This window comes from Saccopteryx leptura, chromosome 1 (assembly GCF_036850995.1).
Source record: "Saccopteryx leptura isolate mSacLep1 chromosome 1, mSacLep1_pri_phased_curated, whole genome shotgun sequence".
Classification (NCBI taxonomy): domain Eukaryota; kingdom Metazoa; phylum Chordata; class Mammalia; order Chiroptera; family Emballonuridae; genus Saccopteryx; species Saccopteryx leptura.
The window spans coordinates 124,207,757-125,317,771 of NC_089503.1; the positions used below are offsets into that span (position 1 = coordinate 124,207,757).

Genomic DNA, 1,110,015 nt, shown 5'->3' on the forward strand with positions numbered 1-1,110,015 from the left:
TATGATACTGATAACAAATGAATGGTTTTTAAAATATTTTTTAACTTCTTTAGCAATGTGAAAACTTGTAGTTTTAAACAGGAAAAGAAGAAGGTCTACACCAAGGATTTCAAAAGAGCCTCAATCAACACAGGGAGCTCATAAAAAAGGAAAAATCACTCTCATATGAATATTTACTAATTAGATATGAATAATAAGCTGGAGTTAGACACACTTCTACTCAATAAACCTAGCATAATGATATTTGAAAATTACTGTATTGTTACCAGTAAATTAGCTTTAAATATGGACTTATAACATAATTATCATGTTAATATTGAAATTTTATTTATTAAAATAAGCTTAAGGCTTGATAGTTTCCAGTGGCATTATAAAACTGTAAATTTTTTCCATTTACTGTTCCCTAGTACTAAAGATTGCAAAAATCTCTTATGAAAGATACTGTGTCACTTAGTACTCATTTTCAATTATCATGACTACTTTTACCAATTTATATTGGAACCATGAAATTGAATAAAAGCTGGAAAAAATTTCTTGTGAAAAAAAATCAATTTAATAACTGTCATAGCTTTATAAATCTCAGTTTAGTATTCATGTTAATAACAAAAGTATGTGTCAAGATTTTCCTTTGCTTTCAGTAATCACATTTGCTATAGAACTGAGAGCAAAAGTACAACACTAACTCATTTATAATTTGTTCCAACTGTTCCTTTTGATTTTGCTCCTTTTTGTGGTAATTTATACTAATAAAAACAATATTGAAACTCAACGGCTTTTTTTTTTACAGGTTGAGTTTTTTCTTTTCTTTTTTCTTCTTTTCCAAGTTAGAGTAGGGGAGATAGAGAGAAAGACTCCCACATGCGCCCCACCCAGGATCCACATGACAACTCTCGTCTGGGCTGATGCTCTGTCCATCTGAGGCCATGTATGCTCACAACTGAGTAATTTTTAGTGCCTGAGGCGGAGGCTCCATGGAGTCATCCTCAGTGCCCAAGGCCAAGGTGCTACAGCAAACAAGTCATGGCTGAAAGAGGGGAAGAGGGGGGAGAGAAGGGGAGGGGGTGGCGGGGAGAAGCAGATGGTCGCTTCTCCTGTGTGCGCTGACCAGGAATCAAACCTGGGACTTCCACACACCAGACTGATGCTCTATCGCTGAGCCAACCAGCCAGGGCCCAGCTTGAGTTTTTTAATCTAACCCAAAAGCATATTTTAGTCTATTTTAAAAGTATTTCCTCACTTATTAATTTTTTTAAAAATTACTAAAGGTGATCTAACTTCATTTTCATTTTATATCCTGATCAAGTTCAAATATATGAATTTGAAATATGATCTTTCAGATTCCCATAAGGTTCTGAACACTTTGAAATTTTAATTCCCAAGACAATTTATATAGAAAAGCAATAGAAGCCAATAAACACTTTAGGATCTGGTAAATAATTCCACTGTAATGATGGTAATAATATTATTAAAAACTTTAAAAACCATTTAAAAGGTACTTAATCTAAAGCACTATCCACAGTATTGCACTATCACTGAATCATCACGGGACGATGGGTCAGGTCAACACTGTTGTCTTCCTGAGTGGCAAAAGGAGGAAACAGGTCCAGGAAGATTTTTGAGAAACAACAAGTTGATGCTTTTCTCTCTTCCCACCCCTCCTTCTGCTCTCTCTTTCTCAAATCCATGGGAAAACCATTTTCTTAAGTTGTGGTACATATATACAATGGAATTTCTCAGCCATAAAAAATAATGGAACCTCACCATTTGCAACAGCATGAATGGACCTAGAGGGTGTTATGCTAAATTAACTAAGTCAGTCAGAGAAAGACCGGTACCTTATGATTTTACTTGTATTATTTGTTCTAAAGAACAAAATAAACCAACAGACAAAATTGAAACCGACACATGGACATGGAGAACAGACTGACGGCTGCCAGAGGGGAGGGGCCTGGGGGCCTGGGTGGGAAAGGTGAAGGGATTAAGAAGTACAAATTGATAGTCATGGGGATAGAAAGTACAGCATAGGGAATATATTGTATTTTCTCATTATAAGATGGTCCCATGTATAAAATGCACCCTAATTTGGGGGCCCAAAATATGAAAAAAAATGTATTACATAAAGTTGTTGAACTCAAGTTTTATTCATCATAAAATTCACACAACTCCTCATCCCTGTGGAAACTTCCATCCATTAGCTTGTCCTCATCTGTGTCTGATGACAAATCACTGTCTTCAAGCGTGAGCACAAAAACAAGCAAGAAAAAGAGGGAAATGCAAGTAAAAAAATCTGCAACCACTGTATAAGATGCACCCGTTTTTATACCCCAAATTTTTCAGAAAAAGATGAGTTTTATACATGGGGAAATTCTATTGTAATTTAACTATGTATGTAATTTAATATTTCTGGGTACTGGAAATACTGGAGAGAACACTTTGTAAAGTATATGACTGACCACTATGCTGTACATCTGAAAGTAATACAAAGTAATATTAAATGTAAACAATAATTAAAAATAAATTTTAAAAAAAACAAAAAAGTACAAATAAAAAATGAGTATCTTTAACATCTTTATTGAGGTATAATTGAAAAACCATAAAATGTAATCATTTAAAGTATATGGTTTAATGGCTTTTATTATATTCAGAGAATTTCCTCATCTCAGAAAGAAACCCTTTACCATCCCTCCCAACCCTTCCCTGCACCCGGCTCCCAGCCTTAGCAATCACTAATCAAATTTCTGTCTTGATGGATTTGCCTGTTTTTCCCATTTATAATGAATGGAATGGTACAACACATGGTCTTTTTGTGTCTGGCTTATTTCACTTAGTAGGTTTTCATAATCCATCCTTGGAGTAACATGTATCAGTACCTACTTTTCTCTTTATTGCTGAATAATATTCTGTATTATATATATCCAACATTTTGTTTGTCAGCTGATGGGCTTTAGGTTGTGTCCACTTTATAGCTATTATGAGTAATGCCACAATAAATATTTGTATACAGGATTTTATGTGGACAGAATCTTGTTTTGGTGCTCAAGTGCTGGTCCTCTCATCTAGAGTCCTGGTCTTATAGGTTGAATTTAACTGATCATAGAGTAGGTCTGTTACCACATATTGCACATAAGAAATGTGTGAGTTTGTGTGAGGTATGTGAGTGTGAGGATGTGTGTGTGTGTGTGTATGTGTGTGTTTGTGGTCTGTGTGTGTGGGAGTGGTACCTGTGTATGTGATGGGTTGTTTGTTTTATAAGATAAAAGGAAATAAATGTAAGTATAGTCTCATACTTTACTCACAAAATAGACATACAAGCATGGCATTTATAGTTTGTGATATTTTTAAAATATTGGTTAAATTGTAATTCCTAACTTTACTCTTTCATCTAAAGAATATTCCAACTTTAAATTCCACTTATTATTTAATAAAAATAAAAACTCTATGACACTTAGGTCTTCTCATTTTCTTATATTATATGAGCTTTTGATACTAAACAACAATTATGCCATTGTTTTCTTCAGCCAGCTGGCAATCCATCACTGCTCAGCTGTCTCATTGGATGAGAAAAACCAACCTGCCAAGTGATTGCAGAATGAGCTGGAGAAACATCAGCTTCCATTAGCTCCAGAGCTGGCACACGGAGCAGAGCCTGAGGGGGGGGGGAGCACACCTTTGCATCAGTTTATCCATCATTGCCTGCCAAGCTGAGGAGGAGGTGTGCCTCGAGAAAGGAAAGTGGCTATATGACCTTTGAGCAGTTAGTAAGGTGGGTTAATATATTAACAAATTCACTATTTCAGATATCAGATCAATAAACAAATTATATAACAATGCAATTCGATGTGAATGTCCAGCAACAATAAGCAGGCCTTCAAAAGATAAGCTTCTCTTTAAAATCCTTTCACTTACCTGGTAGCTGAAAATGTATATTCAAGTCACTGATGCTTTTCATTTTGCTTCCTCTCTTCTATGATGTGCTGTAAAACCAGCTTCTGCTCACCATTTACTTTAGCTCTGTTTTTCTGTTTCAATTTCCAATTCATATTTTTATAGTTATTGTTACATTATATGTGAATGGAATACATGAATTCTAAGCACGAGGCAATTATACTTGGAAGGAAAGTGAATATTTCTTCCATAAATGAAAAATTGTTGGTCCAATTTCCCAGTTATTCTGAATAGCCTGAAAGGACACATGCCTCAGTCTCCGGGGGATGCCATAGAAATACCATAGACTGGACAGCTTGAACAACAAACATTTATTTCTTCCACAGTTCTTAAGATTAGAAGTCTCCAATCATGGTCCAGAGGAGTCTGTTTCTCATGACAACTCTCTTCTTGACTTACAACATGTGCTGGTACGAATACACACACCAGGGAATGAGGGAGAGGAGGAGAGAGTCAGGTTTCTGGTTTCTCCTCCTCATAAGGTCACCAATCCCATCAGATCAGGACCTTACTCTTAGGACTTCATTTAACTTTAATAACTTCCTTAAAGTCCCATCTCCAAATAACATCACATGGAGATAGAGACTTCAACATATGATTTAGGAGGGAGCACAATTCATTTCTAACAAAACGCAAGTTGAATGTGATTACACATGTTAAATTTTCAACTTTATTAATTGCACAATACCGGGCTTATACACAGTAGTCTCTGTACATTTTAACTAGGTGCTGGTTATCCAATTAATGAGACTTTCATGCATGCTGACATACTAGTATTCATTAACCAGATTCAGCATTCCAGGATAATTTATTTATATTTTTAAAACTAGAATTTTGTTCATCATTTAATCAAAATAAAATAAACTGATTTTTATCAGATTATAAGATAGAATTGAAAAAAAAAATTGTGTATTTTGAGTTCCACATCAGATATGCTTCATCAGGCTTAAGAGGGAAAATATTGGGACTGCATCAAACTAAAAACCTTCTAAATCACAAAGGAAACCATCAACAAAATGAAAAAGCAGCTTACAGAATGAGAGAAATTATTCATAATCCATATATCTGATAAGAGTTTAGTATCCAACATATAAGAAGAATCCCTACAACTCAATAGCAAAATAAATAACCAAACTGAAAGATGAGCAAAGGAACTGTATAGACATTTTTCAAAGAAAACATGTCCATGGCCATCAGGTATACAAAAAACTATTCAATTTCACTAGTTATTAAGAAATGAAAACCAAAATCATTAGGAGTATTGACTCACACATGTTAAGATTGCTATTTTCCAAAAGACAAGTGGTAACAAGTCTAGGCAGGGTAGGGATAATCTGTTACCAGGTAAGTGAATATGTTACATAATGAGAATAGGTAAGAACATAAAAAATATTAGGACATCCTTTATATAAATAAACAATAATTTTATTAATACATTGTTAATATTGATATTTTCTCAGATATATTTAACTGTATTTTTTTTTCTCTTGACATATAATTTACGTTCAGTAAAATTATTTTGGGGCATACAAGCACATGAGTTTTGACAAAATCATCAGAAATATATGTTAACTCAAAGGAAAATTTAACTTCCAGGATTATATGAAAGCTTTGTCTTGAAATCATCCTTGCAACCCATGTGGTGCTTACTCTAGCTACACATAGTGTTTCAAAACAAGAGGCTCATATTTCATATTGGTAAAGCCTGCAAAAGTGATTCTCCAAATTACAGAGAATTGGTGTTAGAAATGGTATCCACACATGGGGTCAGGCTTCCAGATCATACGTCTATAAGCATTACTCGTTTATCCTCTTACTTCAGCACAACTATGAGTTTCAGTGCCATAAATACACTCCACTTTGCTCACAAATAGAAGCTTTGTCAACAAGTTGCCTGACCCCAATATGTTCAAAATAATATGAACATCCTTCGGCACTGGTCATATTAGCAATGTACTCACAGTCATCCATGTAACCTTGAAACCAACCCCTTCCAGTGCAAAGCATAGGAACCAATATACCTACAAATTAACTTTATAAATCGTCAAAGGTACTTTATAGAAGGATTATTGATTATTTATAGTATTATAATTATTCTATGACTAAGGTTTGAAGAGTAATGTTTCTTTAAAAGAATTTTGTAGAAAAGAAAGTGTAAGAAGAGTCAGTGGTTACTAGAGAATGCATGGGGGGGTTATTTTGTTATTTTTTGTTTTGTTTTTCAATTCTGAAAAACCCAGTTTAATTTTTCAAGTCCAAAAGAGAAATGAAAACAACAGCTTATGTTTCAAATTTCCTCTCACCATGCAGTTGAACGGCGCATACACTGGTGTGTCTGATTATCCTGAGCATTGAACCCCTAACTTCCAGCATACAGTACTGTACATAGTTTTTCATTTCCTTCACTAAACAAGTAAAAGAACACAAACATAAATACATGGGGGGAAATGCTAAAAAACTGACATATATAATATATATAATACATATATTTAGTTGAAAGTTTTTGTTAAGATGCAGGATTTTCCTGAATATACTAAGAAACACATTGCCAAAGGGAAATAAATGTATATATTATACATATACATATATTTGTATATATGTGTGTGTGTGTGTGTGTGTGTGTGTGTATATATATATATATTGTGTGTGTGTGTGTGTGTATAAATTTGGCCTAGATCTAAAAGAACCATAAATGTTGGCCCAGGCAGACAAATTGGGTGGAAGAGAAACTGAGTTAAGAAAGTTAATTCTACATAAAGAGAATAGGTGGAAAAAAGACACAAAAATTGGGACCCCCCTAATGCAAAAATCTGGTAGGAAAATCTTATGCAGAACATCAAAGTTCATGGTAAAATTTTGGAATTAGTGAAGGTATATATACATAACACAGAGATATAGATAACAGGACAGCAAATCCTAGAGGAAAAGGGGAAGGAAGTTAGGGGGAGGGCGGCAAAGGGGGTGTAAATAGGGACACGGGGTGGGGGATGAGGGAGTTATATTCAGTGGGACACTTGAATCCATGTAAACACAGAAAATTAAAAATTAATAAAAATTAAAAAAAATTTTGAAGTATTCAAATTTAGAGCAATGAGATTTTTTTAAAAAGTGCATACGATTTCAAAAAAGAAGACACCAACATTAATTATTCATTGACAGTACAAATGTCTACTTAGAAAATCAGAAGGAAAAAATCCACAAGCTATTAGAAGTACTGAGATAATATAGCCAGGCTACTGTCTCATGCTGTTACTGTGTGAGCTGTGTTCTGGGTAACATTCCCTCTCGAAATTCTAATCCTTCTCCTCTTCACTATTTCCTTTCATCACTACACTATTTGGTGAGTAAAGCTTAATTTTCGCACATAGATTTTTATTTGGACATCAACATTACTCTAACTTTCTGTATGTCAGGTAAGCATTTGTAGGAGTTATGACTCTATTTTTCTCTTACAGAAGTGTAATTATCATGCCTTACCTTATAAAGATATGTGTGTCATTTACTTGACTTTCCTAACAGTCTTTACCTTGTCTCTTGTGTCAGATACATTTAATAGGGTTCCCCCTAGGGACCACAGCTCTGCAAATTCAGCATTTCACTGCGGCTGGGGAAGAAAATACCCTCGTTAAAATTCAACTTGATGGAACTGAAGCAAGCATCCACTCCTGAGGGGGCAGCACTATCCCATTCCCAACAAGATATATTCTAATCTTATGGGTTTATCAGACTGTTCCAACCAGATGAATGATAAGCTGGGGCTTTTCTTATTTAAAAATATCTTACATAAGATATTTATTATAATATTTATAATAATCTTACATAAAAATAATACTCAGTCTGCATCATCCAGTGGTGTCCTGTCTTGTTTCAGAAATCCCAAATTGCTCCTCATGCATGTAGTTCCGAATCCTTGCCCCTCTTTAGGTTTAGTGACCAACAACAGAAATCACATATACATGTGATTTCATGTCATATACACTGTCTTTATTTACTAGAGCTGCGGTAACAAAGTACCACAGGATCAGGGGCTTAAACAACAGAATCACACTGTCTCACAATTCTGGAGGCTGGAAGTCTGAAACCAAGATGTTGGCAGGACTATATTCTTCTAAATCCTCTCTTCTTGGCTTGAAAGAACCACCTTCTCCCTGTGTTCTCCCATGGTCTTTTCCTGTGTGTGTCTGTGTTTTCATCTCCTCTTCTTATAAGGACACTCGTCATATTGAATTGGGGCTGACCCTACTGACCTCGTTTCATTTTAATTGCCTCTTTAAAGATCCTAAGTCCAACTACACTTACTGGGGGTTTGGACTTGAACATATGAATGAGGGGAGCACAATTCATTCCATAACACACCAAGTAAGCATCCCCCAAAATGCGTTATTGTATATGAACTTGATTGTCTTCATGTTGACTGAATCCTACACATTCTGAAGACCTTAAATTCTGGTCTGCTGGATGTTTCCCAATATATTTTGCTCATGGTCTCTGGAAAAGAACCAACAGTGATTATAGATCTTACTCTGCTCAAGGCACAATTAATATATTATGCGTATTTTGCATTGAGGATGGTCCTCAGTGACCTTTTAGCACTCTCATCCAATTTGCTAAATTGAATTTGGCCTCAAGTTTTAAAGTTTGATGCTTTGGGGACATTTTAATTCAGATGAATCACTATATGAATTTATTATATTTTTATATCTCTATTTCTTTATTCTGACAAGAAATCTAAGGTCTGGGTGATAAAACAGAGCATACTTAGGGCTGGTTCCCCATACCTCACTTCCCCTCCAGGGCAATGCAATATTTGCTGACAGCACTTGCACATGCAGGACAGCAACTCAGAGTTATGAAACTCAGAATATAGGGTGGCTATCTTATCACATCTCTTCTCCAGAGATAGATAGGTAGGTAGATGATAGATAGATAGATAGATAGATAGATAGATAGATAGATAGATAGAATAAATAGATAGCTGTAAACAAATTGCTTCTAGAGAGAGGAGTAGAAGATCTCTAATCTGGTGTTACAAAGTTCCTCCCTCCCCAGGAATGCTTTCTATTCAATCGTCCTTTAACCCAGGGCCAGTAACTTTTGTTCAGAAAGCCCTGATTACGCTGAAACATGTAAGGTTTCATGAAGAATTCTTGCCCAGCAGAAAGGCCTCCCTTATCACCGCCAGCCACTGACCGTGATTGGAAACATTGTATTGAAGTGTCATCACCTTACTGAACTCAAGAATGATTCCAACATCTTTGCCACTACTTCTGCTTTTGCCCATAAATTCGGTAAATTTTGCCCATAAATTTTGGTTATGTTTTGTCTTGACAGAAATAATTTTGGGCTCTAATAGTGCTTTTAGTGCTATAATACAAGGAGCAGAACTAACATAACCCCTGTCTTAGTCAGTTTGGGCTACATCACAAATTACCATAGTCTGGGTGCCTTAAAAAACAAACAGTTCTTTCTCATAGTTCCGAAGCCTGGACATCTAAAATCAGGAGGCCAGCATGGTTCTGTTCTTGGTGAGTACCCTCTCCCTGGTTTATAGATGACAGTCTCCCACTGTGTCCTCCCAATGCCTAAAGAGAGCAACCTCTCTGGCCACTTCTTATAAGATTTTAATTCCATTCAGGGGACTTCACCCTCATGACTTCATGACCTCTTAAAAGTCCCATTTTCTAACACCATCTTATTGAGATTTGGGTTTCAACATGAATGCTTTTCAACTTTATTGAGCTATTTAATAGCCTCCCTTATTTGCAGGGGAATATGTTCCAAGACCTCCAGTGGATGCCTAAAACCACAGTTGTACTAAATCCAATAGATATGGGTACATACTACACATATACTTTACAGCTTTTCTTCTATGTATCTAAATTGCCAGTATCACTACTCTTTGCTTTAGGTCCATTATGTAAAATAAGAGTTGCTTGAACATAAGCACGGTGATATGAGGACAGTTGATCTGAAAACCAAGATGCTACTAAGTTACAAATGGGAAGGGAGCATCTGTAATATGGACACACTGGACAAAAAGATGCTTCATGTCCCAGTCCAGATAGCTTGATATTTCATCACACTCCCCAGAATAGCAACACAGTTCAAAATTGATGAATTGTTTATCTTTAGAGTTTTCCATTTAATGTTTTTTACCTCAGTTGACTATGGGTAACTGAACCCACAGAAACTAAAACTGCAGATAAGCGCAGACTTCTGTGCTTTACACATAACATCATGTAAGTTTAATATTCGACATATAAATTTGAGGGAGACACAAATATTTAGGCCATTGCAGCCGTTTGGCTTCCATGAATTCCTAGCACACTTCTGAAGCCTCTAGCAAGCACAGTTGGCTTTACTGGGGATTCTTGAATCTGACACTTTTCACAACCTCTACCTTTACCTGTTGCACTCTTGTCAATCCTGCCACTGTGGCTGGCTTGGTCTGATACAAGAGTGTCCTGTTGCCATTCTTGCCTCCCCAAAATCATCTCTCCACAAAGCAATCAGAATTCTCCATTTAACTTATAAATCAGATATGTCCTCCCCCTGGTCCAAACTCTCCAGTAGTTTCCCAGCATACTTAAACTGCAAAGGCCTTCCATAACATATACATATATGCTCTTCATGACCTTGGCACTGGCTGCCTGCCACAGTGGCTTTCCCTCAGAACCCTCCTGCTCACTGCTTTCACTGTTGCTGTGCCCTCGCCCCTAGGCAGATACACACCTCCAGGTACCCATAAAACTTTTTCTCTCACTGTATTCAAATCTGCATTCCACTCTCACCTCCTGAGACAAGTGTCACCTGAACACTCTTTCAAAAGTAGCACTCTACAACTCTAGCTCCATTTTCTTTTTCATTCTTCCTCAGTAATGTTACCACTTACAAACTGATGGCGTAATATGGAAAAATGAGATTTGGTGTTCACCTTCTTCCTTTCTCTCAAATGATCAGTTCTACAAGACATACTACTGCTGTCTCCTCAATACCTAGAACATGACCTGCCACTGAATTGGCTTTTAGTATATATCCGATCAGTATATGAGTCAATGAATGAATGAATAAATTAGCAGGCCCAGAAGTGAAATTAAAGGGTGACTGGCTAAAAGAACTAAACCCAAAATTAACGTGACAAGTAAGTAGCTAATTTGAATAAGCCAAGATTCAGTAGTTAAATATCTTATTTAGAAATATAGAGAAAAATACAGCACAAAAATATGAAGAAACTAGTGTTTGGTTTATTAAGCAAATTCACTCCGAATTTAAAATTTAGCCTGAAAGGCATTATAATAAATTAGGAAATTTTTTGACAATATTTTATCTGGAATTACAAGTAACATGTATCTAAGTAGAAGGCATTTCAATGATCTATTGTTAACTTTTGCTGGGAACTAGAAGAGATTTGAGCTTTAAATAAAGCTGATTGATTTAAGCACAATTTGGTTGACTATTTCTGATTTATAGCAATAGCTACTTAAAATTTATTTACTGAAATTGAAGTTAATTTTTTGTAAGACTTTTTAGTGTATTGATAGTTAAACAGTGTAGACAAATGAGATTAACTTATGCCTAATGAAGAACAACAATAAATCATATAGAAAGAATGAGAACTATGCAGCTTTAATTTAAGGATGCATGTCAACCAGGAAATAGAACTTTAAAAAATATATATTACAATTTCAGGAATTTTAACATTACAATAAAAATAATTAAAAATAATCTAAGAGATTTTTAACTGTGCAAAGTCAAAAATTCCATGGAAGAACACAGAATTGTGAGAAAGTGACATTTAATGAGAGGCAAAAAGACCAAAGGGCTTGAATTTTAGGTGGCAGCTGAGGGTGGTGGTGCTGAGAGTGACAACTGGGGTGACTCTAAGTGGGGATCCAGGTGGTTTCAGAGTGTGATAGGCATTGAAAACTGTAATTGGTGCTTAATTTTCATGTGCAATGATACTAGGATAAAGATAGCTATTCAGACAGGTGGGGAATTAGATTAGTTGGTGTCACCAATGTTCTCTTCAGAGTAGAATTAGCAGCAACTTGCAATTGTTAGGAAACCCAATCTTCCCTTGAAGGCATTAAAAGGAAATTTCTCTAAACAGATTCAATGAAGTGGAAAGCAGTTGGTTCTATGAACACTAAACTTCCCAGCGATGGGGAGCAGCCAGTTGAGTGGGTCACCATTCAAAACTTCTGGCTCCCAAGCCGGACTTGTTCATGCCATCGTGTTAACCTAAGGAAAGGATTTCATGTTTCTCTCCACTAAATTTGATTTTGTTACTGTTAGATCATTGAGCTCATCTCCTGAAATATGTTTTAAATATGTATTGTTTTTCAATTCTTTGAAGTCCTTCTTTTGTATGTCTAACCTGATGTTAGGCTTTCTGTGCCTTTGGTATGTTACCAGCTGACAGTATGACACCAGGCAAGGCCAGTTACAAACTACTTTTCAGGTTGATGTTTATCCCTTAAATAACCTGAAAAAATCTATTTCATAGAATTAACTTGCTCAGTATTTTTTATTATTTTTTATTTTTTGGTCTAGATGTTTTTTCTGCAAAATATTTTATTTTATGTCCCTGAAAATAAAAATAGGTGAGCCCTAAAGATGAAAGATGCCTCTTAAACTCTACCAGTGCAGGGATTATGTTACAAAAGGAGAAAGGAATCTTGATTGTGTGCATGTGTATGTGTGTGTAGTTTAAAAGCAGAAGCACTCAAGCAACCCATACAGATAAGATAAACTCTTGCTTGGTAATGGCTAAATGTTCAGAGACTGGGGTCATTTAGCATGGGACAAGAGCCCTATGATGACACCTGAGACTATCATAGTACCAAAATGCATTAACATTTATATTATTGCTCTGAGTTATCAAAGAAATGTTTAACTGTATTTCCCATGCTCTGCTTAATAAACAGAAAATGAGTCTTTCACAAACATTGTACATAAAGTAGAAGAAGATTCTAATGCTTTTCAGAATCTTGACATATATTGCAAACTACCCACTAACACTGTTATAATGGTGTGTATTTCATTAGTGTATTCCATTCCAACCAACTAAATATTGTAAGTGAAAAAGACTCAGTGAATTTAATAGGGGAATGTTGACATTGCAAAGCTGTTCAAATTGTTATATGTATTATTACTAAACTCATTTCTACAATTACATTTTTCATATTTTTATGTGTTATTGCATATCTATATTTAAGTATTATAAATATTCCATAATCACATACACAATCAGTAATTTTAATATTAAATGAAGAGATAGCTTATTTAAAAGGTGGAAAGAATAAAATAGCAAACTGAATTTATCCACCAATCAGTTTAGGAATGGGGACCTGGAAAAGGCCATGGAAGCTCTCCTGGTAAACCAGTAGTCCCGACCTGGGACACTAACTCCCGCTGGTACATATCTATTTTTCTATGGCACAATTCAGTCGAAGAAAGTCTCTTAGTGAAAGGGAAGTATTATATTTTCCCTGTGTGTTGCTCATCGGCTGGTGCGAGACTTGAATAAAGGAATGACACCATTTTTTGACTCCACTGTTTCTTTATCGTCTGCCCGAATTCAATGAGAACCTGCACATGCATGGCTACAATGACCACGACTGCTGGCAATACACACAGATACTCTCGTGGGTTTTTTTTTGCTTGTTTTTGCATGGTAGATATTTTCCTATTCTTTACTTTCAATATACTTGTGTCTTTCTGTTTAGCCTGTAGCAGGCATCATGCAGTAAAATCTTCCTTGTTATTACCACTGTCATTATCTGCCTTTTAAATGTTTAAACTATTAACATTTAACATATTATCATGGCTGGATTTAGACCTACCCATTTACTCAGTTTTTCTGTTTTTTTTTTTCTTTCTTTTAGTTCATCTGTTTTGCCTTGCTTGTCTTATATTGGATTACTTGAATGTGTTTAATATTCTAATTTAATTGGTCAACTCTTTTTTTTAGCAATATATCTTTGTATTACTTTTATTATATGTTGCTATAGGAAATAATGCACTTCAATAAAGTTATAGAAGACTTGCCACTATGTAAGTCCCTTTACCTTACCACCAACTGACATATATGTTATAACTGCTAAATATGTTGTAACTGTGTATGAGAAACCATACCTGAAAATGTTAATATGATGTTAGCAATCATGACTGTATCTAACCAAACTTAAGAGACTAAAATAGTTTATATTTACCTAGATATTTACTATTTCTGTTCCTCTTCCTTACTTCTACAGTTCCAAGTTTTCCTCTAGTATCATTTCTAATCACCTGAAAAACTTCCTTTAGCTTCTCTATTAGAAAAGGATGACTAGCAATGAATTTTATTTTATTTTTTTGGTTGAGAATGTCTTTATCATGCCTGAAGGATATTGTTAAATGGATTTCAAAGTCTCAATTGATACTTATTTCTTTCTGCATTTTAAAGATCTTGTTCCATTGTTTCATTTGTTCATATACTTTTTTGAGAAATCTATGATTTCCCTTGGTTGTTCTTTTTCTCTGCTTTTAAGATTTTTTAAATCTACTTTTCAATAAATTTATTATGAATCATTTTCCTTCTTATTTATGTTTATTTTTCATTTTTTCCTTATTTCATGAGTTTTTAATGTATTCTAAAATTTTTAAAGAATATCTTGAAGAGGCATTGGATTCTGTTATTTTTCCTCTAAGATATTGAGTTTTATGGTAGCAGACAGTCAAGTGTCAATGGAATACATTGGTTTTTCAGGCCCTGGTTTTAGGTTTCTACAAAGAAGCATAGTGCAGTCCCCTCCCTCCTATTTTGCATTGTAACTTACAGTATAGCTGACCTTACTTTTGAACTAGTTTTATAGGTCTACCATAACAAAATCACTCAGACCAGATGGTTTAAACAACAGAACTTTATTTTCTCATAGTTCTGAGGCTGAAGTCCAGGATCAAGGTATCCACAGGGCTAATTTCTCTGAGGTTGTTGTCCTTGGTTGGCAGACTGCTGCCTTCTCACTGTGTCCTCAAATGGACTTTTCTCTGCATGTGCACATTCCTGGCATCTCTTCTTTTTCTTCTAAGGACAACTCTTCTAGTGCATTAGGGCGCCATTCCTATGACCTCATTTAACCTTAATTATCTTTTAAAGGTCCTGTCTTTAAAAACAATCACACTAGGGTTTGAGGTTTCATATATTAATTAATTTACTCCACACACTCCCTTAACAGATAGCTTTTCTGATATGTCAACTCAATCTTTGACTTGTTTATAAAGGTTCTCCTCTCTGAATGGGTCTGATCACCAGTCTCCACCGCGCTGAATAAGTTCCAGAATCTCTGCTGAGATCATGGCTTCCCAGCAGTTGCTCTCTACCTCACTCCTTGAAGTCCTATTTCACTCTTATGAATCTAGGATTTGGTCACTTTCATGAACTCAGGAGCCCCACAGGATGGGGATCTCTGTAGAAATTTCTGGGTTTTCTTCTCCATTTCCAGTTCTCTTTCTCCTAAGTCACAGCAGCCTTAGAATCCCCACATTCTAATCTCTGCCTTCTCCACTCAGTAAAATCACTTCTTTTGTTTGAACTCCACATAAATGCACCAGTGACTGAAGTTTTTTTCTTAGGAAGAAAGCCTTTATAAAAAGTAGGGCATTCTTAACTTCTATTATGAATCTACCTCTGCCACCCAGCTTAGTGTATCTCAAGGTTCTCTTTACCAAGCCACAGTCGCAGAGCTCCAAGGAAAAGCAACCTGGTCTCATCTCTCCAGGCAGAGAAGAACAGAAGCTCCATCTCCACACATGCTGCAGATGGCTTTTCCAGTCTACCTGAATCATTACCAGCTAGAAGCAGCGGTCATTGGGACTTGGACGTGAGCTGCAAAGTATAGAATTGTTACAACAATTCCAGTGCCATGCGGACCTTTCTTGAATGTGGACTTTTCCTGGACTTCTGTTCCTTGTGACAGCTCCTAACAGACTGAACTGGGGTTGGGTTGCATTTTTCAGGGATTTGGCATGGTGTTGGGGCCAAATTAGACTTGGTGAACATGTTAAGGACACTACTCTTTTATGGATTCTTGCTGTATTGGCCAAGAGTTTGCTTAAAGGCTTTAATCACTGTAAAAAAAAAAATAGAAGGCTGGATAAAGAAGATGTGGCACATATACACCATGGTATACTATTCAGCCATAAGAAATGATGACATCGGATCACTTACAACAACATGGTGGGATCTTGGTAACATTATATGGAGTGAAATAAGTAAATAAAAAAAAAATCAAGAGCTGCAGGATTCCATACATCGGTGGGACATAAAAACGAGACTAAGAGACATGGACAAGAGTGTGATGGTTACGGGGGGGTGGGGGGAGGGAAAAAGGGAGAGAGGGAGGGGGTGGAGGAAGGGCACAAAGAAAACTAGATGGAAGGTGACCGAGGACAATCTGACTTTGGGTAATGGGTATGCAACAGAATTGAATGACAAGATAACCTGGACATGTTTTCTTTGAATATATGTACCCTGATTTATTGATGTCACCCCATTAAAATAAAAATTTATTTATAAAATAAAAGTAGGGCATTCTTTGCATACTTCCTCTCTCTCAAGGTTAGCAGCTTCCCATTGGCGCTGTCCAATGCTGCTACTTGTTAGTTATATATTTTGTACTTTACTCCACTTTTTTTCTTTTTCCACAAGTTTATTTTTTTTCAATTTTATTTTAGCTTTTATTTATTCATTTTTAGAGAGAAAGAAAAGAGAGAGAGAGCATGCGAGAGAGAGAGAGAGAGAGAGGAGGAGGAGGAGCAGGAAGCATCAACTTCCATATGTGCCTTGAGCAGGCAAGCCCAGAGATTCAAATCGGCGACCTCAGCATTTCAGCATTCCAGGTCGATGCTTTATCCACTGAGCCACTACAGGTCAGGCCTTTATTTTGTACTTTATATAACAGATTTCATAGATACCATTTCAATTGTGTCTCAAAGGTTTTGATACACATATGTTGTTTATCTTTTAGGTGAAAATAAATAAACTTTCTTAAGTAGATTTATATTAAAGTAGTATAGTTCAAATTCATAATAGGAAAATTTTTCATTTATTTTTTATATCTTGTTAGTTACCAATTTCTTTTTTTTTTTTTTTTGTATTTTTCTGAAGCTGGAAATGGGGACAGTCAGACAGACTCCTACATGTGCCCCACAGGGATCCACCCAGCACGCCCACCAGGGGCGAAGCTCTGCCCACCAGGGGGCGATGCTCTGCCCATCCGGGGGGTCTCTCTGTTGTGACCAGAGCCACTCTAGCGCCTGGGGCAGAGGCCAAGGAGCCATCCCCAGCGCCCAGGCCATCTTTGCTCCAATGGAGCCTCGGCTGCGGGAGGGGAAGAGAGAGACAGAGAGGAAGGAGAGGGGGAGGGGTGGAGAAGCAGATGGGCACTTCTCCTGTGTGCCCTGGCCGGGAATCGAACCCAGACTTCTACACGCCAGGCAGATGCTCTACCACTGAGCCAACCTGCCAGGGCCTTAGTTACCAAATTCTTATTTACTTTTACTGTTGTCTGAGAATAAACTCTGAATGATTCTATTCATTTTAAACTTTGACTTGTTCTATAATCCAGCATATGGTTGAGTTTGTCAACTGTTTTGTGTACTTGATAATAATTTGTATATAATGAGTTAAAAAAAATTTGTTATTAAAATTTATTTCAGTTATTTTATCTTTAAGTTCTAAAATTCCAAGTGGATTCTTTCTCATATATTCCAATTTTATATTAAATTTCTTCATCCTTTCATGTTTTTTTTTTTCTCTCTTATTTCCTATATTCTTAATTTCTTTGGAAAAATTGGTCATTGTTATCTTAAATATCTTGTCTGCTAATTCTAGTATCTGGATTACTTATGGCTTTAATTCTATTATATATCCATTGATTGATTATTGGCCAATTGCTCCTTTTGTAGCATAATAAATATTACTGAATGCTGAAGACTCTATATTGAATAATTGTGGAAGTGTGTCTGAAAGGTTTTACTTTTTACTCTGATAGGCAGATGGATGGCCTTACTCACCTCTAATCCAATCAGGGACTTAGCTGAATTGAGCTGGGTCTGGAGTACTGATAAATGTTCACCTACCTGTTTCCCCAGCTCTCAGAGAGCAAGCTCTTAGGGATTACTACTGAGAATCAGATGTGTTTCCCAAAGCCACTATCTCAGGGGAGTCCTGAGTGCAAAGGCTTTTCTCTTCTGCACGGTATTCAAAGGCTTTTTGCTGAACTTTTGAGTCCTGTGCAGCCTCAGAAATTAGCAAATTTTTGAAGGGAAAACCAGACATTTTTTAGCCTCAGTCTGTTTCTCTGTTCTTACTGGGATCTTGATCAGGTTTTAATTTGAAACCCCTATGAGACCAACAAAACCTCCACCTGCATCTAACCTGAACAGTGGCCCCCTTCCCAGGAAAGTTTTGAAACTCATACTCATTTGTTGCATCTACGATTGGCAACGGTTTGCAGGGAAAACGTAGATAGACGACTCTTTTCTCCACATCCTTCTCTGGGTGGAATATTGGCTCGTCTAATTCTTCAGCGCTTCATCAGCTTCGGATACTTTAGAGATATATCTTCTTTTTTCATTCAAGAATTCTAATTAATTTTAGTAGAAATACTGGGCTGCCATAAGTGATTCCAGCTTACTCAGAAATGAAAGCTAGGTTTTTTTATCCATTGGGTTGTTTATACTGTTTCCAACAATTTGAGATCATAATCTTAAATGAACCATTATTATGGTAGAAATCATGTATTTACATTCAAAATATATAAATAGAAAATTGGCTATGTATAGGATAATCTAACTTTGGAAAAGTATAGTCATAAAAAAATGGAATGAGAAAATTACAGAAATGGAATTTTAACTGAATGAGAGGATGCACATCTGTGGATACAGTTAAAACAAACTATTTCAGTTCCAGGCCATGGATTATAATTTATCCTCATAATTTCATAAATTCTCAAATTTATTTATAATAAGAATTTCTTACTTTTATGAGCAAAACACCTAGTAAACTTAACACTCCATTATTTGGAAATTTCTTTAAAAAATTCTTTTTTTCTGATAATTCTGCAAGGGTAAAACTTTTATATAAAATAAAATAAATTTGACTGCAAATATATAAAATCTAACTAGACATGTACATATTCCATGTACACAGACAAAATCTTAGAAAGTATGGAAACTATTTGGTAACATCATTATCAACAGATAAACTAAAGTGATAAATTTTATGAAATAGCCAATTAAAGCATATAAATATATATATCATAAAATGTAACAAATAGGGAAACCAGCTGACTCTGGTCTGGATGTTACACATTTTTAAATTCCTAAAATTCCAGAGAAAGCAATAACCACAACCAGTTTACAAAATGAAGATCAATGTTAAACTCTCTTCATTAATCTGCAAGATATAATTATCTGCATGTGGAATTCAGTTCATGCTTATTAGAAAATAAGGACTATGAAGAGTATTTATTGACAAGCTGGCATCACCTCTGTGTCTTGAAGACTGAATAAGATATATACAGATAGTAAGTCTGCTTTGGCATCGTAGCTAACCCAGCAGAATTAGAAGGGCATTTTCATGTCATCACTAATATTAGCTATAATTTATTAGTTGCTCACTAAGCGCCAGACATAGTGCCATTTGCTTCCCATATCTGTATGATTCATTCACTTAGTTGCACAATTTAAGATGTAAGATTTTGTTTATTTTATAGGTAATACAGCGGAAGCTTAATGAGTAAGTTGATTTTAGAAAATGCACTGTTTACTGGAAAACATTAAGGAAGATCATTGAAAATGAGTTATTCATTTTGGGAGATGGTGTATAAATCATGAGGGTTCTAGGGTATACTCATCATGTGAAACTTTGAACATGATTTCATTTACTCGTCAGTGACAAAATCTCTTACCATTCACTACATAATATTTTAATATATATGATTTCAGACCATATTCATGTATTCATTTAATTGAAAAAGTCTTTTAAAGATTTTCATAGAAAATATATCACAAAAGACAGTGGTACAGTTTATTAAGCAGACGAGTGAGATTACAGAACGTATACATCAACGATTACATTTGGCTGTACATAACAGAAACCAACTACCATGACTTAACCATCTAAAGGTTATTTTTCTTCCCATAATAAAAAGCTCTGGAAGCGGAAGCCCCAAGCTGGTACAGTGGCTCCAGGAAAATTTCAGAATCTTAGGCTTTTCCCATCCTAGGCTCAGACAGTTTGGTCTGCGGCTTGCATTTTCCTGGACTATTCACAGTTGCAGTGTGGCAGGGCCAAGTTCAGCCTGCAGTCTGCATTTCAGACTATATGGACAAAGAAGGAACGAGAAGCAGGAGTTCCCCTCCACACAAACTGCTCTCCGATCAGTTATCAGACACTCCCGTTACTGTCACTGACTGATTACACGTAGCAATAAGACAGGCAGGGAAGTGTTGTCTTCTAGTTTGTCACAGGCTTCTCTGGACAAAATTTGGGTCCTGTACTAAGGAAGATGGAGAGGCTAGATACTGGAAAGGCAACCAGCAGTGCCTTGGGATTAATCACAATCTTTTGGCTTCATCAGAAAAGTAAATTTGAAAAGAAGCAGCAAAATGAATTTAAAAGCCCAAATCAGAATTCTAAAGCAAAAGAGCACAATAAGATGGTGGTATGGACAAATGTTTAGGATTAAGGCAAAAAGCCAAATCGAAGGCTGTAAGGCTGAGAAAAATCTTAATGTTAATTTGTAGATGTTTCCTATGTATGCAGGCTAATTTTGAGGCCTGCATAGGTGATTAATCAATTATTATTTTTTAAAGAGTACATGATCAGTGGTGAGATCAAGACTTGTTAATGAATCCAGCTTTTGTTTCTGGAGCTATACTATGTATAATCATAATAGACAATATTATTGATATTAATATAGTATTATTAATATTAATATAGCAGATAAATATTTCATTTTTAAACCTATTGAAACCCAATGCCTCATTTTTTGAGCAAATGTTGTGTAATGCTTCCTTTGCTACCCTCAAAAAAGAATTCACAGATATTAACTGATTTTTAAAAACTTACACAACACCCCAACACAAATATAAAGAAGAAACAAAAGGAGAGACACCTAAAATATTAGTTTTATTTGTGTAAGTGCTTGCTCACAACTAGACTAGCAGAGCTAATGAAATACTCATATACTTTCCCCCATCTGTACTATCACCCCAACGGTGATAACTATACACACGGACTGATGCAGGACTGCTCAATGGGTGAGTTGTGTACTACTGGCGATGCTCTTCATATCATGAACAAACCTGGGTCAGTTTCAGAAGAAATCGATGTTAGATCTTTCTATAATTTATAACTTAGTGGCTTTCCTTCAAACTTTATATATATTAAAACTGTGCAAAAATGTTTCTTGCTTATTGGTAAAATGAAGTAATGTAACCACCTTACACACTTGTGAACAAGTTCTTAACAACCATGGATGATGGGTGGGAGCCTTCAAAAGTCATGAAGGACACAGGCAACTTTTCCTCCTGTGGGACTGTCCTGTGTACTGCAGAATGTTTAGAATGTGTGGCTTGTGACCATGAAATCTTAGTGACAATGACAGAAAACCCCTCTCACACATTTCTTAAATGCCTCCTGGAGAGGCAGTCACTTTTCCATTAAGAATCATTGATCTAGATATTTGGTGTAAAAACTAAAATTTTTTTGAATACATTTATACCAAATCAACTCTGCTTTAAAATTTAACTAGAAAGTCTAGATCATGAGTTGGAAACCTTTTTGGCTGAGAGAGCCATGAACGCCCCATATTTTAAAATGTAATTCCGTGAGAGCCATACAACGACCCATGTACATTACACATTATCCAATAAAAATTTGATGTTGTCCCAGAGGACAGCTGTGATTGGCTCCAGCCACCCGAACCATGAACATGAGCAGTACGAAATGAATGGATTGTAATACATGAGAGTGTTTTATATTTTTAACGTTATTTTTTTTATTAAAGATTTTTCTGTGAGCCAGATGCAGCCATCAAAAGAGCCACATCTGGCTAGCGAGCCATAGGTTCCTGACTCCTGGTCTAGATGAACCTTAATATAAATACCTGTTCCACTCTTTGGATCTCATTTTATCCAGTTTCTTCTTATTCTTGTCTGTAGACATCAAAGCAGTCAATTGGGGGAGTTAATTCCTTCATCCTTTAGAAACTCACTAAATCTATAAGCATTGCTGATAAATCATAGCAGAGAGTTTATTTCTCTTTCTGCCAATTCTTGTTTTTAAGATTCCGTGTCAATCTTCACACCCCATTATTTGATACCTTCTTTATATGTATATATAATTCATCAATGCTTATCAACCCAGACTTCTGACCCACTGTCCAAATCTAATCAGTCCGCTAAACCTTCTCTATGCCTGACCAGCCTACATTGAATTTAGATATTTCAGTACCAGGTTGTGACTTCTGATTCACAGATAGGGCCTTCACATAGATAGCCATTGCTCTCTGATTCCTTCATTGAGTCCACTCCTGGTCCCACTGCATCTCCAAGAACCCAGCCACTATCGAACACACTTTCCACACCCCTCCCATTATTTTGCATCAGCACTCTAGTCCTGTTTCCTAACCATGCTGCCTCTGTCCTGGCATAAAAAACAAAAGCTCTTGAAGAGGAAAAAAAACATTGAGAACACATGGAAGAAAAGGAATTAAATACAAGAATTGTCTGGCCCCGGCCGGTTGGCTCAGTGGTAGAGCGTCAGCCCGGCATGTGGAAGTCCCAGGTTCAATTTCCAGTCAGGGCACACAGGAGAAGTGCCCATATGTTTCTCCACCTTTCCCCCTCTCTTTCCTCTCTGTCTCTCTCTTCCCCTCCCGCAGCCAAGGCTCCATTGGAGCAAAGTTGGCCCAGGTGCTGAGGACGACTCTGTGGCTTCTGCCTCAGGCACTACAGTGGCTCTGGTTGCAGTGAACCAATGCCACAGATGGGCAAAGTATCTCCCCCTGGTGGGCATGCCGGGTGGACCCTGGTAGGACGCATGCAGGAGTCTGTCTGACTGCCTCCCCACTTCTAACTTCGGAAAAAGAAAGAAAGAAAAAAAAGAATTGTCAAAGCCTTGGCCAGTTGGCTCAATGATAGAGCGTTGGCCTGGTGTGTGGAAGTCCCGGGTTTGATTCCCAGCCAGGGCACACAGAAAAAGTGCCTATCTGCTTTCTTCCCCCTTCCCCCTTCTCTCTCTTCCCCTCCTGCAGCCAAGGCTCCATTGGAGCAAAGTTGCCCCGGGTGCTGAGGATGGCTCCATGGCCTCCGCCTCAGGCACTAGAATGGCTCTGGTTGCAACAGAGTAACACCCCAGATGGGCAGAGCATCACCCCCTAGTGGGCTTGCCAGGTGGATCCCAGTCAGGCACATGCGGGAGTTTGTCTGCCTCACTGCTTCTCACTTTGGAAAAAAAAAAAAAGAATGTCAACACCCTTAAGCACATAGACAATTAGAAGGAAATGAAAATATCTGAATGTGGTTACCACCTCAGTGGCCTTCTTCTTTTTCCATCACACAAGAGCCCCAGTTTATAACTAAACACCACAAGTATAGAAATTTTCTCTTGTCTATTGTTCCCTATTGATTCTTCAAAGTTGTGCTGGTGTCTGAACTACAGTTAGAAGCTCAATAAACATTTGCTGATGAGTGAATGAGTGAATAAATGGATGATGATACCATCATTTGAGCAGTAAATATCCTAAAAATTTGTCTGCATGAAAGTATGAAGTTTTTAATCAAATAGTGAAATGACCCACACATTGATCTTAACTAACATAGTTAATTCAAATTAGTTCACTACCTGTAGGGTCTTAAAAACTGAGTAACATTTTCTAGTAACAAATGCATATCTTTTACAACTAATAACTGTATATTAGCCCCCCCGATATATAATATGTATATGCATATTATTATTACACTACCAGGTTACAATTCTTGAGACTTTGAGTTAAAATTTAAATTGTATATTCTAAGGGAGTGTCATTACTCTTCTTATTTAAATGCAGACCAGCAACAATGATCACACACACGGTTTAATTTTTCAATACAAGAAACTTCCATTCATTTATCAATGTGTAATTCAGATTAAACATTATAGGAGTAGTACCATCTATTTAAACCTCAACAGTAAGATGCAGTACTGTATTTAAACAGCTTTGCTTCAAATAATGGTCCACTCTCTTAAAATTGGCATATTTTAAGTTATAAAATATAATGCATAAATTTATAAAAATATTTTAAATATTGGTTTTTATTCCTAAGATTAAGTAAACATTTATATAAAAATATTTGCTTCAAAATTAAGAAAGTGATTTGAAAAATCAAGAGAAACAGAAATTAGTATTTAGATGTTGTCTCTGTATCACATAACTGTATTGATACATAAAGAGAAGAAACAAAGATTTCTCAATTAGCATTGAGTTATATAATTTGAAGATAATAAGCTAATAATTTTCTGGTGTCCTACTGAATTGGGAAGTGCAGAATATTCATTTTTACAGAAACTAACAAAAGCAGGAGGCAAAAGATGGCAGCAGTGAGTCGTTCCAAGATCTAACACTACACATGATCTTTTTACTTTAATTTTTCAATATTTTCTAATTTGCATTTAATAATATCTTAAGTTACAAATTATTTTAGAGGAATAAAAATTACAAATGTCTTAATGAGATCAGGCATAGAGCAAATTAAATCAAAGTAGTCCAGGGCATCACCAGTTTTCTTAAATACCTACCTCACCCTCCCTCTAAAGAAATCTGTATGATCTGCCTTTCTATAGGTCATTTCCAAGGATTACAATGAGAAAACAGGGTGTGATATTGCTTATTTCAAAAACAACACTAAAAAACTTTAGAAAATAATTTCCTTAATTTAGATCTATATAAGCATAAAAGTCATATATTTTCTGAGGATAATGTCTATGCACCTATTTCAAATTTAATCTGAAGTAACTGGTGTGCTCCCTTTACCCCGGCAAATGACTTCTTAAGTTAAAAGATATAAAGAGGAGTAAAGATAATAAAAAAAATCTGACCAAAGCCAAGGTGGGAACAGAGAGCGTCTCTTTAAAATGTGATGTGGTCAATCTAGTGGATACAGTGTTGCTAATTCATCTTGTACCAAATACTCCACAGTAATTAAACTGCCTTTCTGACAACTAAAATAACAAACATAGTTCAACATGTGCTGAAAAATGACGGCCCAGTGTCTTCCTTCACAGATATCAGGGCTATTTCAATATGGAGCCTGCTTTCAAACTTGGAGAAAGTCTGAAGAACTCCTTTAGGAAGTGAGACCAAGGCTGTATATACACGTTCAGCGCCAAGGTAGGAGAATTAAAGATAAACATTTACACTTGCGTAATCTGCTGCTCCTTGCTTTTATTTTTACCTATTTAACCTGCCTAAAATTTTCCTTCTTTGCTCTTTCTTCAAATTATATTTTAACTTATTCCAAACTGTAATAATGAATTGTCCTGAATAAATATGCAAGTCGTTTGACTTTGTTGGATATGTCTTCTGACACAAAAAAGAAGCACTTTGTTGCTGAGACTCATCAGCCCCCAAACCCCTCTGATTAGTTTCCTGTATTCTGTCATGCTTATCTCAGAAACCAGCTCTGGAGAGGGATGGAGTGGAGAGATCACAACCCCATACATTTTGGCATCTACAGGATCAGGGATTGAAAGCTGTGGCCTAATTAGGAGGGCCATCTGTTTTGGCCCCTGGGCAGGCTGTGCACTGCTTGGGTGCGGGGACAAGGTGAAGACCCACAGGACTTCCTTGGCACAATGGCAGGGGTCTTGTTTTCTAACAAGACTCACCGTTCACTATGATGATTCTACTTGCTGTATTTCACAGCAACAGAAGCACAGAGAAGTCCCGATGGAGTCAGTGAGCTGCAAAACCATGAGGTAACAGAGAAAGCCAATCTGAAAATGAAGAAAACAGTGCAGGGTGTATAGAAAGCTTATGGGAAAGGAATAGGTGAGGATTTCCCGCCGGAAGACGGGAAAGGGGAGGAGGAAGAGAAGGTGGCAGAAGTGCCGAAGTAGGAAGAAGCAAGGCCAGGCGCAGGAGGAGGACAGCATCTCATTGCAATCTATTTCAGTTCCAGATTAGACATGGGCCTTTCTTGCAGAAAGTTTAGATCCATTCCAGATTCACAACCAGAAGGATTTTATTTAGGAAGAAAGTGTTTCCAGCTGCGAAAAGCATGTTCAATCTAAGCACCGGTGGTGACTGTAAGATTGGACTGGTGCTGGGGGGAAGACTGCGCATGGATGTCCTGCCTTCTTTAGTCTAGAACCATAGGATTTGAGAGTACCCATCTCCACCCAGCAGCACGCACATTCAGCCTGCCCTTGCCACCAGTGTACTCACAAGCTATTCTAGAACCCCCACTGCCCTTGACCCTTTGTTTGCAGGCTGCTACCCCACCACAATCAACTGTCAGCATCTGGCATGTGAATGAAGGATCCAGCCCTTTGAGAACCGGTTCCCACTGACTGGGGTTCCAGGCCTTCCGAGGGGCCCTTCCAGCTCTCGCCTGGTTCCTGAGCATCCTCCCATCTCAGGGCCCGGGTGTGCGTTCCCAAGGATGCTCGGCCCTCTCCCAACCCGCGTCCTCCTCCCCTCTCTCCTGCTGCTGCTGCTGCTGCCGCGAAAACCAGAAGTGGAATGCGCACGGCGAAGCGCGGCGCTCTGGCGGCGGCACTGGGCATGCTCGGCGCCCAGGGCAGGTTTGGGCGGCGGGGCGGACGTTTCCTCACTCGCTGGGCGCCCGAGCGGGCCGCCGAGGCATAGGCGCAGGTTGAAGCTGCCGCGGGAGGAGCCTCGCCCCCGGCGGCGGCGGCGGCACAGGTGGCGCGGACTGCGCGCTGGGCGCAGCACGGGAGCGCTTGGCGCCGGGCGCCGCGGCGGCCCCAGGCTCGCGCTCGCGGCGGCAGCCGGCCGAGCGGAGCGGCTGGCGCGGCGGCGGCTTTCCCAGCCTGGCCGGGGGCGGCAGTGCCTGGAGCCCAGAGGAACCCGGAGGAGCCTCGAGCTCGCGGAGCCCGCGGAGCGCGCGGAGCCGGACAGGGGGCGCTGCGCTCGCCGCGCTCAGAGGGGCCGCCGGGCCGGGCGCCGCGCACTCGCGTCGGGAGCCGCCTCTCCCCCGCGGCGCTCGCCCCTGCTCCCCGCCAGCATCACTTGTCCCGCGGCAGCGCTCAGACAACAAAAGCGGAAGATGCTGCAGTTGGGCAAGGTCAGGACCTTGCCCTGAAGCCGGGCGGCGGCGCGCACGCTTTTCCCCGGACTGAGGAGCTGTCGCTGGTGGCGGGTGCATGTTCGCGAGGAAGCAATCGGGCGCCGCGCCGTTCGGTGAGTTGCCTGCACTGGGCTGCTGGGGCCAGGCGCATCCTTCTCCTACGCGTCGTCCTCCTCCTCGCCCTCCTCCTCCTCGCCGCCAGTGGGGGGTTGGTCCTCGGCTCCCGCCCGGCTGGCGGCGGCAGCTGCTCCGTGGTCCTGCCAGCCCCGGGAGGACCGCGATCGCGCGGGGTCCCCTCTCGTAAGACGGTTCAGCCTGGAATGGGGGCCAGGGTTAGTGCCTTTCTTGGAGCGTTTACCAAGTGGCTTCTCTGCGTTCTCCCCCTCCCTGCTACCCATCTCCCCCGGAGGAGGCGTATATAGGGCAACACCAACAATACTGCTCCCTGTCACCCTCAAGAACATACCCGTTGCATATATGACGTCCCTAATATTGAAGAGAAGACGGGATGGGGGTGGGGAGGACTTCCCTCCAGTCTTTTGCCCTTATGTTCAATGTCATTACGATGTTTGGCTAGAACAAAATGGAAATACTTAGTCATATGCGTCCATGGCCGTTTCTTCGGTCTCCCGCTGCTTGCCAGACCCACAGCCCCTTGGTCTATATTTAGCGGTTTCAGAGCAAGCATTTTCAGCTCGATTCACAGGTTTCGGGGGCTTCTGCGTCCTGACAATAGATAGCGAGGCTCTGGAAAGCGCCGCCTGAAACCCACGTTTGGAACGCTGTGAATGTGTACTGGAGATTGCGATGCGATATTAGCGTGACCGGTAATTAATGGCTGAAAAGAAAGCTGCTTTTCTTTTTTGCCAGCCTTCCTCTTTTTCTGGTGTGTAATGTGTTTCCATCGATTGCTTTTCAGCTGCTTGGAGCCACTATTTCAGAATTAAGTCATTAGCTGTTGTGCAGCCTTCCTGGTCTGTATGGTTAGGAACAGTCTCAGGGATTGTTAGTGTGTGTGTGTGTGTGTGTGTGTGTGTGTGTGTGTGTGTGTGTGTGTGTGTGTGTGTGTTTCCCACAAAGAACAGTTCCAAAATGCCTAAAGTTGTGTTTTGCTGTAGGTGCTGTGGTGCAGCCTTCCTGGTCTGTATGGTAGGAAAACAGTCTCAGGGATTGTTAGAGAGAGAGAGAGAGAGAGAGAGAGAGAGAGAGTGTGTGTGTGTGTTTCCCACAAAGAGCAGTTACTTCCAAAATGCCTCAAGTTGTGTTTGGCTGCGGGAAAAGAGAAAAAGGGAGCAGGCTGTGGTTCCAAGGTGCTTTGGCCCTGAAAGGTGTTATTAACATGCATGCCTAATGTTATCAAGTATATATGGTGGTTTAAGAAAAAGGACATGTTATCATATAGTACTGACATCCATAGATTTTTCACTTTTAAGAACTATGTGAGCGATACTCAAAACGCTGGGAATTTTCAGCAACGACTTTCATGGAAATAGGGAGGTGCTGAAACTACCTAAGAGTTACCTCATTGAGCCTCTCTGCATTAGGATCTTAGGCTACTGCTGGTAGTTGAGTTCATCTCTTTGCCGTCAGTAATTCACATACAGGATTAAAAGGCTTTGGAGCTGCACCACTTCTAAAATCCCATGAAATGTCTGATACGGCCGGTATTGAATTACAGGAATGAAGCTGAGCGTGATTCTGGGGGCTTGCTCCAGGAGAAAGAAGTATGACAGATAGGGGCGGGCATCCTCGAATATGGACTGGCTGCTTTAAACTGCTGTAAAATCTCTTTGCCACATGCTGAATCCATTTTCACTGTTTTGGGGAGAATGTAACGTGGGATCCTTACTGCTCTGTGGGTTACAAGATCTCAGGACTTGAATGAAGATGATTCCATTTGGAGTCAGATTTGAAATTTGGGAGGTCTGTAATTATACAGATACCAAGTATCAGCATTGCAGAAAGACTAGAAAGGTCTATACAGCTTGAGTTAAGTGAACGGTGTGATTAGCTTTACTAATAATGCTTTAGTTTCACCTTCACATTCAGAACTTTGCAAGAACACTTTGAACATGCTATTTTTCTCATTGCATTGTTTTAATATAAATTTTCTTTCAGAAACAAGCAATATGTGAAGTAGATGTTCATTTTTCTTTTTTCTCCTTTTGAGTCTACTGTTACAGTTTTAAACATGACTCTTAAAGGACTGTTAGATATTGTTCTGTGCCTATGTGTGCAGACAGAGCAGCTGAGAGGCATGGGAAAAACTACTTGTACAGGAAGTTGTTGCACTAATAAAATTGTCATGGTCTCATGGAAAGGAGTTATTTAATTTGGTGTATGTTTGTGTAGTTGTATAACCTAATCATTATAGATGTCACTAATGTTTTTATTATTTGTAATAAAAGTCATGCACTGTCAAATTACAGTATTTCCATCAACTTTACATATTTCACAGTAGAATACAGTGCAATTCCTCCTTCTAGCAAAATGGTTCATCAGAGAGAAAAATGAAATTTAAATGATATTAGTTGGAAAATGCAATTTATAGTTTTGTTATATAATTTTTAAGGATAATATCACTTTCATAATGACCTTTCAAATAAAAAGTGATGTTATAATATTCTCAAATATGACATTACTTTTGAGATATACTTGAATATGCAGTGCTTTCCTGAAAATGTTATAGAGCTCACTAGTTACAGTTGTGCTTTATCAAAGTTCTCTTTTATGTAGTATACGCTGATGTGGAGGAGTTCTACTGAGTCATTTCATCAGTTTGTGCTTATGTAAGAAACGTTAAAATTACATTTAAAATAACTTCTTGTAATTTGTTCGTAGATAGAGTTAGTACTTTGTATGAACCAATATATATGGCTGTAACAAGCCAATTGAAATAAAATAGGAACTATTGCAGAGTGTTCTTTTATTTTCTTTTTCTGATGATCAACCAGAAGGATATAAAAACATCCGTTTATATTTGTTTCTCTGTGAATATTATTTTCACTTCTTTCGTGAGGAATTGGTAATGCCAGTATCATTCTTTTTAAAAGTTTCAATTTTTTAAAATAAATATTTTTATTTTTAAAAGATGCTACATGGTTGAGAGTCCTTAAACTCAGATACCGTACTGCAGAGGATGAACAAACACCAAGAGAAAATGGGTAGAGATCTTTAAATCCAGTACTGCATGGAAGATTTAGTACAATGGATGTTTGTTGGCTGGTTTACAGGTCAGAAGTATACATTTGAGCCAAATTCTTCAGTTGGTTTCCATGATGGTTTTCATCATCCATGTGCAGGTGTCCTCAGGGCCACAGTTCTTTGATGACGTTGTGATCAGTGTTATGTGGATGTGGACAGAAAGTTAATTTGAGCGGGAATAGTTCATGACACTTGTTGTCTTTGGGTTTATCTAATTATATGTCAAAGCAACAGCTTTTTGTATTAATGTAAAATATTAAACATGTCATAGATAAATAGTTACTATCATATTGTCTGCCAATCTAGTTTACTGATTAAATGAACTGCCTGGTTGGGTTTAATGAATCCAATTATATTCACAAACAGTACCTTCAACACAGAAAATTCACAGAAGTATTTCATCATACTGTGCTTTTAGCCCATTAAAAATGTTACAGCTCAGAACAAAAATGTGCAGTTATGACACCTCCAGTTGTTTGTCTTTTGATCACAGAGCAGTTAAGTGTAATTTCAAGCTCTGTATCATGGTTAATTGATTTGTAGGAAATGTCATAGCTGTATCAGGATATTGAAGTTATACACTGTATCAATTAGTTTTTGACAAATTGGAAACATTTCTAAATAAGTGAAGCAGCGCTTTTTAGAAGTTTCCTATATTAGACAAATATTCACCTGTATCCCTTGGCAAGACTTTTGAAAAGTTATCTGTAAGAGAAATTACATATATTGAAACTTATTATTATTCCATTAATTGTCATTTCAAATTACAAATATATTTCTAGAGAAAAGTTGAGCTCTACCTTACAAAGAATAGATATAATATTGTAAATATATATATATTTATATTTCCTGGGAATATACATTAGTGTAATATTGTATATATATATATTGTGTGTGTATATATATATATGTGTGTGTATATATATATTCCCTGGAAATATATATTAGTGTAATATTGTATATATATATGTGTGTGTGTATACATATGTATGTATGTGTGTGTATGTGTATATATATATATATATATATTCCCTGGGAAAATATGTTAGTGTAATGCTGTTTTGGGTTCTGCTTTGGCAGGTAGAAAGAGTACTGCTTTGGATGGAGCCTAGCTCTGTCTCTGCTTAGCTCAGTCCTTGGCCAGTTCTGTGATCCTCAGATTTTAGCTCAGTGTTTTTAGCTATAAAATGGGTACAGTAAGACAGAATATCTCAAAAGGTAGGTTTTGGAATAAAGTAAGTGAGTATATAAGGGGCATGTAAATTGTAAACATTTGTAGAAACATGAGAGATATGTATCTAACATGCTAAGACGGAGCCTATGCTTCATTTATGTATTATAAGGCAATTAAATGAATATGTTCTCACCGTGCTTATATTGTAATATTTCTTTATTCTATAGATTTGCATATAAAATATATAGAATTTTCCAACCTGCAACATAACTTTCCTTTATGTATAGAACAGTTAAGCTAAAAGGGAAGTAAATTATATCTCTTAGAACATAGTTAAAAAAAAGATTCTACCCTAATAGTCAGACATGGTCAAACTTTGATGCTCTTAATAGTGTTGTATTATTACTTAAGATTAAATTTTCTACAAAAATTAATATTGTACAAAGACTATTATAGACAATTTAATAAGCATCACTCTTGGTAAGGTCAAATGTTAAACATTTGCTCTGTTTCGAACAACAGAGCGTGAAGTCCATCATAATATTGTGACCAAGGGAAAAAACCTTAAATAGCTAACTTGATTACATAAAGAGGAGGCCAAAGCATCCCACCCCGCTCCACCCCACCTCCTATTAAATTCAAGTTCTTGAAAAAAATAAAAATGTGTGCATTTTCTGAAAATAAGTGTTCTTCTTCATATGTCATTTTACTCTCAGTAGCTTCAGTAAAGTACCCAACTCCTCTAGGTTTGATTATGCACTGCGCCTGCACCATGATTTTATGATAATAATGCTTGGGTGTATCTTGGAATTTGTTGTAGAATGTGACCTGTGTAACAGGAGACTAATTTATCTTCAGTCAGAAAAACATTTTGACAATGAATATGGTTATTATATTCAAATTTATGTGTTGTTGTGGGAACTGCCAATTATAAGTTACCAGAGTAAAATACATGCTGTAATAAAAGACCTTTCTGGGTTTTTTGGATGAAATAGGCAGGTGAGCCAATTATGTTTGATTATATAAATATGTGTCAAGATTTCCACAAGTTTTGAATGACATGAAACAGATTAGTAAATGGTTGTTTGGCTATAGTGTTAGAATATAGACATAGTTAATTCCATCATTAAAATTAGTAAATGCATTTGTCCTTCATAGGTTAGGGTTGGAGTTCTCTCATTAATAACAGCTTGCTTAATGTGGTTATCACAATTGTCCTTAGAAATTTGATCCAATGGATATATATTTAGAAAAATGCATTTGGTATAGGTTTTATATAATTTATTCTTTTTGTTTAGGATCCTCTTTGTAATCCTATCGTACGTATTGTAATCTTTTCTCATTTAAATATGCAATAACAGCCTGACCAGGCAGTGGTGCAGTGGATAGAGCGTCGGACTGGGATGTGGAGGACCCAGGTTTGAGACCCTGAGGTCACCAGTTTGAGTGCAGGCTCATGTGGTTTGAGCAAAAGCTCACCAGTACCCAAGGTCACTGGCTTGAGCAAGGGGTTACTCGGTCTGCTGAAGGCCCACGGTCAAGGCACATATGAGAAAGCAATCAATGAACAACTAATGTGTCGCAACAAAAAACTAATGATTGATACTTCTCATCTCTCTCCGTTCCTGTCTGTCCCTATCTATCCCTCTCTCTGACTCTCTCTCTGTCTCTGTAAAAAAAAAAAATGCAATAACATAAACCACAGAAAAGTATATGTTTACCTTAAATATAAAATGTGCAGAAATGTGGATTATTTGGTATGTTTTAGAATCTCAATAAATAAGACCTCCACCAACCCTTCCAGGTTTTGAAAAATTCCGAATATTGAAAGAAAAAATATATTAAGTGGCCACCAGTGGTGATATCTTAGTTTTTGATTAGATATAGTTTTGAATAATGCTAAACGATCTAGGACCCTGGCCTCTCTCTCTCCCCAAAGGGGCAGAGCTGCCTCTGAGCCCAAGAGCCCAAACCTTGCTCTGTCTGGGGACAGATATCTCTAGAGGAAAAAGGAAGAGCAAGCCAACCTGCTTCCTTTATTCTTCAGAGGCATGGGAAGTGAAGGGCTGAAGAAAGGGAAGAAGTATCCCCTTAATTTAAGCTCCCTTCACCTGGAAGGAAACATCATGAGTAGGGAAGAAGTGTTCCTCAATAATATGGTATATAAAGAATTCTAGGTGTAGAATTCAGAATATAATAGCTTCCACAGTATTTTGCTTAGTACTTGAGCCCTTTAAATATTTCATGGTATTTTGACACTATATCAGGAATTATCAAGGGAGTGTCTAATGCCGTGGCTGATTTATGGAGAGTATGGTCCATGAAACTTAGCTGATTTATATATTGCCAAATTTAATATAACTCACTCAGTATTTTTTTCTTATTCCCCACGTGAGAATTTGACTGCCAGTAATTGGATGGCTTTGAAAGTCCTGAGAATTAGGCATAAAAAGGATAGAATCAAAATCTGACTTCGCAAAACCATATATAAATGATGGTCCATGCTTGCTTTTATCCATAGCACTTTCTGCCTCCGTGTTAATAATTAGAGTGTGGCTGTCATTTAGTGTTTTAACTTTTAATAGGAGCAATCATGGCCACTGTCAATCAAGAAGAAAAAAATGAATTTCCAAGTAGACACAGTGTTTTATTTGACTCCAAGCATGAGTACTCAACCTAAAAAGAAAAGCTCACTTCTTAAAATAAATTTTATTCTTCTCTCTCAAATATTTTATTTGGGCTTTCAAACATTAGAGTAACATAGCAGTTATTACCTTCAGTAACACAGAATAATTTAATTTCCAGGAAGAGCAACTTCTTTGGCAGCAAACCAAGTCTCCCAAATAAAAAAGAGCCAAAATTCAGTCTCTCGTTCTCTAACACACTCCTCACTGGTGCTGAGCATGGCTTTTCTGGAGTACCTGAAGTAGGAGGTGAAGGAGTTCTCCAGAAAGGCACACAGGTGTAATAGGCAGTCTCAGAGCCAGTAGAAATGGTGTCATATTTACCTAGGACTAGAAAGGTGGTGCAGGAAGCCGGGGGCAGGTGGTATGTGGATGAGATTATCTGGCTTAAGTTGGGTTGGAAAGAATAATGTGAAATCTATAGTAGATGCATAGATGTATCATGGCACTTCTATCTGAAGAAGTCTTATGCAGCTATGAATGATCTTTTCAAAGACTAGTGAATTATATGAGAAGTATTCCTGGTACTGAAGGTTAAGAAGTAAGTCAAGGCAAAAAACTATATTGAACATGATACCCAGAATACCTACCCATACAAATGCAAAAGCATAGATGGCATTTATGGTGGGGTTTCAAGTGTCTTGTTCTTTTTATATTATCTTTTCATCAAATATATCATAGTTCAATATGTATTACACAGAAAAAGCATGCCTTTGAAAATTTGAAAATATTACATATTTGCTTTGGGATGAATTCATTAATAGCTAGATGGCTGATTGAAAGTTAACAAGGTTCATTCTTTATGGAGCACATCTTCTACATACTCTGATCAGTGCCATACTTAGATCTTATTTTTAAATTTGAGATGTATTGGGTAGGTTCAGCCAACTGGTGTCTTCTTGAGAACTCTATAGGCACATTAGTGAAATGTTCCTTTTCAAAAAAAATTTTTTTCCTGTAATGTGTGCCCATTAAAAAAATTTAAAATATATAAATGATCAAAAAAAGTTAAAGTTCGTGCATGAACTCAAGCCTCAGAATTGACTATATTTTTATCAGAAATGTTATACCTTACATATTTTTTTTAGTTTAAAAGATTTTTCTTATTCTGTTTTGTTTTTAACATGTAAGGAGCCTTTTAACTGGTTTTCATTTTTAGTATCTGGTTTTCATATCTTTTATAATATCATTTACTTAAATAATTTGCTATTTTTGAATATTGATGGCATTTTCAAATTACTGTGGCCATATATATGCCACTGTGACTAAAGCTAAATAGTTTTTATCAGGTATTTCTCTAAATTAATTCCAAGAACTTGATGTTTCAAGGCTGTTGATATATGTATGTTGTCAAATTATCCTTCAGAAGGGTTATATAATTTATATTTCTTTCAGTATGGGAGAAAGTATGCCAATTTTTTCATGATTTCAACAACACTGCATATCATGATTAAAAAAAAAAAAACTTTCAAAAATAAATTCTAATTAGATGGGGGAGGGGAGATTGTGTTGTCCTGTTATTTAATTTGGTTCTCTTAGAATATGACTGAGGTTAAATATTACATAAGTTTACAGCACACGCCCAATTCTTTTGTGCATTGTCTGCACATTTCTCAACTGGTTTATCTGCCCTAATGTTGATTTGTATTATTTATGTATTATAATTACATTAGCCTATGGCATGTTATATCAGTTTATTCCTCATTTTATTCTTATTTTAAATAATAATTCTAAAGCTGGTAGTATATTCCTTTCCTAGGGGGGTTCTTCTTTATGGGAATATTCTATAGCTCCCTGATTTTGTATTTCTCAGTAGTAAATACAGCCATGGAGCCAATGGTGGTGGGAATAGCTGAATAGTTGTATCACTGCTTGATTGAGTTCATATCTCAACTTCTCCATATTTTTTTAGGTAGTGGTTAAATTACTACTGAGTGTCATTGTTGATAGAGGGGAAGTAATAATTCCTGTGTTTTCAGGTTGTTGTGAGTCCAAATTAAGAGACTATGGACCTAAAACACATAGCAGAGAGCCTAGAGTATTAGTGAACCTAGTGCTGTGAAATAAACAAGATGACATACCTTTTTCTCTAATTCTGGCTTTTGCTTTCCCCCCATGAAGCATTATTACTTACCTGCACAGGCTCAGGGACCTCTATGTGAAAGGAAGGGGTTGCAACGGTCTGGGGCTCACAGGGGAAAACTCTTCATGTGCATTATAATCACTTTGCTGTTTGACCTCTGGTAGTGCCTTACCTTCTCGTATTTCAAATTGGGAGGAGTAAGTCAGGATGCTGTTCTTAATCAAATGTATGACTTTCTATATCATATCCATAGGTACATATATACATATATATCATACATCCAATGTACATAGTCACATAGGACCACACTTTTCCCCATCCCCACCTCATATTGGTAATGTCTCTCATTTTCATTGATCCTAAATTCCTGAGACAGTAATTACATGTGATAAACACTCAGCTAATCATTGTGAGCTATATGTGTACTTTTGTTTCATTGTCAAAAATGGTTCATGGATTATATTTGCTTGTTTACTTTTAGCTTGTTTGCAGTTCTTGTCTTTGTGGCACTGTGGAGGGAGCATGGGATTGGGATTCTTCTGAGTTCTGGGATCCAAATCGTGCTTGGTACTACTCGCTTTCTCTTGTGGTCTTGCATCTGTGCATTTGTTCATTGGGATCAAAATTCACAATTTTTTTATGAATATGATATAATTTATATGAAAATGCTTTGGGAAGCATACTCATGATGAGCACTAAAATATAATCTTTGGAATTTATGATATGCTCCAAAAAATAGACTATTTTCTTTCTTTCTCTTTTTCTTTTTTCTTTTTCCTCTTTCTTTCTTTCTTTCTTTCTTTCTTTCTTTCTTTCTTTCTTTCTTTCTTTTGTGTGTGTGTATGAGTTGGAGTCAAAAGTTTTCTTGTCTGTGAAACTAAATCTCTGACTCCCATTACTAAATGGTCATAATATATCCCATGGTTATAAAGCTATACCATTAGGTATTACCTGTAGGAAGTATTCTTCCTTTATCCATCAGTGGAAGCAATTCCTGTTATGTCTTTATACCACTTCAAAAATTATGTCAGACCCAATAGGCTCAAAAAAGTACCCTCTGGATTTTTTTTTTGCACAGATATTTGCTGCTTAAAAGAGGAGTAGCATGAAGCACTATTGTTTCTCAGAGATTGAAGTCTGTACAAATGTCCCCAGAATATTATTTTCTCTCCTGGTGGGCTGCTGAGTCTGGCACCTGGAAAGTTTTATCAGAACAGTTTTAGAAGTGTGAACCTAGCTGACTTTCATTTTTTTAGTAGATTTCTTTAAATGCTTTGAACAGAATTTCAGAGAATTCTGATTACTCCTAACTATAGCCTGCCAATAGGAAGAAACCATGTGTTAGTCATAAAAAAAGAAAACACACACACACACACACACACACACACAGACAAAACTTTAATTTGGTTCCTACTCCCAAAACTCTTGAAGGAAGTACAGAAGGGAAGTTAATATCCCTCATTGCATTTGTTTCTAAATGAGTAGCAAAGTTTTAGGCACTCAAGAGGAGATGCTAATCATGGTTTTACTCTCTGCTTATAGCAGTTTCAGATATGGTTCTTTTTCTTATAAACCTAAAATGATCTTTCTGTAGCCAAGGACAGTTTGCATGATGAATTGTGTAGTGAGTTCATATTTCCCTTTTCAGCAGTTGAGAAGATTCATGGGGCGCCCTTAGCTTGTACATGTGAACCCTAGAAAGAAACAGTGAGAAAAGAGGCGTAGAGGACAGCTGGGGAAACTGATCGTTGCTTTGGTGATGGGTGGCATCCCTTCTTCTTCTGCAAACACAGACAGTGGTCACAGAAGACTGTGTCCTGCTAAATCTGATAGAGGGGGTGGGAATTTGGTTAACACCTAGTGAAAAATGTGGAATTTTTAAGTGAGAAGAAGCAGGTAGCTTGAATTTTTTAATGGGCTGGTCGATTGTTCATTGATTACTCCAGTCACTCAATAAACTGGGCTGAAAGTAAGTTTTGAAGAAGCACTTAGTTATAAACAGCAGCAAACAACATCTTCCTCCAGAGCTAGAAGATCCATCCCCATCCCAGCGGTTTAGCCATTTCCCCTAGTTCAAGGGTAGCTGGTTACTTCTGTTCTTTTCAAACTAGAATTTCAAACTCAGGTGGCCATTTCCCATCACAGGTTAGAAATGCATTCCTTTCTCCTATGCATTAGTTCTATGAAAATGAACTAAATGCGACTAGGACTCAAGCTCTTTTTAGTACTAAACACAAATACTTTACAATTATTTACATAGTGTAATAATAGGAATGTGTGTGGCTTCCTCCTGGTGGCCTGACAGATTCTGCGTTTTACAGTGGTGCAGTTAGTTGTACCTACAGGATGGCAGGTGACATGCAGCCACAAGTGGGAGAATGGGGTGACAGCTGATGAGGTGCTGCCTGGAGTTGAACAGCGTGTGGGAAGAAATATAAGCAAAGTTATTCCTTTGATTATATAGCATGTTAGTCATTGCAAGTGCTTCCTTTCTCATATTTTATCTTTTGAAAGTGAAGATCAGAATTTTGAAAGCAACATAACAGACTTTTGAACCCATAGTAGCATTTGTCATGTTCGATTATTCTGAGAAGTTCCTTAGGTGATACTCATTTGAGTTTAAATATACATGCTGTTTCTCGCAGTTTCTCATCATTCTAGCTAATTGAGATGTGGCAGGTCCAGGATATGGTGGTGAGTTGAGTTTTTAGATTTTGACCCCAAGAAGATGCTCTTGAACATAACTATTTTTAGTTCCTGTCAATGTCCTTTATGCTTACACAGTGATGTTTGGTGCCCATTGACTTTTCTTCTTCTTTTTATTTTTTAGAGTGAACTGCTTTGATATCTGTAAGGGGAAATTCTATTTCTTATTTATATATTACTGGTTTTCAATTAGTATGCTGATGCTTTATGTTACAAAGCTGCCCATAAGAATAATTTCATTTTTTTTCTGCTGTATAGCTGTTATATAAGTAGAACATTGTTACTTGTAAGTTCTCTGCTAATGAATCTTCAAAGATGATAGATATTGCTTGGTCATTTGCAAAAAGTAGGGCTGCTTCTACATTCATTATAAGGCATTAAAAAGGGCATTCAAGGCAGGAGGGTTAGCCCTGTGGATGTGCGTGGTACAGTTCTCTTGGCAGGTGGAAAAGTTTGCCATCATCATATTAAGATGCTGCCTGCACATATACTAAGCTAACAATATATATGCAGTGTGAGATTTCAGGTGTTGCAAATGTGCAGATGTATCATGTTGTATGAAATATAATTTACCAGAAGAATTTATGACTCTGTTTGTGGATCACCAGGAGAAGATAGAACATTTGACAGCAGGTCTATAGACTGCTCTATAGCACCAAAGGGATAATTGAGTGCTAAGTTGAGTGGCATAAATACTACCTAAATTCACGTGTAAGAATGTGCCCTCTTCCCCTCAGTCACAGAAGTTAGGGAAAACATGTCCAATGGCTTGTCTGTTGTGATTGTGCAGCCTGACTTTGGAAGGATATCAGTGAATGAAAACACTGGAAGAGACGGTCTTAGCTCAGGGTGCCATAACTAAATACCACAGACTGGGTGGTATAGACAACAGATATTTATTTCTCACAGTTTTGGAGGCTGGGAAGTCCAAGATCAAGGTGCTTGCTGGTCTGGTTCCTGGTGAGAGCCCTGTTCCTGGCTTGTGGAGAGCTGCCCTCTTTCATGCTTCCTCAAGTATTGCAGGTTGTTTTTCAAAGGCAAATTGTCTCATAATAAATGAAATACAAATATACCGGGGATTTCGATGTAGGAGGATATTAAACTTACTTTTAGAATAAAAAATAGATTGGACAAAGTTTATGTTTTAATGGAATAGTTATCATCTGAAAGAAAAGTAGTGGACTATAAAACACAGGGAAATGTTGATTTAAATGAGAACTTTCTATACTTTTCTTTTTATGAAGACTTTATCTTAAGAGAAAGTATTGGTAAGTATAGGGAAAATGGTGAAAAATATGTATAATTATTAGAAATAGATTTATTGTCTCAAGGTGAATTTACATGACATCTCCTATTATATTTAAATGGAAGATGCCATATGATTTGGAATATTTTATAAACTTTCATATCTCATGTTTGGACACCTCTATCACAAAAATTCTCTTTTGATTCAAATTAGCTATGCCTCCAGTCAAATTATGTTTTTGTAATATAAAGCCTCCACACAGAAAAATTGTAGAGTTATTCAACTAGTGTCACTAGATAGAGGAGGTTCCTCTTAACTAACAAGAGTGTTTTAAACTGGTTTCTTTGATGTTTTATTTGTTGCTTCTTGCTGGAGCAGCAATTTGGATTAAATTGTTTCTTTCTTGAACACTGCTTTGACTACATATTTCTGCATCTCTAACTTTGAATCTGTCTGTAAGTCATGTCTTAACTCACTGACATAGTTTAGTCTTGGAGAGCATTTCTGAACTTTGTAACTGAAAATGTGTCATCTGTGTCCATGCTCATGCTGGTCACCTCATGGGCATCCTGGTCCTTTCTCATAATACTCAACTGCACTGCTGACATTTAGCATGGTGTCTAGTAACTTTAGCTTTTGGCTCTGAGTCTTATACAATACAAAGAAGGAAATGGGACCCACACCTGATTGTTTTCCAAGGGTAGTACATGCCTTGAAAAGTCTTTTATGAGTCATTCTGGGGAATTGAAAAATACAGAGCAGGTCTACATAACTATGTTGTTGAGTGTTGGTTAGAATCATGTGAAATTGCTAACATGCATTCAGACTGCCTTTGACCTACAAAAATGGCAATTTAAATCTAATTATTGAGCTAAAATTAATCATTGCAAAATTACCTTTATACTTTTTCCCTGAAACTCACCATTTAATGTGTTAATAACAAATAAGAGATTTAAATTCTCTTGTGTTTCAACTGCTATGGGAGATGTGCCAACTCTTGGGTCATGGGGGAAATCATCGATTGGATTAAGGTTGGCAAGGCTAGAAAGAATTAACTTAAGTCCCTGAGAAACTTGAAGAACTGTCAGCTGGTATGTTGTCCCTAGACAGTGGGATGCAGGCTGTTAAGTGTGCCATACATAGATAGTTACTCTTCTTATCCACATCAGTGATTCTGTCTTTTTTATTTTCATAGCGTAGCAATAGGGTTTTAACTTTGGTTTTTAAGCTACATGGAATTCATTTAAAGAACAAGTAAGTGCAATGTTTTAATATTTTCATGAGACTTGTTCCACTTTAAAATGGCATGTGATCATTCTAAATGCTATCAAAACCCATATTTGAGTGCCATTCATTTATAAGATTGAAGCTCCCAGTTCTTGTCCCGATATTTACTTTAGACTGGGTGTGCTGGTAATACTAAATTGGGGTCATTAAAATATAATTTAGTTTCCAAAAATTTAAGTAAGTTATTCGTAAACATCAATTTTAAAAAAATCTTGTTTATACCCTTGATATGTTGTGTTGAAAATGTCAGTTGATTTTTGTGACTTCCTTCAAAAACCTTTAGTCCAGGTGATCATGAGATAAAGATCACTCAAATCCTAAGTAAGGGACATTCTACAAAATATCTGATCACACTCTTCCAAACTTTCAAGGCCATGAAAAATAAAAAAAGTCTGCGAAACTGTCAGTACTAACAGATGCCTCAGGAAACATTAGGACTATGCAGTGAGGTATCATAGACGGGATCCTGGACCAGGAGAAGGACCTCAGGGAAGAATTCAGTAAATAATGTATTGCTATTCGTTCATTAATTGTAACAAATGTATTATACTAATATATAGAAGATGTTTGTAATAAGGGAAATTGGGTGTGGGGTATATGTGAATTCTTTGTACCATTTTCCAATTTTTCTGTAAATTTAAAACTGTCTTAAACAATATGAAGGTTATTTTTTTCAAACTTAATTTTTAACACTAGAAATTTTTTTAATGTTTGCTCAAAGTTTTCAAAGAACTCAATAAAGGAGAGGACATTTAGGTTTGATTTTAAGAGGCTCAAACTGTTATTAAATTGATTTGTTGATTAATAAATAATAACTCACCTAGCCACCAGCTAGTTACACAACTCATGCTATCCCCAGGATTTACTGATGGTTGCTAGATTTGGCAAGTAAATAATAGGACATCTAGTTAAATTCAAATTGTAGATAAACAATAGTTGTTTGTTTGTTTGTTTTCAATTTTATGTATATCCCAAATATTACATGGGACACACTTATACTGAAAAATCATTAGTTTTTCTAATTCAGTTTCTATTGGACCTACCTAGCAGAGTCTTTTGGACAGTATAGGTACTGTAGTTTTCTCACTTTAATGTCATAACAGTGATCATAGTTGTTGAGCCTTTTCTGTAGCTCATAAACTGTCACACTTTACTTATAGTCGAAGTTCTGCTTCTTGATTATTTCTTCAACATCACTACTTTAAATACTATTTTCTTGCTCTAAGTCTTTTCATTTTAATCTCCGCCCAAAGTGAACTCTTATAGAAGTTTGATTTTCTATTCATTATGGAGTATTTCATATATTGCCTTTTATATTAATCATTTGCTAATTTGTCAGACTGTGACCTTAAAGTGAGAATCAGTTATAAATTCTTCAGGTACCTCATACAAATGAGTGCAGTGTCTTACAGTATTTTATGATTGAACAAGGAGCTGTGTATCCATTAGGATAAAACTAGGTTATGCTGCTTTAACAAGCAATCCCCAAATATTAGTAGTTATTGCATTCCTGTTACTAGGATCTTGCCTCTTCTACCTTACGCCCTTCCTTTATTTCACTGTTTATAGCTTTAATATGCATACTCTCAAAACTAAAGAAGGTAGAATTTGGTGTATCTTCAGCATGGGTTGGAGGAAAGTAGGAATGGAGGCTTGTGTGACCCTACTCGCTCTGGAATCCTAGCTAATATTTTCTACAACTCACTGTAGTCTTCTGTGATCATTGTAAGAAAGGGAACTTGGAAAGTTGGGTCATCTGGTACTCAATCCTTTTCCATCAGGCAGAGAGAATTATGTGTCCATGTTCAACTTCAAAGGGAGAGGGAAGTCCAGCACTACCTATGCCCAGAGGATGGGGTGAACAGGATCCTGGTGACACATTGTAGAAAAAAATAATGGTGGAACTTATGAACGAGAGTTTGACCACTTACATATATACTTTAACCTTAGTGATTAGTCTTTCTGAGCCTGCAGTTGTTTTTAGTAAAACAAAATTTGCTCCAGAGTTTTTGTACATAAAAAAAAATTGAGGATTTTATATAAATGTAGAAAGAAATGAATTAACGGCATAGAATAAAGAGTGAATCATGACTGGAAATAAATATGTATTATCATAATAGGCTCAAATAAGATGGTTGCATACTCCAAAGCTGTCTTGCTGTTCTTTGATATTTCCATGAAAATTAATTTAACTAGGAATGCTGTTCCCAGATGTTAAAAGAAGATGAAATTTTTCTGTATACATTCATACATATGCATATGCATACACATATATCATTTTCAAAATATACTTGAAGACCCGAGTGCATTTCATTTTGGTAGAGGCAGTGTATTATATCCAGAGATACTTGCTAATTTTAAATGTCTCTCTATTGCATCTCAGTCATTCGCTCATTCTTCCTGACCTGTTTCCCAATGTGTCTGTCCCAAGGACTTCAGGAGCTGGGGTGTTGCGCTCAGGTTGGGCTGCTCTACTTGGCATCTGCTTCTCCTCCCCCTCCATGTGGGCAGTGTCTCCATGGAAACCGCAGGCTGCTCTGCAGGCAGCTCTGCTGCGCCAGGCGACTGGAGCTGGCAGAGGCAATCAAAGAGCGAGCAGGCCTTGAAGAGCCCTGGAAAAAGCTTCCAGTGTAATTGCCGAGACAGAAATGAAAAATGTTATTAATTTGAGACATTCAGGCTAGCGGTGAAACTCCCTTGAGGCCGCAACTCTCCTCCCACCTTGAGGATGTGGTCCTCCCAAGTCCACGTGCTGCCTGCTCCCTTGGGCCCCTTTTCTTTCCTGGGGTCTGAGGAAGTTAGGGGAGGGCAGTGCAGAGGATGGTCAGGAGACAGTCTCAGTGCTGGGCAGTTACCTTCATGCAAGAACCTGCCATCGCTCATAGGAAATAATATCTGAAAAAGCATAGACACCAAATTTTGTGGTTCGTGAATCTTAAGCTACAAACCTCAGCTCAAGGTTCTGGAAATAACTTCCAGTCACTTTCGCAGATGCACAGCTTTAGAGGAGTGTCTGATGTGATTGTACGCAGTAGAGATTCGGGTGATAGAACACTATCAAGCATTTGCTTCCCTAAGCATTGCCCTACCCTGAAGATGAGAATGAACAGGAGTACAAATGCTGCTTTCTTGGGCTCCTCTGAACCCTGCCTAAGTTGAACCCGACCTTCTCTCTGGGAAGCTCATCTCAGACACAAGTGAGTAAACTTTTACAAGAAAAAACACATATTGGTGAGGAGAGAAAGCAAAGAAGACAGAGAAGAAATTCTTTTTAGATAACAGAACTGAAGAATATGTGCAATATTTTAATAGAGTGTTTTATAACTCTGTTATACCATATTTGTTGATACACATGAATGTAGTTTTTCAAGTATAAAATGAAAAACAATTTAGAAAAGATACAATCACCACTCTGAGGATGTTTCCAATTGCTTCCAAAATTTGTTTCTTTCGTGTTTCTCTCTCCCTGTGTATAAAATTAAGCTATTGTACAAAGAACTTTTAAGAGAAGAAAGCTTGAATAGAAAACTTCTGCATTTCTTTTCTTCTATATGAAACGTATTTATTGGATTCTGCCGTACAGAAAGTCTCAACATTTTCCATGCTGCTCTTTGGTGATTACATATATTTAATTGTTAGGTGGATTTATATATAGCTTTATAGAATTTGATGTTTATAAGTGTATTTTTTTCTTTGTATTATAGCACATCTTCCCAAATGAAATAAACACTAGTCCTTCACATTCTGATTTTTTTATGTCTTTAATTTAAAGATCAATGATACTTTTCAACAGAATATAATGATAATATATCTGATAATTATTTTTATTGAAAGTGAGGAATTTTTTTTTCAAACTTATTTTCCAGCCATGGATTGGGCAGTAATGTGAAATACAAAATTCTCTATAATAGATACCTTAAACATTGAAGAGTGTTCCCAAGCATACTCCATTATTAGTAATACTGAGAGTTAAAATTTCCTTAACTTTTGAAAAGTGCTTCTTTTGCAAATTAAATATGGATAATTTCTTATATGCTTTAATTATAAGAATAATTAAATTATTTAAAAATTAATTTTAAGACAATAAATTTTAGAAAATGTTTATAAATGAATATCATTAAAAAACAAATAGAAAAACTCAAAGACTGTAGCTAGTGTAGTACATAGAGACTAATATTCAGCATTTAATGCATATATTGAAAAAAGATTAATTGATAATTAATGAGCTACATGTTCATCTCAAGAAATTAGGAAAGAAAGAGCAACAGAGTAAAATGAAAGCAAGCAGATAGAAGCCAGCTATTACAAATATGCATCCGAAGTCCTTTTTAAGGATCCGGGTATGATTTAGTAATAGAAATTTGTTTTCTTTGTCACAGATGACCTCAGCATTTACAGAAGAGGGAGTTTAATGTAGGATTGGTTACATAGTTGAGATGAAAGCTGAGAACTGAACCAAGAGAGCAGAGAAGTAACTCAGGAACAACAGAGAATTGTGTGGCCCCAAAATGTCAATAGTGCTGAGACTGAGAAATGATGACCTCAAGAGACAAGAGACATAGTATCACCAGAACCCTGGCTCTGGATTTTCCAGAGGGAGAGAGCCATGGGAGAATGCAGCAGCTGTCGGAGAGGCTGTGGGAGTTGAGAGGAAGCGAGAGTAATCCCATGCAGTCTTCTCCTATCCAGCCTACTGCCTACTGCCTACTGCCAGCTAAACTCAGCTGGAAGCCTGCTGCTACTGATGCACAGAAAACCTCCTGCAAGGCAGTCCCATGATACAGGACAGAGCAGGGACGGTAAAGGGAGGATCTCAAGACACAAGGAGGGGACCAGTCAACAATTACAATAATTTCCCCATAGTAACAAATGAAGGAAAGAAACCAATGGTCATTTCAATCAACATTTTAAAAACTTCAGTAAGTTTGATATTAGCTCCTAATTAATAATTTTTAGTAAACTGAGAATTCAAGAGACTATTCTTAACCTAAGTAATACTGAGTATCTAGGTTTATAGTGCCATTTTAATCATGAAAACAAAAGAATATGTGTTCTCACCGCCTCTTTTTCCTTAGCCATCATGATAAGACAAGAAAAGACAGAAGACGCAAAGAATTGACAAAAGGAAAAATGTTTTAAAAATATTTGCAGATAACATGAATGTTTACATGTAAATCCTAAAGGAATTTTAGGATTAGTTATCAAAACTATAAAGAGAATTCAGCATATTTTTTGGATCCAATATCATCATGTTAAATATGGCTTATTTCTTTCATTCTTGATTTATAGTGACAATTCAAATTACATTACAAGTTAACTGAGAAACATCATAATAAACTTTTGAAAATGTTTATGATTTGCCTTGGCCAATTAACTCAGTGGCAGAACATTGGCTCGGCATATGGAAGTCCCAGGTTCGATTCCTGGTTAGGGCACACAGTAGAAATGACCATCTGCTTCTTCACCCCTCCCTCTCTCCCTCCCCTCCCCCTCCCCTCCCCCTCCCCCTCCTCTCTTCCCCCCCCCTCTCTCGTCACCCCTCTTTCCCCTTCCTGCAGCCATGTCTTGAGTGGTTCTAGCAAGTTGGCCCCTGGCACTGAGGATGACTCCTTGGCCTCACCTCAAGCACTAAAATAGCTCAGTTGCTGAGCAACAGAGTAGCAGCCCCAGGTGGGCAGAGCATTGCCCTGTAGGGGGCTTGCTGAGTAGGTCCTGTTCAGGGCGCACATGGTATTCTGTCTCTCTGCCTCCCTGCCTCTCACTTAATACAAATTAAAAGAAAAAAATGTTTATAATTCAATGCCAACTATATAATAAAAGTGCAAAGCAAAACAATGCTAACTTTGAATACTTGTCTCAATCCATAGCATTAACAAATGCTTATGAATATGTGATATACTTTTAAGATAATCTTTGATCAAAATCATACTCTTGGACAGTTTCTCTCAGCTTCACTTTCTATGTAAGGTTATCTTATTATTTTGTTTAAATATTTATATTTAAAAAAATGGCCCTGACTGTTGGCTCAGTGGTAGAACATTGGCCCAGCATGTGGATATCCCAGGTTCAATTCCCGGTCAGGGCACACAGGAGAAGTGACCATCTTCTTCTCCACCCCTCCCCCTCTTCTCTCTCTCTCTCTCTCTCTCTCTCTCTCTTCCCCTTCTGCAGCCATGGCTCTAGTGGAGCAAGTTGGTCCTGGGCATTGAAGATGGCTCCTTGGCCTCCACCTCAGGCACTAAGAAGAGCTCAGTTGCTGAGCAAGAGAGCAGTGCCCCAGATGGGCAGAGCATCTCTCCCTAGTAGGCTTGCCAGGTGGATCCTAATAAGGGCGCATGGAGGAGTCTGTCTCTGCCTCCCATCCTCTCACTGAGTAATATATATATTAATATGCTTTCAAATTATATGTATGTGTGTGTTGAGAGTAATTTTGTTGAAGGAATATGATCATATTAATTTTAGTTCTGTGATTGTGTTTTATTTGTAGACATTTAGAAATAGAATTCTTTTCTGTGAAATACACTTGTAACAAAAGTCACCTTGTTGAAAGATTATATATACAATTTCTAATATATATGTGTTATATAAATATACTATCATAAATATGACATTATTTTCTCATTTTTTTCAAGGGAATACAGTTGATCATTCAGCTCTGCTAGCAATTAAGGAGATGCTATGTTTCCGTTCTATCCAATGTTGATTGTTTCAAAATAGAGAGGTGACTTATATACACTATGTTTATTTTGATTTTAACTTTATGATTAGCTAGTGAATTCATAGAGTCAACAAAATCTCCTTATGACCTAATTCACCTTAAGAGATAAAAATGGAGCAGTTAGTGAGAAGAAAACTCAGCTGTCCCAGTATAAGTCTCTGTCTATGCTCTGGCCGCGGGAGCAGATGCACCATCCTTCACTGCATGTGCTGGCTGTCTTGTTTGGTTTGGAAAAAATGGTCATGGTTTAGAGTAACTGTTTCCATTTTAAAGGGTCATTTGAGGTAATTTTAGGTAGCATCATGATTTTAGTTAACCTCTAAATACTTGTGCATGAGTGTACTCTGCCTTACACATTATAGACATCTTGGACCTTTCTTTTGCTTTTTTTGTTATTGCATAAGAGTTTTGCACAAATAGGCAAGAGACCAATGAATAACTATTGAGAAACGAATAGGTTTTCTGCAGGAAATATCTAGAAATTATCAAATCATACTACTTCTTTACCCACCCCCTCTAAAAAATGTTTAATTAGTTCTCCTTCCCAATTATAGAATGAGAAAATTCCTAGTGAAAACTCTTACTACCACAGTTGACATTTATTTTTGTCTTATCTCAAGTGTCATAAGTTGTGAAGATGTTACATTTTAAATTACTAAGACATTAACAACATCACAAGAAAGAACCAAATATCCCACGGAGGTCATTCAGAGACACAAGTTGAGCCTCTAGAGCAGGAGTCCCCGAACTTTTTACACAGGGGGCCAGTTCACTGTCCCTCAGACCGTTGGAGGGCCAGACTATAAAAAAAAACTGAACAAATCCCTATGCACACTGCACATATCTTATTTTAAAGTAAAAAAACAAAACAGGAACAAATACAATATTTAAAATAAAGAACAAGTAAATTTAATCCAACAAACTGACCAGTATTTCAATGGGAACTATGCTTCTCTCACTGACCACCAATGAAAGAGGTGCCCCTTCTGGAAGTGCAGCGGGGGGCCGGATACTTGGCCTCAGGGGGCTGCATGCAGCCTGTGGGCTGTACTTTGGGGACCCCTGCTCTAGAGGGTGCCAGAAAATCTGTCTCTGTTACAATTTGAATAAACTGAATAGTTTCTATAGATTTCACCATTTTTAAAAAAGATACAGATTGTTACATATCAGATAGTTCTGAAAGAAGTTAAAAGGTAAGCAGAAAGGAGAGAATCCTTCATTAAATGCATTCTGTAGATTTGCTTCCAAGTAATACATAGAATGAGCTATTTTAGAATTTTGAATGTAGATCACCAGTCATGAAATCAACACCATAATCAAATGACTAACTTAGTCTAGTGCTATTACTGTATAAAGTCACATTCACTCTACAGGTGGTTTTGAGTAAAGACTATTATTTAGGCATAAACTTTAAAAAGGTTACTTTGACATCGATATCCTTAGTGATAATTTCAAATTATAGTGGGCTTAAAACTGTTTATATATTATATACAATATTGATATTTTTGATAGACAGTGAATAACATTTTTAATGTTAAAATATTTTCTCCCCCTAGACAATATATATATATATATTTTTTTTTTTTTTTTCTTTTGGGGAAGAACACTTTGAATGTGATATTGAGTGTTCAGATTCTAGGTACTTAACATTTCCATTTTAATAATGGCCTTAGATAGACTATAGGAAATTGAGCATCACATTTAACTTTTCTGGTCCTTAGATATTTCTTCTCAAATGTTGGAGTCGACAGCCTCTAAGATTAAGTACTATTTACAGTCTGATGAGAGCTGATTTTCTAGTTCATAGATGGCCACCTTTCGCTATGTCCCCACATGGAGGGAGCACTCTGGGGTCTCTTTTATAAGCCCATTTTACTAGCACTCCACCCTCATCACAAATCACCCCCCCAAAGGCTCAACTTCTAAATCTATCACATTGGGGGTTAGGATTTCAACATACGCATTTTGGAAAGACGCAGACTTTCAGTCCATTATTGGTGGCTTAGATGGAAACCTCATTCCTGAATCACCACCAAAGATTAATTTTCTCTAAGTCTATATGAAAAACTTAGGTCTTGATCATTTAGTAGTAATTCGACCTCTGTATCCAACTCTCCTGGCATTGACCTTCATTATCCTTCTAATTCTTGCCCTAGCAGGTGCTGGGCCAGTTCCCCGTGACTGGGTGCTGCAGAGGAATAGATGGCAACAGGCAGAAAAGAACGTGCTTTGTTCCTCAGGGAGATGTGGAGATGACAGTGTTCCGTGCTCTACCTTGTCAAAACCAGGCTCACACTCATGCATTTTTAACACATTCTTTTTATAGGAAATTGAGCTAAGGGAACTTTTAGTTTATCATCACACCTGTTTAATTCAGGGGACTTTGCAAAAACATGGTCATGATTAGCAGATCTGTGTCTCCAATAGTTCTGCCTGCACAACTAGGTCATGAGTGACACCATTTTCTTATTTCAGTGGCCTGACCACCAAGTGGGGCCAGCTTTCACATGGAGCAGGGTTTCTCTACCTTGGCCCCGTGGGCAGTATGGGCCAGCTAACTCTTGCTTGTGGTGAGCTGACCTTCTGGTCCTCTCCCTGAGGCCATTTTGGTGGATGCAGCAAACTCCAGCATGACCACTTTTCCATGCACAGTTACCCTGTGAGTATGTTTATGATTTGCCCTGGCCGATTAACTCAGTGGCAGAACACCGGCCCGGCATGTGGAAGTCCCAGGTTCGATTCCTGGTTAAGGCACACAGTAGAAATGACCATCTGCTTCTTCACCCTTCCCCCTCCCCTCCTCTCTCTCTCTCTTTCTCTCTCTCTCTCTCTCTCTCTCTCTCTCTCGTCACCCCTCTTTCCCTTTCCTGCAGCCATGTCTTGAGTGGTTCTAGCAAGTTGGCCCCTGGTGCTGAGGATGGCTCCTTGGCCTCACCTCAAGCACTAAAATAGCTCAGTTGCTGAGCAACAGAGCAGCAGCCCCAGGTGGGCAGAATACCATTTGCCCAATGGTATTCGTGTGCCACCAAGGTCTCCCCAGTGTTCAGAATGCAAGGCATCTTGAGATTTTTCTCCTGACATCGATGCACTGCTATGTGATTATACATATCAGAGCCAGTCTCCATCGTGGGACTCTGAGCATACTGCTCCAGTTCTGCACAGTTGGTTTTTCTCAGTTGATTAATGATGGCACTGAGACCCTGCATATGGTACCAACTCTCTGATGATGGGAGGAAAGACCAATGTGAGTTAAATCAGGAAATGAGAAAATTAGATGTACAGCACTGCTTGGATTCTACTTCTGTTTTCAATCTATTCTTATAATTTGTAAGTGGATTTTTTTCTTAAGTCACATATAAGTTGGCATTGCTCTGATCTGTGAAAGCTCTTGGCTTAGGATCACAGGTTTGCAACTGAGCATAAGTATTGTTGTTGAGAGAATGAGTAATAGAAAAGTCTCCATGTCTGTCACTAAGAGAAAAAGTGATTGGTCTTCCAAATTACTCTCAGTTCTAATACAGAATGATCCTAAAAGTGAGGATTGTTTATCTCAGAAATGGTAATAACCTCCAAGCTTTCTGCCCATGCAGCCGAGCATCCTGTTAACGGAGCAGAACTGCCATCATCATGGGGGAGGGAGAATCTGAAACAACTCATTAATGTTCTGATTGGCTGATTATAATAATCTGAGATGTTCTTCATCTGTAATGGTTTTTGGTGATTTTGTATTTTCTTCTCATAAATAAAAACAAAAACAGCAATTATTTCTTGCCTCAACTAATTATTGGATTTTTTTTTTTTTTCTGAAAGCAGTCCAAAGTTTGAGCAGAGGGCAATTTTCCTGGCTAGAATTAACATAGTATAAAATTAGCACTGCAGCTTGTAGCAAGTTTGTGCTTCTCTGGAAACTCGTTGAAGCTGTCCCCGGTTTCACCATATATATTGCCTTAGCCAGCCAGGTGGATGTCCCGGGCAAGGTCATTATGTTGAATTGCGAGTCTGAGTTAGTATTGTGGTATTACATGCAGACTTGGGATATTCAAAGGAGGCAGGGTAGAGAAAACTTAATGCTGTATCATGCCTTTGTCACAATGATAGATGTGCTTGCAGATAGCCAGAAAAATTGTTACAGCTTATCTGCTGCTCCTGACAAGGTGTCAGGGAGGCAGTGACTTGGAGTGAGTTCATGATGACTGGAATCATGTATTGATTGGGCCCACACAGAATGGCATGCAGTTATTGATCATTCTCAGGATTCGAAGACAGACCTAATGGCACGTGATTTCTCTCTCTCCCTGTGCATTTTGGCATTTTGCATGAGCAGTAGTGTAGTTTGTTATTAGGCCAACACAGGAAAGATTATTTCATTATGGCAAGAGCTCTTCTATTTGTTCACAGGGAAGATGCAGTATAATGTCCATGATAAACATTTATTTAACACTTAGGATGTGCCAGGCTCTGTGCTCCATGCTTTATATACAAATCTCCTTAACCTCTCTCAATGGGTCTTGAATTTCTTGTATCATAGATGTCAGCTAGGGCCTCCTAATTTCCATAAATGATTAACTTTGGTCCACACTACCATTTATATGGCCATTGAGCTATAGCCATCTTCCCCTGTATGGTTCCTGATAGTTTACTTGCTCAGGCTTCACTGTAGCCAGGCCCTGTGCCCTCACATACTGTATTAGTTATAATTGATTGTATTAGTTTTCTATTGCTTGTGAGCAACAAATTACCATATGTTTAGTGGCTTAAACAACAAAAATCTATTGTCTTACAGCTCTTTAGTTTAGAAGTCTAGTATGGGTCTTACTTAGCTGAAATCAAAGTGTGAGCAAGGTCGTGTTCTTTCTGGAGGTTCTAGAGGAGGGTCCAGTTTTTGCCTTTTCCAGCTTTGATGCCACCTACATTCTTTGGCTAGTGGCCCCTTCCACAGTCTTCAGAACTCATGACATCTGGTCGACCTCTCATATCACGTACCTTTGACCTCTTCATCTGCCTTTTTTGTCCACTTTTCAGGTCTCTTGTGAGTTCTTTGGGATAATCCAGATGACCTCCATATTTTAACATCAGCTGATAAGCAAACTTAATTCTGGCTGCAACCTTAATTCCCATTTTGCATGTAACTTGAAATATTCACATGTTCTCAGAATTAGGATGAAGACATCCCTGAGGGGTATCTTCTGCCTTTCATAGTGGTTTGACCTTCGCTGGTCTCTATTATTATGCTATTAACTTCTTGCTGGTCTCTATTAATAAGTTATTTACTTTAAATATGTCAGGAAGAGTATTGGGTTTATGAAGGCTAAAGAAGTTGATGATTATACCACTTTTCTGGACCTTTCTCTGACTTCCATCTTTGTCTGAAGTTATTGGTAAATTTTCTTCTTTTCTCTTCTCATCTCAGGTCCTTTGACATCTCTCTGTCAGTAACAGGTGGACTACAAAAGCACCAAACCAAAAGGAACTTCAGAACACTAGAGTATTCATCCTGAAAGGAACCTTAGTGAATATGCCTTTCTTCATCTCATGATAGCCCCATTTACAGATTACCAACAACACAATAACTGGGACTACACAAATTAGTGACTCACCATAAACCAGTGGTTTCCATCTGGGGATGATTTTGCATCCAGGTGACACTTGCCACACTGACGGGAGACATTTGCTGCCACACCTAGTGGAGGATGGGTAGTGGTGCTACTGCCATCTAGTCTTTAGAGTAAGGGATGCTTCTAACAACCTTCAGTGCACAGGAGAGCCTCACAACAAATAGTTACCTGCCCACAAATGTTAACAGCCCTGTGGTTGAGAAGCTCTGCTGAATACTATGTAGAACCAGGAAAGTCTGCCTAAGTGCTATTCCCAGGTCTGCAGATAGCCAGGCAGTGGCTAAGTCCAGTAAGGTGTGCAACCAGTCCAGAGAAGCAAGATGACACCTTTGGATAAACTTTTCATTTTTCTTGGTTATAAGATGATCATACTTGCTTTACATGAATCATATTTAGAGAATTTGTAAATATCCAAATGCAATCTCTTCCCTGTGTTTGGCTTCCATGTTTCTTGGTGGTATAATAATAATTTCTACTAAGTACATGCATAAACATTTCTAGGAAGAGAAGCGTCATTTGTCTTCATTAAAATTAAATGACGATTTGCCTCTGTGCACTAAGCCGGTTTTCCCCTTGGCTTGGATGCCAGCGAAGACCCTTGCAGATGGCATCTCTGAGTCAGCTCTTAGAGCCTCACCTCTCTCATTTTGGAGGTGTGTCTTTCTTTATTTGATGGAGACAAATCAGATCAAGGAATAATTAGGAAGAGGAGATGCTGACCTGAGCAATGAAATTAAAAATTGTGAGTGTTTATGATCCAGTTGTGGTAAACCAATAAAGAAAATTCGAACCATTGGAGAACTGAGTTCTGTTTAGATGAACAACATAGTTGACCTTAAATAAGAAGGTGGTAGCCCTGGGAATATATCTGCTGATCTTAAATACCTGCCATACCTATTTCATAAAGAATGGTGGAGGGCATTTTAGAATTTGAAGTTATAAAACCATCCCTTTGTCTCAGACAACTGTAAATCAGACCAAGACAACTGTAAATCAGACCATTCTTTACTGTGTATTAAATTATATAAAATATGTTAACCTTGAGAATGTGATTATACTGTCCTCAAATATAGTTTAGACAGAAGCGGTGTTTTGGTAGAAAAAGCAGAGTATAGATACCGATTATAATTTTATGTTGCTTATGTACTTGCAGCACATTGATGTTTACTTAGCAATTGTTAAGTTGAGCTTCCAGTGCTCAGATTTTATTATTTTCATAAAAATCAGCACTTAAAAGAAAGAAGTTCCCTCCTATTCCTGCTTCACCCTTGTGACGCATATGCAAGCACCTATTGTACTAATAATTGAATTTACTGCTGGAAGTTATTAATAATTGTATTGTCCTGGTAGCATCCTTCCATGTAATGCTTTTGCCAATCAAAAATAATTGGTTTGGAAGCCAGGGAAGCTATTGTGTGTGGGATCCCGTTGTGATATATCTGACCCTATAATTTGATTTATCCCGTTGGATAAAATCTTTTGAGATCCACAGCCCTTGAGTTCTGAAAGATAATAGTTTTCAGGATAAATTATTTATGCCAAGAAAGAACAATTGTTTGGCAATGAACAATTTTATTATTGAATAGCTATAAGCGTAAAAATATGTTGGATACCATGGAGAATGTGTCTGAACATTAACATATGATTTATTCTCTGTAAGAGAAAGCTTTCAGCTTTATTTGGAAGACACGGTTTAAACATATGAATGTTTTTAAATAAGTTTAAGGGTTACATAAAATCTGAGAAAGTAGATGTGATCAGGTTGTGTTGGTAAAATGAAGTGTTACTCAGTACAGAGCTTCTAGACCATAACTAAGCTGCATAACTGAGTCTTTAAGTCTAACTAGTCTATATATATATATATATATATATATATATATATATATATATATATATTTTTTTTTTTTTTTTTTTTGTATTTTTCTGAAGCTTGAAACGGGGAGAGACAGACAGACTCCCGCATGCGCCCGACCGGGATCCACCTGGCACGCCCACCAGGGGGGGATCCACCCGGCACGCCCCTGCGCGACGCTCTGCCCACCAGAGGGCGATGCTCTGCGCCTCCGGGGTGTCGCTCTGCCGCGACCAGAGCCACTCTAGCGCCTGGGGCAGAGGCCAAGGAGCCATCCCCAGCACCCGGGCCATCCCTGCTCCAATGGGGCCTCGGCTGCAGGAGGGGAAGAGAGAGACAGAGAGGAAGGAGGGGGGGTGGAGAAGAAAATGGGCGCCTCTCCTATGTGCCCTGGCCAGGAATCGAACCCAGGTCCCCCGCATGCCAGGCTGACGCTCTACCGCTGAGCCAACCGGCCAGGGCCTATATTTTATTTTAGCTCTAATTTTTCTCTTGTATGAAATAACAAAAACTATTTTTTTGTTGCGTATTTAGATGTTATTCACTCTATTTCATATTAAATGTTGATATTTAATTTAATTTTACCCTTGTTTGTATCACCTTCTTTGTATTCAAAAATGGATTGACAATAAATATGAAGGAATATCTGAACTATCAGGAGGCTAAAAATGGGAAAGTTGGGCATGTGCCAAAGAAAATATATTGAAGTGTAACCAAGAAACAGTGCTCTAATAATTGTGATAAAATGAAGACTCTTTTTTGAGGGAAAGGTGGGGAGTGATAAAAAGTGACACTAGTATGATTATTATTTTTAGTAACTCTTCAAACTGTCTGTTTAGGATTATAAGGTAAACACTAAAACTGCTGTTTTAGAACTGATGCTAAGAAGTACATGACTCTTTTTCTTTTTTTCTTTTTGGTTTCCTAATGCCATACATACAAATGCACTTTGGGAGTAGACTCTTTGACTAGATGGGATGTGGTTTATTTAAAAACCATAGTGCTTTTAAAGTATTAAAAGGTTATATTAGTGAATACTTAGGCAGACTCCATGTTTTGTAAGGAAACTTCCTAAAATTTGATCGACTGTCCTTAAAATACTATAGAAAATATGAATACTATAGAAAATATGAATTCTTGTAGGGAATACCATCAGACTTACTAGTTTCTATTGGTTAAAACAGAAGAGTCATTGAGGAAAGTGTCATAAAAATTGGTCCATGTTATATGATATAAATGTAGATATTTGGTAAACTCAGTAATTGGAAGAAGTCTTGATTTTTATTTTCCATTTAATTCTATTTCACTCATTTAGAGTAGAGGTGATAAAAAACTAGGGGAAAAGTAAAGCAAGATTAGAAGGTCAGTATGCAATGACAGGGTAAACTATTTGAAATTCAAAATCGGATGGTCAGGGCAGACTACATTGAGAAGGTGTCAGTTGAGCTAAAGTTTCAAGAAGATGGATGGTTAGCCTTGGATATGTGGGAGAGGAGCAAGGAAATAGGCAATGAGGCCCCGAGGTAGAAGAATGCCTAATATTCTCAAGTTATAACAAGGAGACCAATTGTGGCTGGAGTGTAAAGGGCATAAATCATAGCAAATGTTGTCATGACATCAGAGTGGTAATAGGAGACAGATCCTGTTCTTTGTAGACCACTGTGAGGGCACTTTGGCTTTCCCTATTCAGTTTTGAGAAGAGATGTGACATGATCCAATTCACAGTTTAAAAAAATTCTCTTTGTCCTGCCAAATTGTGTGTGGCAAGGGTGGAAGCTAGAGCTCAGATAGAGTCTCTTGTAGGGATCCAAACAAGAGGTGTTGGATTGGACAGTGGTGTAGAGATGATCATATTTTGGATATGTTCTGAAAGACAAAGGATTTGCTGACAAATTGGACAGTAGTGTTGGAAATGGAAGGACAAAACATGACTCCAAGTTGTTGATATAGCAACTGGGAGGATAGAACTGCTATCCATGGAGGACAGAAAAAGTGAAGTTTGGGGGAATCAGTAGATCACTTTTGTCTTGTTATTATGTTGCGATTATGTTGTGTTATGGTGTGTTATGTGTCAGCAGTTTATTAGACAATGAAGTGGAGGTGTCTGGTAGGTTGTACAGTGTAGTAGTCTGGCACTGAGCAGTGAGGGCTGAATGGGACTCTGTGGAAACATATAGTTGGTAATCATATTATACATACATAAAAGTGGACTAAATATGTGATGAAAATTGTGTGTTCTAGTTTGTTTTTTATTGAAGTAGTTTCCTATGGTTTACAATGTGGGGAGCAATAACTGGAGGAACATTCCAGTGCCTTTTAGGAAACTGCATCAACAATGCTGTTTAGATAGTGATTTGAAATAAAGAAATTTCTGAAGACATGATTTTTACCCTTTAACAACAAAAAGAAACCTTATGTTTCATGGGGAGTAAGTTTTTACTGTAGTAGTGAGATGTAGATGATAATTTAGGCAGACTGCACCATGCTCTATACTTACAATACTTACCAAAATATTGTGTTTTTCATGAGATCTTGGAGTAACTGGGATTTGCCAATCTTCTTAAAAAAAAACAATGATACTTAAATGTTACAGCATGGTAGCTGAGGTCACTGATTGAACTAAAGCCAATGAAAACTTCTAATTTGTATCTAAACCACCTGGTTCAGCTTCTTATAATGTGCTGTAAGGTAAATTATAGCACTTGATAAAAAAAATGAACAACCAACCCACAGGATGTAATTGTTTCGGTAAAATTCTGTGCATGTTTTTAATTTTTCCTATTTTTTAACTGGAATACAGTTTATGCGTATTATAGAATTTTAGATAGAATTACCAGAAACCCAATTAAGATGCCAAAAAGGTAAAATTCACAGATGAGCTTAGAAGTACTTAACTCTAATATAGAATTGGCTATAAACCCCTGTGTTAAACATTACTGATCATGTATCTTTCGAATTATTTCAAATATGAAATTATTAAAACAGTAGAATTCACAACTATGCTTTAAGATTTACTAAGAAGAGAGCTATCCAGCAAAAGTGATTACAGAATTGACCAGCAGTTGAAACATTAGTTAAGTCTGCAGAAAGTCATTACATGGAGGGAAAGGTGAGTGCTATTTTGACTGGAATATGCAATGCTTCAAAGCAGAGAAATTGAACACGAGATTGAAATATTTTTATAGCCAGTAAGCCTTGATTACAACTATTTTTTAAAAATACTTTAAAAAACAATACAAAATACACTAATTATTCATTCATATCCTGTTATACATTATTGAGATTTACTCTATAATATGTAATGAAATCATTTACTAGTTAATTCCAGTGTGAGTGAGCAAGCATAATAGAATAAGAACACTGCTTTAAAAAAATAAGCTTTAGAGTCAGAATTGGTTGCAAGAAGTAGCAATTTTTTTTTCATTTTCACTACTTCTGCAACTTCTATTTTCATGGGAAATTGAAGTGGAAGTACTGAAATACTGATAAAATCACATTCCTCTGGTATTTCCTGGCAGATTAGAAACCCAGGACATATAAGATAGAGTCCAGTCTCTGAATGAATTTGTACTTCAAATTTACTATCCAATAAAGTTACTGAGTTTTTACATTTTGCACTATAACATGATCTGATTGAACTATCAGCATTTTAGAAATTCACCCTCGTTGATTGAGATTCATATGATGAACCAACATGTGATTGACATTTGTATAAAAAGAGAGCAACAATTCAAAATAGGGTGTGTTTTTTTTTCCTCATTGTGACAGTTCTTTGTCTATATGACAAATTAAAGACTGAGGAAAACTACATGTTTCTGGTAGTATCTACACTACACTTTGCCGTGGTAGGAGCAGATATTAAGGACAGAGTGCTTAATACAAAGTAGATAAGCTACCTGCCGTCATGGTGCTTGGTCGTATGGGGGGGCAGGTGCTGGCGAGAAAAAGGCTAAGTGGGAAGAAGTCAGGATGCTGGGAGAGAGAGTACTGGAACAGAGACTAATGTGCAAGATGGACAAGAGTAACAGACATGTAAGTGGGTTTTAAGATGAACACAGATGATCAAGGGATAGAGAGTTCTGGAGAGGGTGTGTCTAAAGACTCAGGGACAGGAAAATGTTTGGACACTTCCCTGAATTGAAAGAAGGCCAATAAGAAGCAGGATGTTGATCAGTAGAAGCCCACACGGTCCATGTCAAAATTCAAAGGCCAGATTTTGCAAGACCTTAGAGTCCCCTTTTTTTCTTAGAACTGGGAATTTCGTGATCATTGGGTCTGAGGATTGATGGAAAGGTGTTTTAATTTTTGCTGTTGTTATTCAGTATATTGTTTTGACTTGTTTTGTTTTTCCAGACTTGTTGCCCTATGAAGGTGTGCATGTGGAACTTAACTTGGGTAGAGGTAGAGCAAGTTGCAGTCCCTGGTATTATGTGTTAAGCATAATAATTTTAATAAAGAAATGAACTGCTTCAATCATTCATAGGAAAGAGATATCAGTGTTAAAGGAAAGCAAAGATTCCATACAAATGGAGCTTGGGTTGCATCTTAGCAGACAGTCCTGTAGGACAGTGGTAGTCAACCTGGTCCCTACCGCCCACTAGTGGGCATTCCAGCTTTCATGGTGGGCGGTAGCGGAGCAACCAAAGTATAAATAAAAAGATAGATTTAACTATAGTAAGTTGTTTTATAAAGATTTATTCTGCCAAACTTAGCGAAAATCCGACATAAAGTACTTGGTAATTATTATTATATGCTTTAACTTGCTGTAACTCTGCTTTATAAATTTTATAAAGTAAAGTGACTTCCCTACTTTATAAATCATCATTACTATGGAACCAGTGGGCAGTTAGAAAATTTTACTACTAACAGAGATACAAAAGTGGGCGGTAGGTATAAAAAGGTTGACTACCGCTGCTGTAGGAGATGCTATTGTAGCAGTTCAGAGTGTGGTCTAGGGTCAGGCTGCATTCCAACATATTAGCTTTGCAAACTTGGAGACTCTACATCTTAACTGTGAAACAGGGACCATAACTGAGCTCACTTCATTTGGTTTTTCAAATAAATGAGACAATACTTGTAAAGGATTTAACCTGGGGGTGGCACATCTAAACTGGCTGAAATATTAGGTTTTATTGTTGCTGCTCTTACAACATTTTTACTTATTTGATTAAATTAGTAACAAGTAGGGTGGACAGGCACAGGGTAATTAGTGCTTTGGAACCAAGAATATGTACCTATGATAAACCAATAATTGGATACAGGATTTAAGTAGAGTAGTACTAGAAGGTAAAATGAGAAAAATAGATAAGTATTGGTGTTTTATTTCTTATGTTATAAACTAATACTTTCAAACAGCAAGTGGAAGCAATTGTGGGTTTATTCACTCAACAAACACCTCCAGTTCTCGATGTAACCCAGGGCTCCCCCCCTCCCCTACTGCTGTCACCCCTCCCCCATTGCTGTCACCTGCGTATTTGACTACCTGTAAAATATCCAGGGGTACTCAGTAAAACTAACCATAACACCTCTTTGTTATTAGACAGAATCCAGCGTTGTTCTAGAAAATGTTTAAGAAGGCTTATGGGGATGCATTAGGAACAAGAAAGATTGAATTAAATTGGGGGGGGGGCATGGAAAATAACCATGAGCAAATCTGGTATAAATTTACTTTAAAAAGAGTACAGTGCTAGGTTTGAACCCCATTATCTGTCACTTCATTCTATCACAATCGCTTTGCAGGAGTAAGGCCACCACCAAGAGCAAGCCGTAGGGAACCCAGACTTGTGTGAGTACACACAGTGTACCTGCCCTGTATCAGGAAAGTTCTCTCCCCTCCAGCCTGTGCTGACCATGAGCAGCCCTGTCAGATTTCTGTGGATCCTGGCTGGAAAATTTGTGTTGAAATCACCGTATATTACATTTGTCTTCTTCCTTTTAGAATATGCTATGTGCTATATTTCAAAACACGTAAGAGAGCAGCCATGCAAAGCTCTCGTATATGGAGATGATATTTTTTCTTCAATAGCATAGGGAGTCAGTGATTAAATATATCCATTTGTAGCTTACTTCAAATTTATTAAATACGACATTAAGTAGGTTAACCCATACTTAATGTACATTAGCTCTTCTGTTAATTGACCTCAAAGATCAAAGATACCCTTATGAGTCAAGAGCTTTTTACATTATTCTGGACCCAGACTATAAGATTTGCATTGCTGATTAGAACATAAGTGTGAATTTATTAGCAAAGGGTGGTTGGATCACATTATTCTCTTGCTTGCCATGCACTAGGAAGAACATCTTTACCATGATCTATATGTCCCTGCCTCGGTGCCTTTGCATCTGCCACATTTTCCTTCATAAATGTCTTTGTCAGAACTTCATCCCTTGATACAACTGTCTCATCCTTATAAGCTTGTGCCTTACTCAAAGGCTTTCTCCACAGGGAGTCCATGTACGTATTGTTTTCTTACATAAGATTTAAATTACTCATGTGAGTAAATAACATTGAAATATGGAAATAGATGTTTTATTATTATTATTATTATTTAAAATGAACTTTACAATTTAGGAGTTGAGTCCTGATGTAATACTACAGGAAAGGAATGGTTTTCAAGTTCGGATATCTACTGAAGGATGTGGAATTTTTAAAATGCATGTTCTCAAGTCAACTAACTGGATATTGCTATGCCTTTATCACTGACTGATTTGAATTATTTAGTGGGTTGTTTGGGAATTTGATAAATTCACTAATAAGCAGCCTTCTGTAATATTAAAGGGATTGCCATAATCATGTTTCCATTTTGGTTTAACACTTGTGCTGCGATTGTGGTTTTGTTTCCTGTGAGAGTAACTCGTTATATAGAGCTCAGATTTATTCCAGATTTATTTATACATTTTAATCATATTATACATAGCTTGATTTCAGCCACATTATCAGTATTCATCATACATCACCACATGCACATTGAAGAAGATGTGTGTGTGTGTGTGTGTGTGTGTGTGTGTGTGTGGTTTTATTTTTCTTAGTGTTAAACCTGAGACCATCCATGACTCACCCACTGATTCATCCTGTAGATCTAGGCACCGATGCCTTTGTCTATTCTTTTTTTCTTTTCTTTTTGAAGATTTTATTTATTCATTTTAGATAGAGGAGAGAGAGATAAATGTGGCGGGGGAGGGGGAAGGTATGCAAGCATCATCTCAGAGTTGCTTCCTGGATGTGCTTTGACTGGGCAAGCCCAGGGCTTCGAACAGGTGACCTCAGTATTCCAGGTTGATGCTTTATCCACTGCACCACCAAAGGTCAGGCGACCCTTGTCTGTTCTGCCCTAACTATGCTTACTTCCATTTCATCCTCATTATTTCTCTTTTCTGTGTAATTGTCTGTTCTTCCAATCTCTATGTATCCTCTTTCGTCTCTGAGACTAAGATTGTTGCTCAACTATCATCCTGAGCCAAGTTTGGTGGATATAGAGAAACACAGGCTTTCTCTAAAACCTTTGACAACTTTGCACCAAAAAAGTAATAAAGACTCCTCACCGTGACACTCATGTCCCAATTACATGGCCAACCTCTTCTTTCATAATATTGCTTGTTACCTCCTTCCCGTTGGCCATGTCTGACCAACTGCTGTTGAGATTATTTCTTATATAGTTGATCTTCCAGAACTTTCCTTAGCTTCTTCTCAGTGGTGACAGCAGGAGCTACATTTGGCTTTATATTTTTGGTAGTCTTTCCAGGTCTGAATACCTCCTAATTTTATAAACTCCCAGGGAACAAGCCTTGTGTTTTCTTCTTATTGTCTTTCCCAGTTTATAGCAGATAGCAGACACATAGTTATTGCTGGGTGGATATTTGTGAGTTGTGTCCTGCTAAACACAACACAATTTACCAATGAATACTGTATTTAGTCAGTGTTTTCTGAAAACATTTTCCTTGCAACCAAACAGTATAAACTGGTCACTTAGATAAATCAATCAACAGTCAAGTTTGATTCTTCACCAGTATCTTTTCTGTTGGGAGTTGATGGCTGAGGGCAGTGGTTCTCAGACTTTTGGTTCATGTCCTCACCGGTTGGAGGCTTGTTGTTACTCACATGGCTGAGTCCCAGACCAACGGTTTCTGGTTCGTTAGTCTGGCTGAGCTCCAAGAAGATGCATGTCTCACAGGTTTCCTGGTGATGAGGATGTTGCTGGACCAGAGCCTGCTGAGGGAACCTCAGGCTCAGGGTGAGCAGGAAGTGCTTGGTGTTCCGTCCTAAAGTTACTCAGTCAGAGAGCGCTCACTCTGTGGATAATCTTCACATCCAAGATGAACGTAGCACCAGGTCATTTATATAAATATTTTATATACCCCTTTGGTTTTCGATTTTCTTTGTGTCTTTACCTAATGAGGAGCTACTTCCCCACCTCTGCTCCTCTGACCTTTACCTAATTGGCAGGAAAAATGCTTTAACCTACTGGATGCATATATTGAATGTTGCTTTTGTTTATTTCCCCTTGCTTGGTTACCTAAAAAAATTTCTGCTGAGCACAGATCTTCTAAGTGCTTTCCAGGCAGTAGCTCATTTAATCCTCGTGCTAATCCTAGAGGTTGACTCCGTTTTTCAAATGAGGGAAGGTTAGACCATTGGTCTGAGTCCATATAACATCAAGGTAAGTGAATCAGGGGTTAAACCTGGGAACCTCATCACCTCTTTTGGTCTCTCTCTAGGTAAAAAGAGCTGCGGTTGTCCTTATTTCAACCTGTGGCTTGATGCTTTCTCCACAAATCCTTTTGGCATCTTCTGTTAAATCCCCAGTTTATGGCTGGCCTCTGGGCATTGCAGGATTTTTATGCTTGAGTGAGAAAACCGAAGTAACCATCACTCTTTAAGGAACTGTGTCTTAATCAGATTTATTTTGGTCTGGGAGTACAGCTGCACATTACAATTACAGTATATTTTTACCACTTGCTTTATAAAAAATGACAGCACATGACAAATGGCCCAGTTCAGATGGGAAGGGTGGCTCCTCCAATCATATGGTTTTGCACTTTTGAATGTATAGTTTTACATGCATCATCATATTTGGTCTTAAACATAAAAGCAACAACAAAAAAAACTGTGAGACATTGTCCTGATTTTGCAGAGCAGGAGCGGAGTCTCGGGCGGGTGAGGAAATTATTCAGGGCCGAATGGTGGAAGCCGAGTCAGGCTCAGCTCCAGGTCTCATTCTCAGTTCAGTGTGGATCCCCTACACATTAGCCATTTGCATTAAATTGAAGTATAGAGCATTTATAAAATTTAGGGGGAAATTTTGCAAATATTGAGTATAATTTTTAAGTGAGATTTTTGAGCATTTATTCAACAAATATTTATTGAGTTTCTTCTTTGCACCAGATACTCTTCCTGGTGCTGGAACAAAATAGTGAACTAAACACAGGCAGATTATTACTGTGGGGTTTATACTGTGACGATGAGAGACTGACAATAAGTGGTAAACCTATACGAGTAAACTACATTATGTACCACAAGCCAACAAGTTTTGTAGAACACGCAAGAGAAGCGGAACAAGGCAAGTGAGAGAAGAGCACAGGCAAGGGGATGTCACTGAAGTTTTACTTTGGGTAGTTAGGTAGAAGTGACCCTTCAGCAAGAAGTAAAGGAGGAAAAGCATGTGTGGGGAGAGACTGGTCCAGGCACAGAGAGCATCAGGGATAAGAGACCACACATGGGAGTGGGATTTAAGGATAGCAAGAAGGACGATGTAGCTATGGGAAGAATAATAGGGGACTACATTAGAGAACTGAGACTCAGACAGGTTTTCTAGGGTCTTGCCTACCATCGAAAGTGTGGAGCTAAGGAGTGAGACGATCTATTGTAGACTTAGGTCTGCATGATGGCAGTTAAAGGTAGACTTTAGGGAGGCATTGGTGGAAGCAGGGAGAGCAGTTAGGAAACTGTGTCTTAAGCCACATGAGTGAAGATGGGGTTCAGAATAGGGAGAGAGAACAGTGAAGGCAGTGGAGGTAGGGAGCAGTGACTAAATTTTGGATATGTCTGCATGATAGAGACAACTGAAAGACTGGATGGATGTGTGTGGGGAGCACGAGAACAAGCTGAGTCAAGAATGATTCCCAAGATTTGGCCTGAGCAGCTGTGATGGGTAGAGTTGGCATCAAATGAGAGGAATGTAGGTAGAGCAGATTGGACAGGTGGATCAGCTTTCCAGATCAGTTTTGCATTTAGAAGAACTCTTGGGCATCCAGATGTCAGTGCTGAGTTGGCAGGGAGACAGAGGAGTCTGAATTCAGGCTGGGTATAGTGCCTCCATATTCATCAGCATATGTGTGGCATTTAAAGCCACCAGACTGGATGAGATCCTCAAGAAAATGACTGTAAATAGACAAGAGGGCATATCTTCCTCAGTTCTCTACTGATTCTTGCTATCATTCTTTACTGCCATTAGACCATGGCTTGGTTTCAAGATAGAAAAATAACAGCTCAGAATAATACTGATCATGTTTTATCTATTATTATTGAAGAAAATGTTTTGTCTATTATTATTGAACAAAGATCCCATTATTATCTTTTTTCTAATTTAAAGAATGTACTTTTTGTGAAAGAGACAGAGAGAAGGACAGATAAGGACAGACAGACAGGAAGGGAGAAACATGATATGCATCAAGTCTTTGTTGCGGCAACTTAGTTGTTCATTGATTGCTTTCTCATGTGTGCCTTCACTGAGGGGCTACAGCAGAGTGAGTGACCCCTTACTCAAGCCAGCAACCTTGGGCTCAAGCCAGTGACCATAGGCTTCAAGCCAGCGACCTTTGGGCTCAAGTCCCTTGCTCAAGCTGATGAGTTCGTGCTCAAGCTGGATGAGCCCATGCTCAAGCCAAAAACCTCAGGAATTTGAATCTGGGTCCTCTGCATCCCAGTCTAACACTCGATCCACAGTGCCACCGCCTTGTCAGGTAAGAATGTACTTTTCTTGGTAACCTCTTCTAGAGTTAAAAAAAAACCCCAACCCACCTTTGATTGTAATGGATAGCTTAAAACACTGTGAGTGTTTTAAGGTTATTTGCTTGGTGACATTCTTGGGCTGAGCATAGGGCCACTGACCACAATGAGAAACAAAAAGTTCATTATTGAAAGGTAATGAATCAAAAAGGAGAAAGAGGGAGCAAACAGTGAATGACACTGGGTAGGGTTAAGGCCAGAGCAAGGTTAAGATATACAAGCTAATTCTTAATAAAGAATAGACGGAGATAGAGAGGTAAAGACTTGAGCTAGAAGCAGAAAATAAAGCACAACTATTTTGACCAGAAATCATACTTACTTGAAACATGTTACTTGTCCTTTCTAGAAAGTGTGGAACACATTCAACTACCCTCTGTCCTAACCAGTTTGTCTCTTGCTGATTAAAATGTAAATAGCTTATTCTGGCTAAGTCTTTGGATCTCAAGACTTAGATTTTTGAGGTTACTTTTACCATCAGCACGTTATGAAACATATGTGTTTACCAAAATCACAAATGGAATTGTCCAATGCCAAAGTGGAGACTTGGCAGCGACACGTAGCCAAGCAAACTCCCACAATTATAAACACTATTTCTCATTGACTCAGTCCCACAAGCAAAGCACAGCACTTCTATGAGAACATCCTGGACACACTCTGTTGAATGACTTGATTATAGTATCACCAAATAGGCCTGTGTTGATTAACAAGGCAGCAGAAAGCCAGCTGCTCCTGTTGACCGTGAGTAAGTGAAACCAGTTACCATTGGGCCCCAGAGTGGAGTCGGGGAATATTTTTAAGAAGTAAGTAGGAATAAGAAAACAGCACCATTTCTTCCAGTTATGCAGAGTAAAGACTATTCTCCTGAGAAGTAGATTTTAAGCCTGGATCTTTTCGGTGGCATTTAAATATCATTCAAATAAATGAAATCCACTCCATGATAAACCATCTGTACAGATACAGAAATTCTGCTAGAGTTTAAAGCTGTACATTGTCATTGCTAAATGTATTGGGGTTCTTCTGAGTAACAGATCCAGAGAAAGGGAGAGAGAGAGAGAGAGAGAGAGAGAGAGAGAGAGAGAGAGAGAGAGAGAAGAATGTATTTTGGGGAATTGGCTTATGAGATGATTATAGGGACTAACAAATCAAGTTGGCAGACTGGAAATTTAGGTCAGTGTTGATGTTTCTGTTTTAGTTGTTTGGGCTGCAGTAAGAAAATACCATAGTCTGCATAACTTATAAACAACATAAATTTATCTCTTACAGTTCTGTAGGCTGGAGGTCAAAGATAAAGGCATCAGCGTGGTCTCACCAGTTGCCTACTTGCAGACTTTTGTGGTGTCCTCACATAGTGCACGGGGCAAGGGAGCTGTCTCAGACCCCTTTTGTAAGGGTATTGCTCTCATTTATGAGGGCCTTGCCTTCACGACTTGATTATTTCCATAGACTCATTGTATTTCAACATGTGTAATTGGGGGGGGGGGGGTTGTTTAGAACATAGCTGTACAGACCTAAGTCCAAAATTTGCATGGCAAGTTAGTAGGCCAGGTTTTCAGGATGGCTTTTATGTTATGTCCTGAGGCAGAATTCTTTTTTCTTTGGGGTGCCTCAGTCTTTTCATTTACAACCTTCAACTGATTGGATGAGGCCCACCCGTATTGTGGAGATAATCTGTTTTCCTTACAATCATCTGATTGTAAATTACAGTCACATCCAAAACACCTTCACAGTGACATCTATACTAATTCTTGACCCAAGAACTGGACACCGTAGCCCTGGCCGGTTGGCTCAGCGGTAGAGCGTCGGCCTAGCGTGCGGAGGACCCGGGTTCGATTCCCGGCCAGGCCACACAGGAGAAGCACCCATTTGCTTCTCCACCCCTCTGCCGCGCCTTCCTCTCTGTCTCTCTTTTCCCCTCCTACAGCCAGGGCTCCATTGGAGCAAAGATGGCCTGGGCACTGGGGATGGCTCCTCGGCCTCTGCCTCAGGCACTAGAGTGGCTCTGGTCGCACATGGCGACGCCCAGGATGGGCAGAGCATTGCCCCCTGGTGGGCAGAGCGTCGCCCCATGGTGGGCATGCCGGGTGGATCCCGGTCGGGCGCATGCGGGAGTCTGTCTGACTGTCTCTCCCTGTTTCCAGCTTCAGAAAAATGCAAAAAAAAAAAAAGAACTGGAAACCGTAGCCTACCCTAGTTGACACTTACAATTAACCCCAGTAAATGGGAAGCATAAGGTATTTACCGTATTTTTTGCTCCATAAGATGCACCTGACAATAAGAGGCACCTAGGGTTTTACAGAGGAAATAAAGGAAAAAAATATTCTGAACCAAATGGTGTGTTAAAATATTTAATAAAATATACCATCTAAGGGAGGGTTCAGTCTCTTCCAGCCCTGCTCCAGCCACCTAAGACCTAACCTTGCCCAGAAAGCTGGGGTTTGCCACTGAAGGCTGAAGGTGCCCAGGGCCGTCGGCCCCATCTATGACACTGTGGACGAGCCTAGGGTATTTCTTCCAAGAAACAGGTAAACTGATCTCATTTGCACAAGGGCCACTTAACTATGTTTTGCCTGAATAGTCAGGTTTTTTATTCTTCCCTCAAAGATCTCTGTTGTGGGTGTTGATAGTCCTATTTTCTGCTGCTTTGCTTAGTATATAGTGTTTCCTTTATCCCTCCTACCTCAATGCCCCACTCATATTTCAGGCTGGGACCTACTCCTAATGTAGAGCTCTCCTTCCCCCTTTTGCCAACTTGTGTTATGAATTTACCTTTGCCACCCAGCTTAGTGTATCCCAAGGTTCTCTTTACCATGCCACAGTCGCAGAGCTCCAGGGAAAAGCAACCTGGTCTCAACTCTCCAGGCAGAGGAGAACAGAAGCTCCATATCCATGCATGCTACAAATGGCTTTTCCAGTCTACCTGAATCATTACCAGCTAGAAGCAGCTGTCATTGGGACTTGGACATGAGCTGCAAAGTATAGAATTGTGACAACAATTCCAGTGCCATGCGGACTTTTCCTGTGTGGACTTTTCCTGGACTCCTGCTCCCTGTGACAGCTCCTAACAGACTGAACTGTGGTTGGGTTGCATTTTTCAGGGATTTGGCATGGTGATGGGGCCAACTTGGACTTGGTGAACATGTTAAGGACACTACTCTTTTATGGATTCTTGCTGTATTGGCCAAGAGTTTGCTTAAAGGCTTTTAATCAGTGTAAAAAAAAATAGAAGACTGGATAAAGAAGATGGGGCACATATACACCATGGTATACTATTCAGCTAGAAGAAATGATGACATCGAATCACAGCAGAATGGTGGAATCTTGATAACATTATGCGGAGTGAAATAAGCAAATCAGAAAAAAACAAGAACTGCAGGATTCCATACATTGGTGGGACATAAAAGCGAGACTAAGAGACATGGACAGGAGTGTGGTGGTTACGGGGGGTGGGGGGAGGGAAGAAGGGAGAGGGGGAAGGGGAGGGGGAGGGGTACAAAAAAAAACTGGATAGAGGGTGACGGAGGACGATCTCTCTTTTGGTGATGGGTATGCAGCAGAACTGAATGACAAGAAAACCTGGAAATATTTTCTTTGAATATATGTACCCTGATTTATTGATGTCACCCCATTAAAATAAAAATTTATTTATTAAAAAAAATAAAAATAAATTGAGGAAAATAATATAAAAGATATATATATATACCACAATAACATTTCAACAATGTAAATGCAACAGCAGTATTAACAACCATTAGCACTGTTATTAACAAATGAGAAGAGACTTTAATGTCCAAATACCCATTCTACATATGTTTACCGCTGCAGCACCCTACAGCAACTAAAGATAATGAACATTCGCTCCATAAGACGCACGGGCATTTCCCCTCCACTTTTGGAGGAAAAAACATGCGTCTTATGGAGCGAAAAATATGGGATTTTTTTTTTTTTTTTTTATAAAAAAATAATATGTTTAAACTATGTTTAAGGAAGTTTATCTCAGATGGTATGAAGAATGATTGCATCTATGTCAAATAGGAACTTTTATTCTTCATTGATAAGATGCAAATGTGCATGAGTGAAATAATGAGTTCTTGGATTTGCACTTCAGGTGCAATCTTTATCAACTCAGTGGTAGAATGGGTTTGAACATAAATGAACAATATAATTGCCACTATTTTTAGAATAGAATGTTTTTATATTAATAATATGAGCCTTCCTTCTCATTTCCCAATCTTGTTTATTCTGTCAATTGAGTCTTGTATTAACAATGTACAGTAGGGATAACACTAATATTTATAAAGTACATAAAGCTGTATATTTGGTATAAATAACGTGAGTCCATGCTTTCTGCATAAATGAGTTGATTGCTAGTATCTATTTTATTGCCAATCTATTACTTTAAAATTTCATATCTAGGGAATGTATTTGTCTTCACAAAGCAATGTGTGTTCAGAATTTTAATTCAACACAAAATTTAAGCCTACTTTTTCCACTTATGTTTCCCATTTCCTTAGCATTTTCAGCAAAGTAGAATGAGACATCTTTTATGTCAATATCCTCTTGTCTTTGGATGTGGAGTTTGAATGAGATTTCTGTGTTAGCGCCTTAGCTCATCTTTGTCCTCGTCTCCCTTTCCCCCCAGCTGCTCTGTGTATTTTAAAGCATTTATCTTGTAGCCAGACTTCTGGAGAAAACGAGATGTGACACTGGCCCAGACTTGCCATTTCCAACCATGCAAGGCTTGTCTGCTTTTTTGACTTGGTCATCAGGGGTTGCTGGCCATGGATAGAACATGGCCCTGGGGTGATGATTTTATTTTCTTCTCTCTCTGTTTCCTACTGTATTGGTTTGGACATTAGATTTCTTGGGAGGACTGAGAAGTATCTGGCCCACACCATCACATCGTCTGAACTTCCAGCCCCAGGTCTGAGCTGCCTTGCTAATATAGGCAGGAGGTTGATGGCTCTCTTTCTAGGAGAGAGTGAATACCTTTCTTCCCAGTCAAGGATACAACATCTTAAATATGTAAGCCCTCCACCCAGATCTGCATTTCTGGACATGGCAATGACTTGCTGGGGTTGAATTTCTGATTAGTTTCAAATCACAGAATACTAACTTATTGTGGCTTAATCAGAAACTAATGGGGTTTATTGACTCTCAAGTGAAAGTTCTAAAGGTTTTTCTAGATCCATGCACTCTACTCATGACACATCTCTCTTATTCCATCTCTCAATGCTGCTTTCTTCTTTATTATCTGCAGCAGGCCCTTTCACATAGTGCAAATTGCCAAGGGCATTCCAACTTTATATTCTGGGAGTTGATTAACGCTAAGAAACAGTGTGCTTTTTTCCTAGTGGTTTCAGATGACCAAAGGTTGACTTTGCTTGGTCCAGTGTAAGTTTCCTGAGAATCATCCTAGCCAAGAGTATGAAACACTTGGGCTGATCAGACTTGGGTCAGGATTTTACTCACATGACATGCTCGCCACCACTCATTACCAGTGGAGACAGATACGGAAGCAGTTGATAACAGAAGCGATGGGTCTGGAAGGCATGGCCTGAGCACAGAATGTAAAGCATGGCATCATGTAGGCTGAGACAGTTCTGTACTGCAAGGTCAGCTAGGGAAAAATGGCCTGGCATAGAAAAGTGTAGGACCAGAGAGTAAGGATGAGGAAAACCAGCAGGACGGATCATACTGTTGAAGCCAAGGAGGAGAAAGTATTTCCAGGGGAGCGTTTTGGGGACATCTATAGTTGCCAGGGGGAGGTGTAGAAAGGAATAAAATGTGTGTTAGGTTTTGTGGCATTATGCTGAGCCATGTCATCAGCAGAAGTTATCTGGTGAAGTGGTGTCAGGGGAAGCCAGCCAGGAATGGGCTGCACAGGATTCACCCTGTGTTTATATCAGTATTTATAAACACCGATGCAGTTACATTTGTTGTTGGCAAGAAGAGGGATGGGCTTCTGTACGTTCATAGGGATTTATGCAGAGTGAAGTTTCTCTATCTTTAGGAAGTAGAGTTTAGCATTGTGTGAATAAAGTAACAGGAGAATTGAGTAATCCTATGACACAACAAATCCAAAAAAATTTACACCCTGCTGGTCAGTCCTAAATTCATGGTGTCGCTGATACCTGCTTTTCCTAAACAGCATCATAACACACACTATATTGATGCTGTTAATTTGAATTATATTTATTTTACAATAGCTTATTTTATGACTTTTAAATGTATATAAGTGTGTAATTGTAAACCTAAGGATTTTTAACTTGAATGTCTGCCTGTGTTAAGGTAACTTTACCATAAACATAATTTAAAACTGGATGTCCTTTTTGATTTCTTGAAAGATATACTTTTTAAAACCAGGTTTTGTTTATTTTTCTCCCCAAAAACCTAGCAGTGTTTGAACACAAGAAACCAATTTCATAAATAGTGTGCTATTTATTTTTGACCAAAATAAATTAAAAGTAGAAAGACAGAGGACAAAAATTAACCTCACACAAGATGTCATCTGTGAAAATTATGTGCAGGGGTATGGAAATATCCTCATTACTATAAAATTTTTATGGGTGTCTTAACATATATTGAAAGATAAGCATAAATAACTTTTTTTTACATAATTCTAAACAATGGCAAGGTTTTATCATGAATACTGTGTATTCAAATATTTTAATGTACCATTTAATAATATAAGCCACAAGTAATTTTTTAAGGAGGGTATCTGTGTACATGTTGGCATAATTATGCTTTTCATTTCAAAGTTTCATTATTCCCACATTGTTTATTTCCAGTCACCCTTTAAAAAAACAGCAACTTTGCCATCTGTATAACATGAGGCAAAACTTTGATAAATACCTCTTTGAAATGTAGAAATGCCATTGTACTGGTATTTTTTTCAAGCTGATCACATATGGCATATTTCTAATTTCTCTACTAGGATTTCCAGTTTAGTGGCTAAATGATTTTATTTTTTATTTATTTATTGATTTGGGAGAGAGAGGGAGAAAGAGAGAGAAAGAGAGAGAAAGAAACAAAAACATCAGTCTGTTGTTCTGCTTATTTATGATTTCATTAGTTGATTCTTGTATGTGCCATGACAGGGGATTGAACCCGCAACCCTGGAATAGTGAGTGGGATGATGCTCTAACCAACTGAGTTACCTGGCCAGGACTATTTGACTCTTTTTTTCATTTAGTGAGAGGTAGGAGGCAGAGAGACAGACTCTTGCATGCGCCCTGATGGGAATCCACCCAGCAATCCTCCTACCGGGTGATGCTCTGCCCATCTGGGACTGTTTCTCCATTGCTCAGCAATCGAGCTATTTTAGCACCTGAGGCAAGGTCTCAGCACCCTGGGCCCACTTGCTTGAACCATTGAGGTATGGCTGTGGGAGGAGAAGAGAGAGAGAGAATGGGGAGGTGTGGAAAAGCAGATGGGTGTTTCTCCTGTGTGTCCTGACCGGGAATCAAACCCAGGACCTTCAAATGCAGGGCCAATGCTCTATCACTGAGCCAACCAGCCTGGGCCAAGGGCTATTTGATTGTTAATATCTGCAAAATTCTTGTAGTATAAATTGGTAAAACACACACACACACAAACCCACATATTTCAAACAATAAATTTATGGGTTGACATTGGTCAATAAAATTATACAATTCTGTAAGACATCATCATTACATTGCACTGTGTATTCACCTTTCCAAGTCAAGTCTCCTTCCTTCACCATTTATTCTTCCCTCTCCCTCCTCTTGTTCCCTACTCCCTTTCTGTCTTGTAAACACCATACTGTTTTCAGTGACTATGAGTTTTTCTTTCTTTGCTTAAAGTCAAAGAAAGACAAGTACCATATGATTTCACTTATATGTGGAATCTAACGAACAGAATAAACCAAGAAACAAAATAGAAACAGATTGAAAGCTACGGAGAACAGACTGACAGCTGTCAGAGGGGAAGGGTGTTGGGCACTGAGTGAAAACGCTGAAGGGAACAGTTGCTTTTTTTTAAAACAATGACTCTTTATATAAACCTATTTCTCATTTGAATTTTTAGTTTTTAACATTTTATTAAGCATTTGCTCAATTTTCTCCTGTATTTTGAATTATGCAAGATGGGGCAAAAGTAGGTTTATAGTCGTTTGTATGGAAAATAATTCAATAATTAATAAATAATCATACAAGAATAAATCCTGTGTGTTTTGCCTACTCACAGCCACAAACCTATTTTGCCCAGCCTGTACTTCTCTGTGTTACCCATTCTTTCCTTCATTGAAAAATTGTGATGGTTTATGGCCCTAATGAGTTAGACTATATTTTAGGTACTTGAGATATATCAATGGAAAAATAAGTTTTCCCCCCCAAATGGCTTATGTTTTACATGTTCTGACCTAATTTAGTTAATCTGTTCATGCTTTTTAAAATGCAAACAAGGTATAATTTTTAGGAATCTAAACATTGAATATAGTCATAAACACCCCTTGAAAAAGCTTTTTTTAGTTTTGATAACTTTATTGATTTTTTTTTTTGTATTTTTGTCTGAAGTTGGAAACGGGGAGGCAGTCAGACAGACTCCTACATGCACCCGACCCGGATCCACCCGGCATGCCCACCAAGGGGCGATGTTCTGCCCATCTGGGGCGTTGCTCTGTTGCAACCAGGGCCATTCTAGCGCCTGAGGCAGAGGCCATGGAGCCATCCTCAGCACCCGGGCCAACTTTGCTCCAATGGAGCCTTGGCTGCGGGAGGGAAAGAGAGAGAGAGATAGAGGAAGGAGAGGGGGAGGGGTGGAGAAGCAGATGGGCGCTTCTCCTGTGTGCCCTGGCTGGGAATCGAACCCGGGACTCCTGCTCGCCAGGCCAACACTCTACCACTGAGCCAACCGGCCAGGGCCAATAACTTTATTGATTTTATTTGGATTTAAACTTTTCAGTTTTGTTTATAAATGTCTAATCATAGGTGTCTGGATTACTGTTTTAGTTTGCTAGTGTTGTAACACACTACCACAGGCAGAGTGTCTTAAATAACAGAAATTTCTTATCTTATACTTCAGGAGGCTGAGGTCAAAGGTCAGGGTGTCCTACTGAAGGCTGTGAGGGCAAATCTATCTGTAGGTCCCAGCGTCCATGTTGCTGGCGCTCTCGGGCGGGCCTTGGTGTCTATTGTGTCATCCCAGGCTCTGTCTTCACTAGGCCGCCTTCCTGAGTGCATGTCGTCTCTTCAAGTGGTATTCCTTTGTGAGGGTTCTAGTCACCTTGGAGTAGAGGATCACTGTACTTTAACAGAACATCATCTTAACTAATTACATCTGTAAAGACCATCTTTTCAAATAAAGTCACATTCTGAGGTTCTGAGGTTTAGGACTTCAACACACGAATTCCGGGGGAAGATGCAATTTCACCTATTATAGCCACCATGACATGGATGAAAATTACTTATTCATTTAACAAATATTTATTATATACCTACTAAATGGTAGTACTGTAGTAGAGGTAAGTGATAAAGTTATTGGGATAAGTGATATAGAAGTTATTTTTTAAAAAGAAATGTCAAGGCCCCAGTTTTATAAATCTGACTGGCAGGACAAGCTCATAATAGTGGTAAGACCAGTGTTGACATCTCTAGGGATGTCAGAAAGCTGCTTTCCCACTTAGGAACTGCTCTACTAACACGTCTATGGCTCCCTTGTCAGTCCCCAGCCATAGAGCATTGGAGAGGCAGACTCTTTGTCATATCACAGTAGGTGGCCCAGTACAGGGCATAGTCCAGCTCCTGCTTACTAAGGCCCTAGCTCTCTGGGAGCACAGTCAAACCCTCTGATCCCCACCTTACTACTGCTCCTTACAGAAGTCTTGTGAGATACAAATTTGACTCTCACACTTCCCATGTACCTTGACTAAAGACACTAACAAGAGAACATGCAGAAAATTTGCTTTTATAATAGTCGCTTCCCTTTGAATATAGTGATTAACAAGGAAAAGGACCTAGCTTTTGAGATTTAAAAAAATAAGTCCATCAATGCATCAAAAACCTGACAACAGGATAAACATGGCGTCTCTAAAAGAGCTATGATTCAGGTAAACAACAGGTGCTCCATGAATCCGTCAGTTCTACAACTAAACACAAAGCGATGCAGACATTCTGGGCTATGCTACTTTATACCATAACAGATTTCCCAATTTGCAGAATGAGTGAAATAATTATAGCTGGGAGATTGCATTCATTTTAATGGCAATCTGAAAATGCAAATCCTAATTTGCTTCAGAAGTTGTATTATTAGACTTCAAAATCTGGCAAGGATTGGTGTGTGTGTGTGTGTGTGTGTGTGTGTGTGTGTGTGTTTGTGTATGTGTGTGTACATGCATTCTCATGTATTTCAGCCTAATCATTCCTTACTTCCTTACTTAGAAGTACTTATAATGTATTTAACATAGTATTCAAGGTAGATGACTTTATAAATTTTTAAATGTCTTTGGAGAGCTATTACATATTCTTCTTAGAAATTTATATTAAAATATATCTGTAAGGGTATTCATTCTTGAATATTTCCCAGGTTTTATTTAAAAAAATATGGATTTTCTTTGGATAAATAGGAAATTTCCCCTATTCTTCCCATTTATATAGCACTATGGAATGTGGAAAGTTAGAGCTGGAAAGCATGGTAGAACAACAGCCAAAGCCCTCATTAAGTGCTGAGAAAACTAAAATCTCAGTAATTTGACCATGATGAGAACAGTACTCAGACTAACTTCTTTTGAATCTAAATCAGACAACAGTGTTTGAACCACTCTGGGCCACTGATGTTTCATAATTTGAAGATAGACCAAACTCCTCTTAAGCCTCTGTGCCAGATCAAATAACATAATCTTTTATTTTCCCTTTAAAAGCCTGGTTCTATGAAAACCAAACAAACAACTCTTGAGAACATTTACTTTTTAAGATTTCATTGATCCAATAGAGTCAAAGTCAATCTCTTAGGACCACAAATAATCATTTAGCATTTTTAATGGGCATTGAGAAGATGAACTCTTTAGAGCTAAAGAAATATGAGCCAACATTTTGTATCTTGATTTTGGAATCAAGATATGATAGTTTTCTTTGATATTATCTTTGATATCATAACAGTGAGGTAGATATTGCTTGCTAAATTGTTGTCAGTCTTTTTTTTTTTGTTTTTTTGTACTTTTCTGAAGCTGGAAGCGGGGAGAGACAGTCAGACAGACTCCCGCATGCGCCCGACCGGGATCCACCCAGCACGCCCCCCCAGGGGGCAATGCTCTGCCTATCTGGGGCGTCGCTCTGTCGGGACCAGAACCACTCTAGCGCCTGGGGCTGAGGCCAAGGAGCCATCCCCAGCGCCCAGGCCATCTTTTGCTCCAATGGAGCTTCGGCTGTGGGAGGGGAAGAGCTAGACAGAGAGGAAGGAGAGGGGGAGGGGTGGAGAAGCAGATGGGTGCCTCTCCTGTGTGCCCTGGCCGGGAATCGAACCCAGGACTTCCGCACACCAGGCCAATGCTCTACCACGGAGCCAACCGGCCAGGGCTGTCAGTCTTGATTATATTTTGTTTTGATCAGGTTAATGGAAACAGGGAGGCTCTATTTACTTGTTTACTTATTTTTTCCTCCTGCAATACTGAAGCAGGCTGGCTGGGAAGCTTGACAGTCTTGGCAATAATTGTTCTAATAGATGATGTGTAATTTATTCATGAGGACATTTAACAAGGGTAAGTGGCACCTTCAAGAAAATATTCACCTGCAAGCATACATACCAGTTCCGCTGATCATCTTATTGTCTACGTGGCCTCCCCACCCTTCATTCTTTAAAGAAAAAATGAAATCTTGTAATTCCTTTCCAGAGGAAAAGAGAGAGTTATAGGTTTTCATAGGTAGTTAGGTTTTCTTGTTTCTTTTTCATTGCCTTATTTTCAGATTATTTTGTAAAAAAAGACATGCAATCTTTTCGTGACTCTCAGGTTCAGTGATGAATCTGTGGGAGTGAGGACATTCCCTGCTGGGCGTTTTTAGAAAACTAGCAAAAATTCTTGACCTGCCCTCAGTCATGTAACATTAATGCCTGGCTCCAACCCTCGGTTCCAGACTGAGCCAGGTTAATGTTTCTTTCATACAGTGGCACCCTGTATATTTGAGAAGAACTAATATGCCTACCTGTGGTTGTCTCTAAAGCAGCACTGTCCAGTAGAAATAAAATGAGGCTCATGCAGTTTATTAAGTTTTTTTCAGGATCAAAATTTGGATCCTGTGAAATTCATTTTAGTAATATATTTGAGTTAAACCAACACATCCAACATATTATTTCAACATAGTCAATCTAAAAATTATTGAAGTGATATTTCACATTCATTTTTTCTACGTCTTTGCAGGAGGGTGGATTTTACAAAACAGCTTAATTTGGAGTAGCTGCATCTAAAGTGCTAAATGTTCTCATGTCTCTGGCTACTGGCTACCTTGAAATGGATAGCACAATCTAAACTAAACATTCCCAGTGCTTTTGGATAATCTTGATAGTCTTAGATGTTTGAATTTGTCCCCTGTCACGGTCTAACTGATCTTATCCCACTAAAGTGTGGTTACAGGTCCTCCTGTGTTGCAGGTAAGGTCTCTCTAGGCAAGACATGAGCTTCACTTGGTCTGACCTGGTTAAGAGCCTGGGGTGGTGCTATCCATATTTTGATGTGCAGGAAATATCACCTGGGAATCTTTTTAATTCTCAGTGTGTGATTGTGTGCCTGTGGAATGGATATTAAGATACTACATTTCTAACCAGCTCCCAGGTAATATTGACATATAGCTAATCCAGAGACCACTCTGTAGATAGCAAAAGTCGAGGGTGACTGTTTGGGAGAACCTCTTATTATCAGTTATTCCAAATTATATCACTGCCAAAATGCCTAATGAGATTTGCTTTATATGAGTTGCTGCCAAGGCTCTCATTGCTATTCTTGTTCACTTGGTTTTGTAATCCCCAGCATAAAATTTGGTATTTGTTTCTGGTACATCTTAAAAGATTCAGCCCATCAAACTGGATGTAAACTGTGGAACCTGTTTCTTCAATGTTGTATTCAGTGTCACCTTCTCTCTTTATGTAATCCCTACTCCTGATATCATTTACTCAGTGTCATTTTTTATGTCATTAAAAAAAAGTTCAGGGTTTCTGCATTGAAATTGATTTCATTTGTTGGTATTTTTTTAGACTGTGAGAATAGGCTCAGTAAATAATTCACTGAATTAGTTATTTCTCTTTGGTGAACAAAATAAGGCAATGTGGAATACTGAAAAGTCTTTGCTGATATTCAGAAATATTATGTCTCTTGTCTCTTCAATATGGTGTTAGGATAACTGGATAGCCAAATGCAAAAGAATGAAACTGGACTACTCACCGTTTTACACCACGCACAAGAATGAACTCAACATGAATAAAGGCTAGAATCTAAGACTGAAATCATAAAACTCATAGAAGAAAACAGAGGCAGTAAGCACTTTGACATTAGTTTTGGTAATGAGTTTTTGAATCTCTGAAAACAAAAGCAAGAAGAACAGAATTAAACAAGTGAGACTACCTCAAACTAAAGAGCTTTTGCTTAGCAAAGAAAATGATGAACAAAATGAAAAAGCAGCCTACAGTATGAGAGGAAATAGTTTACAAATCATATATCTGATGAGGGATTAATATCCAAAATATATAAAGAACTCATTCAGCGCAATGGCAAAAAAAAAAAAAAAACCCAAAAAACAAAAACCAAAAACACCACCACAAATTTGATTAAAATGAGTAGAAGAGTCACCAACTAGGGGTAAAAAGGTGAAGGGATTAAAAAGTACACATTGGTAGTTACATAATAGTCATAATCATGGGGATGTGAAGTATAGCACAGGGAATATATAATACTTAATAACATTGTAATAACTATGGTGCCAGGTGGGTACTGGAAATACAAGGGGGCACTTTGTGAAGTGTATTATAGTATAACCACTGTGCTGCACACCTGAAACTAGTACAAAATAATATTGAATATAAACTGTAATAAAAATAAAAAATGGATAGAAGGTCTGAATATTTTTCTAAAGACATGCAAATGTCTAACAGGTATACTAAAAGATGCTCCATATCACTTATCATCAGGGAAATGTAAATAAAACCACAGTGGGTATCACCTTATATACTATTTAGAATGGCTATTATCAAAAAGACAAGAAATACCAAGTATTGAGAATGTGGAGAAAAGGCAACCTTTGTGCACTGTTGGTAGGAAAGTAAATTGGTGTAGCAACTAAGGAAAACAGTATGTAGTTTTATCAAAAACTAAAAATATAACTACCATATGATCCAGCAAAACCACTACTAAGGATTTATCTGAAGGATTTGAAAATGTGAATTCCAAAAGATATATACATCCCCTTGTCCATTGCAGTATTGTTTACAATAGACAAGAATTGGAAGCATTCTAAACATTAGTCAATATATAAATGGATAAAGAAAATGTGGTACATATATACAATGTAATATTATTCAGCCATGTAAAACAATAAAATCTTGCTATGTGTGACAACAGGATGGTCCTTGTGCATATGATGTTATGTGAAATAAGTCAATAAGAGAAAGCCATTGAATTGCCCTATATGTGGAATCTAAAAACAAACAAACAGAAAAAAAAATCATCACCACCAACAAAACAAAAACTCATAGATACAGAGAACACATTGGGTTGCCAAGGTGGTGGTTAGGCAGTTGGCAAAATGAATAAATGGTGTCAAAAGGTACAAACTTCTGTAATAAGTAGGTCATAGTGATGTAAAAAAAAAAAAGAAAAAGAAATATTGAATCTCTTGCACAGCAATTTTGCTAAACAGTCTTCTTACATTCAGAAGAAGCCAGCATACCTTGCCTCAAGGGGGGAAAGGCTCATAGGGAATGCGGCACAGTGACAGATAGTACTCTCGGGTCCCGGAGCAGACTCTTCACTGTAAGGCTTTGCTTTGAATGAAAGGTCTCAGAGTCCTAGGATTTCAGAGCATGAAGTTCTATTAAATGCTGTTCCAGTCCAATTCTTATTTTTACAGAGCGGGAGACTCAGACATAAAGACGTTATATGGTTTTTCTAGGGCAAGCAGTCCAGTCTCTAGACAAGCTGTAATGTACAAGGTCGCCCCTGCTGAAATGTCACCACCCCAGAGAGCCATTCCCTGCCAGGGTCGCTCTCTGCACACCTTGGCCTGCCTCATTTTTCTCTCTTACTACCACTGCTTTGCTATTTGTTTCTTGTCTAACTCAACCTCGAGAAATGGAGGCTCCAAGAGAACACTCATTTCTTGTTTTAACTGTTCTATTCCAGGTGCCTGGCACTGAGTGTGTGGTCCATTTAAGGGCTAGATTCAGTGATCTGTAGTTCCTGTTTAAGTCTGTAACAAATGTGTGTGCGGTGTTGTTATTTGGTCTGGGACTGGCTAACTGCTGGCCTGGGAGGTAGGTGCCCTGCGAGACTGGCGGGGATGCTCTGGGAACTGGTGGAGCAATGAGGCTTTCTGAAACAGGCTGGAGAGAAATGAGAGGGAGAAAATGGCATGTTTGCAGGTTATTTTTTCTTTCATTGTTGTTTGTTGTGAGAAAATGATTCCTTGAGCATTTTTAGAAAATTGGGTGATTTGTACAGTAGGTTTCTTAGATCTAAAATTGAATGAATATCATCAAGCTTACAAGTTATAGTGAGAATTCAATGAAATAATATATTTAATACACTCACAATGGTGTTTGTTGTATTAATGCCATTAACATGAAAATATCATAATTTAAATACATATTTTGTATAATAACTCCTCCATTGCATTGGAAACGTATTTTTCAAGCTTGTCAATGGCTGCCTGTTAGGATAGGTATGTGGCCATTTAAAAAAAGGAATTTCTAAATCACTTTAATCTATAACACATGGACAGACAGATTTGGAGTGTTTCTTTATTTAAAGCTGAGTACACTTTTTACCAACATTCCTGCCCATTAAACCTATTAATTTTTCTTTGTACTCTTTCCCCGTTGAAACTTAACCTCTGAATGCTAATTCTGAACAGTAGTTACCCTGAACAGCATGGAATCCTGTGCACAAGGCACTTGTGAAGTAACACAGAATTATTTTGATGGGTTCAGTTTGCAGCATTCAGTTCAGATGTGCAAGTCTTTTAAGTTGAATATCACAGAGAATAGACATCTGTCCACTTGTGTTTACTTCATTGAAAAAAATGCAGCTGATAGCGCATGTGTAGTGTTTTGACCATTCAGGTCACTAGGCTTCACATTTCTCTGGATGATCTTAAGAGGTAAGAAATAAAATCACCCGCTAACCTGAGATAATTAATTTTGAGGGACACAAATCCTTTCAAAATACATCTTAAAAATGATCTTCAACACATGGTAGTAAATAATGAATATTTCATAAGGACATATTTTTGCGGTATTTTAAGCATCTTTGTTGAGAGATTTTATATTGATCCAGTTTGTGTTTAGAAGAGATATGCATTGTATATTTGTGGGGTTTTTTTGTTTTGTTTTGTTTTGTTTTGTTTCAGTTGTTTAGAGTTCTGTTTGCCTCAGAAGAGTACTTATATGTAGTTAGGATTTTTTTCCTACTAATCAAAAATATTGCAGTAATTTTAATAAAATTTTTAATTAAAAATCAGATTTTTAGTGATTAACTGTCCCAGTAGAGATTATTAAAATGGAACATATGACTTTAGTGTTCAAAAAATGATCACTTATATTTAAAATGCCTCTTTGTGGCATTTTTAAAACATATCCATGAGTTTAATTATCTTTCCCTTGAAGATAGACTGTCTTTAGTGACTCAGTTCTAACAAATACAATGCAGCAGACTGGTGACTATCTAGGCTAGGTAATAAAGAGCCGAGCTGTTTCCACAGGCTCTCTCTGTCTCTGTTTCTTTCTCTTTTTTCCTTTGGAGACACTCACTGTTAGAACCCTGAGCCTGCCTGTAAGAAATCTGACTACATGAAGACAGACAGCGTCTTGGAGAGGCTGGATGGACAGGCCATGCGGAGATTGACAGGATCCCACATGTTCCAGCCCCCAGTGGTTCGATTCTTCTTATCTCAGGCAGTAGATACAGGAGATGCCCCATTAGCTTAGATGCCAATGTAAAAGAAAAGATGTTGACAAATATATTTAACATGCCGATTTAAAGACATAATGCAATATCAAAGAAGTTAAAATGTGAAGCAGCCATTCACTCATGATCTGATTACAACCATGTGTCAGACCCCCCCAGCAGACCTCACTTAGCTGATCCAGGTAACCCTCGGAGCCATGACAGAAAGCAGTAATTTAGAAAAAAAATATTGTCTTGTTTTATACCATGAACTGGGGGTTAGTTTGTTACACATAAATAGAGAACTCTGAGCACTCTCTTTTTAAAAAAGTTCTCATGATGAACCTCAGTTTGCTGACCACAAGTCAAGAAGTCCCAAACTGGAAAGGGCCCCTGCCTCACACTCATGGCTCCTAAAGGGGAGGACTTCAGTTCTCTAGACCTTTAGGTGCTAGTTTACCATAGTAGCAGTTTCTGTTCTGTGATTTCATCTGTTAACATTCTAGACTGAATTAAATTAATTATTTTAATATTGTCATTCCACTACTTTATTTCCATACTAATTGAAATGTTTGATCGTAGCTTCTGTTTTCACTTCAAGTTAGATCAGGATTTCTTATCTTTAGATTTTAATTGTAAGATACCCCATTATATCAGATATCAATGTGAAAGAAAAGATGCTGACAAATATATTTTTAAGGCATAATTCCACATCAAAGATGTTAAAATGTGGAAAAGTGTACCTCATAAATGGATGCAATGTAAGATTTAATATTGATACTCTCATATTCTAGCACAGAATATTAACAATAAAGAAATTTAAGCCTGACAAAGTGGTGGTGCAGTGGGTAGAGCATCGGTCCTGGGACACTGAGGACCCATGTTCGAAACTTCAAAGTCGTCAGCTTGAGCATGGAATCATAGATATGACCCCATGGTCACTGACTTGAGCCCAAAGGTTGGTTGCTTGAAACCCAAGATTACTGGCTTGAGCCCAAGTTTGCTGGCTTGACCAAGGGGGTCACTGGCTCAGCTGGACCCCATCGGTCAAGGCACATGTGAGAAAGTAATCAATGAACAACTAAGGTGCCACAACTATGAGTTGATGTTTCTCATCTCTCTCTCTCTCTTCTTGTCTGTTTTCTCTGTCTGTCCCTCTCTCTGTTGTGTCTCACTAAAAAGGAAAAATAATACAGGCTTTATGGAATGGTGTATAAGTTGAGTGAATCTGTTCTAGGGTCTGACATCCATTCTCATATGTGGACAGTTGAATCATAGTAACACATTTTCATAGCAGTACCTTTCAAGTGTCTGTGTAAGTCAGAATCTAACACTGTGGATCTGGAAGGGAAGGAATTCTAAGAAGCATAAGTAAATCTCAGGAATTGTGATGTTTAGTGGAAGCAAAAGAGCTGTGTTGTGGAGAATTAGAAAATTCTCTCTGAGCAGAGGAAAATAACTGAGCTGTAAGATGGAGATCTGGGATGTTGGGAGGGGCAGGTTCTCTCAGAAGAGAACATGGGGATACAAAGGAGAGAAAGCACCAAGAACATGAGGGTGTTTTCAGAACAGAAGCCGTGTGTGCAATTGTCCCAGCACGGAGAGACTGAGTCTGGAAAACCAGTGGTAAGTGCCTGGTGATACTTCATGCTCAGGGTAATGAGAGTTTGTCTGAGGGGAGTGTCTGTTCTAATGGAGAACAGGAAAGGGCCTGGAAATAGTAATAAGAGCATAACTATTCCTATATGACTTTTCAGAATTAATTTCTTCTCAAAATATGACATAAAGATCCAATACTTTGTGGATATTGGTGGCCAGAAACTATATACATTATATCCTTGCTCTAGATTATATGCATGAATCTTTGAGGTGAAAAAACAGATCAGAGATCAAAATGTCTTTAAGCTGGAAATAAAGAACAATGCAAACTTTAAAACTCTCATAGTAAAAGATATTCATAGTAAAAAAGCTGAGAAACATATAAAGAAAGTTACTGAAACCCAACAGCTAGGGTGGTGACATAGCTGTCCAGCTAGCTCTGAATCAAGATTCCAGATCGCTAGCTCCTGATGCGACCAGGCTTCCCTGTCCTTGACTAGTGTTCCCTGCCTTATCATTTGCTGGTTAAAACAGAAGGCAAAGAATTGCTAAAAAATTTCATGAAACAAAAAGCTTCATAAAAATACAGAGTCATTAAGAGACATGGACAAGAGTGTGGTGGTTACCAGGGGTGGGGGGAGGGAGGACAGGGGGAGAGTTAGGGGGAGGGGGAGGGGCACAGAGAAGTAGATAGAGGATGGCGAAGGACAATCTGACTTTGGGCGAGGGGTATGCAACATAATCTAATGACAAAATAACCTAGACATGTTTTCTTTGAATATATGTACCCTGATTTATTAATGTCATCCCATTACCATTAATAAAAATTCATTTAAAAAAAAAATACAGAGTCATGAGGCCTTATCAATTCCGTTCCTCAGATTTGATCGCTGGCAGTAATGCACATTTGTATACATGTATTGTGTATTTACACTTCAGGAAGCTTTTCAGGCAGAAGCCAATCTCAGAAGGTTACATAGAGTATGGTTTCATGTATGTGGTATTTATGAAAGGATAAAACTGTAAGTGACAGAGAGCAGATTGGTGGTTGGCAGGGCTTCAGGGGAGGGGAGGGAGGAGGACTGGGGGACTGGGGAGAATTCTGGGTGCCAGATATGTGCTGTGTCTTTATTGTGGTGGTGGCTACACAGATTTATACCTGTGTTAAAATTCACAGAACTATACATAAAAAGTTAGTTTTATTGTTCGTTACTTTGGAAATAAAATTTTTAAAATGTGAAACCTGAAAGTAAGGGGGAAGATGAACTTATGGTAAAAGCTAAACAAAAATTTATTTTTTTTCTTTCTTCTTCCTTTCCAAGAAATAGGAGGAGAGAGACAGAGAGAGACAGACAGACAGACTCCAGCATGTGCCCTGACTGGGATCCACCATGCAACGCCCATTTGGGACCATTTTCACAATTGAGCTAAAAAATGTATTCTATAGAGAGGATATGGGTGTTTGGGAGGGGGTAACCCACAACAATGAATTTCCAAAATTCTTCTCTGGACTTATGAATATGGAATAACATAGATAGATAGATAGATAGATAGACAGATGATAGATAGATACTGTGAATCTTTGTATGGCTCTATATACATGTATGTATATGCACACATACCTATATATGTGTACATATGTGTATATATATATTTATAGTTTAATTGCAGTTGATGAAAATAGTATGTCACTTCTAAAATAGAAACATAACACTTCTGCGATGATCACATGGTTTATATGTTGTTCCCTAGGAATGGATCTGTGGCACAAACTGCCCTGGTATTCCCTGAGAAATAATCAGATAAAAACTCAACATGAACCAGGAGTGGCAAAACAAAGAGGAAATGCTGCCGCAGTTCTAGCCACTGGTTTTGATTTTTCTTCTACCTAAGTACACAAGCTTTCTGCACTGATTTCTATCTTAAATATTAGATTATGTTAATTTAATTTAAATGGGCCCCCATTAGCTATCCTGTCAAAACAATTGGTTGGAAATGAATTGCTTTGAACAGGTAAATTAATTTATCTTCTAGTGATAGTGTTATCTTTTTATAGTTATCAATTACTGTTATTAAACAGCCATTTGTTATGTTCAGTGCATAGTACTGAGTAGATTCTGTGAGCATCAGAGCTTTATTTGAGAGCGAGGAGACTCCAGGAAGGCCCTGCGGATGGGCAGACATTGGTGCACGGGGCGGGGTAGGTTGATAGCCTAGCAAAGAGAAAGCACTCCGTGCGTCTTGTTCTTGTCCTCTCCACATTCATTTACTTTCAAATGTTCTTTAGTCCTATGTTTCCTATAAGAAATCTACCTTGAGAGGGGGTAACTTGAAAGACCTATGAAATTAGGAGGTTGGGAAGATTTTCTATTTATAGTTCTGGTTCCCCCAATGTGGGAGGCAGGATTTATTACTCTGTGATGTAATAAAAGATCATTCATAATGTTATCCATAGCAAGTCCCTGTAGGATACAAGTGTTCATGTGTTCCATGAACTGAGTGCTTACAGATCACCTTTGATCTCAAATTCCAAAATCTGCAGAGTACAATTACTTATTTTGACTTCTTATGTTATCTAGGGAATAAATATTGTTATGATGCAGAGGAAAAAATCTGTATACACTAGTAGTTGTAGGTGTTGTGAATGAAGCATGGGTGGAGTGGAAGAGAGAGAAGCTGAGGGAAAGATCAGGATGTCATTCTTTTCAAGTGAATAGGTTTCCTAAAGAGGCTATCTTATTATATATTTTCGCAAGCATTTGATAGTGCAAGTAATAAGAGTATTAGCTCTATGTCATTGGTGTGTGCTTTTATTTTATTCTTTTAATTTCTCTTTTTCTTAGATGCCTGACTTCTCCAAGACACGCTACTTCCACCCCTCCTCCTAAGCTCACCCACCTCTCCCACAAATGTTTAATTGGTCATGACATTAGTCCTTTGATTCTGTCATACAATTAACATTATTTACAATTCAAATTTGTTTCAGGATGCTGTGAGGATTTGGTGCATAATGTGCATACAGTTTAACAGATACGTGTTTTAGAAATACCTTCTTCCCATCCGTGGCTTGTCTTCATTTTCGTGACAGTATATTTCAAAGAGCAGAACTTTTAGAGTTTAGAGACATTCTGTTTTTTAGATTTTTTCTTTAATGACTCATACCTTTTGTTAGCATGAAGTCTTTGCATAACTCGAGGTTACAAAGAGTTTCTTGTGTTTTCTTCTAAAATTTTTACACATTGTTTTACATCAGGTTTAAGATGCCTTTAGATGATTTATTTTTGCAGATGGTGTGAGATTCTTTTTATGCCAGTTCGTGCATCCATTGTAGAGAAGACTTTCCTATGTCCAGTGAATTGTGTCCATGCATTTGTCAGATAGCAGTTGAGTCTCCCATATGAATGAGTATATTTATTTCTGAATTCTTTTATTTCCTCTTTCCATACTCTTATGTCAAAAGGCACTACCTTGTTACTCTAGCTTCATATTAAGTCTGAAATGAGGTGCTATAAGTCCTTCAACTTTTTTGTCTTTTCAAAAAAAATTTTTTTATTGTTTTTGGTCCTCTCTTTACCATGCATAATTTAGTCAACCTGTCAATTTCTGCAGAAATGACTGCTATAATTTTGATAAGGATTACATTGAATTTAAAAACTAATGTGGGTACATCTTAATAATATTAACTCTTCTAATCCATAAACAAAATATATACCTTTTCTTTATTGTCTCACATCATGACCTTATATAATTTTCACTGCTTGAATCTTGAAGTTATTTTTGACATCCCTACATATATCATATGTGCTGATACTATAAATGGAATTGTTTTATATCACTTTCCAATTGTTCATTGCAAACACATTTAGATATATATTATATAGATATGGTTATAGCTACAGATATAGATATGGATTGATATAGCTATAGTGGGAAGTGCTGAAGATAGCAAAAGCTTTCTTTATTCTACTTAAATTGTTTAAGTTTATGCTCATGTGTATATTCATAATAAAGAGATTGTGATAAGGAGGCTGGTGACAGAGTATAGCAGCATAGTCTTTGGAGTTTAGTAATTAAAAGTACCCCACATTGTATATTATACTTTTCATGTAAGCATTTCCTTGGATATCATTGATAATTTCTACCAGGATTGAATTTTTGACTACCACAGTGCAATATGTCACTCTGCAGTGTGTAATGGCCAGCAGGCCATTTACATATTAGTATGAATAATACCTTCTTCAAAATTCATCACTAATATGAGACTATTGTTCTTATTTATGAAATTTTGATCATGTAGAGATATGTAACATCAATTTGATTAATGAAAATGAGCTATATAACAGCTAAAAATTCTGTGGTTTTGTAATGACTAATATTTAGACTTCAGATATGAAACTATCCTCAGTGATTAATAATTTGGGTACGCTACTACTGTATTTCTATGGCTATAATGCTTTTCAAACCAAACTAAAAATGTAAATATTTTCCTTGATAATATTTGAGAACAAAATAAATCAGTAAAATTGCTGATTGTAATAATTCTTGTACTGTAACCCAGTCCAAACTTGAAAACAAGTAATCAGGAAAAATTGCATGCATCATTAGTGGTTTCTCTTGACATGATATTTTTATCTTTTTGGGGGGGACACTGTCAGTGTTTGAAATCCTCACCATGTACAGCTCTTTAATCCTTCTCATCTTAATGTTTTACTTCTGAACATAAATCTTATTAATTTAGTTCAATATATATTTGAATTTTTGACAGAAATATTAAAACTATGCTCAGATATGGATTCAAGAAAATTAAAATTAAATACAAGTTATCAATAGTTAGAATGATTAAATCATTAACAGCAATATTGAATGTACTATTACTGTTTTGTAAAAAAACAAAAACAAAAAAAACCCCTAAAATTTAGGAGGTTAAATTTTTTTGAGGAATTTTATTTTATTATTTGTTTTTACATTTTATTTTTCAATTTTTATAAACATGCACTATGATATCAGTTTCAGGTGTACCATATAGTGACTAGACATTTATGTAAGTCATGAGGTGATCCCCCCATAAGTCTAGTACCCACCTGACACTGCACATAATTATTACAGTACTATTGACTATATTCCCTATGCAGTACTTTACATTCCCATGACTATTTTTATAACTGACAGTATTTACTTTGTAATCCCTTTCATCTTTTTTACCCAGTCCTCCACTCCTCTACCACTATTTTGTTCCCTGCATCTCTGAGATTATTTATGTTTAAAGCAATATTCATTTATCATCTATGGTTTTTGTGGGCAAACGGGACCCTGTATTTTACAGTTTCTCCTATAGTCTGAGTCAAGTTCTGTAGACTCATCTGAAGATGTGCTTGGGGAAGGATCCCCTTTCACACTCAGTTGCTGTTAGTAGAATTGAGTTCCTTTCAGGTCATCAGACTGAGGTCCTCATGTCCTCTTTGGCTTTTGGCCAGGGGCTTTCCTTAGCCTCCTGCCCTGTGAGCCTCTCCAGTGTGGCAGCCTACTTCATCATGGCATGCAAGGAAAGAAGCAATAGAAAGTCTACTAGCAATACAGACTCACAGATTTTAATTGAATTATGGAAATGGCATCCCAGCAGTGTCACCTGTTATTGAGTAGAGGAAAGTAATTTTTGAGGAAGAAATTACACAAGGCCCTGGATACCAGGGTATGAAGGATTTGGAGGTCTATCATAGTGACTGCCTACTGCATTGAAATAATTTGTTATACAATCCAGTTATTATTATTTGAATCTGTTTTTAGACTCACTGATATTCTTTATCCTAATATTGTTTCTTTGAAGAATTTGAAACTCATACTCTGCTTTTTTGTTTTTTTACCATGTCACCAAAATTTACTTTCAAGCAAGTATCTTCTGAATTCAAGTTGTACTATAATTGATGGCAATCCTCTAAAACATAGTGTTAGAAAAAACAGACTAACACAGTTATTAGGAACTTAAAGGAAGATACTATAACATAGAGGTCAGGATATGACCTCTTTTTCCTCCACTTACTTAATATCTCTAAGACTCATTTCTTCTGCAAAAGGAGATAACAGTGCTATCCTGTTTGATAGTTTTTACAATTTATGTGAGAACAATAAAGCACTTATCATACTGGTGCACATGAATTGTTACATAAATGGGTTATCAGTATCATGCATATTATTACTTAAAGACTGAGCAATCCTGTTCCATTGATAAAAACTGTGAACTCATCTTTAGTGAACTGAAGTCATTTGCTTATTTTGGGACACTTTTACTGGTAAGATGGTTTACTTTAAGTTGTATATGAGTGAAATAGCATTGAAATAATCAATATTAAACAGTTATTGAATTATGGACTGTATACAAAGGAGCTAAGCTTTACTGAGAAGCTTCATAGATTATTCACTGGAGTCATATATCCAAACTTAATTTTGTTAAAATGTCCATAATGTCCAAAGTGATCTACAGATTCAATGTAATCCTTATTAAAATTCTAATTGAATCTTTCACAAACACACACAAAAAAACCTGAAGTTCACAGGAAACCTCAAAAGACCCCAAATAGTCAAAACAATCTTTAGAAAGAACATAAATGTAGACATCATAGTACCTGATTTCAAACTATATTACAAAACTGTGGTGATAAAGAGTATTATATAGGCATAAAATCAGACAAATGGAATAGAATAGAGCCAGAAATAAACTAATGTATATAAAGTCAACTAATATTCAACAAAGGCACCAAGAATAAACAATGGAGGAAACAATTTCTTTAATAAAAAGAGTCAGGACCCTGGCTGCTTGGCTCAGTGGATAGAGCGTTGGCCTGCAGTACAGACATCCCAGATTCAATTCCCAGTCAGGGCACACAAGAGAAGTGACCGTCTGCCTCTCTCTTCTTCCCTCTCCCCCTTTTCTCCCTCTTCCTTTCCCTCAGCCGGTGGCTCAATTGATTTGGGCATTGTTCCTAGGCACTGAGGATATCTCAGTTGGTCTGAGTATGTCGGCCTCAGGCACTAAATATAGGTCGATTGATTCAAACATCAACTCCCTACAGGGTTGGCAGGTGGATCCCAGTCAGGGCACATGTGGGAGGGAGTCTGTATTACTATCTCCCCTCTCACTTAAAAAAAATGTTGAGATAACTGGATCTCCACATGGAAAGTAATGGACCCTTATGCCAACAACAAAAGTCAACAAAAACATGTTAAAAGACTTGAATATAAGACCTGCAGCCATAAAACTCCAGAAGAAATCATAGGGAGAAAGCTTCTTGACATTGTTCTAGGTAATAACTTTTGTAAATGACATAAAAAACACTGATAGTGAAAGCAAAATTAACAAAATGAACTACATCAAACTAAAAAGTTTATGCAGAGCAAAAGAAAATCAACAAAATGAAAAGGTAACCTAATGATTGGGAGAAAATATTTGCAAACCATGTATCTGATAGTGTCTAGTAGCCAAAACATATAAGGAACTCATATGACTCAATAGCAGAATAACAAATAACCTGATTAAAAATGGACAAAAGACTTGAATAGATATTTTTGCAAAGAAGACATGCAAATGGCCCACAGGTATATGAAAACATGCTCAATATCACTAGTCATAAATGCATATCAAAACCACAATGAGATATCCCTTACCATCTGTTTAGTTGACTATTATCAAAATAATAAAAAAAAAAGTGTTAATTGAGGATGTGAAGAAAAGGGAATGCTGTTACACTCTTGGTGGGATTATAATTTGGTACAGCTACTATGGCCAATAGTGTGGAGATTCCTCAAAAATCTAAAAATAGAATAACCATATGATCCAGCAATGCCACTCTGGGTATATAGGATATGAAAATGGATATGAGCCTGACCTGTGGTGGCGCAGTGGATCAAGCATCGACCTGAAATGCTGAGGTCGCTGGTTCAAAACCCTGGGCTTGCCTGGTCAAGGCACATATGGAAGTTGATGCTTCCTGCTCCTCCCCCTCTTCTTTCTCTCTCTCTCTCTCTCATCTCTAAAATGAATAAATAAATAAAAATAATTATAAAAAAAAAAGAAAATGGATATGAAATCAGTATCTGGGAGATACAGCTTTGATTTTATGTTCATTGCAAACATTATTCATAATAGCCAAGATAAGAAAGCAACCTAAGTGTTCATTAACATTAAGAAAATAAGAAATTTATTTATTTTTGTTGTTGTTGTTCATTAGATTCTACATATAGGTATGGTACTTGTCTTTCTCTCACTGGCTTATTTCATTTAGCATAGTAATTTACAGACAAAATAGAAACAGACTCATGGATATGGAGAACAGACTGACAGCTGTCAGAGGGCTTGGGGGTTGGGGATTGGGTGAAAAAGGTGAAGGGATTAAGCAAAAAAAAAAAAACCTTACAGACATATACAACAGTGTGAGGATTGCAGGAGGGAAAGGAGAGTGGGGAGGGTAGGAGGGAGACTTGTCTTGGGGTGATGAACACACAGTGTAATATACAGATGATGTATTGTAGAATTGTGCACCTGAAACCTGTATAATTTTATTAACCAATGTCACCCAATAAATTCAATAAAAATATAGAAATAAGAGAAGTTTTTCTTCCTTTTAGGTTTTATAAACCTTCTTTTCTGTCATATTCACCAGGCTGGTTTAGCTGTATTAATTATATTACTATACAGACATTCCTTGAAGTAGGGCCTCAGAGAGATTTGCCCATAAAGAACCAACAGTCCAAAAGGAAAGAACAAGAATTAAGCCTATTTATAGCTTCTCAACACATTCTAGACAGAAAAGCATTGTACCTCCTTCCCGCTATCTCCAACACAGCCACAGTTTCATGCTGAAGAGAGAGACTCCTATAACTAGTATCTGGCATTTGTAAGTTGACCCTATGTTACACTTGTAAATTAATTTTAGTTGACATATGAACTTTCCCTTTTAAATGTGCTTTCTCTCAATACTCCAACACACACACATACATATAGGGATGAGCAAAAACACACTCATGCACACACACTCTTCGGTACTCTTATTTTGTTAAACTATTATTTTCTAATACGTTCTTGCCACATCACTGCAGCAGGTATCAGAGGGCAAGAATGCAGGTGATATAGCCGTTTGGCTTGGTTCAGATGAGATCCTCATACTTTATAGCTGTGTGAACTAAGCACTGTGACACAGACTCCTAGCACAGTTAAATAAATGAATGTATTCAATTAGTGAATTCATGGGAATTACTATAGTAATGTTAAAACCCTTATAACAATGCCTAGACACATTGTAATCAATACATTTCCTCTTTTCTGCCTGCCCATCCTTCACTCCCTCCTGCTTATTTCTTTTTATTATTTTTGATTGGCTTCTATGTTGTTTAAATAGTAAGTATATGTTTAACAACCATTTTCACCTACCGAATTAATGACTCTTCCGTGCTCTGAAAAGAAACATAATGTAGACTTTTGATATGGGATAGGGGAGAAGTGGAAAAAATCCCCATAATATATATATATCTTCCCTTAATCAAATTTTGAAAACCATGAGAGACTTTTCAAATGAGTTATAATTTAGTCTGTATTCTCAGTTTCCTGTATTTAGATTATACACTTCTCCCCAAGCATTCATTTTCTTATTTTATAAGTATTTTAAATGTAAAGAATGTATTTCTGCTGCTGTTCTACATAAAGCCCTGGCCCTGCTTGAAGCACATCCAACCTGGTGAATGGGCACAAAGCCCTGAGGAGCAGGGCCTGTCCTGGGAGCCTCGTCTCCCAGCAGGCTCTGCGGGATCCCCCTCTCCTCTCCAACGGAAACATACACCACAGACATGCCTGGCCATTCTGGTCCATTTCAAGTGAAGTGGTGTGATTTCAATAACCACATACAGTTGTCATGTTTGAACTCCAGTTTGATTCAGAATTTCTACCACAGCTCTAAGTGAGAGCCCCTTCCTTCAGCCTGACCTATGGAGCTGTGTGGATGAGTCACCAGCCCTGAAACTGTCGCCTGTCCTTGTCTCTGCTGCTCTTGGCTCTCTAGTACTGAGCCTGGAGGAGACGGCCTTAGAGGAAAAGCAGTTGTAATAATACTGGAGCCCTCCATGATGACAGGCACTCTAAATACAGGTTCTGTAGTTGTCATAGTGACATATTTATATACTCCTGGGGTTTCCTCCCCAAAATGCTTCTGTGCAAAAAAGACAACCATCACTATCTTACATCTGTGATTCCCCTTGTCCCAGCAGGTAGCTCTTTGGGGCAAGATCCCACCAAAAGACGCAGGCTCAGTTAACTTTTGTGTGTGCAGGTAGCCTATGGGAACTTGACACTTTCTTACCTCACTGCAGATAGGATAAGCAGGCTTGATCTATCACACCCCCTTTTCTCAACTTGCCTGCAGTGGCAGTTCTGTGCTGCATTTGTTTTCAGATTTCTCCAAACATGGGAGACAAGTGCCAGCCCCTGGTACATGTATGGCCCCCGGGCCCAAGGACACCAGCCAGATCTTCCTAATAGTACTCTGATTGTTTTCGGTGCTGGATACCTGGGTGAGCTCCACAGCTCAACTGGCAAGCAGGGAGGCTGTGAGAAGCTGTCTCCCTCCTCACAGGTGCCCCGTAATTCTTAGTGGGTATCTTGACAATGGCGTCAGTGATTTGGAGAATGGAAGCAGGTCCTCCTCTCTGCTCTTCACAGTAAGGCCCAGAACCTCCACCTGTTAGCAAGTCTGCAAGGAAGACTCTTAACATGAACCTCAGAAGGATTTTATAAGATAAAATTCATTTGTAGCTGTCAATTGCTCAAAACAATTTGTCAAACGACATCTGTCATTCAAAATTTTGCTATTATTAGCATAATTATGTAAGTAAGTATATGATGACAGTATTTCCTCCAAATTTAATATACAAAATAGGTAAAATAATATAGGTGGAAGTTCCACATTAATGTTGATTTTAAGTAACATTGAATGTTAATGTATTGATACAGAAACTTCATATTTCTCTGTAGTTTGAATTAATTTAAATATATTTATTATCGTTTTCATTTTATTCTTGGCACCCTCATGTCAATCCGCTTCTGGTTGTATGTCACTACTTAGTGAAATCTGTTCTCTCTTAATGAAGCTGCATTTTGTAGGGATTTTGGTTTTTAGATATAATTTGCAGATATAACTCCTGTAGCAAGTAGGATTCTTGCATCCACAAAATTCTCATTAATAAGAATCCTACAAAATCAGAGGAGAGCTTAAAAATAAGTCTTTCAAATATTATTTACTTTTTATAATATAAATGTATTAAATCAGCCCTGATCAATTATAATTTAGCTCCAGTTTATCACAATAATGAAAATACCAACTCAACTCACTAATCTTGTTTAGAAATCTTAAGTCTATATTGTAACCTCACAACTAAAATTGCATTATTTCTGAGTTACTTTTATATTTCATTTTATTTTGATCAAGTGGAGAAACCTTTCTATGTGGGTGACATTGCAGAGTCCTTCGCAGAGTGAGACATGGGCATTTCCAGCAAGGTCCTTGACATTTTTCCGTTACAGCTGCAGCTTGGATATGGTTCAAAGCAGTTTTGTCTTAAGCATCAGTGGCTCATCCTTTGCTGGGGAGCTCTCTCTTTTCAACTGGCCGGATGCCCTTCACTTGGCTTTTCTGATGAACCGTGTAGCTCTCCATATCATCAGCTTATTTGCAGTCACTGTTGCTTGTATACTTTAGTTTAAGATACACATTGGACAGGCCTGCCTTCCTGTTGTAGAACTATTTAAATTAGAAGTCTGTTACAGTGTTAATACATCCATCAGTGAATTCTGACACACACAGACATGAACTGCAATCCTCTACCATGTCTTTTCATTAAATGTGTGTCCACTGGGAACTCAGTATTCCAAAGTGTCAGGATGTCTTTACTGCTTAGATTTGAGATTCCTGATTGAACTATGTAGATATATAACAGTGTATTCTGTTTCAAGGTGTACACACATTTAATACTCATTTTAAAATCTGCATTGGCATAACTTTGAATGTTTTAGGTATCACCTAAATGAACTTTAAAATATTTGACTTTCTTCACTGTTATAAAGACATATGATGGAAAACAATAGATATATTAGATATAATATGTAGATGATGAAAATACATGTCAAGTGTAAATAAGTAAGCAAACATAAATTTACAAAATCCAAAAATTAACATAATAGTTAATTCTATTAGAAAATTTATGGTAGCTGTGATTGATTATACTTCTCAAATACTTATGAAGATTCATACACAATTTACTTGGAGCTGTAAGGGTGCCCATCAATGACTTGTGGTAAAGCATGAAAATGATAACTTAATGTTATAGCCTTGTTAACATTTGAATTAAGATACTTATGAAAAATGTTTATTCTAGAACAAGTGTGGACAACTTTATAGAGTAGATGATGGCTTAAAAGGAAATATATATATCACGAAAAATATTTGTTGTAGGGGCAATATTTGGGTATGTATGTAAGTTTATTCAAAACCGCTTAAGAGCAGAACTAATTGAATACACCTTTGTAACACATAGTGGGAGATGAGAGTTATTCAAGCTATTAATATAATAAAGTAATAGAGAACACTTCAGATTGTAAGGACATTGTGGGATTTGGGCATCTGAGGCCGAGCTATGCTCACTCACTGTATTCTGGAAGAATGTAGTACAAATAGGATTCTAAAACAGCCCAATTATATGGCTTCATGAAGGTGTATATCTGCATATGTTATACATGTGTATGTACATGTATAGGTGGTAGTTCATATTGCTTTGGTCCCCCCAAAGCAGGAGAAAAACAACTAATCATGGGAATCTTTTTGACATATCTGAAAAACCTACTGGTATAATGGGCTTCAAGCATGTTTTATCAGGGCTCCATAGCATATTTAAGTGATGACCTTCAATTTGTCCTCACCTAAGAGGAACCTTGATCCTAGGCTGTCTTCCATTATCATAAAACAAAGACTGTGATAGTTGTGGGTCTCACATTTCCAAATACATTATCCATAGAAAGAAATCTTCTTTTTCACCTCCTCCAAAAAAAAAAAGAGCTCAACTTTGCTCTTATTTTCTTTCCTGTTGTAGGTTTTGCCCACATCTTGGGTCCATAGAATGACCTGCTTGGCTAGGTTAGATTTGGGTTACCAACCCACCCCTATTCCAAGTTTTGTTTCAATGTGGTGATCAAGTCAGTTCAATGAAAAACCCAGGGCTACTGAAAAATGGGTTAGAAAAGGAATACATGCCATGGCAAACTGCACAAAGTCTGCTCTGGGGAGCACACAAAACAGGAGCTGACAGGGTGAATAGGGGCCATATCATGTCACCCTCAGGATGGTCCTCACAAGTTCTCATTCTTATGACCTCATTTAACCTTTATTACTTGATTCCTCCTAATACAGCCACTCTGAGGGCTAGGGCTTCAACATAAGACAATGATGCAGGGAATGGAGGTTGACAAAAATATTTAGTCCATATAGACAACTTACCTGTAGGTTCAGTGTCTAGAAGGAGGTTGGGCTACTAAGTTTTAAATTATAGAATGACAGTGGAACTCAATATGATGTGATTTTACTGAACACATACTCCCACTATTGAAATAGGGGAATTCATGAATACTTGTTCCCTTTATCTATAAATGCCAAAAGAAAAATAAATCAGATGCTTAAATCACCTTTTAGCTCTTAAGCAATGCATAGTATAAAATGGGGGGCATCCACTGGACCCTGTCTCATACAAATTGAAATTAGATGCATCTGATTTTTAAAGGCACAAAATGGAAACTGTCCGCCTACATCTTGACTTGGGTAAAAAGAACTTCTCAGGGTCTGTTGGATATATTTGAGTTGGAACGTCATCTTATTTCATGACAGTCTTTTAAAAAATTGTATCTAGGGATCAGTCATTTGTGTAACATACACATTCAGCCAGGGAAATTAGATGGCTATGCCGTAGCCACACCCTAACAGTGATGGTATTAGCCCATTAAACTGAGCACTGGAGTTGGTTTTTCAAGTCCCCAAGGCAGTATTTAACCACTTTCTCAGTATTTAATACTGCTTAACCAGCTCTCGATTAAGCAGCAGAGTGAAGTGGTGGAGAGAGCATGGCATTTGGGGTTGGAAGGCCAAAGTCATATTTTAGCTCCGTTGCAGATTGTGTGAGAAGCTTTGTACAAGTGATGATCAGGTAAGTTCCATAAGTCTCAATTTCCTCAGTATCTCTTCCACAATCCAAGAGCGCCTGCTTCCTAGGAAATCCAATGAATATTTGTTGGCTAAAAAAAATCATCATATATTTCTAGTAACGTTTCTTCTATGCAAACTTTTTATTTTTAAGTTGAGTTCTTACAGCTTAAAGGATAATAAGCCTATCTAACTCATAACACAAACTACAGTAAAGTTCAGATGATTTGTCTAAAATACTATGTTATGGATATATATTTAGGAACCATTTTTACCATTGCATATTGCAAAATATATCTTCTATCTTTAAAAATAGGTCCATAAGTACTGACTACAGTTATTGACTAATTTACCCTAGCATTTGAAGATCACACTTAAGGTAGTATGACAATACTTAATTAGCTGATTTAAGAGGTTCATTGCTTTTCATTTTAATCAATAGCACACCTGTATACACACACCCCACACCCACATACACACAACAGTAATTTGGTTGCTCTCCAAATTATCATGCCTTATACTGAGCATTAGAAACAAAGTTGTTTTTCATGATAATGGATTTTCTGACACAGCACAATTGATGTAATTCAAATTATGTTTTATAGTAAGTGGAAAATATGCTCATTTTTAATTTAGAAATCAACATTTTTTAAAAGTATTAATCTACATTTAAAAATTTAATGCAATGCACATTTACTTTTCAAAACATTGCTTGAGGCAGTTTGTTTGACATTTCTTATAATTTATCAGATTGCTTTTTAAGAGTAAGCTGAAAAATTAATTTGTTATACTAATTCTTTGAAAAAATTATGCATATCTTCCCAAACACCACAGTCATTCTTAATGAGGGCCTTTCTTTGTTTTCATTGACAGTGTCACAGTTATTCTTAATTGCTTTTTAAGCTTATGACATAATCATAGCAATTTAACTCCAATTAACATGATAGCTCTGATGGCATCTTTAGCAAATGCTTAGGAAATGTATGTCACACCATTTAAAACTACTGTGCTTGATACCAGATACAGGTTTTCTTTATAGAACATACCATATTCTATGTAAATACTTCATATATTCAAGAGTATAAAGTTCAACTTGGGTGCATCTGGTCTTACATTAAGTTCTTTTATTTAGGATGCCAAGTTTCTCTGAGCAAGTGGTTTTCTCAATATTTAAAAAGTAAAGTGTTATCAGGTTTCATGCTTTCACTTAAGCAACTGACACTTTCTTTGATGCACTCACTGGACCACTAAAGCCAGCATGAGTCTCTGAAGTTGTACTCTTCCATTGGAACTGGTGCAAGCCCTCCCTCCTGATGCAGTGACTTTTTACAATAGGGCTCCAGTGACCTCGCTCACACCTTGCACCCTTCTGACTGTTATTGCTTGGACTATACATTTGACAAAGCTACTATAAATTATTGTTTACAGTCTTGTTTTTGTTGTTCTATCCAAAATGCGAAGAAGTCCTGTGTCTTGGTGTAGAATGGAGACCATTCTACATTCATTGTCACTGTACCTGGATGAGAACTCAGTACTTGGTGATGATGAGGAGGCGTCTCTTAATGTTGGAGACCCGTGAATTCATCCTGCCTCAGTCAGTCCTTTCCTTGTCATGACATGTAAACTTCTACTATGGCTCACTCTTTCTTTATTCTATGTTAGATTCATGCTTTAAGGCAGTGGTTCTCCAAGTGTGCACCCTAGAAGATTTCCAGGTGTTCCCTATGATATTCCAGAGAAACATGTGCCTGTTGGGGACCAAAAAACCAACAGGGTTTTTGGAGTTCAGATTTTGGGGGAACAGGGGTGTGGGGAATTGACTGTAAACTGACAATCTGCCCAACCTCCCACCTCATTTGCCTGATTAGGTTGTAAAAGGCTGTTAAGCTATGGTGCTGGATTGTTTACACTACCCCCCATGTTCCCTGGAAAGACTGGAGGCAAGTTTCTTCTATCCTTTGTTTGGTGTAAAGTTACAATGATATGTATGGTGGGGGCTTTTCTGCACTCAACACAATAAAGAGCAAAGAGAGAGAAATTCTTCAGTGTTTTGAAGAGGAAATGAGAGTTTGCCTTTCAAATATATGCCTAAACATTGAAGAAATCACTAGGAGACATCAAGCTCATGTTTCTTATAAACACAAGAATGAAAGAACTTAAAACATTTGTGCCGGGACCTGCTGAATTTCCTAAATCTTACTAAGAATATCTATCTATATATATGAAAAGATAACTTTTTTGTCATTTTTTAATTTTTTAACCTCTCTTTTTTTATGAATTCTAAAAAGCATAACTCAAAAAATGTAACATAAAAGTGTTTTTTAATAGAATAAATTTAATTTTGTCGTATTTATTTCATTTAATTACCATAAAAGCATGCTTGGACTTTATATTTTTTCTTTAATATTTGACTTAATTATTATCACATATTTCTCAGAAATTTGTATATAGTGCACCTACAATTATTTGTAGGATTTTAAATGTGTCCTGACTTCAAAAAGTTTGAGAACACTACTTTAAAGGGATTTGATAAGGTTTGTAAATTCAGAGTTACAAGTAATGATATTATGAGTATGTTTCTTGACTTATGCTATAACGTCAGTATATAGTCTAAGAAAAAAAGGACTAAGTTAGAATCCTACTGATTTATTGTGACACACCCATATTATTTTTAGAGTTCAAAAACTTAGCGAGAGTCCTCCAGAATCTATCTTTTATGTTCTATTGTGTTCTGTATGGCTTTACATCACTTTATAAATGATACAATTATATGCAATACTAGAATACATAGCACATTTTTGAATTCAGTTGTCTCAAGAGGCTTAAAATAAGGACGCTGTAGTTAAAAACCTGGTGGTGAAAAACATCTAGATTTGCCACCCCTATTACAGAAAAGTTTGTTCTTTCACACTTTACATAAACATTTAGAATTCAGTTCAAAGCTAAACCTTCACCCTTCCCAGGGAGTTACATTCTGGGAATCCTCTTCCCTAATAACCACAGATTGAAGTCTCCCTAAACAGTCTCAGTGGTGACAAGTGGTGACAAGCTTTCCCTGCATGTTGGACTTGAGCCATTCATGGATCAAGTTTATTTCCTCAGTATCTTCTTCAATGGCTTATCAGCAGTTGTCAAAACTCTCATTTCCCTTTTCAACATCTTTTGTAATAATATATATAATGCAATTTAGTTATACCACTTGTCTTCTGGTCAAATGAATATGGTGATAAAAATGTGCTGTGTATTTCAGTACAAATTAGTTCTGCTGATAGGTTTTCAAACCATATTCTGATGGATTGGAATGAATAACTAAAAAGGATAAAATTATACAGTATTAAAGAAGTGCCCTGGTTGGATAGCTCTGATGATTAGAGCATTGTCCTGAAGCAGAGAGGTTGCAGGTTCAATCCCCAGTCAAGGCACATACAAGTACATCAGTGTTTCTGTCTCTCTCTCTCGCTCCCTCCCTTCCTCTCTCACTAAAATCAACAAATATAAAATTTTTAAAATTATATTAAAGAAATAATCTCAGTATCAGAGTTAACATGTTTAGATGATTGTTCAGAGGCCAAATAATGTGACATGTACAAGTCCTCAGTGCCTAACCTGTAATTTGAATATGCAAAAAAGGCTCTGAAAAACAAAAACATTTTTATGTGTTCATGGAAAAGTCACATGTGGCAAAATCTGTCTTTGACTGATACACAGCGCATGCATTCATGCTTACCCCACTTAATGGGAATATTTATATTTTTGTCTCAGAAATATCAACATGTTTGGTTACAAACACCACCCCATATTCTGCCGGTAGATGACTTTCTAAATTTAAAAGAATTTTAAAATAGAAATACACACACACACACACACACACACACACACACACACACACACACACTGGAATACTATTCAGCCAGAAGAAATGATGACATAGAATCATTTATGACAATATGGATGCACCTTGATAACATTATATTGCATGAAATAAGTAAATCAGAGAAAGCTAAAAACTGTATGATCCCATACATAGGTGGGACAAAAAGTTGAGACTCATGGAGATAGACAGGGATGCAGTGGTTACCAGGGGGAGGGGAGGGGTAGAATGGAAGGGGGATGGGGGAAGGGGAGGAGCTTAAAGAAAAACAAAATATAGGGTGACAGAAGATGATTTGACTTTGGATAATGGGTATACAACATAATCGACTGTCCAAACGATGTGGAGATGTTTTCTCTAAGTCTGTGTACTCTGATTGGCCAGTGTCACCTTTTTAAATTTAATTGTCTAAATAAAAATAAATAAATAAATAAATAAAATAGAAATACATGCAATTGCAGGGATTCAGATAATCAGCAGGAGAGCTTTAAAAAAATAAAAATTTCCCTGACCAGATAGCTCAGTTAGTCTCTAGACTAGGGCATTGTCCTGAAACGCAGAGGTTGCCGGTTCAATTCCCGGTCAGGGCATGTATGGGAACAGATAGATGCTCCTGTCCCCCTCTCTATCTCTCTCTCCATTCTTCTCTAAAATCAGTAAAATGAACATTTTAAAAAAAGGGAAATTTTAATTGTTTTTACTAATAAAATGGTGAGTCATGATCAGGCATACAGAAATGTTTCTCCAGTTTTGAAAATGTTGGTTCATGTTGCTCACCTGCAGTGAATGGCTGTGATCTCTGTTTTTGTTGGTGTTGGTGCACGTAACGGAGAGATGAAGGAAACCAGTGCAGGTGAGACCAGGTGGTAGACAGACCAACTAGAAGGGGGAGCCTAGGAAAATAGGAGCTATCTGTTTATAACAACGATGAACTTTGACAGCCATGAAAAGCGCCACAGAACAGTTGGTGTGAAACTGCTTGAACACCCAGAGCGACAGAAAAGCCCTGGGAGGAGCTGTTTCTCAATTAAAGAATTCCCAATGAAAGTTAGGGTTGGTTTAAGTGGTGATGAATCTGAGTACTCACTGAGCAGCACTGTTATTGCCTGTTAAAGTCTCTGTGCCCCTTCTGGACCGAGGATCTGTGAGGGTAGCGGTTTCCATCTGTACTGCTGAGGGAGGGGTTCTCAGCTCCAGGCACATGCCCTGCCAGGTGCTGAGTGTTCATTAAATATTTGGTAATAAGTGAATGAACTGTGTGTAGTTATGCTTCAGTGACTGTATATCTGCACATTGTTGCAAATCTATGATGTTTACTATATGGTAGAGTAGGGGGGAGGAAGAAAGGGGCCACATGCTTGCAGAATCCCTTTGGATGGGACTTGTTTTCGCCTACAAGCTCGTGCCATCCCATCTAAATTCTAGTATGTCATGGTACCCTCCATCTGATGAGGATTTTCCTATATATTTTTCTTTGTGCCAAAGTGAAAAATAAGGGTGACAATGCCTTAGCAAATAGCACACAACTTATTCAAACACAATAATGAATAATACAAGTTAATTTATAGGCTTAGCAATTCTAATAATAATGGCTGTTTTAATACCTATTTCATAGAAAACCATGCATGCATTTCCTCTGGGTTAAGTAAGCCTATGGGGACGTGGATAAGTGGTCTTGCTGCATGCAAATTGCAAACAAAGTCCCGAGAAGAAACGTCTAGTGTTTTCAGTTGGCTTTGCCACAATTTTAATTATCACAAACTTAACAATTCTCGAATTATATACTACTAGAAATTAAGCCTGCCTTTTCCAAGCTTACCAATAAACTGTATACCATGTAGCTAGTAACCATGTACTGTGGATTACATAACCCCATTCCTTTGGACTTGGTGACTGTGGTACCATATTTGCTGAAGCAATACTGGAGAACATTAATGGCAAAAGAAATAGAGAGGCTTATGGATAGCATTTAAATTTAAAAACCTAAACAAATGCTGGGAGTTACAGGTATGATATCAGTACCAAATACTGGGAAGCAGATGATAGTTTAAATGAGTTAGATTTTCATTTATAAAATTAAGAAGTCAAAGACAATGTCTAATTTGATGCAGCAAGCATTCCTGATACATTATTCAACGATGTGAAATTAACCACCAGGAGAAGCACAAACAGACAAATGTTAAAGTCACCAGCACTGAATAAGGAAATGAACGTGGAAGGAGATGAAGAAGGAGAGTTGCTTTTCGATATAAATTCTACTGAACATTTAACATTTAATGTGCATGTATTATCTCAACAATATAAAATTTAAAAAGAGGTGATAGAAGCATTGGCTTAATATATAAAATTTATTCAGGATTTAAAATTTTTTATTACATGTTAGTACATATTTCTCAGTAATCTGAGAAATACAGAAAAGCATGAAGAAAAATAAAATCATTTATGATCCATCCATTCAAAGGTAATTACTGCTAGCAATGTAGTGTGTATCCTAACAGATACCGCATCCCACACACACAAGCCCACACACTTTCTTAATACAAATGAAATTAGGAGAGTAATTACTGATCATCTTTTTAAAGGGTAATTTCTTTATGATAAATGTAATCATGATGGTAACCAATGTTTATATTTGTTATGATAGGTATCCTTATGCGGTTTATATATGTTAATTCCTGTTATTTTCCAGTGCCCCATGAGATAAGTCCTTTTATGCTCTCCATATTAGAGACAGTGTAACAAACTCAGAGTGTTAAGAACTTAACTGAGACATATTGCTAGTAAATGGCAGACTCAGGAAATGTACCCTGGGTGTGAATAAGCAGGAGTAACAAAAGCTTGTCTAGAAAATTTTGATTGAATATGTTCTGCCTTGTGAAATATAATTAGATATTAAGATACTTTTGATCCTTTAAAATTCCTTGAGGAATTCGTTCTGTATTCAGAGTATAATGTCGACTCTGGTTATCAGTTCCTATTGCTTTTCTTTGTTTTAAATTGTTCAGGTATAATATGCTTTAAAAAATACATTATAAGATTTTTAGAATAATTTATAACTACAGAAAAATTGAGATAGTACACTTTTCATATTCCCCACACCCAGTTTTCCCTATTATTCACATCTTGTATTAATATGGCATATTTAATACAATTAAAGAGTCAGTACTGATTCCTTATTATTAAGTGAAATCTGTTTCTTTATTCATATTTCCTTAGGTTTTCCCTAATTTCTGTTTCTATTCCAGCATCCCATCCAAGATACCATGATGCTTTAGGCTCTTCTGGGTTGTGGAAGTTTCTTTTTTTTTTTTTTTTTTAATTTTATTTATTTATTTATTTATTCATTTTAGAGAGGAGAGGGAGAGACAGAGAGAGAGAAGGGGGGGGAGCTGGAAGCATCAACTCCCATATGTGCCTTGACCAGGCAAGCCCAGGGTTTCGAACCGGCAACCTCAGCATTTCCAGGTCGACGCTTTATCCACTGCGCCACCAAAGGTCAGGCTATGGGTTGTGGAAGTTTCTTAGACTTCCTTTTGTTTTTGTGGGTTGTGACCGTTTTGCGGCGTCCTGGTCAGGTGCACTGTAGGATGACCTTCTATTGGAATTTCTCTGACGTTTTTCTAATGTGTAGGCTAGCTTCAGTGTGCACGGCAGTGTGACTTCTCATTGGTGATGTTGACCCGATCACCTGACCAGAGTGGGCTCTGTCAGTTTCTCCACTGGACAGTGACTCTTTCCCCCTCTATCCTCTGCCCATCACTATGTTCAGCCCACATTTGAGAAGGGGGAGTTCCACTTGACTGTTTTTGAGGCTGGTGTATCTATAAGAATTATCAGGAATTTTTCTGAATAGGAGATTTGCCTTTTATCCTGTTTACTTATTCATTCGATCCTTTATTTACATGATGATGAACACCTGGATATTTTATACTTTAGGTTATAATTCAATACTACTTTGTCTATTTTGCTGTTCCCAATTGTTCCAGCGTTGGTCAAAGGGGCTCCCGCATCCCTTTGGTATACCCCTATCTTTTTTTTTTTTTTTTTTGACTACTTTCTTTCTAGCACTACAAGATACTCCAGGCTCATTTGTATTTTGCCTGCCACAGTCCTAATAATAGCCATTTCTCTCCAGAGCTCTGATTTCTTTTATTGGGGAATGGTGTTAGAAACCAAACATACAAATGTGCTCATTGCTACAAGGCTCTCCTTGTGTTAGAGTCTCACAGCTGACCAAGCAAGAAAATATGTGTGTGTATACTAGCCTGAGTAATACAATTCTGTATCAATGTTTCTATAAGTAACCATGCTTGTTAGCCTTTGTATATCTATTTATCTAAATGTTTCTATATGTAACCACATGTATATGAAGCTATTTATGATTTCCTTTGATGTCTACAACTCTAGTCCCTTACCACCTGGGCCATTCTAGCTTCTTCCTCTTGCTTGTGTAATTTCCCACTCAAATATAAGAAATATGGTTCAAAACATCTGCACCAATTTACTTAATTGTTCAATTACAGTTTGCATCTATAGCAGGAGAAGAATTCTTAACCTATACCCTGTGGAAAAGAACAACTACATTATAGTGCTTAAGAATGGTTTATTTTGCTTTTAGTCTTACGGACTACACTCATTACCAGAGTTACTTAGGTCACCATTTCTTCCCCCCACCTGCTTCACTGAGATTATTTCATGCATTTGTAGCACAGTTAGATTGCTTTATCATAGCTTGCATTCCATCCCCTGATTCCTTATCTCCTAAATTACTTTTTAAATTTGCATGTATTAAGCTTCACTATTTGTGCCGTGAAGTTCTATGGATTCTGAAAAGTATATAATGTAATATCCATCATTACAGTTTTATGTGAAGTAGTTTTCCAATCCTAAAATATCCCCCATGCTTTAATATGCATCCATTTCTTTTCTTACTCCAAAACTCTGGCAAACCACTGATCTTTTTACATTCCTTATAGTTTTTGCATTTTCCAGAATATTATATATTTGAAATCAGACAGTATGTAGTCTTTTCAAACTGGCTTTTTTCATTTAATAATTTACTTTTAAGAATCATCCATTTTTTTTCATGGCAGAATTCTTTAAAAAAATTTTTTTTCCTGTGGAAATCTTGGTTTCTTTCATTTTGGTAATAATGTATAAGGCTACCATAAACATCAGTGCACATTTTCCCCTCAGCTGTATTGAGATAAAATTGACATACAACATTGTATAGATTTAATGTATATAATGTGATGATTTAGACATATTGGCTGTACCAATCTACCATGAATGAAGTTTACTGTTGTTCTGCCTTTGAAACAAAAAGAGAGACAGGCTATAGAGTAAGGAATCAACTCATCTCACACTAGACAATGAAAGCCTGCAAATCCCTAGAAAATGAGCTATGTAAGATATTTGGCAAGAAAAGTGTTAATTTCCTTAATATTTCACTAGCCTTATATTCGGTGGCTCTTGTCTTTTTCTCCATTTGTTGAATCTTTAAGAAGTCCTATTAAGTTCACCTCTGAAATATCACTCAGCACCTTAATTTATGTCACCTAGTCATTCTAGGTAATGGTAACAGCCTGCTCTATTCAGTCTTATATACTTAAGATCAATTTTCCCCACTAGAACAAAAATAATTAGTTAAAAACAAAGTTATATATCTCAATGGCTCCTCTTCCTCTGAATGTTGAGTTAATTTTGTTAAAAGCCTTGCATAAGCTCATTCCTTCTTAATAACCTGTTATACATCAAGATTACCTCTTTCTTCTGATTGTACTCTAGGGTTATCTTGAAAAGTATCAAGATCTGTGATGTTTAGTGTTTCATAGCAAATCTAGGACACTAGACTTTAAGTTTTAGAGAGCACATATTGCATTTATTATCTAATTGTTCAAACATAGGGTTCAAATATTATTAGTTGAATGAATACATATTTGATGAAATGATGTTTATTATCATGCAATTAATAATTAAAATAAAATTATCCAAGTAGGTAATAGTAGGGAACAGTTAAACAAATTAGGAGAGAGCCATGTAGTGGACTATTCTGTACTTTGAAAATCATTGTTTGGGTTGTATTCTACTTGTTTATACTGTAACAACAGTACATCATGCTGCATTTATAGTATGATTCCAATATCAGATACATATGGACATAGAGATGAGTTTGGAAAAAAGTGTATCAAAACATTAACATTTCATGAGTGTCAGGATTATTTTTTGTGCTTCTTCTATATTTTTCCAAAGATCCTATAATTAATCATGAAATTGCTTAATTTTTAAAAAAACTCATTAGAAAATCTATTTTTGTTATTTAGATCACTATGTTCAACTCAAAGCAACTGATTATTGTTTAGTGATTTGCTAATGTAGTATTACTTTTAACTTTGATGGTAGAAAAGTGCTGTTTTTTACTTATGCACTTAGAATAAAATTTCCAATTCTAAATAATTTAGGATAGCTAAAGTTTATTTAAGCAGATGCACAAACCAATACATAAAACAAAAACAATGGCTGCCTATGGAGATATACCTGGAATGTACCAGCCATTCTCATTTCAAATGCTGTGAGACACAGTGTGCCCCCAGGAACATGGCAGAAATGGAAACTATTGATATAATTATTGAATTATCATATACTATAAGAAAAAATAGCACTGACTTTAAGCATCTCTGTGCCTACTCAAATTAGTTTATTTATAACTGAACAAAAGCCCATGTTTTATTATTAAACACAGAGCCAAAAACAGATATGAGAGTTAGAAGAGATCCCAAAGAAACTATATATCATCAATTCAGTAATTTGCTCGTAGAAAATGCAGCTATCGCTGTTACCCAGCCTGGTTGGTAAGAGTTTGCTCCTTCTTACATTGGTTGTGTATTGACTCAGAAAATAAAACCACTGTGCAAACTTACACAGAAGTGTCATGCCTACCTGGTACCTATCTGCTACCAAGACATTCTGCCAGTGTAGTATTTATTTAACTCAGGGAACAACAGCAACAGGAGAATGTATTCATTTTGGAATATAAAATTGTAAAATATGATTATTGAAGAACACCCTGGAAAGTGTCTGAACCATGTTTATTCCTGTAGGAAATTAGCTTCTTAAATACATTTTTTAAAGCACTGAGATATATAAAGAACACCCTCATGAGAAAGAGTCAAGAAACGCTCTGCGCCTCCTCATTCAGTACTTAATATGTTACAACAGCAGCATTTTCTGAAAGTCAGGAAAATATGAGGAGGAAATTCCAGAATGTATTTTTATGACTTATATATAAATACTATAAAGTATCCACTACTTTACCTTTGGGTTTTAAATATAATACTTAGTTTTCTCACTAGCTGATGATAGTATGACAATATGCTATTATTCTGCTAAAAGGAACTATTTTCTGCCTGATTATCTCAATTGATTTGCTTTTATCAATCATTATTTCATATATTGCAGAGGAGTTATTGTTATAAAAGCTTTTTTAGGTAGGCTGAACGTTATTCTATTTTCTCCATTGTCACCTAGGTACCCAACAGAGTGTTTGATGCACAGTGGGACCACAACAAATGTCTGATTTATGGATGACTAAATTAAGGAATTTGTGCTGGCTATTTTCCCTTTATTCATTCAGCTATTTTGATTAACAGCTCAATAATTTTTTTTCTTCCTTTTGAACTTAGAGAAGGGGAGATAGAGAGACAGACTCCTGCATGCACCCTAACCAGGATCCACCCAATGACCCCTGTCTGAGACTGATAATCTGCCCATCTACAGTCATGCTAGCAACCAAGCTATTTTTAGCACCTGAGGTGGAGGCTGCACTGAGCCATCCTCAGCTCCTGGGACCAATGTGCTTGAACTCATCAGGCTATAGCTGCAGGAGGGGAAGAGAGAGAGAGAGAGAGAGAGAGAGAGAGAGAGAGAGAGAGGGAGGGAGAGAGAGGGAGGGAGAGAGAGAGAGAGGGAGAGAAGGAGGACAGGTAGGGGTGAAGAAGCAAATAATTACTTCACCTGTGTTCCCTGACCAGGATTGAACCTGGGGCATCCACATGCTGGGCCAACGCTCTTATCGCTGAGCCAACCTCCCTGGGCCTCAGTAGCATTCTTAATATCTATTGGGTGAATCCATGAAGACAATACTGAGAGTATCACATCTACATTGAATTTTGGATTCTGTGTCTCCTGATGTTTTATATCTTTAAGTATTTTTGAACAACACAGAGAGTATCCAGTGTCAGGAGCCCAGATACCTTTTGTGAGACTACATTGAGTCATCTTTGCCCTGAGCGCCTCTCACAAGTTCTGTGTCTGCAAATAGGTGGCTACATAGGGAAAGCCAGAACTGGTCCTCTGTGACACAGTCATTATTTGAACATTTAAATTCCCTCAACACCTATCAGGCTTTTTCACATGCTTTATTTCATTTTGTTGTCAGAATGTGGAACTAGTATGGACTGAAAGTTTCTTTTCAGTGGTTTAACAATGTGTTGCCTTTCAAAATCTTATTTGAAAATAAGATTATTTTTTCTGTGACAATGGATTTCTAAAATATAAGTCAGTTTGCAAATATGTTGTCCAGTTTGTCAGGAAATACTATCATATATTTAAGACTATTTCTGATAGATTTTATGGAAGCAAAGTCTTTTCAAAAATTTGTTAAACAAAACACTAGAGCACCTGGATATGATAGACATCTACAGGACATTTCATCCCAAAGTGACTGAGTATACATTTTTCTCCAGTGTACATGGATCATTCTCAAGAATTGACCATATGTTGGGCCACAAAAACAACATCAGCAAATTCAGAAAAATTGAAGTTGTACCAAGCATATTTTCTGATCATAAAGCCTTGAAACTAGAATTCAACTGCAAAAAAGAGGAAAAAAATCCCACAAAAATGTGGAAACTAAACAACATACTTTTAAAAAATGAATGGGCCAAAGAAGAAATAAGTGCAGAGATCAAAAGATATATACAGACTAATGAAAATGACAATACGACATATCAGAATCTATGGGATGCAGCAAAAGCAGTGATAAGAGGGAAGTTCATATCACTTCAGGCATATATGAACAAACAAGAGAGAGCCCAAGTGAACCACTTAACTTCCCACCTTAAGGAACTAGAAAAAGAAGAACAAAGACAACCCAAAACCAGCCGAAGAAAGGAGATAATAAAAATCAGAGCAGAAATAAATGAATTAGAGAACAGAAAAACTATAGAAAAAATTAATAGAACAAGGAGCTGGTTCTTTGAAAAGATCAACAAAATTGACAAACCCTTGGCAAGACTTACCAAGGAAAAAAGAGAAAGAACTCATATAAACAAAATCCAAAATGAAAGAGGAGAAATCACCACAGACACCGTAGATATACAAAGAATTATTGTAGAATACTATGAAAAACTTTATGCCACTAAATTCAACAACCTAGAAGAAATGGATAAATTCCTAGAAAAATACAACCTTCCTAGACTGAGTCAAGAAGAAGCAGAAAGCCTAAACAGACCTATCAGTAGAGAAGAAATAGAAAAAACCATTAAAAACCTCCCCAAAAATAAAAGTCCAGGCCCTGACGGCTATACCAGCGAATTTTATCAAACATTCAAAGAAGACTTGGTTCCTATTCTACTCAAAGTCTTCCAAAAAATTGAAGAAGAAGCAATACTTCCAAACACATTTTACGAAGCCAACATAACCCTCATACCAAAACCAGGCAAGGATGGCACAAAAAAAGAAAACTACAGACCAATATCTCTAATGAATACAGATGCTAAAATACTAAACAAAATACTAGCAAATCGAATACAACAACATATTAAAAAAATAATACATCATGATCAAGTGGGATTCATCCCAGAATCTCAAGGATGGTTCAACATACGTAAAACGGTTAATGTAATACACCATATCAACAAAACAAAGAACAAAAACCACATGATCTTATCAATAGACGCAGAAAAGGCTTTCGATAAAATACAACACAATTTTATGTTTAAGACTCTCAACAAAATGGGTATAGAAGGAAAATATCTCAACATGATAAAGGCCATATATGATAAACCATCAGCTAACATCATATTAAATGGCACTAAACTGAAGGCTTTCCCCCTTAAATCAGGAACAAGACAGGGTTGTCCACTCTCTCCACTCTTATTTAATGTGGTACTAGAGGTTCTAGCCAGAGCAATCAGACAAGACAAAGAAATAAAAGGCATCCATATCGGAAAAGAAGAAGTAAAGGTATCACTTTTTGCAGACGATATGATACTATACATCGAAAACCCCAAAGAATCCACAAAAAGACTACTAGAAACAATAAGCCAATACAGTAAGGTCGCAGGATACAAAATTAACATACAGAAGTCAATAGCCTTTCTATATGCCAACAATGAAACAACTGAGAAGGAACTCAAAAGAACAATCCCCTTCACGATTGCAACAAAAAAAATAAAATACTTAGGAATAAACATAACAAAGAATGTAAAGGACTTATATAATGAAAACTATAAACCATTGTTAAGGGAAATCGAAAAAGATATAATGAGATGGAAGAATATACCTTGTTCTTGGCTAGGAAGAATAAATATAATCAAGATGGCTATATTACCCAAAGCAATATACAAATTTAATGCAATTCCCATCAAACTTCCAATGACATTTTTTAAAGAAATAGAGCAAAAAATCATCAGATTTATATGGAACTATAAAAAACCCCGAATAGCCAAAGAAATCCTAAAGAAAAAGAATGAAGCTGGGGGCATTTCAATACCTGACTTCAGACTCTATTATAGGGCCACGACAATCAAAACAGCATGGTATTGGCAGAAAAATAGACACTCAGACCAATGGAACAGAATAGAAAGTCCAGAAATAAAACCACATATATATAGTCAAATAATTTTTGATAAAGGGGCCAACAACACACAATGGGGAAAAGAAAGCCTCTTCAATAAATGGTGCTGGGAAAACTGGAAAGCCACATGCAAAAGAATGAAACTGGACTACAGTCTCTCCCCCTGTACAAAAATTAACTCAAAATGGATCAAAGATCTAAACATAAGACCTGAAACAATTAAGTACATAGAAGAAGACATAGGTACTCAACTCAGGGACCTGGGTTTTAAAGAGCATTTTATGAATTTGACTCCAATGGCAAGAGAAGTGAAGGCAAAAATTAATGAATGGGACTACATCAGACTAAGAAGTTTTTACTCAGCAAGAGAAACTGATAACAAAATAAACAGAAAGCCAACTAAATGGGAAATGATTTTTTCAAACGACAGCTCAGATAAGGGCCTAATATCCAAAATATACAAAGAACTCATAAAACTCAACAACAAACAAACAAACAATCCAATAAAAAAATGGGAAGAGGATATGAATAGACACTTCTCCCAGGAAGAAATACAAATGGCCAACAGATATATGAAAAGATGCTCATCTTCTTTAGCTATTAGAGAAATGCAAATCAAAACGACAATGAGATACCACCTCACACCTGTTCGATTAGCTGTTATTAGCAAGTCAGGTAACAGCAAATGTTGGAGAGGCTGTGGAGAAAAAGGAACCCTCATACACTGTTGGTGGGAATGTAAAGTAGTACAACCATTATGGAAGAAAGTATGGTGGTTCCTCAAAAAACTGAAAATAGAACTACCTTATGACCCAGCAATCCCTCTACTGGGTATATATCCCAAAAACTCAGAAACATTGATACGTAAAGACACATGCAGCCCCATGTTTATTGCAGCATTGTTCACAGTGGCCAGGACATGGAAACAACCAAAAAGCCCGTCAATAGATGACTGGATAAAGAAGATGTGGCACATATACACTATGGAATACTACTCAGCCATAAGAAATGATGACATCGGAACATTTACAGCAAAATGGTGGGATCTTGATAACATGATACGAAGCGAAATAAGTAAATCAGAAAAAACAGGAACTGTATTATTCCATACGTAGGTGGGACATAATAGTGAAACTAAGAGACATTTATAAGAGTTTGGTGGTTACGGGGGGGGGGGAGGGGGGAATGGGAGAGGGATAGGGGGTGGGGAGGGGCACAAAGAAAACAAGATAGAAGGTGACAGAAGACAATCTGACTTTGGGTGGTGTGTATGCAACATAATTAAACGACAAGATAACCTGGACTTGTTATCTTTGAATATATGTATCCTGATTTATTGATGTCACCCCATTAAAAAATAAAATTATATAAAAAAAATAAAATAAAATAAAAAAAAAAAAAAAAAAAAAAAAAAATTTGGATTTTTCCCTCTGGAATGTTCTTTAAAATTTTATACTCTAAAATAAATTGCTTATCCAGACTCTTCTAGGTAAAAATAATTTATATTTATTTGCCATTGGATCTGTGTACAAATTTCTGTTGTCTATATTTGTTAGTGATATTCTAATTAGTGTACATATATAAGATGTATTATTTCATGAAGATATTGATGTGCAAACATAGTTTTCTATTTAATTGAATGAATTGGTTAATATTTATATATTTAATAATTCATATTACTTAGAAATTCTCTCGAAATTGTTTTACATTATTATACAGATTTTAAAATAAATGCTAGTACTACATTAAAGATTTTACAAAAGAGTAAATTAAGGTTTATAGAGGTTAACCTACTCAAAGAACAGTCAGCATGGAAAATATTGAAAAAGCAAGGTTTTTGTCTCAGGTGTTTCAGATTTCTGAGGAAGCATGCTTATATATTAATGAAATTACCTGTTACCTTTCTTAAGTCTTCAAATGAAAATAATGGTCATTTATACCATGAGAGGTACACACATTTTCTAACCAAGATTTATACTATATCTTATATGCCAAATAGAATGTATCAACTATGTCTTAATGCAAAACCTTCTTAAGCAAAACGTTCTGTTGAATATTTGTTCTAATATATTTTCATAAAACATCATTAAACCATATATCATTACTTTACACACATAACACACACATGCATGCGTGCACATCAGAACATGAAGATTCTAATATATAAGGATACAGTTCCCAGTGGAAAAACTAGTATTTAAAATGCTTAAAGAAATAAGTTAAAATCCTGGTTTAAAGAAACATAAGCTCTTAAAATACTTTCTCTTATTTTTGTTCTTTGTACATTTAAACCACATCCAAAGTCTTTAATAAAAGCTATTTTGATAAAAAAAATATAGGAAAAATATTCCATTATGGCTTGGTTACTGAGTGAGAAAGGCAACTCATGACACTGTCTTTTTTTTAAATTCATTTTAGAGAAGAGAGAGAGAGGGAGAGAGAGAGAGAGAGAGAGAGAGAGAGAGAGGAGAGAGAGACAGGGAGGAGGAGCTAGAAGCATCAACTCCCATATGTGCCTTGACCAGGCAAGCCCAGGGTTTCGAACCGGCGACCTCAGCATTTCCAGGTCGACGCTTTATCCACTGCACCACCACAGGTCAGGCCGACACTGTCTTTTTTATAAAGAAAGTCTAGCAACTACACTATAAATTGAAACTATTACAATATATAGATATAGGAAAATTAAGTTTAAGTTCAAAAATCACATAATCTTACATTTCTATGGTAATTGCAAGTGTTTATTACCAAGCACATTTTGAACAGCCTATCATTTTCATTATTGTTTTTCAATAAAAATTTCACTTACAGAAATATGATTATATGAATTTATATTTAAATTATTCAGGTAAATAAAGTGGGTATATGAATTTAGAGGTGAGTTACTTGAGAATAATGTACTTCATACTGAACATTCAATTTATGGTACAATGTTTACTAGTGATTAAGTAGAAATATTTTTTGCATTTTTATTTTGGGTCATAAATTATTTTTTTATGATAACCATGCCATGGAAACCCAAATCTTGATAGACATTCAACCTGAAGTAAAAATTAGTCCCTCTTCTTCTGCCCATTTTGGTCCTCCTAGCTTGGGGCCAGGACCACTCTCAGCCTGTGCTAAGACGTAACCGTGTTCAGGGCTTTGAGGATGACAGAAATGCAGTGTCCCTCATGCCCTGTGTCTGTGGTAGTCAGTCTATTTGCACTGAATGAGCAATGTCATTTTTTTTTCAGTTGTGGTGAATTGAGGAACCTTTTAAATCTCTTTTCCCAGTTGTTTTATCAAGAAAACTCATTTCAGAAAAATATTTGCCTTTTTCACCCATTTCAGTCCCTTCCTCTCAAACAGCTGTCAGTCTGTTCTCCGTATCATTAACTCTATTTTGTTTGTTAGTTTATCTTGTTCATCAGATTTTATATAGAAGCCAAATTATATGGTATTTTACCTTCTCTGACTGGCTTATTTTACTTAGCAGAATATACTCCAGGTCCATCCGGGCTGTCACAAAAAGTGAGATATCCTTCTCTTATACAGTCTGGTAGTTGTATTCTATTGTGTGAGTGCACAGCTTTTTTATCCACTCATCTACTGATGGGCACTTGGGCTGCTTCCAAATCTTGGCTATTTGTAAATAGCACTGAACATTATGGTTTTTCAAATTAGTGTTTTTGGTTTCTTTGGATATATTCCCAGAAGTGGAATTGCTGGCTCATAGGCAATTCCAGTTTGAATATTTTGAGGGAACTCCATACTGTTTTCCACATCAGTTGCACCAGTCTGCATTCCCACCATCAGTGCACAGGGTTTCCTTGTCTCCTCCTCCTCACCAGTGCTTGTTGCTTCTTCATGTATGGATGATAACCATTCTGACAATGAGGTGGTATCTCATTGCGGTTTACTATAGACAACAATGCGGTGATTACCACAGGGAACAGGGTGGGAGGGTAGCAGAGGGTAAAGGGAGGGTAAATGGTGATGGAAGGAGACTAGACTTTGGGTAGTGAACACACAATACAATACACTGATGAAACATTGTAGAATTGTACACCTGAAACCTATATAATTTACCAGTATCACACCAATAAATTCAATAAAAATTAATAACACAAAAGAAAATATAACCATATAGTCCTCTTGGGAAAAAAAGAAATATATTTGTAAAATGAATTTAAATTTTAAACACCTTTTTTTTCAGTTTATTTAGCCATTTTTAGAATATTTAATGGCTCTTGTTCTGGATTACTTGCTTTTTGAAGACTATTAGCAATGAGATAAACACCAACACAGTCCAGTGTGTGGGGACATTGGTTCTGTAATAAAAGTTCTCAGTCCTTTACTAAGGTAAAGACAAAAAACAGTATTTACATACTATTCTTTCTGATGGTTCACTTTTTAAGTTTCACCAACCAAAGTAGCACTAAATCCTTTTTTTTAGCTAGGTGCTTTCAACAATTTTTGTAGCTATTACATTTTAGCAGCAATTTGTTTTTCTACTAGACTATTTTGTTATAAAAATATAAGCAATTGTATAAATTAATGTTTTTTTTCACATGCAGAATTTGATATTTGGAAAATTAAAACATTTTACAAGCAGCTATGATACATATGATTTTAAATACCTCATTTCATTTTTAAAGAAATGTTGGGCCCATTACCTTGCAATCTAGTAAATGGTTGTGCTTTAAAATGTTTCTTGAATGTGCCCATAAACAAAGGCTGTAAGAAGTAAATTAAGCAGTTCACAGGGGGAGACCAGGCTTTAGCCATGTGGTGGATACAGAAGGACAGACGAGCTGTTATTTGGAAATTATTTTTGGTAGGGATTTTGCTGAAATGTTTCTGCAAATGAAAGCCTCAGTGAAGCTGAAGGGAAGGAGCACAGCCATGCTATACTCTATTCCTAACAGGACTGTGTAAAAATTATATCTAATGGAAGAATTGGACTGGATACGAACTAGGGTATGCAGGCAGACATGTCACATATGTGTGGGTGACAGATGAATGGCACCCAAAGATGTTTATGTCCTATTTCTATAACTGGATGTCTGATGCTGCATGGCCAAAGAAGGGGATGGGACTAGGGTTGCAGATGGAGTTAATGCTGCTAGACAGCTGACTTTAAGACAAAGAGCGGACCTTCAGTGCGGACTCGGATCACCCTGGTGGCCCCCATTTAATCACATGACATGTGTGCCCAAAACCTGAGAACCTTTCCTTCCCGTGGCTGCAGAGAGAGGTGACCATGGAAAAAATGCCAGAGGAGTTCTCTGCCTGCCATTTCTGGTTTAAGATAAAGGAAGGGGCCATGGACCAAGGAATGTAGGTAGCTTCTAGGAGGTTGAAAAGGCAGGGAATCGCATTTCCCCCTAGAAGTTCCCGAAGAGAATGCAGTCTTGGTGAGACCTGGGCAGGACTTCTGGCCGAGAGAGCTGTAGTTTGATCATTTGTGTTATTGTACGCCACTGAATCTGTGGTCTAGTTTTCTCATCAGCAATAGAAAACTACCAGGGCAAGATAGAAATAGCAGACCTACCATGTGAGATGGTGACTTCTCCTAAAGGAAAAACATTTTGGATTTTAAGAAATCATATTCTCCTTCCTGAGACATCTTTACCTTTTTCCTCAGCCATTATGTGCCATCAGCCACTGTTGTGTTGCCACTCCATGTTCTCAGTCTCTCATTCTTCAATCCTCCCCACCCCTCTGCCATACGTCAGTGCCTGTCATTCCACTTCTAACCTGGATCATTGAAGCCACCTTCTACTTGGTCTCCATTGTCCATTTTCATCCCTACTTTCTCTCACCTATTCCACGTGCAGTCACAGAGCCCTAAGTCAGACTTGACTATGTTAAGTATTCTTCAGTGAAAACTCTCCAGCGATCTCTCGGTACTTGTGTGAGAAAAATTGCGCTTCTTTGAAGCATGGTGAATCTTGCTTCCAGAATTGTATTCTTTTTTCTGTGCTTTGTTTTCTCACTCGTTAGTTTGGGGAATCCTCTTTTTTCTTCACTGCTTAGCTGAAATGTCACTTCCTTCAGAGATCATCCTTGACCTTCTAAATAAAGATGAAGTTGGCATTTGTTACATCTAGTTCCCCACAGTGGTAGGCATTAAGGTTGACATGGGCATCACTGGGTTTGCTGTCTCTAATACATTGTCCAGCACTGTGGGATTACTTCATAAACCATGTTTTAAAATTAAATGAGGTAATGAAAATTTATTATCCTGAAGAGTATTGTGATTTCTTGTTTTTCCACCAAAATGCATGAGGTTATAAAAAGAGAGAGGTCAAAAATATATGAGAAAATGTAAGACTGGTCAGTGGAAATATAGTGGAGTGTAGGAAGAGAATAATAGAAATTTGTTTTTATATGGGGCTAATATGAGTTTTCCTGTGAAGTGCTTATAACAAATACAAAAGCTTAAACCATTCCAATACAAAAGAGCATCCAAATAAAGATTCTTTATGCAGGAGGACTTGGAGCTATGCAAGTGGGGAAAACCCATCTGCTTGGGTCATAGGCATTTATTTTATTTTCTGTCAATCACTCCTACGCTGGAGGAAACATAGTATAAAATCAAATTGTGCAAATGACTGGTGTTTATAATCTTACTCTCCCTGCTGGTTTGCAAGTTATCATTATCATTCAGTCCCATTGAAAACCTTTATTTCTTGTGGACAGAGATGTTTCAGTATGCTATCATATTATAAATTAATTATAAATGCAGTACCTTCAAAATATTCTAAACGGAGATGAGCCTGCAGATGATAAAGCAAACCAGAGAGAGAAACACATAACCCACACAGTCGAACTCTGTTCCTCTGGAGGGTGCTCACTCGTCTAAGGCTCCTCTGATCTCTTCCAGCATGTTACAGCCATGTGTACAATTTAACATCTAATTACGCATTGCTTCGTATAAGTAGCTGTGGCGTTTCAAGTTCCCAAACTATTTTTCTCTTTTTAAAATTAAATATATTGAGCCTGACCAGGCAGTGGCACAGTGGATAGAGCGTCAGACTGGGACGCAGAGGAACCAGGTTTGAAACCCGAGGTCACCAGCCTGAGGGCGGGCTGGTTTGAGCAAGGCTCACCAGCTTGAGCCCAAGGTCGCTGGCTTGAAAAAGGGGTCACTCACTCTGCTGCAGCCCCCTGGTCAAGGCACATATGAGAAAGCAATCATTGAGAAACTAAGGTGCTATAATGAAAAATTGATGCTTCTCATCTCTCTGCCTTCTGGTCTGTCTATCCCTATCTTTCCCTCTCTCTCTGTCTCTCTCACACACATACACACAAAAAATTAAATGTATTGAATTTATTGGGTTGACATTGATTGATAAAATTATATAGGTTTCAGGTGTACAAATCTAGAATTGATCATCTGTGTATTGTATTGTGTGTTCACCACCCCAAGTCAAGTCTCCTCCTATTGACATTTACCCCCCCATCTTCTCCTACCTACCTCCCCACCTCCATTTCCTGCAGTGTCCACCGTACTGTTGTTTGTATCCATGAGTGGTTTCTTTTGTTTTTGCTTAACTCCTTCACCTTTTTCACCAAGCCCACCAACCCCCCTCTCCTCTGACAGCGGTCAGTTCTTTGTATCTATGTATCTGTTTCTATTTTGTTTGTTAGGTTTACTTTGTTCATTAGGTTCTACATACACATGAAATTGTATGGCACTTGTCTTTCTCTGACTGGCTTATTTTACTTAGCATAATACTCTCCAGATTTATTAGTGCTGTTACAAAAGGTAAGATTCCTTCTTTTATGTGGGTAAGTAGCATTCTATTATGTAAAGGTACCACAGTGTTTTTATCTGCTCATCTATTTTTTTATAAATTTTTATTAATTTTAATGGGGTGACATCAATAAATCAGGGTACATATGATCAAAGAAAACATCTCCATGTTATCTTGTCATTCAATTATGTTGCTTACCCATCACCCAAAGCCAGATTGTCCTCCGTCACCTTCTATCTGGTTTCCTTTGTGCCCCTCCCCCTCCCCTCCCCCTCTCTCTCCTTCTCCTTCCCCCCTAACCACCACACTCTTGTTCATGTCTCTTAGTCTCGTTTTTATGTCCCACTTATGTATGGAATCATGTAGTTCTTAGTTTTTTCTGATTTACTTATTTCACTCCATATAATGTTATCAAGATCTAACCATTTTGTTATAAATGTTCTGATGTCATCATTTCTTATGGCTGAGTAGTATTCTATTGATGGGCACTTGAGGCACATATGATACGATGCTCAATGTCACTAATCATCAATAAATACAAATTAAAACCACAGTAAACTTGGGGTGGTAAACGCAATGCAATATACAGATGAGGTATTATAGATTTGTACACCTGAAACCTATATAATTTTATTAAGCAATGCCATACTAATAAATTTAATTTAAAACAAAAAAATGATTAAATGGGTGATAAAACATAGTGGAATATCACTTCACATCTCTCAGAATGGCTGTCATCAATAATTCAACAAGTGTTGGCGAGGGTGGGGTGAAAAGGAAACCCTTATGAACTGTTGATGGAAATGCAGATTGGTGCAGCCACTGTGGAAATAAATATGGAGTTTCCCCAAAAATTAAAAATGTAACCGCCTTATGACCCAGTGAATCCACTTCTGAGAATATATCCAAAGAAACGCGAAACACTAATTGGAAAGAATATGTGCACACCTGTGCTCATTGCAATGTTATTTACGATAGCCAAACTATTTTTATTAGTTACTATATTTTCAACAGACTGATATAAAAAATACAAACCCAACATATGTATTAAAATATATTGAGAGGTGATAGAAATGATAATGTTTAGTAGCTTCATTGGGCTTGTTTGCTCATCTCTCTTTCAAAAGGAAAACTCATTGGGAGACTGAATTAATATTGAGAACTTAACTTATAATATTTCTTATCAGTCAATTCAAAATAACTATATGAGTTTTGAAGTCAAGGTGAAACAAATACTATTTCTAAAGAAATAGTATTTCTTAGAAATAGAAATCTCTCCCTAAGAGTCCCTCATAGGGAATAAAATCTAGGAATAATTCTAATGTTTGAAGAAAAATGCTTACAAGTAATTTTATGGGGACATAGGAGTGCCAATATGATTGGCTGATGGATTGAATTTAGATTGCTAGGTCCACTGTTACAAAATACCACAAGGGGTGGGGGTGGCTTCAAACAAGGAATTTTATTTTTTCACATTTCTGGAGGCCAAGTTCAAAACCCAGGTGTCAGCAGTGCTGTGCCCCCCCCCCCCCAAGCACCGGGGAGGGTCTGCTCCAGGCCTCTCCTGCAGCCTCGGATGGTTCCCTGGCTGGGGACAGCATAGCTGCGATCCCCAGGGTGTTCTCCCTGTGTGTGTGCCTGTGCCCGATTTCCCTTTTCATAAAGACCCAGTTGTGTTGGATTAGGGGCTCACCCTACTCTAATATGACCTCAAGTAATTATACCTACAGTGACGCTATTTCCAAATAAGACCACATTCTAAGAAGACATCAGTTAGGACCTCAAAACATGAATTGGGGGGATACCATTTAACTCTTAACCAGTGCTATGTGGGAAAATAATAAAAGAGTTGAGAATGAGTCCAGATTATTTATTTTTTTGACTGGACATTTAGAAAAATGGAGCTGTCATTCACTGAGAAAAAGAATGCTGTAAGAGGGGCCGGTGGGTAGAGAAAGATGGATTTTGATGGGCCCATATGTGAAGTGTAGGTTTAGTGTTAGGATTAGGGTCCCATAAAGCAGTGACAAATAAGAAAATATTCATCTGGTTTTCTATCAATGGAAAGTTATATTGTGAAGGGATTAGCCTAAAAACATAACACACGACAGAGTCAAGGATGTGCTGATGGCTGAGGGGTGGGAGTGGGGGCTAGGTGGAGGCGGGCAGAGGTGGGGAAAATGACAGAGAGAGACGTTGCTGGGGGCAGAGGGTGCATGATGCAGCAGCAGGTGGTGGTTTGTTGAGTTGTGCACTTGAAACCCGTGTGGCTTTGTGAACTAATGCCATCCCAATAAAATCATTGAAAATTATATTTAGTGCATAATATAATTTTTAATTCTTTAAAACATGTATAATTTAAAAATGTATCATAGCTAATTATGGTATGTAATAAAGAGTTCTGTAAACTGTGAACTGTTTTTCTTTTCCCGTAAACAAATGTAGTTTATGCATTTTATCCCTGCGTTAGTTTATCATTTCAAGTCTTTGTTGGCAAGAGTCTTTTGGCCGTGAATGGGATCTGGCAACGAAGCCTTCCTCAGGGGACGAGGAAATGGAAGTAGAATAGAAGCATTGTGCACTGCTAGAATCTTTTTCTTTCAAGAGGACATTGCTGTTTTATTGGTGGAAGTAACCATGGAATTTTATAATTAAAAGAAAGAATAAGCAAAAATCTAGGCAACAAGAAGTGAGAATTTTATAAAAAGCCATGTCAAGCATGAATAATATCTTGAACACTCTATTCATTGGCCTTGATGTGCTTCCTCTTGGGCCCCTGCTGTCATCATACTTAAGTTTCTGAAAGCTTTCACGCTTGCACACAATGATACAGGGAAGACGTCTCTTGGGGTGTTTTTTTTTCACTCTTATAGTAACATATCATGTGATAATAAAATATTCATTTCTTCATTGAGTTAAACAATATCTTTAAATTATTTAAAGATGAAAATCAAAATAAAAGGTCAGAACTAATTTGATAGTAACAGGCTTGTGCTAAGAATCATTAATGACAAATGTTTCAAATATACACATAGCTGGAAAAATATATGTCCATATATGTTTTAAAGAAAATTGAACCATGGCCTCTAAATCTGTCAGCATTGCCTGATAATTTCTGAGGGTAGAACATTGCAATGATTATTATCAGTTGTTCCTTACTATGTAATTAGGGCTTTGAGTTTGGCAGGAAATCTCTCATTTAAACTGATTATCATCAGAGAATAGAAATTTTGAGACTGCCTGGTCTGGAGAAGAGAAAAGAGAATTGATGGTGAGAAATTCTGGTTTCATTCCCAGATTTAGAATAGCTCCATCATATGACTTGGAGAGCAAGTCAACTAATTCTATTTGTAGAATGTTAAATGCAGTCACCCCCTGTTGGCATGAAATGCACATCTTTGGTCTTGTTTGACCAGACTGAAACCAGAATGACTGCAATTTGCTTGCCTAGAGTGTCTGATCAGATAATAGTCATGATCAACTTAGTTTTAGTCATCAATCAGAAAATAGGGAGTGGCTAGGAAGATAAAATTCTAAAGATTGAGACTGGCAGTATCTAAGAATGGTTATAGATTTGAAAGTTTGGGAGTAATGAAATCAGAGCATATGTGTGAGTTACAAGACAGAGAGTCCCACTGCCCAAGATGCTGATAAAATTACAATGGAGAATGTAACCTGTCTAGTGTTACTCGGCCCCGAGAAATTGTGTTTCTATGGCAATGTTTCCTAAACATATCACCAAATATATTCTAGCAGTTAATATTGCACCCATCACCCACTGAAGAGCATCCTATACAATGTTAGTAACTACCACAATTAGTCATCATGGTATAAATGGCTGTTTTCTCTTCTCCTTTCAGCCATTTCCCCTATTTGTTCTGATTGTTGCACAGTTCAGAACATGCTCCTACTTTTGCCCTAGCTCAGATAAGATTTGACTTAAAATCAACATTCTCTTGTTGCTGGTGTTGCACCATCTTCCTCTTGGTGTATACTTTATGTACAACCTGAGTCTGCAAGCCGTTCTGTGGATCTGATCCGTGATACCCTCCTAGGGCTGCCATAACCAAGTAACTCCAATGGGGTGGCTTAACACAACTGAAATATATTAACCTAGAGTCCTGGAGGTGAGAGGTCTGGAATCAAGGTGTTAGCCGGGCCATGCTCCCTTGGAAGCTCTGAGGGAGGATCCTTCCTTGCATCTTCCAGCTCTGGAAGCCCCATGTGTTTCTTCCATTGTATATGTATCACCATCACTCCAATCTCTGCCTCTCTCATCACCTGCAATCTCCCTGTGTGCCAGCATCTTCACATTGTCTTCCCTCTTTTAATAAGGACACCAGTCAGATTGTAGTAAAGAGCCCACCTTACTCCAGTATGACCTTAACTAATTTTATCTGCAGTTATCCTATTTCCAAGTAATGTCACATTCACAAGAACTGTACTTGGGGTGGGAGAAAGGAAGCCCTCAACATATTATCTGAAGGGATACAATTCAACCTCGAACAATTGCCTACTTGGGCTGCTATTCCTACCACATAGTTTTCATTCCCTCTACTGTCAGATTGCCCCAGTATTTGGCACCAGTTTATTCTCACAAGACTACCAGTGAGCTTTTCTTTTACAGGTGATATTTATGCATTTCCTGAGTAAATCCTATGCATCACTTGACATGGAGAGACCAAGGGCCACATGTTCAGAGAAATAGATGTTTATATTCATGTTCATCAAGAAAAATCATCACCATCATTACTTAGAGAAAACCTTGTATACCAGGCACTCTACGAGCATTAACTTATTCAATCCTTAAAGCAGCTTGCAGTGTGGGTATCATATTCATTTTAGAGAGGAGGAGGACATAGGTCTCAATTTACACAATAATGGGTCAAAATGGGCCACCAGCTGACTCCAAAGCTGGTGTTCATTCTGTAGCCTTATGGCTTTGCCACTGAAACCAAAGGGTTCCAGGACTACATATTAAAATGTTCTTAGAACAAGCAGCGACAGCATATGGTCGGCTCTGAATGGATGAAACATAATCGGGGTCAGAGAGATTGCAAAGACTGACAGTCCGGTGACACCTTGTAATTAGAGTTGGTTAACCCAGGAAGGTTATTTTAGAGAGATTGACTTTTATATAAACATTGTAGGATCCCAGTATCCAAACTAGAGATGGACAGCAGGGTATGAAATTATAGGTTAACCATACATTTAAGCAGTCAAGCAAAAATCCTAAATAAAATTCATCCATATATGTAAAATAATCATGGCAAAAACAGTTTTATTTCTGATATGTAAGGATGGCTCAGCATTATAAAACTAATGAAGTTTAGTGCTTTAACATTAATCAGATAAAAACCCACAGTCATTTCCAGAGATGTCAAAAATATATTTGATAAAATATCATACCTTTAATCATAATTTAAAAGTATCATACATTTTTAATCATAATTAAGAAATAATTCTTTTAGCAGAATAACATAAAAAGGATGTTTTTTAAATTGGTAAAGAGTGAGGGGGTGAACACAATATGGTGTACAAAGATGTGTTGTAGAAAAAAATAAAACAGAAAAGAAAGAGACCAATCAGAAATATATTTACCATAGGAATGCCCTATTAAATGGGTCTCCATTAAAGCCTGGAATATTATTCCTTGTGTCACCTGTAATATTCAACTTTATACTTAAGAATATAGGCAGTCCTAAACATCAGAGATAAAAGTGTGGGAGAGTAGGAAACATGCCATTATGTGTAGACTTTATGATCGTATATCCAGAAAACACAAGGGAGTAACTGACAGATTATTATGCCTAATAAAGTGAGTCCATTAAGATACCTAGATACAATCTCAAAACACAAAAATCAATAGTGTTTCTCTACACCAGCCATAAATAACTGGAAAATGTAAAATGAAATGCAATCTCATTCATAAGAACAATAAAATAATAAGATACATAGGTAAAATCATAATAAAAATATGCAAAATGTTTTGGGAGAAACTATAAAGTTTTATAGAAGCCCATAAGGAGGACCAGAGAAAAATGAGACAGGCACCAGTTAATGAATTGGAGGGCTCACCATAGAAGCCATGCATGTAAAGGAGAGAAATCTTTCTGATATTCAAATTTAATGCCTTTTTCTTCAAAAACTCCAACCAGGCTTTTAAGAAGTAATAAATAATTATTTAAAAGAAGATTTTAAGAAGTAACCAAAGATTATTTTAAGAAGTTATATATACTGTAAATAGACTTGAACAAAAATAATCTAAGACAATTAACAAAATAAATATAATAAGACAAAGATTGTAAAGGCACTATGCTTATTTTTTTTAAATCATGGATTACCATATTAAGTCCTTAAAATAACTATATAATACTAGAAATAGACTCCTATAGTTTGTGATTTTTATACATGGGAGGGAGAGAAAAAAGATTATTTCAATCAGTATTATTGTCTCAATGTTATATGATTGGCCCTTTGTATGTAAAAATGAAGTAAAATTACATTTCTATCTGCATATTTTAATAAAACAAGTTCTGGGTTGATTAAAAGCTAAAATGTCTTAAGAGTATACTTTATTTTGTAAAGGTATGATGATGTTTATTAACTTTACATAATGTCTTTATGGACATTAAACATGAAATTGATGACAAAATAAAGTAATCATAAATTTGACTATATCAGTCCCTAAATTATTTGGAGAGAAAAAGCATATCTACATAACTAAGCTCCAAAGCAGGGGTCCCCAAACTTTTTACACAGGGGGCCAGTTCACTGTGTCTCAGACCGTTGGAGGGCCGGATTATAAAAAAAAAAAACTATGAACAAATCCCTATGCACACTGCACATATCTTATTTTAAAGTAAAAAAACAAAACGGGAACAAATACAATATTTAAAATAAAGAACAAGTAAATTTAAATCAACAAACTGACCAGTATTTCAATGGGAACTATGCTCCTCTCAATGACCACCAATGAAAGCGGTGCCCCTTCCGGAAGTGCGGCGGGGGCCGGATAAATGGCCTCAGGGGGCCGCATGCGGCCCACGGGCCATAGTTTGGGGACCCCTGCTCCAAAGTCACGGGACAGGCAAATTGAAGCAGCAGTGGGATGCCACTACACATCTTTTAGGCCAAATTTCTAACACTAATAACACTGGTGAATGCGTGGAGCCAGAGCAGACCTCTTTTGTTGCTGATGGGAATGCAAAGTGGTAGAGCCACTTTGGAAGACAATTTGGCAGTTTCTACAAAGCTAAACTTACCATATGATCGGCAACTGTGCTCTTTGGTGTTTGCCAAAAGGAGCTGAAAACTTCTGCCCACACCAAAACCCTGCATGCAGACATTTATAGCAGCTTCATTCTTAACTGCCATAGCTTGGCATTCAAGCAAGCCGTCTTCAGCAGGTAAATGGATGAACAGTGGTACATGCAGGCAATGGAATATTATTCAACCCTCAAAAGAGATTAAGTTATAAAAAGGCATGAAGGAAACTTAAGTACATATTGCTAAGTGAAAGAAGCCAATCTGAAAAGGCAACCTGTTGTGTGATTCCAACGTTATAACATGTGGAAAAGACAAAACTATGGAGGCAGTAGAGGGATCAGAGGTTTCCAGGGGGTTCGGGGTAAGGTGTTAAATAGATAAAGCTCAGAGGATACTAAGGGCAGTGAAACTACTCTGAATGATACAATAATAATGAATACTTGTCATTATGCAACGTTGTACACGTTGTGCCCATAGCATGTACAACAGCAAGAGTAAACCACAACACAATCTATGGACTTTGATTAGGATGTGTCAATGGAGATTATGGTAACCAGTGTATTACTCTGGTGGGGATGCTTATAATGGTGGACTATGCATATGGAGGGCAAAGGATATAAGGGAAATCTCTGTACTTCCTTGTTACTTTTGATATGGACCTTACACTACTCTAAAAAAATTTAACTATGGACTGAAACAGGGGTGTTTTCTTGTTCTGTACATCAGATAGTCTTATGATATGTATTTTTAGTACAGAGATAAGCAGAGGGAAGATTTGGATTTCTACGATGTCACAATAAACAGCTGTAGTGACTGTTTATTGCCTTCAGTTTATTTAGTTTAAATTATTTTATGGAACATGTCCTTTTAATATCACAGAATTTGACGATACTCTGTAATGATTATTGAGATTTAAAAGTTGTATTAGACAGATATTTACAGGTTAAACTATTGCTGACATTAAAAGTTGCAAACTTCAGATTTGCTGAAGAAAGCTTTCCTTCATTTCCCTCAATTTTTCTGTGATGACAGGTGGCTGTCAACAATATGCTACATATTTGAAAATATATTTGAAAAGTAAAAACATTTTAAAAGTGGCTATTTCCATATGGCCTTTAAGAGGGAAGAGTAAGTTAACTGTTTTTATGAATGTATTATGCTCTTGAAAGAGCATTTTGAATTTTTCAATGAGTTTAGAATTGTTTAAAGGATTGTTATGTGATCTTGCAGCTAAAGTCATGTCAGCCATGATGTATTTGTTTTTCATATTTTCTCACTTAACAAAATCAAAGAAAATAAATGTTCTAAACATTTTTGATTATTTAATTTTATTGGTATTTGGACCCATTTGTTCCAAAATAGAAACATAAAGCAACTGGATACTTGGATGACAGGAGTGGAAATAAAATAATTACTACGTCAAGGTCAACAAAATATACCCTAATGATAATTAGCTCTAGTCAATTATGAATGTAACTCATCAACCATCTGCAAAAGGGAGCAACCCCACCTCTCAATGCTGTGGGAGTTCAGCTCTCACTCTGCTACCTTCAAGGTAATTCCTCAACAGTCTGTCCTGTCTTTCACACACTTCCTTTTCCTTTGATTGCCTCTTGTATTCATGCTTCTCTCAGTTTGGCTGACTTTCTCCAAGTTGTTGGGAGGGCACTGCTGTCCTGTGCCTAAGTGCAGTTCAAGAAGCTGTTTGGCAGCAGCCGTGGTCACCTGTCAGGGCTTCAGAATGAAGCGTACCATGCGCACATGCAATAGGATGCAGTAATAATTTTTCCATGGTTTGTTTCACTCATTCATACTTTCCAACATAAATACCTATTGTTGACTGGAAAAACCAAGATTAGCAAAAATATAGTTTCTTTCCTTGAAGAACCAGCAGCCTAGGGAAGAAATAGTTAACTAGAGCACTTATGGGAAGAGACTGTGGACCATATGGCTCATCTGACCAGCCAGGAGGAGAAAGAAATCAAGAAAAGCTTCCAGGAGAAAGAGGATTAGCTAGGAGGAAACAGAGAACATTCTAGGGACCAGAAAAGGCAAAGAAATAAAGGCGCAGTGTATCCATGATGATAAAGCGTCATCCTGGAAATGCTGAGGTTGCCGGTTCAAAACCCTGGGCTTGCCTGGTTAGGGCACATATGGGAGTTGATGCTTCCTGTTCCTCCCCGCCCCCTATAATGAATAAATAAAATCTTAAAAAAAAACTGTTTAGTTTTGAGGGGAAATTACTGACTGCAGTTTGCTTTATTCTGGTAGAAAGCTGGTCAGCAGCTGGTGAAAACTCTTGGTTTCAGGAAGTTTTTATCACCAAATTATAAACTCTTGGTTCTTATCCCTGAGTGTGCATCAAAATTTTCTGGGACCCTAAGACTACTGAATCACAGACTTCAGTTGGAGGCCCCAGGCTCTGGGTGGTTTACAAGATGAGTTAATTCTGGAAGCTGAGAAGTTTGTCTGTGGGGTGTGTATATTTAATGCTCTTTTGATACCACAAGGCCTTGACACTCATCTGTCTCAGCAGATATTCATTTCATCTTTAGCTGCTTCTAAGCCTTGGTCTTTACTTGAGATGAAGGCAGTTCTCTTATAGGTTGGAATGGAGTACTAAGGGTATTTAGCACTGTCTTCAGTATAAAGTGAGTAGGCTGATTTAATGTGCAAAAATTATTCTGTAAAAGTCCTGAATACTGAGCTATGTTGTTTAAAATTTAAATTGGTTAATAAGGTGGATCATCAAACTGAGCAAAACAAATTAGAGTTAAAAATTAGATGTGGCCATACATGTAATGAGTTTAGTTTTGAAATCTGGAAATTTTGAAAAACAGGATTAGAACAAGAAAAACATCATTGGATTTTTTTAAAACATGTCTTTTCTTGTGTTTGTTGGGAAATCAGTCATTAATATATAGAGCTCTGTCACTATGTATTAATTTCAATACTCCTCCATGTAAGGGTACATTAAAAATTGAAGGCACTCTCAGTAGGAAGTAGAAATGTCCCCCCAACTAAATGCAACTCTATTTTGAAATTGTTTTTGCCTTTATTATTTAAACTAAAAAAATAGCTGTATAAAATGATCTTCCTAGAAATACTCCTTTCTAGCTCATCTTAAACTTGAAATCTGTATTGTTCAAGAACACACACATACACACACACACACACACACACACACACACACCAAGGGCTCTTTAAAAAGTAGTGGGAATTTGTTCAAAATCCAATTATTTTTAATATAAAGCACAGAAATTTCAGATGGAGTTTTACTAATCCTTTGTGTTAATTAAAAACCTTAAAACGATCCAAATCTAGCCTACTAAGAAACAGTAAGTAAACTTTACAAATGTTCAACCTAATTAGATAGATGGCAGATCAGATTAGTTTCGTCCTGACTGGAGAACCTATTTAATGGTACAGCCATGGTGGCTGCACTGTGGCATACAAACAAGTCCCTGGAAACGGGGCTGGAATATAGGATTTAATCAATCAACAATTACAGTTATTAGCATTGTTGCATGTATTTTAACTATGATTTATGTTCACTCTCAAATCCTTTTCCTAGTTGGTAATGCATTTGGGAACCTATAGTGTATCTTAATTATGAACAGACATTTCAATCTAGGTGTACATGTGCATAACAATTTTGCTGAGGTCTGTTTAACCAGAACATTGTAGAAAGATAACTACTGTTGGAAGTTAAGAAACTTTATTCATATTAATGAGGACTTGCAGTAAAAGAAATTTCAGGGTCTTTCATAACTTGCCCCCTATTGCATCGTCCCGACGTCCCACATCAGCGTTGTGAGATTATTCCAACCAGAGCGTATCACAGGCATGGACTCATGTTCTCTCTGGGGTCATCTGAGTTGTTGCTAGGGTGTGACTTCATTGCTGAAGCCATATTGCACCTTTGTAGAGGCTGCACATGAGGAAGGTAAAGAGTCCTTTCCTCAAACATTTTCATGACCTGAATTCTGGCCCCCAATTCAATTCCAGTACTTAGAAAACGTGAAACTCCTGTGCAATAATAGAATAAAATGTGCGTGAACCCTACAATATCATGCAGCATCACAAGCTCAGTGTATGTATTAGCATATTGCAAGAACTTTGGCATCTGAAGATAAATGCTTATTTATGAAAGTTTATTAAGAAAAAATCTCCAAACTTAGTGAGAGAGATCTTGAGGAAAACTTCATCTTTTATTTTAATTTAGTTTTTTAGTCCAAAATAGACTAATTTACATCAGAAGTCCTAGCAAAGTTTCACATTGTTTTTGTCATTTCACATTTTTTTCTGTCGTCTTAAAATATCTCATCTGTCCTCTTGCTTCAGCCTTTACTAACTATAGGAAAGAAGTGAATTTTCAAATCACTTATTTCATAACATTTCTCTGTAAAATCAGTAGCATTTACTTTTGTGGGCTAGGTACCGAGGGACTTAAGGTGTAATGCCTTATTTACAACCACCTCAATGATTTATCAGACAGAGATCCCCCTGGGAAGCTGCATCATTTTTATCATTATTTATTAATAAATTAATAGAGTAACAGAAAAAAATCTTCGGGAAATAATGCAAATTGAAGAATTCCCTTTTGAGAGACTGTCTTACGCTCTATTTTTTAAAAATACAATTATGACAGCTATAGAAGTGGTTTGTGATTCTTGAGAAAGAAAAAGCAGCCACTGGGGTCTGGGAACTGGCCTTGTGCCCAGGGCTCCACCTTGGTGCTTATGTTTGCTCATCAACACTTATAGAATGGATGCTCTGCTTCATTAGGGAAAGGTGGGCACCCTGGAGATGCTCCAGTTGCTAAGGGTGACAACTGCAGGACATCCATTCATTTATTTTTCTCTTCTTTTCCAAGTGAGAGGAGGGCAGATAGAGAGACAGATGGAATCTACCCAGCAACCCCCATTTGGGGCCGATGCTCTGCCCATCTGGGGCTTGCTTGCAACCAAGCTATTTTTAGTGCCAGAAGTGGAGGTTGCAGGGAGCCATCCTCAGCACCCGGGGCTGATATGCTCGAACCAATTGAGCCATGGCTACGGGAGGAGAAGATGGGAGGAAGGAGGAGAAGCAAATGGTTGCTTCTTATCTGTGCCCTGACCGGGAATCAAACCCGGAAGAGCTACATGCCAGGCTGATACCAGTTGGCCACTGAGCCAACTGGCCAGGGCTCAGAGACATTTATTCATGACTCTCTAGCCTGAGAGGATGTTTATGCTGCAGGGCAGCTTCCCACCATGTTGGTAGCTGAGAACCAGGGAGAGGCTCAAGTTCAAACACTCTGACCCTTCTTACCAGCATGTCCTCCTTTTTCTATGGCAGACAGCAGTGGGGGACAGAGTTCTTCTCCCATCTTGAGAAAGTTGGTAGAGATGCTAATAGACCATCCCCAAAATTCAACCAAGGCAATTCCTTCTGACAGTAAATTCTATACTGGGTGTTAGCGGATTTTTTCACTATATAACCCACACATTTGGGATACCATTATACCTTCTGTTTTGCAGTTTCCTTTTAATTCCGTTAATAATATTTTATTAGCATAGTTTTATTTTATTCTCTCTTTTGACTGTTAGATAATTTTGATTATTTTGGTTGGACACATATTAAGCAACAAATTAATATTTATTTACTTTAAAGTGGAATTGAACCTAAAAAATAGCTTTTAGTATTTGATGTTCAAGTGACTGAAAAGTATTTTAAAATGGTTATTTTGATAAAAAACATATTGATTCAAAAAAATCTCTACTTGTCCTACTTCCAAAGAATTGGCTTATAAGATAGTATTTTTTTTTTTGATTCGCCACATTTTATTTTATTTTATTTTATTTTATTTTATTTTTAATATAATTTTATTTTTTTAATGGGGTGACATCAATAAATCAGGATACATATATTCAAAGATAACAAGTCCAGGTTATCTTGTCGTTCAATTATGTTGCATACCCACCACCCAAAGTCAGATTGTCCTCTGTCACCTTCTATCTTGTTTTCTTTGTGCCCCTCCCCACCCCCTATCCCTCTCCCATTCCCCCCTCCCCCCCGTAACCACCACACTCTTATAAATGTCTCTTAGTTTCACTATTATGTCCCACCTACGTATGGAATAATACAGTTCCTGTTTTTTTCTGATTTACTTATTTCGCTTCGTATCATGTTATCAAGATCCCACCATTTTGCTGTAAATGTTCCGATGTCATCATTTCTTATGGCTGAGTAGTATTCCATAGTGTATATGTGCCACATCTTCTTTATCCAGTCATCTATTGATGGGCTTTTTGGTTGTTTCCATGTCCTGGCCACTGTGAACAATGCTGCAATAAACATGGGGCTGCATGTGTCTTTACGTATCAATGTTTCTGAGTTTTTGGGATATATACCCAGTAGAGGAATTGCTGGGTCATAAGGTAGTTCTATTTTCAGTTTTTTGAGGAACCACCATACTTTCTTCCATAATGGTTGTACTACTTTACATTATGTAAAGTATGTAAACAGTGTATGAGGGTTCCTTTTTCTCCACAGCCTCTCCAACATTTGCTGTTACCTGACTTGCTAATAACAGCTAATCGAACAGGTGTGAGGTGGTATCTCATTGTCGTTTTGATTTGCATTTCTCTAATAGCTAAAGAAGATGAGCATCTTTTCATATATCTGTTGGCCATTTGTATTTCTTCCTGGGAGAAGTGTCTATTCATATCCTCTTCCCATTTTTTTATTGGATTGTTTGTTTGTTTGTTGTTGAGTTTTATGAGTTCTTTGTATATTTTGGATATTAGGCCCTTATCTGAGCTGTCGTTTGAAAAAATCATTTCCCATTTAGTTGGCTTTCTGTTTATTTTGTTATCAGTTTCTCTTGCTGAGCAAAAACTTCTTAGTCTGATGTAGTCCCATTCATTAATTTTTGCCTTCACTTCTCTTGCCATTGGAGTCAAATTCATAAAATGCTCTTTAAAACCCAGGTCCCTGAGTTGAGTACCTATGTCTTCTTCTATGTACTTAATTGTTTCAGGTCTTATGTTTAGATCTTTGATCCATTTTGAGTTAATTTTTGTACAGGGGGAGAGACTGTAGTCCAGTTTCATTCTTTTGCATGTGGCTTTCCAGTTTTCCCAGCACCATTTATTGAAGAGGCTTTCTTTTCTCCATTGTGTGTTGTTGGCCCCTTTATCAAAAATTATTTGACTATATATATGTGGTTTTATTTCTGGACTTTCTATTCTGTTCCATTGGTCTGAGTGTCTATTTTTCTGCCAATACCATGCTGTTTTGATTGTCGTGGCCCTATAATAGAGTTTGAAGTCAGGTATTGAAATGCCCCCAGCTTCATTCTTTTTCTTTAGGATTGCTTTGGCTATTCGGGGTTTTTTATAGTTCCATATAAATCTGATGATTTTTTGCTCTATTTCTTTAAAAAATGTCATTGGAAGTTTGATGGGAATTGCATTAAATTTGTATATTGCTTTGGGTAATATAGCCATCTTGATTATATTTATTCTTCCTAGCCAAGAACAAGGTATATTCTTCCATCTCATTATATCTTTTTCGATTTCCCTTAACAATGGTTTATAGTTTTCATTATATAAGTCCTTTACATTCTTTGTTATGTTTATTCCTAAGTATTTTATTTTTTTTGTTGCAATCGTGAAGGGGATTATTCTTTTGAGTTCCTTCTCAGTTGTTTCATTGTTGGCATATAGAAAGGCTATTGACTTCTGTATGTTAATTTTGTATCCTGCGACCTTACTGTATTGGCTTATTGTTTCTAGTAGTCTTTTTGTGGATTCTTTGGGGTTTTCGATGTATAGTATCATATCATCTGCAAAAAGTGATACCTTTACTTCTTCTTTTCCGATATGGATGCCTTTTATTTCTTTGTCTTGTCTGATTGCTCTGGCTAGAACCTCTAGTACCACATTAAATAAGAGTGGAGAGAGTGAACAACCCTGTCTTGTTCCTGATTTAAGGGGGAAAGCCTTCAGTTTTGTTCCATTTAATATGATGTTAGCTGATGGTTTATCATATATGGCCTTTATCATGTTGAGATATTTTCCTTCTATACCCATTTTGTTGAGAGTCTTAAACATAAAATTGTGTTGTATTTTATCGAAAGCCTTTTCTGCGTCTATTGATAAGATCATGTGGTTTTTGTTCTTTGTTTTGTTGATATGGTGTATTACATTAACCGTTTTACGTATGTTGAACCATCCTTGAGATTCTGGGATGAATCCCACTTGATCATGATGTATTATTTTTTTAATATGTTGTTGTATTCGATTTGCTAGTATTTTGTTTAGTATTTTAGCATCTGTATTCATTAGAGATATTGGTCTGTAGTTTTCTTTTTTTGTGCCATCCTTGCCTGGTTTTGGTATGAGGGTTATGTTGGCTTCGTAAAATGTGTTTGGAAGTATTGCTTCTTCTTCAATTTTTTGGAAGACTTTGAGTAGAATAGGAACCAAGTCTTCTTTGAATGTTTGATAAAATTCGCTGGTATAGCCGTCAGGGCCTGGACTTTTATTTTTGGGGAGGTTTTTAATGGTTTTTTCTATTTCTTCTCTACTGATAGGTCTGTTTAGGCTTTCTGCTTCTTCTTGACTCAGTCTAGGAAGGTTGTATTTTTCTAGGAATTTATCCATTTTTTCTAGGTTGTTGAATTTAGTAGCATAAAGTTTTTCATAGTATTCTACAATAATTCTTTGTATATCTACGGTGTCCGTGGTGATTTCTCCTCTTTCATTTTGGATTTTGTTTATATGAGTTCTTTCTCTTTTTTCCTTGGTAAGTCTTGCCAAGGGTTTGTCAATTTTGTTGATCTTTTCAAAGAACCAGCTCCTTGTTCTATTAATTTTTTCTATAGTTTTTCTGTTCTCTAATTCATTTATTTCTGCTCTGATTTTTATTATCTCCTTTCTTCGGCTGGTTTTGGGTTGTCTTTGTTCTTCTTTTTCTAGTTCCTTAAGGTGGGAAGTTAAGTGGTTCACTTGGGCTCTCTTGTTTGTTCATATATGCCTGAAGTGATATGAACTTCCCTCTTATCACTGCTTTTGCTGCATCCCATAGATTCTGATATGTCGTATTGTCATTTTCATTAGTGTGTATATATCTTTTGATCTCTGCACTTATTTCTTCTTTGACCCATTCATTTTTTAAAAGTATGTTGTTTAGTTTCCACATTTTTTTGGGATTTTTTTCCTCTTTTTTGCAGTTGAATTCTAGTTTCAAGGCTTTATGATCAGAAAATATGCTTGGTACAACTTCAATTTTTCTGAATTTGCTGATGTTGTTTTTGTGGCCCAACATATGGTCAATTCTTGAGAATGATCCATGTACACTGGAGAAAAATGTATACTCAGTCACTTTGGGATGAAATGTCCTGTAGATGTCTATCATATCCAGGTGCTCTAGTGTTTTGTTTAAGGCCACTATGTCTTTGTTGAGTCTCTGTTTGGATGACCAATCTAGAGCCGTCAGCGGTGTATTGAGGTCTCCAAGTATGATTGTATTTTTGTCAGTTTTTGTTTTAAGATCAATAAGTAGCTGTCTTATATATTTTGGTGCTCCTTGGTTTGGTGCATATATATTAAGAATTGTTATGTCTTCTTGATTCAGTGTCCCCTTAGCCATTATGAAATGGCCATTTTTGTCTCTGAGTACTTTTCCTGTCTTGTAGTCAGCATTATCCGATATGAGTATTGCTACACCTGCTTTTTTTTGGATGTTATTTGCTTGGAGTATTGTTTTCCAGCCTTTCACTTTGAATTTGTTTTTATCCTTGTTACTTAGATGAGTTTCCTGTAGGCAGCATACAGTTGGATTTTCTTTTTTAATCCATTCTGCTACTCTGTGCCTTTTTATTGGTGAGTTTAATCCGTTTACATTTAGTGTAATTATTGATACTTGTGAGTTCCCTATTGCCATTTTATATCTTGCTTTCTGTTAGTTTTGTGTCTTGTTTGATCCTTCTCTTTTGTTTTTCTATCTTTTGTTTTTATTTGGTTGTATTCCATACATCTTTCCTCTGTTGCTATCTTTTTTATCTCATGTGCTTCTGTGGTGGTTTTTTCAATGGTGGTTACCTTTGAGTAATGAAAAGGGTCCCTACCCTGTTCATTGTAGCGAACTATTTTGTGAGTACTTTTGCACTCCATCGTCCTTTGCTACTGTTAATCTCCATCTTCTCCCCCTCTTTCTTTTTGTTGTTGTCACAGTTTAAATTTGGTTTTATTGTGTTCTTCTTGGAGCTTTTACTTGTGGCTCTGTTTTTTTTTGTTCTTTGTATCTGATTGGAGAACCCCCTTTAGTAATTCCTGGAGTGGGGGTTTTCTGATGATAAATTCCCTCTTTTTTTCTGTAATAAGATAGTATTTTTAACCAAAACTTTTCTCTTCTAGGTATATGTGAATACTATTAATATTGAGACACATTAATTATAGTTCAACATACTGTAATTCTCAATATATGTACATTGTAACTCTTATGTTTTGTTGTAGGAAAAAACTATGCATAAAATATTGTGGCTAGAGAAACAACTGTAATCAAGAAGAATTTTTTTTTAATTCATTTTAGAGAGGAGGGGGGAGAGAGAGAGAGAGAGAGAGAGAGAGAGAGAGGAGAGAGGAGAGAGGAGAGATAGAGAGAGAGAAGGGGGGAGGAGCTGGAAGCATCAACTCCCATATGTGCCTTGACCAGGCAAGCCCAGGGTTTCGAACTGGCAACCTCAACATTTCCAGGTCGACGCTTTATCCACTGCACCACCACAGGTCAGGCAAGAAGAATAATTTTTCATTTTTACTGTGTGTGACATATGAGCAAGTCAGATATCTATGTAGTCCCTTAATTTGCATTAACATTAGAAGAAAAATGAGATACAAATTATCTTGTATTAGTTTTATAAATAAAGCTGTGTAACAAATACCACAAAGTTTGTGGGTTAAAACAACTCTCATATATTATCTCACAACTTCTGTAAGCCAGTGGTTCAGGCACGGCTTAACTGGTCCTTCACTCAGCATGTCATCAGGCTCAAGTGAAGGCACTAACCAGGTTGCAGTCTCATCTGCAAGTTCAAGTATAATATGATCCATTTTCAAGATCTTGTTGACAGAACTCCTGTCCATTTGGCTGCATTTGCCTCTTTTAAGCCAGTAGCCAGAGAAAGAGAGTCTGCTGTTTAAAGTCTCTCACCTCTAGACCTACTTTCTTTTTTTTAAAAAAAATATTGCCTCAAAATTGCTCACAATATCCTTATGTTATTTATTTTAGCTATCTGTAATAAACTTGCTTTTAAAGAGCTCACCTGATTAAGTCATGCCCATCAGGGTAATATCCTTTCTGATGAACTGTAAGTCAGTTGAAGAGACCTTATTTCCGCCTGGAAAAAAAAAATCCCTTTGCCTTTGCCATAATGTGACCTTGTCATGAGTGTCATCCATTATATTTATAAATCTTGCCCATACTGAAGACGGGCGCATAACACAAAGGCATGGATAATTGGAGGTCATTTTAGAGTTCTTCCTAGCATAACCCCATCACCCAGAAAAACTTCCCCATATCTGTTATCACTGGCATTCTTTGAGTCACTAGAATAAATAGAACCTATACTATTTTCATTTAGCAAGTGCTTAAAACCAAGTTATTTTTTCACAAAATTTTAAATGTTACATACTTTTTATTTCTCTTTTTTCCCTTTTGTCCACTTGATGTCCATGAGCATTTGTTCGATTTCCCGTATACTTTCGAGTGTGTCAGCTATTATCATTTTGCCATGACGTATGTCATTTTCAACAAGGCAACAATAATCTTTGCAGTATCAGGTGTGTGTTTGTTCACAGGTTCCCTGTAGAAGTTCTGTTTACTTTCTAGTGATTTCTGTAAGCTCTCATCTTTCTAGTTCTGCTTTAATTGCAGCAGCAATTTGGTATTCCATCTACTGGACATGGCTGTGACTTCCTGCTGTGTTAATAGCTTTCCAAGTCTCTTCCTGGCTTTTCTGGCTTCTCTGCTGACTGCTCGAGGTGCTATGCAGAGCCAGAACCCAGGACATTCTGGGAAGGGATGGCAGCTCTGGTGACCAGGGCCTGAACTCCCACTGGTAACCAGGAAGGAAAGTAGGGATTCCCGGAACAGTAGGGCAGGATACTGATTTTTAGAAATAGAACAGATGAATCAAGTTTCTTTGGAGAAATTCCCAGAAGTGGAAATGCTGGGTCATAAGGCAGTTCCATTTTTAATTCTTTGAGGGAACTCCATACTGCTTTCCACAGTGGCAACACCAACCTGCATTCTCACCAGCAATGCAGGAGGGTTCCCTTTTTTCCACCTCTTAGCCAATACTCGTTTGTGGATTTATTGATGTTAGCCATTCTGACAGGTGTAAGGTGATATCTCATTTTGGTTTTAATTTGCACTTTTCTGATGATTAGTGATGTTAAGGAATACTGATATGCAAGAACATATGTACCCCTATGTTCATTGCAGCATTATTTACAATAGCCAAGATTTGGAAGCAGCCCATATGTCCATCAGTGGATGAATGGATAAAAAAAGCTGTGGTACACAATGGAATACTACTCCACCATAAAAAAAGAAGGCAATCTTATCCTTTGTGACAACATGGATGGACCTGGAGAGTATTATGCTAAGTGAAATAAACCAGAAATTGTCAAAGAAAGACAAATACCATATGATCTCACTTAAACGTTGAATCTAATGAACAAAATAAACTAACAAACAAAATAGAAACAGACTCATAGATCCAGAAAACAGACTGACAGCTGTCAGAGGGGAGGGAATTTAGGAGGCTGAGTGAAAACAGTGAAGAGATTAAGCAAAGAAAAAAAATCTCTTAGAGATAACAGTTTCGTGATAACCAAGTGGAAGTAGGTGGGGGGAGGTAGAGGGCCGGTAAATGGTGATGGAAGGAGACTTGACTTGGGGGGTGAACACACAATGCAATATGCCGAGGATGTATTTTATAGAACTGTAAACCTGAAACCTATATAATTTTATTAACCAATGTCACCCCAATAAATTCAATAAAAATTAAAAAAAAAAAGAAATAGCACAGATGACATAATTGCAGGTGGCAAATGGGAAGAGCTGCCAAGATGAACTAACAGTGCATTTGGCAGCTCCTGGTAGAGATCATGAGCCGGTCCGCAGTATACTTAATATGTGTGTGTGGGGGTAGTGGGGGAGACCTTTTTGCCTGGCTCTGTCTTGCCAGGTGGAGGTCCACCAACTAGGGAAATCGTCCTGACTTCTCTAAGCCCCCTCACTCACCTCCGTTCAGCTGAGCGGGGAGCCTGGGCGTGAGGGATCCCGGCCTCTCTGCCTCCTCTTTGGGATCTGCCTCTGCATTTCTCTGTTTCATAATTCATTAAGTCTGCAGAAGGCAGCCTCCACCAGTTGACCTAGTTCTGCATGTGCTTCAGTGCTAGGATTCCCTCTGCTAATAGCCACTTTCTCCGCAGTCACTAGACCAGCATTAAAAGTGATTTTTTTTTTCATGTCCACTTACCCGATCTTGTTTCAGTCTCTTCCTTGATTCTAAACTGGGGCATTAAACTTGAGTTTAGAGCAATTCTTTAGGGGAATGAGCAATGTACTAAGTCCTCTAAAATATTAACTTCCTAGATGTTGGGGAATTGGGTGTAGTCAAGAGATAGTTCAACATGTAGCCAAAAAATAAAATCCTTAATCATAATGGATATAATAATAAAATGTGTTAGTATTGCCGCTGCGAACAGATGATTCACAGGTAATTAGTCTTGAATCTCATTTCTTAAAGAGGAAATTCTAACTATAGTAAGTTTATGAAAGACAACTTTTTTATATTTAGTATTTAGTAGGACAATAATTTACAAACATTGCTGCATATGAAAATTACCTCTGGAAATCTAGTCCACACTCCAACCATTTTCTATCAGAATCTCTTTTAGAGAGGGATCAGGTATTAAGATATATATGATTAAACCCAAATGATCCTGAAGTAGAGACAAACTTCAGTACAGGCAGTCCCTGAGTTATGAAGAAGATAGGTCCTGTAAGTTTGAAAATGTTTAAGTGTTTATATGCACGGAAAGGTAAAAATAAATACTATGTTAAGACAAACCTCTAAGTGGCAATTAATAAGTAAATGTACCTGTTCAAACTTACATACAAATTCAACTTAAGGACAAACCTACAGAACTTGTCTCATTCATAACCCAGAGACTGCCTGTGTAGATACAATTGCACCAGTAATTTAAAAGTAATACATTGCAAACAGTGTTTCAAAACTAGAGATGGCAGATACCAAATGCTTGGTGATAGGATCACATATAATAATTGTGATGCTTTGCGAATGTCATTCAGTGTGAAGAAATTCAAAGGAAAAAAGACTGCAAATACATTTCTAAAGCAGAAATTATCAATCATTTGTAAACATGTATAAATTTTCTATTGTGTAAATTATCTGTTAAGCCCAGGAGAAGCTGTGTTAACAGCTGACCCCCTTCTAAGTGACATGCACGGTTGACCAGCTTATACCCGATGTGATAACTGATGTTGTGTCCCATGTTCAGTTGGGACTGACACCAGCAGCTTGTTGGGCACTCTCCCTGTGAGGCAGTCTACAAGTCTCCCCTCATCAGGGGAGTTGGAGTCAAGAGGCCTTGTTTCCCCAGCTGTTTGTGTCTGTTGTGTTATCACAAATAGGTGATTTAGCTAAGTAACATCCAAATCAATGGAATGGGAGAGTAAAGTATAGTCTGTTATTGTTTCAACAGAAGCTATGGTAAATGTTGGAAGGGGAGAATAAAAAGAGAACTATTATATTCAGGTGTGTTTTCATAAAGCAGTAAGAAGTATGGTAAAAAAATTGCAAATATACAAAATTGTTCTGCTCTCCTATTTAAGTTTTGTTTTTTTAATTCCCTTTCTTCTTTCAATTAACTGAGACATGAAGTCAAAAAGGATGTGCCGTGTGTCACATGTTATGGGTGAGGGTGATGTAGCCTTTGGGTCCGGGGCCCAGATCCAAAGGGGCCTGTCCTGCCACGAAAGATGGGAGATTGAATGAGTATTATGTTCTGTATTTGAAAAAAAAAGCAAAGGGCCTTTTTTTTTTTTTTTTTTTGGAAATATTTTTAGCAAACTTTTTAAATTTAGAGTATTTAGATTTATAAGATTATCTATAGGATTATTATAAGATTATTTTAAAAATAGTACAGAGAGCTTCCATATGCCTCACACTTAATTTTCTCTATTATTAACATCTTACATTCCTATATTATATTTCTCACAATTTATGAACCTGTATGGATATATTATTACTAGCTAAAGTCTATAGTTTATTCACATTCCTTCCGCATTTTTCTGATGTTGCTTTTTGGTTCCGGGATCCCATCCAGAACACCACATTGCATTTAGTAATCTTGTCTCCGTAGGCTCCTCTGGGCTGTGCAGGTTTTCTGAGTGCCCTTATTTTTGATGAACTTGTCAGTTTTGAAGAGCACTGGTCAGATATTTTTTAGAATATCCTTCTACTGGGGTTTATCTGATGTTTTCCTCATGATTAGACAAGGATTTATGGGTTTTGGAAGGAAGACCACAGAGGCAACCAGCCATTCCCATCACATCATTTTAAGATTGTGTACTGTCAACATGACTTATCTCTGTTGATGTTGACCTTGATCCTCTAACTGAGGTGGATGCTCAGAATCACATGAGGAACTGACCATTCACTTCTTTGGGTCTGGGGATTTTTTATTCTAAAATTAAAAGATATCCTCACCAAACTGCAGTTCAGGGAGGTGGTGGTGGGGTGGGGATTAAGTGTTTGTACAGAACAACGCACCGTTCCAAGATCGGTGCATCTCACTTTGTGCCTGGTCTCATCTCACTTTGTGCCTGGTCTCAGCTTCCTTGTAGGCCACGGACTTTCCTCCTTCTTCAGTTTTGTTTTGACAAGTGGATGCTTTTTGTACAAGAAACTATGCAGTCATGTGAAATCCTTTTAGGCAGAATGATGGGAAGAATCCAGTCATACATTAAACAAATATTCTTAAATGACGGTTTTTGAGGATATAAAAATGTACATTTATTTACTAAAAATTTATTTTTCATTAAAATAAGATACAGACGGCAGGTGCGGGCACAGCTTGCACATGGGCTGGCATGCCGTAAACTCCAGTAAGAGCTTTGGGCTCTGAAATTATTTTATTCTGGACCCATCTTTGAACCAAATACCGGGTGCTGAAACTTACAAGTTCATGTTATGAACCAGTGGTTCCCAAACACATAGGTATAACAGAGTCACCAAGGAGAGCGAATGAAGAACATGCAGGGGACTCAGGTCATTGAAGAGCCAGGGCCTGGGCATTTGTGTTTCCCAAGGTTTTCAGGTGACTTCTGATATGACTGATGTTTGAGTACTAAAAATAAAAATGCTGGATGCAGGATAATTTCTCTGTGAATGATGCCACTTATTTTTTTCCTACCAAGCATCCAGTTCCCCACTTCAGGCACTGTCCCTAACTCATTAGAAAAGCCTGCCCTTCCCAGTTTTTTTTTAATTATTTTTATTTATTTATTCATTTTTAGAGGAGAGAGAGAGATTGAGAGAGAGAGAGAGAGAGAGAGAGAGAGAGAGAAAGGGGGGGATGAGCAGGAAGCTTCAACTCCCATATGTGCCTTGAACGTGCAAGTCCAGGGTTTTGAACCGGCAACCTCAGCATTCCAGGTCAACGCTTTATCCACTGTGCCACCACAGGTCAGGCCCGTCCCAGTTTTATGGAGGCCTCTGTCCAAGATTCAGGAACAAGCTTTGACCCACGCCTGGCGAATCAACCAACTCCATTTTCCTCTTCTCAGAACCTGATCCAGGACTGGAAGCATGAATGCCGTCGACCTCATTAGCTGGAGTGAAATATATGAATGGGAAATAGGAATACATATAAACATTGCATCTAGCAAACTCAGTGTATTGTATGTTGATATATGAAATGCCACAGAAACTTGAGCCAAGAAGTGTTTTGTAATCAATAATCGATGAACTGATTATCTAGTCATGGGCAATATGCCATCTTTGGATGAATGATAGATGGATATTGTTAAAGTAGTTGTGTACAAGGCCCTGTTTATTGAAGAGAAGGTGATTCATTTGTAGCTGAAAGGCAAATCCACATGTCAGGAGATGTTTCTTGACATTTTGCTCACTGGTGGGTCAATTATGGTAATTTATTTAACCCTTTGAGTAGTACGAACGTTCATGTACATCCTTGTGCCTCCTGATCATACAGAGTACAATTGTACAAAATTTTTTACTTTAAAAATGTGTAAGGCAACATTAAAAAATATTCTTCTTGGCCCTGGCCGGTTGCCTCAGCGGTAGAGCGTCGACCTGGCGTGTGGGGGACCCGGGTTTGATTCCCGGCCAGGGCACATAGGAGAAGCGCCCATTTGCTTCTCCACCCCCACCCCCTCCTTCCTCTCTGTCTCTCTCTTCCCCTCCCGCAGCCAAGGCTCCATTGGAGCAAGGATGGCCCGGTCACTGGGGATGGCTCCTTGGCCTCTGCCCCAGGCACTAGAGTGGCTCTGGTTGCGGCAGAGTGATGCCCCGGAGGGGCAGAGCATCGCCCCTGGTGGGCGTGCCGGGTGGATCCTGGTCGGGCGCATGCGGGAGTCTGTCTGACTGTCTCTCCCTGTTTCCAGCTTCAGAAAAAAAAAATAAATAAAATAAAAAATATTCTTCTTGTTTCTAAAAATTGGTTATCAAACATGATTTTAATTAAGTTAATAAAACTGGAACTGGAACTAATTTGATTTTTTGAAAAAAATTTTACTCCTGGGGGTCAGCGAGCATGAAAGAAACTCACTACTCATAGGGTTAAACGATTCATTGAGTATATTAAAACAAAGTAATTGAAAGTGAGAATGTGCGTATACAATTAATTTTTTGAAATGACAAAATTATATCACACCAATATGTCATGAGTATTACATGTTTGTTGAGACTTTTTTAATGAAGATAAATACTATTTAACAGATAATCATCCCCTACCCGTGGTCGGCAAACTCATTAGTCAACAGAGCCAAACATGAACAGTACAACGATTGCCATTTCTTTTGAGAGCCAACTTTTTTAAACTTAAACTATATAGGCAGGTACATTCCTTATCGAGGCAGCACGCGCACATGGTATTTTGTGGAAGAGCCGCACTCAAGGGGCCAAAGAGCCGCATGTGGCTCGTGAGGTGCAGTTTGCCGACCACTGCAAAACTATCCTTTTTGAAAAGCTAGGTTTTCTATACTGCTTTTATTGAAAGAACATACCTAATTATTTATTATAGGATATTTCCTAGGTCTCATTTATTTTAATCACTATTATTAACGACTTGTAACTACAGACTGTTTAAAAATATTTCTATCCTCTGATGTACAAGATTATGCCTATTTTTTTTAAAGGAACATGCTGTTTTTGTTTGCTACATGATTTATTTGGGAATAACTCCCTGGGACAAAGCACCATGTAATATCTATAATCAGATATAGTTTATGTGGAAATCCCTGATCAGTCACTCATCAATTCTTTCTGATGTTCAATATGTTAGTTAATCTTTTTAAGGCTCAGTTTTCCTATGTATAAAATAATTGCCATTTTTGATCTTACATTTCTGATTCTCTGGATAAAAATAATATATGCAATAAGCCTAGCATGCAGTGCATATTCAGATAGTGGTACCTATTTTCGACTCACAGAATTGCATCTGGTACCTTTTCCCATCTCCATCCCTACAGAAACACTAGCACTCTCAGCAAAGGCATGTGATTAGGAATGTAACAGAAAATATTCTTTAAAATATATTACTGATATCAAACAAAAGTTCACAATTTCAAGTTCCATTGTATTCAACATTCTTTGCCTTTCTTACTAGTCAATGAAATGGAATTCTTTGTCTTCTGCTCCTCATGACCACAGCAAGATCAAGACTCAAGTGCCCTCAGGTATACAGTGTGTCCGTAAAGTCATGGTGCACTTTTGACCGGTCACAGGAAAGCAACAAAAGATGATAGAAATGTGAAATCTGCACCAAATAAAAGGAAAAACTCTCCCAGTTCCATACCTATTCGGTGCAGTTCGATGTGGGCTCACGCACAGATTTTTTAGGGCTCCTTAGGTAGCTATCCTGTATAGCAGGGGTCCCCAAACTACAGCCCGTGGGCAGCATGCGGCCCCCTGAGGCCATTTATCTGGCCCCTGCAGCACTTTTAGAAGGGGCACCTCTTTCATTGGTGGTCAGTGAGAAGATGCATCCTGTGCTCCTGGAGTACTGTATGTGGCGGCGCCGCAAAGCGTGGCGTCGCTTACGTACAGTACTACTTCCGGTGATGCCTCACGGCTCTGGAAGCGCATCATATCACTTGTTACAGCTAGCAGTGGCAAATATGGAACTGGACATTGACCATCTCATTAGCCAAAAGCAGGCCCATAGTTCCCATTGAAATACTGGTCAGTTTGATTTAAATTTACTTGTTCTTTATTTTAAATATTGTATTTGTTCCCATTTTGTTTTTTTACTTTAAGATATGTACAGTGTGCATAGGGATTTGTTCATAGTTTGTTTTTTATAGTCTGGTCCTCCAATGGTCTGAGGGACAGTGAACTGGCCCCCTGTGTAAAAAGTTTGGGGACCCCTGCCGTATAGCCTCTACAGACTCGTCACTGACTGATGGCCTACCAGAACGGGGTTTCTCCACCAAACTGCCGGTTTCCTTCAACTGCTTATCCCACCGAGTAATGTTATTCCTATGTGGTGGCGCTTCATTATAAACGTGCCGATATTCACATTGCACTTTGGTCACGGATTCGAATTTAGCAAGCCACAGAACACACTGAACTTTCCACTGTACCGTCCACATCTCGACTGGCATGGCCGTGGGCTGCTCTGCTGTATAAACGGTGTTACGTCATCATCTGCGCATGCACACATGCTGCCACATCATCCTACAGAAACAGGAAGGGTTTTTCTTTTATTTGGTGCAGATTTCACATTTCTATCGTCTTTTGTTGCTTTCCTGTGACCAGTCAAAAGTGCACCATGACTTTACGGACACACTGTATTTGATTCCTAAGGCTGCCATAACAAATTACCACAAAGTGAGAGGCTGAAAACAATGGAAGTTTGTTCTTCTAAATCAGCATGTCAGAAAGGCCAGCCATGCTTCCTTCATAAACTCCAAGAGTCCTTCCTTGCCTTTTCTAGCCCTTAGTCAGTTTCTGGCAATCCTTGGCATTCCTTGGCTTGCAGGTAGCATATACCGCTCTCTCCTCTATCTTTGCATGGCCAACTTCCTTGCATGTGTGTCTGTCAATTTTCCTCTTGTTATAAGAAACCAGCCATAGGATTAGCTCCAACATAGTTCAATATGCTCCCTTCTTAATTTTCTTACATGTGCAATGACCATATTTACAAATAAGGTCTCATTCACAGTTTCTGGGTAAACATACACTTTAGAGGACACAATTCAAGCCAGTACACCCAGACTACAGACCCAGGCTTTAATTCTTGCTCCTTCTGGAAACCAGGGCTTCCCACTTGCTTTGCCCCTTTGATCCCTCTGAGATCAGCAGCACCCATCGGAACAACCCATTGCCCCGCATTGGAAGTCGGTAGGAAGGGAAGGGGCCAAGCCCTCCTTGCAATATTATCCATATCGACTCATTAGGTAAAATGTCACAGCTGTACATCCTCCACTTGGAGAAAGTGGTAAGTCAAATAGCAAGACAGTTAGGGACAATTCAGTGGAGGGACAGGCGACAGTTATTGAATGGTCACTGTTGTGGTGATCTTAACCTTTCTGTGCTTATCTCAGGATACAGAGTGAGGCAGAAGTAGGTTTACAGTAGTTTGTATGGAAAATAATGCAGTAATTAATAAATAATAGTAATACAAGGTTAAACTAAGTATTTTGCATACTCACAACTATAAACATACTTTTGCCCGACCCTGCAGTGCTGTTATATCAACTTGATGGATGAGGAAATGGGTATTTAAGTCACATGGCTTTTCTGAGATTCTACCACTAACACGTGGCAGAGGAGATTTTTACATCCAGTTTTCTCCAACTCAGACATAAAAGTTCCTTTCTGTTCTCCAAGAACACAGGGTATTTCTTTTTCTCTTTTAACTGCCCACTGAGTTTTTATCACCCTTTCTTGCATAAAGTCAGATGGTGGAATGTCCTGAGAAGACATTGTGATAGAAACTGTGCTCCTCCCTACCCTTTGAAAGAGGTCTGTAGCACCCACACATTGGCTTGTGGCTGAAGACACATGTCCTCTTCATCCTCTTCATTTCCCTGTCTCTGAGGAAAACTTTTTCTATTTCTTAAAAGTCAGACAAGATGCACATTTTGAGGAACAGAAGGAAAATTAGGGTGGATTTAAGAAGTGAGAAGCTAATGACTACTTGTCCAACTGAACTGGGCGGTAGCTAGAAAGTCACTGGCATTTGAAGTTAAGTCGTTGAGGACTGTCTTTTCATGCAGAAGGGGCCAGGCAACCAGACTGCACATTTGTTTGGGTGTTTGGGTTAAGTACCACAACTATTTTTATTTGAGTCTTTTAAAAAAAATTGTAACAAGTAGTATCAATAGGTAACACAAAATTGAGTAGGATTCTATAGTTGAACAACTACATTCATTTGATTAAGTTTTCTATTTTGCAGATGAAAACTTAAGTGATTCTAATCATCAGCAGGGTAAACATAAGAACCCAGTGTTTCAGACAAAAGCCTCTATTGTATTTTTTTCTTTGTCAACAAATAAGCAAATTGATTTAGTCTTGAAACATATTCTAGTGAAGTATTCTGTGTATTTGTTGAGTAATAAATAACACAGTAATTTAAAGTTTACTCAGTTTTCTTTAACTACTACTTGAATTTCCTTCAGCTCAACATTATTTGATAACCATTTTCCATCCTACAGATTAATGTACTATCTCTTCTTGTTTGACAACATGTTCAGTATTTTATCTCCTCTAACAAATTGTTTGGAACAGAAAGTGCAAAATTTAAAAGATAATGTCTATGTATCAACCCTATTGTTCATTCTCTTAATATTAAAAAAATAATTTAAAGTCTTCTACATGATGATTTCCTTTTAAAATTGACTGAGTATAAATTTGCATGTTTTTTTGTGTGCTTTTTTTTATTAGGTCCTGATATATGACAAATAGTTGTAAATCAAACACAAAATTATCAGTGTTCTGTTCTTAATCAGCTTCTGGGGCTAAAACTAAGCTTGGAGTAATAAAATCCACATCACAATAATTTCCAAATAAATTGGCTATATAATTCATTAAATAAAAATTCACTGGCCTGACCAGGCGGTGGCACAGTGAATAGAGCGTCGGACTGGGATGCGGAGGACCCAGGTTCGAGACCCTGAGGTCGCCAGCTTGAGCGCGGGCTCATCTGGTTTGAGCAAAGCTCACCAGCTTGGACCCAATGTCGCTGGCTTGAGCAAGGGGTTACTTGGTCTGCTGAAGGCCCACGGTCAAGCAAGACACATATGAGAAAGCAATCAATGAACCACTAAGGTGTCGCAACAAAAAACTAATAATTGATGCATCTCATCTCTCTCCGTTCCTGTCTGTCTGTTCCTATCTATCCTTCTCTCTGACTCTCTCTCTGTCTCTGTAAAAACAAACAAAAACAACAACAACAACAAAAAATTCACTGTTTAGAGCAATATGATTAGTATTGCACAAAATATGAAAGCTAAAAATAATTTTACTGCTTGAAGTAAATTATTGCATTTGATGTAAGCTTATAGACATTTTAAATTTACATGTGGATGCATTCTTTCCTGTACTTTTTAAAATGCATGAGTGAACCCTAACCATATTACTAAGCATATTACTGAGTGGAAGTTAGGCTGTTTAGTGACCTCCACTGGTGTGTGGGATTCATTTTATGGTGGGAAGTCACCATTCAGCACAAAAAGCTCCCTCTGTGATACTGTCAGTCCAACTTTGCACCATGCCAGACAGTCTGATTCAGAATGATGACTTGGGTCATTTTTTATATTCAGCTCTTCGAGGCAAGAATGCATCTTCCTTAACTGGTCCACTACATAATCTTTTTCAGATTCCATAATCATCACAAATCTGAGTTTGATGAGTCATTTTGAGGACACCTATTTGAAAAGGTAGAAGATGAGTTCATATAATGCAAGTTTTATCTCTTGAACCATATTCTTTTTTTCTTCTTTCAATTTTATTTGGAAAATTAACTTTAACACAGTGACATTGATCAATAAGAAAACATAGGTTTCAGGTAAACGTTTCTGTAGCATTTGAACTGTTGATTATGTTGTGTGCCCATCACCCAAAGTCAAATCATTTTCCTTAGCCTTATACCCTCTTTACTCCCTTCCTCCCTCCTCCTCCCCTGACCCCCTCACTCACATCCCCTTCCCCCCATTGAACCATATTCTGATACAGTATTTTCAAATTCTGCTCCAGATTTGCAGGCTCCCTGACTCCTGCTTTAACAGAAGAACTTTGCTTTTATCTGTTGGGCTTTGTGTGAAATTTTATTGGAACAAAGGATTCGGTGGCCAGAAGATCAGATGACTATCTCTGCTCTTCTGAAATTAAAAGGAATTCACTACCTTTTAAAATAAAAGGACCATTGTGTATTTAATCTATATTTTACTCTTTAGAGCAAAGTCCTTTACCACTTAAGGCTCATAAAGATCTTTGTGAATTTTGTATAAATGTTGAAACTTCTTAGTAATATTCACAAATGCATAGGCATGCAACTATTCAGAGGCAATTTAAGATATTTCAAGTCCACTGTAAGCCCTTGGGCCCCAGTTTAAGAACTCTTAGCTTATCTAAATTTTATATTATTATTATCATTATTAATAATAATACCAGAAAACCTGATACAAAAAACCCTACCACTTGATTTATGGTCTTTATCAAAATGAATCAGTAGAGGTATAATTTTAAGTCTAAAAATAAAACTTTATAATTACAAGAAAATATAAGGATTTACAAAAATTTTATCAAACCAAAGGCAGGAATAATAAAGAAAGAGTCAAAGATTGCATCAAGATTAAAACTTCAAATTTCTAAACAGCAAAGACATTGTGAAATGTACTATATATGACAAGTAAGAAAAATAATTTGATATATTAATATGCCAGTTAGAGTGTTAGTCTCTCACCTATAAAAAGAACAATCTATTAAGAAAAATCTGTCTCACAGTAGAAAAATGGCCAAAGACCATGAATGTGTAATTTATGAAATTTTAAAGTTAGAAATAAAACAGGAGGAAAATATTTATTTTCCCTTCTAATCAAAACTCTAAGACAACTTTCTGCCCTTCAGGTCAACAAAGTTGGGCAAAAAATCCTGGTCTCCAGCATGGCATCCTGATGTGCCTACTGAACCCATTAATTGAACGTGTGGAGTGAAATTCTTCAATATGTTTCCAGAGCCCTACAGTGGTACAGGGCTTGAGGCAAAAATCCCACCCCAAAGTATTTATTTAAGAAAATGGACAAGCAAGCACAGGTATCAGTTGCAACCTCTTTTAGTAGTGGAAAATTGGAGACAAGTTAAATATTCAAAACAGCAGATGGAGTGGATAAATTACAATGCATCAGCTAATTAGATATGAAGTCATTAAAATGACCCGGCATGAATTATTGCTGATATAGAAGCAGGTCAAGAGAACATATTAATTGAAGACTGTGTCACAGAGAAACACAGAATTTTATTTGTAAGTATGTGTCTGCTAAAAGTATTTTATACTTATATATTTTATATTGTTTTTCTCTAAATGGTGGTGTTTTAAGTATTTTTTCTATATTCTTTTTAAAATATACTGCTTATCAGTATTTTCTGTTTTATGTAATAATCCTGCATTCATGGGATAAATTTAAAATTTAAGAAAGTAGTTATCAAATTATAAAAATAATGCTGAAAATGTGAATCTATGAAAACTGTATATATTTCCAGGATGTTAAAATATCCAGATCCTTTTCCTTTTTATATTGTAATAGCTTCTAATTTCGCACATAGATGTGTGTATGTGATTTCATACCTGTATTCATATATAGTGATTTTATGAGTACATTAATAGGAATATGTAATTATGACAGGATCCTAATCTCATACATATTTCAGAAAAGAAGTTGTTTGTATTTTGTTTGTAAGGATACAGTTGTGTTTCCCACAAGCCAAGAGGAACATGACTGAGTCTCAGGTCTCAGGAAGTAAGTGAAGCTGGCCATCTCTATGGTCCTTTTGGGCATTTGCTGCAGTCTCTTCTCTCTCTCTCTCTCTCTCTTTCTCTCTCTCTCTCTCTCTCTCTCTCTCTCACTCGCTCCTTCCATTCATCCACTGCCTTTTTCTCTGCTTTTTACAGTTCATATGGAGGGAAACATAGGAACTCACTACTCTCAAACTTGACATCTTATAACTGTGGCCATTATAAAAAGATGGCATAAACCCCTGGGCCCCAAATTCAACCAGCCCAGGTCAGGCTGTCTCTATCAGCCACTCATGGCCAGAGAGGGGTTTTGGGGGTGGCATTAGCATTGTGTAAGACATGTCAGCTCCCTCTTGCTCCCCATGTGTCACAGGGCATACATGAGTGGTTCTATGAATGTATTAGGAAAAATTCAACCAAATTAAAAATGCATCCACCATATTGAAGTCTTTTCTTTCTTTCTTTCTTTCTTTCTTTCTTTCTTTCTTTCTTTCTTTCTTTCTTTCTTTCTTTCTTTCTTTCTTTCTTTCTTTCTTTTTTGCATAACACTTGACAAACTAAATATGAATCTTTAGTAGAATTTCAAAGTTTTTATATATTCATGGAATATTAGTTCAGTACTGAGGATTCCAATTAAGAATGACAAGTTGCTGTGAAATTCCATGAGTATCATTTCTGTTTTGAAAACTATGGAGACCTGGTGTCAGTACTTCTACTGCGTCTCTCTAAGTCTGTGATGCTGGTGAGGTCTCCTACGCACCAGGGTCTCTATTTTATCCTCTCATAAGTGACTGGAGCTTCTCCCTTCTGAAGACCCTCCCAAGTTAAAAGCATAGGCTATTCTTAAAAATTGACCCGTTGTGAGAGTTGACTTGAATAGTTCTCACAGGCTGATTACAGTCCTTTAAATTTATTAGCTGTTTTGAATTTCAAAATCACCCCCACCCCTAGAATTCTAGCAGAAAATAATCCTAAATAACAGAAAGTTATTAAACCTGGAATTAGACTGCCAACTTATTTTCAAATCGAATATTTAATTTTATAATTGGAAAATGATACATCTGCCTAGAGAAAATCAGTGGGGTTGGAAAACAAATTATGTGTCAGCAGTGTTGGTACAGAAAAATGGTGCATATTTATGAATAGCCAAGTTATCTTATTCCTGGAATTTGAAAATATAATTATTTGTAAGGTAATAATTTTCATTGAATTTCTTATCCTGGGGCATGTATTTTATGTGTGTATGAATTTATACATATATGCTGTCTACTGTACCATCTCCATTGATGTTTAAACTTTTAATATAATTCAGATGCTTGGCAATCAAATATCTACTTAAGAGCTGTAAGTGAATGGATACTATATAAGTGATTAGTAAAAACAAATCACCGCCCTGGCTGGTTGGCTCAGCGGTAGAGCGTCAGCCTGGCGTGCGGGGGACCCGGGTTCGATTCCCGGCCAGGGCATATAGGAGAAGCGCCCATTTGCTTCTCCACCCCACCCCCTCCTTCCTCTCTGTCTCTCTCTTCCCCTCCCACAGCCAAGGCTCCATTGGAGCAAAGATGGCCCGGGCACTGGGGATGGCTCCTTGGCCTCTGCCCCAGGCGCTAGAGTGGCTCTGGTCGCAGCAGCGCGACGCCCCAGAGGGGCAGAGCATCGCCCCCTGGTGGGCAGAGCGTTGCCCCTGGTGGGTGTGCCGGGTGGATCCCGGTCGGGCGCATGCGGGAGTCTGTCTGACTGTCTCTCCCCGTTTCCAGCTTCAGAAAAATACAAAAAAAAAAACAAAAAACAACAACAACAAAAAACCAAACCACCACTTGTAAGCTCTAGAATACTGCTACGTTTTATGGAATTTTAATATTTTTGTATAATATACACTTTAAGGATCTTGTGTGAATTATTCAAAGTCCATAATAAACTAAGTTTCTTTAAGGATTTAGTTGTACAGCCATGAATGTGAAAGGACTGTCTGCTATTAATATGTTCTTATTGCAGTTCCTTATAAATATAAGTGTGTTGTCCACATCAATTTTTCTTCATACCATTGGAACCAGGTGGCATCAGTCTTCAGAGAGACACTCCTGAGTCACTGCCACTGCACCCTACAAAGCTGCTGTGGAAGCAGCTTCCCTGCAGTTTCTATGTCTGGTCTTTCAAAGAGTAGTCCAGGGAAGATAGTTCCTGAAGTGACCCAGCACTGGATCTTTCAAGAAAATCCAGAACTTGTAGATTAGATTTTCTGGTGTGTCACCTAGAATTCCACATTTTTGCGAAGGTCCCCGGGAGAAACTGCTGCATATTGAAGTTTGAGACCCCCTGATTTGATTCAGAAGGGAAAGGCATCCATTGTATACTATACAGGTATTAAAGAATAAGAATATACTCTTCTTTTCCTGTTAAGAGAAATTGACTTTATTACATTAGCTGGGTGAGTGCTTTCCTGCAGAAACAAATTCAGGCAGAAGAGCTCCCTGCAACCTTCTATCATAGAGTTCTCCAAGTGTCTGAAAGGCAGAGGAAGGACCCAGGATCCCGAAGACATGGGACTCAGTGTTCCTAGGGACGGTGTTTCTCTTGAGAGCATCTCAGTGATTTATGACTGGCACTGGTTTGTCCTCAGAGGTGACTGCAGCTCGCCTCATCAGGCAGCTGAGCTCCTGTGTCTGTGAGAGGTGGGATCGAGCTGCTCAGCACACTCAGTGCTCAGCCCGGCGGCCAGGGCTCTGGATTCCCTCCATCACCCACTGGGGATGCGGACTTCCAGAAGTGCTTGGGGGCCCAGATGGTTTGGCTCATTACTAACATCCTGGTTGAGGAGGAGGCTCTGTGGGTTCAGGGTGGCCCTCTCTGCCCCTGATCTAGTCTATGTCAGTGCCATAGTACCGTGGTTGTCAGAAAGGCTGTAGACTAACCAGAGAACATAGGAAACATGGGTCATTCAGTTTTGTGAAGCTTCATGCAAGAGTTTTTTCATGTTTAGTACTGTAAATAGAAAAAAAATGGTATGATCAGACATGTCAACCCCCATTTTAGATTATTAATAGAAATCAAGGAGTCTGTCATTTTAACCTAGAATTTTTATATTTTAGTTAAGAATTTAGTGGAACATTATTGAGTCTCTTAAATTGACTGATGAAGCTGTGAGCTATTATTCATAATATTTCTATGTCACATATATTTCTTTTTACTTAATTTGACAAATGTTATCCAAAGAATACACAGTGAAGTAGCCAGGGGTACAAGAAGAGACTCTGTCAAGAGACCTCACTGTGGTTTATCAGGTAACAAGCTTGCTCCACACTGCCTCCCCTCCATGGAAAGTGGTCATCCATACTTGGTCAGGGCAGACTAACACAGACTCAGGAAGAATTGTGCCTTATGGCAGTCTGCCTTGAGATGCGTCCTCTAGGGGGCCGTTTTCAATATACTAACAGAGAGACAAAAAATATTATGCTGGATGTTTATCAGAAACAGAAAGATAAAAACAGGCATTCATCAGACTGGTGCTGCAGAGGGGATGTAATTCTTGTTTGTGGCTCACTTTTAAAACATCTCTTGAGTGTAGCACATACTTGGTGGTCCTCCATCTTAAAGACAGCGGTGCTCAGGTCTGCGCTTGGATTTCTGGGAGCAGAACTGGAGAAATTCAGTGGATGTACATGAACAGACAGAGATGCAGGCAGAGCACTCTCTCACATGTGCGGTCATATGGCCCCCTAGTAATTAACAGACATTGTGAAGGCAGTGGTTTTCCTCCATCAAAGAAGCACTGAAGCAGTGTTGGTATTGAGGCTGCCACACAAGGCTGCACAGGTTGTACACTGCCAGACTCCAGGGGACTGTCATTCATCTACATTCATGCTCCTCAGTCGTGCTTACCATCTTGTTACAATACTCATTCCTTTCAGCTTCTGAATGAGATAGCCAGTGCCACTTGTGTACTGACCACACTGAGTAAGGAGTACCCAGATATCAGTATGGATGCTGCCCCATAGGGTTGTGTAGTAGAGCAGTTCTGGGTTTGAGTTAGGCTGCACTCCTTGGCCACAGCTGTGCGTGAAATTGGCCAGCTGCTTCCTCCCCTCTAGTACATATAACTGTGTCACAAACATTGCCCTAAAATACAGGGTATGTTTGAGATTTTTGTTACCGCACTTTAAGAGAGAGGAGAACACACATCAGTCCATGTGTAACAGGACTAAGCAGCTTTTCTTCATGACTCATATGAAGCTCACAACAATACCCTGGTCTGAACCTGGGTCAGTTAAGTGTCCTGCAGGCTACCCATTCTGAACATCAGACTTGAAGCCGCCAACACTAATATTGTAACTTGCATTATCCCTACACAGTGCTTATTATTTATTCTCCCTGTGGGATGTGCATTCACTCAGCAGCCAATGAATGTTGAATACACAAGTATGTGTAAATAATTTATTACTTACTTTATTAATTTAATTGTTCAATTTAAATTTAACAGAAAAATAATAATCATGTATAACTTGAGTTTTCATTACCGAAGTGAAATAGTTAAAATGCCTGGTATATATGCTATGGTACTTAACAATGTTAAATTTTATAGTGTTGGCTTTCTGGTACAACTTTTAGAAAATCCAAACCTTTGTTCTCTGTCTCTGTGGCAATGATAGTAAGAAATCATGCAGGCCCTGGGCAGTTGGCTCACCAGTAGAACATTGGCCCGGCGTGTGGAAGTCCCAGATTCGATTCCCTGACAGGGCACACAGGAGAAATGCCCATCTGCTTCTCCACTCTTCCCTTTCTCCTTCCTTTCTATCTCTCTCTTCCCCTCCTGCAGCCAAGGCTCCATTGGAGCAAAGTTGGCCCAGGTGTTGAGGATGGCTCCATGGCCTCCACCTCAGGTGCTAGAATGGCTCCAATTGCAATGGAGCAATGCCCCAGATGCGCAGAGCATCACCCCTGGTGGGCATGCTAGTAGGATCCCGGTCAGGTGCATGTGGGAGTCTGTCTGTCTCCCTCCCTGCTTCTCACTTTGCAAAAATACAAAAAAAAAAAATCATGCAAAATCCATAATGTATAATGATTCTCTTCTAATGCAATGAGTAGATAACACTTTACTATTTCAATTTCAATAATAATTTCAATTGAAATAGTATAATAAATATTATAATAAATCATTATTAATAAATTATTTGTTTATTTATTTATTTATTTTCTGAAGCTGGAAACGGGGAGAGACAGTCAGACAGACTCCCGCATGCGCCCGACCGGGATCCACCCGGCACGCCCACCAGGGGCGACGCTCTGCCCACCAGGGGGCGATGCTCTGCCCCTCCGGGGCATCACTTTGCCGCGACCAGAGCCACTCTAGCGCCTGGGGCAGAGGCCAAGGAGCCATCCCCAGCGCCTGGGCCATCCTTGCTCCAATGGAGCCTTGGCTGTGGGATGGGAAGAGAGAGACAGAGAGGAAGGAGGGGGTGGGGGTGGAGAAGCAAATGGGTGCTTCTCCTATGTGCCCTGGCCGGGAATCGAACCCGGGTCCCCCGCACACCAGGCCGACGCTCTACTGCTGAGCCAACCGGCCAGGGCATTATTAATAAATTATTTAAAACATGATTGATCCTAAGTAGATTTGAGTCACTGTGGCTATCAATCCTATGATCATCAAATAGCTCCTTGATGCTGATTTCTGATTTTTCTTGTCTGTGTCCTACTGTCTATGTCTTTATTTGAGTCATTTGCACACAGATGACCAGAGGAGCCTTCTAACTGGGCTCTGTAGCAAGTCCTAAATCTTTTTTTTATTTTTATTTATTCATTTTAGAGGAGAGAAAGAAAGAGAGGGGGAGGGAGAGAGAGAGAGAAAGAGAAGGAAGGGAGGAGCAGGAAGCATCAACTCCCATATGTTCCTTGTCCGGGCAAGCCCAGGGTTTTGAACCGCTGACCTCAGCGTTCAGGTCAGTGCTTGATCCACTGCACCACCACAGGTCAGGCCTCAAGTCCTACATCTTTTAAAAAATAATTTTTAGGCTGCATTTAGAATAAAATATTCAGAATGTTAACATCTGATCTTGATTTACCACATGTATGAAGTCTTTTCAGTCACCACTAGGTTCTTTAGGATATCTAAAGAGTACAAATTCAAAGTGTGGACACAAGACTTATCTTCTCGGGCCTGGACCTTTCCTTCTTTCCAGTCACATCATCAGGCATTCACTCCACTTTTCTGAGCCATTTGGCAGCCTTTCTGTTTGTATTTCTGCCTCAGAACATCACCCATTCTCCCCATGACCGGAACTCCACTCCCCTCCACACTCCTGCTATGACTCCTGCCTGTCTTGCAGGACTCGGCTCAACATCATGTTCCCCAGGCATTCCCTGACCTCACTGTTTCTTCCTGGCTCTGTCAGAACACTGATCTCAGTGCAGCCACTGTCCGCTCATCTACACCCTCTGCCCTCCTCATTCCACCAACCACTCCCCTCCTGTGACTTTGCTTCTGTGCCTGCTATTGTGCCTGATATTCCCTGTGTTCAGTGCATAAAAGAGGGGATTCGTGAGCACCTGCTGTGTGAGCAAATTAAAGAAAGAAGAGAGGGAGGGCCCTACGTGAGAAGAGATTTAGTGACTCATTTCTTGAGAAAAGATCATATACTATTCACAGAGACCCGTGACCAACAGAATCTTGACAAATTTGCAGTCTGAGCATGTGCCAGTGAGATCATGTTTCTTGCTTTATATCTAGACATATTTTTTTAGTATAACTTTTATTCCCATGAATAAGGTCTGCAGTATTGGTTACTAGATATTAAGCACTTTGTTGTAGATACTGCTTTTTTGTTCATTTCTTGACTCTTAGTTCCTAGCACAGTGTCTGATCCTTGGAAAACAAATATTTTAATAGCACAGTGAGCCAAAGGAATCACTACAACTAGTTTAAGTAGCTGATTGAACGAACAGTTTCAGTAAAGGTCATTGATTACAGGTCTAAGAACCACTGATTTGCTTAAGGAGAAAAGGATATTTGTTGGAACAATGTGAAATGTTTATGAAAAAAGAAAGAAAAGAAGGTGACCAAAAGTCAGGGTTTAAGAAGGGCAGGCCCCAGGGATGTAAGTCACAAGGACTAGTTATCAGGAGCTACGGGGTGTCCCCTTTGGCAGAATCATATTCAACTGTTTTCTATCTCAAGTTGCTTTCTTTAAAGTTCGGATCCCAGGAGGAGTGCATGCAATGAGAGACATGCTCACAATTGGCCAGGAAATCATGGTATGTTAGTTTCCTAGTGCTACTTTAACAAATTACCACACATTTAGTGGCTGGAAACAACATAAATTTATTGTTTTGTCATTCTAGAGGTCAGAAGTCTGAAATGGATCTCACTGAAGTAGAATCAAGACAGCTGCATTGCTTCTGTAGGCTCTAAAGATGAATCCATTTCCCTGATTTTCCAACTTCTAGAAGTCTCCCATAGTCCTTGGCCCATGACCTCCATCTTCAAAACCAGAAATTTTGTCACCGTCTTCTTCTGTTGTCAAATTTACTTCTCTCTCTCTCTCTCTCTCTGACCCTCTTGCCTCCCTCTTGCACTAATAAGGATCCTTGTAATTATGTTGGGCCCACCCAGATAACCCAGGATAACCTTAACCCAGTTAAGGGCAGCTAATTAGTGACCTTACTCCATCTACACTAATTCCCCATAACATACTCATAAGTTCCAGGAATTCAAGCATGGTCGGATCTGGGGGCTGTTAGTCTCCCTGCCACAGGTAGAAACCCAAGATTGTGAGCCCAGGAAACTTCATGCACCCTAAGATGTATAACTCCCTCCAGGAAATTCAAGGTTCAGCAAACAAAAGCTGGGAGAAGCACTACTGATCGAACAAAAAAATAGATTGCTACTGCACATGTTGAAGTTCATACTACCCATTTTTATCTCTAAAAATTGCAGTTTAAAGATGTTTCATCTTGCAATGAAGATGTCTGAAGTTAGATAAGTGAATTTGCCAATATGAAATGTGTAACATATTATTCAGGTAAGCCATTCTCCCCTTCTTTCTTGCTTACTTAGTAAGATCTTGTGATGCTAATTGGCCAAGTTTGTCAGTCAATTAAAGACAAGCCTGTGTTTCTTCTACAAAAAAGTTGCCCAAATCAGTTGAATTGTGGACAGGTGAGACACTAGTAAGTCAAAAAACTACCACAAAACAGGACACCATGCTACTATGAAATGGTCTAAAGGATTTTTAGTCCATTACTATACTTTTGTAGGATTGGATTAGCTTGGGTAACTGGGCAGAATGTAACAGCTCTAAATAAAAGTGTGTTTTTAGCATTTTTATTGCCTTTCACAAGCCTTTACTAACAGCAATGGAAAGGGGTTCTGTACCTATATTAAGAACAATTGTCCAGGCAAGATTCAATTGATGAATTCTGTCTTTTGCAAAGTCAAATGTGTGTGATTTCACATTCAAACCCACAGCGACACAGCAGAAAGGAAGACACAGGTCAGTGTTTGGGGTTAACTGGCCCCTTCAGATGTACTTCCTTTATGGTGTCACTCCTGGCCATTCCAAGAGAGCTAATTCATGATGTCCTAGATTAAGCTCACAAGGTCATTGAAAAGTACATGAGGAAAAGCAAGCAAAGAAATATGTTTGAACAGTATCATTTATCTTAAAGCAAGCTCTCATTTGGAAATTGTAATGCACCATTATTTCATTTTTCATTTACTTTTTGAAATAATTCTTTTTTGGATCATTTCGTGTCTTGGATAAGGAAGTGTTTCATATTACACAGAAGAGGGTTGTCCAGCCAGGTTCTTTCTTTTGGATCATTGTACAAGATTGGACGCTTGATCTAGACATTATAGTATGTATCTAATAGCTAAAACTTATGGTTTTATTCTCTGCTCTATTAAAGATGCAGGGGATGACCTTGAAAATGTTACTTAATTCCTTTATGCCTCATTACTTCCCCATTTATAAAACGTGTCTGCAAAGAGTCCCTGCTCTCCTCCAGGGCTGTTCCTGTACTTCCGTAGTTTTGCTCTGTGCCAAGAAGAAACAGAGAATGCTTGTGATTCCCGAGGACTAGAGGCTTGATCGAGTGAAATTGAGATTTTTACCTAGTTATACCAAAAAAATATATGTTTCTTATTTAAAGGTTCAATTTATCCTCCACATATCTAAAAACTAAGAATAGTAGAAATCACATATACATGTGGATAAGTTACTCTTGTTACTACTTCAACCAATACTACTTACTGTACATGATGCAGTCCTTCAGTATTTTAGTTCCCACAATTTTTGTAATCATGAGTGTCCAGTTTTCCAAAATTTCCTATTGTGGTGGATTTAAATTTTAAATTGTCTTGGTGACCAATATGTAAGCTACAGTTTTTTCTGTAGGAGCAGGCAGGGTATAACATCGTGTACATAGGAGACTTTGGGTTTAGGTTCTGGGTGTGCCTAAATGGCAATTGAATGATGTCTTATGCAGCTGAAACAGAGTAACTCTAATAACTTGAATTTAATGATGTATTTGTGCATATAAATTAAAATATATAAAATGAAAATCCCTTTATTATTCAATATTTTCTAGGTCCCCATACAATGAGTAAATTATGACTAGATATATATGATCTTGTAAGAAAACTACATATTAAGATTAATGTTCTTCACCCTATTGTTTAATTTGTTCAACATATTAGTGGAATTTTAATCCTGTGGTCAAAGTTCAGAGAGATTTTAAAAAATAATTAACTGAGAGGCATTTTTTTTTTCAGTTGTGCGAATTATATGTGTGGCACACAGAAGTTAGATAATGATTTTCCAATAAGATGATGTGTAGATTTGTTATTTTAAATTGAAATTCAGCCACTTGAACAATTTAAATTCAGCATTGTTCTCGGAATAATAATTGTTTTATAAAAGCCATCTATCAGGCAGCATTGCCACATGCGGCTGCAGTGCACAGACACGAAGTCACAGGGGAACAGAAGCAGAATCCACGTGAAATAAAAGGTTCTTTTAAAACCTGCCATTGCTTTCTTTGGTGGAATTGTTGACGTCAACAAGTACTAAGTAGCCACTTGTTTCTTAATTAAATTAATGAATGTCAAATTGATCTGGTAAGTAAATGATTCCAGGCCAAACAAATGCTCATACAATGAAAAGACCAACTAAGTAATCACATAACAGACAGAATAGGTTAAAGATTACAATTTACTTAAAATTCATTTATTTATTCAGTATGTGAGTATTGAGAAAATGACTAAACAAAACAAAACAAATAGTTCTTTAAACCAAGAGATTAGGACCAATCAGTCGAGAAGAGTCTTTCAAAATTAGGTAGCCATTAAAAAAAAACATAAAAAATATATTCATTTGCTTTTAACTTAATTTTAGCTGTGCTCACTACTTTTATAGGACGTAGGTCATTTGTTTAAATATGGGTCTGCCCGTAAGTGTGCCAGATCAACATTCTTGCAGTCCCCTCCCTCAGCTGTGTCTCCCCTCCTTGCATCCTTTATGATTTCCATTTTCCATTTCTTTAGAGTAAGGAATGTAAGACAGTTGTGAAGGATTTTGAAGGAAGAATCCTTCTAGATGTGTGTAATTTTCCCTACCCTTTTACAGTTATCTATAATTAATTTCACAACATTTTAAAATAGGTTATCTTAAAGGAGCTTCCCCAAAGCATTCATAAACAAAAACTCTTATTGATGCAATTATGTCTCATTAATTTATGTATGTTTAACTAAATAATATAGGTTAAAGTAGGATTAATGGAGCCCAGACTGGGTAGCTCAGTTGGATTAGAATTTTGTCCCCATACACCAAGGTTACAGGTTCAATACCTGGTCAGGGCACATATAAGAAACAACCAATGAATGCATGGATGAGTGGAACAACAAATTTATGTTTCTCTCCCCCACCCAAATCAATTAAAAAAATAAAACTGCTGTGAATGGATTTGGATACAACACAACCAGTTCCTAGAAAGCTGCTCGGTAGCTGAGAGCGGGGGAGCCCAGGCAGTTGTGGAGTGGACAGTGGAGCACAGGTGCATTTGGGCAGACACTGCAAAATGGACAGTTCCAAGAGCCCCTAGAACAGGGGTCGGGAACCTATGGCTCGCGAGTCAGATATGACTCTTTTGATGGCTGCATCTGGCTTGCAGACAAATCTTTAATAAAAAAAATAATAATGTTAAAAACATAAAACATTCTCATGTATTACAATCCATTCATTTCCTACCGCTCATGTTCATGGTTGCGGGTGGCTGGAGCCAATCACAGCTGTCCTCTGGGATAACACCAAATTTTTATTTGCTAATGCGTAACATACATGGGTTGTGGTATGGCTCTCACGGAATTACATTTTAAAATATGTGGCTTTCATGGCTCTCTCAGCCAAACAGGTTCCCGACCCCTGCCCTAGAATATATGCTGGTCATGGTGCTGAGCACTGGGACCACAAAATAAAAATTCTACTAAAGACATTTAGTGAATTATTTTTAAATTAATTCTTTTCAAAATTTGTGTAAGCTTTGAGGAATTTTATAGATCAACACAGTGTAGTAATTGAGAACCACAGGCAGTAGCTCTTTCTTTGGTACCTTAGGGAGGTTAACTTCTTCGCACCCCAGTGCTGTTATGTTTTTTTTAAGATTTTATTTATTGATTTTAGAAAGAGGGGAGAGAAAGAGAGAGAGAGAAAGGAATTGAGGAGGAGCAGGAAACATCAACTTATAGTAGTCCTTCTCATAGGTGCCTTGACTGGGCAAACCCAGGGTTTTGAACTGGCGGCCTCAGCATTCCAGGTCAACACTTTATCCACTGGGCCACCATAACTCGGGCTCCAGACCTCAGTTTTATAATCTGAAAGATGGGGATAATAGTAGAAGTGCAGCATAGAGTTTTTTGTGTTAATTGAGTCAATACTAGTGAAGAGTTAGAAAGAATGCCTATTGTAGCCTTGGCCGGATGGCTCAATTGGTTGGAGCATCCTACTGAAGTGCAAAGGTTGCTGGTTTGATCCTTGGTCATGGCACATAAAGGAACAGTTTGATGTTTCTACCTGTTTGTCTCTCTCTCTTCCTTGCTTTCTGTAATCAATAAAATAAACATTAAAACAAAAAGTTACAACACTCAGAAATATTTTTAAAGAAACAAGAAAGAATGTCTATTGTAAATTAAGTACACATTAATATTTTTATTATATTGCTTGTAAAGATGCTTGGTCAATTGTAATTAAAATTTTAAATAGGTTCCTAGATATTTCCTTATTTGCACAGGAACATTTATAGCTAATATTCTTTTATAAACCTTCTAAGACTGATAGGACAATGATATGCATTTTTATTTTCTAATATAGAAATTAATTGATAGGGAATCTGATTGTAGAAAAGACAAAGATAACAAACAAATTTTGTAGTTTAATGCTTTTTTCTAACTAAAATCTATATACCTATAATGTTTACATAATTGAGATTTTAAATAAATATCACATTGATTTATCTTTGAGTAGTATTTTTGTAAGACCCTTGGACATTTGTATTAAAACAATTTAATCTCAAATGCTTATGTTTTTAATAATGCCTGCATATTAATAAAGTTTTTTATAATAGCTAGGACTTAAAAGCCTTTCCCCCCTTTTTGAAAACAATAATGTTATTCTTGTTTGAAATTTTATCTATAAATCATCTTTTGGAGGTAGTAAAAGATTGTTAATAAAAGAGAGACATAAAAAGATAGATTATGGTCCTGATCTATTGGCTCAGTGATAGAGCGTCAGCCCAGTGTGTGGAAGTCCAAGGTTTGAATCCCAGTCAGAGCACACAGGAAAAGCAACCACCTACTTCTCCACCTTTCTCTCTCTTTCTCTCTCTCTTTCTTCCCCTCCCTCAGCCATGGCTCAATTGGTTCAAGCAGAGTTGGCTCCTGGCACTGAGGATGGATACATGCCCTCACCTCAGGCACTAAAATAACTTGATTGCTGAGCAACAGAGCAATGGCCCCAGATGGGCAGAGCATTGCTCCCTAGGGAGCTTGCTGGGTGGAACCTGCTCAGGGCACATGCAGGAATATGTCTCTATGCCTCCCTGCCTTGAAAAAGAAAGACTATAATCAAGTTTGCTCTTGGACCACTCCCTTCAGGAAGTGCAATAGTAACACCAATTATTGCCACATAAAAAGTACAAGCTTTCTGTCTAATTGATATAAACTTTATTATTCTTTTGGACATAAAGTTGCAATTTCTTTTCATACATTAAGCTCTTTCTCTCTTTTCTTTCTTTCTTTCTTTCTTTCTTTCTTTCTTTCTTTCTTTCTTTCTTTCTTTCTTTCTTTCTTTCTTTCTTTCTTTCTTTCTTTTTCTTTTTAGCTAGAGAATCACGGCACCTTAGTCATTCATTGATTGTTTTCTCATATGTACCTTGACCAGGGTGCTGCAGCAGCGTCAGTGACACCTTGCTCAAGCCAGTGACCATGGGCTCAAGCCAGCGACCTTGAGGCTCAAGCCAGTGACCATGTGGTGTGTCTATGATCCCACGCTCAAGCCAGCTATCCCATACTCAAGCTGGTGAGCCTGTACTCAAGCTGAATGAGCCTGTACTCCAGCCATTAAGGGTTTAGAATCTGGATCTTCTGTGTCCTATACAGACTATATCCACTGCACCACCGCCTGGTCAGGCTAGGCTTATTTTTTTTTAATTTGCTTATATACTTGAAATCTTATAATTGACGAATTTTATGACTAAATATTAAGATATTTGACATTTTATTCAGTAATAACACTAGGGAACAAAATTTTTGTTGCATCCACAAAAACACTTGGTCTTCTCTAACTCAAGGGTGCTGATCTCAAATCTGACATTCGTTTTTCTCTGTAAGCTACAATTTTTTTGCAATTCAAGATTTTAGGTTTTCATCTTATTGTAAATTTTTCAACATTTAGTTTAACATAATGAAGTAGAATGTCTTCTTGGGCATCATCTTTGTGAAAATATAATAATTTATATAATGCAGTAAATATACTAATACACTAAAAGATATGGTTGCATCAGAATTTGTCTACAATTTTAAAATAGAACATATTAAAAAAACACTTATTTTAATCATAAAACTTATTTGCGCAAAACTTATTTAAATTCTATTCAGGCAAAAATTTGCGTTTGTAGCTCTTGCGTTTGTTTACTTGTTCAGGAAAATCTCATTTGATGCTCCAGCAGTAGTCTGCTCATCACTAACAGCTCCAAGATTTTCTGGAAACTTATCAAGGTGACTGTTCAGAAAGTGAATCTTAACACTCATATTACATCCAATGTCTCAGAAAGCCAACAGCATTCTTTGAACCAGAAGTTCATAGTTTTCTGCTTTTTTGTTGCCAAGGAAGTTCTTTGTAACTGCCACAGAAGACTGCCATGCTGCTTTCTCCTCCTTATTCATCTTCCTGGAAAATTCTTCGTCACGTATGAGGGTTCAAATTTGAGGTCCATCAAGTACACCTGCTTTTATCTTCTTGAAAGACAAGGCAGGAAAAGCAGAAATAATATGTTGAAAGTATTCACTTTCTCTATTCAAAGCCTGAACAAACTGCTTCATTAAGCCAAGCTTGATGTGAAGTGGGGGAAAAATGATCCTGTCTCGATTAACTACAGGTTCATTCACAATATTTTGCATTCCAACTTCCAGAGCTTCATGTTTCAGCCACTCCTTCTGTGTCCAGTGTTTCTACCGAGCTTGGCTGTCCCACAAACACAGAAAGCAAGGATACTTTGTGAAATCTCTCTGTTGTCCTAGCAGGAAATTTGCCATTTTAAGATCCACACAAATAATCCAGTTATGCTCCTCATACTTCAGAAAGTCGAGGACAATTTTTATGTCATTATAATCTTCTCGCAGAAGTTGAATAACCAATTGGAACCACTGCATAAACGTTACCGTTGTGTAGGAGAACACATTTCAGACTCTATTTAGAGCTGTCAAGAAATAGCTGCCATTCTGTTGGACTGTAAGTGGTAACACAGCTGGCTGAGAGACTTTTCGGAAAAAAAGTCCACAAAAATTTGTTCATGCTTCCTGAAATGGGATACTTTAGCTCAGGGGTCCCCAAACTTTTTACATAGGGAGCCAGTTCACTGTCCCTCAGACCGTTGGAGGGCCGGACTATAAAAAAAACTATGAACAAATCCCTATGCACACTGCACATATCTTATTTTAAAGTAAAAAAAAAAAAACGGGAACAAATACAATATTTAAAATAAAGAACAAGTAAATTTAAATCAACAAACTGACCAATATTTCAATGGGAACTATGCTCCTCTCACTGACCACCAATGAAAGAGGTACCCTTCCAGAAGTGCGGCGGGGGCCGGATAAATGGCCTCAGGGGGCCACATGTGGCCCGCGGGCCGTAGTTTGGGGACCCCTGCTTTAGCTGACCGGTGAAGTACATTCTTTTCTTGAAGCCTAAAGGCTAATAATTCAGCTGCTTTCTTTGATAGGCCCAAATCTCTTACTAAGTCATTCAATTTGGGTTGGCTAATCTGCTGAGGGGTTAATGACTGCTTGGCATCAGAAGAAGACCCTTCAGATTTTACAACCATTTCCTCATGCATCTTATCAAAATACACTTGATCACCATGTTTACTTTCTTCGTCCTTAGAAGAAATAAAACCATTGAAAAATGGAACCGGTAGTGTCTCAGAGTGTGGGATAGGTCGTATTGCTGAAGGAATATTAGGATATGCGATCATATGCCGTTTTTTCTTGTCGATGCCCTTTGTATGAATCAGACAGAAATAACAGTCACTGCTGTGGTCCTTAGATTCATGCCAAAGCATGGGAATACCAAAAGGCATTCCTTTGCATTTTCCTTTTGTCCAATCATGAAGTATTTCCTCACAATTATGACACACAATATGAGGAGCCCAATTCTTGTCTTGATCGCCAAGGGGAACTTGAAAATAGGCGATCTATGCATGTGTCACAAATGATGAAATATTGCGCCTTTGACATTGAATTGTGTAACTGCCACATATTTAACAGAAGGTGTTAGGACTATTCTTACATTTACGCCTACTCAAAGAAGCCATGATTCAATCTTAAAACAAAATAAGAGGGTGTTTTTATCAGATAATAATTTTTTACAATTAAAAACAACTACAATTATGTAAAAGTGATGTTTGTAAAGCATTAATTTCCTTGTGGTTATGTTCAATCCAAGAGTCGTTGCCCTTTAACTCCAATTTAAAAACCAATGCATGCCATTAACTGTAACAAAAAGAAATTAAAATTGCCTAAATACTAGAGCATGTACCAAAAACAGATTTCAGATTTGGGATCAGTGATGCAGATATATATAGAAACAGTTCTAAAACTTATGCAACAGAAAATGAAAAAAAATTTGTTCCCCAGTGTAATTGGTGTTTGAAATTGGCAATAGCTAATGATTAAAAATACAAATATTTAGAAAAAGGAAAAAGAAGTAAGGAAAAAGTAGAAAACCTTATGTTGGAAAGAGACTTTTCCCCATACATAAAATAGTTTACTTATGTAATAAATTATTTTTTAAAATACAGTAGAAAATGGTAAAAGTAAATTTTAAAATGTTAACTATTATAATTTTTAGACCAGGAATATCATGTATTATATTCCTGACTAGACATATTTATTTGGATCTGAGATTTAACATGTATAATTGCAATCAATAACTGGAAGCACATAGAGAAATTTTTTTCAAACTATTTTGCTGAAATTTGCCTTTGGGGATTTGAACAAGCTTGGTTTCATAGAAGGTAAAGGGATTTGTAACACATTAAAAAATGTTGACATCACATTGACTTAAGAAGATGACAGTCCAACTTCAAGATTTAATGTCATCTAAAATTATTTAAAAAAAAAACTGTTCCCCAAACTGATATTGTTTTATAATTAGATTTGTAAGATAAAAACTAAATAAAACGAAACATTATTACATTTAAACCCTGAGAATCTTGAACTTGAATCAAAATGATTGTTGGTATCAGATACTTTGGTTAAAATCCTTGACCACTGTTCACTTCTGACTTCTGAGACTGTCCTTGCCATCACTTTTCTAAATTTTCATTTTTCTTCTTTTATTAAATGAAGTTTCTGGTAACTACTTTATACATTTGATTTGAGGGACAAAAGATTTTTATCTGTAATTTCAGCAAAATGGATAAAGTGCTCTAAGAGAAACAATACTCACTTGAAAAGTCAGAGTGAAAGCTAATTTATATTTCTGTGTTTTTGAAATTAGTTGTTGTTTTTGTTTTTTTCTGATATGTTCTACAGTTTAACATGTCATTTTATGGGCAGAGGCACTAATAGACATTTTTTACAAAGAAGACATATAAGTAACCAAGTACATGAAAAGGTGCTAAGCATGCTAATCATTTGGTAAATACAAATCAGAACTTGCAGTGACATATTACCTCATACCTATTTGAGTAGCTTTCATCAGAAAGACCAGAGGGAAGTATTGCTGAGAATGTTGAGAAAAGGGAACACTTGTGCACTGTTCTGGGGAATGGAATGTGGTGTAGCCACTGTGGAAAACAGCAATTTGACTTCTGGGTATATATCTGAAGAAAATGAAACAGCATATCGAATAGGTAGTTGCACCCACATGTTCATTGCAGCATTGTTCTCAGTAGTGACGGTATGGAAATAACCTAACTGTCCATCAATGGATGATTGGTTAAAGAAGATGTGAGATATATATGTGTATATGCACTGGAATGTCATTCAGCCATGAGAAAGAAGGAAATCCTGTCACTGTGACAGCATGGAAGGACCCTGAAGGCATTATGCCAAGTGGAATAAGTCAGATAGAGAAAGACAAGTACTGTATGAATTCACGTATATGTGGGATCTAAAAAAAGTTGAATTCATAGAAAAAAAAACTAGGAGACCCAAAAACATTACTAAAAATTGTGTCAGTGATTGATCATCTCTTTTCATAACCAGTCATTTATCCAGTTAAAATTATGTATTTGTCAAATATCATGATATTTGAACTTGCAATGTGTAATATTTAATAAGTATATATACAAAAATATAAGAGGTACTTTGCGGCATAGCCTTTACAAGTACAACAAAGCCTCTTGTACAGATATCATTTAAGTTGAACTTGCTAAGCAAAGAAATTGTGGGTTGTAACAAGCTAATTATATCACTTAAAATTTCAGAATTTCTTGTTTCTGGGTAAAAATCATCAGCATATCTTGGCAACTGTCAAAATTTATTCTGGCTCTATTCAGTTTTGTTTTTATTTTTGTCCTTTAAAGGCCACTAGAGATTTATTTAAAAATATTTCAAGTCAGAGATAGCAACTGAAGTTTTTGAAGAATAATTAAAATTTTGTGTTCTCTAATTCATTTTTGTATTTACTGAATTTATTGGAGTGACATAGGTTCACCAGACCACACAAGTTTCAAGTGTACACCTCAATGACACACCATCTGCACCCTGCATTACCTGAAGTGTCCCTGTTGTGAGGGGTTTACCGTTAGCACATTGGGTAAGGAGTGCACATATTTATTTACAGTCTGAGATTCTATTCTCGACTGCCCGTTGATAGTAATTCTGGGGCAAATAAAAGTGTGGTTGAGCTCAAGTTATCTCGAGAAACTGTCAAGTGGAAGACAAATATTTACAATCAATATGAAGGATAAATTGCCATAATGTGAGTGGACATTTTGAAGTAATGTGAAGTGAGAAAATTATGCAGGCTAGTGTGTGGCTGGCATTGGGGACTTTTTGTCTAATATATTGTGACAATGAGAGTTGGTTCTTCACAATACTTAAACTGTGGACTGGCTTTGGAGCTTTTGTTGTTGTTGTTGTTGTTGTTTTTTCACCAGACTTTATCACATCAGTCTATAATTATATAGAGGACTCTAAAATGGAAAACTCTGTATTTATCTAAACTATTATTAGGAAGAATATTTGAGAAGACAGGTTGCTTTTCATTTATATGCTCAAAGCTGTTGTTCAGTGTCTTACACAGACACCTATATAGGAGATAGATGGCACATCTGTAGAAGCTGTGGGAAGGGAGATTCCAGCACCTGGGACGTTAGGCAGTGACACTGTGCTCTGGGCAGCCACTATGTGTGAGCACTGTATTAAAGTTTGTACTCAGCATGCTCCTTTGAAGTTCCAGCCAAAAGAATAGTCAATCTACCACTGAACCTCTCTTTTATAGAATGTATTAGAACTTTCCTGCTAATTCAGGGAGAGTAAAAAATATATGGTATTCTGCCTATGTCAACTTCTGTTTGACTTACCATCATTAGGACAGATCTCTAGTTGCAGCATCTTAGACTTTATTTATCTGGCATAGGGGAAAATGCTCTTAAAGCTTGCTAAACTCATGAAATCAGCTTTTGAAACCTATTTGTGGGATCTGGGGGAGACCAGAAGTGGGTCAGTGTCTTTTTTACTTTTAGTAAAGATGGTCTCTGAAACTGTACATTGCTATATATTTTTTTGTATTAAACGTTTATTAAAGCCTAACCAGGCAGTGGCACAGTGGATAGAGCATTGGACTGGGACAAAAAGGACCCAGGTTCAAAACCCTGAGGTTGCCAGATTGAGCATGGGCTCATCTGGCTTGAGCACAGGCTCACCAGCTTGAGTGAGGGGTCGCCAGCTTGAGCATGGGATCATAGCCATGACCCCATGGTCGCTGGCTTGAGCCCAAGGTCACTAGCTTGAGCAAGGGGTCACTCACTCTGATGTAGCCTCCCAGTCAAGGCACATATGAGAAAGCAATCAGTGAACAACTAAGGTGCCGCAACAAAGAATTGATGCTTCTCACCTCTCTCTCTTCCTGCATGTCTGTCCCTCTCTCTGACTCTCTCTCTGCCTGACTCTCTATCTCTGTCAAAAATAAAAAAAGTTTATTAAAAATGCCCAGGTGTGAGTGGCTGAGGCAGTCTAAGCCATATCAGCCTGTATATTGCTATTATCAGAATCATTCATTTCATCCAGATATATCCCCTATATCCCCACTATAAATGTAGACACAAATGTGATTAATAAAATCTTATGTGTTTTGAGTACTTTAATATTATATATTTCCCAAACTTATTCATTTGAATATTTCTATTTTATAAATGGGAAGATATATAGGACATTTTTGTACCAATCACTGTTGCAAGTGTAAAATTATTTGATAATTTTAAGTAGGGCTGATGATGAATTATAAATGTTCCTTCATTATAACTTATTAAATAAGCATTCAATGATGCCAGCTCTTTACCAGACACTATTCTAGGCACTGCAGTTATAGAAACGAATGAGTATTTCTGTGCTTAAAGGATTTAAGAAACATATGGTGTAAAATAATAGTGTTTCCATAAAGCTAAGATAGCAGGTGGTATACCATTGGTTAAAGATTACTTTTAGTTGCAAGTGACAGAAAATCCATCTCAAATGGCTTAATGGAAAAGGGTACAACAGTCACAATAAGAAGTTTCCTAATTTCAGAAACAGTAGAAGATTTTTTAAAATGCCCAAAGAGATCAAATAATTATAGCTTGCAATACTTCAGAGAGTTTCAAGTTACAAAAGTAACAGTGAGGGGGAAGTGATTTATATTGTGGAATTGTTCAAAAAGGCTGCAGAGCAGAAGAAATGCATGTATGACCATGAAAAAGGAAGAGTTTGACAGCCAAATAAGTCATAAGTTGATAAAAGCATACTGGAAGTGAAATGTGATTCAATAAGATACGTTTGGAACTACATGAAGGTTGGTGAGTCTGCAGTGTAAAGTGCAAGTAGTGGGACTTGACAGTGTAGTTTATGTCACTAAGAATAGCTATTCAGGTGGCCTTAAGTCTGATGGTGATACTTAGTCTAGTCCCTTTTTCTTCAATAATTAATAGCTCATGCAGTGACAGAAAATGACTTTCCTAACCTTCCACGTTAACAGGTTCAACCTTCTAATGTTCCCACTTCTCTGAGCGTAGAACAATTGTCCCCTCATGTTTGACATGCGAACTCCACATTCCGATCCCAGAGCTCTCCACCCTGCCATCAGATCTCCCACCACAGCAACCAGGGACTTGTGTCTCTGACTCCATGAATATTATCTCATGCCTCATCCTCAACTTCTCAGATAGCACAGGGCATTTCTTTACCTTTCGGTTTTGCCTTCTGGCACCTTGTAGTTGTATATGTTGCACATGTGGCTCAGTGCTTCTCCCCAGCCATTCATGGTGCTCTTCATAAATTTTCCCAGATTCTGCTTGCGAGTTACAAGTTATAAATACCAAGTCCAAGAAACCCCAGAACCTGCTTGATGGATGGCTCTCCCTTAGAAGCCAACAACCCAGGGTGTACATACTCAGACAGAGGACCGAGGCACAAGCCTTACACTAGTCCTACAGTTCCAGAAAGCAGCCTTCCTGAGTCTAAATAAAAAGGTGTCATTTCAAATACCATTTAGAGAAATGCTCCTGATGCAAAGCCCATTTTACTTACGTTACATGCTCTACTAAGCAACCATTATTGATTTTCCACTAATAGTTCATACATTAACTCAACAAATGTTTATTAACTGGCTGTATATATTAGTGAGCTAGGTGTGGGAAATTGAACATAGACCTAGACAGATTGAGTTTCTGCCCTAACTGTATTTAGTTTTGACAACCATTAATTATTGTATCATCTATATTATTAGGGCAAGCTGTAATCTTTAATTTTTCTTTGAAAGAAAGAAGCAAGGATGGATATATTTTTATGTGTACAGAGAATGATGCTGTAGAATTTCTCTTGGAAATTACATACTAGTTTCAGTACAGAATTGCAGCTTTGGTGACCAGAGTGATTACACAAATGAGGTAGTCAGTGTTGTTTGTGTCACTAATTTATGCTCATTTATACATTTTCTGCATCCTAATATTAATAAGGTGTTGATGCTTATTCATTTTATATAATCATGTTCTTTTTTTGTTTTATTTTTAATTTATTGTGTTGACATAGTTTCAAGTGTTCCTCTCAATATCATACCCTCTATACACCACATTGTGCCCCCCCCATGCCCTATGCAATGCTAAATGTCATCTGTGGAGCGGTGGGTTATAAAATTCCAATATGTTAAATTGTACTCTGTTTTAATAAATTAAATTAAATATACAGGCTTCCTCCAGGTTACAAATGAGAGAACTTCTTAAGTTGAATTTGTATGTAAGTTGGAACAGGTACATATACCTATTAAATGCAATTTAGATGTTTGTCTTAACACAGTATTTATTTTTACCTTTCTGTGCATTGAAACACTTAAACATTTTTAAATATACCTTGAACAATCTTGGATGATACAGAAGATAATAGACTTGTTGGAGAGAGATTGGAACTGGTGTTAGAGAGTCAGGGTTTAATTCCGTTGCTGGAGTCAGTCTCTTGAAGTCGGCATCAAGGGAAGTTTGTACAGAGCTTTCCTTTTTCTCATGATAAATGGCCCTGCAGTGTCTCAGGCTTTGGTAACTGGGTAAACTTTGGCGAACCTCTCTGCATCAGGACTTTACTCCTCTACCTTTGCCATTTCTGTTTCAATGAAAGGAAAAGCATCAGCTAACTCTTTTGTAGAAAACATTTTTAGTTCTGGAGTTTTTAGGTCCCAGTTTTCTTCCCTACATGCTGTCATCTGCTGCTCTATTTCCATAAGGTCTTCATTGGTTAGATCTTTGCCATGGAAGTCAAGTAACTTTATGATATAATTTTCACTAATGTCCAACTGCAGTCAATTACAATTGTCCTTACGGTGCTCCGTTCCTAAGTATAAGTTGTATGTGACTCAGATGTTTGTAACTTGGCAACTTACTGTATATATAGATCTATAAATTACAATATTTGAAGTATTCTAATGACCATTCATAATTCATTGATCTCTTGGGCACGAGGTGCTGATGAATTATGAAAGTGATGTCTAACAATGGGAGTAAAACTGAAAGTCAGCCTGTTGTGCTAATATATTTGTGTTTTAGAAAATAGGCTCAAGAACTGGAGGGGGAGTGTCTTGAAGAGGAGGGGACACATGAGAGAAGGAGGGAAGGCTAGGTGTGGCAGCACATGGGGTTTGCTTGTTGGTTCGGTGTGATGAACAGGAAACCAAGGAATTTAACACCGGAATCTTCAATTGAAGCCATCAGCTAGAGGTGAGGGAAGAAGAGAAGAGTTCTAGATGTTTCTAGCAACTGTAAAGTAAAAGATAAAAAGGGACCTGCCTGAAGAAAAGAGAAAGCATAACATTTGACAAGCAGTATTTAGAAATCCTCAATTTTTACATTTCCCCGTTCATGTCAAAATCTATAATAGTTTCTGTCTATACCAGCTATCAGTTGCCTAGATGTTAGCAGCATAGATGAGTCATATGTAGATATATGTTGGGTTGTAGGTTTAAGGACAGGTAACCTTCCCCTGACCCAAATCTATTCCACCCACAGTGTTGACATCTTGGCTGATGGCCAGCCACTCAGATCAAACCCTGGAATCATATCAACCCTTTCTTTGTCTCAGATACCGCATGCAATCCTGACAGTTCTCCTTTTAAATTATATTTGTAATCTGACCACTTCTCACCATCTCTCTTGCCCTAGATTAAAGTTACAAGCCATTTTTATTCAGGGACTCGGGTTGCCTTGGTTCACAGTCGCTCCGTGTAGGGGAATAAGCCTTGTGAATTTCACTTCTCTTTCTATTATTGCTATAAGGAGAAGGGGTAGATAAACAGAATAAATTATTTTTTTCTATTCTGTAGGTCATAGATATCAATTGCCTGAGGATATACATTAATTCATTGCCTATTAAATTGCATATTTTATTATGATAGGTTACTGTCAAACTTTTAAGAGTTACATTTTAAATAAATTATTGTGTAGACTAGCATTTAGAAGGCAGTACAGGTTATGAGAAATAGGTTGACAGGTCAAAGAACACTAAAATATGAATTTAAAGGGAGAAAACTGGGTTCTATGCCCACTTATATTACTTAATAACTCTGAAACCTTACACAATTTGTTTCTCAAAAAATATGTTGGTAATAATACTGACCTAGAGCCTGAATTTATATTGGCCCAGTAAAATTTAGAAAACACAAAAGTTAGAATAATAATTTAAAATATATATGACTCCTCCTTTCTCAGCTTTAGGGTGTCCTTTGATAGAGTCCCATGTCAGAGACACTGACATGGTTATAAATGCAGATGCAAGGTCAAGGGTTGATTGCCCACTGACAATCAGTGACTTTTCTCATGAGAATTGCCATTCTCCTTTCTTCTCACCTTCTTCCCCTGCCAACTTCCCTCATCTCCCAAACCTTTCCTAAACAAAATGGCATGGCTTTCATATGATTTTACCTACACACAGTATTTGTTCATCTGTTTATCTACATCCTTATGAGGCTTGACCCAATTAAAAAACCACCTATGAAAGCAAATTGAATACACAAGTGTACTTTATTATTGTCTTCCTGATTCTACCATCATAATTACTTAAAGTTGTTTCTTTTTTCCTTTTGTCATCCATCACTTACTTTTGACATTTTGGCCATGGTTGCATTTTACCAAATAATATGTAATTTGATCCTATCTCTTTGCTCAAATTCTGCTTACTAATATTATTTCCCAAAACTCTCCTATATATTCTGTTTGTAACACTTATTTTTCCAATGCTTTTCTAATCCCTATTGGTAATACTATAAGGAACTTACTTCAAGAATAGAAATAATTTAAAACTAAGTGGAAATTTCCAATGAGCAAATTAGATAACCATGGTTTTTTTTTCTTTTATCATATATTTGTTGACATAAGAAAAAGCGAAACTTGGCCCTGGCCAGTGGCTCAGTGGCTCAGTGGATAGAGCATCAGCCCAGCATATGGAAGTCCCAGGTTCAATTCCCAGTGAGGGCACACAGGAGAAGCGAACATCTGCTTCTCTCTTCTCTCCCTCTCCCTCTCCCCCTTCTCTCCCTTTTCCTCTCCCACAGCTGAGGATAGCTCAGTTGATCCGAGGGCCTTGGCCTCAGGTGCTAAAAATACCTCAGTACTTGAACATTGGCTACAGACAAGGTTGTGAGGTAGATCCTGGTTGGGAGGGGGGCATGCAGGAGTCTGACTTACTATCTCCTCTCCTCTCACCAAAAAAAAAAAAAAAAGCGGAACTTACAGAAAAATTTTATATGAGTTTATTTGAGCCAATCTGACCACATGTGCTGGGATGTGCAAGATCTCAAATGAGAAGGATAGATTTTGAGCTTCTTTTATGCATTTGTATTTAAGGAGGGGACTAAAGAGGTTGAAGAAAGCAAAGAGAGGATTGGATTACAGAGGAGTTAAGATTGTGTGCTCTCCTGAGGGTTAATACTCCCTTCAAGGAGTATTACTTGTGGCATTTCAGAGGCATGTTAATATAGATGCACAAGAACAATGGACAGGGCTGGCTTAAAACCTTTTACTAAAGTTACAGGCTTGGGCTTGACTACCTACCATAACCTGCCCAGTTAGGAATGTATGATCACATCACCCTGTGAGTTTACTTTCCATAAAACTCCTTTTTTTCTGTATGCATTTTAAGAAAAATTTGTAATGGAATCCTTTGAGTTTGCATATCCCTAAATTATTAACTAAATGTAGCTAATAATATAATGAGTGTTAGGGCTGCTATGAAAATTATGTCACTTAGGGTAAAACCCAGGATGCACAGATACAATATAATAGGAAGTATTTTTTGGAAGTCTGTGGCCCGGGCTCTGCAATAGGAATTATTTTTTAACATTCACAGAGCACTGGTTCCTGGAGGAACATGTGATATGACAGCTTTAGGTAAGAAAAGAACCTTTATTTTCTCCCAGTCTTTTACATGAATAGGGGTTTTATAATGCCCTGTTGAAAAAATGTTGTTGGTTAATTATTGTTTCCTCTGCTAATGAGCATTGCTAGGTAATACTTGTTACTAATACTTTGATCATATTTTTTGTTCAAGTAAGACATATACAATGGAACAAAATAATGTTTGGGAATCCTGTTTGGAGCCTGTCGATGTGTGTCTGTTTGTGAACTGGGCTGATGTTATGGGTTTCGTAAATGAACTCGGGCAAAACAAACTGGCAAATGAGCTTGGTCAGATTGAAGGAGCTTTTGTTTGCTGTCAGTCACAAAGTAAGAACTCGTAAATATTTGTGGAATGGGCAAGTTATTTACTGTATTTTACAAAACCAACTGAGCTTCTTATGTTAATGGTGGTATTTCTTAATTACTTAAAAATTATTGACCATTTATTTTCTGTGGTTTCTATATAAAGGAACATCTAATAAGTTTTTTAAGGTAGAAATATACCAATGCACTAGTACCTAACACAGATAGGCAAAGATAGTTCGGCTAGCTTTTTTTTTTAACTCAATACTTATTTATATCTTTATTCTTTCTTGTGATCTTACTTTCCTTTTCCTTCATCCACTTATCTCAAAGATGCAACAGAAAATTGTGCATGTATTGTGGAGTTTGGCTAGCTATAGGAGAAACTATTCTACTTACTTGTTTTCCTTTTTACCATTATGTCATGGGCTTTCTCTGTAGTTTATAGTTTTCATTTTGCCAAAGTGTATGGCTTAGAGGCCCTGAGAGTTGTGTCTGTTGACAGCGACAACATCGTATTGCATTGAGCGTGTCTCTTGCATTGCAGGAGCTATGCCTGTGCCAGACCAGCCTTCGTCAGCCTCAGAGAAGACCAGCTCCCTGAGCCCAGGCCTGACCACCTCCAATGGGGATGGCTCGGAAACGGAGACCACCTCCGCCATCCTTGCCTCGGTTAAAGAACAGGTAGAAACATTCCACTTTTGTGACATACTTATGTGGGCATTAAAAAACAAAAAAAACAAAAACCACAACTGTTCTTTCCTGATAAAGTGATGGTTGGAAAAAATTCATGATTTACTAGTGGATTGTTGGCATTTATTATCAAAATAATATTAAGATATGATTATAATTGCTTTTGACTCCATGTTTTTATTTACAGGTTAGTCAGATATTCTTGAAATAATATTCTATAGGGAAAAAAAAAACTTTACAGTCAAAATTACACAAAGATGAAGTTTTGGCAGATTTGATGAGGGATCCAACTTTTAAAACTATTAAATGCATAAAGTCAAATATTTGGTGTTTGGAAAATATAAAGCCTAATAACTGTCAAAATGTATCCACCAGGCTGAAAGTCAGTGTGTGTGACAGAAGGTGAATGTGGTGTCAGGTCAGGGCAAACGGGCCTCCCCAGAGTGTCTGAGGTGACGGACCTGAAAAGCATTGCAGAATGTCTCCTTAAAACTCATCTGTGTTACACATGTTTCCTCCTCTGGCATTACTTTGCCATAAAAATGGATAAGTAAATAAAATCTGATGTCTTAGATCTAAATAAATCGTTTCTTAAAAGTCCTGTTTCTTATAAATAAAAAGGTAGTAAATAATTAAAGCTGGAAAGTCAATATGTTTTATTCCCATCTTTCTTTAGCATGTGGTAGAATATAAAACCAGTATTTTTATTGAAAAAGCATCCTGTGTTTGGGTTTATGATTCGGGGTTGTTGAATTAACAGCAATAGTGGGTGAGAGTGACATAACTTATCTAATTCCAGAAACATTTCAACTGAGCAGTAGTCTAATGGGGCAGTGAAGGACAGTTACTCTACTAAAAAAAATGACTTTAGGTTTTTGTTTGTTTATTTTAAATAAATAGGGACTAATTTAGGTAAAAGTAGGAAACCACCTTGATGGTTAAGCTATCAGTAAGTAGAGTAGCTGAAGGAAGATCCATTGACCAAAAGGGTCAATAATGCTGTTAGTCAAAAGTGTACAATCAGGTCAGGAAGTGTACAGCTAAGTAGGTACACAAAAGACAGCTGCAGCTTGATTGGATAGTCTAGTTTGTAAAAATGGTCAGTAAACCGGAGACTGGGTGAAGCATAGGCTGCATTGCTTATTAGTTTGCTTCCAAGTGCCAACCCAGGAGAGTTTTCCAATTATTTTTAAGGAGCCATGGAAAAGGAGAGTGAAGGCTCATGCCACTCATATCCATATACAGGCTACTGCTCCGTTATACTGGGGCTATGTCATTTTTTCTTATTTTGCTATGATTTGGAAGCCCTCCTAGGCCTCTAAATTTAGAGTAGTGGCAAAATATAAAATACAAGGCATAAATTTAACAAGAAAACTCAGAGACCTGTCTGATGAAAACCATAACATTTTGTCAAAGGACATAAAGGGATTCAGAGTAAATGAAAAGACATGCCACGGTCTGCTGTAGAAAAGCTTGATATCATAACACTATTACTCTCTTCCAGATTAATAGATAACATTTAGGCAGTTGTAATTAGGAAGCTGTGGCTGGTGGTCTGTTTCTTTGGTAAACTGGGTCAAACTATTTCAAAGATCACCTGAAAGCATAAATATATGAGTCCAAGGAAAATTTTTGATAGATTCTTTTACTTCAGCAAACATGCTAATTACAGTAATGTCCAATTGCCCCAATATAGAAAGACTGGTCTCTTTGTAGGATTTGACTGAGGGTTCAGAACAGAGGCAGATTATATATATAAATACGGGTTATATGTATTTAAAGTACTTTCTTTTAGTACAAAGCAGTGGTTTAGAAGGCGTTCACATAATTGGCTAACCATCTGGAAGAAAATGAAAGCTCTTAACTCACAATATATGCAGAAATAAATCATAAAAGTAAAGCAATATAACTGTATAAATTAAACTATGAACAAATTAGAAGAAACACTGGAAACATATTTATATAAATTACAGGTGGGGAAGGCTTCTCAGAAACCATACATGAATGGTTGATGCAAGTTGGCAAAGTGAATACCAAGAATAACAACAAGGAAAAGTTCAGCATAAAAGAGGAATGGGCCGAGAGAAAAGGTGTGCCACAAATATGACACGGTGTTGGTATCATTCATATAGTAGGATTTCCTAATGTTAATGAGAGAAAGGGAATTGCAGGAATAAAAAACTAGGCAAAAAATATGAATAGCTTTTTTTCAAAAAAAAAATGCAAATAACCAATGAATACTTTTCACCCTAATGTGCTGATAAGGGACATCAAATTCAAAAGGAATGTATGATTTTCTTTAATCTACCAAATAATAAACATTAAAATATAGGATATATTGTAAGTGAGTTAAGGGTTAAAGTTTGAAGAAATTCACATTCTTTTTCATTCCAAATGGGAATGTGCATTGCTTTTTTTGTAAAATGAAATTTTACTATGAATTGGCATTTGAAGTGTTCAACAGCCTCTGATTAGTCATGTTTAGACATATATTTTATAAAAACAAGTGGCCTAGAACATAAGATTTTTATGCATATCAGTATTTATTGTAAAATTATTTGGAATAAAAAAACATGAAATAATATCAATTGATAAAGAGTTGAAAAAATGATATATATATATTTATATCTTTTATGTAAAATCCTTCAGATAAAAGACATATTTTCTATGTAGTTATTAATAAAAATGAGTTGGAGCCATATATCTAAACTTTGGAAATATTCATAAGGATCTTAGAAAATGACATAGTCTTGTATTGTCCTGTTTAAAAATAATAATATATATGTTTTGTTTGTACATGTTTATGAACTTCTACAAAAATATAGAAGGAAATCAATCAAACCATTAACATTGGTTACAATATATGTTTTTAATTAGAAGGAGATGGGAGAGGGCTGAGGACATAGAGGATTAGGGAGAGAAACAAAAATGGGTAAAAGAATTGGGAGGCTGGAAGAAATATTAGTTGAATAACAAGAACTATTCCTTTAGCCAAAATAGTGATGTTTGCAGTTAAGAGAGTGAATAAGCTCCATAAATTAAAGATGGAAAGAAAATGTCCTCTCCAAATTTTTTTTTTTTTTGTATTTTTCTGAAGTTGGAAACAGGGAGGCAGACAGACTCCTGCATGCGTCCTACCGGGATCCACCTGGCACGCCCACCAGGGGGCGATGCTCTGCCCATCTGGGGCATCACTCTGTTGCAACCAGAGCCATTCTAGCGCCTGAGGCAGAGGCCACAGAGCCATCCTCAGTGCCCGGGCCAACTTAGCTCCAATGGAGCCTCAGCTGCGGGAGGGGAAAAGAGAGACAGAGAGGAAGAAGAGGGGGAGGAGTGGAGAAGCAGATGGGTGCTTCTCCTGTGTGCCCTGGCCGGGAATCAAACCTGGGACTCCTGCACACCAGGCCGATGCTCTACCACTGAGCAAACCGGCCAGGGCCCGGGTTTTTGGTTTTTTCCCTAAATTATTCTTAAAGCTTCCTCTCTTTTTTTCAGATATAGACTATCATCTTTAGAGTTGAGACTAAGTTAAATATATTTTTAAATGAGATTAGTCAATATTAAGGAAAAATGATTTACAAATTAATACATTCTATGATTCTTAATGATTATCTGCATAATATATTTATAAATATGTTCACTTAAAGAATATTGTTTGCCTGGTCCTCTTTATGTACTAATGGGAATTAGCTTACTGAAATAAAAATCCTATTCATTGGTTTAAGGAGTTTCATTAAAAAAAATTTGGGGCATCACATGTTTGTACTACTGTAGTCTTGTCTCATTGGAGGTCAGTTCTACAGGACAAAGTCATCTTTTGTCATAGCAAACATATATTCTGAACTGACTGCCATGTAATGGGTTACATAATTGATCTGCTCATTCATTAAATATTCAGAGCACCTTATGTAGGTACAATAAAGGGTAATAAAGGAAATGTGTATATAAAGAAAACTGATAGAGTTCATTGGAATAAGTTGTCAATGAGACTGAGAACACAAGTTCTTTGGCAGATAGTTAACATTGCATAGGAATAAATTATAGTTTATAGCCATACAGTGAAACTTAAGTCATGCAAACCCTAAGTCATGAAATGAATCCCATATGGCATTGGATGGCATGATCAAGAAATTTGTAAATTGAGCCTTAATATCCTTGAACGCAGCAGCCATGGATTGATTGCTCAATGAAAACTTATTCATTGATTTTTTTTTCTTTATTTTAATTTCCCATTTTGATTGCTTTTTAGCTGGTGAATTTTACACTTTTATATCAACCTAAATAGAACTATGAATTCTGTTTTACTCTGTGGGTAATTTCCTGTATTTCAGACCATCTCATTTCTTACCATTTTTAAGTCTCTCTCCCTATCGGGCTTTTAGAGAGAGACACCCCGTCCTCATTTCCTGTCCTGTAAGTGAATGGCCTTTACCAGAAAAGGAGAGGAGGGCAGAGTTTGGGCATTTGATATCCTGGTCATATTATTTAGATAAATAACTGAGAAAGGTGATTGGTAACCATTTATCAATGATGTGGGGCTAAAAGGGTTAGAAAGGTAGAGGGATTTATTTATAGGGATGGGAGATATTCCTATGATGATGGCAATGACTGAGAAGAGGTGAAATTAATGATGCTTGGGAAAGGGGGGATAGTTTCAGGGGGAAAGTCACTAAGTAGTTGAATAGTGGAGGGAATGATTTTTGGAACAAAGATGACTCATACCTGTGCGAAGGAGGGAGGCAACGTCTATGATTGAAGGTAGGCTGACGACATGGTACTTGACATGTGTGATATTTCTCCTCTGTGGTCATCAGAGAGGCACAGGAGCCTGCTTGGCATCTGTGGAGAGTTGGACTGAGCCAAGGTGAAGAGGGGGAGACAGTGAAGGATGCAAGAGAGTGACTTACATTGATGGATCTTGGAATCGGCAATGCAGGAGGGGTAAAGACAGAAAAATTGATAGGGACAGTGGATTCACAGAATGAATACATACAAATGGTAATAGCTTGAGAACCTCGAGCTTGAAATTAAGAACATGAAAGTAATTATAGTTAATGTCAAGACTCTGGGAAATGAGATCAAAACAAAAAGTGAGAGAGAAAGCTTTTTGTGGGCTCTGTGAAAGTCAGTGTGAGAATGACGGCAGAGCTTTAGTGAGAGCGTGGGCAGCGGCTCAAATCAACCGTAAGTGGAGAGACCACGGTGGCCTCATGACAGTGAGAAGTACAAATACGTTTGCTCGTGATTTGCTTGAGAATAGTCATCCTGATCTTCATTCATGTGTTTACACGCTAAAGAAATTGTTAGAATATTGGTTTATACTATTGCACAAGAATGTACATTCATTCATGCTATGTAACATTGGCCTTTGTATTTTATATTAAATAAATGTGTACTACTTTACCCTTAAAAAAACCTGACTTTTCCTAAAAATATAATTGTTTCAAAGTTATATTTCTTTCCCTTTAGTTGATCAGTGTTTCATTCGATCATCAATGCTTCCAAAGTTAGCCTCTAATGGGTCTTCTTATATGAGCTGGAAAAATTACTGTGGCATTTTTAAAATCTAGAGCTCATCTAATTTATTGATCTTATGATTAAGGTAAAGTTTTCTTTATAATAATTCTACCAGCCAAGCATATTCAATAAGGAACAGATTAAATAACAAACTTCTAGGTCTATAAAAGTATATGCAAACATGTCTTTTTAATGCATTTATTCAGTTGTATTGTTGTGTTTTTCAAGTGTCTACTGTTCATCCAGAACTGGGCTTCCTCTGGGTGATACGCTGATTTAGAGTTTAACTAGAAGTAGTTAGCAATAGAGTTAAAAATAAACGTAACAAACATATAAAAAGAGCCATACACTATTTTAAAACTGTACATAAAAATTTAAGAAAACTGTTTTGTCCTAAATGGTCAAATAACTTATATCAACAGATGGGTAGAAAATCGCCTGGTAGGGGGCTTTTTGGGTGGACCCAGGTCAGAGCACATGCGGGAGTCTGTCTCTGCCTCCCTGCCTCTCACTTAATTAAAAAAAATTATATTGATAAAAAACATTTCTTAAAATTGACAGCATTTATAACCACAAACACTCTATTGCTACAGTAATTTCTCTTGTTCTTTAAATTCTACAAAGATTGTAAATCATATTCTTGCTTTTAGAACTTTTCAGTACCATTATTTAGGATAGTGACCATTTATAGGTAGAAAAACAGATGTTCTTTTGTCTCTAATCACTTTTATTGAAATACTTACTGTAGGAAAGCAAGAATAAAGGCATTTCCTAGCTTTCACTATTGACAAACTGTTGCACAAAGTAGTTTACATATCATGTTGTGTTGTATCAAGGCACTAAGCATTTAAAAAGGTGCATCTTATATAAAATCTAACAAAATCGTGATCTTTTACATTGACTCATGTCAGGTTAGCATGCCTTTATTTTTATTTAGCATCTGCGTTTATAATTTAATAAATACATTAGCTCTATATAGCAAGAATATTATTGGAAAGGAACATGCTATGAAATGCTTCCCTAATTAGTATTCTTCAAGTGCCACATATCACTGCAAAATCTTTCAGCATTATTAGTGTTATCATAATGTGCAGCAGTAGTTTCTGATAACAAAATGTGGAAAATGACCTATAACTATTAATCAATTTTCAGACTATATTTTAGAAAGCATTTTACGAAAGCCGTGACAAAATTATCATCCATGAATAAAAGGAAATTAAAACACCTTTAAGAAAGGTCAAGAAGATAGAGAAGGATTAGCTGCAAAGACTTGTGAACTTTATATTCATTTAATCAGAGAAGAAAAGAATTATACATATCATAATGCCACAAGTTGAACTTTTTCCATTTATCAAAATTATGAGAATTATTTTATTGATGATTTTGAATTTATTGTTTCAAGCCAGATGTACATTGAAAATATTTTAAGAAAAACTTATTTCCCCTCATTTTTATTAATAGAGCACAGACTATATTAAGAGTAATAATTATTTGTTTCAGGATGGATTGAGAGATGAAGGCATAAGGTAGAACTACAGCTAAAAGCTGTCACATTTAGTCTTGGTAAATGGTATAGCTTATAACAAGGAAGAAGCAAAGCTCAGAGTCAGCAAAGATCAGAAAGCCTTGTGAATTATCACGCACATACCCTGTTTTCTCTGAAAATAAGACAGTGTCTGATAATTTTTGCTCCTAAAGACACGCTAGGTCTTATTTTCAGGGGAGGCCTTATATTTCTAAACTAGAAAAAAATTGCACTAGGTCTTATTTTTAGGGGATGTCTTATTTTGGGGGAAACAGAATAGGATGGAGGGCAGGTGTAGATAAATGGACCAAATTGAGTGTTTAGACTTCCAGCAGAGCAAAGCAATTCAGGTAGTTTATGTCGAGTTCTGGAGTTCCAAATAGGAAAGAAAGACTGATGAGAGTTCCTGGGTGTGAAGTGCGTCTGTTTCTTTGTTTGTATTTTGCATCACAAAAATGATGGTAAAACCAGAGATCAAGAAAACACAAGGGTCATAACCTACTTGTATAAGGTCTTGGGAATTAGTTTAGGAGTTTAGTGGTGAGTTAATGTTCTGGAAGTGTGGCCCATCATCTTCTTTATCCCTGAGGTGTATTCTATTCTTGCTGAAAAGGTATTTTGACTTTTCTCCTAAAACTTAATTTTTCCTTTAAAATTTTAGTTGGTAAATCTTCTCAAGTCACATATGTACTTATCTATCATTTTAATCAGCCCAACCTCTCTTCTAAAAATTAATTTATTTCCTGCCTGTTTTTTCCCTTTTGAAGTTATTTCTTGTTGGGATTTTAGGGGACTATAGGCTATGATGGGAGAAATAAAAATGGGCTAAGCTTTTATGTGGTCAATTAGAAGATAAGCTTTTAATGTAGGGTTTTATAACATGACATTATAGTGCAATTCTAATGCCCTTTTCATATTTATCCTTGGAATTCATTGTTAAATATTTATACGTGAAATCATATTGCATACTTTAAATGTGAGTTTAATAATTTTTATGAATTTTACACTATAAAATAGTTAATGCACATTGTGGAAAAGTTTCAAAACTCAAAAAGGAATAAAGGTAAAAATTTTATTCAGAATAATACTGCAACTAGAGTTTTTGCAAAAATTTAGCAAGATTTACTTCTAAGATTTTTTTATAACTATATATATATTTTATATAACTTTGTAATTATTTTTGCAGTATTTTATTTTTCTTTATATATTTGATATATTTAACATTAAGAATATATTTTCATATCATTATATATTATTTCTAAACATTTTTCTAATGGCTGTGAATTATGATCCAATGTGGGTAACTTATTTAACTTTTTCATGTCTGTTGATTTCTTAGGCTGATTAGATTTTATCAAAATGAAAATAAATTTTTTGATATGTCATATTTCCCAGTGCATAAATCATTGAAACTATTTTGACAGAAGCTGCCTGGAGCAGAGTTTTGGAAAAAAGTTTAAAGATCCTTACAAACTCACTGGGAAAATATGTCCCATTTAATTAAGGATGAAAGCCATAGGCAGGACATACAAAGGAGGAGTACCTGGATATAAAAGTCAGCGCCCTACAGAGTTTGCATAGAGTAGAAAATTAACTAACAGCATACTCTAGAGTGAGTAAATGGGAAAAATATGTTCAGTAGTCAGAGAAACTAAATAAATCTGGTAGAAATTATCATAGAACAAAAAATAATGTGAAATAGTATATCAAAATAACAAAAAAATAAACTTTTTAAAAGGACAGATACTGCCCTGCTCAATTGGTTAGAGCATTCCCTGAAATGACAAGGTTGTGGGTTCTATCCCTGGTCAGGGCACATATGGAAAGCCACCAATGAGTACACAGCTAATTGGAACAGCAAATGAATGCTTTTCTCCCTCTCTCTCTCTCTCTCTCTCTCTCTCTCCTTCTTTCTTTTTCTCCCTCTCTTCCTCTCTCTCTACCTCCCTCATTCTTCCTCTCCTTCTCTTTTTGTCTCTCTCTCCCTCTCTCCATCCCTCTGTCTCTCTAAAATCAATCAATGAATAATAATGAATAAATAAATGGGCAGATATTCTTTACAACTTATATATTTTTATAAAACATATAGTATGTATTTTTATAAAATTTATATGTAAAACACTTCATCACATATTGAATTAACAACCTTTTTATTTAATAATTTTGTTTAATTTTTGTATTTATCATCAAAGAAACTGATGATTTAAAAGGTATCTATTTACCTGCTTAAAGCCATATAGGAAATTGCTGTGTAACTGACATGAAAAGTTAGATGGTTTTACTCTGAATCTGGTGCTCTATTCATTAGACTGCATTGTCTCATAATTTAGGTATAAAATAAGTTGACGATATATTTTTTATATTATCTTTTTCTAAAGAGAAAATTTTCTCTGTGACCAAGGTTTTGTTTATTTAAAATTAAACGGTGTTCTTGACTATCTAGCTCTTATTTAACTAAGAAAAGAGAGGTGTGTAACTTTACATCAATTTGATTTGCCACATATTTTTGGAGTATATTTTTGTAATTGTCAATAAGAGTCAAAGTAAAAAAAAAAAATCAAAGAACTTATATCCCTCATAGTTAATGTCTGCAGAGAAGATGTGTTAGGAAGGGAGTACTGTAGGTTAAATACCACAACATTGCTTTTGTTCAACATTCCTGTTTCTGAGAGTCAGTGGCTTAGATGGAAGTTATCTCTAGCTGGCATCAGAGACACAGGTAAACATGCCTGAGGCAGCCCATAGATCATGTTCAAGTTGCTGTCATTCAGCCATAGTCATTAAAGAAACATGCAGATTCATTCCCTGAGCTTAAAGGAGTCAGCTATATGGCCTGCTTTTCCAGAGAGGTGAAGATCAGCACCCTCCTTTTTGACTAATAACAAGTTCTGACTTTCACATTCTACTCATGGCCCCTAGAAGCAGCTGGACAACTTGCCTAGTTACTAGGAGAACCGACTCTATGAATAAGACCAAAACAAACAAATATCACTTTGACAGGTATACTTCAGCATTTAAAGTAGTCAATACTAAATAGGTCCATTCACCATTCCATATATTTTGTTACCTGTGGATGCCTTTTGCAGCTTACTCATCCTGGGAGGTCTGGCAGATGAAGTTAAGTACACAGTTAAAACTTAGAATTACATAAAAGTCCACCCAAGATGATTCCGTAGTTGTAGGCAAATAAAGCATATCCAGGAACATTTTGAGACTGACATCTCTTCTGCTCTGGGAAGGAGAGCTCTGAGATATCAACCCAGGGCATTTAAATCTGGGTTGATTTGTAGTTTCTGAAATACATATGTAGCCCTGTTGGAATGTACCCACACCCACTGACTGCACAGAGGAGAAGGCCCCCCATCCCTACACAAACAAAAGATAAGCTTTGTATGCAATTCACCTATTAGCTAAAGCAGACACTTATAATAAATAGTACCATGCACTCCACTACTTGTCAGTGACCTAAAATTGCCTGATGTCAAAAGCCAGAGGTAACTTATCCTCAAAATTAGTAACCTAGAGTGTAAATTCTATTTGTGTGATTCTGTTAATATCAGGAACAGCATTTCAACCCTCCACTGGAACACTCTCCAACAACTCAGCTTTAATACTGATGTAGTTATAGAATGACTCCACCTTCATGGGTACTCAAGAAATGGTCATACCGGGAAATATTTTAGTCCTATGTATATGACACTGCTATTACTATTAATACTAATTAGCAAGTATAATATAATTTTCTGAAAATATACATAACTGAAGTATTTATGGACTAGGGTGTGGTCAGGTCTCGCCTCCTAACATTTGGTTGCCAGCACCCGGAGCAGCGCCAGGCACAAACAACATGCTCCGTATATTTGTGTTGAGAGTATGAGTTCATGAATTAACTTACATTGTGTTTTCCTATTCTCTTTTAGGCCAAAGAATAAATGCTTTGCTTAATTGTGATAAAAATTCTTAGTTTAGTTGGGTGGAACGAGAGTCTCATCCCCATTGTTAGATTGATTGATTATGTTCTTTTACTCTTGTTTTAATGGTTGTATTGGATTTCTGTCTAACCCTGTGAGCTACCTTCACATGGTTTTAGAATTAGCCCATTTACATTTATGAATCCCAGGCTCCGGAAATGCAATTTCCTCTACACACAACCTGAATTTAAACTCATTTAATTGGTTGAAATGAGATATTTTCAGGTTACAATGAGGTATATTAACTTCATCTTTCATTAATAAATATATGGATGAGTGTCTTTGTTCTCAAACTAGACTGTGTGCCTTATTTTAGCAAAATGAAAAAAATAAACAACTACCATATTAGCACATGAATCATTAGTTTCACATAAAAACACACAAATACCCAGTCCTTTTTGTTTATATGCAATTATGCCAAATATTTGTTGACTATCTTTTTCAATAAATTTTAACTACCCTTTGAAAACATAGTTTCAAACCCCAGAGGGGTTGAGCAATCCAACTATTTCCTTACTATTCGCTTATTTTATATTACTTTTGTATTTGATAGATTTTTTTTACCTATTTATACTTTATTTATATTTGTGAGTGCACAGCACCATCTGAATTCCTAGCTGATGCCAGCACCAACTTGTCCACATTTCCATTGAGCCATCTTGAGTCCAGTCCTTGGTCAAGTGGCCCCAGCTAATGTCATAGAGAGGAAACAAAATCTGTCCTCGCTGCTATTTGCAGATTGACGACCAAAATAAACAATTATTGTAGTCTCAAGCTAGTACATTTTGAGGTAAGTTGCTACATAAACATTGATAGCTGACTTCCTCATTTCTCCATGTTTATAAAAGCCAGCTGTATTAGATGACATTTTCTCTACTTCTAAGTCTTGTGATTCTATACATCCTAAAGTAACTTTTTAAAAACCAGCTTATTGAAATATAACTCAGGTACCATACAGTTCACCCATCTCAATGGTTTTCAATATATTTAGAGTTGTACAACCATCACCATTATCTAATTTTGAAAACTCTTGTCCCTCCAAAATGAAACTGTGTTGATTAACAGTCACTCCCCGTTCTCTCCAAATCCTTCACCCCAGGAAAAACCTAATAGACCTCTGTCTCTATAGATTTTCTTAGGGTAGCCATTTCATATACATGGAACTGTAAATATATGGTTTTTGTGAATGGTTTGTTTCACTGGTAATGTTTCAAGGTTCATTCATGTGGTGGTATGCATTATTAGTTCATTCCTTTTTATTTCCAAACAATATTGCTATATCTCATTTCATTTATCCATTCTTCTGTTGAATTGGCTTTGGGGTTGTTTCTACTTCTGAATTCTCGGGATGAATGTTATTACAAATAGTTGTGTACAAGCTTTTGTGTGGAGATACGTTTTATTTCCCTTGGGTAAATAACTAGAATAGAAATGCTGGGTCACGTGATCATTCTGGGCTTCCCATTTTGAGGTACTGCCAAACTGTTTTGAAAAGATGGCACACCTCTGAACGTTCCAGTTTCTTCACATCTTTGCCATGCTTGTTATGATCTATCTTTTTTTATTATAGCCATCATAGTGGGCTGAGGTAACTTTTCGAAATGGACTGCTAAATCAAAGCTAGAGGAGACATACCAAAAAATCCTATGGCAAATTGATAACATTTCTTTTTTTTCCTTTTTTTTTTAGTGAGAGAGACAGAGAAAGGGTCAGATAGGGATAGACAGACAGGAAGGGAGAGAAATGAGAAGCATCAATCCTTCATTGCAGTGCCTTAGTTGTTCATGGATTGCTTTCCGATATGTGCCTTGACTGGTGGGGGGGGGGGACTGCAGCAGAGCTTGTGACCCCTTGCTCAAGCCAGTGACCTTGGGTTAAAGCCAGTGACTATGGGGTCATGTCTATGATCCCACACTCAAGCCAGCATCCCCATGCTCAAGCTGGCATGCCCGTGCTCAAGCTGGCAACCTCGAGGTTTCAAACCTGGGTCTTCCACATCCTTGTCTGATGCTCTATCTACTGCGCCACCACCTATTCAGGCATGGAAACATTTTTTAAAAAAATATTTAAATATTACATTCAAAAATACTTATTAGTATATGTACATTATAGACAAAATAAGCTCCCTAATGTTAATTGTTATAAGTCCCAGTATTCCTGGTTCAGCCTACCCATGCCTGTGAAGAGTCTAGAAGCCAAATTATACAGGATAGGGCAGAAGCAGGTTTATGGTTGTTTGAATAAAAAATAATATAATAATTAATAAATAGATATATAAGAATAAACCCTGTGTTTTGTGTATTCACTACTATAAACCTACTTTTGTCCATCGCTGTATAAGTTGCAGATGGAATAACTAATGGTGTTTGCAAAATATGATGGTAAGGTAGGATGGGTGGGTAGGCTGGGAAAGAGCTATAAGAACTGTCTTCAAATATTTGCTATGGAAAAGGAATAAATTTCTGTTGGTCAACCGTTGTACAACTGAGAAGAGAATTAGGATAAGGAATCAAACTTTGCAGGAGGCAGCTTTCAGATATGAGAAATGATTCTTAGTTGCAAAATAGGCAGCTATCAGCAAAAATGGAATTACTCAAAGACTTAGATAATTGACAGATATTTAGAAGATCAGAATAGTCTGGCTTGGGGTTCATACTGCTGGGGACAATGGCCAGTTTTATTGGAAGTACACTTTGGGAATGATTTCAAAAAGAAATTTTCAAAAGTGGGAGAAACGTTCTGAAGATGCTGACAAATAACAAATTTAGAAAAAGTACCAAAAAGTATAGCTGGTTCCTGCTGACTTTCAGGAAATTTACTAACAAGCAATGATCAATAGCAGACCTTTTGACCAGTGGGTGGTAGCAAAAGAAATGTATACAACCTACACATGTGATGATTTGTGCTCCTGCAACCCAGGGTGGTGTTGGATGGGGCCACTGCTGCCAGCTTCATGGATTGCCTTTCCACATCATGCTTACAAATATTATTTGTTCTACCTAGGATGTGAAAATAGGAGATGAAAAAAGGACAGATATATGCTTAGTACTACCTAAGTTCTCCCCTCACACCGCCAAAATATCTGAGCCACCCATAAAGTTAAAGAAATTGTGAATGTATAGTTATTAGAATTAAGCAAGGAAGATCTGAATGAGTATCTTTAGGGACTCACATTGGATAGAAGGTTTAACTAAATGAACTCAGGTCTCCTCCAAATGTTAAATATTTTTGAAGCCTAGCATTCAACTTTTTAGTAAGTAAAATCTGTTTATTAGTAGTCCATCACTAAATATGAATATTACACATTGTTTTTAGATATTTGCAGTTTAAATACAGGATGGGGCAGAAAATAGGCTTATAGTTATGAATATGCTAGACAGAATTTATTCTTGTATTATCATTTATTAATTATTGTATTATTTTCCACATGAACAACTGTAAACCTAGTTTGCCAATTCCTGTGTGTGCAGTTTTTATACCTTCTTAGAGTCTTTTCTTAGTAGTCTGAAATATTCCGAATTTCTAAGTGTTCAGTATTTGTTAACAGACCAGTATTACTATGTAGCATTAGAAACTGTTGCCTCCATAATTAATCCAGTTAAAGACTTGAGCAAAGACATTTGATGAACCTTTGATAATAAGAAGAGTAAGCTGGAAACAGTTCTTCCAGTTTCAAGGACAAGTTAAAGTTTCAGAGCTTCTGCCATGACATAAAGTAAGCCGGTAGTGGCTCTTGAAGGAAAAGAGTGTCATCGTATTTTAAGGGTTTATTCTTAACTAGATATGGGCTTGGAGCCAATATTCAGTATGGGGGTTTCATATATTTGGGGTCAGTATATTTTATTTAAGTTACTCCAGCATTTCATTAGTGATGGTCTTGGTTAGGTAACATCTCTCAGAGATTGAGTTTGATTATCTAATAAAATAAAGACAATCAAATCTCAGTGTTATGATAAAATATATGCAAATTATAATAGAGATAGTAAAATGTATTAGTTAATTGCCTTATTACAATGCTATGGAAATCTGTGCTCCTTAATTAGTTTGTATCAGCTTGGTGAATTTTTCTTCACTAGTCTTTCTTAGAAAATTAAACATATATGCAACCTTAAACTCAGGATGAATTCATGAAACCCAAAGGTAAATATAAATCTAGGCATTTTTTAAATTACCTAGGAAATTGGGAGACAGGAAGAAGATAGTTGGCTGGGATAAAACAATAATATATTAGCTTTTAGAATTTTATTTATTGTCAGATTCTTACATGAGATGGTCTCTAAATGTAATGTTAAAGAGAGAGTGTGGGAGGTGTCTCGAAGCTCCTTGATTACATTTAACTATGTTAAATTTCAGCTTTCTGGGAGAATATGTAGATCAGTTTTTTCTCACTTTTCTTTATTGAACTCTGCTTAAAGATTCTAGAAAATCAGGGCATTTGTGTTGTGATTTAAAATCTCTGAAATCACAGGTGTGTAGGTAGGCAAGTCCAGAACATGCCAATGTCTGTCAGATGTTTTCAGGGAAACCGAAGAAAGCGAGATGAATTATTGTCTTGGTCTGTACATGGGACAGTTGTGATTGAGAGAATGGGGAGACAGTTGTCTCAAAAGAATGAGCTTAGAGCCAGAGCTGACTAAAAGAACATGAAGGCTTAGGATATGCAGAAATCTTAGGCTGGGAATTCTCACAAAATGTGAGACAGGTGACTCTAGAAATCCTAATTGAATTTTAAGGACATCACTGCCCTTTGAGTTATGTTATGGAAAGTGTTCTTGTGTTTATTTGATGAATCTCTCTTATTTTGTATATTATACAGACGGTCTTTCATAGTGCTTGGAATATGAGAGCTCCTCTTTGCATATGGTTACAATTAAGAAAACTGACATTAGTTTGTTAATTAATAATATGAATAACAATAGTAATAAATATCATTCTTCACCACCAAGGTTGAATTGGTTGTGTAAAATTCATTTCAGGAATTCTAAAATATTACAGTTTTATATAAATAAAACAAATTCACCCATTCTTTTTCAAGTTGTTAGAATACTTAAGAAAATTGAATGGTGAGCATGGTGGAACTCTTTTTATACCTTTTCCAAAAATCTCTATTTGAGAACCAAATTCCTAGTATCAAGATTTCAGTACTTTCTACTTTTCTAACTGATGGTTATTCAATTTTAGGTTGAATGAATGAATAGTTATATAAATAACTGTTAGGAATTGTATATAATGGAAATATAAGTAAATGAAATTTAATATATTTAGAGTCAAGAGCTGTGAAATATATGAATATTTCAAAAGCAATAATACCTCACATTTAATTTTAAAATAATGTAACCCATGTAAATCATATCCCTTATTTATAGTAATGTGATGTCCCTGGATATTTGCTTGATTTCTCCCTTTTTGATACAGCTCATAAAGGAATGAATGACAAACTACATTTTTAACTTCTCTCATTTATGATTTCATGATTTCAACTATTTAAGTAACTGTGTGCATAGCTAAATTGCTACTTATTTATTGATTGATTGATTGATTGGCTAGGGTTTACATTTTTTTAAGCCTTACGACTTTCTAATGATGCAGAGTCAAATCAGGCCTGGTATAAAGGAATCCAGAAGTGTACTACGAGAGATGAGACCCCTTAGGGATGGCCGCCAGGCTCACTCTAAGCCCCTACTCAGTGTACAATCTCAGATTCTCAGATACCCAGTGTTCTTGAGGCCACAAAGAATGGATGGCCTCAGAGTGGTGAGCACATCAGCACATTTCTCTGAATTTTTTAGTCTCAGCAGCGTTTATTGAGTGAAATCTGATAAGTCTCACTTATGAAGTTTGGATTATTGAAGGCCTTGTTTTCTGCTCGATGAAGCAATCTAGAGTAATTTGTTCAAATTTTTAAGAGATTCAGTGAGATATCCCAGTATCCTCCCAATAAAGTATTTTGTTGTTGTTTGCAAAACTAGTTCAATTTGAGTATCTGTCACAACCGAATGTACTCTAGTTAAAATCATATTTTTGGAAACTGATGGGTAAGCTTTTTAATGGCATACCCATAACTTTTTCTTTTCTATCTTAAGATAGATACAAGATATGTTTTTAAAGTATTAATGACTTGAAGCATTTCAGGATATTGACTCCTGGCAAAACCAAGAACTGAATTTCTAAAGAACAGTTAGAGAAATCTACTTTCCACACATTGTAATATGGACAACATTCTGTTGGTTATAGGATTGTTTCTCTAGGTGAAAAGACTTATTAAATTAAATAGGGAGTTCTGGAATTTAGTAATTAAGTCAATTAGTTGTGAATAGTTACTAAAAAGTCATCACAAGGAGCAGTAAATGTTCTTACACCTTAACCTGTTTTTTTTTTTTTAAGAGTACCATACAGATGAAAGCAGTTCAGTGAGTGACAATCTAAAGATTAGTTATTTCAATAAAGTCTTTGACAGTCTCTGGTGATGCTATTCTTGTGAAAAATTAGAAAATAAAGCGTTTATGACTGATAGTACATTTCACATGTGCAGTGGCCAAGGGAAAATAAACTTTTGCCCAGAGAGTATTGAATATGAATTTGGGACAAGATTTTTGTTTGTTTGTTTGTTTGTTTGTTTGTTTCTCTTTTAAATCAGTCTGCCTGGATATAGGCAGTGGAGGGAAATTCAATCCAAAACAGAAATTATGCCTCCCTAAAACTTAAGATAGTTTATTTTTACTTCGCTTCTACCATTGCCCTTAATAATGAAAATCATAATAATAATAGCTAATGATTATAAAGCACAATACAAATAAACTTTCATGGTTTATTTTTCTGAATTATTACATCTTACATAAAAGGAAAGTTATATTATCCCCATGTTAAAGTGAAGATAAGACCAAGAGAGATTTTTCAACTCATTTAGGGTCTATCAAATTCTAGAGAGGGATACCCACCTAGATTTTCTTGCTCTTAAAGTGAGTTTGCTTCCACACTATTCTATAAATGTACATAAATGAAGTACACGATCAAGGTAACAAAGGCTATGCTCTGTAACTACTTGAATAACATATTGTAGGGAACAAAGAGAAATTCAGACAATGAATGATCTTGAGAAAAATTGAGTTTTTTTTCTAGAAATAAGTCATTATCCCTAGGAAGATAAAAGCACTTAAAGATTTGTTGAGGCGTTTGTTTCTGTCTCTGGAAGATCAACTCCAGTCAATTTTTGCTGGGGTTTCCCTTTTTTATTTTCAACCAATTTGAGCTCCATGGGAGCACTCCACCATCGGTTCATTCACTTTGTTTTCAGATACAGTCATGAGAAAAATCTTTCAAGTTCCCTTTAAAAATAAATCAAGCCATCACTCACAGTAAACACACAGTCCTGGTGCAAACACAATTGAATATAGGGGGTAATTTACAATTAAGCTAACATTTGACTTGCTGTTAGAGCTACAGTCTTGTTATAGACCCAGGAGCGATGGGTCCAGCACGGAATCGTGGCATGCCCAGACTGCCTCTGCCATACCTCTAAGAGAACAGTAGGTCAAGATGGCAAGTTTAGGTTTTATGGAGTTTTTTTTCAAACCACTAATTTTAGGCTTCAAATGCATCACAAATTTTCTTGTATTTTTATACCCTGATAAAGATTTAGAATTGTAGCTCTGCTAAATTTTTTTTTCCTATTAAAATGGAACTGCTTTTTTTTTTTTAAATGGAGCTGATTTTTACATATCCCAATGATATTGAGGTTGCTGGTGTAGAGTCTTATCTTCCTGATAAAAGTACTAGAAAATTAACTGTTCTGTGTTGGTACGGATTTGCATTTCTCATGGTGCTTGGTATAGAATATCTCTAAAGAGAATAAATAAGTTTATAAGTCTTTATTATAACAAGAGTAATTAAAACAACACTAACAAATGATGCTGGTGAAATAGTTTGTTTATGTTTATTTTTCTCATCCTACAGTAAGAAAATAAAATGCTTACTATATTTACTATTTCTGTCTGGTTATAGTATTACATTTTATAGGAAGAAGTAAATACCAAAGTTGTCATTTCTTCCTTCTTTTACTCAATTTTCAAATTATGTTCATACCATTTTTGCAGTAAATGGGATTATAACCTTTTAATTATTTATCTTGGATCTGGCTGGTGGCTCAGTGGTAGAGCGTCATCCTGGCGTATGGATGTCCCGGATTTGATTCCCGATCAGGGCACACATGAGAAGTGACCATCTGCTTCTCCCCATCCCTCACTCCCTCTTCCTCTCCCACAGCCCATTGGTTCAAATGTAGCCCTGGGCACTGAGGATAGCCCTGGTGGATCTCATCAGACTCAGATGCTAAAAATCAGCTTGGTACATAAGTATTGGCCCCAGACAGGGTTGCTGGGTGGGTCCTGGTTGGTATGTGGGAGTCTGCCTCACAATCTCCCCTCCTTTCATCTAAAAAAATTAAAATAAAATAATAATTTATCTTAGCATGACTACTAGACTCATAGAAGAATTTATTATCAATAAATTATCCTTCTGTTATATGCTGCTGTATAGTACCATTTCTCCATTTTCACTATGGCTTATAATTAATTTAACAATTTAACATTATACAAACTTTCCTTCTCAAACTGGTATATATTTTCTTTTAATTATTATAAGTCATTGAATATAGTGATTATGGGATGGTCCTAAACTTTACGTTCAAGTATTAATGACTCTAATTTTATTTTACTCCTTGTTTTCTGTATGGAAAATAAAATAAAATTATATCCTAAATTTAAAAAATATATTATTTAAATTATACCTATTTACTCAGGATAATTGGAAAATTACCTTCAAATAGATAATTTACCTTTAATTAGTTTGACTTTTATTAGCACTATGATATTCTTATTTAAATTATCTTTATAAAATTATTTTTATCTTAACATTGTTTTTGGTGTTTTAGTGAATTAAAAACAAACACTGAAAACATTTCAACATTTTCTTGATGTCCTGGTGTTGGTTGTGTGAATACTGAATTTTCTAAATTGCATTTATAATTATAGAAGCAAGTTCTATGAAACTTCAGATAGATGAGCCCATATCCCCGAGAGTCCCTGAGCATTCCTTTGTTTAATATATTCTGAAAAGATTTTTGTTCCTTAAGTCATCTACCACTTTGTTATAAAAAAATAAATGTAGTGAAAACATTTAGCTGTGTGAGCTCAGGGACCCTGAAACTTTCTCAAATAGTAATGATAACATAAAAGGTCAAAGTAGTTTTCTCCCCACAATTTTTAAATAGTGATGGCTTATATTGTATAGTTCTTTACAGTGTAATGACAACTTCTATAAATATTTCTTGATCTAATCTTGTACTATGTAAGGTGGTTTGCTAAGTTCACTCCACAGGTAAAAACTGGGGGAACATAGGACTTAAGTGTCTTCTCCAATATTACACAAATTGTAAGTTCCAGATCCAAGATTAGAAGTTAAGTTTGAATTTCTAGTAATAATAGTAATGAAAATAATAATAACTAAAAATAATTGAGGACTTCCTCAAAGCCAGGTACCTGTACCACATACTTTATCTTATTCATTCTTCTCACATAGACGCATATACCCTTGCATGTCCATCTGATACATGAGGAAACAGGTTTAATGAGATAAGTTACCTAATGCCATCTGGATAGTAAGTGGTAAAGAATGAATGCTTAAGATGTGAAAGTTATTCATAACTGAAAGTGTTATAAAATATACTTTTATTACATTATTTAACTTCTCTGTACTTCAGTTTCCTTATTTGTGAACATACAGTTAATCATATTATCACTCTCCTAGGTTTGTGAAATTTCAAAGTTAATATATGCAATGAGCTTAAGACAGTGCATGGTAAATATTAGCTATTATTTTTATGTGATGTTAGCCTAAGAATAGCTGCTTAGTTTTTTATGTAAAAAGCAATGGTGAAACCTGAATGTTTATTTAAGATAGCATGGTATTAAGCCAATTGAAATTGATAAATACATTTTCACATGCAAGTGGCAAGTAACAAGAGTGTTTTACAAGTTAAAAATAGGATTAAACCAATTAAATAAAAACAATGCCATTAAAATAGGATGCATCCTTGGTGAGAAGAATATGAATCTCAGTGAGACCCCTTTGAGAACTAGGTCAGTAAGAAAGACATTTGTATGGATAATGTGGAGTAATGAGGATTAAAACTTATTTTCCTTTATACATTTGTTTAAAGTTAGTCAGTAGGGAATCAAATGGCATTGGATTCTGTTTGGCCATGACAAAAAAAGAGCAAGAAAAGAGTTACAAAAACTTGAATGTTAAAGGCAACTCAAACCTAACCTTCTGCGCACTGACAGTGTCACTGTGGTGGGCCATGCTCTTGAGCTGAAGCCATACCGGTTGGAGGAGGGAGCAGGCTCAGGTGGTTCACGAGACTGGATACACAGACTGGAAGCTTCTGATTGGTCTTCGTCAAGTCCTTCTTCCTAGTTCTATCGTGGACAGTTTGCATTAATAAACCAATGAAGAAGAAAGTTTAGACATCCTTTATGTTGTTTTGCTATATCTGAGATCAGTTTGCAGGAAAAACTATTCTAGGCTCCTTTCACCACTGTTTAGCCACCAACAACATTTCTTTTTAACTATCAAGAAGTATACTGCTCAGAAAATTTAGGGGATATTTCAAAATGAATATGAAGCTATAAAATATCCCCTCATTTTTGTAAGCAGTATTTTTAGTTTATCATCTATACACAACTTTGTATTTATGTGTCAAAGCTGGAGAATAAATTCCTTAGAACAATTGAAGACTCCACCCAGTTGAAATTAAACATAACCCCAATGGCTCTTCAGATTTTTTGGGATAGGTTTTTGAGAGCATCTATTGTGGGATTTTGAGAGCATCTCTTGTGGGGCATTACAGGAGATGCTAAATGAGATCATTTATATCATATAGGGAAAGGGACAGCAAATTAGTTATACAATTCAGTCTTGAGAAAATTTATTTATTTGTTCATTCAACTATATATAGATTTATCCAATTATCAAATATTTATTGAGCTATTGTATTCCATAACTGGAACGATTAATAAAACATTGTGCTCTTTCAAGAAGTTTAAATTGTGGAGAAAGAGAGAATGTAATGATTGAAAATTATAGAATAAACATCATAATAAATGTGCTGTGTGACAACATAGAAAGGGAAGTGGTTCATCCGAGCTGGATTGTTGAGGAGAAGAGAGTGCCATTATGGAATCTGGGTACTGATGACTTTAATAGAAGCAAAATGTAAGGGAAGACAGGGGCAAAGTAGCCCACGTGGCTTCCTAATTTGTTTCCTCTCTAGTCACTCTTCCAGAGCATATAGATTGAGTTCTCTTCTGTATGGGTTTGCTGAGATCAAAGAAATAAGCCTAGCAATGCTACTGGAGAGAAAGTTCATTACTTTTACATATAAGTGGACCTGTTACAACAGTAAATTCATACATGTCACTGATGGATAATGTCCCCCTTAAAGCTGGTTGACTAGGAAAGTTTCCCCCAATAACCCTCTCTTTTTGTCACTCATTAAGGCCACAGTGTCCTGCTTCTGGAATAGAGCCACTGAGGTGATCTCACAGACTGGTGACCCGAGGATGAAGCATGTAGTCTCCAGATAGCAAGCATGTCCTCTGAATTTGTCAGCAGACATGAGGGTGGGTGTGAGGGTGGGGATGTGCTGTTCTCATCAGGGGAACTCTGGTACCAGGTGATGCCCCTACAGTGTTGTATGGAGTCACAGCAGGCAGGTGACCAGGGATGATATTACCCAGGTATAGAGGGCTTGAGGCCACTATTCATTTTGTATCTAAGTTTCCTGGGTCATCCTCTCTATCACTCCAACCTGAACACTGGACCATTTCTCTAGTGATAATGAAAGACGATGTATTCAGATGGCAGGAGTTTGGATTTTGTTCTGTAGAGAGTGGAAAATGACATTAGGAAGTGGTGGTGGTTGTGTTTTAAAGCAGAGTGATGCTAATTTCAGGTAATTCTTTGGGAAAATAAATGACCCCAGAAGTCTTGTTTAGAATCAACTTGGGAAGTTAGGAACTTGTGCAGAACTCCAGGAGAGAGAACATGGTAGTTTAACTCCAGGAGGAAGCCTGGAGAATTGATCTGGATATGACAGACCTAATGTGATGAGGATTTGGTCACTAGCTGGATGCTGACAGTCACGGGCAGGGGTTAGTACATCCTTCTAGATCAAACCTTCATTTGAGTTAGGAAATGGAGACAAAGCAAAGTAGGTGGATATAAAAATTAATTGTCCTTGGCTACACCCTACCTAAAGCCTCCCAGGAATAGTCACTTCGCCTTTACCTGTGCCTCTCTTGGGACCCTTAGTACTTTCTAATTGGTGTTAAAATCTTCAATGCATGTCTCCTCTCCCTAACTAAATTGAGCAATCTTTATGGGTTTAGGTTAATCTCTAAAATAAAAATGTTTTTATACCCCATGTACCTAACAAAGAATACCTTGCATTCATGAATTTTAAGTGAAGCAATATAGTCGTTTTTCTAAATAACTACCTCTTGATAATAATCTACCAATATGACTTTTATAGTATCTCCATTTAATTTTTTTTAATGGTATATTTTTTATTTTAAAAATATACTTTGATGACAATTTCATTATAGGATGTTTTAGCTATTAAAATATGAGTTTAATATTAAAATACAGTTCCTTATAAAATATCTCTACATGAAAAAAAGCCCAATCTTGTACTTACTGCCATTATTTGCAATCCTTTTATATAATCTGAATACTTAGTCTACCATGTCACAAGTGATAGAAGCAGTTCTCTCTCTGCTATGTTTTTGCTCTCTGCAAAACTTTGAATATTGTTTCTGCAAACCACTATATGTTCTTAGTAAGCAGGAAAAAAACTCAGAAAGTGCATGGCATTATTGTATACTATTTTGGAATACAGTATTAGTTCATTAACTTAATTTATCTGACATTTTGACAAGTATCTTAATAGATCAGAGAAAAGAAAATCTTTTATGTGATTGAGTTTTACTGAGAAACACACACACATGTCTCAGTGCAGTTGAGCATTTTCCCAGAATTGGTAGTCACTGAATGAGAGATAATTCACATCTCTCTATAACTGGGCCTGGGAGTTAACTCAAGCTGCTAATATCCTTAAAGAATAATGGCTACAAAAGTACTTTGAACTTTCTCTCTGCCAGACACTGCAGATTAGCCAAGTTCAACCACCTTCTCCCTTTTTGACCTTGCTCTAAAAATGGAAGAGAGGATTTTGTTTTTCAGTCTTCTCTGTAGACAGGTATGCCTGGAGTCACAGATCTGACAAATAAAAGTAGAAACCAACTGAGTATTTGAGACAGTTTTTCCTTTTCTAAAAATGGTCAGTGCACTGCACTACCCCATGATCCCTTCCTCAAAAGTGGACTAATGCCTGGAACTCCAGTACCAGCTCATGGCCCTGTGCTGTCCAGCAAACACCCCAGAGGGGCACCATCAAGAAAGTTAGAGCCTGGGTCTTAGGATCCTTAAATCACACCACAAAAGTCCTGGGCTCAACACCTTCGGACTCATTATGCAAGAAAAATAAATTTCAGGTTTCTAAGTGTTCTTTTTTTGTGTGTGTATTTTTTTGAAGTGAGAAGCGGGAAGGCAGAGAAACAGACTCCCACATGCACCTGACCGGGATCCACCTGGCATGTCCACCAGGGGGCAATGCTCTGCCCATCTGGGGCATTGCTCTATTGCAACCAGAGCTATTCTAGTGCCTGAGGTGGAAGCCATGGAACCTTCCTCAGCTCCCAGGCCAACCTTGCTTCAATGAAGCCTAGGTTGCCAGAGAGGAAGAGAGAGAGGTAGAGAGGAAGCAGAGGGGGAAGGGTGGAGAAGCAGATGGGTGCTTCTTCTGTGTGCCCTGGCCCTGGCCGGGAATTAAACCTGGGATTTTCACACGCCAGGCTGACTGCTGAGCCAACCGACCAGGGCTTAGGTGTTCTTATTCAGATTGTACAAATGCACATCCTAGCAGATACAATAGTATGTAAAGAAAAGTCATTGTTAATGTTATTATGATTAGAAATACTTGAAGCTCTCTAATGTGTAGAGAGAACCACAGTAAACCATTTATAGAAAGGTATGTAAATCCTTTCTTACTTAAAGCCTTTCACTGTAGGCATATTTCAGCCTCTTTTAGTAATGGTTAATGGCTCTTTTAGTAATGGTTAATGGCTCTCTTTAGTAAGCTGAGGCACATTTCATATTATTCTAGAAACAAAATACAGCTGATTACGCCCCACTGGACATTTTCATATTTTACAACTGATGAATCTACTAAACTACTCGTTAGGCTAATAAAATCACCTTTTAAAACATATTTTAATCATGTTAATATATTTCCTCTGAACATAGATGAGCTACCATTTAAAAATAACAGGCACTTCTGAGGATTTCTCTGAGGAAGAACCTATAATTCTAGACATGCAGTGAAAGCTCTCCTGAAAGTATTGGGAAGAAGTAAATCACCAGGAATAGACAGGATGCCAATAGAATTATTTTAAGCCACAAGACTGAATCTGTCAAAATCCTGACAAGAATATGTCAACAAAGGTGGGAAACAAAGCAATGGGCTACAGATTGGAAACGTTTAATATATATCCCAGGCTTTGAGAGAGGAGACGCCAAGGAGTGCAGTAACTACAGGACCACTGCGCTAATTTCCCACACCAGCAAAGTGATGCAGCGGAGGTGTCGACCGTCGACCTTATACGGAGCAAGGAATACTGGCTTTTAAAGCTAGCTGTATTCAGAAAACAGGCACTGGAGATCTAACTGTGAGCATTTGCTGAACTGTGGAGTGCTCCCAAGAAATTTCAGGAGGTTACTCTATGTTTTATGGACTATATAGTAAAGCCTTGTGTCAATCCTGAAAAGCTCTGAGTTGCTCTGAAAGAAATGGGCCTGCCTCAGCACTCGATTACCCCTATATCTGGCCTGTGTCAAGACAGAAAATGGAGAGAGAGAGATGGTTTTCTATCAGCAAAGGTGTCAGAAAAGGGTGCATTTTTTCTCCCTATTTTATCTGTATGCAGAACATGTCATGAGAAAAACTGGGCTAGACTCATAGGAAGGAGGAGTGAAACTTAGTAGAAGAAATACCAATAACTTAAGATATGCAGAAGATACCATCTTACTGGCAGAAAGTAGCAGTGATTTGAAAAGACTTCTACGGCAAGTGAAGGAAGAAAGCGCCAAGCGGGGCTGCATCTGAACATCCGGAAGACAGAACTCATGATCACAGAAGAAATGCACAGATTTAATGTTGACAGTGGAGACACTGAAACTGTCAAAGATTTCACCTACCTTGGGTTAGTTATCAGTTCAAATGTAGACTCAGCCAAGAAATCAAGAAATGGCTAAGACTCAGAAGGGCAGCAATGGAAGAAAATAGGAAAGATCCCCAAGAGCACAGATGTGTCATTAGAGACCAAGGTGGGTATGATATCATCCAGACCCCGCTATTCCCCGTTGCTGTGGACAGATGTGAAAGCTGCACAGTGAAGAAGGCAGATATGGAACATGGTTGAAGGAGAGCTCTATAAGCACCTTAGACTACCAGAAAGACTCACAAGTGGTCCTAGAGCCTGAAACATCAGTGGAGAGCAAAATAGCAAAGCTATAGCTGTCCTACTTGACTCAAGTCATAAGAGGGCAGTGGGAAGTGTTCTTTGGAAAATAGGATAATGCTGGGAAAAATAAAAGGCTGTGGGGAAAGAGGGAGACCACAGATGAGACGGACTGACAATATAAAAGAGGCCGCAGGCACGAGTCTACAGGAGCTGAGCAGGGCTGTTGAGGACAGGACATTGAGGACATCTCTCATTTATAGGGTCGCCAGGAGTCAGAGCCGACTCCTTGTCATGTACCACACGGGTTAACAAGCCTACCTTTTTAAAACATATTTTTAAACATATTAATGTATTTTCTCTGAAAATGTGTGAGTTATCATTTAATGTCATAATTGTCTTAAAATTAGCAAAATATTTTTTAAAAAATTTAGAGTTAAAAATTTCTTAGAAACATTTAACTTTCATTTAAGATGTAGAAATGCAGGTTAAGGAAAGTGAAACCATGAGCATTATCTCCAGTGGGGACGTTTGAAGGCCTTCAAGGCTTTTTTGAAGCTTTTCTTCTTTGCAGGGAGCAGGGGAAATTTTAAGTTATGGATTTTATAATCATAAGTTGTTGCTATTCTAAAATATTGCTTATAAAATGTTATCTCCATAACAGAGAGAGTAGGAAGAAAATATTAAAATTTATATTTAGATTTTTATCTAAAAAAATAATGGAACTTTTTAACATATGTACTGCGGCAGTCACATGTCCTTTGTTCCTGGTTTGGGGTATGGTGGGGTGTCACTCATCATCAGTTATAGCCTTTTTTTGAAATATCTCCCTTGACTACAAAGGCTGGAAAGGTAAGAAAAACATGTTCCAGACTCCTTTTCATTTTGACTTTTGGATTTTTTTTGAGGTTTTTACCGGCTGGATCACTTTCATGAGAATAAGTAGGCAGAAATGAGAGGAGGTCATCGTTCTTTCTGCCTCTGAATGGAAATGTGGGGATTTTCTGCAGGAACACTCTTAAGTTTGTGCATGTCAAGAGGAGGGTGGTTTTAGCAGGCCGCTGTTTCGGAAGTCACAAATTGTCAAAATTCAATGATGCAATGCTTGGTTTTCACCTTTTTTACTGTAACAGCTACCCTGGTGAGCAAGTTCAGAAATAAAAAGGAACTATTTCCTAATACATGCACTGCCTGGATGGATCTCAAAAGCATTGTGTTAAGTGAAAGAAAAGAGATCTAAGAGGATACACACCATATGATTCAATATACAAGGCATTCACAAAAAGGCTAAGTTGCAGACAAGCTATCACATCAGTGGATGCTGGGGTCAAGGGAGGGTCCTGATGACAAAGGGGTGGAAGGATACTCTTTGGGGTGATAAAGGTATTGTGTGTGTGTGTGTGTGTGTGTGTGTGTGTTATTTTTTTTTTTTTGTCATGGTGCTTATGTGCCTGTAGGCATTTGTTCAAATTTGTTAAACTTTATACCTAAGAAAGGTGAATTTTACTGAATGTAATTTTTACCTCTGTAAATTTTAAAAATGTTTGGAGAACACTGGGGTTGATAAGCAGGGATAAGTCCTCCTCTTGCCTACCCATGGTTTACTGCCATGGGTCAGATCACACCGAGGGAAATTGTTTTGTTTGGGCCTAAAACCACACACATTTATTTTTCACGGTTTTTGTGGGTCTGAAATCCAGGCACTGTTTATCTGGGTTCTCTGCTCAGAATCCACTTAGCTGCAACCCAGACGTGTGCTGGGCTAGGTTTGTGTCTGAAAGCTATCTGGGGAGGAAGATTCTGTTTCCACATTCACTCAGGCTATTTGTAGAATTTATTTCCTTGCACCTGTAGGTGTGCGGGCCCAGGCTATGTGTGGGTTAGAGGCTGGAAGTTGCCCCCAGCTCTTAGAGACAGCCTGTGGTTCCCCGAGGTAGCCTGCAGTTCCTAGCCATGTGGGCTTTCCCACTGTGGCTGCCCACCCCATCAGGCCCGCCAGGAGAGCCTCTCAGGTGTGTCTGTTAGCAAGACAGAGTGTTGTATGGTGTAGTGTAATCACAGATATGACATCCCTTCACTTTGCCATATTCTGTTCATTAGAAGCAAGTCATAGCTCCTGCCCACGCTCAAGAGGAGAGGATTACACAAAGTTGTGAATGCCAGGAGACAGGCAGATGTGTGTGTGTGTGTGTTGAGGGAGGGGAAGGCACCCTAATGTCTGCACCACAGTTAGGAGGAAGATACAGCGGAGCTTGCTGTTGACATAGGGAGCAGTTCAGGGCATGGTGGAATTGGGTGGGAGATGAGGAAGGTGGGAGGAGTGGGGGCAGGTCTGGGAGCAGGGAACTGCTGAGTGTGTGAGGATGAGGATTTTGCGGAGGGGTCCGGGGGGTTGGAGACAGATTCAGATTTGACATGACATTGAAATACTTCCCTGGAGAGATGGTCATCCTCTCCAGAGACCAGATCAATTCAGGTCTTTTTTAAAAAAATATTTCAAGAGAATCAAAATGTACCCATATGAATCATGTAGAGAGTAGAAGTTTCACATCCTTCCTCCAGCTCACACCTCAGCTAGCTACTGGTTACATTTTCAGATGTTGCATCCCGAATATTACTTTATTTGTATGCCTATTGTATACATGTATTTTTGCATAAAAGGGATCTCGCTCTGTATATGGCTTTGCAGCTTATTGAGTTCTTTACCTCGTCTGCCTTTGGTCTTTTCCATTTTATATAACTTTATCTTTTCTTTTCCTAGAAATCATGGTTATTATTCTTGTTGGAATAGAGGTCTGGCTCAGGAGGGGCTCGAGCATGGAAGTGGGCAGGGGCGGCTGTTGAGGCTGGTGCACCGCTCAGACGTGGCGTGTCCCCACGCGTGCAGTCTGAAGCACGCTTGGACTGGAGGCCAGGGAGCTGATCATCCTGGCAGAGGGTCAGCGTGCTGTGCGCCCCTCAGAGGTGTCTGACTATTTGGAGAGGATTTATTCCTGTACTACTGGCAAATGCCAGTTCTTCAAATGCATGTAGCTGTTTTCTTTCTTTACTCTCTGGCTTCATCCTCAGACAGTTTCTCTAATTTAATTGTCATAAAAAGATCATTGGTTGAGACACTGAGGATTCTCTCACTGGATTCCAGAGAAGCCTGCCTTCTGCTCAAGCTCTGGAGGAAACACATTGGCTTTGTTTATCCTCAGCTGAGTTTCACTGGGATGAATCTGAGTTGTAAATATTTTCCATTTTTCTTATTGTGATTACATTAATTATTTTCTTTAATTCCAGCAAATTTCAGGGAAGAGACCCAAGTAAATATACTTTTCTTAGGCAGTACTTTTCTTTTAACAATCAACCACAAGACACAACTAACCTGCAACAGCTATATTATAATTAGGCCTGACAGGGAGTCTCGAAAGGAACAAGCTGAATGTATATTCATTTAGACTATAAGCTCGTGTAGTTGTCTTATTGCAGGTTAAACGTTGGAATGCATTCGTTAGAGCTGATATTAATGGACTCTCCAGGACCAGTCCATTCAGTCCTAAATCTCAGTGACCTCCACTATTGTTTGCAATTATTGGGGACCCAGAACTTAAGCTGCAACCCTGATGCTCAAAGCTTGAGTCCAGGATCCCTCTGTGAGACGGAGGTGCCTTCAACACTTAACCATGTGGTCACTGAGAGGCAGTCACTCATATTTTCATCAGGCCCATGTTAAATTTAACCATCTGCTCCTCTCTGTCATCTGCTTCGTGACCTCAGTGAAAAACGTATGTGTCACCTCAGTTCTCATTAGGTAGTCATCTATATTCTGAGAGGGCTTCTTAATTAATCTTCATGTAGTGAATGTCAGCCAGGGCCAGGTGTGGAGTTGTTCTGAAGTGTGAGCTGTCTTCACATCTTTGTAGGTGGTCCTCTGAGGTCAAGTCTGAACAAGATTGATAGGACGAGCACCATTGAGGGTTCTTAGATAATTAATTTCAAAGGAGTTTGAGTACATCTAGTCCCATAGCCATTGTAATTAAAACACCATATTCAAATATTTGGTTCAAGAGTCATTTCTTTTCTTCTTTTATATCCTCCTCATGAAAGATGCAAAAATTGTAGGATTGTGGACTAATGATGCTTTGAGATGAAGATTACAGTACATGTGCTAAGATACCATATAAAGATTCCATGACAACCTCTCATACAAAAGATGATTCTTTTAATTTCTTCCTCCAGGATAATATTTCCATACTCCTTTTTTATATTTTGGTTACTAATTGATTCTGATCAAACACATTTGGTTCTGATCAAAATATATTTTATATTCTTCATTTCAAATTATAATTATTTGGCAAATATACAAGGTATCTAGATAAATAGTTTAAGCACAGTCTTTTAAAAACTCTATTTCAGACACAAAAGACTAAAAGTCGTATGTATATTTATTTACTGAATACCCCTGTGTAGTCATCTATCTGCTCCTTGAGGGTTGAGACAATGTTGTTTTCCACTCTAAATCCTTGAGACAGCTAAAGCAATGCCCTGAACAAAGCATTTACTCAATAAACATTAACATGAGAGCTAAGATGTTATTTCAAGATATATGTAAGGTTGGCAGCAGATGCAACTGCATAGCAACAACGCTGACTGGCCTGGGTCATCTGTGAGTGTTTCTGTGTTACATTCTGACTCTAAAAAATCCTGTTAAAAGCAAGATGAGAGCAGGTAGGTAGCTTTCAATACCTGGTTTGGTCCAAGTGCCACTCAGGTTTTCTGATCGTAAGAACACTTTCTGCTGGGAAAACAGGCTAAATAGATCAAACCTTTATGGTTAGATGCCATCTTTTGAGTCAGAGGTAGCAAAAATGTAGCATAGATAAATATCTTGTTTGATTCATGTTAAAAATTTTTAAAAAGTAGTTGTAACTATGTATTTTTTATTTTTTTTGAAAATGTGGAAGATTAAACTACATTCTTCTTGGTAAGGACTGATGGGAGCAGAGTAGCTCTTACCCCTTTGAATGTAGTTTGCAAATTGTCTGCCTCTCCAGCCCCAGCCAGCCTACTACATCATCGTTACTACCTGCCTGATTCTGGAAGAATTTGCTCTCATGGCCCCTGAATGCTTCACCCTAGAAATTCCCTGTGTCAGGTTTCTATATCATCATGTTTAGGGGTGACATTGAAGTATCTGGGCATCAGGGAAGCTGCTCACTAAACTTGTCATGATCAGACACGCAGCATCTCCTACAGCTTGAATCAGGGGCCTTGGTTCTCTGGAGCAGGGTGGGGTCCAGGAGTCAGGACTGGTTTGCATCTGCAGAGATTGGAACAATATCACCCAGAGAAGATGGGTGACATTCGTAGGTAGGTAGATAGAAGAATTAAATGATACGGAAAAAGAAGACTAGAGCTGGGTCAAGGGCAGTGACTGGTCTGGACATGAGGCATCTGTTGACAGGATATACAGTGAAACAGGTACTCTCGCGGAGCACTTCCTTCATGTATTCGCTGTAACTCTGGGACTGTGGTGTGGGAAACCGACATGTAGATGTGAGTCTGAAACTGATTTTAAACAGTGTCCCTCAACACAGGGAAATAAACTAGGTGCTGCAATCACATACTGAAGGATTAATAACTGTATTATTTATCCCTTACTGCAATAATGCTGTATAACAAGTAACTACAAAACCTCAGTGGCATACAACAGGAAGCATTTCTCACTCATAGCTCAGGTCTGCTGATTTGGTCTATGCTCCCTTGTGTGTCTGGGGTTGGCTGGATGACTGTGGGGACAACAGGATACCCAGGCTCTGCTCAGTATGTTCCATCCTTCCCTAGTCTTGTCCTTGTATATTCTCAGCAATGGTTGAGGCATCAGAGAGAGGACACCCAACTGCACAAGTGCTTTCTTTGTCTTTGCTTGTGTCATTTTTGTCATTACCGGTTACATGGCCAACCCCAGAGACTGAGTGGGAGGGCACTCCAAAATTAATTCTTATTAAACTCTTGTTGAGTTAAACCACTAAGATTTTTTAAAGTCTTTTTACTGCAGCATAATTTAGCCTACCTTGACTGATAAAAATCATGAAATCTTTTCTCAGCATTGTTTTTGTGATGTTTCAGGACAGATTCTATAAATGATAAATATTTATGGCCATGTGTTTTCCAAGGTTTTAAAATAGGAATGCTATACTTACACTTTAGGGGGCTTATATACTTTATAAGGGGTCATCATACTTCTTTCCTTCTTAGACTTTCTTATATGCATGTGTAAGTACATATTTTTGTGAATTGTAATATACAGATTGTTATAGTAAATGAAGTGGGCAAAATAATATCCTCATACACTGTCATTGTATATACAATTTCATATGAATCTCATCAGTAATAATTCTGTATCAGTTAATATCATTTCAGCAGGTTAGCTTAAAGAACAGTAAACCTAAATATTGAATATATGAAACTTCTTTGAGGTGTATGTATAATCACTTTGTTGAAGATGTCTATTGACTGAATTTGACATTATCATTAGGCTGGGGTCAATTAAGTTTCCTGTGGATTCATTTATACTTCATACACTTTTATCTTGGGCATTCAGCTCCCAGTTTCCCTATCTATCCAGCATTTGGGTTGAAATGCAACCATTGCCTTTGATATCCAAATGATATCAGACCCCAAGGAAGGGGTCTTAGGTCTTATCAAAGCAGCCATGGACATTCTGAAAGCCTGATGTAGCTTCTAATATAGAGGAGAAATCTCTAACTGTGGCCATTCATGATCTTAAAAAACCCCTTTCAGAGTTTTGACAATTAAGTTAGACACCACGGATTATTTTATGTAGCATGAACTTAAGTGATCACAGAAAATTTAACCAAAATGTACATTCTTTTAATAAAGCAACTGCCTTTTGATTACATGTGATATCACATGAAATAAAGGTAATCTTTTAAATAAGGATAATCTTTGGAGAGTAATACTGAATTCACACAGGTTCTATTTTCTTTTTAAGTATTCTCTCAGCAGAATATGTTTACATTATCACTAATCCTCTAAGTAGATTCATTGTTTTAAAATTGCTGTTTTCTCTCTTTAGCTCACTGTGCATTCGGGCTCTCATTTTGGGACTTCTTTCTTTCAATTCGATTGTATATTTCAGACATTCCTGAAGACTGACAATAATCGTCTACTAAACTGGTATTTCTGTTGACCTTTGCCCTCAGTGAGTGGACAGGAAACAAAAATGGATGACAACCTAAGAGGTTGACAAACAGTTTTTTTTAGTGTAGGTTCTTTGCCAATCACACTGGGTAACACAGAATAGGGGTTTGACATTTTTAAGTCATTTATCCCATAGTCAACATTAAGTTCCTTAAGGTCAAGGGCCAATGCCTTCAATAATTTAGCCTTTGAGTCAAAAATTAACTCTCAGTAGATGTTTATATGATATCACATGCACACATTTTAAAGCACAACACATAAATGGTCTGAACAAAACCTCCAAGATCAGCGAAATAGTTTCTTTAAAGCATCCCATTTCCTCTGCTATAAAAGAATGAGGCTGGAACAAACAGGGAAATCATTCTTTAGGAATTTGAATAAATTTATAATCTGATGTATTGTATTCATTTCATGCTCATTCTTAGAATTTCTAACTTCACAAAGAAATAATTAAAATTGTGCTGAAACTAATATTTTTTGTTTTGGAATGAAGCTTGTGGATTATATACATAGGTCCTTGTAGCTAGAATTCGAAGGGATAACAATAAGAGAGAGGAGAAGTGGGTAGAATTATTTTTTAGTGGTTCCTCCTTCTCTTCGTGGTGGTTTTTTTTTTTTTTTTTTTTTTTTTCCGAACCTAGAAACGGGGAGGCAGTCAGACAGACTCCTGCATGCGCCTGACCGGGATCCACCCGGCACGCCCACCAGGGGGCAACGCCCTGTCCATCTTGGTGCTTTGCTCTGCCGCAATCAGAGCCATTCTAGCGTCTGAGGCAGAGGCCACAGAGCCATCCTCAGTGCCCGGGCAAACTTTGCTCCAGTGGAGCCTTGGCTGCGGGAGGGGAAGAGAGAGACAGAGAGGAAGGAGAGGGGGAGGGGTGGAGAAGCAGATGGGCACTTCTCCTGTGTGCCTGGCCGGGAATTGAACCCAGGACTCCTGCATGCCAGGCCGACACTCTACCACTGAGCCAACCGGCCAGGGCCTCTTTGTGCTTTTTAAATACTCTTTACCTCTTGGCCCTTTTCTATTTCTGTCACTGAACCTCTGAGGAAATTTATCCTTCCCTTTGTTTATACATGCATTGCTGAAAACTTGTGTAAGTTTTACCCAATACTCTCTTCCTTATTGTTTTTTAGACATTTTCAATCAACTGCTTGTGATTGTAATTTAATCAAATTACAATGTAAATTTAGCATACCCATAATTAATCTTTTTTTTTTTTTTTGTCTCTACGCTTCTCTTGTCATCCTTACTCTGAGTCCTTAGATAACTCAGTCATCCTGCCACATCCCAGGAAAAAGCCTGGGCTATGCCACACTACTTTCAATGCACACAGCCAATTAATTGCCAAGCCCTAATTCTCCTCATTATTATCTGCCCCCTTCCATCCCTACGTCCACTTAGTTTATGCTTTATGACTCCTACTCTCCACTTTGCTCCCAGTAAACTCGGGGCCTTTACTCTGATTTGTTCCAGCCTATTCACATAATGTCAAAGCAATGTTTTTGAAATTTAAAACTTATATACAATGTATGAAAATTTGTGAAATACAGCAAAAACAGAGACTAGAGGGAAGTTGATGGCATTGAATGCATTTATTAAAAAAGAAGAATGATTCAAAATAAATAATCTAAGTTTTCATTTTAGGAAACTATAAAAAGAAGAAATTAAGCAGAGGAAAAGAAATAATAACAATTAGAGCAGAAATCAATAATATTAAAAACAAGAAGTCAATACTGAAAATCAGTGAATCTGAAAATAGATTTTTTTATAAAATATCAATAAAATTGATAAGCTTTAGCTAGGATAACTAAGAAAATAAGGAAAACGACACAAATTACTAATACACTGGGGAACAAATTGTTTATCATTTCTGTTGCATGAGGTTTTCGAACTGTTTCTACATATTTCTGCATCGGTGATTCCAAATATGAAATCCGTTTTTTGGTGAATGCTCTAGTTTTTATGCAATTTTAATTTCTTTTTGTTACAGTTAATGGCATGCATTGGTTTTTAAATTGGAGTTAAAGGGCAATGACTCTTGGATTGAACATAATCACAAGGCAATTAATGTTTTACAAACATCACTTTTACATAATTGTAATTGTTTTTAAATGTAAAATATTATTATCTGATAAAAACAACTTCTTATTTTGTTTTAAGATTGAATCATGGCTTCTTTGAGTAGGCGTAAATGTAAGAATAGTCCTGACACCTTCTGTTATACTATAAGTGGCTGTTACACATTTCAACGACAAAGGTGCAATATTTCATCATTTCTGACACGTGCATAGATTGCCTAATTTCAAGTTCCCCTTGGCAATCAAGACAAGAATTGGGCTCCTCATATTGTGTGTCATAATTGTGAGGAAATGCTTCGTGATTGGACAAAAGGAAAACGCAAAGGAATGCCTTTTGGTATTCCCATGCTTTGGCATAAATCTAAGGACCACAGGAGTGACTGTTATTTCTGTCTGATCCATACAAAGGGCATTGACAAGAAAAAATGGTATATGATCGCATATCCTAATATTCCTTCAGCAATATGACCTATCCCACACTCTGAGACACCCCCGGTTCTATTTTTCAATGGTTTTATTTCTTCTAAGGACGAAGAGAGTGAACACAGTGATCAAGTGTATTTTGATAAGATGCATGAGGAAATGGTTGTAGAATCTGAAGGGTCTTCTTCTGATGCCAAGCCGTCATTAACCCCTCAGCAGATTAGCCAACCCGAATTGAATGACTTATTAAGAGATTTGGGCCTATCAAAGAAAGCAGCTGAGTTATTAACCTTCAGGCTTCAAGAAAAGAATGTACTTCAATGGTCAGCTAAAGTATCCCATTTCAGGAAGCATGAACAAATTTCTGTGGACTTTTTTCCGAAGACAAACACTTTGTTTACTGTCATGATATCAGTAGTCTTCTCAGCCAGCTATGTGTTACCACTTATAGTCCAACAGAATGGCGGCTATTTCTTGACAGCTCTAAATGGAGTCTGAAATGTGTTTTCCTACACAACAGTAATATTTATGCAGTGGTTCCAATTGGTTATTCAACTCATCTGCGAGAATATTATAATGACATAAAAATTGTCCTCGACTTCCTGAAGTATGAGGAGCATAACTGGATCATTTGTATGGATCTTAAATGATAAGTTTCCTGCTAGGACAACAGAGAGGTTTCACGAAGTATCCTTGCTTTCTGTGTTTGTGGGACAGCCAAGCTCGGGAGAAACCCTGGTCACAGAAGGAGTGGCGAAACATGAAGCTCTGGAAGTAGGGATGCAAAATATTGTGAATGAACCTGTAGTTAATCGAGACAGGATCATTTTTCTCCCACTCCACATCAAGTTTGGCTTTAATGAAACAGTTTGTTCAGGCTTTGAATAGAGAAAGTGAATGCTTTCAACATATTATTTCTGCTTTTCCTACCTTGTTTTTCGAAAAGATAAAAGCAGGTGTATCAATGGACGTCAAATTTGAGCCCTCATACTTGATGAAGAATTTTCCAGGAAGATGAATAAGGAGGAGAAAGCAGCATGGCAGTCTTTTGTAGCAATTACAAAGAACTTCCTTGGCAACAAAAGAGCAGAAAACTATGAACTTCTGGTTCAAAAAATGCTGTTGGCTTTCCACGACATTGGATGTAATATGAGCTTTAAGATTCACTTCCTGAACAGTCACCTTGAAAAGTTTCCTGAAGATCTTGGAGCTGTTAGTGATGAGCAGACTACTGCTGGAGCATCAAACAAGATTGTCCTCAACAAGTAAACAAATGCAAGAGTTACAAACGCAAATTTTTGCCTGAATAGAATTTAAATAAGCTTGGTGCAAATTTTATGATTAAAATAAGTGTTTTAATATGTTCTATTTCAAAATTGTAGAAAAATTCTGATGCAATTATATCTTTTTGTGTATTAGTGTATTTACTGCTTTATATTTTGCAGTAAATATTTTTATATTTTCGTTTCACAAAGATGATGCCCAAGAAGACATTCTACTTCATTATGTTAAACTAAATGTTCAAAATTTTACAATAAGATGAAAACCTAAAATCTTGAATTGCAAAAAAACTGTAGCTTACAGAGAAAAACTAAGGTTAGATTTGAGATCAGCACACTCGAATTAGGTAAGAACAAGTGTTTTTGTGGATGCAACAAAAATTTTGTTCCCCAGTATATCAGAAATGAAAGAGGAACATCTCTATAGATCTCATGGAAATTAAAAAGATAATAAAGGAATATTATGAATAACTCCATGCCAACAAATTTGACAATCTAGATGAAAGGTACCAATTTCTTGAAAGACACAAGCTGCCAAAACTCTTATCAAGAAAATATGGTCTGAATAAGCAAATATCTGTGAAAGAATGAAATTGATAATTGATAACATTCAAAACAAAAAGCCCCTGGCCCATGTTGGTTCATTGGTGAATTCCACCAAACATTTAGGGAAGAAATTTTACCAGTTCTCTAGAATCTCTCAGAGGAATGAATTAGGGGAATACTTCCTAATTCATTCTGTGAGCCTAGCATTACTCAAATATCATCAAAAGACAAATATATTGCAAGAAAACAAAACCAATACCTCTCATGAATATAGATGCAAAAATTCTCAACAAAATATTAGCCAATTAAATTTTAAAAGGTATGTAAAGAATTAAACACCATGACCAAGTGTGATTCATCCCAGGCATGAGAGGCTAGTTCAACATTTAATAATCAATTAATGATTAATGTGCTGACCTATGGTGGCATGATAGACAGAGCATTGACCTAGAATGCTGAGGTCACTGGTTCAAAACCCTGGGCTTACTTGGTCAAGGCACATACAACGAGCAAGCAAAGAATAACTAAAGTGCAGCAACTATACTTACTTCTTGCTCCCCAATTCCTCTCTCTGTAAAATCAATATATAAAATCTTTAAAAAAAAGAAAGAAAAAAATCAATTAATACAGTCCCTCACATCAACAAACTACAAAAGAATCACATGATCATATTCAGTAAATGCACAAAAAGCATTTGACAAAATCCAACACCCATTCATGATAAGAATTAAGTGTAAACTAGAAATAGGAGGGAACTTTCTCAAAGTGGTAAACAATGCCTACAAAAATCTACAACTCACATTTTTAGCAGTGAAAAACTTGAAGCTTTCCCACTAATATCAGGAACAAGACAAAGATGGCTCTTTTCACCACTCCTTTTTTAACATTTCCCTGGAAGTCCTGCATGTTGGACACGCTTTGTTTGGAATGCTGGCCTTTTTTCCTGGATGATTCCTTCCCATCCTCAGGCTTCAGTTTAAATTATTCCTGCTGAAACAGGCCTGCCCTGGCAGCTCACTTAAGTAACCCCTGCCCAGAGTTGCTCCACCACACCTGGAAGTGAAATTGGAAGACAGAACAGAGTTCGTGCTGCCTTTGTTACCAAATCAGAGACAGAGATTGAATCTTTATGGGCACTTTATTCAGATGACAGGCAACCTGGAGAGATGAGGGTTATATTCCCAAATTATCTCAACCCCCTTTCCCTAGCTAACCTTTTTATAAGGGGAAGAAAAGGGAAAGTAAGGGTTTTGGGATTTCAAGGGAGAGATACTCAGATCATAGTCAAAGTTAATTGGATCATCTTCAAGGAGAGTTCCAGTCTTGGAGCACAAAAGCTTTGCTTGCAGCCTCCTGGGGCACAAAGGTGAATTATTCTCAGATGTCAAGTCATGGAGGCCTGTTCAGAAGCTTTAACTTGCACTAACCATTAATCCCACTGACTATAACTAAAGCCACCATTACTCAAACTAAAATTTAAAGTCTTGAGTTCCCCTTATCAGAAGTGCAGTGGTTAAGAGCACAGACTGATTTCAGATTGCCCAGGTTAAAATCCAGAACCACCGCTTTAAGGTTATATGGCATCAAGAGAGTCTATATCCCTCTGTTTCTAAGTTTCCTCATCTGAAAGGTAGAGATAATTTTACCAGGGATATTTTGCCTGATAAGGTTGCGGTTTTGGGTTTTGAATGGGTGGATATGTGTCATACACTGAGGACAGTGCCTGGTACACAGAAATCCCTATGCTAGTGATTATGATAGTATATTAGTATCTTATAACATAGAAAAGAATGTTTGTCCCTATCTGTCTGTTTCTCTCTCTCTCTCATTAAAATAAATAAACACCTAATAAATAAAAATAAGTAAATAAAATAGAAAGGAATATGTAATGCATCTTAATTGCTTATTTTTTATTCCCTCTTTTTTATAACAGAGCAGGAACCATATCTGCCTTTTTTGGGGGAAGGTAGCTTTTTTTTAATTAACTTCTAATAATACAAATGTTTTGATCTACTCCTCTGTGTTGTAACCAGATATATGATAGAGCATTATCTAAATTAGGAACAGGTTGAGTGCACATTTTGAAGAAGAAATCTATATAAACTAAACTTCCATAAATCTTGGTCAGTGCTGCGAAGTTACCAACCAACACACATCAAGCTGTCATGATCAATCTCTTCTGATGTCTGTCCATTGTTTTGCAGTGTACAAAACACCATGGCTACATCAACAACTTTGAATTTTGCAAAACCCAATCAGGAAGACAGGACAGGCATCATTATTTTATTTTATTATATTAACCTATATCAATTTATTAACATATCTGCCTTTTTTCATCACTATGTCCCCAACTATTTCTGGCACAAAGGAGACCCTCAGCAAATATTTTTTCAAAGAACTGGAATTCAGATTAGACTTTTGCAAATTGAATTAAATCATATTGCTGACAAAGAAATGGTTTCTTTTTGAGGGGAGGGGAGAAAATGGAATAATAGCTGTGAAAGTGAGAGCAGTTCTCAAAACAAATCCTTCTGTCCTGCTGTGATGACAGGCGGTTTTAAGGCCAACATCGATCCTCAAGCAGGCATGATGGAGTTTATCGAATTGTCTGTGAGATCAGAAGGAATCCTTTTTGACATCGCTGATCTTCAGCTGTCATGCACTGGCACAGCTAGATAGGTGATTAAATACTAGTCCTTTATGCCGATTGTATATAATTCCTGTCTGGGCTCCCAGAGTGCACCTGACCTCCCTTAGGATCTGCAGGAGGTCAACCTTACTGCCCAGAAAACAGTTAAAAGCTGGCACTTGAAGGCCATTAATTTCAATAATGACAGCTCATTTCTAACATCTGTTATGCTAATGAGCCGCTAATTTCACACACACACACACACAACCCCCAAAAAACCATAATGCAAATAATTAAAATATCTCCCATTGATCAGATATAAAGATAGCTGAAACTGGCAGTAGCCTCCCTTTGGAGAAAGGGGCTTCTGATTGGAAAGGGGGTTGGCCGGTCCTGGAGCAGGACATTCTCACAAACCTTCAGCCTGGCTTAGACGAGGACTGCAAAGCACAACCTGAAGGATGGGACCAGCCTGCTGCCTGTCTATCTGGTGTCTATGAGCTAAGAATTATTTTTACATTTTTAAATAATTAGAAATTATTCAAAAGAAAAATAATATTCTGACATGAAAATTATGTAAAGCTCAAATTTTAGCACTTATAAAGTTGTATCGGCACACAGCACGCTCATTGTTTTAAGCACTATGTTTCACAGCGGTGGCATTGCCCTGAGGGAGAGGAGTAGTTGGGGCAGTGACCTCATGACCCACAAATCTGAAAATATTTACTGTTTTTTCTTTATAGAAAGAGTTTGTTTCTGGGGACAGTTTGCTCAGTGGTAGAGCATCAGCCTGGCATGTGGAAGTCCTGGGTTTGATTCTTGGTCAGGACACACAGGAGAAGCGCCCATCTGCTTCTCCACCCCTCCCCGCCCCCTCTCTCCCTTCCCTTCCTGCAGCCATGGCTCAGTTGGAAAAAGTTGGCCTTGGGTGCTGAGGATGGCTCTATGGCCTTGCCTCAGGCGCTAAAGTGGCTCAGTTGCTGAGCAGTGGAGAAGCAGTCCCGTCCCAGATAGGCAGAGCATCGCCCAGTAAGGGGCTTTGGCCCCTGGCGGTGGATCCTGGTTGAGGCACTGTGGGAGTCTGTCTGCCTCCCTATCTCTCACTTAAAAAAAAGAGAGAGAGAGTTTGTTAATCCTGACTTAAACCAAAATGTGGACAATGTCACATTATCCATGCTCAGCATTTTAAAATAAATTATAGGTATCCATCAGAAGTATAAAAATATTTGTAATAAAAACATGGTACATGCTGAAATAATTCAACCATTACAGGTGATGTGAACTGTCTCACATTTAGTGACACAGGACAATACTTATCAGGTATTAAATATTTCAAACAATGCAAGACTAAATATAAAATATGATCACAGTGTTGATATTTAATATATGTATATGTAATATTACATAAATTTATAATGATAAAGAGATGGAATAGATTAAGAGATTACGGATCATACATAATATTTACTGTACTTTTCTATATTGCCTAAATAAACCTATATTCTTTCTAAAAGATAAAGCTTACATCAGTTTTAAAATAATAATATGTAATAATATAGAACATCATACTTATGCCTAATCCAAGTAAAAGGAATTTTGTATACTCTTCTTCATTAGTGCCATCGTTAAAGAATAAAAATATTCCATTATTCTCAAGAGCTAAGAGAGCATTGTTATAATACATAAAGGAAAACTTCAGTTAATTGCTTGTTCTTTATTTATTTCATTATAAAAGAAAAAAAAAGAAATGTTGGGTGCTTTGTCCCTCCTTCTTAATGACTCTAGAGGATAATTTTACTCCTGAACTTCAATGGAACGAGAAGTTCTAATCCAATACAAAGGACACAGAGCTGTCAAGACAAAAAATGTTTCTTGCTCACAGCTTGCCACTGAACAACAGCTTGGATAGACTATGGTGGGCTATTAATTTCCTGTGAGGCCAGTTGCTAGACACTTTTCTTGAAGACTTGCAGTGTGATGAGATATGACAAAATCGGCATTTTAAATAACATACTCTATAAACCAACTTCCTCCTTTGTGTGATCCCTCTTCCTCAGGCTGCCTCTTCCTGATCTGACCTTTTAATCATTATAACCTGACGCAGTCCTGCAGTTCCACAACCCAGTAATGTTCATGTGAGGAAACACCTCTTTTTTTTTTTTTTTGGATTTTTCTGAAGTTAGAAGAGGGGAGGCAGTCAGACTTCCACATGCGCCCAACCAGGATCCACCTGGCATGCCCACCAGGGGGTGATGCTCTGCCCATCTGGGGCATTGCTCCGTTGTGGCTGGAGTAATTCTAGCGCCTGAGGCGACGGCCATTGAGCTGCCCTCAGCTCCTGCTAGGGCCAACTTTGCTGCAATGGAGCCCTGGCTGTGGGAGGGGAAGAGAGAGACGGAGAGGAAGGAGAGGGGGAAGGGTGGAGAAGCAGATGAGTGCTTCTCCTGTGTGCCCTGGCCGGGAATCGAACCCGAATCTTCCACATGCCAGGCCAACGCTCTACCACTGAGCCAACCAGCCAGAGCAGGACACACCTCTTTAGCTAACACCTTTCAAAATGACCTGCTGTATACAATAATTTTGGAACCTACTTTACAATGCACATTTCAGGTGGCAAGCAAAGTTGTGAGTTTTTAAGTCCTATTGCATATTTAGTTTCCATTATACTGAGCATCTCCAAAAACACTCATTGACTTTCCTATTCAGCCATCCCTGATTGGGTTTTCAAGCAGTATTCATGCTATTGCTGAACAGAGGGAGAGGGTGCAGGCAGAGAGACACAGAATTAGAAAGTGTAATCCTTGTAGGAGAGTTTTATATTCCATGAGAAAAACAGTCCGTCCTCATAATTTGAAGATTCCATATTTGTGAAATTGCCTCCTCGCTATGTTTTATTGGGAACCCCAAAATCAATATTCATGTTTCATCGGCAGTCAATCACAGGACTTGGTGATAAATTTTAGTCCCCTGACAGGCATATTCCCAGCTGAAGTCACAGAAAGTGCCATTTTCTCTTCTGGGTCCAGTTCTGACGGGATAAAAAAAATGCTCTTTTTACAGTCTACTTTGGGACCTTTTTCCACTTTTGTGTCTAATTTTGCTGATTTTACTGTTTAAAATGCTCCCCCGGCCATAGTGCTGCCATGCTGTCGAGTGTGCCCAAGCGAAGCAAGGCTGTGACAGGCCTTAAAAACAATGCACATGTGTTGGGTACGGTTCTTTCAGGCTTGAGTTAAAATGCTGTTGGCTCTGAGTTTAATGTTAATGAATCAAAGTCACATATTAAATAAGTGTCTTTAGAGAGAAACCCACATATAATAAGGTTATGCATTGATAGGCTGATGAGGATATTGTGACCAGAGCCTCACAGAAACCTAAGTGTGGTAGTCAGTTAGGCATGAGCAGAGCAAGGACCGCGGGACCAAGTACAGGTCACAAGGGTGGAAAGCCCCGGGTGCCTCGCAATGGGCAAGACTGGGAAAATAAGGACCTCATCTTGAGGTCCTTACTTCCTCCCCTAGTACACCCCAGGTCATGTGGTTTAGACCGCCTGACCTTTTATATTACTATATTACCGCTCCTGTGGTTCATACCCTCCCTGGGACTCTCCTCTCCCGGCATGTCGCTAGTCGTGTGATAGACACCCTGGAGGAGGAACAGGGCCCTGAAGTGTGGTCTCATGTGAGTCCCATGTGTGCACTTGCAGGGCCGCCTTTACTCCTGGGGTAACACCTAAGCCTCAGTTGTGTTTCAGCCCCAGGTCCAGAAAAGCAGCAAAACCAGACAAGCGACTCCATGGCTGACCTCAGGACCCCTTGCCCTGGCACCGACCTATAAGTAGATTCCACGATCTTGAAAAGACATATCTGGAAAGCTGACGGATATTCTGTTGAGACCCTCTCCTAAGTCCTCCAGATGAACACCCTCAAATTAACACAGGGCCGCCCTCCAGATGAACACCCTCAAATTAACACAGGGCCGCCATCTTTATGGAGCATGCCCTCTCCTTTTCCCGCCTTTTCCCCCATATGTGTTCCTTGCCTTTCTCTTCGCCCTAAGCTCCAAGAGCCCTTCTTTTGCCTCTGTAGCGTGTTTCCTGAACCCATTTCTTCTATGGCTCTTTTCTTCTATCTCTGTAACTTTCTAAATAAACTTTCTCATATAGTTTGAGATTGGCTCTGAATTCTTTCTTAGCCAGAACTCAAGGACTGAGGTTACTGAACAAAGATCTGGTCTGACTCCACTGGTCTAGCACCTGTTGCCATTTTACTGCCAACACTATCCCTTTCATTTCCCTAGGAACAGACTCATTTTTGACTAATTCAAGGCTCACAATGATTTTGTAGAACATGACTATTGTGAATAATGAGAATCTATTATGTTTAGGCTGGTACTTTAAGGAAATTTCTTAGAATAATTATTGATAATAATAGCTACTCATTAATTCAACAAATATGTATTGAGCATTTGTGTGTGCTGGGTGTTCAGAAGTGATCAAAAGACACAAACAGTTCTGCCCTCATTGAACTTTCATTATAGTTAAGACTAATGGATGTCTAGGGCCCTGTGCCAAGCACTTCATGTGCATTGTATAATCCTTCCCCACTGCTACAGAGCAGGTATTTTTAGCCCCACCTACATCATCTTCTTTCTCCCACATGCCTCCGTCCTCCTCTTGAGCTATTTCATCCTCAGGGCCCTCCTCCCTTCTTTTGTCTCTTGCCATCCAATGTTTGATCTGTTGCCTACCCTATGAGACAAAGTCTGGAATGAGATTTCAGCAAAGCCAGATATGTGTGGCTTCTGACTGCCCTCATTTTAGCACACTACCCCTTTACCAATTATATTCCAGTTTAAGTTTTATATTTTTAAGATAACTTAAGAATAATATTTCATTAAGTTAAAAAATAATTAATTTTTTGGTGCAAATTTTAGGAAAAAAGGTGAAAGTAGAAAACTAAAATTGCTAGTAATTACTTGCTCAGCATTAGCCAAAATTTAAATTTAAAACACATTGCAGCTATATTTTGAAGTAATTAAATATTCATTTGCTTAAGCAGGTGCTTTGATTGCATTGTCATTTAGAAAAATATATTTTTAATGTTTTTGAGATATTAGAGTAAATTTATTTAAACCAAATCTTCAAGCATGTGCTTTTATATTATTAACTGCATAAATGTTAGATAGTAGAGAACCATTCAAAATGAAAACATTAACAGAGTATGGAAATTGGCAGTGCACACCTGGTAAGATTATAGCTGCATAATTGGAAACCAAAATATTTCTTACTTTAATTTATTATATATTTAAAGTTTCCTTTAAGAACAAGAAGATTTATATTTGAATTGTGTATCTTTAAGATGAAATAAGATGGAAATCACTTTTTAAAACATTGTCACCTGGCTCTGGCTGGGTAATTCAGTTGGTTACGGCATCATCCTGATACACCAGGGTGTGGTTCAATCCCCGGTCAGGGCACATACAAGAATCAACCAATGAATGTTTGGATAAGTGGAACAAAGAATTGATGTTTCTTTCTCTTCCTTCTTGTCTTTCTAAAATCAATAAATACAAATTTTAAAAAATAAAATAAAATGTTCCTTCTGTTGAGTAACTGGTTTTTTGGGGAAACTATAATTTTCAAAATTCACGCTGAATACTACATTCTGTAATCTATTAGCACAACCTATTTCTTTTAAGATATTTTCTTTATTTACATTTATTTTTCCTTATCTTTTGTAGACTTACTGTCTGATGGATTTTTTTTAATCAAAACAATTCAGCTGTTGTCTTGGTCAAAATCATATTTTGTTAACAGAAGTTTTACTTTTCAACACACTTTTAGGTTAGTATGCTATGATTCATTTACATGGAGTTATTAATTTTATATGAGCCCAAGGTGCATACAGCAGTGTTTTCTATCAAGCTTATTGTTTTGTAAAAGGGCTGCGTTACTGAAAACACAGATTTCTTAAGTGAGAGCCCTTAGTTGCTTGAGTGAGAAGAGCTAGGACGTCAGCTGTTCCTTTTAACTTTGTTTCACTTTTCTGAGTTGCTGTAAAAATGAAAAAGCATTTGAGGACGATGCAGTTTTCACTAAATATGCTTTTTTATTTGTTTGTGACATTGTTTGATGGATTTTTTGTGATTTTCCTGTTTGGTTGTATATTTGAGCTTCTGCATTGCTGCATAAATATTTGTCAACAGTTACAGGTTCTGAAGCCCAATGGCTGAATCATTGGGTGCCAATCCCTTCCTGCACACCTCTGGCATGGATTTTATTTCCCTTCAAAATGCAGTTCTCTTTGATTTTGTCACTTTCACTTAAGTCACTTTACAATTGTGACGATTTGAAAATTGCCAAACTTGGAACGATAACCTTTTAAAACTTATACTCGGGTTATTGTTTAAAAGAACAAGACAGATTTTTGATGTTTGGCTGGTGCTAAATCTTCACAATTTTATGTAAGAAGGAAAAATAAAGATAATTCACTCACATTGACCATTTGCTATCCCAGACTCAAGGCCAGGGATTATAATGCGGCTCTGACAAAGGAACTCTCACTGCATCACAATTACTCAATTGCAAAGAGATGATAGCATGAGTCAGCCTCATATTAAGTTGGAGAAAATAAATTTTATTACTTTAGCTTTCCAGGTAATTTGATGTAAATGATCATTTATTTCTTTATGATCCCAGACTCTTAACAGCTTCTTTTGTCAAATGTCACAATATCGTCATAATATAATATAGAAGTGCTATTACTGAATAAAATACGTTTTAGGCTTTTTCTTCAATCCAGAATTTTTAGATGCATGAAATGGTAGCATAGTATATGTGGGGAAAATTTTAAGTCTCAATCTTCTCTACAGTGGCATTTGCAAACAGATTTGTTTGCTCAAAAGTCACATTGAGATATAAATGGGTATGGAGTGTGGTTCTGTTTTTTAGGTGCTGATACTTATGTGATAGAAAACTTATTTAATATATATTTTGTAATTATAATAAAATTATATGTAGAGAGAGGTTTTTATATTCTGTGACCTTCACAGAACACTTCACCATTTTTAATATTCTACCATCTTATTTGTAACAGATCTTTAAAATAGGTATTGTCATCCCATTTAAAAAACTGAGTCCCAGAATTAAAATAACTAAGCATGTTTGAGATCCTGTACGTAGTAAACACAGAGTTTCTCCTGGGTCCAAGTAGAGCGTTCATTAGTCTTTGTTGTTCTCCTTTATATATTACAGATGTCAACACTATATTACATTAGAATTTGGTGAAATTACAATATAATAAAACAGTGATATGGAGCACAGACACTTAGGTAGTGATTTTGGTATAAGTATTGTTCATTTCAGTTGCCTTGGCATCGCCTCTTGTTTTGTGGTCCTCGCTGTCTCATTCATCAAATGGGTCACTCCATCTGTGATTAGAGAGTGAAGAAGGAATTTTTCCCTGCTGTGTTCTCCCTGTCACTCTCAAGTCTCACTTCATTGTCTCGGTCTGTTGCTAAGTTGTTCTGCCCCCCTCCGTGCACTCTCCTGTGGCCAGTTAGATGCGGATGCCCTCCCCCCCCCCCAGTGTGCTCTGTGTTGAGAGAAGCGACGCTGTCCATACAAGCAGCAGGGCCCTTGTCACAGGACTGGCTTCAGAGTTCTAAGGCTGAGTCTGTCACTAGCTGCTTGTTATTTTGGGCCTCAGTGTCCTTACTTAGAAAATGGAGATACTTAAATCTGAAAAGCAAACTGCTATTTTGGAGACCGATTAGATAACACATGCACGAACTTTGAAAATAAAACAGAATTATTTTAGCAAAGTAGTCTACATCTCTGAACCTTATGCTCAAACTACTGAAAATTCAATCGTGATGTCAATGGAAGGCATATGCTTTTTTTTTTTAAGGTTTTATTTATTCATATTTTTAGAGGAAAGAGAGAGACAGAGAAAGAGGAGGGAGAGAGAGGAGGAAGCATCAACTCCCATATGTGCCGTGACCAGGCAAATCCAGGGTATTGAACTGGCAACCTCAGCGTTCCAGGTCGATGCTTTATCCACTGCACCACAATGGATCAGGCCATATGCTTGCTTTCCATCCGTATTCTCGGAATCTGATATAGTGTCCTCAGCTCACGATGGCATAGACACTTTTTTGGTCTTCTGAAAGTGCTTTATTTTTCATGTCTTCACCGTTTATGTATTCATTTTTATTGAACTATTTCTGCCTGCGGAGCACCCTGCAAGCATTGGGGATACTGAGACAAGTACCTGAGCCTGTTCAGCTGGGGAGTTGGTAGGGCAGCGGTAACAAGAGCCATGACGTAATACGTGCTGACAAGGTGCCCTGTGGGAGCAGAGACCAAGCACTCTGACCCAGCTTGGAAGAGTTAGGAAAAGTTTCACAGAAAGATTAATAAGTGATAATAGCCAGTGGTAGAGGAAAATCCAACAGCTTTAAAATGGACCCCAGTCCACAACACTAAGTATGTCAACACTAATTTGCTGTCTGATTTCATTCTGACACTCCCCTAGGCCTCGCAGGTCCCCAGCCAGGCCCCAAACCCGCCAGGCACACTCCCACTTCAGTGCCCTTTTCTCTGCATGAACTTCTTCGTCAGATGCCCTTGGGACTCTCTCCTCATCTCCTTTGCTTCTTTGGTGAAATGTCACTTTCTCAGTAAGATCGCCCCCTACCTTCCCTATTTAACATGACATCCTGACCAGCCCTACTTTAGTGTTCTTCATAGGGGATTTCACTTCCAACCTACTGTATAATATATTTTCAATTTTTAAAATTGTCTGTCTCCACCCTGGCTGGTTGGCTCAGTGGAAGGTGTTGGCCCAGCATGTGGATATCCCAGGTTCAATTCCCAATCAGGGCACAAAGGAGAGGTGACCATCTGCTTCTCCATCCCTCCCCTCTCCCTTCTCTTTCTTTCTCCCCCTCCTACATCCATGGCTTCATTGAAGCAGGTTGGCCCCGGGTGCTGAGGATGGCTCCATGACCTCACCTCAGGTACTAAAATAGCTTGCTTGCCAAGCAACAGAGCAGTGTCCCCAGATGGGGAAAGCATTGTGCCATAGTGGACTTGCTGGGTGAATCCCAGTTGGGGCACATGCAGTAGTCTATATCTCTGCCCCCCAAGTCTCACTTACTAAAAATTTAGAAAAAAATATCTATCTCTACCAGAATATGTGCTCTGTGAGGGCCAGGCTTCCCCCCTTGTTTGTTAAGCATTATTAACTCTTAGCATTGGACCCAGAAAGTATTACCTGCACATGAACCAGCAATGCATGGGAAGTTTCATGTGCATTTTCTCAGTTTATACTTACAGCTAAGTTCTGAGTCGGGTTCAGTTGCCTCCTGCACGTTACAACAGGAACCATAATCTGAAAATGTGTGTTAGCTGCCCAAGCCTCAGCTGCTGAGTGATAGAAATAGGTTTTGAATCTAGACTGATGTTGTTTTGCTTAATCATTAGCCTTGAGTTTAGACAGGAAAGAAAGCATGTGGATAGTCTCCTGTGGTAAGAAGTGCCAGAATCAAGTTTGTATAGTGGGCATGAGGCCAATGATAAAGGCCCAGAGTTGGCTTTGTGATGTCGTCTGGTTTTGATATGTGACAGTTATGAAGAAAGGCAAACAAGGGATGCCATGATAAGACTTCTGTTTTAGGATGATCATTCTGGCTGTAGTATGAGGAATACACTGGGAGGAATCAGTACTGTATTTGGGAAGCTAGGAGGTTATCAGAGCAGCCTAGGCAAAACATTGACAAAACTTAACCATGTGAATGGCAGTGGAAATGGAGACAAAGGGTGAATTTAGAAGACTTTTTAAAGGCAACATGAACTGAATTGTAGTAAAAGTAGACAGAAGGCATGTGAAAGTCTTAGGTGGTACATTTCTCGAAGGGGCAGGAGGTGAAAAGTTCTATTTGCCTGCCTGCTTGACCAAGTTTTCTACTTTGCTCTATATTTTAAAAAGTACTGTATTTTACATAGTGTATATTATTGTATAATATTATTATGTGTTACTTCTGACAATAAACTGTGTTGTTAAATATTTTAATATTCTAACATCTGGGTGTGTTTCACCCTCACTCTATTCATGAGCAAGGGCTGTTCGTTGCTCGGGAGCCAAAGATCCCGGCTGCTGAGACACCTGTCTGGAGCTCATACATGCTCCCAGAAGAGCCCTTTGAATATGGCAAAAATAAATAAACAAAAAAAGCAAATAAATATATAGTTGTTTCAATATTAATAGTAATATTATTATATAATTTAAAAACATACCCTCCCTCACCCCCCACCCCCATCAACTAACAACTCACCCCTCTGAAAGATTGCTTTCCTAACTCTGCCTCGAAAAGAAAGGATGGAATCTGAAGGCAGGCTGCTGCTGATAGCAAATGCAGTGGGCTGCCTGCTGTTGCCAGGATTTCTCTCTATGTCTCTTATTACGTACTTTACTTTTGTAATACAGGAGAATTCTCTAAGTGCAGTGCTTTCTGTAAGGGTTTTTTTTTTCTTTTCTTCATTAAACTTGTTGACAAAATAGATGTGAATGTTAAAGGACTTCCTATTAAGCACTATGAGATTTAAGGATAATCATTTCTAATCTTCACTGACCCAAATTTAAACTATAGAAAATAACTCCCATGTAGGTTTGATGTGTGGGAATAACACGAGATGATGTTTGTAGAGTTTTGGAAAACAGAGATCAGTAAAATTGCAATTAGTTTTAGTAGAATTGGTATTATCATTAAAATGATTACTGTATTATTTATTGATGTAATTTAACCTAGAAATACCTTTAGTGTCTACATGCCAAAGCGTGCTGTCTTTAGAGTTTATTACATTAAGAATGAAAAGATTGAGCTTAAGTATATAATCGTTGGCCTGACCAGGTGGTTTCTCAGTGAATAGAGCATCGGCCTGAATGTAGAGGATCCAGGTTTGAAACCACAAGGACTCTGGCTTGAACGTGAAATCATAGACATGACCCCATGGTCACTGGCTTGAGTCCAAAGTTCACTGGCTTGAAACCCAAGGTCGCTGGCTTGAGCAAGGGATCACTGGCTGGGCTGTAGCCCCCTGGTCAAGGCACACATGAGAAAGCAATCAATGAACAACTAAGGTGCTGCGATGAAGAGTTGATGCTTCTCATCCTTCTCCCTTCCTGCCTGTTGGCCCCATCTGTCCCTCTCTCTGTCTCTCTTGCTAAATATATATATATATATATATATATATGTAATCTTTGGACAGTAAACCATAATTAGAAGAAATTTCTTTATTTGAATTAATTTTTACATCAAAATCCCAAAATTTATGTTGTAGCATCTAATATTTTATTATGAACCTAGTCTGATTGTTTATATGCAATCAAATATTTCCTGACACTTTAATAACCAGAAAGTTCAGTAACTATAAATCTGTTGTAAGAAAGTCTCATGAAATGAGATTGTAAACTGCCAGGGGGCTTATTCTGATGACTTGTCTTATTTTTTTTTTTTTTAAAGACTTGAACCAGTTTTGGCTGAACATGAGTCCTTTAGGTCTTTTTAGTCCCCATGACTCCCTTAGTGCTTATGCTCATCAGTTTCACACATATTCTTCATTTGCTTCCCCTTATTTGAATGTGTGACTCCAAGAATATATGAATAAAAATGTCTTAGGGGGTCACTATAGTATTGTTATTCCTATATACTATCCTCCAGTTTCTATAATAATCCCTTTTAAAAATAGTGATGTGCTTATGCTGTACTGTGTGGAATTGCTGGCATTAGACTGTTTAAGACCCACAAAATGCCACTTTTATTAGGTTCCATCACTGCTAAGATGAAAGTAATAAGTTACTAAATATTAGTCAATTGACAGTTTCATGGGAATAATGAGGTCATCATTTATCAGGGAAGAGGGAAGAGTTAGTGGATCCTTGTTTGTTCCTACTTGTTTGACTATAGATGTAGGAGGTATTCTAAAGACGGAAGTTCAGAGTTTCAGAAATGAGGAAAACCTTTCTACCCTTCAAGCAGTTGAATAAGGAGATAATGCACATAAAACTTTTGAGAAGTGTGGGTGAGCTGCCTTACCAAAGTGATGGTCCACGTACACAGTGATTGTGGAAATAATCAGAGGAGTGCTTAAGAGTACTACAGTAAAAAAGCACTATGGTTCTTCATACTCTTGTAATGTCAAGCCTTTTTCAGCCCCCTTTGATTGTGTCTTAACTCATTATTTACAATAAGCCTAGTCTGTTCCTTCTTTTTGTCTATATGTAGTTTATGGTTTTTTACTAGGATTTTCTAATCTTCTTTCTGTCCTATTCAGGTGACCTACTTAATAGGATCAAAACTGTGAACATACCAAAGAGTTTTAGTTACATCTCCCATATTCTTGGTCAGTATAGCAAACATAATTGTGGTTTCGAAAGCCATTTTGATGTTCATAATTAGAAAGGACCTTTCTGGGGGGATACTTCTATCTGTGTGAGGATTAAAGTTCTGTTGACACCAAGCATGGCTCTCAGATCACAAACTGAAAGCACAATTGCTGTTAAAAGCCTACCATTTGGGGGGACCTAAGAACGTGGGTCAATATGAAACAAGAAACGAAACCAAGCAAGGCAATATTCCTTTGCCATTTCTTTTCCCCAGAGGTGGTGCAGCTGCAGAAACCTTTTTACAATGCTGGTCTCTTCCCTGAAATCATGCATTTCTAGCACGTTTACTGTGGTAATATTTTAGAACTGTTGAGAGTTCAGAATGTCTTTCCTCATGTTAACATGAATGTCAAACCCTTCATGTAACTCATGAGGACATGGAGACAAAGGCAGAATATAGTGACTTGGAGCTTTGACCTAGAGTCTGTCGCTCAGTCATCAAGGTGGAAATACACCACCATGCTGCCTGGAGCTCTGTATGTTGTTTTTCCATGAGGTTTCAACAGAGATTTCTAATTCGCTGTCTGTGATTTCAAGTGGCTTTTTGAAGGAGAGAGATTGGAAACTCGTTGCTGCTGATTAAGGTCATCTGTCCCCTGGGCCATTTTAATCATGACATTTCCACTTTCTGGTGTATATCTCTACCTTCAATTAAAAGTTTAGGAGGACATGCATTCATTCTTTCTCTGAGTAATTTATAAGGAGCAGTCTTATAGAAAAGAAATGGAGAATACTTATTATTGGCAAAGTAACATGTAAGTCCAAAGGCAGTCTTCAGTAATTACGGGGCCATTTGCTTAGTTTCTCCTATGAACAATTAAAAGAAGATGTTGGGCAAATAAGTTTGTAAAATTTGAGTTACTTGGTTTTGGTCACTTTTATTGTTAAAAATGGCCACTGACCACATAATTGCATTGCCCAGGTGATACTGTTAATTACCTTCATGCTAGGGAAGGGGGTTGGTTATGCTAATGTGTGCCGGAGGAGAGAATTGTCACACTGAAAAATTTTAAGAAGAAGGAAGAAGGGAGGAGTTAGGAGGCCATTTTGCCAGAGACCACATTGTTGCAGAGGAGGCAGGCAGCCAAGATGGAGGCGTGCAGATGGGGAAAAGGAAGTGACTGAGGCTAGTGGGGCCTTTGGTTCTAGGAAAAACCAGAAGATTCTCCTGGTTGTGGAACCAGAGAACATGTGAGTGGGTTTTGGTGCCCTATGTGTTTGGTTTTACTCACCAGCTGGTTGCAAGCTAGAATAAAAGGTAATGGCCCGCCAGTTTTGGGCTCCACTGTTTCTATACGATCTGACCGAATCTGATGAGAACCTGCTCGAGCCAGGTGGCTGTGATGGCTGCGACTGCAGAAGATAAATATGGGTTTTGGGGAGAAATCTTCTTTACTGGAGTATAAGTAAGTATCCTATTGATGATTTTACCATGGATTATAAATCAAAGTTCATATATGTGATTTAGGAGAAAGTAAATATTAAGTGCAAATGAAACCTGTTTATTTTCTACTGTGGTTTAATAAAATGTTTGTGTGATGCTAAAAATACTTAAAGTTGTTTTAGTGAATTTTTTAACACCTCACTGGTGTTTGCATTCTGACACAGACACTTAAATCCTGGTTAATGCACTGCATTTAAAAGAATATTTAAATGTCTTGCAGTTTCACTATGTGTCTGTGTGGATTTCTAAGTGGTATACAGTAATTAGAGAGATAACCCATAAGCATGTGACAAGTTAGCAGTACAAACTGGCCCATAAAAGCACAGATGACATTATAAATCAATGTATGAATGACTGACATTAAAAACGATGTTCTAAGAAATGTAATAATGATCCTTATTTAATTATGTTTTCCACATTTTTAGTTTGTAAAATCTAATTCCCTCTTCCTTCTTTTCCTCCTCATTCATAAGTGTTTATTTCTGTGATATTTCAAGTGGCAGGGTTGTTTATGTTGTTAATTTTTAATCTCATTCTGAACAGCAGACGGCATGCCAACATATTTAGCATCTTGGCCTCATTATTCATTGCCTTTCTAAGAACAAAGACCCTTGTTTTTACCTACACTTAACACTGTTCTTGATGCATTTTAGTTCAATAATTTCAGTGGTGCAATTGAGTACAATAACTGACTCCTACTGCTCACCTCTGTTCCTTGTGAATGTGTTACGATTTAAATAGCACCAAGTCTACTCACCTTTATGAATATAGTAAAAGGATTATTAAGAAAGAAATTAAGGGACAAACCTTATTTTTTTTCATCTAATTAACACTCAGAAATGTCTTCCCAGTATAGTTTATTACATCTTTTTATTTGGAACACATTCACCATTCGGATAGACATGCTCACATTTTTATGAATGTATCTAGCTGTCGTTGGCATACTGTGCAAATAGTTCTGAGCAAACAGTGTTTGGGTCCCCTGTGGAATATTGCATGATAGGGTACATGTATAAGAGCAGTCCCCTGTGCCTGGGTCTGTCTCTGTCATCTTACTTCCATCTGTTGGTGTCTGATCAATATTGTCCACAGCCCAGTAGAAGTGCCCAGGACTAAGGTACAGAGAATAATTTCAATATAAAGGTCTGTGTGTCTAGGAAGAGAATATGAAACTGCCATATGTTAAACCAAAGTTCAGCTTCACCTGTCTTCTTTATAGAAACCAGAGAGAATTCAGATACAGCATAAATTTGTGCTGTGACTCATCGGCAGGGAGTAACAAACTGGCCGTGAGCTATTCCCTGGGGGCGAACAAGCAGTGCACTTACCTGCGCAGAAGGACAGCAAGCTGTTCCAGTCATTTCATATGTGGACAGCTTGTATGTTTCTTACAATATTGTGATAATTGGTGCAAAAGGTTGCCAAGGGAATGCCGCTGAGAAAAATTAACTCTTTCCTGGTAGGTCAGTGAGGTTTCTAACAGGTAATTAGTAAACTTGCAGGTAGCTGGCAAGATCAGCCTTTATGCTGGATGTAAGCCGATTTGTTTTCAGAAATTAAGCATAAAATTGTAACATGCATCTACATGGAATGGTCAGTGTGATTACCTTGTGATAAATGTCTTTATAATTAAGATAACTGTGTCGGTATAAAAAGTGTTGACTTTTATATATAAATAAATGTCTTTCTATTTTCTGTTGTATTTATTCTCCTATCATTAACTTTTCCTGCTGGAAATGGAAAGAGAATGTTTTATTACCTCAAGAGCCAGGATTGCTTAGAGAGTCCTTTAGCAGGTACACGGTAGAAACCTTGTAGAATAGGTAGCAGGGTCTCATTTGTTTAAAAAGCTAAACCAGTACTGTATGGGGCCATTTACATGTGGGATCTAAAAAAGCTGAACTCATAGAAACAGAGAGTAGAATGATGGTTACCAGAGGCTGAGTGGTGACAGACAATGGGCGTTGTTGGTCAAGGAGCACAAACATCCAACTATAAGATGAATAAGTTTTGGGGATCTCATGGATAGCATAGTGTTTATACTTAATTATACTGTAGTATATACTTGAAAGATGCTAAGACAGTCGCTGTTAAATGTTCTCACCACAAAAAAGAAATGGAAATTATGTGATGTGATGCAGATGTTAGCTAACACTGCGATGGTAATCATTTTGCAATATTTAACTCTATCAAATCAACAGATAGTACACCTTAAACTTACTCAAGACTATAAGTCAATTTCAATGTTATAAGTGGAAAAAAAGAAGCAAAACAATGAAAAAAGAAGGTAAAATAAATAGATGGGACTTCTGGACAGAAGCTTTTGACTTTAAAAAAGTAAATATTTTATTAAGTTTCTAAGACTTTAACTGCAATCCCATAGATGCATTCATTTGAGTTTCAGCTATGGTTTGGTTCTCATTTTACTTTATCTCCAGACTCTACTCATGGAATAACAGTTGAACAATCCATCCTCGTTGAAGTACTTTCCTTGTTCTGTACAAATACTATTCTTCTCTTACTGTTTCTTCTGTTTTCTTTACCAGCTTATTCTTCCCTATACAGCTTTAAATAGGATTAGCTGGAGTCTTTCTTTGAATCTCATCCTGGCCTTCCTAGATGAGCTCACCTTGTCTGTCACTGATATCTTCAAATGACATCAACAGTCTAGCCATCCCTACTCCCTCTACATCTCTACTTTCCTGCCTCATAGACACTAGACTCAATATGCTCATAACTGAATGTGTGGTTTTCTCTCGAAGGCCTGGTCCTCCTTGAGCATTCGCCTTGTTGATGAATGTTATCTTTACCTACTCAACTGCAAAGCTAAAGCCATGGAAGTCATTCTTAGAACCTTCTCTTTCCTTGCTCCTGATGGCCAATTTTGAACAACCCTGTTGGTCCAATGATATTTCTTGAATGTGCCCATGCTACACAATCCTACAGCTACCCCACTTATCTGTGACATCATTTCTGTCTGGTCCTCCTAGACTGGTTCCCCATTTGACATCTCTACATCAGCTATTACTCTCCTATTCATTTTCTTAGTAGGAGCTTCAGTATTTTGGCTGACTGAAGTATATATTGTGCATTTTTCTTTTTGTATTTTTTCCGAAATGAGAAGCTGGGGGGCAGCAGACAGACTCCTGCATGTGCCCGCCCAACCGGAATCTACCTGGCAAGCCCACCAGGGGGCGATGCTCAGCCCATCTGGGGCATTGCTCCACTGCAACTGAGGCCATCTAGCGCCTGAGGGGAAGGCCACAGAGCCATCCTCAGCACCCGGACCAACTTAGTTCCCATGGAGCCTTGACTGCAGGAGGGAAAGAGAGAGAGGAAAAGGGAAAGGGTGGAGAAGCAGATGGACATTTCTCCTGTGTGTCCTGGCTGGAAATCAAACCCAGGACTTCCACACGCCAGGCTGACATTCTACTGCTAAGCCAACAGACCAGGGCTGTGCCTATTTTAACATGGTACTTCTCTCATTAAAACATTTTTAGGTCTTCCCATTGTTTTAAGATAGATGTTTTATTTCTTCTTTTTCCAAGTGAGAGGAGGGGAGATAGAGAAACAGACTCCCACATGCTCCACAACCGGGATCCACCTGGCAAGCTGCCTGGGGCCAATGCTCTGCCCATCTGGGGCCATGCTCCCAACTGAGCTATTTTTAGCACTTGAGGTGGAAGCTTCATTGTGCTATCTTCAGCACCCGGGAACTGATGCGCTCGAATCAATCAAGCTATGACTGTGGGAGAAGGGGGGGGGGGAAGAAGGGGGGGGGAGAAGCAGATGGTTGCTTCTCCTGTGTGCCCTGACCAGAAATCAAACCCAAGACATTCACACTCTAGGCTGATGGTCCACCACTGAGCCATTAGGCCAAAGTAAGGCAGGATTTTTTAACATCAACATTATTGACGTTCAGGCCACACAGCTCTGTGTTGTGGCAATGACTTGTGCAGTGTAAGATATTAGCATCATCCCTGGCCTCTAACCACTAGATATAAGGAACATCTCCTTCCTTACAGTCCTGACAACCAAAAATGTCCTCATTCCATACCAAATGCCCTGGGGCCAGGGAGGGATTGGAGGGGTTGTGACAAATTGCTCTTGTTAAGAACCCCTGCTGTGGGGAGAAAGAGCAAACTTCTTAGCATACCTCTAGGTTCTTGCATTATTTTGTCCTTGCCTTGGCTCATTAATGTATTTTTGCCACACTCATGCTTTTACCCCTCTGGCCTCTTCACTGCCTCTCAGCATACCAGTCATTACATTAAAGAAGGTTTTCTTAAACTGTTTCCTTTGTCTGGACCACTCCCCAACCCCATTCCCTTGGCCCTGCTTAATTTATGCACTTCTTTCACATTGCACTTCTGACATCACTTTTTCAAAAACAAAACAAACAAAAAACCCCACAAAACTTTTTATAAACTCCCAGAATAAGTCATGTACTCAAATCACATTCTTAACCTGGAAATTGTATTTAAGAACATTCTTCATAATTTAATTAAATAATTAATATGAAGCTGTATCACTTCTATCTTTCTCACATAAAATGCAAGATGAAGTATTACCAGACTAAAGAGGTCCATTTGCTTGGGTACATCAAAGCCCAACAAGACACGAACAGGAATTTGCAGCAAAGAAAGTAAGGTTTTTTTTTAAAGAAATCCATGCCCCAAGACAGGTTAGTTAATGCTCATAGACTTGACTCCCTGGTGACTTTTAAGAGATGGGTTATATAGGAAAAAAATTCATTAATCGTGATGAGTCAGTGAGTCAGGGCAGTGGTCAGGGTTGTGGTCTCTACTGATTGCTTGGTACTAAGGTAAAGAGCAGTTGGTCAGTGCATCTATCTGTTCCTAATGCCAGCCAGGTGTTCATTGGTCTGATTTTGCTGCTTTTCTGGGTCTGGAACTAAAACACAAGTGAAGCATAGATGTTATTTCTAGTTTGACTACAACTCTGCCTCTGTGGTCAGCAGAGTCCAGACTTTGGTTCTAAGATTATTTGATGCTGATCAGAACCTCATTGTCCTGATGGCTCAATAATTAAGGGGGTAGATGAGCAAGGGAGAAGAAGGCAGGTAAGTTAAGGTGCTGGGTGAGGCTAGTTTTAATCAAAAGGAAAAAAAGGAGAAAATATCATATTAAAGAAATAAAGTTTCTGTGCCCTTACAGCATGAGGACAGGGCTTGCTCTTCACCCAATGCCCAAAGCAGGCCATGCTATAAGTATTCTTAGGTAGAATTCAACAAGTCATTATCAAGTGTGGTAGACTGAAGTGCGACTCCCCTATTTCCTAAGGTACCCATACCCTAATCTTCAGAACCATGAATATTACTTTATAAAGCCAAAGGAACTTTGAAAGCTTGATTAAATTAAGAATATTGAGATGGGATATTATCTTGGATTATCAGTGTCATCAAAAAGTGTCCTTATAAGAGGAGGCAGGGGTAGATATGAGTACCCAGGAAGGCAATGTAATGTTGGAAGGAATATGTTACATTCTGGGCTGTAAAGATGAAGGGAAATTGTCCACAAGCCAAGGAAAGCAGGCAACCTTTAAAAAAAAAAAAAAAAAGGCACAGAAACAATCTTCTTTAGAGCCTCTAGAGGGAGCCATTCCTGCTCATAATTTGATATTAGCTATGAGACTGGTTTTGGATTTGTGACCTCCAAAGTTCGTAGTGTGCTAAGCCTCTAAGTCAGTGGTAATTTATTACAGCATTAATAACAACTAATACATAAAGCAAGCAAAATTCCAGTGGTAACTTGATCTATAGAGATGAGGTAGTTTTTGGCATTAAAGACTTTGAATCTAATAAAAAATACACATAATCATAGAACAAGATAAATGGGTTATAACAGAGTTACAAAGAATGTGCTGCTCTGGTAGTGCACAGGAAGGAATGTCAGTATCCTGACAGAAAGGTAAAAAAAAAGGCTAAGCTCGTTAGGACATTTGCAATTTAAGGGGATAGAGAAGGACACATGGTGTTTGATGCTCAGACATGATGTGAGGAAAGTTCAGGCAAGAGAAACAGCTTGCACGGGAAAAAAGAAGACAGGAAGAATGAAATGCAATTAGAAAAAGTACAGTTTACCTTGAGTGTTGACTGAGTTGCAATTAAGCAATGGGATGTGAGTTCAGTAAGGTAGGCTAGAACGGATTACAAAGGATCTCACTGACAGCTGTCCTGTTATTTGCATTGTTCAGTGGCCCATGGGAAATCACTAAAGGTTTTCATCAGCAGATGAGAAGACAAAGCTGTGCTTTAGAAAGGAAACAATGCACCGTCCAGTGTGCACCTACATGGTTAGAGTGGGGCTGGAGGTAGGAAAACAAGACGGGTGACTTGTCAGTCCAGGTTAGGGATAACTAGACCATGACTCAGGGTGGTAGCAGAGGGAATAAAAGCCAAAGGGGCATCTTGAGAGCACATTAGGAGAACATCTTGAAATGGGAGTCACACAGTGCAATTGAAAGTCAGGGGAGCAAAGGATTAATGGCATCAAATAAGGATTTTTGTATGAGAAATGAGGATGTCAGAGGAAAGTTTGGGGTTTGATGGTGAGTATTGAATGAGTTTGGCTTATGCATGGGACACGCAGGTTCAGATATACAATTGTAAATAAGAAAGGGTGACCTGTTCAGGGAGCCACAGCCCAGGGATCCTGTATCCTGAGGGTTAGTAAGTGAAATCCTGGAAGGCAGGTGAGATTATCAAGGTGGCAGGGCTAAGAAAGGAAGCAGTAAATAACAGCCATAAGGCTTTAAGGCCAATTTCAAGATGCCTTAGGTTGCAAGAAACAGAAAATCTCACCTCAAAGTGGCTTGACAAGATCATGAATTATTCCCCAAAGCAGGAAATTCAGAGATAGGTTGGATCTTAAGCCTTGCTTCTCCATTGTACTTTTAAGGTTGCTCTCCTCTGCTCCTATACTCAGTATTCAGCCAGGTGCGAAGCAGGCTGCCGTGCATCTAGATGTGACAATTTCTAGACAGATAAGAGGGTGTGTTTTCAGAGGTCCCTTTCTTAGCAGCAAGAAAACATCACAGAAGCACTACCCATCTGTCACATATCTGCCCTCTAGCTTCAAACCAATGTATCCCTGGACCAGGCACTGTCAAAGTGACCAGAATGACCATGATTTTCTTAGACACTTCATGATCTACCCCCTTCCACCTTCCTGAATATTCCCTTCAAAACTCACTAACCACATGGACTCCTGACCAAAATCCTGGTCCTTGGGAGGAATGGGGTTCAGTAGGCTGCCAACAGTGTCTGTTCAAGTCATGGCACTATTTAGGGAATGGGTAGAAGAAGAGGAATAAATAAAGGGAGAATAGAAGGAAAAGTCAACTAAGAATAATACAAACACATCCATTCAGCAAAAAAGATGAGAAAGTAAAGTTTTAAAAAGCTTTCAGCAGTACCAAATGCCACAGACATGGTGCAAGATAAGTAGCATTGTTGACATTAGGGGGGAAATTTCAATGACTAAAAGAAATCATGTTAGAGGTAAGATCTTGAAAACAATGAATATTTACTGTAGTTCAAACTGTTTGACAATAACGACAAGATCAAGAGAAATATGGCACCAGCTTATGAAATATTTTATGGCGTTGGTTTTCCTGTCTATTTATTTGTTTGTTTAAGGAGGCGGGATATCTTGAGGAGAGTATTGCAGAAAGTACAGGGGCTGAGGAGTGTGGGGGAAGAACAGGACTACAAAATTAGCCTGTTTGGCCGCAGCCAACGCAACAATTATTTCAGTCTAGCCCTAAAGCTTTTGGTAGTGGTTAAATTTATTAGTATCTGAGAGAATGATATCCAGTCTGGATGAAAATTCTTTGACTTTATTACAGACTTGGTTCCAGCAATACCTGCTAACAACGTGATCCACCATAAAGAACCTGAAGATGGTATGAAAATGAGACTTCAGTTAATAACCTTTCCACCACTTTTAATTGAGAAGACCATTTGTTTTAATCCCTCTCTTTCTGGCTTTGTAGGGTTTAGCATAAGGCCTGGTTTTTAGCAGATACTCAATAAACACTACTTGAATGGTTTGAAAAAAATAATGTGTCTATAGTTGACATATGGTGCGTATTCAGCCTTTTTATTTCTGTAACTACTCACTGATTCCTTGTGGTTTTATTGGGGTGGTTGATTTTTGTGCTAGAGGATAGGGATGTGGCTTATGATTAGACAATCTAGGACCTTATCTCTCTAATAAGTGATTGGACTTTGGATGGGCGTCACTTCAAGGAAGCCCAATCAGATCCCCTCCATGGAATATGGATATAAAGATACTGGGAAACCACAGTCACTCTGCTATATTCTAAATGCTTTTGTTTCCTCCAAAATTCATATGTCAAAATCTAATTCTCCATGAGATTGTATTTGGAGATGGAAACTTTGAGAGGTGATTGGGTCATGAGGATGGAGCTCTCATGAATGGGGTTAGTGCCCTTATAAAGAGATTTCAGAAAGATATCCTCACCCATTCCACCATGTGAGGACACAGCGTGAAGATTGCTATCTATGAACCAGGGAATAGTCCTTACCAGATCTGCCAGCATCTTGATCTTGGACATCCCAGCCTCCAGAACTGTGAGAAATTCGGTTTATAAGTCACTCAGTCTGTTGTATTTTGATATGGAAGTGTGAGTAAAGATATCCTCTCTTTCTCTGGGATTTCAAACATTTAGGATGATGTAACTCCAAAACCGTTTTTGTCAATCTTACTATTATTTGAAGTATGTATATCTTTTTTTCTTCTTTCTTTTTTCTTTTTTAGTGAGAGAGACACAGAGATAAGACAAGAAGGGAGAGAGATGAGAAGCATCAACTAGTAATTGTGGCACCTTAGTTGTTCATTGATTGCTTTCTCATATGTGCCTTGACTGAGGTGCTCCAGCTGAGCCAGTGACTGCTTGCTCAAGCCACTGACCTTGGGCTTCAGGCCAGTGTCATTTGGGCTCAAGACAGTAACCATGAGGCCATGTCTATGATCCCACGCTCAAGCTGATGAGCCCCGTGGCTCAAGCTGGATGAACTCATAGGCAAGCCAATGACCTTTGAGTTTTAAACCTGGGTTCTCAGCATCCCAAGTCAATGCTCTATCCACTGCACCACCACCTGGTCAGGCAGTATATCTTTCATTGTGACCAAGCACAGGACAGTCAAAAAGAGAATGGGAGTGAGTGATTGGGAGAAAGGAGTATCAAACACACCTCTCTCCTTGGTTCCTAGAGGCAGCTGTGCCAAAAAAATCACATAAACTGGACTTCTCACTTATTTGAGGCAGCAAATTTTACTTTTCTCTTTAAATTAAGCTATATTTTGCCATCGTCTTAACATAGTACATTAAAATATTGTTTGTTACCTTTTACTAAAGGAAGAATAGCCTTATGTTGTTCATGATCTGCATGGCTTGCATTAGCATAGCCCAATTAATGTGTGGGATGATGTTTCTGGCCTATGGTGGTGCTGTGGATAAAGCATCGACCTGGACAATGCTGAGGTCACTGGTTCGAATCCCTGGTAAAGGGATATACTCATAATAGATGCTTCCTGCTTCTCTCCTCTCATTCTCTCTCTCTCTCTCTCTCTTTCTTTCTCTCTCTCTCTCCCTCTCTCCAAAAATCAAATAAAACCTAAAAAAACATTGTGAGGTGATGCAAAAGATGGAGAACCTGATGTTAAACTTAATCCATGGCACATATCAATGGTGCTAGAGGGCTTTGCCGTAATAAAATTTAATTTCCGATCCAAGGCTGATGGTTGTCACAGCATTAACTAATCCTCTTAATTTCATTTGAAATGTTTCAAAGCTCCACCATCTGCATGGTGGCAGCCAGAGCTGTCCAGGTGAAGGATCGCTGGGTAGGGAGTTTCATTTTAACTCCTGACTCAGCAGGTTATAGCTCTAGCCACTCTGTTAATGTAACTTAGAGTCCTGAAGTTGCCACTCAGGAAACGCTCTCTCTTCTTATTAAGTTGCAGCTGTTTGATTGGTCAATGAAAGTGTGTTTCTATCAATGTCGGAAGTAACTCCAAGTTGGCATCCAGGGGATTGATCTGACAAATTAGTTTCTAAAATATCTATCCAGATTATATTTCTGACCGTGAAGGGAATTCTGACATTATGTATATGCTTGTGGTCGGAGCCAAGTAATATTTAACTCCTTTTTGTCAAAGTTCTGGTTTGATATTTGTTGTTCTCCAAAGGTCTATGGTAGCATGGATATTTTTCTGACTATAATAAAGGAAACTTTCCCCATTTTTTTTAGTTCACTACCTATTTATGGGATATTAGACCACAATAATATTTTGAAAGGATTGAAAATAAGGAGAAAAATACATTCTCAACACTAGTAAGAGCACTGCAGTGCTCTGCTCAAAATTTCCCGGATCAGATCAACTTGACCTTTGCCACAAATCTGGACTATACTTGTTAGAAATGTCAGTAATGTCATTGGGTAAGCACGAATGAAATCTAGGTGTTGTGTGAGGAAACTCCTCATCCCTAAAATAGAATTTACTTGTAAGTTCCCTTTCACAATGTTAAACGACAGTACCGTGGAAATACAAACTTGAAAACAGGATTATCTAAAACTGTATGTGTATGTTTTATTTGCCCATATTTCTTAAATACAATATTATGCATCAGAAGTTTAAATATTTCTACGCAAGGCCATTTCCTTTTCCTCCTCTTAATATGTCTTCATAGTAACCTCTGTTTCTAGGGAATGGCAATCACTATGATAGAGTGTCTGGTGTCACTTTACTGGAAAACCACTTAGAACCAAAAAGTAAGCATAGAGTCAATTAGGCAAGCCAGTAGAGAAATGAAGATGGGTTTACCAAGGAAGCAACTAATTGAGAACTAAGTATTGGATTATCTTTTTAGAGAGAATGAGATAATTTTGAGAAAGTGAAATGTTTGGTATAGTTAATATCATTTAATGATGATACGTACAATTAAACCAAAGGGAAACGGAATCAATAGTAATCGAAGCAGTACAGTTCATCAGAATGTTCTGAGGTTAAGACTCAAAAACCAAGAAGAACAGCAGAAAACCTCAATAGAACATAAACTGTAGTTTATCTGCACCCAAGAGGAATGGCTCAATAGCCTTCTGACCTTGAGATGGGAACTCTGTGAAGGAATGATAAACATGGCAAAAAATCATTTGGGATTAAAAGTTTTTCCAGGTATTGAAAAAATAAATAGCTCTGAGATTTGGAAGCTGTCGATCCTGTTTTCACTTTTATGACCATCCAAAGACTATATAAACAGGGTAATATTCTAATTGCTGTTCTAAAACTTGGGAGATTTACATCACTCATAGGTATGCATCCATTTTCCATTCTGAGCTCCTCCCTCCTGTGTTTAGTCACTGAGTTCAACCCCTCTTCTGCATAACTCCTCTCCCCATAAAGTGGGCTAGACATGCTGGATTGAGGATGCTAAAGATGTGTGAAGCGTTTACTTCCCTGCCCTATTTGATGACTCTCTAAGAATTTCTCACCTCTTTTCTTAGTAATTGTGACTGAGCTGAGAGTAATAAAACAATGGTGACAATATTAAGCTATGAGGTAGAATTTCTTACCACATCTAAAAAGGTCCTTGTCTTTTTAGAAAGAGCAAGGTACTAAATGAAGCTGTCTTTATACCTGAGAGTCAGTAGAGAAGAAAAGAGAAATTATATGTGAGTAATTGAAAAATGTTATATATATGTAGGACATCCATTCTTTAAAAAATTTACATTTAGTAAATTTATGAGTGTTACATTCACAGGGAAAAGTTTTGGTTGTTGCTACATTAAAAATCTCTTCACAGTCATCTATGATTTGAAGGAGTGACACAGACGAAGTACAGGGGAGAAAGGAAGATAAAAATGACAAGAGATAAACACTGGAGTGGGGTATGGTTACACAGAGGTGGTGAAAGAAGGCCGGGGTCTGAGAGGAGCCAGACTGGCCCCCTCCAGCCTCTCTGTGGCCACTCATGCTTTCCTCCACTCTTACCCAGTGTGTTCATAACCAGCTGCAGCTTCTCCACCAGGATTCAAAATGCCTGTACTCACCTGGCAAACACAGGTTCTATTTAGATAAATCTCTGTTGGCCATGTCAGTGGACATTTCAAAAAATGGGCTAACAAAAGACTACTTTATTTTACCCTGATTGGTTTATTTCCCATATCGAGTGGGGGTATGGCTGATCAAAGGCTCTTCTCCTTCTCCTCCCCTTCCCCTCCTTGCCAGTCTTCCCCCTCTTCCTTTCCCTCCTCCCCTCCTCCCTCTTCCCTCCTTTCTCTTTCCTCTTTTCTTTTATTTTTTTTCTTTTTAGCAAATGCTATACTTCTGTATAGCCAGTAACCGCGGCTACCATCACAGCCGCCTGGCCAACGCAGGTTCAGGTTTGATTCAGATAGACGGTAAAGAGGCAACAGAGCCAAAAACTGGTGTTCCCTTTTCCTTTAATTCTAGCTTGCACCCAGTGGGCAAGAAAATACACACAGTGGGAAACACTTCCCTTTCCATTCAGGGCTCCCAAAGCCACTGACTCATCTGAGTTTTCCTAGAATTAGAGGCTTCCACCTCACCAGTCTTATTCACCTCTGTTCCCCATTTCCTTCTCCTCCATGAACTGGCTTCTCCTTCCCCTATTCTGCCATTTTGACTGCCTCCTCCATGTGGCTTCCCTGCCCTTCCTCCATGGGCTCTTCCTAGAACATAATCATTCTTCCCCAGAAATGTGGTCTCTCTCCAAATGGCCTCCTAGGTCCTCCTTTTAAAATCTTTCAGCGCTAAATCTCTCCCCCAACACACATTAACATAACTATGCCCCTTCCAAGCAAGAAGGGCAATTAATGTTATCACCTAGGTAACAGTCATCCATGTGGGCAGTGCCATCTTTTAACAATAAGGGTGAGAAAAAATTACTTTATCTGCCCAACAACTTCCTTTAGTACTATGTCTTACAGAATAATTCCACCTGCAGTTTTACTCTGAATATTTGAATCAACTCAAAAATCCTCTCTCCCCTAAGTAGTTTATGAAGCACTTAATGAAACTTGGTACATGTTGTGTAAGGTATTTTTCCCCGTCAAGAAGGAAGGAAGGGGCCGGAGCCACGAAGTGTGGAATAATTAAAGGCTTTATTGAGTACAGAGCGCTTCGCGCCCAAGGAGGTTCTCTGGTCCCGGGTGGAGGAGGGGGGCAGGGCTCATAGAATCGCAAGGAATGACCCGCTTGAGAGATATTTAAAGGGTCCTTAGGGTGGTCGAGTTAATATATGACGTGGTGAAATCTCACTTGCTGACGGAGGTGCCGCTCTTTTCCAAAGGGCTCCTGGGAAATTTCTTTTGGCGCTTGGTAGTGGGCAGTCCTAGCCAAAGTTTCCGGGTCTGAGTTCCTCACGTGACAATCCCCCATTATCCGCCAACCTTACATGTTGTATCAAATAGGATCTTTTAGACTCATTATCATTTTGAAAGCCAGTAGATAATTTTGTTAAGAAAAGCTCTCTAGATAGTATTTCACTTTAACATCTATGGTATACCTTATTCTGCATTCAAAAGACACTCTAAACTAACCAAACTGTCTAGTTGTTTGGGTCCCAAACATTCACTACATTTACTCATCTTAATTTTCAGATAATTTATTTTATGGTAATTACATACTTATATCTATTTCCTAACCTCTGCAAATAAACATGGCTACCTCTTCTCCTCCTCCTCCTCCTCTTCCTTCTGCTCCTACTCCTTTTCCTCCTCCTCCTTCTTCTTTTTTTAATGGGGATGAATGTGCTTAGGTCTGGGCAATATGGTTTAAATTGAATTGGTCTTCTGTACATCTTGAACTTCTTCATTCATAGCTGTGGACCAGGGGAGATGCACCAATCAAAACCTCACCACCAGCCAACACCTGGGATTCTTCCCTGCCTCTGTTTGTGGTTCTGATTTAGTTTAGAACTGATGTTGATCAATGACAGATCCTTCAGCTAACATCAAATTACATATATTATTTTCAGTTTTGTATCCTATTGGTCAAATAAGTTTGTAAAATAAGATTTTAATGTTGCTCGCTTATAGTTTGCATTGGGGGCTGGCAGAGCCAGGTATATGTATTCTGTGAAATTGCAAATTACCTTCCTGCTTGGAAAGGGCCATTGTTTTGCTAATGTTTGCTGGAGGAGAGGTTTCTGTGCCAGAAAGTTTTGAAGAGAAGAGAAGAAGGAGAAGAGGCAGAAAGATGCCATGTTTGCAGAGAGGAGCAGAAGGAGCAGAGAGAAGGCAGAGTGGTGAGAAAGAGGCCATGTTGGCAGGAAAAGAAAAGTTGGGGAACTAGAGGTGAGGGGCTTTGTGAGCTTTGCTAAGATTGGTGGGGCCTATGATTCTTGGAGAAAGTGGAGAATGTGTGTAAAGCCAGAAGCCACAGCCACCATCATATCTGCCTGGCCCATGCAGGTTCACATTTGATTTGGACAGACAGTAATAAAACCACAGAGCCAAGAACTGGTGGGCCATTACATTTAATTCTAGCTTGTTCCCGGCAGGTGATAAATACACACACTGGGAAAACACTTCCCTTACCATTCAGGGCTCCCAAAGCCACTGATGTATCCTAGTATTCCTAGAATTAAAGGTTTCTACCTCACCAGCCTTATTCACTTCTGTTCCCCATCTCCTTCTCTCTGTACAAACTGACTTCTCCTTCAGCACTCCGCCATCTTGGCTGCCTCTCCTTGCAATGCTAATTTCAGAAACCGAGAGAGAGAGAGAGAGAGAGAGAGAGAGAGAGAGAGCCCCCCCATCTGCCCTATTTTATAAGGTAGAAATCAAAACCTTTAAGCCAATATACAAATAAGAAAGTCTCTGATACAAAGTCACTTATCTGAGGCATAAATGGGATTCCTCATAGGAGTGCACCACCCCTCATCATGCAACAGTCAAGGGTGTGGAAAAAAAGCTTAGTTTTGAAAAAATCTTAGTATAAAAAGAGTGGGAAAGGCTTAGTCTTAAAACTAAGCCTTAAGCTATAATGAATTTGCTGGCTTACAGCCTGTCTCCCACACCCAATGCAAACTATAAGCGAGCAAACATATATATCATATTTACAAACTTATTTGACGGACAATATGTCAGTGGCTTTGGGAGCTGTTGGGCAGATAAAATATATTATGCTCACTTTGTTAAAGATGGTGCTGCCCACGTGGAAGCCCGTCACCCAGGTGATAATATTAGTTGCCCTTCTTGCTTGGGATGGACGTGATTATATTAATGTGTGTTGGGGGAGGGCTTTCACGCCCAAAGGTTTTAAAAGGAAGAGAGATCACATTGTTCCAAGGAAGAGTGATTATGTTCTAGGAGGAGCCCATGCTGGAGGAGGGTAGAGAAAGGCCATGTGGAGAGAAGGAGATGGAGAACAGAGGTGAATAAGGTGGGTGAGGTAGAAACCTTTAATTTTAGGAAACTTGGATAACTCAGTGGCTTTGGGAGCCCTGAATGGAAAGGGAAGTGTTTTCCCACTGGGTGCAAGCTAGGATTAAAGCTAATGGCCCACCAGCTCTTGGCTTCATTGTTTCATTACCGTCTGACTGAATCAAATATGAACCTGCACTGGCCAGGCAGATGTGATGGTGGCCACGGCTACTGGCTTTACAGGAGCCCTGTGTGTTTGCTTGTCCGCTGGTGTGAGACTTTAATAAAGGAATGGCCCACCATTTTTTGGCTCCATTGTTTTTTTACCATTTGCCTAAATTCATTGAGAACCTGCATATGAATGGGCACAATGGTGGTGGCCCCTGGTCTTACATATCCCATTTTCTGTCTTATCTGAAGTTGCCTTAAGTATCACTTCACTTTTAATGTAAAAATCAGCCAAGTTCCTAATATTGAATAAGTAAATCAGCATGGTAGTATTACTCAAATCTTTGATGCTTTTTACTGGAGGCGATTAGAACATCCCAAACAATAAAACACTGTCTCAGAATAAGATTTTAAAATATAAGAAGAAGGTTAGACTGAACAAGCAAATGTACAGCAACAACCTCTCAAGTTAATTTTAACTCATAAAAACCAAGGCATCTGCATAATTATTTACTGTACTTTGAAATCGGGTTTTGCTCAATGTTTGAAGCAGCTTTTTATAAATAAAATGTATTGCAAAACCCACAAACATGCACTTGTAATATAGTGGCATTTATATCCATATCCATGTTTATATATAGTGAGAGCTATATCTGTAAATATATGGAGAGAAATAGAGAGAGAGATGACTACAGGCAGTAAAAATCAACAGCAAATAGCTTCCTTCTTCCTGCTGCTTCCTTCTCGGCTGGGAAAATTACTAATATATTGATCCTACCTAAGTTACAGACTTTCTGGAAAATTCAGAAGGAGGTCCTGAATTTCGTGACTGTCTAACCTGTGGGTATTAAAGTGATCAACTAAGACATTAGAGGAGATTCAGCATTATTTGTATCACAAATATGTGAACTTCCTATCAGTTTTGTCAGAGTCAGATTGTCTCTATGTGAAGTGAAGAAGAAAGCATTCACTTTACATTACAAAAGAGTCGTTCAGACCTCGGGAGCTCTTCCTTTTTGTGCAGAAGTGGGCCTAGTGACAAGCTCTGCCTCTACTCCTCAAGCAGAAGGAGAACAATTCCAGTGATGAGGCACAATTAGTTCCACTTTGTGTTCACACTACAGTGCACTTTTATTTTTATCTAAACATAATTCCTCCAACTTAATCTTGGAAAAACCTTTTTAAAATTTTTGTAATTTCTGGCTATTGAAAAAATCCCATCTATGAAAACCCTTTGTAAAATTTCCTTTCTGAAGGGCGTGTTGATCTTTTCAGGCAAAAGCAATTCTTTCCATAGTCTTTGTTCTCTTCCTAAAGTACTTGTTTTATCCTGCATTTGTAAGAGTTGCCTTTCCCCTCTGAGCTGATGCAAACCTGCTGACCTTAGATGTTTTTCTAGTAAGACATATAGACCACAGCGCATAGCTGATCCAGTGTAGAGAGGGTCAGACTTCAACTTCTATTGACCTCTTCCTCCATTTTTTGTTTAGGTAGTGAATGAACTATGTACCTGGACCCAGAAGCTATGATTTTATCCCAGGTTGCATATTGTCCACCAGCTTTTATACTCCTAAAACTTATGTTAGGACCTTAAATCTTGTCTCATCTCTCCATTCTTCTATAATACAAATTCAGTTTGTTTGAAGTAAATTTCATAATCATCTAGTCAGAAGATCTTGCGAAAGTGTATATAGTTCTTTTCTCATGATACATATGATTACTTAATGGTGATTACCTAAGAAAAGTATGCAGCATTTCACACTTTTTTTTTTTGGACACAGTTTTGCTTTCACATCTTAAGCATGTCACTGTACTTGTAAATAGGAGAGTAACTGGTCCATTTGGAAGGATGGATACCAAGGGGTGCACACAAGGTGAGGCAGGCAAGGCTGGGGGCAGTACTGCCCAGAGTCCTCACTTGTCATTGAGCTGATCTCTCAATGCATATCTTTACTCAATTCTTAATTCTACATCAACATTACAATAGAGACCACAAGAGGAAGTTGATACTTTTATTTAATATGTGTGAAATTATGTAAATCTGCCACTATGGAATGTTAAAACTATCCAGGAAATAGCCATGCTTGATGCAATATCCTATATAGCATTAAACTATAAAACTAAGTCATACCGCCTGGAAAGAGAGAAAGCCCTTTTGTCACTTAGGCTATTTTCCTTTCAAGTGAAATCCCTAATGACAACAACACTGTGTTTGTGGAAATGTAGTAGGAATTATACACAGGTCTCAGGAGTTCTGTTTTATTAAGTAACTGGCTTTATGCTAGAATTAGATGCCATGCAGAACAATTTATATGAACCAATACAACAATTCTTTAACACTACTGTCATTTCCCTACTTCTAGCAATGAAACAGCTAGTTGGACTACTTTACTCACTATCTCATAGCTGCTAAGTGGTGGAGCTGTGACTCACAGGCAAAGTTCCCAGCTGGCCTGTGTTCTCAGCACCATATCTGTGAGCTACACGTTTCACTGTTGAGCACTACACTGACATACACTATGCACCATTCAGTTATATCTACCCAGCTATCTGTAAACTCACCCAGGGCTTCAGTTATTCAGAGGAAATCTCTTTGGGGGAAAATTCACTTTCAGTTTATCCTTACACTTATCACCTACAGAGGACCAGCACCTCCAATTCTAGAAAACCAGGTGACACCAAATGAAACCATTTCAGTGCTTTCTCCTTAAGGAGCCATTCCTTTAACTGGGATTCTTCCTTCTAAGCGATGATTTCACAATGCAATGAATTTGCTTTCGTTCTGTAATTACATACTTCATACTTCATTTCCTGAACAAGTTCTGTTGGAGCAGTTCATCCTGTGGAGAGTGGAAAACTAAGTTGTCAATTCTAGCTTTCCTCAATTGGTATCCATCGGGGAAGATAGCAAGTCAAATGAATTAGAGCTGATAATTTGGAGGAAAATAATCTCATCCATCTGGGACTCAGGAAATGAGCAAATGTTTTCCTGTGATAAATTATTTTAATATGTTCATGAGTTTATGTGATGGAATTTAAAGTAAGGTATCTATTTTGATTTTTGAAGTCTCTTTAATACAATCGGGCCTAAAAAATTTTTTTTTATGTTTCTAAAAGTATAACACAGAAGCAATTTTCTTTGCAAGTCTGTTTCAATGATAATATGGTATGTGCACAAGTATTTGATAGACATATGACATTTTGAATAAAGATATCAATGTGTTCAACCAATTTCTATTATTATAGAATAGGATTTTCATTAGCAGCTTCAACTGAGGCATTCAGATCTGAATGAATTTCAAGACTAAAGCTTTTTAATTAACTTCTCTGTAGCTCAGATATATGTTGGCAGCTAATAGAATTCGAAGATGGAGTGGCATCTGGTATTGAGATGGTTTCTACCTCCTTAGCTCACTAAGAAGTGCTCTTTTGGAATATTGCCAGTCAAATCCCTTCTACCATCATTAAAATCAATTTCACAAACTAATATAATATAAGGACATAATAACTTCAGTTACTTAATGCTAATAGCATGAAAGCAGTGGTAAAAATAAGGAATATCTTTCAAGTTATTATATATATCTAACATTGTATAATTACTATCTAATTCTTCCTATGTCAAACTCTGACTCCCTTCTGTATTAGAAATAAACTTACATTTATATAGAGTTTTTGAATTGAATACACATGTTTAAGGAGCTGTATGCGAGTTTAAAAATTGGCTTTATTAGTCTTCCATTTCTAAGACTGCACTAGTATATACTATTTTAAAATGGTAATTGATCAAGAAGGATTGTTCTTCTGTGTAACTGAAAACACTAACATTTTATATACACATGCAATACTAATTTATGGTTAGGAGTACCTCATAGTTCATGGCTTATCTGGTTATTATTATAAAGAAATGACCATTTGATTTTACAGACATAGATGTCTTTTTTTCCAGGAATATCTCTTTACTACTCATTAATAGACCTTAGTCATTTGACTCTATTTTCCATTGTATATATTGACAAGCTGTATCTATTAAAATATTGATTACAGGTAGGAATGGAAACTCAAATTTGTGGTTGACTATTTCCTCTTTACTGGAAAATGTGATTGTCTTTTCACTATAGATCAATGTGTAGACAAGTGGAGAACATTAGGATAATCTAATTTTTATTAGAACTTGATATTTCAAATCAGTTATGCAGATACATTTTCAGCAATGCCATGATCATTTTATCTCCAAAAAGTCCAAACACATGGAAGGCCATCTGAATGACTTGGTGGGTTCTGTGTTTGAGTCTTGCCTTTATTAAGACCCAGATTTAAAACATTTCTTTGAAATGAAAAATTTTAAACTAGCTAGGAACCATTTGGTGCCTCCCTAACTTCCATAACTTCCTTTAAATCATTACTTAATACAGTCCAGTTCTGACATAATTTTTGGTGCTTTTCTTCTCAAACAGACTGGAAATATTTTGACTACTTCGTTTGCTGGTACCTTTTGCCTAAGGAGTTGTCTAGTAATCATGTTAAAGCTTGTAGAATAAGTTAAAATAAAAGCCTTAATTTGCTTTTCCCATTATCTACATCAATTACGACTTACTCTATACTCTGAACTTATTTCTCCAGAAAGTAATAAGGGAAAGAAAAAAGTATCTATTTCCATCTCTGAGCCGGAAATCTAAACTTTTTTTTATTTGGTCTTTCTAATCAGAAAAAAGTAATTGCTCTCTAAATAAAGAGGAGGAAAATAGCTCTGTCCATTTTTAGTATCCATAGTGGCCCTCTCAATGGCCTAGCAAAAATAAAATCTGCCAGCAGCTTTAGATACGTTCTTTTATAAAACTCTTACTCTATATATAAATAGATAAAAATATTTTCAATATCATATCAGAATAATTTCAAGATGATTTTCTCAGATTTGGGAATCAATTTCATAAACTTTCAGAAATATGAACTTCTGAAGAGACAACAGTAAAAAATTCACAAGTTTTGCCTGACCAGGTGGTGGAGCAGTGGATAGAGCATCAGACTGGGATGTGGAGGACCCAGGTTTGAAACCCTAAGGTCACCAGCTTGAGCGTGGGCTCATCTGGTTTGAGCAAAGCTCACCAGCTTGGACTCAAGGTCACTGGCTTGAGCAAGGGGTTATTCAGTCTGCTGTAGTCTCACAGAGTCAAGGCACATATGAGAAAGCAATCAATGAACAACTAAGATGTCGCAAAGAAAAACTTAAGATTGATGCTTCTCATCTCTCTCTGTTCCTGTCTGTCTGTCCCTATCTATCCCTCTCTCTGACTCTCTCTCTGTCTCTGTAAAAAAAAAAAAAAAAAAGAAAATTCACAAGTTTAAAAGAGGTTGATATTTCAAGTGCCTTCATTTAACAAAGTCAGAGATTAACTTTCTAAAGGGTCCAAGAGGCATTGAGTAAAAAATAAGAATTGTAGTTCTGGTTCTGCTACCTTTTTCAGTGCAAACTTCTGCAACTTTTTCTTTTTAATCTTCTGCACCTCAGATTTTCATTTCCAGCGTGAGATCTGGAGAGTGTCTTCCACGTACGTCTTAGGGTTTACATGGCAAAATAGAGAACATCTTGCCTTTGTCTACTTTCTTCCAAATCTAGCGGTTCCTGCCTGTGTTTCATTTCTTTCTATAACTATAATCTATCTCTTAAAAAATTATTGATTTTCCAGTAACTTTTGTAATAACTACTTTCTTTAGGTTTGGTGAAACAAACAACAAACCAAAAAACGGACACCATGCATATGTATTTCAGTTCCTAGGAGTTTATTTTTCAGATAAACTGCAATGACTTTTCTGTTTATGTCTTCTTTTATATATTTCATGGGGAAAAGTTGTCATTGTTAGTAAATAAATGTTATTTCAGTTTCCTAATCCACAAGTTTCCTGCGCTTGTTTCTGCTATTTGACCACATTTCCAACTACCACTAACATTCTTGCTTTACATTTTCCTTTGTTTTTTTTTTAAGATTTTTAAATTAATTTTGCTTTTAATGATATTAATCCTGTATAGATGTGTATGCTTTAACTCTACTTTACTTTATTATTACCTGGATAATTTTGTGCCATTACAACCAAAGCAGTTTTAAGATTTAATATATCAACTTGGGACTCATACACATTTACAGACATTCAATCTAGATTAATACATGCAATATTCAAATGTTTAACAGTCCCAGACAAAGTATGAATAATCACAACAATGGGGATATGAACATCTTATATTTCCCAGTTTGGGTTTTTTCCCTAATTCTGTCTTATACTAACAACCCATTTGCTCTCCTTGTATAACTTACTCATCTTTTACATTACAAATATTCTCAAATTCCCATGTAGTGGAATATTCTATCTTGACAGCCGTTACTCTTACCCCTTTGAGTAGCACAAATGTTCATGTACATGCTCGTGCCTCCTGACCATCCAGAGTACAATTGTACATGTGTAAGGCAACATTAAAAAAGGGCAAATATATGTCCTTATTTCCATATATTGGTTATCAAACAAACATGGTTTTATGTTAATAAAACTGTAACTGGAACTAATTTAAGTTTTTGAAAAGAAACTCACTCCCAGGGGTCAGCGAGCATGAAAAAAAACTCACTACTTAAAGGGTTAAAATGATAGAGTAATATAATTGTTCCTGAAATCAGCTACTCTTCTCCAAATCCCTTATTTCTAGTGGTTGTACTCACCCTATCCTCAAATCAGAGAGGCTCCAAACCTTTGATTGTTATTTGACTTATACTTCCCTTGCACTGCACTAACCCATTAGAAGACCTTCCTAAAATAACTTACTCCTCTCCTTGCATTAAACTCCTCACTACCTTTGTCCTCGTTCATGACCTCATCATCCCCAGGTGGAAGCATCATGACTGGTCTTTTTATTCAGAGGTCATTCCATTCCCAGTCACCTGCCCAGATAAACTTCCTCATGTCCAAACTACTCATCATCTCATCAGCTCATAATTCTTCAAAGCTTCCCCTTTGCCAGTCTCATAAAGACTCTTGCTTGGCAGCTAAAGAAGTCCACAATTTGATTTCATCTATTTTTCACTACTTCAGTACAAGTACCCAGTATTTTAATATGTTCATTGTTCCCTGTTCACCTGAAAGTGTTTATTAATATTAGTTAAATGCTATAACTACAGTAATAACAGTTATTCTCAACTTGTATTTGACTGGAATTCTGTTTCTGGACATAAAGAAGCAATTACTAGAAGATGGACACTTATGACATGAGCAACCACAACACTGAATAAACATATGAGATGTTTGTTTTCAGGCTTTGGGAAAGAGCTTGTGCAGGCTCTGTCTCTTGTAAAGGAAGAAGCATGTGAGGAGTCCAGCTTTCAGCCTAGGAGTACTTTCCTGGCCCTGACACAGGGCGTGGAAGGGGAGATCTCCATAAATTAAGGATCAGATAGAGTTTGGTGCTGCTAAACAAAGTAGAATTTGAATAGCAGGGTATAAGAGAAGAGGGAAAAGTAAAATTTCCATGGGGCTGGTTGTTCATGTACAGACTGAGTCACCAAAAGTCTCAGGTAGAACGACTCACTAAAATCAGGGAAACACTTTACTTACTGGTTTATTAAAATGGATATAACTCAGGAGAAGCCAAATGGAAGAGACGCTTCTGGTAAGGCACTGCGAGGAGAGTGCCCAGAGCTCCCATGCCCTCTCGGGGCACACCATTCTTCCAGCCCCTCAGTGTGCCCACCAACTCGCAAGCTCTCTGAACCACATCTTTAGGAGTTTAGAGGTTTTATGAAGATTCTATAGCATAGGCATCATTGATTCAATCAATAGCACCCCCCCCCCCCAGCTGGACTTAAAATTGCAAGTTTCTAATAAAGGTTTGGTCTTTCTAAGAAGCAGCCCCTATCCTTGTTACAAGAACAAGCAAAACTACTCTATAGTGACCAAAATCAGGTACTGGTTGGGCACTGAGTATGAAGGAATATGAGGGAACCTTTAGAGGTGATGGAAATGTTCTTCTTTATCTTTTTTTTTTTTTTTTTTTTTTTTCATTTCTGAAGCTGGAAACGGGGAGAGACAGTCAGACAGACTCCCGCATGCGCCCGACCGGGATCCACCCGGCACGCCCACCAGGGGTGATGCTCTGCCCACCAGGGGGCGATGCTCTGCCCATCCTGGGCGTCGCCATATTGCGACCAGAGCCACTCTAGCGCCTGAGGCAGAGGCCAAGGAGCCATCCCCAGCGCCCGGGCCATCTTTGCTCCAATGGAGCCTTGGCTGCGGGAGGGGAAGAGAGAGACAGAGAGGAAAGCGCGGCGGAGGGGTGGAGAAGCAAATGGGCGCTTCTCCTGTGTGCCCTGGCCGGGAATCGAACCCGGGTCCTCCGCACGCTAGGCCGACGCTCTACCGCTGAGCCAACCGGCCAGGGCCTGTTCTTCTTTATCTTGATTCAAATGTGAATTACCTGCTTGTATGTGTGTGGAGGTATAATTTATTAAATTATACACTTAAGTGTATTACATTTTAGGCACATTTTATCTCAAATTTTCAAAAAAGAATTAACCACAATAAATTCAATTTGAACTGTGAAGAAAGAATGAGGAAAAAACACCTCTGAACTTCACCTCTTCTGCCTTTTTGTTTACTTTATTCTTTTCATTTACATCCTCCTACTTAAATCTTACCAGCCTCCTAACCTCATTTCAGATGGCTTCTTGAGGAAGTACCCTAACTAGAGATGCACTTATATAGCAACTACCAGAAAATATTGTGCTTTATCACTATTTGTGTAAACTATATATCTGTAGATATAAATGTACACTGCCTAAGGCAAATAATATACCTGTTCATTAAGAAAACAAATGATTGAACCAGGAACTCAGCCATAAAATCTAAGAAAAAAAGATACTGTCTTGGTCTTCCAGGCTATTTTTGTTTTGAATTACTTTTGTTCACTGAATGAATCTATTACTAGAATTTAGTCCTCAACATTCAGTTGGTGATATGAAAGTATTACCTATGACACTCACCAAAATATTTCCAAGCATTAAAGATAACTAGATGTCCAATCAATTGTGGCTCATGATTTCAAGGATCTCACAGTTACTGTTCAAATCAAACAACTGAATAAGTAACTTATAAAAATTCAGAATAGTACTAAATGCTACATAAGGCTAAAAGAAACAGCCTAAAGAAATGCCCTGGAGGGAGGGACATTGAACTCAACACTTGAAGAAAAAATATTAGCGTCAACCTTATGACCTTACAATATTGCTGAGATCCTACCATTTTTGGCATGCAGAAATGACAGTTACATATGGCTCAAGCTAATATCTACAAGAGCAATGTTTCTGGCCAGAGGAGGACATGTGGAAGGGCCCAAAGGAAAACCATGTACGATGCACTCAAAGAGCTGACAATTTAGTTCAGTTCAATGAAGACTAAGCCCTGGGGTAAGAGTTGAAACTGGAGCAACATACAAGGTAAAAAATATAGAATCAGATACCCAGTATTTCAAAATGGCAGTGAGAAGAAGCAAACACTGGGGGTAGGGCAGAAAGAGAAGGACCGAGAGACAGACACAGAGGCAGAGAGAGCGCTAACACAACAAATGATGGTTACATTCAAGCTGCATTTGGTCTTCATGTTACTAAGTCTGGTATTTTGGAGGGGCCACCACACCTGTGTGGGGAGAGTCCACATAACAGACATCATCAGTTTTTGTCCCCATGTTTGCTATTTAAGTCCTGTCTGTAAAGCTTTCTGGCAGCTGGTACTCTTGCATCAATACACCTGCTGACTCTGGAGGGCTATAATGCGCTAGAAAATAGGAGAATTAGGCTTAGATATGTGTAGTCAGCACCTAAGCTTATTCTTCTATAGGAATTATGGATTTATTCTAAACAGCATATATTATAGTAAGAATATTATTGGTAAGAACACAGCCTACTATTCCTGCCCAAAATCAACTAAAATGAATTTTTTAGACTTTCTATTAAAATTTTAATGATTCCTAAATGCGATCTGGTTATACTTACCATTTTATAAGATCTGTAAATTCTTTTCACTTTTCCATTGTGCACTAAATAAACATATGAGTTGTTTTCATTACACAGACCCTTGATATATAAAATGTGAAGGTCTGTGACTCCTTTTGAAACACATTTTAGCAGCCAATAATGCTAATTGTTAGGAAATGCATTCATATAGCACAGTGTAAAATTTTAATTCACGCATTTGTCACTTCCTCCCGCCAGCACTCCGCGTCGTTTATGGAGAGCTTACATGCTGAGTGCACAGAGCCAGAGGGCTTAAGGGACTTCAAGACATTGACTATGCTGTGTTTAGGGCCTTGACAAAGATGAGGGATGTCAGGTTTTTCAGTTTAGTAAGTTTCCTGCTGAATACATAAGTATAGCATAGTGTAGGGAGACAGGAAATAAGGGCTTTTCAATAAAGGATCCTATTTATTTGTTGGTTGTCAGTCATTTAACCTGACTCCTTCTGATCTGCTCTCAAATGACAGATGAACTCAGAGTGCACCACCACCATCAAGCAACTGTAATGTTCCTGATATTCAGGCCGGCTTTCTTTAATGCATATTTATTTATTTCTTCTCTTGGCTCTTGGTCTTGACTTCTGCCTCCAGTGATTATGTTCTCTGTCATCTGTGCAAAGTAAGTTAACCCAGCTCATGTGGTACAGACGTGTCAATGTATACACATATCCTCCATAAACATGCAAGAGATTTTCAGTAAATATGTGTTATTCTCATGTGGTGAAAAAGATGTAATAACTCAAGTTTCACAATCTTTGTAAGACTTAAAGAGGAAGTTTTCTGTAATTTGTAAATATAAACATTCAGGAAATATTGATTGTGGAGCTCATAAATAAAAATTGATGATGGTAATAGTTGTTGAAAAATGAAAAATTTACCTTAGTAATAAAAATAAACAACATTCTCTTGGATAATGATTTTGAGGACATGATTTTTACATTAAATACAATTATTCAAACTTGCATGAAAAAGTCATGGAGGTAAAAAAACAACCTAAGTTTTTGTCATTTAAAATGTAAAGCATTAAATTTATGAGTATTTTATAATTATGTGCATTTAAATGATTTAAAAATATTTTGATTAGTGTGACAATGAAATAAAGGTCTTTAGAATGTACTTGTAAAAACATATTTGAAATCTGAAGATTTGCTATTGTATTGTCAGTCTTTAGATTAATTGTCACTAATTTGGTGACTAAATTCAGGATCATTATCACTACTTCAATTGTCATCATATTTCATAAAATCTGAGACATGTTTAAGTTAACATACACCATTCTTTTATTACCACTAAGGGAGAAAAGATGGAAGGAAAAATAAACGAAGAAGGCAAGCTAGAAAGGAAAGGGTGAAGAGAGAGAGAAGGAAGGAGGGAAGAAGGGAGAGAGGAACTAGGGAAGATAAAAAGCTTTTTTGTTACTTACAATTTTTATTTTACACCTGTTAGAAAAGCTCTTTTAAACTCATCTAGATATAGATCTTTTTTTAATCATATATTGTTATTTTGCGGTATTAAAAAACAAAATACAAGTTCATTAAATTGGTTAAGTATACCCAACATTTTTCCATAGTTTTTTTCTTCTGATTCACTTCTGATGCTGTCACTGACATCACAGTTTTCACATGCTACCATCCTTGGTGACATCAAAGTGGTGGGGGGGGCAACACAATTTTAAGAAGTGTTTCACAGTCTCCTCCGTGATGCCTTTTGAGCTGTGGTGACACATTCTGCAAGCCTTGTTTTCTTGATTGCACCAGGATATGTCACTGGAAGGTTTTCAAACAACAGCCAGAACTGACATTCCTTCTTCAAAGTTCGAAGGGTTTTTGTGCCCACCACCTGAACTCAAATCATCTTCTGTCATTATGTATTTGGCCCCCTTTACCCTAATTACCCCTCCCTTGGGTGGTGGGCACGCAATGCAATATACAGAACACATATCACATAAATGTACACTTAAAAACTATATGATCTTATTAACCAATGGATTGATCCTGATGATGATTATCGTGCTCAGATTTCCCACTGCAGTGCCTGTGTAGATAGAAAAACAAACAAACAAAAAAAAACAAAAAACAAGAGAGTGGAAACTGAGGTTCTGTATATTCTGAAAAATCCAGCAGTATAAAATTGGTATGACACTTTGATTTCTTTCAAATATCATCATAATTCCCATTAAATAAAGAGGCAAAAGTTATTCCTGAAAAGTAGAACTGAATAGAAAGAAGCAAAGAGAAGAAAGAAGCATATGTGTCTCTGCAAAGTTGATGTAGAAGAGTGATTCCCAAAGTATGGTCCTCCAACCAGCAGCAGCAGGAATATGTGAGAATTTGTTAGAGATGCTGGTTCTCTAGCCCCACCACCAACTTTCTGAATCAGAAACTTGGGATGATGCCCATAATATGGGAATTAACCAGCCCTTCGGGTGATTTTGATGAATGAAAATGGTGAGAACCACTTGTATAGAAAATATATAATAATTATTCTATTGGTTAAAATTCACTTGTTGGTGTTATTAATATAGAGCTGAAATATAGATTTAGGACACAAAAGAACTTGTAAAAAACAAAAGCAAGAAAAGTGGAACAGAAGGAAAGAGACCTTGTTTTGGTTCTAAGAGTTACACAAAGGATTAAGAGATTGCTTGGTGTTGCACATGGTGCCACAAAAATCTCAGTAGTATTATTATTATTTTAATATTTTCAACCTTTTCTAGGCATCATACTAAAATAAATACCCATGGAATTGATGAGTTCAAATAAATCTTAAAATACAACTACAAGACTGATACAATATACAGATGATGTATTATATCATTGTACACTTGAAACCTATATAATTTTATTAACCAGTGCCACCCTCAATAAATTTAATAAAGTTTTTGATAAGAAAAAAAAGAATTTTTCAAATGAAACACAGGAGGTCAGTTTCCTACATATGCGGGACTTGAGAACTGTGACATGACCACCATCTGCCTAAAAAGGATTGTAAGGTCATTTCAGAGATGGTGATATGAATAGTGTTCATCTCAGAATTATTGGAATGCACTATTTTATCACTCACTTGTTTTGTCATTATTGTGGAACTTATGCAGTTAATTCAAAGATAGTAATTGTTTATGTTATGGGGTTCTGCTTAAAAGTCATTGGAGAGTTGAAAGCTTGAGGGCTTTCCCTTCTGCAGATTTCCATCTTTCTTGGGTCAGAAGGAACAAAAGTTACTTCCTGAGATGGGGAGCTGCTGAGTTTTTGGTGGTGACAGCGTGGTGAAAGTTTGGAATAACGTCTGTAGTGAGGACTGGATCAGGGAATCTGGACACAAAAGACCTTCCAACAAATAGTCTGAAGACCAAAAATGTGGTTGTGTAATCTCTCCAGTCCACATCAGTGTGGGATTTTTCTCTGGCTATGCTTGCAGAGTATGGAAGCAGAGGTCAAAGGGAGAGAGGTTTTACAGAGAAAGCGTGGAAGGAAGGTCCGAAAGGCCCACACTGCTCTTACTTTCTTAAGCATTTTGTGAGATCATTGCAAAGGATGACACTGCAAACAGAATTATGCAAAGAGCAGAGACGTAAAGCCATTTATCGATTTATTTCTGCACAACGTCTCTGTGAATTAAAACTGAAGAATCATATATAGAGAGAGATTAAAAAGATCCAGTTTCATCTTGCTTGATATGGCGGTTTCCTCTGACTGCAGTTTGTACGCCCACGTCCATTTACAGGTGTTCATCTTTTGTGTAATTGCACCTAAGTTCTAAAATACTTAAAACGCCTTGGAATGGAATTATTGGAGCTACCTTAAAGTTTAAATGATTTATTTTTAACTAAATCAAAGAGTAACCTGCTACATAAAACATTTACAATTCTGTTATGGAAATAAATCAAAGATTGCTGACTCTGTATCTTCTATTATAAAAACCAAATGAAAGTATATCATCATCATTAAAAGAAAAACACAACTTGGAATCTTAGAGCCACATTAGTGGCCATTGCAATTACTGAAACCACAAGTATGTAATGTGTACTTCCTGAATAACCATAATTGGGGCTGCTTCTAGTCCATTTGGGTTGATCTCATTTGATTCCTAAGTCCTTAATGAAAATAATGCCTATTAGCAAAGCTTTCTGCCATTGGCATTGTGACTTATTTCAGTAAAAACCACAAGTTTGAGCTGAACCATGCTTATCTCCCTTAAAAATTACCATGGTTATGTAATATTAAGGAATGCTTTTAAGTGAACTTAGAAAGAGTAACCATGCCAGAAATAAGAGGAATAAATTATTTTCATTCATTTCCATTTCTTTTTCTTTTTAGGATTTTATTTATTGGTATTTCTTTTTGATTTACAAATACTGATAATATAGCCATATTATGAAAAGCAGAGTGCTACTGGATGATAAACATTCTCAAGTGAATGTGAGTAGCCTGTTTTGCAGGATGTAGAAGAGCTCTGGTCCCCTTTAATAATAAAAGACCAAGAAATTATAATCAGTAACTGACTGAATGTCTGAATCTCAAAGCCCAGTGTTTCCTTAACAGGTTAGGAGACACCCACCTGACAAACACAAGTAAAGAAACTCTAAGAGAGAAATACTGGAGGCATTCCCCCCACAGGGGAATATGGGACAAGATTTCTAATGCAAAATCTACTGATTTAAAATTGTTCAGAAAGTACTGAACAGAACATTTTTAAAAGAATATAAAATGATAAATTTGGAGTATTAAAAAAACAAAACAGATTTATTTTGATGACCTCTCTAAATAACCCAAAATAATCAATAAATGAACAATTGGAATTTATAACTTTTCTTTTCTTTTCTTTTCTTTTTTTTTACAGAGACAGAGTCAGAGAGAGAGAGAGATAGGACAGACAGACAGGAATTGAGAGAGATGAGAAGCATCAATCACCAGTTTTTTGTTGCAACACTTTAGTTGTTCATTAATTGCTCTCTCACATGTGCCTTGACCGTGGGCCTTCAGCAGACTGAGCAACCCCTTGCTCAAGCCAGCAACCCTGGGTCCAAGCTGGTGAGCTTTGCTCAAACCAGATGAGCCCACGCTCAAGCTGAGGACCTCGGGGTCTTTAACCTGGGTCCTCTGCATCCCAGATCTATACTCTATCCACTGCACCACTACCTGGTCAGGCAGTATTTATAACTTTTCAATAAGATAGCAAGATGATATACAAAAATGCTTTCCTGTAGACTAGCAGTAATAATATAGAATGAAAAGTTGCCATTCACAAATATCAACAATACATGAAAAGGTAGAAATATACTTTCTCCATGATTTGAGAGGTAGTCTGAGAGCTTAGTGACCAAATGTCATGGGTTTTGAAGTGAAAGCAATGTATAAAAATACATGCTTTACCACTCATTGGCTATTTAGTATGAAGTCATTTCAAATTTAAAGAGTCTTCTCTTTGACTTGGTTCTTTATGGAGTGCAATAATAATATCAGTGCTACAAGATCATGGTGAGAATTAGTTAATATTTGCAAAGCTGTAAATAATGCCTACAATGTAGTACTGTATAAATATTAGTTACATTAACAATATAATTTTTCGTGAAGAACATCACTAGATAAATAATAGTCATAATACACAGGAAGGCTTAGTGTTCAACACTCTCTATTCTCCCCAAGCAAATCTGTAGATTTATTTCAAATCTGAGCGCATTTCAACATTTATTTTTTGTAATGTTTGTTATTTGTAATGGAGAGAATGTATTACTGTCATACTGAGTACAGGTTTCAGAATCACACAACTTGGGTCCATTAGTTAATGGTTCCAATCTCCATTCTCCTAACCTCATATGATTAAACTAGATCATCTATGTCTATAAAGCTTTTAACATCATACCTGACCTATAGAAAGCAATCCTTAAATAACAGTTGCCTGTTACTAATATTTTGGGAGAAAGAATTTTACTTAAGGAATAATTGCACAAAAATAGCAAAATGACTATTCAAAATTGGAACAATTGGGATAGAGAGAGTGAGGGGAGGGGTGATGACTCTGGGATGATTCTCCTGGATGTGGAAATGTGTTATCCTTTGCAGTGCTTAGCACAGTGTGGCCCAGGTTCAACAATGAAAAGGTGAATGGAGCTGAAGATAAAGTATTAAAACTGATGGCACAATAACATAGTACACCATAAAACATAGAGGTTTGTTTTATATCTGTATTCCTTTAAACATTTTGCATAGAAATTAACCACAACTCTGAAAGACAATGAGTGTTGTTACCACTGAATTACAGAGGCACAGGAGGAGGTTAATAACCTCCTAAGAGTGCTGGCATGGAATTGAATCTGGACAACCGGTTTTAGAGTTCACACTATTCTCAATGGCCGTGGGAGATTTTATTCTTTAGTAGAGTTGAAATTTTAGACCACGGGAAGACATTTCAAAAGTTCATTAAACAGTGCTAAGGTAATTAACCAAATAGAAAATATATATATATCTCCTTACGTTTTATGAATATAAATTCCAGATTGATTAAGGATTTCAATGTACTAAATAAATCCAAATAAACCAAGGGAAAATAATCATGGGGAGGACTTCGCAAAACGTGGCAATGTGTAAAGCCAAAGCCAAACCCAAACAGATCTGTAGATTTCACTTTTCCGAAAAATGATGAGTTAGTGGCTTCATTCGGCAACGGTTAGCAAGATTTGCTAAGCTTTTGAGGGAGATGTCTGTGCATCCATCCCTACAGGGTGACTGCTGAGACATGGAGATTAATAGGACAGAACAAGCCAGATTAGCTTTGGTGACTCCATATGAGGGGGGAGCCCAGGTAGATTTAATTCTGTTCAGTGCAGTTCATCTTAGTCATTAATATAAGAACTTGTTGGGTGCACTGTGCTGAGTATTGTAAACATAGGAGTGGAAAAAAAAGTAGTGTTTTCTCTGTCTTCATGGAGCCAGTTTACAGTCAACTGAAAGAGAAAATTGTATAAAATTTATAATACAATGTGCTAAGTACTATGATAGAAGTTCAGGGTGCTGTAGGATAAGAAGGACACTTGGTACACATTTAGTGCTTGTACAACGCTTTCTAGACCAAACACTATCTAGGCCAAGATCTAAAAGTTAACTAAGCCTGACCTGTGGTGGCACAGTGGGATAAAACATCGACCTGGAATGCTAAAGTTGCTAATTCGAAACCCTGGGCTTGCCTGATCAAGGCACATATGGGAGTTGATGCTTCCTGCTCTTCCTCCTTTATCTCTCTCTCTTCTCTAAAAATTGAATAAATAATATCTTTAAAATATAAAATATATAAAAGTTAAGTAAGACATGGCCAAGAATTCCTGCTCCTCTTCCTATGTCTGTTTTTGAACACAATTATATTCCATCCCTGTTGTGGAGATAGAAATCTGGACTTCTAAGGAAATAGGCAGCTAAGCAATTAGAAATGTAGGCTCCAAATCAGGAGCAAGAGCTTGGCTGGATGTGTAGAATGAGGCATCTTCAAGCAGGTAGCTGGTGATGAAAAACGTGAGAAGCACTTTTCAATAGGCAGAGTGTAGCGTTAACACAGCCCTCTGAGGATCCACCAGATCCTCAGGCAAAGAAACCCAGAAAGTATAAGGAGAAAGGCGGGGAAATCATACTAGGAGAACACTAGGAGAGTGAGGCATGACAGAAATCAGCGGAAGATGACATCATTACATACAGCAGGGCCATCACCAATAACGATGGTGTGACGGCTCTCTCAGCAGAGTGGTTGATGTGGAAGCCAGACCACAGCAGCCAGAGTGGCTGGTGGAGAGGAGAAAATGAGTGACTAGAGAGCTCCAAGTACTGTGCGGTGAGTTGAGGCTGGACTCCATTCAGCATGGGTTCTCAGGAACAGCAATCTGTTCGGTTGGAATACAGCAATCGTGTTGTTGTAATTCAGACCTCGAGAAGGCAACAGCCTATTTGATTTTTTTTTACCAGACTAATGATAAAAGAAAAATGGACAAAGGAGTTGGGGGTACTTGAGGAAAGCTGGCTGAGTTTTTAAATACAGTATGGAGTCTAGTTAAGGAAGATCAGAGTGAATAGCAGTACAAATTACTTTTGAGCAGAAAAGGTGACAGATGAGGGTGGTAAGTCCTGTACCCCATGAATACATAAAAAATCTACCAAACATAATGTCCTGGAAGAATTGAAGGCTAATATGGAATAGAAGACAGAAAAAGAGAAAGACATTTTTGTGAGGGGCCCCTTGAGACTGTGTGACCTACACACACACTGTGTGTCGCTTTGGTGACCTGGAAATATTGTGAGGCTGATCGGGAGACGGTGAGTTCTGAGAAAGAGAGCACCCAGAGTAGGGGAACTGAGGGACCTCAACAGTCAACTGTTTTGTGAGCATTGGGTGACAGCACGCTGGGCCAGGATGCACCTTTGCTCTCTGGGTCATTGAGTGCAGGAGGAGGCCAGGCAGCTTAGGGAAACTAATTATTCTCAGACATTCTGATTCAGAAGACTTGGTACTCGTATGAGGTAGGGGAGAGGGTTCCTCCCTTAGTAGACAGGAACACCAAGACAAATTGAACAAAAAAAAAAAAATGCTTCTAAGATAGTGAATAAACAAAATTGGGTCTTAAGACATGAAAAGCCAGAAATTTCCATGCATCTTTGGTATAACATATATTGAATATAAGTTTAAAATATGTTTGAGTTTTCAAATGAGAATGTGGTTGGTTCCATTATTGACAATGCATTTTAAGTAAATGTTTTGAGTACAATGCCACCTAGTTAAAAGTGTGTGCTTCTGAGTCTATTGAGATGAAATGGTTAAGAGCTCTGGCTCTAGAAACTGACCCTCCTGAATTTATATCTCAGCTTTGCTCTCTGCTCTTTTTAATGACCTTGGGAAATTTTCTTGCTCTAAGTCTCATTTTCATTATCTGTAAAATGGAAACACTATCAATGACTACTTAGAAAGTTGTAAGAGGACCTCTGATGAGGAAGAAATCATGTGCAGCCAACTGGTGAAATAAAATATTAATATTATGTATTAATAAAATGAAATGGTATATTATGCATATTGACAAAAACAATTGTGCAATGTAAGTTTCTAAATTTTGCAAAAGCAGATAATAGAAGTAGATAAATAGTATTATATAATTTTTTAAAAAATTTGAACATTATGAATTTTAAAAATTGATGATTTTTCACAGGTCATGTGATAATTATTTTCTCATTAATATTGTTTATTTTTTGGAATATTTTACAGTAAAGGGGTAGTACTTAGATGAACATAAGAACAAGAAGTTCTTATTTTTCTGTTATTAAAAAGGAAACAACTACAAATGCAAAAATAGTCCAGAAAATGTGTCTGGAAGTACTTTCTCAATTGCACCAAAAGGGAGTCTCTCCTTTGTTGAAAGACTACAATAATTATTGACATATTCAAATATCTCAATAAGGAATCATTAGTGTATGGTTTAATTTGGCACATATAACTACTACAGAAAATGATGTCAATGCCTCTTTTTTTAAAAAGTGCTATGAAGATGAGTAGAACTTCTGGGATATGGTTTTATGCTATATATATGCATGCTTTATGTCCTTGTAGCTTATATATAATATAATAATTATGTGGGAGGAATAATTATAGCTTAAAGTTTATATATCAGAAAGAATTAATAATGTGCATCTTAAATGGTTTTAAAACATGTCTACTAGGTTTCTGCCATCAAGCTAAATTACTTCTCTGAAGATATTTTCCAATGATATATCTGATAAGGGTTTAATATACAAAAGTTATAAAGAACTCATGCAAGTGGAAACCAAAAAGAACAAACAATCCAATAAAAAATGGACAGAGGGCCAGAATGGACATTTCTCCAAAGAGAACATACAGATGGTAAATAGACACATGAAAAGATGCTCAATGTCACTAATCATCAGAGAAATGCAAATTAAAACCACAGTGTGATATCACCTCACACTTGTCAGAATGGCTGTTGTCAGTGAATCAGAAAAACAGTAAGTCTTGATAAGAATGTAGAGAAAAGGGAACCCTTGTGCATTGTTGGTGGGAATGCAGATTGGTATAGCCACTGTGGAAAACAGTATGAAGATTCCTCAGAAAAATTAAAAATGGAACTGCCTCATGAACCATTGATTCCACTTCTGGGTGTGTCTCCAAAGAAACTCAAAAAACTAATTTGAAAGAATGTATGCACTTCTGTGTACACTGCAGTATTATTTACAATAGTCAAGATGTGTAAGCAACTCAAGTACCCATCAACAGATGAACAGATAAAAAAGCTGTCGTTCATATATACAATGAAATATTATTCAACCATAACAAAAAAGAAATTGTACCATTTGTGACAGCATGGATAGACCTAGAGGGTATTATGCTAAATGAAATAAGTCAAACAAGGACAAATACCATGTGATTTTATTTATATATGGGTCAAAAGAACAAAATAAATGAACAAACAAAATAGAAACAGATAGAGATACAGAGAACAAACTGATAGTTTCCAGAGGTTGAGAGACTGGGTGAAGGAGGTAAAAGGATTGAGAAGTACAAATTAGTAGTTTCAAAATCATCATGGTGATTTAAAGTACAACATAGAGAATATAGTCAATAATAGTGAAATAAATATGGGGACAGATGGATACTTGAAATATTGGCAGGAACAGTTAGTAAAGTATACAGTTGTCTAACCACTATGCTGTTCACCTGAAACTAATACAAAATAATATAAATAAATAAATAAAATAACTTCTGTCATATCTCTACTAATAAAAAGTATCCATTAAAAGGAGTTTTATTTTAGTAGTATTTATCCTCAATATGGTTTATAAGTGACAGGCATCAGTTATCTAATTGTGTGCCTGAAGAGGCCAATATGGTACAATGATCATATGATAGACAATTATGACCAATCTTTTCTTCTATTATGTTTTTATAAAACCAGTAGGATTTAAAAATATACATTTCTGTGTATCTTCCTCACAATTTAATTGTTACTGTTGTTAGAATTCATGATTATAGGTGTTTGCCTAATACATGTTCTAGAGGTCCAAAGCAAGAAAATAAACTAATTTATTGCCATACATATTATATAAAGTGACACTTCCTTATCTTTGTTCTATATCTGGCATGACATGTCCCTATCAGCCTGTAAAATCCTATTATCTAGGTTGTTTTCACTTTTTCTTATTGATCCACTCATTGATTCCATTATTAATGACACTTCCCCACTGTGGAGAAGAACGGCCAAGGTAATAAAGTCAGCCTCTGGACTAAGTGATTTGATTGTGCTCGTGCACTGAATATTTGAAAAACAAAATCAAGGGGTTGCTTGATCATTGGCCTGCTATATGTATTTAACAACTAGAATGGGTCATTTTGTTATATCCCCTCTTCTATACAAAAAGTTATTCTCAATAATAATTATAAAATCCAGTAATAATGACCTGAAGAAAAGGTGAAAATAAAAAAAAATTTATTATACTTTATGTATCTTTGGGCTGATAATGACAAACAGATGTTACATTACAAGAAACAGAAGCAATGGCTTAATAGTTCTTAGGACATTAGTGCATTCTGGTGGAAAAATTAGAAAAAACATCCCTTTCTAGCATCTCACAGTAATGAGTAATAACATTAGAGTTTAATAAAAAGTTACAATTATAAAAGATGAATAGCATTTAAAAATTTTTTATTCTAAAATCGCAATTGAAAATATATAAAATATTCATGTAGCCTGACCTGTGGTGGCGCAGTGTGATTAGGCGTCGATATGGAACACTGAGGTTGCCAGTTCAAAACCCTGGGCTTGCCTGGTCAAGGCATATATGGGAATTGATGCTTCCTGCTCCTCCTCCTTCTCTCTCTCTCTCTCTCTCTTTCTCCCTCTCTCTCTCTCTCTATCTCTCTCTCCCTCTCTCCTCTCTGAAAATTGAATAAAGTCTTTTTAAAAATTATAAATAAAATAAAAAAGAGAACAGATTTTAAAAAAATTCATGTATGGACTAAAATTTACACACACATAAGGCATATTTACAAACAATATAACTTTTTTATATAAATTGTTATTAATTTTAATGGGGTGACATCAATAAATCAGGGTACATATGTTCAAAAAAACATGTCCAGGTTATCTTGTCATTCAATTATGTTGCATACCCATCACCCAAAGTCAAATTGTCCTCCGTCACCTTCTATCTGGTTTTCTTTTTGCCCTTCCCCCTCCCCCTTCTCCTCTCCCTCCCTCTCCTCCCCCCCCCCCCCAACCACCACACTCTTGTCCTGTCTCATGAATAGACACTTATCCCAGGAAGAAATACAAATGACAAACAATGTAACTTAAGCTCTGTTTCTTTGCCCTGTCCTGACTTTGAGTCTGAAGGCAAGACAGGAGTTCCACAATGATTAAAAGACACAGACTGCCAAGTGCAAACAAGTAGGACCATTGCAAATTTTCTCTTGAAATAAGTGCAGGTAGCTGAATCTGCAGGTTTTGGGGATTGACTCAGTGATAGGATTCAAATAATTTAAGAATGGTTCTCTGCCCTAATGACTGTTTTTAAGTATAAAAAACTGATATACTGTAAGGTAGTTTATTATTTTATGGATTCAGTACTTAACTAAGAACAATAAAAGAGGTACACAAAACTAGATTGTTATAAGAAACAGTTTTAAAATATTAATGAAAAAATATTAAATAATACCTGACAAAAAACAAAAAACAATTATTTAGGATATTTCCATATTGCTGCTTGTCATCCTCACTTGCAATTTTTTTTCACCTATGGATGGAATGAACATCACTACAGGCACGTAGAATACGCTGTTGCACAGATGAATGTTAAAAAGAGTAAGGAATGTAAATTTGTGATTTCCACAGTGGGTGGCTGCCCAGACCCCCACCTTAGAGAGAACCCTGATCACAATTGCCATTTTAACAACCGGTTCACCAAACTCAACAAAAAATGAGGTTTCAGTTTTGCCGAACCAGTGCAAACTTGCTGAATCCCACCACTGGGTTGACTGGTAGCAGGAAGATATGTTTCTTATATATATATTACATAGAATTAAACTTTCACAACAACCACAGCAATTAATTAGAAATTAGACCAACAGTAACTATAGGAGTCAAGGAGTACTTTACCTGTAACATGACTCAGAGTTGCTGAACTTTGGGTGAAAGAAAAGCAGAGGGTTTTCACTTGATTTAGTATAATCATCATATCCTCCAAGAACAAACCGTACGCTTATTACACGTGCCCAGGAGTGTGGCTCCTAGTACCCCACCTGTGGGCACTCTGCTTCCTCTTCCTTTAAAACCAGGCAGTGACAATTGGTCTCTTGTCAGCACCCAGCCCTCCTCCATTTTCCCCAGCTCCACTGCCTGCCTTGTGCACACTGTGTACACCATGCACACCAGTTTTGTTCCACCTCAGGGCCTTTGCATTGCTCCTTTCTCTGCCTAGAAAGCTCACCCCTCAGAAGTCCACCTGGCTAGGCTACCTCACCTCCTCCAGCATTTTGCTTAGTGTCCCTCAAGGACACCTATTTTGATGATGTTGCTTCCATTAGCAGCCTTCCTCCCTGTCAGATTTTACTTTGCTTTTTTAAAATGCATGATTACCAGCTTCCAACAGAATGTGTAACTTGTAGATTTATTGTGCTAATTATTATTTTCTGCCTCCTGCTGCTAGACCCTAAGTTCCACGAGGACAGGGATGTCTGTGTGTCTTCATCATGGATATAGTCCGAGCACCTGGGCAGTCCCTCACATGGAATGGATGCTCAGTCAATATTTGTTCAATAGCGACACCTAGATTTTTACGATATGTCATTGGGGTACAAAATTTTCAAACTTTGTTTTTTTTCCTCACTTTTAAAACACAATTTTCCTGATTTTCTGTGTCAAGCTTGTACAATTTAATATTCACAGTGAACAACAAACAATTACCCTAAGCCTTGTGGGAGAAGTGTGATTATGTTATGCACCATAAAGAACAGGCTATTGGGAATGTAATGGAATCAATGAACAGCTTTATCATTTTAAAATGTATAAATTGTTTTATATTACCTAAATGAATTCTTTCAATTACCTTGTGAGTGAGGAAAAAACACAAAACAAAACAAAACAAAAATCCCAGGATTTCCTTTTACTCTTGTTCTGAGAAGAAAATAGATACTCAAATAGATCAAATGTAGATCAAATGACTTTTCCAAATGGGACATGGATAGTCACTGTAAAATGGAGGCTGGAGTGTAGTTCATCTTGTTTCTGGACTAGTGATGTTTCTAGTGTTCATGTTTAACCCTTGCATTGTATTAGAGCAAAATGTCTGTGTGAATGAAAAGGTATCTACTTGATGTTCTTATACTGTTATTGAAACAAAACTCCTTAATACTTTTACATGGAATTGCAAAATGGGAAGATGGATTTTCTGAAATTCTGTACCTTTTCTGAAATTCTGCAGTTGGGGATGGTCTTTGAATCCGTGCACGGCAACCTTTAGTAAAACTTCCCAGCACCTGGAACTCACCCCACGTCTCATAGTAAAGCTTTGATTTTCTTTTTCTGAATGAGTGCTACACTCAGTAAAAGTGAAGACTGTTAAGGTATGGCTCTTAGTGTATGTAGCTCTGGAATTTATCATCTCACTGATCAGCAGAATTGATTGGCCCCATTATTTCTTTATCACACCACTGATTGACAGAGGTTTATTGGGATCATTGTTCCTTCAGAAACTTTGATAAACTGAAGTGACCGATTTCACACAACGGTGTCTGAGTAGCTTGGCAGCCTTAAAAACGTAAATATTAATTGCTGACAGACTGATGCCTTGTTATGTGCTAGACCCTCTGCTCTGCTTTTCACATGTTCCATATCTCATCCTACATTCCGCACAAGTGTTTGCAGAGGAAGGTACAACAGCCCTTTCATATGTGTTGTTGGAGTCGCTGGGTCTGCAGGCCTTAATAAGCGGGGGCTGTTGAGATTTGGACGGAATATGTGTGACTCCAAGTCTTGTCTCTTAATTATTAATCACAGTTCTAAAGGTACACGTTTTCCCCCTTGAGAACACTGTATTTATAGATATCTACATATCAAATTTAATTGCTAGAGATTTGAACTCAGTCTGTGGCAACCTTACTAAGGAATTGGCAATTGCTGGGGAAATGTTCAAGGTCTGCAAAGCTGTCCCCAACATGGCGGTTCTATTTATTAAGTGAATCTTAAATAACACTTCGTAGAATTTGCGATGAAAGAGATTGTCTGTTACTCCCCATAATTTATGTGCATAATAAAGCCACCATTGGCATTGAATTACTTATTTTTTACTTCTGTTTTGTAATTTGATTTCAAGAACTGCTTGTTAAATATTGTAGTATTTTTTTCTTTTACACCGAAGAAACTATTATATCACTAAAGTAGTAAGATTATGTGAGGGAAGCATGTGACTTTTATATGATTCCTGAATGGGATTTCTGAGAATTCATCCCTAGGCCTATACTTTGTCCTTTCAACATATGACAGTATCCAAGAGATTTTTCTATATTTTTGTATATAAGGAACTCCATCTGCAAAATTCTACTTGGGCCTGTACTTGATAAACATCTTCTCTCATTGGGGTACTATAGGGTCTACAGTCAACTTTTATTGTCAAGGTAGGCCTTGGGTTATGTATTTCGTTGAAGCAACATGTATCTTAGGTAATAACTAATTCAATACTCTATTGAGAGAGACCTGAACTTTAATCAGTTCTTCATTAGTTTCCATGCTGAGAAAGGGAAAATGTGTTCTGTGAAACCTTGGCTCTATTAAATAATTTGAGAAAAAGTAGAACCTATGGTTAAATAATTTGTGAAAATGGTACATATGATAGCCCTATCTGGGAAATTCTTAAGGTGCATTAGCCTATTACAGGTCTCAATGCATTTCAGTTTGGCCGATATAGAGTTTTCTGTGTTATTGAGCAGTAGATTTTTTTTTAATGTAACAATGACTAATATCCAGTGAAACTCGTGGTACTAATGGCAATATTGTATTAGAGACAGGATGCTGTAACAGTGAGTCCTTTACTTAAGTCAAGACAATTATCTTGGGCTACAAGACAGATGAGCTGTGAGAACACTTAAGGATTGCCTAAGTGTTATATAATCAGCGCTTCTCAAACTTGACTGTCCACGTGAATCACCTGGCCATCTTGCTAATACAAATTGATTCTGGAAGTCTACAATGAGTCTCAAGTTTCTAATAAGCTCTCAGAGAATACTAGAGTGGCCGGTAAGAAGACAACACTGAGTAGATCAGGGTTTTCACTCTTGGCTCTATGGACTTGTTGTGCTGGATAATTCCTTGTTGTGAGGGGTGCCCTGTGCATTGGAGGATATGTAGTCACATTACTGGCCTCCGCCCAGATGACTAACTGTATGGTACTGGGGCAGTTCTTCACCCCAGTTTTGACTACTAAAATTATATCTGGACTTTGCCAAATGTCCCTTGAAGGCAGAATCACTCACTTCTGAAAACCACTGATTTAAATGATTTGGATTGAGATGAACTGTCTCTTTGATTTCTGAGGTATTTTTTCTCTGATGGAAAGGATTGGCCCAAACCAGAAGGGTATTTAAATTGTCACAAATCATGGCAATTGTTTTTCTTTAAAAGCACTAAGAGAACCACCTGTTCCAAAACTGGGGTTACTGAAAAGAAAGTTGTGGGAGCCCATGGTTCAATTTATAGGGATAGTTGGTATGTACTTATTGACTTTTTTTCCAGGGTACATATTTATAATTCAAAGGGACTTTCTAGAACCAGACAATGAAATGGGCTTCAGAGAATTTAAGGGCTCATGCAGAGAAAAGTTAAGATACTGTTTGTTACTGGAATACCAGTTATTTCTTAGACTATTGCTAATACTTCTCGCTGTGTTTTGAAGCAAAAGTACAATTAAGGCGTAAAAGAGATTAACAAACATAAAATAAATTAACAAAAGTAAATGTCACCAGCTTTCTGAGAAGCTGAGTTGTCCAGGGAGAGAGCCAGGGGCAGAATGTTCGGGAGGAGGGCAGTCGTGGGGAGGTGTAGGCACTACAACTCTGAAGACCACGGGAGGTGGGCCTCAGCCAGGCCAGCACACAGCCGTCACTCTCCCCAAGGGGCGGCTGGTGACAGGAAAATGCTGCCCCCTCATCTGGCTCAACCAATCTAAAGTTCTAAAAATGTATTAACAAACCTTTAATAAATCTGAAACTAATTCACTTGGCTTTAAAATAAGAGGCTATTATCTTTTCTCATTAAAAGCAAAGACTTTAGAGACAAGTTCTTTACATTAAATTTTACATTTGACTAGTTATAAGGTATTACTTTTCTTAAGTAGATTAAACTCCTATCCAATTTATGTCATTTCCCAGGGCCCCGCTGCTTTAATCTATCATGTAAAAGCTTTAGATTAGATGATCTCTATGGTCTCCTTCTGGTTCAAGATAACGCATTTTAGTAATTCTAACACAGGTTTTGAATGAAGGGAGGAGAAACCAAAGTGGTTTGAAAATGAATCATAAGTAATAATGAAAAAAACATAAATGTATATATTTTACAAAGAGTTATTTTTTTGATGAGTAGATTAATGGATAGTTTTTTAAGCTGTATCTTTTTTGTGCTGTTAAAATATAAAGGTCATTATTAAAATTTTCAAAATAAGGCCTGAGACATTTATATGAGTTAGAAATTAATACCACAGAATGTTGTATCAGTTTTTATTTTTAGTAGCATTGTTCTGAGACTAAAGAAGTGGAATTGTGTACCAGGAGAATTGTGTACAAATAAGAAGCAATTCAAATAAGAATAACTTTTCATATAAAATTTTGCAAGAAAAGGAATTGGGAGAAAATTAAGCATAAGGTGTATTGATTTGCAAATTTTCAAGATGAAAATATGTCTAATATACGTTATTTTTGAGCAAAAGCCAACTTCTTAACTGGTTTTGGGTATTTGTACTCATTTTTTTCAATAGAGCTATTAGCAAGATAAGTCTTTTAATACATCTCTCTACCCTCCAAGCTGTGTGTTCTATTAAAATGGATCGTTGGCAAGAACTCAGTCTACTCAGGAGCATACACTTTTCCTCTATTATTTAAACAGAACTCAGTGGGCATTTAGAAATAGAAAGCATTAAGTAAATATCTTCCAAGATCATGATTATGTTATAAATGTGGTAATTTTTTTTTTAATTTTACAGCTACTAAATGAAGTGATTGTGATTGTCTTGTCATTCAGAAATTGACAATCTATTTGTGATAATAACTTTTTTCTCTTCAGGTAACCTTTTTCATGCTTTTATGGATTGTGATATTATTTATTCCTAGTACAATCCACCTGTACCTTGGAACCGAGAGAAATAAATTCTAAGTCATAAAAACCCATGTGAGGAATTGCCTCCAACTTGCAGAGGAAGGTCATTGCTTAATATTTATGTGATCTCCACTGCTCTTTTTTCATGCTTCATTCAACACCAATGTGCAGGTCTTAGGCTTGCTCTCTGTGTGCGCTGATAAATAGATCTGCTCCAAATGGTTACACTCCGGCTGGTTGTCAGGATGAATGACACACTTTATAATGTTTCAGAAGCATCTTCCAGACTTGAACATTGGACCTGATTTCCTTTGATTGACAGTATTCCACTTTTTCAGGCAGTGGAGGTAGTTAGCTTGCCAAGTAGTCCTGGAGGTTGGGAAGTAATCAAGATGTAATAGTTACTCACTGAAGGTGGTCTACACTATTGTAACTGCCTGTTATTATTATATATTAGTCATTTGTACAACTTTCCCCATGCCAAGTCTACATTTTGTTTCCAATAAAAGTTTTATTTGGTAATTACTGAGGACATGAAGTCTCTGCTATCACTAGGATCTGGATGGATATAGCAAAGTACTATATATATACTGCTTCACAAATTTACTTTCTAATTTAATAGGTATTTTATTCCAGAGTGGGAGAAAAGGGAAGAAAAGCTGCTATTTCCTGTAGAATGATCCTGGGGCAAGAATAGATCTGAGTTTGGCTGAAGTTACAGCTATAAAATAGTCTATAGGGAAGTTATAAATAGTTTGTGTGTGTGTTTAATTGCCATCGGAAGTATGATACACATGTTCAATGGGATATATTTCACATGATCATTGGTGGTGCTCATTTAAGGAACAGGTTTTTCTTATTTTTCTTTCACCCCCTGTAAAATTGCATTAAAAGAGTGGTAGACTTATGAATGCATGGGGATTAATCAGCTGATGCTGGGAGGACCTGAGAACGTGAGAAATTTGAACACATTTCTAGAAGATGACAAATTATTGCAAAAGCTTGATTTACAGTGTCAAGTAGAGGAAAGAGAAAGTCAGAATCCATGCAGAGAAAAGCTGGCGTGGAGCAGTTGGGTGTGGTGAGAGCCGAACTGCCGGCAGAACCCCGAGAGGCTACAGGTCGGGCAGTGCGACCGCAAGGCGAGAGCAGAACGGGGGCTGCAAGCAAGGAGTGACGACCATAGCCTCTCTGTGTTCTGAGGAGCAAAGGATGCTCTTTCCTATGAGAAATGCAAGGCACTGCTTCACTGAAGTAGACTCATTAAAACTGGAAACGATGAATGTTAGAAATAAGATATGCAGAGTACTGTGAAGTGGTTGAGAATTTGCAGCAATTTCTGAAAAAACAATCTGCAGCAATTTGGAGAGCTCTAAAAGTTAGTGATAGAACTGAATGAGCCTCAGAAATTATGACTGTCTACCCTTTCCAATTACAATTGATCTCCTCAAATTCCTAGGACGTACTTCAGGAAATAAACACAGTTCCTGGGGAGCCCCGGTTCTCCCCCTCCGTGTCCAGCTTGTTTTGTTTTCCTCTTGCTTAGGGTGACCTTCAGACTCCACCTTCTCACCCTTCTGTCTAATCATTACCCCTGTCTCAGGGAGGGTGCCTTCTTTTCCTAAAGATAACATTTAACCATACTCCAACACTCCACTTCACTCTTCTGTATTCTGAGTCTTGCTTCATAACCTATTCTCTTTTCCAAGTTTTTAATAACTCTTCCCACTGCTCCAAAATCTTTGTCTAAAAACATGACCAAATCATCCCCTTCATCTTAAATTTGCAGGGAGAGAAATCCTTATTTTACTTTTTTTCCTTTTCTAAGCTATCCTTGTCTTCACCGCCAAATATCTTCAAAGTGTTGTATACACTTGAGCCCAATTCCTCATTTTCTATTTATCTTTTAACTTATTTACTTTCCTCTGCCCACAATATGACATTAAAATTACTTTAAAGGCTTATGATTTCTAGTGTGCCAAAATAATAGCTTCTTCTTTTCCTTATCCTACTTGGCGTATTCACAGGATCTGATACTGTGGGTTGTCCGTAGGAAACTGGTATTTGCTCCGGACTGTCCAGCACCACTGTTCCTGCTCTCTCTTTTCGAAGATTCTTCTCATTCCCATCACACACTCATTTTCTTCTATCTTTTTCATAAATGCTAAAATGCCCTGTGATTCTATCCCAAGCCTGTTACCACTCTTCACCTACTCTCTGGGCCATTTCACCTTATCGTGTGTTCAACTACCACTTACTTTAAAACAGTAAAACATTCACCTTTCCTGACCTGCCTCCCAAATTCAGTGTAAGCTTGCTTAGAAGCAGCCACCAGTTGAGAACTCAGTTCTCCTATAAGAGACCCCCGCTTTGTCATCTCTCCCTCCAGATTAAGAGCTGGAGGAAAGAGCACAGAGACAATGCAAAAGGTTGGGACTGAGAGGAAAGACAGGAGACCGTCCATGTCCCTCACTCCCCCATGGAACTGAAGGGGAAAGGTTTAATATAGTTATTGCTTCCAAAGTTCTGAAATGTGAATTCTCAAGAAAGTCAATTGCAAAGTTTATTGTGCCTTCAAGAAGGGGACACAGCCACCTTGCTCCATGTCTGTACATGTAAGAGCCTGTGGTTCTGCTCTGGTCCCACTGGGACTGAAAGAAGATGTAGGAAAACTAAGATGCTGTTTACAACCAGGTAAAGAAAGGGTAAAATTCACCCTATCTGGTCAATGTAGAGTTCCTTCAAGGTAGTGAAGATTGATTCTATTGTGGCCAAAGGCCCAAGAGTTGAGAGAAGGAGGATAGATGAAATTGGGGACTTCCAAAGCAGGATAAAGAGTTTTGTGTAGCAGAAGCATGAGCCTAATGCTATCCGCTGGGGATTGGACTAACATAACCGGATTTTATAAGGTACTCCCATTGGTTGCTGCCTGGCACCATGTTCTTTATGAGCACTCAGCCTCTACGGATTGGAGCAAAGACATTTCTAAAGCTGCTGGATGTATTATGATGACCAGCACAAGAGCTATCTCCATACATACCCATTTTTCCACTACCATGGTGAAATTGTTCGTGTGTTACAAATAATTACCCACTTTCAATGGTAACCTCATAAGGAAATATCTTTTTCCTATCCTGGTCAATACCCATGGATAAAGATTAGGTGTAGAAGGATAGACTGTACCCGTTTTTACACAAAAACATTGAACCTTCACATGTAGCCTTTATTAGGGGAAGGAGGTTACTTGATTTCAAATGAAGATTTTTTTAAAAAAAAGTTGATAGAACAAAGTCTTAAGCTAAAAGATACTGTTTTTAATAACCTAACTTAACTAGAAAGTATAGAATCAGACAAATGCTTTAAGAAAGTTTGTACCTAACCGATAAAAGTATTATAAAGAATTTCAGTGGTCACCATACATGTACATATTTATTTCTAGGTTTTCAATTCTATTCCCCCAACGTATATTTCTATCAAGTTGTTCCATTAATTACTATAAACTGGATATTATTTTTCAATTAATGTTACTGAGTTATCTGTCTCCTTTCAATTTAGCTTATGCTTTGTGTATTTTGTGACTCTAGTTGCATGTATATTCAGATATTTTATACTTTTAATTTATTCTTATTTTATTTTATCTTTTTATGTGAGAAGAGGGAAAATAAAGAGACAGACTTCCACATGAGCCCCAACTGGGATCCACCCAGCAAACACCATCTGAGGCCAATGCTCGTACCAGTCAAGCCACTGGCTGCAAGAGGGAAAGAAAGAGAAGGGGGAGAGGGAGAGGAAGAGAAGCAGATGGTTGTTTCTCTTGTGTGCCCTGACTGGGGATTGAACCCTGGATTTCGATACGCCGGACCAACACTCCATCTACTGAGCCAACTGACCAAGGCATAGATTTTATGTTTTTTAGATGGATTGACCCTTCTATCATTAAGAATGTCTTTCTTTATCTCTGAAAACATTTGTTTTTTAAAGTCTATTTTGTCCAATATTAGGGTAGTCACTACAGTTTTATTTTCTCGTTTGCACAGTATACATTTTCCCGTCTACTTGCTTTTAACCTCTTTATATTTTGAATCCAAAGGGTGTCTCCTTTAGACAGCATATAATTTGATCTTGAGTTTTTGTTTTGTTTTATGTTATGTTTACATGTTTATCAATCTCTTTCTTTTTACTAGATTATTTAATTCATATACATTGACTGTTATAGTTGAATTTATTTCTACCAGTTTTTCTTTCTGTTTTCTATATTACTGTCTTTTCCCCCTTTTGTCTTTTATTCATTTTTTTTGTTTTCTCTTGCAGTAAGTGAATGTTTTCTAGTATAATATTGTAAATCCTCTAATCACTGTATTTTTTAAAAAATACAGGTACATTGTACTTCCTTAAAAGAGAATATTTCTTTACAAATTAACCTTATCACTGGGAATAACTACTCACATGTATTTGAAAATCATGATTTCACCCCCACCCCCCAAAAATAGGTCCTCTTACTGTGTTTAACTCAAGTGACGAGCTTCATCACGTATCCTTTTCCATAGATGTAATTTCTCTTCATATCGCCATTAAGTCTTTCATCTTCTACATTTTTAAGAAGTTCATTTTCAGTAGTTAGTTTAAAGCCTAAATATACATATTAACTTATCAGATTTATGCTAACTTAATTCCAGTGGCTACAGAAAAGTTATTATGATACAGCTTATTTCCCTCTTCCCATTTTTGTGCTATTATTATTATATGTGTGACATCCATCTATATTACATAAAAATAATAACATATTGTAATAAGTATATGTTATATAACTTTATACTTTTAAAAGAAACTGAGAGAATAAAGGAGAGCAGGAATATATTTACAGAATTTGTTATATTAACTTTTCTTTTTCTTTTTTTTAATCTTCCTCCCTACCCCACCCCCATTTCTGTTTCTTTTCATTTTTCTGTGAGTATTCTGTTTGCTATCTGGTGTCATGACTTATCCAAAAATGCTTCCCTTCCATATACTTTCTTGGTATATGTTTTTGTCAAATATGTTATATTTATACATTCTGAAGATATAATATTATAATTATATACACATTATTTTATGTAATTGCTTTTTAAATTAGTTAAGAGAAGATGGGGGAGGAATATGCATTTACACTGTCTTTTATAAATACATAATTACCTTGACTGGTGTTCTTTTTTTTTTAATGTTGATTTGAATTCTTGTCTGCCATCACTTATTATTTCTTAGTATTTCTTGAAAGATGGATGTGCCAGCAATAAATCTCTCAGTGTTTGTTTTAGAGTATATTTATTTCACCTTCATTTTTGAGAGATGGGTTTGATGAATATAAGACTCTTAGTTGACAGTCTATTTTATGTTTTATGTACTTTGAGTATTTCATCCCACTTTCCTTCGTGCTTGCATTGTTTCCGGTGTGTAGTCAACTGTTAGTTATCAGTGCTCCCTTGTAAATAAGGAATCATTTTTCCCTTGCTGCTTTCAAGATTTATCATTGTCTTCCCTTTTAACATGTTAACTGCGATGTGTCTGGGTGTGAGTCTCTTTATGTTTATCCTACTTGAAGTTTATTGAGCTTCTGGGACGTGCAGTATAATGCTTTCCACTGAATTTTGGAACTTTACAATTGTTATATATTTGACATTTTTTCTGTTTCTTTCTCTCTCTCCTGCCCCTCTTGTCTCCCTTTACATGTATGATGGAACAGACAACAGTGTTCCACATTTCCCTGAGGCTCTGTTTAATTTTCTTCATTTCTTTTCTCTCTGATTTCAGGTTGCATAATCCCTATTAGCCTAGCTGTAAATTCACTGCATTTTTCTTCTCCTACTATGAATTCCCTCTAGTGAACTTTTCATTGCAGATATTGTACTTTTCTATTCCAGAATTTTCAGTTGGTTCTTTTTGATCATTTCTAACTATTGATATTCTCTGTTTGATTAGCCATTGTTCATACATTCCTTTTATTCTTTAAACATGGTTTTCTTTAGTTCTTTATAAGCCCTGCTTTGAAAACTAAACCTACCATCTGAGTCTCTATAATGGAAGTTTTAATGTCTGCTATTTTGTCCTTTGTTTTGGTTAAGCTTTCTGTCTTTGAAAGTCTAATTTTTTTTTTGGTTGAAAAGTTGACATTTTAGATAATATATTGCAGAAATCCTGGATATTGATACTTTCTTTTACTTAAGCTTGTGGTTTCTTTTGTTTGTTTATTCCTCTAGTAGTATCTTGGCTGGATTAGTTCAATAAAGTCTGTTTTCCCTTTATAATATCAGAGGGTTCATTCTATGGCATGGGAATGGTCTCCCTAAATGCCCTTTGTCACCCCATAGTTGACTTTGCAGACTCTCTTTAACTTTTGAGGTTTTTAAAATCACTCTAGCCTTTGATTTGCTTCAACTTCCAGCACTCTTTTCATAGATGTCTCTTTCCTGGACTCTCTCTGGTAAACTTCTAGCTGGTCTACCACTTCATTTGTTGTTATCATGGAGCTGCTGGCCTTCTCATAATTGCTCACTAGCAAGATCTTCATTGTTTTCAATAAACCCTTAGGCTTGAACTTCTGTATTGCTCTGTTTTAAAGTTAGCTATTAGGGAGTGCACCAGAGCTATCTGTTCCTTCACCTTGCCTCTCCCCTTGGCAAGGACGTCTGTACAATTGCTCTGGAGATGAGGTCCAGAGCAGTGACCCATCTCTTTTAAAGTGGGAGTCCTGCTCTATAAGCAGGGCACTGAGCTAGGATACTATCTCCTCGTCCTCCAGCTTGCATTTTCCTGCATGGAACCGCCTCCTTATGAGCAAGTTGATGGAGAGTCAATCAGAGCCAAACAGTGTCAGTGTGCTGCAGATGGGATAGCGCTTCCACCTGTAAATAGGGCTGAATGCAAGAGGATGGCCTCAGACCTCTCAGCCACGTTTGCCTGAAATCAACTCTGAAACATGAAGCTGCAGGGGATAAATAATATTGGTAGTTTGTCCCTCCTTAGAAGAAACTATAGCCCTAGACTTGTAGGTGGTAAGAGCGAGAGCCTCATCTTCATGTCCAAACCACTTGGAGTAGAGCTTCCATCACATTTATTAGCAAGGAGGGAAGTGTGCTATGGTTTAAATGCCATAGACTCTCATCCTACTGATATTTAGTCAGTTACTGTATTTATCCACGTATAAGGTGCTCCCAGGTATAAGACATACCCTAATTTTGGAGCCTGAATATTTTTAAAAAAATGTATTACAGAAAGTCATTGAATTCAAGTTTTAGTCATCATAAAATTTATTACAATTCCTCATCACTGTCAAAACTCCCATATATTAGCTTGTCCCCATCTGTGTATGATGACGAATCACTGTCTTCATATATTGCCTTGTCCTCAGCTCCATTTGAAATGCCACGCTTCTTAAATGACTTGACAACGATCTCAATCCTGATATTATCCCAGAATCTTTTCACCCAGGTACAATGAGTACAAAGACAGCAAGCGCAAAAAAGCAGGAAAGGCAAGTAAAAAAATCTACAACCACTGAATAAGACGCACCCAGTTTTTAGACACCAAATTTTTATACATGGGAAATATAGTATCTTTAGTAGGTTTTGCTTTATGTGTCATATGCTCTTATGACAATATCCAAGACTTTAAAAGGTTGTTGTTTAATAATTCTTACTAGTTATGTTTATTTCATTGGAGAAAGGAACTGGAGTTCTTCTTGCCTTCATTTTTAGAAGTACTTTCCTGCCATGATCCAGTTTTAAAATCTCTATTACCCTAAAAAGTTCTCCCATGCTCTTTTTCATCTAATCCTGTTACCAACTTTATTTTAGACAACTACTAATCTGCTTTCTAACTGTAACTTTGCCTTTCCTAAGCATTTCATAAAAATTACATCATACAATATATTTATATAATCTTTTGCCTCTGACTTCTTTCATTTATCATAATGCTTCTCAGAGTTATTCGAGTTTTATCATGCTTCAGTAGTGTGGATATTTTGCACATATATATGTATATATATTTTATTTATTTATTTATATTTTTACGCATTCACCTGTAGATGAACATTTGTATTGTTTTCAGTTTTGCACTATCATGAATAATGCTTCTTTGAACATTTGCATGTATGTCTTTGTATGCACATAAGTTTTCATTTTTCATATGTAGATAGGTAGGAGTGTATGTCTGTGTATGGGGAGTTTTTGTTTAAAATTTAAGCAACTGCCAGACTAGTTTTCAAAGTAGAACTATGTATCACTTTACATTTCCACCAGCAGTGTATGAGTGTTAGTTTTCCTGTGTCCTAGACCACACTTGTTATCATTTGTCTTTATTCCAGACATTTTGAGGAAATGTAATGTCTCATTTTAAAATTGTGATAATGAAACAGTTATTTTAATACCCATAAGTAGAATATTTTATATTTTTCAAAAATATAGATTTTTATCTGAAATATTTGAAACTATTTTGTTCAAAAGGAAAACTGATATAACTATAAGTTACTTGTATTATCTCAAGAGAGATTATGTATAATATTACTGAAATAATGATATGTGTCAGAAATTATGAACCATTTTTCCCCAGAGATCTCACAGAAGAATTTTAGTAACATGTTTTATAAGGTTTAGATATAGGAGAATGTCTTTTAATACATACATAAAATTTATTCTTAAGGATATATTTGGACCACTTTAGATATACAAATTTTATTTTATGAGGTACTTCTAATCCTTTTAGCTCATATTTTATTAAACTGCTCATCTTCAATTTTGAAGCATGTTACATTAGTAGATATTAATTTAACATAAAATTTCATTGTTCTGGCCTCACTGGTGGTGGTGCAGTGGACAGAATGTCACCCTGGGATGCTAAGGTCATACGTGCAAAACTCCGAGGTCATTGGCTTGAGTGCAGGCTCACCAGCTTGACTGTGGGGCTTGAGTACAGGGTCACTGGCTTGAGTGCAGGTTGCTGAATTGAGTATGAGGTTGCTGGCTTGAGTGTAGGATCATTGAAATGATTTCATGCTCTTTGGCTTGAGACCAAGGGGTCACTTGTTTGGCTAGAGCTCCACAGTCAAGGCACATATGAGAAGCAATCAATGAACAAGTAAAAATGACACAACTAAGAGTTGATGCTTCTCATCTCACTTCTTTCCTATCTATCTGTCTCTCTCTTGCTAAATATGTGTGTGTGTGTGTGTGTCACAACTGTGTACACAGTTGGTGTACATCCAATCTTGTGTTTGAAACAAGGCATGAAGGTGAATGCACAAGTAAAATCTACCTTCTAGGAAATTGGTTCAGAAATAGAGACATGGAAATTTCCTTTTTTCATTGAAATTTCTATTTGGGTGATTTTTATAGGCTAATAAAATTTTTTAGTGCTTAAAGAGATTTTGTTCATTCATTTTATTTTAGAAATGAGAAAACTGTGGCTTGGCATCACACTTTAGTTGTAGAAAACCTTGAACATTTTACAACATTTTTTATATAAATATTAAACATTTATTTTTAAGAGTAGATATGGTGAAGAGAGTCTTTATGAATGATAAAATGTGGGTGTTTTTGTGGTAACTTAACAATATGCCCCTTTAATCCAATGTGAATATCATTAGTAACTTAATGTATTTATTCTGTGTCTTAAAATATAGAATGGAATGATTTTTAAATTAAGTATCTTATCTTCAATATATATTTAAAATTGTAAGACCTGTCTTTGCCAAATAATAATAACCATTATATAGTAACAAAATCTGTGTATTCTTGTTTAGGAAAAGAGAAACAGGCCATGACTACAGAGGAGTCCAGAAAGAATTCCCAAGAAATATATAACCTTGATATATAGAAGTAGTATAACATTTTGGAATCTTGAAGTAGTATAACTTTCAAGGAATCTAAGTTTACTATGGGAAAAGCATATAAAACTTTTGATATTTTAAAAGACCTAAATCTTATGATAATCCTATATAATGTATAGAATAAAACATTGAAGGATATATTAATGACATCAGAATAGGAAAAGCTTTCATGAACTTTTTTTTCTAAAAAGCCAAAACTAGCTTGATTTGTGGTGGTGGTGCAGTGGATAGAGTGTGAAATCCCAAGGTTGCTGGCTTGATCATGGGTTCATCCAGCTTGAATGTAGGCCCACCAGCTTGAGCACAGGGTCACTGGCTTGAGCATGGAATCATCGACACGATCTCATTGTTGTTGGTTTGAGCCCAAAGGTCATGGCTTGAACTTAAGGTTGCTGGCTTGAGTAGGGGGTCACTGGATCTGCTGGAGCCCCTTGGTCAAGGCACAAATGAGAAACAATCAATGAATATGAACAACTAAAAGTGGCACAATTACAAGTTGATGCTTCTCATCTCTCTCCCTTCCTGTCTCTCTCTCTCTCTCTAAAAAAAAAAAAAAAGGTACAACTATAAGGAAACACATTGACATTATAAGTCTGTATCAGAATTAATATTTCTATTCAGGGGAGACCAACCTAAAGAAAGTAAAGAGATCCATGAAATAGGTAACTATGAGATGTGTTTATTTACCAGCAGAGAATTAATACCAAAAAATATAAGGAAACTATAAATAAAACTTAAAAGGAAGAGCTTATTCTAATGGAAAAATGGGCAAAGCACTTTACTGGACAAGTTGTAGAAGTAGAAAACAAAAACCCTTCTTAGTAACTTGTGCACGCAATTGAAGAAAAAAGATTACCTCTTTACAACAGTCATTTTGGCAAAATAAATTCAATCAAGTACTGTCCAGAATAGAATGGGGGCATGAGCGTCCCACTGGTGCTCCTGGTTGGCATGAATGCTGCCAATTCATCGGGATGCCACAGGAATTAACTGGATGACAGTCAGTCTGCATGTTGCCCAGGGTCTTGTGCTCCACCTTAACATGCATTACCAAGGACATTCTCCTAGCTCCCGAGTAGACATGTGTGGCAGGCACACATCGTAGCATTGTTTGGTGGTAAAGAATGGCAAAGCTCTCTGACAGGATGGGTAAGTGAAGTATGGCCCAAGGAGAACTCTGCATCAGCCCAAAGTAATAAATTAATTTCTATAGAGACACAAGAACTCAGAGCATAATGTTGGGTGAAAAAGATAGGAATCAGAATTAAAATTAAATAAAAGGCACAATATATACTTTTCAAAGATAAACATATAAGTAGATAACCATATGGAGATGGAATTAGAAGACCAAATATTAAATACACTTGGTTGAGTTACTATGGGGATTGAATTATGGATAAAAGATGAAGAGGAGGGTGACCAAAACAAACAAAAGCAAACATTAAAAAGGAGAGTGACCTTCTGTAGACCAACAGTAGGAGTTTCACTGGTGACTGGTCGGGATGGCAAGAGGGGTGAGAATACAAAGATTTCAATTGTTTCTCTTATTAAAAAAATGAGATATTTTAACTTCTAATTAATTGTAATTAGCTTTTTTCCTCAACAATAAAGTTAAGCATAGAATAGTATATCCTATTTTATTCAGGAACAACTGCATTTTTTTTTACAGAGACAGAGAGAGAGAGAGAGAGAGAGAGAGATAGGGATGGACAGACAGACAGGAACGGAGAGAGATGAGAAGCATCAATCATCAGTTTTTTGTTGTGACACCTTAGTTGTTCATTGATTGCATTCTCATATGTGCCTTGACCGTGGGCCTTCAGCAGACCAAGTAACCCCTTCCTCGAGCCAGCGACCTCGGGTCCAAGCTGGTGAGCTTTGCTCAAACCAGATGAGCACACGCTCAAGCTGGCAACCTCAGGCTCAAACCTGGGTCCTCTGCATCCCAGTTCGATGCTCTATCCACTGTATCACTGTCTGGTCAGGCAACAGCTGCATAATAAAATAGAAACTGTAAAACTGTTCAGTTTAAAAAAAATGTGTGCCTACAAAGAAAACATATCCCAGATAACACTATAAATAGGCAAAAACACCCAGTGTTGTTAGGTCAGTGCTTGGTCACTGTGTCATGATCTCCCCTAATGCTGCTGGGTTTTATTTGAGAAATTCCAACAGCTCTGTTTCAGAAGTGGAAATACTTCTAGCTTTTCTAAGCAAATACCATTATCTCACTCTCAGTGATCTGAGAACTCTGGAGAATTTTAATGAGATGCTACAGATTCCTGGACCACCTGTGGAGAACAGCTGGTATATTGTCACCAAATAGATCTGGCCCATCTCCTTCTTCTTTATTGGCTTCAGGCTTACTGATTCTCATATGAGGTTTTTTTGTTTGTTTGTTTGTTTTTACTTTTCTGGATTAGGCAATGGGAGTGTAGGTAATGTTTAATGTTCAGTAATTTGAAGAGATGCTTAATATGCATTTTTCAAAAATATTGAAATGTAACTTAGTTTTTGAATCATAATTTTTAACATTCTTATGCTAACTAGGCTATTGGTATATATAGGATTATAGCTACTTAGAGTAGAAAGGTAACTTTGTGGTTACCTGGCCAAATGCTGAACTTGCACCATCCAATAAATGCTTTTCAAATAAATGCTTCCTGCATAGGGGAATTCCTCATTTCACAAATTAGCCTGGTCTATTTTCAGACACTTGCAATTGTTAAATAATTTTCCCTTCAGCTTTTGTGCCACTTTTTGGAGCCATGCCAAAAAATAAATTTCAGTTTGCAGATAACATTTTTCCAGACATTTCAAGATGATAGTCATGTCCTTCCAAGTCTTCTCAAAAGGTATCACTCATGATCTGACTTCATGTTGTGTTACATATTATTTGTATGCCCTTGGGTGGGTTACTTAAGCCCTCCCAATGGTCAATGGCCCCATGGAGATTTGGATATCACTACGTACTTTTTTTGTGTGTGTGTGACAGAGACAGAGAGAAAGGCAGCGAAAGGGACAGATAAAGACAGACAGACAGACAGGAAAGGAGAGCATCAGTTCTTCCTTGCAGCACCTTAGTTTTTCATTGATTACTTTCTTATATGTGCCTTGACTAGGGGACTACATCAGAGCGAGTGACCCCTTGCTCAAGCCAGCGACCATGGGACCATGTCTATGATCCCACTCTCAAGTCAGTGACCCCGCGCTCAGACTGGTCCCATGCTCAAACCAGATGAGCCCGCACTTAGGCCAGTGACCTCAAGGTTTCGAACCTGGGTCTTCTGCCTCCCAGTCTGATTCTCTATCCACTGTGCTACCTCCTGGTCAGGCTATCACTATGTACCTTTTACTGTTAGGAGTAAAAGGTACATAGTATCATTGAACTAAATGATACCTGTAAAATTCTTAGCATGTAAACTAAAGCAGAACAAGTGCTCAATAAGTATTTCCTATTAATTTATAATCTTCTATGCATGTTATGTTACTAAGCTTTAGTGTGTTCATTTTACCCTATAAAATATTACCTAAAATTAAGACTTTATTTTTCCTGTTTAAATTTTTATCTTTTAGGTTTTAATTCATTGTTTCTATATGGTAAAAACTCATTGAATTCCTCTGTTATCCAAATAATAGCTACCCCTATCCAAAACACAAATTTAATAGGAAAGTCAGTTGGGTGTTATAAGATGAGACCTTTCATTTGAAATAGTAAATGCTATTTTCATGTCATCATTAAGTATTGATCAGTATCTATTGTTACCCATAGTGATTTTTTTTTTCATTTTTTCTATAGGACTTCATCCACAGCTTTCCTCAAATATTTGTTGACATTTTAATGCAGGCAAACATTCTGCTATATTAAGGTTCATGTTCAAGGAATGGAGGGCGGTATTAAAATGAATTCTTAGAAGTCTGTGATGTACAATTAATAAAATGAAACAATAGAGAAAATCTGTTCTACAAAACTAAAGAGCAGTTGGTGAATCTACCTGGATCAGCCAGGGTCTGCTTTGCAGAGTTTGTGACATCTAGACCAGTGTTTTTCAACCAGTGTGCCATGGCACACTAGTGTGCTGTGAGACATGGTCAGGTGTGAGTATAAATACATTTAGAAACTATATTATTAACTATATGTATAATATGCACTGTGTTAGAGTGTCAGTTTATGTCATTTTGGTAGGTGGTGTGCCCCAGGATTTTGTAAATGTAAAAAATGTGCCGTGGCTCAAAAAAGGTTGAAAATCACTGATCTAGACAGTTCTTGAAGAAAGAACAGATATGATGAGAGTTAGGATAATTGCCTCTTATACTTAGTTTTATTCTTTACACTTTCAGTTTTACTTGGTCAACCGTAGTCCAAAATATTAAATGACAAATTCCAGAAAAAACAATTCATAAGTTTTAAACTGTGCACCATTCTGAATTACATGATGATCATCCCACTTTTTTCACCCCGAGTTGTGAATCATCTTTGTCAAGAGTGTTTGCATAATGTATGCTACCCACCCATTAGTCACTTCATAGCCAGCTCAGTGATTAGATTGACTCAGTATCGCTATGCTTGTGTTCAAGTAACACTTACATTACTTAATATTGGCACTAGAGTATAAAAGTAGCATTGCTGGAAATTTGGATATGTCCAAAAAAGAAGCCATAAAGTACATGTATGTATAGGAAAAAACATTATATACACATATACATACATATATATGTGTATATATATATGCATACACACACCCATATGGTTCTGCACTGTCTGTGACTTCAGGCATCCAATGGGGGTTTTGAAATGGTCCTCAGTGAATAAGGGGGGACTGTGATACTAGGAAGAGCCTTCTCAGATGCTTGAGTGAAGTCTGGAGCATTGTTTTCAGACTTTCCTAGTTCTCCCAGTGCTACAAATCTATCAAAAAGACAAAAGATCTGTCTTATGGGACTTGTTCTTGATGACGCAATTTTGGAACCTAGTGATCATCAGTAATTTTTCAAATGCTTTTCAAACATCTCTGCAAATTAACTCAATTTTATTCACCATGTTATCCTCTACCTAGCAGTTAAAATAGATAAAATCAGCTTATCAGAAATAGTGAAAGAGCTTCCAGCACACCACATAAGGAGCAATAAACACATTTTTGTGAGGTTTTTAGATTAAATACCCATGGGTTGGTTCCTCAGTGTGTGTGTGTGGGGGGGGGGGGGGGGTGCGCACGTGCACGCGCGGACGAATGCACACAAGCACATTTTTTGTATGTGTGTATATGTAAACTCTTCCTATACTTTTACTCTCATATTTCCATGTAAAGCTTTATGTATAGTCTAGCATATGTTTCATTTTGTTAAAAAGTATGAACCAGTGTATTTCTGTGGGAGAGATGTGGGGTATCATAACTTCCGATACCTGAGGTAGTGGTAAACTTGCTGTTTTAGGTCTGCTAAAGAGAGAACATTAATTTCACAGTGGCAGCCACCAGAGACAAAGTTAGAGAGTTTAGCAAAATGGAAAACACATTCCAAGACCCAACCACTTAATGATATAAGTGGCTTAACACCCTGACTCTTCAATTTGTGATGGTTGAATATAATTTTGTAATTAGCAATGTGTATGTTTCTAATATGGTAGTGTTTTATATAATTTCAATGAATTATGTAAATGTCTTACCTGTATGCTTATATGATAGTTTTGCCTCATTACTAAATAGCACACATGCGATTATGTACACTTGTAAGACAATGCAATTAAATAGTTTAGATGAGGTAATAAGGAAGCTGCAACGAATAGTTTGAAATATGCAATTAAATGAAAGAAGAGGTAAACATTGCTGAATGTTTGGGGTGTCATAGACAAGTTAGCGTCACCATGTCACAAAAGACTTGGGTGGAAGAAACGTCTTTTTACTGCACTTGCAAAGAAAAGCTCCGTAACCAATGTGTTCTTAGATTTTAGTTGGGTTGTATTTCCATCATGGCCTCAAAGTTTATTTCACATCAGCTGTCTGATATATAGAATCCCTTATCTTCTTGGGATACATTCCAAGACTCCCAGTGGGTAGGCTGAAACCACAGATAATACCAAACCCTATATGTATCTATCTATCTACCTACCTATCTGTATGCATTTTTCTTTTTCTTCTACATGCATGTACTTTATTTGGAATATCTGAATTGCCAGCATCATTACTCTTACACTATGGGTTATTAAATAATATAAGGGTAACCAGAACATAAATACCATCTCACCAGAACAGCTGATCTGATAACTGAGATGAACACTGAATGACTAATGGGTGGGGAACGTCTGCATGGAGTTCCTGGACAAAGGGATGGTTCACGTCCCAGGCGGACAGAGTAGGTAAACAAGAGGTTTGTTTCATTACACTACTCAGAATGATGTATGGAAATTCTATGAATTATTTACTTCTGAAAACTTTTATTTAATACTTCTGAATTGAAGTTGACCTCAGGTAACTGAAACCATGGAAAAGAGAACCGCAGATAAGGGGACTACTGTTTCTAATACTTTTTACTCAATTTTTGAAAAAAGAGCATAATATGATTCTATACTGGTCAGCATTATTTTTTTAATTTAGAGTTTTTGGTCATTATTTGGCTTGTGTTGTTTCTGTATTACTAGGTTTTGGCTTACCATATATATTTTTGATGACTTCTTCATGTCACCCATTACTTCATGCTATTAGCGTCTAGGACTCAAAGTGTCATGTGTAGGGCTGGTGTGAAATAACTGATGTTTCTGGAATTGTGTCTATAACAAAAGTCATGTATATGATTGTGGGAAGGGGATGTCATGGACTGATCTAAGGATTATATGCCATTCATGGTTGGATTTTTGTGAGATTCATTTAGACCACTCAGTATTTCTGTATTGTATTAGGATATTAAGTGTCATTCAAAACAGTGGGCTGGTAGCAAAAAATCCCCAAATGGGATTAATTTATCTTATTTCAAAAGTTGCTCGGGATAGCTAGTTGGTTACTGTAGTAGAAGCTTCCTCAAATGAAAAGAACTGGGAAAAGATAGACTGACTTTTTCCACCTAAGATGGGAAAAGTTTTTCTTGTCATGGTGTCATAAGCAAGATCTTGAACTCTAAAGATAGAACCTAGAGATGCCATTTCTTCAAGCACACCTGTCAAGAGATGGACACTGGTATCAGAGACTAATAGGTCCTATTGTAAAGTTTTAAAACATCTTATTCCTGAGGTTATCTCCCCAATCTCCTCACCCTCCTCATTGTTTGTCCCCATCCTTCCAGATAGTCACAGAATTCTAAACCACCTTTCATGTCCTCACCTGTGACCCTGCTGTGACATTCATTCTGCATGGAGGTGAGTCTGATTGATTCCCAGGGGGCCAGCATACTTATCTTCATCTCATTCTATACTGTGGCTGAGATATAATTCTGAGGCTTCATACTGTGAGAGTACTGATTCCCAGTCCTCCTAATACTTCTCTTTCTTCCTCCTGTATTCTATATTGCTGATAGAAGTTGCATAGACTTTCCATACTGCCTTACTTCATCACAGTAGCTGACTGACTAGAAGACCAAGGAGAATTTAGATGATAGTGTTGATGTTCTCACAAATGACAGTTTCACTCAGAATGCATTAAACTGAACTTGTATTGCTCTGTAATATATATTTGGAGTGAAAAGAATATGTTTGTAATTTTAAAGTTCAATTTATAGTTAGTACCTAATCTCTATAGCAAACACCAATGCTATTAAAGTTTTTTGTTGGCTGTACTTAGGTATAATTTACAAATCATAAAACTGCCCACTTTTAAGGGTATAATTCAATGAATTTGACAAATGTAGTCAATCATGTAACCACCCCCAGGGTCATCAGAAGAATCTGTCCCATCACCCTGGAACGATTCTTTATGCCCCTTTGAAATCAGTGCCTTCTTCGCTACAGCCCCTACCTCTGGCAACCGTAGATCTATTTCAGTAGTTGTTTTTTCAGAGTTTCATATAAATGGAGTATTTAGTCTTTTGTGTCTGATTTCTTTTGTTGGCATAATACTTCTGGGATTCATCAGTGTTATCGAGTATATCAGTGATGTATTTCTTTTTATTTTTTTACAAGTATTTTATTGTATTTGTTTATCCAGTCACTAGACATCTCTATTTTTTGAGATGATGAATTAAGCTGTTATGAACATTCAAGTACTTGTCTTAGTTTGGGCCTATGTTCATCCTCTTGAGCAGATACTTAGAGGTAGAATTTCAAGGTCATATGCTAAGTGTAGTTTTAAGGAAAGCACCGAACTGCTTTCTGAAGTTAACTCTCCCCTTTGCTCTTCCCTTGGCAGGATGAGCTTCGGGTGCTCCATGTCCTCACCAGCCATTGGTATTATCAATTTTTTTTTTTTCATTTTAGCATTTCGGGGAGTTGTAGTGGTATATCCTTGTGTTTTTCATTTACATTTCTCCAGTGACTAAGTAGTGAATCTTTCTATATGCACATTTTATCATCTGTATATCTTACTGTTTGAAGGGGTCATTTAAATTATTTGTCCTATTTTTTTTAGTTTTCTTCTTCAGTATTATTATTATTTTTGAGTTCTTTATAAAAGTTTAATATATTCTGAGACAAGTCCTATATCAGATGTGGCTTTTGCAAATCTGTTCTTCCATTTTGGGGTTCTCCTTTTCATTTTTTTAACAATGTTTTTTGAAGGGTAAATGTAATTTTGATAAATTTCAATACATGCATATATTTATTGTATGTTCATGTGTTTATGTCATTTTAAAGAAACCTTTGTCTAACCCACAATCACAAATATTTTCTCTTGTTTTCTCATAGAAGTTTTATAGTTTCTACATTTAAGTCTATGATTGATTTGAAGTTGATTTCTTGTAGTGGTGTGAAGTAAGGATCAGGTCAAAATGTATCATTTTTTATTTCTGTGTATACTTCCCTAATTGTTTCATCACCATTTTTTGAAAACTTTATTCTTTCCCCATTGAATTGGGGTGACCCTTTATTTAAAATCAACTGACTGGCTTGACGAAGCAGTGGTGCAGTGGACAGAGCATCAGCCTAGGATACTGAGGACCCAGGTCCGAAACCCAAGGTCACTGGTTTGAGCATGGTCTTACCAACTTGAGCGCGGGGTTGCTGGCTTGAGCATGGGATCATAGACATGACTCCATGGTCGCTGACTTGAGCCCAAAAATCGCTGCCTTGATCCAAGATGGCTGACTTGAGCAAGGGTCACTGGCTTAGCTGGAGCCCCCAGTCAAGGCACATATGAGAAAGCAATCAATGAACAACTAAGGTGCCACAATGAAGAATTGATGCTTCTCATCTCTCTCCTGTCCTGTCTGTCTGTCCATCCCTGTTTGTGCCTCTCTCTTACTTGCTAAAAAAAAAATTAACTGACTGTATATATGTGACATTCTATTATAGTTTTAGACAAAATGTTTTCCCCTAATCATTCTAACAATAAAATTGAAACGAAGTCCTGTTTCTGTGAAGACTAAAAGCAAGAAAGGGCATACTAATTCATAGCTACCGTATTTTGTGAAATGTCACCGACAGATATTCTTATCCACCTTTATGCTTTAACACTTTCAGCCATGTGGTCATTTTTCTGTATGTTCTTTAAAATGCATTTGTTGACATTCATTGTAATTTTGTTTTTGTGGTTGCTGTTGCTATTGTTGTATTTTTGTTTACTTCTGATTTAGAGATAGTTGCTTCTAAAATATAAACCACAATTTTCAGTAAATTTCATGCAGCTTTAATTATAGAATCTGTCATGCAGAAGACTCTGTCTGTTAAATGAATGCATAATTGATAGCTACAGTTTTAACAATGGTAGTTACATCACTGAATTTTATTTTGAAATTGTTGTTTTTCTTTATTTATTTTTTTTTGTAAAAAATTTAAAAACATCCAGTTTTGGGTAATTGTTTTGATAGTTTCTAAATTTAACTTTCTTTAACTGGAGCAGAATCACTTTGTTCTAAACCCAAATTACAATAAAACACTTTTAAATAAATTACTCTTAATAAGTATAACTTTTTCTGAACAGTACTGCTCTGTTTCTTTCAAGTCAGCTTTTGATTTTGGGTTTGAAATCACATCTATTTAACAGAATCACATCTGAACTTAAATCTGTTTAACAAAATACAACCTACATAATATATGTAGACTGATTATTGTCACTGAATAAAATGACACTGTTGTCACTGAGTCTTAAAGGAATTCCATGCTATCTTATGCAAATGAGACAGCTGGATCATTTTATATTTTTACTCATCTCTAGATCTACTTTTCACATTTGCACCTTTTTCTCAATCAGCCTGTTGATGTAAGCTAATTTTTTTTATTGTTTGTTATATTGACTCTAGAGGGAGAGACAGGAACATTGATCTGCTCCTATATGTGCCCTGACCAGGAATCGAACCAGCAACCTATATGCTTCGGGATGATGCTCCAACCAACCAAGCTCTCTGGCTAAGGCAATATAAGCTCTTTCTTTAGAATAATGGAGGTGGCCTGAAAGTTCTAATTTCTTAGTGTTTAGTGTTGGTCAAGAAATAATCTTTTTCTTGACCTGTGATGGCGTAGTGGGATAAAGCATTGACCTGGAACACTGAGGTCACTAGTTTGAAACCTTGGGCTTGCCTGCTCAAGGCACATATGGGAGTTGATGCTTCCTGCTTCTCTCCTTCTCTCCCCTTCTCTCTCTCTCTCTCTTTCTCTCTCTTCTCTAAAGATTGAATAAATAAAGTCTTTAAAATTTTTTTAAAAAAGAAATAATCATTTTTATCCTAAATATTGCTAACATAATATTCCTTTTAATCATCCCTACCTAAATTATCACAACATTAAATTCCAAATATATATACTTTTTCTGTTATCTATTTATGGTATTCACAAACACACACACACACACACACACACACACACACACATCCTCTTATGAATAAATACAATTTTACAGCAAGAGCAGTCATTCAGGTCTAAACTGGTGGGAATTAAGCAACATATTTATCAATATTTTTTTGTCAGCTTAGACCTTGCTAGACTACATCTTTCTATTCTAGATCACAGACTTAAAGACTTTCTCCATACAGTTATTCAAATGTGTAGTTTTAAAGCTGTATTTGTTATTTTCTGTCTCTTCTAATAAAATGTAAGCTTCAATATGGCAGGAACCATCTCTGTGTTTCTTATTTTATATGTACTTCTCATAGAATTGTGCCAAATACATTGCAGAGACTTTAATATTATCTTTATTTTTTAATTTTAATTTATTTTTTAGAGAGGAGAGAGAGAGAGAGAAAGGGGGGGGGGAGGAGCAGGAAGCATCAATTCCCATATGTGCCTTGACCAGACAAGTGCAGGGTATTGAACCAGCGACCTCAGCATTCCAGGTCAACACTTTATCCACTGCGGCACCACAGGTCAAACATTGCAGAGACTGTAAATGTATTAATTAATGAATTAAAAACACAGACATGTAAACTTTCTGGGCTCTAAAATCTTTGTCTGAAAAACAGAGAGTACAAAATAGACTATCTCTGAGCATCCAATGAGATCTATTCTAAAGCCCTTAGCACTGTATGAGTGATTGTATCCCTTAATTTTCTACTTTTTTATCAGCCTATAAAGGAAGTAAAAATAACCTAATGCAAATTCATGAATGCATGCTTCTCTTGGTTTACATTTTTTCCTATAAAATGAAGAGCAGTCAGCCTGGAGGTTAAAAATCTCATACATTGTGTGGCAGAAGGAATATTTCCATGGAAAACTATCACAGATCAGCAGGGCAGTTTAAGTGTCTCTCACTCTTCCAGTGGAAGCAGTTTGCCAGTATATGTTTTTACGGTGCCAAAGAAACCTGTTGTTTCATTAATGTCACTTTGAAGGACATAATCATAGTAGACTAAGAATATCTACAATAAACAGAAAGTATTTTTAATTTTACTTAGGAAATTAAATTTAATGGAGTGACATTGATCAATACGAGTACATAGGTTTCAGGTAAACATTTCTGTAGCATTTGAACTGTTGATTATGTTGTGTGCCCATCACACAAAGTCAAATCATTTTCCATCACCTTATATTTGTTCCTCTTACTCTCTTCTCCCCACTCTCTCCCACACATCCCCCTTACCCTGGTGACTTTTATCTATGTCCGTGAGTCTCAGTTCTATATCCTACCTATGTATGGAATCATACAGTTCTTAGCTTTTTTCTGATTTACTTACTTCACTCAGTATCATGTTCTCAAGGTCCATCCATGTTGTCATAAATGATCCTATGCCATCATTTCTTATGACTGAGTAGTATTACATCCTACATATGTACCACATCTTCTTTATCCAGTTCTCTATCAGGGACACTTTGGTCGTTTCCATGTCTTGGCCACTGTGAATAATGCTGTGATAAAAAGAGGGGTGCATGTGTCTTTACATACCAGAGAAAGATTTTAAGAAGTGGAAATCCTACGTGTTTTGAAATAAAATGGTTGTTTTAATCATTCTGAAGGTAATATGAAAGATATTAGTGGTATTTGATAGTTTACTTTTTATTCCTTTAGGGTTTTTTTCTCCCATGATATAACTGTCTCAATTCCAGTTTGAAGTTCGACAGGATGTAAATAAATAATGCTGATGAAGACATTGTTGTGTGAAGGTGGGAAAGCTTTCATATCCTGCTTTTGTAGGGACAATTTTGCCCTTGTCCGAGGCATGTTTTTCTAGAAAGCACTGGACAGAGCTGTAGTCAATAGTATCGTTTTAGCCATATACATGGTCACTCTAATCAATTGTGCCATTTAGGATGGTTGAGATTAATCCAAATCAACAAAAACTGTTCATTTCATGCACCGACATGAATAAACCATGATCTCTATTTTTGATGGGGTCTCTTTATAAGAAAATAGTCTAAACTGTCTTGTATATTATCATTATTGTGTTTACTGCAAAATTCCTGAGATGTATTTGCTTTCTATTGATGTTTTATATTAAGCTGGCTAGTCTTTTATCTTCAATCGATGGTATATTCTTCATGTTTTATGTTTGTAATAAAATAAGTTCATTTAATTTTTGGTCTTCATTTCAAGTAAATCTTTGCTTGGAAAGCAGAATCTATTCAATATAAATTCCTATTCAAATCATAATTTTACGGTATAGTGAGAGCTTGTGGAACAAGTTACATGATTCCTATACCAAAATTTTATGTTAGGCAATTATTGGCAAATTTAAAAGAAGGCACAGGTATTGTTCTGCTCTCTGATTGTGAGGATTTAAACCCTACATTTGGGTCCCAGTTACCCATATTTAGAGACTATTGGATTTTAAAGGATCCAGTAAGCAAATTTGTATTAGTTTTATTTAAAAAATAATAATGAATATTTTATTTTAAAAACGATATATTGTGTCTATAGATACATGAATGTACAAGTCACAAAGGCTTTGGGGTAAGGGAAGGGAAGCTGCTTATTGGCAGCTTATGGAACAAACCAAGTGTGGCAGGCAAACTTTCATGTATTTAATGAAGCGATTCTTATTATTAAGAAATAGCCTAGGTCCTTGGAGAATGGGAAACATCACAGCACAGTGATGGTAGAATATTTCCATAACATCAGTGCTGAAGGATGGTGGTTAAACTGCTTCCTGTTCCGAGTCAGACTTTCTATTCTGGTCTCTTTGGTTGCATGAAGAAGACTCGATGTGTGTTGATGTATCATTTCTACATGTCTGAATAAAATAAGCTGTACCGTATTATGTTTGAAAGGTATGAATCGTGTTTCTACATTATTTAAGCACATTTATATAAACCACAAAGATGTGCTCTTTACAGTTTTTTTATTCTTCCCAACAAAAAGACATAAATTCCAAATTGAAGAAAATCGACTATTATCTAACAAAAATTTCTAAAAATTTTGGAAAAATATTTACTTTCATTCTCAATAGGCTACTGGAAAAGTGAAATATTTACATTTATCTATAATTCAAACCTACTTTCAAGGAAAATATAATGATTGATATAATGAACATGAAATTTGTATTTAAAAGATTTTTTCTTTATCAAATATAATTACTGGTAATTATCCACCAAAGTGTTTATGTACATATATACATATATGTATTATATATTTTGTTCCATATATGTACCTACATGCACACACATATATATAGAACAAAATTATTTTCTAAGTGCCAATTTGATACTTTAAAATGATAGTTACCTTACACAGTTTCTGTAATATTGACTTTACATGTTTACATATGACAGAATTATTACTGAAAGATAGATGTGAGTGTACATGTATGCATATAAATGTGTGTCTGCATGCACACATGCAGGTACTCAGCCAGAGGACTTGAAAATAAATAGTGATGAGCTAGAACCTAGAGCTGGACTTGTTCTCTGGCGGGAGACAGACAGTGTCAGCATGCCAAATGATGGCTAACCAGTCATTGTCAGTAGCCATTAACAGCTGCATCAGGGCCCTATTGGGGTTAGTGTGCCTGATCACCAAATAAACCAGCCCTTGGTATCAGGAAATGTTGGGAGTAGATATCAAAGGCACTGCTCTGAGTGTCATGTGGCACTTGTGCCTGGAACTAGGTAGAACTCCAGGCTGCAGATATAGAGGGGCCAGGGAAGTCACAGGTTACAAACACAGGGGCTTAAAATTAGATATGAAGACCTGGGCCCAGTGATCTATTGTTTTAAAATGTTGGTTTTATCATTATTCATGTATGTGAGGCCAACAGATCAGGAGATATTTGTCATTGAAAAGATAGTACTCACTTCTGGAGAGATGGGGGTGTCCTTCCCCATTCAAGGCCTTACTGGGAAAGTCTAGGCTGAGTCAAGGGGTAGAGGGAGCTTCGGGGTAAATGAGGGCAAGAGCCTTTGTTGTGGTTCCCTGGCAAGGAACAGGTGAGGCAAGCAAGGTAAGCGGTTTAGGACTGGCTAGCTTCCAGAAAGCTTTTAGAATAATATCAGTGGGCTCCAGGGGATAGAGACTTTTCCAAATTATGCAGGTCCTGGTCATAGGGTGATTAAAGCAAGGGAATATTGGCCCTGAGTGTAAGGGCCTAATAGCCAGGGGGTGGGGGTGGGGGTGGTAGGTGTTGTCTGTGTATTGGCTAGTTTGCATATGAAAGGGATGATAAAGAGAGAGCCATTTACTATCTCTGGGAATTAGCTAGCCCTGGGAGGAGCTGTCTCTCTAGCCCCAAAATATCAAAGACCCCAAGATATCAAAGCATTAGAATCACAGAAAATATGAAGTCACGATTAATACAACAATGAAATCCAACACTCTTGAGAAGAATAACAAATATAATAATAGAAGCTACTGTTTACGAAGTACTTACTTAAGATTTATATTTTTAAATATAGAAATACAAAATGCCTTTATTAACATTTTCTTTTCTTGCTATTAAAATGCATTTGATACATTATCTTAAACATTTTTCAAAAACCTATTGAAAAACAATTATAAAGCTCAATATTTGGCTTCAAAAAATTCAAATAATAATGAGTCGTGATTTTTCTTCTGTAAATTATCCAGATTCCCTCCGATTTGCATGCCCACTCCTTATGTACCAACAGATGGCACCAGTAGTTAATGGAGAAGGGTTATGACTCTAGCTGAGATAAGTGAGGGGATTTAGAGATTTTCAGCTACTTGTGCAGCATGAAGAAACTGGGATATTTTGAAAATGGCATTTTTATGTACTGGCCTAAGCCAAAATGCTTACACCTTCAGTTTGGAATGTTTGTCTAAACTCTGCTGTCATAGAAACTAGTACAGAACATTAAAATATCTTAAATACGTCCCACATCCAGGGTGCAGACAGGTTTGATCAGCAGAAACTTTTGCACTTGGGGTTAAAGCAGGCTAAATAACCAATAACCCACCAGGACCACCCATCAACTATAGTTCCAAGCACACACAGGCAAGGCAAAGGAAGGGATGATGCTGAGAATATGTTTTGATTTGTTTTCATATTTAAGATTCTTAAGTTTATAGTGCTTATAAATAAAATTTATACACCAGAAAAAAACTCCAGAAAGATACAGGCTTTTAAAAAAGATGGTCTGTTAATTTTACAAAATTCATATTTAGATTTATACATCTCCTATATAATTTACTTTAAAAATTGGAGTTAAAATAGTTTCCAGTTATTCAATACTATGTTCCCTAAAATTTTATTTTCCACAAAAAAAACCCCCAACAAACTTTTGAGAGATAAAATAATGCCCTGATCAAATAGAGATGCAAATGATGCCAATATATGTCGAGGTTCATCTAATTTTTGGAAGATTGGTTGGATGGTAGTCCTCATGTTTTCTTAACTGGAATATGCTGTAAGGATTTGATTATGAAAAAAATCTATTTATTGTTAACCGTACAACTGAATAAGAATTAGTTGTTGTTGATATTTTTACCAAATCCATTTATTATTATTTAACTCCAGAATCTATGAGAGGTGCATGTTTATAGGTATGGTGACTGTTGTGTTGCCAAAACGTTTCTTAGAAACAATTAGCAGTGTATTGTCAGCAACTTGTCAATGAGAGAAGTAACCAAAAGCTTTTTGCTTTTAAATCTAAACCTGATCCAAACTGACATGAAACTTAGTATCATTAATCTCACTAAATGTAATTGTATATGTTTTTGTAAAACTGTAATGTGTTGATTCTAGACATTTCTCCTAATTCCACAGTGTGTGTATAGCAATATGGTTATATATTTTTTAATTCTGCTTTCAGAAACACATCTAGACCCTGGCCAGTTGGCTCAGTGGTAGAGCATTGGCCTGGTATGTAGAAGTCCTGGGTTTGATTCCTGGTCAGGGAACACAGGAGGGTGACGTGATGAACTGCTTCTCCACCACTCCTCCTTCCCCTTTTTTCTCTCTCTCCCCTCTCCTGCTGAAGCTATGGCTCAAAAAGTTTGAGAAAGTTGGCCCAGGCACTGATGATGGCTCCATGGCCTCACTTCAGGCACTAAAATAGCTCTGTTGCCAAGCAACGGAGGAATGGCCCCAGATGGGCAGAACATCCCTTGGTAAAGAGTTTGCCAGATGGATTCTAATCAGGGCACATGCAGGAGTCTGTCTCTCTGCCTTTCTGCCTCTCACTTAATAAAAAAGAAAAAAAAGGAAGAAACACATCTAGGTCCAAGCGTTTTATATAAGGTATTGTGGACCTGTAATTGGAGAAGAGCATGCTTTGACATTTTTCAAATGATGTTAATTGAACATCCAAACTCAAGCAACTGATATGGTTAGATATGTTAGGGTATATAAGCAGAGAGGGGCAGAAAAAAGGATCAGAGTACAGAGCAGGCTGACAAAGTGCTAAACATGTACAGAATAAAGGAGAAAAAAATATTTAGCAACTTAGAAGGAGCTATATTACTCATCATTTTATAATCTATTATAATAATTATGTTAGGCCTAATGTCTGTTTCCCCATCCATAAAAGAGGGACAGCATACTACTTTATCTTTCTGAATTATTCCCATGTGCCAAGGGTCAGAAACCTTTGTCTGATATAATAAGTTAATGGTTCTATACCCCTCCTTTCTTTCTGGAAATTTACAGTGTCAGTTGGCATATCATTGGGTCTGAGAATTATGCAATAAAGACCCTTGTTTAACTTTGACCCAGTGTGTACCAGCATTATTTTTCTATAACACATATAGAAATATTGTTCCCTAGAAGACTTTTTTCAGAAATGGCTTATATTTTTCAGCACATCAGTACTACCCAGGAATGAAGGTCATGAGCCATATTTTATTCACATTAATGTGTTCCTGACTTAACAAAAAGCTTTGAATAATAGCTGCTTGATAAATGTTTGTTGAATGATTACATTAAAAAATTTCTCATCAAAGTACAGTATAATGTACACACTCTGTAAATGACGAATGAATGATAGATGAGCTAAAAAAAAATGGTAGCAAAGAAGGCAAAGGATGAATCAAGCTTAAGGACTATGATATCAAGTACCTTGTGGGTGTTAGAGGAGATGAGAATGAAATGGTATCAGAGACCCTGTGAGTGAAAAATGCCCAGGAATTTCTCTCCAGTGTAGAGAAATAATGAAGATGGTGTCACTAGAGGTAAAGGAAGGATCACATTTGACTGACACTCTTGAACTTGGAAATAAATGTAGGAGATGATTGGACAAGAAGAGTTGGAGCTAGCATTGTGGTATTGAGCATAGATAATAGGAAGTTATAACATTATAAACCAAGACAGGGAATCTAGAAATAGGAGCATTTGTTTAAGGGAGAAAAATAATGTTATGAACAGGATTTTTAGCCACCCCTTGCTCATCCATGGAGGTAACGGGCACTTGGCGATGCATTCCTGGTATGTTTTAGAAAACATGGGACAACAGATGACCAGAAGGCTAATACACATAAATATGATGGATGAGGAGAACAGACAGAATAAGGGAAGAAAATATATGAAGAAGAATCGATTCTTATGGAAGGACCCTGGGAAAATGGGTGTGTTTAGAGGAAAACAAGAGTAGACAAAAAGATTTGCAAAAAGAAACAGCATAAAGGTAGAAAGTACTGTAGTTTTAGCATCAAGGCCAAGGTATGTGAACTGTGTAATGAAAGATAGGTCACCAGCAGTCTGATACTACAGATGCGAAATGAAGTGTTTCAGGAAGGCAGCCGCACTTAGGAATTAGAAAACCATTTTTTATATTTGACAAAGTGTTTCTGCGAGCAGCGATGACAGGAACTCTTTTGCAGTGGATTAAGATTGGAATGGGTGAGAGGAATAGAAGAAAATATTTTGAAACGCTTGACAAAAAGTCACAGTAGAAAGTGTCTTCACAAAAAAGATGAAAGAAAATTAAAAAGCGATCATTTTTATAGTGAGAGAATGTCCCAAGGAAAAAAAGAGATTAAATATGAAAGAATAGGTAGGGGTTAACTCAGCAAGCCAAGCCGTGGAAGAGGCCAGCAGAAATGTGGGCGTGAGCCTAGGGCTAGGGAACCTTCTTAGCTATAGGAGGAAAGGAGGAGAGGCTGCCTGGAGACCCAGTTGGATTTTGATGTGCAGGGAAGTAAGAAACTGCTGAGAAGCACTGATCCATCTGTTAGATGTTAGATTAGAGGGGCTGGAGGCTGGAGAGGTGGTTAGGCCTCAGCAAGATGGGAGGTGCTCCTCAGTTCCATCTGACACAGTCCTACATCAGGGCCTTTGGTCAGTTGGGCTTTCTGCCTAAAAAGTTTATCCTGGGGGCTCTGGCCGGTTGGCTCAGCGGTAGAGCGTTGGCCTGGTGTGCGGGGGACCCGGGTTTGATTCCCGGCCAGGGCACATAGGAGAAGCGCCCATTTGCTTCTCCACCCCCCCTCCCCCTCCTTCCTCTCTGTCTCTCTCTTCCCCTCCCGCAGCCAAGGCTCCATTGGAGCAAAGATGGCCCGGGCGCTGGGGATGGCTCCTTGGCCTCTGCCCCAGGCGCTAGAGTGGCTCTGGTCCCGGCAGAGCGACGCCCCAGAGGGGCAGAACATCGCCCCCTGGTGGGCAGAGCATCGCCCCTGGTGGGCGTGCCGGGTGGATCCCGGTCGGGCGCATGCGGGAGTCTGTCTGACTGTCTCTCCCCATTTCCAGCTTCAGAAAAATACAAAAAAAAAAAAAGAAAAAAAAAAGTTTATCCTGAAGGTATCAACAATGATAACTCTCCTCTAAGATGGTATGTCTGACCATCAACCACAGAGCCCAAGATCATGCACCGGAAACTTCATAATTAGCTTGCACAGCTATTTTGTTACCTGATGTAGTACTTTGAAATGCATTTATATGGCATCCAAGAGAGAAAACTGGATAGCAGTCAGACACATGTTTTTGCATTATTGTCCTGTCCCCAGTTCATTTGGTTTTTATGGGTTATTTGTTAATTTCTCAGAGCCTCAGGTTTCCTCATTAACAAAATCAAGGACTTTGAAGAGATAATGTCAAAGATTTACTCCAGCTTGAAATTTCTTTATTTCTATTTCTAAAAAATATCCCCATCATTTCTAATTCTAGTATTTAATTTAAAAATATATAGATAGTCATGCTAAAAAGCTTATTTGATGAGTTGTCTTTTTTATTTTTAAGAATAAAGAGTATTTTAAACATAACTAGAATTAGGATTGGAAAGCTGTTTATATTGAATGTCTACGTTTCTTTAAGTGACTGACGGTGCATAATAGTAATTATTGTCCTTCCATGTTTAACACCTGCTGTTGTTTTTCCTGTTAAATAAATATATCGAAACATTTTAGTATCTCAAATATAACAAATATAGCTATAGATATTTCATCATGTATTTATACCATAATTCATTCATTGCTGCTTGAAGAGCACTTGGGTTGTTTCTGAGTTGTTGCTATTATGAACAGCACTGACTTGAACAGTCTTGGACATGTCTCTGGCCTAATACTTTTCATAAGTTTCACTATATACCCATGGGTCAAAGTTCATCTTAGTAAGTTAATGCCAAATTGTTTCCCAAAGTGGTTATAGAAATCATATTTCTATCAGCACCAGAAGAGATTCTGTTGAGTCACATGTTCTGCATCACGTGGATTTCTGAATGTTGGTAGACTGAAGGGAAAGCAACCCCTCAGGTAGAAACAAGGAAGTGTTCAGTACAGAGGGAAGGGAAGGCTTTAGGATCAACTGACCTTTGTATGTCTGAAATCTTTCTTTAGGCTTATAAGAACTCATTCCTCAGTCACAGTATTTAACCCTTCCAAACATCATTATGTGCTTCTGCAAATTAAAAATATTTTATTTAATTTGTTAAACATAGTTCCTGCATAATACACGATCAGTATAAATTCTCTAAAAATGTGAATGGCTTGCAAGTAATCGGAAAAGTAATTGTACTTTCAATAAGAGGCAAGTTAGCTTCAAAGTAATCACACTTTCAAAACAAAAGTGTAGGAAAAATATCATTTGTCCAGCAAGAAATTATCCAAACTTTTTATAAAAATACTCGAACTTTGTCAACTGGCATGTATTCGTACATACAAATACATGTATATTTTCAGTAAAGTCTGGCAAGTCACTGTAGATGCAAAGACATAAGACTTAAAAGCATTGATAAATCTAATAAAGTGGAAATGGGGATTTTGTTGGTAAATCAGAGGAAGACACAGATTAGCAAATGTTACAATACTCTGGTCAGTTGATATTAAGCTACAAATACACACTAACTATTATGGAAGCACAGACTAAGTCCTAATCCTAGTTCTTGTTCTACCCCGACTATGGAGTATAAGAGCGCTGGTGGGAGAAGGTGATGCAGGGACAGAATTTTCAGTAGGCAACAAAGCCTAATTCCGTGGGCTATTTACATTTGGCTATGTCTGGGAAATGTGTGCACACCGATATTTAATTAAGCTTTGACAATAAATTGCCTGGAGCAGAGAGATCAAATTAAAACATAAAAATTAAATTCAGGACATGTCAATGATGATGATAAGGTCTGAGGTTTAGCTAGTTCCTTAGTTCCTAGCTGTGTTTCGTCTCCTGGATTCTGTATACGTTGGAGGTTTGGGTGATATGTTCTTATCATTTTGAAGGAGGCATCAGGATTTGCTTATATCTTTCATAAATGTCTTAAGAAGTTTTAACAAGAAGGACTTTAAAAAGATTAAGGTAAGTTTCAACAAGTGACACAGACTTACATACATATATATGAGTCTACACTCTTTTGGGAAAGAAGGAAGTCAATTTTTAATATCACTACTTAAATACGCTACTTGAAACAGGATAATTGCTATATAAATGCCATCTTGACATTAAAATAAAAACAACTCCAAAGCCAAATGGATTTTGATTGAGCGATTTTTACTTTGGCAAACATTTATTAGAAAATGTCACAAAGAAGCAGACGGTAGCACACTGCACATGTATCTCATTGACAACATTATTCAGTTCAGTGGGAGAAAGGGTGTGCTCAGAAAACTGATGCCATACCCAGGACAGAAATTCTGTGATCATTAATATGCGAGTTAATGTTAGCTGTTGTAATTGAACCTGAGAGAACACTGACAGTTTTTTATATTTGCTTTTGTTTTTAGAAGTAGGTAACACCTAAGTCTTATTAAGCAATGTAACCTCTTTTTCTTTTTCCCTTCATTTTCTTTTCCAAGTGAGGGGAGGGGGGATGGAGAGACAGACTCCTGCATGCTCCCTGACAGGGATCCATCCATCAAATTCCCCACCTGGGGCTGATGCTTTGCCCATCTGGGGACATGCTCACAACTGAGCTATTTTTAGTGCCTGAGGAGGAGGTTCCACTAGCCATCCTCAGCACCTGGAGCTGAGATGCTTGAATCAATTGAGCCATGGTGGCTGGAGAGGAAGAGAGAGAAAGAAAGGGGAGGCGAAGGGATACAGAAGCAGATGGTCGCTTCTCCCATGTCCCCTGACCGGTAATCAAACCCAGCACATCCATATGCCAGGCTGATGCTCTACCACTGAGCCAACTGGTCAGGACCAGCAATATCACCTCTTAAAACCAAGCTTTCCATGAAGAGTTTTCTTTTACATTTAAATTTACTGTATAACATGTATCTTGAAAAAATAAGAAGGTGTATAGCTGGAATTCAGTGTATCTTGGCATAACTTGGTTTTATTTTGCTCATTAGAATTTAAATATACTTCAGGGATACTGAATTGCTTAATAATATTTTAAGAAGATAATTAACTATTACTTCTGATCATTTTTGATTTCTATAAAGGCAAAAATTTCGAACTCAGAAAGCATGAGTAATAATATACTGAAAGATAGGAGTTATAGTCAAACAAAAAAATTTACTTTCAAAAGTTTCTTTTTATAAAATCACATCTGTTACTACCCACAGTCAACCCCACCAAATGGAAGTAGTAGAACACAGTGGCTGCTCTCTGGTATTTGGGATTTCCTATCAGACATGCTCATGAATATACATTATTAGGTTTAAAGTGCCATATTCTTTGCCATTTGCAACTTTCCCTTTCAGTCTAGGTATTTCTGAATACCTAATATGGGGCTTTAATGACAACAGAAATCAAAAGGATATAATATTTTGCTTTTAGTAGGAAATATTTCTTACTCATTTGAATTAGGAACACAATTAGGAATAATATACAGTCCTTGTGTTCCAACAGCTCAGAGTATGTAGAAGGCTGGCTGTCAGAGACAATTGTTTATCAGACACTTAAGTGAGGGTTTGTAAAGAACATCTGTGAGGTGCATGGTGATGCCTGTTTGCGGGAAGAGCAAACAAAGCTTCCTGTGGCAGTGGACTCATGAACTAGAGATGGGCAAAGGTTTTCCTTTGGGGAAAGGGGAGTGCTGACTGGTAGAGATGCCAATCTAAAGCGCCATATTGAAAAGGTCTGCAAAATGGGGCTGAGGGTTGGTGAGCTTGATGCTATCATTGCAGAGACAGGTTGGATACTCAGGACCTGTATGCAGAGCTGTACGCAGGAGGAGAAGACCTAGTTAGGTGTCCACCTCACCTTTTCTGGGTTCAGGAAGACCTTTATCATTGCATCCCAATGAACATTGTGTAGGCTGAAATCACAAGGACTCCATGATTAAGGGCAGATAAACAGTGATGGTCCTAAATTTTGCTTTAAATGTAATACTTGGAAATTCTACATGTAGAATTGACAGGTTTTGCTGTTAGAGGGAATTTTTCTGCTTAGACCTTGAATTTGTATACCAGCCTTTGCTTCCCAATTAGTCTGCTTTAAATCTATTTGCCTTAAGTAAAATGTCTTCTCATTTTGGTAGATAAGAGCATGTTTGGATAGCTCTTACAATAGTGTTTTTTTCCTTAAACATATATGCAGCCAAAGTTCAAACATGTGGCCAAATATGCAATAAATTATTTATATTAGAAATATTAAATTATCACTGTTGGGCAGATAAAATATATTATGCTCACTTTGTTAAAAGATGGTGCTGCCCACGTGGAAGCCCGTCACCCAGGTGATATTAGTTGCCCTTCTTGCTTGGGATGGACATGATTGCATTAATGTGTGTTGGGGGAAGGCTTTCGCACCAAATGGTTTTAAAAGGAAGAGAGATCACGTTGTTCCGGGAGAAGAGTGATTACATTCTAGGAGGAGCCCATGCAGGAGGAAAGCAGAGAAAGGCCACGTGAAGGAGAGGAGAAGTAGCAAAGATAGCGGAGTGCTGAAGGACAAGCCAGTTTATCTGCAGAGTTTGTGCAGAGAGAAGAAGATGGGAAACAGAGTGAATAAGGCTGGTGAGGTAGATATCTTTGAATCTAGGAAACTCAGATTAGTCAGTAGCTTTGAGAGCCCTAAATGGAAAGGGAAATGTTTTTCCACTGTGTGTATTGCTTGCCCACCGGGTGCAAGCTAGGATCAAAGGTGATAGCTCACCAGTTCTTGGCTCCGTTGTTTCTTTACCATCTGTCCGAATCCAATGCGAACCTGCATGGGCCAGGTGGTTGTGATGGTGGGCGTGGCTACTGGCTTTACAATCACACTTTGTAAGGCGAGGAGCCTCCGCCATCGCGGCCATGGACATGCAGGTTCCCATTGAATTTGGGAAAACGTAAAGAAACAGTGGAGCCAAAAAATCGTGGGCCATCCTTTATTCAAATCTTGCACTGGCCAGCAAGCAAGCACACAGAGGGAAAAACACTTCCCTTTCACTCAGAGCTCACAAAGCTACTAACACATTCTCTGGTTCCACAACCAGGAGATCTTCTCTGGTTTTTCCTAGAATCAAAGGCCCCACCAGTCTCAGTGGAGCTCACAAAAGCCCTTGCCCCTCACCTCTGGTTTCCCATCTTCTCCTTCAGCACTCTGCCTTCTCTCTGCTCTCACCGCAAAGAAACATGGCTTCCTACTCTGCAATACTGGCTTTGTTATAAAGTAGCATACCTTAATTCCATGGGTTACATAGAGACACCAAGGCAGGATACAGAAGAAGTTTTAGGAAGAGATTTATTAATAAGCCAGCTACATATGACTTACACAGGGTACAGCTAACTCAAATCGTGCAGCCTCAAATATAGCTCTGAGGCAAGTTATATAGACTTGATCACATACAGGTTTGAGGTAAAAGGAGGGGGAGCATGATATAATAGTCAATTATTAATAAGCTTACAACATTGTCTGCAGCATCGATTAAAAGGAATAAAACATTCCTACAAGTTTAAACTTATAAGGTAACACAATAGTGATGTCGTTTTACATATCAACACAGTTGCAATAAATGTTCTTTTACAGATCAAAGACATTCACAAATCTTTTAGTGTTTACCCCCCATCCCTTTGTCTAGAGGTATATGTTACTCTCAGGACTCCAGGAGGGGAGGAAGAGTTAAAATCAGTGTAGGATACGTAAAGATTATCTCTTAAAGGATCCCATTGAAGGGGAAAGGAAGTTCTTCAGATAATCTTTATTCTTTCAGAAAACTATAGTTAAACTATGACTACATGACCAAGTTGTCCTTGTAAGCCAGGAAGCTCCCACATTCTTCTCCCTCCATTCTGTAAAGAAAGGAGGGGGCAGAAAACCTGACTTTTCCTCTTTAAAATGGTGTTGCCAATACTAAGTTTTACAGTTCTTTGGCACCTTATCACAGTTTCTCTCTCTTTTTCTGCCATCTTGGCTTCTTTCTGCCTCTCCTCCTCCTGCTTTCTTTTTAAAACTTTTTGGCGGGAAAACCTCTCCTCCAGCACACATGTTAGCATAACAATGGCCCCTCCCAAGCAGGAAGGCAACTAGCAATTTCACAGATCACATACCTGGCGCTGCCCAATGCCATTTTTAACAATAAAAGTGAGCAAACTCAAATAACACAAATTTTACAAACTCATTTGCCTAATACACTTCTTTGAGGTAAACAGAAATCTAGATGATTTTTTGAATCAATATAATTTTGCTGTGATTGATCTGGACAACATTCACAGTGCTCTATTGCTTGAAAGTTATGGACTGCCAGCTAGAACCCAAAGGGTTTGCTTTTATAAGCGGAGGGAAAAAGTGGCTTATTAAAAGGTGAGTACTCTGGACTGAGAGTTAAATTCAACACAGCACTCTGGCATCAAGACTTAGTGGTTTGTAACCCTGGTACACTCAGCTCCCCTCTCCAGACCTCAGTGACTCACCTCTGATATAGGGATACTGTCGTTCTTATACATGCCTGAAGGGGTCGTGGTAAATATCACAATTGTCAGAGGCTTATTGTTGAATCAATTTTGGAATGTGTGGCTATTCTTGTCAATAAATTCTTTAATAGCTTTTTAACTTAACAGTTTGAAATCTTTAGTATTTTAAAATATATACAATACGCAAAACAAGATGAAGCTTTTGAATGTCATTTCCTTGATGGTACAAACTAAATGTATGTTCTTCCCAACCAAACAAGAAATGTGTTATTTTGCTTGGGATCAACTTATGAAAGGCATTACTTTCCTCTGGGTTAGGTGAGCATGATGCAGTCAGTCCTCCAGCAGAGTGGTCCAGAGTAGCCGGACTGGCCCTGTAACTGTCCTCTGTGCATGTAGAGGGGACTCAGTGTATGGGGAGAGCTAAAGTCACACCTTGTGTCTAAATATAGTCATAAAACTCTTTGTTATGGACACTTATATTGTTATCATAAATCAACGTAACAAATACTAGGACTCAAACCAAATTGCTGTCAAATAAATCAGTTCTAAATTTCTCTTCCTGTTTAAAGGAGGTCATTGTGTAGGTTAAAAGATTCTCAATGTGATTTTGTTAGGAAGAAACTATAATGATAAAAGGTTAATAGAGTCTGGCCAAGTGAATGAAGTTTTTTATCACTAAATTGTACAGTCATAATCCCAACCTTGGGAGTGAGGATGGGTGGGGGTGGAGGGCTCATGTTTAACCCTCCCCTTGGAAGTTGGCCTCAAACCTAAGTACACCTGGGTTCAGGCCACGCTTTGTCTAGATAGATTCCCGGCAATCGAACACAGTCAGATTGACAGACAGGCAATCATTCTTTCCTCTTATGTCACTGGCTAGTATTGAACACTATTAGTCTCTACTGGACCAAAAAATAAGTTTTGAAATTTTGTCCATTATTGGTATTTTGATAAAATATATGATTGTTCTCCCAAAGGTCCAGGATGTCATTCTTCTGTTAACTGTGAACAGCACCAGATGTTAGACTCAGTCCTTGAATTCTGGCTGCTTTTCTGGTCCTGGAGCTGAAACACAACTGGGGCCTAGATGCTACCTCTAGTTTTACAAGAACTCGGTGTCTGTGGTCAACAGACCTGAGGCTTTGCTCCTAAGATTATTTGATGCGGTCAGAACCTCACTGTTCTGAGGGCCTAATGCTTAAGGGAGTGGTCATGCAAGAGCTTGATGGGGGTCATATGAGCCTTTTCTCTAGCCCCTGTGTTCCTCTTCTGAGGGGCTCTACCACATGACTAGCAACATGCTAGGGAATGAAAGGTCAGGGAGGGTCCAAATCATAATATGAGTGGTCACGATGTCTAAAACTTCATGACCAGGGATATGCTAAGGGAGGAAGGGTCACCCTGGAGGCAAGCTCCCTTCTTACAATTCTCTGTTGCTAGGCACCTGGGGCTTTCTGCCCTGGTGACCTTCTGTGCCTGGTTTATTATTCCTACTCTGCTCATGTTTGTCTAACTGCCTACTACACTTCCATTAGGGTATCAGTGAGAGATTAATAATTTTGCCTCATATAAGACTGACTGTGATAGTGACTGAGGGTCAACTGAGATCCACTGATTTAGAAAGAAATTCATTCTCTTAAAGAGCACACATTTTATGTGTTCAGTAGAAAAAAAATAGCTGTATTATTAGGTCAACTATATATAATTTATCAAAAAGAAAAAAAAATAGCTTCATGTTTTGTGAAAAGTAAATAGAACCTAAACCATACTGACTTCCTAAGGAAGACAAACAATAAATATGTAAGAAAAAACAAGAACCAAGGATAAAAAAACAGAAATACATATAATTTCAGGTAGTGGTCGGTAGTATGAAGAAAATAACATGCATGGGGCAATGAAATTGAGAGTGAATGATGGGGAGTTTGGCAAGATGAGCTCAGGGAAGGCTTCTCTGGATAAACAACACATGTGCTAAGGCTCAGAGAGAAAGTAGGAGCCAGCCAGGAGAGGGTCTGGGGAAAGAACGGCCCAACCTACAGGGATTGCTTTAGGGGTGTGAGGAAGCAAAATGCCATATGTTTGGAGCTTAGTAAAAAGGAAGAATGGTAGAAGGAATGTCAAAGCAGTAGGCAGGGGTCAAGTCCATGATGAGATGTTGATGATGATGGTGATGATGATGATGATTTCATGGGAAGCAATTTGAATATTTTCAGCAAAGGAATGAAATGGTGTGATTGAAATTTTTAAGTTCTCCAGTTCTCTGTGAAAAATAGACTCCGAAAGTGACAGTGGTAGGGAAAGAAGTGAATCTGGGAAACCAGGTAAGACGCTGTTGCAGAAATACAGAGTGGACATGATGGACTAGTTGGCATCAATAAGGATGATGCAAGGGGGAGGAATTCAGGGTATAATTTGCAAGAGAGCAGAGCCAATGGAAACTCACTGGTATCTTTTTTGTGAGATATAGGAAAAGACTGGTCCAGAATTATGTCTGTGTTTTTGTCCTCAAGGACTAGATGATGGTGGTTCCATTTAGAGAGTTGAGGAAAGGATTTGGAGTAATGGGATTGAGATAATAGGAGAAATGACAAATTCTATTCTGGATATGTGAATTTGGAGGAGTCTGGGAAACAGATACCTAGTGGAAAAAGGAGGTAGGTTGGACTAGCTGTAGTATCTGGAGCTCAGTGGGGAGGGCCAAGCTGGGATGAGAGCATTGGGAATCATCAGCATATAGATGATGTTTAATGCCTTGGGCCTGGACCAGATAGCAGTGTATTAATTTTCTCCTTCTAGTTGTCTGCTGTCTGGGTTTTTATGAATCACTGTTTTTCAGAATTTAACAGGACTCTTTATAGTTCCCATTGCTCTGGGTGGGTTCACTTTACATTTAGCATAGGACATTAAGTTGGCAGCTTCTATTTTTAGGTTTATTGCAAATTGTCAATAAAATATACAGTGCTGTATTTTTTAAGAGTTTTTTTTACTGAGTCTTTTTTATGGCAATTAATGAAATTGAGAGTCTCATATGATATATAGTGTCAACCTTAAGCACATTTCTTGTGGTGGGGGGGCTAATTATTCATAGTAGTGTTCCTTTATCAGACGGAGATACATTCCAAGACTCTCAATGGATTTCTAAATCCACAGATAGTATCAAACTATATATATATATATATATATATATATATATATAGTATATATACACACTATATATATATATACTATTCTTTCTTTTTCATACATACCTATGATAAGGTTTGATTTATAAATTTGGCACAGTAAGAAATTAACAGAATGACTAATAATAAACTAGAATAATTATAATAATATATCATAATAAAGGTTATGTGATTGTGGTCTCTTTCTTTCTCAAAATATCTTACTGTACTATGTGTACAGCTTGAATACACTAGACGTGGGGATGATTCACGTCCCGGGCAGAATGGGCTGACTGGGATAGTATGGGATTTCATCACAGTGGTCAGAACAACATGTGATTTAAAATTTATGAATTGTTTATTTCTGGAATTTTCCACTTAATATTTTCATACTGTGGTTTGTCCCAGGAAACTAAAACAGGAAACTAGAAGTAAGGATGAAGGGAGGACTGCTTTTTAAATTTTCCTTATAGCAGAAGACATGCACTTTTTGAAGTTGGAGGGTGTTATCAAACCCTCCTTGTTCTTGGACATTCAAGTTCTGAATTCCTTCCAAATGAAATGTTGAGTGGGATATTTTTAACAGGTCTAAGTTAAATAAACAGTATTTGATAAAGTCAACAAATGTTGTGGAGAAGTGATTTCATAACTAAGACTGTTGGGCAGCATTCTTTTTTTGGAGGATTAATATCACTGGGGAACAAAACATTTGTTGCATCCACAAAGACACTTGTTCTTACCAAATTCGAGTGTGCTGATCTCAAATCTGACAGTATTTCTCTGTAAGCTACAGTTCTTTTGCAATTCAAGATTTTAGGTTTTCATCTTATTGTAAAATTTTCAACATTTAGTTTAACATAATGAAGTAGAATGTCTTCTTGGGCATCATCTTTATGAAAATATAATACTTTATATAATGCAGTAAATACACTAATACACTAAAAGATATGTTTGCATCAGAATTTGTCTACAATTTTGAAATAGAACATATTAAAACACTTATTTTAATCATAAAATTTGTGCCAAACTTGTTTAAATTCTATTCAGGCAAAAATTTGCATTTGTAGCTCTTATGGTTGTGTACTTGTTGAGGACAATCTCATTTGATGCTCCAGCAGTAGTCTGTTCATCACTAACAGCTCCAAGATCATCAGGAAACTTTTCAAGGTGATTGTTCAGGAAGTGAATCTTAATGCTCATGTTACATCCAATGTTGCGGAAAGCCAACAGCATCCTTTGAACCAGAAGTTCATAGTTTTCTGCTTTTTTGTTGCCAAGGAAGTTCTTTGTAACTGCCACAAAAGACTGCCATGCTGCTTCCTCCTCCTTATTCATCTTCCTGGCAAATTCTTCGTCACGTAGGAGGGTTCGAATTTGGCGTTCATCGAATACACCTGTTTTTATCTTCTCGAAAGACAAGGCAGGAAAAGCAGAAATAATATGTTGAAAGCATTCACTTTTTCTATTCAAAGCCTGAACAAACTGCTTCATTAAGCCAAGTTTGATGTGAAGGGGGGAAAAATGATCCTGTCTCAATTAACTACAGGTTCATTCACAATATTTTGCATCCCTACTTCCAGAGATTCACGTTTCGCCACTCCTTCTGTGTCCAGTGTTTCTCCCAAGCTCGGCTGTCCCACAAACACAGAAAGCAAGGATACTTCGTGAAACCTCTCTGTTGTCCTAGCAAGAAATTTACCATTTTAAGATCCACACAAATGATTCAGTTTTGCTCCTCATACTTCAGAAAGACGAGGACAATTTTTATGTCATTATAATCTTCTCGCAGATGAGTTGAATAACCAATTGGAACCACTGCATAAACATTACCGTTGTGTAGGAGAACACATTTCAGACTCTATTTAGAGCTGTCAAGAAATTGCCGCCATTCTGTTGGAATGTAAGTGGTAATACTTAGCTGGCTGAGAAGACTACTGATATCATGACAGTAAACAAAGTGTTTGTCTTTGGAAAAAGTCCACAAAAATTTGTTCATGCTTCCTGAAATGGGATACTTTAGCTGACCGGTGAAGTACATTCTTTTCTTGAAGCCTGAAGGTTAATAACTCAGCTGCTTTCTTTGATAGGCTCAAATCTCTTACTAAGTCATTCAATTCGGGTTGCCTAAACTGCTGAGGGGTTATGACTGCTTGGCATCAGAAGAAGACCCTTCAGATTTTACAACCATTTCCTCATGCATCTTATCAAAATACACCTGATCGCCATGTTCACTCTCTTCATCCTTAGAAGAAATAAAACCATTGAAAAATGGAACCAATAGTGTCTCAGAGTGTGGGATAGGTCGTATTGCTGAAGGAATATTAGGATATGCGATTATATGCCATTTTTTCTTGTCAATGCCCTTTGTATGGATCAGACAGAAATAACAGTCATTGCTGTGGTCCTTAGATTCACGCCAAACCATGGGAATACCAAAAGGCATTTTTTGCATTTTCCTTTTGTCCAGTCACAAAGCCTTTCCTCACAATTATGACACGAATATGAGGAGCCCAATTCTTGTCTTGATTGCCAAGGGGAACTTGAAAATAGGCAATCTATGCACGTGTCACAAATGATGAAATATTGTGCCTTGGATGTTGAAGTGTGTAACAGCCACATATGTATATAACATAAGATGTCAGGACTATTCTTACATTTATGCCTACTCGAAGAAGCCATGATTCAATCTTAAAACAAAATAAGAGGGTGTTTTTATCAGATAATAATTTTTTACATTTAAAAACAACTACAATTATGTAAAAGTGATGTTTGTAAAACATTAATTGCCTTGTGGTTATGTTCAATCCAAGAGTCATTGCCCTTTAACTCCAATTCAAAAACCAATGCATGCCATTAACTGTAACAAAAAGAAATTAAAGTTGCATAAAAACTAGAGCATGGTCCAAAAAACAGATTTTAGATTTGGAATCAGCGATGCAGAATTATATAGAAACAGTTCTAAAACCTCATGCATCATAAAATGAAAAAAATTGTTCCCCAGTGAAATAATAGTAATTTGTGTCATTTGAATTGCAGTAGATTTTAATATCATCTAATAAGATAACCTTTAACTTCTAACTGGCTCATGTGTGATAATTAACACATTTGCTGTTTTTTAAAAAAAACTGAATAATTAAAATTATATGATTACTGTTGCAATTATTTTAATAGATCATTGTGCCATGCCATAGGTTCGTCTATTTTATTTATTTAAAATGGCTGATAATATTATATGTGTCAGCTATGGAGACTCTATTGCTCAAAATATTTCTGTGCACATGCCTCTGGGGTCAATGTCACAGTATTATGTGTGTGAATTAGTTATGGCTACTGTAACCAAGTACCGCAAACTGGGGGTTAAACAACAGAACACAGGTGAACTCTAGAAGCTGGGTATGACTCACAGACACCACCTAGCAAAGAAAGCACTTCAACCTAAGGCTAGATGTCACAGGTCCAGGTGTAGTCCCTTCTGAGGCTGTGACATAGAATCTGGTCCATGCTCTCCTCCAGCTTCTGGTGGTTTGCTGGCAATCTTTGGTGCTCCTCGGCTCATAGACACATCACCATCATCATTGCTTTATCTTTAGTGATGTTTTCTCTCAGTGTTTGTTTTATCCAAGTTTCTCATTTTTATAAGGACACCAGTCATTTTGGATTAGGGCCTATCCTAATGACCCCATTTTAACCAGAATAAAGACCCTGTTTTTCATTAGAGTCCCATTGTTGTATTTTGTGAATTAGGATGCTGGTATATCCTTTTGGGAGAATACAGTTCCACTCATAAAAGTTTGCTGTCTCTCATCCTTCCTAACATTTCTAATTTTCCTTAGACATTATTAGTGAACAAACCCTAAGGATGTTCTCTCTTTATCTGTGTCCATTCTTAGTAGTACACATGTAGCCTGATTTACGTGGTTATGACACATTTATGAAGCTGAGTACCATGTCCAGCTCTCACCACCTTCTGAGCTTCAAAATTATATTTTCACCTGCCTTTTAGTCACCTCCAGGTGGAATAATGGTAGACATTTCAAGCTTAACGCATCCAAAACATTTTTTTCTATTTCCTTCCTCAAATGTTCTTCCATCATTCTTTACCATCTCATAAATGTTCCCTTTATTCTCCTAAACTCTGTCCTAAGAGCTAAATTCTCCTGATTTGTCTCTTTGCTTATTCCCTTCTGATGTATCTCATTGCTGTATTACTTTTCTACTGCTGGTGTAACAAATGACCACAACTCAGTGGCTTAACACAACACAAATACATTTGTCTCACTATCTCAGAAGTTTAACATGGGTCTCATTTGGGAAAATCAACGTATCAGCATGGCTACGTTCCTTTTTGGAGGCTCTGGGGAAGAATCTACTTCCAAGTTTATTCAAGTTGTCGGAGAGACTCAATTCTGTGCAGACCTTAGGTTGAAACATTCATTTCTTTGCTGGCTGGTGTCTATGAGTCATCCTCAGCTTCTAGAATTCACCTGTGTTTCTTGGCAGATGGCCGCCTCTTTATTTGCAAAGCCAACAATGGTGCCTTCGAATCTTCCTGCCCTCCTCTTCTATCTCTCTGGCTCAAGCCAATGAATATTCTGGGCTTTTAAGAGCTCACGTAACTAAATAGAGCCAACCTGGATAATCCAGAATAGCTTCCATATTTTTAGGTTGACTCATGTATAACCATCTTCAAAGCCCCTTCACAGTAGAACTTATTTGAATGTTTGATTGAATAACCAGAGCACAGGAATTTTGAGGGGGAGGGGCACATCCTTAGAGTTCACAACTATCATGTTAACCATGACCTGTTAGCTCCATTTTAGGACATTTCTGCTTTTCTTCCTCCACCACTCCCACCACATTTCCAGACACCATCACCACTTCTGAATTATTTTACCTATCCTCTTCACTGATCACTTGCATGATTTCTATGAATAGTGGTTTTTCAAATCCAAACAGAACTATTTCTTTATAGCTTATATTGTTCCAGGTAGTTTCATGTTAAATTTAGCACAATATATTAAGCTGATCTTTCTAAAAACAATCTCAGTCAGATTGTGCTGCTTAGATCCCTCAACAGCTTCCTTTAAAATAAAAATCCAAACCTTGAAATTATCTCCACGGCCCTGGTAACTCATATGAAAGTTTAATCACTTTGGCAGACTATTCTATTGTCCTCATAGCATTTTTCACTGGGAGAAATCATCTTTTTCATTTAGTGCAGATGTTACTTGTCTGTGATGCTCCCTTGGAATGTAAGATCCTTATCTGTGTTCTTAGCATCAAATCTTCAGCTCATAGAACACATTGACATTGTCGTCATTGTACTCATTCATATTCATATAGAATTTAAATTGCTTTCTCGTGTAAACATTTATTTCATAGCATGCCTCTGTCTACTCTGAGGGTGTCACTATACTGGATACCCTTCCAGATTGGTGAAATGAACACTTCCTGATGAACAGTTCCCCTAGACCTAGTGAGGAATATAAACATGTATCAGACAAGCCCTCAATCCCAGAGAACTGGTAAGCTTTAATCTCATTGTATTTCTATCACCTTCTACTGAACTGGGCTGGATTTACAAATGTTCCTCTAATTTTATAAAGAAAGGAACTTTATTTACAAATGGAATGACTTCCCCAAGGGAACCTAACGGTGGAACCAGAATTCAGGGCAGTTGTTCCTACTCCAGATTCCTTTCTGAATCACACCAGCACTGTAGTTTATCCCAGCGGTCTTGAAGCACAGGTAAATAAATTAATTAGTAATTTTTTCCCCAAAAGTGAATATCTTTTGGAAAAAGATATAACATAGATCACCATCATGTTATTACTTAATGTCTTCTCTTTGTCATTTTTATTACCACCATACATTCAGTTGTATGGAAGATACCTGAAAATAAGTGACAGCATAATGCTGCACAACAGGAAATGTTTCTAGACCAAGAAGGAAGAGCGGTTAGAAATGGGATTTGATCTGCTGAAGGGTTTGGAGTCATACCTAGGGCTGGTCATTCCTTCTCCCATTCACTTGGGAACCCAAGAGCAAGCAGTTATTCATTTCTTTGCTACTTGGGACCCACGCCTTACTGTAGCTTCTAATTTTCCATTATGTATTTTCTAGTCCCTGGAGGAACAAAGGTAAAAGTAGGTCTCCAAACACTAAGCTGAAAGCTGCCAAAAATGTTCATGATAATCTCTTATTTTTTCACTGATGTTTTTGGAATCATATGTGCTTCATTAATTTCTCATTCAATGCGATCATATCAAAGCAACTGTTTTAATGAGGTACTTTTTGAGATCTTGGGACATGATTGTTTAATTAAGGTACAGATGATATTAGAGCATTGGGCAGATCTGGAGAAGATGAGTCCCAGGCTTGCTAGGAAGAACTAAGATTTGGAAAGCCAGAGAACATCAAAGTAAGGAGCAGGAAAATAAAGATAGCATGTACAAGAGGGGAGGATATTTGCAACAAGTGGGCTTAACACATTTCAAAGGAAGCTCAGGCTTAAGGACACACTTGTGCTCAGACCCACACTTTACAATACACCAGCTGGGTGCCTGACACAGTGGCTCCCATTCTTGACTCTCTCTCATCTTTAACAAAGGAAAATAGCACTTTATTTGCAATGGTGAAATTTGTTGTTAATACAGATAAAGAACTTGACACGATATCTAGATAATACTGTCCAATTCACAGTAATAAGTAGAGCATTTGTAAATTTCCCAGGATAACTACATGGCAATGAAGACACGGTAGCACAAGTTCACTACTTTCCTTAGCCCAGTGCTCCATAAATAAAATGTTGCCCTTATTTAAAAATATGACCCCCCCCCCATAGACCACATTCTAGCAACTGAGACTTCAAAGGTGAAAGAAGAAGCAGCCTATGAATATGCATGATTGCCAAACACACAATAGTAGATGTCTGTGTAACCTTATCCCCCTCCCCCATGTGTGATGTTAAAGTAACAAGTACCTTTGAAGTTTCAGACTATGCCTATACATTTTTCAATTACAAACAAAAATGCTATTCTATCTGTCAGGCCATGACTAAATGCTTACTGTGTGCAAGTCACTGTAAGACTAAATCAACTAATTTGTTTAAAAGAGATAAAATTGAGTTTCTCGAAGAATCTGGAACAGATGTCTTGAATATTTTGAAAATAAAGGTGAACTAAAAGCTACGTGAAGGTGGGGCCACTTCTGATTTTTTTTAGATTTTTACTTATTAATTTGAGAGGGAAAGGACAGTGAGAGAAGGCGGGGGGAGGAGTATGAAGCATCAATTAATAGTAGTTGACCAGGCAAGACCAGGGTTTTGAAAAAGTGACTTCGGCATCCCAGGTTGACCCGTTGACACTCTTTATCCATTGCGCCACTACATGTTAGGCTAGTTTTGAATTTTTAACTGCCTTTCAGGATCATACCTGGAGCAAAATAAGCATTTAATAACTATTTGCTGAATGAATGAAGGAATGAATGCAAATGAAAACAAGAGATTTCTCAAACTAATAATTTGCTGTGTTTATAATTGACATCTGTGTAGTAATTATCATCTGTAATAAACTCAAATGCAGACCATCTACATTGGCTTTTATTTCTAGGGAAAAAAATCTTCCTGAGTTTTACATGTTACATTAAAATAATATTTTTGCAAAACTGAATACAGCACATCAGTAATTAGCCAGTACTATGGATTCCTTTGGGGCCTCTAGCCTATTTCACTTTCAAAGCATGTATGAGGGTGGAGGGCTAATCTTGGTTCCCTAACTGGCTAGGTTTTTCCAAAGTCCTAGTGCAGACATTGAAATCCTGACAATAACACCAACAAGGGGTCCTAGAGTTAAAAACCATCAGCTGCAGCATCTGTGACATTTAAAATTATAATGTGCATACACTAATGTTTGTTCCATGGTATGGTTCAGTTTAAATGCATGTCCTTAGAATCCATTTTGAAAAATAGAATCCACAACTTCCGTACCTATTGCAAAATTAGGCGGCCACCTTTTTAATATAGTAAATGCAGGTGAAAGCTTGTTCAATAGATTTATGAAGCTATGACATGTATACTTATATGCTGATGGTGAGTACGTGCTGCAGTTTGGAGGTAAAGGCAGGCTCAACAATTTCCTCAGTTGTTAGGATGCACCTTGTGCTGTTCCCTCCCCTATATGCCTCTTTACTCTGTCCTAGGGTAGAAAAAAGAAGCCCAGGGGACGGTTTTCCTTTTAAATTACCAAATGATTAATGTATATTATAGTTATCAAAACAGTTTAATAAATCCTCTCACAGTGTTGCAATGTCATGGATTTGAGGCCACCACTGGCACAAGATAATTGTAGAACAGGGCTTGCTTCAGTCTACCATTACATATCAATATTATTAGCTTGAAAAATGAAAAGCAGTATTCTAGATTGTTATTTATTTATTTAATGTGGTTAATATTTAAGGAGAAAGTAAAACTGTCTCTTGGTTTCTGTCTTTCCAAACCTAAATGTTGTGAGGTTATTTCATTAGTGACCCCAGTGGCTCAGCGTGTCACTCTGCCATCTGGACAGACACTGGCTGAGACGCTCTGGTCTCCATGGCCAAAGGGCAGTGCCCTTGTTCCTTGCTGTGACTGCCAAGGAAGTGTTTGAACAGTGCTATCTGATGTCATCGTGCTTATTATGCACACTGACACATGTCCATGGGGAACTTGCCTGAACAGTAATATTCACTTGTATTACTTTGGATTCTCAAATCTTACCAGATGACAGAAATACAGAGCTATTGCTGGTGCCAACAGTGAAACAAAATACTCCTAATTTTTCTCCACCTATAATTTTCTAATTATGGTAATATTAACATTGAAGTGATGATGCTAATGTATTGTTCTGAGTCATTTACAGTGTTAAAAATAAAACTTTTATGATGGCATGTGTTACAATAAGAAATAGAAAAAGAAGAAATTATGTTAATTTACATAACAAGAGAAGCTGAATCTCATAGTGCTTCACATCCCCTTATTATTAAAGGGTCCTAATCACCACACCCTTGGAGGAGCTTCCTGCCTGCCTGCGCCCTGACAACAAAGGAGAGTAGGAATGCTCACCTATTCCTGTTTCGCAAAACCTCCTAGAGAGTTGGGTGGGAGAGAGAGTTGAAGGAGTCCAGGCGAATGATTTGTGACCTAGCACTAAGTGTTTCTTTAATGAATATCACCTCAGTATATTTTAATATTTGTGTATTTTCTGTAATTAGCTTAGTAATTTAACTTCTCAAGTAAGAATTTTGATAATAAATTAGCTGTTATTAAATTTATAGTATCTTTCTAATTTTAGATATTGATATCTAATTAAACAATTATTAAGATCAAAAGTAATACTTTATATGGAATCATTTTGTAAACTATAAGGCAATAGATTTATTTATGTGGTTATTATGATATATTTTCTCATTTAGAAAAGCATGAGATACTAAAATCTTAATGGCTTGTGAGTAGTGAACAATTAAATGCTGATAATTAAATCTCATGAAATAATTTCAATAAACTCACAATGATCGAGGATTTTTGAACAGGCCATATTAGAATTTAGAAATCTAAGTTTTATTTTTAATGAATTGAATTGAATCTGTTCCAATTATTTATGGCTTATTATGATACCATTTCCATTCAGGAAAATATGCTGCACCAGGGAATAAAATTCATACATAACAATATATATACCATTTTCTATAGCATTGTAAGAAGGAGTCTGAAAAATGCATGGTAAAATAGCACCATTTCAATTAGATCATAAACACAAAAAAGATGAAAATTATGCTATGGAAAAAGGAAGTGAAATATTTGTGAGACTAGCTTTCCTTTAGTTGCCATATCATGAGTTTTTCAACATTATGTACATGTGAAATATATGTATGTGTGTTTTTGTTCATACATATATTAATACATAGTCACCATCTGTTGTTTCGATGATGAGATGTTCTAAAATATTTATACATCCATATATAATACACATAAAATTGCTAAAACAGTGTATTACTCATGAAGTAATGTCCTTGCTGCTTTACAAAAAGTTGAATTACTATATTTGTTAGACTTAGAATTCTTTACATTCTTTTCATTTCATTCAGCTATTTATCTGCATGCTTTCAGTCTCCCCAGTAGACAGGCCCTCGTGGATGCCTGCCCAATGTTGTTCCTATTGCATGGTTATCACCAATACTCTCATTACCTCCAACTGCCATGCTATTACTGCTGAGCTGATTGCTGACATTTCTTTCCAGATCAAACCTTTCATTACCAAAATCATTGTCTGGAAGTGTTCTGCCCAATAATTTTGAAATAAAATTTCCGGCACATATATTAGTTCATATGTTGACATTTTTTTCAACATAGAAAAATAAAATCTACAATGGACTTAATATAGTGGTAGAAAATATATGACACATGTTTTATAGATAGATTTTTTAATAGTTTTTGGGTGACCCAGATATTGCTTAGTATTTAAATATCAACAAATGCTTTTCATACACACTGATACAAAAAACGTGTTCATATATTGATATATTAATGTAAATATATAATCCTCTTAGTAGAGGGGTTTTACATGTTACATTAAAATAATATTTGACAAAGACAAGACATTAAATATATATTGATTATACAGGCATCCCCAAACTATGGCCTGCGGGCCACATGCGGCCCCCTGAGGCCATTTATCCGGCCCCCCTGCCACACTTCCAGAAGGGGCACCTCTTTCACTGGTGGTCAGTGAGAGGAGAACTGTATGTGGCGGCCCTCCAATGGTCTGAGGGACAGTCAACTGGCCCCCTGTGTAAAGTTTGGGGACCCCTGGTAGGACATCTAATGATATCAGATGAGGAAAACTGATGGTTGATGGAAAAGTGCAAGTTTGAATCATGTGTTTTAATTGTGGGTCATTTACATTCAGTTTTGTATTTAAATTTGTACTTTGGAATTGGATAACAAACATTTATGGTCCCAATATTTGGGATTTCCTGGAAGTACCCTGAAGCATTTTTGAGCCATTTCCAATTTTGACATTTCTCAGCATGTAACTCACATATCAATTTGATGACAATAGAATGCCATCAATATGTCAAAAGAAACTTATAACTTTGAGATTCCCATGTTACAGTAAGAGTCTCAAAAAATTGGATAGTTATTTCCAAGTGCCAATTTCTATGAAAATAATAAATTTTGTGGCCCATGAACTCTATTCCATAATGTGTAAACTCTATTCCATTATTCCCTTTCCTATTGTCTCGACCCATCACTAAATTGGACTCTCAGACATAGATGTCACTTTTGATCCACATTGACCTCATAGATAAGCAGAGTTTCCAAACCTTTTGGGTTTTAGGATATAACAAAAAATAAAACAAAAAGCAGAAACAACAACAACAAAAACCTGACATTTTTTGCTATCAATGGATATCACATTTGGGAGAAAATACTATAGTTGGTAAAAAAAAATGGTATCAAATTCAAGATTTCATTCAAAATGGGATTAATGAAAAGAAAACCTCCAAAAATGTCATTAAGTAAGTATAACTAAATATGTTGTTAAACTTCTACAAAACAGTTTTAGAAGGCACAAGCTTCCAAAAAGATGTATTAGGAATATACTACGCATTTGAGATAAAACTTGCTGTGACGGTTAACTTTTGTCCTTTAGCGCATACAGTACTTCTTTCAGTTTCTGTGACATTGTTGTGGCATCCTGAGCTGTTAAAGCTGATTGGCCCATACACTTTGTTGTTATTATAGACACTGTATTTACTTTTGATGTTTATGAGCCAGTTCTTAATGGATATTAACTTTAATGAATATTAAAGTTTTAAACTTGTACTTTTTGGTGAAATGTTTTACTTAAATCCTGTACTTTTCATAAATTATTATGGTGACTGATGGTAGGCATTTTCCTTCATCTTCAATCTAAAAATTAAAAGGCTATAATAGTAATTGCCACTTCCTCTCTTTCTCTACCTTAAACCTTCCCAAGGAGGTTTAGTGTGTTTCTTTTATTTAAGATAGTGAAGTTAAATCATCCAAATGTAAGCAGATAAAAGTTTTTTAAATTTCTGTATATAGTATGTACCTTAAATGACCTTTAAAATGATAAGCAAAACCATAGTTGGTGAAGGATTACTTAGTGGGTAGATTGGATGGGCGACAGCTTTGGGGTATTGACTCCGCTAGGAACCTGGTGTGTGCTCAGAGCTGGGATTATGCTTCATTAGAACTTTTTTCTTTGTTGAGGGCTCAAGGGTGGAAAGTCTGATGTTTCATCGTTGTGCAAACCCCAGTAGAACATGATGTTGTGGTCTTTAAGCACGACTTCTGGAAGACAAACCCTTGTAAATGATTATAGGAATCTCTAGTGGTTCAGAACATTACTTCTAGAGTCAAACTGCTGAAGTTCAAATACAGGTTTCAGTACTTACAAACTGTGTTATCTGGGACACATTATTTAATTATTTTTCTGAATCTCTTTTCTTATCTGCGTGAGATAAAAACTTGCTCCATTTGGATATGTGCAGAAACAATGATAAAATTCCACCTTATGCTAAAGCTGCATTTTTAGTACAACAGAAGAGACACCTACCTATTTTTTATCACTGAGAATGTGGACAAAGGCAATTCAGGGGTACAGCAAGCGAGCTCTTGTTATCCAACATAATGCCAGCTCTTCTTATCGTCATTATTTCTTTAATAGTCCCCAGTCCATTGTGCTTGACTGTGAATTGAAGAAAATCACATCACTGGCAGATGCCAACTTGTGAATTTAGAACAAGAAATAGGAAACATAGCATAAACCTATAAAGCTGATTATTAAATTTTCATGCAGTCCTTCAGATGACATGAGAAGTTATAAAAATGCCAAGGAAACATTTCAGGCTGCAGTTAGGAAGAGAGCCACCTTCTTACTTAGGAGAGTTAAAGAGATGTAAACACAGCCTATAGGTATTCAAACAAGCACTAGTTTCAAATATGCAATATTGATTCTAGAACCAGCCTAAGCTGTGTCATAGAGACAAGGCCTCCATCTTCTGGAGATCATAGTTGGGAAATGTCCAAATAGAGGTGTATTCCAAACATCTTATAGAAAAGTCTTCAAAATTCTCAAAAGAGAAAAGAGTATTTTGACAAGTGATAAGGCACTAAGTCCATTATGATTCATATCTGCTTACTATGCAATGTTACAAAATCTGCAAGCAGAGTTCTTTTATTAAAGATCCATTTGAACGCGTGTAAACCAGCTTCCTACCCTGCTGCACACACATCTAACCCCAGCATAGGACAAAGAAGAAATTTAGAGATTGGCCTCAGGCATTCAACAAGAAATGAAATAAATCTACTATGATTTGTGATTCATGAAAGATTGCTGACCAAATATTTAAATACTGCTATCAGTTTGAAAAAAAAAATGTTGACAAACAAAACAGTGTAAAGACAGTAGTAAAGTCAGGAGTTATAGGAATGCCAGCCATATGAAGCCTGTCTGTCTGTCTCTCTGTAACTCCCCTTTTCCATGACAGAGTGCCAGGAGCCACTATTTTTTATAACTTTCTAAGACACAAGTCAAATCTTGAGAGTAAGAGGACAGAATGTTCCAAACTAGATGTAAGAAACTGTGATATTCTACAGGGAATCGTTACACCAAAATATTTGTGTAGTTACAACTGGACATATTGAAATGTATCATGTTTTTAAGAATTTACTCACATTTGTTTTAAATGCACCCCTGTGATTTCTTTGAACCTTGGTTTTATTTTGTTTTTTTCAAGGAAATATTTTTAAAGTATTTCTTTTTTTGGCTAGTGATTTAACCAAACACATTGTGGGGAGAATTTAAAATGCTTAGTCATGTGCGTTTCTTATTGGTATTCCATGGGTGTCTCAGCCTAAGGCAATGACATAATACCTAAGTCCGGCCAAAGAAACAGGGCCCACTCTGTTTTGACAGAGTATTATTCATGATCACCACTTTACATAAATGTTAAAGAATATCAAGTAAAGACATGAGCTAATTATGCAAAAAATTGAAACAAATGCTCCCATTAACACTATAAGAGTAAGACATACTATTCAGAAGTAGTCAAATAAAATTACATTTCTTAGAAGACAATATGTTCAGTATGGGCTTGAGATATGGAAAAGGGTAAGATATGATAGCCACTTTCTATCATATGGAAAAGTGAGTACTGCCATTAGGAAAATCTCCTTTGTAATTTAAAAGTTTGCATTCTCTCAAGGCATGTGAGTGTGAGTGTATGTGTGTATATGTGAGAGAGAGAGACAGAGAGAGAACACACTTTAAATATGTGTATCTGCATTTGTTATTGTTAATATTATTTGGAAAGTGCACATATTCATAGTAAAATGGGTGAATTGTGTCATTTTAGGAGTGTTCTATAGAGCATTGTTTCACTCTCTGATTCATAAATGAATTTTATGAATCATGTCCTAAATCCATTTTCTTGCAGTCATTGAAATCACAGATTCTATAATTGAGGATTTCTGTGTTCAAACTTTTTGTTTATGCCAAAAATACAAATTCATAGAAGTTTCACAGGATAACTTACAACAGCAGGAAAGCCAAGGGGTTGGCTGAACTGTTACCACACGGTCAACTGTACATCCTGTTTGAGAAACCAAGAGTGCCTTGAATACAGTGAAATACAGTAGAACCTGGCATGAAATCCTTTGGTCCTCTTCATCTGTCATTGCATGAGCTTTAATTTAAGGCATAGAGTGAATGAAAGCATGTGATTTTCCAGTGTAAAAAGTCCCAAAAGAAAAATTTATACCCTGATAGGGCAAATGGACTGAAGTGTATTTTATTAATGGAATTTAGTATAGCCCACACTCCTAGTTATGGGGTTCAAATTTACCGTGATTCAGGAACAAGTGCTAATGTCTGATGTCATGTATTTTCAGCCCCTAAGTACTAAGTGTCCTTATTCTGAGTAGATGCGACACTAGGTCATGTTTAGCAGCAGCAGGCAGCACAGAGGTTTCAGTTTTATCTGAGTAGCTGTCACTACCAGGGCCCGAGGCACAAGTCCAGCATTGTTTGCTTGACTTCCTTCCTCTTGCTTTTCTCCTCTCCTTTCCTCTCCCTTGTCCCACAATCTATTCTCACACGGACAGCAGAGATAACTGTGGACTACAAATGGAAAGCTGCACTGGCCCTAAAATAATACTCCTTGCAGCTATTTAATAGCAAAAGAATCTTTGTGCTGGAGCTTCAACTGTGCCTCTTAGAAGGCAGACTGTTATTTGGCTGTCAATCATTTGTAATTTTATACCTTAGAGTCTGGAGGGCTAATAAATAGAATTACAGAGTTTTATCCTGGAATGCTGATTCTTAGAAAATGAAAAGTCTAAATTTTAAGAGTCAACTGTTTAAAAAATAGCTTCTAAAGTTCAAGTTTTATTGTAATAACAAAGTTAACTCATAACATTAAACCTTTTTGAAAATCATTCCAAAGTTGGTCACTTATTTTTAATGGTAAACTTTTCATATATGAATGCCCCTTGTTCTTCTACCTGCTGTCACTGTCAGTAGATAAAAATGGACATAACACAACATTAACATGCATTTTTTTCTTCCTTTTTAAAAAGTTTTCCCCTGAACAATTGGATTATTTGTCCATAGTGAATTACTTTATTTTTTTATTTAATTAATTGTGTTTACATAGATTCTAGGGTCACCCCGAATGCATCCCCCATCCCCCATATTCCCCTCAACATCTCCCATGCCCCCTTCCTACAGCGCCCTCCCCCCTTCCCTTCAGGTTTATCTCATCCTATCACCCCCTTTCCCTCTGTCCTCTTTTCCTCTGGTCCCTTTGATCCGTCCTCTGTCTCAATTCTGTTCCTCAGTTCTCATTGTTCCTTGGATTCCTCAAATGAGTAAGGTCATATGATATTTTTTTTTCTCTGCCTGGCTTATTTCACTCAACATAATAGTTTCCAGGTCCATCCATGTTGTTGCAAAAGGTAATATTTCCTTCTTCTTCATGGCCCCATAGTACTGATGATGCCACAACAAATAATGATTTTTTACCATTTAGTTCTACATTTATTTTTAAGACTTTTAAAATTCTTTATTTTTTTAAAACAAAATTGGTAAGGACATTGCTGAAAACCGCTGGAGTTAAAATGATATATATTTATATTTAAATCAAGAATATTAGGAAGTAGGTAATATTCATGTTTCATGCATGTCTGTTAAAACTTCCAAAAAATCTAGGATTGCAAATAATTTAGGAGTTATTTTTTAAGTATAACATACACACAGAAAAGTGCATACATTATCAAATATATATTGTAAAGACTAGCCATAATACTGCACTTAGTTATTGGTTTATTTTCTTTGCTTAACAGAATTTCATTTTGCACATGTACCATTGTCATCACTGGGCATTTTTGTAGTATCCAGTTGGAGCTGATATGAATATTGCTGGTATGATCATCACAGTAGATGTCTTCTGGTGTACTTATGTGCAAATTTCTGTTGGTTGTATGTCTAGAAGCAGAATTGCTGAAACAGAGTATGCATATAAATAAAGAGCTTTTGGAGATTGACAAAGATCAAATTTCTTTTACCATTGTGCAGTCCCACTCACAGTTTATAAAAATTCTGATAATACCCAATGCTTGACAATATTTGACATTTTTTCTCTCTTTTTTATTTTAACCATTTTGATGGGTATATATTGGCATCCCATGGGGGTTTAAATTTGCATATCTCTTATGAGTAAGGAAGCTTATCTTCACATTTGTTTATTGGCTGAGTGAATATCCTGTTTTGTGAAGTGCTTGTTTAAATATTTAGCTTTTTCCATTGAGTTTTTATACATACACGGCATTCCAGATTTTACTGGTATAGATATAAAGATAAGAGTGGATATGATGATATACACATACCAGCACACATGCGTGCACACACCCACAGAATGAGAATGTTTTCTTCCACTAATGCCCTTCACTTTCTCAATTGTGTCTTGATAAATAGCGTTTCCCAATTGTAATATGGTCCAATGTAAACTTTTAAAATTCTTTTTATGGTTAGCACTTTTTGTGTCTTCTTAAAGAAAGCCTTTGCTACTCTAAGGTTGTGCACGGGTTCTAAATTTTACTTCAGTGCCAATTGTTTAATCTTTCATATATCTAGACTGGCAGTCCATATGGAATTTATTTTTGTGTTTTTTGAGGTGGATGTCAAGGTGCATTTTTTTCCTGCCATAATCCATGTGAAAGGAGCACCTTTCCTACTGAGGCAGTGATGTGGTTCTCATGAATTGGGCAGATGTGTGGCTTGGTGTCTGCATTCTCTCCTGTGCCCCTGTTCTGGTTGTCTCTCCTTACAAGGACACCACAGGGTCTTCCTTATGCCTTCCTGTGGCTCTGTAATATGCTTTCTTATCTGGTCAGTTCAGTCTTCCAGATGTGTTCCTTCTATTCAAGTCCACTTACTCTTCCTGGTCCTTCATTTTTTTTCACATAATTTATTAAATAAGAATTGTGTTAAATCCATCAATTAATCCAAGGAGATCAAAATCTTCACAATATGAAATCTGCCAATCAATAAGCCTGGTATTTCTCTTGAATAATTTAGGTTTGCTTTATTTTTAAGCATCTTACATAGTTTTTCTGAGGCGGTCTCACACTACCTTCACAGATTTACTCCTAGGTATTGGATGTTTTTCTATATTTATAAATATTATTGTTTAATTTTTTTAATTTCTAATAAATGAAAGAAAATTGATTTTTTACATGTTTTTTGTTTTTACTTTATCAGTACATGTTAAATAGAAGTGATAATAATAGTGGATGACATCTCATTCATATCTATGGAGAAGTTTTCAATATTTAACTCTGTAATTTTAGGTAGTTATTTTTTTTCATTATCAAATTAAACAGATTTTTCTCTATTCATTGTTTGGAGAAATTGTTTTTTAAATGACTAATGACTCTTGAATTTTGTGAAAACAAGTATTTATGCCTCTTTCAAATTTAATATCAACTATTATTATGGGTGTCACACAATGTTCAGTTTATTATGACTTTTTGCTTGAGACACTAAAATGAACCAAAAATAAAATAAATTAAAAATACAATTTTATTTTCAATAATACTAGAAACAGAATCAGCCACAAACTCATAAAAAAAGAGGTATACAGAGATTAAACATAAGTTTTCAGATACCTTACAGTGTATAAATTTCATCAAAACAAAAAAAAAAGAAAGTAGGAAAAATGGGAGGGAGGGAAGGAAAGGAGTAGGGAGGAAGAGAAGCAGGGAGGAAGGGCCACGATTTCCGGTGCTTCACTGGAACACTGACCTCCGAAGACATGAGGGAATGCAGGGGAGACAAGCTCCAATAAGAAGGAATAACATGGAGGGAGGTGTTACAAGAACTGCATTTTTATTTTTTTATTTTCACTTCTTTTTCATTCATGAATGTTTATTAAAGCAAGAATTTTATAACCCAAATTACATTTCCTTGCTTAGTTATCAATTCTGTTATTTGAAACAGAAGTGACATTCTAAGCTATTCCACAGTAAAGAATTACAAAATAAAAGAAAAGAATGCTTTAAATGTTTGTATTTTGCAGAAAATTATTTTCCCCAGGGTCTCTAAAACATTAATTTGTTTTTATATTTTGCTATTTTTTATAATTTTAATTTGTTTTTAAATCAATAAGTAATCTAACACTATGTTTGCTAGAGCTGGCATTTGTTTGGTATATAAAAGTCCAAAGTTTCCTTTTCTTATTTAATTTATTTTATATTTTGCAAATTTTTTTCATAATACTTAAGTTTTTCAATGTTTAGATATTTTTCTTTGATGAAGTACAAGTTTCCTTTTGTTTAGTTTCTTCCTTCATACTCAGAACCCCTCTTCTCCTCAATCTATTATAAAGCAAAAGTCAGGCCAAGAGAAAATTGTCATAATTCAAAAATAAGTAGTTAACTGATGGGTTTAGATATAAGACTTGAGTTGACATATCAAAAAAAAAAAAAAAAAAGGAAGACAGTAATACAACAATAATATACAAAAGCTAGAGAACTATAACTCTAGGACATAAAGTTACCCCCTGGTAACATAAGAGGAAGTGAGCCATATACTTTTTTATAGCCTAAAGACATTTAAAATAATGAAAAAAATTGAATCAAAGAGATGAAAAGACAACGGAGGCATCACAGGAATAATAATGAGCTGGCAATGCTCATGGGAAGCAGGCACAGATAAAGCCTTTGCTGAAATAAAATCATGTTAGCAGCGTCAAGGAGAATAGATCATGCAGAAATAAAGAGGACTACTAGGAGGAAATACAACAGAAGAGGGGGAAGAAAGGCATAAAAACAACTAAAAAGAAGGCAGTAGATATAGAAGAGAGAGAATGGATCTAATGTATGTTTTGTTCTTGCCTGGAAAAGTAATTTTCCTAAAAGGGTACTTACCAGCCTTGCTTTTTAAGTCTCTTCTTCAGTTTTCAGTGTCAGTGGTATATGAATGACTTACTCGCAAATACTGTGTAATCATCTAACTAGGGCCACGAATTGTCCAACCCCAGGGTTGTTCTCACAGAAAATGATGGTGGACTGTGTTTCTCAAGGCACCAGGAAGACCCCATTCTAGGTGAATAAAGTATCCTAGGATATGGAACAAGGACATTTGCTATCTTGCAGGCAACAGAAAATGTTATCAAATATGCATTGACAGGAAATACAGACACCCATGAGCCTTTCTTGCATAATTGTCTCAAAAATTACATAGACTCAATTAGTACTTAGATCAAGATGCATGATTTAAATCTAGACATGCAACTATCTTAAAGAAGAATAGGACTGGTGTTGGGAGTTTGTGAAATAAGAACTACCCTTTACTTTTTAAAGGTATGTACTGTTTGGATTTTTAATAAAAGCTTGTATTGTTTTAAACATAATCAAAACCTAATTTTAAAAGTCCCTTTGTTCTAATTTGAGCTAATACTAAATGAGACTCTTTTCAAATGAGAACTAGTAATCTTTTTTATGACATCATCAAGTATTATAAAGAAAAAATTTCTTCAGTAAGATATATTATTAATACTTAAAATAACCTATTTACATTGGGGGAGGGGAAGTTATCTTTATTTTAAATAACTTGCCCCAGGTTGTTTAATTATAAAATGTGGGTCTGCAGAGCATTTGGTACACCGTTCAAGAAGAAGTGTCTAAATTAATTTGCTGAATTTATGTTTGTAGAAGTCATGATTAAAAGAAAGAGGTAAAAGACTCAGAGAAGTATACTGCTCACAAACATTAGGGGATATGTTATAGCTTTATATTCATTTTGAACTGTCCCCTGATTTTTGTGAGCAGTATAGTTGGAGGTACTGTAGTAGCTGGGTAAGTGGGGTGGATATCGGTTTTTAAAATTTAACTTTAAAGTCAGCATCTAGATAATTACTCTTTTCTGTGAGCCTTTTGGGTTGGTTAGCTTTTGCCATGTTTTATACCTTTTTTAAATTACAATGTCTTTTCAAAAAATTGAAAAAATTTCAATAAACTGCTGTTTGTCACCCTGTTCATCCTGGAGATAAAAACTAGACTGGCTTTGAATATAAGCTCCAATCAATTTGGAATTTATCCCTTGCCTTTGAGTTCACCAAAGGAACAGAGTCTAGATTCAGTTTAAGAAAAATTTTATAAATCTGGGGGATTTTTCTTTTTAATATTGAGATACAGGAAGCTAAGGATCCAGATACAAATTCAAGGCAAAGGAATGGAAGATTAGAAAACTAGAATTTGCTAGGCAGGCTAGTGGGAGGGTCCTTTTGTGATGAAATGTTGCATAAATAATGCCAATGGGGGTCTAAATTCACTGTTGCCATGGAGACCTTTGTGCCTGGCTGAACTCAATTCTTTTCTCTTTTAAGAAGGCAACCACTAGGCTTGTAGTATCTCTGATGTGTCTTGCTTTGCTTCCTCTGGAACTGTTTAGAAGAGAAAGCAGAAATTAAACTATGATAATTTGGCATCCTGACTTTTTCAAGGCTGTTCTTCCAGTCCCTTCGTGATTTTTGAGCCCTTCTGGGGTCCTTGGAGCCCTGGTGTGGGGAGGGAGAAGCAGGTGGGAGAAGCCTGGAACCACCCGCAAACTGCCTGGGCTGGAGGGAACAAGTCACCCCTCATCATTGTGACTAGTCTACTTGTTTGCCTAAACTACAGTTTTGAAGTGTTTAAGGACCGTTTGTTTCTAAAGGTAAAAGAAAAAAAGTGAAAACTAAACGTATCGGGTTTATTTTTCAATTCTTTCATTATTAATGTTGTTTCTGTGATGTTTCTAACTAAAGTTTTAAAACTGGGAGTTGAGCGTTATATGTAGAAAACATGAACAGGGTTTATTTCTGGCCTCATGGTTGTCAGTTTATTCAGTGCATTAAAATTGTTGAAATTGTAAATGTGAAATAACAGAATGAAACAGAAAGCAATTGTAAGGATCGATGTGCCATATCCTCTCAACTAACTGTTATAACTGCTTAATAATTGTTCTTAGAAAAAGTTAGTGTGCTATAGATATATTCTTTACAATTTATGAAAGTTATAATTATCCATATAAATAGCCATTTATAATTAAGTAAGAATTAAGTAATTAAAAGTTGATTTGGAAATGGTGGGCCTTTTTTCTCATTCAGTACTAAATTAAATGAATGAGCTCATCTAGAAAGAAATTATTCATTGAGAGTAAAGGCATAAAAATTCCCTGACCAGTGTCACTATGTACAATCACTTCAAAAATTCAATATTGAACAGCTAACATGTTGCGTCGACTTCCCTTTCTTACAGAGATTAGTTGGTTCTCAATAATGAGCTTTTATATTGGAAATTGAATACAATAATTACATGTTTTGATCAATTAAGTGGTGCAGGTGTAAATGGGGTGAACATGGCCCATAATTATAGAAAACCTTTACTATACAAGTTTTCTAGATTGCTTTTATTTAGATAACTCATTGAGAGAATCATTGACCAAAATTTATGACTTGATAGATAGCAAGCATGTTGCCACTAGAATTAATGTTTGTGGTGTTCAACAGGAGAAAAAAACAAATTGATTTTAGAAAGATGATGATTTAAAGATGGTAATCTATGGGAATTATATATTTGATTGTAAGATATATATACATTGGAGAATTAATTGTAGGTAATATAGAATGCCTGGAAAAATCTTTAGGCTTTTATCTTTTCAGTGTTTCCAAATGGATGATAAAATGACAAATCATAATTTTTAACTTAATTATGATAATCACACAATAAGTTTTCTACTTGATTAATATTATTTGAAATTTAAATGACTTTGTAACTCATACACCAAGTACAAATCATGACCATGTTGACATAAAGAAACGATTTATTTTTATCAGAAACATGCCATCACATGTTTCAGTAGTTTAATTGCCTAGTGTTGATATGATTTATTTTAATGATACTGCCAAAGGACCACTCACTTATTTTCTGAGGATTCTTCTTAGTAAATATTTCATTTCTACTAATTTGAAGTTACAAGTTTATGTTAATTCAGTTAAGGCACAGAGACTTTTCTTTTTTATAAATGAAAGTAAACCTCAATAGTATAGATTAAAAATAGTGTTTTAAGAAAACTTTGACCTTTGAAAGTGTTTTTCATGCATTGACTGTTACTTAATAATACTGTCTAAATATAAAGGTAAAGGACTGTGGAGCTTCACTTTAGGAATATAGTGTTCAGGCACTCATGGTTTGTGTAACATCATGTAATGGGTTAGAGACATTAAATCTTCAAATTGTAGGGTACATTATAATGCATGTGATCCAAATAGTTTAATTTTAAAATTAAAGGTTAACAAACTAGATGACCCCTAATCCCCACATTGCCAGAAAAAAAATATTTTATATGGGAAGAAAATTTTGATTTGATTTGATTTTTTTAAATGAGAAGAGGGGAGATTGAAAAACAGACTCTCATATGTGCCCCTAGAGCAGGGGTCCCCAAACTTTTTACACAGGGGGCCAGTTCACTGTCCCTCAGATCATTGGAGGGCCAGACTATAAAAAAAACTATGAACAAATCCCTATGCACACTGCACATATCTTATTTTAAAGTAAAAAAAACCAAAACGGGAACAAATACAATATTTAAAATAAAGAATAAGTAAATTTAAATCAACCAACTGACCAGTATTTCAATGGGAACTATGCTCCTCTCACTGACCACCAATGAAAGAGGTGCCCCTTCCGGAAGTGCGGAGGGGCAGATAAATGGCCTCAGGAGGCCACATGTGGCCGCGGGGCGTAGTTTGGGGACCCCTGCAGAGGAATCTATTCGGCAACCACTGTCTGGGGCCAATGCTCAACCAAGCTATCCTCAGTGCCCAGGGCCATGCTCAAACCTATCAAGCCACTGGCTGTGGGAGGGGAAGAGGGAGAGAAGCGGGAGAGGGAGGGGGAGAGAAGCAAAGAGGGGTCATTTCTCATGTGTGCCCTGACCTGGAATAGAACCTGGAATGTCCATATATAGGGCCAATGCTCTATCCACTTAGCAAGCCAGCCAAGGCCAGAAAGGAAATTTAAAATATGTTTAAATTTTTGTGTTTTTTTTAAATCCAGATATGTATGTCATGTGGATATATCCAAAGGTTCTTCATATTTTGTATTCTAAAATATAAGCAGAGTCAAACAAAATTTGACTTAAAAGAAGTATGCATACTATGGATTTTTAAATGCCTCATTTAAATTTCTTTCTGAGTTATTTTACTTTTAAGTTTTATGCACACAATTAAGAAAAATAATTTCAATTGTTTAAAAATATATATTTACTCTGACAATATCAGATCGTGTCTAACTTAGCTGATTATATTGACAACTTGCAGAATTATAGCTAAAAAGTATAACCAAAAGTTCTAGTTGGCATGGTTTAGATACAAAGTTTTATGGGGTTTTTTTTAGAAATAGCTTACTAACTTGGAAATTCTGATTTAGAGTTCTGTGTTATAGTTCTATATAGTTATATATGTGCTAAATGCTGTATGAGGTGCTGCTTACAAACCTGGAAAGAGGTATTCTCTAGTGTCCAGGAACTGAAAAGTCTGTTGAGGGTGCCCATGTGAGAACTAGTAACTAATGTAGTAAAAGAATTGCTGTAACAGAGGTGTGGCCAAGGAGATGGTGAAACAATGCCATCGCTTATCCAGTGCATTGAAATATGCTTATAGGCTCCTCGCAACCTAACCAAGATGAAGAAATGTTAAGTGACTTGCAGGAAATAACTGTTAATGAATGACTAAAAAGATTATTTCCTGGTGGTAGCCATAGAAAGCCTCTGAAAATGTAAATCTTACGATGTTACTAACTTTATGCAAAGTAAAAGTCAAAGGACATACAAACATACAACCTCCTTTGTGATCTGCAGCCCCCTCTAGCCCACATCTCCTGAGTCTTCCTTTGCTCTGTCATACAAATCCTTGCTTCTAGGACATGATCCCAGCACACAGCCTTTGCATTTGCCATTTACTTAAGCTTAAAACACTACTTCACCTCCCCAATCCCAGCCTATTGTAGATACACACATGCCTCCCTCTCCCATTTCTCTCTGATTATGGCTCACATGTCACCTTGTGAGTTCAGTCTTGGTAATCCTACTGAAATTGCCTTTTCCTTCTTTTCCTGTATTACGTTCCTCCATTTACCTTGGATGCCTTTACTTTAGATGGTGCTCTCTCTAATCATTGGTCTACTTTGTTTAACATCTGTTCCCACCAATAAGATGTCAACTCCATGAGGGCGGGGATTTTTGCCTGAGTTTTTGATCAAATAATAGTAGCAAATTTATACTTGCTTATCTACCAACACTCTTAGCCCAGTCACCTATCATCACAGAAAGGAGTAGAGCATTTCTCTTCTGTGGCACAGTCTATGACAACAGATGGACACTTAGAGAGAAGACCCAGCATTTTCTCCCCTCGTATCCCTTTCTAACTATAGAAATCTGACCAATGATTTCAGCTTCTGTAAGTTGTTTGTTGCCTCCACAACAAAAGATTTGCCTATTACTGTAATACCATAGCTATCCCTAAGGCTCTGTGATTTATCTCATATTCTTTACAGTATTTTTATGAAAAATGTACAAAGAAGGACATCCAATCTCTAAAATCTTAAATTATGTATTTCTGTAAATTTTTAAATGTCAGTTCATGTGAAAAAATGATTCAGTGGCCAGTATTATTTATGTGATTATATTCAGTGAGCAGATCTGTTAAATTTCTACTAAAAAAAACACAACAAAACATATCCTTAGGGAATTGAGAATTACTAATAAATATTAATCATGTCCATAGTAGTATCTCAGAGACTTCAGCCATATCTAATGCCAGCTTACTTGGAAATTTGATCACTGGCCTCTCTATCCCATTAAATTAATCCTACATTGACAAGTCTTAATTAAACTGAACACATGTAGTTTTAAAAATAAACTCTGCCAGCTCTAGGAATTTAATAAACACTATAATGTAGCTAATTGTATAGTGACCTTTAGTGTGTAAATATTTTTCAGAGCTGTAAGGGTCACTTCTAGGAACAAAAGTATGGAGTTAGTCTGCAGAATAGCCTATTTTGGTATAAAAAAAAAAAGCGAAGAAATTATTAGAGCTTTTCTGCATCCCGTTGCCCCAATCACCATTTTACTTATAGTGTAACAGTTGAGTACATACATGCTCCTCCAGGGAGAGGAACTGCGAATACAATCACTTACTGTGTAGCCTCCACACTGTCTACATGCTCCTTCTTCTTGACTTCCAGCTGTTTCCGTTTATTTCAAGCTCTCATGCCCTTCTGAACCAATGTCTGGTCATTTGCATCAGTATTAATAGGATTTATGCAAGAGATACTATATTCAGCATTGAAATGTTAAAGGTAATTAAATTTAGGTGTCCAGGTTGGGGATTAACTGCACCCACATTATCATGGAGCATTTCTACCAAATATTAGAAACCATAAATACAGAGGCGAAGATGAGAAAGCCTTGTGGAGGAAGACTTTGACTCAGCTGTGGGGCTGTGTCTGCTCCATCCCAGGCCCAGGGGTTGCTGGGCCTTTCTGCCAGCTGCTCGCCTGCTCATTTTCAGCACAGGGAGCTGACCTGACTTTAGGTTGCAGACCAGGCCCATTCCAGCATATATTTGGCAAATTTAGTGCACACATATTAGCTAAACATCTTACATTTTCTGTGTAAAGTATATGGATTTAAATAAAAACTTTGTACTTTTGCCCTGGCCGGTTGGCTCAGTGGTAGAGCGTCGGCCTGGCGTGCAGGGGTCCTGGGTTCGATTCCTGGCCAGGGCACACAGGAGAAGCGCCCATCTGCTTCTCCACCCCTCCCCCTCTCCTTCCTCTCTGTCTCTCTCTTCCCCTCCTGCAGCGGAGGCTCCATTTGGAGCAAAGATGGCCCAGGCGCAGGGGATGGCTCCTTGGCCTCTTCCCCAGGCTCTAGAGTGGCTCTGGTCGCAACAGAGCGACACCCCGGAAGGGCAGAGCATCGCCCCCTGGTGGGCAGAGCGTCGCCCCCCGGTTGGCGTGCCGGGTGGATCCTGGTCAGGCACATGCGGGAGTCTGTCTGACTCTCTCCCCGTTTCTAGCTTCAGAAAAATACACACACAAAAAAACAAAAAACAAAACAAAAAAAAAAACGCCTTGTACTTTTCATTTAAAAAACTTATATATCTGAACCCCTTTTTTTTTTTTTTTTTTTTTTTTTTGTTTTTTGTTTTTTGTTACTGCTCTTAATAATTGCTACACTTACTGGGCAGATCCAGTATAATCCTTATTATTTACTTACAACATCTGGTTCAGTCCTCACAAAACTCATATGTGCTAGATATTATCTCTGTACAATAGATGAGAAATATTAAGCTGAGTAATTACTTTGTTGAGTGGTATGTCTAAGGTTACAGAAATAAATTAGTGCAAAATTTAAAACCCATGTATGCTTAACTCTGTGGTTCACTCACCTTCAGCTTCTAACCATAAGCACTGCCCAATTTAACCATCTCATTTAGCTTTTGGAAGATGTACGTAGATTTTTGCCTGTTCATGGATATCCCTCTTCCCCACCCCCCAAAAAAATGTCTCCTTGTTTGTTTGTTTTGTTTTTGTTTTGAGAGAGGGAAGAAGAGAGAGTGAGAAGCATCAACTTGTAGTTGCTTCTACTTTAGTTGTGCGTTAATTGCTTCTCATACATGCCTTGACCAGGGGTTGTACCTTCGGCTTAAGCCTAGCCAGCGTCCCAGCAACCTTTGGGCTCAAGCCAATGCCCTTGGGTTTCTGTGCCAGCAATCTTTGGACTAAAGCTGGAGACCTTTGGGATGATGTGGCTGATCCCCTGCTCAAGTCAGTGACCCTGAGCACAAGCCTGTAACCTCGGGGTTTCGAACTGGCCACCTCAGCACTCTAGGTTGGCACTTTATCCACTGCACCACTACTGGTGAGGCTCTCTCTGTTTTCCTTTACTTTTCACCTCCAGCCACATGCTCCAGGCTGTTCTCCCTTTTACTATAAATTGTTTGACCCACTAATCAGTGTGCTCCTGTTTGGAATTCTGCAGGGCATGGAGCTCAGGAATTGGTAATAGGGCGCAAGGGAATGTCAGTAGCAGACTTAGCTTGAGCAACTGTTAGAGATGCAGCTTCCTTCTCAGTGTCTCAAAGGCTGGAGGAGTTGGACATCCACATTTTGAATGGGTTCCCTAGAGGATTGCTAGACCCATGCGCATTTGAAAACCAACTATCTAATTTTACAGGTGCAGAAACTGGCTGTGAGAAAGGAGGAGTGACAGGTTCAAGGCTGTTCTGAGAGTTCTCTGCAGAGAATTGGTGGCTGGACAGAGATTGGCGGCAGTCTTGTTGGCCACATTGGAGACGCATGCAATGTGTCAGGTTTAAGGTGATAAGAGATTAAAGGGATCAAAGGCATGCAGTCCATCTCAATCTTGTATTACCCCAGGTCTACTTTCTGCCATGCTATATTTGTGAGTGCACTCATAAGATAAAGAGAGAGGAAATAGAGGAAAAATATATTATCCTGGATACAAGGATGGGTCGTTTCGTGTTAAGATGGTGAATGCTAGCCTGACCAGGCAGTGGCACAGTGGATAGAACATCAGACTGGGATGCCAAGGACCCAGGTTCGAGACCCTGAGGTCACCAGCTTGAGCGCGGGCTCATCTGGTTTGAGCAAAAGCTCACCAGCTTGGATCCAAGGTCGCTGTTTCCAGCAAGGGGTTACTCAGTCTGCTAAAGGCGCAGGGTCAAGGCACATATGAGAAAGCAATCAATGAACAATTAAAGTGTTGCAATGTGCAACGAAAAACTAATGATTAATGCTTCTCATCTCTTCGTTCCTGTCTGTCTGTCCCTATCTATCCCTCTCTCTGACACTCTCTCTGTCTCTGTAAAAAAAAAAAGTGAATGCTAGACATGATGGTCAAGGCCTGACCTTATGACATCCTCCCTGTTCCTCAGTCCACTTCTTCATTCTCTTCTCACTGTTTTCATTTGCAGCATTTGTGTTGTCTGTTTTATTACACAGCCTTGTGTATTATTTTCATCCTATTCAATAAGTCTGTGGATGCTAATATTTCCAAAACATCTCACAAGGCTGCTTTTAAATTAATGGCATAACATAGTTAACATAGTTATTACTGAGCTTCTGAATTTCCTGAGCTTCTACCCAGCCCCTGTTCTAAAAGCCAGGAATAAAGAGATGTAAAGTCACTGCCTCCACAAAGCTGTCATTGCAGAAAGGACCAGAAGATAAAGCAGTGACTATTATTACTATCATTCCTCCCCCAAAACAACAACAGTCTAGGAGTAGAGTGTGTTATAGTGACATAGAGGCTACATGCATCCTAATGACACTCATCAAATTTATCACTATCAATGTTTTGTAAGCTAGACAACTTTCTTATCACCTTTGTTTGCAGATAACTTTGAGGTTTTGGGGAAGCTTTGTGACTATGTGAGTTTTTATTGGAGACAAAATTCTAAGTGCATTTAAGCAGGCATGGAATTACCTGTGGTGTAGCGGGAAAAAAATAGGAGCCTTCAGGTCAGAAGCTAAGTTTTATATGTTCCCAGTACAGTCGAATTGTAAAACTTAAAGAAAATGTGGACTTGCTTTGTGCATAACTTTCTCTCTATTGGAACAGTGACATTCTTCTTAACGTTGTGGTTCAGGCGCAATGTGATAGCATTTATAAAGTGTTTGGTAACTTCCCCTCTTGTATAGAAAGCCACGTTTTACAGGAACGAGATTGTGAGTGGATGTTCCTGTATTGCAGACCTTTTGTTTTTGGTAAAGTGTGACCCATCTTGGAACAATGTGAATGTTCACTACTTTTAAGGCAGACCAGTGGAGGGGCACAAAGTTAGAAGACGACTGTGCCGCAGTGAGTAACGCAGCCACTGTTCCGCCAGCTCACTGTGGGTACTGCTTCCCTGTTCCTAATGCTGTCACCAGAAATTTGGTCAATGTAAGGGCAGTTCCAAAGGATGTAGTTAAGCAGCTCTTGCCTTCTAATTCCTTCTTTTTCTTTTCTTTCCTTGTTGATTTTGGCTTTTGGGGTTGTTTGCTTGTTAGTTTGTTCATGGGAGTAATATATTTTTGAGAAAGAGCAGTGGAGTGCAGTCAGGTTCAGCTCTGGTATTAACTTCATTTCATTTTCTTCTCTCTCAGATGTCCCCAAAGTGCTTCGAAGCGGCTCAGTCTAGTCATTTAATCCCTCTGCATCTCAGTTTCCGTACCTGCAAAATTAAAGCCTTCAACTCTGTGATCCCTTCCAAATGAAATGAATAGGATTTTATTATTTCTTCTGTGGGGGCTTCCCAATGCAAGTTAGGGGTACACCACTTAACTTTGGAGCAGAGAAAGTTGGCAAAGGCGGGCTCTCACCTGGGCCCCTGACCTGGCCCACATGAGTCTCTCATCCAGGGAGCGCCAGCCTGTGTTAATTTCACTCCTCAGTCAGTAAAAGTCTTTTGAACAAGAACATCCATTATGTGCTCATTTATTTGTACATGCTATAAATATACCACTGTACCAAAATGTATATTTTAGAAAATACAGTAAAAATCTTATTTTAAAAATAGTGAGAACAATTAATGTAGACATAAGTCACACTCCATGTCCCCCTACCCCGGTGGGTTGTCTCGTGGACTCCACTGCAGAGAATCACTGCCCTGACTAAGCTGCACAGCTCAGCAGAGTGCTGAGAAGTTAACACATTCAAATTCACATTTGAAACCTGAGATAGGAGAAATAGGTACATTTGTTAGCTCTATCATCTGTCCTTGTGAGACTCTCTATTTTGATTATAACCAGATGTAGGAGCCACTGATAAAGACAATTATATAATTGTGAATGATTGTTCATCATTTGTAAAATAAGTGCATAATAAGCACCAGCATTTGGGTTTTCTTTCTTTCTTTCTTTCTTTCTTTCTTTCTTTCTTTCTTTCTTTCTTTCTTTCTTTCCTTCTTTCTTTCTTTCTTTCTTCTTTTTTAGAGAGTGAAGAGGGTGAAAAAGAGAAAGGAAGAGAGATGAGAAGCATCAGCTCATAGTTGTTGTACCATAGTTGTTCATTGATTGCTTTCTCATATGTGCCTTGATGAGGGAGTGGGGGTTACTCCAGCTGAGCCAATGACCCCTTGCTCAAGCCAGCAACCTTTAGACTCAAGCCAGTGACCATAGGGTCATGTCTTTGATCCCACACTCAAGCCAGTGACTCTGCACTCAAGCTGGTGAGCCTGTGCTCAAGTCAGTGACCTCAGGGTTTTGAACCTGCTTCCTCAGAGTCCCAGGCCGATGCTCTATCCACTGCACCACCACCTAGTCAGGCAAGCGCCAGCCATTCTTATTGACCCAGAAAGGGGGCCAATAATTATGCTGATCTTTCCATGCTGATAGCATGTATTTGGCACATGCTTATAGATCTCTTTGGATCCACTGTTTATGTTAATTACAAACATGAAAAAGAGTCTGTGGTGGAAAAACATTGAGCTAGGTACATTCTATTTAAAATTGTAATCTAAGAATTGGGCTAATATCTTCAAAGCAGACTTATAGAATTTGTAAACTATCCAGAGCTTAAAAATAATTATGTTTGATAAAAATTTAGGCCCCAAGAAAAACCTAAAATGCTGAAGTATTTTAAGGGTAAAAACAAAATGTTGAAAATTTGGAATCTACATACAGCCTTGTCAAAGTGTTCAAAGGTGTCAACTGTAGAGGTATATCAGTGTGGACATATGGTTCAGCAGCAGTTTAGGAAAAAAGTGCTAGAGGTTTACTTGAACTCAAGTTTCATTTATGGCAACTATTTGACAAGGTTAAGAAAGCTAATCCAATCCTGCATTACATTACTGGAAGTTCAGTTTCAATGCTACAAGTCATGCTTAAGTACTTGACACTTTTCAGACTGTGTTCAGAATAGTGTATGAAATGTTGGGTATTTTTAACTAACATTTGGAGGGGGGATCAACAAATGGATAATAATGCAGAGATGGGGCCAGAATGAGCAGACCCCTAAAAAAAATACTGAGACCTCTGAACAGCCTTTGTAGAAATCACACACAAAAAAGTGATTTCAAATATTGGGTGGTGTATGGCCCTGGCCGGTTGGCTCAGTGGTAGAGCGTTGGCCTGGTGTGCAGAAGTCCCGGGTTCGATTCCCAGCCAGGGCACACAGGAGAAGTGCCCATCTGCTTCTCCACCCCTCCCCCTCTCCTTCCTCTCTGTCTCTCTCTTCCCCTCCCACAGCAAGGCTCCATTGGAGCAAAGATGGCCCGGGCACTGGAGATGGCTCCTTGGCCTCTGCCCCAGGCACTAGAGTGGCTCTGGTCGCGACGGAGCGACGCCCCGGAGGGGCAGAGCATCGCCCCCTGGTGGGCAGAGCGTCGCCCCCTGGTGGGCGTGCTGGGTGGATCCCGGTCGGGCACATGCAGGAGTCTGTCTGACTGTCTATCCCCGTTTCCAGCTTCAGAAAAATACAAAAAAAAAAAAAAAATTGGATGGTGTATCATTGAAAAACATCATTGTAAAGCTTTACTTAATCAGAAGACAACACTATAACAGAAGTCAGAGTCAGAATCAAATATCAGATTTTTATAGGAAGGCCTATTATGGCTTTGGCAACCAGAGTGATCCTTCAGTGAAATCAGTGGCTATCCAGGTAGCTCTCTGACAGGGACTGTCAGAGAGGTGGACTCTTCAGAAAGGATGGATGATGAACTAACTGACCTTCTAGATCACATCTATATATGCAGTCACATGACTTTTAGGATATAATAACTAGATCAATTAAAACTAGATGTATTTGGAGGATGTAAAAAGCTAGAAAACCCATCATGATATCGGCAGCACCCTTTTTTCTGCCTGCTAAGGTTTCTGGAGATAAAAGGAGGGGTTTCTGTTTGAAAAACACTGCCCAAGTGATTCATGTATACCCACTAGGGTAGAGCAAGACTAGGAAAGTTAAATTATTCATATAAATATTTATTCATCCTACACTTAAAACTCCATAGAGATACCTTAAATTACATTTTGAAGGTCTATTCTTTTAATTTAGCAAACAGTTAACCATGGGTAATCTCTTCCTCTGTTTCTTTATATATAAAACAAAAATAATTATTATAGCAGTGATATTTTTATTATTTTTTAATTTTCCTGAACCCCTAAGGGTATGCACTGCACCATGGGAAGAGAAGGAGGACATTGTCTTATAGGAAGGAAATGACCTAAGTTTTACTAAAATAGATTTAGTAGGATACAATTTAAGTCATTTAACTTAATGAAATACACGTTCTACAATATTTATTAGATATGCATGTCTTGTTGACTGATTTTTTATTAGATTATTGCTTCTCCCTCTTGAATAGCAAGGAGAAACTGTTTGGAAGAAAATTGACCTAAAATGTACAAAACAGCAGCTGGACTCCTGAGCAGCTTGCTGCCCAGCTCTGCAGCAGGGGCGGGGGTGGGGCTGATGTCGACCAGCAGTGCCCTCTCTAGCAGGTAAACTTGCAGCTGATGCAAATTACAATCCCTCATATCAGGGGACAAGAGGATAATTTTGTTGTTCCTAGGAAGGCATAAGAAAAATATTGGCTAAGCACAGACAGATGTTTAAGGTTATACTCGGCACATGGATTCATGTACCAGAATTCACTTTAATAAGAGTCGAGCTTATGGTGTAAGATCTTGGAGCTCATTATAAGTAAGTTGTTATGGGCTGCTAATTTGCTAGAAGCGGCTGTATCACGAGCTAGCCCAACTGCCTTGATGGGTCTCCTGGTAATTAATATGGATTAAGTGTGAATTTTTAAAATTTTTTTCCCTTGTGGTCTCACATAATGATATTAGCTTGTCTACAGTGTGACAAATTCAGTGTCCCAAGAACATCTGGTACACTATTCTTTATGAGTGAAAACAAGCCTGCAAACTTGATAATACACATCCATTAAGACACTTCTATGTGTTGGGGAGATATAGAAGGATGACGACGATAGAAACAATTTATTGGTCACAGTTCTTTTTGCTTCGACATACAGAAACTCTTTCAGTAGTGGTATATTCATTAGTGCCACATTCCAACAAGTTCTTGTTTGATTATCAGGATGCAAATACGGATATATGCCTTGTTAGGCTGTATGTAATTCATTCCCAGCAGAGGGATTTTAAGAAGGAAAAAAATAAAAAGAAAAGGAAACTAAAACCATCACAGCTTGAAGATTGGTTTAAATTGAATCTTTTGAAGTTGATCTGAGAATGGGTCACACGGAAATGTTCAAGTCATGAAGCTACTTTAGTGAAAAGGGAATTTTTAAATTGAATGTATAATGTTATTAGAAATGAAAAGTGGAATCAGTTCTTGGTGTCCCATTTTGAATTACATGAGTTAATATAAGAAATATTTATCTTTGGCCTGACCAGGTAGTGGTGCAGTGGATAGAGTGTCGGACTGGGACAAAGAGGACCCAAGTTTGAGGCCCCGAGGTCACCAGCTTAAATGTGGGTTCACCAGCTTGAGCACAGGGTCGCTGGCTTGATCGTGGGATCATAGACATGACCCCACGGTCGCTGGCTGTAGCACAAAGGTCACTGGCTTGAAGCCCAAGGTCTCTGGCTTGAGCCCAAGGTCACTGGCTTGAGCAAGGGGTCACTTACTCTGTTATAGGCCCCCAGTCAAGGCACACATGAGAAAGCAATCAATGAACAACTAAGATTTGATGCTTCTCATCTCTCTCCCTTCCTGTCTGTCTGTCCCTGTCTGTTCCTCTCTCTGACTCTCTCTGTCTCTGTCAAAAAAAGGAAAAAGAAAGAATGTTTATGTTTGGAGTATGTTACTATACTGCTCACAAAAATCAGGGGAGATTTCAAAATGAATATGAAGTTATAAAATATCCCCTCATTTTTGTGAGCAGTATATTTAAGCAGTGGGGAAATATAGTTCACAATGAAACAAAGGAGTTGTCCTGAACATGCATATTCATATACCTTATCAAGCGGAAAAGATCACTGGGATGGCTGTCACTATGTTATTGTCTCTGCTATACCACTAGCTGAGTAATATTGAATTATTCACTTAACATCTCCGATTACCAGTTTCTTAGTCTTTACACAAATGGATTATATTTCATATCCTAAATCTTCCATTGGGTCATCTGAAGATTAAAAATAGAGTAACAATGTAGCTGTTATTACTACAAGTAGCAAAACTATTATACCTCATATTAAGGTATAGTTATAATAACTCCCTCTTACCTGATGTCATCCTTATGGTAACCTCAGGTCCCTCAACAGTAGGATGTGACAGTAGCAATTAAGAACCACTCTGGAGTCAGCAAGGAAGGGGAGTTCTGAAAGATGCACACACACACAAAAATCTCCAGAAAGGAGTGTCAGCATTATAAATGAAGCAGAAGAGAAATGAGGCTGTTTCTTTGGTTGTAGGAGCTGATAGCTGTCTGTGTTCACAGTGCTATACCACTATACTGTGTCTGTCCAATTATGGAAAGTTTTTCATTTGACCAGGATATTTAGAGACAGGCAAACAAATATCATTGCAGAGCAATATCCTTGTACTGTGTACAAGATCCATGTTAACACAGTTAACCTTCAGATGTCAAAGAAAGTTAAGTTTTATTAACTGTTTTTTGGTCAATAAAACAAATGACCAGTAATATTTCAAAAAGTTTCTTATTTGGAGTATAGAAATCGATAAGAGAGTATATCACATTCAATAACTGAGGAAAATCGGGTTATTGCTAAATAGTAACCTTTTACTTAAGTCAAAACTTCCAATCTAATTTGCCTGATATTCAATCTGGCTCTCCACTCCAATCAAACTAAACTCTAATTATTCTATGAAACAACACATGCTCATACTCTGTATTTGCCTAATTCAATGCTTTAACTCATGCTGTTTCTTCCATCTGCAATACTTTTCTTCCACTCTTTCACACAGTCCAATCGTAGCTTTCATTGTACATCTCTGATGCTTCCTTCTGCATGTGCCGTTGTCTCTGATTTCTTCTTCTCCCCACCCCTTCCATCTTTCCTAACGAGGTCATCTTTTAAATTTATTTCTGTCTCATCCCAGTTTTGCATTTTACTTTGTATTCTAGTTGGTGGAGTATGATTTCCACTTATTAACCATACTTAAATACTATCAACAAGATCTGGATTAATAAAGGTTCTCCAGAGAAAAAGGATTGGTAAGATATATAGAGATTTATGGCCCTGGCCGGTTGGCTCAGCGGTAGAGCATCGGCCTGGCATGCGGGGGGACCAGGGTTCGATTCCCGGCCAGGGCACATAGGAGAACCACCCATTTGCTTCTCCACCCCCCCCCTCCTTCCTCTCTGTTTCTCTCTTCCCCTCCCGCAGCCAAGGCTCCATTGAAGCAAAGACGGCCCGGGCGCTGGGGATGGCTCCTTGGCCTCTGCCCCAGGCGCTACAGTGGCTCTGGTCACGGCAGAACGACGCCCCAGAGGGGCAGAGCATCGCCCCCTGGTGGGCAGAGCGTGGCCCCTGGTGGGCGTGCTGGGTGGATCCCGGTCGGGCGCATGCGGGAGTCTGTCTGACTGTCTCTCCCCGTTTCCAGCTTCAGAAAAATACCAAAAAAAAAAAAAAAAAAAAAAAAGATATATAGAGATTTAGAAAAAGAGACTTATTATGAGGGATTGGATCCTATTATGAGGCAATTATGGAGGGGGAGACATTCTACAATCTACCATCGATAAGCTAGGTGCTCAGAAAAGCTGCTGGTGTGGTGCCTGATGCCTGAAAACCAAAGGGAGCCAATAGTGTAAATCTCGTCCAAATGTAGAGAACCATGAGTACTGCTCCTGAAGGCAGGAGAAGATGCAGGTCTCAGTTCAAGCAGTTTGCCTTTCCTCTGCCTTTTCCTCTATTCAGACCCTTAAGCAATTGGATGATGCCCACCTGCATTGCTGAGGGTGATCTTCTTAGCCTACTGATTTGAATATTAATCTCCTCCTGAAACACCCTCACAGAAACACCAAGAAATAATGGTTTACCAGCTATTTGAGTATTTCTTCGCTCAGTCAAGTTGACTCATAAAATTAACAATCACAAGATTCATGCCTGAACTAATTTTGTACCATGTCTTTTCTGCCTCATTCGGCACCTTGCAGAATGCTTTGCACTTAATATCTGTTCCCATATTATTATTTCATTCATTCATTCCCTAAATATTTATTTGGCACCCACTGTGTGGTGGGCACTACAGATTTGGATGAAGAAGGTAGTGTTGTCTTTAACTTGGAATCAAACATAACTCCAAAAATAATTGTGACTTGGGGTTTGCTGCCAGGCAAGGAAACATGGATGGTTCAATCTCCATCCATAGTTTCTGTTAGTGAGAAGGTAGTTTCCTTTTTTGTTTCATTTATGTATCAGAGAAATTTGATCTTGTAGTAGTAAAGAGCAGCCTATCAGAAGAGCATAAATTAAGCAGAAATGTCACCTTTCTGTGGGGGAATAATTTTGATTTCCAAGGATCTGATAAGAGAATGCTCTGGGAATTTAGGGGCCTCTGAAGAAATGTGAGACATCGCCTGACTCTGAAAAACTGATAGATGCTGAGCTGTGAAAGAGCTACCAGTAAAATGAATTAGCTGCATTAGTTAATTTTATGTTAAGAAGATGGCGAATAATGAGAAAATTGATCATTCTGCTAAGTAACTGATATATCATAAAAGTATAGGAAAATGTCACCTTGACAACTGAGTTTTTTCTTTTTATGTGGCTTTTGTGAGCCTAGAGTTTTGCTACTTTCTCTTGTCAAATGCCTTATCATACAAATATTTACTATAGTAAACACAGGCAAGGATGTTGGAGCATAATGCCTCCTCATCCTCATTGCTTTCATTGGGTATATCTAAGTTTGAAAGTGGCCCTTAAAATTAAGGATCTTTATAACAAAGGGATATTTCAGTTATAGTATGAACTTGAACCATATGAGAAGTATGATTATTCCTATGGTTGCACATAATAATTTTGGTATTTTATTTATAAGAAGGCAAGGAAAAATAAAATAAGAGTGTATAGAATAGTAAATGGTCGTCATTCCTCATTAAGGAAATTTGTGTTGTCAGTTTGGCTGTAATTTTCCTGGTTCTGTAGCCTCTCTTAAAACAGTCCTAGAATTTTGAAATAATGGGGTTCAGAAGAGATAGTTTGAGTTACACTTCCCAGTTGTAATCCCAACTAATTTTTGGGGAAGCTACTTAAACTCTTTAAATTTAAGATATTTCAGACAATAAAATGCCTACCTTATTGGGTCAGTAAGAGGGATGAGTAAGTTAATACATGTAAGACACTCAGAAGAGTAAGATACATACTAAGTAAATACCTAAAGTATTGATTGCCATTATTATGTGCTGTTGTCAGAAACAGTCTTTCCCATGCAGATATGGGCAAAACCATCACAAATAGAAAGTTTTACAAAATGTACATATCGGGGCCACATTATCTATACAATTTTATTTTGTAGTTCTAGGTTATATATCAGGCTTTAAAGTATGTTCAAGAGATTACCATGATATAGTTGAGTCGCTAATAAAATAGTATCACTAATATTTTAAATCAAACTTAGTGGGTTTTTGCATCATCTTAAGCTACCAGAAAGTGTTGCCTGCTTTATTTAATGGAGTCTCTATTTCATTTAGATTAATTAAGTAAACTAAGGTAAACATATTTTATTTGGATAACAAGGCATTCGGCAAGATAAATATCAGAACAAAGCAGATGGAATCCTACAGCTTAAAGGATTGGGTCAGAAAGAGGTGTTTTGTCATATTTTTATTTTATTGAAACTGTTCTAGAAAGGAGCTTATAATTCCACATCAGGGTGCTGATTCCTGTCATCTCTGTCTTGCTAGGTGACCCAGAATGACACTGTGGTTGGTTAAAGTGTTTATCTGTCAGTTTTGTGCACTTTCACAGTCAGCTCTTTGCCATTGTTTTTTGAGTCTGCAGTGAGATCTACATAGGTTTACATTATGACACCACTCAATTACATTTTAGAACACTGGGGACCAATAGGAGATACAAGTTTTGTTTGTTTTTTTTTGTATTTTTCTGAAGCTGGAAACGGGGAGAGACAGTCAGACAGACTCCCGCATGCGCCCGACCGGGATCCACCCAGCACGCCCACCAGGGGCCACGCTCTGCCCACCAGGGGGCGATGCTCTGCCCCTCTGGGGCGTCGTTCTGCCGCGACCAGAGCCACTCTAGCGCCTGGGGCAGAGGCCAAGGAGCCATCCCCAGCGCCCGGGCCATCTTTGCTCCAATGGAGCCTTGGCTGCGGGAGAGGAAGAGAGAGACAGAGAGGAAGGAGGGGAGGTGGAGAAGCAAATGGGCGCTTCTCCTATGTGCCCTGGCCGGGAGTCGAACCCGGGTCCCCCGCACACCAGGCCAATGCTCTACCGCTGAGCCAACTGGCCAGGGCCGGAGATACAAGTTTTATGGGAGGAAGTAAAAGCAGATTTTATACAAAAATGATAAAAACTCTGAAGTTTTCACAATTCTCAGCAGCATTACAGGAAGGCAGAAGATAAAAAGGCATACGTAGAGCACTGAGGGAACGATTTCCAACCTAGATTTCTCAATTTCTATGTGCAGCTATAGAACTGCATGTGAGAGTAGACCACAAACATATCAGACATACAAGGTCTCAAAAAACTGCCTCCCATTCAGTCTGTCTCTGAAAAGACATTTTTTATACAAGAAAATAACATAGGAAAATGAAGACAACAGGTCCAGCAAAAAAGGAAACCATATAAAAGGATAAGGAAGGAAATCCCGCATGGAGGTGAAGGGAGGTCACCAGATGACGGCTGTGCAGAGAGGCCAGATGAGAGCAGATTGGAAGGCACCAGGAGAGATTTCCTCAGTGGGTGTAATTGACATGCTTCTGGCATTTGATTCTGTCAAGAGAAGTGTATACAAATTGAGGGAATCTTTTGGTTGGATTTGTATGTACTTAGACAACTGAACAAATGAACAACAATAACAAAAAAAAAGGTGAGTTAATCATATAGGATAAACAAAATATTGTATTGATGTTAAAGAAAACATACAGTAAAGCACTTCTATTGTGATATTGTTCAGCCTGTAACTGCAGGTTCTCTGTGGGGGGTGGGGTGGGAAATGTGTATATGCCTATGGCAGATGGGGACATGGAGCTAAATTCTCATCCTCCATTGTGGGAGTTCAACTGATGAGGCTTATAATGAAAAATTCAAGAAATAAGAATACTAGGAAATTTAATAGAGGTATGGAAATACAAATCAGAATATGGATTAAAAGCACTTGCCCCTGAAGAAGAGGAAATAAGAAGGTAGGGATTGCTGTTTTTTCAAATAAACTTGAGAAATATTATTTCAGTTTGCACATGTGCAATGTAATGTGATTTTAAAATGGCAATGACAATTTTTTATAGAGTTAGAAATATAAATGATGCCAGATAGACACTTAATTTTATTATATATCTAAATATATGTTATGCACTGACTTAAAAGAAAAAAAAAGCAAAGAAGAGGAAATTCAAACAAAAGAGACATCAGCCTGATAAATCTTTAGCAGTTCTTTCAAGTAAGGATCACACAATTTTATTCTTACAATTGATTAGAGTAATGAATGGATTCTGAGAATGCCATGATGATGAAGACTTTCAATAGAACTACTGATTTTTTAAGTTCTAGAGAAGTATTCTCATGTGCAGTTGGGATCTTGAAATACCTTCTTTGAAAAAGAATTATTGCATCACTAAAACTTGGCCATTCCATTCCAAGAAACTGTGATACCAGGATCTTGGGTCATTCATTGATAAAGAAACACTTAACTTGTTTCACTTTTATACTAGGCATTTTTCTTACATATGAAATGATATTGTTGGACTTTACTACTTTCTTAAGAAATTTACAATTTAGGGGGACTAAAAATTCTTGGACAGATAATCATAATAAAATATGTAAAGTACAAGAACAAAGGTGTAGCCTGACCAGTGGTGGTGCAGTGGATAAAGCGTCGACCTGGAAATGCTGAGGTTGCCGGTTCAAAACCCTGGGCTTGCCTGGTCAAGGCACATATGGGAGTTGATGCTTCCAGCTCCTCCCCCCCTTCTCTCTCTCTGTCTCTCCTCTCTCTCTCTCTCTCTGTCTCTGTCTCTCCCTCTCCTCTCTAAAATAAATAAAAAAATAAATAAAAAAAAAGAACAAAGGTGTAAACTGATTATCCTTAGATCACAAGTAATAGTATTGTATACTCTTGAGAAGTCATTAGAATGGAGGGCTTTCTATTACTCCTTTATAGAATTTCCTTTCTCATTTAATTTAACTCAGCAGGAGGAATGACTTTTCCTTGAAGCCTCATCAAGGAGAAGCCTGGAGCCTTCACTACTGTGGTAAACCTATGAAATCCCGGGCCCCTTTCTGCTCTTCACCCTCATGCCTGTCACCACTTTGTTAGCCTACATGAAGACTTTGTACAGGACCACTATTTTGTGTCTGAGTGGGTGCTGGTGGTCCTCAATATTCCTTTTTCCTTTTCCCTACAGGGGGAGATATTGACAAGGAAGCATAGATGCCTAAGCATGTGTAGTTCACACAGTCTTGGGAGATGTTTTGGGTCCACTTTCCCACTTTGTCTAGCTAGCCTGGACAGCTTGAATCTCATTATTGTATTCTAGCAGTCTGATCTATAACCTTAGAAAACATACTGTCCTTCACTATCTAGCCTCCAATTCAGCTTCTCCACTCTCCACTTCTGTCCAGTCTCTTCCCCATCGTCTCATATGACTGAAATCATGGCAAGTCTCTTTTACTTAATTCACTTTTTTTTTAATTCACTCTTTAGTGTAAGGTTTTATATTTTCTCAACTCTAGCTTGTATCATCCTAACTGATATTATCCCACAATGTTAAATTAACTATTTATTGAAGGAATTAATGAAACTATGAGTGTATGTTTTCTGATTTTAGTTTTCATACTGAGTTAGCTAAGCCACTGTAAAGAGATTTACAAGCTTTTATTCATTTAAAAATGTTTAATAAACCCCATTTAATTAAGCCAAATTAATTATTAATTTAGTCTATTTAGGAAAAAGCTATAAAACTATATATTTTTTCTTATAATTCTAATATATTTTTTGTGACTCAGTGTGCTATTCTAGGAGGGAATATCATTTAAATCTGGCTCTTTGTAAATTTTAATGAAATTTGGTATCATATATTTGCTACATTTATGATTTTTTATGAGTTCTAAAACAGAAGAATTTCTACATAATGGGGAGATTTAGGCCAAACACTACTTTGCGTTTTCTTAAAACTTTCTTTAATACAGAATGTCCTCTAATCCATCCTCTGTTCTTAATTTCATGGACTCCCAATTTCTCTGGACAGTTTCTGAATCACATTTTTGAGTATTTTTTAAAACAATTTCATTTAGATATACTTGATATACAAAAACCCTGCATATATTTAATGTAAACAATTTGATAAGTTCAAACATATACATACATACACCCAAAATACTATTACCACAAGGAAGGGAATAAGTACATCAATCACCTTTAAACATTTCCTTGTGTGCCTTTTCTTTTCTTTGTTTTTGTGATCCACTTAGTAGGAAATACACCCTCTTAATAAAATTTTAAGTGCACACCACTGTATTTTTAACTGTCAGCGCTATGCTGTGTAACATCTCTAGAACTACTTCATCTTGTGTGATAACTGAAACTTTATACCCATTGAACATCAGTTCTGTGTTTCTTCCAAACCCCAGCCCTTGGTAACCACCATTCTATTTTGTGCTTCTCTGAGTTTGACTCTTTGAGATTTCTAATATAAATGGAATTATGCAATTTTTATCTTTCTACATCTGACTTATTTTATTTAGCATAGTGTCTTCCAGGTCCATTTACATGGTCACAGGTGGTACGATTTTATCTATTCAGTGGCTGAATAATAATATTCTATTTTTTTGTGTGTGTGTGTCTCTGTGTGTGCATATATACATACATATAATCTAAGTGTTTCTTGGACATTTTATTTATTTACGGACTATTGTGAATAATGCTGCAATGAACATAGGAGTGCATCTGTCAAGATCTTGATGTTGATCCTTTTGTGTCTGTACTCAGAAGTATGATTCCTGAGTCATATGGTAGTTCTAGTTTTAATTTTTTTACATATATACAGTTTTACTAGCAGGTGCATCATTTTACATTTCCACCAACATTACACAAGGCTTCTAGTTTCTTCACATCCTTGCCAAACTTGTTCTCTTTGGTGTTTTTATGATAGTAATCCTAACAGGATTGAGGTGATATCTCATTGTGGCTTTGATTTAAATTCCCTTGGTGATTAGTGATGTTGAGCAGTTTTTTATATATCAGTTGTTCATTTTTATTTTTGGAAAACGTATAAATAAGTACTTTGCCCATTTTTTTTTTTTGTTGTTTTTTGTTGAGTTGTATAAATTTCCTACATATTTTAGAAATTAACCACTTTAAATATTTTCTCCCATTTCATAGGTTGCCTTTTTACTCTGTTGGCTGTTTCTTTAGCTGAAAGGAGAGAAAGCTTTTCAGTTCTATGTAGTTCTGATTGTCTATTTTTGCTTTTGTTTCCTGCGCTTTTGATATCCTATCACTTTTTGTAGCCTGACTTACATCACCATGCCTCCACTGAAACCGCCTGGGAAAAAGACATACTGGTGGTTTTTGTCCCTTAGTTATTCTTCTGTCTATGTTATTGGCCTCTCTTTTTCCTTCTCTCTTCCAAATCCAGATAACTTTCAAAGGTTTTTCTTCACCACTCTTCTTTTCATCTTTTTTAAGTCTCTCGCCTTCACTGAATTAACTTAATACCACATATTCACTTAAAATCTTTCAAAGTATTTCTATATACTTTTTTTTTTCTTATTGACTTTTGAGTAACCTGCAGCCTAATTAGCAACAGTCCTCTCTTCAATGCTCTTCCACCTGAAAGTACCTAAGAAAGCCAGGGAATTATTCAGTCCCCCCACCCCACATCAAACTGAGTTAGAACCTGAGAGTTGTCCCTTCCCGCCAACACAGTTTAAGAGCCCACAGTGCTCATTTGCTGTGCGATGGTGTCTTAGAGGATGCTATGGGTGCTATGAGGCCACAAGGAGTGCCCCAACTTTGAAAAGCACAGTTCCAACTTTTCAATTCTCCAGTCTGAGATCCTATATCAGTTCCAAGCATAATATCATACCAGGACCTCAATGACGTGTTGCGGCAGAAACAGCTCCCCCTACTCCATGAGCCATAGGCCCTAGGGGTGGGGTAGGGTAGGAACTGACAGGGCAGTAAGTAATTTCAGAACTTGGGTTCTAGGGTTCATTTTAAAAAATTAACTATGAGTTTTAATATGAATGTTAATGAACTTCATAGTTTATATTGGCATTATATGTCCTCTACATTAATGCAGTGCTATTGCCTCTAAAAAGAATTAAAAATATTTGGAATATTTAATCCGTCCAAAATTAAAATAATCTTTCATCATCCCCTTCCCTGTGTTCAGATCTCCCAAAGCATCATTTTTTATCTCTCCTGCTTTTGAAGGCAGAATTCTTTTCCTGACCAGGGCTAATTCTTTTACCTTAATTGCCCAAACAATTTTGTAAAGTGAGGGAAGAAAAATGGAACCTAGAAAATACCAGTTTTTAGATGTGTACACAACATAATACATGAGCATTTAGCTCAGTTGCCATACTTTTTTTTTTTAACAGATATCAATTAGGCACTTACTATGTGCCAGGACCTCTCTAGGCACTGGATACAGTAGCAGGCCAGGAGGATGACTTTCTGCCTTGTATACTGTCCTAGTAATTAAGTCATTAATATCGTCAGTGCTCAATAAACCTTTTAGCCTCTGATTTTATTTTTATTATATTAATAAAATATAGGATTTTAGATGCAGAAGAGAAACTTTCTTGCTCCTTAAGGACCTTGACATTTACTGTGTACTCCTTTAGTAAAGCACAGAGGTATAATTCACTTAATTACTTGCTTGTTTCATATACGCAGTGACAAAGTAAGCATTTATTGAATGGACATTTTCAAAAGGCAATGCATTGATTCAGTTTCCTTCATAAAGAAAATGCCAATTTAATTAAAAAGTCATCAGGCAAATAAAAGAAACAACCCAAAAGTAGCCTCTATTTTTCTTATTGTAATAGTGAACAACATTTTTTTAAGTGTAAAAACAAATATTTAGCTGGTTATTCATTTATTTAGTGTGAAGTCTTATTTACTTTTAAATTTTTATTTATTAACTTAAGAGAGAAGAGAGAGAGGCGGGAGTGTTCTTTACAACCAAGGTACATGAGTCTAGTACCTATGTTTTCTTCTATGTAATTTATTGTTTCAGGTCTTATATTTAGGTCTTTGATCCATTTTGAATTAATTTTAGTACAAGAGGACAAACTGTAGTTGAGTTTCATTCTTTTGCATGTGGCTTTCTAGTTTTCCCAGCACCATTTGTTAAAGAGGCTTTCTTTTCTCCATTGTGTGTTGTTGGCCCCTTTATCAAAAACTATTTGACCATATACATGTGGTTTTATTTCTGGGCTTTTTATTCTGTTCCATTGATCTAAGTGTCTGTTTTTCTGCCAATACCATGCTGTTTTGATTGTCGTGGCTCTATAATATAATTTGAAGTCAAGTATTATAATGCCCCCAGCTTTGTTCTTTTTCCTTAGGATTGCTTTGGCTATTCAGGTTTTTTTATAGTTCCATATAAATCTGATGATTTTCTGTTCCATTTCTTTAAAAAATGACATTGGAATTTTGATGAGAATTGCATTATATTTGTATATCGCTTTGGGTAATATAGTCATTTTGGCTATATTTATTCTTTCTATCCAAGAACAAGAAACATTTTTCCATTTCATTATATCTTTTTTGATTGCCCTTAACAATGTTTTGTAGTTTTCACTATATAGGTCCTTTACATTCTTTGTTATGTTCATTCTTAGGTATTTTGTTGTTGTTGTTGCAACCATGAAGGGGATTATTTTTTTGAGCTCGTTTTCTCATGTTTCATTGTTGGCATATAGGAAGGCAATGGTCTTTTGTATATTAATTTTGTATCCTGCAACCTTACTGTATTGGTTTATTGTTTCTAGTAGTCTTTTTGTGGAGTCTTTGGGGTTATAGATGTATAGGATCATATCATCTGCAAAAAGTGAACCTTTACTTCTTTTTTCCCCAATATGAATGCCTTTCATTTTTTAGCTTGTCTGATTGCTCTGGCTATAACTTCCAGCACTACATTGAATAAGAGTGGAGAGAGTGGACAACCTTGTCTTGTTCCTGATTTTAGGGGAAAAGTCCTCAGTTTTTTGCTATTTAATATAATGTTAGCTGATGGTTTGTCATAAAAGGCCTTGATTATGTTGAGATATTTCCTTCTATACCCATTTTGTTGAGTATTTTAAACATAAAATGATGTATTTTATCAAATGCCTTTTCTGTACCTATTGATAAGATCATATGGTTTTTGTTCTTTGTTTTGTTGATATGGTGTGTTATGTTAACCGTTTTACATATGTTGAACCATCCTTGTGATTCTGGGATGAATCCCACTTGAGCATGATGAATTATTTTTTTAATGTGTTGTTGTATTCGATTTGCTAGTATTTTGTTTAGTATTTTAGCATTTCATTAGAAATATTGGTTTGTAGTTTTCTTTTTTTGTGCTGTCCTTGCCAGGTTTTGGTATGAGGGTTATGTTGGCCTCATAAAACGTGTTTGGCAGTATTGCTTCTTCTTCAATTTTTTGGAAGATTTTGAGTAGAATAGGAACCAAGTCTTCTTCGAATGTTTGATAGAATTCACTAGTATAGCCATCTGGGCCTGGACTTTTATTTTTGGGGAGGTTTTTTATAGTTGTTTCTATTTCCTCCCTGCTTATGGGTTTGTTTAGGCTTTCTGCTTCTTCATGATTCAGTCTAGGAAGATTGTATTGTTCTAGGAATTTGTCCATTTCTTCTAGATTATTAAATTTGATGGCATATAGTTTCTCATAGTATCATTTTGGATTTTGTTTATATGAGCCCTTTCTCTTTTTTCCTTATTGAGTCTTGCCAAGGGTTTGTCAATTTTGTTGATCTTTTCAAAGAACCAGCTTCTTGTTTTATGAATTTTTTCTATAGTTTTTCTGTTCTCTATTTTGTTTATTTCTGCTCCGATTTTTATAATCTCCTTTCTCCTGCTGGTTTTGGGTTGTCTTTGTTTTCCTTTTTTTAGTTTCTGAAGATGTAAAGTTAAGTGGTTTACTTGGGCTCTCTCTTGTTTGTTCATATAGGCCTATAATGATATGAACTTCCCTCTTATTACTACTTTTGCTGCATCCCAGATATTCTAATATGTCATATTGTTATTTTCATCTGTATGTATCTTTTTGATTTCTGCTTGTATTTCTTCTTTGACCCACTCATTTTTTAGAAGTACTTGTTTAGTTTTCATATTTTTGTGGGTTTGTTTACTGCTTGTTTGCAGTTGAATTCTAGTTTCAAGACTTTATGGTCAGAAATATGCTTGGTATAATTTCAGTCTTTCTGAATTTGTTGATGTTATTTTTGTGGCCCAACATATGGTCAGTTCTTGAGAATGTTCCATGTACACTAGAGAAAAATGTATACTCTAGCACTTTGGGATGAAATGTCCTGTAAATGTCTATCATATCCAATTTTTCTAGTGTTTCATTTAAGGCCAATTTTTTTAATTGATTTTCTGTTTGGATGAATGATCGAGAGCCGTCAGCGGTGAATTGAGGTCTCCAAGTATGATTGTATTTTTGTTGGTTTTTGTTTTTAGGTCAGTCAGTAGCTTTCTTATATATTTTTGTGCTGCTTGGTGTTGCATATATATTAAGAAGTGTTATGTCTTCTTGATTCAATGTCCCCTTAATCATAATGAAATGACCGTTTTTGTCTCTGATTACCTTAGCCGTCTTGTAGTCAACATTGTTAGATATGAATATTGCTACACCTGCTTTTTTTGGATGTTATTTGCTTGGAGTATTGTTTTCCAACCTTTCACTTTGAATTTGTTTTTATCTATGTAGCACAGATGTATTTCTTGTAAGCAGCATACAGTTGGATTTTCTTTATTAATCCATTCTGCTACTCTGTGTCTTTTTATTGGTGAGTTTAATCCATTTATATTTAGTATAATTATTGACACTTGAGGGTTTCCTATTGCCATTTTATGTATTGCTTTTTGATAGTTTTGTATCTTGTTTGAGTTTTTTTTCTATCATTTGTTTTTGTTTGGTTGTAATCCATATTTCTTTCCTCTGTTACTTCTTTTGTCATGCCATGTGCTTCTATTGTGGTTTTTTTCAGGGGTGGTTACCATTAAGTAATGGAAAGGATACATATCATGTTCATTATAGTACATTATCTCAAGTGCTTCTGCACTCTATCCTCCTTTGCTACTGTTAATCTCTGTCCTCTCCCCTTCTTTGTTTTTGTTGTTACAGATTAATCTTGTTTTTATTGCGATATTGATGGAGCTTTTACTTGTAGTTTTGTTTTGTTTTGTTCTTTGTATCTGGTTGGAAAACCCCCTCTAGTATTTCCTGAAGTGGAGGTTTTCTGGTGATAAATTCCCTCATATTTTCTGTATCTGTGAATGTTTTTATTTCTTCTTTGTATTTGAAGGATAGCTTTGATGGGTATAGTATTCTTGGCTGGAAGTTCCTCTCTTTCAGAATTTTAAATATTGGGGTCCACTCTTTTCTAGCTTATAGAGTTTCTGCTGAGAAATCTGTTGTTAATCTAATGGGCCTTCCTTTATATCAGGGGTCCCCAAACTTTTTACACAGAGGACCAGTTCACTGTTCCTCAGACCGTTAGAGGGCCGCCACATACAGTGCTCCTCTCACTGACCACCAATGAAAGAGGTGGCCCTTCTGGAAGTGCGGTGGGGGGCTGGATAAATGGCCTCAGGGGGCTGCATGCGGCCCGCAGGCCGTAGTTTGCGGATGCCTGCTTTATATGTTGTATTCTTCTTTTTCCTGGCTGCCTTGAGAATTCTATTTTTGTTATTGGCCGGTGCCAATTTCATTATGATGTGTCTTGAAGTAGGTTTGTTAGGGTTAAGATAACTTAGTGTTCTGTTTGCTTCTTGAATTTGAGGCTTTAGTTCTTTCCACAGGCTTGGGAAGTTCTCATCTATTATTTGTTTGAATATGTTCTCCATTCCATCTTCTCTCTCTTCTCCTTCTGATATACCCATTATTCTTATGTTGCTCTTTCTGATGGAGTCAGACAATTCTTGTAGGACTTTCTCATTTTTTTTTATTCATGAGTCTCTCTCCTCTTCTCTCTGTAGTGCTACTAGTTGCCTCTCTTCTATGTCACTCTCACCTCTATCTGGCCTGTTCTATTAGCTAAGCTTGTTACCTCGTTTTTCAGTTCATGTATTAAGGTTTTCATCTCTGTTTGATTCATTTTCATAGTTTCAATTTCCTTGATGATGTATTCTTTCTGTTTGTTGAATTGTTTTTTTGAGCTCCCTAAATTGCCTTCTGTGCTTTCTTGTGTATCCCTGAGTATTTTTAGGACTTAAATATTAAATCTCTATCATTTAACTCCAATGTTTCCAAGCTATTGAAACTTTTTTCTGTACATTTTTCCTCATCTATCTGAGCTACATCTCTGTCTTTTGTATCCATATTTGAGTTCTTTTTCCTTAGTGGCATTTGAGAGTGGTATTGTTAATAACACTTTGTTTGATGTATGTGAATTTCAGATGGTCCTGTGATTGTTTTTCTAGTTGTTGAATTTGTTGAAATTTCAGGGAGAGGTTTCAGGAGCACCCCTCACGGCGCCATTTCTCTGACATAACTCCTCAAAAAATTGTTAATTCTTAAAAACTTTCCAGCTTTTGCCTGACCTGTGGCAGCACAGTGGATAAAGTGTCAACCTGGAATGCTGAGGTTGCCAGTTCTAAACTCTGGGCTTGTCTGGTCAAGGCACAGATGTGAGTTGATACTTCCAGCTCTTCCTCCCCTTTTCTCTCTCTCTTCCCTCTCTAAAATGAAAAAAAAAAAAAGCCCAAAATCTAAAAAACCTTTCCAGCTTTCAACAAAAATATAAACAAGAGTGGGAAGTACCTTCCACCTGAAACAATAACAAGAAATATGCAGACAAAAAGTATGAAACACCAGTTTTCCAGACACCAAACTTTAGGCATGGAAGGATGGTGATTCTAACAGACATGAAGCAAATAAGGGGAGCCCTACAGTTGTGCCAACTCACTGCCTTGAGAAAGTATCCTCACAACAGTACAGAATGGGGACCCAGGCAGAGCCCAGAGGACTCCCTGAGTAGGGAAACAGCAATGAGAGTCCAGGAAGGTAAAGAGAGCTATAATTTGCAGGGCCAAAGGGAAGAGAGGATATTGCTACTCAAACAGAGAATCCTTGAGATTCGCAAAGGATCACCTTCACTTATTCATTAGAGAACTGAGCAGCCCATGTATGTAAGGAAGCCACCGAGGGAGAGGAAAAGAACCCTCCAAAAGAATGGGAGAAAACAGCAGCTAGTGCTCACACCAGGGCCAAGATATGTGCCTGAACCCCCCAGCGCAGCTGGGAAACTCATAATTCATGGGCCATTGAGGAGAGAACTCTAAGGATCTGCCTGGACCAGGAAATTAGGTCTACGCAAAATGCTGTTCTGTTGCCCTTACCAAGCCAGTACAATACTAAAATGTATCAAATTTCTTCTACATAACTGTGCCCCAGAACAGAGCTTAAGATATTTGTAGAACTATGAAAAGAACCAGAACATAACGAGGTAAAATTCAAAATGGTTTATGTTCAAAGATCACACACTTCAGGAGGAGCAGAAAAAAGGTCTGTCCTGGGGAGAAAAATTAATCTCTTGAAACTGACACAGATGCTAGAATTAGGACTTTTGCACAGTTTTTATATGTGTGTTCCATATGTTCAGACATTTAAATAGAGACATGGAAGGTTTAAAAAATTCTCCTATGAAACTTCTGGAGATGTTTGATTCATCTGAGATAAAAACACAATTAATAGGATTGATAGTTGATTCGACACTGCCGAAGAAAAGATAGGTTAACACAAAAACACCGACAGAAATTACCCAAAATAAAACCCAAAAGGAGAAAAGAAGAATTTTAAAATAGGTAAAGAATTTATGAGCTGTGGAACAATTCCAAGTGGCCTGATCTACATTTAATTGTAGTCACTGAAGAAGAGGAGATAGTGGGGAAGAGAAAGCATTTTTTTGAAGAAATATTGGCTGAAAAATTTTGAGATTTGAGAAAACTCTTAAATCTACACATTGAAGAAACAGAAATGGATCCCAAGCATAAGAAACAGGAAGAAAATTACTCCAAGGAATATGAAAATCAAGTTGTTCGGCACCAGTGATAAAGAGAAAATCTCAAAAGGAATCAGAGGGAAAGATACCATATAAAGAAGCAAAGAAAGATAAGTAATACCATAGATTTTTTTTTTTGTCAGACACAATGCAAATTAGAGGACAGTGGAGCAAAAATGTCTTTAAAAATGATGACAAATACAGACCTGTGAGCCATGTAAGCTGGAAGAATTCATCACCTAAAGAACCACAAACAAGATATATTAAAGGGAAGTCTTTCTGACAGAAGGCAAATGATGCCAGATGGAAATGCAGATCTATATAAAGTGGTGAGGAGCACTGGGTTGTGACTATGAAAGTCAGCTTGCAAATGACAGAGTCTCCTCTCACCTCCCACCCATAAGACTGCAATGAAGAAAATCTACAGTGAGGCCACAGCCAATGACAATGTCTGTCCTAGCAGAAGCCCAGTGCTTTGTGAATCCTGGCTCAGAATGCTGCACTGTCTCACCATATTGGACTATTTGTAACACATACAGCAAATTAAAGTCCTTTAAATAATACCAATAATGACTTTTCATCTTCCTATGAGGAGTTCTCTCTGGTCTGCAGGCATTATGTTTTTAAGGTTTTAATAAATCCAAAGTATGAGTTGGTTTCCTGTTATATAAAAAAATTTAAGATAATGTATTATAAAGCCTGGGAATGAAAAAAATCTTCTAAAACTTGCTTATCTTTATGTGAAGAAACTAACAAAAACCAAAAAAGAAGAACTTGAAGGGAGAAGAAAAAAGCTTAGCTGCACAAAATGCACTCAGCAGAGGTCTTGCTGTTCATTCTTTACAAATAATCTTTGCCGTCCTTCCAAATATACATGAACGAAAGTTTGATCTCAAATAGCAGCATGCTTCCTAAGTATTAACACCCCAAAAGGAAAAGTTGAGCTGTCACATGTAGAGCATCTCTTACATAGATCCCTTAAATAATGTCAACCAAAAGATCTGTTCTTATGGAAAAGAGTAGGGATATTTTTAATACATAGAGAGGACACAACAGCTCCCACTTTCGAAAGGCCTCACCCAAGAGTGTCCCAGGGTAGTGAATAAAAATAACTCATCTTTTCTGGAAAGACAAATCCCTGCAGTTTAAGGAGTTTTGGTTTTCCCAAACTGACCTCAATCCTATTTTTCAGTATTTCTCAGCCTTCTTGTCTTTCCATCACCGAACATAACTGTGTGGATAGTTTATTTTATAAAAGAAGTTAAATTTGACATTGTAAAACCATGATTTAAAATGTTTAATCATGTGATTTGCTATAATTATATCTACGAAAGAGGTATGTGTATGGGAAAGGAAAATATAAAAACTAAAACGTGGTATAAAGGTCAGTAGTTGGAACAGCTAAGATTCTTGATGTACTGACTGAATCATTTTTCATTAAAGTTAATCCTTTCACACTGGATTTCAGGCCACTTTGTAAAATCATTCTTCATTGGTTTAATTAGCTATTTTTTTTAAAAAAAATGATATTGTAATATTGCAAAGGATTTTTTTTTTTTTTTTTTTTTACTAACTAGCTTGTATAGAATCAGTATCATGCCATTCAGCTGAAATTTAAAGCCTAAAGAAGTGGAGGTTTAAGCAATATGTTTCTTCAATCTATAATATGTTAAATAATATGAGGATCAAATTAGTATATTGAGACAGCAAGAAGGCCCATAGGGAATAAACACTAGATTCCAAATGATAGAAAAATTAAATGTTTCACCTTTGATAGCTGCAGGTTACTGGTCATCTGCCAAAAATTAGCATAGGCTAATTTTACATGCATGGTGTCTCCTTTAGTTCTCACTTCAACCTTAGGAACAAGTATTGTAAACCCATTTTATAGATGGTCAAACTGATATTTGAATTAAATAACTTATTCAAGGCCCTGCAGCTAACCGGTCTCAGGACTGTGTTCTAAACTCGGGTCTGTCTGAGCTGCAAATCCTCCTTTGATTCCATACCAACAGTATCTACTCAAAATCAACATCTCGGTAAATCAGATTTTTCCCCCGACGATCCTGTCATTTGGGTCTGAATTCCACTTTTCATATAGATGATAGAATTAATCTTTTTGGTGGTTTTCTTTCAGGAATTACAGTTTGAAAGACTGACTCGAGAGCTGGAGGCAGAACGCCAAATCGTAGCCAGCCAGCTGGAGCGATGCAAGCTGGGGTCGGAGACGGGCAGCATGAGCAGCATCAGGTAGTGGGCGCCCCACTCTGCCTCTCTGTGCTTTAAGTTGCCCATGAAAGGACATTGTGATGTTTGTCTTTTTACAGACCTGGCAGTGGAACTGGAACGTTCCGTCAGATGTTGGAAAGGAATTGTAACTGACCTGCTTTAAGATGTTCAAAAGGTGTCTGAAATGGAGTGATTTGTACATGAAACTCCTTTAACAAAATTAATCCCTGCCCTGAAGGCAAATTATGCATAACTTGACACAAAGAAAGCTTTTTCATTCAGGCAATTTGCTTGAAATTGGGAGATGCCATATCACAGTCTTCCAGTTTGTTCTTTTCTAAGTGATCTAGAGTTGCAGGTTCTGGAAATGAAAAAGAACATTTTGATGTCACTTACATTGTCTGCTAATATATGATGCTAAACTATAAAATTGCCCCTCCTGTATCAACCACACCTTCACTTGCCATGTGTAAAATTATTTCAAATCCATAGATAGGGATTGGTTTGATATAATGAAATACTTAAAAAACAAAACAAAATATGGCAAAATCTAGTCATTTGGCCACAGAATTAATGACCTACTGTGTGTGTGTGTATATGAAGTAAACATAAAGCTCTATAAGAAAACTTTCATTCCTCAGAATTGCATTGTACTTTTCTATTATTGTTTTCTATGTTGTTTTTGACACTATGTTTTTAGGGAAGTGTCTTGCTTAAGGAGACAATACTTACTGTGGCAAATGAACTCCAACATTATAGTAACAACACAATAGCAATTTGCTTCTCACTCATGCAACAGATTGAAGCAGGGGATGCTGGTCAGAGAGCTGCTTCCTTGCTTTTTGTCTAGGCCATGAGCAAGGACTCAACTTCTTACTGGAGAACCCCTATGGCCTCATTGTTAAATGCATTGTTAAACCCATTGGTGAGAACCAGTCACATGACTTATCAGATAAAAGTGGGGCAGAGATTACCAGTGTTGGGGTCTATACTCACTGTACTCAGGAAGAGGGAGCTTGAGTTTGGTGAGTTCTTAGCTACCTGATGTCAAGAAAGAATTAAAACATCACTGCATCCATTGCTCTAAATCATTGGAAGGGTAAACTTGTAGTTGGAATCTTTCATTTTAGAGGAACCTGCCATTAGTACTTTAATATTGTTCTTGTCTTGGTGGAATAGTGGTAAACTTTAAAAGAGAAATCATTGCAACTCTAATTGTTAGACTAAGTTACTTGGAAAGGTATAATTTTCCATTGCAAAGCCATATTTGGAATATGTGGAAGCATATCCTCTTCTGTAGTACTTTCACAGAAAGATACTGCAAGTAAACTGCTCACAAAAACGAGGATATATTTCAAAATGAATATGAAGTGATTAAATATTCCCTAATTTTTGTGAGCAGTATAGGTAAACTGTGAGCTCTTAAACTCATCACAGGCTTGTCTGAACACCCAAATTAATGGAAGCAGGATGGACAAGAAAAAGGAAAGTGAATTATGTTCTTTTGAAATGTGTTTAGAAGGGTGATTGGTAAAAGGTGGTGAATCTAAGATAGGGAGAAAAATAATATTTATAAGTAAGTATTTGTGTTACTACATATAATAGAGGGCTGTTTGTTATTGCTGAAGACCTCCTCAGAAGCTAAGCCTGTTGGTTTTTTTGGGTTCATAAGCATCACTGAACTAACATCTATTTGGCTTTGAAACCAGTTGTTTCCCAATTGGCCAGATTACCTGTTGAATTCATATACCTAATCTTTCTGTGTGATATTGCGTACTGTACACCTTTTCATTTTCCCCCCACGCCCAATCTCTATTAGGAGTAGGTCTGTGGGACCATGTATTGTTCGTCCTGTGCCTCAATCTCCAGCTTCTGATTGGATCAGAGGTGTACCTAACCCAAGGGCAATAATTCATCTGGTGACTTGCCTGTTAGAAATTGGGCTCTTATACTTGAGAATATGAAACAAGTGATCCCCAACCTTTGACATCACATGGTGAGCACTAGCAGATGGTGACTGTGTGGTGTGTGTAGTAATGGAGGAGTCTGTGGTGACAGAGAGCAGTCCAACAGAAAGAGACCATATTGTTCTGAAAGTTAGAGACCAAATTAGTTATCAGTAGGATTGGCTGCATTACAGATGCTGAGTTTATGATATTTCCTTTTAAATTCTTAAAAACTTCCCCTGTCCTGCATTTTATTTGATTGAGTTGATTTCTTTCCTTGGGTCCAAAGTGTCTTGGATAGAACACATGAGTGAACTACCAAAGTAGACAGAAAAAATTATCCATGACAATACTTGGCTCTTCACACTACATCTTATACCATTATCTCACGGTTTATAGAACATTATCAGTAATTCTGTGTTAAATGTGTATTAAATAATAGTGTTAAGTGCAGGTGACACTGTCTAATTTTTTCCTCTGCCATTTACCTCTGTAATATTCAGTATTCATCAAGCTTAATTATTTTGTATTTTGGAAATCTCTAATGTATGAATCTGCATTTGAATAGTACAGGCAATTTACTGATATTTCACTGGAGAAAATCTAATGCATAACTTCCACTCTTCTTCTTTGTAATTTTTTTCATAACCTAGCTGTTTGATCAGCTTCAGAAATGTACCTTAGGAAATTCAAGTCTTTATTAACAGTGATAGGCTAACCTAGTTAGCACATCAAAAGGGATATTTAAAAATAAAAAATAGAATATAAATAATTTTTTGAAAAAGCAGGACAAGTAAAGAAGTCTGGTAATTTAGATGTTTCATACTTTTTAGAGGTATTAGGGAGGGATATAAGAATTTTATAGAAAAATATAAACAAAATCAAATATTTTTCAGACTTTTTGTATAAATGGTAAAAATGACTGATAATTATACTTTGGATTTCCTCTACATTTATTGGTGATAAGAAATTGCTTCATCTGATTTCTAAGACCTCACTTTTGGTAGTCACAGTAATAGTTTAAACTTGAAAAAAATGTTTTGGGTTTGTTTGTTGTTTTTTTTGTATTTTTCTGAAGTTGGAAACGGGGAGGCAGTCAGACAGACTCCCACATGCTCCCAACTGGGATCCACCCGGCCTGCCCACCGGGTGGCAATGCTCTGCCCATCTGGGGTGTTGCTCTGTTGCGACCAGAGCCATTCTAGCACCTGAGGCAGAGTCCATGGAGCCATCCTTAGCGCCCGGGCCAACTTTGCTTCAGTGGAGCCTTGGCTGCAGGAGGGGAAGAGAGAGACAGAGAGGAAGGAGAGGGGGAGGGGTGGAGAAGCAGATAGGCGCTTCTCCTGTGTGCCCTGGCCAGGAATCGAACCCAGGACTCCTGCACACCATGCCGATGCTCTACCACTGAGCAAACCAGCCAGGGCCCAAAAATGTTTTTAATATTCATTTATAACAGTCAACTTTAGAATAGTCAATCAAAAAATAAGAGCACTGAGGATTTGGTGAAGGGAGAAGCTGGGATGTCCATTATTGCAATTTACCAGCTTCTATATTCAAGTATCTAAGGTAAAAGTAACTGCAAATAAGACTGTTGTGATCTCTTAAACTCTTCACAGACTTTTCTAAATACCCAAATATATATTGTCACTTCCAGAACTCAGAATATTTAGTGGTTGTCAAAGTATTATCATTCTCTACAAAGAAAGTATTGATGCTTCTCACCGCAGTTATAATTCTACCATTTCTTTCTATTTTTGACTTTTCTCACTCAATTTCCAGGCCAAATCTTCCCAAGCTATTGTATTTTTCTTCCTTCCTACAACTAGTTTGGTTCCATGCATTCTCACTGATTTCTCAGAAACATCTAGACCTGAGGCTAGAACCTTATTTACCTGATGATATCCTTTATTTAAGGTCATGATCAAATCCTTCTTGCTAGTAGCTCACTCTCACCCTCCAGACAGTTGTGATTAGTTGGCTCACCTCTATTCCTCAGACAAAGGCTTGTCCATGAGGTCTTGGTCTAGCAACCAATGAGTTATTTGTTCCCTCCTGGGCTGAGACCCCTGGGTTGCTCTTATAAGTCCAAAGGTCTGAAGATATGCCTGTGCCCATGCCTTTGTCATATTCTCCACAGACCCCTGTAACAGCATTCTTACTGATCCCTCTGATTGCACTCTGCACAGATCTATGCTCTGCGTGGTGTGAGCTTGATCTGCACAATGCATAAATCAGAGGCATGTCTTTGAAGGACCTCTCTGTCCCATTCTGCAATTCCATTTCTTCCCATCCCAGTGCCTATGGCTGAGTAACCCCTTCCACATAGAATGTCCTCCCCCTTTTGCCTGGTCCCCTTGTCCTCTGTATCTGGATACTCAGATGAGGGGCTCACACTCTTCTGAATGCCTTCTTGACCAGTCCAAACTGGACCAGATGTCCCTTCCTTGTGAGTCATTATAGCATAAAAAAGTTTCATTGGGAATGAAACTCTATTGAGCTTTTTAGAACTTCCCTGCTACAGAATATTTTAATCTTCAGTCAAAGAATGTGTAGAGAATTTTCAAGAGCTACTGAAAATTTAAGGACAACAAAATTGATTTCCACTCATATCCCTTGATTCTAATGGGAACTAAGAATATAATGGGTGAGAAATAGATTCAAACCAATCACAATTGGAACTCTCTTATAAATTCCTACTAAAGAAGAACTGACTCTTAGAAGACTGATGATGGCAATGATGATGATCATGATGATAATGACAAGGATGACAGTGTTCTATAGGTCAGAGACAAAGAAAGTCAGAAGTTCAGTGCTAGGGAGATTTGACGCATGATATATTTTTCCTTGATGGTACGGGTAGCAGTGCACATGGCTCCTAGAATCTGAGAATGACCCCCTGTCTTACAGCCAGCAGAGAAAAGGATCTCAGTCCTATAACCAAAAGGAATTAAAGTCATTTCACAACCCAAATGAATTTAGGAGTAGATTATTCTCCAGAACCTCCAGAAAGGAAAATAGCCTCGAGGAAACTCTGGTGATAACCTTGGATGACCCAAACAGAGATCTCAATTATGCCATGCCTGAACTTGACAAGACTTACAAAACTCTAAGTTAAAAAAATGGATGTTGTTTTAAGTTTTTCAGTCGATAGTAATTGGTAATGCAGAAATAGAGGATAAATACAATGCTTTTCAATAGCTTGTATTAGATATACAGGGTGGGAGTACTTAGTTCTTGGTCCCTTTTTTTTGTTCTCCCAGTTGTCAGGCTTCTGAACCTTTCCCATCCTGCCTAGAGTCCATGGTCACTATGCTGAGCCATCCCTAGTGTCCTTGGAACTTCTACTCCTGTAGCACATGCTAAGCATATTTTTCTTGATGTCTGTAGGGTAATGAAGAGTCAACTGTCCTGAGAATTTGATGTGGTCCTAAAACACGTTGACTGTTTATTACTTATAATCATTTGATATGTGTCTTATATCAACTACACAGTTCTATGTGTAGTTGTGTCTTATATGTGTGTAAGTCTGTGTCTTATATCAATTCAGTTGGTAGGAAACTGAATTTTTATAAATTTAATTAGTCTAGAAAATTCTTTATATTTTCTCTTATCCTCAAAGCTTTTTTTAACTTATAGATCTGGAAGGTGAAGTTTGCAATTTCATAAACTAGAACTAAGAATCATCATTGTGTTTTTATGGTATTGCCTAACTTTGCTAATTTATCTGAATTTTATTTTTCTTATCTACACAAATGGGAATAATGTTCCTCTGTAATTTCATGAAGATGAAATGAGAAACTTAACTAAAGCATCTCGCAGACCATCTTGTACACTGTTATTAGTGAAGCAGATCCATTTTTCTTCTTGAAGAATATTGAAATAATCTTTTCTTGATGTCTCCATCCTAATTTTCCTAATAGAAGATTGTAAAATGGTTCCTCTTACTGTGGGCTAAAATGACATATCAGGCTAGCTCTGGATTTGTCTCCTTCATAGAATAGAGTAACAACTACACAGAAACTGATACAATGAAATGGAAGAAAGCTCGTATCAACTTCCCCTTCACGTGGTGCAACATAACATGTCTGTGTCCCGACTGCTGGAGCAGGGGACGATACCTCTGACATTGTGTGGTTGTAAAAAGAATAGTGCTGTAGGGATAACATGGGTATGACGGGAAATGCTTAATGAATTAAGACACTGAACTTAGTGACTCTTTGAATAGATAGTTTTCAAACAGAAAACAGCAAGAGATGAATACATTGCCAAAAGATGCACGCCCATTACTGCCCCTGGTTGTTTACATGTACAAATATGATGAGAAGTAGAAGTGCCTGTTGATGAAGGCATCTGTATGTCCTTCGTGTCCACTCTGCCTTTGCTCAGATGATAGGAATCCCAAAGCTTTTACCAAATTACTTTATATTTGTTTGTTTGTTTATACTTATTTCAGAGGCTTGGTAACCAGCAGTATTTGAACTGACAAAATAACAATGAGCCTTTGGCTCACTAAGAAAGAATGTTAGTCGTCAATACTGAAATGACAACAGCTTGCTGAACTTCATGAACATTGTGTTTTCAATTTAACAGCATGTTAAATTGGGAAGGGCAGTGGGGGCATAACAGGGAGAATGTTGTAATCAGTGTGAGGAGGTCATGTTACTAGCACCAGTGCCCCAAAGATGTGACTTGGGTCAACACACTTGGGGTTCTTGGGACTCCGATTTCTCATCTTACAGTATAAAACAGTGAGTGCCTAGGTTTGTTCCAGCTGTCCTCTGTGCTCTTCATCCCATTAATACTTTTATTACAGGCAGTACGTCACATCTGAATGTCTTAAAATGGAGACATTATTTGAACTTAAGTAACAAGTCAAAGTAATTAAGTAATGATAGCAAGATGTTACCAAATAGATTTAGAGTGTCAGTGGATAGCAGATAGATGTCTGTATATGTGTGTAAAAATAGTTTTGTCAATATGGGAATCTCCAGTTATGTCAAAGCATGGACATTATATTTGAAGAAACATGGTCTAAAAGAACTTTATAAGTATGTTGTAAACATCAGATGGTCTAGATGTTTTTCTAGTTTGGCTAAATCCTGGGGTAACGATAGGGAACTTGGACAGAGTGTTTCACATTGAGAAATCATGTGGGTGGGCCTCTTCAGAAATTGTCATTGGTTCCATTTTTAAAAAAATGTTCCAAAGTACTGTTAAGGGCCTAACATGTTATTAAGCGCTCCTCTTGCTTCAAACATGAATATGATGCAGCTCCTGGCCTCCAGGTGTTTACTGCCAGATGCAGAGAGAGACATCTGAGCATGTTAACATACTTTGGTATAATGAAGGGAGTAGGAAGTCATGCCAGGGATGATTTCACAGAGGGGTATTTGTATATCAACAACGTGAATCATCGACAGGGAATGAAATGGGATATAGGCACTGCTCATGGGGAAAGTAGAAGCTGAGAAAGGCAAGAATCAATTTGGGATAAGTGTGGCTGCAATAGCGAGCCCCAGTGGTAAAGCAGTGCTGGATAAAGGTACAGGCTGACATAGATATAACATTCTCTGGGAAACCACATATGTCAGGCAAGAGACCTGGATTCTGTTGACCCAAGAGACTTTGGGTTCTGTTGACTGGTCAGGAGATCATGGAAGACAGTTTTACCCAAGGAAGTGATGAGATCAGCTCTGGTTCTGCCAGCTGCGTGGAGAATGGGTTGAAGGTTGTGGAGGTCAGTAACTGCCACACAAGGTAAAGATGACGGCGCTTGTCCAGGAGATAGGTCAGAAAACTTCAGCCATGGTTCCGAGCCCTTACATTGGTTTCAGAGTTAGAGTTGGGAGGGTCTGGTGACTCATTTATATCAAAAGAGACAGTGTAGGTTTGCAAAATTATTTATTTCAAAAACAATTTAAACATTTGGTAGGCTAAGCCAAAATTGTAAGCTTAGTTTCTACCACAAGCATTGCCCATTTTCAACAAGGAAACTTTGGTTTTTTTTTTTTTTTTTCATGTGTGTGAATGTATTCTAATTCCCTTTTATCCAGGAGAACCTATGATAGAATTTTAAATTTAAGAGATTGCTGCATTAACAGCAGGCAGCAAAGATGTTGCCTAATTTGTTGACAGTAAAGCTATATTCATAAGCCCCAGCCTTCTCAAACATCTGTTTGTTTAGTACCTCAAGAGCTGAGGAAATTTAAAAATCTTCACACATTGTTGCTTAGTCTTATAGACTTATTTGAGAATGTAACTCTCAGCAAAATTTTATTGGCAAGCTCTATCAAAAAGATTGACTGCCAACTTTACTCAAAACTTAGCAATTAACCTTCTCTCTCTGTTTTGTCAATGATGGCCTCCACCTGTGGAGAACACACCATCATTATGACATTACTCAATTAAGGTAAAGAGTTTCACTATGTCTTTTGAGACGTACATATTGACTGTCATATCATCAATGCCCAACAAATACTGAAGCTCTAATTTTAGGAGGTGGCATAGGGTGCTATTTAAGACAGTGGAGTTTAAAACCTGTAAGTCTGGATTCGAATCTTCAGCTCTGCTTCTTGCTGTCTGTTTGATTTTGGGAAACACGCTGGTCCTCCAGAAACTCCAGTTATCTCTCCGTAAATTGGGGGGACTAATACTTACCTTAGAAATTTGTTGTAAAAACTAAATGTGAAAGTGTGTTTAAAACAAATAACATAGTGTTTGTCCCTGAGGAAATATTCAATATATGTGGTTTGATTCTCTTCCTAATTAGTTAACTAATTAATTGCCATGAATATTATTACAATGATGGCTTGTCAGAAGTATAAGTAAATAGGAAATGCCCTCATCTTCACAGGGAGATATTATTTATTTATATCTTCTCTTCTTTTTGTTTAGTGAGTGGTTATGATGATGTCAAAATGAACCAAAGACAAGTGTATTCTGTTGCCGTTGTATGCCAGGGAACACCACAATAAAGAGATGTTCTTAAATTAATGCATGAACAATATGGATGTAATAATATAGTCATGATTCACTGAAGCGTCACACTGTTTAGGACACTGTCACATCACTGAAAAAATTATATTTACCTCCAGGTGGATAGTTGCTCAAGATCATTACAAGGTCATTATAATTTTGAGTGTCCATATCCTACTATTAATAAATTTAATTTAATTTCTTTGTAACCTGGTATTAGAAAAGAGTTTTGCCAAAGAAATGAAGATGAAGATAGAGATAATCCTCAACATTACCTAAACATTAGAATTGTGTTTTCTTAAAACGCAGAGGGTCTTTGATGGACTATGGAAGCTAATGGCTTCCCTCTAGAGCTTATGTCTAAAAGATGATTCTACCTATCTGGTCCCTAGTTCAGAGAATCATTGGCTATGGCCATATGGATGAGTTACTGGGGACAACAAAACAAGGAAAAATCTAGAAGAACATAGGTTTGTAATAGTCCTCCTTATAACAGGAAAGAGTCTGAGATCTCATTAATTCACTCATTTATTCATTAATTCATTTAACACATATAGATCATTGACCTACTATGTGTATGCAATTGTCACTAGGAGTATAGCTCTGAGTGAGGAAAGCAAATTCCCTGTCCTCCTGTAGCCTAGTCTTATTGCTGCTTTTAGGCTGTGACTTTATTTAGTAGGGATGATAATAAGAACTTTCCCTTATTATAACTGTTTTCCTTAGTGTCTATAACAAAATGTTATTATCAAGTTAACCTTCACGTACATGATTGACCACTTAATACTAAGAGAACACAGCAAATGCAAGATCAAAATTCAAGAGAGAGAATTAAATTATCTCAATTCTATTTAATCTACCCTTTGAGTTAGGGACATAGAAGTATATTTTAAGCTTAAATCTGACCATTTCAAACACTTATTATATTTGGCTAATGAACTAGCATTCCAGAGGGAAAAATTAATCAGAACTGAGTTTTGTGTGCAACTCATGGAGTCAGAACAAAGAAATAATAAACTAATGAAGAAATAAGCTCCATAGAATATTTGAAAGTTTTTAAAGGAATATTAAAAACTGAAGAGAATTTTAGGAAACAAGAAATAAAGGAGATGGCAGTGTTTCTGCCAGGGGATCGGATTTACCATTTTTCACAGAAGATTTAACTTGTATTATTATTCCCAGGGAGAATTCTTTCATTTTCAGTTAGCAAAGTACAAAAACAAATAAAATTCTGTATGCTAATTGAATAGAATGATAGAAATAAGATATTTCCAAATGAAAGTAGTCTAGTAAAATGGACTGATGGACTATTTAAAAAAATTCTATCTTTTATTAATAGGGCTTTAGCAATAAAGTAAAGAAAAAATTAAGATTATGCTATACAAACATAATTTTTAGAAACAATTTTTTTTAAGATAGTGGCATATGGAGCATTACAAAGTCTGCAATATATACAATGGAGAATATGTGGTATTTTTATATGCGTGGTTTAAAAACCACCCTGCTGAGAAATAGAATTGGATCAGTAGTTAGAGACTCTTCTCTGCCCTTCTCTTGTGGTATCTCTAACTCTGAGGTAAACACTTGACTAAATCTTGTGTTTATTCTTTCCTTTGGATTTCTTCATTTCCCCACATGCATGCATCTAATTTAGCAAGATATTATTTGATTTGCCTGTTTTTGAATCTTGAATAATTACGTTACATATTTTTTGCAACACGTATTTTTAAAACTCAACTGTAATGTTTTTCAGATTTTTTTCATAGTGATGTGGGTGCTTATAGATTCTGCTTTTTTTTTTTTTTTTTTTTTTTTTTTACTGATGCCTTCTATTTTTATTGTGTGAATATGCCAAATGCATTTATCTTTTCTCCTGAGAAGAACATTTGCAGAGTTTGCAGGTTTTGTTTTTAGAAACATATGGCTTGGGACATAATTATGTGAGACTCTTTTGTGAGGGTGTGCAAGTATCTCTCTTGGGTGTGCATGGGAAAGCACTGACTGTCTTGTAGGATTTGAACATCTTCAACTTCTCTGTAATGCCAGAGAGCTTGCAAAAGTAGATGTACAAACTTAAGTTCCCATCACCAATGAATAATCCATTGCTCTGTGTATTGAGCAAAAACTTGCTCATTTCAAAGTATTTGTTGGTGCTGTTGCAAATCTGGTGGGTTTGAAATTTACATCTCCCTGACTTCTGCACTAATGGCACTTCTTATAAATGTATTAAATACTCATTTTATTCTTTCATTAAATACCTAGTTATGTCTTTTGTACATTTGTTTATTGGTAGTTTTCCTTTTTTCTTAGTAGTTTTAATTCTATTTGGATTCTAACCTTTTGTTCGTTGAACGTTACAACCATCTTCTCGCAGTTTGAATTTTCACTTTCTCATGTTCTCTGATGAACAGAAGTGCTTATTTTAGTGTTGTTAGGGTGATCAGTCTGTTTTCTTTAGGGTTTTTGCTTTTGGAATGTTGTTTAAGAAATTTTACTTATGAAAATAACATTAAATAATTTCTAATGTTTTTTTTGTGTGTGTGTGCGTGTGTGTTTTCTTTTATTTATTTATATTTTTTATTAAGTTTAACGTGGTGACACTGATCAATAAGAGTACATATGTTTCACATATGTTTCAGGTGAACATTTCTATAGCATTTGAACAATGTTTTGATAATTGTAAAGTTATACCTTTTACATTAAATTCATGAATTTATTTGTAATTGACTTTTAAAAAATATATTTACTGGTTTTATTTATTGATTTTTTAAAGAGATGAGAGAGAGAGAGGAGAAAGGAAGGGCAGGAGCAGGAAGCACCAACTTGTAGTAATTGCTTCTTGTATGTGCCTTATCCCAGAAAGCTCAGGGTTTCGAACCAGCGACCTCAGCATTCCAGGTCAGTGCTTTATCCACTGCGCCACCACAGGCTAGGCTGGGGTTTTTCTGTTTTGTTTTGTTTTGACCCAGCAAAATGTAAAGATTCAGTTTTGTTTTGTTATTTCATATAAAGAAGTGATTGTCCCAATACCAGCTGTTTAAGAGATTGCCATTTGTCCCATACACTGCACTGCCATCGCTTTTATGTATCAAGCTTTCACATAATGTGTGTTCTACTTCTGGGAAGTTGTGGGAGAATTATAGCTTTATTATGTGGTGTCTTTCTACCTATGAGCTTGATGTCAGTCCATTTTATTTAATGTCTTTCTAAAGAGTTTACATATTTCTTTTTAAGGTCCTCATATTTTTCTTTGTTTCATTCTTGATTTTAGAGAGAGAGGAAGGGAAGTAGAGAAAGAGAGAGAGAGACATTTATTTGTTGTTCCACATATTTATGCATTCATTGGTTGATTCTAGCGTGTGCCCTGACCTGGGATCGAACCTACAACCTTGGCTTATTGGAACAATGCTCTAACCCAGTGGTCCCCAACCCCCAGGCTGCAGACCGGTACTGGTCCATGGGCCATTTGGTACTGGTCTGCAGAGAAAGAATAAATAACTTACATTATATTCATTTTATTTATATTTAAGTCTGAACGATGTTTTATTTTTAAAAAATGTCCAGATTCCCTCTGTTACATCCATCTAAGACTCACTCTTGATGCTTGTCTCAGTCACGTGATACATTTATCCATCCCACCCTAAAGGCCGGTCCGTGGAAATATTTTCTGACATTAAACCAGTTCGTGGCCCAAAAAAAGTTGGGGACCACTGCTCTAACCAACTGAGCTACCAAGACAGAGCCTTGGAGTTTTGGGGCTCTTGGAAATAGTATCTTTATTATAAGGTACATCTGCTAAGACTTTCTTTTTTTAATATAAAAATGCAATTGATTTGTATATATTTACCTGATAAGCAAACTGAATGAACTCTTTCATTACTTCTGCAATTCGCTTGTAGAATCCCATAGGGGTTTTGTGTTAGTAATCTGCGAAGATTATGGTACTGTGTCTTCTTCTAAAATCTTTTAACTTTCACTTTTTTTTTCTCTTTGGGCCTGTAAGAAGAGGAGTAGAGTAGGCAAGCTTTCTTACTTAATGGAATTCCTTTAATCTTTAGCACAATAAGAACTGCTACTGGGTTATTTTTAGTACTTTTCTTGAGATATGTTCATATGTAAATTTACTTATTTAAAGTGTAAAAGTTAATGTTTTTAGTATATTTACACAGTCTAGCAACCATTGCCACAAACAAATTTAGAACATTAATCACCCCCAAAAGAAGCCCATACCCTTCTCAGCCTTTGCTGAGTATTTTATATAAGTGAAATCATGCACTATCAGGTCTTTTATGATTGGCTTCTTATACTTATCATAATGTTCTCAAAGTTCATCCATGTTGAACCACGCAACAATGTTACATTTCTTTTTATTGCCTAATAATCTTTCTTTGTATGGATATACCACAGTTTATTTATCCATTAATCAGTTGTTAGTCATTGTTTCCTATTTTGGAGTATTAGTAATAGTCTTGCTTTGACCATTCATGTACAGGTTTTTACATGCATATGTTTTCATTTCTGTAGAGTATACAGCTACAAATAAGATTGCTGGATTACTCTGCTTTTGTGTGTGTGTGTGTGTGTGTGTGTGTGTGTGTGTGTGTGTGTGTGTGTTAGAGACAGAGAGAGGGACAGATAGGGACAGACAGACAGAAAGGGAGAGAGGTGAGAAGTGTCAGTTCTTTGTTGTGGTTCCTTAGTCTCCTTAGTTGTTCATTGATTACTTTCTCGTATGTGCCTGGACTGGGGGGCCTCAGCAGAGCGAGTGACCCCTTGCTCAAGCCAGCGACTATGAGGTCATGTCTATGATGCCATGCTCAAACCAGTGACCCTGTGCTCAAGCTGGTGAGCCTGTGCTGAAGCTGGCAACCTCTGGGTCCTCTGCATCCCAGTCTGGTGTTCTATCCTCTGCGCCACTACCTGGTCAGGCTGGATTATTCTGCTTAATGTCGTTTTTTATAGATTCATTTTTATCTAGTTAAGGTAAATTGCTAATGTGCTAATTGATTTTTTTTGCTAATGTGCTAATTGTTTCATCACAAAGAACTATTAAGTTTTAAATACTTGCTTTTAATTATTTATTTACATATATTTTAGCTTGATGGGCTTTCATATTCTCTTCCTTTAAATTACTTATAAAGCCCTGGCAGGGTAGTTCAGTTGGTTAGAGCATCATCCTGATATGCAAAGGTTGAGGGTTAGATCCCCAGACAGGGGACATACAGGAACAGAATGAAAATTCTGTCTCTCTTTCTCTCTTCCTTCTTCTCTGTCTAAAATCAATAACTAAAATTAAAAGTAAACTTACTTGTTGAGCAAATGATCTGATGGGAGAGGTCTTTACCAAAATAAAATTGCTGTTACAGATTCCTAAAGGGGGAGAAACTATTAAATTTTAGTTGTTATAGGTTACTTTTTCTGGTTGAGTAGTGTTCCATTGTACAGCTGTGCCACCATTTGTGTATTCAATTCAATGAATGAGTAGAACACATGAAACAGAGCAAAACCAGCCAATAGACAGCCTTCAAACTATCTAATTGTTACAAACGTGTATTATACAAATAAATAGGGGTTTTTTGTTTCTAAGTATTCAATTAAATATAAGTATAGATTTGCCCTTGCTGGTTGGCTCAGTGGGTAAAGTGTTGGCCCCGTGTGTAGACATCTCAGGTTCACTCCCCAGTCAGGACACATGAGAAGCAACCATCTGCTATTCTCCCCTTTCATCTCCTCCTTCTCTCTCTCTTCCCCTCTTTTTAGACTGGTTTGAGCTTTGGCTCAGGCACTAAGGATAGCTCCATTGGTCTGAATGTCAATCAGCCTCAGATGCTGAGGATAATGTGATTGACTCGAGCATTAGCCCCAGATGGAGATTGCTGGGTGGGCACATGCAAGAGTCTGTCTCTCTATCACTCCTCCTCTCACTTAAAATTTAAAAAATAATACAGGTATATAATATATTATATATAAATATATTTTATGTTTTATTTAAGATACTAATATATATATATATATATTAATAGACTAATCCCCATTGTCCTGCTGTAGCTTCCTTAGATCATAGAAAACCTACATATGTGGAGAACAACTTCCTTGAGTGGACAGCACAGCTCATCACTTTCCTGATCAATTCCTGTTATATTTCAACATGTAGAAACATTTTTACAGCCTGAAATGTTTAAAGACTTAATCTACATAGAAGATGATAAGGGGACCTGCCCATTTAGGCTATCTCTGAATACTGTTCAAGGTTAGACTTGAGAAGAATTCAGTGATTTTTAACTGCAATTGATTGAGCAGACTCATAGGCAGACATTCATCCCACTTACTTTCAATACCTGCTTGTGACCACAGAGCACAATTAGAAGAAGTATACACATATTTATTGAATTCTGTGGATGCCAAACAATCACATATCTTGCTTATCCTGATACTTTTATGGGGAGGCCCAATGTTAATGAATAAGAGTACCAGAGTTTAGAAATGAAGTGCAGAAAGAGCCTGTGGCCCCAGATGGTTAGCTTCTCATTTCCTTTGCTGTAGGTTTTGTGGGACCCACATAAATCGGAAGTAGGGTTTTATTTATTAAGGCTTTGTAATATTCCATATTCCAAAGATGTTTGGGGTTTTGATTTACACAAAGTAAAAAATTAAAATGGAAGCCACTCTCTTTTGTATGTTTACTGAGAAATTTCTTGAGTTGTATATCAAACTTTTCATTTCTTTCAAAAGTATAATTTTAATAACTTCACTGGATCACATGCCTTCTTAAGAGTATTATTTTTTTTATATAAATTTTTATTAATGTTAATGGGATGACATTAATAATTCAGGGTACATATATTCAAAGAATACATGTCTAGGTTATCTTGTCATTAAATTATGTTGCATACCCCTTACCCAGAGTCAGATTGTCCTCCGTCACCCTTTATCTTGTTTTCTCTGTGCCCCTCCCCCTCCCCCTAACTCTCTCCCTCCTTCCCTCCTGCGTCCTCCCTCCCCCCACCCCTGGTAACCACCGCTCTCTTGTCCATGTCTCTTAGTCTCATTTTTATGTTCCACCAATGTATGGAACATGTAGTTCTTGTTTTTTCTGATTTACTTATTTCACTCCGTATAATGTTATCAAGATCCCACCATTTTGCCGTAAATGATCTGATGGCATCATTTCTTATGGCTGAGTAGTATTCCATAGTATATATGTGCCACATCTTCTTTATCCAGTCTTCTATTGAAGGGCTTTTTGGTTGTTTCCATGTCTTGGCCACTGTGAACAGTGCTGCAATGAACATGGGGCTACATGTGTCTTTACGTATCAATGATTCTGAGGTTTTGGGGTATATACCCAGTAGAGGGATTGCTGGGTCATAAGGTAGTTCTATTTGCAGTTTTTTGAGGAACCACCATACTTTCCTCCATAATGGTTGTACTACTTTACATTCCCACGAACAGTGTATGAGGGTTCCTTTTTCTCCACAGCCTCTCCAACATTTGCTATTACCCGTCTTGTTGATAATAGCTAATCTAACCGGGGTGAGGTGGTATCTCATTGCCGTTTTGATTTGCATTTCTCTAATAACTAATGAAGCTGAGCATCTTTTCATATATCTGTTGGCCATTTGTATTTCTTCCTGGGAGAAGTGTCTGTTCATGTCCTCTTCCCATTTTTTTATTGGATTGTTTGTTTGTTTGTTGTTGAGTTTTATGAGTTCTTTGTAAATTTTGGATATTAGGCCCTTATCTGAGCTGTTGTTTGAAAATATCAGTTCCCATTTAGTTGGCTGTCTGTTTATTTTGATATCAGTTTCTCTTGCTGAGCAAAAACTTTTTATTCTGATGTAGTCCCATTCATTTATCTTTGCCTTCACTTCTAAGAGTATTATTAAATCTATAATCTTTTCACCACCTTTCCATCATTTATATAAGATAATATATGCAAAATAATTTTAAATGGTAAAATATGATGTAATGGAGTAGGTAGTAAAATATTTTGCAATACTAGCTGCTATATATTACCAATTTATGTTGACTGCTATGGCAATCAAATTGTTTATTTTAACACTAAACAAAGTTAACACTCAGAATTATCATTTTGAGAGTGTACTCAGATAATGAGCAGAGAAATCTGGAATGTTAAAATGATATTTGAAATATGAATAGTCATTCTTTTATTTTACATTTTCTACCTATTTTTCTTTTCCTCAAAAGAAGGTTGCTTCTATCAGGCAGTAGGTTTCTGCAGCATGATATAGGGCAAGAGGTTAGAATTTGACACAATTTGTTTTCAATTGTGAGTCTTTAATAATATTTGAGAGCATTCTCTTGAGTTTCCTTTGTAACAACCCTTCCCTCACAGCTCAGGCTCTTGACTGCTGGATCCATTTTAGTTACAACAAGAATTTCCAACAGGGGGTGTGGGTATCCCCAAGGGGGAAAAACTTGTTTTTGTTTGGGAAGGGCAAAGAACTTTAGAGATTACAGGGGTCTGTGGTCTTCCAAAAGCCACAATACATAAACAGATATGCAGTATATTTATGGTTTAAAATTGCAGGGGGTGGGATTTGAGGGGAAAGTCTAAACAGATTCCTTTGGGGTGCCATTAGTGGGGAAAAAGATAGAAAAATATGGCTATGGGGATCTGGAGATCTCTCATAGAGAACTCAACTGCTGGGGCCTAATATGCATTTGCTTCATGTGCCCTGAGAAAAGTTTATTGTAGTCAAATAATGGAATCAGTTTACTGGTGGTGGATCATCCAAATGTCCCCTTATCATAGATAAGGAAACTATTTCCTCTCCCTTATCACCAGCCCTTTATAGAAAAATGCAAGTGTGCTTATAATTCTCTAAGGCTAGACGCTTACTTATGCTTTTGCCCTGATCCCTAAAATCTTGTTACTAAATTTAATTTGTGAAGTGTGTTACGTTTGTTGATGCCCTTTTATGGCAGCCACAGTTTGAGGCAATCAGAGGAACAGAAATGGCAATACTTCACAAACTGGGATGTGGTGATGCTGGAATAGAACTTTCATTTAAATGACTTTTTATAGTTACTTATCATTATCCCAGAAACCAGTACCAAACTACTCTAAGTAATAGTTAAGTGTGGCCCAAGAGTGTTTCACATTAGCAGTTCTCAAGCCTGGCTGTACTGTTAGAATCACCTGGGAAACATACAAACTCTGATGCCTGCCTGGGCCCCACCCTCAGGGAGTCTGATTTCACTCCTCTGAAGAGGAAACTAGGGACCCAGGGCTTTAAGATGCCCAGGTGACTCCCTCCTGCAGCCAGGGCTCATGGCCTTGCTGTGACTTCTCAAACAGCCTTCTCCTTCATTCATTATGTCCAGTGCTATACAGACTGGGCTTTGGGTTAGTATTTTGTCATCTAGTCCTTGGTATCTCTATGGAAGGGCTGGACTCTGAGTCTACAAAGGACTAATTTGTAACATTTGTTATTTTGAAATAATAATAACAACAGTTTTCCATTGGATCATTGCCTGTTTTAAGGACTTTGTGAGAAGTTAATTTATTTAATTCTTATACCAAACTTTGAGTAAGTATAAACTATTATTATTTCTGGTTTCAGGTAGGGGTACACCAGTAGGAAAAAATTATCTTGGAATTTGACCATGGGCATTATGGCCACAGGTCCTGATAGTAACCACTTTCTCTACTTCCTCTGGGATTCTCAATGACTCTTGCTAATAGTTATAATGCACTTAGTTATAATGCACTTGCATTATACTTACAAGGGGATGTGTAATGTACAAAGTTGAATGGGAACAGGTGCAGCCCTCATGAGGACCCATTCTCAACAGCCTAATGGTGAGGAACGTGTCATGAAGAACCATGCTGGCAACTTGAAAGTGTCCTTAAGAGGGACTTTAGAGGAGGAAGAGATTTCCTGCAGCTGAAGTGAGCAGCAGCAACCATAGGTGTGAATGCACTTCATTTTACACTGTATCCGTGTGATATAGTGTGTAGATTTGTAGAAACATTAGGTCAAATACATGTCATTTATAATCACTGATCATTCAACCTGTGGCTCTTACAATTTCATATGGTTCAACCTACAAAAGAGGGCAATTCCAGTAGAAAGAAGAGCATGTGACAATGCCATGAAAGTCCATGTGGATACTGATGACACAGTATCAACTGGAGAAAGGCTGTGAATTCCACTGGCTATTGAAGTCATTCATGACCTGCTAATTGCATCAGTATTATATGGAGGCAATTCTTGCAACTGAATGACCAGCTCATCTAGACCATAGATCTGTACTAATGACGCTTCAAAGAATTACAGCCCAGGTGGACCCCAGTATCACTAAGCCAGTTGTAAATGACAAGTCAAAATAGGTGATTGGAAGCCAGGTGCAGACATGCTTCATTAGGGCTGAGACCACATAGCTTTAGGGAGTATGGGAAGAACTTACTCAACTGATTAATTTGGTAGACCAAGGGCTGAAACCTGGGCCTCACAGACAGGTGAGCTCTCCCAAGGCATCAGTCACCGGGAAAGGTTAAGAACTCAAGTGTGGATACATTCTATAGTCAGCCAAAGTGCCTTCTAAGTCAAAGAACAATCTTCCCTTGTACCCAATGTTTGAGGAATCCATGTCTCACCTCTGCCATGGGACGCACCAGGACAACAGCATCTCTGACACATCTATCTTCAAATCCCCCCATAGTCTGAATGTAGGACGCCAGGGTGCAGTTTATGTTTACAAGTTGAATTGACCTAAAGTATACAACACACATCTAGGAAACAAAAAATTAATGTTAATAGCAATGCTTTTAATTAATCTTAATCACAATAATTTAGGGGTTGAAAATTGAGTATACATAGCTACACATCATTTTCATGAGAATTATTTATGGCTTTTGTTGATACCATTTAACAGTGATGATAGACATCCAGGTGGAAAATCTTACTAGCCTATTAGAAAACTGGAGAATTGTTTTAAGTACTTTGTCATTAAAAATAACATCCTGGGAATTGTTGGAGAGCCCTACAAAACAAAAAGCATCAGCCTAAGTGTTCTCAGCCAGTCTGATGAGAAAAGAGCTTTTCACAAAAAAATAACAAACAAGACACCAAGGCCTAGATTACTTTCATTTCTCTATATTAAGAATCTATATCTCAAGTAGAATGTCACTGAGTAAGGACGGAACATACAGAATAAAGTTGTTCAACTGCCACGTGACTAGGTTTCTTAACATCCAGAAAGTGCTATGAAATTAGAAGAAGCAACAGCATCAATGGTAGATTTTAATCTTTGAAATTAAGGTCAGGAAGAAAATTGATATAATAAATAAAGCTCTGTTTCCTGTTTATATAGCATTTCTTACTTTGATATGGTAAGAATACTCTTAAGGATAGTGGCCCTTGGTTTAATGAGAAAGTTATCAGGGTGATAAAAGTGTTAAAATGAGTACAAGTTACAGCTGTGCTTCCTTTGGATGAGCAGAGTTTGTCAGCAGAAAATTATTACACGGTTGGCATAGATTTGTATGCAGAGTATAAAAATCCATGAACTTTTCTTCCTTTCTCCCATTGTTCTTTTAGGTGACAGTCCTTACTTCTAAACTATTCCAAAAAATTGGAAACTGAGTCTGTCTAATTCTTATGGGATTTGAGTTTATGCTCAATCTGCTAGTACAAAAAAAGTAATTGGTTTCTATACACACTGCTGCTTTGCTATATGGAATAAACCATTATGAGCATTCATGTAATCTGTCCAGAATGGTGTTCGTGCAGGAAGTTTCTTCAGTTTTAGTCCATGGTGAATCCACCAAATGGCAGATGGGTTCTTGAGTTCCTCAAAATACTCTAGGAATATTGTGGATGAAGGTAGAGTGTCTTAAATTGGTGATTAAAGAGCTCAAAAGTAGCACTTACTATTCAACACTGTACAATATTTTACTGGAGAATATAATAAAGGAATATTTATAAAAGTTTGTAAATATGTATTTTACAGTTTTCTTTTACTTCATTTTTATAAAGGATGTTAAAATCTGCTTTTCATAATTCTATTTACTAAAGCAAATGCTACATTTTAAGCCTATATCCGACCTCTCTTTGGAAGAGCACACCCTTGCGAACCCTACCCAACAAGAGTGCTCATTCCCCCAACTTAAGCCTGAGTGTCTTCGTCATTTGGCTATTGCTTTCCTTTTACACCTCAAAACAGAATAAAAAGTAAATAACATTTTTGAGGTAACTACTTTTGTCCATAGGATACTGATGCCTAACTCGAAAGAATCATATTATATCTGAGAATGAATAGATTTTCAAAATTATAAGCTGTCGCAGGGGTCGTCAAACTTATTATAAAAACCGCCCACTTTTGCAGTGCTGGTAGACCTGGTCCCTACCGCCCACTAGTGGGCGTTCCAGCTTTCATGATGGGCCACTCGCGGCGCTGTTTGGTTGCACGGTAGGGACCAGGTTGACCAGCACTGTAAAAGTGGGTGGTTTTTATAAAAAGTTTGATGACCCCTGCCAGTGTATATAAATTCTATTCAAACCCATAATGTTTTTCATTTAAGTTTTTAGTACCGATATTTGCACTTAATTTTGTATCGAGATAGAACGGGTAATTTCTATATTATTTTTCAAGTTTGAATTTATTAACCTGAAGATGAATTTTGCTTCAGAATACTGGAATGTCACAAAGATCCTGAGCGCATGTTAAGGCTACTTGGGTCATCTCTAAATTGTGCCTCATAGCTGTTAACCAATCTTTCCCTCACTACTCCAAATTAATTCTTACATAAGACAAAACCAGTAACCATTGGGAATGCTTATCTATAAAAAGGGTTAATGATATATTCTGCCTTTATCCCAGGGATTTGCAAACTTGAGAGCACATCAGAATGACCTGGAAAGCTCATTAAAGACTAATTGCTATCCTCCCTCTGCATATCTTCCAGTTTCTGATTCAGTTGGTCTCGGATCAGGGTCAGGAATTCGTATTTCTAGGTTGCTAGGTGATGCTGATATTGCAGGTCTGGGGACCACACTTGGGGAACCATTGCTCTAAATTACTGTGTTTTGAAATAATAAAAGCTAGTATTTATTGAGTGGTGACCCTGGATTAAGGACTCTTTTAAGCATTTTACTGTAAAATTGCACTTAATTCTTATAATAAGCACATGAGGGTGGTTCTGGGCTTAGCCCTGCTTTACAGATGGGGAAATGGAAGGTAACAGAGTCCAAGGTACTTTTCTAACTCAACTAACCAGGAAGGGGTAGACCTGGGATCTGAACCCAGGTCTAGAGGTGCAGAGCTCACGCTTGTGATATCAGGGGAAACAAAAATGCCTTTGTAAGTCAACCCTTCATAAATTTTGCTAATTAAATAATACTTCCACTTAACATTTTTTATATTTCACCAATTCCATAGTTCTGAGATGTGTCAAGCATGGAAATATCATATTCTAAAAATAATATTATATGAGATTAAAGATTTGTAGTGCTTTTAATTTCCTATAATCTGTAAGTACTCAAGGAATAAACAAAAGAAAAAGCTGCCCCTTACAAGACTATACTTGTAAAAAACGCTCACATTATAATGGAGAGGGAAGAAAGCAGGGAAAGAAATTTTGTACTCAGGATGATACCACCTGTGGGATAAATTATGTATAGGAAACAAACAAATTTGAGAACACAATAAAGCATAATGCCAACATACACACAAGAGAAGGTTCTACCTGGGTGTTTTGAAGCACACTGTATGGCCCTGGCCGGTTGGCTCAGCGGTAGAGCATCGTCGGCCTGGCGTGCGGGGGATCCGGGTTCGATTCCCGGCCAGGGCACATAGGAGAAGCGCCCATTTGCTTCTCCACCCCCCCACCCCCTCCTTCCTCTCTGTCTCTCTCTTCCCCTCCCGCAGCCAAGGCTCCATTGGAGCAAGGATGGCCTGGGCGCTGGGGATGGCTCCTTGGCCTCTGCCCCAGGCGCTGGAGTGGCTCTGGTCGTGGCGACGCCCCGGAGGGGCAGAGCATCGCCCCCTGGTGGGCGTGCCGGGTGGATCCCGGTTGGGCGCATGTGGGAGTCTGTCTGACTGTCTCTCCCCGTTTCCAGCTTCAGAAAAAAAAAAAAAAAAAGAAGCACACTGTATACCATGTTGCAGGCTGTTTCTTTGACAAGATATTGTAGTTGAGTAAAGTGAGAAAGGGAATCATGTTATTAGACTTCCTTTTGCATTTTAAAATTAGTGCAGCTTAGCCTGACCAGGCGATGGTGCAATGGATGGAGCGTCAGACTGGGATGCAGAGGACCCAGGTTCGAGACCCCGACGTCGCCAGCTTGAGCGCGGGCTCATCTGGGTTGAGCAGAAGCTCACCAACTTGGACTCAAGGTCGCTGGCTCCAGCAGGGGGTTGCTCGGTCTGCTGAAGGCCCGCGGTCAAGGCACATATGAGAAAGCAATCAATGAACAACTAAGGTGTTGCAACACGCAATGAAAAACTAATGATTGATGCTTCTCATTTCTCTTCATTCCTGTCTGTCTGTCCCTGTCTATCCCTCTCTCTGACTCACTCTCTGTCTCTGTAAAATTAGTGCAGCTTAATTCATGTTCTGAAAGATGTAAATATGGTTGTCTTATTTTTTAAGTGTTTTAATAACAAAATTAGAGGAGAATGAGTGGATCGTCAGAAGTCTTTGAGAAAAAGCAAGCTTACGTGTTTCTCAGCATATTTAGCTCGCAAGCAGGTCCCCATGCTCCAATGCACTTTATTCTGATAGTGACTCTCTAAAGGAGGCCTCACTCCAGTTTTAGACAAGGAAACTGAGACTTGTATTTTACATGCACGTCCTGTCTGCAGATTCCAGGGCAGAGTCTCATCCCCAGGATCTCTACCTCTTGCCCCTACAAGCTGCACTGCTCCCCAGGGTCCCTTCTAGGAAATGGTGGAACTCTAGTGCCTGCCACAAGCTGGGCAATCTGTGGGAGTCCCTATTTATATGCAACAACCTTGAGGTTTTCAATTTCACCACAAGATGTTCCTACCCATCAAATTAATTAAGAAAGGTGAAATGGTTTTCAAAAGAGAAACAGTATGAAAATGAAAGGGGAAGAGCTCTCTTTGTATTCCTGCCATTTGAGAAGGAAAGGATGAATGTTGATTTTTGAGGGGGTGGTGTTAAAGGGGAGAACTGTTTGCTTCAGATGGTCCTGTAAGTTATGGCTGTACAGAAAAAAGCCAACATGCGGTGAGGGCATTCCTTCTGGCAAATGAGGAAAGCAGGAGCTCTCAGGGATGATGTGCAGGCTTCTCCTCCCTCAACAGTCTAGAAAACTCTAGATCACCAGGCCCTGGCTTCTCAAAGGGAGGTTACAGACCTGGGAACATCATTACCCTGTACTTGTTTGACATGCTGCATCTCAAGACACCGGGGGTAATTGTATACCTATCAAAGTGTTTGAGGAGAGCCCAAAAAGTCTAAATTCAGGATCAATTCTGAATAACTGACATGCAGCCTTATTCAAATGCATAAGAGCTTTCATAGAAATTTAACAAACACAGCAAAGCATCTGTTACTCCCAGCGGTAATGGCTGGTAAAAATCCACACCCCTCCCATAACGGGGGTCCCTTTTTATAGGAGTTCATAGCAAAGCCCTATGGTGGGTAGTCACATAGACTACCAGAAAAGACAATGCATTTCTAAGTTAAAAGATAACATCAGGCAGTCATTACATTGTATACATCCATTAACCTCCTTCCTGGGTGTGACCTTTGTCTTTGGGCAGCATCAGGCTTTCTGAGTGGTCAGCCCAGCCTGAGGTTGCAGAGTCACCTAGAGTCACAGAAAGCACAGCACTTCCCAGAGGAAATAAATAGTCTTAAGGATGATTTATTTAATAGAGCTGTTGAGCCCATTAACTGATGACTAGAAAATACAAGCACAGCCTGTCATGTTGTTTCTCATTAAAAATATGTATCTATTTAGGCATTCAAAATCTCAGGTTTGCTGAGATTAATGACACTCAGTACTTTTGGAGAAGATGGCTGGCCTCGTCTGCACGTGGACGCAAGTTCCTCTTCACTCCTCTTGGCTCGAGTGTCTCTGTGAACTTGCCTTTCCACCTTCCCCTCTCAGCCCCTGGGGATGCCACTTCTTCATGTGAACACTAGTGGCTGGTGTTAAAGTTTCTACTAAGTGCCTTATCATTTTATAAAGAGGCATTAATTGCTCAAATAATTTCCTCTGAATCTCAGACTCCTTTTATGCAAAATGACTACTTAAGTGCTTTTGCCTTCCCCCCTCTTGTTTTCCTGTCAGTGGAGGATCAACAAGCACACCTGGGCTGGGGTTGGCAGTCTCACTTCAGCATCTGATGTAAAAGTGTAGTTCATCAAATATTGCTTACAGTTTATTTCCTGAGCTGGCTGATGTCCATTTTCTCCAAGCCCCTTTTTGAGCTTATAGAAATAATTGGAAATGGTAGAACAAAATATTTTTAGATACAGTAATTTTCTTACTTTCCATTAATTTCACTGATATCAAACCATATTTTAAATAGTTCTGTTCTCTGTAGAGTGCTCACCCCAACTCACGTATGTACATAGAACACACAGTATATCACACACACAGTAACATGCACATGCATGTATGTGCACACACATACATACACACACCAGTAATCCCCATAGAATTTATATATAGATCAAGGACTCTGCAACAAGGCCTGTGCCTATTTATTTATGTATTTTCAGCCCTTGGCAAAATCAGTGCCCTACAGTAGATGTTCAGTAGCTTAATAAAAATTTGCTTTATAGTTCAAAGATCTTTACATCCTTTTGACTAAGAGAGTATTTTAAAATTTTGAAATTGAAATTGTCTTGTAGAGCTTTGACCAGGTAGCTCAGTTAGTTAGAGCATCATCCCAATACACCAATGCATAAATAAGTGAAACAAAAAATTGATACTTTTTTTTCTCTCCCTTACTCTCTCTAAAATCAATAAAAAATTTAAAAACCATTGTCCTGTAGAATGTTGTCTCAAAAACAGTTGGAGATTTAATATCTTTTTTCTCCCTAATAAATGCTGGTCTTTAGGTAGGGTTTCCTGGGGAAGCCAACTCTGATAGGAAGACTAGTACACAGGAGGTTTAGGGGGTACTTTTGGAGTCAGTGCTATGGAAGGAAGTAGGACTGGGCTAGGGAAATGATGGGCTTTGGGATCCTCACAATAAAGGCCCCAGTTGACCTACAGAGCAGCTTTAGGGCTTGCTTGGCGCAATGGGACTGAGCCTGTCCATCCCCAAAGTCACTGGTCATGAAATGTAGACTGCTCCAGGAAGAGACAGAGAGTCTTCAGCTGAGTCACCCCATCGGGCTGACAGCTGAGGTTGTCTGGTGTCTGTTTCAGCAGCTTGGGAAATGGGGGCTTCCATCCCGAGGGGGTCTGGGCAGAGTATGACAGCACGCACTGCAGTTAGCCTGTCTTGTAATAATGTTACTGGACCTTCTTTTTGCAGACAAGCTGAACCAGTGGTCAAAGTAATTGTTAAATGACAATTAGAGTAAAATTTGGTGAAAACATCAGAATATAAATACCTATGTACAGTAGTATATCAACTGTGAAAAACAGGCATTGACAGGAAGTCTAGAAAAGCATATGTCAAAATGATGAGTGTTATCATTAGGGGGTTTTCATTTTATTCTTTATTCTTTTTTGAGGTGTCCTATTTAAATAATTAATATTTACTACCATATGATAATAATCCTTATGGTGCTGGCTCACCCTAACTCTTAGAATTTACCCCAGGGACCATGATCCCTTGCTGTCCACCACTTTCTCATTGGTCACCTACATAGTTTTGAATAATTTATTTAGTCCCTCTTGTTTGCTTTTGTTTCAACACTTGACATGTTGCCATGGCACTATGCCTATTTTCCGGGGCTAGTCTTTACTTTTTGAAGACAGTTGCACCCTCCACACTAGCCTGACTGACCACACTGGATTACCTGTCCTTCTCTGACTGCCTTATTTCACTTCGCATGATCTCCAGGTCCATCCATGCTGTCGCAAAGAGTAAGATTTTCTTCTTTTTTATGGCCAAGTAGTGTTCCTTTGTGTAAATGTACCACAGCTTTTTTATCCAATCATCTACTGATGAGCACTTGGGCTGCTTCCAGATCTTGGCTATTGTAAATAACGCTGCAATGAACACAGAGGTGCATATATTCTTTTGGATTAGTGTTTTGGGTTTCTTTGGTTATATTCCCAGAAGTGGAACTGCTGGGTCATCAGGCAGTTCCATTTTTAAGTTTTTGAGATAATTGCATACTGCTTTCCACAGTGGCTTCACCAACCTGCATTCCTATGGAAGAGGGTGTAGAGGGGTGGACGAAGACTTGGGGTGGTGAACATACTGTACATTATATAGTATTGTATATTGAAATCTATATAATATTATTAACCAATATCACCCCAACAAATTTAATTTAAAAAATGAAAAAAAAGCTACAGTGGGTGGTTTCTCTAAAAAAATAAAAGTAGACTTTTGGCATACTGTAATTTTCAAGATAAATTGCTATTTCTACATAATATAAGAATTGATAGAGTTACCAGGACAAAAGGATTTTGATAATTCTCTTCTAGATACCTAAGTGCATATTATTCTGAGTAACTTTAAAGATGGTAAACCAAAGAAAGATCTTTCAAATCCATTATTTTAGATTGTTTGAAAACACCATTAATCTCTTTCTAGCCCTTTTTAATGAAAATATGTCTAAATCTATTTGGGACTTTGCTCTGAATAAAGCTTAAACTAGCTGCATAATCTTGGGTTAACTCTGAAGTTCTCATTCATATTCATGGTTTTGATAAAGATATAGTAAATCCACTACATGCTCTGTATTTAGGAGACTACAAAACCAGTTTTCAAACTAAGCTTTATTTGATTATGTTCCTGTGAGGCTATTGCTTTTTATTGAATCCTTTTTTCTCCATGAGTTTCTCTCGAGCACCAAAACAGAGTTAAAAATAGATCAGAGCTGGCTTGAGTTATGTAGAACCATGGCATGTATTTCTTATTTATGAACTGTAGCAGAGTTTTCTTTCTCTTTTGTCTCCTTTTCTGAATATCTACAAATAATGTTTACTTCTTAGAAAGAAGACTCTGGCTTTACAGAGCATTTGATTATTTAAATAAATAAATAAATAAGTTTACTAGCATTCTCACATATAAGACTGTCTTTGTTTTTGGGGTTTTTTTTTTTGTTTGTTTGTTTTTACAAAATCTATGGTTTTTTACAAATGGATAGAATATTTGAACTAAGCATTGTTCCCGCATTTGGCACTGTGTTTGTAGTTGATGTCTCTGCTCTCAGTTGGGATGACCACTTAGGAGAATGGAAACACTACCACTGCCTTTGGGTCAAGCCTTGATTTCCATCTCCTTAGGTCAGGGTAAGTAAGCATCACTCACATTCCCAGATCTCTCAGCCAGTAAACACAAACATGGCTAAGCTACCTGGTTTTCAGTATTACCACTTACTGCAAGCACCCATCTGCCCAGGTTAGCACCATATGATCCCGGGGTTTCTCTTCCAAAATCTCTTCCTCACACCGGGGATGTTAACACATGCCTTCTGACCCCTGTCAGAGGATCAGAAACTTGGGTGTGTCCCCGCAAGACAAAGACCTAAACTGCCAACTCCAGAAAGCTCTGCTCAGTCTCAGCAGCAGCTGAGGCCACCTTGCTTCTGATGATGACAAGCAGTCTCATGTGCCCAGCTGAAATCAGGGAAGATAGAGATTAATTCAAAGAAAAGCCAACCATACCTGACTGCCTTCTGTTCATCAGGTGTGTCAGTGCTCATTTCTTGCATGGCCCTGGCTCAGACTAGCCCAGACACCCCGCTGGGAAAGGACGGCATGTTCAGTCTCCTGGCCGTCTTCCCCGGTGACATCTCGGGCTGGATTGGGCAGGGTTTGGCATTGGTGTATACAGGGCCTTTGGGAAAGAGTTCTGTGAGGACTCAGAAGTCCCGGTCACCACCTCTAGATTTTGCACCATTTCAGTCAGGGCTGTCCCAGTGCTTCTGATATATTTCAATTACTTTGATTTTTCTAGAACCTCCAATAAGATGGAGGACTAACTACTGAGTATATATAATTCGAAATTTGATTTCTTAAATGATCCATTGGGAACAAAACTGATTTCATGGGTTGCTGTGCTTTACTTGACGGGCCTAAAGTAAGTATACAAATGCAAAGCTAACCAGTCATTCTTTAGGAGCATGTCTTTGAGGCTCCAAGATTAGAGATTTCCAACAAACCTCTGTGCATGCAGCCCCAGGCAGGCTTTGCCTTCTTGATGGATGATGTTGTCATTTGACACCAAGTACAATAGCAGGAGTAACAATATGTTCATTCTTTCTGAACCTTGTATGAGATATCTGGGCTTAGAGACCGACTGTGAAAGTGACATTGATTGATAAATCCTCTGGGAGCTTTTAAATGTGCCTCTCTTTATATGTACACTTATGCTGCATGGGGTTACTGTTATGTTTTTTTTTTAATTGAGCCTGATAATTTTTTTTTTATTATTCTACTTTATTTACTGTTCTAGAGAAATCTGTGTATATCTGTTTAGAAAATTTCTAGGACCGTAATACGTCTCAGTGTCCAAGTCATAAACTTCTGCCATTATCTAGATGACACCTTAGGGTAGATATTAGGATGACATTTATTACACAAATGTTTATTGTGTGACTCTGTGTCCGTTGTTCTCTATTAAATGCTAAGGGAAAAATAAAGCATAATATCACTCTTCTTTAAGAATATACAGTAAAATTTAGAAGACAGGTTTACATGAAATGTTAAAATATTGTGACATAGTAGCTTATCATCCTGTGACCAAGAGTTCTTGGTGAGAAACTATCACTAGAGGAGCAAATAATAAGAAGTACCAGAGGTACATACTAGACAGACATTGATTCCATCTGTGCTTCTATTGATCCAATGAGAAACATGTAGGAGATAAAAGGAGGGGGACACTGGGGAAGAGGTTAGATAGGGCAAATGTGGGATAAATACAAAGTCTGGTTCACACTCAGGGTGCATTGTAAGAAAGGTAAGAGCCATGTAAGAAAGGCTTGCAGATGGCCGTGTTGGGGTCTAGTGGAGGCTTGGCGGGTGTGCCAGTGTGAGTTGTAGTTGGGCACGTAGTGCCTCGTGCATGACCATTTCAGTCCATACACACAACTAGCGCTGACAACAGCCCTGGGGGCAGGTGTGTGAGTCCTGCCCACACAGAGCTCAGAGTGTGGCCTCTGGCACCAGGCTGCCGGAGCCCCAGGCCTGCCTCTGTCACAGGCTCAATGATATGGAACTTGACATTCCACTTTTTCTCATCTTAGTTTTCTCTTTTTTATATTTTTTTACTGTGGTAAAATATAAATAATATCATTTACCAATTTTGAGGATACAATTCAAAGTACCCTTAAGTGCAGTCACGGTGTTTTGAAATCATTGCGACTATTTAGTTCTAGAACTTTTTCATTTTCCAAAACTGGAACTCTGTGCATTAAACAAGAACTCCCCACCTCTCCTCTCCCTGGTTTGGCTTTCTAGCTCTGTGAATTTGACTCTTCTAGGTACCTCACGTGAATGCGACTATGTCATAAACTTCCTTCTACGTCTGACTTACTGCACTTAGCATACTGTCGTCAAGGTTCATCCATGTTGTGGCATACTTCAAAATTATTTTCTTTTTGATATCCCACTGTGTGGATACGGCCCATTTTGTTTATGCACTGATTCCTCAGTGGGCGCTTTGTTTGTTTCTACCTTTTGGCTACTGTTAATTCTGCTGTGAACATCGGTGTACAAGTATCAGTTTGAGTCCCTGCTTTAAGTTCTTTAGGGAATGTATCTGGAAGGGGAAATTTTTGGTTCAAATAGTACTTGTGTTGAGCTTTGCACCTTAATTTTCTTATGTATGAAAAGGGGATAATGATAGCTCCTAATGAACCGGGCTGCTGGGGAGATTGGCCTTCAGTGTGCAGGAAGCAGTTAGACATGTTGAGAGGAGAACTGGTGTACGGCGAGCTGGCGGGTTTACCTGCAGACCAGCCCTGGGGAGCCTGCTTGGCGAGCACCTGGAGGTGGGGGTCAGAGCATCAGCACTTACCCACAAGGCAGGGCGCCCTGCTGGTGGGGCTGGCACATCTTGCAGACATGTGCAGTTACCGTCAGCACTGTTCTCCCTCTAGCTGTTGACATGTCTGGTGTCTCGCGGGTAAGTGTTGGGCTATTGACATCTTAAATAAAAATGTTTCAGTTGTCAAGGTCCATCCATGTTATTGTAAATGATCCGATGTCATCATTTCTTATGGCTGAGTAGTATTCCATAGTATATATGTACCAAAGCTTTTTAATCCACTCGTCCTCTGACGGACACTTGGGCTGTTTCCAGATCTTCGCTATTGTGAACAATGCTGCCACAAACATGGGGGTGCATTTCTCCTTTTGGAGCCATTCTATGGTGTCCTTGGGGTATATTCCTAAAAGTGGGATAGCTGGGTCAAAAGGCAGTTCGATTTTCAGTTTTTTGAGGAATCTCCATACTGTTTTCCACAGTGGCTGCACCAGTCTGCATTCCCACCAGCAGTGCAGGAGGGTTCCCTTTTCTCCACATCCTCGCCAGCACTTATTCTGTGTTGTTTTGTTGATGAGCGCCATTCTGACTGGTGTGAGGTGATATCTCATTGTGGTTTTAATTTGCATTTCTCTAATGATTAGTGATGTTGAGCATTTTTTCATATGCCTATTGGCCATCTGTATGTCCTCTTTGGAGAAGTGTCTATTCATCTCTTTTGCCCATTTTTGGATTGGATTGTTTGTCTTCCTGGTGTTGAGATTTACAAGTTCTTTATAAATTTTGGTTATTAACCCCTTATCAGACGTATTGTCAAATATGTTCTCCCATTGTGTAGTTTGTCTTTTTATTCTGTTCTTGTTGTCTTTAGCTGTGCAAAAGCTTTTTAGTTTGATATAGTCCCATTTGTTTATCCTGTCTTTTATTTCACTTCCCCGTGAAGATAAATCAGCAAATATATTGCTCCGAGAGATGTCCGAGAGCTTACTGTCTATGTTTTCTTCTAAGATGCTAAGATCCTTGATAACATTATATGGAGTGAAATAAGTAAATCAGAAAAAAAAAACACTAAGAACTATATGAATCCATACATAGAAGGGACATAAAAATGAGACTCAGAGACATGAACAAGAATGTGATGGCAACAGGGGTGGGGGGGTGGGGGGAGGGGGGATGGGGTGAAGAAGGAAAGAGGGGTTGGGGGAGGGGAGGGGCACAAAGAAAACCAGATAGAAGGTGACAGAGACAATTTAACTTTGGGGGAGGGGTATACAGCACAATCAAATGTCAAAATAATCTAGAGATGTTTTCTCTCAACATATGTACCCTGATTTATCAATGTCACTGCATTAAATTTAATAAATAAATTAAAAATAAATGTTTCAGTTGAACCTTGTAAGGGCAGTGGCCACCACTGCGGCCATGCAGGTGTAGGTTCTCATTGGATTCAGGCAGACGGTAAAGGAACGGTGGAGCCAGAAAATTGTGGGCCCTTCTGTTTCTTAGAGTCTTGTAATGGTGGAGGAGCAAACAAGCAGGGAAAATCGCTTCCCTTTCTCCCATCCCAGGCCTCCACCAGTCTCAGCACTCCCCAGCCAAAGGGCTGGGCAGAAATCTCAGGGAAGCCCCTCAGCTGCATTTCTCTCTCTCTCTCTGTCTTTCTAGCAAAACAGGCTGGAGGAAAAACCTCTTCTCCAGCAAACAGTAGCCCCTCCCAAGCAGGAAGGTAATCTGTAATTTGCAATCTGCTCCCCTGAGGGCAATCACCTGCAGCCTTCCATAAACTATATACACATGGCACTGCCCCAATACAAGCAGTAAACCTAAACACACTTGAAACACATTGGTTTGCCCAACATTCCACCCCTTTAAGATTGCTCTTCACAATCTACACCACAGGTATCCCTTTGAGAGGAATGAGGTATGTTACATAAACAAACTATAGCAACAGCACAAGTTATACAATTGTAACAATTACAAAGGTGCCCTCACTATGTCTTCCTGAGTACTTTGCCCAAGGCGTAAACTGGAGGCCCATCTCTAGTCCCTACTCCACAGTAGGTGGAAGGGACTGTATAGTCCTAGGCAGTGTCCATGGAAACCTTAAAGTGTCCTTTTTGTGCCTCTCCAACTGGACAAGAGCAGCTTTCTGGTGCAGGAGGGCGTTCACCAGAGCTGCCCTCCCCATCAGGGTCTCTCATACTGTCCAAAGGCAGCATGTCCATCCAACAAGAAAGCAAGTGTTCCCCTCTGGTTGCAGTCCAAGTACATTACACCGCTCAGTGATCAGTCCACAATAAACAGCCCAGCTCTCTGTGCAAATCACCAAGGTAAAGAGGTCCATTATAGGCAACTAGGTTCACATGGGGCCTCAGGCCATCCCCTCATCCCTACCGTCTTGGCAGCTATGAAGACACTACCCCAGGAGGTGTGCATGGCAGCGTGGCCAACCTCTCCATCTCTGCTCCAGAGAGCATGATGCCACCCACCCCTAAACCCCACAATTGCAGCAACCAGACTACCAGTGCCCCCAACTCCATCAGCTCTGCTCAGGTGTAGGGCTGGACCACAGAGTGCTCCACTACCTGGGGAGGAGGCTGTGGCTGCCCCTGAGGGACTTTTTACCTTCTGGACAACCACTGGCCAAGTTCTGAGTGTATGGGCGGCAGCTTCAGCCCGAGGATCCTCATCCTCTGAAGAGGAGGAGTCAGAAATGCCTGCTCCCACCGACTCAGAGCCACTCGATGGCACAGCTCCACCTTCGGCTCCTGCGGCTGCCAGTTTTCAGCCTGAAGCTGAACCCGCAGTTGTTCCTCCAACAACTGCCACTGCCAACATTCAACTCCCAGGGCAAACTGCTACTGCAAACTCGTTCGGCTTCCTTTTTTAGAGACCTTTCCACTCCCAGGCGCCATTGCTGCTGCTCAGTTTGCAGACCTCAGGCAGCCTCTTGCACAGAGCTCTCCATTTCCTCTCTCAGGGCTATACAAAACACCCAGCCCACAGTCCCCAAAAGGACAGCCATGGGGAACCATACACTGGGAAGCAATGACCAGTCCTCTACCCCACTACTCAAGTGTGTCTGCGGCTCCATAACAAATCGATCCGAATCCTGCCAGCTGTGCCAGATGTAAGGCCAGCCGCCACCACTGTGGCCATACAGATGCAGGTTCTTATTGGATTCAGGCAGATGGTAAAGGAACTGTGGAGCCAGAAAATGGTGGGCCATTCCATTTATTAAAATCTCGTAATGGCAGACAAGCAAAAAGGCGGGGAAGACTGCTCCCTTTTTTTTCCATACTCACCAGACTCACAGGCCCCCACCAGTCTCAATACTCCCCAACTAAAGAGGCCAGGTGGAAATCTCAGGGCTCCCGAGCTCCTCCTCCTCCTCCTCCTCCACCTCCTCCTCCTCCTCCTCCACCTCCTCCTCCTCCTTCTCCTCCTCCTCCTCCTCCTCCTCCTCCTCCTTCTTCTTCTTTTCTCTCTCTCTCTCTCTCTCTCTCTCTCTCTCTCTAGCAAAACAGGCTGGGGGAAAAACTTTTCTCTAGCAAACAATGGCCCCTTCCAAGCAGGAAGGCAATCTGCAATTTGCAATCTGCCTCCCTGAAAGCAAGCACCCACAGCCTTTCACAGACTATACACACAGGGTGCTGCCCCAATACATGTGAGCAAACCTAAATACACCTGAAACATATTGGTTTGCCCCAAAAACCTCTTCCTTAATTCTTGGGAAATCTAATATGATTTATGTTTATAATGTGAACATTTTATTCATAATATTAAAAACTCAATGCATCCAATTGTACCATCTATAAGGTTAACTTGGCAACATTCCATGTGTTGGCTAAAGCCTCCTGGTGACGAGGGTTATTCAGAGATGTGTTTTCTATTGATAATTTAACAGTTAATTGATGACTGATCACTCAGTTACTAATTTTTGTTGCTAATTGTTCTCTAAATGCTGTGAATTGGGCTAAGAATGAAAATTCACTTTAGAGATAAGCCTCCAGTGTGAATGTTTGATCACAGCTAAAAGAGCACTCACCCCTCAATGGTGGATTCCTCCCGTGGCTGTTAGGACGCGTTTGCTCACTTCACCAGGGAAAGGTCATGTTATAATAAACACAAAAACCACTTTCAGCTTCTTTAGCCAACTTGCTTTTCTAAATCAGTTAATATTAAACATTCTGTTTAAAGTCCTGTGTCCAATAATATCCTAGAAAGGATCTTGAGAATATAACCTATACATCAATGCACACAGTATTTAAAGGATTTGGGTAAAAGGACAACATTATAGTCTTTTTATTCTTTTAATCTCTGCTTCTATTACCTGATAGTCAACAAAGGTACATTTTGCTGAATGAATTGATTACACAAACAATGTGATGTCCGATACAAGTTCTAGTGTATATGGCCACTGGGAATGTTCATGCTTCATTTATTTTGTTATGAGCAATAATTTTATTGAAGTGTGTAGATGCTTTGTTGAAAAAAGAAAAGGCAGACTCTTTTAGAGAGAAAAACTTATGAAGAACCATACAGAAGCTATTCAACCCTATTTTTCTCTAGCACCAATTTCCAGATTGCCTAAAATCCTTTGGTGAGAGCTTTGTTGGGGAAAGACAATGTGGGAACACAGGGTTCTTTCATGCATGGCATGTCACTGTTGGTGCCCTCTTGGAGTCCACCATTAAAGCAACAAGGACTTGAGAGTGTCTTCACTGGTCCTTCTAGACCCAAAACAACAATAAAAATCCTATGTTTACTGATGCTTGAAATTCTATTAGCCAAAGAACAAAAGCTTTTCATTCGGCCACTTGAAACAAGAATATCTTCAGTTTAGTATTTTAATGTGTTTATGTTGAAGTCAGGGTGTAATAAGTCAAGGAAACCAATAAAATGGTTCTGTTTTGTTAGGAGGTAAAGGACAGGCCTTGTGCCTGAGTGCTGATTTGGCGGGGAGTTGACAGAGGGGGCGTGGGAAGGTGGAGACCAAGGGTAGGGTGCTGGAGGGCTGGGATGTCAGGGCAGGGAAGGGACCGGAGATTCCAGCACAGGGCTGTACAGCTTCTGCTGTCTGTACTCTTACTTTCAACAGAGACAGTTCCAAAAGGAGCTGGCCCTGAAGGGATTATGTTTCCTGAGCAAGCATTTCTGCCCATCATGATTTATGAGGATCAGTTTTGAACATGGTTGAGCTTGTATAACCAGGGGATTAATTAGCTAAAGAATCACTGTGACAATAACGTAGATAAAGCACCAGGACCCAGGGCGGTGAGCAGAGGCTTGGCTTTTGTTCAGATGGTTCATGGTGGAAGGGAAATGAGAGATGCAGGAGATCTGTGTCCCCCATTCACAGCAAGGAGGGGTCAGCAGTGCTGACCATGTTCAAAAATGACTGATAAAAGCAGGGGCAAATGGACCTGACTGAGAAGGGTGGGCAGGATTTGGATATGTTTCGAGGAAGCATTTTACCTGGGGGGGTGGGGGTGGCGGTGGAGATGAAAGAGAGATAGAGAGAGATACATACAAGATGGATTCATTCAGAAAACAGTGAGTGGACCAGTTTATTCTCAATATATGCCACTTGGTGATGACCTAGGATCATAAGTATTGTGTATTTACCCAAAGTTCTTCTCTCAAGATATGTGGAGTCCATCCCATGGTAATCTGCACCTGAACCTGTGGATACCTGAGAAATGCCCCTGTGTATTGTTGAGATTATCTTAGTATAGGATTACAGGGTTTTGTTCTGGATATTAGGGTGTAGGATGTTAATTGTGGAAGGATTTACTGGCTATGCAACTCATGCACTTATGTCTAGTGGAAAGTCAGAGGAACAACTCCAAATCACAAACCATAAGAATTTTAAAACAAAATCATATTTAATTGGGAAATACCACTGGTACAGATCCACTTATTACTACAGATATTGTGGAATGATTTGCTTTAGAGTTGGAACAAGTCTTAGAGAAATAGTTGTGTTGTATATTAAGTCTTTAACAGGGCCAGTATTTGTGGAGTAAGTGTGAAAGTATACCAGCTATGGGCTTTGAAAAATATCTACATATTCAATAGCAAATGACATGGGGAACCCAGGCCATAGCATGTAATCATGCCAAACAGCTCCAGTATAACTTTTTTCAAATCGGTAATGTTGGATAATATATGTTGAAAATGTCCTTGGTTTCTCACAAAAACTTACATTTAAAAGTAATATTTAAAATGTATGTATCCTTTTTTGACTTAGGGTGGGGGTGAACACATAATGTGGTGCACAGAGATGTGTGGTAGAATTGGGCTCCTGAAACCTGTATAATTATGTTAACCAGTGTTACCCCAATAAGTTCAATGAAAATTTTTAAAAATATATGTGCTTCTGTACAAAAATTATGTGGATATATAGCTTATAGAGACAGCATTTATCATGTTAAATTTTTCTTCTGTTCAAAAATTTTTATCTTCTTTTATAATCATCCAAGACTGATGCCTGTGTCTATTTAGAATAACAGGATTTAATTAGTCCTGAGTAACACAGTCTGATACCTGCTATCACCCTGTCTGCCATCTTGTAGTGAGCAGGCTGTAATTGGAATGAATGGGACATACTGGTTTATGTCTTTGAACTGTGTGAGAGTCTCATTCAGAAGGAACTGGCTGGCTGCAGAGCAAATTTGCTTTGGGAGTGCTGATTGGATATTGTCTCCCTGAGATGGAGCCGTGATGGAATGTTAACTCTAACATGGAGAATAGACTTGATTGTAGTCTGTGGCACTGTTTCCGGAAGATGATGCTAATGCAACATTAGATTGTGATGATGGTGTTATTATTGGAAACTTAGAATTGTACAACTGGAAGAGAACTAACAGGTTTCAGAGAAAAACTAAGTCCTGGCTGTGAGGTGATGAATCCAAAAATCACAAAGTCAGGACTATCCAGAGAGAATTTTGGGACTTTAGTACAGGGCTCTTTCCAGTGAATCACACAGTACAGAGATTGAATAATAAATTGTACCTCCATCATGTCAATCATGCAATTTATGGTCTTTATTCAAACATGCATGCACTTAAAACTCTTGTGAAATAACTATATTAAGTAGATCACACTGTTTTTAACATTTACCTATATGCTATTTAATATATTTAATTCTTCCATTCTTTGATGCCAGATTTATTAACTAATAGGCAGTGTGCCTGCTCAATTTGAGATGGATTTCTTTCTTCACTGTGCTTTCACATTACAAGGGGAAGCTGGTCTCATTCATCCAAATAGACTGTATGCATTACAGCAGTATTCATTGTACATGTAGGTATCAATAAAAAGCTAAAAGTAGAGTTTATAAATTGATCTAATTAGGAGTGGATTTATTGTCACTGTCTTGTAATGAACATGTCACTCTCTGCATCATCTGATCGATTCTTTATGATTGGCTGTGCACCATTTAATCAAGGATCATTCATTGTGTTTGCTGTTTCTAACACTATGGCCAGCCTCAGAGGGAGGCAATGTGATCTTTGCCTCAGTGGACCTACGAAAGGGGATAATATGTGACCGACTCTCAATATATATTTACTAAATGTTTAATTTCTTCCAGATACTATGTTATGATCAGAATATAATTATGTGTGGCAGAATATTTTGAAGAATATTAAGAAAATTCTAAGTGAGTGGTGATTATACATTTGTTTAATAGTGCGATGGTAGTGAGTATGATGATGACACACATGCATTGAACGTTTACGATGAGGCAAGCGTTGCGTGAAATATCTTACCTAGATTATTTCATTTGACCTTCAAAACAGCTCTTTAAGGAAGAGCTATTATTATGCCTTTATGAGAGTGATAAGAAAATAGAGGCTTGGATAAAATAAATTGCTCAAGAATAATCAAGGAAGGCTCAGTTAGAGAGAAGAATCCTCTGATATGTGCCCCCGATGGTAAAATTTGATTTGCTTGACATTGCAATTGCTAGGGGAGGGGGCAAAACTGAAAGAGGTATTGAAATGTAAATAGAATTTAAATATGTATGGCCACTTTAATTTAGGAAAAAATAACAATCTTTGAGAATGTCATTTTTCTGGAATGCCCCATTCTCCTTTGATATTATTTATTTCTAAGTAGTAGTAAGTATGTCATCTGCATGGAACATTCAAATCACTGCTCTACTTCTTCATGAATTAAAATAGGAAATATAGGAGATAGAAAAACAATGAACATTGCATTAAGCAAACTATAAACCCAATAGCATGAAGTAATAATTTATTTTCACTTGTTCCTTTGGGTTCCTATAATCACACTTTCCCATTGTGAAATGTAAATTGTTATCATCATTAGCATTTTTTCTGAACAGAAACCCTGACTATATTAAGTCTGTTTATTGCAGATGGCTAGTGCTGAGCTCTGGCATATGGTAGATGAAAGAACATAGCTTCCCCCCAGAAGCTGCTGAGGATCATCTGGAGACTGAGATTGGGGCTGCCCATCTGACTGGGGAAAGCAGGAGACACATTGGTGGATAAGTTGTCACTGGAGAAAGGCAGTCAGAATTAGAAGGGCCACAGTCTAAGTCAGTCTAGACAGCATTAGACAGAACTGAAGGAAAATTTAAGGCCTTGTAAAGTCCTATGGGTAATGGCTTGCTATGACTGAATTCAGGCTTGGTGCTGAACTGTACACTTCTCAGAAACACCTGTAAAAAGGATTCTTCTAGTACAAGCTTAATCATTTTAGGCCTAGTGCAACCTCACTCTGCTTATATGATTTGGGGGAATCTCTGCTGAATGGATCAGTGGTTAAATCCATCATGTCTTAGTTCCCCAGTGGAAGATGTATACTTAGAGTAGATATCACAGACGAATTTGGCCCTTCTCTTTAATCTAGTTTTATCTTTAAGATTCAGTGATGGAGGATAATGATACTACTTGGAGTCAACAATTATGATGCAGGATGGCCTAGGAAGTGGGATGCAGTGGGATGCAGACTGCAGATATAACCAGACCTAGCTTTGTCAGAAAAGAAAGCCATAAAATAGAGGTATTTTATAGTCACTCCATATCAGGTCAAGTCAGTTTTTCCAGAAAGAAGGGATTAAAGTTTGCACCAGTACCATGCTCCTTTCCTTTCCTTTCCTTCCTTTCTCCCTCCCTCCCTCCCTCCCTCCCTCCCTTGCTTCTTTCCTTCTTTTCCTCCTTCCTTCTCTCCTTCATTCCTTATTCATCCATCCATCATCCATTCTTAGATGCAAAATCACTTACTAAATACTTCTAATATGTCATGACTCATGGAACTTACATACTGATGTGGGGAAACAACCAGTAAATAAGGAAGTAAAATCCAGGTTAATTTCAAACAGCAGCTCCTGTCTTATCTCCAGAAGTGGAGATGTAGGAGCCAGGTTGCCAACAACTTAGAGCTGAAGCACCGTACCATTTAGGACTTGAGCAGAAGGAAAGAGACCACAAAGGGGAATAAAAAGTAAACCATATAAGTCACAGCAGCCAAGAAGTGAGGATTTCAAGGAGGAGACTGCCAGGCATGTTCAATGCTGCTTAGATATATATGTAAATGATTTAAGACTAGTAATTGTTAGATGTGTTAAAATGGAAGCCATCGATAATCTTGGCAAGATCAATTCCAGTGAAATGATGGGCATGAAAGTTCAATGAAGTGAATGGTAACAAAAGAAGTGGAAGCTGTTTTGGAAACTTTTGCTGTAAAAAGGAGCATTAAATGGATGCTGTTAGGAATGTAACAATCTAGTGTGTATTCTATAAAATTAGGCTGAGCTGAACTTTGGCTCGCATTAACGAGCCACGTTTGAATGGCCTAAGTGCTTGGCCTTACTGAGTTTCAGTTACTTTCTCTATAAAGTGAATTAATACTTATTAAGGAAAAACACATGGGCTAAATATTTTTTATTTTTCTGTTTTTCATACAATTAAATTTGAATGTGTGTTTGGGAATAGGCAGAAGGCATGGGGGGAAAAAATAAAGATCCAGAAGTTTTATTCTGGAGAGGGCAGGGTAAAATTATATATATTATCTTAAAATTATTCCCGTAATATTATTGCTTAAATTACTATTTCCCTTTTTTAGAGGGAAGACTTTAGACACCTTGAGAATTACTTTGACCTGATTTTGTATGCAAGTAAATATTTATAATTTTTTGGTGGGGATAGATGTACAGGCTTGGCTTTTTTGTACTTCTTAATAGATTTACTTGTAAGTTTGTGTTTCAGAATAGTTAATTATGTAAACATGTAAAATTATGGAAGATTAAATTAAGCCAGTGGTTTTAAGGCTAAGAGGATAAATGAATGATAAGAGTATATTTTGTGCTGGGTACTTAACGTTATATACTTTACGTACTTTATATGGGATTTATACACAGTGGTCAAGGTTGCTCATTCAGAAACTAGAACTTCCTGATATCTGAAATATTGAAATTTCTTTTGATATAGGAAAGTAATCACAGTACAGTTCTCCAAGAAATATGTATTTTCTTTGCAAGATTCATTTTACATGGTAAGAACCATGCACAGCTACAGCACAATAGTCACACCGTTAATAACTACGATTACTATATTTACATAAGAGAGCAGCACCTCTAAATAAATCTGGTTTTAAATTTGTAACATCTTTTTGAGAGAGGAATGGTAAAAGAAAACCCCCATTTTCCAAATGGAAAGGCTTAAGTTACTTGGTGCAATGATTTGGAAGTAGACAGACGATTAAACGCTGGGCCTTCTGATGATCAGCGTGGTACTTTCCTATCTCATGAAGCATCAGAGTAATTAGATTAGTGCTGTGCAGACAGGAAAATGTCAAACACAGCTCACGCCATTGTGCAAGTAGCTGGTCTTCCTTTTAAATGCTTCCTAATGACAGCCAAACCTCTCTGGCTCAATTTGTATAGCTCGTCAATGAGTGAAAATGAGCATTTTAGCTATAGGTACACATTCTTCCATGCCATAAAGGAAGTGGCTCTGTGGCTGTAAAGATGATGTTATTAATAACAGTTTTTTGGGGAATAAGTTCACATGCAATAAGATGCACACTTTAAAATGTACACTTCGGTGAGTTTTAGTATATTCACACAATTGTGCAGTTATTACCGCTATCTAATGTTAGAACATTTCCATTAACCACCCCCCCAAATATTCTATACCCATTATCTACTGTTCCCTAGTCTCCTGTCCACCTACCCCAACCAGCCATTAATCTACTCTTGGCCTCTATGCTTTTGCTTATTCTGGACCTTTCATGTAAGTGGAATCGTACAGTGTGTGACCTTTTGTAACTGTCTTCTTTAACAGATTAAGGTTTTCAAGGTTCATTCATTTTATAACACTTGGTACTTATTTCTGTTTATGCCTGAATAGCATTCCATTGCATGGATATAGCACATAGCATTTGTCCAATTAGCAATTGGTGGAGAGTTGATTTGTTTCCACATTTTGGCTGTTATGATTAATACCACAAAAATATTTATATACATAGTTTCCTGTGGAGATATGCTTTCATTATCGTCAGTGTATATGTAAAAGTGGAATACTGGGTCATGTGGCAACTCTATCTTTAATAATTTGAAAAATTGCAAGACTGTTTTGTAAAATGGTAGCACCATTTTATATTCCCAGCAGCAGTGAATGGGTCAAATTTTGTAACATTCTGATCAACACTTGTTAGTGTCTGTTTTTTAATTTTTTTTTTTAGCCATCTTATTAGGTATAAAGCAGTATCTATCTCACTGGGGTTTGATTTGCATTTCCCTAATGACTAATGATATTGAGGAGTTTTTCATTTGCTTATTGGCCATTTGTGTATCTTCTTTGTAGAAATATTTATTCAGATAATATGATCTGTTTTTAAATTGAGTTGTCTTCATATTGTTGAACTGCAAGTGTTTCCTCCCATTCTGTAGTCTATCATTTCACATTCTTAGTGGTTTTCTTTGAAACACAGATTTTTTATTTTGATGAAGTCTATCTAATTTTATCTCTTCTTGCTTACTTTTGGTGTCATATCTAAGAAACCATCTCCTAATCCAAGATCATTAAGATTTATTCCTGCTTTCGTTCTAAGAGTTTTATACTTTTAGTTCTTTCATGTGAAATACTTTGAGTTGACTTTTGTATACATTGTGAGGTTAGATATCCAACTTTATTCTTTTGCATGTGGATATGCAATTGTAGAAAAGACTGTTTTTTCCTTCACTAAATTGTCTTGTCACCATTATTGAAATCAGCTGTCTTTAATTAAATAATTCATTTCTGGATTCTCGATTCTATTGCCTTGATCTTTACATCTACCCTTATGTCAGAATGGCATTTTTATGATTACTGCAACATTTTAGTAAATTTTGACATTAGAAAGTATACATTTCCTTTTTCAGAGAGGGTTGGGACAGACAAGGACAGACAGACAGGAAGGGAGAGAGATGAGAAGTATCAATTCTTCATTGCGGCACCTTAGTTGTTCATTGATTCCTTTCTCATATGTGCCTTGACGGGGCCAGGGGGGGCACTCCAGTCAAGCCAGTGACCCCTTGCTCAAGCCCACTAGTGGACTTTGGGCTCAAGGCAGCAACCTTTGGGCTCAAACCAGTAACCATGGGGTCAGTGATCCCATGCTCAAGCCAGCAACCCAGCACTGAAGCTGGTGAGCTCGCACTCAAACCGATGAGCCGACACTTAAACTGGTGACTTTAGGGTTTCAAACCTGGGTCCTCTGTATTCCAGGCCAGCACTCTATCCACTGTGCCACTGGCTGGCCAAGTGGCAAGTATGTGTTTTCCACATTTGTTTTTCCTTTTCAATGTAGTTCCACTCTTCCATCTTCTTGTATTTTTTTAATTTTAAATTCCTTTTCTTTTAAGATTTTACTTATTCATTTTTATAGAGAGAAGAGAGAGAGAAGACTGAGAGAGAGAGAGAGAGAAAGAGAGAGAGAGAGAGAGAGAGAGAGAGAGAGAGAAGGGGGGAGGAGCAAGAAGCATCAACTCCCATATGTGCCTTCACCAGGCAAGCCCAGGGTTTCAAACCTCCTTGTATTTTTATATGAATTTTAGGATCAGCTTTTCAATGTCTACAAAAAAGAAAAAAAAATAACAGCTGAGATTTTGATAAAGATTGTGTTGCATTTATTGATTAATTTGAGTATTGCCATTTTAATAAAATTAAAATTTCCAATTTATGACTATAGAATGTCTTTACCTTTATTTAGACCTTTTTTCTTGTATCAACAATTTTTTTTTCATTTTCACCATGTAAGTTTTCTCTCTCTCTCTCTCTCTCTCTCTTTCTCTCTCTCTTTAGAGAGGCAGGAACTACTCCTGTTTGTGCCCTGACTGGTGAATTGAACCGGCAACCTCTGCACTTAGGGCCAGTACTCCAATGGAGCTGTCCAGCCAGGGCTTAATTTCCTTTTTATTTTCAGAGAGACAGAGAGAGAAAGGAAGAGAGAGGGGAGGGAAAAGGAAGCATCCATTTGTTGTTCTATTCAGTTGTGCACTCATTGGCCACTTCCCATGTGTGCCCTGTCCAGGGATTGAACCTGCAACCTTGTTATTTCAGGATGATGCTTCTAACTAACTAAGCTAACTGGCCAGGGCTGTTAAATTTATTCCTCAATAATTTAGTTTTGAGTTATTCTAAGTGGAATTTCTTCTTATTTTTGTTTTCAGATTGTCTATTGCTAGTGTGTAGAAATGCAAAAATACATTTGTTTATTTATCCTGTGTCCTGCTGAATGATTATCAGTTTTAAAAATTGTTTTATGAATTCTTAATATTTTCTTTTGGTAAGATCATATCTTCTGTGAACAGAGATAGTTGTATTCTTTTCTTGCCAACTGAATCCGTTTTATTTCTTTTTCTTGCCTAAATGCTGTGGCCAAGATCTCCATTTCCATGTTAAGTAGAAATGGCAATAATGGAAATCTTTGCCTTGTTTCTAATTTTAAGGATTATAATTTAAGATGTGATTACTTTTCATTAGATATTTTGGCATTGAGATATATTGGCAGTGATGCTGAAAATTCAGTTATTTTTATTCACTATCTTGTTTAATAATAATAAAATTATTGAACTTACTAAATTAAGTAAATACTTTTGCCCTGAATTGAACAAGTCTTCTATTTACTATGTTAAAAGATTTTATTATAGACCCTGGCCGGTTGGCTCAGCAGTAGAGCATCGGCCTGGCATGTGGAAGTCCCGGGTTCAATTCTCAGCCAGGGCTCATAGGAGAGGTGCCCATCTGCTTCTCCACCCTTTTCCATTCTCCTTTCTCTCTTCCCCTCCTGCAGCCAAGGCTCCATTGGAGCAAAGTTGGCCCAGGTGCTAGATGGCTTCATGGCCTCTGCCTCCAGCTCTAGAATGACTCCAGTTACAACGGAGCAACGGCCCAGATGGGCAGAACATTGCCCCCTAGTGGGCATGCCCAGTGGATCCTGGTCAGGAGCATACAGGAGTCTGTCTACTTAGAGAAAAATAAATTTTAAAAATAAAAAGATTTTATTATGAATTTTTACCTATTTCAGAGCCTTCTAAAAGAAAATTGTGTCATTGAATATATAGACTTTCCATGTAATTAAAATATGCACTTCTGCTGAAATTCAAACATAAATTTATTTTAAAGCCCAATGTGGTTCTAGGTTTATAAAAATTAAAACACTTTCTAGTGTTGTAAAAATAATATAATTGCATATTTGTGGTTTCCTTTTATGCTAGGATTACCACTTATAAGGAAATTCAAAAGTGCACTATGGTATGGAATATAGTCTACCTCAACTTAGTTTGCCTCCTTGATTATAACACGTTGAAGTTTCTTAGCCATAAATTAAATAATTATATACACTTGTATGTGTTACCTAATAAAATGGAGCCCCTGCTGGTTAAGATACATCATAAACGGAATCTCATCTGAGACTCTATTTCTCTCTTTTAAAATTTTTCACATTGCATTACTGTGGGCTTGTCAGCAGAAAGAGGCTAGTAGCTTCATTTTGTCTGCATGGTTTCACATCATTAACCTTCCAGTGTCACTTTTATTATACAAGGAAAATAAATGGACTAATATTTGAGTAAAATCACTGCAGTATTCCCCATGCTGAGAAAATACACTTTCAGAGTGTGATGACCATGATGGCTCAGCAAAGAAAAGCACCCCCTTTCATTGGGGAATTGGTTTTGTTGGTGTGAATTAATAGCATGCATGTTTTTTGTTTGCTTGTTTGTTTGCCCTGCCTTTAAGGAAGTTTGATGGATTTCGCATTCCCATAATGGGACATAGATGTTAGAGCACATACCTTTTATTCCAGCAATGCAAAACGTGCATGATGATGCTATAGAGATATCACTATATGATTCTTTGAGGGGTATGTGTGTATGTACGTATGTGTTTGCATCTTAGGCACATCTAAGGTTGGAGTCTAAGCTAATGGGTACTTTAGAGGTTTGTTTTAATATTTTCTGCACATACGTCTTAAATACCAACTTCTGTGCATAGCTGTCACTGCACATCCATGCCATGTTGCTGTTTGAGGTCAGACTATGACATTTAAAGATGAGAAACTTTTTATACTGTAGACAATTTAAAGGACAGTAAAATAAGCTTGACAGCTGATCATGCTTGAAATGTATTGTGCAATTATATAGAGGAAAATCATTTTAAAATATTTGCATTATATTCATACTCTTGAACATATTAGTAACTCAAAATCGATCATGTGAATAGAGCCAGCTGTCAAGGGAAGAACTTAACAGTTTTCTTTCTAGAATAAGAAATATTTATACAACATCAATTGAAAGGCTGGATTATCTTGCCTGTATAGCCAGGTAGAAGGTTTCATCTAAAATCTTTTCATACAAGGTGAACAAAAGTGGGTTGACAGTTGTTTGTATAGGGAAAAACATGCAAGTTAAATAAATAATACAAGAATAAACTATGTGTTTTACATACTTAAAATTGTAAACCTACTTTTGTTCAACCCTGTTTATATCAATCAAAACATATAGCTAAATACTGGTTTTTATCTTAAATGACTTCTTTATTATAAACACATGAAAAGAGAATTGCTGAATTAAAGGCATGTTTTTCTTAGTGTACTAAATGCTTATACACACTTTCTATTGCCTTATAATATATATATATATACTTGTTAATATACCTCTCTTTTTATATTATTGAATTATATATCTCTGGGTTTGGCACAATAGATAGTATGGACTTAATAAATGTCTATTAAATTAATAATTCAACTTATAGTTAGGCACATGTGGAAATTAAGACATACTTGAAGGGATTTTGAAAACTGTAGAACTAAATTGCTGGAAAATAAAAATCAAAAAGATACCTAAGTCATTTGAAACGTCTTTAGTGACCTTCAGTTACACATTTTTACCCATCTTTCCTTTAATAGAGATAATTTTTAATGTAATAATCAGTGCCATAATATTAAAGTGAAATGAGTAAGATAGAGAAAAGTTACATCGAGTTAAGTGAGGATAGGAACACAAGCATGTAAATAGTAGGCTTTTCTGTATCACCTTGACCAAATATTTTGCAGCTTACTTTATGAAATAGATGTGAAAAGATTCAGAAATAGCAGATTAGGCCCCTGATGTCCAGGATTTCACTGTTTATTAGTTGGGACCAATTTGTAGAACAAGGATGGTGTTAGCTTATGCTTTCAGGGGCATGTGTTCAGGTCCCTTATTTCTTAGAGAGGGAAAAGGAAAAGGAGAGGAAATGTTGGTGATTGGGTTCTGAAACCCATCGAAGGGATGAGGTAAGCCATGGATCATGCTCACAGCTGGAGCGCAACCTAGTGGAGGTAGACTCCCATTGGCATGGGTCTGCACCTGTCCCTTATAGCCAATCCTTGGTGCATGGCAGTGGAGGTTCCTGTGCAGACCAATGGCTTTATAAAGAAAAACAGCCATGAAGATGAAGTAGGCTGTGATTACAAGTGCATGAGTTAGTACCCTTCCAGGAAGATCTGGAAGGAAGAATGGGAGAGTTTTGTGTGGCAGAGAAAGAATGAAGTCAAGAAAGGAATGATTTGGGATTTGTGTGAAAATATTACTAGTTTGAACCTGTGCACTTGAGAGAACATATAGTTTGGGAAGATGTTTTTTCTCCTGCTGATTTTGGTAAAAGACAGTAATTAATTACATACCTAGGTTGTCTCACCCATTCAGAAGAAATTATGGACTGGAAGATTCAGTCCTTATTTCCTTGGAATCCTCTGTCAATCAGCTGGTAATCACGTTCTGTGCCTTCTGGAAGAGGATGATGGCAGTTGAAGACCACATTAGTAAAATAGAATCTTGAAAGATAAGTAGAGTGTGTCAAATATAGAAGGAAGGAGGTGACTTCAAGTCCATGGGATAGTGACACAAACACATGAACTCCGTCTGGAGTGGGATGCTCCCTGTGGAAAGAATTAAAGATGCGTGGGAATTTACGCTGGTGAATTAATTGCAGTCAAGGCCCAAAGACACTTGTTTTAATTTACTCTTTGGGAAGTTGATAGCAGAATTTTAGCCTTAAAAAAATAATTTAATAGGGGCACTCACCGCCTAGATTTGATTTAGAAAAATAATTTCAGCAGCAATGATTCGGGGCAGATTATAAAGAGTGGGTGGCACACTAAAGGCAGAATTTATAGAATTTGGGGACAGGGTTAGTCATAAATTGGCTCATTTCAAAATAAAAATGTGGGGACTTTTGTTAAAAGAAAATGTTAAGAATTTTAAGATAGCAACAGCAGAGCATTCAACCAAGCACTGGCTTCCTCTTGGTGCAGAACCTGAGGCAACTGCACAGGTCACATGTCCATGAAGCCAACCCGGATTATGGTATGAGTAGGAGGAGAGATATATCTAGTATACTTGTGGGTTTATATTTGAATGAATGAAAGTGCCATTGTCCATTAAATGAGAATGGAATTCAGAAAGAAAATCTGCATCATGAGAATGCAAAGTAGATTTCTCCTGATGATTTTGAGCTGACTTAAAAAAAAAACAAACCATTTTTTGGTAATGTTCAGAGGCAGTCAGAAAAATGAATCTAGAGTTCAGAAGACAGGTGAAACCTTGACTGAAGAGCTGAGTATTAGCAATATAGAGGTAATATATGATAACCTCAGGAAAACTATGTAAAACTAGGGTGCCCATGACCTACAAAAGAAGCCCATGGGACATGGGAATTCAAAATGGGGGAGGGTTTCTTAACATGTCTTTTCTTCTCAGGATTCTAGCCTCCAGCTCAGTGTTTGGCATATAAAAGGGGAAGTTAATGGGCAGTGAAAAAAGGAAAGATGAAATAATTATTTGGGACAAGATGCAAGTTTGCTTTTTTCTTACTTTCTTTTTTTCTTACAAGATGCAAGTTTTAACTACATTTGAAGAACTTAGGCCCTGGCCTGTTGGCTCAGCGGTTGAGTGTCGGCCTGGCGTGCAGGAGTCCCGGGTTTGATTCCCGGCCAGGGCACACAGGAAAAGCGCCCATCTGCTTCTCCACCCCTCCCCCTCTCCTTCCTCTCTGTCTCTCTCTTCCCCTCCTGCAGCGAGGCTCCATTGGAGCAGGGATGGCCCGGGCACTGAGGATGGCTCTATGGCCTCTGCCTCAGGCGCTAGAATGGCTCTGGATGCAACAGAGCGACACCCCAGATGGGCAAAGCATCGCCCCCTGGTGGGCATGCCAGGTGGGTCCCGGTGGGGCACATGCGGGAGTCTGTCTGACTGCCTACCCGTTTCCAGTTCCGGAAAAATGGAAAAAAAAAAAACTTAGATGCTCCATCTACCAGATGTCCCTCAATGGGCTTATTCATCACCCTCTACATTTGTGGAAAACTGAATGAAATGTGAAGTCCTAGAAGTTAGGGATCTTGGATTTCCATCTTGACTCCCTGCTCACTAATCTTTGCCGGCTTATACTCCTTTTTTTTTTTAATTGTATTTATTCATTTTTAGAGAGGAGAGAGAGAGGGGGAGAGAGAGAAACAGAGAGAGAAGGGGGAAGAGCTGGAAGCATCAACTCCCACATATGCCTTGACCAGGCAAGCCCAGGGCTTCAAACCGGTTACACTCCTTCTTGAAACAAACTTGGTACCAGTGTAGGATTTCTGCCATCTCTAGTCTTCCCTACAGCCTTGGATCTAAATCAATTATTCTAATTTCTGGACATATCTCAGGTTAAAACTTTAGTTTTGATCTTTGCCTACTACAGATAGAAACCAAATAGAATGATATATCTGTGACTCATTAAATGTTAGATACTTTTACTTAGAAAAGTGAAATGACCTTTAACATTTTCTGAGAAAACAAGAGAGAAATGCTGAGAATAATGATTCCTTTAAAGAATAGCTCCAATCAGCTCTCAGCAGGACAACGTGAAATGCCACAAGACTTTTACTTGGCAAGGCCTTATTATAATAAAGTTCAAGTTCTTGGACATAATACCACCATTATCAGGTTTCTGGTTTTATCATATAGAAACTCTGCTACGTGTTTCTTTTCCATGATATGCTTATGAAAGCTAAAACCAGCATTTCTATTCAAATGCATTTTAATGAGTCTGTTTACTTTTTAATTATTACTTTGGTTTCATACATAATTTTTAATACCAGTCACAGATATGTGCAATTAGAGAGATTCCTAGTAATAATTAATAAAAAGAAATGAACAAATTTAGGTCATTCAATTACACAAACATAACCACCAAGTAGAGTTGGCATAAATGATACCTAAACAAACTCAATTTATCTTCTATAACAGTTATTTAGATTAGTGCTCCTTAAACTAATGATCATGGTTATGGAGGAGCTTGCTAAGTGCAGATTTAGCCTGAGTAGTTGGAGGATGGGGTCCGGGATTCAGCAATTTGAACAAGCTCCTGGGTGATTCCCATATTGTTAGGATCAAAGAGGACACTTAAGTAGAAAAGACAGTTCTTAGAGCAAAGTGCGGCTTTTTAATCCTGCTTTTTTTTATATATTTTGAAGCTTTGATTCTGCTTCTAAAAGTTACACCGAGGGTTTCTGCCCAGGGAGGGGAGCTCTCACTAGAGAAGGTGAGAGATTTAAACACGCTCCCCAGTAACGTCTGTATGGATCAGCTATGTCTGAGCGTCACTTGAAATGTGTTTCTGCCTAAACAAAGGCAAAGGGACCCCTAGATCTACTTTCTAAACTTTGCCTACCTCAGAGCTTCCATATGAGTTGTATATTTTTAAAAAACAAAATAGTTCTTATTTCTTTACCTTTTATTTACTTTGAAACTGTCTGTGGCCCTCTTTCCCTATATAGCTCAGTTTCTCCATCATATAATTATAGTCTCCTGACTTCCAGCTTCTCTCATGTGATCTGGTCTATAACTCTATCCCTTTCTTACTTCTTTCAGTTATTTGCTTCCTTTTCTATTTTTCCCCTAAAAGCCTATTAGATGAGAAAATAAGGGAAACGTAAGGCTGTTTCTTATTAGGTAAATGTTAGAAAACCTTCCATGAGATGGCTTTTTAAATGTTTTTGTTTTTTTTTTAATAGTCCATGTGTGTATTTTCTGGCATCCTCTATCTGTTTTATAAGCACCTTTTTATAAGTAGAAATGCTGTATTTGTAGAGAATTGTTCCCTTTAGCCAATAAAACTCAAGTCTCTTAACCGATGTGATGCCTCAGGGAAGCCGACAGAATGCCAGGTTGGAGTTACTGTGAATACGGTCTTTTTTTTTATTAACTCTTAGTTGTTTAATCTTCTCAGAAATCTTGAATTTTGAATCAGTTGACAGGTTTTTGTCTTTAAAACATTAGAAGGTGCCTGACCAGGCGGTGGCACAGTGGGTAGAGCATCCGACTGGGATGCGGAAAGACCCAGGATCGAGACCCCAAGGTTGCCAGTTTGAGTGCGGGCTCATCTGGTTTGAGCAAAAGCTCACCAGTGTGGACCCAAAGTCGCTGGCTTGAGCAAGGGGTTACTTGGTCTGCTGAAGGCCCACGGTCAAGGCACATATGAGAAAGCAATCAATGAACAACTAAGAAGTCCCAACGAAAAACTGATGATTGATGCTTCTCATCTCTTTCCGTTCCTGTCTGTCTGTCCCTATCTATCCCTCTCTCTGACTCTCTCTGTCTCTGTAAAAAAAACAACAACAAAAAACCACAAACAAACAAAAAAAACATTAGAAGGTGCCTGACCAGTGGTAGTGGTGGTAGGGGCATAGTGGACAAAGCATTGACCTGAAACGCTGTGGTCACAGGTTCAAAATCCCAAGGTCGCTGGCCCTGAGCACTGGTTCATCAGAGCAAGGTCACTGGCTTGAGTGGGGGGAACATCCATGTGATCCCAGAGCTTGCCGTCTTGAGTCCAGAGATTGCTGGCATGAAAAGCCCAAGGTCATTGGCTGAGCCCCAGGTTCAATCCTTAGTCAAGGCACATACAAGAAGCAAGCAATGTGCAATTAAAGTAAAAATAGCTCCGAATGGACACATCTCACCCTCTCTCTCCCTTCCTGTTTCTCTCTCTCTCTCTCTCTCTTTCTTTCAAAAAAAAAAAAAATCAAAAGCATCTATAAATTACCTACGTCAAAAGCCAGTTGTATACATATTATATGAAATTCACTGCAACTTTGTGTTATTTCTAAGTAATTCTCTAAAATTCTTGCTTTACTATTAGTTGTTCTGTAGTTTTATGACAACTTGGAAACAGTGCTTCATCCTGGAGAATAATTTTGTTTTATTAATTTTTTTCTAACTCTAAGCATTTTTTATTTACACATGAATATTAAAACTTTTCAGAGTGCAGCATAAAAGAGATGATTTCACTTGATAATGTTTGATATACAGTGTTTGAGGCTCTATTAAAGAAAACCAATTTTCTCTTTGTCATTATCATATCAGAACCGGAAGGAAAGGCCTTCCTCTCTACCACTGTATCTGTTGTGCCAACCTGAAGTCTCAGGAGCAAGGTAATTGTTTGCTGAGTAGACCAGCGTCATAAATGCAAGGAAAAAAGTCAGGTTTCATTTCAGCCTGAAGCTGTGTATTTAAATGCCTATGTGGAAGAGACAACTTTGGCTACAAAACAGACACCTAGTGTGTCCTTAAGAAAAGCAAGGAAGCAGAATTCTGATCTGAGGAGGGAGCAGCTATTACCAGTTGCTGAATCATTGTCTTACAATAACTCCTCAGAGAGAGTAGAGGATTATTTTATATACTTAAAGGAATTCTAAATCCTAACAGCCATAACATAAAGGACCAGAAGACAAAGAGATATAGTAAATAATGTCACCTTCCATAGTAACTAATGCTGACAAAATAAAATTCCTCTGCTTTCTATGCCCAATGCATCTGGCATAAGACTTACCTATGCTTACTCGCTGGAGGTCAGCCCACTCAGAGTTCCCCCAAGTATTTCCGAACATTGCACTTGGGCCTCCAGGTCAAGGCTCTGGAATGGGTACTCCATTGCTTGTGACGGGGAGAAAAAAATCCTTATACCCTTCTAGGTTCTTGTTCCAAAGTTAAATTAGCATAAAACGGATTAACAGGAGAGACTCAAATTTAATTATGTAAGAATGGGGGCCCCACAAAGACAGTGACACTCAAAGACAGGACAAGCAAATCAGGCATATATGGCACCTTGAGCTAAGGAACGGGATGGGGGTCTGTGGCTTCAAAGGAGAGGAGGATTATTCACAGGGCAGTAAAACAGATGTATAGTAATTAGATTTTTGTTCTGAAATGCAGATAGGTCATCTATATTAAAGTTTTTTCTTGGTAGTAGCTCTCTTTCTGGGCCAGACCCCTATCTATTGATAAATTTTTGAAGGTGGTTAAGGGAGAACTAAAAGTTTTTCTTGAGTCTGTTGGGTCTTTATTGCATTCTGCTCAAAATAGTCTGGCAATCTAATTCATTTTATGTGGGACCAAATTTAATCCAATTTCTAATCATAGATTTTCCTTTAATGAGAGTTCAGGAGAAGGGCAGACCACACCTCTTACCCACTCTGCCCCACCGCCTGTTTGAAATCATGTGGACATCTCTCAAACACATACATTTGAGTGCTTTCATGCTTCTGCATAGGCATAATCTGGCTAAAAATACACCCAACACAAATTACTAAACAACACTTAAAGTCCTGGGCTGAAGCACCTGCTGTGTTTATACATACCATCTGTATGACCAAAAGGACTCCCCCAAAGTAACATCCTCACCCAAGGAGGGCAATCTACTGTAAAGTCAAATTCCATTTGTCAGTATCAAATGCAGGAACTCAAATAGTTAAAGTAGCACCATTCTGGCTTCAAAAATTCCAAGACCCTTTGTCCAACAGAACCCCCATCATGATTTAACCGGAACACCATAATTAGCTCAAGATATTAGTCAACCCCATCACAGGAAAATCACTGCATTTTCCAAAGGTACCTAACTTGTCCCTTAAATATGAATCAGTCATTTGAGGGTTCTGGAACAATTTTTGGGATAAAGAATAATTATTTTTCAACTTGAGGTATAGCCATTTAAATGAAATCAAACTCTTGTTCTTGCAAGCCATCATTCCACAAACATTTAAGCACTGATTACTCTGCTGGAGATTTTAATGGCAGTGGAAGACAGATATAGTTAACATGAAATAGTTTCTGTCCTCTAAGTACTAAAATGTCCTAGTGGTAAAGAAAGTCAAATATTTTATGGATAATGAAGTGATAAATATTTTTACTTTTATTACTTTTTAATATTTATTTTATTGATTTGAGAGAGAGAGAAAGAGAGAGAGAGAGAGAGAGAGAGACAGGAATATTAATCTCTTCCTGCATGTGCCCTAATCAGGGATTGAACCAGCAACCTCTGTGCTTTGGGACAATGCTGTAACCAACTGAGCTATCCGGCCAGGGCAAGTGATAAATATCTTAAAAAGCTGTGAAATAAAGTATAGTGAAAGAAGTGTCTGGGTAGTTTGGAGATGGCCTTTGGCAAACTGCTGTCTCAAGTGAGTGTTAAAAGGGAAAAGTTCTCCAATTAGCACCATGCTGACTTCATGGTACACTGGTATGCATGAAGGGATAATGTCGAAGTAGAGAACCTAAAGATCATATATATCTCTAAGATCTAATGAAGTATGGGCTGTCTACTGAAACTGGAACACAAATGATAGTTAGACCATTCTTCAGCAGTTATCTCTTTTTTAATGAGACCTTTGATGCCTCTTTTCTATATTGCTTTTAGTAAACAATCTAAACATTTTTTTTTTCTTCTCAGAGTGGCTTTGTAATCTAATTGTCCCTTGTTGTACATGACAGGGAGATTATTCCCTAAGGCTGTTGTGACTCTCACCAGACACTTATGTCAGGTCAGCAGGAGGTAAGGCAAGGATATCAAGTTCCAGGAGAGAATTTGGTCCCTGGGAATTGGCGTTGGCACAGTGTGCTTGTCCTAGGAGTGTGGGGTGTGGAGACAATGGGATTCATCTAAAGGAAAAGCCAGGGTTCATTGCCAAGTGGGCCACCACCAAAATGTGCACATGAAGGCTACGGAGAGAGGAGGCAACTCTCAGGAACCCAACAGGACTGAGAGTCTGACCACAGTGGACGATTCTAGTGGAGAGAGAGAGGGACACAGGGTAATTCTCTCGTAGGCACCAGGATATATTACATGATTCCTGCCCTCTCACAGGTATGTGAATAATCTAACATAGACCTAAAGTCAAATTCATATGAAGTCTGGTCTTGATTTTTCAACCACAAAGTTTATGTAGATTGTGACATATTTATAATAGATAATAAACTGGTGTTGGCTAACAACTTTTGGGATTTATTTTATATGATTTAGAAAAATGCATGTTTCCTGCCACATATTTCACAACACATTTCAAAATACAGTACCATTACCCATAATTAGATTTATATATAGTAGAATACATTCATGCATTTATTCATTTCCTTTTCAGCCCATCCACCATTGTATTACAGAAAGTAAATATAGGTAAAATCCTCAGTGAACATATAATATATTTGAAGAGATACATATAATTTGTGTATAGATATAGATATAGATATCTACCGACCTTTTCCTGTATACCAATGTGTTTTTTGACAACTTTGAAGAAGTATGAAAATATGGAGAAAGCAGCTCTTAATTCCAAAAAAATTTTATTAGGGAGAACACCAGGTAGTGCTGAGACTTGAAATAGAGGTAGGGACTTTTATAGTCAGAAACAAGAACAGAATCTGTTCCAGACCACGGGAACCGGAGGACTGGTGCGCTGGAGGTGTGCTTCGTGCAGGGACTCACAGGCACCTGCCTGCCTGCACCTGGGGAAGGGGCTGGGAAAGCTGGGCTGAGTCAGCTCATTCAGAGCTTAGAAGCCTGGGTGGGTTTTTCAGGTAGTAAAGAGCCCTTAGAAGTTTCTGAGCCGTTTCGAGTCATTATTATTAAGAACATAATTGGCAGCCGTACAAGCATGTTTTAGACGTGAAGGGGAACTATTACGGGCTAGCACTCTGCGAGGAAATCCATGTACAATAACACGGAGGGGGGCCTGGTGCAAGGGGGCAGATGAAGAATGGTGAGGGCCTCACGGAGGCTGTGGCTGGGTGAAAAGCAAGAACAGAGCTCAGCTTTAAGCCTTAATTTGTAGATTTGAGGGGGTACAGGGGTGGCAGGATTTGGCAAGTGATTGGATGTGAGGGTTAAGAAGGAAGTAAAAATGACTCAGAAATTGATTACCAGCCACAGGGTCTAAAGCTGTGCTACTTTTGTTACTGAACTTGGGCCCAGAGCAGGAGCAACACTTTGAATTTAAGGTAATGAATAAAATTTTAGACAAATTTGAGGTGACATCAAGGCATTTATTTCTAGCATGCAGTTAAAGGTACTCTTTACATAAGACTTGCTGTGCTTTAGACACTTTGCTAAGCCGTTGATATGTATCATATTGCTTATAATATAATGTTTATCACTTTATTATCATCGCTGATATTTTATTATTACTTCTGTATCTTAAATAAAGGATACTAGTCTTAATTAAGTAACGTTCCCAAAGCCACACAACTTGCTAGCATTGGAACTAAAGTCTGACCCTGTGGCCCTCCCTTCTGGTTCTCAAATATGTAAATTTGAAGTCTGAGAAAAGTCAAGGGTAACAGTGTAGTTTGGGAAGTTCTTTTATTGAACTCCTGCCAGTGGCCAAGTGCACTACGCTGAGCCATGGGGACACAGAACACAGACACTGCTGAGACCCCGCTAGAGACGTGATTTGAAATAATAGGCTAGAATTAATGTGAGCAAGAGAAATTGCTAAAGCGCAGGATCTTAGGTTGGACCAATGAACATTCCACAGAAGAACTGGAAAAATAAGTAGTCAAGGAAATACAGTGTGTCCGTAAAGTCATGGTGCACTTTTGACTGGTCACAGGAAAGCAACAAAAGATGATAGAAATGTAAAATCTGCACCAAATAAAAGGAAAACTCTCCCAGTTTCATACCTATTCGTTGCAGTTCGATGTGGGCTCACGCAGATTTTTTAGGGCTCCTTACGTAGCTATCCCGTATAGCCTCTGCAGACTCGTCACTGACTGTTGGCCTACCAGAACGGGGTTTCTCCACCAAACTGCCAGTTTCCTTCAACTGCTTATCCCACCGAGTAATGTTATTCCTATGTGGTGGTGCTTCGTTATAAATGTGCCACGTTGCACTTTGGTCACAGATTTGAATTTAGCGAGCCACAGAACACACTGAACTTTCCTCTGTACCATCCCCATCTCGACTGGCATGGCCGTGGGCTGCTCCACTGTATAAACAGTGTTACATCATCATCTGCGCATGCGCACATGCTGCCACATCATCCTACAGAAACTGGGAGGGTTTTCCTTTTATTTGGTGCAGGTTGCACATTTCTATCGTCTTTTGTTGCTTTCCTGTGACCGGTCAAAAGTGCACCATGACTTTATGGACACACTGTAGAAAGAAAAACAATCCCAGTTAGCACAAAAACCAAAAGAAAAAGGTGTGTAAGTCCTCGAGAAAATAACTTAATGAGAGAAAATTGTGAGGAGCTATTTCTGTGAGAGTGAATTCACATCATGTGACTCTGTGAATGGCTCCTACTCCCAAGATTAGAGATTGGAAAAGGAGGTCTGAGGAGAGAATACTTAGACTTGAACACTTTTTCTACTTCTTGTATTATACAGTCTTATTTGTTGCATAAATAATCATCACATTCCCTGGCTAGTTGGCTCAGTGGTGGAGTGTCGGCCCAGCATGTATATATCCCAGGTTCAATTCCCAGCCAGAGCACACAGAAATGCCCATCTGCTTCTCCACCCTTCCCCCTCTCCTTTCTCTATTTCTCTCTTCCCCTCCCGCAGTCAAGGCTCCATTGGAGCAAAGTTGGCTTGGGTGCTGAAGATGGCTCCATGACCTCAGCCTCAGGCCCTAGGATGGCTCCAGTTGTGGCGGAGCAATGCCCCAGGTGAGCAGAGTGTCACCCCCTAGTGGGTATGCCGGGTAGATCCTCATCTGGCACATACGGCAATCTGTCTCTCTGCCTCCCCACTTCTCATTTCAGAAAAAAAAAAAAAGAAAAAATCATTTCATGGCATTTATGGATATTGTGGAGGGTATAAACATGTTTAGGCCAGTTTACAAAAGGAAAAGTAATGCTCAATCTAGTTATAAAGTATGTAAAGATCCTTCACTCTCTCTGGCTTGCCTAGAGTTTGGGTAAATGCTTTTCATGTTTCCTCCCTCATGACTAAAGTAGTCTTTGTATGAAGTTAATAAACCTGCACAGGCCAGTTGCTTCTGAATACAAACAATACCTTAATCTACCTCCTGATGCCAGTTGAATCCTTAGCAAACATGCATTTATTTATTTATTTGCTTATTTTTGAAAGCATTGTCATCACAGTTTATGAAATTTGTTCAAAATAAAAAATGAAAGCAAAAGTTAAAAGTCATATAATGGCCTGAACAGGTGGTAGCACAGTGGATAGAGCGTCGGACTGGGATGCAGAGGACCCAGGTTCGAGACCCCGAGGTCGCCAGCTTGAGCACAGGCTCATCTGGTTTGAGCAAAGCTCACCAGCTTGGACCCAGGGTTGCTGACTCGAGCAAGGGGTTACTCGGTCTGCTGAAGGCCCGCGGTCAAGGCACATATGACAGAGCAATCAATGAACAACTAAGATGTCACAATGAAAAACTGATGATTGATGCTTCTCGTCTCTCTCCATTCCTGTCTGTCTGTCCCTATCTGTCCCTCTCTCTGACTCTCTCTGTCTCTGTAGAAAAAAAAAAGTCATATAATGAAAACCTCAAAGGAGTCACCTTGGACATTTTGGGGATGCCTAAATTACTAATCTTTAATTAAGGTCAGTATTCCAAGCTAAGTATAATAGTCAGAAAAAGTAAAGGGCTTATAGTCATAGTTGTTTGCTTTTTATCAAAGTGGTGTATGCCAAGAAATGGAGATCTGCAACTCTGTTTTTCTTGTTCTTCTTATTTCAAATGAGAGGAAGGAAGTTAGAGAGACTCCAGCATGTGCCCCAACTGGGATCCACCCAGCAACCCCCATCTGGGGCTGATGCTCTGCCCATCTGGGGCCATACTCACAAGCTATTTTTAGCACCAGAAGCAGAGGCTTCCCAGAGCCATCCTCAGCGCCTGGGGCTAATGCACTCAAACTAAGCCATGGCTATAAGGAGAAGAAAATGAGGGGGGGCTGGGGGAAGGGTGGAGAAGCAGATGGGCGCTTCTTCTGTGTGCGCTGACCATGAATCTAAACCAGGACATCCACACACCAAGCCAACACTCTACCCCTGAGCCAATGGACCAGAGCATTGCAACTCATACTAATCATGAAAATATATTGTTACCTTGTTCAGACACTTACTAATGGAGGAACTCTGATGAGCTGTGTTCTTCCTGTGTGACATGTGCATTTGGAGGCTGTCTGTGTGTGATTGCTGACCCCTGTGAAGTCATAAATACTATAGCCTCCCCCACTGCAGTTTTTAGGCTTATTTTGGTTGTTATATGCAGTTTCATTCATTGATACTTTTTCTAATATAAATGGAATGCTCTAGATGACAATTAAATTTTCATGTACTACAGGCATTATTAAAACTTTTATTAGAGATCATATTAATATTAAAATATAAATAAGACACTACTTATACATGTATTTTCATTTCCAGTATTCTATTTATTGTATTTCCTTTGTGTGAAATATACTTTATCTCAATTTCTGACCATAATATTTCCACCTGTATTTAAAGGCCTTCTCTTTCACCATGATTCTTTTAATAACACTGCTTGGGATTGAGAGGCCCCTTCTCCATCTTTCAGTGAAGACATGGTGGTAGAGAATGTGGTAGAAAGGTTCAGGAGTAGGAGAGAGTGGATGATGGGCTTAGACAGGAGGCTGGATAAAACCTTGTGAATATGATAGCCTAGGAGCTGGTAGGGCCCAAGGTCCGTGTTTCTTTGTGATGACTGATGTGAACAGGGATAAAAAGCACACAGGGCCCTGGCCGGTTGGCTCAGTGGTAGAGCGTCGGCCTTGCGTGCAGGAGTCCTAGGTTTGATTCCTGGCCAGGGCACACAGGAGAAGCACCCATCTGCTTCTCCACCCCTCCCCCCCTCCTTCATCTCTGTCTCTCTCTTCCCCTCCCCCAGCCAAGGCTCCATTGGAGCAAAGTTGGCCCGGGTGCTGAGGATGGCTCCATGGCCTTTGCCTCAGGCACTAAAATGGCCCTGGTTGCAACAGAGCAATGTCCCAGATGGGCAGAGCATTGCCCCCTGGTGGGTATGCTGGGTGGATCCCGGTTGGGTGCATGCGGAGTCTGTCGGACTGCCTCCCTGTTTCCAACTTCAGAAAAATACAAAAAAAAAAAAAAAAAAAGCACACAGAATTTACCCTTATGGATTCTCAAGGAAGATAGGGGTGGTGAGGCAGTTAGTGCTAGAGTGGATGGAGGTATAGAAGGCAAGGATGGATGTTGCTGGGGTTTTTTAAGTGTTCCATGGAATACACATATAATTTATTTATATATTATACATTTTGGATTTATAAGTAATTTAGTTATGAACTGTCTTTACCATTTGCCACAATAGCTAAGTAACTAGCCTAACCATTGCTTACATCCCACAACCAACACAGCTGTGATTAAATCACTTGACCTGTTTTTCATATCCCAATTCAAAGCAAACACTAGCTAGAGCTGATCATGCTTTGGGTTATGTACGATTCTGTTCCCCCCACTGGACACCTTGAGTTTTTAGTTTCTTTAGAGAAAGGTGTGAGTCTGTGTAGTGCTGTATGGCGAGATCCTAGAAAAATGCCTGGTACATCGTAGTTGCATAATAAAATATTTGTTGAATTAAGATGACTCTCTGAGTCTAAGATGAAATTAAAATTATATTAGAAGGCCTTCTCCATGTTCAGAGACAGGGCTTCAGTGACTTCTGGTTTTGGCCTGCTCAGTGGTCCTTGGTCAGGAGAGACCCAACAGTCACTTTCCATCGGCAATGGGGGGGGGGAAGCTCTTGCCAGGACCATAGAGTTCTAGAATGTCATTCTCATTCTGGGGGCCCAGGGGCCTTATCTGGTAAGAATCAGCCTTGGAGGTTCCTGCCTTGTTCGTGGAACACATGAAGCTCTCGGGCTTCCCCTCAGCTCTCAGGAATGGGTTGAAGAGGGCCTTCAAGAAACAAATCTGTTGAAGTTAAGAGCTATGCCTTTTCATCCCTTTCTTTAGTGTTAGCTGAACAGTAACTACAGTACTTAAACAAGTTGTTTAATGACAGAATGAATGATTGTATAAACCCTGTCTTCCTTAAGTGACTCTGCTAGAGTCATCTGCTTTGTAGGATTTTGAAAATATGCTTAAGAAGCACAAAAAAGTTAAACAACAAGAAAATTCAATAATATAGATATTACAAGGCAGTTGTTGATTAATTGCAAATTAAGAGGCGGTGACGGCTGATATGCTTATGTTTTGCCAAATGCAATCCTTATAGCAGGGTTCATTAGGTTTTGCCTATATAAGTAATAATAACAATCCTTAGTTTTCTCTGAGTAGCAAATTTTGACTCGACCTGAGAGGGTATTTAAAAAAAATCAATTCTATTTATGTTCTTCAGATAAGATCATAGTCTACTTTGAGATGCATTTAACATTGTATATTTCACAACCTGGTGTTCAATATATTCTTTAGGCTCTGGAGGTATTGGAAAAATTAGCTGGTCAATATGTGCAGTGACAGGCTGCTGAGTCCTCATTTTTCTTGCAGCCAGAAGATAGAAACCAACTAAGATACTTATTTCGCCTTCCCCAGTTGTATTCTGAGTCTTCAGCCTTTTGACAGGGTATTTTCGTTATTGCCATTTGTTTTTGATGATCAGGTTTTGAGTACCAGATCAGCACAAAGATCTCCAGAAGCTGAGATTGTCTGTGACAATGAGTAGGCAGCAGTATTCTTATTCAGAGTATCCAATTCAGAGAATCTCCTGGTTTCTATTGTGATGATTTGTAGAGGTTTTTGTTACCTCAATCCAGAAACTATTTTAATATCTTATGTATGGTTATATTGAGTGGTAAATGAGGTTTATTTTGATTCAGCTTCAACCAATATTTGAGACCTTGCCATTTGTTAGAGATTGTGCCAGATGCTTCCATGCATATTGTCTCAGTGTAAGATTTAGAACACGCTTTATTACAACTTATCTGCTCTTCTGAGTAAGGACAAATGCAGGAAAAGGAGAGTTCTTTTATATCAGGAAAGGCTTGTTCCTTACAAGGGAAGTAATTCTGCAAAGTAATGAAAACAACTCATCTTACAGAATAGACGAGGGAAGTTTGAATAGAAAGATGATAATACAGTTTACATTGACTCCACTCTCCTTGCAGTGAGAGGATTCTCATAGGCTCTTGCTCCCTTTTTCCATTAAACATTCTTTGTTCTACAACAGAAAGTGAAGACCAACTTTCTCTAACTTCTAGGTTTCTAGGGCATCATAGAATGAAAGAACAAATTCAATGATAAGTATAAGGAAGTTTCTTGCCAGATCCAGAATGTGAGAGATTCTTCAAGAAGAAAACAAACAAAACTCCTTTTTGAAAACAAATCAATGAAAAGAGAAGTCAAGAAGGGACTATTAAATAAAAGAGCTTAAGAGGTATAAGAAACAAGTTAAATATGCAAAATTTTTGACATTTTGATTAGAACAAACCAACATTAAAAAGAATCTTCAAGACAAAAGCTATTTTAGTATGAATTTGGTAGATGTTATAAAGAATTTTTATTAACTGGCCTGGAAATTTCTACCAATTGGGATAATGGCATGTCTTTGTCACTCAGGGAAACACATTGTGGTTTTTGTGGATGAAACAGGAGGATGCCTTGGATTTTTTAAATAGCTCAGCTAAAAAAGTGATAAGGGAGAGAATCAGATGAAACAGGGTGACCAAAATGTTGACAGCTGTTGAAATCCAGTAAAGGATATACAGGGTTGGGCAAAAGGAGGTTTATAGTTGTTCGTATGGGAAATAATATAGTTAATTGTTAATAAATAATAATACAAGAATAAGCTATTTTACATACTCACAACTGTAAACCTACTTTGCCCCACCCTGTCATGAAGCTCACTAAATATCTCCCTAAATATTACAAATATTTGAAATAAACCAGAAACAAACTAATAAACAGTAATCCAGCAATAGCCTGGCCTCTCGCCGTGCTTTCTCCTGCCCCTGAGCCTGTAGAGCAGTGAAAATCAGATGGATAGGGTAGGAATGATGACTCTCATCTAGAGCTCAGACAAGATCGGAGCCTTTATTTGGAGACCATGAACTCATAAGGTATTCATCGATTGGTTTTCGAATGGTCTGAACTACCTATATGTGTTCATCAAATTTTGATTTGAAATTTTTTCCAGGGATGTATTACAAGGGTTTCACTAGATCCTCAGCGCCATTCATGACCCATAAAAGTTAGACTTGATTGCAGGAGTTCTGAAGTCTATTTCAGCTCTAAAATTCTATAAACCCATGTATCTAAGTTATCCAAAGCCATTTCCTTACAATATTATATGTAAGAAATTTACGTATTGTACAATATTATACAAGAATGTTGTTAAATTTTCTTGCTTACTTTATGGTTAATTTCTGACTTAATGATCTAGATCTGTGAATGACTCTCACATACAAATCAACATCTAATAACTAAAGCTCCCAGATTCAGTGTGGGTCACCTATCTTTTATTTCCTAACTTAACTTTCTTGTGCCCTTTTGAGATATGCCTCATCTCACCCCAGCCTATTTTTGCAAAGACTTTCTTTCCCACACTTCTTTCATGCTTTACCTCCAGCAGTTCTTTTTGTTCTTTAAAATGTACCAAGCTGTTTTGTGCCTCGGGGTTTTTGCACATACTGCCCCCTCTACTCTTCCTATAATTATTTTCCTCATAGATATCTACTTATCCTTTCTGTCTCAGTAAGTGTTACCCCCACTAATTTAATATAGCCTCATTAAGCTCAGAGCACCCTACCTTTTCTTTCATATCCCATCATAATTTCTATTTACATAAATCTTTATGTAATCACATCCACTTTTCACATTAGACCAAGAGTGTCCTAGATGCAGAAGTGACATCTTTGTTTCCCCTTGCTTTGTAAGTATCAAGCCTATATTCAAAAAGAGAATGTTAAATGAATGAGTAAAAACAATTAGAACCCTGGAGGGGAAATTCCCTCCTTTTAAATGTACCCACTTTATTTTTATTTTTATTTGACAGAGAGAAACTCAGAGAGAGGGACAGATAGGGACAGACAGACAGGAAAGGAGAGAGATAAGAAGCATCGGTTCTTTGTTGCAGCTCCTTAGTTGTTCATTGATTGCTTTCTCATATCTACTTTGACCAGGAGGTTACAGCAGAGTGAATGACCCCTTGCTCAAGCCAGTGACTTTAGGCTCAAACCAGCAACCTTGCTTCAAGGCAGTGACCTTTGGGCTGAAGCCAGCGACCGTGGGGTCCTGTCTATGATCCCATGCTCAAGCCAGCAACCCAGCGCTCAAACTAGTGAGCTTGTGCTCTAATCAGTGACCTCAGGGTTTTGAACCTGAGTCCTCCACATCCATTGTGCCACCACCTGGTCAGGCTAAATGTACCCACTTTATACATGTGGAGACACACAGATAGACAAGCATGACTTTGAGCCCTAGCTCTAGTGGCAAACGAGGCCTCTTTATTCTCCCAGTGGCCTGACCTCTCTATTCACTGCCTCTGCACTCTCTCACCCTGATGGCCTATTTGAGGAGCAGTGAGAGAGGAGATGCAATATTGCTGACCCAGTGCAGTCACCTTCAGGAATCCAGGATGATTGCCGTCTTTCTCCTCCCCAGTGTGTGTCGGTCCCACTCACAGACTGACTTGCCAGCATTTTAGAGCCCTGGTCTCTATTTCTGCTTAGTGTACTCCAAAGAGTGCACTTCATTGCTGTAGTAAGTAATTTGTAGAGCGGAATGTGGAACTAATGATCATGCGTAACACCATGTCTATGGGAAAACGAATTTGGAATTCAAAACAACTGGTTGATGAAGGGCTTCTGAAATATACAGAGGCTTCTATTCCTGGGAGTCCCCTTTCTTGAAATAATGAGGACATTCCATGTCCCCCTACACATAGCACTCTCCCAAGTCCAACACATAAATGTGTAGTATTTTATCCAAGTTCCTAACTTGGGAGTGGGAGGGAGGGAACTCTGAAAACCCTGAAGGCATTTTCTGATGGAAGGACACATGGCCAGTGCTGCTTCCCCAGAAGAGCCCTACTTTGTACACCCTGTGCCTGAAAACAGCTCTACTTGTACTACTTCCAGGAAGAAAAATGAAAATCACTCGTAAGATGGAAATCAAATGTGTTCTCAATGTAACAGTCCTGATGTGAATGGCTGGATAATTGGGGGTGCCTGCTACTTGCCCAGCAGAGAAATAAGACAGTTGAACCTGGCCTGGCTGTTCTGAAACCTGTTTGGTCCTGAGGTTAATACATACTCTCATGGTCTCTACTATTTTTTCATGCTTTACAACAACAATCAATAAATAAGCTTAAAAAATAGCTCTGGTAGGATATCCTTGGTGCTATTTTATCCAGCTAAGAGGAGACAAATGAGGAGGCATTCTGGGGATTGGGTAGTATAGCACTCCCAATTCTGAATAATCGTGGTAAAGGATGCTGAGTGAGGGAGTCACTTAGGAGGGGCTATGTATGAGGCAGGAATTGGGATTGGGCTAGCAGAGGAATAGCAATAATATTATAAGAAATGACTTGAGATACTGCCGACCCCATGGTTCCTCTTGGAAAAAAAACATCTTTGGGGCTGTTGAGTTGAGGCCATGTATAGTAGGTACGTGGGGTGGGGGCAGTGGGTCAGGGGAGGCAGAGAGGGAGCTGGAGAATGGATCTGTGTGTCCTTGCCCTCTTCAGTCCTCTGCAAGGGAGGCTGGAGCCTGAAATTGGGTGAGATTTTGTTTCAAAACTCACTTAAGGACTGAGCTTTATGACTTGATCGACAAGGGATGGAAAAGAGGTGGCAGCAGGAAGACAAAAGTTCAAGTGCCAGAAGTGTAACTTCTGCTCTGTCTCCTGGAATATGCAATATTCAGAGGGCCTGGGGCATTCTCACACTCAAGTGCAACGGAACGATCCAAAGTACCATGTTGTAGACCTCAAGGGACAGTGATGATTTTAGCTTATATCTGGATTTTACACTGAAGGGGGATTCAAGGTTTATGCTAGCATAAAAGCTTGAGTTAACTCTCAGTTTTCTGAGTCCTTTGGCTCGCTTGGTGGGCCACCATTATGTAGGCTGCAAGTGCATTTTGGAAATCCTCTCTTGGGTATGTGTAGTCACTGATTTGAATAAATAATTATTTTAAAGGAATGAGAGAAATATGCTAAGTATCAGCAATGCCACTGAGTCCTCAAGACAACTGTTCAGTTTTTAAAATAAAACAATTGGCATTTAGTATACCCTGATTGATATTTCAATTTGTTAAAAGATTTTGTTGAGTAATAAAGATAATCATTTGACTCAAAAAAGATTTTCAATTTCAAGTCAGAATCAGTTAACTAAAGTCATTAAAAATTATAGGTCCTATTCTTATTATAATTATTGATTAGACAGCAATTGCAGGAACTACAGAAGGTAAGTTATTTCCTTAGGGGCATTTGTTCCTTCAGCTCTAATTCAAATTATATTCTTAGAGATGAAAGAAATTTTAAAGAGCTTTTAAGAAAGAAAAACATGACCCCTACTATATTTAGAGAGTGGGGTTAGTAAAAACTATTCACAAATATAAGAAATAATCAATGATGAAATGAGACATGGAATCTAACTAGAATACTGAGAACAGAATGTCTAAGTGATCTTTTCCTGCCTTTTGTTCTACAGTAAATATTACTTTTATTGCCTCAATTGATATCATAGGCATAGCATTAAATATGTCTGACCTCAATAAAATATGGAACATTTCTCCATTTTTGAAATAAATCTTTTCTATTGCTACATTAGCATTTGAGAAAATCACTTCATATCATTGAGTCTTTCTGAAACCTATCAAAAATAGTGGGAGCCATCTAAATAAGAGATACTAAGGTAATGGAATTGCCTACAATTCAGATATATTTCACTGAGTGAGCATTTCTCATAACTTTGCAAGCTTTCGGAAATGAGTGTGTGTTTCATAGAAGAGCAACCAAAAGGTGGCAGCATCTCTTTGAAAATTATGTTTATTTATTTCATTCCAACATTTTTTTTCAAATAGTACTCGCACATCATTGAGCTATGTTATAATGAGCATTTATTGATAAGAAAGCTCCCTTTTTTTGTAAATCAGATGAATGCAGTCATAAGATTGAGCTTCAGAAAATGTTTGCTTCCGATGAAGAATAAGACTTGTTCTTCTCTTTAGCCAAATGGTCCTAATATTTGAAGATGAAGCAACAAACCCACTCATCCTTCAGAGTCAGAAAATATTCATAGTCACCTAATCACTAGCAATGGTTAATTATCCTAGGAAGAATCAGAATCTTGCTTGTGTAAATACTATGAAAACTAATATATTCTTAAGGAACACAAAGAGATCTTTTATTCCAGAAGGATGTGAATTGAATTAATACTCTTTTAAATCTAAAATTTTAAAGCCTTAATTCTACCAAATTCTTCAGAAAAAAATTTAATGACTGTGATATTTGATACCACTTTAATATTACATATGTTAAAATTGTTTTTAAAAATCTTTCAGACATACATAAATCTAGCTTATTTCAATCACCAATCTATATTTATCCTAGATTAATGTTTTGGATATCTTTAACCTTTTTCATATACTATAGACTTAGAGAATGAACAAAGCCAAATTCAAATTTTTTCTTAAAAAATAGTTTTCTCTTATGAGGTACAACAACAACAAAAATTACATAAAACCTTATTGGCTCAGATAAAGTCTGAGAACTGGAATTCTGTTTAATGAAATTTCATTTCTGCTGAGCACTTACAGTCAACCTAAATCAAGCTCAGTAAGGCAACGGCTTGTGTCAGTCTTGCTTGGATAAATCTATCTGTATATATATATATATATGTGTGTGTGTGTGTGTGTGTGTGTGTGTGTGTGTGTGTATATACATATTTAATAAAGTTTATTGACAGTAAGAAAAATTTGTATTTTGTTTTATTCCAAAAATGGACAGAACTTTCCGGTAGACTATATATATCAGGTCTACTGGAAGTTCTGTCCATTTCTATCACAAGTTTCGACACGTAAGCGCGTTTATTTGGCGCATGTGTGCCTCTCTATTTTTATCACTTAATGTATACATACTGACATAGCAAATTAACTAAAACAAAGTTGATTCATGTTAGTCTTATGTGTGAAGCCATAGTGTACCCATGGCTACTGATAAAGTTCATTTACGCCACTGTAATTTTTATGAATTTCAACGAGGAAGAAATGCTACAGAAACATGTAGAAATTTATTGAAAGTGTTTGGTGAAGGTGCTGTTTCTGATAGGACATGCAGAAGATGGTTCGAAAAATTCAAAACAGGTGATTTCGACCTTTCTGATAAGCCACGTTCTGGGCGACCATCTTTGATTGATGATGACGTTGTTAAAACCATGTTGGAGCAAGATCCTTTTCTGACAACATTGGAGATCACAGAAAGGCTTAATTCAGCTCAGCAAACCATTTCGGACCATATTCGGAAGATAGGATTGGTGTGGAAATATTCAAGATGGGTGTCATATGAATTAAATCAGAAGAATTTGGATGATCAAGTCATCATATGCACATCTCTGCTTGCTCGGAACAAAATCGAGCCCTTCTTGAACGGATGATAACTGGGGATGAAAAGTGGATTACCTTCGAAAACATCGTAAGGAAAAGGGCATATTGTGAACCCGGAAAACCTAGTCCTTCCACCTCTAAACCAAATTTGACTCTGAATAAGAGAATGTTGTGTATATGGTGGGACATTCGAGGACCAATACATTATGAGCTTTTAAAACCAAACGAAAAGCTCAATTCGGAGAAGTATTGTCAGCAACTGGATAATTTAAAGACAGCAGTCCAAGAAAAGAGGCTAGCAATGTTCAATAGGAAGAACATCATACTGCATCATGATAATGCCAGGCCACATGCTGCTTTGGGGACTCATCAAAAAGTTGCAGAACTAGGCTGGGAAATTCTGTCACATCCACCATATTGCCCGGACTTAGCACCCTCCGACTATCACTTGTTTTTGTCCTTACAAAATTTTTTGAAGGGCAAAAAATTCAAAAATAAAGAAGATATCAAACAAGCACTGGTTCAATTTTTTGCATCATAAGATAAAACATTTTTCAAAAATGGAATAAACAAATTGCCCTTACGCTGGCAAGAAATCATTAATAATAATGGCAATTATATTATGATATTTACAGATAAATTTTAGGTGATATAGGTGACTTCTAGACAATTACATTGTCAGCACAATTAAAGCAGACATATGATACTTTTCCATATTTTACACGTTGAGATGTATGGAGAATGAAGATGCCATTCTCTGTAAGATCACAATAAATTTGAACTTTAATGTGTCTCTTTGAGGAATTAAATGACAAAAATATATAGCTGTAAGCATCCTTAAAGATCAGAGGTTTCACATCTGTTTAAAGATCTGAGATTTACACATATGTTTTGATCTCAAATGTAATGGAATCTTTCTCAGAAGTGCAGTGTGTAACTCAGCCCAGATGGGTGGAATCTTAAGTTGCTTAGAGGATGCAGAGCCTGGAATCTCTCCTTCTTCCCATATACTCCAGTCACCCAGAGAGACTTGAAACCAGGAGATTCTGCAGACCCCAGATTAAAAGGCGCTGATGTAGTAGTTCAAGGCCTTTTTTTCAAATGGCAGTCAGGATAGGATCATTTTCAATGACTAGCTCAAAGACATGGAGGTCATTAAATCAAACCCAGTAATTGTATGAATAATTGTATCAATAAAAATATGGCCCTGGCCAGCTGGCTCAGTGGTAGAGTGTGGTCTGGTGTGTGTATGCCCCGGGTTCGATTTCTGGTCAGGGCACACAGGAAAAGCTCCCATCTGCTTCTCCACTCCTCCCCCTCTGGCTTCTCTTCCTCTCTCTCTCTTCTTATCCCCCCCCCCCCACAGCCTTGGCTCAATTGGAGCAAGTTGGCCCCGGATGCTGAGGATGGCTCCATGGCCTCCACCTCAGGTGCTAAAAAATGGCTCTGGTAGCAATGGAGCAAGGGTCCCAGATGGGCAGAGCATCGCCCCCTAGTGGGCTTGCAGGGTGGATCCCAGTCAGGGCACATGTGGGAGTCTGTTTCTGCCTCTCCTCCTCTCACTAAATAAAATACGTATATATTTCCTTTTATTATGTGTGAGTTTTTTTCTTTACACACATAGAGAAAGTCTAGATATAGATATAGATATTAAAATATAGCCATGGATATAGATATCTGAAAATCAATTCACAGAAATCCTATATATAGACAGACATATAAACATTTTCTCATATTTATACACTTATAATTTCTCATATTTACACTTATAAATATGTGTAAGACACACCCATACTGTTGAACAAAACTATCCTGGCACCAACACGTCAAGAACTGAAGAATAGACAGCCTTCTCAAAAGGGAAGAATCCTTGTCTACAAAGTACCATAATTCCCCATGTATAAGACACATCCTTTCTTGAAAAATTTTGGGTCTAAAAACTGGGTGTGTCTTATACAGTGGTTGTGGCATTTCAAATGCCATAAATGGAACTGAGGATGAGGCAATATATGAAGACAGTGATTCATCATCAGACACAGATGAGGACAAGCTAATGGATGGGAGTTTTGACAGGGATGAGGAGTTGTATGAATTTTATGATGAATAAAACTTGAGTTCAATAACTTTATGTAATACATTTTTTTTCAAATTTCGGGTCCCAAAATTAGGGTGCATCTTATATGTGGGAGGGCGTCTTATACATGGGGAAATTTGGTAATTTGTCATTTGTTAACATTAGACTCACATTTAAATCTTATAGAACCTTGACCTTTTCTGAGAAAAAGCAAGTAAAATACCTATGTATCTAACTTACATGGTGACTGTGGAGATTGTGTGAAGTAACGCTTGTGGGTATGTTTTGCTCACATAAAGTGATAGATATATGGATATGTGCAAGTTAATATTATGTGTTATGAGCTTTGAGGAAAATATCCAAGTGCTAGACCCAGTTTCCATTTCACACAGAAAGATATCCAACAGCTTATTTCATGATTCAAAGGTTGTGATCATTTTTTGACAGCTGTCCTTGTTCTTTTGAAAATATTTTTGCTAAGCAAGTTCTCGTGCATGAAGTAGCAGTGTTTTGGTGACAGCAGAGTGTCTAGAGAGAACCAAATGTTCGATGGTAATTAGAAGGAATTCGTTATGAGTGGTTGCTGAGTTGCCGGATTCTGTCTAAAATATGTTATTTAAAACATTCACTGGGTTTCTGCTTGGAAATTCGACTTGTCACTTTAGCATCTTTCCATTTTGGCATCAGCAACTGCTTCAAGGGTCCCCCGCTCTAACAGGGAACCAGAGTGCTTGCAAAGAGGGGGTGTTATGTGATGACTGTTCAGGGGCACCTTCAGTCTTTCCAGAGCATTCATGTAGAAGTGGCATCTCTCCTTCTTGGAAGGATGCTCTGAAATCAGTCCTAGGAGACAGGGTGAGGTTAAGATTGTGGATTCTGGAGCCAGAGTGCCTGGGCTGGAATATCAGCCCTGCTTCTGCCTAGCTCTGGGAACATGAATGAACTATTTAACTTCTCTATGCCTTAAATTGTTCATCCATACATTAGGGACTGTATTGACAGTGTGCCTACCTCCTGGTGTGGTTGAGAGCATTGATGCAGATCATGTACAGAAAGCATCAATGCCTTTGAATAATGCCTGATGCCCACTAGTGCTATTTAACTGTTTGCACTTGTTATGTAACAAGTGGTACATCCTTTTACACATTCCGAAGTGGAGGCCTCGCCCAAGAACCTGGAGGTGGCCGTGCATCACTGGGCAAGCAGCACAGTATCAGGACAAGTGAATCCCAGCTAGTGATCATGGTCATAATTGTGTGGTACCATAGAATTTAAAAAGCTTCATGCCTTCTAAAAATTCACTCTTGGTACCTTTTCAAAAATCTTGAAAGTAATAGTCCCATTCATCTTTCAGATTTCTCCATAACGGCTACAGTTTTCATCATAAGCAGTCTTTCATGTTTTTATTTTAATGTGTCTTCTTTCACATATCTTATTTCAAAAAGGGAGTTTACTAGACATTATTCAAGTCATAATTGATTGTGATTACCTGTGGTTCTGCATCCTGATATATTTATTAACACTTACGAATGTGAGGTTACAGATTAAGCAATGAAAAACAAAGGCAAACACAGAGTGTGTGTGTCCATACACACATATGTTCTATTTTGTTTCTTAAAGCCAACACTTGTTGTCAGGCACAGAAATTGGAATATAAAATTCAAGATGAAAAGGTTTGAAATATTTAAGTATCCTCATTAAATGTGGCTGATATTTTGGGACTCTTTCAGATCTTTTAGTTAGCGCCTAAGTCCAATTTGCCCAAGAGAAAATGTGTAATAAATGTGCATTTAATTTCCAAAGCAATGAATACATCCAAAGTTACAGAAGCTAAATCGGTACTTTTTGAATGTTTCTCTTTTATAAATAACACATAAAGAATAAAACTCAACATATTTCTCAAAATGTATTATCATTTTTAACAGGTAAAAAACACAATTGTGGACCATTTTCCCATTCTTTGTTAATATCTGGCTTCAAAACTGCATGCATCATTATTTTTTCATATGGAAATTTTGAAAATTTCATAAGCTGGAGTGGTAAAAAAAATTGTTGTTGCAAGGTCTCTGAAGCAAAAAGTATTGTTAACACAATAAAGATACCAAGGGAGACTTGAGCAGAGGTTTCGGTTTTGCTTTCTTTTTAATTTTGCTTCCCAGCAGGGAGGTTATGCACCTTCTACTGGGCTGGCTGGGAAGGAAGCACATTGTAGAATATGAACCTGCACCATGACTGGAGCGGGAGGAGCCAGGAGGCATTAGAAGAAACACATTAAACCTAGAACAAAATTTGCTGAAACTGCCTCAGATGCATTCACTGAATTGTCGTTTCACACACAGCTGTGCCTGCAGATGATAAAAATTCTTTTCTAATAACAAAGCTAGTTTTTTAAAAAAACTATAAATAAAGTGAATAACAACCAAATGTGAGTTAGAACCCCTCAAAGAGCAAGCATAGAGAGAAAAATGCGAATGTGAAAGTTATGTGGGCAGCTGCGTGCCAATCGCTGACTGCATTTATTGCTCTGCCCGTTAACTTCGTTCTCCTTTGCATATTTGGTTACATTATCCAGAATGCATCTCCCAACTCATTCTGTTCTCATTGCACTTGAAGGAAGTACAACTGTGTGTTGAAAAGCTCCTTCTTCGCATATTTATTTCTATTCAGTGATTTCCAGAGCACATTTATTGAATTTATAAAAGGAAAACGAGTTGACAGCATTAAAAATTCAAATGGATCGCCTAGTCCAGCCGTATTTTTTATAGCCTGTACATTTTATCTCAAAAAGTGACAAAGAAGAAGTACCTCTGTAGTTTAAAATGAAAGGGTATATGGAGGATGTGAACAGAAACTTCACAAAAGAGAAGGGAGGTACACAAGCCCTTGGAAAGATGTCCAGCATCATTAACTGTTGGGGGAATGCAAATGAAAAGCATCATGAAATACCTCTGCATACTTATCAGGATGGCTCAGATTTAATAACAAACATTTTTAACAGCCCCCGACGATACCAGTTCTGGCAAGAATGCAAAGGAACTGAAACTCTTAGGAATTGCTGAAAAGAATACAAAATGCTAGACTCCAAAAACCAGTTTGGCAGTTTCTTATACACATAAAAATACTTAGCATATAATCTAGAATCAAACTTCTGGGTATTTACCCTAGAGAAACAGAAACTTATGTTTATACCAAAACTGCATATGCACGCTCATGTTAACTTTAGTTGTTACAGCAGAAGCTGGAAACAACCCAAATGTCTTTGACAGGTGAATGTTTACACTGACTGCGTTTGAACCACACCATGGAATATTACTCAGCAGGAGAGAAAAAGGAACTGTTGATACATGCAACAACTTCAGGGACCCCAAAGGCATTTGCTGAGTGAGGAAGGCTATGACATTAGCAAGGACAAAGTCATAAAAGGGAAAACCAGTCAGTGATTGCCAGGGGCTATGGGTGGGGGTGGGAAGATTTTTAGGGCAATGGAACCGTTCTGTATGCTGATTATGCTGCGGTTCAGATATATCTGTATATGTGTTAAAATTCACAAAACTGTACATAACAAGGAAAAATACCAATTTTATTATATGGTCATATAAAATATGTTTTAAAATCATAGGTTGGCATACATCTAAAGTGCTGGAGAAGCTAAATTCAAAAATGGAAAAGTTCAAATCAATGGCAATTTCAGAATCTTTAAGATCGGTAAGGAGATTATAGTTTTAGTGGACATGCGCACTATAGGCTTTTTGAAATAGAAACACCTGCATCTCCGGCAGCACTTTCTGAGGGCGGGGAGTGAGGTGGTGCCATATGGGATAGCTGAACATTTTCATTTTGACAGTTATATATTTATTTCAGAGGGTACTTAAAAACATAAATACTGTTCCTGGGCCACAATGTCATGGATAGTGCTGCTTAAAAGTAGGCTACCTGTAAAAATGATGGGATAATGTAAAGCCATTTAAAGAAATTATATAAACAATGGGTGTTTCAAAGGTAGCCAAGAAAATTGATTCATATTTAAGAAATACTGGACAGGTCAGTATTTTCTGAGAAAACCAGCTTTTTTAGATTATATGCTGTAGGAAAGGAAAAGTTATAAGGAAATGACCATGTAGTCAGATTTTTAAAGTTACAGTAAAAACAGTAGTTTGTTTCTGCACAAAGCAGAAAACATTATACCAAGAATTACCGTTGGTTGAAAAATAACTGTGTGTGCACAGGTGTTATCAAGTAAACTCTAAAGTGCAGAGCAGGCAAGAGAAAACTACAATAGTTTTACATTTTAGAAAATGAAAACTGATAGGTAAGATGAAAATGCAATAAATATTTTGTCACAGTTTATCTATTTCAAATTATTTCTGATGTGACCATATATATCCTAGATTCTATGTTTAGTTATGGATGTTTTAATAAAGAAAATAAAATCTTAATAACATAGTATATAAATGAATAAAAATAATGTATTGTTTCTATATAAACCTTAGTATGGACATTAAAAAGAATTGAGCAATTTTACATATTGTCCAGGGCTTTGGGTTATTACTATCTATGTTATCTGCTTCTGAATAAACTGAATATTATGAACTATATTTAGAACTATTAATAAACAACAAGTAGGAAAAAAACATAGCTCATCCACAGTTCATTATTTATATTAAATTTTAAATTATTTGGTATACAACCTTGGTAGGATTTTCTCAAATTAGAAATGAAAAAATGATGGATGGTTTCACATTGTAATCCTACTGTGAAGACTACTTAGGTTTGGAATCACTAGAGATAGACTGGTGATGGTTATTGCTTTTTTTCCTCAGTTAATCTCTCCTTTATCTTCCTCCTCCTTCTTCTTTTCCTTCTTCCACTCTCCTCCTTCCTCCCCATCTCCTTTATTTTCCTTCCTTCCCCTCCCTTCCCTCCTTACTCTCCTCCCTCCCTCACTTCCTCTTTCCCTTCCTCCCTGTCTTCTGTCCTTACTTTGTATCTTCCTTTCATTTTATGATTTTCTTTCTTTCCTTCCTGGACAAAGAATTTCTGGATTAAAGAGTATATACACTTTGTTTCAATAGTTCCTGACAAATTGATTTCCTGAAAGGTTTTGCTAACTTAATTATTAGGAGTGAGAGTGTCTACCCCTACCCTGCCACACAGATGAACACTGGACGTTATCTCAATGATATCTTCTTATTCTCTTATAAGTTTGCATTTCCTGGATCACTGATGAGATTCCTTCTGTTCTTAAGCAGTTCTTATATCTTCTTTGTTAATGAATATCCTGCTTATATATGTATCTTGATTGTTTTTATTGGGCTTTTCCTTTTTTTTCCCTTGATAACTGCTTCTTTTACACAATTTTTTAACTTTTTAAAAATGTATTTTTCTCTTTTTCACATTTTGACCTGCCTCTACCCATTTTTTCTTCTCACCTTCAACTCCTCCATGTCTGACAACCACAAATCTGTTTTCTTTGTGTATGAGCTTGGTTTTTTGTTTTTATGATTCTACATATAACAGCTCATATGGTATTTATCTTTCTCTATCAGGCTCATTTCACTTAGTATAATACCCTTGAAGTCAATCCATATTGTCACAAATGGCTAGATTTCATTATATTTTATGTCTGAAAAATATTTCATTGTATATCTGTCCCACAATTTATCCATTTGTCCACCAGTGAGCACTTAGGTTGTTACATATTTTGTGTATTATAAATAATGCTGCAGTGAACGTGGACGTGCACAGTGTTTTCATTTTCTTTGATTAAACACCCAGAAATGGAATTGCTGGATTATATGGCAGTTTTATTTTTAATTTTTTGAGGAACTTCCATACTGTTTTCCATAGTGGCTATAGTAATTTACATTCCCATCAATGATGAACAAGAATTCCTTTTCTTTATATCCTTGCCAGCATTTGCTATTTCTTGTCTTTTTGATAATGGCCATTCTAACAGATGTTAGGTGACATCTCATTTCGGTTTTTATTTGCATTTCCCTGATAATTAATGATGTTGAACACCTTTTAATTTACCTGTTGGCCATCTGTATGTCTTCCTTGGAAAATTATCTATTCAGATCCTCGGTCCATTTTTTAATCAAGTTTTTTCTTCCTTTTCTTTCTTATCCTTTTTGTTATTGTTGTTATTGTTGAGTTGTATGATTTTTTAGTGTATTTTGGATATCAGCCTCTTAGCAGACATATTATTTGCAAATATTTCCTCTCAGTTAGTATGTTGCCCTTTAATTTTGTTGATTGTTTCCTTTGCTCTACTCTTTAACTCTTTATTAATTGTATACATTGCAGAAATATTTCAATCTTCTATTATATTTTAAATTATTTACAGAATCCTTGGATATGCCAAAATTTCTATTTGTTTACTCTTCTATATAACTTTTGCCTTTTGCATCTTGATTAGGAAGTCCTTTCTCAGTACAAGATTATAAAAGAAAAATAATAGCCTCAAATTTATTTAAGTACTTTCATAGTTACTAATTTTCTTGTTTAAGATTTCATTTGTTTCAAATGTCAGTGCAGCTGGGATATATTTTCAATATCAAATAAAATAGAGATTCATTTTTTTTTTCCAAAATGAGTATGTAACAGTCTTAACATTTGTTATTTACTAAATATTACAACTTTCTAAATAATATCATTTACTAAATGCTCATGTGCTATAAGTTCTTCTATAGACTCAGTTGTTTCCCCATTGGTATAAATGTCTATATCTGAACTAATCACAAGCTATTTGAGATTTTGTCATTTTACAGTATTTTTTGATAACTGATAGACATTCTTTTTCAAAACTGAATTTGCTGGTTTGTCATAGGTACTCTTTCAGATAAATCTACTTGACATTTCAAGTAAAGAAAGAATCCAAATAAAATTGAAGGTAATTGCTTGAAAGATGTAGATATAGATAGATGATAGAGAGATAGAGAGAGTTAGAGATAGATATAGTTCATGTTTGGTGTGTAATGGCATTTTAAAATATATGAGCTCTTTCCATCTAGAAATATGATTTTTTTCCAATTGCATGAAATATTTTCTTTTGTTTTCACTCTTTTGGTGAAATTTTTTAATTTTATATTTATCGTATCCTTTTTGTTAAATCTATTTCTAGACATTTTATAATTTAATGAATTTAAAAAATACTAAAATTTCCCCCCCAGTAACATTGTGTATTATATTGTGTTTTGGCTAACATATAGAACAGCTGTTGGTTTTTGGTATGTATTATGCAACCTGCCATTAAACTGATTTTTTTTTTGGAGATGTGGTGATAAATTTTTTTCACTTGATTCTTTTGACTCTACTAGATATATGATAAAGTCAAGTGTAAATAGTAAGGGCGTGTATGTTTCCTATTACACTTCCTTTAGAAGGCGTTGGTGGGCCTTTCCAGGCAGTGCTGTGCCTGTGAAGGTCAGGGTAGCCAACTTTATGAATATACCTCTAGTATACATTGTGTTCTTTCTTTCCTTCCTTCCTTCCTTCCTTCCTTCCTTCCTTCCTTCCTTCCTTCCTTCCTTCCTTCCTTCCTTCCTTCCTTCCTTTGTTATTTTAATTTATTTCATTGATTTGATAGAAAGAGAAAAGGAGAGAGACAGACAGACAGAAATCAATCTGTTTCTATAAATTTCCTGTCCAAGGATTAAATCAGCAACCTCTGTGCTACAGGACGATGCTTTAACTGACTGAACTATTCGGGCAGAACTGTGCTATTCATTTTATAAACCCTCCATTTGTTGCCTTATTATTTTAACTGGAATCTTTGTTTTTCAAAAATAAGAGTTTTTATCTTGTGTTTATGAGTTCATTCTTGTTCCATATAATACATATGGAAACTTTCTATCAATTCTCCATTCTCTGGAATAGTTAAAATAACAGACTGGAATATATAGAATTATGATGGCCTGGAATATGGAATTTCTTCAATGAAATAGAAGGTAATGATTAAGAATATATAGTCTGGATTCAGATCTGGGTTTAAATTTTAGATCTGCCGTTGATTCCCTGGTTGACCTTGTGCACTTTCCCCAGTCTCTCTAAATGATTAGTTCATGGTCTCTAGAATGCAAATAGTAATGATAGCTAATTTCTGACTTGCTTTCATATATCTTTTTGGTTACACATCCTGTAACACATGAGTAGTAGTTTGACCTGATGTTCCATATTCATTAGTGTTAATGTTTTAAATTAGATTATAAGACACTTGAACATTCTACATTTATTTTGAATCTTCTCAAACTTATAACCTCCAGAGAAAACATGCAGAGAAGACATTGTCTGATTAATTGAATTTCAGAACTTGCCTGCTCTTTGTTTCTTCACTTATTTTCAGGTTGTGGTTCTTAGTTTTTCTGGTATAGTAAATTATATTCATTTGTTAAACCAGTCAGTCTGCTGAACTCTACTGTACTATCCAAAACCAAAAACCAAAACAAAACAAGAAACTAATTTTAAGCCATAGGAAAAAGATGCCTTCAATGTCTTTTATAAATATAGTATATTTGTCACCGAATATTTCTCCTCAGTCAAAGGTGATCATTTTACAGTGTCAGGTATGAGAGATTAAATTCATATTCAAAAGATTGCTGTGTGAACATAAAATTTAGAAACAAAACCAAATCAAAAATGGGGACAGAACATAGTTGGTCTCAGCTGCTGTATCATTTCAGCATGTCAACGACTCATGGGCTACGACCTGCAGGGTATAGATACTGCCTTTCCTAGTGAGTAATATGTTGCTTTCCTTTGCGTATAGCACATTCCCATGCAAGACTGGCCCTTTATTATTTTTTGGCTCTCTGTTTCTAAATCCTGTGCTACATCAAATGCAACACACTTGTCCTATATAGGCATTGTGCTACGGCCTGTACACAGTATTCTGTGTATACTTTGGTATATGCCAGCCAAATGACCAATTCAAACCTGAAGTGAACTCTGCTCAACACCACATGACAGATGCTAAAGTCTGCATGCAGTAGTGATGGGAGATATCATAGAATTAAAATTCTTGGTGAGAGCTTTGAATATTGAGTGAGTCCACAGGATGCACAGTAAAGGAAGAGCAAGAGAAGAGCAGTCAAAGCCAAGGAGGTGTGAAAGAACTTGGTGTATTTGTGGCATGTGGAGTGGTCCTCAGCTTGGCTACTAGAACATGGAAAGTGTGTTTGAGATGCCACTGGAGGAAGCCTAGCTGTGGAGAGCCAGTTGTTGATGCTAGCAAGTTTGTGCTGTCATGGTAACCCAGGCTGATTCTGATTTCTAGTTCTGCGCCTATTTGTAATTGCTGTTCTCATGTTCTCCTTCTTAGTCCCTCATACTAAACACTCTAGTTTTCCTATCCCCGAGCTGCTCAGATATGAAAGTTCCATTATGAGACATTTCTTTCCTCCGAGTCTGTTTCCTGCCCCACTTTGTAGCCTTCCAGTGTATAACTAGGAGTTGACTTCCTTTGGACCTTTGTGGAGTGCTTTGCTTTCTGTACCAGAAATCATTCGTTTGCCAGATATTTACTGAAAATTGACACCATACCAACAACATGCATTACTCAACCATAAGGAACGAGACCCCTTCCCTTACAGGGAACCACAGACTTTAAACATGAGCGAAGCGGGATAGCTACAAGGCAGCAAGAGTGATGGCCAGTGTGGAAAACCAGGAGTTACATGCTCCATCTAACAGCATACAAATTCTCCCTTTTAAAGCACTGATCAGCACAATGAACCAAGCCTTCTAGTTGGGTTCACTCCAACTTTAAATGCCATCTGTTTTCTGCCAAGTGCCAAATATCTATCTCCAGCTCAAAATTCTCCCTTGAACTCCAAGCTCCAAACTCTCATGGCTGCTTGGATGTCTAATAGGCACCTCACGCCCACTGTGCTCAAAAATGAACTTTCAATCCCACCCATCCCAAACCTGTTCTTTCAGCTCCTTCTTCTCCAAATCAGGGAATAGCAATTCCATACCTCCAGCTGCTCAGATATGAGAACTCAGGAGCTGTCTTTGACTCTTACTTTTATTCACATCAATTATCTGAATCGTTAGACCCATTGGCTCTAACTTCAAAAATTATCCAGAATTCAGACAGTTTTTTCTGCTCACCTGCAGCCACCGCTGTCCTCTACCTTCACACATTTATTCCCCTGCAAACTCATCTCAGTAGCAGCCAGAGGGCGCTCATATACATGTCAAACCTCTGTGGCCCATATCTCTCTATGGTTTCCCAGCTCAGAGAAAAGCCAGTGACCTTACAGAATACATAGTCAATCTGCCTTCTCCCTCTTCTCATTAACCCCTCCTCCATACCCCACTTCCACTCAGTGCACCCCCATCCCTTTTGTTCCGGCATAATGAGTCTTACAGGCAAGCTCCAGCATCAAGGACTTCACTCACGTTCACCAGAATCCCACCCCCATCCTCGGCCCACCAGCCAGAAATCCATTCACTCCCTCACCTCCAAGTCTTTGTTCAAATGGTACCTTCTCAGACATTTTTTGTGACCGAACTATGGTGACATCCACTCACCCCCGCCAGTCTCTGTCCTCAACCCCTGCTCCATTCCTCTCTCCAGCACTCTTCTCTGACTCACTGTCTATTTTATTCTGTGTTGTTTAGTGGCACCTTCTCCCCTGCAATGTTAGCACCTTGAGGGCGGGGATTTTTGATCTGTTTCCTCCCCGCTTCATTCCAGCACCTGGAGCAGTGTCTGACTCACACAAGGCACTCCAAGATTCCTTGTTTAAGGAGTGGATAAATGAATGCAAGTCAAGATGTTTTCTGTTCACTGAATCTTGAATATTCCTGGGGTCAGTGCTCAGAACATTTATCATTTAAATGAGATGGGGGGGTTGTTTCACAAAGGGGCTTTGCTCTCCAGACCCCTATCCATAGAGACCTAATGTACTGGGGCTACAAACCCCAAACTGAGGAGCTGCCAGAAAGATGTGACGCACAGCGGTCTGCAAAGGAAAGGCCCTGGGAAACCTCCCAGCGCCAAGTCCAGCTGTACTGAGGTCAGTGCCACAGAAGCCAGAGCACGGCCCTGTTCCCGTATGACTCTGGGCTCCAGTGGTGGGGGAGGGTAAGACTTGACAATGCCTTTTGAACTGGTACAAAGACCTGTCCCTCAGACCCAGGGAAGCAACGGCAGGGGGTCAGGCACTTCCCTCACCCCCTGAGGCCCTGTGCTATTCTCTACTCCTGTCCTCAAAAGACTGCATAGGAATTCAGAGAGAAACAACATAATTTATAACACGCCAAGCCCTGTGTTCTGAGGCTCGCACAGGCTGCTCTGTCAGTGATTCCTGAGTGTGACTGGCCTCTCTCAGTCGGTGACTTTCCACCTTGTCTGTCTGTGATGGCACAAAGGAATATACTTTATAACTCAACCCTGTGCACACAATTATGACTGTTAAAAATAAAACTTCTTATGTTTGAGACACCAAGATAATTCCCTTTTTGTTCTTATTTTATTTTACTATCACCACTTTTTAATGCTGGCTGACAGAGTAAGGCAGGTGAGGAACTCCCCAAAGCCTTGAAACTTAAGGGAAGCCAAATATCACCGTTAATCAAGACAAATACTATTTTGGGGCAGTATTTTTAAAAATCTAAATTAAGGTAAACAACACATGATGAATAAGATGTGGAGATTTTAAGTAAAGACAAGTAGTTGTATGTGTTACAGTCCTGCGTTAACCCGTACCTGTAGATTACAGTCTTCTTTACAGTCCGCAGCACCAGCGGCCGGGGGGAGTTTCTGGAGGCTGACAATGGCATGCAAAAGATTGGGCAGCATGGGGCTTTGTAGACATGTGCTTTGATTGTAGAACCTTTATTATTTTTTTCGACTGTGCGAGTGTATCTTTTTTTTTCTTTAGGTGAGAGGAGGGGAGATAGTGAGGCAGATTCCCGCATGCGCCTGACTGGGATCCACCTGGCAATCCCATTTTGGGCTGATGCTGGAATCAACTAAGCTATTTTTAGTGCCTGAGGCTGATACACTCGGACCAACCTAGCTATCCTCATCACCCAGGGCCACACTTGAACCAATTGAGCCACTGGCTGTAGGAGGGTAAGAGGGAGAGAAAAGAGAGAAAAGGAGTGGGGAGAGAAGGGAGAGAAAGGGAGAGAAAGTGGGAGAAAGGAGCAGATGGTCACTTCTCCTGTGTGCCCTGACTGGGAACCTAACCTGGAACATCTGCAAACCAGGCCAACACTCTATCCACTGAGCCACCAGCCACGGTCAAGTGTATCTTGATGAAAAGAAATAGAGTGCATTTCTGCTTTTGCCTGGGTTTCAACATGATTCAACACAGTACTGCTGGTTGACTGCCCACTACATTTATTTCCCACACTACAGGCTGGGAAAAAATTAAACAAAATAAAAAAATAAAACAGCCCCATTTGCTTATCTGCCTTCCTGGAGTCTCTGGCTTCTGCCAGCATCAGAAGTTCCCCTGACATCAGCACCTTTCCCAAGCACCTGTCTTCTAGGCAGCCCACCCCGTGAAACTAATGGACTACAGTGAAGTTTTTTGAAACATAATTAACCTTTCTAACTATATATACATATAAACAAACACACGTATTTTTGAATCATAGAGAAGTCACACTACGTTCTGGGTTTAGTTAATAGAAACATGTCTAAGTAGTTCTGTCACAGTGAAGAACTAGTACTGAATTGGCATAAGACATAATACTGGGTGGGAGTCTAAAAGGAATTTTCAGTATTCTCGATCTAAGCTCCAAACTTTCATCACGGCAGTAGCATATGACAGAATTCTTTAACCAGGTTATTAAAGTGACAGCACAGGAGAGACAAATAATGCAGCCTGTGCTTTACTGGTAGAAATCTTAAATTAGGAAGAGGTAATTACCCTGCCCAAGGTTGCTCAGAGTGGCATTGATGAATTCAGATTCCAAGTTTGTTTCCCTTTATGTGATGTTTAGTGTAGTAGAAGATCCTCCAGGATTTTTAAAGTGCTATTATTATTAAACTTGTTATGCCAATGACGAAATTTTTAGTGAGACAGATATGGAGCATAGAGTCACTGTCTAACATTTCTGAACCTTAGATCTAACCATGCATGCATTTTTTTATGTTCAGATATAAGCTTAGCAGACCGACTGTGTTAAGCAGCTCCAAGTTCACAATTAATTTCAGTGGTGATGGCTAGCATTGTTTTCAGGGAGCTAGAGTACGTAAAGATCAGTGCAAATTTCAAATTTGTGGAATAAAATGTATAATTAGCATAGGCCAGTGGTTAGTTCAGCTCCTCGAGGGGAACAATGACATCTACCTTTGGAAAGTAATCAAGCAGCAGCAATATGCTTGATTTAAGAAGATCTTAAAAGAAAAGCTGTTTTCTCTGGTTCAAATAAATGAACAGATGTGGCTGGTATGACGTGTTTTGACAAAGTGCTCCAAAGACACAGTGCTTAAAAGACTGAAAAGCCACCGCTCCAGCAATTTCCATCTTCTAAGAGCCACACCGCCAGATTTCACAGGTCTCACACAGGAAATGAAAGCAGTTTATAATAGTGCAAGGAACCTGGGCAATTTCAAAGCCACAGGTAAAATGTGGGATTTTACATTCAATCAGCTGTTACAAAACCTGCTTTCTGTAAAATAGATATCAAATTCAGAGGTCTCCCACACACAGAAAAGTCAGTGGACCATGATAAAATGGACACAGGTTGATAAAATAGGGCGGGAGAAATTTAAAATAAATTTCAGTCTCCACGAAATAGATGCAAAAAATAATGCACACACGTTTATATATACTGCTCACAAAAATTAGAGGATATTTCAAAATGAATATGAAGTGATAAAAAAAGCATTTGATTTTTTTTATTAAACAAGAACATCAGAAAAGCAAACGACAAGTCAAAGAAAGTTGTTTGATTATGCAAATTAGATGCAAAACCAACTTTTATTTCATTGGTAAAAATGACTATATAAAAGATTGAAAGTACTGGAGTATGTGCACATTCCCTGACCCCCTAATTTTTGTGAGCAGTATATCTCTACATCCATACATATGAAAGAGAAAATCTAGTTGATGGTCTAAGCAAGTAATGAAAAAATAATTCAGCCCTAGCCGGTTGGCTCAGCAGTAGAACATCGGCCTAGTGTGTGGAAATCCTGAGTTCGATTCCCAGCCAGGGCACACAGGAGAAGCACCCATTTGCTTCTCCACCCTTCCCCCTCTCTTTTCTCTCTATCTCTCTCTTCCCCTCCTGCAGCCAAGGCTCCATAGGAGCAAAGTTGGCCCCGGTGCTGAGGACGGCTCCATGGCCTCTGCCTCAGGTGCTAGAACAGCTCCAATTTCAGAGGAGCAATGCCCCAGAGGGGCTGAGCATCACCCTCTGGTGGGCATGCCAAGTGGATCCCAGTCGGGTGCATGCTGGAGTGTATCTGCCTGCCTCCCCCCCTGCTTCTCACTTCAGAAAAATACAAAAATATATATATTCTAGTGGACTTGTGAACAATAGAGAAGTTAATTTTTTTCTTTTCTTTTCTTTTAAATTCAGGAAGGAGGAGGGGGAGGCAGAGAGACAGACTCCCCCATGTGCCCTGACCAGGATCCACCCAGCAAGCCCACTAGAGGGCAATGCTTTGCCCATCTGGGATATTGTTCTATTGCTCAACAAGTGAACTCTTCTTAGTGCCTGAGGTGGAGGCCATGGAACCATCCTCAGCCTCCAGGGCCAACTTGCTTCAATCAAGCCATGGCTGTAGGAAGGGGAGAGAGAGAGAGAAGAGAGGAGGGTGGAGAAGCAGATGGGCGCTTCTCCTATGTACCCTGACCAGGAATTTAACCCGGGACATCCACTTACCAGGCTAAGGCTCTCCCACTGAGTCAACCAACCAAGGCTAACAAGTTAATTTTTACCTAAGCTTTATTTATTTTTTTTGATTGAGTGAATGTGAAATAAAACTTTATCACCCAAAACTGGTTGATTTAGGGCCCTGGTCATCAAACTGCAGCTCATGAGCCACATGTGGTTCTTTGAGCCCTTGAGTGTGGCTCTTCCACAAAATACCACATGTGGCCTGACCTGTGGTGGTGCAGTGGATAAAGCGTCGACCTGGAAATGCTGAGGTCACCGGTTCAAAACCCTGGGCTTGCCTGGTCAAGACACATATGGGAGTTGATGCTTCCAGCTCCTCCCCCCTTCTCTCTCTCTGTCTCTCCTCTCTCTCTCTCTCTCGCTCTCTCTCTCTCTCTCTCTCTCTGTCTCTCCCTCTCCTCTGTAAGATGAATATAAATAAAAAAATTTTTTTAAAAATTAAAAAAATATACACTTAAAAAAATACCACATGTGGGCACTACCTCGATAAGGAATGTACCTACCTATATAGTTTAAGTTTAAAAAATTTGGCTCTCAAAAGAAATTTCAATTGTACTGTTGATATATTTGACTCTGTTGACTAATGAATTTGCCCACCACTGATTTAGGGTAACATCTCAAGATTTGATATCAATCATATTTATTTTCTTGATCTTAAAACCCTAAATTTACAAGACAGAAAGCACAAAAATACAAGAATTAATTGCCAGTGGCTCACCATTGATACAGTGCTTTCTTCATGGTCCACACCCAAATGTTTTAAGGAAAAAATGAAAACCATGACCCAAGGAGAAGAAATTTCTCATAGACCACTATAACCATAGTGGAAAGATAAATTTGTAAGCTGGGTCTTGTGATAGTGTCAAGATAGACAATATGAATTCAATTATCAAATATATATTTCTTGTGTTGAGCCTACCTTCTTAACAGGTATGTGTCTACCCAGTCCCAGATTACCCTCATACAGTTAACTTGTTAGAAATAAGTAAAAAATAAAAAAACTTGCCTTTCAAAACATAGGTCCTATAGGATTGAGAGTTAATGATGGTTTGTGACAGTTAATCATCATGGTAATTGTGGTGTAAATCACAACCTGCTAATAAAACAATGAGACATAAAAGATTTGCTTATAAAGCTATGAGAGTGAATTCATAAGTCATTCAACATGATCCCCTTCTTCCTGACATTCAGCTTATTCCACTCAAGGCAGAAAAAGAAAAAAAAACACAACTGAAGGCCAATTATTTCCATAGTCAAGTATGTTTAAATGTTAACCACACAGTGTTCTATGCTAAAATGAGACCCTTATATAAAAAGGAGTTTTCTCTCAGGCCTTTCAACATTATAACTAGGACCCCTTCCATATCTGTACAATATTATAAATTGGAAAGAAAAGGCAAGCACAGAAATAACCAATAACATGCTATTACTTCAGTGGTATACCACTGCATACGATTATTTGCAACTATAAAGAATGTGAAAACCTTACATTTACATAGCACTTTATGTTTTTTAATATATTTGGGACTATGCATTAATTTAGTTCTAATAATAATCATGTGACTTGAGTAGACATCTCTTGATATCTACTCAAATATCCAGAAATAATAGCTTTTGGGTATATCCCCATTACTGGGTAGGAAATGAATGTTATTATTTACAAGAGAAGAAACTTGTGGAGGCTGTTATGGGAAAGATTGCTGAGTGTGTGGGTGTGTGGAGTTTTTAATATGTGCAAGGGTACGGAATCTGCCACGTCTGTGTTCAGTTCTGCCTCCGTCTGGCGATGGGATCACTGGGAGGTTTCCTTACTTATCTGAACACTCTATTGCCTCACATGAAAAGCATACATAATATCTATTTTGCATTACTATTGAGAAGTTTGAGTGAATTTGCATGTAGCTCATGTAGCATGTTACCTGGTACCTAGTAAATTGTCCATGTAATAACTCTTATTGGCAATTATAGCTGAGCACAGAATGGTCAACTGGGAGGGTAAAGACATTCTAAAATTCTGAAAAGTCATCAATAATGTAAGACTATTGATAGAGTTACAAGTCCTTAAGTGGATTTTCCAAGTTAATTAGTTTTCCAAATCATCTGGTTTGAGTCCAGTGAAGCTTAACAACATGAAATAATCTATTTCTTTTCTTTATGTGAATATAGGACATAAGAGGCCCAAAACAACCCTGAATTTAAATATATAAGGTAGAAGAACATAAAAGTTTCACTGTGCCAGCCTCTACTTTTCGCTATCAGTTGATGCTGGGCACCATTAGAGTATACACTATTGGATTTTTGTGTCTTGGGTACTCAGGTGGCCTCAGCATCGGAAATCTTAACACATCAAAGTTTGGACATTCCTTCTGTCTTGATTAGAGTTTACTCTTTATATGTATGGCTTCCCTAAATTCCTTGAGGACAAGAGTCTAACCAAGTATTTTACACTCTAAAATTAGGCACATGATAAATCCTATTAAACACAAACTGATTCAAAATGATGGACTGGAATGATTTATACCATTAGATGTTCACTTCCCTTTGAGATTTATGGTTGGATAGAAGGCAATAACAATTAGTCAGTCACTGCTCCTTGACTTTCTGGAATCCTAAATTTAATTTCTGGCAATATGGCTTCTTGAACAAGTTGTGGCAAGACATTGACTCTCTTGATCTTAGTGGACAAAAATATGGGAATAAAATTGGAAAAACTCATCAGTTCTACGTTCTTTCACTTTCTGTCCATATTCAGTATAGCTCACAGGCTATACAAGTGAAATAAAACTTGTGAGCCAGCCAAATTGTTTTGTTTGCTGTGTGACGATAGAAAGGTGGTAGTATCTGAATCTTGCTTACTTTACAATCTCTACTTTAAAGCCTTTCCATAAAAGTCAGGTTGGTGGTTCAGAAAATTCTCCTTGTAGAAGCAGTATGACTTTGCTGACTACCCCTCAGCTTTGCTAGGAAAATACAATAGGATGTTGTAGGAGCATGTCTCTAACGTGCAGAGCCAGTGAGGGACAGGTTTACACAACACTGGCATGGTAGATGCTTCAAGGGCACAATGGAAGGTCATTTGTAATGATCGGAACAAAAACTGAGAAACAAACATAGGCTACTTGCTGAACTAATGAGACTCAATCTCAGGGGTTTGGTTTGGATGCATGCAATGAGTTCAAGATCCAGAAATTTCAGTTATCATGGTCTTCAAAGATACTTTAAAAGAAAAAAAATCATTTTTCCCATCCAATATTCACAATGGTGCTTCAAGCGAAACCATGATTTTTGAGCAGACACATGCCGGGACCACTCTGTCTTGATGCTGCCTCTCTGATTTGTCTTCCAAGAAAACCCCTAGTCCCCACTTCTATCTTTTGAAAGCTACCCAGTGTCCAAGGCCAAGGTTAAATACTACTTCCTCCAGGGTGCTTTTTTGATTCTCATGTCTTGATCAATTTATGCTTCAGTCTGTTTGGACTGCTGCAACAAAAAATACAATGGACTGAGTGGCTTATAAACAACAGAAATTCTTTTCTCACAGTTCTGGATATTATAAGCCCAAGATCAGAGTGCCAGCATGGTTGGATTCTGATGAGAGCCCTCTTCCTGAGACAGACTGATAATACATGGCAGAGAGCAGAGAGAAAAAAACCAAACTCTCTAAGACTCTTATGAGGGCACTAATCCTATTCATGAGGGTTCCACCCTCTAGCTTCATCTAATCCTAATGACCTTCAAAGGCCCACCATCATTGGTAGTGAAGGATTAGGGCAACTATTTTTCTCTCTTCTCTTTAGGCTCTCCTAATTCTTACTGTCATAGATTTTTTTTTATATCTAATGATTTTATGTTCCCCTTGAATAGATTAGAAGAGCCTTAATAAGTCTTGCTTATTGGGGAAGAGGAGGACACAATTCCCTCCTTAATATCAAATACATAGAGTAGGGTTAATAATGAATAGAATTATTAAATAAATAAAAATTATCTAAATTAATGATTCATTGAGGTCTTAACCATACATGTCATGTTGGATTTTTTTTTCTAATTTCACACAGCCAGAATGCAAAAATAGGCAGTTACCAAGGTTCAGAGTTTTTTCACTATATAAACCAAATTTCATGAGATCTCTCATTTGTGTCCTTGCCTCCAACCAGCATAAATACTATTCTTAAGACTCTAGTTTGCTGCTTACCAAGGAAGGAAGGGCCTTTTAGTTTCAGCTAGACTTGACCATATGTTCATGCAGAAGCTTAAAAATACAAGACAGAGCTAGGGTATTTTCCAACTTGTCACCAGTTGTACTAGGACGAGCGCGACTCCTTTGCACTCTGAGGGTTATGCTCAGCATCCCTATAGGAATAGCAGTGGGTCCTACAGAGACTCTCATTAAATCCTCTGATCTGAGACCTGTCCTGCTTTGTTCCTGATTCTGTTTTGCTAACTTCCTTCACAATTCCTCACTTCATTCTTGGTCTGCTCACAGTGCTTTGTGCAGATACCTGTTATGTTTATTGCTCCAAGACAGGATTTTAACTGAGGGACAACTTCCTGGGCTTGGTGATAGAGCCGTTTTCCCCTGTTGTTGAGCACACCAGTGAATTCTTCTCCTCAGCAGTGAGAACAAACCTGCTTGGGTTTCCAACCCCTCCTGCCCTAGAAGCCACGGCAATGCTGCCCCATGCGGAACTCCATATCCCCTTCTCAAATGAATGCATGCCCTTGGGATGCCAGGCGTGACTTGTGTCTTTATTACTTTCAATTCTTTCTACTACTTGGTAGAGGGAAAGCTTATTACTTTCAATACGACACATGGATAGTCAATGCCAGGATTGGACTAGAAGATTCTGTAGTCACGGTTGCTTCTTATTGATTTTCCCTTTGCTTTTCTCCCCCTCCCCACTATTGGCTTGCCTCTGTTGGGTGTCATAAAATCTTTGAGAATTCAATTATCATTCATTCTTCTTAAGTCTGGTACCAAAAGAGTCTGGGTATAAAATGAATCCTATTACTCTAGCTCTTGAGGTGTGGCCATTCCCTTTCTACTTTCTGCTTTTGATTTTCAGACCTGCTACTAAATTTTGAGTACAAGTGCCACTACTGAAATTTAATCAGGAAAGGTCTCATCACAGATGACACTAAGACACTATTTGTTTTATTTGTTTCACTACCTACCCATCCTGAACCTAATGGCACATAATTGCTAGACAGGCTAATACTTTCATACGGTATTTCCAAATTATAAAATATGCTATAATATAAAAACCGATAGCAGTCCTAACTATCTGCAAGAACCTGTTAGAACTGTAACAGTATGAGATCTAAAATTTATTTGCAGCAAAACTGTAACATTCTTGGAAGTTATTTCAACCAAAAATTCTTGGAATATAAAGCAGAAACATATAAATGATAGAAGTATAATCAATTGAGAAACTTTATATAAACACTAAACATTGAAAAGATGTTAGTCCTTCCAAAATACACTTATAGATTGAATGAAATTTCAGTTAAAAACAATCCATTAGAGATTAGGCAAGAATATAGGGGAAAAAAAATTAAAGTGTGCCTAGAAAAATCAATGAGTAAAGCAAAGAAAATTTAGAAAGAAGCAATGAGAGGTAAATTCTTTCTCCAGCTCTAAAAGCAAAAACTAAAATAATGAGACCTGCATGTACTGGTGGTAAACATATGATTCAAAGCAATGACAAATCATGAGAGAATTAATACTGAATAATGTTGCTGGTTACCTTATCAGCTGTTAAGTAAGAATTAAGTAATTGGTAAGGTTCTGCTACGTTCAATGTTTTTTAGCAATCATAGGATTAAATGAGAATCTACCCTTAAAAAATCAGGATTATTAAGTGCTCATGTAAAATGGGAGCCTCACACAGTGACCTCTTTTGCTTCCTCAACAACCTCGGAAGCAAGAAATTAAGCAAGTTTGGGGAATATCTTTGGATAGTATAATGTTATCTCCTGAGAATAAAATAAAGGATGAGTTGTTTTACGTATATTAACAAGAAGGACAAATGGCCTTGCCAGCCCATGTTATGGATAAAATGGAATCAGAAATAGATTTATTCATTTTAACAATTTTATTATTTAAATAGTACCAAATTCCAGTATCTGGTGGCTTTACTTTGGGAATTGTGTTAAAGCCTACCGAATTTCTATTCTTCTTGATAGTGATTTTTTCTTTAGCCTTGGTAACTCCTACTTTGAAATTAAGTCTTTACAATGACAGGAAATTCCCATGTCAATTTTCTCAGAATGATTTTGGCACAATATTTAATGGACCAGCTTCTGGCCTTTATAGAATGATCTGTCTGAGCTTTTAAAAGTCACAGTCAATATGTGTCTGTCATAGAGAGGGACACCGAATTGGTAGCATGTACTTCTGATTTGTTTAGCATTTACCATTGGTAAATACCTTTATCTGAAGCAATATTTTCTTCCTGGAACTTGATATTTACAGATATTGATAACATCACTAACTGTGCCTTACAGACAGTAAGAAATGAAACAATGCATTCTGAGTATAATCAGTCCTTGTTTCTCCTTATTAAAGAAAACAAAAGGAATAAAATTTTTAGTAGAAAACATTCAAATGTGTTACATTTTATTTCTTAGACTATAAAATATATTTTAAAATGGCATAAGAAGAAAATAAAAGAAACTAAACTAAAAGCTAAAAAATACATTGAAATTATAGTGTTTGTACCAAATAGTAGTTAAAAGAGAAGAATTTGAAAACAGAAATCTGGGTTGAAGCCCAGCTCTGCCCATAGTACTTGTGTAATCTGGGCAGGTTTTTTGGAGCCAGGCAAGTCTTACTTATTGGGGACATAAGTATTTACCATGTCACAATATTATGAGTGTTCAATGAGTTAAAGAATCCAAGTACTTAGTATGGGGGTCTTACAAATAAAATGTCAGCCCATAGAACTGGGAACAGTTATTGTTTTTATGCTTTTTTTTTTTTTTTGACAGAGAAAGAGCCAGAGAGAGGGACAAACAGACATAAAGGGAGAGAAATGAGAAGCATCAATTCTTCATTTTGGCTCTTTAGTTGTTCATTGATTTCTTTCTCATATGTACCTTGATGGGGGGCTACAGCAGACCAGAGTGACCTCTTGCTCAAACCAATGATCATGGGCTCAAGCCAGCGACATTGGGCTTCAAATCAGCAACCTTTGGGCTCAAGCCAGCAACCATGGGGTTGATCATGTGTATGATCCCATGCTCAACCAAGCAACCCCGCACTTAAAGTGGTGAGCCCACGCTCAAGCTGATGACCTCAGGATTTCAAACCTAGGTCCTCTCCATCCCAGTCCAATGCACTATCCACCGTGCCACCACCTGGTCAGCTTGTTTTTATGCTTTTATTTAGATAAAGACAATGAATTTCTTATTTCTCATGTAAAATGCCCCATCTATGCTGTCACAAAGCTACTGGATATGCTGACACTTTCAGATACATTGTTCTCTATAGTTCAGGGGTTGGGCAAATAATAGTTCCTGATCATTGAAACAGACACCCCATGAACTTCACCTTGTTTCTGCCCATCGTCCTAATGAGGGACTATAACATAATAGTAGGAATGAAAGTTTTATCTTAAACATGCTGAGTTCAAATCCCTATCCTTCAGCTTACTTAGTATCTGTGAAAGTTTGAATAAGCTTTAATTTTTTTTGTCTGTAAAATGAAGGTAATAACCTTGGCTACTTTCCAGGGCTACAATAAATACTAGTTAATCCTGATGTTTAGTTTGCCCTGTAAGCAGAGAAACCACGGCTCTGATGGGCTCTATGGTGTGCCAGTGGTCATGCCGTGGAGAAGATTTTACCTTGATGTCATGAAACAAAGTCCCTGCCCTTTTCTCTCTGCTTGGTTATCTCTCCTGGGTTTAGTGTTATTGGGGACATATGGTGCTTGAATATGCGTTGAATTAAACAAATGAAAATAGGTAATTGGAATGATTCTACCGAGATTTTGGGTTTTGAAAGACAAGTAAATTAAGGATTAAAGGATAAGGGAAAAACATAAGCACATTTAACTATAACTTATATAATTATAGTTTTTATTAGGACCTACACTGAGTATAATGAATATTTGTGAGTGATTAGACAAATAACACAGCAAACAGACTAGAGTCTGATCTCAGACCTGGGTTCTTAAGGGCATTTAGTGGTCTTGGCATCATAAATCCAGGCTGGAAAAAGAATGGTTGAGTGCATAACGTTGAGAATTGGCTTACTACATGGAGAAATATTAGTTTTATCTCAGTATCAAGTTGTATAATTTCATAATCTAAAATACCTTATTGGTGACTGTGAGGAAAAGAATTATTTCTTAAACAGAATATCCATAGACCAAAGTATAAGTAGAGCATTTGATGTATTTGACTACATCACAATGAAAGATTGCTAGTTTAAGGAAGGGCATCATAAAGGTGAAAACAACAAGGTAATTGCAACATGAAAAACTGACAAAAGATTTGTGTTCAGGCCACACAGAGAAGTTGTGCTCTTCCACTAGGAGGGAAAAAAGCCAAAATACAAAATAAAGAATGGACAAAACATATGATCAGGCAGTTCACAGTAAAGCAAATGCCAAGACCTGTAAGAATAGATTAGACCTTGTTAATTCTGATGGTTATTTGTATATGTCACCTTGACTGGCTATCCAGTGAGAGAACCCTGACTAATATGCTAATAAGCAACAATGCAAATTAAAAACATAAGGTATAATACTTTATACCTATCAATGCAGAGATTATTTGAAAGTCAAGTAATATTTTTTTTTGAAAATCAAGTAATATTAAAGCCTGGCTACAAAGGGGCACACACATCCCGTGTAAACAAGCGCTGCCACTCTGGAGCTAGGCTGAACCTGGCCCAGCGCCCAGCATTTTCACCTGTGGGTGTATACAAGGGAGAGATCATACAACAGGACCATACAGAAACTCATCTCAGGTATTACCTCCAGCATTTGGTGTGACTACATGAGCTGGAAGCATTTTAGTCTCCATTATTTGAGTCATGAATTAAAGAAAATGAGGTTGATATACACAAAGATCTATTAAGCAGCAATCCGCAGTAATGAACTAGTTTGTTCCCCAATACATAATGCTGTTTTTAAAAACTTTAAAAAATTGGTAACAATATATATGTGTCTTTAAAATTATACAGGCTAAAATACCACATTTTATCTAATAAACCTAAAGAAGATAAGTAGGGCAGTTCTATAGTTAATATATTAGAGAGGTTGCCTTGGGTCAGGTATGGTACGGATGGTGTAGGGTAGATGTGGAGACAGACAGTGAAGAAAAAAAAATAATAAAATAAAATTGAACAGCAGAAGGACCTTGCAGAAAGCCTCCTTAAGCACGTGCCATGAACCATGTTCACCAGTAGAAGTCAGTGCATCAGAAGGGGGAAACCTGACAAACACCATCAGCCTCAGGTGGTCAAGGTCATCATCAACAGTGAACTCATATTGATAGTATAGACCTGTGTAATGAAATTGTCACTTAACTCCTGTGGTCTTCCTTCCCAAATTCATAACCACAGTCTTAACATGAGAAAAAACTAAGACAAATCCCAATAATGGGTATTCCACAAAACAGCTAACCAGCACTATTCAAAATTGCCAAGGTTATAAAAAAAACAACAACGAAAGTCCAAGAAGCTGCCATAGCCAAGAGTTGCTGGAGGAGACCTGGCAATTAAATGTCATGTAGAATCCTGGTGGATTGGTTCCTGAGACCAAAAAGAACATTAGGTAAAAACTAAGGCACTCTGAATAATTATGGACTTTAGTTATTGATACTGTATCAATATAAGTTTAATTATTGTGATAAATATGCCATACTAATATAAAATGTTAATAATAAGAGAATAAGTGCATATGGGATAGTTGAAACTCCATATACTATTTTCTTTTTTTGTTTGTTTGTTTTTTTTGTTTTTGTTTTTTTTGTATTTTTCCAAAGCTGGAAATGGGGAGGTAGTCAGACAGATTCCCGCATGCGCTGAACCGGGATCCACCTGGCATGCCCACCAGGGGGCGATGCTCTGCCCATCTGGGGCATCGCTCTGTTGCAACCAGAGCCATTCTAGCACCTGAGGCAGAGGCCATGGAGCCATCCTCAGCGCCTGGGCAAACTTTGCTCCAGTGGAGCCTCGCTGCAGGAGGGGAAGAGAGAGACAGAGAGGAAGGAGAGGGGGAGGGGTGGAGAAGCAAATGGGCACTTCTCCTATGTACCCTGGCCGGGAATCGAACCCGGGACTCCTGCACGCCAGGCCAATGCTCTACCACTGAGCCAACTGGCCAGGGCCTACAGATACTATTTTCTTAATTTTCCTATAAAGCTAAAACTACAGTGCTCTCTCATCTATCATGGGGGTTAGGTTCCAGAATCTCCCACAATAGGCGAAAATCCGCGAAGTAGCAACCTTATATTTATTTTATTATTTATATATATTTTAAGGCTTTATAAATCCTCCCCATGCACTTATAAACCTTTTCCACACTGTTACTGACCTTTCCCACACTTATTTTGCTTATTTTACCATAAAAATAATTAAAATAATAAATATATAAAAATACCTATATACTGCAAAATCCCACAATATAGCAAAACATCCATGATACACAATTAGATATGCACAATAAAAGATCTGTGATACAGTGAGACCATGAAAAGTTAACTGCGATATGGTGGGGGACAACTCTATTCTAAAATATATAGTCTAATAGAGAAGTAGGGACAGAAGTAGAGTGAGAGAATAGAATTATTATATGCTGCACGGAATGTATTTTGATGGTCTTTGGGAGCCTCTGAAGGATTGAGTATAAAGTACTAATTCTAGGATCCCTGTGAAGGGTCATGGGCAGATTAGGGCCTTTAACAAGCCAGAGAAGACAGGCTGAGCGCCTGGCCAAGGCAGTCACAACGAGAGTGAATAGAAGGCAGGAGGCAGGAGGGTAAAGCACTGGGATTCATAGCATCTGATCCCCGATTAAACAGGGTGAAGGAGCTGAGAGAGGGGAAAATCTGCCATGATGGTTCATAGATTGATGATGGAATGCTGGAAAAGGTTTACCAAAGAAAGGAAAATGATCTAATTAAGTGTTTAAAACATTCAGAAAAAAATCTGTGAGAAAGTCATGAGAGGAAATCTAAGAAGACAGAGAATTTTCCAAGGAACTGGTCTTAATGTGTGGCTTTGGGCTTTCTTGTCTCACCCAGACAACACTGAGAGGCTGTCATTGGTCAGCCACCATGATGTGCTCATTTCTGTCGGTAACGAGCAGCATCAGTTGATTGACGGACATCTGCGAACATGAATACAGGTTTCAGTGCCCTGTTGCTCCAATAAATGCAGCAGCTTTACACCCTTCTGGCTGGAAGTGTATTAAGAGACCCTGGGTTTAGAGTGTTTCTTTCAATATTAATTTATTTGACGTTCAAAGACATGGCTGACTGAGCTGATGTTGGCTGGTCTTTCTTCTGTATATTTTATTTAGAAATCAATAAAATATAACCAAAAATTATTTAATACATACCTTATCTTTGGGGGAAAGAAGGGAAATCTTCAGGCACCAGAAATGGAGAAACTACAAGATGCAACTTAAACTCAGGGCCTTAAGATCCAGATAAAAACCAAGAAGAAAGAAGACCAAATGCTAAAAGCCTATTGCTATAGACTAAATGCTTGTGTCCCCTCAGAATTCATATGTTTAAAAACACCTAACCCTCAATGTATTTGGGCGTGGGGCCTTTCGGAGGTGATTATATCATGAAAGTGGAGCCCTCATGAGTAAGATTAGTGCCCTCATAAATAAGGCCCCAGAGAGATCCCTCACCTCTCTTCCTTGTGAGGACACAGCAGGCAGCCAGCCCTCTACAAGCCAGGAAGACTCTGGCATGCTGACAGCCTGATCTGGGACTTCCAGCCTCCAGAACTGTGAGAAATCAATTTCTGTTTTTTGTAAGCCACCCAGTATCTATTACTTTGTTATAGTCACAAAACAGGCTTAGATACCACCCACATAGAAAGACACTATTTTAGGCTGGATGAAGAAGGACCTGGAAGAGGGTGTCCATACAATACCTGGCAAATGAAAGGGCAGGTTCAACCATGGAATGGGCTGGGAACTCCTGACCAATGGTTTGGGACCAACAGAGCAGTTTGCCTACTCGGAGCCTTTGGTGAGGAAAATATTCTCTCTTTAGAAACCCAGACATTTTTGAAGGTGAGGTCTGAATTTATACTATGTGTGTTGTGCAGAAACTTGAGTTGAAAAGATTAAAATAAAGACTTGTCTGACTCAAAACAACCTGGTACTGGCATAGAAACAGGCACATAGATCAATGGAACAGAGCGGAGAACCCAGAAATAAACCCACGCCTTTATGGACAACTGATATTTGACAAAGGAGGTAAGGGCATGCAATGGAGTAAAGACAGCCTCTTCAACAAATGGTGTTGGGGAAATTGGACAGCAACCTGCAAAAAAATGAAACTAGACCACCAACTTACACCATTCACAAAAATAAACTCAAAATGGATAAAAGACTTAAAATGTAAGACGTGGGCATCTTAGAAGATAACATAGGCAGTAAGCTCTCTGCCATCTCTCACAGTGATATATTTGCTGATTTATCTCCACGGGCAAGGGAAATAAAAGCAGGATAAACAAATGGGACTATATCAAACTAAAAAGCTTCTGCACAGCTAAAGACAATAAGAACAGAATAAAAAGACAAACTACACAATGGGAGAATATATTTGACAGTACGTCTGATAAGGGGTTAATAACCAAAATTTATAAAGAACTTGTAAATCTCAACACCAGAAAGACAAACAATCCAGTCAAAAACTGGGCAAAAGAAATGAATAGACATTTCTCCAAAGAGGATATACAGATGGCCAATAGACATATGAAAAAATGCTCAACATCACTAATCATTAGAGAAATGCAAATTAAAACCACAATGAGATATCACCTCACACCAGCCAGAATGGCGCTCATCAACAAAACAACACAGAATAAGTGCTGGCGAGGATGTGGAGAAAAGGGAACCCTCCTACACTTCTGGTGGGAATGCAGACTGGTGCAGCCTCTGTGGAAAACAGTATGGAGATTCCTCAAAAAATTGAAAATCGAGCTGCCTTTTGACCCAGCCATCCCACTTTTAGGAATATACCCCAAGGACACCATAGAACAGTTCCAGAAGGAGAAATGCACCCCCATGTTTATAGCAGCATTGTTCACAATAGCGAAGATCTGGAAACAGCCCAAGTGTCTGTCAGAGGACGAGTGGTTTAAAAAGCTTTGGTACATATATACTATGGAATACTACTCAGCCATAAGAAATGATGACATTGGATCATTTACAATAACATGGATGGACCTTGATAACATTATACTGAGTGAAATAAGTAAATCAGAGAAAACACTAAGAACTACATGAACCCATGCATAGATGGGACATAAAAATGAGACTCAGAGACATGACAAGAATGTGATGGTAACAGGGAGTGGGGTGGAGAGGTGGGGAGAGGATGAGGAAGGAGGAGGGGAGGGTAGGGGCACAAAGAAAACCAGATAGAAGGTGACGGAGGATGATTTGACTTTGAGTGAGAGTTATGCAGCATAATCAAAGGTCAAAATAATCTGGAGATGTTTTCTCAGAACATATGTACCCTGATTTATCAATGTCACTGCATTAAAATTAATAAAAATAAGAATAAAAAAAGAAGAAAAAATAAAAAAAAATAAAATAAAGACTTGTCTGGAAAGATTATACTAAAGACTTCTCTGTCCTGGCCGGATGCTCAGTAGAGCATTGTCCCAAAGCGCAGAAGTGGCTGGTTGGATCCCCGGTCAGGCCACATACAGGAACAGATTGATGTTCCTGTCTCTCTCCTTCTCTCCCTTCCTCTCTCACTAAAATCAATAAAAAATCCTTTTTTAAAAAAAGAATTTTCTGGAAACCCTTAGGACCCCCGCGAAGGCAAATGTCACACTTCTCTGGAGGATCCTTCCACAAAGCAGATAATACAAGAATTCCACAGAGAAGAAGAGAAAACCCCACAAAGAATGAGCTCAGAGTTAAAAATGTCAAGTGACAGGAGGAAGGTGTCACTATGAAGGAGTCACCATTTTCAACAAACAGAATGATTAGCAATACAAGATTCTAAGTTACTAGGGCCAGCTGAAAGAAACAGTAAAATAAGAGACTATGTATTTTAATAAAGGTCTGAATAGAACTTCTAGAAGTGAACAAGTATACTCACTTATATTTTAGCCTTATGGGAATGTTCAAGTAACCCCAGTATGTCCATACACTCCTTGAACATTTCAGGATGGTGGTTCAGAGCCTGATATGTCTGACCTGTGGTGGCACAGTGGATCAAGCATCGACCTGGAACGCTGAGGTTGCTGGTTCAAAACCCTGGGCTTGCCCGGTCAAGGCACATATAGGAGTTGATGCTTCCTGCTCCTCCCCTCTTCTCTCTCTCTCTCTCTCTCTCTCTCTCTCTTTCTGTTTCTATCTCTGTCTCTCCTCTCTAAAATGAGTAAATAAATAAAAATAATTTTAAAAATAAAAATTAAAAATAAATTAAAAAATATAAAGAGCCTGATACACTTCTTGGATGCTGTGCCCAGAGGGTGATCTGAAAACTGGCTGTTCTTGTCATGGTTTCCACCATAAAATCACCAAGATGGCTTCATTTTCTCCCCACATATTTATCCTGAATTTGCTTTGTTTGAAAAACACCTCATAATCCCTGTTGTATTATACACTAAAAGGGTCATAGTAGATTTATCCTTTATCTTAATGATTTTCTATTTTATGAAAATTATTTTTTCCTCCTTTTCCCTTCGCTCCATTGGCCAGAAGACCGGGTTGATACTGAGGGAGTCTGATCCCAAAGGATCATATTACCTCTCAGGTTTTTCAGAGTTCTTCATGGGTTGGGGATCACCTTGACCCCTGGGTGCTCAGCACCCGGGAAAGATCACAACAAAGGGCTTTTCTTGATGTTAATTGTTCCTCAAGTCTCATTCTTATTGCTGTCTGCCATTTCTTAGTGTAGATTTGAGTAATGGTTCCAGCTTGCCATTTGACAATGAGACATTTTTAACTCTGTAATTTGATTTAATAAAAGAAGACAAAGAAGAAGAAACTTACTAAGACTTTAGTTAAAAGAGGAAGACTGGCACAGTGTCACTATAAGTTAACACATTATTGTATCCTGTTCTTTTTATAAACTAAATTTAAATGCCGAAAATTTTTCTTATTTACCTGTTTGCCCCATAAAAGTACTGTGTATGTATTAGGTGCTTAAAGACAATAAAAAAAGTTTTGAGTACCTGTGCATATCTAAAAAAATGGAATGTTAATCACACAATACAACTAATTCATCAGAATTCACTGAGACTAAATCGCCAATAATTGCTGCTTAAATAACATTAGAATTTTTGTAAATACAATGATGCCCACAGGAGCTTTAACACCTCTTATTTTTCAAAAGTTTAGTAAAAATGTTTGTTTGCTTACTTATTTATTTTTATACACACATACACACACCAAAACAACAAACCAGATTACATTTCAAAACCAGAACACAGTCCTGGTCAGTTGGCTCAGTGGTAGAACATTAGCCCGGCATGTAGAAGTCCCAGGTTCGATTCCCATTCCCAGCCAGGGCACATAGGAGAATCGCCCATCTGCTTCTCCACTCTTCCCCCCTCCTTTCTCTCTATCTCTCTCTTCCCTTTTGGCAGCCAGGGCTCCATTGGAACAAAGTTGGCCCGGGTGCTGAGAATGGCTCCATGGCCTCCACCTCAGGTGCCAGAATGGCTCCAGTTGCAGCAGAGTAACACCCCAGAGGGGCAGAGCATCGTCCCCTGGAGGGCATGCTGGGTGGATCCCAGTCAGGCACATGCAGGAGTCTGTCTGTCTGCTTCCCCCCATCACACCCCCACTTCTCACTATGAAAAAAATACAAAAAAAATTAAAAAACAAAACAAAAACAGAACACATTACAGGTTATTTACCATCCTGAATATTCTGGGTAGGGTCCAGCACCAGCCTGACTTAGAGAGCAGGAACCGACACAGTTGTCACTCAACCTAGAGACCCTCACAAATGTCAGGACCCTTCCCAGCATTGGCCATTCAGTGGGACATGGCCCCAACGATGGAGAAGGAGAGAGGGGCATCTCAGGGCTGGACCATTGCAAATAAAGCCAGGACAAGGGGAAACCATGCAGGAAGAGGAAGGTGGAGAATGAAGGAGGAAGTGATCACATGCCCTTGCTGACCTGTCGTGCCCACGACACAGGCAAGACTGTGGAGCCTAGCCCTCCACTCCCCCACAGCCTGTGCTGGCTCCACGGACACATTTACGCATCAGGGCCATGTTGAGGACTTGGCTTCTGCCTGTGCTCTCTGTGTGGCTTCTGTGAGTAACCTGCAAACAATATCACCCTTGAACCTGGCCATCTCTGCCGTCCTGGTTCTGAGTTTAACCCACTCTCCATTCTAGACCACACTCAGCATACCTGGTACCCTGAAAAGATCAGCATAGCACAGTTTTCTGCCATTGTTAATTCGACCTACTAATATCGATGCTGCGGTATCTGTATGAATGGAAACCCGACCATCATGTAGAACAGCATTTCCCTCAAAACTAAGGTTGTCATAAGGAACTGATAGGGCGGTAAAGGGGAAGGCAGGTGGATGAGAAGTCACCAATCAGTGTTGTACAGATTCTAACAGAACCACACTAACAGGGACCTTGGAAATGCAGTCACCTCATCATATCTCAGGAGTCTGGGGATAGGCATGCTCTTCAACAAATAATTTATTGATAGTCATTTTTAGAAGCATTATTTTTTAAATGCTTTAAATCAGACTGGAAGAGGGTAGTTGACAATATTTATCACTTTGGAGAAGGAAGAAAAGAGAGATCAAATTTTCTTACTGTTCTTAGTATTATTTTACATTTAAATCTGCAGACACTTCTCTAAATTTGATGTGTCATATGGAGGACACTAGCTAGTCTGTTTTGTCATATTTTCTTCAATAATATTCCAGAGATAATGGAATTGAAGGAACTCATTAGACAGTTGAGGGTCAGGATACCAATAACAGGTTTAGAACTCGATGTTAATCAGTAGCTCATTAAAATATGGTGAATGGCTCTAGGACAACACAGTCTCTTTTTAAAAATCATTTTACTTTTTAAATTAGAATGGAAAAAATCCACGATCACTTTTTAGTGGTGCTCCTGGTTCCATAAAGTCTGGAGATGTTGATCGGAAAGTGGCCATCTGCGCTTGTGGACTGAGGTTGACTACTGACTTTGACCTCATTCTGCTGCGAGGAAGCCACCATATGCTGTGGCATTGCCTATATTTTTATAATAAAATTTCAAGAAACAACAAACTCCAGATGGATTTGATCATCTCCTCGCCATATTTTGGAGAGGCCAAACCAGACCAGCCTGCAAATATTTTTTAATCTCCTTAATTGGTTTTAGTATTTTCAGGGTCTGAGCCATGAGCCATTTTGGAAGAAGAAGCAGATGTTGTGTGAAAGCTCTCAATTTTTCAGGAGCTGCTCCAGAAATAATGACAGATCAGGACGGCACAGTGTAAGGTGACCAGGAAGCTATCTCACTTTTGTTGGCCTAATCCTCTCGTTCCAAAATTGGGACACAGATCATGTGAGGATGCCGAGGTATACAGTTGCTGAATTTATTATGTTTCATTTTTTTTACCATTTGTTAAAACATGCTTATCTATCCATAGTAATGGAGAGCAACCCAGCAACTGGACTCACATTGTGAAAGTATCAACACAGATTAGAAGAGAATGCAAACATAGTCTAGCTCTGGCTACTTTGTACTATTTAAAAAAAAATCTCTGGATGAGTATGTATAATGAAAAACTGAGTTTTAAAAAAAAAAAATCATTATAGCACAATGGAGAAAGTTCTGCAGATTAATAACACTGTGAGCAGTAACTGTGTGAAATTATAGCACTTCTCACCACCTTCTTGCCTGCCTGGTCCACTGCCCTCTTGAACCTGAATAGTTGCCTCAACCCCATCACTGGCCTTTCAAGCTGAATTTCCCAAAAGTCTACCCTCAACAAGAGTCAGTGTGATCTTTAAAAGCAGAAGTCAACCCGTTTCACTCCCTAGTTCAAATAATTCATGTGGCCTCTCAGGATACTCAGGCTAAACTTCCAGTCTCTCCCAATAATGTACTTAGAACTGTACTTTTGACACCATGTATCACTGTTTTTATTTTTATCACCTTCTCACTATATATTTATTTGGTTTATGTTTTTAAATTATAATTGAAAGAATTTTTTGATTGTTTGATTAACTGTTGAATTTCCCAATGCCTGTAGGGTCCAAAGCATGTTCTAAGGAATCAATAAATATCTGATAAATGAATGAATGAATGGAAAATCCAACACATTTACAATTTAGTTTCTCATTTCCTTAGATATAATCTGAAAAGATAATTTTAGTTGTCACTACTAGTTAACAAAAGTTAACCAAAAATAATAAAAATTCCTTCTAAACTAACATTAATTTTGGCCATCTCTGTGGGGCTTGCCTCACCAATCAGTTGAGAAAGGAAAAGAAAACTAGAAATCTGTCTCTCATTTCACATCTAAAACCATATTTATAAAGAATGCTTTCCTGGTAACCAAAGCTTAGCTAGATCTGTAATTCATAAACACCTACCTCCTTTGCCCAGAGCTTTCTAATTCATATAGAAAATAAAAAACAACTACAAAAGAAATTGTGTCAGTGTTTGCTCTTTGCATGACGAAGGGAAGAAAAGTATTTCTAAAAATCCATGTATGCTTTCTTGAGTATGTAGTACAGCTGTGGCAAGGAGTCTGCTGTGAATTAGTCCCGGTAAAGAGTAAGTCTGAAGTTGGGAGAGTGGAGAACAATGCTGGGAAGTGCTTTTCTGTCTTACTAGGATTGAGTAACCACAACTGATTCCTCAAAACACATAACTGGGAACGATGCTCCCATTATGCTTCGTTTACAAGCCTGAGCAAGCCAATGACTGAGGTCTTGTGTCAATTTATTAGTAAAAACACAAGTGTGAGATAGAAAGGTGATTGTACAAAAAGCCAAAACAGCCCAAGAATAAATTCTTTATGGATTTTTGGATATTTCTATAATTGTACTATTTAAGGGATAGAATCCCTCATAAGTGTATTTTCAAGTTTTGTGCATAATTAACATGAGGAATAACCCTATTAGTGTACCATATACCAAAAATAAGATTATTATTTGAATGTGTTTTCTAACTTGGCCAGAAGCAATATAATATAATTACAGTACACTTGAAATGAAATGTTAAAGCAGGAGCATTTAAATTGGCAAAGCTATTATGTTGGACTTGTGCAATTAATCTTTGAGGGGAACAGCAAACAGATTTTTAATGAGGTTTAAATGTAGGACTAAGATTGATGGATAGTCCACACTTGGTATCAAGACTGAGGAATCTGCCAGTGCAGGGAAGGAGAGAGTCCCCTGAAGAGTCCGCATGGGACAGAGGTAAGTCTCCGGATAGTTAATTTTTTTTGTTCTTTTACTTGTTTTCTTACATTGTGATCATTTGTTTGCTGTAGACCAAAGTTAAGAAACAAGCAGATTGGAATTGTAGTAGCTCATTTCTTTGTTGACATCTATAATTATTTAGACAAAACACTCCATAACATAAAAGTTAGTTGCTTTCCAAGATCCCACTAATGGAGTTTATTTCTCATTTGTATTTCTAACTTTCCTTTTTATTTTAATTTTTTGCTTTAGTTTTTGTGTTGACATTTTTGTAATCATAGCCTATTTCAATATTCTTGTTATTCTGGAAAAAATTAATAATATTTCTTTTACAAATGCACCTGGGACCTGTTCACAACAAGTGACCATTGTCCACTCCATGCCAGGAAATGGGGAGTTAGAAACAGGGAAGCCAGGAGGCACCATGGCCAACAGTCAAGTTGAAAGGGGATGTCTGGCAGATATTTGATCAAATCCAAAGTGAATACTAAGAAGCCAGGCCAGGCCTGAGGAAAAGGAGGCAGATCACCCAAATCCTCCGCCTGATGTAAAAATAACCTAGACTGTATATTAGAACTGTAATCCCTCCAGTCCTCAGCAGAAATTGTGTCCTCTCTTTGGTATAAGTGGGCACAAGTTACAGAAGTGTGTTTAGATATCAGTGGATGATAGTCAGGAGATGAGCGATTGATTATTCATCATCCAGGACCAATCTTGTTGACTTTCTGTGGAGGCCTTGGCACCACCTGCTATGGTGGGAATGGTCAGAATGTTTGTATCTGCCTCCCCAAAATTCATATGTTAAAATCCTAACCCCCATTGTGATGATATTAGGAAGTGGGGTCTTTGGGAGATGCTTATGACATGAAGGTGGAGCTTTCATGAATGGGATTAGTGCTCTTATAAAAGAGACTCCGAGCTTACTACCCCTTTATACCCTGGAGGACTCAATGGGAAGTCTGTGACCCAGGCTCTCCCTCACACACGGGTGCTGGCACCCTGACCTCAGACTTCCAGCCTCCAGAAATGTGAAGAATAAATTGCCATTATTTATAAGACATATTGTCTATGGTATTTTTTTAAATAGCAGCCAGAATGGACTAGGACACCACCATGCCCTGGTCAACACCTGGTGTGTCAGTCACCTCCTACCCTTGTTTTCCTTTGTCACCTTTTATTAATTCTCTTCAGACCCCAAGGATCAATATAAGCTGGGAATCAAAAAATAATTAAACAACTATACTAATGTCACTTTATCCTTGGGTCAGTTTTTAACCTTTACCCAGAATTTGTGTAGAAATTACACAGCATCTCTCAGAAACAATGACTCAATTCTTTCTTTTTTCTAATCTAAAATTATTTCTTGGAAAATAATTTCTGCAAACATTGAGTACAAATGTTTGAATTTTTAAAAATGTCACTCGGTTGTTTCTTCATTTATTGTGAGTGATGGCTCAACTATGCAAAAATTCATTCTAGCTTTGAAAGTCAATGATTTTCTAATTCTTGCTTATTGGATCTAGAACATGCTCAGGAAGAGCCAGGTCAACCACATGGAGAGGACAGGGATTACAGATTCCACAGTGACCCAGACTCCGGGCCAGTCCACCCCAAGGAAAAGTCCATCACAGAGTTCTCAAAGCGCATCTCCTAGAGACACACCTGGTTCTAAGAGCTGAAAAGTTCACGAGTAATCTCTGACTCTAACTCTGAGTGGACCTACTCCCACCTGGCCTGTTTCTTACTCTCTGGGGTTATTTTTACATTTAGTCTCAAGTGCTTGTAGCCAGGTGGGCTTTGGCCTCAGTTGGGTACTGTTATGCCTTCTGCACTCTATGCACATCCAAGGTCACATGCAGATGTGACTTCACTTATTTATTTGTGTTTATTCACATACTTATTTAGTGATACTTTTATTCCATAAACTTCTAGGGGCTTGAAATTCAGGGAAAAAAACATATTTATTTTTTTCCTGTCTTTATGAAGTTCCCACCTAGTGGGAGGAGAAATGAAATGGAGAAGCATAAGGAACAATGAAGAAGACAGGGCAGGGGGAGTGAAGGGAGGGCTACAGTTGTATAGAGAGGCAGCAGCTATGGTAACGCGCGATTGGAGAAGAGCCCTACAGAAAGAAGAGAGGGAGTGTGTGAGCCTCACCTGAAGGAAAAGTACCAGGACTAGCAAGTGCAGGGGCCCTGAGAATCTTGCATGGAATGGCCTGAGTGAGGACTAGACCCAGGGACAAGTAGAAAAATCCTTCGGGAATAAAACATTGATCAGTTAATAGGTACAGCATAATAGAATACAGTAAATGCATGTTTGGGGTTCTTATATGCAAACATATTTCTCAATATTAAAATACAATTGAAATTTAGCTTCTCAATGTTTAGGTCATTTCAATGTAAATCGAATTCAGGAATTGACTGGACAATGAAAGAAACAAATGACAAGGTTTTATTTGCATTTCTTCCACTGAATTGCTTTCTTAGGTCATTTGATCTCTATTCCTTTTTAGAGAAGTGTTTCCTGAGATAGTGCATGCTGTGAGTGAAGTAGGAAGCTTTCCGCAGGCTGTGTGTGAGGGGTGTCAGGGACTCACCTGTCTTAAGGTGCCTTCTGACTGTATTTGTAGAATGGACTGTTGAGGGCAGAGTGTATTAGAAGCAAGACCATTAACTCTGTTCTCAGAAAGGCCTAAGAGTTCTGTCTTTTCCAGTTCGATGATCTTGTCAAAATGGTGGTAAATATTATGGTTTGAAAAAGGTTCACCTTCATCAAAATTCTAAGCATAAACGCTATAATATAAGAATGCCATTTTATCAGACTGCTTGAGGTATTAACCCTCGGGCCCTTTACCTGTACATAGACCACAAGGTTTGTAAGAGGTGAGGAAAAGAATGATGTAGAATCTGAATACATTTTTAGGTACTTGCAACATGATATTGAAACCTAAATGTATATATAAAGTCATCAAATATTAAATAGAAATGTAATATTGACTAAGCACTCTCTGGCAAGGGTACACATAACACCGCATAGATTTGTAGTGATGTTAGAAAGTGTTCATTTTGCAGCTTTAAAGGAAGTATCTTTTAATATCTCTCTATAAATTCTGGTATTTGTGATACATGAAGAAGTGCCTTTTTCATCTTGTAGAGAAATAAAAGAACCATCTGGAAACATTTTCCATCCTGAGAGCAGGGGTGTTTAGCAGTGTATGCTCAACAAGCACATGGTAGTCGGCCTACTTTAATTCTAACACTGTCTGTATTTCTCTTCTGAACTCTTAAAAAGGTACAGAGAAAAAAAGATGAATATCTTTATCTTTCAAAATACCGTTGTTAATAAGACAAAGTGATACCTTTCCATTGACTTGCCGGTACAACTTATTATGGTGTGGTTTTCATACCAAGGACCCTTGGTATTTTTCTACATAAAGTGACAGACTCAAGACTAACACATCGTTTGCAGAAATAAGATTTAAATGAATATCTAGGACTCTGGTCATTTTCAAGATAGAGAATTTTTGTTGTTGTTTTTATCACCAGCAACCTTTATTTCTTCCTTACAGCAAATCTTTGAGTTAGACCAGCACTACCATCTCTACTGTACAGATGAATAAAGTGAGATGGAGCAGTGTTAGGGGGTCATCCCTACTTGTTTGGGTGAAGAGCTAGTTTTGGGAAACCAGGAACCCAGTGTTTTTCCTTTATACACATGAATCACTAAATTCAAGTGATCTTTGTGTAACTGAAGTTCCTGGAATTGTGCACTCTGGTAATATTTTCAGCATGGTCTAATACCACATTCTTTATCTGCTCCACAGTAAGAAATCTCAGATCTAATCTCCTGGGGTTAGGTAAAGGTAAAATAAAAATAAGACAAATAAAAGCAAGGAAGAGGAAAACCAGTATTAAACAAAGTTAAGCCCACAGGTTTGCAGCAGGAATGCTAAGAAACTTCTTTATGTTAATGTGCTTGAGATTCTCCAAGAAGAAAGTGGAACCTATGTAGTGTTTCCTAAATGCACATGGCCATGGCAGGGAGCAACTGTTAAGGTCCTCCTACAGCAGTGGTCCCCAACCTTTTTTGGGCCACGGACCGGTTTAATGTCAGAAAATATTTTCACAGACCGGCCTTTAGGGTGGGACGGATAAAGTATCACATGACCAAGACAAGCGTCAAGAGTGAGTCTTAGATGGATGTAACAGAGGGAATCTGGTCATTTTTTAAAAAAATAAAACATTGTTCAGACTTAAATATATAATAAATAAAACGGAAATAATGTAAGTTATTTATTCTTTCTCTGCGGACCGGCACCAAATGGCCCACGGACCAGTACTGGTCCGCGGCCCGGGGGCTGGGGACCACTGCCCTACAGAATACTGTTCCTTGGTCCCAGTCAGAGAAATGAACTAAGAGGCAGGATGTGCTCTCTTTGGGTCCCTTCCCAGCTTTTCACTTGTGTCTGCTCAGATACTGAAGTTTCCATTAAGGGAATTTCACAGCCACAGATCTGCCTGGAAATCTCCCATCCTTATGCTTGTGTGGAAATGAACTTTAGGACAACTCATCTCTCTGTCTGTATTTTCTGGGTCATGGTGTTTCCAGTTTTCTCATGTCACTCAGGATCCAACAGTTAGGTGGGATTTTGCTGCTATCCCTGAATGTATAAACTCTCCCATCCATGCTTCTATTTATGCATCCACGTTAAGTTATAAAACAGTTCTCCTAGAACTTACTCAGTAGGCTTCCTCAAAGATGCTTTCTTGCCTTCTTTTACATATCCACAGTCACGTGTTTGAGCTTTGAAGTCAGCAAATTCTTAGGGATTTTTCTGAGTATACACATTGGTGAAGACTAGAGAGAGTGAAGGGTCAAAGGTTGAAGGGCTTAATAAAATGCTCTTTATTAAGCACTAAATAATGCAAGATGTTCAGCTTTTTGCATATACTAACTCATTTAATTTTTTATTTATTCATTTTAGAGAAAAGAGACAGAGAAAGACAGAGGGGAGGGGGAGAAGCAGAAAGCATCAATTCCCCATATGTGCCCCAACTGGGCAAGCCCAGGGTTTCAAACCAGTGACCTCAGCATTTCAGGTCGATGCTTGATCCACTGTGCTACCACAGGTCAGGCCCATATACTAACTTATTTATCTTAACACTTCTTTTAAGTACATACTCTTGTCATGACATGAAAATTTGCTCAGCTTGTAAATTACAGAACTGGAAAAGGGTTGAAATCCAGGTATCAGATTCCAAAGTCCATGCAAATAACACTGTTGTTTTGCCTCTCCTCAGTTAACATGATTGTTAAGTTTCTAAGGGAGTTAGTAATATAGTTATGATCAGAGAGAGAACAATGGCTTTCAGTAGGTAGCTAAAATGAGATGGAAGCAGATGTCTCAGCAGTGGAGATGGCCAAGGAACTAAAGGGCCATAATTTGGGATCTTGGAGTCATCCATGACAACGGCAAGAGTATATTCTGAGGGTTGTTATGAAGTCTAACATGCACATGAATAGAGAGGTGGCCCCAAATGCCTGTATTTGGGAATAATGAAGCAGGCCCCTTAGAAGCTACAAATGCATTACCTCTTCTTTACCAATAAAAAATCAATGAGTTTTTTAATTTCTTAAGAAGACAGAGTGAAAAGAATGCCAACTGGAATCTATAGTCTTAGCACTGCCACTAACTAGCTCTGTCACCTGGAACAAAGGATGTTACTAGACTTGTTTTTAAAAACGTAGATAATCTATGTAGGATGTAATATGAATTAATGTGATGACATTTCAATTGTCATGCAGATATAATGTGGTGAATTAATATTGTTTCTACATTGTGGAGCCAATATATATATATATATAGCAATTTTGCTTCTAGAAAATTTTAAGTGTTGAGATAATCTGTACAAAATAGTTTCTAGACCTTTACTCTGGGTAATAGTTTTAGAAAAGATAATTTATGGTAAAATTTTTAATTAATAGACCATATTTGAGGCTGCCCCCTCCAGGTGTTGGGGTTGAAATGTAAACATATGCAACTGAGGGCACAAGAAGCATTTTCTCTCCTCACATGTGATATAGCTCTCTGCTGAGTCATCGCACTGTGTCTACACACAGGTGTCCAACCATAAATCTGCATACCTTTCAGTCCCTGTAAACGGACTGTCAAGTCAAGCGGGGGGGTTTCCCTGAAGTGAGTGTCTATTGTAGGCTCAGCCATGCCTCATTTTGCACAGCAAGCATGCAGAGCAAGTACACGTTTACATGGGTAAAACCAACACTGTCTCCTTGACACAGGGAGAAAAACCAAACACAATCCTTCTTCCCTTGGGGCACATCAGGAAGTAGCAGAACCCATTAAAATCTATTGCCCAGATGATTGAATTAGATTCTAAATGAGTGATGGTAATAAGTGTGTCTTTGCCCAAGTGGGTAAAGACTAAAATATAATTTGCTGTCTTGTGGATGCTGTACTGTGAAAAGACTAATTCCTAACAGTGGGTAAAAAATCCCATTGACTTTAATTGTATTAATTTAGTAGCATTCATTCTCCTGGCATAGAAGAGGTTTCATTTTACCAAAATAAATAAATAAATAGATAGTTAGATAAATAAATAAAAGTTCCCAGTGCCGGTAGGGAAGATTTATGCTGACAGATCTAATAGCATAAGTAATTTTGTGTTGTTTCTCAAAGGCGCCTGAGCAAGCAGTCTTGGTTTGGATGGAAAGCGAAATGCTAAACTTCTATTATATATGATCACTTTAATTCTGAGCAGAACAAACCTTCCTTGATAAGCATTAGTTACCATTATTTAAAGTGAAAAGTTGTCTTTTCTCATGCCCTTATTTACTCTCCTGTTAGAAATGTATGATTACTTCTTGAATGACAAAATGATTGATTTTTTTTTTCAACCAACACATCAAAAACTGAAAGGCAAAAAGGAGAAAGGAAGGAGGGGGTAATGATTCCCACAGAACTTTCTAAGCTGTCTCTGGAAAGAAACTTTAAAGGCTATTTCATTTGAAATTTCTGATGGATTCTTGGAAATCTAAATTAAGATCAGTCTCATCATGAGAGAGTAGAGGTGAACCACCTCTGTGGCAGGCATTATGCTTCACAAATATACTTGATTTGGATAAATTATTTCCACTAACAATGGGAAGATCAGGCCCTGGCCAGTTGGCTCAGTGGTAAAGCATCAGCCTGGTGTGGAAGTCCTGGGTTTGATTCCCAGTCAGTGCAAACAGGAGAAGCAACCATCTGCTTCTCCACCCTTCCCCTTTCTCTCTCTCTCTCTCTCTTCCTCCCCCTACCCCTTCCACAGCCATGGCTCAAATGGTTTGAGCAAAGTTGGCCCCAGGTGCTGAGGATGGCTCCATGGCCTCCCCTCAGGCACTGAAACAGCTGGGTTGCCAAGCAACGAAGCAGTGGCCCCAGATGGGTAGAGCATCTCCGTGATAGGGGGCTTGCTGGGTTGATACTGATCTGTGCACATGCAGGAGTGTGTCTCTCTGCCTCCTTGCCTCTCAATTAAAAAAAAATGGGAGGATCATGGTCATAATGTTATAAGGTGGGCAAGAAAAAAGGTAAAAGTGATCCAGAAAACAGTATCATTGCTATGCCTGGTGAAACAAACAGGGTTTTTTACAACAGCCTTTACCTTGAGAATGAATAGAGAATATAATACCGATTTTCTCTTCTGCATCTGAATAAAACAACTTTCAAATCCACTTCAAGTTTATTTTTTATTGTTCCACTTGGCCTTTTTTCTACCAATGTTTGAATGTTTTAAAGGACCTGACACTAAGTGTTTTTTCATAAGCTGACCAAAACAAAAATCTAAAAAAAACAGAACTGATACCTATCCTGTCTACCTTAGGCCTTGCACAAGTTAAGTTCTTCCAACTTCAATGTCGTGATGAAAAAAGGGAGGTTAAATTATATGACAGCATTCAATTTCCAAATACTCAGAAAATTTCTATTTGTAATCTAAAAGATTACTCTTCTAATAAATACATCAAAACTTTCTGTTATAGATGTTCCATTACATTATATCTTAAGAGTGTTGAGTATAAAGACACAGATTTCTCTAAACAAAAAATACATCTGATTTGAATGTATATAAATTGATTTAAATTATATAAAACAAAATAAATATTATGTTAATCATTTTATTTATTATATTTCTCTGAATAAATTTTAAATGTCATCTAAGGAGTGTTTTAGAGAATATAGAGAGGAAGAAATTAAAAATATTTGCTTCTAAACAGATCATTCTATTGCACCTTTAAAATATATTAAAGCCTATTATGTGTGAATGCTGTTAAGGTAAAATTTACTTATAACAGTAGTCCATAGGAGAATGAGATTCAATTTTCCATAAAACAATTTTATTTCTATTTATTTAAAAAGTTACATTTTATCACATGTTAAATGACTTTCAAGCAGAGTACTGTAAAACAGGTAGAAACAAGTGATCTACAAAAGAGAGAGAGCTAATCTATGTGGAAGAAAAAAAGGAGCCATGTTATCTCTTTACCTAATGTAAAACAAATGCCTAATCACACAAATGCATTTTAAGTTTGTTTTTAATTATTTTTTTTCTTTTTCCAAGTGAGAGGAGGGAAAATAGAGAGACAGACTCCCACATGCACCCCTCTCGCCCAGGATCCACATGGCAACCCCCGTTTTGGGCCCATGCTCTGCCCATCTGAGGTCATGCTTGCAACCGAGCTATTTTTAGTGCCTAAAGTAGAGGCTGTCCTCACAGCCTGGGGCTGATGTGCTCAAACCAAATGAACCATGGCTGTGGGAAAGGAAGAGAGAGAAATAAAGAAAGGAAAGAGGTAGAGAAGCAGATGGTCACTTCTCCTGTGTGCCCTGACTGGGAATCAAATCCAAGACATTCACACTCTTGAATGATGCTCTACCACTGAGCCAAATGGCTAGGGCCAATTAATTTAGTACTTTTTGAGAGACAGGGTATGTCATATTTGGTTATACTTGGTAATACTTGGTTATATGGTGTGTTTTTTTAAAGTATACTAGAGCCAGAATACAACCTCAAATCAATGGAAACTCTTAACTAATTGTCTTAAATAATTCTCAGACTCCCTAAATTTCTGAGTCTAGTCCTTTTGGTTCAAACTGCATTTGATTTACCATAAGCCAATCCAAGGTTCCCAGTGCTTAGAGCATTGCAGGGCACTGGGAAAGAAATTGTGATTGGGTTTGATAATTCTAGAAATTACACAGTTTCACATTCTAATGGTTTTCTTTCTCCAAAGGGAGTGAAAACGTTTTGCAAAACATTGGGGCAATTGGTAGTGCTGTATCTGATGATGTCATGGTTTTTAGTGTTGGGAATCAGCTGTGATATTAGTTCTCACCAATATTGGCATATTAACTCATGATGGTGTTGAAGATTCACTAATAGAGTAGTTGTCTCTAAGTAAGAAACGGTGCTATTATCAACAGGACAAGTAACAACAAGTGTTGGAGAGGCTGTGGAGAAAAAGGAACCCTCATTCACTGCTAATGGGAGTATAAACTGGTATAGGCATTATGGAAGAAAGTATGGTGGTTCTTCAAAAAATTAAAAATAGAACTTCCATATGACCCAGCAATCCTTCTATTGAGTACCAAAAAAAGTAAAAAACATTGGTATGTAAAGACATATGCAGCCCCATGTTTGTCACAGCATTATTCACAGTGGCCAAGACATGGCAACAAACAAAGTGTCCTTTGATGGAGGATTGGATAAAAGTGGTGCATACATAGAATGGAATACTACCCGGCCATAGGAAATGATAACTATTGCCATTTATGACAACATGGATGGACCTTGAGAACATTATACTGAGTGAAATAAGCAAATCAGAAAAAGCTAAGAACTATATGATTTCACACATAAGTAGGATATAAAACTGAGACTCACAGACATATTTAAAAGTGAAGTGGTTACCAAGGGGAGGAGGTTGTAGGGGAGGGAGGCTCTGGGAGGGGAGTAAAGATGGACAAATATATGGTGATGGAAAATGACTTGACTTGGAATGATGGGTACACACCTAATCAACAGTTTATATGCTATAGAGATGTTCACCTGAAACTTATATACTGTTGTTAATCAATGTCACTCCATTAAATTTTATTTTTAAACAAAATTAAAAAAATAAATAAAATGGCTCATCTAACACACACAAATAAGTAAGAAGCCATGTTTTAAGAAGAAGGCATAGTAGAGAAGACACAAGATTTGAAGTCACTGAGCTCTAGGTATAAACATCTGCTTTCTTTGTAACTGTCTAGCTGTATGGTGCACCACTTCAGTTCCCTACCATGTAAAATGGATATGATGACATTTGCCTCTCGAAAGAGTCCTTGTTGCTTATGTGAAGTACCTCATCATTGATAGCTGTTGATGGGTACAATGTAAGATTTTTCTCCAGGAATTTCTTCAACCTAAAGTTGATCAGTGTAACAGATATATATTATGATGGATTTCAAACATATGCACTTCAAACAGATATATACACATATTCTATGTGCTTTAAACTATAAAATTTTTCAAATTTTCACTCATGTAAATTATTTCAAAAAAAGTTTAGGTTTTGTGTCTGACCTTTTTTTCTTCTTGAAATCAGTGGATATTGTATAAATTACTGGATACAGGTCAAATGTTTGCTGCTATAACAAGTACAGAAAATAAATATGGAGAAAGAATCCAACCCCAAATAATCACATGTCTGACAACATCTGGCTGCATTTCGCTTTTTTGAAAAATATACAGTAGATATTGTGGTTTAATGGCATTCATTACTGAAACCTTAAACAAAGTTCTTTAAGTATTAGCTGATTTGACTTGTAGAAAGTGAATTTCCTGTGGAAGGTACCAACTTTACAACCATTTCCCAGCTACTTCCTATGCATCAGTGTCTCCATTCACATATATACATATATTAGGGGGGGAGATTATGTAGTAAAATTGGTTTAAATTATATGACCTAAAATATTTGTATTGCTGAATAACTTGAGGTTTCTTGGCATTTCAAAAAGTTTAAATCTTATTAGTTTGCCGGAGAGATTTTTTTAGAAAAATCATAAAATTTTATTTTTATTTTGGTGTCCAGTTTTCCATAACAACTCAATTTCCATTGGTATAGCATGAAATGCATTTCTATTTACCAATATATTCTCTTCATTAATTCAGAGACTTGCAATAAAACTGTATCAGCCATAATAGTTGAAAGACTAGGAAACAAAAAGCAAATATTGAATTCCATTTGCTCTTTTTATTGATGTTCTATAGCCTGGCATTTTATCTTGCTCATGCCAGCATTAGGTACTTAGCCCAGGGGGATGTAACATGTAACATCATTAAAATGAGCTAATCCATTATTTTAAAAGTTTTTTCCCTGAAGCATGTTTAGCCTTAAAATGTAAAATCATGCCTGGGATTATCTTTGTAATCACCATGGGAAGTGTCACTATTGGGGCAAACAGCAGTGGAAAGAAATCTTTGAATGTTGTAGTTGCCAATTGTATTTATATGTATATAAATAACTAAAGGATGATGCTAAGTAGAAGGATATGCCATTATGTTTACTTTTTTAAATGAAAGAATGTGTTATTCACATATATTGTTCAGCCTGAGTAAGACTTAATCAGTTTTCTGTTTTGGATTTAAAAATAGGCATATTATAGGATTTATATGAACATTAGATCTTTAATGTGTGAAGTTTATAAATAAAAATAATATGGAAAATGACTTATAATAGATAGCATATCATTAGGATTTGGCACTTTAGTCAGATGTTATTATAGTGCTATATTACCAGTCCTAATATAACTATGATGGAAAATTTTCAAAAAATACAAGGTATGCATGTATCTTTGGCACATTTAGTTTGGAGAGAAGAATTACACTATACTTGATGTGTTTCTAGAGCCCCTTGTTCTAGCTATGACTCCACAACTAAACTAGGGTGATGTCAGGGGAATAAAATGCCTCCAGCCTTCAACTTTTTTATTAAATATGCCTTTTGCATTAGATGAGCTGCAAAGCCTTTTTTTCTTTCTTTTTTATGGGGAGGGGGAGATTTTTTAAAATTAAATATATTGGGGTGACAATAGTTAAGATTATATAGGTTTTAAGTGTACAATTCTATGATACATGTCTATATATTGTATTGTGTCTCACCACCAAAACCAAATCTTCTTTTTTATTGACCAGGATAAGAACTTATATACTTCAAGACTGTGATTATTATACTTAAGGTATATTTCTACTTCAGAAATACAAAAGTACCATATATATAACCCTAAACTATATTGTTCAGGAAACTCAGGTCTAAAGTTAATATTTTTGTCCTTGTTTTTAAGTTTCTAAAACCATAGAAAGTTTGCAACAATAAATTACTCCCTTGTATTAAAGATCACTCCTGTATTGCTTTTTTATGTCTACCATATCTGATATCTTGTAGCTGTGAGAGTAGTGTATTAAAAGAGAAGCTAGACATTCGAAATAAGGATAATGGATAGTTTGTATGATAATAAGGAGAGAATACTAACAAATAAATACAGAGAAATACTAACAGAAGAGTGTACAAAGAATACAAATATATCATTACCTAGAGAAAAGTAAATATTAACAAGATATATAAAAGTGGAGTTAAGCTTGTTAAAAATCAAAGAAACCAAAATTAAAAGGAGTGTGATAGACTTAATGTTTATGTCCCCTAAAAATTCATAGATTAAAACCCCAACTCCCAATGTGATGATATAGGGTGGTGTAACCTATGGGAGGTCTCATGAAGGTGGAGCCCTAATGAATGGGATTAGTGCCCTCATAAAAGGGACCCCAGCAAGCTCTCCAGCTCTCTGTCTAGATATAAGCAAACAGCCTTCTGCAACCAGGAAGAGGGATCTCTTCAGACCCAGACTCTATTGGCACCTTGATCTCAGGTTTCTAGCTTTCAGAAGTGTGAGAAATAAATTTCTGTAGTCTGTAGTCCACCAAGTCTATGATATTCTGTCTTAGCAACCCAAACAAACAAAGACAAGAACATATAACTCTTTTATCTAAAAAATTGAGAAATACATATTTTGTAATTCTCAGTGCTAGTTTGGGTGCTGGGACCCCTTCATCACACTCATAAACTGCAGGCAGAGAGAGAAAACTGTCTCAATTTTTCTTTTAAAAAAAGTGGCAATGTATATGACACCTTTAAAAATGGTTGTAGCCACTGACCATTTAATTGTATTTTCAGAAATCAATTCTAGGAAATTTAAAGAAGGACTATGCACAAAAGTTTAGATATAATTTAGTGAAAAATATACAAATCTACCTCTCCAATAAAAGGAGAACAGTTAAAAAATCATGACACTTTGAGAGCATTATGCATCCCTTAATTTTGAATGTGATGATACAGGAAAATAAACACTGTAAAGAGACAGAACCTATGCCACTTATAATTCACATGAAAGATACAATATATCTGATTAAGTTGTATATTAATATAATGTTATATTTATATCCCTTGGTTGTGGATTGTTTAATTTTTACCTGAAGTATAAATTTATTGTTCCTAGAATTCCAACAAAGCAAATATGTATTTGATCATCTGAAAAAAAGAAGACAATCTGAACAAAATTCACTATTTTAATGTTAATCAATGAGTCAACACATTATTTTTTTGTCCAAAGACATAAATAAACCTATTCTTAAAATGGCTAGTTTGGAACATATTTTTAAGTTTGTAATCAGTCTTTTTCCCAGAAATATACGTTGTCTTGACACTTTATTAATACAAGGTCCCGTAAAGAATCCTGCATTAGGCTGGACACTGGTGGAGTAAACGGGGGGGGGGGGGGGGGGGAGACCCGCTGGCTTCACTTACCTGGTACTAACATATTGGATGAATGGAAGTGATAATTGACAGTACAACTCTCTCCAACAGAGTTGGTCATTTTTAAGAGCTTTAAGTTTTACCGATTGACTCCATCACGGGAGGCATGCCTGTCCCAGTGCAGGGCACAGCACTCTAGTCCAAGAAATTTTTAGGTTGATGTGTGGAATAATGTCTTCTGTGGATTTTATGACAGAACTTGCCAACAAGCACCTTTGACTTACCTAGGTTGGACATGTGTAGGAAAGCATCTTGCTAGTTTGGGAGAGCTGTTGAAGTCATGATCAGCAGAAAGCAAGGAATGTGGGCGTGAGAAGATGTATAATTCATCATAGACAAGCCAGCACTTTGCTAAGTCTGAGAAGGGCTTTTTTTTTTATCACTTGTTTATGCTAATTCTATGAAACGAAGGCCTCTTTCCAAATTTCTCAGAATAAAACTCTAGCAGATTATACTATCTGGCAACTGTAAAGATGTAAATTCCTTGGAATGACATTATATTCAGTGGATCCAATGAAAACTATCTTCTGTTCAGTCAACCATTACTGAGTGTCTGTGTGCCAGACAGATGCAAGAGAACAAGATAGAAACTATCTTCCCTTTCTAGGAGAATATAATCTAGTAAAGGAGAAAGAAAATGGGTAACTAGCATTAAATAATATAATTTCATATATAACTAAGGGGCATCTAAAAAGAATAATATCATATCAGTTAGGGAGCTTTTAGATATAAGAGAGAAACCAACACAACAAATTAATTTAGTATCTCATTTCTCTTGAAGTGACCAGCAGGGCTGGTTGTCACTCAGCAGAGCCAATTAGGGACCAGATGCTTACAGAGTCTGCTTCAGTGTGCTTCATGTTGTCTTTATCCAATGAATGGGCAGCCCCTGCCTTCACTATGTGGTCCTCAGAAGGATGGGGCCTCTATTTGTCCATGTCAGAAGGGAGAGACTAGCTTCTTGATGAAGTGCTGATCCAAATTGTTTGGCTGAGATAATGAAGCTTCCTGTTTACTGACAAAGCCTCAAGATTCTGAATTCTTCCAGGAATTCACTATTCATTCAAAACAGTTAATCAATTAATTTGCTTGCAAATAACAGGGACAATGAAATATTAGTGAAACAAAACATAGGTTTTCCTTTTAATCAGTTAGCTTTATCTAGTTACTGTTTCTAAACTGAGTTAAACAAAGCCAATATTCGCATTACTGATGGAGAATAATTAATCACTTCATTTATCCATATGTGTAAATGAAACCATGCCATTGTAAAGCAACCAATAAACAGTTGGTGTCAGTGTGGAATAAATGAATTAAGCAGAAGAAAACTGATCCAATGCATATTTTTTGTTATATCCACACGATAATGTTGATATTATAATGCTATCTTGGAAAAGAAACCTGGAACTCACAGCGTATTTTAAAATCTCAAATTTAGACTTTTGGGAAATAACAGATTGAATTTGAACCCGATTTAATGTGATTTCCAAATGAAAAATGAAAAACTGTTTTCTCTATAGTACAGTTTTCTCATTGTTTAGAGTATTGGTAAATATCATGTTTGGTTTAGGTTTTTTTGGTTTGTTTTATGAGTAACAGTATATAGCTTAAGGGAATGGAAAGATGCATAAAAAAATAGAACATCAAAATAAAGAGAAAAATAAAAATTTGGGAAATAATTTTTAACTAGAACATTTCAGTTAACCCATAACTATTTGCACATACTTTTATAAAGATGGGTAATTATGTCTGTGTGTGTGTGTGTGTATGTGTGTGTGTGTGTGTGTGTGTGTGTTAGGAGAATAAAGAGTCAAAGCCTGGATTTGTTGGTATAAAATAAAAGTGTTCTACGTTGTATACCAACATCATAGTACTTGTGTGTTTTCATCGAGTCCCATTAGTGGTTTTTCTTCAGGTGTACTTGTGATAAAATGCTGCTATAAACCCATATGGTGTTTGATTATTTACTCTGTGATGTATATCATGATTGTAATCCCATAAGATGGAATGTGTTTTCCCCTCACTATCATAATGTGAGACACTAACCAAATTCACAGCAAACTAACTACACATCCTGTATGGCACAAGGAATTCTAATTTGTCAGTCTACCCAATATATATCTATATCTATATCTGCATACTTCTTTAAACAGAAATGAATTAGTATAAAATGTCAACACACAGCCTGTTTTAATAACATACAAATGTTCTGTTTTTACATTCTATTAAACAGAAATACTAGTGCTTATATCAAATGTACTTTCTTCTTAGAACCTATAGTGGAGTAATGCATGGATATTTCTTCATTAAAATAGAGAGAAATTGAGCTATTTTAAATAAAAAATGATATTGATGAGGTTTTTATACTCTCAAAATCTAGATACAAATTTGAGATACTATAATTATAAAACATAAAAGATTTAACAATTAATGACACTATGTCAAATTTTCACCTATAAGTATCATTAGAAGGAAAGACAGTAACCCACTGAATAATCCAGTTGCTCTTTCTTGGTAAATTAAATTGAAATTGACCAGAACCAAAGAAATTAACCCTATTAAATATAAATGTATAGAATTTTAATATTAGAATTGAATTTATAGTTCTATTGTGCAAAACAAGGATAACAGAAAGTAGATTTTTTGTGTTTTATAAAAGGTACTTTTGTCAGACTAACTGTAAACAGTGGTTTGGGGGATATAATTAGTAAAATTAATCAGTAACACTGAAATAGTTTTATTGTTTCTCTCCACAGTGCCACCTCTAGAAATCTGTTCAAAGAAAGCAACCAGTTTCATAAACATACTTATTACTATAAATATACAGTATACATATTTATAGTATATATGGAATTTATTTAAATGAATATGTAACCACAAAAATTGGAAATAAACTACATGATCAAAAATAAGGTAACTGGTAAAATATTGTAGTGCATCCAAAGTGACCTGGTGTATGGCCATTATGGATTATTTTTTTAAGAAATAGAAGACCAGGAGAAGTGCTTACAAAACAGTGACAAGAAAAAAAGTAGTATGACTTTAATTTTCTAAAATAATAGAATTAAAAAATAAATGTTAATGCATAATAGTGGAAGAAAATGCAAAGTTTACAATGATTATCTCTTACTTATAAGGTTGAAAGTAGCTTTAATTTTTAAACCTTACTAAATTCTAAATTTTCACCGTAAGCATTAATTACTTTTTTTTTATCTTAAGAAGTAATCAAGAGAAAATAGATTAAAAGGCATATAAAAGAATATCATCTTGGATAAGTCTGGAAAAAACTAGATTAGAAAGCCACACAGACCTGTTTGCTACTGCAATTTTTATGTCAAATATTTAAAGATGAAAAAAGCATAAGGCAATTAGGGCCCAGAATTATGCTAATGGAAGTATATATTGGAGAAAACATCTGGGTAATAGTCATATTAACTGAAAATGAAGGGAGAAGACCATTTGACTGATGTGCTTACCCCAGACACAGTAAGGCAGCTGAGCCAGTGTCCAGCAGCTCCCCGGATGCAGTTAGAGATGGCTCCATACCTGTTGGAGACTTGAACAGTTTTCTATAGCTGTAAATGTAATGAGCTCAATCACCCAATGGCTGGGTAAGCAGTTTTTACATCTGTGTCCACTTAACTCTATGCAAGTGAAGTTACATGTTGCAATATTACACGTACTTGTAAGAAAAATTCTAGAATTAAATAAATAAGTAAAATTCACTAGTTTTTTTTGTTACTAATGCTGTGACAAATTTCAATAACAAACAAAATTAGTTACAAAACATGACCCTGATGTAGTATGTTTTAAACTTTGCCTCACAGCAATAGTATTATCTTTTTCAAAAAATCAATGTGATTGCAGTACACTATATTTTTAGCTCTTTAGATGACTAACAACATATTCTTCTAACTGCAAAACTCTTGTCTTTCTGGCAACTTCTAGATATTTTCTATAAAGTTTATATATTTTTTCATAAAAAGCAGTCATGCTTTGAGAAATATACATTGTCCCTCTACATGGTTATATTCACATTATATTTATTTACATATGAATGTGCTCAGCGTATAAGGGCTAAAATATAAGTTGACAAGTTTATAAATAATGGAACATTATGAATAACTTTATCCTTGCTTTCTAGAAGTTAACTTTTAATTTTCAAAGGGAATATATCTGTGAATTACATTTTCTCAAAATATATATACTTTATCATAAGTATGTAAAGTATACATATTGATACCCTAATGTATTCTAGCACTGAATATCAGTACTAATGTTTTATAATGCTGGTATTGTGAGCATTGATAAATAGTAGTTGCAAGTCAAAATACACTTTAGTCTTCTCAATTTCTGAATATAGAGCTAGATTTATTTCCCAGTATTTCTTATTTGGGGATTTTCTGAAGTCAACATGTTCTCATCCAAATAATAGTACATAAGAATTTGAAATACATTTTATATTATCTTGCATATTTTTTTTCTTATTGAGTTTATTAAGGTGACACTAGTTAACAAAATTATACAGGTTTTAGGTGCACACTGTACTGTGTGTTTACCACCCCAAGTGAAGTTTCCGCCACTTATCCCCCCTATACCATATTAGCTCAGAGCTTTTCATAGGAATTCCAATATGCTCAAGGTAAATTGCCTGTCTTATTAAATAGTTTTTCAAACCCCACATACTAGGATCATAGCATAATCACAAGCAGACCCCTATGCTGCCAGTTGACTAGGAAAGTAGAAATTTAACTTGAGGAGAATAAAAATCTACATAATTTCTTTTAATGTTTGAGATAAGATGAAGCACTGATCACAGAAAATTTTGATGCAGTGAACAAAGTTCCTTCATGTACTAGAGTAGCTTGAAAGCCACAAGTTAGAATACATTAAAATTAATGGGAGACTATGTAGAGATGAAGGTAAATGTGTGAGATTGAACAAAGAATCAAATAAATAATGTTTTTACTTGAATATTAATAATAGTGTCTTTCAATTTTTGACTAATTACAAGGAGGAGACCCCATTCCTGGATTGCCCAGAACAGCCTGGTTTATACCAGTTATCCGGGTAAAACTATTGATGTAACCCCCTCTCTGCACTTTTCTCTTTTAAACACTGTTCCAATGAGAACCACAAATCAAACTACTTATATATTAATTGATCATATAGGTGTGGGTTGATTTCTGGGCTCTCTATTCTCTCAGTTGCTTACTGATCTCTTCAACTTTGTTCTTTGTTCTCAAGATTCCTGTGGCTATTCAGGGTCCTTTGTGGTTCCATATAAATGTGTGGAATATTTGTTCTAGTTCTGTGAAATACACCATTGGTATCTTGATAGGAATCTCATTGAATCTATAGATTGCTTTGGTTAATATGGACATTTTAATGATGGGGACCCGATTTACCACCCCCGCCATCCATAAGTAATCTATGAAGTCTAGGCCATTCCCAAAAAGGAATGATTTAATGCCAGTTGAAACATATTGAATTGTGACTAGGAGAAGCATTGTATGCTGACCATCTAGTTCACAGTGGGGCTGGTGACAGAGACCAGAGAAACCCATGCTTTGGGCTCCAGGCTTGGCTAGCATAGGAACTGAGACTTCATTATTAAGCTAGCTGGCTGCCCTCTCTGACAGATAAATTCCATATATGGAAAAAGATGTGTCTGCTGCTATTTGTGGGTACACGCCAATTGTGGTCGTGTAATTTACATCTCAAAATCAACACTAAATAGTCCATTTAAGCAACATTAAATCACTGACTGTAACTTTAGATGTAACCACTTTTTAGCAGCTATGTTCACTTGCTCCGGGAAAAGGAATAAATGGTAAAGAGAAGAATTACATGTATATTAGACTTTGCATAAGGAAGCAAGCCCCTTAAGCAGGACTATGAACTATGTCTCTTACAAAAATAACATTGAAGCACGTCTTTTTGAAAGAACTAAATCATGTTTTTTTTTTCTTGTGTTTTTTTTTTTTTTTGCATTTTTCCGAAGCTGGAAACGGGGAGGCAGTCAGACAGACTCCCGCATGCGCCCGACCGGGATCCACCCAACACGTCCACCAGGGGACGATGCTGTGCCCCTCTAGGGCATCGCTCTGTTGCATCCAGAGCCACTCCAGCGCCTGAGGCAGAGGCCACAGAGCCATCCCAGCGCCCGAGCAAACTTTGCTCCAGTGGAGCCTCGCTGTGGGAGGGGAAGAGAGAGACAGAGAGGAAGGAGAGGGGGAGGAGTGGAGAAGCAGATGGGCGCTTCTCCTGTGTGCCCTGGCCGGGAATCAAACCCGGGACTCCTGCACTCCAGGCCTATGCTCTACCACTGAGCCAACCAGCCAGGGCCTGTTTTTTTTTCTAAATACTGATGAAAGCATCTGATTTCAACTGCGCTATATAATAAGGCCATCATGATAATGCAAAGAAATTGTTGATCTTGTATTTGAGACCATTCAAATATGCTCCCTTGATAAACCGTAGATCACTAAGATTAACTATTGTATTCATTCTTAGTAACTTGCTTCTTTTTACATTGCTCAAATGTTAGAACCCTTTACTGAGCATAATTATGAAATTAGGTATACATTTTTAATATGGATCGCATGTTTTTATCAACACTATGTGCAGTTCATATATTAGATCTCAAAAACTCACTAACTCCTGGAACTTTCCCCACACAGCTCACCTTATACATCCACGCCGATTTTGTATTCACAGTGACACCACTTTATATGTTCACCATTGAATTCTCAGCCTCCAAAAGAGTCCTTGGTACATCATGGACACTCATACATATTTGTTGATTAAATGAATGAAATAATGAAATGGAAAAAAAAACATAATTAAATATACTTTTGTGACTATATATTCTCTGTGAAATTGCCTTTACCATACTGCAAGTGCTTTGAAGATGAAGAGCCGATCTGTACATCCAGTCCAACAATAAGCAGGTGGCTATTTTGTGTACCTTTGAGATCCTGTAACATCCCTCTCTAACCAAAACTCTTAATCAGCACCAGCTACAGTCAGAGTATGGCAACTTCCTCTATGTTGTTGTACCCACTGCCCACACACCCTGGGATGGCTGAGTTTAGATACCAAATACCACAGAAAAGCCTAAACTGGACCTGTGGGGAAACTCAGGGACTTCAGAAGAACCCAACCACCTCTAAACTTATGCTGCTTGTGTGACGGTCCTTGTGGGAAGCTCTTCCCATCCCCTCCCCTTTGATCAGACCATCCCATTGCTCAGAAACCTTCAGTGTCCCGTAAGTCCTTCCAGGATAAATGACAACTGTTGACATTTGGGGTCTCTCACAAACTGGCCTCAGTTTATCAGCTGAGACTATCTCTTACTACTCCACCTCACTTCCTTCTTGAAGTTACTTCCTTTACTTTAGGCATGCCAGGATGTTGTCTGTGCCCCATATGTACACTTTAGATTCACACACATGTCTTATTCACAAAATTCTTTCACTTACTGTACCCATCCCAGCTGTAATCACACTTCCACTCTTTGTTTATAAAAAAAATTGCCCAACCAGTACAGTCAGCTCCCACTCTGTCTCTCCTTTGATGAGCCATTTCTTCCTTCACACGTGACACTTCCCAACACTGTGTTGTTGTTTTTTGTTTGTTTGTTTGTTTTTGTATTTTTCTGAAGCTGGAAACGGGGAGAGACAGTCAGACAGATTCCCGCATGTGCCTGACTGGGATCCACCCGGCACGCCCACCAGGGGCGATGCTCTGCCCACCAGGGGGCGATGCTCTGCCCCTCCGGGGCATCGCTCTGCCACGACCAGAGCCACTCTAGCGCCTGGGGCAGAGCCAAGGAGCCATCCCCAGCGCCCGGGCCATCTTTGCTCCAATGGAGCCTTGGCTGCCGGAGGGGAAGAGAGAGACAGAGAGGAAGGAGGGGGGGTGGAGAAGCAAATGGGCGCTTCTCCTATGTGCCCTGGCCGGGAATCGAACCTGGGTTCCCCCTCACGCCAGGCCGACGCTCTACCGCTGAGCCAACCGGCCAGAGCCAACACTGTGTTTCTGACACTGTTATATCTTAGACTTGGTTCTCCGCACACCTGGAGGACGCGAATGCTGTGTGTTATCTTGTCCCTCCCATCGCTGGCACAAATTGGACATATTAAGAAGTTGCTTACTGATCTGAACTCTAACTTGTTTCCTCTTTGAGAAATATGCTTAAATCCAACTTTATTTCTTATACAAGAAATTAAGAATTGCTGTCATAAATTCATAAGAAGTTGTGTAATGGGCTTAGTCTTGAAAGGATTAAGATACATAATATTAATTCAGTTCATTGTGCACATGCATAGATTGACAAGTACATTATTGGATTTTTTTCACTGCTTCAGTGTTTCCAGCTGGCACTCCATATCATTTCTTACAAAGTGGTGAAATTATTTCAAAATATCAAAAAAAAAAAACAACAAACAACTAGATAGAAGGTGACAGAGGACAATCTGACTTTGGGTGATGGGTATGCAACATAATTGAATGACAAGATAACCTGGACATGTTTTCTTTGAATATATGTATCCTGATTTATTAATGTCACCCTATTAAAAAAATAAAATTATTTAAAAAAAAATCAGGAAAACTTATGCTTCAAACTTGCATAGCCTTGGTGAAGTAGACTAGCCCATATTTTAAATATCCATCATTTCCATTTATAAGTTAACATTTTTAAGGCATGACTAATGAACTAATAAATAAAATACAATAATGTTAATTAATGGAAGTACTCTAGGTATTTACTTTCCATGAATTTTATCTTTTAATTCATAAGAGACTCAATATCAGGGAACCAAAAGAACTTAAAAGCATTCTAAAGCAATTTTGAAAGTGTCACCAAAAAATAATAGTTGGAATTTTGTTTATTTTCTGAATAAAATTGCCATGTTTTAATTTCTACTTTGAGGTGAAAGGATGAGTGTTTTACAAATATTTTTATAGTCTTATTTAACATATTTGGAAAGTCATTGACCATTGCCATCTGCTGAATTCTAGATTAAAAAAAGTAAGAATGGGTAAAATATTTTTAAATAGTGTCCAATGAATAACAGGGCCCTGTTACTAAGTGTAATCTATATAATCTGGTATTTTCTCTCTTCCCTTATCAAATCAGATTTGTACATTGTGACTTTATGCAAGAGAGTTCAGACTTAGTTCTAACTGAGGCATCGCTTTAATAAACATGCCTGCCTAGAGATCATTCACTCTCTTGGATTACTTCTGGGGATGATGACTTTCTCCTGGCTCAATATATAAAATTCAACCCAGTTAGCTATAATTATAGAAAGGTTTTATAATGGGTGAATTTTTATCCCATTCATTTGTTACCTACTGGTCCTATTCCAAAAATTCTCCAACAGGGCATGCTCCTGGGGGACAGCGACTATGTCTTGGACTATGTCTTCCATCTTACCAGCACCTACTTGGAGCTCAGTAAGGACAGTGAGTCTCTTATCTGCATGGACAAGCTCTTCACATGTCGGAAGACACTTAATTCTAACCTGCTACTAGGTCTTCTTTCTCCTGCTCCAGTTCCCTCAACACTCCGCTTACTTGTATTCCTAACTATATATTATTTTATCCTCATCATTATACATGAATACTAGAATCCCCATGTGTAAGCACCCAAGGAACAGGGGACCATGACCATTTAATACCAAATGAATTTGAAAGCAAGACTTTGGCTCCTAAAGCAAATTCCTAACCAGGAAAACATCCTGTAAAAAAGTCTTCACATAAGTCGCTTGAATTGTAAGACTTGAAAAACTAATGTTGAATTTACCATTTGCAAATAATAATCACATTATTAATACTGTGAAATATGTGATGTGAGTTTGCAGAATAATGCAATTATCAATAGTCTTCAAATGCATAGGAGAGAAGTTGGCAAACTATGGCGCAAGGGCCGAACTCTGCCTGCTGTCTACTTTTATTAATGAAGTTTTATGAGGCCACAGGCCAGCCATTGTTTGGGTGTTGTCTATGACAGCTTCTCCCCTGCAACACCATAGCTGAGTACAATAGAGACCTTATGACCCACAAAGTGTAAAACCTCTAGTTCTTTACAGAAAAAAGTTAACCCCTGAATAGCATATCAACCAAAATAGGAATTCCTCTCCTAACACTGAATATATCAGATATTTTTGTAATAAAATACAGTATTTTATTTTGGATTAGTATTGGAGGAAAAAAAATCAAACATTTTATCAATTATTGTCTGTATGTTCCAGTTGTGCCTGCTATATTTTCTCCTCAGTTACCCAGTGAGATTAGATTGATTATATAGTGTCTTTACTGGGAAAAATGTGCTCTTTTCCTCTAAGACGTACCACACATGTTAGAGCCAGGAATATGGAATTCATTCTTTTCTTTATTGCTAATACTGCAGATAATTTTTTCAAACATTTAATTATGAAAAAATTTAAGCATACAGAACAGTCTGAAGAACTTTACCCTGAACATTTAAATATCTGCCACCTTAGTCTTACCACTAAGAGTTTGATATACTCGATTTATCACATATTTATTCATCCATTCATATGCTATTTGTTATGTAATAAATGCTGTATGTTAAACAACAAGTGTTATTTGTTTACACATTTCAAAAATATCACATATAAAGGGAACCCTCCTGCACTGCTGGTGGGAATGCAGACTGGTGCAGCCTCTGTGGAAAACAGTATGGAGATTCCTCAAAAAAGTGAAAATCGAACTGCCTTTTGACCCAGCTATCCCACTTTTGGGAATATACCCCAAGGACACCATAGAACGGCTCGAAAAGGAGAAATGCACCCCCATGTTTGTGGCAACATTGTTCACAATAGCGAAGATCTGGAAACAACCCAAGTGTCCGTCAGAGGACGAGGGGATTAAAAAGCTTTGGTACATATATACTATGGAGTACTACTCAGCCATAAGAAATGATGACATCGGATCCTTTACAATAACATGGATGGACCTTGATAACATTATACGGAGTGAAATAAGTAAATCAGAAAAAAAACTAAGAACTACATGAATCCATACATAGAAGGAACATAAAAATGAGACTCAGAGACATGAACAAGAATGTGATGGCAACAGAGGTGGGGGGTGGGGGGAGGGGGGATGGGGTGAAGAAGGAGAGAGGGGTTGGGGGAGGGGAGGGGCACAAAGAAAACCAGATAGAAGGTGACAGAAGACAATTTAACTTTGGGGGAGGGGTATACAGCACAATCAAATGTCAAAATAATCTAGAGATGTTTTCTCTCAACATATGTACCCTGATTTATCAATGTCACTGCATTAAATTTAATAAATAAATTTAAAAATATATATATCACATATACATGGAACAGACTGACAGTTGTCAGAAGGGTGAGGGTTGGGGGCCTGGATGAAAGAAGGTGATTAAACAAAAATAACATATATATGTAATACATAGACACAGACAGCACTTTGAGGATAACCAGAGGGAAGGGGGGAGATGAGGACAGAAAGAGACTTTGGATCAGTGGCCACACAATACAGTGTGCAGATGATGTTTTATTGAGTTGTACATTGGAAATCTGTACCTCAATAAATTTAATAAATTAAGATAAATAAAATTTTTAAAAAATACAAATATCAGTGCACTTCCCCCCAAAATACTTCAGCATACATATCAGTAATGGAATTTGATGTTTATTTCCAATTCCTATTTTTTGAAATATGTACAATGTTACATACAAGGAAATGCACAAATCTTAATTGTACCGTTCATCAGGTTTTAACAAATGAACATTAATGTGTAACTCAAACCTCTGTAAAGATATAGAACATTGCCATCACCCCAAGAAACTGATTCATGCCCATCTCCAGTAAACCTCACTCTACTCTCTCAACAGCAACTGCTGCTCTGTTTTGGTTTTTTCTCCTGCTATAGATTAGTTTTACCTGTTAGAGAATTTCACAGTAAATGAACCAACAGCATGTGTTATTTAGCAAAGTGTCTGGTTCACGGAACATGAAACTTTTGGATTCGTCCATGTTTTTGGATGTACCACTAATTCTTTTCATTGCTTAGCAGAGTTCTTTACCTAAATATACCATGTATTTACTTACTTATTCTCCTAAACCATAAATTACTTATTTATTCTCCAACTCTTGAACACCTGGCTCTTTCCATTTTGGGGCTGTTCAAAATGAAGCAGCCAAAAACCTTCTTGCACAAGTCTTGTTGGAAAGTCATATTTCTTGTAATTCTCAGGAGAATATCTACGTGTGGACTCACTGCATCATTGAGTAGGTGTGTGTTTGGCTCTATAAGGACCTGGCTGACAGCAGCTGCATAGTTTCACACTCCCACTGCAACATCGCAGAGTTTCAGTTTCTTTGCAGCCTTGTCTGCATTTGGTAGTGTCTGCATTTTTTTTTCACATAGAAGTTATTCTTTTATTAATCCTCTCATGAAAATATGCACAATCATATTTGTAAAACACATAATCACTGAAGAGTCTTTATTCCTGTTGTCTGATCTCCAGCTCACTTTGTACTAGCAACAACTTTGGCTTTCTCAGTCCCCTGACTTTTGTCCTTCTGTTCCTGTGTTCTGTTCTCTGTTTCCTTGAAGTTTTTTTCTTCTCATATGGGCCATCAGTTTTTCTTAAGCATCCATTCAAGTGTATATGCAGCAGTACCTTACTATGGTTTTAATTTGCATTTCCCTGATAATCAATGATATTGAGCATTTTTTTCATTTTATTATAGATTATTTTAGAAAAGGTGTATGTTAAAACTGCCCATGTGACAGTCTTGGAATAAAAGTCCTAGGAAAAACTCAATGTGGGAAAAACACACACATACTTTCTATTTGTTTCACAGCAATTTTGCATATAAAATGTCACTACATAGCTAATTTCAACCTTCTTTCAGAGACACCTAAGATATCTGCTGTTGCAAACATGCAGACAGACACACACAGTTATAGTAGTAAGTTCAAAGCACATTGTCTCTGCAGTAGGTTCTCATTACTTTGTGTTATTTTTGCTGGTAGGTAGGTTGGTCGGCCGGTTTGGGATTTGGGGTTTTTTTGTTGGGTTGGTTTGGTTTGGGTTTTGCTGATCATTTTACTTGATTTATCCTCTCATATTCTCCTCTGATCTATCCCAATTATCACTGCTCAGTTGAAATGACCATTTGCTATCCTCATACTTCCCTTTTACTAAACACAATAGCAGAGGGAGAAATATTTCTCAGGCTGAATGATTCTCTGCAGAGCTAGCTAGGGTGTTGTCTAAAAATGTTAAGCTGACTTAAGGTATTTTTTTTGGTATTTTTCTGAAGTTGGAAATGGGGAGGCAGTCAGACAGACTCCCGCATGCGCCCAACTGGGATCCACCCGGCATGCCCATCAGGGGGCGATGCTCTGCCCATCTGGGCCGTTGCCCTGTTGCAACCAGAGCCATTCTAGTGCCTGAGGCAGAGGCCATGGAGCCATCCTCAGTGCCCGGGCCAACTTTGCTCCAGTGGAGCCTTGGCTGCGGGAGGGGAAGAGAGAGACAGAGAGGAAGGAGAGGGGAAAGGGTGGAGAAGCAGATGGGCTCCTGTGTGCCCAGCTGGGAATTGAACCTAGGACTCCTGCAAGCCAGGCCAATGCTCTACCACTGAGCCAATAGGCCAGGGCATAAGTTTTTTTTTCTTTCATCTTTATCTCATATTAGAATCTGCCATGTCAATACTCATGTGGAATTCTCCACCATTCTGCCATCCAACACCCCCCCCCCCAATATTTTCTTTCAAGATCTTGTTCAAACCACATTTCTACCTAGATATCTTCTGGTGAACTTCATTTTATTTTTCAGTTTATGTTGTCGTGTGCCCAGTTTACTCAAACTTGTAATATTTTCTATGTAACCCATTATTAATTTATAGTTTCAAGCATCATTTCTGTTTCAAACTACTTTTCTCAAGGTAACAAGCCATTAGTGCTTTACTTTAAAAAAAATTGTGTCAACTTTAGAAATTTATAATAAGGAGTACATCTAGTGTCTTCACTTGAATTCATTGAAGAACTACATCAAATAGAAGATAAATTTACCCAGGATACAATGAAGCAGATACATCAGTGTTTAACCCTGTGTTTCTGCAAGTATCTTCCTCTTCAAAATAAAATACAAAAATACATTATCCCTTGTAAATTAATAAATCAATTATTAGATCCGTTTCCTCTATGACTGTTGGCTGCCAAAGAGCGTTCCATGCTACGCACATTGTTGTGGTAATCTATGACCTTCGGGGAACAAGATCAGCCCCTGGAGACCTTAACACCATTTTACTTGCTCAGGTTCTTATGGCTCAAGAATCCAGGCAGGGTTAATCTGGTAGGTCTGTTGCATGAGACATTAATTGAGGTCATCTACTCTGCTGGTGGCTCAGGAAAAAGGTCAATGGAGGCTTCACTCATGTGTCTGACACCCCATCATTCCTTTATGTGGCTCCTCACTCTTCTCATGACTCATTTGGGCTTCCTCACAGCACCATTGTCACCTGTAGTCAGATTTCTTGTATAAAAGCTGGCTTCCAAAAAAGGAGCACTCTGTCATGAAGGTATCTTATAGCTGTAGATTTCTTGAGGCCCAGTCTTAAGAAGTTAGAAAGTTATAAAGCATCACTTCTGTTGTATTTTAATGAGCTAAGCAGGTCATGGCCAATCCTGATTCAAGGTTCAGTTGCGAAATAGACATCACTTCTCAGTGTATGAAGTAGCAAGAATTTTTGGCTCTTTAACTCATCACACACATTCCTGATATAAATATGTCTGGTTCAACTGGCTGGACTAGACAGGATTAGCTGATGCATTGGAGCTGTTGACTATTATTCCAAAAGATACAGGTTGATTTCTGATTTCTCTGTATATTTATTGTGGATTTATTTGAGTTTCCCTCCCAGAGCTCTTTGTTACCTTTCACCTCAACTTCCAAAACAAACAGGCTCAGCCTGACCAGGCGGTGACAATGGATAGAGCATCGGACTGGAATACAGAGGACCCAGGTTTAAAACCCCAAGGTCGCCAGCTTGAGCGTGGGATCATAGACATGACCCCATGGTCCCTGGCTTGAGCCCAAAGGTAGCTGGCTTAAAGCCCAACGTTGCTGGCTTGACCCAAAGTTACTGGCTTTAGCAAGGGGTCACTTTACTCTGCTTTAGCCCCCCAGTCAAGGCACAGATGAGAAAGTAATGTCAGGCTAGCATTCTTGATTGAATCTCTGAAAAGGAAAAGCAAGGGGAGATATTAAGTATGACCCTTCTGCTTAATGTACATAGAAATAACATTTTCCTTATATGAACCCTAAATACCGGGCATTTCTGTTTTCTATTCCCTGACACAAAATGCTGTCCCAACTTCTGAATTAGGACAAAACGAATGTTGCTATTGGTGGTGGTGGTGGTGGTGGTGGTGTGTATGTGTGTACACACACATGCAAGTTGGTCTAAATAGATAATGGCAAAATAATGAACCATATTTTTATTGGTTTAGCAAGTTGACATTCTGACTCTAGCTTCTCTGGTCACTATGGGGAAAAATCCAGTCATTTCCCAGGATAGTGCATTAACTATTTAAAAATCTAAATTGGGCCCTGGCCGGTTGGCTCAGTGGTAGAGCGTCGGCCTGGCGTGCAGGAGTCCCGGGTTCAATTCCCGACCAGGGCATACAAGAGAAGCGCCCATCTGCTTCTCCACTCCTACCCCTCTCCTTCCTCTCTGTCTCTCTCTTCCCCTCCCACATACGAGGCTCCATTGGAGCAAAGATGGCCCGGGCACTGAGGATGGCTCTATGGCCACTGCCTCAGGTGCTAGAATGGCTCTGGATGCAGCAGAGCAACACCCCAGATGGGCAGAGCATCGCCCCCTGGTGGGTATGCCGGGTGGACCCTGGTTGGGTGCATGCAGGAGTCTGTCTGCCTCCCCGTTTCCAGCTTCGGAAATATGCAAAAAAAAAAAATTAAATCGGAAATGGGGTGGAATTTGATATTAGGGGGTTGTTTTCTGAATTTTTTTTATAAATAAATTTTTATTTTAATGGGGTGACATCAATAAATCAGGGTACATATATTCAAAGAAAACATTTCCAGGTTATCTTGTCATTTAGTTCTGTTGCATACCCATCACCCAAAGAGAGATCGTCCTCCGTCGCCCTCTATCCAGTTTTCTTTATACCCCTCCCCCTCCCCCTCTCCCTCCTTCCCTCCCCCCACCCCCCATAACCACCACACTCCTGTCCATGTCTCTTAGTCTCGTTTTTATGTCCCACCAATGTATGGAATCCTGAAGTTCTTGTTTTTTTCTGATTCACTTATTTCACTCCGCATGTTATCAAGAATCCACCATTCTGCTGTAAGTGATCCAATGTCATCATTTCTTCTAGCTGAATAGTATACCATGGTGTATATGTGCCCCATCTTCTTTATCCGTCTTCCATTTTTTTTACAGTGATTAAAAGCCTTTAAGCAAACTCTTGGCCAATACAGCAAGAATTCATAAAAGAGTAGTGTCCTTAACATGTTCACCAAGTCCAAGTTGGCCCCATCACCATGCCAAATCCCTGAAAAATGCAACCCAACCACAGTTCAGTCTGTTAGGATCTGTCACAGGGAGCAGGAGTCCAGGAAAAGTCCACATCCAGGAAAAGTCCGCATGGCACTGGAGTTGTCGCCATGGGGCCATTCTTAGGTGGCTTTGCTCCAGTGGAGCCTTGGCTGCGGGAGGGGAATCGAACCCGGGAATCCTGCACACCAGGCCAAGGCTTTACCACTGAGCCAACCGGCCAGGGTCTAGGAATGCCCTTGTTGATCAAGCTACCCAAAAGAAAATTATATACAGCAACCATGACAGACCGAGCAAGTCAGTCTTATACTATTCATCACCAGAATGCTGCAGCCCGGTGTAAACAGTTTCAACTTTCTCGGGTAGCAGCACGGCAGATTGGGAAATCCTGTCCAAGGGGTCCTATACTGCCCCTTCATTTAGAGTTAACCCTCAAGGACTCCTACCAGGACAACTTTGGCAGATGGGTGTTACTCATATACCTTCATTTGGCAAACAGTTGTATGTCCACATTACAGTGGATACATATTCCGGATCTATAGTAACCTCTGTCAGAACAGGAGAGGCTGCTAAGCATGTTATAGCTCATTGTCTGTATGCATTGTTCTATTATTGGATTTCCTAAACTGGCTAAACTGAAAATGCTCCTGCATATGGAGCAAAAGCATTCACTGTATTTTGTCATGCTTACAATCTTTAAAGTTAAGGTATTATTAAAGTGTACTCAGCAAACATTTTAAGGTCAATTAAAAGAAAAAAAAAATTAAAGGGGGTAGTCATATCCTGGAACTCCTACGGGTCTACCATATCATACTTTTTACTTAAAAAAAAAATTTACATTTCTTTTGAATGCTGATGAGCAGGAGACACCAAATCTTTTTCGCCTGCAAACTACTACCGTCTTTATTAGATCCAGCTAATAACACTGTTTTTGTCTTTTTCCAAATAGCTCCAGATATATGGAAAAGATTTATATAGGCGGATGGGGATCCTCAAACCCCCAGCGAGATCTTCTGAGCATGGCTTTTAAGATACCTAGAGGCAGAAAAAGCCCAATAGAGATCATGGGAACTACCAGCTTTAGGATACACCCTTAAAGGCTCCAACACCCCAAAGGGGTCTCATAGGATGCCATCTGGATCCTGCTTCAATAGTGGAAAGGAAGGTCATTGAGCTAAAGCCTGCCAGGCTTACATGCCTCTGCTGTGAGGAAACAGGGACACTGGAAGGAAGGCTTCCCCCTTGCTCCTCTAAGAGAGGGTTCAGTCTCTTCCAGCCCTGCTCCAACCACCTATGACCTAACCTTGCCCAGAAAGCTGGGGTTTGCCACTGAAGGCTAAAGGTGCCCAGGGCCGTCGGCCCCATCTACAACACTGTGGACGAGCCTAGGGTATTTCTTCCAAGAAGCAGGTAAACTGATCTCATTTGCACAAGGGCCACTTAACTATGTTTTGCCTGATTAGTCAGGTTTTTTATTCTTCCGTCAAAGATTTCTGTTGTGGGTGTTGATAGTCCTATTTTCTGCTGCTTTGCTTAATATATAGTGTTTCCTTTATCCCTCCTACCTCAATGCTCCACTCATATTTCAGGCTGGGACCTACTCCTAATTTAGAGCTCTCTTTCCCCCTTTTGCCAACTTCTGTTATGAATCTACCTTTGCCACCCAGCTTAGTATATCCCAAGGTTCTCTTTACCATGCCACAGTCGCAGAGCTCCAGGGAAAAGCAACCTGGTCTCATCTCTCCAGGCAGAGAACAGAAGCTCCATATCCATGCATGCTGCAAATGGCTTTTCCAGTCTACCTGAATCATTACCAGCTAGAAGCAGTGGTCATTGGGACTTGGACACGAGCTGCAAAGTGTTTTCTGAATTTTGAAATTCAAAAAAGACCAAAAAAAAAAAAAAAAGAATTATGGCTTTTAATCTTGTTCTGACCTTATGCTTTTTAAAAATAATTTTAAATTGTCCTTCCCTACAGTTATTTTTAAACAAGTAACCATTTATACAGTAGAAGAAGAAAAGCATGTCTGCCCTGACTCTGGAGAAATCAATTTGTTTAATTTTAAGTCCCATTTCAACATTTTACTTGTTTTCAAGAGAATGTATATGTTTGTGTGTGGCTTAATATTACCTCATGATAGTAAAAAAAAAAAAAAGTTGCTTTTTTTTTTTTTTTAGTGAAAATGCAGCTCAACCCCACCACTTATAAATAAAACAAAACCAAAATTACATTTGTTTCCCTGGCTTTCTCTTTCTGAATAGAAGAAGAAAGTCCCAAAAATCTTCACCAGTTGGAATATCAGTTTCTCAATGGTTGACAATGACCTTTGCTTTGAGGGGTGTGATAACCCACTTTCTAGTGACTCATTAATCATTTCACTTTTTTTGATGCTTCTGGAAAATCTATACAAATGGCAAAGTCTAGTTTCTGTGGCAAATTTTCTGTGAGAAAAGCTCAATGGAGTAATTTATCGGGGGTCTGTATGACTTAAATATTGGTTCAATAAAAACTAAACCCACACCATCAACTCATTTCCTTTAGACCATTAAGCACATTAGGTGATGAGGATTTTGTCAGTTCCTCTCTAGCCAGATTAAACCAACAAATTAAAAATGAAGGATGCCCTCGCTGCCTAAGAAATTCCTCAGCTTCTTCATCAGAGCTCCCTCCCAGGTCCGGCTCTGCCCGGGTGCCTTAAGCCAACATGTAGTCATCAGAAGCAGATCAGGGACATGCTAATAACAACTGCCAGTGATGAGTGCTGATTTATCTCCATATAATTGTCTTCAATTAGAAACCACTAGGAACACATCATGGAACATTTATAAGTGAAAATGTTTCATTTCATAGGAAGCTTGCGTGAACAGCATTAATTAAGGGGAAGAAGATTAGTTTGTTCAAGTCTATAAGATAAGCATACTTTAACATGTGAAAAGAAAAGAATTTAATATATATTGGCAGAAAATGCAGTGTTTCCTTGAAAAGGGTGGATTTTCCTTACGTATGTGGAACCACTTCATTGTCTAACCACTATGCTGTAACCTGAATCTAATACAAAATAATATTGGATGTACAAAAAAAAAAAAAAAAAAAAAAATATATATATATATATATATATATATATATATATATATATATATATATATATATATATATATTTCTAGACCAAACTGGAAAAAAGAAAAAGTATTCCTTTTGTCACAGTGCAATTCAAAGGAAGACAAAATCTAGCAACATAAATATTGGTTGCACTTACAGTTTGAACTGGTACTCCTGCCTTGTGTTAACTGTGTTGATCTTCATTTGTGAACAAAGGTTTTAGCAGTACTAGGCACAGAGCTTCATCCTGTAGGTTACAAAGATGAGTGCTATTTGGTCTGTCCCCAAGGAGCTCACAGTCTGGCAAAAAAAAAAAAAAATATTTAAAAAAAAATCATCATAGTATATTTTGTTAAATGACAGAGCTGCTCTGGGGTCTCAAAGGTTGCAGAGCTTCAATCTACCTAGGTAGATAAGACAGGCAGCTGAGACTGATTCTCAAAGTAGGTCAAAAGTTCCCACAGACCAACCATGCTCTCCAAAGGAGCGTGGGTTTGATACCACAAGCAATGGGAAACCACTGAGAACTTTTGAGCCAGAGCTATCATGATCAGACTTCTGCTGTACAATGTTGATTTCAGTGGCATGGGAGATAATTGATTGGGACAAGAAAAGACTTCAAGCATAAAGAATAGAAAGAAGGCTGCTGGGTGGAGTGAATCAAGAATGGTTGATATTCTGTGTCTAAGACCCTCACCTACATTATCATTTAATCCTCACAATGGCAATCTGAGGTAGCTCATAATCAGAGCCAGCTGCAAAACCTTCAGTGCCTAGTACAAATGGAAAATATGAACTTGTTCAAAAAGCAAGGGTAGGAAAAATGCCATTAAAAGTACTAAAAAGATACCAAAGTGTTTTCCTTTCTTCCGTGGTCTCTCACTCTCTCGACTTGTCATGATGTATTTTTATTTACTCTAAAATGTCATTCTAAGTAAGTAAAAATTAAAATTTCAAATTATTGACATGAATTTCACCATTTATTTTCATATTGTCCAATGCTAGATTTAAATGCAAATATAGGAGCATTTACTTATGCACAGATCACTGAAATTAGGCAATTCATACTCCATAACCCATAGATGCATATGCATTTTGTTCTTACCAGAGCAGTGACAACCCTGCACACATCTGCCTCAACTGTTTTTATTTCACTTCTCGATATGCACATATTTTACCATCATTCCCTTACAGAAGATAAGGAAGGACTGAAAGGAAATAGGCCTGTGGGTTCCCATATCTTTCCCTTTCCTTCTAGGTCATCATTTGTAGAATAAGTAGTTTACCAACATAAGGAAGTATCATGAGCAAGAAGGATATGATAGACTGTCATTCATGTGTTTTTAGACCATTGTTGCCTTCTCCACTTATAGCAAATTCTGTTTTGAAGCAAAAGTTTAGCCTGGCACCTGCTTTTACTCAGTCATAAACATTACATACCTACCTTGTGCTCATCTTGAATCTTGCTGGACTCCCACAATACGTCATGGACCCTGCAGGGCATAGGAAATGCTATATGTGAGAACAAGGAACCGAGAATATGCAGATGGTGCATATCTTCTGCATTTGGCTAGATGTTCTATTCTCCCATTGGATTTCACTTGCAAAGATAGTTTAAAGGGAAAATTATTTAATTTCAAGATAGCAACAGTAGAGCGGAGTATTAAACTAAACTTGGGGCCCTCTCTAAGTGTGGGACAGTTTTAATTTGGGGCAACCACAGATCTCACTTCCATGAAGCCCACCCTGATAATACTATCTCAGGGGACTGAGAAGAGAGAGGGTATGTGACTTTGTCCACATTCCTCTCTGGCAGTGGGGAAGCTGTGATGGCGTTAAGAATGATTCAGTGATACTTGTTGAAGAACGGTAAGGCAGTCTTTATTCAAGAGGGGCTACTACAATGCAGTTTGTAGTAAGAGAGAGAGATTGGGCTCCACTCCGGATACAACAACAAAAAGTGGGAATTTATAGCCAAAAAGCAGAGTGGGGGTCAGTAGATGAGGGATTACTAAGAGGAAGCATCAGGAGAAAGGGAGGATTCTGGCTAAACCGACCTAACAGGATTCTTACTGAAGACACGCAGGGTGAGTAGACATCTCCTGGGGAATGGTGGAGGATAAAGGACCTGATCAGATATCCAGGGGTATTATATATGGAGCATGGGGGATTCAGGTTACACTGACTTAGAAAGATTCTTGCTCAAACCAGACTCTATGAGGAAGGACATGGGAGCCCAAGATTGGACCTAGTCAAAAAGAGAGCTCAGAAGAGCCTAACAAAAATTTGATCACAGAGGGAATCTTTGTCCATGAGAAGAATTAACTTCTGTCCGTAAGGCACAGAGCTTTTTCTGTCACCAGAAAAGAGATAGCAATATGTTCCAACCATGTCATTTAAGGGGAGAAGTTTTCAAAGGACATTTATAAGGGAGAATAGATAGGTAGATGCTTAGGATCTCAAAAGTGATTTTGGAGAAGATATGCTTTTAGGTATTTTAAGAACATTAGAGTATATTTCAATTCATAGATATTTTAATGATTTTATATGTTTGGCTGGCAATACAGTTGTTTAGTGAGACCTCATATTCAAATCTTTATTCTTTCATAAAAGGAGGACTTCAGAACAAACACAGCCACTTTGTGATGGTGAGATGGGCAGAACATGGGGCTGATTTAGCTTTTCTGTTTCAAATATCAGATATTAAATGTTGGAAAGAAAGTGATATTTGTAATGGAATGTTTTCCCACTGAAATAAATACAAAAAGAAACAGACCGATGTAATCAAGGTAGCCAGCTTCCAGAAGTCCGGAGAGTGTGGAGTATTAAACTAAACTTGGGGCCCTCTCTAAGTGTGGGACAGTTTTAATTTGGGGCAACCACAGATCTCATTTCCATGAAGCCCAACCTGATAATACTATCTCAGGGGATTGAGAAGAGAGAGGGTATGTGACTTTGTCCACATTTCACGTTTATGTCCCAAAAAAGTAAAATCTGGGGCCTGATGGCTTCACACGTGAATTCTACCAAATATTCAAAGAAGAACTAACTCCTATCCTTCTTAAGCTATTTCAAAAAATTCAAGAGGAAAGAAGACTGTCAAGGCAGTATCACCCCTGCGAATTAGCAAGAGCATGCCTGTCTGCCAAGTGAAAGCACAACTTTAATGAACATGCTTCCAGAGAGCCAATGTATATTATATGAAGTCTCCTGGACTCATGTAGAATGCATTAAGACTTCTTTGTTCTGATATTTTAAGCCAAAATACCATTTTTAATTCTCCCTGTAAACATATGGCAATGCAGGTGCATTCAAGGATCTGATGAGCTTAGATATAATGGATGAGTTTTCATTCAGAAGCAGCACAGTTGCTTGCATCTGGTTGGGAGTGGGCAGTGTGACTCGTGTATTATGTTCCTGGGCTAATGCCTTCATTCACAGAACAAAGAAACAATGAGCCCATGTGGTGTCACCTGAGCTCTGGTGCTAAGAGAGGAGAACAAAAAGGGATAATTGGAAGGGAGCACTGGTTTCTTTCTTTCTTTTTCCCCTTCCTTCTTCCTTCATACCTTTACCACTATTCCCAATCTTTTTCACATTCTAGTTTAATTTTTACTTGGAAATAATTGAGGAGCATATTTAGTATAGAAAATTCAGTTCAAGAAAAAGAGAGCAAAGCATTATGAACCATACCTTTCTGTTTTTGTAGCTTTATTTTATTTTGAAATGATTATAGATTCTTAGGAAATTGCCAGATGAAATACTTGGAGAAGTTTCCTATGAGCTCCCATAACTTCTCCCAATTCCCACACTGGACACATTGGCCATAACTGTATAGTACCACTTCAAAACCAGGAAATCGACATTGGTACCACCCAGATTCCCCAGTTTTAGATGCACTCTCTTGTGTTCATGTGTATGGCTATGCAGTTTTATCACATAAGTAGCTTTGTGTAACCACCATCACAGTCAACATGCAAGACCGCTCCATCACCCCAGGGCCCTCATGTTACCCTTTATAGACACATCCACACTCTGGAGCCCTAGCAACCACTAGCCTATTCTCAGGGTCTATAATTTTGTTATGTGAAGAATGTTATTTATCTTTTGCAATGAACATAATGCCCTTGAGATCCTTCCAAGTTGTCGCTCATTGCATATGTCAATAACCCATTTATTTTTATTGCTGCATGCCTCTCTCTTGTATGGATGTAGCAGCTTGTTTAACCATTCACCTGTTGCAAGACATTTGGCTGTTTCTAGTTCTTGGCAATTAGAATAGACTGCTATGAACATTCGGGCACCCATTAAACATTTAAACTGAACATTCAAATTGTTTAAAAACCACTACTGCTCATAAGAAGTGAAGATCTATAATACCATGAGAGTTGTTTATGAATATTTCATGGTTTCTGCTCTATAAGGGCACTAAAATTGAAATTTATTTTTACAATCATCTGTTGGTGTTCAAAGTCACAAAACAGAAGATCAGCTTTCTCTCTCTTGTGAAACAGGCAGTGGTTATTTGCATAAATTCCCATTAAATACCTAAGAGGTGTTAGCTTCCCTTATATTAATAAAATCATATCAATTTCAGTCAAATTCAATACTGTAATAGACGACACACTTACAAAACAAGAGCAGGTAAAAGAAAAGCTGTGAAAAACCCAGTGTGTTTTAGAGGAACAGAAGAGTGAGGTACACATACATGCATATTTACATACACACAAACACACCTCTTCTCTATGCACACTCAACTACAAGAAGCTAGAAGGACATAAACTTGCCATCTTTTTGCTCAGAGATTTCTCCAGGGTTAAAGAACGCCCTTCACTGATGGGACCTAACAACAGGGGCAATCCTGGGGTATTAAATACAGAAGGCTGAAACTTGGAACAACTGATACCCTTATCGTTAGTGCCACCTCCATCAGCAAACACACCAACTACCCTTCTCCTGCCTGAGAAACCAGTTGTGAATGATCAGACTGCAGAGTTCAATGAGCTCTTTTTCCACCTCAGGATCAGTGAATGAAGCGATCAGGTTAATCAAAGGTCCAACCAGGATGTACAATGAACACCTGTGAAAATCATTAATGTAACAATGTAGAATACATTTGGCACATATACAACATGAACTATTCAATTTTTGTTAGTTTGAAGGCATTTCAGGATATTATAAAGTCTCAGAGTCAATTGATGAACAGTAGCCCTGGTCACCTACAGTTGTAACTTATCTCATTCTGATTTATGGACTGCTCACGGACAGAAATAACCTGGTATTTATTGTCTAATGATGCCGGCATTCAGTAATACTGCTTTAACTACGGTAAAATTCTGGAGGACTGTATAAGCAGTTACAAAAATAATAATAGTTAGCCCATGCATGAGAAATCTCCCTGAAACTATGGAAGGGAGATAGAACATAAGACTTTTCTAATTTATGATTCGCTATTTATCCTTCTTCTGATATTAAATTTTATACACAACATGTTTCTTATTAAGTACAATCAACTCCAAAACAATAAAGGCCTTTGAAGCAAAGAAACTTGAATGCATGTCTTTCCCGTGGTAAGAGCTTGGCTTTTTTGTGTAGATAGCACATTTAGGGTGATTGAGCTTAGGGCTAATGCTTTGTGTGCTAAAGGCTGGAGTATGTATTTTGAAGTGACAAAAAAAAAAAAAAAAAAAAAAAAAAAAAAAACCCAACCCAGAATTCATGTTAATTCTACCTCTTTGGCTCTAGCTGGCCAGCTCACAAACCGACAGTGTGGTGTGCCTGTGAGAAACATGGAAGCGAGCGTGTCCAGGCTGCAGCGTGGGAGCCAGGACCTCTCTGGGGCGTCAGCTGCCTGGCTAATGTGTCCAACTCCAACAAAAAGTTTAGAATATGAATATCGTCTGTCTCAAACTAAAAAGAAAACTCGTAATAGCAATTTCGGTCTGATTTATTTTCTTCTAAGGTTTTGAAAATAGCAAGTGGTCTTTAAGATTTTACGAAAGCGAGAACAGTGGAAGTTTCCGGGAGAAGCATCCTTGTGGGAATGATTGGAAAAAAACTTACATTTTAAAAGGATATCATCTTTCTTTGAAAATCCCAGACAACCCATTTTTTTTCCTTTGCTAGTTTTCTTCCTCAGTTTAGTGTGGAAAGAAAGATAGACCATTTCTGTTCTGCAAAGCCAGCGATATAGTTCCATGATAATATCTGTGGGCCCCTAAACACGGACATGTTGAGTTCCATCCTGTTGACCTATTGGAATTTCAGTCCTCTGGGCTGGGCTGGCTGTGCACCCTCAGGCCTCGGTTCCTCCGTGTGTGATCATGCTAGCTTACTCTTTTCCCTTTAACGCCTCATAAGTTCCCAGCACTGTTGTTTGAGTTTAAGTTACACTGTACCCTTAACTTTCACATGATCCCTAGGGGGGAAATTCTAGTAATATCCTTATTTTCCAAATGGGGAAACTGAGGCATAGAGAGAGTAATGTGCTGAAGACCCCATGGCCTAGTATGCAGAAATGCCTGGAACACTCCTCCTCATGTTGTGATCCTTCAGTTCTCTGCGCTTTCTCACCTGTGCCCCGGTTGGACTTCAAAGTCATAGGCAGCCGACTCTGTCTCTCTGCTCTGTGTATGGAAAGCCACAGCCAGCTGTCACCAAGAGTGTGTGATGACTTTGTTTTACCATTTTCTCCAAGACTGGTTGAGACCAACAGCCTGGGCATAGATCCCACTATGCCTGGTATTTTCTTAGGGTCCACTATTCCCATTTCCCCTTATCTGTCCCCTTGGGCCCTCCCACAGTGGCCTGCAGTGTACTCCAAAGGGTGGAATCAATTAGAATAAGCTATAATCTATAAGCCATACAAACCATTTTAACAATATATAAATAGGAAGCAATTTCGTACTTGGACAGAATGTGCCAGGTCCTGATCACCTGATAAGTCACTTGCTATAAACTAATTTATTTAATCCTCTAAATGTCTTCGGTTAGAATGAGAGGGTGAAGCCACCTTCCTGAAGGGCCCTGCGTTGAAAGCAGCAGCACTGGTCTGCAGTCTCGGGGTCTGGCTCCTGAGCCCATACGCTTCCCCACTGTGCACAGGGCCTCCTAGTTTTAGAGCTTTGAACTGTCGCTATCCATTGCCGCCCTGCAAACATTTTTATAATGTCTATAAAATTATATATTTCCCCCCCCCTTTTTTTTTGTATTTTTCTGAAGCTAGAAATGGGGAGAGACAGTCAGACAGACTCCCACATGCGCCCGACCGGGATCCACCCGGCACGCCCACCAGGGGCGATGCTCTGCCCCTCTGGGGCGTCGCTCTGCCGCGACCAGAGCCACTCTAGCGCCTGGGGCAGAGGCCAAGGAGCCATCCCCAGCGCCCGGGCCATCTTTGCTCCAATGGAGTCTCGGCTGCAGGAGGGTAAGAGAGAGACAGAGAGGAAGGAGAGGGGGAGGGGTGGAGAAGCAGATGGGTGCTTCTCCTGTGTGTCCTGGCCGGGAATCGAACCTGGGACTTCTGCACGCCAGGCCGACGCTCTACCACTGAGCCAACCGGCCAGGGCCTATAAAATTATATTTTTGATGAAAATACTTGAAGCAGAAAGATGTGTGGTCTAAGCAAGAAATGGTCTAATATATGGCAGAACTATACTGCTCACCAAATATTAGGGGATATTTCAAAATTAATAGGAAGCGATAAAATATCCCCTAATTTTTGTGAGCAGTATATTACAACATTCATTTGAAAACATATCACAGATACGTATAGAGACCACAGGCAGTGGACAGCAGGGCCATCAGTTCCACAGAAAATTCTGGAAGAAGCGGGGCTCTCACCTACCCACACTAGCAAGGAATGAGTACCGTGTGCCCACGTCCAAGGACAACAACGGCTTGCAGCATAGCCCTACGGCTCACCGCTTCTCACCTTTTTTACTGAATACGTTACATTTCCATGGTATGTTGGACTTTGACCAAGGTCATTTATTCTGTACAAAGGCTCTTCTTGTGATATGACTGTATGCGAAACCGTATATACTAAAAATTACTTTATGTTCGAATACAATTTTGGGTCATATGGACATCCTAAATATTAGGATTTTTTTTCCTGTGGGCTAGAATCAAATGTCAGTTGAGAAGCACATTACTTTACAATAGTTTCTCCTATTTGTTTTAGGTACATTGCTTAACTTGAAAGCAAACTAACAAAAAACTCAAGAGTTCCTTACCTTTCTTTCATTTTGAAAGATATTGCAAACAATAATACACCACATGACACAGTGTGGAGATTGATGCTTTGGGCATCAACAAGTTGAAAAAGGACATAAAATATATTTGAGCAGTTTCATAAAAAAAATTGCAATAATAATAGTGTGCTTTGTGTCTTTTCTTCACCTTAGGAAACTTTCTGAACTTTCCTATATATATTTTTATTAGACATGGCCTGGAGGTGGGTGAAGAGACTGTCATGCTGGAAATGATGAGGGTGAAAATCACATCTCAAGGAATTCAAAGGTTATTCTTTGGTGTAAAGTAGACCCCCGCCTCCTGCTGCTCACCATGCTCTCAGACCTTGGAAGTTATTGGTGGCTTACTTAAACTGTTTAAGTTATGTCAAACTTGAAACTTAGTAAAAGTGGTACTGTCATTTTTCTCATACACAAAATAGAGGAAACAATACTTATATCTCTCAATCATATACATCTCTAAGTTATATATTTCAGAATTGTTTTTGCATCATTTTAATTTCAACTATGAGTGATTCTAACATTAATGAGAATATTATGTAAAACTGAATCACAAGGATTTATTTAAGCATTTCACTAAACGTGGTTTAAGTGTAAGATTGATTTTTTTATTCCAAGTATCAGAAGTATTCTTAAATTAATGTTAACATTTTGTCTTCATTTTTTATTAAATTTATTGAGGTTATTTTGGTTAATAAAATTATATAGGTTTCTAGTGTACAATTCTGTAATACCTCATCCTCATTTTTCATACTAGATATACAGTGAAATTTCCTTTTTTACCCTTTCTCACACTCATTTCTTTTTGTCTTCCTCAGTGACCACCACTATCATGAATTTGGGTGCATCTTTTTAATCCATATGTTTATATTCCTTCTCTATAGCTCTCTCTATATATATGTGTGTGTGTGTGTGAGAGAGAGAGAGAGAGAAAATGTATTTATATGAACAGAAAAATAAAAATAAGTACTGTGTTAAGACAACCATCTGTCTAAGATGCATAGGTAACTATTTATTTCAACTTATATACAAATTCAACTTAAGAACAAACCTACAGAACCTATCTTGTCTGTAACGCAGGGAGTGTGTGTGTGTGTGTGTGTGTGTGTGTGTATGTGTGTGTATTGAATCAGGGTTTCTAAAATTCCCGTTATTGGGATCAGGAAGTACATTTCTCAATTTTTATTTTCTACTCCTTACTTTGTTTTTGAGAACTACCCATGTAGACACATAGTATCTGGCTAAGTTATTTTAACTGATGAACACTATTTAATTTATATGTGTGTGTCATATATGATATGTAATCATATTGCTTATATTGCTGTATGTTTTTATTCTTCTATTGCTGATCACTTCCATTGTTTCCATTGTTTCATTACTGTGGACATGAAGGCATGCACAGTCCTGCACAGTCTCCTGGGCACTGGTGCATGGGTTTCCCTAGAGACTCTACCTAGAAGCAGAACTGCTGGGTGGTTGGGTATTTGTATGTAAAATATTACCAGGTTTTGTCTTGCAGCTCACCTAAATGTTTCACTAATTTACTTGCCCATACACAATGTACGACAATTTTTATTTCCCTATCACCTCCCCAACATTGAGTACTGTGAGACTTCTAATTGTTTGACAACCTGTCAAGTATAAAGAAATATTTTGTGTCTAATTTTTATTCCTCTAATTGCTAATAAAGGTTGAGTATCTTTTCATTTTTCAGTAGCCATACATGCTTATTTTTTCTACTATGTCTTAATCTATACATATATTTGTTGACCTCTCTCTATTTGATCTTTTAATTATTATCTCATTGATTTATAGGAGCTATTCATATGTCCTGGAAAGGAACCCTTTCTAAGTTATATGCTTTGCAAATATCTTCTCCTAGGATGTGGCTTGTTTTACAACTTGGTTTCTGGTATTTATGCTTTAGTTTTTATCACACAGGAGTTTAAATTTGATGCAGCCAAATGTGTGGATAGAATGGCAGTTCAGAATGTGGGCTCTAGTTCCAGAAGACCAGGATCATAATCCTGTCTGTACTACTTCAGCAAGTTCCTTAACATCTCTTTACCTCAGTTTCACTATCTGTAAAATGAGAAAGCATTGCTTCTCTAAAAAATCTTGGTATGATCAACTATAAAGCAGTTAGAATATTGCCTTGTAAAAATGTGAGAGCTCTCTATGTGTGTTGGCTACTAAAATTGGTCCTTTTTAAAAAAAATTATTTAGAAAATTAAATTTAACAGGGTAACATTGATCAATAGACTACATAGGTTTCAAGTAAACATTTACATAGCCTTTGAACTGTTGATTATGTTGTAGACTCATCACCCAAAGTCAAATCATTCTCTGTCACTTTATATTTGTCCCTCTTTACACCCTTTCCCCTTCCTCTCCCCCACATCCTCCTCCTCCTGGCAACCACTTCATTTTTATCTATGTCCATGAGTTTCAGTTTTACATCCCACCTATGTGTGAAATCATACAGTTCTTAGTTTTCTCTGGTTTACTGATTTCACTCAGTGTAATGTTCTCAAGGTCCATCCATGTTGTCATAATGGCACTACGTCATCATTCTTTAGGCTGAATAGTATTCCATAGTATATATGTACCAAATCTTCTTTATCCAGATCCTCTATCAAGGGACACTTTGGTTGTTTCAATGTCTTGGCCACTGTGAATAGTGCTGTGATGAGCATGGGGATACATGTGTCTTTACATACGAATATTTTTTACTTTTTTGGGTAGATACCCAGTAGAGGGATTGCTGGGTTATGGTAATTCTATTCTAAGTTTTTTGAGGAACCATCATACTTTACTCCATAATGGTTGTACTAATTTGCATTCCCACCAGCAGCGAATGAGGGTTCCCTTTTCTCCACTGTCTCTCCAACACTTGTTATTACCTGTCTTGTTGATAAAGCCAATATAACAAGTGTGAGGTGATATCTCATTGTAGTTTTGATTTGCATTTCTCGAATAGCTACTGAAGATGAAAATTTTTTCATAAACCTGTTGGGCATTGTATGTCCTCTTGGGAGAAGTGGCTGTTCAGGTTCTCTCCCCAGTTTTTAATTTGGATTGTTTGCTTTTTCATTGCTGAACATTGTGAGTTCTTTATATGTTTTGGATATTAACCACTTATCGGAGCTGTTGTTTGCAAATATCTCCCATTTAGTTGGCTGCCTATTTGTTTTGCTGTCGGTTTCTTTTGCTGTGCTGAAGCTTTTTAGTTTAATATAGTCCCATTCATTTAATATATTGTTTTTAAAACTTTCCTAACATTATTCATTTATGTACATATTTAAGTGTATGTTTAAAAGTTACATGTTACTTATGATAGTATTCATTATAGATTTTTTTCTCCAAATATTTGGATACAGAAACTTATACGTAGTTATTGTTAAATGCATTTGGAATGATCTAAATTACATTTATATTCTTCGTTACGATTATTTCTATTTTAAAAAGTAACATTTCAGTAATGAAGGCCAACTTTATTTCCTGAAATTGAACATGCATGTAGTTATAACAGTTTCAAAATAATAACTTTTATGTTACATTAAAGTGAATCATATAATTGGGAGAAAGTTTACCATGAGTAATTCCTAAAAACATGAAATAAGAGTGTCAGAGATACAGGCATAATACATGTTTTTGAACAAATAAATTGTTTGCTTTTCAAAAATCATGCACCTCAAAAGAGAAGTAATTAATGCATAAAATATGCAATTGCATAGAATCCCCTAACAGACAGAGTAAAATGTGCATTCAAAGGAAATAAAATCCCAACCAGGTCTCTCTTGGGGCTTCCCTTTTCTGTGGTCATTCATTCTTTCCGTGCACTTTAACTGTGCTAGAGGAATCAGGAAACCATTTCACCGATTAATGCTCTTTGTCTGCCCCAAAGGAAGGCACTGCTGCTGCCTTGGAGGATTGTTTCATAGTCGCTGCCAAGGGTTTTTTTTTTTTTTTTCAAAAAATGTAGGGAAAATCTGTTTCTTCTCACTTCTGTTGCATCATAAAATAGCAACGTTTTTGAAAGAGATGAATAAAAAGCAAATATTATGTTATCGTGAGATGTGTAGTCCCATGCATGAAGTCACCCATTATGGCAAATGAGGCTAAATCTCAAGGATGAGGATAGCTATGGTGCCACCTGATTTGTGCTGGAGTAACCAAGGCATCTTCCCGCTCTAGATGTGGAGATGAAGATTGAGAAGCAAGAAATGCCTTACGAACTCAAATAATGGCACATTTCTGTGTTATTCAGTGTCACATTTATTCTATGGATACAAGCAAGCCTCCAACATCAGAGTTTTAACACAAGAGTGGTTTGTTTCTAACTCTGCTTTGTCCTGTCTGGGTCGGCGGAAGTCTTTCTTTCACGTAGTTACTCAGGGACCCCTCTCAATGCAGGGCTTAATAAGGAATGAGAACATGAAGTTCTCATTTCTGCCTTTCTCTCTTTGGGGCAGGAGGTGACACTTGTTCCTTCTCACAGACTTTCACATGACCCCATCTCTGTGCAAGGGGGTGGGAAGGGTGGTCTTCATTGTGCCTGCAAGGAGAGTGTGGGACATCAGTGAGCCCTGGGAGAAGCTTGCAATGACTTGCTCACTCTTACAGCTTCGGGTGGGAAGTAACCTTACTGTGTTTCCCTCTGTAGCTTTAGATTCAGAGTTAGGAATTTGAGCTTTGGAGTTGAACAGATTAGTCTTAACCCCTGCTGAGTTCTTTATGATCTGTGGGGTTAAGTTGTTTAGCATCAATAAGTCTGTTATTCTCCATCAATCAAAATTAATTTGTGATTGTGGTGAATCAGCAGAGCCCTGGTGTACAATAAGTACTTAGTCAAGGGCTCTACTGGTAAAAGGAATGTAGTAGTAAATCCAGGGGGATTTAAAAGAACATCTTTATTGTGTCAGAAAAATATTGTGTCAGTTTCTGGAGGCTGTTATAACAAATTACCATAATTGAGTGACCTAAGACAAAAGAAATTTATGCTGTCACAGTTTGGGGGGTGGGTGCCAGAAATTTAATATCAAGGTGTGTCACCCCTTTGAAGGCTCCAGGGATGAATTCTTCCTTAGCTCTTCAAAGATTTTGAAGACCTCAGGCATTTCTTCGCTTGTGGAGGCACAATTCTAGCCTCTGCATCCATCTTCCCATAGCCTTCTCCTGTGTCTCTTTCTACTTCTAGTTCTTATATGGACACTTATATTGAGTGTAGGGCTCTCTCATCTGGATATTTTAAATTATATCTTCAAAACTCTTTTTTCTAATAACAATTCTCTATTTCCAAGGGTTTGATGTGGGCATATCCTTCTAGGGAGAGAAACACCATTCCACCAGCTACAAAAATGAAAACATTTTCTACTTTTGTATTAAAACCACTTATTAAATAAATATGCACTGCAATTTTTAAAATATTGATTATAAGAGTACATTTCTGTTTTAAGTGTTAAACTTTGTAGTTATATGCTACTGCTGTGTAATGATACTTTTTTGATACAAGAAAAAGTTGCATTGGACTGAATTTGTAGTGTTATCATTTCATGTATCTACTATCTACAGCTTTCATCATTGTAAAACCACTTTCAAGTTTACTCAAATGTATTGGCTGCAAAGCAAGTACCCTATATAAGTCATATGTCTCTTAAGGGACTACTCTTGTATTCATTTATATCAATCTTGGCTTTCCTGGGCTCTGATTCATACCAGAATTCCATTTCCCCCCTGTAAATATATTCAGAAGTCATCTCCAAGGTAGAGATTAGAATATAAAAGCCACTTGCTGTTGTGAGACTGATGAGCTATTCATAAAAGATACTTGATAAGAGTAAAAGAGGCATTGAAATAAGTGTAGGAAATCATTCTGAAAGTGATGCCTGTCAGTAATTGGCATCTAGATTTCTCAGTTATTGACACATTAAAAGGGACATGTCAGAAGTATTTGCATATATAATAAAAATTGTTTATATTTATAAAATTTAAATTTATTTACATATTTAATTCAAAGTAAATTTATATTACCTACATATATGCACTCTGCACAATATTTCTGGTATGTCATATATATGAACAAGCCTTTCAACTGGGGTCATTTTATAAGACAAATATATAAAGTGAGAATTTGAGAACTATATTTAATTGGTGATTAATTGTTAAAATTTTTAAATTACTTAATTTAAACTATATAATCAATGGACAGGAACAATTTATCTGATATGTCTAGAAGAAGATATAGGTTTACTTCATCTTTATATTGAGAAAGGGGGAAATTATTTCTTTCTTAGACTACCTCACAAAGTCTATATGAAACTATTCAGGCTTGTATTTTAAAAGAACTAGGCACTGGCCAGTTTTCTCAGTGGTAGAGCATCAGGCCTAGCATGTGGATGTCCCAGGTTCGATTCCTGGTCAGGGCATGAAGGAGAAGTGGCCATCTGCTTCTCCACTCCCACTTTCTTTCTTTCTTTCTTCCCAACTCTCCCCCCCCCCCCGCAGCCATGGCTTGATTGGCTTGAATGAGTAGGACACAAGGGTGTCCTAGGATGGCTCAAGTGGCCTCTGCCTCAGACACTAAAAATAGCTCAGTTGCTGAGCAATGGAGCAACATCTCAGATAGGCAGAGCATTGCCCCATAGAGGGCTTGCCAGGTGGATCACAGTGGGGTGCATGTGGAAGTCTGTCTCTCTGCTTCCCCTGCTCTCACTTAATTGAAAAAAATAAAGTAAAATAACTAAAATTATGTAGAACTGCATGTATGTTATTGTAAGGAACAAATATAATAGGTTGGGCTTTATAAAAATTGATGTGTTTCTGTGAAAATTACTGAACAATGTCCATTTTTAGCATGCTAATACTTGTGAATAAAAAGAGGTATATATCAAATGGATTAAAGTTAAGATTGTATCAATCTTCTCAGTAAGAGATTAAAGGAAGTGCCATAGAGCCACTATTACTACCCTAATGGTCCTTTGTGTCTTGTAGTCTGGGTTCCTTCCGTTTCTAATTGATGCATTATACCTATGTATTCTCTTTTTTACAGTTCAGCAGAAGAGCAGTTTCCCTGGCAATCACAAGGTAAAGTACGGCTTCTTAATGAACATTTATTACATGTACCTCTATCGATTAATTTCCTTGTGAACATTAGAAGGAGACTTATAAAAATGAATATGACAACAACATGACACTAAAATTAAATGAAGTTGTGATAGCTCGCAATTTCATGAGAGTTAAGTTCTCACAATTCCCTACTCACTTTCTGTTCTTCATGGATACATGGACTTGGCTGGCCTTAGCTTTTGATACTGGTTGATTGAAGATTACAATGAGATATCTAATGAGAACTTTATAGAGTTTATCTCTTAGGTTAGAATAATTTTGATTTTTAAATGATTGCCTTAGGCATTAATATTAACATTATCAAAGTGTCTATCACTTGAAAATATTGTCATTTCAGATGGTCAAAAAGATATTGAAGATGAACTCACAACAGGTCTTGAGCTGGTGGACTCCTGTATTAGATCGCTGCAGGAATCAGGGATTCTTGACCCACAGGATTATTCAACAACTGAAAGTAAGTCAATGACAATTATACTCGAAGACAATTAAAAGAGTATCATGCCATTATTTTTTCTAATATAATTAATATAATGAGACATAGCTAATAAGACTTCCAGATATGTTTATACTTGTCTTATCCTCTTTGCTCCACTCTCATCTACTTCCTTCCCACATTGCCCCTCCCCCACTCATATTAGATTATAAATGCTCTTAAATCAGTTATTGGCATCTAAATTGTTCACCAATGACTGATGTAAGGGTGATTCTCACCAATTCTCTAATATCCTTTTTGGCATCTAGACAAGCACATTATATGAACACATCATATATATGTTTAATCAACACAGTGCCTGCTTTAAAATTAATTGATAATACTTTACTCCTACAGATTATCATTGGTAGAGATTTTAAACAGTGCTGCAATTATATACAAAATGGAAAAAAATTATGTAATATAAGCAGTACTATTTAGTGTTCTGCTATAATACTATGCAATAACTTTTTACAGTTTTATATTTAGCAATTTTATATTGCTATATTAATCTTAATAGACTATTTAAAGATTTCTTTACCTCACTTAATTACATATTTTTCAACTAGAGTGGTTAAGACTTAGGATAAAAGTGCTGAGTTGAAATTAGCCTAACATTAATAAATCATAAAATTCTCTTGACTTTTTTCAATAAAAGCCCATAAAAGCTAAAAATTAAATCATTAAAACATATATTATCTTGATGATTTCTACATTAGAAATCAGTGGAGCATTTTATTTCTTAATTTATAAAAATAAATTTTTCTTGAATACTTTTCAAGGTTTCCTATAGAAGAGAATGATATAAGAATAGAATAGTAAAATGACCTTGAAGCCATTTAATTTACATATTAGTTTATTTTCTCTGTAATCTTTGTAATACCACTACCCTTAGACAAAATCATGAATATTCACATTTATTTAATTCCATATGCATTTCTTCAATAAAACTTCTAAAGTAAGATGTATGATTTGAGTATCCTTGTTCTATTTTGTATTTTAAAATAAAGACTTGTAGCTTCTTCTCTCTGAGTCAATAAATATATTTCTTTTGTAGGGATAGTTGTACCTAGAACTACATTTAATTAATATTTGATGTACATGTATTTAGCCCTCCCTTTATTAGAGATTAAGAAAAGCAGAGATGAAATAGCATGTCTTGGAGGAGAGGATGATATTCAACATCTCATTTTTGATGTAATAAACATATTTGATTATGAGCTTCGGAGAGGGGATAATTTTTAATAGGTGTAAAGTATCTAAAAAAAAGAAAGAAGAGTAAAATTAGAGGCAAACAAGTTAAAAAGGAGAGATAAACCAACTTTCTCAATCTACCTCTACATGTAATCACAGTGGGTTCTTCTATGAGAAGAATAAAATTTTCAAGTTTGTAGTAACAAAGATAAAATAGTGATGTGAGGTTTATGACACTTATGTTAATGAAGTATATGGTCATATTAAAAGAATAGACACATTAGTGACAAAAAAGACAATGAACACAAAGAGTGAGATTGGGTAGGAAATGTGAAATGCAGTGGAATTTCAAGCAGAACCACTAAGCAGGGTGAAAGAGGAATCATTTGCATATAGTGCAGATAACTTCCAAAGAGGCGAAAAACACATACTAAGATATAATGAACATGTATATCACCAAATGCCACAGCATCTGAATATAAAATAAAATTAAAAATGATAAAAATGTTGATGAAAAATAATGTGAATATTTCAATGCATGTTTTTCAAAATCAGACCAAATACTAGAAGAAAAAGCCACAAGAATTTGGATAATTAACAAATTAATGTATTAAATAAACTTAAAATTTATATTTGTTGAATGATAATATACATTTGTTATATATGTTCAAGGAATACTTACAAAAATTGATCTGCTATCGCATGGTAAAGAAAATCTTAAAAATTAAATACTATACAAAGACCACATTTTAAAATAATAATCCAGTAAAATTTAAAGTAAATAAAAATAAGCAAAAATATAATCATATTAATATTTAAAAACAAGCTTTTGGATCTACTGAATCAAATTGGTAACTACTGAATTTTTTATTCGCAGAAAGATCAGTTATGCTATTATATAAGTTCTACCAGAAAGTTCTGTCCATTTTTGGAATAAAACAAAATACAAATTTTTCTTACTGTCAATAAACTTTATTAAATAATATAATTGCCATTATTATTAATGATTTCTTGCCAGCATTAGGGCAGTTTGTATATCCCATTTTTGAAAAATGTTTTATCTTTTGATGCAAAAAATTGAACCAGTGCTTGTTTGATATCTTCTTCATTTTTAAATTTTTTGCCTTTCAAAAAATTTTGTAAGGACAAAAAAAAGTGATAGTCGGTATTATTCCTTCACCAAACACTTTCAATAAATTTCTACATGCTTTTGTAGCATCTCTTCCTTGTTGAAATTCATAAAAATTACAGTGGCGTAAATGAACTTTATCAATAGCCATGGGTACACTATCGCTTCACACATAAGACTAATGTGAATCAACATTGTTTTAGTTAATTTGCTACATCAGTATGTATACATTAAGTGATAAAAATAGAGAGGCACACATGTGCCAAATAAACATGTGCTTACGTGTCGAAATTTGTTGTGATAAAAACGGACAGAACTTTCCGGTAGACCTTATATAATACGTATCTGTTGGAAGATTCCTAGGATTTTAGTTGATTGTTCTTTGTATAAGCCTATGCTTCTGTGTTTGAAGATCTGAAAGAAATAAAGCAAAACCAGCAACAACAACAACAACTAAAAAAAACAAAAATCAGGTGATGGAAAGGTCACCCAAAAGTCTTATGCCAAAGGATCTGAATGAACCACAGTGAAATGAGAAACATTGTGCTTAGGAAATATTTGACCTTAACATTGTCTGAGTCAGTTTGAGAAGAATTAATTGAGTAAAATTTAGGAAATTAATAAAATATTGAGTAACTAACATTTGGGAGATTATTGCTAATTTTAAGTTCTTATAAAATAAAATGTCCAGTTGTTTGCATCAGTATTGGGTTCAGAATGGAAATAAAGTCTAATCAAAGGAGTTGAACTGAAGAGAATTTAATTAAGAGACTATTTACAAAGGAATGGACAAGATTAAGGGAACAAACAGTGCCTGCTAAGGTACTCAGAGAACAGCGACAGAGAGAATCTTTTGCCACCTTTAGTCCGGAAGGAAAAGTGTAGGGACTAGTACCAGCAGAGTCAAGAGGCATGGCAGAAATGGAGGAATAAATAAAGCTCTCCTCCTGCTTTATCATGTCATTTTCATGCCTCTCAGTAGCCAAATTTAAACATAAAACAAATACCAGACACCCTTGTGATACAGTTGATATGGAGGAAAAGGCAGAGAATGCATACAAGGGACAAAGAATAATCGCACAACATTCTACTAAATACTAGAACAAGATACCGTGGGGTTTTTTTCTTGATGTATAAATTTAACACATAGATGTGTAGTGACTCTTGGACACATTTCATCTAATTATACAAGCCCATCAAATTCTCTTAGTGCCTTAATTTTGTGATTATTCGATCAATAGATTCATTAGCTAGAGCAGACATGAAATAGCAAATGTGAAATTAGACCTGGCACACTGCCCCTGAGAGCCAGCCTCTTGGTCCTAACTCAAAAGAGACGGCAGCAACACTAAATACAATCTAAAACCAGCTTTAGAAAGTTCTAAATGGCAACCAATCTCAACCCCTAAGTACTTAATACTTAATTTGTTGTGGTTAAAAGCTTTTGTTATTTTTTTTTCCAAGGTCCAATTAAAATAAAATCTGAGTCTTAGATGTTCTTGACCGTTAGCCTAGCAATAGCTATTCTCCTATACTGACTAGAGTGTCATACAATTTCCAATGTTTTCCAACCCACAGCATTTTTTTTAAAAGTGCCATTCTAAACAGTATGTAAATCATGCACACAACCTTTGCCTCCCACCACTTGTTCATGACTGCCGGCTCTGTAATTTCAATTCCAGAAAATATGTGTCACAGAGTCACTAGGAGAATTGCTGTTGTTTTTCTGGGGGAAAAAAGTTGACAGAATATTGGGGTCATTGGTATCTCATACAATGTACAGCTTGAACCAAACCGCTATGGACAAAGTACCCTATTTAATGCATGCATCCTTGGAGAAATAAACTCAAAGATAAGCATGATTAATATCTCAGCCAACAATTAACAAAAATATGTCAGTCAAAATCAGAAATAGAATGGATGACTTGGGAGAAAAGGACTTAATATTTTTGTAGAGATTGCTAATTGGTTTAAATATTATATTTTAAGAGTAATTATTTCTTTCTGTAGCATATTGACAAATTAAAATTCCAGCATATTCTAGAAAATACCAGCATTCAGTAGCAAGAAAATTTTAGGAGCTTAATATATTCTGCATGTTACAGCAAAGAAAGGAATTTTATCGTATTCTGAGTTTTCAAATAAGAATATATTCCAAAAAAAAAAAAAGAATATATTCAAAAAACCAAGAACCAATCATAGGTATCACCCTGAGCAGCTAAAATCCAAATAAAACCAACATATGTAGTTTGACAAAAGTAAATATATTATTTACTCTTGATATATAGTCAGTTTCATTTAGTTATTCTGAATATGCTTAATTCTGTGTGGCATGAGAATTGTTGAGAAATCAGATTATTAAAATGATTTTATATATTCTTATTCAATGACAATAAAGGTGAGAGACATCCACATAAAGTATTTTCATAATTCTTAGAAAACATGGAGCACCAAAAGATGCAGAAGTGGTTTAGGAGTGTAAGGATTTTATAATAATTAAGCAAATCAAAATAAGAAATTTATTAAGCGTGTAACTCACAATATTGATGACATGGTCGAAAAAAGAGGAGTGACTTGTTTGATTTTATATTATGGTGACAACTAGGCAATTAGTTAGAACTGACAGAGTAGAGAGCCTCTGGGTAGGGGGACAAGGTAATCTATCCTTCCTTTGGAACCAGAAGACTTGGATTCAAGTTCTACCTATTGCTCCTCTCACTTCACCAACGGTTGAGGACTGTCACCTGGATTCTGGAGACCCTAAGTCATTTCCTGGAAGCATTTATTTAAATTAGTGGAGTTCATCCTCAGGTTATTCATTCCCTGTGAAATCACTTAATCACATGCCCTTTGGTCCAAGTTTTGAAATACAAATGAGACAGTCTTCTTTCTAAAAGTTTGTTATTGTGCCAAGTCTAAAATTGTCTTTAGATAACAAATAAATTCAAATGTCTTTAGATGCCAAATTTGCTCACACCCATTTCTGCCACTGCCATTGGTGTTCTAGAGCTAATGGGAAATTAGTGGCAGAAATGGAAGGTGTGAGCAAAAGTCAAGGGAGAACACCCAGGTGTCACACAGGGTGTCATTCTATCTTCCAGGGAGCTGTGATTATCTTTCTTTCCAGATACTGTCACTACCTATCTTTTAGCTAATGTTCAACTTCTTTTTCTTTGGTTTTCTTCTAACACATAGATCTGTAAGAAGTATGTTATGCCTTCCACAAAGAGGTCACCAGCTCAGAGGCAAACCTAGGAATTGAAGGGGTAGGCAAAGACATAAACTATGAAATGCTCCTATCAATTCCCTAAGCAAGAGAGAACAATGGAGAGTTCTCATTAAAAACATCACTCTCACCTGAATTATCAGGGTCTTCTGGGATCAAGGACAAAGTAGAGCCTGGTGGAAATTTATAATGAAAATGTAATTGGGTTTGGAATTGTCAAGGCACCATACGTGCCCAAAACTTTAATATGAGGATCAGGTGCAAGCTGGTGAATGCAAGGACAGCATCAGAACTGGCCTGAGCAGGAGAAAAAGTAGAGGCTGAAAGCCCTCATGAGAAAATCAGAATAAGCAGACGTTTCCCCCGGGACAGTGCAAGGAGCGGTCTCTTGGTAACACCCTAGCAGGGGTCTCCAAACTTTTTACACAGGGGGCCAGTGCACTGTCCCTCAGACCATTGGAGGGCTGCCAAATACAGTGGTACTCTCACTGACCACCAATGAATGAGGTGCCCCTTCCAGAAGTGCAGTGAGGGCTGGATAAATGGCCTCAGGGGGCCGCATTGCTGCCCGTGGGCCCTAGTTTGGGGACGCCTGCTGGTGTTGTGTTGTGGAATTCCCCCTGAAGCGAAAACATTAAAACTGCCTCTGATCAAATATATCATTTCAACAGCAACTGATGTAAGCAAATCTTCATATTTTTTATATCACTATAGACACAGGTCAGTGTTATAGCCATTTTTTGAATATATGAATTAAGCACTTATTAACAGTCGTACAGAGAGTCTGCCTTGTGACATTTACATATTAATCAGAAATGTCTGAAATCAAGCAATCTAAATACACAAGATCCAGTAGATAATTGCTACAAGCATTGTCAAAGCCAGTAAGGGGAAGAATGCGGTTATCCAGTGTACTTGGGAATCCTAGAGTTCCCCGAGACCTTTTCAGGGGCTCTGAAAAGGCACCCGTTTTTACAGTAATCCTACAATGTGAGTTGCCTTTAAGTGCTCATCCTCACCCATTAAGAGTGAGATTGAGAATGAGGGTCTCACAGGATGAGCATGATGGGGGCTGTCCAGGGGCTCCATGGCAAGTGATAGCGTCATTATTCTGGTGGCTCATGGAACATGTTGGAAGTAGCCTCTTGATTTAAATATTTCCAATTATAGTAAATAGCATTCTGCATCACCCCATAAAAATAAAAGCTCTTTGGAGTCCTCAGGTAACTTTTAAGAGTGTGAAAGTTTATGAGATTAGAGAGTTTGAGAACCTCTCTAGTTTTGAGAGAATGACCAAAGGGCCAGGAAATCTTCCACTGTGAGAAGGTATTTTGATCAGGGACCTGAGTAAAATGCATAAGCAAGCCATGCAGGTATCTAAGGAAAAGTCGGTGATTTCTGGCAAATCAAAAGCTAGTTGTTTATGCTAGTATAATTCCATAGATAAATTATAGTGTGTTCAGGAATTTAATTTTCTTTAAAATTTATTTGTGTTAATTTTCATTTCTTTTTAGAATTATAGATAATGAGAAATATGAATCTGTTATATTTTGACTATTATTTTATAAAGAAGTATATATAATGCTTTTTCTCTCTTTGTGCTACATTCATTTTTTAAATGGTAAGTAATCTGAATATAAACCTTTATAAGGAAATACTTAGAAATTGGAGCCAACTATAAAAATTACCATTCTTTGATTATATATGTCATTTATGTCATGTCAGATTCCATGCACAAAAACGGCCTTGAACTATACATTATTAATTAAAGTTGTACATTTGACCTTTAGTTTTTACTCTTATCCCTTCATTGTACACAGGTTTGAAGAACTAAGTTATTGCATAGTGTTAATGCTTTACCAAGGCTCAATTTTCCATATACAGTCAAACTTGAAAAAGCAAACTAATTAAGCCAATGACATTGGTAGAATCTAAATCAGTTTTAAAAACTAAATGAGTATTTCTCTATTCCTGGGACTATTACAGTTTTAATTTTCCCATAAAGCATTACACATTGAAAGCAGCTGACCAGATGAAATGAATATTCTGGAGATAGACTTCAAAATGAAGTTTAAAAATACACCTGCCCACAGAACAACCATATCACTCTTAAGTTTCCTTGCATACCCAGGTTTTTTCCTCAGTTAATGCTAGGAATGATAGATGGTTCAACTATCTTCAGGGAACTCCTCAGCAAAACTTGAATATATGAGCTTTTCAAGTTACTAATAAAGTTTAGGAGAAAAGAATCAGTTTATCACTGCTAGCGACTTCATATTCCAAGTAAGTGTGTAAATTGACAAATTCATCCAGAACCCATAAAGAAGAAACTGCTGCTATCAATGAAACTTATTAATAGGGCAATTTAAACAAAAGTCAATATTTTTACTCTATAAAGTTAACTTGTAGTTAGATATGACTAAAGTGCTTTGAGCTGGATTTAAGTCAATTCAATCATCTTACAAAGAATTGACAGTTTTTCTCATTGATTTTGTAATTATAACAGCTCTTTTTTATATATGTATAATTTCCACCCCCTCTTTCCTTCATTCTCACCCAATACTTTCTATAAAAAGATTTCCCCTTTCTCTTTATTTGATCTTGCTCTAACAATTTACTCTCGTTTAAAATAAAGTATCACTTAACCTCCAAATTATTCTTAACCTTCCAAAAAGATTGGATAGCAAGAGAGGGTGGAAATGAACGCAAATTCTCTGCCGGATGCAGGCATGTGTGAATCTCAGCATTATTTTCAAGGGCTACATAAAGATTTTATATCATTTTAAAAGAATCAATTTAACCTAAGAGTATTTGAAGAATGTTTCTAAACTTCCTAAGCGAAGCTGCCACTGTCAGGTGTCCAGTTCTCAATGTTGATCTTCATTTGCAGGTTTATTGTTGTGACGGCCCTGATTTTAACAGACTCCGAGAACATTCATGAGTACCTACTCCAGACATTGCCTAGTTCTCGTAGCTGTTTACTTTAGTGCATTCTTATTAATAAGACTTCCATTTTAATGGTAGAATGATCCCTTGGAATTAAATTGATAACTACTGGTTAGAGACCTTGTCTTCTTCATGCGGCTTCAACTTCTAATACTGATGACTTTGATAGTTACCACTCTGGCTTGAAGTTTTATTTACGCATGATCAGACTTTGATCTTGGAAATTATTTAAGTCCTAGAAAGATTGAGCTTGTCAGATTATGTTAGAGCCAGTATTAAAATCAAACCCAGAAGTTTACTAACTACATAAATTCCCCCCATCTCCTCCAAGTAATTTAAAAATTAGTCCCATTTTTCCCCCCAAAAGCACCGCATCCTCAAAACACATCCTGCCAGTCTTTTTCTTGGGAATGCCACATGGTGAGGGGTTTCTGTTTTCCACACCCATTTCATGAATAGTTGTTATGTTCTGGGACAGATGTTCATCTGAAGCCAACCAGGATTAGCAACTTCCAATGAATCACCTTAAAGCTTGCAGAGAAACAGCAGGTGTGTGGCCCTGGCCGGTTGGCTCAGCGGTAGAGCGTCGGCCTGGCTTGCGGGGGACCCGGGTTCGATTCCCAGCCAGGGCACATAGGAGAAGCGCCCATTTGCTTCTCCACCCCCACCCCCCCCCTCCTTCCTCTCTGTCTCTCTCTTCCCCTCCCGCAGCCAACGTTCCATTGGAGCAAAGATGGTCCGGGCGCTGGGGATGGCTCCTTGGCCCCTGCCCCAGGCGCTGGAGTGGCTCTGGTCGCGGCAGAGCGATGCCCCGGAGGGGCAGAGTATCGCCCCCTGGTGGGCAGAGCGTCCCGCCCCTGGTGGGTGTGCCGGGTGGATTCCGGTCCGGCGCATGTGGGAGTCTGTCTGACTGTCTCTCCCCGTTTCCAGCTTCAGAAAAATACAAAAAAAAAACCTACAAAAAAACCCAGCAGGTGTGTGGCTGAATGTGACAGGGCGGTTCTGTCTGCTCGGTTTTCTGGTAAGCACTCACTCTGCCCTGCGGGGACATTCCCGGCACTCATTGGAGTGTTGATGGTAATATTATCCTTCTAGTGGTCAGCTGAAGAGTGTCCAGTCACTTTTGACTCTTCGTCACTTCCTATCCATTTGGTCACCAAAATCCCATGAGCTTTACTTTAAAATGTCTCTTAAATGTGCCTGACCTGTGGATAAAGCGTTGACCTGGAATGCTGAGGTCACCAGTTCGAAACCCTGGACTTGACTGGTCAAAGCACATATGGGATTCGGTGCTTCCTGCTCCTCCACTTCTCTCTCTCTCTCTCTCTCTCTCTCTCTCTCTCTCCCTCCCTCCCTCTCTCCCTCCCTCCCTCCCTTACCTCTCTAAAATGAATAACAATAAAGATAAGTAAAATGTCTCTTAAATGAGCAACTTCCTCTCCCTTCCTAATGTAGCCACTTACCCCAGTTAAAATGTCTTCAATTACTGCAGGCATCCTCTTTCTGCACTGCAAAGCCCTGGTAATCATCTCTCCAGTATCTACACAGAGTCCTGCTGCCTTCCCTGTAAATGTTCAGAATCTGTGTTCTTTTTCTGTTCCCCTCTTCTAGATGTGTAATACTATACTAATCCCTCTGTTAAACCATTAAAATTCCTCAGCCTGGTCTGTTAGTCGGTTAAGGTATCATGGTGGGATAGGGTTAATTTTCCCTGGGTATTCAGACATCAAAGTAGGCTGCATGGAGGAGGTGACATTTAAATAGCACTTTATGGCCTGACCTGTGGTGGTGCATTGGATAAAGCCTCGACCTGGAATGCTGAGGTTACCAGTTCAAAACCCTGGGATTGCTGGGTCAAGGCACATATGAAAGTTGAAGCTTCCTGCTCCTCCCCCCATTCTCTCTCTCTCCTCTAAAATGAATAAATAAATTAAAATAATTTAATTAGCACTTTATGAATGAGTTTTAAGGTCATCAGAGAATGGGTTTTCAGTCTGAGATAATGGAGAGGACTTGGTCTTTCTTATCTTCTGGCCCTGACAGTAGGTTTTGTTAGGTTGGGTTTTTAATTTCAAGCAGGCCATTTTAATGATCTATGCCTTGAATGTCTCATTTATAAAATGAAACCTCACAGGGTGTTGAAAGAAAGTGATAGATGGTACAATACTGAAATAAGGTTTTCAGAACAAACAAATTCCAGTCAAGGTTTTATTATTATCCGACCATGTGGCTATGTAATTAGATAATTAGATAATAATACTAATAACTGACATTTATGGAGCAGTTTATATTTTTCTAAGCACTTACACATCCATTATCTCATTAGGTGCTCAAATTTGCAGAGATTAAATTTATAGAGACAGAAAGATGAAGTGTGCTTATGAACAGGCACTTGGAAGCCAGACTGGCTTGCAAGTACCAAGACCCACCACCCACTCTCTGTGATCTCAGTTAGTGGGACCTCCAGATCTGTCATCATAAATGAGGATGATGGTACCTTCCTCACTGGAGTCTTTTTAAGATGCAAATGGGTTAATGGACATCAAGAGCCCAGGGCAGTCCCTGGGACTTAGGGAGTGTTCAGTAAAGGTCAGCTGGTAGTCTACCCTCATCATCGTCATTATCATTGTGCTTTTACAAACCCAAAGGTGGATTAGAGCCACGGACTACTGAATTCTATCCCTGGGATATTTTTTCAATACGCACCCACTGACTCCAGTGACATGACGGTAAATAAATAATAACTTGGGAATGCCATATTGTAGGCCTCTGGCCCTTTCTGTCTTATTGAAGAGAATGTGGTTAGTTTGTTAAGTTTTGCTGTATCCTGGGACAGATGTTCAGATAAGAAGCAAGAATTTGTAATTACAGGTAAAGTCCCTCTAAGCCTGTGCAAACAAAATAAGTACACATCATTATGAAAACCCTAAAATATCTATAATAGTTAATTTAAGAAGAAACTGTCTATACATTGTAGTGTATATGCTAATACAACAAATGAGTTATGAGTGTGAACTGTTACACAGAAAATTCACATGGCAATCCTCATGTGCTGGGTTAGTCTCTGTCTCTCGGATGGAGGGCAGCAGGCTTCCCCTCGTCAACACCTGCAATCTCTAAGGAGAGGTTCTTTGGGGAAGTCCCACAAGCTGAGGTGTGAAGATTTCTCCTGCGAACAAAATGACTTCTATGTAGTAATGAATTTTTCAACCTTAAAATTTTGATATGTGTATATGACCTACATTGTGGTTTGATATTAAATGACAACAATTCCAGGACTCAGGAGACAAGGATCCAAAGTCTCATATTTATTTTACCAACTGTATAACATTGGCTGACCTCTTAACCTCTCCATACCTCTGATTAAACTTCTAAGAATAAAGAAAAAGGTAGATTCAAGGGCAGTTTTTTGTTTTTCACAGATTGCTGTGTGGTCTGTAGTCAGTTTATATATTTGAAAACATATGGGAAATTAGTGTTATACTCAAATACTTTGCTCCAGGTGTCATTCTAGGACCTGTGGCTGATTCCTTGTCCCTCATCTCTCTGGTTCCCTTAGAATTTCTCCCCTCTCTCCAGTTGGCACTACTTGTCTTAATCAGATTAAGAACACACACTCTCTTGAGTTTTGTCAGTTTATTAAAAAATGGCTTCACTTCCTCATCCTGGCCTCCAGAGCTGACTCATTTTGAGTATCTACCTGAGCTCAGCTTTGTCCCATGATGGCGAAGGTTCAGAATGGTCAATGTAGTCACTGTGACCTTTTGATCAATGTCCTGAAAGTTTACATACCAGAGTGTGTCTTCTGCTTCCTGTGACCTCAGAGAACAGTGTGGTCCACTGTTCCTCATAGTTGCAGTTTCTTCAGGAGCACTGAACTGCAACAAAGGCAGATTCCATTTCCCACACTGGAATTCCATGTCCCGGTCTCCTCCCCACCACCCTGTGAAGTCCTCTCACATTGCCACCATCAACCAGCGGATACACATTGTATCCTCAAGACTGCAGCCTAATTTTACCACTAGCCCAAGCAAGACTTGATGGAAAGTCCTAAGTGTTGAAGAAAAAAGAAAAATGATTTAATGCCAAAAACAATAAATGCATTTAAAAGCTCTGGAAAACTATTTTCTACCTTGGTGCATAGTAATGTTCGGATCACTTACAACAAAATGGTGTGATCTTGATAACATTATACGGAGTGAAATAAGAAAATCAGAAAAAAACAAGAACTGCAGGATTCCATACATTGGTGGCACATAAAAACGAGACTAAGAGACATGGACAAGAGTGTGGTGGTTAGGGGGGGGGGAGGGAAGGAGGGAGAGGGGGAGGGGATGGGGAGGGGCACAAAGAAAACTAGATAGAAGGTGACGGAGGGCAATCTGACTTTGGGTGATGGGTATGCAACAGAATTGAATGACAAGATAACCTGGACATGTTTTCTTTGAATATAAGTACCCTGATTTATTGATGTCACCCGATTAAAATAAAAATTTATTTATTAAAAAAATAAAGCTAATTAAGTTTTAATTATATGTAAATTTTACTTCTATTATAAAGTAATTAAGAATTGTTCTATAATATTAACTTTTTGCATATTCTCATATATCTATACTTACTAAAATTGAAATGAATAAAAGCAGTTGATTTAAAACCTAATGAGCGATGGAAAAATTACTCTAAAATGAATACAGTGTTTTGTCTCCTGTTTGTCCTTGCCAGGTGATATGTTTTTGTAATATTATGATATATGGTTCATTGTTGCAATTACTTTTGTCAGAGTACATCTAAGTTTTATGCTTGAGATGTGTGAATAAAGTAATGAGATGGAGAATTTTGGTTTGTGTTCATTGAGTATTGATCAAATACTCAGCTGATTCTATAAAAGATGAGCAGATCAGATCATTTCATAATGTATATTTGGGGAGCACATAAATCATATTTTTAATTGAAATCCCTTTTAAAAGGGTTTGTTCCATTGTCACCTTGAGATCCTACATGGAGAGCATTTGTAACTTTCTGGAGCTAATTTGTATGAATCTATTAAGAATTTACCAAATTGTTTAACTTGCTAACTACAGTATATCTGTAATGAAGTTTGTCAGAGTATATTCACACAGTCTTTTTAAAAGGCAAATAACCAGGACATACAACTCTTTTCATTATAGATTATGTTAAACTATTTATATGAGAGTGAAGATTTTACTTTATTCCATTTTATTGACATTTCTAGTGGTTTGTGCACTGTTGTATTCGTTTCTGCTTTCTTTGCCCTTTGTGTACTTTATTATGGGGGAGGGGACATGGCAGGGCTTGGACAGAGTGCCCTGAGAGAAATGGCCAAAGAAAGTGTCAATAGAGAGCCACCCATTGTCAGGTAAAATGGTGACCACTAACCTTCAAGGGCCTTAGCTCTTCCATCATAGCTCACTCTCTCCTATTGATTTGTGACCTTCAGGAGGTTAGGGACCAGGAAGCAAGGCTTTGGCTACAATTCATCACTGTCCTCCTAGTACCTACCTCTTCCTCCTCCTCCCTGCAGTTACTCTCCACCCACCCTTGCCCCCATCAGCCATCTTTCTTTCTCCTTCCCATCAGTGGTCCCCCTTTCCCTTCCAGAGTCTCTCCCATAGCTCAGCCTGCCCACCCCTCGGCCTCAGAGACCACCTGTTGGCTCTGTCTCTCTTCCTGCCAATTTCCACGTCAGCAGTAGGGACAATATGTTTCTGGCTTCCAGAATGAAACTCTCAGAATATGCACTCTCAGAAACTCTCAGAATAGAGACATTATATAGCTGGTGATTAGGCCTATAATACCTTCAGTATAGATTAAATGATTTTTTTTTCGTAGTCTATTGCAAGCTTCACCATCTGGTATATACTGTTTTCTTGGGACTCTATTTTCTAAATTAAAAGAAAAAGGATTACAATACTTTTGTTATGTCCTTCATGATGAAATTGACGATGAATGGATAATACTTTTATCTTCTTGATTAACTTTTTTCCAGAAACTCTTGAGATTCCAAAATACCAGGTCTTTACCTGTATTAGTTGATTGGATTATTATTCAGTATCCAATGATGAAAAGATATTTTTGCTTTGTTTAGAACTTCTGTTGGAATATCAGAGGGAAAGGGAAGCTCTGTGACGGTAAAACTAATGTGAACCAATGTTTTTTTTAAGAGTGAACACATTATTTTATACAAAATAAGGCTCATGTCACATCAAATCAGAAGTCTCAGTTGAAATATAAAGCCATGTTCTATTCTGGAAAAGTAAAAAAAAAATCTTGAAATTTGCTTATACTTATTAGAAATGATACTATTGCCTGAAATGGCCAAAGAGAGAAATAAAGGATAGGATGGTGATTATACCATAGCCTATGTGTATATAATTACCTTTCATCTGAAAAGAAGTAACTCAGGTAAGATAACATGGGAAAACTTGTGTTGCCAAGTCCTCCTCCCCCCAAAATCACTGATCTTACTCCAATCCCCTCTCAAACATACACAATAGAGAAAACACTTCCACTCCTCTCTACTTCTTTTAATTCCCAAAGTGAATGTGAAACTTGATTAAAGAAATTTTGCTTAAAAGGAAAATGAGCAAACTCTTGCAAGGATCTCCATCTATCAATATATAAAATGCACAATAATAAAACACAGTTTCTTTTGCAAAGTACAATTAAATGACAAAGCTACGAACTTATCCCCACCTCTCCATCACTTGCACTGTCAGCCATGTTAATGTCACCAATTGTAACACTGTCCTGTCTTTGTTCTCCTGCTGTGCACAGCTGTCATGGCAAAGCTTACTGGCCATCAGAGATCCTATGAGATTAGGGTGAATTCTACATTGTAGGAAGAACTATTAATATTTCAAGCATTGTCAACCCTTCCGGGGTTGAGGTATTACATCATTATTTATACAATAGAATTTGTTACTGATTGTAAGGTTTTTGAGGGTTTTAGCAACCTGATAATTAAGTAGAAGATATAATTACATTAACGCAATTAACATGTACCAAAATGTGGACTTTTAAATGTTTCTGATATTGTCTGATCCAAAAATAACTACTTGATTAACTAATTTGTCTGATAAGAAATGTCTCTATGTAGGTCAGGATGAGATCATCTGAAAAAAAAAAAACTACTCTTTTGAGAACTTCTAAACCTGCAAAAAAAAAAAAAAAAAAATGAAAGAAATCTCATTAAAGAGCCAGAGTCAAATTATACGGTCATTTTAGTTCTCAGAATTCAAAGCATAGATGGCTGGAATCGTGAGCATGTGATAATTCTAGGCTACTCTCAATAAATAATACATGTCATTTCTGCTTCTCTGTGGCTGACACTTACTTCTCTAAATGACTTTCAATGCAGGGCCCAGCCTGCTCTCCCAGAGTGCACTTCAGCTCAATTCCAAAACTGAAGGGTCCTTCCAGTATCCAGCCAGCTACCATAGCAACCAGACCCTGGCCCTGGGTGAGACCACCCCATCGCAGCTCCCTGCCCGCAGCAGCGCACAAGCCCGAGGTGCTGTCCAGAGCTTCAGCCAGGTATGTGTGTGAATGGGGCCCTCTGCTGTGTTGTCTGTGGGCTGCCAGGGAACAGGCCGAAGCAGAGCTGGGAGAGGCCATGGGATCACTCCTGCCTTTCTGTGGCATGTCCCACAACTTACCAAAGATGCCTTTGGGGCTGCGAGTGAAGGAAATGAATAATAAAATACCATGATAGAGTAACACTGAATTGTAAACGTGCTTTCTTTAGGAATATCTGTGAGTTGCTCATGCTATATTTATACTGTATATATTTCTGTATGAATACGTGAATGTGTGGCTTTACTATTTCTGTGTCTACAAGAGATATAAATATGGCATTCTGATTTTGTGTGTGGAACAATATATTTTTTTCTCCTAAAAAAAAACCATGAAATTATTCTTTAGGGTTACTCATATAAAGAAACATAAATGATAATCAAGTATTTAAAACCATTCTGAAGATAATTGTGATTAGTTCAGGAATAGATTTTAAAATGTGCCCTTAGTTGTTTTTTTAAAGTGTATACTTGTTCTTAGAGTTTCACTGCATAGATTTGTTAGCTGCTGGTCAAACCAGCTCCAGATTAGTAGCCATTAGAAGTGGCTACTAATCTGAAGTGTTTTCACAAAAAATGTAAATGTTGGAATGGATGGATGGATAGATCTTTTTATTTTGATAATTTATGGTTTGAACTATATTATTCAACTTAGCAGAATTAATATATTGGAGGGCTGTCTTGTTTTAAGCTATCTTAAACTTTAGTAGCATAAAGCCCTTTAATCTCTTACTCTGGGAATGAAAAATTCACAGTTCCAAACACAACCCCTTTAGCTAATGAAATTAACGTCATCTTTTCTGCATTTATTGAGCTGTACATCTGCTATCTGACCCGTCATTGGCTCCTGTAACAACCAAACCTATCTTTGCCATCAGTGAATTGTCTTTATTCACCCATATGCCTTTCCAACTAAACTAAAAGCTACTTGAGGGCCAAGCCATGTTCATCTTAATCAGCAGCTCCTCGCCATCCACACTGTTTCCAAGAAGTCTCTGCAGGCAGATAGACAAAGTACAGTAGAATGGTGTAGTACAGTCACCATGAGATGCCTATTTTAGGTGACATGGATGTAAATGAAGCAAAAGCAGAAAATTCTCAGTGCATTTTAATTATTAAATTATAGTCCTGCAATATATTGAAAATATGATCGTGTTCTTTAAACAACACCCTTGTCCATCATTGGCTTTGTAACTTTTAGCTTGTGGTGTTGAACTATAGATTTCATGGGTAAAAGGTAGGGAGAATTAAAAGTTTCACTGAGAAGGAAGGTCTTTCCACTGTGGTGGCTCAGTGTGTGACCACAGTTCAGGAGGTGCCTTGGTTTGGAAGAAGAAATGGAGGTATACAGTGCTTGAGAGGGGAAGGACTTTGAAGTCACCAAGTCCAGGTTTTAAGGTAGGGACACAGGCACTATCCTAGAACATGGCATGTCCCGCTCAGAATCACCAGTCTGTTCTACCTCCCATACAGAAATGGGAAGGGATACATGAAAAAATATCTAAAGATAAGACTTATTTATTAGAAAAACTTTTATATATAAAAATATACATTTATTAATCATATACAGAAATAGTGCTTATTGCTTCATTATATATGAACATTCTATAATGTTTGAAATATCAGGTGATATTGTTAAAATTTTATTTATTTTTATGTTATTTGTTAGAGCAACAAAACTTTATTTCTTTTCTTTAACTGACTTTATTGGGGTCTCATTGGTTAATTAAATGTTAGTTGGAGGAATCACACTACCTGATATCAAACTATCCTGCAAGGTCATAGTAATCAAAACAGCATGATACTGGTGAAAAACAGACACATAGATCAATAGAACAGAATGGAGAACCCAGAAATAAATCTATGCCTTTATAGTCAATTAATATTTAACAAAAAAGGTAAGAACATACACTAGGATAAAGATAGTCTACTCAGTAAGTAGTGTTAGGAAAATTTTATAGATACATGCAAAAAAAGAAAAAAAGGAAACTAAACCACCTTCTTATACCACACACAACAATAAACTCAGAAAGGATTAAAGACTTAAATGTTAGATTCAAAACCATAAAAATTCTAGAAGTAAACATAGTGAAATCTCAGACATTTCTTGTAGCAATACTTTTTTCTGACATATCACCTCAGGCAAGGAAAACAAAAGAAAAATAAAGAAATGGGACTACATCAAATTAAAAATGTTTTGCACATCAGTGGAATCCATAAACAAAATGAAAAGACAACACACTGAATGGGAGAACATGCTGGCTGGTACATCTGATAAAGGCTTAATATCCAAAGTGCACAAGGAACTTAAAAAACTCAATACACACATACACATCAATTAAGAAATAAGCAAAAGACCTGAGTAGACATTTCTCCAAAGAAGACCTACAGATAGCCAATATGGATATGAAAAGGTGTTTAACTTCAATAATCTTCAGAGAAATGCAGATTAAAACCACAATGAGGTATGACCTCACACCTGTCAGAATGGCTATCAGTAAATCAACAACAGGTTTTGTCAAAGATGTGGAGAAAAGGGAAGCCTCATGCACTGTTGGAGAGAATGCAGACTGGTGCAGCCACTGTGGAAAACAGTACGGAGTTATCTCAGAAATTAAAAGTAGAGCTGCCTTATTTCCCAGCAATTCCACTTCTGGGAGTATATCCAAAGAAACCCAAAATGACAATTTGAAAGAATATATGCACCCCTATATTCATTGCAGCATTATTTACAATAGCCAAAGTTTGTTCCCATCAGTAGATGAGTGGATAAAGAAGAAGAGGTACATTTACATAGTGGAATACTACTCAGCCATAAAAAAGAAAAGGAAAAAAAAAAAAGAAAATAAAATCTTACCTTTTGAGATAGCATGGATGGACCTGGAGATTATTATGCTAAGTGAAATAAGCCAGTCAGAGAAAGACAAATACCCTATGATTTCACTTATATGTGGAATCTAATGAGCAAAATAAGCAAACAAATAAAAGAGAAACAGGCCCACAGATACAGAGGACAGACTGCCACCTGTCAAAGGGGAGAGGGGTTGAGTGCTGGGTGAAAATAGTGAAGGGATTAAGCAAAGAAAATAGTGAAGGGATTAAGTAACGACACAGACAACAGTGCGTCCATTGCAGGAGGGAAAAGAGGTGTGGGGAGGTGGAGGAGGGTAGACGGGGTAATAGATAGTGATGGAAGGAGACTTTATTTTAGGTGGTGAGCACACAATGCAATACACAGATGATGTATTGTAGAGCTGTGTACCGGAAACTTGTATAGTTTTATCAATGAATGTCACCCCAATAAATTCAAAAAATTTTAAAAAATTTATAAAGTTTTCAGGTATATAATTCTATACTCCATCACCTGTACATTGTATTGTGTGTTCCATTTCCATTTATCTGCTCTTTATCCTCTTCTACCTCTCCCCATTCCCTTTCCCTCTGGTAATAACCATACTGCTGTCTGTGTCCATGAGTCTTTCTAAAATCCTTGAAGGTCATTCTCCTTAGACCTCCTTAGAAGGTCATCCCATCTAGGATGAGATGATGGGGCTCGGTGGGAGAGAGAGTGTGAGATTCTTCCTGAGGACCCCAAATCCTTTCCAGGAAGTAACACGAGTCCATGTATAGTTACTCTTTCCTGCCCTCTGCTCTCTGCTCAGCTACCCTGAAGCCTCCCTGCCCCAGCCTCTAACAGGCTGTAGGTCACCCCTCTACCCTCCCTTTCCTTTTCCAAACCAACCTTGGCCTTTGTGTGGCTGTTTTGAGATGCCACAGTCAAAGCAGAGCTTCTCTTTCAGTTATATATGTGTTATCTCTGGGTTAGTCTTTAAAGCATTCAGGACGTTTATTGGGTGCCTGCTGTATGGTATGAGCTGATGGACCTGCTCGGAATGCAATAGTAAAGAAAACAGGTCCCTGTCCTTACAGAACTCTTCTAGGAGCAGTAATAGGAACTCAGAAAATCAACACAGTGAGTAAGTTGATTGAATAGTTTGTTAGAAGGTGATGATTTCTATGAGGAGGCCATACGTGCAGGATAGGCTAGGCAGGATTCAAAGTTCGAGATTCAAAGTTCGGGATGGGGTGTGGCATAGGAGAAGGTGACATTTGGGCAAAGACGTGAAGGAGGAGAGGGACACAGCTGTATAGCTTCTGAGGGACAGCAAAAGCGTGGGTCCTGGGTAAGGCTGCCTGGCGCGTTGACGCAGCAGCAAGGAGGTCAAGGTGGTTGGAATGCGCTGCAGGAATTGTGAGGGGATGAGAGACCCAGTTAACCATTACATGAATCTTGCCTTCTACTCAAATTTTAATGAGGAATCGCTGGCGAATGTTACGCAGAGGCACAACATGACCTGACGTATATGTAGAAAGCACCATTCTGTCATACCACGTATAAGAGTACCCTACAGTTGGGTCTGTAAATCTGTTTCTTCCCATCAGATTGCCTTGCTGCAAGTGTGGGAACTGTGAGATTCATCTCTATATTCCACCTCACTGGCCCAAGGTTCACCAAATATTCAGCAGTGTCCTCCACCCCCGGTCTTACTCTTTATAACTGTGCAGCGAAGGGCTGTAGGTGGGAGCACCAGAGGACTTGGCTCTCCTCCAGGCTTTGTCTGTTTTCACTCACATGCAATTTCCCACCGATTATGTGAAAAGCTGAATATGAAACTTCTGGTGCAGAGGAGATACTCTAAAAATGTTGGTTTCTCCCCATGTCCAAACATAAAGTAGTTTCACCAAGCATTTCGTCCTTTAAAGAAAGAAAATATGCATGACATAAGAAAGTAGTAGAGGAACCCGAAGGTTTTAATCCTGCTACCATGTTCGCTTGCACCCCTGAAGTCAGCGTATGTGCATTCCTCATCCTGGGGAGGTGCCTGCTCGCTGCAGGAAATGAACAGTTGTGAGATAGTGCTGTGAAATAAAACTGAACAATAGTGGAGACTCTAGATAAGCCATAAGCTTTTCAAGAAGCAAAATTGTCATTTCTTTTTTATCCTGCCTAGCTATTTAACATTGCACTGACTTCTAGGTCTTAAAAGGTCTCATTTATGCAATGTCATAATTATAAATACACTGTCTGCTCACTTCCATGAGAAGCTGATGTGTTCACTGAGTTTGGAACATTGCTGATTGGTGCACTCTCATGTCAGGCAGATGTGAAGGTCAAGGGAATGGAGAACTCTGTGGATAATGGCCTGGTGGACACAGAGACCCACATAGTGCAAGGGAGGAGCAAACCCCTAGTCAACACCTACTTTGACCATTGAATGATAGGGGTTATATAGACTAGTGTGACATCACTCTAGTTTACTTTATTATGATAGAAGTTGTATTCTTGTAAAGAGAAAAGTCACTAATAAACTTGGAAACACAAAATTGCAGAGATATGTTTAGTGTACAGTGTGTAACATTATGCAGCATTTAGAGGAGAAATAATGTCACTTTGTATACTTTCCTTGGCATATTTGTGGGAAATTGGCAGTTTGTTTTTTAGAGACTGTTCAGATGACTGCCTATTGGAAATCCTTTCTCACTGTTCTGATTTAAAATCTTCTCCCTCTGTTTTCTCTTTCCAGTATAAACATATTTAATCTGGCTTTAATAATTGAAACCTTTCTCATGGCAGGGAGGGTTGTGTGTGCATTTTACTATAATATTTCCTGTTCTGAGCAAATATTTGGGTTACTGAAATCATACTAAATGAACATCTTACCGAAATAAAAGTTGTATGTAGTGTAGTTTTGCCAAAGCCTGTGTTTTGTAGAAAGAGTTGTCATCAAGAAATCCCTCCTTACATATTCTTAGAGACAAATTTATATGACGCTTACGTCATCATTTTATTTTGTCTTCTAGATGTTCTTTCCACTGGCAGACCCTATTAATGACCATACAAAATACTGTTCACAATACTTATTCATAATGATCCGAATTATACTTTTATTAAAGGGAGGCCAGAGGAAAGAAAAAGTTAGCACCCTAGATGCAGAAACCTGCAAATCATGTTTGTACTAGCGGTTTATTGGCCAGAAAAAATGGATCCCCTGCCACCTCCATCTAGCTGCAGTGACAGGGACAGTATGGTTTGTAAGATCTTTCTCACACACTCTCTCCCCCTCTTTCACAATTCTGGGACTGTCATGCAAAAAGAAACCACCAAGAGTGATCTCCAAGACGAGTTCTCATGGGCCTTTGAATTGAGATAGTCTCATCAGAGGAAGGAATTCCTTCCAAGTGCTTTGGTTTCTCAGTTACTTATATTTACTCGCTCTGGGCACTTCAGTGTTAGCATGACGTCACCAGCAGGTAAACCCAGCCCTTCATTCCTCATTCCAGCAGTGACAACTCCACGGACAGGGTGTTGACTGTGCATAGAAGCTGTCTTTTTACCTTGTTTCATATTAGTTTTTACTAAAACCAGCACTCCTCGAGGGAATCGCTAGCCAAGGCTTGATGATTTACTTGGCTATTTTGGAAATCAAACCAGGATTTTCTGTCCTGGGAATTACTTCAAAGGGTGGCATTTTTTCTGAAGACATTTTCAAAAAAGAAGTGAAATTTGAGGAGCAAAGATAGCAATGTCCAAGCACATTGATTTCATCCCAGAGAGCAAGTTCAAGGGCACAAAATTTATGTGGTGATGTGCATTCATTTTAGTATCACAGGACATTTCTTATAATACCTAAGTAAGACTGTTTACATTGTGGAATTGGTGATTTCTTGTTTCCAAGTTGTGAGAGTAAATGTCTTCATCCGTATTCATGTGCAAACCTAATGCGCTATGCAAACTTATCCTAGGAAAGTTCAACAAATTCTCACGTTTTAATCAGCATCCATAGCTGATACGACTAAATCACATTACCAGTTTGTTCTGGTTTAGAAGTGGATTTCCTCAAAGATGTTATCTTAAAGCCATGTCTTGTATTGCAGTATTTAACAGTTATTTGAGCTTTTCTACGTGTAGAAACACTGTCTTCAGCCCTCGTTCTTATTTTCTCACCACACTGTCACCACTTAATCCTCTCTGCCTTTGCCTTCCTGCGAACGCCAGCCCATTCCTTCCTGACCACATCCGGTGCCACGCTCCTGTGTGGCCCTCGTCCTGTTGCTCTGTCTTCCTTTGAAACATGCCTGCTTGCTTCTCCTCTCAGGACACTGGTTTGCCCAGGACCACTATTTCCAGCAGTGACCGTAGTCACCACAACCAGAAGGATCCACAAAGGGAAGACACCATGAATTATTAGGTTTGCTGATCTGATAGTAATTCCAAAAATGACAGGTGATGAATACTGCTGATGGGGAACAAACTGCTTATGCCAGGTCATTAAGCTCCCCTCTGGGAAGCCACAGGGACTCTGGGTCCCATTCCTGAAACTGTGGGCCTGGCTGCCCAGCACTCTGGACAAAAATCCTTCTGACCCAGGGTTAGGGGCCTGGCTGACATTTCCAGGAAACTTGGCAGGTCTCAAAGCATCTTCACAAGGACCACCGGTAAATCACGGACCTGCTTTCTAAAATGCGGTTCTGCTCATGATTTGAAGTCAAGACTCCTTAGAGTCCAGAATGTCAAGGCTCTTGTTAACTGGCTGCAAGCAGTGTTTTTCTATTAGTTTGTTTTGCTTTTTGTACTTTTTTGCCCTGCCAAATCCCCAAAGAATAAGGATTACATAAGGTTTCAAGTTCAGAGAGTTTTTCCCCTACCACCTACCCCCTGCCATGCCTGCCCCCTTTACAGAAGCTATAATGTGAGGAGATCTGGAAACATCTCAGCTCTGTATTGAGGTTGATGCCACATTCAGGCCCAAGAACCCCATAACTTCAGGGGCTCACGCTCTCAGAAAAGAACAATGTCATAATTCTGAACCAGGTAGCATTCTCTACAAACCAAAATACAATAATGAGAGATCTCCAAAGTCTTGTCAAGGTGAAATACTCCACATAAAAGGATTGTAGGGAGACCTTCACAAAAGTCTCCTCATTTGTAAATGGAGTGTAAGAACCCTTTTGTTAATGGTTTAATGACTTAATGTGCAAGTTAACGCATGCAACTTAAGTACTGTTAGTTAATGGGAATAATGTAAATATTGCCTAGATTTCCATTTTCACTACACTTTGAAAATACAGCCACCCTAAACACTTCTATAAAGTAGGTATAAATGCCCTCCACAGTTACACAGGAGGACTCAGTGTACCTAGGATGCACATGCAAACATATAATACAAAAATCACAACTCTAATATATCCTAAAACTGATCCATCTGCAGCTTACATGCAAACTATAATGCAGATGAAATGTTTATCAGAGTTTTGTCGAGTTATGTGTATTGCTCATGTCTTATCAAAACACAATTCTTACATATTTTTTTTAAATTTGAGGTACTTATATGATCTACAGAAGGCATTCATAGAAATTGGAAGTAATGTTTTTCATTTTTCTCTTGATGAATTTCCCATAATGGGAAGCAAGAAAGGAATGACACTTAATATGCACAAAACTCTGCCTGTCAGAAGCTATTCAGTCAGAACATCTACCTGACAGTGTTCTACTTGTCAATTTCACAAAGGTGAATGCGCCATTTTGGAGGGGTGGGAATGACAAATAAAATAGCCCTTCAAAGAGCTGAAAATAAAAACACCAGCAGAAACTGTTTTTGTCGATGGCCCATCCTGTGATCTGGGACAGAATTGGGGCCCAGTCTTCTCCAAATACATATCAAAAATTTTCCTATCATTATTTTTCTTTAAAAGGCCTCATCATCAATGAAAATATTATTTCAGTTGTCATTGCTTTTACACAAGATTTCAAAATAGCCTAAGGAATAAGGGTGTGGTAGTCCTTTTTTTTAAGTTTTGCAATTCTAACTTTAAAATTGAACTTACAGTTTTATAGTAATAACATACCTTTGAGGTAGACTTGAACTTCCATGACAGTAAAGTGGATGCAATTCTATGTGTGTTGAAATGTGTTTATATTATTTTTAGCCCAGTGACTTAGGTAGTAGTAAACCATCCTACAAATTGTGCAGTAGGCTTGAAGTACAGCCTTTTGTATCCTTAACTGGGTAAGAATTGCTAGATGGAATTATACAATGGAACAAAACATAAACACAACAATGGAAACAAGTTCCTACAAGATTACTGTTTTGGTCCAGTTGGTGCTAAAACCATATTTCTCTGTTTAGCCAAAGAACCATTCTTCGGCCCTTATGACTCCATAGGCCATTGCATAGAGTATACCACCTCTGGATTATTTATTGTAAACTGCAGAAGGGCTTATAACTATGCAGTCCAGAAAGGTAGCCACTAGCCACATTTGCCTATTTAAATTCAATTTAATTCAAATTAGTTAAGATGAAATGTTTGGGCCCTGGCCATTTGGCTCAGTGGTAAAGCATCAGCCCAGCGGGTGTGTGGATGTCTCAGGTTTGATTCCCTGTCAGGGCAAACAAGAGAAGCGGCCATCTGCTTCTCCCACTCCCCCTTCTCTCTCTCTCTCTCTCTCTCTCTTCTCTTCCTCTAGCCATGGCTCAATTGGTTTGAGCACATCGTCCTGGTCACTGAGGATGGCTCCTGGATCCTCTGCCTCAGGCGCTAAGTTGTGAGCATGGCCCCAGATGAGCAGAGCATCAGCCCAAGATGGGGGTTGTCAGGTGGATCCTGGTTGGGGCACATATGGGAGTCTGTCTCTTTATCTACCCTCCTATCACTTGGAAAAGAAGGAAAAAAAAGATTAAATGTTCGTTAAAATCTAGTACACATTTCAGCTGCCCAATAGGCTACTGTGTCTGCTGGTAACCATATTAGACAGTGAAGATTTTAAACACTTTCATCATGGACAGTATCAGTCTGAAAGAGTATAGAACATTTTATTAGTTATGTTTTTCTTATTTTCATGTAAAATTTTTTTGGTAAAATTTTACCAAGATCTTACAATATTTAGAAATATTTTTGATTGGATACTATAGCCTGTCAGCATATCTGGAGCTAGTTTGCTATTTCTCAAAACTTCTCAGATTTGGGGCAATTTAGTAATTCTTATTAGCCTGATTTGTGGTGGTGCAGTGGATAAAGCATCAACCTGGAATGCTGAGGTCACTGGTTCGAATCCCTGGGCTTGCCCGGTCAAGGCACAAATGGGAGTTGATGGTTCCTGCTCCTCCCTCCACCCTTCTCTCTCTCTCTCTCTCTTTCTATCTCTCTCTCTCTCTCTCACCCTTTCTCACTCACTGTCCCCTCCACCTCTCTAAAATGAATAAATAATAATAAAAAAATTCTTATTAAATTGTAGTATTTAGCTGGGTTAACATTTCTGAGATTTGAAGTTCCAAAAGACTCAAAAAAAAGTGTTTGCAAAATTTACTCAAGGTTTCCCTAGGATCCATGTCATTCTACTATTTAAATATTTATATATTAGAATATGATATGTATTAGTATACTCTAATATTTATTTTAAATACCTAGCATTTACTCTGTTAGAAATTATACTACTTTGGAATGGAATTATTAATGTCTTCTAGCATTACTATATATGCAAACCATAAGAAAAAGTGTTTGTTCTGTTGGAAGCTGGAGGCTCTCCTTACACCCTCTGAGATGCTTTCTCCTTGTGCTCCGGTGAGAAGACATTACAGAAATTCCTGTCTGAAGCTTTTCTGTCCCTTGCCAGCTGGGTTCTGTGTGGCTGAATGTTGCCCAAGTCCCATGAGAGCTTCAGAAGGAAAGGGAAGGAAGAAGGGGATTGTCTCACTTTAGCAAGTAGTCCTCAGACCCGCAGCATCCACCTTCCCCCGGAGACTGTGAGAAATGCAGACACTCAGGCCTCTTCCAGCCCCCCGAGTCACAATCTTTTCCTGATCAGTGGCTTATAAACCTTAGGGAGCACCATAATCACTTTGAGCACTTGTTAAAACATACACCCCTGGCCCCTGCCCTCAGAGTTCCTGACTCGGTAAAGGTGGGGCGCGGCTGGTGCCCATCTGGATGTGCGCTGCTGGAACAAGGACCACACTTGGAAAACCGCTGCTCTAGGGATGACTTGTTCTCACATTCGGTTGCACATTGCAACCACCTAGTGAGCTTCCAAAGAGCCTGACTGTTGAGTCTCACCTCCAGAGATTCTGAGTTAAATGGCTAGTGTACAGCACAGGTACTGAAACTTTTTCAAATGCTCCACTGGTGATTGTAACATGCAGCCAGGTTTGAGAAGCCCAGTCTGTCCATTTCATGCTTAGAACTTCTATCAGGAGGAAAGCAAAATTGGCTCTAAGCACCGCCATGACTCTGGATGGTGATAGAATATTTCTCCAGGGTTTGGAGTAAGCAAAGCAGTTCTGTACAGTTTCCCCACTATCCTCCACACATAAAAGCCCTCATTGCCAAAGCCTTGGGACCAGATCTATTAACATTTTTTCACTCATTCTATAAACATTCATGGCATCTCTGCTATGAATCAGGCTTTGCTCTACTTTCTAGAGACACATCATTGGAGAAAGCATGGAGGTTACATTTACTTTCCTTCCTGCTATTTATCTCAAAATAATTGTTCTGTGGTGTTAGAGGAGAACCAGAACTGAATAGTGAACTGGTAAATACAGATTATATTTAGAAATAAACTATTGCAATAGAGGGAAAGAGACCCCAGTATAGACTGGGTTCAGTTTCAAACACAACAAAGAAAAATGGTAATTTACAGCTGAGGACCGGGGTGAGGTCAGTGAGCAGAACATTACTACTGAGAGGAAGCATCAGGGAGAAGGGTTCTGCCTAAGCTGACCTCACAGGATTCTTGCTGAAGGCGGGCCTGGGGTGGGGGCAGTGGTGGCAGACCAGGAACTCCATCAGATATGGAGGGTGGGTATGCAAAACGGAGGCTTCTGGCTGAATGGATTTAGCAGGATTCTTGCTAAAACTGGACAGTACAGAGATGATCACAGAAGTCCCCCTCCCAAATCAGGGCCTATTTGAAAACAGAGTTCAGAGGGGCCTGACTAGAGTTTGGTCAAGACGAGAATCTTTGTCAGTGGGGAAAGAGAGAGAGAGTGAGAGAGAGGCACACATATATTTACACACATTCATAAAACTTTATAAAATATGTACATTATATATAAATAAATACACATACAGCCCTCACATAGAGAATGTCTTGCAACAGTTTGATCCCCTGTATTTCCAGATTGCTCTTAATAGAGGATTTTGATGTCACTCAATTAACTCCCCCAGATTTCCACATGCACCTGACATCCTGAGGAAATCTGGAGTGCTGCGGATGTGCGGATGGAAGTGCCCCGTCTGTTATCTGTCCACTGCCATTCCAGTATGGGTGGAGAGGCATAACTGACACCTTTAAGGACAGCATCTGTGCAGCCTCTCTCCCTCCCTCCGTCAAATCAGCTTCCCCCTCTCCTCCCAACTCTCATCCCCAGTTTCAAAACCTTCCTTCCCCCGTTTCTCTCATTCAGTGTATAATCCTACCCCTTTTTTACACCAGCCTGCTCTCACAAACCTTTCTGGCTCTTCGGGGAAAGCCTGGAAGATCCTAGATCTCTTGCCCAGAAGTGGTCGACAATGTAGTGTTTTCATTCGAATGCAAATTTGTCTCTGGATTAGATTCAAAGAAAGTGCTTTCCCCTTCAGCTGACTCCACCCCAGCCCTTGTCGCCTTTTGTGTTCTTGTAAATAAAAAAGAGGCAAGTGGCTTTCAATTTGAAGACACTGCTTGCTGCGGAGGGGGTGGGGGTTCTTAAAAGCAACCTAGAGGGAGAGATGCTGACAGATTTGGAGCCCAGAACTAAAATCTAGAAAAGAAAGGCTTTTTTATTCTTTTCGTTTACAAATGCTCTGATTCCTCCAGAAATAATGCTTTCTTTTTTTTAAATAGCACGTAAAGACCAAGTATATTTATTCCAAAACAGTATTTCTCCCTCCTTTTTATTTGTTCTTGTTCAAAAAGAAGAATCAACGTGACAGTAACACAGAATAAACTGTAGGAAGTATGTTCATTCTTGATGTTCTCCAGATAAGTATGCTACGTGGCCGGTTTTGGAGGTGGAAACAGTATCCGGTGTAATGACCGTGGGAGTGGAGGGGAAAGATTTATCCTGAATTTCTCATTAAATCTAACAGATCGTGATTGCCTTCAAGTATATCACGGTGGCCCTGTTGGGTGGCCTTTTAAGATATTTATGTGACTAATGCGATGCCTCTGCTATTTCAGAAACATCTTAGCTATGTAAGAAGAATACTGTCCCATTTGCCAGACGTGATGCCCATCCCACTGTCAGCCGATCTTTGCTAGTTGGGTTTTTCTCTGTCGGAGAAACACCTGCCTGAGTTGCTGGAGGGGCGCTTGTGTCTGGGTCCCACGAGCAGTGCTGCTCTCCGGCTGCGGAGCGCCTACTTTCCCTCCCTCGCCGGGCGGGGGCTGGGCTGGGCGGGCGGGGCGCTGTGCTTCCCCCGGCTGAACGCGCGTGTTCTCTGCTCTCCCGCGCACAGGGCACCACGAGCCGCACGGGGCACCTGCCGGGGCCCGAGCCCGCGCCGCCGCCGCCGCCGCCGCCACGGGAGCCGTTCGCGCCCAGCCTGGGCAGCGCCTTCCACCTGCCGGACGCGCCGCCCGCTGCCGCCGCCGCGCTCTACTACTCCAGCTCCACGCTGCCCGCGCCACCGCGCGGGGGCTCCCCGCTGGCCGCACCGCAGGGCGGCTCGCCCACCAAGCTGCAGCGCGGAGGCTCGGCCCCCGAGGGCGCTGCCTATGCAGCGCCGCGCGGCTCCTCGCCCAAGCAGTCGCCCAGCCGCCTAGCCAAGTCCTACAGCACCAGCTCGCCCATCAACATCGTCGTGTCCTCGGCCGGCCTGTCCCCAATCCGCGTGACCTCGCCCCCCACCGTGCAGTCCACCATCTCCTCCTCGCCCATCCACCAGCTGAGCTCCACCATCGGCACGTACGCCACCCTGTCGCCCACCAAGCGCTTGGTCCACGCGTCGGAGCAGTACAGCAAGCACTCGCAGGAGCTGTATGCCACCGCCACCCTCCAGAGGCCCGGCAGCTTGGCAGGTAAAAGGGCTTGCTGCCCACCTTCCCTGGCTCCCCCATAGGGGCACTGGGTGCACTATGGGTGGCTGGCGTGCAGGATGGAGGCAAACAGCTGGGCTCGAGAGAAACTCAAGCCAGGCATGTCTGTGGACCAGGGTACAGTGTCTGCAGGATATAGAGAGGGCCAGGACGTGCCTAGACTATGTTAGTATCTAAACTAATATAGGCCACTTCTTTGTTAAAACTAATGCAATCTCTCAAACTCTAATTCTCCCCCACCCATCAGAAGATTAAGACATTCGTAAAATTAAGTCTAACTTAATAATCACAAGACCTGTTGATTGTATTCAGAAAAAGGCCAAAGCAAGTAAAACTCACAATATTTATATTATCCATAGTTATTGACACTTTGTTGTAGAAGTAATGGATTTCCCCCAAAGCAGACATTGAATTTACATAGATTTCTGAAGTAGTGAACAAAGTAACCAATAATGCATTACTTTCAAATTTTACTACTTTGTTATGGTAGTATGGGATTTATTGTATTTTGTCTAAATTTAGTCACCGGGAAAAGTCAAGGACTCCCCCACACCTGTGATTGAATTTACATAGATTCCAACAATGGGGAAAAAGTAACAAGGAAGTTCCTTGAATTTGTTACCTGCTTATTATAGGGTCAGAGAGGCTGGGCTGGATTCTGGTTGGGTGAAAACAAAACAAAACAAAACAAAAAAACTGCCTTTCTCTGCAGATACAGAGGAGGTGACTTGAATGTGGTCGTTTGTTTTGTCCATCAAAAACCAGGCCGAGCTGGTGACTCTGCTGGTAGCACATATGTTCAGCTAAACAAGACACGATGATTGAAAGACTAATGGTGTTTGTCTCTTAAAACACCGGACAACTAATCTGGATTTTTTGGCAACTTTTTCTTCTAGTGAAAGTATTAGGTAATTGTATCACTCTAGTAACAGATGCCATGCTCATAGGTTTCCTTTCTTGACATAAATAGGTGACTGTGAAGATAAATAGGATAAAAAAAAAAAGGAACTTGTTGCATACACGAGGCAGGTGCCCAAGGGCATCTTTCATTCCACACAGTAATTGCTGGAGAGGACTGGCTTGACGAAACAGGGTGCAGGCTGGAATTCCACTGCCCCCAAATGATGCTAGGTATGTTTACTGAAATGAGAACAGTATTCTCGCTCTCTCACTCCTCTCTCCTTAATAGAATTTTGGAGGTGGATCATTATTGATGCCAACCCGGTACCACTATCATAATCTCTGTAAGACAGGGACTGAGAAGCATGCTGGTTGGAAGAGAGGGCTAGGAGACATGTAGGGAAACTTTGTTTTATAAGTTTATAAATGTCTAAGATCTTGTCAGAGAGCGAGGAACTGGTGGAGCTTGTGGGAGACTAAGGCACCATGACACTCTTCCCAGCCACTGCAGAGAAGGGGAAACTGAGGCCCAGAGAGTCCAGATGACTAGCTAAAGGTCATTTCACTGCCTGCACAGACCTGGGGAAAGAACCCGGAGTCTTAGCGTACAGCTCTTTGTCCCACTGATTATGCATGCTAAATTTGTGCATCATTTTAGTAAAAATAGGAAGAGTGGGTCTGGTAGAGGGGTTGGGGGCGTGCCAATGGAACAGACACAGAGCCTCACAGCTCCTTATATCGCTGAATTTAGGAAGAGGTTGTAAAAGTAAATATGTTGTAAAAACTGCTTGCACTCTAGTTTCTGGAATAAAATTTCTGAGGGTTTGATGTGGTGTGTGTGTGTGTGTGTGTGTGTGTGTGTGTGTGTGTGTGTTGGGGGGGGCAGTATAGAACGCTTTAGCCAGAAAGAGAGCTGCAGTTGGTCAACACAGTCCCTTGTGCCTTCACTTTCCTCCCCATTTCCATCTGTTCCTCAAATTATTTGGCCATATTTCATTTTTGCTACCTGGTGGAAAAAAATCAACTTGCCATAATATTAGATCTACAATGAACACTTTTAATGTTTGAATTACTTTGTTTAAAATGCATGCTTTTATATGTTCATTTAAAAATTCTTATCATGCAAATTGCTGCTGGCAGTTTTTGAGTTTAAAATTACAGGGTGGGGCAAAAGTAGGTTTTACAGTTGTGAATACACAAAACACCGAGTTTATGTTTATACGATTAATTATTAATTATTGTATTATTTTCCATAGGAACAAGTGTAAACCTACTTTTGCCCCACCCTGTATTTTATAACTCCGCATAAATACTTGGGTTGCATAAGATCGTGAGCCCCATTTAGAAATTAGAAAACTATGGCCCGCCCTGGCCGGTTGGCTCAGTGGTAGAGCGTCGGCCTAGCGTGCGGAGGACCCGGGTTCGATTCCCGGCCAGGGCACACAGGAGAAGCGCCCATTTGCTTCTCCACCCCTCCGCCGCGCTTTCCTCTCTGTCTCTCTCTTCCCCTCCCGCAGCCAAGGCTCCATTGGAGCAAAGATGGCCCGGGCGCTGGGGATGGCTCTGTGGCCTCTGCCTCAGGCGCTAGAGTGGCTCTGGTCGCAACATAGTGACGCCCAGGATGGGCAGAGCATCGCCCCCTGGTGGGCAAAGCGTCGCCCCTGGTGGGTGCGCCGGGTGGATCCCGGTTGGGTGCATGCGGGAGTCTGTCTGACTGTCTCTCCCTGTTTCCAGCTTCAGAAAAATGAAAGGAAAAAAAAAAAAAAGAAAGAAAACTATGGCCCTGAAGAGATGTGGGGACAGATTCTAACATGCATGAGAGATCCTGACTTTTGGAGCTTTTGGACCCCATCCCTAAAACAGGGTGCCTAATACCATTCCAGGCATAAACTGTGGAGCCACCTGGTTTGCTAATGAGATACCATCAAAGTCAAGACTGAAAAATAGCTCTGAGATTTTCAAGGTTGTGGTTTTGGAGGTTTGCTACTGATAACTATGACTTGTGAATACGAGATAGGTAATGACTGTCGCTCTTGAATGAATTAATATATTTCATAATTATTAAGTACTTCTGATTTAGAGCGTAGGTATACAGTAGTGATCAATATCAACCAATATCTCGGGCCTTGTTTTAAATGGAGAAGACAGAAAATCATCAAGGTAAATGTTTTTGATAGCGTGACCAGAGAAAGCCCTCACTGGAAGGTAACTTTGGAGTCAGTCATGAGGAGGTCAGGGAGCTGGCAGATGGATATTTAGGGGAAGGGCCTTCTGAACAGAAGGAACAGCAGGTGCAAAGCTGGTGAATAGGGTGTGTCTGATATGTTTGCAGAACAGCAAAAGACCATTGCAGGTGGATTGAGACAAGAAGGACAGAGAAATGACATGAGGTCAGTAAAGTGACCAATGAGGGAGAGTCTTCTAAGTCTTGAAGAGGACTTGAGGATGCTGGCTATGCTAAATCCATGAGAGCCACTGAAGATTTTAGCAGACGAGTGATACAATCTGACTTAGTGTATAACAATGTCACCCTGGATGCTATGTGGAGAATATGCTGTAGGGCGTCAGGGGTAAAAGCATGAATACCAGTTGGGAGGTTATTGTGGTAATCTAAGCAAGAGATGATTATGGCATGGTCCGGGATGGTGACATTGGAGGTTATGAAAGTAGTATAATTCTGGGTACACACAGAGACATGCATGAATAGTAGAGCGATCTGGATTTTATCATGGACTGGGTAATGATATGAGAAAGGACTCAAGGATGTCACTGACTCAACAATTAGAAGAATAGAGTCATCACTGGCTGAGATGGAGTGTACTGCAGAGGGACCTGGTGGGGTTTGGGGACAGTGTAAGAAAAATATTAAGATTTTGGTTTTGGACATATGATATCTGTTTATCAGAATCAAATTGCATATGTAAAGTAGACAGATGGATATGCAACTCAGAGTTCAGGTGAGAATCTCAGGCAGGAGGTAAAACTTAGGGAGACATCATTAGGTAGATGGTATTTAAGTCCATGAGTCTAGAAGAAGTTACCTAGGGAGTAAGTATGGAGAGAAGAGGAGTATTGATGAGGGAACAATTTCAAGCAGGCAAATAACGCACCGGATGTTAGGGACCACCTATAGGCAGAGCTGGGTTTCCACTCAGGCACCACTGGACGATGGAAAGAGACACAATTTAAAAAAAGACAGAAAGAATTCTAAGAGATCCCTGAACTCTGACGACTTAACAGCTGAGAAATTATACTGTTCTAGGTTTAATCTGATGTGTGGTATTTCCCCAAAGAGGCAGAACTCCGAGATCTCTGGCAAGGAAGGAGCCCTCGCGCCTCCCACAAATGGAGAGGTCTGGGAGTAGGGAAGGAACTTGCAAAAGAAAGAGAAAAGCCAGAAACATAGGTCAGTGTCATTTCTTAGAAGCCAGGAGAACAGCATGTCTCAAGATAGATCGATAAACTATGTCCAGTACAATTAAGGAGTCAAGACAAAGAAAGATGGTTTGATGACATTGGTTTATTTAGCAGAGTGTACTTGCAACTTTGAAAAGAATAGTTTCAGTGAAGGATAGTGGTGACATCTTACTGGGGGAGGGGGATCCAAGAAAGAATGGGAGGGGAAGAACTAGAGACCAAAAATGTGCATGTTTTTAAGAAGTAATTCTTGTTTTAGCTGCAATTATTTCCAAGAACTTAGAAGTTCTATCTGAGGATTTCACGTGATCAGTGTGTGGGCACATCCACGTGTTCCACTGGATCTTGCCGATGGCCAAGCTCTCTCAAGTCTGGCCAGAGATCTCAGAGTTCTGCCTCTTTGGGGAAATACCACACATCAGATTAAACCTAGAACAGTATAATTTCTCAGCTGTTAAGTCGTCAGAGTTCAGGGATCTCTTAGAATTCTTTCTGTCTTTTTTTAAATTGTGTCTCTTTCCATCGTCCAGTGGTGCCTGAGTGGAAACCCAGCTCTGCCTATAGGTGGTCCCTAACTTCCGGTGCGTTATTTGCCTGCTTGAAATTGTTCCCTCATCAAGGTTTTCACAGTAATATGGATCTACTCTCATAACCTCAGACATAGATAAGGAAATGTTATATAAAATATTAGTAATTGGCTGGCTCAATGACAGTTAACTCATATTATCTAATAATGCCTACCATGTAAATTTGGATGTGCCAGGTGAAGTCATTTGTTTTCGATTCAGACACAAAGGATGAGTCCCAAAATATGCTAGTTTCTGTGTTGGGCATACAAAGATGAGAGAGGGGGAATCCTTACCCTTTAGAGACTGAGTTGGTAACAGATATATATAAGAATGGACAATTTGAAACCCAATGCTCTAGTGAGACAGGTTGGCTTCTTTGGGAGTGTACTAGAGGAGCTTGTTAGTGGTGTTCACAGGTGTGCTGCAAATGCCTCCTTAAGGCAGTGGCTCCAGAGCTAAGCAGGAACTAATAAGAAATGGTAGCTGGAACAACAGCAAAGAGCAGAGAAGGGGTACAGGGAGGGGCGGGGTGTGGAAGGAGTGGAGAGGACCAGCAGGTCAAGCTTTCTTTAGTCAGAAATGGGTGATGGGAGTGGGGGGATGGAGATGAGGGAGAAGATGAATTATAAAGAGCTTGTAGTTTCATCCTTCCGGTAGAGGGTTGACCTGATTATATTGGCATGCTAGAAACTTCACTAGGAGGGCTGCAGGAAAGAGGGTTTTTCAATAAAAAAGAGTAGGCAGGCAAACACATAGGAAGCCATCGAAAGAGGTCTTTCCTGCTCCCAGACCTAGTTATTAAAACTTTCACCCACTTGTTTTGAAGGGAGAAGTTCAAAAATGATCACTCATAAATAGTACAGGAAGAAGATTAAATAAATGACATAAGTAGTTTTAACATTTTTCACCCAACAGATAGGTTGCTTAGTTTTATTTTTATAATTTAAAAGTTAAATGTATTCATTTTATTCATGATGAATAAAATTAGCTTAAAAATATATATTGCTATATAAAGCATTTGCAAAGGCCAGGCATTGTGCCAGACACTTTGCAAACTATGTCTCATGTAGTCTCCAGCAACTTAATGAGTTAGGCACAGTGTTCACCCCTATTCTACAGATTGGAAAACTGAGGCTTATCACCGATAAGTTTCTTGCCCAAAGTTATGTGGCTGGAAATGACAGAGATGTGATTTGAACCTAGATTACTTAAGCCCAACTTCTCTATATTCTTATTAAATATATACCATATGGGGGTAGAGAGAACATATTGTGTCTTATTGAAAAAAAACAACAGGAATGCAAAATTGCAATATAAGTTTTTAATTTTTGTAAATGACTAGTGATTTTAAAGAAAGCAAAAATGTCTTAAAAACGTGTCAACATTCTATTGAATATGACTTTACAGTACCGATTTTTGTTCACTTTTATAAGGAAAAGAACATAATCCTTTCATTTTCTGGTTTAGAGCAAAAGTAATCCTGTTAAAAATAGAAATCTGAGTTGTAAATATGTATTAAAGTTAAGTCAAACATCACAAGCATATTTTGAAGCAAAAATGAAATGGATTAAATGTAGATTCTTAACCAGGGATTGCAAAAATAAATTTAACTAATATGGAGAGGAATTAGCCAGAGCCTGTCCACCTTGTACCCCTGCCAGATGGACATAAAACTCAGTATTTTGGGGTGGGTCACATACTGTTAAATCCAAAATTCCACATATTTGGAGATTTCAGAAACACTTCCTGACTTGCTAATGCTTCCAGGTGGACCTGTTGTAAGACAGAAAAAGAAAAATGACTAATCATAGATAAAAAGCTTTGTGATTGCTGTGGTCAGGTTCTCAAAGGAAGTATGCAGTCTTCTCAGATAATGAGCCAGTTTATTTAACGCACAGCTCTTGAGATTAACAAGGAGCACTTGAGATATGGTCAGAATGCAACATACCTGGCTGCTGCAGCTCCTTTAATTGCATTTCCTGAAGGTGATATTTGCCTGCAGGGGACAAACATTGGGTCTTTCCTGTGAATCTCCTGCTCACCCATAACTAAAAGCAAACTACCAAAACAAACAAAAAATTTAGGTTAGATTTACTAATTAGAATGTGATCAGCCTGTGAAATCAGTCAACATTTGAATCTTGTTTCAAAGGTTGTTAAAGTGGGCTCTCTACCCAAATTTCTGGGGTGTTTGAAGGTAGACCCCTCCCTCAGCCACAGGAGCTCTATGGCATTCCACGCTGGCTGTCCCCAACCCTAGCCCTGTCCTCAAGTGCTCTGGCTCTGGGAGCCCCGTCCAGGCTATCTTCCAGATCAACAGGCTTGAAAGGTGCAGGCTGATTCCCACACGGGGACTGCTTCCTTCTCCCATTATCAAAGTGCCTATTCTTCAGCCTTTTGTCCCCTGGAATTCTGGGACCACATTTTACAGCCGAGAACCTCATCCTAGTGGCCCCGTCGAAGCCGACTCCAGGCTCTCCCTCCCTCCTGAGAGGGTAGGTACCAAAAGCTCTTAGCACAGCGTGTCTGCACTCGCTGACCCCTGTCTAACAGCCTCCATCTGCTCAGTGACCCAGAGCTCTCAGCAGTGGCCATCGGCATTCCTTTGTCAAGTCGCCTTACACAGCACCTCCTCGCACTCATATTGGTAGCTGTCCTGCCTGGGTCAGACTGCAGCAGCGAGAGGCTGTTTTAACATCGTGTTACTATAAGCTGGTTCTGAAACTCAGTATCTGGGATGCTAGGCAGCCCCTAAGGCCTTCCGGATGTCTTTCTTGTTTGTCGATTCACAATAGTTAATATCATCCCTTCCTTGCTGCCTATCACCACATGGCAACTTTGCTTATAAAAACGGGGTTAACAGTTTTTAGTTTTGTTTTTAAGTAGGAAAGTTTTTTGCAGTATTATTGATACTTACATGATTTTATCACGCTTTACTAGGAAACGTAAATTTAGTAAATGAAACTGAATCTTGGACAGGAGTTCAAGATGGCATGCTTTGACCACTCATTTGCCTCCTGTAGGTCTCAGACCCCCTGAAAAATAAACATACAGAATCTCAATAGGGAATGATGTCACAAAAGAGACAAGAACACAGAGGCCAGAAGCCAGTGGGTGGGTGTTACCAACAAGCAAGCCTTTTAAGAAGTTTTATAGAAAGCAAAGTTGATAGGTGTGATAAGCAGTTAAAATGTAGAAGTTTCTCCCAAGAATCTGCACTCTCAGCACTGCAGAGGTGGACTGGCTGTGTTCAGTTCACAGGCACAAGGGTCAGAGTTGAGCTGAGTAGCTGGGGAGAGAAGAGAGGTCTAAAGATGAAGGGATCCATTGAGAGTCAGGGCTTGAAGCATTTCTTTTTTATTTATTTTTTTTTCATTTTATTAGGTGAGAGGCGGGAGGCAGGAAGGCAGAGAGACTCACGCATGTGCTCCGACGGGGATCCGCCTGGCAAGCTCCGTACATGGTGATGCTCAGCCTATCTGGAGCCGCTGCCCCATTGCTCGGCAACTGAGCTGTTTCAGTGCCTGAGGCGAGGCCATGGAGACATCCTCAGTGCCCAGGGCCAAATGCTCAAACCATTCTAGCCATGGCTGTAGAAAGGGAGGAGAGATGGGGGAGGGATAAAGAAGTAGATAGTCACTTCTCCTATGTGCCCTAACTGAGAGTGAAACCTGGGACTTCTGCATACTGGGCGGACATTCTACCACTGAGCCAACTGGCCAGGGCAAAGCATTTCTAAGTTAACTGCCTCTTTCCACTCATATCCCCTCTCCTGCCAAGTTGTTGCCACGAAGCTAGTGCCCTACTCCAAGGTGAAGAGCAGGAGTGGGCTTTTGAATCAGAAACTGAACTAACCATCTGAGAAATTAGATTTTGGTTATGCTGCCTATGGCCTACATATGTTTTTTTTTCCACACAGGCCTTGGGGCAGTGGGTCGCCCCCAACCTTCTTTTTCTGAAGGGCAGTACCAGTATGGATGTCCCCACCCCGCATCACAAATTCTTACTCAGGGACACACGGTGGGAAATACTGCTGTTTAGATGGTCGAAGAAGCAGCTTCCTCTGGGTTTTTCTTCCTCAGATATGCTAAAGTAACAAGGATTACTGAGGAATTGGGGAGAATTAAAGGCATAAAAACAGTAGAAAGAAATGAACTGTTTCTCAGAAGAAGCAGAGATAAATAGAAAAGATTAAAAGAAACAAGCAATAATTTTAGATTAAGTGCTGAGAAGGATTTAAGAAGATCTTGTGTTTATGAAATAAGAACTGTATGGCATGTGAAAGAACCAAAGATCAAGGAAATCTTTCTAGGCCACAGAAATGTAACTACACGGCTCTGGCCAGTTGGTTCACTGGTAGAGCATTAGCCCAGTGTGTGAAAATCCCAGGTTCATTCCTGGTCAGGGCACACAGAAGAAGAAACCATCTGCTTCTCCACTCCTCCCCCTCCCCCTTCTCTCTCTCTCTCCCCTCACTTCCCACAGCCATGGCTTGAATGGTTGAGCAGGTTGGCCCCGGGTACTGAGGATGGCTCCTTGGCCTTCTCACAGGTGCTAAAATGTTTGGTTGCTGAGCAATGAAGCAGTGGCCCCAGATAAGCAGAGCAATGCCTGGTAGGGGGCTTACCCAGTGGATCCTGGTCGGGACTCATGCAGGAGTCCATCTCTGCCTACCCTCCTCTCTCACTTAATTAAAAAAAATATGCACACACACACATATACTACTGTTATTCAAATTAAAGATTAGATAGTATGACAGCAAAATAGTCAAGGAAATCACTGGGAAGGGAGAACATAAAGGGAAAAAACAGAAGCCATCAGAATAATGCAGCAAGAACCTTGAAGGACAAATTCAGCATCTCTAACGTGTTACTAGAGTCCAAGAAATACATCAGAGATAAGCAAGGAACATTGAAGTAAAACAGAAAAATTCCTCAGAGCTGAGGGACCTGTGCCTTCATGGGAAATACCCTATGCTTAGAATAAAAAAATAATTAATATTCTGCATCACGAAATTTTAAAGCACCAAACATAAAAAGACCCTAATGACCCTGGGTAGAAATAAGACAAAGGCCACCTGACTTGCAATAGTGGTACTGGATAATAAAGAACAATCCAGTGATGCTCTCAGAGTTTTGGAGTAAAATAATTTTCAACCTAAAACCTGTATGTAGCCAAATTATCCATCATCATAAAGGGAGGACCAAATATTTTCAGAGTCACAAGTACTCAGAAACCTATCTCCTGTACACCTTTCCCTAGAAAGTTGCAGCACTTGAGGATGTATCCCAGCTAAATAAGGGCAGAAAACAAGAGAAACATGGTACCCAGAAAATACTGGACAAGGCTAGAATGAAGTCCCAGGGCAATGAAGAGAAGTCTTGGGGCAAAGAATGGAGGTGAGGGTGGGGAAGACAGCAAGGAAATGTGAGACTTAACACAAAAAGCTCACAGTCATGAATATAGGTGTTAGTCCCAAAGAATCTAGGTGATTTTAATATCAAAGGACTAAACAATGAAAAGAATAAGAATAATGAAATTAATTGCTAATGAAGAAGGAAGAATTGTTTGCATTCTTTTGAGTTCCACAAATACCGGGGGCTGTGATTAAGAGTCTAGATTTGAAGGCTAGACAGATATGGTGCATATCTTTTTTCCATTACTTGCAAGCTCTTTGATCTGAGACAGTTGGGTTCAACAAGTATTTACTGAGCACCTGTTTTGTGCCAGGCACTCTTCTAAATGCTGGACACACATCTGTATACAGCAGAGGCCAAAGTCCCTGTTTTCTAGGAGATAATGATTTGATTTAGATAAGATATATGGTGAGAAGACCCATGGGGAGAAAGACTAAGGGAAGAAGTGATGTCAGAGGGGTGGGGCGGCCAGGAAGCTCAATGATAAGGTGTCAATTGAGCAAGTGCCTGAAGCAAGGAGGGAGGAAGCCACATGCATATCTGGGGAAGACTGGCCCTGGCACAGGGAACAGCCAGTGCAAGGGTCCTGAGGTGAAATCCTTCTTGGCCTGTAAGGAAACAAAATGAGGCTTCTCTGAGTTTGTGTATCTTATAGTGGGGATAACAATATACAGAGTCATTAAAAAGATCATATGAGATTGAGATCATGCCTACCGACTAGTATATGTACCCACACATTGAAAGGGCCCAGTAAGTTATAGCTATTGTTATTGTGAAGACTCATATTATCAGCTATTAAGCTCTATTGGGAATTCGGATAAGATGGAAGTTGTAAGGGTAGGGGTCTTGTTTTGACTGGAGGGAGGTTGGGAGCGACATCTTTTCAGAAGTAGCTTGTAATGCCAGGTAGTTAGGATATGAGCTGTGAGAGAGGACCCAGGGCTGAGGGTGGTACATCCAGGTAGGAGGCCCAGGAAAGGGTTCTGGCAGACAGAGGCAGTGTTTGAGGTTGGGTTTAACAAAGTGCAACTGTCACAGGTGCAAATGAAAAAGAAGGGTATAGCTCTGGAGGGACGGGTTCAATGTTAGTTATGAATAAGTGGCCAGGATGCTGTGCGTCCTGGTGGGTTTGAAGCAGAGCCTGGGGCATGTGGGATGTACCTGTGATGAGGGCTGCCTGTGGTCTGGGGGCTGCTCTCTGAACTGACTCTGAGGAGGCACACCTGCACTCAGGAGACACTGCACACATACTGATGCTTCTCCTGAGTAGAGACCTTATCCACCTTTTTTTTTTTTTTAATAATAAGGGGCACTGAGACTTTTCTTTGGAAAAATAAATTTTCTAAAAGCCCTATAAGCTTCTTTTCACTTGGGGTTAGAATCTCAGGTGTATGTAAATGAATATTTGAGACATTAGAGATTGGTAACAATACAAGGGTGTAAAGTTAGAAGAAAAAACAGTTAACGTGGAATCAGTTCTGGGTTCCCGTAAATGAACCAACACACAGGTTATTCACTTTTCTTTCACTGAGAAGCAGGCCAGGAGTGTGCAGCCCAGGGATTTGCTGGTACTGAACTCTGAGAATCTGTTGGCCTTCTTTAGCTATAGGTCAGACAGAGTGCTGGTACAGACAGAAGTCTACGGGAAACTGCCCTTATGTGTAATATCGACTCAGAGAAGCAAATGACGGCCCTGACGGGAGGAGGGAGACATAGAGACACGCAGCTGTTTGTTGACACCCAGACTGTGACTTCCTAACTGGGCCCTCAGCACCCAACAATGGAGAAAGTCTGGCTGATGTCTGACCCCATGGTATAGGTTTCTCCCACTCCAGGCTTCAGACCTTTGAACTTGCAGTCAATGGAGTATTGAGGGGTAAATATCTCTGGGTCAGTGTTTATGCATCTTAGGTCACAGGTGTTAGCAAACAGGCCTCTATGCTAGTACTCACCTTAAGTGTTAGCATCAGTTCGGTGATTATAGTTAACTAGTATTTCTGCTGTAATAATAATGAGGCTTTTAAATGTTTTGTTCATTACTTTTTAATTACAGTTTACATTCAATATTATTTTGTATTAGTTCCAGATGTATAGCATAGCGGTTAATCATGTACATTACAGAGTGGCCCCCCCCTCAATATTTCCAGTATCCATCGGGCCCCATACAAAATTATTACAATATTATTGACTATATTCCCAAATTCTAATTTATTTATCTGTGAATATTCTGTAACTACCAATTGGTAGTTCTTTATCCCTTCACCTTTTTCACCCACCATGTGACACCCCTCCTCTCTGTCAACCTCCAGTCTATTCTCTGTATTTATGAGTCTGTATCTATTTTGTTTGTTTATTTGTTCTTTAGATTCCACATATAAATGAAATCATATGGCATTTGTCTTCTTCTGACTTATTTCACTTAGTATAATACCCTGTAGTCACAAAAGACAAGAGTCCATTCTTTTTTATGGTCAAGTAGTATTCCATTGTATATATGTACCACTACTTTGTGTGTGTGTGTGTGTGTGTGTGTGTGTGGAAGAGACAGAGAGAGTCAGAGAGAGGGACAGATAGGAACAAATAGACAGGAAGGGAGAGAGATGAGAAACATCAATTCTTCATTGTGGCTCCTTAGTTGTGCATTGATTGATTTCTCATATGTGCCTTGACCAGGGGGCTCCAGCAGACCTTGGGCTCAAGCTGGTAAGCCTTGCTCAAACCAGATGAGCCTGCACTCAAGCTGGTGACCTCGGGGTCTTGAACCTGGGTCCTCTGCATCCTGGTCCAATGCTCTATCCACTGCGCCACCACCTAGTCAGGCTGTACCACTACTTTTTTTAATCTACTCATCTATCGGTAGGAACTGGGTTGCTTCTATAGCTTGACTATTGTAAATAATGCTGCAGTGAACACAGGAGTGGATATATTCTTTTGAATTGGTGTTTTGGTGGGTGTTTGTTTTCAAGTATATTCCCAGAAGTGGCATCACTAGATCTTCAGGCATTTCAATTTTTAATTTTTTTAACCTTTTTAAAATCATTATTTTTTTAGAGTAAGGGAGATAGAGAGATAGACTCCTACATGCGCCCCTACTAGGATCTACCTGACAACCCCAGTCTAGGGTTGATGCTCAGACCAGTCAAGCTAACCGCAGCACCTGGGGCTAGCACTTGGACCAACTGAGCCACTGGCTGCAAGAGGGGGAGAGGGAGAGAAGGGGGAGAGAAGCATATGGTCACTTCTCATATGTGCCCTGACTGGGGATAAAACCTGGGACATCCACATGCTATCTGACTCTCTATCCACTGAGCCAAATGGCCAGGGCTTCAATTTTTAATTTTTTGAGGAACTTCCCAATGTTTTCCATAGTGGTTGTACCAATCTGCATTCCCACCAACAGTGCACTAGGGTTCCCATTTCTCCACATCCTGGCTAATACTTGCTGTTTGTTGATTGATTTATTGATGATAGCCATTCTGACAGACATTAGGTGTTTTCTCATTGTGATTTTGATTTGCAATTCTCTGATGATTAGAGATGTTGAGCAACTTTTTATATGTCTTTTGGCCATCTCTCTATGTCTTCTTTGGAGTAGTGTTTATTCAGGTCTTCTGCTCAATTTTTAATTATTTGTTTTTCTGATGTTGACTTGTCTGATTTTTTAATACATTTTGGATAATAACCCCTTGTCAGATTTATCATTGGCAAATATCTTCTTCCATTCAGTAGATTGTCTTTTTGTTTTGTTGATTGTATCCCTTGCTGTGCAAAAACATTTTGATGTAATCCCATTTGTTTATATTTGTTTGTTGCCTTTGTTTGAGAAGATATGTCAGAAAATATATTGCTAAAAGAAATGTCTGAGATTTTACAACTTATATATTTTTCTAGGTTTTAAGATTTTATGTTTTACATGTAAATCTTTAATCCATTTTGAGTTTACTCTTATATATGGCATAAGAAGGTAGTCCAGTTTCCTTTTTGCATGTAGCTATCCAATTTCCCCAGCACCATTTATTGAACAGACTATCTTTGTTTCATTTGTATGTTCTTGCTTCCTTTGTCATAGAGTCATTGACCACATAGGTGTTAGTTTATTTCTAGGCTCTCTATATAGGTCCATTCACCTATGTGTCTGTTTTTATGCCAGTACTGTGCTGTTTTGATTACTATAGCCTTGTAGTATAATTTAATAGCATGTGGTGTGATACCTCCTACTTTATTCTTATTTTTAAAGATATCTGTTGCTATTCAGGGTCATTTGTGTTTCCGCACAAATTTTTGGATTGTTTGCTCTAGTTCTGTGAAATATGCCATTAGTATTTTGACGGGAATTGCATTGAATCTATAGACTTCTTTGGGTAATATGGACATTTTAATAAATTAATTTTTCCTATGCATGAGCACAGTATATGCTTCCATATTTATTAGTATCTTCTTTAATTTCTTTCTTCAATGTCTCAATTTTCTAAGTACAGATCTTTCACCTCTTTGGTTAAATTTATTCCTAGGGTGTTTTGTTTGTTTGTTTGTTTGTTGTTTTGATGCAGTTGTAAATGGGACTTTTTTAGGTTTTTTTCTGATAGTTCATTATTGGTGTGGAGACTGTTTTAGCAGATATATAAATAATCTTAAATAATTAATAACTTATTATCTCTCAAAATAGAGTTAATTTACAACCAAATCTGCATTAGAATCCTTCCTACCACTATATTTAAACAAAGTACATTATGTAATTTTTGTTACAAAATTATTTGTCATATATTTAGTCCATGTTACACAGAATAGATATCTTTAACATAATACATATAATTTTTATTATTATATATTCTAAACATAAGCTTTTTAAAAATTATTGATGTAGAAAAGGCAAATGAGTTTGTATTTCTCTTCAGAATCTTTTCAGAATAAAAATAAACACATATACATACTCACAGATATTTATTCAGGCCTGATGCCCTTGGTTTTCTCCATGACTGAGTAATTTTCTGGTGGTTGTTGACATGGCCATAAACAGCCCACTTTATCTGGACAGCCTTTTAGTAAATGTATAGTATTTGTTTTTCAGTGGAAGAGTCAACAGAGATAATTTTCTCTACCATAAAGTTATCGCTAACATCATTACCATAACACGCCAATTGGTGGTTTAGTAGTAACTTCTTTGGACAAAGACAACAGATGAAAAATAGGGTGTGAGAATTATAAGTTATATGATCTCATCAATGGTGCATTATAGTAAGAAGTTATGTTTCAAATAATATAACCGGTATTCAAATAATAATTATTTACATATAATGCAGCTACTAATTGGATTCTAAAATACACACATACAAATATTAAAGCTTTAGCCAAGAAAGAATCAAGGAAAATTGTTAGACCTCCAAGATCTGTTTATTATACAGCATAATTCCTCTCTTCTCAAACTCTTCTATATGCTCAATATTATGTTGAATGAAATAATAAAAATTTAATAAAGTATTGATATAAAGAATTTATAAAATGTAAACAGAGAGAACAATTACTCTTTGAAGCAGTTTATTTGCCATTTTCCCTTAAAAATTCTGTTGAGAGTTAATGGTATCTTTTTCTTTTGAAATGATCACCAAGGCCACTCTGTGGGTGTTGGTGAAACATACAAAGCAGTAGAAAAAATTATACAGGGAGAATATATTTTAAGTTTAGATTTCAGAAGCTAACTATCTAATTTTTGAGAAGAAATTTGTGCAGCCTGTCTATGATAGATCTGATTCATTCTGGGTAAAAAGACCTAAGTTTAAGATGCTGAGATGCAAAACATCTTTAGTTCACGTATGTTGCAAAGTATTACAACTTATCTATGGAGAAAATGGTAAACTTAAGCCTAGTTTTATCTGATAAAACTCTTTTCCTTGTCCAAACATTGAGGATATCATCTGGAACCTTTGATGGCCAAAAATCACATACACAAGAATGAAAACTTAGCTTCAGTTCCTACATCACTCAGCAGCACCTTCAGTGGCAGAATGGGGACTTCTGGTTCCCTGAAGGTGATGCCTGTCTGTCTGTCCTGCTTTGCATCTCAATATGAAAAAAAAAAAGAGAGATGGGTTAGGAGCACCTTGTCTTGGATTCTTTCCATGGAAATATTCATAATTATCCATAGCAATTAGGTCTGGAAGCCAGATTCCAGATGTTCCTATATTGCACTGATGGGGCATTAAAAGGCAGCTGTTGAGAAGTAAAATGACACTCATTGAATTTTATCCACCTTGTTGATAAAGATGAGTATCTGTGTAAATATGAGACTGGTCATTAAAAACTCTGATAAGTGACTAATTAGTAAAACACCAAATCATGGATTGCTCTGCATCAGTCATTAATTAGGACAATAAGAAGGCCACGGAGAGACAAGCTCCTGGTCCATTCCACGCAGGATGCTGCTGCCGAAGCTGTTCCCAGGGAGGAAGTAGGTTTGGGAGCCAATTTTCTATAGGAAGCCCCTCCCAGGTAAACATGAACACTCACAGATTAAACTTTTACAAGTCATGTCAAAATGTTTTACTTACAAGTCTAAGATCAAATTATGTTGCCCTTCTGTACAAAGAAATATTACAATTCAAAATTTACCTTCCTCCAATTTCTTATTCTGCCCAGTGTTAGTTGTGGATTTGGGGTACCTGAGTCGAGTCTTTCTGGAAGTCCTCTCACCAGCTTCATTGGGGTTTGCAGGGTTGCAGTTCCACTGAAGTTATCTTTAGAATGACTCCTAAGAGTTCGCAGAATACACATCGTCACTGCAATGACTCCACCATCAACTAATACAGAGAATCAGACATCGCCTGAGAACTTGTTAAAAATGCAGAACCTCAGGCCCTTCCCCAAACCTACTGGGTCAGAACCTGAATTTTAATCAGGAGACTCATGCATGTGGTATTTTGAGAAACACTGGTATAGGTGCTGGTATATTCAGAGCTACTCTCTACCTCCCCTGAGATAAGGAACCAAAAGCAGGCATCGGTGACAGGTGCCAACCCACCGTGGTTCGCCTTGTGCGTTTCACTAGTACCAGTGCCATCCTAGACGGGTAGGTTTTTACAGGCTCCTCTTTAACTTGACGCGGTACCCAAGTGCTGATGCAGTACACTCTTCACTCCACCATAAATGCAAAGCCACATGACCTTTGACTGAAAATAAAAATGGAAAATGGCCCATCTGAAGAATACAAAGATACCAGACTCCACAGAGCTCATTATAACCCATTACCACTGTCTCATCCACTGTCTCATTACTTTCCATGGCTGACCTGTCACAAAAGGAATTGAAGAAGCCTGTTTTTTTAACAGCTTGGAGAGCACTGCTTGTGGTTAGAGTGAAAATATAAGAACCGGCGTTGTATGCTCTTAGAAAGGATAAGGTCACATGGGCACACTTACTGCTGCTTCCTGACCAGTGATTTTGACCTTTAAATTATTCTTACTGGAAAGCATTTGACTCCCAATGGATTATAGTATTCATTTGGTAAAAGGTATGTTGAGACTTCATAATTACAGTAACTTATATTGGAAACGTCATCAAGAAAGTTACAGGAACAAATCCTTCTGTGTTTTGTAACTAGTCAGACTGTGTGAGCATTCAAGTTCCACGTGATAGCAGCAAAGTTGTGTGTTACCTTAGTGTATGTAGGATATAAAAACCTAGGATTTATAAAGTAGATGAAACAGGGCATTTTTGCCTTCCAAAACAAACTTAATTAACATAGATTATTTTATATCATCACGTGGCCTGTTACATTGAAATTATTAGGCTTCAATGAGGTTTTATTATTGACTCCATACAAATTAATAATTTCACTTCTAAACATCACTCTACCTGTATATAGAAAATGTGTCCATATCTATTAACACTTATAACAACATGAGATGAGATGAGATGTCAAACTAATTCAATGAATTAATTAATGATCACTTGCAAATGAAATTTAGTTCATGGATTGACTTAGGATACACAAGGAAATATTTTTGAACCTTTCAAAGACTAAAATTAATTTCTGAATTAGCACAGAAATAGAAAGTAGATTTTGGCATTTTGATTTGAGTCAAAAACAAAAATCAAGAATGAAACAAGTAAGTATTGTGAGAGGTACTCAGATGTAAGTTTTAAGAATTATATTTCTCTGCAATTAGCATGTATTTATGACCTAATAATATTAACCCAAATTCTGATACCTTTTGTATTTCTAAAAGTGTTTATTCCCTGGCCGGTTGGCTCAGCGGTGGAGCGTCGGCCTGGCGTGCGGGGGACCAGGGTTAGATTCCCGGCCAGGGCACATGGGAGAGAAGCGCCCATTTGCTTCTCCACCCCACCCCTCCTTTCTCTCTGTCTCTCTCTTCCCCTCCCGCAGCCGAGGCTCCATTGGAGCAAGGATGGCCCGGGCGCTGGGGATGGCTCCTTGGCCTCTGCTCCAGGCGCTGGAGTGGCTCTGGTCGAGGCGGGGCGACGCCCCGGAGGGGCAGAGCATCGCCCCCTGGTGGGCAGAGCGTTTGCCCCTGGTGGGCGTGCCGGGTGGATCCCAGTTGGGCGCATGCGGGAGTCTGTCTGACTGTCTCTCCCCGTTTCCAGCTTCAGAAAAATACAAAAAAATAAAAATAAATAAATAAAAGTGTTTATTAGTTGATGTACTCTTTCTCCCTCAAGTTTAATGATGACCTATATTAAATCAGAATTTTAAGATGCTCAAAATCCACAGAATAACTATTTCAAAGTCATAAACATCACAGAGGGAAGGCTACCTAACTGCACAGGTAATGCTGACTAGCCACGTTGCTTAGTGATGGGCAAAGAACGCACCCCTCAGCAAGGGTATTCAGCGAGGGAGGAGGCACCGGGTGGGGGGGAGGGGATTTGTGAGGGGAAAATCTTTTTTCCAGTCTCCAAACTTTTCTAGAAAAGTTCTATTTTGTCCTTCAAAGATGTAGTTTTGCCATATATATATCAGTGTATGAAGTTTGCACAATTTTTTTTAATACCTGAATTCCTAGATTTTACTTTAGACTTTCCTTCATAGGGCAAGACATTTATAGCTCTTCTTCTGAAGACAGCTCTTTATCTCAGAAATGAGAGCGCTTATCTCTTCTTCCTGTGCACAAGCGCATTGAGTCTGCTGCTCTGGCCGACTAACTGCTGTCATTCAGAGGCCCCCTTTTTTTCTCCTTCCATTTCTTTGCAAATGAGTGTTTGAAACTGGCTCCCAAATTTGAAGTGCACACAGATCAATGGCATTTTGTCTTTCAGAACCTAATATTGATATTTCCAACTGAAAGCATGCAAAAATGTATTTTTCATGCAAAGCAAGTGAATTTGCATTAAATTAGAGAGTCATAAATTATATGGTCTAGAAATAAAAGAATGTGAATGGGTCATAATGAAAAATGGAATGAATTTGTTTCATTCTAGTCAGTAATTTGGCATAACATGGTACTAAATATTATTTGAAGAAAACAAGAAATTATAAATTGAGGGTTGTAACACATTACATATTTCTTTCTTTTAAATATGCCTGTCTCCTCTCTCTCTACTTTATTGAGGACAGGATGACTTTCCTTCTGATCCCTGCTATAAATAAAAAGCGTGGGGGTGCCCAGTCAGTGCTGTGTGCCACTCCCCGCTCAGATGACCTGAACCCAGTTCTTTTGGAGGTTGTGTTCAGGAATCAGCATTTCAAAGAGTCCTCCAGATGATTCTTTGGGGAATAATCAAAGATTTGAAAATTAATCATATTCTAAGGAAGGAAAATTCTAATGCAAATATATATATATATATGTGTGTATATGAGCTTAATCTTTAGTCATGAAATTCTCATGAGTTTATGTATGATCTTCTGTTGAGTATTTCCAGTCCTTTTGATAAAGATGTAGTTACTGTGATTGTGAACTTTTGAGCTAAGAAAATATCTGTTCAGTTCTTACAATCCACTTAGTATGAACTCATATTTTTTACAACACCATATGGACTAAATAGGTAGTAAAAAATCATTTCTATAAAGATTATGAAATAAATCTCTAACAGAGGGCCTGGCTGCTAGTGCCCCCTTGCTGAGAAATAGGACTTTTTCTGCTGTGGCTCCTTCTCTGTCCTCAGGAAGTTTTCTGCTGAAATATCAGATGCTGAAAAAGAACCTCACTTACTTATATCCAAGGCCAGAGACCCGGTCTGTCTTAAGCACTGTAGTGTTCTCAACTCCTAGACGTTGTTGAGACACTCAGTAAATATATGTTGAATGAAGGACTGTATTGATCAGTTTGGAGTAACTAGTACATATAATTGATTCATGTAGCATATAGACATTAGTTTGCAAATTGGTCTAAAAATGTGTTGCATATAGCTGGCTAGATGAAAACGGAGCCTGTCGGATTCTCTGACCCAGTGAAAATGTGGTGTGAGGATGAGACAAGCAAGGCGGAGAGGGACGCTTCCGCCCTTCAGCTTCATGGTTATTTTCCATGTCAACAACTCCCTGCAAGTCTGTTGCTGGCTTCCCACTAGATTAGCAAATGTTTGTTATCTTCAGTTTGCAGGTTTAATTTATGCCATATCCTTTTTTAAAAACAATTCTACCTTTTCTTGGTCATTTTAATATATCTTTCCCTTTGGACTAAATTCATTCCTGCATTCTTTGCAATTATTCATTTCAAAGCAACCCTAATGTTGGCTTATTTAAGAAAATAAAAATAAACTGTAAGATTTACATTTGGCAGTATTTTACAAAATTATAAAAATTTTTGTCATTTATAATATTTCAAAATTCAATCTGTTTTTGATATTTTGATGATTTCTTAAAAATTGAATTTATTGAGGTAACCTGCTTAACAAAATTATACAGGTTTCAGATCCGTAATTCTACTACACACCTTCTGTACACTGTTTTGTGTGTTCACCGCGCCCCCCCAAGTCAAATCTCCATCCATCACCATTTGTCCCTCCATACCCTCATCCAATTCCCCCGACACCCCATGTCCCACCCTCAGCAATCACACTGTTGTCTGTGATGGTTTTTGTTAAGAAGTGTTTGTTTTTCTTCCATTCAAAAGATGCATTTTCATGAGATAACATCATTTTATTCTGGGACTAAGTGACACGAGAATACCTATCATAGGCTGTTTTATCATGTATCCATTTCATAAGTGATCACTCTCATCTTGATCTCCAACAATTTTATGTGATACAAATGCACATATTGCTATTTGTATTTTTACACTTGAGGAAACGGAGGCTCAGAGAGGTTCAGTGGCTTTTTTGATTCACTCAGCTGGTTAGACACAGATCGAGGACCCAAACTTGGCTTCTTATTTCAAGTTGTTTGAGAAAAATTGACTCAAGAAACAGCAGCAGAATTACTACTTTAGATGCTATTTCTTTTTTACGTCAACTGTTAAACACTATACTTCTACATTTGTAAAGCCACTTGTTATGTGCAGAATTTGACGGGGAGTCGTGATCTCGAGCTTCTGCGTAGGACTTGCTTGTGTAAATAGCGGTGCTGGTGCTACATAGAAGCAGGGGATGTCATAGTCTAGTGTCCTCTCCATGGTCCAATCTGCCCACCCCTCTGTGCTCCTAGAGTTTGTACCTCTTCCGATGCCACAGAACTGAACCCTTTCCTCTCTTCTCCCTCCACCAACGCCACAGCCAAGTGGCCGGGAGTGACTTGGGTTCTGAGACATCCGTGTATCCATTCAAGTCAGCCTTAGCAGCAGTGAGCAGGTGACTGGCATTTTATGACAAATGGTAGGTCTTACACAGCCGCTATCTCAAGCCCAGTGCTACATCAGTTTGCAGGTTCTCCCCTGTTCTTCAGGGCTCCTGGACCTGCAGGAGGCGTGGCCCACACAGACCACCCATGGGGCTATTACTGTCTGCTTTGGCACTCCCGGGTCACAACCTCTCTTAGCCTATAAGCCGAACATTCATGTTCCAGACATGAGTCTTCAACCTATCAATTTCAAAATCACATTACAGATAAAAATTGCCAATGCCTGAGCTCTGTAGACCCAAACTGTCTTGTGAAGAAGAGAAGTAAGAAAAATAAAACAATATGACAGCACAGAGATGTTCACATTGGATGATGTAAGCATTGTTGAGAAAATTGGTCACAAAATGCAATATAGATACAGGTATGACACTTGCATGACCTTTGCCTTTAGCAATGGGGAGACTTTGCCCTGGCCAGATGGCTCGGTTGGTTAGAACCTCGTCCTAAAGTGCAGAGGTTGCTGTGCTGGTTCAATCCCTGGTCAGGGCACTAATGGGAACAGATTGATATTTCTCTCTCTCTCTCTCTCTCTCTCTTTCTCTCTCTCTCTCTCTCTCTCTCTCCCCTCCCCTCCCTCCCTCTCTCCCTCTTCCTCTCTCTCAAAAAATCAATGAACTCAACATTTTAAAAAAGCCAGTGGGGGACCTCTTTGCAGCTGGTCTGGTCTGTGGGCTCTGCTTTCCCTTTGCTCTCTGGCCACTCATGTGTCCCTTGCACCTTGTCAAGCTACCGTTGTGAACCCTCCCCGTGGTCAAGGTGAGAATTGTGCTCAGAATTGTGCTCCATTGTCATAACTGTCCTGGACATTTGTGACATTTTGGACAAAGTCAGTTTCTCCAGCATGTTGTTATAATAACATTGTTTCAGTTCTTGTCAATGATGTAAATGCTTACTAATGGTATTCCGAGTCCAGTGTGGTGCTGAGGACTCATCAAACAGACCGTAATGGTAAAAAATAATATTCCTGCTAAAGAAAAGTACATTTTCTTTGAATCAGCAGATATGTACACCACTTCATGAACTTTTGGAGCATATTTCCAGAAGTGGTTGTGTGAGAACTTTTTTTGAAATTGCAAAATAAAAAAGGTCTTGTTAGTATGGGTCTTTTTTGAGCATGAGTGGTAGAAAGTATGAATTCCCAAATTTCCACTTTTAACCTTTAGCTCCTTGTCTCTTCTTTCTCATAGTTATCTCTGTTTCTCTTGCCAATAACTTGCCTACCCATTTGAAACCTGCTCACAATGGATAAAAGAAAGTATAAACAATACTCCTTTTAGAAAGTCTTATCTCATTCAGTGCTATGCCTAATGCTTAAATATGCAGATGTATTTTGCACAAATGTTTCCACAGGGAAACACTATGAACTTATAGTATTATCAAGAGCATGCTAATAAAAATGTATAGTATATTATTCAAATATTTAGTAATTCTACTATTATGTTTTTTCTTAATATCAGTTCATAGTAAGTGTAATAGCTACAGAGGTAGACCTTATCTAAGATTCTTGTCCCTTGCCTAGGGAGGTCGCTCATTAATTTCTGACTCACAGTATACTAAAAAAATTTCCAAATGCCCAGTAAATGCTTATAGTAAGAGGATTTTTCAGACACACCCTCACATCATATGACCATGTGGAAGGTCGGCAGGTCCTCTCATTCCTCAATGTTCGATGTTTTTAGAGGTGTAGAGTCAAGGGATGTCAGTTAAGTTATATCTTTAACTCTGTCAGTGACAGATAATGTTTAACTATAAAACATTTGGGCAGACAGTTGACCTTTGAACAACACAGGTTTGAACTGGGCAGTCCACTTATACACAATTTTTTTTTCATCTTGTAAACAGAAAGATAAACGTATGGCATTGATAAATACAGTATTATAAATGTATTTTCTCTTATGATCTTAACTTTTTTCTCTATCTTTATTGTAATAATATAATATATACTTCATGAAACATGCAAAATATGTGTCAGTCAACTATTTGTGTTATTGGTAAGGCTTCCAGTCAACAGTAGGCTATCAATAGTTAAGTTTGAGGAAGTCAAAAGTTACACGGGGATTCTTGACTGTGTGGGGGTTAGTGTCCCTAACCCATGCGTTGTTCAGTGGTCAGTTGTAATGACTTTTCTTGCTTTAAAACTTGTAAGTTATTGGCAGTATTATCAAAACCTTCAGAAACAGGAAGAATTGACAGCAGGAACTCAAGGACTGTACTTTACATGTATTCTTTTTTTCTTTAATTTTTGTTTATTGATTTATTTTAGAAAGACAGGAAGGGAGAGAGACAGAGACAGAGAGAAAAAAGAGAAACACTGATTTGTTTTTCTACTTCTTCATGTCATTATTGGTTGCTTCTTGTATCTGTCTTGACTGGGAGATTAAACCTGCAACCTCCGCACGTTGGGACAACACTCTAACCAACTGCACTACCTGGCCAGGGCCATAAAATATATTCTTGGAAAATATGGACGTGAGATAATACTTAATGTGGTGTTGGCATGTGGTCAATCAGATGCAATGAACCTAATTATGCAGAGCAGTTATTTTGAATCTGTCATTCATCCGAGTGCTATCTGCATCAGGATTGAATTATTAGCAAGGGGAAAGGTAAGGTGGTTGCCTGCCCTATTCATTCCCTTTCCTCAAAATAGTCAGTGATTTTTATTAACACTGAATTCATAGAATTCTCAACACTGCTCCACTCATTCAGAAATCCTCTATCCTCTGCTTATTTAAATTTAAAGCAGCCTGTGTAGAATATATCAGTAAAACATTTATCTGTTGGCAATTTCTAAGCTTTTGAATGACTTTTTTCTCAAATATACTAGACAAGAATATTAAAATCCTTTTCATTAGATGATCCTGGAGGAGCAGTGTAATCATTGAGCATTGAAGCTATTGGCTTAAAAGTGGTCCCCCAGGAAAGAGAGCAGAACAGAGGTAAAGCTGTCCACAGATACCACCCAAATCAAGGAATTTCTATACCCTATTGCTGGAGGCTGGGGCGAAGCGCTCAGAATTGGGGCTGTTGAAAGGCAGTTGGCAGTGAATCCCAGAGTGCCATCTGGGTATTAGGTTTGGAGATTTAGCCAAAGGTCTCTCCTAAAGTCAGCAGCAGCCTCGCTTGGTGTTTGTGTGTGCTCTACTCACCATCATTAGGTAACCATTTCTCCTGGATGCCCTGCGCCCTTCCCTTGATGTCCTTTACCCCATCTGCCTCGATGGAGATGATTCTCCTGGCACTTCTGTCTCTGTGATTTTGACTGTACCTCCAACAAAATATTGGTCTCAATTAACATCTTCTTTTCCTTGTGTCAACTCAACCTTGTAGCCCTCATACAACTCTATTTCCCTGTGTGCAGACATTCTCTGTCTGACTTACAGCATTGCTCCCAAGCCACCCCTCTTCCCATACAATGCAACGAAATGAGACATATAATGATTTACAACTACTCTACGGTGAGGGACATGTAGCCCCAACTTATAAATTAAACCAGTTACTGACAGCCATTATTACCTTCTTCAGAGGTAGGTACACTAAATGCAGATGTCTCAATTGGAGTAAAGCAAAATATAATTAAAACCCATTTTTAAATAGTCTGCTTCTTTTAGGGACTTAGGCAGTTGCAAGTCTGAACATTTTGGTTTATTCATTGTCCAGGGAAAAACTGCTGATGGGAACACATTCTGGCTCACTTTTCAGAAACAACATAAACATGGCTTGCCATCGTGGCTTATTCATTGGCCCATGACTTTAATAATTTCTGTTGTAAAGTTTAAGGTGCAAGGACTCTGGGATGATAAGAGGTATTTAGGTTTGACTGTCTACCTGATCCCGTTAGTGAGGAAGCCAACGACATTCGTTAGACTGAGAAAAATGATGTTTCAGTGGCCCTGTTCAGTGTGGATTTATCTCAGAATCATTAGCATCCTTATGAGGAAATCAGGTTCAGGAGCAAAGCAAGGCAGCTGGGTGATACCGATAAGCTGATTAGCTTGACATATTTCTGCCATTTCATGTTATTCATTTGATTTTCTGCAGATTTCAACATTATTTGTTAAAAAAAAATCAGATACATCTTTGATAAAACAAGTCCTGTTTGAATGCTGGTCGGGTCTTCATGTCTCCTGTTATTATATTTCAGCTGGGTCCCGGGCCTCATACAGCAGCCAGCACGGCCACCTGGGCCCAGAGCTGCGGGCCCTGCAGTCCCCAGAGCACCACATAGACCCCATCTATGAAGACCGCGTCTATCAGAAGCCCCCTATGAGGAGTCTCAGCCAGAGCCAGGGGGACCCTCTGCCGCCAGCACACACCGGCACCTACCGCACGAGCACAGGTGTGTATTCAAGACCCCTCCCAGTAGCCTGTCCAGGACGGGTGGGCGGGCTTGGGCACTTACAAAACACTCCCTCGTGAAAGGTGTGTGTCTGTGGTATGTGCACGTATGTGCATGTGTGTGCCCACTCTCCTTACAAGCATCATGACCTGCTTCTATCATTAATGTTTGTGATGATGACCCTGAGTCCACTTTACCTCCCTGAGTATCTTGTAAATGAAGGAAGTACCATGGAGGTTATAAGCTTACTTTGTCAAAAAGGCAAATTGAAGGAAGCAGGACTAATTTTTTTGATTTATCATTATTAATATATTTACTGAATATAAGTACTTCAAGAAAGCAGTCATTATATGGGACGTAAAAGGCATATGCCTAATGTTGGTAAGTATTTTTTAAATGATATTGTCTACTTATTTGGCAAGCTTGGGGAAAAATATGTATCCACTAAAAGTGTAGCATACTTTGTGAAGCAAACTGAGAATTTATTTCATGCATACTATTGGTTTGAATCATGTGAAATTATTATTTAAAGGTTGGATATTGGCCATTGCATGTGATTCAATCAACTGTATAACTCTCCTGAATTAAATACTTCTTTTGAATTGAACACCACCAGAGGCCACATGAAGAAAGGCACGTGGTTTTCCCAGAACGTGCAGCCATTTGCAAAATAACTGGTCAACTGTCATGATTCCATGTGACAGAGAACACTTATCTTAACTGTAAAATAGGTATAAATAAGATGTTGAGAACTGCACTTATTATAAATCCTCAGATTGCTAAGAAACCTGAGGAAATGCCCTGTAGCTGACTAGCAGAGAGGAGCCCTCTCGGCTTCCTGTCTAAGACACACATCACCCCGGAGGGGCTGAGGCGCGGGAAAGCAGAAGCTCTGGACCAGAACTTGGCACTCAGGGCTCCGCATCTTCAGACAGTTGGAACTTCTAGTTACCACGAAGGAAAACCATAGCAATTTTGTTAAGCTGCATTATGATACTAAATTACACGTTTGGAAGTCCAGTCAAGCTAAGTTGCTTTTATAGTTGATTATTGATATTTACATTTCAGTATTTTATCGAATCACAGGGAAAACGGCACAAAATACTCTTTATTTTCTTTTTGACATCGTAAATGCCATCCCATGGTAATAATACATATTTTGGTTTATGTGGACGAGAATACCCACTTATTCTTGTGAGAATCTCCCTCACCTCCAGTTTACTAAGTCCATCCCTTATGGCAGGGGTCTCAAACTCAACTCAGCATGTGGGCCGCAGAGCAAGATCACAGCCGTTCGGCGGGCCGCACTAGGTCTACAAAAGGCAACTGTTACGCAACACTTTTCTCACTGCAGTTGAAAACAAAAAAAATCAGTACAACAAGCACAATTGTACATGCAGTTTACTCAGTGTCACAAAACGACCAGAAACTGTAGTTCGCATCACAACTGCTGTTAACTAAGCTAATATCTAGCTAGGATGCTAGAGAAATGAAAAATACAAGTAGGCCCCTAGGCTTACTTAATTTTATCCAAAATATTTTGAACTTCGTGGATTAGTCTGCGGGCCGCACAAAATTGTTCGGCGGGCCTCATGCGGCCAGCGGGCCGCGAGTTTGAGACCCCTGCCTTATGGGATTGAGCTATTTTAGCATTTAGTTTGTTGCACATTATTAACTAAGGTAATTTTAGTTTTATATGCCACTTACGAAAGACAGAGATAAGTGTCAGTGATGCTTGATATCTAATTTGAATAAAAACTGACAACAAAAGGGATTATGCTCATTCTCTGATCTTAGAATGATCTCATTAATAAACTTTGGGAGGGGTTCATGAAAAATTAGCCACAATAAGAAATAAATACTTCATTCATCTATGTCAGGTGAAAGACGAGGAAGACATTCACACTTTTAAAATATAAAACTGTAGAGTTTTTTCTAAGACGAGTCAGCAAACTGGGGCTCCTGGACCCAGCCCAGGTATCTACGTTGCAGTAGCGCTCATGAGATAAGCATGTTTTAAATGGTTTACAATAAAAATATGGAGTCTGTTTTGTGACATGTAAGACGTATATGAATTCCAAATCCGAGTGTTCGTAAGTAAAGTTATTGGAGTACAGCCGCACTCATTCGTAAGGCTCAGCTCTCGTGCCGTTCCCGCTGCAGTGGCCGAGCTGAGCAGTCGTGACACAGACCAGATGGTAAAGCTGAGGGTTTACTTTCTGGCCCTGTACAAAAAGCTTTCCCGACCCCTGCACTCAGCCGTGGACAGAGAGCTGTGCTGAGTGAGTGAAGAAGTGTAGAGGGCAGCAGCGGCCTCTGGGTCCTTCAAGGGGAAAACCTGTTCACCTGTGCTTTTCCAAGTAATGGTGATCTCTGCCCTGGCAGACAGCAGCTGAGGTTGTGACATCCAGATGTCAGGGACCCCATACTAGCCTGCGCTTTGGAACTTGAGACATTTTTGAGGAAATTTGCTGACTTAATGCAGCATTAAGGAAATTTCCAGAAGTGCAGTGGGTGGTCTTTTGGGATGACAGGTAGAGAGAACCATCTCTCTCTAGCTCCTAAGCATAAAGCTACAAGCTGCCACCCACCCCAGTTACTCCTCATTTTTATGCTTAATTCACTTCATTGAAAATTCTTACACTTTCTCAGCTAACCCTGCAACTCCAGGAATTATCAGAACCCATTTTTGAGAAAATGCCTGTAATATGGGTATATATCTTTTACTCATAAGTTATATACACATGGTATAATGTTATGAAATTATACCTAGTAAAAGTCAAGATTAAAAATTGGTATAAAGAGCCTGACCAGTTGTGGCACAGTGGATCGAGCATCAACCTGGAATGCTGAGGACCCTGGTTCGAAACCCCACGATTGTCAGCTTGAACACAGGCTCACCAGCTTGAGCACAAACTCACCAGCTTGAGCGCAGGGTCACCAGCTTGAGCAAAGATTACCAGCATGACCCCAAGGTCTCTGGCTTGAGCCCAAAGGTCACTGGCTTGAATCCCAAGGTTGCTGGCTTGAGCAAGGGGTCACTGGCTTGGCTGGAGCACCGCAGTCAAGGCGCGTATGAGAAGCAATCAGTGGACAACTAAAGTGACACAACTATGAGTTGATGCTTTTCATCTCTCTGTCTCTCTCTTTCTGTCTCTCTCTCTCTCCCCCTTGCAAAAAATTTTTGGTATAAAGAAACATTGTAGGATTGCTTTCCCATATCCATATCTAGGGGGCATTTTCACCTCCCATGTATTGTACACAACCCACATTAGGGACACTGTTTCAGACCTCGAAGAGGCTCCAGGGCCAGAGCAAGTATCCTAACTCTTTGGGAAAAGACCACATGCTCTTAGGGACCTGTCAGACTGGAAGTGTTCAGGAGCCTCTGGCTCTTTGCTCAGATTGGTGGCCCAGTGACTGGAGCAACCAGTCTTATCTTTCTGACCTTAAGTTTCAGGCCACTGGCTGGCGTTTCTCTAGGTTAATCCTTAAAGCATTTCTAGATGATCCTTCAGGGAGAGTGGGCAGGGGAACTGGAAGCCAGTTGTCCCTCTTCAAGGAGTCAGGACTAGGGAATGAAGATAGTGTACTTGCCTAAACAGGGAATTACTAGAGATTCGGAAGTATCAAGCAGATGAGTCAGGGTGACAAAAGTAGATAGCATGCCACTACTTTCAGGCACTGCTTTAAATGCCTTGAATGTGTTTACAAACCCCCAGAACCACCCTATGAAGGAGGTGCTCTTAGGACACTCTACAGATCGGAATACTGAGGCACAGAGACGTTGAGTAATCTGCCCGGGTCATACAGGTTGTAACCTAGTCTTGAAACCTTCTCACCCAGGCAGTCTTGCCTTAGAAACTGAGCTCCTCACAGTTGTCTCAGTTCACTGACCCTTTATTACAAAATTATCATTAAAAGCAAAATAAATATAGATTCATTTTCATCTATAGAGCTTTGGGGTTTTCTATACACTGTTATTGAAATACAATATTTACTGAAGACATGGCACGTGCTAGATGCACTAGTAGATTTGAAGAGGCTTAAATCTACTCCTTGTCCTTAAACATGTTCACTCTCCTATCACAGAAAGTCACTAAAATATGGAAAACTAACTGGTGATGAAAGGTAATATTTTAAGGGTTACATAAATATTCCAGACAAAATTTAAGACAAAGTATTATTAAAAACACTAAACAGCATGTAGTGTTTTTCTTTTCTGGATAACCTGTAACACGAGATTGTGCAATACACAGACTCCTCCTTCTGTTTATCCTGAGGCTGCCTTCCTCTGCTGCCTTTGCGGGGGAGCTAGAGTGTGGGAAGGTGTGGATTTTCATCCACATCCTCCCCTGGTCATTCAGGGCTGCGCTGTGCTCCTCCCCAGCTCAGGTTCCCACATTCCTCTTGGCTTTGTAGCCACTCTGCTCTCCCTGCCCTGCTCAGCTCTGGACTAGCCCCATCCTGGTCCTCCTTTGACCCAAATACCAGGAAGGCTTTCCTGAGTAATAACTGAAAGACACATAAGGACATGACTGCACAGGGAAGACCGAGAGACGCTGTAGAAATTGAAGATGAAATGTTAAAACTCCCTAAACTTCCCCACCAAAGGGGACTTCCCAGTGTTGCCCCTTAGTCTCAACCTCCCAGCACCTTTTTCCATTGGTCTTCTCAGTCTTCCTTTTCCACCTCCTTTTTGGCTGCCATCCTAAGCCCCTCACCCTGTGACTTTGTTATAAAGGTTAATGCAAATGTCAGACACTGACTCAGATGAGGAGCACGGTCTGCCTTTGCGTAATCAGAAAAGATTCTCCAGGCTTTCCTAAATTAACCCTCGCTGGCTCTGATACTGGTGACCTTACTACACACATGCATTTATATGTATTTAAACACGTGTTAGAGGACCAGGGTGCACAAATCCTACTTCCCGCCTCTCTTTCACTCCAGGCTTCTGGATGGTGAAACACAAACAAGTTCACTGTTCATGTGGGAAATTAATAGGATGTTATTCAGCTGGGTAGGCACCCTGTTGGCCACAGCTGTGCCAGAGAACATGGTCTGAAGAGGGTCTTTTGCCCCCCACCCCAGACCTAACTCCACCGCCTCAGCCCAGGCACCCCAGGCACTGCAAGACCAGAACCGCAGACCTCTTCCCACACCACGTCCAACAGAAGAGAGCAGGCTCTCCGGGAGCCCCAACAGCACTCCTGGGCCCAGATGTGCTCTGAGTGGGGAGGTAGAGAGAAAGTTGACCAGCGGCCCATGTGCCCCAGGACAGAAGCCAGCATCAGAGCCCCAGAGATCTGATAGCCCAACAGAAGGTAAAATCCTCTGATTCAGGTAAAAACCACTGACTCAGCAGTGGTCATGGTCAACAGGGCTCCCCAGAGAGTGCCATCTCACCAGATATGACAGCCACTCCTTTCTCGTAGGGCCAGTCAACGAGGAGAGAGAAAGATGGTCTGGCTGCCATTCTTGCTCTCCCTGAGCAGGGCAGGGAGCAGAATTGTTGGATGGCAGCAGGAAAAGTAGGCCAGTGAGTAGGATTATAGTGTGAATACGCCCACCTGTTTTTATAGGACAACCAACCAGTCTAATGTTTTGCCCAATGAAAATGTAAAAAGGCACACTTTTAACTAAGGTGTCTTTAAATAAAATATACCTTTCATCTGGGATAAGGCTTCTCAAAACCAGAGGTTATACAGTGAGTACAGTCAGACAAGGACTGTGTGAGCCTCATGGATTTGCTTATGGTAAAGTCTATTAAACAGAAACTAAATAACATAAATTTTTATTTCAAACTCAAGGCACATTGATGACTTTCACCTTGGGAATTCTTTGATGAACACAAATGCTTGACTCTGACAACCCCCAAACACATCTTTCTAAACTAGTGAAAATGGCCAAGGTCTGCTGCGATGATAGACACGTGAATTTTCTTTTATATAAATGTAATTCTGGGTAGAGAAAACAAGCTTTCTATGATGAAAGTGTCAGCTTCTAATGAAGAATGAATTATTATAGACACATTGCAAGAAGAAAACATGCTGAATATCTTTATAAGGTTGATGAATATTGCAACATAAAAAGAAAAGAATGTGTTGAAAATATTTGCACATGTGGGCAAAGTATTTTTAAAAAAATCTTAATTCTCTGCAGTAATAGCCAGCGCTTAATGAATTTATGGAAGGATTACATAGAACCTTCATATTCATAAAATTTAATTACTGTTCTTCAATAATATGTAAATAATATTTTCAATTAAAATCATTGCTTGAGTCCACAAAAATGTGGATTATTAGCAGTTTATTACTTATGAAATGTTGTACTTCAAACTATAAAAATTAGATCAAGTCAAATTAGTGTTTCATAACTTCTTAGTTAAAACCTTTACTTGTTTTTGGTTGGAAGAGCATCCAGAAGCGCAGAGGTTGCCTGTTCGATCCCTAGTTGGGGCACAAACAGGAACAGCTCGATGATCCTGTCTCTCTCTCGCTCTCTCTCTCTCTCTCTTCTCTCTCCCTGCTTCTCTCCCTCTCTAAAAAAAAAAAAATTTTTTTTAAATATCTTTTTAATCTAAAAATATACGGTCACATTATTACCCAACTGGAAATGTTTAACAAGCCCAATAATAAGCAATATCTTAAATCCAGGAATAGCTTCCAGATGCTTACTTATATTGCCTATATTAGTTCACCTAAAATGGTGTAAATAAAAAATCTATGTATAGCTGAAGGAAGATAGAACAGTTCATGGTAAAATTCAGAAACAACAATATCAACTCCAATAATAATGATTCCTTTAATACTAAAAATTCTGCATAAAGTCCTCTCCCCACAAGCGTAATATCTGATGTATAAAAGATTATGTTAGGCCCTGGCCAGTTGGTTCAGCAGTAGAGTGTTGGCCTGGTGTGTGGAAGTCCTGGATTCAATTCCCAGCCAGGGCACACAGGAGAAACGCCCATTTGCTTCTCCACCCTTCCCTCTCTCTTTTCTCTTTATCTCTCTCTTCCCCTCTTGCAGTCAAGGCTCCATTGGAGCAAAGTTGGCCTGGGCACTGAGGATGGCACCATGGCCTCCACCTCAGGCACTAGAATGGCTCTGGTTGCAGCGGAGCAATGCCCCAGAAGGGCCGAGTATCGCCCCCTGGTGGGCATGCCAGGTGGATTCCAGTCAGGCGCATGCAGAAGTCTGTATGCCTCTGCCCTGCTTCTCACTTTGGAAAAATACAAAAAAAAAAAAAAAAAAAAAAAGATTATCTTAAATTTACCCTTATATAATTTTCCGTTGATTTTAGATGAATCAAGCTGTGCAGAGTACAGAAAATGTAGGATTAAGTACTAAGTGATAATACTGTTGGAAACATAGTGGATTGGGTGCTAAGGGTTCCTCATTCCTAAAGTAATAGAATTGAACTCTCCTGAGGAGTGTGTAGGCTATATTCTTGGACCCACTGTCACCTAAGCCATTTTATTTTCTGAGCTTGCAAAGGGAATACATATTATTTAATCAGCTTATTACATGCTTAATTTATATTTATGGAACATGTAATTGTTTTATGTTTTTATATATAAAGATACACCTAAAAAAGAAAGATAAATAATACAACAAAAATAGTTTCTTCCTTTTGTTGAATCCTATTTTATGTCTTCCCTAAGTTTCTTCATGTGCCAGTTTCATTTTATTTTGTTCTTTTTTCCACTGTCAGGAAATAATGCATGTAAGCATCTATCATCATCAAAGTACCTGGAGAACGTTTAATTTTATTTAAAAAGTTCCCTCGTCCCCTCTTCCAAATATAAGACATAAAACATATCTCTCTATATTTCCCTCTCTTTTTTTCTTTACACATCAGACCTTTATTTGTGTAGCTCTATGGAAAACAGATAATTTTCTGAACAACATAGATGTGGAGTGAAGCATCAAGTCACCTGCTGAAGAGGCTACTTCTAAATTCTCCACAAAGAGACCAGTGTTCTGGTTCATTGAGTTCTAAGAGCTTGTTGAGGGAGAAGGGGCTGTTTGCAGGGCAGGTGAGAAAAGGAGTGTTTACTGAGCTGATGAGGTGCCTTCCACTTCAAATGTTTGTCACAAAAGGCTCAATCGAATAGAGGAATCCTAGAAGGTAGGCGGTTTGGTCAACTGAGCTCTAAAACTCAACTCAGAGAAAATGTATATTAAGACAGGAATTAAAGGAAAGAAATACTGTATTAAAAGAAAGCCTTTTGGCCCTGTCTGGTTTGCTCAGCGGTAGAGTGTCGGCCTGGTGTATGGAAGTTCCTGGTTCAATTCCTGCTCAGGGCACACAGGAGAGGTGCCATTTGCTTCTCCATCCTTCCCTCTCTCCTTCCTCTCTGTCTCTCTGTTCCCCTGCTTCAGCCAAGGCTCCATTGGAGCAAAGTTGGCCCTGGGCACTGAGGATGGCTCCAAGGCCTCCACCTCAGGCACTAGATTGGCTCTGACTGCAACCCAGCAACGCCCCAGATGAGCAGAGCAATGCCCCCTGGTGAGCATGCCAGGTGGTTCCCGGTTGGGCACATGCGTGAGTCTCTCTGTCTGCCTCCCCGCTTCTAACTTTGGAAAAAATACAAATAAACTCCTAAACAAACAAACAAACAAAAAAGCCTTTTAATAATGTGACCCACATCTGCTCATCCATGCCAATAGAGAGCCATGGTTGCATAAGCCACACCAATGTCTGCACAGGCAAGGCAAGAAGGTAGAATCTAGTCTTTATGTGTTGAAGTAATTTTTTTTAAATTATTTATTTATTTATTAAAAAAATTTTTTTTTTTTACTTTTATTAATTTTTAGAGAGGAGAGAGAATGAGAGGGGGGGAGGAGCAGGAAGCATCAACTCCCATATGTGCCTTGACCAGGCAAGCCCAGGGTTTTGAACTGGCAACCTCAGCATTCCAGGTTGACGCTTTATCCACTGTGCCACCACAGGTCAGGCCGAAGTAATTTTTTAATGCCATGCTTTAAAATACCTATAAGTCATTAGTTACATTACTAGTAGTTAGCTTGAGACTCTTAGATCCTTACACATTTTTTTTCTATATGATCATATAACCTGTTCTTAATGTAGTATATTTTTCCCATTTGTATTGGTATTTTATATTATTTTCATTCCATTGATCAGTCTCTAATTTATTTCTTGAACTCTGATTTTATATTTTGAAATTCTTATCAGTTATTGTATGTACTGTGACCTAACAGATATTTAGCCACCTATGAATTCAGGAATGATAGTTCTAAAGGGCCATTTGTCAAGTGCTATAAATATGATTGTGATTTTTTTAATATCTTTCCCAAAGTTGTTTACTGATCATAGGTTTCTTTACTTTTCTTTTCTTTTTTAAATTTTCCTTAAGTGAGAAGTGGGGAGACAGAGAGACACTCCCACAAGTGACCCGACTGGGATCCACCCGGCAAGCCCTCTGCCTGTTGATGCTCTGCCCATCTGGGCTGTTGCTCTGTTGCTCAGCAACCGAGCTATTTTGGCACCTGAGGTTTGGCCATGGAGCCATCCTCAGTGCCCGGCACAAACTTCTTCCAACCGTGCGATGGCTGAGGGAGGGGAAGAGAGAAAAAGAGAGAGAGAGAAAGAAGAGGAGGAAGGGTGGAGAAACAAATGGTCACTTCTCCCGTGTGCCCCAACTGGGAATTGAACCCAGAACACGCTGCACACACTGGGCCAACGCTTTACCACTGAGCCCACCAGCCAGGGCCTGATCTTAGGTTTCATAGCCCACTGTCTTTTTTCTTAATATTGTTATATCACTGTCAGACTAAGACTCAAAACACCGTAAAGTAAAATGAAGATAACTATATGTATTTCCATCCTTTGATTTTTGTAGAAATGAACAGAGTTAGATTTTTCTGCTTAAAAAATATTTTGTATGTTTTTGCATATCTCAATCAATTCAGTTTAATTTGAAACAGTGTAAACTAGTTACATATCAATTTGTAATTTTTTTTTCAATACAATAGGTCACTAATTCATATTATAAGCCCATCTCTTCTCTATATCTGTGGTAGACATTTCACTTAATTTTAGGTCTCATCATTTTCTAAGTCTTCCAACATGTTAGGTAATTCATTAATATGTAAGTTGAGGTTTTAAACTCAATCCAGTTTGAGGTAGTGGTTATAAGCATAAGTGCTGGAAGCAGAACGCAAGGGCTTGAATTCCTTATTTACGAGCTATCAGCCAAACTTTGACAAGTTACATAGGTCTCTGTGTCTCAGTTTCCCATCTGCAAAGTGCCAATGAAGTATTTGCTCTCTTAGAGGATTGTTGGAACAGATATGAGCTCTTACGCAAGTAAAGCACTTACAAGAGCTATGAAGTTCTGGTGCCTAAGAGGAAAGGCCTTTCACCCCAATGTGATATTGCCCCTCTTCCTTTTTTTTTTTTTTTTTTTCTGAAGCTGGAAACGGGGAGAGACAGTCAGACAGACTCCCGCATGCGCCCGACCGGGATCCACCCGGCACGTCCACCAGGGGCGACGCTCTGCCCACCAGGGGGCGATGCTCTGCCCCTCCGGGGCGTCGCTCTGCCGCGACCAGAGCCACTCCAGCGCCTGGGACAGAGGCCAAGGAGCCATCCCCAGCGCCCGGGCCATCTTTGCTCCAATGGAGCCTTGGCTGCAGGAGGGGAAGAGAGAGCCAGAGAGGAAGGAGCGGGGGTGAGGGGGGGGGTGGGGGTGGAGAAGCAAATGGGCGCTTCTCCTATGTGCCCTGGCCGGGAATCGAACCCAGGTCCCCCGCACGCCAGGCCAACGCTCTACCGCTGAGCCAACCGGCCAGGGCCCCCTCTTCCTTTTTTATCCTCTTTATTTTCTTTACTTTAAATATATATATTTAATTTTTTAATTACAGTTGACATTACAATATTGCATTAGTTTCAGGTGTACAATTCAGTGATTAGACATTATATAACTTAATAAAGATCACTTCAATATATCTGGTACCCATATGACACCACAGATAGGTATTGCAATATCATTGACTGTGTTTCCTAATGCTGTACTTGACATCCCCATGACTATTCTGTAACTATCAATTAGTATTTCTTAATTCCTTCACCTTTTTCACCCATACCCATCTCTCCAATCCCCCTTCCATCTGGCAACTGTCAAAATGTTCTCTGCATCTCTGAGTCTGTTTCTGTTCTGCTTGTTTGTTTATTTTGTTTTTTAGATTTCACCCATAAGTGAAATCATATGGCATTAGTCTTCCTCTGTCTGACTTACTTCATTCAGCACAATACCTCTTAACTCCATCTTTGTTGTTGCAGATGGCAAGATTTCATTTGTTTTATGACTGAGTCATTTCGTTGTATATATGCACCATTTCTTCTTTATCCATTCACCTATTGACGGACACTTAGGTAGCTTCCATATCTTGACTATTGTAAATAATGCTGCAGTGAACATAAGAATGTATATGTCTTTTCATTTTAATGTTTTGGATTTCTTCAGATAAATACCCAGAAATGAAACTGCTGGGTCCTTCCTGTATCTTGTTAGATAGTCTTTGTTTTAAAGTGCATTATATCTAGTATAAATATTGCTATTCCAGCTTTAGTTTTTTTCCATTGTCATGAAATATATTTTTCCATCACTTTACTTTCAGTCCGTGTGTATCTTTCTATTTGTAGTGAGTCTCTTATAATGAGACAGTATATGTAAGTATCTTGTTTTGTTATCCATTTGGCCTCCAAATGATTTTTGTTTTGTTTTGTTTTGCATCCACCATTGTAATCTTCTATTCAAACAGGGACCATTGGTGGATAGTTGATTAAGACAATTGGATGAATGGTTAGTAGGGAACCAAATATTCATAGGAACTCAAAGCACCCTACAGATTACTTATTAAATACACTGAACAAACTTGGTTTCTTCAGTGATGAAACAAACTAGTATTGTGTGATTCCTGATGTAGTAGAGAAATATACAGCATCATCTATGTAGTTTTCTTGCGAAAATGCTTAAATTTTAATCTAATCATCAGAAAACAATTAGACAAGGGAGCATTTAATCATTTTCATTTAAAGTAATTGTTGGTGGAGATCTATTTATTGCCATTTTATTTATTATTCATGTTCTTGACTGTTTTTTCCTTATTATTATTATTATTAAAGAATATCCTTTAACATTTCTTGTAATACTGGTGGTGATGAACTCCTTTAGCTTTTTATTGTCTGAGGACCTTTATATCTGCCCTTCGATTCTAAATGATAGCTTTGCTGGGTAGATAAATCTTGGTTATAGGGCTTTGCTTTATATCACTTTGAATATTTCATGCCAGTCCTTCTGGCCTGCGCAGTTTCTGCTGAGAAATGAGTTGGCAGTCTAATGGGAACTCCCTTGTAGGTAACTAACTGCTCTTCTCTTACTGCTTTTAAGATTCTCTTTGTCTTTAATCTCTGACATTTTAATTATGATGTGATTTGGTGTGGGCCTTTTGGGTTTATCTTGTTTGGGACTCTGCTTCCTGGACTTGTTTGTCTATTTCCTTCACCAGTTTAGAGAATTTTCTGTCATTATAACCTATTTTCACATAGGTTTTCAATTTCTTGAGCTCTCCCTCCTCTTTATAGCACCCCCATGATGCAAATATTGGTACAACTGAAGTTGTCTCAGAGGCTCCTTACACTATCCTCATTTTTTTGGATTCTTTTTTTCCCCTGCTGTTCTGATTGTTTTCTGCTTTCTTATCTTCCCAATCTTTGATTTGATTATCTACTTCATCTACTTCACTCTTGATTCCCTGTAATGTATTCTTCATTTCAGTTAGTGTATTTTTCAATTCTCACTGGTTCTTTTTTATGTTTTCCATCTATGTTTTTATGTTTCCTGCCTCTTTGTTCAAATTCTTTCTACATCCACTCTTCCCCTAGTTCATTGAACATCTTTATAACCAGTATTTTGAGCTCTGCATTTGGTAGATTGCTTGTCTCCATTTTGTTTAGCTCTTTTACTAGAGTTTTGTTCTGTTCTCATTTGGGACATATTTCTTTGTCTTCTCACTTTGGCTGCCTCCCTGTGTTTGTTTCTATATATCAGGTAGAGCTACTATGTCTCCTGGACTTGATACGAGAGGCCTTATGTAATAGATGTCCTGTAGTGACACAGCCTCGCCAATCTCCCGAGCTGAGCACTTGAGCTATAACCCCTGCATGAGTTGTGTACACCTTCCTCTTATAGTTGAGACTTCATTGATGTTGGCATCTCAAGAGGAGGGATTTTCCCCCAGGCCAAGTCAGCTGCAAGTACTAGCTGTGACCATCGTGGAGGGTCAGCTCTACAGGGGCCAACCCCATGGAGTGTGACATACTTCAGTGAGGCTCTGATGCCTTGTAGAGGGGGTTGGGTGGTCCTTCAATGTGATGTGAAGCTCTTCACTATCATCTCTATTCTAATATCAGTTGATTGAAAATGTTAATAAATATAATACCTCATTTGTTCAACATATTCTACATGTTAGGTATTTAATGCTTTTCATGCAATTAAAGCAAACAACAGTCAAGAAATAGAGCTTGAGAACTCTGTTATCTTGTCCAATATCAAGAATTGACCAATAGGCTGGATATGAACCCAATTCTCTATGGCAGCCAAATTCTGAATAAGTTTTATGATATTATCCCCCAAAAAGGCTGAACTAAAATACAAATATGAGCCTAATGACATTCACAAATTTTCTTTTATATCATTTTCCTCCTCATATTCTGAAATGTTGTTTTCTTGTTTCTGCAAAATTAACTGCACTCCGCACACTATTTTCACACTTTGACATAATCTGCCTGATAGTCTCCATCTTTTTATGTCTGCTGCCGAAAGTGTTTTTCTTAAACTCCTCTCCTTATAGGCTCCTTTAATTTATGGCCTTAGAGAGTTTTTTTGATGTGGCTAGTCAGGTTGTTCACCTTACATATCCTGTTTTGTTGTGGTCTTCTGTTAACAATTATATTATTTGAATTTCAATATTATTTTATTTCTGCCATTTTTTTCTCCTTCCTGTTATCATTGTATTTATTATATTAGTAATGAATAATTTGGCATAGAAAAAGCTTTCTTTTCTGATATCAGTAACCATTTGCATCAGGCTCACAAATGTAAATATTTAGTTTTCTGAACAAAAAAAATGCATTTATCTGAAAAATGTCAGCTGTACTTGGTTTTCCTCTTTGGCCCTTGATTTGGTGGTTAGCCTATCACAACTCTTTTAAAAAATGAAATTTTGTTTACCTTTCTGCATTTGTTCTTCTAAGATCAAGGTTATACCTGACCTAAATTTAAAACCCCTTTCACCATAATATAGAGTGCATTGTTCATACATTTTAAAAACATAACATTAAATGACAAATGTATAGTATTTTGGAGAAAATATAAATCTTCCAGAAATTGCATAAAAACATAAAAACAAATTTTCTCATTGTAAATTTAATGTTTACTTCTCTACTCTGATCATTATGAAACTTAATCCAACAGGGAAACCCTCATCATTTCAAAAGACTGCTCCTCTAGAAATCAACACACTTTCTGCTTAGAAAGTTTTTCTTAAATATTTTTCTTGTTTTTACCTTGTTGTCATGGTGCCTATTTCTGTAATTTTGGTTATTGTAAGATTAAGTATCAAAAGCTCAATGGAAATGAAAAGCACTAAATTCTTAATTAAAAGTCAGTCCTTGGCCCTGGCTAGTTGACTCAGTGGTAGAGCATTGGCCTGGTGTGTGGAAGTCCTGGGTTCGATTCCCAGTCAGGGCACACAGGAGAAAGTGCCCATCTGCTTCCCCCTCTCTTTCCTCTCTATCTCCCTCTTCCCCTTCTTTAGCCGAGGCTCCATTGGAGCAAAGTTGGACTGGGTGCTGAGGATGGCTCCATGGCCTCTGCCTCAGGTGCATGAATGACTTTGGTTGCAAAGGAGCAACACCCCAGATGGGCAGAGTATCACCCCCTGGTGGGCATGCCAGGTGGATCCCGGTCGAGCACATGTGGGAGTCTGTTTGACAGCCTCTCCGCTTCTAACTTTGGAAAAATACAAAAAAAAATAATAATAATTTTTTTAAAAGTCAGTCCTCAGTATTAGACTATATTCTTCCTGTTGACTTTGTGACTGTTTTGTCACTTGAACTAAATTTCCTTAACTTTTTTTAACAATTGTTTTTTCAATGTGACTTAACTTCTTTTGTGTTTGGCTTGGCATATATCATTTAATGTAAGAAAGGGTAAAATAAGCTCTATTATTATATACTAAGAAGTTCAGAAAGTCAGAATTATAGGGAGGTGATTTAGAATTGGAACCTGATGCCGTATGGTGCACCCCCGGTAAAAAGGGGCATACTAAACACTGGCTGAATTGGAGATATATTCTCATCTACGAGGCCAGGAAGTAAATAGCCTGTCTAAAATTGATCATGGCCAATAATTGTTGCAGCAGTTAATACCCCGTCACATTCTAGTAATATGAAAGATGCTGTTTTAATGTATATATCAACTAAAACCCTAAGTGTCAGTTTTTTCGAGATCCAGAGAATCTCAAAACTTGTAACATGAAATGAACTGAAAAGAATCCAGGAAGGAAACAAAAACTTGAAATTCAGTTTGGAACTAGTCATACTGATTTTAGTAACTGGTGTAAAATCTCCAAAGAATTTCGGCACATTGAAAAGATGCAAATACTCTGAGAAAGCCAACGAAACTCCTTATGGTGCCTGGGCTACAGTTGGGCTGGCCTACACCTTCTCCTGCACTCCTGCCCTTCTCCCAATGTGTTTGTTACTGTGACAGCTCTAGTTGAAAAGAAGTATATGAAAATCTTTTGAGAGTTTCTTTACAGGAAACAGAGCAGTCTTGCATTTACTGCTCTAGTGCTAATTAGGGAAACACCAGCCTCACCTACCGCTACCTCCACCTCCACCCACCTCCACCCACCTCCACCCACCTCCACCCACCACTTCCCACTTCCACCCACCTCCACCCACCTCCACCCACCTCCACCCACCTTCTCCCACCGCTACCCACCTCCACCCGCCTCCACCCGCCTCCACCCGCCGCTACCCGCCTCCACCCGCCTCCACCCGCCTCCACCCACCTTCACCCACCTCCACCCACCTCCACCCACCTCCACCCACTCATTCCCTCTCACTTTCCCTTATTTTTTTAATTCAAGAAAATTAACTGTGTTACTAAGTTTATTTCATGTCCTTCATAAGCTTAATGTAAGACCACATATACGAACACGTTATGAATTTTCTTAACATGAACAATAAGTAACTGTCCATGATTCTCTATAAAATACCCCCTGTATAACATCTGGGTTTTGGTTTCACATGGAATTTACATCAGATTAACAAACTTTCTCTTGGATGTTGGTAAGCCACGAACAGAAACAGATGCATTGTTCTCTAGAGCTGAAAGGTTTATTTCTGAAATCGCATGCTAATTATTATTTTACTGGATGACATTGAATATTTCAAAGATGACCAATTTTATTTTTATTCTTTCAAACCCTTGTTGTTTTTTATGTGTGTAATTTTTCCCCCTGCCTAGACCTGGTTAACCGTTTCTGTGAGCAGGTCCTCAATTTTTTACTTTGTCCCCACTTTCCTGTCCTAGCCCCATCTTCCCCTGGTGTCGACTCCGTCCCCTTGCAGCGCACAGGCAGCCAGCATGGCCCACAGAATGCTGCCACGGCCACCTTCCAGCGGGCCAGCTACGCCGCCGGCCCAGCCTCCAATTACGCGGACCCCTACCGACAGCTGCAGTATTGTCCCTCTGTTGAGTCTCCGTACAGCAAATCCGGCCCTACCCTCCCGCCCGAAGGCACCTTGGCCAGATCCCCGTCCATTGATAGCATTCAGAAAGATCCCAGGTGGGTACAAACCTTTTCCTTTTCCCTACTTTTGTCCAATGAGGCTTTCTAACCAGGTATTGTATGGCATTATTTTCCCCCACAGCACTTTATTGCATTCATGTCATGATCTAAGTATTAAACGGTTACCTTTAGTTAGGTTTTGTAATCCTTTGTCTGATTTGGAATATGGATATTGGTCATAGATCTCTAGTATCTTCTGTGGCTCAACAGAAAATAATACAGATGATCTTTTGAGTAAAACATCAGCAGGTGCTTGAGGTTTTAGCTATTTTGTGACAAGATCTAGAACAGCTCTCTTTAATGCAGAGGAAACTAAGGATTGAGGATGATCTCATTTGATTTCAAATACCATGGACTAGGTATTTTACTGTTTCGATGGACGCATGCTCTGTCACTATGTATGTTTCTGTTTATTAGCGTGTAAAATGGTCCATATACTGGGCTATACTAAAAATTGAAAACTTAGGAAACCCATATTACCTTTATTTTTCTGTGTCTAAAAGTCAATATGAGGTTAAGGTTGTTTGGGCATTGATAGAAACTTGAATATAGTGTGTTAAAGATATTGTTAGGTTGAAATGTGTTTCTTTTTGGCTTTCTTTTTTCAACTGTGGCAAGGGATTTAGTGATGCTCTACTTCTGAAGTTGGAATTGAATTCCTTCAGAATGAAATGATGTTTTATTCATAGCCAGTTGATTTATGCTGATAGAGTCCCATAAATACATATCTGCATCTGTGAATACCACAGATAGGTCAGATTTCTGTATTTCTTTGTAGCAGGGCATGTGACTTGACTCTGGTGGCATACTTGAAATTCATCTTCTGGAGTTTTCTCTGATAGAGCACACAAGTGCATATATGTACTGTGTGGAGGGGCTTGCATAGATTATTTTGTAAAAAGAAATAGCTTCTACAAAGTGAAAGGCAGATTGGGATTATTTGATGGTCTTATTCTTTGAGATAGCTACATTAGCACAATTTCATCGCCTCTGGAGAGTTCATGCTAAATAGTATATTTGATTGGACCTCCATTGTAAAAGTGAATTGTAATAAGTGCTCACTGTTAACTACTGGAAGTAAGAAGTGTACTTATATTTACATTGTGCAGCATCCTGCTTATTGGGCTTTTTACCTCAACAGCAATCTATATAGTTTTGGTCCTGAAATCTCATAATCCTTATGTGTTCTGGTCATGTGTGGATAGAATGTTCTTCAGATAACAGCTGAACACTCAATTTTTTAAATAATCTTTTTTGACAGGCAACTGAAAACATATAGAAATAAAGTAATAGTAAACTCTTAAGAAATGCAAAGTAGAATGTTGAATTGGCACTGCTTTATTTAACATTCTATATTTAAATTGAGGATAAATGTTTTCTCTCTAATGGGAAGGTTTTAAATTTTCGTATTAGGGGAATTTGGCTTAATAAGAAACCACATTTATGCTTCTCTAGCTACAGATAAGCTCTTTATTTTCTACTCTGTGCTAAATGCATTTTATTTTACTAAGTGGCATATCCTTTCCATTTTATATTACTGTCACTTTTATAGCCTTTTTTCCCCTTTCAGTATATTGTCATGGCTCTTGCCTTTCCAAGTTATGGATTAGGTCACTTAATTTTATTGAGTGCACATTATCAACCAAAAGAGAGAAATACCAATAAGAAACATTAGAATGAATAGGAAAATGTTGGCCACTAATCTTTTGTATGTGCAAAATTTGTATGCAAATTAGCATTGTATGAATTACAGATTCACTATTACTTTCAAGAATGGTAGGCACTGGCCTTAAATATGTGTTCATTCTCAAAAAGGAAATCATACCACCATACTAAGCCCAGCCACACAAGTAAAACAGAACCAGATCTAGAACCCAAACTGAACAGTTGTTGCTTAATAACCTGGCATCATGAAAAATGGATGGAATATAAAATACAAGGCCTTGCTTGTGCAGTGGTCTTAAAATAAAGGACTATGTTAAAGTGTTCAGATTTAATTGAGAGCCATCTCAAATCTAATATGCACTTCAAAATCTAATAATTTTTATGACAAAATTTTTGCATTATCCTTCAAATAATAGATTTTTATTTTTCCCAAGTGACTGTTACTAGAACTAATACATTTAACCTCTAGCATTAAAAATTATTGATTTTTCCATTATGGCTTATAATGAAAGCTTTTTCTTTAGGCTTATTTCAGCTCTTGTACATATGTTTTTAAAAAGAGTGTTGAACTTTTATTTGTCATTAAATACCAGACCATGTAAGTATCTTTACTGTTACAAACATATCATATCTTCATAGTACAATTCTTAAAGCACTTTTACTTACTTCTTTGATATAATTCTTCTTTGTGGGGAAACTAATGTCTCCATATGCTGTGCCTTAAATAGAAGGAAAATAGGTGTGTAGATGACTTATCGAGGAACACGATGCTGGCACCTGGGTACGCAGCTAAACTCCACACTTTTCGGGCACTGTGGCATGTATTGGCGTGAACGTTTCCATTTCTATATAAAAAAATAAGAAGGAAATGGAAAGAATATACTCACTTCTCTTGCAATTTTTTCGGAGGGTGGTAGTACCAGGTGTCTGTGTGTAAGAGCTGGGATGAGGGGACGTGATGCCCGTCGTCTGAGTACCTCTAGTCTCGCTGATCATTGCTTATTGGATGTATGGTCTTTGTTTTACTGTTTGTTTTTTTCCCTTTTCTGATATCTGCCTTATTCCTCTTATTGCAGACCAGTGTCTTTTCTCTATTAAAGAATTTTAGTATTATTCAGTGAGACATTTTCAAAATGTGCACTTAAAAATAAGAATTTGAAATCAAGATAGCCTCAATTCAGTCCTTAGACTTGAAACTGGAGGCCCTCTATAAGTTCTTAGTTTATCAACACCTAAGCCTGAAATACGAAAGGATTGGTTTTGAAGAATTGGAGTTTTCTAGCTTGCTTGGCTCAGTCATATAGATTGTTGTTGCAAAACCTTGGTCTTTTCACTTTGAACTGTCTCCCACTCTGCACAGAAGAAACCTTTTAGCCTAACCAGGCGGTGATGCAGTGGAGACAACATAGGCCTGGGACACTGAGGACTCAGGTTTGAAACCCTAAGATTTCCAGCTTAAGGACAGGCTCATTTGGCTTGACTGTGCAGTCGCCAGCTTGAGCATGGGATCATAAACATGACTCCATGGTCACTTGCTTGAGCCCGAAAGTCACTGGTTTGAAGCCCAGGGTACACTGGCTTGAGCCTAAGGTCTCTGGCTTGAGCAAGGGGTCATTGGCTTGGCTGGTAACCCCAAGTCAAGGCACATATGAGAAAGCAATCAGTGAACAACTAAGGTGCTTCAACTACAAGTTGATGCTTCTCGTCTCTCTCCCTTCCTGTCTGTCTGTTCCTGTCTGTCCCCCTCTGTCTCTCTTGCAAAAATATATAAAAGAAGAAACCTTTTATATAGGAGATTTCTTTTTTAAAGTGAGCTATCACTTTGAAAATGTTTATTTATATGTAAATTTTACTTTATAACCATATTTATAGAGAGGTTTTTATTTATTAATTACATGTTATCTTTCATAAAATGTAAATTTATGAAGAATTACTATCATGGCTAATATAATTTTGATGCTCTATCAAATACTGCTTTTACATACTGTTGTTTTCCAGGTTATAGGTCAAATATAAGTAAATTATATGTATGAGGTATCAATGATGTGAAAAGTGACGTCATAGCATTCTGACTTTGAAAATGCGATCAGTAAAATAACTAGAGAAATACAAAGCAAAACTGAAACCCCTGAATTTATTTGAGGTACTCTAAATTGATTCTGAACCGTTGGAGTTTTCTAGCTTGTTTGACTTAGTCATATAGATTGTTGTTGTAGAACTTTGGGCTTTTCACCGAAAAGAAGTGAAAAGTTTGGCTTTTCACTTTGGCTAAGGTATTTACTGATGTAACTTAATATGTAGGTTTTAGTAGGAATAGCGTCTTTTAATCATGTTTGATTAATCCCGTCTGAAGAAACTGTCATCCTTGATGTATGTACTCTCCAAAAACAATTTTTCAAACATACTTAATGAATCAAAATGATTTTAAACATAATTTACAATAAAACTCTATCTCCTTTTTTTATTATTATTCAACATAACAGAAATAAGTAACGATGGCCCATCTTTGCTGCTGTATTTGGGCCCAGATTAGCACCTGCATTTCCCTGGGTTCTGTCAAACTTGAAGACCATGTGTTGTTTCAAGCCATATTATTTGACCAATAATATAGAAATATGCCTTTTTAAGGAACTACCTAGTACATTTCTACTGTATTTTATCTGCTACATTTAATATATTAATAAAATGTTATTACCAGATATTATATTATTGGATTTTTTAACTGATACTGCTTATAAATATATCCTTAGGTCCACCTGTGTTAGAGTGTTTTGAAATGTTTTTTCTTCATTGTTTGCCTGTCCAATTTTTAAAAATCACACAGATAGGGAACTGAGCATTTGAGAAACAACATAGCCTACAAAATGCTTTTTGAAAGGTGAAGATTTGAAAAATACTTTTAAATTTTTATTAAAGTTTAAAGTACTGGCCCTGGCCGGTTGGCTCAGTGGTAGAGCGTCGGCCTGGCATGTGGGAGTCCCGGGTTCAATTCCCGGCCAGGGCACACAGGAGAAGCGCCCATCTGCTTCTCCACCCCTCCCCCTCTCCTTCCTCTCTCTCTCTCTCTTCCCCTCCCGCAGCCAAGGCTCCATTGGAGCAAAGTTTGCCTGGGCGCTGGGGATGGCTCTGTGGCCTCTGCCTCAGGTGCTAGAATGGCTCTGATTGCGGCAGAGCGATGCCCCAAGATGGACAGAGCATCACCCCCTGGTGGGCGTGCCGGGTGGATCCTGGTCAGGCGCATGCGGGACTCTGTCTGACTGCCTCCCTGTTTCCAACTTCAGAGAAATACAAAAAAGAAAAAGAAAAAAAAAAGTTTAAAGTACTATTATGATGCAACTTAAGTAACGTAACTGGAGTGTTTGCAGTGAAACAGTTATATGATAGCCTTCACATATAGTTTAGTTATTTTGGGTAATGACTCTGGGGAATTTGCTTTCCATTTCAAAGGCCCAGAAATCACTTATTTAACCTGAGTATGGTCAGAGGGGAAAATAAAGCATGCACAATTTAAAGACCTTCAGAGCATGAAGAACACTTGGAAGTCATTTATTCAGAAAACAAGTCTGACAAGTGGCTATTCACTCTTTGCCTGAATGCCTCTAACAACAGGCCACGCACCACATCTGGAAGAATTTTATTAATTCTTTGAAAAACTCAAACCTTGAAAACTAATTTATATTGATACAAAACCTGCATCTCTTGAACATTTATTACCTAATCTTATTTTTGACTGCAGCAGTCGCACGAGAAACACGCATCCCTTCTTCAAAAGACAGCCTTGGGACACAGACGTTAGACATCAGCCCGGCCCAGGCCTCCCGCTCCCGGGCCGGCTGCAGTCCCTCGGCGAGGTGTCGTTGCCAGGGCTCTTCTCTGGAGCCCTGCAGTGGCCAGCCTCCGTCCTAGGTCCGTCTCACCTGTCGTCGGTCATGCAGGAAGAGAACAAGTGATACCTCTGGGTAACCTGGGATCATAGTAGGTTTTCTTGAGAGTTAAGATGAGAAAAATGTTTATAACAATGATGATAACAATAACAATTAAAATTATTTAAGTAATATGTTTTATGCTCAGCATTAAACATTTTATATTCGTTATTTTATTAAACCTCTCTAAATCTCTCTGTCATTTTTTTTCTGGTGCCCATTTTACATGTGGAAACTGAGGCAGAGAGAGCTAGAAATTGATCCCAAGTCTGTCTGACTTCTAACTCCTTGTTTCTAACCACTCTGAAGACAGATACAAATAGTTACTCTACATTCAAATAAAATGTCATGTCTTTTCACATGTGACTTCTGCAAAGTTATACATCAATTGTCTTTACCTCAAATTTTTAATTTTCTTTTTAACTTCATGAAGTACTTTACGTTTGTTTCTTATTAGGCGATGCCATTTTTTGGACACTGTAGAAATCTTTTCTTGGTCCCCACTTTGTCATTTACTATAATTACTATACTCACTGCTTCTTGTCACTTGGAGTTTTCAAAGGCATACACATATGTCTTCAACAAGGTTTGATTAAAACATAGCCAGAGCTGGCCCAAGGACAGAGCCTGCAGCTCTCATTCCTCTGGGCTGCCCTCTCCAGGTCCATCTGAGGATACCAGTGTGTTCAAGTGAGGTTTCCGTGGGATGCTCTAGGTTGGGCCCTGCAGATATGTTAATGGCATGAAAACAGCTTGATTCTTATAGGAGCTTTCAGAGTGACATAAGAAAGCTACATCACAAATGACCTTGATGCATCAAGCAAAGAAGACAGAGGTGGTAAAGGAAGTACCAAGGATGAATTGAGTGTTTGGCACAAACTCTGAGGGGTAGATGATATTTACACATAAAAAAAAAAAATAGGAGCCTGACTAGGTGGTGGCTCAGTGGATAGAGTGTCGGACTTGGATGCAGAGGACCCAGGTTTGAAACCCTGAGGTCACCAGCTTGAGCGCGGGCTCATCTGGTTTGGGCAAAGCTCACCAACTTGGACCCAAGGTCGCTGGCTTGAGCAAGGGGTTACTCGGTCTGCTGTAGCCCCCAGTCAAGGCACATATGAGAAAGCAATCAATGAACAACTAAGGTGCTGCAACGAAGAATTGATGCTTCTCATCTCTCTCTGTTCCTGTCTGTCTGTCCCTATCTGTCCCTCTCTCTGACTCTCTCTGTCTCTGTCACAAAAGAAAGAAAGAAAGAAAGAAAGAAAGAAAGAAAGAAAGAAAGAAAGAAAGAAAGAAAGAAAGAAAGAAAGAAAGAAAGAAAGTTTTTTAAGCAGAGAGAACAGTTAAAAAGAAAAGCAGGCTAAAAATGGAGGGGCGGGTCCTGTTTGAATCACCCCAGCCTGGTTCTGCTAGGATGCTGGGAAGACTGAGGCAGCTGTCTCTGAACTTCCCTGTCTACACAACCAATCAAAAAAAAATGTTAGTTTGCACCTCCATGCATGGATATTTTTTTACTTATAAATTATAAACGTGATATACTAATTTCTTAAAGCTGCCATCACAAATTACCACAAACTGGGTGGATTTGTTCTCTCACAGTTCTGGAAGTTAGTAGTGCCAAAATCAAAGTGTTGATGCAGGGCCACACTCTGTCCAAGGGCCTTAGCAAGAGCCCACCCTGTCTCGTCCAGCCCCAGCTGCCCTGTTGTTCCTTGGCTCTTGGCTGCATCCTTCCAATCTCTGTCTCCATCTTCACATGGTCTTCTAATTCTCTCTGTGTCTCTTCTCTTTTTATAAGGACACCAATCATTGTATTTAGAATCTACTCTAATCTAGTGTGGCCTTGTCTTAACTTAATTACATCTGCAAAGACCGTTTCTAAATAAGGTCACTTTCTGAGCTTCTGACTAGTGGTGAATTCTAGGGAGACACTACTCCACTAACTGCACATGCTTTGGTATACAGTACTAGGGTATAATTTATGCTTGTAATAAAAAAACACTAAAGAAAGAACTGAAAACAGTATGTTAAAGATGAAGCAACATAACGAAAGGTTTCTATTTCTGTTTACATTTTTAATCATAAAAATTTTTATTTCAAAAGAGAAATACAGTTAAATGGGTTAGAGCTGAGCAGATTATTATTGTTTTTACAGGTTAAAATGACTAGTGTCCATGGCCCTGGCCAGTTGGCTCAGTGGTAGAACATTGGCCCAGTGTGTGGAAGTCCCGGGTTTGATTCCTGGTCAGGGCACACAGGAGAAGCGCCTATCTGCTTCTCCACCCCTCCCCCTCTCCTTCCTCTCTGTCTCTCTCTTCCCCTCCCACAGCCAAGATTCCATTGGAGCAAAGTTGGCCTGGGCACTGAGGAAGGCTCCATGGCCTCCACCTCAGGCATTAGAATGGCTCTGACCACAATGGAGCAACATCCCAGATGGGTAGAGCATCGCCCCCTGGTGGGCATGCCAGATGGATCTCCATCGGGCGCATGCAGTAGTCTGTCAGACTGCCTCTCCACTTCTAACTTCGAAAAAATACAAACAAAAAAAAAATCACTGGTGTCCATCGCTTCAGGTGTAGCTAGATGAGTGAGCTTGGCCATTTCTTGGCTTTTGGACATGTGAGAATTATTAGTGCTATCTTGTTCATATTATGAGGGTTGGTTTAAAGATAAGTAATATAATCTAAAATTTTGTATGAACCAGCACACATCAGCAGCAATAAGGAACCCTAAGTAAATAAGCAGAAGTGTTACTGTCAACCCCTCCTATTGGAACTTCTTGTAAAAGACATGTTATCATCTGAAATGTGGGCCCAGTGAGAGACCTTTCGCCAATCCATGAGGTGCACATAACAGTTCTTCACTTCTTTATTTTGTTCAGGTAAACAAATGAGTAGAAATTAAAATGTTCTCTTCTCTCCCCCTCCCACCTGTGGGTGGTCTCGTGCAGCCCTGGGGTGCATGCTGTCGCCACGACAGGAATAGAGGAGGCCTGCGCTGTGGAGGGCAGCAGTCCAAGGGGAAAGTGATCCTTAGCAAATGATAATTCTGGGCAGGGTGCTCCTCTGCCCTGCCCTCAGTGTGCAGGTATGTAAGTGGAAATAACAGAAGTCCCTTCCTCATAAAATTGTGACTAATACAGTATGTTAAGTCTCTGGGCTATATCCTCACCTGGGGAAGGCCCTGTTGTTAGAAGAGTTTAGTACCACTGCCTTTCTGCTGCACCCACCTCTCCAGCCGTCAGGAGCACCTGCAGACACAGCTGGCTAGAGAATGGCATTTGGGAATCAGAGACTTTCATGAAAGAAACAGGAAGAGGCAGACAGGCCTGGATCCTTCTGGCTGGAAAGACAAAGAGAGGCTCAAAAGCAGACCCTGGGGAGCCCTGCTGGGAGCCCTGTGGTGGGTGTGGACAAAGTGAGGTCAGAGTACAGGCCAGCAGGGAAGAGAGATAAGGAGAGGTCAGGCCTGACTGCCAAGAAGCAGAATTAAGAAAATGGAAGAGAAGACTTCACTGCAAAAGGATTTATTGTTTGTCTGTTTTACAAAAGCCTTCCTTTCATGATTCCTTTTATCAGTTTAAAGTAATGTTCACAAACAATACTTGTCTGTGCTAATGTTGATTTTTCAGTAGCCTGGACTACTCACTTTGTCTCCTCTCTTCAAAGTCAATTGTAGGAATAAACACTCATGTTTCTAACAGTAATTTATTCTAACACTATCCCCACCTTGTTTATACTGAAGCATGTTCTGGCCTAGGAAACACCATGGCTTTCCTCATTTAAGAAGGATGGGCCTGACCAGGCAGTGATACAGTGGATAGAGTGTCGGACTGGGAGGCAGAGGACAAAGGTTCAAAACCCCAAGGTCGCTGGCTTGAGCTCGGGCTCATCTGGCTTGAGCGCAGGGTCACTGGCTTGAGCGTGGGATCATAGACATAACCCCATGGTCACTGGCTTGAGCCCACAGGTTGCTGGCTTGAGCAAGGGGTCACTCACTCTGCTGTAGCCCCCTGGTCAAGGCACATGTGAGAAAGCAGTCAATGAACAACTAAGGAGCTGCAATGAAGAATTGATGCTTCTCATCTCTCTTCCTTCCTGTCTGTCTGTCCCTATCTGTCCTCTGTCTGTGTCTCTATCTCTGTCACACAAAAAAAGAAAAAAGAAAAAAGGATGGAACCAGGCAGTTATGACTGATGAGCAACTGTACCCAGAGTACTAATTAATTCATTACTCTCTAGATCAGTGGTAGTCAACCTGGTCCCTACTGCCCACTAGCGGGCATTCCAGCTTTCATGGTGGGTGGTAGTGGAGCAACCAAAGTATAAATAAAAAGATAGATTTAACTATAGTATAAATAAAAAGATAGATTTAACTATAGTAAGTTGTTTTATAAAGATTTATTCTGTCAAACTTAGCGAAAATCCGACATAAAGTACTTGGTAAGTAATTATTATTATATGCTTTAACTTGCTGTAACTCTGCTTTACAAATTTTATAAAGTAAAGTTACTTATCTACTTTATAAATCACCATTACTGTGGAACCAGTGGGCAGTTAGAAAATTTTACTACTAACAGAGATACAAAAGTGGGCGGTAGGTATAAAAAGGTTGACTACCCCTGCTCTAGCAGATAGTCCATCAGGTAAGATGGTAGAAGTCTTTGTTTTAAGCTTTTCTGATAGAAAGATGTTCTTCTTGAGAACTAGCCCCTTCTTTTCCCTCAATCCACTTGCTTTCAGTAAAACAGACTTTTTCCTCAAGTTTAGTAGCTCACAAGTGCCTAAGAGCTGACCACCCAGAGGGGCCCCCACTAGCCGGGCCTCCAGGTGTGCAGGGGAATCTGAGAAACCCAAACCTCACCTCTCAAAAGTGGGCTGTGAGCATTCTGGACTTTCCTACATCATTTGGGACAAAAAGCCAAGTTAGCGAGAGCCAACCTGTCCTACTCAAAAGAGCCCCCTCCCTCACACTCACAGGAGAGTTTTGTAGGTCCGGATTACAATAAAAATAAGATAATAAAAATGGACAATAGCTTTCCTCCTCCCCAAGGTGGTTCCCATGAGAGGAAGCTCTTACCAGGAAAAGAGAAACCAAAAAAATTCAGGGTAACAAAATTGGCCCAGCTGGCCAATCATTTCTCAAGGACTATCTTCTTCTAGGGGGAATCTTGAAAGCCCTAGATTTGATTTTATTAAGCAAAATGACATCTATATATGTGTGCTGTATAGATTATGTGTGTTTATACATAGATTGTGTGTGTATATACTTAGATTATGTGTGTGTATGTATATATATGTTTGTGTGTACATATTCATAAATAATCTACCTACTTGTTTATTGGCTTGGTAAACATTTATCAAGATATAAGACCTATAAAATTTGCATAAGCACACTGTTATTAAGTTGACAAAAGACACACAATAACAAGATATCGATTTTCCTTCTTGCCTATTTATTGGTCTGCTTTCTCAACTCCTGTGCTTTGCTTTCATTTTGTTTTACCACTTAAAAAAAAAAAGGTCATTCTAAACAGTTTTCATTCTTTAGATTGATATTGATAGTGTTAAAAACTAAAAATACACATTCACAAAATTAGAGAAATACAAGATTTGTTTCTCTTACAGAAATATGAATGTTGCAGTAGCTGCGAGAACATTGAAAAGCATATTCTGGTTGCTTATTTTTGTATTTGATGAGCATCCACAGAGCTATGCTCAACCTTTTGATATTCCTTGCTGTTTAAGGTGCTCTGTGCTTCTCAGAGAACTTGACTGGTTCATAATTAAAAGGACTTTCTTTATTCTTCAGCTTCTGCTGCTGTCACTCTGGAAGGCCCATTTCATTTTTAGCATGTCTCAATTCGTCCTCAGAGCCCTCCTTGTTTATTCTATCACAAGCTAAAATCTGAAATACCCTTTGGTCATTTATGTACAAGCCAGCTGTAATATTTTTCTTGATGTCATCTGACTTTGAACATTTCATGGAGGAAAACAACGGAGCATTCAAAATTTTTATTGTGTTACATGGCAAGTGGTAGATGACTTGTAACTAATGGAAATTAATTTCCATTGCACTTGAGATGTTTTGCAGCTAATTATCCTCATTAATTTGGAGGTATTGATAACTATAGAGAAAAAATTAGCACTTTATAGTAAGAAAAAATACATTTCCAGCAGAAATTCCCATCGCTTATGATACATGACAGCTTAAGAAGTCTAGTTACTGGCCCTGGCCGGTTGGCTCAGTGGTAGAGCGTCGGCCTGGCGTGCAGAAGTCCCGGGTTCGATTCCCGGCCAGGGCACATAGGAGAAGCGCCCATCTGCTTCCCCACCCCTCCCCCTCTCCTTCCTCTCTGTCTCTCTCTTCCCCTCCCGCAGCCGAGGCTCCATTGGAGCAAAGATGGCCCGGGCGCTGGGGATGGCTCCTCGGCCTCTGCCCCAGGCGCTGGAGTGGCTCTGGTCGCAACAGAGCGACGCCCCAGATGGGCAGAGCATCGCCCCCTGGTGGGCAGAGCATCACCCCCTGGTGGGCGTGCCGGGTGGATCCTGGTCGGGCGCATGCGGGAGTCTGTCTGACTGTCTCTCCCCGTTTCCAGCTTCAGAAAAATACAAAAAAATAAAAAAAAGTCTAGTTACTTAAATTCTTTCATCTACTGAAGATCACGGTCAATAACCTTAGCTGGGTTGCTGAATCAAGTGTGTTCCAAAGTCCAGATAATTCTGTCAAAAAGTGCAGATATCTGAGGAGGAGGAAAAATAGGGGAAATGGGAGGACAAAAAAAAAACTAGAAGATATTGAGTGGGAAATTCTGTGGGAAAGATTCCTGCAATGCAGAATGTTTTATATACTTAAATGCATCATGAGTGAGATGAAGCATGTGTCCTCACTTAAGATTGTATATTAGAACGTGGCCCACAGATCATCAGTTCTGGGGCCTTTTTGGACATTAAGTCATCACATTGCACTCGGATTGTGTTTGATAACTGGGCCATGTGTAGAGAAGCCCCCAAGGAGAGGGCTTCAGTCTCCCCTCAGCAGCTCTAGACTGAAGGATGCTCCAGGGCGGCTCCAGGGCGGCTCCTGCTGACTTTGGAAGTTAGCACAGTGATTGCCAGCAATTTTGGAATTCAAACCCTAGTTACATTTCAAAAGACATACAGGGTGCCAGCCTAGAGTGGCCTGTCTTTTACTTCGTAAATGATCTCCTCCTACCGCTTCTTAAAACATGGGGAAGGCAGACCTGAAATACCTTGGAATATAGGACAGAGCCTTTTTCAACTGCATCAAAGGGCCTATGAGAAAAGCAAAGTTGGTTTCAGACAGATGTTTGGAAACCACAGGTTCAGATGCCACGATGTGGCAGGAATCGCTTCTCTGAACAAGTTGAGTAATGGTGAGTTAGCTTAAGAGACTCACATATGTCCCAGTAAGTGTGAAAAAGAAAGCTTGGTTTTTTGTCTTGTTTACTTTGCCTATATATGCTTTTTGAATATATTTGCTAAATGAATGACTAGAATTATAATTTTTCTTCTGAATGTTTCTCTTTCAAAGCCATAATAATATTCTTAAATCTTAATCATTTCTAAAAAGTTGCCAAATAATTAGCTTACTCCGGGAATTCACAGTAATGAAGTTTGCGGTAGCCATGTCCTATGACCTCAGTCTCCAGTGGTTCACACTGTTGCACTGTCCCCTCCCACACTGAATAAGGGCTGGCCTGCGGGACGAGGAGGAGACTGCAGAATGACAGTGTGGAACTTCAGTAGGTAGGGAAGCTGGTTTAGAACCCTAAGGCCGCCCCCTGCAAGGGCCCACAGGGTGAGGGCCCAGCCTGCCCGCGAGTGAACCACCTTCAAAGCAAGTCACCCAGTGCCAGTCACAGCGTTAGGCCTCCCAGCTTTGATCCCAGACTCTGTGAAACAGAGACACACTGCCCAGCTGTGCCATCTTGAATTCCTGTGAGAAACCATGAAATCACGAATGGCGATGACTGTCTTCAGCTAGTGCGTTGTGAGATGGTTTGTTAGACCTAAGATGCTGGGCATCTTGCCAAGTTATCAACTTCCCTTCCAACATCTCCTGTGAAATTTCCTTTTTACTTTTCTGATTAAAAAAAAAAAGGCCAAAAATTCAAACAACCCAAACATTTATTGATGGGCAAATGGATAAAGAAAATGTGGTCTACACCACACAGTGGTGTTTTTATTAATGCTTTGTCTTCAGTTATTCATCCTGGGAAAGGAAGGACATTCTGACACACACTATAACATAGATGAACCGTGAAGACATTATGCTAAGTGAGGAAGCCGGTTACAAGCAAGGACACATTCTATACTATTCTACCTATATGCGGTACTCAGAGTCCTCAAAAGCAAAGAAGCAGAAATTAGAATACTGGTTACGAGGGGCTAGGAGGAGGGGGAAGGGGAGTCACTGTTTAATGGACTCAGAGTTTCAGGTTAGGAAGATGAAAAAATTCTGCACAGAAATGGTGGTGATTGTTGTACAGCAATGCTCATGGACCTAATGCCAGTGAACTATGCATTTTAAAAATGGTTAAACTAGTAAATTTTATGTTATTCACACATTGCCACAATAAAAAGAAAAGCAAAGAAAGAAAAAAAGAGAAAGAAAAGAGCCAGCTAAAGACTGTTCAGGACTGCTCTTACAGACAGAATCGGAGGTCAAGTGGAGGAGCAGCAGGGGAGGGTCACCAGGGGAGGGTGACCGGGACGGAGAGTGAGAGGAGGTGGCCCGGGGACCCTGAGCGTGAACCTTCGCAAAGCAGTGCTTCCTGCTTTGTGGACAGCTTGCTCCAAAGTCCATTCTTTAAGGAGAACATGCACAGGGTCCAACCCATTTAGTATTTGCCAATTATATTACTCAAATAGGTTCTGTAATCTCTTGCCCACATTTTCTTATGATTAAATAAAAATAACATTTCTTATGATTAAATAAAAATAACATTACTTAATATACTAGCTGTTATATTCAGTTAAAATGACAAAGGTGAAATAGCTTTTGAAAGTCGAAGGCACAATATCATTCTATAGCATAAAAATCACCTATTAACATTATTTGAGAAATAGTGCCTTCCGGTAATCAGTTTTAAATATATTCATTCTTTTAGTCAGCAAATATTTATTGAGTACCCAGAGCCACCAAGCACTGTTCTGGACACTAGAAACTTATGAATAAGAGAAATGAGATAGCGATATTAACTAGGAAATAATCTCATTTAAAATGATATACATTTTAAAATATATAAAATTTAAACTGAAACTATCTACTGTGGTTTTATTAAAAATTGCCCCGAATAACCCATTATACTAGCTACCACATAATTCTGTTTTAATAACCTCAGAGCCTCTTGCTGTGTTTTTTGCTCTCAGAGCCAAAGTCCTGTTTTGCAACTTGTACAGGATTATTTCCCCCTCACCCTGAAGAGGAAGGCAGCGGCTCATCCCTCAAAGGCCCTGAATCAGAAAGCCTTCGACCAACACGAGGGCAGCAGACAGGGACAAACACCCCTTCTCTCTCAGGAGCCCACAGAACTCCTGTGCCTATCTCGTCGTGACAAAGAAGTCTGCTATTTTTCAAGCCAGGCTATTTTCTTTTAGAAAATAACTCATTAAGATAAGTGGCAGTTAACATCTATGCTTCTGACATTAACCAAGAAGATATAAAACATGGGCTTTTTTAGATAAACTGAAATGTTTCTGTGGGGGGCCTTCCGAGATATTTACTGCGCTTTGTTTTGAAGATTACTGAAACATTAGCAGATTTAAATTTAGCATAAATCAGCCTACAAGTAATAGGCAATATTCCTAATATTTTAAAAGTAGCCATTAGAAACCCAAACACTGGACCTGTCTGCTAAGCAGTCAGTGTGTATACGCAGGCATGGACACACACACACACACACACACACACACACACACACACACACACACACAGGCTAGACTTGTTCTGTTTGAGTAACCCTCAATACTTAATGACTCAATTTTCATATATATCCATTAGAAAAGAAAAGAGCTTGTTTGGTTACCCTGCACTGTTGCTTTAATAAAATTGAAGGCAAAGTATGCAACATGTAATAGGACCCTGATGTTCATCTGCCCGGAATGTTCCTATCACTGAAGCTCATACCATCTACTGAAGCACTTGTATGTGATATGTCACATTAGCTCATTCCCTGCAATAAGCACTTACAAATTCTAAGGAATAAAAATGCACTCTGATCGTCTCAGTCAATAGGAGCTTGTTGTAAGTTTCCAGAGGGGTTTGAAAGAGACAGGAAGCTGCTCCAGCAGCCTGGACAAGCAGGTCTCATTGGAAATCAGATCACGGTGCTGGATACAAAAGCTGCTTTGGGGCCGTGGCAGGAACTCCGAATATGGTACTGAGAAGTGAGCGTTGTGGCGTGTGTGTGGGGTGGGGGTGGGGGGTCTCTGCCTCTGCCCCCTACTTCCCCTGACCTCCTTCTCCTCACCTCCTTCTTCTCTCTTAGCACTGATGGCCAGGACTGCTGTTGCCCTGGCTTCTGCCCTCTGCTCTCTCTGCAGCTCTGCAATCCTGGGTCACGCTACAGTGCCTTGGATTCAGACTTGCTCAAGAAAGCTGCTAGGGCTAAATAGTACCTTCCCAAATCCATGTGTTCTGGCCCAGTCTCCAGTACCTAAGAATTGAACCATATTTGGAGAGGTCTTTAAAGATAAAGTTAAAATAAGGCCATCACGGTGAGGTCCTAATCCAATGTGACTAGTGTTCTTATAAAAGGCCATGTGAGGACACAGGGAGAAAGCAGCCATCTGCAAGCCAAGGAGAGAGGGCTCAGGAGAAATCAAACCTGCTGATGCCTTGATCATGGACTTCTAGTGTTCAGAACTGTGAGGAACAAATTTCCAGCCTATGATACTTTGTTATGGCAAGACGAACAGACTGACAATTGCAAGAGGCTATGCTTGAAGCCATAAGTGTGTATTTAGATAAAACATGCTGGACAGAGCTCACGCAACACACTGCTTCATCTGCTACTCCTCTTAGCCAGGGGTCCCCACTTTTTACACAGGGGGCCAGTTCACTGTCCCTCAGACCGTTGGAGGGCCGGACTATAAAAAAAACTATGAACAAATCCCTATGCACATTGCACATATCTTATTTTAAAGTAAAAAAACAAAACAGGAACAAATACAATATTTAAAATAAAGAACAACTAAATTTCAATCAACAAACTGATCAGTATTTCAATGGGAACTATGCTCCTCTCACTGACCACCAATGAAAGAGGTGCCCCTTCTGGAAGTGCGGCAGGGGCCGGATAAATGGCCTCAGGGGGCCGCATGTGGCCCACGGGCCATAGTTTGGGGACTGCTGCTCTAAGCAGAGCTGCCCTTGGATCAGTGGGAACCCCAAAGGCTTCAGCTGCGGTGAGGTTTTCCAATAACCTGTGCATGTGTATCCTCCAAGAAGGGCCTTGGGGGATACACATGCACAGGTGTTAGCTGCTCTCAAAGGCCCAAAGTGAGGCGGTTTAGCTGGCCAGTCATTCTGCTTGTGTAGATACAGCTTTGCTGACGATGAATTCTGTATCGTGCTTAAAATACAACATGCAAATCAACAGGTATACATTTGTCCTCTCTAAATTTGAAAAAAGTTTGGACATATGAGAATGCAGGGTTCTTTGGAAAAGGCAATCACGCTGAGAAAATAGAAGGCCGCAGGAAAAGAGGAAGACCAGAGAGGAGGTGATTGACAACATCAAAGAGGCCACAGGCACGAGTCTACAGGGGCCGAGCAAGGCTGTTGAGGACAGGACACTCTGGACATCACTCATTCATAGGGTCACCAGGAGTCCAAGCCAACTCAATGGTATGTAACACACAACAGGTTAGAGAAAATGAAATTACCAAAAAAATAGAGTAGTTTTCACTAGTTTCACATATAAATGATTAAATATATGAACCAGTCAATCTAATATAATAAATTACTAGTGCTTTGATAAATTGGATATACCCACTTATGAAAATGGAATGATTTCTACAAAGCTAGAATCACTATCTTGTTTCATTCCTTCAGTTTTAAAAACCACTGAATAATGTACTCAGTCTACCACATCCTGAATTTTACATGAGAATGTATCTTTGTTCTTAAAAATTACACACACTAGAATGATCAAAACTTCAAAACTTAAACTGTCTAGCAACTTCTCTAGAGCCTTGCTGTATAAAGTGTGGTATGGAGCCTGGGTGCTGGGTAGAAATGCTCTTACTACCCAAGAATCTGCCCTCTACCAAGGCACGAAGGGGCGTCTATGCACATGGAAGTCTTCATCACAGGAATTCTCTCAAATACCACATCTGCTTTATTGCAGAAGTTAGAAATCAACCTGTGATATTAAGTTGTTAATATTTGATCTTGCGAATGTGCTTTTTATTGCATTGCAATATTCATGACATAATAAGGCAATAGGATCATTTAGCTTTTGCTGTCTTAGAGTTGTCTCTTATTTTCTTAAAAGTCTGAATTTAGGAAGCCAGGTGTTTAGTATAATTGATAACACAATTAACAAAATTTAAACTCACTTTTTAAAATGTTGCAGTATAGATTTTTTAAGACAATTTACTTTGAAAAAATGTCTCCCAGTATACACTTTATTTTTTTGATAATTATAATGTATCTTCATTGTTCTACAACTTTATTTTATTCACATCAAGTGACATGGCAATCTTTTCTGTCAAAATATCTAGGCTGGCTTTATTCATTTAACCACTGCATCCATAGTATAGACATAACACCATTTACTTTCTCATTCATTTCCTCTTAGATTTTTTTTACATGCTCTTTTCTGGGAACTCTTTTCTTTCATTATTTATTACCCGGGTATTACAGTTCATGAGATGGCACTGTTTCTTTTAAAACTGTCAAAATTTTTAATTTGCCTTTTAGAGATGCCCAGCAATTCCTTTACCTTCCTTGTCCGCATCCAAACACTCCCATCTCTACTTTCTCCTCAGCCAGCCAAGTCATCTGAACTAATTGTGCCAGAATTAGACTTGCTCAGAGCCTTATTCTTCCCCCGTCTTTGCCCTTACCTGCCTGCTCTTGGCCTCCACCAGACCTGATTGTAACACTCAGCCACATATAGGCACTCCTGATTAACTTCAGCCTGTGGTGTCCCCTCCACGTGGATGTAGGCACTTCGTGCTAGGTTGTGATTCAGTACTGATTTTGTGGGTGCCTTGGGAATGCTCCTTATAGATTAGTTGGGTGCTCCTCATCACCTCACCGCGTGGAGACAGATGCACAACCATTCTCTACAGACACATCACACCCCAAGGGGTGCCTCAGACTCCCCATACAGCTTAGAGCCTTTAGAAATTCAGAATCTCAGGCCCCAGCCCAGACCTCCTGCCCAGACTCTTACACTTTAACAAGATTTTTAAGGTTGCATCTATAAAAGCTAAATATAGAAATGCTGGTACTGACCTGACCTGTCTTATTCTAGCAAAAAATAACATTTGTGCATGGACACGTAAACTAGTTTTTAAAACCCCATATCCATCTCATCAAGTGATGCATATTCAGTAAAATTATATTTTAGGTTTTATTATAGCGTATCAAAATGTGTCTGCTTTAATAATCATACCTGTGATCTTAACTCAATCCAAAAAAAAACAACTAAGTTATATCTATAAAGGAAATGAGGATCTCCGCGTAGGTGTGGATGAGTCTGTGTGTTGTTTTGATGAAATACCGAGGCACTGTCTTTGATCTCCTGTACACGATGATTTTAAGGGAAAGATTCATGAAGGTTCCTTCAACAACCAAGATTGCTTTAAGTCTAAATTTTATTGGGTCATGCTCTGAACCTTTCATTAACACTGCAAAGGAAAATAAAACTTCTGAAGAGTTCCATTAGGCTTGACCTGTGAACCAGTTTTTCAGAAGTAAGAAAGGCATCGCAGGGTGAGATCCTCTGAAGCCCCAGTTCAGGCAAGGGGGTTTAGTTCTTGCGCTTCAGACTTTGATTTCCATTTAAGGCTTTCATTCTTTAGAAAGAAAAAAAAAAAATAAGGATAATGTGTTAGGTTGAAAGCTGGAAAAATTAAACTTGGCCTTGAGTTTTCTGAGACATCGGCACCCATTTCTTAGCAAATTTCAGAAGCAAAGTAGTTTAGCCACAAAACAAATGGTTTCTTTCAAGTAATACGCAGCCAATGAGGATGTCTGGATTCCCATTGAAACAATGGGCCAACTATACTTTTCCCATCCTGCTACCCTCTCTGTGGTCAATGGCGCACTGTCTGGCAATGGCAGGCTGCCCTCAGGCTCAGAAGCCTTGGGCAGCTCATCTTTTCCAGAAAGCCAGAGTTCTTCCCTGCCAGTAACCTGGTGTGCCCCTGACCCTGTGAGGAGAGACCATTTAGTTTCTTCATCATTATTAGAAAACGAGAAGGGAAATACTCTCAAATACTTCCTAGTTGTTAATGCAAGTGGAGAGAGCATGCTTTCTTTCCATGGTCATTGTAGTTGATGGGAAAGACTCTTTGGATAAGTTTCAATGAGGGAAAAAGAGAGCATGTGGTTCCTTTCTGATATATGTTCTTTAAGGTTTCCCCTGCTTGGTTGCGACCGATAACACTTAGAGAATATATAGGCTGTGACTTAGAGGACATTCTATGGCATGAAGGAAAAAAAATGGCTTGTTGGTATTACACAGCAGGAATTCAGTCTGACAGGACACTATCACCTGTAAAGTGGCGTGGGATTCTTCTTTATTTTGTTGTTGTTCGTTTTGGTATTTGTCATTTGAACATAAGGAAAAGGTTCACTGGGCTTGTCCAGCGTCCCCTCTACCCCCACCAGTTTCAGCCCCCTCCAGGCACTGGAGTCAACCCAGACTATTGTCAGAAGACTTGAAGACGAGAAGGCTGATCCACCTGTCACTCAGCACTTGGCCTTTTCTAGATTGCCAGTTTCCATCTTGTCCCCTACTTCTAGAGTCCAGATGAGGGCAGGTTTCCCTGGTCCCCACCTTCAAAACACAGCACCTCAGCTCAACACCCTGAAGGCAAGGTGTTCACTCTGCTCTGGTGATTGTTATTTTTTCCTGGGGGCCTGAATCCTGCCCTTGGCTAGGACCTTGCTCCTTGCTGGTCAGATTTCCCTGCTGCCACCTGCTTCTGCCCCACCTGCCCCGCTTATGTCCCCAGTGCCAGGCTTGTCTCTCCTGAGTGCCATATTTGCATATGGTAAAATTATTTCAAACATCTCAAAAGCACTATATATCTCAGCTCTTAAGGCCCTAAATCTGTTCTGCTTCCTCAAGTCTGTGCCCTGTGCGCCTCCTCCTTCTTAAACTAAAAACCTTGACAAAGTCTTCAAGTCCTTCCCTCTTCACAAATCACAACATTGTTCATGACTTTATCTCTGAAATATGTCGCTCATCCAGACTTACCCTCACTCCCCTGCTTTTCCCTTAATGCAAACCCCTGGCATCACTTACCTGGAGAAATGCAAAGCTTCTTACCTGGTGCCACTGACCCCAATTCTCTGTTCTGGGCATCCTCGCCTGTGCCACCAAAAACATCATCTTCAAAACTAAGTTAGTCATGCCATTCCCCTTCTTAGTAGCTTCTATTCATGCTCTGTTGCCTACAAATCCGCACTCTGAAATAAACGACTTCACAATTTTGCCTCACCTTGAGTTTCCGCCCCCACCTCTACCTTCTCCAGGTGGCCCAGCTGCCCACAGGTGCTGCCAGGCCCTTGGAGGCGGCTGTGCTTTTCCCCTTCTCTCCACTGCAAGGCCCTCTCCCCTCTTTGCTTCTGGACAATTCAAGTCCTTCCAATTTCAAGTAAGATCTCTTTTGCCTCTCTTTGTGCTCCCCCTGGAGGGTCTGCAGAAACCTGCAGGTCTGTAAAGAAGGGAAGGGAGAGGAGAAGAGGAAAGGAAAGAGGAATGAAACAGAGCCCACATAATTTGAGAAGTCTTGAAGCGAAAAAGATGATTCAGAGGAGTGGAACCTTGGCAAATGCCCAATTTTCAAACACACGCATATGCGCGCCCTGCTCCCCCCCCCCCCCCACACACACACAGTTTGATTCTAGAGACTAGAGACCAATATGCTTGAGATGTATTTTTTAGGAAAAAATTTCAGGAAAATATTAAGAAAATTGTGTCAGCACATTGCAAAGAAAGTAAGAACCATTAAATACTGTCAGATTTTTTTTTACCAGGATTGAGTAATGACAAGCTAATGTCATTTATGTTTGTAATGTAGACTTTAGGGTCTATTCAGAGATATAACATATATTTATTTTTTAAAACGCGCTTGAAAAAAATGTCTTACATTATTATAAAGAAGGTGACACACTGGTTGATTATAAATTCAAGCGTTTATATTATAATCTTTAAATGGCCACCATCTCCTAGGACTGCTTGCCACTGTCTTAGTCCCTTTACTAATGGTACAGGGAATTTTATAGCCCCTTTCTACTTCACTTTTATTACTCTTTCACTTGACAACATTTATAACTTTTGACAGTGGAATCATGTAGAGAAAGGCTGAATCTTTTCTCTGAAATAACCATGCTGTCCTAGGTGTGGGAAGTTTGAAAAGACACCGAGGAAGGTTATCCTCAGTCAAAGTTGGCAAAGAGACGTTTGGATGCAGGTATTTCTAATAGAGAAAAACTGAGTGAGGACGTTAAAGTCTGACTTTAGAGAGAATTGTCTTTGTTGTCTGGTGCCTTTGAAAGATGTCCTCAAGACAAGCAAACAGAGAACAAAGTATGACGTATTTGGATGAAACGTGAAATGAGAGTGTCAACCATGAAGCCTTGTTCATGGCTCTTGGTGGGTGGTCAGGATGTGATGCTCCTTCTCTAGGAGGAGAGTTTAGAAATGGGGGATTCATTCCACTGCGCTTCAGAATGGTGCCGCCTGGAGGGAGGGCTGTGCACACTGACTCAGCTAGTCGCCTGCTTCTCCGGAGTGGCAGAGGGATTAGTGATCCATCTCCACTAGTTTGTCTTCCTAGGTCGTGTGACTCACTGCCTTGCCAGGTGCTTGGAATTCAAGAGTTACAGTGTGTTTGGGAAAGATTGAAAAGACATCGCCTGTGCTGAAGTGGTGTCTCACTGTCAGCGCTGTATGCTACCTGTGCTGCGGACATAATTGTTGACAGATGATCTCATCAGCTCACAGTACTGAAGACCATGTAACTTTTTGCTCTTTAAGTTTACATGAATTTCTTTCAGGAAAATGCCCTGTAACCTTTGGCGTGCATGTTCCTCCATGCACAGAATAGACAGATACATATATGAACTTCTTAAAAGTTATTTTATTCATTTAAAAAATTTTATATGCATGCCAAAGCAGAACATCCATACTTTGACAGAAATATATCTTGACTTAGACTATAAGTTTTCTTTAATACTGTATACATTGTAAGTCTCTTGTTTGTAATAAAGTACTTTTTTTCTGTAGCTGTCAAAATAAGAAGCTTACATTGTATAAAAATTCAAGAGGCCAATGAAAATACATATTATTGAGCAATTTCACAAAATATTGAAAACACGATTTATTCCAGTGTAGCTTTGCTGCTTTTTTGACATATAAAAATAACACTTCAATGAAACTCTCACATGGGATAGTGCATTTATGTCACTAATCTTGTAGGAGGCAATTCACAGGTGCCTATTATATACTATTATGCAACCATGCCTTCATTATGTCGACAGTGATTCTCTGCAGCAAATGCTGTGATAACATTAAAATTCCAGAGACCAGTAAGATGTATCCATGTCTTCAAGAAACTTTGGGGTGTCTGTGGGAAAGTGACGGTTTCAGTCCTAAGCTATTGGCGGCTAATGAGAGCAGAAGCATTTAATGCAAACAGTAGGGTGGCAAGGCTTTCCAGAGCCAACCTGGAGAAGAGGCAGTTCCGAAGTCAGGTCCACCACGATGTGAAAGAAAAAGAAGGTTGTGTGTGGGGAGCAAAAGTTACCCAGTGTGAGCAATGTTGATGTATGGAGGGGAGGGGCAGGGCAGGGCGCCACCAGGGGGCGTGGTGTGCGAGCTTTTGCATTGTTCTGGAGGACCAAGGAGCTGGGAAATTGCATGATTAGATTTCTCTATTGAGTCTTAAATCAAGTCCACAGGAGGTATAAAAATAGGGCTGGATGTAGGAAGTTGGCTGCTTTAGAATCAGACATGGCAGAACAGTACTGTGAGCCAACTTTCCACGTCCAGAACTCTGTTGACAAACGACCACATCTTGACCAGGCTCTTGTTCAATGTGTGTGTGGTCTATTTCTTCACTGGTTTGAAAACAGGGCATTCTGTTCCCTCAAAAGATTACCATCTTTATTTTTCAACTGTGTCACTTAACATTTTTTATGAACTTCTCAGAATCCCACCTTTACATTTTCATTGCGTCATTATCAAAATGTCTTCTGTTGATAAGGCCGTAATAGAGGATGGCTTGTCCAGTGGAGACAGGGCGTTCTTAAATGGCAACCCGGGCAGGCATGATGGAGAAGGGTGTACTGTCAGCAGTCAATCAGAGCTGTTTGTTCCTGGCTTGATGGCTGCAGTGTGAACCCTTAAACCTTTAAACCTGTTCTCATTAACCACTGTCCCCTGGCAGAGCTGGAATGTGAGCACGGAGTGACGGGCCGGGATCCGCAGTCGAGCATGCAGTGGGTGTTCTATGGAGTGTAGTACTGCTTTGACATAATAATCTTTATCATCATACACAATGTCTGCAAGTGACCAAAATGGAAAAGTAAATACCTTTTCAGTGCTTTGATGCTAGAAAATCACTGTTTTGTAAAATATTGTCCGTTATTATGTCAGTTTTTCTGATAGCTCAAATGGTCTTAATTCTCTTTTGCTGGTGGTGAATCCATTTCCATTTTAGTTTTATGTTACATGTATTAGAAAGAGGATAAAACTGATTTTTAGAATGCATCAGTAAGTTCTGCATTTATTTGAGGTAAAAAAAAAAGGATAGTGTGCATGAATTTTCAACACAAGACATAATTTGTTACATAAGATCTTGAAGACATCTTCATAGTTAGCAAGCTGAAAAGTAGGTTGCATGAGACAACATAAAATTCTGTTTCTTTAATCTTAAGAATTGATGTCACTTTAGAATTTTTGAAGATTATCAACTATTTCTTTAGCTTTGGTTTATGATACTTTTTTTTCAACTCTTGGGATGATTAAGTGTTTTAGTATTCTAAACTTTTTCCTCTCTCCTAGAGTTATTTTTAAAGCCATAACTTAGTTGCTGGTTTGTCTAAGGGTACCAATAGCTAGATAAACAAAAACCTTAGAAAAAAAGTAAAATAAAAATTGAAGAAATTATACTTGAGTGAAAGTGACATAATATATTAGTTTTCGCAAAGAACTTTCCTAACAAAATCTTTCAACTGTCAACTGAATTTATAAACACTAAAAGAAAAAAAGGAGTTACACAAAATTATGTGTTTGAACATTGATTTATTTCCTTCTGATACTTCTCTTGTAAGTGGACTGGCAGTGCCTGTGACTCATGAGCTCAAATGTCATTCCCTGTAGGATGGTACAGACAGCATCATTTCTATTTCACTGTGATTACTTCCTGAAGCATCAGGTCAGCGCCTGTGCATGTGCGGCTTCCGGTTGTGAGGCTGCAGGCCTGACAGCTTGATGGAAATACCAAACACATTACCCATTTCAGAGTAAAATATGATATGTTAAAATATTCCCATCATCAAAGAAAATCCAAATATGAGAAAGTGAATATAACTATGAACTTACTCTGTGATTTGCCATGCCAAAAATAAAAAAATTGTAAATATCTTGACAAGATTATTTTAAATAGTATATCCATGGAATATACTATTTAATTTGCAAATAGTTATGTTGTGTATTCTTAAAGATACCTCCATTTTAAAAAGTCGCGGGTAGGCATCTAGCATTCTTCATTCAACAAATACTAACTGACATCAACCATGGCCCTGGCATTGTTCCAGGCATTAGAAAACAGACACAGTTTCTATTCTTCTGGAACATCCATAATAGTGAGAGGAAAGAGGCGTTAAACAAAGAAATGCAACCACAGGCAGATAGAATGTTCTGAAGAAAATAAAGCAAGAAAATAAAGCAAGGAGATGCAGAATGAAGAGGTATGCTGCTGTACACACAGTGGTAGAAAAAGGCCTTTTTATGGAAGTGATGTTTGACTAGAGATCTGAATGAGAGACGGTGTCACCCAGCAGATATAGCTGGGAGAGGAGTCTGAGCTGGAGGGTACTGAAAGTGCAAAGGCCCTGAGGCCCTAACCCACTTGGTATATGTGAACAAAAGGATATTGAAGGTGAACCCACAGGATTTGCTGATGAACTGATTTCAGAAGATGAGAGAAGTCAGGGACTACCTCAGACGTTTTGTCCCGACTGCTGGGAAGAACAGGGATTCCATTTGCTGAGATGGGAAAGTCAGGAGATTTGCAGGTTGGGAGGCTGAAGGAGGGGGAGAGGGAAACAGTTTAGGGCGTATCCATTTTGAGATACAATTTTATGTCAAAATGGAGAAGTAGGAGCCCCAGGAGAGTCCATGTTCTGGAAGGCAAAAGAAGAAAAGAGCTAAAGAAGGAGGATGCTATCCTGAGTGTCATGTGCTGCTGACAGGATCAGTCCAATGAACTAGAACTAATTGTTGTATTTGACATCATGAGCTTCAGAGATTTGGGGAGCATGGTGTGCTAAAATCCTGATTTACCAGATTCACCAGAATATGGGTGAGGAAACGTAAACATCAAGTGTGGATAATCAGAGAGAAAGTATGATATGCAGTTGCAAGGATAAGCTGCCTTGATTCATATCTGAGCTCATCTGGGGCCTGGCTGGCATGACCTTGGATGAGTCATTAATCTCTCGCTGACTCATTTTGGTCAAATGTAAAATGAGGGCAGTAAGAGTCTTTACTTTATTATTTTCCATTATAGGATTCTTGAGTGGAGTAATTATGTGAAAATGTGCCTGGCATTACATTGGTGCTTGCTATCACTACTGATACATCATTACTGGTCTGATTATCATTATAAGCATTTTTAGGACGTTTTCTCTAAAGAAAGTCAGAGAAGTGTGTGTATGTGTGTGTGTGTCTACTTACTTTGTTTTATTTCAGATAGGAGACTTTACAGCATGAGCTAATGCTGGTGGGTTGCCCCAGAGGAAGGGTTAAAAGCTTGTGGTACAGAAGAGAGGAGCATAACTATAGGTGGGGTACTTGCATGTGGGAGCAGGAATTTAGTAGTATCAAAGGGCATGCTAACACTTTACCCATTGTAATTAGAGTAAAGACGGAGGAGATGGGTGCAGGTATCATTGGGCTAAAAGATCTGGTGAAGACTGGTCATCTGCTGTTGCTTTCTCGCTGAGAAAAAGCCAGGTTCTCAGCTCTGTGCAAAGGGGCCCAGGAGGCTGGGTGGTTGAGGAGCAGGGTGGTACGCAGACCAGAGAACAAAGGTGGGGTTTCAGGGAAGGGCTGAGAACCCACTTGAAATGAATGATCATAAACTAGAGGGAGCATGCTTTGGTGTCTGTCTTTGGTCATGTTCAGGACCCAGGACAGAGTAGGCAGCCCGCCAGATGTTACCAGGCTGAGGGTTTACCAGGTAAGACAGAGGAACAGGGGAGATTGCAGCTGGCCTCTGAGTGCAGGCTGGTAGGGACAGCCAGGATGGGAGGGGGGGAGGGCATTGCGTAGGTGACAGACAGTGAAAAGGTGGGAGGGTCAGTGTGCTGGAGTTTCTTTGTATTCACAAAGAATAACGCAGATTCCCTGAGTGTACCAAAGTCAGAGGTCATGGGCTCAAATCCTGAAGTTCCACAGGGTGACAGGGATAGAGGGTTTCTCCAACACTTCTGAGCACCTCTGAGCATGCCACGTGTCCAAGCATGGCAGATGTTCAAGAGCTTCGTCCAGCGCCTGCCCTGGGAACTCTGATCAGCTTCGGCAAAGCTCTAGTACAAAGAAGCCTTAAAATCTTGTAATGGATTAGTACCATAATGCATTTGGTATTTCATCTGAGGTCACAGACCCTTTTAAAAACTGATGAAAACTATGACCATCTCAATGTTATCAACTTTGATATGTTGCAATATTCCATATATAATCCCAATGTATTGAGGGCTGAGGGATTCTGTCCATGTACCTGCAAACCCTGGGGTGGAACCCCCACTTAAAAATTCTATGTTACATATTACATATAATAAATTAACCATCATAATTTGAAGGTAAAGAGTGGTGATATTCGGAACTTGAAAATGTTTTGTGCAGGAGATGCTCTCTTTGCTAAAAAGAATTAGTTATCATTAAAAGATCATTCAAAAGTACTTATATCAGTCCAAAAGTGATTATATTCTTTAAAAGGACAAAGGACAATATAGGAATACATAAAATTCTGTAACATATTCAAAATTCAACCCATTGGATAATCTGGACTCTATTGTAGGGAAAAAGCAAAATGGGTAGTAACAAGATTTAGAAATTATAAAAGCATGACTCTACCTAAGTGTGCCTCTGAGGAGTGAAGTATTGTTCATCTAGCACAGGGATTGGGAACCTTTTTGGCTGAGAGAGCCATGAACGCCACATATTTTAAAATGTATTCTGTGAGAGCCATACAACGACCCGTGTACTTTACGCATTATCCAATAAAAATTTGGTGTTGTCCTGGAGGACAGCTGTGATTGGCTCCAGCCACCCACAACCATGAACATGAGTGGTAGGAAATGAATGGATTGTAATACATGAGAATGTTTTATATTTTTAACATTATTTTTTTTATTAAAGATTTGTCTGCAAGCCAGATGCAGCCATCAAAAGAGCCACATCTGGCTCGCGAGCCATAGGTTCCTGACCCCTGCTCTAGCAGATTGGATTAATAGAATCACCAAGAAGTTGTTATTAGTGAAGAGGGTGTAGGAAAATGAAGTACAGGAGGAAAAACTGGGATCTGAAGTGAGACTGGGTTCAAATGATCATTTGATCCTAACTGGCTTTGTGACCATGGGCTACATCATGAACTTCACTAAGCCCCAGTTTGTAACTCATAAAATGAAGATCACATAATGGCACTGCCTCATGAAGCTCTTTAAAGGAGTCATAGAGCTAATGCATCTAAAGTGCTTGGGAAATATCTGGCACTAATAAGTGTTCAATAAATGGGAACTGTTGATCCAAATTTAAACTTTAAAAAAAGATTAACCTAATTATATATTCCAGAGATAGTTTTATCCCCTCTTAGCTGTAACCTTTTAGTTGAGGTCTGGAATCAGTTTTAGCATTTAGAAGTCTTATCAATAAAAAGTACTATAAGAAAATGTAAATGTAATTAATGGGTCAAATGCCTTTTACATCTTGGTTTCTAGAGGCATATTAGTCCAGTTTGGAAATAACCCAAAGTTATTTCGTGAAATAACTGTTCAAGGTATTATCTGCAATTAAGTTCTGTCTGAGGGTTTCAGCCCAATATTATTTATAAATATAACTTCAATATCTTATTTACAATGTAAACCTTACTGGGTAGAACCATCCAAAGATTAGGAATTTTAACCATCCATTTCCATGGCCAAGAGAAACCTACCAATCTAGACCAATGAGTACATCATTGACCTAGAACACTGAAAACTGAAATTCTTCATAGCAGAATTCCAGCATACTCTGCAAAGTTAATTAATTCTCAGAATTCTTGAGAGGAAATTTAAAAAAATTGTGTATTTCCATTACTCAGTTATAAAAATCAACTGATTCCTGAATCCCCTGTGTTTCATATAAAAAGTATATCCTCACATATTTATACATTAAAACATATTTTAAATAAAATATGATTAAGTATAATTTCTCAATTATTCTATAAAATTGTGCTAACAATGAAAATTCTAAAATAAAAATTGCCTTGATACAGTTTTTGAAGTCACTGAAATACAAAAAAAAAGTCAACATGGAGAATAAAATAATGTAAGGTCTCCACTAATCTCAAAAAGTGTTTCTTCTTTAAACTAAAATGATACCAAAGGTGACAATTTATTAAATAGGTTGACATATGCCTTTATCTGCGCTGCTTTTTATAGTTTAGTATGTATAAAAAAACCTTAATTTTGAAAACTGCAATTAGATACATTTCATTCCTGGTGAACCCTCAGCTACTAGCCTAGCCGGTTTTTATTTAGAGTTCTTATTGTGACCACAGTCTAACAGAAAAACTGGGAAATTAGAATGAATAATTATTTTTGTTAGTAAATTAAAATATGGGAATTTTTATTTAAATTTGAATTTCAGGTAAGTAATCAATTATTTTTAGTATAGTGTGATCCAGGCAATATATTGGATATATTTATCCTAAACATTTATCAATTGTTTACCTGAATTCAAATGTTACTAGACATCCTATGTTTTATCTAGCAACCCTGCCAGGCACACCTAGCCACCTCCTTCCACTGTTTCTTCAGCTGGAGTGGAACCAGGAATGAAGAGATGTCTGCTCAGCTTTAAGTTCAAACAGACATTCTAAAATATGGTTACCCAAATTCTGATAGGTCAATGAGCTTCTTTGCTTTTCAAAAGCCAGGTGGCGATATAGATGGGGGAAGAGGACATGGGTCCCTTAACCGTAGCTTAAAAGCTGCTCAGAGAGAAGACAGGAATCCAGAGAGAACACAAGAGCAGATTTCCTGAATTTTGGAAAGAACTGGAAAGATCAAGCAGGAATCACAAAGTAAAAAAATTTGGAGGGAATGAGTCTGGGGTTATGGTTATGCTGCTGTGTGAACCCCACAAAGGTACCCAGGAGACCCCACGAGATACATCCAGGGTGGGTAGGCGTTGAGACATCAGAACCGCAGTAAGGGGTTGGCAGCTGCCTCCGTTTGGAATTCTGGGAGGACCCATCCTCCTGGGAACCAGCACTAAGCAGGTAAGTAGGAAGCAGCACGGCATGGTGGGGCCTTCAGTTCCCCTCAGCCTGAAGATTCCAGATGGTTCTACAGGAGCCCCACAGAAGGGTTCAGAGTATCAGGGACTTGGAAGAGGGAAGGCAGAGAAGGTGTGGGGTCTTGTTGCTGCAGCCTTGGACGGCCCTCGACCTGAGTACTACGGAGCTCAGGGGGCCGTGCAGAGGCCAGAGGGACCCTGGTCCTGCTTCTTACCAGTGACTCACATCTTGCTCAATGAGAAGGAAGACATTGCACATGGTGAGGATTCTCCCCCTGGTAAAAGAATTGAAAAGCAGACACATCCGTAAGAGGGGACTCTAAGTGTAAAAGCACTTGCCTCTGAACAGGACGGAAGACAGTGTCAGGCCCAGCAAACAGAAGCTCTGGGAGAAGTGAGCGTGTGTTGGAGGGAAGAGCGGGCAGTCACGTTTCTGCACCACAGATTAGTAATGTTTGGATTTCCACCTGCTCCCACAGGATGTGATAAGGATGCAAGGAGCAGGAGACCGCGGGCACTATCAGGGCCCTGTAATTCTCCAGAGAAAGTGGAGTCAAATGGATTTTAATGTTGTTTGGAAATGGAAATAAATGAATTCTAGAAGGGTAAACCTTCAGTTCATCTGCAAAAATTCATTTAGAAAATATACAGAGAATGTGAAAAAAAAAAGCAAGCTGCCTGAGGTAGTGTGGGAGGCTTTGATTGTGTAGAAGTGTGTAAGTGTGCAGGTGCATGTGCATGTGCATGTGTGTGTGTGTTTGTGTCTCGGGAGTAGACGGGGATGAGGGGAAAGTCAGAGAAAGAGGACAGGTGCACCTGGACCCCAAGCACAGCTTCCACACGAAGAGAAGCGCAGCCTTTGTTTCCGAAAGGAAAGGACAACTCCCCAGGTGTTATGAACGAGGATTGACAGAATCAGAACTGAGTTGTAGGAAAATTAAAGTGATTATAATGTGTGGGACGGAGTGAAGGGATGGATCTACAAGCTGTCACCAAAGATGACTTTGGAGTTTTAAACCTTAGAAAACAATGTTATAAATAGAAGCAATGAAGGCAGAAAGAGAAATTAAGTTTGAGGGGAAGATAAGGATTCACTTTAGATGTGTCAAATGTGATGCAGCAGTTCAGTCAATCCACAAAGATGTTTTGAACACCTACTAGGCGCCAGAAATGAACAAGGCACTGAAACCAGTCAGACGGCGCGGCAGCAGGGATCCTGTTAGGGGTTAGCGGGGTTTATTCTGTCTGGCCACTGCCTAGCAAAGGGCTCAAGTATTTGTTAATGAAGGTAGACAGATACAAACAGACTGTGGCACATCCAAATGGAAATAGATGGGCAATTAAAGAAGTTGCTTGAGTTGGCATTAGTATTAATTGCTTTGGATTACTTTTGCCTTGAATGGAGCTAAATTTATGTTTCAAAATAAAAATGAAACCAAAACATTTAAGAAATTAACACAGACTTCATATCGCATGCAGTCTCTCACTCGTTTTGAGTCTGTGATTAATAGAGCCTGGGAAGAATTGAACTTACATTTCCTAAGTCAGGTTTGGTAAACAACATACAGCTTGCAGCTCAGATCCGGCCCACAGCTTGTTTTGTAAAGAAAGTTTTATTGTAGCACAGCCATGCTCATTTGTTATGTACTGTTTTTGCACTACAACAGAGGAGCTGACTAATTGTGAAAGACTGTCCCAAGGAGCCTAAAATAGTTACTGTCTGACACGTTACAGAAAAAGTTTGCTGAATCCTGCTTCTAAACTAATATGTGAAAAGTTAAGAGTAGGCTTATAAATGAATAGATTGACAGCCTGTTTCAAAAAAAAAAAAATGTAATTGTAATCTAAGCAGAGGTTAATGTGGGTTAGGCATACAGTTTTAAAAACTAATTATACAACATTTCTACATCTAAGAATTAAAGCAAGGCTTTTAATAGGCAGCAATATGAATCCAATGTAATGACTGTATTTAAAAGTAATAAATTCTCCCTTATTCTGAGCATCTTTTCTTTTTATATTTTACCCTTTTTATGTAATTGAATCAAACTACTGATGTTTTCTTATGGAACGATAATATTTTTTCCTAGAAAATTGTTAGTGAGCACCAGTTAAAATGAACATAAACTGCTCTCATTAGAGAATGACTTCATAGAATACAAATTATCAGTGAGAACATAAAAAAATATATAGGCTATGCTCAACCATTGGCACTTCCCTCAACTCCTTGGACCATGGATTTATTTTTTTACAACATGTCCACACCAAAGCTATCTCACATGGTCTGCTTTGTGCAAAGAGTAGGGAGGCTTCCCTTCCATCAGGTTGCCTCCAACAGTCAGAGCCTTTGCTTTATGCTTCGTGCCCATGAACACGTTGGAACACACACGCACAGCCACACGTGCACGCACATCTAGGCACGTGCCCTTTTGTGGTTTGGGTTATCTGAGGGGCATAGACCTTGATGTACTCACTTCCTTACTTCGTCAAAAGCAGAGAAAGAAGAAAATAAAACCACTTCTGCATGTGGGAAGAATTACTATCGCCATAAAGACTAATTTGACCTTGGGGGCTGATAAATGACTCTGGAGACAATTCAGAGTAAAAGCTTTGAGATCACACTCTGAGCCAAGCAGCTCGTTTAACTAGCACGTGGCCTCCTGAAAGGACCGTGCTAAAGGACAGCGGTGACGTCAGTGTGCGCTCCCAGAACACTAGTTAGAACTCCGCCCCCAGGCTGCAGAGGGGAGCCCTGTGGCCTGCCAGAATGGCATGCAAAAGGACATGGAGCCCAGTAAAGACAGCAGTCCTCAGTTTCGAAGCAAAATGTGGGAGCCAACTCTAAGGACAGAAGACTGGATTTTATGAATTTAAGATCAAACTTGGTTCTCTGTGCCTTTTCAGCTGGGTACAATGCAAGCCAGACCTTTGAGGCACTTTGCCATTTTGTTTCAGCAACACGGTTAAAGATCAAAGCACCTGTGTATACGCGGATATGAAGGCAATTCGTACATTTTAAGGATAGCTGTGCCTTGCATAACAGGGCCAAGGTGAGCCTCTGCATTTAGAAAGGATAGCGGATGAAGAAAGCTAACTTCTTTCTGTTTCCAAGGCAACCAGATGACAAATAGCTTGACTCTTAATCCAATGGATGATTCTGGCACATTTCAGTTGGCAAATGGCTATAAGAAAGAGCAGACATCCCTGGGTCTGTCCCACGCTGGCCCAAGGAGACTTATTTTTCTGATAGGCTTTCTAAAGGATGCCCTAACAACATTGATGGAAGCAGCACTTTGCTTCTGATCTGCTGAGAACAAAATCAGCAAAAATGAAGAAATACTGTGATGACTGTGTACCTTATCATACTAGTTACATGAGATTGGATCCAGTGCATTATTTAACCAGTTTCTATGTTGTAGAGAAAACATGCTAAGGGAGGAAAAAGGAGAAAGAGTGATGAAGTCACTCTGGGGAATCAGAAAGGCTGTAGCCCAGTCATTTCCCCCAAGCCTGGGAGGATGAGTAGAATTTGGCGGCAAAGAGGTAGCGATACCGTCCCCCAGACGTGGAGTGGGGAGGAGCAGCAGTGACAGCGGAGGGCTGAGGAATGTCACCTTACTGCCGTGGTTTGGTGCGGGGATGGTAAACAGGACCGGAAGGCGGTGTGGGTGGGGGGGGCTGTTGAGGTGTGATGATTATCATCCCAATGTTACTTGTAGGCAGGGTGAGATCACACTTAATTATAGAAAGAAATCTAAGAGAAGAATGGATAAAAGAAGGAGGAGGTGAGGCACAGAGACCATTTCTTAATTCACATGGAAATATTTATTGAAAACAGCCATTTGCTTAAATCTACCCTCCATCTATATCTCAAATTCACTCACATTCAACTTCACCTCCACGTCACTTCTCTAAACTAACATGACCTCCACCTGGACGACTGTCACAGCTTCCTAGTGTTATCAACCAGAAAGAGTTCATCCACAGGGTGCTAGCAAAGCCAAACACTAAATGCCAAGAATTCCAGTGCAGAAATACTGGCTGTTTTGTTATGAATGGCACCACCCAGGAGAATAGGATGCTAATATTCAAAAGCCTGAACTTCCCAGCGGAGTGGAGGTTACAGATTATACAGGAGAAAATCACAAGACTGAATGGGTAAGGGGTTTGGGTTGTGCTGGGAGCTGATTGGTCAGAGATGAGATTCATTAATCATTACTTCAGGTCTTGAGGTCAGTTCCAGTGACCCTGTTTGATTTTATGAGGAAGTAGCCAGGGGATCATTCCACCTTAGGGCTCAGGAACTGAGACATAACTTAGGTCAAGAACTTTAGCCTTTCAGAGGTCCGGACACTGTGGCCACTAGTCAGGTCCAGGCTACTGTATTCTACTACCTCAGGGGTTGCTGATTGTCTGGGGGAAGGCTAGGTCTCCAAGAGCATATACAGTATACGTATATGTATGTATATGTTCTCACAGCAAACAGAAGACTCATATCTCTGTTGTGAAAATTAGCAAATCACTCTCCTGCTCCAACCATTCATCTTCCCATTACATTCAAGGACAAGTCTGAAGTCTTCACACAATACCTCAGTAGAGTTAGGATCAGCCTGATTCAGCCACCTGGCCACTTCTCCTCAAGCCTCACCCCTTTCACCCTGCACAGTGGGCATCGGCCTCACAGGCCTCCTCTGAATGCCTCAAATGGATCAGCCGTGTTTCCACCTCAAGGCTTTCCCACAGGCTTGTCCCCTTGCGGGGGACACACTCCACCCTTCTCCCTTGGCCAGCCCTGCTCACCTCAGGGTACACTAGGGGAAGATATCCTGGGCCCTCACCACCACCCGTGCACGTACAGTGGATTCTTTCTCCAAAGCCCTCCTGGCTTTCTTAACCTTTCCTTCTTGACATTTACCAGAGTGTGTAACTGCATCAGGTGCACGTGCTCCTCAGGCTTCAGTAAGGCCCACAGCACCTGTCATGACTGTCAGTGCCTGGCTCACACGGACACTGACAAACATTTGTGGGAGAGAGGCTGCTGAGTGTGGAAAATGAGCGTAAACTATAAACCCAGCATTCACTAGGATGCAATGAAAGCTGGTGTGGTAAATATCAAAGTGGGGCATGGACCCCCGCCTGGGTAAGTGGCTGCAGGGAAGGTATTGGGGCACACCTGAGGGGCACATGCGATATTAGCCTGAAAGCACCTGGGGCTCTGGGAGTGGGGGGGGGGATCAGGGAGGGAGAAAGGGTGGCACACAGGCCTTGAAAGCCAGGCTTGAGACTGGATGCAGGGTTGGTATCCTGGCTGTGCTTCCTCCTCAGTGATCCTGGGAGATCCACTCAAATGCTGCGTGCTCTGGGTTCCTATCAACTGGAGATGATGCTAATACTACCTGCCCCACTGGGTAGTTATGAAGACTGAAGACATTCATGTTTAAAAAGATTTCAGATCAATGTAGTAAGAGCTATATCACTAGCTCTAAAAGGAAACAAAGAGGTGAGGGAAAGAAATGGCTAGGGGAGGCACTGATAGGACCAGGAACGCTTCTGAGAATGCTGGCTGGTGGCTCCATGGACAGGTTGCTGAGACTCATCCATCCATTCATTCATTCATTCATTCATTCATTGGGCAAATACAAGCCCCAACACACTGCAAGAAACAGGGGATACAGTGTTTCTTTTTTTCTTCTTTTTCCAAGTGAGAGAAGAGAAGATAGAGAGACAGACTTCTGCATGTGCCCCGGTCAGATCCACCCAGTAACCCTGGTCTGGGGCCAATACTCTGCCCATTTGGGGCCATGCTTGCAACCGAGCTATTTTTAGCACCTGAGGAGGAGGCTCCACAGAGCCATTTTTAGTTCCTGGGGCCAATGCACTTGAACTAATCGAGCCATGGCTGTGGGAGGGGAAGAGATAGAGAGAGAGAGAAAGAGGAGGAGTGAAGAAGATGGTTGCTTCTCCTGTGTACCCTGACTGGGAATTGAACCTGGGACATCCACATGCCAGGCCAATGCTCTACCACTGAGCCAACTGGCCAGGGTAGGGGAAATAGGGTTTCTGAACTCAGTTCTCATCCTCATTGAGTTTAGACTAGTGGGAGAGTATGGAGATGTCTGGCAGAGGGAGATAATGACTGGATGCATGAAACATGTTGAAATAGAGAGAGGGATGTTATCTGACCTCTGACCTCAGTGGACAAGAAGAGACAAATTCACTTACCAAAGCAGACTTGAGAGAGGACAGGGTGACATAACCATGTGGTGAACAGGTTACTTGAAGCTGATGGATCATCAGGGGTGGATTTAAACTGAAGCAGCTCCTCTCTTGCAAGGAATCCTCCCTCCCACCACTGCTCCTATTACTGTTCTCACTTTGAATAAATATCGTTAAAAATATAATTTTTGGGCCCTGGCCGGTTGGCTCAGCGGTATAGCTTCAGCTGGGCATGTGGATGTCCTGGGTTTGATTCCTGGCCAGGGCACTCAGGAGAAGTGCCCATCTGCTTCTCCACCCTTCCCCCTTTCCTTTCTCTCTATCTCTATCTTATCCTCCTGCAGCCAAGGCTCCATTGGAGCAAATTGGCCCAGGCACTGAGGATGGCTCCATGGCCTCCACCTCAGGTACTAGAATGATTCCAGTTGCAGTGAAGCAGCGCCCCAGATGGGCAGAGCATCGCCCCCTAGTGGGCATGCTGGGTGGATCCCGGTCAGGCGCATGCAGGAGTCTGTCTCTGTCTCCCTGCATCTCACTTCAGAAAAATACAAAGAAAAACCCCACAAAAAAACAACTAATTTTGCCTGACCTGTGGTGGCGCAGTGGATAAAGCATCGACCTAGAATGCTGAGGTAGCCAGTTTGAAACCCTGGGCTTGCCTGGCCAAGGCACAAATGGGGGTTGATGCTTCCTTCTCCTCCCCACTTTCTCTCTCTCTCTCTTTCTCTCCCCTCTCTAAAAGGGATAAAATAATAAAAAAAATTAAACTAACTCTATATTTGCAGTTTTATAATTTTTATAGATGGACCAAAATTATTCTAGAAGTTTCAGGTCCACCAAAACCTGGGGGTTGTCTGGTGAAGAGATGCACTGCTGAGCCTCGCTGAGGGACACAGGCTGCTGTGCAGGGAGAGAGTTGTGTGCATGATGCACCTGTGTGTGTTTGTACACGCACACACACATGCACATGGGAGGAAAGCCAACTAAAAATCTCATCAACTTGCTTGCTGTGCAACATTTCACAAACTATTTTAATGAAGTTTTAATCCTTAACAACCAGTAGGGCAGGTATAATTATCCTTTTTTTTTAGAAAAACTGACATTCAAGATACCGTGACCAACTAATCTGAGATTACTGTTCAAATGGACACAGAACATAAAGTCAGGATGACTTCCCACTGCTATATCATTCCTCCTGATGGAAACTAAGAAGCACCAAGCACAATATTGTCTTTGAGTATGCTCCAGAATAATAATAATAAAAAAGAGTGGTAACCATAACCACTGTAGTGTGGCAGCAGATAAATACTAGTGAAGTGCATCATGCATCTTTCAGCATCTGCTATATCACTAAGTCCTCCCAACATAAACAATGATTTTATCACTTATGGTTTATAGAAGGAGGCTCCAGCCAATGAGTGACTTGCCCAGGGCCACAGAGTTAGTGGGAAGAGTGCAGATTCAGCAAGGCCACCAGCTTCCTGAGCCTGTACTCTTAACCACCAAGCTCAGCTGTCCCTCCTGGGTTCCAGGAACAAATTGTAACAACAAACCACCAATAATTGTAGCAATTGATTTTTTTGTTTGTTTGTTTTGTTTTTAATTGAAGTAAGAGGAGGAGAAATAGACAGACTTCCTGCATGCACCCCGATTGGGCTCCCTCTGGCAACCCAGGTCTGGGACTGATGCTTTACCCATCTGGGTTCATGCTCACAACCAAGCTATTTTTAACACCTGAGGCTGAGGCTCCAGGGAACCATCCTCAGTGCCCAGGGCTCACATGCTCAAATCAGTTGAGCCATGGCTGTGAGAGGGGAAGAGAGAGGGAGAGAGAGAGAGAGAAAGAGAGAGAGAGAGAAGGGGAGAAGGAGGGGGGAGAAGCAGATGGTTGCTTCTACTGTGTGCCCTGACCAGAAATCGTACCCAGGACTTCCACACGTTGGTTTTATACTCTACTACTGAGCCAACCAGCCAGGGCCAGCAATTGTTTTTTAATAATTAGGAATTAATTTTATTCTGAGGTCAAGAGTAACAGTCTTCCTGCCCACCCAGGTCTGAGTTAATATCTCCAATACCAAACTAAAGTTCAGTTCAGCTCGGGTCATTTTGTTTGTTTGAGAACCTGCTCAATGCCAGATAGTAGACTAAACATTGCATCAAAAAGAATGGAAGTTTCTGGTGCAAAAAAATTTCTCATGGCTTGCAGAAAAAAGATACCCATTCACAGTCTTGAAGAAAAAGACACCCTTTAAACATAAAACATGATGGCCCTGGCCGGTTGGCTCAGTGGTAGAGCATTGGCCTGGCGTGCAGGAGTCCCGGGTTCGATTCCCGGCCAGGGCACACAGGAGAAGCACCCATCTGCTTCTCCACCCCTCCCCCTCTCCTTCCTCTCTGTCTCTCTCTTCCCCTCCTGCAGCCAAGGCTCCACTGGAGCAAAGTTGGCCCGGAGAGTGAGGATGGCCCTGTGGCCTCTGCCTCAGGCGCTAGAATGGCTCTGGTTGCAACAGAGCGACACCCCAGATGGGCAGAGCATCGCCCCTGTGGGCAATCCGGGTGGATCCCGGTCGGGCGCATGTGGGAATCTGTCTGACTGTTGCCCCGTTTCCAACTTCAGAAAAATACAAAAAAACAAGCAAACAACAAAAAAAAAACATGATAACATGAGGTCCACATGCTGAAGATTGAGTGACTAAGACAGCAAGTTCAACCAAGGCTCAGAGTCTGTCCCTGCAGGTGTGTAAACTCAAGGATGACTCCTTTGGGCATGTGGGCAGAGAGAAAAGGGGGTGGGGGCATTTCTGGGCATCTGAAATGGCCTTCCTACCACCTCTCTACATTGTAAACTGGCCAGGTGATGCCTACCAACCCAGGTGGCATGTGCTGGGCACTTTTACGTCCTCCGGGAGATCATTTCCACTCCTCTGCTATCAGGCATTCGAGGCAGCTGCACAGCTCCGGGAAGCAGAGCCTCCATTAGTAATTGCAGTGACTTCAGCATGATTTCCTCTCCATTAACTCTTAGGCAAGAGCAGGTATCATTTCAGAACTGGGGGAGCCTTGTTTTCTTTTTCTGCCCTTCCCTAAGTTATCCCGAAGCTGCTGAGCTCAATTCCTGATCCCACTCTCAGTGTGAGCGGGACTTGCTGCAGGCCTCCAGCTCAGCCTTATTCAGGGTGTGCGCCATCCCATTCTCGCTGCCATGGCCCCGTATAAATAAGTAGCAAAAGGAGTGGACTGTGGGGTGTAAGGAAACAACTTCTTTTGTTGAAACAGACATGCGTGCTTCCAAGATTTTAGCCATGAGAATCCCCAGATAAGAACAGCCGTCTGCAGGTTGGGGCAGGCTCTGTAGGAATGACGCCGTCTCGGTCTCCCTTTCTCTTTGGCTGTGTCTCAGTCGTCCTTTTTTTGTGACAAGGGGGGACTGCAAAGCCACCTGCGAGGAGAGTACCACTTACCCTGAGAAATTCTGCCCCCTTTCCCTTTATTTCTCTCAGAACAGGTGAGACGGAGAAAAAGAAGAAGAAAGAGAGAAAAGATGAGATGGGCCAAACTTTAGGGCTAGAATTTTATCCACGATCACAGAGAGCAGACACCAAGTAATCACAAAACCAGAGCCAGGCACCAGCCACAGCCAGGGCACCAGGTTCAGTGCAGGACTCTGATCTGAGGCTGAGTTAATTCCCATAGACTCCCAGCTACAAGCACTTCGGGGATCTGGCTCCCAGCCACCCTCATTCCTACTCAGGGTCTCCCCTGCCCTTCTCTGATTTGCCCATTTTTCCTGAGCAATCACTCAGTATTCAAGTTGAAATTAACCCAGAATAGAACATGCATGGGCATTAAAGGGTCAGCCTATTCTAGGGAACTATCATTTCCATAGGAGAGATGATAGGAAAATCTAGGGCAATTAGGCTTCCAAAGAATGGAATCATTGCTTTTTCTCTGGGGCAGGAGGTTAACAAAAAGGAGTAAAGCTTCCAGTGCTTGTGATGGACATGTGCTGTGTGATGTTAATATTAATGCTCATTTTAGGATTAAAGCAAAAGTGTTTTAACACTCCCTGTCAGCTTGTGAACTTTATTGTAGTGCTAAGCAAAAAGTAAGGATTGGAAATATTGTGTTTTCTACTCCTCAGTGATGAATCTTTAGGGAAAAGGTACTGTTTTATATTTTGGGGAGGGTATTAGAAGTAAAAAGAAGGGAAGATTGTAATGTTTGAGGAAGTCATTTAAACACAAGCCGTTCATAGTTCATATTAAATGTTAAAAATGATAGAAACCCTTTGTGACCCACAGCACTCCACAGTCTTAGAATTCACACGTCACACCCTTTGGAATCTACTTTGTCAATCTACGCTATCTCCCAGTCCACTTTGAAGACACAGTAGTGGCACTGACCCTTGCTAAATCGCCCTCAGCAGTGGTTATTTGAGGATCCAAACTATCTGCACACACCATGGTCTCTTCCTGGCTGACAAAGGCTCCCAGTGTTCTGATACCATTGGCTTTGGAGTTGTCTTCTCTGGAAGCCTTACTCTGGAAGCATCCTCAGCCAGGGATCAACCACATCTCAGCAGAGGAAGGTTCACAGAGGGAGTAATGGGGAAAAACATGGGCATTTAATGTGCTTCTACCCTGGACAACCCACAGATCTTGCTAGTGGGTTTTGATAGCATCTCTAGAAGATTCTTACTGTTGCTTTTCAGAAGTATTGTCACTAACATGCTTCCTTGGCATGTGTGGGATTGGGAGTCAAAAAGCTGGAGCTCTGTGTCAGCTCTGCTACTTTGAGCTTTGTGACTTCACCTTCCTCTGCACGATTTTCTTCAGACTGTATGTATCACGGTCTCAGCTTGTGGAAGGAAATATATGAAAACAGCTTGGCATATGATGGCATGTGGCAAATATACAAATGGTAGCTACACCTTCACAAGTTGAAAATCAAATTGTAAATTTAGACAAAATGCAGAAAAGTGAGTTCAAACTGTAAGAACTCCTGGTAGGTAAGCCAAATAGACACTCACTGGCGTTAGGAAAAGAGGCGAGTGGAAAGGCAGCCTGAAGGGCTGGCTAAGAGTTGACTGATATGCATCACTGTTATCTTATCCTCTAATAAAATAATGCACTAACAAGAGTCTCTGCAAACCATATCGAGAGTGAGCATTCATACACTTGTACCAAAGGGTTCTGGACAATGGTATTGGTGATTCAAGTAATTATGTTTATCAACTGTGTTATAATAAATGACTTTCACACACCAGGCACTGTTCCATTTGTTCACCGAATAGAACTCAGTTTGGTTCTCCCAGAAGCCTGTGAAGTATTGTCATTAACCCCACGTCTCAGCTGAGGAAAGTGAGGCATAGACAAATGTGTAACCTGCTCAGCATTTCCCACCCTGCACACAGTGGAGTTTGTGTTCATCATTATAGCCCAGGCCCAGGCAATGCATAAGCAATTTAAAATTCCCCTTAAGGAACATGTTTGTAGATACCAATCACCAGAAACTAAGACCATAGAATTAATAGAACTAACTCAATGAGAAACATACCTAATTGAAAGACAGCCCAATTATTTAGACATTTTAAAAGCAAAGTATAAAGAGTTTAGGAGAAAACAAATTTTACCCTTCAGACCTACCCATTGATTGCCAAGCTTTAGCATCTAGTTATGAAATAAAAGGCAGTCATTCATTTCCTAAGGACTTGGCTATCATTTAAAAAGTGTCATACTGTTGTTAAGGCCTGAAGTTTTGATGGCCTGATGCAGCAACAGTGGCAGGGTTGTGCCATCTGTACAACTCAACAACATTTGACAAAAGTCTAGAAAGAGGACCCTGATGGGCTGTGCTCGCCACCAGTGCACATAAGCAACTAACATGCCCAGCGTGTGAAATCCTGTTCGGTCTTTTAACATTTGGATGATGGCGTTTTCATTTTTCTTTGATTGTCACTGTGAATTTTGAGGGGAAAACAACTAAAAATGTGGTCCCTTGGAAATTGGTTAGACAACGATTTGTGGCATGAATTTTTGCCTCCTGAGATAAAACCCAGAGGCATATATGCATACTTCAGTGTCTGTTACAGCCTCTGTTCCTCCCTCTCAAATCCTCTGTGACAGCGGTTCTCAAACTTTTTGATACTCTGTCCTTCCTTTACATGCTCAAAAATTACAGAAAACTCCAAAGAGCTTTGTCTGTGTGAGCTACATCTATTTACTTTAGCACATATTGAAATTGATAAATATTTAGTATTTAATCTATTCATGAATATTCATTAAAAATAAATGTATTAAATGAACAAGTTATTTAATTTATTTTAAAGTCATTATAATAAACCCATTATAACTGGGTTTTTTTCCAAGTATGGGGTGTTCTTTAATAATTTTGAATCTCTCCTGTGTATGGCTTCATAGAAGACAGCTGTATTCTCATATCTGCTTCTCTGTTCAGTCTGTAATATATGTTGTTTGAAGTATGTGAAGAAAAATGGCCTCACCCAAATAATAGTTGGAAAAGGAATGAGTAGTTTTCATAGCTATTTAGATAATTAGTGAATATTCTTTAGTACTATACCCAAACTCTACAAGCTGTAGTTTCTTAAAGTTTAGTTGGAATAAGGAATTTTAAAATACAGCAATGAACATTTTGTGCTGTGTTGCTTAAAATCCATTGCTCTGTCTTGAATGGCTCTCAGATACTTTGAACAGCTTTCACTTATGTGTGGTGTTGGCATATACTGCTGTAAGTCATGCAGATGTTCTAAGTGTTGATATATTTCATTATACGATTTATTTTTATAGTCACTTTTTAGCGTCATATGTGTTAGTGTTGCCAATACTCTCAACACCAAGTCTTTAAGTCCTGGGAAAATTTTAAATTCAAAGTGACAGATTCAAGTTTTCCCATATTCTAATGTTTTCATGGAAGTTCGACCTTTATTTCTTTTTTGTTGGCAACAGATACTGTAGTTATTTCCTTCGAGGTGAGAAGCTCACTCTGTCTGCTGTGGTCCATGAGAAAATGCCTGCAGATACCTGAGACTAAATACCATAGTTTGTCTCTCAGTCTCTCCTTCAAGTCAGATTAGTGTCCCATGGCAAAAGCAGCTGGTTCATTTCACAACTCAGCACACAGGAAGTGCTTTTGCAGGTGCAGACCTTGATAAAGCAGAAGGCTTTTCATGTGTATTTTCCATTTTATCACCCAGAGTTTTAACAAGATGTGCAATCCAGGGTCAGGATTTAGTAAAGATTAATCAGTTTTACTGCTACATCAAGGGTATTCTTAATCGGAACTGTAATTTTTTAGTTTTTCCTACATGTCTGACAGTGAGGAATGTTGGGTTGATCCTACTGCTTGATTACTGCTTCGGCACCCACAGTTTCACCCACCACCACGTCTGAGTTTCTGAGCAAATGTCAACAGAGTTGAAAGGGCAACTGGCATCTTCAGTTATTAAGAAAATAGTCTTGCCTGACCAGGTGGTGGTGCAGTGGATAGGGCATTGGCCTAGGACACAGAGAACCCCAGTTCGAAACCCCGAGATCACTGGCTTTCACATGGGCTCCCCAGCTTGAGCATGGGGTCGCCAGCTTGAGTATGGGATCATAGATGTGACCCCATGGTGGCTGGCTTGAGCCCAAAGATCACTGGCTTGAATGAAGCCCATGGTGGCTCGCTTGAGCCCAAGGTCACTGGCTTGAGCAAGGGGTCACTGGCTCAGCTGGAGTTCCCTTCGCCCCCATCAAGGCGCATATGAAAAAAGCAATCAATGAGCAACTAAGGTGCCTCAACAAAGAATTGATGCTTCTCATTCCTCTCTTCCTTCCTGTCTGTCTGTCCCTCCCTCTCTCCCCCTGCCTCCTCTCTTGCAAGAAAAGAAAGAAAGAAAGAGAGAGAGAGAAAGAGAGAGAAAGAAAGAAAGAAAGAGAGAGAGAGAGAAAGAAAGAGAGAGAGAGAGAGAGAGAGAGAGAAAGAAAGAAAGAAAGAAAGAAAGAAAGAAAGAAAGAAAGAAAGAAAGAAAGAAAGAAAGAAAGAAAGAGAGAAAGAAGAAAAAGAAAAAATAGTCTTAACCTTGTAATGTCTGAAAGTAGTCCAGAGTTTCCTGGGCCAAACTTTAAGACTAGCTGCTCTAGGTTAACCCTGGTCTGTGATGATTCGCTGACTGCTTCCAATATAAGGAGAATTTTATAGAGCAACTCACACTTCTGCTCTAGAACCATTTTTTAAAAAACAGCACACATTTCTCTGAGTAGTGTTTCCCTGTGGCTAATGCTGAAAGAAAGGTGGTTACATTCTATGTTCAGTAATGCTTTGAAATAGCAAGTAATGCTTGGGTTGTTGATTGCATTTTCATTCGGTTGCACACTACTTATTAAGAGTACATATAAACTTTGAAATCTTTTCAGAATTTAATTTTTATTATTTATGCACAGTGTGATGCTACAATTTTGGTTTCTTTTAGCGGTGGTAATATTATGTTTGCATTATAAAAGAAACAGTAAAAAGTATGAAGCCAAGTGTGTTAGGTTTGTTTGAGTCATTTTATTTTAAAGAACATATCTGATAAATTAGATAAAAACAATGTCCACTTTGGGACCTTTTTGTGAATATGGTCTTATCTAAAATAAAATGAATTCTTTTATTGAAGTTTCTTTTTCTATGGAGACCTTAAGAACTACCTTAAGTAGAAACTCTATAGTGTAATGCACTGGAATTGTGTGAGAGCTACCTGTGTGACCTTGCCCAGCCTGGAAAGGTGTCAGGGAAGTCTTCCAGAGGCTTGGAATAGAGTGATTATGAACTTGGGTTTTTTGAAGCACAGGCATTTGGGGTTGCTCTTCTCTTTATTGTCTGGGTGACTATAGCCTTTGTTTTTACAGCTGTAAAATGGGTTCATGATTGTGTGAACTAACTCTAGATGAGTCTATGTCTATTAAGATCATTAAACTGACTGTAATTCTGAGAGAGATTTTAGCCTATCAGCCAGTACCTAGTGTATTAGTTTTCTGCCAAAGCAAAATACCATGAACTGAGTGGCTTAAATAAGAGAAAATTATCGTCTCACACTTCTGGAAGCTGCAAGCCCGAGATCAAGGTGTTGGCAAGGTCAGGCTGCTTCTTAAGGAGCTGAGGGAGGGTCGGTTCCAGGCCTCTCCTGCAGCTTCTGGGGGTTCCCTGGCTGGGGCAGCATGACGGTAATCCACATGGCTTCTCCCTGTGTGCCTGTCTGTGCCCAAGTTCCCCTTTTAATCAGGACCCAGTCATATTGCTTAAGGGAGTCACTTTACTCCCTGGATGACCTAGTTTTAACTAATTATGTCTGCAGTGATTCTATTTCCAAATAAGGACACATTCTGGAGTACTGAGGGTTAGGACTTCTCATATGAATTTTGGAGAGACCCAACCCATCACATTTAATAAACCCTGCCTAAATGTCAAGTTTTGTTATTGACGTTCTGTTGTTCTCTTGCAACAGAGATAACAGTGATGGTAGATAAATAGGAACTACAGAGAGTCCTCAGGTTTCTAGTTTTGACCACTGGGCAAATACATAAGCTGTCATGAACAAAGATAGAAACTCAAACGAAGGAGCAGGGTTTGGGGTCAGGGCAGGATAAGTCAGATGTGGATTTTTAAAAATGTGGGTGAACTTTGTATAACTGGTTGGTTTATCAAGTAAAAATTTATAAATGAAAATCTGAAGGGAAATGTGGGATGGAGATACAGTTTTGCCAGTCATGAGGAAATAAAATTTTTGTCTATATGTCACATACATATGTTTTCCTTCATTCCTCAGATGTTTATTAACTGCCTGTTTTGACCAGACGTTGAGGTAATTTTTGGTCCAGGTTATCAGGTATTTGGGTGATGTGGTAGTAGACAAGTCATTAACTAGAGATGTGTTTGGAGAAAAATAGTTTGACAACAGGCACAACAGAATTCAAGAAATTTCTCTGAAGAGAGAGATTGGTACCAGGTTAAAGAAGGCCAGACTTATTTTATTTAAGTTAATTTTTTCCTAAGCCCTAGATGGTTTGTTCAGTAGATAGAGCATTGGCCCAATGTGAGGACGTCCTGGGTTCTATCCCTGGTAAGACACACATGAGAAGCATCCATCTGCTCCTCCCCCTTCCCCTTCTCTCCTTCTCCTCCTGCTGCCAGTGTCTCGATTGGTTTGAGCGTGGCCCTGGACACTGAGGGTAGATAGCTCTGTAACAGGGGTTGCCAGGTGGCTCCTGGTCAGGGCACATGCAAGAGTCTGTCTCTCTATCTCTCTTCCTCTTATTTAAAAAAAATTATTATTTTTTAGAGGCAGTGGGACACAGTTGAGGGCTTTGAGTAGGAAACAGGCATGTGCAAGGCTGTATCTGAGGAAGACTAATCTGGAAATAATTGTGTAATGGGTTGGAAGTGGTGCGCACTGGCACAGCAAGCTCACAGGATACTAGATTTACCTACAGGAAATGGATAAAATTTGGAAGCAATCACCAGGAGAAAACCCATGGAGGAAATTATGATGGTAGTTGGAGACTGAATATAAACAGTGAGAGAGCAATCTATTTTACTCCAGAATTTCTAGCCTAAGATAATGGAAAGATGTAGTGTTACTGAAAAATAGTAATAATAAAGGGAAATTCAGAGGGGAAACGAACTTGTGGGAAATGCAGGGTGGAGTCCCACACGGAAGTGGACCTGGGTCAGGATCAGGATCGTGATGTCAGTAGACATGCTATTCCCTAATGATGATCAATACACAATCACTTTATCATAGCTTGTCTGCATACATCTAACTGCCCTTTCCTCAGTAGCCTAACTTCTTCTATTCAGACTCTAATGCAGGCAAAATATTCATTCTCTAGGACTCTGCTTAAATCAACAGTTTAGTTAAACTTAAAAAAGCCAGCTGTCTTCATGTCTCTTATTAGAGTCCCAGTGTATTCTGCTTTACTATTAAGGTAAAGAAACAACTAAGATTACCCTCTGTTCAACCCAATAGGGTCTTTTGAAAGACTCAGATTTTGATTCATGTTTTTTGTTTGTTTGTTTGTTTGTTTTTCTGTGTGTATTTTTTTTTTCCTGAAGCTGGAAACGGGGAGAGACAGTCAGACAGACTCCCGCATGCGCCCGACTGGGATCCACTCAGCACGCCCACCAGGGGCCACGCTCTGCCTACCAGGGGGCGATGCTCTGCCCCTACAGGGCGTCGCTCGGGGCAGAGGCCAAGGAGCCATCCCCAGCACCCGGGCCATCTTTGCTCCAATGGAGCCTTGGCTGCGGGAGGGGAAGAGAGAGACAGAGAGGAAGGGGGGGGGGGTGGAGAAGCAAATGGGCGCTTCTCCTGGCCGGGAATCGAACCCAGGTCCCCCGCACGCCAGGCCGACGCTCTACCGCTGAGCCAACCGGCCAGGGCCTGATTCATGTTTTTTAATGTGAAAGCGGAATCAGAGCCTAAGACCCAGACCAGAGCACCAGGGTCAGCTTCAGCGATCATGGAAAAAGACCAGTAGTGGGTAATATAGATGTCCTTCGTGAAACATATCCTTCTATATAAATAAGGCCATCTCTGTAGGTCAGTGACAGTTGCAGTCGAAATCATTTGTTCCCCTGACACTATGTAATTAGGGGTATTCATTCATATGAGGTCATTCATGTATGAATTAAATGTGATTCTTAATATAGAAGTGGCAGCTATTTAAAAAACAAAGATCTGGTGGATGTAGAAATGGTAAAAGACAAGCAGTCATTCTTATTGTTGAAAATGAAAGTGAGTGCAGAATACACTATCATCAACTTTGTGAGCAGCACATTGAAAGAGCTAAAACACAACAATCACATGTGTATTTAGTGTAGCTTTTCTTGTACAGTGTGCTTCTTGTTAGATATCTCATAGTTGGTTCTAAACAAAACTAAAAGCCTACTTTGCTCGCCTAAAATATAATTTAAGAGGAGACAGTATGAAATTTGAAATTGCTTAAACAGACATATAGCAAGGGTATAGATCCTTGCTCATGAGTGGGGAAGAAATGGCTACAAATTAGTAACATAAAACCATGTAAAATAGTGATACTCTCTAGGGGTGTCCAGTAGACATCTCTCAGTTTGTGGGACCATAATAGTAACTCCTTTTCATCAGGAAAATGTGTTTCTCCATACTCTGCCCATGTGGTTTCCAGAGGTGACCAATCATAGCATCCCACCTTCTGGGGACAGTGAGTGCTCCAGGACTCAGTTACTCATCCATGCTGAGCGATGAGAGCCCTTCCCTGGAACTTTTGAACTTGGGCCAAAAAGGGTGATATGCATTTACCTCTGGGGGCGAAAAGTGAGAAACCAAGCCCAAGAGTGGCCATTGAAGTGATGAGGGGCAGCATTTGCAGAGACGCGGTGATGGAGACCCAGATAGAGAGACGCTGAGGCTCCTTCTGAATTGCTCTTCTGAAGGTTATAGAAGCCCAGAGATAACCCCCCTCCCCCGCCTAGAGAGCCATTGTCATTGCTCTCTTGTTTTGTTTTGTTTTTTCTCTTGCATTGTTGTCACTTGCATCCAAAGGATTCTGATTGAAACAAAGGATGCCTCAGGAACTAGATCTGCAGAAGAACAAATCTGTACTTACAATGCAGAGCACCAGTTTAAGAGTGAGGGGTTGCTCTCCTGTGAATAGACTGTGAATAACTTCCCAGTGCTCAACTGGTGTTTTTGGGGTCAAATTCAATTTGATAAAAGAAGGTGACATGTGCAATCTAATTAGACATGTGGAATGTCTTCATTTGTGTTACCAAATAGTTGTTCTTTCACTAGGAAATGGTATCAATGGTTGACATTAGGATATGGGCACCTATGAGCATCTCAGTGAAAGTGGAAAGACAAGCATCTCAGTGAAAGTGTTCTTATAATGGACATTCGATGATTCCCTGCATTGTGTTGGGATCTGTGTTAGGTGCTCTGAGTACTAAGAAGAATAACAGGTTTTCTGCTTGAGGTGCTCAGAGATACATAAATACTGATAAATGACAGCACCACGATCTGATGAGACTTCGCTAGAGGGGTCCACAGTAGCACAGGGACATGGCCAGGAGGTGGGCAGGCTGGAGGAGGCTAACAGGTGAGGGGGACATCAGACCTGAGACTGGCAGGATGTCTCATATCTAGATGCGGGGATCGTTAAGTGCCAAGTTGTGGTGTTCCTTTCAGGGTAACTGAGTGAGAAAAATGTGATATAAGAAGTAGAACTAGTCATTTTGGAGGGGAAAAAAGCCTAGAGTATATAAAAAGACAAAAAAAATAAATTAAAGCTATATCTTTGCCATTATTCTATGACTTTATTTATATTCTAATTCTGAATATGAAAGTATATTTATTACAAAAAGGATATGTAACATCTTAGTAAACACATTTTCGGGATAAAATATAGCATGACATAGCTTTTTATTTAAAATGTATCACCTTTTAACTACTAAAATTAATTTAAAAGTCCAGCATCTGACATTTTATAGTGAATTTGACATGGAACACTAAAATTCTTGGAAAGGCAGAAAAAACTTCCATCATCAGTTCATCTCCTCTTCCTTATTTTACCACATAAGACAGCGAGGCACAGAAAAGGTGGTTTCTTCAAGCTCCTGGGAAGATTACTCTGGTGAGTTTTAAACTTCAGTTAGCAATCTATTGGTAAGTTGTGAAATCAATTCTGTAAAACATTTTGAGTGTGAAAGAGACGGAGAGAAAAGGAGAGAGAGCATGAATATGACAGAATGGAAGACGTCAAGTTTCATCAAATGTAGTAAGAATACAATTTTATGGCCTTTTGTTCATTTATAAATTCAATAAATATCTAATCAATACAGATACATGTATGTATATGTATACATGTACATGTGCTCTCACTGCTAAGAAAGAGGTATTTCTAACCATAAGTGGCAAGAAAAAAAGTGGGGGAACAGTGATGGTCTGGGCATAGTGACCAGAGTCCCAGTGAAGAGAGGTCAGCCGTCCACTCAGCTGCTTGGGCCACGCCAGGCTTTGCAGGAGTCCAAGCTGATGCTCGGCTAGGCCTCTCCTTACCGCGCAGGTCCACCGCTGACGTCCCCACCCCAGGCTCCCTCCCGCTGCCTACTCGGCTGGGCTTGTTCCTCCTTCTCCCCTCGGATCACCCCGGTCACTCTGCAGCCTTGAAAACTGGATTTGATGGTTTCTCTTCTCTAACTTTGTCCTAACTTGGGACCCCTAAAAGCAGAACCTGAGACAAATGCTTGGATGCAGGTTGTGTATTTAGGAGGTGATCCCAAAAAGCAGAGAGAGAGTGAGGCGGGAAAGAAAGGGAAAATAACCTTAGGATCCGTCATCAAGCTCACTGCCACTGGCACTGAGTGAAGGGTTAATCAGCTGGTCCTGCTAAGAAGCACACGTAATGTCTCTCCTAGTGGTCCAGGGAGGGGGACTGCTTATCCACCAGCTTTCAGTGGTTGCTGCTTCCCTGAAGGCATCCACTTCCCTGCGCTTTTTAGGCTCTGCGTGCTTATAGACAAGCAGGCTGGCGTGGTCCTAGACAGAAAGCTACAAGACTGTGGCAAGGACTCGGGTGTTCATCAAGCTCACAGGAAAGCATTCCCTGCGGTGGTGGCTGAAATTGGAAGTAGTATGAGGCAGTAGTATGAGTGTTGTGTCCTTGTGGCACGTGTAATGCCTGTCACACAGTTTGGACTTGAGTACTTTCTATCCAGTGAAGTAACAAAGGCAGGAGTGGAACCAGGACCCAGAATCGCCACAGCCTGCTGATGCCACTGCCTCCATCGCCACCACCAGAGTTCAGTTTAAAACCTTTCTGGTGTATTCTTCTCCTGCCAGAGTAATGTATCCAATTTTCCTCAAGTGTCCACATTTTGTAGCTTAGAAAATTGTATTTACAAGTGAAAATTATTTGTTTTCTACACAGAAAAGCCATTTTTTTTCTTGTGTGAATTATTTATTTTTCTTTGAAGAACGCTGAACATAAAAGTTCATTTACATCCCCGGTTTCTCATAACTGATCACTTCAGGAATCCAGGAGTAAAGGCAGCCTGGAAATTATGGATGCTGATAAGAGAGAGGATGAATCACCAAGTGCCCCAGCCCCTCCTCATACACAAGAGGCCTGTGTTCCGATGGGCTTCCCAGGGCACATATATATCAGGCTTGTCTGCCTGAAAATGAAACACAAGTGTTTTCATAAGTATAGAGAAGATTTAGTGCCTCTGCTTTTGATTAGGTTTCAACATTTTTTTTTTCTTCCCTGGGTGGAATTTGGAAGTGGTGAAATCCTAATTACAGACTTCTCAGATTTATAATACATATGTGCCGTGTGTAGTTCTCTGGAGCTCACGTTTGTAGACAGATCAGCTCACCAGTTGCACACATAGAGGGAGAAGCAGAGATGTTGTCATCATCCTAACTAACCTTCATGTCTCCTGAGATTCATGACAAGCTAGTGTCTTGCACTGACTTCTGCGCTGGATATGAAAATAAGCACTTTGCCACCCAGTGGGATGCCTGGTCATCAAAATAAGGGCTCGCGTTTGGAGGTGCCACGCCCTCTTCACATTCTGTCCTCTTCCTGCACCAGGAGGATGACCACTTAGGAGCCTGAAACCTGATTTTACTTTTCTATAACCGAAGGACCTGTTCTGCCTTACAATTTCACTTGCAAATAAAAGAGAAGTTGCAGCATGAAATTTTCACTCTCTCTGATGGCTTCAAGCCCAGTCAGGATCTTGTCCCTGCTTATCTTTCCAGCTTCCTGTGTTATGAACACTCCTTCTACCACAAGGCTAAAGCTCAGCCATAGGAAACAGATAACCCTCTTCCCCCAATAAACACCTCTCTCTCTCTCTTTCTCTCTCTCTCTCTTTCATTTAGGAGCTATTAAGCATGCTGTTTCTCTATATGAAGTGCCTTCTCACCCCCTATTTGTCATTTAGGGCTCTGCTCAAACGCCACCTCTTCCGGGAAGCCGTCCTTGGTTCTCAGCCTGGATGAGATGCCCCATCATAGCATGACACACTCTGAATTACACTTTCTGGTGTACTGCTTCCTGCTCTCAGGCAGGGTCTATGTCTTGTTTAGTGGTGTCCCTGGCACCTAGCCCAGGGCCATGCAAAAGGAAATGAACATACTCGTTTTGTGTGGGTTTTCACATTTAGCAGCATTTGAAGCAATAGCCTACATACCCCCAAACAATCCTTATGTCCTACAGCATCGAAGTAGCTGTGATTTTCATATATATTTTTTGTTGTACCTATCTCATGTAATCCACCTGAAATATGATAACTAATATCCAAAGTGCCCTATCCAGTGTTTCCTATTTCTTTTTTTTTTTTTTTTAAAAAAAAGCTATTTCTTAACCTTCAGTCCCTTCCTGCCTTCTGGGTTCTTTCATTTCCATAATGAGCATCCATACTTTATCTCTATAGTACCTTAAATACTAAGCTATCTCCGTTAATTGGCTCAGTGCTTATGCCAGGCAGAGCTAGATATGTCAAAATATCTATATACAACCATACCCACTACATAGATTCATGATAAAGTTAATAAGTATCTGATAACAGCCTATATAATAGTTAACACATGGGTACAGTGGCACTATAAACAAGGAAAGACTGATTTGCATCATAAGGATTTTAATTAGAATTTTATTAACATAATTGACATGATGTTAAAACTAATTAGCAATTGTTTTTCCCAAGTCATCTTAAAAGAAATTATTTGAAGGTACACTGAAAACATTTTATGAGCCATTTCTGTACAAAAAAAAAAAAAAAGAACATCATGAATGTATGTAAATGATTTTCAATATGTCAGTGTCATTTAGTGTTAGTTTCTTTTGGAATCACAATCTCATAGAACCTTTAATATACAGTAGGCAGCTCCCATGCCACATCACCTTAAAATATTGGTATAATATTTCATGCAAAAAGAAAAATAACCTGCAGCCATGGTTCTGTCGGCAGTGGCATACGAGCTAGAATGCACTGAATTATTCAAACGTCATACCTGAATGATGTCTGACATGGTCCAGAAGCTGGTACACCGTATTTTTCTCTTAATTCATAATAAAAAAAACATACACACACACATTGTAAATTATAATACACATCAGAATATAAATTATTTTCTGTTACAAAATAAAAATAAGACATGACAGCCTAGGAGAATGGGTAATAAGTATTTACTGTATCTGCTGAGTGATGTGGAGTTTTTATTCTGATGTAACCCTTCCCTATAGGTTTCTGATCTGGTCCAGTGATTCAAATTGTAATTGAGGAAAATCAGCTCATCTTCTTCTTATGCTAGAAAATAAGGCCTATACACTTTCTTAAACAATGAAACTCACTTTAAATGCAACTCTCAGAATAATCTAAGTCTGCCTCTCAGCACTTTCTACACGTTGATATGATTGTTTAAATCACCCTTGATAGCTGTGCGGGGTGTGTATGGACACTGTTTATGCATACTGAGAATTAAACACCGTGCACTGCTCTGGGATGCCATTCACCTATGTGTGTGTCCGTAAACTGCTGTGTATGTTTTAAACATTTACATCATGAACACCAGTAGTATTAGACTTAAAAAAGAAATAGAACCAACAAGATGTATAGATGAAGGAGAGATTTCTCTCAGGAACTGGCTCATGCAATTGTGAAGTGTTGGCAAGTCCAAAATCTTCAGGGTCAGCCAGCAGGCTAGACTCGGGGAAGAGCTGTGGTTTGATTCCCAACGTCGTCGGCGGTAGTATTTCCTCTTCTTCCTGGAGTGTCAGTCTTTTTCTGTCCGGCCCTCCAGTTCATTCTATGAGGCCCATCCACAGTATGAAGGGCAATTTGCTGTATTCAATATATACTGATTTAAATGTTAATCTCATCTAAAAAGATATCTTCACAGAAACATCAAAGATGTTGTTCAACCAAGTATCTAAGTACCATATCAAGGCCTACCCAAGCTGACTCTCAAAATTAACCCCACAGCTTCATACTACCTAGATATGGATATGTATATGTAGATCCAGCTAAAATTTGCTTTTTAGGCTCAACACTGTTGTATCAGTTTATCCAAGCGGATATATGTCTGCAGATTTCTTGCATTGTCACTGCTCTGTAGTTTCAGTGCACACGTAGACCACAATGAACTTACGTGTTCTCTGATTGATAGATATTTTAGGGGGTTTCCGTGTTCTTCTTGGTGGACATTTAACACATAGAGACTGTCCTGTGCATGTGTCCTTGGACTAATGTGGAGCATTAAAATTTCTGGGCCAGAGGGATATGAGTCTTCACATTTCAGAGTTACCTTTCTTTCGTCGTCTTAAACGGTTGTGCAGATTCCATGCCCACTGCCAGTTTACGGCAGCCTTGTTTTCCACATACATGCCAACTCTTGGTATGGTCAGCCTTTTACATCTTTACCAATTTGATGGGTCAGTTGCTTCAATTAGCATTTCCCCAGTTGTCCCCGAAGTGTAACGTGTTCAGATTTGTTAGTTGTCCGTGAATTACCTGTTCAAGGCCTTTCCCTAATCCTGCGATCTTGTATCTGTTTTATCTTTATTATCAGCAGTTTCTTTTCTTCTTTAAAACCAGACTGATATCATTAGCCACCTTGTCAGAGTTATTATAGTTTCTTAAGAAGCTAATACATGTGTACCTAAATGGGGTCACTTCAGTAATTGAAAGCCATTATTAATATGCATAGGAAATATTTATACATCCTTGGTGTTTTCTAGATTCTAATATATTCTTCCAATCTGTGACATGTATCTTAATTTAATGTTTTACTTTTAAGTATCAATGTATTTACATTTTATTCTTTATATGTCCTCTTCAAGAAAGCACTCACTATACTAAGTTCATAGATTCATTCTGCTTTATTTCTCATGAAAATATTTCAGATTTAATTCTTCAGATTTGTTCTTTAATGTATTTTGAACTTATTGTTGTGTGAGGTAGTGATCTGATTTTACATTTTCATATGTATATCAGTTGCTGGAAAAGCCCTTACATTCTCAGCACCTTTGCCCCTCTAATTTGTAATATCACCTTAGCCTTTATAATGTGGCATCATTATTGACCTACATCCACCCATGCTACATGAAACACACATTATGGTTTGTGTTCTTAATGATGTTTAAAACCACATTGTTGCCCTGGCCGGTTGGCTTAGTGGTAGAGCATCAGCCCGGCATGTGGAAGTCCTGAATTCAATTCCTGGTCATGTCAGACAGGAGAAGTGACCATCTGCTTTTCCACCCTTTCCCTTTTCTCTCTTTCCCGTTCTCTTTTCCCTTCCCTCAGCCATGGCTCAATTGGAGCAGGTTGGCCCCAGGTGCTGAAAATAGCTTCATGGCCCTGCCTCAGGCTCTGAAGTAGCTCGATTGCTAAGCAACCAAGCAGCAACTCCAAATGGGCAGAGCATTATCCTATAGGGGGCTTGCTGGGTGGATCCCATTCGGGGTGCATATGAGAGTCTGTTTCTACCCTCCCTCCACCTCTCACTTAATAAAAAAAGTAAAATTAAATAAATAAGTAAATAAATGTAGATATATATAATAAAACCACATTGTCTTTACCATACAGGGTATGGCAAAAGTAGGTTTACAGTTGTTTTTATGGACAATAAGACAATAATTAATAAATAATAATACAATAATAAATCCTTTTGCATACTCACAGCTGTAAACCCACTTTTACCCCACCCATTATATGTACGAGTTCCCTTCCCCAACCCCACTCCCAGAAGCATCACCCTGGCTCTTAATTCTCAACTCCCTTCATCACTCCTGCAGGTAGCAGGAAAGACCTCAGGTTTATAGGAGCTAAGAGAACTCAGGTGGGAAGAGGGGTGAGCATAGGGGTGAGCAAGACGAGGGAATCTCATCTCTGGCCCCTCTGCCTAAAGGCACCTTCTTTCATTTTGTTCTGCTGCTGTCACACCAAGTTGATATAGAGTGGCCACTTTCTACTCTTTGGGGAGAAGAAGGGGACATCTTTGGGGGCCCCTACACTTAAAGGGATAGAAATTATGGATTTACACCTCTCACTAGCATCCTATACTCTTGGTATTGTCCTCTAGTCTTTTCCAGAACTCTTCTTTCTGGTCCAGAGAGTTCTGGCCTCCTCCCCTCCCTGCATGACTATAGCTTGCATTTCTCCCAGGTCTGTGACTCTTGCAAGCTTCTCTAAACCAAGCCTGTGCTTGCGTTGGATTTGCAAAGCCAAGTTTCTCTTTAGAATTCCAAGCCTTTCCCCCTTTCTGTCAGAACTCTTTTCCCATGAATACACTTTGGCTGTCACACTATACTGTCTCCACATCAAAAATTCTCCTTTGAAACCTAAAGCAGGTTGTGAGTTTACATTGCACAAAGGGTATAAGGTGTGTTCTTCCTTAATGCTTTTCAGCACCTACCTTCTAATATTTCCTAAAATTCCCAAATAGCCTAAGAGTTGCAGAATATTTCCAGTACTTCCTAAAACTCAAGGATTGGTGTTGCAAAGTCACCCCCAAATTAAACAATAATGACACTCCTAAGAATACATTGCAGAATGAGGGGGCAGGGGAGGAAATAGACTAACAGAGCATTAGAAACAATGTACATTTTACTTCACACAAGAATCAGACAAGAAAGTCAGTACACATTATGTGACTTTCCCTTCTAATCGTTACAACCTAGATCTAAAGTAGTATCTTCTGATTTAATCTATAGGTAACAACAGCCACTTTATACCTCAGTAGTTATTTTTAGGCGTAATTTAATTTTTGCCTCTTCTGCCACCTGCATTAGAAACAAAAGTAAACACCAGTGAGAATAGTAATTCCTCTTTCAAAGGGATATTGTGCGGCTCACAGGAGACAAATATGTGAAGTCTGTAACTGGAACACCACTCACCAAGCAGAAGGCATTGCCCCCTGGGTCAGTGGGTGGACGTAGGGCAGATGTACATGTGTGGGGTAGAGGAGGTTAAAAGTATGTGTGAGATTGTAGCAAGAGTCAGATGCAGCGTAAGGTTTGGTCCTCCTCTGTTCTTGTTCAAGAAAACCTTTGCCCTTGGGCCTGGCAGAGAGAACCAGAGCTGTACGGTGGGTAAAGCAATAGAAACAGATTTTATTCAGAAACTACTGCACTGGGGGAAAGAGACCTCGCTGTAGAAGAGGGCTCAGTTCTGAGTACAGCAAAGACGGGTGGGGATTTATAGCCAGGGGTAGAGTGGGAGGGATTAGTAGATATAAAATTAACCAGAGGAGACATCTAGGGTAAGGGGGCTTCTTGGACAGGATTTTCACTGAAGGCAGCCCTGGTGATGATCATATACCTCCTGGCACGGCAGTGGAATGGGAGAAATTTGATCAGATATTCGAGGTTGGAAGTTCTCTCCAAACTGACTTAGCAAGGTTCTTACCAAAACTGGATTTGTCGAGGGCTCAGAGGAGCCCCCTTGACTAACGTTAAGCCAAGGAGAGAGTCTTTGCCAGGTTAAACTCTTGTCACAGAAGAGAAGCACATATCTAGTAGTGTCTGTTGTCACCTTGTTTCAATTCTCAGCCATCAGTGGAGACAGGCTTCCAGCCAAGAGCAAACCCAGGCCTACTGTAATGAGATCTATCCTGTGTAACCGTCACAGCCACCTGTCTGCCATCCCCTCTGCCTGCACCAGGGCTACCAGCTCTGTGCTGGCCCTTTATTCCATCAAACAGTACAGAGGACAAACCTGTTCTGCATGCTCACTATGGGGCTAAAGCAGGCAGGGTCAACAGTTTTTGCCCCCAGGCCAGATTAGAAAGAAAACTTTTTTCATGGGCCGGACAAAATATTAAAATTAAAAAATGTTAAATATAAAAATGATTCGTTTAAGTAAACAAAATTTTATTATGCAATTTGTTTATGAATAAATGTAAGTGAATGAAAAAAGTTTTTAATATACAATATTATTTTAATAAAAATATATTTTAATAAAAATATTACATATTGTATAAATATCCAAACTATCATAATCAATCAAAATAATATTTAATTAATAGAATGAGCTTGAAGGGGTTATATCACAAATAAAACAATTATTTCATTTTACAAACAGCCTGGACACGTTTTCAGTTATCAACTGCAGCTATTGGCTATGCTACAATGCCACTTGACCGAGCACACTTGACCACAAAAATAATGAATTGTTTGACCTTGGGTGCGCACTGGTGAACTCCGCCTAAAAGAATGTGGGTTTCACATCTCCGCTAAATGTCAAGCAGTTCATAACAAGTACAGACGAGTACAAAAGTTGTAAATCTATATAATGTAATTTTTAAAAAAAATAAAGAACTATTGTGAATCCATGCGACCAATTATTGGAAGTTAACCCTAGATTAGTCACACGTGGAATTCTTTTCCACATATCACTATCTTCTTATATATCTCAATTTCCAATAATCAAAGACACTTCCGCTTCTGAGTAGCTGAGATTTTAAAGGAGCGGAGAATATTAAAAATTTAGTCATGGGTCCCCTAAACTCATTACGTGGGCTGGATCCAGCCCGCGGGCCATATGTTGGCCATGCCTGGGCTAAAGGTTCCTGCGCAGCCAGGATGCCTGATGCATCCCAGACCCACCTTGCACCAGGGGAGCCGCGGGGCCCAGGCCCTGCTGCCCAGCCTGCTCTACGGCAGAGGGAACCTGCCCACCTTTATTTCCTTTGTAAAGGGACCTCCCTGCTGGAGGAACACTTTGACGATGGAGGTTTCCATAGCCTACATTTTGAAGGAGTCGTTACACGTGTATTGGACCAGGAAAACATTTCCACCCTGAGCAGAGGAGGCAAACAGATCCATGAGGGCCATGTTTAAGGACTGCCACACCTCAAGGACAGCCACAGATCACTGTGAGGAATTCATTTTCCTTGGTTTTTATAGAAAGTAGCTCAATATTTTCTCTGTATGATTAAATGATTTTCTATTTTTTAGAAATTTCGGAATAACCTAAGGTGTATTTCTTTAAATCAGCCTCTTTATTTTGAGTTCCAGATTCATTGATCGCCTACCCTCTTTTTGTGTTCACACTGGCAGGGAAATAATACACCTCTTTGATCTAATAAACTTCTTACGCTGTAGACAGTCCTCAAACGTTATTTGCACATTCGGCATGGGCACGCTATTTCAATTCCAATACAGGAGGGAAACAACACCCATACTTTATCTTACTAAAATCATAGGATTTTCTTAAAAAGTTAACTAATGGATTAAGCAGTCTGGTTAAAAATTACTCAAAGTTTCTTAGGTAAATATGGCAAAGAACGGGGGCTGTGAAGGGAACAACATTTTTGGAGGATTTTAAGAGTATCTGTTGAGGGTTAAATCAGGTGAGCTTGCTGGGTTGACTTTAAATCTTAATTTCTCATTCTTGTACCTTAAAAAGATCTGAGCAAAAAAGAGTGCTAGTTGGAGCATGTTTTAACACAGGTTTTCTGAGTTGTAAGTAAAAGATCTCTGGCAAAGAAAGATATATTATCATGAGGACAGCACAGTAGCAGGGACATAAATTGTTAGTTAAGGTTGTATAGTTAAACTTATATACTAAAGATAAAAAAAGTATTATCAGTAATTTGTTTGTATTAAATTTAATCATGGTTCATTGTTCTATAAATATTAAAGGCAAGGCTTAAATGTACTGATGAATGGCTAGTTTTTATTACTATTAATAGCTTCGGGAAAAAGATGTGAATTATCCCCGGCTGGATGGCCTGAGTGAATGCTGATTCCTAGTGCCTGTGGGAAGATGCGGCAGTCCTACCTGAGCAGTGTATGCATCTGGGTGCTGAGCTCAAAGGGCTCTGCTGGCCTCTGTGAACCAAGGCCACAGTGTGCATCTGAAGGGGGCTTGGACCTTTTAAAAGGTGCCTTTAAGAGAATGCATTTTTGAAAGGATGCATGATCCTCCAGCCCATACCACCCTTAAAATCAGATGTTTTTTTTCTATAAGGGAGAGTATATTAATACTCAAATATCTTGAATCTTCCTAATAAGTATGCCTTCTTTGAGCATTTAAAAACCAGAACTGTTAGTACGAGGAAATGACCTGTATGACACTATAATAATAGATACATGCCATTATACATTTGTTTAAACCCATAGGCAGTACAACACCAAGAATGAACCCTAATATAAACTGTGACTTTGGGTAATAACGTGTCAACATAGATTCATCAGTTGTAACAAATGTCCCACTGTGATGGGGGTGTTGATAATGGGGAAGACTGCGCATGTGTGGGGGCAGGGGGGAGAGGGGATCCCTGTACCTCCCTCTCAGTTTTGCTATAAACCTAAAACTGCTCTTAAATAAAGTTTATTAAATATGAAAACAAAACCAAAAATGTTTAGTATGTTTTGCATCTGCTTCATACCAGCCACACTACTGGGTGTTGGGGTAGAAAAGTAAGAAGATAGGCAGGAGGCTTCAACTGCCTCCTTCCAAGAACCCGTGAAGTTTGGCTGATGACGCTGAGGGGTCCTGAGTTCCCTATCCCGTGACCCTCCCACCCACACTGAGTGCACGCTTGAGAGCCAGCCATACCATCTTGCCAGTCATGGTGACACCCCACCTGGAGACAGGATTCTCCAGCCACAGCCCAGTCTCCCCATGCCTGGGGCAGAAATGAACTATCCCTGTTGAACCCTGCCCAAATTAGATTGTGAGCAAAAGAAATGATTACTGCTTCAGGTTACTAAATTTGGGAGAAATATGTTAGGCACTGTATTATGGGCTGAAAAGCATCACCCCAAAATTCATGCTTTGGATGACTCAACCCCGGTATCTCAGAATGTAACTATATTTGAACATAGGGTCTTTAAAAGGGCGATTAAGTTGGGCCCCAATCCAGTATGACTAGTGCCCTATGAGAAGAAGAAATATGAGCATAAAAGACACACCAGAGATTCTCATGAACAGAAGAAAGACCATGTGAGGACACAGTGAGGTGACCATCTGGAAGCTAAGGAGAGAGGCCACAGAATAAGCCAAATGTGCCAACACCTTGATCTTGGGCTTCCAGCCTCCAGAACCATGAGAAAACAAATAGCTGTCGTTTAAGCCGCCCAGTCGATGGTATCTTGGCAGCCCTCGGGAGCTAGTAGTACTGGTGATAGGAAGAAAGATTCTGTCTCCAAGTGTCAACATTGTTCTGTAGAGCCCTTCAGATGTTCACACTTGTCTTGATTTCCTTTTGCTCCACGGAATACTGTTTCCTGTGATTGTCTGAGTTCAGCAGTGCTAACACCTCTCCTGGGATAACAATATTAGCCATTTAAAGGAACCTTTTATAAAAGCTGATGGATTTCATGAACTTCTAAAACATGGCTTACCCAAACCTTTTATAGCCAGCACTGTAAACATACCTGACCTTTCCTTTCACTCACAGGACTTATCTCCTCTGGAATTTACTGGGCTTGTGTAATTATTTCTGAAAGGTGAGGGAAACGTTCCCTCCAGAAGCAAAGAGCTGCTGTTAAAAGGCCAAAAAGATGAAATATTTGATACAATATCTTTTCTTTTTTGCCACCAGCTAGCTACGTGTTCATTAATTCTGATTTATCTTGAGGATTTTGCTGGTGGTGGACGTCTTACATACTGTTTCAAAGAAGACAAATACTGATGTGTTTTACTTTTCCATTTTTGTTTTCTTGCCACTCTTGGGGCAATGCCGAGCTGCTGCACCTGCTCCCGCCTTGGTCAGGAGGGAGCCTTTCCCCACCCGCTATCCACGTCTCTCCCTGTTGGCTTGTTGTGTGTCTAGGGAGCTGAGCCACACAGTTGACAGGGCCTGTGGGAGGAGGAGACTGGGCTGGTTAATAGAATCTTAGGGGCTGAAGCAGGATGAAACCAAGGGCGGGCAGGGAAAGGAGGAGGCCTGAGGGGCACAAGTGAACACATTTGAGTGTGTGAGACATAAACTGCAGGTAAACAATTGAGTCTTTCACTATGGACTGAATTCAGTGTCCCTAAAATTTATGTGTTGAAGCCCTAACCCCAATGTGACTGTATTTGGAGATAGAGCCTTTAACTGGGTGACTAGGTTACATGAGGTCACAGGGGTAGAGCCCCGATCTGGTAGAACAGGCGTCCTTATTAAAGAAGAAAGACTCCAGAGCTCTCTCTCCCCTCACCCCATGAGGACAGAGTGAGAAGGCAGTGTCTGCAAGCAAGGAAGGGAGCTCTCACCAGCACCCACCCATGCTGGCACCTTGATCTGGGGCTCCCCAGCCTCCAGGACTGTGACAAATTATGTCTATCATTTAAGTCCCCAAATGTATGCTGCTTTGCTGTGGCAGGCTGAGTAGACTAAGACATCGGTTATTTCGCTACACTGACACCTGGTCTGCCTTTAGTAGATCGTTAAAACCTGCTGGCCTGTGTCCCTTTCCATTTGCAATAAAATATTGCTAGATTTTAAATATTCTGAAATTCACATAAAATGCTGCTTGTAGAGTTGAAAGGAGAAAGGCAGAAATAACTTAGGTAATTGGAGACATCCAACTTTTAAATTGAGGGCAGCCAGGACAGGGGCTTTGACTCCTCCTCTGAGGAGGCTTGAAGAGGTTAAGCATGGGAGTAGCAGGGTCTTACTGAGCTCGGAGGTGGGTAATTCTGACCGCTGTTTTGAGAGTAGACTCAAAAGACCTCACCAGTGATATTGCAGTGGACAAAGCATCAACCCAAAATTCTGAGGTCACTGGTTCAAAACCCTGAGGTCACTGGCTCTGAGCACGGGGTTGTCAGCATAGGGTTGCTAGCTTGAGTGGGGGAATGTCCACATGATTTCAAAGCTCACCAGTCTGAGCCCAAAAGGTCTCTGGCATGAAAAGCCCAAGGTCACTGACTTAAGCAAGGGGGCACTGGCTTGGCCCCAGTGAAGGCATGTAGGAGAAGTTCAGCGTACAACTGAGGTGAAAACAACTACGAATTGATGCTTCTCACCCTCTCTCTCCTTTCCTGTCTCTCCCTCTCACTCTTTCTGTCTTTCAAGATAAAAAATTTTTTTTTTTTTAAATAAAGAAAGTAGACTTAAAAGGACAAGATTTGAAGCAGGGAGATGAGTGAGGAGGCTGTCATAGGAATCTGGGATAGAGATGACTGTGGCTTGGGCCATTATGGTCTAGGACTGGAAGTAAGGAGTGGTCAGATCGCAGGTATATTTTACAGGCAGAGGAGGCAGACTTTATTGACGTGTCATGTAGGCTCTAGCCCCAGTCCTCTGCATAATTGCAGTTGTCATTTATTGAGATGCCAGAGATGGTGAGAGGAACAGTTCTGGCGGTGATGTCACACACAGTTTACTCATGTTAAGTCTGAAATGTTCCACAGACGTCTGAGTGGAGAATCCCAGAGGCACAGGTAGCCAAATATCAAGTTTGAATTGGCAGCATAATATCAAGAGGCATTTGTATACTGCAGAATCAAGTAGCCATACATTCTCGTATGCCCAAGACAATCCACTGTATGCCCCTGTTCCCCATCGTAAGTACTTACGTCACTCCATCCCATTCTCAGAACTGTCCCAGCTTGAACAACAAACGATATTGTCACCTCAGTCTTCACTGTTGTCTGACTGAAATCCTGAGATGATACGGAAGCCCCATGAGAGGGAGGAAGGGAAACAAGGAACGGCCCCGGATGAGTCCAGGGGCTGCCATCATTGAGAGATCGAGCTGGGAGAGAGGACCAGCAGAGGACACAGAGAAAGGTCCCATGACAGAGAAGGCAACCAAGAGAGGAGGTCCCAGAAATCACATAAAGAGAATGTATCAGTGTAGGGGTGCCCCAGGCACAGTCCTTGAGCCTCATCTCTGTCCCTCCTCATTTGTCCCCCTGTTGAGCTCTTCCAAACGTGCAACTTTAATTACCATCTGTATTACATGATGCACGTGTGTACATCTCAAACTTCCTGATGAGCCTCCCCACTTCAGTACTTGCCCCTGCCTGTCTCCTCTTATGACAGCAGCCATGACCTTCCTCAAATGTCACCTCCTTATCAAAGTCACCCCTGAATACTAGCTTTTACAGCACTGCTTTCCCCATTTTGTTTCCCTGCCCATTCTCTTTAGGGAATATACCTTCATGTCTTCCACCCCACTCGCTTCCCCCATAGAAGGCAAGCTCCATGGAGGAAGGACTTTTTTTCTATCTGTTTCCATGCCTGGAACATAATAGGTGCTCCATGCATATTTGTTGAATAAATGAAGTAAAGGAAAGGAAACGGGGCCTAGGAGGGAAGCCCAGTGGGCAGTCAGAGGCAGGTGGGAGACAAAGATAGTTCAAGGGCAGACACTTGAGAGAGGGAAAGCTCATCAGTGTTGCAAGAAGCCTGGGTAGAATGAAGACCAGGAAGAAACACTGAATTTACACGTCACTTGTCACCAGTGGCAGAGTTAACTGGGTGGTGTGGCATAAAGGGCACTGAGCCCATGAGAAGGTAAGGAAACATCAGTATTGAAGGACAGTTGGGGGATGCAGGGCCGTTTCGAGGAGGCGCTGGAGCAGAACAGAAGGCACTGGAGTGGAGGTGATTGGTAAGAAAACAGGCGACACGGTGCACTACGGAAAAGTGAGGACAGAGGCTTTGCAGCACAGCTGTTGATGTGTGTGTCGGCTGAGAGGCAGAGGGGCTCGTGAGGTTGGTGGCTGGGGAGAAGAGTGTCCTTGGAGCTGCTGTGCCCCAGGTCACGTGGCACAGAAGTGGGTAGGACCAGAGCAGCTGCACCGCAGCTAATGCAGCTCTTAGACACTGGCCCCTGCCGTTTCTGGAACGAAAGATGTTCCACTCTTCTTTCATTTTTTTTTTTTTTTTTTTTTTTTTTTTTTTTTTTTTTTTTCATTTCTGAAGCTGGAAACGGGGAGAGACAGTCAGACAGACTCCCGCATGCGCCCGACCGGGATCCACCCGGCACGCCCACCAGGGGCGATGCTCTGCCCACCAGGGGGCGATGCTCTGCCCATCCTGGGCGTCGCCATATTGCGACCAGAGCCACTCTAGCGCCTGAGGCAGAGGCCAAGGAGCCATCCCCAGCGCCCGGGCCATCTTTGCTCCAATGGAGCCTTGGCTGCGGGAGGGGAAGAGAGAGACAGAGAGGAAAGCGCGGCGGAGGGGTGGAGAAGCAAATGGGCGCTTCTCCTGTGTGCCCTGGCCGGGAATCGAACCCGGGTCCTCCGCACGCTAGGCCGACGCTCTACCGCTGAGCCAACCCCGGCCAGGGCATCTTCTTTCATTTTTAAAATTAACATATGATTTCAAAATGTTTTCTTTTCTAAGTAAATTATTTACTCGTTCTTAGCCAAGAAAAGTGTAAGATGAGAAAAAAAATTACTCTGTTCTTAATAAATGTGATAGTCTTAAGCATTTATATTTTCCTGATGTTATAGAACCAAAATCCCTATTGAGTTTTATGCTTAGTTATATTCATAGAATTATTTTTAAATGCTCCAGTGCTCCAGGAAGAACATAAACATAAGGAGCACTTCCTTTTTTATAAGAAATAAATATTATTTTATTTTATTTTATTTTATTGAGAAGGAGGGGGCAAAGAGCGAGAACATGGATCTGTCCTGTATGTGCCCTGATAGGGACTGCACTGACAACCTCTGTGCTTCAGGACGGTGCTTTAACCAGTTGCGCCATCCGACCAGGGCAAGGCAGGGGCACTTTCAAGTTACTCTGTACATCAGAGAGTATTTTATTCCGTGTTTTGATTTTCCTCTTCAAACCCATAGTGTATTAGTTTCCCGGGCCACCATAACAAATTACCACAGAATCCCTGGCCGAAGGCAACAGAAGTTTATTCTTTCACTTTCTAGAGACCAGAAATATGAAGTCAAGGCATCCACAGAGCCATACCTCCTTCAGAGGCTTTGGGAGAGAACCCTCCCAGCTGCTGCTGGTGGATCCAGGTGTTCCTTGGCTTGTGGCTGCATGTCTTCAATCTCTGTCTACATCTTCACACGGTCTCTTTAGGTCTCAAATCTCCCTCTCATCTTTCACATAAGAAAACCAGTCTTTGGATTCAGGGCCCAGGAGCATCTAGGATAATTTTATTTTATTACTCTTAATTTTATTGAGTTTGTAAAGGTCTTATTTTAAAATAAGTCATATTCACAGGGACTAGAAGTTAGGATTTGAACATATCTTGTCAGGGGGCATTTTATAGCCCACTGTACATGGTTTTATACTTTTAAGATGTGATTTTTTTTGGTGTATTTTTAGGATTCACCATTATTTTGTTTTCTAGAAAGTCAAATCATATAAAATAATTATATAACTAAATACAGTAGTTTCTGAGTTTCAAAGAAACAGCTAAGACTATTTTAAAGTATATTTTCTAGATTATATGCAAGTAATGGATGCTCTGGAAATTAAAATCAGGTATCCAGCAATCTATAAAATATATGTTTCTTTTGCTGTCATTAAATGGATTAGAAATGCACATTAGTAAAACGTCATCAGAAAATACATTTTGTTCAGTGCATTCCCAGCATATTGGCACAAAATAGAATCCCAATTAATTTGAAATCTAGTCAATTGTAATTGTTTCAGATTATTGTTTCTCTTGAATGTAGGAGTTTATGAAGAAGCAGGGAACAGAGAAAAGCTGAAGCTATGTAGTATAAGGGAGGCAAGTAATGTTTATTGAGCATCTAGTTGGTTAAAAATCTAGAAAGTCATTGGAATTAATGGAACCTCATTTATTACCAGAGCACTCAGAGAGGGGAGTCAAATCTTACCCATCTCGTAACTGAAGGTACTAAGAAGCAGGAGGCATTCATAAAAGAGCCCAACACACAGCAAGGAATCAACAGAGGTGGGATTTGAACTTGGTGCATCAGTATCATCTGTCTCAGTGTACTCTTCCCCTGGCTTGAGTATAAAGATGACTGGAGCAAGGCTCAGAGAGCCCGGTTCCTACTCTAACTTCACCACTAATCAGCAGTGGATCAAGAGACAGTGCTGGGGTCAAGAGTGCCACCTCCAGCCTGACGAGATGGTGGCGCAGTGGATAGAGCATCGGACTGGGACACGGAGAACCCAGGTTCAAAACCTTGAGGTCGCAAGCTTGAGCATGGGCTCATCTGGTTTGAGCAAGGCTCACCAACTTGAGCCCAAGGTCTCTGGCTTGAGGAAGGGGTCATTCGGTCTGCTGTAGACCCCTGGGCAAGACACATATGAGAAAGCAATTAATGAACAATTAAGGTGCCGCAATGAAGAATTGATGCTTCTCTTCTCTCTCCCTTCCTGTCTGTCCCTCTTTCTGTCTCTGTCAAAAAAAAAAAAAGATAAAAAGTGCCTCCGCTGGTACAAGATGCCAGAGTTTGAATCCTGTCTCTGCTGTTGCTAGCTATGTGACTTTTAGTCACTTACTCCTTCCTATCTTTGTGCCTCAGCTTCCCTCTGTAAAGTGGGGATGATATTACCACCTACTTTATAGGGTTATATGAGGATTTAACTGAGTGATTTATGCATAAAATACTTGTAATGGTGCTTGGCACTTAGGAAGCCCTGTTAAGGACACCTGCTCTCACACTTGTCTTAGCTTATGCATATGTATTAGCCCTCTACCAGCACTATGCCATAATGAGATTGCAGAAGGTGGTAGAACACCCTTCAAGGACAAAATGTCTGTTAAGTCCAAAATGTTTCCAATTGAAAGATTTTTGAAGTGTGCATTAGCTGATGACAAAGAAATATTTAATTTTTTTTAGAACTTTCTTGTAACTCTAGTTTTATACCTGCCTTATTCTTTGCCCTTGAAACACAACTATTTAACAACAACAAAAAGTCTTTGCTTGGACAAAAACTATTATTTTCATCAGAAGCTTAAGAGCAAAAATAAACTAACATATTACACAAAGAGAAGATAATCATTACTTATCATACTTGATGTATTTGAGTTTATAATTTATTTCCAGATAGATCATATTTATTTAATCTATGTGGCAAAGCCACATTAAGTAAACCTTGACAAAATCTCGTTCTAGGAACTTTTTAACATTTTGTTACTGTCATTTTTTATCAACTAGCTTATTGTGGTAGTTGTTTTATTTGTTTCAATGTGTTTGTTTTCTAATTACTCTTTAAACTGTGTGTTTAATTTCATATTGAACATTTGTTCTCCTGCCTTTGGCTTGTCTAACATTTATACTGATGAGCCTCATGGTGAAATGAGACCTTGATAAGATGGTAGTTTTATAAGAAAATGTTATTAGCCATTGGTAAAAAAGACATTTAATCAACAAAAACTTAATAAGGACCCAAATCACCACACATATGTAAACCCAAAGGTCTTAAGAACAAGACTTTCATTAATATATAACATGTGAAAATTAAGATTTTCAGTTAGTTTTAAAATATTGCCTATAGGATAACTAGCACCGTCAGTGATTATACCAGTAAAATATACTTTGACTCACCCCCTAGTTAATATGAGAATGAGTGATGAATATTGATGTAGGTTACTGTTTAAGGTTTTTCATTAAATGTGTTCAAAGAGAGGAATTGATGGGGTGGGAGAGGACAGAGTGAAGCCAGAACAGGCACGGTGTAAAACATGGTGAAAATTAAAAGCAGAAACCATAACTACTCCCCAGAAAATCTATGTATTTATTCAAATTGTGTTTTTCCAGCGCTCAATTTTAAAATCATAATACCCAACAGAGAAAAACATCTTTTTAGGGAAACTTATTATGTACTAGGATAGAGTAAGAAAAAATAATCTATTGGAAAACATATGCAGAGGGAACTATACTATGTCAACTCAAAAGCAAATTAGAACTTCTTAAAGGCAGTGAGCATGAGGTTGCTGCTAATACTATTTGTCTGGGTCCGTAAGTGGCGGTTATTCAGAACGCAGTGGCGAGGAAGACAGGAACTCCTCATTTTACTGAGATGCTTACTAAGTAGAATGTCTCTCATTGCAGCTCTGTGCACCTTTCCATGACATCGTGGGAATTAAGGGAAAAGCAATTTCACTGAATCAAAAGCCGAATTTTCCCTTGAGTTTATGGCTCTTAATAAAACAAAAGCAAAGGTATTTCTAGCAGAGGCATCTGAGTGTTTTGGCTAAAGGGAGGGACTCCTCTTGAGAGCAACAGGTTTCCCTAGAACAAAGGGGACAGCTTTGCACCTGAGCGGAGGAGGGGCTCCTGCACATAGTCAGTCACACTCCTGGTGCTCGTTCACCTGGGCACCAGCGTGTGGTTCAAGTTCCAGCCACCTCACTGTCTGGGTGCTCGTTCACCTGGGCACCAGCGTGTGGTTCAAGTTCCAGCCACCTCACTGTCTGGGTTGACGAATGTCTACATTAATGTTATAACAATTTTAAAATGACACTCTAATTAATGCTTGTGTCAGCACATTTTCTGCAAAGGGTCAGATAGCATTTTAGGCTTCATACCCCAAGAGGCAAATCAAGAATATTATGCCCATACTTATATAGAAGGAAAGGAAAAAAATGTCCACAAAATTATTATTAATGAAATCCAAAATACAGTAAAATGTTAATAAGAATAGTGTTTTGTAATACAGGTCTATCAATAAGAATAAGGTTATTTTGGGGAGATAACATTTTGCCTAGTTTGGGTTCAAAGTTAGTGATTCCTAGCACCAGTCTATTTTAAATGTTCATCTGTGAAAATTGGTTTTAGCTCACGGGCCATACAAAAACAGAAGGTGACCCAGATTTGGCCCCAGGTATGATGCTGCTCTAAATGATATTGACTTTATGTGCTCATAAGTATAATGCTATATCCTCTGAAATGTAAAAGTAGATACTTTGCCAAAATATGTTTTAGTAAGGAAGCCCTTTAGTAAGGAAGGATTCTAAGTAATTAAAATTAATTTCTATTACTTGCCCTGGCCAGTTGGCTCAGTGGTAGAGCATCAACCTGGTGTGTGGAAGTCCTGGGTTTGATTTCTGGTCAGGGCACACAGAAGAAGCAACCATATATTTCTCCTTCCCTCCTCTCCCCCTTCTCTCCCTCTCTCTCTTCCACTCCTTTAGCCATGGCTTGATTGATTTGAGCGCATCAACCCCTGGGCACTGAGAATGGCTCCCTGGAGCCTCTGCCTCTGGTGCTAAAAATAGCTCAGTTGCAAACGTTTGTCCTGGGTGAGGGTTGCCAGGTAGATCCCGGTTGGGAATAATGCTGGAGTCTGTCTTAGTGTCTCCCCTCCCCTCATTAAAAGAATAATAATAATTAATTCTATGATATTTATATAAGATTGTTGCATTTTATCTCATAGATCAAATCCAGAAATCTATAGCATGATTGGATTAGTGCAGTTTTCTTTTTGAACTGTGGACTACCCCTGAGTGAATAGTAAAACCAATTTGAGGATTATGACCAGCATTTAAAAGGTAGAATAGAATAGAATAGAATAGAATAGAATAGAATAGAATAGAATAGAATAGAATAGAATAGAATAGAATAGAATAGAATAGAATAGAATAGAATAGAATAGAATAATAGAATAGAACAGAATAGGTTTCATTTTCCATAGTACAGAAAGTTTGATCTTAGTGTTTTGGAAAAGGGTATCAGACTTGTGTGTATGTGTAGACTTGTGTGTATGTGTATATATGGGTGAGTCTAAGATTTATTTTTATTATGAATCTTATTGTAAACACAGAAGTATTTACCTTTCCAAAATAATACAAATTAAAAAAATCTAGATACTGACAGAGGAACAATATTATCAAACATCTCCAGCTATTTAATGCTAACAAATCAATATCCTAAGTGATGGGTATAAAATAAATTGAGTGGGTGAAGAGTGTTCTTCACAGTAGATGGGGAGGGATCAGATGTGACAATGACATAATTTTGTCAGGAAAGTGGTCTTACATTGCTGTAAGTATTTTCTGAATAATCCACAAATTTGAGTGTAAACTAAGCTAATTTTTTTCTCATCTAGAATTGGTATTTTAAAAATTATAACTGCATATCTTTATTAGAAGATGGAACTTATAGCTGTAGAGAAAAAGAGTTTTAGAATATTTTAGTTTGCATTCTGCAAACAGCTTCAGCATAGTATTATACACAATTTGTCTCTTTTCTAGTAAGAGTTTTCTCCTTATGTTAAAAGGGATGGTTCCTATCTCAAAGTGAAGTCTTTCCTCTCTGTCTTTTTATTTCAACCTCCCACTCATTTCTCATTTAACAAGCTCTTGGTAGGGATGCACCTGGTAATTGGAGACAAATTTGCAGATGACATGAGATACTCCAAAGGACAACATGATCTGCCCCCGTGAATCACCTAAGCCCATTGTTCCCTCTTCATTTGAATATAAAATATGTCATAAGGCCATGGGGGCCCATCTGAGAATTGAGATTAGTGTCTAAATGGATGTAGGCAGTATTATCAATATCAATGTTATTCTCATCATCTTCATTTGTCTCTGAAACCATGGTGTGTGTGTGTGTGTGTGTGTGTGTGTGTGTGTGTGTGTGTGTAGGAATGGAAAGGGGAAAACGCTGAGTAAACCAGGAATTTAAATAAAATTAAAATCACAAAAGAAAGGATTTTTTTCCTCAATCTAATCTTAGCTTTTAAAGCTAAGTAGTACCCAAATTGTCAAACAATATTTTATATACAATACTGTGTATGTAACGAGTGGGTATGCATGATTATCTAGCTCTCACATTTTAATATATACATATACACATATATACTTGTATATACATAAACTGCCAATTGTGACCCCTTAGTGGGTAATCAAATACTTTTATTGGTTATGAATAGTGTTTTGAAAATAATTTAATAGACGGAACAGAGTAGAGGCTAAGAGAACAGAAAAGAACCTATCAAAATACGTCTACCATTTTCTCCCCAATACATTATGCATACATTTATGTGTGTGCTTTGGTGTATATAAACTGAATTGCTGTGCAAATATTTCATACTGTGGCTCATTGCTAAAACTTTTTGAAAAATAGTGCTAGTGTCATAGTGACAGCAATGATTAGCATGTTTCTTTTATTCTCCTACATATTTTGTATTTTATTGCCAAATGCCAATGTGTAATATTTAGTAGGTTACTTCCTGGAAATGCATTATACAATTTAATGTATTTTAATGTTTGGATCCACATGGCATTTACACCAACTATTATTTGGTTAACTTTTTCTCTCTACTGATTCTTGTCATTTATTTTTCCTGCTATTTTAAGCTTTCTTCTGATAATAAGGCTAAGGATTGGGTTGCAATAAACCAATAATGCCAACCAAAAAATTTAGAGAAGTAGTCTAGAAGTATGTCAAATTCTGGGCCCTGAGATGGTGACCCTTGTCAGCCTGATTGTGTTGTGCCAATGTGACAGGGGGATGGGAGAGAAGCCTGGCTTGGTGGGGGTGGGGGGAATGGCAGGTGGCAGATGGTATTCTGATTCTGAAGCCAAAGAGCTTGGTTTCCTAAGTATAATGAGAGAAAAGAGCTTGATCCTCTCTAATACTGCTTCTGATGGCACCATGTGTTGAAACAAAGATCCTGTATTTTTTTAATGAACATTACATAAGCTATTATCCTCCTGTTGAATAAAAATCAGTCCAGCCAGAAATCTGACACTATAGAAGCATGAGAATTCTCACAGTCCAAGTATTATAATGGCTGGATTTTTTTATACTGTTTTCCTTTAAATGTGTACAAAGAATATAGAAATACAACAATGTACCTGACAGGTTGTGTAGTGTTATGTGTGGTATTTCATCAGTTGTTATTAGCCAATGCATATAAACTACATATAGAAGCATTACTTAAAGTATGAGTTTTTGGGTATATAAATTAGGAGTTGCTTGTTAGAACTTTAGAAATAATGTAGAAATATACTACCATGCTTGGTTCTACTTCTTATCTGAGAGCAAAATAAAAATAAAAACAGCCTCACCTTGGGAAACTTCTTCTAGCAGAAACAAATTCTAGTTAATACCTACATTAGTATAAAGTGAACTCAAAATTAAATGGTTAGATACAAACTTCATATAAGTCCATCGTGAAGATTTTGTTTACATCTTGGAATTCATAAGTAATGAAATATAATGTTTGTGAATGTCAACAGTTTATAAACATGGAAGCTTTTGGAAAATAATTTTTACGTAATTACTATTTCCAAGGTTAACATATCATGCAATTCAAGGTTCCATGTCTTATTTAATCATTAGTATAATTTTTGTATTCTGTCGCTTGTAAATAGACATGTTACTTTCTGAACGTTTCTAACTTTTGGTTTATGTGACGTGAGTGTGATAGTGATGCTGTCCCGCCTGTTGTGAGGGGGAGGGCTTACACCTGTGCAAACCATTCTGCAGGGTTCCGAAGTGCAGGTCTAGAGAGGAACTGTGGCAGCACTTGCAAACAGAGGCACCTTTCTTGTAAGTATTTACATTTATGCCAAACATATATTGTGGACTTCATGTACATGTAGTTTGTGTTGAGATCATAGCCCTCGTTTCTTTAGATGAGACACGGAACTCCATGCCAGTTCACTCGGCCCCATTGCTGCACTGCACGTGAAATCTGCACTGTGGTCCAGTTGACTATGAGGTGTGGACACAACAAACTTTTTTTTGGAAATGCACATTGATCACCGTTAGGGAAGTACTGTTTCAAAAGAAAAGAAACCCACAATTGTGAAATAAATACAAATTTAAGTAACTATTCCCAGACACGTGAGCTCTAAATGGTTGAAAAGTGACTAGGATAAAAGACAGATTGTGATGACCAGGGGTCCCCAAACTACGGCCCGCGGGCCACATGCAGCCCCCTGTGGCCATTTATCTGGCCCCCGCCGTACTTCCAGAAGGGGAACCTCTTTCATTGGTGGTCAGTGAGAGGAGCACAGGATGCGGATGCATAGGACGCCGCAAAGCGCGGTGTCGCTCACGTACAGTACTACTTCCGGTGACGTGGGATGCAAGCATCACTCCGGAAGTGCATCATATGATGCACATCTGGTCTGCAGCTGCGGCGCCCCACATTGAAATACTGGTCAGTTTGTTGATTTAAATTTACTTGTTCTTTATTTTAAATATTGTATTTGTTCTCATTTTGTTTTTTTACTTTAAAATAAGATATGTGCAGTGTGCATAGGGATTTGTTCACAGTTTTTTTATAGTCCGGCCCTCCAACAGTCTGAGGGACAATGAACTGGCCCCCTGTGTAAAAAGTTTGGGGACCCCTGGTGATGACACAAATGAGCCTTCATTATATAACTTTGATTCCCGTTAGTATAAACAGTTGTGAAGATACTTTCCAGACATTTGTTGTGTTATTTTTCAGTTGGACTTTTGGTGATCAAGAAAGTATAAATAGGTAACTGACTCTTTAAGTTTACTCAGGATTTAAAAACAAACAAACAAAAAAACACACGCATTAAGTTTGGAATATACACCTGGAAAAGTAATGTGGAAATACTTGAGATAGAGCAAGCATGTATTCTGTGTCTCATGGAACTACCTGGATTTTCCAGAAATGACACTGATGTCAGACATGTCTAAACACCCCCATTTCGTGCAAGGTCCTTGAATCACACTTCTTCCATTTGCACTTTCCATTAGAAACAGTATTTTTGTGGGTTTCACCATTATTGGTTTGTTCCATCTGCTCCCTTCATATTTTTCCTATTTTAAGTATGTTCGCACAAGAGCAGCATTGCCCCACTCCCCTCAAGCCTCATCTCCTCCCTTGTGTGAAACTGTCACCTCTCTTTCCACGTTGTGAGCTCAGAGGGAGTAAAGTGCTTGGTTAAAATGTTAAGACCAAAAACATTGGCAAACCCTTTTTGGTGAAGTCATTTTAATAGTTAAATGTTCATGTGAAATATAATGACCCCGTAGAACTGAAGATTTTCCTTTAAATCAGACAATTTGGTTATCATTAGGACAAATCTGCAGTAATGCAAAATGTGTGCAGTACCATTGAGTCACAGGGTAGGTATTTGACATTTCAGTGCAAGACAAGCAGGGTGGCTCCCTCTTCTAGTTAATTTGAATCTGAAGAGGGAGCTTTGGAGAGGGGAACCAAGTCGCTTAGGGTCTTTCAAGTTAATAAAAGAAAATTCTTGGTGTCATTTATCTGGATCCCGGTTAATAACTGATGACATCTAGTTGAGGCACTCAAATGGCCATCCCCTGGGGATGCAGATCCAAAATAAACTGTGGAAATATTTTCACACCCCAGATTAGACATTTACAGACTAATGAGGTCAAACCCAAGCCCAGTAACTCAATGGACAACTCATCATCCAGCCCTGGGTAATTATGCAGCGTGAGCTCCACATTGCTGATGCCCTCACAGAGGATGGTTGTTTGGGAGATCCCATCTGGTCCCCTCCTTGAGAGGTATGCCCTCCCAACAATCACCATTCATCAAAATAGGCTTCAGATCATCTCTGTGCATTTGTGGCAATTCTCTCCTTGTGATGTTCCCTGGAAGAGTTCCACATGGGAAGCCAACTCATAATGGCAGCTTCTTTATTAAAATATGTGCAGTAGAAATTATGCTAATTAAGCTGCAGTGTAATTATAGACTAAAAAGATTCTTTGCACTCTGAATTAAATTGTTGTAGATAAATGTGCATTAACGTAATAGTGTGCAGCTAATTATGAAAGGTAAGGGAGAGGAAGAGGGGTAATCACTTACACAGTGTTTTAGAGGTGCTGCTGTCCCAGGCACACACTTCTGTTAAAGAGCAGGGACCGCTGTGATGAGAGTTCTTCCAGCATTTTTCCCTGATGTTCAAGACTAATTAAAATAGCCACCGGTGACTAATTAACTGTTTTAACTCTGTCTGTGGCATTTACTACAGCAGAGAGTTAAATGTGATGACACTGTGCAGCTTTATATCCTATTCCAACTATATCTTGGAGTTAATTCTTTGTTCTTTATTTATGCTTTCATGTGCATTTATGATAATTATGAAAATGAAGTGAAGATCTATCATCCCAAAGTGATTTTGTTGTGCTCAACTAAAGTTGCATCCTGGGAAATAAATTCTTTTTACTCAGAATTTTAAAAAGCTCAAGTGGTCATCATATGCCTTTTGTTTCAAAGCTATCAATTCAGAAGACCTAAGAGGTACCATCACCATGCTGTGGTTACATGAAGAAAAAGTTAATTATTGAATCCTTTCAGTTAAAAAGTTCTAAAACCTATCCCTGGCTGCTTGGCATCAGCCCAGTATATGGATGTCCTGGCTTTGATTCCCAGTCAGGGCTCACAGGAGAAGTGACCATATGCTTCTCCACTTCTCCTGGCCCCCTTCTCTCTCTCTCTCTCTCTCTTTCTCTTTCTTCCTCTCCTACAGCAATGGCTCAATTGGTTTGAGGGCATTGGCCCTGGGCACTGAGGATGGCTCCATGGAACCTCTGGCCCAGGTGCTAAAAATAGCTCTGTTGCGAGCATGGTCCCAGATGGTCAGAGCATCAGCCATAGACAGCCAGGTGGATCTTGGTCAGGATGCATGCAGGAGTCTGTTTCTCTTTCTCCCCTCCTCTCACTTGGAAAAGAAGAAGAAGAAGAGGAAGAAAAAAAAAGAGCTCTAAAACCTGTCAGGAGGTGGGTTTCCTGTGTTCATTGATCAAAGTCACCTGAACCAGCTAAATGAGAGGTACCTTTAAAAATAAAAAAAACAATACATGTAGGAATGCTGAGTAATTTTTCAACTAATTTCAGAAAATGTAATGTTCACCTCTCATCTGAGCAGAATGGCTTGACACCAATTGAACAGTAATAGAGAATTCAGAAAGATAAAGGTCCAACAAAGCACTAGGAGTTAAAAGGACAGAATATAAAGAGATCCTTTACACAGGGCGTGGCTGTCCCATCAAAGAGTGCGGCATGATGGAGAGAGGTCCCTTACAGAAGGTGTGGCAGTTTGGTGAAAGGAAAGGGCTTGTTTTGTGAGATGTCACAACTCTCTTTTTCTTCTGTTTCCAGAGAACTTTTAAAAATCCCTTTAATGGCTTTTTTTCCAGCTGGAAAACCAACAAAAATGTTGAGATGTGCATCAAGCTTTTACCGATTCCCATAAAGTCCTGCTGTGTCTCTTCTGTACTTGCACTGTTGATGACTTCAGACACTAATGATCAATAGCCCCGAATTTTCATTGGAATTTGTTAGATCTTTTCTGAGGCATCTGTATGTTCTTTACAATACAGATCTTTTCTGAGGCATCTGTATGTTCTTTATAATACAAATTTTTAGTCTAGAAATTTAACTGTTGACTTAATAAATTTGAGCCTGTCTTTTTTTTTTATTCTAGCATGTCGTCACATTTCTTTTGCCAAGGTAGTTTGGGCACAAGCTTTTTAACTTTCAGCCTCAGTTCCCTCCCCTGTGAACCAGTAGAAACATCAAGTTCTTTCTCAAAGGATTATAACAGGAGTTAGCAAACTATAGCCTATGGGTCTTAGCCCACCACCTAGTTTTGTAAATACAGTTTTATTAGAATACAGCCATGCTCATTTTTACTTTTCACCTTGAGCTATAGCTGCAGACTTGAGCAGTTGCAACAGAGCCTACGTGGCCAGCAAAGCCTAAAATATTTATTTTCTGTCCCTTAACCGAAAAGGTTTGCTGTTCCCTAGCTTAGAATATTAAATATGTGTGTTTGTGTATGAAACATATATAAGCATATATGTATATGTATGGGTACATATGCTTACATATACATTTGTAGCATGTATATAAAGATGTTAGCATAATGCTTGACACATTGAGGACATTCTTTATACGTTGTCAACTTTAAATGTTATTTGTTGTCCAGTTTTACTTTGTTGTTAGAAAATTGGTTGTGAAGAAAACATTGATGAGCTACCATTAAGCCATCAAATTTATCACAATTAAAACATTTTTCAGCCCTGGCCAGTTGGCTCAGGGGTAGAGCGTTGGCCTGGCTTGTGGATGTCCCTGGTTTGATTCCCAGTCAGGGCACACAGGAGTAGTAACCATTTGCTTCTCCACCCCTCCCCCTCACCCTTCTCTCTCTCTATCTCTCTCTCTTCTCCTCCCCCAGCCATGGCTTGTTTGGAGCAAGTTGGCCCTGGGTGCTGAGCATGGCTCCATGGCCTTGCCTAAGGTGCTTAAAAAAAAAAAATAGCTTGGTTGCTTAGCAACAGAGCAACAGCCCAGATGGGCAGAGCATGGCCCCATAGGAGACATGCCGGGTAGATCCAAATCTGGATACCTGCAGGAATCTGTCTCTGCCTCCCTGCTTCTCACTTAAGAAAAAAAAAAAATTCATATCCTGGCCAGATATCTCAGTTGGTTAGCTCGTAATACCAAAATACCATGTCATCCTGACATCCCAAGGTTGTGGGTTTGATCCCTGGTCAGGGCACACATAAGAGAAAACCAGTGAAGTCATAAATAAGTGGAGCAACAAATTGATCTCTCTCTCTTTCTCTCTCTCTCTTCCTTTCTCTCTCTCTAAAATCAGTCAGTCATTTAGTAAAATGTCTTCATTTTAGGACAATTTCCAAGTAACTTAAAAGAGTGTGTGTCTTGTATTATTTTAGGAGATGGTCAGTCAGATGTGTCCACAACGGGAGACAGAAGAGTGCTCAGGAAAATGAAGTTTATTACAGTCACAAGTCCTTGGGACAAGGGGCCTGGCACACCCGGTGGCCACATGGCAGGCACCAGAGTGAACAGGAGGCAGAAGACAGGAGGAGCAAGTTAGCACTAAGGCAAAAGGCAAGGCAGGACAGGGTGTACAGTTCAGGATTAGCTAGTCGGATTAATATCAGTGGGCTCTAAACTCTAGGGATGGTTCCTGTTGTCTGGGCTTGGCCCACGGGTGATTAAAGCAGAGGAATGTTGTTCTAATGTTGACATTCTATGGTGTAGAGGTGGGTAGAAGAGGCCAGGCCCTGGATGGGTTACTCTGCATATCAAAGACCTTCTCCAGACTAGGCCCTTTGTTATTTTTAAAACCTGGCTATCCTCTTGGAGAGATTTGGGAAGTCCTGAGAGGCTGTTACCTGATTGCAGTCCAGCAACCTCTCATGGCATTCTGATGAGGATACTGAAGGGGCTGAAGTGGGTCTCACCAGTATGTGCTTTTACAGCCTGTGGATCATTTGGAGCTGAAGGCAATGGAGACCATGAGGGCTCAGGAAAAACTCCTGTCCCTCCCTTGACTACTTAGAAGAATTTAAAGTAGGGGCCTCTCTCATAATAAAAGTTAGCACCAGAGATAACTTTTTATGACCTACTTATATGACATGGCAAACAACTGAACATCTGTTCTTGCTTCTTGCAGTTTACCTGGACTCTCAGCTGGGCTTAATAGTTTAATCAATCAGAAGTATGTTCAAATCTGTGAAAAAGAATGAATCCTGCTTCTCCTAACTCAGAGAAATATTTCATAGGTCTTACACATTTCTACTTAGTTATAAAAACACACATTCTTGACAAAATCTTCTGATTTTTATTTTTACATCCACTGACACAGAACAAATCTGAATGCGCTCATAACTGGAGGAGATATACATTTCCTGAAAGCCAGCTCTGGGAACTTGCCTCTGAGCACAGTCTGCACCTCTCATACTTACTGAAAGGAAAATCAGACACCCCCTGAAAAATCACTAGAAAATTTGAGTGTGCTCAGTTCTACCATACAAAAGAACAACAGTGTTCCTTGCACTACCTATGACTAAATTTCTCCTTTGGTCCCGCAAGCTTTCTTAACCATCCCTGAGAACCACAGCCATAGTAGGGGTAGGCTCTGCGCCATGTAGCCAGCAAAGGGTACGGACTCGTTGAAACCCGAGGTGACTCTTGGAGTTTCCTTTCACCAACTTTGGGCAAGTCACATAAATTCTCTGAACCTCAGTCTCCTCATCTATAAAGTAAAGATAATTATAGACCCTCCCTCAGACTCATTGAGAAGAAAACCACAATGTCTGATCGCCCTAGGGCATTCAAACCTAGAAAGAGACACTTGTTGCCTTCACCTGAGAGCAAAACTTTGATGCCACTAAATGAGTGTGCCTTCTGTGGCTAGCATGCCCCTCACGTGATTTCTTGTTCGGCACCCAAGTCCGTAGACCCCGGCAGAGACCTTGGAGAAAGTCAGGAAATGGGCATGAAGATGTCCTTCAAAGTCAAATGCAAGAATGAAAACTTTAACAGCAATTTGGACAGTGAAGAACATGCCTAATATAGTAAGTGCTTGCAGTAATTCCACTGCCAGTAACGTGGTATTTTTGTCATGAGCATTGCATGATTACATTGTACTCTGTATCTGCTCTTGCTAAGGTTAAAAAAGAAGGTGGCAATTTTAAATGTTGGTATCTTTCCCAAAGTCTGTCATAAGCATCTTTTAAATATAAGAAGAACCATTAAGGAATGTTGTGATTTAGGTCTTTAAAAGTCATAAATAATACATTTCAAATATTCACCAAAGGAAAAATTGTTACACATGAGGAAGAATATTTTCCCAAACAAGCATTTATGTTTCATTTAACTTACCAACGGTGTCACTTAATTGAAATTTCGAATTTAAATCTTAGAAGATAAATTTCCTATTCCTATATGCATGAGCTCCCCTTTTCCCGGTAGTTATTCATTGTGCTAAATTCTTTATTTAGGTTTAGGTCACAGCTTTTGGAAGGACCTCCATTTACTGCTGTTCCCAAACTGTGTTCTGGGGTGCCCCAGGGGGACACCACCAACTTAGAGGGACTCCTCAGGATAGTGTAAGTTGTCAAAAGAAACATCACTTCTCTCAGCCACCAAATGGAAGCATAAGCTCAAATCAGTTTAGTTTCAGAATTCAATTGCATCACATTCCTTTTGATTATGTCATAACTTTGCAAGAGCTTTCTTTCATAGAAAGCAAAGACCTTGTGAAAATCAATATGAGAGGAATTGAAGACAGTCAAGTCTGATTCCAAGGACTGGGAAGTTGTGCGGTGCCCCAGAAGGGACTAACTAGTGAAACACAGATAATTCCTAGTTGTCTGGACCTGACTACCTAATAAATGGAACTGTCAGGCATTTCTTTTGGCCCAGGGTTACAGTACAAATCTTACAAACGGTCTTGTGAGCCAGTATAGTCTGGGAACCTCTGCAGTGATATACAGTCAGGCTCTACCCATTTATTGTGTTTGGTCACTTCTCACGAAGAAAAAATAAATCTGTGCAACAGTTAGTTCTTGAGTTCGCTCTCTTAAAATCCAAGCGATTTCTTTCCTTGTGGTTTTTGTTTGCTGCTGTAATGAGAACTTAAAATGCTTTTTCCAGTGACTAAAAAGTGCTTAATGAAGGAACCGTAATTCTTAATTAGTGAAAAAGATAAAAGAAATAATGTGTGCTTTTTTATTTGCATAAATAAAACTATATTTATCCTCCACTCGCTCCTTTTCCTGTAATCAGGCCTGTTCCATTTGCCTTCTCTGCCCATTTTTCCCATTTCAAATTATAAAGATCTGTGATGGCAATAACAGAAAATATCTTTAAATTCATTGCAAACTTTCCAATTAATTTTCAAATTAATCACAGCTATTCTACTGAGAGTTAGGTGACACAAAGGTAATAAAAGCCTCATCTAAGACTTTATCAATGGGTAGAAATTAAAGGTAATTGGACACTATTATCTTGAAATGAATACCTTCTTTTTTTTGTTACTGCACTTTAAAAAGAAGCTTACTAATGCATTCAGTTGCACAGATATGAAATCTTCCAGTAGAACGGCTTTCAGCTGTCCTCTCCATACCCCTTTCATCCATGATCTGGAAGGGCTAATAAATATTCATTGTTAGTTATTTTATTCAAAACGGAAGGCAGTATATCCTCTACATTTTATATTTAGAAACATCTAGACACCAGAAATGAGAATAAATTAAAACTTTTATAGCAAAAGTACTGTGAAACATGGTAAAAGAAAATACCTATGGATATAATTTATTATTTTTTTTCTGAAGTGAGAATCTGGGAGGAGAGGCAGACAGTCAGACTCCCGCATGCACCTGACTAGGATCCACTTGGCATGCCCACCAAGGGGCGATGCTCGGTCCCTCTGGGGCGTTGCTCTACTGCAATCGGAGCCATTCTAGCACCTGAGGCACAGGCCATGGAGCCATCCTCAGTGTCTGGGCCAACTTTGCTCCAATGGAGCCTTGGCTGCAGAAGAAGAAGAGAGAGACAGAGAGGAAGGAGAGGGGGAGGGGTGGAGAAGCAGATGGGCGCTTCTCCTGTGTGCCCTGGCTGGGAATCAAACCCAGGACTTCCACACACTGGGCTGACGCTCTACCACTGAGCCAACCAGCCAGGGCCTAGAATTCATTTTTTAATTTAAGGTCTAGAAATAAGAAGTTGTTGTGAACGGCCACTTGGACACTTGTTCTTTTTATCTAATATTAAGAAGTGTGCCCACTGAAAGTTCTCAGCTCTCCAATGGATACAAAAGAATTGCTAAGATAAAAAGTGAGCCACTCTCCAGCAATCCCATTCTAAGGTAGATACCCAAAAGAATTGATGTCAGGGACTTAGATAATTGTACAACCAGTGGGATTCAGCAGGTTCTCACCGGTTTGACAGAACCGATACCCAATTTTTGGTTGAGTTCAGGGAACTGGTTGTTAAAATGGCACTTGTAATTAGGATTCTCTCTAAGGTGAGCGCCTGGGAAGCTGCCCAATGTGGAAATCACAAATTTACATTCCTTGTTCATCTGTGCAATAGCGTATTCCAAGCACCTATAGTAATGTTCATTCCATCCATAGGTGAAAAAAATTGCAAGTGAAGATGCCAATCAAAGAGCAATATGGAATTGTCTTAAATAACAGTTTTATTGTTTTTTGTCAGGTATTATTTTTTTTCATTAATAGCTTAAAACTCTTATAACATAATCTAGTTTTATATACCTCTTTTATTGTTCTTATTTAAGTGTTAAATGCATGAAATAATAAACTAAAAAATTGTGCCCAAAATATTCGTAGCTTTTTTGTAATTCCTTTAAGGGCAAAGTGAACCAGTAGCCCTAGACAAGTGTGTTTTCGACATGGACACTCGTAACTGTAGACCTATCTAAATGTCTCTAATTTTTGTGTTTGTTTGTTTGTTTCTAGCAGCTAAGCAACCATACCAAAAGTTTCTCCCATCCCTAATGCATTTCAGAGGACAAAACAAAACAAAACAAAAAATGCTAAGCACATAATCAATGAAGTGACTAATCAGTCATTGCATTTGAATGTCAGACTTGCTGTCTATAAGATTTCCAAATAACCAGCCAATGGCACAGAAAAAATTTGACTATCACTTCATGGAGACAGTAATGATTTCTTCCCTTCCCTTTCCTTTTATTTTTGCTTGTAGTTTTGGTATCTTGTTGACAAAGCTTAAAAACATCATTTTAATTCCCAGAATGACTCTTCTACAAAGGCAACCAGCCATAAAGAAATGCTTATCTTTGACACCTTCCCTCTATCTGTGAGGCCTAGATCTCCTCACTGGCAGCTCCATGTCTTGTGGCCAAGAAAGAGAAGATTAAACCCTGGCAGCTGGAAGCTGACCAGGCATCCACAGCTAGGTCTTGATGTTCTTAAGTGTAAACAGTTTCACTAACAGCATCACACAAGGCACCACACACTGATGGTGATGGAGCAAGACAGAAACCAGACCCCTCCATAATTATGTCAGAACACAGGCAAACATGAATGTTGTCTGAATCACAGAACTGCTGAAAATACCCACCTGTTCTGGCTTACTTGGAATGCCTGCTGTTCCTTCACCATGTTTAAACCTTGTTCTGTTATCCCCTCCCTCTAGATAAGAATCTTTAAGATACTCAGTCACAGAATTTCCCTGACATCCTGGTAGCCACCAATCCAGAACAAGAACTTACTCCCTTGAATCTTCCCAAAGCACCAAACACAAGTCCAAATTCTAGTTAATTCTAATATCATCTTATTGAAATTCCTCACAGTCCCATAGTGTGGGTTCTTTATTATTGTTAGGAGCATTAAGTCCAGCTTTGTTCAATCACAGATGGGATTTCAGTGATCTTGGATGCATGGTACTGACATGACTAGCAACTTGTTTTGTGAAGTATATGCTTCCTGAATACTAACTACCCTCTTACACCATATGACCGTATATCCGTATAAGATATTAATCCATGAACCAATAAGAATAAATGCTCTCTTCCTTCTTAGTAACATGCATTTTATATTAGATAATTCTGCTCCCACACCATTGCTTATGACAAACCAAAGGCAAGAACCAATGTTTGAAACTAGAGGCATGCAGAGCAGACTGATAATGAGATATCGGTTCAATGTAACTTTTAATAAGCTTCAAAACTAGAGAGTTGACCACAAGGTTCCATGCTCTGACTTACTTACTTGTTACCATGGTCAAGTCACTAAATGGTCTGACCTGACTTCTGACTCTACACAATACACATGGGTAATGCTGGGTAAGGAGCCTTCCCGTTCTATAGTATGAATAGGATCAAATACAATGCATTTGTTAAAAAGATCTTTAAACACCCTTTCACATGGTACCTTTCTAGGTCATATGCTGTTAGATTTTACTAAGATTTTCTTTAATCCTTTGAGTAGTACAAACATTCATGTATGTCCTCACTCAAAGGGTTAACAAAAAACTCACTACTCTAAGGGTTAAAGGAGGTGTCTCTGTTCAATGTTATCTGAAATCAATTGAGTTGTGATACTTTGAGGAACTAAGGTGACAAAGATGAAATCATGTACCTGACACATGATACAAAACACTTGTAGAACTAAAATCAACCATGGATATCACTAAGTAATTGCTATCACCAAGACTGCACTCTGGTTAGCAATCAGCCCTCACAGCTAACATTGTAAAGACACCGTGACAGGTACACGGACAGGTTCTCACTTCCAGAAACACAGAGCCTAGTGCGGAAAATGAAGAGACAGTGTTCTCGCATTTGAATGTGTCTACTCTATAAATGTGGCTTCTCTCAGAAGTTCAGAATGTTTTCAGAAACAGAATCATTAAAAGCACTATTTTTGTTTTTTCACAGAGAACTGTCAAGTGATATGGTTACCTAATTTATAAGAAAGGATGCTTCAGTCTGTGATGTATACACAGTGTATTTCCAGTCTGTGATTTAACACTGAGTTCTCTTTTCTATATATAACATACGTGTATACACACGTGTATGCACGCATGTGCATATGCACACACACTAAAACTTTTGAGGGCAATGGGGGTCTTTGTGTCTTTTTCTCAAATTCCTAATCTAATCCTGAGCCAAAGCCTTGATCTTCTTCTGACATCAACAGGTTAATATTGTTGCTTAAGCAGGCTTGACTCATGCGCTCCTAACCCAGGTCTTGGCCACCAAATCCCACTCAAGGTTCAAAGGTCCAGGTGATTTTCTAAGAAGCATTATGAGCAGTTAATTTTAAAATAGGTTCATAGTCATAGAATATAAACATTTTCCATAAAGTCATTATGGTTTACAGGGTAAAGTTTACGTATAACAATTTGTCGGTTTTTTCCGTCTGGGCTCTTATCAGCAAAAAGAGCCTGTTAAAATTCCCAGAGCAACTTAATTCTTACATGCATGAAATACTTTTTTTTATTATGGAATATATTTTTATTGAAAAAGTTTAGTTGCATTAAATAGTAAATAAATAGTATTTTAAAGTTAATTAATACCAAATCGGCATTACAATGCAATTGATAATACAGAGAGAGGATCCTTGGGTGACAAAACAGTTTCATTCCTACAATAGTGATGTAACCCGAATTTTGGTGTAAGTCGAAACACACCCTAGCTTAAGTCACTTATGTATCCTAACACGTTCGTAAAATCATAATCTAGAACATAAAAACACAACTTAGCCACAGAAAAGGGAAAAGGACATAAATATACTGTACTGTACACTGTACTGTGCATTCTTCTGCTGATGCAACCAAACTTGTTCGCCCCCAAAGTACATAAGTATGATGCTTATGGTGTAAGCTGAAACACTAACAGCTCATTTTTTTTAAAGTTTTTATGGTAGTGAGCATCGTAAACTCAAAATGTCATCTTTCGAGCCTGTCGTAACCTGAGGACCCCCTGTATTCTTTGAATCTAATACAAAGAATTACAATAGCTGGGTCTTCAGTAGAAGCAAAGCTTCACTGGTACTTAAACTATATACATGATTTAAAATGATAAATAATAACATAAATTCTAGCTAATCATTTTTCATTATTTTTCCTTTTTATGCCTAATAAACTTAGAGAAGTCCATTGCTTGGCTGAGATTAATTTTTAGTACCCATAATAATTCAGAAATAACCAATTTCTCATTATTTTACTGTTTTCACTTCAGCAGAAAACCTGCTAGATGAAATTGGTCCTTCTTATTCTGAAGTAATAGATGCCAGTCCCCAAGATGGAGTCCTAGTCTGACCAACCCATTCACTGGCCCCAGCATGGGCCTGAGAGATGAAGTAGAGCATTGGGTGGAGAGACGAAGAGAGGGTGCCTATCAGAGGGGTTTACTGAGCAATTCTCTCCCATGTTCATGTACAACACATAGAAGTCATTCTGGCTTGCCTTCAGAATGCATCCAAACTCCCTTGCTCCTCAGCGCCCTCTGTTGGGCTGTCAGAGTTTTTTACCCACTGGTCTTACTAACCTTGTCTGACATGCCAACCACACTCCTGATCCGGGTCTTGTCACTGCTCTCTCTTTCTGAAACATTCCCTGTGCTTGGCACTATCACTACCATTAGGTCTCCGCTCCAAGGTCATCTTCACAGTGAGGTCTTCATTGTCACTGTATTGACAGTAACAACCCCCATAGTCCACACACCCTCACAGTCGGTATTTTCAGAATTGCCTGAGTTTATCCTGTTTTATTTTTCTCATCACACTTGTATTAATTTCCTGTGGCTGTACCACAAAGTACAATACATTTCTGTTGTGTTAAGAAATTTCTTTGATAAAGAAATGTATTCGCTAATAGTTCAGGAGGCCAGGAGACCAAAATCCAGGTATCAGCCAAGCTGATTCCTTCCAGAGGCTCTGAAGGAGAGATGTCTCATGCCTCTCTGCTTGCTTCTGGTGGTGGCCAGCAGTTCTTGGCCTCTCTTGGCTTGTAGCCACATCATTCCAATCTCTGCTTTCATCTTCACATTTCCTTCTCTCTGTGACTGTGTCCTTTTCTGTCTCCTATGGAGATACTCTCATTGGATCTTAGGCCCACCCTAATTCACTAACCTCTCATCCTGACCCTTAATTACATCTGAAGAGATGTTATTTCAAATAAGGTGACATTCTGAAGTTTCAAGTGAACATGAATTTTGGGGGACACAATTCAACCCAATATATACTATCACTGTCTGACAAATAATAGATTTTGCTCTTCTAATAATGAAACTAGAGTTACCATCAGAGGCTATGTTCCCTGAGGATGGTAAGCTTTGCTCATTACTATATCCCCAGTGGCTAGACGCCCACTGGTCACTAAGTGAGCATTGCCTGGAGGAGTCAGTGTTCCATGGCTGACTCCTAAGATGAAGCAGGCAGCTGATAGGGGAAATTCAAGAACTAAAATTTGAGCTTTCGTAATAGTGGTTTTAGTTATGGTCAACAGGCTTAATGGTTAATGCAAGTAGACGCTTTGTTCTAGGAACTGCGATAACTGAACAGGCCTACATGACTTAATGAGATCCGTAAGTAATATACCCTTGTACCCCAGGGGACTGCAAGTAGCCCATGATTTGTGCCCTAGGGATCTGCAAGCAAAGCCATTGTGCTCCAAGGACAGAGTGCTTGCTGTCTGTGATCCAATTAACTTTGACTATGATCTGATTAACTCTCCCTTGGAATTCTAAAACCCTTACCTACCTTTTTTTTCCTCTTATAAAAAGGTTGGCTCGGGATAGGGGGTTGAGACAGCTCTGGAGACATACCGTATCTCCCCATGGATAAGACGCACCTTTATTTCAAAAAAATTGGGGTCTGAAAACTGGGTACATCTTATACAATGGTTATAGATGTTTTTACTTGCATTTCCCACTTTTTTGCACTTGTGTTTGAGCTCATTGTTGAAGACAGTGATTCGTCATCAGACACAGATGAGGACAAATTAATGGATGGGAATTTTGACAGAGATGATGATTGTATGAATATTATGATGAATAAAACTTGAATTCAATAACTATGTAATTTTTTTTCAAAATCTGGCCCCAAAGTCTTATACATTGGAGCATCTTATATATGGGGAAATGTGGTAACCCCCATCTCCTAGGATCGCCAGCCATCTGAATAAAGTGCTTTCAATGTAAGAAACATCCAAACCTGTAAGAACTTTTATGAGTTTGATTGAGCCAAACTGTCAACAAGTGCAGAAAGCAAAATCTCAACAGGTTGAAAAAATGCTACAGAAAATGGCAGTTTCACCATTTATTTAGTACATCAGAAAAATCAAAGAGCCTGACCTATGGTGGCTCAGTGGATAAAGTGTCCACCTGGAATGCTGAGGTTGCCTGTTTGAAACCCTGGGCTTGCCTGGTCAAGGCACATACAGGAAGGAACTACTACAAGCAGATGCTTTCTACTTCTCCCCCCTCTTTCTCACTCTCCCTCTCCCTCTCTTCTTCTCTCTCTATCTGTCTCTCCCCTCTCTCTCCAAAAATCAATAAAAAAGGAGAAGAAGAAGAAATCAAAGAGGAAGATGTAAGGGTGTTACATGAAATCCATTGGTGACAGATTAGGAAGATAGGAGAAAGCAAAGCTGGAAATCTCTGGGATTGGATAAAAGTAAAAGTAATAAATACATACTTACATATGGGCACAGGATAGTTACCAGTTAACATGATAATAAGAACAATGAAGGGATTTGTGGTTTCTGCTCTAGTGGGGTGGTTATGCCCTGACTGTTATATTTTAAAGGTGTGTGTGTTATCAGATACATTATTGTACAATAGATACAAAAGATGACAAGCTCCCTGAAGGTAAGCATGGACATTTGTTAGAAAAAAATACCTCCCTAGACATGACTACCCACCCTGAACTGCATTTAGTTAGAAAGTTTTAATTTCAGATCATCCTGTGTGGTTACACTAGGTCTCTGAGTTTGCAAGGCCACCATGCAGGCCTCCCCAGAGCTTGTCAGGTTCAGCATGTGGCCCCTTTTTCGTCTACAGCACCCATAAAAGATTCAATCCCTGTCTCTTGAAATGGTGACACGCAGCAGGAACTCTGATATTTCTGGTTTCACAGGCAGGTAGCCTGTGGGAATAAGGCCAGAAGTAAAGGATACTGGGTTTTACTAAAATAATCTGAAGGTCAGAGAAGTTGAAGTTCCAGGTAGATAAACAAGAGGAAGTCAGAGTAAATTAATAGAGGAATCTATCTGATGATCAGAAGTCACACAGAGAATTCCTAGAGACATGAATTAGAGGTGGTGCCTCTTGAAATATCTTAAGCATTTCCCTCCACCTCCTTGCCCCAGTGTGGTGGTCTCTTCCAGGCTTAAAGGGGGCTGAGGTCAGATGGGCCTCTGCATTTGTTTCTTAATAATAAATTACCACAAAGTTGATGATTTAAAACAACACACATACTCTTATAGTCTGAAAGTCAGACTCACTGGACCATAAGTCATAGTGTCTGTAGGGCCATGCTGCTGCCAGAGGTTCTGGGGGGAAATCCTTGTTCTTGTCTCTTCCAGCTTCTATAGCTGCAGTCCTTGTATTCCATGGCTCTTGGGACCTTATTCCACCTTCAAAGACAGTAGCACAGCATCTTATTTTCAGTGTTATGTTGCTGTCTTAGTCTGTGCAAAATTAATTTTTACATACAAAGCCACTACAGGGTTCAGAAATTAGGACCTGGATAATTTGTGGGGGGTGGGGGGAGGTATTCAGTTTACCATAGTATCTCAACCAGAGACCCACCACAGATACTGAGGCGGGTCTAGGGTTCCAAGGTCTTCCCTCCTCATTTCCTAGTGCACCAAATAGTGGCCATTTTGTCTTTTCCTATAACAGGAACTGCCTCTTCTCTCCTGTATCAATTTATCTCCTGTTGGTGGGGCTATTTGTAAAGAAAGAGACAAATCTGAAACAAATTAACCAAATAGACTGCCCTTATGCTCTTCATATTTGAATTTTTCTCTAGTGTACTTGATTTCTCATTTCTGTTTTATCACATGATCATAGATGGTTTGTGGGAGTTGCTTCAATCTTTTCTGAAAAGGGACGGTTAATTTATAATCCAGATTTCAGGTGAGAAGAGGAAGGAGCTACAGGCTGGGTGGTCCCAGAGCACTTCTGTCCCCATGAGCTGAGTCTGGAGCACTGTGGCTGCTCCATCAGGAGACACGTCTAGAAGTCGTGGTTGAGTGAATAAACACGAGGCATTAAGCTTTGCAGAAAATCTGGAAATTGTATTTTCAATTCCTGAAGGCTCTGGTTGTCCTGGGGCTCTTTTCCATGCAGAAGTAAATGCGATACAATGTTGTGACAGCATATCAACTCTCTTCTGGCAGTGCCAGCATAACATAGTAACGAATTTCAAAGTGTTTGCTATTTAGCACTGTGCTGAGCAGGTTGTAGTTTTAACAACCCAGATAGTCCCTATAAGAGTGAAGATTTAGTCACAATATTGCTGGTCTGTGTGACAAGTTTTAATGGAGAAAAGGTTACATTTGCATATTCTCCAGTTCCATTAACATTTCTAAAGTGAAGCCCAGTAACAAATGAGTTATACGTTTGGCATCTTTAGGAAATCTTAGATGGTTCTCATTTCTTATTCTTTTCTTCTTCACCTAGTTATATTTAATACTTGACATTTCTTGAGGGCCCACAGTATGTTCCAGATAGTGCTCTAAGGAGTTCATGTATATTATCCTAATCATCCCCACATACTCCAAGGTAGGAATTATTATTTCAGTATAACAGATGGGCTCAATGAAAGTATATTCTGAGAAAACCTCGAATGCCAGCCCATGGAGAGACTGCAGTAAAGGAGAGACACAGACAGGAGGAGCCATGGCTGCTAGAGCCCATGGTGGAGCAGGATTTGAACTAGCTCTGACTGCATCCAGAGAAAGTTGCCCACATAGCACTACCTCTGAAGGGGAATAGAGGAAAGAAAATCATTTCATAATGGCACATTTCATTCTTTAATTTATTTTACTTTGTTTTTAAATTACAGTTGACATTCAGTATTATTTTATATTAGTTTCAGGTGCAACATAGTAGTTAGACACCTATTTAATTTATGAAATGAGTCCCCTGGTAAGACAAGTACCCACCTGACACCATACATAGTTTTTACAATATTGTTTACTGTATTCCCTGCTGCACTTTACATCCTGTGACTATTTTGTAACTGCCAATTTGTGCTTTTTAATCTCTTCACCTTTTTTACCCTGTCTTTCAACCCCCCTTTCCTCTGGCAACTGTTAGTCTGGTCTCTGTATCTATGAGTATGTTTCTGTTTTGTTTGTTTATTTTATTTTTTAGATTCTATATATAAGTGAAATCACATAGTATTTGTCTTTCTCCGAGTGATTTATTTCACTCAGCATACTATCCTGCATACTGTTGCAAATGGTAAGATTTCATTCTTTTTTTTATGGCCAAGTAGTATTTCATTGTATATACATACCAAATCTTTATCTACTCATCTATTGATGAGCAGTTAGGTTGCTTTCATATCTTGGCTATTGTAAATAATGCTGCAGTGAACATAAGGGTGCATATGACTTTTCGAATTAGTGTTTTGGATTTCTACAGAAATGGCTCGGTCATAAGGCAGTTCCATTTTTAATATTTTGAGGAAACTTCATAATGTTTTCCACAGTGTCCACCCGTTTGCAATCCTACCAACAGTGCATGAGGTTTCACTTTTTTCTACATCCTTGCCCATACTTGTCGTTTGTTGATTTATTGATGACAGCCATTCCCACAGGTGTGAGGTGGCATCTCATTGTGGTTTTAACTTTCATTTTTCTGATGGTTAGTGACATTTAGAAACTTTTCATATATCTAATGGCCATCTGTTTGTCCTCTTTGGAGAAGTAGCTATTCAGGCCCCATTCCCATATTTTTTAATTGGATTGGATTTTTGTTTGTTTTTTGTTTGTTTGTTTGTTCTTGGAGTTGAGTTATATGAGTACTTTATAAATTTTGGATGTTAATCTTTTATCAGATATATCATTGACAAATATCTTCTCCTATTTAGTAGGTTGTCTTTAAGTTTTGTTGATGGTTTATTTTGCTGTACAAAAACTTTTTAGTTTGATATATCCCATTTGTTTTTGTTTTCTTGCCTGAGGAGATATATATAAAAAATATTACTAAGAAAAATATCAGAAAGTTTACTGCCTATGTGTTCTAAGAGTTTTATGCTTTCAAGTCTTATGTTTAAATCTTTAATTCATTTTAAATTTCTTCTTGTATATGGTATAAGAAAGTGGTCTGGTTTTATATTTTTGCATAAATCTAATATTTCCACCACCATTGATTGAATAGACTGTCTTTATCCCATTTTATGTTCTTGCCTCTTTTGTCATATATTAATTGATCTTTATAGTCATGGGCTCTCTTTTCTGTCCTATGGATTTCTATGTCTGATTTTATGCCAAGCTATTTTGATTATAGCCTTGTAATATAATTTGATATGAGGTAGCATGATAACTGCAACTTTGTTCTTCTTTCTCAAGATTACTATAGCTATTCAGGGTCTTTTGTGGTTCCATATAAATTTTTGGATTATTTGTTCTTATTCTGTGAAAAATACCATTCACATTTTGATAGGAATTGCATTGAATCTATAAATTGCTTTGGGTAGTTTAGACATTTTAACAAGGTTAATTCTTCCTATCCATGAGCATAGTATATGTTTCCATTTATTTGTATCTTCTTCAATGTCTCACAATTTTTTGAGTACAGGCTTTTTACCACCTTGGTTAAATTTATTTTTAGGCATTTTACTTTTATGATGCAATTGTAAATGGGATTATTCTTTTAATTTTTCTTCCTGACACTTTATTATTGGTGTATAAAAATGTAACTGATTTCTGAATATTAATTTTGTATCCTGCTACTTCATTGAATTTATTTACCAGTTCTAGTAGTTTTTTGGTGAACTCATCAGAGTTCTTTATAGGCAGTATATGTCTGACAGTTTTACTTCTTTCTTTCCAATTCAGTTGTCTTTTATTTCTTTTTTAATTTTTTTGTCTGATTTCTATGGCTAGGACTTCCAATGTTATGTTGAATAAAAGTGGTGAAAATGGACAACTTTGTCTTTTTCCTGATTTTAAAGAAAATGCTTTTAGCTTTTCTCTGTTGAGCATGTTGTTAGCTCTGAGTCTGTCGTCTATAGCCTTTATTATGTTGAGGTGTAGCCCCTCTGTTCCCACTTTGCTAAAAGTTTTTCTCATAAATCAATGCTGGATTTGTCAGATGCTTTTCTGCATCTATTGATATGATCATATGATTTTTATTCTTCATTTTATTTGTGTTGTATTATGTTAATTGATTTGTGGCTATTACACCAAATTTGCAAATAATAAATCCCACTTGATCATGGTGTATGATATTTTTATTAATGTATTGATGAATTCAGTTTGCTAATAATTTGTTGAGGATTTTTGCATCTACGTTCATCAGGAATATTGGCTGATAATTTTCTTTTTGTAATGTCTGTGACAGGTTTTGGAATTAAGATAATGCTGACCTTGTAAAATGAGTTTGGGAAACTTCTTTCCTCTAAAACTTTCAAGAATAGTTTGAGAAGGATAAGTGTTAATTCTCCTTTGAATGTTGGGTAAAATTCACCTGTGAAGTACCCAGTCAAAAACCTTTGCTTGTTGGGACATTTGATTACTAAATTGATTTTGTTGAATGTAATTGTCCTGTTTAGACTTTCTGGGATTTTTATGGGTTTTTTTTTTCCAGTCTTGGACAATTATATATTTTGAGAAATTTATCCATTTCTTCCAGATTTTCTAATTTGTTGGTATATAATTGTTTAAAGTATTTTCTTATAATTCTTTGTATTTCTATGGATCAATTGTTATTTCTTCATTTTCACTTCTGATTATATTTAATTGGATCCTCTTTTTTTTCTTAATTAGTCTGATTAAATGTTTATCATTCTTATCTTTTTAAAGAACCAGTTTTTAGTTTCATTGATCATTTCTATTTATTTTAATTGTTTTTTTTTTTTTTGCTATGATCTCTATTATTTCCTTTCTTCTACTTCCTTTGGGCTTTGTTTGTTATTCTTTTTTTAGTTCCTTTGAGTGTTAGGTTACATTGGGTCATATTTTTCTTGTTTCTTTAGATAGACCTGATTTGCTATGAATTTCCCTCTTCAGATTGCTTTCACTGTGTTCCATAGATTTGGGGTTGTGTTTTCATTTTCATTTGTCTCAAGATATCTTTTGATTTTTTCCCTTGATCTCATTGTTCACCCATTCATTGTTTAGTAAAATGTTACTTAGCCTCCTTTTGCTTGTTTTCCAGCTTATCTTTGTGATTGATTTCTAGTTTTATACCATTATGGTTGGAGAAGATGCTTGATATGATTTCAGTCTCCTTAAATTTGTTGAGATTTGTTTTATTTGTGTCTTAACATGTAGTCTGCCCTAGAAAGTATTCCATATGCACTCAAAAAGAATATATTCTGCTGCTTTGTGGTGAAATGCTCTGAAGATATCAGTTAAATCCATCTCATCTAGTGTGTCATTTAAGGCCACTGTTTCCTTGTTGATTTTCTGTCTGGAAGATTTGTTCTTTTATGTCCGTATTACTGTCAATTTCTTCTTTATATCCATCAAGATTTGCCTTATATATTTAGGTGCTCCTATTTTGGGTGTGTAAGTGTTTACAGGGTCATATCCTCTTGTTAGATTGCTCTTTTTATCATTATATAGTGTCCTTCTCTGTTTCTTACTATAGCCTTTGTTTTAAAGTTTATTTTGTCAGATAAAAGTATTACTACCCCAGCTTTTTTTTTCCTTTTCATTTGTATATTTTTTATGTCACTTTACTTTCAGTCCATATGTATCTTTCAATATGAAGTGGGTCTCTTGTAGACAGCATATACATAGGTCTATTATCTTATCCATTCAACTACCCTATGTCTTTTTTTTATTTTTATTTTTTTTCATTTTTCTGAAGCTGGAAACAGGGAGAGACAGACAGACTCCCGCATGCGCCCGACCGGGATCCCCCCGGCATGCCCACCATGGGGCGATGCTCTGCCCACCAGGGGGCGATGCTCTGCCCATCCTGGGCGTCGCCATGTTGCGACCAGAGCCACTCTAGCGCCTGAGGCAGAAGCCACAGAGCCATCCCCAGCGCCCGGGCCATCTTTGCTCCAGTGGAGCTTTGGCTGCGGGAGGGGAAGAGAGAGACAGAGAGGAAAGTGCGGCGGAGGGATGGAGAAGCAAATGGGTGCTTCTCCTGTGTGCCCTGGCCGGGAATCGAACCCGGGTCCTCTGCACACTAGGCCGACGCTCTACCGCTGAGCCAACCGGCCAGGGCTACCCTATGTCTTTTTATTGGAGCATTTAAATCATTTACATTTAAGGTGATTATTGATAAGTACAGTTATGTCTATTTTATTATTCATATTCATGTTCCTTCATTTTTTTCTTCTAAAAAGGTTCCTTTGAAATTACTTGTAATAGTGGTGATAAACTCCTTTAGCTTTTTGTTGTCTGAGAAGTATTTTTACTCTCCTTCAATGTTAACTGATAGCCTTGCTGGACAGAGCAGTCTTGGTTGTAGGTCCTTGCTTTTTATCATTTTGAATATTTTATGTCAATCACTTCTAGCGTTAAATGTTTCTGTTGAGAAATCAGCGGACAGTCTATGGGAGCTCCTTTGTAGGTAATTAACTATCTTTTTTTTGCTGCTTTTAATATTCTCTCTTTTGTCTTTAACCTTTGACATTTTAATTATGACGTAGCTTGGTTTAGGCCTCTTTGGGTTCATCTTGTTTGGGACTCTGTAACTCTTGAACTTGTATGCCTTTTTCCTTCACCAGGTTAGGGAAATTTTCTATTGTTTCTTCAAATACATTCTCAATTCCTTTTTCTCTCTTTTTCTTCTTTTGGTACCCCTATAATATGACTGTTGTTAGGCTTGATGTTGCCCTAGAGGTCCCTTAAACTGTCCTCATTTTTTAATGTTTTTGTTTTGTTTTGTTTTGTTTGGATTATGTGTTTTCTGCTATTTTTGTCTTCCAAATTGCTGATTTGATTCTCTGCTTTATCTAATCTGCTATTGATTCATTCTAGTGTATTCTTCATTTCAGATATTGTATCTTCATTTCTGACTTGTTCTTTATTTCTTTATGTTATTTTTTTATGCTTACTATCTCTTTGTTAATGGTTTCACTGAATTCATCTGTTCTTCTTCTAAGTTCCTTTAGCATCTTTATAATCAATGTTTTGAAACTCTGCCTCTGGTAAATTGCTTGCTTTCATTTTATTTAGTTTCTGGAGATTTCTCTTATTTTTTATTTGAGACATGTTTCTTTGTCTCTCCATTTTTTTCTGCCTCCTTGTGTTTGCTTCTATGTATTAGGTAGATCTACATTTCTCAGCCTTAGGTAATGGGTGTTCTGTGGGGCCCAGTAGCCCTGATCACCTGAGATGGGTGCTCTAGGAGTGTCCCTTTGTGGGTTGTGTGTGCTTTTCTATTGTTGTTGAGACTTGATTGCTGTAGAAACATCAGTGGGTAGGATTGACCCTCAGGATAGCTGGCAATGAAGGTTGGTTATGACAATAGAATCTGAGCTGCTGTTTATTGGCTGACTCCATGGTACAGGATTCTCCCCAGTGTTGTGTGGTGCCTGCTAAGACCTCCCTTTAGGTGTGCTGCTCTGTTGTGGTCTAAAGCTAGCCACCAGGTGTATTGTCTCTGGGGTTTCTTGGGAGGGACATCAGTACAGGTTAGTGTCAGATGCTTTCTATGACCAGCCAGAGGCTATCTTTAAGAGTTACAAACCAATTTGCCATTGATAACTCTCTCTGCTAGGCCTGGATATGTGTAGGAGAGTTCAAACTGTGAACTGAGGTGGGCTGCTACCAGTATGGGGCTTATGGCAGGTCAGCAAAGGACCCAACATACCCTGAGACCTACTGCCACCTGCTGGCTGCCTATAAGGCTCAGCTGCTAAAAGAGTCTTGTTCAGTACAACTGTGCAAGGCATAGTCTCAGGTAGTCACCAGAGTGGGATGAGTTGTGTTCACCAGATTAGTACCTGTGCTAGGCCTGAGGCCACTCAGCAAAAGTCTCAGGACACACTGTGGCCAGCCACCACCCACATAGGGCCTGAAGATCTTTGTGGTGGGGTAGGGAGTCAGCAGGCTGGGGCTAGTGGAGCTCACTACACTAATGCCGATACAGATTTGGTCATGAGCTGGGAGGGCTCAACACAGAGACAGTGGTGTCCATCCTTCCAGCCCTTTTCTTAAAGCTATACAATGGAGTTTCTCCCTGTATGTCTCTGGCATACCCCCATCCTCCTGAGCTTGACCAAAATTCCTTCAGAGTTTTTAAAGAAAGACTGCAATGCAGGCCCAGGCTTGTTGTTGCCAACTGAGCCTCAGGCTGTGTGTCAGTTGGTTAGGCCAGGTCTCAGGCAGTCACAGGGTGGAGCTAGTGAAGTTCATCAGGCTAATGTAGATTTAAATTTGGCTATATGGGAATAAGGCTCAACACAGGAAAGATAGAGTTCATCAGCTGTGTAAGAAAACTCAACCCAGGGACAATGACAGCCAACCATCCAGCCCTCATCCCAAAGTCACACAACTCAGTTTCTCCCTGTATTTCTCTGGAGCTCTCCAAGCCACTGTCTTTCCACCAGAGCCCAAGGTGAGTGCCTGTGAGTGACAGTTTTATGCCTTTTAGGAGGATGCCTATGTTTATGTTAGCTTTCTGCCTCACCCAGACAAACAGAAGCCCTGCATAATTTCACAGCCAACTGTTATGTGGAATCCTTTTTAGGCCTTGGAGCCCAGCGTGGGGCTGAAATCTCTCCTTCTTCAGGAGACATCTCTGGATTCTGAACTGCCACATGTGGGTGTGGGGGAAGCATGTTTTGCATCTCTGCCCCTCTTACCAGTCTCGAGGTGGCTTCTTCTTTATATTTTCAGTTGTAGGACTTCTGTCTAGCTAGACTTCAGGTGGCTATCCAGGTTGCTTGTTCTATAAGTTAGTTTTAATTTTGATGTAGTCATGGGAGAAGTGAATGCAATGTCCTCCTACTCTGTCATCTTGACCGGAACTCTAATAATGGCTCGTTCTAATGCCCAGTTTTTACTACATGCTAGAGCAGTGTCTCTCCTTACATTTACATTCCTTCAAATGAGTGTAATTTCCAATGGAATACACATAAGTAAAAGTTATTTTTTAAATGGTATTATGTATACCTTATTGCTGCCTTGGAATAGCAATTACTAGTATAAATCTAGCTCTTAATGGTTTGCCAAGCATTTTTACATATATTATTTTATGGTGTCATTTAAAAAGAAAGCACATGGAGTAAGTGACATTATTCTCTAGATTTGATCCAGGGAAGCCAAGACCAGCATACACTAAGGGACTAGTCTATCTTTATAGGCTAGAAGAGAAAATGTAAGATGTTCAAGTTCTAAACTCTTTCCCAATTACTCTGTTAAAAATCCTGTGCCCATTCCCATATGATAATCAAGGAGAGAAAGATTTATAATGTACTTGCTCAACAAAGTGATCAAATACATCATGTTTGGACCAGGGTTTCTACTCCCCTGCCTTAATGACATTTTGGGACAGAGGAGTTCTGGTTGTGGGGGCTGCACTGTAGGATGTGGAGCAGCATCCCTGGCCTCTACTCACTCGATGCCAATAGCATTTTCCAGTTGTGACAACCAAATATGTCTTCAGACATTGCCAGATATCCCACTGGGGACACTGTTTTAGGCATGTTTATTTTTTACACAATATCACTGTTTAGACATTTTTTTAAGACAGTGATCACAGTATGCAACATAATTATATGGTTAAGTTTGTTGATCTAAAAGTTTTATTCTGGCCTCATCACTTAAGTTCATTAACATCTTAATTTCTTCTGTAACATGAAAGTAAACTGCATAAGGCTAGTTAAGGGTTAAAGAGGTAAAGCATGTGAGCATGGAGCTTTGGCAACTGACTTTTAGTACATGCCTACACTATTACTTAAGGTTATTTTTCCTGCCTATTCTGTAAGCCTGGGACATCTAAGTTTCCGTAGATTTCTTTGCACAATACCGACCACAAACCAGGCCCAGCCGTTTTGTATTTGAATGAAAGGCCCTTCAGGATCTCACCTCCAATTGCTTCCCAGCCTTGTCTTCACTGCCCCTCCTTCCCAGGCAGCCCCCCCCCCCGGCCCTTCCTGGTTCACAGACTCACCGGGCTGTGCTGAACACCACTGCTTTCTCACATCGGCCCCTCTTGGCTGGTATCTGTCTTTTCCAGAACATTTTGTCTTATAACCCACTCCTTATCCTTAAGGGTTAAGACCTTATGTGAGGAAACTATATCATAAACTGGGTCCTGGCCCAAAGGAAAAGGACATTTTATTACCTCCAGGCCTCCCGCTCTTTTTTGTGAAGTCCATCTCCATGGGCTGTAAAAAGTCCAAATAGAATGTCTAGGTGACACAAAACTATTTTAGTAAAAGAGACTTGGGGGGTGCTTTAGCATCTACCATGTGAAATATAGCATAACTGTTGCCATGGCCAAGTTCAAGGGGAATGCAATTAGAATAAGCCAGAAGTGAACTGCCTGCACACACAATTCGCTTCAGCCCCATCCTGGAAGGCTGGGCTAGGCTAGGAGACAATTCAGACATTAGCGGACTGTTGTGTTTGCTCTTATCTGCCCCTCTGATCCCTCTCGCCCCTTTCACTCTGTCCCAGAGTAGTTCCCCCTCCCCCACCCCACTATCACAGGGTTTCACTGCACCCAGTGAGGATGGGGCACGGTGGCTCCCGGCATGATTCTTTTGTACTATGGGGAATGTTCTTGTCCGCATAGTGGGGGAGGAGGGCAGATAACAATAAATAATAATAAAAACAATTGAAGAGAATTTCAGATAGTCATTAAGTATCGTGGCCAAAGTAGAACATGAAGGTAGAAATGACTTGAGGGGTGGAGCTTCTTTGGCTAAAAGGTACCAGGAGATCCCCTTGGGGACCTTTGAATGAGACCGGAGACCGAATAAAGACAAGACAAGACAGCACTGTGCAAGACCTGAGGCATAAGGCTGCCTGGAAGTACCAAGATGTTGAGGTGGGAACAGAGAGGGAGCAGCTCTGTTGGTGCAAGAGGCCCAGAGTGGTTATTAGATGCTTTTAGAGAGGCAAGAGTCCCATCTGTGGGAATTCATAAGCATGTGAGGAGTTGGATAGTTCTCTAAGTGCAGTGGGTTGCCAGCGGAGGGCTTAAGGGATAGAGTGATCCCTTGGATGCAGAGACTGCTCGGTTGGCAGCATGGAGTGTGACTGTGTGTGTGTGTGTGTGTGTGTGGCAACTTAGTAATGACCAACTGGCAACAATCTTTGCTTTTCCAACAATCACCAGTAGAACTGAGGAAACTTCCTGCCAAGACACTTCTCCTCATTCACTCCTTCATGCCTTCACTCTTTCACAATACATTTATGTAGTATTCATTTTGTACCAGAGGGTGTTGAAAGCGCCAGGTAACAGAGATGACCAAAGAGTTGTGGCCCCGGCCGCGCAGAGCTTTCTGTAGTGGAGAGAGGAATGATAATCGGCCATGGTCCCATTACCACCCCATACTATGTGGATGGGAGTCAGGATGGGCTGTGCCCGAAGGTTCTTCCTTTCTGGAGAACCCAAGGCTCTGGGTTGGAGGGAGAGGCCCCTGGGCCAGGACCAGTCATGGCAGAACGAACGGAGGCCAGAGAGAGCACTTGCCTGCCAGCCATCCGCCAGGGGTGCCGACACAGAGAGCCAGGGGACGTGGTGTCACACAGGGCTGAGGTGGAGATGGCAGGGCTCGCAAAGGTCTCTCAGGCCATGGGAATATCCTGGTCTTTATCCCAAGGGCAGTGAGAACCACTGAAGGGTTTTTAGAAGAAAGTGGCACAATTGAGTTTGTGTTTTTTCATGTTTTGATGACTTCAGTAGGAAGAGTGGTGAGGTGGGAGGTGATTGGCATGGTTGGCAGAGTGAAGGCAAGAAATCATGTCTGGGAGGAGGGGATGGAGGGGACTGCTGTTTGGGAGCCCAGAGGTTTCAGGGGGATGCTGCCAGTAGCCTTTCTTCTGACCTGTGATTGAGAACCCCTTCCTCTGATTCTTTGGCGTGTCCATCTGTGCTGTTTTGGGCTGTGTGTGTGTGTGTGTGTGTGTGTGTGTGTGTGTGTGTGTGTGCATCTACGCAAGTGCATTTTCATGCTTGTGAACAGGGAGTCCCTAGGACTGTCCCCCTAGAGGTCATATTCCAAAGATGTGCTTTATGAATGCCATGTCCGCCTATAGAACAGTTACCATCTAGTTAATAACAGGCTGAAATGAATTCTTCACTAATCACCTTCAACAGAACAAGCTTGTCTGACTTCATCCTACCCACTCAGTGTCTTTCCATGGCACTTCTAATTCTAATTTACAGGCATTCTGTGGACTTCTTAGTTAATTTGTATGAAGAATATAATTTTAGGAGGCCGCGATTAAAAGAAGAGGGACTGCTATCTCAATGTTGCAGAAGTAGTTTAGAATCATGCAACAAAAGTAAATTAAATTAAAAAGAAAAATAGGCTTCCCGTGTTTTCATCCATAATTGTTTTCTATTGTGATCACATGGCCAAGAAAAAGTCAGCAGTTTGTCCATTATCAGCAATCACTTAATTATGCTTGTTAACAAATGTGTTACTGTACTCTATATGTCTGTTGGAAAACGTGTGTGTGCCTAAAATTTTAGGTAAATTTAGTAAGTATTAATGCATACTAAATTGAATGCTTTAATCTTTCCAATCAAGACTAAGCCAGTTCAAAAGGAATCCTTTTTCGTAGTGTCTCCAGTAGCTGTAGGGAAATACCAGCATGTAAGGTTTGCTTGACAATTCTACCAGTTATGATAAAGGAAAGATAAAGAGAACAGGTTAGAATCTATGAGGAAACTTTTAACCTTTGTCTGGTCCTTTCTGTCTCTCATTTTTCATGACTCATTCTCGGATGACAGCCCTGGCCTGGCTTCAGTAGGATATATGCTTTTGAGTTGTTTCTCCAGGAGTAGAGTGGTTGTTGCAAAGCCTTCTCATTTCTCTTCCTTGCCATCCTTCAGATAAATAGTCTGCTTTTGTGGCTCGTGGGGTCAAGTTTTTATCTGTGGTATCAGATGTTGCATTTTTATTTCTCTGTTAAGAATTGGCTTCCTGTTACGTGAGTATAATTCAAACAGTTGGCTCTTTCAGTTCGATATTGTAACTGGTTGAACTGATTGACCATAAAAAATATTTGTGTAATGGTACAATCCACCTTCTGTTTTAAAATGGATACAAATATCTTAGAGCATGGGTCGGGAACCTTTTTGGCTGAGAGAGTCATGAATGCCACATATTTTAAAATGTAATTCCGTGAGAGCCATACAATATATTTAACACTAAATACAAGTAAATGTGTGCATTTTATGTAAGACCAACACTTTTAAAGTTCAATAAGTCTCTAAATTCTTTTTAATAACGTTGTTATGTTGTTGCTAACCAATGATGAATAAAGTACTTCTTACCATTAATGCAACTTCTGGTGCTACATGGTTTTGCTGATGGCTTTGTAGTCTGGTTGATACGTGGTGAGGTTAAGCTTCATGCAGGCGTTGAGACTTCCATCCGTTAAACATGATCATAGGTTGGTCTTAATGTTCTTTAAATGTGAGAAAGACTGCTCACGTGCATACGTAGAACCAAACATTGTCAGTACAGCAATACTCACACGCTGCAGTGTGTGGTATGTGATGGGAAGCGTGTTCAATGTTTTGACAATCAGCTGGTCCACGGGTTGAAGTTTTTTCATTTCTCCCACCTGTGTTTGCTCGCCAACTCTGCTTGCTGTCGTGTAAGTCTTTACAAATCTTCATTCAGTGACTTGAACTTATTCACCCACATGTCTGAGGCTTTCAGGTCAGCAGCTTGTAGCTCAAAATCTCTGATGGAGACACCGGGGATGTAACTCAGGTCAGCGCTATTCACTGCACACTTGTGTGGATGAGTGATGAACTTAAAAAGTCAAGTGTGCTCACGAAATTCTCCAAAGCATGCTTTGAATGACTGCAGGAGATTAGGTGTGAAGCCCTCTAGCTGCTGGAGATCAAGATGTTGAGCAGGGTCACTTGCTCTACATGGATCTTTAAACTCTCCCAGTTTTTCAAAGTGTAGTAAACGACCTGTTTCAATGTTGGTGATGAAGAGTTCCAGCTTGTTTTCAAATGCAAACACTACTTGTTGAAGGGATAAGACTGTATTTCCAATGCCTTCCATTTTCACAGGAGCTGGTTCAGATGTTTAGTGGTGTCCACGAGATAGTAAAACTTCAGGAGCCACTCAGTGTTAGCTAACTCAGGATGCTCGACATTTTTCATATCAAGAAAAGTCTGGATTTCGCTCAGACAAACCCGCTAAATGGCTGAGCACCTTCTCTCTTGACAACCAACACACATTGCTGTGCAGAAGCAGACCAGGATAATTATTCCCAACTTCATCCAGCAGTGTTTTAAACTGGCGATCATTTAAAGCTCGGGCAACAATAAAGTTGACCACCTGAATAACCAGCGACATTACCTCACCAAGCTGCTTGCCACACATCTGAGCACAAAGTGCCTCCTGATGTAGGATGCAGTGAAAACTTAGGATGGATCTCTTTTCATGTTCAAGAAGAAGTGCTACGAATCCTCTGTTTTTCCCCAGCATGCACGGAGTACAATCAGTACACACCAAAATAAGTTTATCCATCAGTAGATTTTTTTCTCTAGTGAACTCAGTGAAAGACTGGAATAAATCCTCCCCACTTGTTGTCTCTTTCATAGGCAAAACAGCAAGACTTTCCTCACATAGTGTGTCACCGACAGCATACCTTGCAATCACGCTGAACTGGGAAAAATGGCTTACGTCTGTTGACTCATCCAAAGCAAGAGAAAAGAATGGTGCTGCATTTATGTCCTTTACTTCTGTTGCCTCAATTTGATTTGCCATCATGTTGTTACGATCATGAACAGTTCTTGCCGACAGAGGCATGTCTTTTATTCATTTGATTATCTTGTCTTTATCCGAAAAGTTGTCAAAAAGTTCATTAGCAACATCAAGCATGAATGTTTTGGCATACTCCCCATCTGTGAATGGCTTTCCGTTTCTCACAATTGCTAAAGCACCAGTAAAGCTAGCTGAATTCTAGTCACCTTGTTGGGTCCAAACACAGAGTTGCTGCTGACTAGCTTGCATTCTGCACAGTAGCTCTTGACATGCTTTCTTCCTGCTGTCCTCCTCTGGATATTTCGATGCAAATGTAGTATGGCATGTGTGAAGTGCCGCTTTATATTTGACCATTTCATCGATGCAATTTTATCATTGTATATGAGACACACTGCAGAACCTGCTCTCTCCACAAAGGCAAATTCCTCTGTCCATTCCTGCTGAAAAGTACGATACTCCTCATCTTTTTTTCTTTTAGCCATCTTCTTCGTCAAAAGGGTTTCTGCAATTAGCTAGCTGACTACTTAATTAAAAGGAGGGAAGTTTACTTCCTGACTTCACAATGACCCGTGTACATTACACATTATCCCATAAAAATTTGGTGTTGTCCTGGAGGACAGCTGTGATTGGCTCCAGCCACCCGCAACCATGAACATGAGCAGTAAGAAATTAATGGATTGTAATACATGAGAATGTTTTATATTTTTAATGTTATTATTTTTTTTATTAAAGATTTGTCTGCGAGCCAGATGCAGCCATCAAAAGAGCCACATCTGGCTCACAAGCCATAGGTTCCCGATCCCTGTCTTAGAGCATATTTCTTAAAATTAAATAAACAACAAACTTATTGGAGTATCTGAGATATAAAAAGGATACAAGAAAAGAATATGTAATGCATTAAATTTATTAAAATTGTGTGAATAATCCCACCTCTTTAAATAAATAATTTTCTTTTATAAAATCTAATTGATATACTTTTATCCACAGAGAATCATTTAAGGACTCTGTCTATTTTTAAAGAAGACAGTATGATAATAACAATAACAACCATAAACAATAACAATGACATTAACTGCCATTGTGACATTTTTGGATTGAACACATTCAGTTATATTTTCTCTTGTCTGATAATTTAGCTACATACTCTACCTGAATAAGACCGTTAAAATGATATTTTAGAGAATAAATGTGACTTTATAAAATATCCTTTTAAGACCAAGTGAAAAATGTATATATTAATAAAATCAGGTGCCATTTTAAGTCATCTTTTTTTCATAACCTTCATAAACATGTAACTTGAGTTGATAGAGTTAAGGTAATATGTGTATACACACACACATACTTACAAATCATTTTCGTAAAGAATCCTTTTTAAGTGGGTTCATGTGTAAGAAAACCAGAATGATCATTTGTGAACTATTCTCATGTAAAGGTAACTGCATGTAGACAGTGTGGCAGGATTTCTGTCTCATGTTCTCCCACCTTCATTTTGTTCAGAGAATTTGGATGGAGAGACCCGGAACTGCCTGAAGTAATTCAGATGTTGCAACATCAGTTTCCTTCGGTCCAGTCCAATGCCGCAGCCTATTTACAGCACCTCTGCTTTGGAGACAATAAAATTAAAGCCGAGGTAAGCACTCCTGGATTCTTTAGTGACCAGTGCCAAGTTCATCATCTCTGAGGTTTTTAGAGTTATGTTAAATGGGGAAGTAAATGTAACAACTAAAGTTTGAAAATTTTGATCCATACGTAAGACTGAAACATGGTGCTTTCTAATTAATTGGCATTCCTGTCATACGTATTAATATTTAAATGCTGGGTAATAGAGGACCAAGGATATGTGCACTCATATTGAGAGACAAGATTGTCAACTGCTGTGCTTTGGGTGTGATTTGCCTTTCTCTTTCCAATTTTATATCAGCAGTGGTTTCTGCTTCTAAATCCTAACGAAATGCAAAGCATCCTATGTTGGCTCCTCAATCCATGTTATCATCTGTTCTTCCTGGAAAACTCATTGATAGGATGGGAATTTTAGGCAATAAACCAGCTTTGTGTTATAACCAAGAATTTTAAGCAATTTAAAAGTACCAGCTATAATACAGATATGTGTCCCATTAAAGAAACTATTGTCTATGTCCATCATGTAAACAATCGTTAACATGCCTTGTGTTTTAGAAATAGGTTCAAATGCATAAATTATGGTGTGTGATAGTCCTGTGAAATCACAGTGGTCAGCACAGCTCACTCTGATTTTTAGAGATGAGGAGCAGGCATTAGCATATAAGCAGCTGAGTAATCATTAAAAAAAATATTTTATAAGTTATATTTTATGTTACGGATTTTATAAGTTATGAGTGTAATTGCTTTTATTCATAGTATGTAAGCAGTTTTGAGAATTAGCCTAAATTAGTTTGAGTGGAAAAAGATTTGAAGATATATTTGCAGTTTAGTATAGATTTTGCTTGCTTACATTGGGTGTACATAGCCTAGCAGCTTTTATTACTTCTCTGTCTCTTCCACTGAGACTCAAAGGACTTGATCCATGAGCTTTATTCTCAGAAGAGCCATATTTCTTTGTGGAATAAATACAGAACAGTGGTTCTCAACAGGTGTGCTCTTGCTCAAGGGACATTTGACAACATGTAGAGATAGTTTTTTTATTATCACAATTGGAGGGTTGTGGTTGTGTCATCAGAATCTCATGGGTAATGGTCAGAGATGCTGCAAGAGTCTTATAATATGCAGGACAGCCTCCACCACCGAGAATTATCCAGCCCCAAATGCCAGTAGTACCAAAGTTGAGATAAAGAAAAATATTGTGCCTGACCAGGTGGTGACACAGTAGATAGAGTGTCAACCTAGGATGCAAAGGACCCAAATTTGAAACCCCAAGGTCTCTGGCTTGAGCATGGGCTCACCAGCCTAAGTGTGGGGTCGCTGGCTTGAGTGTGGGATCATAGACATGACTTTGTGGATGCTAGCTTGAAGCCCATGGTTGCTGCCTTGAGCAAGGGGTCACTGGCTTGGGTGCAGCACCCCAGTCAAGGCACATATGAGAAACAATCAATTAAAAACTAAGATGCCGCAACGAAGAATTAATGTTTCTCATCTCTCTCCCTTCCTGTCTGTCTGTTCCTATCTGTTCTTTCCTCTGTCTCTCTTGCTAAAAAGAAAAAAAAAATATTGTCCATCTAAGATAAATTTATAATGTTAAAACATGCTACCTATTAAAAGGACCTAAAAATGAATTGTTTATGTGGTTCCTGTCCCAAATGGTCATTTTCTTAATCACTCTCTGTTTTTAATAGAAAACTATATGTCTGTTCAAAATGAAGGACAGATTTCTGCTTAAGGGACCACATACCATCATTTTTTTTGAAGATTACAACTTTGAGGGTTGCTTAAGGTCACAAAAGCATTTTATTCCATTGCTGGTGTAAAGTTGGTTCAAAGTGTGTTACCCCCTACAAAAGTGGGGTGCCCTCCATCTTGAAATTTGGTTCCGATGACAAGACTAGTGACAGGAGCCCTGGCTGGTTGGCTCAGCGGTAGAGCGTCGGCCTGGTGTGCGGGGGACCCGGGTTCGATTCCCGGCCAGGGCACATAGGAGAAGCGCCCATTTGCTTCTCCACCCCACCCTCCTTCCTCTCTGTCTCTCTCTTCCCCTCCCGCAGCCAAGGCTCCACTGGAGCAAAGATGGCCAGGGCGCTGGGGATGGCTCCTTGGCCTCTGCCCCAGGCGCTAGAGTGGCTCTGGTCACGGCAGAGCGACGCCCCGGAGGGGCAGAGCATCGCCCCCTGGTGGGCAGAGCGTCGCCTCTGTTGGGCGTGCCGGGTGGATCCCGGTCGGGCGCATGCGGGAGTCTGTCTGACTGTCTCTCCCCGTTTCCAGCTTCAGAAAAATACAAAAAAAAAAAAAAAGACTAGTGACAGGGCACACATACCAAGAGGGTCTGAAAGGGGGGGCTGCTCCCATAATGAGGCTCGATGGGGCGAGCAGCGTGGCTCCCAAGCAGGACCAAACATGGCTTGAGAGACCAGGAAAAGAGGCTGACTCAGGATATCAGGATAGTTATGGGGGTGGTGGGTAGCGAACAGGGCGAGGTTCCTACAGGCGGACAGGGACTGTGGGGTTTGAAGTCCCTGCTGATGCCACAGGAGAAAACAGTCAATCTTTCTTATCAGCTTGCTCAGATATGGACAGAGAGGAAGGAGGAGAGTGAGGCTTAATAAGAGCTGTCAGAAACCAAACATCAAAAAATGGGGTCTGACTCTTTATTACAAGGAGTCAAGCAGTCAGACCCATGGCCTGGAGAAGTACAGAGTCACTGCCTGACTGGCCCTGCTGCATGACCCAGGGAATGGCCTTGAAGCCGCTCCAGTGCTGTGGAGGCTGAGAGCTGGCTGTAGACTTGTGCGTGGCCACATAGGTGCACCCCCAGTGCCCTGGGGAAGCAAGCGGTGGGGCAGTGAAGCAGTGCCCAGCACACATACAGTGTCAGGCAGACGCGTCTTCCGGGGACACGTCTCTGCTCAGCAGCTGTCTCCTTAAACAAGCTGTCTCAGACACTAAACCAGTAGGAAAACCTAGGGACAGGGCTTTGGTTTGCTGATTTATAGAGGTAAGTTCTCACCTTTCTATAAGATCAAGCATCGTTTTGAACAAAAGTGGATTTCTAGACTTCATTATGTGAAAACTGTATAAAGTAGTATAATAAGGAATGAGAGAGGCATCATGCGTGACCTCGCAAACCTCTTTCTTTTTTGTCTTTAAAAGAGAGCTGCTGATACCTCCAGGGTAGAGTCTCCGTAGGGACTAAGTGACTTAATGTATGGAAACTGCTCAGTGGTGACATAGTCATTCATTTGTGTTCTTTTCTGGCCAGGAACACAGTGAAAGCACCTCAGTTGCTATTTTATCTGATGTGTGTGTGTGAATTTATCCATGTGGACATGTGCTTAGCTTTCTGTTTTGCTGTGCATGCCCTCGAGGGTGCCTATATTACCTCTCACTGCTTGGAAATTCTTCCAACAGCTGGCACTTAAAGCAGTGGTTCAAATTATGGGTGTCAGTCATCAGCGCCACCTCCTCAAGGCTCCAGACACTGCCAGGACCTCATGATAACATGTCCCTGGCACCTGGGAGTCTAGGGTGAGAAGAAAGGAAAGGGTGATGTAGCGAGCATCCTGATACCAAGTTGGCATAATGAGATCAAAGTTCATAAACTCCAAAGGAACAGGGAAAGTGCAAAAAGCCTAAATAAAACACAGAATAGGCCATCTGGAGTTTCCTTTTCCCTGCGGTCACAAAGAGAATGCACATGTGTTGTGCATGCCCACACGCACAGAGATGTATAAACTTGGATAAGGATTTTGCACACAGACCTATTTTGTTTTCTCATCCTCACTCAGGACTCAAATCATTAGGAACACTCCCCTCTTTGTGACAGATGGCTGCCTGCCATGTTTTCATATACAAGTATTGATTTTTGTAATTACCTGTTGTCCAAATACTAATCTTGCAGGCACTAGCCTTTCCAAATTTACTCAGTCTTCTAGTCTTTCTATTGCATTTTATTCAATTGATTTAGCTTTTCAGTCTACATTTCATTATTGGTATTGACTTTGCTCACACAATGGATAGGCCATTGAGCAAAAGGCTGAATTAAATCTCCTGTATGTGGAGGGTCATAAATCATGCCTCTCTGATTCCTTATTACACTACTTTGTACAGTTTTCACATAATAAAGCCTAGAAATTCAGTTTTGTTCAAAATGATGATGGATCTTATAGGAACAAAGATGAGAATTCACTTCCATAAATCAGCAGACCAAATAAAGCTCTGTCCCGATGTTTTTCCAATGGGTCTAGTGAACTTGGATTTGAGGCAGTCATCAGGGAGGTGGAACTGATGGGAGAGAACCCAGTATGGTCAGTTAGGGACCACTAGTGTAGAATCTACAATACAATGGGTTCCCTGACCCAGGGCAAAACATTCAGTTATAAATACTGTGAAGATCAGAATGAGTGTCCAAAAATTAGGGTAAGAGAGTGTCATACAAGCAAGAGTTCATAGCCAAACTGAGATCAGAAGGAAAGTAGTTGAAGAAAAATTCAAACAAGTGGAAAAGGAGGACGCAGAAGGAGAGAGTCTGGATCATTGCCACAAACACATCAAGTTTATACAGCTCATTTTTCTGAGCTAATGAATATCTGACATGTGGGTGGGTTGTCCTACTTTCAGAAGCAGAGCTGAGTGGATGTCAGTAATATCTGAACTCTGCCTGCGTCTGTGCTGCCTCCTGAATCGTTGGGACTGTCGCAATAAACTGAACGTAAGATAATCTAGAGTTAGTAGACATGAAAATATTACTGGCAGTTTTTAGGAGGAGCCTAAATGTTGATAACTTTGTAGTATTTTGTATAAGTCCTTTCTTCATTCTAGCTGAGGACTCTCCCAGTTAAGAATATTAAGAACATCCCATTGATTTGGGGTTAATAAAAGTGCCTGTCGTGGGTTGCAGTCCTTTGAGTTAATTCATGCTCCTCCCCATGCTCCTCCATTCCTTCTCATGCACACATTAGAGCAGGCATGCAGTGAGACCCCAGTCACACCTGGGCATTCATTCCCAAACAGGAGCATACATGGGCGTGTGTTCACTATATGGTGCATTCAAGACACTGTGTCACCTAGAGATTTACAACAATATTTGCCCACTTTCAAATGACAAGAATGGATTATTTTTAAAATGTGAAATTGTAAATAATTAATTTTATTATAAATTATTAAATTACATTTAATCAGTTTTAAATGAATATATTTTAAACTTAAAATTAATACAAATTTTAAAATAATTTTAAATTTTATTTTTTTAAACATAAGACCATCTACTTAAATAACATGCCTTTGAAAAACTCAAACTTTCTTATAAGATGTTACACATGGGGAGGACTGACATGTACTTACTTCTGTGTAATGAACACCACTGACTTAGATTTCATTTATTTTTGGCCTGATTTCCTCTTTCATTATATGAGAAATTAGTTTCATCTATCAGATATGCAACCAAAGTGTTCCAAGTGTAGGTAGGTCTTACACAGTAAATTTATCCTAGAAAAAAAACAATTTATCTAGGAAACTGATGCTCATTTTATTTTCCTAACTCCTACCATACCTCTTGTCCTAACATACCTTACCATCCTAATTCCAAGAAAGGACTTTTTGCTTTTAAAAAAATTGAATTTTTAGTTCTAGTGGAAAAAGAGCTTATCAACAGCCTATTGTGCGTGCGTATGTAGGTGAATCAAATATTAATAGTGTATCGATCCCACTTTTAGGGAATCCACCTCCCAGACAGACAGCATGTAAACAGGGCAATGTCACACCACGTATTAGGCCCCAGGTGAGGGCTGGTCCCCGGTCTGTGACAGTGCTTACAAAAGCTTAAATTCCAGCCCTGTGGTGTCAGAAAAAAGCTTCCTGCTTCTTATATGACTGACACAGAATTTTCAATTAGAAACTTCCAGGAAAATATAGCCTAATCTATACTCACTTTGCATTGATGGAAGAGGGCTCAGATTTAAGAGTATCGGTCTTTCGGAGTTTGTGTGTGTATTCAAGTGCATTTCCATATACTTTCAATATATTTGGACCATTTACACTAATTTCTAAATTGCCATTATCTTTCTTTGGAGATGTTAATTGAAACATGGAAATTAATTTCTGTGTATAAAAATATGCATAACTTCCCCTTCCCCTTACACTTTTTATTTTATTGGTTGATTTAGAACGTTCCATATATTTTTTAAAATTCAGCCTTGTTCCTGTCTACTACACTTAAAGTGCCTCATAATTTTTATTTTATTCTTGGTTGTTTCCACTTCATATAGTCCAAGGAAAGGTGTTATCCATCTTTGCAGTTGATTATCTTTGAACCATGTCATCTCTTTCCTTCACCATATATTGTTGAACAGTTTTTGCAGAGCAGTCCGTGCTAGTTACTAGATGTCAACAGACATTATACTGTCAAGCACAGGCTCTGGAGCCAGCTGCCTGCCTTTGAACCCTGGCTGCTCTGCTGCTTTCTAACTCCGTGATCTTGGGCAAGTTTCTTTACCTTTCTGAGCCTCCGTTTCCCAGACTGTAAAATGGCAGGAGAATCCATATGACTTTTGAGAGAACACACATTTTGAGGCTGCCAGCCAGAGAGAGAGGTTAAGAAACGCAGGCTATTACCGATATAGTATTATGCAAACATAAATGAAAGAAACTTCTTCTTATCGGTTAAATGTAAAGAGAGTCTCACAATGTTATAGACAGAATGTCTGTACGTATTCTGCTTTACTTGTATGGCTCATCTTTCACATGTTGAAATCTATTATCAGCTGTAGGACACACTGAAGCATGCATTGTGTGTGGCTCTGTACTGAGCCACTGTTGGAACCAGTGGATTCAACCACTGCATTTAGCAAGTTGGAATCAAAGAATCATTCATGCATGCAACATAAAAGGACACATAAAACATGTCCAAATGCTTAATACACTGAAATTATGGGAATGTGGAATTAATAACCATATTCATTTAACAGATATCTTCTGAGTGGCCATAAAGTTCCAGGCTCTTCTCTTGGCCCTGATGATAGAGCAGTGAAGAAACTATAAACCCAGATGACTGGGGGGAGGCAGCTCTAAACAGATGAAGATGTAAATCTGTCATGTGTCAGATGGTGTTAGTGGCTCTGAAGAAAATGCAGCACGGAAGTGGGGATAGAAAGTGAGGGGTGTGGGGTGTGGGTGGGGGGTGGGGATCCACTGCTATTTGGCATAAGTTTATCCAGGAGAGTCGTCTCTGAGAATGGGTGTGTGAGCAGAGGAGGAAGACAGAAAGAGAACCAGGTGAGTACTCTGAGGAGTGTTCCCACACACAAAGCAAACAAACAAACAAGAAGGGAAGTAGGGGTGAGCTTGTCTGTGCTCCCAGAGGCTGTTAGCTTCCCAGGGTGCCGCAACAGCCTCACTGGGGGGCACGAAACAACAGAAACTTACTCTCCCACAGTTCCGGGGTCCAGAAGTCCAAGATCAAGGCATGGGCAGGGCCAGGCTCCCACTGAGACTCTGATGGAATGCTTCCTTACCTCTTCCTAGCTTCTGTGGCCCTCAGCCCTTGGCTTGTAGACACATACTGCAGTTTCTGATATCACATACAACCTGCTCCTCTCTCTGTGTGTCTGTCTGTCCCTCCTTTTCTTACAAGGACTGTCATTTTAGATTAGGGTCCACCCTACTGACCTGATCTTAATTTGATTATACCTGCAAAGACCCTGTTTTCAAATAAGTTCATATTTGTAGGGACCTGGGGTTGGGATTTGAACATATCTTTGGTGGGGGGAGGGGCACAATACAGCTCATAACAAGGAGTAACCAACAGTGTGGCTGCAACATGACCAGCGAGGGAAGGGGGGCGGAAGATGATCGGAGAGGTAGGAGTCCAGGGTAGGGCTGTGTAGGCTTTGCTGGCCAAAGGCCTCGCGATCAGAGAAGAGAAATCCAGGGCAGGACTTTTGGTGGGGTGGTTTGGAAAGTAGCACATTGAATTAGAGAGATTTTGAAATCCATGAAATGGTTGAAGGAGAAGGTAACTGGTGATAAGAAAGAAGATGAGGAGAAGCCATGAAGGAGAAGGCGAATGGATAAATGAAGTGGGTAGGATTCACCCAGAAAGGATAAAAGTGTATGCTTCTTGGAAGGAGCCAAAAAAAGGAAGGAAGGGAACCTCGAGTAACCTCTGGCGGTGATCTCAAAGTGGCTGAGAAAGTGTGAGAAAATCAAAGTGGCTCGGATCTCAGGGAAATGTGGTTACCGAAAGGACCTGGAAACATTTGGAAGAAGGAAAACTTCAAAATGAGAGAATCTTGGGAAGTGGGAGAGGATTTGACTGAGAACCGTCTAGAATGAGACTGGAGAGAAGTGGCCAGGAGCAAGGAGGCAGGTGGCGGGCGTCAGGAGGCCCCTCTGAGGGGGCGACTAGGATGGGAGCAGTGTCTGTGCACACAGCAAGCCGTCAGGTGACAAGTGACAGGTCTGCATAAAGGAAAAGGAAAGAAGGCAATGACTTCCATAAAGAGAGCGTTAAGATCTGTTTCCAAAGAGCAATCTGATCTCGTCATGTTTAAATTCCATCAGGGCAGAAGGAGGAAGAGGACCAGCATGATAAGGCCAGGAACACTAGTTGAGGGCAGGAGATTGGGACTGGGTGTGGGAAGGAGGTGTCTCTGTGGAGAAGTGCAGGCTTCTGGGGGCGCCACCTTTATGAACACCTTTATGAATGCAGGAGAGATGAGGTATATGGTCCATGTTGAGCTCCACCTCAGCTGGAAGCTAAAACGGAATGAGTGGAGAAGACAGCCTCATAGTTTTTGTGTTTTTGTTTCTTGTTTTTACTTTTATGAAGGCTTGGTCCTTCACACATAAAAAGTGATGGGAGAAGCAGAATCGAGAGTCACTGTACCAGTACTTCCAGCGGAAAGGGCTATAGTCATCTTCAGTGGAGATGATAAGCAGGCAGTGGTTCTAACAGGCTGGAATAAAATTACAACTAAAGAGGGTAAGCGTGATTCCACCAAGGTATATACTGATGAGCAGCTCTATTCGTGTGCCATGGGAGGGTAAGTCAGAGCCACCATCTTTTGGAATATGAAGAAAGAAGCAAAGAGGAAGGCATCCAGAGACACCAAATGGTGGTGACTTGGTGGCCTTTTTACTTAAAGGTATATGGGACTGATGAAGCAGCAGGGACATCTGGGGCTTGGTGACACTGTCCTTCCCTGCCTTGTACACCCCTTTCCTTCACATTTTGCTTTTACACCTCTCTGCCCTTCTATATCCATCTCCTGCCCCTTTAGCTCCTCTCTCTTCTTTCCATCCTAAATCCGGGCCTATTAGAGCATCCATTAGCCATTCAGAGGCTTCTCCTGGACTGAAGAGATGGAGGGCTCCTGCCGAAAGGCCTCTGCTTCCCACCGTCAGAGAGGATCAGAGCAGCGCGACAGATCTGTGTGGTATACAAAGTAAGCACTTTCTCCTGGCCCCGGAGGTTCAGCAGACATAGCTCCCCCATGAGCAAATAAGTTAAATGTCACTAAAACCAAGTTCAAAAAACTGTTCTTGGTAGAAGATTCAAGTCTCCCCAGTGGCTGTAGAGACCTCACTGGTTTGATGGCCTCTTCCATTGACAAGCTTAACAAGAGAACTGGGAGAGAGTAGGAAATCATGTTGGACAGAAAGGTTATAAGGAGAGGAACAGTCCATAGTTAGTAGGTGACAGCAAAAAAAGAATGACATTTTCCCAGACTGGCTGTCAGCTCAGCTTCTGAGCTGGTGACTTGTCATGTGCTACCAGAGCTCAGTCAGACCTAACGAGCAAGAACTGTATTCCCTCAAGTTTGAGGTCCTTTCAAGGAAGATGGACCATGGCAGGAGAGTAGACAGGTGGTGTGGGGGATTTAGACATGTTCCTACAAGACTGTGGCAGCTCAGAGTGAGGCAAAGGGGTGGGAGGGCATCAGGAGATGCAGAGTGGACCTGCCCACTAGGGGCAGCAGAGAGCCATGGCCTCCTGGCTGCACCACTTCTATAGCCATGGGCCACTCTGGCAAAGAAAACAGAGTCAAGTCAGAGAGTACCTTGGGGTCTGACTTCGTGTGAGGAATCAGCTCTTCTCCTCCCTCCCACCCCTGACAGCAGGGAGAAGGAGAAAGAACAAGGAGGATGGAGGGGTATGAGAAGAGGATGCTAGGGGCTTGCTTGAGACTCACGTCTACCCAGCAATGGGAGGGTGGGATATGATGGATAGGGAGAGGGAGTGAGGACTGAGACTGTAAAATGGACAGACTTTGTTCTTTGTAACTGGAACAAGACTATTTTAATATCCAAAAGTGGATGAAAGTTAAGCAGTTGGATAGATGTGTGAAGGGCAGGGCTCAGGCAGGAAGAGTCCTGAGGAGGACCACCAGGTGCAGGACGTTCTCTTTGCATGACAGTGACGAGTCCGAGAACAGTCCCCAGAACCAGGTTCATGACTTGGGAACAGTGATACAGCAGACATTTTTCCAAACTCTGTGACATTTCCTTGGTGGGTTTCCTAAAATTCATGTTGGGCTAGTCTAACTTTGTTTCTTCTTTGGGGCATGCTCTCTGATTTCAGTGGGTTATCTTTTTATCTGCCTACCCCTTGGAAATGGTTTGTAGTCTTTCCAGTAACTAACAAAAGAAACAAATGACCTATCTGAACGTTAGTCCATCCTCATTTGTCTCACAGGTCGAGGACCGCGTCTAACCCAGAGATTTCTCTCTGTGCTTTGATTTCTTGGCACATTTCTGAATGAGCTTGCCTATGTCGTATATTTGAAGAGACCTAAACCTGAGGAACTAATCCCTCCTTCAGGGGTATAGTCCCAATTTATAGCCAACCTAGACCTCTTTAGCTAGCGTTTCTGGTCACTTCCTGGTCTCCAATCTCCAGACGAGATGGCCTCTGGCCTCCTGCTGACATTTTGCTTCTTATTGCTGCTGATTTGCCACCATTTAACTTTATTTTTGAGTGAGAAATCTCTAAATTGTTGAATGAAAGGAGAAGCTTCTTGTTTATCTGTCATCCTTTTGCTTTTTCCCTTCCAGAAAGCCTTGATGTTTTCCTGGCACACCAAGTAGAGAGAACGTTTTGTCAAAGTACTGATAGAAATAACACAAAAAGCCTCCATAGCATGTTCTGTCCACACATAGATTGCAACGCATACTTCCCCTTTTTATGGTTTTATTGCAATTCTCTGCCTTCCGGTAGTTCTGCAATCCCTTTCATGAGTCCACTCTAAGTAAATGATCTTGCACCCTTACCTCTTGATCCCCTGACCATTTTTCTAACTTCTCCAATGTTATTGTTCCACTTTATTCTAGATTCAGAGTTTCAGACCTCCTCAATCTGATGGCACTTGCAGATGTGTTAATGTCCATGCTTTCTTCATGTGTGTGCACAATCTTGGAAATGTTTATCTTGGCTGGAGCCAGATACCATGGAGGATTAAAGCCTCCCTCACTTGAAAAAGAGCCACAATCAACTTAAGTGTGTGCAGACTTCTAGCTCAGCCACACTTCTTGCATTCAAAATCAGATTCTTATTGGAAGAAGTGTCTCTGTTCCAAAACTATCTCATAGGTGTTTTGACATTTCTGTTCCCTACTAGGTGAACTTCATAATTGAAAATGATTTTTAAATGTTTCCTGTAAAGCTGTAGGTGATCATTATGGGATGGCTATTCTTGTTTGGTAGCTCCAGTTTTTATCCAAACCTCTAATATAACTGAAAGAAAAAGATCTATTGTGTTAAGAGCTCTTCAAAATCCAAATTGTTCTTCTGCATTTACAATCCTTCTTAATTAATTTGCCTCTTGAATGAAAACACTGAGTAGGCATTAAATTTTATTTGTATTAATTTTATGTGTGGAACGATTTCTGTATTTCCTTTGGATCTATACAGGCTGTATTCAATTTCCAAAGATTTTTAAAAAGAAAGAATCTTACAGGCTGTCTTAATTTCCAAAGATTTTCTGAAAGAAAGACTCTTACAATCGAAAATGTATTTTCCCTGAAAACAGTGATATATAAAGAGACCAGGTTCCCCAGGACAGCCCACAAAAGCCTCATTAAATCAAAATGTCCCCAAACTATAGCAGTGGTGAAACTATAGCAGTAGGTGATTCGTGTAATAATGGCCAGTCTCTTTGTATTCATGGGGAACGGTAGAGAGTATTGCAGTCAGAATGCTGGGAACTCATCTCCATAGTTGTACTACTTAGAAAGTAGTATTCCCTAAGACATCCCTGCGGGCTTTGGGGCAGGAGGGAAGACAGTTCTTGCTACAAACCCCAGTGATAGAATCTGCTGTCTGCGGTAGAGGCTCAAGGAAATGAGAGACATGAAAGGCAGCGAGGAGAAAATGACAGTGACATTTTGGGGAGTGGTGGGTAAGATTTGAGACTCCGTTGTGTGGACTGAATGAAAGGAGCATGGAAATGAAGGTTGGAAACTGATTGTAGGAGGTTGGAAAATAAAAAGATGTAAGCAATGGATGCTCCTATTTGCATTACCCTTGAATGCCAAGCAAAAATCTCAGACCACACCAACTCCCTGAAACTCCCTTCATTTAATTTTACTTTAACTATTGTCCTTTGTATTGCCACCATCTATAGCTTTTAAGCCAGTTTCTCTCTTTCCTGGTCCACTAGGGGAAAAGAGGATTATCTTCCAAGCTGTCCTCTATTCTTTTATATATAATGCAAATACACTGGAAATTGATGTTTTATATAGACTTTTGTGGCCTGCACAGGTCATAGGGAAGCATACCAGGAATAAAATGTTTCTCCATATATATCATCTTCTGTTTTTCTCTTACATCTAGAAGACACAAATAAGGTCATGTATAAAAAGGTAACATGGTGGCTTGTACATCCACTCAAAATGGAGCTATTCAGAGACTCCTGGTGAGAAGCAGGGTAGAGCTGATGAGGTGGGGTGAGAACTGGGCCCTTATTTTCAGGCTAGAATAATCCTAATGTAGTCTAGAAGACACTGAAGTTAGATCAAAGGAAAAAGAACTCTTGATAGAGTTGATACAGAGACCCTGGAATTTCATGCAAGTATTTTTAGTAAAAGAGGTAGGTATCTGAATTCATGGTTCACTGGCTTTTCCTCTTCCTCATGATAAAGACACTCTACAGTGACCCCTCTGCCCACGTACACATCTAGTTATGTCCAGTTGTTTCCTGGAAGGTGTCTCTGTTTAGAAAAGTGCCTGCCAGCTCTGGCATGGGAAGCACCATTTCCTTCTTCTCTTGCTGCTGATGGCTGCCCAGAGAGGCTACCTAATGTCCACAGGAGGCAATGGTGGTGACCACAAGCAAGCCATCCTTGACTGGTACCATTATTCCACCTGCTTCCCCTTAGTTTGACCTGCCAGAGGAATCTGACACTCTCCATCACTGTACTCTGCCACCCTTGCCAGGCACTGTTGCCCTTTTTAATGAGTACCATTATTGTGCATCAGCTATTACTCTTGCCACTCATGTGATAGATCTTTCAAAGCCTAAAAATATAAAAAGTGGTGAGAATGCCTCTGTACCACTCCTAATTTAGTGTATCTGTTTTTCATGTGGACTGAAAAAGAACAACAAAATAAAGCAGATCTACCTATTTTACTTAGAGCCTCCACGTTTTGTATGGTCCATATAGGACTCCAAAGGAGACCACTTGATTCAAGAGTTAAAACCGATGCTCTACCCAGAATTATCCCTTTTCCTAACCACTAAGGCTTGGCTACTGGATCCAAATGCACATCTTTCTCTTCTCTCAGTTCTTTGTACAAACAAATTTTTGTCAACTAGCTCACAAATCTTATTTTTCATTCCCAAATATGCCTGAGCTATAGCAGTTGCATCAGTGAAACTCAGACCTCTTGCTGTCTACTTTAATTTAGAGAAACTGGCTATACAGAGCAGAAGAACTTGTCTAATCTCTAGTAGGTAGCGACTGTCCTAAGCTTACAGCTTCTCAGACTCATGGGAATGCACAGCACTGCTAATATCAGCCATGCAGGTGTCCACAGTGGGACTGGTACATAGACTCCAGACTCTGTTTGTGAAGATGGTTTTGGGGAGAACATATGGAAACTTAAAAGAATGGAGATGATTCTGTTAAGCCTTCTTGGTGGTCATATGACTCTTGGTATGAGAACATACAAATTTATATCTGTAAAGAAAATTAACTATTGCAGTGGAAAGTGTTCTTTTATTCTCTTCATTCTGGGAGATTTGCAATATTATATTGTATAGAAGCCATAATGCAAAGAGAAATGCTTGCTTTCATCATCTCTTACCAATGAGGAATCACAGGCCATGGAAAGGCTGAGTGACAATGGGGCAGGGCATTCTGGAACAGATTGGATTAGAGAGGTGTTTGTATGGTCATTAAAGAAAGAAATGGAAAACAGTTGGTCAGAGGACATTGAATATAGGTTATATTAGTTTCCTCTTACTGCTTTGAGAAATTACTACCAGCTTAGTGGCTTAATACAACACAAGTTTATTATCTTACACTTCGGGAGCTCAGAAATCTGAATCAGTTTCACTTGGCTAAAGTCCAGATGTCAGCAAGGCTGTGTTCTAGAGAAGAATCTGTTTTCTGGTCTTTTCCACCTTCTAGAGTATGCCTACATTCCTTGGCTTGTGCCACCTTTCTTTATATTCCAAGTTCATTCCAACCTCTGCTTCTATCATCACATTTCCTTTCTCTGACTCTGACCCTCTGGCCTCTTTCTATAAGGACTCTTTGGATTACACTGGGCACACCCAGATAATCCAGAATAATCTTGCATTTGAAATTATTTAATCTAATCACAGCAGCTAAATCTCTTTTGCTGTTAAAGATAATATATTTACAGGTTTCAGAGATTTGGATATGGACATCCCTTGGGGAGAGAAACTATTCAGCCTACTATATAAGTCCTTGTCCATTGAAAAGAAATATTTAAATACCCTGGATTTAAAAAAAAAATCAGACTTGATGTTTTTCTCTCCCTATAAGTTTTTAGAAAATTTCAAGTGTTTATACTTAACATCATGATTTGGAAAAGACTCTGATGTATGCTCATCAAGAGATGAGGCACAGTGAACTTAGAAAAAGATTTTGATTCAACACATGTAATGGTGCAAGGAGCAGATAGAGGTCGGAAGAATCATTGTGTGACACAGATCAGGAAGAATGGCCAGGTAACCCCATTGCATGTGGGGAGGACTGGTTTCTCTCTCTCTCTCTCTCTCTCTCTCTCTCTCTCTCTCTTTTTAGAAAGAAGTTCACTTTCTTTAATGTACAAAAAGATGAGTAAAAACAAAAGCAAATGAAACATCACATTTGTTTACACCATTACCTAGATCTTCATATTGACTTTACTATTCAAACACTAGGAAGCAGGTGGTGATTTCGGGGTTGGGAAAAAGATAAAACAAAAAACCTGTCTACCATGTTTACTCCACACTGTGCAGAGCTGTGCTCAGAGACGGCTTTTTTTTTTTCTTTTCTGAAGCTGGAAACGGGGAGAGACAGTCAGACAGACTCCCGCATGCGCCCGACCGGGATCCACCCGGCACGCCCACCAGGGGCGATGCTCTGCCCACCAGGGGGCGATGCTCTGCCCCTCTGGGGCGTCGCTCTGCCGTGACCAGAGCCACTCTAGCGCCTGGGGCAGAGGCCAAGGAGCCATCCCCAGCGCCCGGGCCATCTTTTTGCTCCAATGGAGCCTTGGCTGCGGGAGGGGAAGAGACAGAGAGGAAGGAGGGGGGGTGGAGAAGCAAATGGGCACTTCTCCTATGTGCCCTGGCCGGGAATCGAACCCGGGTCCCCCGCACGCCAGGCCGACGCTCTACCGCTGAGCCAACCGGCCAGGGCCAAGAGACAGCTTCTTATACTTCTCCACGGTGCAGGAATTCAGTTGTATATAAAATTGAACCTGCTCAAGAGCTGAGGGAGACTAGAAATGATGGGTCCGTATCCAGGGGTGTTGTCACACAATTCAAACAATGGTGCGGCTACCAGCTTCTAATTTTTAGGGACTACAAATAAGGCTTTCTCTTGAAGTTGAACCAGAAACAACTTCTTATGTTCCCTCAGCTTTGTAATATGTGCTGGAATATATGGATACTGAGAAGGTTCAAAATTTGATCTCCACCAGTTGCCAATGCAGTTATCAATGACCCAGTCTTGTAGGACTCCATCTTGACGGCCTAGTATCTCTGTCATTAAGCATTTTAGTCCTTCGACTTCATCTTCTCCTGGGTTAAGTTCACCACCAGGTGATTTGAAGAAAGTTGTTCCCAGCTGTAGCAGTAACACGTGGGGTAGCCGGTGCTCGTGTACTATCAGGACCCCTTCTACAGTACTCCGCATTCCAATTTTATCAAACTCCTCCCTCATACGTTGAAATCTGGCTGCAACAGAGCTGTCCTTCTCCTAAAGGGGCTCTTTTATACCAAAAGTATAATTGGTAAGAGGGTACAGGTTGATGGTGCGCTCCAAGGTGAGGGGCTTGGTCTGCTGTACTTGTTGCTGAACTGGTTGACCCCCTCGGGGCCAGCCAGCTTGCGAGTGATTGGGCAGCACCACCGTCATGCTGGCGAGCACTGGTGGTGAAGGAAAAGGGGGAGAGGCAGGGAGACTTTCCCGATGCGGGCAGCAGTTGTCTGCGTCCCACTCAACAGCCGCTGCCCGCCATTAATAGGAGATCGCAAGAGGAGGTGTTCACACGCCGGAACTTTTTTTAAAATTGATTGATTTTTAGAGAAAAGAGAGAGAAAAGGAGAGAGAAAGAAAATGAGAATCATTCATTTGTTCCACTTAGTTATGCATTCATGGGTTACTTCCCATATATGTCCTGACTGGAAATCAAACCCACAACCTTGGTGTTTCTGGATGACACTCTAACCGACTGAGCTAACTGGCCAGGGCCAGTGCTGGTTATTCTTATAACCCTCTCAACAAAAGAGTTGAGGCCATGCTAAGGCTTGTTTGATTGGCAAGAGGCTGGGAAATTATAATTCCTGCCCTTAAAGTAATTTTACCTGGCCATTGTACTAAAGAATTAGAGGTTGTTTGGAGAAGGAATGGAAAGGTACCTGTTCCAAAACAAAAGGTAACTTTTCATACCCCCTGGCTCAGACATAGCACATGTATAGACCACAATGAATGCATGCTCCCATAATACATGAGGAAAACAAACATGGTGAAAATGGTGTCATAAGCCAGTTGTAATTGTGTAAACCCATTGGCCAGCCAAAACCCCAAATCCTCAAAGCTATAACCAAGATAGATTTCCTAGGGAGGTATTGGCAATATCTGAATTAACAATGGTCCCCTGACTTACAACGTCCTTATTCAAAAGAAGTCAGCTTTGCTGGTTTACTTTATAGATTGTCAGGGTCTGAATAGAGCATTTCTCCCCATGGCTTTGACTCTGTCCAATATAGTTCAAGATGATAAAGAAGCTCCATGGCACAGGGATTCCACTGCTGTCATTGATTGGGAAAAATCCCAATTTCTGAGAAAAAGTCAATCTCTATTTGTCTTTCCCTGAGAGACCATAAAACCTATTTTATCAGTTCTTACACAATGATATAGTAATTCTCTGACCTGTGACCAAAATTCCCATGAAGAGACTAAAATTTACTAATGATAAAAGATACTCTGATAAAAAAAAACTCTGACGATTAATGATTATTGGGCTTGCAAAAGAGCAGGCTGACTAAATTGGAACCTGCATGACCCGTGACAATGTGAGGTTGGCTTGTAGCTTATGCAGACAAGGGGTGATCCAACAAGGAACACCTGAAGACTCAGGAATATTTCTCAACTGATGAAAAATATTTCAAAATGCCACCCTGAAATGAGTTAGAAACATAATACTTGGTAGAACTCCTCAGATTCTAGAGAAATTATATCTCATATTTGGGGATACTAAGTTCCATTAGGGAAAAAAAAGACAAGAAGAGGGGGAAAATAGAAAAAGAAGGTTACTTTTGAAGGTGGTCCCAAACAACAAAAAGCTCTTAAGATTTTGGGTACAGTATTGAGTAAGATCCATAAATTGTTTTACTAATGCCCAGAGATTAGAGTTCATGGCCAAAGCCAGTAGGGGCAGCAGAGAGACAGCTTTACCGCTGACTGCCATATTTCACTATTAGATATTTACTTTTTAAAAGACCATCAGTGGCTTGCTACTAGGTACTAATAGAGATTGCTTGTATCCCTAAAGAAAATTTGAAGCCTAAAATTCCTGCTAGACTCTGGAGAATGTCAAATAACAATGACATAAGAAACGACCTAAATGGAACTACCTAAACATTCTGATTAAGTACAGGGATTTGCTCAAGAACTCTCTAAGTTTGGTTATACCAGAGGTGTCCACTAGATGCATGAACAGTAAGTTTCAGAATCTGGCTTCCCTTGCTTTATTTCCTCTGATGCTTCATCTGGTTCTATGGAGAAATCATAGACCCTGATTCCTTATCAGAACAACGCCAGCAACAACAGGACTTGAGGACAAGAGCACTAAAATTATAGAAAAGGAACACTTTTGAAAGACTGCCTTCCTCCAACCTAGTTTATAGAAAAGTTAATGTTAACAGAACAAAAACCAAAATGCTAGAGAGTATCTTCACAGTTGGCCAGGTTGTATTCTTTTGAATGAGCATTTGAAAAGATAGTATTATCATGAGTCATTCATCTATTCAGGGTCAACCATCCAGGATGTAGCCTGATTATTAGGAAGCCTTTTTCTGTCTTTCCTCATTGAAGTGATTTGAAAACAGAATCATATAACACTGACTGGTGGGCAGTGTTCAATGGGCTAGGTATCGCATCAAGAAAATGGGCAAAGAGCAATGGTCTGTCCTTGGCAATTCTTTGTGTAGAGCAGATACTGAAATGAGATTACATTGGTTCTATTAGACTTCAGTTTGGGGTCAGGTATGTAGGTGCACCTCAGCCAGCAGCCAAAGAATATACCAGTGGTTAAAACAGGAGGTGATCTACTGCTTGGCTACTAGATCTAAATATCTCCCAGATAACCCAGGACAAACTCTTTATTTTAAGGTATTCTGAGTAGCAGCCTTAATTCCATCTGCAGCCTTAAATATCCTGTGCCATGCAACATACACATTTGCGGGCTTTGGGATTAGCACATGGACATCCTTGGGGTGGGATGATGATGTTAAGTCTACCCACATAGCCTGGTAGAAGAGAGCAGAGTCTCACTCAGCACTAAGGAACCCTGGGAAACACCTCTGGCAGATGCCGCATACGTCTTGCTCTGTGGGCTGTCTGCCTGCAAGTAAGTTTCTGGAATCATCCCACAAACAGAGCATTTTTCCCTTGACTAAGATGACTTTATCACATCAATTTGTTTCATCTTGAGGACTACCTGGTCTCAAAAGCAAGTTCACTGATCATATATGTTGGGCAAGTGCCGATTGCAGTTCTGAAAATCCCCTTTCAAAAATTTCAAAGCAAACCATAATTTCCTTAATTTTGTCATTCAGATTTACTATTACCTCACCCCTGTACACATAGATATCTATATTATTATATACCTCGTAATTTTTCATCTGTCTCAGAGTTTCCAAAGCTAACATTTTTTCCTCCTTTTTGCTAATCTTCCAGGTCCTAGATTTAATTTTTCTGTAATAAAACCCCTTAAAATGGAACCAATAAATGATAATTTGTTTTGCAATTTAGATTTTTTGTTTTAATGTCTTAAACCCTAAAGAGTGACAGCAGAATATGAAGATTTTTGAATTATGACTAATCTTTTTTATTGTTCTTTTATCTGTCTCTTGACCATTTAGCCCCTTCCACCACCTGGAAAGTGGGTAATCCGCCAGGAGCCTGGGTACTGCACCAGTTCCCATGCTTTTAAATATATATTCCTGCATTACGGAAAACAAGACATCTGCATATCTATAATTAGCTAATATATTCAGCTTTGGCTCCTATAACAAGATGCAGGTGCGGATACTGCAGAAGCATCTTGTACGTAGTGTTGGCTATTACTTGTAGGAGAGAGTCCTCTCCCTTCATGAAATAAAGAGATAAAGCTACAAGAAAAACAATTTTAATATGTGCATAATATTTGCTGGGCCAGTGTCCTTGTGTTCACAGTTTTACAATACTCTAAAGGTTCCAAGATCTCTTCTGAGAAACCAGGATTTTTTGTTCTTAAATTCTAATTTGCTTGGCATATGTTTCTCCTGAAGGGTGGACTTTAAAAATTGGTTTGATTTCAAAATTTCCAAGTTCGTAGTCAAAACTGCATTCTGTCAAAAAAATAATAGGAAGCACTTGTCATGTGGCAGGTACTTCATCACACTGGGGATTCAGCATTGAACAAATCAGGCAGGATACCTGCCCTAACAGCATTCACTTCTCTCTGGGTGGGGACGGGGCAGAAAAGCAACATGAATATGAAATACATCACATGGTAAATGGGAGCAAAGGCAGAATCCAGGGAAAGGGAGATGAAGAGAGTGGAGGGGAAGAGGGTGGGATGGACGTGCTATTTTTGATGGTTGACCAGGTTGGGTGGACGCCTGAGTGGTAGAAAGGAAACCATTCTAAGGAGTCCAGACAGCATGTTGGGTTGCTCAGGACCTCAGAATCCCAGAAGAACTGGAGCCAAATGTGAGTTTAAAAAGAGACTGATGAGCGATGGATAGAGAGAGAGGATGGGGCAGGTCATGTAGGACCAAAGGCCAAAGTTAATGAGCCTTTGAAGGCAATGGGGATCATTTGAGGATTTTGAGCAGAAACCACATGATCTGAGTATGTCTTCTTTAAAAATAAAAAAGAGAACAGGTCTGACTACAGTGTATGCAGGATTAAAAAACAAATTACTTCCCTAAATCTCTGTTTCATTATTAGTTCTCTCCCTACTAGTTCTATTGTCCAGCCTACTAAAAACTAAAAGTATAACCATAGCCTTTTTCTAATTTTGGGGAGGAAAACATGCAGTAACACAATAACTTATTTGAAAATTCTTAAAGAATTAACAATTCAAGCCAGAACATTTATGTGTCAGGTATCTTTTTAAAGGCATAGTTTGAAAATCAATAAATAGGACAGAAAATGAAGAAACTTGATTTTTTTTTTTAGCTGAGATTTTATATGTTGAAGTTTTTTTTAAGAGTTTATTAATAAACTATGCTGAGAGCTAACATCTGACAGTAGAGTAAAATCAAAGCATTTTATGATTTATTATTGGGGTTATAGCAATTCAATTTTTTTGCACACCAGGACTAAAGAACTTTAAAGAGAAGTTATTAATTTCAAGAAATAATTTTCTCAGTCTCTGTGGCTATTTTATTTATTGAAGGCAGAATATCTACAGGGCAGGTCCTTTGAACACACAAGTGATGGGTTATAAGAAAAGAATTAATACTATAAAATTTAAATTGGAATAAAATAATAAAGGGACAGAATGAATCCCATTTTGGTGGAAGTGGGAGGAGACATTTCTGAATTATTTTTTATTTAAAATATATTAATTCAAAGTTATATATTTATAATATATATTATATTGTGAGACTATAATATATATGTATATAACATTATAGATATGTATGATCGTACTACCAACTTACCGAAAGTGTTAGGAGAGCTGATATGCCACCAGAATTTCTGGACTAACTGTTTATTGTGATGATAAAGTCTAGAATAAAGTCTCCTTCTCTGTTGAGATGACACATGGGTTAGAATGTACTGCATTGCACTTGATGGCATTTCTTAAAACATAATTTTTTAGTATCTTGAAGGTCACAGTGCACCCAACAAGTTTGTATTCTTACTAAACCAAGTTCTAAGTATCATATAAATGTTCTCCTAGGACTGATGGACAAAATAAAGATAGAATAAGATTTAACTAGTTAAGCGGTATCATAGAATAACTCTTATTTCAAGATGCCGCATTGCAGACAAGTCCCTGGTAACCGCTTTCTTTTTTGAGTTCAAGATAAACATGTGAGAGAATAAGGCTGACACATTCCAGTCTGTAGATTCTCAAAAGAGCTGGTCACAGCAGTTGAATCCGCCAGACATCTGGGGCGCTCCAGGGAACCCAGTGGGGGAACTCATGGCTTTCCCTTTCACTCAGTTTCAGGGATGCCCTGCATCCTGCACTCTGATTCCGAGGACAGAGCTAACTGGCAGTCACAAGGTGGGCTTCTCCTCCGGTCATCTTTCTGGGGCTCAGAGCACAGAGTTATCAGAATAAGAAAATTAAAGTTAATTTAAGCAAGTGATTGACAGGTGTGGAGAAACCCCATATGTATATCGAACTATTCATAAATTTCCAAATGGCAGGCAAATGGTTGAGAATGTTTCATAGCTAAGATGTACTTCTGCATAGCCCATCAGATTCTCTTGCCTCATTGCATCAACTTCCCATATCAGTCCTCTCCTCGGAAAGCCTGGGTCTCTGTGTTTTAACACCTCACATGCTTTAAAATGCCATTCCCTGTGTCCTGCCTCTGTGAGGCCTCCATGCAGGCAGTGCCCCTCTCCACAAGCTTCCCACAGTGTCCAGCCTCCCATTGCCAATCCCTCTTCCAAGCCATCATCCGCGTGAACAGCAGGAATTGGGGGCTGTTGGCCAAAAAAAGCTTTCTACAAGGAAACCCTTCCTTTACATGGTATGCTTTTTGTTTAAAATGTCACTAACTTTATATTCTACTCCGTAAAGTGTCCAAGACTGGTCATAATAACAGCAATAATAATAGTAATGCCTCCCCCCACGATCTTCAGGTAAATTTAAGAGCCAAGAAGATACGACACCACCTACCGCACTGGTACCTCCTCTCCCCCCTCAGCCCCACCACACGTGTACCCTGGTTTAAAAAGCATGGGCCTGCTGTACCCCAGACATTTTGGATTTTAATCATATTCTACATTGTGTCATTCACCAGGGTTCAAACTTCTTAAAGTCAATTTGTTTGTTATTTTTGTCCAAAAATAATGACCTCACTCCACTTTCTAAGGAGGTTGGTCTTGTGACTTTCCTGTGGGTGGCACAGCACCTTGTTGGTTTGTGTTTCCCCTTTGTGAGTCCATGAGACCCTCGAGGCACACAGAACAATGCTTAGTAAATATTGACTGAACTAAACAAAACTGGAAATTATTTTCAACCGCTGTTGAGTCCAGTCCATATTGACTATTGGCTATTACTACAACAAAAGAATGATGTATGAGCATATATGTATCTGTGACTTTATAACCTAAAGTAGAAAAAATAAGAGAAAAAAGACATGCATAACAAGGAAACACTTAAGCAAATGTTGTATTCTACACAATTTTTATAGGTATAATAGCGATTTTTAATTTTTTTAAATGAGGTATTTAAATTAAAAATAAAAAATGCATAAAATCATTTCCTATACATGGTGGCATATATTACATTTACTTTAATACTCATTAGTTATTACAGACATAGGCTATGTAAGATATAAAATACTTTCTCTATTTTCTATGTATTTGTAATGGTTTTATATTTTAAAAAGATGTGATTTTCCATTTTGCAATAACAAGCGTATTTTTTTATTTTTTTTATTTTTATTTTTATTTTATTTTATTTTATTTTTTTTTTATTTTTTATTTTTTTCTGAAGCTGGAAACAGGGAGAGACAGTCAGACAGACTCCCGCATGCGCCCGACCGGGATCCACCCGGCACGCCCACCAGGGGCGATGCTCTGCCCACCAGGGGGCGATGCTCTGCCCATCCTGGGCGTCGCCATGTTGCGACCAGAGCCACTCTAGCGCCTGGGGCAGAGGCCACAGAGCCATCCCCAGCGCCCGGGCCATCTTTGCTCCAATGGAGCCTTGGCTGCGGGAGGGGAAGAGAGAGACAGAGAGGGAAAGCGCGGCGGAGGGGTGGAGAAGCAAATGGGCGCTTCTCCTGTGTGCCCTGGCCGGGAATCGAACCCGGGTCCTCCGCACGCTAGGCCGACGCTCTACCGCTGAGCCAACCGGCCAGGGCACAAGCGTATTTTTTTAGATATGTGCTTTCATAATGCAATGAAATAGAAATTTAAATGAGGGGCCGTCTTCCCTTCATAAACACCTTGCTATCTGTCAGTCAACCAAAAACGGCCCTTGTGGTGATTATCAACACACTTGTCTATTAAAAATGAAAGGCCAAAATCTTAGTCCCACGTGGTTTCTTTCTCTCAATTAACAGATCTAGAATTTGACCATTTCTTATCACTTGGACTCTATCAATTAGATCTGAAGCTACCAGATTTCTGGTGCCTGAACAATCTCAGTGGTGCCTAACTGGTGTCCCCTCTTCTACCTTTGTGTCCCTACAGTCTGTTGTCCACATGACACATACAGTAGTCTTTAAATAGATGTGTTAGGTCAACTCTTGTCCCCACATTCCTCAGAGGAAACCCGATGCCCTGACAGTGGCTGGCAGCCCCCAGCCCCAGCCCGGCACCACCTCCCTTTGCTGTCATCTCATCTCTCTTTCTCTCTGCTCCAGCCACACTGGCCCCCTGTTTCTTCCTTGGGACCCTCAATGCCCCTTTATGTCAAATCATTTGGTCTCTGTTCGAATGTCTTCTGACCATAAACCCGCTGCGGCACCTTCCCACACCCGCCCCTCTGTTCTTTTCCCTGCAGTGTCTTCTTTATGGCTGTGGTCTCAGGGAACAATCCGGGTTTGAGAAGCTTCAGCTGGTGCAGTTTAGCAAATCCTCTTTAAGGAGTAGAATACCAAATTCTAAATAGAAAAATGCCAAGTCCTCATCCAGATAAAGTTTCCTCTGTTTTTCATTATTGAAGTTACCTATTTGGCTACTTAGCTGGTTTCTTTACTTAATTTCTGACTTCTGCACTGGCACAGGGTCTGTCTGTACTGCACTTGGTCTGTCTCACTCGACTGTGAACCTAGCACCTGCGCAGACTCAGCCTCCATAAACATTGGCCAAATAAGGGACTGTCCAATCCATACAAAATGGATAATACTTGTGGGCTTCTCATTGTCATTCTGAGATGTTTTAACAATTTTCAGTAGTTAATTGGTCTACCTTACAGGGCTTATGTTTCCAGTTTATGTGTGCTCATCTAAAATTCTCACGAGGTATTGAACAATAGATGAATTTAGCATTGCTACCCACAGATATGTTAAGATTATACCTTTTCCCAATGAAGATACAAGATCATACTGATAATGGTTAATCTGAAAGTAAGCATTAATACTTGAAGGAGATGACTGATTCATTATTCTTAAAATAAGAGACCAGAATTTGAAGAGAATCTGTTTTCAGTCAATCTTACATTTTGATATAAAATTTCTGTATAGAACTATTCAGTTTTATGCTGGCCTCATTGTATATGTGGACAAGAGGGGAGAGAAGAGAAAGTTAGAAAAGGAAGTGAAACTCTGAACCCTGTGTTAGGTGAGGATATATCCTTACTTCACTATGTCAGTGTGATCCCCATGAGGATGTGTTAAACTTAAATTTAAACTTCTAAAATCAGTATAGCCAAGATATTATAAGCTGAAACAGTACCTTATATCTGCATACAGTTATTACTTTTAGAATTAAGTTGTTTCCATTCTTGTTTGTTTACAGGACTCCTTGCTAATTCTTGAAATCATGTAGATATTTCCTTCAATTATTTTTGTCTTTAGTTGACATATTTAGTTCTTAAATTCTTGAAATGTACACAATGTGTAGTCAACTTCCTTAAGAGCTTCTCCTGTAATTCCTTCAACATTAGTTTGTAGTTCTTCTTTTTATCACATAAGTTCTAAATGCACAAGGCCCTATTTCTTGTTATCCAGTTTCTTCTACTGAGCCATTTGACTCCTTCAGCACTATCACCATGTTTTAATTACTGAGGATTTATGTAATACTTACATACAAGATGCAGTAATTCCCTTCTTGTATTTCTCTTCATCAAAGTATTCTTCGTTTTTATTGCTTGCTTAAGATTCCACGTGAAAGTTAGAATCATTTTGTCTCATTTGAAATAAATCTCTTTTGAGTTTTGATTAAAATTGCGTTGAAACTGTGTATAAATTTTGGAGAATCCATAACCTTTTCAGTGTTCACTTTTTCATTCATAAACAAGGAGGTGTTTCATGGTATCTATGACTGTTTTTGCTTATATTGCTCAGTAAAAGACTCTAATTTTATTCAAGAAGACCCTGCACCTCTTGGGTCAAGAGTTTACTCAAAGATTCAACTTCACTAGTAACAAGGAAAATGCAAATTAAAACTAAAAAGATAGTATCTTGCATTCAATATAAAATATAAAAGGAGTCAACAATGCCAAGTATGGGCAAGTAAGAACTCTCTCCCAGTGGAGTATAAATTAGTACAAGCTTTTGGGCTGTATCATGCAGATAAAGATATACAAAATTTAGACCCGACCAATCCTAAGTGTCTAACTTAGAGAAACTCTTTAACTGTGCACACAAATGTACAGGCACCATTGCTTGTATAAGCAGATCATTGGAAATAACCAAATATCCACCAACATGGGACCGGAAAAAGAAATTGCAGTATGTTGCTACAAAGAAATACTTCCTAGTAACAAAAGTGAATGCCCAAGTGCTGTGTCTATTGACTTGGATAAATATCACAAATAAAGTGCTGTGTGATAAAAAACAAGTGATAAAAAAATATGTGCAGCTTGATACCACTCATATGTCTAAAAATACAAGCCAGGCTATGGACAGTTGGGAAAAAATACCAACAACGTGAGTCAGTGTGGTGTAGGGGTTCAGAGCACAGGCTCCGAGCAAGGGTCTGAAGATTAACTGCTGCCTGCGGCTGTATGATGTTGCTAGTCACATCAGTCAGTTTTCATAAATGTGTGTCTTTTCCCCAGTAGATTTATCTCATTTCAGTTTTCAGTCTTAGTCTATTGACACATCCACAACAAAGTCAAACATTAGGATAATAACTGTGTCTTCCTGTCATTCTAGATTTAAGTGAGGATCATTCTAATTTTAAATTGCTCAGATGCCATAATAATTATAGATTTTCTATGAGCCAAGTTTAAGTACAAGTTTATATAGTCTACTCACTGGATTAGCTGTGAAATAAGTACTTACAACCAGAAACAAAGGCAGTGGCAGATGGAGTCCAGACAAGCACTCCAACCAGGGCCACAATGGACAGACCCCTCCTTGATCAGCTGTCCAGCCCACTAGAAAGAAACCGAAAGGATCTGACTCTGGAAGAGGAAAATGTGTCAGCACTGACATCCAAAGAAGTCTAAATATTTTTTACACTGCCCACCTTTGTTGACAGTGGATATTTATTTTAGGCTAGAATACTAACTATATGCCACTGATGTAAATAACTCAGGATATTGAGGCCTGACACATATATTCATGAAATGTCAAGTAGAGTAAATTTCCTACTGTCAGATAGAATGTGTGTTTGCTTGAACAGACTGTGTGCAGACCCACAGGAGATAGGATAGTGCTCACAGAGGGAGAGAAGTTAAAGGTGGCCCTGGAACCTGGGATCATGGTCTTGGTAGGAGACATCCACCCACCCACACATGATACTTGCTTGTAAACAATTCAAGGAAAGCAGTTTGGGCTCTTTCAGTTGAGTGTGATCTGGAAATGACTTAGGGTACTTACTAATCTGATTTCACCAACACTTGGTAATTTAGAGAAAACCATGGGATTTTTAATACCACTCAATACCTAATGTGGAAACAGAAAGCAAACTTTTGAGTTAAGTTTGGAGCACAGTAACGGAGACTTGTATGGGAGGCGTTCTTTCCAATTCTCAGTACTTCGTGATTTTGTAGTAGACTTCTCGATCTTCCCACGAGTTTCAAAAACCAAATAGCTTTCTGATAGACATAGGTAAAGATGAAACCAAAATCTACACAAGATTAAAACCTTATGAGTCATTTAACTTGTTACTAGTTATACCTTTTGCTGCTTATTTATTTTTTTATTAGAATCTAACTTGTTAATAAAATCAAAGCACGGTCCTTTTTTCTTTTAGCCGAATGATTCCCTTTATATTTCAGAAAAATATTTGCTATTTTTTTCAAGAACTAGTATTATAAATACATCCCTTTTATAATCACCCTCATCATAGATCAGCTTTGATTAATAACTTATTAGATAATATATAGTTTACGTACTAAATAAACTTTATGAAGTTATAACTCTGAATTATATATTTCACTGACTTTATCATACATCACCGTATTATTAAGTTAATTCACATATTGACCAGATGATATGTTAATTAAGAATATCCTTTTACTAGTTAAAATAGTGGGTAGTTTCTTGACAAATAATATTTATTGAATTCTTTGTTAAACAGTTCACATGTGAAATTTTCTTTAATCCTGAAAACAGTCCGGTGAGATAGATTCACATTTTGTTCATTTTGTTTTACAGACATGTAAGTTACCTGCCTCAGGCGACACAGGTTTTAAGAGAAAGAGGACTGATGTGAACCTAGTTGTTGCAGCCTCAAAGCCAGCACCCCCAAACATTGCACTATCACCCCTCTCTAAAACCTAAGTTAAAAAGAAACGTAAACCATCTTGGCTTACCTATTGAATAGAGAAAATAGATCATTTTGAACAACTATAGAGAAAGATGTTTTCTCTCAAAATCCTCCAAAATAATTTCTACCAGAAAACTAACAAAGATTCAGCCTTTACATATTGTATTTCTTGTTTGTTCAAAGCAACTACGTGCACATACATCGATTCAAATTACCTAGAAATACTGGAAATTTAACTGTATTTACTGTAAGGGCAGGGGATAAAATTCACTGAGGTAAAATATGTATTTTACAAACTGATAACTTTTCACTTTCTACATCAATGCTGAAAAGGGAGAATCAGTTACCTCTGGTTAAGCCTGTGGTTTTGGAGCCAGAAACTTTGTATCTTCCAGTAGCTTTTAAAGCATATAAAATTATTTAAATTTTAAACATTAATAAGGAACAAAAATATATATTTTTTTATTTTTTTAAACCAACACCAATGAAGAATACCAATCACTCGGGAACTCATTAAAATCACTGTATTCCTAGTACTTCTTTTTAGTCAGCTCTCTATAAGCCATTTCTCAGACATTGTGACTTGATCATTCATCAAGTCACAATGTGAGTAAGAAATACTATATATTATTAGTCCTTCAGACTATGATTTACATTTTCTTTAAGTCTCAAGTCCAGGCTAGTTTCTTTTTGCACTAAACCAGAAGCCCTGAAAGGTTTTGAAATGTTGACCCAGGACCTTAACTCTTTGAAGTCCTTATCTAACCAACTGTAGGATAACAAAAGGCTATTCCAACCTCTTGTCCTCTATTCTCAACTCCAACTCCCTCCTCAATTCAGATGCAGAATACCTGCAACCTATTGCCTGGGCCTTTTGGGTCTCACTATCCTCAGAGCAACTCTTAATAGTATTTTTCTAATTGAAAACAGGGTGACCCCCAAGAGGAATTCTGTTTCTTGTTTAAGTAATTTTTTTTTTTTGTATTTTTCTGAAATTGGAAACAGGGAGGCAGTCAGACAGACTCCGGCATGCACCTGACCGGGATCCACCCGGCATGCCCACCAGGGGGCGATGGTCTACCCATCCGGGGCATCGCTCTGCTGCAACCAGATCCATTCTAGCGCCTGAGGCAGAGGCCATTGAGCCATCCCCAGTGCCTGGGCCATCTTTGCTCCAATAGAGCCTTGGCTGCGGGAGGAGGAGAGAGAGACAGAGAGGAAGGAGAGGGGGAGGGGTGGAGAAGCAGATGGGTGCCTCTCCTGTTTGCCCTGGCCGGGAATCAAACCCGGGACTTCTGCACGCCAGGCCGACACTCTACCACTGAGTCAACTGGCCAGGGCCTTGTTTAATTAATTTTTAACCCACTATCCCTTGTTATCATCATATAATTTTGCAAAGAGTCATGAACTTATAAACACTGATGTAATTGGGTATGCTCTAAATTATTCTCTGGTATTGATACCAATTTAATGATAAGATATAATTCATTGGGAAGTATTTTTTATCCTCAGTGTATGCCATGGTAAGAGTAAAAAATCCCTTAGGTGGTAAGGCCTGATTTTTTGCAGTGGATGATGTTATATTACTTGCATTTCTCTTGTATTTAATTGTCCAGCTATTTGTTTTCTGATGTAAGAGCTTTACATATACTTTGCCTTGTAATGAAAGGATAGGGAAGAAAACCATTGTATCCTACTCTTGAATGATTTTTAGGTACATTTGGTTCTAGAGTTTAAATGTAAAAACACTTTAAAACAATGGTTTGCATGGCAAAGGTGTGAAAGCCAATTTCATTCTTCCTCAATACGAACTGGGTGAACATCAGTGATTCTATGCACACACACCCCCGCCTTTTCCCCAGGGGACTGTTTACATCAGGTTTAAGCAAGCCTTCTCTATAAACAACTGGAAAGGACAGGCAGTAAGGCATAGTTTTGTTTTGTTTGATTGGTTAATCCATTGTTTAAATTTCTGCATCAGCCCCCATCTTTCTTTCTGTCTTCACTGAAGTTCACAGCTAAGCAGAAAAATAAATGAGAGCTATGCTATAAGAACAATTGACTAAAGTGGTCTATAAAGAGAATTGTACTAAATGAATTAGTAAATGAAATTAAGACTATCGACTCAGGTTAGGAATGAAGAGCCCTTGCAGGTCATCCCTGAGCCTACCAAATTCAGGAACATAGCAGATATAAAATTTGTTTATTCCATATCCAATTCAACTTCACTTTCTTATGTGTATCTCAACATTGATTGTTTTTATTCAATCATTTGTATAATGTAAATAAATCTGAATCAAACAGTCAGCCTTAAAAGAGAATAAAATACAATGAGATACCTACCACTACAACTTATCAGAATGGCCAAAACCCCAAATATTGACAAAACCAAATGTCGGCAAGGATGTAGATCAACATAAACTCTCATTCATTTCTTCTGAGAGTGCAAAATGGTACAGCCACTTTGTAATACAGTATGGCAGCTTCTTACAAAACTAAACATACTCTTACTATACAATCCAGAAACCATACTCCCTGGTATTTACCCAAAGAAGTAGAAAACCTTGGTCTACACAAGTACATGCAGACATATGTTTATAGCAGCTTTGTGCATAATTGCTCAAACTTGGAAGCAACCAAGATGTTCTTTAGTAGGTAAATAGATAAGTAAACTGTGCTACTTATCTATAAATTAAATAAAATGAAATAAAGGTGCCATTTCAAAGAATAGAATTTTCCGTGATACTTTTTCAAAGAGAAGTTGTACCTTCTTAATGTTTAAAATAGGTCTGGAGTCCTGTAAGGGCTGAAGATTGGATATAAGAAGAAACTATAAGATATTTTTCTTTCTCTGCCTGGCTTATTTCACTCAACATAATAGTTTCCAGGTCCCTCCATATTGTTGCAAAAGGTAATATTTCCTTCTTTTTCATAGCCCCATAGTATTCCATTTTATATATGTACCACAGCTTTTTATCCACTCGTCCACTGATGGACACTTCATATGACCTCATTCATTTGAGGAATCCAAGGAATAATGAGAACTGAGGAATGGAATTGAGACAGAGGAGGGTTCAAAGGGACCAGAGGAAAAGAGGACAGAGAAAAAGGGGATGATAGGATGGGATAAATCTTAAGGGAAGGGGGGAGGGTGCTGTAGGAAGAGGGGCAAGGAAGATGTTGAGGGGAACAGGGGGGAGGGGGAAGGCATTCGGGGTGACCCTAGAATCTATGTAAACACAATTAATTAAATTTAAAAAAAAAATAAAGAAGAGAAAGAAAAAGAAGAAACTATAAGGATGGGTGCAAGGAGCCTGACCAGGCAGTGGCGCAGTGGATAGAGCATCGGACTGGGACGCAGAGGACCCAGGTTCGAAACCCCAAGGTCGCCAACTTGAGTGCGGGCTCACCAACTTGAGCACAGGGTCTGTGGCTTAAGAGTGGGATCATAGACATAACCCCATAGTCGCTGGCTTGAGCCCAAAGGTCTCTGGCTTGAGCCCAAGGTTACTAGCTTGGGCCCAAGGTTACTGGCTTGAGCAAGGGGTCACTTGCTCTGCTGTAGCCCCCCAGTCAAGGCATATATGAAAAAGCAGTCAGTGAACAACTAAAAAAAAAGCTGCAACGAAGAATTGATGCTTTTTATCTCTCTCCATTCCTGCCTGTCTGTCCCTATCTGTTCCTCTCTCTGACTGACTCTCTGTCTCTGTCATACACACACATGAAGAATGGGTACAAGGAAAAGTCAAAGGGAGGGAGGATCCCAGAGAAAAGAAGAGGAGAGGGAAGGTGCAGCATTTGGACCCCTCCACAGCCACCCAGGAACAGTGTGTATTATAAATGTTCTGCAGGAAGATTGGAAGTCCACCTCCTGCCTTCCCTCTGGTCCTGTTGGGAGAAGGGAGGTGGCAAAAGGAGCAGGAAGAACCAAGGACCTGGCTCACATTTCACATCTGTGAATTTTTAAATATCAGCTCTGACTACTGTTTGGACTCAGAAAACTGAAATAGGATTGTCACATTCTTAAGATAAAATTCAACCCCCCAAAAATAAAAGTTTTTAATAGCAATGATCTGGTGACTGCCCTTCACCCCCTGTACCCCAAAGCAGGAAGTAGAGTTTATTGTCTTATTTGTGTTTCTCTAAAGAGATTAAAATAGAACTTAAATTTTTATTATAAACTTGGATAAATGGCATTAATTAGGGTCACACTGAATACATTATGTTCTTGTTATACCATTAAGAATTGATATTGCATTTGTTTTGAATTCATTTTCCCTTTTAATGCTTTGGAATAATATTTTAATAGCTTGATTCATTAAGTTGCATGAATGAGAAATACATTATCATAAATTAAGAGCATTAACTACAATAAGTAGTATAGCTAATATATACATATAAATATATAAATAAAATAGATTTATTATACCATCTGCTTTTAATATATAACCAATTGTTTAATGGTAAAAATGGCTTTATTACTTCTTTTTTATGGTTTCATCATTAAAAGAACTAAACCCAGGGAATCTTTAAGTAAAGCACACACATACATGCAAACACACATACATAGAGAAAATGGCATTCATAGTTTAACCCCTCATACAAGTGGAATGTCCCTCCTGAAGTATTATAGACAAGTCATTATGGTTCCTCCACAGATGCATGTCCAAGACACATGTACATAGTGGTACAAACTTGCATCTCTTGGATGGGTGCCAAGCAGGCCCATATAAAACTGTAAATTGGGAAAAAAAATTGTTTTCCAATTCTTTCTCTCTGTTTAAAACTGACCCAATAGTCCCGTTAGCCACCTTCCCTGTGTTGTCACCACCACAGGCTGCACAGGCCCCTTCGGGAAATTTATTCCCCTAACAACCCCCCGCTTCCCTCCCTGCTTCTCTTCTCACAGGAGGTTAAATAGGCACAGCAGCACTTTCCTGGTTTCCACAGACCTAGAGTCGGTGAGTCCTAAGGACTGCAACAGTTTCTGATTTCTTTTTAGTGATGGATGACAATAATTCCTACAGGTATATTCTGAATCATCAGTTTGCCCATCTTAGATGAGTGACGCAATGCATGCCCTCATTTTATTTGTAAGCTGGTATGGGAAGATCTGCTGTAGTGTTCAGGGATATTCTTAGCTGGGCACAAAAGGTCTTTTATTTCCTTTAAAGAAGGATATTACTCAGTTTTGAAAAGCTGAGCTTTAACTAATCTGACAAACACTACTGTGACAAGTAAGATACTTGTTGATTCACTCAACAAATATTTACTGAACATCAACTTTGTGCCTGGACATCCTTGCACTTAGGATAGGGATAGAGTTTATCAGTGAACGGAGCAAAGAGACTTGCCCTCCAATAACATACTTTTAGTAGAAAACAATCAACAGTAACCGTAACAATAACAATAATCGTAATGATGAAGTTAGAACATGACAAGTGCTATGAAGAATTCTAGAACAGACTAAGGTAAAATAAGAATGCTGGATTGGGGAAGGGTATGATTCAGAATGCAACTGTAAATAATGTGGTTGGGATAGCTGTGTAGAGAAAGTGGCATTTGAGCACCTTTGAAAGGGTTGGGGAATCGAGCCGTGTGACCCAGCACATCTCTGAGATGAATGAGTGTTCTATATAAGAATACTAAATAGGGGCCTGACCAGGCGGTGGCGCAGTGGATAGAGCATTGGACTGGGATGTGGAGGACCCAGGTTCAAGACCCCAAAGTCTCCAGCTTGAGCCCAAACTTGCTGGCTCGAGCAAGGGGTCACTTGGTCTGCTGTAGCCCTCTGGTCAAGGCACATATGAGAAATCAATCGATGAACAACTAAGGAGCCGCAACGAAGAATTGATGTTTCTTATCTCTCTCCCTTCCTGTCTGTCTGTCCCTATCTGTCCCTGTCTCTGACTCTGTCTCTGTCACGAAACAAAACAAAACAAAACAAAAAGAATACTAAGTAGGGAAGTTGCTATATTCTATTCTTTCATGCCAAATTATAATTATCCAATCCCTGAGGTATGCTGAAATTAAAGAAAACAATATTACTGAATGAATTGCGTTATCTTTTCATATTGATGAAGAAATATTCAAATACAGCTTTGCTAATGAAAGCTCCACAAAATGGTCTGTATGTTAACTAGCCAATCTGTCTGCTTTCAATTTTAAAATTGATCTAAAAAAATAAAAGGATAGCAAGGATAACACAATATATGATAGAAACATGTTGCAATGGTTGTTTTCATTCATTTATCAAAAAATACAAATTTTCTTTAGTTAAAAAGAACACTGAAATTGATTTTGTTGTTATTATTGATCAAATACCTATCTTAAGTGTAACATACCTAGGACTTAATGTTCTGGCTAGCTGTCATGGTGAGTGACTTTCTTTTCCATGTCTTCTCAGATGAAAATCTTGTACTAATTCTTCTGGTTTCTCATTTATGGTAGCTTCTGGCTTCTTTGAAATATTGAGAGAATTTCCATATTAAGCATATTTTTAACATTTTGTACATCAGTTCTGCACCCTTTAAGAGACTGGTCAAATGTAATAAGTCTTTGGAGAAAGAAGCATTCTCCTGGTCCTCCATTTGCTTCATGCCATGAGTGTGTGGCATATTTTTATAGAGAGGTGTGTCTGAGACACCCATTAGAAAGTTAAAATCACCTTTCCAAAATTCCTTAGCTTGGAAGGAAATGCATTTGGATTTTTATCACTAGGATATTAAAGTGAGTAAATGCAATAAAATCTAACGAGAGCACACATTTGTTTTCTTTTTGTTTGTTTCTGTGCCTTAATTCAGTTCATTGCAATTAATTGTGGCAGGTACTTCACATGAAAATGCTGTTTTGCTGTAAGTACTGAAAGCTCCCTCTCTAAGGTACAAGGTGTGTCCTTTGCTCTTTCAGATAAGGAGACAAGGAGGCATCCAGCTCCTGGTGGACCTGTTGGATCATCGGATGACAGAAGTCCACCGTAGTGCCTGTGGAGCCTTGAGAAACTTGGTGTATGGGAAGGCCAATGATGACAACAAAATTGCTCTGAAAAATTGCGGCGGCATCCCAGCGCTGGTCAGGTTGCTCCGCAAGACCACCGACCTGGAGATCCGGGAGCTGGTCACAGGTTAGAATCCTTATAAATAGCACCACTGACTCTCAACATCTGTTTTTCATTCTGTGGCATGGTAGCAAATGTGATACTAATATAGTCTAGGCCTCACTGACGGTTAACAACATAGGCAGTTTCAGTAGGTGTTTGCAAATGATGAAATAAGTGACTAAGAGCATTTTAAATGTAACATGCATGGATTGATCAAATTAAATCATTAGAATCCAATAAGCATAACCCTCATTAAAATTCTGTCACCATATTTCAGTCTTTATCATTTGATTTAGAAGTATTTCAGCATCTTATAAATACCCACAAGCCATCATTAGAATGATATTAATAATGATAAAAGGGCAAGGTATCAAAGTTATTGCTAAAAAGTATATATCCTGGCTTATACTGTGGTTAACAACAGAGAGCTTATTGTACTTAACCATTAATTTCTTGAATAAAATATTTATGCTTATGAAACCCCAAGGTTATATGGTATTACATATTAAGGAACTTTTTAGTAATCACCATGAAAGAAAGCCTTTCCATAAACATAGAATTTTTGAGTTTGTAAAATAGAGATAATTATAGTAACCACCTCTTAGAGCCATCAGAATGAATGAATGGGGATAGGTGAACCATTTAGCACATACCCTTCTTGGAACACATCTGGACACAGTGAACATTAGCGTATTCACTGTGGTCCCTCACTTTTCAAATGTGAAGTTTTTCTATTAGAAGACTAACAACATTGGTGTTCCCAATATGGAATTTCAGATTAGTCTTCTTCATTATACACCTGCTTGTTCTAGGTAATATTTAGTTCTGGGTTCATCAAAATACCCCATTCAAGCAATTATTTGGCAGTGGATTGCAAGGTTGGCTCTCAAAAATGGATTTTCTTAATAATCCAAGATTCCACCGACCTTCTGACTTGGCTCTAAAATTTCCTTGTAGTTGTGCTGATGAAGTGTGTGTGAATTTCTTTGTTTAAGCAATGGCATAACTTGAGCTACAGTTATAAATTTTTGTTCAATCTTGGATTAAGAATCCCAGCATCATAAATTCTTAAACTTATACCCTTTATGATTATTACAATGTCTCTTTTACACTTTTTTCTAAATTAGATCTAGACCCCAAACATATTTTTCTTTCTCTGAATGAAGAACTGGTTTTGTGGGGGAAAAAGTTGTTGTGAAAGATGTGAAAGATTATAATGTTATTAAAGTAATGTGTTACATTAGGCATGGAATGACATGAGCAGAAAAGGTAAAACTATTATTGTGCACTTATGATGTGTAAGATAGTTTGGAATGAGTTAAACAACTGAAAATATAGCCTGCCATTATGGTTTTAAACGCTCGTCCTTGTTTTCCTGGATAGTATTTAAATTAGAAACTGTAAGAGAAAGGACTCGATACACGTGATGAAAAACAAATATTGTAGTCCTTCTGTGCATTAAGACCTTGCCAGTGGATGCATGAGAACAACAGAACTAAAGGGATCTTCTGCTACTCACACTGTCTCCTTATGCATCCTTTTCATGATTTAAAAAAATTGGATTTTACTAAAATCTGTCTTTTCTCCAACACAAAGCCCTGTCTAGAAGCACAGACCTCGGTTGTGCTTATCTCATCGCTAAGGAAACTGAACCACACAGAAAAAGTTGAGATGATTGATAGCTTAAACCCAGAAGGAAATGGCAGCACTGCCGCTGTCCCATGGCATCATCCACTGCAGCAGGCAGGCCCGGTGTCTTCTGGTATTTGAAGCCACCCTGAAGGAACTGACGGTTGTCTACTCCATTGCCTTACTTGCTTCTGACAGATACTGGGTGTCACCCATTTTATAATACACTTGGGCAACATCAAAAATTTCTATGTGAACGTCATTTGAAAACATCAAAGGCAGATAATCTCTTCTGAATGTCAAGAAGTTTCCCTTCCAGGAAGCTTTGACTGTCGGAAAGATGCTAATACCTGATATACCGAGAGCGTACGTCTGCCTCTTATCCTGCTCCTTCTGAGAAGAACAAACGTTTGTGCCCATCATCATGTCATGACCCAGTTCCTTCATCAGCATGTGCTGGTGGCCAGGACACTCCACTTCCCTGCTAGAAGAAATGCTCTCACAGCTGAATCGACTCAGGGTGACAGTGGTCGCTACCTCAGTGGATGTCTTCTGCCTTTCCAGAGTCAGGGTTGTGCTTCACTGAACTGCAGGCATGAATTTTACCTTTTTCAAAGAAAAACGTGTTGTCAAAACATTTTGACGGGCTGACGCTCGTGGTTTCTGAAGTTGCTATGATGATCCTATTGAAAAACAGCAAGCACCTTGGTCAAGGTACTGCTCTAGAAGAGGAAGTCGGAAGTACTGCTCTAGAAGAGGAAGTCAGAAGTGAGAATCTAGGAGAACATGTCAGTGTGGAGGAAATTGTTGCAAGAACAGAGTAGTAACAAAGCCTTCAAAATATTCATGCTGGCAGAAATCTGAGGGCACCTGAAAACCCATGGGGCCCTGCTGACTTCTGTTTAAATGCAGTATCAAGTATGCAAATCTAGCCAAAACTGACTCCACTGCCATGCAAAAAAGTAAAATGAGGCAAATGAATTCACCTCAAAGAGCCTTAGCGAGCATGTTCCTCTTCAGCATCAGCCCACAGTCATCTGCCAAAGTGAGCTATAGAAGCATGAAATCAGTTGTCTCCTACAGAGCTTTGGGAATCCAGTGTTTAGTACAGCTAAGCTGATTTAACCTTAAGTCATCCTTAGTTGTCATTTCTCAAATGCTTTTGAATTCCTTTGGGGTCAGGTGTGTGCTATAAGCCTTGGACCTCTGCATGTGCAGGATTGCAATTAGCTGACCACACGTTGCAATTAGCTGACCACACGGGGACAGCCATGTTGATGCTAACACCAGCGCCTCCTGTGATGGGCAGGTGGTCCCTTTTCTGAATTGTCTCACCTGTGCATTCCTAGAAGCTCAATAATAAAAGGGGGGCCCCTGAAAAACATGTCCACATTTTGGAAACTTAACTAGATGAGCAGCAAGAGAGTCGATGGCTCTGAAGGGTAGAGCCTAGTATGAGAGTAAAAAGGCTATATTTCACTTCTGTTTTCACCAACGCCCCCCCCCCCAGTCCTTTTGGGAATTAGGTTAAATGTTCATGCATAAATTAAACAAAGCATTGATTTAAAAGTAACAAATATTACTTTCTTTGTAATTCTTTGGTGGAAGGAATACAGAGTTCAGCAAGGAGTAATGACTCAGAGGACATTACAGGACTTTTTCTGCTGCGTTCTCCTTCCTGTGCATGCAAACAAACATGCTAAAAAATTATGGGGGATAAAATGCTTTGAATTCCTCTCTAGATATTTACAAACTAGGATATTTTGTAAACAAATATTCAAAAGAACCGTTTTAGTGATTTTTTTAAAAATCAAGCATGTTTATAAATTAGATTTTAGATTAGATCTAGGTTATATTCCAGAAGAATCTAGAGAGTCAAATTATAAACTATAAAAGACTAAAAGAAAAAAAAATGACCTCACAGAGCTTTCAAGTATTTACTGAGTATTCCTTAGCAAACTGTTTGAATGATAATAAAACGTTAAAATTGAAGTATTTTCAAGCATTTACATTCAGTGCAAACATGCATGCTTATAAAAACAACTGCCTGTTTGCACCGCAATTTCTCTTCATGGCAGAGCAGCACCATCCGTTAGGCCTTGCAATAAATAATTTTCTTCCTATGCAGTAATTACTGTGAGATGATGATCAGAATTTTATTTAAGTCCAGTTGATGCCACTATATGCTAGCCATTACTTGAAATGCTCCAAAGCAAATAAACTTTGATTAGAAATGCTGCATGTCCTTTGGGCTTGACTAATACAATTTTTCTCTCTGTAAATATGAAAATAATCAACCTAAATTTTGAAATGCCCAACTAAAGATTTCAGAGTACTGTGCAAATTGTAATAAAACAGGTTTTATTGAACCATAAAACTTAATAAATAAGTTTATTTCAGTTGAAAGCAAGTGTCCTGCCTAACCAGGTGGTGGCGCAGTGGATAGAGCATCGGACTGGGATGTGGAAGACCCAGGTTCAAGACCCTGAGGTCACCAGCTTGAGCGTGTGCTCATCTGGTTTGAGCAAGGCTCACCAGCTTGAGCCCAAGGTCGCTGGCTTGAGCAAGGGGTCACTCAGTCTGCTGTAGCCCCCCAGTTATGGCATATATGAGAGAGCAATCAATGAACAACTAAGGAGCCGCAACGAAGAATTGATGTTTCTCATCTCTCTCCTTTCCTTTCTGTCTGTCTCTATCTGTCCCTCTCTCTGACTCTCTCTGTCCTGCCACAAAAAAAAATAAAAATAAAAAATAAAAAAATTAAAAAGAAAGAAAGAAAGTGTACTTAAGACTTCTGCTTCTCTAAGAGCAGAATGTATTCTTTAATCTTATTCTTCACAGACCCAAGTAGTCATTCCTTTCCATTAAGGAGACAGAATTCACTTTAACTATTTTATGTAGTAGCATCAAGCCAGTTGATTTAATACCTAATCTCCAAAGGGCTCTGTTATAAGTTGAATTATGTTCCCCTAAAATTCATAAGTTGAAGTCCCTCAAAATGCGACTCAGATGTAATCAGTAAAGTTAGAATACTAGAGTATGGTGAACCCTTAATCAGATAAGGCTAGTGTCCTTATAAAAAGGGGAAATTTGAGCACAGATGCATGCAGGGATAATGCCACAGGAAGATGAAGGCAGAAATCAAGGTGATGCTTCTACAAGGCAGGGAACACCAGAGATGGCCAGCAAACCACCAGAAGCTCAGAGAAACACATGAAACAGATTTTCCTCTCAGCCCTCCAAAGGCAGCAACCCTGGTGACACCTTGATCTTGAACTTGTAGCCCCCAGGACTGTGAGACAATACAGTTTCTGTTGTTTAAGTCATTCAGCCTGCAGTACTTTGGAATGGCAGCTCCGGGAAACTAATACAAACCTAAGTCCAAGCCATCATTCTTCTTTTCCCAGAGGTTAGCAAACACATTTCTTGGTCAGGGAAATAAAGTAATGCAAATAAATGCAGAACTACAAGGATTTAATAGCGTTGCTGTGTTTAAAAGAAATAGGTTCGTATTGGCCTCATTTCCTAATGCATCTTCTTAATGCACCTTCTGTAAAGGATTGGAAACAGCAAGGATAGTAATTAAATGCATTGTCTTCTTATAATTATTTCAATCAACATGATAGATATACATGGCCAAAAATTAAAATAGTATAAAAATTATTATAATAAAACAACACTCCCCTGCCTCATCTGTCCTCCCAGGTCCTCCCTCAGAGGCATTCAAGCTTAACTTTTATTTTGTTTTCCTTTGGTTTTTACTTTTCTCATAGTTATTCCATGTTTTTTTTGTTTTTATTTTAATGAGGTGACATTGATAAATCAGGGTACATATGTTCAGAGAAAACAAAATAATCTCCAGATTATTTTGACATTTGGTTATGCTGCATTCCCATCACCCAAAGTCCAATTGTCTTCTGCCATCTTCTATCTGGTTTTCTTTGTGCCCATCCCCTCCCCCCACCCCCTCCCTCTCCTTCCTCTCCCACCCCTTCCCCTCCCCTCCAGTTACCATCACATTCTTGTCCATGTCTCTGAGTCTCATTTTTATGTCCCATCTATGTATGGAATCATAGTTCTTAGTTTTTTCTGATTTACTTATTTCACTCAGTATAATGTTATCAAGGTCCATCCATGTTATTGTAAAGGATCCGATGTCATCATTTCTTATGGCTGAGTAGTATTCCATAGTATATATGTACCAAAGCTTTTTAATATGCTTATTTTAGACCATCTAAAATAAATCAATTATCACAGGCCTTTCATACTGACTTTCTATTATGATGGAGGAGGAATTCTTTTTTTCATTCTCATCACTCATGTTTTCTTCTTACCAAAATGGTAAGATAATTATCTTTGGTCCCTTTGCAAATTTAACCAGTAACTTTAAAGGGAAGTCTCCATTTTTTCCATCTAACACAGACAATATCTCTTATCACTCATTTTATAAGATGGGGATATTAGTGCTTCAATATTTTTACCGTTCACATTCACAACCTCTCTCATCATACTTGACTGGTACATTGTCAGAGTTGACTGTATTTGCCATCTCTTTTGTAACCATAGTCAACCTCCCAAGATTTTCTATATCGTGATTCAAGAACTTGAAAGCCAGTGATCAGCCATTGCATTATGGTGAAAGAGCAGATCCATGTGGGACCCGACCAGCACATTTTCCCCCATGGGTCCAGTATGATGCTCATCAAAGGAATACATTTCTAGCATCAAATCTGAATTGATCCTCTATCAACTATGCCCATCAATTCAACTTTGTTCACGATTTTAATCATCATCAGTTCTAAAGATTCTCACTGCCAGAATCCTCTGTGTCTGGGCAGATTTGGAGGGTTGCTCTCTAGGTTTGCTGCAAGGCTCTCCTGGCTTGGAACTTCTGTATCCTAGATGCCACACCCACCGTTTTCTTGGTTTCTTCTCTTAAAGTTTCTTTAAAAAAGTTGCTTAGAAGATAAAATTATATAGATGTCAGTATTAAATCTTCACACAAACTAATATTAGATATGAATAGATAGAAAATTATTTTTCTAGTGAATATTTTTTAAATTTTAATTTTAATCTTGATATTATGGAAGTCTCTGGTGCTATATCTAGGTGTGTACCTTAAAAAATAAAGTCATTGGTATTGGACACTTCCAGTTTAAAGTCATGACTGTCCTTGTCAGAAATTTTTCTTGTCATTTTGTTCAAAATGTGTTCATTTTTCTCTATCCTCTCTTTCTGGAATCATTGTTTGTCAGATTTTGAACCTCTTGGATTTTTCTCTCTCTCTTATATTTTCTTATATAATTTGAAGCCTTTTGCCTTTTTTTCACACATTCTGAGAGATTTTTTCCAGTATCCAATATTTCCCTCAACTTCTTTATAAAATTTTTTGGGGGGCAGGGATCTAGGGAAATGTTATCATCATTATTATTATTGTAATTCTAAGAACTCTATGCTATTTTTTATTTTATTTTAATTTATTGTGTTTACATAGATTCTAGTGTCCCCCTGAATACATCCTCCCCTCCCCCGTGTTCCCTACTATATCCCCCTTGTAACACCCTCCCCCCTTCCCTTCAGGATTTGCTTTTCTGCTCTCATCCCATCCTATCATCCCCCTTCCCTCTGTCTGCTTTCCCTCTGGATCTTTTGATCCCGCCTGTGTCTCTATTCCGTTCCTCAGTTCACATTGTTCGTTGGATTCCTTAAATGAGTGAGGTCATATGATAGTTTTCTTTCTCTGCCTGGCTTATCTCACTTAACATAACAGTTTCCAGGTCCATCCATGTTGTCACAAAAAGTAATATTTCCTTATTTTCGTGGTCCCATAGTATTCCCCTGTGTATGTGTGCCACTGCTTTTTAATCCATTCGTCCACTGACAGACACTTGGACTGTTTCCAGAACTTGGATATTGTAAACAATGCTGCCACAAACATAGGGGTGCATTTCTCCTTTTGAATCATTGATATGGTATTCTTGGGATATATTTCTAAAGGTGGGATGGCTAGGTCAAAGGCAGTTCATTTTGAATTTTTTGAGGAATATCCATACTGTTTTCCACAGTGGCTGCACCAGTCTGCATTCCCACCAACAGTGCAGGAGGATTTCCTTTTCTCCACATCCTCGCCAGCACTTACTCTGTGCTGTTTTGTTGATGACCACCATTCTGACAGGTGTGAGGTGGTATCTCATTGTGGTTTTAATTTGCATTTCTCTAATGATTAGTGATGTTGAGCATTTTTTATTATGCTTATTGGCCATCTGTATGTCCTCTTTGGAGAAGTGTCTATTTATTTCTTTTGCCCATTTTTGATTGGATTGTTTAACTTCCTGGTGTTGAGTTTTACAAGTTCTTTATAAATTTTGGTTAACCTCTTATCAAACGTATTGTTGAATATGTTCTCCCATTGAGTGGTTTGCCTTTTTATTTTGTTCATATTATCTTTAGCTGTGCAAAAGCTTTTTAGTTTGATATAGTCCAATTTGTTTATCCTGTCCTTTATTTCCCCTGCCCATGGAGATAAATCAGCAAATATATTGCTGCAAGTAATGTCGGAGAACTTATTGCCTATGTTTTCCTCTAGGATGCTTATGGTTTCATGACTTACATTTAAGTCTTTTATCCATTTTGAGTTTATTTTTGTGAATGGTGTAAGTTGGTGGTCTAGTTTTATTTTTTTGCAGGTAGCTGTCCAATTTTCACAACACCGTTTGTTAAAGAGACTATCTTTACTCCATTGTATACTATTACCACCCTTGCCAAATATCAATTGCCCATAAACATGTGGGTTTATTTCTGGGGTCTCTGTTCTGTTCCATTGATCTGTATGCCTGTTTTTATGCCAGTACCAAGATGTTCTGAGTATAATGGCCTTGTAGTATAACTTGATATCAGGAAGTGTGATACCTCCCACTTTATTCTTCCTTTTCAAGATTGCTGAGGCTATTCATGGTCTTATTTTTGGTTCCATATGAATTTTTGAATATGTTTTCTATATCTTTGAAGTATGTTATTGGTATTTTAATAGGAATTGCATTGAATTTATAAATTCCTTTGGGTAATATGGACATTTTAATGATGTTTATTCTTCCTAACCATGAACATGGTATATACTTCCACTTGATTGTATCTTTCTTGATTTCTTCTATTAATGTTTTATAATTTTCTAAGTACAAGTCTTTAACCTCCTTGGTTAAATTTACTCCTAGGTACTTTATTTTTTTGTTTTTGCAGTAGTGAAGGGGATTGTTTTTTTAATTTCTCTTACAGACAGATCATTGTTGGTGTATAAAAATGCCTCTGATTTCTGAGTATTAATTTTATATTCTGCCACTTTGCTGAATTCATTTATTAGGTCCAGTAGTTTTTTTACTGCAATGTTAGGGTTTTTTATGTACAGGATCATATCATCAGCAAATAATGGTAGAGTTACTTCTTCTTTTCCAAATTGGGTGCCTTTTATTTCTTGTCTGATTGCTGTGGCTAGGACTTCCAGAACTCTGTTGAATAAGAGTGGTGAAAGGGGGCACCCCTGCCTTGTTCCTGATCTTAAGGGGATTGCTTTTAACATTTGCCTATTGAGAATGATGTTAGCTGTGTGTCTGTCATAGATGGTCTTTATCATGTTGAGGTATGTTCCCTGTATTCCCACTTTGCTGAGAGTTTTGATCATGAATGGGTGCTGGATTATATCAAATGCTTTTTCTGTATCTATTGATATTATCATGTGATTTTTATCCTTCTTTTTGTTTATGTGATGAATTACATTGTTTGATTTGCAAATATTGTACCAGCCTTGCCTCCCCAGAATAAATCCCACTTGATTATGATGTATGAATTTTTTCATGTATTGCTGGATCTGGTTTGCTAATATTTTGTTGAGAATTTTAGCATCTAAATTCATCAGGGATATTGGTCTATAGTTTTCTTTCTTTGTGTTGTCTTTGCCTCATTTTGGAATCAGAATTATACTTACCTCATAAAAAAGGCTCGGAAGCTTTCCTCCTCTTGAATTTTTTGAAATAGCTTGAGAAGGATAGGAGTTTGTCTTTGAATGTTTGGTAGAATTTGCTTGTAAAGACATCTGGTCCAGGGCTTTTGTTTGTTGGGAGTTTTTTGAGAACTGTTTTGATCTCATTTGTTGTAATCAGTCATTTAGGTTTTCTGATTCTTTTAGATTGATTTTTGAAGGATTATATTTTTCAAGGAATTTGTCCATTTCACCTAGGTTGTCTAATTTTTTTGCATACAGTTCTTCATAGTATTTTCTTATAATCTTTTGTGTATCTGCTGTGTCCATTGTTACTTTTCTACTCTCATTTCTAATTCTATTTATTTGAGTCCTCTTTCATTTTTTCTTGGTGAGTCTGGCTAATGGTTCATTGATCTTGTTTACCTTTTCAAAGAACCAGGTCTTGGTTTCATTGATCCTCTGTATTGTTTTTTAGTGTCTATGTCATTTATTTCCACTCTGATCTTTATTATTTCCTTTCTTCTACTTCCTCTGGGCTTTACTTGCTGTTCTTTTTCTAGTTCATTTAGTTGCCGGGTGAAGTTGTTTATTTGAGCTTTTTCTAGCTTCTTAAGGTATGCCTGTAATGCTATGAACTTCCCCCTCAGGACTGCTTTTGCTGTCACAGCTTTTGTCCCACAGATTTTGAGTTGTTGTATGCTCATTTTCATTTGTTTCAAGGAAATTTTTTATTTCTTTCTTGATCTCATTGTTGACCCATTTGTTATTTAATAACAGGTTGTTTAGTTTCCAAGTGTTTGAGTGTTTTTCAGTTTTTCTATTGTAGTTGATTTCTAGTTTCATGCCATTGTGGTCAGAGAAGATGCTTCATATGATTTCAGTCTTCTTAAATTTGTTGAGACTTGTTTTATGCCCTAAGATGTGGTCTATCTTATAGAATGTACCATGTGCACTTGAAAAGAATGTATATTCTGCTGCTTTAGGGTGAAAGGTTCTGAAGATATCTTTTAAATCAAGTTGATTTAGTGTGTCCCTTAATTCTGCTGTTTCTTTGTGTTTTTTTTTTTTCTTTCTTGAGGATCTATTCAATAATGTTAGTGGGGTATTGAAATCCTCTACTATTGGCCCTGGCCGATTGGCTCAGTGGTAGAGCGTCGGCCTGGTGTGCAGAAGTCCTGGGTTCAATTCCCGGCCAGGGCACACAGGAGACGCACTCATCTGTTTCTCCACCCCTCCCCCTCTCCTTCCTCTCTGTCTCTCTCTTCCCCTCCTGCAGCCGAGTCTCCATTGGAGCAAAGACGGCCCGGGCGCTGGGGATGGCTCCTTGGCCTCTGCCCCAGGCGCTGGAGTGGCTTTGGTCACAACAGAGTGACGCCCCGGAGGGGCAGAGCATCGCCCCCTGGTGGGCACAGCCTCGCCCTTGGTGGGCATGCCGGGTGGATCCCGGTCGGGCACATGCGGGAGTCTGTCTGACTGTCTCTCCCCGTTTCCAGCTTCAGAAAAATACAAAAAAAAAAAAAAAAAAAGAAATCCCCTACTATTATAGTATTGCTGTTGATCTCGCCCTTTATGTCCATCAAAGTCTGTTTTATATATTTAGGTGCTCCTATATTAGGTGCATAGATATTTATAATGGTTATATCTTCCTATTGAATTGCTCCCTTTATCATTATGTAGTGACCTTCTTTATCCCTTACTATAGTCTTTATTTTTAAGTCTATTTTGTCAGATGTAAGTATCGCTACCTCAGCATTTTTTTTCACTTCCATTTGTATGAAATAATTTTTTCCATCCTTTTACTTTCAGTCTATGTGTATCTTTTGTTTTAGGCATGTCTCTTGTAGACAGTATATGTACGGGTCCTGTTTCCTTATCCATTCAGCTACCCTATGTCTTTTGATTGGAGCATTTAATCCACTTACATTTAAGGTTATTATTGATATGTAGTTGTTTATTGCCATTTTATTTTTTAAATCTACATTCCTCTTTTACTAGATTGTTTCCCCTGCTTTGTTCTATCTATAGCAGGCCCCTTAACATTTCTTGAGTACTGGTTTGGTTGTGATCAATTCCTTGAGGTTTTTCTTTTTTGGTCTGGGAAGCTTTTTATTTCTCCTTCAATTTTAAACTATAGCCTTGTTGGATAAAGAAGTCTTGGTTGTAGGTTCTTGTTCTGCATTACTTTGAATATTTCTTGCCATTCCCTTCTGGCCTCAAGTGTTTCTGTTGAAAAGTCTGATGTCATCCTTATGGGGGTTTTGTAGGTGATTGACTTTTTCTATTGCAGCATTTAGTATTCTTTCTTTATCTCTTAGCTTTGGTATTTTGCTTACGATGTCTCTTGGTGTGGGTCTCTTTGGGTTCTTTTTTAATGGGGTTTTCGCTGCTTCTTGAACCTGTGTGACTCTTTCCTGCATCAATTTAGGGAAATTTTCAGCTATAATTTTTCAATTGGGTTCTCTATTTTTTGTTCTTTCTCTTCTCTTTCAGGAACCCCTATTATGTGGATATTGTCTCTTTTTATGTTGTCACAGAACTCTCTTAGAGTTTCCTCAGACTTTTTGTTTCTCTTTTCTTTTTGTTGTTCTGCTTTCGTTTTTCACTTGTCTTGTCCTCTAAGTTGCTGATTCAATCCTCTGCTTCATCCAGCCTGCTTTTAATTTCTTCTAGTGTAGTGTTCATTTCTGATATTTTGTTTGTCATTTCTGTGTGGTTCTTCTTTAATATTTCCGTGTCCTTTTTGATGCTTACAATTTCTTTATTTAGGTGTTCATTAAATCCATACATTGTAGCTTTGAGATCCTTAAATATCCTAACAATCATTATTTTATACTCTGCATCTGGTAATTTGATTACTTACGTTCCATTCAGATCATTTTCTGGGGATTTGTCTTGTTGATTCATAGAACTTAAGTTTCTCTGTATTCCTGTTGTTTCTGTGTGTGGTTTGCAGGCTTGTTCCAGTTGTGGTCTTCTTATGTAGTATAGCTGAGTTGAAGTCTTGATTTGTTTGTTTTCAGTTTACTTAACTCAGTGATAGGCTTGTTTACTGATCTTAGCAGGGGGTTTATTTAAAACTGTATACAGGAATGTGGTGGGTATGACCTGAGAATATGAAGATCAGTTCTGCTAGCTGCTCTCTAGGTGCAGGGCGTGTTCTCATCTTCTGTAGGGGGAAGTATATCTCAGATCTTCCTGGAGACCTGAGTTACTGCCTCTCCACCCCACTTCCTGCTTTTGGCTGTGTCTTTTGTGCTGATTGGAGCTGGAGAGATTTCTGTAGGTGGGTCACCCAGAACCACTTTAAGCTTGTGCTGTGTGGAGGGATCAACCTCTCCCCCAGCTATGACCGCCATAGCACTGGATGAGTCAGCTTCTCAGGTCATCCCAGACATTCCTCTACTCATCACCATCTGTCTCACTCTTTGCACTTTCCTCATGGAAGACAAGCCAGTCCTCTCAGCTCTCCTTGCCCCCAGGCTCCAGGCAAGTGACTGTGAGTGATATTTTCTGCTTTGTCCCTTTAAGCCCCCCCCCCCACTTCCCACACACAGAACTTTGCTCTTCTCCCCTCTCAATGCTTTCTGTCTGTCTCCTCCAGTCCCTGAATTTCTAGCCTGGGTCTCAGTCCCCCCTCATCTATCAGGGTCTCTCTCCTTGTAATAAGAGCCCTTCTGGACTGTCAGCCTCCCTTTGCTCCTGGAAGCAGGGGAGCCCCCACCATGTCCCCGCACTCTCAACCAGGATCAATGTGGATTCTTCTTTGCTCCTTGATTTTTGAAACCTGTTCTTTTAGTCCAAAGTTAATTTTTCATAATGATTGTTCCTAAATTAATTTGTAATCCAATTTGGTGGTGTGAGCTAGGAATCTGTGTCTGCCTACTCTGCTGCCATCTTGGAATCTCACTCTATGCTATTTTTTTTTTTTGTATTTTTCTGAAGTTGGAAATGGGGAGGCAGTCAGACAGACTCCCACATGTGTCCAACCAGGATCCACCCAGCATACCCACCGGGGGGGGTTGCTCTGCCCATCTGGGGCGTTGCTTTGTTGCAACCAGAGCCATTCTAGCGCCTGAGGCAGAGGCCATAGAGCCATCCTCAGCACCTGGGTCAACTTTGCTCCAATGGAGTCTTGGCTGTAGGAGGGGAAGAGAGAGACAGAGAGGAAGGAGAGGGGGAGGTGTGGAGAAGCAGATGGGTGCTTCTCCTGTGTGCCCTGGCTGGGAATCAAACCCGGGACTCCTGCATGCCAGGCCGATGCTCTACCACTGAGCCAACCGGCCAGGGCTATGCTATTTTTAAAAATAACTTCTGTTCTTATTTTATGAATATAAACTATTTTTGAATTTCTCAAAGGACGTTATTTAGAACTGTGGTTTGTTTTCTATTTATCATGACCCTCTGGTGTCTCTTTTCTCTGGTGTCTTTTTCTATATGTCTTTATAGGAGTTTTTCTTGCTTTTGCAGACTTACTTTAAAGGTGTAGAGACCTTCAGTTCTCTCCTAATTTTTAAGACAAGAAAAATAGAAAGTTTGAGCACATTGGTGAAGCTTGTTAAATGTGAGCTTTGCTCTGGGTGAACAGGTAGGAATGGCTGTGTGATGGGGAGTCCTGGAAGTATCCTGGAGAGGAAGACATTTCTCTGATTCTCAGATATCCACCATAGCTTTTTAGTTTTCCCCTCATGCAGTCAGCCTCTTTGGAAAATATTTTTCTGAGCTGTTTATTTTGCTTATTTGTGTGGACTGGGGGGAGGAGTAAGCAGGTTTTTGGCAGCTGGGTATTCCCGCCACCAAGGTAGGAGTGGAGAATGAGTGAGCCATGGTTTTTTCCAGTCAAGCCCACTTTGGTACCCTTCTTTCTCATTTCTACATACAACATGCTGGCCTCCTCTGAACATGAGTCTTTCCTAGGAATCCACGAGGACAGTCAGCCACCTCAAACAAGACATCGGAACAGAACTCTCTCTCTACACATCCTGAGCTGTATTGGCCGCCCCTCAATTTCACCCACCAGCTCACCTCCATCTGTTTTGCATCTTGCAGAAATGTGATGAACTTTCTCATATGCTGAGTTACTTTCATTCTCTTCATTTCACTGTGCCCCTAATAAAGAATATATTTCCTGCATTAGTTCTGAACAGCTTAATAAGACAAAGTGTAAACCAAACAGTTTGATAAGACAAAGTGTAAACATTACTAAATATTATCTCTGTTGCTGATAGGAGCCAATTAGGAGGCATTACTTTAGGTCTATTAGCCAAGTGTAGGCTTACTATTTCAAATGGAGTCTTGGGTGTGCCATTAATTAAGCACCCTTCATGGAAGGAGACATTGGAACAGAGAAGCATTTTTCCCACTAACCTCATCTAGCCTGTTTTTCCCTCTTATCTGATTTTCTGTGATCACCCAGAGGCCTGACACCCCTCTCCAAAGCAGCAGCTGAGCATTTCATCAAGATAGCCTTTCCTGCATCTTCATGGGACTTTTTGGTGATGACCTGGGAGTCTTGGTGGCCATGTTATATATTATATCAAGAGGTGCTGAAATGGATCATAATAACATTATTTAAATCAAGTCCAGGCTCAGTGTGTTCCCAAGATTTAAAATTAAATCCCAAGTATATTTCCCAGACATCCAGCATAGCATACCAGGGATTCTGCAGTAAGATTAAACAACATCATAAAGGTACAAATGAATAGAGACACACCAGTAATGAAATGCCAGCAATGTAGAGAGGCTTCGAATTTTAATGTAAACCCCACCAAATACAAAATTTCCAAGGAGGAATTAAAAATCAAAGTTTAAATCCACTTTCATGTTGAAGTCTGAAGACATTAAAGTTCAAAGGAATTAAAGTCTAAAAATCAATATCTCTTGCCATTGTGTGTTTAAGTTCAAAGTCACAATTCTTTCGTTAACTAAACTGTAAAAACCATTTCTCCAACTTTTTTTATTCTGCCCAGTCTTAGCCAGAAGGACTCTCTGTGCCTCTTTGAGGTCTGGTTTCTTTAGAAAGTATGGCTTCCTCCCACTGGAATTGGTGTCATACTCTCAGGGCCTCAAAAGATGCATGATTTCAGTGTTGGCTCCCACTCAGCTCACTGTTCAGGGGTGTTTATGAACCCTGGCCTGTGCTCCTCACCTTTAGAAAAGAAGCCATCCCAAGCCCTAAGAGCTGTTACCCTAGACTAGGAGTCAGAAACTTTTTTGGCTGAGAGAGCCATGAACACCACATATTTTAAATGTAATTCCATGAGAACCATACAATGACCCGTGTATGTTAAGCATTATCCAATAAAAATTTGGTGTTGTCCCGGAGGACAGCTGTGATTGGCTCCAGCCACCCGCAACCATGAACATGAGCGGTAAGAAATGAATGGATTGTAATACATGAGAATGTTTTATATTTTTAACGTTATTAATTTTTTTTATTAAAGATTTGTCTGCAAGCCAGATGCAGCCATCAAAAGAGCCACATCTGGCTTGCAAGACATAGGTTCCTGACCCCTGCCCTAGACACAGGGATACTCAGGGACCAGTCCTAGCCCAAGGCATGGAACCACCAGTGAAGTCTGCATTGGTTACCTATTGCTGCTGCCACAAATTTCCACAAATTTAACTGCTTAGAAAAAATGCAATTTAATTTTCTTCCAGTACCAGCAATTAGACATCTACCACAAGTCTCATTTGGCTAAAATCAACATTGCCTGTGTTCCAGGAAGCCAGATGGAGAAAGTGAGAAAGAAAGGGCACAGTTGGGAGGGAGTCTTGGATTTCAGCTAATTTATATAAAAAGAAGTGAACTGTATGAAGACCTCAAGTGTAATTTCAATAGCCATTAGCAGAGCCATTGGGGAATGTTTTGAGCCTAAAACTCATAGAGACCCACCCCCCCCCACCCCCTATGGAGGTTGTGTTGTGGTGGAGATGGCAGACAGTAAACCTACAATTTCAGGCACTGGCAGGTGCTATGACAGCAAGTGAAGCAGTCTGAGAAGATGAGAAAGTGATGGGAATGAAGGTCGTCTTAGAGAAATGTGGAGATGCAAATAACTGTGTGTTCTCTTAGATGGAAGTTTCTTTCTCTTTCCTATAAATGAAGTATGGAGGTTAAATGGTCCTGGGTGAGAGTGCCTCTCTGTCCCATTGTCTTCAGAAACCCAGCCTCTTTCCAGTCACAAGTCACCCTTCCCTAGGGTGTGGCTCATATTAATGACTAAGATGGTGGTACCTGTGTTCTAGTGAGCAAGACATTTTGATATAAAATATCTTTAAAGGAATTGTAGTTTACACTAGCTTATGGTCTAGTTATATACTGACTTATTGACTATGCATATCGGTCTTGGAAACCTTCTTTACTACAGGCACCAGAGTGTAGAACATAAGTGGATGTTTCTAGAACTGATATGTCATATTATTTCATGTCTTTGATACTCTTATTGTTCCCTCAAGTGCCTAACCTGGAAATCAAGGTATTCTCTGTATTCTTATATCTCATGAAGAGATAAGCAAACATTCCTGAACACCTACCACTTATCAATCACTAGGTGTCCTGAATGCACCCAGCAGTCCACTGAGGCCCGATTTAAAGGAGAGTGTTCATTGTCACAGCTGTTGTGTGGCACATTTTCTAGACCAGTTTCCATTGATTGTCTGCCGTACGCAATGATTTTCCAATTCCCTCTAATCAAATCCAGAGGACTGAGCCTCGAATCTCCATGGTAGTAGCCTGGGAATCTACATTTTTACTAAGACCTTCTGGCAGTTCTCATGGGCATGCGTGTTTGAAGAACATCACTTTCTAGTTTCTCTGGGACAGCAATAACCTTGATGGGTAGCCAAATGGTAGGGGATTAGGAAGCATGGGCATGTTTTGAGAGATGCCAAAATAATTTGTTGCTAATAGTAGCTAAATTATCCTTAAAATGTGGCTCATTTATCATTTTGGCATATTAGAATAAATTTAAGGTTACCTCTTACTCAAATGTGCTTGATTATGTGAGAGAAAGTGCAAATGTAGCAGATACTGCCTCTAACAGTCCCCTAACTCACAGCCAACAGTGAGCAACTGTTGATGGTACTCTTCACTGGGGGGAATATGCAACTGTCATATTCCTCTAATTTCCTACCAATCTTCTTGGGGTTTCACCAGAATCTTTGTACACCCATCCAAGCAGACTACCTGTGGTCCATTTTAAATGTACTGTCATCAGACTGTTTAAGGTTGCCTTCATTTCTAATCTTCATGATCACCGGTGTTGGTGACGTGAAGCATACTTGTGCTTCCCTACAATTAAGTTCAAAGTGTGCCAAAATGTTGTATAGGCTCAAAGAAAAGTATTGCCAAGAGCCCTTTGTTCTGTTTTGTTTATCTGCCTGATGAAAATGTGCAGTGCATTTTACTCGTTAGGTGTGACAATGCAGAACTGATTTGTGGCTCCACTTTGTGACTCACTAGTTACAAGTTAATTAGAAACACTTTTCCCTAATTATGTTTGAGAGTTTGCTCTATTTGTTCTACAATTATCACAAAAATTACATTAACTAGTGTTAACAAACACAACATGGAAATCCCCCCTGGATCCTGAAGGAGAGGGGAGAATTAAAGAATGTCTGCATTTCCTGCCCAACACCTGGTTTCCTTTCCAACAGATGTTTTCATTTGTTATTCCTGATGAAATGTTCAAAATAAGCTTTCTTCCTGGTGTCCCATAGAGACTGAAACTCAACGTGGTGGGGAAAAGCTTCAACTTTGTCTTTCCCACTTAGCAACTCGCTCTTCCAGTGGGCAGCCATCATGGCTGGTGGTGTGTCTACCATCATCACAGCTGTGCGCCAATAGCTAGGTGTCCTCCCAAGGGAATTCCCAGGAGAATCTCAGTGAAATGATTTCTTAGCACCTGTATCATGGAGACTCTGATTCCAGAAAAATAGGGACGTTGTCCTTAGCAGCTGGCTTTTCTGTCCACCTTCTTTCTTCTCTATGTTCTCCATTCTATGTCTGAGCAGCACTATGTGTAGAGTGGATGTTATAAAATATAAAAATGGTGTAGACCTGAGTTCTGTCCCCAAGTAGCTGTCAATCAAGTGTGAGAGAGGGTACACCGTAAGCACTGAGGAAGAGCCAGGAAAGCTTAGAACAGAAAAGAGAATTCTCAATCGAGATCAGACATTGTCTTCCATCTTCTATTCTTCATTCAAAATCTTTTCCCTTTACACTGAATGAGAAGTAGTAGTATGCTTGGAGAACGAAGGCTGAGAAATGGGGACTCCAAGCAGTCTTAAAGCACATTTATTAAAATACAAAGAGGTCTTGGATACTAACTGCAGCAGTTTTGTTGGGATTTTTTTTTTTTTTTTTTAGCTCTTTGTTTGCTTTTTAAGTGCTTTCATAGTCTGGATGGAGTAGATGTTTAATTTTGTATTGGTTTTCAGGATGCTTGGGGCCATGAAAGAAAAGAGAGAGTTAAAAAGAAAGAGAGCTGACCTGTGGTGGCGCAGTGGATAAAGCGTCGACCTGGAAATGCTGAGGTCGCCGGTTCAAAACCCTGGGCTTGCCTGGTCAAGGCACATATGGGAGTTGATGCTTCCAGCTCCTCCCCCCCCTTCTCTCTCTCTGTCTCTCCTCTCTCTCTGTCTCTCCCTCTCCTCTCTAAAAAAAAAAAAAAAAAAAAAAAAGAAAGAGAGAAGAAAACTAAATACAGTTACTCTGCTTTGGCAGTGGAGCCTGAGAGGGTTCCCTTTCCCAGATAGAGGGTGAGCGTGGGTGCTGTCCTCTATGCTTTTGGCCCTGAAGACATTTAGTGATGTGTGTCATTACTTATACATGCAGGGTCACATGCATCCTACACTAAGGACATTCATAGGCAGTAAGGTGTTAATTTGCTTCCATGCCACTTTCAGGAGACTTCCTAATGCTTTGTTAAATTAACAGGAAGTAGAAATGTGTGTTTAACGTGCAGTTGTGGTTAGGTGATGAAGATGGATCATTTAGGATTTTCAGTTTGTCAGTTTAATAATTTTCTGCCAAACTGCCCTTGCTATTAACTTGGCTATTGGAGTGTATAAACACAGATGGAAAATTTTGTTGTCATGTATAAACTTCACACTGAGCATGACTAGGTATTTTTAACTTGAACCTGATGGAAATGGGATGGAAAAGAATGATCATGCGATCCTAGAATGAGAACGCTCCCTCAAGCAAGCCCCAAGTCTGATTAAGTAAGTCGCAGAATTCTTGAAAGGAAAGGGATACCCCTTTGCAGTTTGCTCAGGAACCTACAAACACCGTGGTCTTATAAAAAGTCCTTCTACCTCCAGGGAGTTCCCTCACTGTGTCTAGGTACCTTTGCTAAAGCTTCCATTAGAGCTGTGATATAAAATAACACTATTTGAGTTGCTATGGAAACAACTATATCTATGCAAATTACTTTAAAAAAAATCAGTAGGCCACAGAAAGTCTGTCTGACATGAAATTTGCAAGGTCTCCAGCCCACAGCTACTCTTGGCATCGTGTCTCCCCTCTAACTGTTCTCAATGTCTTTTTCTTTTACTTTATTAAATTTTTAAAAATTAAATATATTGGGGTAGCATTGGCTAATAACACGGTATGAGTTTCAAGTGTATATAATTCTATAATCCATTATCTGCATATTGCATTGTGTGTTTACCACCCAAAGGCTAGTCATCTTGTATCGCCTATTTGACCCCCTTTACCTCTTCTCCCTCCCCCTGTCCCCCTTCCCTTCAGGTAATCACCATACTGTTGTCTGTGTCCATGAGGTTGGTTTTTGTGTGTGTCTGTATTTGTTAATTACTTTTAAAAAATGAGTTTATTGGGGTGACACTGGTTAACATAATTATACAGGTTTCAAGTGCTCAATTCTACAACACATCTCTGTGCACCATGTTGTGTGTTCACCCCCCACCAAGTCACATCACTGTCTGTCACCATTTGTCCCACCTATCCTCTCTTTCTCCTGCCCTCCTCCCCCTGGGCATTCACCACACTGTTGTCCATGGCCATAAGTTTTCTTCTTTCTCCCTTGTTTTCCCCTCCATCCCTCTACCCCCCACTCAGTACTCACTCTACCCCCACCAAGAGCTGTCAGCCTGCTCTCTATCTATAAATCTGTCTCTATTTTGCTTATTAGTTCATTTTGTTCATTAGATTCCACATATGAGTGAAATCACATGGTAGATGTCTTTCTCTGCCTGGCTTAGCTCACTTAGCATAATGCTGTTCAGGTCCACCCATGCTGTCGCAAAGGGTAAGATTTCCTTCTTTTTATGACTGTGTAATATCCCATTGTGTATATCTACCACAGCTTTTTGATCCACTCATGTACTGATAGACATTAGGCTGTTTCCAAATCTTGACTATTGTAAATAATGCTAAACATGGGAATTTATTCAAGATTGTTTTTTTTTGTTTGTTTGTTCTTTTGTTGCATTCTCTTCTATATTCTACATATGAGTAAAATCATATGGTTCCTGTTCTTTTCTATCTGAATTACTTCACTTAGCATAAATACTCTTAAGATCCATGCAGATTTTTGCAAATGACAACATCTCATTCTTTTTTTACGTCTGAGTAGTATTCCATTGCAGATATGGAATTTTTTACCTACATCTTCTTTATTCAGTCATCTATCAAAGGACATTTAAGTTGTAGCCATCTCTTACTACCATGAGTAATGCTACAATGAACATAGGGGTATGGCCCTGGCTGGTTGGCTCAGTGGTAGAGCGTCAGCCTGGTGTGCAGGAGTCCTGGGTTTGATTCCCGGCGAGGGCACACAGGAGAAGCACCCATCTGCTTCTCCACCCCTCCCCCTCTCCTTCCTCTCTGTCTCTCTCTTCCCCTCCCGCAGCCAAGGCTCCATTGGAGCAAAGTTGGCCCGGGCACTGAGGATGGCTCTATGGCCTCTGCCTGAGGTGCTAGAATGGCTCTGGTTGCAACAGAGCAATGCCCCAGATGGGCAGAGCATCGGCCCCTGGTGGGTATGCCAGGTGGATCCTGGTCGGGCGCATGCGGGAGTCTGTCTGATTGCCTCCTCGTTTCCAAGTTCAGAAAAATACAAAAAAAAAAAAAACCCACAAAAAAACAAACAGAAAAGAACATAGGGGTATAAATATCTCTATGAATAAATGTTTTCAATTTGGGAAGTAGATACCCAATACAGGGATTGCTAGGTCATAGATGATCCAATTTCTTCTGCTTTTATAAAAATACAATTGAATCCTTGGGAGGGATCACCAGCAATAAGAGTTGAAGGAAGTAAGTTGAGGGCAGTCACCTGCATTCAGAATTTTGAGGGCATATGTGGGCTGTGGAAGAATGAACTTACCTATACATGGATGGGGAAGAAAGAGGCTGAAGTTAAGGAAACTCTACATAAAATTCCAACTATCTCCCATTCATCTCTCTCCTCTAAAACCTAAAAGGCACTAGTATGCACACACAAGCATGCACACCCCCACACAGGTGTGCACATGCATACATATAAGCATGCCTGTGCCATGCAGGCATGCCCACACAGACACGCATATGAAAGCATGCATGCACACCCACAAAAGCACGCTGACACACTCACATCATTCAGGAAGCCCCTGGGACTATACATGTTTAGGTCCCTCACACAGCCCTGCCCGCCACTCTGCCAGGTGCAGGTCTGCATCAGAACTGCTCTTTCCGGCTTCCTTTGTGTATCTGTTTTATACATAGGGCTTAGTGCTCCCATAGGCTTTGCAGTTTTGCCTGCTGGTTGCTACTGCTCTGCCAGGCATGGCGTGTCATGCTCTGCTGGTTGTCATGGTCTCACCTGCTGCTCCCCGGGAAAAGTGCTTCCACAGGTATCTGCCCTGAGACCCCAGGAGGCTGTGCAAGGAGTTAGTTTGTAGCTCAGAGAAGAAGAATGGCCTACTGCCCTTTGCATTACAGTCTATTCTGGAGTCCCTTAACAGTGCTGTTTATGCCCCAGGCGTTACAAAAATAGCTTTCTCCCATCTTTACCTGGTGTCTTCCTGGGCTGCTCGATTGGGAACATATTCAGGTCATAGCTCCCACTCTGAGGCCATGCTCCCCATCACTGCATCCTGCTCGCAGTACCTGGAAGCTGGTTTTCATTCACATCAGTTCTCTCCTTGGAGGATTTCCTGCCCCATTTGTCAGTCACTGCCTAGCTCTACTCACCCCCTCAACACATCCAGGTTCCCACAGTGCACAGGGCAGGAATTCTTCCCAGTACCACCTCCTGGGCCCACATACTCATAGACTCTGGCCAGCCCATGTCTCTGGGCTGCTAGGAGTGCTCAGCCCTGTCTGAACTCAGCAGTAGACAGAGGTGTTAGCTCAGATGCGACCCACCATGCCGGCTGCACAGGAACCCACTATGGCCGTTGCCAGTTTGCATCCTTACAAGTGTGCACATTTCAGTTTGGTTCTCTGAGGAGCCAGCTCACCTTTCCGTGTTTGCTATGGAGCAGAGAGACCCAGAAAGTCCTGCCCAGCTGAGCCCTTGGGCAAAGACAAAGAAGGGGCTCGTTTCACCTGCCTGGGGGATCAGGGACATTGACAGAGCAGTCCACCTTCTTGCAGGCACCATGATGCAAGGGTTCTCCACTGTCAGGCACACACGCCTCATTTACTTATGCTTCAGTGTATAAAATTTAAAAGTGAGTTCTCAACCGTCACAGTTATCTTTTTTCTTTTAATACTTTAAATATTACTTTAGAATTCTACCTTCACAATAAATGTGTTACATTTTAAGCTCACGTTATCCTACTTTCTTTGCTAGTCACATAATTAGTGCCTGTTCTCCGCCTTCCTTCTGTAGTCAGTGTTTTAAGTTATTTCCTCAAAGAGCAGAGTCCTTAATTCATTATTCCCAGCAAGTGAAAATGTGTCACTGTCACTGCCCCTGCATTGGGATGAGAAGAAAACATTAAAGAGCTAACATCACATGTCCCAAACCAAGAGTTCTTCCTTATTTAAACAGAATCAATTTAGAAAACAAATACATGCTTCCTCCATGCCAACTAGATAGGTAGATAGATAGATAGATAGGTAGATAGATAGATAGATAGATAGACGATAGATATAGTCCAGGTTTATCTATTCTGGGAATAATTTAAGCCTTATTGGGAAAATATAAATTAGAAAATGTCCTCAGGCATCAAACTTATTTATTTTTAGGAGTTGAGGTCAGAATATAATTTTTAAAACCACACATCTCCTACAACAACATGTCTCTTTGTGAGAAGAATTGGAGGTTGTATAGAATGTCAGTGTTATGTGTATATAAATATATATATATATTTAAAGGCATAGCTCACATTTAAATGATAGTCATGTTTTAAGAATATAGTACAGTGCTCTGCTTTGATCTTTAAAAAGAAATGTCCTGTGATTTATGTTAAAATGTTTCCATCCAGGAAAATATGACCATCTGAAATTGTGAAAAATTAAGCTATGAAAAATTTTATATTACCAAATATACCAACTCCATAATTAATAAATAATTGTGAAACATATGAGTTATCTCTGTGTTATGAATTTATGAACTATAGTAGTTTTGTAGTCTCAAAAAGACCAGTAAGACATGGTCTTTTTTTCTTTCTTTTTTTAAGAGATAGGTCTTTCTAAGGGCTAAATTTAAATAAGATCCAAAATATATTATATTTGTCTTTTTATATACTAAATTAATAACAATTATTATATTTTTCCAAGTTGAAATGATTAAATGTTGTGGTTCCTCTCATTCTAATTAATTTTAGCAGCAAAAATTTATATACTATAAATTTCTAATTATATACACACTTTTAAGAATAGTAAAATTTTTCTGTTCCTGTCTGTCTGTTCCTAACTATCCCTCTCTCTGATTCTCTCTGTCTCTGTAAAAAAAATAAAAAAAGTGAAATTCTTTGAGGCTCTACTGACTTCTTTCATCTCAAATATCCCAGGCTTCCTCATTTGTCATTTTCTCTCATTTGTCAGTACCATCTTCCACCTTGAGGTGTTGGCTGTCATACTCCCCTTTTCTGTGGATCTGACAGATTTTCCATTCACGTTATAAAGCATAGATTTGATATTATCTCCCTCTGTTGTGAACATTAACCTATAAGCTCCTTGAGAGCAGAGACAGTGTCATAGTCATCTTTGTATACATGACACTCGACCCAGGACATAGTTGGAACTCAATATATCTCTCCTGGATTAATTCATTGGAAACTATTCCAGTCACCCCCTTATTGAGCTGTACATCTAAGTCTCTGACATACTCACCAGCTAATGACCACTGTGCTGTCCTCCTTTTAGCTTCCCGAGAGGATGATTGGAACAGTGGCAGACTGTCTGCTATTCACTGACTATTCATTTGTCTCTGGATTCATGGTGAGAGCTTGCTGTGTGAGTTGTCCAGGGTGACAGTATGTAACACTCTTGTAGAAAATACCAGAATGCTACTGCGAGTATTGGAGTGGGCAAGGGGAGATCTTTCTTCCATCTCAAATAATATAAAGCCAGTTTGAATTCGAGGCCAATGTTTTGTATTCTTCAACTGTTGCTTTTAAACTTTATTATCTTTACCATCACCTCCACCTCCACCGCTTCCACCTCCCCCTCCCCCTCCCCCTCCCCCCCTCCACCTCCACCACCTCCACAACCTCTACCTCCTCCACCTCTATCACCTCCACCTCTACCTTCACCTCCACCACCTCTATCTCCATCACCTCCACCTCCACCGCCTTCACCTCCCCCACCTCCACCTCCACCTTCACCACCTCCACCTCCACCTCCACCTTCACCTCCACCACCTCCACCACCTCCACCTCCATCACCTCCATCACCTCCACCACCTTCACCACCTCCACCTTCACCTCCACCACCTCCACCTCCACCGCCTTCACCTCCTCCACCTCCACCTCCACCTCCACCACCTCCACCTCCACCTCCACCTCCACCTTCACCACCTCCACCTTCACCTCCACCTCCACCTTCACCACCTCCACCTTCACCTCTACCACCTCTACCTCCTCCACCTCCACCTCCACATCCATCTCCACCTTCACCACCTCCACCTCCACCTCCACCTTCACCTCCTCCACCTCCACCTCCACCTTCACCACCTCCACCTCCACCTCCACCTCCACCTTCACCACCTCCACCTTCACCTCTACCACCTCTACCTCCTCCACCTCCACCTCCACATCCATCTCCACCTTCACCACCTCCACCTCCACCTCCACCTTCACCACCTCCACCTTCACCTCTACCACCTCTACCTCCTCCACCTCCACCTCCACATCCATCTCCACCTTCACCTCCTCCACCTCCACCTCCACCTTCACCACCTCCACCTTCACCTCTACCACCTCTACCTCCTCCACCTCCACCTCCACATCCATCTCCACCTTCACCACCTCCACCTCCACCTCCACCTTCACCACCTCCACCTTCACCTCTACCACCTCTACCTCCTCCACCTCCACCTCCACATCCATCTCCACCTTCACCACCTCCACCTCCACCTTCACCACCTCTACCTCCACCTCCACCTTCACTACCTCCACCTTCACCTCCACCACCTCCACCACTTCCACCTCCACCACCTCCACCACCTCCACCTCCATCACCTCCATCACCTCCACCACCTTCACCATCTCCACCTTCACCTCCACCACCTCCACCTCCACCGCCTTCACCTCTTCCACCTCCACCTTCACCTCCTCCACCTCCACCTCCACCACCTCCACCACCTCCACCTCCACCTCCACCTCCACCACCTCCACCTCCTACACCTCCATCACCTCCACCTCCACCTCCACCACCTCCACCTCTACCTACACCTCCATCACCTCCACCTCCACCTTCACCACCACTTCCTTCACCTCCACCTCCACCACCTTTACCACCTCCACCTTCACCTCCACCACCTCCACCTCCACTACCTCTACCTCTACCACCTCCACCTCCACCTTCACCACCTCCACCTCCACCTCCATCACCTCCACCTCCACCTCCACCGCCTTCACCTCCTCCACCTCCACTACCTCCACCTCCACCACCTCCACCTTCACCTTCACCACCTCCACTTCCTTCACCTCCACCTCCACCTCCTCCACCTCCACCACTTTTACCACCTCCTCCACCTCCATCCTCACCACCTCCACCTCCACCTCCACCTCCACCATCTCCACCTCCACCTCCATCACCAACAACAACATCTTCACTACCTCCTCCTCCATTACCACCATGTCTACCACCTTCACCACCTTTACTACGTCCACCACCATTACCGTCTCCACTATCATTCTCCCTACTACCACCAGCTTCACCACCATCATACCAGTAACTACTAAGAATTAATGTGTTATCTGATATACGTTTATCTGATATAAACAATGTGACAGAGTTTTCAAATTAATTGGTGCATGTTTTTCTGTAATGGAATTGAGGATACTTTTATTTAATATGATTTTGTCATCCTAAATCATAATTTATCTGAAGAAATAATTGACATTGCTGTCTAATTATTGTCATAAATAACAAACAACTCAATATCAAAGATTACAAAGATTTCTTCAAGATATTTTTTAGAATTTAAATGGATAATATATACAGTTCCACTTAATAGTAAACTTCATGTAGTTTAATGAGAGCATATTCTATATTTAATAACTCTGAGAAAAATCAAAAGAAATGATACCCCTAAATATATTTTCAGTCTCTAGAAGATAATAGATAGAAGATGTTCTTAATCATTTGCAATGAATATATTTGTACATATACTTGTATGTATATTTTGATTAATTTTTATTTTACAAAACTCGAGTCTCAAATAAGTAGTGCCTTACATCCTTGAAAAGAACAAGAACTTTTAGCCGAGTTTGAGATAAATAGAAGTGGTAAGAACAGTTAGGTTATTGTGGTATTTCAAGTTGGAAATGATGTAGTATTTTAAGCTAGAAATACTGAATCAGAGTCACGACAATAGAGTTCAATAAGGAGGATACCAATCCTGAGTTCCCATTATTGTGAGTTGGGCTTCACAGTGTGGAGAGGGTTAGAAATCACTAGATAGGTAAATGGAAGCTCATTCCATGAGTGAATGCATCCTGCTTTTCAGTCACATCAGTGCTACAGCCCTCAAGCTACACAATACAGTGATATACTTAGCCAAGTGGAGCTCTAGAGCTCAGTGCCCTTAGTCTGCGGCAACAAAGAGTTTGCCATCGAAGGTGTATAAATGTTAATATCTGTTGCAGACAATGTGTATGTCTGTTGGCTACATATTCCCAAAGCCTTTTTACACATTCTATTTATATTCTGTTTCAGCTTGCTCCTACCAAGACACACGGTAGAAGAATCATGTCAATGGGGAGTTAAACAAAGACAAATGTCCCCGTGATTTTAAAGAAAAGGATTAGTAATAAAAAACAAATGAATTGAAAGATTCCATTAAAAGTGAAAGGGGTTAGAGGGCTGGGTGAAAAAAACAGTGAACAGATTCAGCAATATATATATATATAAAGTATTTATATATATATATATACAAAACATATAGACAGACTATATATATATAAATTTATATATATAAATTAATTTATATATATATACAAAACATATAGATAGACTTATATATATAAGGTCTACCGGAAAGTTCTGTTCATTTTTGTAATAAAACAAAATACAAATTTTTCTTACCATCAATAAACTTTATTAAGTAATATAATTGCCATTATTATTAATGATTTCTTGCCAGCATGAAGGCAACTTTTTTGAAAAATGTTTTATCTTTTGATGCGAAAAATTGAACCAGTGCTTATTTGATATCTTCTTCATTTTTGAATTTTTTGCCCTTCAAAAAATTTTGTAAGGACAAAAACAAGTGATAGTCAGAGGGTGCTAAGTCCGGGGAATATGGTGGATGCGACAGACATGCTTCTGTAGCATTTCTTCCTTGTTGAAATTCATAAAAATTACAGTGGTGTAAATGAACTTTATCAGTAGCTATGGGTACACTATGGCTTCACACATAAGACTAATGTGAATCAACTTTGTTTTAGTTAATTTGCTACATCAGTATGTATACATTAAATGATAAAAATAGAGAGGCACACATGCGCCAAATAAACGTGCTTACGTGTCGAAACTTGTTGTGATAGAAACGGACAGAACTTTCCAGTAGGCCTTATATATTTAACACATATATCCACATAGGCAGGCAACAGTGTGGTGATAGCTGAGGGGATAAAGGAGGACAGAAAGAGACTTGATGTTGGCGATGGGCGCACAATACAGTATGCAGATAATGTTTTAAGTTGTACAGTTGAATCCTGTATGGTTTTGTTAACCAATGTCACCCCAATAAACTCAATTTAAAAAGTGAAATGTAAGGGTCAGGAGATTAAGGGTTACAAAATATAAAGAATAGAAATAGGAAAAAAAGTAAAGATTGTAGGCAACAACACTAGTTCTGATACCTTTTAAATTCTTCAGGGTCTTCACAACTTTGCAAGGAGCTTTATTTCTGTGTTTAGTCCTATGCATGGCTCAACTGGGAAATAAAATAACAACCAAAAGAACCCGAATTGGCATTTTAGAAAACAACATTCAAGCAGCTAATATGTTCATAAGAAGTTTAATTAAGAAGAATGCCAATGGGAAGGAGACAGCATGTTTGGGATTAGGTCTCTAAAGATGGGCATGATTGCTGGCATGCAGCGCTGGGCAGGGGCTGCCAAACGTTCGCCGCCGGCGACGGGGTCAGGAGTGCAGCGTCCTGGAGAGCCTCTGGCAGCATGCCTCCCCACTGCGACTGTGCGAACTCTTCACCCAGCTGCTCGGGTTTTAGGAATGTGTATTTATGAACTATTAAAAAGAAAGAAAACTTCATCACAAACAAGTTAGTATATAAGAAAGCATTTAAAACATTACAATAAGAGCCAATGTCAGCAAAAACAAACAGAAGTAGAGACAACCTACCTATCCATCTGTACACAACTGAATGAAAATTGTCTATCAAAGAGAACACTATCAGGTGTTAAAAATGAAGATACAGCTAGATATACATTGATATAAAAATATAGCATGATATATGTTGAATGTGAGTTGACCAGCATGTGTACTGTGGTTCCCTTTCTATAAAGTGACACGTTCATATACGACAAGCACAGAGACATACAGAGGTGTTTCGCCCCAAATCTGATTATCTCTGGGTCGATATTTTTTTACTTTATTCTTTGTCCCTTTTTAATAGACTGATGATTTTATGGTTACCATGCATTAATGCTATAATCAGAAAGTATAGCCTGACCAGGCGGTCATGCAGTGCATAGAGTGTTGGACTGGGATTTAGAGGACCCAGGTTTGAAACCCTGAGGTCACCGGCCTGAGTGCAGGCTCATCTGGCTTGAGCACAGGCTCACCAGCTTGAGCATGGGGTCGCTGGCTTGAGCAAGGGCTCACTCACTCTACTGTAGCCCCCCCTCCCCCGGTCAAGGCACATATGAGAAAGCAATCAGTGAACAACTAAGATGCCACAGTGAAGAATTGATGCTTCTAATCTCTCTCCTTCCTGTCTGTCTGTCCCTATCTGTCTCTCTCTCTCTCTGTCTCTGTCACAAAAAAAGCAAGAAATAAAAAGAAAGTATAACACTATTATTATCTTAGAAAACTTTAAGATATATACCAAAACATGCATGGGGGCAGACCTTAATATTTGATAAAAATTACTGTAAAGTAAAAGGGAATTTATTTTATATTTTATATGCTATATATATTTATACAGATAAATCGCTATTTTCAGAAGAAAAAGACAGTGAAGTTTGCTTTGAAATAGAGAAAGAACAGAAATTCTGAAGTATTGGCAGAGTGACTCAGTAAAAGTCACCCTCAATTCTCAGGAAACAATGTATTTTTTATACTAACCTAAGGGTTAGTCAACAGATAAATGCATAATGTGTTCAGCACATTCAACAATATTTCTAAAAGTCATTTTATCAATATCATAATTTTACCGGAAGAAGTAATGCCAAATGTCATATAGCATTTAAATAAGCGAGATTGTCACTTTCCCCAAATTGTTTTCTGAAAATCTTATTACACTTTACATTCTAATCATAATAGAGGTTTTGTCATTATGCATGCTTTGCCACGCTCTGGTTATGTTGAAACTGCTTTGATTCAGGAAATACCTAAAATAAGCGATTTTATCCCCTCATGTCATTTGTTCTGCTTAGAGTCACTGAATACATGCCATAATGATCAACCAAATAACTCATTTTCATTTGTCCTCAGTCAACCCAATGATGGGCCTAAAACAGATGCTTTTAAATGAGAACTGTGGCCAGGTTTTTTATTAATGCCCATAATAAAAGGAGAACTTGAACATTCAGATTACCTGTGATATTGGGGGAATAAAAACATACACACACAGCAGCTAACAGAAGAGGCATCAGCTCAGACTCAACAGGAGCCATGTGGCCCTGGCTGGTTGGCTCAGTAGTAGAGCATCAGCCCGGGTGTGGAAGTCCTAGGTTTGATTCCCTATCAGGGCACACAGGAGAAGTGACCATCTGCTTTTCCACCCGTTCCACTCTGCTTCCTCTCTTTACCTCTCTCTTCTCCTCCCGCAGCCATGGCTTGGTTGGAGCAAGTTGGCCCTGGATGCTGAGCATGGCTCCATGGTCTCACCTCGGGTGCTAAAATAGGTCGGTTGCCGAGCAGCAGAGCTGCGGCCTCAGATAGGCAGAGCATCGCCCTTGAGGGAGTTTGCCAGGTGGATCTTGGTTGGGGTGCATGCAGAGTCTGTCTCTCTGCCTCCCCGCCTCCCCGCCTCTCACTTAATTAAAAAAATAAAAAGGAGTCATGTTTCCCAAGGTTAACAGTTTATGTGGCTAAAATTTTTATGGTGCTTTTCTTCTGTATGCCAAGCTGCCTTTGCCACCAGACTTTAGATGTAGGCATGCTTAGGTCCAGCCCTGGGCATTCCAATCTTTATGTAAACTCCATTTCTGTGACTTTCATCCAGTCCTGCACCTGTAAATACCATCTAAATGCGAAGGGCTCTAAATTTGTCTCTGGTGCTGTCCTCCAGATTCATATGTCCAGCTGCCTCTTGACATCTCCACTGGCTGCCTCAGTGGCATCTCAAAGTTAACACATCCCAAACTGCAGGGCACTCTTCCCTCCAAGCCTCCGAGCCTCTGTCACTCAAAGCCAGAACTTCTCCATTTCCCCCACCCTACTCTTAGTCCCATCTGCCCGCCCAGACAGTGTGTGTCAGACTTGACCACTGCCTGGTTATTTCTCCCTGGAATTCAGAAGTAGCCTTCTCACTGGTCTGCTCACTTCTTACCTCATTTCAGCCCATTCTCTGCTGACAGTTTCCAGACTGCTGTCTTTAAAAGCCAAGTGGCTTTTTGAAGTGATAGAAATGTTTAAAACTACATAGAGATTATAGGTGCACATCATTGTGAATGTGCTAAATGCCACTGATTCCTACATTTTAAAATGGTTAATTGCATGTTATGTAAATTTCATTGTAATTAAAAAAAAAGATTTAAAAAAGTTACCCTTGTAATTGGGTAACCAATTGGGAATTTGTCTTATATTTCCTTTTTTAGTACTGTGGATGCACCAGGAGAGAATGAAGCATTATAAAACATGTTATGACAGTTACCTGCTTAATGATGCCCCACTGTACTTATGGATAAAACAGAAAGATTTTAGCCTGTGCCTGCTGTTTACACACCCTATTCAGGGTTTTATAAGGACATACCAGGCGCACTCAGCTAAGATTCTGGAGAGGATTTAATGAGGGGCCTCTTTCCCAAGGTGCTGGTGACTATCATCAATGGAAACAGTGGGAGTATTTCCAGTGCCCAGGAGATTGGGAGCCATGGAACGTGGGTGCTCAGCCCACAGAGGGTATCAGCCCACCAGGTATAACTGACATGGAGTGTGGGAAGCAACCCACTCTGCCCTTGATGTCCTAACTTCAGCTAGATAGTCCTTTCCGAAAATTCAGCAAGGCATGGAGGGAGAAGGTGGAGTGCTCTTACACCACCCAAACACTGTCTAGCCATACAGACCTTCCTTGCATTTTCCTAAAGAGGGCATTCGGTCTTTCTGATGTAGCTTTTACAAGGGCTTTTGACATCGTGGTCTCAGTAGCCCCACTAAAGCTCCTTGGGGCTAGACTAGAGACCACTGCTGTCCTTTTTTTTTTTTTTTACCACTGTCTTCCCCAGCTGTGCAGAGGAACTGCAATAAAATTACCCAAGGTTTGTGGAATTGAATACTTAAGGCTGGGAAAAGTTCTGCTGTCATCAGTGGAAACAGTAGAAGGCAACAGTATTTCCAGCACGCACAATGAATGGTGTGTTTACTGAATGGGTGAATAATAATAAGAAGAAAATGAACACATAAAGGATTGCATGAAGTTGTTGGGTCGTGATGACAGGAAAGTACAAAGAGTTTTAATTAAGAAGTCACTAGCCTCTCTCTTTTAGTCACAACATGTAGTTTTTCTGTGTTCATCAGAAAGAAGTCACAGAGGAAGAAACTGATGTTTATGGACTTACTTAAATTCACGAGGGCTAAGATATAATACTTCCACTGGCTCTGTACTCTGTATACTTATTTAAAAAAAAATACTGGTGGCAGAGCCCACCCCAGACCACAGACATCAGAATTTACAGAAATGGAGCCTGTGCATAGGTAATTGTCTTAGCTTCCCCATGGCTGATAGGACAAGGAGCCGATATATATATATCGACTGAAAAATTAAAACCATAGAAATGGCACAAAGAAAGAAAACTTTCCCCAAATCTCTGATTTGAGTAGCAGATTAGCTTGGGGAATAAGAGGGGCAAAAATATGTTTGTAGGAGAATATGCAATAACAAAAGTTCAAATTTGGAGTCATGGAAATGAAACTCAGAAATACAAATTTGAGATTATATTATCAGAGATTATAGTTGAGTCTTTGTGTTCTTATCCACTGTCATCATATTTTCCATGAAAAATAACCTCTGAATAGAGTGTCTCAAAGAGACAAGATAGTTTGGAGTGAGAGAGCCTGTATTTATAGTCCAGTTGTGTCTCTCTTGTTTGTTACCTTTCCTTGGAAAATTTTTGTAACCTTTTAAATCTTTAGTTATGAATCTGTAAAATGAAATCAATAGCAGTACCTCTCTCCCAGAGTTGGGGTAAAGATTTAATGAAACAGTGCCTGTGAAATGGTTATGGCTCAATAAATGAGGGTTATGATTACCATTGATGTTACTATGGTGGAGTGAGAGTTCAGACAGTTTTGATTTAACTGAAAATAAGACCTAGTTTTAAAATGAGTGTGTTGGATAAGAGAAGAATTTAGTTTTTAAATTACCCTTCATCTCAATCTGGTTTTTGTTCAGGATTTTCCATGGAAGACTATGGCTGTATATGTTTTAACAGAGGTCAGCAGAATTAAATGTTTGCCTGAGAAATTATTTGGAAAAGTTATTTTGAAACTGAATGTTTCAAAAAACTGAATGAAACTGAATGTTCTTTGTTCTATGACTACTTGACATGTCTCAAGCCGCTTGACCTGAGACTAAAAAGAAACTGACAAAAGACGAAAAGCAGATCGTTCTCTTGTGTTCACCTGTGCTGCTTCAAGGCACTGCCCACCACATCACTTCTCCAATATCAAGTAGCAAATTTATGTGCCTGACAGTTGTCTGAATGCTCACAGTGTGTCATGGTCATATGACTCTTGCATGACCTTCATTTTCACCTACAAGTGAAATGACATTGCATGAGAGGCTCAACTTCTCGTGTCTCAGTTTTCTCATCTGTAGAATGGAATTGGTGGAAGGTTTACATGAATTAATACGTACAAGGTAATTGCAGATGTCTTGAAATATGTTTTGATGTGTAAACTGTTATTTTTGGTAAGCAAACTGATTAATTCACAGTCTGAACTTCAGAGGCAGGTGTTTCCTGAAACAAGCAATTAGATTAGTCTGTCCCAGTAATATTTAATCCAGGGCCAGAAACTCTGGTGTTTTCACCCCCTATGCTCCCATGCTTTTTTTGTTTAAATCAGATAGTGCGCCTGTGTGTCTTTGAATCTCTCTCATTCTCTCTCCTCTACTCCCTCTCCCTCTCCCTCTCCCACCGTATTCCCACCCATCCTTTATGGAATGGGCAAACTTAAGTTACATTATTTAATCATATAATTTGGGAGGCACAAAACTACTGAGAAACACAACCAAAGTATCAGCAATCATTTTTATTGGCACATATGAGAATATGACAATAAAAGGACATAATCTTTAACTGCAATCACTTTTAGGAAGTTTCCAGATATAAAACTCAACCTGAGTGCTTTGGTGACATTTTTTTTCAAGGTTCTGGAATATCCAAGTTTCATGGAAGAAGATTATAGTTTCTAACAGACCCAATTTTATATTCCTAACTGTTGATCTTTTGGGAATTGAGAAACACCGAATTCTACGGTTCATTTATAGAATGCTGTGATCAAACATGAACCCACGACTTTCACAGGTGGTTACTATCAGACACTGACATCTCAGTAGGAAGGGGGAAAAATGTTTTCCTTTCCCTATCTTATGTTCTCCAGCTGGGGTCCTGTGATTTAAACAGGCAAAGGACAGGTTAACATGAGAAAAACAAACAAGTTTATTACATGTGCATTGCTCGTACATATGGGACCACCCAGTGAAGAGTAATCCAAAGAGGTGGCAGGATTTAGCCTTTTATACCATCTGAGGCAAATTATGGGAAGATGACTAGGAGGACCACGGTAAACAAGGGTTTTTTAGTAAGAGTGGTTATCCAGATTTAAGTCAGGAGAGAGAGAGACCCCTACAAATGTAAATTTTCTTTACAAAAAGGACAGTGGTGCCCTGTTCTTAAAGCTATTCCTGCCTCTATTGGAACTCATTTAGCTCAAAATTATCTATAAAGAGGTATATTTTTGGCCCTGGCCGGTTGGCTCAGTGGTAGAGCGTCGGCCTGGCATGCAGCAGTCCCGGGTTCGATTCCCGGCCAGGGCACACAGGAGAAGTGCCCATCTGCTTCTCCACCCCTCCCCCTCCCCTTCCTCTCTGTCTCTCTCTTCCCCTCCTGCAGCCGAGACTCCATTGGAGCCAAGATGGCCTGGGTGCTGGGGATGGCTCCTTGGCCTCTGCCCCAGGCACTAGAGCTGCTCTGGTCACAACAGAGAGACACCCCGGAGGGGCAGAGCATCGCCCCCTGGTGGGCAGAGCGTCACCCCCTGATGGGCGTGCCAGGTGAATCCCGGTCTGGCGCATGCGGGAATCTGTCTGACTGTCTCTCCCCGTTTCTAGCTTCAGAAAAATACAAAAAAAAAAAAAGGGTATATTTTGGGGTGGCACATATAGTACCCTTCACATGCAAATTGATTTTTAATACAATTTGCTTTTTTAAAAAATTATCATGGGACGAGCTTCCCCCTTTTATCTAGGAGCTGTGTGGCCTTGTCCGGATTGGAGATAAGCCCTGTTTCTCATAACTGGAATCTGGCCTGATATCCTTTATTGTAAACATTTAATAGAAGACTTCTAAAGAAACTACATGGAATCTACAAATTCCCAACTTGGAATGGAAAAAGAGATCAGGGACACACCTGAGTTTTTGTTCTTTCTTCAAAAGAGTTAGTCATCCTGTGTTGTGAAATTGTGCACCTGAAACCTTTTTAATTTTGTTAACCAGTGTCACCCTAGTAAATTCAATAAAAAGGAAAAAATGTTGGCATTGTCTATTGTCTATAAAATTACTAGTTTTAAAGTAAATTCACTTGGGCCCTGAAAACAACAGTGAAGCTCATTTTTATAAAATACTAATAAAAATATAAGTGAATATGGGCCCCTTGTTTATATTAATCTCTATCAGCGTAGTCCAAACTTCTAATGTGTGCTGCCTCTGCTAAAATTTGAATATCGGAGTTTTGTGGGATCAGTTTTGGCTTTGGAACCAGGCAGAAACTCAAAATTGATGGGTGTATTTTGTAACAAAGTCATATAAGTACTTCAAGAATTAAAATGTCTCTTGGGGGCCCAGATAGATTTATTTAATCAGGGTAAGCCTGAATTTGCCTGGTATGTAGTAACAAAGATCTGATTTGCTTTCTAATGTAAAGAACAGTTCACTTCTCATCCATTTTGGAGTTCACCAAAATGAGCAACAATAATTCTGCCTGATTCTCAGCATTTATATGTATGTGCTTATTTTAAAAGGAATCTGTATTTGGACCAGAAGTTGTAAGTGGCAATAGCAGGGTGACAGTTTACAGTAATTGACTATGATGATCCAATTCTCCAGCTCATCCCACACATTTCTCAGCCTAAAGCACTTTCATCCCATAACCAGCTCAGAGAGACTCTCAGTTGAGAAGGACTCAGTGAATCAGATTCTAAAAGGATTAACCTTTTTCGTAGTCCCAGGGTCACTGCAGTTCTCTCTTCTAGACTGTTAAAGCTGAGAACTCAGAGGTCATTGAAATGTTCTGGTCAGCCCATCCCGGGCACTCCCAACTAAAACCTAAGGAATTTTGGCCAAAAAGCTACTAATTTAAAAAAATATTTTTAATTATTATTTTATAGTGGTGCTAATATAGATTTATTTTAAATTGGGTGGTGGAGTCGCTTATTGTCCAAGAATGAATTGCTCTTGAGGAAAAGATTAAAAAAAAGAAGACAAAGCTTCCAATTTTTACATAGAATGTATTTTCCCCACATAGATCCTAGAAATATGGATATTCTAGTGATAAAATCCAGTAGGGCTCTGTCACAATAGTCATCATCTAATCTGAATTTCCTGAAACAATAATATATCTAATTTTTAAAAATTTTCTATGATTCAAGACACTGAGTATGAAAATAAATCATCTTTAATGTGTTCTAAGCACTTTTTTCCAGGCACTGAGTGGCTATCACATCATTCCCTGAGGTAGCACTCGCCTCAGTGAAATGTGCACATAGCACTCTCTTTTTTAAATAAGATTTATTTTCAATTTTTATAAAATTGACCTATAACATTGTGTCAGTATAAGGTAGCCAACACTTACATTTATATATAAACACATTTATATATTGCAATTTGATTGTCGCCATAGTACTAACTAATACTTCTATCTCATCACACCAGTTACTATTTCTTTTTTGTTGTGGTGAGGATAATTAAGATCTGTCTCTTGGCAGTTTTTAATTCATATTGTTTACTATTATCACTGTGCTGTTCATTATCTCTTCAGAGCTCTTTTATCTACTAGTTGCAAGTTTGTACTTTTAAACAGCATCTCCCCGATTCCCTCCTCCCCCAGCCACCACTCTACTCTCTGTTCTTAAGAGTTAGGCTGTTTTAGATTCTTTGTCTGATTTATGTCGGCATACTGTCCTATATGACCATTCATGAGGTTGCAAATGGCAGGATAGCCTTATATATCCATGACTGGATAATACTCCATTGTATATATACATACACACACACACACACATACATACACACACACACACAAATACACACACATACATCACATCTTCAGAATCCATTCATTCACTGATGGATATTTAGGTTATTTCCATATTTCACTATTGTAAATAATGCTTCAATGAACATGGGAGTACAGATAGCTTTCTGCTGCACTGTTCATTTCAATCCCAGAAGTGGAATTGTGAGATCATACAGTAGTTCTATGTTTAATTTTTTGAGGAACCTCCATACTGTTTTCCATAGGGGCCGAACCAATTTATATTCTCCCCAACTGTACACAAGGGATCCCTTTTCTCCACATCCTTGCCAACATTTTTTATTTCTTGTCTTTTTGATACTGGCCATTCTAACAGGTGTGAAGTGATATATCCTTGTGGTTTTCATTGCATTTTTCTGATAATTAGTGATGTGGAGCATCTTTTTTTCTATCTGTTGCTCATTTGAGTGTCTTCTTTGCATAATGTCCATTCAGTTCCTCTTCCCATTTTTAATCAAATTGTTGTTGTTTTAATGGAGTTGTATGAGTTTCTTGTACCTTTTGGATGTTAACTCCTTATCCAGTCTATGGTATGCAAATATCTTCTCCTATTCCATAAGTTGTTGGTTGTTATTTTTTTCAGAGCAGAAGCTTTTAAATTCTATGAAGTTTCACTTGTTGATTTTGCTTTGAAATACCCATTATTATATTAACATTTTGGTAAACTTTAGCATCAAATCAAAATCAACACTTTTACTTTTAAAATCAGTGTGGTATGTGAATCTTTTTGAACTTATTACGTATATCATCTGGAAGGACTCTCAAAACAATCCTAATTTACAATCACACTCTGAGCATCATTACTTTTTAGGGACAAGCTGGGAGTGTTTATGTGATGCACTCAAATACAAATATACACACACACATACACACAGGTACTCATTTGCGCATGGATATGAGTACACTTGTGAGTATACTTGCATATATGCATGTTTGCACCCTCATGCTCACATGCATGCTCACAAATATATGCACACATTACACATATGTGTGTACACATGCACTTTGCATGAGTTCATGCTGTCATAGACCTCCAGATTTTGATCGGCCATACTTTACCCACCCATGACTCAAGGTGTGAATGGGTGGGGATGGAGAAGGTGGTAATGGGCATCGCCCAGGACCCATCCCATTCCCACCCCCAACAAGGGGTGACCCTGACTTTTTTTTAATAAACTTTTTCCCCCCATTCTTCTTCTTTCCCTTCCCCAGGTGTACCAACTCCACTGTTAGAATAAGATAAATAATAGATTTGTTTAAAATAAATCTTTATATACACATGAAGTTAATTTTTAATCATTTTTTAAAATTTTTAAGCATTTATTTAAAATGCATTCAACTTAACTTTTCTTTGGTTTGAGCTTCACCTGTGATCAGGGATTTAGTTTTAAGTCTAAAGATTAATAGCAACTGAGGGGTCAGAGGAAAGTCTTGCATAGCCACAGGCAGTGTTTGATTTCTATCCTGATTTAAGACTCGCAATTATTAAAATACTTTCTTTTGTCAATCTGAGTTTCTTTTTTTCATGATAGCCTACATCTCTTTTAGGGGGAAAAAAACCCCACAGTCACTTCCTATTAAAACAAAGTAAAGTAATTAAGATTTTATGAAAGAAATTTTAATAAACCAATTATTGTTCATGAATATGGATAATCTCGAGGAAAAGAACCTTTCTGTGCCTGACATAAAAATAAACTGTATTTGAAATATATTTAGTATTCATAATAAGTTATTTAAATGTCTTCTCAACTAAACATACTGTCAAAATTATATTTGGAAACAGTAATAATTTTAAACTAATAAAGGAAGCTGTTGAATACATAAAACTTAAGAAAATATGCTATAAAACAATTTTATTAAAGATTATAATCTGTAAGAAGTTAGCATATTTTCATTGGGTAAATTATAATTTGCTAGTGACCATCAACCAAAATGCTAAAACATTTTTATATTTCTTTCAGATAAGAATTAATGGGGTAGCTTGTTACGGTTGCTGAATGCCACTCTGAATTCAATTTATTCCACAGTTTTTCCATGAATTAGAACTTTTGTATTGCCTTAGCTAATTTGAATTATGAGGGAGTTAATATAAGAAAATTACCCAAATGTAGCACTGGAGATAAGTCTTCTAATGCTAAGCTGATTAATGTTTTTTAGTGATATAAAATTTTCTCTACTAGCTAACTGTAGGATTTCTGTAGAATCAAGGGTTATAATCCCACTAAAATGACATTTTTGTATTCCCACTTGGGTTTATTACTTGTAACATTGCATCTTGCACCTTCAATTTTACACTTTCAAATTGTCCATTCATTTTGCTAGCACTACAATCCTTAAAGGATGTTTGATGCTCAGAGCACATGCCATACTATATAGATTATGTTATTCAGTTATTACTTCTTATATTTATTTAGCATCTATTTATTGAGCACCTAGTATGTGTCAGAACCTGTGTGCTGTGAACACTCAGACAGGGGCCTTGCTTTCATTTTGTGACTGGGACCTTGTGAAGGGGAACAGTAAGCGAATGACCAAAAATTAAGTCATAAAAAAGTTGAGGAAATATGGATGAGATCTCTGCTGAAAATTAAAATAGGAGCTCTGATAGCATGTATCTGGGAACGGAGTTTAAACTTATCCAGAAAAGCTTCACTAAGTTTGGCACATTTAAGGTGCCAGGTGGCAGAAGGAAGAATCAACCTTAGAAAGTCCGGGAAAAGAATGTTCCAGACAGAGAGCAGTAAGTTCAAGGAGAAGAAATAAAGCCATGATGCTAGAGCGTGATTACTAGAGTTACAGTAATGGAGGGGTCCTGAGGGAACTCACTAATGTGTCCTCTGTATCAAACAAAGTCTGGCACACAGTACGGCCTTAATATGCATGCAGTGAGCAAATGGATGAATGAAAGCATCTGATTGAATATGAATTTAGAGATATAGGGAAAGGCCTGATCATGAAGCTAGAGATAGAGGTTTTATTTTAAGCATAACAGAACATTTTAAGGGATGTATGGAAGACTGAATAATGGCCCCTTGAGGATGTCCTAATTCTCAGATTCAGTGAATGTTATCTCACATAGTAAAAGGGCCTTTGCACATGGGATTAAGTGAAGGATCTTGAGGTGGGGAGATTATCCTGGATCATCCAGGTGGGCACAGTGTAATTACAAGTGTCCTTGTAACAGGATCAGAGTCAGAGGAGGAGATGTGTTCATGGATGCTGAGGTTCAGAGTGATGCCAACCTCAAACCAAAGAACCCAGGCAGCCATTGGAAGCTTAAAAAGAGAAGGGCATTCTCCCTTAGTGCCTCCGTAAGGTGCAGCCCTGCTGATTCATTTTAGACTCAGACCTCCAGAACCATAAGATAGTAAGTCTGTGTTGTTTTAAGCCACTACATTTGTGGTAGCTTGTTACAGCAGCAACAGGAAACTAATACAGGATCATCCCAAATTAAAGAAAGTGTTTAGCCATTTGTAAGTTTCAAACATGAAGAAGGATACAGTTTTAAAAGCTAAATATTATTTGCAATCCAAATTAAAATTCATTTTAATTTTAGTTCCAGAGTTGAGCTGGATCCTCCCTCTTGTATCTTCTGCACTCTTGGAACAGACTTCAGTGAGAGCACAGCGTACTTGTAGGGAATGAGAGAACACATGGGTCTAATTTAGAATGAGGAGAAACTGGGGGAAAGTCTTGTAGGAGGGAGAAAGAGCCTAGTAGTAGCCAAAGGGAGCAGAGAAGGGAGAGAGGAAAGGAAAAAGGAAAGAGGCAGTGAGAGATTCAGAGGGACAGGAAGGCACATTGACTACTGTTGCTGCATAAGAAATTACCCCAGATTTTAACAGCTTAAAATAACAGACACTTACCTCATACAGTCCAAGTGTCAGGAAACCAAGAGCAGCAGATTTGGGTGGTTCTGGCCCGGGGCCCTCATGATATTGCCACCATCTAAAGCAGGGGTCCCAAAACTTTTTACACAGGGGGCCAGTTTACTGTCCCTCAGACCATTGGAGGGCCGGACTATAAAAAAAAACTATGAACAAATCCCTATGCACACTGCACATATCTTATTTTAAAGTAAAAAAAAAAAAAAAAAAAAAAAAAAAACGGGAACAAATACAATATTTAAAATAAAGAACAAGTAAATTTAAATCAACAAACTGACCAGTATTTCAATGGGGACTATGCTCCTCTCACTGACCACCAATGAAAGAGGTGCCCCTTCCGGAAATGCGGCGGGGGGCAGATAAATAGCAACAGGGGGCCGCATGCAGCCCGCTGGCCGTAGTTTGGGGACCCTGATCTAAAGGCTTGACCTGGGTGGGAGGACCCACTTCCCTCATTTGGCTGTTGGCTGGAGGCCTCAGTTCTTTCCCACGTGGACCCATCCCGGGGCTGCTTTTGTATTCTCACACCATGACAACAGGCTTCCCCTCAAAGGAGCCATTTGAGACAGCTTGGAGGATGCCACAATCCCTTTCTGAGACCTAATCTCAGAAGTCACTCACAGTCATCTCCACCATATTCTGTTGGTCAGAAGTGAATCATTCATGGGGTGAAGGATTGGGCTCCACCACTTGAAAGGAATGTCAGAAATGTTTAGGTGTACCTTAAACAATCGCAGAAGAAGGAGAAAGGAATGAGGAGAAATTTGAGCAAAACACCCATTTCTCATTTGCTCACAGGGAATGTCTAAATATGTTCACTTTTCTTGTCCACTAATTTCTCTCCCTTTGACCAGGACTAATGGTGGTGTGTGTGTGTGTGTGTGTGTGTGTGTGTGTGAGTTTGTGTGTGTGTAGCAAGACAGGTGTGGAATCCCCAGCTGTTTTTCACTTTTGACTCCTACCAGGCATGTCAACCTTTATCTCAAATGTCCCCAGAGGCTGCCCATTCTACATTCAAGTTTATCTCTGTGGTCCACATAAACCAAAATGCAAAGTTTTGAGGGCACCCTGCTACAGGTTTGCTGAATTCCCCACAAAAGAAATTCTGCCACAATACATTCACTTGGCCAGTCCTCATCCAAACAAAGGTGGTAGTGCTGTCTGTGATCAGAGCTCTCGTAAGTTCCGGAAGCACTGTTGGTTGCAGATATAAATTAAGATAGAAAATTCAGAGATATGGGCCAGGCATTCCGATAAGTTCATCAGAATGTGAGACACAGATGGAGCCAGCCTGGAAAGGTGGCAGAAATGTGAACTAGGAAACATCTGTCCACGCATGACTCGGAATTAGGTTACACTAATTAATGAATTAATGAGAAAGAGGGAAAAGAGCCCCATAAAGAGTTATTTTGGATCCCAACATGTTTTCCAACCTTTTACTAGTGAGGTATTAGATTAGGCCTTCATATTTTTTTTATATTCCCCTCTTCTGACCTCTTTTCTGATTGTTAGAAAACAGTAAAAAAAAAACAAAACTGTACAGTTTTTTAAATGTGTTGCATGTGATATTATAGAAGTCTCTCTTTTACTATTTGTTTTTAGAGGAAGTGTGTTTTACAGCGCACTATACCAACCATATTTTAAAATATTTACAAACCTTAATTTTCATATATTGGTATTTTCAAATCAGGATTTAGAAATGAAATATATGCATGTTTTGTTTTTTATGTTTGCACTGTAGACTTAGAAGAACAAACTCTTTAATGTGACATTTTACAAAGTTATCCTCCAAAGCTAGGGTAGATATTAATTTCACTTTAATGTACTTTTTTTAAACTGGAAAACTAATTATTTTGCTTAAAAGAAAGAACATTTTTGTGAGACTGCAACTGAATGAAAGTAATCATTTTGTTTATTTAGATTATCCAAAATATTATTAAATATTTTCTCAGTGGGGATGAATACAGAAACGGGTTCATATATTATTTAAAACAAAATAAATATATATGATAATATTTCTAGTATTTCAAATAAGTCAAAATCCAGATATACTTGTGAGCACCTTCTGTAGACCACTGAGCATTTTTTCAATTTAGGAGACTAATGGCAATGCAAGCATGCAACCCAGAGTGTAAGAAAAGGCTCATGCTAAAGCAGAGGTAGGCCAAATCTTTCTACATAGGGAAAATCTCTCTATAATGCTAAATTATTTAGGCTTTGTGGGCCAGTCTCTGTCACAAATACCAGATCTTCCCTTATAGGACAAAAGTAGCCATAGATAATATGTAAATGAACAGGGATGATTGTGTTCCAACAAAACTTTATTTACAGAAAAAAAATATGCAGGCAGAAATTGCTCTTAAGTCAGCCCCCATCCCCTGTACTAAAGGATTGATTTGTTCATGCAGGGCACCATTTTGTTTCCTTTGCATTTATTTAAATAAAATACCTAGCACGTGTTACTTTGAATGATAGTGGGAAGAGTTTGTCTATGATATCACATTTTTTATAGAATTGATTTAAATCTGTTAGCTACTTTAGTTATTAGCAATCTAACATAACTGACTTTCAAATTAGTATTATTAATGTGCTTTGATGGTTCAATATGCACAATGCAAGAAACTAACAAAGCAAATTTTAGAAACAAGTATGGTCTGTTTGTTATGAATAGAAAAATACAATCTCATCTTTAAAACTATTGAAAACTTATTAAAAAGTAAGTTTGAAGTTGCTTTCTAAAGACAACTATGACATTTTATCCCCCCAAATCTGCAAAGATGATGTCTATTTATGTTAGTCTTGAAGGAGAATACAATCTTTCTTTCACAGTAAAATGGAAAATCACTTTCTGTTACATTTACCTTTATGTGTACTCTTTTGAACAACAAAAAGAACAATTATTTTGAAAGCATTTTCAAATGATATAACATATATGCAGTTTATTTTAGATAATTTTAGAAAAGTTTATTACCTTTTCTAAAATTAATCTCCTTTTTAAGTCTCTTAAAATATTTAGAAACCTGAAACCTTTCATCTATCCTAAGAATGTTTTCTTTTGCTCTGCCTGCATTATTACTGTTCAGCTGTGTCTTTGGCAGACATGACTCTACTTTCTCCTGCTTTCTTTGATGTTACATAAGAGAGAACAATCTGTAGGTCCTCCTTGAGCATTGCTTTCAGAGAAAAGCTGACAAAACTATCACAAGTGACAGAAAATTAAAATTTCTTATTGAGTTTGTTGTCATCAGACCTGATGCTGGATTCTCATAAGGTCCTCCGTAATGGTGGCTGGCTCTCTATGGAAGCTAAGTGAACCAAATAGACCGCATGTGCACATGGAGGTCTTGGATAACTAATGTGCCCTAGTATTCCGTTTCGAACAACTCTCACTGCTCTTCGCTCTTAGTTAGAATTTGGGTTCATTGTACTGATAGTGAAATGGAAGACTGGCTAGTATCCTCAATTCAATCAGATCTCTTGACCTTGGTTAGTCTCCGCAATGCAACAAAGATAATTATGTCACAATTCCTCTGCCCACTTATCAGATATTCACAGCACTAATTTAATGGGTTCGCATAGATGTTCTAAAATTAAATGCATGCTAGGACACTGTGCTCACACCATGTTAATCCCTCTGTTGTTAACCTGTTTAGGGAAACTGGTTTTGAGATGAGGAAAAGCAGTGGCCATGTGAAAGCTCTGTTTGTGTCTGTCTTACAGGAGTCCTTTGGAACCTCTCGTCTTGCGATGCTCTCAAAATGCCAATCATCCAGGACACCTTAGCGGTGTTGACCAACGCCGTGATTATCCCTCACTCGGGCTGGGAAAATTCACCCCTTCAGGATGACCGAAAAATACAGCTGCATTCCTCACAGGTGCTGCGAAACGCCACTGGATGCCTAAGGTGAGTCCCGTGTCACTGCTGCCGCCTCCCATCATCATACGCTCTGTTTCTGTAACTAACTGCTGTTTCACTAAAGATCAGAGTGTTCTGGAAAGATGACTGTTGATATGTCAGTGAAGTATGAGAAGTTAGTAAAAACATTTCTGAAGAGGTATAGGCATCTCCTACTACCCTATACCTACACCAGTATTCAACTTATTTAACATGTTTTCTTAAGTCGTGGGCAAAAAATAAATATTTTCCTTTCAACCAAAAATAACTCATTTTTTTATGGAAAACAGTATTTTACAGTAATATCTCATGTTATGACACATCACACACATAGAATAATCGGGCAGGCCGACTAGTTGGGGGAGGATCCATGACAGATACATAGGGCTCTCGTTAACTGTTGCCAGTAGCTCATTTTATTTTTTATTTTTAAAATATTTCTCTATGATTGCAAGAACCTAAAATTCTTAGAATAGATCTTTAATAAGACCTGTTGTGTTTTAAAATGTTTGATAATGAAAGTAGCAAATGTGTTGTAATTCTCTCCCAATGCATTTTTACAAAAATCATCTGCCAGAGACCTCTTGAGATACCTTAGAACCACCCTTATGTTTCATTTAAGCTTTGCTTTTAGAAAAGAACATAATAATCAAGTTCTTCCAAACTCTAGAAACTGGGCTTTCATGGATGCTAAATTGTGTACCAGAGTTGGAAGCTCTGCTGGATAAACTTCATGATGGGGTGGGGGAAAAGGTGATTTAAAATACCTGGTCAAATAATCTGTATCTCAAAAGTAAAATGTACAGAACTGCTTTGGCTGGGCTGCCGCAAAGCTGCCATTTCTCCTCCAGTTGATTGGTTTTGAGGTGCAAAAACCTGTCTCTGCTGAGAAGGAACAAAATCACCTTGGTGACATTAATAATAATTACCTCATGAATATTTATAACAGTGCTCTCAGTCTCCAGGCAGGACGGGTGTGTGTGCTTGTGTGAAATGTGCACGCAGAGAGGGAGATAAAGAGAATCTGCCTCCATAAACACCGACACGCATTCATGGGCAAGAATAGGAAATCCTCTGACCATTTTGCTTTCTCTCAAGGTCACAAAATGATTTTTTGATGCGGTTTCTCTGGATAGACTCCACCAAAAGCCAAGTGTACAGTCCTCCAAAATCCCTTGTTGAGCCATCTATTTTATAACCTCTTAAAATCTATTATCTTCCAGAAACCTTCTGTCCCACCAGAAGAAATAAAACTCTCCCAAAGCTAAAACCTGTAGGTACTTCTGAGTCTTTACACCTGACTTTTTAATTTCAGTTATTTGCAACTTTTACAAGTAATTTTTTTCCTGCAGGGCATCCCTGACGTGTAAGAACCATCATAGTGTCTAGCGAAGCTCATGGAAGAAAGTGCCTCAGAGTCAGTTGTAGAAGTGTAGCCAGCAAAGAGCTGGTTAGCTCCATCAGTTAAAATTCTTTCTGAATAAATAGTAACATAATTACATATTCATGATGTGTGAGTTATGGATGTAGGCCACCACCATTATGAACATACATTCAGTATCATTAGATAAAATATCAGACAAAGAGCTAAACCAGCCTGACCAAGTGGTGGCACAGTGGATAGAGTATTGGCCTGGGATGATGAGGACCCAGGCTTGAAACCCCGAGGTCACCGGCTTGAGCATGGGATCATAGACATGATCCCATGGTTGCTGGCTTGAGGTCCAAGGTTGCTGGTTTGAGCCCAAGGTCGCTGGCTTGAGCAAGGGGTCACTGGCTTGGCTGAAGCCCCCTGGTTAAGGCACAGATGAGAAAGCAATCAATGGACAACTAAAGTTCAGCAACTATGAGTTGATGCCTTCTCATCTTTCTCCCTTCTCGTCTGTCTATCGCTCTCTCATGCTCTCTTGCGAAGGAAGGAAGGGAGGGAGGGAGGGAGGGAGGGAGGGAGGGAGGGAGGGAGGAAGGAAGGAAGGAAGGAAGGAAGGAAGGAAGGAAGGAAGGAAGGAAGGAAGGAAGGAAGGAAGGAAGGAGAGAAGAGAAAGAAAGAAAGAAAGAAAGAAAGAAAGAAAGAAAGAAAGAAAGAAAGAAAGAAAGAAAGAAAGAGAGAGAGAAAGAGGAAAATAAAGAAAGCTACACCAGTGGGTTTATGGGTCCCTTTGGTAGGGCATCTGGCTGAGCTTAGGATCTGGGATGTGACCTAGAGCAAAGTTAAGTCAGAGTGGGATGGTTTTCCATTCCTCTCTCTTCATACACACAGAGGCTTGTCCTGTGCTGCTTCTACCACTGGCCCAGAGTGACCACATCATAGGAAGCAAAATATGAGGACATCTGATTTAGAAAAGAGTTTCCTATAATCAAATTGATTTTCCTTAGTCCAGATGCAACCTGGCTGAGGGTTCTCTTACATTTGGGAGTTGATCATGTGAGCAACAAGGCCACACTTATCAATGTATGATGAGTATTTTTTTCTCTCTTACTTTAATTTCTGCCCTTCTACAGAAAGAAATATAATTTCTTCTCTTATTTGAATGTGTTTATAAATCGTTCCATACTGATAAGCAGGGTGAACAAAAAGAGGAAGAAATCAACCCTGGGAAGGAACTAAAACAAATTTACCAAACAAAGACTCAGCAGATGAAAAATTTCAATAAATTTTTACTATTACTTGCCACCTACTTAGAACCCATGTTGGCAACACACCAAAGCAGCCACAAGTGTTTATATAATGATGGAGCATTCCAGATTTTAATATGTGAGGTATTTACATTTTTTTTCCAAAAAAATCCCAGAATTTGTTTACATTCAAGAAATTACTTAGTATGCTGCTCCTGCCTTTCAGCACTTTGTTTGTGAGCACTTGCGGGGTCCCTGCTGTGTGCCTGAAGGGAACAGGGAGGCAGAAAGAAACGTGGCAGCCCCAGCCCTTCAGAAACTCATAATCTACCGCAAGAAAATGTCATCCATACAATACACCCTAATGTAATATCTTAGAATGCTCTGATTAAGGTAGTTACGAAGGAGAAACCAGGGAAAAGGTGATTAACTTAGCCAGTGTGGTCAAAAATTCCTCACAAATCAGGGAAGATTGAGGCCAAACAGAAAGACTTACTCACTCAATGCAGTGGGAGAGCATAATGGCAGAAAGGGTGGCAGCCATGCTCTGACACAGTCATGGGGGGATTCCAGTCTCTGTGGTCCATGACCCTAGGCAACTTCAGGAAATGAAGCTGGCATAGTTGTTTTATTCCAGGTGAGGAAGGGCCTTTAAAGCAGAGCTAAGGGAAATAGACTAGAGCAGGGGTCGGAAACCTATGGCTCACCAGATGTGGCTTGTTTTTTTTTTTTTTCTATTTTTCTGAAGTTGGAAACGGGGAGGCCGTCAGACTCCCGCATGCACCCGACCAGGATCCACCCAGCACGCCCACCAGAGGGCGATGCTCCGCCCATCTGGGGCATCGCTCTGTTGCAACCAGAGCCATTCTAGTGCCCGAGGCAGAAACCATGGAGCCATCTTCAACACCCGGGCCAACTTTGCTCCAATGGAGCCTTGGCTGCAGGAGGGGAAGAGAGAGACAGAGAGGAAGGAGAGGGGGAGGGGTGGAGAAGCAGATGGGCGCTTCTCCTGTGTGCCCTGGGCAGGAATCGAACCCGGGACTCCTGCACGCCAGGCCTACACTCTACCACTGAGCCAACCAGCCAGGGTCTAGACTTGGCTCTTTTGATGGCTGCATCTGGCTCGCAGACAAATCTTTAATAAAAAAAAATAATAACTTTAAAAATATAAAACATTCTTATGTATTACAATCCATTCATGTTCATGGTTGTGGGTGGCTGGAGCCAATCACATCTGTCCTCCGGGACAACACTAAATTTTTATTGGATAATGCATAATGTACACGAGTCGTTGTATGGCTCTCATGGAATTACATTTTAAAATATGTAGCATTCTTGGCTCTCTCAGCCAAAAAGGTTCCCGACCCCTGTGCTAGAGAGTGATGGCCAGTCTTGACCAGGAGAACACAGTGATCAGCATGTGTGGGAGCAATGGTGCAGGCAGACTAGGAACAAGTGGGGAGAAATGACAATAAGAGTGGAGCTGTGAATTTACCAGGGACACCCTTCATGCCTTAATTTTAATATACCACCTATGAACAACAATGAATATCAATATTTTGTTCCATTTGACTACATTTAACTGGCACTGATTTGTAGCTTTGTTAACTATTTCCATAGATCTTTACATTTAATACAGCTAACCTACCAAACATCACAGCTCAGTCTAGCTCCCCTTAAACATGCTTGGAGCACTTGTATCAGCCTACACTGGGCAGTTAGCTTGAGTTTCATCTGAAGAGTAATTGCCTTTCTCTTCTCACCGGAAGCAGGAAACACAGATGGGCATTTTGTAGACATATTGGGATGCAGAAACATAAAACACAATGTCCAAAAAGTACTGGCAACCCAATACTCTGTAGAGTACAAGTTGTTTACCCTCACGGTCATGTGGCTAGAGCAGCAGCTCTCTGCTGCTGTCTAGATCATGAGTGTCTGTACTTGTGTCACTGACCTAAGAAAAGATCAACATTCAAAATTGGAAGTATACTTTCTATGAATGCATGTAGCTTTTACACCAACATAAAGTAAAAAAATTGTAAGCCAACCCATCATAAGTCAAGACTGTCTTATTTATTCTATACATTGTTTATTCTCAAATTTATTAGAAATTCAATAGCTCATGTCTAACAAATTATGAAGCCAGTACTTGCACCCACATCCTGACTACTGATCCTGTACCCCACAGAAGGGAAAAGAACGGTATATGTGATACTAAGAACAGCTCTGTGTTTAGAACAATGCAATCATACAACCAATGAATGAACAGCACTCTCTTTGTTAGTTCCTTTAATTTGCTTCTTGATATTTTTGGAGTGGCATCCACTGCTCACCATCCCTTTGCCTTTGATGGCCACCATCTTCTCCCCCTTCCTCCTTGCTTGCTTTTGCTTCTCCGCTCCTAAGGCCTCAAGTATGGAGTGGGCAGGCAGCCCTGTTAGTCACGTAGCCCCATGCAAGTCCTTCCCTCCACCAACATCTTAATTCTCAATTCAGACAATCAGTCAGAGCAATGGGTGCCTTATCTTTTTTTTAATGATCTGTCTATATTTTAAGGCATAGCCTAGATAATAAAGTTGACATTATTTGTCCAGTACTCATTCCTTCCTTCTTTTACTGATGACTTAAAATGAGTTGATATTTTTGGCTTGTTTCTGTAACTCTAGTTTCAAGAATGTGTAAAGAAAATAATATGTAAATATTATGATATACAGTATAAAAGAATATATGTAATATATATTTACAATAATATATAGAAGAAGATAAAATTCTTTTCCTAAGATAGTATTTCCTAACCCAGTCTAGCTCACAAAGCCAATAGAAAGAGCTTATTGTAGATAAAAGTAAACCTATCAGGTCATTATCGGAAATCATTACTCTTGTTTTTGGTTCCTAGAAAGACTCAAACTTGTTTATGTTATTTTATGGTGGGAAGCTGAAGTTAAGAATTTAGGCAATTTGCCTGGCCTATGGTGACACAGTAGATAAAGTGTCAACCTGAAACACTGAGGTCTCCAGTTTAAAACCCTGGACTTGCATGGTCAAGGCACATATGGAGTTGATGCTTCCTGTTCCCTCCCCCCTTCGCTCTTTCTCCCTCTCTCTCTACTCTTTAAAATGAAAATATAAAAAAGAAACATAAAAAGAAGAATTTAGGCAATTACTATTCTAAAATAGATCACTTTTTGAATTTTTAGAATGAAAAAAGTGTTTTAAATGCAAATTGTACCGATTTTGAATGTCCAGCAAAATATCAGAGAGAAATTTAAATTAGAAAAAGGCCAGAGCCTGACCAGGCAGTGGAGCAGTGGACAGAGCATCGGACTGGGATATGGAGGACCCAGGTTCGAGACCCTGAGGTCGCCAGCTTGAGCGTGGCCTCATCTGGTTTGAGCAAGGCTCACCAGCATGAGCCCAAGGTCGCTGGCTCGAGCAAGGGGTCACTTGGTCTGCTGTAGCCCCCTGGTCAAAGCACATATGAGAAATAAATCAATGAACAACTAAGGAATGGCAATGAAGAATTGATGTTTCTCATATCTCTCCCTTCCTGTCTGTCCACTGTCTGTCCCTTTCTGTCCCTCTCTCTGACTCTCTCTGTCTCTGCCACACACACACAAAAAAGGCCAGAACCTTACTTAGTAAGCTAAAATCTGGAACACTGACAATGTACAATCTTCGGACACTTTAGTACAGTCTTAAGAGACTTTGTCCAGTTTCTCAAACCTTCCTTCTGTTTAACAGTAGCTATTGTAGTGATATCAGTGGTGGTGCCACATCCCCTGAAGCCTGGAGCATAGGACACTCATGGGGACCTTCTGAAAAGAAGAGCCTCTTGCCTTTGCTTTCTCTAAGAAGGCATGGTAAATTGTCATGCGAAGATGTCATATGTTGACATAACAAAAATTTAAGCACATATGAAATATAAAATGAAAAGTTAATGCCCCTAGCCCTTTTCCTTTTAAAATTCGTCTTAAGGTAGGAAATGGAATTTTTCAAAAACAGATCTATTTGCTCCTGACGTATCTATCCATCACTGAAGAAAAAGATAAGAATGTAAAAAAAAAAAAAAAAATCTCTTGAATTTTTTGGAGCATGCTGATAAAATGATGGTGGCTGGATTGTGGAATTGCAGGAAGCGGTGCCAGATGAGGAGAGCGGCCTCAGGGGAGGGGGAGAGGGTGGAGTGATTAGCGGGGTGGAGGTGTCTCCACAGGCTTCCTTTCTCTCACTCCCTCCCTTTCCCCTAGCCAGACACACACTAGTACTCACCCTTTCTCATGTCTTCCCCTTTTCTAAATTTTGTCTTTTGCTCCAGTTCTGCCTGATGAAAGCTTTAATTGTTAATAAACACCACTTTAAAACATGCCCTAAAATAAAAGTGCTGAATGTTAGAAAGGCGTAAGACATGGTCTGCATGAAGTTGTCATGGTCATCTTCTAAGGGGTCCTCCAGGGAAACTGCTTCGTTGCTGCCTAAGCCAGGCAGTTCAGACCTGGAACTAGATTCAGTTTTGTCCTCAAGATTGTTTTGTTGCACAGTGTGTAATCAGATACTTTTCTTAGCCTTAGGCCAGAATGACCATCACCTTAAAAAACATGTGGTTACCAACCATGGTCTAAATGCTGCGGATGAAGGTTAGTCTGGTTCAACCTATGGACAAGGTTACCTTGGCTGAGGCCATGGCAGTGGGTTGAGTAAGTGGTCCCCAAGATTTATGCCCACCAGGAACCTCAGAACGTGACCTTGTTTGTAACTAAAAGGCCTTTGCAGGTATAATTATTTAAGTAAAGATGAGGTCGTACTGGGTTAGGGTGGCCCTAAGTCCAATGAGAGGTGTCCTTATAAGAGGACATGCACACAGACGCACAGAGGAGAAGGCCATGTGAGGACAGAGGCAGAGACTGGAGTGACACAGCCATAAGCCAAGGAACTCCAAGGATTGCCCACAGCTCCTTGAAGGTGAGAAAAGGCAAAGAAGGATTCTTCCCCAGAGCCGTCAGGGGAGTGTGGCCCCGCTGACACCTTGACTTTGTACTTCTAACCTCCACAACTGTGAGAGAATAAACATGTGTTGTTTTCAGCTCCCCAGTTTGTGTTACTTTGTTCTCACAGCCGTAGGAACCTGATATAGTCCCCGTGGTAAAGTAACTCAGCAGGCCTACAAAGCCAAGGAGCCACTGGAGGACTTAACACAGGGAGAAAAAAGGGTAAATAACTCAGAGAAGCTGCCTTTCCTGAAACAGTGCCCCAGCCCTAGAATGGACCCAGATAGGGATCTGTTTTTCTCTGTGCAAAAGATCATTCCCCTCTAAAGCTCAGGTGCAAAGCAAAACACCACCTATGGCAGGGTTGGGCTCTGCAACCTGAGCCCCAGGATTGGGCTCTGCAATCCAGAGCCCCATCTAGAGACTGTTCAAATCCAGCTTCTGCACGGGCTGTGAAATAAGCAGCCCCACGTGTGGACCTGATTTGTGTTTTCTGCTACCATGTTTGAGCCTCCGCTTTCCCTCCTGACTTAGAACTAGCTTCTGAAAGTTGCATGGATTTGTTTGATACTACAGAGGGCTAGAAGCCATTGTCGGTTCTCATGCAGGACACGTGGCATGATGTCAGGATCATTTAAGGAAAGCCAGCTCCAGCAGCTGGGTATACGGAACGGATGCTTTCTCAATGTAATGTGAAACATAACCGTGTTTCCCATTCACAGTATTACAAATCAATATTGTAAAGATCCCTGTCGTGGCCATTATCATCACTTCAGAGTGAACTGCAGGGGAAGCCCTCGCTGAGTACCCTTTTTAATCGGCCAGCTCAGTAAGACAGCTCCCCTCTCTGTTCTCCTATAGCTGGGCTCCGTTTAGTCGCGCGTACTCAGAACTTTATCTCCAGCTGAAGTGTTTGCACAAGGCTGGCTTTGCTAACTTCCACAGCTCATTTCCTGGTGCTGTCGAGTCATTTATTTATTTTTATTATTCTATTCCCATTTCAGCATCTTGTCCTGAAGGACAACAATATACAATCCTAATTTTTTCCATCTATCTTTGCGTACAGAAAAATGTTATTAAGCCTGTCCAAGGAGCTGCGCTGCGCCTCTGATTATGAATATAATTAAGCTCACACCCTCAATTAGTCATTTTAACCCATAGAATGGATGAGCGCTTAGTCCCACGGAGCCACTAATTCTGGAGTGACCTTGAGAAAACACTGTCACAAAGTAATACTAGTGATAATCACACTCTGGCTGGAAAGCCACAAGGACATGTATTTTATGTGGCTTACTCATGCATTAACCACAGGTAAGAGGAATTATTATTTTTTAATGTGATGTTCAGTTGGTTGCCAGTATTATTCACCTAAGAAGAACCGTTTTTGAAAAAAATTCTTAAGTCTTGACTAATGACCTCTGGATTTATCCCAGTCTGTGTGGCAGCTGAATACTGCAAAAGGGAAAGGCCTCGTGTCTGTGGATGCTGTGAACAGGCGAGACCCCTCCTCCCACTCACCCCACTCCCCCTGTTTTCCCACACCAGGTCCTAAAGCACAAGGTGCTCCTTGCCAGAGGGGTTCTCCACCTCTGATCAGCGTGTCCATTATAGATGCAAAGTGAATGTTTTGGGAGGACACGACTCAGCCACGAAGGCCCTCTTTAACCCTTTGAGTTGTGAGTTTTCTGCTAACCCTTTGAGTGAGGACATACATGAACGTTCGTACTACTCAAAGGGTTAAAGGAAGGGAACAGAGTTTGGGAGGGCAGAAGGAATAGGGGGTCGTAGGACCCCATCAAGGAGGGAGGATGGGCAGCCCCCCAGAAGCTCCACTCCTGCCCAGGGATCTGTACTCCCCCGGTGCTGCACTGCTCTAGCTCACTTCCTCCCACCCTGTCAGAGGGAGGTGGTGGTTCACACTGAATTCATTTGTCAGGGCTGCATAGCAAAGTACCACCGACGGGGGAGCCTAAACAGTAGAGATGCATTGTCCCACAGCGCTGGGGATCGGATGTCTGAAGTCAGAATCAGCAGGGCTTGTTCCCAGAGGCCTCTCTCCTGGGCTTTCAGATGGCCGTCTTCTTGCCATGTCATCCATGGTCTTCCCTCTGTGCATCTCTGTCCTAATCTCATCTACTGAGGACACCGGTCATGTCTGATTAGGGCCCATGCCAAAGATCTCATTATCTTAATTAAAGACACTACTTCCTATTACAGTTACATACTGAGGTGCTGGCATTTAGGACCCCAACATATGAATTTGGGAAGGGGGGGGTCACAATTTAGGCCATAACAATACTATTGATGTTGGCTTTCTCTGTTTGTTTTCACTTTGGGAAATAATTTTTAATAAATTAAAACATCCATCTTGCCAGGTCATGTTGACCAGTATGAAGCATATTTTGATCCATTGTATAATAAAAACCAAAATTATACTTATTCCCTAATTTTAACTTTTATTAATTTTTAGTCTCTATTTCTATGTAGAAGTAATATTTCCTTTTTCTTTTTTTTTTCCTTAAGTGAGAAGTAGGAAGGCAGAGAGACAGACTCCCACTTGCTTCCCAACCAGGATCCACCTAGCAAGCCCCCTACCAGATGATGCTCTGTCCATCTGGAGCTGTTGCTCCATTGTTTGGCAACCGAGCTATTTTATAGTGCCTGAGGTGAGGCCATAGAGCAATCCTCAGCACCCCGAGCCAACTTGCTCCAACTGAGCCATGGCTGTAGGAGGGGAAGAGAGAAAGAGAGAAGAGAGAAAGGGAAGAGTGGAGAAGCAGGTGGTCATTTCTCCTGTGTGCCCTGACCAGTAATCAAACCCAGGATGTCCATACACTGGGCCACCGCTTTACCACTGAGCCAACCAGCCAGGGTCAATACTTTCTTTTTCTTATCTTCCAGGAAAGGTAGTCATCAATGGAACTTCAAGAAATATTCTATACAGCAGCATAAGAATTATAAAGGCCAGCTAATAAATTTGTTCTTGAATTGGGGATTACATAGTTAACATAGTTTACATAGTATTTTAAAGTTTTGTACTTTGATAAAATCAATAATGAATTAACAATAAAGGAGGGAGCTTAGAAAATCTCTATACATATTACTCTTAAAATGTAAATACTGAATGTATTTGAAATAGCCTTTCATTTGGAATCAGGGAATCTACATTTGAGTCCCAAATTTCATACATCTCAAGGGAAATGGTCTACATATCTTGGCCTCAAGTTTCTAGGCTATAAAGGAGAGGTTTAGCCTATATGCTTCTGATTAGATATAAAAGAAAATGTAAAGCATGGTCAGGGTATTTGCTAATTGACCCCAAGTGCTCTCTAAATCAGGATCCCCAATTGAGGTGACCCGAAGTGGGGCATCACCCTTAAGAACCACAGGCAGTAAGGAGGGACTGGCCTTTGGCCTTCCCTGGTTGTAAACTGGACTTTGATACTACAGTAATATCAGGAGGAAATTTGCTTTTGGTTTAACATTATTATAATACTGTGCTTCCTTAATATACCTGCTGTTTAATGCAATTATCTCAATAATCTGGTAAAGTAGGAAGGAGTTTCTATTCTATTTTAGAGATCAAGAAACTGATGCTCATCAGGGTATGAGTAACTTGCCCCAACTCATATAGTGAGTAAGAAAAGGAAGGGTAATCTAAATGCATGGTTGTGTGAGGCCGCAGCTGGGCCCCTCTCACTCCACCACGTTCCATTAGGCAGAGGATAGAAGCAGCCCAAGAACACTGAGGACAGGATGCTGACTCAGACCAGATCCTATGAGAGGCAGACACAAAGACAGAATTAGCAATTCGTGCAAGATATTTAACTAGGGCAACTCTTGAGAGGAAAAGTGGAAGGAAGCCAGAGAAACTGGGAGAGCCATCAAACCATTATGATGCAGGTCTGACCTCAAGTAAAGGGGAAGAGAGGGTCAGGGAGGGAAGGAGTATTAGGCTCCAGGGGTGTTCAGCAAGACCATTGGAGTGTTGTTGAGCTCAAGCGATCCTTCCAAGCAGTCCAGTATCTCCTAGAAATGGATTGCCTTATCAGGGCTGCCAAGCTCAGTGTCACTGGCTGGGAGCCTCTATGGGAAATGAGGCATGAAGGCAGACACAATGACAAATTTCAGGGTTCAGCAGCAGGACCATCAGTCAGCGACACTCCTGGACTCAGAGATTTGAGTGGGTACATTTTCATAGACAACCTATAAACCTAATCTTTCTCCAGCACCTTCATTCTGTATAGGCTTGCCACTAGAAAGTTACATTATAATTAGAAGATTGCTTGGTAGTATTCAAATAAGAGGAATTAGTTCTATTGACTGAAAGTTTCATTCTCTCAACATGCACTCTTTTGAGTCTGTACTGTGTTCTCGGCCCTGTGGTAGGCGTGAGGGTTATGATGTGCAGATAGTCTGTCGAGTTTGCTGTCAAAAGTAACATATAATGTCATTAAGACAACCTGATGTATCTAAGTCCCATTAGGCTACCCAAGGCTGGAAAAGCTTGAGTGTATTTTTCCTAAATAATGTCTGAATAGGGAATATGCAGTTTTTCAGTATTTTCATGGCTGACCGACCTCCTCTTACTGATAGATTTTTTTCTTTACATATAGAAAGCTTTTTTATTTTTTTCCTTTTACTTGGTTTACTGTCATATCTTATAACACTGAAACTTGCTATTTCTTCGAGGATTTTCATTTTGCTTATCTTTTCCATTAGGAATAGTCTGAAAAAGAAAAATACTTTCATTTTTTCAGTTCTTTCAGAAAATCTTTCTATCCCCCAAGAGGACTATCTTTAATTTTACAAAGTTCTTCCTGGCATTTACGTTCAATGAAATAGTAATTGGGATTATTTCTCCCCAAGCATTACTTTGTTTCCCTAAGTAAGAAAAAATGAGAGTATAATGATTTACCTAAAATATGAATGATTAATATAAAATACCCCATCATTCTCTTCCTTCTAAAGTTTCCACCACTTATTTCTATATAAGTAGATGCAAAATTTGATCTATTTATGAAAAGGTGCAGGATCGGACTAAAGCTTATTTTAAATTATTTATCCTATAATGTGGTTGCATATTATGGGCATCTTTTAAAAGGACAAGCAAATATTAAATTTTATCTTTTCAATATGAGCAGTCATTCTTCCTATTAGAGTATGAATATTCAAATATTTCCATTAGTATGAACAAATTACTTCCTTTGAAAAAAGATTAAATGAAAAAGCTAGTTAATTCCCAACTGGTAGACAATGGTGCTTAATATTTATCCTTATAAAACGTTGGATTATAGGGTGTTAACTCCCTGATAAATAAAAAGCAAATTGTAAGAGATGGTTTAATCTTAAAATTCTTCATAACTTCTTGATATTAAAAATATAATTTTTACTTCTGCTGCCTCTCAAATTATATTACATTATATCAGAAGTAGCTTCCCTGGAGAAAAAGCAAAGATACCAGTCTATTAACCATAAATTGAGGAAGAAAGAGCTTGAGCAAGCAGTTTCACTTATTGCTTACATACTAAACTTATCCAATATTTTCACAGATCTATTTTCATACCATTTCTTTTATCCCTTTCTAAAGCAGCACTTACTTTAGCATAAATACAAGCAGCATTTGCCAGAGTTGGGACAAACCAATCAAGGAGATGATGCAACTCATCAGAGAAGAAGCAGGGTAGGTTTGGAGGTTAGCTCGTGCTCATTAACATTAAATGAAGATCTCCAACCTGTAGCCATGATTGCTCTTGGAGAAAAGAGACACAAAACCAATGAGAGCTTCAGATAACATTTCTTAGGGGCAGCAATTCAGAAACCACACCTCCTGCCTGCCATCTTGTGAACCCAGAGTGAGGAGCTGGAGGCCCACTCTGCTCTGCACAGCCTGTCTCGATTCTGTACTCACCTCATTCTCTTTTTTTGGGGTCTAGTTTTTCCTTCATTAACCAAGACTATTTGAAATAAATTTCATGTCTTCCTTAGTTGACCAAGAATATTTTAAATGAAAAGGTAGAAAAAGTTTGATTTGTCATTCTAGTCTCACGGACTGCTCTCCTGGGTGAATGACTTCCTCATGTCATGCTGAGATGTCCGTGACAGTTTATTTAAAATCATTGATTGCACAGACTGCTGTGGGTGAAGGCTGAGTGGATGTCTGATTCCCTAGGTTTCTCCTTATTGCCTTGGGAGCTGTGGTAGGTGGGAGTGAGGGAGGGGCTCTCTGAACACAGAGAGCCATGGTGGCTTGAGGCGCACAGGGAGGAGAGAGACAGGTCAGGTGAATGGAAACTCGGTTTCCAGCTCTGCATCGTGGAGCTCTGCGCTGTGCCCCTCTGGGGTGTTATCTTCGTCATCTCATAGCATTGCCTGTCTCATTGCTCATTCTGGAAACAGAATTGGAGAAGCTCCTGAAAATAAAAATCATTATTCTCTTGCTTTTGTTAGAAAACTCTTGTTCTGAGCTGGCAGACACTTCTGGAAGTACCAACTAAAATGTTTTTCTGAAGCAGAGCAGAGCCAAAGAGAGGGCAGCTCTGCCCAGATTTTATGCTTGATCTGTATTTTCTTGCCTCTTGAAAGGTTTAAGCAAAAGAAGCAACAGTAATAACAGGTGCTAACAGATTGGCGACCTTCAACACTGGATTTTTAGGACACTCTGCTTCTCTGCCTGTGTCAGAAATTCATTTTCAGTTTTTCAGTCTGGTAAGTAAAAGGACAGACATGCCAGGACTTTAGATTAACCTTACGTTCTTTGTTATTTTCCCGTAGGGGTACAAATACATCATTATTCCCCATTAGCAAGCACTCAACCAGCAAGGAAAATGCTGTGCCCTGGATGCACTAACTGGAGCTAATGAATCCTAACAACTAATTACATTTCTCTTAAGGTAACTTAGGACCAGAGAGTAGCTATGTTAGCACAAAGATTTTATGTGAGAATGGCAATACCCAGGAACAGACCAGCTGATTAATCACCCCTCCATAATTCTCTGTAATAGTCCTGTCTGGACTTTCGTATCCAGACCATTGTTCTTGCCTGGGTTACAGTTGGCTTGACCTTTTTTTGGACCAACAATGTAATTGGTAATTGTAGACTAATTTATATAAACAAACCAGGGTCCCGCTAAATGAAAGCGTTGTCACCATGATTGGAATTGCTCTGAGAGCTCTCTCTTCTGTATAAGTTTGTGGGTCAAGTGGTTGGAGCCAATGAAGCTTACTGCAAAAAATAATTATTTCAAGTAAGAAAAGGCATTATGTCCTTTTAAGGCTGCCAGGAAGCATGGCTGCGGTCTGTCTCACAGAGTGTGTGCCTTCATGCTTTGGAGGCAAATGGTGTCAGGCCTTTGCTTAGAATCTTGATAGGACCTGAAGGGCAGTAATTCTCCTTAGCATGTATGAAAGCAGTGCTGATAAGTTTCTTTCTAGAACATAAAGGAACTCAACTTATTTCTCCTCTGCAGGCAGCGCTATCATCCTGACTGGTGAACATGATTAAATGCCATTTGTCCTTGACCCCTGTCACTCCTAGGCAGCAGAAATAGATTAAGAGGCCAGTGCTTCTTGAATGAGATGGATCAGAGTGTCGTCAGCCAGGGCCTGCAGGGACAGGCTCACAAAGGAACTGATAGTGGGGTTTATGATGATTTTCCAGGGCTCATTCCTATCTGAGGGGAGATAATTGAGACAAATAATCTACTGTTCCCTCTCAAGCACCCAGCCAGGATCCCCTGAGAGCTGAGATGGAGATCTTTGGGGGACAGTGGGACACCTGCTGAGTATCGACCCACAGAGCCTACAAGGGACAACAGCTCAGAAAGGCAAAGCTGTTTGCAGACACTGTTGAAGAAAGAGAGCCTCTTAACCTCACGCTCCAGGGCCCCACAAGCTTCTTCTTCCTTCAGAAACATTTTACACCCCAAGGGCTTTCATTCAAGCCAAAGGTCAAGAAGCACAATGAACCACAGAAATAAGATTACCTGCATGTGTCAGTCTGATCAGCAGCATAAGAATGTCCCTCTACCTAATGGGCACCTTCAATTTGGACTCTAGCATGAAAATCCATGTCCTCAGTATTTCCTACTCTACTCATTTCTTTCTTTAATTTTAAAAAAGTTTAGGTGAGCCTGACCAGGCGGTGGTGCAGTGGATAGAGAGTTGGACTGGGATGCAGAGGACCCAGGTTCGAGACTCCAAGGTCGCCAGCTTGAGCGTGGGCTCATCTGGTTTGAGCAAAGCTCACCAGCTTGGACCCAAGGTCGCAGGCTAGAGCAAGGGGTTACTCAGTCTGCTGTAGTCCCACGGTCAAGGCATATATGAGAAAGCAATCAATGAACAGCTAAGGTGTCACAATGAAAAACTAATGATTGATTAGTTTTTCATCTCTCTCCATTCCTGTCTGTCTGTCCCTATCTGTTCCTCTCTCTGACTCTCTCTCTGTCTCTGTAAAAAAAAAAAAAAAAGTTCAGGTGAAAGACACGTAACATAAAATTAACCACTTAAAAATGAATGTTTTAGTAGCACTTAGGACATTCAAAGCATAGTTTCAAAATATTTTCATCACCCCAGAAGGAAACTTTGTACTCACTCAGCAGTTGCTCCCCATTATCCCTCCTGCAGACGCTCACAATCACCTGTTTTCTGTCTTTTTTTTTTTTTTTTTTTTTTTTTTCTGAAGCTGGAAACGGGGAGAGACAGTCAGACAGACTCCTGCATGCACCCGAATGGGATCCACTCGGTGACACTCTGCCCACCAGGGGGCGATGCTCTGCCCCTCCGGGGTGTCGCTCTGCCGCGACCAGAGCCACTCTAGCGCCTGGGGCAGAGGCCAAGGAGCCATCCCCAGCGCCCGGGCCATCTTTGCTCCAATGGAGCCTTGGCTGCGGGAGGGGAAGAGAGAGACAGAGAGGAAGGGGGGGGGGGGGGGGGGTGGAGAAGCAAATGGGCGCTTCTCCAATGTGCCCTGGCCGGGAATCGAACCTGGGTTCCCCTCACACCAGGCCGACACTCTACTGCTGAGCCAACCGGCCAGGGCCTGTTTTCTGTCTTTATGGAGTTACCTCCTTTGGATATTTCATTTCCTTTTAATGGAATCATGCAACATATGGCCTTTGATGACTGGCTTCTTCCCTGAGCATAATGTTGTCAAGGTTCATGTTGTAGCATGTATGAATACTTCGTCCCTTTCTGTAGAGGTACAGCATTCCATTGTGTGGATAGACTACATTTTCTTTATCCATTCATCCATCCATGGACATTTGGGCTGTGCCTACCCTTTGGCTGTTGTGATTAATGCCGTTGACATGCCAGTTCATGCACTTGTTGAGCTCCTTTGGTTCCTTTGGGTATATACTTAGGAATAAAGTTCTGGGTCATGTGGTAACTTCTGTTGTAACTCTTTGAGGAACTCTCAACCTGTTGTTCTCCATGGTCTTTCTCTATCCATTTTATGTCTGTTGATCTCCATTACATTCTCTGGCCCAGACTGTTCTCTTTTGCTCACGTTATTTGTCCTCGTTTTTCTTTTCTTTTTTTTGTTTTTTTCATTCCAGAGAAGTTTTTTTCTCCAACTTCAGGATTATTAAAGCCATTTGTCTTTATATCACTCTGCATGAGGGCTTAGAAGAAAGAGGCTATGTGAATGTTTCAATTTTTATTTTGAAATGCTGAAGACTGATATCAATGCATTGCAGCAATGTGAACAAAGCTGGCCAGACCGTCTGAATCTGCAGCCCCACGCTGGGCCCCGCTGCCCTCACTGTTTGCAATACTGGCCTCCTTTTCATTGCTCTCTACACTGAGAATTCTTCTACCTCAGGACCTTCACATGTGACTCTCAGCACCTGGACGACTTTATTCTCTCCTTTTTATTTTTATATGTCAGCTTAAATGTCTCCTAACCAGAGAGATCTTCCTGGACACCCTCCCCTTCCATAGAAATTAGGCTTTCCCTATGCCTTTTCATAGCATTTGCACCTTTGATCAGATATTCTGACAATTTGGAGTGACATCTTTGCCTGCATCCACGTGTGCTTAAGGCCAGTTGCTCTACAAGCTACATTCTTATCTATATGAGGATCATCATAGATTTTCCACCCCTAGAAACATACCTGGAACCTGATAGACCCTTGATAAATAGCTCTTAACTGAATGAGTGAGTGAATCAATCAGTGAATGGCCCTTCTCTTACTGCTTTGCTGGCTGACTAATAACTATTCTGTGCTAATTTTCACCAAAGTAAGGAACCATTTAACTCTCCTGGGTACTCATAAAATCTTCCCAGTTGCAGAGAGACTGTTACCTACATGGGATTAATTTCTCAGTTAGAGCCACATACCTGCTTGTTTTCCGGTGTCTGGTGTAGGTGTTTGTGATGCTTCTGCTAGATGAAGTGAACACATCAGTTAGTGTCATCAAATAGCACACTAGCCCTGGCCGGTTGGCTCAGTGGTAGAGCATTAGCCCAGCGTATGGAAGTCCCAAGTTTGGTTCCCAGCCAAGGCACACAGGAGAAGCGCTCATCTGCTTCTCCACCCTTCCCCCTCTCCTTTCTCTCTATCTCTCTCTTCCCCTCCTGCAGCCAAGGCTCCATTGGAGCAAAGTTGGCCCAGGCACTGAGGACAGCTCCATGGCCTCCACCTCAGATGCTAGAATGGCTCCAGTTGCAACAGAGCAACAGCCCCAAATGGGCAGTATATCACCCCTGAGTGGGCTTACCAGGTGGATCCCAGTCAGTCACAGGCAAGAGTCTGCCTCCCTGCTTCTCACTTCAAAAAAATACAAAAAACAAAACAAACAAACAAAGCAGCAGACTATCTTTCTCTTGTACCATCTTCGCTGGCCTACTTCATACACTACGTCCTTGGAGTTTGTTCATATTGCTCTTAATTCTTTTGATGCTGAATTTCAAGTGAAGGAGCTGCTCTATCGACTTCAAAGTTAAATAAGCAAAAATATAGTATTTTATGGGCAAGAAACTCTTTAATGCCTCTAATCATCACTTAATTCTCAGGACAGCTATATAAAGGACAGGTTATTAAATTTTTCCACAATTTTAAGTAAGAAGAAACTGCAGCCAAAGAGGTTGAACAATTTGACCCAGGGCTTATGGTGGAAAGTGAACCAAGATTCAAACTGATGCTTTTGGAATCCAAATAGAATGTTTTCCTGTGACCATATTGCCTTGGCATTGGCCTGTTAGTACTAAACTGTGCAGGTGTCTGCAAGGGAGAAAGCAGGTAGGAAGGGGGGGAGGGGGGAGTTTTGGAGAGTTTCTTGGAAAAAAGAAGCCAGGGAAAGAGGTGCACCTCCCCCAAAAGTAATTGGGGCATTAGTTAAATTAATAGAATAGTTTCCTATGTACTGTACTCTGTCCTTTGCCCAAGCATACTATATATATGCCCAGGTGAGCAGATGTCAAGGAGGAGAATGGGGGTGTCACTATAGGTCTGGCTCCTATGTACTTCACAGACTTTGCCTCATCTCATGTTCCCAAAACATTAGCCCATTTTACAGATGGAGAAATTGAGGGCCATAGAGGTTAAATGTGTTGCTGAAGGCCAGGGAGATAATAACAAAACTGCAATTTGACACCAAAGCTTTTCTACTCCCGTATACTATCTTTAATTTAGAGTATAAAATACTTGCATTCTTTACAAATGAATGTCAATATTTATAAATGTTATACTACACAAATCAGGACCTGCTGAGGTAAGCGTGTGACAGTATTCCTGGTGTGCTGTCACTGTCCGTGACTTTCTCCCAGGCTCTCCATGAATCCCCATTACCTTCAACTGCATGGTCACTTGCTTGACATTCCTTAGACATGCTTGAGATAAGAATGTCATCTGATGGCGCTGGACGATAGCTCAGTGAATTTAAGCATTGTCCTGAAATGTCAAGGTTGAGGGTTCAATCCCTGGTCAGGGCACATCCAAGAAGTGGCCAATGAATAAACAATCAAGTAGAAGAGCAAATAAATGCTTATCTATCTATCTATCTATCTATCTCTCTATCTATCTATCTCTCCCTCCCCCCTCCGTTCCTCTATCTCTCTAAAATCAATCAATAAATAATAATTTTTAAAAACAGAATGTTGTCTGTCTCTGAACTGTCACTGGAATAAGACTAGAGAAGGAGAAGGCAGTAGGAGGCTATTCAGTTGCTGGCTTTCAATCTTTTTTCTTTCTGAAGCTAGAGCACATTAGCATTGGTGTCACTTAGTCCTTTTGTCTCCTTTCCAGTCTAGCAAGTTATCATCTATTTGACAAGCAAAGAAATCAATTACAAGCAGCCGTGCATTCTTAGTCACAGACTAAATTGGCCCTAGATGGAGATGTGGAACCAATGAGGGCTGCCGGCTGCCAGGCTGGGCTCCTGAGTATAGATGCAACCGGCCAAGGAATCTGTCTGGTCTCTCCGAACCTTAACTGGAGTGCATCCTCACTTTGTCAGCTTGCATGGCTGCTCATCCTTCCCACGACTTACCTTCTCGCAGGCTAGCTCCCCATCCTCCAGCCTCAGCCCAAGCAGCTTGATGCTCTGTGACCTGAGTACAGAATGCTGGCAAAGTAAGCACGTAATATAAGAGGGTGAGAATTATGACAGGCAACCTTGAATGAGCATAGAACAAATGGACTTAAGCCACTCAGGGGAACAGGAAAAGCTGTCTTGTGAAAATGACATAAAAGATGAGTAGGAGTTGGCCAAGTGAAAAGAAAGGAAGTGTGTCCCAGGTTGTGCTGTGCGCAGAACCTTGAGTCTGACCGAGGGAAATGGAAGGTCTTGGAATGGAGGACTCCTGTTTTGATGTACATTTTAGAAGAACCACAGAGCTTCCCTGAGGAGTGGGCAGAATAGGAGCAGAAGCATGGTGAACCATTAAGAGACAGGAGACGGCACTGGTTTGGACTGGATGTGCTGCCTATTGGATGTAGGTGTGCAGGGGAGACAGGAGTCAAGCATGAAGGACAGCATATTTATAGGCAAAGTTAATCTGCTTTGTGCGCAAGAAAATAGCCTTTAGGGAAACCCCCCAAGCAGGTTCCAGTTAGTGCTGCTTTTCTTTGTCTCCTTTTCACTTTTATTTCTCTCTCTCTCTTTTATTTTTTTGCTTTGGCCTTTTACTTTTTAAATTTTTTCCTTTTTTTTTTTGCATTTTTCTGAAGCTGGAAACAGGGAGAGACAGTCAGACAGACTCCCGCATGCACCTGACCGGGATCCACCCGGCACACCCACCAGGGGCGAAGCTCTGCCCACCAGGGGGCGATGCTCTGCCCATCCTGGGCGTCGCCATGTTGCGACCAGAGCCACTCTAGCGCCTGAGGCAGAGGCCACAGAGCCATCCCCAGCGCCCGGGCCATCTTTGCTCCAATGGAGCCTTGGCTGCAGGAGGGGAAGAGAGAGACAGAGAGGAAAGCGCGGCGGAGGGGTGGAGAAGCAAATGGGCGCTTCTCCTATGTGCCCTGGCCGGGAATCAAACCCGGGTCCTCCGCACGCTAGGCTGACGCTCTACTGCTGAGCCAACCGGCCAGGGCCAAATTTTTTCCTTATTTACTTCTCTTGCTCATCTTCATTCTTTTTATTTTATTCATCCCCAATGTGAGTTAGGAAATCTATGGTAATGGAAATTCAGAATTAAAACCAAACAAGGAAAAGTGAACCAATACTCATTTAGAGGGAAGTGTCTCCACCCACCTACTCTGATGCAGACCAGACGGAAAGCAGGGTGAGGCTGTGGCTGGCCGGCTCACAGTTATAACCCACAGCACCGCCCCCTCCCCAACTGCGTTCCATGCGGCCAGTGCTGATGAGAGACTGTCAGTCGTGAGCACACTATCCCTGAGCTGTGTCCATTAGAAAAAAGGGGAACTTGCCACTTGAATGAACTGACACTGCATAGTTTATTTTTAGCATGTTCTGTAATGGTGAGTATTTGTGATTAAAATTAAAATAGTATATGGTGTTTCCTGGAGAATTTTAGGGAAATATTAGACTAGGTGAAGTCATTGATCCCTGGATTGACTGGTCTAATAACTGGTGTATTTGTGTAATATATAAGGATCCCCTCTCTGCTTCCCTTTTGTACAAAACCAGAATCACCCCACTGCCTTTTCTATAATTGTTCTTTCTTTCCTGATTAACAGATCTCTAAAACCCTTTGCATATTAGCTTATGTAAAAGGATTGCTATTATGAGTAATTGTTTTAAGACGAGCATTAGAAATATCTTTTGTTTCTAGATTATATTTTCTGGATTATTTCTGTGGTTCGTTGGTTCCTTGACATTTATGCCATGAAGTCGTTTTCTGTAGTTTGTGCCAGGGTTTCAAGAACCATTATTATTTACAGAGAGCAGTGAAGCCGGAACGACACGCGTGCCCCTAGCTGATGGCGGAGGGCACAAGTCTTCTCTTTTGTTTTCTAGTTATTCTCAGGGTAGCCACTGAGCTGGTTCAGTGAACAGTTTTTAAATAAAACCTTAACCTCTCTCAACTTGTAGACGGTGACACAAGTACCAGAGCAAGTGAGAATCCCTTTGATTGCGGTGCTTAACTTAGCATGCCGAAGAGAGACAATGAAACAAAGCTCTGCGTGGCCTGTGACCTAGTTTTAATGAAGCTCTGTAGCTCCTCAACGTGTCTTTGCTCTGTGACCTTTCTATGCAGCGTTGTAATTCTTGGATTTTAGAAGCGTTACTCCCTTCACAAGTAAAGTGGTAAAAGGAAATTGTGCACCCAGAGGTGCTGTTACCCTATACGCATGTTGAGTGCCAGCAACCTGATAGCAGTTTACCAAGAAAAGTCACTCTTGAGTTACTTATCTAGAGTTGCACGAAACTCATTCAGGCGACCATTCCTGCAGCAGGAGGCATCTAAAAATTCTAAGGGCGGGCCCTGGCCGGTTGGCTCAGTGGTAGAGCATTGGCCCGGTGTGTGGGTGTTTCTGGTTCGATTTCCAGTCAGGGCACACAGGGGCTTCCAGGTGGATACTGGTTGCGGTGCATGCAGGAGTCTGTCTCTCTGCCTCCCTGGCGCTCACTTAAAAAAAAAAAAAATTCCAAGGACAGCATCTTATCATTCAAAGCATCTAAAATGCCTCCATTTGAAGATGCAGAAAGTTTATCTAAAACTTTTGAACTACTTTATCAGAAATGTTAACATGCACCTTTATGGAAAATATGGTAGGTTTCTTTCCTGTCTTACATGGATGTGTGACCATAGTTGTTTTCCACTGCTGCTATCACAAATTACCACAGACCTAGTGAGTTCGAACAGAACTCCATATCTCAGGATGGTGTATGTCAGAAGTTCAAGGGGGCCTGACCAGGAGGTGTCGCAGTTGATAGAGCATCAGATTGGGATGCGGAGGACCCAGGTTCAAAACGCCAAGGTCGCTAGCTTAGCATGTGATCATCTGGCTTGAGTGCAGGCTCACCGGCTTGAGCATGGGATCTTAGACATGACCCCATGGTCACTGGCTTGAGCCCAAGGTCACTGACTTGAGCAAGGGGTCACTTGGTCTGCTGTAGCCCCCAAGTCAAGCACATATGGGAAAGCAATCAATGAACAACTAAGGTGCCACAACAAAGAATTGATGTGTTTCATCTCTCTCCTTTCCTGCCTGTCTGTCCCTATCTGTCTCTCTCTCTGTTCTTCTCTCTGTCTCTGTCACAAAAAAACAAAAAAAAACAAAAAAAAAAACTGTCCGGGAGGCTGGGCTGGTTTTTCAGCTTGAAGTCTCAGATGTCCAAACTGAAGGCACCTGCCGACAGACTTTTATCAGGAAGCTCTGGGAAGAATCTGTGTCCTAGCTCATTCAGGTCTGTTGGTCAAGTAAGTTTGTAAATATGATATATGTGTTTGCTCGCTTATAGTTTGCATTGTATGTGGGAGACAGGCTGTAAACTGGCAAAGTCATTATAGCCTAAGGCATAGTTTTAGAATTAAGCTTTTCCCCACACCCTTGACTGTTACATGACATGAGGTGGTGCACTCTCATGAGAAATCCCATTATGCCTCAGATAAGTGACTTTGTATCAAAGACTTTCTTGTTTGTATATTGGATTAAAGGTTTGGATTTCTACACTATAAAGTGGGGCAGACAGGGAGCTTGCTCTCTCTCGGTTCCTGAGATTAGCATTAGAGAGAAGGGCAGATAAAGGCCACGTGGAGGCAAGGAGTGGCAGCCAAGATGGCAGAGTGCTGAAAGAGAAGCCAGTTAGTGCAGTGTTTGTGCAGGGAGAAGGAGATGGGGAACAGAGGTGAATGAGGCTAGTGAGCTAGAAACCTTTGATTCTAGGAAACTTGGATAAGTCAGTAGCTTTGTGAGCACTGAATGAGTGAGTTTTGGAACCCAGTGTGTGTTTTTACTTGCCCGCCAGGTGCAAGCTAGGATTAAAGGTAATGGCCCACCAGTTCTTGGCTTCGTTGTTTCATTACCGTTAGGATCTAATGGGAACCTGCACGGGCCAGGCGGCTGTGATGGTGGCTGTGGCTACTGGCCTTACATTTGCGTAGTCAGTAGTATTCGGAATTTGGTATGGAGCCACCACCACCTTTGAGTGGCGGAGTAGAGGACTGGCTGCTGTTATGGTTCCCCATGGCTGTCCTTTTGGGGACCATAGGCTGGCTGACATTTACAGCCATGCGTGAGGAAATCAAGAGCCCTGTGGAAGAGGCTGCCCGGGACCTGCAAACCAAGCAGTGGAAGGAGCTGAAGCAAGTGTGGTAGAGAGAGATGCCAACCCTGGAGCTGGAGCAAGCACCGGAAAAGGAGGCCGACCTGGTTCATGAGATTCGCTTGGAAATACAGCAGCTGCTGGAGGAGGATTCACAGGTTCATGAGTTGCAGATTGCCCTGGATGTTGTGGAGAGCCAGCAGCGGCAGGAGGCCTGGGCTGAGGCCGGAGCTGGAGCTGCAAGGCCTGCAGAACAGAAGGCGGCAGCGGCCCAGAGCTCAAGCCCGGCAGCGCGAGCTGGTGTTTTCAGTTCCTCTTTGGAGGATGAGGAGAATCAGGCTGAAGTTGCAATCCGCAGTGTCTAGAAGGTGAGAGCCCAGCAGCAAAAAGTACCTTCTACGCCCCTGGTAGGTCTGCAATTTGGGGACATAGGGGTGAATTCCATCATGTTCTCCAGAGCAGAGATGGAAATGCTGACTGCCGTTGCCACATGCTCCTCTTTGGGACAGTGTAAGACCTGCCAGGATGGCAGGGATGAAGGGGGTGGCTAAGGCCCATGTGCTTGGACTGATCTCCTGGACTATGATTGGAGTGGTCATTGGCTCCTTTGTTGGATGGACTTATGGATTTTGGACAATGTAAAATACCCTAATGGGGGTGAGGGGCAGCTTTATTAGAGGTCCTCCCCCTGTCCCGGGAAGCTTTTCCCATGGCTAGAAAGAAGGCCGAGGACATTTTGCACTTTTGGCAAAGTGCTCAGAGACTGGTGAAATGTACCTTTGTAATTGCTGAAATTTATGATTTGTCATGTTGTTGTAATTTGTGTAATGTGCCTAATTTCCTTGTGCAGGAATACCTGTGCTTTAGATTGTGAAGCGAGCAAAAGGAGTGGAATGTTGGTCAAGTAAGTTTGTAAATATGATATATATGTTTGCTCGCTTATAGTTTGCATTGTGTGTGGGAGACAAGCTGTAAACTGGCAAAGTCATTATAGCCTACGGCATAGTTTTAAAACTAAGCTTTTCCCCACACCCTTGACTGTTACATGATGTGGAGTGGTGCACTCTTATGAGGAATCCCATTATGCCTCTGATAAGTGACTTTGTATCAGAGACTTCCTTGTTTGTATATTGGATTAAAGGTTTGGATTTGTACACTATAAAGTGGGGCAGACCGGGAGCTTGCTCTCTCTTGGTTCCTGAAATTAGCATTAGAGAGGAGAGCAGATAAGGGCCTGGTGGAGGCAAGGAGAGGCAGCCAAGATGGCAGAATGCTGAAAGAGAAGCCAGTTAGTGTAGAGTTTGTGCAGAGAGAAGGAGATGGGGAACAAAGGATAATGAGGCTAGTGAGCTAGAAACCTTTGATTCTAGGAAACTCAGATAAGTCAGTAGCTTTGTGAGCACTGAATGAGTGGGTTTTGGAGCCCAGTGTGTGTTTTTACTTGCCTGCCAGGTGCAAGCTAGGATTAAAGGTAATGGCCCACCAGTTCTTGGCTCCATTGTTTCATTACCGTCTGTCTGAATTTAATGAGAACCTGCACGGGCCAGGCAGCTGTGATGGTGGCTGTGGCTACTGGCCTTACAAGGTCATTAGCCGAATTCTGTTTCCAGCATTTGCTTCATCACCTTGCTGACTCTTGGCTAGGCATTGCCCTTATAAATGGAGGCTGCCACATGCTCTGGATCCTGCCAACCTTCCTGAAAAGCAGCAATGCCAGGCCTCTTCCTCTTCAGCCACGTCTCAGACTGACTCTTCTGCATTTAGCCCAGCAGGCTAGTCCAGGGTCACCTTCCTATCTCAAGGCCAGTTGATTACTAACCTCAATTCCTTCTGCAAAGCCCCTTCACAGCACTGCCTGCATTAATTAAACCGCCAGAGGTCGGGAATCTTGGGAGGCTGTCTTTCAAAGTCTCCCCACCACTTGAAGAAGAAAAATTCAGTCAGGACAGTAATGGAGGCAGACAGTTAATCTGTGCAAGTGCTACAGCAGACTCCTCGATTAAAAAAGACAGAAGACTCCTAGATCCGCTCTGATACTGGTTTTTCCAACATTATGCCAAAATTGTGATTAAGACCAATATAGAAACTTAAAATACAACATGAGCACTTCTCTTACAGAAGCCAACTCCTGCTTTCTTTTAATGAGTCAGAAATTTCTTCTAAAAAATGTAAAAATATTTTTAATAATTAAGATTAAATATATATATACTTTCTTTCAGAAAAGTAAAAAGGCCAACGATCTTAGTTTTCTGTATATGTTTTTTTCTTACACAAAGTATATTTGTGTTCTAGTTTCTTCTCCTTCCTCCCACCGCCCACCACCCCTACCCTAGACATTCTCATCCTACAGGCACCCTCCCAGTTTTAATTCATCTTTCTTGGCCAAAGATTGGCTTCGTCTGTGTCACCTAGCCAGAACTACACAGTAATCTCTGGCCAAATTAACTGAAGTCTAATTTTCTTTGCCCCCCAGTCTGCCCCCCAAAAAGACTACTAAGTGAGTCATCAAAACTTCTAAATTTAAGAGCGAGAAGAGAGGAGAGATAGGTAATCTAAGAGATGAAAGGAAATGTGGTTTTTATTTTTAATCATTTCCTTCCCATTTGGACATACGTCTCAAGCTATTTTGATCCAGGGACCACATTTATCAGCCTTTGTGCCACAAATTTAAGGAAACAATTTTCCAAGGAAAAAATGTAAGACTTAAAAAAAAAAAAATGGCCGGGAGCTATGGATACCAGCAGGCAGCCAGCCTGGAGCAACAGAGTGACAACTGTGCTACACGTGGCTAGGCTGCCTGTTGTAAGTCACTTAACCCTCCCCTGCTGGGCAAGGTTCATGACGGGTCAGTGTAGAGAAATGTTGACGGCATCAGTATGACAGTGACTACCCCATAAAACCATCTGGGAAGGCCTGGGGGATTGCACAGAGCACAATAGGGTAGAAGGAGAAAGGAGATACAGCACAGCAGCGCCAATGCAGTTCTTTCCTCTGAAGATACGTCCTGGATTGTTCATCGGTGATGAAAGCAAACATGAAAACAAGAAATGCCCCTGGAGGAAACTCATCACCTAGATAAGTGAGCTTTTAACAGTCACACTGATTCCCACCTTTAATAAGTCTTTGAAGTGTGATTTGTTAAAAGTTTCTGCAAGTAAATAAATTGGAAGATTACATGACTGCATGCGGGGAATTAGGTGAGGAATTGAAATGAGAGTCAGAAGAGTTGTTTTAATAATAGCTATTAATAATCCAGAACATAAGGCCAAATCTTGAAATTTTTCAAACCCACAATCAGACATTTCAAAGACAGTAGCCAATTACCTATAATCCCTTGATTAGTCAGTTTTGTTCTCCTATTTCTTAGAAGACAGAGGACTCAAAATACATGGCCATGGTGTTGCTCATTTTTTATTTAGCCACAATGCTTGTTTTCCTGGAAGCTGCCTGTTTGATGACGTGAATATTGCATTTATATTTTGCAGTGTTTCCTAGCATATGATTTATTATATGTATTTTATATGTACATTAACTTGTAGCTGGTGGATAAGAAATTATTTGGTTTAGCCAAGAAGGAAGAAAACACTGGTTTTAATTTTTTTTTTTGTATTTTTCTGAAGCTGGAAATGGGGAGGCAGTCAGACAGACTCCTGCATGCGCCCAACTGGGATCCAGCTGGCATGCCCACCAGGGGGCAATGCTCTACCCATCCAGGGCGTCACTCTGTTGCGACCAGAGCCACTCTAGCACCTGGGGCAGAGGCAAAGGAGCCATCCCCAGCGCCCGGGCCATCCCTTGCTCCAATGGAGCCTCGGCTGCAGGAGGGGAAGAGAGAGACAGAGAGGAAGGAGAGGGGGAGGGGTGGAGAAGCAGATGGGCGCCTCTCCTGTGTGCCCTGGCCGGGAATCGAACCCGAGACCTCCGCACCCCAGGCCGACGCTCCACCGCTGAGCCAACCGGCCAGGGCCTAATTTATTTTTTTAAACTTAATTTTCATTTTGACCCACGACCTTTTCTTTTTGCTGCTGTTACATTTGTAATGGGGCCACAGCTGGCAACTGCATTTGTTCTAGGAAAATGCTTGCGCGGTCGTGGCTGTGGGTAGACTAGACAGGAAACCCGCTTGCTGAGCAGAGGTAGCAGGTTGGATGTGGAGGCTTTTAACATGAGCTGCACCCTGACTTTTTTTAATCAATTGATTGATTTGGAGAGAGAGACAGAGAGAAGGGAAACATCAATTTGTTGTTCCACTTCTTTATGCATTCATTGGTTGATTATTGTATGTGCGTTTGATCCTTGACCAGGGATCAAACCCTCAACGTTGGTGTATCTGGATGACACTATTCAACTGAGCTACTCAGCCAGGGCTGCACCCCCATTCTGAGTCAGCACAGGAGAAAGAAGAGCCCATCACCAATGTGCCAGAGTGAAATGTTTTAGACGTTAGTGGAAGACAGTGGGCAGGCAACTGGGCCACGTGGCACTGCTCCAAGCCTGAGATAGGGTCTGATAACTCGAGGCGCTGTGAGTACAGCTCACTCCCCGAGTGCAAATTAGGAAACGACAGCTGTGGATGGTCACGGAGCACAAAGAGCCACTGGCACAATTAAGTTCACAGTTAACCATGTTAGCCACACAGCATTCACTCTTTTCTTCTCTGTGATTGTCTTCTGATTTAGCCCAATAGGAAACTTTGAGCAGACATTTCATAGAGCGGTTAACTCTGTGGGATCCATCAATTTTAATTGGAATCCTGTAGCTAAAACCTGGGGTGTACTTGACAGTGAGAGGGTGTCTTTAACGCAGGTATTTCTGGTTCCAGTCTGGGCTTCTCTGCAGCAGTGTGCCCTGATGCAGAGCTAACTTTAGAAGGCACAGACCTACGCTGGGCTACACAGGGCCAGTATTGACTAGTCAATGGAGGAGGATTTCCTCCATCTCTCTTTGCTGGTTTACATTCATGAGTATGGGCAGGGTGTCAGCTCAGGGCCTACTGATTGGAGGATAGCACGGACGCAGTATTCACTGCCAGCCTCGCTACCTACTTGGTCTTTGGGCCACTGAAGCATTCTGTCCCTGCAGCTCAGCAAAGTAATTACCAAGCCATCACTGTCCTAACTTATAAAGAAATTACTTTCCTTGGGAGGAGACAGTGAGGTGCACAGCAGGAATCCAAGCTGCAGGACTGTGCTAATCTTAAAAAGAAAAGAGGAAGGAGAAATACATTCCTCTGGAAATTGCCCTGACTGGCTGTAATGAAAGACCAGTTTTAAACACACAGATGTAGAGAGCGAAGTCAAGAGCTTTCCAAGTAAATTCAGCCTTTCCTTACTGGTAGCCAATAAAAGTTTACAGAGGTGTAGCTCATCCTAATACTGGTCACAGCACTGGGTCCTTGTGAGTGATGATTCAGATGATGGTCCGGAAACTCACTGAGAGTAATGAGGCTGTAATGCTGACTTCACTCCAGCTGAGCTAGGGTGCTGCCTCATTTCTCTGCCTTATACCCGGTGCCCTCCTCTCCCACGTTACGAACTACCAACCACTGCACTTTCTGCTCACTAGAAGCCATGGAGGCTGAGGTTTTCATGATCCTCTTCTGCCTCCAGAGGAATGGCAGAAGGATCCGATGTCAACCAGGCAGGAGAGCAATCTAGACCACGCTGATGGCCACAGATTTGGCGGCATTCACGTGGCTTAAATCAGTAGGCTAAAATGAAGCAATAGACTTTTGCCCCCAAAGTGCATCACCACATCACACCCCTGTTCCTTATCCAGAGGGAATGCCCTGAGCTACCCTGAGTGGCGGCCTGACCTTGCCGTAGCAGAGGGCAGATGCCTCACAAGCCACCCCTCCTCTACAAACGTGCCCCGAGGAAGAATTTTAATTGTCTTATAGAAGTGCCAGTTTGGTCTTGAGCAAAGGTAATACAATTATTTGATCATCTAGAAATATCTTCTTAAGACTTGCATGAACCCACTGTTGTAAGCGGTTTTCCAGGGAAGGGGTGGCTTGTGAAAGATTTAGGGGTAGTATTGAGAAAAACAAGCTTTGTGTTTATTTCCTATTGCTACTGGCACAAATTACCACAAACTTCCTGAGGTAAAACCAAACCAATTTATTGTCCTACTGTTTCTGTCAGTTACAAATCAGTTTAAAATCAAGGTGTCAGTGGGGTTGCATTTCTTACTAATGGCTCTTGGGAGAATCTGCTTCCAGGCTTCTTCAGATTGTGACCAGAATTCAGTTCCTTATAGCTGTAGGACTGAGGTCTCTGCTTCCTTGCTGCCAGTCAGCCAAGAGCTCGCAGCCTCTCTCCCATCTCTGCACAAGGCCCCTTTTATGGCAGCACTGGCCGTTGAAAGACCAGTCCTCCTACTGGGGCTCTCTCTGCCTTCTCTTCCTAAGGCATCTCGCTGACTGGAGCCAGAGAATGTTCTCTGCTTTTAACTCATGTGATTAATTGGAGCCACAGAGATCATTCAGGAAAACGTTTCTATTTTGGAGCCCATATCCTAAATTCTACCTGCGAAGTCCCTTTCTTACATAGGGTAAACTATTCGTGGTTTCAGGGATTAGGATCTAGATGTCTTTGGGACCACTGTTTAGCCTCCCACAGTCTGCCCTCACCTCCTAAAATTCACATCCATCTCACATAGTTCATCTCATCCCATGTCCTCCAAAGGTCTCATTTCATTATAGTATCAACTCAAAGTCTCAAATCTCTTCTGCTCAAAAGTCCAAAATTAGCATAGTCTAAATCAAGTGTTGACGAGTTTTCCATGAAGTGCAGCTCCTAGGGGCAATTCTTCTCCACCAGTGGACCTATGGAACTAACAAAACATTCTTTCTGCTCCCATCATGCAGTGGGGGGAGAGGCATGAGATAACATTATAAACATTCCAGTGCAAGAAGGGGAGAGGTGGAGAATAAAATGAAGTCACTAGTCCAAGCAGCTTGGAAATCCAGCTCAGCAAACCCCATTAGCTTGTAAGGCCAGGGCTGTCATCCTTGGCTCTGCCCTCAGGGTAAGATGTCAGAAAAAGATGGCAATGAACATGCCTCTCGAATAACTTGAATTCACCAGGCAGGTGGTGGAGCCTTGCTTTGGTGTCCTTTTGTTATTGCCCAGGTGTCACCAATGTCCACCTGCCCATTCCTGCAGAGCTGTAGCAGCAGAAGGAGAATGACAGGTGATACCCTACCTGGCATTCAGAACAGCCACCTGAGGTCCACAGGTAGATGTCAAAGAGGGCTTAGCACAGGTAATGCTGTTTGCTAAAACAGTAGCGACAAAATTTACCCTGTTGAACCATGAGCCCACTGTGGTTTTAGTAAACACACGGGGCTGCTTAGCAGGCCAGGCTTAGTCGATATGGAGAAACATGTGCCAGAATTGGTATTTGCCACACAGTGCTGCCTCGCCTGCCAGGGTCCTGTCCTCTGTCAATGCCAAGAGTGGAGCTGATAACCCACCTCTGCATGGGTGTGCTTGGTTGGTATTTATACAAGCTGATTACCTGGATCTGACCATGGGCCTGTGGGTGTGGTTTAAGTCTTACCCTTCAAATCTGAAGGTACCTTCCACTGAATTCCCATGAAAATGCTTTCTTGCTAAGAACCCATTTATTGCACTTTGTGTTCCTGTGTCTTAAGTCACAACCCAGGACCCACTGCAGAAAATGTTAAGGAAAATAATTGATGTCCAAGTTTACAGAATGACATCTTAAGCAAAGATTTTACTGAAATAAATAAATAGTAAAACTTTCATGGCCCTGGCCGGTTGGCTCAGCGGTAGAGCATCGGCCTGGTATGCGGGGGACCCGGGTTCGATTCCCGGCCAGGGCACATAGGAGAAGCGCCCATTTGCTTCTCCACCCCCCCTCCTTCCTCTCTGTCTCTCTCTTCCCCTCCTGCAGCCAAGGCTCCATTGGAGCAAAGATGGCCCGGGCGCTGGGGATGGCTCCTTGGCCTCTGCCCCAGGCACTAGAGTGGCTCTGGTCATGGCAGAGTGACGCCCCGGAGGGGCAAAGCATCACCCCCTGGTGGGCAGAGCGTCGCCCCTGGTGGGTGTGCCGGGTGGATCCCGGTCAGGTGCATGCGGGAGTCTATCTGACTGTCTCTCCCTGTTTCCAGCTTCAGAAAAATACAAAAAAATAAAAACAAAACCTTTCATACATCTCTGCCTGTACTTGTTTTTTAGTCATATCTAGGCAATCATTTCCAAGGGACATTTGTGCCCAAATTCTTCAGACTGCTAATTTTGTGCTAATTATAGTCATTTTAGGCACACCGAATGTATGTCTGCTTTCCTTGTTGGACCATGAGCTCCTGAAGTCAAGGGCCAGGATTTTTCATTTTATCCCATGACTTGGCATTGAGTGTGGAACACAGTAGGTGCCCAGTAAAGAGTGGTTGGCTTGTTGGCTGGAACTGATTTATCTGTTACCCTTTCTTCCTAGAATGGCTCCTCAAGGTCCATTTGGCAAAATCTATAATCCCTCCAAACTTTAGCTCAACATTACTTATTTTTTTATCCTTTTTAATTGAATGTATTGGGGTGACATTGGTTAATAAAATTACATAGGTTTCAGTTGTACAATCCTATAATACACCATCTGTACATGGTATTGTGTGTTCACCACCCCAAGTCAAGTCCCGTCCACCACCATTTATCCCCCTCACCCTCCTCACCTCCCCCACGTCTCCCCCTTCACCCTCTCACCTCCCCCACATCTCCCCCTTCATCCTCTCACCTCCCCCACGTCTCCCCCTTCACCCTCTCACCTCCCCCACGTCTCCCCCCTCACCCTCTCTCACCTCCCCCACGTCTCCCCCTTCACCCTCTCACCTCCCCCATGTCTCCCCCTTTACCCTCTCACCTCCCCCACGTCTCCCCCCTCACCCTCTCTCACCTCCCCCACATCTCCCCCCTCACCCTCTCTCACCTCCCCCACGTCTCCCCCCTCACCCTCTCTCACCTCCCCCATGTCCCCCCTTCACTCTCTCTCACCTCCCCCACGTCTCCCCCTTCACCCTCTCACCTCCCCTACGTCTCTCCCTTCACCCTCTCTCACCTCCCCCACGTCTCCCCCTTCACCCTCTCTCACCTCCCCCACGTCTCCCTCTTCACCCTCTCTCACCTCCCCCACGTCTCCCCCTTCACCCTCTCACCTCCCCCACGTCTCCCCCTTCACCCTCTCTCACCTCCCCCACATCTCCCCCTTCACCCTCTCACCTCCCCCTCATCTCCCCCTTTACCCTCCTCACCTCCCCCACATCTCCCCCTTCACCCTCTCTCACCTCCCCCACATCTCCCCCTTCACCCTCTCACCTCCCCCACATCTCCCCCTTTACCCTCCTCACCTCCCCCACGTCTCCTTCCCTCTGCAGTCACCACACTGTCGCCTGTGCCCTTGAGTCTTCCTTTTTTCTTTGCCTAATTCCTTCAACTTTACTTATTTTAGTAAAAAGGTAAAAATAACCCAGATGTCCATTAATAGGATAATAACTTTTAAAATCATGAATTGTGAAATATTTATACATTAAATACTCAAAGCCATTCCATGAATAAGGTAGATCTATAGATGTTGTCATGAAGAGTCAGTGATACGCTCTTAAAGGGTAAGAACAAGTCGTTTGAGGAACAACTCTGGTGAAAACTAAAAGCATAGCTACACAGTCAATTTATCTGAGTAGAAAATAATCTCTAATGATGAACACTAAATGGTCAGTCAGTCATTTTTTGGACGGTGGGGAAGGAAAGCGTGAAGATGTTCACTTTTACTTACACATGTTCTCCATTGTTTTAGTACCGTATGTGAGCTTTAAATTTAAGAAGTCAATGGCCGAGATTAGATACAAAATGGTCAGTGCTGCTGGGAAACCTTTTGTTCTTTCCTGTGCACACCCCTTTTGCTCTTCGGGCTCTGAGTCACACACATGCCATGTGGTGTAGCCACTCCCCACCTGGTGTTTCACTCCCTCCTGATGGGAGTCTCTGGACATGAAGCAGCTGGAGCGGTTAACATTTATGCCAAAGCTCCATGCCAGGCCCTGGGCACGTCAAACCATCCCCATCATTAAAGATGAAGAGACCCAGACAAGCCACGTACCTTCGCACCCAGGCAGCCCCAGCCGTGAGCACCATTCCAGTGCACAAGGGAACCCGTGTCTGGGAATGATTAGAAGGAAACAAGCTGCTCTCATTCTGCAGAGAAGGTACAAATCAAAAGAATGAGCCATGGTGGTTTCTGCAGTGGCAGAAAATAGAGACAATAGACTTGGCGGGGCTCATGCTGCCTCCTGGACTCTGAGACTGTTGTAGCTGGGGTGAGGGCATCTGGCTAGCTGGCTGTCACTGCCCTGGCCCAGCTGGCTGGGGAGAAGCCCCTTCCTCCTGCTCATGCACACTCAGCTGCGGAAGAGGTTCCTTCCACAAAGAGAAAAAGAATCCGGGGTGTTGGACAGTGATTTGGGAGTTGATAGGCAAGTTCTCCAAGTCCTTTCCTGGGAGAGTGCACGGCATAGCTCAGGGGTCCCCAAACTACGGCCCGCGGGCCACATGCGGCCCCCTGAGGCCATCTATCCGGCCCTCGCAGCACTTCCGGAAGGGGCACCTCTTTCATTGGTGGTCAGTGAGAGGAGCCTAGTTCCTATTGAAATACTGGTCAGTTTGTTGATTTAAATTTACTTGGTCTTTATTTTAAATATTGTATTTGTTCCCATTTTGTTTTTGTTTTTTTTTACTTTAAAATAAGATATGTGCAGTGTGCATAGGGATTTATTCATAGTTTTTTTTTTATAGTCTGGCCCTCCAACGGTCTGAGGGACAGTGAACTGGCCCCCTGTGTAAAAAGTTTGGGGACCCCTGGCATAGCTCTTGTTTACCAACAGAGACAAGTGCACCCAGTCTCCGAAGCCCGGGTTAGGAGAGCATTGCTCTGCTCGAACTAAGGGCACTGCTGATTTTTACTGGCGGTTCTTAAGACATTTTTGAGTCCTGGACTCAGAATGTGATGAAAGTTCTGTAGCTTTATTGTAGGGGGGGGGGGAATATATATATATTTACATATATATATATATGTAAATGTATAAAACTTTGAGCAAAATGTCAGGGGTCAGCAAGCTATGGCCCATGGGCCAAATCCCTCCAGTTAATCTGTATTTGTATGACTGCAGGTAAGAGTGGGTTTTATGATTTTAAAGGTCATTAAAAGGAAGAGGGTGAGGAGTGATAGACACTCTGTGTGACCCCCAAAACCTAAAATATTTACTCTCTGCCCCTTTACAGAAAAAGTTCCTGATCTCCGATTTAGATATTCATGGTAAGAAAGGCCTCTTTAAATTTTGTTTTTAACTAAAGCAAAAGCAAGCATACTTCATGGGACAGGGGTCTGGAACCTTATTGGCTAAGAAAGCCATGAACAAAACACATTTTAAAATGTAATTCCGTGAGAGCCATACAATATGTTTAACACTAAATACAAGTAAATGTGTGCATTTTATGTAAGACCAACACTTTTAATGTACAATAAGTCTCTGAATTCTTTTTAATAACGTTGTCATGCTGTTGCTAACCAATGATGAATAAAGTACTTCTTACCATTAATGCGACTTCTGGTGCTGCATGGTTTTGCTGATGGCTTTGTAGTCTGGTTGATACGTAGTGAGGTTAAGCTTCATGCAGGCGTTGAGACTTCCATCCGTTAAACGTGATCATAGGTTGGTCTTAACGTTCTTTAGATGTGAGAAAAAGACTGCTCACATGCATACATAGAGCTAAACATTGTCAGTACAGCAATACTCACACGCTGCAGTGTGTGGTATGTGACAGAAGCTTATTCCAAGTTTTGACAATCAACTGGTCTGCGGGTTGAAGTTTTTTCATTTCTCCCCATTCGTGTTTGCTCGCCAACTCTGCTTGCTGTCATGCAAGTCTTTCCAAATCTTTATTCAGTGACTTGAACTTATTCACCCACATGTCTGAGGCCTTCAGGTCAGCAGCTTGTGGCCCAAAATCTCTGACAGAGACACTGGGGATATAACTCAGGTCGGCTCTGTCCACTGCACTCTTGTGTGGATGGATGATGAACTCAAAAAGACAAGTGCGCTCACGAAATTCTCCAAAGCACGCTTTGAATGACTGCAGGAGATTAGATGTGAAGCCCGCTAGCTGCTGGAGATCAAGAGGTTGAGCAGGGTCACTTGCTGTGCATGCATCTTTAAACTCTCCCAGTTTTTCAAAGTGTAGTAAACGATCTGTTTCAGTCTCTGTGATGAAGAGTTCCAGCTTATTTTCAAATGCAAACACTGCTTATTGAAGGGATAAGACTGTATTTCTAATGCCTTCCATTTTCACATTGAGCTGGTTCAGATGTTCAGTCATGTCTACGAGATAGTAGAACTTCAGGAGCCACTCAGTGTTAGCTAACTCTGGATGCTTGATGTTTTTCATTTCAAGAAAAGTCCAGATTTTGCTCAGAAAAGCCGCGAAACGGCTGAGCACCTTCCCTCTTGACAACCAACGCACATTACTGTGCAGAAGAAGACCAGGATAATTATTCCCAACTTCATCCAGCAGTGTTTTAAACTGGCAATCATTTAAAGCTCTGGCAACAATAAAGTTGACCACCCAAATGACCAGTGACTTCACCTCATCAAGCTGCTCGCCACACATCTGAGCACAAAGCACCTCCTGATGTAGGATGCAGTGAAAACTTAGGATGGGTCTCTTTTCATGTTCACAAAGAAGCACTATGAATCCTCTGTTTTTCCCCAACATGCACGGAGCACCATCAGTACACACCGAAATAAGTTTATCCATCGGTAGATTTTTTTCTTTAGCTAACTCAGTGAAAGACTAGAATAAACCTCCCCTCTTGTTGTCTCTTTCATAGGCAAAACAGCAAGACTTTCCTCACGTAGTGTGTCACCCGCAGCATACCTTGCAATCACGCTGAACTGGGATAAATGGCTTACATGTATTGACTCATCCAAAGTGAGAGAAAAGAATGGTGCTGCATTTATGTCCTTCACTTGTGTTGCCTCAATTTGATTTGCCATCATGATGGTACGATCATGAACAGTTCTTGCCTACAGAGGCATGTCTTTATTTGTTTGATTATCTTGTCTTTATCCGAAAAGTCGTCAAAAAGTTCATTGGCAACATTAAGCATGAATGTTTTGGCATACTCCCCATCTGTGAATGGCTTTCCATTTCTCACAATTGCTAAAACACCAGCAAAGCTAGCCAAATTCCAGTCACCTTGTTGAGTCCAAACATGGAGTTGCTGTTGACTAGCTTGCACTTTGCACAGTAGCTCTTGACATGCTTTCTTCCTGCTGTCCCCCTCTGGATATTTCGATGCAAATGTAGTATGGCGTGTGTCGAAATGCTGCTTTATATTTGACCATTTCATCAATGCAATTTTATCATTGCATATTAGACACACTGCAGAACCTGCTCTCTCCACAAAGGTGAAGTCCTCTGTCCATTTCTGCTGAAAAGTACGATACTCCTCATCTTTTTTTCTTTTAGCCATCTTCTTCGTCAAAAGGGTTTCTGCAATTAGCTAGCTGACTACTTGATTAAAAGGAGGGAAGTTTACTTCCTGACCTCACAACGATCAGTGTACATTACTCATTATCCAATAAGAATTTGGTGTTGTCCTGTAGGACAGCTGTGATTGGCTCCAGCCACCCACAACCATGAACATGAGTGGTAGGAAATGAATGGATTACAATACATGAGAATGTTTTATATTTTTAACATTTTTTGTTATTAAAGATTTTTCTGCGAGCCAGATGCAGCCATCAAAAAAGCCACATCTGCCAGCCCTGGCCGGTTGGCTCAGTGGTAGAGCATCGGCCTGGCGTACAGAAGTCCTGGGTTCGATTCTCGGCCAGGGCACACAGGAGAAGCGCCCATCTGCTTCTCCACCCCTCTCTCTCCTTCCTCTCTGTCTCTCTCTTTCTCTCCCGCAGCCAAGGCTCCATTGGAGCAAAGATGGCCCAGGCGCTGGGGATGGCTCCTTGGCCTCTGCCCCTGGCGCTGGAGTGGCTCTGGTCGCGACAGAGCGACGCCCCCTGGTGGGCGTGCCGGGTGGATCCCGGTTGGGCCGCATGCGGGAGTCTGTCTCTCCCTGTTTCCAGCTTCAGAAAAATACAAAAAAAAAGACAAAAAAAAAACTGCCACATCTGGCTCGCAAGCCATAGGTTCCCAACCCCATCATGGGAGAAAGGTTCACTCATGATTGGTATAATTTCCTATTCCCACACTTAGCTCAAATCAGATCAGTTATGATAAACTCCTAATTTCATTGGTTTCTGAGTAGGGATCAGGTGGTCAAGGAATTAAGACAACCACCATTTGTCTCCTACTTAGCTGTTCCCTTGCAAATTTAGCATTGTTTCCAGATTTTCACAGGTTACCCATTCAGAGCCTCTGGCAATTGGTCTAAATGCATGGCTGTTGGCCGTGGGGACCATGATGCTCCCATCCTGTTGAGAAGAGATGAAGAGAATTGTTAGGAGTCTTTCTTGCTGCGGCTAAGATAGTGGTTCTCAAATTCCAGTGTGTTTTGGCATCGCCCGCAGAGCTAATTGAACACACAGAAGCTCAGCTCATGAATGTAGCGGAAGGACCTGGGCCTCTGTATTTTACCAAGCTCCAAACATGATTCGGATGCAGCAGAGGTTTGAGAACCACTGAGCTGAGCATGTGTTTGGTGTTGGGGAAACATACACCCCAAATTAGGCCCTCAAGGAACCCGCTACCCAGAGCAAGAGCACGTTCTGGGAGGGGGGGCACTATCATGAGCATTGTAGTACATTTACCAGCAGTTGTGGCCACCTCAACACACTAGATGTCAGTAATACCCCCTCCCTCCACAGTTGTGACAACCAAAATGTCTCCAGATGCCCAGACATTGGCAAATGTTCCCTGGGAGCAAAATTGCCCCAGATGAGAACACTGGTCTAGGAGACAGGCCTTAAAGCAATTATGCACCATTTCACTGAGTAATGATTACTGAGCTCTTACTCAGTGCTCCACAGTAGGGAGCAGAGGACAAAGAAAAATGTAGGTTGATGCTCCCTTGCCTCCTCCATGTCATGAAGGGAGCAGACTTAAACATCAGGTGTTGCAGGTGCTCAAGAAGCTTGTGCCTGGAGCTATGAAGAAGGGAGCAGAGTGGTGAGGTGGAGCTCTGAGTGAACTGGCAGCACTGACTGCTCAGAGGCAAGGGGCCCAGAGGGAGAAGAAGAAAGAACATTCCAAGCGGAAGGCTCAGCACAGCCTTTTCTTATAGATGGTTGAGCGTAGGGAGGCTTGTGACCCTAGAGGGGCCTAGATCTGGCACCCCTGGCCTGCTCTGTGCTGCCCTCGCTGGTGAATTCTACTGCTCCCCCTGCCTGATCAAAGGGGATAGTATAAACAAGGCCTTACTGAGCATGTGCCTTCTATTTCAGCTTTGCCTGGGAGCTACTTGTCTTTCTTAAAACAATCTCATCTCTGCTTTTTGAAGCTCTGCAGAAGCCCACTCACTTCTCACACCATTACATAGTCTTAGGAACCTGGCTCAGGTCCTACGGAGACTCAGTAGCTGGGCTCTGCTGATTATAAACAGGGAGATGAGACAAGGGGCCCAGTGAGCCGCAGCCTAGGAATGCAGGGCTGGGCCAATGGGAAGGACTGTAGAAATGTTAGCAGGGCTGGAACCCAGGGCTGAAGGTGTCAGGATGGGCTTCGTATGAGATGACACCAATGGAGGCAACAGCATAAAGGCCAGGAAGCAGGTGGGGTTGAATGGAAAGGAAGCAACAGATAGCACAGGAAGACAAAGTGGTCTTGAATTGGAAAACTCCTCCTACAGCCTGGGATTAAATAAAGATGGTGAGACACTGGATGGACCGGCTCCCGAAGGCAGTATCGCGCAGTTCTCTCAGCGTGTATGATCAACATTCTCAACAATCATAATAGAGTTTATACCTCAAGCTGAACAGCTTTACTCCTCATGTTATATGCTGTGTGCAATTGCTTTTTCTTTCTTTGCAAATTGAGACTGCCCTGGAAAACCCAGCATGGGGGTTGTTGTGGCAAAGCACAAACCACAGCAGAGGAAGCCTCCATTCAAATGTGTACAGACATGTGATACGAACCCAATAAGCATGGAGCCCAGAGGTAAATCTGTCATGAATTCTAATCTATCGAAGAGCTGAAAGCACTTGTGCCAGCTTGCACTGAGCACCTGGGATGTGTTTGGCACTGGGCTGCATTCTGGTGATGACAGTGACACATACCTTCTACCCTCCAGAAGGTCCCAATTCACCAATAAGGTCACAACTTAAATAATTTTAATATATGGTCAAAGATGATCAATAATGGAGATTCAAAGAGCTAAGGAAAAGGGGAGAGACTAATTGCAAGTGGATCAATTACTAAAACTCTCTCCCCTTAGTTTTCTCTGTGATTTGATCCCCCAGATTCCGTCCGTGTCTGAAATAGAGACATGTCAAGTGAAGTCTTTCATACGAAATGCTCTAGTCATTTATTTGAACAGACATGTGTGAGTTTCATTTTGGATCCTATGAGCATTGTATGTTGGATTTGTTTTAAATAAGCACACTGAGTGACGGAAGCTTAGAGAAATGAGATGTGAGACAGCACTGAAGATAGACGAAAGTTTAACTGTTATATTTGTTTGAAGGAGCAAGACTGTAAGAGATGCTATGTCTTTTAATTATAAAATATAAAAATAAATTGTTTTATTTTTTATTTATTAGATAAAAAGCTTACTGGATCTACTTTAAGTAGAAATTTCCAAATGACATATTGTTAGTCAAATAAGTTTGTAAATATGATATATATGTTTGTTCGCTTATAGTTTGTATGGGGTGTGGGAGACAGGCTGTAAGCTGGCAAAGTCATTATAGCCTAAGGCTTAGTTTTAAGACTAAACCTTTCCCACTGTTTTAATACTAAGATCTTCTCAAAACTGATCTTTCCCCACACCTTTGACTGTTGCATGATGTGGGGTGGTGCATTCTTATGAGAAATCCCATTTATCCCTCAGATGAATGGCTTTGTATCAGAAACTTCCTTATTTGTATATTGGCTTAAAGGCTTTAATTTCTACACTATAAAATGAGGCAGACCGGAGGCTCTCTCTCTCAGTTTCTGCCATCAGCATTGCAGAGGAGAATCAGCCAAGATGGTGGAGTGCTGAAGGAGAAGCCAGTTTGTGCAGAGAGAAGGAGATGAGGAACAGAGGTGAATAAGGCTGGTGAGGTAGAAAGCTTTGATTCTAGAAAACTCAGATAAGTCAGTGGCTTTGGGAGCCCTAAATGGAAAGGGAAGTGTTTTCCCACTGTGTGTATTTTCTCGCCTGCCAGGTGCAAGCTAGGATTAAAGGTAATGGCCTACCAGTTCTTGGCTCTGTTATTTCATTACTGTCTGTCCAAATCAAATATGAACCTGCATGGGCCAGGCAGCTGTGATAGTGGCCTTGGCTACTGGCCTTATACATATCTACTGACATTTCAACACAGACTGTAAAGATTATTTCTAAGGAATAGATGTTACACCACAATTGTGGTTTTATAAATAACCTTCAAATATTTGTTTCAATATTATATTAATGCATATCTGTTTGCTGTACCAGTTTCTAGCCAGACATGGAAATCACCTCTTCAAGATGGGCAAAAGGAGGTTTAAGTATAACAAGAAAGAGGTTAAGTATAACATTGGCTCGTTGTCAAACATGGAGGACCATAATTACAACTAACTGTACAGTGACCAACACTCAATGTTATTGGTTTTTTAAAAGAACTTGTAAACAGTGAAGCATATGTGATATAGTAGATCTTATGTTTGAGGAAAAAGAGAAAAAAAGGAAGCCCTCCTCTCCTCCAGAATGAAAAACCACAGGTACTCCTGAAGTGTTTCAGTCATTCAGGAATAGTTAAGAGTGGAAACTCAACCCCAAAGGCTTGTAAGACACTGCACCCCATTGACAAAGAGACATGTGTTTACCTCAGTCTGTTTAAAAATATATATTGATCTTCATCCGACCTATGGACACTGTGGTCACTCCATCCTACCTACTGTATCACAGAGTTGTGGTGTGTGTGTGTGTGTGTGTGTGTGTGTGTGTGTGTGTCTCCCAGTCATTTCTTCTTCAGGAAACTTACCTTATTAGTCTTTCTCATTTTTCAATATCTTACACATTTTAATGTAGTCATCAGTTAATAGCATTTTATTTTTAACTTTGGAGGCGACTAGACTAGAATTGAACAGAAACTAGAATAAAGAAAAATGTTTAGATTAATATTGACAACTTATGTTGACAACGTTGTTAATTTCTGATCTTTCCAACTCGTTGGCCCTGCCCATTTATTGAATACCGATAAAGATAGGCTGATCATTATAAAGTTTATTTGTGAATCAGGAGGCAGCCTGCCCCATGGGGAAGCTATTCAAGGGAAAGACTGAGTGAGTGTACATCAGTACAGGAAGAGTACAGAGGATTTCAGACCAGGGTGTATGAGAGACGCCTGAAGGCTCTGTAGTCTAAATTCCATTGTTCTCTCTTTGGAGACATGACCTCATCAAGTACAAAAAGGCAAGATTTAAGACACACAATCATACATTCCTAGCCTACATTGTTCAGGCCCAGAGGTCTGATTGGAATTTTTGATAAACCTTTTACTCTAACTGCCTCAGAGCTCCACCTGGTGCAGATCAGTTCAAGGAAGAATGGTCTAAAAGTGCTGTCTTACAAAGGCTATCCTTTTGGTTTAGAAAAATACCTGTATGCCTCTGATTGCTTTTCCCTACCAGGAAGTTAGTTCTTCCCTTTCCCAGGGATCTAAGAGAAAGGAGGACTAGCTACCCCGAGGCAGAATCTATAACACTTGACATAAAAATGCCGTCAATATTTGCCCAATCCTATTATCTAAGGAACTTAGGGATTTTGTTTATATTTTAAGATCTGCAAATGCCAAAAATACTAATTTGAATTGAATAACCTTTCCCAGTACTACATTAAAACACTGATAGAGCCTGTTTAAACATGTTCCACAGACCTTTTTCGATAGCAAAGAAAACATCTATGTTCAGTAGCATTTTAGCATTAGGCCTATTTTATTTTAATTTTTTTTAAAAAAAATGCAGTCTATCTACATTGGACGTGAAGCTCTTGCTTTTCCTCTTCTTCACAGACCTGATTTTTTCCACTTGCCAACTCTGTGGCTTTGGACAGCTACTCCGAGCCTCAATGTTCTCGTCTGTAAAATAGAATGAAATATGACAGTGAAGGATGTTGTGAAAATGAAATGAGAATTTATGTGTCAATTACAGTGTGGTGTGGAGATTCCTTCTGTTCAACTTCTGCAGGTTCTGTCCAAGGACACAGATTCTTGGGCTGTCAGCAAAAAGCAATAAATACCCTCCCCAGACCAAACCCTCTCCCTAGACTAGAGCTAAAGCAGTAGAAATTCTCAGCACAGGCTCCCCAAGTAGGCAAATCCTTGGACTCCTTCAGAGAACCCAGGGTGGGACTCAGCAATCTACATGAACATGCCCTCCAGGTAGTTCTGATGCTAGCCAACATTTGAAAGCCTTAGCCCAACCTAGATCATTCTCACTCTTCCCCAGTTTCTAAATTCTTCCAGTCCCTTTGCCCAACCTAGATCATTCTCACTCTTCCCTGGTTTCTAAATTCTTCCAGTCCCTTGTCCCTTCCTTCCATGAACCCGCCTCCTTCAGCATCCCCCCACCCCACCCCGTGAGCTGTGTTTTGGGTAAGTCAGTCACTGCAGAAATTCGCAACTGGAATCCAACCCTATTAACGGCTAGGAGACCAGAATCAGGTGGTGGAGTTTCTGAAAGCATCTCGAAGGGTCATCTTTGATTCGGGTTCTCTCCTTTTTTTATAGGTCTGGTGACTAGGATTATCTCGTTGTTTGTATCTCTCTGCTTCCAGCTCCTTCTGTTGGCTCGACCCAGCGTGTGCCAGCACACATGTCAAGTGCATCCCCATGGCTAAATTTTCACAGAACCCCCTCACTATGTTCTTAGAAGAAATTTGTACTTTTCTTCTGGCTGGACCAGAGGGGGTATCTTTTTGAGGCAGGGGAAATTAGATCTCGAATGTATTTCAGTAAGTTAGAAGCTCTGTCTTTGAAAAATGTTTCACACTTCTAAAAGAAGAACCCTTTGAATCAAAGAGCTTCTGATTCCTTCATTGACAGTAAAGGAAGAAAATTTTGAAACTTTCTGAAAGTCTCCCATTCTTGGTGATCACGGGACACTCACAGATCACATGTTCGGAATTCTGCATTCTCCATTTATCTAGTTGCGTTACAGAAGATAATCTGTGACTCTCTCAGTTCTAAGATGCACGTGATGAATTAGTAGAATTGGTTGAAGACATCCCTACTCTGTATAACTATAGTTTTAATAACTATTCTGAAAAGTCAAGTAAAGTGTTTTCTTTGACACTAAGAGAGGAGGTGTATATGGATAGAACATGCTTTTGGTGACCGGCGTGGAGGTTGCTAACGGGTCCTTTTGCTTTGCAGGAACGTTAGTTCAGCCGGAGAGGAGGCCCGCAGGAGGATGCGGGAATGTGAGGGGCTCACAGATGCTCTGCTCTACGTGATCCAGTCCGCACTGGGGAGCAGTGAGATCGACAGCAAGGTTTGTTGTATTCCCCTAGGTTAAGCACCTTAGACAATAAAGATGCCCAAAGGACTGAGCAATGACTGACAGTGGTAGAACCTGTGTTTAATACTTTCACTCTGACATAAATCTTGATCTCTTTCTGTGAATCCACAATTGCTAGACAGGGCTTCTAAGCCCAGGTTAGACTAGACACAACTCTTGATTAGCAACAAGGAGAAATTTAGATTATTGTAAGTTACTCAAACCACAAGTGTTAAAAAAAAAAAAGATGAGTATATAAACTGTTGCATACCACATTATCCACAAGCTTCTAATTTTCTTTTGTGAAATCAACTTTCAAATGAAAAAGAAATGTTAAAACTACCTGAGATTTTACTAATCTTATGTTCCTACAAGTTAGCTTTTTAACAACTGTTAATTGTACCAAATGTCATTTAAAAATGCCAAAGGAAGTTTGAATAAGTGCTGTCAAAATGCTAAGTCAATGAGGCTGTCAACACCTTAACCATCAGTGTCTATGCCGCTTTAGTTCACAAACCAAAATAGAACTGGGTGGACTTTTCCAATGTTTGCGCTGTTTTTGTTTTGTCTTAATTTGTCCTTTGATTAGTTTTGATTCACTCCAAATACAAATTTGTAATTTCATAATATCCTGATATAAACACAGACGTTACCGATGCTTTTAAAGTAATTTGTGTGGTAAATGTAATCCTCAGTAAGAGTTTCTCAAGAGCCACACTATTGACATTTTGGGCTGATTAATTCTTTGTGGTGGGGAGGTGGTCCTGTGCTCTGTGGGATGTTAAGTAGCATCCAGGCCTTTACTCACTAGATGCCAGTAGCACCTCCCTCCATCCCTGCTTGTGTTACAAACAAAAATGTTTCCAGACGTTGCCAAATTTGGTCCCATGGGATGCAGAATTGGCCCTGGTTGTGAACCACAGCGTGAATCCCATAGTTTTCAATGCTGACACATCAGAATTACCTTTGGAGCTTTTAATAAATACATGTTCCTAAACTCCATCACAGCCCTCTGAATCTAAATGTCCATCTCTGGTCTCTGATGTTTGCACCTTTTAAAATTCACTGGGTGATTTGTTGTGCTCTTGGATTAAGAGCCCTCCTTAGTAGATACAGCTTTGAGTGGGCTTATGAGAATATGGTATAGCGTGATTTAGTTGTGAAGTTAGATAAAAAACAAGTAATAGGATTTTATCCATTTAGTTACTAACTGGCATGGGGGCACTTCTCAACATAACTACACATTACAGTGACTGAGAAACTTAGAGAATTACTAATGCCTGAGCCTAACTCCCTAAGTTTTGGATTGACACTATCTTCTGGGACTAACCCTCTAAGAACTAGTTGATTCCAGTTATGAACACTGCTTGTCATCTTATCCCTGCCACTCAGTGATGTTTGCATCCCTTCGTTTACTGTGTAAATGTCATCAATTTCCAAGACAGAATATGATGTAATAAAGATCCAATCATCCCCTTATGGTGAACACCCTTCATGGCCATTTTAGACCTTTTAATATCATCAACAGGAGTATTAAGTCCTTTAAGAAGTGACAAGTCAAGATGTCTTGAGTACTTACGGGTACCTGTTCACATCATAGACCTGTGACTTTTTTAAAAAAAGAGCTACTGAAGATAATTCTCTGATGCCACAGTGCCCAGGATCTTAATATTTAGATCAGTAAAGACTAAGGCAGTAGGACCCTAAGCCTCTACCTATTGTGGATACCAAAAGAGTTTTAATATTGTCTGAGACTTGCAGTTAATAATGAAGAGTCAACAGCCCCTTGCCTTAGCCAAGTACCATGCCACCATCAGACTGCAGGAGTTCCAGGACTATAGATAACTAATGGAAGACTGTTGAGATCTCTTAAATACCATGTTTTTGGAGTGGTATTTGAGACACTGGAGTAATTGGGACAATTCAGCTACCTGAGATTTGAATAATCAGACATTCCTGATCAAGTAGCAAGAGCACAGGACAAGCTGGTGAGCATGCCATCCCTACTCCCACTGATTAGAGGACCATAACCCAGGGACCTCAACTTTGTGACAAAGAAGATCATCTATAGCTGTTGAAAAGATCAGATGTGATAAATTGCTCAGCAGTGCTTTGCTGGCTAGAATATGCTATTGAATTTTGACATATTATTATTTTCCCATAATTTTCCACTCAGCCCCCTGCTTGGCCACCTCCAAGCTTTCACAAAGGAAAAAAAAATACACACACACACACACACACACACACACACACACACACACACACACACACACACATTCTCTTTAAGGACAGAGAAGTTAATGAATAAAAGAGCCTGGATTTTATGCATGCTCTCAGCCTGGCCCTATAATAAGGACAGTTTGTTGAATAGGTAACATATGGTAGAGTGGTCTTTGGACAAGTTCCAAATTAGCCCTTTCTAATAGAAAATAAGGAGTCAAAATGGCCCTGGTAACCAAGAGAGGAACTGCTAAAAGAACTGTTGACAGCAATGGATCTCAAAAGCAAAACCACCAGCTGCCAAACACCTTCTGCTGGTGTCCCCGAGAAAGACGGTGGCTGTCTTTCTTTTTCTTTTTTCTGTCCCTCTAGAGAAAAGTGCTTGAATTGGTAACTCTCCCAGATCAGCCTGGATGAGAGAGAGAGATGGATTCAGCCCCTGTGAGCTCCCACGCCCCCAGTCTTCTCTCTACACCGCCTCCTCTCTCCCCTCCCACCTGTCCATCCCCACCTTCTTTCTCCCTGTCCAGCTTCATCCCGTGTCATCCCTAGTCATAGGTAAATTACAAAGCATTTCCCAGAACTGCTAGAGATGTATTCCCCAGTCGTCCTTTGTTAAACAGAGGCACAGTGATGCCCTTGGGAAAGAACAGGAAGGTGAGAAAGGAGTTTATTCTCCCAAGTCTTTGATGTAAGAAAAATCAGTTTGAGCTGATTTGAAAATTATTCTGACTTATGCTGCAACGTTTCCCTTTCGGGAGGGACTTGCCTGCCTTTCATGCATCGCCTTGTGTTTACCTGCTTTCATGCTGGTGCCTCTCTTTGATGCTGAGAGGATGCTTGAAATAGAAAATCAAGTTGACTCAAAGCCCGTGGGATTAACAGCCATGAAACCTTGAAAAGCTGACAAGAAAGGTCTGGAATGGCAAAGGCTCCAAAGATAGATCCTGGAAACCAGTTTCCCTCATTGATTTTCATGCCCCCATTGTCAAGTCAAAGACACATACTGCCTTTTACCAGATTTTAGTCACAGGCAGGAGCAGGACAGAATCTGGGCCCTGGGCGACTCTTCCTTCCAGCCCCTATCCAGAACTGGAGAGAAGTGATATAATCCCCTGGGAGTTACCAGCAGCTTCAGATCTTGTTTTCTTCACCTGTGAAAGGAACTAGGTTCTCCACCTGAACTGTGGCTGTCACACAGTAGGTGCCTAGAAAGTGATTAAATAACACTTCCTCAATTCTAGTTATTTGTGCCATTATTTTGTCCTTTTTTTTTTTTACACTGGGTACTTTTCCCCTTGGCCTCCAGTTCCTCAAATACAGCATGAAGGTCAAAAGGTTGATGCTTGGGCTGAATGTGTCACCCCCCCCCCCCAAATTCATATATTGAAACTTAATCTCCGATGTGATGCTATTTGGTGGTGGGACCTCTGGAAGAAAATAGAATCACAGAGAGATTTAGCCATTTGCACACAGCAAGGTCACAGCTTATGAAACGGCGGAGCCAGGTCTAAAATGCAGACCAACCAGCTCTGGGTCACATGCCCTGGAGGTCCACACAGTGCTGTCTCTGCCTCTGTTCATGAACTGAAGCCTTGTGTAGCTTTGCTGTGTGCTAGGCTCTCTCCCCACTATGTACACAACAGGTTTGTTTCCTGTTGCTGCTGCAACAGATGGCCACAAACATAATGACTTAAAGACACAAATTTATTATCTTACCATTTAGGTCAGGAGTCCCGAATAGGTCTTGTGGGGCTGAAATCAAGCTGTCAACAGGGCTGTGCTCCTTCTGGAGGCCCTGGGGTTGGGGGGGGGCTATCCCTTGCCTTTTACAGCTTCTCAGGCCTGTGGGCATTCCTCGGCTCATGGCCTCTCCCATCTCTACAGCCAGCAATGGTAGGTCACGTCCTTCTCACATCACTCACTCTAACTCTTCTGCCTTCCTCTTTAGAAGACCCACGAATACATGGGTCCACCTGTATAACCCAGGAGCATTTCCCCACCACAAGGTCATTTGATTGGCAACCTGAATTCCATCTGAAACCTCAATCCCCCCACCATATAACCTAATATATTCACAGCCTCCAGAGGTTCGTATGTGGACATCTTAGGGGAAACTTGGTGTACCTACGACATTTACATACTATAGCTCACCTAATCCACACAGCAAACTAAAACATGGGTACATTTCTGACCATCTTACAGAGGACAGTATGGTGCCATGGAGATGCTGGGTGCTTCATCCAGGTCATACAGCCAGTATTCAAAGACGTGGGGTTCTGCAGGTGTCTAGCTCTACAACATGTGTCCTTAACCACTGTTTAGTTCCTATGCTAAGAACATAGCAGCGCTGGCCAGCTCAAAGAAAATCAGTAGCTTGGTGACATTTATGCCCCCAGGTGACCACAGCACCTCGCTTGCCTGAGACAACGCTGGTTTGTACCTTGTGCCCTGTTTTACTCCCTGCAAAGGCCCTGGTGGATGGTAAATATTAGTGTCACCCTCCCAGAGTCGTCGGAAATCCAATTATCCATGTTTTTGGTGATTCTGAGCTGCAGTCCCCAGGTGTCTGTAAGTGTGCAACATCTGGGACCTCTTCTGGTTGCAGGTTCTTTCCCACTCACAGGTGAATTTCAGTCAACAGTGACAGCTGTTTATAGAAGTAACTATTTTTGATGACTAGTTTCTTTGTGGGGAGAAAAGGTCTTAAGACCTTTCTTAAGCTTCTCTAAATTCTTTCCACTGTGGCTCTCAAGGGCGCCCTTAGGCACCGCAGCTCCGTGCATCCATGGAGAAATGTGTGTGTGGAGACCAACTGCTTTCTGGCTGGAGTGCTAGTTCCCTTTTATTCATTCCTTCTCTGTTTCCTTTTCTTGGGTTCCACAGACCGTTGAAAACTGTGTGTGCATCTTAAGGAACCTCTCTTACCGGCTGGCGGCAGAAACGTCTCAGGGACAGCACATGGGCACAGACGAGCTGGACGGGCTGCTCTGTGGGGAGGTCAGCGGCAAAGACACGGAGAGCTCCGGGTGCTGGGGGAAAAAGAAGAAGAAAAAGAAGTCCCAAGACCAGGTGATGCAGGCGCCTCACAGCTGCATGCAATTATCCCCTTCCCTAATTGCAACATTAATATATCGTCTGCACATATAGGTACAGGGATTTCAAGGTGCGTAACGCCACTAATGTGTCTGCACAGCCTTCCTGTGGGAATTTCACAGCTGAGACGGTGGAACATTAAATGACTCCCCCATATCCTGCTGAGCCAAGATAGGGAGTTTCCACAAGAGAAAGAGCCGCGCAAGTCCCAGGCAGACTCTAGGGAACCAGCCCAGAGAGTCAGGCCCAGGCACTGCTTCTTCCACGTGTGGAGTCGCACGTTTATTCACACACCCCCCCTGTGGGGTCCAGGTGTGGTCTAAGAAAAGCAGCTGAGGAGAGAGGCACGGACAGCCAGCACGTATTTCATACAGCATCCTGAAGCGTTAGGGTATGGGATCTCGCACTTACTGTGGGAAATGGGGTGGCCGGCAGATTCATAGCCTTCCAGCAGAATGGTATTAGAAGCATGACTTTGGGGAGCAGTTCTCATGAATTCATAAAGCTGTCCAGCAGGAGAGGCCGCTGCGAAGGGACGGCCTTGACCACAAGTGGCAGTAAGTAGGGTGCCCCAAGGGAATTCTTGGCCAATAGGCTTGGTAGAGTCAGAACAGCCTCTGTTCCTCTCCCTGGACACCTCTGGGAGGCTGGCCCCCTCACCCAGCGGCCCCCAGTAAGGCAGTAATGTGCAGACACGCCCGTCCTGAGGCTGCCCAGACAACCCCACCACCAGGTTTCCCTCATCTGCCCTGGGTGCTGTGGTCACATGTCCAGTTTTCCCCTGGACACTGACCATACGTCCAACTTCCCTCTAGACACAGCTGCTAAGGGTTGTATAGACCGAAGACCTGACCGTCCTCAAACTTGATGACTGAGAAAACAGAGCAGAACCACCACACCCTTTCTTGCCGGGTTAATAATTCAAAATAAATATACAAAGTATGTTTAGATCATGGCACACCATTTTTAAAAGTATTTTAGAAAGCATCTCACTTTGAGTATGATTTAAAGGAACTATTTTATTAAGAGTAAGGGTTGATGGGGATGCACTCTTAAATAGATTTCCTAAATTTGACTGGAATAAGTCCCTGTTAGCATTTCTGCAGGTTCCAGCTCTCTAGCTGTTGTGGCCCTGGGGGATGCTGCAGATACTTCCACGACTAGAGCTGTGTGTTTCTGTTTAAACACGCCTGTGGTTTAGGAGATACATGCGCGTTGCCTTTTTGATGGTGACCTTCTACTCCTAGGACAAAATATCCAGCCCCGAGTATTCTCCCGCTGTGGGTCAGTGCTCTGAGCCTTCTGTCTTCTCCCTGAATCCGAGGCACCTTTTAAGGCCATGGTTCTTAATTCAGCCACTTAAAGCCATCCCAGCAGGGGAACAAAATGGTCAGCCAGCAAGTATTTATTGAGTATTTACTATGTGACAAGCATCAGATACCTCAGTTTTCCCACCCTGTACTTAAGAGAGCCAGGCCATTTTGAGTTCTGAATATTTTCAGTATCAAATAAACTAAACATGGCTTAACCAAGGTCTAAGGGTTCTTCTCATGGTTTCCTTTTGAGTTCTGTGATTCCATGGGTCTCAGGCCCTGCCCTGCTTTAGTCTGGAAAATGAGCAGGCACAGTAATGGCTGAAAGGAGGATCAGCACATGGGCAGGAATGTGGTTCTTCCCCATCTGTCTAGCGATTGAAATCCCTGGGTCTCTTGTGCCGCTTTAGGACTCAGAACCTCCGGATGGGCCCGGACAACTTCAGAGGGCAGATTTGGGAAATTGCCTTAATACAATTTTTGCCTTGACTAAAAAACAAAACAAAACAAAAAAAGCTTCAAACTGAGACTGAAGTCATTCTGACTTCAAAGCTTTCTCCAGCCTGTTGCTCGGATTCTAAAGTGAATCCTGATATCTGTAGTGCCTGCCACTGGCATCTCATTTAGTAAGGCTCTGCCTTAACCTTGACCCCTTTCGGCAGCTCTGCTCGGGTGTGCTCACCTGGCTTGCAGTCTTTCAAGTGACAGGTGAGATTGGGAGTTGATTGGATTCAGAGAAGTCGGGGGCCAGAAGGGGACATTCCTGGACTTCACCCAGGAAGAGAGCCCTACTTGGAAGCTTTTCGCTGCCTCATGAAACCTTATGGTGAGCAATTTCCTAGGCTTAGGAAACTGTCCTTTGAACTATATTTTATCATACCAATAAACTCTTTTCTGGGTTAAAAGTAAAAAATTACTTAAATAAAATACTTAAAGATTAAAAGAATCCTATGATTTTTGTCAAGGTCTAAATACAAACTTATATGGATCACTTGTCTCATTCTTTCCCTTACAATATCTTTTTAAGAAGAAAATGTTTAAGTAAGCTTTGCTGAAATTACCTTAAGTTAAAATACAGTGGAATATTGTTGTTTATAAGGAAGCTTCAAAGTTATGATTTCAACCAAGTGGGTAGTTTTTTAAAAGGTTTTTAACTAGGCTTTCTACAAGTATATTTTTGAAGGGTCCAAAACTTACATGTTAAGCTTAATGAGGATGTAAATAGATAACAATTACGCTTCTTTGAAAAGCCATTTGAGTATGTCTTGCCAAGTTTAATATATTGAAAGGTAGTCAAAAGTAAAAACTCTTTTTTGCATTTAAAGACCAATGGAAGGGACCTGGGAGGAGCGTGCAGGCAGGACCGAGATGAAGTGAAGAAGGAGAGGCATATAGGGCGCCTTCCAATCCACTGGGCCTCCTGACATCACTCGGGGTCCCAGGGAGAGACTTGAGTCAAGATGGCGCCACCTGCTGGGAAAGATTGGCATTTGAGCCAGCCTTGGGTCTCGGTAGGAAAAGTAGTGCCTCCATCTGAGGATTTTCTCCAGTGGTCTGCACTTGGGGAAAGCTGACCACCATTCCACCAGAGAGGTCAAGAAGTGTAAAGGAATTAAAGGCTGGCTGCCTCAAGTGAGAAGAGGAGCCAGGGCCCTATGTCACCACTGTTAGCAGGTTGCAGCAAGGTGAGAAATGGATGTGCTCCCAGGCGTCACTGGGACATCCCTATCTTTGCTAACAACCAGATCAGCAGGTTACTTTTGGAGCCTGCAAAATGATTTTACTGTCTACAGCCATACCACCCTGAACGTGCCCGATCTCGTCTACAAAATGATTAAACTCATCTAGAAGCTTCTGGAGAGTTCCAAGTTTACAGCTCTAAAGGTGGTCAGATATCATCCATCCCTTGGGATGTACTGCTTATAAAGTCTGGTTTTAAAAGAACTTGTAGGATTAGAGAAAATACGTAACACAAAGTGAAGTGTAAAAAGAAATAACAAAGTCAGTGTGTGCACAGACACAGGTATGGTATGGATTAAACCAGGTCAGTTTTGTAAAATATGTGACATATGAAAATAGAAAATATGTGCATGCACGAAAATGTATGTGCATCTAGAAAAAGTGCAGTCACATCAAAGACAGAGAATTGTGGTGGATTCTTTTTGTGCTTACATATTTACAAATCCTCTGCAGTGGGCCTTACTCTTTTCAAACACCATTTAAAAAATAGTATTAAAAAAGTCACTAACGTTTTAAGTCACTAACTACTTAAGTTACTGTTTGCTTATAAGAATGTACAGGTTTTCTTCTCCTAAATTTAAGATGCCTCAGACGAAAGCTCAGGGGCTGTGGAAAGTGAAAAGTTGTCTATGCTGTAACAAAGACTTACCCGGACAGAAGAGCCAGAGATTGTAGCAGGAAGCAAAAGGGATGAAAATTGTAATTGGTTCAATGATTCCCTCTGGAGCTTTCTATATTTCAGAAATTCATGTTGACTCTTACCTTTGGCCTGATATTCTGTACCTAAGGAAAATACTTTGCCACTCTTCAGGTCAAATTTAGTTATAGTTAAAATCTCAAAAACATTTTCTTTTAGATCCCTGATAGGGATATTTCAAGAAAAACGTGTGATACAAAGATATGCTTCATTCATACTCTTATTTCAAGAATGGTTGCTGTTGAAATGTATTAGAATCATCAGACTAGAAGCCTGTGTGTGTGAAGTGCTTGACAATTCTGTACATCATATTCTAGTCCAAAAGGGCTTTGCAAGTTTACTAATTCTCGAGTCTGTGTTCAGAGCCTATTGCTGAATTAGAAGAAATTGCTAGTTGCTCTAGCTCTTCTTGGGCACAACCTCCCCCAAAGCAGACTGCATGTCATGTGTCAAGAAGCACGTCTCCCCTGGCAAGGTGCTCACTGCCTTCTAGCAGGGCTGGGTGCCACTAGCCCGGGACAGCAATGCAGGGGCGGCAAGCCAAAGACTGGGATTTGGGTCCAAGGAACTAGAAATAAACAAAATTGACTATTTACTTTTCACATTTTGTAGGAATAAACGTTCTCTTTTCAATTTGAGGATGTGGCCAGGGCTCCTGTGGTGTGGCCCAGGGGCCGGAGGTGCGCCAACATGGCTCAGAGGCGACAGGACACTGCTGGCTGCTGGCCAGAGCAGACCTGGGCCTTCAAGACGCACTCAGTGTGAACTTGACAGTTTGCCGAGAATCCTGCTCAGAAAACACAGCACAAGCAAGATCCCCTAGAACTCAGAACCTCTCTTTTCTGCTTGAATGTCATTTGTGAATATTTAAATTCACATAGATGTATGTCCATCCATCCACAAGGGTGAAGACATAAATCCATCAGAATTCAAAGAGGATTCTGATCCAGGCCTTCTATATGGTAAACAGTCTCTTACGATCATCTCTGTGTCAGAGTTTACTTAGTTGTGGTCAATTTGAGAGTGGCATTGTTCTTTTTCATCTTGTTCTTACATAGTAGATGCCAAATGCATAATTAGCAGGAGGTTTTATTTATGATATCTTTATATGTATCTTTATGATGCTTTATAGGTGAGAGCAATAGCAGTGTGCCTCTGTGTAAAACTTTTGTTAGCTTAAAAATGAAAGAGCCTTTCAAAGTGAGAGACAAACAAGCATTTATTTGAAATCAATAAGAAAAACTATTTGAGGATCATTGATTCAGGCTGAAGCCCAAATAGTGTTCTGATTAGGAGACAAAGGCAATGGGTATTTATGAGAAAGGGAAGGGGAAAGATTACATCAGTAAAAGGAAGGCATTTCTATTGGCAAAGATAATATAACATAATGAAGCTAATTCTAAACAGTGTTTTTAATTTTCACTCCGATAGCCATCAGTCCGGTAGTTATAATAACTGCTTTCATGTTACCTTGGCAAATAGTTCTTTGGGCCACAATGTTGTCCCAGGCCCAGTCAAAGGTGATTTTTCCCTATTTGAACATTTCAAAGGTTTGAGGCATAAGATGTGCAAGGCCGTTCCCCCGGCATGGCAGCTCGGGCTCCATTGTAAAGTGACTCCTTTATAGTCTTGTTTATACCTTCGGCGCCCTCTTATTTTTGCCAGGAGAAGAGATGCATGTTGGCAGAGCCTGTGGAGCCCATCCTTGCTCAAGTTCCCGGCTGTCCTGAGGCCCCCAGGCCAGCCTCCAGGCTTTTGCTCATTCTGTTCCCCTGCCTGGCCTCCCCCTTCTCTTCTTCCACTACTTAGAGACATATCCTTTAAGACCAAGTCAAACATCATCTCCACCCTTCAAAGACCTCCCTCAAGAAAAAATACACCTCTAACCTGTTTCCACATGGTTTTACTTCAGCTTCTCTAGTGCTCCTCACACAATGAGTTATGACAGCGCTTGATCCCCAGAGAGAGTGAATTTTCTGAAGGCAGGGGCCATGGGTCTCCTTTTCACCTTTGACTTCTAGCCAATGGTGGGATTCAAATAATTAACAATTGGTTCTCTACCCTAATGACCATTTTAAGTATAAAAAAATGATATACGGAAAGGTAGTTTATTATTTCATGCATTTAATACTTAAATAAGAACAATAAAAGAGGTACACAAAACTAGATTATGTTCTAAGAAAGTCTTAAAATATTAATGAAAAAAGATTGAATAATACCTGACAGAAAACAATAAAACTATTATTTAAGATATTTCCATATTGCTTCTTGATTGGCATCCTCACTTGTAATTTTTTTCACCTATGGATGGAATGAACAGGTGCTTAGAATACACTGTTGCACAGATGAATGTTAAAAAAAAGATAAGGAATGGGCCCTGCTCGGTTGGCTCAGTAGTAGAGCGTTGGCCCAGTGTGTAGAAGTCCCGGGTTCAATTCCCGGTCAGGGCACACAGGGGAAGCGCCCATCTGCTTCTCCACCCTTCTCTCTCTATCTCTCTCTTCCCCTCCCGCAGCCAAGGCTCCATTGGGGCAAGGTTGTTCCGGGCGCTGAGGATGGCTCCATGGTCTCTGCCTCCAGCACTAGAATGGCTCCAGTTGCAATGGAGCAATGCCCCAGATGGGCAGAGCATCGCCCCTAGTGGGCATGCCAGGTGGATCCCGGTCGGGTGCATGCGGGAGTCTGTCTCTCTGCCTCTTCACTTCTCACTTCAAAAAATTACAAAAAAAGAAAAAGAAAAGGAAGGAATGTAAATTTGTGATTTCCACATTGGGCATCTGCCCAGGCACCCACCTTAGAGAGAATCCTGATTACAAGTGCCATTTTAACAACTAGCTTGCAAAACTCAAAAAAAAATTAGGTATCGGTTCTGTGAAACCAGTGTGATCCAGCTGAGTCCCACCACTGCTTCTAACCCAATGCCAAGCTGTGCTGAATGAATGACGGACAGACTGGGGCCCACGGTGGCCTTTAGTTCTTGCTATTGAAGGTGTCTTGAATAGATAGATGTTCATAGTGTGACTTGTCCCTGCCTCACCCATCTCCTTTTTGGTGGCTCTGCCTCCAAGGGCCACTGTGAACCAAGAGTATTTGCAGATAGATCTCTCTGCATTATGGTTCAGGCTGTTCTGCAGCTACGCACAGCCGTGCTGCATTGTATTCTGTTGTCAGTCAACATTCTGACCCTGAAATCACCACCAACCCGAATGCCATCCTGTCTCACACTCATCATCTGAGAGCTGACGAGTCACATCAACATGTGTGTGGGTGTCTCAGAGGGCCCCTGGAGAAGCAGTACTTTTGATCATGTCAGATTTAAAAATGCTTTGTTCTGAAGATGTTAACCCATGACATATGTAGTGAGATTAGATGTCACAAAATGCTATCCCCTTCAAGGTTCCCTTGGGTCTTCAGGATTCTGTGTTGGGCGTCACCTCCTCAAGAGCCTCACAGATTGCCCATTTATCAGAGGATGCTGTTGGCCCAGAAGTGACACTTAAGGCTACAGAGCAGTCAATGCCTCAAAGCACAGAAATTATCAATAATTTCATTGCAAATCACCACATGAGAAATTTGAATTTCAAACTTATTTCAGACTAAATGGGTGTGAATTATTAACATAAATATATGTATGTATGCACATATAACATGTAAATATTATATGAGTAAAATAGCAATAAGCTACAAGGAAAACAATCATGCACACACCTCCACCATTCCCCACCCCTCCCATACATACAGCCTTTCAGATCTTTTTCTCTCTCCATATTTAGGTACAGCTTTGCTTCAAAATACAATCATACCACTCTGGTCAGAGCATGTGCGGGGCCCTACCAGGCAGCCACGTCCACTGGCCATGGACTGGCTACGCCGAGGCGGCTCAGCGCTGCTGGCAGCTCGGCTCTGCCGTCTCCAGAGGCTCCTGAGATCTGTCATGTCCACCCTTTGAGAGGCTCCCTCCTCCTCGTGGCCAAGAAGGCTCTTCATGTGTACAGTTCAGGAGCAGAAATGGGCCAAAACAGTCAGGGGAGAGTCCAGATAGGGACAGACAGACAGGAATGGAGAGAGATGAGAAGCATCAATCATTAGTTTTTCATTGTGGCACCTTAGCTGTTCATTGATTGCTTTCTCATAAATGCCTTGACAATGGGGCTACAGCAGACCGAGTAACCCCTTGCTCAAGCCAACAACCTTGCGTCCAACCTGGTGAGCTTTGCTCAAACCAGATGAGCCCACACTCAAGCTGGCAACCTTGGGGTCTCTAAACCGGGTCCTCCACATCCCAGTCCGACACTCTATCCACTTCGCTACCACCTAGTCAGGTGAGAGAGTACCTTTTCTTTTGGGGTCCAACCAAACATTACATATGTCACTGCTGCACAAACCACTTTGGTCTGTATGGATCACCTTAGCTGCAGGGAAGTCTGGAAATGTAGTGTTTGTGCGAGGCAGCCACCACCTCGAAGCATTTTGTTAACTAAAGGAAAAGGGGGTGCGGTGTACACTAAGGGGGTACAGTGCATACTAAAGCAGTGTAGTGCATAGTAGGGGATGCAGTGCACACTAGGGGGTACAATGCACACTAGGGGTACAGTACACTAGGAGTACAGTGCACTCTAGGGGGTGCAGTACGAGCTCTTTGCCTCTGAGGTGAGGGATGTTTTATTGCTGAAATTGTTTAGAATTCTATCTGTACAAAGTGATAAAAAAGACCGACTTGTACTCATTTTACTGTCTGTAAATTCTCTGGGAACAGTGTAGTGCTGATTATCTGCTCCAGGTAACCGCACCCACTGCCCATCCTGGCGCATCAGCGACGGCGAGAGCAGGTGTGGGTGCAGCGCCCCTCTGCCCTCCCTGCACCCTGTTGTACAGCAGTCTGTCCCTCGGTTCAGCACGATCTCTTTCTTCGCCAGTAAACAGTCATTGACACCAGAATGTGGCAGGGCTACCTGAAATTTTATTTTAACCAATCCTCAATTATCAGAAAGTTAGGCTCTTTCTAAGTTTTAACTCATATAAACTGTAACAAACATCTGTGTGCTCAAATCTCACTCACATCCTTAATCACTTCTCAAGGATAAATTCTTAAAAGTGAGCTATCTAGACCAAATGCATGTTTTTAGGTGTTGGATGCATCAGCCAACATTGACCGTGATCCCTCTAGACACCAGCGAGAGCTGAAACACATTTTGATTTGATTTATTATCACTTAATGGAGTAGCCCTTCATGACATTCTTGATGCCTTTCCTAATATCACAGGTTGTTTTTCTTTCTTCCAGACAGTTTTCATTTCCTTATTAGTAAGCATCCTTTCTCTTTTGCTGCTTAATACCATTTCGTCTCTCACCATCTGCGATGTCAGCTGCTGCTCATCCTCACGGCCGGTTTCAGTAGAGGCTCACTCTGCTTTTACCTCACAGCATGCCGGGAGCTTGGTGACTCAGGGCGTGGGGTCTTGTGTCCTCACAACAACAAATCACAGGAGCGTGCAGAGGTCGTGGCTGCACATTTTCATGCAGTGACGCTCTCTGCCATGCGGCAGGGATGAATGAGATGCCCCTAGTTCTTCTGCACCTCTCATGTAAAACAGATTTTGTCACCTAAAATTGCTGTGTTCATTTCAGTGAGTTTACAGACTTAAAACCTTAGTTAGGTGTCCCATGTAGTCTGCTTATTTACATTTCGCCATGCAGTACTCCACCCATTAATAAATACTCAGAGTTTTGTACTACGAGACCAGGGCTTCTCAACCTGGCACTGTGGATAATTTTGTGTTATGGGGCCTGTCCTGTGCACTGTAGGATGTGGAGCAGCATCCCTGGCTTCTACCCAATCGGTGCCAACAGCGCATCCTCCAGTCGTGACAACTGGAAATGTCTCCAGACATTGCCAGTTGTTTTCTTAGGTGGTGAAACCATCCCAGTTGACTGTATTAGATTATCTTTGAGGGATACATCACCAAACGAGACTATGAGATTACTGGAATGAAGTCAGGAACAGAGCTCCCTTTAGAAGGCAGGTAACGGGGAGAGTCATGGTCCAAGAGGATGGGAAGTTAAGGCACAGAGAGAATTCCAAATGAGCATTATTGGCGCTCCAGTTGGTTCTGTCATGACGACGTAGGGAGGGGGCAGGTGAGCCTTGAAAACACTCCCCTGTGGGGTGCAGCACAGGGGCCTGATTGTGCCGGTGTCTGGAGTAGGCAGCGGTGCCAGCCTCCCCGCCCCCACCTCTTCCTAAGCAAGTGTGTGGCCACACAGCCCTCAGCAAAGCTATCTCTGAATTTTTTTCCCACTGCTTTGTTCAAAAAAATATAATACCCTGCCTCTGCTGTAATGTGGATTTCTAATCTTGCAAATGCAAACTCCCTCCTATCTCTGCAAAGCGAACCGGGAGACAATGCCTGCCCCTTAAATACAGCTCCTGGGCGTGGCCTCTCCCCTGCATCCCTGCTGCCTGCACAGTGCAACCCCATAGCCTGTGTCTTCTGAACGGCTCCCAGGGGAATTCAGACACTTGAGCTACCTTTCTCTTTGAAATCCTCAAGAGTCAACACAAGTATCATTTTTTTATTCTGGCTTTATACAGTTGCTTGGAGTTTTTTATTAACCATCAATTTATTCCCTGTCTCCCCTCCAAAAAAAAAAAAGAAAGAAAGAAAGAAAAGAAAAGAAAAAAAGGTGGAAATGGTAATGAAATACTGTAAAGGCGAAATCAATTAGTAACTTTGCTGTTCAAACCAATTCAAGCAAAAAATGGCAGACTTGTGTTTAGGTCATTGGTTTTTAAAGTACTTAGTACTGACTGCAGCCTAATTAACCGAAACCCGGCACGTGAGAGGAGTCCGCTGCCAGTTTCCCTCCTTGGAACCGTCTCACAGCCAACCTCCTTGTGGCGGCTGACTGCGCCTGAGAGGGAAGAGTGGGGTTTGGATCCAGCTCGGTAGAGAGATGTAGGCACTAGCCATGCGTTCCGCTGGTGAAGAGACCTTTACTGTTTGTGTTTCAAGGATACAGGTCAGGAGTAAAAGCTTTCTTTTTTTAACGTAGATGTGAAGGCGATGACGCACGTGCGAGGAGGAACAGAGTGTTTGAGCATTGCTCCTGAAATGTGAGGTCTTTTCCTGATTGAGTGAGCCCTTCCTGTTTGCACCTCCAAGGAGCCCAGCGAGGGCATTGGAGTTGGAGACTGGGACAGGGTTGAGCTCCCTCTAAGGCGAGGAGCAGAAGTTCTCTTGTTAATTCTCATTCAGTGGGGGCCTTGGATGAATGTGATCACTTGAGTGGTCTCATGAGCCCCTTAAAGAACCCCAGTTTACAAAGTCTCATTGTGAAGAGTGTGGACAGGTTTACTTTATAGTTTTTTGAACTTTCTGATATTTATCCCTAAGTCATATCATTCTCTTCCTATAAGGAGCAAATGACTTCCGCTATTCCATCCTCAAGCCAACCAAGGTAGAAATCTTTTAAATAGAATCTAAGCCCTCGGGGGAAGTAAAAGTATTAAAAGCAAGTGCAAAGAAAAGCTTTTTCCTTTTCTATTTTTTTTAACCCTCACCTTGAACACATTCCCACACCTATGTGATTTTCTCCCTAAGTAGTCATCTCTTACGTGGCTGGCCTGTCTTTCTTGGCCTGCCGAGGACCGTATCAGAGAGCACTGTGTCCAGATTTCAGCAGTCCCTTGACTTCTTAATTGGGAGCATGTTATTCCCTTTTTTTCTAAAAAGATATGACCATTACCTTCTTGGAGAGATAACACAGTTTTTCAATTTTATACAGGTTTAGAAAGGGAATGTTCACTGATTTGTTTTAATCATACTAGTCACATGTCATACAGTTAAAGCCAGTCAAGAAAAGATAATGTGTTATTATTGAGTATGGCACTGTTTGGGAAGACAGTCAGTCTATTGGTCTGCTCTGTGATCTGCTGGCAACCTGATCCTGCCACATACTTTCCTTGTTTTGCTGCTAGCCTGTCCCCCAGAGAGCTCCGTGGCAGAAAAGTCATGGTGTAGCTAGAGGGCCCTCCTTATACCAAATTTGCTTAGTCCTTGCTATGACTACTGTCTAAGCAGCTTGGGATGCCATAACAAAACACCATTGATGGGGTGTGGCTTAAACAACAGGCATTTATATATCCCTGTTCTGGAGGCTGAAAGTCCAGTATCAAAGTAGCAGCAGACATGGTGTCTGTGAAGAGCCTTTTCCTAGTTCAGAGGTGGCCGGTTTCCTGCTGTGTTCTTACAAGGCAGAAAGAGAAAACTGTGTTCCACTCAGCCTATGATAAGAACACAAGTCCCATCGTGGGAGCTTCACCATCTTTACCTCCTCTAAACCTATTCGCCTCCCAAAAGCGCACCTCCCCATTCCATCACATTGGAGATGGGGGCCTTGAAATAGGAATTTGGGGCCGACACAAACATTCAATCCATGGCATCACCCATCAAACATTTCAAAAACTCTGGATAACCACTTAATCTTTAGCTTCGTGAACTCTACATATATGTGTAAAAATTTAAATTTCTATAAACAAGACAGTGAACAAGAGGAACATTAGAAGGTAAAAATATAGTCTGTTATTTTTTCCTATTGAACAATATAGGAATAACACAAAATATAATTTGAATATTTAAGTAATACCTTTAAGAATTGAGAGCTGCTAGAACTTTTGCAAATTTTATTTGTTGAACTATAACAGATGGTAATGACAAATGTGCACAAAATTGAGGAACACTTACTTAATTGTCAAATGTGAAGAGTGAAACCATGAGAAGAAAGGGATATTTTCACTGACAGTTTCTCCCCAGCTGGAACAAAACTTTTGAAAATCACAAATGTCTTTCTCCTTTTCCTTTTGCTTTCCCTTTAATGTCAGCTTGATTTTTAAGTTTAAACCTGATAAGTTTAAAATTTATATAAACTTAAATATAAACACACAGTTATATGTTTATGTGTGAGTGTGTGTGTGTGTGTGTGTGTGTGTCACAGCTTGGCAATAATGCAGACAATATAATAAAAAATACTCGGCTAGCATTGTCCTGTTGGTGTTTTGGAAATACTTCATCCTTGATCGTTCTCTGTCTTTACTTACATAGAAAGTTCTCTCTCCTGACTTGCTGATGTTTTGCTTCTTTATATATTATTTTCATATTTCAAGCTCTTAAAGAATTTTGATAATATGCCCTCAAGAGATAGTCCAAAATAAGAAGTTTGCATAAGGCTCATAAATTTCATCCTATGTCCTGACCAAATAGCTGATGATTGCCTTTAGTCCATGCGCATGTTTTTTGCAGAAATTTTCGAATAGATTCATCTTATGTTTAAATTTATAAATGACATATTTCCTCTTCAGTAAAAGAGTCGCTTAGCCCCTGCTTTCCCATGGAACCTCACTCTAAGAAGGTTAGCAATAAAAGTTTGCATGTGCAGAATTGTTTCATGACTGCAGTCAGATTCAGATGTCACCACCACCCTATCGTCCTGCTGTGCTGTTTCTAGACAACGTAATGTCAAACATGTGAGCACAACTCTTAAGACTTTTGTTCTTTATAGGGGTGATGAAAATCAATTTTTTAATGGATAATTGAGAATTATTTTCCTGTTAACTCAAAAGTTTGAATAAAGTACCCAGATAAAGGCCAGATACATTGACTGATTTGAAGCTGGTCCTTGTCTCCAATATTGACATGCCGGGTGCCATCAACATTATGCGAAAGCAGATCATCCCCTTTGAACTCTATCTCTAGCTGCCATCAAAGATTATCCATATCATACCAGGTTTTCCTTTTATTTCCTTCAGCTTTTCTATGTAACTATTAAAAAGAGATTGTAATAAAAGGTATTTTAGAGCTACATAGATCACATGTCAGAGCAAATAGAAAATGTCTACTGATTTAGCCATTTGTCCTGTTTGACTGAGCAGCAGTTAGAAAAGGGGAACAAGATGGAACCCAGCAAACAATGACACAGCTGTCATTTGTTCTTGGTGTGAGGGACATTTTATCCATCTTGAGTTCTAAATTTCAGTCTGGTGTTTCTCAATACTATTAAATCTTTGCATGAAAATGAGAGCTTAAAAGGCTTAAGGAGATGACAAAATAAAAATAAACCCAAATGGAATAATTTTCTATTTCCTGTTGTACTAGCAGAAAGATTCAGTACCCCAAACTGGTTTCCTTTTGAGAAGCCAGTGTTACCCCTGCTTCATCATCTACGTCAACAAACCCACAGGATGACGGTGCTCTATGTCTTGTGCTATCTTTCTATCCAGTGGAGTGAGCTGGTCCCCAATAATGAACCAGATACAATAGGACAAGATTGGTTCACTTTCTATTTTTTGTATATATATCTTTAAAAGAGATGGTACTGGTTTCATTGATAGACTGTGCACAGATGCAGTCATCTTTGAATGGTTTAGAAGTGGCTTTGGTTTAAAAAAGAGAGAGAGATTCCCACATTGAGTTTCTTGTTAGAAAATTGAAATTGAGTGACAGTCTCATTGAAAATGACCCTCAGTGGGATGTCCAACCTCTGTCTGTGTGGTGCCATATATCTCTGAGCTTTAGCCTTGACTTAAACTAAGCTGTTTCATGACTGAGACAAAGAAGGCATGAGTTTTCAGGTTTTTCTGGTTTGAAAAACAAATGATGAAATTCTTTAAATTAGTTGTGACACTTATATAACTCTACATTATCTCTAGCAACACTTTCATTTTTATAAGAGTATGGAGTATGAAGTAAAGCCGTTTGCTTCCAGTAAAATTTTGAGAACTAAGAAACTTACACCTATTCTAAAATCTAGTTGTGGTTTTTGTATATATGTACATGAAATATCTGTGGAAAAGCTAAGTATATGGCATTTGGACTATATTTATTTTAAGTAATCATTAATAAACACAAACAAAGCAGTTACATAACTTAGCACTTTCACCCTAAAATTAAGGTTTATTTTGTTTAACTGTTATTCTTCTCTAAAATGAATATGGAATATATTTTTCTACACATATAGTTTACTTCATTGCCTTTATTTTTCACAAAAGATAAGAATCACTACAGTTTTTAATATTTTTAAAATTAGAAGAGTGATAAAACAGAAAATTTGAAATGTAGAAAAAATGAAACGCATAAACATTTTATTAATAAGTTTTTATTATTGTTACATGGTTTTTATGATGCATTTTCCATACTATGAAGTACAAACCCCATACCACTTTATATCCGGCTTTGTTCATTTAACTTTTATTGTAATTATTTGTCCTAGTTGCTACAAAGACCTCAAAACTAATCTTTTTAATGGCCTACTGATATTCCTTTGTGCAATAAGCCATAATTTCTAAGTTATTTGTAATTAATTTTTAATTGCAAGTATTCTGTAATTTATTAGATTCAATTCAAAGCAAAATTAACTATCAGAACTGCTGTAAGATCTAATGTACCTAAACTATGTTGATGCATCTAATAAACCATAACAATTTTCTCTTTTGTTTATTCTGTCATTTGTTTGAAGCCCATAGATATAATGATCGTACTCAGAATCAAACAGACATGTTTTACAAGTTATATAGGAATTTATCAGAGTTCACACTTATGCATAAGAGCGGAAGACATTTCATTGTTACTAACTTCTATGTTGTGCCAATAGTACGTTAATTGTAAAATATGCCACCTTGATCATTAGTTTTTTTCCTCCCTGCTCAATCAACACCAATCCATCTCTTCTCCTTCCTTCCTATTGCAATGACCTAGAATTGTTCTCAGGGAGCTTATCCATTCATTCTATTGCCAGTTACGGTAATTTATGTCCACTCTCCAAGTCCCTCCACCCTCCATCACAAGCTCCTGGTGGGCAGGAATGGCTCTCCTATTCTGGGATCGCTACTGCATTACCCTCCGTGCAGGACATGTTCACAAATGTTATGAACACGCTACTTTTGTTATCATCTGTCATATTTACAGAAGGCAATATTGAGAAGTGTAATGATGTTAAAGGTGTTTACTCTCTCGTTTTTCTTCCTCCAGTGGGATGGAGTAGGACCTCTTCCAGACTGTGCAGAACCACCCAAAGGGATCCAGATGCTGTGGCACCCATCAATAGTCAAACCCTACCTCACACTGCTCTCTGAGTGCTCAAATGCAGACACACTGGAAGGGGCGGCAGGCGCCCTGCAGAACTTGGCTGCAGGGAGCTGGAAGGTATGACTAGTTCATTACCATAAAAAAAAAAAAGAAATCTGGGATTATCAGCATGACCTCAGCAAGTAGCGCAAGTCCAGTTTTGAGAAATGCAATTCTAATGAAGTTTTTGAGGATGTGAGAGAAAGACGAGTTACATTTAACTGTTGCACTTAGAAAAGGTATTCCTTTGGAAAATTCTTTTTAAGAGCTCAGGAGTCCTTGAAGATCACTACAGAACACAGATGGATAGCTGTAAGTATAGTCATTGAAAACGCTGTGAAATGCTTTCCATTCTCCTTGTGTAGCTGAGCGACTTCATTTTCAGAGGAGACTGTGGCATGCTGCTGCTTTTCAAAGCACTGCTGTTGACTATTAAGGGAGCTAATACCCAAACATCTTGTATAAAAACCCATGTGAATTGCTCTGATGTTGTAGGTGGTCCTGTTCGCAGAGGAAAAAAACCTCTTGAGTTTTGAAATTATTGGCTTACAGAGAAGAGTAGTACTGCTAGTTATCTTTGGCAGAAATGTTAAAGTAAAACAAATATGTGATTGGGAAGATTAGAGTCCTTATAAACACACTGTCACTGATTGGGTTTCACTGAAAATTTTTCTGATCCTCATTCTGGGTAGAAAGGGATTCACCAAGCAAAAAAGTCTTGAGTTTGATCACTAATCATTTCATGAACTAACTTTCCTTATTGCATAAAAAAGTGTAACCTCTTAGAAGAATGAGGGTCACTGGGAAAATATCAAGAGAGGAAGTTTGATGTCTGGCATCCATTTCCCATTCATTTAATATTAAAACATGGGTTTGAAATATGCATTAATCATGTTTTCTTTTAACATTTTCTTTAAAACAATGTAAATATAGGCACATAATTACCAATAACTCTCAGAAGCTCACAGGCTATACACATACTGGCCTCAGCATTGTATGCAACCACATGCTACTTTTTTACTGTACCTTCCAACATCTACTGTCTTGTCCACTCTCTCTCTCTTCCTTTCTCTCTCTGTCTCTCTCTTATTCTTTGTTTCCATAGCTACAGTGTCAGCATTAGCGCTGCCTTCTTTCTCAGGTGTGACATCCAAACATTTAGGACTTAGTCCCTGACAGTATTTCCCAGGATCTGGCTGTTGATGCCTGAGCAAGCCCACCTCTTTCTTTTGAGAGTCTTAGGAATGAACATATTGCTCCCTTCCTCCCTTGCTCCTAAGTGTCCCTAATATTATACTGAAAGAATTCAGGTTGGGTGGGAGAAGTGAAGCTGTCAAGTGACATTGTCACTTGCCTTCAACCAAAGAAAACTTTTAAAAGCAGAGTCATGCCAGGCAGAATTCTAAAGAATAGTGTTGCATGAGTAGGAAAAAAATAATAAGGGAAATCACCTCCTTGAACTAACCCTTAGATCTTAACTTCCTTTGTATTTGGGAGGCTTTAACTCAAATCACAAGTCAAACCTAGATTCTACCTTTTCTGAGCTTTGTGACCTTGGGCAAATTATAACATTTCATTATTATGTTCTCAGATGTGTCATCTTTAAATAGAGAAGGTTGTGGCTACTTCACATCACATCATACAGGTCAATCATGACATTGGATGCAAAGATGGGAGCAGGATGTCATTGGCCAAGGGGTCATCAGTGTATATGGCTGAGAGTACTTAGTTGCTGCCAATCCCCACCCTGCTCCTCTGCCTTGGGAGACTGACGAGATGGGCATGGGAAAGTGGGCTCTGGCCTGCAGGCAGAGTCTGACCTGAAGCACAAAGCTACCTAGATAATGGCAAATCAAGTATTCCATTTTGAACTATGATATTTTAGTGAATTATTGTAGGGCTTTTTTTTTTTTTTTTTTGAGAAATAATTAGGTTCTTAAAACAATTTTTAAGTGGAGGCATATCTTTGAGGTCTATAGGATTTTAAATGTAAAACTACAACCTCTGCTTTAGAAGTTAAACTCTATTCCACATATTCAAAAGTTAATTAGAACCATAGGAAACATATTGAAGAGTCAAATAAATCTAGTTCTAAAGTTAACATACAATGTTTGAAACAAACAAAAAAAATACATGGAAATGGGATTAACAGCATATTGAACAATGAAGAAAAAAAGATTAGTGAACTGGAAGCCAGCAGTGGAAGCTATACAAAATAAAACACAGAGAAAAAAGAAAAAACTATACATTGGCCTGATATATGTGTAATTAGTGTCCCCTAATGAGAGGTGGGATAGGAGGGGAAAAAAACCAGAAAAATATTATTTGAAAAAGGTAATAGTTGAAAATTTTTCAGATTTAGTGAAAACCATAAACTCACAGATTCAAATAACGTAAAGGACCCAAGTACAATAAATATGAAGAAACTATACCAAGGCACATCATCATCAAATTGCTCAAAATCAGTAGTAAAGAGAAAATCTTAAAAATAGCTAGAGAGCCCTGGCCGGTTGGCTCAGTGGTAGAGCGTCGGCCTGGCGTGCAGGAGTCCTGGGTTTGATTCCCGGCCAGGGCACACAGGAGAAGCGCCCATCTGCTTCTCCACCCTTCCCCCTCTCCTTCCTCTCTGTCTCTCTCTTCCCCTCCTGCAGCCAAGGTTCTATTGGAGCAAAGTTTGCCCAGGCACTGAGGATGGCTCTGTGGCCTCTGCCTCAGACCCTAGAGTGGCCCTGGTTGCAACAGAGCGACGCCCCGGATGGACAGAGCATCGCCCCCTGGTGGGCGTGCCGGGTGGATCCTGGTCCCGGTTGGGCACAAGTGGCAGTCTGTCTGACTGCCTCCCCATTTCTGGCTTTGGAAAAATACAAAAAAAAAAAAAAAGATAGCTAGTAAAAAAAAGATATGTGCTAAGACCTGCATCACATCTAAACACCAAAATCAAGGATGTCATCAATTATTTAGTTTTGTATGGAAATCCTTACTGAGCTACTAGGCATGTCCTCTAGAATAGAATCTGGTCTGTAAACCCTTTAAAGGCAGAAGCCAAGTCCCATTGATTTCTTGTACCCCACTGCTCGGCCTTGTGATAGAAAACAGTTATGGAAAATGATTTTATTTTCAGTTTCCAAACCCATCCATACTCTGCAGGCTGCAGATTTTGATGGCATTTCCCAGTCTCATAGTTCCTGCAGTGTTGAACTCTGTTTAAATTGCCAGGCTCTGTGTCTCAGAGGTCACTAGGTCAGCTGGGAGACGTATGGAGATATGTCTGGGTCTTGAGGTGTTTAGAGTGAGAAGATGATAAGATTAAAAATGTTTATGCTATTTTGATATTCAAAAATTCTCTCCTACTTTGGATTGTAAATAAAAGTTATGTACAAAGTATAATAAAAATGTTCAATATTTTCTGACAATAATATCTTTCTGACTACTTTGAGTACATGAACCTGCCCATTAGTTCAGCACAGTTATCCCCAGTGTGAAATTTATCCCCATGTATTCATCAAGAAGACATTCATTTGGTCATTTTTTTTTCTATTACTAAATGAAGTAGAGACTACTAATAGGAAGGCAGAAGGATCTAGAGCAGATGAAGTTGATATCCAAAAACCATTCTGAATTTTAGACTGTTTAACAACTATGCCCATTAGATTTCTCAATCCACATTAGATTTTAAGCAACATATTAAAAAATGCAAGAAGTATCTTTTATAAATAGGCCTGCATACAGGCCTGCCATAGAAGGAAGAATAAACACTGTGATGGCAGAGAGAAAAGACAGAAGAATTAGAAAAAGTAACTACAAGGATACAAGAGAGAAAAACTGTCAGAGGCCATTCAGTGTCTTGGCTGTTGCATATATCCTAATAACTGATAGTCACAGTGCTGACTCTCTGTCATCACAAAAATGTTAATATATTGCTAGCAATTTTAAAATACAGAAAGCATTTTGGAAAGATGTCCATTACAATGGTTAAGGTAGAATTTTGACTTTCACAATGTCAACCTTACTTATAAGAAGCACTAGCCTTCCTAATACTAGTAGACCAATGGAATGGTGCTCAGGCAGAGCAAGAGGCTGCTAAGGAATATTTGTGTGTAGTTAAAAATAGGTATACTTTTTAACATAAGAGCTTTCTGAGCAAACTGCAAGTATGCAAGCATGCATAAAAGTCAATCACTTTGCCAACATCTGTTGTATAATTTATTAATGTACCATATTAAATGATAAAAGAATATGTAGGAAGGGAAGATAATTCATAGGGATGATCTAAGAAGATTGTCATTAAGCCAAACAAAAATTTTATAAATTTTACAATTTAAAAAGATTAAGGACAACTTGTACAAAAAGTAAATAAATCTTTTAAGAAAAGACTTTAAGAAAAAAATCTAGATTAAGTAAAAGATTAATTTAAGATACACAACAGCATCAAGTTTCATATAGACCATGTTACTTACCATCTGAAATCAGGAGTTCCAAGAATGAGATTTTATAGCAACTGTTAAAATTTAGTGACTTTTTTTAGTGTCTTTAACTTTTTATGACCCAGACAAAAGCAGAAATGTAAAGGTAAAGTATTAGAATTTTTCATAAAGACAACTTTTATTAGACCTCATCATCTGAAACAATAATTACTCTTTATGGGGATATCGTGCATATTCTTTTTATGTGACAAATTGACTAGCAAACTAGATCTTCATAATGGTTCTAAATACTTTTTAAACTTTAAAACCCTCATTACATGGTTTATGAGCATCAGAAAAACATAATAGCATTATGGCAGAAGCAAAATGTCTTTTATAGCCAACATGGAATTTGTTACCTTTTTCTTATTTACAAAACTATGATGTTTTTGTTGCAGGCTATAGTAGGTTACAGATTTCCAAAAATGTGAGCAAAGATTTTTTGAACTCCCATCTATGGGTTATTTCTATTGTAATTGAACTTTGTGAAAACCCAGGGTTTGAACTCTAAAAAATGTATCAATACTTGCTTTTAAGCCAAACATTTTAGATATCTTTGTTTAGTCAGCTTTCCCCCTAAAATGTGATTGTTCTCAAGACTATTATTTTCTCATTTACTTTTTAAATAAGATAGACTAAATAGATACTTGGATATTAATCTGTTAATATTTAATGAGCTAACCTGATAGGAACATAGATCTAGTGAAGAAGGAACCACAACTTCCTGCCACGTGGCCCAAATGAATAAAAAATAAGAGAACTCAGAAACTTGAGACTTGTCCCTAGAGACAGAGTCAACAGCCTAGAGAAAGACCCTGAATTCAATTCAACATAGCTCAGCAGTTAGTGGCTCATGTGCAAATGAGCCAGGACAGATTAGTGGGTGCAATATCATGGCTTGCCAATTAAGAGAAAGATAATTATCTGTGTCCTAGTTGATGGTATGGTATAAAGCATAAAATTTAAACTTACAGAAACAAAATTTTGAAAAATCATATTGAAAATAGGGTATGAAATAGGATGCCTACTGGGTTAGAAATTGGGCCAGAATAAAGAAAATGGTGATCTGAGGACTCTGCCCAACCAGCCAGCTCCTGGAGACAGCACGCTCAGTTGGACATAATGACCAGCCTGACACAGGACAAGGATGGATCCAACCCAGGGAGAAGGTGATGGAGAGGACCGTGGTCATAACCAAGTCATTGGCCCTAATTTCACATGACTTAGTAATTTCTTGTCCATGAGACCCCAGTAAGTCATACTGATAGCAAGAGCTGTGCCTGCATTATAACATTCACAATAAAAATTAAAAAAAAAATCTTTCTATGTTCAGAAAAGTTTATTTTTAAAAGCATGATTTTTCATCAAAAAGTACTGATCCCTGAGATAGCCTGAGAGTTGGAGGACAAGTGTATTTATTACTGTTGGTTTAGTGACTGTGTCCTCTATGTCTCTTTTACTTGAACTTGACCCTCTTTATTGGTTCTTACCACAAAAGACTCTCTAAATGCTTTTTCCCTCGGGAAAATCTCTTGCTTGGACGTTAATATTTTCAGCATCACATGAAGAGATGCAGTAAAATTAAGTCTTTGCATTAACCTGACTTACATTCCAAAAATACAAACAGAACATTTTCAATATGCAATAGCTGCCATGACCTTAATCAAAAATTTTATTAAATTGACTTTTTCCTTTACTAATAAGCATAAGGGAATTCTTCACTGGTCCTCCTGATTAGAGATACTACTTTTCAAATTAGATTTTAAAAACAAAAATCTATAATCCTGTAATACAGCTCTGAATTTGAAGACCCAGCACCTGAATTTTATGTCCATTGCCAAGGAACCCTACCACCACAATGGCCTTGTGCTAACACCGCCTGGTTGTTTCATAAATCCTCCTGCAGCCACCAACCAGAGCTGTTCTACAATGGGATGAACTGGGTAATTCAGATAACGATCCACACTGGAGAGAATAATGTGAGGCACGCAGCAAAAGCCAGACAGTTACTGAATATTTTTAACATTTTATAGTAAACCTTCAGTTGAAACAAGACTAAATAAGTAGACTCTTTTGTTTGTTTGTATTTTTGTACCTTCCACTCTCTTATCATGAGAATGAGATACCATTGTAAATAACATGGCATTGTAAATGAATTCCAAAACAGATTTCAGGATCTTCCTCAACCTGGACTGAATTTATTGCAATGTATTACTCATTTTACAGCTGTGGAACCTTAGCAGATGGTGGCCCTGTGACACTACAAGATGTTAAAATCCTTCTGAAGGATGAAATTATGTTTTGGAAGGATTTGGCTTGAAAAGTGTTTACCATATCAATAGAAAAAGAGGGGAAATAGCTAATTTGATAAAGGAAGTCAACAGGAAAACAAGCACATAACAAACCATTTAATGGCAGACTGAACTTTTAAAAGCAAGAGAACTTGTAAAGTGGAGAGATATTTATCAACAAATTTAAAATGTGAGCACTATAATGGGTTTGGCCTCCTAGTAGAATGTTTAGTATTTAAAAGAAAATACTATCTCTAGTTGTTTAGCAAATTATTAGGCTTTCAAGAGGAAAAAGCTAATTAAGTTACAGTGTTAATCTTTTAGGAACATAAATCAGCTTTATGGAATCACCTTATTTTAAGAAGGGAAGAAATTTTCTTTAAAAATTATAGCTATTAATTTTGTTTATAGCTGGGCTGGGATTTTTAAGGGTCAAGCCCTTGGGATTCCACGTTGGAGTGAGGTAGCCCAGGTTCAAAGGATTCAAAAGTCATTGACTTCACTTTATTACCAAACCATCAATACGGATAAGAAACGTTATTGGACACTATCTCGTGTGCAAGTAACATTCTTTGTTTTTGTAAGTTAACATAGCTTCAACTCTGAGCCCTCATTTTAACTGATGCAAAAAAAAAGTTTAATGTAAACATCTCTAGGTAAACTCAACCAAATTCAGCCATTTCCCGCTCCCTCGGACTTAAACCTTGGCCATAGGTTATCCCTTTTCACTGAGGAAGAACATATGACTGTTGACCATTTTCTCATACCAAGAAGGTGTATCTGTAACTCATCCACATTTTTTACCATATGTAGCCATTTTTTTAACTCTCAAATCAGTTCTCAACAAAGCTGAAGGACTCTCATTATTCTCCAAACGCCAAATCATCTTTCCACCCAACACGGGAGGGATAGAATAGTTGGATTTCTAAGAAAATAAAGTCATAACCCTTCCCTTCTTGGCTTATTTCAGATATGGTGGAGTTCTCCTCTGTCACTGTTTGGGAGGATGGAGGGGAGAGCAAGGCAGTGTCTGGGGGGCTGAGCACAGAGGATCACAGGAGAGAAGGAGATGCTGGCAGAGGAGGGGAGACTGTCAGTATCATAAAGAGGAGCAGATTTGCAATAACAGGATGGGGAGTCAGGGAAACATTTGACCCCGGTGGGCAGGTTACTAAACAACTTTGTGTCTAGATTTCCTCCTCTATAAAATAAGAATACTAATACTGCCTCCCAGCAGTATTGGGGAATTAGAAGAGGTCATTAGTTTACAAACCTGGCATCCTGGGCTGGAATGAGGTGTTACCAGAAAAGAGGCCATCTTTAGGACCCATGCATCCTTCTGCCAAAGCTCCCAAGAACATTCCCTACCATTTTTCAAAAGATCCAGAGTATGTCCCCAGTATAAAATCAATTGTTGATGTTCATCTCACAATTGGTAAACATTGATCCTACACTCTGATTTTCATTCTCTTTGTTTCTCTAGCTTCCTTTCTTAGTGTTAAGTACTAACCCAACAATGCATGGGCTGCGTAAGCTCAGATTTCCTGTCTTTCCTGGACCCTGGAGACCAGAGGTTTACAAGTAGTGGAGGAGGTAGACAAAAATTGTGTCTTAACATATCAAATTGCAGGTGAAATTTTCAATAGAGGTTTTGTACAGTGTTCACAGAGCACCTCCCTCCAAATTCCAAGAAACAACTTCCAAACCTGCATGTTTTTCCATGTCCAAGACTCCCTGACCATGCAATTCTTTGCTACCTGAGAGTAGGGCTGTGAAATAGTTGATTGCAATCAAAAGGTGCTTTAGCAATTCTATCTGCTTCCCAACCTCTCCAGCTTCCTGCAGTGGGGGCAAGAGAAAAGTGTATGGTATAAGTTCATGGTGATAAGTAGCTATGTGAATGTGACTTCTAACGTAGGATGGGATGAAGTTGTGTGTTTTCTTGATCTCATATTTCATGCAGGGCTGGGCTGAGGATGTGGCAGGCATGGCGTATGCCCTACGTTCACTGCCAGAGGGGGCTCCCTGCCTGCCACAGGTGAGAGCCAGCTCTGGGGTGTCTGCCCCAATGGGGAATGGGGGTGGAGGGGCCCGGCGGGGGAGGGATGGGGACTTTGCTTCACCTTTGGTGGTCCCCAGGAGGACTCAACCACAGAATCCAAAACTTCACGTCATAAATGTCATTTTCTTAGGTGAAAATGAAATTGCAACAGATTAATCCCTTCTATGGGTTGATTTTTAAAGTGCACGTGCTTCTTTGTAACACTGTGCAAGAGTATAAAGTGTATTTGCAAATCTCTGAAGAACCTGGGCCTACCTGCATTCTGTGAATGAATTGCAATGTTTTATCATTCTGATACTGCACGTATATTTCAACAGTAAATGTGTTCTGTTCAGGTCGACAGCTGACAGCCGCTAACCCAGGACAATTTGTATATTTTATAAATTAGACATGGAGTTATGGCCATAGACACAATATATTTTCATCTACATGTTTTCTTTTTAAGTTTATAATTTTTACTCTCAATTTTCAATGTCCTATTTACCTCTCCTTGCCCCTACCTTTTCCTGACTTATTTATTCTCAATTATTAAGCAAACAGCTTACTGATGGTATATTTGGCAACTCACCTCTATGTCCCACCTCCAAATTAAATCTCTTTAAAACAAACAAACAAAACAACCACACCCGATTTTTTTTATCATCTTTTAATTTCTCCAGGGTTTTTTTTATTCCTCTTAATGTCAGTAGCCAGCCTTTTCTGTCCCAAACCTTCACATCTTAAAGCATCAAGTACACACACACATTACTCTAATGGCTACAAATGGCTTTCCAACTTAAAGAAAACGCTGGCACTAGAGAAGCAAAGTGCAGTTAACTGACTCACCCTGAAACTTTTATCATACGTTGAGGGCAAAAAAAAAATTGAATTAAAACGCTTAAATCCATGTCTAACCTATTCAACTTATTTTGCAACTAGGTCTTGATAATCCTTCTACCTTTTTGGCTCCTGCAAACAGCAGTTTGAAAGCCTGTACATGCTATTTGCTCATAGGGTTTTCCTCCTCCGCTTCTAACATCGTTGCCTTCCATCTTCTCCGCAGTGGTCAGTGTACATCCGAGCCGCCGTCCGAAAAGAGAAGGGCCTGCCCATCCTCGTGGAGCTGCTGCGAATAGATAATGACCGTGTGGTGTGCGCCGTGGCCACGGCGCTTCGGAACATGGCCCTGGATGTCCGAAATAAGGAGCTCATCGGTATGTTCTCTCCCATTCACTGTGTCTCCGTTTTTAAGTGCAAATATTTCCCGGTTGTGTCCACGTGATTGAAGCAAGTCACATGCAGAACATATGTACATGCAGAAATAGTGCATTTATTAGGGGCTATGATTTTTCCCATTTCTCCTAGTTTAAATCCAAGGACCTGATTTATCTTTTAGAATCCAGAGGCAAATGTGGTGTTTGTTGACATTTCTAATCCTTGCAAATTAAAAATGCCCATGATGCTCAGCACTGGGTATCATCTTTCTGATCCTTTAAATCCTTGTCAACCTTTCTGTTTGCTTTCCAAATGGTGAATAGGAATTGTAACAGGATCCAAACCATTTCGCTTCTTCTCTCAATTTTTAAATTTATTTTGGATGAGACCAGACTGACTCTTTAATCTCATTGTTTAGAGAATTGTCTTCTTTTAATTTGATATTCAAGAAATAGGGAGGATCTTTTATTAATGAACATTAAAAAGATCATACATTACATGTATATTCAACAAATATGTATTCATGACCTATGTTGTTCCAAGCCTGTTCTAGACCCAGAGATTATTAGATCAGTGAGTGAAACAGACAGGAGGCCTTGCCTTGTGAAGTTTACGTTTGGGAGGGGGGCAGTGTACAATGAACAAAACACAAACATAAGTCCCATTGTGAGTTAGGAATGTTCTATGGGGAGAAATGGACCTGGTAAAGGAGACAGTAATTTGGGAGGTTGCCCATTTTTTAACTGAGGAAACAGTCATATAACATAAAAGTAACCATTTTAAACTTTACCATTTTGGTGGCATTATTTTCATAATGTTGTACAATGACCACTGATCTCGGATCCCAACACATTTTCATTGCCCTAAGGAAAACCCTGTACCCAGTGAATAGTCACCCCTGTTTTCCCCTCCTCCCAGCTGCTGGCCCCCACCAATGTGTGTTCTGTTTCTGTGGGTTTTTCTATTCAGGAAGTTTCATGTTAATGAAATCATATAATATGTGAGCTTTTGTGTCTGGCTTCTTTCACTTAGCATAAGGAGTTGTACTTTTAAATGGGAGGTTAAAGTCAAGATAGGAGTTGTTAAGAAGGTAACATTTGAGCCAAGACTTGAAGGAGGTAAGAGTGAACTGTGTGGATATTTGGGGAGAAGAGCATCTGAGCTGAGGAGGTGCCTCTGCAGAAGGCCCCCTCGAAGGGGAACTGAGAGCAAGCCAGTGGGTTCAAGGTCTTCAGGTGTCCCTGTGTGCTTGAGGCAGAGTGAGTAGTAAGAGCCCAGGCTGGAGAGGCATCCTGGTTCGTCCCTCTTTAGGCAAGAATAGGCCAAGGCTGATTGATGCCTGGAGAACTAAGGAGCCACTGGGGTCTACCTGGGAAGAGCCACAGCCTCCCACAGACCATTGTCCTAATGTAAGCTTCTGGGATCAAAGAGATCATTCCAGAAAGGTCATTGTTCAGTCAGTACAGCAGGAAGGCTGGCAAACTTGGCTGCAAGTAACAAGTATCAATGGAGGCCAAGCAGCAGGGAGCTGGACCACACTCCATGCTAAAGGTTCAGGGTACAGTCTCTGGGGATCTGGGAGAAAGCGAGGAAGTGGGCAAAGGAGCCAGATTTCGTTCCTGGGGCAATTGGAATACCAGGTGTGGATCCAAATGTCATACATAAACTTTACGTAGATACATGGGTTTGTTTTTTGCTATTCAGATTCCTGGGTGTGATATACTAAGCCCTTTGTGACCTGGGAGCTAGCCATTTTCCTTTTCCCACTTCATCGTACCCATCACACCTTCCAATAAAAACCAGAGTTTCCACAGGCCTCCAGCCATGTATTTATTCCCAAGGAAACCAGACTTCAAATCTTGGTATTGTTAGGTTCCCTGAGAGGAATCACATGAAACCAAGGGAGATAAAACAATGGACTTTATTAGTGTATCTGCGTGCAGGTGGGCTGAGGCCAAAAAAGCATCAGCCCCGAGAAAAAGGACTCTGGGGGATTTATAGGCTTTGAAAGTTCCTGCTGACAGGCACATTGCTAGGGAGCTGGTAGAATTCCGCCTGCTCTTGGAAGGGATCTGGGTGGGTCAGTCTGCGATTAGTCAGTTCCAGGAACTCCAAGAAGTGTTGACAGCTGTTGAGTTTCTCAACCATGTCCATTCCTCTTGGGTTAGATTGTGGTCACTGTGTTCTGCAAAGTCCCAGTGAAAACGGGAGTTAGGAGAGGCAAAATGGAGCTACGTTTTGTTCTACCTAACAGACATAACACCTGCAATTGTTTGTTATACTTGAAATGCATTATAAGGCATGAAATAAACAGAATTTTATATTTAAATTTAGTTTGAATTTAACTTAAATATTGTTTGTGGGTTTTGTTGATTATTGAAAGTAGGCCAGTAGCTCAAAGGCCAGGATCCTGTCTGTCTCCCTCTCTGCTCTCCCTTCCCTTATGTTGCTATTTCAGATAGGACAGGGAGGGCCTTCCGATAAAATCCTGTTGCTCTTCTAGAAAATGGAGGAAAAATCAATAGCTAATCAGTCTACTGCCTGGATACTCACTACACGGTATTGTGAGTTTACGTGTTTTATTTCTTTTGGTGGATTAAAATATAACAAAATAAGGAACTATTGATCGGTCCTTTAGCTGCCGGGCATCCCTTCTTTCTCGGAGGCCAGTTATCTAGCGCACTCTCTGAGGCAGGCACATTCGGAGTTCCATATTGCCCCTGTTAAATTAAGCCTTTACTATCAAATGTCACCAGACAGGAAAGGGAGCCAATCACTTAAGAAGAGAAGTGAAAATATCTAAGTCACAGGCTTTATAGAATCAATAACTTTTTTCTTGAATGAAAAAAGCAGAATTTAACAACAACCCCAAAAAGCTAAAACAAAAGCGCACCATTATAGTCTATCTAGGAGAAAGAAAATGCAACCTTTGGTAATTCTTTGACTTTAAATATTGTATCTGCCCTAGCCCCGGGTAGCTCGGCTGTTTTGAGCATCGTCCCCAAATGACAAGGTTGCAGGTTCAATCCCCAGGCAGTGCACATAGAATAATCAACCAATGGCTGCATAAATAAGTGGTACAACAAATTGATGTTTTTCTCTCTCTCAAATCAATAAAAAATTATAATAATAAATAATTATATCAAAGTAGTGATTTTTATAGAAAAATGCTTCCTAGGACTTTATATATTGAAAAGTAAGTTGCGATGACTTTGAACCAAGAACAAAAACAATAAACTTCTACATTTTCTCTTTCCTACCAACCCTCACTCAAAGCTTCTGTGACCTCATATAACTTCGCGGTGTTAAAAATCATCTATATTCTGACAACTCACAAATAGCTATCTCTGGCATGAATCCCACATCTCTGTGCCGAGCTGTCTGCCCAATATCTCCACTGGTTATCTAACAGGCATCTGAAGTGAACCAACTGCAGACCTGACTCCCTTATCCTCTCCCCAAACCCTATTCTTCCACAGTCTTCCCCACAACAGCAAATAGCAATTTGTCCTTGTAGGGGTCTAGGCCAGGTACCTGCAGTCCGTTTGACTACTCACCCTTCATCTCCAACCCATCAACAAGTCTCGTTTTCCTTCTGTATTTTCTCAGAATCTGACACTTCTCACCTTCATTGCTTTTTCCCCAACCTGCCATCATCTCTCATCTGGGTTGTTTTCATGGCCATCTACCTGGTCTTTCTGCTCCTGTGTTCGCCCCCTACTATCTATTCTTAAAGTAGAAACCAGTGTGGTCCTGTTAAAACCTTAGAGCATGTCATTTCTCCACTCAAACCCCCAGTAACTCCTCATCTCTCTCAGTGTAGAATAAAAGCTTTTTTAGACACAACTCTGAGTGATGTGGTACTCTGTTCCTTCTCTAACCTCACTCATTCGCCTCTCACTCTCACCAACTTTGCTAAGGCCACTGAGCTACTATGCTTCCCTTATCATATGAGCACAGTCCTGCCTCAGGGCCTTTGAACTTGCTCTTTCCTCTGTCTAGAATCCTCTTTCTTCAGGCGTCTATGCGTCTCAGTTCTCACTCCACTCAGGTCTTTATTCAAGTGCCAGTTTCCCAACAGAACCTTTTATGGCCTCCATTTTTGAAATTCTACCCCCAGCTCCTTTCCCTGCCTTATTTTTCTCCACAACACTGACCATCTTCTAATATACAACTTATTAGTTATTTATCTTGTTAGTTGTCCATCTCCCCACATTGAAACGTAAGCCCATTAAGGGCAGGAAATTCTGTCTCACTTGTTCACTGATGTAGCCTATGTACCTGGAGCAGCACTTAATCCACAGTAGTAGGACCATCCTAAGTATTCGCCGAATGACTGAACAAATTTTTTTCCTGTCTGACCATCACTTTGAAATGAATTCCAAGTCAGCAACATATTGAGTAAGCAAATTAAATAAAACATCAGCTAAAGAAAGGGATATTATACTAATAAAAAAAGTTATCAAAAAGCCAGTTCATTTTGTTACTCAAGTTTACCAGATGTGTGCAGGCAGTCGTGATTTCAGAGGGATTCCTATTCTTCCCATCATTGGTTTTGCGTTTTCACTTTAAATTCCATCTCATCTTAGGTCATTCTTTCAGTTTGAGGTGAGGGGAGGAGCGGCTTCCACACTCAGGTTAGGGAAGGGTTTATCTTCCTTGGACCCCATTATCAGGAAAACTCTAGATAAGCCATTGAAAAGCAATCACTCTACCCTGTCAGCTCTAATGAGGATCATAGAGTAGCACTAAAAGGAATGTCAGCTTCTCTGTCTCTCCTGTGTGTGCCCATGATTCTGTGTGTGTCCCTGCCATTGGGCAGGCAGTAAGTATGCTACACATAGATCTTTGTGTTCTACTGAGAGACTGAGACTCAGTGAAGTCATCCAGTTTAGTGCACATCCACACATTTTCTGTGTGACCTTCTGAAAATGGTAATTATCCTTCTAAGTGTCATCTCATCATTCAGAAAACTTTCTTTGTTTTTTCTTTTTAAATTAATGGTAATAATTAGCTTCAGTGAAAAGAGCATACAATGTTTTATCACTTTAACCAGCTTAGCAAAATGCCATCCATTTCAGCAGGTTGACACTTCCTGATGAAGATGGCAGCTACTTAATTTAGCCAAATTCCCACTCTCTCTCTGCCAACAAAACAAAACAAAACAAAAAACTCCAATAAGATTAAAAAACAAAATATAAAGCACATATAAGCACTTGACAGGGAGCTATCTAGCCCTTGCCAAACATTGGTCATTCACCCATGCTATCCACCCAATGGAAGATAATCCTAAAGAGAGTAATTGCGCCCTGTGTGCTGCTTGGTTTTGCTGCATTTGCAGACAGCATAGATAATCAAAAGGCTGTGTCAAAATAGTTACAAAGTAGAGCATGGGCCCCACACTTGAGTTTTCCAATACATAAGGTGGCCTGTCCTGTGACTGTCTCAGTGTCACATCGGGGGCACTGTCCAGGCTCACCCTAAACTGCCTCTTACCTCTGACCATCCTTTCCATGAATTCTTCAGCCACATCCATGTCTGTGCCCTCATTCCCACTTACACACCGTTACCCCAGCTGGTTCCTCCCCAGCACACTCTTTCGTAGCTCGCTCCTCACTGAGCCCCGCCCATCACTCAATGCCCAGCTCAGAGTGGCCTTCCTGCTGAACTCAGAGTGGAGGTGGGTCACACCTATTTGATAAGGAATCTTTTTATTCATCCTAGATTTCCAATATGGAGTTTTATTCTTGTACTATCTCTTACTTCTTTTTTTATTTAGAAAATTAAATTTAACAGGGTAACATTAAGAGGGTGCCAGATCCCTGCTTATTATGTCATTGGGAGAAGTTGTGATGCATGCATATAAAAGTAAAATACTACTTTTATTTCCTACAATGCCTAACACTTTGCTATACCTGTAACAGGCACTCAGTACATATGTACTATAATAATTCACTGGTGGATGAATAATGGGTTATTTATTCTGAAGAATGGATCTATAGACAATGGTTGCTGATTATATTTAAAGGGCAACATTTTTTAATAAATAAAACATTTATAAATAAATATAAACTATTAGTCTTTAAGTGAAAATAAAGACTGAATTAGAATGGCAGTCACCCCTCTTCCTATACCCCCACACTCCATGCCAGACCTCTACTTAAAAGTGTATTTTTCCTTTGGAGAACAGGAGGGGAAAAGCCATATATCCAAATTGTCCTGAAATGTTACATTACTTTGTAAACATTCTCTCTCTTTTTTAAAAAAGCATTTTTAATTACAGTTGATATACAATATTATATTAGTTTCAAGTGTGCAACCCAGTGACTAGACTTTTATGTAACTTATAGAATGACTACCCTGATAAATCTAGTACCCACCTGGCAGCATACATAGTTATGACAATATTATTGACTATATTTCCTATGGTGTACTTCACATCCCTGTGACTGTTCTGTAACTATCAATTTGTACTTCTTAATCCCTTCAGGTTTTTCACCTGTCCCCCAACTCCCTCCTATCTGGCAATCATCAGAATTTACTTTGTATCTATTAGTCTGTTTCTGTTTTGCTTGTTCATTTATTTTGTTTTTTAGAGTCCACATCTGAGTGAAATCATGGGGCCTTTGTCCTTCTCAGTCTCACCTATTTTACGTAGCACAGTACCATCTAGGTTCATCCGTGTTCTTGCAGATGGTAAGATTTTATTCTTTTTATGGCTGAACCATATTTCACATATAGATGCACCAAGCATTCTTTCATTCAGTGATCTCACAGCTGAATTTTTGAGACGTGTATCGATAGGATTCTAGACTTATAAATACTGATCTTCATGCAAACTTTGGGATACATTTTACCCAATTCTCTAAAAATAAGAGCATGGTCTCTGGGGAATAAGCAGATACTAAAGCTGGGTCTTCATCTCCATGAAGCAGCATTCCAGATGCTACTCAGGAGATCATCTCTCAAAGTCTATCTAAATTCTTCAGCCTGGATTGAAGTGCAACCCGGTCATCATTCTCTGGGCACTCAGAATACTGCTTTGCACCCACAGTGTCTCCTAGCAAAACCAGGACAAAGAGGGTCTAAAAACACATGGCACACCCATCAGTTAAAATAGAACATGGTGTGTATTTTGTTATTGTCTCATCTCATGCCAATGACTTGCGTGTGGCAGAACCCCTTGGCATGTGGGCACGCTGTTCTGGAGGGAAGATCTCTCCCAGACCTCTCATCACACAGCACCAAGGGCACCTTCTCTACCTGTTTTGTTTTGGCCCTGGGGAAGCTGTCCCCTCTGTGCCCAGCGACAGACTGAGGTCTACAACCCTTTTCAGTGCAACCTGGGGAGGCTATGTGTTATTTTTTTCTGCCTGGGAATTTGAAAGCTTTACTTTATTAATTCAGTTTGAGGACATTTTCGTGACATGCCTTCTCTGCTTTTCAAGACATGTTTCTTCAGACCCTAGCAGATGTTGTTTTAATTAAAACGCATGCAATTTCAATTAGTATTTTAAAAAGAAGCCTGGTTTCCCAGACAAGGTGATGTATCAGATCATTCTTTGCCAGCTCACTTTAAAAACCAGACTTCACTAGCCAAACCCTGGGCAATGGCAAAGCTGTGTACTTTGGCTACAACTCGGTAACTTTAGATTCGGTGCCTATGTTTGAGGTCTTATCTCCCAAACCCAGGAACCTAATCTCATGAATGCTGCCTCCCTTTCCCATGGAGCCATGGGTTCTTTATTAATTAACTTCACACACCTGTTGGGGAATTTTGGCAGCTGGGTCTGGCAGATATAAATTCCTTGGAAAGGGAACTTGTAAATAAATCAAACAGCCAATAATTATTTTATTAAATGAGACAATGGTTCGCCCCTTGGGAGTCCTCCAATAGGGAAAATGCAAAACTGAGGAGTTTCCAGTTGATTCCGATTCAGGATCTCTGCTTCAAGACCTCAAAATAAAGGAATAAGTGAGAAAGAGATTCCCCGCTTACTTTAATTTGACTCTTTAGGTATTCATTTTATGCCTGGCCAAACAGTTTTAAAAGAAAAGAGGAGAATGCATGAGAAATAAAACGACTCTTCTCAAATACCCCAAATCTTGAGAACCCAAAGATGGAAGAGAGGCTTTTCACAGGATGATGTTTTAAAATTGTATTTCTTCTACGTGTTGACTGCCATCTTCCCTTGCCAAACAAACAAAATGTCTTAATCGTGTGGAAAGAAATTGTTCTTTTTACTCTCTAACACTAAAAATAATAGATTAGAAAGTAATCTGAAAGCTTACAGGTGAGCACTCTTTTCAGCTGCTTGGGCTTCCATTTGGTTGTATTCACTCTGCTGGCCCTTGAGGAATTGCAGAGCCGGGAAGGATGACCGTAATTGGGGGTTCTGCTGGAAAAAAAAGTGGTATAGGCTGACGCTGTATATTGTGTGGGCAGGTGTTTCTGCCCTGGAGGACACCTGAGGCGATCAGAGGAGAAGCGAACAGCCTCTTCTCCCAGGAAGGACACAGCAAACCCCAGGCAAGAGGTCAGGGACCCAGGGGTGGGTGCCAGCCTGGAGGTACAGCCCGCTGGCACCCGAGGAGCCCGAGGCCAGGACCCAGGGCTGCAGGGGCATGAGCAGCAAGAGCGGAGTTTGCTCCTGAAGGAGAAGCCTGTCTGTAATCTGGCCAGGCCAGAGTCAGAGGTACTGGGTCGGAGGAGAGAGAGGCACAGACTCAGGCAGTTTTTGACAGCTCCTCATCAAAATGTCCTAACAGTTCTTTCAAGAAACGTAGTTGAAACTCAAGGATTACTTCTCTTATAACCTAGATAGTTCATGAAAATTTACCATCAGGAAAGCCTGTTTTTCAAATTCAAAATAAAATTTCTCTATTCAATTCTGTGTAATGTCTTTGAATAATGTCCGATGAAATAAATGCCTTAGGAATAAAATGATAAAAGACAAGTGGCTTATTTCCTAAAGCACATAATATCCTTTGGATCCCAAGTTTTATTGTCCTTATGACAATATAAGCCAGGCTGGTGCGGACATATAGTGATGTGCAATGTGTTTGCTTTTAAATTGGAGTCGCTAATAGTCCAACACCAACATTAGAGGGTGTTCAATATGAAAGATCAGAAGATAAAATATGCCTGTTGTCCTCACCTTGAGACTTCAGCGATCTAATTTACTCATCAGAAAGGAAAGTTAGAGCCATGAAATGGAAAATGGTGGTGTTAAACTTTTTAATTGAAGATTAACTCTGCAGACTGATACCGCTTAGTGTCTGTGACAGTCAGGTTTGTTAAAACAGCGACCTTGTTACTCTTAAAATGTCGGAATAGAGGTGTGTGTGAGGGATGACCCACAGGCTTTCTCAGTTACGGAGGGCCAGTGTGTGCCAGGACCCCTGCGGATACCATAGTGGACAAACCTCAACTCACTTCTTTTTACCAGAATTCCCCACGTGGTACACTTTGAATGGGTCAAGTGTGCTGAAATCTCAATACCTTCAGCCTTTAGGAGGGTCCGGTGAGCATCTGAGTGTTCCTAAGCCTTGTTCCTTCAACAGGGCACAGCCCTTACTCCCGGACACGTCACGGGTGTTACCATTTTTTCCATCTGTGCCATGCTGAAGACATGATTTGGAAGTTCTGCCCTAGACAAGCCTCGCACCTACAAGTTCCGATACAAGACACCTTCACGCTGTCCCTCTATCTGGAACTCAAAAGGTGGATGGACTTTCAATAGTCTCCTTTACTCCTTACATATTTAAAAAATAGTTTTTTATATGCTCTTATTTTTCAAGTAATAGAAATGGATAGAAATGGGGGGGGGGGCGTTCTTCCTTTCCTTTATCCTTATATAGGAAATCCATCGTGATGTCTTGTTGGTACTTCGCGAGGGAAGTTCTTCAACTCTCTTTACTCTTCATGTGCATTTGAGCTTTCGCTCGCCTGCCGCGTGGCCGGAGCAGGGCACGTGAGCTTCCTGCCTGGCTCCCTTTGCCTCTCTCTCCCTTCCTGGGCCACCTCCCCTCACTACTGCCACCCTGACCTTTGTGTGGGACTCCAGTTAAGGAATATGCAGAATTTCTATGATGTAAAGGCATAAAATGAACTCTGCTACCTGGTTTGCTTTCAATAAAATGGTTGTATTAAGGCCCCAAGAGTCTCCATACTTCCCAGAATGGGCACCTCTCTCTTTTAATCTTGCTCAAACCTTCCAGCAGCATTTGACATTTTCATATACCTTGGTTTCTAAGATAAAACTTTCCTAATTTTCTTCTCCTTCTATGCCTTTGGCTCTTCCCCCCTCCAGTCTGCCTCTAAGCCCTATGCTGGGTCAATCTTCTGCAAGCCCATCATATGAAGTCATAAGTTCTGATGTTGTGTTTTCCAGCTATGAAATTCCCACTTGTTTCTTCCTTCTAGTTTTTATTTCTCTGCTGACTTTGTCCATTTTTTCACATGTGTTGTTCATTTATCCACTCAATAGTTTAACACGTATGTCACAGACGAATCCCTGTCTGCTCATTCTAACATCTGGTTTATTTGAGGATTTGAGTACAGTGACTATCTTTTCTCTTAATTTTTGGACCATTTTCCTGCTTCTTTGCACACCTTGTGATTTGCTATTTGTGCCAGACGTTGTGTATTAAAATATGAGAATTGACTGAAGTAGGTAACAGATGTCTCCAAAAAACAAGAGCACCCCATATCTTCTATCAGATTGCTTAGTTGGAGAGTTGAGTCACCTGACAAAGGTTTGAGCTATATCTGAGCCTTAAACTCAGTTTAGTTGCAGCTTTAGTTAAATTGGGATGCTTAAAGAACATGATCAGTATTCACCGATGGCTGGGCTTGGAAGCCGAGCGCCTACAGATACCAGAGATTCCTCTGCGTTATAGCCCTGCCATCAGTTTCTGAATTGTAGGAGCTCACCCTCTCTCCCTTCCTCCCCTCCCTCTACTAGGAAGCTCAGCTTCCAGCTGTTTGGATCACTGCATGACCCACATCATCCAGATCATTTTACTCTTAACTTTCTCTGTCCATCCTCGGTACTTAGAATTGGGCATTCTCCCTACTGTCCCTCCTCTTACCACTCACTTTTCGATGTTGTCACTTCAGCTACTCTGACCCCCCAATTATTCTTTCACTTCCTTTCCTATCTACCCATGACCCATCTTCCTTATCTCTGTACCCCCAAGTTGACATGTAAGGAAGGCTGTGTACAAGACCGTATTAGTCTCTATGACTAGTTGACTAGAGTCTTCTTTTCGGCCAAGCTGATAGCTCTTTAGTAACAAGAACATCTTCCCCTCTTTTTATGTTTCTTTTGAAAGCCCTGACAATGCCTCACATCGTGTGAATGTGATGACAGCTGCGGTAGGTGTTTCATTGTTAATGTTCTGCTAGACTGTGAGCTCCATGGGAATAGGAAAGGATCTTTCTTGTTTGCTGCAGGAACCCCCATAACAAAGGAACCCCATAACAAAGCTGTTTGGACATCCAGTAGACACGTCTGAGTTTTGTTTGAATGCATAATAGGTTGGAGTCTAAACCAAATTTGGTTTCACACATAGATTTTCCTAATTATTCAACATTGGACATAACCTGTACCACAAGCATCACTGACAGTTTGATGTAGCCACACCCTCCTTCCTCACCTGGAATACAGCACCACCCTTCACCCCTGAAACCAGAACTACCTGCCTTGTTTTTATTGTGCAATCCAAAGCAAATAGGAAGCACTTTTTTACAACATGATTCCTGTTATTGGTTGTACATTAGAATCACCTGAGCCCATCCCTAGAGATGTTCAACTATTAGCCTTTACTTTGTGGCTCCCTGGCTGATTGTAATGTACATCCATGGTTGACAGCTACTGGTTTAGCATTCTATCAGATCCGTTGTAGATCCTAGTGTGGCATCTTATTCCTTGACACCTCACTCACCCAAAAGAGCAGTATTGGAATAGTATTTTATTCTCACACATTCTCACTATTGGTCCAGGCTGGGAAGAAGTAGTGGATAAAATGAGAAAGGGTATTGGCAAGGACATGATCTGTATTGACAAGGAAATTTGTCAAATGAAGAAACAGGAGTGTTGTTCCTAAAGCATCTTCATATGGGAAAATAGAAGAATTATTCTGTTACCTACTTTCCATTAGGCGAAGGGCTCAAATTAGCTAAAAACATTTGAATTGGAGGGCCTCCCCTGGATCAATATTTTAAGTGGTAAGCATGTGACTATGCTACTTGATTGGATAGTAACAATCTTTAAGCAGCAAACAATGAGTAGAGAGCAGTCACTAATTAAGTACAATTTACAACAAAGCCCATTTAAATGGATGAGTAACCTCATGTGTGTAAACATGATTGCATTGGGGTTAATTAGGCACAAATAGGAAGAGTGACTGAGTCATGCTTTATCTTCTCACTTTGCCTAAAAGAACAAATCCAGAATCCGTGCTTTCCAGTTTCCCAGCAGGCCTAAGGCCACCCCCGCCTGCGCCTGGTGGCTCTAGGCAGTGATGGAGTGAAGGATGTGGGGAGTTCACATGGGGCTGGGGAAGTGGAGGAAGAGTGCAGACAGGAGGACAGTATCAGTGACAATAACGAGTAACCACTGTCCCCTGGTTACTCTGTAAAGCGCCTGCTCTCAGGGGTGCTGGAAGCAAACAGAGGGCTGGGCTGAAACTGACTGCAGAATAAACCAACAGCACCTGCCTAGAGTCCCAGTTCCTTTAACTGGGCTAACGACTCAGTCTAACAAGGAACCGTGGGATTGAAATGTATCCAGCCTTTACCCAAAAGTGATTCATTTGTTACTTTTCTGTAAATATTCTGCTGAATTTACAGGAACAAATACCCTATTTGTGGTCTGGTTTGGTAAGAGATACAGGGATGATTTTAATTCATGGACTAGACAGAGACAGGTAGACCCAGAGATGGTATGGGGGTGCCAGTCAGCCACTGGCTAGCTGTCACCTCATCCTCAGGGAGAGCAGTGAACAAGTCCAGGAATCCCCTACTGAATGGAGGGGGTGGAAGGCTGTGGGGCGGGGCGGGAGGGGGGGGGGGTTGTGTGGAATGGACTTTTCTGTCATGGGGACACATCTTCTGTCAACCTGACTCTTCTCGTCTTTCTATTCTTCTTATGATGTCACTTCCCACCCATGGACAATGGGAGCCAGCCTCTGTTTTGTTTGGAAGTTTCCAGGTTCAGGGCCTTCACAGACTACATTTAATATGACTCAATTAACTAGTGATTAGATGCTAGTTGCTGCGCAGTTTTCTTTTGCGGACATATGTGATTTCTTATTTTAAACACAGAAAGAGAGGGCTCAGATATGTGCCGAAGAACAAGCCGATGTCTTGGCAAAAAGGAAGAGAGGGACTGAGCCTGAACCCACCTTGCTCCTCTAGGCCTCCCTGTGAGAGCCTGAGAATGCCCCCAAGTCTCTTTTCCCTGAAGGTTCGTGAAGGTCTGAAGTCATTTTATTCTGTTTTCTACTGCTGCTGGCCATTTCCTGCATAGGTCTTCAGCCCTGTCTGGTCATCCTCTGAAAGAAGGATTGACCACACAGGGCCTAGAATCAGATTGCCAGTCATTATGAGAATTATTGAGCTGGGGAACTTTCTGAAAAATTTTGGACAACTATTTACCATCCTCTCACACTGTTCAAATTTTAAATAGTTGCAAAGGATGTAGTTTCCAGAATGATAATTTAAAAATAAAAGTGACACATTTCTCTTTTAAATATAAGAATTATGAATAACCTAGTGCCATGATGGCAAACCTTTTTCTAAAAACTGCCCACTTTTGCAGTGCTGGTCAACCTGGTCCCTCCCGCCCACTAGTGGGTGTTCCAGCTTTCATGGTGGGCAGTAGCGGAGCAACCAAATGGCGTCACAATTGGCCCACCATGAAAGCTGGAATGCCCACTAGTGGACGGGAGGGACCAGGTTGACCAGCACTGCAAAAGTGGGCACATTTTATAAAAAGGTTTGCCATCACAGCCCTAGTGGTTTGATCCATCTGCTGTCATTCTTTTTTAATAATATTTGAGGAGATTTTTCATTAATGTTAAAAATTGTATACCATTTCTTTACTTCTTGAACATATGACCATTTCACATTCCTCAAGAATTTTACTCTGATTGATGTATTTTATGCTTAAGCATCTCTTATTGATCATCCTTTCTGCAAACAAGATAAATACAAATAAAAACTCATTTTTGAAATGTTTTTATGGCATTAGGCATTAAATTAAAATTATCTTATGGATTAAGTTATTACTGTTGTTATTAGTAGGATATAATTGATCAAAATAACATGTATTATACATCTTGATTAAAAATTTAAATATAAAAGTTATTATTGTATTGGAAATGCATTCCTTAGATGGATGAGTCCTTTAATCCCAATCAATTTATGTAGTCAAAAGTGAATATTACTTAGTGCTTGAATGAACATGATTCTGTATCATTCATTTCTCAATTTGTGGGTTCTATAGATTTAAATACTGAGAAACATCACTCACATACATAAGGTGAAGGGAATAGAAAATTTTTTATTATAGCAATAGCACTTGATTCTTTGAATGTGTGCATTTTACTTTCAAATCTCTTTGGGATACATTATCAGAAGCTATTTTTGATTATCTACCATAGGGGTTGGGAACCTATGGCTCACGAGCCAGATGTGGCTCTTTTGATGGTTGCATCTGGCTCGCAGACAAATCTTTAATAAAAAAAATAACGTTAAAAATATAAAATATTCCCATATATTACAATCCATTCATTTCCCACCACTCATGTTCATGGTTGCGGGTGGCTGGAGCCAATCACAGCTGTCCTCCGGGACAACACCAAATTTTTATTGGATAATGAGTAAAGTACACAGGTCGTTGTGAGGTCAGGAAGTAAACTTCCCTCCTTTTAATCAAGTAGTCAGCTAGCTAATTGCAGAAACCCTTTTGATGAAGAAGATGGCTAAAAGAAAAAAGGATGAGGAGTATCGTACTTTTCAGCAGGAATGAACAGAGGAATTTGCCTTTGTGGAGAGAGCAGGTTCTGCAGTGTGTCTAATATGCAATGATAAAAGTGCATCGATAAAACGGTTAAATATAAAGCGGCACTTCGACACACACCATACTACATTTGCATTGAAATATCCAGAGGAGGACAGCAGGAAGAAAGCATGTCAAGAGCTACTGTGCAGAGTGCAAGCTAGTCAGCAGCAATTCCATGTTTGGACCCAACAAGCTGACTGGAACTCAGCTAGATCTGCTGATGCTTTAGCAATTGTGAGAAATGGAAAGCCATTCACAGATAGGGAGTATGCCAAAACATTCATGCTTGATGTTGCCAATGAACTTTTTGACGACTTTTCGGATAAAGACAAGATAATCAAAAGAATAAAAAACATGCCTCTGTCGGCGAGAACTGTTCACAATCGTACTATCATGATGGCAAATCATATTGAGGCAACACAAGTGAAGGACATAAATGCAGCACCATTCTTTTCTCTTGCTTTGGATGAGTCAACAGACGTAAGCCATTTATCCCAGTTCAGCGTGGTTACAAGGTATGCTGTCGGTGACACACTACGTGAGGAAAGTCTTGCTGTTTTGCCTATGAAAGAGACAAGAGGGGAGGATTTATTTAAGTCTTTCACTGAGTTCGCTAAAGAAAAAAATCTACCAATGGGTAAACTTATTTCGGTGTGTACTGATGGTGCTCTATGCATGCTGGGGAAAAACAGAGGATTCTTAGCGCTTCTTTGTGAACATGAAAAGAGACTCATCTAAGTTTTCACTGCATCCTACATCAGGAGGCACTTTGTGCTCAGATGTGTGGTGAGCAGCTTGGTGAGGTGAAGTCATTGGTCATTTGGGTGGTCAACTTGATTGTTGCCTGAGCTTTAAATGATCACCAGTTTAAAACACTGCTGGATGAAGTTGGCAATAATTATCCTGGTCTGCTTCTGCACAGCAATGTGTGTTGGTTGTCAAGAGGGAAGGTGCTCAGCTGTTTTGCGGCTTGTCTGAGCAAAATCTGGACTTTCCTTGAAATGAAAAACGTCAAGCATCCTGAGTTAGCTAACACTGAGTGGCTCCTGAAGTTCTACTATCTCGTGGACATGACTGAACATCTGAATCAGCTCAATGTGAAAATGCAAGGCATTGGAAATATAGTCTTATCCCTTCAATAAGCAGTGTTTGCATTTGAAAACAAGCTGGAACTCTTTATCATCGACATTGAAACAGGTCGTTTACTACACTTTGAAAAATTGGGAGAGTTTAAAGAATTATTATGTGACCCTGCTCAACATCTTGATCTCCAGCAGCTAGCAGGCTTCACATCTAATCTCCTGCAGTCATTCAAAGTGCACTTTGGAGAATTTCGTGAGCGCACTCATCTTTTTAAGTTCATCACCCATCCACATGAGTGTGCAGTGGACAGAGCCGACCTGAGTTACATCCCCAGTGTTTCTGTCAGAGATTTTGAGCTATAAACTGCTGACCTGAAAGCCTCAGACATGTGGGTGAATAAGTTCAAGTCACTGAATGAAGATTTGGAAAGACCTGCATGACAGCAAGCAGAGTTGGCGAGCAAACACAAGTGGGGAGAAATGAAAAATCTTCAACCTGCGGACCAGCTGATTGTCAAAACTTGGAACGCGCTTCCTGTCACATACCACACACTGCAGCGTGTGAGTATTGCTGTACTGACAATGTTTGGTTCTATGTATGCATGTGAGCAGTCTTGCTCACATCTAAAGAATGTTAAGACCAACCTACGATCACGTTTAATGGATGGAAGTCTCAACGCCTGCATGAAGCTTAACCTCATCACATATCAACCAGACTACAAAACCATCAGCAAAACTATGCAGCACCAGAAGTCGCATTAATGGTAAGAAGTACTTTATTCATCATTGGTTAGCAACAGCATGACAACATTATTAAAAAGAATTCAGAGACTTATTTTACTTTAAAAGTGTTGGTCTTACATAAAATGCACACATTTGCTTGTATTTAGTGTTAAACATTATATGGCTCTCACGGAATTACATTTTAAAATATGTGACGTTCATAGCTCTCTCAGCCAAAAACGTTCCCGACTCCTGATCTACTAAATGATACTTTGATTAGGTTCTCCTTCATAGTTGGAGAAAGTAAAGAATTGGAAACCATCTTAAGGGGGAAGAGGTTAAAGTGCCCATCACTAGAGTTGCAGAGCCCTTGAGTTGGACTCAGAGGACAATTTCAGGTCAAGAAATTGTTTTCTACTGTCAGAGAAGGGAGGCCATGGAAGTGCACACAGGCGTGCTTGCAAGCAGATCAGTTTTGTTTTCAGACTGCATGGGACAATTGCAAATCTAAAAATGGATTTCCTTAAAACTCTAACCACCGATGTTGCCTTTGCAAGTCTTCATGTGGCTCCAGGGCACACAGGACCCAGTGTGGGGGGCACTGATTGGGGCAGCCTGACCATGAAGGAATCTTTACGTTGTTTCTGTATGCCAAGGACTGACGTTAGGAGAATGTGCTTCTCTGAAGGATTAGCCGTCTTCATCAGCCGTTTCCCCTGTACCAAGTTTGAGCTGCAGTTCCCCAGAGGGAGCTTTCCACACAGAGAAAAGCAACCAACTGTGTGGTGAGAAACATCACGCAAGATTTAAGGATTACATTTGAATCTCATTAAGACAACAGTACAATTTTTATGCTAGATCATAATTTCTTATCTACACATCAAGTGTCATTATTGGGACAATGAGTAGAGTATTTAAAACTTCCCAGGGGCTAATTAAATATAAAGAAGTCCGGCTTTCCGACTGGAAGCTCCACAGTTCAGTCCTCGTACCATAAAAATCTAATGTGACTATTTAATACAGTTGCCCAGATATTGTAATAAAATAAAAAATAACTAGATATTTTAAGGGCTTAGCATAATTCTCTTCTTGTCTATCACATTCCAAGTTGTGACATTCACTCATTCACTATATTGACCAATATTTATTGAGTGCCTACTATGTACCAATCTCAAGAGAGCCTCAAATTTTCTACTTCCTGGAAGTAATGGCCTGGTGAAGGGAAGTTTCAAAAGGAAGCAAACTATATTTACTTTCTGCTTTGGATATGAATAAAACAGCTGAAAGGATTAGAAAATAACAGGGGGAGGAGAATGTGGTGGTCAGAAAAGGCCTCTCTGAGGAGGTGACATCAAGCAAGTCCTGAGTGATGGACAAGAGAGAGACATTAAGCTATCTGAAGAGAGAGCTTTCTGGGCACATGGAGCAGCAAGAGCAAAAACCCCAGTGCAGGGGGGAGCTTAGCATTGGCGGAAACAGTGATAAAGTCAGTGCTGCAGTGAGTGCAGGAGACAGGAAAGGTTGGAGATCATGACAGAGATCTGGAGGATTTGGTTAGGGAAAGCATGATAGGATTTGACTAGAGAGATCATGATAGGATTTGTTACTTAAAGTCCTCTCCAGCTGCTGGCTGGAGACTAGACTGTAGGGAAGCAGGAAGGCCAGTGAAGGCTTGATTTCAGAAGTCTGAGAAGGAGAGCATGCTGTGCTGGACCAGAGCTGTTGCAGAAAGTGGGGAAAGTATATATTTTGAAGCAGGGCTTGCTGATGGATGGAGTAAAAAATGCTGTGAATAGGAAACTGACAGAGGAGGAGGGCCGGTAGGATCAGGAGTTTTGTTTTCCATCAAAAATTTGAAATGACCGTTAGACATGAAAGGGGAGATGCCCAGTAGAAAGTTGGGAATATTGGTTTGAATCTCAGGACTGATATATTAATTGGCATATCATTTTTAATTCTTTAAATACGGAAACAGCTACAGAAAGCCTAATCTTTAAATAAAATACCTAGCCAGAGGTAGACAAGCATTTCTTGGCTCATTAAACAAAAGAGGTTTCTTACATAATTTTCTTCTTTATTGTTTTTTTCCTTTGAATAAAGCAGACAAGAGACAGTGTTGATTCTTTGTGTGAGTGCTCCTGGAAAATAGAAGATGGTACATTGAAATAATTTTAGAATCATCAGTAGGTCATCTTATGAAGCACTTTTGAGTTTTACTTGTTTAGTATAGTAAACAGCAACTTACACGTACACTACAGTTGAGATAACATGCCTGTTGATTCACCCCAGGAAAAAAATACGGGGTGCAGGCGGGGAGAGGGCCAGTCCATTGAGACCAATGAGCTGTCTGGATTTCCACCTGCTGGTCTATACTCTTGTTGAAGAGTATTTGTTTTATTTTTATTTTCTAAGTCTCTTTATTTGTCATGGTCACGTTTTATTACTGAAATTTTTATCTGTCGAGTAATTTGTGTGTGTGTGTGGTCATCTCTTCTTATAGTGCTTCTGGGGCTAGGTGAATCCCTGTGAACAGGACAGTATGCCTAGCCATTCTGTCTTGTTCAGTGTTCCATATGGTTGAAATTGTTTTAAGGGTCTGTGCATGAAGTTCCAGGTTATTTATACATGGAATATATTATAATAAAAATGAATGGAAACGTTTCTTTGCTAGTACATTTATCAACACAGTACGAGTAGCTACCTCCCCTTGACACCATTCGTACAAATGCTCTGGTGAACTTATCTTCCACTTTTCAGCTGTGTGCAAGTCTTGGCAGGAGACTTTGTCAAACACTTAGAAGTGAGAATAGCCTGTGGTGAGGCAAATGCTTCTGGAGATATAAGTCTAATTGATAGAGGACCATTGGAGGCACCTTGTAGTGAAGCTCGCCTTATTTTGTAGGAAAAAATGTTTGGTTCCTTCTTTTTCAATCCTAGGTAATGGTTAACAAAATTACACTTCTTTTTCTATTTCTATTTCTATTTATAGGTATGGATACAGATATAATTATAGAGATAGATATTAGAAACAGAGTTTTCCATAATATTTTTCTTTATAGATTGAATACTTTTTTCATTCATTTGAATTTTAGCTGGCTTTAAATGAGTCCTTTTCTTAATCTTATTTTTAACTGGATCTCTGTATGCCACCAGAGTTTTATAGAAGCAATGTGATTTTTGTCCCAAAATATTTTAAGAGATTTATCAGAGACATGGAAAATGGAAAATCATAGTGGTTCTGCACTCAAATTCTAACAAATTTTTATGTGTTTTTTTTCTTGTAACGGAGACCAGCTCTGTAGTATTGATGATCCACACAACCTACCTCATTAAACAATCAATATACCTGCTGTGTTTCCTGTTCCTCTAGTTTCCTAGCTGTTTAATGAAGCCACATTCTGATTTTCTGATTTTGATAGCCCTGGTTTAATATCAGTCTTGGGACAGGTGTCCTGTATGAGCATATGATTTTCTATAATGCAGATTAAAGAACAGGAACAATTATATAGAAAGACATATGTCAACAGCAATGTCACAAGGCAGGGGTTCCATACATGGTAATTAAGACAGGCTCATCATGGAATCAACTTTATAAATAAATATTTACAACCTGTGTCCTGACCTGACCCCAAACTTGGGACCCTGGCATGAGGCCTGAGCATCTGTATGTTTCCAAAACTTCACAGTGATTCTGATACACAGTCAAGGTAGGACACCATATATAGTGTGTTATGCTAGTTCTTACCAGGTCAACCATTTCTGCCCTTTTTGCTCTTACTGAGCTTCAAATTATTATTAACAAAGGGTATTGGCACCTTCAAAAGACTCAAGTCAAGTGCCCTTTAGATTGTGTAGTGAACCTATGAATTTAAAATACATAAGCAAAGGGACTGACATCAGAGAAATGGCTCTGTGAGGGGTGCTCCCGATATCTCTCCTTGAAATTTCAACAAATTCAACAACTAAAGTCAGAGAAAAAATCTCAGGAGCACCTGAAATATACACACACCAAACAAAGGTATGATTGGGCGAAAAGGTGGCTGAATATATAACCCGCTCTGAAGGAAATAAGATGGAGAATGGGGTTTTTCACTTTCCTCACTGATCTGAGGAAGGGGCGCTTTCATCTGAAGCCGAGCAAAGCAAAGGGTCTGAGGCAGAGGGAAGGAGCTGAGTTAGGGGGGATGATCAAGCAGAAAAATGACCATGCTAGCTCTGTCTAAGATTGCAGATGCGGGGCGAGCACAGTGGCGGGCTCCAACTAAGGTTACCAGTGCGCGGTGCCCACGGGAGTTGGCGCCAGTGGCAGTAGTTTTGTGTGTTCCATGATCCCGGGCGGTGTGCGAGAGGCTCCACCTGGCACCACCAGCATGGGCACGCGCACGCGCACTCATGGGCTGGAGGGCTTAGCCCAGAATTATCAGCAATAGACATCTGCATGGGCTGCTGCCAGCATCTTTGTGCATTCCTAGCTCCATGACCACCAGCACAGGACATGCACAAGGGCCACAATCCCTAGGCCTGGGACTGCCCCTGGTGGAGCATCTCTGTGGGCCCAATACAGGCTTCAAAGTGCATTCCTGCATTCCTGGCTCTGACTGAGATCACAGGCATTGTGCGCCTAAGTGGGCAGCTGCAGGCCTTTGTGTGCACTGCTGAAGTCGTGGGGGCTGGGCACGCACACAGCTTGTTGCAGGCTACCAAACAGTGCACAAGGGAGAAGCCTGTGGAGATTAGACCAGCATAGTGCTGAGGCATACTAGACATGCCCAGGGGCCCTTAGAAAGGCGCTAGATCTGCAATTGGCTCCCAGCCTGCTGTCGCTGGCAGCTCTGGTTAGCACAGCCTTACCCAAAACTGTGCTTTGAACAGTACTGGAGGATGGTCCTGGCTGCTCTTAGAGACTCTTGCTCTACAAGTAGTGGCTGAGGTGCACCTCACAGCTAAGTCCCCAGACTGCTAGCTCAGATGGTAGAGACATGGGGAGAGGCACCTAAAAAACTGAGACTTCCATTGTCAGAGCCTTCAAGCCCTAACAAGCCCTGCCTACCAACGGGACTGAGGCTCAGCCTACGTCTTTGCCACAATGACACAACAGCAAACCTCTGCTCAAGAGCCTCACAGGGGTAAAATCTGTAGTACAGCGCCACCTGCCAAAAAAAAGGAAGAACCTATTTCTCAAAAACCAAGAAAAAAATTACATTTTTATAACTTTTTTTTCCCATTTTGGTCATTTTATCTTCTTTCCTTTTTATTCTTTCCTTTTCCTTTTGAACTTCATTATCCATAGTTGTTACATTTTTTATTCTTGTTTTTTATGAGGGTTTTATTTCAAAACCCTTTACTTCTTTTTCTTCTTTTCTATTTCTTTTTCTCTCATTCCATTGTCATTTATCAACAAATTATTATATTTTAGATTCATATTTTTCTTTGTGGAATTTTGTGTTTTTTACTTCATTTTTTATCTCTTTGATCATTTTTCCCATTTCTGCTCCTTGTTCTCTGTAGTTTTTGTTCCACTTATCATTATAGAATTTCCAATTTTTCACTCTATCTTTTCCATTTTTATTCTATTTTTTTAATTATCTCTTATTAGTGTTATTAACAATATAACTCTCAAATGCCATTAAGGAAAAAGAAATCAAATATCATGAATACAAAAGACAGAGATGTAGCTCAGATAGATGATGAAATATCTCTAGGAAAAAATTTCAATTGCTTGGAAACCTTACAGTTAAATGACAGAAAATTAAAAATTGAAGTCCTAAAAATACTCAGAGAAATACAAGAAAGCATGGAAAAGCAATTTAGAATGCTCAAAAGCAATACAATGAACAAAAAGAATACATCACCAAGGAAATTGAAACTATAAAAAGGAACCAAACACAAATGAAAAACTCAATACATGAACTGAAAAACGAGGTAAGGTAACAAACAAGCTTAGTTAATAGAACAGGCCAGATAGAGGAGAGAATTAGTGACATAGAAGACAGACAACTAGAGATACTACAGAGAGAAGAGGAGAGAGACTCATGAATTTTAAAAAAAAATGAGAAAGCTCTACAGGAATTGTCTGACTCCATCAGAAGGAGCAACATACGAATAATGGGTATAGTGGTACTTTGAGATATGAGCAGACCAACATACAAATTTTTTAAGATATGAGCTGCAACTCGGTCTGTATTTTTGTTCGAGATATGAGCGAAATTCCAAGATACGAGTTGTGATTTGGGAAGCTGCCGCTAGTTGGTGTGTTGGCACATGGGTCCAGTACATTGTATTTTATTTTATTTATTTATTTTTTCAGTACATTATATTTTAAATGGGAGAAATTTGTTTGATATACAAGTTGACTAACTTACGAGCTCAGTTACAGAGCGAATTAAACTCGAATCTTAAGGTACCACTATATATCAGAAAGAGAAGAGAGAGAAAATGGAATGGAGAACATATTCAAACAAATAATAGAATAGAACTTCCCAAGACTGTGGAAAGAATTAGAGCTTTGAATCCAAGAAGGAAACAGAACACCGGGTTACCTTAACAGAATCAATCTATTACAAGGCACATCATAATGAAATTATCACAAACCAATGACAAAGAAAAAATCCTCAAAGCAGCCAGAGAAAAGAAGACTACAACATATAAAGGAAGGCCCATTCAGTTATCATCAGATTTCTCAGCAGAAACTCTACAAGCCAGAACAGAGTAGATCCCAATATTTAAAGTACTAAAAGAGAGGAACTTCCAGCCAAGAATACTATATCTATCAAACCTATCCTTCAAATATGAAGGGGAAATAAAAACATTCACAGATACAGAAAAGATGAGGGAATTTATCAACAGAAAACCCCCACTTCAGGAAATACTAAAGGGGGTTATCTGACCAGATACAAAGAACAAAACAAAACAAAATTACAAGTAAAAGCTCAAACAAGATCACAATAAAAACAAGATTAATTTGTGATAATAAAAACAAAAAAAGGGTAAGACAAAAATTAATAGTAGCCAAGGAGGATGGAGTGAATTAGCACTCATGAGATAAAGTACTACAATGAATATGATATATATCCTTTTTATTACCTAATGGTAACCAACCCTGAAAAAAATCACTACAGAAACACATGGCTTAAAAAAAGAAGAAACAGAGAAAAGAAGTATGGAATACAACCCAAGAAAAACAAAATAGAAGAACCAAACAAGATATAGAGCTATCAGAAAGCAATATATAAAATGGCAATAGGAAACCCTTATGTCAATAATTACATTAAATGTAAATGAATTGAACTCACCAATAAAAAGACACAGAGTAGCAGAGTGGATCAAAAAAGAAAATCCAACTATATGCTGCCATCAAGAAACACATCTAAGCTACAAAGATAAAAACAAATTCAAAGTGAAAGATTGGAAAATGATAAAATGATTCTCCTAGCAAATAACATCCAAAGAAAAGCAGGTGTAACATACTCATATCTAACAATGCTGACTACAAGACAGCAAAGGTGATCACAGACAATGATGTTTATTTCATAATGATAAAGGGGACATTAAATCAAGAAGATATAACACTTCTTAATATATATGCACCAAACCAAGGAGCACCAAAGTATATAAGACATCTACTAACTGATCTAAAAATAAAAACCGACAAAAATACAATTATACATGGAGACAATACACCACTGAAGGCTCAAGATCGTTCATCCAAACAGAAAATTAATAAAGAAATATGGGCCTTAAATGAAACATTAGAACAATTGTATATGATAGACATCTACAGGACATTTCATCCGAAAATGCCAGAGTATAAATTCCAGTGTACATGGAACATTATCAAGAATTGACCATATGTTGGGCCACAAAACTAACATCAACAAATTCAGAAAGATTGAATTTATACCAAGCATATTCTCTGACCATAAAGCTTTGAAACTAGAATTCAACTGCAAAAAAGAAGTAAACAAACCCACAAAAATGTGGAAATTAAACAACATACTTCTAAAAAATGAGTGGGTCAAAGAAGAAATAAAAGCAAAGATCAAAAGATATATACAGACAAATGAAAATGACAATATAACATATCAGAATCTCTGGGATGCAGCAAAAGCAATAATAAAGGGAAAGTTCATATCACTACAGGCTTATATGAACAAACAAGAGAGAGCCCAAGTAAACAACTTATCTTCACATCTTAAGGAACTAGAAAAAAAAAGAACAAAGGCAACCCAAAACCAGCAAAAGAAAGAAAATAATAAAAATAAGAGCAGAAATAAACAAAATACTATAGAAAAAATTAATAAAACAAGGAGATGATTCTTTGAAAAGATCAACAAAATTGGCAAACCCTTGGTAAGACTCACTAAGGAAAAGAGAGAAAGGACTCATATAAACAAAATCCAAAATGAAAGAGGAGAAATCACCACAGATATCATAGATATACAAAGAATTATTGTAGAATACTATGAAAAACTATATGCCACCAAATTCAACAATCTAGAAGAAATGGATAAATTCCTAGAATAATACAATCTTCCTAGACTGAGTCATGAAGAAGCAGAAAGCAGAAACAGAGCCATAAGCAGGGAGAAAATAGAAACAACTATCAAAAACCTACCATAAAATAAAAGCTCAGGGCCAGACAACTATACTAGTGAGTTCTATCAAACATTCAAAGATTTGGTTCCTATTCTACTCAAAGTCCTCCAAAAAATTGAAGAAGAAGCAATACTTCCAAACACATTTTATGAGGCCAACATAACCCTTATACCAAAATCTGGGAAGGAAAACACAAAAAAAGAAAACTACAGACCAATATCTCTAATGAATACAAATACTAAAATCCTAAACAAAATACTAGCAAATCGAATACAATAGCACATTAAAAAAATAATTCATCATGATCAAGTTGGATTCATCCCGAATCACAAGGATGGTTCAACATATGTAAAACAGTTAACCTAATACACCATATCAACAAAACAAAGAACAAAAACCATATGATCTTATCAATAGATGCAGAAAATGCATTTGATAAAATACAACATCATTTTATGTTTAAAACACTCAACATAATAAAGGCCATTTATGACAAACCATCAGCTAACATCATATTAAATGACGACAAACTGAAAACTTTTCCTTTAAAAACAGGAACAAGACAAGATTGTCCACTATCTCCACTCTTATTTAACATAGTGCTGGAAGTTCTAGTCAAAGCAATCAGACAAGAGAAAGAAATTAAAAGGCATTCATATTGGGAAAGAAGTAAAGGTATCACTTTTTGCAAATGATATGATCCTGTACATCAAAAACCCCAAAGACTCCACAAAAAGACTATTAGAATCAATAGACTAATATAGTAAGGTCACAGGATACAAAATTAATATACAGAAGTCTATTGCCTTTCTATATGCCAACAATGAAACTTCAGAAAATGAACTCAAAAAAATCCCTTTTACAGTTGCAACAACAACAACAAAAAATACCTAGGAATAAACATAACAAAGAATGTAAAGGACCTATATAATGAAAACTACAAAGCATTGTTAAGGGAAATAGAAAAAGATACAATGAAATGAAAAAATATTTCTTGTTTTTGGATAGGAAGAATAAATATAGTTAAAATGACCATATTACCCAAAGCAATATACAAATTTAATGCAATTCCCATCAAAATTCCAATGTCATTTTTTAAGGAAATGGAACAAAAAACATCATCAGGTTTATATGGAACTATAAAAAACCTTGAATAGCCAAAGTAATCCTAAGGAAAAAGTACGAAGCTGGGAACATTACAATACCTGAGTTCAAATTATATTATTGAGCCATGACAATCAAAACAGCATGGTATTGGCAGAAAAACAGACACTCAGACCAATGGAACAGAATAGAAAGCGAGCCCAGAAATAAAACCACATATATATGGTCAAATCATCTTTGATAAAGGAGCCAAAAACAGACAATGGAGAAAAGAAAGCCACTTCAATAAATGGTGCTGAGAAAACTGGAGAGCCACATGCAAAAGAATGAAACTCGACCTCAGTTTGTTCCCTTGTACCAAAATTAATTCAGAATGGATCAAAGACCTAAATATAAGACCTGAAACAATAAATCACATAGAAGAAAACATAGGTACTAAACTCATGGACCTTGTTCATAAAGAACATTTTATGAATTTGACTCCAAAGGCAAGGGAAGTGAAGGCAAAGATAAATGAATTGGACCACATCAGACTATGAAGCTTTTGCACAGCAAAAGAAACTGACAACAAACAGACAGCCAACTAAATGGGAGAAGATATTTTCAAACAACAGCTCTGATAAGGGCCTAATATCCAAAAATACAAAGAACTCACAAAACTCAACAACAAACAAGCAAACAATCCAATTTTAAAAAATGAGAAGATATGAACAGACACACTTCTCCCAAAAAGAAATACAAATGGCCAAAGGATATATGAAAAGATGCTCATCTTCACTAGCTATTAGAGAAATGCAAATCCAAATTAGAATGAGATACCACCTCACACCTGTTAGATTAGCTATTATCAACAAAACAGGTAGTAGCAAGTGTTGGAGAGGCTGTGGAGAAAAAGGAACCCTCATTCACTGTTGATGGGAATGTAATGTAGTACAACCATTATGGAAGAAATGGTGGTTTCTCAAAAAATTAAGAATAGAACTACCATATGACTCAGCAATCCCTCTACTGGGTATATACCCCCAAAACTCAAAAACATTGGTATGTAAAAACACATGCAGCCCCATGTTCATCGCAGCATTGTTCACAGTGGCCAAGACATGGAAACAACCAGAGTGCCCTTCAATAGATGACTGGATAAAGAACATGTGGTACATATATGCTATACACTCAGCCATAAGAAATGATGACATAGAATCATTTACAACAACATGGATGGACCCTGATAACATTATACTGAGTGAAATAAGTAAATCAGAAAAAACTAAGAACTGTATGATTCCATACATTGGTGGGACACAAAATTGAGACTCATGGACATGGATAAGAGTGCAGTGGTTACCAGAAGGAGGGGAAAGGAGGAGAGGGAGGGGGAGGAGAGAGGCATAAAGAAAACCAAATAAAAGGTGATGGAGGACAATTTGACTTTGGGTGATGGGAATACAACTTAATGAAATGTTAAAATGATCTGGAGATGTTTCTCTGAATCTATGTACTCTAATTGATCAATGTCACCCTGTTAAAATTGTCTAAATAAAAATTTTAAAAATACATAAGCAACTTGGAGAGGAAACAATGTCATTATTTTGAAATAAGTTATATGAAGTTTATCAGGCTCTTACATACTAAAAATAGAAATAAAACAATATTTCCAGTCATTTAAATTTATTTATTCTACATCTCACTCATCAATTTTTCTTCAGTAATAATTTAAGTTAATTTAGTCAGTAAACATTAGTTGAATGGTTACCATATTCAAGGCATCCTGCTAGGTACTATGATTCAATGACTGGTGTTTATTTAGATTCTCAGAAGATTCACAAATAGAACTGAGATGTGAAGGACTTATTCTCAGAAATGAGAGCTGTTATTCAAACATCTAATATTGATATAAACATATACCTTGCAAAGGCCTGATGATCCAGGGTCCCAGCATGAAGCTCAATCCTCACAAATGGGTGTATCAAAGACTCCACACTGTATTTGGGCTGTAAACATGGGAGTCCACTTATTCCTGCAGACAAGAAACTAGTTCAAACCCAACTTTGAATTGCAGGTTAGCATCCTCACCCTCTGCCTTCAATGCACACAGATAACCCACCATGAGCCAGTCCTGTCTCACCATGTGACTTGTGGCACACCCCCCACTGTGTTTCCTGTCACACATCACCATCCACCAAAATTTCAGTTGTAGTCCAATAGCTGTTCAACCCATTCTTTGCTCTTCTTTACATGTGTGTTGTCTCCCTAAAGCCAAAGGCTGCTGAGTACAGTTTACTTCCCAAACAGCCCATCACTAGCTACCCTGAGCCATGCCAGTCCAGGCACACTCAGCTCTAGGCTTCAGAGGAAAATTGTTTTCCTACCACCTTAGGTCCTAGTTACGTAGTGATAGGGTGAGGGTGAGAATTAATTGATGATAGATAAATTAACAGGGAAGTGAAAACAAAGTTTATTCACATGCATACAAGATACTGGATAATCTGAGTAATTCCCTGAGAAGCTAAGAGTAATGTTCTGTATAAAAGCTTAATAGGAGGAAATGGGAGATAGGGCTTTTAGAGGACACATGTGGAGGGTGCAGCATCTTCTATAAAGTTTATTTATGCGATTTCTCAGCACAGTGCTAATAGTCTCCTCCAGAGAGAGGATCGATGGCATCTTCCTTCTCAGAAAGCTCTGCCTTCCGTCAGATAAGGGGGACTCAGAAGCGGCTTCCTTCTAAGCCTGCTGATCCTCAGGGTCTCCAGTTTAATGACATCCTCATGTCATTCTGTTGAATCCCTTCAAGACCTCGGGAGTCCTTGTTTAGCTTTACTTATGGCTACAGCTCCTATGTCCTTAACCCTATTTTGCCCAGCCCTTTCACTTTCTTCATTCCCCAAGCCTGTGCTGTAAAGGCGATGATTTTACACCTTGAGCCTGTGGTACACAAGAAATGACTGAGGTCTTGCCAGGCCTCCAGCAAGCATTCCCAGGACAGGTGGAAAATCTGACCCTTCATATCACTGAGCTTCAGCTGGGCAGAGAGCATCAGGAAGCCCATGCGCTATTCCGGAAAGCACGTCCATGCCCTCAGTCTATCGTCCGACTCTAGAGAGTACGTCAAAAGGGAAAAACCAGAAACAAGCAGGCAGTATTAACGGATGGAAATGTAAATGCTCTTTGTACACATATAAGCAGAACTGTCTGGGGCCACTTACTGTGAGGCAAACAGCTTTCCATTAGAGTGTTGTTATAATATACAAAAATGAATAATACTCCAATGAAGTCCCTGAGTCATCCAGGAAGTGTTCAGTTATATTGACTGTGTAGGAAGCTTTCAACTTTTATGGTGAAAATGCTCTAGAACTTCAGTAGTGCCAGTGATAGGGTAAGTGCTCTTTTTAAGGAAAAGCTGGAGAGGGAGTGGGATGAGCATGAGGTTAGGGCTGAAGTGAGACAGGTGGGCTGGAACTTGAAGTTGGGGTTTGCAGGGGACCACTGATAAGATCACAGGAAGTGCATTTTTTACCCTGCCCTCACTATCTCTAATAGTCCTTTTAGCATATTTTCCCCTTGTTTACCTATATCTTGATGGATGTCTTATGCATTTTCTAGCTTGGATCCCTTGGGCAAATTATTTGCCTTCATGGTCCCTTTGTTCCTTTCCCTATGAAATAGAGATAATAATCGTGTTGACCTCAAAGGACTGTCCTGAGAAGTAAATGAAGACCTACAGAGCGCTCAAGACAAGACTTGGGACATGGCAGGCACTGAGTGACTGTTCACGGCTGTCATCACCCTTCTGCTTCATAGCCATCGCAGCAGTGCGAGTTCTGATACTAGTTCCAGAGGAACTTACTCGCTTCCGCTCCTTCATAGATGGCTTGCTCTTGGTTCAGGGGAGGCTGCCAAGGCAAAGGTTATTGAGTGCCTCTGTTCTATGAGACAGAGATTAAAAACTTTCAGTTCAGTATTTTAAAGTCATCCCTAGCTTATGGCGATGAGCCCTTTTTATCCAAAGCACATTTCTCATTTTATTGCAGGCACAAATCACTTTTTTAAATGCAGTTGCTTAATTTTTCCCAATAAGAAATGCACTCCTGTCACCAGCATTCTCTGTTTGGGCATTGTTAGCTGTCGTCTTTCAAGAACCCCACTGGTAAATACTGGAACAATGAGGGCAAGTGTTGGCAGTAAAGAGCTATCAGCAAATGACATGAGTAGCTGGAATCCCCAAGTACCTATAATTATATTCTACACACGTGTAGAGTTTGATAAAAAAAAATTTTTAAAAAGAGCCTGTTTTGTTATTCCTTAATTTTAAGAGGGAAAAGCTGCCAAGATCTCTCAGCTGTAATTACCAAAACAAGCTCGCCTGAAACCAATTCAGGCGCTTGAACACAAACTGGAAGATCAAATACATTTTGTGACCCAGAGCATGTACAGCCTCCACGGGGTTCTGTCTCTCCAGGTAAGCGTGTCTCTCGCTGATAGGCCATGACGATGCACTGTCTGAATGGCGCACCCACAGAAGGCCATCTCACAGCGTCTCCAGTGAGCCATAAAATATCTCCGAGGGGAAAAAGAAGTACATTTTTAGGCAAATCCTTTGAGATGAGGATCCACAGGAAGGATTTGAGTGCATTATCCAGTGTAGTTGAATTCCTTCTTTGGTTTTGAATATGCTTTGCTTTATCCCAGAGAGCTCAGCCTCTTCCTTACAGACATTGAAATTCATCTATTTCACTCATGGCATTGCTTAAACTCCCCTCCCCCACCAGAACTCCTCTGATAAGCTTGCCTCCACTTACAAAAACATCAAAGCCTGGAAAGAAATTATTAGAGAAGAGAAAAGAAAAGCACCTTTGGTTTAAGCTTCAAATAAGACCAAATTGATTAATCATCTGAGATTAAGTTGGCCTGGCAGTAAGCTTCCAGCAAGTCATCATCCTTTTCTTATTCTAATTTCTCTTTGAAACTTTCAATAAACGGCCTACCTTCAGTCATATCTTTCAGCATGGCTGATTAAATCTAAAATTAAGCTAGTCATTGCCCTGTTTGAGTCTTGTTTATTCTAAATAATAAGGAAGCAAAAAAAAATCTCGTGGGGAAAAGAGCATTCCAGACACAGACCAAAAATAATGCCTTCTTAATTAAAATATACAAACCTTAAGTGTTATGCACTGAATTTTACAGCCTAGCTAATGAAGGGCAGGCACAAAGGGCTTGTTGCCTCCCAGGCCCTGAAATGGGTTCAGAACAAGACTCCCCAGAAAGTGCCACTTTGGTTTAGGGACTAGGTTGAGCTAATAACAACTGAAGTCCAAAGGATTTAGGAAGAGCTTTTACCTCCTTCTTAACTGCCTAAAAGAATTCAGAAAGAGGGCTAGGCCTGGGAAGAGAGCATTACCAGATAATAGCTACAAAGGATACGGGCCAGGTGTGGGGGGCAGGGCCTGTTTGTTCACAGTCCTCTCTGTGTCCCCTGTCTCTGCATGGCATGACAAACATTTGGTAGCAATTTTTTTTCCCTTCATCTCCCTGTAAATTGTCTTCCTCCCCTGTAAAGTCGCAGATTATTAATCCCTCCTCCTTAGCTCAGGATAGCATATAAACCTCAATTGCCTGACTGCTTGTGGTTCTCATATTATTATGGGGCCCCTATACATACATAATTAAATTTGTTTTTCTCCTGTTCATTTTTTTCATGTCGGTTTAATTATTAGAACAGCCAGAAGAACCTAGAAAAGTAGAGGAAAAATTCTGCCTCCCCGACAGCCTTCTCTACTTGTATTTCTAGTGGAAAAACAATGGTCCTTGTGGAATTTAATGCTGGCTCCCTAAAACAAAGCTGCATTTATTGCTCACCATGGAGAGAGATAACACCACTCAACAGAGCTTTCTCAGGTCTTGAATGAGGTGACATCAGAATTGGTTGAGAATTTGAAGTCTGATTTAAGTTCAGGATGCACAGGAACCGGAATTCCAAGAGTCACAGCATACAAACAGTTTGTTAATGCTTTCTACTAAAGACTTGGTGGGTCTTTCCACACGTTTCTATATTGAACAATCAAATTATTTGCCTGAGCAATAATCTCCTGGAACAAGAGGTGCTGGTCATGAGGTCAGTGAGATAATAAAGTGATGTTATGAAGACAGGAGGCTGTGCTTGTGTCCTTGTTGACCAAGCTATGTACATGCAGGAAGGGAAGGTGGGGAGTAGCGCATTCCTGTTCTCCATAGCCTGAAAGGAGATATGCATCTCAAGAATAGTTCTCTTTCATCATGGACAGGTAGACAGATGACATTGAGAGGAGATAGAGACCCAGGTGATTCAAAGGAGGAGTGCATTTGTTATAGTGTCTCCACCTCTGTACCCACACTCAATTTCTACCTTCCAAATTGGCATGAAAAGTATGAGAGGGAATCTCTGCTCTCAGCAGCTGGGTCCTTCCACAGGAGACAAGCCCCGGCCCATCTTGAACCACACTTTCATATCCACAGACGTTTGTATTACAGTGCATCTTTTAAGTTCTGTGAGAGTTCACAGAAAACAAACAGCATGTAGTGACAATTTTATTAAATACAGGGTATTAAGTTGTGAAGAAACAATGAATGAAAATTGAGTATTTTAAAAGGAAAATTTAGTTTAAAGTTTATACTTAGTTGATTTAGGACACAAGTCTGATCATGTCACTCCTGCTTATCTTTTGAGTAAGTCCGATCTCAGACTATCAATAAATATTTGTTAAAAGAACAAACAGTTGTTTTTCATCCTTAAAATTCATGGAGAACAGACATTACAGGATCTATAGCTATAAAAAAATCTAATTCTAAAAAAGTGGAGAGAAATGTCTTCTCATAAAAAGAAAAAAATCTTTTGCAACTCTGATTTCTCAGTTATTAAAAAATTTCCATATACATCCTAAAAACTTCTTTATTAGTGTCAAGTATCTATAGTTTTCTATTTTTTATTTCCTCCTCAAGGTAGACATGCCAAGAGAAGTTCCAAATACACGAGATTGCACCAGTGCCTCACAGTGTGGTAACAGCACCTGTCGGTCAGCCAAGGTTCTTGCCACCTCATCTCGACTCCCTACCGAGATGAGTGACATTAACCAGGGGTCACCTCTCCAGTTTTCACATGCTCCCTGTCCTGGCAAAATTTTGGTATGGCTGATTGCCTGTCCTCCATCCAGAATTCTCTTCAATCTCAATTAGCTCTTGTCTCTGCATATTCTACACTTTGGGGTGCCCACTGGACAGGTGCTATGTTCCATCCTACAGGTGGCAGCGTTTTTTAATAAAACGGCTGCTTGAGACCCTTAAGAAAGAAAGCCACTAGCCAATCTAGGTAATTTGCCTTAAAAGTAAATCAGAAAAAAACTAAGAACTATAAGAACCCATGCATAGATGGGACATAAAAATGAGACTCAGAGACATGGACAAGAATGTGATGGTAACAGGGTGTGGGGTGGAGGGGTGGGGAGGGGGCAAGGAAGGAGAGGGAGGGAGTGGGGGGAGGGGATGGGGCACATAGAAAACCAGATAGAAGGTGACGGAGGATGATTTGACTTTGAGTGAGGGGTATGCAGCATAATCAAAGGTCAAAATAATCTGGAGATGTTTTTTCGGAACATATGTACCCTGATTTATCAATGTCACTGCATTAAAATTAATAAAAATAAGATTAAAAAAAAATTCACATGCTCTCATCCTGGACCATGGGGTTGGTGATATGGGAATAAACAAAGTCTAAGCAAATGAGGCAGCAAAGGCTATCTATTCTGAGCTGCCTACAGCAAGGGGATCAGCCACCACCATTTGTGTTTGGCAGAGACTCATAGGAGTGAATTACTGCTGATTTTTCTCCCATCAGTGTTAAGTATATAGGCTAGCCTGTGGCAGTGTACACTAATTAAAAGGGAAAACATTGTGGAAATATATAAGAACCAGGGAGTTAATTAACCAATGAGAGGGAGATAACATGACTTAGTATCGCATTGGAACTATTTTTTATTGGGACCTGAGTTGATGGATACCTGAAATATTAAAAGGAAATATTTATGAACTCTAGGTCTATAAGTCTAGGGACCAGCAGATATGAGTGGAGAAAGAACATGTCTTCTAAGAGGAAGGAAAGATATCAGATTGGTAAGAAGGAAATAAGAAAGATCATCCATTTAAAAATCCATGGGCTAAATAATACATTCCGAATTCTATAGGCTAAATTATTTAAATAACAAATTGCTAGGACTAGGTTATCAAAGTGGCCCTTTATTCAACTGAGTAGACTCTTTCACCGAACATTTTATAAAGCCCTACTACGAGCTTAAAGCTAGAAATATCTCCATTATTATTTGTTGACAGTTGTCCACAACCTCGCAGGGAAAACAGTACATGTCTTCACTAAGACAATGAATAGCTTGTGGCTTACAAATTTGGTACTTAAATAAAATGACTACCAGCAGATACAAACGGTGAAATATTTTCTCCTTATGGAAAGAGCACTCTTTATGTTACTTTTGCACAAGTGGTATTGAAAGCAATTACTCATTGAACACATACCATGCACAGTGACTGGGCTGGTGTCTGGAAAGTGGGAAGTATTGCCAGACCTGGAGGAGTTTGTGGAAGCCTTATAGACAAGGGTTAGACACAGACGTCTGCGATGCATCAGTAGATGGTAAACATGCCTCCTGAGTGATATCAACTCAAAAACTTATCGTAATCTCCCTGGGGAGGGTGCATTTTACTTGCCTCTGGTTGCAAGGAAGTTATAAGAACACATTGGACAAACCTCACCTTTTCCCTTGTCTGGTAGAGTTAGTACACCCTCCATGCCAATACATGTTTAGACATTTATTTTCTCTGAGTGTGTGTTCCCACTATTGCAAGGAGAAATTTGACAAGTAATTTGTATTATGTCTATTACACCCAAATCACATCCTCTGTCTGATCCTCTAATCACACAACAGCCTTCCCAAGCCCATGAGGTGTGAAGTTCCTGGGGCTTAGGAGGTTACTGAAGCTAAGTGAGAAGTATAAAGTAGACATGAGGAGATGGAGCAGTCCTAACCCCTGATGTGATGGTCTTTGGAAGTGGACCTTTGAAAGGTGATTAGATGTAAATTTTGTCATGAGGGTGAGACACTCACAAAAGTTTCCCCATATGGAAGAAGAGAGTGATTTTTCTCTCCATACACATGCACCGAGGAAAAGGCACATGAGCACACCCAGGAAGTGCTGTCTTCAAAAGTCTGGAAGACCAGGAACCTAATCTACCAGCACCTTGACCTTAGACTTCCAGCCTCCAAAACTGTGAGAAACAAATGTCTGTTGGTTGAGCCACAGAGGCAGTGGTGTTTGGTTACAGTAGCCTGAGCTAAGATTCCTGATCTGTCCTTACTGTGAATCTCTAGGGCTGTGACTCTCAACAAGGGGCAGTTTGACCCCTAGGAGATACTTGGCAATTCTGGGGACATTTTTCTCATCACACCTGGTATGGGTGGTCGATTTACTACTGGCATGTATTGTGTAGCAACCAGGGATGCTGTAAACCACCCCACAGCATTCAGAGCAGCCCCCCACAAGGAAGCAGGATCCAACCCAGAATGTCAAGGGTGCCACCACTCAGGAAACCTGCTCCAGGTCCCATACAGACATCTCCCAAGAAGCCCTGGACACCTGACAAATCCCATCTCCCTACAACAACTTTATTCTTTCCCATCTTGTTCTGATAATTCTGAAAATCATCACATCTAGGCAACCCATCAAAGCACTACCCTTGCTGGCTGATGAAATTAGGTGGAAACAGCACAGGTGTGACCCTCTTATGCATGATTGCGCTGTGCCGTCCTTTCATCCAGGCTGAGTCACCTCTCTCCCTGTCAGCTCACCAGGGGAGCGGTGCAGGAAGGGTGATTCCAGCAGTTCAAGGGTGTGTGGTGTGTGTGCATCCATGGGGCGGATGACTGCACCATGAGAGAATGGTCCAGAAACACTTCGGAGGCCAGTTCCCTCCAAACCATTTCTCTCTCTCTCCACACAGATCCTCTGGTTTCCCAGGCAACTACACGCATTACTGAAAGATATTTTTATAGGGAAAATAAAACAACATAACATTAAATTTAGGACTAACATTAGAGATCATTCAAACCTTTGAAAACAACTACCTCCACTTGGGGAATATAGCTTATGCTTCGATTTTAAATATTATCTTGGGATGCTGGCTGGTGTTTACAGTGGCTGGGTTTGGGTGGGGCTCTGGTGTGTTTGTTCATGGCTGTTTATTAGATGCAGAGACTGGAGGAGGCATCATTTAGTACAATGTCTGTGGAATGCCTATCTTGTTCCAGGCCTGTCCCAGCTACTAGTAGCTCAGGTGACAGAGCCAGTGTCCTTTGCCTCAAAGAGGTTACTGAGGTGAGCAGATCCTCTTGTACATGTTGCTAGAAAGAGGCCTGGATTTGGAGGGAAGGGAGGAACTGCTAACCCAGCCTCCAGAGGAGGGGATGTTGGACTGCCTCCTAAATGCTATGACCCCTGAGCCGAGCTGGGAGAAGTTAGAGTTAGCCAGGCACAGGAGCAAACAATGCAGAAAACAAGAACAACAGGAGATAAACCCCACTGTCATAACTCCTATGCAATATTTACAAAATTACAAGCAGGGACACTAGGTGAGAAGAGAGGCTCCTGAGATGGGCAGGACTCTCCTCACCAGCCCCAAAGAGCATGCGTGTCATCTGGTAACTGACGGGAGCCACAGAGGTGGTCAGCAGAAGAGTGATGCACACAGGTGCATGATCCTAGCTTAGTTGTACAAGGATAAGAATACAACTTATTTGCATTTATAAAGGCATCTTCAGACCTATACTGTTACTGGATGAGGACTGGGATTGGGGCAGATGCTTGGCATGGTCTGGATATAAGATTCCTCTGCAGTATGGTAAGAAAAGATTTTTGGGAATACATATGCAGGAGGATTTTAAGCAACAGTTGCAGGATTTATATAGTGAAAGGGATAGTAAGCCCTCCTCAGAGAGACTGGGAGTGGACAGGCCATGGTAGCCACTGTATGGACTCAGGAAAGGAAGGTACAGAGGCAGAAGGAGAGTCCTCTGATGCTGCCTGCTGCTCCCCTTGTTGCAAGTCTCGTGGGGACCCTTAGAGAAAAAAAAGGCAGAAAGTATGTGCGGAGAGACAGACACAGATGTGCTCCAACAAGGGCATGTGCTGGGTTCTTTATCTAGCTTCCATATATTTCCTTGGGTTCAGGGAAAGAGCAGGCTTTCTTTCCAACTATCCAATCTCTTTCCTGGCTTTTCCTGGGGCTATGCCTGTGCCCTCTCCCCATCCACTCCCTTTCCTGTATCTTCTGAGGTTTTGTGCCCTTATCCTACCTAGTCTTTCCCCCAAAATTTCTCAGGATAGTCCCCTCCCTCCTTATGGTCACCATATTGACTTCTACTGCACGTATGCTCAGTAAAAGGAGTTTCCCTTCACCATTTCCTGCCTGCTCCCTGGGGTGACAGAAAAGTGTCTTTTCTGCCTACGCAGATGCCCACATCCAGCGTGACTGGGAAACTGCCCTTTCTTAGTTAATCCAGCTTACTCAGATTTCTGGTTCTTTTTTTCTCCCTTCTTTGAACATGGCAAATTATTCTAGTCCCTGCCCACCCCTCAGCTCCTGTACTCGACCTTTGCAATTTGTCACTGGAAGCAAAGCAGTTGGTGGAGATCTCTGTGTAGCTAATGGAATCATGCCAAGCCAAACAAACACCACTGAATCTTCATGCTGTCAAACAAGCTAACCGCCTAAACATTCTTGGAAACATACTCAAAGATTCTGTCAACTTTGAAAATAAGGTAGTAGAGACAGTTCATACTGGGTTATGAGATGTATGTGGAAAGCTTTGCTCAAATACAAAGACCCCTAACTTTTTGCTTGACGCTGGCTTTGGGTCTGCCTGGTTTGGGTTGTTTTGGTTTGGTTTAATGGTGCTGACCACAATCTTCGCATAATAATAATTAAGCTGTTAGTAGACAGGTGTTTCTGGCTTTGGTGTGAGCCTCTTAAATCTCAGTGAACCAGGCTCAACAGACAGCCAGGACTGAGCCTGAAGCACATACTTGGTGTCTTTGTTTTGGAAGGTGACAATGTTAAGAAGTCATCCTTACCAAAGGAATGGATGTCCCATCACTAAACCTCACTGCAGTGAGAGCAGACAGGCGAGAAAATCAGATTCCTGCAGGGAAGATGCTGCTGTCACTTCTGTACAACCTGTGAGAACGCACAGGGCTGGTGCCAACGCACAAGTCACTGTCTCAGACAAACGTGGATGACAGCCCTCTCCACTGCCTGGGCTCCACAGTATGTGAAGTAAATAGATACTTAAGGTTTCCAAGACCTGTGACTGTTTAGATAAGAAAACTCTAACATTAGCCACTTTGTTTGGATTTAGGGCAACTGATCTACAGAAATTTGGTGTCTGTACTTCCCTGCTTTTTAAAATCTTCCATGCAATCTCCTCCACTTATCGCCCAGTTCTCCTCTGCTACCAGTAAAATCCCACCACAATAAAGAAATGACCAAAGGACTATCTAGCTTTTTGTTTCTTTCCCTGGAATTTTGCAATATTATCGTATTCCCCGTGTATAAGATGCTCCCATGTATATATGAGACGCACCTTAATTTTGGGGTCCGAAATTTGAAAAAAAACAAAAACGTTTTACATAAAGTTATTGAACTCAAGTTTTATTCATCATAAAATTCATACAACTCAGGCCTGACCTGTGGTGGCGCAGTGGATAAAGCGTCGACCTGGAAATGCTGAGGTCACCGGTTCGAAACCCTGGGCTTGCCTCGTCAAGGCACATATGGGAGTTGATGCTTCCTACTCCTCCTCCCCTCTCTCTCTGTCTCTCTCCTCTCTCTCTCTCTCTTGCTGTCTCTCTCTCTCCTTTCTAAAATGAATAAATAAAATTTAAAAAAATTCATACAACTCCTCATCACTGTCAATACTCCCATCCATTAGCTTGTCCTCACCTGTGTCTGATGACGAATCAGTCTTCAACAGTGAGCGCAAAAAGAAGCGTGAAAAGTGGGAAATGCAAGTAAAAAAAAATCTACAACCACTGTATAAGATGCACCCAGTTTTTAGACCCCAAATTTTTAGAAAAACTGTGCATCTTATTATACATGAGGAAATATGGTCAGTGTTGTTTATATGAACTGTATGATCAGTTGAGCTCAGAGCTAATATTTTGTCATTTTGTTTGAGTGGGATTAAAAGAAATGAATTCTGATCTGTTTTTGGTCTTCTAGACTCATTTTTTGTTGCTGCCTTTATATCTACTTGTTCTTTTTTTTTTAAATTCTTTATCTTCATGCCTTACCTTTTTTCTATTTCTCACCTTGTGAATAATCCTTATGCAGTCATGTTGCATAATGACGTTTCAGTCAGTGATGCACCATGTATATGAAAGTGGTCCAGTAAGCGTATATGGGAGCTTAAAAATTCCTATTGCCTAGTGACACATTCTTCTCATGTTTGTGGTGATGCTGGTGTAGAATCTTTTGCACTGCCAGTCATATAAGAGTACTATAATTATAAGTTATGATTTTTTTTAGTATAGCACAAACACACTCACTGAAGTTTTAAACTCATCAAGTATAACCCCTATAAGTTTTAGTTTTACAGCATAAACCTGCAATATAAACACTGGAATTTTGGATACGTTAATAATGCCAACAATTTCACATGAGATGTCCACTGTGGCTAATTAATAAAGAAGACAGGCGTGTTATCTAGTCCCAGATATTTTTGCAGTGCATAGCAGGAATGTTTTCTCTCACTAGGGGGTTTGGAGAAATATCTAAAACATAAACCAATTTTTATTAAAAATAATTTCTCATTATCTTTGGGTTCTGATGTTCTTTCTCTCGATTCTGTGGAATTATGTGTCCTATAAAAATATAAAAGATGCTGCATTACTTTACTCTGAAAAAATCAAAGAAGTCTATCGGCAGAAACTAACAAAATAAGCACACCGGCCTAAATATCAAGCTTTATAAACTAATTTATAATGCTATTAAAAATCAATCTCAAAGTGAGGACAAATAAGATTTTTTTAAAAAAAGGAAAAGTATCTGAGGAAAGAGATTGTCGCCTAAGCATAAGGGAGAGGGGGATTTTTGCCAGATGTGGAATCAGGTCAGGCCCCTGGCGTATAAAATTGAGATCCCATGAGGTATGTTAGGACAGATTGAGTGATGGTCCAGACAGCCCCCGGCTGCCTCCAGTTACCTGCCTTCTGAGGTTCATTCCAGCTGTGAAGGTTGGCCCTCCACACCCAGGTTTTGTATAAGCAAAGTCAGACCCTGGGGAACCAGTCACCCAAAGCTGGTAAGACCCATTGGTATTCAGAGGTCCCTTCAGTCATTTAAATTAAAATTAGAATTACCTAGTGAAAAACAATCCTAGGCTTGGCTGGTAGACACTAGGAAGAATCAACATGGGAAACAAAATTAAGTGAATTTCAATCAGTGAACTTCCTCTATTTGAGCACCTGCACTGGGAATTTCTCAATAAGCAGCTCACTGAGAAGGTAGAATTGCTGGCAAATAACCATACATCCTTCTGTGAGATTTACCTCTCTGACCCTCTGAGAGCAATATATGGGGTAGGGGTGAGAAATCAGAAAGAGACAGATGCGTTTAGGAATGGGTGTATTTAAAGCAAGCTGCTCCTGTCAGTTGATGCTTAAAATATACTACCATACACTCCCTCTGACCATCAGTTTTGCAAAATCAGAGCAAATTTTTTGGTTCTGGTTTTTATCATTAAATCAAACTGTTAAGAAATTGAGATTTCTTGGGTGGTGTTGGGCAAATAAGTTTGTAAAATTTGTGTTATTTGGGTTTACTCACTTTTATTGTTAAAAATGGCTGCTGCCCAAGTATGTGATCTATGAAACTGCTAATTACCTTCCTGCTTGGTAAGGGCCCTTGTTATGCTAATGTGGCTGGAGGAGGGGTTTTCACTCCAGGAAAAGTTTGTGAGGAAGAAAGAAGAAGCAGCCAAGATGGCAGGGTGCTGAAGGAGAAGCCAGTTTGTGCAGAGAGGAGAAAGGAGAAGGTGTTCAGATGGGGAACCAGAGGTGACTTAGACTAGTGGGGGCCTTTGATTCTAGGAAAAACCAGAAAAGATTCTCCTGGTTGTGGAACCGGAGAATGTGTGAGTGGGTTTTGTTGCTCTCTGTGTGTTTTTACTCACTGGCCGGTTGCTAGGCTAGAAAAAAGGCACGGCCCACCAGTTTTCGGCTCTGCAGTTTCTTAACCGTTTGTTTGAATCTAATGGGAACCTGCATGTGCCTTGCTGTGATGGCTGCGGCTATTGGCCATACAGGTGGGAAAGACCTGTGGGTAATCAGTGATATATAAGCACAGTATCAGAAATAGTAACATAGCTGCCTGTCCTTATTCATCAGTTACCCAGAGGGGGTCCATCCGAATCCCAGTTCTATGAGGAGGAAATGGGTGTCATGCACAAAAGGGTTTCTCTATCCATCTGAATTCGGGAAACTCTAGGTTAAACTAAGTTTACTGAGTGCTTTCATTTTATCTAACTGCAAAACTGCAAACAGACTTTACTTTGCTAATATACGCTGTAAGTCTCTGAGCTGAGTGTCAAGTACAGCATTTCCCACACTTGGGCTACAAAGACACCCTTGTGTTATATACAGCATCCTGTAGAACGAGTATCCCAGGAATCCTGGATCTGTCACAGAGATGGGTAACAATGGCAGCAGGATAATAGGGATGTAATTCTCATCAAAGGGCTATTGTTGCATCTTCTTACATTGTGTAGTCAAAGAGCTCATGTAAATTGCTTATTGATGTATCAGTAAGCATAAGGTTATCAGATGTTGACCTGTCCTCAGTGTATATTATTGTTGGAAAGACCAATTATATACAGACACTAACTAGACACAACTTCAATGAATGTCTATGGAATGACTGAAAAAATGACTTACATGGTAGGTGTCGTGTAGTAGATGATAAAGATCCTACCTGTGAAAAGACCTGAGGAAAAAGTAAAGACGGCTGAGTTGGAGAGTGTCTGACCAAGAGACAGCAATGTAGCAAAGCCAGGAGAGAGCTCTGTGATTTAATTATTTAATTTCTTTGGACTATATTTGTTTTCTATGTAGACCCGAAATTGTACTGGCCTTTTTTATACCCTTAAGGATGTTCAAACAGCAACTAAAACAGTAGACATGACTTTTCTTGAAAAAGTTGAACCACTCTATAATGTAATCTATGAGCAGTCACATATGCAGAGAACCTATAGCTGATTCCGTCTCTTTGTGCCCTTTACTAAGACTAGTTTTTGCTTTGACAGAGAAGTAGATCAGTGTGAGAAAGCAGGAACAAGGGAATGCAATGTTATAATCCATTGCTAAGCTACTTGCATTACTCAATGTGTTGCTTTTATCCCAATGTGCTAATATCCGGTCAGAGGACTAACTTCAGCTTCTTTTCCTTAAGATAAACTTTTTTTACAGAGATGCTGATCTCATTTTGTTTCAGACACACTATTGTCTCCCATAATTTTTGTCCTAGGAGAGTTCTTGGGTCTTTATTAGATAGCAATCATGACCTAAAAATAAAAAACTTTTCCTCAATTTCTCCCCTGAAGCTAGAATCAGTGTTTAAATTTTCACCTTTACTTCTTGTCTACTAAAATTAAGCAATGAATTAAGATAAAATTCTTTTTGGCTATCACACTTAATATTTAATAAAATTATTTAAATCTTGTTAAAATGTATCCTATCAGTTGCTTAATTTGTTTTCAATATTTCTTTAAAATCAATTTATTTCAGCAAACCTGTTAGTTAATTGCCATCCTTTTTTTTTTGTATTTTTCCGAAGTAAGAAGCAGGGAGGCAGACAGACTCCCACATGCACCCAACCAGGATCCACCCAGCAAGCCCTCTAGGGGGTGAAGATCTGCCCATCTAGGGCATTGCTCTGTTGCAACCAGAGCCATTCTAGCGCCTGAGGCAGAGGCCATGGAGCTGTCCTCAACACCCAGGCCAACTTTGCTCCAGTGGAGCCTTGACTGTGGGAGAGGAAGAGAGAGATAGAGAGAAAAGAGGGGGGGAATGGTGGAGAAGCAGATGGACACTTCTCCTGTGTGCCCTGGCCAGGAATCAAACCCAGGACATCCACATGCCAGGCTGATGCTCTACAACTGAGCCAACCGGCCAGGGCGCCATTTTTACTTTTTGAGTGATTCCTTTACAAATTAAATATGCATATTTAGCCACCTTCTTGTTTGTATTTCTATTCATCTTGGACAATGTGAGAGTTTCTCAGAATCTAATTCTCTGAAATCCTCTGGATAAAGTCTCAAGGTGCCAAAAAGTAGAATTCCCTTTGTCTGCCAAATAGATGGAATAGGTTATTTATTTGGAGGTAATAATTCTTGAAAGAACTACCTACCACATATTGTAAACCTGTGAGAGTCTGCTTTCTCTGATTTCTATTTTGAGGGCTGAGTTACTGTTTGAATCATTGTCTTGGACCAACTGCTTACCAATTCCGGCATGTAAAATAGATTTCTCTATCTGTAATAAGGCTATTCATGTTTAGTTTGTTTTTGTTGTTGTTGTTGTTTAAGTCATAGTTAATAGAAAACAGCATAATGAACTTTAGTGCTTTTTCTAGAATTTGTCTTAACCTCTGCAGACAGTAACTGCTGATTCCTAGGTGCCAGTGAACCCTATCTTACTATGCCTTTTTCCCCCTCTTTTTCTCTTTATTTAGATAAATCTTTAATCAATTAAAGCCAATGGCAGATACATAGAAGGAGGCTCAGTGTTTAAAAACAAAAAATCAATGCATCACCTTAAATATTTATTTATTTATTTTTATTTTTTTATTTTATTTATTCATTTTTAGAGAGGAGAGAGGGAGACAGAGAGAGAGAGGAGAGAGAGAGAGAGAGAGAGAGAGAGAGAGAGAGAGAGAAGGGGGAGGAGCTGGAAGCATCAACTCCCATATGTGCCTTGACCAGGCAAGCCCAGGGTTTCAAACCGGCGGCCTCAGCATTTCCAGGTCGACGTTTTATCCACTGCACCACCACAGGTCAGGCTTTAAATATTTATTTTACTCCAGCAGGAGCAGAGGGATGTGGCGATGAACAGGTCCTATTCTGGGAACAAAGGAGAGGCATGGCTAGACCAGAGGATTGGTGTCACCACAACCATTATTCAGTTGTGAAAGGAAGATATAAAGATAAAGGCAGCAAGAGACAGGGATTTTTAACTTAAAATTTTTGCAAGGGATACATACTTAAGAAATCAACAAACAGAGGTTTTATTCAGAAGATAATTGAATCCCCATCACCTCTCGGATTGCAAATGTCAGTAATAAAGTTGATTTGGGAGAAAGCAGCTTCTAGGGGATGACTTGGGGAGGAATTATTTGGGACGAACACTAAAAGTGAGATCCTGTGTTTATTTTTTTGATTTGTTTTTCTGGGCTGATCTTTTATTTTATTCTTCTGTCCTGACTCTGGGCTGTGACAAGCACGTGATAGGCACACAATCATGATGGAGGCAAAACAAGATACCAGTTTTCCTTCCTGTTCCCTCCCAATGCTGAAGTTCTGCTCCTAAGATGCAAGTTTAACCACAGATGTATGCTTAGCAGTTTTCTTATTTGTAACTTACTTTGATGGTTTTGCCTTATTTGACCAGTTGAACGGACACAGGAATAGCAAGCAGTATGGATTCATTCACAAAGACCTCTTTGCATGGTTATCAAAACTAGAGCTATATGATAATAATATGGAGTGGTGACATTTGTTTTCTTGGTATAGCCCCTAGGCTTGTGATTTTGATCCCTTTATGCAGCAGAAGTATTTTGTTCCCTTTCACCACATCTGCTGGGCTCAGTGACCCGAGACTGTCATCTGCCTCTGTCAGTCTTCACCTCCATTACCTGCAACTCAGAGAGTATTCCAGTCCTCTGAGCTCCAGCGTTTCGATGTTACTGGCCATGCTACTTGAAGGGCGGGGATTCCTTGAGCCATACAGCACAAGCCAAGTCAGTGTTCTGGGAGGGTGTGATAGCATCCATTCTACATAGGAAATGCACTTTTCATGCCTAATTAAACTATATTTTTCTTTTAAATGTGGCATGAATAAAGATTTGATTATTTTTATTATTTTATTACAAAGGAAGACAAATTCTAGTTCAGTCTATGAAAACCTATGGTCAAAGAAAGTAAACAGATTAGACAAGGCATTTTTTTAATATTATTTAACTACTTTTTAAGTGTATAGACAAGACCAATCAACATATGTTGTTATATTTACAAGATTATTATCAACCATCTTATCTATTTTAAGAACTTTCAAAAGATTTCCTTTTCATGAATTATGAAGGATTAATTTAAAAAGATTTTATTTAAAGGGTGTTATATTCTAGTTTTTATAAACAAAACCTATTAAGTGAAACATTAAAGAAAGAAAGTAGAAGGAACAAAGTTTTTATAACATGCCCAATTTAAAATAGAAAGTTAGCCACAGTTGAATTGGTTTTATTTAGTCTATGTAATTAAACCTTGTTCTGTTAATATTGGGTCAGTTAGCAGTCCAGTTTCTCATAGTGAATGAGTTCTGGAAATCCGGAATCAGCCCTTTGGTTATCTGGGATGTTCATTTGTGGTGATGCTATCAGCTCTACAGGAGTTCCTGGAACCAATAACCTATTTTTTATGGTATCAGATGTTAAGTACCTGTTGGAGTTCTTTAAATGGACTATTTTGACATTTCTTTCTACAGAGCCATAGACTGATCTGTGGCTCTGGCAGGGGTCGTGGGTTGAGCATGAGAGAGAACTAGAAACAACTTACAGATGATAAGGCTGAATAACTCTGATTACTTACGCATCCCACCCAACAATAGCAAAATGGAGACAAGCTTAGTTCTATAAGGAGTTAGTCGGTGACTACTGTGAAAGCAAGTACACATGATACACAATGAGGGCACTGAAAAACGTTGAGGACTTTCTAATTTATTGCATTAAAAAAGTGCGTTAGGCTTACCACCAAGTAAAAAGGCTCCTTTAAACCTAGAAAGGAAATCTTCCTTTTAAAAATTTGACCATTATTGTGCCATTCTTTAACATGAAAGGGAGCGTGCTTCTCAGCAAGCTGGAAGGTTGCTAGCTGCCAAAGCGAAATCATATAACTTGTCATAATTAAGTGGAGGTTGAACTTCTCTTTTTTCACTTGCCAGGTCTTTTCATATTGGAGGCTTGATAAACAGGACAGCTCTCACAATAGCATTACACCCAATGAAAACCTGCAGCATACCAAGCATACCTGATTAGCTCTAGCATCCCCGTTTCATAAAGGGAGGCAGAAAGCCCTTTGATGTTACCCCACAGCAGTCTGGGAACCCTTTAAAGACGGTTTAGAGGCAAAACACACTTTTAAAAGTTTTGAGAGTTTGACTGTGGGGTGCAGGTTTTGGAAAGGCAACTTTAAAAGGGTTATCAGGGGACACAAAATATGAATGTAAGTCCTTTGTGCCTAAAGACAAAAAATAAGCTTAACTGGGTTCAGAGCTTTACAAGTAAACAGGCATTCAAACTTTTTAAATAACCAGACAATGCCATCTTGAATGCTTCACCTTTTTGGTCTATAAGCCACACTAACCAGTTTTAAAACGTAGGTTTTTGGCATGTTTTCTCCCCTTTTATAACAAACTGTCTGCTTATATTCAATGCTCCAAAGGTACACAATGGCAGATTTCTATGATACATTAAGGTCCAAACATTTCCCAAAAGAGAAAAGGTACTAGCCACTTACAGAAGGAACGAGGCCGATTAATGGAGCATTGTACAAACTAATGGGCTTCCCTTGCAAAAACAAGACAGGCTCTTTTCACATTTACCTATAGACATGCAATCCCAAGGAAATTAGTGCCTCGCTGTTACATCTTCAAGCACACATCAGAATTAAGTCCGAGTGGGGAGAGAACTCTGGAAAGATGGTAATTAGGAAGCACCAGGAGTTTGCCCCCCCCCCCCTTCAGACAGCAATTGCATTGGCAGAATCTGTCTGAAGTAATTATTTTGGGATGCTGTAGTCTAATAAAGGCTTACAACTTTCAGGGGAAAACTTGGATGGTCAGTTATGGTTAATTTTGGTCATTTTTAGTTGTTAGCAAAATAGCAGCTCCCATCCCTCACCCCTAGCCCCTTCGCAGACAGCTATGCATGAGTTCATGGAGCAGCTTTCATGCAGACTGTGGGAGCCACAGTGGCAATAAGGATTCCATCCTTCAGATACTGATCTGTCTTCAGATTGCTGCTACTGATCATGGATTTGCACACACAGAGGCAGCCATTATTGCAGGCTCCTCTCCCTTGAGCTGAAGTAACCTTCAGGGGACTTAAAGAGTTGGTGCTCTTTTTGCCCCCTTCATGTTTCTCTTTTCCTTTTATGAGAGCCAGACATTGAAGACTAGTATGTACAAAAGCAAATGCAAATAGGTCCTGGTCAGTTAGCTCAGTTGGTTAGTGTCATACCAATATGCCAAGGTTGTGGGTTCAATTTCCTCCAGGTCAGAGCACATAAAAGAAGCAACCAATGGGCCCTGGCCAGTTTGCTCAGCGGTAGAGTGCCAACCCGGCATGTGGAAATCCCGGGTTCGATTCCTCGCCAGGGAACACAGGAGAAGCACCCATCTATTTCTCCACCCTTCCTGCTCTCCTTTCTCTCTGTCTCTTCCCCTGCTGCTTTCTCTCTATCTCTCTCTTCCCCTGCTCTCTTCCATTGGAGCAAAGTTGGCCCAGGCACTGAGGATGGCTATGTGGCCTCTGCATCAGATGCTAGAATGGCTCCAGCCGCAATGGAGCAGTGCCCCAGATGGGCAGAGCATTGCCCCCTGTGGGCATGCCAGGTGAATCCCAGTCGGGTGCATCCAGGAGTCTGTCTGACTGCTTCCCTGGTTCTCACTTTGGAGAAATACAAAAAAAAAAAATCAAACAATGAATGCATAAATAAGTGGAAAAATAAATTGATGTTTCTCATTCTCTATAAAATCAATAAAAAAATTTAAACAAATGCAAATATTGGGAAAATTAAAAAGTCACTATGCATGCTCAGGAAAAGGCACAGGTTCAGAAAAGACCAAAGAAGACCTTACATTTACACCTCAGGCTGATTCTAATCACAGGCACATATCCTATAACAATCAAAAATTTAAAAAAGCACAAACTGGGGAAGGGGAGGAATCTGATTTCCAGGATTCCTCCATTGTTTGATTCCAGTGCCCAGTTTTTAACAACAACAAATCACAAGGCACACACAGAAAAAGCTGGGAAGTATGACCCACTCAAAGTAAAAAAAAAAAAAAAAGCAAAAAAACCCCCACAAAACCAGAAACTGTCTCTGAGGATTGAGGACAACCAAATGTCAGACTACTAGACAAAGTCTTTAAAACAACTGTCTTACAGATGCTCAAAGAACTAAAAGAATATATAGAGAAAGTCGGGCAAATGAGGTATAAGTAAAATGGAAATATCCTTAAAGAGATAGGAAACCTAAAAGGAAACAAAAAAAGAAAAAAAAAGAAAGAAATTCTAGAACTGAAAATTATAATAATTGAAATGAAAAAATCAATAAAGGATTCAAAGACATATTTCATCAGGTAGAAGAGTCAGTGAGTTTGATAACAAGACAATTGAAATTATAAAATCCAAGAAACAGAAGGAAGAAGATTGAGGAAAAGTGAACAGAGCCTGAGGGATCTGTGAGTTAGCATTAGGAGAACCAGCATACACATCGTGAGGGTCCCAGGAGGAGAAGAAAGAAACACTCAAGAGGTGATTATTTGAAGATTATTTGAAGAAATAATGCCTGAAGACTTCCCAAATTTGATGAGAGACATGAATATAAACATACAAGAAACTTAAACCCTGAGTAGGATAAACTGAAGAGACCCACAATGAAACAGATAAACTGCCCAAAGACAAAAGCAGTGAATCTTTGAAAGCAGCTAAAGAGAAGTGACTCTTCCCATACAAGGCATCTTCAATAAGATTATAAACAGGTTTCTCATCAGAAACTTTAGAAGCCAGGAGGCAATGGGCTTTATTTTCAAAGTGCTAAAGGAAAAAACTGTCAACAAGAATCCTGTATTTGGCCAAACTGTCCTTCAAAAGTGAATAAGAAATTAAGACATTCCCAAGTAAACAAAAGGTGAGGGAGTTTATCACTAGACTTGTCCTGCAAGTAAAGGGAATTCTGTAGTTTGAAATAAAGAACAGTAACTAGAAGCCATATAAAAAAGTATTTATCTCAGTATATGTAAATTCATGGGTAATTATAAAAGTATTATTGTAAGAACAGTTTGTAACTCCAGTTTTTGTGTGTAACATGATTTAAGAAAGTAGTACAGGTCTTGGCCAATTAGCTCAGGCAATTAGAACGTCATCCTGAATCACAAAGGTTTTAGGTTTGATCCCCAGTCAGGGCACATACAGAAGGCAAGCAATGAATGCATAATTAAGTGAAACAACAAATAGATACTTTCTTCTCTCTCTCTCTCTTTTTCTTTCTCCTTCTCTCTCTTTTCCTCTCTGTCTAAAATCAGTCAATGAAAAAGAGAGTAACGCATTTTTTAAAATTATTAATCTAAAAGCTAGTATTATTGTAAATTTGGTTTGTAACTCCACATTTTGTTTTCTGTATAATTTAAGAGACCGATGCAGCCCTAGCCAGTTGGCTCAGTGGTAGAACATTGGCCTGGCGTGCAGGAGTCCCGAGTTCGATTCCCGGCCAGGGCACACAGGAGAAGCACCAATCTGCTTCTCCACCCCTCCCCTTCTCCTTCCTCTCTGTCTCTCTCTTCCCCTCCCGCAGCCAGGGCTCCATTGGAGAAAAGTTGGCCCAGGCACTGAGGATGGCTCCATGGCCTCTGCCTCAGGCACTAGAATGGCCCTGATTGCAACAGAGCAATGCCCCTGATTGCAACAGAGCAATGCCCCAGATGGGCAGAGCATTGCTCCCTGGTGGGCATGCCGGGTGGATCCTGGTCAGGCGCATGCGGGAGTCTGTCTGACTACCTCCCCGTTTCAAACTTTAGAAAAATATAAAAAAAAAAAAAAAGAGAGAGACCGATGCATTTAAAAAACTATTATTTTATGTTTTCACACATACAGCATGCAAAGATGTAATTTTGTGATATCTCTAACTGAAACCTATGGGCAGGATGGAGTTATAACAAGAAAAGTTTTTCTATGTTCTTGAAGTTAAATTGGGATAAATTTAAATTGAGTGTTATAACTTTAGGGTATTAAATGTAATCCCCATGGTAACCACAAAGAATATAGTTAGAGACTACACCAAAGGAAACGAGTAGGGAATTAAAACATTTCACTACAAAAAGTCAAATAAACACAAGAGACAGTATTGCCAGAAATGAGGGACAAAGAAACAACCAAAAAAAGTATATAGAAAACAAATAGCAAAATACACAAGTAAGTCCCTGCTTATCGGTAATTATTTTAAGTATAAATAGATTATTCTCTGTATCTATGAGTTTGTTTCTGTTTTGTTTGTTTTCTTTATATTCCACATATAAGTTCAACCATACAGTATTTACCTTTCTCTTAGCAAGCTATCACTGAGCATAATACCTTTTGGGTCCATCTACGATGTCACAAATGGCAAGATTTCATTCTTTTTTATTGCTCAGTCATATATATGACATTTTCTTTATCCATTTCCTCTCTCAATGGACACCAAGGTTGCTTTCATATTGTGGCTGTGATAAACAATCTGCAATGAAAAAAGTAAAAGAGAATAAGAGCTACAAACTTCCAGTTATAAAATAAATGTCATGGGGATGTAACATACCACACAGGAAATGTAGTTAATGATATTATAATAACTTTGTATGGCGGCAGATGGACTTATCACAGTGATCCCTTCATAAGGTACATAAATGTTGACTCAATAAGTTGTATGCCTGAAACTAATTTAATATTGTATATCAACTATACTTTAATAAAAAATAAATTAAAATAAATATATTTAAATAATTAAACTCTCCAATCAAAAGACAGAGATCAGCAGACTAGATTTAAAAAATAAAAACAAAAAACCATAATTCAACTATATACTATCTACAAGAGACTCCCTTTATATCCAAAGATACATAATTTGAAAATGAAAGGATATTTGTATACCCACATTTATAGTAGCACTAAAATAGCTAAAATGAGAAAGCTACTCAACTGTCCACCAACAGAAATGGATAAGCAAAATGTGGTATATACACACAATGGAATATTATTTAGACTCAAAAGGGGAAATTCTGATATGTTACAATATGGATGAAGCTTGAGGATCTTGTGCTAAATGAAATGAGTCAGTCACATAAAGACATGCACTGTATGATTCCATTTATATGAGATAGTTTGAGTAGTCAGAATCATAGAGATAGTTGAATGTTGGTTGTTAGGGGGTTGGGGTGGGGAGTTCATGTTTAAAGGCCTAGAGTTTCAGTTTTGCAAGATGAAATATTCTGGAGCTGGATAGTGGTAATAGTTACCCCAAATGAATTTACTTAATATCACTGAACTGTGCACTTAAAATGGATAAGATTTAAATTTTTATGTTATGTGTATTTTAACACAATAAAAAAAAATTAAAGAGCTAAAAAAGTAAATTTAGAGAATCCCAGCAAGAATTCACAGGTCAGTTTTAGCAGCTTCAGAAATGGAAGCTAACAAGGTGCTAAGACCTCAGACAGAAGAGCAGTGGTGTTCCTGACCCAGGGCTGCAGTGTGCCAGCTGACTTTTTTTTTTATCTTTAAATATCTTCTTCTCCAAAACTGGTTTGAGAGATTTGAGTTTATAATGATGCATCACAAAGACCAGCTACACAGAGGACTCTATCAATGATGCAAAGAGATAATAATCCACATAGGAAGGGACTCAAGTGGCTTCTCCGTTGTCTGCTACCTTACAGAGCACAGGTGGTTAGACCATAAAACCACTACTCAGTATTGCTGCCCCCGATGGGGAAACTACATGGTAGTGCACAAATCAATACCGGAAATAGGCTTCACTCTGAAATAGACATGAAAACAGAGTCATAAGCAAACTACACAGAAGCAGAAGCAGTCAGCAAAAGCAAAGCTCTGTTACCCATCATGAAATCCCCACCAGCTCTTGCCTGTACAGGAGCTCAGCAAGGAGTGCCTTTGTAGAGCCAGTAGCCGTGGCCACCATCACAGCCACCTGGCCCATGCAGGTTCGCATTTGATTCGGGCAGACAGTAATGAAACAACGGAGCCAAGAACTGGTGGGCCATTACCTTTAATCCTAGCTTGCACCCAGCGGGCAAGTAAAAACACACACTGGGTTCCAAAACCCACTCATTCAGTGCTCACAAAGCTACTGATTTATCCGAGTTTCCTAGAATCAAAGGTTTCTAGCTCACTAGCCTTATTCACCTCTGTTCCCCATCTCCTTCTCTCTGCACAAACTCTGCACAAACTGGCTTCTCCTTCAGCATTCTGCCATCTTGGCTGCTTCTCCTCCACATGGCCCTTCTCTGCTCTCCTCTCTAATGCTAATCTCAGGAACCAAGAGAAAACAAGCTCCCAGTCTGCCCCATTTTATAGTGTAGAAAATCCAAACCTTTAAGCCAATCTATAAACAAGGAAGTCTCTGATACAAAGTCACTTAGGGTGGGAAAGGCTTAGTCTTAATACTAAGCCTTAGGGTATAATGACCCTGCCTGCTTACAGCCTGTCTCCCACACCCAATGCAAACTATAAGCAAGCAAACATAAATATCATATTTACAAACTTATTTGACCAACAGCCTGTCTTGGGCAACAGTTTGTTAGGTCTCTGGAGTTTACCCCGGGCACCATCATGTGCCCAACAACTCTAAAAAGAAATCTCCCAGAAAGAAGCATTATAAAGAAGAAATCTTTTTACTTACAATTTATACACTTGCGGGGAGGAAAGGGTGGCAATGTTGCAAGGTTTCAGTTCATCTAGGATTGATGGCAACAGTAGCATTTTTGTTACACAGTTATAATATCTCCAGTGGTCCTCTCATGTCAGGATTGCAAAAGTTAGAAACGAAGTTATGTTTGTTAGAGACTAATAACTAAGAAGAAATGGCCCAAGGTTTCATTTCTTTTGGAAACTTGAACAAAACAGAGTGACCTGTTTGTTAGTGGTGGTGGCAACTAGTGTTTTCTTTTGTTTTCATCTTAGGGAGAATGTGCCTTTTCTTTGTAATGTGATTTCCAGACAGCGGATAATGGGAGGCATATTGATTCCAAATGAAGGCAGGGTCAGCTAGCCAATTTGCTCTCACAAATCCAGGTGTCTTTTCAACCTAATGAGCTGCTTTTCTCTCCCATGGGGTTTTGCTCCATGGTTCTTCTATATGTGGAAGTAAACTCTAATTGCACATGTTTTTCTTTGTGTGAAAAGAGGAAATGAAAATCCATCCTGCTCATTATTATTAAACTTTAGAATTCACTATCTATCTCATTGTTCCAGCTAGAAGTTTCTGAATGCTTTCTCTCCATTACCCCCCGACATTTCACTGGGCTCCCAGCCTTGTCAGTTGCACTTCAGAAATCACAGCTGCTCTGCTGTCCCTGATCCCTCACCACCACCATAGCCAACTCTGTACTTACAAGTTCTCGTTGCCTTTGTCCTGAAGTACCACAGTCACCTGCTCAGTGGTAGCATCAGCATGAATCACTTGACTTCTGGCGACTTCTGGCTTGTGTCATATCATTTACTTATTTTTAAACCAAATTAAGTCCCGAGGAAGGTGGAGTGGCCTTCAGTGGGCCCTGGTTGCTGTTGCCAAGCCCCTTTTGTGGGTCTCAGAAGTTCAGTCTCAGATAGGAAGCTTCTCTGTCCCGTGCCAGCCTCAGCCACAGGGTGAGGCCTGTGCTGTTCTGATCTCCTCTGTCTCCACATCGTGTCTGCTCCTCTGTCTCCACATCGTGTCTGCATGCACCACAGGGCACTGCAGGGCTCTACTTGCCCATGATGTCCTGGGGCCCCACGGGTTCTCCTCCAAGTTGCTAATGAGATAGCATCCTGGTGGGCAGCCACTCCCCCTTTTAGCCCAAGAAGAACTTTATCTCCATCCCTTTCTCTGTCTGAAACCAAACCAAACAAACAAACAAACAAAAAAACACAACTGGATCACCTTGATGGTATTAGGCTGTGAAAATTCAAGTTTGGCTCACCCACCTGGCAACTTGTCCTTGTCCGCATGGCCACTGTAGCAAAGAAAGAATTGGCATGGAAAGGTAGTTATCTACTTTCACATCCGAAGAAACTCAGACCTCTGATCTCAATCCCAAAGCCTGCCTGAAGTGTGATGGTGAAGGTGGACAAGATTCCTTTTATTAGGTAAGAAGAGTAGCTTTTTCACTCTATTGTTTAGAAATTTAGGGGACAAAGAAAATATGGGACATAGAACAATTAATTATAGGCACAAGCTACCTGGAGTTATAATGCTTATAACTGCAACAGAAGTTCAGAGAGAGAGCATTATGGTCGAGGAAAAGACTGTTTCTTCCACCTTCTGTCTCCTTATTCTGAAACCTCCTTCTTGATGCATAAGAATCTTCTCTGTAAAACATTCTGTGTTTTCCCTGATCTACAGAACAAATCCCTGATGCCCACTTCTCATATCAAGCCTTCCATGACAACCCAGTCCAATCTGATTTTCCTGAACTCCTGTGATTATCATGCGACTCCAGGTCACTTGTGGCTGTAATTATTCTATGTTCCTTTTATCCCCCACCCCCCACCACAGTAAGCCTCAAAGTTTCTGAACACATGAGAAAGCTTACAGGCTGTTCTTGCTTTCCAAATTTCACATAAAGCTAGGATTCAAGTGTGAGAAGATGGCTTTTCTCAGCAGCACAATCAAAGGCTAAAATAATTGTATGCCCTTAAAAGAATGAACAGATTTTGCCTAGTGGTGCCCTTTGGGATAATTTTACTTGATTTGTTTCTCCACTTGGATGGCAAAAAACAAAAACAGAAAACACTAAAACATATCCCTCCAAATAAGCTAATAAATAAACTAAGTGTCAGTAAACTATATTGGAAATAATAGAAACTAAATTATTCCAATAGGTCTCCTCGACAGGTTGTGGAAGGTTGTATATGGCGGAGACCGCTGCTGTCTCCCATGCCGTGGTGCCCATGGGAAATGCGAGTGTTTGTACAGCACACTGGGGCTGTTCTGGGGGCAGTGACAGTCCCTGCCATCTGAATGTTACAGGGACACCTTTTACCTAATTAAGAGCTCAATGGTTAGAAAGCCGTGCAGGATGAAACCACGTCTTCAAATTTATCTGCTATCATTTAAAAAATGACAGTACCAACAGAAATTTTTAAATATTGCAGCTGAACCCTCTTCCTCTCCTTGTTTTTGCTTTCAACCTTGTTGATGTCAAGGTCACAGATCCAGTCTTCCATGTGCCAGTAGGAGCATGAATGCCCCTGCATGCACAGTAATTGAAATGGTTTTCTGATTCTGTCCTCCATCACACTTCCCTTATATAGAAAAAGAGGAAAGAACCAATCCATCTTCTAGCTACTATGGAACTCAGGTTTGTCTTACAACTGCTTGTGGTTGCCAGCGTGCTGAGCTTAACAAAGTAAACTATTAGTCAGAGTTGAGTGTGATGTAATGATAAATAGATAAAGCCAGTTGTTCAGAGGACAGCTCATGCACAAAGGATCTTCTCCAAGTTATTTTAACTGCTGTCCTCAGAAAATAAATATGCTACATTCAGGGGGTTTCAAGCAAACCATTTTTGTCACATACCTCTTAGCTGTCATAGAATGAATGAAGACACTTTCCTATTTCAAATTTAGACATCAGCATTTTTTTTTTTTTGTCCATACTAAAATAAGTCACCTATACCTAGATAGGACAAGAGCAGATACAAAATTACAAGGGCTTATGTTTTATTTATTACTGCCTGGAATTAAGATATCATTGCCTCCTCCCAAGGGGTTTCTTTTCCTTCCCCCAGGCACCAAGAACCAGAGAATTATACAGCTAAAAGAGGTTATATTTTACAGACATGTATGGAGGGAAAGTATTTCAAATAGCTTTTAGGTAGCTAGCTAAGTGTGTTTAATGGGGTATGGAAGACAAGGAAAGGATTTAATTTTGGACACGTGCCATTCCATCTGAGAAATTCAAGAACAGCCAACTTTGCTACAGGCACTCATTTACTTACTTCCCGAGGTCAATTAATGGAACAGGATTGGACGCTGCAGGTGGGATGAATTAATTATCTTGTGGGGTTATTGGTAATGCCTAAAGTGCTTTGTAAACTAGAAGTGCTCCATAAAGATGTCATTATAAGTACCTTTGTCATTGGGAATAACAAGATTAATAGTGATCAAGTGAATTAAGAAAGCAAAATTGGATATTATTTTCACATGAGGAGAAACATGTCAAATTAAGAAATGTTATATGGTAGATCCATACAATGAAATCCTATCACTGAGACAAGCAGATCATCCAGTTACTCTAGTTCGAAGGGTACCTAGTTATATACAATATTATTTGTAAAGCTTCTCTCTCTCGCTTTAAATGTGTCTTTTCATTTCATAGGTGCCAGAACACTCAAGTCATATGATTATGCTCTCCACGTATTTGTGATTTGACTCTTGTTAAATAATACAGGACCCAACATAGCTCCCATCAAAGCAGTTTTGAGGCTATGTTAGAAGAATTACCATATGCTTTCTTGACTTCTGCAAATACCAAGTATAAAGTTACAGATTGTTAGCATCTATCAAATCTTGCAACTTCATTAATCCTTGTATGTTAAATGCTTACCACGTATTTACTGATTTAATCTTTATAGTAATCTTTTGAGATATAATACCATTATTGTTCTTTTTTTAGATTTAAAAAGCTGAGGGTTAAAGGCAATAAAATAACTTGTCCAAAGGCTCAATTCTACATCTATCTAGAAACCGAGCCCATACATTCACCATGAGGAAATACTGTGTTCTCTGTATGTGTTCAGTTACCTAGTGACGAACAGGAAACAGACAATATTGCATTAATCTTGCTTTATGTGTTTCTTTTTCTCCCCTGTGCCCACCTCTCCCTCTGCACTCTTCCTCCATTTTGATCTCATTTCAACTCTTCCCTTTACTTTTCCCCAAAGGCAAATACGCCATGCGAGACCTGGTTCACAGGCTTCCAGGAGGGAACAACAGCAACAATGCAGCAAGCAAGGCCATGTCAGATGACACGGTGACAGCCGTCTGCTGCACCCTACACGAAGTGATCACCAAGAACATGGAGAACGCCAAGGCCTTACGAGATGCAGGTGGCATCGAGAAGTTGGTTGGCATCTCCAAAAGCAAAGGAGATAAGTAAGTCATATGGTGACTTTCTATTACCATAGAATTGGTATTGGTAGAACGGGTTTAAGTGTGCTGGGTGGCCCCTCTTTATGGGTAACACTATTGAATGTCACTGAAGAGCACTGTCTGATAATCAAGAGAACAGAAACAGCAAGTGGTTACCACCTTCCCACCCCAGAGTGAAAGCTGGTCTTATAGTAATTTCAACTTGATTCATAACTCATGACTTGGTTGACGACTGTGATATTGTTAAGGTAAACTTGACGATCCAGTGTGCATACACTATCATGGCCCTCCCTCAAAGAAGAGACCACCAGCTTAACCTGGATACATGAAGGTGTTCTGTGGTGGTTGTTCCTTCCTCTGTGAGTGCACGTCCTCTGTTGGTGATGTATCTACATCCTTTCACTCTTTGCCTCTTTAGCTCTGCATAGTAAGTCATCATGCAGGGCAGGGAGGGGGAGGAAACAGAGTGTGATAGAGCCTGAGAGAACTCGGTGCTCATCCAGCACCCTCCCTGGCTAGGTGTGTGCATTTGGGGCAAATTATTGAATTTAATGTGTCATTATGCCTATACTACTGACCAATCTAAAACTGAGGGAGGAGTTGTTATAATATCTATATGTCTTGGGGGAAAATGATAATAAAGCCTTAAGAGACTGAATAGAAATATTTTAGGTAAAAGGGATGGTGGTAAGAAAGGAGACCATTTATACAAATGGATAAGAAGAGATAAGGCTCCGTATCAAAGCAATGACACCAGCACAGAAGGGAGGTCCTGGTTTGATGGGAGAATCAATGCTGTCTTACTGGATGTGGCTGAGACATATCATCACCAGCCAGAGTGGCAGTGTTATCAGAGCTGACAATTTTACAGGAACATTCACTAGACTTAATTAAATTTCGCCACCTGGAAGTCCCTCAATGGAATCAAATAAGATTAAAAGGGTAGACCTTTTGTTACCCAGGGCCGGCTTCTTGACTTTCCCTGCCCTGCTTCCCTCTCCATTCCTTTACATCTGAATGCTAATAATTTATCTTTTGTTATCAAAGGCTGTGAAAGATGCACTTTGAGACTTATGAAAATTCTCTCATTTTATTTAATTCAGTATTATTACAGTTGTATTCTAAAAGAAGTTTCAGGGCTTCTGTTGAAGCACCCTGAGACCTCCAAATAGTTTCAACCAACAATTCAGTATTAAGATTTGAATAATTTTCTACATTGAGTAGAGAAGCCCCATAGACTTGAGTAATAATTGTGCAATGTAAATAGTCGGCTTGCATTATACCTTATGATAATGCACTTACAATAAAATGCTATTCTACATAGGCCGGAAGCCCTTTATATAGCTTCTTCTTTATATAGCTTCAGTGGACCTTTGGGGTCTCTCATTAAAATGCTTACCAGTCTTGAACATTAAGAACCTAGTATGTTAATACTTTTGTAAGCAAACACACATACACTCACAATAAAAACTATAGTTCACAAAAACACTCTGATATATTTGTCTATTATCATAAAGGCATTCAGAGATTAAAGCATTTTCTCTGAATTACAAGACTAGAGAGCTTTGGGCTGTGGTTTGGCATTTATTAATTCTGAGCACCCTACTGCAGTGAGCATCACTAAATGGGGCTTAAAGGGGCAAGATGCATTTATCAGTCTTATGGTTAATGAATATTATTTGGTGCAACTAATTTAAAAGGCATTTGAGAAAACCATTTATGAAGTAGTATATATCCACATTGCCAATCCAGAAATGATCCCATTAGCTCTGATCCACTCTTGATTATTGTTAATGGGAAGTTTCTTTCACTGCAGATGATCTCATAAACGTTCTTTAATTGAATGAAATTTCTTTGTTGCATTTCATTGTTTCTTTTCTTTTTTTCAATGTTAACAGTCTGGATTTACGTGTTTAATAAGAAGTGTGAACTTATTTTAAAAAGTTGGGTCAAGCATTTTTCCAGTTATAGTCAGTTTCATCCATCTCTTTTTTATAGAGTGACTAATTTGGGGTTCAAAACAGGTTTTTATAGCTGCAGATATCCTCATCTCCTACCTATATTTGGTTGTTACTTCTCATTCCTCCAAAACATTGCTCTGAATCTTAGGACCAAACTCACCATTCATCATTCAAGTCTGCTATGACAGTAGCCAGTGAGACATCCCCATGGCCTTCTAGACATTTTGATAAAATAGAAATTTTTTTTTGGAAACAGAATTTTTGAAAGTGAGGATGATTTTATAATTGGAAAAAGGTGGACCATCAATTTACTCTAGTTAATTAATGAAATGCTTGCAAATATCTCCTCTTTAAATTTCCCTTTAAAAAGTGTTTATAAAAATAAATAGAATTTAAATCTGATTTTTAAATTTAAGATACCATAGGAAAACACATATTAAAAAATAGGCCTACTTATGATTTTCCATTTTACATATCTGTAAGTTTTATTTCTAAATATTCACAGGCTTAAACATGGCATGATATTAATGAGTCATACTGTCGAGGTGCCAATCACAGTCTGCTTGAACTGCACAACACACAGTGTCTTGTTGATGCAACCACTGGGAGCAGAGTGCTGGGTTTTTGCTGCTGGAATAGCTGTGTTGAACACGCAGAATCAATTGCACCAACTGAAATCTTCAGCCATGTCTAATTTGAAAATTCTGGTGAAGATCAGACATTGTTTAATTGCTAAAGACCCTTGTAGGAGTTGTATACTTACCATTTTGAAGTCCTGATAACTTATATTATTCTGTTCAGATCATTTTAGACACCCATTATGAACATTCTGTCATATTCATCTGTTTCAAAAGTACATTTGGTTTTATTTTTCTAATTTTAACAGTTACATAGGAAATAGCATTGATTGTGCCACTATATTTTGTCATCAGACAGAAAAGGTATTAACAGATTCAGCTGTCACTTGTCAGTAAGGAACTGTGTATTGTAGCTAAGGTTATAATCACTTGTCACATTAAAAACACTCAATTGTTCAAGTCCTTCAATCAATAGTTACAGTTTTTTAAGTAGAAGTTGCTATGGTACCAGTCTAGTGGATGGATTAAAATTAAAGGCTAAAAGAAAGCAATGTTTCTTTGACCTTCGTATGTTATTATAACACTGAGCTGTATTGGCATCTTAATTGAGAGGTTAAAACCTGCTATCTATTACACATTCACAGTCTCTATTTTGTAACTAAGCAAGAAGTAGAAACAAAAAAATTGCACTGTTCAAATGAATTTTTGCATGCTTAATACAGGGACTGGCAAAAGTTGGTTTACAGTTGTTTGTATAGGAAAATATATAATACAAGAATAAGCTGTTTTGTGTTCTCATGACTATAAATCTATTTTTCCCACCCTGTATATTTCAACTACATTATCACTACCTGATTATTAATATATGTTTCTCTAGAGTTGTTTTATTACTGACATGGATAAAAACAATGATAAACAAAACATAGCATTTTATCTTTGTTCAACATTGGCTGTATAAGATTAAAATGTACCTGTATCTGTATCCATGAAAAGATCTAAAATTCTCTGCCTTTAAGTTAAGGAATTTAATATTGCATTTAGAGCATGGTCATAGCATAAATCATGAAATCATTAAGCAACCATTCATTTTAGTAAAAAGAAAATATGTCTGCTACTAAATATAATTAATTCATCCTTCACAGAGGAAAAAAGTTTAGAATTTATTAGAACTCCATTTTTTCCTTTAAAAGTATATGATATAACTAATAGATTCTTTAACACAGCCAAAACTGAATTCTATCTCAGTAATAATGATAGTAAGAGTGGCAGTTACTGTTACCAGTAAATAAGTGGACGAAAAAACCTTAAACTCGGTCTGAATTGCAAACGTGAAGATCCAGGGAAATAGCACATATTTACTTGACCATGTATCTGCTTCCCATAATTCCATTACAAACTGCTTGTCCTCACAGCAGCCATTTCCTCTGGCCTTCAAACCCAACCTCTGCCTGATCCCATCTAGCCATCTGCTCATTTTCTATTTCAGAGCCATTTTGTTTCCAAGGCATTTTTGGTCTCAATTCAGATATTCCCTCTCAGAGTATCTGTGGACCACTCGATCATGGGCCAGCTTCAGGGTTGGGTTTCACATTGGAGTCCTCAGGAATAGTTATATCCTGTGATTCCAGGAGCCACCATTCAGATAGACCAGGATCGGCAAACTGTGCCCATGGGCCTGCCACCTGCTTTTGTAAATTACACTTGATTTGGAACTCAGCCCCATTATTCACTTATGTATGATTTATGACTTCTCTCATGTTACAATGGCAGAGTTGAGTAGCTGCGACCAAGATCATATGGCCCCCAAAGCATAGAATATTTATTACCTGACCTTTTATAGACAAATTGTGCCAGCCCCAATATGGGTATAGGGTCGGTGGCAGCCTCTAGACTTGGGCAGCTGGTTGTGGAACCAGCCTGTTAGAATGAGGAACCACAGGAGTTTCCCCTCACGACTATTCTAAGTGACTTCTAAGAATTTGAGAGAATTACATCAACACAGATTTATTGATCTAGTTAGTGTCTGTTTTGAGATGCATATTGTCACTGAACCAAATGAAAGGCAGAAACCATGGGCCAAACAAAAGACATGAGGCTAATGTGTTCCAAGAGGCACTTTTATTTTAAAAGCACCTGGATGCAGGCGGGCTGAGACCAGCAAAGAGTGTCAGCCTCGAGGGAGGGATGGGGCAGGGGTTATATGGGTTCGTCAAAGGGCTTTGGGCAAAGGCAGCTACTAGATCAGCTTCTTCTGATTGCGGTTGGGAATGGTGCCCCAGTTCCTCAAAATTGTTTGCACCCTCATCCAATTGTCTCTTATCAGCATCCAGCTGCAAGGGAAGTCTGAGCCAGATTACTGAGTAAGCAAGTCTTTTTCCCTCTTCAGGCCTGCATTATTTTTAAGAAAGATAGTGGCTGAATAGACATTTTATCTATCACCAAAAGGCACAATGTTAGATCTAGTTTCACAGAATTTTCAAAGCCACTAGTAGTAAGAGCCACTAGTCCAGAGATTTATGTGACCTTACTTTCTCAGTATGGCCCAAAGGCTGCAACTTTAATTGCGTGAAGGGTTTCCCTTATAGATGCTTTTCTCTTCCTCTACAAACAGGGAAGGGCAAGTCCGGCAGTGTGTGTGTGTCCACCTGCGCTGCCGGTCTCTTGTCCTTGGCCTCTGCAGCAGAGGAAGAACGGGTCTCCGCAGCCAGGCAGGCATGTAGAGCCAACACTGATATGCTCTGATGCTTCAGCTGAGAAAATGAACAACTTTGTTCATCTTATTGCACAGACATTGCACAACACTGCTGTGAAAACCCCTGAATCTGGCTCCTCCTAATCGCTACTTTTCTCCTCTGTTCTGTTTTGTGGTCAGATGCTAAATTTGTGTTCTACCTCTTCTGTTTGCATTTCGAACATTCTTCGCCAAATTGTGATGCGCTCCAGTGTCTTGCCCTCAGGGGTATGTCGATGAGAGACTGGTGAACTAGCCTTACACTCCCCAGGGTGAGAGAAAAAGAGCCAGAGAGACAGGAGGGGGCTTATTCTTGCCATTTCCTGACAAGTTGGCGCTCACTCACCATCTGTGTGTCCTGTCTTTTCTTTACCAGGCATTCTCCCAAAGTGGTCAAGGCTGCATCTCAGGTACTAAACAGCATGTGGCAGTACCGAGATCTGAGGAGTCTCTACAAAAAGGTAAGGTTTGCTTTACCGTCTCGGCTCGTGAGCTCTACGCAGGCCCTCAGCCAAGAGATACAATATCTGATCGTAACAAGATGCAGCCTAGAGTAGAGGGCACTTGTCCAACAGTCTGAGTAATTGAAACAACTGAAACAAGAGACTTGGTGATGAAGCAGAAGAAAAGAGTTACTCAGTGTCCCCTGAGTATACACGAAGGTCCATGAACTTTCTGGATTGGACAGATCTACTCCCATAGGGCCTTACCCTAGATCATCTCATAGGAAAGAAAATAAGCTTGTTTATTTGAGCTTCCATATTATATGACAAACTAAAAATTAATGAACTGAGGGATTTTGCCAAAAAATAAAAAAGCCAACAAGTGTCAACAAGTAATTGGGGAGAGGAGAAAGAAAGAAAGAAAAAAAGCAATTCCAGAAGCTGAAAAGCGTTACAGCCGGGAACTCTGCATGGAAGGCCCAACAGCCTGCCCCCTGCCACCTGCCCAGCCCGACCTGCCCAGGTAGCTGCAGAGGGCAAAGGGGCTGGCGTGCCTGCTGGCGGAGATCCTGGGCGAGAGGCTGGGCACTGGCCCAGTGCCCTCTCTCGGGGTGGGCAGGACTTTTTATCATATGTTTCAAAGGAATCTTCATCCCCAAAATGGTTTAAAAAGAAAGTCTGGAGAGAAAAATGTCATGTCTAGAAACTTAGATGCTACACCTCATTTCCAAATGCTGCTAAGAAGGTGTGCAAAACTTTTCTTTTTTGGTTAGGAGGGCAGAATTCCTTAACAACATTTTCCAGAAGCTGTTGTTTTGTTGTTACCAGGTGTGCAAATATGGATCGCTGAAATGATCGTTGATTGCACAGTAGATTTGCATTAACAAACAGGAGGAGAGAATCAGTGATCTCTGTAGGGACTCGGGAAGCATAAACAGGGCAGGGAGAGGCATGGGCTTCCATCAACTGCCCTATGTGCCTCCTTGCAGCCCCCCCCCCCCCGGCTGCTGGTCTGGAGAAGGAGAGGGAGCCCATGTCTCCTGCCTCCCTCCCGAGCCTCCCAGTCCCAGAAGGGGGTGATAGACAGCGGCAAGAAGCTCACATCAGAGGAAGCAAAACCCATCTTGCCAGAGAAAAAATCGTCTTTTTCTAAACCAATGGAAAATGTAAATATTTAATAACTGGTTCTACTAACTTATATAGTTTATATCTAGATTTCCCCAAGGTCTTCCTGGTTCCCTTGTGTTCCTGCTTTGCACTTCAAGTTTATGAAGTTTGACCTATATATTTCTCTTTCAAGATTTTCCTATTCCCTAAGAGGAAGTATGTTTAAGTTGAAACAGATTGCAAAATTCAGTGTGAAAGGAGCATTCTAGATTAATTATATCCTCTCCCAAGTGTTCTGCATGTTAGGGTAAGCCCTTCATCTCACATATTTTAGGTTCCATTTTGTTTCGCCTGAAATTCGTCTCCCAGCATCTCTATTAAATTCCTTCTTGGGCTCAGCAGCCAAGGGAATCCTCTCCTGGGGCGGGATCCTTCCACGAAACAGGCAGTGGGACATGCAGAACTCGCTATAAATTAGAAAGGAGCTGGTCGTTCTGAACCAGTGGTTCCAGCAGCTCCATGAAATATTAGTGCCTCAAATGAACTCCACTTGCCCTCAGCTCCTTTGCTGAAATACACCTTCTTATATGTGCGTTGAAGGGAAACTGCTTTGCGAGACTCGACAAGCTATCTGTTGGTGAGAAGTATGCGTTTTTCATTCTAGTTTTTTTCCTATGTTGGTAGTAGAGTTCAAAAAGTGTTATTGTCTTTTTGTTTCCACGAAAAAAATAAATAAAAGAAGAAGAATAATATGTTGACAGGAATTTAATGGAACTAAAACTTAAAAGTGAGCGATGGTTTAAAATGTGTTTCATGTGAGGAGATCCGAGAGGCCGTGCTGGAGAAACTGATGGCGATGTTTTTAATGGACCCATGATTCAAAAGGATTGAGAAGGAGCTGATCTTAATAATTTCAAATGAGGCAGTTGTGGAATAACAGGAGGACCTTTACGCTCAACAGCATACGGGCTGCTAAGAGCAAAGCTCCAGATTCACAAAGTGTTTCTTTTTGAAAAGTCTGTTTGTGAGAAAACCAGATTCATTCACCCTCGTGAATTGTTTTTAATCTGTGGGGGAACAGATTACTATTTTGTTCTTCATTGACAGTTTTTTTACCTTTGAAAAAAAGGGATCTGTATCTTTTAATTATCCTTGCTTCAGATCTATTTATTAAACACTTAAATAGGCTTAGAAAAGGCATAGTTCCAGAGAAAACAGAAAACCTTGGAAGCAGTTACTGTGGATGAAAATAAAATATGGGACAATTATTAGCAATATTATTCCAGTTTGAAATTAATACCATGGATTTAAGGGATGAGTTAAGGGTAGGAAAATCACAGAGTGAAATCTTGAAAAAAATCACAGAGTTTGCATACATTAGGAGAAAAGAAGTAAGGGCATTGTAGATAAAAGAAAAACTGAGAAAAGAGATGAAATTTGAAATGAAAGTTGCAAATCTGTGGGACAAAATTAAAGGCCCATCTGTCACTGGCTCATTTCTTCCTAGAATCCAGGCAAAGAGGTCAGCGTCTAGTTTTATTATTTCAACTCCTTTATTTGACTTAGAGATACACTTAATACATCAAAATATTGGGTGCGCTGACCAGCACAAAATTACATTTGATTCTTAATACACTCTGAGCCAAAACATATTTGGATCATCCAAACCTTCCACTTCACTGGGACGTGGACTGCTGATTTCCTCCCAGAAGGGAGAGCAAGCACAGAAAAAGGATATCACACGTGGTCTAATAACGCAGCACTTTAAAAGAATAGGTAAACCAACCCTTACATTTAGATAATCACAAATAGAACTTGAAAATTTTTTATCATTGCAGAAGATGTTTTCTAAAAGAAAATAAGATGAGCCTTAGGGACAGAGTTAATATTGGGATAAAAGAAAATCAAGAGCTCAAAAGGTCTCAACTCTTTTTAACCTTAATACGTTAAAAAAAATGTCACTGACATAATGGAGTGCTTGTGTTTGATTCAGGTGGGAACTGTTGGGACAGCTGGTTTTGGAAGGAAGCAGATAAATTTGGGGGGTTGGACGTGAAATTAGAAAACTATAGATATCATTGCTTACAAATGCTTGCATAATACCTTAATAATCTATATATCTCCAAGAAATAGATTGGTTTGGAGACAGGCATTCTAAATGAGAGACTCAAAAAATACAGAAGCTCAGGCTCCATGAGTATCTCTTTCCCTTTCATGGTGCCTGGTTGTTAGGCAGGTGGCCCGGGACCAGCCTGTGATCCTAGGATTGGTCCTGCTGCTTTGTCTGGCACCAGGTGCTATCCTTGCCTGGGGGCAAAGCTCCCTAGCTCCTCCCCTTCTCATTCCAGCCCATAGGCAGGGAGAGGAGGGGGAGAGGGCAAATGACATCCTTTGAAGCAAGTTATACAAAAGTAATCAAACTCCTGCTCACATCCCAGAACCAAGAACCCAGTGGTACTGCGACATCCTGCTGTGAGGGAGGATGGGCGGAGTGGGCAGCTAAACCTTTGTGGCAGGAGAGAGGTAGTTACTTTACCAGAGGAGGAGAGACAGTGTCGGCTCCAGGAGTCATTTCATTTTGTTCAAATACCTTTAATATCAATTGCAATTGCTATGTAATGGGGCATATTATTCCATTGTAGGATAGCTATGGTTTTCAGAACTTTTTACTTGCGTTAAGCAAAAACCTTTATCTGCAACTTCTGTCCTCCAATGCCATTCTGCAAAAGTCAAATTTCTCTTCTCTCTGAGAGCTTTCCCTTTTTTGATGTTAGCCACCTGTCCCCACAAGGTCTTCCCTTCCAAGCCGGACATGCTCAGTTCTAATATACCAGCGTTTCCCTGACCTCCACCGCTGCTGTCACTATTCGCCCCACAGGTGTGCAAGTTCATCAGCATCCCTCCTATAGTGTAGCACCCCAAAATGGATCTATTTCTCCAAGTTTATTTGAAGCCAAAGAAAAAAAGTGAAGTTATACTTCCCTGGTGCTGAGATCCCAACTACTAACAAAGCTTGGGAACAAATTAATACCTGAGAGGCTCATTACACTATTTGTTGAAGTACAAAGAGCACAGCACTTAAAGTCAAACGTCCCGAGGTTAAAGGCAGTTTCCACCTACCAGCCGTGTCATCTTGGGCAAGTGTTCTTGCACCTGCTTGCCCATCAGTGTGGAATTGACTTTGGGCAGCACTGTGGCCTGCTCCTGCTGAGGGGCAATGAGACCTTTGATTCAGCAGGCACTTAGGGATGTGCTGGAGTGGTTCTCTAGACAGTTATTGAAACCTGGTGAGCAGCCCTTCCTGACAGTCTCCCAAAGACTAAATAACCTCTTAAAGTGGTCCATGGCAGTTCTCATACCTGGCAGAATTTTCTCTCTAGAATACTGGACGTGATCACAGGGCCCAGAAGTTAGCATACCAGAGTGTGGAACTTTCCTCAACCCTCGCGTCAAAGAACCTTCCCATCCTTTCATTGGAGATCTTGGGCATCCCTCCGTCAGCCCAATCCCAGTCCTCTGGGTTTCCCATCCATGAAGTGAACAGCCTAAGTCGGGCTTCCCCAAACTGCTGATTGTTGTGGACAAGTCCTGCCGGGAGACACAAGACCCGACTCCGGGGACAGGTTCAGTGACACAGATCCACTTTATTCAGGAAGTAAGCTAGCTTACATACATGGGTTCAGCCTTTAGGGTGTTACAGCGTGTCCTTCGTATCCAATGGCTGAAAAGGTCAGGGAGCTGCATGGTTGGCGCTAAGTCACCTCCTTATAGCAGGCGAGCTTCCTTCCTGGATATGCCCAGGAGGCTTCTGGGAGCTGGAGTATTCTCACAGCATTGCATCAGCCACAGCTGCTAGGAATGCACTCTGCACTCCACCCACAGATTGTCTCCAATGGAACAGCAGTCATCAAAGAGATTTGTAGCCCTAATCAGGTAGCTCAGGTGATTAGTGTGTTATCCTAATATGGCAAGGTTGCAGGTTCAATCCTCAGTCAGGACACATACAACAAACAACTGCTGAACGCACAACTAAGTGAAAAAAATAAAACAATATCTCCCCCCTCCTCCCTTTCTCTCTAAAATCAATTTAAAAAACAAAGGGCTTTGCGAGCTGGGAATCATACACCAATGAGATTACAGCTGTTAATTCTAAAGCATTTCTGCATGCCGTTTGGCTGAGACACGCTCTTTGCCATCCTGTCCACAGGCAGCAAACATGTGGATCTGAGGATTGCATTTTGTCATCTTCACCATGGTTTTCATCATTCACTTTGGCCTACATTTCCACAGCTTGCTTTCCTCCTGGTTTCTCTACCTCTCTCCTCCCAGCCCCTGGACACCTAATTGCCTAATCGGGTGTCCTGCTCCCACAGTCATTCTCCTCAGCGGCTGCTCCTGCTAGGGCTGTTTGTATTGTAAACAGTCCAAGAGGAAGAATCTTGCATAATGGGGTTTAGGTAAGACAAATTAGGTTTTGTAAGAAGGCCATTAACGACAATGAGAGCTACTATGGTTTTAGAAGTGAGTTGAATGATTTGTGGACAAAATGGCAGGTCAGGTATGCAAAGACTAACGTTGGCTTCAGGACCATGGAGAAGTCTGGGGTTAGGATAGGAAGATGTGAGTTTAAACCCTGGCTCAGTATGTTTCCCCAAGAAAAGGCCTTGCCATAATCCTGTATATTTCTAGTTTGAAAGTGTTATGGTAGGCCCTGGCCTGTTGGCTCTGTGAAAGAGCGTTGGCCCGGCGTGTGGATGTCTCGGGTTCGATTCCTGGTCAGGGCACACAGGAGAAGCACCCCTCTGCTTCTCTACCCTTCCTCCTCTCTAGCTCTCTCTCCCTTCCCTTCCCCTCCCGCAGTCATGACTCAATTAGAGCGAGTTGGCCCAGGCGCTGAGGATGGCTCCATAGTCTCCAACTCAGGTACTAAGATGGCTCTGGTTGCAACAAAGCAATGCCCTAGCTGAGCAGAGCATGACCCCCTAGTGGGCATGCTGGGTGGATCCCGGTCAGGTTCCATGTGGGAGTCTGTCTCTCTGCCTCCCCTCCTCTCACTAAAAAATTTTTTTAAATATGTTATGGTAAAATAACAACACCCACAAAAATTGTCTTCTTTTGACCCCCATGACATCACCATCCCTGAATTGCCTCAGGCTCTCTGGTTGCTGTTTCTCCATCCTGTTCATTCCTTAAATGTTGATGTCCCCAGGGTTCTGTGTTTAGATCTTTCTCACTTCATGCACGGCCTCTTTCTGGGTGTTCTTAACGCTTCCCCGGGTTCAGTTACCAACCACATGCAGTGGTCTCCCGAATCTGTTTCTCTAGCCCTGATCTCTCTTAAATATCTATCCACCTACTAGATAACTTACTCAGATGCCCAGAGCACCTCTGAAAAATAAGATCTCAAGCAGACCTACTTCTCCTGGATTCCGCCCTCTTCCTGCACCCTCTGATCAGTGAGGAGCACCGCTCTCCACCCATCACTCACACCCCTGGCCCGGATCCATCCTGGCTCGTTCCTTCCTCTCCTTCACATGTCTGCAGCCAACCCAGCAGAGGTCCCCAGACTTCTGCCTCCATTCTCTTTTTCCTACAATCATGGCTACAGACGGCTGTCTTCCATCTGCTGAGTTATTGCCGCACACCCCTCCCTGGGCTCCCACCTCTGCGATTCCTTCTGTCCAGTGCATTCTCCTCCAGGGGGCAGGAAGGGTGAACTTTCTGAAAAACAAACCTGATGAAATTAGTCCTTGTAGCCACACCTTTCAGTGGCTTCCACTGCCCTCAGGACAGAGTCCAAACATCTTGGTACCTGGCAGCCCACGCGGAACAGCCTCAGCCGGGATCCCTAGCTCGTGCCTGCTGTAGGACTACCCTTGGCCACCAGGTGTACCTGCCTCCTATGCTCCCAACTCACTGTTCCTCCTTCTGCCCCACCTTTCCCCAAGTCTGTTCTTCATCCCCCACTCTACTCGCCCATCTAAATCTTCCTCATTTGTCCACATTAGTTATATCACCTTCCCAGAAAAACACCTCTTTGACCTCTTCCTCAAGTCTGGATTAAGTTTATTTCTTACTAATCTGAAATAATTGTAGGGCAAATTAGTTTAAATGAACAAAAAAAAATTTTTTTTTTAATTTAAACTTTTAAAGAATGACTTTGAAGCATCACAAATAAATAGCCTGAACCTACTCCTAAAAGTGTTGTAGCACTAAGTGCTCTAATATTGACTATCTATAAAAGATTTATTTGTACTTTTATAGAAAACCACTTTCCTTCTTGGTTCAAATATTAATCATGGGAAGAATTCTATTAGGAACTTACATTAAAAGTCATTTCGTCAGAGGAATTGCAGTGAAACTTGCCTCCAACTTGAGTACAATTAATATAACTCCTAATGAACAAAATTCTGAATTAAGGGATACCATAAATGTAGGTCATAAAAATATACAAATGCTGTTTGAAAGAGGCCGCATTACTATGGGCTACAAAATAGGAGTGAAGTAATAAAAGCAGTGAAATAAATCATCCTATATCTTTGGCAAAAATAAAGTAGATGGTTTAACACTTTTTTAAATTACTGTCCTCAGTTTACAGGAACTGCTTTGATTTCTCTGTTTCCCAAAGCTCTGAATTCTGCTTCTGGCTCCCAGTGTCTGTGAAGGCTTCCAATGTGACCCTCAGCTTAATGACAAAGAAAATTGAAGTTTATCTCATTCCCAGCCAGTGCAGATGACTTTTTCGTTGGTCTTCGTGATGCATTAGGTCCGAGACCAATTCAGTGAGACTTCCTGAACACAAACTCAGGAACAGGCTTTGGTTTTAAAATTTGCGTGGTTTTAAAATTTTGCTTTCAAGTGTTATTTATATAGTGGTTAACTTAAAAATATTAGCTTGTTTATCAGCTGCACTCAGAATTACACAAGATTTAACACATAGTGTTTAGGCTTTGGATCAAAATCTTTCTTCAATTATGGTTCAATAGTATTATGTTAATGTTTAAGCATTAATAATGCAGATAAGATCTTCATGTTTACTCTCCCAGTGAGGCAAAATAGCTTCCTATTAAAGAATTACAACCAGGATGCCCAAATGTTTCTCGGGCCAGTGATTAATTCCTACCCAGCTGTGGTTGGCCCCTCAGTCACGCTGCCAGCAGGAGATTCCGTCAGCTCCCGTGACATCTGCCTTGTGTGGGACTCTCTTCTAGACTCCTGCAGTGAACACACCAGCTCAGCAGGGTGGCTCCGCCTTATCCCCCAACTCCCATCAGCCCAGCAAAGCCCCTTGAAAATGCCAGGCCACCCTGGAGGGGTCCTAGAAAAGCCACAGGAGCCACCTGGAGCCTCCCCAGGCCGTCCCTGGTGACACCATGGATCATGACAGTGGATCTAGAGCAATTCTCAGGGCAACCGATCTGCGGGAAATCGTGGAGCTCCTGGTACATCGGACCTCTGTCCTCAGAGGCACGGGCATGTCCAGAGATGGAGCGCGAGAAGCAGCAGGAAGCCTCAGGGCACCGTGATGAAATGCCTCTGAGCACTGGGCACTGCAAGAGGCACGGGGAGCGAGGGGTGCCGCCTCTGTCTTTCCATTCCCTTGTTTCTCCGTGGGCTGCTTGCCACGAAAACCTGCCGGGCCCTTAAAACAGACCTTGTAAAGTTACCATGGAAATGGGCAGGGCAACCCCTATTGTCAAGTAGGAGGAGACGATTTTCCAGTGTTTAACTTATGTTACTGAGACTCATTATTCTGCTCTAAGTATTTCAGAGGGCTTCAGAGAGAACAACAGCTACTCAGCCTCTCTATGAGTAATTAAAATCCTTAGTTCCTAAGTTCAGGGATCAAATCTCCAGCACTAACATCCATGGCCCAGTGGTTTTTCAGTTGTTTCTATAGAGCCCCCCTTCCCCACCCTCCCACCGGCTACATGAAGTATCAGTATCTTGCAACAGTGAGTTGGTGTCTTAAAGAATGCCATACTGCCTGTGCTTGAAACTGAATAAGATCGTGTTTCTCTAGATAGAGATACTGCACTTGCTGTTGCCATTTGGATGAGAGAAACAAAACATAAAACTAATCTTTAAATGTCCTTCCTTTTGTTGTCGGGAAATAGACTCTCAGGTTGCATGGACAATCCTACCAGTGAATAATGAGCTTGGATAGGAGTGGAGTCATGCCCTTCGTGGGCTGTCTCACACAGGGCTCTCTTTTTCCTGCCGTTGTATTCATTGCACTGGCTCTTGCCACCACTGTATTCACAGAACCAGAAATCAATAAGTAATTATGGATAGGTGAGGGATGCCTGCAAACTTCCTCCAATGTCTAAGCCATAGTGGATGAGAAAGTGGACACAGTCCTCCTGTTGTCCTTTGCTACTTTCAGGACACTGTCCACTGTCCAGTAATGAGCCCATAGTCCTGTTTCTGCAAACTGAAGTCCTGAGCTCGGACTTGATAGCCCTTCATCACCCTCATCTGCTGGACGTTTCTAATCAATATGGCATTCCAATGAGAGCTGGAAAGATATTTTGAAATATTGTCAAGGGGAAAAAGCACAACATGGTCAAAATTTAAAATTTTGATTTTCAAGTCTTTCAGTGAGAAAGACAAGAAATACTTTAATACTTGCATGTTACCATTTTTAGAATTCATAAATTTTTACTTTGCAGTACCAAAGATGACGATAGAAAAGCAGTAAATCCTCCATAGCAATAAATAAAACTAGTGAATGTAGAGCTGTCATTTTATCAAGGAAGTAACTCATCAAGAATTTATTAACCCTTCTTCCAGGCCAGAAAATTCTTCACAGAGAAATGACTGGAAGGACGTAAAAACTTTTGGCCAGATTCTAAAACAACCCCAAACCTAGTGTCCTCAAGACTTACAAATTCAGCTTCTCGAGTTCTTTCTTTTCTAAATCACTTGATGTCAAGTTGGAGGAGAAAAAGAAAAGGCAGAGGTTAAACTCAGCTGTGATACTGTCTCCTCCACAGATGTAAGCATTTGCTCGTGGATGTTTGTATTGACAAAAAAGGTCTCCCTTCATGAGGTTCCCTGACCTGTCTGAGACAATTCTCAGACACGCATCATATGATATCTGTCCGAAAACAAAGGCACAAATGGGCACAGAAGCAAAAATCAATTGTGCAAAAGTGGAAATCGATGCACATGGCAGCTGCTAAACAAGCAGTGACTAAGTTATAGCTGTCGGGGGACGGATCCCACGTCAGCGGGGTCCTGCCGAGCACGCCCAAACCGGATGTTTCCTCTGTGCCGTCACTCTTCTGCGAGGCTTTATCCATAACATTTTAAATCAAAGCCTACAAAAGTGCCCAAGAGACAGAAGGCAGGGGAAAGGGATTGGATCAAGAACTAGAAAACTCCCTCTGTTTCGTGTAAGTTTACCACCGTTCTTGCTCAACTTAACCCGCTGTTTTCAGTGGATCCCAGTGAATGGGATGCTGTTATGTCAATGAGAGTTCATATGCTCAGGCAGAAAAAGGATGGTCTATTTCTTCTCTTCCCCTTCTCATTAGCTGTTCCTTCCCTTTCCCGATGCCCCCCACCCACCAGGCTCTTGCTGGGAAGGGGCATGAGAGGAGATGAGAGCACAGCCTGGCCAGTGAGGTTGTAGCCTGGTACTGGTTCCCTCAGTCTATGGGCGATAGCCTCCTTCTCTCATGGGCAGTGGTGTGTTTGCTCGGTGGTACCGGCTCCTAACAGGGGACCCTTGGCTGGGACCTGTCCTCCGCCAGCTAGCTGCTGTGAACTCTCCATCAGGCTTGGGCTTCTGCTATCCCACTGCACACAGGTCAGGGTGCATACAGATGATGTGTCCCTGCAGCTAAAGTCATTTTGAAAGTCCTGTTTAAAAAGAGTACACTTTAAGAGTATAAATTACAACACAGGCCTTGGAAAGAGCTCATGTGGTAGACTCAAAACTCAAGTTTCTTGCCTGACCAGGCGGTGGCGCAGTGGATAGAGCATCGGACTGGGATGCGGAGGACCCAGGTTTATGACCCTGAGATCGCCAGCTTGAGCGCGGGCTCATCTGGTTTGAGCAAAAGCTCACCAGCTTGGACCCAAGGTCGCTGGCTCAAGCAAGGGGTTACTCGGTCTGCTGTAGCCCCATGGTCAAGGCACATATGAGAAAGCAATCAATGAACAACTAAAGTGTCACAACAAAAAACTAATGATTGATGTTTCTCATCTCTCTCCGTTCCTGTCTGTCTGTCCCTATCTATCCCTCTCTCTGACTCTCCCTCTGTCTCTGTAAAACAAACAAACAAACAAAAAACCCTCAAGTTTCTTAAGGTCCATTGTCAGTCTATCCCTAGCACAGAGTCTATGTGTCATCCTGCTAATGTCACTGAAGATACCGGTCTCTGCAACTCCCAAAGTCCAGAGAGCTCATGGTCAATCTGAATAAGCAGTTCACTTGTTGGGATTCAGGAGTGGGAGGATGGGGAATGCCCAGCCCCTTCTTCCAAGGAAGCTCTCACCACCAGTGCCTTCTTCCCTCCAGAGAAGTCTCAGCATAATCTTATAGACTATAGAGATGGGTTGTGTGCTGATCTCCAGAACTCTATTTTGTCCTCCTCCTTTACAACTATGAAGGGATGATCTAGTACTTTATGTGGAACAATGGGGCATCTATTCTTCCCTGCCGTATTCCTTCACCAGGGTAGAGACGATAGGGGGAAAATCCCATGATCATCCTGCTGCAGTACCTGATCACAGGTGTTTCATCGCCTGCAAGCTATCCACGGCTCTAATCAAGCGTGTTTAGTAAACCCAGAATAAACATGAATTAAAAAGTTAGAAACTTATTGCCCTCTGTATTAATTTCTTATTGCCTTGTGAATAAATCAGTGGCTTAAAAACAAAAATTCATGATCTTACAGTTCTACAAATCAGATGTCCAAAATGGGTTACAATGGGCTAAAAACTGCCACATGTGTGTGCTCCCTCTGGAAGCTCTCCAAGAATCCATTGCCTTGCTGTTTTCAGCTTCCAGAAGCTGCCCTCTCTGGCCATGTCCTCTCCCTCCATCGCCTAAGCCAGCAGCTTCGCGTCTTTGACTCTCTGCTTCCATGGGCACCCCGCTTTCTCTGAGACCCTCCCTCATCTCTCTTACAACCACCCTTCTGATTCCACTGGACCCACCCAGAAAATTCACAGTAATCTCCCCCTTTCCAGATCTCTAACCTAATCACCTCTGCAGGGTCCCTTTTGCCATGAAGGTAACACAATTCACAGGATTCAGAAGTTAGGACATGGACATCTCCCTGTGACCATTATTCAGCCCACCACACCCTCTCACATGAAAGTCTGGGCGTAGTGGTCCCAGCCTGATGCCACGCCCCCCAGACCAGGGTCTGGCTCCTTCTCACTCAGTGCTCCCTTCATTAATGCTGCCCTCATCTGCATTCTCCGCCCTGGCCCTCAATCTGTCCAAACTCCAGGCATTTGGGAGGGGAGGGGTGGGAAGTGTACACTTTTCCTTTAGGAGTGTGCCTTTGGAAATATAGATCTTAGTCACGTGGCCAAATCTCCCTGTAGAGAGGCACCAACACCAGTACTCCCCTTGATGTCTCTGCCCATTTTTATAAGAACCACTTTTTTGAGAGAGCCCACAGTACTGCCATGAATTGAAAATACTTCTGCAGCAATTGCCAGTTGGCTTCAGTTTTGAAAACTGTCCCAAGTCCCTGACCCCTTAGTCCTAGGCAGAGAAGCTAGCTCAGTGGGAAAGGAGGAGGGGCCATGAGTTTCCAGATTCTATTTTGTAGCTCCAACAACATCAAGAGCATGAATATACCCAAGGGAAGAAGTGAGGCCAGCACAGGACGTGGAGACAGCTCGCTGCTGCTGCTTGCCCTGTCATAACACGGTGCCCAGGATAGGCTGTCAGCGGTCCCTGTGATGAAGCTGGAGGAACTCGCAGTGCCCATGCACTCCGCTGAGAGCCAGCCGGGCTCTGCTCACCGGAAGTGACCCATTTAACCAGGCGACACATTCACCACTGGTAAAATAGGTAGCATCAAAGACATAAAATAAAATACACATCAATTGAAAATCTACTTTACCATCTTCAATCTATTTCCCTTTAAGTATTCAAAATACACTTTTACAAATCCAAATCTGACCTTGTCAGTCCCCCAATTAGAAAACTCTTCAGTAGCCTCCAGTTCCCTCACAATGAAGTTCTGCCTGTCTCTCCAAGCTCACCTCCCTGTACCTTCACACTCAATCACTTCCTCTCAGTCACACTGACCTCCTAGGTCCTCTGAGCTCCTCCTTGCTCTTCCTTACAGGCACAAGGCTGGGCCAGCCTCAGAGCCATTGCAGTCTATGCTGGGCACAGACTGATACCTCAGCCAGGACTGCCTTCCTTCTACTCCCACCAAGCCTGGCTGCTTCCACCTCAGAAGAACTGTCACTCCCTCTAGGAACCTCCCTGACTCTCCCCAGCTCTCCAAGGCTAGTCAAGATCTCTCATAATAATAACCTGTTCTTTTCCTGCATCGCTTTTACGATAAATGTGATGTGATGCAATCATTTTTAAGTGTCTATCTCCTGCTCAGGAGCCATGCCTTCCTCTTTCTCTGTCCATGACTCTGTGTCTAGCACAGTGGGGGCTACTTATCAATGCTTACTAAATAAATGGAGCTACCACAGAGTTTAAGCTTAGCAGTGGGCACATTCATTCATCCTGCTTCCATTTCCATGGTCTGAAGCATTTTTAAATGGGTGGAATTTGGAGACCTCAAGATTAAGAGCCAGGGTGAGCTTTGAACTCATTAACCGCTGTTGAGTGTATGTATATATAAAATACCTGGCTTTTCAAATGTTGAAATGACTTTTATATTAGAAGCCAGACATTTGGATTAGCAAACCTAAAGACTAGACTTTGCTCAGTTTCCCCCTGAACTTTGCAACCCTACTTGGAACACAGAGTCCACTGATAAAGACCATTTACATCAGATCTGTGTTTTAAGACCTCAGAGGTGATGCCTGGAGAACAAGAGGACTAATCTGGTCTTATTCCAGTTTCTCTAAGTGGGTTTTCTGCATTGTATTGGTACCAATTCAGTACTAATAGTTAATAATGGTACACTTTCTTCAACCAAATTATATAAATTTCTTTCCAACTTGTCAAATCTTCTTGATAATATTGGTTCTAAAGAATTAGGCCAATGGCAGTAAATTGAATTTCTGAAGCGAGTTTACCTCAGTATTTGCTTTTAAAAATATGGTACTGTTGAAGAGTCCTATTCTTATATATACTGTAACTTTAAGTATTCAAACCAATTTAATTAAATGTTGTTAGGAGCACCAAAGCTGAAACAAACTAATGAAAGCAACTGGTATGTCAGGTGGTATTTATTTCTGCATTAAACTGCAAATACTCCCTTTTGGCCCTTGCAATTTAGTTTAAATATTTAACTGTAATAGCTTTTGGAATTGTTGATGGAATTAGTTTTAATGACTCTTTAACTGTTTGCCTTAAAAATAGATGAAAGCTTGTTTTATTGCAGCAAAGAGGAGCTGAGGTTTCACTGACATGTGAAATCTGCCTTGGTCTTGAGTCACACAGACTCTGAATCATCTAGGTCCATTTTCTATTGTTGATGTAAGAACAACCAAAGTTATAGAAAATTTTGTAAGAATTTACTTGGGCCAAACTAAGGACATATTTAGTATCAAGATCTCAACAGACTGAGAAAAAGCTACAGAGAATGAGAATAGCAGTCTTGCAGATCTTCTTAGACATTTGGAATCATAGGGAATATAGGGAAGATTACATTAAATCCATTGGTGGTAGATCAAGAAGACAGAGAAAGCAAAAGGGCAGGGAACCTTGTGATTGGGTTTAACATTACAGCACAGTAAATAGGAATGGTATAAGAGCAACAAGACCATGTGCTCCCTTAAGGGTGGTTACGCCTCTGGGAGTTCTGAAAAAGAGGGTTATTCTGGCATTTCAAAGGTGTGTTAACCTAGACACAAGAACAATAGACAGGGCTTGCTAAAGGCAAAGATAGACCATTTATTAGGGAAGTTATAGGCCTGGGGCATGACTACCCACCATGACCAGCCCAGTTAGGAATTTATGATAAAATCACCCTGTGAGCCTGACCAGGTGGTGGCACAGTGGATAGAGCATCGGACTGGGATGCAGAAGACCCAGGTTCGAGACCCCGAGGTTGCCAGCTTGAGCGCAGGCTCATCTGGTTTGAGGAAAGCTCACCAGCTTGGACCCAAGGTCACTGGCTTGAGCAAGGGGTTACTCGGTCTGCTGAAGGCCTTTGGTCAAGGCAGATATGAGAAGCAATTGATGAACAACTCAGGTGTCGCAATGAAAAACTGATGATTGATGCTTCTCATCTCTCCATTCCTGTCTGTCTGTCTGTCCCTCTCTCTGACTCTCTCTGTCTCTGTGAAAAAGAAAGAAAGAAAGAAAGAAAGAAAGAAAGAAAGAAAGAAAGAAAGAAAGAAAGAAAGAAAGAAAGAAAGAAAGAAAGATCTTTGTTAAAAAAAAAAAAGAAATCACCCTGTGAGAGGACTATTGGTCACTCACCTTGTCACATTTATTACAGAGTCCTTTCCCATTCACAATAAAATACCATTTTTTGAGATAAGAGGATAAATGTGTGACTACCACTAATTCACAATCTTTTCTTCCTCTGCTTCCTGTGATTACATTAATAGGTTTATTCCACTTAAAAATGGCTAGAAAACTGGCACTGTTTTGAGCAATCGAATTTCTCAGGAGTGAGCAGTAACATCTGAGCTGGGGACCATTTTCAGGGGATGGCAACAATTCGTGTCTCGACTTTCATTTGAAAAATAGGTTCCTGACGAAGGAGTCCTGTTAGTGAATGCAAATAACAAGCTCTAAACGTGTTCTAAGTTGAATGAGTGGATGAACGTGGGTTGCTAAAAGCCCAAAGGACTTTCACCACACTTTCTTTTTATCTCAAGTCACTCAAAGCAAATTGGAATTGACAAGCTTTATGGGCTGAGAGTTTTCAAGGACAGCTGAAGCAAAACAACATGTACTTGTTACTTCAGAACCAAATGGTCCTTGTATGCCTACTGAGAAATGCTTGTTTAGAAACCAAATAAATCTTATCAGACTCAGGAGTTCTAGCGCTGTTTTTAAAAGGGAGAAAAAAACACCAACGACTAGACACTAACAGTGTGTGTGTTAGTATATATGTTGGGTTCTAACTGATATGCCCAGTGGAAATAAACAACTAGGCCCCATTTTCAAAGTTAATTATTAAAGCTTTTGTCTGAATCAGAAATGCCTCTTGTCATTGGAAAAGATTTGTTATTCGAAATTTGGAAAGTGAAACTTTGGAAAAAGATCTGTTAATAGGAGCATCCCTATTTGATTTACCATCCATAGCTGTGGGATTATTCACTAATCTGTCCCCCTCCACCCCATTGTTAACTGTTTTCTAAAATGGGCCTTCTTCCAGAGGTCAGAGGTCACAACCAAAGTAATGGGAAGTTCCATTTCCTGTTAATCTCATCTTCCGAAGCACGTTAATGAGGATTTGGTACCTAACCCCTTTTCTTTCTCCCTCATCACCAGATCCTCCAAACAGCCCTTGAGATATTTACTCTTCCTTTGCACCTCCTCTCTCCAGATTGAAGAGCCTCTGGCCCTAATCCTTCCCTAACTCCTCCAGCTGGTAGAGCCCCTCGTCCCTGTGCTTCCCTTCGGTGCAGGGAGCGGTGCACCCCAGTGCTGGCTGGCCTGGCCGTGGCGGGATGTTGGGGCAGTCAGGAGAGGAGGATGTCTGCGCACACTCCCACATGGCTCAGTTGCATTCTGTCACACAGGAATGCACTGCACCCTGCTGCGGTCTTCACCGTTCCCTGCCCGGTCACATTCCCACGCAGTGACCCTTTCTGAAACCAGCCTTTCAGTCTGGTGGGCACATTGCAGAACTAAGTATGTGCTCCAGCACCCAACCCTAAAAATATTAGAGCATGTCCAATGAGAAATTGATGCACTCTCCCTTCTCCTTTTATCCCTGGCTCTCCTAAGGGTTTGCGTTTGGGGAGAACTGAGTGCACTTGCTGTGGACAGGTGCATGAGTCTTCTGAACGGTGATGCATGAAGCAGTCGCGATGAGGCGGGGGTGGCGGGCAAAGTCGTGCTCCGAGGGCTCTGCGGGGAATCAGCAGCGCTCCGGGACCAGATGCGTCCAGGTGGAAAGATGCTTCAAAATACTTTATAGGATTGGTTAAGGAGGAGGCAATTTTGTATATCTTACATTGAAGCATGGGCAGCTGAGAGAAATGATCATTTAAAATAGAGCAGGCAACCACCAGCCTTTTGGGAGGTGCCATTTACCTAAACTAACACCACCTTCAGTGTGGCTGCAAGAATGTCATAAAAGACAGACATACCAAGAGCAGAAGGTGATACTGATGAGGTTGCTCTGAGCTAAAATTTTTTTAAAGATAACCTTTATTTGTTATAAAACATTGAAGTATAAGAATTTAGAAGCTAGCTGTAAAGCCCATGACATTGGCCAGCATTTTATCTTACAAATGATTAATGCAGTGATCTGAAGTCACTGGATCCTATTAGCATATGTTAGGCACTTTGTGTTGCAGGGTCTATGCTCTGCTCGGGACCAGGCCTTTAGAATTCAACAGGACAGCCGCCCTGCCTCACAGCTGGGGAGCGGACAGGATGGCAGCATCCTGTAGTGTGATGTCATAGCATTTTGTTCGCCGCAGGAGAAGAAAATAGTGCTAAGCAACATTGTTCTAAGCTCCTCCAGAGCTCAGTGGTGTAATTCATTTAGCAGTAGTGATTTAATGAACATGTAATGCCTGCCTCCTGTTTCCCTAGCACAAAATGGGGCAGAGTAAGTCAGATTGGACAGGTGTAAAAAGGGAAGATGCTGTGGAGCTGACCGATCTGGGGTGTAGACGTGTGAAATTGAATCACATAGCCAGTGAATACCAGGTAATCGGATGTGCCTAGGGTGCAGTGAGTATGTGACACTTCTCTGCTCTGAGGTGGGGACCTATTTTTGTTCCTGTGAAAGTCAACCTTGAGAATGCCTTATCTGACATCCCCAAATGAAGTCGGTAACTTTAGGGCCTCTGAGGATTTAGCACTTTAAAAATGGATTTCTGTGTCTCTATTAGTCACTGCCATCTATGCATAGAAGTCCACGCTAGGAGTTCCATTAGCATTACTTAGGGGCTTTGAAAGGTACCAGTGGCCAGACCCAACTCAGAACAATGTAAACAGACTCTCAGGGCCTGTGGGCCAGGCAATACTATTTTTAAAACTCCCCAAGCTGATTGAGTCATTTTGACCGTTATTTACAGAAAAGCAACTGACACAGAGCTTACCAGTGATTATGATACTAGTGTGTACTAGAGAGAAGGGCTGACTCCTGACAGCTTTCTCGTTGTACCTCTCTATCACCAGGGAGACCAGGGCAACTAGTTCTGAGCCTTGACAAACAGTGCTGGCTCATCCTTTGCACACAAACCCAACTAATGCATGTGCTGATCTTAACTGTATCCTATGCAATTTCCAGAATAAGAAGCTATGGGGCAAGTGTGTGTTAGACTAACCTCAGATGGACCAGTCTGAAAGCCACTTACTTAGTCCCATCACTTGAACTCTGTTAGTGGAAGTTTCTCCAGTAACACAGTTTTCTTGGAACTGATTACAAATATTGATCGACTTATGACCCATGCAACTTATGACCATTCGACTTTACAACCACAATCACTAGCCACGACTGCTCCACGGCTGGCAGCACAAGCGTTGCCCAGCTGGGTGTACGACAGTGCAGATCTGTTAAAGATTTTTATAACATCATTTCACAGTACTATACATATAGCCTACTCAACTTATGGCCAAATTGTGTTACAACTGGTCTGTCGGAACCAATTGTGGTCGTAAGTTGAGCACTAGCTGTACAGGATGGTCAAAAATATAAAATGGAGATTGTTATAAATTCAGGGCCTCAGAGTGCTTAAGGGGAACATCTGTGGGAACTAAGTAGAGTGACCATCACATAGACATACGGTGAAGACCAATGGTTGTGAGGCTGTGAATCACATTATCTTGACTCTCCTGCATTCTGGACCACTGAAAATACAGTATGGATGATAGTAGCTTCAGGGATTAATACAATGTCATAAAGAGATACTCAGGAACTTTAACACAGAAGCTGGAACTGGTGGAAGGACAGTAAAAGGGTAAGATAAAGAAAATTAGATTATTTCTTGTGGCAATTTAAAGTTCAGTGACCTTGAACTCTTCTTCTCTTTTGGATTTCTATTTCTATATACTTGGAACAACTTAACCTCTAGTTTTAAGTTTAATGCATTAAAAATAAAAACCACTTTGGACACAGATATCATATCACATTTTTGACAGTCTGGCTGGGTCTTGAGCTGAAGGGCATAACTTCTAGGTCATTCTGCTGGAGGTGACCAATAGCCATTAAAAAGTTCCTTATCATCAATATTAAGGATTACCAGCCATTCTGTAGTTACTGTGACTATTCTTCATTCTGTTTTTTTTCCCTGAACTGTCTTATCTAACTCTTAGAAGCCAAAGGGTTGATGCAAAAGGGAACTAGGTCAACCACCTGATAAAATAGAATTCAGAAAAAAAGTGTCTGGTATACAGTGAGTTAAAACTCTAAGAAGAAAAAGCAGTAATCAAAGAGACAAGTAATGATTGAAAAGCTACATGCCCAAGTTGTTTGTGTTTATGTAAACCACTTTCAAGCCTTTGTGAATGACAGTGGGAAGTAAATGAATAATAAATTGATTGCAAGCTGTCTGGATAACAAGTATTACATGGCTATTTGGATAAAAGAAGTGTTAGCTTAGTAATAACTTTCCTAAAGAAAATGTGTCTTCATTTTCCTTCTTCTTTAGAAAGCAAAACAATTTGTTTTCAATTGAATGATGAAAGATTTTTTTGCAATAAAAGATATGAAAGGATAGGACATTTATCCTTAAGGCAATTGATTATTCCCCACAAGCAAAACGGGTGTTGATTGATCTGTACCCTGGTCTTTAGCTTCTGATGTTACACTGTTTTTCATGAGATTTGGAAATATGTATCACCATCACACTAAAATTGTAAAGTCCCTTCCAAGCATTCTTGAAGTAGCAACGTTAGAGTTCTTTGTTCTGGTCATTGCATTGTACCTTTTGCTCTGCCTTTGTGAATGGGAGGAAGATGGCAATAGGGAAGTAACCAGAGCTCCTCTTCTTGCGCCTCCAGCTGTGACTCTGGAAACTGCTCTAATCCAGAGCCTTGATTAGGTTACCACTCTGTTCTCTAAGCTCCTCCTCTCCCAACTCCATTCAAAGCATCTGTGCCCATGTGCACACCATCGCTGGCCATTGGCAGAAGTGTCTGACACGGGATAACATGCTCAGTGCCTCTAACACACTCCTCATCACCCTCTGATATCTGCCGGTCACGTCACCTATAGACAAGTCAATGGCAGGGTCGTGTTTCAGACATGCATTGGCATTCTCAGAACTGTGTCTTATGAAGGATTTGAAAGCTTTGGGCTTGGGTCCTTAGATGAGTTCCTTCCTTCATATGTATATAGTTTTCTATTATATCCACCTTCTTGACATTTCCAGAGATGTAAGTACTTACATGGTCCCACAGTAACATAAGTATCATGAAATCTGAACTGCTAAGCAAAACATCTCCAGAAACCTACAGAAGACAGCAATGCTGAGTGACCCAGTGATATCTTGCTAATAAAACCAAGCTCGAGTTGTGTCGCATTTATATCTGGTTGTCTCCTTTGGTCTTAGAACATATCAAATATTAGTTGATATTCTTAGCATAAAGTACCTTTTTCACCTTCAACAACATATGCAATATTATTACTTATTCATGACCAAAGAAGCCAAACTTCTGACTAAGACAATTTCTTGAGCCGCTACTTGTAACTCCACAGTGTATCCCAATGAGTCCCTTAAATGTCTAAATATTATCAGAAAAAAGGAAAAGCTGAAACAGTTGAAAATGGCTGCCTCTGGGAAGCAGGAATTGGGGGTGGCACAGCTGTCTGTGTTTCCTTGTTGCCACCAGTGCTATTTGACATGTTACCCTGATAGAAATACACTGGACTTAAAAAGAAAAAAGACTGGAAGGAAATACCATGAAATTCTATCAAGACATCTCAGGGAAAAGGGATCGGGGGTATTATTGGCTACCTTTTTTTTATGCTTTATAAATTCATAAAATTATCCGTAATATATTTATATGGTTATTATAAAAAAGATGGCATATATACTTTTCATGTATTAACTAGCTTTTGGAAGGCTTGATGGAAGATTAATTTGGTAGGAAGCAGTTTGGATATGCTTTAAATGGAAAAATGTAATTTCTGGGGCAAAGCAGAAAACATGAGTTTAAGCATGAATATTCAGCTGAAGGTGTGAGCACTCAGCATGAATACATGCTAAAGGCCTTGAGCAGGTGAGGACTGGGCATTTGAGGCAGAGAAGGAAGTTCAAAACATGTAAGGACAATAAACTGGAAGGGAGGAGGCTGCTTGGCACCTGGTCTGTGAACAAAAGTGTGAACACTTTTGGAAGGTGGTTGAAAAGACGGCCAGATAGAGTTGGAACCAGGTAGGTAAAGAATAGACAGTTTCAGGGTCATTCAACATTCTGAGCATGACATTTTCATTTAAGTGAAAGCTTCTGGCCAAAGCAGGTTTGCCAAGAGACCATTTATTCCACACTTGGGAAGGAAAGCAAGCACTAAAAGCAGGCCCCCCCACGTCGACCTGTCTGGAGGGGACAGGAGGCGGGTCTCAATTCCCGCTCCTCTCTGTTAACCTTAATGATGGCACAGAGCTTCGTGATCTCTCCTGACAGACTGCAGAGATGTTCTGCAAATTTAAATGCTGGGAACTTGGAAGTGTCAGGAAGTAAGAATCACTCTGCCTTCCTCACTTAATAGGAGTGTGCTGTCTTTGCAGGATGGATGGTCACAATACCACTTTGTAGCCTCATCTTCAACCATCGAGAGGGATCGGCAAAGGCCCTACTCCTCCTCCCGCACGCCCTCCATCTCCCCTGTGCGCGTGTCTCCCAACAACCGCTCAGGTAAGAGACGCCCAGAGCCACCCAGGCCTGACTTCCCTCTTTCCTAACCGTGTACCTGAACCCCACAGAGAGCAGAGTCATCCTCATCCTGTCGTGTGCTGGAAACATCAAATGACTCTGTTTATTTTTCTTGTAGTGACGACTTTGTGTTAGACACAGACTCAGAACAAATCTCTGATAGGTGTCAGATACATGAAATGCATATCACAGGCCCACGTTCAGTGAGGAACAAAGACAAAGAAAACTGGCAAGTGTTTGCAAGTCAGGGTTTACCATGGATGTTATTTCCAACTTAAAATAGTTTGAGTTGCATTTCATTCATTATAACTGGGATAACAGTGTAGGGAAGCAAGGACATGCTATTTCTTCATTTAGAATGGCATGCATTTGAACTACCTCACTGACAATTTCATTACTAGTCCCTATCTGACCAGCTCTCGATTATTACCTTTAAACCAGTGAGTAAACCATTGATAAATTCTTACTACGATCAACCATAACTTTTAAGTCATGTATTTTTTTTCAAATTTTCGTCACCTTCCCATTGTTTAACTTCATACAAACTTATTTACTTGTAGAGGTCTTTTACTTTTCCACCCTTTTTCCATCATGCCATATAATGCCAAACATTAGAAAAAAATAAAAGGCAAAATATAAGCACATTGTTTCATATATACATGGCATGGGTTTTATTGTGGTTTTGCTCAAAGCATAAGTTTTTAAAACTTTTCTTCTGGTTTCTGCATTTTGGGTTTTGTTGTGAGAAGGATGGATAATTATATATGTGTATTCATGCATACACACACAAACACACACACACACCTGGGTAAGTTTTCACTTAAGAAAGTTCCTCCGTGCTCTTCGCTGCCCTCTCACTGCTGAGGAAATACCATTTGCTGGAACGACAGACGACTCAGAGGGTGTGACAGAGAGAGCACGCCCCAGCAGAGGCCCAGCTGTCCTTGAGAACATGTCGTATAACTCTGCAGCACACTGTACTGTCAGGACGACGAGGAAAGTCAGAAATGAATGAGGAGTATTTGACTGAAATAAATGACCCTCTCCCAGTCCTGTGAAAGCTTGTTTTGAGTGTAGTTTTCCTGCTCGTCACGTTTAATCTCACCCTGGACAAGTCAAGAGCCCCACCCTATGTGACTGGAGAAACTTCAGCTGTCTCAGAAGCACAGAGATGACCTTTTCCGTGTTATTTCCACAATTCTTAAAATGATAAAGAGCAATCAATGATTCTGGCAAGCACAAGGATGGTGTCTTTCTATTTTTTTAATGGTTTTGTTGGGGGTGACACCGATGAACATAACTATGTAGGTTTCTGGTGCCCAATTCTGCAGCACCTCTCTGTCCACCATATTGTGTGTTCACCCTCCTCCAAGTCAAGTCTTCATCCATCACCATTTATAGCCTCTGTACCATCCTCCACCCTCCCCTCCCTCCTAGCAATCACCACACTGTGTCTTTTTAAAAGCTCTAATTACTAAGAAACAATCAATATTGGGAAGGTGAAATGATATCATAGGTTGGAAGGTGCCAGAAAGAGCAGCAGCAGCCCATCAGGATGTCCACATCCCAGCCATTCAGCTAAGGTACTGCCTGGTTTTTCCCAGGTCAGGCACATCAAAGACACCTAATAAACACTCATTTGCATGATATGATTTTCCCCAGAGTCTCACGTAGGTTTAGTGTGTGAGGTCTCAGGAGAAAATTACACACTTGATGTAGTTTAATAAACCCCACCATCTGTGCAATATTAGATTCTCATTTTAAAAGTTTTGGTCAAGAGACTCCAAATAATTGTCTCTTCGTGAATGCCTGGCAGTGACTAATAAAAGGCTAGCCTTGATGCAGAAAGAACTAGAAGCATAGGAGCAAGGGCAGGAAAAGGACTCTTCCCGGAAAGAAGGACGGGGAGCAGAGAGAGAGAGGCAGCGCGTGGAGGAGGTGAGCAGACGCAGTGGGGGGTGCTCTGGGAACACACGGGCACTCCACAGAGTCCGGCTGAGGTACGTGGAGCAAAGGTGGTTTGCTTCCCTGCCTTCGCATTGGGTGTCTACCCGGAGATTCTGGCCCAGCTGGTTTCAAGTGGCACTCAAGCGTCTGTGTTTTTAAAAGTACTACAAGTAATTAATTCTAGTGGGCAGCCAGGATCAGCAACCTCTGACAGTTTCAAGAGCTGAGCAATGACCCTCGATTTCATTTTCATAGGTTTCAGAAGTGGGTGGGGGCTTTTCGGGAGACAGGAGGCAATGGAAAGGCCCCTTTGTTTACCTTCCTACCATTTGGCTTGACATCGCTGAGCACTCTGCCTCTTGTTCTGATTTAATTGCCTGTTTCCTCACCTGATAAAGAGCCCTTCTGGTTCAGAAAGTGCGCAATTCATGTTCCTGTCTCCCAGTGTCTAGAACAGGGATTTTCACGTAGAAGATACTAAATTAGATAAAACGAAGCAAAGGTTCCATGAAAAGGCAGAAACATTCAAGGATCAAGCTTACCCAGTGGGCTGGAGCTCAGGGATCCTGCAACGGCATGAACAGTAAGCTGCAGGGTACACTGAGGCATGGCAGGGGAGCAGCTTGGACAACTAGCCAAGGAAAGAGGGCTTAATCCTAAAAATCAAAGTTTAGATGCAGTTGACGAAGCTCTGAGTAGGAGAGGCGGCTTGAGGATCCTGGAGAATAACGTGAGGACAGCCACAGGGTGGAGTGCAGGGCTAACTGGTCACCAGCACTCAGTGCTCTTACTCAGCATCCTCCCCCAGGTCTCCGCATTGGCAGGGCTGTTTAGTTCCTCCCAGTTCATCCCATCTTTCAAGAAAACTAAACCTCTTTTTTTTTGCTTTCTTACCTCCAAGTTCAGCCTTTTCTGTGTTCTAGGATGTTAGTCAAAAAAAAAACAATAACAACAACAAGAAAAGAACATGAAATTCCCAGGGTACTCCTCTAATTACAACCCATCATTATAGAAATGGAGACACACAGGGATGGCAGGGATCACTCCCGAGGTCCGGTGGGCAGTAAGGGGTGAGGTGCGGGGTGTGGGTGAGAGACTGCTGGGGCATTCACAGAAGCTGGAGCAGGACAGAACGAGACCCCCTCAGGAAGAAGGAGCTGGCCTCATACCTGCCCCCAGCTCACCCCGCACGCTGATCTGTGTGCAGCGGGTTCTGTTGGCCCCACAGTTATCCCAGGGGGAAAGTTGCTTCCTCTGCCCTCCTTTAGGGGAGTTTCTGGGTGACTCTGTATTTAAGTAAAACTGCATTTATATTAATCAGAGATTCTTCAATATCAGTAAAAGCTTCTCTAAAACACAGCTAATTAAATAAAGAGGGAAAGAAGAAGGAAAGAAAGGAAAGGAGGGAGGAAAGGAGGAGGGGGGAGGGGAGGAGGAAGGAAGAGAAAAATGAAGAAGAGAAATAAAGAAACCAAGATGGATCTAATTCCTAAAACTGTCCCATAGGCCCTGGGGCAGGTCATGTTCCCACCAGGAAGTCTCTTTGAGAAAGATGGCCCCAGGATATAGTTCTTAATTACTTGCCTTCAAGCCATAAATCCCCATAACTACAAAGCATCAAATGACACAGGGTCAGAGAATGGGTAAAGACAAGAGCCAAAGAGCAAAAAAAATCAACAGGTCCATGACACATATTGATATACACTGAGCCAGGTGTATTTGTGACCTTAACTATTTGTGTGAAACGCCACCCATGCTGTGGAATGAGACTCAGAAAGCCATCCTTTTGATTTCTTTGTGTAGCAAGTGCCCCAGCTTCACCTCGGGAAATGATCAGCCTCAAGGAAAGAAAAACAGACTATGAGTCCACTGGCAGCAATGCCACTTACCACGGAACTAAAGGAGAACACACTTCCAGGAAAGACACCATGACAGGTGAGCTCAGCTTTGTCTGTTTCCCCCTCGGAGCTGGTGACTTGATCTGGGGACAGGGCAAAGGATGGGGACATCAGACTTCAAGCTGTGCTTGACAGCTCAGCCAGACTTAGCAGCTAGCAGGTCACTTGGGACCTTGACAGTGAAGACCTCCAGGAATTCGAGATGAAGATATTAAGCCAGAGGTGTAAAACCTTAGCATCTTATTCCTGAGAGTAGCTAAAAGGAAATGTCCTCTACACACATGTTATCCTCAGTCTTTTTACCTACCCTTTTTCCTCTCACTTGCCCAGCTCATAATATTGTCTCAGAGAGAGAAGTCACCCTAGATTTCTTCTTAATTGACATATCAAGCTTTGCCCATTAGGAATTGAGAGAGGAGAAAAGGGACAAGATAAGAAGAGGGGGGAGAGGAGGAGAAGGGATGGGTAGGGCAGCAAAGAAAGAGGATTAAGGAAAACCCACTGAACTTCTGTTGAGATATTTTCTCCTTTCCTTAGAACCAAACTCCCGAGAAGACTCATTAGGACCAATGACCACAATTTCCCTAAGGAGGAATTGATCTCTTATGCTCCTCATCCTTCACTACCCCTACCATACCCATTGTCTCTCCTTTCTCATCAGCTGGGACTCTGTGGAGGCCAAAATTGATGCTCATCACCATCTCTGCAGTGTGCCCTGCCCAGCATGTTTAATAACCAAACTTAACTCTCCTTTCATTCTGTACAACTCTCCTTGGAGTGGGGTTTGCCTGTCACACCCATCGTCCCCTCCAGGCTCGCCACACACCTACCCTCTGCCCCCATTTGCCCCTCCACCAAGGACCTGGGAGTATTGATGGAGAGGGGGTAATGCCTTAGAAACAGAGCTGCCAGAGTCAACAGGGTCTCTAACTGAGGGTTCACACCCTTCTTTGCCACATGGATGTAGAAAAGGGTCCCTCCTGAAAGTGGGCCATGAAGAATGGGGCTTTAACAGAACAGGGTCACATTGCACCAGTCATTAAATGGGGTACAAAAAGTGCAGCCCTAAACACACACTGAGACCCTCTTAGAAAAATCTTAAAAGCATGGGGCACAGTGTACTGTTTAGATGTAGACCTGCAGGGAAGCAGAATAGACAAACTGGATGATTTATGAGGATTTCTTCCAGACCAGGATAGCGAGGAGAAGTTTTCTAGTGGTAAATGTGTTGACCCCTGAGGCGGTGTTTCCTACGTGATTCTGCTTGGTGGCTCAGAGGGACGCATAATCAACAGATTCTCTGATTCCCACTCAGAGGTCAGCACTCTGCCTCCAGGGGCTGTCCCTACAAGGGAATGTCTCACCCTCACTCCTGAACCATCTACTTAATGGGAGAACTGAGCTTGTATAGGAGAATATACTGTATTATTCACATTTACTGGCTTATTTCCCAATCAGTGTCACCCCAGTTGTAGATGAGCATGAACAAAGAAAGTTAGAAATTCAGATGCTGAGTCACTAGAGCCCTTAGTAGTGACACCAAATTCATCTCATTCATTTTGTCATTATTATTGTCCAAGGTGGCTACCTCACTGGCAGGCTGGGATGATAAATTGAGATTATAATTACAAGAGAAATTATGAAATTGACTGCATTGTTATGTGAGTTTAACTTTTCTCTTTAACTTTCTTGCCCAGTAGAATCATTCAAAAGGCTTTTAAATATGGGAATAATATTTATGTTGAAATAATTCCAATAGTACATGATCATGCACTGCACACATAATAAAATAAAAATAAAATCTAATGTTTCTCATGTTTAGTCTTTCTCGAAAATTGCTGAGATCTTGACAACTTCACTATGAAAATATATGTAAATTTTCAAACTTACGTAGAGGCTTAAACATCTTTGCTCTAATTTACTTAAAAATGTGATTCAGTATTACACTATCAATCTATCAATCATGTAACAAGCTTAGAAGAACATTGAGGTCTTTATTAAATAATATGTATATTTATACAGAGATGTTTCCTTTACCCCAACAAACATTGTGTAAAAGATAGTTGTTACTATCACATTGATGGTGATGATGGTGATGGTGATGGTAATGGTGGTGGTGGTGGTGATGATGGTGATGGTGATGATAATGGCGGTGGTGGTGGTGGTGGTGGTGGTGGTGGTGGTGATGGTGGTGGTGGTAGTGGTGATGGTGATAATAATGGTGGTGGTGGTGGTGGTTATGGTGACGATGGTGATGGTGGTGATGGTGATGGTGGTGATGGTGATGACTATGATGGTGATGGTGGTGGTGGTGGTGGTGGTGGTGATGGTGGTGATGGTGGTGATGGTGACGATGGTGATGGTGGTGATGGTGGTGGTGGTAATGATGGTGATGATAATGGTGGTGATGGTGGTGGTGGTGGTGGTGGTGATGGTGATGATGGTGATGGTGATGATAATGGTGGTGGTGGTGGTGATGGTGGTGGTGATGGTGGTGATGGTGACAATGGTGATGGTAGTGATGGTAGTGATGATGGGGGGTGGTGGTGATGGTGATGGTGATGATGGTGATGGTGATGATAGTGGTGATGGTGGTGGTGATGGTGGTGATGGTGACAATGGTGATGGTAGTGATGGTGGTGATGGTAGTGGTGGTGGTGGTGGTGGTGATGGTGGTGATGGTGGTGGTGGTGATGGTAATGGTGGTGATGGTGCTGGTGGTGGTGGTAGTGGTGGTGGTGATGGTGGTGATGGTGGTGGTGGTGATGATAATGGCGGTGATGGTGCTGGTGGTGGTGGTGACGGTGGTGGTGGTAGTGGTGATGGTGATGATAATGGTGGTGGTGGTGGTGATGGTGGTGATGGTGGTGGTGGTGATGGTGGTGGTGATGGTGGTGATGGTGACAATGGTGATGGTAGTGATGGTGGTAATGGTGATAGTAGTGATGATGGTGGTGGTGGTGATGGTGATGACAATGGTGATGGTGGTGGTGGTTGTGGTGCTGTTGATGGAAAAGACAACAGTGATGGCAATGATGATGGAGGAAATGATGACGGGTTATAGGTAATGAGGGTGGTAGAGATAATGGAATTGCAGTAAGTCTGGTGCCGGCATTTGCTGTTTTCTCTAGTGGTATGAATAAACCCCCAGCCAACCCGGTGAAAGCCAGCAAATCATATAAGAATGGAAAGGATGAGCCAAGCTCCGCTCTGCAACACCACAGCAAGCACCTATCCTTCCAGCATTTACTTGCAGATCAGGGTTCTTAGGACCTCCATGGCAAGAGCAGTACTTCTTCTTATTCACCAGTAAATCCAGGGAACACTTAAAGTTCAGTGCATTGAAAAATGTTTGAAAAACTGCCACTTCCTTGTTTCTAAGGCATCAGAGGATGTCCTACCATTTCCTCCAAAGGAAATATAGCCTCTGCTGTGGGAAAACCAGGGGAAGCTTCACCCTCAAAATGCAACTTGGGAAAGCTTAAAGTGAAAGCAGTTCCTTGCCTGGGTAATACTCTCATCTACTAGGACTTAGAAGTAGACCATTCAGGTTTTTATTCCAGGCTTTCCTCTAACCACCTTTTCTGGATTCATTCTCTAGCTTAGATAGAATCTCTTAAAATGTCTCTCTTTCTAGTGTTTCTTTGCCACTGAGGATCCTTCAGAAAGCCAAAGTCAGCTGTTCATTCAAGCATGTAGGATTCATAGCTTTTTCTTGCGATTTTAATTCCCCGGGAATATTACATGTTCAGAAGCACGCATCACAGGAGGGCTGTGTGATCCCAGCAGGTACACTGCCTGACTGTAAAATTCACGAGGGGCTGTGTCCTTCCTCTAAACTTCCCAATGCCTTTACATCAAATGGTTTGTCCTCTGTTTTTGTCAGTGTCTCTCTTATGCCTTTTGAAGCCATTTTAATCTTTAATGTATTGATTCATTTGGAAATTGTGGCTTACAAAAAAAAAAGGAAAGGCATTTTCCTATGAGTCTACTCTGAGCTCCACACATAGGGGCAGAGCATTCATGAAGACGTCTGCTCCATGTGTCTGCAAAGGCCACAAGTTCAATCTTAGTTACACAGTTTCCTCTAAAGTGATGAAGTGGCCAAATAGCAGGAGGAAAGACGTTCCAGTCAGGACAGCTGTAGCTCAGAAGCCACAAACACAACAGGGAGGGAGGCCAAGGCTATAATAGTGCATGGCCTACCAAATAAAATTGACTTTATTCTAACAGAAAAAAAAAAATTTCACCTTATTTTTCAAGTGACATTTTCCATCAGCAAATTCTAGCTCTGAAAGCTGGTTTTCTTAGGTTTACTCATTCATTCATTCATTCAGCAAATAAAGCACTCATGAGTATTCATCAAGGTCAGGCTCTGTTCCAGATGCTGGGCATACCCACAAATGTGTCAGGACAGACCAATCTCTGTCCTTACAGAGCCTCTGCTCTCATAAGCAAAGGCAGGTAATACACAAGGTAAACAATAGAACAGCTCACCAACAAGGCACTACTAGCATGTGGTGTTGAGAATGTAGAAAATAAAAAGGGTAATGAGATAGAGCAGGGGTCCCCAAACTACGGCCCGCGGGCCACATGCGGCCCCCTGAGGCCATTAAACCGGCCCCCGCCGCACTTCCGGAAGGGGCACCTCTTTCACTGGTGGTCAGTGAGAGGAGCACATTGACCATCTCATTAGCCAAAAGCAGGTCCATAGTTCCCATTGAAATACTGGTCAGTTTGTTGATTTAAATTTACTTGTTCTTTATTTTAAATATTGTATTTCTTTCTTTTTTTTTTTTTTTTTTTACTTTAAAATAAGATATGTGCAGTATGCATAGGGATTTGTTCATAGTTTTTTTTATAGTCCGGCCCTCCAATGGTCTGAGGGACAGTGAACTGGCCCCCTGTGTAAAAAGTTTTGGGACCCCTGAGATAGAGGGTGCCAGGTGGGCAGGGTTAATTTAACTGTCAGGATCAAGGATGACACATTTGAGCCAAAACCAGCAAGGAGAGGCAGCCAGAGTTTGAGGGAAGCAAGTTTCAGAAAGAAGGATCAGCAAGTACAACATCCTTGAAGCAAAACAAACTTGGCAGACTCAAGTAAGAAAGATGGGCCCGCATAGCTAGGGGTCCCTGAGCCAGGGAAGAGAGAGACGCTGCAGAGTGTTAGGCAGAGGCCGATTGTTCAGAGCCTTGTAGGCCATAATAGGGAGCTTGGCTTTTATCATGATCCAGTTGGTCTGACAAGATTGCCCAGTTGTTGGGAACACGCTGGGTGGAGGAGCAGGACTGGGCAGAGTGGAAGCTGGGCCTTCAAGGAGGAGTCTGTAGCATTGGTTTGGGCAAGGGACGATGTTTTCCACAGTAATACAGAGACAGGAGCGATGTGTATTCAACCAGAGTCTATCTGAGTGGGGTTTAAAATTGAAAATAGACTCTCAGCCCTAACTTCCTAAGTAAAATTTCCCAAGAGTGTGTTTTATCACATAGCAATTATGTGCTTTTAGTAAAAATCATGACCGAAATGATAGCTTATACTGACTTTGTGTCTAGAGTGGCCTGTCTATGACAGAGAGATGGTGGTCATCCTATTGCATTATCACATAGAGACTGGAAGCAAAAGATAAGTCCTTCTTTATTTCTAGAGTGTTTTATACTTCGTTGACACTCTACAGAAAAGATTTTCAAAATCTTTTTTTTTTTAAGTGAGAGGAGGGGAAAATAGTGAGACAGACTCCCGCATGTGCTCCGACCGGGATCTACCTGGTAACCCCTGACTGAGGCCGATGTTCTAATCATCCAAGCTATTTTTAGCACCTGAGGCTGATGCTTGAACCAGTGAGCCATCCTCAGTACCTGCGGCTGATGCTTGAACCAATTGAGCCACTGGCTGGAGGAGGGGAAAAGGGAGAGAAGGAGGAGAGGGAGGGGAAGAGAAGCAGATGGTCGCTTCTCCTGTATGCCCTGACTAGGAATCGAACTGGGATGGCCAGTTGGCCAGGGTAAAATCTTTCTTTAATCATGACCTTATAGTTGCTATGAAGGGAGTGGTGCCCGGGGCCCTTCTTCTAGGCTTGTACCATTAGCCTCAAGGGTTCCAGGTGAGGAAGTGGGCAAATGAACACCTTTTCTCGGCCTTTGGAAGCTGCTGGTAACTGGAAGAGACTTTCCTTCCTTTCAGCTATACCTCAGGCTGCTCACAGACAGAGTGGAGGCTCCTGTGTCTACCAGGATTACAAAGCCAGAGCCACACAGATGCGCAGGGCACACGCAAGTGGTGCTTCCCGTCTGTCCTTTGGGCCTTTGAGAAATGAATAGTCTGAAAGATGACCCAGTACTTCTGTGAGCTCCAATTAGAAATTTCATTCTTGTTATTCTCCCACTGAAAACTCAGCTGCTGATACAGATTCCTGCATGCTTCAGTGCAGGTGACAAGCTTTCATTATCCACCAGCTTTCACCAGAAAGGAAGGCCATAAAACTTGCAAAATGACCATCTGTTTGTCGCACCTGCCCTGACCCTGTCTACAATCCAAACTTTATTGCAGGAGGCTGACGTACTATGGGGATTTTATAGAAGAACTGTGCTTCTTTCTTAATGTCTGTATGCAAAGCAAAGTGTTCGGGGCCAAAGAATTTCTTCTACTTGGAACGGTCCACAAGAAACCAAGCTTGTTAGGGCAAGAATTTGCCTCGATGACCATGAGTCCTCAACTTGAAATTTTTCTTTCCTTGCTAATGCCTTTGTTTCCCTTTGCTTTCAGCTCAAAACACTGGAATTTCAACTTTGTATAGGAATTCATATGGTGCGCCCACTGAAGACATCAAACATAACCAGGTAAAGGAGCAACAGAATGTTTTTGTATTGATTTTCCCTTCAACCCGCGTGAATTGTAAAACTAAGTTAACTTCTACCTAACATGAATGAAGAACAGTCCTGAAAAGATAGTAATTGCTGCTCTTCCCTCCAGTGTCATCCAGCACCACGTGGGTGTGGCCGTCATTAAAACAGCCTCAAATTTGAAAAGAGTCTTAGCTTTCACCACAATCACACACTTTATTTTGTGGAAGAAAGCAAGTTTTCCACTATGATGCAAAACTAAAAGAAAGAAGGCAAAGGCAAGTCCCAATGATACAAGCATAAGATGCTGGTTACCAGACAGATTGTCTAATCACTAGACAGGGATTAGGTAGTTCCCATAACCCAGCCACCTCTCATTTGGAATAAAGCATTCCTTATGAGTGATAGTTACTAATAAAATAGACACAACAGCTTCCATATGAACAACTAAATAAAATGCATTTTAAAGTGCCTTGCAACTCAAAGTCTAGTGGAAGAACCAGCAGTACCAGCATCCTCGGGAGCTTGTAAGAAACGCAAAAGAGATTCTTCCCTGTCTCTGGCCCGAACCCGTCCAAGGTTTTCTGCATCACACTCACAGTTTACAAGATGTCCAGGTGATTTTTGTATCTATTCAGCTTTAAGCAGCTCTGGGATGGTAGATACTTAAAAGAAATGATCTAAGTTTGTATGTATGTGTTTGATTTGGCAAACATTCATCGAGACCCATTTTCTCTGTGGTTCTATGGGGATTGTAAAGGCCAAAAGGCACAGCCCCTGCCCTTCGTTGATGGACAACTTCATACTTTTCTCTCCCTTTGGAGGTCATCACAGAAGGAATGGCGTTCCTTGTAACTGTTGGCTACTAAAAACCATTGTCAGAACTGGCTTCTTGTTGATGCTCTAGATTTCTCTCCTGCATCAGAAAAGTTGGGCTGAAAAGATAAGCCTGAAACCTGTGTGCTTGATCACAATATCCAGATGCTGAAAGTCAACATGAAAGGGCAATGGGTTGTTTTTGAACCCTTCTCAACCTAGCAGGACAGCGTCTCTGAAAAGGAAGGAATCCCCTTCTAGCAGGTAGAGTGTCCTGTACAGGACAGTTTCCAAGGGAAGAAGGAGGAGGACATAGGAAGTATCTCCTAGACCTAAAATTATTTTGTTCTAATCAGCCATCAGCAGGAGAAATGAGAGTGGGTAGAGGAGTTATCCTTTTGCCCCCCATTTTCCAGTTTCTGCACAGCCACTCCTGAAACATCTGGTGTTGTTTACAGCCCCCTGGAGAAGGCCCGGACCCTCCGGCCTGCCTGCCACATCGCTAACCTCTACTCAGACTCCCTCAGTTCTAGTTGTTGCTGAAAGCAAAGAAACCAATGAATAAATAAGTCAGGGAGTGAGCTATAGAGTAGAGATCGCTAGCGGTGGCCTCCAACTATCCACGTGTCAAGGAGCCTGCCCGAACATAGTGGAAAATAGAAACAAAATGTATTGAAAATGCCAATTCTGTTTATGGAAATCAACCCTTTTTCTTTTAGCAAATACTAAATACTGTTAGTGAACTGTCCCCGGATTTTAAAGATACTTGTAGGATGTGATAGGACCCAGAAGCAGATTAGTCTTTAGTTTAGGTGGGTCAAAAGAAGCTTGTCACCAGAATCAGCTTATTCTATACCAACCTTTCTTTAATGGAATTCTGTTGTTGTTGTCAATGAAGAAACACCCCAGCGTGGCCCAGAGGCCCCTACAGTGTGGCTGTAGGAGATTCCAAAGGACTGCTTGCAATCTAGATGTAGAGGACAGTCCATAATGGTTCTAGGGGCAGTTCTTTTCATGAAGCCTCTTCTGAGCATTTAGGAAAATTAGAATCAATGTGCTAAGATGACATCTCTACTGCAAGAGAGAGCACAGCCCACTGCAGCATTTTCCCCAGGGTGCCCCAGAATTTACTCGACTCAGCTTCAGTGTGAATGTCAAGGCCACAGTGTCTCAGGCAAATGCTGGCAGGAATGGAGACCAAGCTCTGTACCGCTCGTCAGCCCAGGGGAGATGTCGTTAGCAGGCCACTGGCAGAGCTGAGTTCTGTGTGGCCACAGTTTAGTGCCATCATTATTCCCTAACCAGGTCCAGCAAAGTGAAGTAGGCAATGAGATTGTTTATTCTAATATCAAGAAACATTTTAAATAGTCAACCAAAGAAATTTGTTTTTTTCCCTTAAAAAAGTCCAAAGAGTCCTGGCTGGAGGCACAGTGGATAGAACATCATCCTGAAGCACAAAGGTTACCAGCTTGATTCTGACCATGCTGGCTCAACAACCCAAAGCCCACTGGTTTGAGCTCCCATCAGAGCACATATAAGAAGCAATCAGACTGACCAGGCAGTGGCGCAGTGGATAGAGCGTCATCGGACTGGGATGTGGAGGACCTAGGTTCAAAACCCCAAGGTCGCCAGCTTGAGCGCAGGCTCATCTGGTTTGAGCAAGGCTCGCCTGCTTGAGCCCACGGTCGCTGGCTCGAGCAAGGGATCACTCTGTCTGCTGTAGCTCCCCGATCAAGGCACATATAAGAAAGCAATCAATGAACAACTGAGGTGCCGCAACAAAGAATTGATGCTTCTCATCTCTTTCCTTTCCTGTCTGTCTGTCCCTATCTGTCCCTCTCTCTGTCTCTCTCTGTCTCTGTCACACACATACAAAAAAAGAAGCAATCAGTGGGAAACAACAAAATAGAACAATGAGTTGATGCTTCTCTCTCCTAAAAAAAAATTTCAAGGAAATCATTATGACATGCCAGTGAACTTGGGGAGAAAAGAATAAGTGTTTTGCTTATTTTGGACTCTGTTATAGGACTAAACTTTAGCTTTACCTGCAGTTCCCTCTTGGGAACGGAATTAAATTTGACCATCCTAACCATTTGAAAGAGGAGACAATTTGGTTCTCCTTCAGTTGGAGACCACCTTATAAGCATCGTCCATGATTTGGATTCTCTGGCCACATGGGCATGGCCAGCCATTCCAGATGGAATGCTTTCATTGGGAGATTCCTGTACCAAGGGTGACCTCACAACCTCTTAGCTGGTAAAAAGCCAGCTTGAACAATTTAACCCGCAGAGATGCTCTGGGTTCACCCAGTTTCAGTGTCAAAGCTTGTCCTCTGCTGAGCACTCTATTCTTCTGGGTGTCCTAGTTGCCAACTAGGCCTCACGAGCTTTGCAAAAGCAGCTGGACAGCGACTCATCCTAGAGAAATGATTCCCTGATGGAAGCTGATTTCAGGTGGATCTCTAAAATAGGAAAAAAAAAAAAAAACGATGAGAGCTGAGAATGAGGCAATGGCGTCACATGTCCAAGTGTGGTAAGGGCCTGGGCAGTAGCCATGAACCAGGCTTTCCACGTCTCAGCTCTGGCGCTCCCCAGGTGACTGCCTGGGACTCCCGTCTCGTTTTCAGTGACTTCCACGCTAAAGGACTCCTAGAAGAAATTGGTTTTCATGTTTGAAGTCAACAGGTTACAGGCATCACTTTAAGAGTTAACTACTTAAACATTCCAAAAATTCTCCTGGGCTTTTACCAGTCCATTTCATCCTTATAAAGGAAAAGAGTATATTAAAATGTATAGATCCAGATAACAACAGAATTTTGTTCATAAACTAGAAACAAAGAAATTTGGTGTTTCGGTTCAAATTATTACTGCTGACAACAAAACAGTATTTTGAGTTCCTAGTTGGTTTCCTCAGTCTCATGACCAGGTGGGCAGGGCAGAAAACATTGTCCCCAGAAATGAGGAAATTGACATTCCAGGTGGATAAGCTTTGCCTTTAGTCACCCAGCCAGAAGAGGCAAAGACTCCGATATGATTCTTCTGCCTTCTTATCCCATTTTCCCTGCTTTGTACTTATGGTCCTCTTATTTGAGCATTAAAGCACATAGACACAAATTATAGAAGGAGGAAGGAAGGAAGGAAGGAAGGAAGGAAGGAAGGAAGGAAGGAAGGAAGGAAGGAAGGAAGGAAGGAAGGAAGGAAGGAAGGAAGGAAGGGAAGGAAGGAAGGAAAAAGGAAAGGAGGGAGGAAGGGAGGAAGGAGGAAAGGAAAATTGAGAGAGTTAGAGAAGGAGGGAAAGAGATATAGAGACATAAACAAACATACCATATTTTCCCATGTATAAGATGCACCTTAATTTTGGGGCCCGAAATTTGAAAAAAAGTGTATTGCATAAAGTTATTGAACTCAAGTTTTATTCATCATAAAATTCATACAACTCCCATCCATTAGCTTGTTCTTATCTGTGTCTGATAATGAATCACTGTCTTCAACTATGAGCACAAAACAAGTACGAAAAAGCAGGAAATGTAAGTAAAAAAATCTATAACCACTGTATAAGATATAACCAGTTTTTAGACCCCAAATTTTTTCCCAAAAAAGTGCATCTTATACATGGGGACATACAGTACATACAAAAATGTTTATGACTATTTGAAGATTAAACAAGAAGAAACCTGTTAAATATTGAATATAGTGTCTACTGAAATAGAAACACAGTGCATTCTAGTTCCTTCCCTGTATAATTTTTCCAGACATCTCAGGTCTAACCCTTTGTATGCTTTACACTTGGGTGGCAACCGAGTGTTGCAGTGGTGAAACAACATTAGCACACAACTCTTCAAAGAATAGCAAAGTACACCTTAGCTTCTCCAAGTCATTTGTTAGAGCTGGTCCTAGCAACGTTTATTTGTCCATGTTGCAGATTAGTTCCAAATGTCTTTCTTATGGCCAGTCTCTTAGGCTAACAAACACCTACACTCTATGGACTTTCACAGGTAGACAGAAACCTCATTCATTCAACCACCCCTAACCAGAAGGGTAGCACATACTGGGTGGCAGCTGTGATGAAGCTTACCTCTTCTTTGAAAAACAGGTTGATTACTAGTATAAATCAATTACGTGTAAGAGGGAGTTTTACGTACTTGAGAGAAGAATTATGTGCAGGCCATTAAAGCATTCATTTACATGCCACATGCTAATTACAAATCATTATCCATTAACTAAGACCAATTTCTAGAGGACATTTCCATGCTGAACTTTAGTTAAATTAATAGAGAATTACTGAATTGGCTTGAAAGCAATCAAACTCTTTCTTGAAGAGTATTTTATTATTCCCATCAGACCTCCTCCCCACTTACTGCACGTGAGCACAACTTTGTGCCTGTATGCACTTACTGTGGGTCTGGTCGTCACCCCACACCTTGGAAGGTTCTTCTCACTTCAGGGAAAGGGACCCCAGAAGGGAAGGGGATACTAAACTCCCCACATACAAATGCTAATTACCTATGAACACGCTTTGTCTTAATGTCCTTACAGCCCAGGGAAATAATTCTTAATTTTTCCTGCCCTGAAGGCTTCTGTGATCCCTTTAACCTTCAAGGGCCCCTAAATCAGACAGTAACCTGCAGAGGACAAGAGTGCAAACAGCGAGTATTGAGGTGGGCTGGGGGACCCCAGGCAATTCTGAAGACACCCCTCCCTTTCACCCCTAACCAAAAGCTTCATAATTCCACAGCATTCTCGAGTTCCATCAAGTCTTAAATGAATAAAGTTAGAAACATTTTGGTCCTCCAGAGGATATTGTATTTGGGTAGATTCTCTCTTTTCAGTACATGCTTCTCTGTGTATCTTTCTAAAGCTGTGGTACCTGGTCACTTAGGCAGATGTGATGGAATGTCCCTATTACCAGAAGCTATTCCTCCAGAGAAGTATTGAGCACAGCCTTTGCCTGACAGGAAGATGCCTTGGTGATCATGAGGCCTTGTACACCTTCACGGTCTCTCCGTCTGGGATTGTGACACCTAGGTATAACGGAGAAAATGCAGGGAAGATGAAAATCAGCTGCTGTGTTTATAGCTTCTTGTGTGTGCCTCTGTAATTTAAAAAGCCTATCTCAAAAAGTGGTGTAGCTGCTGAGATAGCTTGGTGATTCCTCAAAAAGTTAAGCAGATTCACCACAAGATTCAGCAATTCCACTTCTAGGTACCAAAAAGGCTTGAAAGAAAGGACTCAGACAAATACTGGTACACCATGTTCATTGCAGCATTATTCACAATAGTCCAAAGATGGAAACAGCCTGGTGTCCATCAGCAGATGAAGGGATAAACAAATGTGGTATCTCCATACGTGGAATATTACTTGGCCTTAAAAAAGAAGGAGGCCCTGGCCGGTTGGCTCAGCGGTAGAGCGTCGGCCTGGCGTGCAGGAGTCCTGGGTTCGATTCCCGGCCAGGGCACACAGGAGAGGCACCCATCTGCTTCTCCACCCCTCCCCCTCTCCTTCCTCTCTGTCTCTCTCTTCCCCTCCAGCAGCCGAGGCTCCATTGGAGCAAAAGATGGCCAGGGCCCTGGGGATGGCTCTGTGGCCTCTGCCTCAGGCACTAGAATGGCTCTGGATGCAACAGAGCGATGCCCCAGATGGGCAGAACATCGCCCCCTGGTGGGCATGCCGGGTGGATACCCGTCGGGTGCATGCGGAAGTCTGTCTGCCTGCCTCCCCATTTCCAGCTTCGGAAAAATGAAGAAAAAAAAAATAAAGGAAATTCTGTCACATACAACAACATAGATGGACTTGAAGGACATTGTGCTAAATGAAAGAAGCCAGACACAAAAGGAGAAATAGTTTATGACTCCATTTATTTGAGATATCTAGGCTTTTCAGATCCCTAGTGGCAGTATTTGGGGACATGCCGTACTGGCGAGTGCCTGGGTGACATTCACAGCCCTGACGTTGAGGGAGGGTGGAATGCCTTAACAATGGAGGAGGTCAGATCCAGGGGAAACGTGCTAATTCGGTGGCTCTTTCCTGCGCAGGTTTCAGCACAGCCAGTCCCGCAGGAGCCCAGCAGAAAAGATTACGAGACCTACCAGCCGTTTCAGAATTCCACGAGAAATTATGACGAGTCCTTCTTTGAGGACCAGGTCCACCATCGCCCTCCGGCCAGCGAGTACACCATGCACCTGGGACTCAAGTCCACCGGCAACTATGTCGACTTCTACTCAGCTGCCCGTCCTTACAGTGAACTGAACTATGAAACAAGCCACTACCCCGCCTCCCCCGACTCCTGGGTGTGAGGGGCGGGCGGCACGAGGCGCTCCGGGAACAGTGCATGTGCATGCATACCACAAGACATTGCTTTTTTTTATTTTATTTTTTCCCTGCAGATTTAGTTTGTTAAAGCCTGTTCCATAGGAAGGCTGTGATAACCAGTAAGGAAATATTAAGAGCTATTTTAGAAAGCTAAATGAATTGAAAGTTAACTTGGGCGTCAATAGAAAGCTAAAGCAATCCTAAAGATGACATTGTGCAACACCTTTCTAGTTTGAGCTTTAGGTATAAAAAAAAAAGTGCTGTGTACTGCAGGTGGCTGGAGGCAGCACGCGAGGCGGTCGGGGCGGTGGGGCACGAAGGTTATAAGCACAGAGGCAGGCAGCACAGGTCACACACTTTAGAGGGACGGCTTCTCACGCTTTGTTTACTCTCTTCATCCGTTGTGATTCTAGGCTTCTGGTTGCATTGGGGTTCCTCTGTACAGCAAGATGTTTCTTGCCTTTTGTTAATGCATTGTTGTAAAGTATTTGATGTACATTACAGATTAAAGAAGAGAAGCGCGTTGTGTATATTACACCAATGCCGCAGTGTTTCCTCATCTATGGTTCTAAATATTGCTTCACTCTCAAACTTTTGAAAGATGTATGGATTTCCAGTTTTTCTTTTCTTTTCCTTCTCTCAGTATGTTTTAACAAAAAAAAATGGGGGAAAAACGGAATATTTAGCAGTATTGTTCGTTCTGATATGTGAACTTGTTTGTGGCAACTAAGCAAGGCATTCAAGCAGTTTCTGACAATTAACATACATCATTCCACACTCCTTGTCAACAAAGTGCTTTTTCACTGCCTAAAATTTTAGATGTAGATATTTGAAATAGATTTTTTTTCATTTATACCAGTTTTCTTTATGATGATACAGTGTTAAAAGAAAATAAATTACAATTGATCTGTCATCCATATTTGCTAAGAATGTCTATTTCCAAGGACCTATCTTACAAAATATACATTCTTGCTCATGTGTCTGTGCGTGTGTGGGTGTGTGTATGTCCTTGTATGTATAAAATGGCCTGTGTGAGGTTTTATTTTGACAGAAGCTATTTCATTTGCTATGTTCATCTTGTACAAACTTTGTGTTTGGTTTTTAGGATAAATGTCCATCAGTTTGTTCCTTTCTTACTCTACCTATTCTTCTGACCATCTAGTGACTCAGGATATTAGGCCAGTTGAAGTGAAGTTATAGGATTTTCACACATTCACACATTCTCGAATACCAACTCTTTCTACAGGCCCATCTCCTCTATGTTTTATGCCCTCAGAACACCATAAACCATGGCCAACTCAATAATTTCACTTTGGGGCCAATTACTTGAAGTATCCACAGAAAATGTAAACTGCTCGCCTTATTCCTCTCCAAACCTTTTTGTTCGTGTGGCAGGGAGCAGTAGACAATGATGGATTAGATTATTAAAATTGAACTTGAAGCGAATGTTAGAATAGTGGTTAACAGAGCTAAGAAATAAGGCTAACCATTTACAAGAACACGGGCTGTGGGTAAATTAGCTTTGCTCTTTAGATGCAAGTGACTGAGGCCAATAGGTGCCTAGTAAATGTTAACTGTTCTTGAAAAAAATAAAAAATTAAATAACAAAAGAAATTGGCTGGCTGCCATCGTCCTTTAAAACTTGCTCCCCTACGCTCTCCATAGCTTAATTCAGCTCAGAATCTGAAATCACCGTTTCCTTCTCCAAATTTAAAAACAATCAAAAGATTCTTTCATTCATGCATATTTTTGTGAATGGAAAGGTAACTTCTAGAATACAGCAGTAGACACAAATTTCTGTGTGAATTGTCCTACAAATCACCCACATGTTGAACCCTGTCAGGCGGTTTACTCTAGGACTACATTTCTGGATTCCTTTCCAGGAATGCTTCAGTCCCTACAGGGAGAAATATGTAGCATCAAGCACAGTGTTTCCACTTCATCCATGTCATAGAGTGAAATAACTAAAGTTCATCGAGGTAGAGACTGTGGTGTGCAGACGTGACTGTCAATAACCTAATAGCGGTTTCACTTTTCCAAAAGTAATGATAGGACACATTCCCTGGTTAGAGTTGTGCAGAAAGAAATTAATGAATGTGTTAAAAGTCCTACTCTTAGCAGGAACTTCATATTTCCTTCATGATTTTGACTCTATGCATGCCTTGCATTTGTAACCGTCGAGGACCAGGATGTCTCTGCTGCCTGTGGTGCTTTGAGAGCTTTGTGCCAGGCTAGGATGAATTAATTCAGCCAGGAGCCTCTGGCATCACAGATAGAAAGAACAGAATTACATAATTACTACCTTCACTGTTTCCACAACTCTCAGCCCCACACCTTCTGAAGAACTCATTGACATTGGTCACTGGGTCCTGTTGAAGATAAAGATCATCTAAGAGCATTTGTAGCAAATGAAACTGCTACAGATGAATAGCTCCAGCTTCCAAGCGCAAGATGTCCAACAACACGCGCTGTAATGGGTTTGCTTACAACTGCTTTACTGATCCTGACACATTCATAGCTACATTTGGGAAATATCGCAACCGGATATTCTGTTCACCCAAGACCTAATATTTGGAAGGGCAGCTTATTTACTTTCCTAAATTTTTAAACCTAAAAAAAAGAAAACAAAAAAACAAGCTGTTGGCAATAACAGACCTGGTGCCAGAGTGCATTCACCGCATTGAGTGTGCTGTTAGGACCCAGGAGGAAATGGCCACTAAACTATGTTGTGAAATGGACAAGGAAAGCTATATTTTTTAAATGGTTCTATTTTTTTTTTAGACTGTTCCAGAGATGTTTAAAAAGTCAGAAAGGAGACTGGTAGACCCTTTTAGGTAGAAGTTCATTGAAATTCAAAGTCACTAGCCCAGTTACTAGGTTATCGTAAACAATTTTATGCCGGTAATTTTGACCCTAGTAAAAGTTGAAAGAGTTGTCCAGAGTAAGTGGTTGAGAGACCAGATATTTAAAAAAAAAAAAAAAATAGGTCTAGAGCAAGAAATCTTCCCACTTGTTAATATTTAATTTGTAGGCATAGATTGTGTTTAATTAAGGTTGCCAGACTCGGCAAATAAAAACACAAGACAGCCAGTTAAAATTAAATTTCAGTGAAACAATCAACATCTTTTAAAATATAAGTATGTCCCATGCAATATTTGGAACACTTTCACACTAGAGAATATTTTGTTTCTGAGATACAAATTTAACAGGACATCCTGTTGTTTTACCTGGCAACCTTTCATTTAATCTATATTTCTGCCATTATTTTTCTAAGGAGTACTGCTTTACAGAAAAAGTAAAAGTCTACTTAAATATTCATTACTTGATTAATCTCATTATCTTACTACACTTGTTCTTAACCAAAAGGCCAAGGAGCAATTCAGTTATCATAGATGTGACATATATACAGTGGTGAAATATACGAGAAAAGACCCAGACAGATCCCTGTTCGGGTGAGCTAGGTAACTTCTGGGTCTCTCTTTCCCTGTTGGTGAATTGGGCATGATGATGCCATCTGGCAATTTTTGTGCAGACTGGATTAATTGTATGGCCTGCGTTATGCTGGTGACTGTTTAACAACTGACTCAAAGAAAAGAAATCTTGGTTTATAGCATTTGCCAACTTCTATAATATTGGTGCACACACCATTTTCAAGTGGTGTCGCCGATTCAGAGCTAGAAGTGATGCTCAGTAACAGACCAATATTTTATTTTTGGGATACAGATAACATAAATGTAAATAACTTCAAGAGCATAGTTACTAGTAAAATGTAGTGGAATAATTAGGCTCTGATGTGTTCTGAGTATTTATTACCTTTATTTTCACTATAATTCATTTAATTGTAAGTTTATATAATTTAATACTTAATAATGGCTACATTTAACAACTAGCTTGCAAATTTCCTGAAAATGTAACCATCGGTTCTTGCAAGCCAATAAAGGCCAGCACTAACACACTGCTGGTTATGACATTGTAAACTGCCATACAAATGTGTAATTAACATTCATTCAGCCAGCATTTACAGAAGTTATCCCGTAAAAGGCACAATACAAAAATTCATGGAAAACAGAATAATCACCAGTAGCTTTCTAAGGCAGCAGGTCCGTGTGAAGGAGACTGTTTGCAAAGGGTGGAAGGCAGTGCTGGCTGTCATCTGCTGAGCCTCAGATCCCGGGACAGCTCAGAGCAGGGGAAGGCAGCCATACAAATGACCTAGACTGCATGTTTTATTTTAGAAAAATGAAGAAATTGAACACTGCTTGCAACTTGGCTGTGTTGAGGTAGTTGTTCCTGTTACACAGTTGCCTCTGGCTGCTTCAGGTGAAAACTGGTGCATTAGTTTCCTATGGCTGCTATAAATTACTGCCAATTCAATGGTTTTAAAAAACCAGAAATTCAGTATCTCTGGAGGTCAGAAGTCCAAGATGGGCTGGCGCAGTTATGTTCCTTTTGCGGTTTTAGGGGAGCATTCAGTTGCTTGGTCTCTCCCGCTTCCGGAGGCCGTCTGTATGCCTTCGCACCATGTTTAATGCCAGCAGGTAGCACCTTCAATGGCATCAATCTCTCTCTTTCTTTCTCCTCACTCTCCTGCTCCCCTCTTCTCCCTCATAAGGACCCATGTGACACATTGATAATCTCCCCATCTCAAGTTCTTTAGTGCAACCAGATCGGCAAAGTCTGTTTTGCCACATAAGGTAGTATATTCACCGGTTCTGGGGATAAGGACATAGACATCTTTGTGGGAGAGGGGTGGCAGTCTCCATTCTGTCTACAACATCTGGTTTTTGCTATACTATTATCATAGAGTCCAGGCAAAGCAAAACAATCTTAAAACAGTTTTTTGCTTTATCAATTGCCGCGGACCTGCATGGCTAGTAATTGTCCAGGTCCTCAGTGAGAATCGTGTGGAATGAAGAAATAAACTCAGAGAGAAAAAGGATGGCATTGGGAGGTCTCTGCAAAGCCCATAGCTTGCAAGAGCAAAGCAAAGCCCCCGGGTCTGCTTTATTATAACAGTGCAGAGTCATGTTCGTATCTCCAAGAAGTCACATTTCCAAAGCAACCCAAGAATTCTCCCAAGTGCAGAAGATCCTCCACCCTGCATAACTAAAATCAATCAACATCAGAGCAAACGAAGGGTGAGAGGAAGGGCATGTAAATTGCCTCTAGCAACTTAATCAAGCAAGTGAAGTGGGGGGATGGGACGAGTACAAACACTCAGCTTCAAAACCGATATGGAGGTGTGGGGAAAGAGCTTAACCTTTAGCTAAGCCTTAAACTGCGAGGGCTTCACAAGCTTGCAGTCTCCCACAATCAATATCTAAATTCTCAGAATAAGACCCTACACTAAATTAGCTTATATTAAATTCTTTGGGTGGGAAGTAAAATTCATTTTTTTCCCTATAGTAATATTCTTCCAGAATCTCTGAACAGGAGGGAATTTTCATATATATTTTTGGTTTTAAAGACTTTTTTTGCTAAATTTATGTTAATTAATATTTATGCATCTTGAGGTGGAGGGGGGTCAGGAAAAGATTAAATACACATAAAAGGAATAGGAAGTGTAAGGAATATGGGTAACAAAGGTCTAGTGTTCAAAGATATTTTTCCAGCTTTATTGAGGTATAACTGACACATACGATTGAAAGATATTTAAACTGTACGATGTGATAATTTGATACATGGATACATTGTGAAAGGAGTCCCCCATTGAGTTAATCAACATAGCTTAAATTAAATCCTGCTCAGTAACTACAATACAATCCTAATGGGGACCTTTATGTTTTTAAGTCTCATGCAGAGAAATCAGCCTATTTGCAACCTGGTCTTCCTATGGCAGAGGTGGGTAAAAGTTCCCCGTGTGGGTGGAAGTCAAGGTGCGAATGTCCAGAAGGAAGCCCTGAAGACTGGGACTCTAAAGGAAGACGGGAGAGGCTGTTCTCAAGGTGCCCCAGGCTACTCCCAATGCCTCACCACTCACGGTGGCCCACACTTTCTGAAATGAGTCATGATTCTTAGGTCTCATGCTGGCTTTGCCTCATGGCCCTGCCAACTCACGTCTCAACACTTCTGTGCATAACTTTCAGGGAGACAGAAATGTGTCAACAAGGAAGGGCATATGCTTTCCTCAGTCAGCGCCAAAGTGTGAAACAGATTGTTTGGGGCTGAGATATGTCCCCCAAATTCATACATTGAAGCCCTAAACCCCAATGTTGATTGTTTAAATGGTAATTAAGTTAAATAAGGTCATTAAGGAGGACTGCTGTTCTTAAAACAGGAGGAGGTTAGGATACAGACACACACAGAGGGAAGATGATGTGAAAACACAGGCAGAAGACAAAAATCTACAAGCTAAGGAGAGAGGCCTCAGAAGAAAACAGCTCTGCTCACACTATGATATCAAAATCCCAGCCTCCAGAATGGTGAGAAAGTAAATTTCTGTTGTTTAAGCCACAGGTCTGTGCTGCTTTGTTATGGAAGCCAAAGTAGCCATACAGAATTGTATTTAAAGCCCTGGTGACCACCTAACTTGAAGCCATGTAAAAGACAAGTGTTGGGGACCGCAAGCCAACAGGATCTTTGCAGTTTAGATTTTTGGGGGACAGAGGTGTGGGGAACTGGCAGCAAGCTGACAGTCTGCCCAACCCCCCACCTCACTTGCTTAGTGAAGTTGCTAAAGGTTGTTTTTCTCCATACCTTCATGTTACCTGGATTGTTGATACTCATCCTATCCCCCATGTCCTTTAGAAAGACTTGATACGATTTCCTTTTTATCCTTTGTTTTGTGAAGTTAAGATGTTATGTATGATGGAGGTTTTCTGCACTTGGTAGAATTCTTGGGATGCCTTGGAAATGTGACTTTGTTTTAATGATCTCTTTGATTTGCTAATGGCCTCACTTTGTCCTATACATAAAGCAGTTAGGGGGGGTGGAGGTTCCCCTTTTGCAAGCTATCTTCTGCATTGCAAAAAGTCCTCCCAAGCCCATCCTTTTTCTCTTTAAGTCTATTTTCTTAATTCTGAGCCGTTTCCACTCAGGGCCTGGAATTACTAGCCATGCTGGTTCACGGCACAACAGAAAGACATTCCAGATTCCAAACTGGGCTCCATGATGTTTCCCAAACATTCACAGCCTTTTCTTACTCAGCCAATGCCCTTGCTGAGAAAACAGGCCAGTAAGGTCTCTGATGTCCTCCACCTTCCCACCCCCTCTCCCCAGGTGACTGCTGAGTGGATTGCATCCCTGTCTCTTTCCGTCCCTGTCCACTCCACCTCTGTGCAAACCTTTCCATTAGGTCTCAACTCTCTTTAAAAAGGATGTCTTTCCTGAAGACGCCATGAGCTTGGAAAGTTCCCTCTAGTTTCCTTTGAGGTGCAGAAATTCAGCAATCTGATAAATGTGATAAAGAATATACTTTTTAAAATGTGAGAACAAAGTGTCTTAACGTTGCATACTGAGTCGAATAGTGCCCCCCAAATTCATGTTCACCTGGAAGCTCATTCATCTTATTTGGAAGTAGGATCTTTTCAGATGTAATAAAAGTAAGGATCAAGATGAGGTCATACAGAATTACTTATACAGTAATCATGTCCTTGTAAAAGAACACAGAGAAGAAGGCCACACGAAGATGCAGGCAGAGGTTGGAATGATGCATCCACAAGCCAAAGAATGCCTGCAGCCTGCAGGAGCTGAGAGGAGATGTGAAATAAATTCTTCCTCAGAGCATCCAGAAGGAACTAACCCTGCCAGCACTTAGATTTCTGACTCTAGCTTCCAAAGCTGTGAGAAAATACATTTCTGTTGTTTTAAGGCACTCATTTTTGGGTAGTTTGTTACGGCAACACTGGAAAACTAATACCCCTTGTTTAGGTAAGATTACATCTAATTGTAATAAAGAGTCTAATCTCATTCTTGATCTTTCACTACTCACTTATTTTAAGCCTCACTCTCCCTTTCCCTTTGGCCCTGTATGTGAATAGACTGATAAGAAGACCTTGAGGTCACATCTTTTTTTGGTGACAGCAGGGAACTTAAGCCACCCATGCTTGGGAAATGTTCTGTAGTCCTGCCCTTTAGCCACTTACTGTGAAGCCAGACCCACTCCCTCTGCCCTGCCCAAGTCAACCTGCACCTGCTCATGTCCATCCAGCTGTTCCTGAAAATGCTTGAGGTGAGCAATTCTCACAAATTCTCTGGTGCATGAGAATCATCAACCTCAGTATCTGAACCAAATTTTGGATGGAGGTGCTTGCTGCTTTTACCAAGGGACTCTACAACACTACCAGGGGGTGAGGCTCCTCTGGGGAAGTCACCGGCCTTGAATGACTGACAACCACAGAATCCAACAGGACCCTAAAGCTCTTCCTCCAGCACCTGGACCATCAAACTTCACGTTCAAGTCAATCAGCAGAACTGCCTCATTCCTCAGAGTTCTTGAGAAAAATTCCAGCGGTCTCCGAAGACAAGCTGCCACCGGAAAGAGCCAGCAGTGACTTTGGCAACCTCGTCCAATCACTGCACCACAGATTTGGTGTCATCTCACTTTAGCTCAACCCAATTTTTCACAGGTTTGAGGAAGTTAACCTAATTAGCAAGCAGATGAGAGCAGCACTGTTCCATTTTTTAAAAAAGAAAAGAAAAGAAACACTCCTGTGAATCAACACTGTGACTAAGCATTTCTCAGTGTTTCTGTTTCGGTTCCAACTTTCGCTTGCCACGGGACCCCAACTTGGCATTTACCGCCTCAGGCCAGATGCTAAATTAAGTTTGAAGACATTCGAAGTGTTCATTATTGATCAGGCTTTTGGCACCTGGAGGGAGAATTAAAGAAGCAGCAGCTGGGGTTTGAAAGGTACTATCTCTAAGACAGAAGCTGCCAAGAATAACAAGCAAACTTTTCAGGTCAGCGCGCCTTTGATGTACTCTAAGCGGAGATGATCAAGGAGAGTGGTGCGCTCAACGGCTCCATGGCTTCCCGCGTGGAAGACAGGAGTAGCTGCCCAGTAGAGTCTTCACACGAGGCAATCATAATAAATCTGTAAAGACATGAGAAGGTCTCTCTCCAGGACTGCGCCTGTCCCCATACTTTTGTTGTGTGTGACTGGAAACCCTACCCAGACTGCAGTGAGCAAAATGGAATTCATTTACTATGCAAATAAAAAGTCCAGACACCAGCAGGCTTCAGGCATGGCTGGATTCAGGAGCCAGGTGAAGTCATCACAAGCCTGTTTCTCTCTCTCAACTTTGTCTCCAGCTGTCCTGGCTATAACATCCAGGTTCAGATGTACTAAAATCTCCAGGAAGTTTGTTGTCTCAGCTTAAATCCATTAGCAAAAATAACTCTAAGAAGCATCAGCAAAAGTCTCAGGGCATCTCAGTCATGATGGGGTCACATTCTCATCCCCAAATGAGTTATTATACATAGAGGAATAGAAAGCTCTGAAAACACAAACTCTTCAAAATATGCCTGAGATGTTCGCTCCCTTTCAGAAACACACGCCAAATTAAGATAACCCAATTTAACACAATAAGTAGCAAGAAAGTCCCTTCTCGTACTGAACCTATTCACCCTATATGTTTGTAATGCCGATGGTTGAGGACAGGGAGATTCACACTGGATTCCGGCAGACCATAGAAGAACATTGGGCCATTTCGTTTATTAGATTCTTGCAATGGCAGGCGTGTGAAAGGCAGGGAAAACTGTTTCTCGTGGCAGCAGGCAAGCGAACGGGAAAATTGCCCACGGAGAAAGTACCCATAGCCTTATATAGGTATGTGTGCAAAAAAAAAAAAAAAATGGCTTTCTGCCACATGTTTACATCACTAATTATGCAAAGTGATTGCAGCTGGAAAACAAGAAAGCAATCTTAACTATGGCCTTTTTCCCTACAATGTTCCTTTGGCTAGATCTCTTGGACACTGAGCCTGATTAAATCAGCCTAAGTTTTCTCCTAGTTTATTTAATAGTCACATCACACTTTTAGAAACCCTAAGCTCAATCGTCTAAAACTCTAGTCAGGGGTCTCAAACTCGCGGCCCGCGGGCCGTGCAGCCCGCCCACCAATTTTGTGCGGCCCGCAGATTAATCCACGAAGTTTCTGCGGGCCGCACAAAATTGGTGGGCGGGCCGCACGGCCGCGAGTTTGAGACCCCTGCTAGGTCGTTTCTGTTTGGAGGGTTGTTTGTTTTTTGTTGGCGCAGATATTAGTTACTATGATCAGGTCCCTCTCTTTTTCATCTATACCTTTGATCTTTTCCATTGCACTTGGACTTCATCTCGCTTGTGTTAGCTCTGCTTTTCTGAGTCTTGATTCAGCAGTGAGACCCCATCAATGTGATCAGCCTGTTGTTGCAGGGCTGCGTTAAGGTTCCATGTCCAAGAGCAGCATCCCTATTCAGGGCTATGGGAACCATGCAACTTTGCAGAGTCAAACAATTTGACCAGTGGAGAATATGGTTCACTCGGCTGTGTGCAGGCTAGAAGAGCCAGGTGCTCCTCGGCTTATAAAGTATCTTCTAGATTTTACTCATCACAATGGTCACATCATAGAAGTGTTAGCATCTCATTCTTAATGTTGTCACAGCGCTCTGTCCTTTAGAAGGCAGCCTTCTAAACTTGCTCTATCTCACTGCTAATAAGTAACTTTGAGCCGGCAACTTTCTTGTCAGGGCCTCAGTTTTCCCTACTGGAAAAATAAGATTGTTGTTCTAGTCCAGGGGTAGTCAACCTTTTTATACCTACCACCCACTTTTGTATCTCTGTTAGTAGTAAAATTTTCTAACCGCCCACCGGTTCCACAGTAATGGTGATTTATAAAGTAGGGAAATAACTTTACTTTATAATATTTATAAAGCAGAGTTACAGCAAGTTAAAGCATATAATAATAATTACTTACCAAGTACTTTATGTTGGATTTTCGCTAAGTTTGGCAGAATAAATCTTTATAAAATAACTTACTATGTTTAAATCTATCTTTTTACTTATACTTTGGTTGCTCCGCTACCGCCCACCATGAAAGCTGGAGCGCCCACTAGTGGGCGGTAGAGACCAGGTTGATGACCACTGTTCTAGATGGATATCTAAGGGCCCTGATACCTACAGTTTTGCTTCTCAACCAACAAAAAGCTCAAGAAAGCTTTCACTTCTTATAATGGCTTGGTTTTGAATTTAGACATTGGTTTTAAAAACCCTCAATTTCCTGCCAGGATAAACAACAGCTAGTTCAATGCCTCACCTCTAATGTTCTTAGCCCATTCATTTATTGGCTTGGTGATCTTTTCATTCTCTCATCCTCTTTCAAAGGTTTGCACAACAAAGTAGCTACTTGCTGTTCAAAAAAATCTCACTACATCTTTCCTGCCAATGATAGACCACTCAGATAGTTGCATGTATACCTACGCTCTAAGCAATTCCATCAAAAAAATCCAATTAATATGTTTTCAATTACAGGCTAGGAATAGGTTATTTTCTGTTAAAATGACAAAGAGTTAATGGTACTTAATTAAAACAGCATTTCCTATCTTCTGTGGCCCCTTCTTGTCTAATTGACTCCTGGGAACTGCTTTTTCTGCGAGCATCTTGGCTCAGCAGAGACACTTAAGAGTCTATCAGGATTCCCACTATAAGCCACCACTACCCATGCTGCTTTTAAAGCACAAGCATCGATCCATAAAAATTGCCCTCATCTCTGCACTATGCCGAGTGTGCTCATCTTTCAGAAGAATCCATTACAAGTGTAGTAAGGACATGTTTAGCTTATGAATGTAAAGGAATAAGAAGTTATAAAATTAATGAAACCAGATGCTGCTTCCTAATCTCCTTTTAGAGTGAGCCATTTGTCAACTGAATGCATCCTATACCTTGATTACAAATGTCCATTCATGCAAATGTTGATGAAACTCGTTCAGAAAATATATGATTAGTACTGCTGACACAGGCCATTAAAATATCCAATAACAATCATTGGACTAAGAGAGTTTATCTCAAACAGAAAAATTAATATAGTTGACAAGAGTGGGAGGTAACACCTAGCGTGAGTAATGGTTTCACTTTTTCCTGGTCTTCAGCATCAGTCCGTGACATACACAGATGGCATGTAAGTAAGGACTCTAATCTCCTTGGAGAAGCTATTTGAATTTAGCCTTGCTTTATTTGATAAAACGATGTTCAATTTTTCATGTACTTCTTTGATGATACTTTGCTACTCAGTCATAATAACACAACCAAGACAAAGAGTTTTCCAAATAAGAGAAGCTGACCCTGGCTGATAAGACAGTAGAAGAAAGTGTTTACCAGGAGGGTTAGTGAAACAGAATTGAGGCTAAGACTTGAGGCACAATGCCTGAAACCCAGCCACGGGGCTGCCGAGGAGGAACCCGGGCTTCTGCAGTTCCTCTGGGCACAGAGGAAACGGCCCTTAGTCACCCAGCTGCACCATAGCTGCACCAGAGGGATTCTGTGCAACCACCTGCTCTGGGAGATTGAATTCTGCCCAGAACCTCCTTCTTCAAATGATTCACTTTCCAACTGAAATATCCTGCAGCAGAGGGTGGTGGGTTGGATTTAGGTCACCTATCTGCATTGATGCCTCAAAGACAGCTCAGGATTTGAATGTTGAAGTCCCTGTCCTGGGAAGGCTGGACTCATATATGATAAACACCCACTAAGAGAGCCTTGAGAACGAAAATTACATGTAACCATTGCCTTTCAACAAAAAACCAGAACCTGTGAAAAAGACATCCAGGAGTCAGAACTCCATAGCCAATAAGATTCTCCTGCTTCCTCTGTCTAGTCCCACATGTTCTCCTTAGGTCCAACCTCACTCCCAGACAGATGCAACAGATTCACTGCAAACATCGAGGCCCAGGAAGAAGAACAGAGGTCAGGTTTACTCTCTTGCCTGAAACACCTAGAAGACCAGACAAAATACATGCAACAGGGTTGGACAAGGGGCTGCATGGGATTATGGTCCATGAGAGGAAGGAAATAAGATGAACATGGCAATTGCACCAGCATTCTCCCAGGGCAGGGAAAGGAACAGAGCCTGGTGGAGCTGAGAGGGAGAGGTTTGGGAAGGCCAAGGAGGTCCAAATTTGTGGGACAGACACAGGAGAGAAGGAAGCTGCACAGAGTTAAGTTGGACAAGAACCTTTCTCATTGATCCTCAAAAGTTCTCGTCCTGTCCTCTCTTCCTAGTCCCTTCCCAGACCCATGTGTGAACATACTTACTTTCACACAGTCTTCGGGAACAGCTATTCTGTTACAGATTTCTTCAATTAGCAAAGTGTGGTCCATAAAACATACACTTTTTGAATGGACATGGACATTTCACAAGCATTCCAAGACATACGCTTAAAAAATATCATCCCTTGAGTTACTTCTGCAAATGTACTAATTAACTTAATTCAAAAGAGTCTTTTAACCAGTCCTTCAGCACCAAGTGGTAAAGAGATGGAGATAATGTCCTTAACCCTTAAGGAAATCAGATCAGTAAAGGATATAAGTATGATTCACACTCTATGTGGTAAAATTTGATGTTCAGAGGGTCAACTTTTATCCATGTTTTGAAAAGACCTTTCCATTTTCTGCTGAAGTTTCTTTTCTCTCTCTCTCTCTCTCTCTCTTTTTTTCTTTTGAGAGAGAGAGAGAGAGAGAAAGAAAGAAAGAGAGACATAAAGAGGGAAAGACAGGAAGGGAGAGAGATGAGAAGCATCAACTCATATTTGTGGTACTTTAGTTGTTCATTAATTGTTTTCTCATACATGCCTTGACCAGGGGGGCTCCAACAGAGCCAATGACCCCCTTGCTCAAGCCAGAGACCTTGGGCTCAAGCCAGCGACCATGAGGTCATATCCATAATCCCACACTCAAGCTTGCAACCTGCACTCAAGGTGGCGACCTCAGGCTTTTGAACCTGGGTCCTCTGTGTCCCAGGTTGATGCTGTCTGTATCCATTGAGTCACAACCTGGTCTGGCTCTGCTGAAGTTCCAACTGACTTTCTAATCACTTGTTATTGATGAGCCAAGCCCAATCTGGAGCAAATCTACTCTTAATTTTTTAATAAATAAACCTATAATTTCCCTTCTTCTGCCAAAGTTTGAGTTGTGTTTTCCAGTACTTGCTATTAAGGTTCTTCTAATTGATATACCAGCTGAGTAACTTCTCTACTTTGCTCTGTGCTGCTTCTCCCCGAAATGCTTTATTGCCTGCTTGTCATTGAAAAAGACAGCGCATTTTTAAAAATCCTTTTTTTTTTTTAAGGAAAGTTGTCTCGAGACATTCCTGATTTGCGAACACTATGATAGGAAATACTGAATGACATTAGGTAAGATATTTAGGGTCTTTTGTTTTTATACATGCCAATGTGTGTTATGAATTTCCTGGGTTTAATTGGTAATTGAACGTATCTTTCATGTGGCAACTATTACCGGCTAGGGAATTTATGTTCTAAATAACTCTAGTTAAAGCAGTGTGTTTCCAGCGTCCTGAGAGAATAACAGAATAAGGTTTCTTCATAACAACCAGGTTATCAGCTGTGTGATAACTGGAAGGAACTTGATGACATTGCTCTCCAGAAAAGATGTTCTGTTGTAAGGTACAAAAAAGCTGCAAAATTAATATTGATATTCTAGGAGGAAAGGTCAGGCCTTCCTGTCCCATCCTTCCTTGGGGAGGGGAGGGAGAAGAATGTAGAAGTTTCTGGCTTGCAAGAACAATGGGTTATTTAGTTTTAAATCTAAAATAAAGGTTAACCAAGAAACTTCTTCTCTTTCAATAGGAGACAGAATTTACATACCACCTTACATTGATTGAAATTCCTCCCCCTTCCTGGAATCTTGAGAGTAAAATACCTCTAGGCTAATGAGGGAAAATGAACCCTGAAAGATTTGTAAACATCTTTGACTGTGTTACCTTAAAGGTCTTAATGTTTCTGTGTATCCCCTAAACAAATGTCATAAGCTTGTGCCATGATGTCATGCTCTCCCCCACCCATGTGTGATCAAGGGTATATAAATAGTTCCTGAAATATTTTGGGGGCTTGCACATGATTTGGGCTTGCAACAACTGCCCCATGTCAGCTATATGTGGTTGGCATATTTAATAAATCTCCTCCTTTAAATAAAACTCTTCAAAATTCATCTGGACTTGGTGTCTCTATGTAAACCCATGGGATTGAGGTACAGTACCTTTCAGCATCTGGGGTACAGATACTTTACAACATTCAAAGTTTAATGGAAGAGGTTGGAAGACAGTGGGAGGATACAGAGGGAAAGCCCGGGTGAGGCTCTGCATGAGGAGGCTTTGGAGAGTATGGGAACTGCATAGTAACACTGGGTACCTGATGAAGTGGAAAGTAGGGTGACCAGAGTCAGAAAGAGCAGGAAAGAGGCGGTGGGCAAATGCTTCACGTTGTACGCAGAACAACCATTAGGAATAACAAACGAATGAATATTTACTTGTTTTATACAAAATTGTTGGTATTAGGAAAAGTATCTGTCAATTTGGATTTAAGTGACTTTTTTACAAAAAGACATATATTATCATAGGTCTTTCTAATTCCAATAGAAACTCTTGTCAATGAGTTGGCACTTTCAAATAATCACTATAAAAAGAAATTCCCCTAGTGTCAAGCTTTTGTATGATTTTGAAAGTGATTGTCCTTAAAGTCGGCCAGATCTCTTGTTCACTACAAGATGAGGGAAACAAGAAGGATAACTCAGAAGTCAACTAATTTATAAATAAATTCGCAGTTACACAATTTGCTACAGCTTTTTCAATTTATTGTGGGACTTGTGTCTGCTGGAGTTTTAACTTATTTCAGTTGGAGCTGTAACATTAAATATGCTATATGAACAGATGAGACTTTTAAACATGAGAATCGATAGAATGCGTTAGCTCTGGGACTGCGGTGGAGATGTGAAATTTTGCTACTTATCATGCCTGCTGCCGAGTGTACAATGGGGCATTTTTCAGGCTGCCAGGATTGCTTATACCCTCCTCTATCTTGTTTCATAAGTCATTTAGAGTTGAGAGCTCATGTTATCATGTACAGGCTGTATATTCCCTTGATATATTAAAGGTATATAATCATTACTCCTGCTTCGGTCCTTTAAAAATGACTAAGGGTTAGGAGAGGGCAAAGGAGGGATAAATGGTGATGGCAGGAGACTTGACTTGGGGTGGTGAACACACAATACAATATACAGATGGTGTATTCTGGAATTGTACCTCTGAAACCAATATAATTTTATTAACCATTGTCACCCCAAAAAGTTCAATTTGAAAAAAAATGACTATGTAAGAATAGGGCATGTTTAAAGAATAAAGCAAAAGAGAAGAGACATGGAGACTATATTGGCCTCTAGAAAGTAGGAAAGGGAAGGAAATGCATTCTCTCCTAAAGTCTCCAGAAGGAGCAGTCCTGATGACACGTGTCTTCCTTGTAAGACTTACCTCGGGCTTCTGATCTCCAGGACTATTTGATCATAAATTTGTGTTGTGTTTAGCCACTAACTTTGTGGTGATTTGTTATAGCAGCAATGGGAAACGAATACAGACTATCCCATCTGGGCCACTACACCTCCTCTCATGCCCACTCATTTTAACTAATAATTCACCTAGATGATGTTAAAGCATACTATTAAGAATAAAAAGTATTTTTACATCTCTATTTCAAATCTTATTTAATTCATTCTGTTCAGCTTAACTATGCTTAAAGGGTAAGTTTTCTGAGCACAATAAACTTATTTTAAAATAAGACAGCTTCCTGCCTGACCTGTGGTGGCGCAGTGGATCAAGCTTCGACCTAGAAATGCTGAGGTTGCCGGTTCGAAACCCTGGACTTGCCTGGTCAAGGCACATATGGGAGTTGATACTTCCAGCTCCTCCCCCTTTCTCTCTCTCTGTCTCTCTCTCCTCTCTAAAAAAACCAAATAAATAAAATAAGACAGCTTCCAAAGTCAGTTCTCTACCCAAAAATAGGTTTCAAAGATAAAGGTCAACATTACACAGTGTTTTAAAATACTCAATGAGAGAGAAAACCTTATAACAATTAGTAAAATTTGTTGAGGCTCTTTTCTTAATGAAAAGAGCTCTCTTAAAATGTTCATATAAATCAGTTTTATTTTAGCATATAATTTTGTTACTCTATTTCTGCTGGGTCTAAAAAATGAACCAACTAACAGAGAAAGCTGGAATCTTGAGAAGGCAACTGGTCATTTCCCTGGTAAATTGTCAGTCAACTTACCAATTGACTTATCAATATATATTCATCATTTCCCATAGAAAAGGTTAAATAAGAACAAAGAAATAAAAGAATGATGCCTGTTCTCAAGGAGTTTGCAGTGTAATGTAATCAGAGTTCCTCTAATGTACTAAAAATTAAGGCAAAGGGAAGGTGACAAGAGAATTGACACCTGGAAAAACCGGCTTAGGGTCATTCAATAAAAGACAAGTGCTGAGGAATAAAGCCATATCAGAGTGGCCAAATTCTTCATAAACTTGTGTGAAAACAAGTACCGTGTTAAGAATGGCCAAATTCTTCATAAACTTGTGTGAAAACAAGTACCGTGTTAAGCAGTGATTGAGAAAAGTTGTATGTTAAGGAAAGACATCTAACTGTGCCCAAGTGTTTTTATGTGTTCAAATCTTCTCTCAACTGTGCACCATTCTTTAAGAATATTTTTATTGGTGATCATCAGAAATTTGTATCTATTGGAACTTTGTTCCTGTGTTAGGTAATTTTAATTATATCTCAGGTCTCAGAAGAAGTAGCCTTTCTTTAGTTCATAGAACCAAAAGACCAAGTGACATCTGATGCTACATATTCATTAGGCCACTGTGAGACAGGATCTGTCACAATAGAGAATGTTGTCCAAATTTGGGGACTTCTACAGTGAAAGGAAATCTTTCCATTGCTCTTGAGGAATTCAGAAGAGAAAAGGAAATGAAGCTGGCAGCATTGGAGAGGGGCACATCAACTCCACACGGATCCATCTGGGATGGGAAGATTCTGGAACGATCCATGTCCACTCTCCATCTCCCGGACAACTCCTCTCCGGTGCTGCCTTGGATTCTTCTTCCTCCATTCACTCCCTAAATGTTGATTATCCTCAAACTTCTCTTCTTCCTCTATGTTACCCCTTTATATAAATCAGTTATTTCAACCATCAGCTGTTTGCTGAGTATGCACAAGTTCATATCTCCAGTCAAGGCCTGTGCCCCAAGGCCCAGACTCAAATATAAGACTGCTTTAACAATTTCTCCTATGAATCTTTTACATGTACAGACAGTTTAACTTCCCTCCAACCCCCTGTAAACCTCCCCTTCCCTGCATGCCCCAGCTCAGAGGATGGCTCCATCACCCATGCAGTAGTGGGAACCATTCTAAACCCATCCTCTTTACTCCTCTGCCCATATCAGTAACCAATTCAATTGTCTTGAGAGTTCTCAGTCCTACACTTTCCTCATCTGCCCACTGTCTCGGCTTTAACCTAGCTCTTACTGCTTCTCACTTGGATTACTGAACTAGCATCCTCACTGGCTTGCCTTTCTCTAGATTGCTCCTCCTTCAACCTATGTTCTACACTCAGCCCAGTCTACCCTTCTACAACATAAATCCACTCATATTGCTGCCCTGCTTCAATTCCTATCTGAGAACTTTCAGCATGCAATTTGAATCTCAAGACCCCCTTTACAATCACAAGTTGCCACTACCATCCTGCCCTTCCATCCATCTCAAACAGTTGGCCATTACCTAAAGTCTTCCTGACCTTCTCTCCTTTATGTCTGAAATTCACATTGCCATCATTTAACTACCACACATCCGTCAAGGCTCAGAACTTATACTGTTGCCTGTAGGAAGGGTTCTCAAATGCATGATCTAATTTGGACACCTCTCCTCACCTCCCACAGCACCTGCCACATGCCTCTAGTATGTTTTTCCCATCTTGTATCATAATGTTTGCTTTGCTATTCCCCCATAGAAGGCCACCTGCAGTCCATATTGGGCATCTTGATGTCTTGAGCTCCTGTTTCAGTGCCTGGCACATAATGGGTGCTCAATAAGTGTGGTGACATAAAAATGTGTATGTGATTTCTAAAGGAAATAAGTTATTGAGCTAATGCACTGGGTACACAAAAATACTGAAATTATCTCACACTTGGAAAAGACCTGGACATATCAAAGGAACCAACAGATAAGGAAATTTATTAAATTGAAAGTAAAGTTTGTAGGATTTGGGTAATAGGAGTAACATTTGACAAAGAAACAGGCCAGGTGACAGGCCTTGGACTCCTAAAATAAGAGAGATTTTAAGCAAGGTAGAGATCTAAAATAAATGATGACTTAATACTTCAATTGATTTCTTGTGGCTCATTCTCCATTTTACTTAAACTGTTGATCAGAAATTATATGTGGAAGTAACACCAGTAAAAGTGATCTCTAGTTTATGAAATGATCATTGTATAAGACTCTATGAAGTAATAAATAAATCTCAGGTGAAGTCTTCTCAAAACAACTATGCCTCACTGGAGAATACAAACCTCTTTTTAAAGATACAGCACTCCTATTAGATAGACCATTGAAAATTTCCTTTTTCTTCTTCTTTTTTACTGTTTGCTGATTTATAAGCCATTGTCATCTTTGAGCTCTTTATTTCCTCTAACATAAGCATTTACCCAAGAATATCTCAAAGTACCTGAAGTATGAAGAGACCAAAAAACCCACAAAACCTAAAGCACTGTGGGTACTGATACAGGTTGGATAGTTTAACTGTTTCTCATTTAGTAAAGGAACACTCACAAAAATTTTGGGCATTTTCCAAACTCTGATAGCTACTGAGATGTCAAAGCCATTTTTTTTTCTCAGTTGGTAACCTTACATATAAGAATAGAAAAGTTCAGACATTAAAACGTCATTCAGCTCACTTTGGTTGTAAGATTCCCACAGGCACAGCACATCTAGGCCTAATTACTGCCATCTTAAATGTGAAAAGAGGACATTCTGAAGTTGCTTACAGGAAAATCTTAGACAATTAAAAATAAAAATAAAAATCAACAGTGAGACAGTGGAGAACTTTAACTTAATTAAAAAATAGCTTCCGGTGAGAAAAGCAACATGTGCTGATACAGAAACATCTAAGTACCTGAAGTGGACTGGTAATGAAACAATCAAAGCTCTTCAGTGATCCTTCTTCTCCCTCCACTGCCATCATAGGAGAGTAATGTGCTCCTCAGGGGGGAAAAAGGGCAAAAGAAAGGAAAGAACATGACCCCATGAAATGACTTTGGAGAGGAGGAGTGACCAGGAAAAGGGCCTTTGATGGAAATGGAGACCTTTTTTGGGACAGACCAAAGAGAGCACAGTTTACTTACTCTTCAACCTACAACTTTTTCCTTCAGGCTCCCACGGCCCCAGGCAGACCTGCCTTCTCTTCCATTCCCTCACTTCCTGATCTCTGCTTTCGTACTCACCTGCCCCATAGTTCACTCTTCATTCCCTTTCCTCCACCATTACTGTTTGTGACACCAATTGGAAGGTTAGGAGGTGGGGCGCAGAGGTAAGTTGTGAATTTATCCATATTGATGTTGCCTTGAGAGGAATAGTAACAGTTTGAGTCAACCTTTTCACAGGAGCAGTTCTGTTTTAGTATATTTGAAGTAAATTTCACTTTGAATTAAAATTATTGTGAATGTGGTAAAACAATTCAAAAGACACTTGAATATTGTATCAAATTTTCTTGGATTCTTAATTCATAAAATATCTCATTCAGTTAAGCATAAGCAGCACAAGCTTCTGGGTTTGGGAGAAGATGCAATCCCTGTGTGACCTGGGGGTTGTTAAAGGAGTTCCAACCTTCTCTCCCCTGCCCCTGAGCCCCCTGTAGACTTCCTCTGTCTCCCCTTCAGAACTATCACAAATAGTCACACAGGAGTCCGTACTGCAACCCATCCAAGGAGACAACACCTTTCTGTCCCATTTCTTCTTCCAGAACCTAGAAGGACAGTGCATCCTAGAAGGCCTATCCTTCCATGGTCCACACCCCCCAAACCAGCATACCAGATGCTTAAGTATGTAGATATGGGTGACCTTGTTCATGAGCCCAGGTGTTCAAGCACAATGACAGTTTTTCTACATCCAACCCGATCTTAAAGCAAAGCACCCCTGGGTTCCTGATGGGTAGTGGAGGAGGAGCCTCAGTCTTCAGGCTGCAGAACATCACTTCTTTCCTCTGCCCATCTTGGGACAGGTGGAACCAGAGGTAGGAGTTGGGGAGGGGGTGAAGAAGACCATTCCAGATCTAGTCCTGTCTCCTCAGGGGTGAGAACAGCCTGCTGGCTCATGCTTCTCCCAGGTGATCAGTGATGTAAGCAGGGCCTGCAAAGACTGGACTGAGGTTTCCAAAGCACAGTGGTCTAGTCCTGACTCCACCTTGAGGGATAGTCCAGGGAAGCTTTGAATGCAGGTAAAAATTCATGCCATGAAGGGGAAGGAGGCAACAAGGGTAGAAGGAGACCTACCTCCCACCTTTTATAAACCATACTGAAGTACACTTTATCACTATGCTAAAAGCCAAAAAATGATGAGCAGTATGTGCCAGGAGAATAATGAAAATGACAGGTCTCCAGTCCCACCCCCTAATTAGTCAATAATTAAATCTGTCTTCAAGTAAGAGTAACAACTATTGTAGAGCTGTGACTTCACCTAGAAGTGATATGTTGGTGAGTGCTTCACTCCTGGCCCTTGAAATTGAAAAAAAAAGTCTCATTATTCACAAAGCTTCTAGCAATATTGTTATTTCAAAAGCTCATTCTCTGAAACCTTATTTTATTGGCTGTTGTGTGAGGTTGAATGAAAGACTCATAAGAAATGGAATAATAGGGCTGGAAACTACCTAAGAAGCTGTGAGGTCTGTCCCCTGTTCTACAAGGAAGACCTGTTTTCATCTCTGTGCATGCAGGGATGGACCCCATGTAATTTAGACCTTCAGAAGAAGACGTGCCCCACTGTCTCCCAGCACTCTCAGAGTTAGGACAGTGTATCTGCTATCAAAGTCAAACCCAACCATCCCTTTTATGTAGCCCTCTCTGGTGTATGCTTCATAATTGGTCATGAAAACTCTAATAGCTACCACACAAGGGACATTCATTATTGTGTACTTGAGACATTCATTAAGACTCAGCAAAATTTTACTACAACATGGCTCAGAAAGAGAGACTACAGCCCCAGCCTTAGGTTCCAAAATATAAAAGTTCCAGAATAGCCTTAATGTAAAACCATTACATACATCTGGACAAGAGCAGCATCCACAGCCTTAGTGAGGATTCGTAAACTCCAGTCTGCCGCACTGGGATCACATCACCAAAGAGTGAAGGGAAACAGCATGGAGGCAGATGGCTGATGAAGAAACCACAAGATGTAAGATTAACTGTCAAGAATAAAGTCTCCAAAGACAGAAACAACAGGCAGGTCACCTCTTCCTGTCTCTTAGTTTTACGGTCCCCACCACCTCTGGTGATGTCTATGTAAGACACTTCTAAGTAGTTCTGGTGAAGCATTCTTCTGTGATGAACCAATTCCACTCTGTTAAAAAAAAAAATAGAGAGAGACAAAGAGGGTTTCTTTACATTTAGACTACTTCATGTCATGATTTCTTTGTGGCCTGAAATTAAAGACTCAATAATACATTCAATTCCCCTAATTGGTAGTCACAGATCTTGTCTTCAATTCACACAGGCAATCTTTTATGACATATTTTAAAGTCAGCTTTGATAGTTCACTGTGCAATTTGCTAGAGATTTTTTTTTTTTGTAATCTCACAACTGTTTGTGCCTTGGTTGAGGCCTTTATCACATCTCCCCGGCATCCTTACAAATTCTCCCACGTGGCTCATTCAGCTCACATGCTAGCCTGTTCCTACCCTCCACGTCCTCCCTCTAACACATCAGACTGCAGGGCCACCCATGCATAATTCTTCAACAGCTCTGCACAACTTTGGGAGGAAGTATAACTACCTTACATGGTTCTTGATCCCCTTGCTCACACCTTCCCATCCTCCCCTCGGACCCTACCCTCCAGCTGTATCAAACACTGACTGTTGCCCTAGACCTCATGGTAGTCCTGTCTCCAATCCTTTTCTTATGCTGTAGCCACAACCTGGAATTCTTTCTCTTGAACGTGAAGCCTTGGATTAACCATCACCTGCTCCATGGTTCCACCCTCCACCATGATGCCTCCTAACAACATGTCAGACACCCAGACAAATAATCATACTTGAATGGCACCAAGTAATTAATGGATTGAGAGTCCATCAGAGGTTTCTCTGGTCAGAGAAATCAGAACCTGTCTACTGGTCACTCCATGCTCCACTTGGCCACTCCAAAGGTGAGTAGATGAGTGTCATGGGATCTCTACAGCCTGGTGTTTACACACTCCACTAAGTGCTCATCGTGTGTGTGTCCACTCTCCCCTATCATTAAACTCATCGCAAAAAATGAAGTTGTTTAATTATCTACTATAGCTAAGATAAGTGGGATTGTCCTGTAGATTCTGTGAAGACAGGGGCTGTGGCCTTCGTGGACGTCGCAGTGACCACAGGATGGTGTGTAGTACATCGTTGGCTCTTGCTGTGTAATGACTATGTTGCCAGTATTAACAGATGTTAACAAGGAACCTGGTACTGTCTGTTTGCACTGATGTGTAACTGCACAGATATGTGACAGAAGGGACAACTTAGCAAAGCAAACCTGTGGCTGATTGCCTTTATGATTCGCTCAAACCAATTACTCGCCTCGCTGCTATACTGGAACTGGAAGAATTCTAAAGGTCAACAGAGAAGCATAAATGACATTTCTTCTACATTGTAAATGTGAGCATGCTCTACTCTGCGGAGGAGTAGATTTGTTCTTCCTTTTTTATATTCAACATACTCAACAAATTGCCAGAGCTGGTTGTGATGAAAAGTTTTCCTGGACTACCAGCAGCCAAGCAATTCCATATCCCTCCATGACACATCCATTTCACTGGGTTCTGTCTGGGAGCCTGTGACCAGCAGCTTGCTCCGAATTCTAAATTGAAATATAGCATCATCAGAGTTACACAAAAATAGCATCATGATATATTGCCATGGTATGTTCTGTCTCATTTATATTGCCAAAAAATAGTGTTTGTATCTTAAGTACCACTAAGTAGATATTTTTACTACACCATCCGCATTGCAACATCAACTTATTTTTCCTGAGAGGTCTAAGAGCTAATACCAAGAAACTTTATGAAACTTTATGCACATCTAAACAACAAAACAGAAAAAGAGTTTGTCAAAACCAATGTTTTCAGAAGAGAGAGATGTTTACATTTTTTTTTTACTTACTTGGAACTGAACACTATTTTGAGATGCAAATTATAGACTTGTTTTTCTGCAGGCCAAGCAGGTACTGCAAACAAAAGCTTTCCTGGCAGCCCCGAGGCAGACCTGTGACCCCACGCACCCATCACTTCCGTGGGCTGTCAGCATCACTGTCGTCTTCATACCAAAGCAAATTTAGGAAAAGACAAAAATAGGCATGCAAAGCTGTCAGTCATTTTAATTTCTCATTTTTCTGAATAGAATATCTTTTCTTGATCTATTAAAAAACACACAGCCACTCATTTGGAATCCCTTCATTAACGTGGGGTATTGGGTCTAATCACTTTGCCATTTTAAAGCACTATCTTCTGTTCATTTGCAAGCCTGCTCTCCTTGTAAGGTCGACACAGCTCTCAATACTTGTATTTACTCACACTCCTAACTTCAGTTATACAAGCCATTTTTATTATGTCACCATAATTTATTTGAGAGCAGAGCCCCTATTGTATCCAAAAGATTATATAATGGAACTCTTAAAAAATACAAGTGGTAGCTATCTACATTCCTTCAATACCTAATGCACAGCAAAACCTCAATAAATGTTTGTTAAATGAACATAAATGTGAACAAATAGAAAAGAAACAAAGGGAATATTTTATGAGAATGATAACCCACTAAGATATACAGAATCTCCCATGGTGCCAGAACTGCTGACCCGACACTGTTGGTCCAAGTGGGCTCTTGAGACTGGAGGTGTGTCCATGAAACTATGTGTCCGCTGTCCCTCAGGGTTATCAGGTGCTGATCGACAGCTGGATTCAGTGTTTACATTTCTAAAAAAAAGGACTGCATGAGGCCTTAGTGAACACAGATTTACTGAAGATTCCTCAGGAAGCCTGAGAACATCACATCACACCACGTGCATGAGCGTTCTTCCAGCCCCACCAGACGCCAGACGCCACTCCTGTGGCTCCAGTCTGACAGCCTCTTGCTCTTGGTTCAACACTGTCATCAGAGAGCTAGAAGACAGTCACACTGAAGACACTTATCAAACAGAAGGTTTGCCAAATTTGGGGCAAAGAAAAAGAGGTAAGGAGAGAAAAGAGGAACAAAAAAAACATATTCCACCAAGGACTGAGCAATAAATAGCTCCAGTCTCACATTTCCTACCAAAGTATAATGTCACTTTCTCTCTCAGCACACCGCCCCAGCTGAGTTACTATGCAGAAAGTAAGGGTTTCTAAAAATAATTAGTCCAGCTTCATGGAAACAACCTGTTTCTCAAATTCAGGTTTAACTTTAAGTCAGTGGTTCTTAAACTGTGATCTCAGACCTGCAGAATCAACATCATCTGGGAGTTTATTGTAAAAATACATTCTCCAGCCCCACCTCAAACCTCTGAATCAGAATTCTGAGTTTGAAGAAGGCCTCTGGATGATTCTGATGCAAATTCAAGTGCAGAACCTTGGTTTTAGGTAACAGGTGTTAAAGAGGTGATGCAGCTTATCTAGACCCACCTGGTGGGGTTGCTCAAACAATGTGAACTTAACCAAACGCGCCTCCTATCCGTGTAAAAGTAGAGACCGCCTTGTGGACAGGGAGCTGTAACGGCATCTGGTAGTCTGAGAAACAGAGATGAGGGCATGGCAAACAAGGGGGAGGCGAAAGGAGCGGGAGAAGAAAAAGGAGTTTAGCTCACTGAGGAAAATATAAACATAGGGTTAAAGCAGATCACGGCAAAATGTAAATGGAACCTGGGGCGGACACCCTCGAGACTCACTGGGCACCGTGTGTCTCACAGAGGGGGGCTTGGGCCTGGGTCTGGTCTATGGGCAGAAATCCTGCTTCCAGGACATGTGTGAGAGCCGAGTGACCACCCTCTAGCTCCTCTCCTGATGCAACGATCTAAGAGGCCACATGTTGAGGTGGCAAAGCTGCAAGATGGAAGCGGCTGGGTCACCAAGGATCCAGAAGATAGCTTCCCTGGAGAGTCACTTGACTCCCACTGGCCTTGATCAGAGCAAGAAGCAAACCTTGATGTTGTTCGGGCACTGAGACCACAGGGGTTACTTTGTTACTGCAGCCTAGCCTTAACCAGCCTAACTAACAGCACCTGAGGAACTTGAACAAATAAAAAAGAGCAGTAGCCCTAAAGCCAGATGAGAGTCAAAACCTACCTATGGCTAAGAGTTTTGAGTAAGGACTGATTCAGTACCACTCACCACCAGCCCAGTGTAACCAGATGCAACCTATGAAGACAGGGAATGACTAAAATAATATTAAAACAATTCTAACAAATCATTATCTAGAATGGAATGGGTAAGTAACACAAAAGGACAGTTTTAGAGTGTCTAGGGTTGTCTCTGTGGTTGAGTCTAAAGATTTGCCCACCACAAAGAAAAGCAGGCCTCCTTCAGTGCAGGTTCAAGGAGAAGCTCGGACCTCTCTTTGGTTTTGGGTTTTTTTTTCTCTCTCTCTCTTATTCAAGAAATGGCCTTAAAGACAGACACCTATTGAGAGTAAGAAAGACCAGTACAGCTCAAGTGGTATCACCAAGAAAACAGTGTATTAACACTAAGGTAATACAATAGTTGTAAAACGAGTGTAATTTTCCCGGCATCTCTGATTCCAGGGGGCATCTACAAACGTAAGTACATAGACTCACCCTAATTTCAGTGACCTGATATCTTTTCCAATAGTCAGATTATTTCTTATGCAGAAGATGCCTGTGAAGCTCTCTTTGCACTATGTCAGCCCTATTATCACAACGTATGGAAATAAAACATGGTAAAGCTGAATTATTTTTCACATGACCTGAAGAAATTCTACGCTCTGAATTTCCCTCTTATGATATTATCTGTGCCCCATCTGATGCCCTTCGGAATTACACCCCCTCCTGGATCGGCAAGAATGGTCAGTGTTGGTGACATAGCATAATACAGTCACGGTAGGTGAGTATGCTCAATGACCCAGTTTGGAAAACATGATGGGTCCTAAGTGGTCATGGATGAAGTCCATGCATCCGAAAAGCCTGCATGTGTAAACAGAACAAAATGAACTCCCAGGGGACAACAGAAAACATACAGGAGATAAAAAAAAATTTTAAAAAGCCAGAGGATTTCAAAAACAGAGAGAACAAAAGCCAGCCAATGACTGATTGCCTCCCTTAGCATTCTCCCCAAGCAAAAGATCAGTCAAGGACTGAATTGAAACTAAAAGACTAAAGCTATAAATTCCTTGGGCCCCATTATCTGGGTGGACAATTTGGCAGGGGTTTTTCAAACAGTGTAATGATAACTTCTCAGACCCAAACATGCTCTTTGATGCCTATTCTGGATGAGTGGTTTGGGATCCCAAGTAGTTGCCTAGAAGACAAGGTAGGTATCTTCCTGGCAAGAAAAGTTCCTTTCAAATGTGTCCCCAAATTCTGTAGGGTTCTGGGTGCCACTGGCAAGACACTTGTCACCTCTAAGACTTAGAATACAGGGAAAAGAGAATGGGTGGGAAGACCAGGGTGGCTTTGCTTTAAAAATATGAACTAAAGATTCGGGACAAAATCAGAAATCCAAATAAATGGTAAGAATACTCATTAAAATAACAAGCAGGCAAGTAAGATAGATGAGCAGAAACTTCTGGTCTACCCATTTAAAGCCACCAATTTATGCTAAAATGCATCCCTTTGAGCCATATTTCACATCCTCCATAGTCTGAAACATTTTGCTCACTTTCAAGTGTTTTATGAATTTCTGAAAGAGCTGTTTATAAAGAATATTTTATATGTTATTGTCCCACTATTATCATATTAGGGCCACAGTGTTGACTTGTTACTAGAAACTGTCACAAAAATATATGCTTGTATCTTCTCATGAAGTTGAGCTGGGTGAGTTCAGGGGTACTTCACTGTTAAGAATGCTGGCTTTAAAAAGTAATACTGATAACAGCAATAAATTGTCAAACTTTTGATCCTAATTAAAGTCAGCGAAATAAAAAACAAAATCCCTCTGCCATTTCACAGCTTGGGGCCTATAAAATGTATCAAAATATGCTCTGTGTTGTGACGCAGGTACTCACATATTTATTGTTCAGTCTGTCCTGCTTTTCTTTTATCCTCCCTTTAGTTAAAGAAAGGGTGAAACACACTTAAATTACAGCTTCACAGTTTGGATTGGGTATATATATATACTTTCCCTATGCTCTCTTTGTGGACTCAGAATCTCTCTAGTTAAAGAGAACAAGATATGGGGCCAGATTCTCAATCTCTCGGTCCATATAGACAGATAGTGACTCAATAGAAAAAGAGATGTCAAAGGTCTGTGAACAAACCACACATATGGCTCTGGTCATTTTCTATGTGTTGGTTTCAGCTCTTCATTTACATTAATCCTATGTTTTCTCTCCTCTTATCGGGTCCTTTTTTCTGTAAGCATTTTGGTTGTTAAAGGTTTGTGTAGGTGTTTCAAGAACAAGTCATGAGTGAGCAAGCTAAAGTAGTGAGTTTAGGGGAGTATTAATCGACCAAGTTCAAAGGAAAGCGAAAACAATAGTCTATCTGAGCATCAGGGAGGGAAACGACAATCCTGTCCCTACAACCAATACTCTTCTTCTTTGTCTCACTGAAATATCAACAAAGAGGCTTCACAACATTCAGTTTCCTGACACCCTACGCGGAGTAATTCAGGAGCTTCTGATTGCTCATTCTTGCAACTTTTTACTTTCTAATTACCAATCTCTTCTTTGTCTTCAAATTGAATTTGTTCCTTCTGTATACCTGCACTGAACATGTCATTCCTTTAAAAGGCTCTTTTATAAACTTGTGTCAGTCACATGTGAGTAAGTTAGTGGAGTATCTGAATAAATCAGGTATACCTGGAGTTGCTAAATAATAATCCTTGACATTTGAATAGCAGGTTGCATTTTTTAAAGTACTTTCACACCCGATATATTATTTGAATCTTACCATAACCCTATGAAATAAACGAAGGAATCATTGAAGAAAGTGCGGTTCAGGGATGTTCATGGCTGCCTGATGCTACCTGTTCCTGCCGCACTTTCTGCTGTGCCAGCCTCCCCGCATAATGAGGTAGAATTCTCTCACCGTTTGTCAGCTGTTGTTTATTAATATCTTGCTGAAGACCCAGGAGCAGAGACAAAGTAAAGTACATATCCAAGATCTTTATTTAGCTTTTTCTGAAACTAAGAGAACATTTGTTTTTGGTAATAAATGAGATTTTTAATGCAAGTAGAAAATTAACTTAAATTTGCATTGAATTAAAAACATGCGGACACATGGTTAGAGTCAGTCATCTGTGAAATGATACATTTCATCTGTGTTTCACTTACCTTTGAAAAGTCATCTTCCTCCTCCATGCTTTTCCCATTGTCACTGTAGAATGCACAGATCTGCTCATACTAAGTGTACTCTATGTTCACCAAAAAGCAGTTTCCAATAACTGAAACTTAGGAGAGAGGAATACACTCTACCGGGCTTCCAGTTCTTAACAGCAACCTTGCATTATTCCAATGGTTCTCAAACTTTTTTTTTTTTTTTTTTTTTTTTTTTTGCATTTTTCAGAAGCTGGAAACAGGGAGAGACAGACAGACTCCCGCATGCGCCCGACCGGGATCCACCCGGCACGCCCACCATGGGGCGACACTCTGTCCACCAGAGAGCGATGCTCTGCCCCTCCGGGGCGTCGCCATGTTGCGACCAGAGCCACTCTAGCGCCTGAGGCAGAGGCCACAGAACCATCCCCAGCGCCCGGGCCATCTTTGCTCTAATGTAGCCTTGGCTGCGGGAGGGGAAGAGAGAGACAGAGAGGAAGGCGCGGTGGAGGGGTGGAGAAGCAAATGGGCGCTTCTCCTGTGTGCCCTGGCCGGGAATCAAACCCGGGTCCTCCGCACGCTAGGCCGACGCTCTACCGCTGAGCCAACCGGCCAGGGCCGGTTCTCAAACTTTTTAAAGTCGGGGCGCATTTAAAATCCTACAAATAATTGTAGGCACACTATATACAAATTTCTGAGAAATATGTTATAATAGTTAAGTCAAATATTAAAGAAAAAATATAAAGTCCAAGCGTGCTTTTATGATAATTAAATGAAATAAATATGACAAAATTAAATTTATTCTGACATTAAAAAACTTTTTATGTTACATTTTTTGAGTTATGCTTTTTAGAATTTGTAAAAAAGAGGGGTTAAAAATAAAAAAAAACGACAAAAATGTAATCTTTATATATATATAGATATAGATAGATAGATAGATAGATAGATAGATAAATAGATAGATAGATAGATACATTCTTAGTAAGATTTAGTAAATTTGGCAGGTCCCGGTGCGAATGTGTTAAGTTTTTTTATTCTTGTGTTTAGGAGAAACATGAGCCTGATATGTCCTAGCAATTTCTTCAATGTTTGGGCATATATTTGAAAGGCAAACTCTCATTTCCTTGTCAATACATTGAAGAATTCCTCTCCTTTTACTCTTAATTGTGTTGAGGGTAGAAAATCCTAATTCACATAAATAGGATGCTAAAATTTGTAGTAAAATGTTCAAAGCTTTTTTAGATATTGTCACATATTCTTCTTTTATAGAAATCCAAAAGGCTTCAAGAGGCAATTCCTTATGTTTAATCATCAATCCATGATCAGTGGATATAGCTGCCAGTTCTTCTGTTAATGTTAAACCAAAATCACTTGAAGCTTCCATGAATGAGTTTCTAATCCAGTCGTATTGTTCAGTGTTAAGTGATGGAAAATGCTATAAATTAAATTCTGCCCATCAGCCATCAAGTCCTATTTTATTTACACTTAACTTTTGCTCACTTCCAGAATCAGATTCTTCAATATCATGCTTCTTTTTAAGAAATCTATCCATTTTATTTGGGTATATTTATCTAAAAATAATGTAATGATGTGTTAATTATAAATACAATAATGATGTGTTAACAAAAAAAAGTGGTATTTCCATAATGAAATGGTATAATAGAGTGACTATATTTATTTTTAATCTGGAAACATGCCACGGACCAGCACAGCTAGTAATTCCAGGTCCCAAGTGAGAACAGTGTGGAATTAAGAAAATACATGGAATTAAGAAAATACAGGGTTGGGAGGGCCCTGTAATTGCTGCTGGTAAGAATAAAGCACACCCAAAAACCTCATCTTCCTCTATTTATAGGGCAAAGTGGGCCATTAGCAAATCAATGAGATCTTTGATCATATTTCCAAGGCAACCCAAGAATTTTACCAAGTGCAGAAAACCCCCACCATACATATCATCTTAACTTTACACCAAACAAAGGATAGAAGAAACTTGCCTCCAGTCTTTCCGGGGAACATGGGGGTAGTGTAAACAATCCAGCACCACAGCTTAACAGCCTTTTGCAACCTAATCAGGCAAGTGAGGTGGGGGGTTGGGCAGACTATCAGCTTACAGCCAATTCCCCACACCTCTGTCCCCGAAAAACCTAAACTCCAAATACTCTGTTGGTTTTTTGGTCCCCAACAGGCACATATCTCTCTGGAATACCATAGGGGGCACCTGGAAATCTTCTAGGGTGCACCAGAGCACCCTGGCACACACTTTGAGAACCACTGCATTATTCTTACCCAGACATGCAGAAGTACAAGTCCTGATCGTCAAGCCACTGGTGTAAACAAATGGGTGTTTTGAGTTTCTTTGAATATATACCAAGAAGTAAAATTATTCGTCATAAGGCAGTTCCACTTTTAATTTTTTGAGAAAACTCATATTGTTTGGCATAGTGGCTGCACCAGTCTGCATTCCCATCAAGAGAGCGCGAGGGTTCCCTTTTCTCCATATTCTTGCTCACGCTTGTTTATTGATTTATTGATGACAGACATTCTTACAGGTGTGAGGTAATACCTTATTGTGGTTTTAATTTGAATTTCTTTGATGATTAGTGTTGCTGAACATCTTCTCCTACGTCTGTTGGCCAATCTGTATGTCATCTTTAGAGAAAAATCTATTCAGGGAGGGCTGGGTTCACTTTTGGATGTATCTTTTAGGAGCAATATAGCAAGACAGGAGACATTCAGGGGAAGATCCAATCAGATCATTCAGACCACGACTGGCATATTGGAGATTAAATAAGTATTAATGACTAATGCCTGAGGAGTAAATATGAGAATTTCAGCAGGAGTTGGACCTGCTCATTCTGGTTAGTACAGACTTGGGAAACTCATAAAAGAATGGTGAGGTCAGGTCCTCTGAGAAGTTGATGCCAAGATGGGCAGGATATGCAAGGGTTTTATTAGGGGAAGTCCCTTTTGGCCCACTGCAATGTGTGTTTTTTGTAATACCACCAAGCAAGTAACTCAATTCTGACTATGTACCTGCAGATAGGACCAGATCCCACAGGCTAAGGGCTCAGATCTAGAAGACTCCCCCACGTCAGAGGCCATTCACAAGCCTCAGTTGCCACCTGTGTTTTTGATTCAGCCCTTCTCAGATTTAAGTAATTTGCTAGAGTGGTTCACAGGACTGAGAGAAACATTTTACCTACTTGATTAGCAATTTATTATAAAAAGAACATAACTCAGGAACAGGCAGATGGAAAAGATACATAGGCAAGGCGTGGAGAAAGAGCATGGAGCCTCCACGCCCTCTCAGAGCGTGCTGCTCTCCCTAAACCTCCACGTGTTCGTCAACCTGGAAGCACTCCCAACCCACCCTTTTGGGGTATTACAGGGGCACGAGGGATTAAATCACTGGCCTTTGGTGAGTGAACTCAATCTCCAGCCCCTCTCCTCTCCCAGGAGGTCATGGGGTGTGACAGAATGTTCCGACTCTCTAATCATACAGTTTGCTCCATTTGCACCCAACCCCCATCCTTAAATGATTTAGTAGCATTCCAAAAGTTACTTCACAAACATAGAAAAACACACCTTTAACACTGTCATCATTTAGGGAATTTCAAGGGTTTTAGGGACTTTGTGCCAGAAACAGGGACTTAGACCCCAATATATGCTTTCCTTCCTATAAATCACAGCACTATACCCACCTTGAGAAAAGACCCTTTTGCAGGCCTCTTCCTATCTCCCCCTTTTCCCTGTATATCACCTGGGTGTCTCAGCACCACCCCAAGAGTAGCATAACACTACTCAAATGCTGCTCCGCTGTAACCTTACAGCAGAGCAGAGTGAATTTAGAACCTTTGGCAGTCTGAGTTTGGCAGGCACAACTTTTTATAGTCTGGTGTATTATATGATCATTTCATGCTCCTAAGGTATTTGGGACTGTGGTAGAATAACTGTATTTTTCTAAAACTTAGATCCAAATGAACTCCTCAGAAGTATCCAGCCAATTTATCTGTAACTTCATGTCTCCACACAATGCTATGGAATGACAACCACAGTTTGAAAAACATGGCAATTGGAAAATTTGCTTCTCTAACTCCTTCTTTTCTCCAGTCTGAACTTCTCCATGACAGTGTCCTTTAATGTCACTCGAGCGATCAATGCCTTGTCTCTCTTCTTTGCAGCCGACTTCTGAGTTGCAGCCTCCTGCCTCGAAGGCTGTCCCTCTGCCTATTCCTCCTCATGACTGTCTCGAAGCCATATATATTCTAAATACTTTCCAATACAACAATTCTGTTACTCCATTTCTTCTAGGCTATTGAATTTTCCTTTTGAATTCACCCTGTGCACCACTTATCAGAACAATTATATTACTAACTCTTGTATTTATCAACCTTGATAAGACTCAACAGTGACTCCAAGTAACCAGTGGTTTGCATACCTCCAAAGGTTTCTGTACTGATCCCTTCATTTTATATCCTAGATTTCCTCTCAAAACATACTTTCTTTACTCTGAAATATTTTGATTGGTCATTGCTGTGACCGTGCAATGTGTGCTAAGGGCTATATGCCATGAGTGATATAAAGATAAGACAGGCACTTAAAGTAAAATAATGCCATAAAATACACACACACACACACACACACACACACACACACAACTGATTTGAGATAAAAAATAATCGGTGCTTTAGGAGAGTCAAAAACATCAGACCAATAAGGTTCCAAAGGGAAATCATATTTGTGTCTCAGGATGGCAGTGAACTCTGTGAGAGCTATTGTATTTTTAAAATTTTTTTCTTGAACTTATTGGAGTTACATTGGTTAATAAAATTATATAGGTTTCAGGTATACAATTTTATACTCCATCATCTGTATATTGCATTTTGTGTTCACCATCCCCAAGTCAAGTCTCCCTCCATCACCACCTCCCCCGTCTCCCCTCCTCCACCTCCCCGCACCTCCCTTTCTCTCCTGTAATCCCCACACTGTTGTCTGTATCTGTCTTTTTTTTTTTTGCTTAATCCCTTCACCTTTTTCACCCAGTCCTCAACCCCCATCTGTTTTCCATATCTATGAGTTTGTTTCTCTTTCATTAGTTTATTTTCTTCATTAGATTCCACAAATGAGTGTGCTTTAAAGGGTGACTAACATGTGGGCAGTCAAAAATTTGGAAAGAAGACCAGTATGGCCAATAACATTAAAGCCTAAAAGCATTTATGTAGAGTAGTGACTTTTACAGTCCAGCTGGGCTGAATAGGAATAAGCTCAGGGAAGCAGGTTAGGGTCATGCTCCATGCTGTCTTCCAGTGGAAGGAGACCAAAGGACAGCACTTTCATTCCCAGGTCAGAGGCTTCGCTTAAACCCCTGGTCGGCAAACTGCGGCTCGCGAGCCACATGCGGCTCTTTGGCCCCTTGAGTGTGGCTCTGCCACAAAATACCACGAGTGGGCGCTACCTCGATAAGGAATGTACCTGCCTATATAGTTTAAGTTTAAAAAATTTGGCTCTCAAAAAAAATGTCAATCGTTGTACTGTTGATATTTGGCTCTGTTGACTAATGAGTTTGCCGACCGCTGGTTAGACCATGCTCAGGATGCCCTCCATTTCCTGCTGCTGAGTTTGTTGTACCTTGCAGTGTTTCTTATCTACCTCAGCAAGTGCTCCACTGCACCCATCAGTGACATGTGCTCAACCAACCTGGGCTGACCCATTATTTACTTGGGCAGTTATTCAATCTCTAAACCTCAGTTTTCTTTTTTGTTGTTGTTGTTTTTTGTTTTTGTGTGTGTGTGTGGCAGAGACAGAGATAGAGGGACAGATAGGGACAGACAGACAAGAAGGCAGAGAGATGAAAAGCATCAATTCTTCGTGTGGCTCCTTAGTCTCCTTATTCATTGATTGTTTTCTCATATGTGCCTTGATGGGGTGGGGGATGACTGCAGCAGGGCGAGTGTCCCCTTGCTCAAGCCAGTGACCCTGGGCTCAAACCAGCAACCTTGGGCTTCAAGCCAGTGACCTTTGGGCTCAAGCAAGCGACCATGGGATCATGTCTATGATCCCACACTCAATCCAGCGACCCCGCGCTCAAGCTGGTGAGCCCATGCTCAAGCCAGCCACCTCAGGGTTTTGAACCTGGCTCCTCTGTGTCCCAGTCTGATGCTTTATTCACTGCACCACCTCCTGGTCAGGCTGAACCTCAGTTTTCTTATCTGTGAAATGTAACCGAATCTTCCATCTGGGGTTGTAAGCTTCAAATAAGATAATTGTGCTCAATTAAAATACATGGAAGCTATTTTTTCAATAGTAATATTAAACATATTTGACAACCAGACTAGCACAGGTACTAATCAGTTGAAAAGAATACCAGCCTAAAAAAAGCCTTAAATGGCTGTAACAATGCGTCCCAGATGAAGTCAGCCCCAGCTACTAACATTATCATCACTTTTATCATCATTATCCATCACTTCTCTTTATTTCTCTAAACTCTCAGTAAACATCTTTGTAGTTTAGCAGTTAAATTGCTACTAGGTAAGAAAATTATGAGGTACATGAGGATCAATCATGTTTTACACAGCTTTGTATTTCCTATAAGATTAGTGTCATGTTTGGAAATATTTATCCATTATCTTGGGCCAAGTAAATTCTCTTCCCACAAACACCCTCAGTTTTTTTTATATTTGCTCATGTCAAGGCCACAGTATTTTCAAAATGCACATAAAAGTGTTTGTTAAAGTAAAAAATGCACATATCTTTGATCCAGCATTATTTCTGGACATTATCTGTTAGAAATACAATAGTCAATGTACAAGAATGTAGGCAAATAGGTGATCATTGCAATTTCTTCTGAAATGACATACTGGTGACATATTTCTAAATCCTAGATGACTCGGTGCATTATAGAACCTCCCTGCCATGGGCTTCTATGTAAATGTTAATAATGAGGTCAACAACACATATATTCAAAAGATACTGTATCAGTCAACTTAGGCTGTTATAACAGAACACCACTGATAAGCAACTTAAAAAACAAACATTTATTTTTCACAGTTCTAGAGCTGGAGGTCTGATATGAGAGCGCTAGCATGGTCAGGTTCTCCATGAATGTCTTTTTCCTGGTTCACACACAGCCACTTTCTGTGTGCTCACATGTTGAAAAAGAGAAAGCTATGGTCCCTTCATTTTCTCATAAGGGCCCTAATCCCATCATTGGGGCTCTACCCCCATGATCTCATCTAAACCTGATTACCCCCCAAATACAATTACTTTAAGGATTAGGGTTTCAACATGCAATTTTTAGGAGGGTACCACCATTTAGTGAGTCCAAAGAAGATGGCTATGATGTGGCCAAGTGTAAAAAGCAAATTAATGAATATTGAAAAAAGCAAATTAATTTAGTATAATATGCTAAACATAAAAGATACACTCACATGTTTGTATAATTAAGAAAAGAGTATGGGGGGGAAATGTGTCAACTGTTAATGATGATTATATCGGGATAGAGTTAGAAAAAGCTATGGGAACATTTTTTAATTTGACTTTAGGCTCTTCTGCAGTGTTTAAACTTTTACCAGGAGCATGTATTACTTTTGAATTTCCCATAACTGACAAAAAGATTAAAAAGCATGAACCTGTTATCTACAACAACTATATTGCTCATTCCCGACTAGTATGCAATTCCCCCTGGAGATTTGGTCTCTTGAAAACATATTTCTTAAAGAGCAGCAGCTGAAAATGTCTATACTCCAAGTACCATGATGGAAGGCCAGCTGGTGTCTCCTACTCACACCCAGGTAAAAAGTCAGTCACATCATGATTTCAGGCCTGAGGTGGGCCCCCCTGTCCAGGCTGGAGTCAGGAAGCAGACTGCAGAGCCTGAGGGTACAGTGCACATCTCAAGAGAAGTATCCTTTAGAAGATGAGAGCCAGTGATGAGGACTGCCAAAGCAATTACAACTTTCTCAACAAGAGGGACTTAGGTAATTGCAGTGGATGAACTGTTTTATTTAGATTCACAACTGAATCATGATTGAAAATGGTTGGCCACATAATTACAAAGTTTGGGCTCCTGGATGATGAATTAGATGCAGTGGCTTCATTCTATATATGTCCTACTTAAAGCCACATTGCCTAAAATAGAGCCCTTTACAAATGAATTACACTGTGCACTAGAGAATGGAAGAATAGATTAAATTGAAAATGTATCCAAAAAATCCATTTTTTTTCCCTCTGACTGATCTTGCCAAAAGTTTAAAACTTGTACTAATATTAGGCTCTTGAAGTACTCTTGGTCTAAACTCAAAATATAGGTCACAAATCATGGTATAAAATCCTTTTAGAAAACTGAATTCTTTCTGAGTGTGAGGGAAGAGCGCTAACATTTCACAGATCCACAGAAGTGACATGACCTTCAGAGGCCGTCTGTGCAGCCATCTCACCCCAGGGTCAGCATGCCCTTCAGACCCAGTCACCCCCAGAATCACAGCTAGCTAATGTTCTCCTTCCCTTTTCTTTCTTTTTAAAAAAATTTTACACACATAATATAAAATTTACCATCTCAACCATTTTAAGTGTACAGATCTTAATGTTAAATATATTCTTATTGTTGTGCAACCAATCTCCAGAGCTTTCTTATCCTGCTAAACTGAAACTCTACACTCACTGAACAACAGCTCCTCCATTCCTCCTTTCTCTGCCCCTGGTAGCCACGCCCCCATTCTACTTTCTGTTTCTATAACTTTGCTCTAGATACCTCCTCTGCATGGACTCACACAACATTCCATCTTGGCTTCTTTCACTGAGCGTCACGTCTTCAAGTTTCATCTATGTGGTTTCCTTCATTTTTACTCTTGAAAAATATTTCATTATATAGATAGACCACCCTTTCTTTATCCATTCATCAACTGATGGGCACCAGGGTTGCTTCCACCTTTTGGCCATTGTGAATAATACTGCTATGAACACGGGGTACTAACCTTTGAGACACTGCTCTCAAGTCTTTTGAATAAATACCCAGAGGTGAAATTGTTTGCTTATATGGTAATTCTATTTTTAGTAGTTAGAGGAACTTCCATATTGTTTTTCCATACCTTCTTTTTTCCTTTTAATTAAATTAGATCTGTTATGTTTTATTTTGGCAATGAAAATTTTTATGCTCATGGCAAAAGTTGTCAAAAGTGGAAAATGAATATGACTGGTAATTCCTCTACCCAGCAAAAACTAATGTCAATGTAGCACTGTTAGATTCAAGGAGTACTGACATGCTGGGGCTGCCAAGAGCGTACAAGGTCCCTGTGACGCTGAGAACAAAGAGTTCAGCAACATCCTGCATTGAGTCAGAGACCCTTATCAGAAGTTTATGTTTGAAATTCTCCACTGAGTAATACCCCCCCTGTAACTGCACACAACCTCCCTAGCCAATGACTAACAGCCACATCAGCTTCTGTATGATGCTTGCTCATCCTAGATAGCCACCCTATAAAAAGGAGCCATTTTAGAAGCTCGGGGCTGCAGTGCTCCAGTCTCTTCGGAGGCGTGGGTTGCCTGCAGTCCCTGCGCAGGTTTGGGGGGCTGCAGTGTTCCCCTGTGTGGGTTACCTGCAGTCCCTGCACAGGTTTGGGGGGCTGCAGTACTCCAGTCTCTTTGGAGGCGTGGGTTGCCTGCAGTCCCTGTGCAGGTTTGGGGGGCTGCAGTGCTCCAGTCTCTTCAGAGGCGTGGGTTGCCTACAGTCCCTGCGCAGGTTTGGGGGGCTGCAGTGCTCCCTTGCATGGGTTGCCTGCAGTCCCTGTGCAGGTCTGCAATAAAACTTATAAAATTTACTTTGTGTCTGCTGTGGCCTGTCTCCTAGGATGTAACAAATGGAGGCCCCAGCGAGATTGGCTGTGTAAGACCCCTCCTCACGGAGTGGGCTGCAGCAGACATTGGTAGCTGGCCAGCCTCCGGCAGTTGCTGTTTGGAAACTGAATTTGGCTGATTCGAAACATTTGGAGTCTTGAGACTGTTTAGTAAAGAAGCTTCCTCTTTGAATATTTGGAAACAGAGCTCTGGTTAGAAAAGGGTGTAATGGAGCAGGCGGGACGCCACCTGATTTTTCCTCACCCAGTTGGTTGGGGGACGCAGGATGCTGCCTTCTCCCTTTGGTTTTGGTTTAGAAGTTTTGTTTGTTTTGAGTGCATATTTGGTTTGTTTGTCTGCTACTGAAATGGCCAACTTAAGAGCAGACTGGCCAAACCAAGGATTTCTAGACCCATAGAAAACATAGAGAGTCTAGCGTACTATCACCAGCACCCACCCGCAGGCAGGTGGCACGGTCAGTGTGCAGCCCAGTATAGCAGCAGAGGTAGAGAAAGAAAAGGCAGCCAGGCTGCAGCTGGCTGCAGGAGAAATGGCAGGCTCCCCTCACAGTTTCAGGCACTTGCCCCTCCCCCTTGGGCACCGGCTCAAGGGCTGCACCACTGCTTAGTCAGGCGAAAGATAACAGCGCAGTAAGCTAGAGGCTATCATCACCTTGCTACAGCCCTCTGCCATCCTCTGCTTTGGCTCCGGGGAATCCCCGCCTCCTATCTGGAGTTAGACCCGAGGAGAAGATTTAGGGAATACGGCCCCTTCTAAACCCACTGCTTTAGCCATAATAGAATTGTATAGCCTGTCAAGTACAAAGACTTCCTTTTTGTACCAAGGATCTGTTGTTGTATTCCCAATTTTGCTCTCTTAGTCAAGCCCCTCAGTGAGATCTTCTGAGCATGGCTTTTAAGGTCTATAATGACCAAGGAAGTAACAGAAAAGGCAAATAAGGCCCAAAAGAAGTCAGGAAATACCAACTTTTGGCTCCAGCGCCCTAAGGCGCTTCATAGCATGTCATCAAGGCCCTGCTCCAGAGTGGAAAGAAAGGTCATTGAACTGAAGCCTGCCAGGCTTTCTGGCCCCACCGGTTGACACACCTGTGCTGTGGAAAGAGGGACATAAGAAGGTAAGCTGCCCCCTTGCTCCATGGAGGGAGGGTTCAGTCTCTTCTAGCCCTGCTCCAGCTACCTGTGACCTGACCTTGCCCAGCGTGCTGGGAATTGCCACTGAAGGCATAAGGACATCGTTCACGAGCCTAAGGTATTTCTTCCAAGTAGCAGATAAGCTAATCTCATTTCTTGTAAACACAAGGGCCATCTACTATGCCTTGCTTGAATATTTAAGTTTTATTTATCCCTCAAAGATCTCTACTGTGGGTATTGACAGTCTGGTTTTATTGCTTTATGTTTAGTATCTCCTTTGTTTCTCTTATCTCAATGCCCCATGCCTATTATAGGCTGGGACTTGTTGCTAATTCCAGCTAGAAGCAGTGGTCACTAGGACTTAAACTCTAACTGCAAAGTGTAGAAATGTAACACCCTTTCCCTAAGTACTTACAGGTTTTATAGGTTACTGAGAAAACTGTTCAAAGACTGCTCAAGAGGCACTTCTAGCAGTACACCACCCAAGGACTGACTCCCACCTAGACGGGTCCAGACACCATGAACCTGACCACTCCCACTACTGCCAAGGTAGAAGGCATACCCGCCTGGGTCCACCGCAGCCAGCTGAAGCTTGCAGTCCCAGCAGAAACACCTTTGTGGACAGCGAAGACTGACCCCACCAACCCTTGTAAGCTGACCCTGAGAAGGACCGCATGCTCTGCTTCAGCCACAAACCAGAAGTTAACTGGTCCACGCATTAGACTTTAGGGAGGGAAGGAAACTAAGGTAAAGGAAAGCCAAGTAATTCATCTTAAGGTTTGATGCATGTACTGCTATGAGTCATACAGAAAGGGAGTGTAAGTCCCTTGGCTGAGAGAGAAGCTACAAGGTAAGTGAAAGTTATGTATGTGCTCATAGCTACCACTATAGAATAATCTGTGAATATTGGTCATGTGTCCAATAGGCTGCTTATGAAAAGGACACCTCCAAAAGCAATCTTTAAAAGAGGATTACTTAGTACTAACTTAGTCTTTGCTGAGGTTAAGGTTTTTAGGATATAAGAATTCTGATAAATTAGAAAGGAATTGTATGGTTTTGATAATAGAAGGTATAAGGTGTAGAGGTACTTTTGAAAAGAAAAGGAAAAGCAAGTTGTTATGAAGGCCAGTTATTCCTGGATAAGAAAGTGCATAAAAGTTGAAGGTTTGTGTAAGTTGCAGAAGGTTTGTGTAAGTTGCAGAAGGTTTGTGCAAGTTGTAAGAAGTTAGTACAGAGAAGAAAAATGCAAGGCAGAAAGAAATTAGTCCGTAAAGCTTGTAGTACTAAGGGCACACTATCAGCATGCCAGCACATACTAGGGAGGACCCCAGACCTAATTAGCTTATAGCTACAGCTAAAGTAGAAAATTCTCATGAGCCCCAGCCTTATACCATTCTCCCCACTGATGAAGAATCAAGGATTTGATTTATGTCCAAAAGAGATGGGGGAATGTTAGATTCAAGGGGTACTGACATGCTGGGGCTGCCAAGAGTGTACAAGGTTCCTGTGACGCTGAGAACAAAGAGTTCAGCAACATCCTGCATTGAGTCAGAGACCCTTATCAGAAGTTTATGTTTGAAATTCTCCACTGAGTAATACCCCCCCTGTAACTGCACACGACCTCCCTAGCCAATGACTAACAGCCACATCAGCTTCTGTATGATGCTTGCTCATCCTAGATAGCCACCCTATAAAAAGGAGTCATTTTAGAAGCTCGGGGCTGCAGTGCTCCAGTCTCTTCGGAGGCGTGGGTTGCCTGCAGTCCCTGCGCAGGTTTGGGGGGCTGCAGTGTTCCCCTGTGTGGGTTACCTGCAGTCCCTGCACAGGTTTGGGGGCTGCAGTGCTCCAGTCTCTTCGGAGGCGTGGGTTGCCTGCAGTCCCTGTGCAGTTTGGGGGGCTGCAGTGCTCCAGTCTCTTCGGAGGCGTGGGTTGCCTGCAGTCCCTGTGCAGTTTGGGGGGCTGCAGTGCTCCAGTCTCTTCAGAGGCGTGGGTTGTCTACAGTCCCTGAGCAGGTTTGGGGGGGCTGCAGTGCTCCCTTGCATGGGTTGCCTGCAGTCCCTGTGCAGGTCTGCAATAAAACTTATAAAATTTACTTTGGGTCTGCTGTAGTCTTTCTCACTAGGATGTAACAGCACATTGCCTTCAGATTTTATATATTTATCCTAAGTTATTACCTGATTCCTCATAATCAAAATATTTTAAAAGAAAATAAATACCATAATAATAACCAGAAAAATGTCCTCCAGGTGATTCTAATGTGAAGCCAGTGAGTAGGTGGACTGTCCACACTCCCAGCCGAGGCCAGCCCACACTGGTCCCTGGATCCTGTCCTCACTGCTTCAGAATGTGGCTCCTGACATTAGCAATTCTCTCTCTAACCCACCATTCCCATCACTATGACTCAGACATACTGCTATCTCTCCCATCTCCCTGACCTGCAAAATCCTTTCCTTGATTCACTCTTTTTTTTTTTAAACACTTATTTATTGATTTTTAGTGAGAGAGGCAGAGACAGAGAAAGAGACAGGAATATCGATCTCTTCCTATATGTGCCCTGACCGGGGATCGAAGTGACAACCTCTGTGCGAATCACGCTCTAATCAGCAGAGCTATCAGACCAGGGCACTCACTTTTGTGTCTAAAATCTGTCTCATTTCTCTGCTCCTCTTCATAAGAAAACTCATTAAAAGAACTGTCTACTCGTTCTCCTTTTCCTCTCTCATTGCATTAAGACTTCCTGCACCTCCTCCCCAGGGGTGTTGCCCTTGTCCAGTGATTTGGGGCAGCCAATTCAGTAGCCTTCCTCAGTCCTTACCTTATTCTGTCTTTTAGTGCTAAATCGTCTCTCCATTCTTCCCAAGTCACTTCCTCCACTTGGCATCCAGGTAAGCATTTTCTCTTGGTATTCCTCCCTCCACAGTCCCCTGTGTCCCAATTTATGGTGTGCATTCCCCCATGTCTCTCCGGCTGGTCCAGATACAGGATCAGCAGCTGCTCCCTCCGCCCAGAGCTCCCTTCCCTTGGGCAACCGTACCACTTTCTACAGGTCTCAGTGACTCTCTGATCTCTCTCCAGTATCTGTTCTTCCTCTGGCACTTACCTGCTTGTTCCCATCTATCTTTCCCCTCTAGAAAGTGACTTTCAGGTAAACCTTACTTTTGTCCACCTTTTGCTGTATCCTCTGTTCCCACAAATCCCTGCATATAGATTAAGTGCCTGATAGTTATTGTCCATGCACTGTTTTTAGGGAAAGTTATGCCAACACAGTTTAGGATTCATTATTTTTAAAAATAGTGCTTAGTTGCCATTATATGTTTTTTCTTAATCCCTTCACCTTTCTCACTCAGCTCCCAATCCCCACTCCCTTGACAGCTATCTGTCTCTGTGTCTACGAATTGGTTTCTGTTTTGTTTGTTAGTTTATTTCATTCATTAGGTTTACATACCAGTGAAATCATATGATACGTGTCTTTCTCTGACTGGCTTACTTCACAACGTAATAATCTCTGTTTAAGAATAAAATATACAATATCTCTCATCCTGAGGTGGCAAGACTTAATTTCAGAAATGCATCATATTACAGAACCTGCATTCTCACCACTACTATATCTTAGACATCTTCCTGTGTCCATAAACAATCTTACATCATCATTTTGATGCCTGAAGGACTGCACAATATGGATAGACCTTCACAGTAATGACAATGACAGCTGTAAAAATTTATAGAGTACTTATAATATGTCAGGCATTTTGTTAAACACTTAACATGCATTGCTCCATTTAATTCTCACCACTCTGAGGTGCGATTAATCATGTCTGTGACACTCATGAAGAAGTCGTGGTGCAGGAAGTGATCTGCCTGGAACTCAAACCCCGGCCTGTCTGACTCCGGCGTGCCCTCTCTCACACCACACTCTGCTGCCCACACACCTACTCTTGTCTCCATTTCCCTGGTGATGAACTTCTAGAAATATAATTTCTGTGTCAAAGCATGTGAATGAGCTGACTTTTGAATCATACAAATTCTTTTCCAAATTTGTTGAGAGTTTCTGTTGCTTATTTCCCATAACTTAGCCATCCTTGGGTAGTTCGTTATTGCTTCAATATGCATTTTTATAGCTGCTATTTTAATATTTCTTCCTTTATAAATTATTTGCTTGTGAACTTGACTTGTATTTCTATTGAAGTATATCTTTTCCTTATATCTTAGAAGCTCTAGATTTGAACAGTTCATCCCTTACTAATATTACTCCTAATTTATTTTTCTTTATGAAGTCCAATCTTTTCTTTGGTGGTTTCTAGTTTTGAACCCAGGATCATTGACATAATCACTGAAGTTTTGTTCAGTCATTGGAGGTTTTTTCTTTACATTAAAATATTTAATTCTTCTGATAGTGTAGGGGAGGTGAAAATTGTGGGGTAGGATCCATATTTTCTTATTTCTAAATTTTTAGCCAAAAACTTCAATTTTATACAATATATCTTTTCTCTAATGATTTGAGATGCCATTTTTTGTCATGTATACCCGAGTCTTCCAGAGTCACCATTTCAGTGATCAATCTTCTTTTATTGCATTGACACTGTACTGATTTAAATGAGTAATAAAACAATTTGATATCTGGTAGGACTAGTTGCACTCCCTTTCACTTTTTTAAAAAATCATGTTTTCTTTTGTATTTATATTATTTTTAAATATAGAGAGGGAATAACTTTAGGTTTTGAATTTACAGAACAACTTAGACAAAATTTTATTTTTCCAAGTTAGGTCTTCGTATCTAAAGAAAATGTATATATCTCTTTATTTATTCAAGCCTTCATTTCTATATTTTTTAAAAAGTGTTTTAGTTTTTTTTTTACACAAGTGCTGCACCACATTACTTGTTAGTATTTTGCCTAAAGAATTTTGTCACTGCTATTGTGAATGGTATTTAGTCTTTCTATTATATTTTCTATATATTGATTATTGAAGTAATAAAAAGATAAATTATTGCCCAGACAAGCATTCCAGTGAGGATATGAAACAATGAGAACTCGGCTACCTGCTGGTTCAAACAGGAATCAAACGCAATTGGGCTCAGTCTAAAAAGGTGGAGGTATAGCATTCTCCCAGGTCCTGGGATGTACTCTAGATCCCTGGGGTCTGGAGAAACACTCAAGATTTGTGGAAAGGGAGCATGTGCATGAGTGTTCCTGACAGCAGTGATGGGGGAAATAGAGCTGTGCTCATGCACTAGAACAACTAATACATAGCAATGAGATGCACGTGGTCGAGCCTCAGGCACCAGTCAGGTGCACCCCATGCACACGGTGCTGACCCAAACAGGCAGGCCAAAAAGGAACCCTTTCTGTAGGATGCCTTTTCGATGAAGCATCAAACAAACAGTAATGGAATTTGAGAGTACATGCATATTTAATAAAAGTATTAAAAATCACATAGAATGACAAACATCAAGTTCACCATGAGGATTACCTTTGAGGCAAGGATGTGATCAGGAGGAAAATACACAAGGCTACAACTGCTTCAGCAACTTTTTATTTCTTAAGCTAGGGTACACAGGTGCTTATCTAGTTCTCCAATGTCGTTCTGTGTGTCTGAAATATTTTATACTAATATATAAATAAAAATGCTTCAGCTTTTTGTACAGTCATTTTGTAACCAGGTGGTTTATGGTTTCTAAGAGTCTTTTTAAGTGGATCTTGTTAGGATTTCCAGGTAAATTATTATATTATCTGAAAATAACAAATGGTTTTGTCTTTTCAGGGTATATAGAATTCTAATTTAAAATTTCCCCTAACTTTATTAAATAGTACTTTCAGATAATGTTGATGATGATAAAAGTGGTCTATTCCAATGTTTCTCTGTCATGATCCACACATGATGCTGGCTCTATTGTTCTGATGCAGTGAACGGGCTTATGTGACTTATAGGCAAGGAGTATGATGTGCATACACCTGTAATTGATGTGAGTATAATACAGTGTACACATACATGTAATGGACATATGTATATGGTATACATACTTATGTATGATGTATGTATAATTTAAGCTTACATATAGATGAATGGTGTGTGCAATATGACATATATGTGTGTGGTTGGTATGTGTATACACATACATGTGATTGGCATGTGTATAGAAAATGCATGTGTACAGAAAATGCATGTTTTATATCTAATATCTTACAGCAAGTACCTTGCCATCTATTTTAATAAGAAATTATTGCCTGATATATATGTTAAATATCATTTTACATACAATTTTTCTCATTTAATCTGTGAAAAGAGTCCACTATATTAGTAAATTTTCTCACATTAAATCATTCCTGGAGACTGATCATTGGGCATTAGTTTTAAAACACATTGCAGTGCTCTGTCTGCCAACATTGTTACTAAGGATGTTTGCATCTGCATTCCAAGTGAGTAGGTTGTAAGTCTCCCCACTCATACTCGCTGTTGGAAACACAGTTGCACTGACATCAGCAGCGTAGAAAGAAGCTTTGTTCTTTCTGCTCTAGAACAGAGCCTACCCATCATCCATTCCTTGAAAATACGGAAGGACAAATTTTGAGGGGTGTGGGGTGTGGTGTCCTGCTTTGACAGTTTTCTTAATTTGTTGCTTTCTCTGATTTTCTTTTCATCATTAAGAATACAATCTAAAGGTGGTATTATCTTACAACCACTGTAGTTACAAGTGTTCACAGATATTCCTCTTGCTGCCAATAAGATCATTCTTGTATAAACTGACACGTGTTCAACCACCACTTACAAAATGTGTATTTTATTTGAGAACTTTTTTTTTGAGACTTACCTTTCCAAATAAAATAAAGCTATCTCTTTCCATCTTCCTGTTATGATCACCCAAGTTAAAGACAGCAGAGTGGGGAGAAACTGCCAGTCTTTTATCTGAGTTACGACAACCTCAGTATGGTTAATAGTACATTTTCAGCTGGTCACAGGGCCTTGGAGTGATTAACTACCTTCTTGCTAAGAAAAGAAAACTAGCAAAGAGATTTCAGGTGAAAAAAAAGATAAAGTAAAAATAGTCTTCTTTTTTTTAATTAATTTTAATGAGGTGACATTAATAAATCAGGGTACGTATGTTCAGAGAAAACATCTCCAGGTTATTTTGACATTTAATTATGTTGCATACCCATCACCAAAAATAGTCGTTTTTAGAGCAGGATTTTAAGACGGCAACTGTAAAAAATTTTATATTTATCTCAATGTTGACAAATCCCTGCCATGAGGTAGACAGTAGAGGTCGACTGAGATTACTGGTTAGAAATGTTTCAGGAAGAAAAGTAAAAATTCCAATATCTAAATCATAGCAACAGGGTCAAGTCAACCTGTGGGAAATTCTAAACAAAGACTTTCTATGCCATGGCAACAAAATATTGTTGTAAGTAATTCTTTTTAAAACCATCGCATATTGTTTTTCGCAACATAGCCTTTATCCACAGTAATTAAAATGACCATTATTATTTTGTAAATGTTCCCAGTCAATATTCACTAAACCTCTTCTCTTGTTGTTTTTGTAATTCCAAGAAATGATAATAAGACCTCCGCATCATGTAACAGGAGGCTCATTATCACTTTTCAATATGTATTTCTGGAATACTGACTGTCAACCTTAATGTTGAATGTATTCATAATTGCATGAAGATAATCAGCTTCTCTTTTCCCTTTGCTTTAATTAAAATTTGGGATCTTAGCTTTCCTCTGACCAATGCTAGTGGGCAAAGACCAAGAATGGCAGAAGCAGCAGGTTCACTGTGGTCTTTGAAGCCAGGATCATCTCAGTTTCCCCTGAGGTGTTACCTCTTCCATTGTCCTTCCTGAGGAAAGCATTATAATGATGGGTAAGAGCAGTGGTTTTGTTGGCCACTAAGTGGAGAGTCTTGATTCTTCCATTTACTTCAATGATGTTTATCAAATTAATCTCTAAACCTCAGTTTCTCCACCATAAAGATATCCCTACTATAGGTAAGTTCTAAGAATTTAAAAAATATTCTTATTTATAAAGGACTAAGCATGGTGCTCAGCATTTTGCCTAGTTCTTAGACAACATTTCAAAGGTATTGATTAATTACTCCAAACAACATGATCTGCTCTTTTCCTGAATTCCTAGAACAATGCATAAGAATTTTATATTTTTTGACATATCTGTTATCATTGAAAAAGTAAAAATATCAGTATCTGGATGATAATAATGATATAGGACCCATTGCACTTAGGCAAACCATCTGTTCTTATGTGTATGTCTGAGCTAGGTGAAGGTCAACCCCCTGGCGCAGGTGGCATGGAGATTTCACAGTAGTTTAAACAGAGAAATGTGGGGGAGAGAACCAGTTCCCAGCACCCCGGAGTACCAGCCAGCCACGCCCAACTCTGCCTGAGCTGTGACCGTTTATCCCACAGTCAGGCCACAAGCAGGTCGGGTTCACCGTCTTGGGGCAATTCATGGGCAATGAGCACAGTGGCAATTATGCAAAGATGATTTTTTTTTCATTAAAGGACATTTTTGTTATCATTATATTTGAGTTCACTTTTACATTAATTGGCTTATCGAGATGATGCATTATAGATTGAAAATTAGATCCCAATTAAAAGAGAACATTTAAAAATCATAATTTTTATTCATAAGGTTCCTGCTTTGTACAATGTACTTCACCCTTCTAAGTGCTTTATATACATCATTTATTTACATAGGTACTTCACATCTTTTAATTCTTACTAAAACATTAAAATCCGACTACTGGCTTATTCTCATTTTATAGATGAGGACAACAAGGGACAGAGAAGTTAAGTATCTTGCCTAAGTTCAAACACTTCTGAGCAGCAACCTCAGGCTTTAATGTCCATGATTTTAACTACCACGCAGTAGACTTTTCACAGCGAGTCACTCAAATGATGGTCCGTCCCAGGAAAGATCATAACACAAGTTGACAAGAAAGAACCATAAATCTATTCTTAAGTCCATTGTGAATAATTTATTTTCAAGGAAACGTCACCCATCAAAGAGAATTAAATTATATGAAAATTTAATTGGTTTCATAGTTTAGTTCATATATAATTTATAAATATGTTATGCTATAATCCCAAAAAATGTATATATAATCTTATGTTTGTATTTAAATAGCTTTATAATAAAATAGTTTATCAACACTGGAGGGTCAAAATATTTTTATAGGGCCTATCTATCTCAAGTTTAAGAACATAGTGGAAAACATTTCTCATCTACCTCCCTCACTTTGGCACTTACAATGTCACTCCTGCTCTATGGCCCAGTAGAGTTATCTTTCTTTTCATAAACCTTGGTCCTAAAATAATATGGGAGAGCACACCAACCATGCTCCAGGGCAGAAGCCCAGGGTTTGGGGTTCCAGGTGTCCTCACTTACCCCTCAGTACTTTTCTTTGCCATTTGATTCACTCTCTGTGCCATGTATGTGTCCAACTCCTCAACAAAGTATCACCTGAGTAAGAAAGGGATGATGCTCTCCTTAACTGTCCACTCCCTCCAGGCAGCACAACAGGGTTCTGCGCATAGCAGGTGCCCACTGAATGTCTGTCAGTTAAAAAGAACCCAGCAAAAGACCATGACTTCTCTGAATTTTTAATTCATCTGCTCATGTTTTTCACAGCATATTGGGGATTGAGGTGAGTTCTGTAACTTCACTGTAACATCTCCACCAAGACCCACCTAGTCTGAGCTTGAATGCCCAGAAAAATGTACAGCTCATTATAGGGTGGGGTAGAATACACTATGGTCACATTGGATAATTAAGAAGTCTGTCCTGAGACTATACTGGAAAATCTGCCATTTTGCCCCATTTAGTTCAGTTCTGCTCTCTGGTGTGGACTGATCTGGATGTGTTCTACCCAACAATTTAGGGAAACATCCATGACAGGTGTGTTTAATCTCCATTTTGCTGAGAAAACTGAGGCATTAAGGCTTCAAAGACTTGTCCGAGGTCACACAGCTAATGAGAATGGGAGCAAGAATGGTGTCACATATGTTAATGTGAACTTGGCCATCTGGACTGGAAGCTAATAGAAGATAGGAACTATGTCACAAATCTGTTACACCTTTTTTACCACTTGGTTAGTCCATAGTAGATTTATAATAAGTACTGGATGAATAAGTGCATAAGTTAATGACTCTGGGACCATAATGCAGGCTAAATACCTAGATACTGTACTCTACACTTATCATAGAATACAGCAATTAACCTCTGGTGTATTGTGGACCAAAGGCACATGGTGATCCATGACACTGTTCAGAGATAATGCAGAACGCTGGCAAGATTCTCACCCAAAATGGAACACTACAATATGCTTTGAAAGAGGCAAAATTGGTAAGTTGGTTCATAAGACATACAACATGAGAACAGCCTGAACCACTGCTTGCCTCTGTGTTAACATTTTTCCTAATTCTCCAAATAAATGTAGCAACAACTCCAAAAAGAGAAGCTCAGAGTACAGATACCACCATTGCCTCCTACCCTGTTTCCTGGGAAGTCAAGGGGACAAGAACTAAAATGTGGGTAACATGACCTCTGTAACTTGCTCTGGTGGAGGGAAAGAAGAACCCAGAAGAGCAGGGACATTTGGACTGAGGGGCAGCCCTGCCTGTCCAGCACAGGTGGCCACAATGACACAGTGGCAGGAGTCAAAGAGGGACTGGTGCCATCAGCAGCTAAAGCCTAGTGCCCTGGCAGGGTCAGTGCTTGGCCAAGGCTGATGGCAATAGGTAGATAACCAAGACATGGTCGTGACTACAAGGGTTGTTAGTTTGATGCTCCCTAAAGCAGAACACAAAGGGGCTCAAGAAGAAGAATTTGGCAAGATTTGCTGGAGGATTGAAAGTGAGTGCTCTAGGGAACAGCACTGTGTAGCCTACGCCCCCATGAATGCCTGTACCCTTGACCATGAACACTCTCAAGGCAGTACCTGTGACAGTCACTCAGATCAGAGTCCATACCGGATATGTGTGTAGGCAAAGTGAGCTGGGAGTGGCCAAACACATAAACTCATTGGATTCCACGGGGCCATTTGCAACCTCTGACCAAGGCTTTATTGTTGAAACTCTTGAGAGACTGAAATAAGAAAACTTAGAAGTTCTCTGTTTTAAAAGAGATGCCAACGTGAATCTATGTTTGAGGAAATGCAGTCCTTTGTTCTAGGCTGACCACCCCAAAACTTCTCTTGGTTATGAAAACACAAAGCATGTCCCCTATCTCATGGACAGAGTAGATTGCACAATGGTCCTGAGTGAGGTGGTGCCTCACCTGACAACCAAGAGAGATGGGAAAACATCTAAGAAATTTCTGAGGCTTCCCACATATACTTGAGAAGAAGAATGGACTTTCATGTAACTGAGCAGAATGAGGATTCAAGAGATTATAATTTGAAATTTTTATGTAGTCTAGTGAGACTTGTACATGCATGAATAACTGAATCTGTAGCATCCAACAGATTGCCTTCCATGGAGGAGACATCCAATAAGTGTTTGCAGCACTAAACGGACCTACAGTTCCCCAGGCTGGTGACTGGGCAACTAGCCATTACATTAGATCTAGACCTTGAGTCTTCCTGAGCAGGCTATGTGGTTGAGCAAGTCTTTGTGGGTTCAGGACCATGCAAGGTGGCACTAATTCAGGATTATCAGGAGGAAATTAGCACCTTATCCATTTAGTTGACCTTATTCAATACAATTTGCCCATCTCTTAGGAGTGAGGGCACAACCATTGACTCCCATATGCAATTATAAAATAAAGATCATACAAATTTATTCCCTTTTTCTAGTCTTCTGAATTTATCTCCTTCATTTACTAAGCAGCTCACTTCGTTTTCAATAGTTTCAGTAATGTCTAAAAGTCACCTTGAGTAAATTTACCTCTCTATTAGATTAAATAAAGGACATTTTAAAAAATTTTATTTTCCTCTCTTTCCTTTGGTTTTCCAGTACAGTATTACACATGGCAGAGATTAGCTAACTTATTCATGTGCATCTAAGGAATGATCAATCGTATGGCTAAGGCACAGATGCACAAAATGTCAGTTGACCAATTGCTTAGTTTTCCTTTTGCCTCATTTAATTCATTCATTACTCCACCCACCACTAACCTGCAAGGCCAGTAGATGGGGCCCTATACAGCGATATGGCACACAGCAAGCAGTTGTCTCAAAGAGAACAGTCAGCTTGTGTTGGCATTAATACCCCTTTCTTACCCTGATCTGCTTTTAAAGTGGCCTCTTTTTCTCTTTTTGCTGTTTAAGACTAAAACACACTATTGAACTAAAACAGAGCAGTATTAACAGTCACATCTGAGAATCCTAGACTCCAGTTAAAACCAGGGCTGGTCCCACCTGCAGCTCTCATCTCTTTTATTCAATGAGAAATCCAACTCTTTAAGTTCCTTCTTCAAAAACTCCTTTTATCTTGCTTCTTTAAAGAATCTCATTAGCACATTTTGTCTTTCTCTCTCAGAATGTTACTGAGTGTTAGCCATAACTATAGGAACTCTAATCAGCCACAATCTCTTAATATTCTCCTGTGGTCTGTAGAGGAATGAGATCAGCAAAACAATCCTTGATCCCAGGAAGAAAACAACAACCAGCTTGAGCAGAGTTGGAGAAGTGAGTCTGCTGGGTAAGTTTCCCTGTGTCATAAACAAATCAATGATCCTCCATTAAAAATAAAAAGATCTGACTGTTCTCCAGATTTTATTAAGAAAGAAAACATTATGGTCTCTTTTCTTGATTTTTAACAGGCTATTTAAACACACAGAGACAGCAGGGAAACATTATCTACAAAGGCACCATCCAAGTGCAGCTGATATTCATTGATCCAAAGCCAGGTGTCATCATCTCAGCACTCGTCACTATTTGCAAGGCTCCCCACCCCCAACCTTCTACTTCTACGCAATCTGAAGAATTTTACATTCTGTGGCTTCAAAGAATCCCCTCTGTGTGTGGAGAACATCTCAGTCCATTTCTGGGATGAACAGATGAGCTTGAACAAGCCCTCAGCAGTGAGCAAAGGTTATGGAGCGCTGCTGTGTCCTGGTCCTTTCTTTCCTGGTGACCTCCAGTTTACCAGCACACCCACCTACTGGCCACTTATGGAACTAAAACTCTAATGCAGTGGGCAGAATACTTTCTGTTCTTTAAGAATCTAAAGTATGGCCCTGGTTGGGTAACTCTGTTGGTTAGAGCATCGTCCCAACATGCTGAGGTTGCATGTTTTATTCCTGGTCAGGGCACACAGGAGAAGCACCTATCTGCTTCTCCATCCCTCCCTCTCTCGCTTCTCTCTTTCTTTCTGTCTCTCTCTCTCTTCCGCTTCTGCAGCCATGGCTTGATTGGAGCGAGTAGTTGAACCCAGACACTGACAATGGCTCCATGACCTCTGCCTCAGGTGCTAAGAAGAGCTGGGTTATTGAGCAACAAAGCAATGCCCCAGATAGGCAGAGCATCACCCCCTGGTGGGCTTGCTAGGTGGATCCCAATTGGAGCTCAGGTGGGAGTCTGTCCCTACCTCCCCTTCTCTCACTGAATTTAAAAAAAAGAATCAAGCAATGGTGGTGTGAATGGGTGGAACAACAAATCGATGTTTCTCTCTTTTTATGTTTCTCTCCCTTCCTCTCTCTCTCTAAAAATAAATCAATACAATTTTTTCTGGAAAAAAGAATTTATACATATATAAAGCCTTGTGACAGTATCAACTTCCAAGTTTTGTGGCAGATAACTTTTGTTTAACATACAAGAGAAAGTAATTAAGTATTTAAAAACACATTATTTATTTGTTATTTATATAAGAGATATGTAACATTTTTGTTGCTGCAAAACAAAATGTTTTTAAAATACAGAATTTTATCACATAAGTAAAATTCTCCCCTTCACCATCTGTTCTTCATCTCCTTCCCCAGAGATAACCTCTGCTAATTAGTAATGGGCTTTCGATAAAAATAATGAAATTGCATTAAATTGAGATTGTCCCTAATGTTGGGTCACTTGGGCAGTAAAAAACTAAGTCACAATGTAGTTGTTAATTCCCCGACATTCTTGTCTTGCTCTTGCTTCATGCTTAGCACCACAGATCAGTTTCAGACACGTGGCCTAGTGGTGGCTTTGCCCAAATCTTACAAATATTCTGGTTGAGCTCATTCACCCTCATACATGCCACAACTCCCAGCCCAAGCCTTGCCTACCTGCTGGATAGGCATGTCTCTCTAGAGGTGCCATTGGCATCTCAGACACATCTTGAGACTGAAGCAATTAGCCCCCTGCCTGCCACCCCATTTACGCTTCATCACACCTCTGCCTATCCAGGTTACTGAGCCAGGAACCCAGAAATCATCCTGAGGCTCTACCCTCCCAGGCCCACTCCTGACAGCCCTGTCTGCAGGTCTGCTTAGCTATTATCACAGCATTTGGTGCCATTTGTCTTGAGAGGGTCCTTTTGAAATGCATTTATGCCCACGCAGATTTACCACAGTTCGGCGGCAAAATGATTTATTGTTTGGGGAGCAATTATCACAACTTCTTGTCAATTCCAATCTATTTTGTTGAGGGAGAAAGATATGTTTTGCACAAAACAAGTCCAGAATGCAGCCTCTGTAGGGAATTAGCCGAGGAGGGAGAGATGGAAGACACAATTGCCAGCCCTAAAGGGGCTCAGAATCCTCACAAGATAAACTGCCACTAACCTGCTTCCAAATGAACACAACTCTCCGTGCCAGCACTGAGCTCCGGGCTGTGTTAGTTGTTTACCTGCTTTCTTTCCCTGCATGTGCGCAGCGTAAACTGGGGTCCCAGTAGCATTTTACCATTTTCTTTTTCTTTTTTTTTTGCTCAGCTCAACCAGTGGTCTTACTGTAAATATGGTACCTTATTCCCATCTCCAGAAGAGGATCAGTTCTAATCTCCAGCCTTGACTCTCTTTTACTCTAGCCCCACAAACCCCTCAACAATGAGGAGAGATGTGTTTGTTATACACCAACAAATAGCCAGTAACTACATGTTGTGTCAGATGGTGACAAGTGATATATTTGATGTTTGATATATATGTCACAGCAGAGATGTCAAGTCAAACCAGATACATTTAAAATGAGATTCTGTAATAAACTCACGAGATTGCTAATAATTCAGAATACGTTAACACAGTGAGCTGGATGGTGGTACAGTCCAATGAGTTAGCATCTCAGTGTCTGACCTTCTGCAATCCAATGTAATGCCTGAATTGGATTTGACTCACTTGGCAGAAAGGAGAGAAAGTTGAATCAGAGATTGGAAATAGAACAATCAGGCCCTGTTAAGTCTGCTTAGACCGTGGGCCTTTTGCATCTAGTGTTATCTTCTCAACAATTCAAAGACATCCACACAGAAACACAGAAATCTTGACAACATGGAATCCTGAAGATGGGGAACATGCCCACACTCAACTGGAACGTCAGGCAGAGTGGACTCTGGGGTTTCAAAGCCCCAGTGCCCTGCCCCAAACTTCTTTCCACTGAATCATGTTGCTTCTTAATAAAATGAGTGCCAGTTTTCTAAAATAGTAAAAGTCAGCCCTGGCCGGTTGGCTCAGCGGTAGAGCGTCGGCCTAGCGTGCGGAGGACCCGGGTTCGACTCCCGGCCAGGGCACATAGGAGAAGCGCCCATTTGCTTCTCCACCCCTCCGCCGCGCTTTCCTCTCTGTCTCTCTCTTCCCCTCCCGCAGCCAAGGCTCCATTGGAGCAAAGATGGCCCGGGCGCTGGGGATGGCTCTGTGGCCTCTGCCTCAGGCACTAGAGTGGCTCTGGTCACAACATGGCGACGCCCAGGATGGGCAGAGCATCGCCCCCTGGTGGGCAGAGCGTCACCCCATGGTGGGCGTGCCGGGTGGATCCCGGTCGGGCGCATGCGGGAGTCTGTCTGACTGTCTCTCCCTGTTTCCAGCTTCAGAAAAATGAAAAAAAATAAATAAATAAAAAATAAAATAGTAAAAGTCATAACAGCAACCAAAAGTCATAACATCTCTGTGCTCAGTACTGTTCTAAGATTTGATGTGCATTAACTCCAATAAGCCTCCCAACAAAGCTGTGCAGTAGATTCTATCTTACTTCCATTCTATAGATGAGCAGACTGAGGCACTAAAGTTATGCAGCTTACGAGTGTCAGTCAGTAAGTGGTAGAGTGGACTTTGAAACTCAGCAGGTTGGCTCCCAGGCCTGCCTACAACATCGTAGAATCTATAACACAAATTGGTACTAGACATCCCAACATCAAGTTCAGTCAGTCCTATTATTTCATATTTCCTCAGCATCGTTTCCTAGGATAAACCCTGGAAACTCACCCTCCTCACTGATCCCTAACAGCTTGAGACCACACAGTCAGGTTGATGTAATTGGCCGCCAGGCCTGAGGGATGGAACTGAGGCCCTCCAGATCTTGGTGCTGAACACCTACAAGAGCAACCTCTGAGAAGGGTGCTTCAATCCAATGGAAAGAAAGAGGTTGTTCTTTGGACACAAGCCATGAGAACTTAGGGATAATATTTTCAATTTAATATGCTTCTGCCTAGCTGAGGAGTCATGGGAAGCCTACTCTAATTTTATGTGATGGGATGTCCGTCCCCCAACCTCCTGCCTGAGTGTGGTATTATTTCTTCCATCCCTTCTGATTCCTGAGGGAAACTTGGGTTGAGCTGTGTGCTTGTTATCCAGAATTTATTCATAGCCACCTCTGTCTAACAGCATACTGTTGCTCCTCCAACATGAATATGAGAGCAGGGAACATAGTATTCTTTTTGTTAAAAAAAATAAATAAAAAGACAATGTGCGGGAAATGTGGCGAATCAGTTAAGGAAGGGAGAATGTCGGGTGTGTTATATGACCTCCTGGAAAAATAAATAAGGCTGCCACCAAACATGAACACCACCTCTGCCCTGTCAGAGAGGCCACAGCTTCAGAAACTTCTCAACTACTCATTTTGTGATAGAAGATGAGGTCTAGAAATACACATTCTGTTCTGTGTCATTTTGTGGTAATCACGGATTTCAAAATAGAATGAAGGCATGGGTTTGCGGGCTGTTTGCAGGTGCCAGGGGCAGTCTGAGAGATGCATCTGGCACAGTCACACACAGAGGGGCCCCCTGGCATTCCTGTGGTTTACGGAGATGAGCAGACTGGGCTGTAGAGATCAATAATCAATGTTCGTTGCCAGCATATGGGCCTTGCTGCCTGAGTCAGACACAATGTGTGAGAAAAGACAGCGTCAATGACAGTATTTAGCGACTGGCATTTCTGGTGTGGAACTAGACTGGACAGAGAGAGGCTTAAAGTTGGGGAGGCTGTCCGGACCAACAAAATCATACTGCACAACCTCACTGTTGATTGTATTTTCAGTGCAGAAATTAAAGTGAAAAACACTAAGTTGTTTATTATTAATGAGAATTTCCCAGCTTATTCCTAAAGGAGTTTCTTTTAACTCATATTTCCACTTAAGATGAATGGATAGCTAAAATGTTGCCCATCCTTTGTCTTATCCCAACCCAATAGGTGCCAAAATTTTTTGAGTCTCCACTTCCTGCTACCCAAGGCCACTGTGAGACAGGAAACAGGGTAGATACAAACACACACAGAATTAGATCCAGAAATGGTCATGATGTCCCCATGATATGACAATCTACATCTCACAAATAAACCTCTTACCTGACATGGCTTAAGAAAGAATGGAGCTCTTCAGGCCTGTCACACATCCCTCTGTACTGCCCAGAACCCCGTGGCTGAGATCTCCAACCTACCCTCTCCCAAAGGTCCTTGTTCATTGGCACAGAAGAATTTTGTTTTCTAGGAAGACTGCTGATGAATTAGCAATTGCATTCTTTCTGATTGGTTAGCCTTATAGAGAGCTGATTACCTCCTCTGTCTGCTGGAGGTGTAGTCCTTTAATCTCAGGACAAACAAGAAGGACCGTCGAGTTGGTTCAACTATGGGCTCCCAAAACCCTCCTTGCTTTCCACCCAGACTTGTGGAAACAGGTCTTCTTGGGGTGGGGCTCAGGCTTTGGCACTTTGTATAAGCTCTCTAGTCAATTGCTCATGTCATCAGGAATGGGGATCATTGACAAGGGGCAGAGCCTTGTGTTAAGGGAGTAATTGTGCTAAGCATAAGTTTAATGAAAGAAAGAAAGAAGAGTAAGACAGTGCCACCCATAGGAGTGGGTGGAAAGACTCAATGGAAGCTCCAATATGTGACAGGACAATTATTGAAGAGCTCTGGGGAGACCAAGGAGGACATTTCAGCTCTTGGGCACCAAAATAAAGAATAAAAGAAGTTCAAAATTAGCACCTATCTCATGTTCCTGCCTATGGGCAGTTTGGCCACTATGGACAGCTTTGCTGCATTGACCAACCCAGACAGGAATATTTTTCTCCCAGCAAACCTGCCCCTGCTGTAGGTCAATCATAAGCCAATGCTAGTCCACAAACAAGGCTTCCTGACTCACCCTTCTTGGACCACCTTGTCCCAATCATCCTGCCTTCATTTCTTGAGCAGATAAAGTTAAGAGCAGAAACAAACCCATTTACAATGTCAAAACATATTAGCATAAGCACCACCTTAGTACACAAAAGTTTGAGGACCCTACTGTTTCAACCTTGCTTTTCACTTTTAGTTGTGATGGCTAGGTTCTTGGCCTCCAGTTCTCTGACAAACCAAATTATAGCTCAAGAAATAGCTCTGAGCCCAGAAGCTCTGCAACATAAGCCTAGAGCTGCCAGAGGCAGCTCCAGCAAACCTCAGCTTTGCTTTCCTGGCCCCAGAACAAAGCTCTAAGAGAAGGCTGCCCAGGCCAGCAGCTCTTCAGCCGGATGGCTCCCATGCATTCTAGCAGGCTGAAAACTCTTCTGTCCCCTGCTGTCTCAAGACAACAGTGGTGGCCAGTTACCCAACATCTTCTCTCTGGTCTTTTCAATTTTTCTGAACCATGTTCTCCAGTCCCTTCTCCTCATGTTGGTTCTTTCCAGCCCTGGGGTGCAGATTCCTGAGGGCCTTGTGACTTCAATGGGGCATGGTATTTGTAGGAACACTGTTCAGTATCATTTCACATCTCCTGGACAGATACCAACCCCAGTCTCCTCCTGTTTCCAGTTAGGCAGGCAACTAAGTCCCTGTTTCTTATCTCAGCTATTTCTGGAGAGAAAATGACCAATAAACAGGGAGCCCCAAGGATGCACAACCCTTACTGGCTTAGATGACCACCAGCCCGCCTTTCCCTTGGATTTCTGGGGCTTCTCAAGGTATTTTGGTGCATACACATGCATAGTCCCTGATGTGCTCAGAGAATGGGTGTTCTTCATTTTACATTAAAACACCGAGTGAGATGAGAAGAGGGTGTGAGTGAAGTTTCCAGGGTCCCAACAACATTCTATTTCTTCATGTAGGTACTTGTTGCCCAAGGGAGGTTCAGTTTGTGGAAATTCCCTGTACACTTATGTCTTATACAATTTTAATATGTGACATCTCAATAACAAACTCCCTCCCCCCCCAAAACACACACACTAAAAACAATTTAGAAAATAACCAAAAATTACCTATCCAACCACGATCTTCACACCCTTCTCATTGTTGCGTACTTCATTCTAGTAACAAACACTTCCCTGTAAGTTAGTTGTTGTGATTTTAATGGTTTCACATTTTACCCTTAGTGTGGTACGTTAAACACGGGGACTAGATGACCCTTAGCTGTCGGTGAGAGCAGAAGGTACTCCGAGGCTGGCTGGAGAGGGTCCGGGGCAGCTCCGCCTCTCCTCGTTCAGCCCAGGGGAACAAAGAGAGAGCCAGCCGAGGCTGACTCTGGGGATGTATGGGTTTCCCAGGAAACAATACATATTCGTATGAAGCAGTATTTAACATCTGACACTCTAGGATTTTCATCCTCTCCTCAGTCACCTGCTAGCAAACAATCCTGCTCTGATATATGTATATGAATTTCCACTTTGTGAGGGAAGGCTGTTACCGCCCAGAGTTCAAGATTATATGTGATAACACAGAAAGTGGCTAGTGCATAGTGACTGCTCCAAAAACCTTACATGAATGGCGGAGGAGGTGAGGGTCAGTAGAATCCCCTTAAATACACTTAATACACAGGTTTTGGATCTGATAGATCCAATTCCAACGTCAACTCCCCAACTTCCCCACTTACAAAGTGTTCAGACCAGCTTAGGGAAGTCTTTTCACCTCTTTGGGCTTTGGTTTGGGAAAACAAATGCATAACAATAAAGTTGTATGAGAATTAATGTATGTATCTAAAGTGCTGGACCATTCTCTCTCTTGATAACTGGAAGATATTAAATGGTATTTTGTGTACATTGAATTCGACTAGGCAAGATATTACAAGCTAGATCTCACCTTTGTTCTGGCTGTGTGACATAGAGAAAGTTACTTACCATCTCTGAGCTTCAGTTTTCTCACAAGTGAAATGACAATAAGAATTATTATAAGATATATCAGAGGGTATGTGATAGTCATGGATGTTTTTTTAAAACAACTAACTAACTAGACTATCCTAAATCCTGAGAGAGTGTCTGGTACGTGGTAAGGTTCAACGAATCTTTTTGGAATGAAAGCAGGAAGAGACAAGACTTGAGGAACGAACTGGAAGTTCCAGCCCCCTGATGAACAACATGGAAGCAACTGTACGGAGAGGTAATGCACTCTTTTAGGAACAAACAGTGTGGGGATCCTTTCACTCCTACAGATGTCCCTGCTCTTTCGTGAGTGTGTCTCACCCGCTCTTTAAATCCCTCAACCTGGTGAGGGCTCTTTGCACCCAACATTGTAAGCCTCCAAGCTGTTTTTCACCATTCGAGGTGCAAGTCCTCTCTTCAAGAAGACAGATGAGGAAGGAACATGACTGCCCCACACTAACTGGAAACCCTTTCTCTTAAACAGAAGAGTAGCCAGCTCAGCTGTTAAACCTCAGTTCCGTTTTCAAACCCTCTGCTCTCTCCAACTCCTCCACCACAAACCAGCACCAGGTTCATCTTCCTAGAGCCCAGCCCCAAACCAGGCATTTTACAACAGTATTCAAACTCCTCTGGAACCTGGCCCCCATTCCGCTCTTTGGTCTGATCTCCAACATTACCTTCAGGGGCTGATCCAGCTCTGCTGCTTAAGGATCCTGGAGCATTGCCCTGTGAGTCCTCATCTCTACATCTCTAATTATACTGTTTTCTCCAACTTGTCCATCTCCCTCTGTTACAATTCTATCCATTCTTCAAGAACTCTCTACTCTTGGGAGACTGCACCTGTCTGGTGTGTTTGCCCATTTGTTTTAATATAATTAACTCTCAGTTCTTCCTTTCATCCGATCACTAACCATAATGGTTACTTCCGTGTTCATTTTACCCCATGTTCACACCCCTAACTGGATTATAATCTCCTTTGGGGCCAAGAAGACCATGGCTAGTTAGGGACATTGCAGTGTACATGTGCAAGTATTTGTTGAATTTGGGCTGTGTTATATACTAACTTGAATCCAGCAGTCAGTCCAAAGGATTTCTTTTAAATGATTCTCTCCACTTTACAATCCAATTCAGATAGTCATGCAATTATTGTCTACCTACTTCTTAGATGGCAAGACCTGTTTTATTTTCCTCTCAGCAAGATTTCAGGACTTTCTGCTTCTACAGGGGCAAGAACAGCTCATACCACCCAGGGCAGTACCCATAGAAACGGTGACCAGATCCAAAACAGGACCACATAACGGCAGCAGGTCATTGTGGATGAGAGAGAATTTATTCCCCAATGGACCTGAATCGTTATTCTCCAATATTAGAACTATTAACAGTGATTATGTTTTTCTCTAAGAGGACCCATCAACATCCAAGAAGTCTCAGAATTCTAGAAACTTTCATGGAGCTTTTCAGGAAAGTGAGTGACTTCCTGTTAAGGCCTGTATCTGGAAGCTGGACCCTTCTCGACAAAACCAAAACTACAAAATCCACAAACCAGAACAAACCCCACTGTGAAGACATCCTAAATTAGATACATAAAGGAATCCAGTTGTCTCAGAGCAGCCATTTATGATGGGCAACAGTTTACCAATTACAACTAATTGTGAAAACACTTTGTTCTAGAAAAACTAAAGCAGCACTTACCTTCATGAAAGATGGCCTCTCTTATTGGTTGTTAGACTTCATCATCACATAGCAGAATGCATATGTGGAGCGGAAATGTGTGTATTTCCGTGTTAAATAAATATATATTTTTTAGGAGTCCATTTTTGTTTTTTGTTTTTTTCTTTTCCAAGTGAGAGGAGGGGAGATAGATGGATTCCTGCATGCACCCCAACTGGGATCCACCCAGCAACCCCTGTCTGGGGCCAATGCTTTGCCCATCTGGGGCCATGCTTGCAACCAAGCTATTTTTAGCATCTGAGGTGTAAGCTCCATGGAGCTATCCTCAGCACCTGGGCCAATGTGCTCGAACCAATTGAGCCATGGCTGTGGGAGGAGAAGAGAAATAGAGAGAGGGAGAGGGAGAGAAAGAAGGGGAGGGTTAGAGAAGCAGATGGTCACTTCTCCTGTGTGCCCTGACTGGGAATCAAACCCAAGACTTTCACATGTTGAGCCAATACTCTACCACTGAGCCAACCAGCCAGGACATTGTATTCTATTTTAACATCTCTATTGGCTTTTTAACTATTTCACTTTGCACTTTTAAGTGGTTGTTATAGAGATTAGAACATACATCTTTATCTTTCCACAGCCTACTCACTGTTAATGCCCTGCCATTCACAGAAAATGTAAAGAATCTTACAAATCGATCATTGGTTGATCCCTGTCCTTCATCCTATACTACAGTTGTCATGTGTATTATATTTACCTACATGATAAATCTCACAATACCATGATGTAATTTTTGCTTTCAATTAGTCATGTGTGGAGATCTGTGATTTGGAACATACACATTCCTAATTAATTGATCCTTTATCTTTATGAAATATGCATTTTTAACTATGGTAAGACTTCTTGTTGTGATATTTATTATCTGAGTAACATAACTGTTCCAGTATTCTTATGCTGTTTTACATGGCACATATTTTAACATCTTTCTATTTTCAACCTGTCTATAGCTTTATATTTAAAGTACATCACGGTTTTAAGGGATTGGATTTTGCATTTTTCTTTATTTTGATGATCTCTGCCTTTTAATTGGAGTGTTTATTCCATTTCCATTTAGTATACTTTTTCATCCGATAGGATTCAGGACTACCATTTTACTATACTTTCTGTTTGTCTTATCTGTTTTGGTTCCTCTGTTCCTTCTTTCTTGTTATTATTGGTGTTAATTGAATACTTTATTAGAATTCTCAGTATTATGGTCATAAATGTCACCCTTGGTTCTCTATCACTTTCATTGTCTCTGGTTTCCTGAGTTTTACAGTTCTCCAGCTTGAGCCATAAGTATATCAGATTCCCAGAACTGGGGGGATTTACATGTTATATGACCTGGCTATCTAAGTCATCTAATATATTCAGCTTGTCAGCCTGAGAAATATCTGAGCACCTACTATATTCTGTGCACACAGCATCATACAAGGTGCTTTCCTCAAACTAATTAATTCAGGATCTTGAGACTGGGATCAGACACTGGGTATTTTGTAAAACTCTCCAGGTTCTTTTAACCCAGGGTTGATAACCAGCGACTTCATTAGTCTGGGTTCTCAGCAGAGGCTAGAACACCCCGGAGTCCATCTTATTCCTGACTTCCTCTGCCATCTCCTTTTTCTCTTTTCCAATTCATCCCAACTTTCTCTGGAGACTTCTACTCAAGGAACACCAGAGTAGAGTATCTACAGTCATGGTTTTTAACAAGGGACAATTCCTTCCCCACTGGGGACATTTGGCAATTTATGGAAGCATTTTTGATTGTCAATCATGGGGAAGAAGTGGATAGAATCCAGGGATGCTGCTAAACATACTACAGAGAACCAGAGAAATACCTTCCACAACGTAGAAACCTTGGTCTACAGGGGGAATGATGGGCTGCAGTGGCCTTAGGCCAATGGCTTCTCACTCTGGACAAAGTCAGGGAAAAGAAGAAATTGTGCTGAAATCTTGAGCTCCAGTCCAGTGCACTAGTTGCTGCTATGACCTCTGGATCTCATCTGCAAAGAGTTTTCCCTCAGCCCAGGTTGGCTAGTTGATCTGCTCTTATCAAAATAAAACAGATATGAGAAAGGGCTAAAAGCATGAAAAAGTAAAATTCCCGAGAGACCAGAGATGGCAGAGGGAGAGAGAAGGAGAGAGAGAAAGAGAATATTATTTGCAAAGTTCATAAACTTAGCAGGTCCACTGTAGTTATGCAAGAGCATTAGCCCATGAAAAATTAATTCTAGTTTGCATTCAGTAGTAACTGAAAAAATTTTAAAAGATTGAGCAATTTTGAACAGCATCATCCCGACCAATGCCAGCTGTTTGACTATCTGGGGAAGGCACTGTCAATCACTGAGTCTGCAAAGCAGAAAAACAGTAATTTCAGAGAGCTTGCAAATCACCCAAACAGCAGCCTGTTTTCAGTTCTTTTTTTCCACTTAAAAGCATTCAAGAATGAACTAGATGGAAAGCACTCCTCTGGAAATTTGAAGATAGAAGGTTTAATGGTTTTCTTCAGAGCAAAAGAGGGAAAATAAGGTTGTAGCCACAAAGAAAATGAAGTGTGCATTTCTCTCACTCCACATCTAATGAATGGAATAGTCAGAGAGTCAGCCTCCATTGAGAAGGGAAAATGAGCCACATATCACTTGATTTACAGGCTGTAAGTAATGGGTGCCAGAGTCGGAGAGAAGGATCTGGATTTCTCAGCAAATAAAAATACCTGCCTTTTAGACAAAATGTTTATGTCTGTTAATATAGGCTGAAATGACTGCTACAAAGGCAGCACCTTTAATTCATAACAACCACGAGCATCCATCGCCACGTGGAGTTTGGAAATGAGCAGGGAAGAAACTCTAGTTCTATTTTGAGCCAGGACCTTTCTGGTTTGACAAATGTTAACAGGAGCCAGCGAATGTTTTACAAGGAGCTTATGGTTAAGGTGTCACCATTTGAGTTAGAGTGTGAGCCCCGTCCTATAAAGAAAACTTCAAAGCAGAGTCAAAACCTCCTTCACACTCTTTTTATCTCCACGATGGAATACAGGTAAGAAAGGACTCGAGTTAGAAACAGCTGGGCATTTGTTTGTTGTTGTTTCTCTGTGTTTGAGTGCTTGGTGTTACTTTCAGAAAGTTGTCTTTGTCATTCCGTATTACTTCTTTTTTTTTAAGACTTTATTTATTCATTTTAGAGAGGAGAGAAGGAGGAGGAGGAGGAGGAGAGAGAGAGAGAGAGAGAGAGAGAGAGAGAGAAGAGGGGAGGAGCAGGAAGCATCAACTCCCATATGTGCCTTGACCAGGTAATCCCAGGGTTTTGAACCGGTGACCTCAGCATTCCAGGTCGACGCTTTATCCACTGTGCCACTAAGACTGTTTGTTCTTGAGACTACAAAAGAAAAAGTAATTGAATATCACTTGGGCGGTAAAATACCAATGATCCTTCACATTTATAACCATCCTAAAGCTAAAATCAGTGCCTGTAACTGCATTGCATTGTTTGCTCTGACCCTGACCCCTCTGCACTGATTCTGGGTGTTCTCTAGGTCAGAAGCACAGGCCCGGAATTCCTGGACTCAAAATCCAAAATTCAAACTGAACATTTCTCTCTCAGGTTCCCCTTGGTCGAGAGAACAAGTGACCAGAGCTGGTACTCAGGATGGGTTCTTCAAATCCAACATGAAGCCTGACAGGGGAAGACGAGCCACATTCTGGAGGGTTGCTTTGGAATTGGCTGTATACCCTGTGACCTTGGGCCATGTGAAATCCATCTGATCCATGTAAAAGTCAAATCCAGGCTTAGGCACATACAGATCTATAGATAAAGATTCCTTCCGTGGGTAGATGGAAGGACTATTTGATGAATGAAAAAAATAAGCTAATGGAAGGGCCAATGGATATATGAAAAAATGTGGAGACGGCTAAATGAATGGATGGCCGTAGGTAGTGACAGGAAGATGGGGCAATTGCATGGTTACATTGTTAAGGGAACACAGACAAGAGTGCTTAATTCTGTCTGGAGGAAGCAGTACAGAAAACTTTAAGATGAGGTCATTAAGTGTTATCAGGAGGAGATCCTTTGCAGAGAGAAAGGTTTGGAGCTTTTGAAGAAAAGGGACCGACATGAGGAAAAGCACAGTTGAAGGTGTTGTCAAAGAGTGAATAGTGCTCCGTGGTGGCAGAGAATCAGGGCAACGAGAGGTGAGGGCTTGTACAGGGAAGGGTGATGTGCCAGCTCCTTCCATCACTCCTTGGATAAATTCTGTTGTTTTTTTTACCCCTCGGCACAACCATATTGTCATTGCAATACAGTCCCATTGGATTTTACATTTCCTTTTGCAAAAACTTTTCCTGTATTGACTTACATTTGAGTGGTCAGGGCTGCAAATGAACAGTAGACAGATCAAGAGAAGGAAAGTTTATTTTGCATGCAGGCAGGAGCACTCTGGAAGGAGTGGTCCCCTGAACAGCCAGGGGTAAAGGTTTATAAGCCAGTTTAATGGGACTCAGGAGGGAAGAGGAGTTGGTAGCTTCAGAGGGACGGTATGGAGGGTACTGACAAGGCCTATGAGGGTCAAGAAGACTTGCATGGCCTGGGATCCTTGTGGAGTGAAATACCTCTGAGCTCAGAGAATGCTGGGGAGAATTTAAGGTTCAGACTGTTGAATCCTGAGATTTTTGTTATTAGAACTGCATTATGCCATATAACTTTATTTGCATTCATTTGTGTCTGGTACCTAAGTGGCATCTAGGAAGGATGATTAATGGCTTCCTTGGAATGTTCACATTGCAAAATGCAAACCCACCATCAGCAGACCAGTAACCACAAACAATTCCAATTGCCCCCCAAAACTACACCGGGGTAGGGGTGTGTGAGTTTTTACACTGCACCTCTATTAGAAATCACAAAATAAGAGGAGATGAGGGTGACAATATTTATTTTCTCAACTTTTCAAGTCTCAGATCATTCCTTCTATTCTGCCAGAAACCTCAGAGAGGCACATCTCTCAGCGATAAGTGACAAAAATTCTTGAACAACCAGAATGTCTTTCCATATTTGTCTCCCTTAACCTGCAACCCAACAGCTTGTTCGAGTGCATCCGCCAGCACATGCAGTAACTGTGACATTACACTGAAGGTACATGACACCGATCCTGCTTACGTCTGTTTAGAGGACGCCCATCCAGCAGGTGTATGGCTTTGGCTACTCGGATGATGTCAGCCTACTACTCAGAAGGTAGTGTCAGCCCATCCCTCATATTCTGACAGCTCCCCTGATTGCGGGCTTGTTCCCAGATGGGAGGAGAATGTCAGCATTGCTTCCATTTTCATCTAAAAAAAACAAGAAGTTCTGACTCAGACTCGAGTTGTCCTCTCCTCACCATCGTCATGCCTTGCTCTACCCATGGGAGAGTGGGTATCTTTTCTGATCCAAACATTTGGAAACATGAAGTGAGTGTTTAGGGAAGTTCTCTGTAATCTGACACCAACATTAGGGGCATAAGACTGGCAGGCAGGCATCCTCTGCTTCTCTTGGCAATGTCCTAAAGCAGGTCACTCCCACTTGCCTCCACCACCTTACCTCCATTCCCACTGTTCCCTTCATCTAAGATGAAATATTTATTGAGCACCTGCTTTGAGGAAGAGCAGGTCTTGACCTCCTCCAGAGCTGTACTTCCAGCATGAGAGACAAGATAAGCACCTTTGAAATATTTAGTAATGATACAAAGGCCAACACTAGCGATTCAGAAATAATAGCAGCCATTGGTTCCGAAAGGAAGAAGATCAATAAGGCTGACAAGATTAGGAGAGGCTTTCTAACAGGTATCAGACAGGCGATACACATTCTAGAAACCGAGGCAGAGGAGAGGCCGTGGAGAAAGAGGTGCGCAGAACAAGCCAGGGTGAAAATAAGCAGATGGGGTTTTAAAACCAGCTTGGAGAACCATCAAGGTTATCTTGAGCCAGGGAGAAATATGTGGGGGCATCATCATAGGAGGAGTGCTGTGGAAACAGTCCAACACCCACTGGAGGAGCCCCTTCCTTACTGACGGAGGCCCACCCTTCATTTCTCTCCAACAGAACCTCTCACAGGATAGTCGACCCCAAAGTTATTATTTCCTCCAAAGACCCAGAAAAAGGATTATGGAATCAATTCAGATTAATTTAAGCACTTAGTGTTACTAAAGGGAACAAGAACTCAGAATAACTCTTTAGGCCAGTGGTTCTCAAACTTTTTGAAGTCGGGGCACATTTAAAATCCTACAAATAATTGTAGGTACACTATATACAAATTTCTGAGAAATATATTATAATAATTAAGTCAAATATTAAAGAAAAAAATACTAAGTCCAAGCATGCTTTTATGGTAATTAAACAAGATAAATACAACAAAATTAAATTTATTCTGACATTAAAAATATTTTTATGTTACATTTTTTGTTATGCTTTTTAGAATTTGTAATAAAGAGGGGTTGAAAATACAAAAAAAAAAAGAACGACAAAAAAGTTATCTTTTTATATATACAGATACATTCTTAGTAAGATTTAGTAAATTTGGCAGGTCCCGGCAAGAATGTGTTTTTTCATTCTTGTGTTTATGAGAAACATGAGCCTGATGTGTCCTAGCCATTTCTTCAATGTTTGGGCATATATTTTAAAGGCAAACTCTCATTTCCTCATCAATACATTGAAGAATTTCTTTCTTTTTACTCAATTGTGTTGAGTGCAGAAAATCCTCACCATACATATCATCTTTACTTTACACTAAACAAAGGATAGAAGAAACTTGCCTCCAGTCTTTCTGGGGAACATGGAGGGTAGTGTAAACAATCCAGCACCACAGCTTAACAGCCTTTTGCAACCTAATCAGGCAAATGAGGTGGGGGTTGGGCAGACTGTCAGCTTACAGCCAATTCCTCACACCTCTGTCCCCCCAAAATCTAAACTCCAAATACCCTGTTGGTTTTCTGGTCCCCAGCAGGCAAATATTTCTCTGGAATACCATAGGGTGCACCTGGACATCTTCTAGGGCATACCAGTGCACCCTGGCGCACACTTTGAGAACCACTGCTTTAGGCATATCCTGTCCAGAACAGAATTATCCCAATGGTGCAAATTTGCTCCAAGGCACTCAGATGAAATAAAGGTAACATACTTTATTTTTCCTGAATCAAATTACATCTATTTAAACAGAATAAAGGATCTAGAAACAGACCTACATATAGGTGTTTATTTCATTCGTGACAGGTAACATTACAGTCATGAGGAAAAGATGGTCCTTTTTGTAAGTAGTATAGAATCAAATAAAGAGTTATATTTTTAGAAATAAATCTTACCTTCTCACATCACATACAAAAGCTAATTCCAAGGAGTTATGTACCTAGAAGATCACTTAAGAAAATATCAGTCTGACCTGGAACAGGCGAAGATTTCATAAAGTAATACAACAGCATACTGACAATGAAGAAAATGTTTGATAAAATGGAAGTGATTAAAATTAAGAGCTTTTGTTAATTAAAAGGTGCCATTAAGACATTAAACATAAACTCACAGAGAGGGAGATTACTTTCAATGCATATAGCTAATAAAGAAATTGTATCCAGAATATGTAAGGAATTTTTTCAAATCAAAAGAAGAGGACAGGCAAACCATCAGCACAATAAGAAAAAGATGAGGCCTGACCAGGCGGTGGCGCAGTGGATAGAGCGTTGGAGTGGGAGGCAGAGGACCCAGGTTCAAAACCCTGAGGTCACCGGCTTGAGCGTGGGCTCATCTGGTTTGAGCAAGGCTCATCAGCTTGGACCCAAGGTCGCTGACTCGAGCAAGGGGTCACTCGGTCTGCTGTAGCCCCCCCAGTCAAGGCACATATGAGAAACCAATCAATGAATAACTAAAGTGCTGCCACGAAAAATTGATGCTTCTCATCTCTCTTCCTTCCTGTCTGTCTGTCCCTATCTGTCCCTCTCTCTGACTCTCTCTGTCTGTGTCACACACACAAAAAAAAAAAAAGAAAGAAAAAGATGGGAACAGGCAACTCATTCATTAAGAGAATAGCCAAATGGCTAATGAACAAATAAAGAGCCACTCAAACACATTAGTGATCAGAAAGACACTAATTGCAAGTACAACGAAAAACTACAGCACAGCCATCAGAAGGGTTAATATGGAAAAGATACAGTGCCATGTGTTAGCAAGAGTATGGAACAGCTGGACTCATACAGTGCTGGTAGGTGAATAATTTATACAACTACTTCTGAAAGCTATTTGGCATGATTTAGTAAAGTAATCATACATAAACCCCATGACTCAACAGTTCCAATTACTCCCCGAATTTACCAAAAAGAAATAAAAATATGTTCACAGAAAGATTTATATTTAAATTTTTTCATAATAGTCAAAACCTAGAAACAATCCAATGTCTACTAAAAGGATAAAAAATAAGCAAACTGTAGTATATTGATACAATGGACCATTAATCAGCAATAAACTAGTTACTGATATGCATAGGGTAAGAAATACACATATGATGACGTAGATTACATTGTAATGGCAAAGAGAGTTCTAGCAATAATCTAAATGTTTGTACTTTTTAAAAAAGAAATGTTTAAACAAATTATGATACATCCATTTAATGGAATACTGCACAGCAGTTAAAAGAAATAGATAAAATTGGATGTGTTGATAAGGAAAGACTGCCAAGATAAAGTAACTGGAAAGTTCAAGTGCAGAACAACATATGTAGCATTTTCCATTCATGTTAAAAATATTTATTATATATGTGGAAACTTTTTGGAAGGACACTCAAAAAACAGGTAACTATGGTTAGCTCCAGGGAAGGGTCTGGGACTGGAGTAAGGTGACAAACTGGCCACTGAGCCAACCCAGACTGGAGGGAGGGAAAGGCCCACCCACTTTTCTGTGCACCCCCTTTGTTCTGTCTGAATTCTTTTCATCATGAGTATGTTATTTTCTTAGTTTGAAAGATTTAATTAAATAAAATGTAAAATTCTCTATAATTACTTTTTAAAAAAGGATACAGTAGTAATCCTGGTCAAATTTAATAATTTTCTTTTTCTTTTTCTTTTTTTTTTAGTGAGAGAAGAGAGAGAGATGAGAAGCATAAACTCATAGTTGCAGCAGCATTTCAGTTGTTCACTGATTGCTTCTCATATGCTCCTTGATCCAGGGGGCGCGAGCTGAGCCAGTGACTCCTTGCTCAGGCCAGCGACGTTGGGCTCAATCCAGTGACTAAGGGATCATGTCGATGATCCCACGCTCAAGCAGGTGACTCCATGCTCAAGCAGGTGAGCCTACGCTCAAGCCAGGTGAGCCCGCACTCAAGCCTGCGACCACAGCAACTCCTACCCCCTGGAACCTGTGGATGTCATCGTCTATGGAAAAAAAGTGACTTTGCAGAGCATGTGTGATCCTGCCCACACTTGATTTCAACCTGCTGGAACCCATTTCAGACTTTCTCTGGCCTCTACAACATTCATAGGAAATTAATACATAAGCTTTTCAAATACTGGAAAGAAAAAAGTCCATTCTCCCTAGACTTGGCTATGTTGGCAAAGCCTTGCCCCACAGAGAATCCAAGCATCTGACATAAACTAAACTCACATGGCCTGGCTACTGCGAGATCATGCCACCCATTTTTCATGATGGGGATTTTATTTCTATGGCCCATTATTTTCACCATTGTCATTTACTGGACCCTGGGTACAAAGTTTGGGAATTCAAAGTTTGAATTTTGCAGCTGAATACAATTTCTCTGCTTGGAAGCCAAACACACAGGTTCATAAATCAATGTATACCCACTGTAACTCAAGATCAAACTTTGGCCAATGTCTGTGATGGGTTAGATCATTAACAAGTGTGGGTCTTAATGAGGTTATTTTTTAATATTAACTAAAATCACCTCTGTGTTCAGACCAAGATCTCCTTGTTCCATGACTGTTTTCACTACAAATAAATGAGAAACAAGTGGGAAAACCCTCAAATATGTGGAAATTAAGCATTGTACATTACTAAAATTACTCTTCCTTTGATAGTATAGATCAATTTGAAGTGCACTAATCATTATCCAGTCTGTGCTAATAACCCTAGTTGACCTTTTACCCCAATATAAAGTTGTTGAGAGATGCAATACCTACCTACACTTATGCACAATATTTTCTTAGGTGTAATGGGGGGGGGGGGCATAAACATGCTAGGATTTTCCTACCAACTTAGTTTGTAGATTCTCTTTTTAAAGTACCACGTTTTAACCTCTCTTGTTAAAAAATTGAATCTAGGAAAAAGAGAAGCTTAAAAAGCCAGACATTCTGGTAGTAGATTTTTAACAGTTTCTCAGTGATTAATTTTCAAGTTCTCTCTCTCTCTCTCTTTTTTTCCCTTCTTCCCTCCCTTCCTCCATTTTTCCCTCTCTAATGAGTATTTTAGTATTTGCAACTTTCTCCTTAAAGGAATGAGGACATGTGAGTTTTCAGGACATCCCTTCAGGAAAGACTGGTTTTGTTTTTTTTTAAATAAAAAAAGGGGGGGAGCAGAGAACTGTGTATAAGTTAGGGTTAAAGAAGAAAAAATTCAACAAGAAATTCACTCTGCCAACACATATGACATCAGAATGTGTGTGTGTGTGTGTGTGTGTGTGTGTTGACAACTTTGTGCAAACAGCTCCCACAGATGAAACAAAGTGCCTTCTTCCTCATCCTTTCACCTTCTTAGGGCTTTATTGTTCTTGCCTCCAGCTCAGGACATCTGGGTTCACCCTAAATTCTCATACAGGGCCATCTAATAGAATCTGTATCTTTCAGATTCCAATCTCCAACTTCAGACAGGATGGAATGAGGTCATAAAACAACAACAGCAACAACAACACTTGTATCCTGGCCTCAGGAAGACTGTCTGCTTACCATGAACCAATAGGCATATATTGACTCACTTTTCGACAGGGAGAAATATTTTTTAAATAGTTGCCTAAAGTAAAGAGTCATACAAAGAAGGAAGAGGAGGAGGAGAAGGAACTGAATTATGGAGATGAAAAGAGTTGTTAATGTTGACTCCCATGATCTGATCCAATTCAGCTGGTCATTGCTAGGGGGGAAATCCCATGGACACAGGGGGATTTCTCAACACCTCTAGACTGTTGACCCTTGACATCTTCATGGCAGAGGTTATCAAAATATATAATCACAACCCTCTGAGCTGGCCCTGGTCGGTCAATCCCTCTCCTCCCAATCCACACACCCACATCCACACATGCAGTTCTTCCTGGCCGATGGACTCGAGGAAATCATTTCAATCCTATTTCAAGAAGACTACATCTTTTTAAACCCCATTTTCCCCACAGATTTCCTTTTCCTTTCTGTTTCCAGCCCTAATGTCTTTGTTCATTCAAGTTTGTCTAATGGTAATGCCTATCATTTATTAAGCTCTTATTACATGCTAGTTACCATGCGAGAGTGATAACTTTCTTTTCCACCACCCAGCACAGAAGGCGTAATTGTCTCCTTTTTGTATTTGAGAAAATTGAGATTCATGGGAATAAATTCGCCCAAAGTCAGACAGTTTGCAACTGAAGGGCCTGCACTTGTTCTCTCCTGAAATATGGGCCTCTCACCTCCAGCAGGGGAGCGGTGGCCCAGCATGGCTTATATGGAAGAGTTTGTGGACTTGTGCTGACAATTGATTTTTTAAATTTTTATAGAATTTTTATAAGTTCACTTCTGAATACACATTGACTGTCCAACAAATTATAAAGCTCTAGCCGAATTCAAGATAAGAAAGAAAAAAGGGAGGGAGGGAGGGAAGCAAATATTTAGAGTAATTGTTAATTTAAACCTAGGGAAATTCTTCAAAGGGACCAAGTGTCCACCCACCTTCCTCTAAAATGGATCACTAATTCTGATGATCATTCCTCCAAATACACTGAACGAAGGGAGGCTCGTCTGTTGTAGGCTTTCCCGTTGACTTCACATCTCTGAAGCAGAGGCTGTCAGCTTGGCAGAGGATCTATTTTTTATGGCTTATTGAGCCTGGGGCAAATGGACTACAGTGTGGGAGAGCATTAAATCAAGACCATGGCCGACCTCCAGCTGCGCTCCACGGCAGCCAGGATGTCACAGAAGTGCAGGAAGGACTCCAGAAAGACCAAAGGGACTCTATCTGCTTCCGGCCCCTGATCTTCAAGGGCCAGTGCCAAAAGATAAAGTCACTGAGAGGAGAAGTTCCTGATTTACCACCTCTCTCTCTCTTTATATATTACAGAATGGGAAAGCTATTTTGAAGGAAAAAAATTTAACTAGATTTAAGAAGTGGGTTTATAAAACAGCCCTGGCCTATTAACTTAGTCATAGAATGTCATCCCAAAACACCAAGACTGCAGGTTGAGTCCCTGGTCAGGGCACATATGGGGAGCAACCAATGAATGCACGACTAAATGGAACAACAAATGAATGTTTCTCTCTCTCTTTCTAAAAATCAATTTAAAAAATTAGAAAAAAAGAGGTGGGTTTGTAAAACAAAGAACTCTGTGATAGAAAGCAGACTAGTAAAATACAAGCTCCAAAATCCAGTGGGCCCAATGAAAACCATGACTGAAAGATCAAAAAAGAAGAATCTGTCACATAGATATTCAAGCATCTCTTTCCAGTGGCACCATTCCACTTGCCCCTCACTGGGGCCATCAGAATGTCATTAAGGGTGCTGATGAGCAGGGGAGGACAAAATGCTGCTGAGAAAGTGACTCAAGGCCTACTTTGAAAGACAATCAGCACATTGAAAATATGATATAATTGCTAACATAGTAAAATACTTTGCAACATATTTTCAGGTGCAGTGCAAATTTATTTGACCTGGTATTTTCAATTTCTGATACACACAGCTGCTGTGAAACCTCCCAGAGCCCCTGTTCTGACATGGCCTTTGTGAGGTGGGCTCTCCCGGGACACCCTGAGCCAAGCATTCAGGTGCAGGCATTCATCAAGTTGGGCATGGTGTGGGCGGGCCAGTCGGGGAGAAGCAGAAGCCAAGCAAAGGGCCAATTTCAAGTGAAGTCCCAGGCTCAACCTGATTCCAAGAGGGAATCTGGAGTGCATGTTGTGCCTCGGGTAGGTCCTACCTTTCCGTGAAAAAGACTGCTTTTTGTATGAGGGGCTATCCTTGTGGGAGGTGAGGGAACTTATACGTCCAAGAACCTGCATCTTTGTTTGTGGACAAGGAAGGCAGGTGCCAAGGGCAATCATCAGAAGGTCACTGATAAATAAGCCTTGGCTGTGAAGTATGAGATTACCGAAAATGGGACCACTGAACTAGATAAAGGTCCTCCCTCACCCTTCAAAACCCTGTCCAGGCCCTAGCCGGTTGGCTCAGTGGTAGAGCGTTGGCCTGGCGTGCAGAAGTCCCGGGTTCGATTCCCGGCCAGGGCACACAGGGGAGTCGCCCATCTGCTTCTCCACCCCTCCCCCTCTCCTTCCTCTCTGTCTCTCTCTTCCCCTCCCGCAGCGAGGCTCCATTGGAGCAAAGATGGCCCGGGCGCTGGGGATGGCTCCTTGGCCTCTGCCCCAGGCGCTAGAGTGGCTCTGGTAGTAACAGAGCGACGCCCTGGAGGGACAGAGCATCACCCCCTGGTGGGCATGCCGGGTGGATCCCGGTTGGACGCATGCGGGAGTCTGTCTGACTGTCTCTCCCTGTTTCCAGCTTCAGAAAAATACAAAAAAAACACACACACACACAAAAAAAAACCCTGTCCAGGTATTAGTGATATAGACTCTGATAATTGATAACCCAACTGGGGAACCTCTTCTTTTATGTTCTTCCTTCGCCTGTAATATTCTTCTAGAATAGCACTTGTCATTACCAGTAAAGGGCTCTTTCCCCAAGAGCCAACAGGGCTCCTTATTAATAAGTTTGATTCCAGGGAACAGATATTAACCCATCTCTCTAAGACCCTAATTATCCCCAGGGAGGCAATGGGGAAAAGCTAGCCCACCAGCTGTGGTTTACTAATGTAGCGCTAAATGACTGCCAACTATAATAAAGGTTCTTTGCCAAGTCATTCTGCTGAAGATACAGGGGGGACCGTAAGAACAAGATGTCAAATAACAAAGAACATTATTCAGAGAATAACACATTATGCATCAAGAATCTTATAAAGAAAGTTTCTCAAAAACCTGGGCTTTTTTTATTTTCAAAGATAATTGCGTAGTGATGGTATCCATTGTGAGAATGCTCTAGGGATGTTGGAGTTTTCTAAAGAATATACAACAGTGAAGATTAAAGCAATGTCATGGTCAAGAAAATTCTCTCAGTTTTACCCCACATTTGGGTGTACAGTCCACAGGTGTTCAAAGAAAAACACATTTAGCAAATAATACTGTCCTTTGAAGAACTTCTTTTCAATTATATCAGGCAAGTTCACAGATATGTTACAAGGCACACAGGAAAAAAAGAGAGAGATCAATTCTACTGCTGAGAGAGAATCTGGGTCAATTTTATAGATTCACACTCACATGAAATCCACATAGGTACAAATTTGAGGACAGATTAGTTAAAAGAAAAATCATACCAACTATCAAAATAAGTTAAATTGCTATCCGCTTACAGTTTGATAAATAGAAACTACCCTAGGTTTTTACCCAAATCAATTTCTTTGGCATCTTAAAGGTGTCGCCCAGGGATTCTAGTAGAGTACTTCTTTCTTTATTTTTTTCAAATTATTTATTTATTTATTCATTCATTTTAGAGAGGAGAGGGGTGGGAGGAGGAGCAGGAAGCATCAACTCCCATATGCGCCTTGACCAGACAAGTGCAGGGTTTCGAACCGGTGGCCTCAGCGTTCCAGGTCGATGCTTTATCCACTGCGCCACTACAGGTCAGGCCTAGTAGTACTTCTTAAAGTCTTACACAACAGTGTTCTGAAGGAAAGGAAGTAAAGACTGGCAGCCAAATTTTCCATTTTTGCTCATCAAGATTTCAATCGATCTTATTTGAACAAGTTGTTTCATTCGATTCACACTGATTAACCTTAGCCCAATCACTGGAAATGCTGTAGTAGTTCTAGGATATAGGATTTAATTGTCTTCGTAATGTACTTGGAAGGTCACTGGGGAAACAGAGCACAGAATGTTTCCCATGCAACGCTGACACAGAAAGGCATCTGGACAGCATGTCCCTCCGAAATCTCAATCTGCAACTGACCGTCTTTGTGTCTTCTCTTTCCTCCCAGAGTGTGTTTCTCACTGTTTTCTTTTTCGGTCAACATTTAAGTAGATGTTAGCTATACCTTTACCTCTCTCTAAATATTGGTTTTATGTGAAAGCTTTAACATGAAAACAAAATATCATTCAAAGCTGTGTTATTTTTTATCCTCCCTCAATTTGTAGCAAAGATGGGACTTGCTATAAAATTTATTACATGCCAAAAGCTCAATAAGCAAGATAAATAATGTCCTACTGCAATCTTTCTAAAAATAAAAATGCATATTTTAAAAAAGAACTCACGACAAATAAAAATATTAAAACTTTAAGGAGTTAGCCTCACTTGCCTTACCCCATTCCCTATGTCCTTAGGGGCTCTGTGGTTGCCATGGTGGGATTGTGTTTCCTGGCTCTCTGGTAGACATGGGTAAGGCTATGTGAACCAGTCTGATAATAGGTTCTGAAGACAAGTGATGAGCACCACTTCTGAGCGGGAGCATGTGATTGCCAGTTCTCTTACTTACAACAACCAACAATTTTCTAGACTACCAATGCTATGTTGACTGAGTCCCTAGATGACTATGTTAAGCAGAATACCCTGTAAACCTGGAATGGACATATAGCATGAGTGAAGAATAAACCTTTGTAATTTCAAGATTCAGGCGGGGTTTGTTACAGCAGCTAACCAAGACTTTCCTGACTGATACAACCTAAAAACAAGGCTCCCACTACAAAAATCATCAATTTTCCAACTGATAAGAGACAAAGCTTCTTGCCTTGAAAGAAAAAACTGCTTCTTCTCTTCCCAATTTTTCTGTAGATTTTATTCTTAAGACTGAGGGTTTTGAGCAGATACAGATTTGAAAATTTGTTGCACCTCTTTAAAGCACCTAAGATTTAACACAGCTCATAATCATAACCTTAATTGCCAAACCTATAAAGTACCTTTAGGAATGCCACCCTCACAGGGCAGTTATGGAAGTAAATGTGATAATACGTGAAAGTACCTAGAATAGTGTGGATAACTGATGCATTTTAATCTAATTGGATTCAAGTCACACCTGAAATCCTTGTTAGAATGCAGATCTCCACATCATGCCCAACTCAGAGGACCCATACCCAGGAGTCTGCATTTGAGCAATGTCCTGGGGTTTTTCATTGGACCCCACTAAAAAAGCCCTGGGTTCTTCCCTTCCCATGTTCATTACTTCTAGTCATACCCAGCACCCTGGGTTGTGTAAATTTACTTACTTTGCTAAGCATGACTCTGGGAGGAGAACTACTCTAAGTCACTATGCAGCAACCTAGAGAAGTGGGAGAAAAATCAGCATAGCTTTGAAAAAACTTCTACCAGGCTATCAGCCCTTATCAATCTTCAAGCATTTAAAGTAAAAGTAGATTTAAATTTTCTGAGATTAGCAAATGAGTTGTGTGTTTAGTTGGGTGAAAATTCTCATTTACATTAAGAAACCCATAAAATATGTCCACACAACTAGATTGTTACCCAACTCACTGGATCATCTTGCTGGTACAAAATTAGTACCTTTCCACCTTGAACGAGGAGAGTGAACATCCTGATATGAGCAGCAAAGGGGCAGCCCAGGATCTGTACTTACCTTCATAAACATCACTCAAATCTTATTCTGTAGTGGGTAATCAAACTCTTGACTGCATTTAAACAAACACACCTTGAATGTATAGAGGACAACAGCCAATGTCTACCTGGATTTGCCACAATCATCAATACACAACAAGACATGGCCAGCAAACTGGAAAGAGGAGGTTGTTGGGACATGAGTTAGTTGGATGTTGGAAATGTGGAACCAGAGACACTAACTTAAGAGACAGAGACATGTTACTGACAAGCAGAAGAAAGCCTTACTGTCATGTTAGGGGTTGGAGCCATTACATTTCATTGGCCAGTTCAGTCTAGATCAGGGGTCCCCAAACTTTTTACACAGGGGGTCAGTTCACTGTCCCTCAGACCGTTGGAGGGCCGGACTATAAAAAAAAATTATGGACAAATTCCTATGCACACTGCACATATCTTATTTTAAAGTAAAAAAACAAAACGGGAACAAATACAATATTTAAAATAAAGAACAAGTAAATTTAAATCAACAAACTGACCAGTATTTCAATGGGAACTATGCTCCTCTCACTGACCACCAATGAAAGAGGTGCCCCTTCCAGAAATGCGGCGGGGGCCGGATAAATGGCCTCAGGGGGCCTCATGTGGCCCGTGGGCTATAGTTTGGGGGCCCCTGGTCTAGATGAACTGTAGGAGAGTCCTCTTCATGACCCCAGATAGCCCACTTGTAGAGCTTTCCTTAAAACTTGTAACTCAAGAGTACAGATTTCAGAGACATTTTGAGAATTTTCTAAGGTTTAAGCCTTGGAAGAGCTACCTGCTCAAAGGAAAAAGAAGCCCAAGTGTCTGCGCTTACCACCCCGAGAACCTACTATGTAGGCCTGTCACAACTGTCCCTGTAAGAAGCCACTGCCATCTTCTGAATTCCCCGTCCTCAGAACTTCAGCTGCTAGTGCCCCCAATCGTCTTTTGAGATCCCACCAAGCATCCCCAAAGGAATCCAGTAAATTTAAAGAAACAAACAACAACAAAAAAAACACCTTCCTTCTCAGCCCTTAGAATGTAGATCATGCTGTTCAGCATTGCATATCTACCTGGACATTTACTATAATATTGTTTGCTTACTATAAGAGCAACAGTGTACGACTGGGGACCTATTGAGATGCACAAAAATGAAAAGTTCCTCTCAAGAGGGCTTGCTGAGGAATTAAACTTATGTTTTTCATGTTGTACCCTGGGGACTAGCTAGGCATGCTAACATGTGTTTTTTGTGCAGCTCAAGCAAGTCAAGGCACATGTCAAGGTCAGGAGGGAGCACCTACTAGATGCCACTGTGCAGAAGGGGTTAAAGCTCTAGAAAAAGAACTCAAGCTTGTGGAAGAGAGAGCTAAGATATAAAAGCTGGATTAATGGGTCAGTATGAAAAGTGAACATGATTGTGTGAAAATGGTCTTCGTAACTCTTGTGTCCCTTATCCTAGATCCTATGGGCACATGCTGGAGCCCTGGTTGGAGGACTGCAATAAAGGGGAAGTGAAATATGAATGAGCTATTTCATCAATATTTCTGTACAACAATGAGAGCATAAGGCAGTAGCTCTTAAGTAGTTCTGCTCAATGAAAGATGCCATAAACAAGGAAAAGAGACAGATGGCCCACTCAAAGAAGATAGTTGTACTGTATAAAACTGTCTAGAATAAACAAAAAAGTTTTTTTAAAAAAAAGATAATAGTTGGTTTGCAAAATAAGAGACACCAATAACCAACAAGTACACACGGATGCTGAATCATTAGCAATGGAGAAAAAAACTAAACGGTAATGAAAACCCAACCTCAGAATGACAAACAAACAAAAAAGAAAATAGAAGGAAGGTCTTCCCTGGTGTTAGAGAGGAGGTGTGGAGACAGGTGTGTTGCTGATGGGTCTGTGTGGCTTCTGGGGAGCGGTGTAGGACTCTGTGAAGCTGTGAACATGCCTAGGATACAGGATCCACTTCAGACTGTCCATGCAGAGAAATCATCACATGAGTTCCAGGGACCATATACAAGGACGTCCGGTAAGGTCTTGCCTGTGACCACGCAGAAGAGGCCATCAGGGTTTTCTCACTAGAGAGGTGACTACTTACCTGTGGTGGCAAACACTGTGAAATACACTCATGGCAGAAAAAAGCAGCAGTACCTTAAAGACCTTATTTAAAGCTGACTGGATGAATGAATGAATGGAGAGCACAAGAGACAGACCCTGGGCAGAGAGGGCCATGTGGGGAGGGAGGGAAAAGCTGCAAGTTCATAGAGTAACACTCTTCAAGTCGTCTAAAACACACACACACACAAAACAACATTACACATTCTGTGTGACACTGCCTTAATTTGGGTCCCTTGAAGCAGAGCCAGAGATAAGATTCAGATGACTCTGATGCTTTGAGAGAGGGCTTTCAGGAGAAAATGGGTAAGGAGGTGGGGCAGGCAGGGGAGGGAGCTCACCTAGGGTGTGGGTTTGGGGAAAGTCTAGGACACACCCCAGGTGTCTGTGGGGCATAAGACACACCCCACATGAACACCACCTCAAGGCAAGAGACTGGCCTTTTGTACCCTTTGTCTGCCAGACATTGTCTGGGACTCCCATCCTGCCAGAGGTGTGCTAGTCTCAGCCAGGAAGCTCCCTGCAGTGAGTAACGGTCACCACCCAGAGCTGGGGCTACTGGCAGTAGGGGATCAGGTACATCACCTGGGAGGGGGTCCAGCTAAGGCACCAGGTAGTATCTCCTGCAGATACAAACACTTACTAGCGGTTAGAATAGGAACCTATGGAGGACAAGGAGAGAGGGTAGGCAAAGAGGGAGACATACCGCAGATCCAATGACGACGAGGATATGCTGGAAATAGGAATATGATTAACTCCACTGTGAGCCTAACGCCCTTCTTTGTGACTCACATAAGAGAGAAAGCCACATATGGGGATAGATTGGCTCTTGGATATCCCTAGAATCTGTTATAAAAAAGAGAAAGATGGACACTCTGCCACCTGCTGGCAAATGGCACAGCTCTATGTGGGCTGCAGGGAGGTAATGTCTCCAGGCCCAGGTTTGCCGGTGAACAAAGACTGAGAAGCTTTCCTATCCCTTCTCTGCAAAGTAGAATGTCTATAGCCACGAAACACGGTCAGAGGTGAACAGAACAGCAAGAACAAAGAAGGTTCAGAAACTTCTTCTGTGTAACTGACACGGAACAAGCAGAGCCAGAGAAACACTGGACCCAGGAGTGGGGAGGAGGGAGCAGGATGGGCCAGAGGAGCAGACAGGGACGTGGTCTCTCCTGAAATCCCCTCAGTCTGACCCATGGGCAGCTCCAGGGCACAAATAACACTGCGGAGCCTGTTTCCTCGAGGCAAGGAGAGCAGCTTTGCCTCCACGGGTTGGTCAGACAGCTGTGGGCTCCCCACCCACCTCCTGGGTGTGGCAGTTCCATTCCACAGAGAGCATTTCCCAGAGAGAGATCTGGGCCATCAGCAGACCAGGTCAGAGCAGCCGGGAAGCAGTGCAGTAAAGGGACTGAGCTGGGAATACCTTCCATTTAGCCTCCTCTGGATCCTTGCAATATCACAGCCCTCAGGATATGTGACCCTGGCACTAAGGACAAAATCAGGGGGCAGGAGTGAGGTTTCAGGGTGTATTCTTTTCCCAGGCTGCTACAAAGTGGCACTAACTGGGTGGTTTAAATGACAGAAACTTAATCTCTTGTGGTTCTGGGGGCCAGAAGTCCACAATCAAGATGTCTGCAGGGCCATATCTCCTGCAAATTCTCCAGGGAAAAATCTTCCTGCCTCTTCCTAGTTCCTGGTGGCTCCCAGCAATCCCTGACATTCCCTGGATTGTAGACACATTGCTCCCCACGCTGCCAATGTTGTCCTGTGGCCTTCCCTTTGAGTGCCTGTGTGCATGAAGGTCCTGTCTGTTTCCGATGAGAACACCAGCCATAGAATTTAGGGGACACCTTAATGTGGTATCATCTCATCTGATTCTTCACTACTTACATCTGCAAAGACCCTATTTCCAAATAAGGCCACCTTCACAGCTACAGGGGCTAGGAGTCCACAGAGCTTTTGGGGACACAATTTAATCTACGATACTGAGAATGACAGAGTGCTACAGAGGTCACTACACCCCAAGCCAACTCTCCAGAGAACTCATTGTCAGTTCTCTGAGCAAGGAGCTGCTACTAAAAAATACTAAGGCCAACTCTCAGAAGCTAACAGAACCGGGGCTAACAGAACCCGCTGGCCTAAAGAAAAAGAACCTTTGCAGAGCCAGGAAATTCCTTTTCAATTGTACTGCTTAGTACGGTGGGTGGAGTTGGCCCTTGCAAGGCTGTCAAAAGGCCGGCAAAGGCAGCAGCCAATGGCCACCCCCTGCCCACAGGGGGAGCCAGACCAGGCACAGACCAGCTGCTTTCAGTGGCTGGAGGAACAGCCGGTTCTTGCTGGCCCACTGAGCTTTCCCTTCCCAGTAATTCTCTTTGTAGTTTTGTTTTTTGCCCAAAGGCATTTCCTCCACTAAAACCACACCGTGAGGCCAGGGAATTTCTAACCACAAAGAGACAGCCAGGATAAGTCACCAGACTGTCCAGCGGGGAGCTCTGGGGTGCGCTTCTGGGAATCGGGATCCGAGACATGGTCTTGGAAACCACAGTTTTCTGTTGAAGAGCCAGACAGATGAGTGAGGACAGGGTTTTCATCATTATTTTAAATAATATCAAGAGCCAGCCTGGGAGCACCCAGAGCAAAGCACTTGGCCACAGCACACATGAGGACCAAGAGTCCTTCCTGGGTGTGGGGGTGGTGGAGCTCACAGACAGTAAGTAAGAAGGGTAAGGGGAGGGTGAAGCTCTGAATCCCCTTTTGAGATCAAACCCCCTTCCCCCATGAGGTTTGCGGCCCCAGAACAAAGCAAATGTCTGAGAGTCTGGAGAGGAAGCTGGCTCCCCAAGTGCCCTGAGCCACATGGGGTGGTTCTTGTAGCACAGAAATGGGAGCAGAGCCAGTATAGGGTCACTGGATGCTGAGATGTCCCAATCCTCTGGTGTTCCTCACTCCCGCAGCATGCGGAGGACTCCAGGGTCCCTGATGCTGCAGTGGGATGCCCAGAAGAGCTGAGACTTGAGTGCTTGTGCACCTGTCAGGGAAACAATGTGCTATGAGGTCAGGGACTGTGTGGGCAGCCTGGGCTGCAACTAGATGGAGGGCGTGGCTGAGTTTCCAGAGACTGAGCTAAGCTGGACACGAACAGGGCCAGCAGTGATCACTACTCAGCTCCATTGAGTTAGTCACAGAGGCCCCCATCATGGTCAGAGGGTGGCTCTCCGACCAGACATGTTGTCTCTTGGCCACACCAGTTAGAGCATAGATTGTTGCCAGGGAAAAGGTCAGGGGTGAAAGCGTTAGCAATCCTGAATTATCTAAGTCTTTATCCAGAAAGAAACCAAGTTTTAAACCGGACTAGCAGAATTACCAGGAATCAGCAAGATTAACTTCTCCACCATTAGCAGAAATGAGGGTTTGTGAGCTAAATTAAGTTCAATTATAAAACAATAAAGAAAGTTACATTTCTGCACACCGGAGTTTTATGGTTGTTAAATTTGTACCCGCCATACAAGAACTATAATTGTAATTCAAAGCAACATGTGATGCATGCCATATCAATTGTAGAAGAAAAATGTTTTATGATTTCAAAGAAAGGAAAATGTGTGCTTACTGAAGTTTTAGAACCTGTCTCTGCAATTCAGCCTTTCCATCTTATGCATTACCTGACACATTTCCTCAAGCCCAACCTCCCATAACTATATCACTTATCATTCTTGCTTCTGCAGGTGACAAAACCCTTAACTCAAACCAATAAGAAAAAGAAAATGTCATTTATTTGCTTACAAAACTAAAGTATCTAGAAGGATCTTGTTCTGTTCAGGTATGGTTTGATCCAGGCTCACATGATTTCACTGGGATAGAGCAGAGGTCAGGAACCCTTTTGGCTGAGAGAGTCATGAACGCCACATATTTTAAAATGTAATTCCGTGAGAGCCATACAACGACCTGTGTACGTTATGCATTATCCAATAAAAATTTGGTGTTGTCCCTGAGGACAGCTGTGATTGGCTCCAGTCACCCGCAACCATGAACATGAGCAGTAGGAAATGAATGGATTGTAATCCATGAGAATGTTTTATATTTTTAACGTTATTATTTTTTTTATTAAATATTTGTCTGCGAGCCAGATGCAGCCATCAAAAGAGCCACATCTGGCTGGCAAGCCATAGGTTCCTGACCCTTGGGATAGAGCTTTTGTTGCTGGATTTCTCAGTTCTGCTTCCTCAGTGCTCAGGGTGTTAAATGACAAAATTTACCAGTGGAAGAAAACTTCACTATTATTCTTCCTTCACAACTTTTGTTAAAATTTATTGATTGATTTTAGAGAGAGAGGAAGGGAGAGAGAGACAGACAGATAGAAACATCGATCTGTTACTGTATGTACCCTGACTGGGAATCAAATCCACAACCTCTGCATACTGGGATGATGCTCTAATAAACCAAGCTATCCAACCAGGGTTTCTCTACAACTTTTTATAAAATTTTTAAATATACAGAAAAGTGTGAAAAATAGTACATCTAAATTCTAAGCACAAGAATGTATGTGTGTGTGTATGTGTGTGTGTGCTGAGTCACTTGAAAGTAAATTGATAATATGTTTACTTTTCATCCCTAAGATGCAGCATGGGCAATCTGTTACATAACCACAACTGTTATCACACCTGAGAAAATTAACAATAAAAATGAATATGGCTTCAGTGGTAGAGCGTCAGCCTGATGTGTGGATGTTCTGGGTTTGAATCCTGGTCAAGGCACACAGGAGAAGCACCCATCTGCTTCTCCACCCCTCCCCCTCTCCTTCCTCTTTCTCTCTCTCTCTCTCTTCCCCTCTGCAGCCAAGGCTCCATTGGAGCAAAGTTGGCTCAGGCACTGAGGATGGCTCCATGACCTCCACCTCAGGTGCTAGAATGGCTCCAGTTGCAATGGAGCAACACCCTAGATGGGCAGAGCATTGTCCCCTAGTAGGCATGCCGGGTGGATCCCGGTTGGGCACATGCGGAGTCTGTCTCTCTGCCTCCCTGCAAAAATATTTTAAAAAAACAAAAGAACAAAAGTGAATATGGATTGCCTTTTCCTTCCATTGCTATTCAACCAATAAAAAAGCAATAGAGCCCTGGCCGGTTGGCTCAGCGGTAGAGCGTCGGCCTAGCGTGCGGAGGACCCGGGTTCGATTCCCGGCCAGGGCACACAGGAGAAGCGCCCATTTGCTTCTCCACCCCTCCGCCGCACTTTCCTCTCTGTCTCTCTCTTCCCCTCCCGCAGCCAAGGCTCCATTGGAGCAAAGATGGCCCGGGCGCTGGGGATGGCTCCTTGGCCTCTGCCCCAGGCGCTAGAGTGGCTCTGGTCGCGGCAGAGCGACGCCCCGGAGGGGCAGAGCATCGCCCCCTGGTGGGCAGAGCGTCGCCCCATGGTGGGCGTGCCGGGTGGATCCCGGTCGGGCGCATGCGGGAGTCTGTCTGACTGTCTCTCCCTGTTTCCAGCTTCAGAAAAATGCAAAAAAAAAAAAAAAAAAAAAATGCAAAAAAAAAAAAAAAAGCAATAGAAAAAAAACCAAAAACCTGAATTTGAGTTCTAACAATCTAGTATCCCATATCCCTTGGTTATCTGTAAATGCTATAGCTTGTTTTTCTTCTTTCTTGGAAAGTCCTTGCTTCTTTATTGGGGAGAGAGACAGTTTTTAAATAAATACCTTGAAGGTTGGAACTCACTCTCTTAATAAGGTAAATCTGAACATACCCACTGAATGGGAAAACTAAGGCTGAAAGTTATAGAAAAATAGTTTCAGCCTCTATGGATTAGAACTCTGGATTATTTTTCCCAGAAAACTCCAGTTAAATTTAAACTTAATCAATAATTCAGAAATGCAACCTCCAACCAGGAAATTTTGCAGTTTAATGAACAAGAAATCATACAGAGGTCCAAAATATAACATTTAATAGATGGGCCTTCAACTTCCATTTTCAAGATTGTGCACTAGCTAAGGATCCAATTACACCAGTGAGCTAGTGACAGATTGTGGCTTTCTCTTCTCGTTTATGAAAAAAAAAATTACTACTCTTGCTGACCACAGAAAATTGTAACTTTAAATATCTTGAAAAAATAAAGAAAGAATATACACACCCCTATATGTTCATTGCAGCATTATTTACAGTAGCCAAGATTTGGAAGCAGCCCAAGTGCCCACCAGTAGATGACTGAATAAAAAAGCTGTGGTACATTTACACAGTGGAATACTACTTGACCATAAAAAAGAAGAAAGTCTTACCCTTGGCAACAGCATGGATGGACCTGAAGATTATACTGCTAAATGAAATTATAATGCTAAATGAAACCAGTAAGAGAAAGACAAGTACCATATGATTTCACTTGTGTGTGGAATCTAATGAACAAAATGAATTAGCAAGCAAAATAGAAACAGACTCATGGATACAGAGAACAGACTGACAGCTGTCAGAGAGGAGGGAGTTGGGAGCTGGGTAGAAAGGGTAAAGTGATTAAGGAGTTGGGGGCTGGGTAGAAAAGGTGAAGAAATTAAGAAAAAAACAAACTTCATAGACACAGACAATAGTATGGTGATTGCCAGAGGGAAAGGGTGGAGGGGAAGGTAGAAGAGTATAAAAGAGGGATAAATGTTGATAGAAAGAGATTTGACTTGGGGTGGTGAACACACAATGTAATATACAGATAATGCATTATAGAATTGTACAGCTGTAACCTATATAATTTTATTAACCAATGTAACCCCAATAAACTCAATTTAAAAAAGAAATTAATAAAAAATTAGCATGAAAACTTTGTTTCATATTTTTTTCCTCCAAGCCAACTAGTGTTTCAAGACTTCTCATGTGAGTGTAGTTTTCTAACTCTCTAGATTCTCCTCCAAGTACTTGACTGTACTTGATTCATTGACTTAGCAATTTTGTTGTGAATGACAGGGCATTTTTTTGCTACTTGGACAATAATAAATAATATTACCTTGTGTATGATAGGGGTAATGTTTGCTTCTTCAGTTTCAGGTTTGGAACCATGTTTGGTCATTCCTAGCTCTTGTGGATAGAAGAAAATGTTATATAAGAATATTCAAATAACCAAAAAATATTCAATAATCCTGCTGTGTTAACATTCAGGAAAATTTTCATTTTTGCTTTCATGGAGAGAATGACCTATTAAGAGGTGTTCCAAAAGAAAATAATGGTCTTTGCTAAAAAGCTACTGCAAGATGTGAATTTTAGGGAATAGCAAGTAGATTTTAAATGTACTCAAAATATCTAATGTGAAACCAGGCTGCTATGGGTTGAATCATCCCTCCAAAATGCCAGGATGAAGTCTTAAGCTTTAGTACCTCAGAATGTGATCTTTTTTGGAAAATAGGATCTTTACAGAGGTAATCAAGTAAAAATGAGGTCATGAGGGCAGTGTCCTTATAAAGAGGAAATTTGGACCCAGGGTCACAAGCAGAGGGAGAATGCCATGTGAAGATAAAGGCAGAGATCAAAGTGGTTCTACATGCAGCCCAGGAGAACCAAGGTGGCCACAACCCACCGGAAGCTCAGAGAGAGGCCTGGGACAGGTTCTCTTTATAGCCTCAGAAGGAACCAGGACTGCCGACACCTCGGACTCAGACTTCCAGCCTCCAGGATTGTGAGACGATAAATGCTTATTGTTTAAGCCTCCCCGTTTGTGGTCTTCTGTTACCATAGCCATAATGAGACTAGTGTTCCCTATGTTTACTTAAGGAGACTTTTCTCTTGAGTTCTTTGACTATTTTATTTTATTTTATTTTATTTGTAGGCTATTTTATTTTAAACTGGATCATGTGACTATCTATATAAAAATTTAATTACAGAACACAAGTGATTAGCTATTGACCACTGAAATATGATCAAGGATTACATCTTTCTTCTCTGGGTGGTGAATTGGACTATCCTTGGTCTGCTCCACATCTCGTCTCAGAAACATTCCTGAACCATAGAAGACCCTCTGCTCTGTCCATGTGGCATGCATGAAACTGGCTATGAATTCTAGATAGCCCCAGGGAGTCAGTAAGAGTTTTCCATTTTTGCTGGTCATTTGGTAGGTTCTGTGACAAGCTAGACCAATCAGGGCATTCCCCGGAAATGCCAGCATGATCGGGGGAAAAAATGCTCTTTTTTTATCAGGTATTAGAAGTGCTAAGGTTAGTGTAGACTTCTGTTTTAGGAGGGAAGCCTCACTAAAAATGAAGCCTAACCAGGGCAGGAGGTACAGGATCAGCCAAAATCCTTACTCCCTGACAAACTCAACCTGAAGCCAGGAATATTCTTTGGAATTTTCACTTAATGTGAACCAAAAACTTCTTTTGTGTGCTTTAAACCAGTCTGAGTTAGGTACTTGACACTTGTAATAAAGAGTCTCTCAATGCACCTGCAAAATATAATCTCTATTTGCTTTCAGCTCACTCATGGTGTATGGAAGCTTTATATTAGTCCTGTGCTAGAACTTTCTGGAACACAATGAGCCCTCAGTAAGAGCTGACTTAGTTTTTAATCCATATTGTCAGAATAAAAATGATGTCTAAATTAAACAAAATGACAGGGCAGTAGGATAGTTTTCCCTATAACTTGGGATGGTCACTGTCTATTCACCAATGTCAGTGTGGCAGGTTGTTTCCAACAACTGCATAAATACGCATCTCCCCAAAGCAAATTATTACAACACAATCGCCTGTTGCATTCCAGTGAAACTGGGTGAGGCTAAGGACTGCTCCAAGACAAGATGGCAGAAATTATTCCGTATGACTTCCAAAGCTAGGTCATATAAAGAATGTGGCTTTTACCTCGTGTTGTCTCAAATGTTTGCCCCTGAAACCAGTTACCATGCTGTGAAGAAGGCCAAACAAAGAGATGCCTATGTGGATAGGAGGGGGACCCCAGCCTCCAGCCAGCATCTCCCACCAGACATGTGGGTGAACAAGGCTTCAGGTGGGTCCAGCCTTTGAGACTTCAAACGCTGTGGAGCAGAGCTGAACTGTGGCGGCTATGCCTCATCTGAATTCCCGACTCACTAAATACAGGAGCATAACAAATGGTTGTTTTACACCACTAACTTTGAGGGTAATTTTTCACACAGCCATGGTGAGGTTATTTGCAATGTGTCAGAATTCCCTCCCCGGTATGTTTTCAGTCAGGGTGGGCCACAAAATAGATTCTCCCGAAAGATTTGGAGGGTGGCAGCCATTTGTAGCTGACACGCCTTGTCACTGATCTGCTGGCTCATTGGCCTGGCAGCCCTGGGGCCTGTGCCTGCTATTTGGGGATACTGTGTTTTTAGTTCCATGATGAAGGGCCAGGCTTCTTCAGGGCACCTGTACCCCCATTAAGGTCAGAGGCAACAGGAGCTGAGATGTGATGAGATCTAGTCTGTGCCATAGGTACCAGCTTGACATTGTTCCCTTGCAGTTTATAACAATCTTCTCTTTCTGACGCCACCCTTTGGACTTCAAGCTCCAGCATCAGACTCTGAGACAACAGCTTTACAGAAGCTGCTTGTCAGCTCCCAGCACAATTGCATGCAGTCAAATCTTGTCTGTAATATAAAACGTATTAAGTATGACATATAATATATAACATTCAATTTATAATGTAATATAACATAACAATGTAAAAAGTATAATATATATGACAAAATAATTGACAGATGATATGTAATATTTTACATGTATATATATTCACACGCACATACATATATGCATGTATATGTATATACATTTCCTAGGTTCTGTTCCTTTGATTGAACCTTGATTGATACACAAAGGACTCAGTAGCCAGGCTTTCTTCTTCTTTCTCATTTCCTCACCCTTCCATTTGTCACTCATGTTGTGTAGTCACTTGCCTCTGGTTATCACTGCTCACAGCATCCTGCACCTGTTCCCTGTTTACATTGCTGTTGCTGTAGTCTTCCCTGATTTGCAAATCTGAATACATTTTGATGATGTAAATAACCCTAACATGCAAGCTGTGCCTGAAAAACTTTGCCAATTACATAAGAATAGATTTATACTCAGATTCAACCCTACAAAAAAAAAAAAAAAAGCTTGCTTCTTGCTCATCATTCCTGGATGACCTTCATCCAATCTTTTAGGTCAAGATGTCAGTCTGTAAAAACTGCTGTAACAAAATATACCTTAGATTTTTTGGCTTAAGCAAAAAATGTTTATTTCTCACAGTTCTGGAGGATGGGAAGTCTAAGATCAGGGTGCGGCATGGTCAGTTCCTGGTGGGGACCCTCTTCCTGACTTGCAGACTGCCACCTTCTTGTGTCCTCATGTGGTGGAGATAGGGCTCCAATCTCTTCCTCTTCCTATTAGGACACTAATCTCTTCATGGGAGCTTCACCCTATGCCAGTGGTTCGCAAAGTGTGCACCAGGGCGCACTGGTGCACACTAGAAGGTTTCCAGGTGCACCTTATGGTATTCCAGAAAAATATGTGCCTATTGGGGACCAAAAAACCAACAGGGTATTTGGAGTTTAGATTTTGGGGGGACAGAGGTGTGGGGAATTGGCTGTAAACTGACAGTCTGCCCAACCCCCCACCTCACTTGCCTGATTAGGTTGCAAAAGGCTGTTAAGCTGTGGTGCTGGATTGTTTACACTACCCCCCATGTTCCCCGGAAAGACTGGAGACAAGTTTCTTCTATCCTTTGGTGTAAAGTTAAGATGATATGTATAGTGGGGGTTTTCTGCACTCAACATAATTAAGAGTAAAAAGAAAGGAATTCTTCAATTTATTGATGAGGAAATGAGAGTTTACCTTTCAAATATATGCCCAAACACTGAAGAAATGGCTAGGACACATAAGGCTCATGTTTCTCATAAACACAAGAATGAAAAAATTTAACATATTCGCATTGGGACCTGCCAAATTTACTAAATCTTACTAAGAATGTATCTATGTATAAAAAGATAACTTTTTGTCCTTTTTTAATTTTTTAACCCCTCTTTTTCACAAATTCTAAAAAGCATAACTCAAAAAATGTAACATAAAAATATTTTTAATGTCAAAATAAATTTAATTTTGTCATATTTATTTTATTTAATTACCATAAAAACACACTTGGACTTTATATTTTTTCTTTAATATATTTGACTTAATTATTATAACATATTTCTCAGAAATTTGTATATAGTGTGCCTACAATTATTTGTAGGATTTTAAATGTGCCCCGACTTCAAAAGTTTGAGAACCACTGCCCTATGCCCTCACCTACATCTAATTACGTTCCAAAGGCCCCACCTCCAAATAACATCACATTTAAGGTTGGGTCTTTACCAGGAGAGGATTCAAACGTTCAGTCCATAGCACAAGATGAGAAACAAATCCAAGTGACTTATAAGGGCTTCTGCAGAAGGATTTACATGCTTCTGCATGGTTGAATGTGTTTGGAATTTGGCAATTGAAAAGTACACTTTGCACACTGGATATATACTGGGAGGGGCAGACTTGAGGGGAGAGTCAGTTCCTCCAATGTCCCTGAGGCTGATGAAAGTGGTCCCTCCAGTAGCAGTATTGAGTCGCACATGTTGAGGATTCCATTGTGTGCTGAGAAGCTTCCACGCCAAGGAGGAGGCCAAGGACACTGGTGGACAACATGCCGATGACTCAGAGTAAAACAGGGTCTCTCTTTGAAGAATGACAACTATATTCTCTGCTAGTGCAGGTTTCCTCAGAGAGAGATGGCCTTCCACTACCCAGTATATTATATTCTTAGTCCCAGATATAACAAAGTTCATCAATACTCTGAGAACATAAACTAAGTAGGTCAAATTACTCCTTTTCTCCCAGGAGCAGGAAAGGCCAGGGAAGGCAGCTAAGCATTAAGAATATGATTGCCATGACAAGAGGTAAATACTGCACCAAGACCTTCCAATGTGCAGCCAAAAGGAAGGATCTCTGAATTAGGTCCAGCTAGTGTCCTAAACACATCCCTTTATGCCCGAACACACAGGCTAACTCATACCCGACACCACCGCACGCATACCTGCCCCTCAGTTTCTTGGTCTAAAGATCACTTCTTCTGGAAATATCTTCTCTGATGTCTTCTCTTCCCCAGCCCCCCACCCCTCCACCTCCCAGGCAGCTTTAATGCTTCTCTTCTGTGCTCCCGGGGCACCAGATACTTTTGACAATTAGTACTTCTTTCAATTCATTGCCTAGCAGATGAAGAAAGGCTTTATTCTTAAGAGGTGGCAGGAGAATTTCTTTAAAGAGTGCCTGGCTTATTCAAAAAAGAACTCTGTCAAACTGAGTGGCTGAATACTAAAGAAAGGCAACAGAAAAGACATGGAAGGAGGGTGTTTAGGGAGAAAAGATTGGAAATGACCAAACTCCACATTTGTACCTCTGCAGAAGAAACATTTAGGAAAGAATGAGATGTGAGAGGAGAGAGGACATAAATGTCATGATCACTAGTAACAATCCCTGACAGACACTTTGCAGTTTACAATGGGACTTCCATGCGCAAATTGCTCAATGAATGTTTAAACACGATATAAGGAATACCTTATTACTTGTGTCCTTCTTAATTAATTGGGGGAAAGTTCCATATCCTGGTAAGTGTTCTGTCCTTATATGCAAACTAAATTTATTCATCTAAGCCAGAACCACATCTAAGACAGAGCATTTGAAATAACAGAATGTAGTATTACTTATAAAAGAAATTCTTCATTATAATAAAGTATTGCCAACTCAGACCTGTTAACAAGGATTATAATTATAAAGGACACTTCCTGAAGTACCTTGTTTTTATTAGATATGACCCATTTGCAATTACCTTATGAGTTATACATGTAAATGGAGTTTCTAAAGTGTTTGATGACTGGGTATTGAATTGGAAATTTACTACGTATATTGAAATATTAATTGACTGTTGCCCAGTCTGAATGATAACAAATGTTAAGCTGATAAAGTCTAAATGAATAAGGTATATATGTTTCCAGTCTAACTCATTCAGACTGAAACTCACCTTATGTCTCTAATTTAGCAAACATTTTCCTCAAAGTTAATGTCAATTAATATTTCAAAATAAGGGGTAAATTTCAAACTCAAGAAATCTTGACTTTTCAGAAATCATGATTATACTATTAACATAAAATATGTCAATGAATAATTATATTATATTTATATAGTTTTATTTTTGCCAGTGGAATAATACTAGTATTTAAGAACTGAGTCACATCAAAAAAACTATGTACCTCTGTTCATCAAAAGACCTGTTCTAGAATGTTCAGCTAAAAACTAATAATAAGCAAAAACTGGAAATCAGCAGATTTGGATAAATAGAATAGATAAATATATTATTCTAAGTATTTGTCTATTCTATGAGTTGTGAATTCTATTACAATATATATTACTTTATTTATAATAATATATTGTAATAAGGTAATGAAGACCACACAATGGAATATTAGGCAGCATTGAAAGCAAATGTTCTACAACACAGATAAGCTTCCCAAACAAACCATTGAGCAAGAGAAGCCAGACACAAGAGATTTTATTTATGTAAAGTATGAAAACAGACAAAGCCAACATATGCCATTAGAAGTCAGGCCAGCAATTGCATTTTGAAAGAGTGGTTGGTGACTGAGAGAAGACATGAGGGAGGTTCTGAAATGCTGAAACTTCCTGTTTCTTGCCCAGAGCCCTGAATACATGAGCATGTTCCATTGTGAAAAACTTATTGCAGGGTGCACTTCAAGAAAGAAAAAATTCTTTCTCTAATTGGTATAAGAAAATAATACACAGATAAGAACTGTACAGAACTTGCCACAGAAAGTGTTTTACTTCACTGTCTTGAAGTTGCATTAGAATTCAGTCTGATACAGAACAAATTCAAGTAAAAGGCTATAACCAAATGCCAGGACAGCTTTAAAACACTAAAGAATGAGCGGGGAGCACACTCCTTTGGCTTGGCTAGTCATTACAGAGACCAAAACCCCAACACCCCTGAAGGAACTGAGTGGATGGAGCAACACCAATCATTCTGACTATGGTAACTCAGTTGAGGCCCAGGAAGGAAGCCTGCATTGGCAAATTATAGGCCCCCAGGCAAGTTGTAATTTCTCAGTTCCTTCATCTATCAAATGAGGCTAAGAATAACTACCACACAGGCTTGTTTTAAGGATCAAAAGAGAGAATGTATGGGAATATGTTTGTCTAATGCAGGGTACTAAATGGATGTTATCAACGTTGAGTATTGCTGCTGTTGTTCTCACGATTTTATATAAAACAACCTCAAAAATTATGTCACTCCTGGTCAGAGTGAGGCTACAATCTGAATATAAATGCATGTTTGTACACTTTAGATGAATATTATTCATCCAGAGCAACTCCATGCCAGAGACTAAAATGCTATTTCATATTTATTTATTAAACTTTTATCTATAGCAAAATACCTAACAATTCAAAGCAACACCATTTTAATTCAGTTTGATGCTTCATAATCCTTCTAATACATAATAGATTGCCTTGTTATTATGAGACCAATGTCACCACTTTGTGATCAGCTGTTTCTTGCACCTTTCATTTTTATGTGGCGCCTGACTCCCATCTGGTCTAATTTTGGATCTACTAATATAAATGTTACATAGCACTTCACTTATACCTGAAATAAAGTTATTGCTCTAGTTCTAAATAACTTTCTCCAACACATTATTGTTTGTTGAAATACTGATCTCGCTTCAAAAACTGGAATATGATAGATACATGAATTCACCAGAACTTCCAACTGCCCTTTTGCTGTTCTGCTTGTCTATCTGACCTCACCCTCACTGAACTATATCACCCCTGAAGCAGAAAAGTTCTAGGAAGCTGGTCAACCGCCCCAAGGAGAAGCGTTCCAGGAATCGTGAAACTGCAGAAGGAAGCATACCAGAACTGCTGACTCAATGCACAATTGCTCAAGGCTCTCCCCTACTCTATAAAATTTTGCCTCAAAATCTGTTTTGGTGCCCTTCTCCCCAGAGAAGTGCCCGGCAGGGTTCTTTTCTTCCTTTCAATAAAGCCTGTTACTCTGGTCTTTTTGGACTCCCATGGATTCCACCATTTGGTGCCAAAACCCGGGACAGGGTACTAACTGCCTGGACGATCCCTCTTTGCCGTCCAAACTTACAACCAGGGAAGCAATGGGCAGAGGCAGCTCATCCCAAGCTTACTTCCTGATTCTGTTTGAACATGTAATTGTAGGTTGATTGGCCAGCAATCTGTCCCTGTCCCAAACCCCTGCCAGACCAGAGGAAGGTAAGGAGTTTCTCCCTCCCCTTCCTTGGTTGGCCTCCAAATTTCTCTCTAAAAACACTCCTTCCTGGTCGGAGGGTTTTTTACTTCAGACCCCATACTTACAAGTGGTCTGTCTCTACTCCTTTATGGACTTCTACGAAAGTCTAGGCATGCCTAGCCAGGCCCCTCTCCTATGTGCCAGGTTCTCAGCCTTGGGGTGATGACCTCCTGTCTGAGATTCTCTTTCTACGGAGATTTCCTCCTCTCGGAACTGTGACTGAAGGCGGAGATGCCTCCTTCTCTCACCAGTCTCCTCTACTGTGGGCTCCTCTCAGTCAAACCATCCAGCCAGACTCCCCTCGGCTGTGTCATCAAAAATCTCACCAAACTTGGCCTGTCTGACCTCAAACCAAAAAACTCATCTTCCTCTGTATACCGCCTGGCCACAATATAAATTAAACAACAACTCCCACTGGCCAGAGAATGGAACCTTTGATTACAATATCCTAAGAGAGCTTGACAATTTCTGCCACTGGATGGGGAGGGCATCAGAAATTCCTTACGTGCAGGCTTTCTTCTCCCTTCGCTCCTGTTCTTAATTTCTGTGCCTCTTGTTCTACACGCAGGCCATTTTGGGCCAAGGAAATCTCACTTAAAACCTCTGCTTCTAATCTTTCCTTCTCCACGGACTCCCAACTCTCTTCCCCTCCTGCCTGACTCCCGGTGCATCCCTCTCTCGGGACTCCTCTCTGGTCCCTCTGCAAATCTCTTTCACTTGAATCTCTTCCCTCAAGAAAGCCCCCTTCCCTCCCTTTGCAGAATCCTCTTTCTCATTCACTTGCAAATACCAGTCTCTCTTTCTCCTCCTCTGCTGTCCAGGGGCCCCTCCCTTCTCCACTGTGTTCTTAAACCCCTCCTCCCTCCTTACAGATGGGCAACTCTGTCTCTTTTTCTTCTCTGACCCATCCCCCCACCCCACCGACTTGGCTGTATTTTTTTCTTCTTTGACCCATCCTTCCCCCTCCTCAAAAACTGACAGTGCCTTCCATTACCCCTTGTCCTCTCCCCTCTCCTCAGAGCTCTAAATCTTTTTGACTCCTCTGACCACGTGGTGCCACCACCTCCTCCTCCTCTTGCAGATTCTGACCCTCCTTCTTTCCATATAAGCTGTTCACACTGTCCGTCCTTCTACTTCTTCTCTTCCCTAACTGTATCTGTTTCTAAGGCCTTAAACCAATAATTACCCACCTCTTAAATGAAGCTTTCTCATCCCCATGGACTTTCCCTACAATACCCCCATCCTTCTTATTCGAAAACCTTCAGGGGCTTATCACCTTGTACCGGACTTATACCTAATCAATGAGACAGTAGTTCCCCTCCATCCAGTAGCCCTAATCTCTACAAGTTACTGTCACACATTCCCTCTAACACCACTCACTTTATGATCCTAAACCTCAAGGATGCCTTCTTTACCATTCCTCTACACCCTGACTCTTACTTTCTGTTTGCCTTTACCTGGACACTAATGCAACCCAGAAACTTACATGGACTGTCTTACCCCAAGGGATCAAAAACAGCCCACACCTGTTTGGGCAGGCACTAGCTCAAGATTTAGCAGCATGCAATCTCAAAACTAGTACTCTCTTACAACATGTACATAACATACTCCTCCTATGGCCCCTCCCTGCCTGCCTCAAGGAGACACATCACCACCCTTCTTAACTTCCTCACTATGAAGGGATGTCGCATCTTCTCTGTTAAGGCTCAACTTCACTCTTAGTCCATAGTCTATCTGGGCACCGCCTTAACCCCTACCACCTGAGGTCTCACCCTACATCGAACTCAGACCCTCTGCAGTCTCCAACCCCTACCACCGCATATCAAATCCTTTCTTTCCTTGGTCTAATAGACTTCTTTAGACACTGGATTTCCAATTTTGCTCTCTTAGTCAATCCCCTCAGTGAGATCTTCTGAGCATGGCTTTTAAGGTCTATAATGGCCAAGGAAATTACAGAAAAGGCAAATAAGGCCCAAAAGAGGTCAGGAAATACCAGCTTTTGGCATATGCTCTTAAAAGCTCCAGAGCCCTAAAGGGCTTCATAGGATTCCATCAGGGCCCTGCTCCAGAGTGGAAAGGTCATTGAACTGAAGCCTGCCAGACTTCCCAGCCCCATCAAGGGACACATCATTGCTGTGGAAAGAGGGACACAAGAAGGTGACCCCTTGCTCCATGGAAGGAGGGTTCAGCCTTTTCTAGCCCTTCTCCAGCTACCTGTGACCTGACCTTGCCCAGCATGCTGGGAATTGCCACTGAAGCCCCAAGGACATCTTTCACGAGCCTAAGGTATTTCTTCCAGGTAGCAGATAAACTGATCTCATTTTTTGTAAACACAAGGGCCATCTACTATGCCTTGCCTGAATATTTGAGTATTATTTATCCCTTGAAGATCTCTACTGTGGGTATTGATAGTCTAACTTTGCTGCTTTATTTAATGTATAGTATCTCCTTTATTTCTCTTGTCTCAATGCCCCATGCCTATTGTAGGCTGGGACCTGCTGCTAATTCTAGCTAGAAGCAGTGGTCACTAGGACTTAAACTCCAGTTACAAAGTGTAGAAATGTAACCACCTTTTCCCTAAGTACTTGCAGGATTTACAGGTTACTCAGCAAACTGTTCAGAGACTATCCAAGAGGCACTTCCAGCAGTACATCACCCAACGACTAACTTTTATGTGGACAGGTCCACACACGGTGATCCTGACAACTCCCACTGCTGCTAAGGGTGACTCTTTCCTCCACCCTTACCAACTGGAGCTCAGAAACAGAAAACAAAACCTACCCTTGTCCTTCTATTCTCTATTCACCTCTCAGCCTGTCTCACCCAATCAGGGGCTTTCTACTTGTGTGGAACCAACACCTATATGTGTCTCCCTAATAATTGGACAAAAACCTGTACCCTAATCTATCTTACCCCAAATATCAACCTAATCCCACCCCATGAGCCTCTTCTAGTTCCTAGTACACTACCCTACCCATCAATCTAAAAACCAAACAAGCTATACAAATAATTCCTCTTTTTGTTACTTTAACAATTTCTATAAAAGTAGGTTTTGGGGCAGGGGGACTGGCCACTGCCCTGTCCTATTCTCTCTCTCTCTCTCTCTCTCTTTCTCTTTCTCTCTAAAACCCAGCGAATTTGTAAAAAACAAACTGAGTCAAGGAATCAGTGGCTTCACACAAACTGGGTGTCTTGACTATTGCCTTTCATTCATCCACTCACTCTCCTATTTATTTTTCTAGCTTTTGGACCCTGCCTCTTATGTTTGTTCACTAGTTTCTTACAAAACTGCATGCAGAAAATTGGAAAAATCTACCTAACCCTACACACCAACCCTGAATCCTGCCCTCGCAAAACAGAAAAATCCAGAACCCTATAAATACACCCCTACTCTGAACAATGGTGGGAAAACCCCTTGTTCTCGATGCTAGCACCAATTATAGGACCAGTCCTAATTTTGTGCCTAATTGTAATGTTTGCCCCTTTCTTTATCAAGTTCCTACAGGCCCAAATAAGAGAAATCTCCAGAATTACCTATAATCAAATACTTTTACAACCCCTACTCTAGCTGCCCCAGGGAGAGGTCCATTAAGGAGGCCCCAGTAGAGATAACAGCAGAAAGTAGCTCCAGAAGATGGCCGGTCAGAGATAAACCTCCTTCCTGAATCCCATACCCTTTTCTCCCCCCCCCCACTTCTTTTTCTTTTATCATACCACAGAGTGGAGAAATGATAGATACATGAATTCACCAGAACTTCCAACTGCCCTTTTGCTGTTCAGCTTGTCTATCTGACCTCACCCTCACTGGACTATCGCTCCTGAAGCAGAAAAGTTCTAGGAAGCTGGTCGACCACCCCAAGGAGAAGGGTTCCAGGAAGCTGAAATCGTAAAACTGCAGAAGGGAGCATACCAGAACTGCTGACTCAACGCACATTTGCTCAAGGCTCTCCCCTACTCTATAAAATTTTGCCTCAGAGTCTGTTTCGGTGTCCTTCTCCCTGGAGAAGTGCCCAGCAGGGTTCCTTTTCTTCCTTTCAATAAAGCCTGTTACTCTGGTCTTTTCAGACTCTCATGGATTCCAACAGAATATAAGCTTTTAAGTCCTTTACATTAAAATGCTATTTGTTGATTTGCATTAAATAGCTGCAATGATGAGCCCACTGAGAATTAACTTTGCTTCTAGCTGTTACTAAGTATTAATATTTTTTATCTTTGGCCATCAAGTGTTTGTTTTGATATTCTACTTTTCTTGCTGTTCTAAGTCATAAGTCACCAGTGAGGAAGCCATTAAGCCACCAGATTGTCCTGATAGCATTCATATGATGAACTGAAGTTTGTGTTTTAACAACTGGCAAAGATTAATCTGTTTAAATATTGAGAATGAAAATACAGAGACATCCCGATATTATGGGTGATTATCCAGAGTCTTCTGCCTGACATTGGACTTCTGACGAGGAGGAGAACTGGGTAGATGGGGAGATCTGTTCCTTCCTCAAACAGACATTTCCCCAGGAGACATCTTGGACAAATATTCCAGAATGTTTAAAAGTATGAAATCAAATTTAAAAGTAGAGGAAATTTCCCAGGCAGACAGAAACTAAGAGGGAGCTTGCAGGGACATGATATCATAAGTTGGACATCCTGGACATGAACCCTAACAACTGAGGGCCACAGTTTTAATGCCCATGTTGGGAGCAGTCATGAGGTCTTGGACCCTTGGGATCTAGAGATGTGGTTAGCTTTATATCAAGGAAGCTCCTTTGAAGATCTTCTCTCTCCATTAAAAAGTCATTCTGTTATCAGAACTAAAGTAGTATTAGTTATCTATTAATGTATAAGAAATTGTCCCAAAACTTCTCATCTTAAAACAACATTTATTATCTGACAGTTTCTGTGGGTCAGGCATCTGGACATGACTTATCTGGGGGTCTCTGACTCAAGATCCTTCATGTGACTGTGGTCAGGGTGTCAGTTGGGGCTGAGTCGGCTTCCAAGCCCACTCAGGTTGGAAGGATTCAGTTCCATAGGAGCTGGTGGCCTGAGAGCCTTGGTTCATTGCTGGGTATTGCTGCAGGGTCCCTCACAGTTCTTCAGTACTGGGTCTCTCCATAGACCAGCCTGAAATATGGCAGTCAGCTTCCATCCAAACAAGTATGCAAGACAGTGAGGGAGGGCAAGCAAGGGGGAAACCAGAATCTTTCTGTAACCAATCTTACAAGTGGTATTCCACCATTTTGGCTGCATTTTGTTGGTTTGTTAGGTCCAGCTCATGCTCAGGGTATGAGAATTACACAAGGGCATGAATGCCAGAAGACAGAAATGATTGGGAGCCATCTTAGAAGCTGTTTAACATGCAGTTCTTGGTCTGGACCTCAATGTTCTTGCCAAGGAATAGGGTTATTAGAACTTAGAACCTAGGGGGTGGGCAGGTAAGTCTTTGCTGACAGAAGACCCACAGCTCTAAGGCAAGGAGTGCTATCCAGCTTGTATTGGTGTTGCTGGGGGTGAGGCTGACATTAGTGATGTGAAAAGAAGCTAGAAACTAGAACCATTGCTATCCTCAGGATGACGAACCATTGTAAAAGAGATGCTTCAGGAATAGTGAGCATACAGAAAGTGGTAAGTCTCTCCTCTCTCCTCCTGTCTTCCATTCTCACTCTGAGTCCCCTATTGGCAAATGCAGAAAGACAGCCAGATGGCAAAAGAAACATGTGGTTTACAGAACCCCAGTTCTGGCATCACAAAACAGAGTACAGAAGGAGAGGAATTAAAGCTGAGAGCTCGTAGCTTAATAACCAACACAAACAGCAAGGAGGAATATCTTCCTACTGGCCCAAGAAAGTGGTGAGGAAGCTTATCTCTTCCTGGAGATCTGGGTGTAAAAATAATATTATTCTCCAATGAAGAATAAAACAATAATTTTGTATAGCACATAGGTCTAAATTTACATAAACTGAAAATATAGACATCTCAAAAAATACCAACAGCAAATTCAAGACAAGAGAACCCCTGTGGTTACCAGCAGGAGCAAGTGTAAAACCCCTCTGTCAGGGCCCTTCTGTAACTCAGGATACATGGGCTTCCCACAGAAAGAAAGGAATCTCTACTCAAGATGAGCTCATTATCAAAAATTAAAAAACAGGAAAGGAAATGATTCAACATAATGGTGAGTCAGCCATCACAAAACCAGAGGAAATGAAAGGGAACAGAAACAGCATAGTCAAAGGCCTAAGTGACTACAAAAACAAAGTACATTTGTTTGAAATCACAGAAAGACAAAAGAAAATAATCATAATGAAAGAACAAGAAACCATGGGGAAATGAGGCAGGTATTTTGAACAGTTAAAATAGAACATCTAGAAGAACAAAGTATGTCCATTAAAATTAGAAGCTCAAACAGCAGATTAGATAAAATTGAAGAGAGAATTAGCAAACTGATGGCTCTAGATCTGAACAAATTATTTCAAAATGCAGCACAGAGAGATGAAGAGGTGTCTTTAAAAGAAAAAGAAAAGAGGGTTTCTAGTTAAACATGGTACCTTTAACATAAACATTTATTACTCCTTCTTTCTAAAAACTCCACCAAAGGAATAGTGATTTAAAAAAAAAAAAAAAAAAAGCCAGGAACAGAAAAGATTAAATGAAATGGGAGAGGATATGTAGTAGTATAGACGTTTTGCCCAGAGAGAACTCAAACCTAAGCCAACAACGGCAAACCTTAAAGCCAGACGATTTATGCCAGCATATCAGAGAGCCAGGGTGTGTGCAGAATTCTAAATAGAACTGGCTGAGAAACAATAGGTACAGGCTGATCCAGTGCCCCTCTCATCCCTAACAGAAAATGCTCTGGAGAAGTTGAACCAGATGGAGTCTGGATTTAGCAAAACCCAACTAAACTGTGGAGGACAATACTAAAAACTGCCCCTTCCTACATTTGACTCTGAGAATATGAGCAGCCATAGTTTCCCTCTCAGACAGGAAAGTGCAATTCATCCCCACTGGGAAACTGAGCAACTCAAGATAAAATTTCTATGCATTTTTCATCTGACCAGGCAATGGCACAGTGGATAGAGCATCGGACTGGGATGAGGAGGACCCAGGTTCAAGACCCTGATGTTGCCAGCTTGAGAGTGAGCTTATCTGGCTTGTGCAAAAAGTTCACCAGCTTGGACCCAAAGTCACTGGCTCGAGCAAGAGGTTACTCAGTCTGCTGAAGGCCCGCAGTCAAGGCACATATGAGAAAGCAATCAATGAACAACTAAGCTGTCACAACGAAAAACTGATGATTGATGCTTCTCATCTCTCTCCATTCCTGACTGTCTATCCCTCTCTCTGACTCTCTCTCTGTCCCTGTAAAAAAAAAAAAAATTCTATGCATTTTTCTATAAAATACTTTTTCTCCACTGTCTAGTAATTTTTGGCTAGGTTTATTTTGAAGAGTGATGACTAAAAAGTTGATTGAAAACTGTGTAAAAAATAAAAGAAACTTTAATGAAACAGAACCAACACATGGAAGCAGAAGAAACAGAAAAAGAAACAAAATTTTTTTTAAAAAAACTGTAACTAATACCTTCAGTTATAAGGGAAGACAACACATACATTAAACAATAACAGAAGATAGTTTAAAAAGACACAACTGGCCTGACCTGTGGTGGTGCAGTGGATAAAGTGGCGACCTGGAACACTGAGATCATGGGTTTGAAACCTTGGGCTTGCCTGGTCCAGGCACATATGGGAGTTGATGCTTCCTGCTCCTCCCCCTTCTCTCTTTTTCTTTCTTTCTCTCTATCTTTCCTCTCTCTAAAATGAATAAATATAAATATAAAAAAATAAACAACTGGGAAACAAAATAATCTTTTGGAAAATAAAGATGTGACAGTAAAGATAAAAACTTGCATGACAAGGTTGAAATCTAATGGAAAGAAGGAGTATGCACCTAAGAAGGTATAAAAGAGAACTAATTCCTCATCCTCTATAGTAGGAATCAGTAGCTGATATTGAAACCTGAAAACGCTATAACAACATCAGCATGTTGTAGAAATACAGAGGTAAATATTAGAAGAAACAAACAAACAAAAAAGAGTTGAAGTGATGTATTTGGGAGTTGGACTCTAGTGTGAGGAAGGGACTATTTATCTTGTCATAAGTCTTGTCAAACCATTTAGCTTTTAAACATTGCATATGTATTACTTCAACAAAAATAAATTTAAAACTACATATATATATATATACATATATGCTTATACATGCATATGTGTGTATATACACACAGATGAAAACATCATTAAGAGTCATGTAACATAAAATAAGAAGGACCAAAATATGACTAAAAAATAGTTTCAGAAAAAGAAATAGAGAGAATGAGGCAGATGCAATATTTTTAAAGAACTTTGTATTTTTAAAGAAATACATGCTTTTCAGAATAAAGAAGCTTTCCAAGTCATGAGCAAGATTTAGTTAAGTGTACATATTATAATAGACCATTTCCCCTGTGGAGGTTTTTTTATTTAGAAAATTAAAGTTAATGTGTTTTGTATTATATTTCAATGTAACTCATCTTTACTGCAGCATAGAAACGTCCCTACAGAATGGTTTAGCATTCGCTTTTGCTAAGCCTCCCAAAGGCTCACTACCCTGGGATCTGTTTCAAGCTTACCTCTTGGCATGGGGTTCATGCATCACATAGATAGTGTGTACTCAGACTCCAGGCCATATCACTTTATGAGGGGAAAGTGTTTTCTCTCAGAAGACTTTGTCCCACAACCCCCACCCCACTAAGAATCCTGGGCTGTGTTTCAAAATGAAGGAGTGAGCAATTTTGAAAATATTGTTAAAACTTATGGAAAGGTCAAATAAAAAAATGCACCATTGGCTAGATCAGATTTAGATTATTGTTGAATTTGTCAAGCTAAAGCCTGATACAAAAAGTTTGATAATATCATATCATATCATACCATATCCAAAAAGTTTGATAATATAATGTAATGTGATGCAACATATGATACAATACATAGAAGGTTTAAAGCAGAGAAATGAAAAAGATACACCACACTAAAAGTAAGGAAAAGAAGTTGGCAATGGTAATAGAAACGTAGCTTTAGGCTGTGATCATCCAAGAACCCCAGGAGATGGACAATGTTGGCAGCTTATCATCTAGCAAGCGTTCGCTGTGGCCTGCGGACACAGGGCTGTCAGGCCATCTGGCCAGCCCACTTCTTACTGCCAGCCAAGTCTCTCCACTTTCTCCCCTCTGTCTGCCACACTGAAATCTGTTTCCACACACCAACACTCCCCTGAAACTCTACAGAGTGCTTTAGCATTTGCTCTTGTTGAGTGTCCCAAAGGCTCACTGCCCTGTGATCTGTTTCAAGCTAATCCTTTGGTTTAGAAATAAATGGAAAACACAGGGAAAATGATCTACTATAATATGTGCACTTAACGTTCTCTTGCTTGTGACTTGGATAGCTTCTTTATTCTGAAGAGCATGTATTTCTTTAAAAATACAAAGTACTTAAATTTTTTAAAATGTTGTATCTCTCCCACTTTCTCTATTTCTTCTCCAATAGCCTCAGTGTTGTTAAGTAAAATAGCCATTCTTCGTTCTTTATGTGGTCTGTCCTGCCAGTGGTATTCGCCTGTTCACCTTCCTCCGTCCCCCGTGGTCTTGGGGCCACCATTCTCTTCCTAATTCTATTTCCTTGGCTCACTGGCCTCTTAAATATGTTTCTCAGAGTTCCCTGAGCCCTCTGTACTCAGTGGAGAAATCCCATGCAACCCCATAGTTTCATCTAGCTCTCAACATTGACATCTCCCAAATCAATATATCTGTCCAAGGTTCTCCAATAAATTGTCTTCTCAGATGTTTCAGCATATGTAAAACAAACTACATCATTTCTATCTCCATCAAACACCTTTCCACACCCTCCTCCCCAGTCAACCCACCCACCCAACCCCCAAGTTCCCTTCTGTTCTGTCACATGAAAGTCTTTACCATCCTCCTGGGGACATCAAAGTGAGTGACCTGGAAAATACTCTTTCATCCACTTGGTTATTAGATCTTTAGAATCTACCTAGTTATATCTCTTATTAGCAACATAGAGTATAAATAATAGCATTAAAATTTAAACTATAGATGTCCAACAGAATGAGAATTAATTATATTTTAAGAGAGTAGATGAGTGAAACATTTATTAATAAATATGGAAACATATTTTAAAGCTATAACAATTTAAAAGCATTGTATTCATGTAAGAATAGGATTAATAGAAAGAGATATACCTTACACAGCTTCTAAAGTATATAAAAAGCTATTATTTATTCAATGAATGAAACGTATAAATCAGGTACAGAAATTCTCATATTATACTCCAAAATAGATTTCTTTTTTTTTTTTTTTTTTTAACAGAGGCAGAGATAGACAGGGACAGACAGACAGGAAAGGAGAGAGATGAGAAGCATCAATCATCAGTTTCTCGTTGCGCGTTGCGACTTCTTAGTTGTTCATTGATTGCTTTCTCACATGTGCCTTGACCGCGGGCCTTCAGCAGACTGAGTAACCCCCTGCTGGAGCCAGCGACCTTGGGTCCAAACTGGTGAGCTCTTTACTCAAGCCAGATGAGCCCGCGCTCAAGCTGGCGACCTCGGGGTCTCGAACCTGGGTCCTTCTGCATCCCAGTCCGATGCTCTATCCACTGCGCCACCACCTGGTCAGGCCAAAATAGATTTCTGATGTTTCATGAATTAAATATAAAAGTGACATGAAAAAATTAAAAAGAATATGAGAAAAATTCCTCTATGAGAAGAATGACTTCAGCCCTTGCCAGTTAAAGCAGTTGGTTAAGAGCGTTGTCCCAAAACAAGGTTGTGAGTTTGATCCCTGGTCAGAGCACACACAGGAAGCAACCAGTGAATGCACAACTGAGTGGAACAACAAATGAATGCTTCCCCTGCCCCTCTTCTCTCTCTCCTTTCCTCTCTCTATGGAAGGCAGGCAGGCAGGCAGGCAGGCAGGAAGGAAGGAAGGAAGGAAGGAAGGAAGGAAGGAAGGAAGGAAGGAAAGAAGGAAGGAGGGAGGGAGGGAGAGAGGAAGGGAGGGAGGGAGGGAGGGAGGGAGGGAGGGAGGGAGGGAGGGAGGGAGGGAGGGAGGGAGGAGAGAGGAAGGAAAATTAAGCCCTGACTGGATAGCTCAGTTGGTTGGAACGTCGTTCCAAAGAACAGAGGTGTGTTGGTTTGATTCCCCAGTCAAGGCACATATAGCAACAGCTTGATTCTTCCAGACATGAAGAAGAAAGAAGAAAGAAGAAGAGGAAGAGGGAGAGAAATAAGGGGGAGGAGGAGGAGGAGGAGGAGGAGAAGGAGGAGGAGGAGGAGGAGGAGGAGGAGGAGAAGGAAGAAGAAGAAGAAGAAGAAGAAGAAGAAGAAGAAGAAGAAGAAGAAGAAGAAGAAGAAGAAGAACTAGGAGAAGAAGAAGAAGAAAAAGAAGAAGAAAAAGAAGGAGGAGGAGGAGGAGGAGGAGAAGGAGGAGGAGAAGGACTTCTGATCAACATAAAAGCAATTGAAGAACTTTCAACAACATAACTGACAGATGTGACATCATAAAAATATAAACCCAGAATGTCAAAAATTCAATAAAATAATTCACACATAAACAATAAACTGGTTTTTAAAAAGTAACAGCCAAGGGCTAATCTGGAGCCTTGTAGCATCCATGCTAAATGCACGACTGCCCTTGGGAGGGTGAGGCTGGAGGATGAATGGCCTTCATGACTATGAACCAGTTTCTATGGGGATTCTTCCATCCTTATGTCTTTAAAGTGTTAAAGAACTTTTAAATTGGCACTTGGATAAATGATTAAAACCTTTCTGTTTTAAATAAAGTATGAACCATCAAGATAGGTAGTTCAGTTGGTTAGAACTTTGTCCAATACGCCAAGGTTAAGTGTTCAATCCCCCGGGCCCAACCAATGTATGCATAAATAAGTGGAACAACAAATCAATGTTTCTCTCTTTATCTCCCTTCCTCTCTCTCTATAATCAATACATTTTTAAAAAATTATTTTTTAGCCCTGGCCGGTTGGCTCAGCGGTAGAGCGTCAGCCTAGCGTGCGGAGGAACCGGGTTCGATTCCCGGCCAGGGCACACAGGAGAAGCGCACATTTGCTTCTCCACCCCTCCGCCGCACCTTCCTCTCTGTCTCTCTCTTCCCCTCCCGCAGCCAAGGCTCCATTGGAGCAAAGATGGCCCGGGCGCTGGGGATGGCTCTGTGGCCTCTGCCTCAGGTGCTAGAGTGGCTCTGGTCGCAACATGGCGACCCCCAGGATGGGCAGAGCATTGCCCCCCTGGTGGGCAGAGCGTCGCCCCATGGTGGGCGTGCCGGGTGGATCCCGGTCGGGCGCGCGCGGGAGTCTGTCTGACACTCTCTCCCTGTTTCCAGCTTCAGAAAAGAAAAAAATATATATATTTTTTAAATAGCACACTGGAATCTTCTTGATCAAGAGTTAATGGGGACCACCTTTCTCAGGCCATGGATTACCATCAGTGGTTCCCAGAGGCGTATTCAGGTTGGTTGAGGCCTCGGGCACAGAAGAAAATATTGAGCCCCTTAAAAAAAAGAAAGAGATGAGGAAAATAAAAATGCATGTTAATCATATTTTAAATAAATAAAAAATATTATGTACTGTTAATGTTAAAATTGCATATATGAAACCAAACTTGGTGTCATTAGAAAAAAGTGTCAAGTTGGGGTTTTGAGGGGCCCTTTAGAAGTCGGGGCCCAGGGCATGTGCCAGGTGCACCTGCTGTTAAATCCGCCTCTGGTGGTTCCGGATCAGCCCTCAACTCCCTCTTCCTCACATGGTCCTCCTGTCCTTCTCGCAGTGCCAGTTCCCCTCACCTGTCTCCCTGGATCTGCAAAAGCCGCTCCCCTCTCTCCCCATCTCTGACAGAGGCCTGTTTGTGGGCGCTCAACACGGCTACCAAGTCCACAGGCAGCATGGTTAATGGCACAGACGCCAGAACAGGATATAATGGTTCAAATCCTGGCTCTTCTCTTCTCAGCTGCTACTAAATCCCCTGTGCCGCAGTTGGCCCGTCCAGGAAGTGATGCTAACAACAGTGTTTGCTTGACGAAGTTGTGAAGGCTAAATGAGTTCATCCTTTTCAAAGGATTAAAAGGGGACCTGTCACAAAAATAAACTGTCAGTATAGGTCAACTATCACAATTTCTTAAAATAACATTGAGAGAACATCAACCCTCTGTTCAAGTTTAAGCTCCTTCGTATGGCACCCAAGTCTTCCCCATCTTCCCTCCCATTTGGCCCTAACTCCCCGAATTCCCACATAAGTACCCTTCTACCCCAAGAAACCACCTAACCAAGGACCTTCTCCTTTAAAAACAGGTTAGGTTCCAACAAGGGGACATCCCTAACCCGTTTGTCTCCACGTCTGGGGTGGCACTGCTCAGCGGCCACCAGTGCTACCTGTTGATGGCCAGCAGGGCAGAGGCAGCTCCTGGATGCAACTCATCCACATCTATGAAGATTCCAGAGTTGAAATCTCACACTTAGAGCACCCGAGGCCCCCTGAGAACTTCCAGCTCGTTCTCACCCTCTCTCCTTCATGGGGGCTGTGCCCCTGCCCATGCTATACTTTTCCGTCACTCAGTTCACATACACCATGATCCTACGCTTTATTGTTTATGTCATGCTACCGTTATCCAACTTAAGCAAGAACCTTCGGAGCCTCCCTGATCGCCCCATTCATTCGCTTATTTGCTCACTACTTAGGGAGGCCTTGTGCTAGGTCCTGAGGACCCAGGGGGTAGGGGAGGGACAATCCTAGCCTTCACAGGGCTTCTAAGCTGATTGTGTTGGCCCCAAAGGGTATGGAAGCAGAATTTAGGGGTCTGCTTAACTTACTAAAGTGTAAATGCCTTAAAGGGCAGGACATGGGCCCTGTTTGATTTTTCTGACATGCGCCTAGTCACTCAGGTCTGAACATTCCATTTTACAGGTATAATAACATCAGTAGATAACATTCATTTAGCATCAGCGTTATGTGAATCCCTGTATTTTATGTGCCATGTCTTATTTAACCCTTGTGAGAACTCATGCAGTTGGCACTATTATAATGCCCATTGGAGATGAAGACACTGAGGCACAGACAGGTTAACTAACCTACTTCAAAAGCCAGAGAACAGCATATCTGGGGTTTGAATGCAAGTCTCCCCAACGCCAGAGTTCACAACTTCTCTAGATCAGGATTTCTCCACCTCCGCAGCACTGGCATTTTGAGCTGAATAGTGCTTTGTGGTGGGGACTGTCCTATTCATTGCAGGAGGTTCAGCAGCCTCCCTGGCCTTGAACTACTAGATGCCAGTAGCACTCCCATCTAGCCACGGCAAAAATGTCCACTAAGGGTAGAGTGGGGCACAAAATTCTCCCTCGTGGAGAGCCACTACTCTAGAGTGTCTTCCTATATCCCGATGAAAGACCACAGCCCTCTACTCGACTCAGCAGAACAGAGGTCAGGAAATGGGCTCAGGGCTCAGGACCACCGGCCCTGTGCTCTACACAGTCTCGCTCCACCTCAGTCTTCCCAGCTGGAATGACTTTAAAGTGTAAGTCGATTGGGTGTGACCTCAGGGCTTTACCACCTCTGAAATCATGATTCCTATACAACGTGGGAATGTTTTTAAGTGTGAACACGCAAAAGTGGTGTGTTTCTGAGGCACAAATGGCAGCTACCTATTCCACCATGATCCTGAGTTTGATGGGCTCATTGAAATGGCCCCATAATGGGAGCCCTGGAAATGAATGATCAACGAAGGCTGAGGGCAGCGCGTTCATCCTCATCTGTAGTCCAGCGCACTGGCCATCCATCTACTGCATAACACTCTGTCAATTTCCTAAATAAACTGCGGCAGCCAGAGAACTGTCAAACAACAAGTAGTATTATAACACTCGATTATACTCAAAGAGGGCAGAGAATTCCAGAGAATTCCAAAACATTTTTCTTTGCTTGAAATAATTTGATATCTCATTTTTTAAGGTCATGCATTCTTTAAAAATATTAATTTGTTTTCAAAAATAAATCTAGGTTCGGCCTAGCGTGTGGAGGACCCGGGTTCGATTCCCGGCCAGGGCACACAGGAGAAGCGCCCATTTGCTTCTCCACCCCTCCGCCGCACTTTCCTCTCTGTCTCTCTCTTCCCCTCCCGCAGCTGAGGCTCCATTGGAGCAAAGATGGCCCGGGCGCTGGGGATGGCTCCTTAGCCTCTGCCCCAGGCGCTAGAGTGGCTCTGGTCGCAACATGGCGACGCCCAGGATGGGCAGAGCATCGCCCCCTGGTGGGCAGAGCGTCGCCCCATGGTGGGCGTGCCGGGTGGATCCCGGTCGGGCGCATGCGGGAGTCTGTCTGACTGTCTCTCCCTGTTTCCAGCTTCAGAAAAATGAAAAAAAAATAAAAATAAAAATAAATAAATCTAGGTTAAATTTAACCATTTTCAGCAGACCTCTGAGTTTTCAAACAATGAAAATGTAGAGTCCAGGTGTGCAGTGTCAAGTATTTGTACAGCACTTTTAAACTTGTGACTGTGTTTTGGTTTCTTCATGGCATTTTCACACTCCTATGAGTTAAATAGCTACTTGAGCTATTATTATTCTCATATGAGGAGATTAAGGCTAATTGTCTTGGATTAGATGACCGAATAGTGCTGAGAAGAGGACTTCCTTGGGATTCTCATAAGAGTGGTATCCATCACACAACCAAGAGCGCGCGTGGATCTGAGAGGTGTTTCTCCATAGACTGCATGGCACTTGAGTCTCCACTGACTGTATGTCAAGCTTTAAGTCTCTGCTACTCAACAGACACAGGGGGAAATAAGAAGCTTTGGAAAAGTTGGAACGAAATGGATTCCTGAGTTTGAAAAATAGAACCCAATAAACAAACCTTATGTGTATGTGGTGGTGGTGGAGGGGGAGCATGGGGAAGACAAGGCAGACTACAACTGTTCAGATAAAACCAGAATTTTAAGAAAATATATCCAGCTATAATAAATATTCCCAAATTCATCAAATTTAAGCCAGAATTAAAGCACTAATCTCTTGAACATTCTAAATAGGGTCACATTAAGCCCACAGAGGAATTACAGATGCCGGATCCTGGGGAGAATTCACAGGAAGCGGTAGAATGAGAGAACAGCTGCTCTCCAACCCCTTTTAAAGGTTACATGACTCATTACCCTCCACCCTCATCCCTGCTGTTACCCTCTGAGCCTTGGTAGGGAATATGGCTCATGGTTCTCATTTCACCCTCCTGGATATCAGAAGCAGTGTTGCAATGAAAAGACTACAGGATTGCAAATCAGGTAACCTGGTCCTAGAGCCACTTCTGCTACTGATTAGCTGGCTGACCCTCGGCAACACATTAACCTCTGGGGCACATGATCCTCCTTAGTAAAATGACTGTACTGAACTTTAAGGTCACCTTTTGCCTTGAACTTCAATAAACCAGTCCAGATGAAGAGAAAATAGATAAATTCTTAAAGCTTAACTGAGATCCTTAGAATTTCTAGTTTTGCTTTTCTTCTACTTTTTGTCCAGACAAATGCTTTAATTTTCTCCCTATTAAAATAGGATACAGCCAGATTCCATCATTTGGACTTTGTCAGAAAGCCTTTTATACCAAACCTATTGTTACCCATTATGTTTATATAGCAAGCCTTTGAGTCTCCAATTGTCCAGATGAATAGAGTTACAGCCAAAGCCAAGAGTAGAGATTTGGTTTGGGACCAGAATGTCTTGTCAGCTCATGCTAAGCCTTGTCCTGTGGATAATCTGGCTGGAGTAATTTCAGAAAGTCTGCAATGTTGAGTCAAAACGGGAAATGTGGAAGATTGCCTGTTCTCTCCTTTCCCTACCCTTCCCTCTCTTAATCTCATTTCTTTTGAAAAAGAGGCCTGAAAGGACATATGGCAGTGTTCTGAGGACCTAGACATGTGAAGAAGAAGAACCTCTTTGCCATTGGAGCCTGAACTTGCAAATACATTATCCCTGGGGTCCACTCATTTGGGAGACCACATGCAGAAGCCAGGCTGTGTAGAATGTTCTATTGCAGACAAGTAAAACCACATGCAGGAGCCAGGCTGTGTAGAATGTTCTATTGCAGACAAGTAAAACCTACTGTAAGGTAAACCTGACGTACTATACCTATGAGTTACTTGGGCTTCACGGTAACAGGGAATAAACAATAAGAAATCCATGGTTTAGTTGTGTTTGTTTGGGGCCATTCACTCTGCTGGCCCTCTGGTTTCTCCTGTTGATCTTTCGTACCATTGAATCTCACTCATACGCACTCTGATACCCCCAAACACACTCAGGGAAGTAACTCTGCAACAGGAGCTTCTGTCTCCTGAAAATATGCTCCCCTTGCTCCAAGTGATTTCCCAGGTTCTGTGCTGGGACCTCAAATCTCAGCCTTCACATTCCCACAGCCTCACATCCTCCCTCTTCATTCTCTTACATCCCTAATTGTCACCAGTGTTTGGGACTCCACTCTCAGCACAGCGACTGTCAGTTTTGACTAGACAGATAAAAAAGGAATCATGAATTGCAGAAAAGGAAGAGGAAGAAAGACGTCAGACATCTAGAGATGCAGAATGCTGGTCTTCTCTGATCCCTCCCAGGCTCCTACTCCATTTTATCTTGTGTCTCTCACTTTTCTTCTGAGTACAATGGCTGAAAGTAAACTGAGAAAAATAAAAGGCACATAAAATGAAATTAAAACACAGGAACATGTACCAAGACCATGGAACTGAAACTCCAGCTCTAGAATCTGATGATTCCTTGCTGTTTCTCACAGATATTTCTTTCAGACCCAGTGGCCCAGCCACACCATGACATTTAAAGCACCTTTCACTGTGTTCATCCACATGAGTAGGAGAGAAGGAGGATGTAAATTATGGCCCAGATCAAGGTAGACTGAGGGACAGAAAAACCAGAAAGTCAGAAAAAAGAATGGAGCTGAATTTCAGGAAGGAGTTTTATTTGTTAAAGAGTCAAGTAATTGGGTCTAGATTTCTTTGTCTGCATCATCTGACACCTGTAATGACAAATATGTCTGCGGAGGCTAGAGGTTGTGATCAACAAAGTTTGTAAATAACCAGCAAGAAAGATGTCCTCCAAACATGGGTTTCTTCCTCCCACTAGAAATAGAATTTTAATGTATCCACTTTTATAGTAGAAAACAGGGGGAGGGGAGAGAGAAAGGGAATATTCAAGAAACACAGCTATACTCTGTAATGTTTTAAAATAAAGCAAAAATATTGACTCATCAGAGTAGCTGAATGCAATGCCCCAGATAAGAAGTAGTAATAGGAGAGGGAAAATGGCGACAGAGTTGGCAGACGTTACAACTCCCACCTCCCATAACCACAGTGGATTACAACTTAACTTAGGAACAATCATCTTGAAAAACCAACTTTGGACTAAACTAAGAGGAATCTATAACCAAGCATCACTGAAGGAACCACACTGAGCTGGTAGGAGAGGCAGAGAGATGGAAAAGGCTGTCCCACTCCCAAGAGTGAGAGGTGACCCAGAAGGTCTCTCATGGTGGGGTGAGTTGCCCAGAGATTTGTGGGTCCTTAGCCACAGGACTGGAACCCCAGCCTGGAGCCCCAGAGACTAGAGGAGGTGGATGGACAATATTTAGCTGAAAGAAGAGCCAAGTTACTGTTTTCAAGAGGAGGACAGAACTTACAGACCCAGGCTCCGTTTTAAAGGGACTGTGTAGAAAATCTTGTTCACAGCCACTTACCCAGAGCTCCAGGAGCAGGGAGCACTGAGAGGACTGGAGTTGCGAGAAGAGAGTGTAGTCTTGGGGGCACAGAGAGAAACTGTGGGGGACAGTCACCCTGACCTCTGTATTGGGTCACTCCTCAAGCCTAAAGTGAACATTCTTCCTGGGAAAGCCAAGCCAGCAAAGGGAAGCAATTACCCTGCCCATAAGAGGCTCCCCTGCTCCAGTCAGTGCAGAGACACTTAGAAGCAGAGGGCACATCAAGGACACAGGTTTTGAGTCCTGAAGTCTGGGCTACATAGCCCTCCCCAACTTGCTAAGTACCCTCCAAAGGGCAAGAGGGCCTGGCTGCAGATGTGACTGTGGCACTGGGCACACACTGCAGATGGGGGCAGAGCCCAGTGAGGCAGCTCACACAATAGCGGCAGGGACAGAGCCCAGAGAGGCAGCCCATGTGCCTGCAGGAAACGGAGCCCAGAGAGGCAGACCACATGACTACTGGGGGTGGAGCCCAGCCAGAAGAGGAATCCACCATGCCCACAGAGTAGCCCAAGCTGCAACCCATGAGCCATCACTGTTGCCTGAGTGCCCGAGAAGGTGGAGGCAGCAGGGGGCCTGTGGAAAGACCACACTTCATGAATAGAGAGGCCACACACACTGGCCAAAAGTAGATAAAAGCCAGCCTAGGAGTACAGCTGATATTTACCATGGCATCAGGGCCCAGCAGAGGCAGCTACAAATCCTGGATCACCTGTAGCTCTAACAAGTTTACTAAAGACCAATCAAAAGCAGTGACCCCACTGATCTGCGCCAGATTCCAGTCAGGGAGATCCAGGGCTGGTACATCCAGCAGCCAGATACAGACAGCATCAGATCAGGACCTAACAACCCTAGTTAAAGTGGTATCTTAAGGAAAGGCTCCTCACACCTGACCCAGCTAAGGCATAGAAAACACTGTCACAAACAGCAAAAAGAGCAGTAGCAGCAGACAAGTAGCCCACAGTGGAATACAAACAGCTAAAGCCAACCCAAGATCTAGAAACAACACAACTGAAAGCTAGAGGCAGACAATACCAACCCTATAATCAGCTAGCTACACAAACTACACATCCAAAAGAGTAGTCTATACAGAGACAAAATAGGAAGACAGAGAAATGCAATTCAAATGAATCAACAAGAGAAATTCCCAGAAAATGAACTGAATGAGATGGAACTAACCAAGATACCAGATGCAGAGTTTAGAATAATGATTATTAGGATGCTCAAGGATCTTAGAGCAATAATAGATGGACAAAATGAGCACCTAAACAAAGAGATAGCAGGCATCAAAAAGGACATTTAAATCATAAAAAAGAATTAGACAGAAATTACAAACACAATATCAGAAATAAAGACTACACTAGAGGAATTAAAAGCAGGCTGGATGAAGCAGAGGATTAAATCAGCGATTTAGAGGATGAGATAAGCGAAAGCATGGAAGCAGAACAGCAAAAAGAAAAGAGGATCAAAAAGTCTGAGGATCCTGACCAGGTGGTAGTGCAGTGGATACAGCATCGGACTGGGAAGCAGAGGACCCAGGTTCGAGACCTCAAGGTCGCCAGCTTGAGCGCGGGCTCATCTGGTTTGAGCAAAAGCTCACCAGCTTGGTCTCAAGGTTGCTGGCTCAAGCAAGGGGTTACTCAGTATGCTGAAGGCCCACGGTCAAGGCACATATGAGAAAGCAATCAATGAAAAACTAAGGTATCGCAACAAAAAACTGATGATTTATGCTTCTCATCTCTCTCCGTTTCTGTCTGTCTGTTTCTGTCTATCCCTCTCTCTGACTCTCTCTCTCTGTCCCTGTAAAAAAAAAAAGTCTGAGGAAACACTAAGAGAGCTCTTGACAACATGCAGAGAAACAATATTTGCATAATAAGGGTTCCTGAAGGAGAAGAGAAAGAACAGGGATAGAGAACCTGTTTGAAGAAATCATAGCTAAAAACTTCCCTAAATTGATGCAGGAAAAAGTCACACACATTCAAGAAGCACAGAGAATCCCATTAAAGAGGATCCCAAGGAGACCTACACCAAGACACATCATAATTAAAATACCAAAGCTAAGAGATAAAGAAAGAATACTAAAAGATGCAAGAGATAAGCAGTCAATCACTTACAAAGGAGCCTCCATAAGGATGACATTTGACTTTTCAACAGAAACACTTGAGGCCAAAAGGGAATGGCAAGAATTATTGAAAGTAATGCAGAACCAGAGCCTACAACCAAACCTTCTTTATCCAGCAAGGCTATCATTTAAAATTGAAGGAGAAATAAAAAGCTTCTCAGACAAAAAAAACCTCAAGGAATTTATTATAACCAAACCAATGTTGCAGAAAATGTTAAGGGGCCTGTTTTAAACAGAACAAAGGGGGGAAAATATATAGTAAAAGAGGAATGTAGATTTAAAGAATAAAATGGAAATAAACAACTATATATCAATAATAACCTTAAATATAAATGTATTAAATACTTCAATAAAAAAAACATAGGGTAGCTGCATGGATAAGAAAACAAGACCCATACATATGCTGTCTACAAGAGACCCATCTCAAAAGAAAAGATGCACATAGACTGAAAGTAAAAGGATGGAAAAAAATATTTCATGCAAATGAAAATGAAAAAAAAGCTGGGGAAGCAATACTTACATCTGATAAAATAAACTTTAAAACAAACATTATAATAAAGGATAAAGAAGATCACCACATAATGATAAAGGGAGCAATCCAACAGGAAGATATAACCATTATAAATATCTATGCACCTAATATAGGAACACCTAAATATATAAAGCAGATTTTGAGGGACATAAAGGGCGAGACAACAGCAATACTATAATAGTAGGGGATTTCAATACCCCCCTAACATCACTGGCTAGATCGTCAAGAAACAAAATCAACAAAGAAACAGCAGACTTAAAGGACACACTAGATCAACTCAATTTAATAAATATCTTCAGAACTTTTCACCCTAAAGCAACAGAATATACATTATTTTCAAATACTCATGGTACATTCTCTAGAATAGACCACATGTTAGGATGCAAAATGAGTCTCAATAAATTTAAGAAGATTGAAATAATATCAAGCATCTTCTCAGATCACAATGACATGAAACTAGAAATCAACTACAATAGAAAAACTGAAAAACATTCAAACACTTGGAAACTAAATAGTATGTTATTAAATAACAAATGGGTTAACAAGGAGATCAAGGAAGATATAAAAAATTTCCTTGAAACAAATGAAAATGAACATACAACAACTTAAAAATTTATGGGACACAGCAAAAGCAGTACTGAGAGGAAATTTCATAGCATTACAGGTATACCTTAAGAAGCAAGAAAAAGCTCAAATAAACAGCTTAACCCTGTACCTAAAAGAACTAGAAAAAGAACAGCAAGTAAATCTCAGAGGAAGTAGAAAGAAGAAAATAATAAAGATCAGAATGGAAATAAATGACATAGAGGTTAAAAAAAATTACAGAGGATCAATGAAACCAAGAGCTGCTTCTTTGAAAAGGTAAACAAGGATCGATGAACCTTTAATGAGACTCACCAAGAAAAAAAGAGAGAGGACTCAAAGAAATAAAATTAGAAATGAGAGTGGAGAAGTAACAACTGACACAGCATTAATACAAAGGATTGTAAGAAAATGCTATGAAAAACTATATGTCAAAAAATTAGACAACCTAGATAAAATGGACAAATTCCTTGAAACATATAATCTTTCAAAAACCAATCTGGAAGAATCAGAAAACCTAAACAGACAGATTACAACAAATGAAATTGAAATAGTTATCAAAACACTTACAACAAACAAAAGCTGTGGGCTAGATGCTTTCACAGGCAAATTCTAAGAAATATTCAAAGAAAAACTAACTCTTATCCTTCTCAAGCTATTTCAAAAAATTGAAAAGGAGAGAAGACTTCCAAGCTCCTTTTATGAAGCAAACATAATTTGATTCCAAAACCAGGCAAAAACAATACAATGAAAAAAAACATAGGCCAATATCCCTGATAAATTTAGATGGTAAAATCCTCAACAAAATATTAGCAAACTGGATCCAGCAATACATGAAAAAAATCATACATCATGATCAAGTGGGATTTATTCTGGGGAGGCAAAGATGGTACAATATTTACAAGTCAATCAATGTGATTCATCACATAAACAAAAGAAGGAGAAAAACCACATGATAATATCAACAAATGCAGAAAAAGCATTTGATAAAATCTAGCACCCATTCATGATCAAAACTCTCAGAAATGTGGGAATACAGGGAACATACCTCAACATGATAAAGGCCATCTATGACAGACCCACAGCCAACATCATATTCAATGGAAAAAAATTAAAAGCAATGCCCTTAATATCAGGAACAAGGCAGGTGTGCCCCTTTCACCATTCTTATTGCCCCCCCCAGAATAAATCCCACTTGATCATGATGTATGATAGTACTGGAAGTCCTAGCCACAGCAATCAGACAAGAAGAAAAAATAAAAGGCATCTAAATTGGAAAAGAAGAAGTAAAACTATCATTATTTGCTGATGACATAATACTGTACATAGAAAACCCTAAAGTCACAGTAAAAAAACTACTGGACCTGATTATTGAATTCAGCAAGGCGGCAGAATATAAAATTAATACTAAGAAATCAGAGGCATTTTTATACACCAAAAATGAACTGTCAGAAAGAGAAATTAAGAAAACAATCCCTTTCACTATTGCAACAAAATAAAATAAAGTACCTAGGAGTAAATTTAACCAAGGAGGTTAAAGACTTGTACTTGAAAACTTATAAAACATTAATAAAAGAAATCAAGGAATAGTATTCCATAGTGTATACACTATGGAATACTATACACTATGGAATACTACTCAGCCATAAGAAATGATGACATCGGAACATTTACAGCAAAATGGTGGGATCTTGATAACATGATACGAAGCGAAATAAGTAAATCAGAAAAAACCAGGAACTGTATTATTCCATACGTAGGTGGGACATAATAGTGAAACTAAGAGACATTGATAAGAGTGTGGTGGTTACGGGGGGGGGGGGAGAGGAGAGAATGGGAGAGGGAAAGGGGGTGGGGAGGGGCACAAAGAAAACAAGATAGAAGGTGACAGAGGACAATCTGACTTTGGGTGGTGGGTATGCAACATAATTGAACGACAAGATAACCTGGACTTGTTATCTTTGAATATATGTATCCTGATTTATTGATGTCACCCCATTAAAAAAATAAAATTATTAAAAAAAAAAAAGAAATCAAGGAAGATACAAACAAGTGGAAGCATATACCGTGTTCATGGATAGAAAGAATAAACATCATTAAAATGTCTATATTACCCAAAGCAATTTACAAATTCAATGCAGTTCCTATTAAAATATCAATGACATACTTCAAAGATATATAGAACACATATTCCAAAAATGTGTATGGAACAGAAAAAAGACACAAATAGCCTCAGTAATCTTGAAGAAGAATAAAGTGGGTGGTATCACACTTCCTGATATCAAGTTATACTACAGGGCCATTATACTCAAAACAGCTTGGCACAGGCATAAGAACAGGCATATAGATCAATGGAACAGAACTGAGAACCCAGAAATAAACCCACATCTTTATGGACGATTGATATTTGACAAAGGAGGTAAGAGCATACAATGGAGTAAAGACAGTCTCTTTAACAAATGGTGTTGGGAAAATTGGACAGCTACCTGCAAAAAAGTGAAACTAGACCACCAACTTACACCATTCACAAAAATAAACTCAAAATGGATAAAAGACTGAAATGTAAGTCATGAAATCATAAACATCTTAGAAGAAAACATAGGCGGTAAGCTCACCGACATCTCTCAGCAATATATTTGCTGATTTATCTCCACAGGCAAGGGAAATAAAGGACAAGATAAACAAATGGGACTATATCAAACTAGAAAGATTTGCACAGCTAAAGACAATAAGAACAAAATTAAAAGACAAACTACACAATGGGAGAACATATTTGACAATATGTCTGATAAGGGGTTAATAACCAAAATTTATAAAGAACTTGTAAAACTCAATACTAAGAAGATAAACAATCCAATCAAAAATGGCAAAAGAAATGAAGAGACACTTCTCCAAAGAGGACATATAGATAGCCAATAGGCAGATAAAAAAATGTTCAACATCACTAATCATTAGAGAAATGCAATTTAAAACCACAATGAGATATCACCTCACACCTGTCAGAATGGCACTCATTAACAAAACAACACATAATAAGTGCTGGCAAGGATGTGGAGAAAAGGGAACCCTCCTGCACTGCTGGTGGGAATGCAGACTGGTGCAGTCATTGTGGAAAACAGTATGGAGATTCCTCAAAAAATTAAAAATCGCACTGCCTTTTGACCCAGCCATACCATTTTAATGAATATATCCTAAGACCACGAAATCACTGATTCAAAAGAAAAAATGCACCCGCATGTTTATGGCAGCATTGTGTACAACAGCTCAAGTGTCCGTCAGTGGACAAGTGAATTAAAAAGCTTTGTTACATATACACAATGCAATACTATGGGACCATGAAAAAGGAAATTTTACCTTTTGCGACAACATGGATGGACCTGGAAAGTACTATATTAAGTGAAATAAGCCAGGCAGAGAAAGAAAAATATCATATGACCTCACTCATTTGAGGAATGCAATGAACAATGTAGACTGAGGAATGGAATAGAGTCAGAAGCAGGATCAAAGGGACCAGAGGGAAAGGGGATGAGAGGATGGCATCAGAGAAGGGAATGAGACTGGTGAAATTACATATACATAACACAGCATTATAGGGAGCAGGAAAGCAAATCCTGGAGGGAAGGGGGGAGGGTGTTGCGGGGAGGGTGGCAAGGAGGATGTTGAGGGGAACACGGGGGTGGGAGAGATGTATTCAGTGGGACACTTGAATCTATATAAACACAATAAATTAAAATCAATTAATAAAAAAGAAGTAGTAATGGTTACTGCACTTTGGAAAGCAGGAGTGGAAGGGAAGTGTCATTTCCGATAACTGCAATTGAAGTCAAATAACAGCTTAATAAAATGTCAGCAGCTCCCTCACAGTTTTAAAACATTTGGGCTTTGCTACCCGGGAAGAAAGAATTTTTAGAAGCCTTGTGATTTGGCCCCTGGTAACCACCAATCTACTCAGTTTCTATGGTTTTGCATTTTTTATGAGTCAGCCCTTAATGGACTCATTAAAACTCCAAAAAGCATAAATAATGATCAAATTTCCCTTTTACTTCAGAAACTTTAGTGCTGTTTGTCCCGTGTGGGTATAAAACCATTGTCAAATTATGATACAGAGAACAGATATTTATATATTTGCAAACTTTGAATAAGATTTTAGCCAAAGTGTTTTAGAATATTTTGATCCTTTTGTGGGCAAGTATCCAGGGTGCTAACAAGGTTGCTAACATTTTAGTCTCAGACCAATGAATTATACATTATGTGCACATGTGGTATGTGTGTGTGTGAGCATGCATGCGTGAGTACGTGTGTGTGATTTCCTCTATGCAATAGATAGATTTCCTTCCTGCCACAGATGGGTGAGCCACTTACTTGAGTATGTTCAGAACTTTTCCAGTTTTAACATTGGAAGTTTTTAATTTCCCCAAAAATTCCTCAATCCTAGGCAAACCAGGAGTGTCAGTCATCCTGGTCACGGGAGCCTTGGCCTCAATGCTTTCAGACGCTACAGTAAATTTAGTAGTAGAGTATTTTTTTTCTTTCCCTTTTCCACTTTTATTGAGATATAATTGACACAACATTGTGCAAGTTTAAAGTGTACAAGGTGTGATTTGACACATTCATATATTGCAATATGATAACCAGCGTAGCTAACTCCTGTTAAATCATAGTTAACATTTCTTTTTTCGGTGAGAATATTTAAGCTCTACTCTCTTAGCAACTTTCAAGTACATGATACAGTATTGCTATCTATCATCCTCATGCTCTGCATTTGACCCCCAAAACTTATTTATCTTCTAACCAATACTTTATGCACTTTATGACCAATACCTCCCACCCCCGGTAACCACCAATATACTCAGTTTCTATGGTTTCAGCTTTTTTAGATTCTACATATGAGTCATATTATATGGTGTTTGTCTTTCTATGTCTGACTTATTTAACTTAGCACAATATCCTCTAGGACCATCATGTTACCCTCAAAAAATTAAAAATAGAATTACTAATGACCTAGCAATCCCACTCCTCGGTATCCATCCAAAGGAAATGAAAACAGGACATCAAAGAGGTATCTGCACCTCCCTGTTTATCATGGCATTATTCACAATAGAGCTTTTTTTCTTGATGAAAGATCCTGGTGCCTTAAAAAAGCTGTGAGAACCCATTTCTCCCCTCATTCTAATATAAGACACCAGTATCTGCCTTACTTTTTCACTTGAAACTGGAAACCAAACCATTGGAGTTGAAAAGGTAGTTCATAAAACCTATCCCACAAACAAACTTAGGAAGAGTGAATATAACATTCCCTCAAAAAGGTTAAAGCAGCCCTGGCCAGTTTGGGAGACCTAGCTTCTTGTCCTGCTCTGACTAGCTCTGTAACCTTGGGTAAGCCACTTCACCTATGTGGTTGACCAGTCAACTGTTTGACCAGCCAACTTGTAGGTTGGACTGGGTTTTGTCTCCCAGATGTCCAACTCTCTTTATTTTCCCTTCCAGCTGCATGGTGTTAACCCTACCTCTTTAATTAGCTTCATAAACATGTGTGTCTCAAATACTAAGCAACACAAAGCAATAATGTTAGGGCATTTTTCTTTAGGCTACTGGTAAGTTTCCATAGAAGTGATAAGATTAGTGAATAACAGTTTTCTATTACATTTGTTCCCCTAATAATCAAGATTAACATGTCTCCCCAAACTCTGAAACCAATTAAAATATCTGCCACATGGAAGAAAGTTACTAAATGACACTATACCTTTATGTGTAATTACTAATGAAAAGAGAACAATATGGCATTATTTAATCAAACCAATAGATAGTATGGCTTTATGTAATAGAAGAAACTATGCTAGAGTTATAACCTATCTCCTTTAAATAGAGAGATATCACATATTTTTTCATAATGTTGTGCCCTTTTTTGCATTAAAATTTGATTCTCATTTCTTCAGTAATTAATCCTATCGTGGCATTTTATTTAAAAAAGAAGCTCTTATCACACCAACATAAAAATAATTTAATAAGACAACATTGTATCCATTACAGCTCACTACCAAAGTTGCAGAATCTTTTCTTTTTTTGTACTTTTCCGAAGTGAGAAGGTGGAGGTGGGGGGATGCAGACAGACTCCCGCATGCGCACCCGGGCCCTCTGGGGTGTTGCTCTGCTGCAATAGGAGCCATTCTATCCCCTGAGGCGGAGGCCATGGAGCCATCCATTCTCAGCACTTGGGGCCAACTTTGCTCCATTGGAGCCTCGGCTGCAGGAGGGGAAGAGAGAGACAGAGAGGAAGGAGAGGGGGAGGGGTGGAGAAGCAGATGGGCGCTTCTCCTGTGTGCCCTGGCCGGGAATCGAACCCAGGACTTCTGCACACCAGGCTGATGCTCTACCACTGAGCCAACCGGCCAGGGCCCAAAGTTGCAGATTCTAACACAGCAAAGCTTTGTCCCAGTCTGAAAGACAAAACAGATTCATCTCCTCCATCTTTGGAAGCCCAATTCTTTATAGCTTCACACCTTTTGTGTTAAAGAAGGAGTGGGTCAGTAATAATTAATTAAAAGAGTTACTTAAGCAGAAAAGAGAAATTTACTGAGCATTTTCCCAGTTCTTGGTGAAAACCTCATCCTGGCAAGAGTGTGTCTTGAGCAAGTGTCTTTATTTCTGATTTAACAGTAGGGTATTTCTTAGCTTCCTCATCCCATCTGCAGCCATTTTCACAATGGCTGAAGAAATCCAATTAGCTTGCAGTGAGCCAACCAATGGTTTTCTTCAAGGACTTGGAACACTTTCTTAGACTCTAATGTGTAAGGATGCCTGCTACAGCTTCTTCCAAGCCAGGCTCCCATTGGTAGCAAGCACATGACTTTTTCTAATGAACCAAGACAGCAAACAACACCAGGGAATTGAAGGGCTAGTTGAGAGTTTGAGGAGATGGAGGAGAGATGCAGGGTCTCACTGCCATTTCTCGATTGTGAACCCTACCTGGAAGGAAAAGAACTAACACTCATACACACCTACTGAATGCTGGGCACTGCATTAATGCTTCTATGAGCATTATGCCAGCATTCTAGAACTTCAGTTCCATCAGTGCAGGGAATCAGTCTTGCTCACCATTGGATCCTGAGTACATATAAGAGGCCATATATTCTTTGGTAGATCCATATTTAAATTCAATTGCTACATATAAAAAAAACCAGAATTCTCCTGACCTATGGTGGTGCAGTGGATGAAGTGTCGACCTGGAATACTAAGGTTGCCAGTTCAAAATCCTGAACTTGCCTGGTCAAGGCACATATGGGAGTTGATGCTTCCTGATCCTCCCCCTTCTCTCTCTCTCTCTCTTTCTCTCTCTCTCTCTCTATTTCTCTCCTCTCTAAAAAATTAAAAAATTAATAAATAATTTTCTTAAAGAATTTTAATTTTTTCATAATCAGTACAAAGCTATTTGGCAGGTTACATTCTGTATGCTTCAAGTGTACTTTTTCCTGGGTAGCATGAAGTTAGTTAATATAGTAGTCATATCTGTAAGGTATTTTTCTCCACCGAGGAAGAAGGAAGGGGCTGGAGCCACGAAGTGTAGAATAATAAAAGGCTTTATTGAGTACCACACTTCCTGCCTTACGAGGTTCCCTGGTCCCGGGGACACAGAGGTCAGGGAAGTCGCATGGGGTGGCCCGTGTGGGAGATATTTAAAGGGTCTCTAAGGTGGTTGAGCTAATGTGACGAGGTGAAATCTCACTGGCTGACGCGGACAGTCGCTGTTTTCCAAAGGGCTCCTGGGAAGTTTCTTTTGGCGTGCCCGAGTGTGGGCGATTCTAGCCCAAGTTCCCGGGTCTGAGTTCTTCACGTGACCGTCCCCCATTGCTGACAACCCCACAATATCTGTAGTCTTATTTCTGGAACTGACATACTATTGCTTGTTTTGTAGCCCAGAGGAACTTGCCCAAACAACTTTAAAAAAAAATATTTGTCTTTTTTGGCTACTTGTAAGGAAAAAGTTCACTATTACTAAGTAGATTTTTTATTTAAATAAATTAAAACTTCCTAATTGCAAATGATATCTAATATTGAATCTCAGAGAATTTTTAGAGTATAGGAACTTGATCAGTAAAGAAATAATAGTTCCTGGAAAGCCTCCTCTTTTGTAGACTTAGCACAGCAAAAACACTCAAATAGAAAAGCAAAAGGCATAAATATGAACTCCCTGAACCATCAGCCTCCCAAATTGGAGCAATGGAGGTTGGTTTCATAGCACCTGGCATGTAATACATTGTTAATGAACATTTATTTATTGGGTGGGTAGATGGATGCATGGATGGGTGACGGACTTGAATCGCTGTGTAAGAAGCTCTGATAAGCAAAGGATATGTAGTTCCAGGACTATGGAACATTAAAGAACAGTTATAAAAAACCAATGTGAAGGGCCGCTGGCTTCAGAACATTTTATCTGAGAACAAGTTAGCTAAAACAGAGGTCATTGTTCATTTCCAGTAGGGGTCATGAATTTATTCTAATCTGTAGAGTCAGAGAGATTGTACATGTTCACATAGAGCAGGGAGGCAAATTCGAACAGAATACTGATGGGCTTTCTAAATTGGGGTATTTTAAGAGCTACAGAACCCAAGTACTGCTCTGTTGGCTTCCCATTGTACACTCTGTAAAACCCAAATAAAGGTTTTGTGGGTTACCTAGAAAATTAGATGACTTCATCAATCATTTCTTAAAGATTCCACAGTCCATGGACAGATTGCAACAGAGATAGACCCCTAAATCCTTATCATCTCAGTTTATACCCAGAGCTGGTTCTCCTAAACGTGATGCTTTTTTGATTCTCCAGCTGGAGACTCAAGTCCCGAAAATACCTAAGACAGTGGCCAAAGATAAACAGCATAGTCATTTGATTCAACACTCTTCATTTGGCCTTGTCTCAATTAAAAGTACAGAGCAGATATTTTAAAATTATTTTTAAATTTTATTTATTTGAATTTATTGGGATGGCATTGGTTCTCAAAACCATACAGGTTTCGAGTGTACAACTCTGTGTAACTACACACAGCATTGTGTGCCCTCCACCCCAAGCAGCCTCTTTCAGTCCCCACATTCCTTCCCTTTGCCTTCCTCCTCCTACCCCCACCCCCTTTCCCTCTGGCTATTGCTACCCTGTTGTCTGGATCTATGTATTATGTATATATGTTTTTTTGGCTAATCCCTTAAAGAGAGGGCAGATTCTTTATTGAACATTTCTGCCCACCACCTAAGAAGCTCCCCACCCCCAGTGATGGTTGAAAGAGGCGGAGGTGGCCCAGGAATCATCTTGCTTTCACTAACGCTCTGTCACAGGGGCTCAGCTGCCACAGAGCTGCTGAGCTGGTTTTTACTTTGCCTCAGGTGTCACTGGCGACAGTCAGCTGAATAGAGATTGCTGAATCTTTACTCCTGGCAATGAGGCGAGAAATAGCAAGGGCACAGCTGGATTTCCTGATCATAGGTTGGGTTTTCGGGGCTTAGAGTTGGGAGGGTAGGGAGTTATCTTTTAATGTGCTAACTGAATAGTTAAGCTGGGAATCAAAATCCATAAAATTGAAGAGGGAATCCCATATTTTGTCTGCTTCTAGTTTTCAGGTGGGATTTTTCTTTAAAAAGAAATAACAATTTCTTTCAGGTGATCAAATGAAATAAACAAGAACTCCCCAAGAGTACAAATCATTAGATTTAAATAATTTAAATACAAACCCTTTCTTTTCTTTACAGCTTGTCTATAAACTTCTTGAGAGTAGAAACCCTGTTTTCTACTCCTGTATTCCCCACAGTACAATTTCTGGTGCCATGTACACAGCAGGGAGAGAATAAATATTTTTGGTATGAGTGAAATAAGACAAACTTAAGCCAGCATAACTTCCCAACAAGTAGAAAATGTACAGACCCAAAAGGAGGCATAAAAGACACACATAGAATAAAAATTTTGCAACTAATATATTTGGAAGGAAATATCCCTAGTAGATAGAGCAAGGACGGGAGAGTAAGAGGACCTGAGTTACCTGGGTTCAACTCCTGTCTCTACCACCTTCTGTCTGTGTGACCATAGGGAAATGACTCTATTTCTTGAGCCTGAATTACTGACTTTGCAGTTGTCTTAACCCTGTGACAACATAGCCAGATTATGTCAATCTTCTGCCCCAAGACCTCCCTCCAACGGTTTCCTATCTCTTGCCAAATAAAAGCACCAGAAATTGTACCGCAGTGCTTGCTGTTCAGCTCTTATGTGAGTGGAGGCTGGTGGTGCCCTGCCCGCCTGCTCTTTACCACCTGCTGGCAGGGGCAGCCATCCACAACTGGCGAAAAACTGCAGCTGGTGTTATGGGTTGAATTGTGCTTCCCATCACCCACAAAACATTTATATGTTGAAATCCTAACCCTCAGTAACTCATCTTGTGACTTTATTTGGAAATAAGGCCGTTGCGAATAGAATAGGTTAAAGAAGAGGTCATTGGGTGGGCCCTCATCCAGTATGACTAGTGTCCTTACAAAAAGGGGAAATGTGGACACAGACATACACAGAGGGAAGCCGATGTGAAGGACACAGGGAGAAGACGGCCGTCCACAAGCCACGGAGAGAGGTCTGACACAGAGCCTTCCTCACATCCCTCAGAAGGAAACAACCCTGCTGTCAGCTTGATCTGGGACTTCTGGCCATGACATAATACATTTCCGTGGTTGAAGCCTGCAGTCTGTGGTACTTCGTTATGACGGTTTGAGCAAACTAATACAGCAGTCCCCCACCCTCACCCACGGTTCTGCTTTCCTGGTTTCTGTTACACGCAGTCAAGCTCACAAAATATTAAGTGGAAAATTCCAGAAATAAACAATTTATCAGTTATAAACTGTACGATGTTCTGAGTAGTGTGGTGAGACTTCATGCCGTTCTGCTCTGCAGCAGCTGGGGACACTTCGTTTGTCACTTAGTAGCCCTCTCAGCTATCAAATTACCACCTTCGTGTAACTTTTATTACAATACATTGTTATAATTGTTCTGATTTATTATTTGTTATTGTTGCTACTCTCTTACTGTGCCTAATTTATAAATTAAACGTTATCATAGGTAAAAACACGGTGTGTGTAGGGTTGGCATGATTTGCAGTTTCAGGCATCCACTGGGGGCCTTGGAAGATATGCCCTGCAGATAATGGGGGTGGGGGCCTGCTGTGCCCCTTCTCCTGAGCATTCCCCTTATCCAAGTGGGAGTGACCCACCCTCACCGACCCCGTGGCCAGCGGTCAATGACCAAACATGGAAATACAAAAGGCAGCCTTCCTACCTCAAAAGGGACCAGCTATGTGGTATGATTCATGCTCCAGAGATTCCCGTGGGGTCAGGCTGAAGCCGGTCTCCAGCAGAACCCATATCCCTGCTTAGCTGCTCAACACGCCCCTCTCACAAGCTTCTCTGTCTTCATCTTCTTTCAGGAATCTCAACCTAAGACGGTCCACATCTGAATAAGAAAGTATCTGGGTGGGTGGACGCCTTCATGGCCCCCCGACCCCCACCGACCTGTCCCTTCTTCACACACAGAGGCAGGTCCTGATTCCACCCCATCCCCATGTGTCCAACTGGCCTTCCTTCCTCCCTGAGAGCTCATACTTTGACAGTTGGGACACTGGGACACCAATGTCCCTGTCAAGCAGGCTCCAGGGACATAAAGTTCCCTCCTCTCCACTGAGCAACAAGGCAGAGCCCCAGGGACACCAGCAAGTGTATTCTCCCATGAATTTTTATGCCACTGTGATGCCTCCCTCCCTTTTTACATGGCTCCTCGGTGCATTATAATGTGCGGCTGTGCTGGGGACGCCTGGTGATCATTACAGAACCTGTTCAAGTCTCCGTCAGAAAGTCTCCCTAGAGTGTGGCAGATGGGGCTGGAGAAGGGGAAGAAAAAGAAAAGAAAGGGGGGAAAAAATCTACCTGTCGCCACAGTAGAGTTCACATGAGTTTCATCAGTTCTCTCACAGTAATAAGAAAAAAAAAAGTGGTCTTTCCCCCCCAGTTTTTGCAGATATTTTAGAAGTGAGGTAGTATTTTTGTGTTTTGGTTGTTTTGTTTTTGCCCGATTGGGTTGCTCATTCTAATGACAACCCCAAGGGCAAATGGAAAGGGAGAGATTACATAAATCACTGTTTTTGATCATGTTTCTGCAGGTCTGGGTACAACTTGTTAACGGTTTTTATGTGTTCACGTAGCAGATGGTTTTCAGGGTGTGTGCTTGGCTGGGAAGCCTGCACCCCAATGAGCACTGCTGCTTGCCCTCCACCAAAGCATCTCAAAGGCCACTGAACTCAGAGTCAAAAGGTTTCAGAAGCCCCTTGGTGGGCCAGCTTTCCAAGGCCAAGCTTCTATGGAGTTGTCTCCAGAGATCAAATGTTTTCCCTTCAGAAGACATGCCAGAATATTCCTCCAGAGTTCCATCTTCAGCAGCCTACATTTTAAAGTGTAGCTGCAAAAGCAGGGGATGTCGTTAAGTCATCCATTCCGGGTCTCTCCTACCCAGGACTTCACGTCTTCCTCTGCGTCATACCAGAACTGACGCAACTTTCATCCATCTTTCCTATATTTTCTTTTTCATGGACATTGTTTTTATTTATTTTTTCTGGCCTGTTCTGGATCTCATTTTTCAATCTGGTCTGGCATTTTAGTTCCACTCTTATCTTTGTAACAATATGCCTTCATCTGACCATCCTCAATTGGAGATAGAAAGATGAGCAAGGTGCAGAATCCTACAGGACAATCAGGAACGCCCCTATGTAAAATGTGCAGCACAATAAATGAGGATTGTACAAAGTGATGCAGAGGAGGGGAAGACCGATCACACTCCACTGTGGGGTTGGGAGAGCACACGGCTGTACAGGGAGGTGGCATTCGGGCAGGGTTTGAGGAATGGACATGATTTCTGTAATTAGAAATGGGAGGGGCATGATATGGGAATCCAAAAATACACCACTCACAAAAACTAGGGGATCAGGGAACATGCAGATACTCCAGTACTTTCAGCCTTTTGTACAGTGCATTTTCACCAATAAATAAAAGTTGGTTTTGTATCTCATTTGCATAATCAAACAACTTTCTTGGACTTGTCATTTGCTTTTCTTATGTTCTTGTTTAATAAAAAAAATTAAATGCTTCTTTTTTTATTGCTTCATATTCATTCTGAAATATCCCCTACTTTTTGTGAGCAGTATGTGCAAAGGCAGAGCTCGGGAAACGCAGGCCACATTCACTGCACAAAAATCAGTTCCGTGTGAGCCAAAGCACAGAAGATGGATGCATAAGCTGTGAAGATAGTCAGGGTACGTTAGCAGCCGATCATAAAGTCCCTTAAAGGCCTGGGGGAGAAATTCTGCTTTAATGCTAAGCAAATAGAAGCCATTAAAGTTTTTTAACAAATGAGTGATTTGATTCTAGGCTGTCTGCACTAGTTTGCTAGGACTTTCATAGCAAAGTACCACACACTGGGTGACTTCAACAATAGAAATTTATTTCTCACAGTTTGAGAGGTCAGAAGTTCAAGATCAAGGTGTCCACGGGGTTGATGTCTTCTGAGGTCTCTCTCTAGCTTCCCTCTAGCCCCAGATGGCTGTCTCTTCCTGTGTTTCTTCACAGGGTCTTCCCTGTATGCACAGCTCTGTGTCCCAATTTCCCCTTCTCCTAAGGACACCAGTCATTGGATTAGGACCCATTTAATGACTTCGTGTTAACTTAATTACCTCTTTAAAGAGCCTATGTCCGCCTGACCAGGTGGTGACGCAGTGGATAGAGCGTCGGACTGGGATGCGGAGGACCTAGGTTCGAGACTCTGAGGTCGCCAGCTTGAGTGCAGGCTCATCTGGTTTGAGCAAAGCTCACCAGCTTGGACCCAATGTCGCTGGCTCGAGCAAGGGGTTACTCAGTCTGCTGAAGGCTCACGGTCAAGGCACATATGAGAAAGCAATCAATGAACAACTAAGGTGTTGCAACAAAAAACTAATGATTGATGAATCATTACCAGCTAGAAGCAGCAGTCATTGGGACTTGGACATGAGCTGCAAAGTGTAGAATGGTGACAACAATTCCAGTGCCATGCGGACTTTTCCTGTGGAGAACTTTCCTGGACTCCTGCTCCCTGTGACAGCTCCTAACAGACTGAACTATGGTTGGGTTGCAGTTTTCAGGGATTTGGCATGGTGATGGGGCCAACTTGGACTTGGTGAACATGTTAAGGACACTACTCTTTTATGGATTCTTGCTGTATTGGCCAAGAGTTTGCTTAAAGGCTTTTAATCACTGTAAAAAAAAATATAGAGGACTGGATGAAGAAGATGGGCACATATACACCATGGTATACTATTCAGCTAGGAGAAAGGATGACATCGGATCACTTACAGCGGAATGGTGGAGCCTTGGTAGCATTGTGCGGGGTGAAATAAGCGAATCAGAACAAAACAGGAACTGCAGGATTCCATACATTGGTGGGACATAAAAGCGAGACTAAGAGGCATGGACAGGAGTGTGGTGGTTACGGGGGGTGGGGGGAGGGAAGGAGGGAGAGGGGGAGGGGTACAGAGAGAACTGGATGGAGGGTGGCGGAGGACGATCTCTCTTCGGGTGATGGGTATGCAACAGAACTAAATGACAAGATAACCTGGAAATGTTTTCTTCGAATGTATGTACCCTGATTTATTGATGTCACCCCATTAAAATAAAAATTTATTTATAAAAAAAACCAAAAAACTAATGATTGATACTTCTCATCTCTCTCTGTTCCTGTCTGTCTGTCCCTATCTATCCCTCTCTCTGACTCTGTCTCTGTAAAAAAAAAAAAAAAAAAAAAAAAAGAGCCTATGTCCAAATGCAGTTACATTTGGTACTAAGGTACTAAGGTTAGGACTTCAACCCTGAGAGAGGATGGAGACAGAAGGGAGACAGAAAGAGCCAGAAGGCAGTAGAGTCTGGGAGGCTGGCCTCATGGGTCCAGTGAGGAGAGGAAAGAGGATCTGAGGAGGTTTTGTAAAGATGGATACTTAGAACTTGGCACTGATATGTGTTGGGGATATGGGGAGTGGCGAAGATAGCTCTGTACCTCTCCCTGAGCCTGCTGGAAACTGACATGAACCTTTGCATATAACAGCTCATCAATTAATAAGAAAAGAAGAAAAGGAGGAATACGATGGAATAGTGGGAGAGATTATTTGGGCACAAACTAGGGTGGAGGCAAACTTGCTCTTTAACAGTAGCTTTGTATTGCTTGAATTTTTAAATAATTATGTGTGCCAATTTAAAAAAATCAAGAACAAAAATAATTAATTACGGAATTCAAAGGTTTTCCCTTTGGGGCTGGCTTTTCATATTAGTGGACTCTCTTTCTATTCCCTGGGCATGTACGTTGAGGACACCATCTGAGAAAACCAGAGAAGAAATTACAGTGACTGAAAGTGAGTTCAAGCTCTAAAAAAAGGTGAAATTCATCAGAACCATTGCAAAACAGTTATAATAGAAAGAGTAATTTCATGTGAGAAGGATTAACATTAGACTCTTCCAAGGAGATACAATACTAAAGGCCCCTCCCACTCACTCCAAATACCTCATTACAAGAGGGCTTCACACTGTTGAGATGACTGAATGAGATGATACCGGGAAAGCGCCTAGCACCCTGCCTAGTGCAGAATACCTGCCCAGTACGTGCTGGCTATTATCACGGAACTGACAACATCCTATCTGCTATGTATCACTTTTTGAGGAGCCTGGATCTGTGGGTCACATGGACCAAAAAGATGCAACATTCTTGGTTGATGCTCTGACAGCTCTTCTTTTCCTGACTTGCCAGCAGAATTCCAACTGCACTCAGAGATTGAAGGCCTTTTGTTTCTGGGCACCAGGCTGTCTCTCAAGACCCAGGATGAATCTTGATTGGTGTAAGCCAGTCACTGCCATTTCACTCCCTGTGGGTGATTGATTTAAGTTTGGGAAAGGGTTGCAGTTATGGTCAAATGCAATGGGAGGGAAAATCATCTGGGAAATATCTGGGAAATTATTTCCTACTCTTCAAAAGAGACAGATATGTTGTCATCTGTGTGGCATTGCCTGGACTTGTAACAGCTATTTTTAAACCATGTGAGAAGCCAGCCTACAAGGAGAACCAAGTCACCAAGGATAGCAGGGAGGGATGGCGAGATGAATTGGGTCCTACACAATTTTGTTGAGCTAATTTTTCCACCAATCCCAGTCCTGGCTCATCTCAGGATTTCTCATTAAGGAGTAATAACATCCTTAACCTTGTTAGCTTGTCCGTTACTTGCAGCCAAAAGCAACTTAATCCATAAAAACTCTCTTTGGTTCATGTGAAAAAGTTTGGCTCCTCTTCACCTCCTGCATTTTTCTGTTTTCTTCACCCAGAATCAGGGAAAAGTTTCAAAGTCCCTGTGCAAAGCCCTGTAGCCCAGCACTCTCCAAGCCAGATATATTACATATCCCTGAAGCACCTTCTCCTTGGAAGATCCTAGAAAAACAAGTACAATTTCCTGGTAGCCAAAGCCCACATGTTTCCTGCTGACTCTCTCTCAAGCTGGGCCTTCTGTTCTAGAGTGACAGCTCACTTTCCCCTGGACTCCCTCCAATGTTTTCAGCACCCTGGTGCTCGCATTTCTAAACCCCAGTGCAGAATTCCAACTGTGGGCTCATCAGCTTTCTCCAGACTATTTTCTCAGTGTTTGACGGCTTTTACTTTGATATGTTTTTCCTACTTTATCTGCTGGTAAAGAAATGAGTCTGCCTCCCTGCCCTGCAGCCCTGGGCTGTCTGCCATTCTTCCCAGATCCAATCTCCCCTGCTGGATGGGAAATGGTAGCAATCAGAACGATGCCTCACACCGCACAACAGTCTCGTAGTTTACAGAGCCTCTCCACACATGCCACCTAATTTAGTCCTTGCAATGATGTATGAGATAAGCAGAGCAGACAAAGTTATTCTTATTTTGCAGAAGCAGAAAGACATTTAGAGAGGAGGACTGGTTGGGTCAAGGTCAAACAGCAGACAGCTGGCACAAACAGAAAACCAATCCAGCGTTAGAAGGAGTTTCTCGCCATCTAATTCAATTTCACTCCACATGCAAGTGTTCAGTCTTGTCTCCATGCTTTGCACTTTGGGATTGCCTTGGACGGCTGTGAGGATGAGGACTAATGTAAATGCCTGTATGGCCAGTAGTCTTGGCTGTCACAACCATGCAGGTGCAGGTTCTCATTGAATTCAAGCAGACGGTAAAGAAACTGCAGAGCCCAAAACTGGTGGACCATTCCTTTATTCCAGCCTCATACCCAGTAGGCAAGTGAAAACACACAGGGCTCCAAAACCCACTCATTCAGAGCTCACAAAGCTACGGACACATCTGGATTTTCCTAGAATCAAAGGTCCCCGACCAGCTCAGTCACCTCTGGTTCCCCATCTGCACACCTTCGCCTTTCTCTTCTCTGCACAAACTGGCTTCTCCTTCTTTCCCTGCCATCTTGGCTTCTTCTTCTTCCCCTTCTTCCTCCTTCTTCTCTTCTAAAAAACTACCTGGGCCCACAAAGACCCCTGCTCCAGCACACATTAGCATAACAATGGCCCTTCCCAAGCAGGAAGGTAATTAGCTGTTTCACTTAACAGCACCATTCACCTAGGCAGTGCCATTTTTAACAATAAAAGTGAGCAAACTCAGAAAATACAGACTTTACAAACTCATTTGCCCAACAATGCCCCTGCCTAAAGGAGCAGCAGTTCAAGTAGATGCCAAACAGCATTGCCTGGAATAGAGTCGCCTCTAACTTTGTGTTTGTTGTGTAAACCTAGCGTGGTTCCAGGAATTTGACATACTCTGCTGTTTCTTCCTCTAGGACGAACCCCTTTAGTTTGTTCTTTCTTGAACTCTGTAATGGAAAACAGGAGGCAGGGAGCAGGGGATGCTCAGTGTCTATGAGGCAGACTTAGCACAGAGTGGAGGCAAGTGGAGGCTGGAGGAGTACAAGGAAGGAGGGAGCTCATCATGGTGCAACCAGGACTTATCTGATGATCTGAATAAAAACTAACACTATCAGCTGGATTTACCACTTACTGTGCTTTGAGTGTATCAATTAGCTATTGATGAGTGAAAAAAAAAAAATTCCCCAAAATCTTTTGCCCTAAAACCACACCCATTTATCACTTCTGAGTTAGCTGGCTGGCTCTGATGGTCTGGACGGGGCTTGGCGTTCTCAGCTTGCTGTGCTCACGTGTCTGTGAGTAGCGGGCAGTTCTCAGCTTGCTGTGCTCACGTGTCTGTGAGTAGCGGGCAGTTCTCAGCTTGCTGTGCTCACGTGTCTGTGAGTAGCGGGCAGGTGGCTGCGGACAGGAGGGTCTAGGACGGCCTTGGCTGAGACAGCTTGGCTCAGCTGCACACAGTCTTTCGTCCTCACCCGGGCTAGGCACGTTCTCATGGCAGAGCAGGGAAGTGCAAAATGGGCAGAAGCGCACGGGGTTTCTGGAGACCCAGGCTCAGACCTGCCACACTGTCACATCTGGTTAAGTCTGTGAGCCAATACAAGTCACAAGGGTGGCCCACACCCAGGAATGGGGAAATAGATGTCACCTCATGATAAGCAGAGTAGCAGAGTCACTTAATAGAGCGATTAGAAGAGAAAGGGGCGCAGAACAAGGGCTAATTGCCTGTATTGAATTTTGAGGACTGAGAGAAAACTACCTGTAAGATTGTCTTGTCCTCCCATGCAAAAAATAATCACAGGTCAGTCCTACAATCTGTGAATGCTCACTGACGAGGACCTCTAGGAAAGCATCATTTGAGACTTCTTTGATCGTTATGAGGTCAAGGGGATGATTTTGCATGAGAAAGGGTAGCAACCCATAAACCCGAAAAAATGGAACTGCAGACAAAGGACAATGGATGGCTTTGCTCAAGATCAGGACTATTAGCACCACCTGGGAAACGCCATTTGGGAGGTTAGAACACTCGCCACGTGCAGATGTAGCTCATGCTCACCACATAAAGAGGGCTTTACTCACTGTGTTGTGTGCAATCTCCACAACAACTAAAAGTAAGGAAAATTCCACAACTTATTCAGCATACTTTTGAGAGCTCTGATTGAGAGAACAGCTGTCAGGCCCCTCTGAGATGTATTGCACGATAACACCTCTTCTTCTGAAGCAAAGGATAAAGAATTGCTCTTATATACTCAGTGTGTCACAAACAGAACATCATTATTTTCAAGCAGGCCACTTGGAGCTGTAGAATATTTTAAGGCTTGACATTCTTCTCTTCAAAACTAAAATGTACTGCTAGAAAAATACAGTCTCTGAAACATCATTGTGCCTATATTTTTGTAATTACCTAAATACCAATAATCAAATTTTTGAGTGCTAAAGACCAGATTGACTTAACACACCTCTCAATAAATCCAATCATGTGGATTGTTCTTTTATGAAGACAATTTTTATGATTAAGAACTGCTACCTTTAGAATAAAGGTCTCTAGGAGGGAGACATGGAATCAGTCTGGAACCCCTGCTAAAAATAAAAAATTTATGAAATTCATTAACTTGTAAAATCCAAGCATATCCCTTTCACTGGCAGGCAGCGAAAGACAGCTGCGCCCAGACAAACAAGAGGGTCCCATGAAGAAGAGGCAGAGAGTCGAGGCCTGTTTGATTGGGGCTGAGGTAGACCCACTGAGGAAGTCTGCTCTGGGAAAGGGAGCCAGCGAAGACAGGCAAACGGATGAGCTGTCAACGGCGCTGTTGTTTAGGCCTCTTTGCTTTGTTCATCCGTTATCACAACATTTGGGTGCCTGCCTTGCTCAGGGCATCACATCAGAGATAAAGATCTCTCTCTGGCCCTGTGACAATTCCATAACATCTAGGGTCTGTTGGGAGAACAAGAGGCTCTGACCCCAGCAGTCACAGGTTTGTCACCACCCGGATGCCCACACTCACAGACATGCCCTCTGCCTCTTCTGCAGCTCCTCCGGGTGGCCCCGGCAATGGTCTCTTTTCTCCTTTCAATGGGTTCTCATGTACCCACCACCCTGCACCCCCAGCAGGGCCCAGTCTGCACCTCAGGTGGGAGGAAGAACACAGGACAAGCCTGAGCTCACCTGGTTAAACCCGAAGTCTGCACTCTACGGATCTCTCCCTGTCTCTGCTTTAGTTCCACCGACAGAACCAGGGGCTGGGTTCAGGGATGAACACCTTCCTTCGGCTTTGCCTGCGGAGTCTGAATAGGGGGCATCTCTTAGAGGCAGCAAAGTCAGGGGCATAGAGTGCAGCGAAGGGGGAAAGACTCACAGAGGAGCAGCCTCTGCGATAATGGACTCCACACCAAGACCCTCACCTGGCCTGGGAAGGTAGCACTTTTATGGTTACATATGGGATACAAAATTGGTCGAGGAGAGAGTCACATATGAGGTCACAGAAACCGGCAAATAAACTGAAAAATTGCTTCTGGCCCTCAGTCTGAACAAGGGTGTGGCCGGGAACCTGGGACATTGGATTCTAATTCTGTTTCTGCCACTTGCTGGCTGTGAGATTTGGGGCAAATTACTTCCTATTTTGGGACCTCAGCCTACCCAGCAATGAAATGAGGGGTCTACCCCAGTAGATCCTTATGAGGTGTGAAGCAGCTATAATGTTTAAGGCTGTAGAGCAGGGGTCCCCAAACTTTTTACACAGGGGACCAGTTCACTGTCCCTCAGACCGTTGGAGGGCCGGACTGTAAAAAAAACTATGAACAAATCCCCATGCACACTGCACATATCTTATTTTAAAGTAAAAAACAAAACGGGAACAAATACAATATTTAAAATAAAGAACAAGTAAATTTAAATCAACAAACTGACCAGTATTTCAATGGGAACTATGCTCCTCTCACTGACCACCAATGAAAGAGATGCCCCTTCCAGAAGT

The 1,110,015-nt window shown here is 39.6% G+C and overlaps 1 protein-coding gene, 1 long non-coding RNA gene, 1 other non-coding gene and 1 pseudogene across 10 annotated transcripts; 3 read left to right on the forward strand and 1 right to left on the reverse strand.

Annotated features, from left to right (window-relative positions):
• The first annotated feature begins 27,255 nt into the window (after nt 1–27,255).
• Nucleotides 27,256–971,526, forward strand: CTNND2 (catenin delta 2). 8 transcript variants are annotated; one of them, XM_066374395.1, is made up of 24 exons: nt 27,256–27,401; nt 181,506–181,642; nt 372,702–372,814; nt 527,656–527,690; nt 528,070–528,186; nt 544,078–544,253; nt 557,789–558,350; nt 584,603–584,797; nt 601,362–601,683; nt 675,846–675,908; nt 708,231–708,363; nt 743,786–743,999; nt 789,754–789,937; nt 834,797–834,914; nt 840,027–840,212; nt 856,010–856,183; nt 864,823–864,897; nt 865,964–866,114; nt 923,963–924,173; nt 929,817–929,901; nt 952,020–952,146; nt 955,915–956,046; nt 962,773–962,846; nt 969,697–971,526. In XM_066374395.1, exons 1-24 carry the CDS (start codon nt 27,365–27,367, stop codon nt 969,955–969,957), a joined length of 3,882 nt encoding a protein of 1,293 aa, XP_066230492.1. In that variant the 5' UTR covers nt 27,256–27,364; the 3' UTR covers nt 969,958–971,526. The 8 variants fall into 8 exon arrangements, with proteins under 8 accessions (XP_066230492.1, XP_066230512.1, XP_066230519.1 ...); XM_066374415.1 differs by having other exon boundaries at nt 601,428–601,683; XM_066374422.1 differs by lacking the exon at nt 864,823–864,897.
• On the forward strand, nt 433,366–433,441 carry TRNAA-UGC (transfer RNA alanine (anticodon UGC)). Its single transcript has one exon. It is a non-coding gene; the product is annotated as a tRNA-Ala (tRNA).
• LOC136389009 (cleavage and polyadenylation specificity factor subunit 5 pseudogene) lies at nt 724,234–724,945 on the reverse strand (annotated as a pseudogene).
• A 37,375-nt stretch (nt 971,527–1,008,901) lies between the features above and the next one.
• On the forward strand, nt 1,008,902–1,010,960 carry LOC136399408 (uncharacterized). Its single transcript, XR_010750153.1, has 3 exons — nt 1,008,902–1,009,251; nt 1,009,378–1,009,642; nt 1,010,353–1,010,960. It is a non-coding gene; the product is annotated as an uncharacterized lncRNA (long non-coding RNA).
• Nucleotides 1,010,961–1,110,015: the final 99,055 nt, after the last annotated feature.

Coding starts and splice junctions, on each gene's coding strand:
- CTNND2 (XM_066374395.1), top strand. CDS start 27,365: ATGTTCGCGAGGAAGCAATCGGGCGCCGCGCCGTTCG. Junction 527,691..528,069: donor GTTTCCCTGGCAATCACAAG/GTAAAGTACGGC, acceptor TTGTCATTTCAG/ATGGTCAAAAAGATATTGAA. Junction 864,898..865,963: donor GGGCTCCCTGCCTGCCACAG/GTGAGAGCCAGC, acceptor TCTTCTCCGCAG/TGGTCAGTGTACATCCGAGC.